The 1044491-nt window shown below is 40.9% G+C and overlaps 2 protein-coding genes and 1 long non-coding RNA gene across 6 annotated transcripts; all 3 read right to left on the reverse strand.

Annotated features, from left to right (window-relative positions):
* Positions 1–228295: 228295 nt before the first annotated feature.
* Positions 228296–925671, reverse strand: LOC136886300 (uncharacterized). 2 transcript variants are annotated; one of them, XM_068231038.1, is made up of 8 exons: positions 925400–925671; positions 895701–896241; positions 577029–577079; positions 468119–468249; positions 431762–431985; positions 424212–424462; positions 417964–418397; positions 228296–231421 (listed from the first exon to the last, which is right to left on the reverse strand). In XM_068231038.1, the coding sequence occupies exons 4-8, from the start codon at positions 468211–468213 to the stop codon at positions 231301–231303; spliced, it is 1125 nt and encodes a 374-aa protein (XP_068087139.1). In that variant the 5' UTR covers positions 468214–468249; positions 577029–577079; positions 895701–896241; positions 925400–925671; the 3' UTR covers positions 228296–231300. The 2 variants fall into 2 exon arrangements, with proteins under 2 accessions (XP_068087139.1, XP_067015136.2); XM_067159035.2 differs by lacking the exon at positions 577029–577079.
* A 54056-nt stretch (positions 925672–979727) lies between these two features.
* LOC136886305 (uncharacterized) lies at positions 979728–991588 on the reverse strand. The gene is made up of 2 exons (XR_010861764.2): positions 980677–991588; positions 979728–980631 (listed from the first exon to the last, which is right to left on the reverse strand). It is a non-coding gene; the product is annotated as an uncharacterized lncRNA (long non-coding RNA).
* Positions 991589–998053: 6465 nt separating this feature from the next.
* On the reverse strand, positions 998054–1043384 carry LOC136886312 (uncharacterized). Of its 3 annotated transcripts, none has more exons than XM_067159056.2 (4): positions 1042740–1043384; positions 1023192–1023328; positions 1005036–1005121; positions 998054–998187 (listed from the first exon to the last, which is right to left on the reverse strand). In XM_067159056.2, the coding sequence occupies exons 1-3, from the start codon at positions 1043145–1043147 to the stop codon at positions 1005043–1005045; spliced, it is 624 nt and encodes a 207-aa protein (XP_067015157.1). In that variant the 5' UTR covers positions 1043148–1043384; the 3' UTR covers positions 998054–998187; positions 1005036–1005042. The 3 variants fall into 3 exon arrangements, with proteins under 3 accessions (XP_067015157.1, XP_067015162.1, XP_067015150.1); XM_067159061.2 differs by having other exon boundaries at positions 998060–998190; positions 1023192–1023283; XM_067159049.2 differs by having other exon boundaries at positions 998060–998190.
* Between the last annotated feature and the right edge of the window lie 1107 nt (positions 1043385–1044491).

Consider the following 1044491-nt stretch of genomic DNA (forward strand, 5'->3'; position numbering starts at 1 on the left):
GGAGTAACCAAAGCGAGGAGTTCATCAAGCAATTCACTCTTCATGCGCAGAAAATTTCGAAAATCATTTGGCTGACATTTTCTCATATCATTGAGTAAATTTTCATCAGTGTACTTTTCTCTGTCTAGAAACCACTGTTTGACCCAAGGTAACTAGTGTTTGACCCATGTCCTTTTCCCTTCTGCTTCTGCACCCATTTTGACCTCCTATTTTTATCTTTCGGAAATTTAAATAATCTAGTCCGTTTAGATGAGTGGCTTTTACAATTTAAAGCCTATTCGTACGTCACTGTACGACTATTCTCCTTATCCTTTTCGAACTACCCTACAATCAGCAGATCGTGATGGCCTCGCGCCGCAACATGGATGAAGTGGTGGTATTCGCACTCTATGATTATTAATGCTTTCAGCTTTTGGCTGTCCGACTCGTTGGCTGAACGGTCAGCGTACTGGCCTTCGGTTCAGAGGGTCCCGGGTTCGATTCCCGGCCGGGTCGGAGATTTTAACCTTCATTGGTTAATTCCAGCGGCTCGGGGGCTGGGTGTTTGTGTTGTCCCCAACATTCCTGCAACTCACACACCACACATAACACTATCCTCCACCACAATAACACGCAGTTACCTACACATGGCAGATGCCGCCCACCCTCATCGGAGGGTCTGCCTTACAAGGGCTGCACCCGGCTAGAAATAGCCACACGAAATTATAATTATTATAGCTTTTGGCTAACGGTCTCTAATTTTGCACCAGTGGTTCTATAATGCGTTTTTTAAAAATATTTTTCGTCATTCAAGGGTCATGCCTCTTTGCATATGTGACCACTGAAAACATGGCAATTAGCCAATTAGCTTCGGCCAAGCAGTGTTTCCGCCTCTGCGTGTTATTCTACGGTAGCTCATTGAAATAAGCCTTATGCAGCCGCCATATAGAGTCTTTAAGTGAGCGTAACCAAAGGCAAGTGTATTCGTATTTGGAGGAGTTAGGTACCAAACATTGAAATAAAAACAAACGAACAACTAGTTTCATGTAGAATTTAACTGGGCATCTACTGACCATGTATAGGAAGATAATTCATAGAACCAAAATTTAATTTTTTGAGTAACAAGAATCAGCAGAAGTGCTAATGTATACTCTTTCCCTTCTATACGACTTGGTCTTACTGTGTTTCTAATTAATATCATCTGTCAAAGTACATAACCTTATTGACAGGAACATAGAAATCTGTACGGTACCTCTGTTATATTAATGAATAGATGAAGTATTGAAACTTAAAGTACTTAAAGATAGTTGTAGAAAATTACCTCCGACATTTCCAAGAAAGTAGCAACCGGCACTGCGTTTCTAAAATGTTACTTCAGGATGGAATGAAATGAATGGCGTATGGCTTTTAGTGCCGGAAGTGTTCGGCTCGCCAAGTGCAGGTCTTTTGATTTGACACCCGTAGGTGACCTACGCGTCGTGATGAAGATGAAATGATGATTAAGACGACACATACACCCAGCCCTCGTGCCAGGGAAATTAACCAATGATGGTTAAAATTTCCGACCCTACCGGGAATCGAACCCGCTAACCATTCAGCCATGGAGCCGGACGTTACTTCAGGATGTTGACAAACATTGAATACCTCCTGAGTTGAGTGCATTAAATTATGTTTGCTTACTTGTTATCCACTCATATGGTGAATTCGTTGGGTTCTGAGGCAAAACTACTCTTCACATGTACAACAAGAGTAATGTTCTTAGCTACTCTAACTAGTTCTGATAACACACGCAGCTAAATAGTAAAGTGCTGATGGTGGTTTGTTTTAAGAGGAAGTAAAACTGGGCTATTAACACTAGAGAAAGAAAATGAAAGGATACGGCATTTCGAAAAATGAAGGTATCGGCCAAAGAAATACCAAGGCCACGAAGTTCGTGAAAAAAGAAAGACTCCCTAAAATTCGACTGCTCTAATACCGTCGGTGTCGCAAAAGAACAAGAATTGACCAAGGGAGGTCCGACAGGATAGAAAAGTGAGGAGCCAGGCAAGTTATTGGAAACAATGCCAGGAATCGGCTAAGGACCCCGTAGTCGCAAACCACGCTCCCAAGGTAACAGTCCCTGGGCCCCTTTTAGTCAAACCTTACGACAGGCAGGGGATACCGTGGATGTACCCCACCGAACCCACAAAATGGTACAAAGCCGACATCTGTATGATGTTTTCAACATCATTCAAAAACTGGTGATCATAGTTTGTAGTGCAACAGTCTATAGTTGGCTTCTGCCAAGAAAAAAGTTCAAGATAATACTCATCATCATCATCATAAGAAGAAGAAGAAGAAGAAGAAGAAGAAGAAGAATACCGAGGATGTTGGCTGTGCTGTTAGGGTCACGTACCTATCAACTTTCATTCGGGAGATAGTGGGTTCAAACCCCACTGTTGGCAGCTCTGAAGATGGTTTTCCGTGGTTTCCCCATTGTTCCTACCAGTCAAATACTGGCGCTGTTCCTTAATTAAGTCCACGGTCGCTTCCTTCCCATTCCTAGTCCTTACCTACCCCATCGTCCGGCTCCATGACTAAATGGTTAGCGTGCTGGCCTTTGGTCAGATGGATCCCGGGTTCGATTCCCGACAGGGTCGGGAATTTTAACCATCATTGGTTAATTTTCCTGGCACGTGGTCTGGGTGTATGTGTCGTCTTCACCATCATTTCATCCTCATCACGACGCGCAGGTCGCCTACGAGAGTCAATTCAAAAGACCTGCACCTGGCGAGCCGAACATGTCCTCGGACTCTCCCGGCACTAAAAGCCATACACCATTTCATACCTACTCCATCGTCGCCATAAGACCTGTCTGTGTCGGTGCGCCGTAAAGCAAATTGCAAAGAGGAGGAAGAAGAAGAATAATACTTGGGCATTATGTGAATATTGGGCTAGACTTATCATTCGAATCACATGTCTCGCTTTGACAGGAGTGCTACACACTTGCGGTAGATAATTGCGAACCTGTTTGTATAGGCTTTCATAATTTTTATCCCCTGAGGGTGGAAGTGGTATACTAGCACTCATTCTATCCCCTGCCTGTCGTATGAGGCGACTAAGGGGCCCCACGATCTCTTAGCTTGGAATTGTAGGTTGGAAACTAGGGGGCCCTTAGCTGAGTCCTGATTTTTCCCCTTAGTCTACTTGTGCCATCTCCTTACCGTAAATTTTCGTAAGTGACCTCCCTTGCGCAGTTAACTCGAAAAAGAAAACACGACTAATATTATTATACAGTTGCTTCTGGTTGCTTCTTTAAAAATATCTTAGTTTTAAGCTTTCCTAGTACTTGGGAGGATTAGGAACATATTTGGGATGGAATTCTACTAGTGTTTCTATCTACACTTTTCTGTTCGAACTGCGTTTCATAAAATTATCATAAGAAAATACATAATGGAACGTGCAAATACAAAAATCGTTTATATAAACATATTACTCATTAGGAATAATTTCATTGTAATAACTTACTAACCTCGAACAAGACGAAATTATAAGTGCGTTGACATTTATCACGCCTTAAATTTTGTACCGTATCCACTGAGCTCACCATTGCTTATCATTATCACTGCAAAGCGAAACACTCTAATCCTGCAGGTTGACTTATTCTGACAATTTGGTGCAGCGCAGTACGCCATTTTCCTCAAACATGCAAATATATTTCACATTATCACATCGCCCACATCGTAACGATGCTTACGACTCAATACGAGCGCCACCGCAAAGGATTGTGGTAGCGTGACCAGACCTTCCTAGAATGTAACTGTGGTAGTGCCATCTGTTGAATTCAGAATGAACTACGGTATTGCTATCTCTTGTCAGTTTTTGGAAATGACAAACTGCGTTTTAAAGTCGAGAGGAAGCTTCGTTCGAATATTGAAGAAATCATATTCAAGTGATAACTACCCCCCCCCCCCCCCCAAAAAAGAAACCCGCAGAGATGCCTAATGTAGAGATATGTATCTTTAATTCAAAGCAAACAATCTGAAAATCGACCAAGTAGAAGTCGTTGACGAATTGTAGACAGAAAGCATACTTGTCGTATATGGGCGAATATCATTATGCGCATGTTAGTTCCGTAAAATAAAATACTCATAATAGTTGAAGTAAAGAAAACAATAGTGTTGGCATATATAAATGCAAATACCTTTCATATAAATCACATGTCATAACAGTCGGTCCAGTAGAGAGTTGTTGGCGATTGCAAAAATGTATTATTATTATTATTATTATTATTATTATTATTATTATTATTATTATTATTATTATTATTATTATTATTATTTTCTTCGTTATGCCCAACTAAGGAGCGCTACTGAACTTATTTAGCTGATGTCCTTGCATTTTTTCTCCCGAAACCTCTTCATATTCTCGCTGTGGCTTTTCTAGCGATCTTTTGACCAGGTTTTGTTGGTGGTAGAGCTTGGATGATGTTTAAAGCGGTGATTGTCGACTAATTTCCTGTACTTAGATCTGTCTAACACAATGCCATCTGTCATATTTGTTTCCTAAAGATCTTTTCCAACTTCAAGTAGCCAATTATTTTTTACTTTCATTGATAGGGCAAGGTTCAGAATTCGTTTTATCAATCCCTTTATTCTCATAAAATTGCAACCGTCTTTTTCTAAATGGGTCTGAGATTTTCTCTGAGTGTTGGTAAAGGTCGTGAGATTTCCTTGTCAACCAGATTCTCCCTAAGCAGGCTGGTCCAAAAATATTCCTGAAGATTTTTCTTTCTTGCTTTTCTACATCTTTTATTATTATTATTATTATTATTATTATTATTATTAAAAAGCCTCCGTGTACTCAGGCGACAGTGCGCCGGCCTCTTACCGCTGGATACCGTGGTTCAAATCCCGGTCACTCCATGTGAGATTTGTGCTGGACAAAGCGGAGATAGTATAGGTTTTTCTACGGGGACTCCGGTTTCCCTGTCATCTTTCATTCCAGTAACACACTCCACTATAATTTTATTTCATCTGTCAGTCATTAATCATTGCCCCAGAGGAGCGCGACAGGCCTCGGTAGCCGGCACAATTCCCATCCTCGCCGCAAATTGGGGGTTTCATTCATCCCATCCCTGACCCGGTCATTGACTGGAAACAGGTTGTAGGTTATTATTATTATTATTATTATTATTATTATTATTATTATTATTATTATTATTATTATTAATAAAAACGTATGTCATTCCTGAGTCTTTTTTCGTGATTTTCAGTCTGTAGCAATCATATGTATTTTCATTCGCATCGGTTGTCCGGACCATTGTACTGTGATATCGCACACCTTATCCTAGATCGACGCAACGCGTAATTCTCTTTTTATGCCTACGATACAAACATGATTCAATTATAGTAACGCCGGCAGACCATCTCAACATCTTTCTCCCCGTGACGACTAATCTTCAACGAAATTTCAACGAGCATTGAACTCTGAACTTCGATTTGCTTTTAACTTGGGTGATGATTCTCACATAACCCCTAGCTACGTAACCCCTGGCTGAAAACAGACAGGCGACGGAAGTTTCACAAGTTACGTTGAAATATCGAACTCTGAAGGAAAATCTACCCAAATACATTTCGTCAAAATTCCATTTATTACCTTCATTCCATAATTGTAACACTAGACCTGGCACTTTCCTCACTATTGCCATCAACCACTCTTCAATATATATCAGATCCTTTGATGTGGCTGGCTCACGACTTTGGAATTCACCTCCAGCTACTGTCAGGAACTCTTAAGTCAACATCAAAATTTAAAACTGCATGTAGAGACTACCTGTTGAATACCGCTGATTGTTTCGTGTGATAGGTTGTGTGATTGTGGTAGGTAGGCTAGTAACATTGCCAGCTATCACTGTTGTTTCTCATAATTAATGTTAGGTTATTATATTGTTATAGTGTAAATGTGTATTAGCTTTTAACTCCGTACATAGATCGCTGTTTACGGCCACACTTGTATTTCCGTTACTTTATTATGTATACTATTTATTTATTTATTTATTTATTTATTTATTTATTTATTTATTTATTTATTTATTTATTTATTTATTTATTGTACAATCTTCCTGCAACAGCTGCAGGTTGCCCAAAGACAAAGAGTATCTTAATAACAATATATGGATATCGTATGACGTTACGTGTAGGCAATCGAGTGAGGCATGTCAAACATTTGTTTGAGGTCCGCAAGCATGGTTCTTGAAGATCATGATGGACTTCTTGAGTATGGTAATCGCGATGTTATATTCAGTCCAAAGGTATTGCAGAAGTTGACAAAAAATGTAGGTATAGTTCCCCGAGCACCTAACATCAAGCCGATTACAGAGATGGATGAGAGCTTATACCTTCGCTTATAGAAGTCCACCGTTTCTTCATAAATTCTTTTTTCTGAATCGACCTCTTCCGGCTGGTTTTCGTTGGTCTCAAATCTAATTGTTGGATCAATGATGAAACCTGAAGAGGATGGCTTAAAAGCAATAATGTCAATGCGTCGGTTGCTTCCTCTGTTTGACAGACCATGTACTTCTTCATAGACATTATAACCTTGTCCTCTCAAAGCATTAGCATTGCTTATATTTTTCAGTTTGTATGTAACATTTCCACTATGACATTTATCTTTCTTTTTCACTTTTATGCTCCGGATTTATTTTATTTGTTGTTTAGCTTTGCTTTCAATCTTCATTATATGCTCTCCATATCAGTAATTTAACGTAGTAGTTATCTTTTATTTTATAACAGAATAGTACATCTCTCTTACATATGTGTTATCTTGTAATTTACGTGATTAAGTGCAAGTCAATCATCGTTCATAAATGATCTGCATTTAGGACGGTCGCCCACGTGGCAGATTCCTTATCAATTGTTTACGTCATACTTTCATTCATTTATAATGGTTTATTTAGATTTTTCTTAAATACAGTACAATCCGCCGGATTATCGAAAAATTCCGGATTATCGGGAGAAAAAAAACAATTTTACAGATAAGTACAGTACATTTATATTTCTGAAAAACATAATACTTACACAGGTTTTGGCTATGAAAAATAATCACTGATTGTTTTTTGTTTCTTTGATTTATACATTTTATCAAAAACGCACTCTTGTAACCGTTTAAGCGCCAGGACATCATCACATGCGATGCCACTTTCTTCTGCCCATTGAGTGCAGATATTGAGAGCATTCAATGCGTCGCTGTTGGTCACACTTCGCCAAGTCGAATCCTCCAAGTCATCATTAGATCGAATTTAGCTGAGGGTTTCTTCGTCGAACAGGGAATGAAAATTTTCCTCACTTGTCCCTTGAAGCCAATCGGTGATATCCTCGTTTGTCAGGGTAACATCCACTTCACATTTGTTAAAAAACTCTTGCAAAAATTGGGAAGTCAATTGTAAAGAAGAGTTATCACCTTCAGAATGGTCAACCACGTTTTCAGAATTGAAAGCGACGTACAGAATGAGTAGATAGTGATGGGAGGAGGGAGAGAAGACAATATGATACATGTTTCCCGAGAGCGCCGGGTTACCAAACGTCCCGGACTAACCAACCACCGGATTATCGAGATTGTACTATATTTTCAACGGACTTGGAAATTTATCGCACATTTCCCTTGATAATTTATTCCAATCCCTTGCTCCTTGTCCTATAAATGAATATTTGTCGCAATCTGACCTCTTGAATTCCAACTTTATATTCATATTATAAAATTTCCTACCTTTAAACGAGAGGGCAACGAGCCCTAACTTCCTTACTGCTTAATATAGAAAAAAATCGACGTTCTGCCTATTCCGTAGTCGGCAAACATTTTGTACTGTAGTGGCAAGTCAAACGACGGAGCGAGAGAAGTTCGATTTAAGGTACGGTAGTCTTTCAACCTGCGAACTTGGGTGACGTCTGTCGTCCTTCGTTAGTTCATACAGTCTGAATTAATTCTCGTGATTCACGCCGTGCATTCACCATCGACTTGGATTGTTCCTGTTTCTTATTCCGCTATTTTGTTGTTGAATCGCAGCCCGCATTGCGTTAATCGATGTATGTTGAAAGTCAAGTTTATTTTCAGCGGGTACAATGACATTATTGTCGTTGAGAATGGCCAAGATCCCCCCGTAACAGCGCCCATCATAAGGATGAATAGAATTGGTGATAGGGCCACGTTGTGGTGGACGCCATATACAATGATAATGATGGCAGGCGCATCTTCAGTGGCTTGCTTCTTTGTTGTTCATAAACAAATCTCTAACCGATTAACAGAGAACAGGACACTCTGTAGCTGGAGTGCTAGTCAAATCATATCGCATGGTGTGCTGCTATGTCTCACAAATTCAACTTGCTTTTATGGTTATTTTTATTATTTTGCGAATCAGATATCGAAACAGATCACTAAAAGTAGCAAGGTCTGACGGTCTGAAAGAATGTTCTAGCCCATCCCAGAAGACATAGCTTCCCACTGCTGTTACGTCCCGTTACACTGACGAGTGCGCCGCGTATCTATATATATATAAAATAACTTGTCCTGACTGACTAACTGACTGACAGATTCATCATCGCCGAGCCAAAACTACTGGACATATAGAAATGAAATTTTAGGGATACATTCATATTAACTTGTAGGTGCTCGTTAAGAGAGGATTTTTGGATATTCCGTCGCTAAAGGGGTGAAAAGGGGGGTGAAATTTTAAAATGAGTGTATCTACATCTCAAAACTTTGAAAGTTTACATATTTAAAATGGGTATTTAGAATCTTCCTTAAAAATAAAGAAATAGGTATTATTTTGTTTTCGGAAAATCCAATAGGAGGGGTGAAAAGGGGTGAAGAAAGGGTTGAATGCCTTTAATGAGGATACGTATATCTCAGAAAATGAAGATATTACAGACCTGAAAATTGGTATTTGGGATCTCCTTTGAAAATAAAGAAACACGTACCTCTTGTTTTTGGAAAATTCAATTAATGGGGGTTAAACAGGAGTGACAAATTGGGGTGAATTTTTGGAAAGACTATGTCTACAGTATATCTCAGAAACGTAAAAGTTACAGACGTAAAAATTGGTATTTGGAATCTCCTGTAAAAGTAAAGAAACATAGGTGATTTGTTTTGGAAACTCCATTTAAGGGGAACTGAAAAGGGGTGAAATTTTAAAATGAGCATTTCTACAGTATATCTCAAAAAACAACATGTTACCGAAGTGAAAAATAGTTTTTATCTCTGTTAAAAATAAAGAAACGTGTACTTTTTGTTTCCTGAAAAACCACTTGGGTGGAGAGGTAAAAGTGACTGAAAATGGGGTTGAATTCTTTTGCTAGGGGGCTTTACGTCACACCGACACAGATAGGTCTTATGGCGACGATTTGAATTCTTTTAATTAGGATACTGATATCTCAAAAGCTGAAGATGGTACAGACGTGAAATTTGGTATTTGGAATCCCCTTTAAAAATAAAGGAATACGTATTTTTTTGTTTTCGGAAATCTACCTAAAAGGGGGAGGGAAATTGAAAAATTAGTTGAATTATTTGTATGAGTACACTATTATCTCAAAAATGAAATTTTACTGACGTGAAAATTGGTACTTGGAATCTGGTTTAAAATTAAAGAAACACGTATTCTCGGAAAATCCAATGAAGGGGGGGGGGGGTGAAAGTATTGAAAAATTAATTGAATTAATTTTTTGAAGATAATTGCATCTAATAAAAATTAAAGATGTTACAGACGTGAAAATTGGTATTTGGATCTCCTTTAAAACCAAAGAAAAGGCATTTTGGGGAGAAGTCATCTTGGGGGCGGGGGTGAAAAGGAGTTGAATTCCTTTTATGAGGACATATATCTCAAAAATTGATAATTGGTATTTAGAAGATCTTTTATTATTAAAGAAACAAGTATTTTTTGCCGGAAAATTCACTTCTGAGGGGGGGGGGGAGTGTGAAAGGAAGTGAAAAATTTGAATTCCTTTTATGGGGATACTTATATCTCAGAACTGAAGGTAACAGACATAACATAACATAAGGAAACACGCATTTGGGGGGGGGGGGGTTAAATCAACGGCGGTGGGATGAAAAAGGAGTTGAGACCAATTGATTTTACTGTTCATAATGTACTTATTCTGATCATAAACCGATCATTTTTAATCTTTCCTGAGTTCGTTTTCAAGAACCATCTTTACCTTTGGAGAACATAAAATTAGATTACAGTAGATTCTCCTGGCATATAAATAAAAATTTAAACACATTTGAAATAAACGAAAGGAATGAAATTGACCGTGCAATTGTTCACCTCTATAATAAGGTTAATAATGCACGGAAGTATATCATTCATGTCGCTAGAAATCTCGTGCACTTGCCTACAAACGAGGATGGTACTGGTCACATTGTCAGCAATGACAATGTCTGCAGGTGTAATTTACCAGCGGTCTTGCATTTTGGTGTGGGTTCCAGACCAATAATAATAATAATAATAATAATAATAATAATAATAATAATAATAATAATAATAATAATAATAATAATAATAATAATAATAATAATAATAATAATAATAATAATAATAATAATGTTCTGGACCGTCGTCAAAATGTGCGGAAACGGGTCCTAGCCCGGTAATGACTACGATTGCAGTCCGGCCGCGGGTTCAGTACCACCGAGGCACCCAAGACGACACCACGCCGGATCTCCTAAAGGATTTGGTCCATATTAAAAGTGCTTATAGGAAATAATGGCAAAGGTTAGAGACCCAACTGACCGGGTGGAATACCTGGACCTAGCCCGGGAAGTACTAAATCGATTGCTGGAAACAAAGATTGAAAAATGGGATGAATTTTGCCGTAATCTCTCAGAAAGCGAGTCAGACCACGAATTTTGGCGGATTCTCTCCGAAAACGATTTAGATCGCGAATTTTGGCGGATTACATATAAAACGTTAAGCATTGAATTATAAATGTCATTATAATACCGTAACGAAGCACGGGTATCTTGCTAGTTTACTATATAAGTAGTCCACTGTTGGTTACTTGACTCCCAGCTACTTCAAGTACTTATATCCATCGTGAAAAATCCTTCAAACCGCGTACTAAGTGGATGCTCCCCACCACACAAAACTGATCCAGATCGGCGATTCTCAAGTTTGGTAGTCCCTTGTTAGTTGTGCCAAAAAGTAACACTCAATTCGTTTTCACAATTTGGGTAGATCCAATTTAATTTTCAATCATCTTTTCATAGCTATGGTAATCAGTTACTTGTTGGCGTATATTGTTATTTGGCGCTTGTACAGTTACACCGCTTGTGATTATCAAAGAACTTGTGGGAATTTTGTAGCGATGTAGTGCTTAAAATAGTATATGTAAGAATATATGGTCCAATTTGTTCCATGTAGAATCAGAATAAGCGAGTAAGGCGGAGTACGCTTTATTTGATGTCATTATGGAATGTGAGAGGAGTCAATAACACTAGAAGCCTCATGTTTGAAGTTATGCAATTATGCGTCACGAACTGACTGGATGTAAATAATTAACCATGGAAAATGAGCAGAAGCAAGGTCCGGCCTTTGTACCTTGACTTCTTGTGTGTACATGACCCACAGTGTGAAATGACGACAACTTCAGTTTGAATATTTTGTCCTTGAATGCTAACAATCCAGTGATGGTACGTATTATCTATCAAGTAATGACTCTTAGCTCAGTAACTTAATACAGAGGTGAATAGCACATGACGACAAACGCTCAAGGATATTAATAACCATAAAGGAAAGTATCGGCGCTGTCTATAACATAGTTTGTTTATAAGCCGTAATTTTCAGAGTTGCATAATATTTCAAATAATGACTTCCACCTTTCAGTCAACGAAAACTTAGTATAGCTCGTAACAAATTTCGACAGATGATGAAATTAAAACAATCGTAAAAAATAATTTCTTGGACAGAAATTCAAGAAGTGACAGAATGGCAGATATTGCACTGAACTAGTTCAGACTACTTCGTTCATAAGAAGAAATTTGGTCATTATATGGGTGCAGAAAGTAGTTCCACAGGGTTCTGTTTAGGGCCGGTATTACTTTATACATATATTAATGATAGTGGCAGTTTAAATTAATATGCTAGGTTCTAACTATTTGCTGTTGGCACCCACATATTCAGAATCTACAACTCTTTATCAGGCCTAGAAAGTTAAATGATCAGTTTAACCCTCTTACTGCACACTTCATTTCACCGTTTTCTACTTGCTTTATGTCACATCAACACAGACAGATTTTACAGCGGTGATAGGATAAGACAGGGCTAGGAATGGGAAAGAAGTGACTACGGCCTTATTTAAGGTACAGCCCCAGCATTTATCAGATGTATGTAGTATGAATGTATAATCGTTAGCCCGTTGCTCTACGGGGTCAAGTATAAAGTGACATGAATCCTCGGACGGGATGACTTTCCTGACTGTCAACCTCATCAGAGGACTTAATGAAATGAAATTAATGACGTGAAATATGATAGTAGGAATGGAGAGGGTACCGGCACATAGACTACTCCTGTCGAGTAACACCAAGCGATCTGCTCAAAGCCTAACGTCTCTATCCGACGGACGAATCACGAACAGTAGCGTCATATGCCCTCACTCCATATGAAGAGTGGGGATAGGTTTGGAATTGAATCCAGGTCTTCTGGCACACAATCTAGTGATTAGAAATTGCATACCACCACCTCTCATGCCCTGACGGACAACGTTCTAGTGGTGAAAACTTTCTGGACCAACGGGACTCGAACCGGCTAACCTCGGAATCAGACCATATAGACCTAACGCCTTAACGATCATGCCACCAGTGTGAAAAACGGAAAATCAAAGAAAACCATCTTCAAGTCTGGCCACCGAGAGGCTCGAACCCATTACCATACATGGCCCAACCCACGCAGCCAAATCGCTCGGTCTCGCTAATTTTGATGTGAGAGTACGGCACACTGGGGTTCACAATAACTCTTTTTTAAGTATACCTATGAACAGACGTTCAGTGCCTTTGAAGAGACTTGAAAACAGTCCGGCAGAATACAATCACCCTTAGAGAGAGGAGGGAGCTGGGATGAAAATATGGCACGGATAAAGACATTACAAAAAATTACAATTGATGTAGCGTGTGTGGAACACCGTGCGCAGTGTGAAGGTTAACGAGAATAACTGAACAATTTAAAAAATTAATTATATATTCTTTCAAAGCTGTACTTGAAACCCCTCTTAGTATACACATTTGTCGTTCTGAGACCAGTAGTCAACAAGATAACACTCGACCATACCTTTTTTTTTTGCTAGTTGCTTTACGTCGCGCCGACACGGATAAGTCTTATGGCGACGATGGGACAAGGAAGGGCTAGGAGTGGGAAGGAAGCGGCCGTGGCCTTAATTAAGGTACAACCCCAGCATTTGCCTGGTGTGAAAATGGGAAACCACGGAAAACCATTTTCGGGGCTGCCGACAGTGGGGTTCGAACCTACTATCTCCCGAATACTGGATACTGGCCGCACTTAAGCGACTGCAGCTATCGAGCTCGGTCCCATACCTTTTAGATATCGTTATAAACTAGCTGCTTTCCTAGAATAACCAAACTGAAGCAATCAGAGATAAGATTATTCCAAGTACAGTTGTTTGGTATCTGACAGAGTGGCTATCGTGCGCTAATAGGAAACCAAATTACATACATGGGCCATAATTTGGCATGTCGCAGCAAAGAATTATCTAAAAGACTATGTTACATATGAAGGCACTGGCAATGAAAATGCTCGTACACTCCCATGTCAAGACTAAACCCCGTCATGTCTATAAATAAAAAATCGGTACGTTGAAATACTTCCTGTTTCGTGAATTTAGACGGTCATGGCTCTAACATCAGAGATGTTAACAAAGCTTCAAAACGCACGTACTAATAAGTTTGGTTATAATTCGTTATGACGGTGTTCAACAAACTACGAGACCAAATACAAGAAACTCCCAAATTACGTACCTTCAAACTAAAAATGTTTAATTTATTTGGGTTATCAGTCCATAGATTTGTTTGATGCGGCTCTCCATGCCACAATATCCTGTCCAAACCTTTTGATTTGTACCGAATTAATTCTTCCTAAAACTACTCTAACTTTCAGAATTTCTACTGTTCTTATCCTCTACAGTTCCCCCCAGAAACCAATTTAACATGTCAGGTATGTCTCAAGATGTGTCCTGTTTCTCGTTATGGTCAAATATCGCTACATCATTTTCTTCTCCACAGTGCGATTCAGAGTAACTCCATTTGTGATTCGATTTACCCACCTCAGCTTTAGTATTCTTCTGTGACCCTACAATTTAGTCCTCTGTTCACCTCCTTTCTGCAGTAGTTACTGCCCATTTTTGATTTCCATATCCTCACACACTACAGTGTGCACGACAGTGTTCAGCGACATATTTATGACATGTACATCTATGTTTGAAGTGGAGTACGTTCCTTTCCTTAAGTACGGATTTCCTTGCTTGTGCTAGAGTTCAGTTCCTAATCAAACGTGAACTGCAACATCCGATCTTATTCATTTCTATTCCATTCCATTTATTTATTTATTTATTTATTTATTTATTTATTTATTTATTTTAATTTTGTATTCCTTCTCCGAGACTATGTCTACACCACTTCCGACGACTCATAAAATATCAATATCAGCAAATCTCAGTTGTAATTTCCTTTTTCAGCCTGTTCAGTATTAACACTGAAATGAACAGGAGAAACTGCAGCTCTGCTTCAGTCCTGTCTGGAAAGTTACTTCTTTTACATAGTCCTGGTTTCTTACCACTGGAGTTTGATTTTTATACCAGTTGCAGATTATCCTCCTTTCTCGACACATCCATAATCTCAAATAGCTTGGTCTTACTGAGGTTATAAGTTCAATTGTTCGATACTTCACGTAATAATTTGATTTTTGAAAATATATAAATTACTTCCACTTCCATCTGTGCAAGAAATGCTTAATGCAACACACAGGTGTCTCTCTGGAATGAATGAATGAATGAATGAATGAATGAATGAATGAATGAATGAATGAATACGTTAATTAACATTAATTGCTTATGTAACTGATCTTTCATTTTAGCTTCTTCTTCGTTTCTTAATCAGTTTTCCCTATTTTTTATTATTTCTTCTCACTGAGTGTGGGTTTAGTTTTCGTATTTCTGTTGTTGTTGTTGTTGTTATTGTTGTTGTTGTAATCACCCACCAAAATGTGTTTACAATTTTAACATCTATTGAGCGATTTTAAAGTCAAAGTTATTGTTTTAAGGTCATTAATACCCTTTGTATAATATGCGAGTTGTGTACTAGGACCTTAGAAGGTAATTGAAATTCACTGAAAAGGAAGATAAAAGGTGAGGAAGTACTTTTCTTTCGACTGGTGGTAGTCGAAATTTAGTTCATCGCTGGGATCTACTGTAGTTCTCCGAAGTAATTTGCATCGAAAAAGTTCAGTATCTACAACTTTGAACTATTTACATCCACAAAATTCTGCAACGCCCACGAAGTGGTGACATTAAACACAAAAGATGAACCTGATTCATATAATATATTTGCACTAATTTGCGGTCGATAAACCAAAAACGGAAATATTTCCGAGTTCATATAATTCATTAGTTTCTCAGTTGAAGATCTTCACATCATTCTTCACTAAGCACCACATCTTACATCAGTTTAATCATTGTAATGACAATCTTCCACATATGTCATTTACATGTATCGTAAGTGTATAACTCTATGACTATACTGTATTATTTCATCATAATCAAAAATAGTTTCGGCGACAGGCCTGTTCTAGAAATTTCTTCCCAGTGAACAGAACGCATATTTTACAAATTTGATCATAATTGGTTACAGTCCACCGACATAATCGGTTAATCATTTGCATGATAAATCAGAACAGATTCATTGACCGTAAGTCATTCGTATTGGTACACGCGGTCCATGTAAAATGATCCGCGACTATATACGGTAGCAAAATCTTTCGCAATGGATAATGTGCATCAATATTATTCATAAACAAGTGTCACTTTTCAACTCCGCGTAATTGCATAAATATAACCCGTATTTCGATATAGCAAATATATTGAAACCTATAATATTAAAACTGGTATACAGTTACGGGAATAATGAAATAGAGTTACGTGAGAAGGCGGATATATGTGGTAATCTCGCTTGCTCAATTTAGTAGTCCGATAGTAACACGTGTCATGGTCATTTGATTGCACAAGAGAGAAGCAATGGAATCTTCCACTCTAGTGAGAGAAATGTACGACAGAGCTACTCAAAAATTAAGTTGGTACGACTTCTGAACAGCGAATCAAAGCACAGCGCGCTCGAAGCTGAGTAGAAAAAAATATGGATGCCAACATGAAAGCACCGCTATATTGGTATAAATCTCCAGGGAGATAATGTAGAAGTAGTTTCAGGCTTTTACGTAGTCGGAAAAATGAAGACCATATATCCTAGTAAATTATTGTGAGTCAAATGTAGCTATTAAAGGCAGGATGTTACACAACTGACAAGGGGATTTCCAAAACTCTACACCACGGGGCAAACGCAGGAAGGAAGCCACGCGGTACAGGAGAAGCTCACTCTGTAATGTGATTCGGAACGGCTCGAATGTAGATGTGTGGTCGACGCCGTGGAACGGGAATTTGAGCATTTCTCAGTCTAATACATACTACATTGATAACGCATAACCGAATCCGATTGATTTATTATTATCAGAGAATTTGAAGAATAAGTTGCTGAAAATTTTCAGATATACAGTATCACATGTATAAACCTGTTCGTTGGGCAGTAAGGACCGAAATGGACGAAATCGCAGGACGCTTTGCAGTGCCACGGGTCGGATATCGCGGAGTTTGCAGGGACGGAGTATTTACTAAACTGTGACAAGACTGTAATGTGTAATTGTGTGTAAATTTATGTATATTTTTCTTTGTGTAATTTAGTGTAAAATGCCAGTGATATCGTGTGCGATGTCGTAAAAATCACGGGTCAAGGTACCAAACGTCAAGGAAGGTATTTATGTATACGGTAATACTACCGTCATCATGGAGTGAGTCAAATAATGAGGGCCGATCTGAGGCTCCAAATGCTGTATGGCTGACATGGAGCGACACCGGATTCGATAAGTACCTCCTGATTTATACTACTTCACATATGCATGTAACACCTATAGTTAAATTTGTAAATCATTTTCTTGCATGAAATGGTTCAGTTCAATGGTATTTTTAATTTTCAAGTAGCAAGGGGATTTCCAAAACTCTACACCACGAGGCAAACGCACGAAGGAAGCCACGCGGTACAGGAGAAGCTCACTCTTATGTAGTTAATTTCAGTACTGATGCCTTGGGGGAGTGAGTATGTGTATAAGAAGATACGTGTGCCGAGTTATAATCTTTGATAAAAATATGAACGTGTGATCTTCTAAAATGATACTCGTGTGTGTAAATATACACTGACTGACAGAGCAAATGCAACACCAAGAAGGAGTGGTTCGAAAGGGATGAAAGTTGGGGAAAAAACAGAGACGGCACGGACGAATAATTGATGTTTATTTCAAACCGATATGCAGGTTACACAATGCGCACGGCATCGACTCAGTAGGATGTAGGACCACCGCGAGCGGCGATGCACGCAGAAACACGTCGAGGAACAGAGTCAATAAGAGTGCGGATGGTGTCCTGAGGGATGGTTCTCCATTCTCTGTCAACCATTTGCCACAGTTGGTCGTCCATACGAGGCTGGGGCAGAGTTTGCAAACGGCGTCCAATGAGATCCCACACGTGTTTGATTGGTGAGAGATCCGGAGAGTACGCTGGCCACGGAAGCATCTGTACACCTCGTAGAGCCTGTTGGGAGATGCGAGCAGTGTGTGGGCGGACATTATCCTGCTGAAACAGAGCATTGGGCAGCCCCTGAAGGTACGGAAGTGCCACCGGCCGCAGCACATGCTGCACGTAGCGGTGGGCATTTAACGTGCCTTGAATACGCACTAGAGGTGACGTGGAATCATACGCAATAGCGCTCCAAACCATGATGCCGCGTTGTCTAGCGGTAGGGCGCTCCACAGTTACTGCCGGATTTGACCTTTCTCCACGCCGACGCCACACTCGTCTGCGGTGACTATCACTGACAGAACAGAAGCGTGACTCATCGGAGAACACGACGTTCCGCCATTCCCTCATCCAAGTCGCTCTAGCCCGGCACCATGCCAGGTGTGCACGTCTATGCTGTGGAGTCAATGGTAGTCTTCTGAGCGGACGCCGGGAGTGCAGGCCTCCTTCAACCAATCGACGGGAAATTGTTCTGGTCGATATTGGAACAGCCAGGGTGTCTTGCACATGCTGAAGAATGGCGGTTGACGTGGCGTGCGGGGCTGCCACCGCTTGGCGGCGGATGCGCCGATCCTCGCGTGCTGACGTCACTCGGGCTGCGCCTGGACCCCTCGCACGTGCCACATGTCCCTGCGCCAACCATCTTCGCCACAGGCGCTGCACCGTGGACACATCCCTATGGGTATCGGCTGCGATTTGACGAAGCGACCAACCTGCCCTTCTCAGCCCGATCAAAGTCGTCTGTCTGCTGGAAATGCCTCCGTTGACGGCGGCCTGGCATTCTTAGCTATACACGTGTCCTGTGGCACACGACAACACGTTCTACAATGACTGTCGGCTGAGAAATCACGGTACGAAGTGGGCCATTCGCCAACGCCGTGTCCCATTTATCGTTCGCTACGTGCGCAGCACAGCGGCGCATTTCACATCATGAGCATACCTCAGTGACGTCAGTCTACCCTGCAATTGGCATAAAGTTCTGACCACTCGTTCTTGGTGTTGCATTTGCTCTGTCAGTCAGTGTATTAATTATAATAGATGGCATTCAGTATGTGTTTGTAGTCATTGGGGTATGTTAGTGATAGGTGTGGCATGTTGCATGGATAATTTTAACCGTCGAGAGAGAGTTCATTGATATCATGAAGAAGATATGAACCAGTGACCAGTCATGCACATTTCAGTGGATATTTAGAGTTAATTTCATCAATAAGTAAAATGTATTAGACATGTAAATGAGAATATGCTGTGAGGGAATATATTTTCTGTTATATACCTCATTTTTGTGATTTACTTGAGCTTAGCTTGGAGTAGGACCTTTAACATTCAAACGCTAGTATCAGGTAACGAACCAGTGATATTATGGAACGAGATATTTGAATATATTGCCGGCAAATGAAATAAATTGTTTCTCGATAAGTTATGAGAAATCCTGGTGAGAATTTGAACCAGTAGACATGTGAAGTGTGTGATATATATTGTGTATTGGAAGCGTTGTTTGCTAATGAATAATTGATATTGTAGCCCAAGGGGAGCTAAGTATACGGAAGATGACTTTGAGAGGTACATATATGGAGTTAATTAGAACGGAGAGATTTTAGTTTTGTGTTGACAGAAATAATTGCCGTACGTGTGGAAAAAATGAATGAGTTGCGTTCCCAGATAAGATGTTCTTAATGCTCTGCGTGTTTGTTAAAGAGAAATATAAACCATGTTGGATAGGGTCTTAAATGAAAGAATAAATGTCTTTATTAGATAATTCCGATTGAATGACTAGGAACAACACATTGAGATTTAAAGGTTTAATAATATTATTAGCGATATTCCATTGTGAGATAGGGAATTATAGGCCACTGTAATGTTGCGATCCAGATGGTCGGAACTTCGATTCCCGACCAGGTCAATGAACATGATATTCCTGGTAATCATATTGATGATAGATTTTATTTGTGGCATATGTGACTTGCATTTACGGTGTATTTGATAACGCAAATTTTGATTTGTGGTTATAACCTGTGTTTGATTTTTGTGAATACATTTCAAGTGGTGGTTGTGTTTGAGGTAAAAAGGTTTTGCCCTATTGTCATAGATTCAGTGTAGACTAAGTTTTGGTGGGAATTTAATTTAGTTTAGGTCCCTTCGCTACAAGTTCATGTTTATATTTATGTACTAGCAAATGTACCCGTGATTCGCTACGGTATTCTACTGTATATTGTATGCGGATATCTAAGTAAATTTCTGTACATGCAGTGAATAAGATCTTTTTTAATTCCATGTCTCGGAGCGTTATCCGAGAAACAGCATATAGAGGTCCACATACGTTGCTTCTAATGTAATGAGCGAGTTGCAGAGTTGTGACAATAACGGCAGGTCAACTTACCTACTGCCATTCGCAATCCATTTGGGAGTTTTCGTTGCAATGAAAGGCCCCATTTCCTATTTCCAGACAGATAACAATCAAGGATTTTTGTTATAATGGCAGGCACCTTCCCTACAGCCAGTCAAAATTGAGTTGTGCTGTTATCAATGTATTGACAGGCCCCTTTTCCTAATACCAGACAGCTTACTGCCACTCACACGAGTTGGTGAGTTTCCATTATAATAGCAGGCCACTATACCTAACGTCAAACACATTTCAGATGGGTAAATTGGTTTATAATGGCGAGCACCCTAGCCTACTAAGAAACACAATCGGGTAAAGGAATTTTGAAAAAATGCATGTTCCCTAGCCTTCTGCCAGTCAAATCGAGAAGGAAAATAATCATTATAATGGTACACAGGAGTTGGAGAAAAACCCCATTCATACTGCCAGTTAAAATCGATGTGGGGGGGGGTTACTGATTATAATAGCAGACGCCTTCCTGCTGAGAGTCATTATCGATTTGTGAAGTATTAATTACAAAGGCACGCACACCCTTTCTGGATCGCTGCAAATCGACTTCAAGGAATAAATATAGATCGACATATGGAAGTATGTGAATCTTTACCTTCATTTGAAGATTAACTGCTTCAAAAGGTAATTCATATCGACAAAAAGATTGCAGGCCTACGATAAGACGCCATATATAACAGTCTAAATGGCTGGTCCTATGATATGTTCTCGTATCTCATCTATTTATGGGTAAGATTGAGTTAGAAAGGTTGAATACGGTGAAATTTTGGTAAGGTTTTCTCACAGTGAATTACTTTTCGGACACACATGTGACAGCTACAAACATAGAATTTGGTACACATATAGCTACTGCGTGGGTCAAGGTTCACATAGAAGTTGATCCTATCTTTCGGATAAGTGAATCAAACTGCCAATTATACGTGTAAAAAGTGCAAAAATACGGACAATCCAGAAATAGAGCCAACTTTAACGTATAAGGGGTAGAGATACGACAAAAAATCATAGGACCAAACTTGTAGATCACTCCAAATCGAATGAGAATATGCCATCCGTTTTGTGATACGACTTACCGTTTAGCCACCAAATACCTCAAAAGGAACGTCTGCACCGTATTTAAAATTGCCCCCATATTTCGATATTTTTGGGGGGTAAAAATAAACATTTTTAAACTTCTCGTAATTTTTCCGTCGGTTACAGGCTAAAAGCTATAATTTTGCTACATTTCAGTTTTCTAGCTCGTCTGGCAGATTATGCCGCCATCTTGATATGCGGGAGGGGATTAAAAATTAGGACTTTCGGGAATCTTTTAAGCCCATGAAACCTATAGGTTATCGTTTAGGATAAATATATCCGACTGCGTTCTCATGCTGAGCCCCAAATTTGAGACTCCCAGCGAAGCCCCTCAGGGTATTTTGAAAATGTTCAATTTTTCTAGGGATCCTGAAGTCCAAGTTTTAAGTTTCTAGGATGCCTGGAAGTGCCTCATTAATTTTATACTCTAACTTATATATACAGTACAGTATACTACGTATATAAATCGTTCAAACCGAATTCCATTTATTAATACAGGTTATATTTAACCCCCTTCCCTAGGGGTTCTAGAGGCGACTTGCCCCCACGGTATATTTTCCAGATAGTAGGTAATATTTGTACGCCTCCCACCCCAAAGCGAGCCGAACTTGTACTTTAAAAAAATCCTGAGTGACACTATTCATCTTAGCAACCCCGAAAAGAATGGATTCGACACTATTTTCGATTATTTTCATATATCACTAACACCTCGCCCCCACCCCAAAGGGGACTGAAATTGGACTTTAAAAAATTCCGGAACGTCACTATTCACCTCAGCTACCGCGAAATCTATAGATTCGCCACTATTTTGGATTATTTTTATATATCACTTCCCCTCGGACCCCCCACTCCAAAGGTGGCTGAAGTTGGACTTTAAAAATTTCCGGAGTGCTCCTATTAATATCAGTGACCCCGAAAAAAAGGGATTCGACGCTATTATCGATTATTTTTATATATCACTCCCCCCTCCGCCCCCTCACGAACGTGGCTGACTTGGACTTTTAAAAAATCCGGCGTATCACTATCATGTCAGCGAACCCGAAAACAATGTACTCGACACTATTTTCTATTCATTTTATATCTAACCCCCTGACCCCTCACCCCTAAGGGTGCTAGGGATGGCTTACCCCCACAGTGCTCGTCTGCAGATAGTAAGTTATGAGTGGTTTAGGAGGAGATGTGTCATTTACATACATACATACATACATACATACATACGTTCCTTTATATATATATATATATATATATATACTAGCAAGATACCCGTGCTTCGCTACGGTATTATACTGAAATTTATAATTGAATGCTTATTGTTTTAGATATATAATCCGCCGAAATTCGCAATCTGACTCGTTTTCTATTATTTTACAGCACGTTTCCTCCCATTTTTCATTATTCCTTTCCAGCAATCGATTTCGTACTTCCCGGGCTAGGCTCAGGTATTCCTCCTGGTCAGTTGGGTCCGTAAATCTTTGCCATCTTTTCCTTTAATCATTTTTAATATGGATAAAATCCTTCAGGAGATCCGGCGTGGTGTCATATTGGGTGATTTGGCGGCACTGAACCCGCGGCCGGACTGCATTCTTAGTCATTACCCGTCCAGGAGCCGTTGCCAGCGCGGTCCGCACAATTGACGACGGTCCGGAACATTACTATTATGTGTTGCTGGAATGGCTGATGACAGGGAAAACCGGAGTATCCTGAGAAAACCCTGTCCCGCCTCCGTTTTGTCCAGCACGAATGTCACATGGAGTGACCGGGATTTGAACCACGGAACCCAGCTTTGAGAGGCCGGCGCGGTGCCGCCTGAGCAACGGAGGATCCTTGTAAGTACATTAATAACAGTAAAATCAATTGGTCTCACCTCCTTCTACACCCCACCGCCGTTAAGTTTATTTACCGCCACCCCCCCCCCCCCCCCACAAAAAGAAATGAAAAGAAGGCTTGTTTCTTTATGTTTAAGGGAGATTCCAAACACCAATGTTCACGTCTATTACCTTCAGTTTTGAGATATAAGTATCCCCATAAAAGTAATTTACTTTTCTCACTTCATTTCACACTACTCCCCCCCCCCCCCCAAGTGAAATTCCCGAAATAAATACTTGTTTCTTTAATAGTAAAGGATCTTCTAAATACCAATTATCACAACTCTAACTTCTTCAGTTTTTGATTTATGTGTCCTCATGAAAGGAATTCAACTCCTTTACACTCCCGCCCTCCAAGATGGTTTCCCGCCCAAACCGCGTTTTTCTTTGTTTTTAAAGGAGATCCAAATACGAATTTTCACATCTGTAATAACTTTAGTTTTTATTAGATGTATGTATTCTCATACAATTAAGCCAATTAATTTTTCAATTCTTTCACACACCCCCCCCCCGCTTCATTGGATTTTAAGAGAATACGTGTATCTTTACTTTTAAAGCAGATTGAAAATATCAAATTTCATGTCTGTAAAATCTTCATTTTTGATATATCAGTAGCCTAATTAAAAGAATTCAACACCATTTACAGTCACTTTAACCCCCCCCCTCCACCCAGGTGATATTTCCGAAAACTAAAAATACACGTTTCTTTATGTTTAATAGAGATAAAAAATACCATTTTTAACTTCTGTAACATGTTAAGTTTTTTAGATATACTGTAAAAATTCTCATTTCAAAATTTCACCCCTTTTGAGTTCCCCTTAAGTGGAGTTTCCAAAAACAAATCACCTATGTTTCTTTACATTTACAGGAGATTCCAAACACCCACTTTTTACGTCTGTAACATTTTACGTTTCCAAGATATTCTGTAGATATAGTCTTTCAAAAATTCACCCCAATTTGTCACTCCTGTTTAACCGCCATTAATTGGATTTTCCGAAAACAAAATATACGTGTTTCTTTATTTTTAAAGGAGATTCTAAATACCAATTTTCACATCTATAACCTTTAAAAATTTTGAGATATAGATACACTCATTTTAAAATATTACCCCCTTTTCACCCCCTCCCTTAATTGGATTTTCCAGGAACAGAAAAATACGTGTTTCTTTATTTTTAAAGGAGATCCCAAACACCGATTTTCAGGTCTGTAATATCTTCAGTTTCTGAGATATAAGTAACCTCAATAAAGGCATTCAACCCATTTTCCACCCCTTTTCACTCCTCCTATTGCGATTTTCCGAAAACAAAAAAATACGTGTTTCTTTATTTTTAATGAAGATTCTAAATACCAGATTTTACATCTGCAAACTTTAAAAGTTTGGAGATAGAGATTCACTCATTTTAAAAATTCACCCCCTTTTCACCCTCCCATTAATTGGATTTTCCAAAAACAAAAAAATACGTGTTTCTTTATTTTTAAAAGAGATCAAAAGTACCAATTTTCAGGTCTGTAATATCTTCAGTTTCTGAGATATAAGTACCGGTATCCTGATTGAAGGCATTCAACCCATTTTTCCCCATTTTCACCCTTTTTCACCCCTCCTATTGGGGTTTTCAGAAAACAAAAAAATACGTGTATCCTTATTTTAAAAGAAGATTCTAAGTACCAATTTTTACATCTGTAAACTTTTAAAGTTTTGAGATATAGATACACTCTTTTTAAAATTTCACCCCCCTTTTCACCCCCTTAGCGACGGAATATCAAAAAATCCTCTCTTAGCGAGCACCTACATCTTAATATGAATATATTCCCAAAATTTCATTTCTTTATGTCCAGTAGTTTTGGCTCGGCGATGATGAATCAGTCAGTCAGTCAGGACAAGTTATTTTATATATATACTAGCAAGATACCCGTGCTTCGCTACGGTATTTTACTGAAATTTATAATTGAATGCTTATTGTTTTAGATATATAATCCGCCGAAATTCGCGATCTGACTCGTTTTCAGCGAGAATCCACCAAAATTCCCGATCTGACTCGTTTTCTATTAGAATACGGCATGTTTCCTCCCATTTTTCAATCTTTCTTCCCAGCAATCGATTTCGTACTACCCGGACTACGCTCAGGTATTCCTCCCGGTCAGCTGGGTCCGTAAATTTTTGCCATCTTTTCCTATAATCATTTTTAATATCGATAAAATCCTTCAGGAGATCCGGCGTTGTGTCATATTGGATGCCTTGGCGGCACTGAACCCGCGGCCGGACTGCATTCTTAGTCATTACCCGTCCAGGAGCCGTTTCCAGCGCGGTCCGCACATTTGACGACGGTGCGGAACATTATTATTATTATTATTATTATTATTATTATTATTACTATTATATGTTGCTGGGATGAATGATGACAGGGAAAACCGGAGTATCCGGAGAAAAACCTGTCCTGCCTCCATTTTGTCCAGCACGAATGTCACATGGAGTGACCGGGATTTGAACCACGGAACCCAGCTGTGAGAGGCCGGCGCGCTGCCGCCTGAGCAACGGAGGATCCTTATAAGTACATTAAGTACAGTAAACTCAATTGGTCTCACCTCCTTCTACACCCCACCGCCGTTAAGTTTATTTACCGCCACCCCCACCCAAAAAAATAATTAAAAGAAGGCGTGTTTCTTTATGTTTAAAGGAGATTCCAAACACCAATGTTCACGTCTATTACCTTCAGTTTTGAGATATAAGTATCCCTATAAAAATAATTTACTTTTTTCACTTCATTTCACACTACTCCCCCTCCCCCCTAAAGTGAATTTTCCCGCAAAAAATACTTGTTTCTTTAATAGTAAAGGATCTTCTAAATAACAATTATCACAACTCTAACTTCTTCAACTTTTGATTTATGTGTCCTCATGAAAGGATTTCAACTCCTTTACACTCCCGCCCCCCAAGATGGTTCCCCCCCCCCCCCCCAACGCGTTTTTCTTTGTTTTTAAAGGAGATCCAAATACGAATTTTCACATCTGTAACAACTTTAGTTTTTATTAGATGTATGTATTCTCATACAATTAAGTCAATTATTTTTTCAATTCTTTCACCCCCCCCCCTCCATAATGGATTTTCCAAGAATACGTGTTTCTTTACTTTTAAAGCAGATTGCAAATATCAAATTTCACGTCTGTAACATCTTCATTTTTGAGATATCAGTAGCCTAATTAAAAGAATTCAACACCATTTTTAGAAACCTTTACACCCCCCCTCCAGCCAAGTGGTATTTCCGAAAACTAAACATACACGTTTCTTTATGTTTAATAGAGATAAAATATCCATTTTTCACTTCTGTAACATGTTACGTTTTTTAGACATACTGTAAAAATTCTCATTTTAAAATTTCACCCCTTTTGAGTTCCCCTTAAAAGGAGTTTCCAAAAACAAATCACCTATGTTTCTTTACATTTACATGAGATTTCAAACATCCACTTTTTACGTCTGTAACATTTTACGTTTCCAAGATATTCTGGAGATATAGTCTTTCAAAAAATTCACCCCAATTTGTCACTTCTGTTTAAACGCCACTAATTGGATTTTCCAAAAACTCAATTTGTCACTTCTGTTTAAACGCCACTAATTGGATTTTCCAAAAACTAAAAAATATGTGTTTCTTTGTTTTTAAAGAAGACCCCATATACAAATTTTCAGTTCTGTAATATCTTCCATTTCTGAGATATATGTATCCTCATTAAAGGCATTCAGCCCATTTTTCACCCTTTTACACCCCTCCTATTGGGATTTACAGGGAACAAAAAAAATACGTGTTCCTTTATTTTTAGAGGAGATTCTAACTACCAATTTTTACATCTGTAAATTTAAGGTTTTAAGATGTAGACACACTAATTTTAAAAAATTCACGCCCCCTTTTCACCTACCAATAGTGGATTTTCCAAAAACGAAAAAATACGTGTTTCTTTACTTTTAAAGTAGACCCCAAATACCAATTTTCAGGTCTGTAATATCTTCAGGTTCTGAAATATAAGTAGCCTCATTAAAGGCATTCAACCAATTATTCACCCTTTTACACCCTTCCTATTGGGATTTTCCGAAAACAAAAGAATACGTGTTCCTTTATTTTTAAAGGAGATTCTAAATACCAATTTTTACATCTATAAACTTTAACAGTTTTGAGATATAGATACACTCATTTTAAAAAATCACCCCCTTTTCACCCCCCCCCCCCATTAATTGTAGTTTCCAAAAACAAAAAAATACGTCTTTCTTTATTTTTAAAGGAGATTCCGAATACCAATTTTCAGGTCTGTAATATCTTCAGGTTCTGAAATATAAGTAGCCTCATTAAAGGCATTCAACCAATTATTCACCCTTTTACACCCTTCCTATTGGGATTTTCCGAAAACAAAAGAATACGTGTTCCTTTATTTTTAAAGGAGATTCTAAATACCAATTTTTACATCTATAAACTTTAACAGTTTTGAGATATAGATACACTCATTTTAAAAAATCACCCCCTTTTCACCCCCCCCCCCATTAATTGTAGTTTCCAAAAACAAAAAAATACGTCTTTCTTTATTTTTAAAGGAGATTCCGAATACCAATTTTCAGGTCTATAATATCTTCAGGTTCTGAAATATAAGTAGACTCATTAAAGGCATTCGAACCATTCTTCAACCTTTTCCACCCTTCCTTCCTATTGGGATTTTCCGAAAACAAAATATACGTGTTTCTTTGTTTTTAAAGGAGATTCTAAATACCAATTTTCACATCTATAACCTTTAAAAGTTTTGAGATAGGCCTATAGATACACTCATTTTAAAATATTACCCCCTTTTCACCCCCCCCCCGTTATTTGGATTTTCCAGAAACAAAAAAATACGTGTTTCTTTATTTTTAAAGGAGATCCCAAACACCAATTTTCAGGTCTGTAATATCTTCCGTTTCTGAAATATAAGTAGCCTCATTAAAGGCATTCAACCCTTTCTTCAGCCCTTTTCACCCCTCCTATTGCGATTTTCCGAAAACAAAAAAAATACGTGTTTATTTTTAATGAAGATTCTAAATACCATTTTTTACATCTGCAAACTTTAAAATTTTGGTGATATAGATTCACTCATTTTAAAAATTCACCCCCTTTTCACCCTCGTATTAATTGGATTTTCCAAAAACAAAAAATACGTGTTTCTTTTTTTTGAAAGCGATCAAAAGTACCAATTTTGAGGTCTGTAATATCTTCAGTTTCTGAGATATATGTATTCTCTTTAAAGGCATTCAACACATTTTTCACCCCTTTTCACCCCTCCTATTGGGATTTTCCAAAAACAAAAAATACGTGTTCCTTTATTTTTAATGAAGATTCTAAATACTAATTTTTACATCTCTAAACTTTAAAATTTTTGAGATATAGATGCACTCATTTTAAAAATTCACCCCCCCCCCCCTTTCACCCTCGTATTAATTGGATTTTCCAAAAACAAAAAAATATGTGTTCCTTTATTTTTCACAGCGATCAAAAGTACCAATTTTGAGGTCTGTAATATCCACAGTTTGTGAGATATAAGTAGCGTATCCGGATTAAAGGTATTCAACCCCTTTTTCACCCCTCCTATTGGGATTGTCTGAAAACAAAAAAATACGTGTTTCCTTATTTTTAAAGAAGATTCTAAATACCAATTTTCACATCTGTAAACTTTTAAAGTTTTGAGATATAGACACACTCATTTTAAAATTTCACCCCCCCTTTTCACCCCGTTAGCGATGGAATATCCAAAGATCCTCTCTTAGCGAGCACCTACATCTTAATATGAATCTATGCCCAAAATTTCATTTCTTTATGTCCAGTAGTTTTGGCTCGGCGATGATGAATCAGTCAGTCAGTCAGGACAAGCTACTTTATATATATATAGATAGACTAGCATGTGCCCGCGGCTTTGACTGCGTTTAATAATTCAACCGTTAGATGTTTCTAAACTCTTTATTTAAAAGCAAATTAAAGCATTATGTTTATTAAGTCACATCGTTTTGACGTAAATTGCATGAAATACATTATTTTATTTTTATTATATTGTTACTTTCAATGCTTAAGATACCGGGTTGATGGATGGTACAGATAATACTAAAACCATGTAAAAGACCATGTTATATAATACAAAATATACTGTTTCCTTAGAGCTTCGGTATAAAATATAATAATGTCCTTCCATTTGGAGGTAAGATGTATATATTGTGTTTGCCTTTCGAACTCTTGAACAATCCACGTACAGTTGACAATGGCAAAAGCACCGTTTTCGAAGATGGAGTCCTACAACTTTAAGCACTTGTCCTATATCAAAATTTCATATCTCTGTGTGTCGTAGATCTGACTGGGCTTCGCATACATACACACTAACACTCCCGAATATTACGGGCTGATGGCTCCTCGTGTCGCGGGCATGCTCAGCTATTATGGTGGCTTCAATAATATTCGTCATCAGTTTCAGAGCCGTGTTCATTGCAGAGGGAAGGATTCATATTCCTGAGAAGAAGAATCAGTGCCACAATCGTCCACCCCAAGATGTTCGAGGGTACTTCTGGTGACTCCAACTTGTTCAAAATCTACGTCGTGTAGTTGACAGCCTGTATGACATGTCGTGTCGATAGACTTTTCAATTTATAGGAAACCGGATAATTCTTGTGAGTGTTGCATGTTGATGACGTTGACAGCTTCATGTCTTGATGCAAGAATTGCTCTCAGACACAGCCATGCGTCTCAGGTGAAAACCTGTGCCCAACTATGAGAAACATTTTAGATCTTTGTTTGCCGTGGATTTGGCTGGGCATCGCACACATGAACACAGACAGACATAATGGATTGAAGGAAAATGGCTTCCTATTCCAAAGACTTACAATGGCATCCTGACTGATTTATGTATTATTCCTTGTTTATTACTATCGTCTATCGTATGTCATATATGTTTCCTCTAAATGTATAAGTGTCCAACCCATGTCCCCTTTCTCTACGGGGTTTGGATATGAAGTGAAATGAATCTTCGTAGCGAATTTTTACGACCGGATGACTTTCATGACGTCAATCAGATGAATTAATGAAATGAATGACATTATATATGAAGGTAAGAATCAAGAGGATGAAACCCGGCGCCGGCACATATGCCCACTCCTCTCGAATAGCTCAAGACTTAACGTCCCGATCCGACGGACGAATCATCTACACCGTCATATGCCCTCACACCATATAAGACTAAAAACAGCTTCCTACGTCCTGGACGTAAAATGGCTCCTTGAATACTGTGTTCTCTACCTATCTCTATGTACGTTGCCTAGCGACAGCGACTCGATGCATTTAATCTTGGTGACAGCACGTTGGATTGTCATATCCCAATGCACGTTTTCCGATGGTTTTTCGTTCATAACTCACCAACGAAAGCGAAAATGAAAATTCCGGCTTCGAGGTGCATTCGGACCCCTTTCCCTCTACCTATGTTCAAAATTTCAGATCTCTACGTGCTGTAGATTTTGCTGGGCATCGCGCACAGACAGACAGACAGACAAACACTTCCTTTTATAATTATAGAGATATATAGATTAGTGAAACAGCTGATTATGTGAAGTAATATTTTATTGGTAAATCAGAATGGTAACTTAATTTTATTTGCATCAGGAGTAGTTATCGATCCGGGTTGCGTTCCGTGCTAGGTGTATATAGATGAGATGAGGAAGCCGATATAAAAGAATGATTTAATAATTTTCTTTAGATCTAATAATTTTTAACATTGTAATGATTTAATAATTTTTAATAATTATAATAATTTTCTCACAATTTATAATTTAATAATTTTGAAAATATAATGAGTGAATGTTTCAGTATCAAGTTCAATAATTTATATTCAGAAGGAACTTTCTATTTTTCAATGATTCATGGAAAGAAGGAAGGTTGTATAAGAGTTCATGTATAGAGGAATGTATTTCACGTTTTGGATTTCAAAAGTCACTCAAGTGAAGATGATAGATGTAATAAATGGTGAACTATATTATTTCTTTTGAAATATGGTAATAATCAACTACAGTGAAAACCGAGGTGTATTAATAAAAGGAACAAATTGATTAAATTAATGTCGGCATATGATAATGAGCTGTAATAAGAGTTCAATTAAGTGAGGTGTATTTGGATGAATTTGGAATTCAGTAAGGAGATTGTTGTTTTTCATGGTAATAATTTATTATGAAAGTAAATTGATTTGATACTTAGGCCGCCGAAATTTCAATGGATAGAGGTATTAGTGAGTGACTTGGAGTGAATAATTGAGTGAATTAAACACATTTTATATATGAATTAAATTATAATGTGGTTATGGTTGACCAGATTTTATGAGTGACATATTAGTACAGCGAAATGTTAGCCAAATTCTTTAATTTTGTGTAGGGATTTTCCTTTTTACTTTGAAAAAGTTGATCTTTTATTTTAATAAATTTGTGTTTTACGAAAGGTTCCCATTCAGATCTTTTTATTTATCGTCTCTCTTATCCTTCCTGCTCAATAATTTAAGGTTAGTTATATTATTCGAAGATATATCTGTTGGTATTACCCGTTTAGCGACCCTGGGATTCATTTTTGACGGTGCCATATTTCAAAGACTGGAAGGGTAGAGGGTTGAATATGTATGAAGTGAGAAAAGTAAATTTAATCCAAATTGCATAATTAATTACAGCTAGCCTCCATATTTCCTTCTGTAGTTTTATGTGAGTAACATACATCAGTGCCAAAATCAGTATGTGTGTACATATACAGCGTCACTTAATTTGATGTAGACAAATAAATTCTAATCCCTTGAAGGTATCCCTATTCTTAAAAAGTGGAAAGGGGCTCGGAAAAATGTGCTACATTTTTGCTTGATTTAATTAAAGCAGGGATATTGATACCTGTACAAATTAATACAGCTGCATGAAGGTTCAAATTGTTGCGAGTTCAAAGATGTATGTATAGTTTGAAACAGATGTAATGTTTTTACATACCATTTGATGCTCTGATTGCAAGCCACATCACACAGGTCAAGGCTCATTATGCACGTGTTGACACTGACATTTCTTGTTACCGGCAATACAGCGTCGAAATTGGCAGTCATAAACATGTCTGTACCTTGTGCTGACTTCACGCTACTGAACACTGAGGATACCTTTGAATGAAGTTGAAACTTAAGTATCTGAATTGGAGTAATTCGTGGAAGACACTGCACTAAACCTTACCATGAAGTAGGTTACCAATTTTTCTGTGACCACTTCTGTGCTTAGTTTAAAGAACGTGGAACTATTTATGGCCCAGTTTCAGTTTATTAAGAGTTATTGTGCACTGGTACTTAATGGCACAAACTCGTCCATTTACAAGTTGTATGTGGTCAATAATAGAATGTAATGCAAGTGTAATTCACAGCCGCCAAGCGGAAGAAGAATGGCAACCAAGCTGTAAGACAATCTGCTGTTGAATTGAAACGTTTTTCCATCAGATTCTACAATTCAAAAATATATTTTACGTTAAATTAATTAATCTTCAGTATTTTGTAAACGGAAATATTAAGCCACTTGTGGCATGTTAGTTAACTACACCCTGTGATTAGTGTATTAGTTTAATGCTATCTTTTCAATAACCACTTGACCTATATCCTTAAAGGCGTGGGTGACATGAGGCCGATCAATGGAATTGGATTCCTGTATCTTCAAACACGACCTGAGCATATATTAAGTTGTAGGCCTATTGACTATTTTAATTGAATTTTGATTTTATGTTTCATTGGAAGTCTACCTTTCTGGTACCCAACAGCTTACTTTCTATACTTATAGGGTTACAACACACCGTCCTACTGGGCGAGTTGGCCGTGCGGTTAGGGGCACGCAGCTGTGAGTTTGCATCCGAGAGTTAGTGGATTCGAACCCCACTGTCGGCAGCCCTGAAAATGGTTTTACGTTGTTTCCCATTTTCACACCAGGCAAATGCTGGGGCTGTACCTTAATTAAGGCCATGGCCACTTTCCTTCCCACTCTTAGGCCTTTTCTATTCCATCGTCGCCATAAGACCTGTCTGTGACGGTGCGATGTAAAGCAAATTTCCCAAAAAGAAAACACCGCCCCATAGTCAAAAAGCTATTTCTGGTGAAATTTTTCCCATTAATCACTGGTTAATATGTATAAGTGACAGATTATTGGGTCAGTTGTGGTATCCACAAAGAACCTAGATTTAATTTTCCACCGAATATGTTCAATGGGATTCATGTCGGAGGAATAGGGACGTCACTCCACTCAGGTATTACCAACATGACAAACGAAGGAGTTAATACTATTCGTACTATAGCCACGGGGTTTGTCGTCCATGAAGGTGAAGTTCTCATAAATGTTGGAGAATACTCTTTGTGTTCTTCGGAGTATTTAGTCTGCCATTAACAACCACAACAGGTGTACGATTATACGTAATGCCACCCAAAAAACATCAGTGAGCCACCACTTTGTGGCACACGTTAGGCACAGTGTCTGAGACATGCGTAATTAAAGGATTCCCTCCAAACATGTCAGCTATCACCTCTGTTCAGACATACGTGACATTCATTGGTAAACATCGTCCTACGCCTTTCTATGTATTATACTCCCATGTTCTTGTCTATCAGTAACTGGCTGTATAACAGAGCTGGTCGCCGAGAATGCAGATTGTTATCAAGCCACCTCATAGTTCGATGGGCACATTATGTCCAGCAACCACCAAGAACGCCGAATGGAGTCCTGGTACACATATTTTGTCAACGATAGCGGTCATTGTCCTGTGCGAGCTGTCATCAACACTATGTGCTGTTCTGAAATGATTTCATTTGCGAACCACATCACTTCGAGCCTTGTCCACGATCCTTGGCGTAAAGTAAATATGCGGACACGATCAAATGTCGACATTGTCCTACTTGCCATCAAGGACTTTTACTACTCCGTTCAGAACACGACTCAATTGCTTCTCTACAGGTCCAGCGTCAACTAAAGTGAAACCTATCATTTGAATTTCATTATCTACGCAGAGATATACATGGGGGCTACTGTACAAAGTACACGTTCTTCCTTTCCGGCTTGTACATGAACATACAAGACAGCAACACACTGACAATACTAAACAAGAATATAAAACTTTTATTGATCAGTGTATTAGTACTTGAATACGAGCACGTCTATTTTGTGTCATCATTATAAGTAAATCATGCTCCTGATTGCTCTCTTGCTATAAATTATTTACAGTCTGTAGCAACAAAGGTTATCTTGACAGATATTAATGATGACCAATTTAAGTATTTTTATCGGTCATCTTATTAGTTGTCGACAGGTGTGAGTGGTGCATAGAATGTCCCAAACAGCGTTCATGTCAAACTGACTACTTGAGGAATTTGGAGATCAATATAGTGTACCCGTATGTTACAATATCATCATCTCTCCGTCAGCAAATTATCCTGCTATTATTCCCATATTGTATAACTCGTAGGCTACCATACATTGAGTCTCTTTTTGCCAGTTTTAAGATAGACTCTAGATACTCTACCCGCTAATGTGTCGAATGTATTAGAATCAAATACCGTAAAACTGTCGAGCGAGGTTCGTTATAGCCGTATACGTCTCAAGATATGGAAGGAGGCTGAAATCGTTATAATAGTTTTTATTTCACTAAAGGTTCCAGATTGTCCGTAGTGTAGGGATAGCGTGTCTGCCTCTCAACTGGAGGCCCCAGTTTCGAATCCCAGTTGGTCCAGGGATTTCAGTTCAGGGTTGAGGTCTGGATCCCGGTTCACTCAACCTCCTTAGACTAGCCGAGCAGTTGTCTGATACGAGAGGCAGCTCACTCAGTCAAGAAATGTGACTGAGGATGTCATCACGTTGGTCGTTTAGCACCCCAGTACATACACCCAAACTGATAGGGCAGCAGTCACTTGGCAGGCACCGTTATACCCCGGCATTTGTAGGCTTCAATTTGATCTTGTAGCAACCGAGATAAGCTGATAAAATCGTGCCACAGAACAGCTGATCATAAGTACTGTACACAACAAGAGAGTGATAGTATACAGGGTGTCTCACACAAACTAAGACTGAACGTCCGCTGTTTGTACTCTGCGCCACGGCAGCTGCCTCAGCCGAACTTACGTCGCGCGCAGCCGCACTGCTTTAAGCGTCTATTCAATCTCATATGAAATCTTATATTATAAAAGATGATGGAAGTGTCTTCCTTCCTGGGTTATAGCCTACAGGCATTGTATCTGGTAACCACATTCTGACTGACGCGAGTGAGTTCGGCCATGGTAATATTTCTGAATTCATTCCTCATGTTTTCATTCAGTTTTCCCCACAAGTAAAAATCACACACTGTTAGATCTGGAGAACGAGGGGAAATAGACCAGTACTGATCACTCTGTCTGCAGGTTGTGAGTTTCACAAATAGGAAAAGTCCTCTCAGTTTTAATTACTGCGTTGATGGGGTGAAAGTTCCTTTTGGGGATCATTGTAAGTATCTAGGTGTTAATATAAGGAAAGATCTTCATTGGGGTAATCACATAAATGGGATTGTAAATAAAGGGTACCGATCTCTGCACATGGTTATGAGGGTGTTTAGGATTGTAGTAAGGATGTAAAGGAGAGTGCATATAAGTCTCTGGTAAGACCCCAACTAGAGTATGGTTCCAGTGTATGGGACCCTCACCAGGATTACCTGATTCAAGAACTGGAAAAAATCCAAAGAAAAGCAGCTCGATTTGTTCTGGGTGATTTCCGACAAAAGAGTAGCGTTACAAAAATGTTGCAATGTTTGGGTTGGGAAGAATTGAGAGAAAGAAGAAGAGCTGCTCGACTAAGTGGTATGTTCCGAGCTGTCAGCGGAGAGATGGCGTGGAATGACATTAGTAGACGAATAAGTTTGAATGGCGTTTATAAAAGTAGGAAAGATCACAATATGAAGATAAAGTTGGAATTCAAGATGACAAACTGGGGCAAATATTCATTTATAAGAAGGGGAGTTAGGGATTGGAATAACTTACCAAGGAAGATGTTCAATAAACTTCCAATTTCTTTGAAATCATTTCGGAAAAGGCTAGGAAAGCAACAGATAGGGAATCTGCCACCTGGGCGACTGCCCTAAATGCAGATCAGTATTGACTGATTGAAACACTTCCGTGATTATAAGAAGGGAATCTTCTGCTGTATGAGCAAGGGCTGAATCTTGTTGAAACCACCCACGCGATTTTTTTTCCTCCGTTTACTGATGGAAGAAAGGCGTTAAAATGTCATCCTGATACCTCTCTGCATTTACTGTCGCCTCTAAAATAATAGGCCCAATTATTCGTCTTGCACTAACAGCACACCAAGCACCAATCTTCCAATCGCAATGAGGGACTTCATAAACACCATCAGGATACATCAATGGCGAGAGTTATGACTGTTCACACGGCCATTAAGTTGACACCAGAACTTTTACATATGTCAGTATGGTGTTGCAATGATAACTGTCTCACCATGCTAATACCTGAGATTCATAGTGGCGACTTATGCTTGCCATCTCGAACACGTGCAGGTTGCTTGCAAGGTCAAAAACAACGCGCGTCTCCCGTACTGAAGCTTGCGTTTCGGAAAGTAAACACGCGGCTTGGACGGTCTTAGTTTATATGAGATACCCTGTATCTCTGGAGGGTTAATGAATGCTGCCGGTTCTGCGGTGTAGGGGTAGCGTGACTGCCTCTTACTCCGACGCCCCTCGTTCTATTCCCGACCAGGTTAGGAATTTTTACCCGAATCTGAGGACTGGTTCGAGGTCCAATCAGTCTAAATGATTACATTTGAGAGGCCATCTGACGGTGATATGACGGCCCCGGTCAAGGAAGCCAAGAATAACAGGCGAGAGGATTCACCGTGCTGACCACATGGCACCTCATCATCTGCAGGTCTTCGGGCTGAGCAGCGGTTGCTTGGTAGGCCATGGCTCTCCACAGTTGTTGCGCCGTGGGCTTTGGTCATTCTTTTTTCTTTTCTTTTTTTCTTTTTGCTACGGGCTTTACGTCGCACCGACACAGATAGGTCTTATGGCGACGATGGGATAGGAAAGGCCTAGGAGTTGGAAGGAAGCGGCCGTGGCCTTAATTAAGGTACAGCCCCAGCATTTGCCTGGTGTGAAAATGGGAAACCACGGAAAACCATTTTCAGGGCTGCCGATAGTGGGATTCGAACCTACTATCTCCCGGATGCAAGCTCACAGCCGCGCGCCTCTACGCGCACGGTTGGTCATTCTTAAATTATTACGAAATATTCTATTTTCAGGTATGATTAGTGCATTGGCTTCGCTGATGGCTTTGGCTGAGTTTCGAATGCTGGTCGATTGAGGCTTGGGAATTTTAGCCTGGAAACCATGTTGCGTACGGAAGAGTTTCCAGCCTTGAAACCCTGGTGAAGAACTAAATTCTCGTACGTTTGTTCAAGGTAGAGTAAGAGGTAGGGATCACGCAGAGGTCTCCCCACCACTCTTGGCTGCCAGTTATATCATCGAGAACCCTCAGCGCCTCGTCTTCTGTACGAGGTAATACACAGCTGTGAGCTATTCTGTTTTAGCCACAAGTTAGAGATCAGAGAACGTCCTCTATATTTTAACATCACTTCAGAAAAGGCATTCCACTTCACTGCTACATTAGAGTAATAACAGATCAAATACAGTGTGAATCAACCAGCGTTTCCGAAGTATTTCGATCTGTATAAAAGGTTGTAACAATGCTAAGACTGATCGCAGCGGCATGGACATTCCATATATTCATGTTCTCAGCAGCTGTGGTAACAATAACAAGTGGGATCTAATTGTTACAGACTCCAACATTAAAGCTTGATGACTGCAAGAAGTATGTCCGTTGTTACAAACAATATTAGGAAACTATAGGGCATACACTGTGAACAACACAAAAAGCAAATGTTAGGAAACTATAACTGTCCTCAACACAAACAGTACAGTAAATGTCCTCCCCCAAGTGCCAGGAAGTGACAAATTCCACGTTAACTTTATATAGGCTATAGCCCTATAAATTAATGAGCCTGTGTATTAACATTCTTAGCACTGGTTTCATATACACCATAATCAACTTTCATAAAAAAAATTTAACAGGTGTGTTATACACAAAGATTAATGCTGATATTTAAAAAAAAGTATTATCGAACAAACTTCTCTATAGCATCAGTGGAATTTCTGTTTTCTTTATCGGTATTGTATTAACTGAAACCCGGTCTCTTGAATGTCTTACTTTTGTTTAAAGCGTTCATTCGAATAAAAGAACGGCTTCTCACGAAGCAACTTGCGAACTCATAAATTTCGGGGTTTTCTTCTTCAGGATATCCATAAGGTTTGTGATGATTTTAGAACCCTCTTTACCGAGCTCGATAGCTGAAGTCGCTTAAGTGCGGCCAGTATCCAGTATTCGGGAGATAGTAGGTTCGAACCCCACTGTCGGCAGCCCTGAAAATGGTTTTCCGTGGTTTCCCATTTTCACACCAGGCAAATGCTGGGGCTGTACCTTAATTAAGGCCACGGCCGCTTCCTTCCCACTCCTAGCCCTTTCCCGTCCCATCGTCGCCATAAGACCTATCTGTGTCGGTGCGACGTAAAGCAACTAGAAAAAAAAAAAAGAACCCTCTTTCAGTTCTTTCCCGCGGTAAAATTTGAACCCTTTTTCCATCTGCACTACCGCGGTGTACCCTCTCTCTGTAGGCTGCATCAAACTGTCTCTAGACGTCTTTGAAAGCTAATTTCCACCTCTTGTAGGTTGACCTGTTTTCTCTCCATAATCGTTTTCTGTATCGAATTTCTTCTTCTTTACTCCAAAAGCCAGTGAAGTCTTCAAGCAGCTCATCACGATCCTTAGTTTCGCGACTGTCCACGAGCTGTTCCACTATCTCTTCAAGGGGTTTGACAAACCCTTGCTCATCCTCCGGTAAGGAATAGGATGTTGTAGGCTCAACGCTGGCCTTAAACTGGCACACGATATACGAGTTTGATCGACTTCATCAGTAGCATATAACATTTGGACGTAATGTTTCAGAATCTTCCGGAGAACAGTTGGAATTTCTTATCGCCTCGGAAGCATTGAGGCTAAGAAGCAATGATTTCACTATTTGCGTCACAGCTGTCGGAAGAGGATGGTCATAAAATCTTCCGAACCCTCGAAAATGAGAAAGATAGCTTTCAGTAATGTCTTGATTACTTCTTACTGCCACCATTTATTTAGGCCAATGGCTTTAAGGAATACATGAAAGTGTATTCTTCGTTCCTATTATTTGTGCAGCCTGCAATGGCACAACAAACCATACTGAAAAGTGTACACTATTACTGCTTTTTACCTTTCATCACATAAAATAAACACACACGGTTTCTTATACACCACTGATACAACGTATGTTACTATTGGCTATTATTAGCTCCTAGCTTCTGCGTGCACAGCGATCCTCATTTGAATTACCTCTACCTCATTCAGGACAGCTTCAATGCGAGGGTCTTGCGTGACGTCAGAGCTCTGCTTTGCTACTGCGCAACTCTCCCGTACCGGTTAAACCAATAAAACTAACCACACGAGGCTGATGTATTTCATTATTTTTTCATTATTTTCAAATACCACCGGACTGAGCCAGGATCGAACCTGCCAAGTTGGCTTTTACTTTTCTTTCATAAATATTCATTTGCATGGTTTCCTCTTTTTAACTTTTCACTACTAGTCTAAAAAATACTACGTTAGCATCCTGTAACACCCAGCATTCTCCTGAGCTTGGCTTGCTCCACTGTTTAACGGACATGCTGTACATAGCTCGCTCTTCTATTCGCAGTCCTGACTTTGACTCTTCCGATGTGGTCGAAGCTGGTTGGTTTATTGTGGTCATTTTCCGTTGTAGGTGAAACCATACAAATCATAGAAATGTCCAAATATACCAAAAAAGAAAAAATGAAACCGAATGGATTAGACCCATGCCTACAAAGCTAAAGTCAAGAAGTCACTTGAGCGCAGGAAGAAGGAACAGCAAGGGGAAATTACAACTAAATAACGACTGTTAGCCACCACAATAGAACTACTCTTTCTCCAAGGCTGTCTCAGTATCATACAGTAATCTCTCCAGACCTTGTCATACTCAGATATAATTGGGAATTGCCAGAGTTTTAATTTCCTCTCAAACTCAGATTCCTTTCCCGAATTCCTCTTTGATTTCCTTTCCGTCATGCTCTATATAAATATATAAATACTGAAAATATGAGGTTGGGGGAGTAAACTGCAGTCAATCCCCGTTCCTTTCTGGAAAGCTACTTCGTTTCGTAGCTTAGACTGATCTTTCTCAGCATTAGATCCTGATCACCTTCAGAATATCAAATAGCACGGTTCAGACAACGTTATGAAACGTATTTTCAAGATCTACAAGATCCTAAGATCAGGCGAAGAGTCAGTAATGCTTCGTGTGTTCCTACATTTCTTCTCCCAACTCGGCTTCAACTTATCTCTCCTCCGTCTTCTGTGTTTAAGACTGCAAACCCCATGGCGCTACAGCCCTGATGGACCTTGGCGAACCAAGCAACCGCTGCTCAGCACGAAGGCTAGCAGATGACGAGGTGACGCCTGATCAGCGCGACAAATGCTCCGTTATCGGTCGTTATTCTTTGCCCTCTAGACCGAGGCCGTTCTCACTGCCAGATAGCTCTGATTGTTCTCACGTAGGCTGAACCCTCAACATCCAGCCAATCCCGGTAAGAGATATGCCGGCTTCCATTAACAACATGTGTTAAAATTTGAGAAGCGTGAGATTCTTTTTGCGAGAGCCGGGCTGCTGGGTAAGGCGTTCTGAGCTCAAGTTGACCACCATTTCGTTGGTATTTGGAGCTACTCAAACACATCAGCCTCGTGTCTGTAGATTTCAATGGCACGTTAAAGACCTCCTCCGGAACAATATTCCGGCAATTCGGCGTCCCCAAAAACCCTAAAACTAGTTAGTGGGACGTAATACCAATATCAATCAGTCAATCAATCAGTCAATACTGATCTGCATTTAGGGCAGTGTCCAGGTGGCAGATTCCCTATCTGTTGTTTCCCTAGCCATTTCTTAAATGATTGCAAAGAAATTGGAAATTTATTGAACATCTCCCTTGGTAATCCCTAACTCTCCTTCCTATAAACGAATGTTTGTCCCAATTTGTCCTCTAGAATTCCAACTTTATCTTCATATTGTGACGCCACTCAAACTTATTCGCCTACTAATGTCATTCCACGCCATCTCTCCGCTGACAGCTTGGAACATACCACTTAGTCAAGCAGCTCGTCTTCTTTCTCCCAGTTCTTCCCAGTCCAAACTTTGCAACATTTTTATAACGCTACTGTTCTGTCCGAAATCACCCAGAACAAATCGAGCTGCTTTTCTTTGGATTTCTTCCAGTTCTTGAATCAAGTAATCCTGGTGAGGGTCCCATACATTGGAACCATACTCTAGTTGGGGTCTTACCAGAGACTTATATGCCCTCTCCTTTACATCCTTACTACAACCCCTAAACACTCTCATAACCATGTGCAGATATTTGTACCCTTTATTTACAATCGCATTTATGTGATCACCCCAATGAAGATCTTTCCTTATATTAACACCTAGATACTTACAACGATCCCCAAAAGGAACTTTCACCCCATCAACACAGTAATTAAAACTGAAAGGACTTTTCCTATTTGTGAAACAACCTGACTTTTAACCCCGTTTATCAACATACCATTGCTGCTATCCTTCTCACAACATTATCGAGGTCAATAACAATTATTCATTTTGCGACATGAACGACACTTACTGTACTTGAATACAGATGACTTTGTTGATCCATCTGAGGTATGAGTGTAATAAAAAGCGACATGCTGTAGGAGATAACGGTTGATTTATGACACACGCTCTCTTAGTTATGTTCTACCGCACTCATTCTGTTCATCGTCGGTCCTTTTATTTCTATTAAGATAGCGCAGGGTGTTAAACCGTGGCACTGCCCAGCGTGAACCCTCTTTAGGTGGGGTGGTAGAATACATCTACAGTATACTCGTAAGAGGCGACTGAAAGGGGACCGCAGGGGCTCTCGTCTAGGGAGTTTGGGTGGGTTAGCAACCACGGGACCCCAGCTGAATCTGGCATGACTTCTACTTACTGGTTTCTCACTTTCTTCTTTCCTACCTAGGTCAACTTCTGCTGCCTTCTAATCCCTACAGAATAAGATTTACGACGCCCAGGAAGGCTCATTTTCACGCCTTTCGTGTCCCATCGCTTTCTTTCACAGGTACCTTCATTCTTCGAGGGGTCAAGCCTCTTCTATTTCTCCTGTGATTTGTGTTTTTTTTTTTTTTGCTAGCGGCTTTACGTCGCACCGACACAGATAGGTCTTATGGCGACGATGGGATAGGAAAGGCCTAGGAGTTGGAAGGAAGCGGCCGTGGCCTTAATTAAGGTACAGCCCCAGCATTTGCCTGGTGTGAAAATGGGAAACCACGGAAAACCATCTTCAGGGCTGCCGATAGTGGGATTCGAACCTACTATCTCCCGGATGCAAGCTCACAGCCGCGCGCCTCTACGCGCACGGACAACTCGCCCGGTGTGATTTGTGTTAAGAGTGGGTGGCTGCCTAGTCGTACTTCCTCTCAAAACAGTAATCACCACCGCCACGTCTGCATTGTGGGCTTCCCACACGATAACCAGAGATAAATTCGCACTATGAAACTCTATTTCAACATGTTTAAGCTTAAAAACGTTTAAGCTCTTTAGGCTTTTTCAAACGTGAAATTACCGAGCTCGATAGCTGCAGTCGCTTAAGTGCGGCCAGTATCCAGTATTCGGGAGATAGATTCAAACCCCACTGTCGGCAGCCCTGAAAATTGTTTTCCTTGGTTTCCCATTTTCACACCAGGCTGTACCTTAATTAAGGTCACGGTAGCTTCCTTCCCAATCCTCGCCCTTTCCTGTCCCGTCGTCGCCATAAGTCCTATCTGTGTCGGTGCAACGTAAAGCAACTAGAAAAAAAACGTGAAATTACCAGTGATTCACCCCAGTGTAGCAGTGGGCTCATCAGTTGGAATGCTGCACCTTTCCAAGGCGCTGGCAGGCGCCGTGAGACACCACTGCAAACCTCTTATGTAGAAAAATCCAGTGACGGTGCACTAAGGGAAGCATGAACCTCCACTTGTATAAATACCTGCCTTTTGCCTTTATAACAAAAAAGCCTAAAGTTCTTACATGTTTTTAAGATTTGCAATCGATAAAATTAAATTACGGTTTCCTTCTAGAAACGGAAACTTTTTTTATTATTTAGCTTGTTTACTAGAAATCGTTTGTCTTTCGTTTTTGAATCGTTATCCTTTTAAGGAGAGTTGGAATATCCTATTGTTACAGATGTTAACATCGCCATAAAATCTCCTCTGCTGCAACTTTGTAATATTTAGACTTGTTTAATATAGTAGAAAAACGTAACCTTTCTGTTTTAATATTACATATTTCATTTTCATTAACTCCTTATATAAGTCAGGAGCTATGTATGTAGCCACCACTTATTGCATTGTATGCTCAAGTTAGTTTTTCTTCCGGACAGCAGGATATTGTGTTAGTGTAGTTCAGTGGATGCATTTTTCATCAGATAAGTGTGTGTTGGCTGCTTATTACCACAGTTGACCCGGTTCTGGATGGTAAAATATTTAGTCTCTGTTAATTTAGGTTCAACTTGAAAAATATGATCGAATTTATGTGGAATAATAGTCCACGTATGGAGCCACTAACCATCCACGCAGAAAAGAGCATGTGAGCGTTAAGGGGTTAAATCAATTTTTGAGAGGAACAGGTATTAGGTAATTAGTATTATATCAATTTGGGCAGTGAGAAATTATTTGCTACGGTTTTCATTCAGTTGTCCATTTTAGTTCTTTTAAAACATTGATGGAAACTTCCTTATTTTCCGTCCTATAGTTTCAAAGATATAGCTAGATACGAAATTATTTAAAATATCAAATGCCCAAAATTGTCATTAAATTAATGTATTCCTTATTTTTCCAATGGAATATACAAGGAAATAATTGCAATGCATTATCTACACATATTAAACTCAGGACTTAATTACAAACCAAACAACTCATTCTACTCAACCTTATTCTACGACAATGATATAAACGTAAATGAATGTACAGTTTAGTAGATACTATCTTGTTTTTGCTATTGGCTTTACGTCCCACCGACACAGGTAGCTCTTATGGCGACGATGGGACAGGAAAGGGCTAGGACTGGGAAGGAAGCGGCCGTGGCCTTAATTAAGGTACAGCCCCAGCATTTGCCTGGTGTGAGAATGGGAAACCACGGAAAACCATCTTCAGCGCTGCCGACAGTGGGATTCGAACCTACTATCTCCCGAATACTGGATACTGCCCGCAGTTAAGCGACTGCAGCTATTGAGCACGTTAGATACTAAATCCTTCTCTATCACTTCGTTTCAGAAATGTGGAAGACTTAATAGAATCACATGAAAATGAAGTAATTTTAACTCAGTAAACATCAACATTTTGTCCTGGAACGAATTTCTTAAGGAAAGATTCACCACTGTAATGAGAAAATGTAAATTTCTTTGTGGGACGAAATTCTACAAATGTCAATTTTTCTAAGGTCCCTTTCAAATATCTCGTTCAATTCTTTGGGTACGCGATGAAGTATTGTACATACGACTATTTTATAGGGGAAAACGCGAGGGAAGAAGGAACTCGTCACTTGGTGTGTTAATTGCTACTACTTATTCAAAATACGTTTGCACTTGGGTGAGGTGGCACGAGTGTTTCTCTTCATCACGCTGGGTAGAGGATAGCGGAGCGAGCACGTCATTAGTACAGTTACAAGAGTCTCGCATTGCCGACAAGACAAGATGAATTTAAGAGAATAATTTAGGAGTGCTACAAATTCACAACACAATGGGTTGAATTCAGAATAGAATACATGATGATCTTTCAGGGACTATCGACTTTTTAATCGAGACTGAAAAAGAAAAAAAAACAACAAATGAACCACTGTATCACGAAGAAGTAACCAAGTAACGAACTCACCTTTCATAAATTTAACGACCTGAAGTACCTGACGAAGCAGCTTGATAAACCATTCAACGTAAACAACTAGCAGTTCCTTCCATGGCCGAGTGCAGTCGTATTTTTAACGCGTAAAATCTCACAGTACGAGCGGTCGGGTTAAATGCGCTATGAGGATTGATCTGAGTATGAATTTACATATCCGTGTAATGTTACTAACCTAACATGATGGATTTTAAGATGCTTCACCCAATAATAATAATAATAATAATAATAATAATAATAATAATAATAATAATAATAATAATAATATGTTGTTTGAGTCATCAGTCCATAGACTGGTTTGATGCAGCTCTCCATGCCACTCTATCCTGCGCTAACCTTTTCATTTCTACGTAACTATTGCATCCTACATCTGCTCTAATCTGCTTGTCATATTCATACCTTGGTCTGCCCCTACCGTTCTTACCACCTACACTTCCTTCAAAAACCAACTGAACAAGTCCTGGGTGTCTTAAGATGTGTCCTATCATTCTATCTCTTCTTTTCGTCAAATTTAGCCAAATCGATCTCCTCTCACCAATTCGATTCAGTATCTCTTCATTCGTGATTCGATCTACCCATCTCACCTTCAGCATTCTTCTGTAACACCACATTTCAAAAGCTTCTATTCTCTTTCTTTCTGAGCTAGTTATGGTCCATGTTTCACTTCCATACAATGCCACGCTCCACACGAAAGTCTTCAAAAACATCTTTCTAATTCCGATATCAATGTTTGAAGTGAGCAAATTTCTTTTCTTAAGAAAGCTCTTCCTTGCTTGTGCTAGTCTGCATTTTATGTCCTCCTTACTTCTGCCATCGTTAGTTATTTTACTACCCAAGTAACAATATTCATCTACTTCCTTTAAGACTTCATTTCCTAATCTAATATTTCCTACATCACTTGCCTTCGTTCGACTGCACTCCATTACTTTTGTTTTGGACTTATTTATTTTCATGTTGTACTCCTTACCCAAGACTTCATCCATACCATTCAGCAACTTCTCGAGATCTTCTGCAGTCTCAGATAAAATAACAATATCATCGGCAAATCTCAAGGTTTTGATTTCCTCTCCTTGGACTGTGATTCCATTTCCAAATCTCTCTTTGATTTCCTTTACTGCCTGTTCTATGTAAACACTGAAAAGGAGAGGGGACAAACTGCAGCCTTGCCTCACTCCTTTCTGGATTGCTGCTTCTTTTTCAAAGCCCTCGATTCTTATCACTGCAGACTGATTTTTATACAGATTGTAGATAATTCTTCGTTCTCGGTATCTGATCCCTATCTTCTTCAGAATCATAAATAGCTTGGTCCAATCAACATTATCGAATGCCTTTTCTAGATCTACAAATGCCATGTACGTGGGCTTGTCCTTCTTGATTCGATCCTCTAAGATCAGACGTAAAGTCAGTATTGCTTCACGTGTGCCTATATTTCTTCTGAAGCCAAATTGATCTTCTCCCAACTCAGCTTCTACTTGTTTTTCCATTCTTCTGTAAATAATACGTGTTAAAATTTTGCAGGCATGAGATACTAAACTAATGGTGCGGTAGTTTTCACACCTGTCAGCACCGGCTTTCTTGGGAATAGGTATAACAACATTCTTCCGAAAATCGGATGGGACTTCTCCTGTCTCATACATCTTGCACACTAAATGAAATAACCTTGCCATGCTGGTTTCTCCTAAGACAGTCAGTAATTCAGAAGGAAAATCATCAATTCCAGGTGCCTTGTTCCTATTGAGGTCACTCACAGCTCTGTCAAACTCTGACCTCAAAATTGGGTCTCCCATTTCATCAGCATCAACAGCCTCTTCATGTTCCAGAACCAAATTATCTAAATCTTTACCTTCATACAACTGTTGGATATGCTCCTGCCATCTTTCTGCTTTGTCTTCTTTCCCTAGAAGTGGCTTTCCATCTGAGCTCTTAATATTCATACACCTAGATTTCCTTTCTCCAAAGGTTTCCTTGATTTTCCTGTATGCAGCATCTACCTTACCCAGGACCATACAGCCTTCGACATCCTTGCACTTCTCCTTCAGCCATTCTTCCTTAGCTACCTTGCACTTTCTATCCACTTGATTCTTTAATCGCCTGTATTCTTTTCTGCCCTGTTCATTTCTATCATTCTTGTAGCTTCGTCGTTCATCAATCAGGTCTAGAATCTCCTGAGTTATCCACTGATTCTTAGTCGATCTTTTCTTCCTTCCTAACATTTCTTCAGCAGCCCTACTGACTTCATTCTTCATGACTCTCCACTCTTCCTCTATAGTGTTTCCTTCAGCCTTTTCATTTAGTCCTTGTGCAACATGTTCCTTGAAACAATCCCTCACATTCTTTTCTTTCAACTTGTCTAGATCCCATCTTTTTGCATTCTTTCCTTTCTTCAATTTCTTCAACTTCAGATGGCATTTCATGACCAACAAGTTATGGTCAGAGTCCACGTCTGCTCCTGGGAAAGTTTTGCAATCCAACACCTGGTTTCTGAATCTCTGCCTAATCATAATGAAGTCTATTTGATACCTTCCGGTGTCTCCAGGTCTCGTCCATGTATACAGCCGTCGTTTGTGGTGTTTGAACCAAGTATTGGCAAGGACTAAATTATGATCAGTGCAGAATTCAACCAGCCGACTTCCTCTTTCGTACCTTTGTCCCAATCCAAATTCTCCTACTGTATTACCTTCTCTTCCTTGGCCTACCACTGCATTCCAGTCTCCCATCACAATTAGATTCTCGTCACCTTTTATATATTGTATTAAATCATCTATCTCCTCATATATTCTTTCGATTTCTTCATCATCCGCTGAACTAGTAGGCATATAGACCTGCACTATTGTGGTGGGCATTGGTTTGGTGTCTATCTTGACGACAATAATTCTTTCACTATGCTGGTCGTAGTAGCTTACCCGCTGCCCTATTTTCTTATTCATTATTAAACCAACTCCTGCATTTCCCCTGTTTGATTTTGTGTTGATAATTCGGTAGTCGCCTGACCAAAAATCTTGTTCTTCCTGCCAACGTACTTCACTTATACCAACTACATCTAACTTTAGCTTATCCATCTCCCTTTTCAGGTTCTCTAACCTACCACAACGATTCAAACTTCTAACATTCCACGCTCCGACTCGCAGAATGTCAGTATCCATCTTCCTGATGATCGCCCCCTCTCGTGTAGTCCCCACCCGGAGATCTGAATGGAGGACTAGTTTACCTCCGGAATATTTTACCCGGGAGGAAGCCATCATCAGTACATCATTCATACAGAGAGAGCTGCATGTCCTCGGGAGTTAGTAAGGATGTAGTTTCCCGTTGCTTTCAGCCGTGTAGCAGTATCAACACAGCTAAGCCATGTTGAGTATTATTACAAGGCCGTATCAGTCAATGATCTAGACTGCCGCCCTTGCAACTATCGAAAGGCTGCTACCACCCTTTCGATGAACCATTCGTTAGTCTGGTCTCTCAACAGATACCCATCCGATATGGTTGCACCTGCGGCTCGGCTATCTGCATCATTGGGACACGCAAGCCTCCCCGCCGCGGCAAGGTCACATGGTTCGCAGAGGAGGAATAATAATAATAATAATAATCCCCACAAACTACGTTTACGGTTTGCAGAGACGCTGAGGTACCGGAATTTGGTCCCTCAGAAGTTCTTCTTCTTCTTCTTCTTCTTCTTCTTCTTTTTGTACCATATCGTCACTGGATATCGGCTTTCATCAATCAGGACGATCTGGTTCTTGTTCTCAGCAACTCGGAAGAGTGGGGAGTACTGAACCCACATCATTCTCGTAGATTCCGTAGCCAAGACATTCTCCTTCTTTCCCTACTTCTCCTTCCTTCAATTTTACCTTGCAAAATAAGCTGAAGGAGTCTATATTTATAATTTCAAATTATATGGCCAAAATACTCTAGTTTTCTTCTTGATGGTGTGAATGACCTCTAACTCTGTGTTTAGGCGTGGGAGTACTTCAGTGTTACGTATTCTTTCAATCCACGATATTCGTACCAATACATCTACCAACATGAGTTTGGCATATTTGAGCATCTTCAAATACCTCCGAACTGAAGTGATCGAGCCTTCTGACTTGAGGGGATCAGAAAGCCAGCCCTCTACCGTCTTGTCACTCACCTCAACTTTAAACTCTTGGTCACTCAAAGCATAGTATATTTCTTGAAAAACTGCACCGTTCACGTGTGCTAGAAAATGTTCAGATGGGCTACATTGACATTGATTCAATAAAATGCAGACAAGGGTTAAGAGTCCTTTGTTTTCAGTCTGTCGAAACTAATGTAAGATTAAAGAATTAAAAAATGTCTAAGAAGAAAACATTTTACATTTGTAAAATACAGCATTTAATTAAAAACAGAATGACATGTTTCGTTCTGAAAGAGAATCATCAAATTCTATCAAATCGCACTTTTAATTATTATTTTTATATATTTTAGGAATTGATCAATATTATGAAAAAGTATAACAACATTTATGTTAAAATTCCGTGCACACATTAATAATTGTGGAAATATTTGAACTTGTCTTAATGAAACAGTCCTATTGTGCTACCTCTCTGCGCAATGGTCCAATTTGGACTACCTCGCGTGGATCTTGGCGTCTCGTTATCTGACTTGTTTACAGGTAACTTTCCATTACGCCATGCTCTGGTGACGTCATCGTCTTTCGCGGAAATTAATTTTTAATTTCTTTTAGTTGGCTTTTTAAATTATTTTGGAAATTATTTAGTGGATGTCCAATGAGTATTAGTGAAAAGCTACAAAGTGACGTCAATGATTCTGAATTTTTCTTATTTGTAGAAGACTTTCTAAAGTTTCTGTCCACTGCTGTTGATTTTTTGCCTAGGCCTAAACACCCAGCAAGGGCATTTTACGAGGCGCGTAAAAAGAAATCGTATGTTAATACGGAAAGAGAATATAAACAAAGTTCAAGTCCGCAAAGGTCGGCTAACACGGACAGAGAAAAAAAGACGAAGTAAGTATTTATATCAGTTAACTCAATTTCAGTTCCACAATCAACTTAAGAAAGCAGTTAGAACGGTCCTTCATGAAAACAATGAAAGAGATCTGATTAATTCTCAAGATGTATATGGCTATTTCCAAGAAATATTAGAACATGAAAAAATTTAGTGAGAGAAAATTATCCACCAAAAGTTTGTGAAGCTACACAAACGGTTCACAATGACACGTTTAATGATGTTATATCTAAAGATGAAATACAGCTTGCAACAAGTAGAATTGGGGTGGACACTTCGCCTGGACCTGATTACGTCATCGTTAGAGCTATTAAACGTGACATAGCTTCCGAGATAATTGCTACAATAGCCACTCGTATACTTCAAACAGGACAGGTACCACCGTCTTTTAGAAAGGCAAGAACCGTTCTTATACACAAGGGAGGTGCCCCTGATGACATTGCAAACTGGAGACCAATTACAATATTTTCTGTTGATAGGAGAGTAATTGAGCGATCTCTTGATAAACTCCTACGAGAATACGTTGCTTTTAATCCATAACAACGGGAATTTATATCTTCAGCCGGTACACATATAAATACTTCTACACTCGATTCCGTTTTAAATTCCGCGAAACTGAACAAAACTGATCTAACAGTGATTTTTCTAGACCTCAGAAAGGCGTTTGACAACATTGGGCACCGTCATTTTCATGAGACCTTGAGGACATTAGGAATACCTGAGAAATTAAAGGAACTAATAGTTAATCTCCAGACAGGAAACACTACAAAAATAGAAACTCTAACTGGAAAGAGAGCCACCTTAAGCCTAAAAACGGGTGTTATGCAGGGCTCACCACTTTCTCGCTGTCTCTACAGATCATAGTTTAAACGAACTAACTGAAGACTCTCTCACAAGCCTCTATGGATTTTCTTTAGTACCACATCTTCCACCTTTAACGATCATGGGTTTCGCTGATGATTTGGTTGTCATAGGAAATAGTCGAACAGCAGCACTTGAGCTCTCGAAAATAGTCACAAGGAGATTTCGTGAAATTGGGCTTTATATTAACCCAATGAAATCTACGGTAATCGGCATCGAACGCGGAAAGTTAATCGAAGATCCAGCTGAATTTAAGAGCTATGATATATCGAGTTTGCAACATGGAGAAACAATCCGCTATCTGGGAGTTAACTTTTCGAATTAAATAATTTTTCAACCTACACAGAAGCTTAAAAATTACAAAACAAAATGGAGAAATTGATTTCTTCTCCACTATTACACTATTACTATCAAGCCAGAGAAAATTCCGAAAAAGTTCCTTGCTGATACGGACATACTAATACGAAGTCCTCTTAAGGAAAAAGGACAAGGGGTTGGGACTCTTCTGCGCCACTTGGGAAGGTCATCTTCAGCACATTAACATCTGTAAGGTACTATTACGCTCAGGTGACGAATACATCCATGCTCCAAGAAACCTGAAAGAAGAAATATCTCTCTCACTACAATCCCTCAATGTCCCTCCATCTGACAATTTGCTACATCCACACCTAGAAATAACAGATGCCAGGAAAGTGAGAAGAGTACTGAGAGAAAGGGCATTCAGTGAGTGGAGTAACTTGCAGCAGAAAGGAAGAGGTGTATGTTTGTGTAATGAATATACTCCTGCCAACTCCTGGATTCGAGACCATCAAGGCTTATGTAGTGAATGGCGTGAAACAATTAAGATTACAACAAACATTTCAGCAGTTAGATCGGTACCAGGAAGATCTTAGAACGATTCCCCTTGTAGGCGCTGCCTCAAGGAGATTGAAAATCTTGCGCATGTTCTGGGATCTTGTCCTCATGGTGAACTTTTAAGGAATACGCGTCGTCATAACATCCGCTCGTTCACTGCGAAAACTCTGAAAGACCATGGTTTCCAGGTATATGAAAAGGTTCATGGATTAGCGGACAGCGGAAGCCACAGAAGGATCGACACCATTGCTTTCAAGAATAAGAAGAGAGGTTACTTCATCGACCCCACAATTCGCTTTGAAAGCCATTCTAAAAATAAATGTAAAAGTATACTTTGTCGCAAGGCAGCCACTGCATGAGAGGAAGTATTTCATAAAATAAAATAATCCTGGAGTTAAAATTGTTGTGCTTTATTATGTGACTTAATTTAGTAGAGTGAATATTGGGAATCATTTGGGTATGCGTGATCATTGAGGTTATTTTAGTTGGCATTTTTGGCGACGTATTTTCTGTTACCTCCTTTGTATTTAACTATTTTAGATGCGCAATATTTTAAGATCTGTGCTGATGTTCGTGAAGTGATGATCGATCCCATACATGTGTTTACATACGTCTGAATCTTTATTGCGTCTAGTTGTGTTTTCGTGTTCTTTGTACCTGGCGAGGAAAATATTTTCGTTTGGCCGACACGTATGTAGCATTACAATTTGGCTCTTGAGTTTATGTAATCCTGATTTGGAAAATTGGTCTTTTCATTTAGCTTGCACTTGCTAATTTGTTTTTAATGTATTGTTTGTTCTGAATGCTATATAAAAACTTTGCTTTTTGAATACGTTAGCTATATTGTTTTTGTTCACGAAACTGAGAAGTACATATTTATAGTTTCCGGGTGGGAGTTTATTGCGCCTTTTCGTTGCTTTCTTGATTTCTACTGTATTTGAAGGATACCCTACATAAGAATGCAACGTATTTTCATTGCACATATAACACACTTTGCTCTGGTTTTCGGTGGACAAAATACAATTTGATCACTTTTCAAGTCTATTTGCACTAGGGAAACTCACGGTTTGACAATGTGACTTCGCATAATGAAAGAGCACATGAAAAACTACACGAAACCGCATCAAACTCAATTTTGTCCATAGGTGGACTTGATACAGTTTGCAAAGATACTTCTGGAATTTAGTATAGAATATCAAAGCTGCTCTTCTAGTATCTGGTAAGGAACAAGCAGAAGAATCAGTGGAGCGGAAATAATATCGTTCCTCGATCGACCACCATTCTCAGAGTCCCAGAAATCCGGTCGAGAGTGCCCACACTTTCTAAGAGTGTTATAGGTCTGCTGTTGGATCGCATGACCAGATAAGAAATGGACACACTTCATTGAAGCAGTACACGGAACGGAACTGTTCTACAGCCTTATTCACAATGAAATAGTTGTCTTCGATGGTTTGATTATAGGCTCTAGTCACATAGCAGTCAACCCAGTCTACGTCTGAGGAGTCATGTGTTTATGTGGCAATGTTGTCTGTACAAGGGCCGCACTGATACTAATGAGTCAAGGCATGATTTTTTCGCTTTCATTTGTATACGATTTCGTCAGGTTCCTTAGCATATCGCAGAGGCTTTCAGTTCAGAAAATCGTATGCTCAATTCCCGGCGATGCTGAGGATTTTACCGAAAAAGAATACTCCCATACTCCAGTATTGGATCACCAGAAAATGAGGCAAAAGTATGTAAGTTTATATTACCTAAAATTGTTTATATACATACACACACACACATCATGATAATACTGTCATTTTTGTACTTATTAATCATTATAAATTATATTGTTATGCACATTTTAACACGTTCAGTACCTGCTTCTGAGCGGGACACTTGAATGCCTGGACCAGCCATTTTCATGCCCGGCCCTCTTGACGCGCATCACTTAATACAATTTACAATTACTCCTAAACTATAAATGTTTGAGAAATGATACTTTGTGCTTACATCTAGTGAATATTTAGGGTGTGATATCTGGTGTCTCAGGTTTCAAAATACGTCTCATTTTATACAGCCTATTTGTATTATAATGATTACTGTCACCGAAGTGAAGAAATGAAAGAATGTGAAGGAAGCGTATTCCGAACATTGTATTAGAAAATATCGGAGTATGAAAAACAGGGTCCTCGGACCAGTACATTTTAATATCAGGATTTTGGACAAATCGGTTTCCACGATTGCATGATCGAATTCATTGTGAAGGGCCGGGGGGCACCGCACTTATCATTTGACTCGCGTATAGATTGGTCTGCTCACACACATACTGATAAAATTCGTCATTCATGAAAATACTCACGTAACTCAAAATGTCCTGCTTATTTTCTATTTGAACGTTTATACCTGAATTCTCTGTAAATAGTGGAACGGGTGGACAATAACTAGGATGATATGTATCAGGCACTTCACTTTTCTCTATAGGCCTATCCGATTTGGGAATCGGAATTTCCTCGTCACTCTCACTTTCACTATCTGAGTCTATTTCAGGAATAAGTTCATCACCAGAATAACCATTGTGAACAATATCTAATAATTAATCTTCCGTAAGAAACTTTGTTTTATAAGCCATTATACTACACTCGGTAGGAACGACACGCACTCCATTGGAATCTCAAGTACCGTCTTGACGCGCGAGGAAGTGCTGAGATATTTCTGCTAAAACTGCTAAGATAAACATGAGCCCACTCAACGCGAGGGTTATCTCAAAAAGGTCAACCCACTTCCTGCTACAACCAGTAACGCTGACTATAAGGTGTAAGAATGCATAGATGACGAATATAATCAGCATTGCTTCGCGCGGAGGCCACCACACACAGAAAGCTACGCTAAGCAATGCCAAGCTGTGGTGTGCTATGGCACGAACAGAAAGCTAAGCTAAACTACGCTAGGCAGCAGTTTTATTGTCTCGCTGTTGTGAATAATCAATTACTTTCTCTGCACTACTGCTCGGTGGCATGATTTCTTTTTTTCGAAGGGGTTCGACTGACTGAGATTGTGTAGGTGTGGGGGCGGACGGAACAGATGATGAATCAGATATGTGATAAGGAGTGTAGGTCATCACATTCCGCACTCTCAGTCATCTGGATGGCTACTTCAATTATCTCTTGACGTCGATATGTTTCCTGCCTGTCATGTTTGAATGTGTGCTGTAAGGAAAATTAAGCTATAAATACACAATGGTAATACTAAATTCCCTTCATGGGAATTTAGTATTACCATTTGGAATTGCTAGGCGGGCATTAATTCCATTGTGGAGTTTTATCTCCCGTATGCAGTTATCAGACTGTGCCACATAAGAGGCTTCTGATAAGTTCACCTGCATACACCCCAGCATCAGTGGGTAGGGTCTGACACATCCCACTCTGACGAGTCTAGTGTTAGACCTAAGATGAAATGCTGGTTAATAGAGCAAACACCTGAAAAGCCATACATCCAATTTTTGATCTGATATAAACACACATCCAAATGTATATTAAGAAATGACACATGGGGATCAGTTTATGGAAAGTGAACATATTGAACTGTCCTGGACCTTGTGCTTCAAACGCAATTATTCATGTTGTTCATTTCATTAGTGAAATGTTGTCTTAGCTGCAAAACATAAGAAATCCAGACGTTCTTATTTTCTTATAGCCTAGAATTAATTACATGCGTTTTAAATTATAATATACTCAACATGTAAATTCACTTATAACTTCATCGATTTTTAACATTTAAAAAAAATGTTAGTCATGTCTGTCTGTCTGGTCATCAGCCCAGAGGCTGGTTGGATCCTCAAACAGCACCACCAAAGGCTATGCAGTTATTGGGAAACCACAAAAACCAATGGCAGTACTAAAATGAGGCGTACTAGGCAAGATGAGGTGTGAGGTAGTTTGCCATTGCTTTCCTCACTGGGCCAGACAGTGCTATTGTAGCACAGCTACAGATTTACTGACCATAATTCAAAGCATTAGTACGAAGAATGAATGGATGGACGAATATGAATTTAAAACGATCAGTGGATCCAACCCACAGTGCCTCACATGCACAGAAGCTGGCACAAAACAATCGTATTACCGACCAAGGGACTGCTATAGTACGATGCTGGATCGATTATGCATATAGTCGAAACGGGTCCAAAATCCAGGTCATCAGCCCCTCATAATCGTATTTATCGCTAGGGAAGTAGAACCATGCTATGTGTAATGTTGCGGTACTCATCAAAAGTAGCGGAGACTCGCGGTATTCCACACATTATGGCACCATTCACAGGTAGTGTAATGCGCACATGTAACACAGACCTATGGTGTTTCGCACATTGCGGCCCTATTTGCAGGCAACGCAAACCTATGGCGTTCCTCACAATAGTGGACTAACCACAGACACACGTACAATCCCGTGGAATTCCTCACATAGTGGGAACTGAGCATAGGTAAGGCAGAACCATGGTGTCGCTAATCCCATGGTGCCGCTCATATAGGGGTACGAATCACAGGTACTGTAAGACCCACCTCCTGATTCACAAACTCGCTACTAATCACAAACCTATTTCGGACCTAACATAGTAAAGCAGCAGACGATCCAACATCTACGTCAGTGTGTTTTATGTCCTTCAATGTGCACTATGGAAGACTTGATTGCTCTCCCCCAACCCTATTGACGTCGCCCAATGCTGGGCAAGAATTATCTACCTCTTGAACTGTTGCCTTATCTGTGAATGTATAATAGACCTGTTTATTTGCATAGTAGGAATGTAGATATGTTTTTTTAATACTGTGACTGTATAATAGACCTATATATTTGTATAGTAGGAATGTAAATGCCATGGTTTTTTTTAAATATCTGCAGGTAAGGTTGATACTTCTGACACGATTAAAGAAAGAAAAGACCTAACATAGTGGTACTACGTGCAAGTAAATGCAACCCATGGTGTTCCCTGCGTGATGGTAGTAATTACAAGTAGTTTCATGGTTCTAATTGGATCATCCCTTGGTCGCCCCTTTTAGTCGCCTCTTACGACAGGCAGGAGATACCATGGGTGAATTCTTCGTCTGCCTCCCCCACCCACAGGGGGTGTGTGTTTGGTCCGAGAGAGGTATTTTATTTCCCTCAAGTCCGCCGGCAAGCCGGTTGGGACCCCCCTATCCGCCACCTGGGACGCGCCACGTGGGAGTATTACCTCTCGGCCTGCTACGCCTGCGTAGCAGGTTCGTGGTCTTCATAGTTTGATACCATCTCCATAACCTCTAAGTGGACAGTTCTCCACAATGTTTCATCGCTTGTTCTTTTGCACCACCGTCGCAGAAAGCACTAATCTTGAATTTTCATTTTTGCATCATAAAATCACATCTCCTACGGTAGGTTCTAATTCAGTACGCGGGTATCAAAATCACAAACTGGACTCAGAAAGCTAGCGCTCTCTACCATCTGAGCAAGCCCGACAAGAAGTGGATGTGGAGAAGGGGTGTCCTCAGTAAAATATATGAAAGAAATACCCAGTACAACGAAATACAATAAAAGCGAAATAAAAGGAAAAAGAGAGAAAATAATCTGTACATTATGAATCTAATGATTTAACTGAAATTTGCACATTTTCCGTTCCACCAAATACAGTAGAGACAACACGCGACACTTACGGATTTAGCCTTGTTAAAGTGGGAGACAATTCGACTTTGGCGCTCCTAGTGACTTGACCTGAAGAGTAGCGCTAAATCCAAATATCATTGGAAATGAATATACGAAAATGGCTAAATTACGTCTAGAAAGAAAGTGATATTGAGATATTAACTTCGAAGTTGCTAAAGCAATTCTGGATAAATGAATGAAGAATTATTTAAAAGGTTATTATTTTAAAACTGAAATTAGACATATAAACAAGATGTGAAATGGACTGCTATGAAATGGCTTGATCTTTCATGTATGCATCACTTTTTTTGCTTTAGCATTGCTGCCTGAACTTTTACGGTTAGATTTGTCTTTTTTCTCATTTAAAATCATTGTATCATATTAAAACACTTGTCAACAAAAATATCGGCACATTCCTTACACACATGATTCAATGAATTTACATTTAAGAGCTGGACAATTTTCCTTTTAACTTGAAGCCTACTAACAGAAAGAAAATCTATAAATTTAGCCTCAAAAACATTCAAACTTTCCCTATAAGCAATACTTGCCATAATGCCATTACGTTAGGGTAAAGCAAATTTGCATCATCATATTGTTTCAACAAAATATGTACATTTCTTAAATCAGCCATATTTTCTTGAGTGCTTGACAACGCATTACGGCATTCCAAATGGGGTAACTTGGAACACAACCAGCCACACTCATATGCATATGTATTTTCCTGAATTAAATCAAACCCACAGATCACACCTACAACACATCGGTATTGAAGGTTAAACGCTGGACTGTACAATAAAATACGCGTATTTTATTTTAAGTCCGTTAAAATATGGGTCGAGCAGTTCAGAAGCTTATGAATTACTATAAACATTTCTTTGTCACTGGAAGTATATATATGCAAACACAATGATGCTTACATTTTCTTATCACGAAGTAAACTGAAGAAAGACCGTGCATTCTTCTCAACTTCATAGTTACTGCAGCCAAACACAGCACATACCTTTCCCCTCATGTTGAGAGGAGATATCAAGGAATGACACACGCTACTATTTAATTATGTCAACTCGCTTAAAACGCATAAATGACACCAAAAACTTCACACACAAATACACGAGCTCTTATGACAGAATCAGTAGTTCTCAGGTCTATCCGCTAGAGAGAGCTCCAATAACTGTCCCTCGATATCTTGCTGAGTGTCGTGTATTGTCTCTACCGTATTTGATTCCACCTAACGATGCGAGTGACCATGTAACTTACTGATCGAGATTGATTGCGGCCTAACCTCTTTAAATATGACAAACAGACCAGAGTAGATTTATATGATCGTATAGTTATGTAGAAATGAAAAGGGTAACACAGGTTAAGATGGTACGCAGAGCTGCACAAAAACAGTATCTGGGTACGTAATCCTATCAACAAAATTCTACCTTCTTCATTATTATTATTATTATTATTATTATTATTATTATTATTATACCGGGCGGTACACCTCCACGCCGCTAATTCAAAATGTGCGCCAGTTGAAACTCTTCTGCTGGAGGAAGTCTGAACTTTATCGACGGTATTAATTTTCAAGTTTCTCACAAGATGTCACTACGTGGAAAGTTTGGAGTTTTTGAACTGTGCCACTTTTGATGTATTTTTGTTTTACCGGTAGTAAGAAGTGTGAACTTTCTCTTCTAGAGGACACTACTGAAGATCAACAATAGTGCACCCTAGTGCGGAGTGAAAGAACTGGTTTTTTTTTTTTGGAGAAAATTTAATTTCAAAAGTTTGTTCTTTGCTAAATTTCTTTCAGTCATTATTTAAGTTGGCAATATTAACCCTTTCTTTCCCCTTGTTTTGTATCTAGCCAATCCCGAATTTCTTTAATTAATTTTCCACCAATGTGTTTCTTCTTCATCTTGTGTAGGGGTTTTCGTTATCCACCAATAAAATGATTTTGGGCGGGTGTTTTCCTTCCTGAAACGCCTCGAACTTTCCGCGAGAGTATATAAACTGCTGATTTTTGGGTCTCTGCGCCACTTCTGTTCCATCTTTCTGTGTGTAAAGTACATAGCAGGGGGCGGGAAGCCCCTCTTTCTTCGGCAGCGGTCAACAACAAGGTAATGGCCGATTAATAACTTCTTTCTTTGCTAGCTCAGCAGTATAACTCTCGGGGCGGGTCCGAAGTTTTTCCATAATGTAACCTTCTTTAAAATGTATCTATTCTATCTTTAAACTGCATATCGGGATAGAGAGTGCTTAAACCTCTCGAGCTCCCAATCATATTGTTTTGAGGTGAACTTATTTTTCTCAACCTATTCTTCGTTAACGTAAAGCAAATTGTTCTTTTCTAAAGTCACCTCTGTAGTATGGGATTAGCCCTTGCATTAGTGGCCTAGAGCCAGATTAGGTTTTAAAACAAATGCATTAGGAGTGCAGATCGCCTCCTCTCAAATTGTTATTTTAGAGGTCATGTAATTAACCTTCTTCTCATTTAATAGACCTCAGTAGGTTGGGTATTTTACCCCTGTGTGTATGTCCTTAGAGGACAGCTTGAAAGTGGAATTAGGTGTGGCCTTTGACAGGCCTGAATTTTGAGAGCAAGTTGCTCTTTTCTCGAAAATTTTGTTTTCTGCGCGCCTAAAGGAGGCCTTACTGTGTAATTTGGAGCAAGTGCTCCTAGGCATGAATGGGGTTTTCTGCCCCTCTGTTGAAACTTGTGTTTGGGGTAAAACTGAGCTAATTGCTCAAGATTTGTGAGGCTGGGGCTCGAAGCCCAAATCCTGTGAATATTGTAATTGTATTTTTTTGCCTTGCTACTCTGTACCTGCCATGATTGTTATTTCTTTATTTTGAAAAGAAAATATAACCTTGTTAATTTTACATGCACTATAATTTCGTAGCTTGAGACCCGTTCACACCCGCACCTTCTTTCACCTCTAACTACCACAAAAACACGGTAACAAGTGGTAGCAGAGCGTGGTTGAATGGGTCTCAATTTAGCCCCTTTTGACGGCTAAACATTGCTTTGATTCAAACTCTAACAATTTTCTCAGTTGCTGGAATTTTCTGATTTTTTCAAAATTGTTCTGTCATCATGCCCGGCCCTCGCGATGTTCTCCATCTTAACTATTTGCGCAAGGAGGAGTTGATCTATGAGTTAACTATCAGAAATTTGCAATCTGGAGGCACGGTTGCGATAGACACCAACAAGCTTAGAGAGTCCCTTGATTTGCCCATTTCCATCCCCAATTTGGGAGAGAAAGAAATTGACGACTCTCTTTCCACGATCACCGAGAATACTACTGGGCTAGCATCGGTAGTTAGTATTTTGACGAAAATGATCCTTCTCCTAATCAAATTAAGCGTGTGCAAGCCAGGCTATATCATTTTTCAAATAGAGTTAACGATCTGTTGTCTCTGAAGTTGAATGACGTTCAGAGGAAGGAAGCTAGTACGTTGCTTGAAAGTATTTCTGAATTATCTAGCAAGGTCACTCAATTGTTAACTGGGGAAGTTCCTCCCAAAATTGATCAACCCACCACGATGAATGTAGGTAGCGAGGAAGAGCCTCCTAAGGGAGAAGCCAATAGGATAACCGTTGCTGCTCAAACTATCTCTGCCCCATTGGACAACGAGTCTGAACGCCGTGCATCGTTGAGTAATATACGTTCTGAATTAAATTCCTTGCCATTGAAACCTTTACCTACTATGTCACCCGGGTTTAGCAGCTTGCCTCATCCATTGGCAATGTTGCTCAGAGGTATCTCTAAGTTTTCCGTTAATACCATCAGTGACGCAATTTCATTTTTAAGATTTTTAGTTGAATTTCAGGATCATGCCCTTGTGTTTTCTCTGTCCCCATGTCAGATTTTGCAAATCATCTATCCCTATGCAATTGGTATTCTCTCAGACAAAATAGTAAGAGCCATTGCCGAGCAATCATCTATTGAGGATTTCCACGCCCACTTGCTAGCTAACTTCATCCCGGCTAGGGCCAGGTCCTCCCTTATTCAGAAGTACTATTATCGTGTACAGCGTTTGGATGAAAACTTAGCAGACTTCATCCAAGATATTAAATTCTATACTAGGGTGTTTGCCCTTCATTTTCCTGAAGATCAGATTGTACAGGCTATTGTAGAAGGAATTTCACCATCCTATAGGTCATATTTGTGTTTCGCGGCGTGCCCGCAAGCCACCTCTGAACTTGAAGCATTGGCCGTCTCAGCGGAAGGAGTTAGATACGCCGACTCTTTGCGTGTCGCGAAAGAACCCCCTCCCTCCTTTAGTAATCTTCGGCCTCCTCCTCGCCGACCAGTCACACCCCGTAAATGTTATGCTTGCGGGTCGCCCGGCCATCTGCGCAATAAGTGTCCACTGATCAAGTCGAGTGGGACAAGGAATGGGGCTGGTTCATCGCAAGGCTGTTTTAAATGTGGGGCTTTCTCACATATCGCCAAAAATTGCCCAAATTCAAATAGCACCCCCTCCTGCTCAACTTCTGGTGCAAACTCCACCAATGCCAATAATAAAAAATGACTAGTGGCTTCGGCTGAGTCGACTAATCCCTCTTCCCGAGGCTCAGCCCCTGGTAAACAGGTCGAAAATTCAGGGAATGTTCTATCTTCAAATTCATCTTTCGAATGCCCCAAAGAATGTCTTAGGATTGCGGCGGATCCCCCCGCACCTGTTCCTTTTCTTAAGATTGAGTTAAATAACGAGCCTATAACTGCTCTATTAGATTCAGGCAGTGTTTGTTCAATTATTTCGGACCAATGGTATTCAAAATTGAAATCTGTTTGTAAAATACCTGACTATGTCTCATCTCCTGTTCAATATGTTTCGGCTAATTCATCTCCATTGGAAATCCTAGGTTCTGTAAATGTCAAAATTCGTATTTTTAAATTTACATGGAAAATCAAATTGTTTGTGGCCAAGCACTTGTCTTGCCCCATTATATTGGGAGCTGACTTCATTTCTTACACTGGTCTTGTGCTCGATCTCCAGAGTAGGTCGTGCACATTCAAATTTGCGCCCAATTGTAAAATTCCCTTGTTAAAGTGTAATTCTGTATCATGTTCATCTATTTCGCCTACCCAGGATGAGATGTTGTTAGACCTTAGACATCTACCTGAGGAGCAGGCTGATAGTATTCGTAAATTATGTCAGTCATTTCCAGAGGTGTTCTCTGATACTGTTGGTGTTACTGACCTTATTGAATACAAAATTGAGGTCACGGATTCGATTCCTGTCCGTTTTCCACCTTATAGGCTATCTCCACCTAAAATGAAGGCATTGAAAGAAATCATCGATCAAATGTTGAAGGGTGGTATTATTAGGCCCTCTAAGTCGGCGTATTCTTCGCCTATTTTTCTAGTCCCGAAACCCCAAGGAGGCTTCAGGCCTGCCATTGATTATAGGGCTCTCAATCGGAAGGTGGTGTTGCAATCTGTGCCCCTTCCTGACCTTCATTCTTGTTTTTCATGGTTTCGTAAGGCCAAGTTCTTTACTATCTTGGACTTGAATCAGGCCTATAATCAAATTCCCCTTGCCGAAGAGTCTAAACATCTTACAGCGTTTGCCACGGACTGGAACTTATACGAATACAACCGCGTGCTTTTTGGGCTCCCCACGGGAGCAGCTGTACTCACTAGGCTGCTAGATAGGGTCTTCTCCGACATCAAATTTGAGTACTTGTATCACTACTTGGATGATGTCGTCGTATTTTCGGAGACCTTTGAAGAACATCTAGATCATCTGCGAGAAGTTCTCAATCGCCTTCGTAAGGCTGGGTTAACTGTCAAGTTGTCCAAGGTGGCCTTTGCTAAGCCCTCTATGTCATTCCTAGGGCATATTGTGTCACCTGATGGTGTTGCCGTCGATCATTCCAGAACACAGGCCATCCGTGATTTTAAACCTCCCAAGGACGTTAAAGGTATCGCCAGGTTCATTGGTATGGTCAATTTCTTCAGGAAGTTTATTCCTAACTTCGCTAATAGAGCGCCGCCCTTAAACCTTCTTCGTAGGAAAGGCATCAAATTCGAGTGGGGACCTTCTCAACAAGCCGCTTTTGAAGATCTTAAATTAGCTCTCTGTAATGCCCCTGTACTTGCTATGCCTGATTTCTCGAAGAAATTCATCGTCCAAACCGACGCGTCGTCGTCAGCAGTAGCTGCAGTCCTTCTTCAAGAGACTGAACTAGGGAGGCGACCCATCGCCTATGCATCTAGGACTCTATCGGCTCAAGAAGCCAAGTATTCTATTTATGAGCTCGAAGGATTGGCAGTCTTATTTGCCTTAGAGAAGTTCCGTCTCTATCTGGAACATGTCAAATTCGACCTGGAGACAGATAATCAAGCCTTAAGCTGGGTCTTAGGTAGGCCGCGTCGTACTGGTCGTATAGCCCGTTGGGCCATCCGTATTTCTGCTTTCCAATTCGATGTCCGGCATATCAGAGGTACCGAAAATGTTGTTGCTGATGGACTCAGCCGTATGTTTTCCAACGACGTTGAGAACCATGAACCGGTCGATAGTTCATCTCCTCCCGAGTCCATGCTATCTGATGTTAATGCCATCTTAACAGATGCCCCCATGCTCTTTAGGGATATCGAGAAATACCAACGTGAAGATCCGAGGCTGGCTCCGATAATGGAAACCCTTTCTTCTGGGGAACATGTTGTCCCTTATGTTCTGAGGAATGGTGTTCTATGTTGCCCTTCGAGGCATGATAAGATGATGAAGGTTGTCGTTCCAGCTGTTCTTGTGCCTATGATCTTCAAATACTATCATGAGACCCCATTAGGGGGGCATCTTGGAATCTTTAAAACTCGTGAAAAGATTCGGTTAAGGTTCATCTGGAAGGGTATGGACGGTGAAATCCGTGAACTAGTAAAAGCTTGTAAATCTTGTTTGCTCAGTAAACCCACCATGTCCACCAAGGTAGGCCTTCTGTCTTCGCATCAAGCGTCGCGCCCCATGGAACGCCTGTATATTGATTATGTAGGACCCTTCCCCCAGTCAAAGGGAAATGCCAACAAGTTCATCTTTGTATGCGTAGATGGTTTTACAAGATTTTCCTGGTTATTTCCGACTAAGCTGGCTACCGCTCAGTCCACCATTACTTGCTTAAATTCTATTTTTGCCTCTTTTGGTCCGTGCCAATATATTGTGTCTGATAATGCTAAGGCGTTCACATCAAATATTTTTCGTAAATTCTGTTTTGACTTGTCCATCTCTCATGTAACTACTTCTGCTTATTACCCTCAACCATCTCTGGCTAAACGGGTTAACCGTAATCTCAGGTCCGCGCTTATTGCCTATCATCATGAAGATCATTCCAGGTGGGACACGTCCCTGCATTGGTTAGCTTTTGCTTTGAATTCGGCGGTTCATGAATCACATAAATTTACTCCAGCCTCTTTGATGTTCAAGTTTGTTCCCAACACGCCGCTCTCTAACCTCTGGTCCCTGAGTGACATTCTACCTGAGACAATAGATCCGGACAACATTAAAGATCTTTGGAAGAAGGCTAAAGCCAATCTTAAAGTGTCTCATGAAAAGGTTAGGGAAAGGTATGATCGTGGACGGAGACCCACCCATTTGAAGGTAGGTGACCAAGTAATGGTCAAGAATTTTGTTCCCGCGGGCAAGCTTGCCCCCAGATTCCATGGGCCGTGTGTCATTCTCGATTTCCTTACGCCGGTTACGTTGTTATTAAGTAATCCAGCCACCGAGAGGATATTTAGGGTTCACTTGTCGCAGGTGAAACCTGTATAATTTCTGTGCTAACTTGCCTCATATTATCTTGAAAGAAATCGGAAGGTTATATTTTTTTTCTCTCTTTCTCTGAGAAGTTTCACTTTTAAGGCTTTCTGCCCCTTCTATAATCTTTTGTTTTATATGTCAGCATTTTTGTAAACCTCCCCCGATCAGCTGAACTGCCATCCTGTCTTTGCCACGGCCATTACCACGCTCCCGTCCCCTGCTCCACTACACACAGTGGCTTGCTTATATAAAATGCCATGGATATCTGCACGCCGCTGGCCCCTCAACCTCTCCACAAAGCCTGTGCCCTCAAAAATATGATGGTCCAACAAATTCTGCCGCCTAGCTTTAATGTTTCAGTGCCCCCGCAGCCGCGCGGCGCTGTACCGCTACTGGAATAGAGGAAGGGTCCCCTCTCTTCCAGCGAGGTCGACCAGTGTACGGCGAGCCGGAGCCCTCCTCCCGGCCAAGGCTGATGTGCGGCGCACGACCTGCTACTTGCCCGCAGCCTGTATATGTTCACCGCGGGCGCGGCGTGCTTCAACACCACTGCTCCCCTCATAGTGCGGGCGAGCGGTATCTCAGGGTACTTGTGGGGTCCGAGCGGCCGCCTTTGGACGCAAACTGCGACGGCCGGTCTGGCCATCCAACTTAATCAACATCAACTACATGGACAGTTACTATCAGCAATTACTACACTTGGGAATTCAATAGCAATATTTGGTGGACCTTGCAAAATTTTTCTTCACTTTCAAGTATTAAAAGTTTATCTTCTGAATTCAACTTCTACAAACATAAAGACTTTACTTCACCAGTCACAACAAAATTTTGAAACTGAATCAAACCACATTAAGAAAATCTTATAAATACTTCTGCAATTAATCTCCATATCAACATCAAAACTTGGAGCTTGTTTCCAAACAAATTGCATGTGTCACCCCCTGGAGGAACTTTTGGGGGGGGGGAGGTCTGTACCGGGCGGTACACCTCCACGCCGCTAATTCAAAATGTGCGCCAGTTGAAACTCTTCTGCTGGAGGAAGTCTGAACTTTATCGACGGTATTAATTTTCAAGTTTCTCACAAGATGTCACTACGTGGAAAGTTTGGAGTTTTTGTACTGTGCCACTTTTGATGTATTTTTGTTTTACCGGTAGTAAGAAGTGTGAACTTTCTCTTCTAGAGGACACTACTGAAGATCAACAATAGTGCACCCTAGTGCGGAGTGAAAGAACTGTTTTTTTTGGAGAAAATTTAATTTCAAAAGTTTGTTCTTTGCTAAATTTCTTTCAGTCATTATTTAAGTTGGCAATATTAACCCTTTCTTTCCCCTTGTTTTGTATCTAGCCAATCCCGAATTTCTTTAATTAATTTTCCACCAATGATGTGTTTCTTCTTCATCTTGTGTAGGGGTTTTCGTTATCCACCAATAAAATGATTTTGGGCGGGTGTTTTCCTTCCTGAAACGCCTCGAACTTTCCGCGAGAGTATATAAACTGCTGATTTTTGGGTCTCTGCGCCACTTCTGTTCCATCTTTCTGTGTGTAAAGTACATAGCAGGGGGCGGGAAGCGCCTCTTTCTTCGGCAGCGGTCAACAACAAGGTAATGGCCGATTAATAACTTCTTTCTTTGCTAGCTCAGCAGTTTAACTCTCGGGGCGGGTCCGAAGTTTTTCCATAATGTAACCTTCTTTAAAATGTATCTATTCTATCTTTAAACTGCATATCGGGATAGAGAGTGCTTAACCCTCTCGAGCTCCCAATCATATTGTTTTGAGGTGAACTTATTTTTCTCAACCTATTCTTCGTTAACGTAAAGCAAATTGTTCTTTTCTAAAGTCACCTCTGTAGTATGGGATTAGCCCTTGCATTAGTGGCCTAGAGCCAGATTAGGTTTTAAAACAAATGCATTAGGAGTGCAGATCGCCTCCTCTCAAATTGTTATTTTAGAGGTCATGTAATTAACCTTCTTCTCATTTAATAGACCTCAGTAGGTTGGGTATTTTACCCCTGTGTGTATGTCCTTAGAGGACAGCTTGAAAGTGGAATTAGGTGTGGCCTTTGACAGGCCTGAATTTTGAGAGCAAGTTGCTCTTTTCTCGAAAATTTTGTTTTCTGCGCGCCTCAAGGAGGCCTTACTGTGTAATTTGGAGCAAGTGCTCCTAGGCATGAATGGGGTTTTCTGCCCCTCTGTTGAAACTTGTGTTTGGGGTAAAACTGGGCTAATTGCTCAAGAATTGTGAGGCTGGGGCTCGAAGCCCAAATCCTGTAAATATTGTAATTGTATTTTTTTTGCCTTGCTACTCTGTACCTGCCATGATTGTTATTTCTTTATTTTGAAAAGGAAATATAACCTTGTTAATTTTACATGCACTATAATTTCGTAGCTTGAGACCCGTTCACACCCGCACCTTCTTTCACCTCTAACTACCACAAAAACACGGTAACAATTATTATTATTATTATTATTATTATTATTATTATTATTATTATTATTATTATTATTATTATACTGCTACTACCGCTTTTCCCAAATATGTGGGATCGCCGGTGTGAACTGTGTCGCACATGTGAATTTGGTCCTGTTTTTAGGCCGGATGCCCTTCCTGACGCCAACCCTATATTGAGGGATGTAATCACTATTGCGTGTTCCTGTGGTGGTTGATAGTGTAGTGCGTTGTCTGAATATGAAGAATCAACAAAATTATATATTCACCTAAAAATGCCTGTACCAAGCTCGATAGCTGCAGTCGCTCAAGTGCGGCCAGTACCCAGTATTCGGGAGATAGTGGGTTCGAACGTCACTGTTGGCAGCCCTCGAGGTGGTTTTCCGTGGTTTCCCATGTTCACACCAGGCAATTTCTGGGACTCTACCTTAATTAAGGTCACGGCTGCTTCATTCCCACTCCTAGCCCTTTCCTATCCCACGTCGCCGTAAGACTTATCCGGGTCGGTGCGACATAAAGCAACTTGTAAAACAAATTACATATAGCCTACATACAATCCCTATGTCCGTCTGCCTTTCACAGCGATATAGAGAGAACGTTTCAACAGTTGAAGTTGGCAGCAGATGTAGGTTATCTGCCCTTCAAAAGAAAAATACAAAAAATCTGTCACGACCACGAAATTTTAAAGACAACATAGTTTCCTTCTGCGTACTAACTGCATCTTCTTCGCCATGTTGACGCACAAAGCTCCATCTATCGGCACGAGTTCGAACTACGCCAATCCGCGAGTTCTGTCACATTCTACAGCGATACTGAGAAAACTAGAATATTTAGAAGCCCAAGTTGGCACCAGATATAGGTTACGAGAACAACATAACGATAGCCATCATAGTGAAAAGAAATCTATAAGTGCCCTGCATGAATTATCTTTACCATTATGGCGTATGCAACGACATTATCTCCATCTAGGGCTCATGCCGCTGAGTTTGGGGAGCGACATCTAACAAGTATTGATTGCGGTTGTCCCGTTGTAGATATAACCATGGTAGATTTATGGTCATGCTTTGTTGATTCCCTATCTGTAATACCGCGAGATGATTGTTATTTTTGGCGCAAGTAGCGTCATTAACATCATCTACTGTAATTATGACTGTCGACAAAGTGCAAGTTTTAATCATGACACATTAATGTTCATTTAAAATATCCGATTACTTTTCAGCCGAAATTACATACCATTGCTATTCTACCTGAGTTTTATTATTACTACACTATTCATGTTCATAAGGAGATTCTGAACTTCATAGTCCGAAATGGCACATGGGACATGTCACTTGCGATTTACGTCAGCGTTTATACTGTCAGTATATTCACATACGCACGAGACATTGTAGCAGCGGCAACTCTCTTTGTTGCCAGGTCTTTTATCTGATAGTAATTATCTGCGAACATTGCACAGTGATATGAAGGCAATGTTCGGTAATATTCAGGATCCTTGGACGAGAAATCAAAATTGCCAAGAATTGTATTTAGTTAACTAGCCTCCGTGGTTCAAGCGGCAGCGCGCCGGCCTCTCACTGCTAGGTTACGTGGAGATTTGTGCTGGACAAAGCGGGCCAGGTTTTCCTCCGGGTACTCCAGTTTTCCTCTGCCATTATTCATTACAGCAACACACTCCAATATCATTTCATGCCACCTGTCAGTTATTAATCATTGTCCCAGGGGAGTACGACAGGCTCCGGCAGCCGGCACAATTGCTATCCTCGCCGCTATATGCGGCTTCATTCATTCCATCCCTGACCCGGTCGAATGACTGGAAACAGTCCAATAAGTTGGTTTATTACACAACTCTGCTCACATTTATTCTCGAAACGTATGGGTGCATTGCTGCATGCCGAAGTCACAGATTATTATTATTATTATTATTATTATTATTATTATTATTATTATTATTATTATTATTATTAACATCATATTTGGGACAGGCACACTACAGATACACATAGTCAGCTCCGGTATTCGGACAACATATCACCTAGAAGACCAACTACACAAGCTTACAATAGATCGTGAAGCAAGGAGTTCGTTTACGACGGTGGTTATTAACAAGGAAGACGCAACCGTTCTTTGTGTGTTGTCATAATTACACTGCATTTTATGGTCAACACTGTAATCTTTTAAAGCTTCACTTAAGTGTTTTTTTTTTTGCTCAAGGCTCAATATTACTTGATGATGGTTCAATATTTTCCGGGAAATACACTAAAAGTGTCTGAACGTGAAGTACAGGGTCAGCTTAGCAAGTATTTCTACTATATCACTGGTTTTACATGACAGTTACATACATTGCATTCATCCTTTTTTAACGCGAAGATTGTTGAATACTTTGTAGTGGTAAAATCCTCTTCCGCTTGTAGAGATATGAAGGGCGTCAGGTAACAGATTCAATGTATCAAAGGGGCAAAAAGGGAGAATAAGAAGTACGATATGTTCAATAAAATTATACAATTAATCCTACAGAGCAACGTGAAGTTAGGTAGCCCCGTGTGAATAAATTCACACAGAAAGTCCATGAAAAATCATATAAGCTATTACAATAATGTAAACATTTTTATGGAAGAATTTAAAATAATTTTGTAATCAGGGTTAAGAGTTGTAAGTAAGAAATTTTCTACAATGCTTTCCTACATAATAGTTATAAACTGTGTCCTCATTCAGCGTTCCTTATGCAAGCTTGTATGAACGAAATAAGCGCCTACATAGTAATCTGCATGAAAGAAGCTCAATGGCTTCTTTCATTCTTCCATAGTTTCTGAATCGTCACCCCCGCCTTGGTATTTCCCTACTTTCTTTTCCCTCCACGGCCGAATTCATTCTTCTCCTATGTAACCAATCTTTCTCCATTCGCTTCACGTTACACACACCACCGTAGCTAGTTCACTGGACAGCTTTACGTAATGAGTTCATTTCTACTTAAGACCCTATCTCTTCATTACGAGTACTTTCCCTCCACTTTTTCGACCTGCTTGTATCAGCAATAAATCTAGTGACAATGAAAACTGAGAGAGCAGGGCCTGGCAAGGTCATCGGCCAATTGCTGAGACTTGCGTTAAGGAAGCCCCTTGGAAGAAGTTGGAAGCTGATTAACAATGCAGGCGCCCGGAATGATCTGGCAGGGGAAACTACAATCATCTTCCGTGGATCTGTATTAAGAGCGCAGCTCTCGAGTCATCGTATGCAGTTACGACACTGTAGCGAATCTGACGAGTCATTTCAGCGAGAAGCTTGTACGTCAGACAGCAACTTTGAGTTCAGTGCGTCCTGTTAGTTGTGAACTGAACTGCTCTCTGAATGAGGCTACGCTGCGAGAGATTTGTCAGAAACAGGAGTTCGACGCGCCCAAGCGCTGTGTGTTCGATTACGGCCTTGATCAAAAACTGCGTTGAGTGGGAAACTCAAAGGTGAGTGAACTTTTAAAGAATTGTGTATATGAGTTTAATAAATGTATCCTGTAGTAATAACATGCTACCTCTCCGAATATCTTAGTCTTATCAATCATGATAACCCACCACAGTATCTCTACTTGCGGTTTATCAATGAGATGATGCGAGTCTATCTGGATTAAATAAATGCAATCATGGGATAATGAGATGAAGGACACAAGCTAGTACTTGATATTTTAAGCATGTGAACCAAACCAAACCCCATGGCTCAACAGCCCCGGGGCGCCAGGGCCTATCAAGCGCCCGCTGCTCAGCCCGAAGGCGTGCAGATTGCGAGGTGTCGTGTGGTCAGCACGACGGATCCTCTCGGCCGTTATTCTTGGTTTTCTAGACCGATTTTAAGCATATACTGTATATGAATAATCATCATCATCATCATCATCATCATCATCATCATCATTTTCTTCAGCGTTTGTCCCTCCTTCTGGCGGGGTTCGCTACATGGATTGGTTGTCTCCATTTAGTTCTGTCCTGGGCTATGTCAGGGTGTAGACTGCTCTTCAGATCTTCGTGAAGAGTATCGACCCATCGCTATTTTGGTCGTCCTTTTGGTCTCCTACCGGCAACTTCTAACATGTAATCAGTCTTCGCGATAGTCTCGGCGTCTGAACTTAGTACAGATCCAAACCATCGTAGACGACTGTTGCGCATTTTTTCTTGAATCGGTGCAACGCCAAATCTCTCCCTGATGGATTCACTGGAGATGCGATCCAATTTAGTGACACCAGCTGTCCATCTCAGCATCTCAGTCTTCATGACACCCAGTGGACGCTGTGTATCAGTCGTAGTCGGCCAACAATCGCAACGATACAGTGCAACAGGTTGGGTGACAGAACGATATATTTTTGATTTGAGATTATCTCTCATCCTTCGGTCGCAAATGACGCCGGTTGCTGATCTCCATTTCATCCAGGCTGCGGATATCGTTGCATTGACCTCTTCGACAAGACGGCCATCATCGGTGATCGTGGAGCCAAGAACCTTTAATCTTATCACTCGCGGCAGGTCCTCAACGTCTACCTGAATGGTTTTGATTGCTTGTGGAACTTCTTTTTATTTAGGCGCAGGCCGTATTTCACCAGCCAGTCGCTCCATTCTTGGGTTTGGCATTGCAGATCGACCCGGGTCTCACGAGGGAACACATACATGTGTTTCACTAGGATTCGGTTGAAATTTGGTAGGAATATTCGTGGGAGGCAGTAGAATGCTAAGGTGAAAACTGCATGTCCCCAGCGCAAGTTTAAACGTCAAAATAGAATAAATAAATAGTCGTAAAATTAGAAGTGCTGCGGGAGTATCTGGGTGTGGTGGAGAGGGAGGGAGGAGCGAAGCAGCGGACGTGAGCAGCGTATAGTCGGGCTGCTCGCTCGAGTCAAATGAATGACCACCCACCCCCACCCTCCCGACCACTCTTCTTTACTACACCGCACTTCGCACATACCTCGTATCTTCCCGATTAGAAACGTCAAAGCAGACCAAGAGGTGCACATTGATTAGTCGTCCGATGAGACAACGTTCTTACAATGACAGGTAAAATCTGACGTTCTTATAGTCATTTTTATGAATGGTGACTGTATATTTACTTTAACCATGTATGGTAATAATTGACTTTTTACACCTATATACAAAAAACGCCCACTACAGAAGTCATTCAATCCGTGGAATGTAGTAGCGTGCCTTCAGAATTGTTTTGCAGAGCATTACAAAAAAGACACCCCATTTTCTGAAGATGAAAGGAATTTGGGATTGGAATTATATCGTAAGTAGATCAATGTATTTATATATATTTACTTTTACGAGAAAAACTAGCGTTCACAGGAATTGCGTTCTTGTCTTCGTTTTACAGGTCTAATTGCCGACAGGGTTTGGATACCGATATGACAGTGGAACTGGATGGCAATTGGATATATCAGATGATGACTTTGATTTCGAGGAAGACAATATTGAAACACCGTTATTTGGCCTCGTCTCCAAAAATGTTGCTCCTAACCCTGCATCCACAACAACGGCTGAACGATGCCTAATCCCTTTAACTTATAAGAAGGAGGTCGTCGAATATTGGCGAAACAGAGGAGCTTTGCATCAGTGAAACACAGGTTTTGTAAATTAAGTTCCGGCAAGAGGTTTACAGGTGGGAGCAACAACTGGAAAACGGTGGTACAATGGGAGAAATCAAAAGTTCAAAGAAAGTAGACAACGAAACAAAATTGTTCACGATATAAATATTAAACAATGGGCCTTAAATTACGCTCGTCTAGTTAACTATGACACGTTTCGAGCGTTTCATTCCTGAATAATGAGTTTTAAAAAGAAATTCAAAATTGGATCAAGAAAAATGTGCAAATTCGTATCTAAAAAGTACCAGATTGAAAAAGAAGATACTAATTGTAACGCAACACTGTTTGTTGAAGAATTGTCGCAATTAATAGAAAGTCACGGCCCAGAGTGCGTTTTTAATACTGATCAGTCTGGTTTTCATGAAGAGTTCCATTCTGGCAGGACCCATAATGAACGAGGAGAAAATGTCGTATTAGCGGAAGCACAATCTATGAATTCACTAACTCATAGCTACATAATACAGCCAATAATTTCGGCAGATGGACAACCCCTGCCGAAGTTGCTAGTGGTGTTGAAAGAAAAAATGGAAAATTTGGTCCTAATATAGAAAAAAACTATTTACCGCACCAAATGTATACACTTTGCCTTCAAAGTCTGGAAAACTAACCAAAGAACTTGTACAGAAATGGTTACGGGATGTTTATTGTGAGCTAGTACCAGAGTACACTGTTTTAGTTCTCGATTCCTGGACCGGACAGAAAGAAGAAAATATTTTAAATGCTAAAATTGGGAGTAAGAAAATCATTAATGTTCAAACAATTCCGAAAGGAGCCACTGGACTTATCCAGCCGTTAGATGTTTTGGGCTTCCGCATTTGGAAGCAATGCATACGTATTTTGTACGATTTAATTTTGTTAAACTCGTTAGACATCAAGGTACATTTAAGGAACAACATTTAAAAAGTGCAATCTTTGACGCACAACCAGCTCTCCTCTCCGCGTTTTCGTAGCATGTGGCAGTGCAGTTGGTACAAATGTGGCTATGTTAACAAGAAACCTTCACAATTTGTTAATCCAGTCGATTATTGCTTCAATGAAGAGCCTTCCTATAATCAATGTAATACTTGTGAAAGCAACAGCGCTGTAAGATGTGCATGGTGCACACAGTATCTGTGCCTTGTACACTTTTTTGTAAACAATCACTATTGCACTAATTACAACGAGTAACAAGAACTCGGGCGTGAATTCTTCAAACCTTATTGGCATCGTTGTTCAAACATCGTCCTTTGTACACTTGTTTCATGTGCTGTTTTCATATTTTCGTTTTGCACATATAATCGGAAGTTACGGGGAACGCGCTAACTATACGCTGCCTGGCTGCTGGCGCAGCTCGACACAGCCCGATTGGCTCACGTCCGCTGCTTCGCTCCTCCCTACCTCTCCGCCACACCCAGATACTCCCGCGGCACTTCTAATTTTACGACTATTTATTTGTTCTATTTTGGCGTTTAAACTTGCGCTGGGGACATGCAGTTTTCACCTTAGCATTCTACTGCCTCCCACGAATATTCCTACCAAATTTCAACCGAATCCGAGTGAAACACATGTATGTGTTCCCTCGTCAGAGGCCAACATGATATCTTCTGTGTAGTCCACGGCAATGAACGGTGCACGTCTGCTGTTACAGTGTCCAACACTAGAATGAACAAGAGCGGTGACAGCGCTGAACCTTGGTGAACACCGATAGTGATGGGAAAGTTACTGGATGCTCCTGCGGCGGCCTGAACATAGCTCCGTGAGACTACATAAAGCAGCTTAACCCAGTTGACAAGGTATTCTGGTATGCAATGCTCTCGCAGTGCTAGCCATATGAGGTCATACGGTACGCGATCAAAGGCCTTCTCAAGGTCCAGGAAAGCAAGATGGATAGGCTTGTTTTCTCATTATGATTTCCACCCAAGAGCCGTGCAGCATGGATTGCATCGGTTGTGTCACAATTCTTAAAAAATCCAGATGTTTTCTGGAAAGCTCAACGATTTTACGCGTCCTAAGCTTACTTTTGACAACATACCATATAGGTTCTGGGAAAAGGATATTGACGTTCTTTTCCCCGTTAAATTTGAGATTATCTAATTCTATCATTGAAATAAAACGATTAATTAATTTGATAGAACAAAATATACTCTTTAAATTATTTCGATAAAAATAGTAAGATTGGCTGCGATAAAACAGATGAGAATATAAAAATATGGCATTACAAATGAAAGAAACTAGGCATTAAATTTGAAATCCTCTTTACCGGATATTTAAAAATTGTACAAGAAATTTATCCCTCACTGTTCTCTTGACTGTACCTTCAACACTTTGAGTGTAAAACGATGTAATCCTTTGAGTTGGATTCTGCTGTAGGTGTCTCAAGTCTAATTTGGTGATGTATGCTTTTTGTTTCACTGACGAGATATAACATGGCTTGAAATTATATTCACACTCCGAACAGAACATTTAATCTATATAGTGACTGGCGACTGAAAGTATCCATGTGACTGCTGCTTCTCCATCCAGATGACTGACTACTACTATCTCAGTAGTACTCCGTATGGCAAGGCTCAGTATTCCACTGACTTTATGGCAAGTGTCTCCGTTCATATGACTTCATGGTAAGCCTCTCCCTCTAACTGAACTGACCGACTGAGGCCTCTCCATCCATTTGACTGACTATAACAAGACAGTCATTAGATAGTCATTAGCTGATACACCTACGTACTCACCAGAAATAACTATGATGTTACGTCTACCCAACTCAAATGTGAAATTGCCTAGGGCAGCTATATGTGTTCCCAAAAAATGAGCTCATTCCTAAATGCGCACAACGACAGAGCGATGACTCGGCAGTTACGCTAGCAGTATTGCAAAATGTTGCAATGTCAAAAGTTATTTCACACAATACATCCACATCTGATATCCTACAGCAAGTCCTACTGTACATCTCGTTAATGTTAATCTACACACACGTACAGGTATATACGTAACAAATAAACTACAATCACGCAAGCGATAATCATTACAGAATTGAATTGAATTGAATAATAATAATAATAATAATAATAATAATAATAATAATAATAATAATAATAATACAGATGCATTAATAATAATAATAATAATAATAATAATAATACAGATATCATCTTGTAACGGGATTTGAACCGTTACACCTTATAACTGCATAATCTTCTGCTGTGCTATGTGAGGATCCAATCATCCTCCGGACTGGTGATACATGCACGCCGTTTCAGTCTCCACTCACTGCCATTTTACAACTGGTGAGGGTAGATGAATGACCTGGCACAACGACCAAAACCACCAGTGGCTGTTACTTTTGGCAACGTTGCATTAACACATACAGCCTTACGGCGACGATAGAATGAGGAATAGCGGTTAGCTTTCCAGTTTTAACTCTACCTCATCTCCCCGTGCTCTTGAGTATTCCCGTCATTTGTCTATACTGAAAACCACAGAAATCTGGCTATCGACGTTCGGGTTCAAACCAAACATCTCACGAACTGAACGCAAGCTGCATATACTCAAATTGATCGTTGTTAAATCATTAATTCGCAACATGTTACTCTTTGGCTGTGAACGCCAGACTTTCTGAAATGTTGGCTAAGAATTTAAAGGCGATGGAGATAGGGTTATGGTGAAGATAGATTAAAATATTTGGACATCCGGTAAATAAGAACAAGTAAGGCTGAAATGTAGTCCCCACAAGAATCTGCTGACAAGGAAATAAAGTAGGACTTCACTCTCTGTCATAACTTACTTACAAACATTTCTGAATGAAATTTTCTGGGAAGAAAATTAAATATAAACGAAAAAATTATATCACACGAGAGCAGGCATAAAATATGGAATTCCAGAACTACTAAGAAATGTGTGGAGAGATGAATGGTTTAGCAACAAGATAGTCTTTAAGGGCAGTGATAGCCGAGAGGCATGTAAAAGTTCAAGAGCTTGCTTCTGATATATCCTTTCGGAAATAACAATTATTATGATGTGGATTCTTGGCTCAGCGTGTAATCGCAAGAGTAGTATGTTCGGATCTGCTCTACAAGCTACACAATGCTGTCGCATGCCCTTCAACTCGACACCTTGGCCTACTCGCTCTGTCACGTGTTACTGGTGCAGCGAAAACATTCTGCAGGTGATGTACAGCGTGCGGCCAGTTGATTACGTGTACACTGGCAGTGACCTATCAACAAGACACCACTCCACGAAATTAAATTCCTTTCTACACGTAACCAAATAGACACCCAGAAATTTCTCATTCGCACAGAAGATGACCGATCCTAAATCTTTATATAAGAAATTAGTTTGAGATCTTACTTAACGAGTAGCAACGAGCGCGGCACGGTAAATTCTTTTTTCATAAGACACGAGCCCGATCTCAACAAATTTACTCGTAAATACGTTTACATTTCTTTAATGTTCACTCATTTAACTTCTGTATTAATAATTAAGTACAGCGTGATCTTAAAATAAACGCGATGTAACAGGTTGACAACAAATAATTTTCAATCACTGGATGAATAAAATGTTGTCTAACCACTTAGCTGAATGACCAGCGTTGAGATCTTCGGTTCAGAGGACCCCAAGTTCGTTTCCCGGCCGAGTCGAATATTTTAATTGCGTCTGATTAATTTTTCAGGCTCGGGAACGAGTTGGTTGTGTTTGGCCCCGAGCACTCTCCTTTTCATACTCAGACAACAAACCACACTACCAACCACCACAGAAAAACGTACGAATGATTACATCCCTCCATACAGGGTTGGCGTCGCGAAGGGCATCCGGCCGTAAAAGAGAGCCAAATCCACATGTGCTCCACAGTTTGCACCTGCGACTCCACAAGTTTGAGAAAAGCGGTAGAATAATCAGGGCTGTCACAACGACAAAGTTTAACGCAAAACTATCTCAAACCAAAACTTAAAATTAAGTACACGACAATAACTCTATACATTACAAAAGAGTTCGTGAAATATCATTCAACGCCACGATAAAGAAATCTACAATAATTCACTTCAAACAGGTAATACAAATCCTAAAAGTAAACATGAAAAAATGTACCAGAACAGAGCCGGGTGATATAGCTAATAATAATAATAATAATAATAATAATAATAATAATAATAATAATAATAATAATAATAATAATAATAATAATAATAAAAGTCTTCGGTTACCCAACACATCACACTACCAATAACCACAGAAACACGCAACAGTAAATAAATCTCATAACATTTGGTTGGCGTTAGGAAAGGCATCTGGCCGTAAAAGTCAGCCGATTCCACACAAAGTGCCGATCCTAGGCAACTGGGTATGAAGGCCATGAATAATAATGGTTTAGCTGAGGACAGCATTGTGTGTGGAGTATGAGTTGCAGGGATGTTAGGACAGCATATATACGTAGTCCCCAAGCCACGGAAATTAACCATTTAAGACGAAAATCTTTCGACCCGACCGGGAATCGAACACTGCCCTCACTACACTGACCATTCAGGCAAGTACCCGGACACTACAAATAATTGGTCACAAATGTAGATGTTCTGGGCACATAGTGCTGTGCCACTTCATCAAAATAATGAGCACACAGGTTGAACACCTGGAATTCACAGGCGAATAATTACAGTAATAACAATATTGGTTTCACGTCCCACCAACTACGTTACGGTTCTCGGAGAAATCGACATAACTGATTTTTGTCCCGTAAAATTTATTTTTACCGGGCGAGTTGGCCGTGTGGTTAGGGGCGCGCGGCTGTGAGCTTGCATACGGGAGATAGTGGATTCGAATCCCATTGTCGGCAGCCCTGAAGATGGTTTTCCGTGGTTTCCCATTTTCGCACCAGACAAATGCTGGGGCTGTACCTTAATTAAGGCCACGGCCGCTTCCTTCCAACTACTAGGCCTTTCCTATCCCATCGTCACCATAAGACCTATATGTGTTGGTGCGACGTAAAGCCACTAGCAAAAACAAAATTTATTTTTATTGCCGGTGAATCTGCCAACACAAGTCCGTCGTATTAGAGCATCTTCAAATAGACTAACATGAAATTAAGTCGTGATCGAACCCGTCCACTGAAGGTCGGATACCGGAGCTCTTCCATCTGAGCCATTCATGCTGACACGCAGACGAAGTAAAGTAGGAAGACAGAAGACCAGGTGGTCAGAGGAGTTGAACGAGATTTTCGGTAAACAGTAGCCAACAGAGGTAAAAAAAAAAAATCCACAGTTCTAGTCCTTCAGGCAAGTAACTCAATGTTGGAAACATCCTAGCGGTATAGCTACAAATTTTAGGTAAAGAAAATATAATAAAGTATGAGAATATCTTCTTTATTTATTCCTAAAAATTACAGTCCTTTTCTTAATCATCATTACCCGGTCGATTAGATTAACAGTATGCCTTTTTCTACCACTACGAGCGCTAATGTGAGTCAATGCAGAGTTTCACTATGTTCGGTGCAGACATTTGTCACAAAAAAAAAAAAAAAAAACTCCTGAGGGTATTGAACAAAGGAACATATTATAGAAAGAATTGTGTAAATTAATTAATTTGGCTAGGATTTGAATAAAAAAGAAAATGAGTAAAGAAACAAACGATTTTAGACTGTTTTTCCGAAACTGCACTTAGGCCGGAAGTGATTTTCGAAATTTGGCTTTTTTTTTTTTAAAGTTTGATAGAGCTATCCAAAACTCTCAATTTGAAACCTTTCCGGGGCCCTTGGCCCTTCAACTTTCGGCACAATTGAGGAAATTGCTTAATGATACGTTTGTATTGGGACAGACTGGTCAAGAAAGTTACAAGAGATACAAACAAGCTTCCCGGAATGGATACCGGGGAATGGCCAAACCAGTCAGTTTTCATGGGGGGAAAAGAGGCCTTGCCCTACAGTCCACGTCCGTAGCTCTAGGATCGTGAACGTTGAGCCTCTAGTTCCTCAAGTCATCTATGACGTCTTTGGCCCAGATCTTGTTTGGTGCCGCTCACCGTTCACTGAATAGATTCGTTTCACTGACGTCTAACCCAGTCCCCGCTGTTCTCACCTGCAACTACCTAGCGTGTTTACATCGCCTTTCACCGTAGCGGCCTGTTCCTATTATGCTGTGCTTGACGCAGACATAGCTGTGCCACACAACGTTTTGCATGTATTTAACTTCAGAGAAATTAGTGTCAGTCTTGTAGCTGCGGTTGTTTCGAATGAGGTAAAAGTTCGAGTGACACACCGATTTACATACAGTATACAGAGTGAAGCGTAATTCGCGCACTCGGGCGTCGCAGCGCGACTCCTCACATGCCAGCAATAAAAAAATGTCTCATACAAAATTGCATCTTGCGAGTATATCCGGCAGAAAAACGACGTTGAAGAGTAGCAATCTGGCAACACTGTAACCACATGTAGGGTAACTACCTCTGTCAGCAGAAGTTAGTCGTACTGTACAGTTGGTGCAATGGATAAAGTTTTGGGTTAGCACGCAGGAGGTCGAGTGGTCGATCCTGGGTTGAGGCGTATGTTTTTTATTTCGTAAATGTAGTCCAGGTGGTATGGTATCTGGCATCTTAATCGTCAACAGCGACTGCAGCGTTTCCTCTAGAAACCATTTGAACTTACATACTACGATCCTAGAAATGGACGAACAATCGTTTTCATTGGTCAGCTTTGAAAGGCGTCCTTTCCACGTCGTGGGCGTGAATTTATTCGCACCACTTCATCTACTAGATGTGAAACCTGTTTTCTTTGTACCCTCCTCCAATGGTCCCATAGATTAGTACCAACTATTATTCTTGCCTCGTTCAGGTCCATTACATTTCGTTAGGGCCAGACGTTACCAGTAGGCCTAGCAACGTGCTCTGCGAATAATGTCCAAACTCGGTTACAATTTGTATGTGTTATCACCATGGTCCCAAAAATTCTGCCTTTCAACATTGTGTCTGGTAACCGCATGCTGTTTAGTACGTATCTCAATGCATTATTATTATTATTATTATTATTATTATTATTATTATTATTATTATTATTATTATTATTATTATTATTATTATTATGTTGTAAATGTAGGATACACGTGACCTCAGAAACGGTGTCTTACTGTATTACAGTAGGTAATGTCAGATGGATATTAGCAAATAAAAATGCGCCTCAACCCAGGATCGAACCATCGACCTCCTGCATGCCAACCAAAAACTCCACCCACTGCACCAACTGTACAGCACGACGTGAACGTGCTGACAGCGGTAGTTACCCTACATATGGTTACAGTGTTGCCAGATTGCTACTCTTCAACGTCCGTTTTCTACCGGATATACTCGCAAGACGAAATTTTGTGAGAGAGATTTTTTTATTGCTGGCATGTGAGGAGTCGCGCTGCGACGCCCGAGTGCGCGAATTACGCTTCACCCTGTATATACGATCTGGTCCGCCTCTGTGGTATAGTGGTTAGCGTGATTAGCTGCCACCCCCGCAGGTCCGGGTTCGATTCCCGGCTCTGCCACGAAATTTTGAAAGTGGTACGAGGGCTGGAACGGGATCCACTCAGCCTCGGGAGGTCAACTGAGTAGAGGTGGGTTCGATTTTCACGTCAGCCATCCTGGAAGTGCTTTTCCGTGGTTTCCCACTTCTCCTCCAGGCAAGTGCCGGGATGGTACCGAACTTAAGGCCACGGCCGCTTCCTTTCCTCTTCCTTGCCTGCCCCATCCCATCTTCCCATCCCTCCACAAGGCCCCTGTTCAGCATAGCAGGTGAGACCGCCTGGGCGAGGTACTGGTCATCCTTCCCAGTTGTATCCCCGACCCAGAGTCTGAAGCTCCAGGACACTGCCCTTGACGCGGTAGAGGTGGGATCCCTCGCTGCGTCCGAGGGAAAAACCGAACCTAGAGGGTAAACAGATTAAAGAAGAAGAAGAATGTTATTTGTTTTACGTCCCACTGACTACTTTTAAAGGTCTTCGGAGACGCCGAGGTGCCGGAATTTAGTCCCGCAGGAGTTCTTTTACGTGCCAGTAAATCTACCGACACGGGGCTGCCTATTTGAGCACCTTCAAATACCACCGGACTGAGCCAGGATCGAACCTGCCAAGTTGGGGTTAGAAGGGCAGCGCCTTAACCGTCTGAGCCACTCAGCCCGGCAGAAGAAGAAGAAGAATACATATATATACGATCTGTATTATAGACACTCCTTTGAGCGTTCAGTCTATACGTCTTTACGAATTAACAAAGAGCCCCCCACAATCCACTATTTGTAATTGTAAATTTAGTTTTACAACTCTTCTTCTTCTGCTGCTACCGCTTTTTCCCCACACCTGTGGGATCGCGGGTGCGAACTGCGACGCACATGTGGATTTTACCATGTTTTACGGTCGGGTGCCCTTCCTGACGCCAACCCTATATGGAGGGATGTAATCACTATTGCGTGTTTCTGTGGTGGTTGGTAGGGTGGTGTGTTGTCTGAATATGATGAGGAGAGTGTCGGGACGGACACACACAAACCCAGTCCCCGAGCCTGAAGAATTAATCAGAAGCGATTAAAATCCCCGACCCGGCCGCGAATTGAACCCGGGACCCTCTGAACCATTCAGTCAGCGAGTCGGATTTGGTTCTACATCTCTTATCCTTCAATAATTAAAATCTGAGCTAACCGTTGTCGCTTTAGTCACCTTCTGCTTCTCCTGGCCTCCATAACCGCATCTATTTTATCCTAGATTATCTACCTTCTTCCATTCACCTCAACGACCGCACCACCGAAGCCAGTTCGTTCGCACAGCTTCATCCATCGAGTTAAACCCTAACTTCAGACTACTTCCTCATCACGAGCACCCTTCTGCGATTGTTCCCACCTGTTTGTGCTAGTAATCATTCTCACTAGTTTATTATTATTATTATTATTATTATTATTATTATTATTATTATTATTATACCGGGATGTACACATCAATGCCGCGCATTCAAAATAAGCGCCTCAATGAACTCCTCTGTCGATCAAAAGGTGAAATTGATACCAGATGAAGATGGAACTTTAATCAGAAGATGTCACTACTAAAATATTAAGGAATTGTGTTATTGTGTGGTTTCCGAAACTGATTGAATTTCTCCTTGCCTTGTTTTGCCGTTCATCAAGACATTCTTCCACAGATGACACTACCAAAAACTCTGATCATGCACTCTGGTGCAAGATGAAAGAACTTACAACTTAAAGAAGTTCAGTATTTCTATATTTTCATACTGAATCTATGTTCATTTATTTTTGGGTTGGCAATACTTCCTTTTCTTTCCGCCAGTTTTGAATCTAGCCAATCACGAATTTGTGTAATTAATTTTCAACCAATCCCGCATTTTTTTGCTCACTTTGAATTTGCCAATAAAAATTAAGAGGGTGTGTCCTGATTAGTCCTGAATTCTCTCGAACCTTCCCCGAGGGTATGTAAACTGCGGCTTTTTTTGGGTACCTTGTCAATTGATCGCCGTCTTTCTAAGTGTGTGTGTTAAGGCAGGAGGCGGGGCGCCTCTTTCTTCGGCCAGCAGAACATTTACAAGGTAATGGCCACATAAATTCTATCTCTCTTGCTGTATCCGCAAATTAATCCGAGGGGAAGGTCCGAATCTTTAAGTATGTAACAAACTTTTATGAAATGTAAATCTTCTTCTGGCTAATGTAAAATTTTCACTAAGTTTTAACTGTAAATCGGGGATACAGAGTGAGTTACTCTCTCGAGCTCCCCTTCATCTTGGTTTGAGGTGGCTACGTTTTCGCAACCTTTCGTTTCTGTAATGTATTAAAGTTATTTTCATTCAAGCCACCTCAGTAGTTTGGGAATAGCCCCAGTTTCATCGGCCGAGAGTCAGGTAGGTTTTAATATTTCATTATCTGGAACGCAGTGTGCGCCTCCGCTTCAGTTTGTGTTGCCTTGAGTAGGCTGGAAGAAACTGAGAGCCTGTAAGCTATTTTCAAAGTTTTGTAACAGTAAAGAGTGCCTCTGGAAAGCTAGATATTGTAATTTAGGCGGCAATTCTTTCACCCCTCTGCGTTCCACACATACCCCGAGCAATTATTATTATTATTATTATTATTATTATTATTATTATTATTATTATTATTATTATTATTATTACCTTTCCTAACCCAGCGTCACCAAAACCCTGTAGGTACTAGCGAGATGTTAAACCATTAATAATTGCCGGGCTGAGTGACTCAGACGGGTGAGGCGTTGGCCTTCCGACCCCAACTTGGCAGGTTCGATCCTGGCTCGGTCCGGTGGTATTTGAAGGTGCTCAAATACGTCAGCCTCGTGTCGGTAGTTTTCCTGGCACGCAAAAGAACTCCTGCGGGACTAAATTCCGGCACGTCGGCGTCTCCGAAAACCGTACAGTAGTTAGTGGGACGTAAATCAAATGACATTATTAAACCACTAATAGAAATTTTTTTCAGTGAATCCAAAACTGACAAATTCTAGCTAATCCTATAACATACCGGGCGAGTTGGCCGTGCGGTTAGAGGCGCGCGGCTGTGAGCTTGCATCTGGGAGATAGTGGGTTCGAATCCCACTGCCGCCAGCCCTGAAGATGGTTTTCCGTGTTTTCCCATTTTCACGCCAGGCAAATGCTGAGGCTGTACCTTAATTAAAGCCACGGCCGTTTCCTTCCAACTCCTAGGCCTTTCCATCGTCACCATAAACCTATCTGTGTATGTGCGACGTAAAGCCACTAGCAAAAAAAATCGTATAGTAATAATAATAATAACAATAATAATAGCTTCAGGTCCCACTAACTAATTTTACTGTTTACTGAGATGCTAAGGAGTCGGAATTTTGCTCGTCGGGAGTTATTTTATGTGCCAGTAAATCTTCCGACATGAGAAGCCAGGATTGAACCTGCTAACTTGGGCTCCGAAAGTCAGCACTTGTATCATCTGAGCCGGTAATCGTAGAAATGTAGGTGAATGCCATCATGGAACTTAACATGTATACATCGGCCGCTTCCTTCTCAGCACTATCACCAGCGCGGACAACAATGACACAGGTCATCAGAGAGAACTCACAATTGCATTGACTACGATGAAGACACGGAGCTTTGTAATCAAACTGTTCTACGATGGCAACACTGTGTTTTCCATATCGAGGATCAATACGGTAAACTGTCCATAATTGTGTAGGATTCACCTTATCGGCGATATCTCTTTTTGAAAGCGAATGTGGCTCCAGAGTATAGTCTGGCACAGCAACAAAATGGAGCCTTGAAGACATGGTTAGGGAAGCCTTCCATTGCTTCGACATTTTCTGACGTGTGCAGATACCAGGTCTCCGTTATGAAGTAGCGATATGGTCATTGCATGTGTTAGAAGTACGCGCAATTACTCTTTAGTATAACGTGCAATACACACTTTGTCAATAAACTTAAGTAGTTTATTAGGTCAGGAGAGTGATAATCAGCGTTTATGGCAGCTTGTAGCGAATATTATAATTTAAACTTTTTCTAAAACCATACAACTGCACACTTTTAATGATAAATTGCAATATTTATTCAATCTTCTTGCTTTAACTGGCCAATAAATCCCTACGATAACGTATTCCTTCCTTTCGGTAACGCTTGCTTCGGGGAATATTCCAGCCAATCACTTTTTGTACCTGTGAGCTCGCATTCAGGAGATAGTTGGTTCGAACCTCACCGACGGCAGCCCTGAAGATGGTGTTCCGTTGTTTCCCATTTTCACATCAGGAAAATACTGGGGCTGTACCTTAATCAAGGCCACGGCCGCTACCTTCCAAATCCTAGCTCTATCTCATCTTTCCGTAGTCGAAAAACTTCGATGTGTTAGTGCGACATTAAACAAATAGCAAAAACCTGTTTGTGTCAAGAAGTGTTCATATCCAGTATTGCATGCTATTAAAGTGGGGAAATAGGGAGTTGACCGTGCGGTTAGGGTCGCGTAGCTATGAGCTTGCATTCGGCAGATGGTGGGTTCGAATCCCACCGTCGGCAACCTTAAAGAATATTGTCCGTGGTTTCCCATCTTCACACCAGGTAAATGCTGAAGCTGTATTTTAATGAAAGCCACGACAGCTGTCTCCCCAATCCTATCCCTTTCCCATCCTTCCGTCACCAAAATCCTTCTATGTGTTAAAGCGACGTTTAACCATTAGGAACAAAAAATTAAATTGGAAAACATAGACACATGTGTTCAGGACCACCAACAGTGGGTTTCGAACACGTCAGCTCCCAGGTGCACAGGGCGTACCGCTTAGTGAAATCCCATTATTCACGTTTCATCAATATACTGTGTATCATCGTCTGCGCCAGCTTTTCGCAAATCCTTGTGGTGTCATAGGTGCGACCTGTGTCGAATATGTGGACTTACCCCAGTTTTACCACCACATACCAAACCTTACTCAAACCCTATGAGAAGTGATATGTATTGGACTATTGTGTGTTTCTGTGATGGTTTGAAAGAGTGTGCATTTAACACCTGGGCTCAAAGGCGGAGGAATTAAGTAAATGAGACGAAAATCCCGGGCCCGGTTGGGGATAGTTTTGTACAATTGGTTTTACGTTGCACCGACACAAATAGGTCCTAGGCCGATGATGAGATAGGAAGAGGCTAGGAGTGGAAAGGAAGCGACCGTGGCCTTAATTAAGGTACAGCCCCAGCATGTGCTTGAAATTATTTATTTGGCGTATGATGCTCAGTTGACAATCTACTCTATGTACACGTTCTTGACACACACACACACACACACACACACACACACACACACACACACACACACACACACACACACACACACACAAGATATACAATCGATTCTATATACAAGTTAAATACACATACAAAGACACATTAAAAAAGCTATTGTCTCTTATAGATGAATGTCCAGCTCTTTCAACCCTACACGTGTTCTCTGGGTGGTGCTAATAGAATAACAACAATAAGATGCCGTCGTACTACCTACTGGACCTAACGGGTATGAAGATCGAGAGATAAATAATTTGCCTGGTGTGAAAATGGGAAGCCACACAAGAGCATCTTCAAGGTTGCCAGCAGTGGGGTTCGAACGCACTATCTCCCGAATGCAAGCTCACAACTGCGCAACCCTAACCTCACAGCCAACTCGATCAGTAGGTTGGGGATGAAAACCAGGGCATTCAGACAAGGAGCTAGTTTATTATTATTATTATTATTATTATTATTATTATTATTATTATTATTATTATTAAACGAGTATTTACATATCTTTCTAGTAAACTGCGAAACTAACGATAAAATGTTTAGCTGTTACGAAGTATATAAGAAGTGGGTGGGAGATCACTGAAGTATTTCAACTTGGAAGCGTAGCGTAGGTAGTCTGGGTATTGCTCAAGAGATTGTGTATAAGAAATGAAACAAGATGGTGTGCCTTAAGGTAGTGAACTGGACGTGGCTGTAGGTGGTAGTAGCAGCAAGAGTAGTGTGACGAAAGAATCCAAGATATTTCAGGTGAAGGAAAATGACGAGCTGCGTTCGTTTGTTAGTATACAAGGGAGACCTACGTATTTACTTCTGTCATTAAAAACAGGCAACATACAGGCCTCAAGCTCAATGTACATCCCGAGACCTCTGCTCACAAGGGAATCAGACAGACTGCATTGAAACTTGGTTGGATACTAATTAAGACACAATAATCTTAATGGTAATGCCCTAAAATAGCATTTACGTAACTGAATTAAAGTGTGTTTTCAGTTTTAAATGGAACGAGGCGTATCGAATATATCTATTCCAATGAAACTTCAAAATAACCAAATTAAGATATCAGAACACCGCTACTCGCCTGCCGATGTGATTGGGCTAAAGAGGAACACGACAGTTTACTCATTTGTTCAAATAAGAGATTAAATTAATAGCATGCACGTTCATAAGATAGATGACAAAGGTTTAAAACTGCATAATAGTTTAGTTTCCACTATAAACTATACTTTCTACCTCGTAGAACTTGCCTAAATAACCTGTTTTCCTGGCTTTGTTTGCCAGCTCACGCTCAGCTTTCCTCAACATAATAATTGGTTACGAAATCTATCCACGCTAGTCTTTTTTTTTTTTTTTTTTTTTTTTGCTAGGGGCTTTACGTCGCACCGACACAGATAGTCTTATGGCGACGATGGGATAGGAAAGGCCTAGGAGTTGGAAGGAAGCGGCCGTGGCCTTAATTAAGGTACAGCCCCAGCATTTGCCTGGTGTGAAAATGGGAAACCACGTAAAACCATCTTCAGGTCTGCCGATAGTGGGATTCGAACCTACTATCTCCCGGATGCAAGCTCACAGCCGCGCGCCTCTACGCGCACGGCCAACTCGCCCGGTCCAGGCTAGTCTGAGCATTCTCCTATGTAACCACATTTCAAGGGCCTCTAATCTGTTCATGAAGAAGCTTTGAGAGTCCAGGTCTCTGCTCCATAAGGCAGTGTTGACCAGACGTAATATGTCAACAGCTTCTGCCTGAGTTTAATGTTTAGATTATCATCACAAAGGAACGTTTGGAAAGGTGATTTGGAAATTTCAATATAGCGTTTGATCTCTCTTTTCAGATTATTATTATTATTATTATTATTATTATTATTATTATTATTATTATTATTCTACCGGGAGGTACACCTCATCCCCGTGCATTTAAATGAAGCGCCTTCAAGAACGCTGCCTATCGTATTAAAATTGAAACAACTAGTGCAAGAAGTTGGGACGTTGATCAAAAGATGTCACTACTAAAGTGACAGAGTAAAGTGTTGTTTTAAAGTTTCCTAAAATGACTGGATTTCATTTGTGTGTGTGTGTGTGTGTGTGTGTGTGTGTCTCACAGGTTGCAACAACTGTTTCAAGAAGTTCGGACTTTTCTCCATAGATGCCTCTCTTAAAGAACTGATGTCATGCACTCTGGTGCAAAGTGGAATATTTAGAAATTTAAAGACATTTTGTATTTATAGGTTTTCTGAACTGAATTGACTTTCCTTATTTTTGATACTTCAAGGTTTGCAACACTTCTTACTCATCCCGCCAGCTTGGGAGTCTGGCCAATCATATTTTTTGTGTATTTAATTTTCAGCCAACTTTTTGCCTGTCCAATAAAATGAGAGGGTGTGTCCGGATTTAGTCCAGAGCCTTCTCGAACCTTCCTCTCGGGTATAAAAGCTGACGCCTTTTCGAGATAACTTGCCTTATTGATCGTCGTATTACTGAGTGTGTCTGTTAAGAGAGGAGGCGGTGATCCTCATTCTTCGGCGGGCAGAACACCAGCCCAGGTAATGGCCACCAGTTTTCTATCTCTGTAGTTACCTCCGCAAGCTGAACTCGAGGGAAAGGTTCGAATCTTTAACTATGTAACAGCGACTTTCCTAAAATGTAAACTTTCCTCCTTCTCATGTAAGTCCTAAGAACTTAAACTGTAAATCGGGGTAGAGAGTGCGTTACCCTCTCGAATTCCGCTTCAATTAATCTTGAGGTGACTACGATTTTGTAACTGCTTTTCTCTTGTAAATTGTAAATTAACTTGTCCATCTAGCCACCTCAGTAGTTTGGGGTCAGCCTCTGTATCATCGGGCTGCAAGCCCAAGTAGGGTTTTAATTTCTGATTTCGAGGAGCGCGAGTGTTCGCCTCCATACATTTTGATTTTTGGACCAGTAATTGAACCTGTTATTATCCACGAAGGCTCGGTAGAATGGGTACTCGATTGTTATTGTTTCTTAAATCCAACTGCTACAGTCTTTGTCAAATGTAGTTGTGCCTAGAGGGGCCAGAAATTGTGAAGTATTATGCAAAGGTAAAAGTCGCCTTGAGTAGGCCCTAAGTGTTCGGGAGCGCAGTCTCCTTTTCTGGTATTGTAATAGATACTTGTGTAATATTGAGAGGTGCCTTTGGAAGGCCGTAACTCGTAACCGTTGGAGCAAAGTGCTCTTGAAAAATGTGTTTTGGGAGATATCTCTCCTTGTCTAACTAAATGCAACATTAGCGATGTTGGGACCTTTGTAAATTATGAGCTTGAAGCTCAAAATTGTAAATTACCAATTCTTGGTTTTTCTGTTTTGTACCAAAATTGCTCTGAACCTGAAATCTTGTTCTTTCACCAAGTGAAGAGTTTTGTTAAAATTTAAGATCCGAAAAGAAATATAGCCTTTATTTTAAAGTTTTAAATTCATCTTTGACTATCGTAGATAGACCCATTCCAGCCCGCACCGTCTTTCACCTCTGCGTTCCACAGAAGACTCCGGAACAATTATTATTATTATTATTATTATTATTATTATTATTATTATTAGTATTATTATGCGTGAATGGTCCCTTTTGGAACACACGAAGCTTTATTTATTATTTCGTTTGCGGAGGATCCAGGATGCTTTCATCTATTGACTAAAGATCTTTTTCCTTTCTTCCGTCCACTTGGTACCTCCTCTTTTTGGTACTTCATTCTCTGGAGTAACTTCCCAATTGTCAATTTTCTTTCTATATATATTTCGATTCAAAATGTCTTCACTGAGAATTTGTGCGTTCTTCATGTCCGCTTTTGTTTGTTGTATCCAAGGAAAATTCTTCAGTTTGTCAACTCTTTCAAGAACTTGGTGGGTTAGTCTAGTTTCTGGAAGCCTCTTAACATGTCCATAAAATTTTAGCCTTTTTTTTTTCTGAGGTCTGCCGCAATATTAGATAATTTTTCTGTGGATTTCCGGGTTTGGAGGCGGTACCCTTCTCCCGTGTGTCTTGGTCCTAAAATTTTCCTCATGATTTTTCGCTCTTTTAGGATATTTTCCAGTTCGCCCTTTCTATGAAGCGTTAGAGTTTCCCCTGCATATAAAGCCTCCGGTTTGATTACAGTATTGTAATGTTTAATCTTAACGTGGAGAGACATACATTTTTTGTTGCAGATTTCTCTTGTTCTCCCATAAGCTCTTCTGAGTTTTTGGACACGGTTGTTTTGGGCTATTTTCTCTTGTCCGGTTGGTTCGAGGATTTCGCCCAGGTATTTGAAGTGAGGGACTCTGTTGATTTGTCCGTATTTTGTATTGAGACTATGGATGTCTAGTTTTATTATTATTATTATTATTATTATTATTATTATTATTATTATTAAATGCAACAACTCTTTAACGGGAACATTAACGACGTAGACTCAATAAAAACTTGTAAGACGAATATATGATGAGAAAATGGACTTCCTGTCTCGTGGGACCGAATATCCATACAGTGTTAGTAGTCACCTTGGCACAGCCGGCAAACAGAGCAATCCGCACGGAAAAAGACCACACCACTTGCTATTTAAGGTCCCCGCCTACCCGACAGCGACCTCGTGCATGCTCCCACAGCATCTCAGCAAGACTTCCTCGAACTTGGGTACTGATGCTTTGCTGATATTCTTCTGGTCAAAAAAAATATAGTACTTCTCAGCTAGTGCAGGTATTCGTAGAGACATTACCACAAGCATGAGAGGAGAACTGTATTTCGAGCCATGCGGTTAGGGTCGTGTAGCTAGCTTGCATTCGTTCTTTCACAGAACTCAGATATTCGGAAAAGGAGTCACGTTTGAGAGGAAATCGAAACTATAAGCTACTAGCTGTAGTGCCCGGCTTTGCTCGGGATTTTTTTAATGTTTACTTTTAGTATTTGTATTGTCCGGCTCGTTGGCTGAATTGTCAGCGTACTGCCCTTCGGTTCAGTGTCTCCAGGATTTTCCCGGCCGGGTCGGAGATTTTAATCACTTCTAATTCATTATTCTGGCTCGGGGACTCGAAGTTCGTGTATGTCATAAAACTCTCCTATTCATATTCAGACAGCACACCACACTACCATCCACCACAGAAATATGCAATAGTGGTCACTTCCCTCCGTATAGGGTTGGCGTGAGAAAGGGCATCCGGCCGTGAAACAGGGTAACATCCATATGTGCAACGCAGTTTGCACTCGCGACTCCACCAAGTGTGGGAAAAAGCGGTAGATAAAGACGATTTAGTATATGTATTACCTGTTTTTGTAGATTTCTTTATCCTGACGTTGATAGATAGTTTACTCATTTGTTAGATTTAGAAATAGCATATTGTTATGTGCATAATTTGAAGTTTTAATTTAAGATTATTTAGCTGCACGTTACATTGTTTCCTTGTGACAACCCAGATTGTCTGGGAAGTAGTTGATCCTTTCAAACAAACAATAAAAGTAAGTTATAATTGTATGCATTTACGCGTCGCTTTACTGATGTAATGTACACGATGCCAATTAGCACTGGAACTGTCACCAATCAGCCGAGGGACCCCGAAAACTATGGATTTTTTATTTTTTATTTTTTGCTATTGGCTTTACGTCGCACCGACACAGATAGGTCTTATGGCGACGATGGGACAGGGAAGAGCTAGGAGTGGGAAGGAAGCAGCCGTGGCCTTAAGCTACAACCCCAGCATTTGTCTGGTGTGAAAATGGGAAACCACGGAAAACCATCTTAGGGCTGCCGACAGTGGGATTCGAACTATGGAATTAACATTCCTCTCGGTCATTTTGGACATTTCCTTTCTTCAGCTCTTCTGACCCCCGTGACGATGAAGCTGAACTTGGACTTAAATGACATCTGGAATATCACTGTTCATTTTCTATTATTTTTATATGTCAACCCCATTCCACAACACCCAGAGGGGTGCTATGGCTGCCTTGCCCCTACAGTATTTTTTTCCAGATAGTAAGTCATGTGTGTACCAAGTTTCGTTGACAGCTATGCTGAAACATACACACATGCCTCCATAATCACGGCCATTTTGAACTTTTTTCACCCCTTCTCATCCCCCATGTTGATGGGAGCTGAACATGAACTTAAAAGGCATGCGGTGTGTCACTGTTCTTCTCAGCGACCCCGAAAACGATGGATTCGACATTATTTTCCATTATTTTTATATGCCACCGACAACTCCACCTCCACTCCTTGGCCTACATACTAGTCTGTTAATATGAAAGAAATACATTTTACCCTGCGAACACCTTGCCGCGGTGGGGAGGCTTGTGCGCCACAGGTGCAACATTATCGGGTGGGTATCTGTTAAGAGAACAGACTAACAAATGGTTCATCCCAAAGGGAGGGCGGGGGGAGGTAGCAGCCTTTCGGAAGTGATTGATCGATATGGCCTTGTAATAATACTTAACATGGCTTAGCTATGTTGATACTGCTACACGGCTGAAAGCAACGGGAAACTACAGCCGTAACTAGCTCCCTAGGACATGCAGCTCTCTGGATGAATGATGTACTGATGATGGTTTCCTCCCGACAAAATATTCCGGAGGTAAAATAGTCCCCCATTCAGATCTCCGGGTGGGGATTAAGTTACACGAGAGGGGGCCATCATCAGGAAGATGGATACTGACATTCTGCGAGTCGAAGCGAGGGTTGTTAGAAGTTTGAATCGTTCTGGTAGATCACAGAATCTACCATGCCCATGCATTAGAGAGCCAACAGTCCTAACTTCGACACTTGTTAAGGCATATATTATTATTTATTTTGTATTTATTATTAAATTATTGTTTACCCGGATGAGTTGGCCGTGCGGTTATAGACGCGCAGCTGTAAGCATCCGGGAGATGGTGGGTTCGAACCCCACTGTTAGCAGCCCTAAATATGGTTTTCCGTGATTTCCCATTTTCACACCATGCAAATGCTGGGGCTGTACCTTAATTAATGCCACGGCTGCTTCCTTCCCACTCCAAGGCTTTTCCTATCCCATCGTCACCGTAAAACCTATCTGTATCGGTGCGATGTAAAACAAATAGTAAAATACGAGAATTATTTGGTTAATTCGTCCACAGTGTTATTCGACATGATGTCTCAGGTCCCTTGTATGAAAGAATAATCTCCTCCTACCACTTTTCCCACACTTGTGAAGTCGCCGGTGTGAACTGTGTCACACATGTAGATTTGGCCCTGTTTTACGGCCGGATGTCTTTCTTGACGCCAACCCTATATGGAGGGATGTAATCACTATTGTGTGTTACTGTGGTGGTTGGTAGTGTAGTGTGTTGTGTGAATATGAAGAAGAGTGTGTTGGGACGGACATATACACCCAGTCCCCGAGGTAGAAGAATTAATCAAACGCGATTAAAATCCCTGACCAGGCCGGGAATCGAACCCGGGACTCTCTAAACCAAAGGCCTCAACGCTGACCATTCAGCCAAGGAGTTTTGTATGAAAGTATAATAATAGAAAATGTTTAAACCCCACTTCTTACCTACCAGAAGCACTAGGCATAATCGCATTTACTCAACAAGGGCTATCAACAAAACGATCAGGTCCAACGTGACAGAGCGCCGTGACGGTAGAACGCTAGTTTCACGGTCTCCGGTCAATTTCTCATCCATGGAAGAGAGGCAAAGCTAATTCGTCACCCTGTTAAAGCAATTACGTTTTTGTAATAGCCCCTGTTCAGCCTTCGTGGATAACTACGACAAAAGATATGTGAGGCGGGTCCACCCTTCATCTGCTTGATGGACGATTCGCGCTAACGCACTGTAATTGTTTCTTCCCAACAATAGCCGTCAAGTATATGACCGGTAATTGGTGTGACAAGGCCACTACCGCCACGAAGGCCATGCTTGCACTTCCTGGGAGATTACAAGATCTCGCTGAGTTTCCTTATGGAGGGGCATAAAACAGACAACATTTCTCACCAGCTACACGCAAGTTCCATCTGACTTTTATGATAGCGACGATGATGATGTTAGTCTAACCGTTCCAGTCCAAATTATTCTGGGTGATGGTAAGATAATTTTTAAAATTACATTATTAAGAATAACGAGACCTCTGCTAACGAAGCTTACATGATTCTTCAGATTACCGTTTACATTAGCTTCCCATCTGTTTATACCGAAGACATTTAGACTTATTGCAAATTTGACACAATTATCGACTTTTCATTTGAGCTGGTCACAACGTTACGGTGTTCTACGAGACAAATAAAATACCACTTACAACCCTCTAGCACCACAAAACTTGAGCTAAACAGGTCGTTCAGGATCTCTGTGGACGATGTTTGAAGAGTAACTAGCTTATGAAAAGTCATGTCTCCACCAACGATCATGCTCCATTGGAAAGCCAGCATTTCTAGTTATAGCCCGACAACATTCCATTACAGCAGCCTTTTGGCAGAGCTAGCATGTCTTATTTTTTCCGACTCCTCCTGGCAGTCTTTCCATAGGCCATTGTTAGTACGTGGATGTCCATTTCCTAAAGCCCTTTTAGGAGTCTAAATACACATAAGTCCATGGGTGACACATCGGGTGCCTTCGCTGAAATGTCAGTAAAGGTAGATATATGTTTCGTCTAATGTAACCACATTTTTCCACCTGTCCCCTCCCTCATATAGCTCTCTTGAGTTAGTGCGACGTTTCGAAATATGACGAACTTGTGAACTCGGTGCTTATGCTGCTTTTCTAATTGCAGGTTGATTAACTGTTGAAACAGACATCCCCAACTTACGCGCGATAGTCCTTCGTAGGACAGGGTTAGCACCTGACGTAAGGGCCTTCTTTTTTTTTTTACCACTTCTGGTGTACGACTGGTGGCTGGTCGTGGATTTGCCTGTTTCCCCCCTGGAATTACGCCCAGTCGGGCTTTACCTTTTTTTAAATCCAATACAGCACTGATCCCGTTCTTTGATATCAAAAAATCACGCTTCTTGTACATTCCCTGAATTACAGAATAGCTATGTTTAACATCGAAGAGGGCTGTTATGTAGTCCTCCCAGTAAGGGTCAATCCGCATCGGCATCGTTGAAGCTAATGTCACGAAACTACACACACGTTCTCAGTACTCACGTGAATCATCAATGCCCGTTTGGGCGTGCTCAAATTGATAACAGCGCCGCCAGCGGCCTTTTAACTCATCACAAGAGATCCCGAACGACCAAATCTATAACATACTGACAATCCCGATTTCAGCACAAAATGGCAGATGATCTCTCAACACTCATTACGTCAACGATTATTGAAACCAATTTCAAAGGTAATTTTCAGACTTCGCCTTTTCAAACTACGCATTAATCATTTATAGTTGCAAAGTTATGAATCCGAACTTTGATCGTACAGTGCAGAAACGAAACTAAAGTTTCCAGTTTTTACGTGGAATACGAACCACAAGGAGGTGAGTTTTCATTTCAAACCCCTTTTGTGCATTAGTCGGAACTCCAGCTTAAAACTTATACCACGTATCATCTAATACGTATCATTTAGGGAAGAATGGAAAGACAAGTTGAAGTTGAGTTGGGAGAAGATGTTTGGCTTCAGAAAAAAAGCGGGAATACGTGAAGCAATTTTGACTTTACATCTGATCTTAGAGGATCGAATTCAGATCTAGAAAAAGCGTTCGTTAATGTTGATTGGGGCAAAATATTTGCGAATCTGTAGGTGATTTGGATCAGATACAGCGAAAGAAGAATGATCTACAATATGTACAAAAACAGTCTGTAGTGATAAGAATCGAAGGGTATGAAAAAAGAAGCAGCAATCCAGAAAGGATTGAATCAAGGTTGCTGTTTGTCCCCTCTACTTTTCATTGTTTACATAGAGCAGGCGATATAGGAAGTCAAAGAGGAATTTGGAAAATGAACCACAATCCAAGGAGAGGGAATCAAAACTCTTGAGATTTGCCGATGATACTGTTATTGTATCTAAATCTACAGATCATGTGAAGAAATTTCTGAACGGTATGGGCACATTCTTGGAGAAAGAGTGCAAGATGAAAATAAATAAACCCAAAACAAAAGTAATGGAGTGTGGCTGTTACATCATAATGTAGAAAATTCACTTTACAATGTCAGTTACTATGCGGAACCTTATGGACGGGAAAGGCTGATTTGTTGTATAATATGGAGTATGGAGAAGACGATACTATCATGAGATACAAAGTCTATTTCATGAACCCGATATTGTTAGTCGTCAAGATCAAGAGGCTAAAGTGGGCTGGACATGTACTTCGTGCCAGTGACAATTCAGTGCAGAAGAAGATATCTGATACGTTGACATAAGGATCCCGTAAACTTGGAAGACCAAAGTTGTCTTGATTCTGAGAATTAAGAACTTAAGGACCACGGCACTGAATAGAAAAGACTGGCAGAAACTTCTGAGGAAAGCCAAGACTCACAAGAGCTGTCGAGCCAATGATGATGAAATAACAATCCAAATTTTAATAATGTTATTTGCTTTGCATCCTACCAACTACTCTTACGGTTTTTCGGAGACGCCGAGGTGCCAGAATTTAGTCCCTCAGGAATTATTTTACGTGCCAGTAAATCTACCGACACGAGGCTGACGTATTTGAGCACCTTCAAATACCATTTGACTGAGCTAAGATTGAACCTCCCAAGTTGGGGTCAGAAGCCCAGCGCCTCAACCGTCTGAGCCACTCATCGCGGCAATCCAAATTTTAACCACGTTTCGCAGACGAGAACGATGTTAATGTTCAATGATGATCTCAATGAATGCCCCCGGCGGTATTCCACTAGAGGACTCTCAGTTGTTTCGGACGTGTTTCAATATTCTTGTCCGTCATTTAAAACGGTGATTGCGGCATTCAAGACAACTTCAAGTTTGTCTTCGGGGCTGGGAGTGTTGGCCAGTTTCTGTACTGTCACCTTGAGGGTGCAACTACTCCTCGTAGTGAGTCTCTGCAATTTCAGAGGCTTAGCATATCGAATTTGCTGTCTCAGAAGTTGCTCGCTGCGGAAGGGAAATGATAAGGCGACCGTCGGAAAATGTTTACTCGTGCCAGCAGGCGGCGGGGGCGGGGAGAGGTAGCAGCTAATTGAGTTTCAGCTGGTCTGTTCGGATCTGCCACTCGGGTTTTTTAAATTTAATTTCGTGTGGCTATTTCTAGCCGAGTGCAGCCCTTGTAAGGGTGGGCGGCATCTGCCATGTGTAGGTAACCGTGTTATTATGGTGGAGGTTAGTGTTAAGTGTGGTGTGTGAGTTGCAGGAATGTTGGGGACAGCAAAAACACCCAGCCCCCGGGCCACTGGAATTAACCAATTAAGGTTAAAATCCCCGACCCGGCCGGGAATCGAACCCGGGACCCTCTGAACCGAAGGCCAGTACGCTGACCATTCAGCCAACGAGTCGGACGCCACTCGGGTGAAAGGTATGTTTTCGCGGAGTCGGGCGGGTCTTGCGAGCGCGGGTCTTGTGGCGCCTTTCCTGTTGGAAGGCAGGCACTTCTATCGCTGATCAAGCAATCTTAAATTCCCGGTAACAGGCGGTGTGTTGCTCACTGCAGTTAGCATACAAGAGTTCCTAGGTAGTATCACCCTTCCTAGGCAATTCGAAGAGCAGTAACAGCCCCCAGAGGTATAGTCAAATCTTTGAAATCAGAAATACTGGACTGGTCTTTCCGGACTGAGATACCGAGAAGATATCTCACATTTAAAGGTTATTTTTCTCCGAGGTGGCGCCACTGTATGTGAGGTGGAAAGTAGGAAGTATTTTGCGGGATCTTAAAGAAGTTAGTTGCACTTCAACGGCTATATCGAAGCCCTTATCAGTTAACTCTTCCATAATGGGTGTACCGGAGGTAGGTACGATTGCCCCGCGCATTTACATCGAGCGCCTTTTAAACTCAATTTCATTCATTTCATTTTGAGGCAATTCGACTGTTGAGCAGTGAATACTGTTAATTTTGTTAATGTAGGTTGTGCCTTTGATAGGTTGGAAAGTGTACATTTGTAAAGGAAAGCTGCTCTTCCTACTGGTGTACAGAAATTGAGAGATCCGTCTCCTTGTCTTGGGTGAAAGGAGCAGCACCACTCATGTAAAAACTGTGATTAGGGAGCTTCAAGCTCATGTTATTAACTGGTTATTACCTGATTATTCTGATGTTTCTAATATTGTTACCCCAGCTCACGAGCTAGATTTTCTACCTGATTTGTTATTTGCTTAGCAAAGTGTAAAGTTTAAAATTTACAAAGAATCAAAAGACATAAGGAAGAAATATACATTTTAAAGTTGCAAATTAATCTTCCGTCTTTTATATATCCACCTATTCATACCCGCCGTAGCCGTGTTGAAACACCGGATCGCGTGAGATCTCCGAAGTTAAGCAACATTGGGTGTGGTCAAGATTTGGATGGGTTACCACGCGCTGTTGGTGGGGGTAAGGGAATGGAGGAGCGGAAAGGAACTGGCCACCCTACCGCACGTAAACTCCGGCTCAGGCACACCTCTGCGGAGGTTCGGACCTGCCTTCGGGCAGAATACACCCTTACCTTACATTCATGCCCGCAACTTTTTCACCCCTGTAAACCAGTGTATCCCCGTAACAATGGGTACAAGACCTGGGTGACGTAAAGGCCGCATAACACAACCTTACGATACCTTCGGTCCAGTAGGGTGCGGGTGTTTAGTTGTGCATTGTATTGTTGTAGTAGGCTCTTAAAAGTTTCGAAGTCCCCGACCGTCTGGACTCGAAATTCGTCAAAGAGAACCTTCATACTATACACGATTTGGTTCTCTTTAAGCACAGATAATTTAGAAGAATTTGGAAATTTATCGATGATATCCCTTGGAAAAAATTTCCAATCCCTAACTCCTCTTCTTACCAATGAATGTTTACACCAATTCTTCCCCTTTAATTCCAACTTTATCTTCAAATTGTAATCTTTCGTACTTTGAAAAAACACCACTCACACGTATTCCTTTACTAATGTCACTCAGCGCCATCTCTCCAATGATAGCTCAAACAGTTTAGTTCAGCAGCTCGTCTCCTTTCTCCCAAGTCTTCCCATTCCAAACTTTGCAACATTTTCACAACGCTACTCTTTTGTTGGAAATCACCCACAACAAGTCGAGCTGATTTTCTTTGGATTTGTTCCTGTTCTCGAATCAAGTAATTCTGGAGGGTATCATAACTGTGATCTTTCGAGTGTCTTATATGCCCTCTTTTACATACTTACTCCAACCCCTAACTACCCTTATACTTCGTGAACTATGTGAAGAGAAGTGTAACCTTTATTTTCATTCTCGTTTATATGACTACCCGAACGAAGATATCTCCTGAAATTAACACCTAGGTAATTACAGTGATCCTCATGAGGAACTCTCACCCTATTAAAGCAGTAATTAAAACTGAGAGGACTTTTCCTATTTGTGAAACTCACAACCTGAATGTTAAACCCGTTTATCATCAAACAATTGTCTGCTGTTGCAGTCGCTCACTATCACAGTCTATAAAAGTCATCATCCGCAAAATCTCTTATCTCTGATTCCATTTCTTTACTTGTACTTATCATTTGCATACATGTATATAAGAAAACAAAGGTCCAATAAGACTGACCTGAGGAATTTCCCACTTAATGATTACAGGATCAGATAATGCTTCACCAACTCTAACCCTCTGTGTTTAAGTTTCTAGAAATATAGCCACCTGTTCAGTTACTCTTTTGTATAGTCCAATTGCACTCATTTTTGCCAGTAGTCTCCCATGATATACACTATGAAATGTCTTAGATAGGTCAATCGCGATACAGTCTATTTGAACTCTTGAATTCGAAATGCCTTACGAAGAAAGCGACAGTAGTCTTAATTAAGGTACAGCCCCAGCCTTTGCTTCGTGACTGCTACCAGCTACATCTTACCGTACTGGAATCCTACAAGTTGAGCTTCAGTGGAATAACTTTTCCTAAATCCGAACTGCCTTACGTTAAACCAGTTAGTAATTCCGCAAACATGTGTAATATAATCAGAAAGAATGCTTTCCCAAAGTTTACCTGCAACAAATGTCAAACTGACTGGCCTGTAATTTTCAGCTCTATGTCCATCACTCTTTCCTTTATACACAGTGGCCACTATAGCAACTCTCCATTCATTTGGCATAGCTTCTTCATGCAAACGGTTCGAGCCCCACTGTCGGCAGCCCTGAAGGTCGTTTTCCGTGGTTTCCCATTTTCACACCAGGCAAATGCCGTGGCTGTACCTTAATTAAGGCCAGGGCCGCTTCCTTCCACTTCCTAGGTCTTCCCTGTCCCATCGTCACCATAAGACATATCTGTGTCGGTGCGACGTAAAGCAAATAGCTTCATGCAAACAGCAATCAAATAAGTACTTCAGATACGGTATTCTCCCCAACCCATTACCTTTAGGTTAACCCCAGAAATCTTTACAATTCCAGCCCCTTTTCTAGTTTTTAAATTTCTGTTATCGTAGATAAATGTCAATATTTCGTCACCGTAGGGGTGGGGAAGGTAGGAGATTGGGACGTGCTGGGGATGGGATTGGTTTCAAGTTTGATTTGGGGGGCGGTGTCTGTAGGAGCGTAGGTGGTACCACATAGGTACTTGGTTAACTGGAGAGGTCTGGGTTTTGTAGATCTATGGTGGCGGATGGGCCATCTTTGCTGTCTTCCACTAGAACGCAGGGCCTCTCAAACGCCCAAAATCTCAAGCGTGCAAACAGCGGCGCAAAGTTCCTGTGCACAGTGCATCGGTCCCGCTCGGCTCGGCTCGGGCCAACGTTTCGTCTCTGGGCTACTTGGCTAAGCTCGGCTCAACTCGGCTCGGATTTGGAGCGCTATGGAGCAAGTGAGGAAGAGGGAGACAGGGGGAGCGAGCGAGACAGGCGTGGGGAAAGAGAGAGACAGCGCTATTGCTCCAAATCGAGGAGTGGGGGGTCTGCACTCTGGTCAACCAAGCGAAGTCGTCTTTTGCACCGTGCACAGTGCATGCACCAGGCGCATGCACCCTGAGAGGCCCTGCACTAGAGGACTGGTAGCGGTCACGAGGCAAAGGCTAGGGCTGTACCTTAAGACCACCGTCGCTTTCTTCGTAATCGTAGCCCTTTCTTTTACCATCATCATAATTGTAAGACCTGTCTGTGTGACGTAAAACAAATAGCAAAAACAGTAATCTTAAAATTAGGAATATGTAAATTATGTATTAAAAACAAACAGCAAAATACTAGGCAAGATATTCTCACATAGTACCATGAAAAATAGTACATGCCAAGATTTTCAAAGATCGTTATACTTTCTGATAGCATTTACTTGTTCAACTTTCTGGTATGTGGCGTTTAATCAATAGTACATATGAATGAAATTCTTATTTTCAAGTATATTCCTTTTGGGAGTATTATGACGTACGAGTGTGTCATCAAGTTGGGACTTTCATTTCAAATCTTGTCGGCCCGGCAGGTAGATAAATAGTTTAAAGAAAGAATGCAGAGTTGGATTTTTAGGCTTTACTCTTTCAATCTGTTTCATCACCTTCAAATAATTAAAGAAAAATTTCTGTTCCTGGAAATAAGACCAGACATTTCGTTAACTCCAATTTGTTCTCAGTCCCTTCTTACCACTTACTACTAGGTTCACGACTGCAGATCGTAGCCAGGTCATTTGTAAGTACAGAAGACTTCCTTCCTTGCCTGAGCTCAGTCAGAGCCTGCACCTCGAGTGCTGGCAAATATTTTTCAGTTCACGTACCTTGCTAATTACTGAGAACATGAAAAGCTGCACAATGCACACTGGAGTACGCCCACTCGTTAGTTTTTATCACCGAGTCAATTAGAAAGGAATGCTGCTGTCTCATTGTAGAAACGCCTACATTACACTCAAGCACTGTGCATGGGTAGTTGTAAGTCTTTCTGTGACCTGCCTTTACAGCCATAGGCTTCTACCACCACAGGACCTGAGGAACGACTATGACGACCCTTACATGAAAATAATGCAGCTAATTTAATAATCACCCTTCAGTTTAACTCCATGCCTGAGTGGTCAGTGTCTTGGTCTTCACCTCTTGGAGGCCCGGTTTCGAATCCTGGCAAGGTCAAGGTACTTTTATCCTAAACAGTTAATTCCCATGGCTCGGGGACTGATCAATTTGCTGTCCCCAACGCAGACATCACACAAAACACACTCCTCCCCCACAGTAATATGCTCCCCTCCCCCACCTCCCTATGCACAGCAGATGCCGCCGGCCCTCCTGAGAGAGTCTGTCTTACAAGGGCTGTACCTGCCTGACGAGAGCCACAGGAAATTATATCACCCTACAATATTGCTTGGTAGTAGAATCATGTTAGTGTCAGGGAAAGAGCTGTAAAAGCTTACATGGGAACACAAACAGCAGTAGCCTACTCAGAACATCGACCTTAGCACTCTGTAGCGTTTACAAACTGCCCTCACTTCATCATTCCACCAAGATGTTCGCTTTTTCCCATCTTTACACACAACTGTCCCTAGGCATTCCCTCGGTGTTTCTATTACAGCATCCTTGTATGCCACCCGTTCCCTTTATATATCCTGAATCTGCTTACTGTCCATTGTTTGGAACTTTTCGCTAATTACATCCATGTACTGTGTCTTATTTCCTCGTTCTGGAGATTTTCTACCCTCATTCGACTGCAAACACATTTCGCTTTCTTTATCCTTCATCCTCCCCATTAGGGAAGAAATTTTCAAAATCCGGAAACTGCCTAGATAAACTTATATTACATTTGAAATAGAAAGCCCTACATTAAACTTTAAAAAATGCCGGACGACATTACAGTTACATGCTAAGGAGGAACGCTGGAATTCTCCCTTTCTTCACATCCAGCAAGGTTCACACAGTTAAAATTCTGCCATACCTTTGATTTATTGCCGCCTGTTCATGCCAGCAATCAATCAATCAATCAATCAATACTGATCTGCATTTAGGGTCGCCTAGGTGGCAGATTCCCTATCTGTTGTTTTCCTGGCTGTTTCCTAAATGATTGCAAAGAAATTGGAAATTTATTGAACATCTCTCTTGGTAAGTTATTCCAATCCCTAACTCCCTTCCAAAAAACGAATATTTGTCCCAGTTTGTCTTTTTCAACTCCAACTTTTTCTTCACATTGTGACCTCCCGAATGAGATCTTCTCAGTCACTTCGAAAACGTAATAATACACTACAGCCAGACGGCTTGCTCAAAAAATGTACAGCTTTTATAGGGGCTGGCAGATAGTTCTAGATCAATTATGTAATATCATATTTGATTGGATGAAAAGATTTTGATATCAAAGTTTTTGATAGGCGGATTCATTCAGTGAGAGTGATGATAACTAAAAAATGCTAAATAAACAATTGAATGTTGATAAACTACCCAACTTCCAAAAACAAACATTCTTGATGGTAGTTAGAGTCACTCAACACAAGGACAATAGATGCTCGGGACATCTGATCCTAAAAGGTAAAACTTCTACAATATAAGGTTGTTCAGTCAGTTCTGAATAGATAACAGAGTCCGAGAAACGGCGGAAACTTAAAGAGACAGGGAGACCTAAAGGCGCGTCCAGACTTGCAACAGAACATCGTAACGCAACCGCGTCGCGCTCCTCTGGACGGTACTGCGTAATTCCGTCGCGCAACCTTAGCCCGCAACATGAACGATACGGGACGAGGTTCCCTGCGTTCCACTGCTTGTCTGTTTTCCCGCGTCACATCAAAGAGCTGCACGCGCGGAAGTTACAGCAAGCTTGTACGTACACAGCACCTCGGCGCGTAACACGTATTCGCCTCTGTCTGCTTGATCAGTAAACATGGAGTGGGCCGAGCAAAACACACTGCATTTTATTGAAAAAAAAAAAAAATGAAACTGCGAATGGATTTTAGTGCCGGGAGTGTCCGAGGACAAGTTCGGCTCGCCAGGTGCAGGTCATTTGATTTGACACCCATAGGCGACCTGCGCGTCGTGATGAGGTTGAAATGATGATGAAGACGACACAAACGCCCAGCCCCCGTGCCAGCCAAATTAACCAATGATGGTTAAAATTCCCGACGCTGCCGGGAATCGAACCCTGGACCCATGTGACCAAAGGCCAGCACGCTAACCATTTAGCCATGGAGCTGGACACTGCATTTTGTTGAAATGTACAGAGCTAAGGAAATTTTGTGGCTAGCTAGCCATCCCATGCATTTCAACAAAGTTTTAAGGAATGATGCATGGGAGGAGCTGGCGACGGAACTGAACACAACAGCCCAGGAATGCCGGAAGAAATTGACGTCCTTCCTTTCTTCACTCCGAAGGAAGAAAGGCAAAATAAAGAAGAGCATGGGAATATGGTCAGGTGTGTGTAAATAAAACTATGTAATATTACTTATAAAATATGGCGTCAGACTTTAAATGCGACGACACATTCTTAAGCTTTCCGCTTTAAACCGTGTGTACGGTACTATATTGCGATGTTTGAATATATGCTGCTGCAGCTATGTCCATCTTTCAAAGCTGCACTGTCTCAAGTGGCGGAACACAGGTAGGTTACGCGTTACGACCTGCGGCGCGGGGTAGAAAATTTACCTCGCAACCGCGGTGCGTAACATTGCCCCGTTTAACCTTGGCGCGCGACGTGGTTACGTTACAGAGTTAGGTGCGCATGTCTGTACCAGCCTTTACTCGTGTCTCAATAATAATAATAATAATAATAATAATAATAATAATAATAATAATAATAATAATAATAATAATTCAATTATTATTAGGGGGCTGCCTGGCCGAGGCGGTAAAGACGTGTTCGGCTCGCCCGGAAGGACGTGGCTTCGAATCCCCTTCAGGAAGCCGAAAAATTTAAGAAAGGAGATTTCCACTTCCGGAGGTGAATATAGCCCTGAGGTTCACTCAGCCTACACCAAAAATGAGTACCAGGTTAATTCCTGCGGGCAAAGGCGGCCGGGCGTAGAGCTAACCACTCTACCCCATCATGTGCCGAGGTTACAAATAGTGGAAGCCTTTACCTTCCACCCCTCCAAGGGCCTTCATGGCCTGTACGGAGATGACTTTGACTTTGCAATTATTATTAATGTATTATTATTATTATTATTATTATTATTATTTGGTAGTGAATTCTAGGCTCCTCTTTACAATATGGGACGAAGGTTTAGTGTGCCTGGTTATACGTCTGATTACTCCTCAAATAAGGGGGGCGGGGTATCTCAACATGTGCGTTTCCTAGCGATAAGAAGAAACGAGATAAATGCATTCATGCTATATATAGAGCTACTTTGAACCCAGTAAATATACATGGGTCTGTATTAGACATTATTCTAAAAATCATATAATTCGGGTAGACACTGCAAAAAGACTCAGACGGTTCCGTTTTAACTGTACCCAGTGGAAAAACAAAATTAACTGACGATGCTGAGCCAACAATACTTTCTGGACAGTCGTGTTACAATTAACTCCTGCCAAACGAAAATCACCAGCAGAAAATAGAGAATATGTACTGCAGAATGAAGAACTAACCTTCAAGACATGGTGTGAAGGAGACAAAATATCAAATTATGAAAATTTGTTAACAAATATGAATTTACTTGAATTTTCAAGCAAAGGTTTTGTATTTCAAACTTCAAACCAGAGACATTTCATTCCAGCTCTCAAAGTATCTATAACAATTTTCAAAGTATGCAAGTATTCTTAAATGGTGGCCAGATACCTTCTAAAATATAGCTGGATATATTTTTTTTTTTTTTGCTATTGGCTTTCGTCGCACCGACAGACACAGATCTTACGGCGACGATAGGATAGGATAGGGTAGGATAGGATAGGAAAGGACTAGGAGTGTGAAGGAAGCGGCCGTGGCCTTAACAGAGGTACAGTCCCAGCATTTGCCTGGTGTGAAAATGGGGAAATCACGGAAAACCATCTTCAGGGCCCGATAGTTGGATTCAAACCCACTATCTCCCGGATGCAAGCTCACGGCTGCGCGCCTCTAACCGCACGGCCAGCTCGCCCGGAAGCTGGATTTTTGGAGATAGTCTATGTACCACATGTTCAGCACTCGAGTGTTTACTAAGTCGCTTAATGGTTTCAGTACCGAGTGAGTTGGCCATGTGATTAGGGTCGCGTAGCGGTGAGCTTGCATTCAGGAAATGGTTGGTTCGATCCTCACCGTCGGCAGCGCTGAATATAGTTTCCTCATTTTCACACCAGGACGTAAACCTTCGATGTGTTATTGCGACGTTAAACCACTAGTAAAACAAAAGTCTTCCAGTAACTATTTTACATCACTGGATACAGGGAAGAAGTTAAACAGAATGTGCTTAACTCATGACGACTGTATTAATGAGTTTCTGGCCTAGATTGTGATAACACATTGCCACTCATTCAAGAACTCGAGTTTTCAAAATAACAACTTAAGCTCAGAGCGTCTACATGAAGAAAGAAACAAAGAAAGAAAGAAAGAAAGAAAGAAAGAAAGAATTCAGAGATGTTTCTTTGGACATTTTCAGTAATTTTTCATTTTTAATGCATACTTTCAACTGAACAATTCGGGTGTTTTAACATAACCTCACAGTCTTACTTAAGAAGATTCGATGTTCATATGAAGAGTGAAGTAGGTCTGAAGGACTCTCGAGTAAATTATCTAAAAGAATTTTTTTTCAAACCACATGAAAGAATTATCAATTCTATTTGATGAATTTAACATAAAGACAACAGTAACAATAGAGGGGGTCGTTTAGAGGGCCTTTTCACTTGACACTGCCACTAAACTTCAAGCATTCACGTAAATTTTCGGCAAATGAGAACATTATTGCCTTATATTCTGTATAAACTTCATGCAGAAGTAGTTAGGAAACTTCATTACACAAATGAGAGTTTGTTGTTTCATGTGGATATTCTTTTTAACATTTTGAAAATGAAATACGAAGAACCTAGTAATTTCTGTGACATGAGAGAGAGAGAGTGTGTTTGTGGGGGTTGTAGAGTTAATAAGTGTTGTGTCTAAGATCTGTCATATTTTGGGAACTATCTTTCGTAACAGTTATTCACAACTGATTAACACCACCATGTGCTCAATAAAGTGTAAAATAATTATATTTGACAGAGAAAAAGTCGCCTAGTGTCCATTATACTATTTTTCAAATTATTGTGCGGCTGCACGTTAACTGAGACCTTGATATTCGATTCATAGATGTACTTTTAAACAATGAAAATCATAGGCATATCTTTCTAAATATTTTGAAAATTAAATTTGAGATGTTGGCAATTTTTGTGAAGAAAGAAAGAAAGAAAGAAAGAAAGAAAGAAAGAAAAAGAGAGATATTAAGACAGAGGCTGAGGGGTTATAGCTGTTATGTCAAAGATCTGTCATATTTTGGAAAATATTATTGGAACAGTTATGCAGATATAATTAACAACTCGATGCGCTCAAAAGAGCCCAAAATATACGGCATTATTTTGTAAGACAACAATTCGCCTGGTGACGATCATCGTACAATCAGCGTGAGTAGCCTCCATTTGAAAATTTTGTAATATTCCTTGGGTGCATATATTTGTATTTGTGTGCAATTTATTTAGATAGTGTTTCTTCAGGTTTGTGTGTTTATAGGCTTATTATTCCATTCCTTTATCATATTATGATGAAAAGTATCGCATCTGTAGTATAGAAATTACACTCGACAGTTCAGACTTGGCACTAGCCATGAGACGTCACAATTGATGGTAGCAGACATCTGTATCAAGATGGCTGTGGGACAGCAGTTGTTCAATCACAGAAACTTAATTCCGAGGTTTATAGGGGATTATAGAGCACTTTCCAACCCCATCGAGCGTATATATCAGCCATCTGCAAAATAATGGGAAAGTCTGCAGAGAGTATCGTCGCTTCTTGCACAACGCTGATCACAGGTGGTGTTCCAAAAGAGAACAATAATACTGCGCATTTACGTTCTGTAAGATAATTTCAAGACGTCACTACTAATTTATTTATTTTCCGTGTCCGGATACTTCGCTAAATAATGTTTTTCCAATATTCGGCTACAAGGACAGCTTTATCACTACCGAGCTCGAGAGCTGCAGTCGCTTAAGTGCGGCCAGTATCCAGTAATCGGGAGATAGTGGGTTCGAGTCCCACTGTCGGCAGCCTTGAAGATGCTTTTCCGTGGTTTCCCATTTTCACACCAGGCAAATGCCGAAGCTGTACCATAATTAAGGCCACGGCCGCTTCCTTCCAACTCCTAGGCCTTTCCTATCCCATCGTCGCCATAAGACCTATCTGTATCAGTGCGACGTAAAGCAAAAAAGCTTCATCACTGGCCTGCAAAAATCATCTTTTGTGCACGGTGCTGATAAATGCTGACAAACCAAAAGGTGTTCTGGTGTTCTTCATCCTGTAGCAGTCCACAATCACAGGTCATACCTCCTTGTACAAAGCCCCACTTAACTAGGTTAGTCTTGCACTTTGAAACACCTGTCCGCCATCACAGTCGTTCACCAGAATCACCCTCATCTTCACACTGCTGGAGTTCTGACGAACAGGGGCTAACCGCTTAACCGATCTTTCAAAGACGTTGCTATTCTTCGCAACAGAGCGCATGCGCAGAGCGTTGGATGACAAGTCCATGTATTGTAAGGTGTGTATACGCAAGAAATACTGGTTTCATTTCCTGGCGTATAGACAACGTAAGAAACATCCCTCGTATATTCAATAGAAAAAAAGCAAGCAAGCAAAGTCACCTCCGTACAGGCCATGAAGGCCCTTCGAGGAGTGGAACGTAAAGGCTTCCACCATTGTTAACCTCGGCAGATGATGGGGTAGAGTGGTTAGCTCTACGCCCGGCCGCCTTTGCCCCCAGGAATTAACCTGGTACTCATTTTTGGTGTAGGCTGAGTGAGTCAATAGAAAGGTGCTTTTGAAAACTTCTGTAATATGAAAATGAAACATGAATAAGTAGCACAGACAGACAGAGAATAGAAAATTTTGAAAATTGGTACTGTAAAAGAATGTTGAATTTGAGGTAGAATAGGTCGGGTCACGAACGAACGGATACTGACTCAAGTAGGTGAGAGAAGAACGACTTGGTGAAATTTATAAGAAGAAGAGAGAGAATGATAGGATACATCAGGGCCTCTCAGGGTGCATGCACTGTACACGGTGCAAAAGACGACTTCGCTTGGTTGACCAGAGTGCAGACCCCCCCCCCCCCCCCACTCCTCGATTTGGAGCAATAGCACTTACTCTCTCTTTCCTCACGCCTGTCTCGCTCGCTCCCCCTGTCTCCCTCTTTCCCACATGCTCCGTAGCGCTCCAAATCCGAGCTGAGTTGAGCCGAGTTGAGCCGAGCTTAGCCGAGTAGCCCAGAGACGAAGGGTTGGTCCAAGCCAAGCCGAGCGGCACCGATGCACAGTGCACGGAGCTCTTGCGCCTCGATCTACACGCGTGAGATTTTGGGCGTTTGAGAGGTCCTGGGATACATCATGAGAAGCGCCCGGATTCTTATTAATTACATATTCAATTGCTTTACTTGTAGACAGCTGAAAATGAAAAATGTCGGTGCATTGCGGTTCTGATACGGTTATATCTCTTTCAATTTACATATTTTTACATATTCCCAGTAATATTATATAATTTTACATATTATGTGAAGAATGTAACATTTTTATACATATTAAGGTAATTATTCAAAAAATTAAAAGTCGTGACAGCTCGTTTAACTGGTCATCTCATACAGAATATATTTCAATTGCTAAAGTTGGCTTTAAAATTCCTTTAAAATAAGGATTTCTAACCCTTTGTCTGCGAAACACAGTACGTCGGGGTACGTCAACTGCAAAAAACAGCACTAATCCTGTCTCAGAATCTGGGATAGCTAGGTGACTTTCAGTGGTCAGAGTTTCCAACAAACTGAAACGAAATCCACGTTATTCAAGTTCTCTATATGTTTGTAAGATCATTGTGACTAATGAGAAGATCCCGCGGAAGATATTTCACCTAGCTAGTTCTATCTTTTGAAATATGCACTGTAACGGTTCAAATCCCGTTACAAGATGATATCTGTATTTTTATTATTGTATGATTTTATCTGTATTTTATTATTATTATTATCATTATTATTATTATTATTATTATTATTATTATTATTATTATTATTATTATGTCAGTATTATTATTATGTTATCTGTGATATTGTACTATTATTGTAATTATCCGTTTTATTCAATTTTGCAATTGCCTGTTGCTTGCAAGATTGCACTTAGATGTATACATATATACGTATGTGTAGTATAACACTCAATACCTGTACAGTGAGAATTGTTGTATATATCAGAGATTGGAAGTGACGTTGTTATATTGCGACACCACTGGCGATTCTGCCAAGTCATCGCCACTCCATGGCTACGTCATCGTATTTATTTAGATATGCGCTCACGGAGTTAGTCGCCGCGGGGCTATTTCACCACTGTATGTAATATCTGTCGCGTAGGTGGGAGTATGTCATTGTTATTTCTGGAGATTACGTAGTTGTGTCAACCAACGTCTATATAAGGTGGATGCACATTGTAGCGTCAGTCATTACTTATACGGATGCAGTACAGTGAAGTAGTCTACTAGATCAAGAGGCCTTAGGTGGTCAGCCAACCAGTGTGAACGAGAGATGGTGAAGACTCAGTGAGCCATTATTGGTCATTGAGAGAGTGAGACCAAATGGTTGGTCCGTCACTTAGTGGAAGACGCGGACGCAAGGCTTACCAAGGAGTCAGAGAGGGCAACCCTGGACCTACCAAGAGGTCATACCATATTGACTTACAAAGAAGTCAGATGATATGGAGAAGAAGCAGTCTCAAGGATGTATCACCACGTTAGGTGTGACACATCTACAGTAAACACCAGAGCAATGGATTACGTCGTAATTACACTCAAAGTGTTAAAGGTACAGTCAAGTGAATCAGTGAGGGAAATATTTCGTATAAATTGTTAAATGTCCGGTCAAGAAGAATTCAAATTCATGCCTAGTTTCTTTCAGTTGCAATGTCATAATTTCACATTCCCATCTGTTTTATCGCAACAAGACTCACTATTTTTTTGATATATTATTTAAAGAATATATATTGTTCTATCAAACGAATTCATAGTTTTATTTCATTTACAGTAAAATATTTTAACCTCAAAATTAATGGGGAAACCGAACGCCAATCTCCTTTTCCCAGAACTTATATGGTATGTTGTCGAAAGTAAGCTTATTACCCCACACCCTAGAGATAGTCAAGAATCTCATTCTATTATTGCTGTACTGAGTGACAGCTGGCGCCCTTCAAATAACGTATGTGTAAGTAAGCAGGTAACAAGTAAGTGTGAGTACAAGGTTCGACAAGTGTGTAATTTATTTAATGAATGTTAATTTTCAGATTTTCCATTTTAAATGCAGATATTCAGATTTTACAAGTTAAATACAGATTTATATATATATGTTTCAAAAGTTAGTCAGAGAATAAGGAACATGTTCTCAATGTGTCGACGCAACGTGGGACTCGAATAAATTCAGAATTTGTTCTGAATGACAGCATATCATAGGTTCATTTTGGGAGGAGTATGCACAATTAAAGCCAACGGAAGTATTACCGGTAAATGTTAGGAGTGTAACTTTGTGATATATATTTGTATTTTGGGGATATGTCAAGGGATTTGAAGAGGGAAATTAATTTGAGATCGCGTACTATCACTAGTGAACCAAAGATGGACAAGGAAGACAATAACAAGTCATGTGAGGACGAGGTCATTGTTTCTGCGGACATCCAAGGTGAAATTCAGAGTAGGGAACAGGTGAATACGATGGAAGCTTCTGAATTAATTCAGGAAAGTGCAGAAATTGAGAAGCACACTGAAACTCAAAAGGAAATCGCGGGGGGAATGAACCAAGATTTTTTTAATTTGCTGATGGCCAGATTTACCGAGTTCAGTAATGAAAATAAGAAGCTCAGTGAAAATAATCAAAAACGTATGGAGGAAAAGATTGATACTAGTAGTGAAAATAATAAGAAAGAGATAAGTAAGAAAATGGAAGAAATGATTGGTATTAGTAATGAAAATAATAAGAAACTAATGGAAGAATTAATTGGCAGTAATAAAGAAAATTTTAATGTGATTAATGATAAATTAGATAGGTTAAGTAAATCACTAGATTCTAAAATAGATACTAAGATAGTAGAGGTAACTGGTCAAATATACAAGTTAGAAAATAAGTTTAATAAAGTGTGTGTTGACCTTAGAGGAGAAAGGGAGTTGAGTCGGAGCGGTTTTCATACTCAAATTGAGAATATCAAAGAGTTAAGTAATAAAATTTCGAGTAATCGGGAAGAAATTTATGAGGTAGTCGAGAAAAGATTGGACAAAATTTACAATGTAATTGGGGAAGATACGAGGGAACAGATTAGTAGAATAGAACAAATTGAAAGCAAACTTGTGGAAGTCAGTGAACTACGGAACGAGCAGGAAACGCTATCACAGCAGGTGAGAGAGAGAGAGGAAGAATTGCAGGAAGACGTGAGAATAGTGGAAGAGAATGCTGAAAGAGCAGCGGAAGAAGAAGAAGAAGAAGAAGAAGAAGAAGAAGAAGTGAACTGCCAGGGAGTGGTACAGCAGAAAGGTAGAGGTAAGTCGGCGGGTGAGGTGATAGTAGTGAGTGGTTTGTTCAGTAGGGATCGTGATTTAACCAAGTTTTCTGGAAAACAGTTTAATACTACAGAATTTGTAAAAGTAGTTGAGACAAGATTTACAAGTAAGTTGAGGAATAATAATACTGAATGGGAATACGTACTGGAAATCTTGTCGAATGTTTTTGTCGGTGAAAGTAAAATACGGGATAATATGTCTAATTTAGGAGAATTGAAAGACAAGTTCATTGATACGTTTTGGGAGGAATGTGTGCAAGGGCGCGCGCGAGAGAGAGAGCGCATGATGTCTAGGGAAAGTAATATTGTAGAGAGAAGGGGGAAAATGTTAGCCGTGTATCAGAGGAGAGGGGGTGATCATGATCCGCAGAGGATTAATAGTTGTGTTGATGGTGATAGTGGTCGGAAGAGTAATCAGAGAGAATTGGAAGATGGGAGGCGTATGTATTTGAGTTATGAGAGAGAAGGTCAGAAGAGTAATCTGAGAGAATCGGGAGATGGGAGGCGTATGTATTTGAGTTATGAGAGAGAAGGTCAGAAGAGTAACCAGAGAGAATTGGAAGATGGGAGGCGTATGTATTTGCGTTATGAGAGAGAAGGTCAGAGGAGTAATCAGAGAGAATCGGAAGATGGGAGGCGTACGGATTTGAGTTATCAGAGGGATTATGATAAGCCGAATATGAAGGTTATCAAGGTGTCGTTATCGAGCCAGAGTATTTCAGATTCACAGGGAATCGGGTAGGTTAAGTGAACAGGCAGAAGGTAGAAGATGAACTGGTATTTAGTATAGGTAGTTATGTAGTGAAAGTAGATTTAAGTATAGTGTGATTGTGACCTAAGTAATGTTAAGTGAGATATTTAAGTACTGACATGGTCGTAGATAATGAAGTAATTAATGGTAGTAGTAAGTTAGACGTAAGAAGTGTTATGTAAGTACTTGTAATGCCGAGAATATGACGTAAGTAGTGAGGTAGTAACTCCAATGATGGAAATTGTGATATGAAGAAGGTAAGTGAAGGTACTATCAGATCTTATAACAGCCGTTGGGTGAGTCAAAGTGAGTAAATAAAATGATAGCGGTACCGATCATAAGTAAAGATAATTGTAAGTTTCAGACATGCCTTGTTGTACCAGAACTTGTGTATTCAGTTGTTTTAGGAGCTGACTTGGTTGCAAATCATGGAAGTAGAGTAGACTTTAATTTAGGTAGTGTGTGTTTGTTCTGGGAGGAAACTAGCAAAGAAGTACGTGTTAATTATGATGGTCTGAGGTAAGTGCGTTGGTGACGTGTGTTCTTTGAAATATATGAGAGGTAAGTGAAGTTGTTCCTAGTGAGAGGAAATGTTTTGTTGAGGTGTGTTACGTGCCTGTACGACCAGTATCCGAGGGATAGTCGGTATGAGGCAGTGACGTGAGGTAATTTGAGTGAATTACAGGAGGAGTAAATTTGTTCGATGTTAGGTAAGCATCGAGATGTATTTAGTGGTAAGTGAGGAAGAACACGTATATGAACATAAATTTGTAGTACATGACCATTCATCATTTGTGGGAGGTAAGTACCCCATTCAACTTAAAAATGCTAGTGAAGTCTAAGAACAAATAAACATTATGCTGGATTACGGAATAATTGAATCATCTTGTAGCCATAGTATTGATTCTTTAATTATTGTTGCCAAGGAGGATGTGATTTATTGAGATATGTAAGTTAATAAGGGCAAAATTGATTCGTTTGAGTGACAGAGTGCTACTCAGAGTTCCATTTCATCATCTGCAGAGGCGGGAAATATGTTGAAGTTATTATTTAGTATCAGGGGTATTTCACTATTGTGAACCGTATCGGGAAGTGTGCATATTCCTTAAAAGATCAGGAAGGGGATATTGTCGGTATTTGTAGTATTATATATGTAAAGAAGTACGTCACGTGAGATTTGTTGAGATAATAATAAGATGATTAATTTTTGTGAGAAACTGGCAAAATAAAATTAACATCTGCGATTTGCGTGTGAACCAAGTGTCGTATTGGTGTATTGGAAGAATAAGTGCTACATTGTCATGTACTATGTGACAAAAGCGGAGAACAGGACATTGGACAGTTAACTGCGATAACAATATGCGAGAAAAGTTCTCATATAAGTGATATTTCACAAAAAGTTTTGATATGTAAAAAAAAAAGAAGAATGTAGTGTAATCATTTAAAATTATTTGTATGTGTTAAATTGAGTGCTGTACTCTTGTGATTTGTATGAGAGAAAAAGAGAATGGGACACTGAACAGTTATCTACGATGGCAATGTGCGAGAAAAATTCTCATAGGTGATGTATTATAAAATGTATGGATGCTGAAAAAGAAAATTATTGTTGTATACTTATTTAAAGTGTTTATCTGTGTCAGTGTTATATATATAATTTTGTTCATAAATCAATCGATTCTTTGTTCTTCGATTTATTTATGAGGGAGGCGAATTGTAACGGTTCAAATCCCGTTACAAGATGATATCTGTATTTTTATTATTGTATGATTTTATCTGTATTTTATTATTATTATTATTATTATGTCAGTATTATTATTATGTTATCTGTGATATTGTACTATTATTGTAATTATCCGTTTTATTCAATTTTGCAATTGCCTGTTGCTTGCAAGATTGCACTTAGATGTATACATATATACGTATGTGTAGTATAACACTCAATACCTGTACAGTGAGAATTGTTGTATATATCAGAGATTGGAAGTGAAGTTGTTATATTGCGACACCACTGGCGATTCTGCCAAGTCATCGCCACTCCATGGCTACGTCATCGTATTTATTTAGATATGCGCTCACGGAGTTAGTCGCCGCGGGGCTATTTCACCACTGTATGTAATATCTGTCGCGTAGGTGGGAGTATGTCATTGTTATTTCTGGAGATTACGTAGTTGTGTCAACCAACGTCTATATAAGGTGGATGCACATTGTAGCGTCAGTCATTACTTATACGGATGCAGTACAGTGAAGTAGTCTACTAGATCAAGAGGCCTTAGGTGGTCAGCCAACCAGTGTGAACGAGAGATGGTGAAGACTCAGTGAGCCATTATTGGTCATTGAGAGAGTGAGACCAAATGGTTGGTCCGTCACTTAGTGGAAGACGCGGACGCAAGGCTTACCAAGGAGTCAGAGAGGGCAACCCTGGACCTACCAAGAGGTCATACCATATTGACTTACAAAGAAGTCAGATGATATGGAGAAGCAGCAGTCTCAAGGATGTATCACCACGTTAGGCGTGACACATCTACAGTAAACACCAGAGCAATGGATTACGTCGTAATTACACTCAAAGTGTTAAAGGTACAGTCAAGTGAATCAGTGAGGGAAATATTTCGTATAAATTGTTAAATGTCCGGTCAAGAAGAATTCAAATTCATGCCTAGTTTCTTTCAGTTGCAATGTCATAATTTCACATTCTCATCTGTTTTATCGCAACAAGACTCACTATTTTTTTGATATATTATTTAAAGAATATATATTGTTCTATCAAACGAATTCATAGTTTTATTTCATTTACAGTAAAATATCTTAACCTCAAAATTAATGGGGAAACCGAACGCCAATCTCCTTTTCCCAGAACTTATATGGTATGTTGTCAAAAGTAAGCTTATTACCCCACACCCTAGAGATAGTCAAGAATCTCATTCTATTATTGCTGTACTGAGTGACAGCTGGCGCCCTTCAAATAACGTATGTGTAAGTAAGCAGGTAACAAGTAAGTGTGAGTACAAGGTTCGACAAGTGTGTAATTTATTTAATGAATGTTAATTTTCAGATTTTCCATTTTAAATGCAGATATTCAGATTTTACAAGTTAAATACAGATTTATATATATATGTTTCAAAAGTTAGTCAGAGAATAAGGAATATGTTCTCAGCACCTGTGACTTCCTGCTATGTCAAACAGTCCTTATCAGCCTACAAGAGAATTTTATCGGTTCAGCGTCTAAACGTCACAATTAATTTGTTTTCCATGTCCAGATACACTGCTAGATAATGTTTTTCCGATATTCGGCTACAAGGACAGCTTTATCACTGGCCTGGAAAAATTCATCTTTTGTGCACGGTGCTGGTAAATGCTGACAAACCAGAAGGTGTTCTTCATCCTATAGCAGTCCACAATCACAGGTCATACCTCCTTGTATATAGCCCTACTTAACTAGCTTAGTCTTGCACTTAGAAACACCTGTCCGCAGTCTATTGAGGGTCTTCCAGATGGGATGCGGAATGCGAAAACCTGCAGAATGTTCTTCCTTTAAACTCAGGGATGGAATACATACTTGCTGTTGCCACAGTTCACGCCTTCGCTTTTCTGGTGTATCAACAAGTGGTATGGTCGTTCTTAAGAAACTCTTTCTTGACATGAGTCTAACGGGCTGCATTTGATGGCCATAAAGTGGATAACGTAGATCGACTGATTGCTTCTGACGTTCAACTTTCGCTGCTACTTCCCTTCTTATGTGAGGAGGGGCGATTCCTGCGATAGGATAGATATTTTCTGTTGCAGTTGGTCTCAAACATCCTGCATCATGATTTTTAAAAAGTTTCCGTGTTATTTGTGTTACTTAATGGGGGTTTAAAGACTTATTCTATATTAAATGTATTTAGTAACGTGTATTTTCATTTTCAGGGCATGAGGGCACAGGAAATTAGCTACACTGTGTAACAGATTTACAGTGAATAACATGTTTTAATATTTGAATTTTTCCAATTTTGCCTTTAATTTGATTATTTAATACTGTCAAAATTAGACAACTGTAGACCATATACATTATTTAACGCAACAATGACGACTTTATCACAAAACAGGGAGATATTATATTGTCTAATGTCATAACTAGAGCCCGGATTTCCATGCAAATGCATGTTCCTAAATAAGCCTGTTACACGTCTCAAACTTTGCAAAGATTTGTTTCATGAGTAATCAGTTCCAAACAACCGTACTTTTTCCGTGCATGTTTGCATGTTTTTGCCTTTCTGGGAGAAAATTCATGCATAATGCATATTTTGAAAATGTTGGATTTAATAGCGAATAATTGGACATTTATATTGGAGTATATGACTTTTCTTCTGACTTTGATGCAAATATTATGTTAACCTGCGTGATAGTGCTATTTTTGAACATGGGTTTGCAGAATGTTGGACCGTACGTCCAGGTTATTTGTCTATTATTGTGAGAGAAAGAAATTCCTGGCATATTACTTGTCAACAAAAGTTAGATGCATAAGAGGTCCTATAATCCAGTTAGACAAGCACTTCTCTTGTCTTTTTCTTGAGTAAACATTAATATAAGCGGGAAGACCTCACGTCGACCGCTCTAATTCTTAGAAATGAGGTGTCCCAGTTAAAACTCAACCCTACATTTTGCATTACTACATGCTAACTTTTTTCGTGTACTGTATGTTAGACGAAGAAATCAAAACTTGATTCACATTACGGCGACGCCGCGTTGCTGAGATAGCAGCTTACAAACCTTGGTCTTGTACTGAATCCTGTTTAGTTTTTTCTGGAATTTCCTACCCCGAACTCCGAAATCTCACTGTTCACACGTCTGAGGCCAAAATTATTGAAAAAGTAGGGAGTTCGAAACAAGTACGCTTACACGCTTCAAATTGTAATTTAATGTTGGACTGTGCTGAGAAGTGTTGGTGGCATGCCATCTGTTAAAAATCTACGAAGAGACCCTCGTGTCTAAATGGACTGAGCAAAGGAATTTCTAAGTTAATTTTTGAAAAGAAACAACTTCAGATGTACTTCATCCTAAATGTCTTCATTTAAGTATGAACCTGTCACTTCTTGTGACGTAGAAAGATCATTTCCTGTGGTCAAGAATGTTTTGTCAGATAAACGAATGAACTTAAATGAACAAAATGTGGAAAAATTATTTGTTATACAATGTTTCAAAAGGAAGTGAAAATATAACCATGTTGAAGTGAATTCTGATAGTGCATGTTTTCCAGTTTATTGTGCATGTTCCGTCATTTGAGAGTGCATGAATGCATGCATATTTTGAGATTCGATAGTGCATGGAAATCCGGGCTCTAGTCATAACCGTAAGTCATAATAAAAAGAATATACGAATATTTGTATGAATTTAGTGCATTAACACTATTATAATAAAATTTGTATTAATATTACATATTTTACGAATATTTCACTGATATTTACTACATTTTTATGTTCACATTTCTCACTTTGTTATTACATAACCCCGGGCCCTAATCATGAGACATTCAAGAACTTGTTCAGTTTCTTTAGGTCAGTGTAGGGGAACAGAACGGTAGTGGCACACCAACCAATGAATATGACAGAAGATAGAGTAGATATGAAACGGTTAACATGATAGGATGTCATGGAGAGCTGCGTCGAACCAGCTGTGGACTGATGACCCGAACAACAACAACAACAACAACAACAACAACAATACTCGGGACACCCAGTTTTCCTCAGACTCCGAACCACGAGGACGTGACATTTATTTTCAAAATTGTCAGATTCATTCTTCAGAATTCACCAACATCCGTCTTGGTGCTAGCTAGTGACGACATCAGTGAGCTAGTCGTCTTCCCATCGTACTAATAAGGCATTACCCAGGAGCTGAAGTAAAAAAAAAAAAACATTCCCAAGGAAAAATTATTACAATAAAATGATAAGTGATAACTACTGTACAAGTATTTACCCGTCGCGCTATGGATATGGTGTACACGATTCCAATTGTCATTGAGACAAACCGATCAGCATTGCTACCCTAAAAACAGTGGATTCATAACTAATTTAGATCATTTTAGACTATTTACTTGTAACCCCATCTCAGCCCCCGTCCCAATGGAGACTGAACGTGGACTTAAATTAATCTCAGACACATATAAACAATGCTTTCGACATTAATATTGGTTATTTTCCCATTACTTTTGGATGCCATTAGATTACATAATTTTCGTAATTAACGTTTATGTTTTTACGTCCCACTAACTAATTTTACAGTTTCCGGAGACGCTGAAGTACCGGAATTTTGTCCCGCAGCAGTTCTTTTTACATGCCGGTAAATCTACCGACACGAGGCTAACATGTTTCAGTACCTTCAAATACCACCGGACTGAGCCAGGATCGAAACTGCCACGTTGGAGTCAGAAGGCCAGCGCCTCAATCGTCTGAGCCACTCAGCCCGGCATTTGATTTCGAATGAAACTTTGCTGAAATGAAATCACATCCCAGAGGTTTGGATTGCGTGTACTAGAGGCCCCAAGGTTATTATCACATATCAACAGTCACGGAAAACCTTCTTCTTCTTCTTCTTCTTCTTCTTCTTCTTCTTCTTCTTCTTCTTCTTCCCACAATATAACGCCACACTAGCTCAGATAGGTTTTCGGCGTTGATGGGATACGAAAGAGCAGCAGTGGTCTCAGAGTACTGTCCCAACTTTTCCTGGTGTGAAAATAGAGGATTACAGGGAAACAATCTTCAGGTGTGCTGATGATGGAGTTCGAGCCAACCAAACCAACCATGTCCTGAATAATAATAATAATAATAATAATAATAATAATAATATTATATTATCATAATACCAAATATAAAGCCGTTTCCACAGCGGTCGTAAAAGATATGTTGGCCTGGTGGAAGTGGTATTTAACACACTGAATTTTTCGGCGGACCGCAGCGCATCGAGAGAGGGGGATAACGCGACAACATAGCAGCCACTTGGTTGGACGATTCTCAGTAGCCTCTGAAGGCCAAGACGCTTCCAATTTGACATATTATAGTTATAAAAAAATTTAAATTTCATGTGGCTATTTCTAGCCCTTGCAAGGCAGACCCTCCGATGAGGGTGGGCGGCATCTGCCATGTGTAGGTAACTGCGTGTTATTGTGGTGGAGGTTAGTGTTGTATAAAATGCAAACTCGTGTCCTCGTCCCGAGGTGCTGCAGCTCTTTTCAGGCACACCCCCAATGGAGGTGTGCTGCATGAGTTAAGTTTTGTAGCTCAACAATGTTTATATTTTTCTTGGTACTGAGCTATCAGGTTCCGATAGTTCAATATCGCGCTGAGCATTATCTAATTCCTGATCTGAGACGTGCGAAGCCTCAGAACCAAACCACTCGGTAGTTGGCTGTTGAACGAATGAGAGCGGACCTTCTTGGTCAGCTAGTTTTATACCATAGGTTGTCAGGTTAGAGTCACGTATCAGTCCAGTAGGAGCGATCTTACATGTTTGCTACAGTGGGGTGACGTGGGTGGTCACAACCTTGTCTTTTGGCAGGTGACATTACAACACTATTATAGTAAGCCATGAATTTCATACCACACAGTGTCTCAAAAGAGGGAGTGGGTTTGTTTGTCGAGAAACTCATGTTTCTCGGAGAGTGCAACCCTTGTTCTTTGAGAGGTGATCTCCAAGTGCAACGTGTTTTATTTCATGTTTCTTGAGAGTGCAACCCGTCTTCTTGGGGAAGTGCATTTCCTTGTGAGATGACCAAGTGGGTTTTAAATAGTGGCTTTTAAACTAACTTACAATATACTCTTAAAACCCCATGTCCTGGACTGTGGAGACCATGGGTTTGGCTTCCGGTTTCGGTATACATTAATCATGTAGCATTTCAACCACATACCATCCCTCCTGCCATTCGTAAATTTCTGGCAGTACCTGGAATCGAACCCGGGTCCCCGAGGACGGCAGCTAATAACACTAACCGTTACGCTAGGGAGGCGGACATATTATAGTTTTGCATGTCTAATTACTATTAGTTTTCAGAGGCACGGTAGTGACAAAATTTGCCTTGCAGAAATACTCTTTTTACCAAAGCGAAACTGGTGTGTTTAAGCAGCAGACTGAACTGAGATCGAATCCGCCACCTAGGCCACTAAAAGCCAGCGCTCTACCATCTCAGCCACATGGTCCTCCAACTACAAGCTTGTTTGCTTTCATTACTTGACATAAGAAATTAAATGCCAACTGACTGCACGGTATTGGAGTCCACTACCCTGACATAGGAGGTGAACTAATCAACTACGTTACATAGCGTGTCTGTAGGTGGGTTTCAAAGGCTAAGAACAGACGACTTACGAGTATTTGAGCTTGAACACTCCTAACTGCATGAAAATCAGTAGAAAATCTCAAATACGGTCACTGAAAACAACTGTAGGGTTCTTTTCCGTGTAAAATCACCTACTTGATCAAATAAGTAACTCAAGTAGTTGCGGCTAGTAATAAATAATATGCTACGACATTTGGTCGCAGCGTTGAAGATCGTACGTGCAGTGATGTAGCTATTGTCAAATAATTCCATGGTTTAGCGTGCTGGCCTTTGGTCAAAGGGGTCCGGGCTTCGATTCCCAGCAGGGTCGAGAATTTGAACCATCATCGGTTAATTCTGCTGGCTCGGGGGCTGGGTGTATGTGTAGTCTTCTTCATCATCATCATCATCATCATCATTACCGTCATTTCATCCTCAGCAGGACGCGCAGATCACCTAAGGGAGTCAAATCTAAAAACCTGCATCTGGGAAGACGAACATGTCCTCGGACACTCCCGGCACTAAAAGCCATACGCCATTTCATTTATCAAATAATGTGCTCACTGCCAGGCTGCAGTGAACAAGAATTCTAAAATACGCATCGAACATTTCATTGAAAAGCTCCGTCTTCATTTGGATATTGACTGAAGATGTACGGAAACACGTCTCGCACCGGAGCAAGTGACTGCGAGGTTTGGGTGTAGTCAGCTTGCATTCGGGAGATGGTGGGTTCGAACTCCTCTGTCGGTAGACCTGAAGATGTTTACCGCGGTCTCCATTTTCACATCAAATAAGTGCTATGGTCGTTTCCTTCTCACTCGTAGTCCTTTCCTATCCCATCGTCGCCATAAGACCTATCTGTGACGGCGTGACGTAAAGCAAAAAGACACATTGCGTCCATATCAACACTTGAATGTACACTAGGTAAGTAATCTCTTTTTATCTATTACACTTACATTTATATCGGATGCTCTCCGGTCATTACCAATTTTATATTCTTATATTAGGCTATTCTTTTAAAGACTGGTGTTTTAAATTTTTAATTTTTTTTCTGTCTCATAATATGTGCAGTGCATATACCTCACTCCCTTTCATCTCATTTCCACTTACTCATCATTTCTCTCCTTCAGTCCAGCGGTATTTGGAAGTGCTCAAATACAGCAGCCGGTAGATTTGCTGGCACGTTAAAGAACTGCGGGACTAAATTCCGGCACCTCGGCGTCTCCGTAAACCATAAAAGTAGTTGATGGGACATAAAGCAAATAACATTATTATCCCCTTCGCGGCTTGGTCTTAGCCCTGAGAGCCCTGGCTGCCCGCTTGGATTGGCCTGCGCTATAGTACTGTAGGTGCGTACAGTAACTGACTGTAGGAATGACCCCTGGTGTCTTCGGCAACAACCGCTACCTCCGGCAAACATCTGACTTGATGCACAGCTGATACTAGAATAATGAAGCAGGGCAATGACCCACTACACCCACCATATGGGCTCCAGTCTGTTCTCTTACTGGAACCAAGTCACCTCGCTGATGCTATAGATGCTGCTAGGATCACAAGATGGCAGGAGGCGGCTTTAAAGATAAAATAGAAACTGTCATGAATGAAAAAAAATTGAACTGATTTCACACCCTCCACATTAGATATTTGGTTAAGTTACAAACTTTGGGCGATTAGGATGTGTGGCTCAGATTGTAGAGCGCTGGCTTTCTAAGTCCAAAGTGGCGGGTTCGATTCCGGCTCTGTTCAGGGATGTTTGGATTTTCTTAAATACGCCAGCCCTGTGTTTGGCACATAAAATAACTCCTGACTGACAAAATTCCGGCACTTTGGCATCTTTGAAAAACTAAAGAAGCAACTGGTAGGACGGAAAACCATTATTATGATTTAGTTTTTTTAATGTATTGTAAGTCACAACGATTGAGAAAGACGGCGGTATAAGAAATAAGTGAACTGAGAACGAAGCGACCGCGGCTGTTATTTATTTATTTATTTATTTATTTATTTATTTATGTATTTATTTATTTATTTAACAATCCAACCCTAATCAGGCTTGCCATAATTACACAGATTATCATACATAATAGTTAAAGGTAAAAAAAGGCGTTCTTCTAGATTCACGTATCGTGAATGCCATTTAAATGATTGCGTATGATTGCTACAGAATGTTGTATTACACTGATGACGATTAATTCAGTATTGTAACTTTGTTATGAGTTTATACAGTCCTCTCCAGTGAAAGAAAAATGTTGGGACTGTACCACATGCACCAATAAAGAGACTAGTCACTAGGATGCTCTGTAGATGGTACTCTTCTAGAAAATATGGCATGGCTTGCTCATACCAATCACTACTTCTTATCGACCTAATTTGTTACGCAGGTGACTCTTCAAATCGAACTGTTGGATCGATAATTTGCCCCACAGATTTTGATCGCTTGACTGCAATAATGCCATTAATGGCAATAGCTCTTATTGTCTGCCAGGCAGTAAATTTCCTCGTAAACTTCCAGTACTGTAGCTCAAAGAGCGACCGCTATCATCTCGCGGATGGTGTTACGTCGCATGAAGCTCTTATCTGACACTTAACCAGTATTAAGGTTTCGTTCTCACTATAGCACCCATCTGCAGCGGCTTGTACCGAATGAGCGCCCAGTAATGGAAAATACTGGTACAGTCATAGCTGTCAGCTTCAATAGGTGTCACCATTCAGAGCTGGAGAGGCCTTCCTTTTTTAACCACCGAAGAATTTACACCGGTTACCTCGCGGAAGAGTTATACGCCTGCCTTTTACCGGGCGAGCACAAAAATTGGCATATTTTTTATCTTATCTTAGTTTGTAATTTTCAGAATGTTATTGGCTCTACTGTACATTCCACTAACTACTGTTGCGATTTCCGGAGACGCCGAGATGCCGGAATTTAGTCCCGAAGGAGTTCTTTTAGGTGCCAGTTAATCTACCGACACGAGACTGACGTATTTAAGCACCTTCAAATACCACAGCACTGAGCCAGGATCGAACCTGCCGAGTTGGGGTCAGAATACTAGCGACCCAACCGTCGGAGCCACTTCTCGGCATTATAACGTTCATGATCCGTGTTGATTTCTCCATTTTCAATAGAAAAGGACTTTTATTAGGAATCCACCTAATCAACACTATATAACACTGTACACAAAATCATGTCCTATCTCATGATGTAGTAACGTTTCCTTAGCTGCTGAAAAGCATGGGCTGTATTTAAAGAATCTTCAAATCAGTAAGACCCCCTCCCGCGTATGGCAACTAATCACACTAACCACTACACCACAGAGGCAGTCAAATAATAATAATAATAATAATAATAATAATAATAATAATAATAATAATAATAATAATAATAATAATAATAATAATAATAATAATAATATTAATAATCGCCGTCCCCACGGTATAAGGGTAGCGTACCTGCATCTTACCCGGAGGCCTCGGGTTCAATTCCCGGCTCTGCCACGAAATTTGAAAAATTGTACGAGGGATGGAAGGGGATCCAATCAGCTTCGGGAGGTCAACTGAGTAGAGGGGGTTCGATTCCCACCTCAGCCATCCTCGACGCGGTTTTCCGTGGTTTCCCACTTCTCCTCCAGGCAAATGCCTAACTTAAGTCCAAGGCCGCTTCCTTCCCTCTTCCTTGTCTATCCCTTCCGATCTTCCCATCCCTCTGTAAGGCCCCTGTTCAGCATTGCAGGTGAGGCCTCCTGGGCGAGGTACTGCCCTCCTTCCCAGTTGTATCCCTCGACTCCAAGTCTCACTCACTGCCCTTGAGGTGGTAGAGGTGCGATCCCTCGCTGAGTCCGAGGGAAAAACCAATCCTGGAGTGTAAACCGATTAAGAAAGAAAAATCTGTCTGTTAGGTCATCAGCCCAGAGGCTGGTTGGATCCTCAGATAGCAACCACCAAAGGCTATGCAGTTATAGGAAAACCACAAAAACCAATGGCAGAGCCCAAATGAGGCGTACTAGACAAGATGAGGAGTGAGGTAGTTTGCCATTGCTTTCCTCACTGGACCAGAAGGTGTCACTGCAGCACGACTGATCCTATGAGCAACACCTTTCATAACACACTGACACTATTTGTGCTCCAAATGTCATTACTCAGCACCACTCATACCCCAGCAGCTTCCATATTGTCACAGCCATGGATGAGACTGGGACTTCGGTGGAAGCTACACTTTGCTCTGGCCTGTGCCAAGAGATAGATACAAAAATACTGCATCCATCAAGAAATGGCAACAGGCACAAGAAAGAAATATGACAATAATAATAATAATAATAATAATAATAATAATAATAATAATAATAATAATAATAATAATAATAATAATAATAATAATAATAATTCTTTTTGTTTTGACATTTCGTGGCAGTGCCAGAAATCGAACCAGGGCCTCCGGGAGTGGCAGCTAATCACGCTAACCACTACACCACAGAGACGGATATTGCCATCATTGTCATTCTGAATATAGATCTGAGTGTAATTGTCCACTTTTTCGCTCAGACGGTGGAGCGCTGGCCTTCTGAACTCAAGTTGGCGGGTTCAGTCCCCGCTCAGTCCAATTGTATTTGACGTTTTCAAATACATCAGCCTCGAGTATGTAGAAGTACCGTCATGTAAAGAACTTCTGCGGTAAAAAATTCCAGCACCTTGGCACCTCCGAAAATTGTAAAAGTAGTTATTGTGACGTAAAATAAATAAGATTGGTTTCCAAAGTACGGCAGTGGGTTCGAACCCCTTCGAGGGAGTTTAAATTCAACAACTTCATTTCGTTTCCTATCGGGACGTTAATAGAAATTCCTACGATACAAATTAAAATGTTTTCGGCTAAAGAGTGACTGTGATTTCGGAGATATTTTCATGCCAAGATTGTACGACATGTGCCTTTCTTCTGCCATTCAAAAATCTGACTTCCTCTGCCATGTTCGAACCAGCGACCTCAGCCTACATAGGTCGACACACTACCACTAATCGAGAGAGGTAGCTAGGTACCCATGCATCGTTAACTTTTGATGGTGAAGAGAAATCGTTGCCAGTCATGAAATTTGGAGCATATTCTCTTATCTTGTTTGCATTTTATGGTAGTACTAGCTGTAGTACCCGGCGAGGCCCGGATTGTTTTTCAATACTGAATATATTTGTAGTACCAGTTAGTTATGTGTCAAGTGAATTCTTATAGAATTTCTTTTTGAGATGTTGATTGATATTTCACGATCTATTATATATTTTTAGAGTTATATATATATATATATATATATATATATATATATATATATACTAGCAAGATACCCGTGCTTCGCTACGGTATTATACTGAAATTTATAATTGAATGCTTATTGTTTTCGATATATAATCCGCCGAAATTCGCGATCTGACTCGTTTTCTGCGAGAATCCACCAAAATTCCCGATCTGACTGGTTTTCTATTATTTACGGCACGTTTCCTCAAATTTTTAAATCTTCCTTTCCAGCAATCGATTTCGTACTTCCCGGGCTAGGCTCAGGTATTCCTCCCGGTCAGTTGGGCCCGTAAATCTTTGCCATCTTTTTCTATAATATTTTTAATATGGATACAATCCTTCAGGAGATCCGGCGTGCTGTCATATTGGGTGCCTTGGCGGCACTGAATCCGCGGCCGGACTGCATTCTTAGTCATTTGTCCAGGAGCCGTTACCAGCGCGGTCCGCACATTTGACGACGGTCCGGAATATTATTATTATTATTATTATTATTATTATTATTATTATTATTATTATTATTATTATTATTATTTTTATTATTACTATTATGTGTTGCTGGAATGGCTGATGACAGGGAAAACCGGAGTATCCGGAGAAAAACCTGTCCCGCCTCCGTTTTGTCCAGCACGAATGTCACATGGAGTGACCGGGATTTGAACCACGGCACCCAGCTGTGAGAGGCCGGCACGCTGCCGCCTGAGCAACGGAGGATACTTATAAGTACATTAATAACAGTAAAATCAATTGGATACACCTCCTTCTACACCCCACCGGCGTTAAGTTTATTTACCCCCCCCCCCCCCCAAAAAAAAATATTAAAATAATGCTTGTTTCTTTATGTTTAAGGGAGATTCCAAACACCAATGTTCACGATATTACCTTCAGTTTTGAGATATAAGTATCCCCATAAAAATAATTTACTTTTTTCACTTCATTTTACAATACTCCCCCCCCCCCGAAGTGAATTTTCCCCTCAAAAAATACTTGTTTCTTTAATAGTAAAGGATCTTCTAAATACCAATTATCACGACTCTAACTTCTTCAGAGTTTTTGATTTATGTGTCCTCATGAAAGGAATTCAACTCCTTTACACTCCCGCCCTCCAAGATGGTTTCCCCACCAAATGCGTTTTTCTTTGTTTTTAAAGGAGATCCAAATACGAATTTTCACGTCTGTAACAACTTTATATTTATTAGATGTATGTATTCTCATACAATTAAGTCAATTAATTTTTCAATTCTTTCACCGCCCCCCCCCCCCCGCCCCGCCTTCAAGGGATTTTCCGAGAATACGTGTTTCTTTACTTTTAAAGCAGATTGCAAATATCAAATTTCACGTCTGTAACATCTTCATTTTTGAGATATCAGTAGCCTAATTAAAATAATTCAACACCATTTTCAGTCACTTTTACCCCCCCCCTTCCACCCGAGTGGTATTTCCGAAAACTAAAAATACACGTTTCTTTATGTTTAATAGAGATAAAAAATACCATTTTTCACTTCTGTAACATGTTAATTTTTTTAGATATACTGAAAAAATTCTCATTTTAAAATTTCACCCCTTTTGAGTTCCCCTTAAGCGGAGTTTCCAAAAACAAATCACCTATGTTTCTTTACATTTACAGGAGATTCCAAACACCCACTTTTTACGTCTGTAACATTTTACGTTTCCAAGGTATTCTGTAGATATAGTCTTTCAAAAAATTCACCCCAATTTGTCACTCCTGTTTAACCGCCATTAATTGGATTTTCCAAAAACTAAAAAATACGTGTTTCTTTATTTTTAAAGGAGATCCCAAACACCAATTTTCAGGTCTGTAATATCTTTCGTTTCTGAGACATATGTATCCTCATTAAAGGCATTCAACCCATTTTTCACCCTTTTACACCCCTCCTATTAGGATTTACAGGAAACAAAAAATACATGTTCCTTTATTTTTAGAGAAGATACGAACTACCAATTTTTACATCTGTAAATTTTAAAGTTTTAAGTTGTAGACACACTCATTTTAAAAAATTCACCCCCCTTTTCACCCTCCAATATTTGGATTTTCCAAAAAAGAAAAAAAGTGTTTCTTTACTTTTAAAGAAGATCCAAAATACCAATTTTCAGGTCTGTAATATCTTCAGGTTCTGAAATATAAGTAGCCTTATTAAAGGCATTCAACCCATTATTAACCCTTTTACACCCTTCCTATTGGGATTTTCCGAAAACAAAAGAATACGTGTTTCTTTATTTTTAAAGGAGATTCTAAATACCAATTTTTACATCTATAACCTTTAAAAGTTTTGAGATGTAGATACACTCATTTTAAAATATTACCCCCTTTTCACCCCCCTTAATTGGGTTTTCCAGAAACAAAAAATACATGTTTCTTTATTTTTAAAGGAGATCCCAAACACCAATTTTCAGGTCTGTAAAATCTTCAGTTTCTGAGATATAAGTAGCCTCATTAAAGACATTCAACCCCTTTTTCACCCCTTTTCACTCCTATTGCGATTTTCCGAAAACAAAAAAGTACGTGTTTCTTTATTTTTAATGGAGATTCTAAATACCAATTTTTACATCTGCAAACTTTAAAAGTTTGGTGATATAGAATCACTCATTTTAAAAATCCGCCCCCCCCCCATTTTCACCCTCCCATTAATTGGATTTTCCAAAAACAAAAAAATACGTGTTTCTTTATTTTTAAAAGAGATCAAATGTACCAATTTTCAGGTCTGTAATATCTTCAGTTTCTGAGATATAAGTACCGGTATCCTGATTAAAGGCATTCAACCCATTTTCCCCCATTTTCACCCCTCCTATTGGGATTTTCTGAAAACAAAAAATACGTATTTCCTTAATTTTAAAGAAGATTCTAAATACCAATTTTTACATCTGTAAACTTTTAAAGTTTTGAGATATGGGTACACTCATTTTAAAATTTCACCCCCCTTTTCCCCCCCTTAGCGATGGAATATCCAAAAATCCTCTCTTAGCGAGCACCTACATCTTAATATGTATATATCTCCAAAATTTCATTTCTTTATGTCCAGTAGTTTTGGCTCGGCGGTGATGAATCAGTCAGTCAGTCAGTAAGGACAAGTTATTATATATATATATATGTGTGTGTGTGTGTGTGTGTGTGTGTGTGTGTGTGTGTGTGTGTGTGATTGATTTGAAGCTTTAGATTATTTAATTTTCGAGTAAAACGTTATCCTTATGGAAGCTCGAATTGACTGGGAAGTTTTTGATCCTGTCAAAAGAATAATAAGTGATAACTATATGTATTTACCACTGCACTATAGATACGATGGACACGATTTCAACTGTCATGGAGATTGTCACCAACCAGCCTTGCGACCCAAAACCAGTGGACTTCAACACTAATCTCGGTTATTTTAGACTATTTACTTTTAATCCCATCTTAGACCCCGTCTCAGTGGAGGCTGAATTGAGGGTGATTTAAAGTGGGGAAGAAGTTAAGATATTATTAGACTCTGGTAAAGAACTATCAGGGACCATTCCTAAACTACTGATCACCTACTTACGACGCTGGAACATACAATCTGTCATCGCCTCCCATTCCCATTCCTCACCCCTAGAGGGGGTTGGGATGTTTCATCTCCATAGTATCCAGACGGTATATCATATGTGCACCAAGTTTCGTTGAGAGCTATTTTGGAGCATACCCACATGCATCCACAGTCTCGGTTATTTTTACATTAATTTTCACCCCTTCTCAACCTTCGTTCTGACTGCGGCTGAAGTACGACTTGACTTAACCTAATCCGGAGTGCCACAATTCAACTCAGCGACCTCGTAAACAATGGATTCAGCATTGAGATCAGTCGTTTTCGTTTATTTTTATATTTCGCGCGCTAGTGGCTTTACGTCGCACCGACACACATAGGTTTTATGGTAACGATGGGATAGGAAAGGCCTAGGAATTGGAAGTATGCGTCCGTGGACTTAATAAAGGTACAGCCCCAGCATTTGCCTGCTGTGAAAATGGGAAACTACGGAAAACCAGGGCTGACGACAGTGGGATTCGAACCCACTATCTCCCAGATGCATGCTCACAGCCCCGCGCCCCTAACCCTTCCCTAGGAGTGCTAGAGTTGTCCTTCAACAATATTTTTTCATATCGTATGTCATATGGGTAGGCTACCAACAGATTACTGTATGAGGCCTATTCTGGAAGAAATACACATACACGCGTAATTTGGGTCATTTTGGACATTTTCCTTTTCATCCTCATGCTGATGGGGGCTGAACATGGACTTCAGCGACATCCGGAGTGTCATTATTCTTCACCTCAGCGACGCCGAAATGTATGGACTGTACATTAATATTTGTCATTGTTTATTATGTTTATATTTCATCCCTCTTTCCATATTTTTATAGTTCACTCCGCCCCTACGGGTGATAGCGGTATCTCACCCAATAGAAATTTATTCCAGTTAATAAGTCATATGTGTACCAAGATTAGATGAGAGGTGTGCTAGAACGTAGACACAAGTCCATGAACTCGGTCACTTTGGACATTTTCTTTTCTTCACACGTTCTCACCTTCCTGCCGATTGGGACTGAACTTCATCTTAAAAGGTATCCAGAGTGTCACAGTTCATCTCAGCGATGGGGGCTCAACTTGGACTTAAACGATATCCGGAGTGTCAGTATTCATTTCACCAACCCCAAAAACTATAAATTTGACACTATTTCCGATTATTTTTATATCTCACCACCTCCAACCCCTACCCATAGGGGTGCTAAGGTTGTCATACCCCCACGCGGTTTATCTCCTGATAATGTCATGAGTGAACCAAGTTTGGTTAAAATCGCTCCAGTAGTCCTGTAACGGATCAAACACCAAAACAAACTAAATTCTGACAAGATAAATTGTCGTTAAGACCTTGCTCCTCAAGGCGATGGTAATTAACATGCCCACGAGTTACGATCAAGATAATTAACAACAATTACAAGCTGGGCGCTAGACTTCGAAATTAATTGTAATTTGAAACCGAATTTAGATATATAATATACTAAATTTAATGAGACTATCCCGGTCGTGAGGTATAAGGATACTAACCATTAAATACTATGTGGAAATACATAGTGAACCTACTAAAAAGTAAATTATTTAACTATGTACAAAGAAAAAGGTTTTATTCCATAAAATGATGAAATTACGTAAAAACAAGTTATTCCCAAAATTGAAAATTACTGACTGAGTTTACAATTAAACACAACGCGCGCGATAACAGGGCTATCTAATGCTCACCGGAGGTTGATCTTTTCGTCGTCTGCTTCCGTGGTTGATAGTTGCCGTCCCTCTTCCAACAGCATCATCCTCGGCATCTGCTTCATGGAATGAATTCCACCCTGAATCTATCACTCCCTATATTGCTAAGTACCAAAAACATAGTACCAGCCTTACAATATGAAATTCCACATCGGAATTAATTGGATAGAGAGGACTGAAAACATCCAGTCCTTCTATATTATATGAACTTGTCTTTCTAAATAATCTGAGTAAGTCTCACAGAGCCGATAAGAAATATTGAGTGTAAGCACATCATAATCGATGCACTCAGATAGCAGAGTGACTCTCTAAAAGCCCGTGGACTACCTAAGAATGGAGACTCGAGAAAGCTGGATGCAGAATAATTTTCACCACGCAGTGTAGATCTATGTAAATCTTCTTCACATTCCCACTTCCTCCCCTGATGTCACATGACGTGATATGGGGTGATTTAGCATCCCAACAACAAAATTATATATCTCACTCTTGTTGCGTGCGTTTCCAAGAACCGTCCAAAATTAACCTTTCTGGACTATTTTGAGACACCAAGTAGCCTGTTAGCGCAAGACCTATTGCCTTAACATTTCAACGGAATATTCTAATATATGACAATTAAAAATTATTTCTTGTTCTTACGTACCAATTACATAAATCATGATGATGGACGTTAATAGTGAATAAAATTACATATGATACATGATACATATATATATATACAGGGTGTTAGGTGTATACGTGCAGATATCAAGCTAGTCGGCTAAGAAAAATACATCTCATAATATATGCTATGTACTTTTTACCTTGTCCTATTAGTTTGCCCATAACTGAGCCAAACATTTCAGGACCTAATGTGTTTTGAACGGCCGTAGCAGGATACGCCGGTGATGTCATTCTGTCCACGCGTAGCGGAAGTACAGTAGCCGAGTATAGGGCTTGTTGAACCTGTTTCTTATCGCAGGCCAACACATGTTGTGCACTTCCCCTAAAGGCTTGGCAAGTAGAAGAGGATGACTCACGTGCCAGGTCACTTGCTGTACTCGAAAACCGGTGTAGGGTACTCTGTGTGAAAAGTACACAGAATCCTTACAGTGACGTCGAAGATCCGTACAAGCACATACGTGCGAATCAAGTGTTGTGTATTTGTGTACGATTTTTAAGACGTCAATGGCATTACTCAGTGATCCAAGCTGACAAAATGAAAGGAAATGGTTAATAAGTAAATGAAATATGGGCGCAACATTTCTGTGCTGTTATTGCGACAGTCTACGATGAATTTCTGACAATAGACAATGCGGGTTGTCTATGCTTATTCATAAACTTTTTAGGTCATTGAAAGGACGGTGGACACTGAAAGAAAAGGCTATAAGTATTCAGTGAAATTGTTATTAATGAGACAAATTTCAAAAACCGTAGTTGCATCCATCGTGAACATTCCTCGAAGGAAAAAGACCTACTGTGGAATTGCCGCCGGGCATTTCTAATAGAAGGCTTATTCTTCTTTTTCCTAATCTGTTTACCCGCCAGGGTTGGTTTTTCATGGGACACAGCAAGGAATCCCACCTTTACCGCCTCACGGGTAGTGTCCTGGAGCGTGAGACATTGGATCGGGGATACAACTGGGGAGAATGACCAGTACCTCACCCAGGCGGCCTCACCTGCTATGCTGAACAGGGGCCTTGCGGGGGTATGGGAAGATTGGAAAGGATAGACAAGGAAGAGGGAAGGAAGCGGCCGTGGCCTTAAGTTAGGTACCATCCCGGCATTTGCCTGGAGAAGGGGGAACTACGGGAAACAACTTTCAGGATGGCTGAGTTGGGAATCGGACCACCTCTACTCATTTGACCTCCCGAGGCTAAGTGGACCCCGTTCCAGCCCTCGTACCACTTTTCAAATTTCTTGTCAGAGCTGGAAATCGAACCCGAGCTTCGGGGGTGGCAGCTAATCACACTAACCACTGCACCACAGAGGCGGACGGAAGGCTTATTACTGAACAGTAAGTACCGATAGGTAAAATGATGACTGTAATGGACCCGTTTAATTAGAACTTCCGTAAAAGTAATATTACTACTACTACTACTGCTACTACTACTAATAATAATTTTTTTTGCTACGGGCTTTACGTCGCACCGGCACAGATAGGTCTTACGGCGAGGAGACTACTACTACTACTACTACTACTACTACTAATAATAATAATAATAATAATAATAATATCTTTACGTTCCACTAACTAATTTGCACGGTTGTCGGAGACGCTGAAATGCCAGAATTATTTTATCGCAGTATTTTTTAATGCAAATCTACAGACACGAGACTGACGTATTTGAGCACCTTCAAATACCACCGGACTGAGCCAAGACCAAGCCTCCCAAGTTGGGTTCAGAAGGCCAGCACTTTACGCAGTGCTGCACCAATCATCTTGCCGGGCTGAGTGGCTCAGACGGTTGAGGCACTGGCCTTCTGAGTCCAGTCTTGACAAGGTGCTCAAATACGTCAGCCTTGTGTCAGTAGATTTACTGGTACGTGAAGAACTCCTATGGTACTAAATTCCTGCAAATCCGCGTCTCCGAAAACCGTGAAAAGTAGTTAGTGGGACGTAAAGCCAATGACATTATTATCATCATCTTACCTGCACAGTTCATAGGGGTATCTTACCTGGAGTTCCTCATAGGTACGTTATTAGAACTTTCAGAGGACGCTCCGTTTCGACTACGCCGAAACATGTGGTTTTTACACGATGGTCCACCACCTGATATAAGCCGCTTACTGCGTGATCATTTGGATCAGTCCTTTGGTCTATGGCGAATAGGACGACATGAACCCATCAATTGGCCCGCCAGATCTCCAATGGATATTACGGAAGACTGGATTCGGAGAAGTGATTTTCTTTTGTTAGTTGCTTTACGTCGCACCAACACAGAGAGGTCTTATGGCGACAATCGGACAAGAAAGGCCTGGGAATGGTAAGAAAGTGGTCGTGGCCTTAATTAAGGTTCAACCCCCGCAATGCCTGGTGTGAACTTGGGAAACCACGGAAAACCATCTTCAGGGCTGCCGACATTGGGGTTCGAAGCCCCAATCTCCCGGATGCGAGCTCACAGCTGTGCGCTCCTAACCGTATGGCCAACTCGCCGGGTACGGAGAAGTGAAGCCTGCAGAGTAGTCCAGGGAGGTCACTTGAACAATTGCTACGTGTTTCACATTGGTATGTCAGATGTTACACCATTTCTGCAGCGTATTGAGTTGGGAGTTCAGTTCTCAATCGATGTAGTATTTTGAGTCTCGATAGTTCGATATTTTCATAAGTCCGAGCAGAAAAATTGAAGTACCGGTAACAACAATTATAAATCTAGAGTTTCAGTTCGCGATTGCCTTGTACGTGGCGCAAGCTGAACACAACACACGGAAGGCGTGCTTGTTAAAACGCTAGATATTGACCTTGAACACAGCATGGCAGTTCTTCATTCTACACTGTACTGGTTTGGGTACATTGCGTGTGTGTGTCTGTTGACGTGCATGTTTGATGTTTATACACAAAACCTGTTTGTCACACTTTGTCCTCTAGTGCTAACCACAATACGAAGATACACCTAACTCATCGCAAAGAGACCTGGTTCTGGTCTTACGCATACTATCCTGTAGTAAACTACTGCGAGCGATGTAGGCACGGGTGAAGTACATTTCATCTTGTTTCCTCCTACACCACGCATATTTTACTATTTTCTTCCCTGCCTTTCAGCTCCTAATGACTTGTTAATAATAATACCGATAATGTTATTTGCTTTACGTCCCACTAACTACTCTTACTGTTTCTGGAGGCGCTGAGGTGCTGTAATTTAGTCTCGCAGGAGTTCTTTTTACGCGCCAGTAAATCTACCGACACGAGGCTGACTTATTTGAGCATCTTCGAATACCATCGGACTGAGCCAAGATCGAGCCTGCCAAGTTGGGGTCAGAAGGCCAGCGCCTCAACCGTCTGAGCCACTCTGCCCGGCAGCAAAAAATATTATTATTATTATTATTATTATTATTACCGGGCGAGTTGGCCGTGCGGTTAGAGACGCATGGCTGAGAGCTTGCATCCCGGAGATAATGGGTTCGAATCCCACTCTCGGCAGCCCAGAAGATGGTTTTCCGTGGTTTCCCATTTTCACACCAGGCAAATGCTAGGGCTGTACCTTAATTAAGGCCACGGCCGCCTCCTTCCAACTCCTAGGCCTTTGCTATCCCATCGTCCTATAAGACCTATCTGTATCGGTGCGTCGCACCGACACAGATAGGTTTTATGGCGACAGATATAACTAAGGACTAGGATCGGGAAGGAAGCAACCGTGGTCTTACTTAAGGTACAGCCCTAGCATTTTCCTGGTGTGAACATGAAAAACCACGGAAAATCATCTTTAAAGCTGCCGACAGAGGGATTCGAAGCCAGTACATCCCGAATATTGGATACTGTTCGAACTTTAGCGACTGCTACTATCAAGCTCGGTGATGATGTAAGAGTGGATATCTGCCGCTGGTTAATTGATCAAGCACTCAATCCAGAATTTCTGTCAAGTGTATTAGTGACACATGAGACAATTTTTATAGAAGGAGTGTTTTATATTTAGTATACCAAGGCAACCTCTAGCACCGGCTCTCAATTAATATCTGAATGGATGCAGTAGGAAGTCTGTCTCTTTGACCAATCGTCTTTTTATTAGCGTTATTTTGCTTTACGTCCCACATACTATTTATACCGTTTTCTGAGACGCTGAGGTGACGAAATTTCATATCGCAGGAGTTCATTTACGTGCCAGTATTTCTGCGACACGAGACTGACGTATGTGTGCCCCATCAAATATCATCAGACTGAGCCAAGACTGAACCTGCCAAGTTGGAGGTCGGAAGATAAGGACCTCAACGGTCTCAGACACTCAGACCGGTACCAATCACCTTTCTTGCATAAATTTGATCGGTGTAGCTTTCCTTATGGTGACGATGGGACGGGAAAGGAAGCGATCGTGGCATTCATGACGTTACAGCCCCAGTATTTGCCTGGTGTGAACATGGAAAACCACGGTAAACCACCTTTAGGGCTGCCGACAGAGGGGTTGGAACCCACTATATCCCACTCATGAGCTGTGGAATATCCCCATTCAATAGGACAAGGCAGTTTCCAGCACCGGTTCTAATTAATATCAGGATGGGTGTAGTTGGAGGTCGGTTACATCGTTTTATTAATGTTATCTTGCTCCTGTACAGTAGATACTGTACGTTACTGGAGCTTTCAGAGGACGTGTCGCTTCGACTACGCCGAACCACGTGGATTTTACACGATGGTGCAGACATTTCCTCAACGGTAGACAGGACGATGTGGAACTATCAATTGGCCAGCCCTTATTCCAGTGGATTGTTATGCCTGGGGGGACATGAGAAACAAAGTATACCGAACTGAGGTAACCACTTCGGATGACCTCCGTGAACGTATGTTTAAGCACCAGAGGATATTCTGAACCACAGTGGTGTCTTGGCTCGAATGACAAGTTGCTTTACGTCGCACCGACACAGATAGGTATTATAGCGATGACGGGGCAGGTAAGGGTTAGGAGTGGGAAGGAAGCAACCATGGCCTTAATTAAGGTACAGCCCCAGCATTTGCCTCGTGTGAAAATGGGAAACCACGGAAAACCATCTTCAGGGCTACCGACAGTGGGGTACGAACCCACTATCTCCCGAATACTGGATACTGGTAGCACTTAAGCGACTGCAGCTATCGAGCTCGGTGTACCAGTAAATATACCGACACGAGGCTGACGTATTTGAGCACCTTCAAATACCACTGCACGGGGCCAGGTTCGAACATGCGAAGTTGGAGTCAAAAGGCTGGCACCTCAACCGTTTTAGCCACTCAACCAGGCAGGAAGCACGAAATGTACGTACGTTTAATTTACTTAGTTGTATAATATGTCCATTTTTCGTTTGAAACAAAACGTTCGATGTGCTTCGATTATTCAATTCTGATTCTACTCATATGGATATCCTATGCCATGCATTTGTTCGTTGGCGCAAGGAACTGTCTTCCTTCTTCTACCTTTACGCAATGCACAACGGGGATCGTACCGCATTTCACGTCCCGGCGTGCGTATCCCAACCAATAATTATATCACACGCTCGTACAGGTCGCGCACCGGCACAGGTTTTCAGGTCATTTCCATACTCACTAGACCACAGGGCTGACGACCACAGATATCCCTATCCCCTAAAGGACGTAACAGCAAATGAACCAGTATTAACGCTGAGAATTCAATACATCTCCAGGGTCCGAAACCGATAACTAGTGTTGTCTGAGACCCCTAAGACGGAAACTAAATACTAACAACAACAAACCAGTCTGGCGATAATGTAACGTAACATGTTGTAGACTGGTAGCCTTCAGCTGTTACCGTAGGTCAGTTGCTCGTAAACATAAAACCAGTTTGGCAAGTATATTACGTAACATCTCGTGACATTGAATAGGGAGCGCTCAGCTGTCACAGTAGTACATTTGCTCTTAAACATAAACAGAACAGAAACCAGTTTGGCAGGGATGGCGCGTGACTTGCCTGTTATCAAAGGAAAGCTATTCATTCACCAGAACAAGGCATACTACCTATTCTAAAAACATCGTACCCCTTTGCTCTCGAAAATAACTTCCGAGGATTACTAAAAGTTTGATATATAGTGGTTCGTCACATCATTCTCTATTGTTACAATAAATATCTGCACGTATACACCTAACACCCTGTATACACCCACACACACACACACACAATTAATTCGGGTGGGTAATCAAGTTATGTAAATGTCGTGGCGACCACGATATTACAGTCCTGCAAACTTTGGATTAGACACTAATATCAATCTTTTTAGTTATATTTATATTCACCCCCTCCCCTGGATGTTTTTAGGAGTTGTCGCACCCACAGCTTTTCTCAGAGATAGTAAGTAATATTTGTACCAAATTAAGTTGACAGCTATGCTGGAAAATACACACATAGGCCTACATCGATAATTTCGGTCATTTCATTTTTTTTCACCGTTTTTCTTCCCGTATGCCAAAGGGGGTTGAACATAAACATCAAAAAATTCCGGAGTATCACTATTCATCTCACCGGCCTCAAAAACTATGAATTCGACACTAGTTTCGATTATTTTTATATCTCACTCCCCCTCGCCCCCCACGGCTGACATAGACTTTAAAAGATCTGGAGTGTCACTATTTATCTCAGCGACCCAGGAAACTATGGATTCGACCCTATTTACGATTATTGCAACGATGGGATAGGAGAGGGCTAGGAGTTGGAAGGAAGCGGCCGTGGCCTTAACTAAGGTACAGCCCCAGCATTTGCCTGGTGTGAAGATGGGAAACCACGGAAAACTATCTCTAGGGCTGCCAACAGTGGGATTCGAACCCACTATCTCCCGGATGCAAGCTCACAGCTGCGGGCTCTTAACCGCACGGTCAACTCGCCCGGTGCTGATAGAGAATATGTGTCTTACTGGTATTCATTTTGAGACCAATCTTTCTGTACGGAGTTGTAGTGGTGGTGTTTATTCTTTTAAGAGGAAGTACAACTAGGCAACCATCCTCTATATAACAAAATCAGAGAGAAAATATGGAAGGGATCCGACATTTCGAAAAATGAAGGTATCGGCCAAAGAAATACAAGAGGCACGAAGGGCGTGAAAATGAAAGGCTCCCTAGCCCTCTTAAACCTAATAGCATCGGGGTCGGAAAAGAACAAGAGTTGACCAAAGGAGGCCGGATCGGATAGATGAAAGTGAGGAGCCAGGCAAAAATAAGTGGAAACAATGCCAGGACTCAGCTAAGGGCCCCGTGGTCGCAAACCCACGCTCCAAAGTACAGAGCCCCTGGGACCCCTTTTAGTCGCTTCTTACGACAGACAGGGGATACCGTGGGTGTTTTTCTACCACCCCCACCCACAGGGGAACTGTATGGAGTTGAAAAGGCATTCAAGATTAAAACTAGTTCTCCAGACTGAACTACAACTACATTATCATAAGCATACTGTAACTCGACTAATGCTACAGAAAGTGTTCGAATCCTTGCCCTCAGACGGCTCAAATTAAACTGTTTCCAATCCAGCCTGTACGAGAAGTTATTTGTATTCCTAGAGGAAGAACGTCCTTGACTAGCTGCTTAACAGCGGCTATATGTATATTATGAGAACAAATAGGGGCAATCACACCGTCTTGCTTAACACGGGTATTGATATGAAATGGCTCTCGAACTGAGTTGGTACCGGTAATAGCTGCCATCACATCGGTGTAGAATAGTTTCAGGTTGGAATTAAATTTCTGTGGAAAACCATATAATCCTAAAATCTTCCCCAAAGCATCACGGTTTACAGAGTCAAGTGCCTTAGTGAGATCGCCAAATTTCCTGAAGATGACGAGCTGTGAATATCATATCTGTGGTTCCTCTAGAAGGCCTGAAGCCTCACTGGCTCTCTGGTAGTATTTCTTCCTCTAAGGTAGTACATGATTGGCCAAAATTCGAGCAATAACCTTTCCCAAGAAAGACAGTAATGATACTCCCCGATAGCTATTACAGTCTGTTGGATCACCTTTCTTAAATATTGGAACTATAAGACTAGGCTATAGCCGGCCCCATGGTGTAGGGGTAGCGTGCTTGCCTCTCTCCCGGAAGCCCCGGGTTCGATTTTCGGCCAGGTCAGGGAATTTTCTCTCGACCTGAGGGCTGGTTCGAGGTTTATTCAGCCTACATAATTAGAATTGAGGAGCTATCTGACGGTGAGATGGCAGCCCCGGTCTCGAAATCCCAGAATAACGGCCGAGAGGATGCGCCGTACTGACCATATGACTCCTCGTAATCTGCAGGCCTTCGGGCTGAGCAGCGGTCGCTGAGCAAAGTGCCGTTGGCGGGGGGGAGTATATGTCTATATCTGAAATCATGAGAAATTTCTTCAGCGTTCAAAATTTTAACAATCAGTTCATGTACACTGAGTGGCCAAAAGTCACGGGAAGGGGTGCCCCATTAAACAATGCGCCGTGTATGACCCCTGAGCATTGCGGCTAGCTGCGGAGTAGCTGAGCAGTCTGTCACAGACACCAGTGTCGTGAAGATGACAACACATCGCAAGTTTGAACGTGGGATGATCATCGGCGCACGGCACAAGGGCCGTAGCATTGCGGAGATTACACGAGAGTTAAGGTTCCCGAGATCAACAGTGCCGAGGGTGGATCTTCAATGTCGCAAAGAGAATGTGACCACACGCGTAAACCGCCGCACGGGAAGACCACGGGTGTTTAACGAACGGACATCTCGTCGCCTCCGCAGAACCGTACTAAGCGCTCGACGGGCTGTTGTGAGTCGGGTCACCGCCCAGTTGAGTGTTCGGAGTAAAGAACCCATTTCTACCAGGACTGTAAGGAGGCAACTGCACCGCGCAGGCCTGACCAGCCGACGACCAACTCCTGTCCCTTTTCAGACATCTCGACGCAAAGCTCAACGACGTGCATGGGACCGCGAACATCGGCAGTGGACCATGGAACAGTGACGGCGTGTGGTATGGTCCGATGAATCCCGGTTCCAGATATGTCGAGCTGATGGGCGCGTGTGAGTGTGGCGTATGCCCCATGAAGCTATGGATTCTGCATGTGTACAAAGTTTTATCCAGACGAGAGGTGGCTCAGTTCTGGTCTGGGCGGCATTCTCATTGTCGCAATCAGGCTCATGGTCAGGCTGTAGAGAACACTGACAGGTGCACGTTATGTGGACATTATTTCAGAAAATCTGCATCCCTTTCTGGCCCTAGAGTACCCTGATGGAGATGCCATGTCCATGTTTCAACATGACAATGCGCCATGTCACCGCTCTGTGGTGGCACGCAGGTGACTGGAGGAACACGCCCCTCCAGATCCGTCGATCTTAATCCAATCGAGCATTTATCGGTCGCTGTCGATGCCGGTGTACGCTCCATGAACCCCGCATCAACTACACAAGACCAATAATTGTGGGTAGCGTGGCTCCAGAACGATTCCAACACCTTGTAGACTCGATGCCTCGCCGTAGTGCTGCCGTTTTGAGGGCTCGCGGAGGAGCAACTCGTTATTAACATCACATTGAGTGTCTTCCCATTACTCTTGGCTACTCAATGTACATACCTTGTGAGTTCCTCACCACCTTCTATGAGATTTTCCGACCATTAAGGCCTTGAGTCGCCTTGCTCGATTAACAGCACGCTTAACTTCCTCCAGTGTTGGTAGGGAGGCAAGTCCTTGTTTGATGGGTGTTTGTTCTACTGAGTCATACACCTGTCCATCAAAACCGATTCCTAATTCAGGAGCATCGCTGACGCGATAATATAGCCTATTGTTAAGCCGTTATAGTAACGACAATGGTAGTTTTAATAAGCTGGAGAACAACGTCGTCTTTAGCCCATATTGATAGGAACCTCATCCTTTTGGGTAGGAAGCCAGCAACTAAGCCCTATGAAGATGACCACCGAAATGAGAACAATTGTAAGGGACGAACACTCAAAGAATGAGGGAAAAGAGAATCACAAAAGAGGGATTAGGAGCCTAAGCGTGAGTACACTAATATCAACGAGCCGGAAGAAAAAAATGTGATTACCTTCAATGTCCTAATGTAAATTCCTAAAATTGATAAACAATAACATTAGAGCGACTACTCATCTCCGAAAGAGAGCACTATCGCTGTTGTTATACAAAAACTAACTCGTCAACGACAGGTAAACTATAGCTAGTATTAAATGTGAAGGAATATTCTGCCGAAAACGTGTTTATAATACTAATTCCAGTTGTCTATAGTAGTAAGTATACGTGTGTTTATCACGCATGATAAAGAATTATATACGCACCCTAATTAGTGTCATTTTTATTATCCTATTAAACTTAGAGTGGCCAATTGCAAAATCACAAAAAAAGGAGAACACCGAAATGAATTCATTACTATTATCTACCTCAACATAAAATATGTACTTATTCATCAGTATTTTCCAAATACAAATATGTCAGTTTATCAAAATTATAAACGGCATTAAAATATCGAGATTTCAAAGCTACCTTTGCAGGAAGCATCAGTAGCTACCAAAAATATTAATATAGCCTACATGTTGTTGTACAAATTAGGGTGCAAGGACATGTTTATTTGAAGCTTTTCCTTTAGTTTGGTAGATCGATGGCACAAACAGGAACGTAAACTCTTGCTTTAGTTCTACCAAATTTCAGACATGCCAAAATATATATTTGAAAATTCCCTTCACCGGGCGAGTTGGCCGTGCGTGTAGAGGCGCGCGGCTGTGAGCTTGCATACGGGAGATAGTAGGTTCGAATCCCACTATCGGCAGCCCTGAAGATGGTTTTCCGTGGTTTCCCATTTTCACACCAGGCAAATGCTGGGGCTGTACCTTACTTAAGGCCACGGCCGCTTCCTTCCAACTCCTAGGCCTTTCCTATCCCATCGTCGCCATAAGACCTATCTATGTCGGTGCGACGTAAAGCCCGTAGCAAAAAAAAATCCCTTCCGATGACATTTATGCACCTGACCGCAAGAATGACCAGTCTTCCGTCAGGCGGAACGTGGCGCCAAATGGAGGAATATAAACCTGGAAACCGGACCACCCGACCAAAACCGGAATGCCTATCAGCGTTCCAATTATCAATCAATCACTACTGATCCGCATTTAGGGCAGTCGTCCAGGTGGCTGATTCCCTATCTGTTGTTTTCCTAGACTTTTCTTAAATGATTGCAAAAAAAATGGAAATTTATTGAACATCTCTCTTGGTAAGTTATTCAAATTCCTAACTTTCCTTCCTATAAATGAATATTTGCCCCAATTTGTCCTCTTGAATTCTAACATTATCTTCATATTGTGATCTTTCCTAGTTTTAAGGATACCACTCAAACTTACTCGTCTACTAATGTCTTCCACGCCATCTCTCCACTGACAGCCCGGAACATACCACTTAGTCGAGCAGCTCGTCTCCTTTCTCCCAAGCCTTCCCAGCCCAAACTTTGCAAAATTTTTGTAACGCTACTCTTTTGACGGAAATCACCCAGAACAATTCGAGCTGCTTGTCTTTGGATTTTTTCCTGTTCTTGAATCGGTCTGCAAGTCTCTGAATTGACTAAACTCAAGTCAGATTTCCTCCTGACTGACCAATTCTCCGTATCCACCTCAAGTGACCCCTCTACCGCAACCAGTTTTGTCCATACAGTTCGTGCATCGAGTTCATTCCCAATGTAGCTTTTATCTCCTTATTCAGAATTTCCTACTGTCATTGTTCCCTTTTGTTTTTACAAGCAGTCACTCCCACTAATTCGATGTCCCTTGCTTCCAATTAATAAAAAATATATCTTGAGTCCGCGCAGCTTTCACTCCCTAACGACAAAGTAGGTCTGAAAATAGACCGATAAAAGAATAATATCATCTCAGGGCTGACTTCTTTCTTAGAGAATATCGTTTGTCGCAACTTTCCTGTGATGCTTTAATTTAAAACATATCGGTACGGTATATTTTATGATAGTTTTTGTCATTATAATATAAGTAAAAACTAATAGTAGCCAAACATGGAAACAACTGTCCTTCATCCATTTTTCCTGAACTATGATAAAATAGACATAATGTGGGCATTTGGGCTTATGCCGTGCCTAGAAAACAAGGTGAAACTCTTCGTTAAGAGTTGTTCTCTTTTTTTTCTGGACACGGCATAAGCCCACTACTACTAAAATGTCTTCATTGCTCCCCTAAAGGGGGAGGCGGGCCTCCTAGACGGTGGCGCCGTCTCTCAGGCCAGGAGATTTGTATTGGACAAGGTGAGAGTGTTGGCGGCCGTGGCCTATACTAAGGACTTCCCGGCATTCGCCTTAGTGCTGGAGAATGGAAAACCACGGAAAACCATTATCAGGACAGCCAACGGTGGGGATCAGTCCTTCTCCGTCTTCCGAATGCAGGGGCAGAGCCGCGGCTACTCCTCCACTGCTCGGTTGGCGGTCGAAGTGCAGAGCCGTCGGACCAGCCAAACGCCACTCTACAACCCCAAGCTCGGGCCGCGAAAGCATCAATATGAGAAATATTTGATATGTAATGGTACAAAGGCTACGTGTTATAATCTTTTAAGTTAATTTGCACAAAATATTTTACAAAAGATCTTTGGCAAATGTCTTTGATAGTGTAATACCAGCCTAAGAATCAACAACTGCTACTGCACTCATCATCCGTGTGTGCCGCCATCTCATGTTTGTTTTGAACTACAATGTCGGTGGGTGCACAGACTGGTCCGTGGCTCTAACAAGTCTGCTTTCCGATCGACCAACCCAGCAGAGGACCGGTGACCACGGACCTTTTTTTCTTTGCTAGTGGCATTATGTCGCACCGACACACATAGGTCTTACGGCGACGATGCGAGAGGAAAAGTCTAGGAGTTGGAAGGAAGCGGTCGTGGCCGTAATTAAGGTACAGCCCCAGCATTTGGCAAGTGTGAAAATGGGAAACCACTGAAAACCATCTTCATGGCTGATCACGGATCTAGCGTGACTCTACACCTCTGCATTCGAGAGACAGAGAGGGGCTGGTTCCCACCGTCGCATCGCCTGTCCTCAGAATGATTTTCTGTGGTTTTCCATTCTCCTGCATTAAGGCGAATACCGGGACAGTTTCTAGTATAGGCCCACAACCCCTTTACTTTCTCCGTACCTGAAATAACCTTCTCAATTTTTGCTTATCAAGTGGTTCGGTGTTTGCCCGTAAAAAAACCTAAAAACAAAGAAATAAACAAAGAACACAAACTTGATGCTTGCTTGTTGTTTTAAGGGGCCTAACATCGAAGGTCATCGGCCCACACAAACTTGAAAAGAACATGGAAGAAAAACACATCAGAGAGCTCCAGGACCCGTCGTTACTGTTGGGAGAAAATTCTTCATAATCCCTTCAGCAATATCATCATCTAGCCAAGATGAGCTGCAGCAGAGGAGAGGGAGCTCACCTAATTGACTATAGTCAGTCAGTGCAATGTTATTGTAATGTTACTGGCTTTAAGTCCCACTACTTTGTTTTACGGTTTTCGGAGACGCCGTAATTCAGTCCCGCAGGAGATCTTTTACGTGCCGGTAGATCTACCGACACGAGGCTGGCGTATTTGAGCACCTTCAAATACCACCGGACTGAGCCAGGATCGAACCTGCCAAGTTGGGGTCAGAAGGCCAGCGCCTCAAGTGTCTGAGTCACTCAGCCCGGCAATGTTATTGTTGTTTTGTTTTAGGGACTTAAAACATCGCAACACTGTTTCTAGAAGAAATCACGAATAATACACTGACTTAGCAAATGTCGTGGGATAGTCACCTAATAGCGTGTAGGACCTCCTCTAGCCCTGCGAACTGCAGTGAGACGCCGTGGAAGTGAGTCGACAAGTCCCTGGTAGTCCTCTGGACTCAGCTGACACCAAATCGTTTGCAGAGCGGCCGCCAATGCTGGTCTGTTCGTGGGTGCAGGATCCATGGCACGGAGCCTGCGTTCCAGGACATCCCAGATATGCTCGATAGGGTTTTATATCGGGGCTCCTGGGTGGCCATGGCAGTCGTTGGACCTCCGCTGCATGTTCATGGAACCATTCCCGGGAGACATGGGAGCGATGTGGCGGCGCGTTATCATCTTGAAACACCGCAGAACCGTCTGGGCGCTGGAAGGCCAAAAATGGGTGGAGATGGTCTCCGAGCAGCTCAACATACCGCGTACCATTCAAAGTCTCTTCCAGAACAACTATGGGGCCCATTCCATACCAGGACAATGCACCCCAGACCATAACAGAGACACCAGCGCCCTGGACCACACCTTCGAGGCAGGCAGGATCCATCGCTTCATGTGGTCTGCGCCATACACGGTGCCTCCCATCGGCATGGTGCAGTTGAAATCATGATTCGTCCGACCATATCACGTTACGCCATTGTTCCAGTGTCCATTCCTGGTGACTGGCGACAAATGCGCGTCGTTGGGTTAACAGTGGCACCCGTGTGCGGCGGCGGCTCCCATACCCCATAGAACCCATGTTCCTACGGATTGTCCACTGGGAGACGTGTCTAGCACGGCCTGTGTTGAATTGAGCCGTGATTTGTTGCACAATTGCCCGTCTGTCACTATTGACAATCCATCTCAGATATCACGGTCATCGAGGGTGGCTGGACGGCCGGTCGTTCGTCTGTTGCGGACGGTGACACCCGCATTGAACCATTCACGATACACCCAGGACACGGTTGATCATGTGAAGCCAAATTCCCGCACCACTTCTGAAATCGCACTTCCCATCCGTCGGGCACCGACCACCATACCCCGTTCGAACGGTGTCAGCTCACGACGACGTTCCATGTTACACCTGTCACATGCACAGCTACTGCTCACAAGGTCTCCTATACAACTGCCGCTGGCACAGGGGGCGTGTGGTGCGCAGACAACACACCTGCGCATCAGTGCTCCGCTATCCCATGACGTTTGCTCAGTCAGTTAATCTCCGTTATTGTTCCTCGCGGTAACAACTCATACAACATAAAAGACAGCCATTTACATATAGTACAGCTTTCATTATTACTGTATTAGGTTTTCGATACAGCTAATATAAATGGAGAAATTTGGCATTTCATGTTTTGGCCCTTTAATATTGCTACACCACTGTGTATTAATGAAATAACATATAGCGTACTCCACAATCCTATTTTCCCCAGAATTAAACATCCAATTTCAGACATTGTGTTGAGCCGCTTTCCCGTAATGTAACAAAAACAAACACAGAAACAAACAAATAGAAAAGAAAATGAGCTAAGCCTACTTCGGACTCCTCTACACCTAATCCGCGGTAAAAACTTTGCACCGACCGAGTGACCGCGTGGTTAGGATCCCCTTGTTGTCAGCTTGCATTCGGGGGATAGTGGGTTTGAACCCCACAGTCGGCAGCCCAGAAGATTGTTTTCGGTGGTTTCCCATTTTCACAACAGGCAAATGCCATGATTAAGGCCACGGCTACTTCCTTCCCACTCCTAGCCCTTTAAAGAAAACTTGGCACTTGTACATGCCCTCCTTTACATGGTAAAACATAGAAACATGGGTAGATTTTTTGGCTTAGAAGAAGAAGAAGAAGAAGAAGAAGGAGGAGGAGGGAGAGTACCGATTCTTTGATTGTTGTTCCCCTCTTAGTAGTCTCTTACGACATGCAGAGGATACAGATAATCCATCCTTTAACTCCACCCAAAGGAGAGATAGGGAGTTCGAATAAATTGACAGGAAAATGTGTGAATCCACAAAAGAATTGTAAGGTTCATGAACTGTGACAAAATGAAAGACATACTGTCTGCCTCTGTGGTGTAGTGGTTAGTGTGATTAGCTGCCACCCCCGGAGGCCCGGGTTCGATTCCCGGCTCTGCCACGAAATTTGTTATATGTTTTTTTTTAATGATATTTCGTGGCGTCGACGTCTGTAGACCTTTTACCACTACTTTCACCATATATGATAGGAACCAGTGGGAAAGGAACATTAAGGACGACACAAACACCCAGTCCCCAGGCTAGGGATATTAATCATTAAAAACCGCTGACCCTGCCGGGTGACAAGCGGACGCGTTGCCCCTACACCGTGCGGCCGGACATGCTTATATGTTACACCCGTTTACATATATTTTTATATGTAGTTAGTGTTCAGTCCGCGTCTGTGGTATAGTGTTAGTGTGGTTGGGTACCACCACAGGAAGCCCGGGTTCAATTCCCGACTCTGCCACGAAATTTAAAAAGTGGTGCGAGGGCTGGAACTGGGTCGACTCAGACTTTTTTTTTTGCTACTGGTTTTACGTCGCACAGACACAGATAGGTCTTATGGCGACGATGGATAGGATTGGACTAGGAGATGGAAGGATGCCGCAGTGGCCTTAATTAAGGTACAGCCTCATCATTTGTCTGGTATGAAAATGGGAAACCACAGAAAACCACCTTCAGAGCAGCCGACAGTGGGATTCGAACCCACTATCTCCCGGATGTAAGCGCACAGCTGAGCGCCCCTAACCGCACGGCCAACTCGCCCGTTCGACTCAGAGTCGGGAGGTCAACTGAGTAGAAGGGTTTTTTTTTTTTTTTTTTTGCTAGTTGCTTTACGTCGCACCGACACAGATAGGTCTTATGGCGACGATGGGAAGGGAAGGGCTGGGAGTGGGAAGGAAGCAGCCGTGGCCTTAATTGAGGTACAGCCCCAGCATTTTCCTGGTGTGAAAATGGGAAACCACGGAAAACCATCTTCAGGGCTGCCGATAGTGGGGTTCGAACCTACTATCTCCCGAATACTGGATACTGGCCGCACTTAAGCGACTGCAGCTATCGAAGAGGAGTTTCGATTCCCACCTCAGCCATCTTCAAAGTAATTGTTTCCCCACTTCTACAGGCAAATGCTGGGATGATACCTAACTTACGGCCATGGCTGATTCCTTCCCCCTTCCTTGTTTATCCCTTCTAATATTTCTATCCCCCACAAGGACCCTGTTCAGCAGGGAGGCAGCCTGGACGAGGTACTGTTCCTCCTCCCCAATTGTATCCCCGACCAAATGTTTCATGCTCCAGGACACAGCCCTTGAGGTGGCAGAGGTGGGATCCCTCGCTGAGTCCGGGGACAAAACCAACCTGAAGGGCAAACGGATTAAATAAAAATCAAAACAAATATAATGAAGTTAGTGTTCTGAATTTTTCAAATATTTTCAATGAAATGGTTTCAAGCTATTAGGCGCTAGCAAACTCCATTCAAAACGGAGTAAGTCTGACCCCTGCAGCCTACCAGCCGGACTGAGTGGCTCAACGGTAGAGCCCAACATGACGAGTTCGATTCTGACTCACTCCGGTGCTATTTGAAGGTGCTCAAATACGTCAGCCTCCTGTCGGTAGATTAACTGGCACGTAAAGGAACTCCTGCTGGAGAAAATTCCAGCATCTCGGCGTCTCCGAAAACCATATATATGTAGTTAGGGGTGTGTAAAACCAGTAACTGTATTATTAGCCATAATTCTATCTTCAATTCTTACCGCAGTCAGATGTCCGACTCGTTGGCTGAACGGTCAGCGTACTGGCCTTCGGTTCAGAGGGTCCCGGGTTCGATTCCCGGCCGGGTCGGGGATTTTAACCTTAATTAGTTAATTCCTACGGCACGGGGCTGGGTGTATGTGTTGTCTTCATCATCATTTCATCCTCATCACGACGCGCAGGTCGCCTACTGGCGTCAAATAGAAAGACCTGCAACTGGCGAGCCGGACCCGTCCTGGGATATCCCGGCACTAAAAGCCATACGACATTTCATTTTACCGCAGTCTGAATGTCAACATACATACCGACGCGTGATAGAGTGTTGAGGCGCTGGCCTTCTGACCCCAACATGGCAGGTTCATCCTAGCTCAGTTCGGTGGTATTTGAAGGTGCTCAAATACATCAGCCACGTGTCGGTAGATTTACTGGTACGTAAAAGAACTCAGCGAGACTAAATTTTGGCACCTCGGTGTCTCCGAAAACCGTAAAAGTAGTTAGTGGTACGTGAAGCCAATTACAACAACAACAACAACAACAACATAGCAGGGTGGCCTCCTCTCTGGCTTCTCACCAAGAGTGCCCGCGGTTCGAATCACAGGGAATGCGCGCAACGTTTTTGAAATCGATCGTCAATACCCTGTTTTTCTTATTCCACGTGTTAACAATACTGTAAAACTACATTATATTTTTGTTACAATTTGCTTTACGTCGCACCGACACAGATAGGTCCTACGGGGGACGAGGGGATACAAAAGGGCTTGGGGTAGCAAGGAAGCGGCCGTGACTCCAGCATTTGCCTGGTGTGAGAATTGGAAACCACGGAAAACTATCTTCAGGGCTGCCGACAGCGAACTCGAATCCACTGCGCGACCCTAACTGCACGACCAACTCGTTCCATTATAAAAACCACATGCTTGCTTTCACCTTCGATTGCCTGCAGTAACCAACAGTTGATCCCAGAATCTACTGTGAACACCACATTATCCCATTGTAGTCTGTCATACGCCTTCTCTGGATCTTTTTCTTTTATTTTGCTTTACGTCGCACCGACACAGATAGGTCTTATGGCGACGATGGGATAGGAAAGGCCTAGGAATGGGAAGGAAGCGGCCGTGGCCTTAATTAAGGTACAGCCCCAGTATTTGCCTGGTGTGAAAATGGGAAAGCACGGAAAACGATCTTCAGGGCTGCCGAGAGTGGAATTCGAACCCATTATCTCCCGGATGCAAGCTCACAGCTGCGCGCTCCTAACCGCATGGCCAACTCGCCCGGTTCTCTTGATCTAGGGTAGTCACAGTTTTACTTCAAGTTAAAAGAATAGTCATCAACTTCACCTTGTCTAGTCAACGAAATTTTATTCCTCATAACATATTTTTAAATTATTTGAAAAAATGAAAATCCCACCTTGAAGGCTGATAGCTCCTCTGAATATTCAGTAATATTATATAATAATATTTTAAAACACCTACTGTATACGATTTTTTTGTTGCAACTGAAGATTGACAGCATTCTTATACACAAAGTGTCACTGGGAAGTTGCTGTGCTGCTAGTTGACTGTGATTTTAAAACCATAAGTGGAACGCAGTTTTTATTGTGTGATTTTTGATTATTTTGGCCCAGTTCCGTAATCTATTTTAGATGCCTGGCATTTCCTCTTCCTTACTTTTTTTAATACGTTTATAAATACCGCATATATAACACTTCATTTGATGAATGATGATTTAGACCCATGTGAATGTTTACTCTTCAAAATTATTACGGTATTTCCAAAAAATCATATTACAGACCATAGGCCTACTATCATAACTTAAAATTTTGCTGAGAAATTTTATTTCCCTCAGCCAACTCCCCTCCAAATAAACATTTACTGTGCACCAATTTTTATAACCACAGTCAGTTTACAAGTTTCCAGTGGAGGTTTACTACCTATCTACGGTAAACGGCTTTGAATTCAAACATAGGTCAGCCTAAATCTTGCACAGGATTCACATATGAAAAATATTGGTCATAAAAGTTGACACATGCACTGTCGTATAAATAACAAAGTTACGTATTTAGTTGATAATAATTTTAAATTACCTGTATAGTTCCTTCTACGTCCATTAAGGTGCACTTCCAAATGACATGCTGCACTTATAGATCAATTTGACACTGTCAAACGGGTTCACTGTCACTCGCTGTATCGTAAAACGCGGTTTGCCATTCGCCCGGCGAACTGGCAGAACGTAGGCTACTCACTGCGCAGCCTGACTCTCGATTTCTCCTTCCCGCGCGTCATCTAACAGCAGCGTAAAGAACTAACAGCTTCTAGAAGTAGATTGCGACATCTGTGCGTCTTTATTGAAAGTTGCTGCTTGTAGAGCTTACCTCCAAGAGATTCAGCGGGAACAAAAAATGTGCATGGAATTAATAAAAACTCCCAGAAGTGAGATGAGAAATCCTTACCCTTTTAGTGAGGCTCAGAATGCATCCACAGTCAGGACCATATAGTAAGGGCTGGTCCACTGCGGCCTGGAATGTGGCGCCTCGCTGAAGCCAGAGTCGGACAACACTAGACAGCACTTAGACAAGCCGCCAATGCTTTCTGGTCGGGCTTGATTCGTGCTTTTCAACGTCGGTAGATGCAGAGTGGGTCTCGGCCCTCAAGTGGCCACGGCTGATCCGTGGTCCAACATCACTGCACTCTGACCGGCCAACCGAGCAGAGGAGGGGTGGAAATGGCTCTACCGTGGCTCTACAACTCTGCATTCTAGAGACGAGACAGGGCTGGACCTCACGGCTTGCCCCAACTAGCGGCTGTCCTGAGAAAGGTTTTCCGTGGTTTTCCATTCTCCTGTACTAAGGCGAATGCCGGGACAGTTCCTAGTATAGGCCATGGCTGCCAACCCCCTCAGCTTCTCCGAGCATCTCCTTCATCGTAACAAATCTCCTGGCCTGAGAGACGGCTTTATCGTGTAAGAAGCCCGCCTCCCCCTTCAGGGGAGGAATGAAAACATTTCAGTAGTAGTAGTCGAGCTATTGCCACATCGTACTACTATACTGATATCGAAGTATGATACCACAGCCTTCATCCTAACAGCTGTTTAAGAAAGCTATCCATTAACATACAATGTAAAGGGAACCCAAGCTTGTCCTTCCAGAAGTCGTAAGCTTTTGAAGATAAGGCCCTTGTCATTGCTGAACGGGAGATTATTTCGCTTATCCATTGAGTCCTTTTACGTCCATGTGCCAATTACTTCACTTGCTTAAGTGTCAACTATCAGGTGACCCAGTTTTTCAAACGGGAAGTTTCATCGCTTTTGGATTTAACGACGCATAGTTCTCCCGTGTCTTACCAATACACTTCCGAAGGCGTCTGCAATTATTCCGGTTCTTATCGGTAATTATTTTAAAATGTTTCCGTTATTCTTCTATCAAAACATTCCACCTTGTTTCACAAAGCTTGAACTGCTTCTTTTAAAGATGCATTTTCTTCGAGTAACTGGCCGTAATGAATACAGAAAACACAGCCTCATTGAGTGGAGATATCCGTAGAAGTTTCTAATATTTCTGCGCATGGTTTCTTTGGACTTATATTTTCTAGTCTTTCCAAGGCAGATAAGCGAGTATTTTTTACTTTGTCTTTCTTTCTTTCTTTCACCGAGCTCGATAGCTGCAGTCGCTTAAGTGCGGCCAGTATCCAGTATTCGGGAGATAGTAGGTTCGAACCCCACTGTCGGCAGCCCTGAAAATGGTTTTCCGTGGTTTCCCATTTTCACACCAGGCAAATGCTGGGGCTGTACCTTAATTACGGCCACGGCCGCTTCCTTCCTACTCCTAGCCCTTCCCTGTCCCATCGTCGCCATAAGACCTATCTGTGTCGGTGCGACGTAAAGCAACTGGCAAAAAAAAAAATCTTTCTTTCTTTCTTTCTTTCTTTCCTTCTTTTCTTAATTCGTTACCGTCCAGGGTTGGTTTCTCCTTCGGACTCAGCGAGGGATTCCACCTCTAACGCCTCAAAGGCAGTATCCTGGAACGTGAGACTTTGGGTCAGGGGATGAAACTGGGAAGGAGGACTAGTACCTCGCCCAGGCTGCCTTGCCTGCTGAATGGGGATGAGAAGATCGGAAGGGATAGGCAAGGAAGAGGGAAGGAAGCGGCCGTGGCCTTAAATTAGGTAGTATCCCGGCATTTACCTGGAGGGGAAATGGGAAACCACTGAAAATCATTTCGAGGATGGCTGAGGTGGGAATCGAAACACCCTCTACTCAGTTGACGTCCCGAGGCTGACGAACCTGTTCCAGTCCTCGTACAACCTTTCAAATTTCATGGCACAGCCGGGAATCGAACCCAGGCCTCTGGGAGTGGCAGCTAATCACACTAACCACTACACCACACAGGCGGACTACTTTAGGTCGCAAAGCTGAATTTGAGTTACTTGTATCGTGTTATGCCCCACGATCTGCTTGTTTCAGAGATGGGATAACACTTGACTACATTATTCTCCTTAGAGGTTATCCTGACAAACTATTTTTTTCAAGTGTCCGGGTCCAAATCTAAATGGTTAGCGTGCTGGCCTTTGGTCACAGGAGTCTCGGGTTCGATTCCAGGTGGGGTCGGGAATTTTAAGCATAATTGGTTCGTTTCTCCGGCACGGGGCCTTGGTGTATGTGTCGTTTTCATCATCATTTCATCCTCATCACGACGCGCAGGTCGCCTACGGGTGTCAAATCAAAAGACCTGCATCTGACGAGCTGAACTTGTACTCGGACACTCCCGGCACTGGAAGCCATACGCCATTTCCATTTCATTTTCAAGTCGTCTTCATAATGAGAGGTAGAAAATGTTCGCAGCATACATAGGCATTTCTACAATTAACAAAGTCCATGTTCGCCTCTGTGATGTAGTGGTTAGTGAGACTAGTTGCCACCCCCGGAGGCTCGGGCTCGATTCCCGGTACGAGGGCTGGAACGGGCTCCACTCAGCCTCGGGAGGTCAATTGAGTAGATGCCGGTTCTGTTCCCACCTCAGCTAACCTAGAAGTGATTTTCCGTGGTTGACCACTTCTCCAGAGAAATGTCGGGATGGTACCTAACTTAAGGCCACGGCCGCTTCCTTCCGTCTTCCTTGTCTATCCCTTCCTATCTTCCCATCCCCCTACAAGACCCCTGTTCAACATAGCAGGTGAGGCCGCTCCAGGACACTGCCCTTGAGGCGGTAGAGGTGGGATCCCTCTCTGAGTCCGAGGGAAAAAAATCAACCCTGGCGAGTAAACGGATTAAGAAGAAGAACAAAGAAGTCCATTCGTTTACATTCACTCAACCAAATTTTGCAAGCCATAGGATCGTTTGGGAGTCCGACTCTTTGGCTGAACGATCAGCGCTGAGATCTTCGTTTCAGAGGGTCCCAGGTTCGATTCCCGGTCGGATCGGGGATTCTTCTAGCTCGGGGATAGGGTGCTTTTCTTTGTCCCGACACTTTCCTCTTCATATTCAGACAACACATTACACTACCAACCACCATAGAAACACGCAAAAGTAATTACATCCCTCCATATGGGGTTGGCGTCAGGAAGGACATCCGGAAGTAAACCAGGGCCAGATCCACGTTTGCGACACAGTTCGCACCCACGACCCTAGAGATGTGGAAAATGTGGTAGAAGATGAAGGCAGGATCTTTTGGGAAACTGTGAGAACTTTTTTTACACATAACACAACTCATTCTACCCTTCAGAACAAATTAATGACAGCATAAATGCTACATGAAACTCGCTCACAGTTAATGCATTATAAATATCAACAAACAGCAGATTACAAAACTTCGGTACATAGAGGTACAGAACTGGTGCTGGACAGAACAGAGTATGTCGCAACTACAGTAGCTACCAGCTGCCGGGACCGTGACTTGTCTGGCTAACAACGCCACAAGGCGGCAACAACAGCATCAAAGAAAGGATCCAGCACTTACTGTATGGTCCTGATCCACAGTACCCTCTCCATGTCGTAAGAGGCGATAAATTGATGAATCCTCAGGGAAATCGTCCAAAAGTACCTGCCTCTAGGAACTGAAATAATAGAGATCTTGCATTAGGACATAGTTGTTGTTATTCTTGTTCCGCCAGTAAAATACTGACACGAGGCTAGCATATTTAAACACATTTAAATATCACGAACTGAGCCACCTTCGAACCCGTCAACTTGAGCTCAAAAGGCCAACATTTGTATTGTCTGAGCCGCTGAGTTCGGCCAACTCGCATTCTCTACCGAACCCAGCGATAATAGATTTGCGAAGTCCAGGGAGTCTTATTTTCACACCCTTTGTAGTCCTTGTCACCCTTGTTACTTATACGCTTATGTTTCGTTTTATCGGAACTCATTCGGTGTATAATTGTGTAGTTGCCTACTTTCCTTTAAACGTGTCGTTCCAGGGAGGGTGGCTCCTTTTTTTTCCTCACCAGGGGGGGGGGGACGGCACGGCCGGTCAGTAAGGTAGTTATAAGGGTGGCGCTTACATGTGGATAGGTTTTCCGCCCATGTGAGAGCCCACATAGCAGATTTAGTTTATTTTTATTTTGTAATTTTTTCATTGTAACGGGAACAAGATAGTTACAAGGGTGGCGCTTGCATGTGACCCGGTTATCCGCGCATGTGAGCGTATACATGGTTGATTTAGTTCATCTCTTTTTTTTCTTTTTTTTTTACTTTTTTCTTTGTAACGGGAACATGTATTTGGACCGAAAGCCTGTAATGTTCTTCATCAATAAATACTAAATAATTCCCTTTAAAACTGTAGTAATTTTTTTCAATTTGCTGTACGTCGCATCGACACAGTGTATCCAACAGGGACATGAACTAAGGACTAGTGATCAAGTGGACGCGCATTTCTTTGTCTGGTAGCGAGCTCGCGGGAACGCTAAAGGTTTGGCTAGAAATTATTTCCCCCAAGCTGAGCTAGGGAAACCCTGGATGAAAATAAGGAAGAAGTCATCCCCACCACATGATGTTGCGAGTGGAAGAGGTACACTTTTTAGCATCGTAATCTGGGAACCATCTTTAAAACAGCATGACCAGCTTCGTCCTCTGTAATAAAGGAATTAACGATTTTAATAATACTGCCTTGTGTAACGATTCAAAAGAGCTGTTCGTGATTTGTGAATTTATTTAGTGTGTGTTGTTGAAAGAAGGAATGGATGATTACGTAACGGCGGAAAGTTACAGAGGCTATGTGTTAAATGTCATCACACCCTCTTGACAGGGAGAATCCTGTGAGCGAACGGAAATTTGAAGACAGTTATTTATTTATTTATTTATTTATTTATTTATTTATTTATTTATTTATTTATTTATTTATTTATTTATTTATTTATTTATATACAGGAAATTCTGCAATCAGATTTCGTACGGGTAAGTCTTAACCATATTATAAGATCACTGATCACAACTGCGCCTCAAATACACAGAAAACAGGGTGTACAGGAAATTTGAGAGGGGGAAACTTCTCAGCTAATATAAGGCTTTGAAAGCTTCACCCCAGTCGATGTGTTTATCTCGTGAGGGACAGATGTGTGTCGGTATCGGGGTCTAGGTTCCTTTTGTGTGAGTACTGTTAATACAGAGAATAGGCGAAACGACTTAATTCGAGTGGTATATGAATTGAACTAAGAAGAGGGAAATAATTACAGTAAGTGCGCTGTAGAATTATTCGACAGTTTTTGAAAAATAAATTGAACCCATAGAATTATCATTATTGTTACTTCCGTCGCCCGAGACGAAGAATGGTACGGGTAATATTATAAACATAAATATGAGCAGTGAAACAGGGATTAATTCGGAGTCGTGCTATCAATAAGCTGTACAATACGACTAAAAATACCCTGTATTAATATATTTGATCCCGGGATATTGAATCAAAGATCGGGTCGATTAGTGCGCGGTGACGCAGACGAATGGAACGGATATTAACTGTGTGTGTATCTGTGCCATAGATATTGAAGATTTCTAGTACCTAAGACCATGGAGTTTTGCCGTTGCAGTCGCCGCAAGCGCCGGCCCCGTGGTGTAGGGGTAGCGTGCCTGCCTCTTACCTGGAGGCCCCGGGTTCGATTCCCGGCCAGGTCAGGGATTTTTACCTGGACCTGAGGGCTGGTTCGAGGTCCACTCAGCCTACGTGATTAGAATTGAGGAGCTATCTGACGGTGAGATGGCGGCCCCGGTCTAGAAAGCCAAGAATAACGGCCGAGAGGATTCGTCGTGCTGACCACACGACACCTCGTAATCTGCAGGCCTTCGGGCTGAGCAGCGGTCGCTTGGTAGGCCAAGGCCCTTCAAGGGCTGTAGTGCCATGGGGTTTGGTTTGGTTTGGTAGTCGCCGCAAGCAAATGGAATCAACAACTGGACATGAGTCAACACTAAACCCCACGATGGACGTTCCGTAGCTAACCGAGGTGTCACCGAGGGACAATAAGGCTGAATAATACCATTCTATTATGCCTGACGTGAGGGGTATGGAGAATTCACTTTAAAATTATGTAGCTATTAGCTGATAGGGATTCTTTGTTAAATTGTAAATGTGCAAAGACATTGCACAGAGTTTATTTAGTAACAAGTCTGGGTGACTTAATTTGTCGATATGGGATTCTCCTCCTCTTTGATGCCCACTTGATTTTAACCCAGATAACGACCCTGTAGATTTATCGCTGGAGACTAATGGGTAGGGGGCGGGTGCAACAGATAGGTCTTATAGCGACGATAGGACAGCGAAGGGCTAGCAGTGGGAAGGAAGAGGCCGTGGCCTTAAGTAAGGTACGGACCCAGTATTTGCCTGCTGTGAAAATGAGAAATCATTTTCAGGGGTGCCGACAGTGGGGTTCGAACCCGTATCTCCCGAATGCAAGCTCACAGCTGCGCGATCCTAACCGCACGGCCACTTTCTCGGTCTAAACTGTAGTGACAGCCAGCAAATATTTCATTTCGTATCTTATAGGAAGATGCTGCGAATGAGTAATTCATTTTCTTGTGGAAATAATTCGTCTTACCGAAATAACTTCTTTTTTTTTGCTAGGGGCTTTACGTCGCACCGACACAGATAGGCCTTATGGCGACGATGGGATAGGAAAGGCTTAGGAGTTGGAAAGAAGCGGCCGTGGCCTTAATTAAGGTACAGCCCCAGCATTTGCCTGGTGTGAAAATGGGAAACCACGGAAAACCATTTTCAGGGCTGCCGATAGTGGGATTCGAACCTACTATCTCCCGGATGCAAGCTCACAGCCACACGCCTCTACGCGCATGGCCAACTCGCCCGGTGAAATAACTTCTAACTATTAAGGAATTGGCCTGTGGTGTACCTCAAGATTTTTGAAAATAACAGGATGTCCTTCCAACCCACCGTCTTCCGAATTAAAGTCCTTATTTAAATCAACATATACCAATTAAAGATGTGCCCGCGCTATTTATGGAGGAAAACTGTATATTAGTAAGTATACTTAAATAGTTTTGTAACATTTTTCTTAACTGGATTAATTTTAACACTGTGAATTGTCAAAGAAACTACTGCATGTATCAATTGACGAGTGTCTGCTCAAGAAATGGTGCTTGTTTTCCATTCTAAGGAAGTTGTGGAAACACGCAAAAAAGTATAATAAAAGAACACGGAACGTATACATGATCGTGTATGTTACTACTTTTAAGGAATTGCATCTTTCTGACACGCAATTATTTGAATAAAACTTGAAACTATGACTTCTGTTGTGTTAAAGAAATTATTCTCAGGAGGCAGGCCTGATCATATGTTATCTTGTCAGTACGTTGTTGATAGGGTAGTGAAAGGGGAATGATAAAGAAATAAAATGAGTTTGATAAGTATTGATATAAAAGTAGTATTATCCCCGAGTAGCCAAAATTATGGGGGCTACATTTTCAACTATGTACAGCCAGCATTGTGCAACCCTGAGTGCTTCATATGTGCTGCTGGCTGGCTGTCCCCTGCGAGAATGGTATATTTTAAGCGCGAATATATGAGTATTCCTGTAGATTTGTACAATTTTAAGATAGGAATTAAATCAAAGTAGCGTTCCAGGAAGATAAAATTCCAATAAAATACATTTTCTTGTTATTTGTTTTATGACGCACCGACACACACAGGGCTTATAGCGACAATGGAATAGGAAACAGCTGGTACTGGGAAGGAAGCGACCGTGGCCTTAATTAAGTTACAATACCAGCATTTTCCTTGTTTCAAAATGGGTAACCACAAAAAATATCTTCAGGGCTTCCGACACTGGGGTTTGAGCCACTATCTCCCGAATACAAACTGAAAATTAAGTGACCCCAACGGCGTAGCCAACACACGCCATTTTAGCAAACATTTGTCCAGTACAGGCATTGCAATGAATCTGCAGGGTTCTATTAGTCTATGCTAGGAAAGAAGAAAGCAATAATTAGGGCAATTTCTTGAGAATGTTATAATTTATATACAAGTGTACCCATTTATTGGGAGAGTATAACTAGCCAAGAGGACCGAGTCAAACTCGTCTAGGGGCCCAATGGTACACTACCAACGTCCCCAAGTTGTAAGTCCCTGACGGTTACTCCCTTTAATCGTTTCCTTGGACAGATAGATGTCGCATAGAAACAGCTCCTTGCGGCCGACACTCTACCATTGATCCACAGAGGCAGGTAGCATCTATTAATGATACAGGCACACGCAAACCTTGGAGTTGATTAGTTAATTTGTTGCAAATTATTCACAAACAATGCGTCAGAGTTTTAATTTTTTACTGGATATAATCTGGCGGAATTGTCAAAAATACTCATATATTTAAGAACAACTCCGGATTTTGCAAGTCAGGCATAAAATAGTGGAGATATATATATTTCAGTTTTTCATTGTTCATTCAATGGGAAAAAATCTACTTTCGTGCTATTCCGGAAGTGAAAACGTGAAGGTAATATTCGACTGATAATAACATACAGACTACTTCCAATTCCTGTACATATTCAAACATTCTCTGAAAATTTCAGATGAATCCAATGTGAATACAACTACAAATACCAATTTTCACGTCTGTAACCTTTTCAGTATTTTTTGTATAAGTATCCCCATAAAAATAATTCAACTAATTTCACTTCTCTTCACCCACCCCACCCTCAGCAAATTTTCTGAAAACGAAAAAATTAGTGTTTTCTTATTTTTAAAGGAGATTCCAAATACCAATTTTCATGTTTGTAACATCCTCAGTTTATGGGACATAAGTATACACATAAAAATAATTCAACCCCTTTACCAGCCCTTTTACACCCCCTCACCGCCAACACTGAATTGTTCTTTCAGAAAAAACAAATACGCGTTACTTTTTTGAAAAAGAGACTAAAAATACCAATCTTCACGTTTGTAACATGTTAAATTTTAGAGATATACTCATTTTAAGAATTCACCCCCTTTGTTGCTCCTGTTCACCATCCCTTAAGTAGATTTCCGAAAACAGAATATACGTGTTTCTTTTAAAGGGGGTTCAAAATACCAATTTTCATGACTGTAACATCTTCAGTTTTTGAGATATAAGTATCCACATAAAAGGTATTCAACCCATTATTCACCTTTTTTTAACCCCCGTTAGGAGCATTTTCCGAAAACCAAAACAAAACGTGTTTCTTTATTTTTAAAGGAGATTCCAAATACCAATTTTCATGACTGTAACATCTTCAGTTTTAAAGATATAAGTATCCACGTAAAAAGCATTCAACCCCTTTTTTACCTTTTTTCACCCCCGTTAAGAGCATTTCCAGAAAACAAAAAAATACGCGTTTCTTTATTTTTAAATGAGATTCCAAATACCAATGTTTATGTCTTTAAACTGTTCAGTTTTCGACATATAGATACACTCATTTTAAAAATTCGCCCCCCTTTTCACCCCTTCAGTGGCAAAATATACAAAATCCTCCCTTAATGAGCACCTACATTGTAATATGAATGTATCCCCAAAATTTCATTTCTTTATGTCCAGTCGTTTTGGCTCGTCGATGATGAATCAGTCAGTCAATTAGGACATGTTATTTTATATATTGAACCCTTTAGGTCCATATAGTGGGATACCTACTTTCCTTACCTATCAGCAAATTTCATGAGATCTGTCTCTTGGGTCGTATCTGGTTCTTCGTCACTTGCTGAGGTAAAGGTAGGGTTCAGTAATTCTAATCTATCTACTGGAATGAAAGGTCTGTTTAAAAGATTCCTATTTATTCAGGAAAATTATGAAGCAATCGATATGTCAATGATAGCATAGAAGTCAACTGTGTCCACTGGACACCACAATCATTTTTAACATAATGGTCAGAACACTGGTGTGAGACTTTAACGTAACTGCCTGACGGGCATTCATACTAGAAACCATTGTCTCAATTATTAATCATTTAAGAAAGGAAAGTCTGGAAATCCTTAAATTCGGCTTCCATGTGAGACCACATGTACCATCATAGTGATTCGTTATGGTCCAGCCCTCGTAACACGAACTCTGGACTCTGGGCATATTTAAGGCCGTCCAATCGGTGTGTGCCACACAGTGGTTCTACGGCATGGACCCTTAATTGAATCGATGTGACCTGCGTCTATATCATGGACCGACATCTAATCTTCTAAGTTACTTTAAAGTCATTGTGGATGATGACCGCAAGGAAATGATGCTACAATGGCATATGGCCCTAATCTAAGTCACTGGGGTTGATGACCCCCTGACCATCCAAGTTTCTAGGCTGAAGGCTAAACACAATTAAGTTACATCGGTTGATGACCAAAGTTCCACTTTACTATCCCCAGCACATTCACTGCTCAATCAATCAAAGTTCAATAATTACAACAATAGCAATGCTCACAAACTTTGTGGCAGTAAAATCCATTTCCTTCGGATATGTCCCCTTGAACGTTACTTTATATTTAATATTCCCCCAGAAAAACAAACTAAAATTTCCAGAATGCATCTCCAAGTTATTCGCTTGATTAAAGTTATTTCAAAATGCGGTTTCACTGAATTTAATGATTAAATAAATTTAAATGATTTAACGAAATGTTAAAGATCAGTAAATTTTATCTCCGCGGACTCTGGTTTCTTCACAAATTCCTACGCAGCTGTGATGTAAATTAAATATTGCGATGTTTATCTGGCTGGAAAAGAATTGTTACATAATTCATGTCCAGTTATATACCTTGTCTCGTGATTTCACACTTTAAAATCTAATCTAGTCCTAACCATTATTAAAACTTGGATATCCTATAAATCTACGTACAAACCAAACAACTCGCCATATAATTACGATGTCATATCTCGTCATACCATTATGAATTTTGCACACCCCTCACAGACAAACCGATCATCACAACCACCGCTCTATATTTTGGACAACCCTGAATTTGGTTACTCTGTTCCTTATACTCAAAGTTCGTGATTTCAAATGTTCATTACGTCCCCAATTACAGTATTTCACAATGCTCAGATCATTACCGGCTATGAATTTCAACTAAATCCAGCATTTTAACGTTTCCTTGGCCGAGAATACAGTACAATCTCAATTCCACGCCTGTCCCGTTATCATAGCTGAGGCCTCTCATCCCCCAAGTTCGCTTGGCAGTTACATGAAACACCCGGTTCGTTCTACCTGACTGACTTCTCAAAATGCTCCCTTTAAACTCTGCCGACATAATTAAACAAATACGATATTCTAACCAACAAAATGCACAGATTAAGCTTCAAGATGCCCACACTAATTATACGCGTCGCCAAATAATACCGCCATGGATTTCTATGAATTTCTTTCCACTCCCCACATTATAAAATATTCCTCGGACTATCATGTCCCGGCTTCAATGACAGGACTCTAACCTGATTCGCACATCTCATCTCAACTCATATAAAACATTCCTCGGGCTTCCGTGTCCCGGCTTCAATGACAGGACTCTAACCTGATTCACAAATCACATATCAACAAAACTAACCTCTGTTTCCCAGCTCCACAATTATCATCGACAAAGAACTGGAATAAAATCCTTACTAGAAATCTCGACGTCTAATATGGCACAATGCATTACTCATGAATAACTTCGCATAAATGAGATCGTATTTAATAACTTGATTTTTTATGAACAAAATGACTGAAACATTCTACTAGATCTTTTTATTGTCAGTCAGACACAGTTTAAAATGAGCTTAGAAAAACGTTTCTCTCCGTGACCAAATTCATCACCCTAGGTTCTCACCCGACAGCGCGCTTCCACTCGATTGAAAATGAGTAACCATGGATTATTATTATTAACGTCAAATTGCAGACAGAAAAATTTTACGTCGAATGAACATCTTAATTTGACATCACAAAATATAGGCAGTACACTCACACGGATGACGATCTACATTGGACGTGATATCACTTCGGAACCCTATTCAATAACTTTTTACAACATTATACGGCACTCGCAAGACTTCAAAATTTTATCCAAGTGGAAAATAAAACAAATGACTCTTTTAGTCGTACTCTCACATTTACAAAACTTAGTAGGGGTGACCACTGCGTCGTATATACCCATTCAAATACACTTTTAGAGATCACGAGACAAGATATAAGAGGTAGTAAGATGGAAAGTCACCTACCTCATGTAGTCATAGGGCTCACCTGCGACCCTGGCATTTTATTTAGCCATTTTTACATTCATGGCTTCACAGATCATTATTTATTTTCTTCAGGTTTCCTGGAATAAAGCATAAAAAAAGAAAATACCCTTCACTTGTTTGCTGGGCGCACACGATGGACTATAATTATTTCGGCACACGAATTACTTAATCACATCAGAATTTATTCAGTACTTTGACCGTCCTATCTGGTACAATTATTTCACTCAAGAAAACTATCTCCTCATGGACTCAAGACCTAGCCACATTGGCTGAAATCTGCAGTTGAACTCAGTCTACTTTCGTTGTTTGATTTCGCAGAGCAGCTCAACAATTTTTCGTCCGCTTTGTATCACAAATGCCGGAGAAGGAGACTTCGTCATGGCGTCCCTTCATATTTATAGCAGTTACCCCCTCTCTTCGGATATCTCCCTTTGCCGCCAATAAAATTTCTATAAATTTTTTGACTTAACTAAACTGTAATTTCAAGAGTTTTGAAAGTGACTACATGCTTGCTACATTTCTGGCGGTAGTGTTCATGGACATTTAAAATTTTTACGGGTTCGATTTGTGAGATGATTGACCTCCTTTGATAGGCACTATATTTTTTTGACTTGGCTTGGGTCGCCATGTACACGCGCTTTGAAATAGTTCACAAAATCACTTGTGATTCTTCCGCCGTTGACACGTGTGGCTGACGTCACGTACCCCAGAGCGTGGGACCGAAAGTAATCACCCCCTCGTCACGTGTCAAATCCATGCTATCAAGAATCCAACTTTTAAATTATTGTCGATTTATACATAATGTTCTTAGGGCACAAAGGTCATGGGTACAATATGACTAGTGGACCCGTGCTCTGCTCCACAGCATTCCTTATAAATAGGTCAGATAACTCATCTTGATATGCCTGTCGTAGTCATATAGTTCTTCCTGCCCATTTCAATAATTGTATGAACATTTAATACCGATAAAGTTTATGGATTTTCCAAAAATAAAAAAATGTGTTTATTTTTAAAGAACATTCCAAATACCAATTTTAACGTCTGTAACATCTTCAGTTGTACGATCCCGCCCGTATGTGTGTCTTACCCTACAGTTTTCTTTCCCAAACACTAAGTCATAATATGTCTGCCCTACCGATTGGGAACGAACTTTGACTTAAACAGCATTCAGAGTGTCACAGTTCATCTCAGCTACCCCAAAAACTATGAATTCGTCACTAATATCATTTTCGGATTTTTAAGTTTCATCCCCTTCCTTCAGGGGTGCTAGGGGTTTCTTGCCCCTACAGTAATTTCTCCACATAAAAGCAGAAATAAGTTTTAAGGAACACATCATAATCTTCACATACTGTTGGGTAGGCAACCCGTTGATCGGACTTGTCTTGCGGTTTGCTTATCTTCCCCTATTTATTTTTCACCCCTTAGTGCCGAACTACCAATCAGATTTCGTTCAAACTACTTCATAATCCCCCGCAGATCTAATAAGAACAAACTGTGAAAGTTTCAGCGAAATCTGTCCAGTAGTTTTTGAGTCTATTAGCGTACGTGTCAGGGTTGGCGGATATTGCATAAGAGAGAAGGCAATGGAATCTCCCACTATAGAGAGAGAAATGAAGAGTTAGGCGACAGAGATACCCAAATTTAAGTTGGCAGAACTTTTGAACCAACGAATCACAGGATAGCGTGCGAGGAGCTAAGTAAAGCAGGAGCATGGACACCAACATGAAAGCGCTGCGATATTAGCCTGAATCTACAAGGAGATATTATAAAATACAATTAAGGCCTTTATATAGTTGGAAAAATTAAGATGAAATATCCTGGTAAACTTCTGTAATTTAATAATGTGGCTACTGAAAGCAGGATATTGTGAAACTGGTCAGGAGATTCCCAGACGCTATGCCACGAGGAAAGTGGACGGAAGGGCGCCAAGCGGTTAAGAAGACGCTCACTTCTCTTCTTACTTTGGAACGGTTCGGACGTGTATGTGTGATCGCCGTCGTAGAAACATGGACCTGAGCATTTGTCGACTCAATGAATACTAACTTGCTAACGCAGAACTGAATCCGCGAGATTTATTCCCATAAGGGAATCTATATATTCAAATTGCCATAAATTTGAGACATTAAATATCAAGTGCCGATAAACCTGTTCGCCGATCAGCAATAAACGTAATTATATTAAGTTACGGGACGCTCTGGAGTATAACTTATCATGAAATCGTGGATTGTTGCCGAGATATAATACTCATCAAACAGTTACGGGAATTGTTTGCGGGTGAAAAGATCGTAAATTTTGTGTATAATTGTAATATAATTAATTTGTATTTTCTTTGTGTATGCTCAGTGTTAAACGTGTGCGGACAACGTGTGTGATGCCGTACGTAGAACGTGTCAAGAACATGGACTTCAAGAATAGCATTTGTACATACGGTAATGCTACCGTTTTTGATGGAGTGAGCCCAATACTGGTGGGCCAATCTGACGGCTAAGATGGTGTGTGGCTTAAAATAGAACGGAACCGGACTAAGATAAGTACATTCTGATTTTATATAACCCATATATGCATGATCAGTTGTAGTTAAATTTGTAAATAATATTTCCTTGCATGTGATGGTTAATTTCATTTGATTTTCTATGTAGCAAGAGTTAGCTAGGGATAGATAGTTCTTTTGCAGTACTAACGCCTTGGGGGGAGTGAGTATTTTGTACATATGGTTAGCGTGTTGATTTCATTCTGATTTTACTATATATTTATAAGCGTGTGTTGAGTTATGATATTCTATAATAATATAAGCATGTGAACTTCTGAAATAATAATCGTGTGTGTAAATATAGTGATAAATATAGATGGCATTCAGTACATTTTGTAGTTATCGGGGCATATTAATTATAGTAAGTGGCATGTTGTATGAATATTCCTAATCTTCGAGAAAGTTCGTTGATGTCATGAGGCGGATATGAACCAATGACCAGTTACGGACATTAGAGTGAATATTTAGAGTTTGTTCATCAATAAGTAACTTTATTTAGACAGGTTAATTATAATGTGTTGTGAGGTAATTTATATTTTTTATATACTTCATCTTGTAATTTGTTTCGAGCTTAGTTTGGGATAAGGATTTTTAACATTCATAAGCTAGTAGTCGGCAGTGAACCAATGATATTATGGAACGAGATACTATTAAGAATATTGCAGGCAAGGAAATTAAGTGTTTCTCGATAAATGATAATACGAACCAGTGGATATGTGGATATGTGGATTGGGTGTTTAAAATGCTGTATGCAAAGGAACAATAACTGAGATTATAAGCCAGGGAGGCTGTTATGCGGAGTACGACTTGAGAGGAACATATGAATTGTCGAGAAAACGGAGATATTAGTTGTGTTGACAGATATACTGCTGCAGGCGCGAAGTAAATAAATGTGCTCGAGTTCCCAGACAAGATTTCTCCACTACTCTGCGTTTTGTGTTAAAGAAGTAAACCCCGTTGAATAGGGTCATCAAAGGATAGTTACAATGTCATTTATTACTTAATTCAGGTTGAACAGTTACGAAACAGCATATAGAGATTTAAAGATTCAAAATTATTTGCAAAGCTCCAATTAAAGGGATTCCCATGCCACTGTAATGTCATAATCATGATGGTCGTCACTTCGACACCCGACCAGGTCAATGAATCTGGTATTTCTTGATGGTTATTATTGATGGATGATTTAGTCTGTTGGCATATGTGACTTGTGTTTATTGTACATTTTGGCAACGCAAATTATGATTTATAGTTGTAATGTTTCGATTTGTGGATTACTTTCATGTGGTTGTCATTGTTTGAAGCAGAGGTTCTGTTTCATGCTGTAGACTCAGTGTAGATATAAGCTTTTGGGGGAATGTATGTTAGTTGTAGGGCCCTTCGCTACAAGTTTATGTTCATTCAATGCAAAGAGAAATAGCTTTATTATGTATGTGTGGAGCTAATATTCTCCTTGTAAAATCAGAATTCTAGTTCATAATATTCGCGTCAGTTGTGCTTATCGGTCCGGATTCGTTTCGTGTTGGGTGTTTGTAGATGAGAGTATGAAGCCACGAGATGAAAGAATGATTTAATATCGGTTAAATAATTCATGTACAGAAGGAAGATTTAATATTGGTTTAAATAATTCATGTACAGAAGAAATGTAGTATAATTTTTGGATTTAAATGTCATTCAAGTGAACTTGAAGACCGTTCAACTATATTTTGTTTTTGAAATATGTTAATAAGTAATAACAAAACCCGATAGGTGGTAATTAACAGAACGTTTTAATTAAATTGACGTCAGCATATTTATGGTAATGAAGTTGTTAAAATGTATTTGTTAAGAGATGCATTAATATTTCAACTACTTGATATGCATTTGTCTGGATTTTGAGTTTAGTAAAGAAGAGTATTGTTTTATGGTAATAATTTATGAATGGAATTAAATTAGTTTGAAACTTAGGCCGACTTGTAAAATTCAATAAATGAAAGCATTGGTGATTGATTGGAATAAATAATTAAATGGGTTAAACCAGTTTCATAATATGAATCAAATTAGTAAAGGTTTCAGTTGACCTAGTGCGTGAGTGACGATTTTGTATAGCAAAACGTTATTCATTTTTAATTTATTTTAGTGTTCTACTTTGCCAAAGTTTATTTCTTTTTCTTTAATAAATTTGTTTTGCTACAAAGGTGCTCATTCATATCTTTTTATTTAATTTTTCTCCTCTCATAGCCTTCCTGCTTAATAATTTAAGATTCGTTATTATACTCGAAGATATTTCTGGGGATCACCCGTTCAGCGACCCTGGGATTTATTTTGCCGGTGTAAAGGCTAGAAGGGTATAAGGTTGAATATATAGATTGTTCCTTAGAACAAGTTTTATAAAGTTTAATAAACTGCGAAGATCTAAGCCAAGTACAGCTGTCTCGACAATCTGCAGTTCAGCTTCTCCAGCGTACTGGGTTTCCTTGGCGGCGCCAAAGAGAGCTACCCCAGCGAAATTTAAGTCGCTGGTTGGCGCATGAACTTGAAGCTTCCTTGTCCTGGGAGCGGGAAGGGGCTGTGGACCACCCCCGACAACAATTTACGGCGACAGGCCAGTTAACTTAGGTAAGCCATGTTTGTTTTAATACTTCACACTCGAAGTGTTCAGCGCCACACACTAGAGGCTACAAGAAAAATATCAACAGGTTAACAGTATAGGCACTTGCACATCGTCTTGCTAATAAAACTAGAGCCAGTTTATGAAATCAATTGTAATATAGAGGAATATATTTTATTTTTGAATTTCTGCATGTATCAAGATTTTTCAAGCGATTCATTGTTGGCACGTGCAAAGCACGTTTTCCGATAGCCGTAGAAAAATATTTAGGTTACCCAGCATAAACACAGAGCTAAGCATTCGTGTCGAACAGAATTCAGAATGATTTAATTGATGCAGTGGCGAACTCGTTGTTGGAAGAAATAAAATCTGAATTGAAAGAAGCCAAGTTTGTTTCAGTTTTAGTGGACGAGACGACTGATGTTTCCAATACTGCACAACTCTTCGTTGTTCTACGTTATGTTTACAATAGGAAAACAAAGGACAAATTTGTCGGGTACAGTGACGTCAGTGAAAACAGAACAGCTTTAGGCATTTCAGAAATAGTAAGACAACATTTGACTGTAATAACAAGTTGATTGCGCAGTCTTATGATGAAGATGATTCAAGGGTCAGGCATATGAATGGAGTGCCAATTTTAATTAAAATAATATATCCACAAGCTTTATTCATTGCTGTGCACACTGCTTAAATCTAGTTCTGTACCATGCTGAGAACAAGTTGTCTGAATGCAAAATAGTTTTTTAGCTCTCTTAATGGTATTGCTGCTTTCCTTTCACGTTCACCTAAACGGACTAAGTTCATACTAGGTGGAATTTTACAAAGAGGTTAGTCAGCACAGTGTTCATCCACAGAAGCGATTTGTGTGAAGTTTTTAATTCAATGCTACGCAATTCCCTCGAAATTGAGAATTACATTTTAGCTCCAGTGGAAGGTTACCTCCTCACTCTGAATGAGTTCACATTTTGCTTTCTCCTTAGGACATTTGACAAAATATTTGCCTTCACTGATGTTCTCTACAATATTCTACAGACGAAAATTTTCGACATCATTTTCTGCCGGAAAAAAATGACGAAATTCGGAAGGCCATTTATTCGCTAAAGGGCCAATTTGAGTCCATCTATGCAGAAACAGCACAAGGAATAGGTGAGCCAACACAAAGGAACAGTCCTAATTACAAACAAATTTACTGTGAAATATTTGATAATGTTGACAGTCAGCTCGAAATGCGTTTTCAGGACTATGGGAAATTGAACTTCTTAGGACTAATCTGTGGAGAGGGGAAGGTATGAAATTTATCAGAAAAATTTCCCTCAAGCTGAAATTTCTAGTCTTCTAAACTCATACCCTATCCATTTCGATGAAATTAGGTTGAGAAACGAAATAACGGTGTTCTACAGTAGCGATGAGTTTAATGAAGGGTCTATTTGAATTAATGAGACTCTTTTCAGAAAAATCATTATTTTGTTATTTCCCACAACTTTCGACGTTAATTGCGACCATTTGTACCTTACCAGTGTCTACTGCGTCGGTGGAAAGGACCTTCTCATCTTAAAAAAGAATAAAAACCTACTCTAGGAACAGAACGGGAGAATAAAAGACTTTCAAGATTGGCACTGCTTTCCACTGAAGCAGCGTTACTAGAAGACGTTCGCCAGAAATATTCATATTTTTAAAGAACTGTTCGCTACTTTTCTATGCAGGAGAGAAGAATAGAGTTCACCTTTAAATGAGAATGTCATCGTTGTAGACATGATTCAGGAGAGACCACCTTGTCACTAAGCAACATGAAATTAATAATTCCGTCATTTACTGCTCTTTACTTTAGTGGCCAAAACGGTAGGCAGAATAGCAAAACATCATCTCAGAGGAATTCCTCAAGGTGCACCAAACTCTCTTACACATCACAAATCTCGACTGGATTTGAACCCGCTTCTCGACTGCAGAGTACCAGCTACTGGGCAAATACACAGCTTAGTTCACCTCCAAAAGTCATTCATGTGAGTTATAATTTCATATGTTCTATAATACCTAAAATATATTTATTTATTTATTTATTTATTTATTTATTTATTTATTTATTTATTTATTTATTTATTTATTTATTTATTTATTTATTTATTTATTTACTAGCTGTAGTACCCGGCGTTGCCCGGATAGTTTCTGAATATTTACCTTTAAGATTTGCATTACCAGTTAGTTCTGTGCGATGTGAATTTTTATAGAATTCCTTTTTGACTTGCAGATTGATATGTTATGATCTATTATGTAGTTTTAAAATTATTTATGTGTGTTTGATTTCAAGTTTTAGATTATTTAATTTTCGAGTAAAACTTCGTCCTTATGGAAGCTCGAGTCGACTGGGAAGTATTTGATCCTGTCAAAAATTAATAAGTGATAACTATATGTATTTAGCCGTCGCACTATAGATACGATGTACAGGATTTCAACTGTCAATGAGACTGCCCCCCTCCCGCCCTCCTCCACTAAGAGATATAAAATCTGGATTGTCACCATTAATCTCAGTGACCCAGAAAACTGTAGATTCGACACTGTTTTCGATTATTTTTATATCTCACTCCCCCTCACCCACACCTCAAAGGGGGCTGAACATGAATTATAAAAAATTCGGAGTGTCACTAATTATTTCAGCTACCACGAAAACTATGGATTCGATAATATTCTAGATTATTTTATACCACCCCCCTCGCCCCCTGCCCATAAGAGTGCTAGGGGTGTCTTACCCTCACGCGGTTTGTCTCCTGATACTAATTGATATGTGTACCAAGTTTGGTGAAATTGCTCCAGTCGTTTAGGAGGAGATGTGTCATTTACATACCCACACCCACACACCCACGCACACACATACATCAATTTTTACATATAGTAAGAAGAAGAAGATAATATTTTATATGTAGTTTTTCGATTAATTTTATATCTCACCCCCTTCGCTCCCCACTTGGACTTGCAAAAAATCCGGAGTAATACTATTCATCTCAGAGACCCTGAAATCTATGGATTCGAAACTGTTTTTAATTATTTCTATATCTCCCCCCCCCCTTTGCTCCCCACCTAAAAGGGGGCTGGACTTTAAAATATTCTAGAGTATTACTTTTCAACTCAGCGACCCCGAAAACTATGAATTCGACACTATTCTCGATTATTATTGTAACTCCCCCCCCCCCCGACCCTCTCCTTTAAGGGCGCTAGGGATGGCTTACCCCCCACAGTACTCGTCTCCCGATAGTAAGTAATACGTGTACCAAGTTTGGTTGAAATTGCTCCAGTGGTTTAGGAGGAGATGTGTCATTTACACACACACACTTCCATTTCTATATATAGTAAGATTTGAATACTCGTACGTCACCCCCTTTCCATCCCCGCTCAAAGGAGTCCTATGAGTGCCTTACACAACAGTATATTTTTTCCAGATATTAAGTCTTATTTGTACCAATTTAGGTTGGCAGCTATGCCCAAACGTACATACATAATCTCACTTCTCTAGAGTCCTGGAGCTGACGTTGCCATGGTTACGGCAGTTCATTTCTTTATCCGATTCCTAGAGCAGAGGTAGTGTGGTGCCAATATCTCCGTAACGGTTGGTGTTAGGGCCTTAAAACATGGTTTTCGGGCCCGTTGGGCTTACCGAGTTTTGTTCTTTGCGTCAAGAGGATTAAATTGAGCTTTGTCTCGTCCTTATACGACAAATTCGATATTTTGCCTATAACAGTATAAGAGAAAAACGGTTTTCCTATAAAACCCCCGTCTTTTCAAAGATTTTAAAATGATATGCATAATGAAACCTTCCCTAGGGTGAGTATACTCTAAATATGAAGTTTGGTTGAGATCTATCCAGCCGTTTCGACGTGATGGTGGAACAAACAGACAAACAGACACGAACAACTTTATTTATAAGATGTATTTATTTATTTATTTATTTATTTATTTATTTATTTATTTATTTATTTATTTATTTATTTATTTATTTATTTATTTATTTATTGTGTGATCTGGTTGCTTGTTATATTTCCACTTATTTATCAAGTGAGTTCATACAATGGTAATGTTGACTTTAGAGTATGTAGAGGGGCTGCGATTGCTTATATTTAAAAAAACATTCTTGCTGCTGGGGTAACGAATATGTTCACCGCACGCCACTGATCATGGTAGTGCACTTAGGAAGAATTAATAGTTGTGACTTTATTGATTTATATTCGTTTGAAATAGTACTTATATTCATTTTTAACGAACATGTATACAGGGTGTTTCCGTAAGAGCGTGCAAAAATATAACATGACATAGAGAATGCTCCATTCAACAATTTGAGGTAGGGTACCTTGGGTCTGAGAAGGCAGCTTAAGGAGATAATAGGAATGCTGTGTATTGTTTTATTTACAATAGTTACAGTTAACTGCAAATACCATCATTGTACTGTATCTTAAAAAATGTGCTGAAACTGACGGACATCAACCTCAATGCAACCATGGCATCGGCGAAAAAGATTCTGACGCACCCTGACAAATATCCCTGATGTGTTTCGAATGACATCACAAGCAGCTACAATTCTGGCAACTAATTCCATTTCCGTATACACTAGGGTCTCAAACACGAGTAACTTTGGATATCCCCATAGGAAATAATCAAGGAGATTCAGGTCAGGTGACCTCGAATGCCATGGAATATGACCTCTTCTTCAAATCCAGCGATCAGGAAATACAGCATTAAGATGGTTGCGGACAACCACGCCGAAGTGAGGCGGTGCACCGCCATGTGGTATCCACAACCTCGCACGAACAGCCAAGGGTACTTCCCCGACAACTCAGGTAGAACCGTTTGCGAGAATCTCTTGCACAGGTAGCCATTCAGACGGTCAGGTGGAAGATATGGCCCAATGGGATTGTCGCCTACAATGCCGGCCCAGATATTTACAGCAAAACGTACTTGATGGTGTGACTCTACTACAGCGTGAGGGTTTTCCACAGCCCACATATAGCTATTCCTGCTGGAGAAAATCTGGTCGCTCAATCCATTGTTGGAGCAACCACCGACACAATGCGACCCTTGATTCAAAGTCAGTCACAAGCATTGCATGGACGCGTTGCGGGTGATATGGGTGTAATGGTTTTTTTTTTACTTACGTCGCACCGACACAGATAGGTCTTATGGCGACGATGGGACAGGAAAGGACTAGGAGTGGGAAGGAAGCGGCCGTGGCCTTAATTAAGGTACAGCCCCAGCATTTGCCTGGTGCAAAAATGGGAAACCACGGAAAACCATTTTCAGGGCTGCCGACAGTGGGGTTCGAACCTACTATCTCCCGAATAGTGGATACTGGCCGCACTTAAGCGACTGCAGCTATCGAGCTCGGTGGGGTGTAATTGTTGTTCGTGGAGTACTCGCCACACGCTAGTATGTGCAACGCCCATTTCATATGTAGTGGGGTCCGCTGCAGCACGTTCCAGCACCTCCTCTTCAAAATCGGGTGTGCGAGTGATCCTCATGTTGCCAGGTCCCTCGTTTTCTTCTTTCCAATGAACCATTCTCCCGCAATTGTCGATCGAGAGAAATAAACACTCGTCGTGACGGATGATGCTTGTTAGGAAATCATTCCCTGTACAGCTTTACAGCAGCGAGAGCATAGCAACCTACTTCCCCATACACAAGGTGTATGTCAGTGAGTTCTGCGAAACTGTATCAGTACCGCTCCATCGTACTGTACTGTACTTCTCTGAGCACTGAGTAATGAATGGGTCCGTCGGTGATTCATAGCACGTTCTGTCATGGGACAATGTAAATACGATACAACAGAACCACCTTACGGAGAGGTAAAGTAAATGAAACGTGCATCATGACTTCCTAGTAATCACGCTCGTCCTCTTTGTTTCCTCGCAGGAAATAAAGAATGTACATGTAAATGAACAGCACTGTACATGTAAACTTGTACGCACGTTAGTTGTAAATAAGCTGGAAAACAGTAATGCGAGAGAAAACGGTAGACAAGTTAATTTCCATATCTCCTTAAGCTGGCTTTTCCGACCCCAGATTACCTACGTCAAATTGTTCAGTGGTGCATTCTCTATGTCCTGTTAAATTTGTGCACGCTCTTACGGAAACGCCCTGTATAAAGAACAATCAGCTGAATAATGATCAAAACAGTTAAGAAATAAATATTTGAAAATCAATTGACTTACACGGCGTGGATTTCTCGTATGAATCCGAGGAAACCTGAAGAGATGTATTTAATATTTTGCATGGTGTTTCGTCCTTGTTTGATGGTGTACTGACTTGTTGTGATAATATGTTTGATAAAAAACATGAAAATATTTAAGGATTAGGAAGCGGACTGTATTGCCATGAGGCTGGTTCTCTCACAGGATGCAAGAAGGGATAATCATAGGAAACGGTAAACTTGCGTAACTGTATTAAACATTGTCATGTGAACAATTAATACATGCTGTATGTGTAGTTAATACACTGGTGCAGGACTAAGCTGCAAAATGCAGGACTATGCTGCCACTCACTCAAGTAAACATAACAACTTCGTCCACCATGTCCAGAGCTACCCCCACTCACCCACTCACTCCCTCACACCCTCACACCCTCACACACACCGTAGCCGCTAGGGGACATCCGGAAGCCATCTGGTAGCGCCAGAGAGAAGCGCACCACACCAAAGGGAAGTGGTGCTACCTACAGGCTAATGACAGATATACATAAATATTTCACATCCTCCGCCCCGTTGAACTTGTTCAAAACACAACTATATGACAATATGCACAGAGAGTTAAGGAGGAGGAAAAGGCACCAGCTTCGTGATAACAAAAGCCTCAAGATAGTGGAATTGCACCTGACGTCGGCAACTCTTATTAAATTGTCCCTTCCTGGAAACACTTGCTCAATAATGCCCATCTTCCACTGCAATGGTGGCAGGTGATCTTGCTTCAGCAGAACAAGAGTGCCTGCTTGAAGATTCGGATGCGACCTGGACCATTTCTTCCTCTGTTGCAGAGTGTGAAGATAATCCTTGGACCATCGACGCCACCAGTGCTGCTGCATCTGCTGAAGGTTTTGCCAGCGTGACAGTCTGTTTGGATGAGACTCAGTCATATCGGGGTCAGGGATGGACATGAGTGGAACTCCAATGAGAAAGTGACCAGGTAAGAGAATGGAAGGATCACTAGGGTCAACGGACAATGCATACAATGGTTTAGAATTGAGGCACGCTTCAATTACCGTGAGTAGAGTAACCAATTCTGTTTGACCCACCACCCGACGGAAGTGGAACTTCATCACCTTCACTGCGGACTCCCATATTCCACCAAAGTGTGATGAACGTGCCGGAATGCAGTGTCATTTGAATTTTGATGCTGAAGCATGATTGCTTATTTCCTTGTTGAATTGCTCGTCCCTCAGCATTTGTTTCAGTACCTTGTTAGCCCCAACAATTTTGTAGAATTATCACTGTAGATATCTTGAATATGTCCACGACGGGAAACGAATCTTCTGAGGGCTGCGATGAATGCCTCAGATGTCAAACTTATGAGAGGTACGATATGTACAGCTCTCGTGCTGAAGCAGACTAATATCGCACCATAGCCTTTGTAAATCGATTTACTTCCCCTGGATCCTACACTGAAGAAAATGGAAATTGCAACACCCAGAAAGAGTAGTGCTACATTGCTGCAATTGAATATGCAGGACGAGTGTTCGGTTGTGATTCGATGATTACACTTTCAGTTCCCTCTGACCGCAATTTTGGACATCAATCAATATAGAATATGCCCACCACGAGCTGCAATACATTGATGAATTCGTCGAGGCATGGAGTCAATAAGGCCCTGGATCGCTTCCTGAGGAATTGTGGCCCATGCTTGCTGCACTGCACGGGTCAGTTGTTCCAGAGTTGTGGGTGGCTGAGGACGGTTGGGCAGTTGTCGACCCATCATGTCCTACACATGCTCAATAGAACTGAGGTCCGGGGATCTGGCGGGCCATTCTAAAGTTGTGATGTCGTGGAGAGATTCTCTGGAGATGCGTGCAGTATGAACCCGGGCATTGTCCTGCTGAATCATCCCATTAGCAATGTTCGCCATCGTAGGGACAACCATTGTCGAGCAGTCATAGTACCCTCAACAAGCACTAATTGTGATTTCACATTAAAGCCAATAGCTCCCCAGACCATAATGCTTGGTGTTGGCCCTGTGTGCCTCTCGATAATAATATCTGGGCGGCCGCTCTCCCCGGTACATCGGCGCACACGATTGTGGCGATCACTGCAGGCAAGACAGAAGCGCGATTCATCTCTAAAGACGACCCTATGCCATTCTTCGACCCACGTCGATCTTTTTCGACACCAGGCCAGCCTTACACGTCGCTGTTGTGGGGTCAATGGACCTGAACACCTTCTGCAGGGACACGGGCTCGTAAGCCAGATGCACGAAGGCGATTACCAACTTTTCGTTGTGTAACGTGGGGTGCCACAGCTGCTCGAATTTGCGCTGCTGTTGCATGAGGTTCCATCCGGGACATCCGAATGATGCGGTGATAATTTCTCACAGTTAGTTGTCTGTCGCGCTGGGCTTGTGCCAGGTCTACGAGTGTGGATACCTTCATTTTACCACTGCTGCCATACACGTTGTACCGTAGATGCCTGTCGGCCAACACGTGCAGCGACAGTCCTTAGCGATAATCCAGTCTCACACAGCCCAATTATCCGAGCCCTCTCAAACGGCGACAGTTGTTGATAGCGTGCTCTTCTCTGTCGTCGAGGCATGTTTGACGGGGAACACTTCACTGCACAGACTGCAAGTCAACTACGCTACACCAGAGTCCGTATACTGGAGTTGATTCCTCCACGACCAATCACGTGGGGAGACCTGTAGCAACAATCCAATGGGTCCGAAACTTTGATCGTTTACATACCTACATGGCATCGTTCCATATCTTGAAAATCAACACAAACGACCAATGCCTTCATGTAGTTGCAATTTCCATTTTCTTAAGTGTATTTTAACGTCAACTGGCCCTGCAAAGTCAACACCTGAGGACAGGAATGGACGAGATATCTGGATGCAAGCCTTTGGCAGTTGGCCCATGAGTTGAATTGCATTATTTGCCTTAAGCCTAATGCACTGCATACATTTGTGGATGACTGGCCGAATGGTTTGTCTTGCTCTAGGAATCCAGTAGCTACATCGTAAGGACGTGAGCAGCAGCTGAATCTCTATGGTGCTCATACTGAATGAGTAGACGAGTGCAATGGTGATTAGGAGGGAGGATACTTGATGCTTCCTATCGCAGGTTGGGTCTTCGTTGACAAGTCTTCCTCCAAATCGCAGAATTTGCATTTCATCCAGAAAAGGGCTTAGACATAAAATCTTGCTCTTGTGGGAGATTGGCTGGCCCTTACTTAAGGCTGCGACCTCAATCAATCAATCAATCAATCAATCAATCAATCAATCAATCAATCAATCAATCAATCAATCAATCAATCAATCAATCAATCAATCAATCAATCAATCAATCAATCAATCAATCACTACTGATCTGCATTTAGGGCAGTCGCCCAGGTGGCAGATTCCCTATCTGTTGTTTTCCTAGCCTTTTCTTAAATTATTGCAAAGAAATAGGAAATTTATTGAACATCACCCTTGGTAAGTTATTCCAATCCCTAACTCCCCTTCCTATAAACGAATATTTGCCTCAATTTGTCCTCTTGAATTCCAACTTTATCTTCATATTGTGATATTTCCGACTTTTAAAGACACCATCCAAACTTATTAGTCTACGAATGTCCTCCCACGCCATCTCTCCACTGACAGCTCGGAACATACCACTTAGTCGAGTAGCTCGTCCCCTTTCTCCCAAGTCTTCCCAGCCCAAACTCTTCAACATTTTTGTAACGCTACTCTTTTGTCGGAAATCGCCCAGAACAAATCGAGATGCTTTTCTTTGAATTTTTCCAGTTCCTGAATCAAGTAATCCTGGTAAGGGTCCCATACACTGGAACCATACTCTATTTGGGGTCTTACCAGAGACAAATATGTTCTGACATTTACATTCTCACTAAAACCCCTAAATACTCTCATAACCTTGTGCAGAGATCTGTACCCTTTATTTACAATTCCATTTATATGATTACCCCAATGAAGATCTTTCCTTATATTAATAGCTAGGTATTTACAATGATCCCCAAAGGGAACTTTCACCCCATCAACGCTGTAATTAAAACTGAGAGGACTTCTCCTATTTGTGAAACTCACAACCTGACCTTTATCCCCGTTTATCATGATACCATTGCCTACTGTCCATCTCTCAACATTATCGAGGTAATTTTTCAGTTGCTCACAATCTTGTAACTTATTTATTACTCTCTACAGAATAACATCATCTGCGAAAAGCCTTATCTCTGATTCCTTTACACATATCATTGATATATATATATATATATATATAAGAAAATAAAAGGTTCCAATAATACTGCCTTGAAGAATACCCCTCTTAATGTTTACAGGGGCAGATAAATGTTCACCTACTCTAATTCTCTGAGTTCTATTTTCTAGAAACAGGGCCACCCATTCAGTCACTCTTTTGTCTAGACCAATTGCACTCATTTTTGCCAGTAGTCTCCCATAACCTACCCTATCAAATGCCTTAGACAGGTCAATCGCGATACAGTCCAATTGACCTCCTGAATCCAGGATATCTGCTATATCTTGCTGGAATCCTACAAGTTGAGCTTCAGTGGAGTAACCTTTCCTAAACCCAAACTGCCTTCTATCAAGCCAGTTATTAATTTTGCAAACATGGTTAATATAATCAGAAAGAATGTTTTCCCAAAGCTTACATACAATGCATGTCAAACTGACTGGCCTGTAATTTTCAGCTTTGTGTCTATCACCCTTTCCATTATATACAGGAGCTACTACTACATATAGCAACTGTCCACTAATTTGGTAAAGTTCCTTCACGCAAACAATAATCAAATAAGTACTTCAGATATGATATATCCCAACCCATTGTCTTTAGTATATCCCCGAAACCTTATCAATTCCAGCTGCTTTTCTAGTTTTCAACTTTTGTATCTTACTGTAAATGTCATTGCTGTCATAGGTAAATTTTAATACTTCTTTAGTATTAGTCACCTCCTCTATCTGGACACTATCCTTGTAACCAACAATCTTTACATACTGCTGGCTGAATACTTCTGCCTTTTGAAGATCCTCGCATACACACTCCCCTTGTTCATTAATGATTCCTGGAATGTCCTTCTTGGAACCTGTTTCTTCCTTAAAGTACCTATACATACTCTTCCATCTATATATATAAAATAAGAGTTTTGTCTGTACATTGCTCAGAATTTGAAAATAATGGTATTTCTGTATCGTTCATGTCCATAGTAACAAGAAAATGCACTTTTTACTTTTCCGTAATGTCTGTCTGTCTGTCTGTCTGTCTGTCTGTCTGTCTGTCTGTCTGTCTGTCTGTCTGTCTGTCTGTCTGTCTGTATGTACACGCATCACGAGAAAACGGTTGGAGAGAATTTAATGAAAATCGGTATGTGAAGTCAGGGGATGAGCCTCTACAATCTAGGCTATAAATCATTTTACTCACGCTGAGTGAAATGGTAGTTTAGGGGAAGGCCTAAAATTGAATTCTCAACTATTTATGTTATTAGTGGTCTAATGAAAATCGGTATGTGAAGTCGGGGGATAAGCCTCTACAATCTAGGCTATAAATCATTTTACTCACGCTAATTGAAATGGTAGTTTAGGGGAAGGCCTAAAATTGAATTCTCAACTATTTGTTATTAGTGGTCGTATTTTAAAGAAAATTGGTATGCAAAGTTGGGGAATAAGTTGCTATAATCTAGGCTATCAATAATTGTATTCGCGCTGAGAAAAATGGTAGTTTAGGGGAAGGCCTAAAATATAATTCTCAAATATTGTTGTTATTAGTAGTCCTATCTTGATGAAAATCGGTATGCAAAGTCAGGAAATAAGTCGCTATAGTCTAGGCTGTAAATGATTTTATTCACGCTGAGTGAAATGGTAGTTTAGGGGAATGCCTAAAATGTAATTCTCAAATATTTATTATTAAGAGGTGTAATCGATGAATGCTACATAACTAGGGTTTTATAGTATTAAATTTCCTATTATTCATGTCTTATACATTGTTACCGCACTGGCTATGATCACAAAGATATTCATAATTTTGGATTTTTGTTACTAAGTCCATATCAGCGCCGAGTAACCAGAAATGGGTAAACAGTATTTAATGAAAATCGGTATGTTAAGTCGGAGAATAAGAAACTACAGTTTATGGTATAAAATATTTTACAAATCACAGAGTCGAAAGAAAACTAAATGTGAAGGCCTACAATATATAAAGCTCATAACATTGATCAACAATAACATTACATTGACCATTGTCGTGATGTGCTTTGTGTCATCTGTTGCCCTTCATCTCCGGTAGATAGGATTACTGCGGCGTACAGAGTATTTTTATTTGATTTCCGTCGCACCGACGTAGATAGGTTTTATGGCGACGATGGGATAGGAAAGGGCTAGGAGTGCCTTAGGCCTTAATTCAGGTACAGGCCCAGCATTTGACTGGTGTGAAAGTGGGAAACCACGGAATACCATCATCAGTGCTGCCGACAATGGGGTTCGAATCCACTATCTCTCGGATGCAAGCCCACAGCTGCGCACCGCTAACCACACGGTCAACTCGCCCAGTCGTACAGAGTGTAACGGCCTGCCTGAATAGTGATGGGAAGTAGCTGGGGAGTTAGATAACTTTCTTCTTTAGCATGCCATTCCCCTGGTTTATAAATTTTCTGATACTACTGGTACGTAACACACTGGATCATCATAGCATTCGGGCTATTCATTCCCTACTCTGAGGCACTGATTGGAATGAACAGTGTGCACATTTAGCGGAATAATGTCAGATGAGTGTACATGGCAATCTGCGGCCTGGTCATCCCAGCTCTGGAACTTTGGACTATTAGATTGGCACCGCAATCTAACCGCAGCACTGTTCGTTAAAAGTGATAAAACGTGCGGCTTTCCATTTGATCGAGTATTTTATATGATAGCATTGCTTTTAATCGCTACATTCATACTTACGTTTTTGTAATGACCTATGTTGATTTCAGGTTAAGAAAACCACAAAGTCAGTCTTTCTGAGAATCCCGTAGCGAAGCACGGGTATATCAGCTAGTTTTTCACTAAAATGAGTATGGCGACCAATTTTGCTTGCCATTATGTTATCCTTAGCCGACGTCTTTGCTAGATTCAATTTCCTAGTAAGTTCCCTCAATTTCTTCTAACTTCCACAGCCATTTCTAACTCTATTTCTTTCCAGTCTGCACCTCCTTCTTAGTCTCTTTACTTCTCTGTTATAATATAGTGGATATTTACCATTCCTTACCACCTCATGTGGGTAGCTGATCTGCTGAATCAGTCTAATACATGTCAGGTTTGCCTCTTCGAGCTCCGTTGAAGAGATTGGTTGGCTGTGTGTATGTTGAGGGTTGTGGCAGTTAAGGACGATGCGCTTGCAATAAGCAACTATTCGGACTAGTTTACTGCAAGAGGAATATCTTTAGGTTACATCCTCGGAGGCTCCTATAGTATTCAGCAGTGAGGTTTCTGGTCGTTCTTCAGGCAAGTCTTGAGGGAAGTCTCTGGGAGTTGAATTCAACCAGAATACATTCTGTTCTTCGAGCCACTTCGGGCCCTTCTGCTACAATGGCGTTGACTGAAGTGCAGCAGTATCTGCACCCATGGAGATAGACCTACTGGATTATTGTGCGTCGATGCATGTCTCCAGGATTTCATGTTGGTCTGCTGCTGAATCTGAAACACGCTGTTAGCTACAGGTCTTCTAGCGGGTGGGTGTGCCCATTATCCAGGCGAGCACAATCACAGAATCAGTGTATAAATGAACCCTTCTCAAGCAAGGCGATTAAATCTTATAGTCCAACAACAGGAACTGCGACTAATGCTGCTCCATAGAGTTCCAGTCTGGGCAGGGTGATCCGTTTCACTGGATCCACTCTTGATTTGGCGCATAATAGTTTGCTTGAGATTGTGCCGTGAATATCCATGGCACGAATATAGAGGCAAGCCCCATATGCTCTTTCACTAGCATCACAAAATCGATGTTGTATGTTAGAAATGAGGTGAGGAACCACAAGACGCTAAATTCTAATGTAGTTCAAGTGTTGTAGAAGGCTGACTAGACTGTGTCATTTATCCTGCAATTCGTCCGCGAATGGATTATCCTAACCCAAACCAGAGCTCCATATCTCTTTCAAGAACGCCTACTGTATATGTAATAACAACTGGGCTTATAAGTCCCAAAGGATCAAATGCAGAAGCAACTACGGACGTGACCTCACGCTTAGTAATAAGGTGCCTTGAAGGTTTCCAAGGTAGGCTGAGTAAGTTGACACTATCATGTGCATTGAGAGAAATCAAATCTTGAGTCTCCTTACAGGTGGGTGGAATTCTTTCCAGAAGCTCGCTACGGTTGGCTGAAAACTTTCGAAGCTCGAACTCTCCCTCCTCGAGCAAGGCGATTAAATATTATAGTTGTACAGCTTCTTCAACACTTGCAGTCGCGGTGATTAAGTCATCAACATAGAAGTCCCTCTTCAGGATTTGAGATGCTAATGGAAATTGTTTCATTTCATCATCGGCTAGTTGTTGTAGAACACGTGTTGTAAGAAATAGTGCACAAGTAGTATCGTACGTTACCGTTGTCAACTCATAGATCTTAATCTTCTGATCTGGGAGGGGTCTCGAGAGGATGCGCTGGAGTGGAGAGTCTAGTTGGTGCACGTAAACCTGTCTGTACATTTTGCAAATGTCAGCAGAAAATGCTACAGGCTGCATCCGGAAACGCAAAATAATGGAGCAAAGCTCCTGATCTATGTTGGGGCCCACCATTAATATGTCATTCAGTGACAGTCCGTTGCTAGATCGCGCAGAACCATCAAAAACTACTCTGGTTTTCGTAGTTCTACTTGTATCCTTGAAGACGGAGTGGTGCGGCAAGTAGAACACTGTAGAACACTTCCCTTTGGGAATTGTCATTGTCTGTAACTTCTGTCACGTGACCTAGTCGCTCATATTCCGACTTGAATTCATTGTAGGCACGCCCAACATCTGGTTGACTCTGCAGACGACGTTCCAATTGTAGCAAGCTGTGTTTTGTGTGTATGAGTCACACACCAGACTCACTTCCGAGCGACGAGGAAGGCGGACAATGTAGCGACCTGTAGAATCTCTCGTTGTGTTGTGAGTGAAATGTTCTTCACATCTCATCTCTTCAAGAGTTCGAGGTTTGTCTGGGAGGTCTTCTAGTTCCCAGAACCGTTGAAGCTGATTATCCAATGAGGTTTCTCCACGGATGAAGGAATGAGCGTTGCGGCTGTACAGTTGAGCTCGGTGTGCTCGATGCATTTATTGTTCCGGACAGAATCCATCCAAGCTCTGTTTCTTGCAACACTGGGTAGTTCCCTGGTTTGGTCATCTTCCCATGACGCAAAATTTCGAAAAAGATTTCATTACCTAGAAGTAAATCTATTCCTCCTGGCTGATGGAAGTTAGGATCCGCGAGTTGGATGTCATCTGGGAGATTCCAATTATAATAGCAAAGCTTCACAGATGGCATGCCTCCCGTAGGGCATTGTAGTACAGTACAAGTGACTGTTGCCTTGTAATTGGTCGCAGTAGATTGTAAGCGCAGAGATACTGAGTGTTTCGACTCGGACATTACCTCATTAATCCCTTGGATTGGAAAAGATATGCGAGACTTCTTCTTCAACCGGAGCTTCTGAAGCAAGGTTCCTGTGATGAAATTAGTTTGTGATGCAGAATCTAGAAGAGCTCTGCATTTGTGAAGTTGTCTCAACTGATTACTAACCATGACAATGGCTGTAGCAAGCAATACATGAGCAGAAGGCTTAGGTTTAAAGGAACAATAGGAACCGAATCCTTCGCGTGAGTCTTGTGACGAATTCGACTCCGTACTATTCTCGGCACTTACTGGCGTGGCAGACTGTGTATGGTGCTGATGGACAAGGATATGATGTGCCTTGCCACACGGACGGCACACATTACCAGAGGGACAATTAATATCATTGTGCCCACTAGGCAAGCAATTGAAACACAGTTGATGTTCCCTAACAATGTCTAATCTTTCTTGAACACTAATGTCCCTAAATCTTCCACATTTATTTATTTATTTATTTATTTATTTATTTATTTATTTATTTATTTATTTATTTATTTATTTATTTATTAATGCCTTTTTCGCAGTGGCGAATTCAGGGCTTGAGGCCCTCTCTTCCACTTAACCACACACTAATCAAAATTTGTTAAAACTATTTATTATACCTTGATAAACACATAATTAATTGAATGCAACCCTTTTTGTCAATTCGGTCGAATACCTTGGCCGTTGTGAAGACTTAGTTTTGGAACTTCAACAACTTCTATATGATTCCAATCCTTATATACGTGAACTGTTTTGAATTATATCATATTTGACACCTTCGACATCCGAAGTTCTTGTCAAACGGTTTGGATAGATGAATAATTTTGTCATAAGTCTTCACCCCACCACCCCAGCCAAAATCACTTGGGGGTGTATTTTGAAAATCTAAAACATATAGGAGCAACCATCATGTGAAATTTTAACCTCGTATGTCGAACGGTATCAGAGAAATGAATATTTATGTCGTCAGAACTCACCGCCAGTTAAAATCCCTTAAGGGGGTAGTTGTTTTAAGACAACCTCTTAGTTAAAATGTAAGGCATATGGGAGCAATAATCATGTGAAGTTTCAACCTGGCATGTCAAACGGTTTCAGAGACATTAATATTTTTGTACCAGACCCTAAACTCTGGTCAAAACCAGTGTTGCCAACTTATATTTTCAAGATCCGCTAAATACTACTAAAAATCCGCTAAAATTCCGCCAAGAAATCCGATCTAAAATAATGAGCGTTAAAAAGGAGCAATAATAATAATAATAATAATAATAATAATAATAATAATAATAATAATAATAATAATAATAATAATAACAACAACAAAAGTAAATGTCTGCACTCACCTGATCTGTGAGTTTCACTGGGATCAACCCCCTGCCTGCGAGCCGGCGAGCTAAAACTTGTAGGCGTTTTGGTGCCGGGTGCAAACTAGGTGAATCCCCTACCTCAAGGGCCACACACAAAACAGGCCAGTTCATTAAACGGTCTTCCTTCATAGCATAAATATAAATGCTACTCTCTCACAGTTTCATTATCTGTCGCCATTCGTCGACTAAGAGATAAGTACCCTTTCCCCACGCATTACAAATTTATGATACCATGATCTCATAACATCAAATCCAAATAGCATGTTTTCCTCATGTGACTGTTAGCACTTGACAAGAAATACGGAATACCTCGGAGACAGACTGGAGTACAAATTAAAAAAAAAACTAAAATGGATAAAACACTAAATTCCGCTATAATAAATCTAGAATTCCGCCAAAAAATCCGCTGTCCGCTAAATGGTATATTTCTCCGCCGACAGTCTTATAATTCCGCCAAATTTAGCGGAAAATCCGCTAAGTTGGCAACACTGGTCAAAACCCCTTATGAATATGTTGCTTCAAGACCACTTATTTAAAATACAAAATGTACAGGAGCAACAACCGTGTGAAATTTCAACGCCGTGTGTCAAACGGTTTTAGATAAATAAATATGTTTGTCACTGGATATCCCGCACCTCCCCTTCGACCAATACCCCTTAGGAGTGCATTGTTTGAAGACCACTTCCTATTTAAAATCTAAGATATTGAGGCGTAACCATCATGTGAATATTCAACCTCACATGACAAGAGATTTCAGCGATCGGTCCTCACACCCATCCTCAGCCAAAACCCCTTGGGGGTGTATTGTTTCAGACCACTATCTATTTAAAACCTATTATATAAGAGCAGCCATCATATGGAATTTCAACCTAAGTCAAACAGCTTCAGAAATACGAATAATTATGTTTTCTGGCCTTCCCTTCTCGGTCAAAACATTTTAGGGGTGTATTATTTGAAGACCACTTGGTATTTAATATTCGAGACATATAGAAGCAACAGTCATGTGAAATTTCAATCTCGTATGCTAAACGGTTTGATGGAAATGAATATTTATGTCGTCAGCCCCCTCCCCCAATTGAAACCCCTCAGCGATATTTTATTTTAAGACCACGTTTTATTCAATATTTAATAAATATAGGAGCAACCGTCACATGAAAATTCAACCTCGTAGTCAAACGGTTTCAGAGAAATGAATACGTTTGTTTTCGGATATTAACCCGCAGTGAATTTTGTTTCTAAACTTGTGTTATTTAACATTTAGTTCATAAAGGACCAATATCAGATATTTCAATTTTGTTGGGAAAATGGTTTCAGAGTAATGAATATTTTGATTTCCAGCGTTTTATCTCCGTTTCATCCCCTTAGAGGTGGAATTTTTGAAACCCTTCCTTACTGGGTGCCTACGCTGTAATAGCGATGTATCCCCCAAATTTAATTTGTTTATGTAGAGTGGTGTTTCCTGGGCGTTGATATACAATCAGTGAGAACACTGACTTATATATATAGATAGATAGATAAATAAGTATCATAATAAAAATACCGGGCTGATGACCTTCGATTTTAGGCCTCTTAAAACAACACGCATCATCATCATCATCAATAAAAATACCTCTAGCCAAACTAACCCCATGGCACTACAGCCCTTGGAGGGCATCGACTTACCAAGTGATCGCTGCGTGGCCCGAAGGTCTGCAGATTACGAGGTGTCGTGTGGTCAATAAAAATACCTCAACCCCTATTTAAGTTCTTTTCAAGCACCTCTCATCCCCCTTAAGTGGATTTTCCTAAAACAAAAAATACGCGTTTCTTTGCTTTTTAAAGGAGACTCGAAATAGGCCTACCAATATTCATGTCTGTAACATCTTCAGTTCTTGAGATATAAACATCCTCATAAAATGCAATCACCTGTTTTTCAGCCCTTTTCACCCCTCAACCTCTCCCCGCCCTTTGCGAAAAAAATATATATATTATGACATTTGTTCGGGGCGTCGACCCATGCGGATCATTTGCCCCTACTGGCACCATATTGTATGAACCTGCGTGTAATTGGAATGACGGTAGTGTGGATTGGTGTGTGTGAGGAAAGGAAGATTAAGGACGTCACAAACACCCAGTCCCAAGAACAGGGATATTAATCATTACAATTGAAAACCCCTGACCCGGCCGGGAATTGAACCCGGGGCCGACGGGGACAGGCGGACGCGTTGCCCTCTACACCGCGGGGCCGGACTGCGAAAACAATAAAAATTGCGTTTCTTCATTTTTAAAGGCGATTCCGAATAGGCCCTATCAGTTTTCACGTCTGTAACATCTTCAAATTTTGAGATATAAGTATCGTCATAAAAAGAATTCAAATCATTTTTCACTTCCTTTCACCCACCCCCTTAAGTGGATTTTCCGAAAACAAAAGGATTCGTGTTCCTTTATGTTTAGAGGGGTACCAATTACCAATTTTCACGCCTGTAACCTTCAGTTTTTGAGATATCAGTATCCTAATAAAAAGAATTCTACCCCTTTTCATTTCTTTATAATCCCTTAACTAACAAAAAAATTGTATTTATAAAGGAGATTCCAAAAACCAATTTTCACGTTTCTAACATCTTCAGAAAGGCGGAGAACAGAAACTGGCAAGCGCAATGCTAGAAAACAACAGGAGCTCTTGCAGAAACACCAAACTACACAGCCAGTGCCTAACAGAACAAAAGTGTGTCAAAAATGCGGAAAAATCTGCATTTTTAGGATTGGCCTCTACAGTCACTTGAGATCTCACAAAAACTACGTTTTTTAGGAAGACAATCATACTCGTCAACGAGGGTTAGCCCATCATCAACTTATTATATTTTTGAGATATAAGTATCGTTATAATAGATGATAATAATAATGTTATTTGCTTTACGTCCCACTAACTACTTTTACGGTTTTCGGAGACGCTGAGGTACCGGAATTTTGTCCCGCAGGAGTTCTTTTCGTGCCAGTAAATCTACTGACACGAGGCTGACGCATTTGACCACCTTCAAATACCACCGGACTGAGCCAGGATCGAACCTGCCAAGTTGGGGTCAGAAGGACAGCGCCTCAACCGTCTGAGCCACTCAACGCGGCTCCTCATAACAGGAAAAGAATTCAACTCCTTTATCATACCCTTAAGTTAATTTCCCCCACCCCCACGCTCAAAAAATACGTGTTTCTTTATGTTTAAAAGAGATTCCAAATATTAATTTTCACAACTGTAACATCTTCACTTTTTGAGATTTAAGTATCCTCATACAAATAATTCAATTCATTATTCAATTCTTTTACCTCCTCCCGCCCCTTAAGTGGATTTTCCGAAAACAAAAGAATATGTGTATCCTGATTTTTAAGGAGTTTACAAATACCAATTATGACGCTTGTAGCATCTTCAGTATTTGATATATAAGTATCCTCATAAAAATAATTCAACTCTTTCTTCGCTTCTCTTCACCCCTCCCCTTAAGTGGATTTTCCGAAAACAAAAAATACGTGTTTTATTCTTTTAAAGAACATTCCAAGTACAAAATTATCATCCCTTTAATACCTTCGGTTCTGGAGATATAAGTAAACTCATAAAAAATCTACCCCCTTTTTCAGTCTTTTTTACAACCCCCTTAAGTGGATTTTCCGAAAACAAGAAATGTGATTGCTGCCTGGGAAACTGAATACCTCGGATCGAGTAGGGGTATTTCAGTCGCCTTGAAAAAGAATACTGCAATGTATTCGAAACGTCGGCAAACTGTAGGTAATGCACAGAAACCAACAACAGGGTTCAACCCGGAAAATAAACTAAATAACAAAAAATACGTGTTTCCCTATTTTTAAAGAAGATTCCAAATACCAATGTTGACGTCTGTAACATCATCGATTTTTCAGATATCAGTATCCTAATAAAAATATATTTCCAACAACTTTTCCCCTCCCTTCTACCATCTTTACTTGTTTTTTTCCGAAAACAAAAATTACATGTGTATTTTGAATAGATTAAAATTTCAAATTTTCACGTCTGTAACGTGTTAGAGTTTAGAGATATACTGTAGATATGCTCATTTAAAAATTCACCCGTCTTTCACTTCCCCTTTAAGAGGCGGCCGGAGTCAGTTCTAGATTCACATTTTATTTCAAAATATCGCCACTAGTCTCGTTGATGTCGACAACTAACTCCACTGATAGTTACATCGCGGGTGCATAGATGGCAGTACGAAAGGCCAAGGCCGAACGAGCGATTCCCCTCTCACCCTCCAGCGTCACATAGTCTGTCACCAGGAAGTTGTGATACAGTACTTGCACGGAGCTGATGGTGTTGACATTTGTACGGAATGCGAAACATTCCAGGAAATTATTGAGCATGGGTTAGTGCTGAACAAAACAGTCAAAATAACGTACTGTTTCCGACAAATATAAATGAAATGGCGTATGGCTTTTAGTGCCGGGAGTGTCCGAAGACAAGTTCGGCTCGCCAGATGCAGGTCTTTTGATCTGACACCCGTAGGCGACCTGCGCGTCGTGATGAGGTTTAAATGATGATGGAGACGACACATACACCCAGCCCCCATGCCAGAGAAATTAACCAATTATGGTTAAAATTACCAACCCTGCCGGGAATCGAACCCGGGACCCCTGTGACCAAAGGCCAGCACGCCGGACACTGTTTCCGATGATGAAATGAAGTAGAGCATCAATCCCGTCCCCGCCTCACGTCTTTCCCTGTACCGGCCAGTCAGTGAAACATAATATAATTCTATCCAATGAAAATACAAACTGATATAACAGAAGTTAATTCATTTACGAATTTTTTAGTCACACAGTGATACTTTGGACATACGATAAATATTGTAACGCGACCAAGAACGGAATTTTCCAACAACCGTAAGTAAAAAAAAAGAGCCTTACAAATTTATAACAGTTTTTTTTTTCCTTTTGGATACAAACAGTTCTGAAATATATAAACAATGCATAAAACATCCCATTGCATATTGTGTTAAAATTTGAATTCGATCAAATAACGTGTTTTCGGAGACACAGAGATGCCGAAATGTTGTCCCGCAAGAGTTCTTTAACGTCTCGACCTTCCAATACCACCGCCCTGAACCAGGATCGAACCTGCCAAGGGGCAGAAGGCCTGCGTTCCCGAGCCGTTGTGAGAGTCTCTTTGTCTTTACAAAGACGGATTTCAAGTCATATGTTTTCGTATAAGTTTTAAATAATAAATGTTACAGCATCTAAATATCCATTAGTTCTGTATTTCATGACTTGAGTGGAGTGTAATTAGAGTAACTACTAAGCTCAAAAATACAGGCCTACCACTTCATTCTCGCTCTCGGTGACGTCAGGCGCTTTAGCCAATAGCAACGCTGCTCACCGGAATGACCTATCTGACCTGTGAGTTATTCCAGTTACGTTGGATAACCCAATTTCCAAGAAATACAAGGACTGTAAACGACGGTTTTGTATACCTACCCGTTATGAAAATCGGAAACGGTGCTGGTAAAGAACGCAACAGCTGAGGGGCACTGCAACTTCCCTCTGTAGGTGGGGGTAGTAGAATAACACCCACAGTATCCCCTGCCTGTCGTAAGAGGCGACTAAAGCGGGCCCCATAGGCTCTGAACTTGGGAGTCTGGGTTGGCGACCACGGAGCCCTTAGCTGAGTCCTAGCTTTATTTCCACTTACTTGTGCCGGGCTCCTCACTTTCATATATCCTTCTTCTTCAAGTGACATCTCTTTTTTTTTTTTTTTTTTGCTAGTTGCTTTACGTCGCACAAACACAGATAGGTCTTATGACGAAGATGGGGCAGGAAAGGGCTAGGAGTGGGAAGGAAGCGGCCGTGGCCTTAATTGAATCGATTATTTTAGAAAGCAGTCAAGTACCAAAAAATGGAAAAATGAGTTATACGCACATTTTGGTGCTGAAACCAGTGAAGAAACGTCGTCCTATAATAGTCAGGCATTACGTTGAATTTCGTATTTAGTTCAGAAACCAGTTAAGTGACACCGCTTGGTTGGTTTCTGCGATAAACTGCTGGTACCTTTCCGGTTGGCGCTGCTGTTCTGAATCCAGAATAACCAGCTGTTCATCTGTTTTTGTTGTCATTGTTGTGTTTCTGGAATCGCATGTTCCTAGTTTTGTGAACAACTGATTCAAAAAGTGTTTCTTTTGTTCAGTGCAGTGTCTTTTTATATTCATAGTAATATGTCTCGCCTCTGGTGTAGTGGTTAGTGTGATTAGCTGCCACCCCCAGAGGTCCGGGTTCGATTCCCAGCTCTGCCACGAAATTTGAAAAAAGTGGTACGAGAGCTGGAACGGGGTCCACTCAGCCTCGAGAGGTCAACTGAGTAGAGGTGGGTTCGATTCCCACCTTAGTCATCCTAGAAGTGGTTTTCCGTGGTTTCCCACTTCTCCTCCAGGCAAATGCCGGGATGGTACCTAACTTAAGGCCACGGCCGCTTCCTTCCCTCTTCCTTGCCTGACCCATCCAATCTTCCCATCCCTCCACAAGGCCCCTGTTGAGCATAGCAGGTGAGGCCGCCTGGGCGAGGTACTGGTCATTCTCCCCAGTTGTTTCCCCCGACCCAAAGTCTGAAACTCCAGGACACTGCCCTTGAGGCGGTAGAGGTGGGATCCTTCGCTGAGTCCGAGGGAAAAACCGACCCTGGAGGGTAAACAGATTAAGAAGAAGAAGTGATATGTCTGAAAATTCAGAAGCGGGTTCGAATCCCACTGTCGGCAGCCCTGAAGATGGTTTTCCGTGGTTTCCCATTTTCACACCAAGAAAATGCTGGGGCTGTAACTTAATTAAGGCCACGGACGCTTCCTTCCAACTCCTAGGCCTTTCCTATCCCGTCGTCGCCATAAGACCTATCTGTGTCGGTGCGACGTAAAGCCACTACTGTAGCAAAAATAAATCAGAAGACGAACCTGTATCTAAAAAGGAAACGAGGAGTGGTAGACAAACTCACACGCGTAATAATATTCGGAATGCAAGGGTAAAAGGAGAAGGTTATATTTCTTACTCAGACAAGGAAGTACCTGGTCTGAGCCCTACACTATTCTTTGTTATTGTTTGTTTTAGGTGCCCATCAATATCAAGAAGATACGTGAACTAAATGCCTTAAAACCTTACCTGATGGAATATGAATACTTTTATGACAGCATTTTACAATGGCCTACTACAGAGACAGAATGTGCTGTGGAGTTTGTTTATGTGGATTGATTACCTCCTGTCATGATGAGCAGGCATTGCTGATTTCATCCTTTTGTATCAGCAATACAGTCTAAACCTATTAAAATATGTTTTTTTAACAAACATGGGGTTTATGACAAAATCCCTTCAAAATTCAAGAACCATCCCATAAAAATATGTTTGCATCACTCGTTTATTTCAGAAACCAGTTATGTGGAAATTTGTTCCGGTTTTTTTACGGCAAAGTTAATAAGCACAACATATTTTTCCTTAGATAGAAATTATTAAGAGATATAATACTTTCAAGCTAAAATATTAAAACCCCTGCCGTCAGTCCCCGATTTCAAGTAGTTAGCGCCCTGGGCAAACAATATTTAGCCGCCCGCCCCTCTGCTCGTTCTAAAAAGTAATTAAATATTACAGTTTTCAAGATTATGAGTTTTTAAACAGCACATTATGCAAATACAGTTAATTCTCATAATTAAAGTTATCAAACCAAATAAAGATAACAGCCAAATAAGAATGAGGCTGTTTTTATTGTTATTTAAAAAGCCGTTGGTTCAGTTTGATAATTTGTATGTAAGTAAATAATTTTAGAAATAAGACATGTTTTCTTCATAAAATTTAAATATATAGATTAAATTCAGGTTTTAAAGTTAGAATAGTTTAAAGTGTTTTATATAGTCTAATAAAATAATTGGAATAATTTGTGGAATGTAAAAGTAATTTGAGTGTAATGAATTTAAGACGTAATTCACGCAGGCCATAATTACTCGATCCGCCATCCGCCGACCCTCAAAAACTGGCGCCCTGGGCAAATGCCCAGTCCGCCCATTTGTAAATCGGGGCCTGCTTACCGTAACATATTGTCTGATGCTAGACAGTTTCTTTCATTTTCCCAAAAATGACAGAGTTGGCGCTTGACTTGTTTCTGAAATAATCGATTCAATTAAGGTACAGCCCCAGCATTTGCTTGGTGTAAAAATGGGAAACTACGGAAAACCACCTTCAGGGCTGCCGACAGTGGGGTTCGAACCTGTTATCTCCCGAATACTGGATACTGGCCGCACTTTAGCGACTGCAGTTATCGAGCTCGGGTTTTAAGTATCTAGAACCGCCACTGCCCATATTGTAATAGGCTACAACTGAAAGACGAACAATATATATTTGCAGCAATTTATTCTTATTCTACTAAACCTTAAAATAGTTTTATAAATGTACACACACAGAGATAATACAGTACAGAAACATTAGTAGCAACTACTATTCAGTATGCGGATTCTCAACCATTACTACATCTCTTTCTGTAACGTTACGCCACTTAGCCATTCTTTTAGTGAGATATGTCGTAGCTTATTCGAACTGACGATTCACCTCCGACCTATTCACCTCCGACCTACAATTACCAATAAAAATAAGTTAATTGTCTTAGTTTGAATAGTAAACATCATTGCGTCACTAGTATAACAAAGACAATTCAATAAAGTCGGATAACACCTACCTCAGATAAGGCAGCTGTTCTAAGTTCATTCGCAATTTCATGGTGTTCTTCACCAACATATTTGTCATATTCTTCGGCGTGTTTTAAAGAATAATGTCCATGAATGTTATTTTTTTTTGCTAGTTTGTTTTACGTCGCACCGACACAGATATGTCTTATGGCGACGATGGGATAGGAAAGGCCTATGAGGTGGAAGGAAGCGGCCGCGGCCTTAAGGTACAGCCCCAGCATTTGCCTGGTGTGAAAATGGGATACCACGTAAAACCATCTTCAGGGCTGACGACAGTGGGTTTCGAACCCACTATCTCCGGGATGCAAGCTCACAGCCGCGCGCCTCTAACCGCACGGCCAGCTCGCCCAGTGTTAACATTTTTAATAAAGTTTAATGTCTTATTACAAATCAAGCATTTTGCCATTGTATTGCACTCGGTAAAAAGATACGGCATAATAAAACACGACAAAATATAACGTGCTCTTGAAAGTTCATACCACAACTAGCGAGTAACAAAGTATTGTCAGCGTGTCCACTGCCGCTTGTTTTGAAGCAAGGGTGAGGAAGCGACTGATAGCAGCTGAAGATCTCGCTCACCACATCTCTGCGTGGGTAAGAGCTAATCTGTCATCATCCCTCTTCAAGGACAAGGCGCTGCGGCATCTGACGGAAACTGGCTGAACTACCAGCACTAGAATTCGGCCGACACTCGGAAGTCAATAAGCAGAGCTTTATTAAAATCACGATTATATATATAAAGAAACCCTAATTTTGAAGTATGTTAAAGTAGCCCCTTAGAGAAAAATATAAACTTCGCTACGGTATAGTTTGCTTCCAATTTGAACACCATCTTGACTTAAAACAAGTTTAGGAAAACCACGGTTCAGAGCTCAATTTCATATGGAGATTCGTTATTTTAATTACCATTTTATAACTATATTTGCATTTCTTTTTGAAATGTTTTTGCACTAATGAAAAGTGTATTACAGACTACCGTGAGCTATAAAAACAAAATAATTTTACCTTGCTCCGTTTCCTTATAAAAACTCTTAGAAACTTTTGACCCATGTTACAACAACTACTGAGCTGGTAGCCGGTCGTTCCAGCTCCGGCCGCCTCTTAAGAGTTTTTTCCGAAAACAAATTATGCGTGTTTCTTTACTTTTACGGGAGATTCCAAATACCAATTTTCACGTGTGTAACATGTAACATATTTTAGATATACTGTAGATATACTTAATTTAAAAATTCACTCTCTTTTTCACTCCTGTTCACCACTTAAGTGGATTTTTCGAAAATAAAAAATACGTTCTTTATTTTTAAAGAAGATTCCAAATACCAAATTTTATGTCTGTAACATTTTCAGTTTTTGAGTTATAAGTATCCTCTTAATAGGTATTCAACCCCCTTTCTTACCATTTTCACACACACACACACCCCCCTTAGGAGGATTTTCGGAAAACAAAACAATGCGTGTTTCTTTATTTTAAAAGGAGATTCCAAATACCACTTTTGACGTCTGTAAACGGTTACGTTTTTGAGATATAGATAGACTCATTAAAACAATTCACTCTCCTTTTCACCCCCTTATCGACGGAATATCCAAAAATCCTCCTTCAGTGAGCACCTACACTATAACATAAATGAAACCCCAAAATTTCATTTCTTTATGTCGAGTAGTTTTGGCTGGGCGTTGATTGCAAGTCAGTCGGATACTGAGACATCTCACGTTCATTTTACAATAGTGGTGAGAAAAAGTACATGTGTGACCTCGCGATATATTAAAAATCTAACACTTAATTTTATTAAATGTATGCTGTATTATCATCATCATCATCATCATCATCATCATCTGTTTACCCTCCAGGTTCGGTTTTTCCCTCGGACTTAGCGAGGGATCCCACCTCTACCGCCTCAAAGGCAGTGTCCTGGAGCTTCAGACTCTTGGTCGGGGGATACAACTGGGGAGTATGACCAGTACCTCGCCATGGCGGCCTGACCTGCTATGCTGAACAGGGGCCTTGTGAAGGGATGGGAAGAGTGGAAGGGATAGGCAAGGAAGAGGGAAGGAAGCGGCCGTGGCCTTAAGTTAGGTACCATCCCGGCATTCGCCTGGAGGAGAAGTGGGAAACCACGGAAAACCACTTCCAGGATGGCTGAGGTGGGAATCGAACCCACCTCTACTCAGTTGACCTCCCGAGGCTGAGTGGACCCCGTTCCAGCCCTCGTACCACTTTTCAAATTTCGTGGCAGAGCCGGGAATCGAACCCGGGCCTCCGGGGGTGGCAGCTAATCACGCTAACCACTACACCACAGAGGCGGACATGCTGTATTATTATTATTATTATTATTATTATTATTATTATTATTATTATTATACACTTGATGTGCAGTTTGAAGTACTGTACCAGTTTCGTCGCGATCTCACGCGCGTGTACGCTACCAGAGTTGTTGTTCGTTCTGTAGTGGTATCTAGCGAGGGAATGTGAAACTACGTTGTGAAGGCGACACGCTGTCATTTCTGTACGATAGATGGCATGCGCTTCTGAAGTTGTCACGGTAGATATGAGTCGGGTAGTTCCAAAACTCAACACGTACACACACACACACACTCTTCTTATTCCCTAGATATTAAACCATAAATTTTGAATTCTATTCCAAAACTGAGTAGACCTAATGTCCATAACATGTTCTGTTCCATAACTTTACATGTCGTCCGGCTCCATGGCTAAATGATTAGCGTGCTGGCCTTTGGTCACAGGGGTACCGGGTTCGATTCCCGGCAGGGTCGGTAATTGTAACCATAATTGGTTACTTTCGTTGGCACGGGGGCTGGGGGTGTGTGTTGTCTTCATCATCATTTCATCCTCATCACGACGCGCAGGTCACCTACGGATGTCAAATCAAAAGACCTGCATTTGGGAGCCGAACTTATCCTCGGACACTCCCGGCACTAAAAGTCATACGCCATTTCATTACTTAACATTTCAAAAGCAACCTGGTAGCAGAAGGAAACTTAAAAGTTTGTAAGAAAGGTTTGCTGTTAATAATGCGTGGTTCAATGTATTGACAGTGAGTTCTTTCATTATACAGAAGCCACTGTGCACACTCACGTACGATACGGTAACTTTTATAACTAGTGAAATGGATGGCGAACAAGAGATTAAAGTCTGTTAAAACAGCATTACAGCTACCGACCCAGGACGTAGTAAGAAAAGATCAAGAGATGTCCGTACGTCAGTGTAGATGTAACAGGCCGACTGCAAATGAGATAACATAATGATTCGTAAGTAAAGTAAGTGATTGAAAAGTGACTTTCCAAATCACATAAAAGAAGCACTTGTAGTTATTCCAGTACCAGGACATTCTTTTATACCCCATACAGAGTATCTGGTGGCATTGAAAGATAAATCCGAAGAAGGGAAATCATTCTAAATCCAGGGTATTATGGAGACATTTTTTCAGAAATTTGAAACTGTAATCTGTCCCGATAATTGTTTTAATTGGAAGGAAACATTCAGTGAAATTTTAAAACAATCTGCTAACTGGCATTTCAAATTTGCTCCCACACAAAAAAATCATCATACAAAGAAATAAGATCACAGTAACTATTCATAAACCTGGGAGGGGGAGGCCAAAAAGTGCAATCAAGAACTTGAAACAATAGAGCTTGGTGTTTTACCTTATGTTACAAAAGTCAATGACGTTCTAAATCAACTCAAGAAGCATTGTGGAAGTGAATGGGAATCTAATACAGGTCTCAACTACAAGGAATTGGCAAATTCTAAGACACCTGAACCTTCCATCAAGAGCTGGATGATCAACAGGAGGAGGAAGTTGAACCAATGATGGATGGCGATGCTATTTGAAAGCGTTCGCCAAGAAGACAATACTCATTTACACTTAATATTCAAGTAATCATTGAAGATGAACATTTTCCCCATTTTTTCCATTGTGAAAAATAGCATTGTCGTCAAATACTAACTGTCTGAAACTTCACGTGAAAATAGGAACGTTTAGTTGTATTAAGCCCGAAACCTCCCTCAAAATCCACTTCAAAACACATTGTGTCCTTTGTTGTTTGTTCCAATACTGAACATGTCCCATTGCACTTTCCAAAACACCACATGTCCAGAATGCTTTAATTATCATTTTACTCTAGTGAAATCCTACATTATTGTCATTATTGTTATTTCAATCATAATAATTGCCTTTATCACGATACACATTCTCATCGGTATACTCCTGATATTAACATTGATAACAGTTTCTTTATTTTTCTTTCCTCAATTCACTTGAACATGGACATGTTAAGTTCTGGAAATAGCCGACTAATAGACAGCTAGCTGTTGTGTTCTCATAGTTGACGGGGTAGTTTTTTAAATTGCAGCGATAATGCCAACTAGCAGAGGTGAATGACAGCAGAGGAGACAGAGCACACCTCAACTAACAACAATAATCAGTCAGAGCAATGTTATTGTTGACTAGCAAATGTACCCGTGCTTCGCTACGGTATTCTACATTACACGGATTTCTCCGTAAATTACTGCAAATGCAGAGAGTAAGACTATATTAAATTGCACCTACAAACGGACTTCACCATCAGACAACCCGTTCAGTGTTCTACATGGCTGGTCCTATGACATTTTCCCGTATCTAATATATTTATGGGTTAGATTCAGTTATTCATTCAATGGAGTGAAATTTGGTACAGTTTTCACATATACTTCATTTTTTTGATTCTCATGTGACCCTGGAATCATAAAATTTTGCGAACATATGGCCACTGGCCATGTCAATGTGCCTGCCCAATGTCATGATTGCATCTTTCCTATAAGTGTGCCAAACAATAACATACGCGTGTAGAAAGTACAACATTAACTTGAACTCAAGAAATGCAGTACTGTTTGACGAATAAGGGATAGAGATACGACAAAATGACATAGGGCCAAAGTTGTAGATCTCTCCAAATTGAAACGCGACATTTTGTGATACGACTTACGGTTTAGCCACCAATTATTCCGACAGGAAGGTCTTCACCGTCGTTAAAACTGCATCCATATTTCGATATTTTCCGGGACCAAAAGTTATACATTTGCATAGCTTAGAATATTTCCTCAAAGAAAAGAGTGTCCAGCTTTCGGGATTAGCACTCGCATACATACGGAGTAATTAAGGAAGAAAATAATGCAGCTAACAAAGCTGACATTAATAGGAAATGGATTATAACTGAGGATGGCCGGATGACGACAAATGTGTAAATACCAAGTGAATGTATTGGAAAATCGAATGCCCCTCAATATATTATGCTGGTGTGAGTTAAGGATATAAGAAAGCGGTAATCGGAGAGAAATTTAGGCGTAGGGATTCTTAGGTAATCAGATAAGAAGATGACTAATGGTGTTATTACTTAAGCTATTTGAGGACGGTTATAACCTCCAACGATATTCCGCCGATATCCCGCAGAATGGCCGATTGACGCCTCTCTTGCCTTCTACCCAAGGAACAACCACGAACTTAGAGGCATGATGGGGAAAATGGCAATAAGTTACTTCCCTGCTGGCATGCAGTCAGAGACGTTGCCATGGTAACCTGTAGGTTCGTTGTCGGTCTGTCGGTTACTCAATGCAGAGCATGATACCCGCAGAAAATAGTAAATTTCTCCGTCATTTGAAGAGTAAGGTAAATTATGAACATAACGAAAGTTGTTTATATTGAAGATGCGTTTCACATACGGTCCACAGAGTTTACCGAAAATCAATAGTATAAGAGAAAATGGAGGAAAACCGTTCTGGTTTTCCTATAAACCCCCGTCTGTTCAAATATTTTAATATGATATGCATATCGAAATCTTCCTCGGGATGAGTATAATCTAAATAGGAAGTTTGGTTGAGATCTATCCAGGCGTTTCGCTGTGATGGTGGAACAAACATACAAACAGACAAGAAAAAACCACCGATTCGGTCTTGAGTTGACCTAAAACGGATAAATATCTGAAAAATTGGCAAAACAAACGAAATTACAGACAGCGGACCCCCTACAACTTTATTTGTATAGATATAGATAAGCATGGACACGTCTAGCAGTGCATACCTTTATTTCGAGAGTTACTACTTTGAAACTGTACGACATATCTACAAATGGACTTCACCATCAGACGCATCGTTCAGTGTTCTACATGGCTGATCCCATGACATTTTCACGTATCTCCTATATTTATGGTTTGATTGAGTTAGAGCCATTGAACGGGGTGAAATTTTGTACAGTTTTCACATACTACTTTATATTTTTGATACTCATGTGACAGATAGAATCATAAAATTTGGCTATCACATGGTCACTGGTCGTGTCAATGTGCGTGCCGAATGTCATGAATCTATCATTCCTATAAGTCTGCCAAATAATAACTTATAGTGTAAAAGTACAAAATTAACTTGAAATCGAGAAATACAGCTCTATTTAACGTACAAGGGATAGAAATACGACAAAAAGTCATAGGACCAAAGTTGTAGATCTCTCCAAAATGAAATGCGATTGTGCTTTCTGATTTGTGATACGACTTACCGATTAGCCACCAATTATCCTGAAACGAAGGTCTGCACCGTCATTTAAATTGCACCCATATTTCGATATTTTCCGGGGCCAAAAGTTATACATTTCCATAGCATAGAATATTTCCTAAAAAGGAAAGTGTGTCCAGCTTTCGGGAGTAGCTCTCGCATACATACGGAGTAATTAAGGAAGAAAATAATGCAGCTACCAAAGCCGACATTAATGGAAAATGGATTATAACTGAGGATAGCCGGATGACGACAAATATGCAAGGGATGGACAAATATAAGAATGAGGTCAGGAACTTTCAAAGTATCAAAGGGAAAATCGACGATAATACGGCAGACCTCCCGGCTACTAAATCAGCCTGGGGGAGGAAATTTACTGGTATTTACGAGACTATTAAGCATGTAGAAAAGGGAGCGGTTGGAATACTTCTACGAGTCAATAGAAGGAACCCAGGAAGATCTCAAGGTCGTGTAAACCACGCTTACTCAAGAGATAGAGAAGGTCAGAGCCGATTCCGAAGCTTGTAAACAGGAACTCAAGGGAGGAATTCAGGACCTCGCTCAGCAAATAAAAATGTTGAAACTTCAGGGCGAGAGCAATAATCTCGTTACTGCTACCCTGCTTGAGAAGCAAGGCCAGTTGGAGAAACAAATGTCTGGGGAAATCCCATCTTCTACTCCCAAACAAGACATTAAGCTGAATACTGTCAACCCTGCAAACAACACCAACCCTTTTCTGATCCCCGAAAACAGCGGAGCGAACCAAGCAAACACTACGGGTCAGACGCAGGTCGTAAATATTATTAGACTGCACGAAGACCAACCTCGAAAATTCAATAACGTGAAGGGAGTTACTCCTAAGAGTTTCATTAATGAACTCCAAGACTATTTCAGGGACGTGAAAATTCCGCCGGAGTGCCAGTTGCGTGTCACGGAGCGATACTTGGATAACTCTGTCCTTACGTGGTTCACTGCATTCCGATATGCATTCGACGACTTCGAGGGATTTAAGCGAGCCTTCCTAAAGAAATACTGGAACTCAGACGTTCAGAATAATTCAAAGACTGAACTCTATGCAAAAAGGTATGCCTCATCTACTCAGACACGGTTTTCTGAGTTTTTCGCCAGTCAATTACGGAAACTCAGAGAGCTGGATACACCTCCGTTGGAACCCGAAATCGTTAAAGTAATCGTGAGACAATTACCAGCTGAGATCCAGAGGATTATGATTGCCTCTAACGTTCAGTCGGCAATCCAAGCTGAGGCTATCCTCAGACAACTGGATATGACCTCAAGAGAACAACCTAGGCGTAACAGCGGTCCTGAACAACAAGTTTTCCAAGCTACTGTAACTGGGTCGGATGAGAGAACTCCAAACAACCAAGGGAGAAGTTGGAACAGAGCTCCGGAAGGAAGGTCACCGTGGGATCGTTCTCCCAGGTCGAGATTTAGAAACAGAGGAAGTTGGGATTATTCCAACCGAAATACTAGGCGAAGACCTTACGACAACGATCGAGGAAGATGGAGGAGAGAAACCGATACTCGCCGATCAGAGGGAAGGAAGAGAGACTGGCTACACGAAGAGAGGGAGAAGTACCTTCAGGAACTGCAAAAATCCGCGCAGGAAAAAAATAAATGGAGGCGCGCGATACACGAACAAGATACTAATCCGGACTTCGTTGGAGCCGAAAGCCTAGAGTATCAGGAGGCTAAACAAAGGGAGGGAAGAGGAGACTTTGACAATGAGGGGCACGACCAAGTTGCCATTAAAAAACAACAGATGAATTAGTTGAAGATAGACAGAATTCTAGCATTTCGAATAGACCTGAAGGCCAGGAATGGATAGTTGTTCAGATTGATTCATGGATGATGAAGTCAGAAGATCTACTAGAAGAAAATCCAAATTTGAATGAAAATTCTATTAAAACGTTACCAATAATTTTGGCCAGAATTTGCAATTTAAAAGTTAAATGTTTGATAGACACTGGGTCTACCATTAGTGTAATATCCACTTCATTTCTGAATGATCTTAGGGACAGGCATGATATTCCTATTATTCCGGTGTCACATGTCAAGATTAAAGGAATTATCCCAGACAAAACCGTAACATGCAGACAGCAGACATTCCTTGACGTGGAAATCGGAAACACTAAGTTCTCTCATGCATTTCTCGCCATGTCCAACATAAAGTTCAACATAATTCTTGGAGCTGAATCCTGTTCAGAATGGATGACTCATCTGAGATGGCCTTATTTAATCCATCCAATGTAAGTGACCCATGTATTTTCCATATTGATAACGCCTCAACATCGTGGGAATCCGAAGACCAGGAGGCCATAGAAGAAATTCCACCGACCACTGAGACTACATGAATACGTTCTACTAAGAAAACCGGCTATATCAGAATCTACCAGCAAGTTCTATGCTAAATTCGCGCCACTCTTCGTTGGACCATATAAAATTAAAGTCTTTGGGAACAATGCATATAGAATTCAGAGCTTAGACAAGACTTATGAAGGCACGCACAACGCCGCAAATTTAAGGAGTTATTATTTTCCTAAGCACGCAACAACTGGTCAAATTAATGTGATCACAGAAGAAGATTAATCATGGGGTAAAAATGAGGATCCAGCGCACCATCACGTATCAACGCAGGTGAACACGCCGGAAGAGAGGTGCAGTGAATGTCAGGATCCACCGTATTGGAACAACTTCGCTTGTTAGGTGCTGCTCTTGAAGTCGACAATAGGAGGACACGTGCCGAGATAGCTTTCCAAATACAACAGGAAACAGTGTGATTTCAGGACTGTGAAATGCAAATTTTCAGGGTACGTTCTGACATTACGTTCTGTGTGCTAATGATTTAATTTACCAACTAAATCATTTCCAACCAAGGGAGATGATATCCCCTTCAAATTTGGCCTACAATAAGTATTTATTGTGTCTGCAAGTACAAGGCTATTATTTCATTAGCATGGGCGATATTTTCCAATCCTGTGTTGTAGAGACGTTCTCGCCTGTACCGAACCGGTCCTACCAGCGAGGGAGCAGAGTATTGATTTTTTTATCGAGCTGTCAGCTGTCCCACGTGACCCACTGAGAGTAGTCAAGGTCGCCCCGATTCAAATTACGCATGTCTAAGTCTTCAAATGAAAGGTACTTTCGAGAATTGTAATGACCTATCAGGTGCAAGACGACGGCCAATTACGAACCACTGTGGTGACACGCCCTCATTGTGAAGTGCTTAAATACCCCAGTTTTCAGAGGAAACACTCTTATTCTCTTGCGCTCTTACTGACGAACTTCACTTACTGCTGCTTTCACCGTACTCTGATTTACGACGCTGATACTACGTCATTGAACTTGGAATATTTCTACTTGGCAGTGCAGATCAACTACCTTCATTAACACCTTAGTCAACGAGTCTGGCAGATTTTCGCAGGCTAAGTTACGTGTCATTCATCTTCAAAATTCAACGCGTGTGTGTGCAGAATATCTTCTAAAATTGCTTGTTAGTTTCAGCCTCTACTGTGTTAGAAGAAAGAAGAGGACCGCTACGTGTTTGTTCGAGTACGTCAAGATGTTTCTACACTTTGGAGAGAAGACCTACCACAATTCTGCATTGAACATCACGGCTACAATGGTGTGTTAAAATGTAGGCGACTTCTGACATGTGGAGATAGCGACGGGAGCAGATAACCCACTACATGTAATCCAGAGATTCCAGATCACCGGCAGAGATCCAGTTTCATCATTCATTTAAGTACCATTTTTCTAATGTTTATCTGTTAATCTTTGTAGAAATAATGCTTACTTATTCATTAGTGGTAGTATTTCTTCTAGTCTTGCAGTAGTCTTGAATATTTTCATCCGTTTTTCACATGGGAATTGGTTGTGTTATCTATTGTGTGTGAGTGATTATTTGTCTCTATTAGAATAGCTAGAACGCGCGTGTATCTTCTACGATTATTCTAACTGTCCCATTTAATAGTCTAGTGTGATTTAAAAATCATTGTCCTCATCGATAATTAATAATTTAATTTGGAAATTTTTTTGGAAGTCGTGTGGGACAGATTTACGGCATGTTTGCTACGCCGGATTTCTATATAAAAATTTCTTCCTGTAGGATTTAAGGCGTGTTAGTGTCCTCTGGCTTATTGTCGAACCCTAGTTTACGCGAATTTGATATCTAGCACATCTAATAATAATAATAATAATAATAATAATAATAATAATAATAATAATAATAATAATAATAATTATAATAATAATAATAATAATACATTTTCACCTCGGGTTAAATGAATGAATAAGGGTCATGAGTTTAAATATTGCTTGATCTTGTGTGTAAGATGTTAATGTTTGCTCAATTAGGATGAATATGAGCCTGGAATATAGCAGAATCCTGACGGATCATTTACTGTATTTTTATTGACTTGTGAATTCATTTATTGAATGTTATTTGAAGAATACGTGTGGGGTAAGACGTAATTTCTTCAAGTGTAAGCACGTGTTAATTGATGGACGTGGAGTTGAGTAATAATAATGTCGTGACTCATGAACCATGAAATCGAATGCTAATATTTGATCTGTACTATGTGCGTTTCTGTAGACGACAATCTTTCCAGATATCAACCGCCGGTGTTATCATGACCAACGTTGTAAATTTCATCATCTTTGACCAAGTGATCATCCATACTTCATCACTTTTCTGAGAGATGTGAATGGATTTTTGTTTACCCGATACCGTCATCGTGAGGATTCAGGGGCCTAGGATGAAAGTCAAAATATAATATTCAAAGTCTAGAATTCGTTGTAAATAATGTAAATAATTCTCGTGTGCCTTAGTTTGAATGCTGTGTGTGTGTGGTAGTAATTTCAGTGAATTGTGATATGTTCTTTTTAATGTGATTGTGACCCGGCCACGTGTTCGTCACGTTGGGTCCTGGTTATCAGCATCGTTGTTTAAGTTGATCTGACTTTTTTGAGAGTTGAACCTTTAGTAAATTTTATTTTGAAATTAAGTTGAGATAAGTTAAGAATATCAGAAAGTAATGAATAAGAAAGAATTATTTCAGTGGACGAGATTCACTATTGTTGTAAAACTTACAATGCTAATTTCTCAAAGCGCCAGATGTTAAAGATTGATTGTTCAATCGAATATTAAAGAAAGTTTCATAGAAATAATTATTATACAACCACAAATTGGTGAAATTAAGTCAAATAGAGACTTCTTTGAGTAATGTTTCCGATAAAAATTTTGTTTATTTATTTTTCAATTTAATGCGTTTTTCCTTATTTTTAAAGGAGATTCCAAACACCAATTTCCATGTCGGTAACCTTCAGTTCGGAGATATAATTTTCTCCAGAAAATGAATTCAATTTTTCTTCCTTTCACACTCACCACTCAAAAACAAACGGTGCCCATTTCTTTAATAGAGCTTCCAAATACCAACTGTCAGAACTGTAATATCTTTCATTTTTGAGATATATATATATCCTCGTAAAAGGAATTCATCTCCGTTTTCGTAACCTCCCTCCCCCCACCAAGTTGATTCCCCCTTTCAATGCGTGTTTCTTTATTTTTAAAGGAGATTCCAAATACCAGTTTTCACTTTTGTAACATCCTAAGATTTGTTGGTATATATATACACATTCTCATACAAATATTTCAACTAAGTTTTCAATTCTTTCACCACTTCCCACCCCGTTAAGGCTTCTTCCCGAAAACCAAATAATAAAGAGTGTCCTTATTTTTAAAGGAGATTCCAAATACCAATTTTCTCGTCTGCAACATGTTAAGTTTTTGAGATATACTGTAGAAACGCTAGTTTTAAAAATTCACCCCTTTTCCAGCTCCCCTTAAGTGGAATTTCTGCTAAAAAGTATGTACGTTTCTTTACTTTAACAGGAAATTCCAAATACCAGTTTTCAAATCTATATAATGTTACGCGTCTGAGATAATTTGCAGATATAGTCTTTTAAAAAATTCATCCCATTTGTCACTCCTGTCCACCCCCTATTCATCGGATTATCCAAAAACACAAAAATACATGTTTCTTCATTTGCAGAGGAGATTCCAAATTTCAATTTTCATGTCCTTAACATCTTCAGTTCTTGAGATATAAGTGTCCTCATAAAAAGGTGTTCAGCCACTTTTCCCCCGATTTTCACACCTCTTAATGGAACTTTCCGAAAACAGAAAAATACGTGTTTATTTTTAAAGGAGATTCCAAATAACAATATTTACGTCTGTAAACTTTTCAGTTTTTGAGATATAGATATCCTCATTTTATTAATTCGTCACCCTTTTCAACCCCTTAGTGACGGAAAATCCAAATATCCTCCCTTAGCGAGCACCTACATGTTAATATGAATGTATCCTCAAAATTTCATTTCTTTATGTCCATTAGTTTTGGCTCGGCGATGATGAATCATTCAGTCAGTCAGTCAGTCAGTCAGTCAGTCAGGACAAGTTATTTTATATATATATAGACTAGCAAGATAGCCGTGCTTCGCTACGGTATTATACTGAAATTTATAATTGAATGCTTATTGTTTTATATATAATCCGCAGAAATTCGCGATCTGACTCGTTTTCTAATAGATTATGGCAAGTTTCCTCCCATTTGTCAATCTTTCCAGCAATCGATTTCGTACTTCCCGGGCTAGGTCTACGTATTCCACACGGTCAGTTGGGTCCCTAAATCTTTGCCATCTTTTCCTATAAGCATTTTTAATATGGATTAAATCCTTCAGGCGATCCGGCGTGGTGTCGTTTTGGGTGCCTTGGCGGCACTGTACCCGCGGCCGGACTGCATTCTTAGTCATTACCCGTCCAGGACCCGTTTCCAGCGCGGTCCGCACATTTGACGACGGTCCAGATTATTATTATTATTATTATTATTATTATTATTATTATTATTATTATTATAGATGTTCTGGAGCCCACAGCAAGATGCAAGACCGCTACTTGGCGGTAAATTACATCTGCTGCCATTGTCATTGTTGAAAATGTGACCAGCACCATTGTCCCACGTAGGCAAGTGTGCGGGATTTCTGGCGATACGAATGACATACTTCCGTGCATTATTGTCCTTATTAAAGAGGTGAACAATTGAACGGTCAATCTCATTCCTATCGTTCATTTCAAATGATTAAATTTTTATTTATATGCCAGGAGAATCTACTGTAATCTAAGAACGTTCTCTGAAGGAAAAGATGGCTCTTGAAAAGGAACCCAGCAAAGATTATAAATGATCGGTTTATAATCAGAATAAGTACATCGAAAATCTACAGCCTGTTTCCAGTCATTCAACAAGGTCAGAAATGGAATGAATAAAGCCCCCATCTAGCGGCGACAATGGGAATTGTCCCGGCTGCAGAAGTATCCGCAGAAAACCTGTCCCGCCTCCGTTTTGTCCAGCACGAATGTCACATAGAGTGACCGGGATTTGAACCACGGAACTCAGCTGTGAGAGGCTGGCGCGCTGCCGCCTGAGCAACGGAGGCTCCTCATAATTACATTATGAACAGTAAAATCAATTGGTTTCACCTCCTTTTACACCCCACCGCCGTTAAGGTTATTACCCCCCACCCCGCACCCCACCCAAAAATTGAAAGAAGGCGTGACTCTTTATGTTTAAAGGAGATTCCAAACACCAATGTTCACGTCTATTACCTTCAGCTTTGAGATATAAGTATCCCCATAAAAATAATTCACTTTTCATTAACTTTCTTTCAAACTCCTCCCCCCTCCCAAGTGAATTTTCCGGCAAAATACTTGTTTCTTTAATAGTAAAGGATCTTCTAAATACCAATTATCACGATTCTAACTTCTTTAGTTTTTGATTTATTTGTCCTCATGAAAGGAATTCAACTCCTTCTCACTCCCGCCCTCCAAGATGATTGCCCCCCCCCCCCCCCAAGACGCGTTTTCGTTTTTTGTTTTTAAAGGTTATCCAAATACCAATTTTCACGTCTGTAACAACTTTATTTTTCATTAGACGTATTCTGATACAATTAAGTCAATTAATTTTTCAATCCTTTCACTCCACGTACCCCCCTTCATTGGATTTTCCGAGAATACGTGTTTCTTTACTTTTAAAGCAGATTCCAAATATCAAATTTCACGTCTGTAACATCTTCATTTTTGAGATATCAGTAGCCTAATTAAAAGAATTCAACACCATTTCCAGTCACTTTTACACCCCCCCCCCCCTTCCACCAAGTGGTATTACCGAAAACTATAAATACACGTTTCTTCATTTTCAACAGAGATAAAAAATACCATTCTTTACTTCTGTAACATGTTAAGTTTTTTAGATATACTGTAGAAAATCACATTTTTAAATTTTACCGCATGTTTATTTCCCCTTAAGTGGAGTTTCAAAAAACAAATCACCTATGTTTCTTTACATTTGCATGAGATTCCAAATACCACTTTTTACGTCTGAAACATTTTACGTTTCTCAGATATTCTGTAGATATAGTCTTTCAAGAAATTCACCCCAATTTGTCACTCCTGTTTAGCTGGATTTTCCAAAAACAAAAAAAATATGTGTTTCCTTATTTTTAAACGAAATCCCATGTACAAATTTTCACTTCTGTAATATCTTCAGTTTCTGAGATCTATGTATCCTCATTAAAGGCATTCAATCCATTATTCACCGTTTTACACCCCTCCTATTGGGATTTACAGATAACAAAAAATAAGTGTTCCTTTATTTTTAAAGGAGATTCTAAACATCAATTTTTACATATCCAAACTTTTAAAGTTTTGAGATATTATGACCTTTCAATGATGTATAATCATGTGTCAGAGAGTCATTGAAGGTCATAAGTCAAACAGATGCATATGGACGGCATGGAAGTAAGATAAATTATCGACGCGCGGCGAATTTATATGTTCGTAATATATGAGCCGACACAACTCGCAAATTTATGGTAGATCTTGTGGACGGAAATCAGAAGATCGAGCTCAGAACCCCGTGGTATACAGCGGACCGCATGAAAAACAGTTCGGTTACAAGCAGATATCAGCAAATAATTATATCAACAACTGAGAAGAAGAAAGGCCAGACATTATATCTAGTCTTAAAGACGTCAAGGAGGCCATAGATTAGCTTGGAATTGTATACAGCTGACCATCTAATAGGCGTATGGTGTGACGTACTTCATGTTTGGAAGAACAAACAATAGTAGCGTGTGTCCTTTGTGAATTTCTGCAGTAACGAGTTTCCTCAAATGTCAAAATTACATGTAATGAAGTTAAGTTAGTAGCTCTGTGGTTCATGGAAAAGCAACCTTATTATTATTATTATTGAAAATAATGAAGTTAGAATTTTGTTTTTATGTCAATTCTTGTGTAACGAAAGCGATCGAGAAGCAAATAGTAAGCGTGGCTCTTGTATACGTATAAAAACACGGAAGATTTGTAAAGTTGAGGGCTAAACAGCATTTAATAAGCTCAAATAGCATTAAACGACGTTAATTCATACAGGCCAGCATTGATCTATGAAAGTGGAGTTGTAAATCTGTATGAACTTTTGGTAACTGTTTCTGTACAAGTTTTAGGTTGAAGCCAAAAATGCTACTTTCAGTTGAACCAGGGAATCCATATGGAGAAAATGTCTGAGTAAACTGGTAAGATCCCTGGTGGATCCGGGCTCTGCCGAAATGGATGAGATGGTTTGGAACGAATAACCTGACTGCCACTACCCTTACCATGAAGTGAAGACCAGATGAGTAGACGTACTTTGTCCCTTTGCTTTACCTGTAGCTGCTTATAGTAGATGTAGATTTTTAATATTGCACAGGTGATGTAAAGTGAAATAACTTGAATAACCTAACGTGTTAATGGTGTTAGTTTAACGTTTATTTATACGACTGCACATGCTAGAATATCGTTCACCGTCGGTAAATATTTGGTTAGGCGCGATCTTTCTTGCGTAGCTTCCGAATTAATGGAACAACTGTGAAGTGAATATGTGATCTTGAATGTTACAGGTAAGTTTCAATGTACCAGTGTGTGAAATAATTGATGTGGCGATCCTTCGATGTAATAATTCCGCGGAGTGTTGTGATGTGTTTATTTAATCGGATTATGTGATGTTGGTACGTATAATAATTAGGCTCTTCAATGACATTTGCTTATTTATTTAGGGAATGAAGATTGTTTTATTATGCGGTGTATATTATGGTGGCGTAAGGCATGTAGGGTCATCCAAAGGTATAGTTGATGCGACATAATTAGTGAATGATCTATTGAATTGTGTATTGCGTTAGTGAGTTAATTCTTCGAGATGACCAATGGGTTAGGATAGTGTTATTGAAAGGTATGTTCGCCGCGCATATTGTGTCTGATAAATGAGCGATTTATTTAGCATTGATTGAATGCGTTCGAAGAGTTTGATTGAGCATATGAACTGAAATGAGTTAAGATTTGATCACATAAATAGTGGGATGTTTAGGCGGACACATACGTAGGATCTTCGACAAGCTACTTGAACGGTAGTTGGATTTTGAGATCTTTGTCACCTGTACTGTATGTTAATACTTGTAGCATTTGCTTGAGGTAGTGAGTTGGTGTTGTAGCATTATTTCAGCAGGACGGAGAGGCGCAGATGCAACGCAGACCTTCTGGTATTTGATCATTTTCTTGTACATGTCAGTAGTTAGTACTTTATTTCAGGTGCAGCTATGCGATGTCGTTGGTTGGCATGCAGTTACTCAATTATGGAGCGATAATGTTATTGTTATGTATTTGAAATGGTTTTCTGTGTTTATCTAAGAACCGTTGGGAAATTCAAGTTATTATTTAGCTAGCTAGGGGTTACAATGAGTCCAATAGGAATAGGTAGAGCGGGGAGAACAAAGTACGGCTAATAAGTGTGATAATGAATGAACAAACAAGATGAGGGAAAAGAGACTTAAACTGCTGATTTTCCATTATGTTTTACAATTATTTAAATGTGTTAAAGTGTTGTGAGTGATGATGATATTTGAATTTCATGATTGAAAATTTTCAAGAAGGACTTGATCTCTAGTACAGTGCGATAGAAAATGCACGAGGATATTTTTTTTATTACGTTGCTTATCCGGTTTTTTTATTATAGTCAGTTAATTTTATTTTATGAAAGTTATTGTCCTTCCAATTTCTTGTTGCGATTTTCATTTCATGCCTAATTTAAGTGAACTTAGTATATTGGAACATAATGATGTTGGATCTTTATCTGATTAATTATTGATAAGATGTGATCGCTTTCTCTCTGAAGGGTCATGCCCTGAGTGGAGGATCGTGTAAACCACTGAATTCTAGCTGAGCACATTATGAAGTTATTTGTTACCTTCGAACCAGGCGTCCACGAACGTTCACAATATAGATACACTCATTTTGAAAATCCACCCCCCACTATTTGGATTTTCCATAAGCAAATATATATATATATATATATATATATATATATATACATATTTCTTTATTTTTAAAGGAGATCCCAAATACCAATTTTCAGGTCTGTATTATCTTCATTTTCTGAGATATCAATATCCTTATTAAAGGCATTCAACCCCTTTTTCACCCCTTCTATTGGGATTATCCGAAAAAAAATATGTTACTTTATTTTTAAAGGAGATTCTAAATACCAGTTTTTACATCTGTAAACTTTTAAAGTTTTAGGACGTAGATACAGTCATTTTAAAAATTCACCCGCTTTTCACCCCCATTATTTGGATTTTCCAAAAACGAGAAATATCTGTTTCTTTATTTTAAAAATAGATCACAAATACCAATTTGCAGGTCTGTAATATCTTCAGTTTCTGAGGTATAAGTATCCTCATTAGAGGTATTCAACCCCTTTTGTCACCCCTTTTATTTGGATCTTCCGAAAGCAAAATAATACGCATTTCTTTATTTTTAAAGAAGCTAAATACCAAGTTTTACATCTGTAAACTTTCAAAGTTTTGAGATATAGATACACTCATTTTAAAAATTCACCCCCCCTTTTCACCCTCCCATTAATTGGATTCTCCAAAAACGATAAAATACGTGTTTCTTTCTTTTTAAAAGATCAAAAGTATCAACTTTGAGGTCTGTAATATCTTCATTTTCTGAGATATAAGTACCGGTATCATGATTAAAGGCATTCAACCGCTTATTCACTCTTTTTCACCCCTCCTATTGGGATTTTCTGAAAACAAAAAAATACTTGTTACCTTTTTTTTAAAGAAGATTCTAAATACCAATTTTTTTAAAATTTCACCCCCTTTTCACCCCGTTAACGACGGAAAATCCAAAAATCCTGTCTTAGCGAACACCTACATATTAATATGAATGTGTCCCCAAAAATTCATTTATTTATGTACAGTAGGTTTGGCTCGGCGTTTTGAATCAGTCAGTCAGTCAGTCAGGACAAGTTATTTTATATATATATATATATATATATATATATATATATATATATAGACTAGCAAGATACCCGTGCTTCGCTACGCTATTATACTGAAATTTATAATTGAATGCTTATTGTTTTATATATAATCCGCCGAAATTAGCGATCTGATTGTTGTTTTGAGAGAATCCGCCAAAATTCGCGATCTGACTCGTTTTTTAATAGATTGCGGCAAGTTTCCTCCCATTTTTCAATCTTTCTTTCCAGCAAGCGATTTTGTACTTCCCGGGCTAGGTCCAGGTATTCCACCCGGTCCTATAAGCATTTTTAATATGGATCAAATCCTTCAGGAGATCCGGCGTGGTGTCATCTTGGGTGCCTTGTCGGTACTGAACCCGCGGCCGGACTGCATTCTTAGTCATTACCCGCCCAGCACCCGTTTCCAGCGCGGTCCGCACATTTGACGCCGGTCCAGAACATTATTATTATTATTATTATTATTATTATTATTATTATTATTATTATTATTATTATTATTATAGATGTTCTGGACCCCATAGCAAGATGCAAGACCGCTACTTGGCGGTAAATTACATCTGCTGCCATTGTCATTGTTGACAATGTGACCAGCACCATCGTCGCGCGTAAGCAAGTGCCCGAGATTTCAGGCGAGATGAATGATATACTTCCGTGCATTATTGACCTTATTATAGAGGTGAACAATTGGACGGTCAATGTCGTTCCTATAATTTATTTTAAATGTGTTTACGTTTTTTATATGGCAGGAGAATCTACTGTAATCTAACTTTATGTTCTCCAGATGAAAAGATGGTTCTTGAAAACGAACCCAGGAAAGATTAAAAATGATCAGTTCATGATCAGAATAAGTACATTATGTACATTAAAATCAATTGGTCTCAACTCCTTTTTCACCCCACCGCCGTTAAGTTGATTTACCCCCGCCCCCAAAAGAATGAATGCGTGTTTCCTTATGTTAAAGGAGATTCCGAATACCAATGTTCACGTCCGTTACCTTCAGTTCTGAAATGTAAATATCCCCATAAAAAGAATTAACTTTTTTCACTTCCTTTCACCCCCCCCCCCCCCCCTACGTGAAATTCCCGTTAAAGGTACTTGATTCTTTAATAGTAAAGGGTCTTCTAAATACCAATTATCACGACTCTAACATCTTCAGTTTTTGAGATATGTGTCCTCATAAAAGGAATTCGACTCCTTTTCACCCCCGCTCCCAAGATGATTTCTCCCCAAAACGCTTCTTTCTTTCTTTTTAAAGCAGATCCAAATACCAATATTCACGTCTGAAACATCTTTAGTTTTTATTAGAGGTAAGTATACTCATACAATTAATTCAATTAATTTTTCAATTCTTTCACCCCCCCCCCCACTTCATTGGATTTTCCGAGAATCCTTTATTTAATTTTAAAGCAGATTCCAAATACCAATTTTTACGTCTGCAAAATCTTTCGTTTTGAGATAACAGTATCCTCATACAAATAATTCAAATAATTTTTCAATTTCTCTCCCTCCTTTAGGTAGATTTCCGAAAACAAAAAAATACGTGTTCCTATATTTTAAAGGAGATTCCAAATACCAAATTTCACGTCTGTAACGTCTTCAGCTTTTGAGTTATCAGTATCCTAATTAAAAATTTCAACCACATTTTCTGTCATTTTTACCCCTCGACCCAAGTGGTTCTTCAGAAAACAAAAAAAATACATGTTTCTTAATTTTTAGTAGAGATAAAAAATACTATTTTTCACTGCGGTAACATGTTAATTTTTTTGCGATATACTGCAGAAATGCTCATTTTAAAATTTCACCCCCTATTTAGTTCCCCTTAAGTGGATTTTCTAAAAACAAATCACCTATGTTTCTTTACTATTACAGAAGATTCCAAATACTTTTCCGTCTGTAACATTTTACGTTTCTTAGATATACTGTAGATATAATTTTTCTAAAAATTCACCCCAATTTGTCACTCATGTTTAACCCCCATTAATTGGATTTTCCAAAAACAAAAAATACGCGTTTCATTATTTTTAAAGGAGATCCCAAATACGAATTTTCAGGTCTGTAATGTCTTCAGTTTCTGAGATATAAGTATCCCTTTTTCACTCTTTCACCACTCCTATTGGAATTTTCCGAAAACAAAAAATACGCGTTTCCTTATTTTTAAAGAAGATTCTAAATACCAATTTTTACATCTGTAAACTTTTAAAATTTTGAGATATAAATACACTCATTTTAAAATTTCACCCTCCTTTTCACCTACTTAGCGACGGAATATCCAAAAATGCTCTCTTAGCGAGCACCTACATGTTAATATGAATGTATCCCCAAAATTTCATTTCTTTACGTCCAGTAGTTTTGGTTCGGAGATGATGAATCAGTCAGTCAGTCAGTAAGGACAAGTTAATTTATATATATAGATTTCCTCTGCTTGAACTATGATTGTTTTTCCAAACTTTTCTTTGATTTACTTTATCACCTTTTCTATATGCTTCTGCTTCCTGGCCAGTTTCACAGTCTCTGTGAATATGGCCCAGTCGTACAGCTAGATACCTTTTCTGCCCCCCTATATTGAGGATGTGTTCGCCACTGCGTGTTGCTGTGGTGATCAGTAATGTGGCACATTTTATATCTCGATTTTGGATGAGGGTGAATAATAAGCATAAACGTACCTGTCTTAAGAATTGTTGGTCGATATTGACTGTAGAGCAAATTACCGTGTACAATGCATCTGACGATACTGTGATGACGATGTGACATAGTTATGAAACAGAGATCGAGAGTGTGATCTTTGTTCCAACGTGCACGGAAAATGTGACCATCTTCGGCATCAGAGGTGAGCTCAATATCTGCCGTTTCCATTCAATCAATGACCTCCTCTCCATTTTCGTAATTCTCCTTGTATACCCAAAGTATGGTGGATATTACAATCTCCCGCAAGTATGCTTGGTTTTTGTGAGATAGGCAGCGGTGGAGATGGACAAGAAGATCCTCGTGGTTTATAATTTACTACTGTCAGGTCGTCTAATTTGATGGTAGTGGTAAATAAGCTGTCGTCTGAGCATGGTGGAAGGACTTGATGGTTATATCATTCCTGACGTAGTCGGGTACCACGTACTAGGGTAACTATTTACAGCTATTAATTAAAATCCTCGTATTTTTCCCTCTGGTCTGTAACTGGAGGTCATCTTCAGTGTGCAATTTTTGAAGCACGAGGCCATGAATTTGGTACCCATTCAAGACTTCAGAGAAGTACTCACATTTAGTCCAGCTTATACCTTCGATGCTAAGCTGTCGGATCTCAACTGATCGTCCGTTATTACGAACCTGTGGGTCCTAGTAAGGGTCTCTACGGATGCTTCTTCGTCCTGGTCTTTAAGCGAGAATCCCTTGTGACGGTTCAGTTTCACCTTATTGTTCGTTACTTAGCACCACCGGGGGTTACGTGTAGCTTAGGGTTGAACCTTTGGAAGTGAGGAAACATCAGATTTCAAAACTAATATACCGGGAACATCTATTACATTACCATTTTCCCCGTGAAATACACCAAAGCTCGCGATTTTCTTCTGGTAGGCAAAAAGTTCTATAAATATATAATATACCTATATGACATTCAATAAATTATGAGCAGAAATAGAACGTATTTCCCATCCGCCGTAAATCGAATGTTTGGATCAAAACTGAAATGACACTCGTAGATTTTGCTATCCACATCATCGCTTGGCTGGGTTGAATAAGACCACCTATCGCCTTTCATCCTGCTTGCATATAAGTATATATCTATGCTATTAGCTGTGAATGGAAGACCAAACCACTTGCTGGCTCATACGGTTGACCCATACGACAATCAATCAATCAAACAATCAATCACTACTGATCGGCATTTAGGCCAGTCGCCCAGGTGGCAGATTCCGTACCTGTAGTTTTTCTAGCCTTTTCTTAAATGATCGCAAATTGGAAATTTATTGAATATCTCCCTTGGTAAGTTATTCCAATCCCTAACTCCCCTACCTATAAACGAATATTTTCCCCAATCTGTCCTCTTGAATTCCAGCTTAATCTTCATATTGTGATCTTTCCTACTTTTAAAGACATCACTCAAACATATTCGTCTACTGATGTCATTCCACGCCATCTCTCCACTGACAGCTCGGAACTTGCCACTTAGTCGAGCATCTCGTCTCCTTTCTCCCAAGTCCTCCCAGCCCAAACTTTGCAATATTTTTGTAACGCAACTCTTTTGTCAGAAATCACCCAGCACAAACCGAGCTGCTTTTCTTTGGATTTTTTTCCAGTCCTTGAATCATGTAACCCTGGTGAGGGTCCCATACACTGGAACCGTACTCTAGTTGGGGTCTTTCCAGAGAGTAATATGCCTTCTACTGTACATCCTTACTACAACCCCTGAATACCTTCATAACCATGTGCAGAGATCTGAACCATTTCTTTTACTATTTACTATACGTCGCACCGACACAGATCGGTCTTATGGCGACGATGGGACACGAACGGCCTACGAATGGGAAGGAAGCGGCCGTGGCCTTAATTAAGGTACAGCTGGAATTTGCCTGGTGTAAAAATGGGAAACCACGGAAAACCATCTTCAGGGCGCCGACAGTGGGATTCTAACCCACTATCTCCCGGACGCGTACCCTTTATTAACAATCATATTTACGTGATCACCCCTATGAAGATATTTCCTTATATTAACCCTTTACTTAACCCTTTAACCTTTGCCCTCAGGCAACATATAACTTTTCACCTGTATAAATGGATTCAGATTGTGGACAAAGGTAGTTTTACGGCACACCTTCAACTGTACAGTCAATTAAAGACATATACCAGTGACGCCTTTGTTTTTTTTTTGTTTTTGTTTTTACATAAGACAAAACAGCCCTACAACCAAAGGTACTCCTTCCACCTCGTCAACATCCACGCGTACCAACCACCGTTTATTTTACATGGGCCCTCCCCATCACATTACCACAGGCTTCAGGAATACATCTTGCTCAACCTCAAAGACATTACCGACCTACGATCGTGTAAGTGCCCTGCAATACGTACGCATGGCCATCTGCAAACAGCCTTATCTCTGATTCCACTTTTTTTTTTACACACATCATTGATATATATAAGAAAACAAAAAGTCCAATAATACTGCCTTGAGGAATTCCCCTCTTAATTATTACAGGGTCAGATAAAGCTTCACCTACTCTAATTCACCGAGTTCTATTTTCTAGAAATATAGCCACCCATTCAGTCACTTTTTCCTAGTCCAATGGCACTCATTTTTTTGCCAGTAGTCTCCCATGATCTACCCTATCAAATGCCTCAATAGGTCAATCGCAATACAGTCCATTTGACCTCCTGAATCCAGGATCTTGTTGGAATCCTACAAGTTGAGCTTCAGTCAAACCAGTTATTAATTTCGCAAACATGTCTAATATAACCAGAAAGAATGCTTTCCCAAAGCTTACATGCAATGCATGTCAAACTGACTGCCCTCTAATTTTCAGTTTTAAGTCTATCACCCTTTCCTTTATACACAGGGGCTACTATAGCAACTCTCCATTCATTATAGCTCCTTCATGCAAACAATAATCAAATAAGTACTTCAGATATGGTACTATATCCCAACCCATTGCCTTTAGTATATCCCCAGAAATCTTACCAATTCCAGCCGCTTTTCTAGTTTTCAACTTTTATATCTTACTGTGTCATTGTTATCATAGGTAAATGTTAGTACTTCTTTAGTATTAGTCACCTCCTCTATCTGAACATCATCCTTGAAGTCAACAATCTTTACATACTGCTGACTGAATACTTCTGCCTTTTGAAGATCCCCGCATACACACTCCCCTTGTTCTTCTTGGAACCTGTTTCTGCCTTGAAGTGCCTATACCTACCCTTCCACTTTTCACTAACATTTGTATGACCACCAATTATGTTTGCCATCACCAGAGCGTTATATTTTTCGGTGAACTGCGTGACGTCAGAAGCATGTCATGTTTCTTGATGCAGTTTGTTATTTATTATTCGGCTTCAGAACAGAATATTTTAAAAATTTAAGTGCAATTTACATTTCTTTATACGAAACAATCTTTTCTAGGAGAAGAATATTTTAATAAAACCTAGACTTTGTAAAGTATTTCTTAGACTTTAACTAGTGTATATTACACCTTCTTATCCACATCCTCGCTACTTTCTACAGGTATCACCTCTGTTTTCAGCTTCTTTCGATTTTTATTCAGACATACCTCTGATAATATTGCGTAATTTAGCTGCGGAAGTGTTCCATTCACTTTGTGAACTTCACGTTGATTTTGAATTGCAGTATGCCTTTCTCATCCATATGTTTTCCTCTATTATTCTTGACTCTTGGCAGTCATTTATAAAGCAAAGCAAGGTAATCATCATGAAGACCCTTGGTAGAGTGGAAGGTAAATGATTCCACTATTCGTAACCTCGGTACTTGGTGAGGTCGAGTGGTTAGCTCTGTGCCCGGCCGCCTTTGCCCGCACGAATTAACCTGGTACTCACTTTTGGTGTAGGCTGACTGAACCTCAGGGCCATGTGCACCTTCGGAAGTGGAAATCTCGTTTTATACATTTTTGGACTTCTTGACGGCGAATCGAGCCCCTCGTCCTTCCGGATGAACCGAGCACGCCTTTCCGTCTCGGTCAAGCAACTCCTTTGGCAGTCATTTTGATGTGACAATTCCATGTTCCTTTTTCTTTCTTTCTTTCTTTCTTTCTTTCGTTCTTTCTTAATCCGTTCAGTCTCCAGGGTTGGTTTTTACCTCGGGCTCGACGAGGGATCACACCTCTACCGCCTCATAGTCCAGTCAAGATGTACATCCGTGCTTGCAAAAGGTCCGGTCGTTCTGAACTTTTCATATGTTGTTAGGGCCTAAACCAATATTAAAAAAACCAGATTTGCAATTTCTAAAGTGCTGTGCGAGCGGCGGTGTACCCAAAAAACCATAAAATTTTAGGACTTTTTCAGGTTTTTCTCAATATCTCAGCGAAGGAAGGGTTTGACCGGTATAGTCACTCTATATACTTTTAAAGTAGACCAAATTTGCTACAATTTTAGATCAGGGGAAGCTCTATACAGCCATTGGTTCCCAAGATACAGTTCTTCGAATATAGGCAATTTTTTTTCCAAAAAGTGAAATTTTTCGAAATGGTCACATATTTTGTGAAATATCTTCTAAACTACGCATCCCACGTCAAATATTATATGAAATGTTGTAGTAAATTTAATTAGCTTTCATTTGAGACCAGACTGTTACCTATATGTTCAGCGGTTCTCTCAAAAATGGCAGATAACCAAAAACAGTCATAAGTGGGTTTTGGGGGGGAAATGCAGATATACTGTTCTCGGGTCTTTTTATGATTTTATTTATCAAACAGTTAATTTTTTATTGTTAAAATTTGTTTGATGAAAAACGATATAAGATAATATACCTATCGGGAATTACTTCATCATCAAACATTGTTATACGGTATATACTCGTACCTACATACTAAAATGCTTGTACGAACATCATGGTACTTACTATAAGGGCAAATTACATTTACACAAAAAAGAAAACATATAAATCATGCAGGTATTGTGTTTTGCCCGCCCCGTGGTGTGGGGGTAGCGCGCCTGCCTCTCACCCGGGGGCCCCGGGTTCGATTCCCGGCCAGGTCAGGGATTTTTCTCTCGACCTGAGGGCTGGTTCGTGGTCCACGCAGCCTACGTGATTAGAATTGAGGAGCTATATGACGGTGAGATGGCGGTACCGGTCTCGAACGTCCAGAATAACCGCCGAGAAAATGCGTCGTGCTGACCACACGACCCCTCGTAATCTGAAGGCCTTCGGGATGAGCAGCGGTCGCTTGGCAGGCCAAGGCCCTTTCAAGGGCGTTAAGTGCCGTGTTTTTTTTAGGTATTGTGTTTTGCTTGCAAAATCATGCCTTTCTTTTTATCTTAGATGTCCCGGGCTTGGACTCGCATGAAGGTGGTGTCTCGATGGTTGTGATGGACGCTGGGAGAGGCGCTCAGTCGCTAGTTGGGTCATCTTCATCGTCCAAGGATTTCAGCTCCACATCTGGGGCATTAATGCACAATTTGCCACCGCATGACTGGCAGAGGACTGAGCAGTGGATCCTAGCCTTCTGCACGAGCAGCTCCCAGAGCACTCTTTCTTGCATTTACATGAAATTTTTCGCAGAAGGGCAGGGGGTGCGGGATCCATGGTAGTGGGAATGGGGGAGAGTCCCTAAGAAGACAGCTTCCACCCCCAATCAGTTGGATTAAAGTTGACACCCCGTCACTTCTGCACTTGGAGGTAGCACCTTGCTGCATGGTGGCCTGCGCCATCTGCCGTCGGTGGCAAACGGGCGAGCTTTATACTCGTTGAAGTGACAAACGTCTTATACCTCAGGAAATCCAAAGTATCCCTCGCGATGTCACCCCCATATAGAGCCACAAAGCACTTGACGCCTGCTTCTTTCATGGCTTGCGGGGTAGAGTCTGGCCGAAGGAAGACCCCCACTTGCAGCAAGTGGTTGACTCTTGCTCAGGAGTGTGGTGATTTTGGTCTTTCCTTGGCCAAACGGTGCTGAGGGGGTATCGTACCCGGTAAACGCGTGGGTGAATATCATCCCTGGTGATCGCTGGGAGTCCTGGTGGTTGTAGGAGGTCGTAGAGTAGTGACAGCAACCAGCTTCGCCCTTCGTGCTCTTCTGAAGGTAGATGTTTTTTCTCTTCAGCGCCTAAACCATTGAGAAAACGAGCAGGTCGACGTCTTCTCCAACTATGACGACTCAATCGGCTACTGCTCTTTTTGAAAGCGCCGTCATGACGATCTCTCGATCTGCATCTTCTTCGACAACAGCCACTTCTATTCCCTCCCTCTGGAAGGCGTCACAAAGAAGAGTTAGTAGGCGTCTCTTGCTGTTCTCATTGTCCAATACATTTTCTTGAGCAATTTGAATTACTGTGGATTCATCGAACGTCAATTTGTAGCTGGAATGAGCTGCGTAGCGCCGGAGTCGTTCCGCTGTTTTGGAGTTTTTTTTTTTTTTTGGTAGCATCTTCGGGGTAGTCGTTAGAAACGATGGAGACGTCCTTCCTAAAGTGGTTACGGACGTAGGTGGTATAACGCACCAAAAGTGCTCGAACTGTTCTCTTCCGCTGCCACACGACCTTGTGCAAGAGGCAGCCACCATCCAAAATGAAGTGAGTGCTGGCATCTATCGGCGTATGTCTGGAAAGAGGAGTGAAGGCAGAGTACCAAGTGGATTTTGTGCCCTTGCGCATCCCCAGTTCATTGAACAGACACATCGGGAACGGGGCCAACTCATACTTGAAGTCATACTTTATATCCTCAGGACCTATCGGTAAACCAATACTGATAGAAAGTAAACTGTCTGTTTTGGGAAACGGAGGGTGGAGAGCAAACCAGTTTTTGAGTTTCTCCACACCACTGTTATCTCGGACGATTCGAGAAGGTCTCATGTCTACATGCTGCTCTCCAGTAGGATATGAGATGCTGTAAAAACTTTCAAGTTCTTCACATATGTTTACCATAAACACCATTCCCCTTCCTTGGGTCAACCCACCGTAGGTCTTCATGGATCGCATCAGCTTCTGTTCAATTGTTAGGCCTGACCACAACCCAGGCCAAAACTTGTCGGACAGACGAATGATGAAAGATCCTTTTGTGAACATGTCGTATTCACTTTTATGCGCGCTCTTAGCGTACAAAAAACGTCCACCTGCGTGGACAAAAGGGAGCATCTTGTGGACAGTGTACGAATGAAGGTTCCAATAAAAAGAAAACCATAAAAAGACGTGAGAACAGTTTATTTGCATTTTCCCCCAAAACCCACTTATGACTTTTTGGTTATCTGCCGTTTTTGAGAGAACCGCTGGGCATGCAGGTACCAGTCTGGTCTCACATGAAAGCTAATTAAATTTACTACAACTTCATTTCATATAATATTGACGTGGGATGCGTATTTTAGAAGATATTTCACAGAATAAATGACCATTTCGAAAAAATTTCACGTTTTGGAAAAAACTGCCTATTTTTGAAGAACTGTATCTTGGGAACCAATGGCTGTATAGAGCTCGCCCTGGTCTCAAATTGTAGCAAATTTGGTATTTGAAAGCGTACAGAGTGACTAGACCGATCTGGCCCTTGCTTCACCGAGATATTGAGCGAAAACTGAAAAGAGTCTGAAAATGTCATGGTTTTTCGGGTACACCGCCGCTCGCACAGCACTTAGGAAGTTGCAAATCTCTTTAAATATTGGTTTAGGTCCTAACAACATATACAAAATTCAGAACGACCCGACCTTTTGCAAGCACGACCCCCTTTTCATGTTTAACTTGACTGGACTATCAACGGCAGTGTCCTGGAGCGTGAGGCTTGGGTCGGGGGGGGATTTAACTTGAGAGAAGGACCAGTACTTCTCCCAGGTGACCTTACCTGCTATGCTGAACAGGGGCCTTGTGAGGGGATGGGAAGATCTGAAGGGATAGACAAGGCCTTAAATTAGGTATCGACTCTACTCAGTTGACTTCCCGAGGCTGAGTGGACCCCGTTCCAGCCCTCGTACCACTTTTCAAATTTCGTGGCAGAACCGGGAATCGAAGCCGGGCCTCCGGGGGTGACAGCTAATCGCACCAACTACTGCAAAACAGAGGTGGACTTCCATATTTCTAATACGTATATTAAATACTCCCATTTGAAAAAAAATATAGAAAAACGTGGCCTACATGTCTTTCCTTCATTTATAGATGCAGGACTCCGGATAATGCTTTAGTAGTAGTGCGAGCAGGGCTACGTTGAACATGCAGCTTACCCCAACGACACATTCGACAAATCTTTGACCAGCTAGATGAGTCAGAGATGCTGCATCATCGAACTACGAGAGGCAAGGAGGATGGTGCTGCCTATTGCTAGCTACTTCTAATAGTTCTGACTGACTACACTGCGCGTCGGTGTTGGACCGCAATGGGAAAGTGTAGGTAGGCCAACACACAAGAATCGACAAGGCTGAAGTCGACTCTGGTGGACCACCAGCAGGGAGGATCATTTCATAGTGTGACAGGCTGTAAGCACTCGACGAGCAAATCGCAGCGTCCCTTACGACGTCTTCAATTACGACCTGCCCATCGCCGAGCAACGAACGGGTAACATGGATGCTTGCGGTTGGGTAAAGACTAATCTTCAGCGGCGAACCACGGTTCTGTCTGGGTACAGATGACCACTGAATTTGAGTCTGGAGACGTCTTGAGGAGCGCAGTGGTCCACGCTTCCACTGCTAAAACGAGGCGTCATGGTGTGAGGTGCCATTTTCTACGATTCCCGCTCCCCACTGGAACCCTGATGGCGCAACGATACCTCCAGGAAATTCTGCGACCTGGCGCAGCTCGACAACCCCATTTTCCAGCAGGATAAAGCCCGGTCTCCCACGACGTAGGTATTTCTGGCCTGTCTTCGTAAAGTCAACACGCGTCCTTGGCCAGCAAGTTCTTCACACCTTTCGCCCATCGAGAACGTTTGGGACCAGAGTGGACGGCAACTCGGCAGATTTGGAGGATCAGTTGCACCAGCTGTCGCAGGATCTTCCCCAGAAAAATATCCGACGTCTGTAAGCCTGTATGCCCGACCGTATCGTCGCCTTTCTCCGAGCTACGGATGGGCCAAGACCGTACTATGTGCACCCTGCAAGTGACCGTTACTATGCAATAAATGCTTGGTGTAGTACAATATTGCGATGTTTTCTTTATACTATCAGGTCCTGTGCCTCTGCACACTTACGCACCCCTGTGATGCCTCCTTCATGGTGCGCCATTTGTTTTTGTAACTCAGTGTACATTGCTTTTCATTTTATTTTCTTATTCTTACAGTGCAGACTCACATCAACAAGCAAATTATCCCCCACATTTCCCTTGTACTTGATATTTCGGTCCTTACTATCATAGTCGTACTTACTTTACAAAATTCTCCTGAGTGTTCCCTTAGTGGTTGTTTCTTAATTGGACCACCTTCTTACACAACCTCCTGTCTTCTCTTGGTAAAACTCTTTCTTATACCACCTTGTGGTTACCCAATCTCATCTACCAAGTAATCCTCACGTTGTTAAATCCTACACTATAACAACTGGATTACTCATAATAGGGTACTTGGGTTGCTGAAAGTTTGGAGCAAAAACGTTAGTTCTGAGGAAGAAATAAAACACAAAGAGTCAGTATTACAACAAATTACATATTTTTTCATTTTCGTTACATTTTAATACACAGTTATATTTCTATATAAAATAAATAAAAGTTTATGTGCGAAGCTTTAGGAAATAAATGGTGTCCGCCTGGCAATGTCAACAAGCAAGGAGGAAAAACGAACGGAAAACAGAACGCTAATAAGCGAAAATAAAGTGTACAGACTGCCAGTTACATAAATAATATTTAACTCATAACAGTGGCGGCATATTCCACAGGTTCAACATCAGGAAACATTTCTTAGTAAGCCAGAAGGAATAATGTTTATCCACGAGAACAGTTTTATCTTCTCAGTTGGAATGCACTGTAAGGTGAAGACTGGTATGGTACATACGTATATACACTTGGAGATTTGTATATTACACCCGCTAAGCACTGGCGTAATTCAACAAAGTGAAGTACAATTACTCTACACATTGAAGTCCACAGGGGATCGTGATGACGCTTTGCTCAGGCATTTTACACCACTAGAGCAAAAACCTCGAACATTTCTATACCAAGATCCGAACAGAAATGATATCAGGATTCGCAACATCAAATATATGTGGGAAAATTAAGGACACATGCTACTGAAGGATTTAGCCTCGCACGAAATTCAACCCATACCTGTGAATGGGTGAACTGAAAACACCCACACTATCGTAAGAGACGACTAAAAGGAAAACCTGAGGGCCTTTGAACTTGGGAGAGTGGGTTGGCGACCACGGGTCCCGTAGCAGTGTCTGGCATTACTTCCACTTACTCCAGCCAGTCTCCTCGCTTTTAACTTTCCTATCCGAACTCCCTTCTTCCGTTCCCGACGGTATTAGGTTAGCGAGGAATAGGGACTCTCCACCCACGTCGACATTTGTCATTTACAACAGTCAACACTTCACGCGATTTCCCGACACGACTCTTTGTAGATGGCGTAGTGTACCCATGAGACCAAACCTTTCTGTGATATATCCACATTTCAAAGGCCTACAATCGGTTCATTGACGAAGCAAAGGAAAACCAGTTACACATAGCCTAACATTGCACGACTCGCCAAAGTGTTGCTAATCGGAGTACACGGTTGCATAAAAGATATTCTAATTTCATAAATTCTCAATATAAAAAGTGAACATGCATCAACCCGCAGTCACACTGAATCCCGGTAAAAAATGCCTAGAGTCTTCGTGCCCATGTCAGTACTAACAGAGGCCATTTCCTTCTTGTTCTGTTCCTGTTTGTTTCCAATGAATTATGTACTACGGTATGTAGAGTTGCAGAACATGAGTTCTAACATGGATATAGTGAGTTTTCGGACCCATGTCCTTTCAACATGATTTCTTTTTCTATGTCTGGCCTACCTGGCACTCTGTATAGGAATGAAAGGAAATAATTCAATTGGGAGTACCTTCACGAACACCTCGTTTCGAACGGTTCCTTAAACAATGCCTACGACCACCTCTGCTCTCCGAACCCTAGTTTCCAACAACAGCGACGCCGAGCTGATAATCTGTAGCCCTAAGCGGTCGTCATAACCATAGTTATTTGTGTCCTGTTGATAAAGTTCGGTAATGATATACGAGCTCGACTGCACTTTAATCGGTTGACGTAAATTTCCTGATCTGCAATACAGAGAGAGATTACATCTTGTGCACCGTATCACAAAGTGGGAATAGCGCTTTCCTGAGGGGGAAGGAGATTGTATCAACCTTGTATAGAAACATGAGAAATACTGTTTGATTCTCAGCTGTCACGCGATTGATCACAACGACCGATCTGCCCTACATTACGTTCATATCCAGGCAGATAATTATTTTGTTAAATAATCTTTAATACAAGGGTAACAACCTGCGCACGATAAAGGACAGCCTTTGAACAGTAGAAATATTGTGACGCTAATACCAGGTTTAATATAACATTTTAGAGATGTCTATGATATCGTCGAACAGTATACAGCTCCCTAATAACAAAAGCAATAATAATAATAATAATAATAATAATAATAATAATAATAATAATAATAATAATAATAATAATAATTACGGTCTGAACTGAACTACCGCATGCAGCAATTTCAATTTGACACAATTTAGGTTGCCTATGAGTCAACACCAAAGTCTCGTATTACTCTTCCAAATGGTGGACCAACCACACCTCTACTGGGCTACGTAAGACCGAATTTCAATTAAATTTTTCGGGTAAAATACAAATGTAATACCAAATAATTTTTGAGATGCTGACATCCTATGAAAGGTGAGTAGCAGGAGGATTTTTTCTCAGCTCTTAAAAAATCCGACCAACTTTGGTCTATCGGATTTGAACAGGCAATTTAGAGGTCCTGAGGTCGACACTTTACCACTGATCTACAGAGGAAGTTAGTTTAAAACCCTTCTATGCCAAAAATAAGAGAAAATGGAATAAATAAAACATTGAGTCACGATATATATTTTCTCGTATTTATAAAATGAGTAGGGCGTAAGGTTCTGCTTTATTTCCACAGTTATTCCACGCGCGATATTTATGCTAAAAAGGTATACCGGTAAATGGTTTACCATTGTATTTTTATACGGTTATGTTAATATAAGCTATTATATAAATTTTATTCCCTGTTTTTGTTTCTATGTACATTATTTATGAAGGTACCATCTAATTGAACAGACTATCACTATCTCTGGAACGTGCGCGCAGTTACAGTGTGAAGGTAGCTTGCTCTAAATGTCTAAATGTCGGGCGGAGGGGAACCCTGCCTAACGGTAAATAGGAACTACTGGCCCGGAACATATGCCATGCTCAATATTTCACAAGATACCGACGATCTCCCAGCGCAACATCCCAAGCTTGGATAGGCAGTAGCCTACAGTACATACGATACCAGCTAATGAGGACCCAAACACTTCGAAAAAATAATTTATAACAGTACAGTAAATTCAGTGTTCATCCTGGTACAGATAAGACTAGTCACTAAACCAAGGCCGAGAAAAGCGTCATCACGGTCCTTCAACATCTAATGGCGCGACTCGATGACGTGAGGACGCATGTCTCCCCGACGTCGCCACCAGGGTGTGCCACTCCGCGACGTGTCCATTGGCCCGTCAGGTTCTCCATCCTCTACCAGCCCGCCGCCCCTGTGAAACACACAAAATGACAAGGCATCAGCATAATAAACTCTCAAACAACAAAAATAATACACAAACAGTATGTGTAGTGAATTTTCACCTCCACACTACCTTCTTCTCAAGCAATTAGGTCGTGTAGGGTACAGTCAGTTAGTATAGTAGAAATGTTTGTCACGGTGCATCACTTGTACCAAACTCGTAAAATATCACTTAACACTAGGTTTACCGCAGCGGTCAAAATGACCGTTCTCAGTTTTGTTTTCTCTATCACTCTCGTTATACGGTTAGAGCATACAAACCCATCGGTGGCTTTTACTGATATTAAGTGTAATTTTCGGCATATAGCTTCAAAATCCCGTAACTCCTTTCTAGTTAGCGCTATGAGGTCATATACCTACTTTTACCGGACGGTCATTTTGACCGGTATTGCAGTAGATACCCGATCAGACTTATGTGGCATTCATTTAAAACGGGATATCATTCTAACAAGCTGTTACCGTAGTATCGAATAGAAATTGTTGTGATGCAATGGGACAGCTGTTGGCTCTTTGCAAACAATGATACAAGTACACCGACAGGAAAGTATAGTCAGTATTTGTTCAGTAATGAAAGGTGTGCAATCGTACAGAGCAGTCAATTGTCGTGTTCACTCGTTACAAACATTCAAACTACGTTTCGCGTAGTCTGCAAATGGATGCCGAAATTCTGAAGCATAAGCATATAATTTCCCCATCACAATCATGCGATGAATCTGGGACTGATTTACACCTCGATAATTGCAAAGACGTGTATAACTTGACAAACAGAAATAGTTCAGATAGTGATTCTAGTTGCTTAGAGCCTGTAGAATTTCCATGTGAACATGTAATCACACAGCAGCCTTCCACCTCAAAGGTTAGGGAACTATCCCGCAAATGGCGACACACGCACACTAGCAAAGCAGCTGATGACAAAGGTAAGCCTATTTGAAGTTAGTCATTTTGTATTTACGTAATTCTGTGCACAGTGTAAGTAAGTTTGGTATTATATTTTGCAGGTGAAGGAAACACTAAGGAAGATAATGAATTTACTGGCACAGAGCACGATATCAACTACAGAAGGCCGAACATTCGCTGTGGTAAGTCAACATATGACGGTCGGCGAGGAAGAAGTCGCTTTGGATGGAACAGTGCAGATTCTTGTTGATAAACAAAGCCTGCCAGGCCATCGAGGACAGTAAAATGTACTGAGGGAAGTCCGAGGTCCCACAGGACATGCAAAACGCCACATCGAAGGAACTTGTGCCGCTACAGCTTGTCGTCTTTTTATTGACGAATCCGAGCTGCGCCACATCGAATGATATAATGAGGTTGGAGCCTGCGAAGTTCTGAACAATCCTGAAGAATTGGACGCTGTCATTGGTATTTTATATGCACGCGGAACTTATGGATTTGACACAAACGTTCTCAATCTGTGGTCACAGAAGTCGGGTCCTGAAATTTTCTCCCGAACTGTGGCACGAAACCGTTTCCTGCATATCATGAGGTTTCTTGTGTTTGATGGAAAATCTACCAGCAGGGACCATCTGAAAATTGATAGATTGGCACTTGTATCTGTTTTGCGGGACAAATTTATATCTAATTTTACTATTTGCTTCAGACCAAGTGAGAACATTACCGTGGATGAACAACTCTTTCCAACGAAAGCTAGATGCCCATTTATGCAGTATATGGCCAATAAACCTGAAAAGTTTGGTATGAAATTTTGGCTGGCTGTCGATGTGGAAGCCAAGTATGTTGTAAACGGTTTTCCCTATCTTGGAAAAGACGAAACGCGACCCACCGATCGAACCCTAAGTGAACACTAATTATTGCGTCTTGCTGAGTTTTTTTACCAATCAGTGAAGAAGTGTGCAATGGGAATAAGACAATTGAAAGGTATGCAAACTGTAGAAAACTGGTCTGTGGTTAAGTTCACTTCAAAGGTGACCAAGCAAAGTGTGTGTATACAGTGCGTCAAATAAGTTGAAAATCAGAAAGTGACATTCATGCAGATATGTATATAATGTAAGCTAAAGTGTGTAAAAATAACATTCTGCCTTACTAGTGTACTTATTTGTTTATTTATTTATTTATTTATTTATTTATTCATAACAGTGATGTTTTTATACTCAAATCGAACCTTTTTCTGCCACCAATATCCTCAAGAAACGAATACAAGCCACTATCGGTCAAAATGACCGCTTCGGTAAACACTCTATCTACTTTTACCAAGGTACTGTAATGTGAACCAGTGAGAGAGAAATTTCCTGTACAGATTTCAAATGTCCGGTCAATAGTATGTTAAAGTTGATGCCTAGAGCTTCGTTCTTTTATAACTTCAGAGTTTTATATTTTAATTTTGGTATCGCAGCAAATCTCACCATTTCAATTCAATTCAAAAAGAATATCATTTGTTTAGTATCAAGTGCAGTTGTTTTATTTCATTATAGAACAGGTAACCCCAAATTACAGTTGGGAAACAAATGTCAATATCCTTTTCCGGAAACTTATTCTTTTTTTTTTGCTAGGGGCTTTACGTCGCACCGACACAGATAGGTCTTATGGCGACGATGGGATGGGAAAGGCCTAGGAGTTGGAAGGAAGCGGCCGTGGCCTTAATTAAGGTACAGCCCCAGCATTTGCCTGGTGTGAAAATGGGAAACCACGGAAAACCATCTTCAGGGCTGCCGATAGTGGGATTCGAACCTACTATCTCCCGGATGCAAGCTCACAGCCGCGCGCCTCTACGCGCACGGCCAACTCGCCCGGTGAAACTTATTCTAGGTTATGCTGTCGAAGTAAGCTTATTACCCTACACCCTATAGTCAAGATTCTCATACTATTATTGTTATATTTATTTGTAGCTGACGCCCATCATCAATTAAGGTATTAGTATTTCTGGATACTGTATATGTAATTAATCAGGTAATTACAAGGTGATTGCCCAACAGCAGGGCATATTTTATGTGAAAACTCGAGGGTAGAGGAGAGTCGTATAATATGGAATACCATTTACTTTTGGCAGTATAACTTCTTACCGAAATCAGTTATGAAATATAAATAAATATGGTTTGAAAATTCAAATAATTACCCAAGATTCTCTATATTTTTAAATTGTAAATTGTTAATGTCTTCACGTCAAAATTATTTCTTTCAAAAAGTTGCACTTGGTGGGTAATACGGAATAGTAGGGTAAATAATATGTAAATTAAAATACAACTTCAATAAATTCATTCAGTTATATTTAAGGAACGTTCTACAGGTGGACGTACAGAAATTTGAAAAATCGAAAGAATAGAATTGGTAATTAACTTAAATGATAATCTGTATACACTAATTATTCAGAGTTTTCTTTTTACAGTCACTTGTTCATTCAGTGACAAAAGTCACATATGCAGAAACTGAGATCTATAAGTAATTAAATGTTATAATATACCAGGATTAATGCAATTAATTTTAATTAATTTTAAACGTCATTTTACTTTGAAACTAAAACAGTATTCCATATATCCCGACACACCATGTTTGAATTAAAGGATTCGTCATGCCATTAACTTTGCATAACAAGGAAGTTACACTGGTGTAGCAATATAAGCAACTCTTGTACAATATGTAACATTGGATTTTCCAGGACTAAACTCAGTGTTGGTAATTAATACAAGCTTTAAAAGAGTTACCTGCAAAAGCTTTTCAAATATGAAAAACAAATATTCTTGCTCCACGCACTAACCTCACTCACGAGCATGTCGAAACTGAATACAAAGCATCATGAGAACATTTATGGTGATTCGACTAGTTTCCACGTGAGAGCAGTACCTTACAGGCAAGATATTGTGGTATTCCTTATTGCCCGACTACTCCATATTACCCGATTCCCCTCTAAGTACAAAGTGAGACCACACAGTGTGACGATTAAGTATTTTATTTCATGCAACATTTAATTATTAGAGTAATTATCACAGTTAATTGCAACATCTCTACCATTTAAAAAAAATTATAAACAACCATCCTCGCTTAACAGTTATGTTTACAATAAATTAATACTCTTTTCCCAGTTCGTGGTCATTAATGATAGAGAGAGAAGAATATTCTGCTCGATCACTCATGCATATATCAGGAGCAGCACTGTGCGATGAAAGAAATTAACACACACAATTTAATGATCTGTTGCTTAGAGATCTGTTAATCCAAAAATACTTCAGTGGCCGTTTCCTTACCTAAACAAGACTTCCTCTTAAGAAAATCCGACAGATTATGTGAGGCAAGCTCGCAGCTAATCGAAAGACTGCGCCAGTGAGTGCATTTTAAGACCTCTAGACAGGCGATATAGACAGAACAACACTAACCATATGGCAGGAATAACATTTGGCGCAGCCATAACTACGATTCCAAGTGACTCTCTGCTTAGTTAGGATTACATCAAAGCCTACAGAGTTCCGCCACATGGGAACGGTTAACGTCACAGAATTCAAGTAAAGTCAACATTCTGTGGAAGAATGTATCACCACAACTTAGAACACATATTCTCAACCTTACTTATACAACGGAAGAGACCATAAATTTGTCGGCTTGAATCACAATCACTAACGCATATTTATCACAGCAATTTCCAACATTCTTCTTATGTGCGACATGAATAAACAAGTTATTTTAAAATTTACGAACCCCTCTGAATTCACGTCTTGCTTCTTAATATGTATATTTATGGTGTGAGAAAGAACCACCATACCAAGAAACAAGTGATGGCCGTTGCAAAGTGCATACTAAACAACTTACAATCATGACGTGCTATCAAATTGCCTGCTACTCAAAGAGAGCACGGCGTAGATAAAATAAGAAGAAGTAGCGATGAATTTGAAACAAAGCATGTTCGGAGCGATCGCCAGAATTTTCATACTTAGCGATTCTTTCATCTAACGCGAAACAAAATAGATCAGCAATTTAAATCAAAATGTGCAGTACACGCAATGTAAACAGTGGGATACTTACGAATAGGGTTCGGAAGTTTATGACCTAAAGAAGTACAAAATATGCAAGCAATTATGACCTAAAATCTAGCTAAATATGACCTAAAAAGGTAAGATAAAACTTAAGCATTTTATGGATAGGTTGCAAGTAATTAATTCGAGTATTTCTAACATTAAACGTGTTAAGAAGTGATTAGCACACACATTTAATCATGTGGAATGACAGAGCTACACTAGATAAAGTACAACTTTATACTTCATTCATTATCATAGCCCCGAGGCGCAGTTGCTCTTTCTGTTTTCGTAAAAACGAGAATAAAAAAGCAAGTATTAGCATTCGTTTTGGTACCTGTCGGCGTACATTCGAGCAGCATCTCTTTCCCTGAATCATCTCTTATAAATGTACAGGAATGCCTATCTTTATCTCGAAAACAAAGGAAAATACATCTACTACAGTATTTTGAAATCCTCTGTTTGAAAATAGACGCAAATAATATGTACCATGTTAAAAACTGCGTTTTTACATAAACAAAAATGCCCAAAACATAGCCAAATATGACCTTATATCACTAACATGAGCAAAATATGACCAAAGCAATAAAAACGGCAATAAAAATTGCTTTGAACTGGGTCAGGGACTCGTCATTCAGAGTTACTTTTCATATATCGGGTAAAATGACCTCAGAAAAGAAATACCTATGACTTTCCTTAACATCCGAACCTTGCTTATAAATGAAAGCCTTACGTTAAATTAATATTGAAAAATATGTTCTTCCGCATTTAAATAGATTTTACATAATAGTAGAAACTATGATAATAAACATCCTTACTGTATTAATGTATTAAAACTTTTACGAATGTGTATTAATAATAGGTAATTTTGATATTCTTATGGAAAGAAAGATGGGAAGAGAAGAACTTGTTTAATAACTGAAGTGATATTTACCACTTGATCATACATAAATTACAAAAAATACTTTAAGTACATTCAAGTAAAGATATTTTATATTCCGTAATGCTTCTCTTAATAAACCAATAATAATTACAATATTGTAATAAATAAGTTACGAGATTGTGAGCAATTGCAAAATGACCACGATAATGTTGTGAGATGGACAATAGGCAATGGTTTTCCGTGGTTTCCCATGTTCACACCAGGCAAATCCTGGTCCTGTATCTTAATTAAGGCCACGGCTACTTCCTTTCCACTTCTAGCCCTTTCCTATCTCATCGTCGCCATGAGACCCATCTGTGACGGTGCGACGTAAAGCAACTTACGTTGACAACGCGCAGTGGAAACCTTGGTAGATTATTTAGAAGGTCTGTAACCAGTGGAGACCTGTCCTTTGTACTTAGTCTTGTGTATTTGCTGTCTATACCATAATAAAACAATGTTTACCAATGACCTGTGTTCTGTCACTTTCCTACGAGAATCTCCTGTAGTCAGAATTTGTCTTCAGGCACTATGCATAAGTACATGCCCTACATTTCCAAATGCATATCTTAGACTTTCCGTGTTGTCTCCTGTAATAATAATAATGTTATTTGTTTTACGTCCCACTAACTACTTTTTAAGGTCTTCGGAGACGCCGAGGTGCCGGAATTTAGTCCCGCAGGAGTTCTTTTACGTGCCAGTAAATCTACCGACACGGGGCTGTCGTATTTGAGCACCTTCAAATACCACCGGACTGAGCCAGGATCGAACCTGCCAAGTTGGGGTTAGAAGGCCAGCGCCTTAACCGTCTGAGCCACTCAGCCCGGCGGTTGTCTCCTGTTCGCGAGAAAAAAAATAGTTGCCATGACTTATGACTCGACCCTCGTATAATAGAGTTGTGAATTTCAGAGAACTGTGGAAAACCAAAAGGTAGTGTATAAAATTGGAGTTATATAGATTATTATTAACTACGAAAGTTTCGTGTTGTAATAAGCGTATATAGTATTGCACAAGTACCTATTTTTTTCTGCATTTCAATTTTTAACTTATTTATTTGGTATTATGTAGGTTACTTGCCGAGAATATAATGAAATTTACAGGTTTTTTGAAATCATTTAAGAAAAGACTAGGCAAACAATTGATAAGTAATCTCCCCCCTGCGCGACATCTCTAAATGCAGATCACTGATGATTGTGTGTACAGATAATTTTCATATAACTCTATATACTTATTTAATGGAGTTGTCACTGTTGGGGAAAGGCTTTGTAACATCAAAACTTGATGTGAAGAAGTGGCTGCAGGAGGATCGAGAATCTGTAATCTAGATGGCGCATAGGAAAGCTGTTCATAGAATGAAGAGCAGATGGCAGCAGCAAGCAATGAATGTTGTTGCTGCTGCTGCTCTCTTATCAGTACACAATCAAATGAATTGATTCATTAAAATGAATCAAATATCCCATCACTAATTGTAAGTACCTAGGTGTTAATATACGGAAATATTTTTGGGGGTAATTACATAAATGGGCCGCCTGTTGCCATTACTTGATGGATGCAGTATTTTTGTATCCGTCTCTTGGCACAGGCCAGAGCAAAGTGTAGCTTCCACCGAAGTCCCAGTCTCATCCATGGCTGTGACAGTATGGAAGCTGCTGGGGTATGGGTGGTGCTGAGTAATGACATTTGGCGCACAACTAGTGTGTGAGTGTTATGAAAGGTGTTGCTCAAGGATCAGTCGTGCTGCAGTGACACCTTCTGGTCCAGTGAGGAGAGCAATGGCAAACTACCTCACTCCTCATCTTGCCTAGTACGCCTCATTTGGGCTCTGCCATTGGTTTTTGCAGTTTCCCTATAACTGCATAGCCTTTGGCGGTGCTATTTGGGGATTCAACCAGCCTCTGGGCTGATGACCTAACAGACAAACATAAATGGGATTGTAAATAAAGGGTACAGATCTCTGCACATGTTATGAGGGTATTTAGGGGTCGTAGTAAGGATGTAAAGGAGAAGGAATACAAGTCTCTGGTAAGACCCCAACTAGAGTATGGTTCCAGTGTATGGGACCCGCACCAGGATTACTTGTTTCAAGAACTGGAAAAAAAAAACCAAATAAAAGCAGCTCGATTTGTTCTGGATGATTTCCGACAAAAGAGTAGAGTTACAAAAATGTTGCAAAGTTTGGGCTGGGAAGACTTGGGAGAAAGGAGACGAGCTGCTCGACTAAGTGGTATGTTTCAAGCTGTCAGTGGAGAGATGGCGTGGAATGACATTAGTAGACGAATAAGTTTGAGTGGTCTCTTTAAAAGTAGGAATGATCACAATATGAAGATGAAGTTGGAATTCAAGAGGACAATTTGGGGCGAATATTCATTTGTATGAAGAAGAGTTAGTGATTAGAACAACTTACCAAGGGAGATGTTCAATAAATATCCAATTTCTTTGCAATCATTCAAGAAAAGGCTAGGAAAACAACACATAGGGAATCTGTCACCTGGGCGACTACCCTAAATGCAGGTCAGTATTGATTGATTGATTGATTGATTGATTGATTGATTGATTGATTGATTGGATAAACAAATAGATTTCATTAATCACAAACAAGTAAGATTTTACTCTTATTTAGAATTAGGTAATAGAAAATATAAGTAAGAGTACATCAGTAAATAAACCTCGTAAAATGAATAAACACGAAACTAACATTCCCTTTATTTAAACTTTCTTGAAAACACTGCATATGGGAGCACTTCCTCATGTACGTGTAAGCCTCGCTCTTGTGGAATAAATGCCCAGCACTGAGAAAGTATATCTCTTCAAGGTTAGAGGGTGTGTTTTTCTTGAATGAGTGCGCGTCTACTTTATCCTTCAATATATTGCTGATATGAATCAGGTGCATGAATTACTTCTACGCTGTACAGTTATGTACACACAGTAGTGTTACGAAAGTAATTCTATCATCAGTGATTTAACATATATTGAATGTTCTAATGTTTATTTCATCTGGGCTCCATTTTGTCTTGACGACACACCCATGTGGATTGACACGTTTTAAATAATTTTTAATCCCTGATTATGGAACTTGGTGTCTGAAAACATGTTTTGAATTTAACACTTGTGTGCTGATAAGACTGTTTGATTTTAATAATAGTAAAACATCCATCAGCGCTGTTTTATCATAATGGCTTTGATTTTTTATGCGGTTATAACTAGAGACCGGATTTTTATGCATTAATAGGTTAGAATGCAAACTTTTTGAAGCGAGTATCAAGTATAGTCTACCTTTACAACGATTATGCTATGGGGTTTGCATAAACATTACGGGTACGGCCCATCACAACCCCTATAACTTATGTTACTCTTGCTACATTGTGGAAGAGAGGGTGGCCGACACTTCCTACTAACCAAATTAGTTTGCAATCTAACCTGTTCCTGCATAGAAATCCGGGCTTTAGTTATAACTCAACTTATATATGTCGCAGGATAATTGTAACTTCATCCTTTTTGTAAAACGGCTAGCCTTTTTACAATCAGGCACCTATTTGTAGAAAAAGTGTCGATTACTTAATTAGAATGGAAATTCTTGGCCTTATTATAATAAGCATGATGCATTGCAGCCTAACTGAAAAACGCAGTCACATGTAAATGACACAGCAAAAAGGCTAGCCTCTTACCAATTTCTTTGAAAGCAGTGTTATCGTTACATTACGAAGTACGAATTCTACTTTTTAACTTGAATCTCCTTTACGGGTTCTGTAAGACAAAATGAAATGAAAAGTTAAGCAAAATAAAATAAAAATAAAAACTGAGTAGCAAATGACAGATTTCGATTGAAACTAATCAAGAATATACTGTAACTTACATTATTATTAATTAAGGTGACTTCAACCATGGAGAAATCATCACATATCTTACATGCCTAGGTTTCTAACACATTCTACAGTAACAGAGTTATGAAAAAGAAGATGAATATAACACAATCTACTTAAGAACAGAATTTAGGCATAATGTTTGAAAATGATAGTAATAATAATAGTGAATTCTGAAGTGATTTTCTGAAAGACTACTTATTAACACATGTTAAACTGAAATGATATTTTGAGTTGCACTGGATGTTAGTATTAAACAAGCACATCGATTTATTCGGTACTAATTTTTAGCAGGTTTCCTGCAACACTTTTGAAAGCCTTGTACACCGAATGGAGACTGCTTTGATATTGCCTGACTTAAATGAATAGGATACGTCCAATATAGTACCCGAATTCAGTGCAACTAACATTTTACAATTTGGATAGGCGTATTAGAATAATTATAAGATGGCTGGAAATCATGTTTGACTTTTTGTACGTTCGACAATTAGGCTGCAACGCATCAGGCTTATTATAAAAAGACTAACAATTTACAAAAAGGCTGAACTTGTTATACTGCGACATACATAAAATGACAAAAACAAAACAACTAGGTAACACAAATGACTTTTCATATAACTATAATCAAAACCTTCCATCCTTCCAGGTACGGTTGGCGTCAGGAAGGGCACTAGGACGTAAAACTGGGTCAAATCCACAAGACCGAGACCAACAGATTGGGGAAAAGCACGGAAGATTGATATCAGCAAAACATCAATCACGTTTTATTCATTCATCATTTATTAAGACTTCAGTATTGTGGCAAATCTGAATCTTAGTTAATTACCACCATCTAGGAGTAGACTATATCTCAATGTACAGGCCTATACGTGGGTCTGATCTTGATAATTAGTGCACGTCAACCCACACAATGTATAAGAATAATTCAAAAGACACTGTACTTGATGTATAGTCATTAAAACAGCCACTAGCGTATCGGTTGTTAAATGTAATAAGAGCTTTCTATCTGGCGAAGTCGTCCACAGAATAGATCGTGGCTTGGAGTATACAGACAGAGCCCCCTAAAAAGGGTCTCCGCATGGTGTCAGCCCAAGGCCAAAGCAAGCTGGCTTCTTTCTTTTATTTGTCGTGAGGGGCTTTGACAAACCAGCGTGAACCCGGATAAGAGTCCTCAGGTTTCACTTGGGACGTGTCGGGACATATACCGAGTGACACGTTGTGGTTTCAGTTCCCTCTAACAGGCAAGCAAACATGACAAATTTACAGCCTCAGCGAGAAAAATATTACGTATCCTTCCACTTCACCTCAATTGTTTCTTTATGTACAGTTCATTTGAAGAAGCCTGAAACTTTGATCCGTTCAGTTATTACGTGGCAAGAAAATGTAACCTTCACACACAGAAAGTTGATAGAGTCAGTAGATCGAGTTGTTGCAATATCAATGCCTATTTCAACTTTCCTGATCGCAAAGCACCAGCAGTATATTCTAGTAGAATGTTCAGTTTAAGGAAGATAAAGCTCCTCTTGATATTAAATATAGAACCGCTTATTTAATGCACATATCAATTTGAAGCTATTCAAGAGATCAAGTAACTAAACAAAATTTATCCCCGAGGCTCAAGTCGTGAATATAATTGAACATACACGTAATTGGATCAATTTACCAGGCTTATATAAAAAAAAAAACATTTACTTCAAAGATGATGCTTGTTGTTTAAAGGGTCTAACATCGAGGGCACCGGCCCTTACTTCAAAGAACCATCACGGAATTGATATCATTTCCCATCAACTACTTTCACGTTTCACCGAAATTTTGTCCCGCAGGAGTTATTTTTATGTGCCAGTAAATCTACCGACACGAAGCTGACATGTTTGAAGACTTTCTCATATTGAAGACTTTCTCATACCACCTGAATGAGCAGGAAACGAACCCGCGAACTTGAACTGAACTCGGAAAGCTAACGAACTACCATGTGAGCAACTCAGACTGACATAAATAGAAAGCCATGTCCCAATAGTTGGGATTCCACGAAAAAGTAGAGGTACTGTGACTATGATTACGATATCAACAGGTACCTAAAGCAACAAATAAGCCTTAAACCACCGAGAATATTTTGATGTAAGTACTTCCGCATTTCTAAACAATATATTTGCTTATGACACGGAAAAACTTATTTATGCATTAAGGTGACGGAGTCATGGGAGGCGAATGGAGAAGGAAGCAAGACAAATTACTAGTTCTATAGGACCGTTGATATAGTGGTCGTAGATATGAGACCTCCAGTCCCGTGCCGAATAAGACCCATATGAGCGTGGATTTTCATTTTAAAACTCCCATATGCGTTATTAGAGAATCGAACCTTGTCTTTTTTTTTTTCTAAGTCGCACCGACACAGATAGGTCTTATGGCGACGATGGGACAGGGAGGGGCTAGGAGTGGGAAGGAAGCGGCCGTGGCCTTCATTAAGGTACAGCCCCAGCATTTGCCTGGTGTGAAAATGGGAAACCACGGAAAACCATTTTTAGGGCTGCCGACAGTGGGGTTCGAACCTACTATCTCCCGAATACTGGATACTGGCCGCACTTAAGCGACTGCAGCTATCGAGCTCGGTGGAACCTTGTCTAGCTGAGTGGGAAGCCCCTACCATGTTCTCCGAAAGCAAGAGGCTAGGATTCCTAGAAGAATATCAGATTCGAATATGGAGCCAAGAAGAAGAGGGGTGTGTAGACAGGACCGAATTTTTAATTACTTAAAGGTAAAAAGTGAACAAGTAAAGCAGTCACAGTTGCGAATATAGGATTGTGGAGATGCTCAGTTCATTCCCAGAGGCTTGCAGACTATACACTGAAAGATGCAACAGACTGTATTATTATGTATGTATAAACTAGCTGTTATGTCCGTCGTTGAAGGTTTAGTTATTGTAGAACTGCAGCAGCAATGCCATTCAGGGATCTATTTGGGCCGATACTCACAGATAACACAGGTAGTAACGAAAAACATGCTAAAGGATTACCAGAAGTCACCATACATGTTAAAACGTGGTGATACGCTCCGATAATCAATTTTACAGAAGTCTGGAAGTCAATTTGGAACTGAGATTGCTGACATCACAGTCACCTCACAGAGCACTAAATTCAATTTAGAAAAATCTATAATGATGACTTACATGAGCTGGACCAACCTGAATGGTCAAAGGCTTAGACGCATTATACGAAGATGAACGTGTCAGGCATGTGTATGATCAACTTAATGTTCAAGATTCAAGTAAAATAATTAGAGCTTACGGACAGTAATAGGAAGACAAAAATAAACAGGAAAAACAAAACAAATAATCTGTTTTTGTCAGCAGTCTACACTATTACGATATGCACAGCAGAGTGTGAACCTGTCTTCAGCTCAATGAATGAATTTTTGACTTCTATAGAAGTGCTCTCTTAGCTGTTATTTTAGTGAAAACACGTAACAGGCTTAATATTAGAGGATCCTGATTCTCTACCATACAGGATGTGAAGACTTCGTTGTCATTTAGAAGACGTTCATCAGATGACCCCAACTCCCGGGTAAAACAAAAAGAGAAGAATCTTGCCCCTGTGAATCCGTGCGAAAAATGCTGAAACGTTAGGTGAGCACCGGTAGTTCATATGTAGGAGATGGGTGGCAGCAGAAGAGAAAGAACACGGGAAGGGTGAAATCAGAGTGGTATGTGCCCACCTCCAGCGCAATTTTCCCCAAGAAAGCTGAGGTACTTATAAATATCTCATTTGTCTTTGTATACAACTGTCGATTAGCATTTCTATTTCCGTTTAGTTCTTGCCGGATAATAAATAAAGATTTTACTGCAGCCAATGGCCATTAAAATATGTTTACATGACTAATTACATCAAACAGAATTTGGTTAGTCCCATCTGTCTTTTAGTACACGTCATCACATGATATAAGTCGCAAGTTTTCTCGCACAGTACACATATAGTACATTCCTTTTTCGGGGTGTGAAAAGTTTTGTTAGCACACACACGATGATGGAAACCGTGTGTTGCTAATCTAGTCACTATGTGCCTGAGTTCATAGTTTGCCTTCATCCAATCCGTACTGTGGTGTAAAATGTTTCCATATATCTCCCTTCTTGGTTTGCAGCTCTGTTTGTAATTGGTTGAATGCATCTGTAGACGGCAATATTAGCCGGATAATGCAAGTGCAGAAATAGTGCAGTACCAATACTGAGGTTAAAACGTAAGAGCAACTGAAGGGAATGTTGGTGCATGTAGACAATGCAATGATGCTGAGCACTTAACAGTACACCAGTAAATGAAGAATTAAAATATAAATTTCTGAAAAAATCTCTGTTCGCCGGTGGATTATAGCTTCGCTTGTGTACTTCAAACAGGGAAAAGAAATTGGGGGTTTTGGGGGGGGGGGGCTGTCCAGTGTAAATGGTATTATAAATTACCATGGCTTAGTTACAGCAAAAACTGAAGGAAATTTAGGTGAGTGTGGGCAATGCAATGATGCTGGGCAATTAACAGTACTCCAATAAATGACGAATTAAGGTATAAATTTCTGAAAAATTCTGTGCCCTTGTGCTATATTTTGGGTAGCAGATCGAGTTGAATCAGTAAAGTTAGGAAAACTTGTGACGGAGTCACTCTGTGTCTACAAGAAGGTAAAAGAGGAGTTTAGGATAAATGAGTACAGGGAATACCATAAAATAATTGTCACCGGGAGAGTTGGCCGTGCGGATACGGGCGCGCAGGTGTGAGCTCGCATCCGGGAGATAGTGGGTTCGAAACCCCACTGTCGGCAGTCCTGAAGATGGTTTTCCGTGGTTTCCCATTTTCACACCAGGCAAATGCTGAGGCTGTACCTTAACTAAGACCACGGCCGCCTCCTATCCCATCGTCGCCATAAGACCTATCTGCGTCGGTGCGACGTAGAGCAAATAGCAAGAAAATAAGTCATGTCAAGTTTTTCTTTCTTTCGTTCTTTTTTATATTGTATGCTCAGTCCTCAGCCCGACGGCTGGTTGGGTCCTCAACAGCTCCACCATTAGCTGTCATAGAGGGCTTAGGCATCACTGCAGAGACGTAATAAGGAAATGAGTAGTGAGGTAGATTCCCGTTGCTTTCCTCACTGAATCAGAAGTTGCCGTTTCATATCAGTCTTACAAGCCCACTGAAACGCATGCACCAAACGAACATATGAGCAACATTTTCACACCATTCATAGAAGGGACTGGCTGCATCAGGAATGCCATTACTAGCATAACTCATACCTCAGTCACTTTCGTACTGTCAAAGTCAGATCAATGAAAGGAACAAAATAAACCAAACAAAATAATAAAATTGTTTTTGCCCATACCAGAATAGATGGTGCACTGTAAATACATACATACATACATACATACATACATACATACATACATACATTATCATTATAGACTGTTATGCCTTTCAGCGTTCAGTCTGCAAGCCTCTATGAATTTACTAAACGTCGCCACAATCCTCGATTTGCAACTAGTGTTGTGGCCCCATTTAGTTCTCTACCTCTTATCTTTAAACCGTTAGAAACCGAGTCTAACCATCGTCGTCTTGGTTTACCTCTACTTCTCTTACCCTCCATAGCAGAGTCCATTATTCTCCTACGTAACCTATCCTCCTCAATTCACCTCACATGGCCCCACCACCGAAGCCGGTTTATGCGTACAGCTTCATCCATCGAGTTCATTCTTAAATTAGCCTTTATCTCCTCATTCCGAGTACCCTCCTGCCATTGTTCCCACCTGTTTGTACCAGCAATCACTTGCTCCTTTCATGTCTGTTACTTCTAACTTATGAATAAGATATCCTGAGTCCACCCAGCTTTCGCTCCCGTAAAGCAAAGTTGGTCTGAAAACAGCCCGATCTAAAGATAGTTTCGTCTGGGAGCTCACTTCCTTCTTACAGAATACTGTTGATCGCAACTGCGAGCTAACTGCATTAGCTTTACTACACCTTGATTCAATCTCACTTACTAAATTACCATCCTGGGAGAATAGACAACCTAAATACTTGAAATTATCGACCTGTTGTAGCTTTGTATCACCAATCTGACATTCAATTCTGTTGAATCTCTTACCTACTGACATCAATTTAGTCTTCGAGAGGCTAATTTTCATACCATACTCATTGCACCTATTTTCAAGTTCCAAGATATTAGAGTGCAGGCTTTCGGCACAATCTGCCTTTAAGACCAAGTCGTCAGCATAGGCCAGACTGCTTACTACACTTCCACCTAACTGAATCCCTCCCTGCCATTTTATACCTTTCAGCAGATGATCCATGTAAACTACGAACAGCAAAGGTGACAGATTACAGCCTTGTCTAACCCCTGTAACTACCCTGAACCAAGAACTCATTCTACCATCAATTCTCACTGAAGCCCAATTGTCAACATAAATGCCTTTGATTGCTTTTAATAGTCTACCCTTAATTCCATATTCCCCCGGTATGGCGAACATCTTTTCCCTCGGTACCCTGTCATATGCTTTCTCTAGATCTACGAAACATAGAAACATAAACACAACTGCCTATTCCTCTCGTAGCATTTTTCAATTACCTGGCGCATACTGAAAATCTGATCCTGACAGCCTCTCTGTGGTCTGAAACCACACTGGTTTTCATCCAACTTCCTGTCAACGACTGATCGCACCCTCCCTTCCAAGATGCCAGTGAATACTTTGCCTGGTACACTAATCAATGAGATACATCGATAGTTGTTGCAATCCTTCCTGTTCCCTTGCTTATAGATAGGTGCAATTACTAGGTCTCGCCAATTCATGGACGGAAAATGGGAAAGTAATGCTGTAGGTTTGGATTCCAGTTTCAAAAGTAAAATTGAAGGAAGTCGTGAAAAACTTACTCGTATTGCTAAGACATTATATTTTGCGACATTCAAATATTCCCCTAAGAAGACACAAAGGTGATAGGATAGTTGATATGGAGAGTGATACAGTTCTTAAAGTCAATAGGGAAACTGTCATTGCAGAAAGTATATTTTTACAACTGGCTTTGCGTCGCACCGACACAGAAAGGTCTTATGGCGACGATGGGATAGGAAAGTGCTAGGACTGGGATGAAAGTGCCCGTGGTCTTAATTAAGGTGACCCCCCAGCATTTGCCTGTTGTAAAAATGGGAAACCGCGTTTTTTTTTTAATAATTTGCTTTACGCCGCATCGACACAGATATGTCTTATGGCGACGATGGGATAGGAAAGGCCTAGGAGTGGGAAGCTATTTTTTGCTATTTGCTTTACGTCGCACCGACACAGATATGTCTTATGGGGACGATGGGATAGGAAAGGCCTAGGAATTGGAAGGAAGCGGCCGTGGCCTTAATTAAGGTACAGTCCCAGCATTTACCTGGTGTGAAAATGGGAAACCACGGAAAACGATCTTCAGGGCTGCCAACAGTGGGGCTTGAACCCACTATCTTCCGATTACTGTATACTGGCCCCACTATCGAGCTCGGTAGGAGTGGGAGGGAAGCGGCCGTGGCCTTAAGGTACAGCACCAGCATTTGCCTGGTGAAACCATGGAAAACGATCATCAGGGCTGCCGACAGTGGGGTTTGAACCCACTATGCAGAAAGACAATCAAAGCATTGCTGAAATTCAGAATGGATGCTGGTGACACAACTTACAAAATGATTTGAAACCTGCTTCCGGCAATGCTACTTTCATGAGTAAAGCTTATCAAAATGATCTAATTCAATGCTGTGGAACCTTAATAACAAACAAAATGGTTGAAGAGTCCAAGAAGTATAAAGAGAGACAGAAGGAATGTGGGAGTGAGTTCAATTTATAGCACGTACGACTTATGTAAATATGAATGATGATGTGCAGTTTTGCAATTTTATTCTCTTTACTTCGGGACGTAATTCAGATAGGGACAGTTGTTTAATTTCAGCTGGAAGGGTATTTCAAAACCAAGTAGACAGATAGTAAAATCCTGTAAGATATACTATGAAAAGCTCTTTAAGATCGACCAACAGTAGGATGTTAATATTTTTCTTATAAATTCTGTTATCAAATATTGGGGATAACTGCTTTATACTTGTTTTAAAAGGATCCATCTCCCAAGTTTGAGGCAACATTGCTAATTGTCTCCGATCCCAACAGCCAGTCATCAACAAGTTCACCTCCAGCCCATCCCCGACAAGTGGTCGCCAATGGGCGGCAATAGAACAATTGATCGGTTTAATGGAGCAAACAAAGCTATCAGCACTGATCCGACGTGACCACAATGACATAGGCCGACTGGACGTCTCCGGGTCAGTTAGGCCAGTATCACAAACGGTCGGCTGACCACGAATAATTCCGTATGATAACGGCCACGAAGTAATTGCTTACACGTGGGTAGGAATGTTCGGAAATCGAATTTACTTTATGGCTAGGCTAACTTATTTGTTCATCCGGGAGATAGCGGGTTCGAATCCCACTGTCGGCAGCCCTGAAGATGGTTTTCCGTGGTTTCCCATTTTCACACCAGGTATATGCTGGGACTGTACCTTAATTAAGGCCACGGCCGCTTCCATCCAACTCCTAGGCCTTTCCTATCCCATCGTCGCCATAAGACCTATCTGTGTCGGTGCGACGTAAAGCCCCTAGCAAAAAAAAAAAAATGTACAGTATGGCTGAGAAATACCCATGTCTTCTAGTATTTAGCACATGCATTTTCATTACACATTGACTTGCCTTTCAGCATATAATCTGCAAGTCCTGTGAATTAACTAAGAGCCTCCAAAACTTTGTTGGCAACAAGTTCCGGGGGCTGATTTAGTTAGAAACCTCTTGCCTTTAAATCTTTAATCTGAGTCTAGTCATCTATGTCTTGGTTTCCGTCTGCATCTCTTATCCTCCATGGCCAAGTCCATAATATCCCTAGAAAACATATGATTCATTATTCACTTCACATCACCCTACCACCCAAGCTAGTTTATACACACACGATCGTGGACTGAGTTCATTACTAATATTGTCTTTATAACCAAATTTCGAGCACTCCTTGCCATTGTTCTCACCTCATTTTACCAGCCATCGTTCTCGTTACGCTCATGTCTGTTACTTTTAACTTATTAATGAGAAATCTTGAGCCCACTAAGCTTTCGCTCCTGTACGGCAAAGTCGATCTGAAAGGAGACCTTTGTGTTTATAAAACTGGCTTTATATCGCACCGACACAGATCTTATGACGACGATGGGATAGGAAAGGCCTAGGAGGTACTGCTCCAGCATTTGACTGGTGTGAAAATGGGAAACCACAGAAAACCATTTTTTTGTTAGTTGTTTTATGTCTCACCGACACAGATAGGTCTTATGGCGACGATGGGACAGGAGAGAGCTAAGAGTGTGAAGGAAGCGGCCGTGGCCTTAATTAAGGTACAGCCCCAGCATTTGTCTGGTTTGAAAATGGGAAACCACGGATAACCATCTTCAGGGCTGCCGACAGTGGAGTTCGAACCCACTATCACCCGAATACTGAATACTGGCCGCACTTAAGCGACTGCAGCTATCGAGCTCGGTGAAAACCATTTCTAGGACTGCCGACAGTAGGCTTCGAACCCCCTATCTCCCGAGACCAACGTAAGGACAATTTCGTCCGAGAAATCACTTCTTTCTAACAGAATACCGCAGATCGGCACTGTGAGCTCACTACATTAGCTTTACTGCACCTTGATTCCATTTCACTTACTACACTACCATCTTGGGTGGGACTGCTAGGGTATACCTTCACAAAGTTCCCGATCACTGTCACCTGTCCTGGAGCTTTTCCGGACATATAAATACGATATGCGGCCAAAGAAACGAAATTAAAATTACTGACCACTGCTGTCCACGTTTTCCTATCAACGAAGTTTTCATTTTCTATACTAACACAAAAGAGAGACTGGGAGTATGCGGCTATGAAACGGGTAATCTCAGAAACTACTGGATCGATTTTGAAATTTCTTTCACTATTTGAAAGATAATTCCGGGTAACATAGGCTATGTATCATGCCAGAATATCACAGGGTTCCCGCAAGAGACATTATGTAAGAAAAAATGGCAGCAATAATAAATCTCGAAGTTTGTATACTTGCCTATCAGTGCTTTTTCACGCTAAAATTACTTTGTTGATGAAACTCAAATTCGGCAAGATTATAGTTGATACCTTTGGTTAACAGACAGGCTACTTACTATCACGCTATCTATGAAGCGAAAGAAAATTTGAAGGAAGCCAGAGGAAAACGTACGATTGGGACCCTTCAAATTGAAAACGCTGCCTAAACGGTTAGTCCGATGGAGTGCACAAATTGTACCTGAAATTAGATTTTCCAAAAGAAAATTTAAATAGATTTTCTTTTTACCTCTAATAGTTTTCGAGGAAGACAGGCTTTGCTGTGTTTTGGCGCATATTTTATCCAACCGACAAATACATCACTTTTTAGAGTCTAAACTACCTGATATCGTGATACAGAAACCACTAATCTGGTGCTCCCTTCTTTTAAAATGACGCTATTCTCGTAGATCTCCATTGCCGTAACTTTCCTGATCCCGATCTTTGGACCTCACGGTCTCAGATGCCTACATATGGACATGTTCAAAGAATCCGTTTTCAAGACAGATGTTCCACCTACAAATATTCCCGAATTACGAGAGAAGGTGTAATTTTTTTGTCCTTCCATCAGTCTACGCTCATCAACATGTTCAATAATTCCCAGAAACGTTACGAACAATGTGTGGCACCTGATGGTACTCATTTTGAACACATACTGTACCAACGCAATTAGGTGACATTTGAGTGTCGGTTGTTTTGCCGCGTACGGTGACACAGATTTAATCTTAATTGCTTCATGCTACTTGCTATTCGTGCGTATTCCACAATGGAAACAGACGGCTGTACGCTACTTATCTACGAGCAACGCAGCCGTTTGGTATACGCGGTTACAGATTGCTTCATGTACCTCCAGATCCTTGTCTTCTTAAGCGACCAAGTAGGGTACCTCCAGGTTCACTAGTTATTTACACGGACAGTTCGAGGGCAGAAGCGAAAGTGGGCTGTGCCTTCACTGGAGATAATAAGAGGTTTATTTTTCCTCTACCGATAAAAGCTGTAGAGAGTACACACCAGAGCTCTATGCTATCCCTGAAGCTCTGCGGTACGCGCTGTACAATGAACATGGGCACTTTCTCCAGTGAACCGACTCCTTGAGCTCGTTACAATCTACTGATGTATGTATAACACCAGAATCACGTTTCTGTTTCTGTGGCTCCCAAGGCACATGGGTGTAGCGGGAAATGAGTAAGGCGGAAAGGCTGCCAAGGAGGCAGCCGCATTGTCCTCGCTGCCTTACAAGGTTCCAACCAGTAATATCCGTACCAAGCTTGATAGCTGCAGTCGCATAAGTGCGGCCAGTATCCAGTATTCGGGAGATAGTAGGTTCGAACCCCACTGTCGACAGCCCTAAGATAGTTTTCCGTGGTTTTCCCATTTTCACACCAGGCAAATGCTGGGGCTGTACCTTAATTAAGGCCACGACCGCTTCATTCCCACTCCTAGCCCTTTCCTGTCCCATCGTCGCCGTAAAATCTACTGTATCTGTGTCGGTGCGACGTAAAGCAACTAGCAAAAAAAAGTCATATCCGTTTTCAGTTGAGACATTTGGTGATGTCCCATTGGAAACTCGAGTGGCAGGCCATTCCTCTTCCAAATAAGCTGAGAACGATAAAGGGAGCTACGAACGTATGGACGACTATCCTTCAGAGAAACAGTGGTATTATGTCGTCTTCGGATCAGCCATGGTACAGCAACGTACTCCTACTTCCTGAAGGGTGACCCCTCCCCCACCCGTGGTACTTGCGGGGGTCATCTTACTATAGTACACATCCTTACGAAGTGTACGGACCTGGACCGATCTACGCCGAATTCTAAAACTTCCGAGTACTATATCCTTCCTTCTACGAGATGACGAGAACTCAGTAGATATCGTTATCGTTTTGTAAATGAGAGTGGCCTCTTGTATCGTGTTTAAAAGTTAATTTTCTAATAGTTCTAATTTTTATTGTATTGTTAACTATGTTTTTATTCTATTGGCTCTGTTTTAGTTTGTCTTTTTGTATTTTAATGTGCTTCTTTACTTTTTATTTGAACGATATACCTAGGTACATGACTCCACTTCAAAAGCAATGCCTTATTCCATTTTAATATAGGTTCATGTCATTTTGTAAGAAAATAAGGCATTGCGAATCAGCTCTACTGATTATTTTAAACTAATAATAATATTTTCATCGTCACTGGTTTGAATTCTAGTCAGTGAATAAATTTTAATTAGTATTATATTTAGTTTCATCTCGTACCATTAGGGGCCGATTGACTTAGATGTTAGGCCCCTGTAAACAATAAACATCATCATCATCATCTCGCCGCGAAAAGATGCTATTTTCAGATGAATATGCGATGCACCAGAAATGTTATCTTCGGCAGTAAGTAATTCCTCACCATACACCTGAATTGAAGGAAGTCCTCTTTATGTAATGATATGGGACGAGATTACCTCATATCATTTGCTTGGATCATATTTTTATAGCCCTATGAGTTTTTTTAAACGTGGCCCTTGCCTACGGTGAAGCCTTAACTTCATTTAAAAATAGAATCATTGGCGTTCAGAACACTTAAGAAAATGGAAATTGCAACACCATGAAGGCATTGGTCGTTTGTGTTGATTTTCAAGATATGGAACGATGCCATGTAGGTATGTAAACTATCAAAGTTTCAGACCCACTGGATTGTTGTTACAGGTCTCTCCACATGATTGGTCGCGGAGGAATCAACTCCAGTATACGGACTCTGGTGTAGCGTAGTTGACTTGTAGTCTGTGCAGTGAAGTGTTCCCCGTCAAACACGCCTCGACGACAGAGAAGAGCACGCTACCAACAACTGTCACCGTTTGAGAGGGCTCGGATAATTGGGCTGTGTGAGGCTGGATTATCACTAAGGACTGTCGCTGCACGTGCTGGCCGACAGGCATCTACGGTACAACGTGTACGGCAACAGTGGTCAAATGAAGGTACCCGCACTCGTAGATCTGGTACAGGCCCAGCGCGACAGACAACTGTGAGAGAGGATCGCCGCAACATTTGGATGGCCCGGGTGGAACCCCATGCAACAGCAGCGCAAATTCGAGCAGCAGTGGCACCCCACGTTACACAACAAACAGTTCGTAATCGCCTGCGTGCAGCTGGCTTATGAGCCCGTGTCCCTGCAGAAGGTGTTCTATTGACCCCGCAACAGCGACGTGTAAGGTTGGCCTGGTGCCGAGAAAGATCGACGTGGGTCGACGAATGGCATAGGGTCGTTTTTAATGATGAATCGCGCTTCTGTCTTGCCCGCAGTGATCGCCGGAATCGTGTGCGCCGACGTACCGGGGAGAGGGGGCGCACATATCTTATTGTCGAGAGGCATACAGGGCCAACACCAAGCATTATGGTCTGGGGACCTATTGGCTTTAATGTGAAATCTCAATTAGTGCTTGTTGAGGGCACTATGACTGCTCGACAGTACGTTGATAGGGTACTCTAGCCAGTGGTTGTCCCTATGATGGCGAACATTGCTAATGGGATGTTTCAGCAGGACAATGCCCGGGTTCACACTGCACGCATCTCCAGAGAAGCTCTCCACGACATCACAACCTTAGACTGGCCCGCCAGATCCCCGGACTTCAGTCCTATTGAGCATGTGTGGGACATGACGGGTCGACAACTGGCCAACCGTCCTCAGCCACCCACAACTCTGGAACAACTGACCCGTGCAGTGCAGCAAGCATGGGCCACAATTCCTCAGGAAGCGATCCAGGGCCTTATTGACTCCATGCCTCGACGAATTCATCACTGTATTGCAGCTCGTGGTGGGCACATCCTCTATTGATTGTTGTCCAAACTTGCAGTCAGAGGGACCTGAAAGTGTAATCATCGAATCACTACCTAACACTCATCCTGCATGTTCAATTGCAGCAATGTAGCACCACTCCTTCTGGGTGTTGCAATTTCCATTTTCTTCAGTGTATTAATTTGAGGTAATTACCAAATAACAAACAAATTTACAATCAATTTCAGTAGTGGAAGGTTATCCAATAAAACGGACAATTTACACACTTGGACGTGCTCTTGAAAACACACGAGCGATGATATACTACAAGCCATCAAGCATGCTACATTTCACTAAGTACATGCAAAAATAGAAAGCAAGCCTTCATTCCGATCTTTTCGAGGATCTGATTATGGGATTTGCAAGCAATGGAAATTTTAATTAAATACAAACATGTCCCGTCATTATGCGGTGTACTACACGACATGACTGGCTGTGTAAAAGTTACAAAAGAAATAAGCCCGTTATTATCGTGATGCTCTTCTCCTCAAGCATGGAAAACAAACGCGTTCAGCAGGTGGCAGTTATACGTTGTACGAGATGTGGTAATTATCTACAGGGCTATTTGGTGCTACTGAATAAGGAGCAAAATTTGGCCAATCGCATAGTGTAGGGATGTTAAGAATACTCCTCTGATCTAGATGTCATCTGGTTCGAATTTCACCATCTAGTACGTTTAATCTCGAATTCAGAACTGTAACGGCTCATTATATATAGTGGGGACAACTGAGGAGCTGCATGATTTGAGAGAAAGTGGACCCGGTCCAGAAAGCCAAGCAATCCGGTTCTTCTATAGCTGCAAGTCATCTGTCTCTTAATCCGCCGTCTTGGCACAGGTTAAAAAGATTTTTTTCGAGGTATGGGTGCCACATGAGGTAACGTTTCCTTCCATAGCACTCTACAAGTGAAATCAGTATTAGAAATCCTCAAGAATTGAATGAAACTGCGGAGCTGGGTGGCTAAGATAGTGAAACCTAAGCTGGCGGTTGTGATCTCGGCTGCGTCCGGTGGTACGTGAAGGTCCTCAAATACAAGAACCTCGTGTGAACAGATTTACTAGTACGTAAGATGACCTCCCACGGGACAAAATTCTGGCACTCAGGTGTCTACCAAAACCTTAAAAGAAAATAGTGGGACGTCAAAGTAATCAAATGAAAACAAGATTCTTAAACCGCCTCCTTCAATTATATGCGCTTCGATTCGTCACATGCCACGAGAATCCTTATTTTCAAAGTCATCGTGTACGAACCCACAATGCCAAGCATAATAAGTTAACTCGTGTCAGCAAATTCATGGAAGATTCGATTTATCATGCTAATCAGGATTGCGTCGGCAGTATGCAACCCCGCTAGCTACACAGCATTGAAAATTGCATACACTACCCCTGTAACAGTAATGCTAAGCAAGTACAGAAAACATGGGTAGGTTACTTCGGTTTCACTGTAACACTGGGCCTTATATTGTCAATAGATTTAAAGTTTTGAAACAGATCATTTCCAGATAAACGGAACCGTGCTTACCGTAACCGCTCCTTAAGGTGGAGATCCCCACGGTTTTCAAATTGGGAGAGGTGAGTGGCAACCAGAGTACCTCTAGATGAGTTTGAAACTCTGTACATCTACTTGCACCATACTCATATTTTATTTTTTCTACCTTACCTACCTCCATGAGCTCTTCTTCTCTTACTAACGAAATGGTTCCAAATTTGCTACATTTCACTAAGTACAAGTAAAAAAGAAAGCAAGCCTTCATTATCCAGGATCTGAGTATGGAATTTGCAAGCATTGGGAACTTTAAATGAAATACAAACACGTCCCTACATCATGCGGAGTACTACACGACATGACTGGCTGTGTGAAACTTACGAAACAGGTAAGCCCGTTAAGTATCGTGAAGTAATAAAACACATCAAAACACACAAAGAAAAACTAAAACAGAGTCAATACAATAAAAACACAGTTAACAAAAATTATTTATGGTTAATATTATAGTTTTGGAGGGGCTGCCCGGCCGAGGCAGTAAAGGCGTACTCGGTTCGCCCGGAAGGACATGGGTTCGAATCCCCGTCAGGAAGTCGTAAAATTTAAGAAATGATATTTCCACTTCCGGAGGTGCATATGGCCCTGAGGTTCACTCAGCCTACACCAAAATTGAGTACCAGGTTAATTCCTGGGAGAAAAGGCGGCCGGGCGTAGAGCTAACCACTCTACCCCATCAAGTGCCGCGGTTACAAATAGTGGAAGCCTTTACCTTCCACCACTCCCAGGGCCTTCATGGCCTGTACGGAGATGACTTTGCTTTTTATTATATTTTTGGGATATATATGTGAAATTGGCTTCCGTATAGATATCACGTAATGTGCGTGGCCACGACTTTCATGGTTCGATTCCCAGTCAGGTCAGGAATTTTAACGCGCCTGGTTAAGTTCTCTGGCTCAGGGGCTGTGGTTTGTTTTAGCGGTAACACATTTTCCTATTTATACAAAACACACAGTACTACAAACTACCACAGAAACACGCAATGGTAAATACATTCCTCTACATTGAATTGGCGTCAGGAAAGGCAACCGGCCATAAAACTGGGTTTAACCCAGGTATGGTGTTAACAAGATACCATGAGGCTAGGGAGTATACGACAATAGAGTGACGCGAATTAAACGCTGGAGATGATTCTCTAATGTGTTAACAAATGAACTGCTTGGGTTTCTGGCATTTAAGCAAGCTAAATTTTAGTCGCATACAGTCTACACACTGTATCTCACTAAAGATGGATCTCAGCCAGTATCTCCTGGTTTGAGCTAGACCAAGCTTGTTACTTTCATTTTTCTGTCTCAGTCTACTGCTTTGACAATATGAAATAAATTGAGGTATTCTAGTAACGCCATTTCTAATGAAGTCAATCCCTGAGATGAATGGTGTGAAAAGTACCTGATAGAGTCGGTTGACGTATACGTTTCAGTGGGCATAACATTTAATAAAATTCACAGGAAGTGCTGGAAATGCTCTTTATCAGTCCGTAGAAAGCGTCGTGGTGTGAGATCATCTGATTTCTAGTATACAGTTCAACTTTGCTTAATTTTCTACATTTCACGGTACAGAGAATTCTTCAGTTCTGTACTGCGAGGGTTACTCCTGAACACTTCCGTATCGTTTCTATTAAGAACGTGTCAAATTTCAAGTAGCCTACCTAGGATGCTAGCTAACGCAAAATGAGTTCTGGATGGAGGAATTAAAACAACCAGAACCAGAGGAAAGTAGCAAGTCTCGATCACATCCTCCGATATGACAAAAATAGCCTGACACAGCTAATCACAGAAGAAAATATGGAATAGAAACATGGATGTGGGTGGAGAGTATTATCCTGTGATGAACATACGACAGTGGTTCGACATTCACGACAGAGCAACCCTGGTATGGTAAAAGCAAAACTAGGGACAACTCATCCATGACGGTTGGCATTTTCAAACTCTTTGTGAGCAGAAGGAAAATATTATTATTATTATTATTATTATTATTATTATTATTATTATTACTTTCATACTATCCGCCGCTTTATCTGAATGATCAACGTAGTGACCTTATGTTCTGAGGCTCCAAGATCGATTCCAGGCTTATATGATTAATTCTTCCGACTTGTAAATGGATATTTGTGTTCGTCTGAAAACACGCCTTTTCACTTTCACGCAACACACCACACTACAAATGAACACAAAAAACATGCAACAGTGAATGTACCCCTCCACATGTGGTTGGCGTCAGGAAGAGCATCCGGCTGTAAATCTGGGGGAAATTCACACGCAGTTTCGACCCAGAGAAGTAGGAAAAAGGCCTGGAAAAAATAATAATACGAATAATAATAATAATACCGGGAGAGTTGGCCGTGCGGTTAGGGGCGCACAGCTGTGAGCTTGCATTCGGCAGATAGTGGGTTCGAATCCCACCGTCCGCAGTCCTGAAGGTGGTTTTCCGTGCCATTTTCACACCAGGCAAGTGATGGGGATGTACCTTAATTAAGGCAACGGCCGCCATCTTCGTAATTCCAACCCTTTCCCATTCTTCCGTCGCCGAAAACCTTCGATGTGTGCGTGTGCGACGTTAAATACACAAATAAATAAATAACTAAATAAGTAAATAAATAAATAAATAAAAATTCCAATTTCGAACTTCGGACTTCAACTTTCTAGTGGGGCATAGCAGCCTCATTGAGTACCATACGAGCAAATTAAGCCGCTATCAGGCTATGCCTGATGACAGTCCAGGGATATTTTGGATGAATTCTAAACCCATCAGAAATAGCTCTCATTTACTTGTCGATACGGTAAGGTAATCTAACTTATTAGTGAAATAAATCAGAGTTATATAAATAAATAAGAGTACTCTTAACGCAGAATGTTTTGCTGAGGATCATTAGGCTTGTCGACACGATGGCCGTAGTGTTGTCAGCTGCTGAAGCTGTCCGCAGCCTCGCAGGCTGTTACAAGCACATCGCCTGACAGACAAATGGGCAGAGAACCCTTCGGCGCCATAACTCGTAGTCGTGAGTAAAACTGTCAGCTAGAAAGAGAGCTTCCGACTTGTTCCAGAGATATGGTCACGAGAACCTCTGGGTAAACATCTGCATCACACACTAAATCTCCCATGATAAGTATTGAATTACTCAGAATAGATCTCAAACATCAAATTTCCGAGGGATTTCCTTACGCAGTATGGGTCGTGCTTTCATTCAGGAGATAGTGGGGTTTGAACCTCAGTGGCTTTCCGTTTTCACATAATATAAATGCCGCAATCTTAACATTCGTAGCTAGGCCTTTCCCACCAAGCCGTCACCGAATAACTGCGTGTGTTGAAGTGACTTTCAAACTCTGTCAGCAGTAATAATAATAGTAATAATAATAACAACAATAATAATTTCATGATTTCTGGAGACAGTGAGGTGTCTGAATATTGTCCTACAGGAGTTATTTTAGGTATCCGTAAATTTGCCGCCACAAGGGTGGTGTACTTGAACACCTTCACTAGCAACGAAAACCCTGAAAGTTCTTCCTGAAATATTATCTACCAATAACATCCCTAAGAAAGCTAATCGTTAACTTTCGAGCTTGTTTGTTTCGTAGAAAAAAAACTCTGTTAAGAATACGCAACATCCCTGCCGAATACAGAAAATAAGTGATATCTTAAACATTTTAAACACCATTAGACAGCTTCAATAAGATTAGACTCACGAAAAGTAGAGGATTCTTTGTATTCTAGAAAATGAGACGCCAAAAGAAGTCATTTGTATAATTATCTCACGATTTTATTAATGTATTTATTTGTTCTTCTATTTTACTTTTTATTGAAGTCTCTCAGACTGAGCCCTCTTGACATTTGATTGTTGCCCCTAAGTCCAGTTTCGTGATACGGAGTCGGGGATTAGGAGAGAAGAAACTATACGGCATGTGTTTTACGGCCGGATGCTCTTTTTGACGCTAACCCCAGTTGACAAGATAATGCTGACGAAATAAATTATGGTGACTGAAATTTGGTAAGAAGGTTGAAGATTTCGGCAGTCTCCTATGAATGGAAACTCCCGGCATTGCATGGAAGTGAAAATGGGAAACTACAGAAAACCACTCTCAGGACAGTCGATGGTGGGGTTTTGAACCCACTCGTCTCCTGAATGCTGAGCTTGGTTCCATACCCATAACGCGTTACGCGCGTACCGAGCCCTCTTCATGAAAATTCGCCACCTCGATAAAAAAAAGTAACAACGAAAGAGTGCTACAGAATAGCAACATATTAATGCCACAAGTGCCCACAAATAAGAGTGTACCGAGCGAGTTGGCTGTGAGGTTAGGGGCGCACAGCTGTAAGCCTGCATTCAGGCCACGGCCGCTTCCTTCCCCCTCCTAGCCCTTTCCTACCCCATCATCGCCAAGTCGGTGCGATGTAAAGCAACTTAGGGAGCGGGGGAAGTGTGTATTATCAAACATTGAATCTTCATTCAAGGAAATATACAACGGTAAAGAAAAATATAGCAGAAAAAGAGAGGAAGTTATCTTGAGAAAAAGATGGCCAAGCGTCATCTCGGAAACTATGCGCTGGTGAAGAACCAACACTGAAGTCGAAAATAAGCACAAGAAGGTAGAATGGTTGGTTGGTAGACATGCTGAGGCAGCTAGTGACCTCTTTGTATACGAAACACTCGAAAGGAATCAGTAAGGGAACAGGAGGTTCGATAGTCCCAGTAGAAGCGAAAAATACAACACCAAAGGAAAATCTACTATCTCCCGATTACTGGTTACTGGTCGCACTTAAGCGACTGCAGCTATCGAGCTCGGTTTAGTTGAAATCAAAGCCCTAATAACGAATAGGTCAATTGCTACATCTCTTATTATTCTGTTCCTCTTTCCAGATCGTGGTGGTGTCCGGGTGCAAAGAACGTCACACATGTTGACTTGATCCTGATACCAATCTTCTGTGGAGGAATGTAGTCCCTAATTCGTATTTCTGTGATGGTTACTGATGTGTTATATGTAAATGAAGAGATGTGTATTGAGACAAAAACGCAGTGCCCAAGCCAGAAGAATTAACTGGATGCAACTAAAATCCCTAACCCAGTCAGGTATCGAACCCGGGACCATCTGAACCGAAGGTCGCGAAGCTGACCCTCCAAGGAGCCGACCTCCTTTGTTGAGGCTGTATGCTCCATATAAGGAGTTCAAAGAAACAAAGTCATCAATAAAGCTGTAAGTGGCGCATTTAAACACACTTTTGTAGAAAATACCGCACATGAGCAAGCATACAAACAGAAAGGAAACGAACAACGGGCAGGAAATTAAAGAACACGCAAAGCAAGCCAGCCAGCAATTTTACGTCGCTGTTACTCTTGTAGACTAATCCTAAAGTACGGGATACATAGTTTTACATGGAAATATTTACGCATTTTCAAAAAATGCACTGACAGCGATTGAACGACGACATTCTTGAGAATGTGATTCGGCTAATACGCCCGTAGGAGGAAAGAAAAATCATCGACAACAAACCAGTAAAGGAAATGCAGTACTAAGATACTCTGCCTGTACGCATTGTTTCTTCACTGCCCTTCGATATGCATTACTTTGGATAGTCGTAACCTGTAATTATATTTGAGTGTTTCAATAGCTTGTTCAAACGTAATCAAAGAGACGTACAACGCCTGTCTGCGTGCACTCTGAAACTCCACCCGCCATTATTAGTTCTGTAGCATGAACTAGCCCACCCATTGCGTCCCTACCTTATCAGACATCTCAAATATCGTGTGCTAATGCTTCATGCGGGGTTCTCAAGGAAGCAGTCCGCTGTAGGGCAGCCCTGTCCAACGCAGCGCCCGCGGGTGCCATGTCGCTCGCGATGCCCTTGAATTGTGCCCTTCTCAATTAATTTCCAAATTAAATTTTTATTAACATTTGAAAACAATCCTTTTGCATTTGAATAATGATTCTTACTTTTCGTCTTAAAAGCACCGAGCTTAAGCTCAGAAAATTTGCCATTGCCTCAAGATATAAAGAGCCTTGAGCTCATAAAACCTAACTGACTAGTGCTCGCAATCAGTGAAAGGATGATGCGTTAGAGCAGACTGTTCCACTTACATACAAGATTTCCCTCAGCTTGCAACGAGCATGGTGTCAAATTTCACATTAATTATGTGAGTAAATATAATTTCATATATGTCGTAGTACAGGCAGTGGTGGTGGGAGTGGGTGGGGGGGGATAAGCTCTGTGGCTTAGCTGCTGGCTTCCCATCCGGAAGGCTGAGGTTCGAATCCCGGCCGATCTTCGGTCAAGATTTTCATCTCAGGAAAGCGCATTCGGTCTTAAACCCCCATCCAAAATCAAAATGAGCCTGGGTGGCCCCAACTACTCCAGAAATAACTGGGATAAGGCAGCAGTAGTGTCGAAATAGTGCTGGCGCCCGCGTACCTTCAGTTATCATGAGAATGTGCCTGAGGGCAAACGAACGTTGGACAGCTATGCGGTGTAAGGCTTCAAAAGACAAATGTACCGAGCGAGCGATATGGGTCACGTAGCTGTTAGCTTGAATTCAGGAGGTGGTGTGGGTTCGAACACCACCGTCAACATCCCTGAAAATAGTTTTCTCTCGTTTCCCATGTTCATACCACGTAAATACTGGAGATGTACCTTAAATAAGGCCATGACTGCTAACTTCTAGCCCAGAATCACCGAAATTATATGTGAATTAGTCTGTTTTCAGAGAAAGAATACCTTCCCGAAAGACTCCATATTTTATTATAATAATAATAATAATAATAATAATAATAATAATAATAATAATAATAATAATAATTTCTACGTAGAAACTATATCAGTTTTACACTTGCAAAGAAAGATGTAGACTTGGACTTATATTGCATATTAGATAGTACAGCAGAGTTTAAAAATTCGGTATATTGCCCCACTCATTGCGTTCACTGCTTAAGGCTGCTCGTCCACTGGAAGCGACTGCGCGCGATTACGAGATGAGGCGACTAGAGGCGATTTTGATTCATGCGACTATACGTGACTGGAGTCAGCCACTTCAGGCGACTTCACGCGACTGCCAGTTGGCGTCTGTACTTCGTACAGGTCTGTGTGAGTTGCTGTAGTAGGCGTTGTCAAGCTATTAAGATCTATAAAGATTCTGTGAGATAGATGATAAGGCTTTACTTTACTTTTTGGAGATTTACTAACTGATTAGATGTCGGAGAAAAAATTGCAAAAGAAGACGTCGGTGTTGAGACTAGCCAGTAGTTTAGCCAGGATCGACCGATGTGAGGGTTTATAGTTACAAAATAATGACAGAACATAATGCAGGTGCTTGTGAGTGTGTGGTGTGCGCATGCATGAGTGTCTTTTTAAGGACACTGGTACAAGTGAATTATGTTGATATTCAGATTGCAGTACCTACCCTAAAAATCTTACATTAAAATACAGAACAAGAACAATATGATCAAGGTGAACAGTTTACAGCGAATGGTATGTACATATTGAAATATAAAATCAAACTATCGAGGCTTCTTAGAAAATAGATTTAAGAAATCTGTTGGTTTTACAAACATGTCTCATTGAATGTTCAAAAGAGCCAACATTTGAGTCGACTTTCACTTGTTTATTGTCAGTTTCCGTTTATTTTCTTTTGTAAAACTTCCATGAGGGGGGAAAGCGTTCTAACCCCCAGTAACCTCCCCTTGACTACGCCCCTGACACTACCTAAAAGGAAGCCAATGGGAGATGGCATCATCTGTTCGATGATTTGAGCAACGACCACCAGAAGTTCTCTAATATGGGATGCGGTCAGAAACGTCCAAAAACTACATTCTGAATGCAATAGACCAAGAATAGCCAAAATACCACACTTCAGGAAGACAATAACGCCTTTGAAACGTTTAAGTGAGAGCCGATAGTAAGTGATATGAATAATTATAAGCTTTAAATATTTAAAAAAGTTGAATTTTTAAAAGAATCAAAGATGGAATTAAGTATGTAATTTAAGATATCAGCGCAACATACAAAAATAAGGAAGGTGCACATCTATAAGTAAGATTCACGTATAATAATTTATAATTTCGTGTGGCTATTTCTAGCCGAGTGCAGCCCTTGTAAGGCAGACCCTCCGATGAGGGTGGGCGGCATCTGCCATTTGTAGGTAACTGCGTGTTATTGTGGTGGAGGATAGTGTTATGTGTGGTGTGTGAGTTGCAGGGATGTTAGGGACAGCACAAACACCCAGCCCCCGGGCCACTGGAATTAACCAATTAAGGTTAAAATCCCCGACCCGGCCGGGAATCGAACCCGGGACCCTCTGAACCGAAGGCCAGTACGCTGACCATTCAGCCAACGAGTCGGACTAGATTCACGTAAGAAGAGTTAAACAGAAATATAAAACCTTTCTAATGTCAACATTCTCTACATGTTGTGTTTTGTTCATACCCCACTGTCGGCAGCCCTGAGGTTGATTTTTAACGGTTTCCCATTTCCACACCAGGCAAATGCTGGCGCTGTACTTAAGACCACTTCCTTCCCACTCCCAGCCCTTTCCTATCCGTGCGGTGCCATGTAAAACAAGTTGCAAAATATTAAAAATGTCATGTTGTTTTCAACCATTTTCCTTTTATTTTATTAATGTTATAATTCTCAAGAAACATTGGTTATAACTCCACAATGCATATCACTTTAACATTGTATTCGTCACGACGAACCTGAAAAGTTACCAAACAATTGTCGTAAGCCCACATCTATAGCGCCGGATTCCACTTGAAGAGTGCCGTTGGGTGGGCTTGTTTCGGGTTTTTTGTTTGATGGTTCAGGATGATGGGGATCGTTATATTTATACGCAGATGGCATGTGCAGAAAAGTTTGACGTAATTCATCCCCTTCTTTAAAAACGTGCTGGAGCTTATTTCTCAGAGCCAGTTTGATTGTCAGGAACCTTCTTCATATATGGAAGGAGGCTTACCAAAAATCAGTAATCGCTGTCGTCCTTAACGGCACTTTCGACAAATAATTGCAATTTTGTTCTCTTTATTTCAAAGAATTTTTTGTCGTAGTCAACAGCTTATTTATCGTTCGTTTTCCTTCGCTTATACCGTTCGGTGTTAGTTGTCGGATGCCTCAATTTCGTTTGTTCAGCAGAAGAGCTACGCTGCTGTGGACCAATTATGGAATGTTACTGAAATTTTAAACATATTGGAAATTATTATTATCAACACCCACTGAGCGGAATAGCCACGCGTGTTAACGCGCTACGGCTATGGAGCCAAGCTCTGCATTCGGGAGGCACGTGGTTTCGAACGCACCGCCGGCTGTCCTGAGAATGGTTTTCAGTGGTTTCCCCTTTATCACTTTGGGGCAGATGCCGGGACAGTTCCTATTCATAGACCACAACCCATCCCTTCCATAGTTTCATTCACAATTATCATATCATTTTCGTTAGCTCCTCAACTGAGGTCGGCGTCAGGAAGGGATCTAGTCGTAAAGCACGCCATGTAAATTCATCTCACTTCATCCCTGATGGGGTGACATATATATCATTATCAAAACCCACTTCCTCTGTAACATTCACCCATAGTCTGCGTTGTATATCTCGAAAATGATGGCGTTTATCTTTCATAGGGGTGTTTTAACAACAACAACAACAATGTTGTGTATGATGACGGGAGACAACCAAGTGCTTGTAGGAACCGTAGTGTACTGGGGGATCTGTCGCTTGTCGGCTGTAGTCGCGTGTAGTTGGCCGCTCGAGGTCGCTTGTAGTGGACGCGGTTTCGTTTAACTCTACGCAGTGGGATCAGTCGCACTAATACACACGTGGTCGCCTAATCTCGTAATCGCTCGTAGTCGCTTCCAGTGGACGAGCAGCCTTTCAGTGTAAGACACGGAGAAACGCCCTAACTCTGAAACGTGAAATAAACCATTCCCTCAATCTATCTGACTGAGCAGGTGGCGGCGTGATTTGCATCACGTAGCCATCAGCTTGCATTCGGGAGATAGTGGGTTCGAACCCTACTGTCGGCTGCCCTGAAGATGGTTTTCTGTGGACTTACCATTTTAACACCAGGCAAATGCTGGGCCTGTATCTTAATTAAGGCCACAGCCGCTTCATTCCCACTCCTAGCCCTTTCCTGTCCCGTCGTCACCATAAGACCTATCTGTGTCGGTACGACGTAAAGCAACTTGTCACGTTTCTTCACCTAGTGATGTGCTGCACTCCGTGGAAAATTTATCTGAGTTAAATAACACTTGCAATAGGCCAAAATAATTTTCTTCATAAAAATGACCACACCTCCCATTGTACACAGACTACAGCTGTACTTCCCCTTAAATCAATGGAAATAGGACTATGTGTTGGGATTCCAGGCGTCCCAATTCTGGAGATACAATGCCCATTTAAGAAATTTGCGCCGTATATATATATATATATCTCGTGGGACCTACATTTATACAGCTTTTTAATAATTTTGACAGAACTGCTAATAGAGGATAAAAGTTATTTAGGAAATTCAGAAACCATAGATGAAGTTAGTAAATTTGAATTTGCCTCCAAGACTCCTACGACACGTTCATAGAATATGTAAAAGAGTGAACTTAGCTTGCCTGTGGGGAACATCTGTAAATTCCATTCGTTAGAAATCGCAGTGAGTACTTTCCACTTTTTGACAGTTAAGAGCGCTGTTTTTGAACTGATACAAATTGGAGATTGTTTAAGGAAGCAATTGCATTACCTTCTAACAAATGATAACAGGATTTGTATCAATGTGAAAATAGTGTTCTAGCCTACCTATTGAAACCTTAGAAACATTTGGAATTTTCATTTTGTATCTCGGCAACGAATGGGGCTGAGAAGCAGTCTACTAATTTTCGCTTATGAGTGCAGTTTGGACAAAAGTGATAAATCATTCAAAGCTGCAATTACATAAAATATCACTTTACTGACTGTAAGTGCACGGATTATTTTACTTTTTTGGTGGGGGGGGGGGGGGGGGGGGGCTAATTAGTCCATAGACTAGTTTGATGCAGCTGTATATGCTACGTATTCTGTGCTAACCTTTTGTACGCAGTTAATGCATCCTACATCTACCCTAACGCGTTTGTCGTATTCACCCACTAACGTTCATGCCTTCTACATTTCCCTTATAAACAAGTTGGACAAGTCCTGGGCGTCACAAGATATGTCCTATCAATCTGTCTCTTGTTCTGGCCAAATTTCTCCACACTTTATTCTCTCATTTATTCGATATCGTATCTGTTCATTTGTGATCCGGTCTTATCTTTACTATTCTTCTGTAACCCCCTAAACACCATGGCACTACAGCCCTTGAAGGGCCTTGGCCTACCAAGCGACCACTGCTCATCCCGAAGACTGCAGATTACGAGGTGTCGTGTGGTCAGCACGACGAATCCTCTCGGCCGTCACTCTTGGCTTTCTAGACGGGGATTCTTCTGTAACACCGTATTTTAAAGGCTCCTAGTCCGTTTTTTTTTTTCACTTTTTCGCTGGTGGTTTAACGTCGCACATCTAGGGTTTTCGGCAACGCTAGGATGGGAAAGGGAAGGCATGGGAAAGGGACAGGAAAGGTACCATAGAGACCATGGCCTTAATTAAGGTATAACCCTAGCATTTGCTTGGCGTGAAAATGGGAAACCATGGAAAAACATCTTCAGGGTTGCAGATGGTGAGATTCGAAATCACTATCTCCCGAATGCAAGCTCACAGCTACGCGATCCTAACCACACAGCCCACTCGCTCGGCTCGGTACTCCTACTCCTTTCCCTTCTACACCAGTCACTGTCCATATTTCCCTTCCATACAATGCAATACTCGACAATGAAGTCTTCAAAGCATATCTCTGACAATATCTTGAATAGGACCGTAATTCCATTTGGGAGATGGTGGGTTTGAACCCTGAAGATGGTTTTCCGCGGTTTATTTTCATATCAGAAAAATGTGTATCGTAGTCAAAGCTGTGGACGCTTCAATCCCATTCCCAGTACTTCCCTATCCCATCGTCGCTGAAAACCTACCTGAGCTAGGGCGACGTTAAGAGGAAAAATAACAACGTAAGATTTCATCTCAGATTGATAGGTCTACAAAATAGAGTTCGCATGCGTCATCAGTACAACAGGATGCGCAGTGCAGTTTAAAGGGTAAGTAGGCCTAATACATTGCAGAATGTTGCATTTCTGACAATTTATAAGCATCTCACTTTTTGGTTTGTAAAATATGGAATCCTCAACTATGTGTAAGAAGGGCCATACTCTGTGTCCCAGAATTTTACGTTCATGATGTTTTAATCAAGTCTCTAGAATTCAAAGATTCAAAGCATTCCATCAACGAAAAACTTTTTTTTCCTTTTGGTCTAAATGTATCTGTTTTCATAAAATTAACTATCTTAATTTTATTTACCAAAGCACAAGCGATCGTTTACTTGAGGACAACGACTTCCGGAGGAAGGATGCAAGGCATAACATAAAATAAAATGCAAAGCAGTTAATGGTTGTTGCTGTCACTATACAGAGGAAATGCACACGCGAGTTCCTGTCAAGAGAGGAGAGTTGGCCGGATGCAATATCAAACATATCGTGGCGCGTGAGGGCGCTTATCAAGCAGTGATGCCACAGGACTACAGATGAGGAAGAACTCTTTAACACACAGTCCACCGTCAGGCAAGCGTGAAAAAAGCCGCTTGCAGAATTAATAATATCATTAATAAGTAAACGGAAGAGATTCTAGTAAAATCGTAACAAGTCAGATTCGTGGGGTAAAACTCTGTGAAGGAGCTCTATCTCCCCCCCCCCCCCCAACACACACACCAGACAGCTTTGATTCAGGATGGCATTGTTTCATGTGCGAGACTCTCATTGATTCAGTAGCAAGGCCACTTTACACTATGCACGTCTCAGTACATGGGCTGTATTTCTACTCCAGCTTTATCACTGAACTAGCGGTATCCTTGCGCTTCGCTACGCATAATAAAATTGCAATGAGTTCTATGAAAAAAACATTCAATAATAAAAGCTTACTTCCAACCTAATCATATTAAAAAACAGGTCAACCAGGTTCATCACGTTCCTCAAATTAAAGGACCAAAATACATTCAGTAAGATATGTATATGAATTCAAAATGAAAAATCGACAGCCTGTTTCCAGTCATTCGACCGGGTCAGGAATGGAATGAATGAATGAAGCCCCCATCTAGCGGCGAGGATAGGAATTGTGCCGGCTGCCGAAGCCTGTCGCACTCCTCTGGGGTAGTGATTAATGAATGACTGATGAAATGAAATGGAGAGTACTGTTGGAATGAAATTTGACAGGGAAAACCGGAGTACTCTGAGAAAAACCTGTCCCGCCTCCGCTTTGTCCAGCACAAATCTCACATGGAGTGACCAGGATTTGAACCAAGGCGCCCAGCATTGAGAGGCCGACGCGCTGCCGCAAGAGCCACGGAGGCTCCATGCATATGAATTATTTATTCCTATATATTTATTAAACATTTCTATAACTCCAAGTGTCAGTATATGTGTTTGAGTCCTAAGCACATGCACCTGACACTTAAAATAACGAAGTACCCCACGGAATGAAAACATGCTTATACTAACGTATGTGTGCTGTTCTGCTTCTAAGCCCTGATTTGAAACAACGCTCCATCCCAGTTCAGCCTCATTGGAGAGTTTTGGGAATTTTCGAATTTTCTAGGGATCTTGGGGCTATCAGGTTTATTGGAACCAAGTTTCAAGTTTCTAGGGTGCCTTGAAGTGCTTAGTTAATTATTTTAATTTATTATGCCTAACTTTGTAGATCACAACACATCGGCTTACATATATATTATTATCTCCATAATATCTTTAAAATTCCTCTCAGCACTTTCTCGTGATTTGATGACAAAAAGGAAAAAGCAAAACCTTTAGGAAACTTTTTAAGACCTCAAAATCTATAGGATATCGCTGTAGATAGAAAGTTCCCCCATTTGCTTACGCTGTATTGTTTGATTTGACTTGGGTCGATTTCTTTGTCATCAACAGAGTCATTACTTATCCAATTGCAGACGATATAATAAATACGAATATAGCAATACAAACAACAACTAAATACGAAGAAGAGTCCCGATTTCGAACACATACACGGCTCGAAACCTTCGAGGAGAATTGGGAATGTTCGATTTTTGTAGGTATCTTTCGGATATCACGTTCACCAAGCGTTGTCTAGAGCGCCTGAAAGTGCCTCATTAATTAATGTATTTTCCATTTTTAGCTACATCACTATTGCACCGCCAACGACTTTTTCAGGTTTCCTATTGGCACATGATTCTTGATGATTTCCTTTTTAAAATTAATCCAAAATATGGGCTTTACAGATCGTTGCACTTTGTCCTCAATTTATTAGCATAGATTTATCATTTTTTTCTCAGTTATAGGAGGAACACTAATTCTGCCTCTAGCACTCGGGTTCGAAATTAAGAAACTCTTGTCAAATCACAGAAAAAGGAATCGCAGATATAATTAGAAAAAAGGGTGGAATGGATAACCTAGCACTATTCTTGAAAGACCACAACAATTGGTTAGTAGAAATAAAAACCTACAACAAACCAGTCAAGATAGAAAAAAATAGAAAACTAATTAAACATAAATTTGCAGAGAAACCTAAAAGAAAATATACAGGATAGGCAGAAGAATGCAAAATGAAACTCAGTGAACGAATTAAGATATACTGGGAAGAAACGAAGATTTAAAACACTATTCTCCTTTCCTTCACAATATATTTTCATTCGTTCAAACGTTGGACATAACGTATCAATAATAATACAGGGAAATATATAGTTTCACAGGAGTAGGCATGAACACAGACACACTTCTTAGTTCCCGTTCAAATAACAGAATTCCTTCACGTTTATCAGGTCACTGCACTTGGAAGAAGTCCCGCCGCGGTGTACGACACAAACTGGAGTGTGTTTATCGCAGCTCGTGGGTTATCAGCCGACACTAGCGTGAAAGGAAACCGGAAGCTGGAGGACGAGATAAGTTATTAGTCTTTTTGACAGGATGACCCCAAAGCCACTGTATATCACCCAATATTTAATCGCCTTAGGACAAGATTGAATCACTTCTGTTTGCAAGAAAATAATGGCAATATTTTAACAAGTTTAATTCGTAGACCACAAGATAAATGCAAGCACGTGCCTCATGGGTCAGCGCAGTAGGTCGGCTGTAGTTCCATAGAACTGTTCGAAACTCAGTTTATGATACTTGATGAGGACCACATCCCACATCGACGTTAGTAAACCACGTTGTTGCTATCCTTGAAAACAGAACACAGCGTCTACTATGTATGTGCATTACTAGCTGCCAATGGAAAATCGTGTCCACAGACGGCACGTTTAGCTTTCGGGAGTATCAACATCATCATCATTCCTCTGAACAGGGACGCGATCAACCTGTAGGAGATGTGTGGTCACCGCCAGAGTTCACAAAATGATCAAATCAGACGTAACTTTCCCGATGCGTAGCGAATGAAGAACGGGTCACTGCACTCATGTGTAGGGCTCGGATTTCTACGACCTAAAACTAGTGGAAATATGCATGCACTTATGTCTTTAAAATCCAAAATATGATGCAAAATAAATTAATACTGTTCAAAAATTGCTTAGAAAACCTTTTTTTTTTTTATTGAGACAACTGACCAGAAGCAAACTGAGCTCATTCCTAACAATCCTTTCGTCCTTTTTAATTTGACAACTTATTGCTCGCGAAACCCGTTACCTTCAAACTTCACTCAACCACAATGTATTTCGAAGCAACCGACATCCCAAATAACCAAAAGGATTATAGACACAACTGCCTATTTGGAGAACAGTTAAAACAATTCCAACATGACCAAAAACATGGGCTTATACTATACCATATGTGAGCAAGTATGGTATAATGATAACATGTAATAACATATGCACTTATATAACCAATATAAACCATGTCATTCAGTTCACAAAAGCTAGAAATGTTAGTGATTTAAGTTTGTAAAAAGAGACCAGAATAAAAATATGACATACCACATGTCATAAAATTCCGAACCCTACTCATGTGTAATTACCTAGAGCTGGGATTTCTATGCAATTAGCCCACATATTTTATTCCTTGCTACAATATTTAGATGCTGGGAAAAGTTATATGTTTTCAAACCACTATGTTACAGACATTATAACTGAATTTAATTTACATATTTTTTAATATATTTGAAGCTCTTCTACATATTGTTAGTGATATTACATAAAATTACATATTTGCTTGGTGGGAAAGTAGGAAATCACAGAAAACCATATTCAGGGCTGCCGACAGTGGGACTCGAAGCCACTACATCCCGGATGCAAGATCACGGCTGTGAGTCTCAAATCGCGTGGCCAACTCGTCCGGTTGTCTGTCTATACGTACGCACATCACGGCAAAATGGCTGAAGGGAAATGAATGAAAATCGGTATGTAAAGTCGGGGGTGAGACACCACAATCTAGGCTATAAATATTTATTTTTCACGATGAGTGAAATGGTAGTTTACGGGAAGGCGCTTGAAATTTAATTCCTAAATACCTATGTTGTCCGCCTGTGTGGTGTAGTGGTTAGTGTGATTAGCTGCCACCCGCGGATGCTCGGGTTCGAGTCCCGGCTCTGCCACGAAATTTGAAATGTGGTACGAGGGCTGGAACAGGGCCCATTCAGCCTCGGTAGGTCAACTGAGCAGAGGTGGGCTCGGTTCCCACCTCAGCCATCCCGAAAGTGGCTTTCCGTGGTTTCCCACTTCTCCTCCATGCAAATGCCGGGACGGTACCTCACTTAAGGCCACGGCCGCTTCCTTCCCTCTTCCTTGTCTATCCCTTCCAATCTCCCCATCCCCTGCCAAGGCCCTTGTTCAGCATAGCAGGTGAGGCCGCCTGGGCGAGGTGCTAGTCATACTCCCCAGCTGTATCCCCCGACCCAATGTCTCACGCTCCAGTACACTGCCCTTGAGTCGGTAGAGGTGGGACCCCTCGCTGAGTCCGAGGGAAAAACCAACCCTGGACGGTAAACAGATTAAGAAAGAAAGAACACCTATGTTATTGGACCTATCAAAAGGTACTACATACGAAACGTTATAGAGAATACAACTTCCGATCATGTATGTGTTATACAGTTTTACCGTACCGACTATGATAACAGAATTCATGAATTTAGACTTTTGTTGCTTAGTCCATATCAACGCCGAGCATTGCTAACATGGAAATATTCAGACGTGTTAATTGGCGATGGTTTTTGTCATGATTGTTTTAAGGTGTAAAACCGCATGGTTATAAAACATGAGAAAAACGTAAAGGAACGATGGCTTCAAGAATAAGACAAGAGGGAGTCATCAGAGATGGAAGGACTCCCTTTACATTAGATGCCCCAACATCAGAGAGTGGGAAGAAAACTGTTAAGGCCTACAATATCCAAAACTCACAGAACTGATCAACAATAACAACACAATGGCCATTGTTGTGATGTGATTTGTCTCTTCTGCTGCCACTCATCGCCTAAAAATTGGATTACTGATACATTCCGAGTAAAACAGCACGCCTGGATATTGACGGAAAGAAGGTAACTTTGATATGATATATGATTGTCCCGTCAGCGACGGGTACTACAGTTAGTCAACAGTATATAAGTAAAATCGTAACGACCGTGTGTCTGTACATTGACTACTTTGGCGAAATTTCCATACAGTTATCCTTTTCAGATGTAATAATGACCATCTGCATATCTTTTTCAGGCTTTGGTGTCTGTCTGTTTGTCTGCCTATAACTTGAAAACTCCTGGATACATTTCTACCAAACTTCATATTTAGAATCCACCTGTCCTTGGGTACGTTTTAGGGCCAATATTGTTTCTAAATCCCTAAAATGACTGGGGGTTTATACGAAACAGTGATATTTGCACTATCACTAAATATACACAACCAAACTTAATGGAAATCAATTTCTGAACATTTTTCTCATCTGCATCATTTCGATACGAGGATTAATAAGGGAGATATCATTAACGGACCTGCGGTATAAAATTTCGGCACCTCGACATCTCCGAAAACCATAACAGTACTTAGCGGAGCGTTTATTAATACTACTCATCATCATCATCATCATCTGTTTACCCTCCAGGGTTGCTTTTCCCTCGGACACAGCGAGGGATCTCACCTCTACCGCCTCAAGGGCAGTGTCCTGGAGCTTCAGACTCTTGGTCGGGGATACAACTGGGAAGAATGACCAGTACCTCGCCCAAGCGGCCTCACCTGCTATGCTGAACAGGGGCCTTGTAGAGGGATGGGAAGATTGGAAGGGATAGGCAAGGAAGAGAGAAGGAAGCGGCCGTGGCCTTATGTTAGGTACCATCCCGGCATTCGCCTGGAGGAGAAGTGGGAAACCACGGAAAACCACTTCCAGGATGGCTGAGGTGGGAATCGTACCCACCTCTACTCAGTTGACCTCCCGAGGCTGAGTGGACCCCGTTCCAGCCCTCACACCACTTTTCAAATTCCGTGGCAGAGCCGGGAATCAAACCCGGACCTCCGGGGGTGGCAGCTAATCACGCTAACCACTACACCACAGAGGCGGACTATTACTACTACTACGAAGTGAAAATATTACCTCGGAATCTTAAACTCAAATTACTTTTTCTCAGAAAGGGTGCGGTAACCAAGAATGCAAGGACGGAAGGGACATCAGATATACATTACTTACTCATCTCCTTTGATGTTGCATAATAATAATAATAATAATAATAATAATAATAATAATAATAATAATAATAATAATAATACAAAAAGCTGTAAATGAGCCTGCATTTACGACTGGGACCGGGATTTCCTGTTCTCAGGAGACTGTGCCAACTATGCGAAGAAGAAGAAGAAGAAGAAGAAGAAGAAGAAGAAGGCCCGGATAGAGTCCGATTTCTAAGGTGACCAGTGTTGTTCTAAATGCCCTTGGTCCGATTAGTGACAGTATCTGATCATTGTAGGTCCGATTCTCGTCCGTGCTAGAAAGGTGAGCTGCGTCAGAATAATTTCTCAGCCTCCAGGTATAATTTGTGTTGTTTTTTCTTAATACACACCTCTTTGTTCATGCACAACGCACCACACTGTCAGCCAGCAAAACAACAAGGAATAGTTGAAGAAAACATCCTTCTGTCCAGGGATGGAGTCAGGAAGAGCATCGAGGAGTAAAACTGGCTCATGTTCACATGTGTGAGGAAAGCGGTGGAGAAAAGAATCTCTCAACCTGCCCGCTGTTGTGCCTTGGTTTTTGTCCCTTACAATTCCGTGTACACACGTGTTCTGTCCAATATTGTAAACGTTAATTGCTCCTGATATGAAGGGTCGTTGTCATCATGGGCAAGAGACTTTGTTTTGTGACGTGACAAGGCAGATTATTAGACTGCCCTCATATGACGTTCTATTGAAAACAGTGTCAACAGGATAAGAAAGCTTACAGTTCACTCACATTATCATCGTCTGTTCACGGCGCTTATCTGAGCTGGTGCTGCTCACTTTTTGTTTTCGAATCACTGTACCTGGAAATACGTCACCTGGCTTTTATGCTCTAACTGTTCAGTTGACAGTAATTGCAACTCTTTTTATTGTTTCTAACGACAAGATAGGTTATCGTCAACGTTCGCGAATTCTAAGGTGCAACTATATATTTTCCAACCTAATCTGTTTCAAACACAATGAAACTAGGGGAAAGTTCTTTTTTTTTTTTTTTTTTTTACAAGCTGCTTTACGTTGCACCGACACAGATAGGTCTTATGGCGACGATGGGATAGGAAAGTCCTAGGAGTAGGAAGGAAACGGTCGTGGTACAGCCCCCAGCATTTGCCTGGTGTGAAAAGAGAGAACCCACGAAAAACCATTTTCGGGGCTGCCGACAGTGGGGTTTGAAACCACTATCTCCCGGATGCAAGCTCACAACTGCGCGCCTCGAAACGCACGGCCAACTCGCCCGGTGGAAAGTTTGTTAATTGCTACTTTATTTTGCTCTTAGTTTTGGTGTAACAAATACACATTTCTCTACTAACGTACAAGTAGCTATTTCTTGTGTCTACAAAGAAAATTAGAGGCTGCCTGGCCGAGGCGGTAAAGGCGTACTCAGTTCACCCGGAAAAACGTGGGTTCGATTCCCCGTCAGAAAGGTGCATATGGCTCTGCCTACACCAGATTAATTACTGAGGGCAAACGGCCGGGCGTAAGTGCCGAGGTTAAGGATAGTGGAAGCGTTTACCTTCCACAACTCCAAGGGCCTTAATGGCCTGTACGGAGGTGACTGCTTTGCTTTACAAAGAAAATTAGTAGGGTATTTTTAAACACGCACGAAACAGGTCAAAGTCAAAATCATAAACCTTCAGGTGATTCCTTAGCAATCTCTAATAATACAATGCTTTTCACAGTCAGTACTTTCTAAGATACCCTTCAGCACCTGTCACACTACCAGGGCGTGGAAAAAGTGACGGAGAGAGAACAAAGAAGGGTCAGTTGTTACTTGTTTTCAACTCGGTAGGCTCGGCAGACTCGTTCGATGAGGAAAGCAATGCGAATTCATGTCACTTCTCATTTCCTTAGTGTGTCTCGTCAGTGACAGCTGATGATGGAACATGACCAACCAACCAACCAACCAACCAACCAACCATCCAACCAACCAACCAGCGATTTTTTTACAAGTTGTTTTACGTCGCATTGACACAGATCGGTTGTATGGCAACGATGGGATAGGAAAGGGCTAGGAGTGAAAAGGAAGCGACCGCACCCTCAATTAAGGTACAGCCCTAGCATCTGTATGGTGTGAAAATGGGAAACCACGGAAAACCATCTTAAGGGCTGTCGACAGTGGGGTTCGAACCCACTATCTCCCGAATAATGGATACTGGCCGCACTTAAGTGACTTTAGCTACAGCTCGATCAACCAAACAAAAGTAGGGACAAAGAGGTTGTTATAGGTAAAAGTGACGTAGAAGAATGCGTCGGAACATTCCACGAAACTGATTACAGGGCCGATGACCTAGATGTTAGGCCCCTTTAAACAACAAGCATCATGATCATCATCAAACTCAATACGTGATCCACAGAATTGTATAAGTTATCACTAAATAAGATTCTAGAAAGTGAAATGTTATAGATAATGATGACGACGATAACGACGATGATGAATGTTGATGACGATCACCAACATGAAGAAAAAGAAGAAAGATTAGATTATATGAAATATTAAACGGCAGGTTACAGCAGGTCATTCCACTCACCAAACAGCATATGGTCATTGGCGGACTAAGGGAGACATCACAGTAGTCAGAACTAACTCCGCCCATCAGTGCCCACATGCAAGACCTTGCAGAGGTCACACGAAAGTCGAAGGTCACAGCAAACATCCGGGGACTAAGAATTCCTGTTCATGACCTCTGTCCTCCAGAACCCTGCCTAACAAAAGACCAAATGAAATACGAAAATCTACTGTAGATTGATGCCAATTAATATTGAGTTATGGAGAGATTCCGCTATCATTAATTCCATCTTCATGACCTCCTCTACTGAGGCTCTTTGGTTGAATGGTCAGCTTAGTAGCCTTTGGTTCAGAGGGCCCCGGGTTTGATTCCCAGCCCTTAGCTCAAGGACTGGGTGTTTGTGCTGTTCCTAGCATCCCCGCTACAAACACACCACTCACAGTCACACCAAAATAAGACCCTCACCGGAAGTTTTACCTTGCAAGTTACAAAGGCTGCCCCTGGCTAGCAGTAGCCACACGAAATTACTACACAGGGTGGTCGGAAACAACGTGGGCGTTATTTATAGCCTACTGATAAATAATTAGGAAACATAATTAGATATTTCACGCCGTTGCCATTTTATTAGCTGCTGAAGTTAGTCAATCAGATCGGCTTGGGGGCTGTATGTAGCTTAAGATAGGCTTTGAGAGCCATACCGGGAAATCAGCATCAAACACAAAACACACCGTGGGTTTCAGCCTGTGCCACCGTAGCGTGCTTGCTATGTCCCGATCCTGTCAGCTTGGAGGTCGGTGTTCAAATCCGTCCCCCGGCGAAAGTTTTTCCTTCGACTGGTGCTCTCAAGCAGGTGTTAAGCCACGTGCAGAACTAATAACAGTGCCTCACAAAGCCCACTTGAATCCGACCGCGAAGCTATCTGATTAGCTAAATTTAGCAGCTCATTAGATGACATCGGCGCTAGATATCGTCGAATTATTATTTTCAAATTACTGAACAAAATGACCAAACCTCTTATACTCATACAACCGGTTCACATTATTTTCGACCACCATGAATTATGAAGCTCCTTTCAATAATGGTGCTACCGGGCGAGTTGGCCGTGCGCGTAGAGGCGCGCGGCTGTGAGCTTGCATCCGGGAGATAGTAGGTTCGAATCCCACTATCGGCAGCCCTGAAGATGGTTTTCCGTGGTTTCCCATTTTCACACCAGGCAAATGCTGGGGCTGTACCTTAATTAAGGCCACGGCCGCTTCCTTCCAACTCCTAGGCGTTTCCTATCCCATCGTCGCCAAAAGACCTATCTGTGTCGGTGCGAAGTAAAGCCCCTAGCAAAAAAAAAAAAAAAACTTATCCAACAACAATCATGGTGCTTGAAGCTTTAAGAACGGTGGTAGGGTGAAACAGAAAGAACTGACAACAATCTTAGGATGAAAATTGAAAAACCAATATTTTGGACGGAAATTGTCAAAATTTAACAATATGCTTTCACAGAAAAGTTTAAGCCATCTAGGTGAGGCAGTAGAGGCATCCTTGGTTCTACTGGAAGGATGTGGTTTTGATTCCCAGTCAGGAAGTCGATATATTAAGAAGCGAGACTTTTCTTTGCTAGTTGCTTAATGCTGCACCGACACAGATAGGTCTTATGGCGACGATGGGATAGGAAAGGCCTAAAAGTTGGAAGGCAGCGGCCGTGGCCTCAATTAAGGTACAGCCCCAGCATTTGCCTGGTGTGAAAATGGGAAACCACGGAAAACCATCTTCAGGACTGCCGACAGTGGGATTCGAACCCACTATCTCCTGGATGCAAGCTCACAGACACGTGCCCGTGACCGCACGGCTAACTCTCCCGGTAGCGAGAAGTTTAGAAAGGAGGATGGTTCTCCCATTCCATAAGCGAGGATCAGGTTAAATTCGGGGGGGGGGGGGGGCAGAGGATTCGGGCATAGAGCTAACCACTCTATCTCACTTAGTGCCGCTGATAGGATAATTAAAGACTTTACTTCAACTCCTTCAAGGGCCTTCGATGGTTTTACAGAAGAACAGTGAATGTGAGATGAGTAGATACGTTCACTAAGACACTTCAGGAGTCTAACTGCAAGTTTGTTGAATTGCCGTCCTCAAAAGCCGTGGGTCAATTTCCTGTCCAATCAGATATTTTTTACAAGTTGCTTTACGTCGCACCGACACCTAAGTTCTATGGCGACGATGGAATAGGAAAGGGCTAGGAGTGCGAAGGAAGCGTCCGTGGCCTTAATTAAGGTACAACCCCAGCATTTGCCTCACAGAGTTGGTAAATAATACACTAGAGGTAGGAGCGGTCCACCGTCTGCGAGAGAATCATTGTAGCCAGCGCAGCATGTTGAAATCTCCGCTGTTTGGCAAAAAGCTCGCTCCGCTGTGCTCATCAATGTAAATCGGGCAAGGTACGTAGAATACAAGGTAGGGATCACGAGAGAGGTGCGCAGTAGCAAGCAGAGCAGTGACGTCACGCAGGACCCTCGCGTTGAATCTGCTCTGAATGAGGTAGAGATAGTTCGAATAAGAAACGCTGTACACGCAGAAGCTAGATGCTAATTATACACGATAGTAACATATCTGTGGTGTATAAGAAACCGTGTGTGTTTATTTTATGTGATAAAACGTAAAAAGCAGTAATAGGGTACACTTTTCAATATGCTTTGTCATGCCATTGCAGGCTGCACAAATCATAACAGGCACGCAAAGGAACGAAACATACACTTTCATTTATTCCCTAAAACCACTGACCTAAATGAATGGTGACAGAAGTAATCAAGACATTAGCGAAACCTATCTTTCTCAGCTTCGAGGGTTGGGAAGGCTTTATGACCATCCTCTTCCGACAGCTGTGACGCGAAAGGTGAGATCACTGCTTCTTAGCCTCAATGCTTCCGAGGCGATAAGGAATTCCATCTGTTCTTCGAAAGATTATGAAACATTACGCCCAAATATGTTACATGCTACTGATGAACTCGATCAAAACTCGGATATCGTGTGCCAGTCTAAGGCCAGCGTTGAGCACATCCTATTATTTACCGGAGGATGAGCAAGGGTTCGTTAAAGCCCTTGAAGAGCTAGTAAAACAGCTCGAGGACAGTCGCAAAACCAAGGATCGTGATGAGCTGCTTGAATCTTCACAGGCTATATTGTAGCTTTTAGGGTAAAGAAGAAGAACCTCGATATAGAAAACAATTACGGAGAGAAAACAGGTCAAACTACAAGGGGTGGAAATTAGATTTCAAAAAGAGGTCCATTTTTTGCAAGATGCTTTACGTCGCACCGACAAAGATAGGTCTTATGGCGACTATTGGACAGGAAAGGGCTAGGAATGGGAAGGAAGCGTCCGTGGCCTTAATTAAGGTACAGCCCCAGCATTTGCTTGGTGTGAAAATGGGAAACCACGGAAAACCTCCTTCAGGGCTGCCGACGGTGGGGTTCGAACCCACTATCTCCCGAATACTGAATACTGGCCGCACTTAAGCGACTGCAGTTATCAAGCTCGGTAGTTTCAATTTTACCACGGGAAAGAACTGAAAGAGGGTTCTAACATCATCACAAACCTTACGGATATCCTGAAGAAGGAATTCCCCGAAATTTATGAGTTTGCAAGTTGCTTCGTGAGAAGCCGTTCTTTTATTCGAATGGGCGCTTTTAAAAAAAGTAAGACATTCAAGAGACCGGCTTTCAGTTAATAAAATACCGATATAGAAAGAAGAAAAGCAAAGAAATTCCATTGATGCTAGGGATAAGTGTGTTTGATATTCTTTTTTTTAAATATCAGCATTACACTTTGTGTATAAAGTACCTGTTATTTTTTTATGGAAGGCATTTTATTATGTTTTATATGAAACCAGTGCTAAGAATGTTAATATGAAGGCTCATTAATTGATGTGGCCTATCTGATGTTAACGTGGAATTTGTCAGTGCCTGGCACTTGGAGAACATTTACTGTACTGCTTGTGTTGTGGACAGTTTCCTAACATTTGCTGTTTGTGTTGTTGACAGTGTATATAGTTTCCCAATGTTGCTTGTAACAACGGACATATTTCTTGCAGTCATCAAGCTTTAATGTTCGCGTCTGTAACTGTAACTAACAATTAGAGCCCCTTGTTATTGTTATCATAGGTGTTGAGAACATGAAGGTATGGAATGGTCATTCCGCTGCGATCACAGTCTTAGCATTGTTACAACCTTTTATACAGATCGAAATACTTCAGAAATGCAGCTGGATTCACACTGTATTTTTTGATCTCCTATTATTACTCTACTGTAATAGTGAAGTGCAATGCCTTTTGTGAGGTGGTGTTAAAATATCAATGAAGTTCTCTTATCTCTAACTTGTGGCTAAAACAGAATACCTTACAGCTGTGTGTTAGCCTACCTCATGCAGAACACAAGGCGCTGAGGGTTCACGTGACGTCATCGACGGCCGAGCGTGGTGGGGAGACCTGCGCGTGATCCCTACCTCTTACTCAAACTACCTTGTAAATCGGGGACATTTAAAACTGTGTGGATATTGATATGGTTTAAAATTCTTACATGTAAACATTCTCAGAGACTACAGTATTCTTGCGACGTTTCTCTCCAGTAGAAAGGCCCAAAAAGAAGAAATACCGAGCTCGATAGCTGCAGTCGCTTAAGTGGGGCCAGTATCCAGTAATCGGGAGATAGTGGGTTCGAACCCCACTGTCGGCAGCCCTGAAGTTGGTTTTCCGTGGTTTCCCATTTTCATAACAGGCAAATGCTCGTGCTGTATCTTAATTAAGGCCACGGCCGCTTCCTTCACATTTCTAGGCCTTTCCTATCCCATCATCGCAATAAGACTTATCTGTGTCGGTGCGACGTACAGCAAAATAGCAAAAAAAAGAAGAAGAAGAAATACAGGACAAATGCTTGATAAGAGAGGACGGTCTTCAATTGCAATTAAATAAACAAAATCAATTTACTCTTCATGTTAAGTTTTCTAATAACTTGTATTTCGCTATCTTTTGTGTAAATGTAATAAATGAAAAGTATTTCGGCATAATTCTGCTCAACGACCGAAAACATTCTTTCTCGTACGAAGCGAACAAGGGAGTTTTTAGGCCCAAAAGCGTTGGCGAGATTTTGGAGCAAGGTAGACAAAACATTGCCATCGCCGGATAAGGCGCTGGCTTTCTGAGCAATGTTGCAGATTCGATCCTAGCCCAGTCCGGTGATATTTGGCGCTCAAATATGTCAGCCTCGTGTCGAAAATTTACCGGTATGTAAAGGAACACCCGTGGGACAAAATTTCGGCACCTCGGCGTCTCCGAAAACCGTGAAAGTAATTAGTGGAACGTAAAGGCAATAACATTATTATTATTATTATTATTATTATTATTATTATTATTATTATTATTATTACTATCATCATCATCATCATCACTGTTTCCTAAACGTGATTACAAATGGAAATATTACACTCGTTTGTGGTTTCATTCTATTATGGAGTTTTTTTAATTTAGCTTTTACCGAGCTCGATAGCTGCAGTCGCTTAAGTGCGGTCAGTATCCAGTAATCGGGAGATCGTGGGTTCGAGCCCCACTGTCGGCAGCCCTGAAGATGGTTTTCCGTGGTTTCCCATTTTCACACCAGGCAAATGCCGGGGCTGTACCTTAATTAAGGCCACGGCCGCTTCCTTCTACTTCCTAGGCCTTTCCCATCCCATCGTCGCCATAAGACATATCTGTGTCGGTGCGACGTAAAACAAATAGCAAAAAAAAAATTAGCTTTTCTTGAAATGTTTGATTTGCTTTAAGAATTTAAAATGACTTTTTTTAACGGAAAGTGAGAATGCTAAATTATATGATTGAAGAGAACTGAAAAAATCTTTAAAATAATATTTTGTTTGTTTACAATTTTATTTGCTTTACGTGGCATCGACACACTATGGGACTTATGGAGACGATGTGATAGGAAAGGGCTAGGAGTGGGAAGGAGGCGGCCGTGGTCTTAACTAAGGTACAGCCCCAGCATTTGCCTAGTGTAAAGATTGGAAACCACTGAAAAGCATCGTCAGGGCTACCGACAGTAGAATTTGAACCCACTATCTCCCGAATGCATGTTCACAGCTACGCGACCCAGTACCCGCAATCATTCCCTTGGTATCGTGCACATCAGTGGAATTACAATAAAGGAAAAGAAATACATCAGGTTAATCTCTAAACACTGAGTAATCATGGCCATGAGGAGCCAATTATACCCGTCAATATAATCAGCGCTGTAAGAAATGTGTGGAGAAATCAACATTACTTTCTGATTATAATGAAGAGTAATAGTGTATCAACTTATTGATTACGAACCGAAATTGTCTTTGTTAACCTACTTCGAACATAAGGATCACGCATGTATGATCTGCCAACACTCTTTCACTGGATTTTCTGGATATTCGCTTTCAAAGACATGGCCATTCAGTGAAAGAAAAATGTTTTCATTTATATTAATTTCAGACTTCATGGTAGCGTCCAAAGGATCTCATTCACGGCGACAGGGAAAGAAACCACGAATTCAGGGCAAGTAGGCCAATCCACATGAAGGTAAGTGTCACACAAATGATTATTTTATTGGCACGAAAATTAATTTCCAATAACCATACCTATAAAATGATACGCGATTGCCTTTTATGATATTCCCTGTGCAGCCGTATGTTACCTAGGAGACTGGCATTTTCCTTAAGAGAACTATACGACTTCAATTTATCGAGAAATTGAGTGCCAAACAATCCAGGTCGTTCAACTTTGCACGCGACTGCAGCGCCAGTTCTACTTCTAGTGTATTATTTACTAACTCTATGATTTGCCTGGTGTGAAAATGGGAAACCACGGAAAACTATCAGATATTTAGGTCGGCAGGGAGGTTGAAGAAAAAACTGAAAATACTCAGCCTTTCCAGTCATTCGAACGGGTAAGGAACGGAATGAATGAAGCCCCCATCTAGCGGTGAGGATAGGAATTGTGCCGGCTGCCGTAGACCGTCGCAATTCTCTGGGGCAATGATTAAAGACTGACAAATGAAATGAAATGATATTGGAGAGTTTCTGGAATGAAAGATGACAGGGACAACTGGAGTACCTGGAGAACTGACTGTCCTGCACAAATGTCACATGGAGTGACCGGGATTTGAACCACGGAACTCAGCGGTAATTGGCCGGTACGCTGCCGCCTGAGCCATGGAGACTTAGGTAGGCTGATACGAGGATGAAAAGGTATAGTCGCTCAAATAAAGAATGTTCCTCGCATTATTGTATCAAGACAATTATTATCAAAATATAATTCATCTTCCACGTAGGTACAAACACTGAGGATACATATCGAATAAAGATATCGAAGGGCTCAATTTTTCCTGAGGAAAGTGTACCTGCGAGAAGTTATACAATGCCATGTGCGATTTTTTTTTTTTTCGAGCGACTGTACACCTCGGGGAATCCGAAGGCACGAGCTAACTGTAGCCAACCCTAGTGGAGCAGTGACTTGAAATCAAATGCCGTGTGGCCTCCGGGGAGGCCTGGTGCAGGTCTTTTGATTTGACTCCCGTAGGCAACCTGCGCGGCGTGATGAGGATGAAATGATGAGGATGGGACATACACCCAGTCCCCGTGCCAGCGGAATTAACCAATTATGGTTAAAATTCCCGACCCTGCCGGGAATCGAACCCGGCACCTCTGTCACCAAAGGCCAGCACTCTAACCACAGCCATGGAGCCGGACAGCAGTGAGTTTAAACGTTATTATGCTCTCATGGAAATGCGATTCCGTTTCAGACCAGTAGCATTTGGGCTGGTTAAATGCGATCATTTATTGCCATTGGCTTTCTAGAGAGGAGAGGGTACACTTCGAATAAGCCCTATCACCTAGCCCCGAGAGAAGATATATTTCAATGACCTGGCCAGTTATCAAACAAGGGACCGTTGTATTCGAAAACCAACACGCTCACCGTTCAGCTACGGAGTCTGACAAAGAGTAAAGGGAAAAATGTATAAAGCGAAGCTCATTTTTCACGGCAAGCCGCACTTCCGGACACCCCAAAAGAAACTCGAGCAGATCATCAAGCATGTTCGTCCCGACGTTGAACTCATTTGGCTGCCGCTCGTTGTGAGCTTAACCTCATAGAGTCGATATGGTCATATGTAAAACATAAAATAGCTTTAGTGAATGTGTTTAACCAGGCGGAGAGAGAATCCTTAAGGCCCATTACTCCGGAGCTATAAAAAAAAAATAAAGGGCACTGGACACACTGCTACACTCCTGCGAAAGGCTGATAATTTCACGATTGATAAAGTCTAAAGATATATATATATATATATATATTTTGAAATTGGGAGAAAGATGCGCTCACGGAAGACGTCCCTACTATTGATCCTGTTAAAGTACACTTAAACGACTGTTCATCTGATTCATCAGAGAGTGATGTCTGGCTCCATGGCTAAATGGTTAGCGTGCTGGCCTTCGGTCACAGCGGTCCCGGGTTCGATTCCCCGCAGGGTCGGGAACTTTAAGCAGCATTGGTTAATTTCGCTGGCACGGGGGCTGGGTGTATGTGCCGTCTTCACCATCATTTCATCCTCATCACGACGCGCAGATCGCCTACGGGAGTCAAATCAAAAGACCTGTACCTGGCGAGCCGAACATGTCCTCGGACACTCCCGGCACTAAAAGCCATACGCCATTTCATTTCATCAGAGAGTGATTATGCTAACGACTAAAGAAGGAGCGATGTAAATCTTTCCAACATTTGATTTCACGATTTATTTTTAAAGTTTGAACTCTGTAAATAGACAATGCAAACTTGTAGGCCTAAATACCGTGTGATAGGAGTCACCAGTCGGTAGAAAACGTGAAGTCATTGCTTCCCGCGTGCACAGTGAAATGGCTTCTCTCATATTAGTGTTTTCCTTATTTATGAATGGCCCAGTCAACTGCAAGAGTATCCCGAAGTCATGTGGAGACATCCCAGTAAAATTACGAAACAAATAGTTATCAATACTGACGTCTTGAAGAATATTTAATGTCGTACTCCGACGGCGCAGGAAGTCTGACACCCATCGCTTTCGATTACGTTTATTAGCAATAATGATCAGAGCAGCAGCAGCAACAGCAATAGTATATTTAAGCTGTTTAGAAGCTATTTTCGAATAGCGCATGCGCCTCGTTTCTGTCCGTGTGAACACGAAGAGACAAGGGGCATGGTTCTTGCGCCTCTTGCACCTTGCAATACAGCATGCGACCTTGCACGAAAAAAGGCACCGTTTAAAAGCGCCTTAATAGAAATAATGTGAATTATACGGCTATATAGTAAAACACATTCTTTCGGTTAGACAAATATTAGGATCAGATCGACAAACTCACCCTGCATTTAAGCCTCTCAGTGTAGGATATCTAGCGTTCTGTACAAGAGAGCCCTGGAATTGAGCACATCACTAAAAAGAATTACCACAGCAATCTTCTCAGAATTATAGGACTGGAACTTAAGAATGGCTGGACGAAGTATGTGTGTCATAATTCAGCTTTGGTTTTCATGCTGGCAAAATGTACAGGCTACCCGTATCTAAATTGTGCATTCGTATCTGGGAACGAGTACTCCATCTGGTATACGCCTACCTACCAATAAAAACGAAACCTCGAAAATTAATATTAGGATATTGAGTTCTGAATAAAACGCTCAGTACTGACAGCCAGTTCTAACTAAAAACTTCAACTGGTTATGTGCTATGGTTTACGCATCACTACATTGCAAGGGGTCCATGGCAAAGCGGATTTTGATATCCCCAGGTGACAGTTCTAGCATGGCCGCCCTCTTTGTTCGGCCTGTCACAACAGCACCATTTAAGTCGAACCAGCTCCACAATGAGCATTCAGAACTCACAGCAGGACTCCAGCAGCTAGCGGCTTCCGTCCAAAGGTGTTGGCCGGGCGCTCCGACTTGTGCATGTCAATCAATTAAAATAAAGACGGAAATGCTCTCCATTATGCTAAGGAATTTCCCCTCAGCCATTCAAACTCCTGTTCCCAGCTCGTGAAATGCAGTCAGCTTTAGAGACCGAGCTTTCAACAGAGCGCTCATGTCGGAAATCATAGGCTACAGAAAGTTACGACAGGATTTCAACATTGTGGACAGACGTTCGGCCTTTCGCAAAATGGAAAACATTTCGTGGCACTCGTACAGTCAGTATGTTGAAAACACTATAATACATGAAACGGTATGACATACCTGTACAAAATGCACACAACAACAAACAAAATTAACTAAGTCGACACTGGAAAGTATGGCTTTAACCGTCCGGCTCCATGGCTAAATGGTTAGCGTACTGGTCTTTGGTCACAGGGGTACCGGGTTCGATTCCCGGCAGGGTCAGGAATGTTAACCTTAATTGGTTGATTTCGCTGGCACGGGGGCTGGGTGTATGTGTCGTCTTCATCATCATTTCATCCTCATCACGACGCGCAGGTCGCCTAGGGGAGTCAAATCAAAAGACCTGTATCTGGCGAGCCGAACTTGTCCTCGGACAATCGCGGCACTAAAAGCCATACGCCATTTCATTTCATGGCCTTAACCCGTATGGGAAGTCTCTCTTGGAGGAGTGCATTTCCTTTTAGGCACACTGGTCTCCCTTGTAAATTATGTCACGGGATCGACAAAGGCAAGTATTTCTGTCAAATTAATTCCGATGTTTGTGTACTGTCCATCCCGCCTTAGTGCGCTGTCCTAGTCTCTTCATTCTGTACCTTTCTAATCAAGACACATGATTACTATTGGTGAGAATTTTTCAGTCTCAATGGACGACATCATTCATCCCTTTCAGTGAAGACCTCTCACCTCTTATTTTCTTCAGCTCATCGCACGTAATTTTGCCCGCAGACTCATTTTGGTTTTGGCCGACGATTTAAAGCCGAACGCCCTTCCAGACGCTACGGGATCTTTCAGGCAAACGTTCCAAACCAGGATCAATTGGGATTCGAACCTGAACCTTCTAGGTGGAAACCCAACAGCTGAGCCACAGCGCTAATCACGCCACACTTTCCCGACCCCCTAGATTTTTTCTTACCACTTATCATCTTGAACGAAAATTATTCTCAATCAAGCAAACAAGCTTGCAATTTTACGTGACTGTTGACAGCGCTATTATAAGCCATAGGACCTTCAGTTCTGCGTGGACCGATCGAAATTTGGGCTCGCATTCAGAAGGGAAGCGAAGGCTCCGTGGGTCAGGCGGCGGCGCGCCGGCCTCTCACCGCTGGATACCGTGGTTCAAATCCCGGTCACACCATGTGAGATTTGTGCTGGACAAAGCAGAGGCAGGGCAGGATTTTCTCCGGGTACTCCGGTTTTCCCTGTCATCTTTCATTCCAGCAACACACTACAATATCATTTCATTTTATTAACGGGAGTGCGATAGGCTTCGGCAGCCAGCATATTTCCTATCCTCACCGCTAGATGGGGGCTTCATTCATTCCATTCCTGACCTGACCCAGTCGAATGACTGGAAACAGGCAGTGTATTTTCATTCAGAAGGGAAACATGTCCACCTGTGGCTGGAAGCACAGAATGCATTAATGGTATCCACTGTCCATCGTAGGGGGGCTGATAATAATTATGTTATTAATTTAAACCGCCCCCTAACTACATTTAGTCTTTTGGAGACTCCGAGGTGCCGGATACACATCCCACATAAGATTATTTTACGCGCTAGTAAATCTACAACCACGAACCAGGCAGATTTGAGCGCCTTGAAATACGACGGGACAGGGCTAGGATCGTACTCGCCAACTTGGGCTCAGAAGGCCTCTCAGTCCGGCTAGGTCTGACTCACAGCAGCTCTCAATTGGGGAGCGTGGCTTGGTGATCATCTGTCCGGCACTGCTTCGACCTAATTATCCCAGACTTCTCAACTTCCTCTGGTCCACTCTTGTTCTCTTCCCACCCCGGCTCTACCCTTACTTTTGCAGATACCTTTATTATACACAAGCGTAAGCATCTCTTCACCCAGCGGGGATTGCTTTCCCAAAGCGATGACCTGTAGTTTTCTGGGACTCAGAAGTTTCCTTAAAGTCTATTTTAATTTTTACCACGGAATCCTAACAAGGTTTTGAAACAAAATGTCCAGATATTGAAGAGTTAAGGACACACATAATTCATCAATGAAAAAAGCTCCTCTGAAGTGGTTCCGGTGGTTGGTGGTAGGCGAGGGTGCCTACTACAAATACGCTATACATTAAAACATCATTAATCTGGATAATTTGGGGGTCGTTGCTCTCCGGATTCATTGCCAGGAGTAATTAAAATAGCCTACGAGTAAGGTATATTGAAACCATGCGGTTAGGAACAAAACATGTGCACTGACACTTAAAGTATCACAAATGTAAAACAAATTTACAGAAAAGAAATATATATACAATAATCGTATTATGACTTTTTAATTGAGAAAACACAATGAACCTGGTAACACAGGCGGAGGTGGTGATGGGGTGGTGATTATTGCTGTAAGAGGAAGTACAACTGGGCAACCATCCTCAACGAACACTAATCAGAGGGGAGAAAATGGAAATGAAGGCAACGGCCAAAGAAAGACAAGGGCCACGAAGGCCGCGAACATTTAAGACTCCCTAGGATTCGCAAAACTAAGACCGTCGGGTCGAAAAAGAACAAGAGTTGACCAAGGGAGTTCGGATAGATTAGATGTAAGTGACGAGCCAGGCACTCATGACTCAGCTAAGGGCCTGTTAACACAGTCCATTCCATTGGTAATACAGTGATCACCAAACACGAGTTTACGACAAATTTAAGTGAGACGCGCATAGCGAACTGACAGGAAGGACAGACTGTATTTCTAACTCAAGGGAAGAGTAAGGAGCTGGCTACCTGGTGGGAGACAACAGCTTACGGGCATAAGCTATCGATTCTCTGAAGTAGTACCACTTTAGTGGGCTGCGTATTCGAACCAATTTCAGAATTCTGATTTCGCTACCATCTAACGATTACTAAAATTCAACTGGGCGGTTCCTAAGGTTGAGTTAATTCTGTCGAGTGGCGGCAGAATGCGCTACCATAGGTTTTTAACGCGCCAACTATTATGGCACGGAATGCCAAGACTTTTGCCTGGCCTTCAAAAACCAACATCCTCGACAGAACTGACTCAGTCAACTTAAGATCATGTGTCAGAAACTCTCACCCACAGGGGCAGCTTACACGCCGATGGAGAGATACCACATCCAAACCGGTTGTCAACTGACTGCACTAGGCAAAGAGAAATTGTTTATCAAACAACTCCTGCAGACAAAATTCATGCACCTCAGCGTCTCCGAAAATCGCAAAAGCTGTTAATGTGATGTAAACTCAATACTTCTTATAAAATTTGCATGTTCCCCAGTAGCTGACAGAACAAAATACATCCTGTGCCGTAAGAGGCGACGGCCAGTGGCTCTCAACATGGAGCGTGTGTTTGCAACCACAGAGCCCTCGTATTTCAGACCAGAATTGCTTCCACTTAAATATGCCAGACTCAACATTTTCGTATTCCCAATTCAACCTCGCTTGGTCAACCCTTGTTCTCTCCCGACCCCAACAGTATTAGGTTGCGAAACCAAGGGACACCCTTTTTATTCACACCCCTCTTCTTGTTGATATCGTCATTGTTAGCAGGATCAGGCTTCTTCTTTTTTCTTTTTCGATTAGCGTTACAAGATGACGATGATGCTCATTCTTCTTTAAAGGAGCCTAACAACTAGGTCATTAGCCCAGAGTTACAAGAGGATGGTTGTCTCATTTTACTTTCTCTTAAAAATAATAATCACCAAGCAACTACGGAAATACCATCTTCAGGGTTGCTGGAATACAATTCACTCATTTTATAATAATAATAATAATAATAATAATAATAATAATAATAATAATAATAATAATAATAATAATAATAATAATAATAATAATAATAATAATAATAATAACCGGGCTGCGTGGTTCAGATGGCTGAGGCGCTGGCCTTCTGACCGCAACTTCACAGGTTCGATCCTGGCTCAGTCCTGTGATATTTGAAGGTGCTCAAATACGTCAGCCTCGTGTGGGTAGATTTACCAGCACGTAAAGAACTCCCGCGGGACTAAATTCCAGCACCTTGGCGTCTCCGAAAACCATAAAAGTAGTTAGTAGGACGTAAGAAAGAATAACATAAGTATAATAATAATAATAATAATAATAATAATAATAATAATAATAATAATAATAATAATAATAATAATAATAATCGTCCTGCACACTTGTCCATCGTTGGACGGTACGGTTATTTTTGACATTTTGGCTTTCGGTCTTAACGACCAAAGAGCCACCTAAAATTTTGTATGTTTCTGTTAATCAATTATGAATTTACTTGATGAATTGAACTTATACCTTTAAGACGAATACAAACTCAGCCCCCGAGCTGAAGAAATTAACCAGATTAAGTTAAAATCCCCGACCCGGCCGGGAACCCGGGACCCCAGTGACCAAAGGCCAGCACACTAACCATTTAGTCATGCAGTAGTGCTCTTCAATGCAACTGTGATTATGATCCTGAGTACAGCACATTAGTTTAATTAACATCCATACAACATAGATATATTAAGGGCTCATTAAACAGAGAGAAACATGCAAGAAATGTATTCTTTGATAAAGCATTAGACTATTATATTTGGCTAATAATAACAACGTTTAAAAATGCCTTAGGCAGATAGATTTTCTTAAATGTGTCAATAATAATAATTTATGACATTATTCCGATTTGTTGGCTGAATGGTCAGCGTACTGGACTTCGGTTCAGAGGATCCCGGGTTCGATTCCCGGCCGGATCGGGGATTTCAATCGCATCTGATTGATTCTTCTGGCTCGGGGACCGGGTGTATGTGTCCTTTCCAACACTCTTCTCGTCATATTCTGACAACATACCACACTACCAACCACCATAGAAACACGCAATACTGATTACATTCCTCCATTAAGGGGGTCATCCGGCCGTAAAACAGGGCCAAATCCAAGTGCGCAACTCAGTTCGCACCCGCGACCCCACAGGTGTGGGAAAAAGCGGTAGGAAAATAATAATAAGAAGAATAATTAATGACCTTAACAGATGCTAGAAACTTTTCAAAGCAACCTATCTTCCACATGTTAGTAATTATTGTAATAGGCTCGTTCTGTGGATCAGTGGAGTGCCGGCCTCCAGATCCCAAGATCACGAGTTCAAACGCGACAGAAGGAGGAGTCGGATTTTTGAAGGGCGGAAAAAAATGGCGTTCTCTGTCGTGTTATGTCGGTATGTAAAATATCTCAGGTGATACTTCTGGTGTTAGTCGACAGCCTAGATGGCGTCAAATCAAAATCTGCACACGGTGGCTCAGGCCATACGAGTAGTAGTAGTAGTAGTAGTAGTAGTAGTAGTAGTAGTAGTAGTAGTAGTAGTAGTAGTAGGCTTTACTCCCATTATGTACTGCTAGTATTTTTGGAGACTGATTTGGCAGATATGTAGTTTTGGGGGAAACTTTTACTTGCCGGTAAATCTACAAACACGATCCTAGCGTATCTGAACACCTTTGAATACCACTGGGCTGAGCTGGAATGAATCCTGCCACTTTTGGCTCAGAAATCCAGCGATCTACTGCCTGAACCACTCAGTTCGGCTCCATGTACTGGATTCTTTGAAGTTAAAAGGCGCACTGCCTCACAACAGACTGCTGTCTGTTAGGAAATTGCGATATTCGCTTACGGTAGCTACGAACCATATCGTGTACGTAAAGAATACCAGCTAATTCGATATGTCTGTACCTAGCCATCTTCCTTTGAGTGTTCCACAGCCCGTTATTAATGGCAGCCTAGTGAGCGTTGGTCTGGGGCTCTTAAGGGTATCAATGTTGTGAATCCGATAAGCTACCCCCTTTGTTCTCATTCTTTGACAAGGTATAATTAAAAACAACGACTGTTGACAAAGATATTTTTACAACTAACTAACCCACTTAAGGACTGCTGCTCTCCCTGTATGTATACGGACATTAGCATGGAGTGACAGAATTTGACCGCGGTAGACGTTAGCACTGCCTCTGGCTTCTCACCAAGACAACAGTGGTTCGAATTCGAGCCAGCCAATATGTAGATATTTTTTTGTAGAAATTAACAGCCATATCCCTGTGGCTGGCTCCATGTCTACTTAGAAGTCCTGTAAAACTGCAAGCTTCTTTTTAACGTAGAATAACTTTCTTCGTAGTACCTCCAGTACTTGGTCAACAGCGACACACGGGCAGTGTTGTCAACCTGACGTACAGCGCAAGTATTTTATTTACCCTGCCGTGGCCACAGTTACCATAAATCATTGTTAAGGGGTCCACAGACGTGCAATATTATTGCGCAAAATGGATTGTACAATATATTGTTAGCTGCCCACAGACGTACAATATTATTGCACAACAAGCGGGTTTGTGCAATAAATAGTGTGGAGATAATATTGTTCGTTGTCGGTCATAGACGTACAATATGCGTGGCAATATATACCGGTAGTCAGTCCATGCCGGTATTTTGTTTGGTGAACACACTTTTCTGTATCAGGAAGCCGCTTCACTTCCTTCCGGAAGTATGTACGCAGTGAACTGATTTTTTAAACATTTCTTGCTTGTCGGCGTTGGGATATTTTTCGCAATATTTCTCAATAAGCACCTTGTTCTATTCACCTTTTTTAACGCGATTACTGTAATCCTTGCTCTTAACGTCCCATAGAGCCGAAATGTCATGGTACATACACTCCGATAAACTCCAAAATAAACATTTTTCACCACCTGTTTGCCTGCCATCACGATACGTTCTCCCCCACTTGATACCAACTGGCGGGATGACGAGATATTGCACAATATTGTCAACACACGGCACAGTATTTTGCGATTTGCGCAATATATTTCAAACTTTTTTGATTTCTTACAATTTATTGCACAACCCTTCAATATTAAATACACACTATCAATTATATTGCACAAACCCCGATATTGCGTAATAATATTGCACGTCTATGGGCCCCTTTAAGTATAACTTCAGACTATGAAAAGTAAGCCTACTTACGTATTATGTTTCGTTTATCTACTGTACTCTCGTCAATGAAAATGAAAATGAAAATCCACAGCCTGTTTCCAGTCATTCAACCAGGTCAGGAATGGAATGAATTAAAGCCGCATCTAGCGGTGAAGATAGGAATTGTACCGGCTGCCGAAGCCTGTCGCACTCCTCTGGGGCAACAGTTAATGACTGACAGATGAAATGAAATGATATTGGAGAGTGTTGCTGGAATTAAAGGTAGGGAAAACCGGAGTTCCCGGAGAAAAAATCTATTCCGCCTCCACTTTGACCAGCACAAATCTCACACGGAGTGGCTGGGATGTGAACCAGCGGTGAGAGGGCTCGGCAATGTATTACCAAAAATTGTTTTAATCTTCCTAGTACAGTTAAGTGTTCAATAGCCTAAGTTCTGAGACATTTACAAGGGGTTTCTTTGTATTTTATTACTCAGTGTTTTTTTGCTAGGGGCTTTACGTCGCACCGACACAGATAGGTCTTATGGCGACGATGGGATAGGAAAAGCATAGGAGTTGGAATGAAGCGGCCGTGGCCTTAATTAAGGTACAGCCCCAGCATTTGCCTGGTGTGAAAAAGGGAAACCACGGAAAATCATTTTCAGGGCTGCCGATAGTGGGATTCGAACCTACTATCTCCCGGATGCAAGCTCACAGCCGCGCGCCTCTACGCGCACGGCCAACTCGCCCGGTACTCAGTGGTTTATCACGCGGTACTACTCTGGTAGTGGAATAAACAAATGTTGTTGTGAAAGTCAAGAGGTACAACTAACTACCTCATCGAATGACTGTCGGACAGACATGGATGTATAACATGGTATTGGCTCGTAGCCTTCTGCTGGCACATTAGAGAGTAATAAATGTGGGAGAATTGACAGCGGTACATTGGACTACGTGGGTCCAATAGAGCCTGTTCCCAGAAGACAAGCGGACGACATGAAAAACAATATCTCCAATTCGCACATCATTTTTTGTCAGCAAGCGGCACGGACATATGGCAATCGCACATCGGTGAAGCTGTTCGTCAATTGTCCGGATGAGCTTGGAGAGAAAGATACCGCTCCCATTTCCACGTATAATTTAACTGTTGACTCTGACAGAGTCGATAAATCTGAAGTCCTCAGCCTCAGGCGCCTACTCCAGACGCCTACTTGGCATCAATATGTCCAGGGACCCCTGCTATACAGTATACAGTCTATCCTTCTCCTTTCGCCCTATCTAGAACGATTTCATAGCCTTTCTGAACATCATGATAAAAACACCAGAGCGCTGAGCTCGACATTGCTCGCTATTCCTAAGCATAAATCCTCAACCTACAACAATTCCTTCACTGTTGTGGCCAACCGTGAATGGAACTTCCTTCCTCAGGAGGTCAGAGAGGGATATCAAACCACGGAAGATTTAAAAGTATGTGTTCAAAATATCTCTATGAAACGAGCTCGTAGTGCGACATTCTTCTTCTTCTTCTTCTTCTTCTTCGTTTTCTTTTTTCTCCTCCTCATGGTCCTCCTTCTTCTTTGTTTTCTTCTCCCCATGGTTCTTCTTCTTCTTCTTCTTCTTCTTCTTCTTCTTCTTCTTATTATTATTATTATTATTATTATTATTATTATTATTATTATTATTATTATTATTATTATTATTATTATTATTATTATTCAACAGTGTTAGAAAGTACTCAGCTGTGGTTTCCCGCATAGTTATCCTGATCGTTATCCCCATTTTGCAATGTTTTTCACCCACAGTAAACACACGAAAACTGTAACATTCGTCAATGTGAAATACTTCTGGAATTGTACAGATTAATTGTAAATATTAGTAGCTTTATCTATATTATTATTATTATTATTATTATTATTATTATTATTATTATTATTATTATTATTATTAAAATTTTAATTCGTTGTATTGTTGTATGTTAATTTCTTCGCAGGGAGCAAAATGTTAATTTATATTGTGTATTATAATAGTTATTTTTATGTACAGCAGGGCAGCATAGTACCATAGTAATTTGTTTGTCTCTTCTTTTCATTTATTCAGTATTTTATATATTTTTATGTTATTTATGTATTTCACTGGTTAAGTGTAAGACAGGGACACGTGTCCCTAACTTTGCCAGTTCAAATAAATCATATCTATCTATCTAGAGCGTTCATCGCTGAACATGACTTGAGGCTTACTGTACCTAGTCATCTTCGAGGATGATGATGATTGTTGTTTATAGGGGCCTAACATCGAGGTCATCGGCCCCTAATTGTACGAAATGAGACGAAATGGAATGACAAATTAAAAGTCTAAAATTCTTCACTGACCAGAATTCAAAGCGTGAGAACGAAGAATGAATGGATGGACATGAATTTAAAACAATCAGTGGATGCAACCCGCAATGCTTTACATTCACACAAACTGACCTAAAAGAATAGGATTACTGACTGAGGGACTGCTGCTATAGCATAACACTGAAACGATGATGCTTGCAGTCTGAAGGGGGTCCAAAATCCAAGTTATCGGCCTCTCATAACGGTACTGATCGCTAGGAAAGTAGAACCATGGTATTTGTCCTGTTGCGGTACTAATCAAAAGTAGCAGAGACTTGCGGTATTCCACACATTATTGTACTACTCATAGGTTATGAAATTCGACATATAATACAGACCTATGTTTTTCTCACTTTGCGGTGCCATTTACAGGCAACGCAAACCTATGGTGTTCATCACATAAGAGTACTAACCACAGGGACCTTCCACTATCCCGTGGTGTTCTTCATATAGTGGGTACTAATCACAGGCAAGGCAGAATCATGGTAGCTATCATCCCATGGTCCTGCTCATATGGTGGCACTAATCACAGGTACTGGAAAAGCCGACCGCACGGTGCTCCTGTGTGCTACTAATCACAAACCTATTTGGTACCTAATATTGTGGTACTACGCGCAAGTAAAAGCGATCCATGATGTTCTCCGCGTGGTGGTACTAATCACAAGTAGTTCCATGGTTCCAAGACAATCATCCCTTGGTTGCCCCTTTTAGTCGCCTCTTACAACAGGCAGGGGATACCGTGGGTGTATTCTTAGTCGGCGTCCCCAACCCACAGAGGGTTGTGTGTTTGGTCCCCGAGAGGTATTTCATTTCCCTCAAGTCCGCCGGCAAGCCTGTTATGACCCCCCCCCCCCCTACCCCCTCTAGGACGCGCCACGTGGGAGTATCACCTCTCCCCCTGCTACGCCAGCGTAGTAGGTTCGTGGCCTAGCCATCTTCCACAGCCCGGTTTTAATGACAGCCTACTGAGTGTTAGTCCGGAGATCTGTTAAGGGTATTAGTGTTGTACAGTATTTGATGATGTAAAGATTAGAAGAAAAAAGCTGCTGATTAGAAAAATGATTATCACAATTACAAGCAAAGACAAAGACTAAGTCACCTCCGTACAGGCCATGAAGGCCCTTGGAGGAGTGGAAGGTAAAGGCTTCCACCACTGTTAACCGTGGCACCTGATGGGGTAGAGTGGTTAGCTCTACGCCCTGCCGCCTTTGCCCCCAGGAATTAACCTAATACTCATTTTTGGTGTAGGCTGAGTGAACCTCAGGGCCATATGCACCTCCAGAAGTGGAAATATCGTTTCTTAAATTTTACGTGACTTCCTGACGGGGATTCGAACCCACGTACTTCAGGGCGAACCCAGCACGCCTTTACCGCCTCGGCCAGGCAGCCCCTATAAATTACAAGCAGAAAATAGAATTTCCATGAGGGAAAGAAAATGTCCACGAGTAAAGAGCAAACTGCAAGAGAAAAGAAGAATTTAAGGATTCAAGGAAAGACCTCATTAAATCATAAATACCTATTATAAAATATCCACGGGAGAAAAATAAGTTCAACGAGTTCAGAGTTAAATGCAGAAGGAAAGAAGAATTCAATAAGTAAAGAGGAGGATAAGACAAACAGAGAAAGTAGAATAAATACCAAGCGGAAATCGGTGGCAACCGGTGGCAATTTTAGCTGATGGAGACAACAGCAATAATAATAATAATAATAATAATAATAATAATAATAATAATAATAATAATAATAATAATAATAATAATAATAATAATAATAATAATAAATGTCCGCCTCTGTGGTGTAGTGGTTAGCCTGATTAGCTGCCACCCCCGGAGGTCCGCGATCGATTCCCGGCTCTGCCACGAAAATTTGAAAAGTGGTACGAGGGCTGGAACGGGGTCCACTCAGCCTCGGGAGGTCAACTGAGTAGAGGTGGGTTCGATTCCCACCTCAGCCATCCTCGAAGTGGTTTTCCGTGGTTTCCTACTTCTCCAGGCGAATGCCGGGATGGTACCTAACTTAAGGCCACGGCCGCTTCCTTCCCTCTTCTTAGTCTATCCCTTCCAATCTTCCCATCTCTCCACAAGGCCCCTGTTCAGCATAGCAGGTGAGGCCGCCTGGGCGAGGTACTTGTCATTCTCCCCAGTTGTATCCCCCGGCCAAGAGTCTGAAGCTCCAGAACACTGCCCCTGAGGCGGTAGAGGTGGGATCCCTCGCTGAGTCCGAGGGAAAAGCCGAACCTGGAGGGTAAATAGATGATGATAATAATAATAATAATAATAATAATAATAATAATAATAATAATAATAATAATAATAATAATAATAATAATAATGAAACTAAACTGAATTACAAATCACTGTATCGCATTATTGGCGATCGACTTAGTGACTATCTTGGTAACACATTCGAGCAAATCGTTCTGAATTGTCTTCGATGTTCCTGTAAATGATGACGATTTATTAAGATGCTCTTTTAAGTTCTTGTCCATCCAGCTCTGAACTAAAATGAATCAACACGTGAACAAAGACAAAATGAATTCCGATGGGAAAAGAGCAATATTCTGCGGGAAATTAAGTACCAGAATGAAAGGAAAATAAATCTGGAAGTAAAAAAGAAAATCTAGGAAGAGAAGTAAACTCGAATGCACCAAAAAAGCGAATACAACGTGCAATTAAGTTCAAAAAATATATGTTTTTATTCACTTGTTCATTATGTTTGACCACAGACTGCTGATAACGCGAACTTCCGTGCATTTGTATATTTACTCACGCAAACACAGGCAAACTCATTATCGTTCATAATATGTTCATTTAATTGCTCATGCTTTATCACTGTATCGTTCAGATGCACAAACTCAGTAACTCCGTCCTTTGACCAGGAAGAGTAACCTCGAAAAAGCACACACGTTAAACAGGAAAATGCACTTTTCTCGTCACAGCCACATAACCACTTGCTTTTTGTACACATAATTTTCTGTCAACTTTAACACTTTTGTTTGTACATAAGGTTTAATTATGGTATGGGTCAACCAAACTGCTTCACTTTCAGTTTATCATCGAATGATACCGTAGAAAAAAAGACTCCTGAGAAGAGCGCCAACTGAATTCATAATGTAAAACATATTAGAACAGAATACGTGTTGGGAAGGAAGTGACCGTTGCCTTAAAGTAAAACTCCAGCATTTGCCCGCTGGGATTCGAACCTACCATCTCCCGAATGCAAACTCATAGCAACGCGATCCTAACCGCACGGCAAACTCGTTCGGTTTATCTTTATCTATGGAAATATTTTCTGGGGATGATCCTAGGGACAGGTGACGTGTCACTCCCTAGATTCAAGAACTAAAACAAAAAAGTCATTTGTAGCTCAGATTTATACGATATTGTTAAACAGACTTAATAATGAAACAGCGGCGAGAACATTAGTAAAATCTTCCCTCCTTAACAATTCGCCTTGCGACGCCGAAAACCTTGAATGGGTTAGTGCGACATTAAACGACTAGCAAAACGAAACAAAACAAAAAAAAAAAAGATAATCGCAACAAGTAAATAAAATGCAGAAGGAAACATGAATCCTATGACGATAATAATAATAATAATAATAATAATAATAATAATAATAATAATAATAATAATAATAATAATAATAATAATAATAATAATAATTTTAGGTCCCACTACCTACATTTACGGTTTTGGAAGACGCCGAGGTGTCGGACATTCGTCCCGCAGGAGTTCTTTTACGTGCTGGTAATTCTACTGACACGGGGCTGACGTATCTAAGAACCTTCAAAAGCCACCGACTGAGTCAGGATCGAACGTGTCAACTTGGGCTCAGAAAGCCAGCACCGTAACAGTCTGAGCCATTCAGCTCGACTAGGATAGGATAAATAGAAAAATAAATTCGTAGCAGAAAATATAATTTCTATGAGAGAAGGATACTATAAAGGAGTAAAGGGTAAAATGCAGAATTAATAATAATAATAATAATAATAATAATAATAATAATAATAATAATAATAATAATAATAATAATAATATTTGTTTTACGTCCCCACTAACTACTTTTACGGTCTTCGGAGACGCCAAGGTAAAAAGTAAAATTTAAAAAAGGTGAATTCTACGAGTAAAAGAAACGTATTGAACCCAACTGGTTCATGTCATTGGCATATGAATAAGATGTTATGAGAACAAATATATGTGAAAGAATAGTTCGTATTTGAAGTAGGATGTATGTAAAAATCCGGCAGGCTAAATCATGTCTTCAGAGTTACACATGTAAAATTATTTGACGGATGTTGCATCACAGAGGGTACTGAAATGTTCCATTTGGAGGAGAGATAAACTTTAGAACGAGATGAGACAGAGCTAAAAATATCTACCGGCGGAGATTTCGAACCGACGAATCACAAGGCAGCACACAAATGAGTAACTTGTATGGTAGCAGTAGTACCAATATAATAACACTGCGAAGGAAGGTTGGAATCCATAAGAAATTATAAAATGTGAATAAGACTCTTATAATCACGTATAAATTAAATCAGAATATCCTGGCAGCTTGTGAAGTTAATTATGCGATAACCAGAGACAGGAAGTATGGTGCAATCAAGAAGGAAGGCCCTGATTGTGTACTAGGGGTACGCGGGCTTCTTGACGCCACACGCTAATCATGAGCTCACTCTGAATTCTGAAACTGAACGGGTCGGACGTGTTTCTTGATCGGCGCTTGGAAAACCTGGAGTCAACATTGAGCATTTCTATAGGCAGAAATAATAACTGTAACATTGGGGACACGACTTAATCCGCAGGGATTTTCCCATAAGGGAAATATTAATGGTTGATTTTCAGAAATTGATACGTATAGCTGTGTGAAGTACCCAGCCATTTGTTATGCAAGCAGTGTGGAATTTCATAAGTAATGGAGTCGCGAGTCAAATTAGAACTTGTAATTAACATTAACTAATAGATTCCGATGGAGAATATGCTACAGACTGTACTGTTACGTAAACGCAATCATTAAAGGAATTATTTCATTGTGTTTCTTTATGTTGTGTGATAATTGATATTGCACTCTTATGTTTTCTATGCTCAGTGTATTTCGTCTTGTGCGGAACGCGATCTACCAACTGTGCCGTGAATCAGGTGGTTTCGGGACAGTGTACATCAGAAGAACCATGGAAGATAGCTCGTAAGGGCCGTCGCCCCAACGTCATCCGAATATCATTTTGGTTAAAAGTCAGGGAATTTCAGATATGCTGTAATTGGATGTCTTGAGGGACATCGCTTCGATTCTCGATCGGGTCACTGGACTTGGTTCTTTACGGATGGTTGTCATAATGGATTTATTTGTTTACATGTGTGATTTATATTTCTTGTATGTGTATTTGACAACACAAATTCTGTTTTGTGGTTGTGGTTTATTGATTGTGGACTCAGTTCCATATGGTTGCGATGTCTTTGAGGCAGGGGTTCAATTCTCACTGCAGTAAAGCCAGTGCAGTTATAAGTTTTTGGGGGATTGTGTTTGTTTATATTCCGCAGGGCCTTTCACTACAGAAGGGGCTGCTTGGTCGAGGCGGCAAAGGCGTGCTCTGTTCGCCCGGGAGGACGTGGGTTCGAATCCCAGTCAGGAAGTCCTAAAATTTAAGAAACGAGATTTCCACTTCGGGAGGTGCATATGGCCCTGAGGTTCGATTCCCGGCCAGGTCAGGGATTTTTATCTGGATCTGAGGGATGGTTTGAGGTCCACTCGGCCTACGTGATTACAATTGAGGAGGCTATCTAACGGTGAGAAGGCGGCCCCGGTCTAGGAAACTAAGAATAACGGCCGAGAGGATCCGTCGTGTTGACCACACGACGCCTACACCAAAAATGAGTACCAGGTTAATTCCTCGGGGCAAAAGCGGCCGGGCGTGGAGCTAACCACTCTACCCCATCACGTGCTGCGGTTAACAATGGTGAAAGCCTCTACCTTCCACTCCTCCAAGGGCCTTCATGGCCTGTACGGAGGTGACTGTCTTTCACTACAGATTTATAATTAGTGTGATTTTGTTAACGTATGACGTATAATTTGCTTGTTGGTGGAATATAGTAATTAGACAGCTGGTTGTGTTTGTGTATGAGATTGATTTTTGGTTGGATTCACTCATGTCAGTAACTTAAATCAGATATACTCATTCAGTCCGTGTTCAGTTCACAGTAGTAAATTGTAGGGATGATTTATCAGAAATGATGATTTAATTTAATTGGATTGGACTGGATTTGATTTGATTTAATAAAGTTTAATTTAATTTGTACAGGGTACCATAGGTAAACTTTATTTTTGGAACAATGATGTTAATAATTTTAATAATGAAACCCAATAAGAGGGTTGTCGGTAAATTCTTTTGTTATAACCAAGGCGTAAAGATGGATCCTAAAATTATGTAAACGAACTTTAAACTATTCGATGTGTATTTTTCCTAGGATTTCAAGATTTTGAGAGTGTGTTGTAATATGTCAAAGAGTTCATGAGTGGAAATGAATTTTAAAACAAACCGTGTTAACAAATTTAATAAGTGATGTATTTGTGCTCGATTGAACAATAAGACTTGGAAGATATGACCGAATTATGTGATATTCGTATGGATTATTAGTGGGTTTTCATGTCATTTGACCTTATGAAATTTTATTCATGATTATTTTTCTTCATTTCTTTTTCTGTGCCGTACTGCCAAACTTTAAAATAAATTAGTTTGCAAAGAGTTTTCATTCGTAAGTTTTAAATACTTTTTTATTCTATCTTTTCTGCCTATTAATCTAAGTTTAGTTTTTATTTTATTTCGAAATATCATCCGTATTTGGACCCTGGGATTATTAGCTGGAGCCCAACTTATAGGCTGGAAGGGTAGAGTATCTAAGGGAAATATAAACACAAAGAGTAAAATAATAAATTAGCAGAATACATACATTATAGGAAAGATAATATCGAGTATAACTAACCTGCAGCCGATATCACGGTGTAGGGGTAGCGTTCCTGTCTTTTACCCGGAGGCCCCGGGTTCGATTCCCGGCCAGGTCAGGGATTTTTATCTGGATCTGAGGGCTGGTTTGAGGTCCACTCGGCCTACGTGATTACAATTGAGGAGCTATCTAACGGTGAGAAGGCGGCCCCGGTCTAGGAAACTAAGAATAACGGCCGAGAGGGTCCGTCGTGCTGACCACACGACGCCTCATAATCTGCAAGCTATCGGGATGAGCAGCGATCGCTTGGTAGGCCATGGACAAAAGTAAATTATTCCAGTATGATAGAAAAGTGAAATTCTGGAGAAAATCTATATATGAGGAATCCTTTCAAGAAATATGATAATTCAATAAATTAAATCCCAGAAGAAAAGCAAATTCCTCTAAGACGATAGAGTAAACTCTACGCGGAAGAAATTATTTCCAGCAAGAAGTAATTCAAGAAGCCGTGGATGACATAAAATGCAAGACGAAAATTAAATTCTACGAATCAACAATGCCAAAAGAGCAAGAAGTTCACAAAGGAAATCGTGGATGAGAACTCTGTTGGAATACATACGGGGCCGATGACCTTCGATGTTAGGCCCCTTAAAACAACAAGCATCATCATCAAGCAAGGAATACATACGCATGCATCCATATCTCGGGTCATTTTGACATTTCTTTTTCACCCCTGCTCACCTTCCGAGCCGATGGTGAATAAAGTTCGACTAAATGTCATCCGGGGTGTTACTATTCATCTCAATGGCCCCGAAAACTGCGGATTCCAAACTAACATCGGTCAGTTTCGATTATTTTTACATGTCAATCCCCCTCCACCCGTACGCCTAGGACTGCTATGGTGCCCTACCCCCTCAGCACTTTACTCCAGGTAGTATTAAGTCATATGTATACGAATTTAAATTGCAGGTTTGCCTATGGTCGCCTGTCATTTTTAATAGTTTAGCTTCGCCGATGTCTCTACGTAAAGACATTGCTCCTGAACTGTGAGCAATCCGTAAAGTACAGAAAGTATTGCGTGCTAGGGGCAAGCTTTCGCCTTCAATCACTGGAATAGTATTCAGTGATTTACTTTTAGGGTTACCCGAAGTTGACCAAACTCAGAGACCTATCAATGCCTGATGATTTAGCGGCAGGTAATTCCAAAGGTATTTTTTAAAGAAAAGGAAGAATGAAACAAATTGGTCCAGTAGAACGGCCGGACGAACAGGAAATGACTTATTTAGTAAAGAAAAATGATATAAATATAGATATCATGGTAAAACAAGTGTCCTCCGGTTTTGGTTGCTTACTAGTGCACGAAAAGCTTCGATAAAGCCATTTCAGTATACTGAAAGTCGGATTTAATTAAAACATCAAGTCATCTCTTTGAACAGTTAGAAGCAAGTAACATTTGATTGGATTCACTTTGATTTTGTTCTGGATATGTAATTTGTCTCTGCATTATTTATGAGCTAGATGAATTTCAGTTTGCTGAACGGGATGTATGTGAGCCAAAGCTGATTACATATATTATATATTTGAGGAGCTCTCAAATTGTGTGCCCCTGGGAGTTCTCCAGTCACCTCATATGACAGACAGAGGATACTGTGGAAGTATTCTATTTCGTTACCCCTAGATGGTTACCTTGTTGTACTTCACGCTGAAGCAATAAACATCACCAGTTATGTTATAAAGGGTTTTGCACCAGTGAATGTATCGACTGTGAAAATCGGATCAGTATACAATATTCTATGTCGTGAACCCCTTATAGTGTGTGTCAAATGGGAAACGTTTTAACCTCGACAGGCTTCTTAGAATTCCAACCGGCTGTCTTGTTCTCGCGTTATATCCTCCACTGAACGAGCTACGCTTCGCGAAAAATTTCAGTGCGTCAAACAAATATGACTTATGCCTGGCCAAAATATTTTAATTTCATAAAAAGTAAGCTTCGAGCTTCCCATTTGATAAGTACTAAGGAGGTTAAAATACATCCACATCATAGCCTTCCTGTAACAAGAGGCAGCTAAAAGGCGTTACCTCTCCATGGTCTTTTGAGAGCGTGGAGTAGGAGCTGCGGGGCTCCTAGCTGAATATGTGAAGCATCCACTAACCTGCACCAAGCTCATTAGTTTCATCTTTCTGTTAGATCTTCCTTAAACTACTAGTGTTTTCTTCCGACGGTATTAGGTTAGTAAGGACTAGGGATTATTTAATTTTCTCGCAGCCTTCCCTCAATACAAATCAGGAGAAATATGGAAGAAGTAGAAACTTTCGAATAATGAGGGTATCGGCAAGCGAAAGGGAAGGTGTGCGAATATGAAAATAAAAGACTCCCCAGGCTACGCGCATCTATACCACCGGGATTAGAAGAGAACAAGAGATGACCGAAGGTAGCCCGATAGAAAAAATGAAAGTGGGAAATTTGGCACACATGCAAGCAATGCCATAGTCATTGAGGAGCTGTCCGCCTCCGTAGGGTAACGGTTAGTGTCATTAGCTGCCGTTCTCGGGGGGCCCGGGTTCGATTCCCGGTATGCCAGAAATTTAAGATTGGCAGGAGGACTGGTACGTGGTTAAAATGGTACATGCAGCTCACCTCCACTGGGGGTGTGCCTGAAAAGAGCTGCACCACCTCGCGATGAGGACACAAGTTTACTTTACTATTGAGGAGCTCCCAAATTGTGAGCCCCTGGGAGTTCTCCAGTCACCTCATACGACAGACAGAGGATACCGTGGTAGTATTCTATTTCGTTACCCCCAGATAGTTACCCTATTGTACTTCACGCTGAAGCAATAAACATCTCTAGTTGTGTTATAAAGGATTTTGCACCAGTGAACGTATCGACTGTGAAAATCAGATCAGTATACAATATTCTAGCGGTGATTTCTACCCAATGCCAATTCTAAATAATTTCAATTTACACTCTAATTATAATAATTGAGGCATTTCTAAGAACAACATTGAAATTTGTCACCTTTTATCTGCCATGATATACATATATTTTGTATTTACTTTACGTCGCACCGGCACAAAGGAGTCTTATGGAGACGATGGGATAGGATAGAGCCGGGACTGGGAAGAAAGCGGCCGAGGCCTGAAGGTACAGCCCTAGCATTTGCCTAGTGTGAAAATGGTAAACTACGGAAAACAATCTTAAGGATACCAACAGCGTGGTTCGAATCTCTCGAATCCAAGCTCAAGGCTACGTGACCCAAAACGCGTAGCCAACTCGCTCGGTGCCATGAAAGATAAGCTTTGTACGTTACCGATTTCCCTGAACAGATGTCTACAATATTTTAATTTATATCATATCAGATTAGATTTCTGAGCGAATAAGTATATATCAGTACTGTGGTTAATGAAAATACTTTGAATAAGTCGTAAAACCATTCTTGTACTTTTGTGCACTACACATGTTCTTCGAGGACCTCCTGGGGAAAAGGAATAAATGGTCTACTTCAAGGAAGCATTCTGCCACCAATTTTCTCTTTAACATTTGCACATACAGAGACGGTAAATGTGTTCTCGGTTCTCCTGGAAGAAAGAGGGTAGGTCGCTCTATCAGGAAATCGGGAAATTTACAAATAAGTTTTCCCTTTCTATAGAGCACATGTTCCTGGGGTTCATGCGGCCTAACACTCAAATGAGCGCCTGATAAATTTTTCGGGGCACCGGTAGTCAGGAATACCGGTACCCACTAGCTCATTCAGTGCCGAGGTTACGTAAGTAGACGCCTTTAATTTCTACTTTACCGTCATATTTACATACATGAAAAGGCTATGGATTCAAATAGTACAAAATGTTTGTATGCCAGTAGAATACATGTCAATAAGTATTCAAAATTTCAATCGGAGAACAGTTCCTAAAGTTGACGACTTTCCAATATGTGAATCAGATCAAAATTAAACCTTCGTAGCCATAGGGAATTATAAATTAAAGATGGCATAAGAATTAAAAACAACGCCGTAACACCCAAAATACCTGCGCAGAAGTCTAACATTTAACAAATATACATTTATTTGTGTCAGTGGAGGTTCAATTTTGAGGTGTTTCACATGACAGTACGCACTCAGACTTTCAGACTTACTGTACAATTATGGGGCATTCATGCCAAATTCGACATCAATGAAAATTACACAATTTTAAATTTTGAGCTTATGGCTTAGAAAAATGAAATGATTGGAAATATCCATGTCTGGACAATATTAGCTTCCTCTGTTCAACAGTGTTCATCATATTATACTGAACAGAGTAGACTAGCCATATTTTTGTGACAGTCAAATTTTCACAGAAATATTATTACAATGTATTCAAAGAGGACCGTTATTTCTTTATAACTGTGTTTATTTATTTATTTATTTATTTATTTATTTATTTATTTATTTATTTATTTATTTATTTATCGTATGGCTATTAATCTCGCAAGTGTCCAAGAACATGTTCGGCTCACCTGGTGAAGGTCTTTCTATTCGACACCCATAGGTGACCTGCGCGTCTGAATGTGAGATGATGATGATGATGATGAGGAGGAGGAGGAGGAGGAGGAGGGTGATGAAGTAGGGAGAGGGTGATTGAGCGAGTTGGACGTGCGATTAGGGTCGCGTAGCTGTGAACTTGCATTCGGGAGAAGGTGGGCTCGAATATCACAGTCGGTAGGCCTAAAGATAGTTTTCCGTAGTTTCCCATTTTCATACTAGGCAAATATTGGAGGTGCACCTTAATTAATGCCACGGTGCCTTCTTTCCCAGTCCTAGCACTGTCCTATCTCATCGTCGCCATAAGACCCCTAGTGCCGGTGCGACGTAAAACAAATAGCAAAAATCTATCAGTATAATTCTACAGTGCATATGCAACGTCATTCTACGGTATCATCAGGTAACTGTTCCGAGTTATATTTCACCAATTAATTATAACAATACTGTTAACTTTACAATTAAATTAGTATTGCCATTAAATTTAAGATATGTAAGTTGATCATTAACCCAAGTAGTTCCCTCGTCAGTTCTGTTCAGATATCGGCACAATATCTTTGATTGTTTTACTACTGTCTACAGAATAAGGTCGGAGGTGGTCCGAGCGCAAAGCTCCCCTCAACCTTTTTATGGTCCTCTGCCGTTTTCTGTTGTGACACTTTGACATCTTAATTGTGCAGCGCTGCAGCTGCAAAGGTGAGGCTACGCGGAATGAGAAAGGAATGCACAACTCCCAGGTGGGAACCAAACAAATCACGAGGGGCCGACATCCCATAATGGTATTCAGTAGAGGTTCTTTTTTCCCAGTTTTCGGCGATTCTCGAAGTGGCATCGTGGGTTCCTAGACAAATGCTGTGGTGGCACCTAACTTAAGTTACGTTGGTGTCATTTCTTTCCTGTCTAGTTGTCTGGAGATTACATGTAACGACCTAATCACAGTTGCTCTTGCTTTCTTCCATGGGCTTAGAACTCCGTGGCCTAGTGTGCTTATTTAATAACATGTCTATGGCGCTGGTCCCACGGTCTAGGTATAGCGAGCCTGCGTCTTATAGCCCTGGGTTCGATTCCCAGCCACGTTGTGACTCTTGCCTGGCTCTGAGAACTGGATCAAGGTCCAATCACCCTATATGAGGAGCTATCTGACGCTGAGACAGCGGTTCCAGTCTAGAAAGCCAACAAAAACGGATGAGAGGATTCGGCACGCTGACCACACACCACTTCCTAATATGTAGGTCTTCGTGCTAAGCAGTAGACACTTGGTAGGCCAAAGCCCATCAGGGCTGTAGTACCACTGCGGGGTGGGGGCTTTAGTGGCATCGTGGGTTCCTAGGCAAATGCTGTGGTGGTACCTAACTGAAGTTTGCGGCTACCTCGTCCCATACCCTAGCTTATCCACTCCATATTAGGTAAATTCAGGATAATAATTTTCCTGCAACCCAACATACTTTACTCCTACATGAGTTAAAAATATCGTCATTCAGCAACGTCTTCAGTCAAAACTTTCATAGTAATTCTCCTTCGTTCACCATCCGTTTCTTCGTACTGGAAGTTTGACATCTCTGATCCTGTTTAAGCATTCGAACAATCATAACATTTCTTTTCTCCTTCATGATTTCCCTTGTTCTCATATTTCTGATTTTTATCCACGTGTAACAATTTATCCACCGTTTTAGTCAATAATTTGTTTGATTGTTTAGTGTTCAAGTTTCTTCTCCATATGACAAGACTATTTGGCACCAAGACGTTATACACTGACTGACAGAGCAAATGCAACACCAAGGAGGAGTGGTTCGAAAGGGATGGAAGTTGGGGAAAAAACAGAGACGGCACGGACGAATAATCGATGTTTATTTCAAACCGATATGCACGTTACACAATGCGCACGGCATCGACTCAGTAGGATGTAGGACCACCGCGAGCGGCGATGCACGCAGAAACACGTCGAGGTATAGAGTCAATAAGAGTGCGGATGGTGTCCTGAGGGATGGTTCTCCATTCTCTGTCAACCATTTGCCACAGTTGGTCGTCCGTACGAGGCTGGGGCAGAGTTTGCAAACGGCGTCCAATGAGATCCCACACGTGTTCGATTGGTGAGAGATCCGGAGAGTACGCTGGCCACGGAAGCATCTGTACACCTCGTAGAGCCTGTTGGGAGATGCGAGCAGTGTGTGGGCGGGCATTATCCTGCTGAAACAGAGCATTGGGCAGCCCCTGAAGGTACGGGAGTGCCACCGGCCGCAGCACATGCTGCACGTAGCGGTGGGCATTTAACGTGCCTTGAATACGCACTAGAGGTGACGTGGAATCATACGCAATAGCGCCCCAAACCATGATGCCGCGTTGTCTAGCGGTAGGGCGCTCCAAAGTTACTGCCGGATTTGACCTTTCTCCACGCCGACGCCACACTCGTCTGCGGTGACTATCACTGACAGAACAGAAGCGTGACTCATCGGAGAACACGACGTTCCGCCATTCCCTCATCCAAGTCGCTCTAGCCCGGCACCATGCCAGGCGTGCACGTCTATGCTGTGGAGTCAATGGTAGTCTTCTGAGCGGACGCCGGGAGTGCAGGCCTCCTTCAACCAATCGACGGGAAATTGTACTGGTCGATATTGGAACAGCCAGGGTGTCTTGCACATGCTGAAGAATGGCGGTTGACGTGGCGTGCGGGGCTGCCACCGCTTGGCGGCGGATGCGCCGATCCTCGCGTGCTGACGTCACTCGGGCTGCGCCTGAACCCCTCGCACGTGCCACATGTCCCTGCGCCAACCATCTTCGCCACAGGCGCTGCACCGTGGACACATCCCTATGGGTATCGGCTGCGATTTGACGAAGCGACCAACCTGCCCTTCTCAGCCCGAACACCATACCCCTCGTAAAGTCGTCTGTCTGCTGGAAATGCCTCCGTTGACGGCGGCCTGGCATTCTTAGCTATACACGTGTCCTGTGGCACACGACAACAAGTTCTACAATGACTGTCGGCTGAGAAATCACGGTACGAAGTGGGCCATTCGCCAACGCCGTGTCCCATTTATCGTTCGCTACGTGCGCAGCACAGCGGCGCATTTCACATCATGAGCATACCTCAGTGACGTCAGTCTACCCTGCAATTGGCATAAAGTTCTGACCACTCCTTCTTGGTGTTGCATTTGCTCTGTCAGTCAGTGTACAATATGATATGTATCTTGGTTATTGTCATTTTTTTTTAATTTTCTTTACGGTCTTATGGCGACAATGGGACAGGAAAGGGCTAGGAGTGGAGAGGAAGCGGCCGTGGCCTCCCAGCATTTGCCTGGTGTGAAAATAAAAATCCACTAAAAACCACCTTTAGGGCTGCCAACAGTGGGGTTTGAACCCACTATCTCCCGAATTCTGTTTTTTTTTCAAAGCACAGCGAGTTGGACACACAGTATGGATAGTGTAACTTTAAGCTTGCATTCGGTAGATGGTGGGTCCAAATCCCACCGTTGGCAGCTCTGAAGATGGTTATCCTTGTTTTCACGTAAGAAAATACTGGAGACTTCTCCAGTCCAACCTCTTTCCCAATTCATCGCCGTCCAAACCGTGAATGTTCTAACTCAACGTTAAACCACTAGAATAATAATGATTATAATGCCGCGATGAGTAGCTCAGACGGTAGAGTACTGGCTTTCTGAGCCCAAATAGGTGGGTTTGATGGTGACCACAGTTCAATTCCGGCTGATTCCAGTGGCATTTGAAGTTGTTCAAATATGGCAGCCTCGTGTCGGTAGATTTACTGGAGCGTAAAAGAAGGCGGGACAACATTTCGGCACCTCAGCGTCTCCCAAAACAGAGAAACCAGTTAGTGGCTCCTAAAACTAATAATAATAATAATAATAATAATAATAATAATAATAATAATGATCAACTATCCCTAAGTGGTCGACACGGAAGTAGCCACGAACGGGTAGGAATGTGGTTATCTTCAAACAACGCCATGAATTATTGGTGACAATCATAAGCTTTGTTGCTTACCGAATTTAAATATTCATAGCAAGGAAACGCTTCGTAAACCATGCTATGTCATTAGACTGTCTTCTCGAAAAAAAATATCCCACGCTGTGCTCTGAAAGCTAATGAAGGTTATAACATAATTATGTAAAAGAAAGTGCTGTGTAACGTCTGTGCAAATTACAGAGCGGTTACAAATAATCAATTTCCTTTCGTGAAATCGTGTTACATTCTATTAAAAACCATGTTTTTTTTTTTTTTAAGGACAGCTGAGAGAATCGAATGATCGTAGCTACTCGACATCCAGTGGGATACACACGCCTCATCACGGTTATCAACCTTGCCTGAGGTTGCTCAGCTTGTTGGAGTGGATGACCATGGACTCCGGGAGAGGGATACGGTCGAAATTTTCATCACTTCGGCTCCTTGGCTGAATGGTCACCATGACCTAACTTTGGTTTGGAAGGTTCCGAGTTCGATACCTTGCCGGGCTGGGAATTTTAGCCGCGTCTGTTTCATTTCTCTGGATCGAGGACTGGGTACTTGTGTCTGACTCAGCACACATTTCTTTGTACATATACACACCACACTACACCACACCATACTGGTAACTGCCAAAGTAACTCTACAAAATTAATTAAAACTCAGTCACTGATCTTCCATAGGTGTTCCTGTTTCCTCTGCCGTCTGGTAGAGTAAAACGGAACGTCGAAATTGACACGCAGGCATTCGGGGTAGTATTACGGTGATGATGAATAACTGAAAATGAAAATCCACAGCCTGTTTCCAGTCATTTCACCGGGTCAGGAATGGAATGGAATGGAATGAATGAATGAAGCTCTCTTCTAGCGGCGAGGATGGGAATTGTGCCGGCTGCCGAAGTCTGTCACACTCCTCTGGGGCAATGATTAATGAAATGATATTGGAGAGAGTTGCTGGAATGAAAGATGACAGGTTAAACCGGAGTACCCGGAGAAAAACCTGTCCCGCCTCCGCTTTGTCCAGCACAAATCTCACATGGAGTGGCCGGGATTTGAACCACGGAGGCTCATGATGAATAATTCTTCCTCTTCTATTATTATTATTACTATTATTATTATTATTATTATTATTATTATTATTATTATTATTATCATCATCATCATCAAAGAAAAATGTAGTCTTATAGTAGAATACGTTCATCCTAAGCACGGGCTCTCAAACTTTCTTGGTTCGCGGCATATTGTTTATACGGCATTCTGTAGTGCATCTGTCCTGCTTTAGAAGGATATCAAACGCTAGGGAGAAATCCTTATAGCCCACGAACCCTACCGGAAAGCAAAGGGAGTCCGGCTTGAATGTGCAATACCGTATAATTTGCCGGGCTGAGTAGCTCAGACGGTAGAGCGCAGGACTTCTGAGCCCAAACTGGCAAGGTCGATTCTGGCTCAGTCCGGTGTTAGGCCTATTTGAAGGTGGTCAAATACGTCAGACTCGTGCCGGTAGATTTACTAAAGCAGAAGAGATGTGCCATAGAATGCCATAAAGTGAAACAGTATTCCGCGAACCAAGAAAGTTTGAGAACTCCTGCTTAGAAAGCACGTATTCTGCGGGACAGAATTCCGGCACTTCGAAACCATAAAAATGTAGTTAGTGGGACGTAAAAACAAATAACTAGAACTAGTGTAATATAATATGAATATCTTGAGAAGTAATCGAGAACAATTATTGGCAGTTTGTTTCTACGAGTAGAGAAACTCTATAGTATTTTATTTGTTACATATTTAATAACCTCGATGTGCGCACCATTAATGCCGCGACGGACGTCGAAACTGTATTCCATCTCTCTCCATGCGTTTTATTGTATTGCAGATTTGCGATAGTTGCTCGAATGCTGCAATTAAATGTGAAAACTGCATTTAACGCGTGAATTTTGGTGGGGTGGGTGGGGATGGGGGTGCAATACAGATTCGGCGTCTGTCGCACCACTAATGATGCAATATCGAGATGTATTAAGTATGTGAAGAAACATTCTGAGTTTCTCTACTTATAGAACCAAACTGCCAATAAGTATCTCTATTACGTTTGCATATACTGTATTAATTTTTATTTTATTACACATTTACGCCGGACACACTGTATATACCCCATCTGTCGAGAAACATGTTGATCACTCGTGCCATATCTAGCCTACGTCTTACAGCTTCAGTTTTCAACAACATGCCTCTGCGAACAGTGATTTTCGGCACTGGTCAACATTTAAAACAAGAAATGGAAGAGATGTCTTTCTTTGGATTAGGAATTACGAATATTTTCTCGATTCTTCACCGCACTGAACGATTGTGGAAAGGTAAACATGGCCACATTCCAACTGGGTTACAAATATTTTGTAATTACTGATAAAACAATCCTAATTTTTCAGTTTCTATTACATCGTTGCAGCTTTCTAATATTTACCAGACATTGTAACAGGAATTGAATCACGGCTGAGAAATTATATAATGGATGCAGAAATTTTCTCACGGCACTGGAGTGTGTATCGTAGAGATAGGATAGGAATGGTGGGAGGGGGAGTATTCATTCTGGTGAAAGAAGAATTTGTAAGCTACGAAAAAGTTAAAGATGAGACACATGAAATTCTAGGTGTAAGGCTCATTTCTAAAGATAATAGGCAACTTGATATATTTGGAGTGTACAGACCGGGAAAGGGTAGCACTGACGCGGATTCGGAATTATTTGATAGGATAGTCCGCTATGTGGGGAACGACATAAAGAAATGTTATTGTAGTGGGAGATCTGAATTTGCCAGATATCAATTGGGAAGGAAATGCGAACGACAGGAAGCATGACCAACAAATGACAAATAAGTTAATATGGGAAGGACAGCTGATTCAGAAAGTGATGGAACCAACCAGAGGGAAAATTATCCTGGATGTCGTGCTGATAAAACCAGATGAGCTCTATAGGGAAACTGAGGTAATAGATGGTATTAGTGACCATGAAGCTGTTTTTATCGTAGTTAAAAATAAATGTGATAGAAAGGAAGGTCTTAAACGTAGGACTATTAGGCAGTACCATATGGCTGATAAAGCAGGCATGAGGCAGTTTCTAAAAAGTAACTATGTATGATCGGTGGAAAACGGTAAATAAAAATGTAAACAGACTCTGGGATGGGTTTGAAGAAATTGAGGAATGCGAAAAGAGGTTTGTACCTTTAAGGGTGGTAAGGAGAAATAAAGAAACTAAGAAGGAAGTGCAGACTGGAAAGAATGGCTGTGGAAGTAAGGAGAAATTGAAGGAACTTACTAGAAAATTGAATCTAGCAAAAAAGGCAGCTAAGGATAACATGATGGCAAGCATATCTGGCAGTCATACAAATTTTAGTGAAAAATGGAAGGGTATGTATAGGTATTTTAAGGCAGAAACAGGTTCCAATAAGGATATTCCAGGAATAATTAATGAACAAGGGGAGAGTGTATGTGAGGATCTTCAAAAGGCAGAAGTATTCATTCAGCAGTATGTAAAGATTGTTGGTTTCAAGGATAATGCCGAGACAGATGAGGAGACTAAGGCCAAAGAAATATTAAAATTTACATATGATAACAATGATATTTACAATAAGATACAAAAGTTGAAAACTAGAAAAGCTGCTGGAACTGATCAGATTTCTGGGGATATACTAAAGACAATGGGTTGGGACATAGTACCATATCTGAAGTACTTATTTGATTATTGTTTGGTCAGAGGAGCTATAACAGATGAATGGAGAGTTGCTATAGTAAGTCCTGTGTATAAAGGAAAGGGTGATAGACATAAAGCTGAAAATTACAGGCCAGTAAGTTTGACGTGCATTTTATGTAAGCTTTGGGAAGGCATTCTTTCTGATTATATGAGACATGTTTGTGAAATTAATAGCTGGTTCGATAGAAGGCAGTTCGGTTTTAGGAAAGGTTACTCCACTGAAGCTCAAATTGTAGGATTCCAGCAAGATATAGCAGATATCTTGGATTCTGGAGGTCAAATGGACTGTATCGCGATTGACCTATATAAAGCATTTGATAGGGTGGATCATGGGAGACTACTGGCAAAAATGAGTGCAACTGGACTAGACAAAAGAGTGACTGAATGGGTTGCTATATTTCTAGAAAATAGATCTCAGAGAATTAGAGTAGGTGAAGCTTTATCTGACCCTGTAATAATAAAGAGGGGAATTCCTCAAGGCACTATTATTGGAACCTTTATGTTTTCTTATATATATATAAATGATATGAGTAAAGGAGCGGAATCGGAGGTAAGGCTTTTTGAGGATGATGTTATTCTCTATAGAGTGATAAATAAGTTACAAGATTGTGAGCAACTGCAGCGTGACCTCGAAAATGCTGTGAGATGGACAGCAGGTAATGGTATGTTGATAAATGGGGTTAAAAGTCAGGTTGTGAGTTTCACAAATAGGAAAAGTCCTCTCAGATTTAATTACTGCGTTGATGGGGTGAAAGTTCCTTTTGGGGATCATTGAAAGTATCTAGGTGTTAATATAAGGAAAGATCTTCATTGGGGTAATAACATAAATGGGATTGTAAATAAAGGGTACAGATCTCTGCACATGGTTATGAGGATGTTTAGGGGTTGTAGTAAGGATGTAAAGGAGAGGGCATATAAGTCTTTAGTAAGACCCCAACTAGAGTATGGTTCCAGTGTATGGGACCCTCACCAGGATTACCTGATTCAAGAACTGGAAAAATCCAAAGAAAAGCAGCTCGATTTGTGCTGGATGATTTCCGACAAAAGAGAAGCGTTACAAAAATGTTGCAAAGTTTAGGTTGGGAAGAATTGAGAGAAAGAAGAAGAGCTGCTCGACTAAGTGGTATGTTTCGAGCTGTCAGCGGAGAGATGGCGTGGAATGACATTAGTAGACGAATAAGTTTGAGTGGCGTTTATAAAAGTAGGAAAGATCACAATATGAAGATAAAGTTGGAATTCAAGAGGACAAACTGGGGCAAATATTAATTTATAGGAAGGGGAGTTAGGGATTGGAATAACTTACCAAGGGAGACATTCAATAAATTTCCAATTTCTTTGAAATCATTTAGGAAAAGACTAGGAAAACAACAGATAGGGAATCTGCCACCTGGGCGACTGCCCTAATGCAGATCAGTATTGACTGATTGATTGATTGATTGATTGATTGATAATAAATGACATTACACACGCATTTTTTCAGCGTTCACATTACCCCAATAATTATTTTTCGCGGCATACCCTTCGATTACTAATACTATAAAGAGAGTTGGCGTCAGGAAGGGCACCCTACCGTAAAACTAAACCAAGTCCACTTGTGCAATACAACTCGCATCTACGACCTCTTTTTTTTTTTTTGCTTGTTGCTTTACGTCGCACCGACACAGATAGGTCTTATGGCGACGATGGGATAGGAAAGGCCTAGGAATGGGAAGGAAGCGGCCGTGGCCGTAATTAAGGTACAGCCCCAGCGTTTGCCTGGTGTGAAAATGGGAAACCACGCAAAATCATCTTCAGGGCTGCGGAGAGTGAAGTTCGAACCCACAATTGCCCGGATGCGAGCTCACAGCTGCGCGCTCCTAACCGCACGGCCAACGCGCCCGGTGCATTTACGACCTTATCAGGGTGTGGGAATACGCGAAAAGAAGAGGAGGAGAAGGAAGAGGAAGGAGAAACTCCTCTGAACTGTCCCAAGGATAATTAGATATCAATTTGTTAGTACATTCTTAGGGTACCTTCCGCTGAAAGAGACTATATGTTGGTTTTCTTAAAAATATGGACACATTGGTTTGACCGTCCATGTGTCGACGTTCCTTCACGAGGGCTCAACAATTTGAACAACAGGGACGACAAAGGAGATGGTGGAAAGGAATAACAAAAATCAGAGCAGAAATAACGGCCATGGTCCACAACAGCAAGAAGCCTTTGTAGGTCTGAAGAGTCAGCATGACAGCAGATCTTAAATTGGTCCCTACAGTCATCTATGAATCCACAATTACCAACAATGATGTACTCTGAAGACAATCGTTATACTCACTAGCGAAGGAATGCGTATGAATGAACTAATTATTATTATTATTATTATTATTATTATTATTATTATTATTAGGGGTCTACTAGTTTTGCAAGTGCGTTTCAATATCAACTGCTCCATCGGTATGTACAAAGGAACATTATTCGAAAGCAGCAGATGGAGGTCGACTTTATATCTGAGCACTAAGTAGCTATTGTGAAGCTTTGAAAGCTGTATTGTTCCAGATCTCCAACTTGACGCATTAAATCACTCCTTACACTGCTGACGGCAGTTTTCGAACCCGCGATTTCTCGGCTCCCGTCAGAGCACATTAATCTTGCCGACACCTCTTTATTGCGCTGTCACGCCGTGTTACGGCTCTCCCATTGTTTACGGAATTATTATCCGCTACTGAAGAGAGGATTTCGCTGTTTTAAAAGATGACTCTCGTAAGAAATGTCTTGAAGGTGTTACTTTGTGCTGCACGTCTCTACGAGTTAATAGAGCAATGCCCAACGGTACTGTATATATTTTATATTAAAGCTAGAACGTTAACACGCTTGGCATTCCGTTAAAAAGGCATATTACTATTTTCGACTGACGAGAATTCGCGGCAGCTTGTAGGTACGGCACGAGTGATAGATACTACACTTTTAACTACCAACATTAGTCGTTACAGATAATGTGAGCTCTGTGAATCAATGTATATTCCTTATTAAACTGTTATTTATGCAGTACTTATTATATTATTATAGTAAATGTGTAACTAAACCACAATTCTACTATCACTATGAAACTTCACGACACCATCTTAATTCGCAAGTCACCGTAGACGGAACCGATGTTTATTGTCAGGCCTTGAAACCTGAGATAGGCTCATGCGCGGGGGCCATGCTTATCTGTCGCACATCTTAATGCACATCCACGTGACTTCTCACCGGACGACTAGTATACATATGGTGCGTCAATAAGACCGTCCACCCAAATAGCCGAAAGAGTCAAATAAAAATTTTATTTTTTCAATTTACTTTTTTACTAGCAAATGTACCCGTGTACCATGTATACGGATTTCTGCGTAAATTACTATACGCGCAGTGATTTAGATATATTAAATTGCATGTCTCTTACCACTGCCGAGAAACAGAACAGGGAGGACGCCATACGTTGTTTCCGATGTACGGTGGGCATTGGGGAAGTTTTGATGATAATGGTAGGCCACATTTCCTACTGCCATTCACAATCGAGTTCGAGACTTCCTAGTATACTCATTTGCCACCTGTCACTTACAATAGAGATGGAGATTTTTCATTACAAATATAGGCCATTTTTCCTAATGACAAACAAAATCGAGCTGGAGAGATTTGATTATAATCGAGAAATGCAGTGCTATCTAACGAATAAAGAATCGAGATACGACCGAAAGTCACTGGCAAAAAGTTGAAGATCTCTAAAAATTGAGCGGCGATTGTGCTAGCAAGGCAGAGGCAAGAAATTAAAGCGGAAAACAGAAGTAGAATAGAAATTTGGCTAACATATGACCACTGGTCATGTAAATGTGCGTGTCGAATGTGATGATTCTATCTTTCCTATATCAAACGATCAAACGATAACATATACGTGTAAAAAGTACAAAATTAACTTGAAATCGAGAAATTCAGCTCTATTTGACGTATAAGGGATAGACATATGACAAATATTCATAGGACGAAAGTTGTAGATCTCTCCAAAATGAACGGCGATTGTGCTATCTGTTTTGCGATACGACTTACCGTTTAGCTCGAAATGAAGGTCTGCCTCGTCATTAAAATTGAATCCATATTTCGATATTTTCCTGGGCCATAAGTTATACATTTGAACAGCTTGGACATTTTCCTCAAATAAAAGAGTGTCCAGGTTTCGGGATTAGCACTCGCATACATACGGACTAATTAAGGAAGAAAGTAATACTGTTAAGGAAGTTGAAATTAATATAAATTAGGATTATAACTGAGGACAGCAGTATAGGATAAATATGTAAATACCAAGTGGATGTATTGGAAAATAAAATGTCCTTCAATAAATTGTGAGAAATTTAGGTGCAGGGATTCTTAGGTAAACAGCTAAGAAGATGACTTAGGTTTTATTAGTTAAGCCTAAAGAGGGAAAGTATAGGCAAGAAATAAAAGCGGAAAACAGAAGTAGAATAGAATACAGGAAATATTATATCAAATGCCAGAAAACACCTTACGGGGTGAAATAATGGACTACACTCCGCGGTATTTTTTAAATATTAACAACGCCCGTTAGCAGCGTTGTCAACCTCTGAGACGGTCAGGATCGTACAATAACCCTAAATATATCGTATTTTTTTCAAGAGAGGATCGTACAACTTACAATAATAATTAAAATATTCACTATAAGTCGTTTTACAGACGTAATAGCTCACTTATGCAGCAGCTTGCTTCTCAGGAAGCTGACTGGTACAATTCTTCGTTAATAATATGAGATGTCCGAAAAGTCGAATACCTCTGGTTCCGGCCGCATGTAAAACTCCACGTTCTGCGGATTACGTATAACACAATAGTTAGGTGTCCCACTGCCGCAACTCCAAATTTAAGGAGGATAGAGTGGAAAATAAATATACAGTACGTTATTGTGCTAATATGCAAGGTTCAGTATCCAGGATACGAATATTTTTTAAATTTAGATTACTCAAGCATAGGATACTTTGTAAAGAAGTAGTTCAACATAACATATAAAGTAATTTAATATCTGGAAATCATCATCATCATCATCTATGGAACATCTAGGCACATTCACAGCAGAAGGTTCTGAAGCACCGGTACTTGAGCTTGCTGGCTGATTATACCACTGTGCTTTAGTCATCGTTCTGTTTTCCGACGGCTTAAAATCTTTATACGTAGCTCTGACTGGAACACACTTACTGGCCAGCAAACATCCATTCACTGTAGACGTAATTCGCCTATTCCTGTTTTTGACTTCAATGAGATTAATTTTGCTGAATATTCTTTCACAATCAGCATTCGAGTGAGGGGGTGACAAAACAGAGATTAAAAATTCTGAAAGTGCGGGAAACTCACATTCACCAATCGTGGTTTTCTTTTACCTCCTGTGACAGCCCAAAATTAATTTACTTCAGAGCAGGCTTTAATTTAATATCATCGTTGATGTTGACATAGGGTAATTTCCTCCAGTCATCGTCAATCTGCTGAAGGCGAATGCTATGGCCTACAGGCGCGAGACCGTGAAGTAACTCAGATAGGAAAGAGCCCAAGGTTGGTAAATTTCCCTTGGGAGTCTCATTATTTGAAATGCATCTCCCTCTCTTTCCAACTTGTCATCTATGACAGAACATATCTATCACGAATAAAAGAAGGAACAAAAAATCTACGCATTGTAAAAAGAAAACAAGACAAAATTAACGATACGTCATAGGATCGTACAATAAGCGTACGATCCGTGGGTTGGATCGTACGGTAGTACACAGCATGAAATTATCGTACATGTACGATCCAGATCGTACGGTTTGCAACGCTGCCCCTTAGTGCTATTCGAGGACAACTGTAACCTCCAACGATATTCCGCCAATATCCCGCAGAATGGCCGATTGACGTCTCTCTTGCTTTCTACCCAAGGAACAACCACGAGTTTACAGGAACGATGACGAAAATGACAATACCTTACTTACCTGCTGGCAAGCAGTCAGAGACGTTGCCATGGTTACCTGTAGGTTCGTTGTCGGTCCGTCGATCACTCAATGCAGAGCATGAAACCCGTAGAAAATAGTAATTTTCTCCGTCATTTGAAGAGTAAGCGAAATTATGAACATACCAAAAGTTTTTATAATGAAGGGACGTTTCACGTATAGACCATGGATGTTACAGAAACTCAATAGTAAACGAGAACATGGAAGAAAACTGTTCCGGTTTTCCTATAAACCCCCCGTCTATTCAGAGGGTTCTATTCATATGCATATCGAAACCTTTCCCGGAACGAGTATACTCTAAATAGGAAGTTTGGTCGAGATCTGTCCAGCCGTTTTGCCACGATGGTGGAACAAACAGACACGAAAAATAAAAACCTCTGATACGGTCTTGAGTTGAACTAAAACGGGTAAATATCTGAAAAATTGGCAAAACAAGCGGAATTACGGACAGCGGACCCCCTACAACTTTATTTATATAGATTTAGCGTAAGTGGTACACAAGTTAATCAATTTTCTACGTAGTTTCCATTATGCAAGTCCTCCAGCTCTTAGAAAGTGCATGGATTCCTCTAGAAAAATTCCTTTGGTTGTCCGCGCAGCCTTCATCCTTCTTCATCCCAACGGGACGTCTTTCTTCCCAGTGCCTTCTTCAGTGGTCCTATACGTGGTAATCACTAGGTGCGAGATCTCATAAATATGGTGGATGAGGAAGACACTGATAATGCCCGTGTTGGATTGTTGCGGGTGTTGCACGAGAAGTGTGGGGCCTGCATTGCCATGTTGCTGCAGTGGCAAACAAGTCCGCCTCCGCAGCCTAACAGTTAGCACTATTAGCTGCCGTCCTACGTGGTCCAAGCTCGATTCCCGGCCTTGCCAGAAATTTGACAGGCTCTTGTGGGGGGTTGGGAAGATCGGAAGGGATAAGGAAGAGGGAAGGAAGCAGGCGTGGCCTTAAGTTAGGTACCATTCCGACATTTGTCTGGAAGGGATGTGGGAAACCACGTAAACCATTTTCGAGGATGGCTGACATGACCCTGTTCCAGCCCTCGCATCACTTTCAAATTTCGAGGCAGAACCGGGAATCGAACCCGGACATCCGGGTGTGGCAGCTAATCACACTAACCACTATTCCACAGAGGCGGACTTGAAACTTAAATGAAATAATAAATGGTGGCAAACAATGTCTCCAAAAGCTCACTGCCGACTTTCGGCTTTGAAAGAAGTAACACGGAGAAGTAGCCAAAGAAGACTGAATGAAAGAATGGAAAATTTAAAGATATCGAGAAAGAATACTGGCGCCGTGACGCACTAATGGAACAGAAGATTGATAGCATGGTGATAAATATTGGTTTTGAAATGAGTGATACAGAGGCGTGCCCATGTATTTCAGAAAACAGCTACCAGCGCGCTCACGCGTAAATGGCAAAGCCTCGTACAACAAGTAATAGGCCTACCTATCCACCACAACCTTCTGCTGCCGAGTAACATCCGACATACGCACCAGATCCAATATATAACAGTAGTTTGGAACGACTTCCTTCCAAAGGAAGTTCTGCCGGGCTGAGTGGCTCAGACGGTTGAGGCGCTGCCCTTCTGATTCCAACTTGGTAGGTTCGATCCTGGCTCAGCCTGGTGGTATTTGAAGGTGCACAAATACGTCAGCCTCGTGTCGGTATATTTATTGGCACGTACAAGAACTCCTGCGGGACAAAATCCCGGCACCTCGGCGTCACCGAAAACCGTCAAAAAGTAGTTAGTAGACCGCAAAAACAATAAGAATTATTAATTCTAACGACACTGTGTTGGCGGAAGGAAACTAGCCCCATATTAAATACAATGATGTAGATGTCAGTATCTCTGTTATAAATATTCAAGGAAAAGAGGAATATAGTGTTTAACAAGCCCCTTAGTACCGTTGAAAAATATGAATGAAAAATGTCGATATTCCTTCAGCCCAGTTAAGAATCGCAATTAGTCACTTGTAGCCTTCATAAGCGAGCCAGTAAGGATGACAGATTCCTTCACGTGTTCGTCTATTAGCCCCACCCTCCTAAAACCTTGTACCGGTCGTTTGGTAAAACAAACTCCTCTTAGCCACAACAACATCTCAACACTCTACATCCAAGTCACAACTCGTAACCTTCTACTTAACACCAGAAGTTTAGAACTAATATTCGTCGGTATAACCACATTCATTCATTCATTCATTCATTCATTCATTCATTCATTCATTAGATATGGAATTGGCCCTGGTTTAAAGTCGGATGTTTTTCCTGATGCCAAACTTTTGTGGAAGGATATATTCGCAATCGCATGTCTCAGTAGTGTTGTGTAGTGTACATGGCCCTCTATACCGAAAGTCTCAACCTCCCCCCCCCCCTCCAATGGTACTACAGCCCTTGAAGGGCCTTGGACTACCAAGCGAACACTGCTCAGCCCGAAGGCCTACAGATTACGAGCTGTCGTGTGGTCAGCACGACGAATCCTCTCTCTCGGCTGTTATTCTTGGCTTTCTAGACCGGGCCGCTATCTCACCGTCAGATAGCTCCTCAATTCTAATCATGTAGGCTGAGTGGACCTCAAACCAGCCGTCAGATCCGGGTAAAAATCCATGACCTGGCCGGGAATCGAACCCGAATCGAAGCAGGCACGCTCCAACTCACTCGGTTTATTATTATTATTATTATTATTATTATTATTATTATTATTATTATTATTATTATTATTATTATTATTATTATTATAACCTTGGAGGACGGCAGCATTCAAGCAGTCACAGGTTATGAAGTGCAGTCTAGTGCAGTAAACGAGTGCATGCTGTTGGTTGCCTCATTCCAGTTTGAATAACGAGTGTGTCGGAGATGGGTTTTTGTCTGGTTACTGCCCTAAAGGGCCTCATGAATAATACATGGTGATCAATCGTTGGGATGAAGAGAGAAAAACAGGTCTTAACAAAAACAAAACTAGCAAGAAGAAGCATCTTGTTGCTCGTTATCTATGACGTCACTGTTAGTACGATGAGAGGTAGAGGGGAGGCAGAGAGATCCGAGGCACGCTAACTTCCGTGGATAGAAACAGTACAAAGGAAAGTGGGGTTGCCAGGTGTACGGGATGTCCCGTATTTCAATTCAGTAAAGCTTGTGTGGTCAAAATCCAGTATCCTTGGACCAGCAAGAACCAGGCATTTTATAATTTTCCTTCCCTATTTCATTCACCTAAATCGTAAAGGATATCGTGTTGGAAGTAGAAACTCACTTCGAAGACCGGAAGATAAATAACTAAATAATACCTCACACAGCCTTCGTATTTCAATAATAATAATAATAATAATAATAATAATAATAATAATAATAATAATAATAATAATAATATAATTGGCTTTACGTCCCACTAACTACTTTTTCGGTTTTCGGAGACGCCGAGGTGCCAGAATTTTGTCCCGCGGGAGTTCTTTTACGCGCCAGTAAATCTACCGATACGAGGCTGACGTATTTGAGCACCTTATACCACCGGACTTTCGTATTACAAGTTTTTGTGGAGTTTCATTTTTCTATGTTTGTGGCTGTAACTAAATTACCAACAGCAGAGCACGCAACAATGCAAAGACCATATAAAAAAATGGGAACGAATTTGTATAGCAACTTTCAGATGCAATAAAACATACTCGATAAAGTTAAATCAAGACCTTAATCAGCACCCTTCGTCATCACCTCTCGCTCAGAATATTTCAAATTTTAATTATATTTTATTATAAATGTGTAAATTATCTCTAAGGCGAAGCTGCCTCGGTGAACCAGTGGTAGAATGTCCGACCACTGATCTCAAGTTTGTGGATTCGATCCCGGTTGAGGTAATCGATAACAGAAGGGCGGACAAAAATTGTAGTACTGCATAATCTTGTTGGTATGTAAATGACCTCTGCTGGCGCATTCACGTCAGTACCCCACGAACCATGGGAATCGTCTAGTAGAATTAGTTTTCCGTTACTAGTCAGCAATACGATTGGAATATCGAAATTGAAAGCCCGGTCACCTAGATAACATCACTTCAGAGGACCTCGGAAGCTGAGGTCATACGATTCTTTTCATCATCATCATCATCATCATCATCATCATCTTCTTCTTCTTCTTCTTCTTCTCCTTATTATTATTATTATTATTATTATTATTATTATTATTATTATTATTATTATTGAGTCTACTCGAAAAATGTACAGACTTCATGTCTGAAAGTTGGAAAGAAAAAAAAAACTGTAAACTGCAGCACTAATATTTCGATTGAACAGTCTAAATCTGAATACCAACCCTCAAATTGATCTTCCTCTCCCTCCTTGATGGGCATAACACCAGATAGACTTCTACATTCATGACGCCCTTTAATCGCTCGACAGTATACACCCACTCCTTTGTGGTGTATGGCGAAAAGCTATGCAGTTCTCTCCCTATCAATATCCGAAATAGCATTCCAACAGCCTCATTTAAGCGGTCTTGTCGAGGTTTTCTTTTACATTCGTAAACGGTTTGTGTGATTTTTAGAATGAATAAGAGTACATTTATGAGCCTCCGTGGCTCACGCGGCAGCGCGCCGGCCTCTCGCCGCTGGGTTCCGTGGTTCAAATCCTGGTCACTCCATGTGAGATTTGTGCTGGACAAAGCGGAGGCGGGACAGGTTTTCTTCGTGTACTCCGGCTTTCCCTATCATATTTCATTCCAGCAACACTCTCCACTATCATTTCATTTCATCTGTCATTCACTAACCATTGCCTCAGGGGAGTGCGACAGGCTTCGGCAGTCGGCACAACTCCTACCCTCGCCGCTAGATGAGGGCTTCATTCATTCCTTTCCTGACCCGGCAGAATGATTGGAAACAGGCTGTGGATTTTCATTTTCAAGAGTATATTTATGATGGCCTGCTATCATAAGAAACTACATCAGAGAATACTTTTCATCGTTAACAATTATTATCATAATACAAGTACTGCAGTTTAAATAGGTAATTATAGATATACAGGGTAGCATTCAATCCAGGATGCGCTGATGGCGGGTTGATGCACGCAGGGGCGTAGCAATTGGTGGGTGGAGTTGGTCATGGGGGTTAGGCACCCCCCCCCCCCCTGTGGAACGTTTACAAAAATAAAATAAACAAAAACTGACAAACTAAATAAACATTCAAAGACATAACTGCAGAATCACCAGATCTGTTGAATCTATTTTCTAAGAAGCCTCGGAAAATGGATTTTAGATTGTAAACTGAACATACCATTCGCTGTAAAACTGTTGACCTTGGTCGTTTCGTTCCTGTCCTGTATTTTAACGTACGCTTTTGTAGTGTATTGCAATCTGAACATCAACATAATTCACTAGTATCAGTGTACATACCACACACGCACAAGTAGCTTCATTGTGACCTATCGTTTTGTTATACCGCCCCCCCCCCCCTCATCGGCCGATTCTGGCTACGCTACTGGATGCATGTATCAATGCTAACGAGGGCGTATCGGACACTCATGTAATTAATTAATTATAATAAATAAATGCTTCAACCAAACAAAACCGAATATGGCACTTAACATTCAATATACCATTAGATACTTTTAAAAGTACAGTAGTAGCGAAAATGTATAAACGTACAAATAAAAAGATAGAGATAATTATATGTTTCACTTACAGGTGCAGAATTTTGCATATCATCCCTTCAGCATACATACCTGAAAATAAATAAATAAATAAATAAATAAATAAATAAATAAATAAATAAATAAATAAATAAATAAATAAATAAATAAATAAGTCACGCCACTGGATTAATTTGTATTCATTCCTATTCTTTCGTTATCATGTAACATCTTCTAAAATTTTGTTTTCAAGTAATTAATTTGTTGGCGTCATGTAATATTTCTTAACACTTAATTTTAGTGCTATGCTACTGTATGCAAGCAATACCATGGACATATCTCCCAATTATGAATGTAATGTTATCGAGGAAGATACAAGAGAAAAGACTGCTACGGTTTGGTCATATGAGAAGAGAAGATAAGATGACTATGTGGGAAGGAGACTAATCACCATATAAGTGATGGAAAGACGAGCAAGAGGGAGGCTGAAGATAAGACTGAAAGACTGCATGGTAGAGAGCATGGAGGGCGCAGTGCACAGGAAGAAATGAAAGAACAGTGACCCTAATTAAGAAAAGGAAAAAACTGATGAAAAAGACGAGGAAGAATACTTTGACTACGAGTTATAATAGGACAATTCTGTTCTTGTTATCAATTTATGAAGAGAACTGGGACATTATATAATACCTGACACTTGTATTTAGTGCAGATGAAATCTACTAACCTGTATAGTTCTGATGTCTCTAGTAATGTGCAAGTTTGAATATTGTTAAACTATAATTATGTAAGATATGTTCGCGTCTCTCACATGTAGCTGACGTAAGGAAATCATTTCTAGGATGGCAGAGACTGTGGATGGTATCGTTTATGTACCCTAAGGTGAATGTACATCCATGTAGACTGCCAAATGTGTCAAATTCGCGAGTATTTTATTGTACTCGAACCACATATTCCATTGTATGTCTAATAATGTTATTGATTTTACATTACACTGACTACTTTAAAAGTCTTTGAAGACGCCAAGGTGCCAGTATTTGCTCCTCGTGAGTTATTTTACGTGCCGGAAAATCTCTGACGCGAAGCTGGCGTATATAATAATAATAATAATAATAATAATAATAATAATAATAATAATAATAATAATAATAATAATAATAATAATAATAATAATAATAATAATAATAATCGTATGGCCTCAGCTACCGTGTGCAGACATTACAATTTGACGACATCTGGCTGTCTGCTCGTCAATTTCGACGTTCCGTTTTACTCTAGGCCCACTAGATGGCAGACCGAGTAAACCGAAACTCTCTTGGGCGTCTATGGCTGAGATTTAATGAATTTTGTCGGGTAAACACCAAATGTGTCACCAGAGATCTTTTACATGCCGACATCGTACGACATGGAGTGTCGAATGAACTTTTTTTCGTCCTTCAAAAATCCGACTACTGTGTAGAGATGAGAAGAATGCAAGAATGAGGAATGTGGCCTGCAAGCACGAACTTCCTGTTCTGCCCAGGCAGATCGGATCTTATTTGTTTGTATCTGCTACACGAAAACATTGACTCACTTTGCAGTTTCCTGGATTACAACTGACAAGAGCGACGAGCTGCCAGTAGAAGATAATATGAAGTCGCCTGGATAGTAACACAGTTGCTATGGTAACCATTGCGTCACTGGCTCTGCTGGTGAACACCCCTTCGCCCCGTGTCTCACCGGGTATGTGCATTCTTCTGATCTCCCAACAATACCTCTGCCGGGTTTGAACCCGCTATCTTGGGATCCGAAGGCCGACACTCTACCACTGATCCGCAGAGGCAGCTGCTGGCGTATATGAGTACCTTCAGATATCACCGGACTGAGCTGAGATCTAATCTACGCACTTGGGCTCAGAAGGTCAGCGCTTCACCAATCCGAACCACCAGCCCGGCTGGTATATCTACAGTACATTACGTCGCTGCGTACAGAAGAACTGCTATGTGTAAATTTCAGCTAAGAACTTTGACCAGAAAGGTTCTGTTATCTAAGATTCAGTCAATGAATTTTCGTTCTGTGATTCATGTGCCGCGGGTCAATATTTCTCCCCTCAACATTTTCACGTAACGGTACTTCGAGGCACAACGACGATAAATAATATTAGTATACACACATAACAGTGACCACTATGACAGACGGTATAAACAGGTTCCAAATAAAAGAAACGTAAGTAATAAATGTCAAAAGTTTATAACTCTTAAAAAGTCATTCATCAACAATAACATCATCAAATTTTTACTTCATTCTAGTATTTGAAACAGCTGGCTTATCTCAAACAACTAGGATTTACTGACTCCCCCCCCCCCCCCGTGGGTAGGGGTAAGGAATACATCCCCTGTATCTCTTGGCAGTCGAAGGAGGCAATCAAAAGGGACCATTTAACAGCGGTTCATACTAGTACAGATTGGGGAACACTGGGTCCCTAGGCTAGCATTGCTTCTATTTACTGTTTCCTCACTTCTATCTTCCCTATCTGACCTCCATAGGTCAGAATTTCATTTACACTCGCTTAGTGGCCTTTGCATTTCCTCCGCCGTTATCTTCATTCTTCTTCTTTCCTATGATCAGAGGTAAAAGGACATGGTTGACTAGTTATACTGCCCCTTAAAATAATAATCACCGAGAGAGTGGCTGCGTGGTTTGGGTCACGTACCTGTTGGCTTGTGTTCGGTAGATAGCGGGTTCGAATTCCACTGTCGGCGGTCCTGAAGATGGTTTTCCATGGTTTCCCATTTTCACACCAGACAAATCTTGTTGCGGCTACACCTTAAATAAGGTCACGGTCGCTTCCTTGCCGCTCCTACCCCTTTCCTATCCCATCGTCACCGTAAGATCTATCTGTGTCACTGCGACGTAAAAGCGGTATGTTAAGAGCTGCTAGTGAAGATATAGCACGGAATGATATCAGTAGACGAATAAGCTTAAGTGGAGCTTGGCCTTGGATGATGGTAAACGGGATGAGAAGTTGAGTTTCCCTCACGAATATCACTTTAGGTGTTAATGTATGGTAAGATTTTCATTGAAGTAGTCACATTAACGAGGTTGCAAATAACGGGATCCGCGGATATCCGCGAGGTTAGTGTCTTGAAGGATACACACTGTATGGAATTTCGGATAATATTGCTGATAATTTTCAAATAATGACGATTATTGATTTTCAGTCAGGTATACTCTTATTTTTGCTTGTGGTTAGACGATCTATCACAGTGGTATGGGAGAACAGTGATTTATAAAGAGCCTTGAGACCATAAAGCTGTAAATCTGACCTAAGCTTAACTGGCTCCTGCCCGTAATTACTGAAAGGTAGGAACAATGGTCAACACGTCGGTAGTTGTCGCAAGAGAAAATTCCTCGTAAACCTGTGTCTGTAGGGGTTCTGGTGCCAGGTATCAGGCCTATTGTATTATGTTACCAGATCCATCTGAGTACAATATGTTCTAGTTAAATAACCATTTGCGGATGCGGATATAATTTTGTATATCCGCGCAGGGCTCTACTTATGAGGCCATAACGGTATTTAGGAGTTGTATTAAGGATGTAAATGGGAGGTCGTAGAAGTCTCTGGCAAGATCCCAATTAGAGTATGGTTCCAGTGTATGAGGCCCACACTAGGATTGCTTGGTACAAGAGCTGGAAAAGGTCCAAAGGAAAACAGCATGATTTGTTCTGGTCGATTTCCGGCAAAATAGTAGCGTTGCGAAAATGTTGCAAACTTTGGGCTGGGAAGACTTGGAAGTAAGGAGACGAGCTGATCGAATAAGCGGTGCACCGAGCGAGTTGGCCATGCGGTTAGGGTCGCGCATCTGTCAGCTTGCATTCGGGAGATAGTGAGTTCGAACCCCCACGGAAAACCATCTTCAGGGCTGCCGACGCTGGGGTTCAAACTCACTCTTTCGAATGGAAGCTGACAGCTGCGTGATCCGAACCGCTTAGCCAACTCGCCCGGTGCCTGAAAGTGCCTAATTAAATTATATCTACTTTTCAATTTTTATACCTACCTTTGTAGATTTTTATTCAAGTTACTTTACGTTGCACCGACACAGACAGGTCTTGTGGCAACGATGGGATAGGAAAGAGCTACGGGTGGGAAGGAAGCGGCCGTGGATTTAATTAAGGTACAGCTTTTCCTAGTGTGAGAATGGGAAACCACGGAAAACCATCTTCATGGCTATCGACAGTGGGGTTCGAACCCACTCTCTCCCGAATGCAATCTCATAGCTGCGCGCTCCTAACCGCATGACCAACTCACTCTGTCCTTTGTAGATAGCTACACTTCGGCTTCCAAATATTAGTACAGATTTATAATAATGAATCATATGTTAATATAGTCGTCTACTATTTGGAAAGTAAACTACCTAATTTAGCACATCTTGAAGTGAAGGTTTTCGGGGGAATCAAGAAGCTTGTCGAGATAGGAACTGCGGGCTGCCGTAATGCAAATTGTGCTGTGTCGGTCCGGTCCACAGAGACCACGACTAGTTTGGTAAACGAGCCGTGGCATGCGGTCAACCCGCTCGAGCGAACTGTGACAAGGCGTGAATAGGGGGCTCCAAACCGAGTGCCAACACAGCGTACTGGGATACCCGCAGCAGGGAAAAAATTCACATGAACATGAATGTCCCTGACAAAGAAAAACGGTTAAATTCTTCTTCTCACCACCACCACTACCCGCTATCTGCATATTTATGTAATTTCAAGTGTGTCTATTTTTTGAGAATTTACTTCATGTTTGGCGTTACACATTTCAGACTGTTCGAAGACCAACATATGCTTAGAGAATTTGAAAACTACTGGAGGTACCGACAGTACTTTAATTAAACTTTATATTTAGAATGCACGAACTCAAATATATTTTTTAAGGTTCGAATCATCCGCGAATGTGCTGCGGGTTTGCAGGACACATGAAATGTCACACACAATGGCAGCATTCGCAGGTAGCATAAGGGCACCATCCACAAGCATCGCGGATCCATGGTGCTCCTCACCTAGGTGTACTAATCACGGGCGTTGGTATTCCCGTAGTGGGGTGGAACTAATCACAGGCCACGTATATTCAATGGGTCGCTCACATAGTGGTACTAGTGCAGGCTTACGGTGCATCACACATTATGGTAACGCCTACAGGCAACACAATCCCATTGTGTTCCTCACAAAATAATACTACTCTCCGGCAACGCAGACCAACGGTTTTCCTCAAACAGTGGTACTAATAACGGGCGCTGCTATTCCCGTGGTTTTTCTCACATAGTAGTATTAACCGCAGGCATCGTAGACCCATGGTGTTGTACATAAAGTGGAACTACTCATAGGTAAGGCAGACCATACAGAACACGGTGGAACGGACCAGTGTAATACACATGATGACTGATCTCTTTCACAAGCAACATTCAGACCCATAATGTTCCGCGCAGAATGGTACTGCTGCTATATAACGTAGACACTCCCAAGATGGCACTAGTCGCAAGTAGCGTCGACCCATGGTGTTCCACGCGTAATAGTACTAATCACAAGTAATCTCATGGCTCTAATGCCATCATCCCTTAGTTTTTTTTTTTTTTTTTGCTAGGGGCTTTACGTCGCACCGACACAGATAGGTCTTATGGCGACGATGGGATAGGAAAGACCTAGGAGTTGGAAGGAAGCGGCCGTGGCCTTAATTAAGGTACAGCCCCAGCATTTGCCTGGTGTGAAAATGGGAAACCACGGAAAACCATTTTCAGGGCTGCCGATAGTGGGATTCGAACCTACTATCTCCCGGATGCAAGCTCACAGCCGCGCGCCTCTACGCGCACGGCCAACTCGCCCGGTCATCCCTTAGTCGCCCCTTTATTCGCTTCTTACAACAGGCAGGGGACACCGTGGTTGTATTCTTCATCTGCGTCCCCCCACTTAGAGGGGGTATTATTATTATCCCTCTTCTTTACCCAGACCGACCACGACCTCAGAACAACTGTCCGCTGGAATTATTCCCCCTCCTTCTCTTTCAACTAGAGACCTGCTCCAAGCAAATTTTCCGCTTACAGAAAGTTCATCCTCTTCATACAGTGCATCTTGATGTCCATTCATTGTCTGCTCATTTTCAAGAACTTGGGAAACTTAGATTTGCGTATCTGGTGTTTGCCTTCTGACCGAAACCTGGTTTCGAAAACTTTCAACATGCCTGGCTACTGTCTACTCCGGAACAACAGAGCAGAGAAGAGGACGGGGTGTCCAGTTTGAGACCTTGGATAATTGCTTGTTAAGATAGCGGATACAATACACAATCAGAGTCTAGAGTTTACGTTTTTCGAAGTAATCGTTGTACATCTAAAATGTGCTCTCCGTACGGGGAACACAGCGCCAGCAACTGGAAATGTGGAGGACATAGAGAACAAACTGTTAACCTCTTCAATCCGACGCCCGAGTTAACTCGGAAGTCAAACTGTGTTCGCCAGTCAAATATCGAGCTCTCTCCCTGGCCCAAGTTTAGTCTGACACTACAATTCAGTTGTTCAGCACAAGGTGGTATCGTACGTCAGAACCTTGTGAAGATGTTAGTCTAGTCAATGCATCTGTATACCGTATTTTTTCCCATTTGTCTACGCCTTGTGTTTTGCTTCGATAGCTACCTTCGGCATTCCAACAGGGTTACATCCAAATTTAAGGAAAGCGCGATCAAGAGTATATCTTAAGATATTACAAGGAGTCTTGAAGATAGCGCAGATGGGTTTGCAGAGAATGAATACGTGGAAATTCACCACACATTGATTAAGTTCTGGTGAACGAGCCAAGAGACAACTATTGCTAATGGTCTCTATCGATGATTGTTCAGTAACTTGGAAAAATATATTTGTGAACATAAGAAACATATTAAAATATTTCAGCAACTGTCAAAACATTCAATAAATTCTGTCGTAAGACATGTATAAGGGTGAATAAAACTTGGGAGTGAAATGATTAAGAGAATTTCCACATTACGAGCACGCAATTGTCATGGGTTATTTTAAGACAGGCATTGCAAATAACACTGCCGAATCTCGTCAGCTTATAAACATGATTATATCATGCGATAGGATCATTTTATAAATTATCCCTACACATCGCACCCGCATGTTACACACGACAATCGATTGTGTAATGTTAAAGAACACTGATAAAGTACTACACCACTCATAGACATCTGTACCAGGAATTGTAGCTCATGCGTGACTTACACATGTCCTACTTCTTAAAGACCCAACAGATTAAACCAAGGACTATCACTATCTCTACAGTATGCTTACTGAAGACGCACTTGATGTTCCATGGTACTATATGCTGACAGCTAACGACAATGGTAGTAAAATAAACAAATTTAACGAATGTTTGACCGCACTCTATGTCCGACACGCCACGCTGAAAATAGTTCGCACGACACGAGCAGAAACACTACACAGCAATCACGACTCCCCTGCACCTGACAGAGAAAAATATTTTTGTCACATAACTTCTTCACAAATTTAACAAGCCATACTTAGATTACATCAACATCCAAAAGGAATGATAACATATAACAAAACTTATCTTGCTAGTGGCGTTACGTCGCACCGACACAGATAGGTCTTAAGGTGACGATGGGATAGGAAAGACCTAGGAGTACAAAGGAAGCGGCCGTGGCCTTAATTAAGATACAGCCCCAGCATCTGCCTGGTGTGAAAATGGGAAACCACGGAAAACCATCTCCAGGGCTGCCGGCAGTGGGATTCAAACCCACTATCTCCCGGATGCAAGCCCAATGCTTGCGCGACCATAACCGCGCGGACAACTTGCTCGCTAGTGACAACTACAATACGCGCAAAACGGCTGTGTTCGCTATGTATGTGACCTACGTTACTATGACCATGATACACCTACCTACAATGAACTTGGTTGACGAAAACTCAAAACCTCCCGTCAACTTCATGCCTTCGTTGAATGTTCCCTTCATGCACCTCCCATCTAACAGCAATTTCGGAACTTATTCAAAAACTGTTACACTGTAGTTATCGATACAAAGCTCACCGCTTAAGATACTTTATACTCAAAATCTCTCAACCTGGCGGATCTCTTTTCTTTGAATAATTGAACCAATATTCGATATGTCTCTAAGTTATATACTGTTATTTTTAGACTATTTGTAAATTAATGCTTCAGTCATGGAGCCAGAAAATAACATTCATATCAATTATTACGGAATGTATCTTATTGTTGAATAATTTAGATGGGTATTATCTTTTGGCTCCCTGGCTGAGTGATAAGGGTCTCGGAGTTCGGCCCTCGGGGTCCCGGTTTCGATTTCCAGCCGGGTCGTAGGATTCTAAAGTCATAAATGTTAATTCCCGTGGCTCGGGGACTGGGTATTTCTGCTGTTTCCAACATACCTGCAACACACATATTCACTATTCTGCATTACAATAACACACAGTTTCCCACCCACGACAGACGCCACCTACCCTCATAGGAAAGTCTGTCTTACAAGGGCTGAACCAGGTCAGCAATAGCCACAGGATTATTTATATTATGAACATTAATATTGAAATAAATAATTGTAATCTTCGTGTTAATTACACCTCAATTTATCAAACTATCTGTAGTACTCGTACAATCACTTAGACAAGCATGATTACACTTTCGTCAACCCTTCATACTTCCCCCACCCGTATGTTGAGGCACGTAAGTGAACATGCCTCTCCCTGTCAGCAGCTTGTCGTGACGTATTCGCTTCCTGGCTCTCGGTAGCGCTCTGTACTTTCATATATCATTTCTTCCATTATTGTCGATCTTCATTTGTTCTCTTTCTTATGAATAAGTGAGAGCCAAAAATTGGGTTAATATCCAAAGTGTACTGACAGATGCACAAAGCCTTTAAAATGTTGCCGGGACGATCTCCATAGCATTTCTCTTTACAGCCTATAGAGTGCATTACCGGTTACTGGACTTAAAATTCCATTCAACTGCCACTGATATTTCACTTATTTTTGGCTATAACGAAAGAGGTACAGAACAAAATATTCGCCGTGAACAATTTTCGTATACAACTAATCGTAAGAGAGACACATCGAGTTTTATGATACAGACCCCTTCTGAAAGACCCACTCCTGCTGAATGTTTTGTGAATAACTTATAGATAAGGTCATAAGCGACCTTATTCTAAACTGAACTACCAAATTTCATTAAAGTACTCCCACCCATCTTCCCGTGACCGACACAGACAAACATTAAACTGAACTCGACATAGATCATTACAATGACGTCAGTATTCTTGTCAGAATGTTCAATATTCATTTCGTATTATGAGTACATTTGGTATTTTGTAAGTCTTCAAAACACATTGAAATGTGGTGTAAGCCCTTATAAACATTTCGCGTAATATTGCTAATGCGAGAAATTACCACCTCTAAATATATATTTTTATTGCGATATATCCTCTGGTTTGGTTAGATCAAACTTGTTACTTTCACATCGATCTACCGTATAACAGAGTCATCCTTAACTTTCTTTTCTTTTTCTTTTTACACTTAACAGTATACTGGCGAGAGCAGAAGTGGAAGTTCGTCATTGATAGGAAGGAAGTAACTGAGGTATTAGCGACGCCAGTCCAGTGGTATGGCGTCGGCTAGTTCGTAAATATCAGCTGCCTTGACAGAATACTTGATGGCATTCGGCGAGAAAAGCAACGAGGAACTTCCTCACTCCTCATTCCAGTATTACACTCATTCAATAATACCTAGGCTATCTATGACGGCTGATGGTGGAGCTGTTTGGGATCGTACTCGACTAAATTCGCATGTTGTTCTCTATTAATTCGGTACTTTCAAGAAGAAATGTGCACTCAACGAATCACATTCATGTAATCGCTATTTACCGCTTTGAATCACCCACTTATCCATTATTATGACGATGCATGTATTGCTAATCGTATTACGTCATACAGACATAGACAGACAGCTCTTATGGCGACGATGAGATTGGAAAGGACGCGACTGTGGCCTGGTACAGCCCCAGCACTTGTCGGGTGAGAAAATGGGAAACCACAGAAAACCATCTTCAGGGCTGTCGACAGTGGGGATCGAACACGATACACATGTCCCTTAGCAAGGTTAACTACTCTGAGTAAGTGCAGTAATACACCTGCACTGTATTTAGTTCACTGTCTTGATTGGCAGGCTGAGAAAGAGAATTTCCCGCTTGAGTTCAATGTAGTGAGAATCTGAGAGTGGGAATAACTGTCCAGAAAAGGGATGAAATTTGTAACTTCACGGTATATGATTTTTCGATCAAAACCGTGTCTCGTTCCAATACTCTCCGCGTTCCCCACTTTGCAGACCATTGCTATACACTACGATGCCCTCTACGAAATAACGTACAACTAAGAGCACTATTTCCAGGTCATAAATGGATCAAACTGCTGTGATAACAATCGAGGGGTACGAAACTTGAAATTAGTGAGGCAAGGCTGTATTCCATCCCCGCATCTTCTCAATATTTATATGAAAAAGATGGTAAAGGAAATCGAAGAGGAATCTGGGAAAGGAATCACAGTTCATGTACTCTCGAGATTTGAGTCTGCAGATCTGAAAAAAATGATGAGTTACGAACACAATCTCGGAGAAAAAGTTGGTCTACCGGGACAATTCCTATACATAGGCACGGTCGATTTCTTCTACCTCCTTACTCAGTTTCATTCGCCATCATTCATTTCATCTTCATGTCCGGCTCCATGGCTAAGTGGTTAGCGTTGCTGGCCTTTGGTCACAGGGGTCCCGGGAATTTCAACCAGCATTGGTTAATTTCGCTGGCACGGGGGCTGGTTGTATGTGCCGTCCTCAACATCATTTCACCCTCATCACGACGCGCAGATCACCTACGGGCGTCAAATCAAAAGACCTGCACAGACCTCTCCGGAGGCCACACGGCATTTCATATACTTTATCATAAAATCCTCAACTGAGACTGGCGTCAGGAAGAGCATCCAGTCGTAAAAATATGCCATATAATTTCATTTCACTTCATCCCCAAGCCCATATCATGAAACGGGACTAAGGAGAAAACAGACAGACAGACAGACAGACAGACAGACAGACAGACAGACAGACAGACAGACAGACAGACAGACAGACAGACAGTCAAGTACTATAATGGAATACAGTCGAATACATCCAGTTTAGATTAGGAAATGAAGTCTTAAAGGAATATTGTTACTTAACTAGTGGAATAACTAACGATGGTCAGTAGTACTGAGGACATAAAATAAAGACCAACTTTCTGCGGAAAATAAATAAATTGCTTGCTGCATAGACAATCTGTATATATAAAATAAGAGTTTTGTCTGTACATTGCTCAGAATTTGAAAAGAATAGTATTTCTGTATCGGTCATGTCCACAGTAACCAGGAAATGCACTTTTTACTTTTTCGTAATGTCTGTCTGTCTGTCTGTCTGTACACGCATCACTAGAAAACGGCCAAAAAGATAATTTAATGAAAATCGGTATGCAAAGTCGGGGAATAAGTCGCTACAATCTAGGCTATAAATAATTTTATTCACGCTGATAGAAATGGTAGTTTAGGGGAAGGCCTAAAATTTAATTTTTAAATATTTACGTTATTAGTGGTCCTATTTCATTGAAAATTGTTACGCAAAGTCGGAGAAAGAGCCACTAGAATTTAAGCTATAAGTAATTTTATTTAAGTTGAGTTAAATGGTATTTTAGGGGAAGGCCTAAATGTAATTCTCAAATATTTATATTATTATTTGTCGTATCGATAAATACTACATAACCAAAGTTATAGAAAATTACATTTCCGACCATTTATGTCTTATACATTTTTACCGTACCGGCTATGATAACACAGATATTCATGAATTTGTATTTTTATTGCTAAGTCCATATCAACGCCGAGCCACGAGAAAATGGGTTAACAGAATTTAATGAAAATCGGTATATAGAGTCGGGAAATAAGAAACTACAGTCTAAGCTACAAACAATTTTATTCATTCTGGATGAAATTGTAGTTTAGGGGAAGGTGTATAAAATGTAATTTTTAAATACCAATGTTATTGGTCATATCGAATAGTACTATATAAAAAAGTTATAGAGAATACAATTTCCGATCATTTATCTTTTATTAAGTTTTACCGTACCGACTATGATAAGAGTGGTATTTCAGAGTCGGAAGAAAACGAAATGTGAAGGCCTATAATATCGAAAGTGCATAACACTGATCAACAATAACATTACATTGACCATTGTTTATTGTGATGTTCTTTGTCTCTTATGCTGCCTCTCAACTCCGATAGATGGGATTACTGCTGCGTACCGAGTATAACAGCCTGACTGAATATAGGCGGAAAATAGCCGGGGAGTTAGAAAACTTTCTTTTTTAGCATGCCATTCCTCTGGTTGGTACATTTTCTGATAAAGCTGGCACTTAACACACTGGTTCATCATAGTGTTTCAGCTATTCGATCCCTACTCTGATGCGCTGTTTATTACGAGCAGTGTGCATACTTACGGCAGAGCCTCACTTAGTGATGGTCGTGGTGGTGGTGGTAGTAGTAGTAGTAGTAGTATGGCCTGGTCTAGAATAATAATTTAGGCCTTTTCCAAATTATAGCACCACAATATTCACTAAATAACTCAAAATTTAACTGTAAAAAGAGCCGTTTCTTTAGGAAAAGCTTTCTCTTCACTTTTATTAAATTTTACATTCAATTTATCCCAAACTAGCAGTGAAGGGGGGGGGGGGGTTTCTCTTCTGGCTTGGAGGAAAAAATTTGCCTTCAAGTCAGATAGATTTTTCCGCCGCCAGTGTAGTGAATTGATATTTTCCGACTCATCGGGTATTCCTAGGAAATAGAATAGTAATTGGGCATAGTTTTTGCCCTGGGAGTCTCCACTTTTCGGCCCTCTCCCTGCCGAAGAAAGCCGAAGAGTGTTCACGGATCACGGCTGTCTGCGGTTTGGTCATTCCAGGTCTGTTAGATAGGCAGCGTAGTCCTGTTCGTTAAAAGTGAGAAAATGTGTGGTGTTTCATTTGAACGAGTATTTCGTAATATGAAAGCGGTGCTTTTAATCGCGCCATTCCTATTGACGTCATTGTATGTTCATTTCATTTCATTTCAGTCTTCATATGAGAAAAGATGTTTGGTGACCTCCCATCGCGCTTCTAGGGTAACGTTCAGAGCTATACATTTTTTTTTTTTTTCGCTAGTTGCTTTATGTCGCACCGACACAGATAGGTTTTACGGCGACGATGGGACAGGAACGGGCTAATAATAATAATAATCGTATGGCCTCAGCTACCGTGTGCAGACATTTCAATTTGACGCCATCTGGCTGTCTGCTCGTCAATTTCGACGTTCCGTTTTACTCTAGGCCCCCACTAGGTGGCAGACCGAGTAAACCGAAACTCTCCGGGGCGTCTATGGCTGAGATTTAATGAATTTTGTCGGGTAAACACCAAATGTGTCACCAGAGATCTTTTACATGCCGACATCGTACGGCATGGAGTGTCGAATGGACTTTTTTCCGCCCTTCAAAAATCCGACTACCTCTGCCGGGTTTGAACCCGCGATCTTGGGATCCGGAGGCCGACACTCTACCGCTGATCCACAGAGGCAGCTTAAGCGAATGCAGCTATCGAGTTCGGTGCCAATGTTCAGTCGGGATGTTATACTCGGTACGCAGTAGTAATCCCATCTATCGGAGTTGAGCGGGACCATAAGAAACGAAGAACATCACAACAAACAATGGTCAATGTAAAGTTATTGTTGATCAGTAACAAACAATGGTCAATGTAAAGTTATTGTTGATCAGTGTTATGTGCTTTCGATATTGTAGGCCCTCTGAAATACCACTCTTATCATAGTCGGTACAGTAAAACTGAATGAAACATAAATGATCGGAAACTGTATTGTCTATAACTTTTGTTATGTAGTACTTTTCGATTGCACCAGTAACATAGGTACCGGTATTTAAGAATTAAATTTTAGGCGCCTTCCCCTAAACTACCATTTCATCTCGGGCGAATAAAATTATTTACAGAATAGACTGTAGTTTCTTATTCCCCGACTCTATATAGCAGTTTTCATTAAATTCTGTTAACCCATTTTCTCGTGGCTAGGCGTTGATATGGACTTAGCAACAAAACTACAAATTAATTAATATCTGTGTTATCAGAGCCGGTAAGGTAAAAATGTATAAGACATAAGTTATTGGAAATTTAATTCTATGTAACTTTAATTATAGTGTATTTATCGATAGGACCGCTAATAATATAAATATTCTATAGTTAAATTTAAGGCCTTCCCCTAAACTACCATTTCACTCGGCGTGAATAAAATTATTTACAGCCTAGATTGTAGCGGCTCATCCCCCGACTTTACATACCGATTTTCATTAAATTCTCTTCAGCCGTTTTCTCGTGATGCGTGTATATACATACATACATACATACATACAGACAGACAGACAGACAGACAGACAGAAATTACGGAAAAGTAAGAAGTACATTTTCTTGTTACTACGGACATGACCGGTACAGAAATACCATTCTTTTGAAATTCTGAGCAATGTACAGACAAAACTCTTATTTTATATATATATAGATATTTGTAAAGACTTTCGTGTGGAGCGTTGCAATGTAAGGAAGTGAAACATGGACTGTAACTAACACAGAAAGGGAATGGATGCTTCTGGAATGAGATTTTACAGAAGAGGTTGAAAGTATAATAAGTAGATCATATCATAAATGAATTGGTACTACATCGAGTTGGTGAGTAGAGTACGATTTGGCGAAATTTGACCAGAAGAAATAAACGTAAACTCGTTTCCTCTCAAGGCGATGCAGCTCATTTCTGGCACACCCCACAAAGGAGGTGAGCTGCATGTACCATTTTAACTATATACCAGCCCTCCTGCTATTCTTAATTATCCGGCGGCACCGAGAATCGAACTCGAGCCTCCAAAAGACGACACATCTTAGACCATCGGTACTTGTTCGATTACGTTTTTTAAGGAAATATAAGTAGATGAACACTAGGGGTAGACCATGGCATGAAAATGACATACAGATTCGAGTAGATGTAGCACCGGACAGGGTGGCACATCAAACCAGTCTATGGACGGATGACCCCAACAACAAACAAATGGACGTCGCCATATGAACTCCTTTTCCGGGTTTGGTGCTGGTCCCACTTCCACGCGCCTCATGCGGCCATCGTCTTTGAGCACGGACACACCTGGTCAGTGCAGCACCTTACATAAGCAGGTCGGCTCCTTTCATCTCACCGCTCGGCTATCAGATGCCCCACTTCACCCCCTCCTCCGCGCCGCCAAACCGGCTAGTTCCTATTTGGGCATGCGTCTTACACACAGCTTCGAGTTTCACCCTTCGTTGAAGTATCACGGCACAAGCAAGCCATGGAGCAGGCAGACCTATCTCCTCTAGTAACAAGCTCTGTGTCCCCCCTTCAAAGAATGTTAACAAGTGGAAAGTTTCTGTACTAGGTCGTGGGCCAGCAAGGACCCGCCCATATACTGTCCGACCCACGTACTGCAGGAACAACACACTGTTATTACCTACTTAAGTCTTCATTTCAATGAAATACAAATAAATCGCTACCTCCAAAACGCAACGCCTTAACTAGAATAGTGATGAACTAAGACATATGACTAACGCCTGCTGTCTAGTTACCGTGATGAAATGCAGTGACGAAGCACTACCACTCGTGCTACTGGTCACAGTTGTCAGCCAGAGTTTCGCAGTCTTAACGAAACTGCCACTGGTTTGATGACTTTCAAATATTATTCACAATATACTTTTTATTCATAAGAAAGAGAATGACAGGTTTGGCGGGAGTGAATAAAATAGCCGCTCATTTGGTTTCTGTTGGCCGCTGGTGACAGAGTTGCCAGTATTAAGTGTTCATTTCAGCTGAATACAAATAAATCGCTACCTCCAAACCCCAACGCCTTAACTAGAATAGTGATGACCAGTCAGTACTTCTGGTATTATATGGTCACTTTTTAGTTACAATGTTACAATTAAAATGTATGTATCCAGTATTCGGGAGACAGTAGGTTCGAACCCCACTGTCGGCAGCCCTGAAAATGGTTTTCCGTGGTTTCCCATTTTCACACCAGGCAAATGCTGGGGCTGTACCTTTATTAAGGCCACGGCCGCTTCCTTCCCACTCCTAGGCCTTTCCTGTCCCATCGTCGCCATAAGACCTATCTGTGTCGGTGCGACGTAAAGCAAGTAGCAAAAAAAAATGTATGTATGTATGTATGTATGTATGTATGCTATATGATACTTTATTATTTTTCTCCAGATCTACAGTAACAAATACCCATTTGATCCGTTAAATGAGAAAAATAACAATGTCCAGCCTAGGCCAAAATTCACTCTTTCAAACTCCACATACTGTACAGAAAAAGAAAAGAAAAATAATACGCGCAATAAGCAGAAATAAACAAAACATAATCATAATAATAATAATAATAATAATAATAATAATAATAATAATAATAATAAGAAGAAGAAGAAGAAGAAGAAGAAGAAGAAGCAAACGTACTCCTTGAACATGCCGTGAAATCCCTCGGATACTCCGGAAACGTGACCCCCAAAGTGAGGGTCACCACGGCAGTCATCCTCGGCGCCTTCATGCCACGTCCAACGTCTCCCCTGTATATTTCTATTGTCTTTCCAGAATATGCAATTTAAATAAAATATAATTAAAAGACATAATAGAGTTGAAATAAAATAAGTGGTATTATGAATGTCAAAGACCTTCATGCCCCTCCTGACTAGACACGCAAACCTTTGCACATTCTATTTCTCCTACCTTTCTTCTACTTAGGTTACATCACCAGCTGGGTATGTGTACCTCGTCATAATGTCTTCGCCACACTTACATTCTGCCATTATGTATTCTGCTCACGTTGCAACTTTATCCTTGTACTATGTAGGCCCTATATATGTATGTATGTATGTATGTATGTACAGGTTGGTCGGAAACAACGTAAACCGGGTATATAAGCGTTAGAAGGTTGGTCATGCTGATAAATAATTTGAAAGAAATAATTCGATATCTCGCGCCTTTGTCATTTTATCAGCTGCTGAAGTTAGCCAATCAGATCACTTCGCGGGCGAATTCAAATAGGCTTTGCGGGGCGGGGTTGCTAAATCTGCACGTGACTTTAGGAAAGTCTTGAGAGAGATGCCCACAAATCAGCATCAGACACCCACACACACCGTTGCTTTCAGCTAGAGTCACCGTAGCGTATTTGATTTGGCGCGATCCTGTTAGCTTGTAAGTCTGTATTCAAACCCGCCCCCTGGAGAAGTTTTATTCTTCGATTGGTGCTCTCATGCTGACCTTAAGGGAACACTATAGTGAAATTTTTAACTTCTATATTTTTCAATGAATTGTTACCAATTTTTTTCTGAGGTGTAACTCCTCGGATATAGTAATGCAACCAACTTTCAATATTCTCCTTATACAACTTTTTGAGTAGGAATTTTTTTACTTTCCTTTTACCAACATCGTTAAAAAAATTCCCTTGCATCACAATATTTTTCCATTTGGTACCAAATTTTGCACAAATATGGTGTATAGTTATGCCAACAAATATCAGTATCACAGTTTGTTGTTTGAGAAATATATTGGCATGTAGAAGTTTTTTAATGTAATGTTTATTTTTTGAAATATGTGTACACACAAAATTTTGGTAGGTCAAAAAAAGAATTGAATCACCTTAAACATCAAAATGCTCACTAGCATTTATGCACCAACTATCTAACTACTACTGTCTAAAATTCCATCTAAATCAGACAAAAATTGCGTGATAAGGGATTATTTTTCTGAAAGAAATCATAAAGATTTTGCTAGCCATAAAATGCAACAAAAAAAAATCTATGCAACTTCACTCACTTTAGAACTGTCCTGCACAATAACTATGCCCTTCAGACTTCTTTCTTCTCTCCTCCAGTGATATTTTCATCACCTTATTCTTTTTCCTTAACTCTATGCTTTCACCTAAGCTCCTTTTCCCGCTTTGCTGTATGCGCCTTTGGCCTCGCTGGTGACTGCTGTCCACAGCGGAAGTTGGTACTGACTTCCCTCTGATGGACTGAACGACTTCAAGTGTTCTAACACACCCCATATTGAACTCGCTTACAGCACTCACAATACCAAGCTGAAGTTTATTCCTAGTAACACATACTTCTTTTGGACATTCCAAAGAACACTGTAAAGGCTCTCATTTGGATTTTGTGTCTTCCCTTTTGTGCACCTTTGTACAAGTGCATCTGATGCAAGTCTCTGATATGTTGGCATTATTTCTAAAACTACATCATACAGAATACCACATCTGCTACTCAATTCCAAGATTACATTTGAAATCCAAATGAGAGAGACATAAGAAAGGAAAAGCAGCAACTGGAGGAGCGCGCCCAGTAGAGAATGGGACAGTTAAATGCTAGCGCAGCGCCATTTAAAGGAGGCGCTGTGGGCTTTAAAAATGGCGGCATTTAGAAAATGAAAGCATTTTTCTAAAGAACACACATCAGGGTATTTTTTAGAGTTCGAAACCCAATTTTGATATTTTCCTTGAAATTCATGAAATTTCACTATAGTGTCCCCTTAAGCCACGTACAGATTTAGCAACACCGCCTCGCAAAGACCATTTGAATTCGCCCGCGATGTGATCTGATTGGCTTACTTCGTTGTTGTCGTTGTTGTTGTTGTTAGTCGTTTAGTCGCTTTCGACTCTCCGTGACCCCATAGACCAAAGTGCGCCATTTCTTCCTGCCATGAACTATTTTACGAAGTCTTTCTAAATTGAGAGCCGTGGCTTCCTTGATGCCATCAAACCACCTCATCCGTTGTCGCCCTCTTCTCTTGTTACCATCAGTCTTCCCCAGCATTAAGGTCTTTTCCAGGTATCGAATTATTTCTTTCAAATTACTTATAAGCATAATGAATCTTCTAACGCTTCACGTTGTTTCCTATCACCCAGTGTGTATATATGTATGTAATGCACGTCTACTCCTTAGCCCCATTCACCGGTAAGGGGTCGGGGATGAGGTGAGACGAAATTAACTAAACTAATTTGAGGAGCCAATGAAGACAAATGAACGATGGTGAATGAAAATGGGTAAGAGGGTGGAAGGAATCGCCCGTGGTCCATGAATAGGAACTGGAAGTGAAAATGGCAAACCGCAGGAAAACCGACGGTGGGGTTCAAACCTCCTTGTCTCCCGAATGCAGAGCATGGCTCCATAACCGTAGCGCGTTAACATGTGCATCCACTCCACTCGGTACTATTAAAATAAATACAGCAGTAAAATTGTAATTAACAAGTAATTAATGTCGGAGGATATGCAGTACTCTTATGAGGTGAAGTATATCTCATTATAGTTTTTACGTTTCAATAATTATAATATACTAGCAAGATACCCGTGCTTCGCTACGGTATTATACTGAAATTTATAATTGAATGCTTATTGTTTTAGATATATAATCTGCCGAAATTCGCGATCTGACTCGTTTTTTGCGAGAATCCACCAAAATTCCCGATCTGACTCGTTTTCTATTAGATTACGGCACGTTTCCTCCCATTTTTCAATCTTCCTTTCCAGCAATCGATTCCGTACTTCCCGGTCCGTAAATCTTTGCCATCTCTTCCTATAATCATTTTTAATATGGATAAAATCCTTCAGAAGATACGGCGTGGTGTCATATTGGGTGCCTTGGCGGCAATTAACCCGCGGCTGGACTGCATTCTTAGTCATTGCTCATCCAGGAGCCGTTTCTAGCGCGGATCGCACGTTTGACGACAGTCCGGAACATTATTATTATTATTATTATTATTATTATTATTATTATTATGTGTTGCTGGAATGAATGATGACAGGGAAAACCGGAGTATCCGGAGAAAAACCTGTCCCGCCTCCGTTTTGTCCAGCACGAATGTCACATGGAGTGACCGGGATTTGAACCACGGAACCCAGCTGTGAGAGGCCGGCGCGCTGCCGCCTGAGCAACGGAGGATCCTTATAAGTACATTAAGGACAGTAAAATCAATTGGTCTCACCTCCTTTTACACCCCACCGCCGTTAAGTTTATTTACCGCCAACCCCCCCCCCCCCCGAAAAAATTAAAAGAAGGCGTGTTTCTTTAAGTTTAAAGGAGATTCCAAACACCAATGTTCACGTCTATTACCTCCAGTTTTGAGATATATGTATCCCCATAAAAATATTTCACTTTTTTCACTTCATTTCACACTGCTTCCCCACCCCCCAATAAGTGAACTTTCCCGCAAAAAAAAACTCGTTTGTTTAATAGTAAAGGATCTTCTAAATACCAATTATCGCGACTCTAACTTCTTCAGTTTTTGATTTTTGTGTCCACATGAAAGGAATTCAACTCCTTTACACTCCCGCCCCCAAAAATGGTTTCCCCTACAAAACGCGTTTTTCTTTGTTTTCAAAGGAGATCCAAATACGAATTTTCACGTCTGTAACAACTTTAGTTTTTATTAGATGTATGTATTCTCATACAATTAAGTCAATTTATTTTTCAATTCCTTCACCCCCCCCCCCCCACTTCATTGGATTTTCCGAGAATACGTGTTTCTTTACTTTTAAAGCAGCTTGCAAATATCAAATTTCACGTCTATAACATCTTCATTTTTGAGATATCAGTAGCCTAATTAAAAGGATTCAACACCATTTTCAGTCACTTTTACCCCCCTCCACCCAAGTGGTATTTCCGAAAACTAAAAATACACGTTTCTTTATGTTTAATAGAGATAAAAAAATCATTTTTCACTTCTGTAACATGTTAAGTTTTTTTAGATTTACCGTAAAAGTTCTCATTTAAAAATTTCACCCCTTTTGAGTTCCCCTTAAGTGGAGTTTCCAAAAACAAATCACCTATGTTTCTTTACATTTACAGGAGATTCCAAACACCCACTTTTTACGTCTGTAACATTTTACGTTTCCAAGATATTCTGTAGATATAGTCTTTCAAAAAATTCACCCCAATTTGTCACTCCTATTTAACCGCCATTAATTGGATTTTCCAAAAACTAAAAAAATGCGTGTTTCTTTATTTTTAAAGGAGATCCCTTATATAAATTTTCAGTTCTGTAATATCTTCCGTTTCTGAGATATATGTATCCTCATTAAAGGCATTCAACCCATTTTTCACCCTTTTACACCCCTCCTATTGGGATTTACAGGAAACAAAAAATACGCGTTTCTTCATTTTTAGAGGAGATTCTAACTACCAATTGTTACATCTGTAAATTTTAAAGTTTTAAGATGTAGACACACTCATTTTATAAAATTCACCGCCCTTTTCACCCCACAATATTTGGATTTTCCAAAAACGAAAAAATACGTGTTGCTTTACTTTTAAAGTAGATCCCAAATACCAATTTTCAGGTCTGTAATATCTTCAGGCTCTGAAATATAAGTAGCCTCATTAATGGCATTCAACCCATTATTCACCCTTTTACAGCCCTCCTATTGGGATTTTCCGAAAACAAAAAAATACGTGTTTCTTTATTTTTAAAGGCGATTCTAAATACCATTTTTCACATCTGTAAACTTTTAAAATTTTCATATGTAGATACACTCATTTTAAAAATTCACACCCCTTTTCACCCCCGCCCCCATTATTTGGATTTTCCAAAAACGAAAAATACCTGTTTCTTTATTATTTTTAAGTAGATCCCAAATACCAATTTTCAGGTCTGTAATATCTTCAGGTTCTGAAATATAAGTATCCTCATTAAAGGCATTTAACATATTTTCACCCTTTTCCACCCTTCCTATTGGGATTTTCCTAAAACAAAAATATACGTGTTTCTTTATTTTTAAAGGAGATTCTAAATACTAATTTTTACATCTATAAACTTTAAAAGTTTTGTGATATATATAGATACACTCATTTTAGAAATTCACCCCTTTCTCACCCCCCATTAATTAGATTTTCCAAAAACAAAACATACGTGGTTCTTTAGTTTTAGAGGAGATACAAAACACCAATTTTCAGGTCTGTAATATCTTCAGTTTCTGAGATATAAGTATCCTCATTAAATGCATTAAACCCCTTTTTCACCCCTTTCCTCCTTTCCTATTAGGATTTTCCGAAAACAAAAAAATTGGTGTTTCTTTATTTTGAATGAAGATTCTAAATACCAATTTTTACATCTGTAAACTTTCAACGTTTTGAGATATAGATACACTCATTTTAAAAATTCACCCCCCTTTTCACCCTTCATTAACTGGATTTATCAAAAACAAAAAAATACGTGTTTCTTTATTTTTAAAAGAGATCAAAAGTACCAATTTTCAGGTCTGTAAAACCTTTAGTTTCTGAGATATATGTACCGGTATCCTGATTAAAGGCATTCAACCCTTTTCACCCTTTTTCGCCCCTCCTATTGGGATTTTCTTAAAACAAAAAAATATGTGTTTCCTTATTTTTAATGAAGAGTCTAAATACCAATTTTTACATTTGTAAACTTTAAAAGTTTTAAGATATAGATACACTCATTTTAAAATTTCACCCCCCTTTTCACCCCCTTAGCGGCGGAATATCCAAAAATCCTCTCTTAGCGAGCACCTACATCTTAATATGAATGTATCTTCAAAATTTCATTTCATTATGTCCAGTAGTTTTGGCTCGGCGATGATGAATCAGTCAGTCAGTCAGTCAGTCAGTCAGGACAAGCTATTTTATATATATAGATTAAATGCAAACATTTGTCCATTATATACTTTATATATTTCTTGAATAACGTATTATGTTATGAATTTATGTTATTTAATTCCACGAAGATTCAATATCATAAATATATTAAGGTTTTAGATATAATAATATTAGTTCTTATTTAAATATTGTAAATCAAGTATTCTGCATAGGTAGACTAGTTGTAGTACGCGGCTCTGTTCGGGTACTTTTAGTGAATGTTTACTTTTATGATTTGTATTGCCTGTTTGAAGTGAATTATTGTATATTTCTTTATTGTGACGTTGGTTGATAGGTTACGAACTCTTTTGTATATTTAGAAATATATTAATGCGTAGCCTATAATTTTAATTTGAGATTATTTAGTTTCGCGTTAAACTATTTCCTCGTGGCAACCCAGATTGTCTGGGAAGTAGTTGATCCTTTCAAACAAATTCCAACTGTCACTGGGATTGACACCAATCAGCCTAGGGACCTTGAAAACTATCGAATGAATATTCCTCTCGGTCATTTTCTTTTCCAACCCTTCCCACCCATATACCGACAGCGTTTAACTTGGACTTAAACGACATCTGGAGTGTCACTATTCATCTCAGTGACCACAAAAACTTATGTATTGTACATTAATATGGGTCGTTTTCTTCCCTCTGTTCACTCCCGCCGAAAGGGCGTGCTATGGGTGTCTTATCGCCACAGTATTTTTCCCAGACAGTACGTCTTATGTGTACCAAGTCTGGTTGACAGCTACGCTATGAATGTTCCAATATACGAAAAACATTCAGATGCTTAAAGTAGGGACAGTTCGAAATCTTTTCAGTTAAAAGTAACTACTACTGGCCGGTACTCGGTAGGCGGAAGTGGTTTCAATTGTAAATGGATATAACGTGTATGTTCAGGAAGTAGACGTTCGTTAATCTGTTTTGAATCTGAGTATCTATTATTCTGTGCCACCGTGATGTTGTTCTGGTCGTGAGTGCGATCTTAAATATGTCTTCAGTGTCATGAGTTCGAACACTTACTGGTTGACGTGCGGTTCAATGATATCGACACAGTTCTCATTATACTTCCGTAATTACAGTGTGTTAAGTGAGCAATGCTTTTGATATCCGAGGTCTCACTATTTATTTCGAACAGTTTTAAATTCATCATCCGTTCATATATCTGTCACATATCTCTGGACTTTTCTGCATTACTAGCACAAGGCCAAAGGAATGTAGTTTCCAGGTATGAACGTCTTATCGCCATCAGGCAATTGAGTATCACAGCCAGCACCTGGGCGGGAAACAGGACTGAGAACGTGACTGGAGAGTGCTTCTAACAAGAGATGGGATGAACCAAGGACAATAGGATGAGATTATCGGAAGAAGTTAAACGAGACACAAACTTCTGGTATTGTCTTATTGTTGGTATCAGAACAAAAATAAATTGTATTGCAGACTGTTACACTTTTAAATGTCCCAATATTTTATTCTGTAAAAAGTATTTTATTGTTTTATTAATGCTCATATATAATTATAGTAACTAATCGATAGATTTCTTCATAGTAGCCTAGGTGCACGCTCCGCTGATATGATTTGGCAATGCAGCTCAGGTGTTTTACTCGAAGAGATGATGGAATAAAGACAAGCATCTTAGGTACTAACCATTCAACACTGGACGCGTATATTATTCCCCCCAGAAGCAATTCCGCCTTGCAGAAAACAGAGAAGAAGGGGCGAGATTTTTAGCCAACGTCAGTTGGGCTGGTAAGGCGCATTTAAGAAGTAGAATAAGAAGAAGACATCAGTAATAATACCAATCAAGGATAAAACAAATGTTCAAATATATATATATATATATATATATATTACAAGTTGCTTTGCGTCGTACCAGTTTTGATCGCACCAACACAGGTCTTATGGCGACGATGGGATAGGAAAGGGCTAGGAGCGGGGAGGAAGTGGCCGTGGCTGTCACTGAGGTACAGCCCCAGCATTTGCTTGGTGTGAAAATGGGAAACCACGGAAAACGATCAGGGCTGCCGACAGTGGGGTTCGAACACACTATCTCCCGAATACTGAATAATGGCCGTACTTAAGCAACTCAAGCTATCGAGCTCGATTTCAATAAATATCTGCTGCATTATGATGTGTCTGGGTATAGTTGATGCAAGTTTAACATCTTAAAATTACTCGTGAAAGTTAGCCATTTCAAATATTTAGCTTCCTACTGAATAAAAGACACACAGAAATGTAGTAGCCCTTCTAAAAGACAACAAAGGACTGACTTTCTCTGCCACTTTTCCCTAACCTGGTGGGATCACGGGTGCTATTTGTATAGTAGATGAGGACATAGCCCGGTTTTACGGGCAAATTTCCTTCTCGATGGCAACTCTATTTGGAGGGATGTACTCGATACGGCGTATTTCTGTGGCGATTAGTAGAATAGCGTGAGTATACTAAAACAAGCGCCCAGTCCCGTGATAGACGAATTAATCAGACAGGTTAAAAACAATGCCCGGCCGGAAATCGAACTCAGGACTTCTGAATCGAAGACTATGCCGACTATTTAGCCAAGGAAGCAGACAACAATGAACCATAACTGACGAGGGAAAATTAATTCAAACTCTCAGCAGGAACTCGTTGATGTTAGGCCCGCGGAGGACTATCAACTTCTTCTTGTAATTATTCGGACAGTTTAAAATTCAGACAGTCCCAAAAACCTTTCCAATGGAATCTAAAAAGGAATTAAAACAAACAAAAAAGCAAGGCAGTACACACCTGATGGGCCTTGGCGTATCGCTACCGCTGCTCAACCCGAAGGTCTGCAGATTAGTATGAAAATGAAATGGCGTATTGCTTTTAGTGCCCGGAGGGTCCGGGGACAAGTTCGCCTTGCCAGGTGCAGGTCTTTTGAACTGACTTCCGTAGGTGACTTGCACGTCGTGATGAGGATGAAATGATGGTGAAGACGACACATACACCTAGCCCCCATGCCAGCGGAATTAACCTATTATGGTTAAAACTCTCGGTCCTGCCAGAAATCGAACCCGGGACCCTTGTGACCAAAGGCCAGCATGATAACCACTTAGCCATTGAGCCGGACTGCAGATTACCACGTGCCGCGTGGTAAGCACGATGAATCTTCTCGGCCTTTTTTGGGCTTTCTAGACCGGGGCCTTAGCTGTTCGCACGGAGGCTGAAATAGACCTTGAACCAGCCCTCAGAACCAAGTAAAAATCTCTTACCTGGAAGGCATCGAACCCGGAGCTTTCCAATGAGAGCATGCTCAATGCCTTTACACCGCGAGGCCGATCAAAAACCTACCACGAAGCCTCATTCTAATATTATAACGAGCAAAATACATTCTTGTTGGAGACGTTTTCGGCCACTCTTCGCGCGTTAACCTGGAGTTAATCCGTTATTGTATTCTGAGACACATTACTTTGATATGAACCAATCATCTAGTATTCAATTGAAGCCCATAACATGCCTGTTGTTGGTCATGCTGTAAAGACCGCCGAGTCAGCGACAAAAAAATTAGGAAATTCCAGTTCGTGCCCCATGAAGCGGCTGTCAGTATGAACATCAAATGCATCAGTGCAAATGGAGCGTTTAATAGAAACACCTTGGCTTCGACAGGGCCAACACGTTGTGAGTAATGAGCCGAAGCGTGCTAAATAGGCTGCAGATTAATTCACTATTGAGGTACATTGCCACGGACAGTGGCAAGGAACAAGTGGGACATCAGCAAATAATAAGAGTATCCTGAAAATTGCATGCATGCAGCAGGTCCAATCATGGCCAATATTCGACTTAACGACGTCTGCGGCAATTTTAAAACGATCTGATACTGAGGAATAGTGCGGAAAATAATAACAATCAAGTGGATTAGTTATGCGCATGCTTGTGTCGAATGTGCCAATATACATTACAAATGATTCCTCTCTTCATATAATCTTCTAACCGATTGTCAAATGACTAGAAAATCTGAGTTTTCAGAGGTGCCACCTTACATCTCATCATCCGCATGCGTTTGGGACACGGCTGTTACCCCAGCCATTTACATAGAATCCGTGTGTTGAACTCTCCCATGTGTGATTGTGATCCGTCGTGTGTTTCAGATTTGAACCACATAATATTGGCTTGAAAACAGCATCAAGTTGCCCAAAACCGCGTATATAAAAGGCTCCACGAACTTCGAATCACCCTTCCTACCAGTGTTAGAGTGCTATTTTCCCCTTTTAAGCGCGAAGTGTATTTAGTTCGAGTTCAATATCTTCGTGAAACAAATTTGACCATATGAACGTTTCTCGGACCATCAGAAAGTGTTGAATGTTTCTTTAATATGTTTCTAAGTGCTTTCTATTTCAGTCATGGCTGTTTTATTTGTTTCTCATATGCGTCTCTTCTGTACCCCACTCAATGTCTTATTCACGTATATGTGTATGGTGGCTGCATGGTTGCAAGACCGAAAGCCAAGAATAAAATGTTTTAAAAAGTGACTAGAAAACTGTTGTAAATTCGTGTCCTCGTCCTGAGGTGGTGCACCTCTTTTCAGGCACACATCCAATGGAGTTGAGGTTCATGTACTCTTTTGACCACATACTAGCCCTCCCACTAATCTTAAATTTCTGGCAGTACCGGGAAACAAGCAAGGCCTCCGAGGATACGAACTAATAGCGCTAACCGTTAAGATATGAAGGGGGAGAAAAAGTATAGTTTGGGCATATTTACGAATTAAATAGATCCCTAGATCCGATCCCCTGTTTTTTGGTTTTAACAATGAAATATAGACGTCGCACTAGTCCTTTGCAGGCCAATCTTTGCACATTGCAGAAACGAATCTTCAATCTTCTAGTACAAAAGGAATGTAGTGTCTGTTCGTACTCGTTTTTTCGCCTCAATTTTCAGACGGGTGACAGTATTCGCGATGAGGAGACGATATCCGTCATTTTTGAAAGTACTGTCTGTCATTCGGTTTGGATAAAATAAACGGAAGCACTACTGTCCCATTTTTCATGAAACTTCTCATACTGAAGTAGAGGACATCCAGAATTTCCCAGCACTTGGTTTTATTTCAATCCATTAAGTAGGAGTTAGTCAGTTTTGATCCTCGAGAATACCGCCTCACGGACATAGGCGAATCAATGAGTCCGCGACTTTCCTTGCGGGCTATTGTTACAACGCCCAGATCCACTGTTCGCTTCTTGTCAACAATAACTATTCTGCCATCTGCTCACTGCGTGGAATTCAGTGCCATCCGAAGTACCTTATTCTAGCACCGAACGTTGATTCGAGACCCCAGTTTTCGTGGTGTACCACTTCGAGGCGCCAGTACGGTACTAGTTTCTTGCCGATCGTGGTATAACATGCCCACTTTCGGTGATTTTCTATGGATTGATGGTTTCTCTTTGGTTTCTTTATGAAAATATTCAATTTCTATCAATATATTGACAAAAGCCATCACAGCATTATTAAAACGATAGTGAACGCAAGTCGATGCAGTTTCTAGAGTTCATCAGCTCTATAAAAGGCCACAAAATTAATTTCCGCGGTAATTACATCTGGTCCACCTCTGTGGTGTAGTGGTTAGTGTGATTAGCTGCCAGCCCCGGAGGCCCGGTTCGATTCCCGGGTTTGCCACGAAATTTGAAAAGGGGTACGAGGGCTGGAACAGGGTCCACTCAGCCTCGGGAGGTCAACTAAGTGGAAGGGGGTGGGGTTCCGATTCCCAACTCAGCCATCCTCGAAGTGGTTTTCCGTGGTATCCCACTTCTCCTCCAGGAAAATGCCGGGATGGTACGTAACTTAAGGCCACGGCCACTTCCTTGTTCGACAAGGCCCTTGTTCAGCACAGCAGGTGAGGCCGCCTGGGCGAAGTCCTGCTCCCCAGTTGTATCCCCCGACTCAAAGTCTCACGCTCCAGGACACTGCCCTTGAGGCGGTGGAGGTGGGATCCCTCTCTGAGTCCGAGGGAAAAAACAAACCTGGAGGGTAAACGGATTAAGAAAGAATTACTTCTACGGTTTTCAGAAACGGAAAGGACCCCAAAATTTTGTTCTGCAGAAGTTCCTTTACGTACCGGTAAATCTATCAGCGTGGGGCTGGCGTATTTGAACACTTTCAAATACCACCAGACTGAGCTAGGATTGAACCGACAGCCTTGGTTTCTACGATCTGAGATATTCAGACTGGATCTTCATAATAGCTTCAAAGGAATGCGTCTCAATCAAATGCCAAATATTTCTTCGTCTTTCAATATATTGCAGTCAGTGCTAACATCAATTTAATAGTATTAAGAACCACGCATGCCTTTGCTGGCGGGACCTAGTGTTTACAGTGCACTATGTCTTCTGGTATGGGCTAGAGCAATCTTGTTACTTTCATCGATCTGTCTCAGCTTTATCCTTGGCTTTGACAAAATGAAAGTGACTGAGGTATGAGTGATGCTAGTAATGCCATTCCTTCTGCAGCCAGTCCCTGCTATGAATGGTGTGAAAATATTGCTCATAGGGTCGGTTGGTGCATGCATGTCAGTGGGCTTGGCAGACTGATATGTAATAGCAACTTCTGGCTCGGTGAGGAAAGCAACGGGAAACTACCTCACTCCGCATTTCCCTAGTACGCCTCTTCAGTGATGCCTAGGCCATATATGACAGCTGATGGCAGAGCTGTTGAGGATCCAACCAGCCTTCAGGCTGAGGACTAAACATACATACAAGAACCACGCAAGCCAAGTGTTGGTGAAACAGCCCACAAGGAGAAGATGGCAGCATCTAGGAAGAGAAGACTAGGCCTGCCACACTGGCGGTCTGCGAACATCCAACAGAAATACCACCCAGCGAAGAAGAATATGCACCAGCCATTGTAATGCGATTGTTGATCAGATTTTTTGAGATTAAATGTAACCCATCACTGCCGTGGATACGAATGAACCGAAACGAGTTTGATATTAGAGATAAGCATTAGGTAGAACAGCACTATCCCAGCATTTTCCTGGAGATTGTGGAATGTCCCGAGAGAAAGCCACATTCACTATATTATAGCAGCATTACTAAGGATTGTTATCCCGGACTGAGTGGCTCAGACGGTTGAGGCGCTGCCCTTCTGATCCCAACTTGGCAGGTTCGATCCTGGCTCAGTACGGTGGTATTTGAAGGTGCTCAAATACGTCAGCTTCGTGTTGGTAGATTTACTGCCACACAAAAAAAAAAAAAAAACTGCGGTGTTAAATTCCGGCACCTCGGCGTCTCCGAAGACCGTAAAGTAGTTAGTTGGACGTAAAGTTAATAATAATACTATTATAACGATTATTCTGTGCACTTCAATGAATATCAGAAGCAGATATAGTAGTATTTGCTTATCTTACCAAAAAATATGAACAAAAATTTTCAAAATTATCTTTTCTGCCACTCCCATTATGTTAAGTATGTTATTATGATGTGTTTAGGGATGTGTGGATTTTACCTGACAATGGCTTGTGGAAAAAAACGTGTTTGAAGGTACCTGAGTGAAACTTCAGCCGGTCTTTGTGATCTAACTGTTGCCGTGGCCCAGTTTCTCTCAGATGAGTCTCTGTAGGATCAGCCGCTTCTACAGGAGCGTCTCCTAGCAGGCATGGTAGGTACACCGGCACTGCATACAGGGAAGGTAAGTCCATAACAACAAAGCTTCAACCTACAGTCTCTAGTAACTTCACGCAATCGTCTTAACAGAACATTATCACACCACTGCTTGAAACTGTCCTGCTATAGAGCTAATAGCCATGATACCAGTTGCCATACGAAACCTGGCTGCGCAACACGCACTTCACGAAGCCCTTGGAACTACTTAGGGCGACACTCCGGAGAAAAAATATATTTTTACCTATTGCATGGATTTTCACGAAACATTATGGGAACGTCACCTACATAAAAGTAGAGATATCACGAACATTTCCTTCATATACAATTAATAGTTTTTCCAAAATATTTTTTGGAAAATTGTAATTCCATTTTTTTCATGAAATTTAATTAGCTTGTTACTGTAAATTCGTAATTCGGTAGATAATACTTCTTTTAAAAGCACTACGTATCGATTTTTCTGTACATAATTTATACAAGGAGATATATATCGTACTAAAGTTTGTGCAAGTTTTTTGCGTTCTAAAATTTTGGACTTACAAATCCCTACTACTTGAAAATATTTTGCAATTCAAAATTCCATACGCAGGTTTCTTAATATAGCTGTGAAACATATAGGCCTAGGCTTAACATACAAATTTTGTTACATTTGGCAGAATATTATGGGAGAAAAATGGGATTTAAATGTAAAATTACAATTGGTAAACAAAGTATTATTTTAGTGATAAATTGTTTGAATTCAGCGAATAATTTTATGACAAGAAAAAACTCAATCCTTTCATAAAAATTTCACCAAAATGATCAAAATGTCGATTTTTATCTTCGGAGTGTCGCCTTAAAGGAATAGAGAGAATTCATGTAGGAAATTCGTCAATCTTATCTAAACTACTATTTTATCGAAGCCTTTCAGCTTTAAAATGAGAGGCCGCCCCTTGCAATCTGTGCAGCCATATCCCCAAAAATTGCATTACCAGAAAATGGCTTTCAAATGATATAGAGGGGTCTGGGAATGAACTAACAAAAAAGACTCACCCAGCAGATTTGGTATCATCCTTTCACAAAATGACTAAGGGAGGAGTAACTTGCAAATACCAAAAAACGACCCATATTAGCGTCGAATCCATAGTTTTCCGGGTCGCTCAGATAAACAGTAACACTCCGGATGCCGTTTAAGCCGAAGTTCAGCCCCATCGGCATGGAGTGTCGAAATGGATGAAAAATAAAATGTTTAGTATGACCGAGGTGAGTATGTAAGTCCATAACAGATCTCAATCAAACTTGGTATACATATCTGGAGAAGATACTGTAGGGGTAAGGTAACCCTGGGAGAGGGGTGATATAAAAACACCGGAAAACGAGCAATATTACTGTCGAATCAGATGAACAGTGGTACTCCGGATGCTTTTTTAAGTCGAAGTTCATCCCTTATTCGACAGGAAGTGGGGGTGAGAATGGACGAAAAGGAAAATGTCCAGAATGTCCGGAATTATGGATGTAAGTTTGTGTGTTGCGGAAGAGCTCTCAACAACTTGGTACACATATGATTTACTATCTGGAAAATGGAGCGAGTTGGCCGTGCGGTTAGGGTCGTCCATGTATGAGCTTGCATTCGGAATATAGTGGATTCGAACCCCATTGTCGGCAGCCCTAATGATAGTTTTCCATGGTTTCCTATTTTCACTCCAGGCAAATTTTGGGGCTGTAACTTAACCGCTACCTTCCCACCCCTAGCCCTTTCGTATTCCATCGTCGCCATAAGACCTAATTGTGTCGGTGTGACGTAGAACAAATTGTAAAATATATATCTGGAAAAAATACTGTGGGAGTATGACACCCCTAGCACTCACAGGTGTGGAAGTGGGGAAGGGGTGACGTGTAAAAATAGTAAAACATGACAACATTAGTGTCGAATCCGTAGTTTTCGGGCTCACTCAGATTAATAGCGACACTCCGGGTGCCGTTTAAGTCGAAATTCAGCCCCAATTGGAAAGAGGGCAGGGGTGAAAAGGAAAATGTCCAGAACGTCCGAAATTATGAATGTTTATGTACGTTGCGGAACAGCTCTTAACCAAACTTGGTACATATATGATTTTCTATTTGACAAATATACTGTAGGGGTAAGATACCCCTAGAAGAAAGGTGACATAAAAATAATGGAAAGCGACAATATTAGTGTGGAATCGAAAGTTTTTGAGGTTGCTCAAATGCAAAAAGACACTCCGGATGCCGTTTAAGTCCAATTTCATCACTCAGCAGCATGGAAGTAAGAAAGGGTAAAAGAGAAAATCTCCAAAATGACCGAGATTATGGATGTATGTATGGATATTCCAGCATAGCTCCTAACCAGGCTTGGTACACATATATGCTTATTATCTGAAAAAAAAAATACTGTGGGTGTATGTCACGCCTAGTATTCCTAGATGTGCGGGTGGGAAGGGGGTGACATGTAAAGTTAATCGAAACCGACCAAGATTATCGCAGAATCCATTGTTTTCAGGGTCACTGAGATGAATAGTGACACTCCGGATGCTGTACGAGTCTAAGTTTAGCCCCCCCATCGGCATGCGGGTTAATAACTGGTGCAGAAGAAAATGTTCTAACGGACCGAGATGAGTGTTGAATCCACGTTTCTGGTGTCCCTAAGCGAATTGCTGACAGTCCCAGTAACAGTTGGAATCGTGTACATCATATCTATGACGTAAATGCAGTCATCATTTTTTATATTACTTATTTGAAAGGATCAGCTCGTTCCCAGACAACCCGGGCTGCCACAAGGCCAACATTTAGTTAGCGTGAAACAATCTCAAAATAAAAGTTAAAATCAAACACATAACAACAACAACTCTTAAACTTCAAAACAGTTCGGAAAATAACAATAGCCGGCCTGAGTGGTTCAGATGGTTGAGGCTGACCCTAACTTGGCAGGTTCGATTCTGGCTCAGTCCGGTGGTATTTGAAGTTGCACAAATACGTCAGCCTCGTGTCGGTAGACTTACTGGCACGTAAACGAACTCCTGCGGGACAAAATTCCGGGCACCTCGGCGTCTCCAAAAACCGTAAAAAAGCAATTAGTGGGACATAAAGCAAATAACATTACTATTTTTATTAAAATATCAGTTAACGTCACATTTAAAAAATCTACAAAAATTTGTTTCACACCAGTAAAATACCCGGTCAGCGCCGGCTAATGCAGCTGGTATGAAGATACAGTTGGAATTCAAGAGGGCAAATTGGAGCAAATAATCGTTTATAGGAAGAGGAATTAGGGATTGGAATAATTTACCGAGAGAGATGTTTATCTGCCACCTAGGCGACAGCCCTAAATGCGGATCAGTGGTAAATAAATGACTGACGAAAGGGCATGCTTTATGAATCCGTAATGCAAAATGTTCACGACAGATCCCTTCGACATTGAACGCATCTAGTCTGCTTAAGGACCATCCTTTTCAGAGCATACTCCTCTCAACACACAATGCGCAATCCAAACCAGAAATTCAGTATGAGAACATCCGTACTTGTTGAAGAGAGGGTAACACCACTTGGCTAGCGAGCAGCGTACGAGTTCACAAAGAGAACGGCAGACTCCCTTTGTGCTACTTCAAAAGCTATTTACATCGCAATCTTGATAGTAGACTCTCTGTCCATTCCCTAGTATTGTCCCAGCCGCTTTTTTAAAATACTGTGGCATGCAGATCCCTCTAAGAGTTAAGACTAAAGGAACTGCCGACTGTCGGGCCTCTTTAAATATGGAGCTGTTTCTCCCTACCACACAGAATTCGTATTCTAACGGTTCGTTTTCAACAAGTGGTTTTGCTAAAGCCGCAGGTGCCACAATTATTGTAACCTGAAGAGCTAATAGTTTTGTTCGTGACTGAAAGTGATACGGCAGTCAACTGTAATTATTACTTCCCACAAAAGGACACATTTAAACACTTTATAACTGCAGGGATCAATGGAATATCTATGACGTTGATAGCGGCTTGATGTACCGAAAACTAAGGCTGTTGATGCTTCATTTATATACAACCCCATGAATTATATATATATATATATATATATATATATCCGCCTGTTGCCATTTCTTGATGGATGCAGTATTTTTGTATCCGTCTCTTGGCACAGGCTAGAGCAAAGTGTAGCTTCCACCGAAGTCCTAGTCTCATCCATGGCTGTGACAATATGGAAGCTGCTGGGGTATGGGTGGTGCTGAGTAATGACATTTGGGGCACAACTAGTGTCCGAGTGTTAGGAAAGGTGTTGCTCATAGGATCAGTCGTGCTGCAATGGCACCTTCTGGTCCAGTGAGGAAAGCAATGGCAAACTACCTCACTCCTCATCTTGCCTAGTACGCCTCATTTGGGCTCTGCCATTGGTTTTTGCAGTTTCTCTATAGCTGCATAGCCTTTGGTGGTGCTATTTGAGGATCCAACCAGCCTCTGGGCTGATGACCTAACAGACATATATATATATATATATATATATATATATATATATATATATATATATATATATATATATATTATATAAAATAGCTTGTCCTGACTGACTGACTGATTCATCATCGCCGAGCCAAAACTACTGGACATAATGAAATAAAATTTTGGGGATACATTCATATTAAGATGTAGGTGCTCGCTAAGAGAGGATTTTTGGATATTCCGTTGCTAAGGGAGTGAAAAGGGGGGGTGAAGTTTTAAAATGAGTGCACCTACATCTCAAAACTTTAAAAGTTTACAAATGTAAAAATTGGTATTTAGAATCTTCTTTGAAAATAAGGAAACACGTATTTTTTTGTTTTCAGAAAATCCCAATAGGAGGGGTGAAAAAGGGTGAAAATGGGGGAAAATGTGTTGAATGCTTTTAATCAGGATACCGGTACTTATATCTCAGAAACTGAAGATATTACAGACCTGAAAATTGGTACTTTTGATCTCTTTTAAAAATAAAGAAACACGTATTTTTTTGTTTTTGGAAAATCTAATTAATGGGAGGGTGAAAAGGGGGTGAATTTTTAAAATTAGTGAATCTATATCTCCAAACTTTTAAAGTTTGCAGATGTAAAAATTGGTATTTAGAATCTTCATTAAAAATAAAGAAACACGTATTTTTTGTTTTCGGAAAATCGCAATAGGAGGTGTGAAAAGGGGTGAAAAAGGGGTTGAATGCCTTTAATGAGGCTACTTACATCTCAGAAACTGAAGATATTATAGACCTGAAAATTGGTGTTTGGGATCTCCTTTAAAAATAAAGAAACACGTATTTTTTTGTTTCTGGAAAACCCAATTAAGGGGGGTAAAAAAGGGGTAATATTTTAAAATGAGTGTATCTATATCTCAAAACTTTTAAAGGTTATAGGTGTAAAAACAGGTATTTAGAATCTCCATTAAAGATAAAGAAACACGTATATTTTGTTTTCGGAAAATGCTAATAGGAAGGATGGAAAAGGTTGAAAAAGGGGTCGAATGCATTTCATGAGTCTACTTATATTTCAGAACCTGAAGATATTACAGACCTGAAAATTGGTGTTTGGGATCTCCTTTAAAAATAAATAAACACGTATTTTTTGTTTGTGGAAAATACAATTAATGGGGGGGGGGGTGAAAAGGGGGTGATTTTTTAAAATGAGTGTATCTATATCTCAAAACTTTTAAAGTTTTTAGATGTAAAAATTGGTATTTAGAATCTCCTCTAAAAATAAAGGAACACGTATTTTTTTGTTTCCAGTAAGTGCTAATAGGAGGGGTGTAAAAGGGTGAAAAATGGGTTGAATGCCTTTCATGAGGATACACATATCTCAGAAACGAAAGATATTACAGAACTGATAATTCGCATATGGGATCTCCTTTAAAAAATAAAGAAACACGTATTTTTTTTTAATTTTTGGAAAAGCCAATTAATGGCGGTTAAACAGGAGTGACAAATTGGGGTGAATTTTTTGAAAGACTATATCTACAGAATATCTTGGAATCGTAAAATGTTACAGACGTAAACAGTGGGTGTAAATCTCCTGTAAATGTAAAGAAATATAGGTTATTTGTTTTTGGAAACTCTACTTAAGGGGAACCCAAAAGGGGTGAAATTTTAAAATGAGAATTTTTACGGATATCTAAAAAACTTAACATGTTACAGAAGTGAAAAATGGTATTTTTTAATCTCTATTAAACATAAAGAAAAGTGTATTTTTAGTTTTCGGAAATACCACTTGGGTGGAGGGCGGGGGGGGGGGGGGGTAAAAGTGACTGAAAATGGTGATGAATTCTTTTAATTAGGCTACTGATATCTCAAAAATGAAGATGTTACAGACGTGAAATTTGATACTTGCAATCTGCTTTAAAAGTAAAGAAACACGTATTCTCGGAAAATCCAATGAAGGGGGGGGGGGGGGGGTGGAAGAATTGAAACATTAGTTGACTTAATTGTATGAGAATACATGCATCTAATACTAAAGTAGTTACAGACGTGAAAATTCGTATTTGGATCTCCTTTAAAAACAAAGAAAAAGGCGTTTTGGTGGGGAAACCATCTTGGAGGGCGGGAGTGTAAAGGAGTTGAATTCCTTTCATGAGGACACATAAATCAAAAACTGAAGAAGTTAGAGTCGTGATAATTGGTATTTAGAAGATCCTTTACTATTAAGGAAACAAGTATTTTTTGCGGGAAAATTCATTTAGGGGGAGGAGAGATTATTGTGAAATGAAGTGAAAAAAAGTAAATTATTTTTATGTGGATACTTATATCTCAAAACTGAAGGTAATAGACGTGAACATTGGTGTTTGGAATCTCCCTTAAACATAAAGAAACAAGCATCCTTTTAATTCTTTTTCGGGTTGGGGAGGGGGGTGGCTGTAAATAAACTTAACGGCGGTGGGGTGTAGAAGGAGGTGAGACCAATTGAGTTTACTGTTATTAATGTACTTATAAGGATCTTTCGTTGCTCAGGCGGTAGCGCGCCGGCCTCTCACAGCTGGGTTCCGTGGTTCAAATCCCGGTCACTCTATGTGGCATTCGTGCTGGACAAAACGGAGGCGGGACAGGTTTTTCTCCGGATACTCCGGTTTTCCCTGTCATCAGCCATTCCAGAAACACATAATAATAATAATAATAATAATAATAATAATATTCCGGACCGTCGTCAAATTGCGGACCGCGATGAAAAACGGCTCCTGGACGGGTAATGACTAAGAATGCAGTCCGGTCGCGGGTTCAGTGCCGCCAAGGCACCCAGTATGACAGCACGCCGGATCTCCTGAAGGATTATATCCGTATTAAAAATATTATAGGAAAAGATGGCAAAGATTTACGGACCCAACTGACCTGGAGGAATACCTGAGCCTAACCCGGGAAGTACGAAATCGATTGCTGGAAAGGAAGATTTAAAAATGGGAGGAAACGTGCCGTAAAATAATAGATCGGGAATTTTGGTGGATTCTCGCAGAGAATGAGTCAGATCGCGAATTTCGGCGGATTATATATCTAAAACAATAAGCATTCAATTATAAATTTCAGTATAATACCGTAGCGAAGCACGGGTATCTTGCTAGTATATATATATATATATATATGTGTGTGTGTGTGTGTGTGTGTGTGTGTGTGTGTGTGTGTGTGTGCAGGATTGTCACAAAAAACTGTATATTCTCGGAAGATAGGAAAACCAACAACATTAACTAACAAAATGAAAGAAAATCCATAATGATGATAATTAACAAAAAAGAGTTAGAAATTAAAAATATGGCAATATATACATTTATTAAAAACAGATAGAGGATGGATGAATTGTTAAATGTGGATAGAATGTCAGAAATGATTAGAATTGACCAAATGAAGCTAATAATGTTAAATGAATAAAGATTAAGGCTCAAGAACAGTTTTAACAGAGGAATCGTAGGATAAATTAGTACGAATAATTAATCAGTAATGATTGATTGATTGATTGATTGATTGATTGATTGATTGACAATATGAAGACGACAGTGTTGGACCAGGTGCTCAATCGTCCCTGGAATCGTCCATCCAGCTGCAAGAAGACCAGGAATTCGATCCCATCTGAGGACGACGAGTATCATCACCGTCATTTTGGTGATGGAAGGACCACTCCTTCCATATACTTCTGTATATATGAAAGGGTGTTATTATATGTGTTTAATTTTTAGATAAGTATATTATTACATGTGACATATTGTATTATCGTTAATGTGTTATCCATAAGCTCAGCGTTGTTTGTGTATTGTATTATTCCATGGTAGTATTCATAATCCCGGCGAAATATGCCTATGCGATTATTTATATCATTGTAAATAGTAATGAGGTTGGTTAGTAGGAGTTAAAATATGACTTTCAGATATTTTGGGATGTGCTTGTCATAATTACAACATTGTCTTAATCACATGATCATGTAATGACATAATCACAGGAGATCATGATACAGCGGACTTCAACTCATAAATATGAAGTCATGACGATTACATTACATGTGATCGTAATTGTGCGTTTTATTGTATATAATTAATTCAGCAATCAATTAATGAATGTTTTTGACAATGTATGTAAATAATGGAAATAACAATGAGGGAAATGCCTCTCAAATATTATAGGATTATTTGGTGCGGAATGCAAATTCTAAAGGACAAATGAATATTAATTTTACCTATTTAAATCCCTCATACTTCTGATTAAAGTTAAATCTTATGGCACGTTTTATATTAGTCTTTCTAAATGTTCTTTTCTCAGTTTAATAAAATTTGTATTTGTAAAACTGTCAAAATATAATTCTTCTAATTTAGTAGTGACGTTGTATTCGTCTTATGTTTGAAACCCCTACTTATAAATGCTTCATTTAATGCCCACTACTACGGACGCACTATCGGCCCGTTTTGCTCTAAAGTCTAGTCACGGTTACTGTGAAGTGATGCTTGATGATGCTTGTTGTTTTAAGGGGCCTAACATCGAAGGTCATCGGCCCAATACTGTGAAGTAGGTTGTTCTTCGAAGATCTCTTCATGCAATTTCCATTCAGTTAATGCACTTACGAATTATTATTATTATTATTATTTTGCTATTTGCTTTACGTCGCACCGACACAGATACGTCTTATGGAGACGAAGGGATGGAAAAGGCCTAGGAATGGGAAGGAAGCGGCCGTGGCCTTAATTGCCTGGTGTGAAAATGGGAAACCACGGAAAACCATCTTCAGGGCTGCCGACAGTGGGATTCGAACCCATTATCTCCCGATTACTGGATACTGGCCTCACTTAAGCGACTGCAGCTATTGAGCTCGGTTTTATTATCTGCAGTTAAAATGGAAACAAAAAGCAAACAGTGTGGTAAGTCCCCGCTCGAGCACCTGGGAGGTTGGCAACGTATCCTTAATCTTTAAGTGAGTGTAGCGCCGAAACTAATCACCCCAGACCTATGGTTCTTATAACAGTACTTGTACCCTCTAACGCTCCTTTAATTCACAAATCAAAGTAGGCTCATTAGGCTTATTTTTCACATACTGAAGTTATATACTTTAAAGTGGTTTATGGTAACTATGACCACGGGAGAGTAAATACAATTATGTGCTATACTGCTGTTGATAACACTGTCCGTGTGTTGCTTCTGACCAAATAGATCCCCCGAAAAAAATATATTCTACGTTAAAAATCATATACAGTCAAAACCTTTTATTAAAAGACATCGCTTTTAACGACGTATGGGATATAACGGCGAAACCTAACGGTCCCGTCTATGACCCACATACAGTAAACACTGTATTTAGAAAGTCGCTTAGTACGACATATCGTATAAAACGACGTATTTTGATCATCTTCTGGAGAAATGTATCGGCTATAACGTCCAGTGTTGATTTTTATTTGTTACGTATTTGGGGGTTGTTGACAACAATGTCAAATCAGTGTGTATGCTAAATAGTCAAGGCAAAGCATCTCTGTGAAGATGTCGCAAAAGAAACTGAAAGTGTTTAATATTGAAGAAATGCGGCCAGTATCCAGTATTCGGGAGATAGTAGGTTCGAACCCCACTGTCGGCAGCCCTGAAAATGGTTTTCCGTGGTTTCCCATTTTCACACCAGGCAAATGCTGGGGCTGTACCTTAATTAAGGCCACGGCCGCTTCCTTCCCACTCCTAGCCCTTCCCTGTCCCATCGTCGCCATAAGATCTATCTGTGTCGGTGCGACGTAAAGCAAAAAAAAAAAAAAAAAAAAATTTGAAGAAATGTCACACATTATATGGCGATTAGAAAATGGGGAAACGAACGTGAGCATCGAGAAGGAATTGGGTGTATCATACTAAACGAGTTCTGCAATTTGGAAGAACAAAGAGAAAATAGTATTTTCGAAGAAAATTCTTTAAAAATCAAGCGGGCCAGATCGTCTGAGTATCAATCAATCAATCAATCAATCAATCAATCAATCAATCAATCAATCAATCAATCAATCAATCAATCAATCAATCAATCAATCAATCAATCACTACTGATCTGCATTTAGCGCAGTCGCCCAGGTGGCAGATTCCCTATCTGTTCTTTTCCTAGCCTTTTCTTAAATGATTGCAAAGAAATTGGAAATTTATTGAACATCTCCCTTGGTAAGTTATTGCAAACCCTAACTCCCCTTCCTATAAAGGAATATTTGCCTCAATTTGTCCTCTTGAATTCCAACTTTATCTTCATACTGTGATCTTACCTACTTTTAAAGACACCACTCCAACTTATTCGTTCAAGGACATTGCAGAATCTTTACTTAGATGGTTTAAGTAGCAAACATCAAATAATGTGCCGACCAATGGACCTAGGGCTATTCTTCAAGCAAAAGCCAATGGCAGTCCCACTTCACAAATAGTGTACTGTACACAGTTTGAACTTAAATCTGCTATTTTCGTATATAATTTGTTTTACGTCGCACCGACACAGATAGATCTTATGGCGACGATGGGATAGGAAAGGGATACGAGTGGGAAGGAAGCGGTCGTGGTCTTAATTAAGGTACAGCTCCACCATTTCCTGGTGTGAAAATGGGAAACCACGGAAAATCGTCTTCAGAGCTGCCGAAAGTGGGGCTCGAACCCACTATCTCCCGGATGCAAGCTTACATCTGCGCGCCCCTAACCGCACGGTCAACTCGCCCGGTAATCTGTTAATTGACCATTTAAGTGTGCAGCCTATACCTACACATATTTTTGGCAACAACAAAAGCCAGTTTGTGCGACTTTCGGCTATAATGTTATAACCGACTTCGACTGTACATTCTGTACTATTCCGCGGCGTCCCAGTGAGGAAACTGCAGCTTCCCACGGCGTCACGGTGCACGCTTTGGGAAATACTGCTCCACTGAATCCAACGTTCAGGGTGAAATCTAGTTAGAGGAGAGATTCACATCGCCTTTTTCTTTTAGACTAACCAGCCGCTAGTCGGCTGCTGGGGGCGTGTTCCAGGACCTAGTGACAACACAATGGTAGCGTAACATTCCACTTGCGGCCAGGTAATGGACAAGAGCCACCGGAACGGCAGCCAGCTCCCGGAACGAAATGATGAAGTGTGTTCCTCCCGAACTAGTCGAGCCACTTGTGCGGTCTGTCCAGAAGACTTGCGCAGTGTCGAAAAAAGTAGCCAATGCATATGCATACGTAAACGTAACAGAGGTTAATTACAAAATACATCCCAGCGTATATAGCGCGCCATCCCATGCTAATGCAATTTTAATTAAACAACTCTGTATAATTTTAGCCTGTCGGTCTCTCTTTGATTTGTAAAAACAAGCACAACTATCATATCAGTATGTTGAGAAATGATTGATTATAATCGAACTGCAGCGGGGAAAATTACAGACGTCGGACAAGACAATGTTGCGCAAAGTACAAAAACCATGTCCTCGACCTAAGAAGCTAATTACAAACAACAGACAGAAGATTGGGTCACGATGTGGCGCCTTCCTGAGGCGGAAATGTCGAGGGCTGAGGAGAGAAACAGTGCAGGTAGGGCCTACATAGATTGCAATTGCCGTGCAGCAATAAAAAAGGATTTCTTTTTTAACAAATAACTTGTATAAATTATGGTGAACAGAACAGATCATGAATTCCAATTATAATGTCCAAAACTGTTAGATCTAATGTAAAATAAACAATCATATTCTTTATTATTTACCAGTGGCATACAAACATGTTTCGCATCACAATTCACGGGTCTATTGTTAACAAGAAACTAAAAGCAAAGATGTAAACAAGTTTAGAAAAACCAAAAATAGGTTAGGGTGTTATAGAGAAACAAATTTCATATCTGGAGTATTTTAAATGTGGTCATCTATAGTAAAATATACAAGTACAGAGAAACATGAAAAAATAGTAATGAAGAATGTTACTGGTTTTACGGTTTTTGGGGACACTGAACAATCTTGTCTCATAGGAGTTACTTTAAGTGCAAATAAATCTACCGACTGTCGTACTACAATACATTCAAATACCACCAGACTGAGCTGGAATCGAACCCGGCAATCTGGACTCAGAAACCCAGCAATCTTCCGTCTGAACTACTCGGCTCGGTGCATGAAGTTTATGTGTAGCTTCTGTCATACTAAAATAAATCAACCTTTGGATAAATACATCTGTTAAGTCTTATCTGTGCCGGGCTGAGTGGCTCAGACGGTTAAGGCGCTGGCCTTCTGACCCCAACGTAGTAGGTTCGATCCTGGCTCGATCCTGAAGGTGCTCAAATACGTCGGCCTCGTGCCAGTAGATTTACTGGCACGTAAAAGAACCCCCGCGGGACTAAAATCCGGCATCTCGGCGTCTCCGAAGACCGAAAATGTAGTTAGTGGGACGTAAAAGCAAATAACATTATCAGTCTTATCTGTAACAATAAGGTGAAATGTTTGTCTGTGTACGGCACGCAGAGACCTGAAATTTTTAACATAAATGAAAGAGGGTCCAAATGCATTTCGTAGCCAGATTTTTAATTTTCGCGTTCGTTGGTGAGTTACGAGCGAAAACCCGCGGAAAACGTGCTGTCAACAGAAATGCATAGATTCACTGTCGCTAGGCACCGTACCGATAGGTAATGCAAGTCAAGGAGCCATTTTATGTCCATAGCGCAGGAAGCCATTTTCGGTCCCCGACAAGAAGAGACATATTCAGTCCGTAATATCCGGAAGTGTTTGTCTATGTGAATGTGTGCGATGCGATACCCAGCCAAATCCACGGTACGCAGAGATCTGAAATTTTTGTCATAGGTGGGTGCAGCATTTCACCGATCTCGCATGGCTATGTCAAAGAGCAATTCTTGTTCCAAGAAATGAAGCTGTCAACGCCATCAACAAGTAATTTTTACAAGAATTACCCGGTGCGGTGTTCTACACATTTACAAGTCTATCGACAAGACATGTAATACAGATGAGGCTGTCAACTATACGACATAGCTTTTGAACAACTTGAAGTCACCTGGAGTACCCTCGAACATCTTGGAGCGAACGATAGTAGCACCGATTAACTTTCTCAGGAATATTAATCCTCCTTCCCACTGCAGCGGAACACGACTCTCAGTCAAGAAACTGATGTCTAACATTATTGAAGCCACCATGCCACGGACGAAGCAGTATTCATTCCTCGGATTCAAATAATTCCTTCGGATATACCGTTTCAATTTATATGTCTGCAGTTCCCAGTTTATTTGAGTTTCTTTATGTGCGTCAACAAGGCACAACAATAACTGCTACCGGGCGAGTTGGCCGTGAGCTTGCATCCGGGAGATAGTAGGTTCGAGCCCCACTATCGGCAGCCCTGAAGATGGTTTTCCGTGGTTTCCCATTTTCACACCAGGCAAATGCTGGGACTGTACCTTAATTAAGGCCACGGCCTCTTCCTTCCAACTCCTAGGCCTTTCCTATCCCATCGTCGCCATAAGACCTATCTGTGTCGGTGCGACGTAAAGCACCTAGCAAAAAAAAAAAAAAAAAAAAAAAAAAAAAAAAAAAAAAAAAAACCTGCTTGAAGTTGTAGGACTCGATCTTCGGAAAATGTGTTACTCCAATGGCCAACTGTGCGCGGGCTGTTCAAGAGTTGGAAAGACAAACACACTATACATCTTGACTCCAAACTGAAGGGCACTTAATACAGTTTATCCAGAAGCTCTATCAGGAAAAAAGTTTTGTTAAGTATAATGTGGTCTTTTATATTGCATTAATATTATTTGTACCATCCACTAACTGGTATTTTAAGCAATGAAGGTAACAATATTATTGAGAATAAAATAATGTAGTCCATACTTTTTATGTAAAAAAGATGTGTGTTAATAAATATAGAGTTTTATTTCGCTTTTAAATAAATTGTTCCAAAACGGCTAACGGCAAAATGAATAAACGCGGGCGAAGCCGAGGGTACATGATAGTCGATCTATAATTTGAAGAGTTTTTTATGAATACCATATTGTCTAAAAAATGTCTAGTTCTACTTACCTCCTGTAGTGCATAAAGAGATCGATCACAATATATTTGAATAATCAAATTTGTAATATTAATTATTTTATGCAGGGAATTCAAATATTTACGATTGTTTTGTCTGTTGCGCAAGCTATTCACACCTGTTCCTTTATGTTTGTATAATTTACGAATGCTGGTAGTTTCCGGTGATTTTATAAGTCATGAACTTAAGATATGAACACTCTCGATAAGAGTAATGTTCTTTGTGATCATAGGATTCCAGGTAATTAAAGCGCACTCGAAGTCTGGACCTTAAAAATGAGTTGAATATTATGTATTTTAACATCATTATATTTAAACTTATTGGTGACAGAATCCACCTGTTGCTATTTCTTGATGGAATCAGTATTTTTACGCAAGTTGCTTTGCGTCGCACCGACACAGATAGATCTTATGGCGACGATGGTATAGGAAGGGGCTAGGAGTGGGAAGGAAGCGGCCATGGCCTTAATTAAGGTACAACTCCAACATTTGCCTGGTGTGAAAATGGGAAACCACGGAAAACCATATTTAGGGCTGCCGACAGTGGGGTTCGAACCCACTATCTCCCGAACTGCACTTAAGTGACTGCAGCTATCGATGTCGGTAGTATTTTTACACCTGTCTGTTAGAGCCGAGGCCAGAAAATATGTAACTTCCACCCAAGTCTCAGTCTCATTTATGGCTGTGACTGTATCGAAACAGGTATGAGTAGTACTAAGTAATGACATTCAAGCACAGCCAGTATGTCTATGTTATGAAAGGTGATTTTCATAGGACCAGTCGTGCTGCAACAGCACTTTCTGGTTCAGTAGGAAAGCAATGGCAAATTATCTCGCTCTTCGTCATGCCTTATACGCCTCATTATGGCGTTGATACCAGTATTTGCGACTTCTCTTTAACCATATAATATTTGGTGATGCTGTGTGGGGATCGAACCAGCCTCCAGGCCAGAAGACTTAACAGACCGAGTAGCAGAAGATCCCCCCACCTCCATCCCAACGTTGAGAGGTGGGTTGTTTACTATGTCACTGATTTAGGTCTGATGAATTAGGACTACCGCGCTTCGTTTCGAGTATAATTTTAGTGCTTTAAATTATTTCAATGCTTCCTGAACGTTCTTAGGTTATATTTTCAGGAGCGGAAAAAGAATTCATTACTTCCTACTCTCGAGTACAGACTTGGTCCTGAGACGCCTTGGTCAAGGTATACATAAAAATAAAATAAAAATTACGCACTCAACCGAAACACCAATCAAAGTAACTAGGATGCAGGCCATCCCAAGAATGTGATCCGGATGTAAAAATCAAAACCAGAATCTGTATTGGTAGAAGTTTGTTTCGGAAAATAAAACATCTTGTGTGCAGCCTTTACCTCCGAGAGTGGAGAACTGCAAGGTTGACTTAGCTTCTGTTGTGTATAAAGAGACTGACCGCAACATATTTGAATAATCTTGTTGTAATATTAATTATTTTATGAGGGGAATTCAAATTTTACAGTTACTTTGTCTGTGGCGCAAGCTATTCACACCATGTTCCGTTATATTTGAAAAATGTATGAATGCTGGGTAGCGAGGCATTCCAAACAGAGCTATCCCATTCAATATGTAAGATTTATGACACAGGAAAAATGTAATCCAGTTTTAAAAGGAATGCTGTTATTCCAATTTATGAAAAGAAACAGGTGGTGATAAGTGTTAAAGTTCACACTGAATAAATAAATAAATAATTAAATAAATACAATTATTATTAATATCATTATTATTATTATTATTATTATTATTATTATTATTATTATTATTATTATTATTATGTGTCCTTGCTGGCGAGACCTGGTGTTTAAAGTGCACTAACTTATGTCTTCTGGTATGGGCTAGATCAAGTTTGTGACTTCCGACGACCTGTCTGTCTCAGTCTCATCTTTGGCTTTGACAATATGAAAATGACAGATATGACCGAAAATTGAGAAACCGTACAGAAATTCAAAATAAACCGTATTTTTTATCGTAAAACTACACATTAGTGATATTCACCCAAATACACTAATTCAATAAAATGCGTACAATTAAACAAGTAGCAATAATATCAAATGTATGTATGTTCAGTCCGTCAGCGATGCCGCTGGTAGGATCCTCAACAGCTCTGCCATCAGCTGTTATAGATGGCCTAGGCATCATTGAAGAGGCGTACTAGGGAAATGAGGAGTGAGGTAGTTTCCCGTTGCTTTCCTCACCGAGCCAGAGTTGCTATTACATATCAGTTTGCCAAGCCCACTGAAATGCATACACCACCCGACCCTATGAGCAACATTTTCACACCATTCATAGCAGGGACTGGCTGCATAAGGATTGGCATTACTAGCATCGCTCATACCTCACCCACTTTCATATTGTCAACGCTAAGGATAAGACAGAGACATATCTATGAAAGTAACAAAATTGCTCTAGCCTTTACCAGAAGACATAGTGCACTGTAAACACTAGGTCCTGCCAGCAAAGGCAAATTGGAATACTGAACTGAAACGTATTACTAGAAGTGAGAAGATGTAATGTATACACTTTGCCCTTTCTTCACACGTTGGATCAGTACGTAGCAACTTCCTATATTTTCTATACCCTCCGACAACTGCCTGTACTTTTCTTTCTTTCTGGGTGTTTTAACATATAATTTTAATTTTTTGGGTGTCGAAGGATCTGCTTTATTTTTGGAATCAGAAGTTAACCGCACCTTTACTTATTGGACATTCAAAATAAACGCCAAAGAAAATAATTTCCACTTAATTAAGCTAATCAACAAGAAATTGAAGCACTGCACTGTCACGCTAAGTAATTTGGAAGTACATCACAACATTATTCCTAAGTTTGACAAAATCACGTTATCCATAAGATTTACAACTAGACGCTGCACAGTTACGTGTTTGATGTTACACCATCTTCACACTGGTTAAGAAACGATGGACGGAGTTCGATGTGGGCTCATCTAAAAACAAATATACGACTATGAGATCCACAGTTGTTAAAGTTTAAAGTAGGGTTATCCCAGCCGCAGAGCGAGACAGAAGAATCCGACGTATCAGACTATTCCGGCACTTCATTGGTTGATCTGAAACAAGCTCAAACGCGAATCACAACATTCAAAGCTTGGGAGATATAGAGGCCACGTCATACATGTCCAGGAAATGAGGTATGTTCAAACAGGAGAAAAAATAATTTTGCATACAAATCTGAAAATTTCTAATAATAAAATATGTTCATTTAAAAATTTCGCAGAACCGTACACTGTACATAGAAGGCTGAAACCCATAACTGTACGGTTCAAACCGTACGGTTGGCAACGCTGGATGTTAGTGATGGACTTCATTATGCGGCCAGTCCCTGCGAGGAATGGTGCGGAAACGTCGCTTACAGGCGGCTTATAGGGTCGGTAGGCACTTGTACTTCACTGGGCTTGGCAGACTGATATTAATATCCACTTCTGGCTCGGTGAGGAAAGTAACGGGAAATTACTTCACTCCTCATTTCCCTTGCACGCCTCTTCAGTGACACCTCGGCCATCTATAACAGCAGGTGGTGGAGCTGTTGCTATTCAAACCAGCCTCAGTATTATTATTATTATTATTATTATTATTATTATTATTATTATTATTATTATTATTTGCTTCAGTTTCTATGTACTGATACTATCATCATAACATAATTTACAATGTTGATTCACAGAAAAGTTTACCTTGATTGAAAACGCATTCCAAAACTCTACCACATCAACATTCCAACACCAAATATTTCACTATTCTGCATCGATCTGAAAATAATCACGGAATTCCCTAGAATCAACTTCCCGTACAACTCTCGACACGCTGTTCCAAGTACGCAGTAGCGATACCGTACAGCTCTGACAAGGGCTAATAAGGAAGTCAATGAATTAAGACTATCCTTCGTGATTCATCGAGGCGATGGTAGTTAAAACATAGCAAAAATGATCACTTGCGCAACTCTCCACTGAGCCTTTCAGGGCAAGTTCTCAGCTCACGGCATTCCACACAATCAAGACAATGTAATACACACACCTTTATATTCGAGATGGAGTTCTCCACGCTTAACAGCCATTCTGGTAAGATACCAGGATACAGCAGTTAGTATCTCTTAAGGGGTAAATTGTATACCAGTTTTCTCATTTACAGTACCACATAAAATGACAAATTCTACTTATGAAATACTCAATACCATAATTCCCCAACAACTTATCTCTAAATAAACAAATGAATAAATAAATAAAATAAATAAATAAAATAAATTTTACAATTTGCTATACGTCACACAGAGAGTAATCTGTCCCACCAAGCATTACCATGAGGTAACATTATGCATGATGGAAACACTTTCAAGGAAAACTACCCCAGGTGGTACCCAGCAATGGAAATCCACCGTCGCACCAGGCGGCGCAAACAAGCCTTCGGATTCTGGGGAGCTTGTACCAACATGCAAGATGGAGTCGGAGCCATCTGGTAGCCAGACTGATGACGTACTAACGACAAACACGACTAACCTAAAACAAAATCTAAGGACAAAGAAACATCACTATTTTGGAACTATCAACATACAGACTCTACTTAGGACGGGGAAATTAAAACGGACTTTGGATGAAATGGAAAATCAGAATATTCTAATACTAGCAGTGCAAGAGACGCGTTTTACTGATATTAATACGTTTGATTCAGAAAATTATAGAATCTTTAAGGGTAAACCTGGACGAAAAATTGGAAGAAATCTGCAGCAACTTGGCACAGCATTTTGTGTAAACAAAAGGGTTATTGACTCCGTAACGGACTTCTCTTCTCCTTCTGATAGACTCTCCACTCTAACACTGAAATGTGCAAACAAGAGATACACACTATTCAATGCACACGCCCCCATAAATGAAGACAACAGAAACAATCCTGATAAGGTGAAAATATTCTGGGATCAATTGGAGAATGAATTGCTAAAGACGCCAAGCAATCATGTCAAAATTCTGATGGGTGACTTCAACGCGCAGGTTGGGAAAGAACGTCAGTTCCGAAAAATAGTGGGTGGTTATCCAGCTCACACCAGAACAAATACGAATGGGAAGAGACTTATTGACTTATGTGAGACATTCGATCTTAAATTAATGTCCACGTACTTCAAAAGACTGCCAAGGAAAAAGAAAACGTGGTGCGCTCCACGGAAAGACCTAGGTGAATATCAACTGGACCATGTTGCAATTTCAAGGAGAAACACTAAAGAAATTATGAATGTGGTAGTACGGAAAGGAGCCAATCTTGACTCTGATCACTTCTTGACCCGCATAAAATTCAAGCCGTTACCGCTAAACAAGAAGAGACTCTCTCCGAATGCGTCAATAAAAGTAAACCATGAAAAACTTCAAGAAAACAGAAACGACTTTCAAAGACGTATGCGGGAGAGGAAAATGGAGACTTGTGAGGATATTCGAGAGAATATGGCTAATATAGCTAAGGATGTTGCACCATTGCGACGAACTCGCAGACACCGATGGTGGACTACAGACTGTGATGTAGCAATTGATAGGAGAGCTGCAGCCTATAAAGCATGGTACGCAGATAAAACAGAAGATAAATTTGAGACATACAAGGAGGTACGCAAACAGACAGCAAAGATCCTGCGGCAAGCCAAAAGGAATCAAATATCTGAAGAAATTCGAAGTATTGACACAGAATTTAAGAAGAACAATACTAGAATCTTTTATAGGACCTTTAAAGAGCACATACATGGATATCAACCATCTACCATGGGATTTCGAAGGGAAGATGGAAAATTGGCAGTGAATAAGAATGAAAATTGTGAGATATTAGCTAAATATTTTGAGAAATTGTTGAACTGTGAAAAACCTAAAAATAAATGGCCAAAAGAGGATCCAAAGCAACGGAATGAAAACTCAATACCCCCTGATGAAAAAGAACTCCGTGAAATAATTACAGACTTAAAGAACAACAAAGCTGCAGGGGAAGACTCTGTCACAGCAGAGATGCTGAAAAGTGGTGGAGAAATCGCAATAACAATTTTAAGGCGAGAAATGGAAAAAATATGGGAAATGGAGGTAATCCCTGAAGATTGGAAAAATGCTATCATTCATCCTCTACACAAAAAAGGAGATAGAGCAGATCCTAACAACTACCGCGGCATTTCCATCACATCTGTAACTTATAAGACACTCTCTAAAGCACTACAGAGGAGACTTGTGGAACAAGTGGATCATCAACTAGGCGAGTATCAAGCGGGATTTAGGAAGGGAAGATCGTGCGTTGATCAAATCTGGAGTCTGAAACGTGTACTAGAGAATCATCTCTCAAAGGATCTGGTAGTCGTTTTTGTAGACTTTAAAAAGGCGTATGATTCAGTCGACAGGGAAGTGCTATTCAATATACTAGTGGAATTTGGAATTGACGCCAAAACAACAGCAATTATTAAGCAGACTTTAACTGGGACACATTCGAAAGTTAAGTTCATGGGAGAGAACTCCAAACAGTTCGAAATTAAAACAGGAGTCAGGCAGGGTGATGGATTGTCACCAATTCTTTTCAACTGTGTGTTGGAGAAGATTATCCGGGAGTGGGAAAAAGAACTGGACAGAAAAGGATTACTTAACCAAGTATACATTGGAGGGTCAAAAAGTGGTGTCATGATTAATTGCCTTGCCTTTGCTGATGACGTTGCGCTGCTATCTAGGAATACTGACACAGCAATAGAACAGCTGAATGTACTAAAACTACAAGCAGAAAAAGCAGGACTACAGATTTCTTTCGAAAAAACTAAATATATAACAAACATCAAAACAGCCCCTCGGTACCTGAAGACAGAACACGGTAAAATAGAAAGAGTTGATAGCTTTAAGTATTTGGGTGAAATAGTGCAATTGAAAACAAATGAAAGAGAAGCAAACAACACCAGACGGGAGAAAATGGCTGCGGCTTTTCGTAGGACATATCCTATATACAAGAAGAAAACCATCTCCAGACGAGCTAAACTAAGGCACTACAATACAGTGATTAAAACGGAATGTCTGTATGCTAGTGAGTGCCTCCAAATGACAGGAAAAGCGGGACTGAGAGAAGCTGAGAAATTTGAAAGAAAGATCCTTCGCAAAATAATGGGTCCAAAGATTGTGGATGGACAGTATAGGCTGCGAGGAAGGGAAGAACTTTACCGAGACAATGAAAGGCTAACTGAGTGCATGAGAAAACGGAGACTTAAATTCTATGGGCATTTATTTAGAATGGATGAGAAGAGACTAACGAAAAGGATTTTCACAATACTAGACAGCAGACCTAAAGTGTCGGACAAATGGTTCAGGGAGGTGAGAAAGGATCTCAGACAGGTAGGACTAAATTCGGAAGACATCTCAAACCGAACAAAGTTTAGGTCAGTGATCGACAGATTTCAGGGATTCCATGACGAACCAAAACTTAACCGTGGGTGGACGGACGAAAGAAGACAGGCTGCCAGAGAGAGGATGCTGAAGTTCTGGGCTGTGAGGAAGGCTTCCAGAAACATGTAATTGTTATCTAACGTGGTCTCTAATGGCCGTAAACGAATATATATACGTCACACAGACACAGACTGGTCCTACGGTGAAAATGGTATAGGGAAAGACTAGGAGTGGGAAATAAGCGGTCGTGGCCTTAATTCGGGTACAGTCCCAGCATTTGTCTGGTGTGAAAATGGGAAACCACGGAAAACCATATTCAGGGCTGCCGACAGTGGGGTTCGAACACACTATTTCCCGAATGCAAGCTCACAGCTGTGCGCCCCTAAATGCATGGCCACCTCGCTCAGATAAATAAATAAATAAATAAATAAATAAATAAATAAATAAATAAATAAATAAATAAATAATAAATAAATAAATAAATACCCGTGCGAACCCTGTTATCAAAAGCATTTTGCTGCCTTAGCTTATTGAGTTCCTAATATATGAAATATTCTCACTTCACTGCTGTGTCAACTCTCTTGTCTATGTGGCTACTGCACTTCTTGATACTAGCAGTGATTTGACAGACACAATCATTTCCCTCCAAAGTAGGCACAATGAGCTTATGTCTTTTGTTACCGTACACTGTTGACATCACAGCTCACTCAGTGATCTTACGGTTAATGCGAGAAAGATGGGGGAAGTAGCCCATTTCAGTTAAGCTTTGAATTATGAATATATACAGTAAATATATAAAGAAAAAACCGGTATAACACATTGCATTTTATCTCGCAGAGAAGCTCTTCTAACTCCACATCTGACAAAAAATCGGTGGAAATACTTCCAACGACTTACAAATAAACTGCATTACTTCTGTATAAGTGGCGATATTTTGCGGTGTTTTTCTAATATGTAATTAGAAGTTCATAACTCCTAAAATTCTAGAGTACCGGGTGAGTTGGCGGTGCGGTTAGGAGCACGCTGCTGTGAGCTTGCATCCGGGAGATAGTGGGTTCGAACCCCACTGTCGGCAGCCCTGAAGATGGTTTTCCACGGTTTGTCATTTTCACACTAAGCAAATGCTGGGGATGTACCTTAATTAAGGCCACGGCCGCTTCCTTCCCACTCCTAGCCCTTTCCTATCCCATCGTCGCCATAAGACCTATATGTGTCGGTGCGACGTAAAGTAACTAGAAAAAAAAATCTAGAGCAAACTCAATGAAATCCGGCGAGATGTATGTGATTAGATGCAAGTGTTTAGAGTAGGAATTCACGGTGCTTTTAGGTTCTTCATGGCATTTCATAGCACTCGAATGTACTTAACTTTTGACTACGGTACACCTATATTATACAGGGTTATTCACCTAAGATGTTGCACAGAAATAACGTCTAAACCATTAAAGATACCAGTATTCTGTTTTCATGCTCGTAAATCATAACCAGGGACTTGTAAAATAATGTGCAACGTATTCTCATGGGGTAATTAACCACCATGATATTGATATTAACTTCATATTTTTAAACGGAACGGCACAAATTTATACAGCTGGCCTAAACGTTCAACTATCCACCTTTCCCCTGTGGACAAGTCCTATCTACTGGCACAAATCTTCCACCTTAGCTTATTGGTGTGTGAGACTGATTATCTCTTCTTTACACTTAAAACAATCCTCCACTGCCACAAAATTAAGCCTACAAATGGATTCCTTCACTGTGATGTTATCTATCCTTCGTTTTGTAACGTATGCATTACTAATTACGACATAGCATTAAAATTCGATACAGTGACTTGAGGAGCTGTCAATACACCGCGGTATTGTCAATGAGAGGAGAAAGCAGCTCAATGTATTGCCGTTGAGTTCATCACTATTCCGCGCCACGATACTTGGAAATGAAACCAAAGTAGTAATTTAGCGGCCTCGCATTCAGCATGTGCGCTCTCGTGGAACCGATCGAACATGCGGCTTCGTGCAGCACTTAAGAGGAGCCAATGGTATCAGGACGAAGATGTGAATGTCGTTCAGTCAGAATAATTTTACAAATTATTCTGTGTGTCCCAAAATATAAGACAAAATGCACCACAGCAGTTATATAAAGGAAAATAAGTGACCATTTTCGTATCTCACAGTAATACAATAACAATAATAATAACAATAGTAATAATAATAATAACAATAATAATAATAATGTAATTTTATTTTACGTCCCACTAACTACTTTTCACGATTTTCGGAGACGCCGAGATGCCGGAATTAAGTCACTCAGGAGTTCTTTTACGTGCCTGTATCTACCGACCGAAACTAATGTATCCGAACACCTTCAAATGCCACCGGACTGAACCGGGATCGAACCCGCCAACTTGAGCTCAAAAGGCCAGCGCCACTCAGCCCGGCAATTTATCAACACTAATGAGTTCTTGAATATCTGTCTGTCTGTTAGTTCATCAGCCCAGAGGCTGGTTGGATCCTTAAATAGCACCACCAAAGGTTATGTGGTTATAAGGAAACCCCAAAAACCAATGGCAGCACCAAAATGAGGCGTACTAGGCAAGATGAGGAGTGAGGTAGTTTGCCATTGCTAACCTCACTGGGTCAGAAAGTACTATTGCAGCACGACTGACCCTATGAGCAGCACCTTTCATAACACTCAGGTGCAACAGTCATGCTCCGAATGTCATTACTCAGCACTACCCATACCCCAGCAACTTCCATATTGTCACAGCCATGGATGTTGACTGGGACTCCGGTGGAAGCTACACTTTACTCTGGCCTGTGCCAAGAGATGGATGCAAAAGTACTGTACCTAACTGAAAATACTCTCCGTCTGTAGCGACACGTCTCTGTCGACGACATACAAGGATTTCAATACTGCTCATGACAAAACTTAGTTCCCATGTGACAATGAAGTCCAGAAAGAAATTGTCTACATCTACCTATTGTTAGAAATTTTGCCTTTCTGGAAGTGATTTAGAATGCACAAGCAGGTTGTATTCTGTGGGCGATAAATCAGGGTTATATGGAGGTTGCGTGAAAACACACCTACGGTTACTCAACATCTTTTCCATAATTATTATCACGCCAGATTTTGTGCTGTTATGTAAGATCACAGGACTTTTTCTATTCACCAGAGACACAACCTTGGTGAATTTTCAATTTATGCAGAATACAAGACAGAGGAAATACTTTCACCAGGATAAAAATAACTTTTAGTCGACAATGTTCACCACTGTCCACCACACTAACAAAAACCTTGAGTGGTTGAACTCTGGTTTCGGGAAGTGTTTGGGTTTTCTACCACTGCCTAACCCAGCTGTGATATTCGAACAGAATCCATTTTACATCACACGTGGTAGCCAAGTGACAGTCACTAGTTTATCACCACAGTAGCAGAATTTCAATTCCCTAGCGATGCATGCTTAATTTTTGAAATGAAAGGTCATGTATCTGTAGCTCAGATTTAACGTTAACCTGATGGCTTAAACAGAGTCGTGGCTGAAGACATACGATTATTATTATTATTATTATTATTATTATTATTATTATTATTATTATTATTATTATTATTATAATAATATTACACCAACAGCCAAGTAAGACAACACGCTTGGCTTTTCTTTTTGTCATACTAACGGTTGCAAAGTTCATGTCTGTTACCTCTAGCTCACGATTTAGATATTGTCTACAACTTTCACTTCCACAGAACAAAATTGGTCTCAGAACAGAATGACGTAGGGATAGTTTCAACTTACAAAATACTCTTGACCATTTCATGTACTTCCGATTTTTATTCTTCCAGGATGTTAGTAGGCTAAATCAAGAGAAAACGTTAAGAGCTATGCAATTTAATACAATCTTGCTCACAACGCATACACTACCTAACCTAGAATTCTGTATACAATGTAAAATTCCGTAGCGAAGCACAGGTACATCAGCTAGTTAACCAATATAATAATGCTCTTCAGGACCTGCTCACCTGATGAGTTAAACTGAGCATTGCAGGAGGCCTTAGCCCTTAGGGGATTCACACGGCTAACTTATTTATATTTATTTATTTGATTTATTTATTCGCAGCAGTCTACAGGACACCCAATTTCGTACGATGTCAGCAAAATTAATGAGAACTGAACGGTAAGCTGTTCAATACACAGTTCCGGTTTCTCTGTCATCCTGTAGGGTAAAAATGGAATGTCGAAATTAATACAATGAAGGCTTAAATAGCGTCGTGGCTGAAGACCTCTCACCGCTGGATACCGTGGTTCAAATCCCGGTCACTCCATGTGAGATTTGTGCTGGACAAAGCAGAGGCGGGACAGGTTTTTCACCGGGTACTCCGGTTTTCCCTGTCATCTTTCATTCCAGCAACACTCTCCATTATCATTTCATAGCATTTATCACTCATTATTAAATCACTTTGGGAGTGGCGACCCCATTGTAATAACAGCCTATATGTTTCATTCATTACATCCCTGACCCGGTCAATGACTGGAAAACAGGTTGTAGGTTTTCATTTTCATACTCGTGTTCATAAAAACTAGAACACCGTGAAAGACTAGAGATAGGAAGTTTCTATTCACAGGGCATGTGCATTAGTAAGTTCTGAAGAAATGATTAGCATTTGGTGCGGCTCCGTGGCTAAATAGTTAGCGTGCTGGCCTTTGGTCACAGGGGTTCCGGGTTCGATTCCCGTCAGGGTCGGGAATTTTAACCATCATTGGTTAATTTCCCTGGCACGGGGGCTGGGTGTATGTGTTGTCTTCATCATCATTTCATCCTCATCACGACGCGCAGGTTGCCTACGGGAGTCAAATCAAAAGACCCGCACCTGGCGAGCCGAACCCCTCCTGGGATCTCCCGGTATTAAAAGCCATACGCCATTTCATTAGCATTTGAACCATGTCAGTCCTCAGGTTCAAGGTCCACATCGATATCTCAGCGCACCACCACCGACTGGATCTCGTTGACGCTATAAAGCGAAGGTAATGGATCCGTGTGACTTGAGTAGACGTGCAGGATGCCCCGCAGACGTATGCGAGAACCGTACCGTCAAATGTGTGAATTTCAAAGAGGGTGCATTACTGGCATTAAAGAACGTGATGCATCCATCCGGGACGAGGGCACGGTAGCTAAAGAGAAACGGTAAGTGCACGCGCAACTGGCCAAGACAATACAAGCGCCAAGCGCTTATCTTCCTTATCACAAATACATTTATGTTGTAATATAATATTTTCACATAGAAAACCACTAAGATATTGCATGAAACTATTCTGTTTATTATTTTGTTTGTGTGCTTTCGTAAATATTGCTGATCTACTGTAAAATCCAGTACCGTATAAAATAATTTTTTAAATTATCCAGTATACTGGAAATTTTAGTATTTACAGTTCCCAATTAACGAAAGAATTTAAAATAAGTACCCTATAGAGGCACAGATTAAATAAATCAAATCTTAACAATCAAGAAATAATATTAACCGACTAGCAAGTGTACAAGTGCTTCGCTACGGTACTATACTTTGTATATGGATATGAAAGTAACTTACTGTATATGCAGTCAAAGGATTTACTTTGAAATTGCATGTCTCTTAGCGTTTTCCGAGAAAAAGCAACGGGAGGTCCCCATACGCTGTTTCCAATGAAAAGTGTGAATTGCGGAGTTGTGATGACAACGGCAGGCTCACTTGCCTACTGAAATTCATAATGGAGTTGGGAAGTGTACATTATAATGGCAGGCCCCATTGCCTAATGCGGGGTCACAATCGATTTGGAAAGTTTTCGTCAAAATCGCAGGCCCCCTTTCTTACTTCCAGACAGATTACAGTTGAGGAGTTTTTATTATAATGGCGGGCAACTTCCCTACTGCCAGTCAAAATTGAGTTGTGCTGTTATCATTATAATGACAGGCCCCTTTTCCTAATCCCAGCCAGCTTACTGCCAGTCACACAGAGTTGGTGAGTTTCCATTAAAATAGCAGGCCACTATGCCTAATGCCAATCACATTTCTACATAGGTACATTTGTTCATAATGGCGGGCACCCTTGCCCACAGCTAAACACAATCGGGTAGGGGATTTTTGAACAGAACTGCACGCTCCCTTGTCTTCTGCAAGTGAAATCGAAACGGAATTATTCTTTACAATGGTGGGACCTCCTTACTAATGCCACTTACACAGGATTTGGGAACTGCATGCCTACTGCCAGTCAAAGTCGATGTGGGGAGTACTGATTACAATAGCAGACACACCCTTTCTTGATTGCTACAAATCGACATCAATATGTGTATCGACATACAAAAGTATATGAATGTTTAAAATATTGCATACTTTCATTTACAGATTAACTGCTGCTAAACGGTAAGTCATATCGACAAACGGATTGTAGCATAAGATGCCGTACTTAGCGGTCTAAATGGCTGGTCATTTGACATTTTCTCGTATCACATCTATTCATAGGTCAGATTGGGTTAGAAACGGTGAATAGGGAGAAATTTGGGTAAGATTGTCTCACAATGCATTACTTTTCGGATAATTATGTGACAGCTACAAACATAGCATTTGGCTCACATATGGCTACTGTGTGGACCATTGATCGAGTAGAATTTGATGATTCTATCTTTCCTATAAGTGATTCACAGTATGCATTATGCGTGTAAAAAGTGCAAAGTTTCCTTACAATTGAGAAATAGAGACAAATCTAACATATAAGGAATAGAGATACGACAAAAAGTCATAGGTCCGAAGTTGTAGATCACTCCAATATGAACAGAGATTGTGCCATCCGTTTTGTGATATGACTTACCGTTTAGCCAAGAAGTATCTCGAAACGAAGGTCTGCACCGTCATTAGAATTGCCTTGATATTTCGATATTCTTCGAAGATAAACAGTGAAACATTTAAATATCTTTGAAGTTTTCGCCGGTTACAGGCTAAAACGTATCATTTTGTCAAATTTCAATTTTCTAACTCGTCTGGCAGATTGTACCGCAATCTTGATTTGGGGGGAGGGGTGTAAAAATGAGAACTTTCAGGAAACTAAACGTAAAAAAATATGCAGATGGTCATTATTAACCTTTAAACGGATAAATGTACGAAAATTTCGCCAAAATAGTCAATGTACAGACACACGGTCGTTACGATTTTATTTGTATTGATAGATAAGGAAATTGCTCCACGTACAACACCTTTCAGGCTATGTCCGTTGGACTTAGCCTGAAAAACCTTCATTTATTATAGTTTATTTATTAATCCTCCTATCGAAATGATGCACATGAGAAAAAAGTTTCAGAATTTGATTTCCATTAATTTTGGATGTGCATATTTTGCGGGAGTGCAAAATCATGATATCGGTTTCGGATAAACCCCCAGTAAATTTAGGTATTCAGAAATAATATTGACCCTAAAATCTACCCAAGGACAGTTGGATTCTGAATATCATTTTTGGTAGAAATAGATTCAGTAGTTTTCAAGTTATAAGAACTCAGACAGACAAACCGACAGGCACCAAAGCTAAGAAATATGCAAATGGACATCATTAAACCTGAAACGGATAACTGTAGGGAAATTTTGCCAAAACAGTTAATGTACAGATACACGGTCGTTACGATTTTATTTATATAGGTAAAGTCTAAATAAAATACACAAGATTAAATACTGCATGTTGTTACATTCCCTGAAAATAGTAAGTACTCTACCAACGTTATTGCTTATTTTAAACTATCAAACATTATTATTATTATTATTATTATTATTATTATTATTATTATTATTATATTTAATATCCCCAGTTTATAATCACAAAATACTGTATTTAAAAACAAAATATTAAGAGTTCAATTTGTTAAAGATAATAATAATACATAAGATAATTATTTATTTAGGCCTACCTTTTAGGGCTGAATTTTGCTCATGTTCTTCGATTTTTTTCCGTGCAGCGTCAGCGTGCGCATCCGCAGTCCGGCTTTCATTCACTGACCTCTTGAGTGATCTCTTTTTATTCAGTTCTTTCATTCTAATAAATGAACTAGTTCTCACAAAACACGTAGCAGTGAAGTCGTCGACTTCACTATACATAGGTCTGATGATATCTATCAGTCCCTTCATCACTCTTGGGCGTTTACTTTGACCATTTCCGTGGAACCTTTCAAAATCTTTTTTCTAGTTCACAATCAATGTCGAACCAATGGGGAGATGGCTTCATTAGGCCTCCTCTAGACAAAGCCGAGATCCAGTCAGAGTTCCTAATATTAACGCATTTTCCAGTTTTTCCTCAGTAGACGAAGCTAGTGGCGGTTCTTTTTTTTTTTTTTCGTTACTCGGTATGCAATACACCACGCCAACATTCTTAATAAGTCCTTATTTTCATTATGTAATCAGTCTTACAGATTGTGCTGCTCAGTAAATTTGATCTATTAATGAGTCAACTATACAATTAAATTCTTCATACCGATGCTCTGAATCAAAAATTTCCAAGTTTGTTTCGACCGATTCTATGGTGTCATTAGTAACAGCACAGTCTACTCGGTCGAGGACATCTGCAGTTAATGTTTCACACTGTTCCCTGTTGCAGTTTCCAGTTTTAATTATGTCATATGTACTTTTGCTCGCAAATATTTATTTATTCTTTATTCTCTGGGTAACTGATGTGGGCGGGGGGTGGTCATAAAACCGACCTAAGCCCCCGATGAAAGGAAATGAAAATGAAAATGAAAACATCTTGATTATACTTCGATGCTAGTAGATACTGATACCCTTCAGATTTTAGGTTTCGAAATAATCCCTACAAACTAGGATTGGAAACCATACAGCCTACTTGAAAAAGTAGCGAGTCAGACGTCCCAGTAATGATTGCTGTTGAAAACACTTCGAACATTTTATCAGAATAATATCCTGTTCCTCTGAACTTGTTCTGCAAGTACAGGGTGGGGCAGAGTGGGCTCCCTGATTTGATGGGTTAACTGTATAAAAACCGTACAAGATTATTACAAAAGCTTTTTATTTCTGAAATCTACATACAATGCCATTTTTTTCATTTGGTTCTAAAAATTATATCGTCCAGGTGACGACCTTGACGAGCGACGCACATTTTCAGCCGTTCAATAAAGTTTTCAAAAACTCTGCGGAGCGTATCTGGCGTTATTCCAGCGATGACATCAGCAATTGCTTCCTTAAGGGCTTCCACGGTCCTTGGTCGAACTTTATAAACCTCAGATTTGAGGTATCCCCAAAGAAAATAATCGCATGGGCTTAAATCGGTGGATCGAAGGGGCCATGAAACATCCCCTCGTAATGAAATCACGCGGCCGGGACAGAAGTTGGCGAGAGCGACGGGCGGTATGAGCCGTGGCACCATCCTGTTGAAACCATTTCCTCACCATACTCTTCCATTTTGGGGAAGAAAAAGTTCTCCAACATCTCACAATAGCGCACAACGTTCACAGTAACGGTTGCATCTTCCGATTCAAAAAAGTAGGGGCCAATAATGCCTGTGGAGGACACAGCACACCACACAGTCACTTTTGGTGAATGAAGAGGTCTTTGGTGAAGACTGCGTGGGTTTTCAGCTGCCCAGTAACGAAAATTTTGCTACCAAACCGCCTACGAAATGCCCTCTGCGTCGCCACCACACTATCGTTATTTTTAAAAAACGTTTCGACGACAAAACCACGATGCTCGCCAGTCCACGGCATGGTGACTACTAAAATGGCGTCTTTCCCCCCACCAAGTGCTACTACTCCCACTCCGCTTACTCACGTGCACGCTCTTCAGTGATTTATTGAAACTAGGGAGTCCACTCTGCCCCACCCTGTACTTTTGAACTTGTTTGTGGGATGAAGAGCGATTCTGTTATAAAGAACATCAAATCCATCATTAACAGTTTCAACAAACTGTACTACAAGTTCATTCCCCGGAAAATTATACGATATAGCCTTAGCCGTAATGACAGAGAAAAATTCAGCAGCTTTTCTTACGTTTTGTCGTTCACTACCAATTACTAGCAAATGTTGTTCGGTTATTCTGTGAGTGAATTTTAAGTTCCCAATTTTCTGGTCTACAAAGATGTCTTTTGTAACAGTTTTTACAGATGCAATCGTGAATCCTTCGTCCAACAGAGTGATGTGATGAACGTCACAAAACTCCCAAATCACACAGTAATCAGTACATGGATTTTTTTATGGAAGACTTTTCTGGACTTATTCCCAGGTCGATGCTTAACTTTCGGTTGGAGCCACCAACATCACTCACAAAAAGCCCTTACACGAAATACCGTTTTCTCAACAAGATTTACAGTTTCATACAATAAATCAGTAGTGACGGTCTCGTCGAACTGATAGTAAACATTCTGTTTCCATTTACCACTTAAAACTTATTATAATAAACTGCACTTTTACACATGGCTCTCTAAATACATCTTCGACACTATGTAGCATGTAGCTTCCATCTCGTCAAAGCACTACATGTCTTTAAATTATTATTCATAATATTTGCTTGACCCTTTAGTAGATTCAAAGTGATATCCAAAAACCCAGGTGGAGATGAAAATTGTGACAACCGCCGTGTTATTATTGCACTAGGGAAAGGGTATTTTGAAGTTTCCCTAACATATGGCAAAGTTTTTTTGGAGCTACACCGAATTGTTACCTGCTTGGCTACATCTTCAGGTGAACAGTTCGTACATTTTCCCTTTATTAAACATTGTTCTTGACATTTAGAAAAAATGTCCTGATAATTCTTAAAAAATTCTTCCAATTTCTTTGTTTCAGTTTGGGCTCTTTTTAGTTCGCCACTAAGTCATTTGATTCTTTCTTTTAATTCTTCATTTTCGACAAACACACCAGCTAGTTCACACTTCAAGGGCAAGTTTTCTTTATTTTGGCGTAACTGTTCGTTAATTTTTCCTTCCTGAGAAAGGTCATAAGCTCACTTGATTTCTGTACAGATTTGTTTATTAGCGATTGTAGAACTTTTTTTACAGTCCCGTCTTTTGGCGAGTGTATTTCTCTCTGAATTGTCTAGTGATGCAGAAAACGTGGGCATGTTTTGGGAAGGAACTGATCCTTTTTTCAACAAGCGCTTAGAGGGAAGGCCTAACAGTTCAGATTGCAAATCTCTTTCAAACCAAAGGACAGAAAATGTTCGGGACATATACGTGCTATTTTAGAGTTAAAAGCGTCTTTTCTTTTATAAAAACTGTACCCATTGTTTGAGCGATGTTGGGTATTTTTGGTATCTATAAAAGGACAACTTAAGATCCTTTGCGTTGTTGCGATGGTTTGTACAGGCTGCAACCGCACAGCGTGGCATTTTAACACCACAAAAACGACATATACGCTGGAATTCTCTTCATTCACGAACGATATGCACAAGTTCATGACTTTCAAAACATTCGCAAGTCTCGAAAGTAATTAAATTAAAGAAACAATGTGCAGACCGCAAACCAACAGCAATTCACCAACGTCACTGCTTAGAATGAAGACACCGACACCAAAGAATATACAGACTGATATTAACGCGCCAAACAATGCGTAGTGTAATGTGAGGGACGGTCCAGTGACGTCACGACCACGGCAGTCTACTGCGCATCCGTCTCATGACACCTATCGTCTCTCTTCTAGCTACCGTGGGACGAAGTGCGTCGGCAGTGCAACGGGTGTGTACAGAATGGTTCACAGAAGGCCGCAGAACACGACGAGATGGGTCTGATCGTACCACCGAGACCAACCCCCGAGAAGATCGACACCTCATCCGAATGGCATTGCAGGACAGTTCTGCGTCGTCCTCGGCTCTGGCGCAACAAGGAATAGTTTAACACACCGTACACTATCAGGAATGACACGCCATCGCCGTTTATTACCGTCTGGGTTACCGGCGCGTTGTCCACTTCTCCGCCTACCTTTGACTAATGTGAATAAACATGCCAGACTGCTATGGCGTATGGAACGACGTCACTGGGGACAGCATTGGCAGCAGACAGTGTTTTCGGATGAATCCAGATTCTGTTTGTTTGAAAATGATGGCCGCATTTTGGTGTGCCGCAGTCAGGGTGAGAGGCATCACATTGACTGCATTCGCACACGACATACAGCGCCAACTCAAGGCTTTATGGTGTGGGGTGCTATTGGGTACAACCACAAATCACAGTTGGTGCGTGTCCAGGGCACCGTGACCAATTTGACCTACGTGAATGACATCGTGCGACCCGTAGCCATACTCTTTCTGCACAACACCCCAGACGTCATATTGGGCACGACAATGCGAGACCACATGTTGCTCCACGAACACGTGCCTTCTTGTTGTCACAGGATGGCAGACTCTTGCTCTGGCCCGCCCGATCACCGGACTTTTCGCCAATCGAAAATGTGTAGGATATGGTGAAATGACGCGTTCGGCGCTGTGATCCAGTGCCAACCACCAAAGATGAACTGTGGAACCAGGTAAATGCAGCATGGATGGCTATATCCCAGGACGCTACTCGCGCCTTATACGCGTCGATGCCATCGCGCATGGAACAAGTTATCAGTTCCCATTGAGGACCCAGGAACTACTAGGCAACAGGACACATGCTGAGGCTAGGTGACTGAAATGCTAATCGTTTCTGCAAAACATACTAATGAACATGTCCTGTAAAAATGAATTTCCTATCTCTAGTCTTTCAAGGTGATCTGCTTTTTATGAACATGAGTAAACAATTTGCTTTACATTGCACCGATACAGATAGGTCTTATGGCGATGATGGTATAGGAAAAGCCTAGGAGTGGAAAGGAAGCGGCCGTGGGCTTAATTAAGGTACAGCCCTAACATTTGCCTGATAATAAAAGGGGAAACCACGGAAAACCAACTTCAGGGCTGCCGACAGTGGGGCTCAAACTCATTATCACCCGGATGCAAGCTCATAACTGCGCGGCCTAACCTCATGGCCAACTCGGCCGGTATTATTATTATTATTATTATTATTATTATTATTATTATTATTATTATTTTGTACCGGGAGGTACACCCCAACGCCGCGCATTTAAATCTAGTGCCTTAAAGAACTCCTCTACTAGAGAAACCGTGAAATTGAAACTGGACCAACTTATAAATTTACTCAGAAGATGTCACCACAGAAATCTGATGTAATTTTGTTATTGTGAAGTTTCCTGAACTGACTGTATTTCTACTTGTTTTGTTTGCCATTCATCAAGAAGTTTGGACTTTATTCCATAGACGTCACTACAAAAAAACTATGATTATGCACCCTGGTGCGAAGTGAAAGAACTTTTGATTTAAAGAAGTTTTGTATTCATAAGGTTTATTTTTACTAATTGATGTTCATTTATTTTTGGGTTGGCAATATTTATTTTTTTCCGCCAGTTTTGAATCTAGTCAATCCCTAATAACTGTAATTAATTTTCTACCAATCACAGTCTTCTTCTTCTTCTTCTTCTTCTTCTTCGATTTTGAGTGTACTTTCAAAACTGACCAATAAACATAAGGGGATCTGGCTAGTTTAATCTTGAATGGTCTCGAACTTTCCCCGGGGGTTTATAAACTGCGGATTTTCTCGTATCTTGGCCAACTGATCGTCATCTGACCTAGTGTGTGTGTCAAAGCAGGAGGCGGGCGGCGCCTCTTTCATCACGCAGCAGTCCACCGACAAGGTAATGGCCACATAACATCTATATTTCTTGCTTGCTCCGCAGTTTGACCTGAGGGAAAGGTCCGAATCATTAACTATGTAACCTAGTTTTTCTAAAAATGTAACTTTCAGCCGGCTTAGGTAAAAACTTCATTAAATCTTTAACTGTAAATCGGGGATAGAGAGTGATGTACCCTCTCGAGCTCCCCTTCATCTTGATTTGAGGCGACTACGTTTTTAACTGGTTTTCTTCCTTTCCGTAATACATTGATTTATCATTATACGAGTCACCTCCGTAGTTTGGGAATAGCCCCTGTTTCACCGGCCTAGTGCCCTGTAGGTTTTAAGTGCTCATATCTAGGAGTGCAAGCATTCGCCTCCATTCATTTTGTGTTCGGGCCATTTATTCAACCGCTTTTCCTTTTACATGAAGGCCAGTAGGTTGTGTATTTAAATACCCCTGTATAATCATTTTCCTATTGTAAGTGGTGCCTTCAAAGGCCAGAATTTGTAAGTTGACGTTGCCTTGAATAGGCTTGGAGAACTGAGAGCCCGTTAGCTCTTTTTTCAAAGTAAGGTTACTGTATGCCTCTTGAACACTAGATGTTGTATTTTGGGAGCAAGTGCTCCATGAATTTAGGGGATTTCTGCCCTTTGAACAAATTTATGCTCGTCTGTAAAAAAATTGAGCTGGGAGCTCAAAAAATTGTAAACTAGGGGCTTGTAGCCCGAGAGTGTTAAATGTTCTGAAATCTTGGATTTTTCTAAGTCTTGTTTCTAAATCGCTATTTTGTACTTGAAGTGTCATTGTTATCTCACCAAGTGAAAAGTTGTTAAGTTGGTTGTTTTTCGAAAATATAACCTTCAGTTTAAATTTTAAATTCTTTTCTTGACATTGTAGTTAGACCCATTCATCCCGGCACCTTCTTTCACCTCTGCGGTCCACAATACCCCGGAACAATTATTATTATTATTATTATTATTATTAATGAAGTCAGATAGAAAGTTTCCCTTGTTATGTAGGTTCCCTGATACTCTTGGTTAAGGTAAAGAACATGGTTTTACTTCGGCACTACTCCTTAATTTTTCAACATGATCACAAAGTTAAGCATTTGTGTTAGCGTTTGAGCATTTCTATTCCCTGGCGAAAGAAAATGACGTCCTCTCGTAGAGTCATTGATTGAAGTGCACCTCCAAGATCAAACTGACTCTCTGGCAGCGAGTTCCCAGGTGAAGCTATCCTTACATCATTCGTCTTTTTAATAATAATAATAATAATAATAATAATAATAATAATAATAATAATAATAATAATAATAATAATAATAATAATGTTATTGGCTTTACGTCCCCATTCGTCTTTTCAGGCCGGTTTTGGTGTAAGTGTGTGACAACCTGGACAGATTCTGGAATACTGGACTCCACCATGGAAGTCAAGTGAAGCAGAGAGAATTCTAAATATCAATGGTTATAATATTCAGTGAGTTTAAGATGACAGGTATGAAACTAGATGAGGCCACAGTGTCCGTTACAAATATAAGATTTCGGAGGTACACAGTTCACTCAGAGTGGATTACAGACTGAAGTATGAAAGGCATAACAGTTTATTATGAAAAAAAAAATGTTCTTATCATCATCATCATTATGGAAAACTATAACTGGGTTTCCGAATTTAACTTCTCTAGAAAAATGTATAGTATTACGTATTATTACGAAAGTACGTGTAACTGCTTACTGTACTGTAGTCTCTTCTTGTTAAGCTGTAATACAAGACTTGTGAGCAAATATATACTAACGCTAAATGGAGAAACATAGCCTATATATCAAATTGAGAAGTGATGTTCACAAATATAATACCAGGTCAGTTCAGCAAGTCCATATACTCGTTATAGGCTGTAAAAGACAGGCTCAAGTAATTTCAGCGTATTTTTTTCCGTCCAGATGCCCTTCCTGACGCCAACCCGATGGGATGGAACTATTCTCTATTGCATGTTTTTTAGTGGTTAGTAGTGTGTTGCGCTGCGCTAAATATAGAAGAAGAGAAGTGTGTAAAAACAATCAAAAACCCAGTCCCCGAGCCAGAGGGTTTTTCTTTTTTACAATTTGCTTTTTGTCGCGCCGACACAGTTAGGTCTTATGGGGACGATGGGATAGGAATGGGCTAGGAGTGGGAAGGAAGCAGCCTTGGCCTTCCTTATGAAACCACGAGAAACAATCTTCAAGGCTACCGACAGTGGGACCCTAACACACTATTTCCCGAATGCAAGGTGAAAGCTACGTGACCCAAACCGCACAGTCACTCGCTAAGTCCAGAGGAATTAATCATACGGAATCGAATCCGGGGTCCTCTGAACTGAAGACCAGTAACAATGATCAGTCAGCCAAAGAGCCGGACTAATAACAACATGGATATGATCCCATTTCTCAGCACGTTCGACATGACCCGACCGTGCAAGTATGTGTTTACTTAAACAGTGAACAACAAGAAGTGTGTGCTATACTTGTTGAACGAGCAGCCCAGTCCAGTCTTATGGTAGGGCCTGCGGACATCATCCATCTCACGGGAAGCTGTTTACACAAGGGATCATAATGTATGGAGCGACTCCACTCTGTAATTTCAGACGGCAGGTAAACCAACAGCACTCTTCATGCCTGCCACTGGTCCACCCCACCTTATATTAAATGCTTCTTTATTAGAGCCTTCCAGAATTTATGTGCTAAAAATGCCACATTTTTTTTGCTATTCTTGGGACAGCCAAAGAACGATTCTGACTGTAGCGGTGTTGCAGAGCGTAAGTGCTAGGAAGAGGCAAACAAACTGGAGATTTTATTATTATTATTATTATTATTATTATTATTATTATTATTATTATTATTATTATTATTATTATTATTATTTTAAAATTTGCTTTATGTCGTACCGACACAGATGGGTCGTAAGGCGACGATGGGACAGGAAAGGTATAGGAGTGGGAAGGAAGCAACCGTGACCTTAAAGTACAGCCCCCAACATTTGCCTGGTGTGAAAATAGCAAATCACGGAAATCCATCTTCAGCACTGCCGACAGTGGGGTTCGAATCCACCATCTCCCGAACGCAAACTGATAATTACATGACCCACGCCACACGGCCACAAGCTCAGTACTGAAGAATTTATCCGGACGACATCACAAAAGCAACAACAGCCTAATGCCAACATGCAGAACTAGGCAAAACTTGGTTAAGCACGTCTGAATTAAAAATGTAAATTATTAAGCTAATTAGAAATATTAAAAAAAGATATTACCAAGTACCGTGTATCTATTTAACGACAGAATGAAGAGAAAAGCGAACAATTGAATACACATATGTGTTGTTCGATGCCATGATTATCAACAAGCGAAAGTAATTTATTTTAACAAAGTAGTAGTAGTAGTAGTAGTAGTAGTAGTAGTAGTTGGCGGGTTGGATTCCCGGAACATTGACGTCTCTGGAAACCTTAAAATTAGTTAGAGGGACGTGAAATAATAATAATAATAATAATAATAATAATAATAATAATAATAATAATAATAATAATAATAATAATAATAATAATAATATACCGTTTAGGTCGCATAAGAATACAGTGAACACTTCTTAAACTTTCTATACTTCCAATACTCCCTCATCTTGGTAACACATGTGGTTCTTTGCTCTTCAGTCCACTTTGTTATTCTTCACATTCTTTCCGGAAAAATCTTTATGATCTGTAAGATAATATAAGTCCAGTGAAGCCCAGGCAGCTGATGTCGATCTTTTAGGGATCCAACCATGATTCAATATATAACATTAACAAAACGGGTATATAATATTTCCGTTCATTCTGTTGGTGAACTTCCAGCCTGTGAAACTCCGTGGGATCGACAAGTGTACATGATCTTCAGATGTCTGTACTATCCGAGCGATGTCTGTACTATCCGAGCGGATGTTCCAAGAAGCAATCACGAAGGTTGTGGAATCTGAAGGAAGGTACCCGAGTGTGAATAACGTAATATCTCCACAACGCTAACAAGATTATTTATTACGACACGAAGAGTAATTAACGGGCCTCACAGTAGCTACAATAGGAGGAAATGCTTATCACCACCACAACTTTACGAGCGAGTCAGTCAGTTTGTTATAGCGTGCAGTAAGTAATAATTTGTAAGAGATGAGCCAGCAGGAACAGTAGCATTTAGATGGAAGAGATTATCGATATAAACTTCCAGATTCTAGTGACAAGGAGATGGTGGGAGAGCATGACGATATCAACAGAGAATGTTACCTTTAATTGTTCGCAAATTTATTCAAAATAAGGGAAGCTCTCGTGAATTGTATTTCCTACAGAAACAGAAGAAAGCCGGGATGAACAGCTCAAACGGTGGAGCACTATCTTCCGGAGCCTTGGTTAGCAGGTTCTATCGCGACTAAAGTCTGGTGGTATTTGATGGAGCTGAAATACGTAATAATCTCCTATATAAATAAAATCGTAACGACCGTGTGTCTGTACATTGACTATTTTGGCGAAATTTCCGTACAGTTATCCGTTTCAGGAGTAATAATGACCATATGCATAAATTTTAGCTTTGGTGTCTGTTTGTTTGTTTATCTGTTTATCGGTTTGTCCGCCCTTCTATAACTTGAAAACTACTGGATATATTTCCACCAGACTTCATATTTAGAATCAACCTGTCATTGGGTAGGTTTTAGGGCAAATATTGTTTCTAAATCCCTGAACTGACTGGGGGTTTATACGAAACCGAAACCGTGCACTCCCTCAAAATATGCACAACCAAAGTTAGTGGAAATCTATCTGCCTTAATGGAAATTAATTTCTAAACCTTTTTTCTCATGTGCATCATTTCTATACCACGATTAATAAGGGGGGTATCATTAACGGGCCGTTTTTCGGTACAAGTCCCACCTGACTCAACGCAAAAGCGGGTGCGTGTAAAGCGTATTACTTACAACTTGAAAACTACTGAAGATATTTGAACCAAACATTATATTTAGCATCTACCTGTCCAAGGGTAAGTTTAAAGGTCAATACCATTTTAAATTCCCGAAATGGACGGGGTTTTTATAGCTAACCGAAATGGTGAATTTACTCTCCCACAACATATAAAGTACAAGACCAACCTGATAGGAAATCGACCAAACTTGATGGAAATCGAATTCTAAATATTGTCTCATGTGCATTTTTTCAACAGGAGGGTTAATAAGGGAGATATCATGAAAGGTTGCTTTCTTAGGCTAAGTCCAGCGGACATAGCCTAAAAGGTGGAGCAGATTCCTTATATATCTAAATAAATCAAATCGTAACGACCGTGTGTCAGTGCGTTGATTTTAACGAAATTTTCGTACAGCTTTCCGTTTAAGGGGTAATAATGACCATCTGCATATATTTTAACTATGGTTTCCTGAAAGTCCTAAAATTTACCCCCTCGTCCAAAATCAAGATTGCCTCCCAATCTGCCATACGAGCTGGAAAATTTAAAGTAAGCAAAATTATACGTTTTAGCCGGTAACCTACGGAAAATTTCCGAGATCATTACATTTTTCACTTTTTACGTCGAAGAATATTGAAATATGGAGGCAATTTAATGACGGTGCACACCTTCGTTTCGAGGTATTTTGCGGCTAAACGGTAAGTCCTATCAAAAAACGGATGGCACAATCTCCGTTCAATTTGAAGTGATCTACATCTTTGGTCCTGTGACATTTTGTCGTCTCTCTCTCTCTCTCTCTTTCTCTCTCTCTCTCTCTCTCTCTCTCTCTCTCTCTCTCTCTCTCTCTCATATACGGTAGATATGGCTGTATATTTCCATTGTTCGTAAATTTTGTACTTTGTACACGTGTGTTACTTACTTTGACACACTTATAGGAAAGATAGAGTCATCGAATTTGGCACGCACATTGACACGACCAATGGCTATATGCGAACCAAATTTCATGAATCTAGCTTCCCCATAAATATGTGAAAAATAATGTAAAATGTTTAAAATATTAAAATTTTACCCCTTTAAAATATCGTAACTCAATCGAACCCATAAATATGGGAGATACGAGAAAATGTTTTAAGACGAGACATGAAGAGCGATGAAGAGGGTGCAAACTGCTTGTTGCTATAATCTACAGTTTAGGAGCAGTAAACCTCGAAATGAAGGTTTGCACTTACAAACGTGCCCATGCTTATCCGTCATCTATATAAATATAATCGTAACGACCGTGTGTCTGTACATTGACAATTTTGGCAGAATTTCCGTAGTTTTCAGTTTAAGGTGTAATAATGACCATATGAATAGTATTTTTAAAATTTGGACTTTTTACATACATAATTCATACTTTCAATCACTTACAGGAAAGTTAGAACCATCAAACTCTACACGAACATTGGCCCACCCAGTACCCATATGTGAGCCAAATGCTATGTCACATAATTATCCTAAAAGTAATGCAATGTAAGATAATCTTACACAAATTTCACCCTATTCAAAGTTTCTAACTCAATCTGACCCATGAATAGACGAGATGGGTGTTATGATACAATTCTTTGTCGATATGACGTACCGTTTAGCAGAAGTTCTGCAATATTGTAAACACGCATATACTTTCCTACCGGCATGTCGATCTCTATATATTCATTGATGTCGATTTGTAGCGATCGAGAAAGCGTGTGTCTGTTATCGTAATCAGAGCTCCCCACACCGACTTTGACTGGCAGTAGGAATGGGGTCTTTCTCCAACTCCTGTGTAACTGGCATTAGTAAGGAGGGCCTACCACTGTAATGAATAATTCACTTCTCGATTTCACGTGCAGAAGGCAAGGGAGCATGCAATTTTGCTCATTACTCCCATACCCGAGTGTGTTTGGCTGTAGGCCAGGGTGCCCGCCATTATAAACAAATGTACCCATCTAAAATGTGAGTAGCATTAGACATAGTGGCCTGCTATTTTAATGGAAACTTACCAACCCTGTGTGACTGGCAGTAAGCTGGCTGGCAGAAGGAGAAATGGCCTGTCTTTATAATGATAAATGCACGACTCAATTTTGACAGGTAGTAGGGAAGTTGCCTGCCATTATAATAAAAGCTCCTCAACTGTAATCTGTCTGGAAGTAGGAAAGGGGGCCTGCAACTGTAACGAAAACTCTCCAAATCGATTGTGACTGCGCAGTAGGCAATGGAGCCTGCAATTATAATGTAATCCTCCCAACTCGATTGTGAATGGCAGTAGACAAGTGAGCCTGCCGTTATCAATACAACTCCGCAACCCACATTTTACATTGGAAACAACGTATGGGGACCTCCCCATGCTATTTCTCGGATTAACGCTAAGGGTCATGCTATTTTATAACAATCTTATTTACTGCACGTACAGTATTTACTTCGATATCCGTATCAAATGTAGAATACCGTAGCGAAGCACGGGTACATTTGATAATAATAATAATAATAATAATAATAATAATAATAATAACAATAATATACTGGATTTCTGTCTCACTAACTACTTTTTCGGTTTTCTGAGACGCCGAGGTTCCGGAAGTTTGTCCCGCAAGAGTTCTTTTACGTGCCAGTAAATCTACCGACACGAGGCTAACGTATTTGAACACCTTTAAATACCACCGGACTGAGCCAGGATCGAACCTGCCAAGTTGGGGTTAGAAGGCCAGCGCCTCAACCGTCTAAGCCACTCAGCCCGACTATGAAATACGCCAGCCTCGTGTAGGCAGATTTCCTAATGCGTAAAAGAATTACTGCGTGACAAAATACCGACATCTCTGCGCTTTCGAAAACCATAAAAGCAGTTAGCCAGATGTCAAATCAAATGAATAATAATAATAATAATAATAATAATAATAATAATAATAATAATAATAATAATAATCAGAAGAACTGAGAAACGCTAACACATCTCAGCGAAAAGAAATATTAGACTATTTAGCTCATGGATCAGTGACCAATTCGATAAGAGCATGTCAGAAATTTCGACCAATCACAGCTGACTGCACCCACAATTTGATCCTTTCTGTTCTATCCCCTTCATTTTATCGCACCAACAAGTACTTCTTTTAATTAAAATTATTTAGAACAACGCACTGAAACACATGTACAGCTACTTTAGGCTTAACATAAGCTGTCTTCAGACATTTGATCACAAGGTGCAAAATCAACAGGACGTAACTTTGTTATTCTGCTGAAATTGACAGCCAACACCTTGGCAAGCTCAGGCCGTAAGGATTTAAGAGAAAAATAAGACAGTATATTTCTGAGCTGAAGGTCCATGGCATAACGAAATCAAATATCTATATATTTGATTTGTTTTATATTATTCACTTTTATGATACTTTTTACAAGTTGCTTTACGTCGCACCGACACAGATAGGCCTTATGCCGACGATGGGCTAAGAAGGGTCTAGGAGTGGGAGAGAAGCGGCCGTGGCCTTAAGTAAGGTACAGCCCAAGCACTGGCGTGGTATGAAAATGGGAAACCACGGAAAACCATCTTCAGGGCTGCCAACAGTGGGGTTCGAACCAACTCCCTTCCGAATACTGGATACTGGCCGCACTTAAGCGACTAATACAACTCGATATAAATTCGATATAAAATCGATATAAATTCTGTTGCTCTCGTTATTTTAAAATGAACATGTTCTTCTTTGATCTCTTAACGTTTAGTCCATGACTAAACATAATAACCCCGCAGACACCGGCTTCATATGGATACGGCTCATTCTTTCGAATTCCAATTCGATCATTTAACTCTCGTACAATCCTGCTGAGAAGAAACTGAAGGATGAGTTTCTTTGTTTGGTCAATCCGTCTCCTAGGTGTTCTTCCTCGCGGTCTTTTACTCTAACTCAACCTGCCTGGATGGAACTGCGACGGTGTAGTGTTTTTCAACTGCTGGGCCGCGAGATATTCTCCTCGAATTTTTCATCTTACTTCCTCAAACATTTTTCACGAATACATACTTTATACTGGAAATATTTTTACAAGAACAATTCTCGTGATTGTACCGGAAAGCGCACGCCTAGGTATAATCTAAATTCTAAAATTTAAGTAGGATCAATGTAGTAAATATCAGTGGCCAAGTCACATATTTTTGAAGACCAGGAATTTTCAGAGGCTGACATCTTTCAGTGTTTGGGAAAGGGAATACCTTTTTTTTTAATTTTTTTTTTTTTTGTATAGCCAATCATAAACGTTGCCTGGAAGCCGATTACGACTCATCTGTTCCCTAAACTGAACGAAATCTGTATTGCGGATATCAGTGTCTAGTTAGCTGCGAAGTATGAACACATTTTTTCCTCGCATACATTGGGAATTAAGACAGACTCTTTTCGGTTTTCATAGTTAATACTGTCTCTCCGCAAATTCGCATTTCAGTGTTTATGTGCTTGTTGCAAAACATGAGTTTCGTGATCTTTTAAAAGTAACTGGCATGCAGATTTAAACATTAATATAAATAAAAGAGGGAGCCTCGGTGGCTCAGACGGCAGCGCGTCGGCTTCTCACCGCTGGATGCCGTGGTTCAAATCCCGGTCACTCCATGTGAGATTTGTGCTGGACAAAGCGGAGGCGGGACAGTTTTTTCTCCGGGTACTCCGGTTTTCCCTGTCATATTTCATTCCAGCAACACTCTCCATTCTCATTTCATAGCATCTATCACTTTGGGAGTGGAGTCCCATCGTACTAATAGCCTATATATGATTCATTCATTCCATCCCTGACCTGGTCAATGACTGGAAAACATTTTCATTTTCATTTTTCATAAATAAAAGACGAGGAACTTGAGTTAATTTTGCTATTAAGAAATGTTGTACTAAAGCTGTCTGTGACGCAAATAGTGATGCATCCATTTCAAGTCCACAAAGCGATCTTCTGGACAAGTGGGAAAATTACCAGCACACAGAAGAAGCAGCACACTATCAGCATCAGGCTGCATTCACTCATAATTACACGAATAACTTTTTTAATGCTATTTGTTCAGGGCGTCGACCTATAGAGATCTTTTGCCCCTACTTGCTCCATATGATATGAACCTGCGTGTAATTGGAATTGCGGAGTGTTGAATGTGAGGAAAGGAACGTTAAGGACGACACAAACAAAAAGTCCCCAGGCCAGGGATATTAATAATTAACCGGCCGGGAATCGAACCCGGGGCCGCCGGATGACAGACGGACGCGTTTCCCCTACACCGCTGGGCCGGACACACGAACAACTACTTTAAATTTTATTTCATACAACGCCCTGACAGTGATCAATTGCCACGACCTAGATGTATCATTTGTGCTACTGTTCTGAGACATGAAACTATGAAGCCATCACAACTTTCTTGACATTTCAACACAAAACATTCAGATTCAGTCAACAAACTCATTGAATTATTCATGAGTATACGAGATGAAAAAGTAGAAAAGGATCATTTTCAAGTCTTTTTACAATTTTCTTTACGTCGCCACGACCAAGATAGGTCTTATGGCGTAGATGGGATAGGAAACGGCTAGGGGTGCGAAGGAAGCGACCGTGACCAACATTTTCCTGGTGTTAAAATGGAAAATCACCGAAAACCATCTTCAGGGATGCCGACAGTGGGAATCGAACCCACTATCTCCCGAATGCAAGTTGATAGGTACGTGACCCAAACTGCGCAATCACTTGTTCGGTTTTCAAAGTTTCATCCTAATTAATACCATTAAAGGTAGACAAATGCAAACAAACAAAAAAGTATTCCATAGGCGAAAAACTCATTCAAGCTTCTTTGTTGTTATGAAGTATTAGGCCAGCCTGAGACAAGTAAAATAAGACACATTCCACTGTCGAGAGATACAACAAAATCGTCGCTGTAAGACCTATCTGTGTCGAAGCGACGTACAGCAAACTTAAAAAAAAAAAAAAAAAAACTTGAAAAAACTGATACGCCAAAAGATACAAAAAGGAAAATCACATTTAAAATATTTTTAAGGCAAATCTACAGACATAAGAAGAACGGCATTCTACTTTTTTTTTTACAAGTTGCTTTACGACGCACCGACACAGATACGTCTTATGGTGCCGATGGGAGAGGAAAGGGCTAGGAGCGGGAAGGAAGCAGCCGTGGCCTTAATTCAGGTACAGCCCCAGCATTTGCCTGGTGTAAAAATGGGAAACCAAGGAAAACCATCTTCAGAGCTGCGAAAGGAAATGTGAAGCAATATATGCGGAAACGTACGTCTGGGATCCTGATAATTCTAATCGAGTTACAGCCTGAGCTGAGTTTACCACTCTGTTGGAGTGTCCACCACCTTGGTCTCAGAAACGCAGCGTTCTTTCGTTCAGCTTAACTGAAAATACTGCACGTTATTTCATGAGCTCCTTAACGTTAAAATTACTCAAGAGAAAACAGATTCTGTAAGTAACTAATGTTTCAGAATGTATTTGAAGCGAACCATTTTTGCTGAATAATCGTGCAAACCAATTACATTTGTAAAGTCACTAACAGGAACAAAGTCAAGGTAGTAAATATGTAGTATAGCGGGAATATTACCTAACATTCCGCATGAGGAAGCTAGGCGAATAGTGTAACATATACATTACATAATATAACAAGACTATAACAGTACACGACACCTGTCACACCCTGCGTTAAATGACTCCCTAGGACCCATCTCGTCCTCAGGTGTGCCTCGCCCCGTAAATGAACAATTACCCAGTCCCCGTGGTACATGCTCTACGTGATGGAAATGTTACTCACCATAAATGAACAGGCCCTATCGCAAGTACAGTGATTAAAATACACACTGGTAAGCCTATAACAAGGGGGGAAAGTATGCAGCAATATTAGAGATTTGATGAGAATTTCCGCCATCTGACTGACGTGCATGTTAAAGAACTTCATCTGAGCTGAACTCTATGGCTAAATGGTTACCATGCTGGCCTTTGGTAATAGGGTTCCCGGGTTCGATTCCCGACAGGGTCGGGAATTTTAACCATAATTGGTTAATTTCTCTGGCACGGAGGCTTCATCCTGTTCGAGAAAATTAAATTTCGTGCTGTCAATAGTACCCGTTTTAAGTGGCCCTCTGTGTACCCATACAGAGAAAAGGGGCGCTTTGGAAGAGTACAGTTGAAGGTATATGAGAATTAGTGGTGGATAAAAGCGTTGAAGAATTCTGATATTAGATATTTTAAAACATGTGGAATGTGGACAAAGATTTGACGGATAGTCTGAAGTCTCTGTTACGAACAGATTGTATACGAGTGAATAGAAGAGAGACAGGAGAATAACTATTTGACACCGACGACAAGTTAGTTACAGAACAAGAATAACAACAAAGCAAATATAAAAGATTCGGAGATTACGGATTACAAACAGTAATAACATTTACTATTTGAAGCTCTGACATGAAGTTGGATGCATTATATCCAAAAATAATTCCCCCCCCCCTCATTTCTGTCCAAGGTACGTAGAATACCGTAACTACCTTGATTTCTGTCAAGAAACATAAGACGACGACGACAACAATAATAATAATACAAATAATAATAATAATAATAATAATAATAATAATAATAATAATAATAATAATAATAATAATAATAATAATAATAATATGCCTTTGCTAGCAGGACCTAGTGTTTACAGTGCACTATGTCTTCTGGTAGAGCAATTTTGTTACTTTCACTGATCTGTCTCTGTCTTATCCTTGGCTTTGACAATATGAAAGTGACTGAGGTATGAGCGATGCTAGTAATGCCAATCCTTATGCAGCCAGTCCCTGCTATGAATGGTGTGAAAACGTTGCTCATAGGGTCGGTTGGTGCATGCATTTCAGTGGGCTTGGCAGACTGATATGTAATAGCAACTTCTGGCTCGGTGAGGAAAGCAACGGGAAACTACCTCACTCCTCATTTCCCTAGTACGCCTCTTCAGTGATGCCTAGGCCATCTATGACAGCTGATGGTGGAGCTGTTGAGGATCCAACCAGCCTTAGGGCTGAAGACTGAACATACATACATACAATAATAATAATAATAATAATAATAATAATAATAATAATAAAGTCTCATGGTGAAGCAGGGTGCCTACCAGGAGGACCCACCTTCGATTGTTAAGTCATCTAAGGCTTGCAATACTTGACTGACAGATGGACTAGAGTTCGCGTTCGGCCTTGTAAGGCAAACTGAGGAGACATCTGATATAAACAGCAGGGGACTGTCAAAAAAAAGCCAGACTGTATAGTTGTGGAACTCGTCATGCTGACCGTGTGAAACACCAAATTTTGTAGAATATTTAGTACAGCAGCAACAATCCTCATAAGCCAAACTGAACGTGGCACGTGGTTCGGGATGTATTATTATTACTAGCAAATGTGCCCGTGCTTCGCTACGGTATTCTATATTGTATGCGGATTTCTACGTAAATTACTGTACACGTGGTGATTGAAATTTTAATAAATTACATGTCTCTTAACGTTATCGGAGAAACGCCATGGGCAGGTCTCCATACGTTCTTTCCCGGGTGTAAGGTGCGAGTTGTGGAGTTGTGTTGATAACGACAGGTTCACCTGATGACTGCCATTCACAATCGATTTGGACAGTTTTTATTACAATGGCAGGCCCAATTTTCTATTTCCAGACACATTCCACTTGAGGAAATGAAATGGTGTATGGCTGTAAGTGCCGGGAGTGTCTGAGGACATGTTCGGCTCGCCAGGTTCAGGTCTTTTGATTTGAATCCCGTAGGCGACCTGCGCGTCGTGATGAGGATGAAATGATGATGAGGACTACACCCACATCCAGCCCTTGTGTCAGCGAAATTAACCAATGATGGTTAAAATTCCCGACCCTGCCGGGAATAGAACCCGGGACCCCTATGACCAAAGGCCAGTACGCTAACCATTTAGCCATGAATCCCGCCTCCATTTGAGGAGATTGTATATAATGGCAGGCACCTTCCCAACCGCCGGTCAAAATTGAGTTATGGTGTTATTCATTATGACGACAGGACCCATTTACTAATGCCAGTCAGCTTACTGTCAGTCACACTCGAGTTGGTGAATATCTATTATAATAGCAGGCCACTTCGCCCAACGCCAGTCGCATTTTAAATGGGTAAATTTGTTTATAAAGGCAGGCAACCTTGCCTACTGCCAAACACAATAGGGTAGGGGAGATTTGAAAAAATTGCTTGGTCCATTCCCTTCTGCTAGTCAAACCGAGAAGGGAACTATTCATTAAAATGGTAAGCCCCCCTTACTAACGCCAATTACACAGGAGATGGAGAAGGAACCCATTCCTACTGCCAGTCAAAGTAGATGTGGGGAGAATCGATGAAAGGAAATGGCGTATGGCTTTTATTGCCGGGAGTGTCCGAGGACATGTTCGACTCGCCAGGTGCAGGTCTTTCTATTTGACTCCCGTAGGTGACCTGCGAGTAATGATGAGGATGCAATGATGATGAAGACGACACTTACACCTAGCCCCCGTGCCAGAGAAATTAAGCAATGATGGTTAAAATTCCCGTCCTTGCCGGAAATCGAACCCGGGATCCCTGTGACCAAAGGCCAGCTCGCTAACCATTTAGCCATGGAGCCGAACGGGAGAATTTATTACAATAGGAGATGCCCTTCTGCTGATAGTCATCAATCGTAAAGTATTGTGAAAGACCCACCCTTTCTAGCTCGCTACAAATCGACTTCAATATATACAGATCCATATACGAAGGTATACGCGCGTTTATAATATAGCAGACATTCAATTACAGATGAACTGCTGCTTAACGGTGCGTCATATCAAGAAACAAAAAACATTTTCTCATATCTCCCACATTTATGGGTTAGATTGAGTTCGAAAATTTGAATAGGGTGAAATTTGGATACATTTTTTTAACACTTTACTTTATTTTTTGCATATGTACAAGCTAGAATCACGAAATTTGGTTCACATATAGCCATTGGTCGAGTCAATGCGCATACCAAATTTGATGACTATCTTTCCTATAAGTATGTCAAGCAATGAAGTATACGTGTAAAAATCACAAAATTTACGAACAATCCACAAATAAAGCCAATCCTCACGTATAAAGGAGAGAGATACGACAAAACGTAATAGGACCAAAGTTGTAGATCACTCCAAATTGAACAAAGATTGTGCCATCCGTTTTATGATACAACTTACCGTTTAGCCAACAATTACCTCAAAAGGAATGTCTGCACAGTCATTAAATTTGTCTCCATATTACGATATTTTTCGGGGGTAAAAAGTGAAAAATTTTAAAATCTTGCAAGGTTTTCATCGGTTACAGGCTAAAAGCTATTATTTCGCCAAATTTTAATTTTCAAGCTCGTCTGGAAGATTGAGCCGCCATCTTGATTTGGGGGGTGGGGGATAAAAATTAGGAAATTCCTGAAAGTTTTTAAGCCCACAATACCTGTAAGTTGTCGCTTTGGATAAATTACACGACTGTGTTCTTATGCTGAGCCCAAAATTTGAAGCCCCTCAGCTTGCCTACTTCAGGGAATTTTGAGAATTTTCGATTTTTCTAGGAATCCTGACGTCAACAGCTTCTCCAGCACCACGTTTCAAATTTCTGAGATTTCTGGAATTGTCTCATTAATGTACGTCTATTTTCATTTTTATACCATTATATATAGATCGCTATGCCTTTGCTGGCAGGATGTAGTGTTTACAGTGCACTATGTCTTCTGGTATGGGCTAGAATAAATTTGTTACTTTCATTGACCTGTCTCAGTCTCATCCTTGGCTTTGAGAATATGAAAGTGACCGAGGTATGAGCGATTCTAGTAACACCGTTCCTTATGCAGCCACTCCCTGTTATGAATGGTGTGAAAATATCGCTCATAGGGTCGGTTGGTGCATGCATTTCAGTGGGCTTGGCAGACTGATATGTAATAGCAACTTCTGACTCGGTGAGGAAAGCAACGGGAAACTACCTCACTCCTCATTTCCGTAGTATGCCTCTTCAGTGTCACCTAGGCTATCTATAACAGCTGTTTGCGGAGCTGTAGAGGATCAAACCAGCCTTTGGGCTGAATACTCAACATACATATAGATCGCTCAAGACAGACTTCATTTTTCTGTATGTACAGATGATTATTATTAAGGAAAAGAAGGGCCGGGCTGACTGGCTCAGACGCCAGAGTGCAGTTTCCTGAGCATAAGTCAGTGGGTTCAATCCCGGTTCAGTCCAGTGGTATTTGAGAGGGGTCAAAACGTCAGACTCGAGTCAGATTTACCAGCACGTAAAAGAGCTCCTAAGAAACAAGATTCCAGCACCTATACGTATTCAAAAACTACAAAAGTAGCTACTCGGATGTAAACAATGAAATATATTATTATTTTGCTTTACGTCGCACCGACACAGATAGCGAAAATTGAATAAGAAAGGGTTAGGAGTGAGAAAAAAAGCGACCGTGGCCTTAATTAAGGTACAGCACCAGTGAGAAAATGGTGAGCCTGGCGAGAAAATAGGAAACCACGGAAAACTACCTTCAGTGCTGCCGATAGTGAGGCACAAACCCATTATCTCCCAAATGGAAGCTGATAGGTACGTGACCAAACCACGTGGTCTCTGCTCGGTTTATTATTATTATTATTATTATTATTATTATTATTATTATTATTGAAAACTGGCGTCCGACAAGGTGACGGCCTAACTCCGCTCCATTTCAACCTCGTCCTAGACAAAGTCATCCGCGAGTGGGAGAAGGCATTGAAGGACATGGGATACTGGCGCCCCATACGACTAGGACGACCCAAAGACGGTACTGAGATATCCTGCCTCGCTTTCGCAGATGACTTGGCCATACAGACAGATGATGTAATCACAGCCGTCAAACAAATTGAAACCCTTAGCGAATGTGCTGAAAAAGTTGGCCTACAAATTTCCTTTGAAAAGACCAAGTTCTTCTCTCAAAACTTGACATCCAAAATTTGAGCACGACATATGGGCAAATAAACCGAGTACCACACTTCAAGTACTTGGGAGAAATACTTGAACCAACGGGAGGCGAGAAGGGTGCCCAGAAAATTCGCCTACAAAAACTTCGGAAAGCCTACGATACCTCCACTCCGCTAATTTAAAATGTGCGCCAGTTGAAACTCCTCTGCTGGAGGAAGTCTGAACTTTATCTACGCTATTAATTCTCTACTTTCTCAGAAGATGTCACCACGTGGAAAATTTTGAGTTTTTGAACTGTGTCATTTTTGATGTGGTTTTGTTTCGCTTGAAGTAAGAAGTGTGAACTTTCTCTTCTAGAGGACACTACTGAAGATCAACAATAGTGCAACCTAGTGCGGAGTCAAAGAACTATTTTGTTGGAGAAATTTTTATTTCAAATGTTTCTTCTTTGCTAAATTTTTTTCAGTCTTTGGTTAAGTTGGCAATATTAACCCCTTCTTTCCCCTTGTTTTAAATCTAGCCTATCCCGAATTTCTTGAATTAATTTTCCACCAATTATGTGTTTCTTCTTAGTACTGTGTAGGGGGTTTATTGATCTACCAATAAAATCATCGCGGGAGGGTGTTTTCATTCCCCTAACGCCTAGAACTTTCTGCGAGAGTATTTAAACTGCTGATTTTAGGGTCTCCGGGCCACTTCTGTTCCATCTTTCAGTGTATAAAGTACATAGCAGGAGGCGGGAAGCGCCTCTTTCCTCGGCAGCGGTCACCAATAAGGTAATGGCCGATTAATAAATTCCTTCTTTGCTAGCTCAGCAGTTTAACTCTCGGGGCGGGTGCGAAGCGTTCCTCCATGTAACCTTTTCCTAAAATGTAACGATCTTTTCTTCTATTCTCTTTTAAGCTGCATATTGGGATAGAGAGTGCTAACCCTCTCGAGCTCCCACTCACATTGTCTTGAGGTGAACTTATTTTCTCAACCTATTCTTCGTTAATGTAAAACAAATTGCTCTTTTCTAAAGTCACCTCGGTAGTATGGGATTAGCCCTTGCATTAGTGGCCTAGAGCCAGATTAGGTTTTTAAAAACAAGTGTATTAGGAGTGCAAGATCGCCTCCTCTCAAATTGTTATTTTAGAGGTCATGTAATTGCCCATTTTTATTTAATAGACCTCAGTAGGTTGGGTATTTTACCCCTGTGTCTATGTCCAGTGAGGACAACTTGAAGGTGGAGTTTGGTGTGGCCTGGGAGAGGCTTAAATTTTGAGAGCGACTGGCTCTTTTGAAAATTGAGTGTTGTATGCCTCGTGGAGGCTTTTCTGTGTAATTTGGAGCAAGGGCTCCTAGGTATGAATGGGGTTTTCTGCCCCTCTGTTAAAACTCGTGTTTGGGGTAAAACTGAGCTGATTGCCCAAGCAGTGTAAAATCAGGGCGCGAAGCCCAATTCCTGTAAATATTGTAACTACCCTTTTTGATTTGCTACTTTGTACCTGCCATGCTTGTTATTTCTTTGTTTTTGAAAAGAAAATATAACCTTGTTAAATTTTAAATTAATTTTGCTTTCGTAGCTGGAGACCTATTCACACCCGCACCTTCTTTCACCTCTACCTACCACGGAAAACTCCGTAACAATTATTATTATTGAAAACTGGCGTCCGACAAGGTGACGGCCTAACTCCGCTCCATTTCAACCTCGTCCTAGACAATGTCATCCGCGAGTGGGAGAAGGCATTGAAGGACATGGGATACTGGCGCCCCATACGACTAGGACGACCCAAAGACGGTACTGAGATATCCTGCCTCGCTTTCGCAGATGACTTGGCCATACAGACAGATGATGTAATCACAGCCGTCAAACAAATTGAAACCCTTAGCGAATGTGCTGAAAAAGTTGGCCTACAAATTTCCTTTGAAAAGACCAAGTTCTTCTCTCAAAACTTGACATCCAAAATTTGAGCACGACATATGGGCAAATAAACCGAGTACCACACTTCAAGTACTTGGGAGAAATACTTGAACCAACGGGAGGCGAGAAGGGTGCCCAGAAAATTCGCCTACAAAAACTTCGGAAAGCCTACGATAGGGTTCACAACTATACAATAAAAAGTGCTTGTCCCGCCATGCAAAGATCAGACACTGTAATACAGTAATCAAGCCCGAAGTCTTTTATACCAGCGAGACCCTTACACTAAACGGGAAAGGTGACCTAGAAAACATTTTAAAAGAAGAAACAAGAATCCTGAGGAAAATTCTTGGACCCCGAAAAACAGAAGATTGTTATAGACTGAGATCACGTAAAGTGACAGAAGAGCTTTCCAACATTGCAGCAGACTTCCGCAAAATACGTCTGAAATTTTATGGGCACGTTCGCAGGCCGCCGGCAAGTAGACTGACACACAAGATTCTCACCTACAATATATAGAACATCTAAAAAATATTCCATGGGTACTGGCAGTGAAGAAGGATCTGGAAAAATCCCGATGAACTCAACTGACACCGCGGACAGAAACCTCTATAGGAAAAAAATTAACGGATGGAAAGTGCAACCAGAGAACGAAGTGAAAAAGAAGACTGGAACAAGGTGGACAGAAGAACGAAAAATGATCCACGGAGAAAGGATGAGAGCTGTTTGGCAATTCAGTAAACAGAATCGTTAGAGCTTTGCGTGATCCATTGGGTCCACACGCACATAATAATAATAATTACTGAAAATTATGAGGAGGCAGAGGAGGACGTTACATACTTCGTAGTTTGTCAAGAGCTTCCACGAGGAAAGTTTAATTTAAATTTAGTTGGTTTGTTTTTTGCTATTTATTTTACGACGCACCGACGCAGACAGGTCTTATGGCGACGATGGGACAGGAAAGGCCTAAGAATGGGAAGGAAGCGGCCGTGGCCTTAATTAAGGTACAGCCCCAGCATTTGCCTGGTGTGAAAATGGGAAACCACGGAAAGCCATGTTCAGGGATGCCGACAGGGGGGGGGGGGAGGTGTCGTCGAACTCATTGTTTCCCGGATGTAAGCTCAAAGCTGCGTGCCCCTAAGCGCACGGCAACTCGCCCGGTATTTTGGATGCTTTATGATGAGGTCTTACACATGTATACTGTAATTTTAAGCATCTCCTTGGATATTTTGATTGTTTTTCCTACTATCGCTGAAGAAGAGGAATGACCATTTTCTCAAAACGTATTCGATGATGAAATGAATTAAATTAGTAATCACCATATACGAATTGTATAAATCAGTTGTGTAACCAACGCGTTCGATGCATTCTAGTCATTACCTGGCTTGTCAAAGAAACCAGAAATGAATAGGAAGTACTGTCCACAATTCCAGTGCCTGCCGGGAGCCGCGTTTCTTAAAAGGCAATATTCATTATGTTCATTCACTGGTGAGCGTAAAGATTATGTTCATAATGCACCAGTGTTACAGATTATGGATACCTAGGTATATGAAGCGACCAATTCTAGAGCCACAAGCTCTGCCACAGTGCTGGCACATCAAATCTACCAAAGCTCCTGGTAGTAGTGGTCAGGTCTTCTTCGTTTCTTTCGTGTTTTTCTACGATCTCGTTCACGGAACTCATCCCTTCGTCATTATTGTTCAAAATGTTTCTGGCACCCGTGGATAAAACACTGCCACATCGGTCAAGCAGACGCTGCATTCTCCCAGTCGCCGATGTCATTTTGGCACTTCTTAATGTATTAGGGCTGCCGACAATGGGGTTCGAACCCACTATCTCCCGGATGCGAGCTCAAAGCTGCGCCCCTAACCGCACGGCAAATATGTTAGTTTGTAATAACTTATTAATTTACTTATTTTTAATTATTTGACTTATTTTAAATTGTAATTAAAATATAGTTATGTGTAATAAACGGCCTCGAGCCCTAACTTCACCACTGAACAACACACTAATAAATAATTTATCACGTTGGATGTGTGCCATTTCCATTACAAAAATAGCAGTCCATGATGGCTAATTTGTTTCTGCGTGGATTTGGACATCATTGCCAATATCAATGCTAATACCACAACAGAATCTAGAGTAGTAATGCGATATAATGAAACGTAATACAAAATGAAGTTTTATAGTTACTGAACCATTTTTCATTCGCCCACTTGCGTAAGTGAAAAGCCATCAATATGTCATCAGTAATAGTATTTCCTGATAAGGCTTTAGATCTGAATTTATGAACTGAGGAAACAATAATACATGAAGTGCACAAATCCAATATCCTGTTAAGATAAGTTCAACCATAATAGTTTTGCTATTTATGTGACAGAGCAAAAGTAGTAATTCTGTCAGCAGTTGGAGCAGTTAGTACATTGCTCTTAATTTACGGGCTTGCCATAAAATCCTTAGCTTGAAACTATTAAAATGAACATGGTTCGGTGGGAGGTGTTCATGGTCGTGAGTACCAAATTTCACTTGACAACTTTTAAAGTTACAAGTGATGAAATTAATTTTTCGGCCGTATTGAAAGTGTCATAAAATGTATATAGGAAAATATTTAATATTTATTTCCACCTATTCAATACAATACAGATGTTGGCATTTAAGTTAAAACATTTTTTAAATGTGAGACATGTTTCGCTATTTATCCTATAATTTTTCATCAGTAGTAATCTTAATTGTATTATTGTTATTCCTTACTTGAATCACCTATCTCAATAACAGAATTTGATTAAAATGATATTTTAGATTAATACTGTAAAAAAATGTATGTGGTTAAGTGTAAGATAGGGCCAAGAGCCCCAACTTCGCCACGTAATAAAGACACGAATAAAATAAATAAATAAATAAATAAATAAATAAATAAATAAATACATTTCTATGTTCACATTCCTACGGGTAATTCAATTGAATTTCGTGTGGCCATTCCTAAGCTGGTGCAACCCTTGTAAGGCAGACCCTCCAGCGAGGAAACTGTGTGTAATTGTAGTGGAGGATAGTGTTGTGTGTGGTACATGAGTTGCAGGGATGTTGGGGACAGTACAAACACCCAGGCTGCGAGCCAAGGAACCATTTAAGATTAAAAGCCCAGATCCAGCCGGAAATCGAACCCGGGACCCTCTGAACTAAAGACCACTACACCGACTATTCAGACAAGGGGCCGTACCATGTAAATTCATGTCCTCGTACGAAGGTAGTGCAACTCTTTACAGGCAAACCCCTAATGGCGGTGACCATGCGAGATGACCACACAGATGGGTGACGTAAGTGTGATTTTGCATTCGGGAGATAAGATAACCCCACTGTCGGGAGCCGTGAAACTAGTTTCCTATATTTTCCCATTTTCACACCAGAAAAATTCTGGGGTTGTACATTAATTAGGGCCACAGTCGATTTCTTCCCACTCACAGCCTTTTCCTATTCCATCGTCGCCATACGGCCGACCTGTGTCGGTGCGACGTAAAACCAATAGCCAGTGGAGATGCACCGCATCTACCTTTTTAACGACATACAATTCCTGCCAATATCTGGCAGTACCCGGGCCTAATAGCGTTAAAATGGAGGTGAACGGGTGACAACTCTTGAAGACGCCTCATACAAATTACAAATTTCTGTAAGAAAGGAATGGCGTAAGGCTTTTAGTGACGGGAGTGTCCGAGGACATCTCCGGCTCACCGGGTGCAGGCCTTTTGATTTGACTCCCGTAGGCGAACTGCGCGTGATAAGGATGAAATGATGATTAAGACAATATCGTGCATCGCCGGTGCGGGTAGAGTTACTAAACTAGGCGGTAGGGGCCAACAACTGGATACACAGTAGCAAAAATCTGCTTCACGTCGCACCGACCTAGACAGGTCTTATGGCGATGATGGGATAGGCCTAGGAGTAGAAAGGAAGCGGCCGTGGCCTTAATTAAGATACAGCCCCAACATTTACCTGGTGTAAAAATGGGAAGCCACGGAAAACCAGAGCTGCCGATACTGGCGTTCGAACCCGGTATCTCCCGGATGCAAGCTCACAGCCGCGCGCCCCTAAGCGCACGGCCAACTCGCCCGGTGATACGCAGTAACAAGCCTTGCCCCTTGAAGTCATGCGGTACCCAAATTCGCTATGCCAAGCCGAGCGCTGTTAGTCTAGTGACAGTGTTGACCTTTACGACAGTGTAGGAGTTTATTCTTTTCGGTGCAGAGCTTTCACCGGTTGCTGTAATCACGTTAAACAGCAGAAGGACATAAACTAAATTTCATCGCTTTCCAAAGAACTGTGATGTTAAATTAAAGTTGGATTAATGCCCGTAATCGGGCTGACTCATGTACTGTTGAGAACGCTCGTGTGTGCTTTGTTCTTATAAGAGATGTAAACGTACTCCTAGCTAACAAAGGAAAATTGTAAAAAAAAATTAAAAAAATAAAATAAGCAAGTGGTTAAATAAAAACATGCAAATCATAACATAAACGCACAGTTACAGTAGGCTGTGTACAGTGCCAGTCCGGCGGTGGGAACCAGCTGACTTCAGCAGCCAAAATGATCCTGCGCGTGACCCATACCGCTTAGTCTAATAATAATAATAATCGTATGGCCTCAGCTACCGTGTGCAGACATTTCGATTTGACGCCATCTGGCTGTCTGCTCGTCAATTTCGACGTTCCGTTTTACTCTATGTCCGCTAGATGACAGACAGAGTAAACCGGATCTCTCTTGGGCGTCTTTGGCTGAGATTTAATTAATTTTGTCGGGTAAATACCAAATGTATCACCAGAGATCTTTTAAATGCCGACATCGTACGACATGGAGTGTCGAATGGACTTTTTTCCGCCCTTCAAAAATCCGACTACCTCTGCCGGGTTTGAACCCGCTATCTTGGGATCCGGAGGCCGACACTCTACGACCGGGGGGTGCGGGTGTTTCATCACCCTTGCGAATATTTCGCGTTGGTGTCCGGAATTCTTAATTCGTTTCAGTACCATACATAGACTACGATGAAGACTATGCCCCATAAACGAGATGCACAGCAGAATCACTTTTGAAGACGAAAAGGTTGTTCCACATTTTGACTTTCACTTATTAATCGGCAGCAGAATTTTTCCTACCTGTAGTTGTGGTGCACAAACTGCTGTTGCTGCTGATGTCTTTGGTTGTCGGCCGTCTGTTGCTGGACTAGACGCATGAGAAGCGGCTGGTATTGTGGATGTTGCTGCTGCTGTTGCTGCTGCTGCTGTGGTTGAGTTGGTTTCCCTAACTCCTGCAGCGGGATCATATCGCTGCTGTGTGGCTGTTGGTTGTGGCCAGAGGCTCCCGGGGTAAGACGACGACATCCAGCCCGAGACGCTCTCAGAGCGCGTTTCCGTCTCTTAACGTTCCGTCGCACGCAGCACTGTACGGACAAGAGGAGGGCGCACACCATGGCCAACATACAGCCTATATACACGAGCACCAGGAGGTCACTACCACGTTGTTGAGAGCGTAGAACACTGCCAGCAATCGTCAATGACACCCCTGTCAATATGCCGGCGATGAAGATCACCTGGAAACACAAGAACGTATGGTTATTTGTAGCATCATAAGGATGTCCATGATATATAGAACCAGAGGTTACTAAGGGTAAGAAACACCCTCCCCCATGGACTTAAAGAAAATTGCGATTTTTTCATTTTTCAAATTTTTCAAATTTTTACAAATATAAATAGAAACTGACAATAAACTAAATAAAAGTTAAGTAAACTAAAATAAATTAAATAAATATAAATAAAATAAACAGTAACATAACTGTAAAATAGACAGATCTGTTGAATCTATTTTCAAGCAGGTCTCGAAAGTTGGATTTTAGATTATACACTGTACATACCATTCGCTCTCAAACTGTTGACCTTGATCATATTATTTAATGTAATATTTTGTCTTATTCAATCTGAATATCAACATAATTGCCTTTTATACGTAGGTCGCGTCATGCGTCATGGCAACTTTTTCTTTCTCGCGAACGGGAGACAACACGGAAAATCTAAGATATTCATTTGAGAACGTACGGTATGTACTTGTGTATGATGCCACTAGATGGTATATGTAAACAACAGTGTGGGTCTAAGCAGGCTCCCAAGTTCAGTGTGTGAGTGAGAGCGTCACAAAATGGAAGTCAACAAGCAGGAGCAACGATCGTATATTAAAATAGCAGTTCTCCGCGGCAGAAATGCACACCAATGCCATGCAGAGCTGCGGGAAGCATCAGGTGTGTATGCCATGCCCTACACAACAGTGGCGAGGTGGGTGGACACGTTCAAACGGGGTAGAGTATTAACTGCCGATTTGCCTCGCCCAGGCCGTCCAGTGTCCATGGACCTTGGGTGATTATTTCGAAGGTCTGTAACCAGTGGAGACCTGTCCTTTGTACGTAGTCTTCTGTATTTGCTGTCTATACCATAATATAAAAATGTTTACCAATGGCCTGTGTTCTGTCACTTTCCTGCGAGAATCTCCTGAAAACAGAATTTGTCTTCAGGCACTGTGCATAAGTACATGCCCTATATTTCCAAATGCATATCTTAGATTTTCCGCGTTGTTACCTGGTCGCGAGAAAAAAAAGTAGTTTCCATGACTTATGACTCGACCCTCGTAATGGCCTTGTAAGGACAGTCATGCATGCACACACCATACACGCCCAAGCATCTTCATTATGTTCTATCATAAGTTTGTAACTATAACTCCCTCCCACAATCGGCTAACCCTGGTTACGCTACTGTATAGAACGCAGTGCAGAACATGGAACACAACTCGGGGGCTTAGTAGAACCGGTACTCAGTACAAATAGTTTTAAAAAAGTGTAAAATAAATAACATTCAAGATTTAAATATTTAAAGCAGTAGATGGGGACAGAGGAAGGAGTGTCCCACTGTGCTTTCTTTGATCCGTACAAGTCTGATTTTTGGTGAATTGAAAGACACATTAGAGAGAAATAAATTTAATTTTCGTATGCCTAAAATTTCGGTGGTCACAAGGATCCGGAACAAAGTATGTGGTACATAGGGTTAACACAATGTAAAATTATTGCTATCTGAAATAATTGTGGCTATTTGAAACAAGATAATCTAAAGTGCTGTAAGTTTCATTTTTGATCCGTATTGACTCCAATTGTCCGCCTCTGTGGTGTAGTGGTTAGCGTGATTAGCTGCCATCCCCGGAGGCCCGGACTCGATTCCCGACTCTGCCACGAAAGTGGTACGAGGGCTGGAACGGGGTTCACTCAGCCTCGGGAGGTCAACTGAGTAGAGGTGGGTTCGATTCCCACCTCAGCCATCCTGGAAGTGGTTTTCCGTGGTTTTCCACTTCTTCTCCAGGCGAATGCCGGGATGGTACCTAACATAAGGCCACGGCCGCTTCCTTCCCTCTTCCTTGCCTATCCCTTCCAATCTTCCCATCCCTCCACAAGGCCCCTGTTCAGCATAGCAGGTGAGGCCGCCTGGGCGAGGTACTGGTCATACTCCCCAGTTGTATCCCCCGACCAAGAGTCTGAAGCTCCAGGACACTGCCCTTGAGGCGGTAGAGGTGGGATCCCTCGCTAAGTCCGAGGGAAAAACCGAACCTGGAGGGTAAACAGATGATGATGATGATGACTGACACCAATTACATATGATTTGGTTTTAAATGGTTCATCTATTCAATACAAACAGAATAGAATTCAACTATACCTTAGTGTCAGTTATATCCTCATTTCTTTTGCCTTGTGGACTAGTTTCGACCTTTTTGGTCATCATTATCAGTCACAATCAATGGTACATAAAAACATTTAAAACAAAACTTGCTACATATGTACGCTACATACGTGACTTACGTTACTAAAATCTCGTCACACCGGCCTAGGGTGCCCAAAATTTTATTAGCGCCGTAATCTTGTTGTCATAAACCTCCTTTATCAAACATTTTCTTCATCCCCATTTTAGTTCTTCATCTTAGTTTCACCCCCGCTGATCAAATCACGCTTTCGGAACACGGTCAAAAAAGGTATGTATTCTTATCGATATCAACTCATCGCACCGCAAGATTGGTTACTTCTAGAAGACGACAGTGGAATACACGACTTGCATCCGACAGAGGTACCTCTCCTGCAAGCTTCAGACAACATTGCCACTACCATGTCTTAGATAATGACAAAAGTAGTATCAGCCCCGTAGTGCAGGGCAGCGAATCTACCACGGATTAGATTTCCAACCAGTCCAATAATTTTAATTCTGGACTGAGGATTGGAACGAGGTTCACTCAACCACTTGAGATCAACCCAGAATGCGCGTAATAGGAACGCAAAGGGGCTGAGGATATCGTCACGTTGACCACGAGCCAGAACAGCGTCTGTAGGCAGTCTGGATATGCAGCTGTTGTCTTGGAAGGACGAAGCCCTTAGGTGCTGTTGCATCATTTTTGCATATTTAATTATGTTATTAAGTATAGCGCCCTTTTTAAAACTAATTTATAGATCCAAATTATTACCAAAAGGATGACAGAAGTAGTTACATTTTATTATCATAACAATGATAATTATAGTTATATATTCAACTAAGTACTTTTGCTATTTTCAGTGACGCCGAGATACCGCAATTTGGTACAGCAGGCGTTCTCTTAACGAGTCAGGAAATCAATCGATACGAGTTTGGCGTACTTGAACACCTTCAAATACCACCGCAATGAGCCGGGATCGAATCCAACAACTTCAGCTCTAAAGACTAACACTCTACCGTCTAAGCTACTTCGCCCGGCACTATACTTCTTAACTATTCATATTGTAGTTAGGGCCGATGACCTTGATGATAGGCCCCTTTAAACAACAATCATTACATCATCATATTGTAGACATATTATCTGCAGCAATATAACCATGGGCGTAATTTGAGCGTTTTTATTCGGGAGGGGAGGGGGCAGGTATTACAGGAGGGTCCAGAGGTCCTCCGTTTTGAGAAATTTTCGAACTAAAATTATTGGTACTATTCTCCATCTCCTCTTTAATACCTTCTTTCTTTTTCTTTCTTAATCAGTTTACCCTCCAGGGTTGATTTTTCCCTCGGACTCAACGAGGGATCCCACCTTTACCGCCTCAAGGGCAGTGTCCTGGAGCGTGAGACTTTCGACCGGGTGGGGGGATACAACTGAGAACGAGGAGCAGTACCTCGCCCGGATGGCCTCACTTACTATGCTGAACAGGGGTCTTGTGGAAGAATGGGAAGATCGGATGGGATAGACAAGAAAGAAGAGAGGAAGCGGCCGTGGCCTTAAGTTAAGTAACATCCTGGCATCTGCCTGGAAGAGAAGTGGGAAACTATGGAAAACCACTTCCAGAATGCCTGAGGTGCGATTCGAACCCTCCTCTACTCAGATGACCTATCGAGTCTGAGTGGACCCCGTTCGAGCCGTCGTACCACTTTTCAAATTTCGTGGCAGAGCCGTGAATCGAACGCGGGGCTCCGGGGGTGCCAGCTAATCACACTAACCACTAAACGACAGAGGTGGACTTCCCTTTAATATTCCATGTTAATCACTTCAATAACGAAACCTCTGTAAACAACATCCACGCAGAATTAAAACGTAGACCTAATTAAAGCGAATTTAATAATAATAATAATAATAATAATAATAATAATAATAATAATAATAATAATAATAATAGCCCGACTCGTTGTCTAAATGGTCAGCGTATTGGCCTTCGGTTCAGAGGGTCCCGGGTTCGATTCCAGGCCGGGTTGGGGATTTTAATCGCTTCTGATTAATTCTTCTGGCTCGAGGACTGGGTATTTGTGTCCGTCCCAACACTCTCCTCTTCATATTCATACAATACACTGCATTACCAACCACCATAGAAACACGCAATAATGATTACATCCATCCATATAGGGTTGGCGTCAGGAAGGGCATCCGGCCGTAAAACAGGGCAAATCCACATGATCTACGCAGTTCGCACTCGCGACCCCACATGTGTGGGAAAAGCGGTAGCAACATAATAATAATAATAATAATAATAATAATAATAATAATAATAATAATAATAATAATAATAATAATAATAATAACTTTATTGGTTTCACGTCCTGCTAACTACTTTTTTCCGGTTTTCGCAGAGGCAGATGTGCCGGAATATTCGCAGGAATTCTTTTACATGCCGGTAAATCTACCGACACGGGTCCGACGTAATTGATCACTTTCAAATACCACCGGACTGAGTCCTTATGTGGATACCCTTAAAAATTTCTCTAAGCCCAATATGATGGTGTCATAACGGTTGCCTAAAACCCATAACGACAAAGTTATGCGGGGTTTAAAGTGTGAGTATTTCTTGTTTTTTCTTCTTTATTTCAATTTCTGAATGTAAATACCGGCCCATATCACTGAATAGAGAATCTAACGCCCGGTATCATTGCGGTAGGTTCAGGACAAATATTTATTTATTTATTTATTTATTTATTTATTTATTTATTTTAGTGGCTTTACGTTGCACCGACACAGATAGGTCTTACGGCGACGATGGGATAGGAAAGGCCTAGGAGTTGAAAGGGAGCGGCCAAACACCAAGGAATTGGGGAAAAGGCTAGGAAGAAGACGTAGTGGAAATGAGGCAATGCCAAAGGCACATAAGCCATTCCTTTGATACTGCAGAAATTTTTTTCCTGAATCTTCTTAGTGAGTAAAGGGAAGCAGATCATTTTCTGGAAACGTTGACAGTGAAAGATACTCGTCTATGATGATAACGAGGTCTTTGATTGATTTACTTTACATGTAACTGAGCAAAATAGCTGAGGAAAAGTGTTAATGACATTCAATACACGCCACTGCTTGTAACATTGGGAAAAGATGGTGATGATTACGATTATTATCTTATGGGGAAATAAAATTAAGCAACCAGAAAAGACAATAAAGGAGTTCCGAACCTTCGAAGAATGTGGGTATTAGCAAAATGGAGAGCCATGAAGGGCTGAAAATAAGAGACTCCCTAAGCCTCACAGGGTTGGAACAGATCAAGAGTTGACCTTGGTAAGTCAGATAGGCCTGTTAAAGGGAAGAGGATGGTACACGTAAGAGGAAATAATGCCAGATTCAGCTACTGGGACCATGAATGCCAATTCACGCCTCCCAGTTAAGAACCCCTGGGGTAGTACCTTTTCGTCGTCTTTTACGACTGGTAGGAGACACCGTGGATCTATTTCACCCCCGTTGTCGACAGGGGTCTCCAATGGGAGACGCAGACGTCACAAAACTAAATCGTTTAACATGTTTCGTTTTTCTGTTCTTTTTTCTCCCAGCATCATTAATTCAAGGCAGAACGAGACATATTTTAAGACTGTATTGGAATGAGGTAACTCACCTGAAGACAGTAGTAACAGAAGTTCTCGAAGGCCACGCAGTGTCCCCCGCAACCGTCCACCGCTCCTCCGCCGTCGCTCCCAGATGCGCCCCCTGGAGAACTGGTCGGCGTGATAGGACGTCCACGGTCCGAGGCCGCCCGCGACGAGGAGGCGTACTGCTGAGGGTGAGCGTGAGTGTGGGGCTTGACTGGCCCAGGAACTACTGCGTTCGGGAGATGACTCCCGGGTCCCATAGGTGGAGCATCCAACACTGTAACGTCAAACAATAAAACGACGATTAGTTCAAATGCTGTAACACTGTTAAGTTTGGATCGGTGTCTAAGAAGCCTGTGCAAGCAAGGTTGGTCATACTTCATTTTCCTGTTTGGATGTAGTTTAACTCAGACTAGATTTTCGGGGATGATAAGACACGCAACGAATACGACTGGGAAGGAAGCAGCCGTAGCATTAATGGTACAGTCCCAGCATTTGTCTGGTGTGAAAATGTAAAACCAAGGAAAACCATATTTAAGGCTCGTGACGATCGGGTTCGAACCCATCATTACCTAAATGCAAGTTACAGCACCGTAGCCCGTAGCAAGCAAACAATTTGCTTCATGTGGTACCGGCCCAGATAGGTCTTATGGCGACGATGGGGTAGAATAGGAGTGGGAAGGAAGCAGCCATGACCTTGAAAAAAAGTGCCATCCGATCATTTCACTAGAGTTGGAAAACCATTTCGAAGGTGGCCGACGGCGGATTCGAACCCAACTGTCATCCGAGTACAGAGCTGGCAGCCATGACTAGCAGTGCTGCAGCGCACTGAGCTAACCTGTTCAGTGTTAAAATACTTTAATGAAGAATGATAACAATAATACGTTTTTATTTATCGACGTACATCCGTCGCGTTTAAGCATTCTCAAATGCCGCCAGCCAGGGTAAGGATCAAATTCGCAACTTTCAAGCACAAACAGACAGCCGTCATCCAACAGCACTACCCAGTGTGGCAATTATGTTAAAAAAACTCTCTCCTTTAACATACGTACATTTGGTCAGAACTTCGAAAGTAAGAATTTGAGTTGGGAAGAAGAGACTTCAAGCCGGTCTGAGGCAGGTTCGATCCTGGCTCAGTCCGGTGGTTTTGAAGGTGCTCAAATACGTTAGCCCCGTATCGGTAGATTTACTGACACGCACGTAAAAGAACTCCCGAGGGGCAAAATTCCGGCATCTCGGGGTCTCCGAAAACCGTAGAAAGTAGTTAGTGGGACGCAAAAACAATAACATTATAATTAGAAGACTTCAACCCTTCCAAGTACATCTTCATGAGAAATATTTAAAGCTAGCAATAACGTTTATGTAAGCCTGAAATATTCCTTGACCATGGACCCCTATAAAGATCTCTCTCGCAGTCGCGACCCCAAGTTTAAAATTCTGAATTATACTTCGTTAAATATTGTTCACCACTGGTTTATTTAAGTTACAACTACTGTATAAACAAATATATACGTATGAAGACCATATTTTCCTTTTCAATGGTGTGTATCCTTACGCAATATTATTATTTTCTTTTTTTGCTAGTTGCTTTACGTCGCGCCGACACAGATAGGTCTTATGGCGACGATGGGACAGGGAAGGGCTGGGAGTGGGGAAGGAAGCAGCCGTGGCCTTAATTAAGGTACAGGGCCGATGACCTTTGATGTTAGGCCCCTTAAAACAACAAGCAATTAAGGTACAGCCCAAGCATTTGCTTGGTGTGAAAATGGGAAACCACGGAAAACCATTTTCAGGGCTGCCGACAGTGGGGTTCGAACCTACTATCTCCCGAATACTGGATACTGGGCCGCACTTAAGCAACTGCAGCTATCGAGCTCGGTCGCAATATTATTAACCATAACAATAGTATTACATTTCTTCTTCTTCCTGACCTATTCCTAATTACATGGGGTCGCCACTTTCTATGGTTTAGCTTAATTTTAAGACCGAATGCCTTCCTGATGCCAAACCTATGTGCAGGGATGTATTCACTTTTGCAATTTTCTGTGGTGGTTTGTAGTGTGATGTGGCGTATGTAGATTAAGATGTGTATTACAACGAACACAAACACCCAGTGTCTGCGCTAGAGGAATCAACCAGATAATATTAAAAACCCTGACATAACCGGAATTCGAATCCAGAGCCCTCTGAACCGAAGGCCACAACGCTGACCACTCAGCGAAGGAGCCGGACTACATTCAGTGGGCCTATACAACGCACAAATCAATATTAATGATAACTGACAATGTGCTGTATTGCTTGTTACTTTTAATGTCTGAAGAACAGGGAGAGCTTCAGTTCATTTCATTTTAAAGCCATGGCAACTGGGCATAATAGAAGGAAGTGTTCTACTGCTTCGTTGATTACAGTGTGAGAATCGCGGATGTAAAGAATAAATAAAACAAATATTAAGCGGGTCATTATTTAAAAATGAAACATTCGTGTTCAGTATAATCGGTAGTAAGTGCGGGAATGGAGCAAGTGATACAATACATAACTATTAAATTAATTAAAAGCCATTACCAAACCAAAGTTAAAATTTCAAATAGCGTGTCCAGAACAGATAATTCACTTTTCACTCCTCCTACTAAAAGGTCAAGTCTCTAATCAGATACATGTCACCTGATTCACTCCAATTTTAGCAAATTTTATTAAGGCAGGCTATTTCCGGACCCCCCCCCCCTCACTCTTCATTTCATAAGATACATTACAGCGTTCATTGGTTAATTTTTGCTTCTCGTGTTCCATATCAAGCCAGTCGCATAGAGAAGCTTTAAGGGCTGTGTGGAGTGTTAGTAAGGAAAATGCGACATCTTACTGAAGAAAAACCATCGTTACGATCCAAAAAAAAAAAACGGGCCGAACTTTTTGCAGGCAAGTTTAACACCGCGCGGTATAAAAGGAAGTAGCGTATTCGTTGAGCTGGCGTCATATATGAACACACTATTCTTGAGATGAACATACCTACATTTTGACACAATTCTCAACATTCGTTAGTGCGTTCCATGAGGAAGGTTTGTATGTATAGACTATTTCTCTACAATAATAATGGCCTGGACAGTAAAGATAAATTTCTAGCGAACAGTGAAGTAAATAGGGCCGACAGACGGTTCGACTTTTCAGATACAACAGCTGAATGACCCAAGACGGTAGGCAAATTTGCCGTACTTCGGCATGTGCATAAGGCAGGCTATTATTATTATTATTATTATTATTATTATTATTATTATTATTATTATTCGAAAATGAACCATACTTAAATGAGTGAATTTCTTTGAGAACAGTAGATAAACACATTACTGAGTCGAAGACACACTTAATGTTGTGATAGTCTAACATAGGATTCTACAACATTATGAGTAAATTACGAGTAGTCGTTCAGGAATAAATGGAGGATTTTGTACTTCACAATACAAATTATTTTTTGTATGGAGTAAACTTACAGTTTCAGCCAAAGATTCAGAATTATCTCCTCCTAATACATTAAGAAGTGCCAAATTGACATCGGCGATTGGGAGAATGCAGCATCTGCTTGACCGATGTGGCAGTGTTTTATCCAAGGGTGCCAGAAACATTTTGAACAATAATGACGAAGGGATGAGTTCCGTGAACGAGATCGTAGAAAAACACGAAAGAAACGAAGAAGACCTGATCACTACTACCAGGAGCTCTGTTAGATTTGATGTGCCAGCATTGTGGCAGAGCTTGTGGCTCTAGAATTGGTCGCTTCATATACCTAGGTATTCATAATCTTTAACACTGATGCATTATGAACATAATCTTTACGCTCACCAGTGAATGAACAACATGAATATTGCCTTTTAAGAAACGCGGCTCCCGGCAGGCACTGGAATTGTGGACAGTACTTCCTATTCATTTCTGGTTTCTTTGAAAAGCCAGGTAATGACTAGAATGCATCGAACGCGTTGGTTACACAACTGATTTATACAATTAGTATATGGTGATTACTAATTTAATTTTTTTCATCATCGAATATGTTTTGAGAAAATGGTAATTTCTCTTCAGCGATAGTAGAAAAAAAAATATCCAAGGAGATGCTTAAAATTACAGTATACATGTGTAAGACCTCATCATAAAGCATCCAAAATACCGGGCGAGTTGCCGTGCGCTTAGGGGCACGCAGCTTTGAGCTTGCATCCGGGAAACAGTGGGTTCAAACCCATCCTCCCCCCCCCTCCCCCTGTCGGCAGCCCTGAAGATGGTTTTCCGTGGTTTCCCATTTTCGCACCAGGAAAATGCTGGAGCTGTACCTAAAGTAAGGCCACGGGCACTTCCTTCCCACTCCCAGGTCTTTCCTACCCCATCGTCACCTATGTTCAACCCTCCGCAGTCACAGCATGGGAATGGTCGCATAACACATTTACGGTACAGTTATCTCGTACATCTTCCATGGCTTGTTCTAACTTCACTGAGCGAAACCCAAGTTATTCGTGGGTGATCAAAGCCTGAACGGAGATCTTCTTATCAATCAAGTCAAGAGGAGCAGCATCGAGCCATGCTGACTGCCACTTACTCATTCCACTGTAGCCTCTGGAGAATAAGTTGCTGAATGTTTTCATCTCACGTGACCTTGACTTTAAGCGTTGGAATTTCAATGTTGAATACCAGTGGATTGGGATGGAAAGATTCCGGGAAGCTTTACTTAACTCCCGAAGCAGATTATTTTGTCTTCTTATCCTTGGAGGTTCAACATTACTTAAAACTGGAAGTCATAAATTCTGTGTGAGATCAGTTCGGTATCAATATGGTGGACTAGACTGCATGGAACAATTGTTTGTAGCTTCCCTCCATATCACTGTGAAATGAATTCTATTGAAATGGTTCGGACTCGCGTAAATGACAGCACTGACGATATAACGTTAAATTAAAGGTGAAAGAAGAGGAATATTGAATACTGAATAACCAATGTATTTGTATCAGTCACCCAGGGGTAACGATCGGATTACTGTACACACTTCGAAGGAGTAGCAGGAGATATATGGAAAGCAGATTAATTATTACAGGATGACAACGAACCTGTAATCATAGCAGTTCTGATGAACTCATTAACCACCTCATCTGTAGTTTCATTCTCTTCCTTGCATAACATGATAGGAAACCTTTCCAAGAATAAAACGAATGGAAGAAAACTGTGCATCTTAAATTCTGTCTAACCTAGCAACTTGAGCATGCATTAACACATCAACCTTGAGTGGAAACTTGTTGTTGATGATGATGATGTAGTCACAGGCACTATAAAATACTTTCTCACTGATGAAAAGAAAAGGGACTTATCTGTATCCTGGAGATCATTCACTATGTTGGAAGTCTGAATGCCAACAACTAACTCATCACCACGTAAATTGTTGCCTCCACCATGTGCAATATTAATATCACACTCACATACCGTGCAAAAGGCAAATTTTTCCTCCCTTTCTTCATTTTAGCATGCACGTAAAATCAACAGAATATGATTCTTTACATGTCTGGAAGTACTTTTCTTGCTGGATTTATTCACGATAATCCACAATAGGAATATAGCGAATGAAAATGTCCAAGAACAAACTGAAACATCGAAAGGAACCTGGACCACTGAACGTCACATAAAATCACACACACGTGGAACGAATGTAATTATTATTATTCTTTATAACTTAATGGACTTCGCTAACAGCGATATACCAAGTCACTGGAACGAATGCAATTAGTCTAACGAATACAGGAAACTGCGAAGCACGAAGTTATAACACACAAAAAATCATAACCTTAAAAGGCCAAAACATTCTAGATTTTAGTATGCAAGGAAAATCACCAGAATATGATTCTTTAAATGTCTGGAAGTACTGTTCGTAAACAAAGAACGACACTCGCGTGGTCAAAGAATATAGGTTAAATCACAACAAGCCAACGGAGCGGAACAAAGAATTTGCGTAGCAGAGCCTGTCGACACCTAAGATTCACATGGAATAACTGTTATCCCGGCTTTAAATTCAGTTCTAATAACGACACAAACAACACACGGTAAAAATACCAATCACATCAAAGAATGAGTTATCGACTATCGTGGACTTGCCTTCGACCAAGACCGAGCGTACTTCGACCCACGCAAATAATCGATTGTACGGAAGTGGAGCGTTTATCGAATGCTATTTCAAATTTTTGTCCGCGAAGTCGTAAAATGACACCGTCCATCCGTAAAACCGTAAAATGCTGCAATTTCCGTAAATTTTAGGGATAAACCGTAAAAGTTGGCAGGTATGCACGCACGCACACACACACACACACTAGTTCATAAAATACTATGTCCGGATGGTTAATCCACTCAACGGCTTCTTGTGTTAGGTTGTGAAGATCTCTCACTGAGCCTTTAAACGCTCTGAGGGGACATTGTATGATCCATGGTTTGCTGTTCTTCACCGCAATCGCAAGGAGGAGAGGACTTCCATCCCCACATTTTCAGTATTGCTTCGCATCTTCCCTGGCCAGTCCTTATCCTATTCACTGCACATCACTGTCGTCGAGGTGAATGAAAGCCTGCGGGTGCTCCCAAGGAGTTTTAATTAAGTAATGATGTGTCAGGGAGTTTTGGCTCTGCCACTGATTGTTCCATGCATCTAGTATTTTGAAGTGATTGTCTTGCAGATTGATTGCCATTCGCCACGATGGTTGTCTGGACTTTAATCGCTGCGGTAATAATACTGGACAATCTGAATATATTGGTAACAGTGGGTTGTTTTCAATTTTCTTCCATGTGTTCAGCAATGACTGAGATCTTCTTAGGGGTGGGGGTGGAATGTTACTTAGAACCGATAGCCAGTACGCGTTAGTAAATCGAATACATCCTGTGATGAGGCGCATTGCTTGATTGAGCTGCGTGTCAATTATTTTAGTGTGAGCACTGATTAACCACGCAGAACAGCAGTATTCTGCAACTGAGTACGAAAGAGCCAGAGTATTCGAAGTATTCATCCAATGCCTTCAGGTCTGGTGTTAATGTTGCTTCAGCTTCGGGTAAGGTTTGGTCCTGGGCTATCAAGGTAATATCATCAGCGTAACATTTCTTGGATTTTGTATTTGGAAGATCGTATGTGTACAAATCAAAAAGGAGTGGAGCCAGCACAGATCCCTGTGGGAGCTCGTCATTTATTTTGGAGGTCCAATGTTGCTCACGTCCGCAGAATTTACCTCCTAATTACTCTCCACGTGCCCCTCCCCCGGGTGGTGCTAAGCGAGCAACAATAACCACGATGAGACCGAACTGTCTTAAACGACCTCTCGGTCAAAGATTACGGAGAAAAAAATTACCCGAATAAGTCCTTATCAGGGGCCTCAAGTTCGTAAGATTGGACCATCAATACATTTTTACCAGCTCAACGTAGAGGGTCTAAGCAGAGCAAAATGTGAATATTTATCCAAAAGCTTGAAGAATGTAATAATAATAATAATAATAATAATAATAATAATAATAATAATAATAATAATATCAAAGCTCATACTTGTCTGTGTGAAAGGAAGCGAACTAGCTGTAAACACCTACCTTCTGCATGGTGGTCGAGCACTGCATAGTGCGCCGCTCGTGGGTGTGGATGGTGGTTGTGGTGCTGCAGCCAGTGTGGAGGTGGTCCAGGTCCTGGAACGGACAGCCCGCTTCCACCTATCCCGCAATATGTTCGGCTGCTGGATGAGCTGTTGGTGGACTGCGACTCGCGGCAGTCTAGCTGACTCGGTCGGAGAGGTGCAGGCTCCGAGATCCAGGGGTTCCTGAAACACATACACAACAACCATTGTCATATATATGTGATTAATAAATTCTACAATCCTCTCTACATACAAATTATATTCAGAATAGAATAAACAAATGCACAATAAAGCCAGCTTAAGACCCGCCAAGTATCAATAACTTAAACTAATACCTTCTGCCTGAAAGTCGTCGTGCTAAGGCTTGAGGTAAACATACATTTTACTGTCACAAAAGAACCCCTGTAACTTACTGACAGTAGCGGTTCCTGGCTATTCGCGTACTCGCAAGTGCACGCCCGATCTGATTAACAGGCACGGCATTTATTTTAAACAAATGAACATTCAAGAAAAGACAAGTTTCCGATCATATAAACCATGTTTTCAATTTGCTCTTCCCACTGCTATTGTCGCCTCACTCGAGCATGTTGTTTTCTGGTAGAACTGCAATACAGGATTCATGCGAGGGTTTCTGTGATTTTGCGGAACCAAGCTAGCGGGGAACAGGGAATAAGGTAGTCTCGTAAAAGGCATTTGTAGACAAGACTACGAATTGCGATGGATTCTGCTCATGCGCTTTTGCGAATTGCAATGGGCGGTGTAGGAAACCTCCACGCAGTCCGAAGAACGTTCGCCACCACTGGCTAACGCCAGAATGCAACACTTACAAGGGGACATTCCCTACTCGTCACCAGTGATTTCGCTCAAATTTATAGAACATGCAGGGCTTGGCTAGAAAGGAAAGTACCCGAAGTGGGAACTTCAGATGGCCAAGCGTATAGAAAATAAAAAATAAAAATAAAAATGTTGACGCGGCTCTCGCAACGTATAAGCCACTTACGTCAACACGCCCGCCGAGCAGTAGTTGGCGTAGTGGTAAGAGCTGGGACTAGTAATTCGATGTTCGTGGGTTCGAAACCCCGTGTGGAGACTTTTTTTCTATGGAGACGTTGAAACAGCGATGTGGTTGTAAAAATGCGGCGTTTATGACTTGTGCTAGATGCAGAAATAATTATTGTTTCCCCTCTTTCTACGATAATTATCATCCCGACACATATAAAGCATCGAATGTCAATGAATAAAGTTTTGAATTTTCATGTACAAAGTCTTTTCGTACGCGCTTTAATTAAAATCCATATTTGAAAAATCTGACAATGAAATCCCAATTTATTACCTTTTCTATGCCTTTTGAGTATAAATAAGTAAATAAAATAAATTATTCACCTCTTTGCTTAATTGGAAAATGAATAATATAAAAGTTGAGAGGAAAAAGAAAGAAGTCTCCACACGAGGAGTCGAACCCACGACCACCGAATTACTAGTCCCAGCTCTTACCGCTACGCCAACAACTGCTCGGCGTGCGTGTTAACTTAAGTGGCGTATACGGTGCGAGAGCCGCGTCAACATTTTTATTTTTATTTTTTATACACTTGGCCATCTTGAGTTCCCACTTCGGGTACTTTCCTTTCTAACCAAGCCCTGCATGTGCTATAAATTTGAGCGAAATCGGTGGTGACGAGTAGGGAATGCCCCCTTGTTAGTGGAGATCATAATTACTCACTCGCCCCCAGTCAGGTGAAATTCCTCCACTTGCTAGACCAGGCCAATTGAGTGGAAGGTGTGTTACGGTGCGGAGCCCTTGCAGCCTCGCTACTCGCCTGCGTGCTCGTCTCCTTTGTATTCGGTAATAGATGAATTTGCCAGCAAAAACGACCGTAGGATGGACTTCATTTATCGCCATGTGGTCTGAACAGTTAGATGGAGAGAGGGGGAGTGTCAACGGCTGATGGAAGGGTAAGAGAGAACGTGGGTATGAAAGTATTGCACACCCAAATGAATACCCAACGAACCGCCACTGCTTGCTATCCTTTCATGCACGTGGAATTCACCCTCTGTTGGGTGTCTTAACGTGCTGAAGGCAGATTGATTTTCGTAACCTTGGATTGCATCTCACGACACTTTATTACGTTTGCAGCCTTCAATGAGTAATGTTCCCTCCGTTTGCTCTCCACACTGGAGACAATTTTGCCTTTTTGATGTTCAAGTGCAATCCATACCAATCAAGGCGGTCTTTCTTCAACTGGACTAATCGTCTTGACTCGGATGCCACCACCACATCGTCAGCATATATCAAGGATCAGGGATGCAGGGTCTGTAAATCCCTTGTAGTTGTGTCCGTGCAGAGAATACAGAACCTTGGTGAACATTCACATGGACAAGGAATGGACGAGAGCTAACCGAACCACTGACATTGCGTTACGGAGTCTGAATCCACCTGAATATGCCTCTGGTAAGTTATTCTACCTTAATGCAAACCATACGAGATCATGAAGTGCTCTATCAAAGAAACCTCAACATAAATATTGTACAATACTAGAGTTATTGCTGGCTATTCTGTGCAGTCAGTTGTTTCTGGTGACAAAATGGAAGGATGCTAGTGAAGACGTGCGCCTAGATTACAAGTGAATGTAATCGCTGCCAGTTTCATCAAAGAGAAACAGTCACGAACTGACAAGCAATCATTTATTATTTCACAGCTCCATCCCTGTTAAATATAGATGTATCCAGGAGTTGTGGACACGAGGAATATCACTGATGGCGAATGAATGTTTAACTTCTACCCGAGTTCCTATATTGCCGGAAGAACATACCTATGGAAACAAAAGCAAACATACAGACAATGAAAGCCCTTGGAGGGGTGGAAGTTTAAGTCTTACACTATCCTTAAACTCGGCACATGGTAGTGGGTTAGCTCTACGCCCGGCGGCCTTTGACCCCAAGAATTAACCTGGTACTCATTTTCGATGTAGGATGTATGAACATCAGGAAGTGGAAATCTCTTTTCTTACATTTTTACGACTTAATACCAATACAGTTGGTCCGTTATTGGGCATTACAAATTTTCCAGCCAACTCATTCCTGGTTGCCAGCGTTTCGCCCCAGTGTGCAATGTTGGGCTCTTCAGTTGGTACACAGCACACCCACCAAGACGCATGGCTAGTGCATACCGTGGAGGCCACTGCGTCTTGGTTGGTGTCCTGTGTACCAACTAATGAGCCCAACACAGCACACTGGGGCCGAAATGCTGGCAACCAGAAATGAGTTAGCTGGAAAATTTATAATGTGCAATAACGGACCAACTATATTGGTGTTATAAATTTACTCATTTGGAACAGGTTCCCAATGGGAATTAACATCTTTATCATTTTTATCGATTTCCGGACGAAGAATCGAACCCGCGTCCTTCCGCGTGAAGCGAGCACGTCTTTACCGCCTCGGCCATGCAGCCCCTACCCATGGAGATATGGTCACCATAAACGCGAAGAAAATTCGTGATCTCCAGAAGATCATTCGGCCTATATTCCTGACAGTCATAAAACCGTTCATAAAAGACTGTTCCCACGGCGTGTATCCGACAATTGTTTGAAACTATTACACTATCGAAAATGTCTCAAATAGTTTAGTAATATTGTTTGAAATAGAGTCAGAAATGTTAACGGAACTACAAAAAAAGCAAAGCAAAGTCATCTCCGTACAGGCCATGAAGGCCTTTGGAGTGGTGGAAGGTAAAGGCTTCCACTATTCGTAACCTCGGCACTTGATGGGGTAGAGTGGTTATCTCTACGTCCGGCCGCCTTTGCCCCCAGGAATTAACCTGGTACTCATTTTTGGTGTAGGCTGAGTGAACCTCAGGGCCATGTGCACCTCCGGAAGTGGAAATCTCGTTTCTTAAATTTTACGACTTCCTGACGGGGATTCAAACCCACGTTCTTTCGAGTGAACCGAGCACGCCTTTACCGCCTCGGCCAGGCAGCCCCTTAACGGAACTACAGCTCCCTGAAATAACTGGTAGTGTCTGTCTGTTAGGTCATCAGCCTAGAGGCTGGTTGGATCCTCAAATAGCACCACCAAAAGTTATGCGGTTATAAGGAAACCGCAAAAACCAATGGCAGCACCAAAATGAGGCGTACTAGGCAAGATGAGGAGTGAGGTAGCTTGCCATTGCTTTCCTCACTGGGTCAGAAAGTGCTATTGTAGCACGACTGACCCTATGAGCAACACCTTTCATAACACTCAGATGCACTAGACGTGCTCTGAATGTCATTACTCAGCACCACCCATACCCCAGCAGCTTCCATATTGTCACAGCCATGGATGAGACTGGGACTTCGGTGGAAGCTACACTTTACTCTGGCCTGTGCTAAGAGATGGATACAAAAGTACTGTATCCATCAAGAAATGGCAGCAGGCAAAAACTGGTAGTATACATATATAAATTATTCATCATTCATTCATTTTGAAATTCCTGTATCTCCTCACAATTGAGATTTGAATTAAATAACTTCAGGGCAACGTGCAATAGACTGGTTTATCTCAGAGAGTAGCTCAACAAACTTAACTAGCAGAAAAAACTAACTGTAGTTCCCGGCCCTGCTCGAGTACATTTTGATGATGATGATGAAGCGTATTGTTTAAAGGGCCCGAACATCTAGGTCATCGGACCCTAATGGTACGAAATGAGACAAAATGCAATGACAATTTAAAAGTCCAAAATTCATCCACTGACTAGAATTTAAAACGTGATGATGAAGAATGAAAGGATAAATATGAATTAAAAAATAATAAGCGGAGCCAACTCACAATACTGAAAGTTTGAAATATTTCCAAAATTGATCCACAGGCTAGAATTCAACAAGATGACGATAAACAATGATTATGAACTTAAAACTATCAGTGGATCTGATCCGCAATACCTCAACTTCCCAGAAACGATATTGAAAGATTAGTATTACAAAGCTTTTGCTTACAAAGCAAAATTCAGAACAGATGATTCTTGTTGTTCAAAGGGGTCTAAAATCAAGATCATCGGTTCCTCATAATGGTACTTATCGCTACAAAAGTAGAACCATGGTGTTTCTCAAGTTGCAGTACTAATCACGAGTAGCGTACACTCACGGTGTTCCAAACGTTAGGGTACTACTCGCAAGTATTGTACGTCGTACAGGTAGCAAAGACCTGTGGTGTTTCTCACATAATGATGCCAGTCACAGGCAACGCAAACCCATGGTGTTCCTCGCCTAGGTGTACTAATCACGGGAGGCGGTATTCCCGTGGTGTTCCTGATATAGTGGTACTAATCACAGGCAACGCCCAGACCCGTGGAGTTTTTCACAATGGTACTAATCACAGGTACTGGAAACCCACAGTGAACCACTCCCTGCTGCTACTAATCACAAACTTACTCTGTACCTAACATAGTGATACTGCTAGCAAGTAAAGGCGACTCATGGTGTTCCCCATGTGATGGTACTAATCATAAGCAGTTTCATGGTTCTAATACAATCATCGCCCCTTTGAGTCGCCTCTTACGACAGGCAGGGGATACCGTGGGTGTATTCTTCGTCTGCGTCCTCCACCCACAGGGGTCGAGTAGAATTTTGAATGTTTGATTTTACGATTTGCTTTACCTGTATGAAGTGACTTCTTGCAGATATCTTTATTGTGACGTTGACTGATATTTTACGAACTCCCTTGTAGAGTTAGAGTTATTGTTGTATGTTTGTTATAGCTTGAAATTATTTAGTTTCGTGTTAAACTTTTTCCTTGCGACAGCTCGTATTGTCTGGGAAGTAGTTGATCCTTTCAAATAAATAATAAAAATAAAGAATAACTGTACGTATTTACCCGTCGTGCTATAGATATGATTTACACGATTCCAACTACCACTGGGACTGCCGCCAATCAGTCTAGCAACCATGAAATCTGTGGATTCAACACTAATATCGGTCATTTTGGAATTTTCTTTTTCACCCCTTCTCAACCCTCGTGCCGATGGACGTTGAACCTGGACTTAATCGGCATCCAGATTTTCACAGCTCATCTCAGTGACCCTAAAATATATAGATAGCAATATTAATATTGATTTTGTTATTTTTCATTGCCTCCCCTCCGGATAAGAAAGAGAGGTGTAATTTTTTTAGATAGTAAATCATATGTGAGCCAAGTTTGCTTGAGAGGTATACTGGAACATAGAGATGTTCATCCATAATCTCAGTCATTTTGGATGTCCTTGTTCACTCATTCTCAACCCCCATTCCGACTGGGTCTGAACTTTGAATTAAACGGCATCCAGTGTGTCACAGTTCACCTCAGAGACCGTGAAAACTACGGATTCGAAACTGATATCGATAGTTTTAGAATATTTTTACATTTCCCCCCTACCTCTAGTGCTAATGTGTCTTATCGATACAGTAAATTTTTACAGGTAGTAAGTCATACGGGACCGAGCTCGATAGCTGCAGTCGCTTAGGTGCGGCCAGTATCCGGTATTCGGGAGATAGTGGGTTCGAACCCCACTGTCGGCAGCCCTGAAGATGGTTTTCCGTGGTTTCCCATTTTCACACCAGGCAAATGCTGGGGCTGTACCTTATTCAGGCCACGGCCGCTTCCTTCCCACTCCTAGCCCTTCCCTGCCCCATCGTCGCCATAAGACCTATCTGTGTCGATGCGACATAAAGCAACTAGCAAAAAAAGTCATACGGGCACCAAGTTTGGCTGAGAGCTATATTGAAACTTACACATGTAGGCCTACTACCATACAGTTGGTCATTTTGGACATCCTTTCTCATTTCTTCTCACCCCCCATGTCCGGCTCCATGGCTAAATGGTTAGCGTGCTGGCCTTTGGTCACAGGGGTCCCGGGTTCAATTCCCGGCAGGATCTGGAATTTTATCCATCATTGGTTAATTTTCATGGCACGGGGGCTGGGTGTATGTGTTGTCTTCATCATCATTTCATCCTCATCACGACGCGCAGGTCGCCTACGGGAGTCAAATCAAAAGACCTGCACCTGGCGAGCCGAACCCGTCCTGGGATCTCCCGGCACTAAAAGCCATACGCCATTTCATTTCATTTCACCCCCCATGCCGATGTGGACTGAACTTGGACTTAAGCGGCATCTGGATGTATGCTATAATAATTTCGTGTGGCTATTTCTAGCAGAGTGCAGCCCTTCTAAGGCAGACCCTCCGATGAGGGTGGGCGGCATCTGCCATGTGTAGGTAACTGCGTGTTATTGTGGTGGAGGATAGCGTTATGTATGGTGTGTGAGTTGCAGGGATGTTGGGGACAGCACAAACACCCAGCCCCCGGGCCATTGGAATTAACCAATTAAGGTTAAAATCCCCGACCCGGCCGGGAATCAAACCCGGGACCCTCTGAACCGAAGGCCAGGACGTTGACCATTCAGCCAACGAGTCGGACTGGATGTATGCTGAAACATACCTACATATATGCATACATAATTTCCTCCATTTTAGATATTATTTTCATCTCTTCTCAGCCACTATGCCGATGGGGATTGAACGTGGACTTCAACAGCATTCAGAGTCTCTATTCACCTCAGTAACCAAGAAAACTATGGATTCGACACTAATATTTATCGTTTACGATTAATGATACATGTCACCCCTTCCTCAAAACCACCCATCAGTCTTTTTTTTTTCAGGTAGTAAATCATATGTGTACTAAGTTCTGTTATGAGGTATACCGGAACATACACACGTACATCATGAACTTCGGTCATTTTGGACAGTATTTTCAACCCTTCTCAACCTCCAATACAACTGGAGCTAAAGTATGACAAACTACATATGAAGTGTCACACTCAGTCTCAGCGACCTCGAAAACTATAGATCTGACACTCATATCAGTCGTTTTCAATTGTTTTTAATATTTAACCCCTTCCCATACGGGTGCTAGAGCTGTCTTCCCCCTACAGTAAATTTTCCACTAAGTCATATGTGTACCAAGTTTGGTTGAGAGCTGTGCTGGAACACTTACACATGCATCCGTAATCTCGTTCATTTTGGATATTTTCTTTATCACTGCTTCTCATCCCCATGTCAATAGTGGCCGAACTTTGACTTCAACGTCATCCAGAGTGTTACTGCTCATATAAGCGACCCCAAAAATTATGCATTCGACAATAATATTGGTCGATTTTTATTATTTTTACATTTCATCTACTTCCCTGGGGGTGCTAGTTGTGTCTTGCCCCGACAGTAATTTTTCCAGATAGTAAGTCATACCTGTACCAATTTTGGTTGATAGTTATGCTGAAACATACACACATTTATTCGTAATCTCGGTAATTTTGGACATTTTCTTTTGCACCCCTTCTCACCGCCATGCCGACGGGGCTAAACTTCGATTTAAACGACATCCGGGGCGTCACTATTCATCTCAGCGACCCCGGAAACTTTGAACTGTACATTAATATTTGTAGTTTTCTATTATTTCTATACTTCAACCAACCCCCTTTTTCTGTTATTTTATATTTCACCCCCCTTCCACCACGCCCTTAGGGGTGATGGTGGTTACTCTAATACTATCTTTTAAAAAAGTAAGTCATATGTGTACCAAGTTTGGTTGAGAGTTAAGGGAGAACATGCACACACAGGCCTACATCTGTAACACTAGCCAACATGATTTTGCGGTAAAATAGAAAATATGTAATTCTTATGGAAATCGCTGCCCGGATTCCGAAAATGATGCTATTTTTTTTCTATCACGTCTAGTTTTGACGCAATTCAGTGTTTTAGTATCTGCATGAATTCGTAAGATATAATGTTGAGAGATGTTCTCGCGCAACATTTTTTAGAATACAGTTATGTGATTTGATTTGTTACTGTTTGCATTTTATTATAGGTTTACTGCTGTCTAAATTCTCATTTTGTAGTTGGGAATTTCCTGGAAAATTCATAACAAACTCACCCAGATACGCAATAGACCGCGAGGTATGTAGGATTGAAGATAAGACAGTTGAGAGTTTGTCTTTCATCTTAGACCACTTGAATAATCAGACGTGTTAAAAGCCCCAGCCCTTATGCAATGTTTATGATGGACTGATAAAGCAGTTTCCTTTCAAAGATAACAGTCCGAAAGTATTATGCTCAAGAAGATGAACTTGTATTTTGTACGGATGTTTCAAATCTTCTACGTCGATTGGGAGAGAAAGAGTATGATCCTAGTAACTGGCGTGTTTTTATTGACTCTTCCAAAATAAGTTTAAAGGCTGTTTTGCTTCATAATACAAATGTTCTGGCATCCGTCCACTTGCACACTCCACAAAAATGTCTGAAACATACGAGACCTTAAAGCTGGTATTGAAAAAAATTAAATATCATGAGCATGGGTGGCAAATTTGCGGTGATTTGAAGATCATTGGATTGTTGCTGGGACAACAAAAAGGCTATACAAAATTTTCCTGTTTTCTATGCGAATGGGATAGCAGGGCACGGGATAAACATTTGGGATACAGTGAATTGGACAGAAAGGAAACAACTAAAACCAGAATCCAAAAATGTCTTGAATGCAAGTCTTATTGACCGTGAAAAAATTCTGCTTCCACCCTTGCACATCAAATTTGGATTGATGAAACTGTATGTCGAGGCATTAGATAAAAGTAGCCTATGCTTCCAATATTTATCCACTAAATTTTCCTCATTATTAGATGCAAAAATCAAAGAAGGCGTATTTGATGGACCACAGATTTGTAAACAGATGAAGGATAAAATTTTCACAGACACGATGACCAAAATTGAGAAAGAGGCATGGAACGCATTCAAAGATGTAGCGACTAAATTCCTTGGCAACATTAAGGACCCTCAGTACAAAGAAATTGTAAGGAAAATGTTGGTAAAGTTTAAGGAACTCTGTTGTAATATGAGCCTTAAGCTTCATTTCTTAGCTTCGCATCTGGATTATTTCCCTCTAAATTTAGGAGCTGTCAGTGAAGAACAAGGTGAAAGGTTTCACCAGGATCTCAAAGATGCAGAACGAAGCTATCAGTGACGTTAGGATGTGAATATGATGGCCGATTACTGTTGGTCGATTGCACGAGACGACCCTTCTAGAGATCATTCAAGAACTTCAAAAACCCGGAAATTCCACGGAGAACGGGAAAAGACGGAAGTGTGAATCTAACCTGCACATAAAAGTAAGTAACAAAACTATGTATGTTTAACCATGTAATTTTTATTCAAGGTACGGTTATATTAATTTAAGAGCAACTGTACAGTCGAAACTAAATAGGCGCTTTATGCTTCAGTTTCACGAATTTCAATATACATTAAAAATATAATACATACTATCTACTTGCTTACAAAGCAACATTTATATGTATTCAATGCATGAAAAATATGATTACGTTTTGCAAGCTGAAATTTACATTAATACATCAAATTTAATCAATACTAAGTATCAACAACTTTACGTAAGAACAAAATAATATTTTGTAAAATTGCCACCAAACCAGACGTGATTCGCAAAAACTAATTTTTTCTCGAATTCTGCGTTAAGAAATTCATAAAACCCACCTAGTTTCGTTTTTACCGCACAAAAAAAGTTTTATTTTGCAGGCTAGTGTAATCTTTGTAATTTTGGACATTCTTGCTTTCCTCCCTTCTAACCCCCATTTCTCTTGGGGCTGAACTTTGACTTAAAGGGCACCCAGAATGTTACAGTTCATTTCAGAAATCCCGTCCGGCTCAATGGCTAAATGGTTAGCGTGCTAGTCTTTGGTCACAGGGGTCGCGGGTTCGATTCCCGGCAGGATCGGGAGTTTTAACCATCATTGGTTAATTTCGCTGGCACGGAGGCTGGGTGTATGTGTCGGGTTCATCATCATTTCATCCTCATCCTGACGTGCAGGTCACCTACGGGTGTCAAATCAAAAGACCTGCACCTGGCAAGGAGAACATGTCCTCGGACACTCCCGGCACTAAAAGCCATACGCCATTTCATTTCAGCAATCCCGGAAACTATGAATTCGACACTAATGTCGGTTGTTTTTTATTATCTTCAGCCAATTCTCCAAGCATTTTTTCCAGATACTAAGTCATATTTTTACCAAGTTTAGTTGATAGCTATGCTGAAACAAACACACTAACATCCATAAATTCTGTAACTTTGGACATTTCCTTTCTTAACCCCTCTCACCGTCTGACTTAAAACGACATTGGAGTGTCACTATTCATGTTAGCGACATGGGGTGTACACTCCATCCTCTGATTACTTCTCACATGTTTGGGAACACCCTGTATAATCTTCTGGAACACACAGATATTTTGCGAGCGATCCAGTACTGCAACGAAGTGAAATGGCGTACGGCGTTTAGTGCCGGGAGGGCCCAAGGACAAACCAAGTGTAGGTCTTTTGAATTGACGCCCGTACGCAACCTGCGCGTCATGATGAGAATGAAATTATGAAGACGACACATTCACCCAGCCCCCGTGCCAGCGGAATTAACCATTTATGGTTAATATTCCCGACCCTGCCGGGAATCAAACCCTATGACCAAAGGCCAGCACGCTAACCATGGAGGGTAATGAAATTATAAACGTATTCTTCGCCAAAAACACTATTATGTCAGTAGACGTACATGGACATGACGTAACCGTACGTAAGATAAGAAGTTGGAGGCTGGTTCCATATGATCAACAGTGGGAGGCTTTGGACAGTCTTGAGAGGTGCCAAGAGCTAATAATACTCAGCAACTCCAATCAGCGCTAACTGTTCATCAGTTGGCTCCATCTCAACAATTCGCCACAACGAACAACAGCTACATGATTACAAATCTGCTTTCAAAGTATACGTCACACCAATAAACTTTATTTTCGTAATCTTCTTATTGTTTTCCTCCTCATTAAAGAAGCAGTGCGATCATTGACCCACTTCTGAATAGTTTACGTTGGGGAGGCTGCAACCGCCTCAGAAATGAAATAAAATGAAATAATAATAATAATAATAATAATAATAATAATAATAATAATAATAATAATAATAATAATAATGGTTTCGTAGGTGCACTGTGTGTCACACGTGTGGATCTCAATAGTTTTACAAACAGGTGCACTTTCTGATGTGAAGGGTTGCGAGCTTCACATATGTTCTGTGTGTGAAAGAGATGTGTATTTAGATCAGGGCCTCTCAAACGCCCAAAATCTCACGCGTGCAGAGCGAGGCGCAAGAGCTCCGTGCACTGTGCATCGGTGTCACTCGGCATAGCTCGGATCAACGCTTCGTCTCTGGGCTACTCGGCTAAGCTCGGCTCTACTCGGCTCAACTCAGCCCGGATTTGGAGCGCTACGGCGCAAGTGGGGCAGAGGGAGACAGGCGGAGCGAGCAAGGCAGGCGTGAGGAAAGAGAGAGTAAGCGCTATTGCTCCAAATCGAGGAGTGGGGGGTCTGCACTCTGGTCAACCAAGCCAAGTCGTCTTTTGCACCGTGCACAGTGAATGCACCACGCGCATGCACCCTGAGAAGCCCTGATTTAGATGAACATAAACACCCAGTTTCCGCGCCAGAGGAATTAACTAGACGCAGATAAAATCCCTGACCGAACCGAGAACTGAACCCAGGGTCCCCTCAACCTAACGCTTAAATGTTGACCATTCGGCCAAGGAACCAGAAAGAAAATGACAATAATAATAATAATAATAATAATAATAATAATAATAATAATAATAATAATAATAATAATAATAATAATAATAATAATAATAATAATACGGTAAGCTGAGTAGCTCAGACGGTAGAGTTCACGTCTTTTGAGCTCAAGCTGGCTAGTTCGATCCCGGCTCAGATCGGTGATATTTGGAGGCGCTCCGAGACACCAGCTTTCCGTCTGTAGATTTACCAGTACATATAAAAGGACAAGAGAACATTCTGGCATTTGGCATCTCAGAATTTTTTTAAAAAATTCTTAATGGTACCTACATCCAATAACGTTATTATTATTAAAATGAAAAGTGACGTCGTTGTAGTTCTGATTCAATGTAAAACTGGTGGTCACGGGGCTATGGTAGTTTCAGCAGAATTCACGTAAAACTACAAGCATGTTTGTTTAATTATGATTTCATTCATTGAATGTGACCATTTTGTTTATTGTAGTCTGTCGAGCTCGATAGCTGCAGTCGCTTAAGTGCGGCCAGTATCCAGTATTCGGGAGATAGTGGGTTCGAGCCCCACTGTCGGCAGCCCTGAAGATGGTTTTCCGAGTTTTCCCATTTTCGCACCAGGCAAATGCTGGGGCTGTACCTTAAATAAGGCAACGGCCGCTTCCTTCCCACTTCTAGACATTTCGTGTCCCATTGTCGCCATAAGACCTAACTGTGTCGGTGCGACGTAAAGCAACGTGCAAATATATATATTAGTCTGTATTAAAGCAACGTCGATTCCTCACAAACCAACGGATGCTTTTCAGAAGTAAGATGTGTCGTTTCAAAACTCCTCAAAACAGGGAATCGAAATAACATTCGTCGGGGTAAAACAAACGAGTCTTTGCCTTCAGAAGGACAGGTCTCAGACACGACCCTATTGCTGCAAAATTATTAACAAGTATACTAAACTAAAATACATTTTCGTATTAATAACTGCGATGGTAAAGCAGACAACGCCGCCCCACCGGAGCCGGCAGGGCTCACATGGGCGGGAGTATCTTATAAACCAAACGAGTTCGCTAACAATAGAATTGGAGAGGTATTAAAGATTAATTTAAAATGATGTGCTATTGTTTGATAAGGACACACAATGGAAGATGATGGGCTAGTCTCCACAACTTTTAACACACGCTTTGCTCTAACAAAATGCTCTCCGTAAAATTGCGATCTCACAGATATTTTTCTACTTGTTCTTGAATAGACTTCAAGGGTTCAATCTCTCTTACGTATAATTTAAAGACACTTTATGAGCATACAGCATGCAGGACTCATTGTATGCACCATTTATCTTTGTGCAAAACTTGAACAATGTGTCTGGTTGCCTGAGAACTTCATCCTCTTGTTGCTTTATTTAGAGAATAAGGGCTTTGTAGTTAGCAGTCTGATACAGGCAATGCGTATATAGCACGGTTGTAGTTTTACGTGACTGTAGATAGCGTAATCATAACAACGGGATATCCAGTTCTACGTTGGGACGTAAATTTAGTTTTTAAAATTATCAATCACATTTAGAAGAGGGTGTACGGACCATGGTCGCCTATGCGGTAGCCCAGTGGCAATGCCGCTCAGCTAATATACACTAATATGCTAATATGCACTATGTCTTCTGGTATGGACTAGAATAAATTTGTTACTTTCATTGATCTGTCTCAGTCTCATCCTTGGATTTAACAACATGAAACTGACCGAGGTATGAGTGGTGCTAGTAATGCCATACTTTATGCAGCCAGTCCCTGGTATGTATGGTGTGAAAATGTTGCTCACAGGGTCAGCTGGTGCGTTCATTTTAGTGGGCTTGGCAGACTGATATGTAATAGCAACTGCCGGCTCAGTGAGTAAAGCAACGGGAAACTACCTCACTCCTCATTTCCCTAGTGCGCCTCTCCAGTGACACCTAGGCCACCTATGGCAGCTGATGGTGGAGCTGTTGAGGATCAAACAAGCCTCCGGGGTAACCACTTACCATACATACATACATACCCTTTAGTGTTCCGTCTCCAAGTGGAGCGGGATAGCCGAGTGGCTAGTTATGTACAAACAAGCCATGAAGGCCCTTGGAAGAGCGGAAGGTAAACCTGACTGGAACAAACTGGTTAGCTCATGCCACCGTGAGCGTGGTTTGGTTTTTGAAGTGAAATGCCAAGTCCCTACAGTTCAGAATCCTCGTATTACTGGAGGTCATGTGGCTACGGTCACGATATCGCCAGTCATATAAAACTACAAGCTTACTTGTGTTTTGCTTTGTTCCATTTTCAAACCACTGTAAAACTATCAACCGCATTTACAACCCCATATTTGCAACTACGACTGTGGCCTCCTCCTTACCTGTACCACTTACTTTGAAATCATTAATAATAAAGAAAACCTGACTATCGTCTCACCAGGTAGCATACTCCCTTCCACTTTTCTCACATGATCCCACCAATAACGGCTCCGAGGGTAGCAGGTTAGCACGCTACTCTTTGGTAGAAGTGTCTGGGTTTGACTCCCGATTGGGTCGGGGATTTTAACCTTCAGTGATAAATTTCTCTGGCTTCAACATTAAATGTAATCGAAGGTAGGACCTCACCATCACAGACGAGCAGATTACCCATGGGAATCAATTCGAAGGATCTACACCAGGCCTCTCCAGCGGTCATTCGCCATTACATTATTTAACCAATAAAGCTGGGTCATCCACTACTCCGACTCGTTGGCTGAATGGTCAGCGTACTGGCCTTCGGTTCAGAGGGTCCCGGGTTCGATTCCCGACCGGGTCGGGCATTTTAATCGCTTCTGATTAATTCTTCTGGCTCGGGGACTGGGTGTTTGTGTCCGTCCCAACACTCTCCTCTTCATGTTGACACAACACACTACACTACCAAACACCACAGAAACACGCAATAGTGATTACACCCCTCCATATAGGGTTGGCGTCAGGAAGGGCATCCGGGCGTAAAACAGAGTCAAATCCACATGTGCGACGCAGTTCGCACCACCCGCGATCCCACAGGTGTGGAAGAAGAAGAAGAAGAAGTAGTATTAGTAGTAGTAGTAGTAGTGGTAGTAGTAGAAGTAGAAGAAGAAGAAGAAGGTCGGGTTATCCACTAAGTTCATTCCTAACTTACACAGGCTTCATCTCATTTTGGTTCCAACCTGTTCCCACAAGCAAACATTCTAGCTATTCATGTAGCAGTACCGATTGGTCCACAGTACAAGGTTGGCGACCAATGAGGGAATAAATGAAAATTACCAAAACAGACTGACTGTACAATAAGTAGAGGCATGATTTTTTCGCGTTAATTTATGTTCGATTTCGCGAAAAGGAAGCAATTTTTCACGTTATTACGCGAAACAGGACTGACCCCATCGCTTTAATTTCGTCTTAATCCTTTCCTAAAGTTATTCATAAAAGGTTTAATTCCTGAGGTTTATGAATTATTTATGTGAAAGGTAGTGTTGGGAATGCACTTCGAAAACGATAAAACACGGGTACAATTCCACAATAATCGAACACATTTATTTTAATACACATATATACATCGAAGCCATCTTGCGAACAACAAAAATGATACCAAACTAAAACTTGAAGTGTCTTTCTTTGCTTATTTCAAAGCTCTCGTAAACAAATCTCAGGAGTAACAAGAATCAAAGAGGTTACACTAACTGATCTCACACAACATCCTCCCACCTAAGTCAAATGAATGTTAACATGAATTGACTTACACCCTTTATGCACAAATTGCCACTTTCATAAAATAGTCCTGAAACAATTACAAAATGATAAAATTCAATAATATAAACACAAATAAATATGTTAATTGACACATATCACAAATTTAACCTTTCTGGCTTGTGAATCAATCGTCCTAGACGAGTTATTTTCACTGTCTGCTTTGAAACTTGAGGACCATCTTCAGCAGGGGTAGAAGAGTCACATGCTCCGGCCTCGTGATTATCCTTTATATTTTCCTCACTTGGAACAAAGTCTTTCCTTAGGTGGTTTCGGATTTCCTGGGTATCCTCAGGTGGTTGAAACTCGAGTTCTAGTGGGTATATTCTTTGAACTGGCCTTATAAGCTCGCCTGAAGCAGTGATGACACGAACTACTCTAACATTGCCATCCTTTCCCTTAACAAGCTCGACAACTCGTCCCAATGGCCAATCCATTCTTCTAGTGTCATCATTGCCAACCAAAACAATTTCCCCCAGTTTGAGATCATGCGGCTTATCCTTGCTGGCGAATAACTTCAACTGACCTAAATACTCAGTACGAAATCTTTCTCTAAGATTCTTTTTCAACTGAAGGCGATACTGCAGTCTTTTCCGAAGATCAGTTGCTTCGAACAGGTCATACTCGGGTACTCCTACTTCTATGTCGTGTAGAAACATGTTTGGAGTTAGAGCAGCCAGATCTGATGGGTTGTCAGACAAATAGGTTAATGGCCGAGAATTTATGACGGTTTCGCAGTCACAGAGGATTGTCTGCATCTCTTCATAGTTGACAGATGATCGACCAAGCACTCGACGGAGAAGAGTTTTGAGCATTCCTACTAGTCGTTCCCACCAACCTCCCCACCATGGCGAAGCTGGAGGATTAAAACGCCAATCTATCTTCCGCGCTGAACTGTATTGTGAGATTGCATTCCAGTCCAGTTTGTGACAGGAGTTCTTAAACCCAACAAAATTTGTTCCCTGGTCACTGTAGACAATGACAGGTCTTCCTTGTTTGCTGCAGAAACGTCTGAAAGCTTGTAGAAAGCTATCTGTTGATAACGAAGATACCAGTTCCAATCGAACTGCACGGTAAACTCCACAAGTGAATAAGCAAACCCATGCCTTCTTCGAGGTTCCATCATCGGCTTTGATGTAGAGAGGACCAGCAAAATCAACTCCAGTAACTTCAAAAATTCTTGCGTCACGCACTCTACTCTCAGGTAAAGGTGAAGGATGAGCTGCCAACTTCTTTGAACTATGACGTTTACAAATCATGCAGGAGTTAATAACAGCTCTAATTGTTTGTCTACCTCCTAGAATCCAATACTGTTGCCTCAGAATTGACAAAAGCATCTGCGTACCAGCATGACAGTTGCTAAGATGGGCGTCCATAATCAGTCGCTGAACGACTGGGTGATCAGCCTTTGGGAGCACAATGGGATGACAAAAGTCCCTGACATCATCCCGGTTTGATATCTTGGTCATCAAACGAATCAATCCCTGTTCGTCAACAAATGGAAGTAAGCTCTTTAGTTTGGAATTGAAAACATCTATGAACACTTCCTCCTGCACCCACCGTAAAATCTTCCTTTCTGCCGTGACAAATTCCTCACTTGTCAGGTCACAATGTATGCGTTGAGCTTTGCTGATGCGACAGTTGGTCAGAAAGCGGAACATCCAGCCTACCATCCTTACAATTTTCTTGTACTGAGAAAAGTGTCGGTAATACCAATCTTTACTGATGTCTTCTGAATTACTTGATATCAATGAAACGACATTCTTCCTTCTCTCCGCATTTATCTCTTCCTCATTATAAGAAAAGTCAGTTTGTGGCCAGCAGTCTGGATTTTCTCTCAACCAACCAGGGCCTTCCCACCAACGGCATTGTATCAACTTCTTCACAGAACATCCGCGTGATGGAAGATCTGATAGGTTTCCAGGAACATGTCGCCATTCGCAACCAACTGACAGTTCTCGTATCTCTTTAATCCGGTTCATGACAAAAGCATCCCATGCTTCACTTCGCTGAATCCAAGCAAGAACAGTTGAAGCATCTGTCCAAAAAATTGCCTTAATATCGGGAATACAATAATCCTTTACAATCGATGCATATAATCTCGTTGCTATTGAAGCTGCTAAAAGTTCTAACCTGGGAATAGTAAATCCCTTGCCTGATTTTCCAGTTGGTGCAACTCTTGACTTGGCAGCCACCAAGTGAACACTCACTTCACCCCCTTGCTCAACACGCAGGAATACAGCTGCTGCATATGATGTCTGACAGGCATCTGAAAAAATGTGAAGTGTCCAGGAGTCGTCTGGGCTGTTGCAGTTAGACAACCAACGAGGAATCTTGACTTGAGCTAAAAGAGGAACTTCTTCAAGCCAACTCAAGAATTTAATTTTGATCTCTTCATTGACTTCTTCATCCCATGTCAAACCTTCTCTCCAAGTCTGTTGAAGCAACAATTTTGGTATTAATGCTACACTATATGTGACACCCACCGGATCAAAAATTCTATGGGCAGCACTCAAAACAACTTTCTTTGTTATTTTCTCGAAGCTAATCGAAAGAAGGTTATCTATGTTGATTGCTAGGGAATCGTCGGACTTGTTCCATAGGAGTCCTAACACATTGATAGGTCCGGAAACATCATTACTTCCGGTCAACTCCCACCCTCGAAGACAAAATTGCCGTTCCCTCATGACACCTGAAGCTACATCAATAAACTGTTTAGCTTGTTCTTCATCGTCCAAACTGGCAAGGCAATTATCAACATAGAAGCTATGGGTAAGAAGTTCCACAAATGACTTGGGCCATGGTGACTTCCCTTCCTCACACAGTACTAATGTATTTTCAAGGTGAAGTTTGATGCATGATTCTAATAGAAAAGGACTTGGAGAGACTCCAAATACAACACGACGATGTCTGTATGTCTTGAGACTTCCATTTCTGTCTAACCACAAGAATCTCAAAAAATTTCTGTCTCTCTCACGAATGCTGATCTGGAGAAAAGCTCTTCTTATGTCTCCAACAACTCCCACCTTCTTCAGTCGGAAACGAGCCAACACGGAAGGTATTTTCTCAATTAAATTAGGGCCTTTCTCAAGACACTGATTGAGGCTGGGCTCTTTATCTTCTTTAGACGAGGCATCGAACACTGGGCGCACTGGTGTTGTTGATCCAGGTTTCACAACGTGACGATGAGGCAAATGGTAGCAATGAACATCCATTTCCTGAGGAGGCACTTCTTCTATCACCCCTACCCTCAGCCAATCATCTAGTACTTCCTGATAAGCATCATAGTAACCTTCAGTCTTCAATCTCTTAACAGTAGACATCAATCTCTTCAGTGATAATTGGTAATTATCAGGCAGTGGAGGATGGTTCTCAACCCATGGGAGGTGAACTTCAAACCGCTCTTCTTCATTGACTGATACTGTATCAAGGAAATGTTGCTGTGTAGTAGACTCAATCTCAGATCTGCTGCGTTTCTCAGATGGATCGCTAATCCCTAAAGTATCTAGAGTCCACAAATCTGTGATGGTGGCTTCTCTTGTTAGCATAGCAGTCACCACCATAGCCATACTTTCCTCATTCCTATGTTCTGAAGGTACTTTGCCCATTAAAATCCATCCCAAACGAGTTTCCATGGCCACTAGTCCAGTACTTAGTATCTTGTGGCCTCCTGTAAACAATTTGCCTGCAACATCAGCTCCAATTAATATTTCTATTGGTCCATAAGATTCGATGTCACTCAAAACAATGTTCTGACTTCTTAGTTCTTCAATCCAAGGACCTTGCTGTACTGAAGGTATGGCATCACAAATTCTTGTTTGGTCTAATGCTTCAAAGTGACAGTTGTAGCTACCATCCGGACTAGAGAGATAAATAGTGTACACACAATGATGGTATACTCCAGTGGTTGTACCTCCAAATAGCGAGTGTTGGATATTTTCCTGTCTGCCAGTTTGATATCCCATTTCCGTGGCTGTACTCTTCAAAATGTAGGAACGTTGTGATGCTGAATCAATTAATGCTCTTACAGTCCGCTCAACTCCTTGGCCCCGAACCTTGACAACTAGTGTTTCCATCAGCACCCCACAATGGTTCGACAAACTAGCTAAAGCTTCATCTTTCTGGACTTGCGCACTAGACGTCATCTTGTCTCCTGTTGAGTTCGGTCTCTCTACGGCTGAGTCTACCTGGGTTTGTGGCAACTTATCACACATAACCACAAAGTGTCCTCGACTACAAGTGATGCACCTAGGCCTATTTCTACATTTCTTCGCTGGATGTCCGACCTTGAGACAAGAAAAACAGCATCTTTTAGTCTCAAGTGCCAGACGACGTTCTTGCAAAGTCATCTTCTGGGCCTTAATACAGTCTTGAGACTTGTGATTAGACGAACAAAAGACACACCCTGCTGTTTCTCTACCAGATGCAGTAAGGAGACCTGCTGCTGTGGGAATGTTCTCATTCGGATTAGTGGTGTAATTCAAGCTCTTTTCCTTCTTCTTTGGACCTCCCTTGACAGCTACCGAAGACAAAACACCAAACCCTGACATAGCCAAAGTAATCTTCTGTTCCTGTTCTACTTCACATCTAAGAAATTGCATCAAACTGTCTAAACGATTCTTGGAATTCACACTCTGGTCACCGACACTAGCCCCCCTGGTTCAACAGCTGAATTTGAAGAAGACTGGCCAATGAGCGTGATTGAAGAAGTTCTCTCCCAAGTTCTTAGAATGTCCTCAGGCAAACATGACTCTACTAGTGGTAAAAGCATGGAATTACACTTGTCCGTTGTGACACCTGAGGTTCCTAGGGCTCCTATATGGCTCTGAAGCTTATCATAGAGGGATGATAAACACACCTTATTAGGGCTCACAGCATTCTGTAAGATTAAACTTAACAACTCCCTAATGTACACTTGTACCAGCAAATCATCCTTCCCATAGCGTGCTTTGAGACTTGATATTGCTTTACAGTAATTTTCTCCGGTAGCAGGAAAGCTCTCAACTAAATCTCTTGCTCTGGATCCAGAAGTGGTGGCCTGTATGAGGTATTGGAATTTATCACTAGAGTCTAAAAGAGGGTCCTCATCAATTTTCTTAAATTGTGACCAGAAAGGAAGCCAATCTTTTAGTTCACCTCCGAACTTTTTCAATTCCAACAAAGGCAGTTTGTATGAACGCTTAACTTGGAGTGACGAGTTAGAATTAACTGATACTGCAGTAGCTTCTGAGTTCCGGTCTTCATTTAATAATTTCGTAACAACAGTCTTAACCTTATAAAATTTGAACTTATACTCGTCAGCCATACTGATTTCTTTGTCTAACTCGTCATCCCTAACCTCCACGTTCTCAATCATATTAGTGAAGATAAGAGTATCCATACCTGTTAATTCATGAAATTTTGTTTCTAATAGATCCATATGTGCACTAATACTTTCCGTATCTTTCTCCGGCATCTGTAGTAACGGGTCGAGCTCATTGTAGATCTTGGTTATTGATCGCCGTAATACCGCTCTTGATTTCTTTGTCACAGCTATATTCACTTCCATGCTTGAAATACTACGTATGAAACTGTTTATATGATTATATAACTGTCTAATGTCCTGTCGCGGTCGCCAAATGTTGGGAATGCACTTCGAAAACGATAAAACACGGGTACAATTCCACAATAATCGAACACATTTATTTTAATACACATATATACATGGAAGCCATCTTGCGAACAACAAAAATGATACCAAACTAAAACTTGAAATGTCTTTCTTTGCTTATTTCAAAGCTCTCGTAAACAAATCTCAGGAGTAACAAGAATCAAAGAGGTTACACTAACTGATCTCACACAACAGGTAGATAAATACATAAAGAGAAGCAATATTGATAATTCATTATTCTTTACGTAATCTTGATTAGAACTATAGTATAGCCCTCATCAAGATTACATTACAAATTACCTTTTCACCCTACATGACCATACCATTAAGGGATTTTATAGAATACTAGCAAGATACCCGTGCTTCGCTACGGTTTTAAATTTTTTTTTCTAAAAAATTTTGAATTCTGGCGAGTCTGCTGTCGACTGAGCCTGTAAAATACACCCTCAGATTGTACGTCAAACTGTTTTGGGGAATGATTATTAATTTTCTTATCTAACGCGCATGGGAACCCTCTACATAAAATTGGAATGTTTTTAAACCCTATCTTATTTAACATCTAGGACGTAAAAACGGCCAACCTGTGAAATTTAGATGTAGTACGTCAAACAATAATGGAAGAAAGAATGCTTTTTAGGCAGTGAGTGTTTAAAAAGTATTTCTTAACATCTAGGACATAAAACACCGCCCTTCATGAAAAATTAACATCGAGCCTGAAATGGTTTCGGAAGAATGGATATTGTGTTTTCTGAGAGTCAACCACCATTTAAACCCCTTAGAGGAGAAATATTTTGAAGTATATGATATTTTACATCTAGAACATAAAAGAAGAACCTTCTCGTAAAATTACAAATTTTACATCTAGAACATAAAAGAAGAACCTTCTCGTAAAATTACAAATTTTTTACTTCAAACAGTTCTGGAGGGATGAATAATTTCATTTGCCGAGATAACCCCATTTAACACGTTAGGGGTGGGATCTTTAAAACTATTTCCTAATTCACACCTAGGATATACATACCGCAATTTGGAATTTTGTCTTCGTACGTTAAATGGTTTCCGAGGAAGGATTGAATATGTCTATTTTCGGATCTTAACCTCCATTTAACTCTCTGAGAGTTTAAATGTGTTTCAAACGTTCTATTACTTAACACCTAGGATTCGATTTGAAAGTTTAACTTCGCATCAAACGGTTTCATAGAAGTTAATATTTTCGGATCATTCCTCATCCCCCATTCGAAACTGTTTAGGGGTGTATTGTTTGAAGACCACTTCTTATTTAAAATATAAGACAAACAATGTAGTGTGTATAGCAAGCAGCGCCGATCTCCGATAAAAATCGAGATGAAACCTCCTTTATTAATTAGGCCTGTTATATATATTAAGCTTGTGGAAATTGATTAATAATTTGAGAGGTTCAAGACTTTAAATATTATACATTCAATGTCCGCAAGAATTCGTAGGTACCATTAATTGTATACAATCTCAAAAAGAATGTTTCTCCAGTTGTGCATCAAATTCAAGATTATTTCAGTTAAAGCCCTCACTTTTACAAATAAAGAAAAGGAGTCAGAAATTCGGTCGAGTACCTTGGCTGTTGTAGAGAGTTTTAGAACTTCAACAACTCCTACATAATCCCAATCCTTACACGTGAAATATTTTGAATTATATCATATTTCATACCTGCAACATCCAAATCTTTTAAAATTTCAAGTTCGTACTTCAAACGGTTTGGAGGGATGAACAATTTTGTTACAAGTCATCACCCCCCAGCCAAAACATCTTAGAGGTGTATTATTTTCAGACTATTTTTTGTTTAAAATCCAAGATATATAGGAACAGCTGTCATGTGAAATTTCAAACTCGTAGGCTATACGAAATTGTTTGACAGACCTCACCCCCTAGTCAAACCCCCCTCCCCTCCTTCTTATTCAAAATACGTGGCATATAGGAAGGCCATCATGTGAAATTTCAAGCCCATCATGTCCCAAACGGTTGGAGAGAAATGGATATGTATGCTGTCAGGCTCCACTCCCAGTCAAAAACCCTTATGGGTGTATTATTTTTAAGACTAGGTTTTATTGAAAATATAAGACATACAGGAGGAACCAAAATGTTAAATTTCAACCTCGTATGTCAAACGGTTTCACCTTTAAATACTAAATTTGCTTCTAAACTTGTCTTATTTAAAATCTAGTACATAAAGAAGCAATCATTGAGTGCAATTTCAACTTTGCCTGGTCAATGGATTCGGAGGAATGAATATTATGGTTTTCAGGATTTTACCCCTGTTTCATCCCCTTAGGGGTGGAAATTTTGAAAATCTTCCTTAGTGGGTGCCTCTTGCCTTTATATATATATACACCAATTTTCACGTCTGTAAAATCTTCAGTTTTCGAGATATATCTGAAAATGTATTCATTTGAAAAATTCACACGTTTCCGAAAAAAAAAATCGTGTTTATTTTTAAAGAAGATTCTAAATACCAATGTTCATGCCTACAATATCTTCAGTTTTTGATATATAAGCACCCTCATAAAAAGAACTGAACTCTGTTTTTACATCTTTTCATCCCCCTTAAGAGGATTTTCAGAAAACGGAAAAATAAGCGTTTCTTTAATTATATGGAGATTCCAAATACCAATTTTTACGTCTGTAAACTGTCAAGTTTTTGAGATATAGATATACTCATTTAAACAATTCAACCCCCCCCCCTTTTCACCCCTAGCGATGGAATATGTAAAAGTCCTCCCTTAGTGAGCACCTACACTGTAACATTGAACCCTTGAACTTACCATTCCATCGTTGGTCGGCCACGGCTGCTACAGTAGAACAATTTAGAACTCTTAAATCCTGGGTCGTTGCGGGAATAAATTCGGTCACGATCTTAACCAAACGATGGGGTTCAGAAGAGAGCCTAACTACTTGAAATGAGGAGCAAAAATGTGCTTACTAACTTTTATTAAATTGAAAGAGCACGATAACATCATTAATTTAAGATGCATTCTTGCACACAAAAAAAAATATAAATTACTGATTTTTGAATGTTCCAAACACAGTCACATTACATACCGTCACTTTGTTTCTACAATGTCGAAGAGTTGCTTCGGAGAAGCTAATATGTTAGTGGACAGCGAAACTGAAAAACTGAAAAAGGGAAGACCTGAAAACCGGGCACCTATTATTCCAAACGAGAACTGAGAGTTAATCCACACGATCCGTGGAAAATCTGACTTTCAACAATTAGAACGCCTGATTTTCTCTCAATTAAGGTTATCCACCAGTCGAATACCCATAACGGATACGGAACACCCGCCGAATGGACCCTTAATCGAACCAAACTGACTATCAGTTGCTTTGGATAGGTTGCGAAAAATTATGGGAAAGCATGGTGTTCACTACAAGTTAACAGCATCATTCACAATTGAAATAAAATCCCACCATGTATTTGTCATTCATGACACCCTTAAGTGATAAGGTAATCCCGATGCTTAATGTGCATCACCCCAAACAGCTGTTCGGAAGGAACCAACAACAACATGATCCGAGAGGATCTTACGTTATGTCGTTCTAAAGGAACAAAGCTGCGAAATGCAGGAAACAATTACTAATTATGCATTTAGAAGAAATGCCAAACACTGAAGTTAATTAAAAAGTGGAAAGTCACTTGAAAAGTATTATTATCGAACCGATTTTCAGGTTAGAAATGGGTTTGTTATGTTTAATAAAATTACCAGTCCACGCTAAAATTTACTACACTTTAAGGAATTCTTTCCCTTGAAAAACAATGCTACCAGTACAGATCTCTCTATTTACTGTCTGTCCCAACACACTACTCGTAAAGTGATTACATACTTACTTTAACTATGAATAAAATGAAAGTACGACAAGATTGAAAATAAAATAAAATACTGGCTGACGAATCGAAACCGCATTCGCAACTCAAGTCTCACTCTAATACACTGAGTGTCAATATGCACACTATCAAACGAGAACGGACGTCAAAACGAGAAAACAATAAAGTCCGTAAACATAAATTAATATCTCGAAGTCATTAAAGCTTAACACGCACGAAGAATTACAGTAAAATATATAATCCATATCGAGCCGATATCCAACACTTGGACAACCCTCACTTGTCAACAGCTGTCCCGTTATCTCAATGGAGAGCTACGCATTGACCCTCTTCATTAAATCATATCGTACTGTAACTGCTACCTTCCTCCAGGCCACTTCAACAAAAAAAACAAAAGAGAAACATCTAAACTGAGACTTGAGTGTGTACAGCTACCATCCCAGACCTATCGTCGGGCTCACTTGAAATCTGTACATCCTAACCCTAATCATTATGTACATGATGCCTTCCAAATTCTATCGTCGGGCGTGAACTAGGACGTCTCATCATCAGTGACTCCAAGAATAACATGTGACGTCCTAAATCTATCGTCGGGCGTCAAAGTGGGTCGTACTACGCCTCCCTTAACATATCAGGCGAACTAGCAATTTCAAACAACTCCGACATTTAACACAAAATCTGGTCAGACAAATACACACGACGGAACCACGTCTCTTACTATCAAATGAATACAAGTCGAAAAACACAGTAAGTCTCTACCATTACAATACATGAACTCAAAAATAAATATACGTGACGAACGATTCTCCACCTCGAACACACTCTCAGCCTGTGCACTGAAGTGTTAGGGAAGCAAATGAAAATTCCCTACACACATTTACCATTTAGTAGATGCCTTCAAAATAATAATCATCACTACCGCATTCGAAGTTCTCAAATCGCCTATCATCAATTCCAACTATATTATCAATGACCTCTCCAGTGAACAAATTCGATACAACCCAACCATGGGTCCAAAGTGCTCTTTGATCCTTGAGGTCGCTCATCATCTTATTATCCATACGGGCTTTCCGTAACCAAAAATCACTGGATGTGTACTACCCAGACTTTAACATTTTACTAGAGTCGTTTTCACTTGGAATCTTTCTATAAATTTACGATGCTTCACACCATAGTCGTCTCAAATTCGGATTGATTGCGGAAAACAGTACAGCCTGCCTCAACACAGCCTGTTTCCTAAATACTTCCTCTTTAAAAATATAGCTTGTCTCAACTCCTTCTCCTCGCTTTATTCCAGCGGTATCACTTCTCTCTCATCTCCACGTACATATAAATTCGTCGCTCTCAAATTCCTTTTCCTTCAAGACCCTTTTTCATACTTCGATCCCCTGGTGGAAACGACAACCATTATTAAACACATCTCTTACTTTACTATTATTACGACTTTCGAACCTCGAGAGTCCAAGAGCACCCAGCGACTTTTCGTATCATTGATATACACGATGTCTCAAAATTTCCTTCCCATTAATGACTGTGACTCTAACAAATTTCACCGAAATCATCTAAATATGCCTGCGATCCTTGTAAAAATATACTGGTTAAATGCATTTTAACATAGAAAAATTTCCTTATCCCGCGATAGACATTATTATTATTATTATTATTATTATTATTATTATTATTATTATTATTATTATTATTATTATCGACCAACATTTCTGAATTCAACTGACATCTGAGATTAAGATATTCGCCACGACAAATTTACACTTATAACGTTCCAAAAATCCACGCTTTCCATGATATCTCATCGAACATTCAACACAAAATTTTAAGCGTCGCATTTTACCGTTCTTGACATGAACTTTACACACTGAAATTTTCACACGCTGACCAAAAATTACAACACCTTTCGCCTGATAATTACGAATATCAACCCGACAATCATCTTGAAAAGTTGGTTGGGACAGACAATAACTAACTAACTACAACATAATATAAAATAGACAGACCTGCACAATGGTGACATTCCCAGCATTCTGGTTACATCGTCAGCAGCTAACCTCGGGCTTAGCCGCTCATTTTCACAGATAACATTTTCATTTCCAAAATCTCACTCATACAAACACTACCCTTCACACACACGAGATTAAAATTACCATATAAATCAGGCACTTTCTCTGTAACTTGCACCACGAACTTCCCTCGTCCTGCAGTCGACTACAACTGTCCGATGCGTTCCCAGAGTGGTTTCTCTCTCCGTTACCTCAATAAAACAGGTGTTCGGCCGATAAGGGAGCAGAACTACTCTGAATAGCTTCCCCCCAAGACTCTGCTTCACTTTCAAGTGTACATGAGATGATATAAATAAAACCTGCTGCGTATATTTCAACCAGCCTACACTTTTCCTAGTTCGTCGGCAAACGTTCAGAGCTTTCCCAATCACTTTTCTTCTTAACCAAGTATATGGACCTTAGCCACGGACATGTATTTAATTATTTGTCGGTCAATCTGGCGCGAATTTCCAATGGCGACGGGCGCAAGCTCCCGCGGCTTCAAGTTCCAGATCGACACTCAAAAATCTACGGTGGGGGGTTTCTTTTATAATCTCAGGAGGGACGCTATCCCCTCTATGAGGCTGGGTTGTGTAATCTGCCAATTTTGCGTCTAATAGACCGATTTTGATAAGACTTGTCCCAGAACTCCGGACAGCCTTGCACTTATGTTAGATGTTAATTTTATAATTTTTCTACACTTACAACAGGGGAAATAAATTATTTCTGCCCGTGCGTTTCGCGCGTTTTCTTCCTCCCCTGACCTTGGCACGTGTAGCTGGTTCGCTGATCTCACGCTAACATGTACTTAGGCTTAACTGCATTTAAGTTTTTCCCTGGTGTCTCTGTCTTCACGGGGGGTGTACGAATAATTTTGCTTATTTATTTCTTTCTTTACTATATTGCCAAAATCCCTCGTTGTATAGAATTCCATGAATTTAAAGAATTGTCGGGCACTCGAGTCCCACCGAGGTGTCCCGGCAATTCACGAGCTCGCCGTGAGTGAGAACCTTCCCACGCAACATCGGGGCTCGTAGGAGCGCAACATGGCTGCCTTCAAACATAAAAGTACTTTCTTAATACCAAATAAATATTGGAGAAAAAAAATATTTTTCTCACCGTAGAATTATGGGTTCAACATAAACGTATGCCCAAAATTTTATTCCTTTCTGTCCAGTAGTTTTGGATCAGTCAGTCAGTCAGTCAGTCAGTCAGTCAGTCAGTCAGTCAGTCAGTCAGTCAGTCAGTCAGTCAGTCAGTCAGTCAGTCAGTCAGTCAGGACATGATTGTTATTTTATATATAGACTAGCTGATGTACCCGTGCTTCGCTACGGGATTCTCGGAAAGACTGACTTTGTGGTTTTCCTAACTGAAATCAACATAGGTCATTACAAAAATGTAAGTATGAATGTAGCGATTAAAAGCAATGCTATCATATAAAATACCGTACTCGATCAAATGGAAAGCCGCACGTTTTATCACTTTTAACGAACAGTGCTGCGGTTAGATTGCGGTGCCAATCTAATAATCCAAAGTTCCAGAGCTGGGATGACCAGGCCGCAGATTGCCATTAACACTCATCTGTCATTATTCCGCTAAATATGCACACTGTTCATTCCAATCAGTACCTCAGAGTAGGGATTGAATAGCCCGAATGCTAAGATGATCCAGTGTGTTACGTACCAGTAGTATCAGAAAATTTATAAACCAGGGGAATGGCATGCTAAAGAAGAAAGTTATCTAACTCACTAGCTACTTCCCATCAATATTCAGGCAGGCTGTTACACTCTGTCCGACTGGGCGAGTTGACCGTGTGGTTAGCGGTGCGCAGCTGTGAGCTTGCATCCGAGAGACAGTGGATTCGAACCCCATTGTCGGCAGCGCTGAAGATGGTATTCCGTGGTTTCCCACTTTCACACCAGTCAAATGTTGGGCCTGTACCTTAATTAAGGCCTAAGTCACTCCTAGCCCTTTCCTATCCCATCGTCGCCATAAAACCTATCTATGTCGGTGCGACGGAAATCAAATAAAAATACTCTTTACGCAGCAGTAATCCTATCTACCGGAGATGAGGGGCAACAGAAGACACGAAGCACATCACGACAAACAATGGTCAATGTAATGTTATTGTTGATCAGTGTTATGAGCTTTCTATATTGTAGGCCTACACATTTAGTTTTCTTTCGACTCTGTGATTTGTAAAATATTTTATACCATAAACTGTAGTTTCTTATTCTCCGACTTTACATACCGATTTTCATTAAATACTGTTTACCCATTTTCTCGTTACTCGGCGCTGATATGGACTTAGTAACAAAAATTCAAATTCATGAATATCTTGGTGATCATAGCCAGTACGGTAACAATGTATAAGACATGAATAATAGGAAATTTAATACTATATAACCTTAGTTATCTAGCATTCATCGACTACACTCCTAATAAGAAATATTTGAGAATTACATTTTAGGCCTTTTCCTAAACTACCGTTTCACTCAGCGTGAATAAAATAATTTACAGCCTAGACTATAGCGACTTATTTCCTGACTTTGCGTACCGATTTTCATCAAGATAGGACTACTAATAACAACAATATTTGAGAATTAAATTTTAGGCCTTCCCCTAAACTACCATTTTTCTCAGCGTGAATACAATTATTGACAGTCTAGATTGTAGCAATTTATTCCCCAACTTTGCATACCCATTTTCTTTAAAATACGACCAATAATGACATAAATAGTTGAGAATTTAATTTTAGGCCTCCCCCTAAACTACCATTTCACTCAGCGTGAGTAAAATTATTTATAGCCTAGACTGTAGCGGCTCATCCCCCGACTTCACATACCGATTTTTATTAGACCACTAACAACATAAATAGTTGAGAATTCAATTTTAGGCCTTCCCCTAAACTACCATTTCACTCAGCGTGAGTAAAATGATTTATAGCGTAGATTGTAGAGGCTCATCCCCCGACTTCACATACCGATTTTCATTAAATTCTCTTCAACCGTTTTCTCGTGATGCGTGTACATACAGACAGACAGACAGACAGACAGACAGAAATTACGGAAAAGTAAAAAGTGCATTTTCTTGTTACTATGGACATGACCGATACAGAAATACCATTATTTTCAAATTCTGAGCAATGTACAGACAAAACTCTTATTTTATATATATAGATATATAGAGTAATACGAAGAGATACTTCTGTCCAAATGAGAAATCCTTATTCTGGCTTCTGTTTCTCTTCACACACGTAATATAAGATCGTTATTTTTCATGAATTGCCATAAGACCTATGTGTGTCGGTGCGACGTAAAGCAAATAGCAAATTTTTCATGAATTTCGCTGCATTTTCGCACTTATCGCAAAATAAGTCAATTTCGCTTTAAACTGGCCCTTTCGCTTTAATTCGCTGTAATTCGCGAAAACAAAATCACTCATTTGTTAGCCAGAATCACATGATTCGTAAAGACATTTCCAAATCACTCCAAAATATATTTTGCCGCGTTTGTCGTTAATTCGGAAAAATCATGTCTCTCTAACAATAAGTAATACAAAGAGGGCTCCTACTTCCAGATCCGCAATAGTGTCAAGATTTGTTGCTGAATCTGACAAGACAGTGTTTGCACGGGTCAAGCATGACGATAATATTTTGAACTGCGATTACAGTAAATTAACAACTGTGACAGGCTGTTAAACAAATTACACACAGTGTATAGATAAGTTGGTGAAGGATTAAATATGAAATTAGTAGTGATGATTTAGCAATGACACTCGTATCTCCGGAATTAATTGAGCGAGACCTTCTGAAGTGCAGTTTATTAACCCGTCAGCAGACACGTATCAGATGTGTCATGAACCGAGGAAGATGTGCAGCCTTCGAAGGGCAATGTCCTGTCGGTGGGTGCCATAGCAACTACCAGCGGTAACAGTAAGTGGAGATCAATACCATCTTCCTGCTCCATCCGATTTACCTGTTGTCGGCACTCAAACTCTATATTATAACAATCTGTCCAAGAAAAGAAACAAGTCGGGATAACAGATACTGGGCAACCTCTCTACTTTAAGGTATCCAATTGGACAGTGTTGGAAATTTAACCCCCCATGTTCCAAATGCTTTTCTTTAAATGCCAGGCCATGTACTGAGGCACTGCACACACATTTAAGAAATGTTACATCACTCTTAGAAAAAGGAACGTTTGACATGCACTAAACCGCTTTACGCAGAAAACCACATTTTACATACTTATGTAAGTAGTAGATCATTCAACTGCATATCCAGTATCAGACCTTCAAAAGTTTGAAAAACTAACTACATTTCTGTTATTCATATTTTCATGTCAAAACGAAAAAACACATATTTAAAAAATACTTTATACAAAACACGCAAAATTTATTTTAGGTTTAAAAAATGTATAGTTCATTCAGTGAAAATATAGGAAGAAAAGCACAGTATAAATAAAATTCCGAGAGCTATATACAGTTCCGTCGGCCATCGATCACTACTCGGAATAATCGAAGGATAATTATTTTTCCTGCCAGGACTCATAGGTCTTATTAAATTCTGCAATTTATGGTAGCAAAGGATCAAAATTCAAGATTAGAATCCGTAGTGTCAAAATTAGAAATAAATGTCCAATGCTGGGCTTAATAATACAGAGAGGTGTTTAATTTATCACTTTGCAGGAAACGTCCTAAAATATTACACCAAATTTATTCATTGTGAATTCTGTACAAAGTTTATCCTCAAGTGGCGCAATTCTTACTGATATGGAAGACAAAGATGAACTAATATCTAGGAAAGGAATTTTTCGCTTGGATGTAGAATAGAGCCCTGGCAATCAAGCATCATTGTTTGTATTTATGAAAGAACTTACAGTCTCTGAGCCCAAGTAGAAGGGAATGATTCTCAGGAGCGTGTGGACGCTTGCGTGGATACTGATTTATGTTTGTTCCAAAACACTGCCCAGTTGTATGTGATTCTGAAATATTCTTTTTCCGCACGACGCTGGCTTAACTAAATAGAACGCATGACAAATAGGCATCCAAACCAGCAACCAGGCGTCGTTTTATGAATGATGAACGAAGAAATAAAAGAATATATACATCCGACTGCCAGTTCCTGAATTTATAGTCGTGCGGGTGTTTGTGATTTTGCTGGAATTTATAGCATCGCATTTTACGAGCAAAAATCTACATTTAATTTCCTGTATTAAGTTTAGAGGCAGGTGAATGTTCTGACAGGAGCATTCTGCATTAAGATACTTTTATCTCTGTTATTTCAGAGATTTACAATAATAATAATAATAATAATAATAATAATAATAATAATAATAATAATAATAATAATAATAAAATACGTTCAAACTTGTAATGGTGTTAATGTTGTGATATTTCGCCATTATCGTTTATCATTTATGTAAATATATTAACTAAGCTAAATCAAAAGCGATGATATTCAGCTCAATGCCCTGCAAACTATGAGGTGACGCGTGATCAACGCGACGGATCATCTCGGCCGACATTAATGGTTTTCTAGACCAGAACCGCTATCTCACTGTCAGATAGCTCCTCAGTTGTTCTCACGTATGCTGACAGAACCTCGTACCAGCATTTAACATCCAAGGAAAAATCCCTGTCCTGACCGGGAATCGAACGCGAGTCCCAGGTAAAAGACAGGCACGCAATTTCTAAACCCTGGAGCCAGAGGATCATTTACTGAAAGTATGAAAATGGTAGGTGGTAGTATATCCCGCCAATTTGGCCGGCAGGGTCACAGAGATGCCAAAGGCACTTCCAAACTTCTGCCCGCAGTGCTCATATGGAGTGAAAGCATATGACGCTGTTGATGGTGATTTGTTCGTAAAGTCTTGAGCAGACCCCTTGGAGCTATTCGACAGGAGTAGGCTATCCGCCGGCAGCGGGTTTCGCCCTCTTCTTTCTTAATATCGTATATAACGTAATTCATTTCATCTCATCTCATGAGGTTAACGTCAGGAAGGGCATCCGATTGTAAAACCTCACTACAACCCCGCAGAGAAATGCTGCCCAACCTTCCTTGGACAATTCTTGATCTCTTCCGATCCCGGCAATATTAGGTTTGTGAGATCTGCGAAGTTTTCATTTTCATGCCGCTCGAAACCCTTCCCTTTCTTTTGGCGATACCCTCATTATTCGAAATATCAGGCATCTTCCCTTCTTCAGTTTTGATTGAGGGGATGGTTGCCGATCTGTACTCCCCCTTAGGAGGGAGTTGCACCCTTCGCTAGCTTACATTTACTAAAATGATAATGTTTACAGCCCAGCAACTACAAATGTTACTTAAACAAAAGTGTGTACACTTGATAAACATTCACTGCCATTCATATTTTAGATACCCTAATAATAACTGGTAAAAAGTTGTCCAAATTTTCAATTTTCATATAACATTTGTCAGCTAAATGCGGTTTGCACTACTTATAAATAAAGCAAAGTCATCTCCATACAGGTCATGAAGGCCCTGGGAGTGGCATAAGGTAAAGGCTTCCACTATCCGTAACCTCGGCACTTGGTGGGGTAGAGTGGTTAGCTCTACCCCGGCCGCCTTTGCCCCCAGGAATTTTTGGTATAGGCTGAGTAAACCTCGGGGCCATATGCACCTACGAAAGTGGAAATCTCGTTTCTTAAATTTGTTGCACTATAAATAATTAACTGAAAATGTGATTCTTTTGCTGAAATGTTTGAAATACTTACATCAACAACATACCCCGGAACGTCTAAGTTTTCCTAATCGTAATTCCATGTAATTTTTCTTGTGTTTTCGCTACTGCCAATTTTTAAAAATGAAAAGTCACGTCCATGTGGTTCAGATTCCAAATAAAATTGAAGGTCCTGTGGCTATGATGATATTTCAACAGTCACGCAACATTACAAGCCTGCTTGCTTGTGTTGGTGGATACCATCAATGCCGGCCGGCTCTTTATGATGATGCAGTTTTCGAAGTGGGTCTACATGATTACTTTCTGGAACCTTCACGTTCTTGGAGTCTCGTATCGTGATCATATCACTAATGAAGAAATATTATCAGTTTCACTTAGAACTCGCAGCGTCTGCCAGCAAAAGTGACTGATGTCGCCTGGAACAAGCTGGCCACTGGCCACATCCTAACACGCCAGAAAACGTCATCTAAAGATTGTACTACAGTAGACACCTCCTGATGAGAAAGGGATTGAGGCGGGCTCCGAAGTACTTGGCGTCAAATAATCAAAGAAGATCCAGAACGATCAATACTTCCGGGGATAAAGCTGAAAATATTATGGATGATCGACTCTGATACTGACCAATGTGCTTTACACAGGTACGGTAACCAGACGTACCCTTACTAGTACATGCATGCACTCATTTTTTGTGTCTACTGTACTACACTCTCCTTTTTAGTAGGTAACTCTGTTGTACTCCTCGAACAGTTTTAATTAACTATAAAATTAACACTAAGGAAATGTACGACGGACCGATGGTGGGAACGTTAGCCAATCACAAAAATGCTATCAAATCAGAGTATTTATCAGCAGAGAGCAATTCTTATACAGCTCATCTCATTCGTTTAAATATCTAGAAGTCTGTAGAATTAATGCAGGAGAAAGGAGTCATACGTTCTATTTGAACAAATTTCGATTTGAAAAAAAAAATCCTGTGAGGGAAGGAGGGTTTTAACGAATTCAGTGAAGATTTGTCTAATGAGTGAGTGAGTTAAAACAATTTTCCTGAATTTTTGAAGATATGCTTGTTATGCTATACCTGCTCACAATTCAAATGTGAAAAGCACTTTGAGTTCGATGAAAGCACAGTGGACACCCAGAAAGAAACAGGCTCTCAGTGGACTTAGTGAAAAGTTGTCGGTTCAATTCAGTAGTCCTAAACTGTATCCAGTTTTATGAGTATTGTCTGAAGGTCAAGGAACCACTTCGTAACAAGTTCTTCACACTACAATGAATACAATACAACATAGCTAAAGGAATGATTAATAATAGAAAATATATAGCCTTGTTAATATGAAGAAGGCAGGTCTTACTTAACATTTCTTTTTCTTCTGTTCTTAATCACTGCATAGGAAATTGTTTTAACTCACTCACTCTTCATTAGACAAATCTTCACTGAATTCGTTAGCAAAAAACCTTCCCTCTCAACATTTGTTTCAAACCGAAATTTGTTCTGCTGCTACCACCATCCCCATCATCAGTGTGAAACCTGGTCAGCTTCCTACCAGTCACTGATAATAATGAACTCTTATTTAACTTTACCGATCTCATACCACTATACACATTGAAAACGATGATGAATCTTCACTAGCATTTCGTGCCAAATGTCTTAGTATAAGAGGCAAATCTATGAATAAACTTACCTGAGTTGCTGCTGATGACTTATTATCTGTGGTTGGTGTGACGCATGGGCAGCGGTAGTGGCATTTTGGTAAGGATAGCGGGAATATCTGGACATTGCGCAGTCTCATTGCGCCGATCTCACAATGCCGATCTGAAACAACAAGGAAACCTCAAATGATGTTGAGTTCTATAAAGTATTTTGGTAAAAATTCACACACACATACACACAAAGGAGTCAACGACAATGACAGACTAATAAAGAACTAGGTTTTACTGTTGTACCCGTCGTTGAATGGTCGAATTTTTGTACATTTGTAGCAGTAATGCTATCTAGCGGAAAGCAGAAGAGACGGAGCGCAGTCAGGATTTTGGTAGGTGCCCAGAAATTTGAAAAAATAAAAAATGTTGCATTCAGACTTTCTCCTATATAGTGTTTATTATCTCGGGAGAATACCACGCACAGTATAGTCACATCGTCAAACAAGTCAGTTTATTGCTGATTTGTGTCAGGGGTTAAGGATATAACACGCCATAACCACCGTGTTCCGTGCTGTACACGGGGTTGTAGTAAGGATGTGAGGGGGAATGTGTATAATTCTCTAGTAAAAACCCAATTATTTACCTTCATTATATCTAAAAGACTTAAACTACTCTCTAAAGTATCAAAAACTTTCGTGCTCCAAATGGTCCCAGTGTATGGGTCCTACACTAGGATTACTTCATACGAGAATTGGAAAAGGTCCAAACGAAAGCTGCACGATTTGTTCTGGGTGATTTCCGACAAAAGAGTAGCATTACGAAAATGTTGCAAAGTTTGAGCTGGAAAGACTTACGAGTAATGTGACGAGCCGCTCGACTAAGCGATATGTTCCTAGCTCTCAGTGGAGAGAAGGCATTGAATGACATTAGCAGATCAATAAGTCTGAGTGGAGGAAAGATCATGATATAAAGTTGACCGTGCGGTTAGGGGCGCGCGGCTGTGAGCATGCATCCGAGAGATAGTGGGTTCGAATCCCACTGTCGGCAGCCCTGAAGATGGTTTTCCGTGGTTTCCCATTTTCATACCAGGCAAATACTGGGACTGTACCTTAAAGTTGGAATTCAAGTGGACAAACGGGGAAAAATATTCATTTATAGCTAGAGAGGCGTTAGAATAATTTGTGAAGGGAAATGTTCGACAAATTTCCAAGTTTTTTGAAATCATTTAAGAAAAGACCAGATAAACAACTGATATGGTATCTGCCATCTGGATAACAGTGCTAAATGCAGATCAACACTGATTGATAGATAGATTGATTGATTGATTGATTGATTGATTGATTGATTGATTGATTGATTGTGCGTCAAATAGTGTTGGATAATCAATATTTTTGCGATGGCTGTTGTATATTGTAGCGTGTCTGCCTCTCGCCCGAAGGCCCCGGGTTCGATTGTCGGCCAGGTCAGGGATTTTTCTCTCGACCTGAGGGCTGATTCGAGGTCCACTCAGCCTACGTGATTAGAATTGAGGAGCTATCTGACGGTGAGATAGCGGTCCCGGTCTCGAAAGCCCAGAAAAACGATCGAGAGGATGCGCCGTGCTGACCACACGGCCCCTCGTAATCTGCAGGCCTTCGGGCTGAGTACCAGTCGCTGGGCATTCCAAAGCCCTTTCAAGGGCATAAGTGCCGTGGGGTTTGTTGTATATTGTACAGTGATTATACAGTAATTATTAGGGACAGGATTTTGGTAGGTAATCCAAAAACTTGAAAAAAGAGTCATCGAAACCTTTTCCTCTAGAGTGTGGATCATCTCGGGGGAATACCACCACACACAGTATAGTCACATCGTCAAACAAAACTGTGTCCCCATTCGGTATGAAAAATGTCAGGATCGGTTTTCCATAGAGATGCCAGTAATGGCTCGCGTTAAAAATATTTCATTTCACACTGTGTCAAACTTCTAATGGTTGCTTTCTTCAAAATAATGTGGAAAGAGGAACTCCGCGGTACTACACGCTCAACTTCTACCAGCATAAAAACATACCACCAGAAATCTTCTTTCAATGCATATGAAACAGTTACTTAGATAACTGCCAGATAGTTTCACTGCATCACGTGCGCAAGTCAATATATCTGTCGACTGATTCTTGATTAATATCGACTCTTTCAGGTATGGCGTTGACTGAGCATAATGTTCTCATCTTAACATTTAAAAAAAGTAAAGACACTGACTCAACACAGCGTGAAATAAAATATTATACGTCACACGGGTGAAAGTATTTCACGAATTCGTTCCGAAATTCCGGTCGTGCCTTTTCTCAACTCAGACGTACAGTGATACAACATTTGCATATTACTATTTCACACGGAATACGACACTATCTCAAATATGTTTACAGTAAGCCAATAACTAAGACAATTGTTTCTGCAATTTTCTTTACATCGCACCGACACAGATAGGTCTTATGGCGACGATGCGATAGGAAAGGGCTAGGAGTTGTTGGAAGGAAGTGGCCGTGGCCTTCATTAAGGTACAGCCTCATGCTGACCACACGGCCCCTCGTAATCTGCCTGGTGTGAAAGTGGGAAATCACAGAAAACAATCTTCAGGGCTGCCTACAGTGGGGTTCGAACCCACTATCTCTCGAATGCAAGCTCACAACTGCGTGCCCCTAACTGCACGGCCAACTCGCGCGGTGTGTCCGAGACGTATAGTGACGTATAGGTGAGTTTCGATACTTGTCCGATAGGTATTTGTTCTGTCGGCTAGTTTAACAACGGCACTTATAAGGTCATGTAGGACAGGACGTACAGGACTGAAATAAACATGCCAGGAGTACCCATTTCTGTTTCTTACTACAGGCTCGCTACCCCTAGATTACGGGACGTCAGATAGGAACAAACCATAAAATTAATAACGTCTATTGTTTAGATTACTGACAAAGAATTGAAATAGAAGACTTGAAAGAGTAGGCTACGATATATGCGAGAAATAAGAGCACTTGGAGATGTAATAATATTAATCACTGTCCAGCTCCTTGGATGAATCGCCAGCGTCATGGCCTTCGTTTCATGGTGGTCTTGGTTTCAATTCCCGGCCGGGTCGGAGATTTTAACCGCGTCTAATTAATTCCTCTGGTGCATAGACTAGGTCCCAATAAACACCTCTTCATTTACACACAACCAACAATCAGAGAAACATGCAATAGTGAATACATTCTTTCGCATAGGGTTGGTTTCAGGAAGGACATCCAGCTGTAAAATGGAATACATTTTTAGAGACGCCGTGATGTCGGAATTTTGGTCCGCCGAAGTGAATGACACAGAGTAGTCACATTTGCCTTGACATTCAGATATTTAACAGAATGACATAAAAAGTCCATACACGTTGTCAAGTTCTGTGTTAGGTCCAGCAGATACTCTGACTGCTAGGCACAGTATCGTGTGTCTGGTAAAGAAGTTATATGCAATTGAGGAAGTTAGTCTCCAAAGGGCAAATATATATTAATGCCATTATTTTTCTTTTGACATAGTTCATCTTCTTACTACGTGGGTTAGATCCATACACTTTAGTTACCTTGTTTCTTCCTATGAAAGAACATTCCCTCTAACCCCAAACAATCAATGGAGGCTAGTACTTTAGTTTCCTTGTTTCTTCCCATGAAAGAACATTTCCTCTAATCCCAAACAACAAATGGAGGTTAGTACTGACACCATGCGTAAGAACGAAGATAGCTCACCCCCATCGTGTAGAGACACCCCGAGTGCTAAAGAGATTAAAATACAAGTAGGCTAGAAAACTGTGGCTGTAAAAAGGACTATGTGGTTTTTTTAAACAAAACTCAACTGAGTTTAAATTTACGTGGAGAAAACGCATGTTTCTTTCGGTAGCAACCTTGAAGCTTTCTGGCGATCAACCGCTGAAATAATGAATGAAGTATTATTCTTCAGATGAGGGAGGACAATACTGTTTTGTAAATCTTGGTTACGGACCAAATAGAGAACAGAAACAGTCCTGATTTTTAAAATGTCCTTACACCATGCCTTTGCTGGCAGGACCTAGTGTTTACAGTGCACTATGTCTTCTGGTATGGGCTAAAGCAATTTAGTTACTTTCATTGATCTGTCTCAGTCTTACCCTTGACTTAGACAATACGAAAGTGACTGAGGTATGAGCGATGCTAGTAATGCCATTCCTTGTGCAGCCAGTCCCTGCTATGAATGGTGTGAAAATGTTGCTCATAGGGTCGGTTGGTGCATGCACTTCAGTGGGCTTGGCAGACTGATATGTAATAGCAACTTCTGGCTCGGTGAGGAAAGCAACGGGAAACTACCTCACTTCTCATTTCCCTAGTACGCCTCTTCAGTGATGCCTAGGCCATCTATGACAGCTGATGGCAGAGCTGTTGAGGATCCAACCAGCCTTAGGGTTGAAGACAACATACATACATACATACATACATACATACATACATACATACATACATACATACATACATACATACATACATACATACATACATACATACATACATACATACATTCCAGTAAGTAGAGGATATTGGTGATCTTTTGAAATGTGTAGCCTACCGCCCATTCAGTGTGTTTTCTCACAAAACTGAGGAAGCTCAGGTAGAAAATGTCAGGAATAAAGAAAATTTCTTTGACGAACACGGTAATGTATAGATTTGGTAATATGGGTACAGGTGATCGATAACATTTATGCTAGAATTTTTACTAAGCTGATAGGAATAATCAGTATTATTTTAGGTGCTAAAAGTTGGACATTTATACTGTACAACAATAATTTTCCTCCTTTCTTATGTGCAAATAAGTTTCAGCGCAGCAGTGGTCTAACAAGCCGTCTGACTGTAGTCTCCATCGGTCTTTCCTGGAAGGAACTAATAAGTCAGCTAGGAGCTCCCAGTCAGATGGCATAGAGAAGGCCTCTTCCCTCTGTTGCTATCTTCGTCTTGTTTCTCATTGATCTTCTGGATGGCGTAGCCAGAATTCCGGCCGCTGCTCGAAAAGTCTGGAATTTCATCACCGGGAATATAAAGCAGGGCTCACCGCGAACAAAGAGTTGGTATGGTGGGTGTACCACCGGAGTCAATGTCAGAGTATCATAATGTTGGAGTGCTGTTGGAATACGAAGTGGAGTACTGTGTGTGTACTGCCGTGCAGTACCGAGTACTGTGTGTTCACCGACATGGAATCAGTGTGTGGAACAACTGGTTAGAGTAGAGTTGGGGCAATGTTAACTGCCGTTGTTATGAGGAGTACTGTAGTTTTGGTTCTATCTATCGAAGTTTTCATTCCCCACCCTGAAGGGGTGGGGCGGGCCACCTAGAGGGTGTCGCCCTCTCTCTGGCCAGGAGAGTTGACGGGGTTGAGGAGGGGTATTAGAAGAAGGAGATGGGAGTAGGTGATGTAATTAAAGAGTGGAGGTGGAGAAGTGGGGGTAAGTATACTGTGTTTGATTGAGATTGGATACAATACATGAATAGACAGGCCAGCGATGCTATGTAGCGAAGGTTTAGACAAGGTGGGAGGGAAATAGGTGAAGTGCAAAGCTATGATAGAAGGAGGAGAAGTTAACAAGAGAAGTGAGGACAAGTCGAATGATGTCAAAGGAAGGTGGTGGTGGTGAAAAATAACCGGGTGGAGGTGGGGGTGGATAAGAGCGAAGATATGGACTAGGTGGTTGGGGAGGTGGGGCAGGCCGGGGACGGCTACGAGATGTGGTAGGACGAGGCGAAGTTTGGGGAGGTGAACGAGATGGTTCGATCCGATGGTGGCGGCCGTTGAGGTGTATCCCGGTGGCGATGAGTCGTGCGGCGTCGTCAGAAGTTGGAAGGAGAAGTCTGACTAAATATGTTGGACCGTCGGCGTTGTACATGCGGAAAGCTCTTCGCACGGGTAGTCCTGCCTGGCGGAGTTCCTGGGCGATGACTGCAGATGGTATGCTAGGCTCTACACCGCAAACCACGCAGCTATAGGTGTTAGCATAGGCAGAAGGCGGTGGTATCGGTGGAAGATGTACCATGTTTCCAGGAGCATCTGTAGTAGAATTTCCCTCGGCAGGTGACTGAAGAGATGCGCTCTGCGGATGTGTTAGATCAGGGTTGGGAGGGAAGGGAAGAGTAGACGTCATAAGAGGGAAGGAATGAGACGTGACAGTAGTAGTAATAGGCAGGTGGGCTGAAGTGGTAATGGTGGTGGTAGTAGTGGTGGTAGTGGCAGGGGTGGTGTAAATGGAAGACGAAGGTTGTGGTGATGAGGTGGAGGAAGAGAGCGTGGTTACGGCGATCAGAGCGGCTGTTGTAGGCTGAGAGGGTTCGTCGTCCTGTAGCTGGAGCTGGACTTGAATATCCTCTGGAGTGGGTTCCGCTGGATAAAGATGACCACGAATACGGGCTCCAGTCTTGTAGATGGTGGAGAGGTCTGCTGGAGAGTGAAAATACACAAGTATATCTGGTGCTGGTTGAGACCCTTCGTAGAGCCTGGAGACAGAATAGGCGCCGGTGGGATGAAGTTCAGTAAGGAGGTCATCTTCAGAAAGTACAACGGGAACGTCGTGAAGAACACAGGTGAACAGCATGATGGGAAGGTCGACCTCCAACTTGGTGCCAGCCTATGTGCTTTATTGTCTCGGCGGGGTGCTAAAATAACGATGAGCAGTCACCCGGCCGAAAAAAAAGATACGTTCCTCCGGAGTCTGGAGAGTCCTGAGATTTATTCGTTTTGAAGGGAAACCAGAGCTCTGAGTTTTTGGTTATCACTGCTGAGTTGCTGCTGTTTTGTGACTGCTGTTTATTTACAGGTGTTGAGTAGTTAACCGCATGGAAAAGTCATGCTGACTGAATTAACTGAGATTACTGTAGTGACTGTGTGAGTTACTGGAGTGATTTGCCGACAGACTGGGTGTTCTAATCTGTCTTCGTGCAGCTGTTGTTTGGAGCAAATGAGTGTGCGAAGCAAAGTGAAAGTGAGGTCCGTCAATCAGGATTATAGCCCGTCACAGGTAACACCACGAGCCGGACTACGTGCTGTGTGAGCATCAGAGACTTTTAAATAGGCAGCAATTAGGGAACTGTTGTCGTTTATTCTCAAATATAATTGTGTGCGCACTGTGATATCTAGAATCATATGAGATCGATAAAACAGACAGTGTTACATTCGTAAGTGTTTTGTAAGATCGTCATAAAAATTATAATTTATCAATAACTTCTTAATAACAGGCTCTCTAATTAAGTTGGCCAGGCATCTTAAAATACACCATTACCAGAAACCCTGAGTTTCTTACAGTACCAGAAAAAGAACATGTAAAATATCTTGTTATTTTTCTTTTTTAATTAAGTGACTTAGACATTGTAATGACACCCACAATTTATATCACAGACCAACATCAGTTAAAGTTCTACACCATGTGGGCAGAACGGAATTGGCCGCTCTACAAATTACGAGCACAGCATCGAGACATGCATTAAAGAAAACAATGCATTAACCTCACGACCTACTCGACGGATGTTTAAAATGAGGTGAAATTTAATGCGCTGACCTTGAATTTTATGCTGGTTGGCTGGCTATTGTATTGTGCACTGTAAATAAAATTATGTACCTCTTCGCTGAAGGCACGTACAAAAGCATTATGGCAGCACCAAGACACACAGTGAAGAACATTAAATAGGCTACATTTGCTTTAGAATAACATGCTATACTTTATCAAATTATTACTCAATCCCGAGTAGTCAGTTTCCTTAGAGATGCACTTAGTTTTGGAGCATTTCTATATCAATTATCTTGACCTGATGCTTCTCATGAATTCTACCAGTCTTGGTGGTACTGATGCTTGTTATTTTAAGGAGAACCACTTCATCTTTAATCAGAACAAAATGGAAGAGTATGAACTAATGAGTGCATCGGCAAAAGAAGAGGAAGACGGCGAAGGGTTGAAAAAAGAAACTCTATGTCTCGCACACCATAATCATCAGCATTGATTGAGAACATGAGTAGACCTAGGAGGGTCAAATAGGAAATATTAAAGTGAAAGAACTGGCACAAGTAAGTGGGAGCTATGTCAGACTCAGCTAGTGGACCTCAGGTCATCAATCCACGCTCCCCACTAGAAAGGATTCCTTAGATCTCACAAATCTAATATCTTCGGGGTCACAAGAGAATGAGAGTTGACCAAAGGAGGTCGGATAAAACCGAAGCAGCTGTCATATGAAAGAGGAATCTATGTAACAAACTCAAACTCACCCATATAGAGTACCTGGTGGATACCCCTTAATCGACTTTACGTCGCACCGACACAGATATGTTTTATGGCAACGATGGGATAGGAAAGGGCTAGGAGTGGGAAGGAAACGGCCGTGGCCTAAAGGTACAGCCCCAGCATCTGCCTTGTGTGAAAATGGGAAACCAGGGAAAATCATCTTCAGGGCTGCCGACAGTGGGGTTCGAACCCACTATCTCCCGAATGTGAGTTCACAGGTGCGCGACCCTAACTGCACGGCCACTTGCTCGGTATTATTATTATTATTATTATTATTATTATTATTATTATTATTATTTTGTTCCGACGAATAAAACGTGGAACTCTAATTAAAAAACAGCTACTTTCACAACATTTCAGAAATAAATGTTACATGTTTACATAGCAGAGCCATTGATCGTGGGTGATGGCTGGTCAGTCCCAGCTGCAGCTCTCTTTCTTTTTCACTTTCAACCAACGTATGGTAATGACAAACAGGACCGCCAATCATTACATCCACAGGCTCTATTAACTAACCTGCCGGATTGGTGATATTTAGGGCAACAGAGTATGTCAAATACAAACAAGAGATACCTCTCATAATATTACTGTTAGAAATATCGGGGCGCATGCTAAAGTTCGGTTGTTTTAAAAATAATAGAGACGCAAGGTGTTGCTAGGAGACAGCGAAGAGGACTTATATTATTACATATCACACAGAGTAAACGCAGACTGCAGAATCAGAAAATAAACCCTAAGGAAACCCAGTTCACTCTCAGGAATAAGACTTTGGCTGCGGTTACAGAACACCTCGCTACAACTAGCATTTTAATATGCCGGTAGCTAGCAGACGCTTTCGTGCTTGTTCTCGAAAGTAGACTGGATGCCACTGAGAGAATTTTTTACAAGCAATCGAATTCTCTGTAGTGAAGGGTTATTTTATATGAAAATAGTTTTCTGAAACCGATATATTTACATAGACGAAGGTGTTCAGTGCAACCATTTCATGAAAATCGATGTGAACTTTGAATTCCTTCATCTGCAGAGAATGCATAAAGACGGGGAACAAATACTTCTCGAGTATTATCGAATGAGGCCAGTTTTATATATATATTTGCTATTTGTTTCACGTCGCACCGACACAGATAGGTCTTATGGCGACGATGGGATAGGAAAGGCCTAGGAATGGGAAGGAAGTGGCCGTGGCCTTAATTAAGGTACACCGAGCTCGATAGCTGCAGTCGCTTAAGTGCGGCCAGTATCCAGTATTCGGGAGATAGTAGGTTCGAACCCCACTGTCGGCAGCCCCGAAGATGGTTTTCCGTGGTTTCCCATTTTCACACCAGGCAAATGCTGGGGCTGTACCTTAATTAAGTCCACGGCCGCTTCCTTCCAAGTCCTAGCCCTTTCCTGTCCCATCGTCGCCATAAGACATATCTGTGTCGGTGCGACGTAAAGCCAATAGCAAAAAAAAATAATTAAGGTACAGCCCCAGCATTTGCCTGGTGTGAAAATGGGAAACCACGGAAAACCATCTTCAGGGCTGCCGACAGTGGGGTTCGTACCCACTATCTCCCGGATGCAAGCTCACAGCTGCGCTGCCCTAACCACTCGGCCAACACGCCCGGTCAGTTACATTTTACTATACTTTAGATAATGTAAGGGACCTTATTAGAAGGCGCAGAAAAATATTCCATTTCAGCAGAAGAGAAACTTGCAGTAACACTGAGGTAAGAGAATTGATGCAATTAACATATTTTAGAATGTAATAATATTTTATTTTCTATATTTTCTTTCATATTTATATATAATTCTTTTAAAATGTTAAAATCTGAGTGGAAAAGAATTAAATCAAATTGTCTTCGTTTATTAATTTTTCGCACTCCATGTTACGATTCTGCTGATATGCTTCAACTGGCTCTAGGGAACCGACAGTGGACCGTTTCCATAGGGTCGCGCGTGATAAAGTGAAAATTTCATACGCTTCAACACTGAGCAATGTTTATAAATGGTAGTGCTAGCTGGCGCTAGCTCACGCATGTAACCACTAGTTCTTCCGTAACCGCAGCCTTAAAATAAGGATTCACCACTACAAGTAGGCCTATCTGGCGTGTTATCTCTACTAGCATTGGGACTGCGTTCAAAGAATACGGCTCCGCATTGAACGGGCGAGAAGCTTCTACTCAGCAACCAACGCCTATGTTTTTCCACCATAGAACGGAAGGATTGATACATTCAGGCTTTATTCAAGAGGACTTGAGGCGTTTGAAATTTGGGTGTACTGCATATATCATGGGCGGACAGAATGCGGAATTTCGAGGTGTGGGATCGTCAGGGAATAATTACAGTAAGCATGTTGACCGTCCAACCAATAGTGGAAGCTAGACTACGATTGATTATGATTGCAGTCTAAAGGGACCTAACAACTAGGTCATCGGCCCAAAGCTGGAATATTTCAGCCATATAATACGGAGTGAGAAGTACAGAATCCTGTAACTTGTCGGACAACGACGGACAGAAAGACGCAGGAGACCTGGTAGAGTACGAGCATAGTAGCTGAAGAATCTCATGGATTTCTACGGCTGGAACTCTGTATTCCTGTACTGCGCCACTGCATGCAAAATCAAGATCGCAATGTTGATGACTGATCGTAGCTAGAAGATTGCACTTGAAGCAGAATTAGAAAAAGAAGAGACATAATACCATTCTGAATGGAAGAGCAAGACAATTTCAAAAGAAACAGAATGCAATAAATTTAACGGAAATATAAAAGTAATAATGATGTTATTGGCTTTATGTACCACTAACTACTTTACCGGTTTTCGAAGACGCCGAGGTGCCGGAATTTAGTCCCACAGGAGTTCTCTTACGTGCCAGTGAATTTACGGACACGAGGCTGACGTATCTGAGCACCTTCAAATACCACCGGACTGAGCCAGGATTGAATCTGCCACGTTGGGGTCAGAAGACCAGCGCCTCAACCGTTCTGAGTCACTCAGTCCGGCAATTTAAAAGTATACCCCTATGCAAATCCCCATGACTGCATTATGTCCAGTTCGCGATTCGCAAACTATGTGGACTAGTAAGGAATAATCAGCGTCAAACATCGGAAATTTCAACCCGTGCTATGACCTATCGTAGAAAAGAATATTTCTTGGCTTGCTCTTTAATGTACTTTGACCGTACAAAACAGAAAACATATGTTGAGCGCCAGGAAGACAAACATCCAATTGTTGAACATAATTTGAATATGGCCGATGATTCGGGATTTCAATTCCTATCTGAAAACGTTCTTGAAAACTGGATAATGAGAGAGTAAGAACAGCGGAAATATCTAATCTACAGTTTATGGCAAAATAAAAGCACGATATTCACTGCATCAAATTTATCGCTAGGGTATCTGTGGCTTAAAAACCACGTTTTAAAATACAAAGTGTGTCTCAAAAGGGGCGGTGAATGGATGGATTTCGCAATAGCTACGTGTGGTAACTGTGTGCATGCACATGTGAGTAGACGGATATCTCCAGAAACGCCACTTAGGGTTGAACACACGGAGCTGAATCAGGTTAGTCTAGTGCCGCCAATCGAACGTAGTGCGTGTCAAGACTCGTAGCGCACCGGAGCAACGCATAAGCATAACATTTTGTTACAGATTGGGAAAACGACGATGGAAACGCATGCGATGTTGGTGCAAGTGTATGGAACAGAAGCCGTATGGAAAAAAAGTGTTTACGCCAGGTTCTAACACTTTCTGGGTGGACAGGAAACTAGATGATACGCCACGGATCTGGTGCCTGCAGAATAGTTTTTTTGTTTCTTTCCGCGAAACAAGGGAAAGCTGAAAGGCACACAATGTGCTGGCATACAGTACATCCAAAGACAAGTGATATCAGTGCCTATCTTTTGTTTTCTAGAAGCTGCTTTACGTTGCCCCGACACAGATGGGCCTTGTGGCGACGATGGGGCAGGAAAGTGCTAGGGTTGGGAAGGAAGCGGCCGTGGCCTATTAATGTTATTGTTTCTACGTCCCACTAACTACTTTTTGACGGTATTCGGAGACGCCGAGGTGCCGAAATTTGGTCCACAGGAGCTCTTGTACGTCCCCGTAAATATACCGACACTAGGCAAACGTATTTGAGCACCTTCAAATACCATCGGACTGAGCCAGGATCGAACCACCAAGTTGGGGTCAGAAGGCCAGCGCCTAAACAGCCTGAGCCACTCAGCCCGCCTACTACACTAAGCTACAAACATTAGTCGTGATAGGCAGTGCTAAGCTCTCTGAAACAGATGCGTGTTCATTATTAAACTGTTCATTATGCAGTTAAAATCCACAGCCTGTTTCCAGTCATTCGAACGGGTCAGGAATGGAATGAAGCCCCATCTCGCGGCGAGGATAGGAACTGTGCCGGCTGCCGAAGCCTGTCGCACTCCTCTGGGGCAATGATTAATGAATGACAGGTGAAATGAAATGATAATGGAGAGAATGGAGGGAAAACCGGAGTACCCGAAGAAAAACCTGTCCCGCCTCCGCGTTGTCCAGCACAAATCTCACATGGAGTGACCGGGATTTGAACCACGGAACCAGCGGTGAGAGGCCGGTGGGCTGCCGCCTGAGCCACGGAGGCTATCATTATGCAGTAATTACCGTAAATGTGAAACTAAAGTACAATGGCCCAACCACTTTGAAATATCACTACAGCACCGAAATTCGAAAGAGTCATCGCGGACGGAAGAGACATTTATTGACAGGGCTTGAGGTTGAGATAGGCGCATGCGCAGCAGCTATGCTTACTATCTCATCCCTCAACCGGCGTTTACGTCAGACGACCACAGTACATGTTGCTAAAAGTGTACTGTGGCTAGTGGAAAGTACTTTGAAGGCAACTTTGTAAGTTCTGGTTTCTTTGTGTTATGGTTTCTTTCAGCGAGCGCGTTTTCAAGACGCAACTTGTACTTGTAGTGAATGAATTGAGTTTTATTAAAGTAGCCTTACTCCGCCTCTATTTCTTCATGTATACAGTATTTTTGCATACGTAATACAGTCATTAAGTTTTGAGACTTGACGCCTGGAGGATAGGCACCCACACGACTAGTATGTTGCACACGATGCCGCATTATACGGCGTACACCTACACAGAACCACATCCACTCTCAAAATAGTCACCGTTGGCCGTCATGCACATTTGCCAACGTTGGTATAGATGGTAGAAGCACCGCTGAAGGGAAACACCATGTTTCGTCTCCAGTTATTATCCGGTAGAGAAACATCGGATCATCGTCGTCACTACTCATGAGGACACCACAAATCGTCACGCGATTATCACGTTGGTATTGCTACAGGATTCGTGGCACTCTGTGCTGGGTAACAAGACATGTTGAGGTCATCCGTCAGAATTTTGTGGCAAGTAAAGTACCATGGCTGACCCCTATTGCTGCTGCGAGATCGTCTAACGATTGGGAGTGGTTAGCGCGCACCAACGTTGGAACTTCTTGGATCTTGCGTTCCGTTGGAACTTTTTGTGGCCCACTAGTATGCACACCATCTTCCAAACTGTCCCGTCCTTGCACAAAACGTCGGTGGCACCTAAACACAACACTGAGACTCAATGCGTCCTCACCGTAAACCTGCCGCATTTCAAACGTTTCGGCAGGGTTTTGCCTAATTTCTGGCAGAACTTGGATGTTTGCTCGTTGCTCAAACTGACATGTCAAGGTCCGACTGGCGCATTCAAATCACCGTCACAACAACGACCGTATGTCTGCTTCCAGTGCATGCACTCAACGGTCTCTTGTAGCGACGAGAGACTAACTGACATGGTGCTATACCACGGCACCACCTATGTGCTATAGTTCACCACAGAGCCATCATGCGGTCAGTCTCAGAACTTAATGACTGTACTACGTATATCTCTTATCAAATAGTGTTGGCTACTGAATGCATGATTCGAAGCAGTGTATCGATTCATTCAAGTGTTCGAGTGAATCGATTCACAGGAACGGCGAGCTCACGGCACACGATTCAGCTTACTCCCAGCGGACAGTGCTGAGTGGCACACTCACTGGACGTTGACGGGGAGCTGAGCTTCCGCTGCAGCGAGACAGTGAATCATGGCACATCGAAAGAATCGTGAACGAGCGCGGCTCAGTGAGACACATGATATACACGGCTCCTTATTGGCTCACTGGACACGCGGAGAGCCGAGCTTCCGCTGCAGCGAGACAGTGAATCATGGCACATCGAAAGAAACGTGAACGAGCGCGGCTCAGTGTGACACATGATACACACGGCTCCTTATCGGCTCACTGCAGCGAGACATACAGTGAGCCATGCTATAATGGCCTCTCGAGCTCAGCTCATTTGAAAATAGTACCCATTTGCATTCACTGTCCTCTTCTTACAGTGAGGTTTGAATAATAGATGGATTTATTTGCAGTGTTAAAAAGGTAGTCACAATATAATTCTGAAGTAGCTAGTAAGTAGGTAGGCTATTAGGTTATACTATTTATTAGTTTAATGAAGCTTAGTATTATAACTTAGTTGACATTTGACAATTAAACTCGACTCTAGCCTGCCCTATGACTATGAGTCATGCTCATGAGCACTCAGAAGTACCTGCTTTTTATTGGGAAGGACGGCTCAGTATTCTCTTAGTTCATATGTCACATCGTTGCACAAGACTTCAATCATATGTGGACAGACGCAATAACAGTATGTTGAATCAGAAAACCAGCGGGCTACTGTACATCTCGGGTAACCTATACAAAATATGACGATTTAAAAAATCCCCAGCTGATAGAAAAATACTTTTAAAAAAATGACTGAGCGAGTTGTCGTGCGGTTAATATCGCGTGGCTATGCGCTTGCATTCGGGGAATGGTGGGTTCGAATCCCACCGTCGGCAGCCGTTAAGATGCTTTTTCCATAGTTTCCCCATTTTCACACCAGGAAATACTGGGACTGTACCTTAATTCAGGCCATGGCTGCTACCTTCCTAATCCTAACCTTTCCCACCCTGCGTCGCCGGAAACCTTCGATGTATTAGAGTAACTAGCATTTTTCTAAGAAAGGAGTTCATAGTATGAACTGCTGCTGTCTTACCAGCACATACTACACAGATGCAGTACGAGCGGTGACCAATGAGCCGTGAATCGGATCACTGTATCGATTCAGTAACGTGAACGGAATCAAATGAATCGATTCAGTAAAATGAATCGAATGTCCCATCACTATTGTCAAAGGCCAAAGCAAACTGTAGCTTCCACTTAAATCTCAGTCTCATTTTATGGCTGCGAAAGTAGAGAAGCTGCTGAGTAAGACATTCGCAGCACGACCAGTATAGCTGGATGAAATCGTTGTATTCTGAACGTCTTCACATACGTGAAGGCTACAATGTTGTGATCATAGTACGAGAATAATGAGGTGGTTTCACATAGCCTTCCTTATTTTCATGCCGTTGACTATGAGGTAGTACTACTTCCGCCATCAGGGGCGATTTCTCACCCACTGGACAAGAAACTACCCAGACTTTGGCGAACCATGGCTGTTCGCTTATGCCGGTAAGCATTCGGCTTCACTTGTATAACCCCACACCCTATCACGGGAAATAGACACCATAGTATCGTGCATTTCAGTGACATTTCCTCCAGAGCAGGTTCACTGTCCATCCTGAAAAAGCTTCTCTGCTCGAAGCCGTTGGCTCTTCCAGGGTATCAGGTTATTTTCCGCCGCCAAACACTCGGTGCTGAGACATTTAATTTTATTTTTGAATGTTTTATTTATTCGAAAGTTCATTTTCCTGGCGCCCAATGCTTATTTTATGTTATGTTATGTGCAGTCACAAAATGCAAATACGAGGAGTTTCCGTGAGAGCGTGAAAAATTTTAACAGGACATAGAGAATGCTCCACTGAACAATTAGAGGTAGGGTACCTGGGGTCTGACAAGCCAGCTTAAGGAGATAATAGGAACGCTGTGTACTTTTTTATTTACAATAGTTACAGTTAACTGCAAATGCTATTACTGACACAATGAATGTACCATTTGCACTGTATCTTACAAAATGTGATGAAACTAACGGCCATCAACCTCAATGCAAGCAACACCCTGTATAATATGACCTCTGAGATACTATAGACCTAATATCTAATTACATTTCATGTTAAATCCATGCTAACCGGCAGACAGATTAAGAAGACAGATACATCTCTTATTATTCTCTATATTCAAAGCACTCGACGACATGGAAATTGCAAGACGTTGATGGTGGAAGAAAGGGCTGGTTCAATCCAATTTGCGCTGTTGCCAGGGCGGCGCGTGTCACACAGAGCTGGCTGTAACCTCGTTAACACACTCCTATTTAATTAGATTCCAACTTCTCCATAGAGAGCGGGACTGTCGAAACTTCAGCATTCTGCAGCACTTGTTGCTCTGAGTAATGCGATCAAGAACATTACCCCCAAAGTTCGGACATCGCGAATTACAGGGCTCTCTACAGCTGGAATGTCAAATGTCCGCGCCATTCACCGTGCTTCACGACAAATCTCTCTATAACTGAGCAACTGCCCACAAAATCAGCTCCCATACATTCCTTATAGGCTAGTACAATGGAACGCTCTCGCTAAACGCCATAATGACCTATCTAGCTGCTACATTCGACCAGTCAGCATTTATAATAATAATAATAATAATAATAATAATAATAATAATAATAATAATAATAATAATCGTGCTACTGAGTGACTTGGCCGTGCAGTTAGAGTCTTGTAGCTGTGAGCTCGCAATCGGGATGGAGTGGGTTTGAAACCGACCGTCGGCAGCCCTGAAGATAGTTTTCCCTGGTTTCCCATTTTCATACTAGGAAATTGCTGAGGCTGTACCTTAAATTAGGCCACGGCCGCTTCTTTCCCACGCCTAGCTCTTCCCTATCCCATCGTCGTCATAAGACCTACCTGTGTCGGTGCGACGTAAAGCAAAATTGCACAAAATAACCGTGCTATAAATTATCCAAGCGATATCAGGTATTAGAAGTAACTATGTTTTTAGCACTTACATACACTAAAGGATTTACACCGTAAGGTTTTCTGTAAATTAAATCTTGATACTATGAGGAATTAATCTGTAGTGCATAAAATTTGTATGTTATTTTCTATAATACCTTTTACGTAGCATTTATCAACAGGACCAGTATTAACGGAGATATTTGAGAATTTAGTTTTATGCCTTCTCCTAAACATTCGGGGCACAAGTGCGCCTGGATGTTCTGAACGGTGTCCCACTCCCAATAAGTCTTGTTACAACAGAACTTTGTGGCTCAGTGAGGAAAACAATGGGGAAAACAATGGAAAATACTTCATTTTTCGTTTCGCTTTACGTTGCACCGACAAAGGTAGGTCTTATGGCGACGAAAGTACTATAGAAAAAGATTGAAAAAAAGCGACTGTAACCTTAATTAAGGTACAGCCCCAGCATTTGCCTGGTGTGAGAATGGGAAACCGAAGTAAACTATCTTCAGGGCGGTCGACAGTGGGATCCGAACCCACTATCTCCAGAACGCAAGCTCACAGTAGCGCTCCCCTACATGCACGGCCAACTCGTTCGATAAAATTACTTCACTCATCATGCATTCCACTCCTCATATGGCACCGCCATCGAAATTTATGGCTTCCGTAAAATCGCATAACCTTTCATGGTGTTATCTGAGTATCTAACCAGCCTTTGGGTTAAAGGCTTAACAAAAAGAAGATATACTTATCTACGGAGAGAGTGGACGTTTTAGAATGTAGCGTGCAGGATCTAGTGAAACATTGGGAGCTAGAGAGCCAACCTGGCCACGGCCTGCAAGCCCGATAAAAGTCTTCCATATCCACTGAGACGCTAATCGTGAAAGCCTAAGTTGTTAAATTATACAAGATTCCAACTATAAACATTGTGAAGGGATGCTTGAAATCTGTTAATTCTAATTTGGATTGCTGAACCAGAGTGCGAACAAGGACCCTGCGGATAGCAATAAAAATCTCTGGCCAAGGCTGGACGTAGAAGTCGTTAGGCCGTCACGCGAGGCTGTCATCAGGTAGGTCTGGCAGCTGCTCTCCCTACCATTACGGCGACTATTCATTAAGATTTGATCTCTGCCAGACCTCGTTCAGACGTGGTCATGTTAACATGCTTTCTTTATGATTCAGTCGCTAGGACGCTAATCAGCGCGTTCAAAGTCCTTCTGTCGCCAGACATTAGAAAATAATATGGGACTAATATGACGCATTACTGCCAGCGCAAGCAGAGAGAGTGATCCAGGATTCGTTCCCAGTACTAGCATAGAATATGAAAATTGTTGTTTTTGTATAGTTTGGGCCAGTGATCCTTACAAAAATCCACAGATCTAGCCCTTCAAGCAAGCAACTCATAGCTGAAATCATCTTAGGGATATAAGTTACGAGTTTTAGGCAAACAAAATATAATGAAGTATGAGAATGTATTCTTTATTTGTTCCTAAAAATTACAATCATTTTCTTAATCATCGTTATCCGGTCGATCAGATTATAAGTTTATCTTCTTCTACCACTACTAGTGCGAGTCAATACATTGTTCTACTTAAGCCCCTTTACGAACGTTAATGTGAGGCAATGCAGTTTCACTTAAGCCCTTGATTCGGCGTGGACATTAAAAAAAAAAAAAAAACGGCTGAGGGCATTGGACCAAGGAACACATTACAAGAAGAATTATGTAAATAAGTTAATTCGGCTAGGACTTGTATCAAAAAGAAAAAGACCGAGCTCGATAGCTGCAGTCGCTTAACTGCGGCCAGTATCCAGTATTCGGGAGATAGTAGGTTCGAACCCCACTGTCGACAGCCCTGAAGATGGTTTTCCGTGGTTTCCCATTTTCACACCAGGCAAATGCTGGGGCTGTATCTTAATTAAGGCCACGGCCGCTTCCCTCCCACTTCCAGCCCCTTCCTATCCCTTAATCGCCATAACACCTATCTGTGTCGTTGCGACGTAATGCAACTTGTAAAAAAAAAAAAAAAAAAAAAAAAGGCTGTTTTTCCGGAACTGAATTTAGGCCGGAAATATGTTTTTGTTAATTTCCATAGAGCTATCAAATACTCACAATTTGAAACCTCTCTGGGGCCCTTTAGCCCTTCAACTTTCGGTACAATTGAGATTTTTTAAATTTTACATTTTTCGTACTATGGGGACCCCCTACTTTGCTAAGAAATGTTTTCAATATTAAGACATGAACTTTTTAAAAGTAAAATAATCTCTAGGCAGCACGTACGACGACAGTGTTCAATATCTCATTTGAAAGAGGATGGACGTTCGTATCCCGGCCCAAGAGTTTGTCCTCAGTGACACAATAGTGCTGCTATCTTGAGGTACCAAAACCTCCGTAGCACGCGCCTGTCAATTAACTGTGGACTCTCGTGTGGTAGTACATTGTGTCATACGTCGTTTGATTCATCTCAGTGGATTCTACACGTATAAATAAAATAGAGAACTTTTGAGTAAATTGAGTTGCGAAGAAGTTGGAAAAATGTCTGTCATTCCTAAAATGTCACAAAATATGGACGATAATGATAACTATCGAAAGAATAGAGAGGCTTATCATAATTATAAAAAGTTCAGAATCATAAACAAAAGGCTTATCGGAAGCGGCTCATATTTAAGGCGGCCAATCGTGGTGAGCAAGTACCGCGCTGCTGTAGCGCCAGCCGAAGGCATCTACTGGTCCAGTGGTGTAAAAACCCGGCTGAGTAGCTCAGACGGTAGAGCGCTGGCCTTCTGAGTCCAACTCGGCAGGTTCGATCCTGGCTCAGTCCGGTAGTATTCGAAAGTGCTCAAATACGTTAGCCTCATGTCGGCCAGATTTACTGGCACGTTAAAGAATTCCAACGGGACAAAATTCCGGTACCTCTACGTCTCCGATAACCGAAAAAGTAGTACTGGGACGAAAAATCAATAACATTAGAGGTAAAAATGATTTGGAAGTCATGGTCTTGCTAAGAATGAAAGAAAATATCAAGAATAAAATTTCTAAATCGGTACTAACCAGATACTTCATTCCGACAATACCTACCACTCGGTATGTATTTTCCGTCAAAGTTTAGGTCTGCGATACCGATTAGCCCCATTTGACTTTTTCATTTAATGTCGCGTTAACGCAGAGGGGTGGGAAAGAGCTAGGATCAGGAACGAAACACCTGTGGCCTCAATAGAATGGTTTTACATAAAAGAGAACCAACTGACATTAACATGATTTGTAAATAGAATACCAAAGGCACACATTTATAAAATTGGAGGTACATACTTTCCCTACTGAATCATCTTAGATTGTCTTACATAAGAGGCTTTCAGTGGCGTCTCAACGGCTTCTTATAAAGATGTGACAATCCAACTGCTGTACTGAGGTAAAATGCTGTTAATTTCACGAAAAGCCTGAACAGCTTGAAAACTTGATTAAAAAAGTCAGATATAATTTGTTTTATGTTGTATGTATTAATGATACGGAACTTCAGTATTTCACACCTATAACTTATTATACTGGTAAGACTTATCTTGTGTTGGTACGACGCAAGGCAGATTGTAAACAAAAATAAATGAAAATTATTACTGATCAGACAAAACAACAACGAAACAGTTCACAGCATTAATGAATTCTGTTCCGCTGAGAGAATGAACACCGTTAAGTAAATATTAATCCGCCAATGAACTTTAGGTTAATTTGCTTTAGCGTGGTCATCAAGTTCCGTCGGTAATTCACTTCCACCTGACGGAGTATAAATACCGCATGGTTCTCTCTCGCATAAGGTTTCGTTCCGGTCGTGAACCTGTCAACTTGCAATCGGGGGATGGTGAGTTCAAATCCCATCATGGGCCGTATTTCCCCATTTTCAATCGAGACAAATGGTGGGGCTGTACCTCAAATCAAGGCCACGACAGCTACCTTCCCAATCCTAGTCCTTTCCCATCCTTGCGTCGCCGAGAACCTTTGTTAATGAGACGTTAAACCACTAGTCGCTCGGTTCAGTTTGGCGTATCACCATCCGTTTGAGGTATAGCCTTGTGTGAAAATAGGGAACTTCGAAAAACCATCTTCAGAGTCGCTGATGGTGCGGTTCGAACCTGCCGTCTTCTTATTCTTTTCCTACAGCTTTTTCCCACACCTGTGGGGTCGCGGGTGCAAACTGCGTCGCACCTGTGGATGTGACCCTGTTTTACTGCCGGATGCCCTTCCTGACGCCAACCCTATATGGAGGGATGTAATCACTATTGCGTGTTTCTACGGTGGATTTTAGTGTGGTATGTTGTCTGAATATGAAGAGGAGAGTGTTGAGACGGACACAAACACCCAGTCCCCGAGCCAGAAGAATTAATCAGAAGCGATTAAAATCCCCAACCCGACCAGGAATCGAACCCGGGACCCTCTGAACCGAATGCCAGTACGCTGACCATTCAGCCAACGAGTCGGACGATTAGAACCTGCCGTCTCCTAAGTGCAAACTCACACGTTAACAGCAGGGATGGAGATAATTGTTTAATGAAGTCCAGATATGCGACACAGTTCGCAGCCGCGACCCCGCCAGAATGCGGGAAAATTAGAAGAACAGTAAGAAGAACGTGTTCATTAAGTAGTCGTTATCATTCTTGGATTGAGATATTGTTTGTTTTGGTTATATCTGGTGTTTTTCACAAGTCACTGTTCGGCAGCAATGATCGATCTTAGGTATATTTGTCTTTTTTGAGACCAATGACTATGGAGAGCGATACTCGCTCCTCCAATTAAACTCTTTTGACAGCGATGGAGACGCCAAGCACTAGTGTGACATATGTAGGGTGGAGGACGTCAAGTCGTATGGCTATAATGTTTTCATCCCCCTGTTCTTCCGTTTGCGTCATCGCTCCATAGGGGATGTGCTATTGTTAACACAGCGATGCTGAGGGTTGTCGCACAATGTTTATTGCCAATGCCAGACTCTTTCTCTCAATAGTTCCTGTCCGGAGACCATTACGAGACGACCCGCGTGCCCATTACAGCAAGCCAAGGGGAAAGAAATGACGCTGAAAATGTTCCCAGATCTTAAGCAAAGGCTGGAAGGCAGTTATATGGTAATTTCGTTGTCGTTGCATATACTCACAAGATGAAACAGTAAAGGCGTGCTTGATTTCACTGTGATAACATGGGTTCGATCCCACAGTTTAGAAGATTAGAACGTGAGAATCACGACCTCTGAATATTTAGCTTGCAGCAGAAATAAGGCAAGTTAACTCCTAGAATTGATTTTGATTTTAATGTTATGATGCGCAACATGCATGTCTTATATATATATATATATTTCACACTGTGACAATGATTTGTAATGAATTGTAAAGTTCAAACCAGCGTACGGTAATAACCAGGTGGCTGTCTGGTCTGTAACTGACCTAAAGCCAAATAATTTTTTTAAAAAAAACTCCTGGAAGCAGGGACGGCCGGACATACAACGATCACTTTCTTACTGCTACGTTTCCTACATCCTAGTGGTGTTGCAGTTGAAATGTACGTTCACCGAGCTTTGTTTTATAGCCAGATGCCCTTTCTGACGCTAACCCTATGTGGAGTCCAAAATGTTGACCAGTTATTCATGTAGCGGGATGTCTCTATGATGGTGACTGAATGGGTTGCTATATTTCTAGAAAATAGATCTCAGATAATTAGAGTAGGTGAAGCTTTATCTGACCCTGTAATAATTAAGAGGGGAATTCCTCAAGGCAGTATTATCGGACCTTTATGTTTTTTATATATATAAATTATGTGAGTAAAGGAGTGGAATCAGAGGTAAGGCTTTTTGCGGATGATGTTATTCTATATAGAGTAATAGATAAGTTACAAGATTGTCAGCAACTGCAAGGTGACCTCGAAAATATTGTGAGATGGACAGCAGGCAGTGGTATGTTGATAAACGGGGTTAAAAGTCAGGTTGTGAGTTTCACACATAGGAAAAGTCCTCTCAGTTTTAATTACTGCGTTGATGGGGTGAAAGTTCCTTTTGGGGATCATTGTAAGTATCTAGGTGTTAATATAAGGAAAGATCTTCATTGGGGTAATCACATAAATATGATTGTAAATAAAGGGTACAGATCTCTGCACATGGTTATGAGGGTGTTTACGGGTTGTAGTAAGGATGTAAAGGAGAGAGCATATAAGTCTCTGGTAAGACCCCAACTAGAGTATGGTTCCAGTGTATGGGACCCTCATCAGGATTACCTGATTCAAGAACTGGAAAAAATCCAAAGAAAAGCAGCTCGATTTGTTCTGGGTGATTTCCGACAAAAGAGTAGCGTTACAAAAATGTTGCAAAGTTGGCTGGGTAGAATTGAGAGAAAGAAGGAGGTCTGCTCGACTAAGTGGTATGTTCCGAGCTGTCAGCGGAGAGATGGCGTAGAATGACATTAGTAGACGAATAAGTTTGAGTGGCGTTTATAAAAGTAGGAGTAAAGTAAAGTAAAAGTTGGAATTCAAGAGGACAAACTGGGGCAAGTATTCATTTATAGGAAGGGGAGTTAGGGATTGGAATAACTTACCAAGGGAGATGTTCAATAAATTTCCAATTTCTTTGAAATCATTTAGGAAAAGGCTAGGAAAACAACAGATAGGGAATCTGTCACCTGGGCGACTGCCCTAAATGCAGATCAGTATTGATTGATTGACTGATTGATTGATGGTTAACAGTATTGATTGTAGTGTACAGACGTGCACATTAATGGTGTCCCGACATAAACAATCAACACTGCCCCACTCCAGTACTGAAAAGAAGGGGAGAGAGTGAAGGATTAGTGTTGAAGGCCAATCCAGTACAAAACATGGGGGAAGGGAGTGAAGGGGTAGTGTCGAAGGCACAATGACTCACCTTCTCGCTTAACGCATTGCTGCATGGACTGCATGCAGACAGCCCGCTACAAGACTTCGTTGTGATCGAAATGGGCACAGTGGCGGATGTATTGAAGTACAGCATTAGGTTACGTACTCGTCCGGCCCCGCGGTGTACGGGGCAACGCGTCCGGCTGCCCCGGGTTCGATTCCCGGCCGGAGCAGGGGGTTTTATTGTAAATTATTATATCCCTGGCCTGGCCCTGCGTGTTTATGTCGTCTCTAACGTTTCTCACATTAAACACTCAACACTTCCGCAATTCCAATTACATGCAGGTTCATATATTGTGCAAGAAGGGGCAAAAGAACCCTATAGGTCGACGCCCCGAACAAATAACATTTTAACATTTAAAAAATTAAAAAGTAACCTACTCTGATAATTACAGTATTAAGAGGTAAAGGAGGTTTTTAACCGAAAAGTATTTTATACTAGTTAGGAATATTTTGTAGCTGCGTTATATCTGGTCTACCAATCATTCTTCACCTCGTTCTTGCCATATTTCTATCCATCTCCAAACTGTCTTAAGACTGCATGGTATTGCTTGTGCTATTGCTTGGGGGACCATGTGAGCCTCCCGCATGCCAATAATACGGACTCGATTCACCTGTGATAGGATAGGAGCCATCTTATTACAATGTTACAGTATAACGCCGGAATACACACACTGTGTATTCACCACTACCTGTTCACTCCCATCCCCTCCTTTTCAGTACTGGAGTGGCCTTCAACACTATCCCTTTACTCTCTCCCCTCCTTTTCAGTACTGGAGTGGGGCAGTGTTGATTGTTTATATCGGGGCACCATTAATGTGCGTGCGTGTACAAATGAAGAGGCGCATATTTAGACTAGCATAAACACCTAGTAACACGAGTTAGAGGATTAACCAGGCGTGGCTAAAATCCCTAGCCCGGTCGGGAATCCAACGCAGGTCCCTCTGAATTAAAGTTCACTACGCTGATGAATATGTCAAGGAGCCGTACATACTGTAGTGTGGATCACTCTATTCTACTAACAACAGAAATGGCTATAATGGAAAGTCTGGATCAGCATGAAACCATTAGAGTGCATTGTTCTTGATTTGAAGTGAACAATATATTCTGCATTTCGGATCTTTTCGGAAAATGTAGTAGTAGTAGTAGTAGTAGTAGTAGTAGCCAAATCCTATTCAACGGCCGCTCATAACGGTACTTATCGCTAGGAAAGTAAGTACCATAATACACTGACTGACAGAGCAAATTTTACACCAAGAAGGAGTGGTCAGAACTTTATGCCAATTGCAGGGTAGACTGACGTCACTGAGGTATGCTCATGATGTGAAATGCGCCGCTGTGCTGCGCACGTAGCGAACGATAAATGGGACACGGCGTTGGCGAATGGCGCACTTCGTACCGTGATTTCTCAGCCGACAGTCATTGTAGAACGTGCTGTCGTGTGCCACAGGACACGTGTATAGCTAAGAATGCCAGGCCGCCGTCAACGGAGGCATTTCCAGCAGACAGACGACTTTACGAGGGGTATGGTGATCGGGCTGAGAAGGGCAGGTTGGTCGCTTCGTCAAATCGCAGCCGATACCCATAGGGATGTGTCCACGGTGCAGCTGCAGCGCCTGTGGCGAAGATGGTTGGCGCAGGGACATGTGGCACGTGCGAGGGGTCCAGGCGCAGCCCGAGTGACGTCAGCACGCGAGGATCGGCGCATCCGCCGCCAAGCGGTGGCAGCCCCGCACGCCACGTCAACCGCCATTCTTCAGCATGTGCAAGACACCCTGGCTGTTCCAATATCGACCAGAACAATTTCCCGTCGATTGGTTGAAGGAGGCCTGCACTCCCGGCGTCCGCTCAGAAGACTACCATTGACTCCAAAGCATAGACGTGCACGCCTGACATGGTGCCGGGCTAGAGCGACTTGGCTGAGGGAATGGCGGAACGTCGTGTTCTCCGATGAGTCACGCTCCTGTTCTGTCAGTGATAGTCACCGCAGACGAGTGTGGCGTCGGCGTGGAGAAAGGTCAAATCCGGCAGTAACTGTGGAGCGCCCTGCCGCTAGACAACGCGGCATCATGGTTTGGGGCGCTATTGCGTATGATTCCATGTCACCTCTAGTGCGTATTCAAGGAACGTTAAATGCCCACCGCTACGTGCAGCATGTACTGCGGTCGGTGGCACTCCCGTACCTTCAGGGGCTGCCCAATGCTCTGTTTCAGCAGGATAATGCCCGCCCACACACTGCTCGCATCTCCCAACAGGCTCTACGAGGTGTACAGATGCTTCCGTGGCCAGCCTACTCTCCGGATCTCTCACCAATCGAACACGTGTGGGATCTCATTGGACGCCGTTTGCAAACTCTGCCCCAGCCTCGTACGGACGACCAACAGTGGCAAATGGTTGACAGAGAATGGAGAACCATCCCTCAGGACACCATCCGCGCTCTTATTGACTCTGTACCTCGACGTGTTTCTGCGAGCATCGCCGCTCGCGGTGGTCCTACATCCTACTGAGTCAATGCCGTGCGCATTGTGTAACCTGCATATCGGTTTGAAATAAACATCAATTATTCGTCCGTGCCGTCTCTGTTTTTTCCCCAACTTTCATCCCTTTCGAACCATTCCTTCTTGGTGTTGCATTTGCTCTGTCAGTCAGTGTATATCCCATGTAGCGGTACTAATCATGTGTAACGTAGACTTACGGTGTTCCACACAGTGTGGTACTACTCACAGGTAACGCAGACCTATAGTGTTTCTCACATTATGGCGCCACTCATGGGCAAAGCAAACCCATGGCATTCCTCACACAGGTGTACTAATCACAGGGACTCGTACTATCCCGTGGTGTTTCTCACATAGTGGGTACTAATCACAGGCAACGTAGACCCACGGTGTCGCTCATATAGTGGTACTAATCATGGGTCCTGTAAAACCCATACTGATTTCCCCCTGTTATTACTAATCACAAACCTGTTGTGTATCTAAGATAGTAGTACTGCTCGCAAGTACAGGCGATCCATGGAGTTCCTCGCGTGATGGTACTAATTACAAATAGTCTCACGGTTCTAATTCAATCATCACTTGGTCAGGTTGAGTTGTGTTTGTTGAGTTATTATTTGCAATTTTTCCTACACTCGCTAATGAGCTGAGGCGGAGGGTGGGGGTCGTTGTCTTCAGTGCCGTATGTGGACGTGTGACTTGTCGATGTACAGTGAGAAGGATGCAGAATTGCGAATTGTAGGCAATTCTACATCTCGTAAGTGTGAGCTAGTGCTCAAAGTGTGGAGGTGCACAAATAAAACTTACGATTCAAACACCAAGATCCACAGAAGATGTATTTGTAACGGCGTAAAGAGAAGAGCATGTGACGAAATCTGCGAACTCCCTTCGAAGATGGTATAAAGGATATACTGGTCGCTCCTAAATTGATTGCAGGGGTTAGTTTGCTGAGTAATGATGTACGCAAAATTAAACGAAATATTGCGGCCGAGAAACAAAGAAACTTGCGACCTCTACCTACAAATGCGGAGAAAGTTCACGACGTTCCGATCGTTATAGACAGATGCTTCCGTGGCATGGGAGAATACGATTCTTGCGAACAACAGAGAGAACAATGTTTACTACAGCGTCAAATTTAAAGTATATTTGTGTGTGGGATATATTTTTATGGACGGATCACTCAAATATTCTGTAAAATTCCTGTATGAGCTCTTCACAATTCACGTGGAAGAGAATGGAAATTATTTTAGTACAGTACTTTCAGACAGCCTAAGTTACATTAAGCGGAAAATCACCTAGTTAGGCTATATGTACACTACCAAGAACAGAATACGATTCGTTTAGGGGTGGGGAGATTAACAGGACCTGCCCCAGGCCACTTTACCTCTGCGGAATATCCCACAGAACTTCTAAGTGCAACTCGCACACACCTCTCTCAAAGAATGCATCCTTGATCTTGTTGGTGCGAACTTCTGTGACAACTGTGGCGAACCATTTTTCATTCGCTGGTCATGGTGGAAATTCAAGGTTTATCTAGATAATTTAATGAATGTTAAAGAAGTCCACTTTGTGAAGTGAATCAAATGCATTCCACAGAGAGTTGATTGCTCTCTTACACGTCTTGCACATTCATTTCCTATCGTTCTCCGATGCTCATCTCATGGTCAGTCATACTCATAAGTACGTAATATACTGCTGTGACCATTGGTCAGTATTGACAGTTTCAACTGGTCCTATCTGGACACTGCAATTGCAAGCACACACTCAAGTAGGTTTCCTCTAAGTCGCAAGCTCATGAATTCTTAATTTAATTCATTTTACACAACCAAATCACAATAATAATAATAATGAGTTTTGCTCTTATAATAACGTTATTTTAACGTTTCACAAAACACAATTTCGTTCGATCTCGCGTATCCTAACTGGTACTGTATTTTTAAACATAAGTCAACATCAGTGAAAATTATTTATAATGTTGAAACGTGTTTAAACATACTGTATTTTTAAATAACAATTTTAATAAAACAGTAAGAAGAATAAGAAGAAGACTTCTGTACCGTCCTACTAACTACATTTACGGTTTGCGGAGATGCCGAGGTGCCGGAATTTTGTCCCGCAGGAGTTCCTTAACGTGCCTGTAAATTTACCGACATGAACCTGACGTATATGAACACTTTCAAATACCTCCGGACTGAGCCGGGATCGAGGCCGTCAACTTGAACAAGCAACTGCATTCATGTAGGCTATTTCTATAATAATAATAATAATAATAATAATAATAATAATAATAATAATAATAATGTTATTGATTTTACGTCCCACTAACTACTTTTACGGTTTCCGGAGATATCGAGATGCCGGAGTTCATTTACGTGAAGGTAAATCTACCGACACGAGTGCACCCTTCACAACCACCGGACGGAGCCAGGATCGAACCTGCAAAGTTGGGGTCAGAAAGCCAGCGCTTCAACAGTCTGAGCCACCCAGGCCGGCAGGCTACATCTGTTTCCTCATCGTCGGATTTTGAAAAGAACAAGATTTCTGATCTCAGATAACTAAACAAGAAAAGTGATAAGCCAGATGTAACTGGAGAAATGCCAGAAGATCATGTGACATGGAGTTGCACCATAGCCATCGTGGAGCAGGTCCTAGACCAGCGCATTGCCATAACGTTGAGTCATGGCGGCTCCTTTGAGTCCCGCATCTGTTCAGAGAGAGAGAATTGGAAATCACCCTCGGAGGGGAACGGCACTCTATGACAGGCATTATCTGCTTTTCGGGCAATTGATCAGCGGGCCAGTCTCTCCCTCGTTCGGTTGCTCTTACCAGGGGTGGGGTGCCAAAGGAGACGTAAGGTCTGTGGATATTTCACGCCAAGTGCCATGTTATATACCTGTGAAATTCTTTTTAGAAGCGATGGACAGACATTGAGCAAAATTGCTCTTGGACTATGAGGTGTGATCGCTGCGTGGTTTATATTCAACAGGTGCCAAAGTAAAGCAAATTTTTCTTCAGGACCAAGGGAATAGGAAGGTAGAGTTTTTTACTATCCGTCCGAGTAGGAAAAAAATGCTTTTATTATATCAGCAAGGAAACCCCAATAATAATAATAATAATAATAATAATAATAATAATAATAATAATAATAATATAACAATAGGGCGTGATAAACCAGTGGAATTGCCACCAGCGTATCATGAAGGTACCTGGACAATGCATGTCATTCTTTAAACGAAAAGTCACGTACCTGTGGTTCGGATTCCACGTAAAACTGGCGCTCCTTCGCCTAAGATCAATATGCCAATTTTCACGCAAATCTACTAGGGTTACAAGCGAATGAAGACGTAAGAATAGCTAGAACGGCCAGAGTGATGTAATTCTCCCCACTTCTAATGAGATTTGCTTTGGGCAAGGCATGTGATGTGGTAGGAATAACATCTCCGATATATGCATATAAAACCTTAGAACGTGGTTTTAGCGCTTCTCTCAACCTTCAAGTTTTGTCTCTCACGTAGAGAAGCTTAAAATGAGTTATGTCAGGTCGTTCTACAGCAACACCCGCGAATTTATATTCTGATTTCAATTTAATCATCCCTTGTCTAGCATGACTAAAAACAAAATGTGGCATGAATATTAAGGCGACTGACGAAGAAGTCGCATACGAACATTCATGTATTGTAGATTGGATCAGCCGTAGGTCTACTCCCGTGCGGTGGTAACAAACAAGCACACAGATGGATAGACGAAAATACGGTACATAAACACTGGATCCCAATCTGTAATGTTTCTTCCGGTGTGGAATGCGTTAATTTGTTTACACAGCCAAACGTTTCACCCACGCTCATTGGCTATGACAGAACTGCATCTTTTAGTCTTCAGCCGGCAGAAGGCTAGTTGGGTCCTCAAATAACACTACGAAAGGTTACGTAGTTCCAGGGAAATCACAAAAAAGATGGCGGTGACATAATTGAGGCGCGCAAAGCATGATAAGGAGTAACGTACAGCTTGCCATAACTTTCCTCAATGGGCCGGAAAATGCTATTGCAGCACGACCAGTCGTATGAATGCACCTCTCATAGCATGTTGCTGTATAGTGAAAATTCTACATCATAACACGGATGTAACGTCTAAAAGTGAAATCAGATAACCAGGCTGGATTCACGTTCTTGAACTTTGACGTAGCGCTCGAAGCACATGTGTGTATTTTTTCTGTGTTCTAATGTTAACAACACACACACTTCGTCCATTATCGTCCGGATTCTTTTCACGCCTTATTACCAAATGACAGTGAACTGAACAGTGGCCGAACGTTCCGACGCCAAGGCAGAGTGTGTTGTTGACTTAAGAAAACACAACGAAATACAGACAGGTACTCCACGCACTACACGAATCACTTCACGTCATAGCTTCAAGGTCGCGAATCCAACCCGGTCATCCCTGGTGTAAATAAATGAACACAATCTGTACCAGAAGAAACATTATCTAACAACGACATTGGCAGCGCAAGTCTGTCAATTAAGATGTATCCCAATCGATATTTTTTAAAAAAGTGACTGAAATCAATTATAGACAAAGTAACCAACCAACGCTTCAATTTCATTTCTAAGAATTATATAAATTGAAGTACTTTTTTCTTTTTCTTTTTTTGCTAGGGGTTTTACGTCGCACCGACACAGAGAGGTCTTATGGCGACGATGGGATAGGAAAGGCCTAGGAGTTGGAAGGAAGCGGCCGTGGCCTTAATTAAGGTACAGCCCCAGCATTTTCCTGGTGTGAAAATGGGAAACCACGGAAAACCATCTTCAGGGCTGCCGGTAGTGGGATTCGAACCTACTATCTCCCGGATGCAAGTTCACAGCCGCGTGCCTCTACGCAATTGAAGTACTGAGAGGTCTTGTTACTACAAATTGTCTACATGGTGTGTATTCACTGAGCTGTCGTCGTATGTACGGGAGATAATACAAATCTAAACTTCCTATGAGTTGGTTGTGATGTAACACTCGCGTGTAAGTAGGCTATTGGTGTGAGATAAGCCCCCGAGCAGAGATCAATGGCAGTGTGGGAGGGTGCGGCCCCCGTGTTCCTCCCAGCCTAATCACAGTCGACGGACGGAGTGTCGCGCCAGCCAGCGCATTTAATGGCGCTTACTCACTGGGAAACTTTCCAGCAGGATGACATGAACCGCGAGGGAATTGTCTTGATTGGCAGGGGAATTAAGATTTCTATTTTAAACAGAAGCTAGGGAAAAAAGGTATGGGCCGGAGCATTTCAATTCGGGCACTCAGCAATCCGTCATTTTGATTACTGTGACCAGGAATGAATCAACACGTTTTTTGCACCTCCGATATAATGAGAAATATGAGGTCCCCTATTACATGTCCTATTGTTCAGTAATTAAAAATAATAATAATAATAAATATAGAGTGGTTACTGTTAGCTTAGTCCAGCCTTTGTAATGCAGACCCTCCGATGATCGTGGGCGGCGTTTGCCGTGTACAGTAAAATATGTGTTAATTTGGTGGAGGTTGGTGGAGTGTGTGGTGCGTTAGTTGCAGAAATGTTGAAGATACAATACATACCCCGTCCCCGAGCAAAGGGAATCAACCGTTCCAACTTAAAATTCCATGCCTCAGCCGGGAATCGAACCTGGGGCTCTCTGAACCGAAAGCCTCTGCGTTGACCATTCAGCCAAGGAGCTCGAAATAATAAATAATAATAACCAAAACCATGGCGCAGCAGCCCCGAAAGGCCATGGCCTGCTAAGCGACCACTGCTCAGCCCTAAGGCCTGCAAATTACGAGGTGTAATATGGTCAGAACGACGAATCTCCTCAGCCGTTATTCTTGGCTTTCTAGACCGGGACCGCTATCTCACCGTCAGATAGCTCCTCAAATGCAATCACGTAGAATGAGTGGACCTCGAACCAGTCTTTAGATCGAGATAAAATCCCTGACCTGGCCGGAAATCGAACCCGGGGCCTCCGGGTAATAATAATAATAATAATAATAATAATAATAATAATAATAATAATAATAATAATAATAATAATAAACTCACCGATTTTAAAGTCCCATATTGACGACTGAGGACGAAAAGGTTACAATTCAAATCCATAATTTTTTCTGGTGAAGAGTTTAAAGACTTCATCAGTTTACACAATTGACGTCCGAAACGGGGGAGGAGCTTACCGTCAGCTGTTTCCAATATGGCGGCGAGATAGTGACGGGATGTAAACACGACAGTGATCGGGTGTGCGTCTGTAGGATTTATTAAGTGTTCAAAATGTCTTTGGTGTCGTATGCGCAACTGTTGAGAGTTGTCGGAGATTTCATGCGTCCATTAGTGGAAGGGGAAGAAATATTCAAGCGTAATTACTTGATATGTGTAGGTAAAAAGTTTGAAACAGAAGATGAAACTGGTTGTGTTTACAATCATCCCACATCGATTCAAAACAGCACAAAGTTAATGTTGTCTTGAACAAGGGGGTGAAAATGTGAAGTGCAACTGTATATGTAAAGCGGGTTTGTCAGAGAAATGTTACCGCTGACACGCTAATTCACCTTAACAGTTAAGCTACTGTAATTTTCCACTATTAGAGGTTATGGAGTAATTTCTTAGCCAGGTGACGGGGGAGTTACCTGTTTTGTAAACTGTAATCTTGGGGAGGAAAGAAAATAATAATTCTACTAAGTAAATGTAAAGCAAATAAATCTAGGCTTTATACAGGCTTGTGTTGGAACAGCCCACATAAACTTAAATGTTCTTCCATTTTTACCATCAGCACAAAAGTTAGAACTTAGAACCGACAATAATAAGTATAAAAAATTATAAGTACCTACAGAATATGCAGAGCAAAGTTGGAAAATTATAATTTAAGAGTACTATAACCTCTACAGTCACAGCTGTTTGGGGTTGAAGAATACTTGCTTTGTCCAATTCTACCAAATAATTAGGTTATGGCTTCTAATTTATGATGACCGGGCGAGTTGGCCGTGCGGTTAGGAGCGTGCAGCTGTGAGCTCGCATCCGGGAGATAGTGGGTTCGAACCCCACTGTCGGCAGCCCTGAAGATGGTTTTCCGTGGTATCCCATTTTCTCACCAGGCAAATGCTGGGGCTGTACCTTAATTAAGGCCACGGCCGCTTCCTTCCCATTCCTAGACCTTTCCCGTCACATCGTCGCCATAAGACCTCTCTGTGTCGGTGTAACGTAAAACAAATAGCAAAAAAAGCTAATTTATGACGGCAAAATACTACATATTTTCTTTCATTGATAGAAGTATTATATAGGCAATTTAAATTCAGTGCTTAATTACTATCAGTTAAATATATTACTCACATGTAGATAGTTAATTTACTGTCTGCTGTTACACATATGAAGAAGTTTACAAAGAGCGGATAACATTCTATGTGCGGCACAGAAGTATTAGCCTACAAGTTTATCAGTATTTTTGATGTAGCTAAATCTTTGTGAATACAAATTAGAGATAATAACTATCAATGAGTACAATAAACAGTACCGGTACCTACGCTGTGGAAAGAAGTCGTCTTCACGAGAATGCAGACTGTGCACTGTCATGTATCGCGCAACGCGTTTTCCAATTGACAGCGCGGAAACCCATCTTTCTCTCTGAACTTTTTTTACAGGAAAGTAGTGACCAGATTTCGCATCCGTTTTGTACGATTTGCAACCTTATACAGAGCAGTACCTCCTCAAATTTGACAATTTTCTTTCTGTTTCCATCACGACGTCAATGCTTCGCCATGTAAATATACCTCACCAGTCACTATGTTGCAGTTTCAACATTCTACCGCGTGGCTGCGCCATCCAACTTTTCTGACGTCAATTGGCCCTCAAAAATACACTTTTTATACTATTTTTTATGAAAATTGGTGTGTACATAATTCTTATATCATTTACTAGTTCTGGAAAAGAGTTACAACCCAAAATGATCCTTTGGAATTAAGCAAAGCTATTAATATCAGAACACTAAAAAACCATTAGAAGTGCTTCCTGTAATGAATACGTTAGATTTTTGTTGTAACACTTCCGGAGGTTGTAGAGGTCGAAATAAATTATGAATTAATGTTACCAAAAATGTTTAAGTTGTAACCCTTTTGTTCTCAGCCATCAAAATATTCTAATTCCATTGGTGGCTGTGAGCAGATTTTCAAAACAAAAGTAACACAACAAATCACCTTTTCCCACCTACACGCTTCATACGAAAATTAACGTTATAAAGCTATTTTTCTATATTTTGATGTGGTAAAAGGATGTATTATGGCTGGAACTCAAGAATTACCTGTAGGACATACGAGAACGCTCATTAACTGTGGTGGCATTCCATCTGTTGTCCTGTTCATTTATGCATAATACAGTGTTTTGCAGTGCTTGAAATATTAATTCAGAAGTGCCAGTATACCTTCCAGAGTTTGATTTATGTCATATCAGCCTTTGCACATAACAATTTCCAACAATGCAATTTTTACTAAGTGACTGTCGACGTAGAATACACCAAATCATCATATAACGAAGGGCATCCGACCATAAAACAGGGCCAAATCCACATGTGCGACACGGTTCGCACCCGCGACCCCACAAGTGTGGGAAAAGCGGTAGAAAAAGAAGAAGTCTTTGTTTAATTTACATTTGAAAACGATCATCTTCAAAATTAATGGAGGTTCTCAACGTGCTTTTAAAGTTCTTTCCTCCTCATAATACTTAATATCATCACGTTGTATCACTCCTGTCTTGTTTTTCTTTTCGGCTAATGTTTAGCAGTATAATTATTAATTGTACTGTATATTGTGAACATTGTAATTGGGTGAACGCTTGTTATGTTCATCAATAAATAAATAAATAAATAAATAAATAAATAAATAAATAAATAAATAAATAAATGTTAGGGTTACTTATGTATTTCAATCCGCCTATATTGAGCACTAAACATGTGTATAATTTCTGTGCTAAAAAAAAAAGAGAATGGAGACCCAAAGAGTGGGGTCCGTCGTTACCTGGACTATGAAAAATGAAAATCCACAGCCTATTTCTAGTCATACAACCGGGTCAGGAATGGAATGAATGAAGCCGCCATCTAGCGGTGAGGATAGAAATTGTGCCGGCTGCCAAAGCCTGTCGTGCTCCTGTGGGCCAATGATTAATGACTGACAGATCGGATGAAATGAAAAAGATACTGGAGAGTGTTGCTGGAATGAAAGATGACAGGGAAAACTGGAGTGCCAGGAAGAAAACCTGTCCCGCCTCCGCTGTGTCCAGCACAGATCTCACATGGAGCGACCGGGATATGCGTTACCTGGACTATACAGAACAGAAATACCTTAAAGCAACTGGTAGTAGTGTTAAATCCTAGTGTACCTACGAATTGTTTTTAGACGTTAAAGCATATAATTTATATAAAAAGTCATTATGTTACTCAATGACTCATATTAATATCAACCCCCAGCGGGTGGGGGACGCACATGTAGAATATACCCGCAGTATCCCCTGCCTGTCGTAAGAGGCGACTGAAAGGGGCGACCAAGGGATGATTGAATTAGAACCATGAAACTACTTTTGATTCGTACCACCATGCGGGGAACACCATGAGTTGCCTGTACTTGCGAGTAGTACCACTAAAGTAGGTACGAAGTAGGTTTGTGATTAGTAGCAGTAAGGAGCCTGGCCTGGTGGTTTCCAGTACCCGTACGTTGTGCCCATGTGAGCAACACCGCGGGTCTGGGCGTAGCCTGTGAGTTGTACCGCTATATGAGCGGCACCGTGGGTCAGCGTTGCCTGTGATCAGTACCCACTATGTTGAGGAACACCGCGGGATAGTGCGAGTCCCTGTGGTTAGTACAATCGGTGAGGAGCCTTATCGGTTTGCGTTGGCTATGAGTGGCACCGTGGGTCAGCGTTGCCTGTGATCGGTACCCACTATGTTGAGGAACACCGCGGGATAGTGCGAGTCCCTGTGGTTAGTACACTCGGTGAGGAGCCTTATCGGTTTGCGTTGGCTATGAGCGGCGCCATTGTATTAGACACACCATAGGTCTGCGTTACTTGTACGATGTACAATACTTGTGAGTAGTACCATCTTGTGTGGAACACCGCGAGTCTTCGCTACTTTTGATTAGTACCCCAACATGACAAATACCATGGTTCTACTTTACTCGCGACATGTAACATTCTGTGGAGCCTTAGACGTGGATTTTGCACCCTTTTAGTCATCAAGCATCATCGTGCTTTATGAGTGGTCCCTTGGTCAGTAATTCTAATATTTATGATCTTTTTTTTTTAGTCTGATCCACTGTTTTTTGTTTGTTTTTTGGTTTTTTGTTGGGTTCATGTCCATCCATTCATTTTTCATGACATTGTTTTATTTTATTTTGGTCAGTGGATGAATTTCAACTTTTTGTTCTTTCATTTCGTACCATTAGGGGCCGATGACCCCGATGTTAGGGCCCTTTAAACAACAAGCATCATCATCATCATCATCATCATCATCATCATCATATTAAAATCACACATGCGAATTTATAATGTAGCCTATACATCTCATTACATCCGCGTATGCTTATCTTAATCATTTAACGCAGCTCATTTATTTTATTGCTGAAGCCCGTCTGGTGGCCATGATTGTTAAGGCGTTGAAGTCTGACACCGTGGTTAGCCGGTTCGAGTGTCGTTGTTCGAAAACAAGTTTTCACCATCAGTATGTTGGCCGACAGGGCAGGAGAGGTGGTGGTATACAATTTTTAATCACTAGACTGCGTGGCAAAAGCCTGGATTAAATTCCAAACCTCTCCACCGTGTTCATAGGAGTGATGGCGTATGACAATGTTGATGGTGATTCGTCCGTCGGACGGAAACGTTAAGTCTTGATCGGACCCCTTAGTGCTACTCGACAGGAGTAGGCTATGTGCCGGCCCCGGGATTCACCTTCCCCCTTCCTACTATCATATATAACGCCATTTATTTCATCACATTAACTCCTCTGACGAGGTTGACGTCAGGAAGGGCATCCGGTCATAAAAACCCGCCACAACAGATTCATCTCACTCATACCCGACCCCGTAGAGAAACGGGACAAGTGTTGGGCATAAATACATTTATTTTATTACTAGCAGAAGTACCCGTTCTTCGTACGAGTTATCAGAAACTGGTTTTAGTTACTCATACTATCGGTGTGACTGACTTCATTAGATATTTATATCACTGGTGTATTTACTTAAGTACGTAGAAATGATTTGTCATGTTTGGAATTATAGTGCATCTTCTTCTTCTTTTCTTCATGGGGCCTCTAAATATTAGTTCCTAATTAGCGTCGACCTCTTTTGCTACAATGTTTTTCTTTCATTCCCTCCTAGATATACCTGCTCCCTTCACAAAGCTGCAGCTTTAGTGTAAGTATACTTCCGCCAGATAGTACCACAAATATAAATATGATTGAATGTATTTGTTTGATCCGACATTTCGTAACTATTACAAATAATCAAGGAAATATGCGATGCATAAAAGAAACTACTATAATTATCGAGAATTATAATTCTCAGGGCTTGTCACTCATGTCGCACATCATATAATGAATCTCTGAGTATAAATGTTGCGAAATTTTTCAAGTCATGGGGGCACCATCTTGACAATTGTGTACAGTATATAGGTTGTTTTCATGGTTACAATGATCGTAAAAGTGGACCAAAATATCAGCACTAATAACATCAGTGATCCTACTACTCTATGATTTTATAGAAAATAGTTTAAACTATAGGTAACAGACTCCGCAAAATGCTGAAACCTAAGCTAGTGTGTAAAAACGGAGGCCCGACGGCAACCGCTGGTAGCTGTACTACGGAGATCTCTGGGGCTATTACTTTTATACTTCATTCCCTTTCCATCCCCACCCAAAGGAGTGCTGTGAGTGTTTTACACAACAGTTTATTTTCTCCAGATAGTAAGTCATATGTGTATCAATTTTGGTTGGCAGCTATGCCCAAACGTACATGCATAATCTAGCTGCTGTAGAATCCTGGAGCTGACGTTGCCATGGTTACGGCCGTTCGTTTCTTTATCCCATTCCTAGAGCAGGGGTACTGTGGTTCCAATATCTCCATAACGGTTGGTTCTCCCCCCGTCGCCCCGCTCGAATTGTTTTGAAAATAAAATACAGCCCATGTTACTCACTGGCATTGTAGCTTTCTATAGGTGAAGTAATTTTTAAGATCGGTTCAGTAGCTTTTGAGTCTATCCGTTACAAACAAATATACAAAATTTTCCTCTTAATATATTAGTATAGAAGTATAGATTACATCCCTACACATACGGTTGCCGTCAGAAAGGGCATCCAGCCGTAAAACAGGGTCAAATTCACATGTGCGACACAGTTCGCACCCGCAAACCCACAGGTGTGGGTAAAGCGATAGAATAAGGAGAATAAGATACTCATTTTAAAAATTCACCCGCATTTTTATTCTTTTCACCCCTTAAGTGGATTTTCCAAAAAGAGTGTGGTCATTTTAAAGGAGATTCCAAGTATCAATGTTATAAGTCTGTAACATCTTCATTTTTGAGATATATGTATCCTCATATAAATAATTCAACTCCTTCCTCACTTCTTTTCACTCCCCCCCCCTTAAGTGGATTTTCTGAAAACGAATATTTATGTTACTTTATTTTTAAAGGGGATTCCAAATATCAATTTTCATGTCTGTAACATGTTAGGTTTTTGTGATTTATTGTAGATAATTTCGCTGTTGTAGAATCCTGGAGCTGACGTTGCCATGGTTACGGCAGTTCATTACTTTATCCGATTCCTAGAGCAGGGGTAGTGTGGTGCCCATATCTCCGTAACGGTTGGTTTTAGGGCCTTAAAACATGGTTTTCGGGCTCGAAGGGTTTACCGAGTTTTGTTCTTCGCGTCAAGGGGCTTAAAATGAGCTTTGTCTCGTCCTTGTACGACAAATTCGATTTCACCTATATTTGCCTATTATTTTAATATTTTTATATCTCCCGCAGTCGCCCCGCTCGAATTGTTTTGTAAATAAAATACAGCCCATGTTACTCACTGGCATTGTTGCTTTCTATAGGTGAAGTAATTTTTAAAATCGGTTCAGTAGTTTTTGAGTCTATTCGTTAGGAAGAAACATACACATTTTTCCTCTTTATGATATTAGTATAGATGTCTTAATTATCCTGGTTTTTCACGTATGCACATTCAAACACTTACAGACTACTCAAGTAATACAGTGGAACCTGAATATCTCGAATCACCTCGAGAGCTAAATTTTACTTCCAGTTGTCAAAATTTCGAGATATAGGGAATATCGCTTTTGAGGATATATAGCACATGATCGAATCTACGGGCTTATACTGAATACATTATTTTTAACAGTACTTAAAAAATAAACAAACTCTAGTTTACAGCATCACTTTAATTATAATCAGTATTATAGTAACAATTTAAAAGACAGGATACAGTACATACAGTAGTGAAACATTAAATATACCTCCGTTAACACCTTTGGAAAAAGTCCGTTCGTCACTTCTGTTTCTTACTGTTGACCTTCCCTCCCTTCACGCTGAAACTTCTCGTCAATAGGCTACCACGCAGCCGACATTCGTAAATGGAGCTTATCATCCGCGTTGCTTTCGTACGTGACCGGTAATGAATTCACACCCGGGGAACAGCGAGGTTTCGCCGATTTACCGATCACTAGAACTTTTAGTTTTTCGTTTCACGTCATATTAGCTCCCAGCATCACTGTAACCCTCTCTTTACTTGTTACCTGTTCCTCACAAACCATAAATGCCGTATTGCACAGTTAATGTTGCAGGAAATTCGAGTTACAGAGTATTTCTGCTTCAAGGGAGGAAATGTTTTCCTTTGGGAAATCGAGAAATTTTTGTAAAAAAAAATTCGAGTAACTAGAGAAATAAATACACGTGAAGAATAGGACAAACCGCCGGGAAATAAGTTACTTCAAGAAACTGAAGATTCGAGATATCGAAGTTCGACAGTATTTCATTTCCATACATTCTTTTGTTTCTTGTTTTAATGCAACCTCTTAATTTTTATTCTTCTTCTTTCACTATCATGAAACTTGCTGTATTTTTGTTGTTGTTGTTGTTGTTGTTGTTGTTATTGTCGTCGTCGTTCGGTAATGCATGTTTTCATTTAACGTTATAGTTATTCTACTATAATCAGGAACTACTACCAAGATCTTTTGTGCAATGTATTTGTCAATTATAATACTACCAATAATAATAATAATTTACAATGCTAGGCTTATAGACTGTATTACTTAGAACAGATTTAACGGACTGTGTTTAATACCTGTGTTACTGTATATATTTAAATCAGTTACTGTACATGGTCTGAAATACTTGTCAGCTCATTTAACATAAATTTCTAATGTATTCGATGGTTCATGGTGTGGGTTACTGTAGACAAGTCCTAGTTCGTGAACCATGGGCAACGGCTGAGTGGCCTAGTAAGTGGTCCTGAGAGTCGGGATACCAGCTGGTACGGAATGGGAGTGGGCATCTCGGACATATTGTGAGTCATGGCCGTCCTTGTGCTTAGGTGGCTAGGACTATACAACCCACTGGCGGTCCCTAACCCGTTAGAGGAGAGATCCTCACTTGGACTATGTGTAAGTACGGTAGCATCCTACTTCACGAATTTACCGAGCTCAGAACATTTGAAGCAAGCTTCGGACCTATGGGAGTAACGGAGTCCCACTCCCATTTGACAGGCGAGGGACTCCTTGGAAACAATTTAGCGAACGAAATGGAATTCGATGGGGAGCTATCAATATCAATGGGGCTTATGGGAGAAAGAAAGTAGAACTTTAGAATCTTAGACTCGATAATACATACCACTGTCTGATCAGTAGTGAACTAAGTATCTCTAGGCATAGGACGTAGAAAGTGAAATCTGTCCGCAAACGAATAAGGGTAGAAAATCTCCAGGACGAGGCAATTAGACAGAAATACATGAATATGATTAGTGAGAAGTTCTGAACAGTTAACAGTATGCAGGTTCAGCAAAGAGGATGCATATGAATGTGCTAGGAGTAAGTGATATTCGGGTAAGGGGAGATAATGAGGAAGAGATAGGGGATTATAAAGTGTTCTTGACGGGTTTTGAAAAGGACTGCTCATCAGGAATACCATTTATTGCACGCAACATAGTTTTTGTTAGGCATGTAAATGAGCGAATCATGTGGGTAGATTTGGCACTTGGAGGAATTAGGACGAGAACTGCTTCAGTGTATTCACCATGTGAGGGTGCAGATGAGAATGAAGTTGACACGTTTTATGAAGCATTGAGTGACATCGTAGTCACGATAAACAGCAAGGATAGGGTAGTGCTAATGTGCTATTTCAATGCGAAAGTTGGAAACAGAGCTAAAGGATACGAAAGGATGATCAGTAAATGTGGGGAAGATATGGAAGCTGATACGAATGGGAAGCGTTTGCTGGACTTCTGTGCTAGTATGGGTTTAGCAGTTACGAATACATTCTTCAAGCATAAGGCTATTCACCGCTACACATGGGAGGCTAAGGGTACCAGATCCATAATAGACTATATATTAACCGTCTTCGAATTCAGGAAATCTGTTAGGAATGTGCGGGTTTTTCGGGAACTTTTCGATAATATATCAACTGGTCTTTTGAATGCTTTTTCTTTCCAATTTTTGAAATGCCCTCTTCTTAGAACCTTAGACTCGATAATACAGACCACTATCTGATCTGTAGTGAACTAAGTATCTCTAGGCATAGGATAGAGAAAGTGAAATCTGTCCGCGAACGAATAAGGGTAGAAAATCTCCAGGACGAGGAAATTAGTCATAAATACATGGATATGATTAGTGAGAAGTTCGGAACAGTAAATAGTATGAAGGTTCAGGATATAGAAAGAGAATTGGTGGCATACAGGGATGTTGTAGTGGAAACAGCAAGGGAATGGCTAGGAACAACTGTGTGTAAAGGTGGGGGAAAGCGAACATCATGGTGGAACGATGAAGTGAGATCAACTTGTAAACGTAAAAAAGAAGACTTAACATAAATGGCTATAAGAAAGGGCTGATGCAGACAGGGAATTTTACATAGATGAAAGAAACAGAGCGAACAAATAGTTGTTAAATCCAAAAGGAAATCGTGGGAAGATTTTGGTAATAACCTGGAAAGGCTAGGTCAACCATCGGGGAAACCTTTCCGGGCGGTATTAAAGAATTTAAGGAAGGGAGGGAGGGAAAAAGGAAATTAACAGGGTTTGGGGTAATTCAGGTGAACTCATAATAGATCCCAGGGAATCACTGGAAGGGTGGAGGGAATATTTTCAAAATCTTCTCAACGTAAAAGGAAATATTCATGGCGGTGTCGCAAACAACCGAGTTCATGGGGAGGAGGGAAATGATGGTGAAATTATGCTTGAGGAATTGGAAAGTATGGTCAATAAACTCTATTTTCATAAAGCAGTAGGAATAGATGAAATTAAACCTGAAATTGTGAAGTATAGTGGAGAAGTATAAGTCGGCTGAATCGAATCAATAGCGAAACTCCCAACAAATTCGCACTTATCTGAAATCGTAAGACGAATGTTATAATGTTAGCTGCTCACTGAAGCCCTTGATAGCTTGGGTGAGAGGTTTAGCCGCTGGTTCGCATCTTCTCACTCGCTCTAAAGGCGGGCATATTATACATTTCCATATTTCAAAAAGGGTATTGCGCGAAAAACTGAAAACGACGATAACTCCGAAAATATAAATGAAAATTGCATTCTGAAAATTACATTGTAATCTATATTAGTTATTTGAGAGGAATAAACAGTTCATTTTAATAAGGATTAACTGATTAATTTTAAAAAGTTGATTTTAAATTTGACGGTTCTTGACCCATAAACTGGAAGGAAGAGTTATAGTGGGTTATGGGTTCAATATAGACATATGCTGTCCTGAACTTTATGGAACTAATTATGCTGAACAATTCTTATCCTTATAGTATAGATGTATCGTTAACGGTTTAGCCTGCATAAGCTAAAACGACGCAGGGACGAATAAACAGTTCATTTTAATAAGGATTAACTGATTAATTTTAAAAAGTTGATTTTAAATTTGACGGTTCTTGACCCATAAACTGGAAGGAAGAGTTATAGTGGGTTATGGGTTCAATATAGACATATGCTGTCCTGAACTTTATGGAACTAATTATGCTGAACAATTCTTATCCTTATAGTATAGATGTATCGTTAACGGTTTAGCCTGCATAAGCTAAAACGACGCAGGGACGACCTGTTTTTCAGTTGCTTCACTTAAATTGTTATTGTAACATTAAAAAAAATGCTTGCTGTGATTTAAAGATAGATATATGCTGTCTCGGACGTTTTTGTAGAACATTTTATGCTGAACAATTCTTATCCTAGTAGTACAGATGTATCTTTGACGGTTTGGCCAGCGTAAGCTAAAAAAGCGCGGGAACGGTCGATTTTTCTTCGACTTGTTTCACTGAAATCGGTACTGCTCGGCTTCCTTTGGTCATAGACGAATCTTTATACACATAAAACTTTTTCGAGAAATGCCTTATAATAGAATGGTGGCAACCGCATCAAAATCCATTCAGTGGTTCTTGAGATTAGCCGTCACAGACAGACAGACAGACAGACAGACAGACAGACAGACAGACAGACAGACAGACAGACAGACAGACAGACAGACAGGATCGAGGAATTTATTTTATACTATGTAGAAATAATGTAATATCTTTTTTGTGTCCGGCACTTAAGTTGAATGGTCAGTGTACTGGCCTTTAGTTCATAGGGCCGCGGGTTCGATTTCCGGCCGGATGCGGATTTTAATAGAGTCTAGTTAATTCCTCTAGCTTTGGGCTGGGATTTTGTGCTCTTCTTAATACACATCTTCAAAGGCATATATCACATCATACGACGAACTGCCAAAGAACGCATAATAATAATAATAATAATAATAATAATAATAATAATAATAATAATAATAATAATAATAATAATAATATTAAATATCTCAAGAAAGGAATCCGGCCGTAAATGTACGCTAATTCGTTCAATATGCCGAACCCAGGTAACTGGGAAAAGGCCAGGAAGAGAGTATTTTATTTTTCTGTACAATGATATAAGCATACATACATTCATACATACATACATCATCATTATAGACAGTTATCCCTTTCAGCGTTCGGTCTGCAAGAATCTGTGAATTCATTAAATGTCGCCACAATCCTCTGTTTGCAACTAGTGCTGTGGCCTCATTTAGTACTATACCTCGTATCTTTAAATCGTTAGAAACCGAGTCTAACCATCGTCGTCTTGGTCTACCTCTACTTCTCTTACCCTCCATCACATAGTTCATTATTCTCCTAGGTAGCCTATCCTCCTCCATTCGCTTCACATGACCCCACCACCGAAGCCGGTTAATGCGTAGAGCTTCATCCATGGAGTTCATTCCTAACTTAGCCTTTATATCCTCATTCCGAGTTCCCTCCTGCCATTGTTCCCACCTGTTTGTAACAGCAACCATTCTCGCTACTTTCATGTCTTGTTACTTCTAACTTATGAATAAGATATCCTGAGTCCACCCAGCTTTCGCACCCGTAAAGCAAAGTCGGTCTGAAAACAGACAGATGTAAAAATAGTTTGGTCTGGGAGCTGACTTCCTTCTTACAGAATGCTGTTGATCGCAACTGCGAGCTCACTCCATTAGCCTGATTCTATCTCACGTACTGTATTACCATCCTGGGAGAACACGCAACCAAACTACTTGAAACTATCTACCTGTTCAGCTATGTATCACCAATCTGACATTCAATTCTGTTAAATTTCTTACCTACTCACATCAATTTAGTCTTTGAAAGGCTCATTTTCATGCCATACTCATTGCACCTATTTTCAAGTTCCAAGATATTAGACTGCAGGCTTTTGGCATAATCTGCCATTAAGACCAAGTCGTCAGAATTGGCCACACTGCTTACTACATTTCCACCTAACTGAATTCCTCCTTGCCACTTTATACCTTTCAGCAGATGATCCATGTAAGCAACGAACAGCAAAGGTGAAAGATTACAGCCTTGTGTAACCCCCGCAAGTACTCTGAAACAAGAACTCATTCTAACATCAATTCTCACTGCAGCCCAATTGTCAGCCTTTGACTGATTTTTTATAATCTACCATTAATCCCACAGCCCCTAGTATGGTGAACATCTTTTCCCTCGGGACCCTGTCATATGCTTTCTCTAGATCTACGAAACATACAGGGTGAAAAAAATGCCGCACGTGGAGGTCGGCATGCGGTTCCTCGTCGAAATTCACGACAAAAGTTTATCTTGCTAAACCTAGTCCCACCAATAGGTTTAATGGAATAGCAACGTTGTAACGGCGTGCAGCGTGGCTAAGCACGAATCACATGAACTCGGCGCTCTGTCGGAGCTGTCTCATTACCTCAGTAAGACGAGGTAATGCCATAAATGCCGGTTGTGCGGCCGCGCCGATATTCGAGTCGCGTTCGCGCCAATTTTTTTTTAAGTTATCAAACTGTATCCAATGTACACCTCCACTATGCAATACACTATGTTCTGTCTTGCTTTACAGTTACTTTTATTAAAACATTCAAACATAACATGAACTTCTACAGACGTAAACGACCACGTTGTTTCGTCTATGGCACAAATAAAGCTAATATGTAGAACATAACAGTTGATACAGTAACATCGTCTCTATCTAATGAGGTACAAGAAAACGCAATTACAGTACAGTATGTAGGTTACACTGGATTGCCCGTTATGGTACACACAATAATTCCATAGTGTACGTGTGACGTCCAGTCTTATCTTCAGAGAGCCGGTACGTACACTTACGAGCAACGTTCACTTCACAGCAGATGTTCAAAGCGACCACCTTGCATTTGCAAACATTTTGCCACTCGCTGGAGCATACTTGCCGGAACCTACGCAACAAACCTACATCCATCATTGCCGATGCAGCATGCACGCGAACTATTACGTCGTGTATATCGATGGGTGGAGTACTATAAACATGTTCCTTCTAGTGTCCCCACAAATAAAAATCTAGTGGATTAAGGTCCTGGGAACGTAGAGGCCAGAACATTGGACATCCACGACCAATCCATTTCTCTGGAAACGCTTCATTTAATCAGTTACGCACAGTCATTCCAAAGTGTGGCGGAGCACCATCATGCTGAAACCATAGCTGTCGCCGAACACCAAATGGAACATTTTCTAAAGCGTCAGGCAAAGTATTGCTCAGAAACGTACGATAGCGGGGCGCATTCAACTTGTCCGGCAATAGGTAAGGGCCCAAAAGCACTCCGCCCACAATTCCAGCACACAGGTTTATGCCAAAGCGTGCCTGAAAGCCACGTTCACGGGTGACATGTGGGTTGTGGTCAGACCAATAATGGGTGTTGTGATGGTTGAAAATACCTTCCTGAGTGTAGCTACATTCGTCACTCCATATAACATTCTTTATAAAATATACGTTATATTTAACTTGTTGCAAAAATCATTCACGGAACTGTACTCGTTGAATGCGGTCTTCTGGCCACTGGTGTTAAGGTATAATGATATGGATGCAGTTTTTCGTCGTGCAACACGTCAACAACCAGTGTTTGAGATACCTGGAACAGCCTTGCAATATCACGGGTACTTCGCCGAGGTAATAGGTGAACGGCTTCAAGAATGTCGTCCTCTGTTTCTGAAGTATGTCGAGTCCTTGGACCAACTCTGTCCACTACTTGTGGACAAAGATTACCGGTTTCCCGCAGGCGTTGCTGAAGACGATGAAAAACATTCTTATCGGGATGGCGCCTTTTAGTGTTAGGTGCTGTATACTCACAAGCAGCACCCAACACTAAAAGCATATCGACGTATTCGCCGTTTGTGTACTCCATCAGGAAGCCGCCCTACATGCACTTGACAGGACCAGTTATGGTTGTGCACTGCGTGGTTAGTCGACCCATGCATTCAGTTGAATGGATCACATAGTCATGTAATCGACTATTGTCATGTGACAACAGGATGCCATGCTTACAAACGCAGTTACACGACGGGAACTAGGGACCTGACAAAACAACCTGACGTAGATTCGAGCCGTAGCTCCATGGTGCATGTGGGTTTGATAACCCAGCCGTCTACTAAGTGAGGTGCGACGGCAGTCTTGTAAAGCGGGATGATGCACGTTTCTCTATTACATTCCGACGCGCTGCAGGATGTGACAGTGTTGCCAGCTTCTCGTTTTCGACTTGTTTCCCAACAGCACCAGATCCGATTTGGCTATAGAAACTTTCGTCTTGCAATGGGATGAGGAATCGCATGCCGACCTCCAAGTGCGGCATTTTTTCTGTCTATTCCTCTCGTAGCATTTTTCATTACCTGGCGCATACTGAAAATCTGATCCTGACAGCCCCTCTGTGGTCTGAAACCACACTGGTTTTCATCCAACATCCTCTCAACATCTGATCGCAACCTCCCTTACAAGATTCCAGTGAACACTAATCAATGAGGTACCTCGATAGTTGTTGCAATCCTTCCTGTTCACTTGTTTATAGATAGGTACAATCCCATCCGAAGGTACCTTACCAACACTCCATGTTAATATTATTCTATGCAGCCATTTCATTCCTGTCTTCCCGTTGTACTTCACAATTTCAGGTCTAATTTCATCTATTCCTGCTGATTTATGGCAATGGAGTATATTTAACATCCTTACCACTACCTCAAGCGGAATTTCACCAACATCATTTCCCTCCTCTCCATGAGCTCCGTTGTTCGCGACACCACCAGGAAGATTTCCTTTTATGTTGAGAAGATTTTCAGAATATTCCCTCCACCTGCCCAGTGATTCCCTGGGATCTATTATTTATGAGTTCACCTGAATTACGCAAAACACTGTTCATTTTTTTTTTCCCTCCCTTCCGCTTGACCTAGCCTTTCCAGGTTATTACCAAAATTTTCCCACGACTTCTATTTGGATTCAACAACTATTTGTTTCGTCTGTTTCTTTCATCTATGTACTATTCCCTGTCTGTATTAGCCCTTGCTTGGAGCCATTTCTGATAAAGCTTCCTTTTTAAGTTTACAAGCTGCTCTCACCTCATCATTCCACCAAGATTTTCGCTTTTTCCTATCTTTACGCCTATTTGTTCATAGGCATTCTCTTGCTGTTGTTACTTCAGCATCCCTGTATGCCACCCATTCTTTTTTTAATATTCTGAACCTGCTTACTGTCCAGTGTTCGGAACTTCCTACTAATCAAATCCATGTACTTCTTTCTAATTTCAACATCCTGGATATTTTCTACCCTTATTCGTTTGCAGACAGATTTCACTTTCTCTATCCTAGGCCTACAAATACTTAGTTCACTACACATCAGACAGTGGTCTGTTTCATCGAAAAATCCCCGTAAATCCCGTACATTCCTAACATACTTCCTGATTTCGAAGTCGGTTAAAATATATTATATTATGGATCTCCCATGTGTAGCGGTGAATAACGTTATGCTTGAGGAATGTATAATCATATAATAATACTACTCAATCCTCTTTGGTTTTTTCGCAGCTGACATTACTTTAGTCCTGGACATGCTAATATGCATACATACCACTTAATCGAGCAGCTCGTCTCCTTTCTCCGAAGTCTTCCCACCTCAAACTATGCAACATTTTTGTTAACGCTACTCTTTTGTCGGAAATCACCCAGAACAAATCAAGCTGCTTTTGTATGGATTTTTTCCAGTTCTTGAATCAAGTAACCCTGTTGAGCGCCCCATACACTGGAACCGTACTCTAGTTGGGGTCTTACCAGAGAGTTATTATGTCCTCTTCTTTACATCCTTACTGCAACCCCTAAATACCCACATAACCACATGCAGAGATCTGTACCTTTTATTTATCAATGTATGAATGAAACTGCCTTTCTAAAAATCCATCGGCTAAGCTCCTTGATTATTGTCTCATAAAACTCCAAACAACTTAAGAATACTCAGGACGCAACAAACAAATGACGTGCAGTACAGCAGCCTTGGGAACTGCCATTTAATAGCCCTGATTACACAGGTTTTGTTGCGTTATCAAGGCTTTAACAGGTTCACTGGGCCGTGGCTGCATAAACACAGAGCTTTATTTTATAGAGTAACGATAGCCGAGCGGTACAATGAAGACTCATCACTCATATCATGTGCACATGAAGCGTAACACGACCTGCCAGCTCCACTCTTGTACTAACGCTGTCCTTTTCACGGCTTTTGTATCCATGACACAGTTGATATTTAGATAACTTTCTCTTCATCCTCTGTTGATGAACGTAACCATTTCTCCTTATCATTTGGTTGGCTAGCTGAGGCGGTAAGTTTGTATGCGTGTTCAATTCACTCGGAAGGACATGGGTTCAATTCCCCGCCAGGCAGTCGAAACATTTAAGAACATGACTTTGTATCTGGGGAGGAATATGGCCCTGGTGACCATTTTGACTGCACTAGAAATTAGTAAGGAGTTAAAGGCAGCCGCGCAAAGGGATAATCACTCTATCCCACTTAGTAGCGAGGTTACAGAATGGAAACACTTTTCTTAGACTCCTCCATGGGCTTTCCTTACTTGCCTTATATTTCTTGCCATAAGTTTTAGAATTGAACATACATATTTCACCTCTAGAGAATGAGATGGATTACTTTAGTCGTCTTCGAGTTTTGGTCCTTTTTTTACTGGTTTTACATCGCACCGAATCAAACAAATTTCGAGATGACCAGGGCTAGGACCAGGGAGGAACGATCGTGGCCTTATTTAAGGTAAAGCCTCAGAATTTTTCTGGTGTGAAAATGGGAAAGCATTGAAAACCATCTTCAGGGATGCCGACACTGGAGTTCAAAACCACCATCTCCCCAATGCAAAATCACAGTTATGTGACGCTAAACGTGCAGTGAATTCACAGGATCCCTTTCATTTTTAATGCGCTTCTTAAATCGCTGGACAAGCGCTGGTGCCACAATAAGAATACCTTCCTCAGTAGATCAGCGGTAGTGTGTCCGACTAATCATCCCAAGTTCGTTGGTTCGACATTAGAAATAAAGGCCGAGGCACTGCACGGCATAATTGTCAGCATGATAAACATATCTGTTGAGCACTATCACGTCTTTCTGTGGATGTTTGAAGTGTGATGTATACACTGCCTGACAAAAAAATTGAAGCACCCAGAAGAAATAGTCGGATATCAATATAACTTCGAACATATACACACCATTGGCGGGTATGTAAATGCTTAGAGTTGCAATTCTCTGTAAGACGTAGAATGGCCACCAGAGTGCGGTAGTGTTCTTCGTGCATAGTGTTGTCACCAGACCTGGTAGGATATTAAGATGCGTAAACAGCGTCGACCGCAAACTATTTAACAAATAGAAGTTCTATGTGTAAATTTCAGGAGAGAAGTCAAGTAGTAAAACAGTGAGTGCTGGTGTACCCCAAGGATCCATCATTGGACCATGCCTGTACCTGCTCTTCTGCACAGACATCCCAACTACGCAAAAAACACCCGAAGGTAATGTTGCTCGCAGACGATACAGCACTAATGGCAGAATCTTTTCAAGCGGACATTGTAATAAGAGACCTACAGGACACCATTACGCACCTCGAAATATGGTGTCGCATATGGAGGATCAAAATCAACCCAACTAAATCAACTGCAGTCTACTATACCATAACATATGAAAGAAAGTCTACAACCACCCTCCGATTTTATGGGGATGAAATTCAGTCAACTAAGGCAAAATATCTAGGGGTAATATTAGACTGCACCTTTTAATACAAATACCATTTTAATTACATCCTGCCGGGCGAGATGGACGTGCAGTTTGGGGCGCGCAGCTGTGAGCTTGCATACAGGAGACAGAGGGTTCGAACCCCACTGTCGGCAGCCCTGAAGATGGTTTTCCGTGGTTTCCCATTTTCACACCAGGCAAATGCTGGGGCTATACCTTAATTAAGGCCAAGGCCGCTTCCTGCCCATTCCTAGGCCGTTCCTATCCCATCGTTGCCATAAAACCTATCTGTGTCGGTGCGACGTAAAACAAATAACAAAATAATTACATCCTGGAAAAATTCCAAAAAGCATTTAGATCAATGGAATGCCTCATCAACAAAAGAACAAAACTAAACATCAAAAATAAGATAGACACATAGAAAACACTCCTTCGGACTGTGCCGCTATATGCATCTACAGTATAGGGTACACCTAAGGAGTGTTATATTAAAAAAATTGCAGAAATTCCAAATCAAAGTATTAAGACTCATAGTCATAGTCCCCCCTATCATCTAGGGAATACCCACATACATAAGCAATTAAAATAACTACTATTAAAGAAGAAATAGAAAACGCTGCTAAACACTTCTACCGCTCAGACCAAGAGCATGCAAATCCACTTATACAACAACTTAATGATATGGATGAGGGCGTTTATTATCGTTACAAGCACCCAAAGACCTTAATCAATGATTAAAGTCACCTAAAGAAAAAAACCACCACACACTGAAACAGTACGTAATCACAACCTTAAAATTACCCTGTACATACCAGACAACAGAAACTACAAAACAGTTCAAATATTCATACTATAATAAGTAATATATAATAAGTAATATATGTAAATGTACCTACAGTAATAACCTACCCCTATTCGCTCCAACTTTAAATACTGCCAAAACCCACACATAACCTCTTAATTACTAGCACATGTAAACAACTTGAATGTACCAAACTAAACCAAATGTCCACGCTCTAAGAGCCACAAGTCAAATTGAGATTAGATACCAAATAGGTCGGGAATCTGAAACATAAATCACAGCTGGCGCTCTCCGAGAGGAAGAAGTCGCTCCGCGAAGCTCAGGCTCTGATGTTGTCGCAACTTATTTAAAGACTAGCACGATACCCGTGCTTCGCTACGGTATTATACTGAAATTTATATTTGAATGCTTAACGTTTTATATATAATCCGCCGAAATTCGCGATCTGACTCCTTTTCTGAGAGATTACGGGAATGTTCCTGCCATTTTTTAATCTTTCTTTCCAGCATCGATTTCGTACTTCCCAGGCTAGGTCCAGGTATTCCACCCGGTCAGTTGGGTCGCTAAATCATTGCAATCTTTTCCTGTAAGCATTTTTAATATGGATCAATTCCTTGAGAAGATCCGGCGTGGCGTCGTCTTGGGTGCCTTTGCGGTACTGAACCCGAGGCAAGGCTGCATTCGTAGTCATTACCCGGCCAGAACCCGTTTCAATGGCGATCCGCACATTTTGACGACGGTCCTGAACATTATTATTATTATTATTATTATTATTATTATTATTATTATTATTATTAATGTTCTGGACCCCACAGCAAGACGCAAGACCGTTACTTGGCGGTAAATTATATCTGCTGCAATTGTCATTGCTGATAATCTGACCAGCACCATTGTCGCGCGTAGGCAAATGCGCGGGATTTCTGGAGATACGAATTACATACTTCCGTGCATTATTGACCTTATTATAGAGGTGAACAATTGCACGGTCAATTTAATTCCTATCGTTTGTTTCAAATGTGTTTAAATTTTTATTTACATGCTAGGGGAATCTGCTGTAATCTAACTTTTAAGTTCTCCAAAGGAAAAGATGGATCTTGAAACCAAACCCAGGAAAGATTAAAAAAGATCGGTTAATGATCAGAATAAGAACATTATGAACAGTAAAATCAATTGGTCTCAACTACTTTTTCACCCCACCGTCGTTAAGTTGACTTACCCCACCCCAACCACCTAAAGAATAAAGAAGACTTGTTTCTTTATGTTGAAAGGAGATTCCAAATACCAATGTTCACGCCTGTTACCTTCAGTTTTTAGATATGAGTATCCCCATAAAAATAATTCACTTTTCTCACTTCCTTTCACAATACGCCCCCTCCCCCCGCAAGTGAATTTTCTGGCAAAAAGTACTTGTTTAATAGTAAAGGATCTTCTATAGATACCAATTATCACGACTCTAACATCTTAAGTTTTTGAGATATGTGTCCTCATGAAAGAAATTCAACTCCTTTTCACCCTCGCCTCCCAAGATGATTAATTTTTCAATTCTTTCACCTACGCCCCCCTTCGTTGGATTTTCCGAGAATACGTGTTTCTTTACTATTAAAGCAGATTCCAAATACCAATGCTCACATCTGCAAAATCTTTCGTTTTTGAGATCATAGTACCTTCATACAAATATTTCAACTAATTTTTCAATTTCCCTCCTCCCCCTCTTTAAATGGATTTGTGAAAACAAAAACTACGTATTTCTTTATTTTTAAAGGGGATTTCAAATACCAAATTTCACGTCAGTAACATCTTCAGTTTTTTAGATATCAGTATCCTAATTAAAAGAATTCAACCCCTTTTTCATTCACTTTTACCCCCACCCAAATGTTTTTTCCGAAAACTAAAAATACATGTTTCTTTATCTGTAATGCAGATAAAAAATACCATTTTTCACTTCTGTAACATGTTACGTTTTTGAGATATACTGTAGGAATGCTCATTTTAAAATTTTTAGCCCTTTTTAATTCCCTTCAGTGGAGTTTCCAAAAACAAATCACCTATGTTTCTTTACTTTTACTGTAGATTCCAAATACCAATTTTTACGTCTGTAACATTTTACCTTTCTGAGTAACTTACACTGTAGTTATAATCTTTCCAAAAATTCACCCCTATTTGTCACTATCGTTCACCCCCCATTAATAGTAATTTCCAAAAACACAAAAATACGTGTTTCTTTGTTTTTAAATGAGATCCCAAATACCAATTTTCAGGTGTGTAATATCTTCAGTTATTTTCAGGTGTGTAATATCTTCAGTTTGAGATATAAGTATCCTCATTAAAGGAATTCAACCGCTTCTTCACCCTTTTTCACCCCTCCTATTTGGATTTTCCGAAAACAAATAATACTTGTTTCCTCATTGTTAAAGGAGATTCTAAATACCAATTTTTACATCGATAAACTTTTAAAGTTTTGAGATATAGATACATGCATTTCAAACAACCACACCCCTTTTCACCTCCCATTAATTTGATTTCCCAAAAACAAAAAAAATAGCGTTCCTTTGTTTTTATAGGAGAACCCAAATACAAATTTTCAGGTCTGTAATGTCTTCAGTTTCTGAGTTATAAGTATCCTCATTAAAGGCATTCAACCCGTTTTTCACCCCATTTCACCCCTCCTATTGGAATTTTCCGAACAAAAACTTGTTTCTTTATTTTCAGAGGAGATTCTAAATACCAATTTTTTGATCTGTAAACTTTTAAAGTTTTGAGATATAGATACACTCATTTCAAAAATTCACCCCCTTTTCACCCCTTAGCGATAGAATATCCAAAAACCCTCCCTTAGCGAGCACCTACATTTTAATATAAATGTATCCTCAAAATTTCATTTCTTTATGTCCAGTAGTTTTGGCTCGGCGATGATGAATCAGTCAGTCAGTCAGTCAGTCAGTCAGTCAGTCAGTCAGTCAGTCAGTCAGTCAGTCAGTCAGTCAGTCAGTCAGTCAGTCAGTCAGGACAAGTTATTTTATATATATAGATAAGTATCTGCAGATGTTAAATTTGGAAAAAGAGCATTTGGTAATTAGCAGCGTATGTGACTCTCCACCTCGGCTGTACCCGAGTGCCAGTGCTTTTTGAAGACCAGGTTTGAGGAAGTGAGAACTTTTGTTTAACTTGAACGTGTTTGTGTGAGAGTGGTGGTGGTGGGGGAGGGCTGTTTCGGTCTTTTTTAATGTATGGTATTGTTAAGGGTTAGGGTTGGTCTGATTTGCACACTCCCTAATGCAACATATGCTAGGTAAACTCTGCATGGTTAACCATACAGGACAAGCTACACCGTATACTTTAAATGCTGTGCCAGTCAACACGGAATGTAGTTTAGTTTCCCTGGACATTCACATACAAAAGTACAAAACACATTAACATTAAAAAACACACATACAGCTAAAACATAAATTTAACGACAGAAATAAAAATGCATACGCAGTTAAGCAACATCGGGAGTGGTCACTGACTGGATGGGTGATCAAACGTTCGCACTCTTGCCGTTTACCCATAATTAACGAACTACTTATAAAACTACAAAATCTACACGAGGAAACACACTCAACATAACACGCTTATTACAGACCGACAGAGGAGCGTGGAATAGCGCATCGGTATCGGTACGTTACAACATCTATCTCCGTGGATGAAATAAACAGATCCCTGGGCAAAGCTCAGATGTTGAGTGATCACTGAAGGACACGGAGATGCCGCGTACTCGTGTGAGACAGGGTTGTCAGCGCCTGACAGCGTTTGAAACGAGCCTCATTGCGGGTCTGAACTTCGCTGGCTGGTCGCATCGTGCAATATTGTAAATTTACGGAGCATTCGGATGTGATAGTGGTCCGATGTTTGTTGGCATGCATACTCATCGTCAAGGTTCCGGTCGACCTCAATTGACCACCAAAAGGGAGGATCGCCGTATTGTGCACAAAGCACATCTTAACCACTTAACGTCTGCGTCTGCCATCCGAGAACATAATGGACTCCCTGGAAGATTCGGTGTCATCCCGCAACATTGGTCGGAGACTGGCAGCAGCGCGCTAGAGAATTACCGTCCCATGCGTAGGCTGCCGTTTACCACGACACAAACGACTGCGTTCGGAGTGATGCTAAGACCGGCAACCATGGACTGCTGATGAGTGGCGCACTGTGTTCAGCGATTTTTTAAATTGAGCAGTACTTTTTTATTGAGTCCCAGTATCGGTTTCGTTTTAGCGATCCTCACCTGGGCTGTTTGGAAAATAGGTATAAGAATAATAGATATAGGTTGTTGGTAATAATAATAATAATAATAATAATAATAATAATAATAATAATAATAATAATAATAATAATAATAACTGTACCGGGCGGTACACCTCCACGCCGCTAATTCAAAAGGTGCGCCAGTTGAAACTCCTCTGCTGGAGGAAACCTGAACTTTATTGACGGTATTAATTTTCTACTTTCTCAGAAGATGTCACTACCTGTAAATTTTGGAGTTTTAGAACTGTGTCATTTTTGATGTGTTTTTGTTTTGCTTGAAGTAAGAAGTGTGAACTTTCTCTTCTAGAGGACACTACTGAAGAACTACAATAGTGCACCCTAGTGCGAAGAAAAATAACTGTTCTTTGGAGAAAATTTTATTTCAAAAGTTTGTTCTTTGTTAAATTTCTTTCAGTTATTGGTTAAGTTGGCAATATTACCCCTTTCTTTCCCCTTGTTTTAAATCTAGCCAATCCCGAATTTCTGAAATTAATTTTCCACCAATAATGTGTTTCTTCTTCATCTTGTGTAGGGGTTTCTCTTTATTCTCCAATAAAGTGATTGTGGGCGGGTGTTCTCATTCCCCTAACGCCTAGAACCTTCCGCGAGAGTATATAAACTGCTGATTTTAGGGTCTCTGCGCCACTTCTGTTCCATCTTTCAGTGTGTAAAGTACATAGCAGGGGGCGGGAAGCGCCTCTTTCTTCTCCAGCTGTTCAACACCAGGTAATGGCCTCTTAATAAATTCTTTTCTTGCTAGGTTGGCAGTTTAACTCTCGGAGCGGGTTCGAAGCGTTTCCACCATGTAACCTTTTCTTAAAATGTAACCAATCTTTTCATCTATTCTCTTTTAAAGCTGTATATTGGGATAGAGAGTGCTAACCCTCTCGAGCTCCCACTCACATTGTTTTGAGGTGAACTTATTTTCTCAACCTATTCTTCGTTAACGTAAAACAAATTGCTCTTTTCTAAAGTCACCTCTATAGTATGGGATTAGCCCTTGCATTAGTGGCCTAGAGCCAGATTAGGTTTTAAAAACAAGTGTATTAGGAGTGCAGATCGCCTCCTCTCTAATTGTTATTTTAGAGGTCATTTAATTACCCCTTTTCATTAATAGACCTCTCAGTAGGTTGGGTATTTTACCCCTGTGTCTATGTCCAGTGAGGACAACTCGAAGGTGGAGTTTGGTGTGGCCTTTGAGAGGCTTAAAGTTGAGAGCGTGTGGCTCTTTTGAAAATTGAGTGTTGTATGCCTCGTGGAGGCTTTTCAGTGTAATTTGGAGCAAGGACTCCTAGGCATGAATGGGGTTTTCTGCCCCTCTGTTGAAACTTGTGTTTGGGGTAAAACTGAGCTGATTGCCCAAGCATCATGAAGTCAGGGCGCGAAGCCCAAATCCTGTAAATATTGTAACTACCCTTTGGACTTGCTACTTTGTACCTGCCATGCTTGTTATTTCTTTGTTTTTGAAAAGAAAATATAACCTTGTTAAATTTTACATTAACTTTGATTCCGTAGTTTGAGACCCGTTCACGCCCGCACCTTCTTTCACCTCTACCTACCACAAAAACACGGTAACAATAACAATAATAATAATAGATGTTAAGTGAAATGTGGTATTCGTATGGGTTGATAAATATCAATTCGGCATGATTGAACTCGCTGTGTGTTGCGCCGTGGATGTGTGTTCGTTTTTAAATGAGCTTTGTTTCAGTGGCAGGTGGCAGACCTGGGTGGTCACCCATCCGGGTACTGGCCACGCCCAATGTTGCTTAACTTCAGGAGCAGCGGTATAAGTATCAGTGGGCCCTGCCGCTGTTTTTACACGAGAACATTATTAGTTCTCGTGTGCCGGCTGTTATTGGCACTATAAATTTTGACAAAACGTACAGCATGTAATTTGGAGCTTTGTGATCCGACTTACCGTTTAGCCAACAAATAGTTAAAAAAGAATGTCTGCACAGTCATTGAAATTGCCTCAATACTTCGATATTTTCGGAGATAAAAAGTGAAAAAATTGAACATCTTTGAATTTTTCCGTCGGTTACAGGCTAAAAGCTATAATTTCGCCAAATTTCAATTTTCTAGCTCGTCTGGCAGATTGCGCCGCCATCTCGATTTGGGGGGAAGGGGGATAAAAATGAGGAAATTCAGGAATTTTTTTAGACCACGAAACCTATGCGTTGTGGCTTTGGATAAATTATACGACTGCGTCTTATGCTAAGCCCAAAAGTTGAAGGCTCCCAGCGTGCCCCCTTCGGGGAATTTTGAGAATCTTCGATTTTTCTAGGGATGCTGGGGTCATCAGCTTCTCCGGTACCAAATTTCAAATTTCTGAGATTTCTGGAAGTGTCTCATAAATTCACGTCTATTTTTGTTTTTATACCTTAACATACAAATCGCTCCACACCGACTTGCTTTTATATGTATAGATGATTACCCCAAACGGCCACACATGCTTCGCAGCGTCGTGGTATGCTCGCTATTAGATGGTCCAAGAGCTCTTGTGGCAATAGATCCCATTCCTCTGAAAGGGTAATGCGTAGGTCTTGGGCGACCTTGAGGGAGGCTGGCGGGATGCAATTCACCTCCCCAATGCATCCCAGGCATGTTATATAGGATTCAGATCCGCAGACTTCGCTAGTAATCCATGCGATGAATGTCTTCCCCAGCCAGAAATTCATCCAGCAGAGCAGTGCGGTGCGGTCGGACATTATCGTCCATTAAGAGGAAGTCTGGACCAACCGCACCTCTGAAGAGTCGAACATGTGGTCTCAGTATCTCATCCCTGTATCTCCGAGCGTTAACAGTGCTCCTTGGACCACCCATGAAAATGTGCAGGTCCGTACTGCCATTCAACATGATGCCGCTCCACATCATAACGCCTCCATCACCATATTGGTCCCATTCCACGATGTTCCTGTGGTTGTATCGGCTACCCGGTTCTCTCCAGATTAATGTGCGACGGGAATCGTTCGGAAAACTGAAACGGGATTCATCTGTGAAGAGCACATGCCTCCATTCATTCATGGCCCAGTGTCGATGTTGACGGCTCCACAATAAACAGGCCTGTCTCTGTGCTGTAGTGAACGGGGCGCACACGGCTGGACGTCGGGCAAACAGCCCTGCTGTTCAGAACCTTCGGTACATAGTTTACCGGGAAACGGCAACCCCTCAGACGGCTGCAAGCTCCGCCGACAATTGTTTTGCAGGTGCACTCCAATTTCATTGGGCGGTTAAGGCCAGATATCGATCGTGCTGTGGGGTGGTTACCCTTGGTCGACCTGGTACTGGCTTACGACTAACATCTCCTGTGTCTCGAAATCGTCTCCAGTGCCTGGAAACGATACTTTGTGGCTCATTCAAGGACACGGCGACTTCGGTCTGTGTCTGGCCTGCTTCCAGGCAGCCGAGTATTCTACCCTGCAAAACGTGGTCCATATGGCGTCGTTGTGCCATTATGCTGTCACGTTCACCACGACGCTACACTCCGCACACTATAACAGGGCAAACACGACTGAGGGAATATGAGGCGCAGGCACTGGCTGTGTTTACCTTGCGGTTACGCCGCTAGTCAAAGCAGGGAACACTCCTTTCCTATACAGATAGTATGTGCATATGTCGTGGATTTGCGGTCTATTTCCTGTTGCCCTGCTTACTCGAAACCTATGCTTAACTTTTGGACACTAAGGTATATGTTGTCTTAGACTATATAACAATGTTTAACGTCTAGGACAAAAATAAAAATCTTAGAAACTACAATTTAGAGATCGGGTGTAAATAGTGAGTAGGCGTAATTGTAATATTTAAGGTAGTAATAGATAATGACCATCATACCATGATTCATTCATTACATTCCTGACCCGATCAATGACTGGAAAACAGGTTGTAGGTTTTCATTCAATAGATAGGCTAATGAATTATAACAAAATAATGCATGTATCAAAATACTGTAATTTGGATTTCAGTATCTGTTTACTCTCTCCCCAGTTCCTGGAGAGGGTATGTTGGGTATTCAGCCCGAAGGCTGGTTTGATCCCCTACAGCTCCACCAACAGCTGTCATAGTTAGCCTAGGTGTCAGTTAAAGGCGGGTACTCACTAGGAGGCTGCAAAATGCAACGCAACGGTTGCTGCAACCATATTTTTCTAACGAGTACGCCTTGAGCTTCTTTGCTGCAACCGTTCGGAGTGAGGCGCGCTATGATCAATCTGGTTGTCGGTATTCCGGCGAACACAAAGCGGCGCGCAGAGTGTTCGTTGACGTGTTCCAGGCACATTTCGTAGTCAGGACGCGCAGAGGTCATGGAGTGGACTGAGGAATCCTGTTTAAATCTAATAGAATTATATCACAATTTTACATTATTATGGGACTCTTCAGTGAAGTGCCAAATGATTTCAATATCTAATGACGTCTCATACAAAAAAAAAGTTTAATGAAATGAAATAAAATTAAATGAACCTTACCGCTATGTGATCTTTTAATTCGCTGATGATTGCTTGACACACTTGTGGTACAAATTTACTTATGACTATCGGGCGAGTTTGCCGTACTTGCATCAGGGAGATAGTGGGTTCGAAACCCACTGTCGGCAGCCCTGAAGAGGGTTTTCCGTGGTTTCACATTTTCACACCAAGCAAATACTGGGGCTGTACCTTAATTAAGTCCACGGCCGCTTCCTTCCCAGTCCTAGGCCTATCCTGTCCCATCGTCGCCATAAGACCTATCTGTGTCGGTGCGACGTAAAGAAAATAGCAAAAAAAATACTTCTGACTTGCTTGGATATTCTGAAGAGATACTGCAAACTGGTGATGCTGTCACCGGTGGCTAAAAATCTCAAAGTAAGTGCGAATTTATCATGGATAGATATAGCTTTTCTAAATTTTGTGTCCCTTGTTTTTATTTTCGGTTCCACCAAATTTAATAAATACTAGAAATCGGTCGGTGATATACGAGTGAAATTCTTAAAACATCCACTTATTTCTTGCGATTTGAAATCCAGAAGCAACTTGGAATTAACTTTACCTTTGTAAAAGCCACCTTGCCACCAACGACGGGGATGTTCATAGTCCTCGATTAGGTAATGCAGCAGAATATACACAGCACTTATGACGAGTATACTGGACGACATTGTTGCATGTGTCACAACGAACGCTGCGGAACTACTGGTGTTCGCATTGAGGTTTGACGAACGCACACATTATACAAGGTTGCAGCAACCGTTGCGTTGCATGTTGCAGCCTCCTATTGAGTATCCGCCTGAAGAGGCATACTAGGGAAAGAGGAGTGAGGTAGTTTCCCGTTGCTTTCCTCACTGAGCCAGAGGTTGCTTTTACATATCACTCTGCCAAGCCCACTGAAATGCATGAACCAACCGACCCTATGAGTGATATTTTGACACCATTCATACCAGGGACTGGCTGCATAAGGAATGGCATTACTAGCATCGCTCATACCTCAGTCATTTTCACATTGTCAAAGGTCAATCAAAGTAACAGATTTATTCTAGCCCATACCAGAAGACAGTGCACTGTAAACACTACATCCTTCCAGCAAAGGCATAGTAGAGCATAACTTTAATAATTTACACGATGTGATTCGATCTACCTTTAAGAGAAACATAAGTGAATTGTGGGATAAGCGTGTACGGTGAGGGCACGTCCCGTGGGGTAAACCGAGTATCCAACTCGGCAAGCTGGAGCGTAACTCATGTGGACTTAATTGTCTATAACTCACCGGATATCCACCTGTCAATACCATCTCGTACGTGACATGCTTCAATGATTAGTTCCTGAATACGTAATTTGCGATAGGGATGGGTCGTGCGAAGCCTGCACAACAAAACTATTGGCCAGAACAATCAAATAAATACCGGCCTATTTGTGACAGCTTTACACCATCATCAGAGGCGAAGTGGCCGGGCTAGATGATAACCACACATCTTCAAATCGACTCTTAATGTGGTAATCTTCAAGAACGAATGATACAGAGTAGTTCTAGGTAGGTGGGTGGGTGGGTAAAAGGTTCTTATTGGAACTAGTGGCCAAATAAATTTTTCATGAAACGGGAAATGTTATTCACTGAAAAATCCAAAATTCTAGCCCCTCAGGCAAGCAGCTCAATGTAGAAAACATCCTAGGAGTATGAGCTACGAATTTTGGGTAAATATAATAAAGTATGATAAGATATCCTTTATTTATTCCTTAAAGTTACACTCCTTTCCTTAACCATCGTTATCCGGTGGATTAGATTAGCAGTCTGCATTTTTCTACCATTGCGAGCGCTAATGATCTTACTTAAACACCACTACGAGCGTTAATGTGAGTAAATACAGGGTTTCACTTAAGCCCTTTTAATTAAATTCGGCGTGGACATTTTTCAAAAAATCAAAAAGAAACGCCTGAGGGTATTGGACCAAGGAACACATTACGTTACACAAATAATTATGTAAATAAGTTAATCTGGCTTGGATTTGAATCAAAACGAGTAAAGGAACGAGCGATTTCAAGCTGCTTTTCCGGAACTGCATTCAGACTGGAAGTGATTTTCGAAATTTACTTTTTTTTAAAGTGTGATAGATCTACTCAAGACTCACAATTTGAAACATTTCTGGACCCTTTAGCCCTTCAACTTTCGGCACAGTTGATGAAAGAGCTTAATTTTACGTTTTTCGTAGTATGGGGACCCGTAATTTATCTGCTATGAAATGTTTCAGCATTAAAACTACTGTCCAGTTCCGAAATCTGCGACCATCTCCTTGACTGAAATCGAAGAGTGGGGATGTGCTTTATAGGGAAAGGGGACACACTACTTTTTACTGCTAACTAGCTTACCCAGACTTCTGTGTTGTTGATGTTTTTTTTTTTTTTGCTAGCTTCTTTACGTCGCACCGACACAGATAGGTCTTATGGCGAAGATGCTATAGGAGAGGCCTAGGAGTTGGAAGGAAGCGGCCGTAGTCTTAATTCAGGTACAGCCCGAGCATTTGCCTGGGGTGAAAATGGGAAAACACGGAAAACCATCTTCAGCACTGCCGACAGTGGGATTCGAACCCACTATCTCCCGGATGCAAGCTCACAGCCGCGTGCCCCTGACCGCCCCGTGACTTCTCTGTTCTCTGTTCTCTGTTCTCTGTTGAACTACCAGAGACGTTGCATTCATCACTATCACTTTCGGATTTAAGATTAACTATAGCCTAATGTGCTGTCCACCACGTCCGAAACAACGTAATCTTTTCTCTAGTAGTCATCTATAGTTTCTGTACATGAGGATATAGTCCACACCTTTCTCGATAAGTTACCTGACCAGGTGAGCAGTGTGTTTCTTTCTATCAAGTTGCACAGCGCTAAATTAAGGTTTATATTATTATATATTTGCCTGCTGCCATTTCTTGAAGGATACAGTACTTTTGTATACATCTGTTGGCACAGGCTAGAGTAAAGTGTAACTTCCACCGAAGTCCCAGTCTCATCCATGGCTGTGACAATATGGAAGCTGCTGGGGTATGGGTGGTGCTGAGTAATGACATTCAGAGCACGACTAGTGCATGAGTGTTATGAAAGGTGTTGCTCATAGGGTCAGTAGTGCTGCAATAGCACTTTCTGACCTAGTGAGGAAAGCAATGGCAAACTACCTCACTCCTCGTCTTGCCTAGTACGCCTCATTTTCGTGCTGCCATTGGTTTTTGCGGTTTCCTTATAACCGCATAACCTTTGGTGGTGCTATTTGAGGATCCAACCAGCCTCTGGGCTGATGATCTAACAGAGACATTATTATATATAATATTTTACAATTTCTCTTTGTTCTCTTCCCTAGTATACTGAACCGTTACTGCACCAATTCTCCTGTAATTAGCTACTCTTTACGTTGATTGCTTCGACGGTGTTAATACATGTTTTAGTTTCTTATCCTCTTCACACTTCTCAATTAAAGGTAGGGCTACAATAAATCTCCGGCCCAGGAAATTATTGTTGAATTAGCTCTTTGCTTCTCAGTTTTGAAAACTCGAATTATCTTTTGTGACGAACTCTGAATACCTAACTATGAACCATTAACACAATACGAAAGACAGCCGAATGCATGCTGAAAATAGAGTACCTAGCGGCTCATAGAAATCCTGTAGCCCATTAGAACCTTTCCTCTCCCTCTACCCCTAGGGGAATGTTTAGCTGGGCCCACGGTCAGGACGGTTGAGTTGGGCGCATGGTCTGCTCGGAGTGAGGGTTGAATTGCCCCCAAAAGTCACAACTTTTGGAAATCAGTTAAATTATACAGTTAAAATAAGTTTTGAATGCCATGTAGAGTCCGTACTTAAAACTAGGTTAGGTTAGGTGATTAAGTAATGATTTATTCATAAATTACATTTTAAAACCTTATTTCACGTTTATTTAATAGACCTTTTAATTAAGATGTTTTCATGGTAATCAATAAATGGGGATGTAACAATTTCAATAACTGCCTTTAATTGATATTAAGATGTAAATTGATGGGTGTTAATATTAGGAAGACCGGACGAGTTGGCCGTGCGGTTAGAGGCGTGCGGCTGTGAGCTTGCATCCGAGAGATAGTGGGTTCGAATCCCACTGTTGGTTGTACCTAAATTAAGGCCATGCCGCTTCCTTCCAACTCCTAGGCGTTTCCTATCCCATCGTCGCCATAAGACCTATCTGTGTCGGTGCGACGTACAGCCATTAGCAACAAAAATATTAGGAAGGACATGCAAATAAAAAAAAAGAGCGAACCGGGCAGCAACTAGACCTTGACCCTTCGAGGATCGACGGTAATCCGCAGGGAAATGTTCCTACCATGGGCCCAACAAGAACGTGTTCTGCCCCTAGCTGAAATTCAGATCTCTTTCGTAAGCCGGGGATCTCGGAACTGGACAATACAAACAATGTCTCAAGCAACAGAATTCTCTTCACTTTTAAACATAATAGCCATTTCTTTGCACACATTCAGTCATTCCGAAAGCCTGAGAACACTTTTCGAGGTAGAACTCCATTCCAGCAGTCCGCAGACACCAGCGCACTACGAGTACTCTCAGTATCTCCTCCGTCGAATCGTATCCGTTGCCTTGAATCTGTTCCTTCACAGAACTGAGGGTGCCATGTCGAGAATGTAAGCACGGTGCAGAAGAAATTTTCACCCCATTTTCTGGATTTTCTCCTTGGTGAACTGAGCAGATGGAAGTCTTGAAGGGTTATCAATTTTCCAGGGCGTAAAGCACGGCAAAACTTGTGGAGTGTTTACACATAACAACGAGCATTTATGGTTTTCTCAAGTTCAAGGAGTTCGATCACAATGTCCTCCCTCTGCATCCCAAAGCCTTCTTAGCAAATTAGATTGTACTTGCCTTCTTTTTGGTCGGCGAGATCCAAGGGCGTCACTTCATGCTCTGCCGTTTTGTTTCTGATTCAACATGATGAAACCAGCCTTACTCATCTATCAAAATCTATATTTAAAAAGTTGTAGGGGGTCCGCTGTTTGTGATTTCTTTTGTTTTGCCAATTTTTCAGATATTTATCCGTTTTAGGTCAACTCAAGACTGAATCGGTTAGTTTTACTTCTCGTGTCTGTTTGTCTGTTCCACCATCACGTCGAAACGGCTGGATAGATCTCAACCAAACTTCATATTTAGAGTATACTCATCCCGGGGAAGGTTTCGATATACATATCATTTTAAAATCTTTGAACAGACGGGGGGTTTATAGGAAAACCAGAACGGTTTTCCTCCATTTTCTCTTATACTATTGATTTTCTGTAAACCCCGTGGACCGTACACGAAACGTATCTTCATTATAAACAACTTTCGTTATGTTCATAATTTACCTTACTCTTCACGTGACGGAGAAATTTACTATTTTCTGCGGGTATCATTCTCTACATTGAGTGACCGACAGACCGACAACGAACCTACAGGTTACCATGGCCACGTCTCTGACTGCTTGCCAGCAGGGAAGTAACGTATTGCCATTTTCCTCATCATGCTTTTAAATGCGTGGTCGTTCCTTGGGTAGAAGGCAAGAGAGGCGTCAATCGGCCTATCTGCGGGATATTGGCGGAATATCGTTGGAGGTTATAACCGCCCTCGAATAGATTAAGTAATAACACTATTAATCATCTTCTTATCTGTTTACCTAAGAACCACTGTGCCTAAATTTCTCCTCTGTTCCTGCTTTATTATATCCATAACTCACACTAGCATAATTTATTGAGGGGCATTTGATTTTCCAATACATTCACTTGGCATTTATATATTTGTCGTTATCCGACTGTCCTCAGTTATAATCGATTTTCTATTAATTTCAACTTTCTTACCTGTATTATTTTCTTCCTTAATTACTCCGTATGTACGCGAGTGCTAGAATCTACTGGATATATTTCCACCAAACTTCATATTTAGAATCCACCTGTCATTGGGTAGGTTTTAGGGCAAACATTGTTTCTAAATCCCTGAACTGACTGGGGGTTTATACGAAACAGAAACCGTGATTTTGCACTCCCACAAAATATACACAACCAAACTTAATAGAAATCTACCTGCAATAATGGAAAGTAATTTCTAAACCTTTTTTCTCATGTGCATCATTTCGATACGAGGATTAATAAGGGAGATATCATTAACGGACCGATTTTCGATACAAGTCCCATCGGACTTAACTCAAGAGCGGGTGCGTGTTAAGCGTATTCCTTACAACTTGAAAACTACTGAAGATGTTCGAACCAAACTTTATATTTAGCATCCACCTGTCCAAAGGTAGGTTTTAAAGGTCAATAACATTTCATGTTCCGGAAAGGACTGGCGGTTTATAGGGAACAGAAATGGTGATTTTAGTCTTCCACAATATATACAGAACAAGACCAACCTGACTGGAAATCGACCAAACGTGATGGAATTCCATATCTAAAACTTTTTTCGTGTGCATTTTTTCGTCAGGAGGATTAATAAGGGAGATATCATGAAAGGTCAGTTTTGCAGGTTAAGTCCGGCAGACATAGCCCAAAAGTTGTTTTACATGGAGCAGATTCCTTATCAATCTATATAAATAAAATCGTAACGACTGTGTGCCTCTACATTGACTATTTTTGCGAAATTTTAGCACAGCTGCCCGTTTAAGGGATAATAATGACCATCTCCATATTTTTTTGGTTTAGTTTCCTGAAAGTCCTAATTTTTACCCCCCTCGCCCAAAATCCTGATTGCGGCATAATCTGCCAGACAAAATAGAAAATTGAAATTTGACAAAATTATACGTTTTAGCCTGTAACGGACGGGCAACTTCCAAGATCTTTAAATTTTTCACTTTTTATCACCGAATAATATCGAAATATGGAGGAAATTTTAATGATGGTGCAGATCTTCGGGAAGTCCTATCACATAACGGATTGCACAATCTTCCTTCAATTTGGAATGATCTACAACTTAGGTCTTATGACTATTTGTCGTATCTGTATTCCTTCTACGTTTGATTTTTCTCTATTAATCGATGTTAAGTAAATCTGGAATTTTCACATGCATAATTCATACTTCCAATCACTTATAGGAAATATAGAATCATCAAACTCTTCACGAAAATTGGCCCACACAGTAGCCATGTGAGCCAAATGCTATGTATGTAGCTGTCACACAATTATCCGAAAAGTAATGTAATGTGAGATAATCTTACACAAAAACTCTACCCTGTTCAACGTTCCTAACTCAATCTGACCCAAGAATAGATGACATATCATAGGACCAGCCATTTAGGCCACTAAATCCGGCGTCTTATGGTACAATCCTTTGTCGATATGACGTACATTTAGCAGCAGTTAATTTGTAAATGAAGGTATGCAATTTTGTAAACACGCATATACTTTCGTATGTCGATCTATATATATATATATATATATATATATATATATATATATTCACTGATGTCGATTTGTAGCGATCGAGAAAGGGTGTGTCTGCTACTGTAATCAGTACTCCCCACACCGACTTTGACTGGCAGTCGGAATGGGGTCCTTCCTCAACTCCTGTGTGACTGGCATTAGTAAGGAAGGCCTACCATTGTAATGAATAGTTCACTTCTCGATTTGACTTGCAGAAGGCAAGGGAGCATGCAGTTTTGTTTAAATCTCCCCTGCCGGATTGTTTTTGGCAGTAGGCAAGGGTGCCCGCAATTACAAACAAATGTCCTCATCTAAAATGTGACTGGCATTAGGCATAGTGGCCCGCTTTGATGGAAACTCACCAACTTGGTGTGACTGGCAGTAAGCTGGCTGGCAGTAGGAAAAGGGGCCTGCCATTATAATAGAAACTCCTCAACTGTTATCTGTCTGGAAGTAGGAATGGGGAGCTGCCATTGTAACAAAAACTCCCCAAATCGATTGTAACCGCGCAGTAGGCAATGGGTCTGCAATTATAATGTAAACTTCCCAACTCGATTGTGAATGGCAGTATGTACTGTAAGTGAGCCTGGCGTTATATCACAAATCCGTAACAAACACTTTACATTGGAAACAGCGTATGGGGACCTCGCCATGCTCTTTCTCGGATAACGCTAAGAGACATGCAATTTTAAAACAATCTTCTTTACTGCATGTACAGTATTTACTTCGATATTCGAATACAATGTAGAATACCGTAGCGAAGCACGGGTACATTTGCTAATTCTTAATAAAAAATCGTCTGCTCCAATTTAGTATCTCTGAAGGTTATCAGCGATTATTTTTCTCTGAACATCGCATTTTTACATCACTAAACGTGGGAATCAACAGTTACAAACATTTGCACAAGGGAAAATAATGTAACAGGAGACAATTAAAATGCATAATATAAAGTCAATTCTTTCTATACTGCGTTCAGTGGAGTCAGTTCAAGGCTGAACAGTTTCAAGCGAATACAGTGATAGTATCTTATGTAGCAGCCATACGCGTTTCCTCTCCAACCTCAGTTCCTAATTAATGGCAGACGTAACTAATGTTTTAAGGAGAAAAGAACCAGTCAACCAACCCTAGCAGGTCAAGGATAGGTCAATTCCAAGTTGGACAAACGGACGGCTCTTCGTGCCCACGTGTATTTCATATAATTGAAATGAGTACGATTAGAGTATGTTAATATTTAATCAAAATAAATGGGTTTTACAAAAAATATTGTTTCAATAACTGCAAATTTTATGAATGGTTAATACAAATAACCATTAGATGTACTGTATCATACAGCCATTACCATAATTGTTCGTAATAACACATAACCCATGTAGGGGTACAATTTCACTTTGAGCCACCGGACAGTGAATTTTGACATCTTCGGCATATATTCTCTCTTCTGCTCTGACGTCCGCACACACGTTTGTCGCACTTACTGCATATAATTGCATACCTGCCAACTTTTAGAAACCAAAAAATAGGAAGATTTTTTAATTCTTGGATTTCATCACATATATTCCACCAAGGTCTACGTGAAAAAAGGTCAGGATAAAAGGCATACTTGTCTACAGTTACGATGCGAATTGACCATTAAATTTAAATTCTTAAACTAAGAAAACATAAAAATGGTTACAAGAAAATGTACCTAATCACTCTCATTTATGACATTAACATACGAATAATATTTGTCACACCGACACGCGCAACAAAATGCATAATACCGTATATTCTCGCGTAATTAACGCACTTTTTGACGAAAAATACAGGCGAAAACTTCGGATGCGATTCAAGGAAATCGGATATTTACAAATTATTTACAATTCATTTACATTTAAAAGATACTGGTACATCAAATATAATTCAAACACAATTGGTTCAACCCATTTGCAGTTATCGTCATTTGGCGTAAAATTCCGGCGTGAGATTTTTTCTGAAAAGTCAAATAGGGTACATCAGATAAGTTAGACACGTGGGTTTGAAGTACCGACACTGGAAAACATTCTTCCCATTACGAGCTGACAATACGACCTGAATGACATACCGGCAAAAAAAAACCTGTCCAACACGAGAAGGGCCGGGCATCGATGGAGGGACCCTGCTACATTACCCCAAACCGTTCGTATCCAATCTTGTACGAATGACGTGTCCATCCACCTTTTTTCTTGAATACGAACGTGGATCACTCGCGGAAATTTTGCTTTAGGCATTGTCTTTCGTTTTAGAACAATGTAAGCTGCAAGCATTCTGCCATCAGCTGTTACAGCAAGCATTGCAGTACATCGTTGTTTTTTTGCTTCCGGTAGCGCGTGCGATAACACTGTACGTTCCTTTCTTATCAATTGTTCGACTTAATGGTATATGGAAACTGATTGGCGTCTGACCTGCGGTTCCTATAAGGGAGATAAAATATTCCTTCACTTTACGCCTCCCAATCACAAAGCGCTGAAAATGGTTGAAAACATTCGTCACTTTTTGGCATAATGTTGTTCTTCGTCGAAGAGAAAGTCCATTTCTCTTCATAAAATTAATTCAGCCTCGGCTAACCTTCAAATACGAGACAATGATTCCACGTGCCGCGGCCATTTCTCATTCTTTAAAATGCAGCATTTTGTGAGAAACGGCTTATCCAACATTGCGTAACAAAATCATATAGTTAAGCAGATAATCCTCTACTTGCGGAAACTTGCCGCTTTTTGGTCCGCGCAATGCTTTGCGAGACTTGTTGGCCGCTTGAAGTGCACTTCTGTTACCGCGGTAGCGCATGTTTCATTTGCACACTGAAAAATTGCTGCCCGCTGCTCTATTCACTATGTTTCGGCGTAACTGATCACCGCAAGTTCGTATGATGCAGTATTAATCGAGTACTGTGGACTGACAAACAATTTTGAGATCACATTATGTCCCGTACGCGAAACACTCGTAAAACTAGTGCAGTGGGATTTCCTGCCGGCTAATACAGCACGTTGCCTGTATTTGGAATGCCCGTTTTCGCAATAGGAAGCCTGCAACCTGAGTAGTTGGCATCTTTATTTCGAAACGCATCCGGAGCTGAGTGATGGATCTTCAAAGTTGTGGGTGCGTCGAATTCCACTTTGGACCCAAAAATATTGGGATGTGTAAATTATTCAAGGGCGTCGATTACGGTTCGCGGGAAAATACGGTAGTTTCCTTCAATAGCCGGTAAAATGTACAGAAATTTATAGGCATCTCTGAGCACTTGGAGATAACGTTTGTCATATTTTTTGGCCATAACGAGAAAAGAAAATACCAGAAACGGTCATAGAAATGCAAGGAAAAACACGTGGCCTACAACTCCGACGAAACTACGCACAGAAACGATGTTAACAGCGCGCGAACAACACAATAACAAACTCATTCTTTCGTCCCGATTAACTGAGTCGTTAGCGCGCGCTAGCCTCTTGCTTGCAGGACGATTGCCGCCCCGAATCCCCAGCTGTATAAAGCGCACACGCTGCTGTGGTGAGCGGGAAACACGATACACGAAGGCGACGGACGAAACACTCACGAAATAAAGCATCAAATACGCTTGAAAATTAGGTTTCGTAAATTACACAAGCACATAAGAATTTATCCTTTATTCTAGGGGAAGAGTATTGGCCGTACTAGAGATTATATTAGTCAAAAATCGGAAGAAGTAAAAATAAATCGGAAAATCGGAAGACGAGTTAAAAACCGGAAAGTTTCCGGGTAAATCGGAAGGGTTGGCAGGAATGTAATTGTCGACCTCGATATCTTATTTATTTTTTCCTCCTTTGTACATCCTTCATAGCAGATATAGCCCTTCTTCGTACTTGTTCCATGAGCGGAATTGTCTTTAGGATAAGCAAGTGATGATCTGATTTTCCTTCTTGGGATATTTTCCATATAAATTATTGTATTTATATTCAATCGACAAAACGCTTTCTGCCCTTTCCTGTATTTTTGTGGTTCTATTAGTTTTAGTCCAACTTCTTGCAAATATATGCAATGTCTATTTGGTTTTGTCTCTTCTCAGTCGGGATCATTCATCAAGTACAAATAATAATCATTGTTCCCAGCTATATCTACAAGAGTGAAAATCAGAAACGAATACTTACCGGTCACTTGATCGACGGTATCCATCCTATTTTCTTATAGTAGAACAACAAGTGACTTGTTTTTCTTACTATCATTTTTACCAGCTGCGTCCTCATGTCGTGTAGATAATGAGATTAGTATCGTCTTGGGCTTTTAACGTGTCACATAGGAAACCAATGTTATACGTGGTTTTCCTCATTCAGGATCTGATGACGATGATAATTATTTTATGTTTGTTGTTTAAAGGTGCCTAACAGCTAGGTCATCGGCCCCCAATGGTACGAGATGTAACGGAAAGATATGATAATTAAAATTTTAAAATGTATCCACCGACTAGAATTTAAAATAAATGATGATGAAAAATGATTTAGATTAAAATAATCAGTGGATCCAATTCGCAATGCCTTGTTTTCTAATGAAAATATAGAAAATATTGATAACAATGGAATAAGGCATTGTCTTGAAGTACAGATGTATATATCATTTAAGTTAGAAGTTAAAATAATACATCAAAATACGCAAACACGAACGAAAATAAGAGTAAATGAGATAAAGGCATAGTTAACAAAAATACACTAATAAAATATACATTATTACACATGATAAAAAAGGCCACTACCTCTCATAAAACGGATGACGAGATCTGCTGACTGCTCGTCATCTCATATGATGAGGGAGATGGCACTTGGGAGTTTTAGCCTACGACGAAGATCGGCCAAGTCCACGGACTCCGTAAGGATGTGTACTACGGTTAGATGACCGCCACAGGTACACACCGAGGTGGTTCACCCTTCAGTAGGTAGGAGTGCATTACTATGCCATGACCGATCCGAAGACGACATAATACCACAGCTTCTTTCGGAGAAGCCCGAAGCGAGGTCGTCCATACCTTCGTAGTTCCTTTTTATCGCTCTCAGGTTATTTGGGAGAGGGGTGACCTGCCACTCCATCTCCCAATGGGACATAACCAGATGTTTTTTCATTCAGGCTCTGTGAATGCAAATTTATTCGAGTACACCTTAGGATGTTTATCACACTTCAATTCCTCAGAAATATTTTTCCTCGCACTCTGAATAGTACCAGAAAGGCCAAAGTCATTGTAAAATTCTTCGGCAAGTTCCACCTAAGTACGTGTCGTTAATACCTTTCAAGGGTGTTCTGCTAAAACTGAAAGCTGAGGATCGAATGGCCGTGGCGACGAAAATAACTACTTCATCGTACATCTATACTAACTTAATATGCTTTTATCATGTCCATATCTTCACCTCCCCCGATATCTGTTACCTCCTACACTCAAGTAAGTTAAGAAAATCACGGAAGTACTCTCCAATAAATTAGGCATTAACTTTCAGAAATGACACAGTCATTCTGAAAACATTTCTTGGAATATCCTGACAAAGACATTACTTTAACAATCAGAAGTATTATATTACAGCACTCTTAAATCTAGTGACCATAATCCATGGTACCGAGGTTTACGACGAATTCGAAATATACGGACGTGAATTCCTATTTAGGAAACCTCACATATTCCAACCGGGATTTGAACCAAAGCCACCTTAATGCCAAGATAAGGATACGAGTACTGAGCAGTGGTTGCTGAGGGTACAGTCCCCTCTAACTGGCAGTCAAATAACACCATAAGCGTATTTTTTACACTAGGTCATATTTCAATCGAAACAAGAAGGTACTAGAATTAACTATGCCAGTATTCAAAGGCCATGTCGCCATAGTACAGACGAGCAATAAACAAAGGCACACACCCCACCAGCTGTGGCCGGAAATGTACCGTGAATATCAGCTTACACCATCTTTGTTCCACACCGAGCGTGAACACTTAGAATGTAGATGTAATCTGTTCATGTTCACTAGCGCAATGTAAGCGTGCATGGCTGACGGAAAGCAAGTCATATTTTAAAACAACTGTAACAATAATTTAAAACTTACTAAATCCGTATGTCAAACTTAAGATGCAAAGTGCTCAAATAATGTGCTTTTAAAATGTTGGCTGAGTGAACCCCACAATAATGTACTCTCCAGAAGTACAAGTCTGTTTCTTTTTCGACTTCCTGACGGCAAAACGAACCCACGTCCTTCCGGGCAACTCAAGCACTCCCTTTACTGCCTTGGCTAGGCAGACCCCACCCGTCATAGTTAGGGCCGTTTAAGGTAGGCTACGACTAACCCAGCCCCCACCGCGCCGGGAGCTCTTCTCCCTAGGATGCCTCCATTCTCCAATATTTACACAAAAAAGCCGGTTAAAATGTAACATATCATTCATTGTCTAAAATGAAGCTATTCGGCTCCTTGGCTGAATGGTCAGCGCAGTGGCCATCGGCTCACAGGACCACGGGTCCGATTCCCGGCGGGACGGGGATTTTAACCGCGTATTGTTCATTCCTCTAGCTCGGGGACTGGGATGTTGTGATCGTAGTTCGCCCATTCCATAACTGGCATGATTTGGCGCATGTATTCTAGAAGTGGCCTTCCTTACCAATTTCACCCTTCTCCATTACTATTGGTGTTATTATTATGTTATGGCTAGAGCCCTGCGCGGATATAAAAATATTATCCGCATCCCCTCCGCATCCGCACTTCCTCCGCACCCGCATCCGCGAATGGTTATCCGCATCCGCGAATTGCTATCCACGGATATTGTAAATATTTAATTACAGTATATTACACCCAGGGTATTGAATCTGATAGATTTGTTAACATAATACAATATCCCTGACACCTGGCACAAGAACCCCTACAGTCACAGGTTTATGAGGGATTTTCTCTTGCGACAACTACCGACGTATTGACCTTTGTTCCTTCCTTCCATTATTGTGGGCAGGAGCCAGGGAGGCTCAGATCCGATTTACGGCTTTATGGTCTCAAGGCTCTTTATATACCACCATTCTCCCATACCACTGCGAAGGGTTGCCTAAACACAAGCAAAAATAAGAGTATACCTGAGTGAAAGTCAATAAACGTCATTATTTTAAAATTATCAGCAAAATTATCCGCACTGCCATACAGTTTGTATCCGCCAAGACACTAACTTTGCAGAATCCGCGGCTATCCGCATCCGTGCAAGGATCTAGTTATGGCACAAGAAGTGGCCTACCAGTCGGTCTCTGCTAATCTGAATTTTGACGCCAAGACATCACGATTCTTCTGCTCTAGGGAACATTACATCATTCGTTGTCCATCGTTTTCATGTCTCACAGCCATACAGGGCAACACTCCAAATCAGATTGAGTAGGTCAGGAGGTAGAGCGCTGGCCTTCTGAGCCCAATTCGGCAGGTTCGATACTGGCTCAGACTGGTGACATTTGAAGTACTCAAATACGTTAGCCTCATGTCGGTAGACTCACTAGTAGGTACGAACTCCTGCGGGACAAAATTCCGATATCTTGGAATCTCAGAAAACAATAAGCATGTATTATCGGCACACTTTATCTTGGTGCTCATATAGCTGAATTGGTCGACCTCGGCAATTTTCGAGATTCGTACAGGCAACCTTTGAAACACAAACTATGAATCGCTTAAGCATCGTTGTGCGACATCTGGCGTACACTTTAGTACTAGTACTGTTGTTGTTTACACAGCAAACCCAAACTATAGAATTCATGCTAGGAACAAGATTCGCATCGAGAAATGTTATATAATGTTATATACTGTGTATGTGACATAGTTGTTGGCTTAAGATAATAACGGTTTAGAAACTTCATATCGATCGATCATATTCTCGATTCAATTCAGATTTCATTTTCATTCAGTTGGCAGCACTATCGGAACCAGGACAACTCCCTCCTTACTCCACACCCCCGTACACAAATGCACCAAGATAAAGTGTGCCGGTAATAGTTACTCAGACGTAAAGCCAATATCATTAGTATTATTACTCCAAACATACGCTTTCATCAGTTTCTTCCTGAATTCGAAATTGAAGTTACTAGGTGGAAGCAACTTTTTATTCGAGTTGAAAGTATTTATGGCTTGCATTAGGCCTACGCGGTTAATTATCTCGTCTACTTCGTCTGTCTCTTGTTAATGCTACTCCTCAAGTATGTAAATTCAGTCACTTCTTCCAAAACATGATTCTCCAGTTTGACTCGCAAACAGAAACACACAATAATCAATGCATCCTACCCGCATAGCGTTGGCATCGGAAAGGGCAAGCTGTCGTAAAACAGGGCCAAATCCACATGAAGTACCGACTCCAATACGGAAATAGGTCAAGCAGGAGAATAATGAGAAGAATAAAAATAATAATAAGAATAAGCCACCGAGTTCGCCGTTACCTTAAAATAGCCCTACATGCATACAATGACCGCGATTTACCGAGCGAGTTGGCCTTGCATTTAGGGACGCGCAGGTGTGAGCTTGCAATCGGGAGCTACTGGGTTCGAACCCGACTGTCGGCAGACCTGAAGACAGATTTCCGTGGTTTCATATTTTCACATCAGGCACCTTAATTAAGGCTGCAGCCACTTCCAACTCCTAGCCTTTTACTATCCCATCGTCGCCATAAGACCTATCTGTGTCGGTGCGACGTCAGAGCCATTTGTAAAAAAGGACCGCGATCAAGGTCTGAACTACGATTGTTGATGCAACCACAGAGGTAACTAGGCATGTGGTTGATGTATTCTGTCGTACACAGGTGCGTTCACTGTTAGTAACGGTTAGCGATACTACTTGCCCGGAATCGATTTCTGGTACTGCTCTACATGTATTATTGATAGGGAGGATGGTATGTACAGTGGCTAAAAAGGTACATGCAGTCCACTCCACTGGGGCGTGGCTACAAAGAGCTCGTCCTCCTCAGGGCGAGTACACGAATTTGTCCGGCCCCTTGGCTGAATGGTCAGCGTACTGCCCTTCGGTTCAGAGGGCCGTGGGTTCGATTCTCGGCCGGTCGGGGATTTTAACCTTCATTGGTTAGCCTATTTCCTCTGCTCAGGAACTATTTTTTTAAAAATCGTCTTCGGCATCAGATTTCATCCTAGATAGCGCTGCATCCTCTTGGACGCGCAGGTTGCACATGGGCGTCAACTCGAAAGACCTGCATCAGGCCTATCAGGAAGCCACACGCCATTAATATCAAATACTATACCGTGACTGTAGTTCCCCGAGTCGTCGTGAAGAGAGCAACAAATACGGAACTTTTAATTAAAATGTGTCCACTTCCCGCAATAACCACAAAAGCAACGATTCACGCTATAACTCTCAACAGCAGTCATAGCAGAATAATTCCACTCTCGACCATGCAAAACGAGTGATATTAAAAGTGAGTTTAATAAGATTATCAGGGTATTTTTCTCCTCGGCCGTTGAAGGGGAGTGGACGTCCAACGAAATGGTATATCATAAAACTTGCTGCAGTCATTTTAGCGTTAAAGGCACAACATAGTCTGCAGTAACAGTTATCTCTTAGACACATGTAACATGGCAGTCAGCTACAAACAACGTAACAGAAAAAACAAAATATATGTACTAAGTACTACCTAGTACATTCTCTGCTAGTGCATTATACTTACTACTAACAAGAGATTACTCGTAACAGCACTTCAGATTGCAGAGTCCGGCATTCGTGGCTAACTGGTTAGCACGATGGCTTTTGGTCCAGAGGGTCCCGAGTTAGATTCCTGGCCAGGTCAGGCATTTTAACCAACATTGGTTAATTCCTCTGGTTCGGACACTGGGTCCTTGTACCGTCCATATACATCATTTTCGTCCTCACAGATCTGCAGGTCACCCATGGGAGTGAACTCGATAGACCGCGTCGGATCTCTCCAGAGGCCCATACGCTAATAAATTAATCGCATTGCAGAGATGGACTGTATTTTACTCATCTATACCATCATTACTTATGGGTATGAGTACCAGGCAAACTTTCCAATCCACTGCACTGTGTCAATATTAAGAAGATCCATCGAGTTGGTTGCGTGGTTCGAGCCGTGTAGCTGTCACCCTGCATTCGGGATGTGGTGGGTTCAAACCCCACTGTCAACAGGCCACAACATGTTTCTCCGTGGATTTTCATTTTCAATTAAATTAGAGTTTCATTCTCGGGAAATTTTTGTTTTACAGGCCAGAAACTTTTTTTAAACTTCTGATTGTACTTTTGTCTGAAAACTCCTATTCATTATGTGTTAGCCACGTTACATGTTAGAACGACATGCCATGGCCATTTGCAAATAATTACCAATTGGGTTACACAGGTTGTGGCATTCTCGAACTTTTTCTACTACAATAAGGGGTGGAAACCTTGATCCCTCCCCACGAATTGATGACGCAAACAGGAACTGAGGTACACACGAGGTGATGGGCGGAGACGAAACGCTCTAGCAGCAGCCTGGAAATAGGCCTTCCGTTGTGGCTCTGAAATAGTTCCTAATTCTTTCAGGCTGTCATCACGTATGTAAAGCCCCATTCAGTAGAGCTCGCCATTCGTGAATCCTGCACATTCGTACGTACGCTGGTACCGTCCTACAATCAACACCCATATTAATACTGCTCGGGGCCAATGAGCCTAAATTAGGTAGAACCTTTGAGACAATCATGTTCATAATTATCCAACGCTGGAAAAGGCAGTTCACGGCGCTGATAAGGCCTTTAAATATAACCCCGGTAAAAATGGTATAGCTCCATGCAGACAACTTTCACCACAAGGAATAAACTCAGTAGTTATTATCATTGAAACTAAAGGCATTATGGCTCTCCAGAAATAGAGTCTTCTTCCAAAATATATAGACTTCACTAAAATAATAGACGCAATTAATTTTATTCAACAAAAGTCATACCACTGTGAGCTTGCATTCGGGAGATGGTTGGTTCGGTTCAAACCCCACTGTCGACAGCCCTGGAGATGGTTCTCCATGGTTTTCCCATTTTCACACCAGGCAAATGCTGGGGCTGTACCTTAATTAAGGCTATGACTGCTTCCTTCCCGTTGCCGTAAGACCTATCTGTGTCGGTGCGACGTAAAGCAAATTGTTAAAAAATGTAAAATATTTAACGAATGTCTTCAGATTATTTAAATCAGACGTGCGCCCAAATTATTTTAGAAATTTATGGAATGTTGCCGACTAGAAGAAGATAATAAACCGAACTCGACAGCTGCAGTCGCTTAAGTGCGGCCAGTATCCAGTATTCGGAAGATAGTAGGTTCGAACCCCACTGTCGGCAGCCCTGAAAATGGTTTTCCGTGGTTTCCTATTTTCACACCAGGCAAATGCTGGGGCTGTACGTTAATTAAGGCCACGGCCGCTTCCTTTCCACTCCTAGCCCTTTCCTGTCCTGTTGTCGCCATAAGACCTATCTGTGTCGGTGCGACGTAAAGCAACTAGCAAAAAAAGATGATAATAATAATAATAATAATAATAATAATAATAATAATAATAACATTAGTTAGGCCTCTCCCTAAGTTTTCAGTAGCGCCGTGCCTCCGACTGTTGTGCTATCTACTAAAAACTCTTCGAACTATACCATATCCAAGAAGTTCTATACATTAAATGACCTGTTGGTGACCATAGCTCGTCCTCGTCCAAGATGCGCTAAAATAAAGATGAAGTGTCATGTACTGTAACTAAACTTATCGATAGTGTTTAAGTTTGCAGGTTTGGTAACTTGATAACTCTTCAGTTCTTTATTTATTATTTTGGAGTTGTCACCACTGTTCTAAGGTTTATCATCCAATCAGAATTTACTTTATTGCTTTAGATTCCACCTATGGGAAAACACATTACGTCATTGTTATAGAACTGTCAGATAGAAATTTGGACCTATTATTATCAATCTTCATCGAGACCGAAGCTGAGGTCTCCCTCGGGAGATGCACGGGCTGGAGTGACGTAAAGAGGTGGCATAAGGTAAAGGTAGAAACTTGAATCTAACCATATGAAGTTGAACTTCGTGCTATAAAGGAAGATTCCAGCATTCCCATTTTAGCATGTGCCGGTTAGGTTGACCTGCGTTTAGATGGACTTTAATTTAATGTAGGTTTTTCTTTTGATTTAAACTAAATATCGATGGCCTAGATTGAATACCTCGTATCTCAAAAAGTTCTTCCTAGCTATTATTTGCCTTAAGACTGGTCACGCCTCCCAGCCACACATGAATATGCAGTCCATCAGAACAATGTTCATTAGGTTTATTTTCCTATGCTGATGCGTAAAGGAAAATGAACCTTATAAAATTATACTGTAGGAGTCAGTAAATACGTCACGCAGACATACTATCCTATAGTACGGTACGATACGGTTCATTTTCCTTCACACGTCGGCATAGGAATAAAGAACACAACGAACATTGTTCTGATGGACTGCGTATTCATGTGTGGCTGGGAGGCTTAACCAGTCTTAAGGGAAGTAATGGACAGGAAGAACTTTGTGAGATACGAGGTTTTCATTCTAGGCCATCGATATGTGGGTTTTCTAGGTAGTCTACGGACTTAATCACCCCTAATGGAGATTTTCTAAAATGTAAGGACGCGCGATTATGTACCTCTTCCTCCGCCTTCACTTTGTTTTCTGGTGACTAAGTTTCAAATTCTATTTTTTTCTACCCGCCTTTTGGTCTTTAAAATTTATCCCTTAGTCCCCTAAGAGTATGGCCTATCCACTGCGTTATCGGGTCTTATGTCGTGTTAGGCGTTTCCTTTTGAATTGTTCTAGGAGTGCGTGGGGTTTTCAGCCTCCACTTTCATTTTTAAAATTTTTATTCTCGGCCTTTTCCTTTAACTTCGTTTATTTCCTGGTCGTGTAGAATGTGCTTTGGCTGTTTAAGCTTTTACAGCAGATAGTACATCCTGCTTCCAGATTGGTGGTGCCTGACGCTAAACATTAATGTGATTTTAGGCCCATAAAAGGTGCTTGTAAAGTTTAAATTGTAAATTGTGGTTTAGGGTTCAGGACCCTTCCGGGGTGAACTTGTTCTGGAAGCTTCGGCTCCCTTCTCAACTGTGTAAATTTCCGTTTTCCCTCTGCAATTGGACTTTGATTGTACAGACTAGCCTATCTCCGAAACTTTGTAAATCATTAGACCTGCTGGTCTGAGTTTCACTGACTGACTTGTACCAAAGGGGAGTCCTCCCCTGACTGTAAATTAACCAAGCTTATAAGCTTCCCTGTATTTATTGTCGAGATTTCCCTCTTGTCAAATCTTTGTTATTGTTGGTTGGAAAAAAATAAAATTAAATAAAATTTTCAGGAGACGTTGCTGCAGGAACTTAAATTTTGGTTCATGCATTGTCCAGCCAATCATACCACCATGCTTCTTTCCTGCTCTGCGGAAATCTCCGTAACGATAATAATAATAATAATAATAATAATAATAATAATAATAATAATAATAATAATAATAATAATAATAACTGTATGCCTCAACCAGCACGTTTAGGTATTTTAATTTGACGCCATCAAGGCTGCCTGTAGGTCAATTTTCATGTTCCGATTTACTAACTGCATCTCCGCTCGGCTGTCTATGGTTGAGTATCAGTTGAGTTTGGCTGGTAAACACGAAATACGTCACTAGAGAGGTAATTTACATGGCGACTTTATTCCGCTCTTCAAAAATTCAAATACCTCTGCCGGGATCCGGAGGCGGAAATTCTACCGCTGATCCAGACAAGGAATTGTGATAATCAATAACAAAATAATCGCGATATGGTGCAGCTAGCACCAAGTGTCAAAGGATAAAGATTCGATTAACATGAGAAGAAAGCTCTTTAGAACCTTTGTCTTTCCGAGAGAACCACGAAGCGGTGTAACTACTATAGAAGAACAGAGAAGTAATAGTTCGGATAAGAAGGAGAACAAAAATACGAATGTAAATAAAGTGATTTAGTGGCCAGGGCAGAAAATCAGGGGAATTCAACAAGTGGGAGAGTGAGGATGAAGCGACCCATGGGAGTGGCCGGCAGAGGCGCTGCTCTACTCTTGCATAATGCATGTAGACTCGTTACGGAAGGGGCGTTAAATGACCTGTTGGTGACCATACCTCGTCCTCGTCCAAGTTGCGCTAAAATACGGACGAAGAGAAAATTACCTGCTTTGACTGCTTCCCTACTTTGCATCGAGGTAGGCAAGTAGTTGCTCAGCGTCCATCAAGCCAGGGCACTATACACACCCACTTTGTACAAAATCTCTGTCTGTAAGGACGAAGCTAAACGTCACGTTCCTCAAACTAGCAAGCACGATTTACTATACGCGCACATGTTTTCTCGCAGTTTTACTACAAAATTTTCAGTCTTGTCATGCTTGCTATGCTAGAGCTTTTGTGTTCTGGCAATGATTTCAGTAGTTCCTTTCTTGTTAGCTGAAAAAAGTACCAACATTCTCCGGAAAATACTAAGTGAAAATGAATGAACAATGTTATCATGTGATAATTTATTTTCCATTACTGACTAATAAAAGTCGTTTCACAATCAATAAGTGGAACAAGCTGCAAGCTTCCTGAATTTAAAGAAGTCTATAGCACACTGAATTATGAGACTGTCATGTTGGCACAACTTTACAATTTTCGTAAACGTAGGATCCAATATAATAAGTAGCAGACTTTTGATGATGATTATGATGATGATGCTTGTTGTTTAAAGGGGCCTAACATGGATGTCATCGCCCCTAATGGCACGAAATGAGACGAAATATACGGACAATTAAAAATCCATAATCCTCCACTGACCAGAATTCAAAACGTGAGGACGAAGAATGAATGAATGGATGAATATGAAGTTAAAACAATCAGTGGATCCGACCCGCAATGCCCCACATTCCCACAAACTAGCGTTAAACAATAGTATTACTGACCAAGGGACTGCTTCTAAAGCACAATACTGAATCGATGATACTTGTAGTCGAAACGGGTCCAAAATCCAGGTCATCGGTCCCTCATAATGGTACTTATGGGTAGGAAAGTAGAACCATGGTATTTGTCGTTTTGCGGTACTAATCAAAAGCAGCGTAGACTCGCGGTATTCCACACATTATGGTACGACTCACGGGTAATGTAATGCGCACATATAATACAGACCTATGGTGTTTCGCACATTGTATCGCTATTTACAGGCAACGCAAACCTACACAGGCAACGCAAACCTATGGTGATCTTCACATAAGTGGACTAACCACAGGGATTCGCACTATCCCGTGGTGTTCCTCACATTGAGGGTACTAATCATAGGCAAGGCAGAACCATGGTGTCGCTCATATAGTGGTACGAATCACAGGTACTGTAAAATGCATCCTGAGCACACACTGTCGCTACTAATCACAAACCTATATGTGTACCTAATACAGTGACATTGTTGTTGTTTGAGTCATCAACTCCATACACTGGTTTGACGCAGCCCTCCATGCCACCCTATCCTGTGCTAACCTTTTCATTTCTACGTAACTACTGCATCCTATATCTGCTCTAATCTGCTTGTCATATTCATACCTTGGCCTACCCTTAACGTTATTACCACCTACACTTCCTTCAAAAACCAAGTGAACAAGTCCTGGGTGTCTTAAGATGTGTCCTATCATTCTATCTCTTCTTCTCGTCAAATATAGCCAAATCGATCTCCTCTCGCCAATTCAGTACCTCTTCATTTGTGATTCGATCTATCCATCTCATCTTCAGCGTTCTTCTGTAACACCACATTTCAAAAGCTTCTATTCTCTTTCTTTCTGAGCTAGTTATCGTCCATGTTTCACTTCCATACAATGCCACGCTCCACACGAAAGTCTTCAAAACCAACTTTCTAATTCCTATATCAATGTTTGAAATGAGCACATGTCTTTTCTTAAGAAAGTTCTTCCTTGCATGTGCTAATCTGCATTTTATGTCCTCCTTACTTCCGCCATCGTTAGTTATTTTACTACCCAAGTAACAATATTCATCGACTTCCTTTAAGACTTCATTTCTTAATTTAATATTTCCTGCACCACCTGCCTTAGTTCGACTGCACTCCATTACTTTTGTTCTGGACTGATTCATTTTCATCTTGTACTCCTTACTCAAGACTTCGTCCATACCATTCAGCAGCTTCTCGAGATCTTCTGCAGTCTCAGATAAAATAACAATATCATCGGCAAATCTCAAGGTTTTGATTTCCTCTCCTTGGATTAAGATTCCTTTTCCAAATTCCTCTTTGATTTTCTTTACTGCCTGTTCTATGTAAACTATGAAAAGGAGGGGGAACAAACTGCAGCCTTGCCTCACTCCTTTCTGGATTGCTGCTTCTTTTTCAAAGCCCTCAATTCTTATCACTGCAGACTGATTTTTATACAGATTGTAGATAATTCTTCGTTCTCGGTATCTGATCCCAATCACCTTCAAAATCTTAAATAGCTTGGTCGAATCAACATTATCGAATGCCTTTTGTAGATCTACGAATGCCATGTACAGTACGTGGGCTTGTCCTTCTTGATTCGATCCTCTAAGATCCGACGTAAAGTCAGGATTGCTTCACGTGTTCCTACATTTCTTCTGAAGCCAAATTGATCTTCTCCCAACTCAGCTTCAACTTGTTTTTCCATTCTTCTGTAAATAATACGTGTTAAAACTTTGCAGGCATGAGATACTAAACTAATGGTGCGATACTTCTCACACCTGTTAGCACCGGGTTTCTTGGGAATAGGTATAACAACATTCTGCCGAAAATCGGATGGGACTTTTCCTGTCTAGTCGCTAGTCGCTCTTAAGCCGAAGCCTACTTTTCTCGGTGCACCGGGCGAGTTGGCCGTGCGGTTAGAGGCGCGCGGCTGTGAGCTTGCATCCGGGAAACAGTGGGTTCGAATCCCACTGTCGGCAGCCCTGAAGATGGTTTTCCGTGGTTTCCGATTTTCACACCAGGCACATTCTGGGGCTGTACCTTAACTGTGGCCACGGCCGCTTCCTTCCAACTCATAGGCCTTTCCTATCCCATCGTCGCCATAATACCTATCTGTATCGGTGCGACGTAAAACCACTAGCAAAAAATATCTCGGTGCGTAGCTCTACCTCTCCTCGACACTTGCTATCAACAACAGCGCCCTCAACAGTTCCTACGTAAAGTGACGACATTGTTGCCTCCACTTTCTTTCGAGTCCTCGTATTTCCAACGTGACACGAATGGTGGAAACACTGTCAGACTCAGTAAGAGTCGCACAGATGGCACATTCACAACTTATGAGCTCTGGCGGGAATAGTTTACAGAAACATGTTTTAAAAAAGCGAGACATAACCAAGATCCTAATATTAATCGAGACCGGGCTGAGTGGCTCAGACGGTTGAGGCGCTGGCCTTCTGACCTAAACTTGGCAAGTTCGATCTTGGCTCAGTCCGGTGGTATTTGAAGGTGCTCAAATACGGCAACCTCGTGTCGGTAGATTTACTGGCACGTGAAAGAACTCCTGCGGGTCTAAATTCCGGCACCTCGGCGTCTCCGAAAACCGTGAAAGTAGTTAGTGGGACGGAACGCAAATATTATTATTATTATTATTATTATTATTATTATTATTATTATTATTATTATTATTATTATTATTATTATTATTATGTCCGGCTCCATGGCTAAATGGTTAGTGTGTTGGCCTTTGGTCACAGGGGTCCCAGGTTCGATTCTCGGCAGGGTCGGGAATTTTAACCATCATTGCTTAATTTCGCTGGCACTGGAGATGGGTGTATGTGTTGTCCTCATCATTTCATTCTCATCACGAGGCGCAGGTCACACACGGGAGACAAATCAAAAGACCTGCACCTGGGGAGCCGAACATGTCTTCGGACACTCCCGGCACTAAAAGCCATTTCATTTCATTATTATTATTATTACTATTATTATTATTATTATTATTATTATTAATAATCGAGATTTTACTCTTTCCATTCTCATTCTTCGAGTAGTCAAGAGGCAAATGATTTAGATGTCAAATCTATATAATTCGGCCATGTCACCATCAGATTTCATTCATGAACCCATTCATCAATGTCTTTTACTTTGATCCACACAAGGAGTTAAGAAGTGCCATATTATGGACAAGACTCTTTCCGTACCGCAAGCTGCTTCCAAAAGTACCCTTCATCCTTTCTTGTTGTACTCCACCACGTTATGCATCACAGATAAAATACGAGCTGAGGAGATCACGAAAGGAGCAAGAAACGTGACGTGGTGAAACAGCAGGAGATAAATGCTTCATTTACGGCTCGGTTCACGCATTAATTCAGATTGATGTCGACAGGCAGCGCTTTGGTTACTCTCTGGCAAGTAGAATAGGAAACAGAAAAGCCTCAAACGGTTCCACAAAGTGAGGCTTACATCTGCACTTCGCAATTTCCCAGTACCTCTCCAATGAATAGTGATGTACGATAACGTCCTCATCTTCAACATATTATCATCTTGCTAAGTTAGTTCGATACTGCTTGCCAACAATCCCAATAATTTTACGCAAAGCACTAAATAAATATGTCCATTGACGAAGGTATGTTGTGAAAGTGCCTATGTTTTAATTAGGTTACGCTAAATGTAAGATTATATTTTAAGCTATATTTAGCAAATTCCGTTATTAATTTCTTCGTTATTGCTAATAACGGTTATGTTGCACTTCTCGTATGCCATTTGTAATTGTCAAATCTTATCCTCTCTTACTTTTTTAACGCACTTCCTTTTTATTCTTTTGTCACCGTGTTTTTTTTTGTTTCGATATTATTTCTTGTAACATTTGACTTTCAAATAATTATTGTTTGTTGTCTTTTGATGCTGTCAGGTAATACATGTTTTAATCTTACTTCGTTCCCATACTATTGGGATACCTCCCAATTGCAATGCATATGTTAATAATAATAATAATAATAATAATAATAATAATAATAATAATAATAATAATAATAATAATAATAATAATACCGCGAGGTACACCCCAACGCCGCGCATTTAAATCTAGCGCCTGAAAGAACTCCCCTAATGGTCAAACAGTGAAATTTAAACTAGGTCAACTTATTAATTTACTCAGAAGATGTCACCACTAAAATATGATGTAATTTTGTTATTGTGAAGTTTCCTGAACTGAATGTATTTCTACTTGTTTTGTTTGTCATTCATCAAGAAGTTTGGATATTCTCCCTTAGATGTCATTGCTAAAAACGATGATCATGCACCCTGGTGTGAAGTGAAAGAACTTTGGATTTAAAGAAGTTTTGTATTCATAAGGTTTTTTTTACTAATTGATTTTCATTTATTTCTGGTTTTTCTTTCCGCCAGTTTTTAATCCAGCCAATCCATAATTTTTGTAATTAATTTTCTACCAACCACAGTCTTCTTCGATTCTGAGTGTAACTTTTTAGTTAACCAATAAAATTGTGAGGGTGTGGCTAGTTTCATCTTGAATGGTCTCGAACTTTCCCCGAGGGTTTATAAACTGCAGATTTTCACGTTTCTTGGCCAATTGATCGTCAGCTTACTTAGTGTGTGCGTCAAAGCAGGAGGCGGGAGGCCTCTTTCATCAGGCAGCAGTACATCGACAAGGTAATGGCCACATAACATCTTTATTTCTTGCTAGCTTCGCAGTTTAACCTGAGGGAAAGGTCCGAATCATTAACTATGTAACCTAGTTTTCCTAAAAATGTAACTTTCAGCCGGCAAATGTAAAAACTTAATAAAATTGTAACTGTAAATCGGAGATAGAGAGTGATGTACCCTCTCGAGCTCCCCTTCATCTTGGTTTGAGGTGCCACGTTTTTGTAACCTTTCGTTTCTGCAATGTATTAAAGTTATTTCCATTCGTGCTACCTCAGTAGGTTGGGAATAGCCCCTGTTTCGTCGGCCAAGCGCCCTATAGGTTTATAATTACTTTTTTTTGGGAGCGCAGTCTTTGACTCCATTTAAATTGTACTCGGGCCGTTTATTTAACCTGTTCTTTTTCACTAAGGCCCTGTAGGTTGGGTACTAGCTACCTCTGTGTAATGTGATTTCTACTGTAAAGTGTGCCTTGTAAGGCCAGAGATTTTTATATTTTCATGCAATGTTGCCTTGAGTAGGCTTGGAAAACTGAGAGCCTGTTAGCTCTTTTTTTCAATTTTGTGATTATAACGAGTGCCTCTGGAAGGCTAGATATTGTATTATGGGAGCAAGTGCTCCATGAATTAGTGGGATTTCTGCCCTTGAGTAAGTTAGTGATTTTTGTAAACTTGAGCGTGTAACTCAGGAAATGTAAAGCTAGGGGATTAAAGCCCAAGCTGTTAAGATTATGAATCTTGGACTTTTTACCAATCTTATTTAACGTTTGCTACTTGTAAAAATTGTCAATTTTGATGTCTGAAAATATAACCTTCACTTTAAGTTTTAAATTCTATTCTTGACATTGTAGTTTGACCCATTCATCCCGGCACCTTCTTTCACCTCTGCGGTCCACAAATACCCCGGATCAATAATAATAATAATAATAATAATAATAATAATAATAATAATAATAATAATAATAATAATAATAATAATAATAATAATAATAATCTGGGCAGTAAGAAGCGATTAGCGTTACCGTTTATCAACTGCTTCCAATGCACGATGAATTTACCGAAGTTCAGTTACACTGAGGGCGGTCGTTATTTGGCTAGGCAGACCGCGTTTTACTGGACAGAATAGGACCAGAAAGGAACTGACCATGTTACAGTAACTCAGCTCCGGCTAAGGGTGCCTACAGTAAGTACAAATGGCTAGGTCACCAACGGCCACATTTCGATAAAGACACTTTCTTAGTTGGATTAATTATATTACTCTGGCTCCATGGCTGAGTGGTCAGCGTCTTGGCGTTCGACACTCGAGATTCCATTCCCGGCCGGGTCAAAGGTGGGTCCAAATGAAACAGGAAATGATCAAGAGCCTTATTGACTAGATGACTCGAAGCATTCACAATTGTACTGCAGCTCGAGATCGTCAGATCCTATACAGACTTCTACCCAAACATGAATACAGGAAACAGAAAAGAGCGAGATGGTTTCTATCCAAGACGTCAGGAAATGGTCAAAAACTGCATTGTTTAATTTCATCACTAATGTGGAGAGGAAAGCTTTATAAATTATGTACTGTATTCATATTATCTTCCTCCCAATTCCATTTACGTAAATTTATGTTAACTGCAGATGAGTAAATACTTTCCTAAATTTGCTTTTCTCTTGCCTGTTAAATATATATTTTGCACAAATAATGGAACATTACATACCAGAATATCTTGATAAAATACGGTAATGCAATTTTTTAGGAAGCTACATACTGTCATTTTCTATTTGTATAGGAATGAAAATCCACAGCCTGTTTCCAGTCATTCGACCGGGTCAGGAATGGAATTAATGAAGCCCCATCTAGCGGCGAGGATAGGAATTATGCCGGCTGTCGAAGCCTGTCGTACTCTTCTGGGGCAATGATTAATGATTGACAGATGAAATGTTATTGAAGAGTGTTGCTGGAATGAAAGATGACAGGGAAAACCGGAGTACCTGGAGAAAAACCTGTCCCGCCTCCGCTTTGTCCAGCACAAATCTCACATGGAGTGACCCGGATTTGAACCACGGTAACCAGCGGTGAGAGGCCGGTGCGCTGCCACCTGAGCCACGGGGGGGGGGGGGGGGCTCTTTGTATAGGAATACGAAAACTAATTCATTTCGTTGAAAATAATTCATTACATCGTAAATATTTGCAAAACTGTCCTATCATGTTAGGGCACAAAACGTTTCAAATGAAATTATCTCCTTTAACCACAGTTCTAAATCAGTAAAAATAGTAGAGTGAATTTATGTACATATGATAGCATAAACTGTTAAATTTTATACTGTTTTATGAATTACATTCTGAAATTATGAACCGTACCTAAATTTGATTATACAGTCTTTAATTATTGACGTACCATGTTGACATTCCTTGCTCTAAAAGGTGCGTTTGTCTCCGAAAACCGTTTAAGTAGTTAGTAGGACATAAACCCAATAATATTATTATTAAAAAGTGCGTTGTTAACTGTAGATCTATGATATTTACCACAAATATTTTTAATAGATTTTTAATTTGTCTACAATATTTTGTCAGTAATCAAATTGAAAGCATTTGATAAAATTAAAAGTAATTGAAGCTTGAGTTTCTAAAGTCCAGGTCTCCTTAATGACGTTTCAATTCACACAGAACCCTGAAAGATGGGCATTATGTAGCCAGATGTGTTTCGTACACCCCTTGTTAACATGCTTTGAGGAAGAGGCATAATTTGGATGCCACAAAAAGCCTGAGTAGAAACCGCCGCGTCACTGCACGCTCGACACTGTATGCCCTCGTACAAAGGCTGTCACCAGGTGAGAAGAAATACCAGGAAATATTCTACATCACAACAGTCGTTGAATTGAGTGATAATATTTTAAGGACTTGACGAGGAGCGTTTCTTAAGAACCAAGTCACGTCTCTCACAGGCAGTCTAATCATTTGTTTGGCTGCAATAAAAAAGAAGCAACATTTGCAGTACTTAGTCCTTAAATGGTCGGCAAGTTTTTCTGTGAGAGAGTTATTATGACCAACGTGCCCACCGTAGCAACAATAGCTTCTTTTTTCTTTTTTGTGAACACAGTGCTTACTTGCACAAACTTAAAGTAGTAATGATACGACAGTATTTCGCTGTTTGATGGTTATTACAACACCTGGCTACAAACACTGGGCAATATTTTACTTAAATAAGACATCAATCAAAGAATAAACATCGAAAGTAATGATAAAGTATGCAAGGTGAGAATCAGGAAAGGAGTAAGACAGGGGTGTTCCTTATCACCATTTCTATTTAATCTGTACATTGAAGAGGCCATGAAAATTTTTAAATCCAAAACACCTGGCATTAAAATAAATGGAACAACTGTACACTGTATTAGATTTGCCGACGATATTGCACTTCTGGCTGACAATGAGAAGAACATGCAGATCATGCTCAACAAATTAACATCTATCTTAAAAGATTTCCAACTTAACATTAATGTAAATAAAACTAATGTTATGGTTGTAAGCAAATCTAAAATGAAGCCAGAGGCACAGCTCAGAATTGGAAATATTTTAATAAAACAGGTGCACAAGTTCTGCTACTTAGGATCAGTTATTGCCGATGACAACAGATGCACTGTGGAAATAAAAAGAAGGATTTCCCTGTGTAAGAAAGCCTTTGAGGAGAAGAAGCAGCTCTTAACTAATAAATCCTTAAATACTGAACAAAAGAAATTATTTATCAAAACGTTCATTTGGAGTGTGCTGCTATACGGCTGTGAAGGATGGACTCTCTTGAAGGAGGACGTGAAACGACTAGAGGCAGTGGAAATATGGCTATGGAGGAAGATGACAAGAACTAGCTGGATTGAGAAGAAAGCTAATGAAGCAGTGCTTAGAGAAATAAACACCCAGAGACATTTAATAACAACGATAAAAAGGAGAAAAGCGTCAGTTTTCGGTCACATTCTCCGGCATAATAACTTCATAAAGAACTTGTTCGAAGGCTAGGTGATGGGAAAGAAAGGCAGAGGGAAACCACGGAAGAAGATCATTGAAGAGGTAGTTGATATGATGGGATGCCAAGGTTATGGAGCGATGAAAAGGATCGCAGAGAGAAGAGATCAATGATTGCAGCGACAAGGCGAAGCCTTTAGATGATGATGATGATGATGATGATGAAGACAGTTGCATCACAGTCCGCCTGAAGAGTCAGCATACTGGCCTTTGGTTTAAAGCGCCTTTGTTTCGATTCCCGGTCCGGCCAAGGAATTTAGTAGTGTTTGGATAATTTATCTAGGTCGGGGGCTTTTTTGTGTCTCCATGCACGTCATACATACAACACATCACTCAACAAACCACCACAGAACGCACAAAAGTGAATAGATAGAGTACCTCCAAATAGGGTTGGCGCCGACCCGAAATAATTAGGAAAAGGCCCTAGGAAGTTGCATCATACATACATACATACATACATACATACATACATACATACATACATACATACATACATACATACATACATACATACATACATACATACATACATATAAAGCAGAATGTCTGTCCGTTTGTATTAGGGACACCAATCTGAACCGAATTTTGTATACTTACCTTTTAGGACTCTGCGAATAATCCCATCTACAAGAAATATTAACATCCCTCTATATTTAGGCCCTTTGGCACATTAACGTAGGCTAATAGGCCTATAGACGAAATATCGAAATGTGTCATACAAGGACGAGATAAAGCTCATGTTATGCCCTACGACGCGAAGAACAAAACTCGGTAAGTTTTAAGGTCCTAAAAGCAACCGTTATGGAGATATTGAGACCACATGACCCCCGCTCTAGGAATCGGGTGAAGAAATAACCGGCCGTAACCATGACAACGTCAACTCAAGGATTCTACAGTAGAATACAGACTTGTAGACACGTGCGTGAATCTAAGCTAAGCCAAAGAGAGATTCTGCTGCACATATGACCTACGGTCTGGAAAAAAAAGCACTGTAGGGGTAAGCCACCCCTAGCGGTGGAGGTGGGGAGGAGGTGGCTTATCAAAATTATAGAAAATAGTCTCGAATCCACAGTTTTTGGGGTCGCTGAGATGAACAGTGACACTCCGCATGTCGTTTAAGACCAACTTCGTCCCCATCGGCATCAGCATGGGGGTGAGAAGGGGTGAAAGATGTCCAAAATGGCCGAAATTATGTATGTATGTATGTATGTATGTATGTATGTATGTATGTATGTATGTATGTATGTATGTACGTTCCAGCACAGCTGTCAAACAAATCTGACACACATATGACTTATTATCTGGGAAAAATGGAAGTAATACACCCATAGCACCCTCTGGATGTTGGTGGAAAGGCGATTAAGCATAAAATAATAATAGAAAACGACCAATTTTGATGTAGAATCCGTCTTTTGGGGGTCGCTGAGATGAATAGTAACACTGCAGATGTAGTTTAGGTCCAAAATTCCCACGCATCAGGTGCGACTGGAAACACGAGAAAGGCGCCTAGCTTTCTTTGATGTTAGTATTCCTAATTTTGACCTGGAAGTAGATCAGATTTGCATGTGATTGAATGGATTAACAACAATTATAACACGTACATTATAAAGTACTAAGTTTCAAATTTATCTCGAACCTAAATTATATTGAATTCCGTTGAATTACGAGTGTCGTCAGTTTACATCCCTCATATGTCCAGACATCAACGGCGATTTATAGAACAGCCGTACACTCTCACTGTGCGCTTGTGAATTGGGATCTTTCGTTGTTATGATCACGTTTGCTGTGGTTTTATCACGGTATCACAGGACAGTCCCGAACTTTGTTCTTTGTCCAGAGTGAAAGCTTAACTACCACCTCGATTTATTTTATGCAGTACAAGTCTGTGTTGCTTCCATATTAACCATTAAATGTGTGGCACCAAATAAATACTCAAGCAAAGGATTTCAAGCAGTCTCGGCAGATTAATTATTTTAACGTGCCGGTTAGAAAGAAAGACTCATATTCAAGTTCGAAAACAGCAGCGTGCAAAGGTCAGAAATTTAAGGAGGAATGGTACAAGTTACTGAAGTGGCTTAAATTCCACTCGTCTGAGGGTGTTGCAAGATGTGATGTGTGAGATTTGTTTACTTCCATTTCAGACAGTAATTTGAAGGTTATGAGAGGTTTTATCGGTCCATTAAAACTGGAGATATTAAAAGAACATGATCAATCGTTTCAGCACCAAAAGTATGTTGCTCCATGCATGGTAGCAACTTTGCCACAATCAACTCCTAGGCAGTGTGTGCGACGAAAACGAATGACCGGGCGAGTTGGCCGTGTGGTTAGGGGCGCGCAGCTGTGAGCTTGCATGGGGAAATAGTGGGTTGGAACCCCACTGTCGGCAGCCCTGAAGATGGTTTCCATGGTTTCCCATTTCCACAACAGGCAAATGCTGGGGATGTACCTTAAGTAAGGCCACGGCCGCTTCCTTCCCATTCCTAGACCTTTCATATCCCACCGTCGCCATAAGACCTATCTGTGTCAGTGCGACGTACAGCAAATTTAAAAAAAAAAAACGAATGGAAAGACGTTAGAACATTTGAAGAATGTGTTTACCTTGCCATACTATACACTGTAGTTACGGGGGGAAAATCTCTTATTTCATGGGTTTATTAGCATTGGCAGGCAAACTAGGGGCTGAAATGAAAAGCGAGTACGTAATGATAGTGCTGCCAACATTACTGGTATAGAAAATGGGTTTGTACAAAAGTTTCGCCAAAATCTGAGGCACATCGTTAGTATTTACTGCATTGCTGACAGGTTACAATAGCGTGTGTTGAATGTTGTTAAATATGCACGATGTGTGGATGACAAATTCTGCACTGAAAACATTACATAATCTTCAAAGAGAATGTGTTAGTTTACGGATGCATCCCAAAGTCTGCAACGTCGTAGCTTCTGAAAATACAATTACCTTCACACTGTGAGATGGGTTGCCAGTAACGACGGTGCAGAAACAGCTCTAGTTAAGAACTGGAATTATATCATAATTCATTGTGAAAATATTAGCAAATTCTGAGAAGACAAATGCTTCTACACTTACTAAAGGACTTCTCGATAACCGGAAAGATTTCAGTTTTGCTCACAAGGAACATTTCCTTCCGGATTATATTCTTCTCTTAAGGGGAGAGACCCTACTGTGTTTATAAACCAAAATGGTCCAAAAAGAAAAAAAGTTGTTCGCTCTAAAAGTTACCCTATTCCTTGTGGCACATGGTGGTATACATTTTTTTCGTGTACGGTCATTTTAAAACGTCCTGCTGAGGTATTTACAAATTTATCTGAAAAGCAACGCCCATTTTCTCGATGAATAACCCTCGGAATTTCACCGTATTTCATATTTCCGCTTTTGAATTTCCGATGATTCCTGGAGTACATATCTGTGTTATCATCGGCGGAGAGCTTCCGTGTTTATGTACATAGAGGAACATTATAAATAGTCTAATTAACCCGTTCCCCTTTATGAACAACAAATCATACAGAGCAGAAAATGTCCACTAAACGACTCTTGTATTTTTGTTCACGTTTGCTGAGGAATATTTCACTCTTTCAAGTTCAGCTTGGGTTCAGTGTGTTAGATTTACCAATTATATATATATATATACTTGTAATTTGCTTTACGCCGCACCGACACAGATAGGTCTTACGGCGACGATGGGATAGAAAAAGACTAGAAGTGGGAAAGAATCTTACCAATAATTATTAACTTGAATTAATGCCGTAACACTCGTATATGATGTGGCTTACCATAATGGAATAAACAAACAAATTTTAGTGTAAACTATTCCAATCAGTCAACATTAAAAGATCGATCATTACTGCTAGGGGTACTTAATTTTATATATGAGGGCTTTATAAATAGAGTAGTCTATTAAAAACTGTTGCTGAGGGGAAGGAAAGGGTCAAGGAAAGAGAAACATATGGTGTTGGGAAGTTCTGATGTAGTCACTGTAATTTTATACAAAATTAGCCTTTTCTCAATACTTTGTTTAATACATCGAGTTGAGCCTCTATGGACTGCGTGGTAACAACCAACTTCATTTCAGTGTCCAGGTCTTGTTCTTGTTCCGCCTTTGATTTCCTGCCAGTATCTTCTGAGCCCAGCGACGAGTGCCTGTTTATGCTCTTCAGACAAAGGTCCTTTCCGTATTCTGGAAGTTGATGCCATTTGGAAACCTTGATAGTTGTTCACCAATCTTCTGAATGCGTTCCTGTCATGAATTTCTTGGTCTGAAATACCAATCTGCCTCAGATCTTTTTCGCATTCCTGGAACCATCTCGGCCTTGTTGCCTTAGATTGAATAAAATTCCATATTCTTTTTGTTAGCCGATCATCAGTCATCCTCAAGAGATGACCGTAAAATAATAGCCGTCTCTTCTTAATTGACGCTGTGAGAGGTTCTGTCTTGCTGTACAAATCCCAATTTGGTCTCATTCGCTACTGTCCATCGACCCACCTATTTCCTAGGATTTTTCTTAGTATCCTGCGCTCTCTTTTTCCCAGCCGGTCAGCTTGACCTTTACAACTTAAGGTCAAAGTTTCAGACGCATATAACCCCTCAGGTTTTACAACTGTGTTATAGTGTCGGAACTTGGCCCCTATACTCATAGACTTTTTATTATAGATATTCTTTGTCATTTGGTATGCCTGGTCTAACTTCCTCATCCTGAAATTGATTGCTTCCTCTTCTAATCCATTCTGCTGGATGACTTCACCAAGATATCTGAAATTCAATACTTTATTTTTTTAGTATTAACATGTTTTAAGTGCAACAGTTTTGCCTGATTTTTCCAAACTTGGTATGCCTATAGTGCCATGTGAGGTGGATAAAATTTGGTATCCATTTTGAAAATGATATCTGAGAGAGAGAGATCCTCAAATATGAAAATTTGAACATTCTGAAAATAATGGAAAAGGGTGGGTACTCTAAAACATCAATAAAATAATTTTTGAAATAACAATACCAATAATTGTTCACATAAATATGTTTTATAAAATGTGTTGTAAATCTGAAAATTCTAACAAAATTTTTCCCATAACAATCTTAATTTTGGCAACATTAATGAACTCACAAAATATTGTAAATATCGGATGAAAATTCGAAGACACAAAACTCAGTAGGCTCTCCTCTTAAACAATCTGTCACTCTTATTTCTAAAAGATGATTTATCGTTGAGAATTGTGCAGTTCAATGTAAAGCGTACAGTACAAGCTTTGACAGCATTTGTGCAGTAGAATATACTGGTGCTCATCATCAGCAACTGATTTTGAACCATACATCTCTTCAAGGTCAGTTTCAGAGAGTACAACTAAAGGGTCTGAAAAGTAGTACCAGTTCTTCTATTAAAACTGACGAAGAACATTAATGCAAGATGTAGTAAAATACCTAAAGGAAAGGTTTCTCAGGAGTGAGCATAGCATTGAAATGTGCACTAGGATATTTCATACTTTCACTTAGCTGAGACTAAATATCGGGGCAACATTTTAAGACCACACTTTTGGGTTGTACCATAGACCCTAAGAAAGTAAAGAAAATCATTCTAACAATTAATGTTATTTGCTTTACGTCGCACTAACTACTCTTTTACGGTTTTCGGAGACGCCGAGGTGCCGGAATTTTGTCCCACATGAGTTCTTTTACGTGCCAGTAAATCTACCGACACGAGGCTGACGTATTTGAGCACCTTCAAATACCACCGGACTGAGCCAGGATCGAACCTGCCAAGTCGGGGTCAGAAGGCCAGCGCCTCAACCGTCTGAGCCACTCAGCCCGGCAGAAAATCATTCTTCATGAATGGTATGAATTTAAAGTGCTTAGCGAGGGGATTAAGTTAAGCGACCTTTTGAGCAAATTCGTGTCTAACAAAGACAATTTTTCGGTTTTAAGGAAGTTGCTTCGTAACTTATTGTGCCAGTGTTGCCTGCGTCAGCTGTTTTTTGAGATAGAGGGCTTAGTTTAATAAACCTAATAAAGAATAAGTTCTGGTCACCAGTGGGGTCAAACGGCCTTAATAACTTAATATTTATTAGCTTGTATGGTCTATTATTAGAGACATTTTATCCAACCAGGACAGTGGACAACTGGTATTTCAGTGATCAACTATCGCGTGGACATAAAACACACACAACACACACTGCTGCTTGGTAAAACTTAACTTATATTGCCTTCAATGACTGCGATCCTTCGAAGGATAGCCTATACACTGGGGTAAGCTGGAACTTCTTGAATCAGTAACTAATGCCAAAAGTATCAAATTGCATCTGTATTATTGTGGCGCCTGGTTTTCACAACTGGCGTATAGGTCGCAATAAACATTTTGGAGCTTCACGCACGCCTACATTAATTTTGAAATCTTTAACGGTTTTCCCGTGAACTCCAAGAAGCAGAACAAGGCACTACCGACCCGCGATGATACTAAGCCCGTACTCCCATCCTCAGATGGTCGAATACTACGTCACAAGAACACAATCTCTCTACATGTAAGTGAAAAGACTTCCGTCTATCTATCCGGTCTGCCTTCTGAAACATCACGTCATGAAATTTTGCACGAACATTCTCAGAGGGATCTGTCACATGATTAACAATGTTTTATTTCAAAATATAGACCTAAAAATATATTATTCTCGAAACAGACCAGGTAAAATGGTTACGTTAGCAGAGTAGTCGTATCACTTTATTTATGCGAAGGCGATAACCGACATTGTGACAGTCTGTGGTTCGCCAAGCGCGGTGTAAATACGTTGGCCTGAACAAAGATTTCCTAAGGCAGAAATATTGCTTGGTAAATAATATTTAAGTGATTGTAAATAAAGGGTACAGATCTCTGCACATGGTTATGAGATTATTTAGGGGTTGTAGTAAGGATGTAAAGGAGAGAGCATATTTGTCTCTGGTGAGACCCCAACTAGAGTTTGGTTCCAGTGTATGGGACCCTTACCAGGATTACTTGATTCAAGAACTGGAAAAAATCCAAAGAAAAGCAGCTCGATTTGTTCTGGGCGATTTCCGACAAAAGAGTAGCGTTATAAAAATGTTGCAAAGTTTGGACTGGGAAGACTTGGGAGAAAGGAGACGAGCTGCTCGACTAAGTGGTATGTTCCGAGCTGTCAGTGGAGAGATGGCGTGGGAGGACATCAGTAGACGAATAAGTTTGGATGGTGTCTTTAAAAGTAGGAAAGATCACAATATGAAGATAAAGTTGGAATTCGAGAGGACAAATTGGGGCAAATATTCGTTTATAGGAAGGGGAGTTAGGGATTAGAATAACTTACCAAGGGAGATGTTCAATAAATTTCCAATTTCTTTGCGATCATCTAAGAAAAGGCTAGGAAAACAACAGATAGGGAATCTGCCACCTTGGCGACTGCCCTAAATGCAGATCAGTAGTGATTGATTGACCTTTCCTAATTTACCTCACATTTCGAACAGGGTAACTTCAAGAACGATAAAAGCCCCAAAGCTACTCAGAAATCTAGGGAAAATATTTAAAATGAATAACTCCCATTATATTTATAGCTTATATTTTTAAAACGCAATATGAATTTGAAATCCGAACCAATTAAACGTGGGTAAATTTGAACAATAATGATACCAAGCATTTACCTTTAGTTTTTAAAGCGTAGAAACGTTACGTAAAAATGTTACAGATTTTTATCATTTTAGTCTGTATACCTTCAGAGCAAACAAACGACTGCCGGACCAGCGGACAAAGCTATCTTTACATCGGCTTGTTTTCAGACCACCTCTGCTGTACGGGAGCGAATTGTGAGTGGACTCAGGACATCTTATTCACAAGTTAGAAGGAACAGGCATGATAATAGCGAGAATGATTGGTAACACAAACAGATGGGAAGAACGGCAGGATGGTACTCGACAGGAGGAGGTAAAAGGCAAAGTTGGGAAGCTGTATGTATCAACCGTCTTTGGCGGTGAGGTCATGTGAGGCGAACAGAAGAGGATAGGTTGCCTATCAGCTCGGCCTTGGACGGTAAGAGAAGTAGAGGGAGACCAAGGTGGCGATGGTCAGACCCAGTTTTTAATTGTAATAGGACTGGAACTAAACGACGGGCACATTCTGATATGTTCTGTTCCAAGATATTGACCTAAACATATATTTCAGAAGTTATTTTAAAATGTTTTGTAACAGTTTAGAATGAGCTGCTGCCTCTTCATTTCTCGTTCAATAACGCCGAAACTTCTCGAACAACTGGATAAACCTCAGTTATTCACTTCAGATACAAGCCTATTCTAATTCATCAATAAAAAAGTATAAATGACGGTCATTGATATGTAGGTATTTACTGAAATTGCGCATGTTTTATCCACTAAAAACCAAAGTAACTGGCAAATGGTTGGTCCTATAATCGAAATTCAGTTTACTACGAAATAGGTCATATGAATTTTCTTTTTAACTAACGGTTCGTTAGGAAATTCGGCTCGTATGTGTTAAAACGCGCGTTCCAGAGCAACCGCCGGCCGGGCATTGTCCGGCTGAGTATTTGGCCGTTTCTTGGTACGTCCAGCTAATTCAGACTGGATTCCAGAGTGTGCGAACGTTGATGCTTAAAAATCACACCTCAATAAAGGGTACAAACGGAAGTACGTTTGCTAGTATATAATAAATACAAACAAAAACATTCTTACCTAAGTACCATCAAATGTAATCCACTATAGAATAAGTGTAAACGAATTACTAATTAAAAATCAGCCGAAGTGACTTGAATCGGGTAGGACGCCTAATTCCCATCTGATCAACCTTCGTCATGACGTAGTTGCCTGATCTTTTCTACCTCTCTCATCTGAACAGCGTTCGCTGATCGGATAGCATTTATGTTTAGCTATTTTAAAGCATCTTAAATGAAAGTTCTTCTTAACTAATCGGTGACATGTGATCAACGGTTTGACATCATTTTCATCAGCTCTATGAACTGCCTGCTTCCAGGTATTCGGTGTGCATTCATACTAACCATAACATCACGAATGACTTTTTAATATGCATTTCTTTTTACAAGTCGCTTTACGTCGCATCGACACAGATAGGTCTGATGGCGACGATGGGAGCGGAAAGGGCTAGGAGTGGAAAGGAAATGGCCGTAGCCTGAATTAAGGTACAGCCCCAGCATTTGCCTGGTGTGAAAATGGAAAACCATTGGAAACCATCTTCAGGGCTACCAACAGTGGGGGGTCGAACGTACTATTTCCCGAATACTGGATATTGGGCGCACTTAAGCGACTGCAGCTATCGAGCTCGGTGACTGATTCGTATCAAGAAAGTTGTGCTGTGTCTCTTATGCTGCTAGATGTCATTTATGCTGAAGGGATCATGAAGGCACGTTTTCTGTAACTGTATAAAAACTAGTCAACGATAAGCTAGTTCTTTCATTTATAAATGTAGTAGTTTCTGTCAGAAATTTCAATGTATGATATTGTATGTGCCAGGCTGGATATTATTTCCTATTCATATGATGTTTAAATGCAATGTAATCTCACTTAAATTTCTAACATACGAACCAGGTCTAACCCCGACGTATACATTTCCCTGAAATCATATTCTAGATTTTACAGGTCTAGGGATACTTTCCTATTTTAACAGTGTGTTTGTAGCACTATTAACTGTCACTGCCGGCCATGTTTGTTTGCATCGTGAAGGAAGCCGCGTGTTTATCAGGACTACTTCCCAAAAAATTCCCATTGGTGCATTTACCCGTAACCTGATACTTTCCTACTAACGTACAGTTTCCTACGAAATAATGAAATTAGAAGCATGAAAATCTTACTAGACGTTATAGTCACAGGCGTAAGCGGTTATTGGATTTGTAGCTTAATAATTTAAAGGTAGCAATGTGTTAAATGTTTACCATTAAACATTTTGAAACAGTGAAACATGTATTTAAAATACTGTTTATCAAGGTAGTGCTTCCATAAAACCAGTAATAATGCATGCATTATGTACCTATTTCTCAGTCAAATTCCAATGGCGTCGGTTAAGAACATCCTGAGGAAAATGAACTAGGGTATTCTACTTCGCTACAGTCTCTCCTAAGAAAACACAGTTCGTGCTCAATGGTGAATAAAATTTGTATCTGGGTATCGTGTTCACTGAGTGAGGTGTAGTCAGATCTGGGACACACTGTACCATTGTAAGCGGTAGCCACATCCTGCAGCGCCGCTATTCACGCCACAGGCAGGTCGTGTCAGAACGGCGCCGGGGCGTCCACAGGCGTCACTGTGATCTCACTGTGTTCCTAGTGATCGATAAGGGCTACAACCTGTGACACCTTCACTTCCACGAACACCAAAATCTATACGATAACAACACGAACTGCTGCACGTTCCACATTTCACAGACCAATCCAAATCCCGCTGCTTCCCTTGTTTAACTTGCTCCTCATGCAGCATGGCTCAGGAATTTCTTTCTCGCGCATTCCCAGACTCCACAACTCACACTATGATAATTTTTCGCACCATGCAGGAAAGGTCATGGTGCAAAGGATGTGGAGGTGAGTCCTTTTTTAAGGGGAGAGCTACAACTGTCGTTAGCTGAATATGTTTTTTATAGCTCAGCGACTACAAATGCTCCCACCTACCTTCCCTTGGCGATACAACCCTGACAGATCTCGGTCCATCAAGCTGCTGCTTCTTAGCCTGAATGCCTGAAGATTATAGGCGACGCGTGACCATCAAGACGAGTTCTCTCGGTCATTACTCTTTGTTTTCTAGACCGGGATCGCTATTTCATCGTCAAATAGCTCCATAGTTATTCTCGTGTAGGCTCAGGGGACCTCGAATCAGCCCCCAGATCCAAGTAAAAATCCCAAACCTGGCCGAGAATCGAACCCGAGGACTCTCGTTAAGAGACTTCTTCAGGGCTGCCAAGAGTGAGGTTCGAACCCATTATCTCCCGAATGCAAGATGAGATCTATGTGACAGTGGTATTCGAAAGTGTGCAATTTTATTTCAAAAACATTTGCACTGCTTTTCCATTTCTTCAAATTCTCCATACTCGAGATCATTTAAATCTTAGATTGGAACTACTCCGCCTTTCAGTTGTGGTCGAACGTAATTAGATTTAAGAATTGAAGAAAGTAACCCGCCTGTATAAGAAACTCTGCTACGCTTTTAAACTATAAATGATATGCCAAGTATCATTAAATTATTGTAAACACTTAATACACATTGCTTGATTTTTTTTAAAATGCTCGTGTCCATTGTGTTTGACGGTATTTGGACTATATTACAACCTGATTCTTGCAACTTACTTTCAAAATTCCTTAAAAATGGAGAGGTACGGAAAATGAGCAACAACCATATGACAGAGTAGGACGAATCAAGCGACATATTACTTTTACAAACATATCTGTTAAAGTCTAGAACCTCCGTGGCTCAGGCGGCAGCGCGCCCGCCTTTCACCGCTGGGTTCCGTGGTGCAAAACCCGGTCACTCCATGTGAGATTTATGCTGGACAAAGCGGAGGCGGGACAGATTTTTCTCCGGGTACTCAAGTTTTCCCTCTCATATTTCATTCCAGCAACACTCTCCAATATCATTTCATTTCATCTGTCATTCATCAATCATTGCCGCAGAGATGCGCGACAGGCTTCGGCAGCCAGTACAGTTTCTATCCTCGCCGCTAGACGGGGCTTCATTCATTCCATTCCTGACCTGGTCGAATGACTGGAAACAGGTCTCTGCACATGGTTATGAGGGTGTTCAGGGGTTGTAGTAAGGATGTAAAGCATTTTATTGGTTTCTTTTGTTAATAGTAGGGGCAAATTAGTAGAATTAGTCTAGGGTGGTGACTCACATGGAGACTGGTATACCGCTCGTGTGAGGGACCACCAACTTAGTTGACAGGATTGCAGGGTTGACCCTTACATGTGGACTGGTCATCCGCCCATGTAGGGGATAGCTCAGTAGACTAGTTGGTGTGCTTATAGAACTGTTTTAATTGTTTAGTTTATTTTATTTTATGGTTCTTTCTGTTTCTGGTATTATAGTACGGTGAACATGTATCGGGGCGAACAGCCTGTAATGTTCAATGTTCAATAAATAAAGTAAGGATGTAAAGGAGACGGCATATAAGTTTCTGGTAAGACCCCAATTAGAGTATGGTTCCAGTGTTTGGGACCCTCAAGAGAATTACTTGATTCAAGAACTGGAAAAAATCCGAAGAAAAGCAGCTCGATTTGTTCTGGGTGATTTCCGACAAAAGAGTAGCGTTACAAGAACGTAGAAAAATTTGGGCTGGGAAGAATTGGGAGAAAGAAGACGAGCTGCTCGACTAAGTGGTATGTTTTGAGCTGTCGGTGGAGAGATGGCGTGGAATGACATTAGTAGACGAATAAGTTTGAGTGGCGTCTTTAAAAGTAGGAAAGACCACAATATGAAGATAAAGTTGTAATTCAAGGGGACAAATTGGGGAAAATATTAACTTATAGGAAGAGAAGTTAGGGATTGGAATACCTTACCAAGGGAGATGTTCAATAAATTTCCAATTTCTTTGAAATCATTTAAGGAAAGGCTAGGAAAACAACAGATAGGGAATCTGTCACCTGGGCGACTGCCCTAAATACAGATTAGTATTGATTGATTGATTGATTGATTGATTGATTGACCTTGATATTGAACTTGCTGGTGATAACGATACATAAAATGTTGCTTGAGACCATTTCTATTTGTAAACACTTTCATTGCTTTTCATTGATTCTCAGACAATGACTTCGTGGCTGTTTTTTAACGTTTAAATAAGATAATTTTCCTGCGAGCAATGTTGATTACTGTTTCTTGTTTTGCGAAATTCTTGCGCAATCCTAAAGTGCCTCTTATTTTAACGTGGGATCTTGACTACACTATGTGATTGAGACTGTGTCAGAATAAAATAAAAAATAGAAATAAGAAGTGTCAGTTATTAACATTCTATGACAAAATACTGTGTAGTCGACATACTTTGTCCTTGTGGCAGCCTCCGCATGGGGGAAGTTGTAATCATAATAATAATACTAATAATAATAATAATAATAATAATAATAATAATAATAATAATAACAGCTTCAATTGCCGTGCACATGCATGCTGACGATGCCATTTAGACTGCCTGCGTGTGAATGTCGACGTTCTATTTTACTCCACAAGACGGCGGAGAGTCTGGAACTCGACTGGACTGGGAAAATACCAAATGTATCACCGCAGATGTTTTACATACTAACATCGTACGACATGGTGTCAAAGAGACTTCTTTCCTCCCATCAAAAATTGTACTTCGGTTAAGTATGAACCCACGATATTGCGACCAGGGGACCGACATTCCATTAGTTAACTAAGGAGATTCGCTGGAGCAAATTCCTGCTCGTCATTCAAGGAAAGATGCTCGGGAAGAGAAGTCGAGAACCATTCATATTCATACTTCGGCAGCTTTCACATCTTTAAATGAGACAGTAACCTCAGTGGTTTGAGCCAACAGACGGAAGCTCTCAATAAATTCTCCGCCATGTGAAATGTTCGATGACCTCGATGTTAGTCCCCTTTAAACAACAAGCACCGAAACGTTCGAAGGCCTATTTGGTACAAAGACTGCTGCAGTAGTAAGCACGTTTCTCTGTTGTTACCTAGAGGTCATTGTACCTCATCTCCTCCTCGTGCATTTCTTTTTCTTGCACTGGGCGGTGCTGAGCGTGTTTATAGAAGAATTCGAAAATTATAGGCCGCCAATCTAACAATGTCTGCAGTTGAAGATTTTTTGCTCGTGGCAAGCGATTGCACTCACCGTGCAGTGCGGTTTTGTCCACTCGGGAGGTTTCTTTGGCACATAACAATCCTAATACGGCCGCACCGCACGACAGCGAGGAGAGGATGATACTTATTAACCCACCGGGTTAACTGAGTGGTAATTATATAGATGAGGACGGCTAAGTGTGCCTGTCAGTGTATTCATTTTGCTTTTGTTTGCATTGCTGTCTCAATTACGGTAAACAAGCTCGCTTCATTTCACGCCGTTTTAACGTCATCTTATACTGTACAACGCACTGGGTTTTAAAGACCCCATGCTTTATGATGTGGTTCACGTGACAGGCAGATCTTTAGTATGGTCTTTATGGACCCAGTCACAGGCATGAGGAGTGGCATTTTGAAAATAATATGTCAGGAAGTCAAGGAAGGAACAGCCATACGAAACTGAAGCAAGATGGTCATTTCAGGTACTTCCTAATGTACATTTTCCCAGAATGTTAGCATACCGGTAGTAAGTATTGTATTTTGATTGTACACTCGAAATCTTTTATTGCGACGTCGCTCTTAACGACGTATTGAATATGTATGTATGTTCAGTCGTCAGCCCTAAGGCTGGTTGGATCCTCAACAGTTCCGCCATCAGCTGTCGTAGATTGCCTAGGCATCACTGAAGAGGCATATTAGGGAAATGAGTTAGATAGTTTCCCGTTGCTTTCCTCACCGAACTAGAAGTTGCTATTACATATCAGTCTGCCAAGCCCACTGAAATACATGCATCAACCGACCCTATCAGCAACATTTTCACACCATTCACAGCAGGGACTAGCTGCACATGGAATGGCATTACTAGCATCGCTCATACCTCAGACACTTTCATATTGTAAAAGCCAAGGATAAGACTGAGAGAGACCAATGAAAGTAACAAAATTGCTCTAGCCTATATCAGAAGACATAGTGCACTGTAAACACTAGGTCCTGCCAGCAAAGGCACGCACTAGATATAACGGCGAAATATAACGATCCTATCTATATCCTATATAAACACTGTACCGGTACTCCGAAAAAATCGCATAGTACGACGTCGCTTATTACGAGATATCGTATACAACCACGTATTTTGATCAACTGGATCTTGGGATCTTGGGATCGCAAAGCTCAGTCACTAGAGTCCCAAGGTATATGAAGGATGACACTTGTACAATTGTGTTGACGCTATAGCGTCCAATGTTAATTTTTGTTTGTTACGTATTTGGAGGTTGCTGACAACAATGTAACACTTATTATTGTAGATATAAAATAGGTCTGTCAAATAGCCAAGGCAAGCACCTCTGTGAAGATGTCACAAAAGAACAGGAAAGTGTTTAATATTGAAGAAAAGTCACATATTATATGGCGATTAGAAAATGGGGAAACAAATGTCAGCTTCGGGAAGGAATTAGGTGTATCATACTAAACGATTTCTACAATTTGGAAGAACAAAGAGAAAAACATAGTACCTTTTCAAAGAAAATTCTTTAAAAATCGGGCTGGCCATATCATCTAAGCAGAAAAATATTGAAGAATCTTTACTTAGAAGGTTTAAGGAGGAAAGAACAAATAATATGCTGATCAATAGACCTACTCTTCAAGCGAAAGCCAATGAAGTTCTTCGCAGTCCTGCTCCACCACTGTAAATACAGTACTTATTTCAGTTATCGGTGCGTTTTCTTAAGTTTTAACTTAATTCTATTAATTAACCATGGCACTTCGTTATAAAGTATTCTTTTCTTACTCTTCAATATATTGCTTACTTGTACAATACGCACTTCGTAGAGAAGCTAGTGTAGTAGAAAACAAACACCGTTCAGGGTAATTGTTGTCATTTAAACTCGTTTTGAAATATAGAATTGCGTCCCATTTTTGGTAGTAGATAAACCTACGTATATTAATTAGAAAATAAAACTCACGATAATCTGCTCCTTCCTTTGGATCGTGCTTGTACTCGGGGTCTAAGAAATGAGAAATGTTCATCTGAATCCTTTTCATGTCAGGTTATTTATTTATTTATTTATTTATTTAACGTATGACATAACACATTAAATAAAATGCTAAAAGTACAAGGTAATAAAAACAAGCTGTTAGAATCTGAATTCTGGTTGCTCAATCCGCTGAAGCAGCCAACAGAAAGACATTTATATATCCATGATACAAACGTAGAGGGTATTGTCATTATGTGCTGGATTGTCTGTCGAGCTGCATCACATTCACATGCCGGTGATTGCACTTTGCCCGACTTGTGTAGGAGGTAGCCTCATCATCGTCACTATGTTTAGATATACTCAAGTTCTTCGAGAAAGCTCAAATCCAGAGGCCTTTCTCTTCGTGTTCCGGAAATGGTGAAGAGCAGAAATTGTTTGCTCTTTCCATTTTTGAATCTACTTTGTTGTAATGTGGAAGTTCTCTTGTTCTAACTGTTGGGCTGTTGTCATACGGAGCCTTCGTTTCTGTTTCCATTGACAGCAGGGATATCGCTGTGTAGTGGAAGACTGGGGTTATTGTTTATCTTTCTGACCTCACGAACCGAAGAGGAAGATTTGCAGGGGCTATGTGGCTGAGCGCAGTGAGCCAGTGTGTGGGTGTGGATGTAATGTTTCCTGAGATTAATAGTACTGTTCAACTGAACATCTACATTTCTTACATATGGACTGATTACGCGAACAGGTGCACCATATTCAGCTTCCTAGTATACCAGGCTTAGAGAAGACCATCTAAAGGTGTCAGCAGAAGCTCCTTATGTAGTGTCACGTCGTTTTTAAATGATGTTCCTGCTTTTTAGTTTGCTAGCTAGATGTTTCAGATGATGTTTATAAGACATAATTCTGTCCAGAGTTATTCCCAGGTACTTCGGAGTCTGAGTATTACGAAGAAGGTTGTCATTAAAGTGTACTTTTATGTTCTTGTTTGAAAGTCGGTTGTTCAAAATTAAAGGACGTTGTCTCTGTTTAGGATACGTTAGGTTTCAGTTGCCACTTTCAGAAACAACCACCTAGACGGGAGAGGTCTTCCGATAGGTACTCTTCAGTCTGTTCCATCCACTTGTGTCTGATTGTTAAAGCGAGGTTATCAGGTAATGAACATGCAATTCTCTAAGTAACCAACAGTGTTGCCTTGATATCTGCACCCATTATATTAGTAATAAAGATTTAGCAATTCACTTACATATTCACTATGTTTCACACAACGCATGGAAGGTAACAGCAGCGTACGAACCTGAAAAGACAGAGAGATATCCACGTTAAGAACAGAAATTGCTAAGAAAAATACAAACTATTCTAGTGGGAAGGCTCAGTTCACATATGAAGTATACACTCACTATTAAACCTACGTAACCTGGGAACCCTTCGACAAACGTCCAGCACGCTAACTGCAGAAATGAATGAATGGAGTTCGCTGAGAAGGCAGCGTAGTATGAAGAATATAAGTACCGGACATCATACCCATATTGGATCCAGCATTTTGAAGTTTGTACTTTTGACTTCTGATATAGCTTCGGTGAAGTGGCATTTAAAAATGCGACGAAAATGTTACCTATAGCGGTGCCTTTTAAATTACAGTTTTCCATCAATGCCTGTTATCCTAGAAAAACACCATGTACATACAAGCGGTAGTGTCCACGCTTAACATTGCGTCTTTGCAGAAATGCATTATACATGTCGACCATATTTCACAGCTCTGCGATTAGGGCCTAGCATATTGCCCTTAAAATCCGAGAGTTGCAGTTACGCAGGTTTGTTTGCCAGTTATATTCCTCGCATTCTGCCTCGCATAATATGTATAGTTACAAATTCCTGTGGGTGGGCTTTTTGACTGAATTGAGAAACAACAAAAAGACGTGATGACATATGGATAACTGTTATAGATTATGAATTACTTTATCCTTCGAAGTAGGAGGATTCAAGAATTGCAATAAGGACTTGTGATGATATGAAAGCAGAAGAAAAAAAAAGACTACGTGGTCACAGAAGGAAAAGCAAATGACTAAGGCGAAAAATCGATCAGACTTTTTAGCCCTTTCGGACCTGAAAGAAAACTGGCAGTATGAATTTTTGTTTGTACGTCAAAAACTGACTAAAATGCTCTTAAATACATATATTTTTAGTGAAAGCAGCATGATTGGAACGCTGGTGAATGAAATTTTAATTTCCTTTTGGTTTACACTGAATTACCGATTGACGCCGTAAGTATATTTTAATATACAGTTATTCAGCTCAGGTGCCCACCTCATACAGTGTAAATCAGCAGCCCCTGCCAATATCGTATGCTGCAGCCCAACTAACGTGCACATGGTTACAGGGGTGCTATTCCCCTGCAGGCGTACTGTGTGGTACTAATGTTCAGTGAGCACATTTTGCACAAGATTCTGAACCCTAGCGAAATGTTATCTCATCCGTTCGCAAAACATTACGCCCTGAAATCATGCAGCGTCCTTTTACCATGTAACTATGTTAATGTGTCGTGCCTCGTGACCGAGTGTAACGAAGTGGGGAATCAATGCATAAAACTATTTAACAGCAGTGGCGTGCGGTGAACACATTCGTTATCCCAGCTGCAAAAATGGTTTTGTTTTAAATATAAGAAATCTTGGCCCCACTACACTTTCTAAAGTCAACGTTACCATTTTATAAGGTTGCCTTTTTCGTTGAAAGGTCTACGTGACAAGGTTCTTTTAAGAATATTTTCAACCGCACACTCGCAAATATTTAAGCATTAATATTCAAGGCAATGATTACACCATCATAACTTAATATATAGCAGATTTTAAACAATATACTTATAATTTCACCCGGTGATGCTTCGTGATAGTAGTCACGGTTTCCACAAAAATACACTGGGACTAACTATTTGTTTTTAACATAAAAATTCTAACCTAAACTGAATCAGAATATTTTAACTACTATTTTACCGTCGCCGAAGTTTTATAGTTTTACTCGCTTACTGAGTGTACGTGCCTCAACTACAAACGTGGGAAAATATTCGTCACGACGTATAACACACGTTATATTCGTGAAGAATGGCACAGAACTCACAAAAACTTCACCTATGATCCAAGAGAACACTATAAAAATCCACTATATACCACCATCACAGACAACCAAATACAAAATTCTCTTACTTCGCGCTTAGCTCTCTGTTCACGCTGGGCAACCTAGATACTTTACAGGTGCCATCAATGGATTGCTCGAAGAAGCTTTATACATGCCGAAATCCAAAAAATAAAACACATTCTTCTATATTACAATTAACTTCATGAACTGGCTCTATTTTTATTAGCAAGACGATGTCCGAGTGGCTATACAGTTATCACGTTAATATATTTCTTGTAGTCTCTAGTGTGTGGCGCTGAACACTACGAGCGTCAAGTATTAAAATAAACACACCTTACCTACGCTAGCTGGCCTTTTGCCGTAAATTGCTGTTGGGGGAGGGCCCACAGCCTCGCCCCGCTCCGTTCCCAAGGAGGTTTCAAGTGCATGCGTCCACCAAGCGACTTAAATTTCGCTGGGGGGTTAGCTCTCTATCGCGCCAGCAAGGAAACCCAGCTCGCTGGAGAAGCTGAACTGCGGTAGTGCGAGAGGATTGTCAAGACAGCTGTACTCGGCCTGGCTTAGATGTTCGCAGTTTTTAAACTTTATAAAAAGCGTTCTAAGGAATAATAAGAAAATTCAAATACAAAGTAATTTACCCCAGCTGCAGTGCAATTCAGTTCAGTGCAGTTCAGTGCACGCCACTGGGTAACAGTGCAGTAATTAATGTCTTACACCGAACCGGATGGCGTATGTACTCTGCTCTCGTCGTACTACCAGAATGTTTCCAGCAGTGTAGCGTAGCGGATATCGACGGAATTTGCCAGCGGCGGTTCGATTCCTGCATCTTTCAAATATTTTTGCATCGATATGATGTTTTTTAAATACGTAAACACAGGCCCACGTTCACCACATTCAAACAGTAGAATGATGCTGTTATTCATCTTGTGCCCTGCGCATACTCCGCTTGTTATGGCCTGAATGAACTGTAATCTTTGCTGTCATTCGGCATGTTTTCCACAGAGGAATACGTCGACATGCTCCACATTTATGGGGAAGCAAGATAAAACGCGTGCGAGGCACTACGCCTGTACCAGTAACGGTATCCCGACAGGCGACACCCGGCTACTACGATATTCCACCGTGTTGAAAGACGCCTAAGGATAACAGGCGTGATTTCCAACCAGTAACCAGTCCGCGTTAGGTCCGTTACAACGGGTGAAACAGAAGAGGCTGTTCTGGTGGCAGCTCGTAATAATCCACACATCAGTACAAGGGCGACTTCACGACAGTTTAACACCAGCCAGCCGTCCGTCTACTTTCCCACCTTTACGTGACAAAGAGAAACTTTGACAGGCCTACTGGTGTCAGTCACCACAGAATGACCCTAAACACTTAGAGAAGATTATGTCCGGTTAAAATAATAAAACTCATATATGCATACACAGACTTCAAGTTTATTTTGTATAAATATTTGTAAAATATTGCGTGTTATTTCATAAAATGTTTAATTCCGAGTGATACGAAAAATCGGTAGTTTCAAATTTTCTTCCTACCACTATATAGCCTACAGCAGAGGTGCTCACACTGGGCATTACGTCCCGCGGGCGCCCAGCGCTGTAAGCGGGCGGGCCGGCAGGCGAAGAGCGTATGCTACTGTATTCAGCTTACGTCACAGACCGTGAAGGTGGGGCGAAGTTTTCCCAGTCACTCCGGGTCACTGCGGCGATACCCGAGTTTGAAATGGAAACAGACAACAAGGAAAGAAGGAGGGAGAAGAAATCCACGTATTTTCAATTTACGTTCTAGGAAATTTATTTATATTCATTGCAGTTTATATATATTTTGACCGGATACAATACTCGTAAAGATTTAGGCATACAACCTCAAATATTTTTGTAATGTACTTAATGAACTACAATTTTCACTCTATCACATTTTAAGAGGTGATTTAGAAACATTTCTAATATAATACAGGGTTAAGATGGATACGCTCTGCCTTGTGGTTGTTTGGGTTTAAATTATCTGATAAACTCACCAACAATCGAATCATGCTTACCGGGAATGAAAAGAGTTAGATTATTTATTTGAAGGCATAATCTCCTTTATATATAAAAATTCAGTCTGCGTATGTTTGTGATCGCAAAACTCTAAAAGTAGTCAGTCGATTGACTTGGAATTTTGACACAACTTTGCATTCAAAAACTCGCGTGTTTAGGACGTGGATTTAACGAAATCTGATAGGCAGATTTTTATAATGGGTAATTTTATGGAATTAATTACAACGCCATACCAAGATTGGTTCGACCTTGAACATACAGTATGCCACTTTCCTATTCATACACAACCCATTTCGTTACAAAGCGTTCCGTGTGCCTGTATAGTTATGGAAATTATTGATTTATAGTTGTGTCTCGTGAATGTAATAACAAGACGTAACCACTCATTGCACAATTTTTTGTGAGTGCAAATGATTTGTGTTTACACAGATAAAAACTGCATACACTCCAAAACTTCAAGTCACTTTGTTATCCATACACTAGTCATCAGACAGCATTGAACGCGGCATAGGCCTACGTGAGTATGTGTGGTGCGAGGAGAGGTGTTGCTGGTTGTGTTCGTCTTAGACCTGTGAGAGTGCTGGTAGAAATGGGCAAGGGTAAAGAGCTTGGATATGAGCTGACACATACAATTGTCAGTTTAGCACTTAGAGCAGAGCCTCTCAATCGCCCAAAATCTCACGCGTGCAGATCGAGGCGCAAGAGCTCCGTGCACTGTGCATCGGTGCCGCTCAGTATGGCTCGGATCAACGCTTCGTCTCTGGGCTAATCGGCTATACTCGGCTCAACTCAGCCCGGATTTGGAGCGCTACGGCGCAAGTGGGGCAGAGGGAAACAGGCGGAGCGAGCGAGACAGGCGTGAGGAAAGAGAGAGCAAGCACTATTGCTCCATATCGAGGAGTGGGGGATCTGCACTCTGATCAACCAAGCCAAGTCGTCTCTTGCATCGTGCACCCTGAGAGGGCCTGACTTAGAGGGTACTCCCTGCGAAAAATGGGACTCTTGGTGAAGAAAAATCATGCCACTGTTCAATATGTCGTGAATAAGTTTAAGTACAAAGGGTCAGTGAAGAATGTGCCAATAAAACCAAAACAAAAGGAACTAAGCCCAAAAGCACAACTTATTGTGAGGCTCCAAAGCTGCGGACATAACTGGAAGCTGTTACTGGGAAGAAAATGTGTACTCAGACGGTCCGGCGAGTTTTACATCAATACGGTTACCATGGCCGTGTACCGAGGAGGAGGCCCTATGTTAATAAGAAGAACCGTGCTGCTAGACTGCTCTTTGCGAAAGAACACTAATACAAGGGCCAGGTGTTCTGGGATAATGTCATCTGGTCCGATGAAACTAAAATCGACCTGTTTGGATCCGATGGTGCTTGCAGGGTGTGGAGAAAGACCAGTACGGACAACGATGTGGCCAATACAATTCGCAAAGTAAAAAACGGAGGTGGATCGGTTATGATGTAGGGGTGCATGTCGGCACAAGGTGTAGGGAATATTCAGTTTATTGAAGGCACGATGGACAAAGTAGTGTACAATAATATTTTGAAGAACAAAGTTAAACAAAGTGCTGACAAATTGGGAATGCTACCGACCTACATGTTTCAGCAGGATAACGACACAAACATACCGCTGCTCTGAACAAGGAGTGGTTAATTTGGAACATTCCAGAACAATTAGAAACACTTCACCAGTCTGCTGAATTAAGCCCTATTGAACATTTATGGCCGTTTTTGAAGTCTAGGGTTCACAGCAGAAAGGTTTCATCCTAAGATGAGTTAAAACGAGAAGTGACCCATGAACGGTACAGTGTCAGCCATGAAACGTGTGCGAGGCTATTACATTCCATGCAGCTTAGGTGTCAAGCTGTCATTAAAGACAAGGGTTATAGTTCTATAGAGCCATAGTTCATTTCATTCATATGTTTAGTTGAAGAATTGGCATCTGTATGAATAACAAAGTGACGTGGTAAAAGGTCATGTTTTGTTATATTCTCGAATAATTTGTACTATATGTTGTTATAAAAATTGTTTTTGTATGACATTGTAAATAAATCTACCAGAAATAAACTTCTTAGAAGACAATTACTATAACGTCCATTTGAATGTCCAAATTGTACTGCTCTTTTCACAATATGAAACTCTATGAATAACAAAGTGACATACTGTATTGTCGCTAGACGACAACGACTTACTCTATCATTATAGTCCGGAAAGAATTGCTGTATATAGGGGGATATGAGGTTTGTTTTATGAGGTAACTTTCTTGCTAGGAGGTCCACGACCGTGGCTGTATATAGAATGTCTCCAAAAAACACCGATATGGGATGGCGGACTGATCGGTTTTCAAGAAGGAGCCCCTGTCCGGATATGCACGGTTTGGGCGCTGGAGAGCGTAGAACGGTTGTGACAATTTGTTACGATTTGGTGTCTTAATACGGATGGTATGCAACCATTTAGCCGTCTGTGTACTGCAGACGGACGACTTTAGCCTAATAACATTCCTGCGCATACGCTACACTCCTCCACATTGTCCTTGGTGCGCATCTTACTGCGTTACTTGAGTACTGTAGCTGCCAGTGCAGTAACGTTGTTAACAGCAGTCTAACATATAACAGTACACAGCTACGGAAATGACCGACATGGTGGTTGCATACGGAAAAGGGGATTGTAATGGAAGAGCTGCTGCAAGATTGCATGCGAGACGTTTTCCAAACAGACATACCTCACATTATTCCACGTTCATGGCCATCAAGAGACGACTACGAGAAGCCCGACAGTTCCATTTAGGTAGTATGAAGAGTATGTAACGTCAACGAAGGACCTTATTGCTCGAGTCCACGGAGCGATTGAAATTCTTAAAAGACAACCGCACGTATTGGGTCATGGCCGTGAGACTCAGAACCGCAGATGTACGCTCCGCAATGACGTAGGACGTACACAGTTCTAACTCCGTTTGTAATGAGCACGATGTGATACTCCTCTTGAGTTTATTGATGACATATAGAACGCACACCCATCTCATACGTCGAACCGCTACAGTGTCCAAACCGTGCGTTTCTGGATATGGGTACCTGCTTGAAAACGGATCAGTTTGCCTTCTCGCAAAACATACTGAACGTTATCGATGTTTTCTGAGACACCCTGTATAAGAGGATGGGAACACGCCGCCATGCTTTGTGAAGGACCATTCTTGCTAGGAGGTTCATATATTTAGGCAACTCATTGCCTGTTATTATAAATGTGTCCTGTGCTCGTAAAACTCTAAAAGTAGTCGATCGTCTTCTGTGATGTCAGTCATAGTACGAGTTTTATGAGTTGAATCGAGAAAAGCAGCACATGCTCCCCCGTAACAACTAGTATAATTTTGGGAGAAATACAAAGATTACATGGCCAAAGATATTCTGTAAAAAATGCATCAAGGACCACAAAATCATGGCTTGGTTTTCACAGAAGAAATACACAATGAAGCGCTAATCTTCACTGAGAATCTCTGCCTTACAATGTGCGGCAAGTTGTTGGCACAATTGGGAATGACAGCATCAAATCGGTGCATAATGTAAAATTGTACAAAGAAACAATTATACAACAGAAATTACTTAACAGCTGTTCGTCCAAGAAAATACACCGAAACTACTTCCAGAACAAAATATAGCATTAGATACCATCATACAAGCTGTGGCCAACCAATACGGTGGTTTGTACTTTTTGGACGCTCGAAGTAGAACTGGAAAAACGTTCTTAATTTCCTTGATCCCGCCTAAAATCCGTTCAAACGGCCATATTGCGTTAGCTCTTGCTGCAACGTTGAAGGAAGGAGATCAGAGCATTCAGTTTTTAAACTGTTACTAAACTTGCAATTCACAGAAAACCCAACATGTAACATTTCTAAAACATGGGGAATGGGAAAGGGTCTTCAGGTGTGCAAAATCATTGTATGAGATGAGTATATAATGGCTCACAAGAAGTCAGTAGAAGCATTAGATCATACATTAACGGACTTGGGAAATAATAAGGTTCCATTTGGGGGAGCATTGGTTTTATACCTAGCTCAACACCAACATGCCTACTTGAAATATTTAATTTTTTGGAGCACAGTAAAAAAATGCATTTAACAACAAATATGAGAGTTCAACTTTGAACCAGTCCAACAGTTAACATATTTTCAAAGAATTACTGGAGGTCGGTAACGGTAATGTACCCACAAATCCAGAAACAGGAAAAATCACTTTCCCGTCTAATTTCTGCAATATTATGAATTCAAAAGAAGAATTAGTAGACTCAGTTTTCCAAAGCATCGGAAAAAATATCGAAATCACGCATGGTTGGGCGGAAGAGACATTCTAGCGGCTAGACATGTACATGATATGAACATTATCATACAAATCCACTGACTCCGTGACGAAGCAAATTTCCAACGATTCTCTCGATGTTCCCAGATTACCGTCACACATTCTGAATTTGAAAATTGGAGTGCCAATTATATTACTCCGAAACATCAATCAGCCAAAGTTATGCAATGGCACACGATCAGTGGTTAAAAAAATAGATGAGCAGTCTAACTGAAGCAACAATTCTGATTGGACCTCATAAATGTGAAGACGTACTACTTCCACGAATAGGGCCTACCACTCATTACGATCGACATGACGTTCGAGTTCAAACGACTTCAATTTCCAATACACCTTATATTCGCTACGACTATCAATAAAGCACAAGTGTGCGGCTTGAATTTAGAAAGCGATTGCTTCTCTAATGGGAAATTATACGTTGCATGCTGCAGAGTCGTTAAACCGACAGATATTTTTGTTTATGCAAAAACGGACAAAAAAAATGTAGTCAATCAACTGCCTTTAAAACAAAATGATTTTCTGTGAAAAACATCGTTTTCCTTTCCTTTAACTTCCACAGCATAGGCACAGCACAGCACAGGCACAGCAACGCAAGGCAGATTATTGAACTGAAAAGCGTGTTTTCTCGGTGAATCTATGTTCGCTACAAAACATCTACATCCGGGTTTAGCTAGTATATAGTAAAGCAAAGTCACCTCCGTACAGGCCATGAAGGCCCTTGAAGAAGTGGAAGGTAAAGGCTTTCACCATTGTTAACCTCGGCACGTGATGGGGAAGGCTGGTTAGCTCTACGCCCGGCCGCCTTGGCCCCCAGGAATTAACCTGGTACTCATTTTGGGTAGGCTGAGTGACCCTCAGGGCCGTATGCACCTCCGGGAGTGGAAATCTCGTTTCTTAAATTTCACGACTTCCTGACGGGGATTCGAACCAACATCCTTCCGGGCGAACCGAGCACGCCTTTACCGCCTCGGTCAGGCAGCCCCTTTAGCTAGTATATAGTGGTAAGTAATGTATACGAGCAGAATCATTAAATTAACATGCCGCATATAGGTGAATTAACGTGAACTATATATATTTGGTAAATGCATTTAAATTGCTGTTGTACTTTACAATAATCTTGGATAGTAAATATCTATATCCTCACTTATGATTAAACTCCCTCGATATTTAGAGGTTAGCTATTATCATCGGATGCCTGTCCGACTCCTTGGCTGAACGTACTGGCCTTCGGTTCAGAGGGTCCCGGGTTCGATTCCCGGCCGGGTCGGGGACTTTAACCTTAATTGGTTAATTCCAATGGCACGGGGGCTGGGTGTATGTGTTGTCTTCATCATCATTTCATCCTCATCACGACGCGCAGGTCGCCTACAGGAGTCAATTAGAAAGACCTGCACCTGGCGAGCCGAACCCGTCCTGGGATATCCCGGCACTAAAAGCCATACGACATTTCATCGGATGCCTGATAAGTCTTAAATACTATTTTCAGAAATTCAGTGAACACGGAAAATCACACGACACTACAAAGCAGTGGAAAATTAAGCAGTAAACTTGTTGAATTACGTAATTACATTATTTTCTGCTTAATGAATACATGCATGTTCGCCTCTGTAGTGTAGTGGTTAGCGTGATTAGCTGCCACCCCCGGAGGTCCGGGTTCGATTCCCGGGTCTGCCACGACAATTTGAAAAGTGGTACGAGGGCTGGAACGGGGCCCACTCAACCTCGGGAGGTCAACTGAGTAGAGGTGGGTTCGATTCCCACCTCAGCCATCCTCAAAGTGGTTTTCCGTGGTTTCCCACTTCTCCTCTCGGCGAATGCCGGGATGGTACCTAACTTAAGGCCACGGCCTATCCCTTCCAATCTTCCCATCCCTCCACAAGGCCCCTGTTCAGCATAGCAGGTGAGGCCGCCTGGGCGAGGTACTGGTCATTCTCCCCAATTGTATCCCCCAACCAAGAGTCTGAAGCTCTAGGACACTGCCCTTGAGGCGGTAGAGGTGGGATCCCTCGCTGAGTCCGAGGGAAAATCCGAACCTGGAGGGTAAACAGATAATGATGATGAATACATGCATTTTTTTTTTTTTTTTTTTTTTTTTTTTTTGCTATTTGCTTTACGTCGCACCGACACAGATATGTCTTATGGCGACGATGGGATGGGAAGGGCCTAGGAAATGAAAGGAAGCGGCCGTGGCCTTAATTAAGGTACAGCCCCGGCAATTGCCTGGTGTGAAAATGGGAAACCACGGAAAACCATCTTCAGGGCTGTCGACAGTGGGGCTCGAACGCACTATCTCCCGAATACTGGATACTGGCCGCACTTAGGCGACTGCAGCTATCGAGCTCGGTACATGAATTATCATTATAGACCGTTATGTCTTTCAGCGTTCAGTCTGCAACCTCTGTGAATATACTAAACATCGCCACAATACTCTATTTGCAACTAGTGTTGAGGCCTCATTTAGTTCTATACTTCGTATCTTTAAATCGTTAGAAATTGAGTCTAACTATCGTCGTCTTGATCTCCCTCTACTTCTCTTACCCTCCATAACACAGTCCTGTTATTCTCCTAGGTAACCTATCCTCCTCCATTCGCCTCACATGACCCCACCAACAAAGCCGGTTTATGCGTACAGCTTTATCCATCGAGTTCATTCTTAGCTTTTATCTGCTCATTCCGAATACTTTAAACAACTTGGACTATTAACAACTTTTGGCTCGAAGGTACCCGGACTCCGGTTCCTTATCTCAAACTGATCCATTTGCCGTCCTCCATCATCCCTGAAAGTTTGTAACATCATCACGGATCTATCCTGTGTTTCATCCTGTAATTCCTAGGACCACTGGAAATACCCAATCACAGGTAGAAAAACAAAGAAATCTCAGTAGAACCCCCTTGTCGGAAAATCTGAACACTAATCGTTGCAAACAGATAATAGCTGAAGATACATTAAACATATACCATAAATGTTGAATATCATTACGGGTCAAATATATTGAGACAGCGGCTTGGTTAACTCACCAGAATGTTATGTACTAGAAACTATTAAACGTTATGGAACGACCCATCGTACCTGTTCTTGCCTGCGCAAGTGGTAAGTAATGTATACGAGCAGAATCATTAAATTAACATGCCGCATACAGGTGAATTAACGTGAATTAACACTGCATATTAAAGTTGTTTTAAATACAAGAGATCCTGCTCTGCATGACAAGCTCCCGGCTCCGGGCCATTTACAGCTGCAACATCTAACTTGTAAACATCGATGTACAAGCGACGCACTTTGCCGTACTTAAGTAAAACTATTATTAAACCTTTTCTGACTAAACTGTTGTTTGTTTCTTCTATATCCAGGTAGAAGGTACTTCAGATATTGCGGTCAATAATGCAATTTACTTTATAAGATTAGATAATATATTTTATTCATTCTGGCAAAGTTAGGGACGTACACCCTTCTTTCTTACACTTAACCGGTCTTAATGTCGAACACTCTTAAAAAGAACTATTACTTTTAAATGATGCAAAAAGAAAATTAACAATAATAACAGTAGGCCTAATAGGTTTTTTGCTATTTTGCTTTACGTCGCACCGACAAAGATAGGTCTTATGGCGACGATGGGACAGGATAGGCTTAGGAATGTGAAGAAAGCGGCCGTGGCCTTATTTAAGGTACAGCCCCAGCATTTGCCTGGTGTGAAAATGGGAAACCACGGAAAACCCTCTTCAGGGCTGCCGACAGTGGGGTTCAAACCCACTATATCCCGGATGCGAGCTCACAGTGCGCGCTCCTAACCACACGGACAACTCGCCCGGTCCTAACAGTACTAATAAAATAATCAAACCTATTGCTATTGAGGTGGAATCATATCGTATACAAAAAACAAATCATATTACTCTACATATTTAAAAAAGCACTGAACGTACATAAAAACTATATGAATGTTACATACTAGATCCACTAATTAAAATAACATTTCAAAAAGATATAAATTTCAAGATTAAATATCGCCTTCAATTTACAAGTGAAGAGAAGAGGGAAATAATGAAGAGGAAATCTATATATATATATATATATATATATATATATATAATAAGAGTTTTGTCTGTACATTGCTCAGAATTTGAAAAAAAAATGTATTTCTGTATCGGTCATGCCCATAGTAACAAGGAAATGCACATTTACATGTCTGTCTGTCTGTCTGTCTGTCTGTCTGTCTGTCTGTCTGTCTGTCTGTCTGTACACGCATAACGAGAATACGGCTGAAGACAATTTAATGAAAATCGGTATGTGAAGTCGGGGGATGAGCCGCTACAATCTAGGCTATAAATCATTTTACTCATGCTGAGTGAAATGGTAGTTTAGGGGAAGACCTAAAATTAAATTCTCAAATATTTATATTATTAATGGTCTTATCGATAAATACTACATAATTAAAGTTGTATCAAATTAAATTTCCTATCGTTTACGTCATACATTGTTACCGTACCGGCTTTGATAACAGATATTCATGAATTTGTATTTTTGTTGCCAAGTTCATATGAACGCCAAGCTACGGGAAAATAGGTTAACCGAATTTAATGAAAGTCGGTATATAGACTTGGGGAATAAAAATCTACAGTCTAACTTGTAAACAATTGTATTCGCCCTGTATGTAATTGTAGTTTAGGGGAAGGCGCCTAAAATGTAATTTTTAAATACCTATGTTATTGGTCCTATGGAAAAGTACTACATAACAAAAGTTATAGAGAATACAATTTCCGACCATTTATGTTTTATTCAATTTTACCGTACCGACTATGAAAAGAGTGGTATTTCAGAGTCAGAAGAAAACTAAATGTCAAGGCCTACAACATTGAAAGAGCATGACATTGATCAACAATAACATTACATTGTGTATTGTTTGTGGTGATGTTCTTTGTCTCTTATGCTGCAGCTCAACTCCGGTAGATGGGATTACTGCTGCGTACCGAGTATAACAACCTGATTGAATATTGGCGGAAAATAGTTCGGGAGTTAGAAAACTTTCTTCTTTAGCATGCCATTCCTCTGGTTCATACATTTTCTGATACCGTACTACTGGTACGTAACTCACTGGTTCATCATAGTATTCCAGTTATTCGATCCCTACTGTGACGCGCTATGAATGAGCAGTGTGCACCCTTAAGGCAGAGGCTCAAGTAGTAGTAGTAGTAGTAGTAGTAGTAGTAGTAGTAGTAGTATGACCTGGTTTAGAATTACAATTTAGGCATATTCCAAATTATAGCACCACAGTTCACTAAGTAACTCAAAATTCAACACTGAAAAGGGCCGTTTCTTAAAAGAGCTTCTTCCTCTTCACTTTTATTAAATTCTACATTCATTTTATTCAAAATTAGCAGTGAAGAGGGGGTTTCTCCTCTGGCTTAGAGGAAAAAATTTCCTGCAAGTAAGATAGATTTTTCCGCCGCCAGTGTAGTGAATGCGATTTTCCGACTCATCGGGTACTCCTAGGAAACAGATTAGTAAAGGGGCATAGTTTTGCCCTGGGACTCTCCACTATTTGATCCCCCCCACCACTCCGAAAAAAGACTAAGAGTGTTCACGGATCACGGCTGTCTGCGGCCTGGTCATTCCAGCTCTGGAACTTTGGACTGTTAGATCACCAGCGTAGTACTGTTCGTTAAAAGTGACAAAATGTGTGGTTTTTCGTTTGATTGAGTATTTCATGTGAAATCATTGCTTTTACTCGAACCATTCCTACTGACGTCATTGTAATGACCTATGTTCATTTCAGTTGGGAAAACCACTATGACAGTCTTTCTGACAATGTAAAAAGGCAGGTGGAGAGTGAGTGTCTGCCATTATAATGCAATTCCCCAACCTGATTGTGACTGATGGTAGGCAAGCGGGCCTACCATTACAGTGAAAATTCTCTAACGCAGTCTTCATGTGAGAAAAGACGTTTGGTGTTTTCTCCGCCGCGTTTCCAGGGTAACGTTAAGAGCTGTGCAATTTAATACAATCTTGCTCACAACGTGTACACTACCTAACCTAGAATTCTGTATACAATGTAGAATTCCGTAGCGAAGCACGGGTAAATCAGCTAGTATACAGACAAGGTAGTCTGCCTGATGGAGGTGTGATTAGTGTAGTAGCCTAGTGGTAGCTTTTTACCTGGACGTCAGAGAAGCTACGCCAATTTAATTCCGAGTTGGAATATTTATCCGAAAAATCAGGTGGAGTTTGGGATGGCTTCCGGTCACAAACACCTGGTCAAAACATAAATAAGTCATGGTAGTTCTAGCGACCCAAAAATAACTGGGATATTCCGAATAATTTCTTTGAAATCTGATGGTGGCTGTGGTGGTTTCAATTATTGTTCCAAAGGGAAGTGAAACTGGAAAACCATCCCTTATTCATTCTAATCAGAAGGAAAAGAGGAAGATATCAACATTTCGCATAATGAAGGTATCAGAAAAAGAAGGGAAAAACACGTGCCTGAAAATGAAAGATTCCTTAGACCTCATAAACCTACCATCGGGGTCAGAAGAAAACAAGAGTTGACCACAGTAGGTCGGGCAAGAAATTACAAGTGTGGAGCCTAACCCAAGTACGTGGAAACAATACCAGACTGAACTACGGACCAGTGGACGCCAACCCACGCTTAATGTTGAGAGCCCCAGGGGCTCCCTCTTTCAGTTGCCACTTAAGACAACAGGGCAAGGATATTGTGTAAACGCGATCCTACTAGTGTGAGCAGTCATATTGATCTGACCATGTTAAGGATACCTGCGCGTCAATTTCGGCGTTCCGGTGTCATTCTGCCAGAGGAATCAGAATACGTCAGACGATCTATGGATTAACTTCTACTAATTTTGTCTACTTAAAATTGAATGTGTCGCCAGAGATCTTTTACATTCCCACAACGTACGATATTGAGTAACGAATGGACTTTTTTATGTTCTTCAAATAACAAACTACTACTGCTGGGCTTGAATCCATTATCTTGGATCCGGAACCCGACACACTGATATCACTATTATACTGCGTATACTTATTTACAAGTTTCTTAACGTCGCACCGATACAGGTAGGTCTTATAGCGACGATGTGATAGTAAAGGGCTAGGAGTGGGAAGTAAACGGCCTTAATTAATCTACAGCCGCAGCATCTTCCTTGTGTGAAAATGGTAAACAACGGAAAATAATCTTCAGGTTTGCTGACAGTGAGGTTCGAACCTACTATCTTCCGAATTCAAGCTCGCAGCTACACACTCCTACCCGCACGGCACCTCACTCGGTATTCATAAAAATATATTTATTGATATAATTAATAGTGATCTAATAACGTCACGGTGGTGGCTGGAATAGAATATACACTTTCCTCTCTCTGCTAGGATGTATTGTACTGCTATTAACAGACCCAGTAAAATTATCAACCTCCTCATGTCAGGTGGATCGTATTATATGAAGAGTTGCGTCTGAAGGAGGTAAGGTAAGGGTTATTCTGCCCGAAGGCAGGTCCGAACCTCCGCAGAGGTGTTCCTGAGCCGGAGTTTACGTGTGGTAGGGTGGCCAGTTCCTTTCCGCTCCTCCATTCCCTTACCCCCACCAACAGCGCGTGGCAACCCATCCAACTCCTGACCACGCCGAATGTTGCTTAACTTCGGAGATCTCCCGGGATCCGGTGTTTCAACACGGCTACGGCCGTTGGCCATCTAAAGGAAATCGAAAAAATATAGAAAAGAGATTTCCATTTCTGGAAACAACTTCTGGTGTGTACTTAGCATACGGAACAGTTGAGTAACAGGTTAATTCCTGGGGGCAAAGGCGCCGGGAGTAGCTGCTATCCCGCTTAGTGGCGGGATTATGAATACCGGTAGTGAAAGCCTTTACAATTCTCGAAGAGTCTACATGACGGAGATGGCTTTGCTTTCGGTTGTAAAGCCGTAGCCCTAGACTGTTGTACTGTACCACAAACCACTTGTGCCAGGCGGGTTGCGTTATAACGTCGCAAACAGGACGTGCTACAGTAATGAATCGTCAAACTTTCTATGTCAAGCGGGTTGCGTTACACTATCACAGACGGAGAACAGCCACTTGTGCGAAGCAAACTACTCGTGTTATGAATTACCGTAGTTTACAGTAATAACGTTATTGGTTTTTACGTCCCACTAAATACTTTTACGGATTTCGAAGACGTCAAGTTGCCGGTATTTAGTCCCGCAGGGGTTCATTTACGTGCCAGTAAGTATAAAAATACAAGTCTGACGTATTTGAGCACTTTCAAATACCAACGAATTGAGCCAGGATCGAACCTGCCAAGTTGGGGTCAGAAGGCCAGCATCTCAATCGTCTGAGCCACTCAGCCCGGCGTTGATGTAGTTCATGCAATACTGAACCTTAGATGACTGAATCTGTCTCGTCAGAGTTCTAAGCTGAAATATTATCACATAGTTTTTTCTAGGCACAACGACGCTATATTCATTGCCGGGCTGAGTGGCTTGGACGGTTGAGGCGCTGGCCTTCTGAACCCAACATGGCAAGTTCGATCCTGGCTCAGTCCGGTGGTATTTGAAGGTGCTTAAATACGTCAGCTTCGTGTTGGTATATTTACTGGCACGTAAAAGAAATTCTGCGGGACTGAATTCCGGCACCTCGGCGTCTCCGAAAGCCGTAAAAGTGGTTAGTGGAACGTAAAGCCAATAACATTATTATTATTATTATTATTATTATTATTATTATTATTATTATTATTATTGTATTCATTGAATGAAGAAGCCAAAATGTGACTGTTTTGGGACTCGAACCCGGGTACCCTGCTCTCCGGAAGTGTGCGTTAACGTACGAGGACCAAAGTGTTAAATCGAATGTCTTAGGAGACATCTGCTACCAATGGATGGGTTACTATAAAACTACTTGATGATACCAAGGATGTTCGCTGTCCGCAAAAATCAGAAATTAACTTCTTTCAAATGAAACTGTTAAATAGGTTTAGGAGAAGCGTGTTTTTAAGTTCGCTAACAGTTCAACGTCGGACTAACAAATGGAAGAGTTTTATGCAAGGTTTCATTCATCGAGCAAACATTCTGACAAGATGCAGACTGTATGTATGTTGGGTATTCAGCCCGAAGGCTGGTTAGATCCTCAACAGGTTCACCATTAGCTGTCAGAGATGGCCTAGGTGTCACCGAAGAGGCGTACTAGGGAAATGAGAAGTGAGGTAGTTTCCCGTTGCTTTCCTCACCGAGCCAGAAGTTGCTATTGCACATCAGTCTGCCAAGCCCACTGAAATGCCTGCACCAACCGACCCCATGAACGACATTTTCACACCATTCATAGCAGGGACTGGCTGCATAAGGAATGGCATTACTAGCGTCACTCATACCTCAGCCACTTTCATATTGTCAAAGCCAAGGAAGAGACTGAGACAGGTTAATGAAAGTAACAATTTTATTCTAGCCCATACCAGAAGACATAGCGCACTCTAAACACTACATTTTGCCAGCAAAGGCATCAATAAATTATTACACAGTGTAAACTGGCAGACAGAAAGTTCGTTAAAAATGCTACATGCGTTCTATAGACCAAGTGAAGGGGAATACAAAGGCACCAATTCTTTCGTGTCATCAAGGGAGGCTGGAAATGTTGGGATCTTCAGCAGTCTCAAACTGGTACACCTAATTAAAAGCGCTGTTTTTCTATGTGATACTGAACTTGGACACAGTATTTCTTGCTAACTGTACTTATACATCTTAAGTATTATCAAACACTCTTAAGTATTATCAACCCGTTATATTCTTCTCTCTGTGTGTCTAGTGTGAAAATGGGAAACCACGGAATATGATCTTCAGGGCTGCCGAAGATGGAGTTCGAACCCAATATCTCTAGAATGAGAACTCACAGCTACGTTACCAGAGCTCCGCAGCCAACTTGTTCGATATTTTCTTTTATTTAACGTGATCGTGATTCTAAGACAGGAGAGCTGAAAATCTGACCACACTGGGGACCCAAACTCGAACTCTAAGCAGGGTATCTCCATGGCAGCGACTGAATTACTGTTATGACGACCTTTGATGATACCCAGGGTACCCAGCGGCGTACGGGTTGTACCTAATCCTGTAAAGCGAATTCTAAACATATGTAAAGATATTCTTTTCTTCTTCTACTTTTCATTCTAGTAATTTACGAAACGTCTATGATAACTTTCAATTGAATGAACACGGTGTCAGTCTGTGGCGAGGCAGTGGTCGATGCTGCCGCCAGACTGGTGGGAACCAATGTCGCTTGGCTTTATGTGTCCGAAACACGGGATGTTTGGGTAAAACCCGCCGTGAATGACTTGAGCCAGCACGCGAGGTGCTTCGTATTTCTCACACGAGCCTCACAACCAGATCACCGTGAAATTGCGTGAAGCTCTTACTGTGCCAAAAATCTGCATTCTTCTGAAAGTTGCGTGCCGTTAGTTCGAGGATATTTCCGCGCATCGTTTGAAAAACAATCAGAATAGTTGCTGCTATCTGCTATTTAAATGAGATAGAATGATGGCTCTCAACTTCTTGTACTTTATGCGTGTGAAATTATGAGAGTGACCGTTGGTTTAAATGATCCAAAGGTGGTTCCTTGCAGAGACAATGATTATAAGCGACGATGAAAAATATACAGTGTCCCATTTACCTTGACCACTCATAGTACTGGAGCTCCAAATGAAAGTGTTTCATACAAAAGTTTTAAATCTGGAATGGGAAGACAATATCCCTGGGGAGTCAGCCTTGTAGAATTAGATACCGAATCCAGTTCGTTTTTCCCTTCACTTAGTTCATCCAACGCATTGGGCACCTTCCTCGAGTTTATTGATCTGCCACTTTACCCTGTATAATAACATTTTCCAGGCTTTCATCTTGTCAACGAATAATATGATCGAAGAACTGAGAAATTATAGAACAGCTTATGGAGGATATATCTTGTGTTCGTACATGTTTTTCCCACTTCTCCTCCAGGCAAATGCCGGGATGGTACCTAACTTAAGGCCACGGCCGCTTCCTTCCCACTTCCTTGTCTATCCCTTCCAATCTTCCCATCCCCATCTTCGCATTACAGGTGCTGGTCATCCTCCCCAGTTGTATCCCCCGACCCAGAGTCTGAAGCTCCAGGACAATGCCCTTGAGGCAGTAGAGGTGGGATCCCTAGTTGAGTCCGACGGAAAACCGACCCTGGAGGGTAAAGAGATTACGATACGATACCGGTAATCCTCATTTTCACTCACGAGAATTGGGATTAGGTTCAGTTAACGCACCTTCGTTGTAAAATACTGAAAATTATTAATTACCGGTACATCATTCTTGCACCACCGTTTAAAATTATTTTTGTCCCTCAATCATAATTCTTGGTCAAGATTTTCCAAATGTTTCCGGGACTGATTTACTTTTCTTTTTAGTAAGGTACGTTGGTTGATAAGGGAAAATGCTAGGATAGGCATCATTAGTTTTAACGTCCGACTCGTTGGCTGAACGGTCAGCGTACTGGCCTTCGGTTCAGAGGGTCTCGGGTTCGATTCCCGGCAGGGTCGGGGATTTTAACCTTAATTGGTTAATTCCAATGGCACGGGGGCTGGGTGTATGTGTTGTTGTCTTCATTATCATTTCATCCTCGTCATGATGCGCAGGTCGCCTACGGAAGTCAAATAGAAAGACCTGCACCTGGCGAGCCGAACCCGTCCTGGGATATCCCGGCACTAAAAGCCATACGACATTTCATTTTTTACCACCCAAGATATTCTCAACCATTTATACATCCACGTTTCGAAAGCACCAATTTTTCTGCGTCGTAAAGGTAAACTGGAAATGTTGAAGAGTCTTCGTCAATCTAAATATGGAACACTTGCTTCAAAGTGCTATTTTGATAGATGATTGTGAGGGGTTGGTAAGATATACGGAAAAAAACACTACAAGAAATGTATTATTATTATTATTATTATTATTATTATTATTATTATTATTATTATTATTATTTAATGTGAATGGAAGTTCTAATATGGCGGTAGTTATTACTGTTAACTGTTAACCGTGGTTTAGTGTAAGAGTAGGAATGGTAGCCTTATCTACGATGAAGATAAGATTGATAAATATGTAGGGCCTAACTAACAAACTAAATAAATACATACATAAATAATTACATAAATTTCTTCATTATAGACTGTTATGCCTGTCACCGTTCAGTCCGAAAACCACCTATCGAGTTCGTTTCTAACTTGGCCTTTATCTCATCCCGTGTACGCCGTATGTCACTGCTCCACTTATGTGTACAATCAAATAAATAAGTGCAGTCTGAATTGAAGCAGAGATCGATAGCAGTTACGTGAGTCACTGCACTTAGGAGGTAAGTAGAGTACACCGAGTCTGGTATAAGTTACAGCCTCTTGGAAACAACTGGCGAGCTACTCTACCGAAATGATAACTATCCAGGTCATTATAACGCTGGGATCCATATTACAGCTCACGTGATATCTATCTCCACCGCGAGTTAGTAACCGAAGGCTTTCGAATACTATATTGCAATGGGAATTGGAAGTATCATATTTTCCACCTGCTATACTGCCACCTATATTCTCAACCACCTTCTATACATCTACGTTTCGAAAGAAAATCCGTCTAATTTGGGAAAGAAAACCCTGCCCTGGTCGGGAATTGAATCCGCGGCCTCCAGGTAAGAGGTAGGCTCGGTTCCTCTAGACTGCGGTGTCGGCTAACCGCGACGGATTTGCATGCTAAAATTAATGAATACCGAGCTCGATAGCTGCAGTCGCTTAAGTGTGACCAGTATCCAGTATTCGGAGATAGTGGGTTGGAACCCCACTGTCGGCAGCCCTGATGATTGTTTTGCGTGGTTTCCCCATTTTCACACCAGGCAAATGCTGGGGATGTTTCTTAATTAAGGCCACGGCCGCTTCCTTCCCACTCCTAATCCTTTCATGTCCTATCGTCGCAATAAGACCTGTCTGTGTCGGTGCGACGTAAAGCAACTTGTAAAAAAAAAAGAATAAACTTGGTGAACCCCCTGTAGTCTGCGAGCGAGTAACAGTCTACCCTGTTTACTGGACAATAACTCTGGTGTACGACCCCCATAATCTTGCAATGGCTTCATGTTAAATTAGGTTTGACAAACGGTGGAGTTAAATCGGAGTTTAACACTTTTACTGCCTCTTTTGATACGAATGCTTGCCTTACTGCAGTTATTTAGGGGAAGTTAAATTGGATTCTTTACAGTCTAAGAACCAGTCCATGCCATGTCTTCACTCGCGCATCCATTAACTTGGTATATCAACCCTGTTAAACTATTTTATTTACGATTCATTTGTGGTGCCCAAGCACATCGCTATATAGGCCTACACATTACGAGTTTTAAAAAAAACTTTGAACGATAAATACATACAGTAAAATGTGCTCAAAGCGGAACTTAAATGAAGGGGAAATTTATGGAGTACGGAATATTTTCTCGGTCCCGGCGAAGCTTATGGTGTTATAATTTTCTTACTTTTGTATAATGCGGAAAATATTATGAACAGATGTAGTCCTATGGTGTGATCAATGCCATTGATGCACGTGTATGGTGGAACGAATTAAGTGCTTGAAAACGCGTCGGCAATCTCCTACTTGTGTCAAGCCAGAAACATTCCCTGTGAGGCAGAGAACTTCATTCGAAGTGATGAACGACTTAACGACACACAGCATTTTCCAATCGGCTACAGTCCTGCTAGCAGTGAGAAAGGCTGAAAAAGAGAAGAAGGCAGAAAAATAACGAGACGACCAAGAAGATGAAGATTAAAATATGTTTCGAACCCCCGAACAGACTCCCAGTGTTTTTCTGACGTAAAACAGTTTGCTTAAATATAACTCTTCCACTGTTTTTGAACTAATGTACTCAGCTCAGGACTGTATTCAGAAAGAAACGTTAGAAAGAAGACGAAAAGCGTTTCCTAGATGTATGTAAGAATGCTTAGTGTTGTGAAGTACTCTATAGAATTTTATGACGGAAATCTTATATCTTATGTTCTGACATGGTGTTAGGACAGTGCTACAATGATATACAGTTTATCATAATATATGTAATAATACAGCGCAGAAATTATAATAATTAACAAATTAGTGTACCACGTAGGCTACATCAACCTGGATAGCCGATCATCATGCGTAGGCAGATACAGGTAACTCTAAATAATATTTAAAAATACTGTATACTGTATTATGTTTTGTGTGGCGGTGATGAGTATTTTAAGGGTAAAAACGATGATTTATGTAATACGGAAACTTGTCTAATTCAGAAAACAATTTTGGTCCCTTGCTATTCCGCTTTGAGCAAGTTTTACTGAATTACAAATGAAATAGAGTGTGTTACATAACAATATTAATAATAAAACGAAGCAAGTCCATGGTGTTCTTCAAATGAAGGGGCAAATGTATTCAATAAAATACGCATGTAAGTTTCTGCTTTTATAGATTTATTTACTTTTTTTACTGAAACTGTCAATACATGTGTTTTGTTTCCAAGCAAATCTACCTCATGTCTTTGGAAAATAATTCTACCGTGTGAAAAAATTCTTACCCTTGGGAACTTACGGTACTTACGCTGTTTTACTACTGAGGCCCAATTGCGACGCACGCCGCCGCAGCCCCCCTCCCCCCCCCCCCCCCCGTTACAAGCTAAGCTCCCTCGGGATGTTTTGGGAATCTCCGATCTTTCTAGGATGAAATACTTTACCCCATTAATTCAGATGTACTTTCATTTTTATAAATACATTCAGAAATCACTGCATTTCGATTTCCAGTCATACATATAAAGAAAACCTTGAAAGTGGAAGAAATGGAAAGCAGGGTTCTCCGGAACCGCCCTGCTGATTTTACAGACCGCCCGGCTAACATAACCTAGATACGTGCTAGTTACATAATATTAATACATATTTGCGGGTGCTCCAAATTAAAATGTAAATACTGTAAAATTGTTTGTGTAAATGACAAATATCCATTATTGTAAGCATAATTGCATCAATTAAATCGGAGTTCAAATGTTTTGCTTGATTATCACGTAATGTGTGCGAGCGATGTCTGAATTAGCGTGGAAACGAATGCGAGCTCGATTCCGCATGACGTCACAAACCCGTATAGCACTCCACAGCAACCGAGTGGTAAGCCCCGGTATTACATGATTATGAATAAGAAGTAGAACACTACAAGTTCAAAATATTCTTATGTCTTGTTCGTGAAAATAACACTAAAACAGTTCAGTTTTGCAGATTAATGTTTACCTGCCTGATTGTTAATGCTCTGAGGGAAATACAATGAAATGTTGTATGTATGTTCAGTCTTCAGCCCTAAGACTGGTTGGATCCCCAACACCTTTGCCATCAGCTGTAATAGATGGCCTAGGCATCACTGAAGAGGCGTGCTAGGGAAATGAGGAGTGAGGTAGTTCCCCGTTGCTTTCCTCACCGAGCCAGAAGTTGCTATTACATATCAGTCTGCCAAACCCACTGAAATGCATGCACCAACCGACCCTATGAGAAACATTTTCACACCACTCATAGCAGGGACTGGCTGCAGAAGGAATGGCATTACTAGCATCGCTCATACCTCAGTCACTTTCATATTGTCAAAGCCAAGGATAAGACAGAGACAGATCAATGAAAGTAACAAAATTGCTCTAGCCCATACCAGAAGACATAGTGCACTGTAAACACTAGGTCCTGCCAGCAAAAAGGCCGAATGAAATTTTATCATATTCACTTTCTACGCAGTACTCATCTCCCGGTTACTCATTCCTACCATCCGGCTGACGAAACTTTCTGGGGAGAACACTGGAAAGTATAAGCATACGAGGCCTGAGGATCACCTATATCAGGTTTGTTGACGACAGTAATACTCGCTGACGAAACGTTCACTCTTCAAAGGATAATACTAAAAGTAGGAGACGAAATAAGAGAATACGGCATGAAACTAAACAAGAGAAAACGATCATCAGAATAAATGAAGATGAAAATATGAGGGTGACGACATCAGAAGTCAAAATTGATCAGATTCGTAGCTCTGAGCTTATATTCAGAAGATAGACGGTGCGGACTCCACAGCTGGCAGCTCAAGAGATGGTTTCTCATGGTTTCCTATTTTTACACCAGGAAAATGCTGGGCTACGGGTGCTTCCTTCCCAGCCCTAGCTCTTTCCTATCCCAGCGTCGCCATAAGATCAGTCTGGGTTGGTGCTCTATAAAACAGTAAAACAAAACAATACAGATATTTGGAAAACTACTAAACGAAAACTGGACGAGAAAAGAACAAGAATATCAGTTGCATAACAAAATGTTTGCAAAAAAGGAATAAAAACTTATGAAGCAGGATGGACTCAGGATTAAGAAACAGACAGGCGAAATGCTTGGTATGGGATATTGCTGTGTACGGTTGTGGATCTCGGACTTTGAAGAAGGGAGAGAGAATTTGCTTTGAGGTCTTCGACATGTGGGCTCAGTGGTGGATGGAGAGAATAATGATAATGGCTACAGTGAACAACGACGAAGTATTGAAAAGGGCCAAAGGACAGAAAGCTCTCCTAAATACAGTTTTAAAGATGTTCTGAGAGAAAAGTCGTATAAACAAGAACTTTAGAAAGTACAATAGAACGAGAAAGAAAGAGAGGGCGGAGGAGGATAATCATGATGGATGAAGTAAAGAATAGATGTTTGACGACCAAAGAGTGAAACGTGTGTCATGTTACATCTCCTCAATGGTTGAAACAAGTCACAATTAATTTTTATAGTTGATATGTGTATTTTATCTTAAAAGGGAGAATTGTACATGTGATACATTAATATCATACAAGAGAACCCATGCTCCTCTGCAGTATCCGTCATGAATAGGTCATAACGTGTCTTGATATAAAATTGCTGCATGTGCCGCCTTGGTAATTGTCTGAGGTTTACTTTTAGAGGTTGTGTTACCTGTTAGTTATGTGTGAAGTGAATTTATGCAGATGTCTTCATTGTGACAATGAATGATATTTTACGAACTTTAGTTTTGTTTTACAATCTGTTTTATGTCACACTGACACAGATAGTTCTATGGCAACGAAGGGATAGGAAACGGCTAGCAATGGAAAGGAAGCAACCGTAGCCTTAATTAAGGTACAGCAACCAGCATTTGCCTGGTGTGAAAATAGGACCATGGAAAACCACCTTCAGAGCTTCCGACCGTGGTGCTCGAACCCACTCTTTCCCGAATGTAAGCTGACAACTACGCGACCCAAATCACGCAGCCACTCGTTCGGTTTTTGCGAAATACGAGGGTCGAGTCATAAGTCATGGCAACTATTTTGTTTCTCGCGAACAGGAGACAACACGGAAAATCCAAGATATGCATTTGGAAATATAGAGCACATACTTTGCACAGTGCCTGAAGACAAATTCTGACTTCAGCAGATTTTCGTAAGAAAGTGACAGAACACAGGCCATAGGTAAACTGTGTTTTATTATGGTATAGACAGCAAATACACAAGACGATGTACAAAGGACAGGTCTCCACTGGTTACAGACCTTCGAAATAATCATCCAAGGTTTCCACTGTGCGTTGCCAGCGGTAGGGTAGGCGCTGAATACCATTCGCTGCATGTGTATCGCTAACGTGAGACACCTCTCTCCGAAACATTGTCACGATGTCCTCTTTGTTAGCAAACCGTTGTCCACGTAACGGCTTCTTGACCTTGGGCATTAGATCACAGTCACAAACCTAATGCTTCCCGCAGCTCTGCATGGCATTGGCGTGCATTTCTGCCGCGGAGAACTGCTTATTTTAATATACGATCGTTTCTCCTGCTTGTTGACTTCCATTTTGTGACGCTCTCACTCACACAGTGAAATTGGGGGCATGCTTAGACCTACACTGTTGTTTACATACGCCATCTAGTGGTATCATACGCAAGTTGTCCGGCTCCATGGCTAAATGGTTAGCGTGCTGGCCTTTGGTCACAGGGGTCCCGGGTTCGATTCCCGGCAGGGTCGGGAATTTTAACCTTAATTGGTTAATTTCGCTGGCATGGGGGCTGGGTGTATGTGTCGTCTTCATCATCATTTCATCCTCATCCCGACGCGCAGGTCACCTACGGGTGTCAAATCAAAAGACCTGCATCTGGCGAGCCGAACATGTCCTCGGACACTCCCGGCACTAAAAGCCATACGCCATTTCATACGCAAGTACATACAGTACGTTTCCAAATGCATATCTTAGATTTTCCGTGATGCCTCTTGTTCGCGAGAAAAAAAATAGTTGCCATGACTTATGACTCGACCTCAGTATTTTGTAACTTTAGAGTTATTGTTGTGCGCTTAATTTTCAGTTTTAGATTATTTTGTTTTGCGTGGAACTTTGTCCTTTTGGCAGCCAAAATTGTCTGGGAAGTAAGCGATCCTTTCAAATAATAAAAGTAAGCGATATCTGTACACGTCGCGATGCAGATATGATGCACACGTTTCCAGCTGCAATTGAGAGTGTCACGACTTACCGCTCAGTTATGTTAAATACAGCGAACAGACGGCGCATGAGTATGCGCCCTTTAGAATTCCCGTCGTACAAATGGCCAGTAGTGGATCAGCAGGTGACCTTGAAGATCTGGCGAGCGCCTTGGCCAATCACACTGCTACACATTTCTTTAATAATTCAAAAATTTACGGGAAGAAATGTGTGCATTTTTAAATACACTCTGCAACTCTACATGCCAAGCTTTCGTCAAAATGCTTTACGATGTCAATCGGTTCAGCCGTTCCCTGAAACTCGCGATAAGAAGAATCAGCCTAGTGTTTTGGCTATACATATATGAGCTCAACCGCTAAAAAAACGAAAAAATAGCCGACAAAGAAAGAAATATATACGTTCTCAAAATGCAAGCATATTAGTAAACTCTGGACGGCCGGTGGCCGAAGAGAAATGGCGGGAAGTGCTTGCAAGGATGGAGGGAGAGTGACTTCTTATCACTCAGCGTTAACTGGTAAGCAGTCAACTTGTAGACATTCAAGAGTCGTGATTCGAGAGTCAACTTAATACATTATGTACGTGTTGACTTGTTAGTCACTTACTATTCTGCTCTGACATGAAGCTCCATCTAGGGCTTCTAATCAACCCGACTTGGACCAACCATACGCCTGTCATCAAGAGCGGACCTGTGGAGTGTTTAGGGATGGGTACCGACTGCGCGAAATGGTCCAGTAATGCCCTACTGCGTGCGAGCGACTAAACTGGAAACGGGGTACGATAAGTACTTCAGATGCTTGCGAGTCTCTCGTGCAACATAAGTGTGGCAGCATTAGTACATTAAAAGTAGCAAGTAATGTTAGTTTTTTTAGAGTAGTTGCGGTTATAGTAGCACAGTTAACGACTGTCGGTTGTTATAAGTGTATGTACGTATAATGCCATACTGTATATAAATTTAGCAGAGATGGGGAAACACAGCGGGGAGTATCATGGATGTGCACTGTTAAAACATGTAAGTGACATTTTTATTTAAATGATGTCCGGCTCCATAGGTAAATGGTTAGCGTGCTGGCCTTTGGTCACAGGGGTCCCGGGTTCGATTCCCGGCAGGGTCGGGAATTTTAACCATCATTGGTTAATTTCGCTGGCACGGGGACTGGGAGTATGTGTTGTCTTCATCATCATTTCATCCTCATCACGACGCGCAGGTCACCTACGGGAGTCAAATCGAAAGACCTGCATCTGGCGAGCCGAACATGTCCTCGGACACTCCCGGCACTAAAAGCCATACGCCATTTCATTTTTCATTTAAATGATATTATATACAGTTCAAAAAAATTAGGGGAACACGTCTTGTAACGTCTGGTATGTGAACGTTAAGTTGATAGATGGGGTTCCAATGGTCGTAAAGCATACCTTGAGACCTCAGCTACTCAGGGTATGTCAAATCGAAGTTATACTCCATCTGTAGGCGTAGCCATGCATTAAACTGTCAGGTGAACCCTCAAAACAAAGTGAATAGCGGTGCGTCCGTGTGTCGTTGTGAGGTACACAGACTACTGCAGTCATTGGAGCACACTGTACGTAAACGAGTACATCCCATGGAGACATCTTAGCGAGCTTCAAGTCGCAAGGGCCGTCACTTTGATCCAAGAAGGATGAACTTTTCGACGTGTTGGTGTGGATCTCAATGTCTCTTCGTCAGTTATTCAACGCTTGTGGAATCGCTATAATGAGACAGGCCAGTTCACAAGGAAGGTTGGACAAGGTCGTGGACGCATGACAACCCCACGAGATAACATATCTGACCATCTGTGCGTTGCAGCGTCGTTTTGCAACTGCCAGAGAAATGCAACAAGACCACAGGAGCGCCACTGGAGTCACGGTGTCTGACCAGAGAGTAAGGAACAGGTTAAGAGAAGTGTCCTTACGACCCAGACGTCCTGTTCGAGTGCCCCGTTTAACGCAGCAACATCGCGCAGCTCGCCTTCTGTTTGCCCGTAACCACGTCAACTGGCAACTTCGCCAATGGAGACCTGTGTTGATCACAGACGAATCCAGATTTCCCCTGACGCAGCGTGATGGACGTCAACGTGTATGGAGACGCCATGGTGAGCAGTACATACCAAATGTTGTCCAGGAAGGCGATCGATTCGGACAAGGTTCTGTGATGTTGTGGGGTGGCAGCAGTATTTATGGCCGTACCGATCTTGTCGTCGTCCGTGGTAATCTTACCACTGCGGGGCACATCGATCAGATACTGCTACAGCATATGTTGGTTGCTGCATTCGGTGTTGGCCGTGAATTCGAACTCATGCACGACAATGCCAGGGCTCATGTAGCGCGCATCATCAGTTCTGTCTTGGGAGAACTGGACATTTAAGAGATGGAATAGCCAGCAATGAGTCCCGACCATAATCCCATCGAGCATTTGTGGGATAGGCTTGACAGAAGTGTGCGTGGGCGTCTTCTTCCACCACAGACTATCCAAGACCTCGAACAGGCTTTCATTGAAGAATGGGACTTGACACCGCAACGTGACCTCCGTCCACTTATACGGAGTATGCCACGTAGGTGTCAAGCTGTGATAAATGCTGTGGAGGACATACACCATACTGAAGCACTCCAACTATGATAAAAATGCACCCTGGAGGACTGTTATCACTTTGTTTTCGCCGCTATTTGAACATTCCCGTTCGTTTTCTGAAAATGAACGCGAATCCATCGATGTTCTTTTGTATACTTTAACGGTAAAGAATAAAGGTTTAGCTGGTAATATACCTGGGTGTGAGGTATTGTTTTGTGGAGCATGGCATACGTTCAAAAAGATGTTCCCCTAATTTTTTGAACTGTGTATTTAGTAGCGAAGTGTCATAATACGAAACCATTGATAGTTTAGATAGGCAAGTCATCTCCAATGGTCTAAAGTGCAAAGCTGACACAGAATATTGAAGTTGATTCCGAAAGAAGTTGCTGCCAAAGGGTCGACATTTCAAATAAAGACATGACTTGCATTAGGAAATGTTTTTATCGCGCTAGGAGGTCTATTTTACCACCATTACCGTAAAAAGTTAACCGAAGTTCACAGAGCTGTGCAGAAAATGCAAACTGTAACTGTGAAAAATGAAAACTTGCTTCTGATTAAGGATAGTAAATTAAACATTGTTTGATTTGAGACGGAAAGTAATTTACCTGCCTGCTGTCATTTCTTGATGGATACAGTTTATTTTTCATCCATCCGTTGGCACAGGTTACAGCAAAATGTAACTTCCCCTGAAGTCCCAGTCTTGTCCATGGCTGTCACAATATGGAAGCTGCTGAGGTATGGGCGGTACTGAGTGACGGCATTCAGAGCACAAGCAGTGTGCGTTGCTCATAGAGGTAGTCGTGCTACAACAGCACCGTATGGCCTGGGAGGAAAGCAATGGCATACTACGTTACTCCTCATCTTGCCTAGTACGCCTCATTTTGGTGTTGCAATTTCTTGTGGGGTTTTTCTTATAACAGCATAGTCTTTGGTGGCGCTATATGATGATCCAACCAGCCTCTGGGTTGATGACCTAACAGACAGACATGTGAGAGTAATGTATGTTTCGTAGATGGTACTTTCGATTTCTCCTATAATTTTGTTTTAAAAAATACGGTGTGCGTCAAATTATACAGTACTGGATTCGCGTAGCTCATGCGTATGTCCGTTCGTCGAAATATCGTTGCTTCAGCATTTTATGTTACTAGTAGTGCGAAGAACGTTGTGCTGTGAGGTTAGGGATGAAAATGGGTCTCACGACGAAAGGAATAAGTTTTCGTAGTGGAGTATTATTTTCGCACGTTCGGAAATAGCTGCCAAGGCGGGCCGAGTTTGAAGTTAGTAGCGGAACAATATCGCGAGCAATTTAATGAGGCTGCACCAAGCAACACAGTTATTCTGTCTATTGTTACGAAATTTCGTCCTACGTTTAGTGTATTTTGTCAACGGAAAGGAAGGCCTGGTAGGCCAGTAACTGTGTCCACAAATGAGAATCATGGACGTGTTCTCAATCATGTGTTGGAATAACCGAAACGAAGTCTTCGACGATCGTCCTTGAAATTGAACACCAGCAATATGTCGCTTCGCCGATTGTTTAAGTTTAAAGTCAGATTGATTTCCGTACCGAATACAGGCTGGACAACGATTGACGGAGCAAGATATGCATGCTACGATTGTGTATTGTGCAAAAAATTGTTGACTGTGGTGTAAGAGGATCCAGATTTATTACTCAATGTGCGGTTCTCCGATGAAAGTCACATTCACTGGAACGGACATTCACTGGAACGGTTTGATCAATCGCCAAAAAACTTGCACTTTTTTTTGGTTTCAAGAGGCCAGACGTTATCGTCCATAAACCGCTACATATTGAGCGTTCGACGATATGTGTGCAGTGTCACCAAACGGTGTGCAAGGTCCTTATTTCATTGAGGATGATGATGGAGTACCACTTACTGTTACCCAAGAGCGTTAGAGGAACGTGGTGGTCAGGCCATTTACTCGGGATCTAAGAAGATTTTGTCGTGCCAGGAACTTCGGATGGATAGACAGTGGGCAACCTGAAATACCGCTGGACAGTCTCTGGCCATGGTACAAGAAACATTTCCAAACGAATCATTTCTCACGGGACCGAGTTCAACAACCATTCACATTCCCCTGATCTTACACCACCGGACGCCTACCTGTGGGGAATGTTCAGCTGTATAGATCCACCCAGGACTGAACCTGCATTACGTGAGAAGATCGTCTCATTTCGCAGGAATCTACAGCAACCTATGTTCCAGGCTCTGTTCTATAATTTGTGAGATCGTTATGAACACTACCTACAGCGCGATGGCACATATTTTGATCTTCTACATTACCGTTCCGTTCATTAATAAATAAAAGCCCCTAGGCGGTGTATTGCTCCAGTGCTGTATATATTGGCGCATATTGTATTTACAGTTCATGTATCCAATAGGAGTCACTATATTCCATTAATTTTTTCATATTGCCAAACAAAACGGCCTGTGATGGTATTAATATTATTAAGTTTGAACAGTCAAGTAGTTGTGGCTGATTTTGATATAGCTACACATACAGCCGTTAGTCAGATGTAGCCATCGTCATCTACGAGTACAATAGGTTGTAAATTTCATTTAACACATGCTTGGTGGAGAAAAATTCAATCTTTAGGGCTATCTTCCGAATATAAACAAGACAATACTGATATTGATCAATGGTTTAGCTCTGCTCTCTTCAGAGGAAGTAGGAGATGCCTTTGAGGAAGATTTAATTAGCATAAAATCCAACAATCCGAATATTACTAGTTTTGCAGATTATTTTACAACGACTTTCATAGGTTCTGAACCTGCGTTTGCTCCAGAAATTTGGGCTTCTGAAAATATCACATCAGATGCTTGTGAGCCACTCCACAAGGGTTTTGGACAGTGCATCTCCACATACACTCATTTCATAAAAATCAAAACACCCTGAAGGACTAGAGATAGGAAGTTTATATTGACTGGACATATGTATTAGTATGTTCTGAAGAAATGATTAGCATTTGAAACATGTCGGCCCTCAGGTTCAAGGTCCACGTTGATATCTCGGCGCACCACCACCGGGAAATTGCTGCTCATGTGGAACGAAGTGTATCGGCAGTGCAACGGGTGTGCAGTCCGACTCGTTGGATGAATAGGCAGCGTACTGGCCTTCGGTTCAGAGAGTCCTGGGTTCGATTCCCGGCTGGGTCGGGGATTTTAACCTTAATTGGTTAATTCCAATGGCTCGGGGGCTGGGTGTGTGTGGCGTATTCAACATTAGAAATCATCCTAGGTAGGGCCCTCATCTTCACAGACATGCAGGTCGCCTAATAGGCCGTCTACTAGAAAAAGACCTACACCAGGCCTCTCCGGAGGCCATACGCCATTTATTTATTTAACGGGTATGTACAGAATAGTTCACAGAAGGCCACAGAACACGACGAGATGTGTCTGGTCGCACCACCCAGACCACCCCCCGAGAAGATCGACCCCCCAACTCCCATGGCACTACAGCCCTTGAAGGGCCTTGGCCTACCAAGCGACCGCTGCTCATCCCGAAGGCCTGCAGTTTGCGAGGTTTCGTGTGGTCAGAACGACGAATCCTCTCGGCCGTTATTCTTGGTTTTCGAGACCGGGCCCGCTATCTCACCGCCAGATAGCTTCTCAATGCTAACCACGTAGGCTGAGTGGACCTCGAACCAGCCCTCGGGTGCAGGTAAAAATCCCTGACTTGGCCGGGAATCGAACCCGGGGCATCCGGGTAAGAGGCAGGGACGCTACCCCTACACCACAGGGCCAGTGCCGAGAAGATCGACACCTCATCCGAATGGCATTGCAGGACAGATCTGAGTCTTTCTCGGTGGAACAGTGGAACACATCGTACACTATCAGGAGCGACAGTCCGTCTCCGTTTATAACGGTCTGGGTTACCGGCGCGCCGTCCACTTCTCCGCCTTCCTTTGACTAATGTGCATAAAAATGCTAGACTGCAATGGTGTATGGAACGATTCACTGGGGGTACCAATGGCAGCAGATAGTGTTTTCGGACGAATCCAGGTTCTGTTTGTTTGAAAATGATGGCCACATTTTGGTTCACCGCAGACAGGGGGAGGGGCATTGCATTCGCACAAGAGAAAGCGCCAACTCAAGGCCATGTGGTGTGGGGTGCTATTGGGTACAACCATAAATCACAGTTGGTGCGTGTCCAGAGCACTGTGACCAGTTTGACCTACGTGAATGACATCCTGCGACCCGTAGCCATACCCTTTCTGCACGATATCCCAGACGCCATATTTCAGCAGGAGAATGAGCGACCACATGTTGCTGCACGAACGCGTGCCTTCTTGTTGTCACAGGATGTCAGGCTATTGCCCTGGCCCGCCCGATCACCGGATTTGTCGCGAATCAGAAATGTGTGGGATATGGTGAAACGACGGGTGCGGCGCTGTGACCCAATGCCAACATCCAAAGATGAACTGTGGAACCAGGTGAATGCAGCATGGATGGCTATACTCCAGGACGTCATTCGCGCCTTATACGCGTCGATGCAATCACGCAAGGAACAAGTTATCAGTGCCCATGGAGGACCCAGTGCCTCCTAGGCAACAGGACACATGCTGAACCTAGGTGACTGAAATGCTAATCATTTCTGCGGAACATACAAATAAACATGTGCTGTGATTATAAACTTCCTATCTCTAGTCTTTCAAGGTGTTTTGTTTTATTAACATTAGTGTGTATTCATGATAATACGTATACCTTTCTTGACGCTATCGTTCAAAAACAGACAAGCATATACATTAAATAAATGATGCAGGTACTTACAAATCTAAATATGCCTGCGAAAAGCGTTGGAAGTACACAGAGAGATTCATTTTAAAATACAAATAAGAATTATCTCACGATTGCACTTCATAAAGCGTGTTTGTCAGTACTACAAGCAAGCAAAGAATATGTCCTATTTTGATACGGGTGTGAATGTTTTAACTTCTTGAAAAATGTCCAATACTAATTTGGCATACATGGCACTGCATTCTAACCATACCTTTGAATGGCAAGTAGGCTACTATTGATAAAGAGTCCTAAGTCTCAAAAATAGGCAGGAGAATGCAATAATATTATCGCTGCGCGCAGTCGGGCGCTTTTAAACACGTAAACATTATATTTCGTGCGCTGTCGGCATCCTTCGGTGTTTAGAAGTAGAAAAGCTGAGTGCTCTTCTCTTACCCTGATAAGAAATAACTTGCGAAGATGAATATATGTTTAAAAGGTTCAAGTTTAACTCAGTGCACTTTGATTTTGTACTGAATATACTGACGATCTTGATCTAGCCTCATTTTTACCACTGGCACCGGGAGAATAACGGGGATGATCTACTCATCTGTCACCATCGTGAACAATAGAATGCGCTCCAATGGGAGTGCTGTCACTTTTCCCTTCATCGGAGATCGCATGCTCATGAATGCTAGATTCCTCTTGTGAAAATAAATATTGCTCAAAGAGGGCCCCTCTCGTTGCACATCACTTAAAAACTCCAGTCTCTCAAACAACAGCCACTTTGTCTACAACGATAGTGTAGCAGATCCAGTAGAGAGTTTCCACTTCCGTAGTATCTCGTTATCTCGATTGTCTTTCTAACGCTTCATAAAATTATTAACGGAAAAAAAACAGTAAAACTTTAGCCTAAAATGTACTGTATATTATGCCTTGATAATTTATAATTTTAAACTTGCCTAATACATGTCAGTCAATTGACGTATTTACCGCGGTGAGAGCTATTCATGAAATTTTTTCTTTTCCTATTAATTTCATTTTAATGCATTCCAAACGACTTATTGTTTTTCATGTTATCATATTAAAGGTAAAACAAAACTAATATATTGGTTTCAAAACCCGTATTATTTAGCAACTAAGGAATAAAATTTTGTAATGTTAGTAATAATTTAAATAAAACTTACATCATTCCCAACAGAATGTTAAATGTTCCTCCACATATTCTTTCTATTCACATTCCGAATGTCCGCGTGTTCGTGATCAAAATACGATTTTATTACATGTTCACAACTTCACGACAAAAACTGAGGTCATGCGCTTCCTGGATGTAAAGCTGCGTTTACACTAAGCGCAATTTCCTCGCGAAATAATTTCGCGAAATAATTTCGCGAGGGAATTGCGCCTAGTTTAGACGCTCCCTCACCCCTGAGTAATTGCGGAGTGAGGGCTCTCGCTGCGAGCCGGTCAGTCGGTTTTGTCCGCGCATCAAAGGGTTTCGCTCATCGAATTTCTCTCAGTGTAAACGTGGTCCCCGTAGTTGCGCGAGGGTGAATCGAGAACAGTGCTTGCAGCTCATCGAGCTCTACAAAAACAGATTTTATGTGGAATCCTAAAAACAAACAATATTTCAATCGCAATAAAAGAGAAAATGCGTGGAAGGAAATTAGTTCTCAACTTAGTTCTCAACTAAACTTTCCCATCACTACAGTGAAAGCAAAGATGAAAGCGCTACGGGATCATATCGAAGTGAAAGATCGAAAGAAAATAAGAGCAGACTCACAGGATCAGGTAAGCTATTACTATTGGTTTATAATGCAAAATTGTGTCATTTCATTACTTTTTGAACCTACCGGTACCTATTTTGAAGCATTCTTGGGTCATTGTGAAGAACTTCCACTAGTGGGCAGACAACACCAATTCAGAAGGCACAAGCCCTGAACATTTGGATTCGTCATATTTAGATGGGCGATCGCTTGTGACTAATTTTACTTGGTTTGTGATTTATTTTTTCTTTCATTATTTTATCTTTATTTTACATTTTCACCCATTTTTTGTATTGATCCACAACAATTAACAAATATATCAAACGCTATTTTTAAATGGGTGTGGTTGAATACGAAATTTATTTCTAAATTGAATTAATATTGTGTGATTTTTAAATATTAGCATTCCTATTTGTTCATTTGACTTTTTAATACATATATAATACCGAGTCGATTTACTGTTTTCAATGCGATTAATTATTATCCTTACCTTATCATAATCCTGAAGTGTTTCAATAAACGCATCACAAACTTCTGGGACGATTTTTGATATAGTGCACTTCGATATTTTAAATAAATACTGCAAACTTGTGTACGAATCACAAGTTGCTAAGAAACGCAGTGTGACAGCCAACCTTTCTCTCACTGTTACTGCTTCTCTGAATGTTGTGTTTTGTTTTTCAACATTTTGACTGATCAGTGAAACGAGTTGTTCACAATCTTGGGTACTCATGCGGACGAAGTTCTTAATTGTATCATCAATGGGTTCCTGTACCATTTCTCCCATAAGGCTGTTTCCATATTGGCTTCCTCCAAGGAATAATTGTTTGCTCCACCATCGTCGAGGGCGCCAATTTTTCTTCTTCCCTTTCTTGGTCAAAAATGACATTGATATGATGGAAAACGCGGCTGCAGCGGCTGGAGGGACAAAACAAGTCTCCATGTTGGCTGCAAAACAAGAACAGAAGTGTTCAGGCTTGTAGAAGGCGGCTCGTCCCACTCGCGCTATTTTTCGCTCTGAATTGCGCTCTGTTTTGGGTAGTGCGAAATTTCACTCGAAGCGAGTAAGTTTCACCCGAGCGACTTTCGCGAGGGAGTTTTGCTAGTGTAAACGCAGCTTAACGGTCGACTGCTGAAGCTGGTCCTGGAAGGGTCTAGACGCGTCGGTGGAGTGCCCACCGTCATGACGTCACGACCGTTAACTGCCGAGCAACGAAAGTCCTCCGTTTCAAATGACAGAAACAGTAAGAAACTGCTAACCGTTCCTGCTAACCGCGCCGGCTGGCAGTTTCAGCAAAATAATACCCCTTTCATACAGAATACTTCTACGCAGTCAAAAAATGCTTCGCAATCGGTATTTCAAAACTGCTGGCAAGAAAAGGAAAGTGCTTTGATGGATAAGGATTTTATTGTGAAGAACATCGTATTTATCTTATTCTCAGCATAGGAAACGCCCAGAAGTTTTCCAACAAACGATTATACTTTAAGACAGGATATAAATAAGGAGTATCTCTGGCATAGCTAAAGGCAATAAGTTGCATGCGCATAAACTATATGATGGTTATCTTTTAATTGAACGACTTGGCTGATGACGAGTTAAGTGAACCTTTCGAGTCTCAAGACTACGCGAGTCCCCACAGGAGTCGCGCGCAATAATTGTTTCTCCTAACTAGAGTCATTAGCCGTAATTGACGGGTACTGAGTAAACAAAGAAGGAAGCTCGCCACTCAGTGTGACCACACGTACAGGACCTCACATCCTGACCGTGAAGTGTGACGCATAGGAGGCAAGGCGTTAGTTACAGTACCTCAAATGCTTCATGCTGTAGTGTGTGACAGCTTCCAAGTTATGAGCACTATCAATAATAATAATAATAATAATAATAATAATAATAATAATAATAATTGTGACGGAGTATTGTGGATGTGCAGAGGTGAAAGAAGGTGCTGGGGTGAACGGGTCTCAACTTACGAAATTAAAGTTAAGATAAAAATTAAAAAGGTTATATTTTCTTTGCAAAATCAAGAAATAACAAGAATGGCAGGTACAGAGTAGCAAAGCAACCAATTCGAGAGTGTACAATTACAGTGTTACAGGATTTGGGCTCCGAGAGCCAGACACACAATTCTTGAGCTATAAGCCCAACATTACGATATACAAGATTCAACAAAGGGGCAGAAGACCCCAATCATGCCCAGGAGCTCTTGCTCCCAATTACACAGTAAAGCCTCCTCGAGGCACACAGAAATCAAAATTTTTTGGAAGAGCAACCCGCTCTCAAAGTTCCAGCCTATCAAAGGCCACACCAAATTCCACCTTCAAGCTGTCTTCCAAGGACATATACACAGGGGTAAAAATACCCAACCTACTGAGGCCTATTCAGTGAAGAAACAGAAATATTACATGGCCTCCACAATACCAACTTGAGAGGAGGCGAAACTGCACTCCAAATACGCCTTATTAAAACCTACTTGGCGCTAGGCCTCTAATGCAAGGGCTAATCCCATACTAAAGAGGTGACTTATAGAAGGAGACAATTTACATTACGTTAAGGAAGAAACGGTTGTGAAAATAAGTTCACCTCAACGCAATATGTGTGGGAGCTCGAGAGGGTTAAGCACTCTCTATCCCAATATGTAGTTTAAAAAGATAGAATTGATACCAAGTGTCTTTACATTTTAGGGGAAAGTTACATGGTAAAAAGGCTTCGGACCTGCCCCGAGAGTTAAACTGCTGAGCTAGCAAGAAAAGAAGTTATTAAAAGGCCATTACCTGGTGGTTGAACTGCTGCCCGAAGAAAGAGGCGCTTCCCGCCCCCTGCTACGTACTTTACACACTGATAGATGTTACTGAAGTGGCGCGGAGACCCGAAAATCAGCAGTTTATATACCCTCGTGGAAAGTTCGAGGCGTTTCAGGAATGAGAACACCCGCCCACAAGCCTTTTATTGGATAATGGCAAAAACTACTACACTAGACGAAGAAGAAACACCTTATTGGTGGACAATTAATTACAGAAATTCCTTATTGGTCGAATTCAAAACTGGCGGAAAGAAAGGGTTAATATTGCCAACTTAAACAATAACTGAAAGAAATTTAACAAAGAACAAACTTATGAATCCAAAACTTCTCCAAAAACACAGTTCTTTCACTTCGCACTAGGGTGCATAATTGTAGTCCTTCAGTAGTGCCATCAGGAAGAGAATGTCCACACTTCTTACTACAGGCAAAACAAAAATACATCGAAAACGACCCAGTTCAGAAACTTCAAAATTTACAAGTAGGGACATCTTCTGAGGAACTTGAGAATTAACACTGTAGTCAAAGTTCAGACTTCCTCCAGTAGAGGAGTTTCAACTGGCGCAAAGTTTGAATTAGCGGCGTGGAGGTGTACCACCCGGTACAATAATAATAATTACATTATTATTATTATTATTATTATTATTATTATTATTATTATTATTATTATTATTATTATTATTATAATAAGCCTCCGTGGCTCAGGGAAGCTGTGGAACTGCAGACTACACATCTTTATATATAAAAAATCATCCTGCGTATGTTTGTGATCGCATTTAATTCCGATGTTCAAAAGTGCGATTGATCTCATGACATCAGACAGCCACAGAATTGTTATTCGCGCTAGTTAAACACCAGACAGTGAGCACGTCAGGCGATATAACGCGCCAACAATTGATGAGGTAGCAATTGTCATGGTTGGAGAAGAATTTCATCCTCGCGATATCGTTTTGCAGCGCAGAAATGAGAAGCTAAAATGAATTGCTGACACTCATGGACGCTATGATTCACTGCAATATCCAATAACGTTTCAGGACGGTCAAGATGGTTGTGTTTTCAACATCAAAATGATAAACACAGTCACAGGTGAACACACAGGCAAAAATGTTAGTTTGTATGAATTATTATTCCTATCAGATTATGACACGTAAAAACGAAGTTAACCATATTCTGAAATGCCGTCAGCTCTTCCATCAGTATATCGTCGATATGAATGCGAACATAGAGTCGGAACGACTACTATTCGTTAGGTTCCATCAACATAAACTGGGATTAGAATAATATATACATTTGAGAGACGCGATAAGTAATGATGGTGATATAATCAACATAGGAAAGATCACCATATTCCCTGCCACATGCACTGATTGTCCACAACATATGCACGAATATGCGCAGGACACTATTGCGTACAGTATGTGCGGAAGTATCGTCGTCCTGATATTTTCACTACATTTACATGTAATGTAATGGGATGAAATAAAAGAGTTACTACTTCCAGGACAAACTCCTACTGATCGCCACGACATAACAGCACGCGTTTTGAAACAAAAGCTAAAGAGAATAATTGATTTCAAAACTTCACTACCTGTTTTTGGACAAACACAATGTTGAATGTATTCTGTGGAGTGGCAAAAAAAGTTGTCTGCCACATGCTCACATTCTAATATGGCTTTTTAATTGTTTATAAAATGATATTTGTTCGTGGCGTAGACCTCTATAGATATTTTACCACTACATTCACCATGTGACATGAACCTGCGTGTAATTGGAATGGAGGAAGTGTAGAATGTTGAATGCAAGGAAAGGAACGTTAAGGACGACACAAACACCCAGTCCCCAGGTCAGGGACATAACTCATTTACAATTAAAAACCACTGGCCCGGCCGGGAATCGAATCCGGGGCCGCCGGGTGACAACCGGACACGTTGCTCTCTACACCGCGGGGTCGGACTTCTGATATGGCTTACTGTGAAGATAATGCCTAATGAAATCGACAAAGTAATATCTGCCGAAATTGCAGAATCCACAACTAATAAGAACTTGTTTGAACTTGTGACCAAGAGCATGATAAACGGACCATGTGCAGCAATCAATACAAATTCACCGTGTATGATCGATGGAAATGGCCCTAAACGGTATCCTCGAGAGATGTTAAAAGACACAATTACTGGCAATGATGGTTATCCACTATGTTGACGAAGAAGTACAGAAGACAATGGAAAAGCAATTACTTTGAAAGCGAGAGGAAATGACACTGAAGTCTCTAATCGTTGGATTGTTCCATATTCACCACTTTTATCGAAAACTTTCAAAGCACATAGCAACGTTGAGTATTGCAATTCTGTGAAATCCATAAAATAAATTTGTGAATTTAGAGTTTCAACAGGAAGTACTAAGATGAAATCTCTCAATAACCGATCGGAAGGTATATCAGCAGCAATGAAGCTGGATGGCGTATTTTACTATTTCCAATCCACGAGAGGGATCCAACTGTCGTTCATGTTGCTGTCCATCTTCCAAAGTGAAAAACATGTATTTCACGAAACAAAACATACACGACAGATCAACAAATCCACCGAAAAAACATTATCCTTTTTTCTATTATGTCAAACAGATGATCTTGCAGGAACTGTTATGCATGCAGACATTCCGACGTATAACACTTGGAACGCAACACGAAATAATTTTGAGATACGGAAGAGAGGCAAAGCAGTAGTTGGAAAACCTGGAATATTTTCATCAAATGATTTAGGAAGAATACAAAACACTGTACATCCGAACAACGTTGAATGTTTTTATTTACGGTTGCTTCTGATTACCGTTCGTGGTCCAACATAATTTATACATTTACGAAAAGTGGACGGAATAGTACATAATACGTATCGAAGTGCGTGCGAGACATTGTATTTGCTGGATAACGACGATCTTTGGGACAAGTCAATTGAAGATTCATCCACCACTTCGAATCCACTTCAAATATGTACGCTGCTCGCAATTATTTTATCTACATGTTCCCCGTCACAACCAGTACAATTGTGAGAGAAATACAAAGACTACATGACCGAAGATATTCTGCAGAGAAAGCGTCAAGAATTATTTCACAGGAAAAATATACAATGAAGCGGTAATTTACATAGAGGATCTTTGCCTTGCAATGTGCGGCAAGTTGTTGGGGGAACTGGGAATGACGGCACCAAATCGGTCTTCCAGCAATGCAACATTCGGCAGGAAACTGCTCAGAGAGTAATCACAGAAATGACTTAGAAGTGTTCGTCCAAGAACATACACCGAAACTCCTTCTAGAACAAAACATAGCATTTGATACCATCATACAAGCTGTGGCCAACCAATTCGGTGGTTGTACCTTTTGGACGCTCCAGTTGGAACTGGATGAACGTATCCTGGCTAAAATCCGCTCAAACAGCCATATTGCCTTAGCCCTTGCTTTTTCAGGCATTTCTGCAATGTTGGTGGTCGGGAGGAGAACTCAGGACATAAACTGTCACTACACATGAAATTCACAGAAAACCCAGCATGTAACAGTTTAAAAACATCTGGAATGGGAATGGTTGTTCAGGAGTACAAAATCGTTGTATGGGATGAGTGTACAATGGCTCACAATAAGTCTCTGGAAGGATTATACCATATATTGAAAGACTTGTGAAATAATCAGGTTCCATTTGGTGGAGCATTGGTGTTACCATCCGGTGACTTCAGACAAACGCTTCCAGTTATACCTCGCTCAACACCAGCTGATGAATTGCATGTCTGCTTGAAATTTTCAACTTTCTGGAGCACAGTCAAAAAAGGCATTTTACAACAAATATAAGAGTTCAGCTTCAAAGTGATCCAACAGCTAACATATTTTCAAGACAATTAATTACTCGAGGTCGGTAACGGTACTTTGCCTACAAATCCAGAAACGGGAAAAATCACCTTCCCATCTAATTTCTCCAAAATCGTGAATTCAAAAAGAAGAATTATTAGACACGGTTTTCTAAACCATCGGAAAAAGCTATCGAAATCTCGAATGGTTGAGCGGAAGAGCGGCTAAAAATGTCCACGTACACGATATGAGCAACATCATTCTAAATAGAATCGTAGGTGAAACAGTGACATACATTAACTCCGTGATGAACCAAAGTGATGGAGTGAATTTTCCAACGGAATTTCTTAATTCTCTCGATATTCCCGGATTACCGTCGCATATCCTGAATTTGAAAATTGGAGTACCAATTATATTACTCCGAGACATCAATCAGCCAAAGTTATGCAATGGCACAAGATTAGTAGTGAAGAAGTTAAGGAATACCCTAACTGAAGCAACAATTCTGATTAGACCTCAAAAAGGTGAAGGCGTAGTATTTCACGAATATCAATCATTCCGACCGACATGGCGTTCGAGTTTAAACGACTTCAATTTCCAATACGACTTGGGTTCGCTATGACTATTAATAAAGCGCAAGGGCAACCTTTGTAAGTGTGCGGTCTGAATTGAGAAAGCGATTACTTTCCTCATGGGCAATTATAACGTCGCAATCTCCGGAGTCTGTAAACCGTCTGGTCTTTATGTTTCTTCAATGGCAATGGTAATGGCAGAATTTTCCTAAACATGTGATAGCGCCTGCGGGTAGCTTGAAGGGAAGGTTTTAGCCGTTTTCTTTTAATGTCATTTTGTAAACTGGTGGTTTAAACGTAGGAGTTTCGGCGAAGTCTGAGAACTCTGTTTGTATTCCCCTACCGGGAAATAAGTAATGTAAGGGAAAGAAGAGTGGTGACAATCTGCCGTCCCCCATTCAACCTTGCAATTGGGTGACTAAAATTTTCAAACTATAATTTTTGTAAATCTCGTCTTGGCTTTAAACGTTCCTCTTTTAGTCACCCTCTTGTAGTATGGGATTAACCTCTGAATCTTTGGGCCGTAAGCCAACTTAGGTTTTTATTGATTTTTATAAGGAGTGTTGGAGTTTCGCCTCTTTGCCTTTTGTTATGGCCGGTTATGTGCAACCTTTTCTCTTTTACTCTTAAAGCCATGTAGTATGGGTAATTATGCCCCTGTTTATCGTGTATTATCCATACGGCAACTGTTCTTCGTTTCAGCTCAAAACGCTTAAAAGGCTTGTCATTCACTAAACAACCATCCCAAATTGGTAACCTAAGTCCAGTGGTAGCCCGCGTCTTGGACGCAGCATACGCCGCTGGAACTGGTTGAGGAAATATTTCTAAAATTCATGAAAAACTCACTTAATTCTGACACACGTGTGAATTTAGAGAGAGCTCGAGCGATATAGCTACTTAATGCTTTGTCACGTACTACTGGAATGATAAAAAGGTATGAATTCCAGGGACAGTAGACACTGATATTACAGCTAGAGGAATGTGTCATATTAAAAACTGAAATGAATTCCAAAACTGCTCATAAACCTCGGCATTTTACAGCCAAGAGGAAATATAACGGCTCTAACGCCAGACTGCCGAAGATGTTAAATTAACGTTAGAAAAGGTTTTGTTGCAGGAAAACATGTTTCTAATTATTTTAGTTAATTTCGTATATTGTACGGCTCCTTGATTGAATGGTTCAGAGGATTCCACGCTGGCCTGCGAATTCTAACTGTATGTGGTTAATTCCTCTGTCAAGCGGCTGGGTGATTTTTTCTTAGTACACACTCACATATCTCACCACACTACTAAACCCCACAGAAATGTGCAACAGTGACTATATCCTTCCATAAAGGGTTGGCGTCGGAAAAGGCATCCGGTCATAAAAATTGGCAAAAAATGCGCATATAACGAAGATCCCCCCATTCACCCCCCAATAGGTAGAAAACCGGGTGGGTTGGCCGTGCGGTTAGGGGCGCCCAGCTGTGAGCTTGCATCCGGGAGATAGGGGGTTCGAGTCCCAATGTCGGCGACATTGAAGATGGTTTTCTGTGGTTTCCCATTTTCACACCAGGCAAATGTTGGGGCTGTACCTTCATTAAGGCCACGGCCGATTCCTTCTCTCTAATAGACCTTTCCTCTCCCATCGTCGCCATAAGTCCTATCCGTGTCGGTGCGACGTACAGCAATTTGTAATATAGGCAGAAAATAAAATTTAATCCCTCTTTCCCTAGTTTCTTGAGATGAAGCTTTCTTCTAACACTCCCTCATGATAGTGCCTTGCAGCGACTGGATTCAATTCATTGGTGTTTATCTTGGAGAATCAAGCCCACGGTGAAGATTACATTTTTTTTAACCCATATGCAGCCGCTGTTCCATTTTAGGAAACAACGTTATCTCTCTCTTTCGTTCTTTCTTTCTTAATCTGTGTACCCTCCAGTGTTGATTTTTTCCTCAGACTCAGCGAGGGATCCCACCTCTACCGTCTCAAGGGCAGTATCCTTGAGCGTGAGACTTAAAGTCGGTGAAATACAACTGGGGAGGAAGACCAGTACTTCGCATAAGCTACCTCACCTGCTATGCTGAACAGGGGCCTTGTGGGCGAATGGGAAGATTAGAAGGGATAGAAAAGGAAGAGAGAAGGAAGCAATCCTGACCTTTAGTTACCATCCCGGCATTTGCCTGGAGGAGATGTAGGAAACCACGGAAAACCACTTCGAGGATGACTGAGGATGGAATCAAACCCCCCCCCCCCCTCTACTCAGCTGACCTCCCGAGTCTGAGTGTATCCCGTTCCAGCCCTCGTACCACTTTTCAAATTTCGTAGCAGAGCCGGGATTCGAATCCGGGCCTACGGGGGTGGCGGCTAATCACAATAACCACTACTCCACAGTGGTGGACAACACCGTTATCATCTCATTATATTCTCTTACATTGTAGAAAATTTCCCTTGGTTGTTATTAAATCGTCAAATGACTTTAATTTAACGTGTTCATTTTAATGTTCATGTAGCATCTTTTCCAAATGCTATTTTTCTCTATACAGTACTTCATTCTGTCAAGGGTACGAACATATAGAGTATATTACGCTACCGGGAGATGCAACTAATGTATTATTCTTGTCCGTTATTTTAAATAACTACTCTTGAAAATAGATATTGTATCACAGCGCTATACCAATATGATCGTCTTCAATGGTTTACTACTCAGAGGTTCGCCTTCGATTGAGATGTTGACTTTTCTGATCAGTGCAGTATTCTCCGGTCGCTTTTCATGGTGCAAGTTCAAAATCTTCTGTGATCACTGTATGGACTCTGACGATGACTACTTCATGAAATAAAATTCCTATCTCTTATACATCATATTCCTACAGAGATTGTAAAAGTTGTGTCGTATTCCATGACATCAACAATAATGCGCTTTCCTGACGTCTTAAGTAGAATGGTTTACTCGTGAGTATTCCTAGTAATGAAGTCACATTTTCTCCTTTTTATAACTTGTTAGCAGCAGTACCCGTGCTTCGCTACGGAATTTTACATTGTACACGCTGTTACTAGGATTATAATAAATTGCATAGCTCTTAGCTTTACCTCAGAAACATCAATAAATTAAATTTCATTTTCTCTCTCTCTCTCTTTCTTTCTTTCTTTCTTTCTTTCTCTATGGGGATACTGCTATTTGGGCTATTCCCGGACCTTTCCGTGACCACAGGGAAAACTATATCTGGCCTGATAGCCTCTTACAAACTGGAAAAGTTGGCTAATGAGATTTTAGAATTTATAAACAGCAATGCAGTTTCTCTCAGCTAAACATAACAGCGTAAAACCTACGATACCGTCATCCGTTTGGAACCACATTCCACACGAGTAGTATTGCGGCCGACTCTCGACTTGCTCCTTTGGGCTAAATGCCAAAGAAATATTTCTCTGGATGACCTTCGTTGTCAACACTTCTCTGTGTGCTATTGACCGCACGCCGATAACTCCGGGCGGACTCGAACCCCGACTGACAGATGGTCCGGCCAAGACGTTAATGAAATCTTTTGAGCCGGTTACTCACCTAAAGGACCAGGTCCAGTTCAGTTTTTTGCTCTTCTTAACACAACATATCCGCCACCTAACCAGTAATTACGCACCAGCCGCAGCCTCTAGCCGGATTTACACACTTAACTTTTAAAAAACTAATCCTTGCTCATTTTCTTCAAGGCTGTAACTACAAGGAATAAAAACGACGTCTACACACCAAGCTTAAGCAGGCTTCATTTAAAAATAAATTTTGAAAGTATACGAGTTACCTGCAGCACGCGTCTTTCATTTGCTGAGATAGCGGCGACGATGACGGCTCCAGACTGCAGAACAAGATAGATGGGTCACTCATCCAGGTGGGCGAGCTTGGGGCCAGTTCAGTCCCAAGCAGGTACTTGAGGCATCTGCCTGTACGTTCGCATGTATGTTAAGTCATAAACCCGGAGGCTGGTTGGATCCTCAAATGACACCAACAAAGATTGTGCGGCCATAGGGAAACCACAAACGCATATGGCGGCGCCATAAAGCAAGATGAAGATTAGGTAATTTTCCGTTGCTTTCCTCATTGGGCAGAAGTTGCTATTGCAGCACGACCAGCACAGTGAGTAGCACTTGTAATAACGTCGTAGCCTACCAACTAATCGTGCTCCAGATGGCAATATTCAGCACCACCCATACCTCAGTAGCTTCCACACCGTCACATTCGTAAATGGTCTGAAACCTCGGTGGAAGCTACAGTACATTTTGCTCTAGTATGTGACAGAAAACAGATGCAAAAGTCCTAAGGACTCTACTGGTTCAACGATCCGTGATTTATTTCTTTTAAAAAATCCGACATGTCGCTGTCATTTATAAAACATCACCTCTACATCGGGACAAATGAACAACTGGTGACGTGTTTGGCATATTATATCTCGGGTCCGAAATACTTTGAATTTCAAACGACTGACCGGCATAGTTTGTTAGGCGCTCACTTTCTGGGCTCAAGGATGCGAGATCGAAACCCGATGCAATCTGTTAGCCTTTCAGAATAGTTAAATTCAAGAATTCCGCGATACATTTACCAACGGAGTACGAGCAAATTGTATACATAAAAATGTGCAGACACCACAGTCTCATGTGTTATCACACAGATTTCTTGTGCAAACTTCTCACATTCTGGCGTATCCTCAAATCTAAAATAACTGGAAGAACGTGATTCAGGCACAATACAGTGTTTAAACAAAGTTTTGCATATTTTGGTATAGTGCTCTTTCTATTTCGCTACAATTATGTGCATATATTATACATTACGAAGGGTTTATACAAAGAAAAACAACATGCAGTCCACTACGCAAAAGAAACAGAAACGGGATAAAAGTTCAAAGTTGATGCGGGATTTTGAACACAAAATTATCGTTCACTGTTTGGCAGATGAATACCGTGTTTAGCCACCTCGGGCCCTGGGGCATGCGTGAACACATTGAAGCATACCCAGCACCAAAGTCTCCAACATGATTTATGGCAAATTATGTCGCTCTGCTTCAGTCAGTTGCCGAACGTTAGCAGGAGGATTAGAATACTGGGCAACTGAAAATGAAAACCTACAACCTGTTTTCCAGTCATTGACCGGGTCAGGGATGTAATGAATGAAGCAGATATAGGCTGTTAGTACGATGGGGTCGCCACTCCCAAAGTGATTTATTAATGAATGATAGATGCTATGAAATGAGAATGGAGAGTGTTGCTGGAATGAAAGATGACAGGAAAAACCGGAGTACCCGGAGAAAAACCTGTCCCGCCTCCGCTTTGTCAAGCACAAACCACGGTATCCAGCGGTGAGAGGCCGACGCGCTGCCGTCTGAGCCACGGAGGCTTTTACTGGGCAACTGTTCTCTTCAATTCGTGCCATGCTTATTCAACACAGCTCACGTCGGCAGAATACGGCGGCCACCCCATTCGCTGTAACATAATCGTACAAGTGTTGAATTCTTAAGGAACTGATTGACTACTCTGGCTCTATGGACACGTGAATTATCATCCACTAGTGTAAAATGGGAAACCAATATATAGAAGCTGTCGATGAGTACATATATCTTGGACACAAGATAAAACTTGGAAAAGACAACCAACGTGCAGAAATTCCTCGCAGAATAGGTATGAGTTGGATAGCATTCCGAAAACTAAGATTCAATATTGTAACAAGGATGTTACAATTAACCTAAAGACCAAGGTTTATAATACGAACGTGCTGCCAGTTACTACTTACGGTCTGGAAAATGAAATGAAATGAAATGAAATGAAATGAAATGAAATGAAATGGCGTATGACTTTTAGTGCCGGGAGTGTCCGAGGACAAGTTCGGCTCGCCAGATGCAGGTCTTTTGATTTGACACCCGTAGGCGACCTGCGCGTTGTGATGAGGATGAAATGATGATGAAGATGACACATACACCCAGCCCCCGTGCCAGCGAAATTAACCAATTAAGGTTAAAATTCCCGACCCTGCCGGGAATCGAACTCGGAACCCCTGTGGCCAAAGGCCAGCACGCTAACCATTTAGCCATGGAGCCGGACTACGGTCTGGAAACTATGACTCTGACGAAGGAAAGTGCTCGCAAGCTTCAGCGAACACAAAGAGCCATGGAGCGACAGATGCTAGAGATCAGCTTTAGGGATAAGATCCATTCAGAGGACATCAGGAGAAGAACGAATGTAACAGACGTCCTATAGAGAGAGAGAGAGTAGCAAGACTAAAATGGCAATGGGTAGGACATGTAGCTCGACAAGACCACAACAGGTGGACCTCTGGGATTGTTCACTGGAGACCATGGGAACACAAGAAAGGCATTGGAAGACCCCAGAAGAGATGGCTCGATGACAAAGCTGTTGGCTGGAACACGCTGGTTCCAACTGGCTCAAGACCAAAGACGATGGAAGCATATGGAAGAAGTAGTGGATTGAAATAGGCTAGAAAGAAAGAAAGAAAGAAAGAAAGAAAGAAAGAAAGAAAGAAAGAAAGAAAGAAAGAAAAATAAATAAAGAAGACTTGTAAAGCCCTCACCCAGAGTGGCAGAATATCCGGTAACTACAGTAAAGTTGGAGGATGTCTCTGGCACCAGACCTGTCATGTTACTTTGGATAGGAATTAGAAACATTACGTTGACCAAACATGATCTCACCCCTAAACATGACGGACTCCTTGCTGCTGATGGCGCTTCAGGATGAGGGGCCCGTTCAACCTCTCATCAGATCGTTTCCATATTCTAATACTCCTGTTGTATAGCTGCAAGCTAATGGTGGACTCATTAGAAAAGAGCCATGAGCTATGACTTGTTGGCCATCTCATACGAATTGCCCTAAGGCTACCTATTCAACGGATGAAGGAAGTATTTCCCACTGTGATCATTTCACCACTCATATACAGACGATCTGTTTGATCTTCACCCACTTACCTGGGGGTTTCCAGAGAAGACAAATTAGGTTACATGATTGTACTCTAGTCAAGTAACTACAGAAAGTATACACTCATGTGAAAAGCATTCCGACGCAATTGCGAATTAAGCATAATCGCGAAGACCCTTTATATACAAGACGCGAACCCCGCCTATAACTTCTCCAAAGTGACCAAGGAGAAGCTATTTTGAAAGAAACGCCATACAGTACCATTAACTCCCGATATATTCTTTTTCCACAGAAGACATGATGTTTATACACTCCAATTACCTTTCACTCATTATTATTTTCACCAACTCAAATGGAACACTTTCTGTCCTTGTCCTTCACAACACCAGGCAACTGTTAGAGTTGCACAGCTTGACGCCCGTTGAGACCAGCCCAGTGCAGCCCGGCTGCGCCGGCAGGCTTTACTGGAATGAGGGCAACTTTTCTTCTGCTACTTCTTTAATTTCGCACCAACACATCGAAGGTTTTCGGTGACGGAAGGATGGAAAAGGGCTAGGTCTGGAAAGGTTGCGGCCGTAGTCTTAATTAAAGTACAGCCCCAGCATTTGTCTGGTGTGAAAACGGGAAACCACGGAAAACCATATTCAGGACTGCCGACGGTAGAATTTGAGCCCATTAACCCACAAGCTCACAGCTGTGTGACCCAACCGTACGGCCAACTCGCTCGTACCAAGCGTGCGTCATAATCAAGCGAGAGCGCGAACAGACTAGCCAAGGCACAGCGGTAGTTACGTTCGATTGTGACTACGAAGCTTTCCACGTACCATTTTTAACGAAATGTTGGAGTAAAGTATTAAAAACACACTAACTGCATGAAGAATCTGTCTTTTTCGAACATTTGTGTGTGGTTTATACCACGCTCAATATTAACCACAATGGTTTTATTTCCATATACGTAGGCAAGTCAATAGGTATCTGCAATTATGCTCTAATTGTCTTTAGGTTGGCTTTATGGCACTGTGTGCTCACCAGCCGCTAGGTGGCACCTTTGTCTACGTCTATGATAGGTCTCAGCGTTATAAGATCAGTACTAGTGATGGGCTGCGAATGGACTCGCGAGGAATCGAGTCTGGGACCGTAAAACAAGAGGTGCTCAATTCCGGAATCGAGGCCGAGGACGCTGTCAGCGTTATCTGCGAGCCATGTATGGAAACTACACTGTGCATAATATTGTAGGTAGGCCAAGGACAAGTATTGTTTCCTCTCCCAATAATGTACAGTGATATAATGTACAAAATAATGTTGCGATGCTGTAATGAACATCACTTTAAAGAAGTGTGTACAGAGTCACCCTTTGAAACAGTCGTTAATCCCGAAGCATACATACGGTACCTTACCAAACAAACAGGTACGATATTATACGGCAGGACAAAATACCGGAGGTGGAAACAATATAATTATGTTACTCTATTGGATACGTCACCAAATGCCCAGAGCATTCCTTCAAACAAATGAACACTGTGGATGTTGTACTACTGAGCAACAACATATACAGCCGAAAATGTACAATATGCCATATTTACATGAATGTATACGCGTACACAACAAAACCTTATAGCAGGACCTCTCAAACGCCCAAAATCTCACGCGTGCAAATCGAGGCGCAAGAGCTCCGTGCACTGTGCATCGCTCTCGCTCGGCACGGCTCGTACCAACGCTTCGTCTCTGGGCTACTCGGCTAAGCTCGCTTCAACTCGGATCAATTCGGCTCCTATTTGGAGCGCTACGCAGCAAGTGAGGAAGAGGGAGACAGGGGGAGCGAGCGAGACAGGCGTGGGGAAAGAGACAGACAGCGCTATTTCTCCAAATCGAGCAGTGGGGGTCTGCACTCTGGTCAACCAAGCGAAGTCGTCTTTTGCACCTTGCACAGTGCATGCACACTGAGAGGCTCTGCCTTATAGTAACGTAAACTAAGGAACGTGAGGACACAGGTGTGCACTACGTGCCCTTCCAATTTGTATTTAGAAATACAATCATATTCACCACATCCCCATTTAAACGATTTCGCTTGTGTCACTAGTGTTCCAACCTTGGAAGCAAGTCGCTCCCAAGGAATGGATGTTGCTTGTGAACATAAATATTTCTTCTTATGTTTAGCTAGTTTGCAAATGTTGCCGCATCGTGTCTTCAATAACCCAGTGGATTTACCGAGCGGGTTTCGTAAGGTTCTTTCAGGTATCTTTGTACCTCGACCGTAGCACCTGGCCTGACGTTGTGACGTAGGTTTTCGTCTACGAAACGGTCATCAACTGATCCCCAAAAGGAGGTGTCGAGTCCAGTTGTGTTTGATGGTGTAATGGCCTATACTGAAGTGGATGCGGTCGTACGCCATAATCTACACGCTTCGTTAATCAGTATAGTCATTGCCTGATCGCGTTGAGCACCACACACAAAAGGCAAAATCTCAAATCTCGGATCGAGAATTGTAGGCAGTGCAATAGGTAGGACACTTTCAACATTGATGAACTTCCTTTTTATGGCTGACAAGAAGTACGTTAACTCCTGTTTCGCTACGGCATCTTGCTTCTCCTGTATTTGTGTGAGTCTTCCCACCGTTTGTGCCTTTGCTGGCAGGACCTAGTGTTTACAGTGCACTATGTCTTCTGGTATAGGCTAGAGCAATTTTGTTACTTTCATTGATCTGTCTCTGTCTTATCCTTGGCTTTGACAATATGAAAGTGACTGAGGTATGAGCGATGCTAGTAATGCCATTCCTTATGCAGCCAGTCCCTGCTATGAATGGTGTGAAAATGTTGCTCATAGGATCAGTTGGCGCATGCATTTCAGTGGGCTTGGCAGACTGATATGTAATAGCAACTCTGACTCGGTGAGGAAAGCAACGGGAAACTACCTCACTCCTCATTTCCCTAGTACGCTTCTTCGGTGATGTCTAGGCCATCTATGACAGCCGATGACAGAGCTGTTGAGGATCCCACCAGCGGAATCGCTGACGAACTGAACATACATTCCCACCGTTTCCTGTATTTGGCTGCTAAAACCAATCTTTGAGATGGAGACTTGGCGTTCCGATGAGATATCAGTCGTCATATAATGAAATGGCGTATGGCTTTTAGTGCGGGAGTGTCCGAGGACAAGCTCGGCTCGCCAGATGCAGGTCTTTTGATTTCACACCCGTAGGCGACCTGCGCGTCTTGATGAGGATGAAATGATGAAGACAACACATACACCCAGCCCCCGTGCCAGACAAATTAACCAATTGTGATTAAAATTCCAGGCAGGGACCCTTGTGACCAAAGGCCAGCACGCTAACCATTTAGCTATGGAGCCGGACGTCACAGAATGAAAGAGCCCAACGCAATATTGAAGAAGAATGAACGTAATCATGTGACAAACATACGAAACGAATGGCTTTCGAAACAAATACTTTACGGTCTTAGATTCGCGTGTTTCAGGTTTTAGTCATTAGTTATTTAGCTGTTGTGATAGTACTTAACCCTTTACTGCATACTGTTGCCATTAAGCAACAAATAACTTTTCACCTCAACAAATGGATAAATATTATAGACAGGGACCTTCAACTGTACAGTCAATTAAACACATATCCCAGTGATGCCCTGTTTTTTTTTTTTTTTTTTTTTTTTTTTTTTTACATGACATAAGACAAAACAGCCCTACAGCCAAAGGTACTCCTTCCACCCCGTCAACATCCACGCGAACCAACCACCGTTTATTTTACGTGGGCCCTCCCCATCATATTACCACAGGCTTCAGGAGTACCTCTGGCTCAACCTCAAAGACATTACCGACCTACGGTCGTGCAAGTATACTTGCGCCTTGCAATACGTACCCATGGCCAGTAGGCAGTAATGTTCTGTCTTTGAATGTTAAAAGCTTAGCGTTGTGATAGTACTTATTTATTCCGACTGCTCGGCAACAGGTCCTATATCGCAGTTACGGATTGTGACGTCACCGCGGAGAGTCGAGTACTTCGCACGGGTTACTCGAAGATGCTCGGAACCGCCAGGCTCGATTCTCGCGAGTCCAAGCGTCACTCGAGCACATCACTAATCAAATCAGTAGAAGCTTGCGCTGTTGCGGCGTAAAGATGGCCACGTCACTCCCTATTAGCACCATAGAAGAACAGTGTTCCGTAATCTTTTTGTTTTGTTTTTGTTTTTGTGGTGTGAGGGTGTACCAGCGGCGGAAAGTCATAGAAGACTTTCAGCACAATACGGGGACAATGTTTTGCCACAGCGAAGTGTTAAAAATGAAATGGCATATAGCTTATAGTGCCGGGATGTGTCCGGGGACTTCGGCTCGCCACGTGCAGGTCTTTTGATTTGACTGAGCGTCGTGATGAGGATGAAATGATGACGACGGTGGCACATACACTCAATCCCCGTGCCAGGAGAATTAACCAATTATAGTTACAATTACCGACCCTCCCGGGAATCGAACCCGTGACCCGTGTACCAAAAGACAGCACGCTAACCATTTAGCCATGGAGCCGGACACGAAGTGTTTACCAGTGGATTGAAGAGTTGAAAAGGGGTCGCACAAGCGTGAAGGATGAGGAAAGATCCGGGCGTCCATCTGCAGCCGTGACTGATGCCAATATTGAACAAATGCGTGATATAATCCTGAATAACAGACGAGTGACTGTTGATGACGTGGCAAACCATATGAACATTAGCCATGGCTTTGCATATGAAATCAGGCGTAACAGGCTTAACTTTCACAAAGTCTGTACGAGGTAAGTTCCAAAACAACTCAATGCAGACAGAAGCGCAATCGTGTGAGAATCTGGCAGCACCTACTGGAGCGTCATTCTAACGGAGTTGAAACGTTTCTGAAACTGATCATCACTGGAGATGAAACATGGGTTCACCATTTCGAACCACAGAGCAAACGTCAGAGCAGTCCCGATCTCGCCCCGTCGGATTGCCATCTGTTTGGTCCACTTAAAAGTGCTCTAAGAGGTCGTCGATTCAGCTCCGATCAACAGGTGAAGAAGCAGTGCATACGTGGCTTGTTGCGCAACCAAAAACCTTTTCTTGCACAGGGTATCAGAAAGCTTGTGAAACGGTGGGCCATGTGAATTGAAAAGCAGGGCGACTGTGTTGAAAAATTATATCAATAAAATGTGTGTACTTTTTTGTAGTAAAAATTGATTGCGGATACTTATTGACTTGTCCTTGTATTTACACATTAAAAGAAAACTTATATTTAATTTTTTTAATTGTGAAATGCTATTTGTTCGGGACGTCGACCTATAGAGATCTTTTGCCCCTACTTCCACCATATGATATGAACCTGCGTGTAATTGGAATGGAGGAAGTGTAGAGAGTTAAATATGAGGAAAGGAACGTTAAGAATGACACAAACACCCAGTCCCCAGGCCAGGGACGCGTTGCCCCCTACTTCGCGGGGCAGGACAAACTGATACTTACCATTTTTGTGTTAGAATATACAATCACACAGACAAAAAAATGAACGAACACATAGTATCGCAACGTCCTCGCATACACTTTTTCTTGGCCACTGGCTTAATTTCGCACTGAGACATCGAAGGTTTTCGCGACGTAAGGATAGGAAAGTGCTAGGATTGCAAAAGAAGCGGCTGTGAACTTCATTAAGGAGCAGCACCAGCATTTGCCTAATGTGATAATGGGAAACCACGGAAAACAATCTTCAGGGCTGTCGACAGAGGGATTCGAACCTACCATCTCAGGAACGCAAGCTCACAGCAACGCGGCGGAAATCACATGGTTATGTGTTCGGTATATTCTGAATACCACTACCGAACAGCCACGGTAACATCTCAAATAATTTGCTGTTGTTTAGTATCAAGTATAGCAGATGACAAAATTGTATTTGTATGTGACTTAATATCGACATCATAGGAAAAGGACTTCCAATCTTGTTGTGGTATCCGAACCACAGGGTGTGACATTTCAACTGAAAAATCCCTCGAGCATTGGCCGGGATTCGAAACACGACCACTTTAGTGAGAAGCCAGTGACACTGCTACTTGGCTAACTCGCCCTCCCAAACAAAAACATTCTCTGCAAAAAATGAAATGGCGTATGGCTTTTAGTGCCGGGATGTGTCCGAGGACTTCGGCTCGCCAGGTGCAGGTCTTTTGATTTGACTTCCGTAGGCGACCTGCGCGTTGTGATGAGGATGGAATGATGATGAAGACGACATATACACCCAGTCCCCGTGCCAGGGAAATTAACCAATTATGGAAATTCCCGACCCTGCCGGGAATCAAACCCGGAACTCCTATGACCAAAGGCCAGCACGCTAACCATTTAGCCATGGACCCGGACAACATTATCTGCTTTATATGATAACTCAGAACACATCTGAGGCATTATTTAACATTCTCCTTGAAGCCCGAATGATGCAGTTTTTATGTTTTCCTCCCTTAGAAGTTATTACAATTTATGACTACGCAGTTGAGTTGGTGATAACTGAAGTGTTTCATCTCCAGCAGCCTGCTGGTGTCCTTCAAACGACAATACCATTGGACTGCAGAAGCGGGGTCCCCGAAGCTATTATTCTAAAACTGGCTCTGGTTTTAGGATTTTATCACCATGCCCAGCACATGGCTGGAGTCACGTTACGTCAGGACAGCTACTTTAGCTACCAAGAATAATCTACTTCCCAGCCAGCTCCAAAGCTACATTTCAACAAAATTATACAATACACATGGCGTTTGGGAAATAAGTACGAGCTATGAAATGACGGCTGTTGGTATCTGATGCTGGGTGTTGCACCACCATTTTTTTTTTTTTTTTGCTAGTTGTTTTACGTCGCACCGACACAGATAGGTCTTACAGCGACGATGGGACAGGGAAGGGCTAGGAGTGGGAAGGAAGCAGCCGTGGCCTTAATTAAGGTACAGCCCCAGCATTTGCCTGGTGTGAAAATGGGAAACCACGGAAAAACATTTTCAGGGCTGCCAACAGTGGGATTCGAACCTACTATCTCCCGAATACTGGATACTGGCCGCACTTAAGCGACTGTAGCTATCGAGCTCGGTGCCACCATTTTCAATGTCACCTTTTTATATCAAGAGCTTACAGAGACAGTAAGAAACTCTTATCGTTAAGTAATGAACTACATTCCTGTTAAAACTGAAATATAGTCGGCAATCAAAATACAGGAAATAAGAGGCTAATTATACACTATTAACTTACTACAGTTATTCTTATTTCACTTGAATTAAAAATTTGCCTTCCTCTTTTTCACTGATGCAAAATGTTGGTAATATTGTACGTGATCTACGGATGGTCTGGTATGACGTACCCTAGGGGAATCGAAAAGAAATGACCGTTGCTAGAGAGAAAGCATGACAATCATTTCCGCAGAGTGGTGCAATCTAACGGGGACATTTGGAATTTTTTCTCAATAGGGGGTTGCTGGTCTCATGCAACACCAACGGGCCGATACTAGCGAGCGTGCTATCAGCTGAAACTACATTGTGCGTTTGGGAATTGCCGAAGGAAAGCAAACTCTCTGAGTTTGATTCGAAGGCGGCAGCGTTTATCGGTCCATTACGAAGCATTAGCACATCGAACGACCAAAGATGGTTGATTTTGACCTATCTTACAATAGGCATATATGTTAGGTTTATTCAACTAGAAAATTAGAAGAAAAGACGACAAAAGTGTAAAATTATTGGGAGTTGTGCAACACTGCAACAATACTACGCACCGCCCCCTTATTATGAATATTTTAATATAGAAGAATGTTTTGAACCGAAAGAAACAGATATCTATTAACAGATAAAATCGAAAGGCACTAGGTAGGTGAAAAATTTAAAATTGACATTATTTAATTAGGCACTTCTGGGAACCTAGAAACGTCATATTACCAAAGTACCTGATATCCAGAAATTCCCTAGAGAATTCGGTAACTCCCAGACGGGAGCCAGCTGGGGAGCGAATCAGAATAACGTAGAGATTTTCCATTTGTTTAATCTCAATGTGTCTTGTACAATTCGGTGTGTTTGTATACTTCTGTTAATAAGAACATAATTATTTTTCTGTAACAAAACACAAGAAAGTACGTTATCGATGCGTGGAGTATTTTGTTAAATTTAAGTTACTGGAGTTTTACAGCAAACTTGACATTTACCGGAGTTGAAAATGCACAACTGTGCCTGCACTGCACATTTAAACGTCATACGCTCTCCCTGGAAAGTAACAAACTTGCTCTAGCCCACATCAGAGGATGCAGTACAAAACACATGAACACTAGACTACACCTCATCAGAGGCGGATGTGGACCGATGACAGAGAATCCTAAGTTATTATTTTATATTATTTTGTTTTATATTCGTAGATATTTTGGTACCTTCAAAGCGTCACTCTCACAGACTCTTGACACTGCAATAGTTATAATAATAATAATAATAATAATAATAATAATAATAATAATAATAATAATAATAATAATAATAATAATAATAATAATAATAATAATAATAATCTTCTTCTTCTTTTCCTGCCGCTTTTTCCCACACCTGTGGGGTCGCGGGTGCGGACTGCATCGCACATGTGGATTTGGCCCTGTTTTTACGGCCGGATGCCCTTCCTGACGCCAACCCTCTATGGAGGGATGTAAGCACTATTGCGTGTTTCTGTGGTGATTGGTAGTGTAGTGTGTTGTCTGAATATGATGAGGAGTGTGTTGGGACGGACATATACACCCAGTCCCCGAGCCAGACGAATTAATCAGAAGCGATTAAAATCCCCGACCCGGCCGGGAATCGAACCCGGGACCCTCTGAACCGAAGGCCAGTACGCTGACCATTCAGCCAACGAGTCGGACAATAATAATAATAATAATAATAATAATATTAATATTAATAATAATAATAATAATAATGTCGCACCGATAAAGGCAGATCTTTGAGCGACGACGGGATAGAAAAGGCCTACGAGTGGGAAGGAAACGACCGTGGCCTTAAGGCCTGGTGTGAAAACAGGAAACCCATCTTCAGGGCTGCCGACAGTGGGGTTTGAACCCACTATCTCCCGGATGCAAGTTCTCAGCTGTGCGTCCCTAACCGCATAGCCAACTCGCCCGGTATTATTATTATTATTATTATTATTATTATTATTATTATTATTATTATTATTATTATTATTTAAATGTTCTCGTTGCTGAACAAAGGTCGCACGTAGTGTCCACAAGGACAGTATGCATTAGCCTGTACAAACACTTGCCCATCTGACTAATGTTATTGACTTTTCACTTGTGGACTCCCAGCTGCTACTTGCTCGACAAACATACCACAGTATCGTTCTCAATCCCATATCCATCACCAAGAAACCTGAAAGTCCACTTAGCACATCCGTACGGTTCTGCGCCATTCAACCCAACGTCCAAAGTCCAGCCCCATAATAAGGAGAGTAAGCTCGCGGTTTTTACACTTGTTAGCATGAATCACGTGACCTGCCGTTTGGAAACGAGTCGTGTCAGAAGGATTCGACATTTCAGTTCGTGACTTCTGCATGCTCTGAACGAGATTCACCTGTTGCCATCTTACGAAACAACAATTATTATAGCATCCTCCATGTGAAGCCTTGTTACCACAGTTCAGTGATCCCATTATGGATCACAGTGACTCTCACGAGGGGTTTATCAAACTCTAAAAACACTGATATGGATCATTTTACTGTATGTAGTAAGAAAACGTTGGCGTACAGCTAAGCACTCCACCCCTCCGAGTGCCGAGGTTACGGATAGTGGAAGCCTTTACCTTCCACCCTTCCAAGGGCCTTCATGGCTGTACGGAGATGACTTTGCTTTGCCTTGCGTTGTAGGAAAGTTTTCTTCAATCACTACGACTGTACCGAGATAAATTCCGGCTGAGGAGAGTTGACATTTGCGGGAGTTCCATATGCGAAAACTCCGTGTCATTAGCTGCCAGCACGTAGAAGAATTTATGTCAGACAAAATTTGGATACCTGGCATCTCTTAAATACACAGAGTGTAGCAATAAGTTGCGGCCAACTTTTCAGGACACATTCCTCAGACGTAGATCAGCGCATCCGGGATTGAGTGCGACGGTGGGTTGTTGCGTATATCATTTCTAACGGAGGGAGCTTTGAGCATTTCATGTACGAAAGAGTTCCATGTAGTACGCTGGTACACCCAGTAGCGTAGCCAGGATCGGCCGATGGGGGATGGGGTTATTGTTTGATGATGGAACACAATGAAGGTGCTTGTGCGTGTGTAGTGCACGCACGCAAGACTTGTCATTATAAGGACACTGGTACAAGTAAATCATGTTGATATTTAGACTGCAGTACACTACAAAGTCTTACATTAAAATACAGAACAAGAACAATACGATCAAGGTCAACAGTTCTACAGCGATGGTATGTTCAGTTCACAATCTAAAATCCCACTTTCTCAGGCTTCTTAGGATAATACAGGTAGGCGTCGTTATACGCGATAGTTATGTTCTGCGGAATTGCCGCGCATACCGAATTCGCGAACATCGAGAGTCTTTTTATATGTGAGATATAGGGTTAGGTTTCCGTTTACTCACATATTAAGTTTAAAATACCACAGATTCTTAGTATTTTTAAAAGAAATAACCATTATCATGTTTCTGAAACGCATTTTAATGTAAAATTTATACACTTAAAAATTTAACACCGAAACACACAATAATAAACACTCTACATACAACCTCTTGCCTTTAGCTTGAATAACAGCTTCAGAGAGAGAGACATGTGTTGTTGGTTGCGACGCTCAATCCAATGGCTTAGGGTTTATTCCGTTATTTCCATCGCTTCCGAGTGAGATTTGTCACTCTAATCATACTTACATTAGTGGAAGATTGACCAGCTTTTCGAATTGATTTCGCATTTACATGAATAGTTCTTTCACTGGATTCACTAAGTCCCAAAGCACGCTGAATACCAACAATACGCTCACCATTCTCATAGCGATCCAAAACTTCTAACTTCGTTTCTAACGAATACAACTTTCTTACACGTTCCTTTCCTTTTATCCGGCATTTTAAATACGAAATCTGTAAAGTGCAACTTCACAGCTCTACTGACCGGAACTGACGATTCACGTCTCGACAATCACGACAGAAGATGCGCGTAGAGATGCACTTGCCCCGTTTAACTTTGGCGCGCAATGTAGTGTAGTACATTACAGAGTTCGGAACGCATGCCTGTACCGCCTTAAGGCATTACAGTTTCCACGTACTGTTAACAAATGGCAGCATTAGACTTAAAACCAAAATCGCGTATATGTGAAATCGCGGATAACGAATCCGCGTATAACGGGGTTTACCTGTATATTCAAATATTCAACAGATCTGTTGGTTCCACAATGATCTCTCGGAGTGTGTACTTTTCTTTTAATAATCTGTTTTACGTCGCACCGACACCGATAAGTCTCATGGCGACGATAGGATATGAAAGGCCTAGGAGTGGGAAGGAAGCGGCCGTGGCCTTAATTAAGGTACAGCCCGACCATTTGCCTGGTGTGAAGGTGGGAAACCATGGAAAACCATCTTCAGGGCTACCGATAAAGGCAGATCTTTGAGCGACGACGGGATAGAAAAGGCCTACGAGTGGGAAGGAAGCGACCGTGGCCTTAAGACCTGGTGTGAAAACAGGAAACCCATCTTCAGGACTAACGACAGTGGGGTTCGAATTCACTATCTCCCGGATGCAAGCTCACAGCTGCGCGCCCCTAACCGCACGGCCAAATCGCCCGGTCTGAATATTTAGTTTATTGTTAGTTTCTGTTTATTTTCTTTTTCTTATTTCCATGGTGGCGGTGTAACGTTCCAGACGTTACAGTGTAATTATGTTAATTTTATTATATGTAATTAATTAAGGAATTTAACGTCATGATATTTATCTTAGTATGTAATGGTATTATAATTCATGTTTAATCATTTGCTCACTATCATTTCATTACTTTGTAACTACGACTTGTAAACGAGGGCTGAATATCCTAATATTCACTTAGATTCTTGCGACAGTCGGTTAAAATTAACTTGCAGTAGATTTCCTCTATCTTGCCACATCACCGAGGAGGAAGGAAGGACAAATTTAGACATCAAGTTCTGAGAAAAGCGAGCACGTGTTCAAGCGTGGTAACGTAAGCTACCGTATTTCGACCAGAATTATTCAAACTGATCAACGCCTATATTTTCAAAGGAGCGTCATGTTGCCATGGATACTGAGTGAAAGGACGAATAGAAGAACAGTTGATATCTTGGTTATGGCCCGTCAACTCTAATATCTGGAGTGGGGAGAGACGTGTCATCTGATTGGACCATGTGTAGCGACCTGTAATTAGCGCGAGAGAAGGTTATAAAAGGGCGTGTTGGAGCTCGTGGCTTCATCTTATGATCTTATGATCTTATCTTCTTATGATCTTATGATCTTCTTCTGATCTTCTACGTATTCATTCGCTACTTGATCTTCTACGTGATAATCTACTTGATTCTTCGTCTCGATACTTAGAAATTCTGAATGAGGGGTGTATAGCCACTCTCATCAGGAATTACGTACAGCACGGCTACAAGACCGGTTTGAACCAGTCTAAGTCAATAGATAGTTTTAATCCAGATAGAAATGAAACTTCAGAGAGCATTTTCAGTAAAGTTGGAAGGATTCTTAATTGAGTATCCTCTCCATATAACCCAAGGTGGTTCTTCTAACTATGACTTAGGGCTTATCTCCAATATATGGGATAAAGCATAATAGGGAGTGTTAGTTTTGAAGTCATTTTCCAATTAGTGGGAGGTGCAATTGGCAAGGCAGGAATGGTACTGAGCTGCAGATGAAGAGATCTCAAAGACGACCGATGATGTTCCCGCTACAAGGATGGAAGCTTTCCAAGGATCAGCAGAACAAGACTACATGGTGAGCAAGCGAGTTAAAGATATTGCAAGTTTTCGCGAAGTAGAGTCATTCAATTTTTTGTTAAATTCATTTTCTATTTTTAATTCAGTTCTCGTTAAACCGTCGTCATTTATATTAAATATAATAAATAGTATTTTTCTAGTTCATTTCAATCGATCTGCCTTAATTAGCCTTTTGATATTTAATTCTCCTACTTAATGATTAGTGCACTATCACCCCACCCCTGTGATAAGAGTCCGTCCAAGCTTGATTATAAATTTTTATCTTTAAGTCCTCAACTTAAAGATTGGCGCCCTTTGCTTGCTTGGTTGCATTTCTCGTTTGATGATTGTTCTCCGAGAGGGGAAGTCACATAAATGCCGCTCCAACGTGTGGCGAGAAAATCATTAAGTACGGAGCAGTTAATGACAGTAACGATATCAGAATTCGTATTATGGGCAAAATTTGGATATCCACGTTTCATTAAGAGTGTTTGATTGTGGGAAGGGTCATGGCTGATCAGACGAAAGAGGAGAGGATGTTGCGCAGTGGACGGGCGATAAAAGGCAATAACGTATTGAGTTCAGAGGAAGAGTTGTGTAGTCTTGTAGAGGAAATTGAAGATAGAAGTGTAAGTAGTATGGAGAGTGAAGGCAAGCAGAAAGAAGTCAGTATGGAGTCAGATGATAGTAGGATGGGGGGCGAAGCGGAAGTAAACACTAACAATGAAAGTAATAATAATGATCAGTTAATGGGAATGATGCAGTTAATGTTAAGTAAGATAGAGGACAGTAAAGCTGAAATAAAAAGTGAATTGGAACAAATTAAAACAGATGTAGAACAAACTAAATCTGAGCTTAAAAGTGAATTAGAACAAACTAACACTAAAATTGAGAATATTAAATATGAACTTAAAGAACAGTTAGAGCAAACTAAAGCTGAATTAAGTAGGGAGATGAGGGAAAATAAGGAGGAAGCGAATCGGAGAATGGACGAACACGGTAGGCAGTTACGCGATCTGGTGGTAAAAAATGAACATTTTAATAAGCGATTAGAGGACCAGGAAAGTGAATATGTACGGCAAGGGAAAAAGGTAGAAGAAAAGTTTGCGGAACAGAGAAGTGAATTCCTGGAATTAATGGGGAAGGAAAACAACTCTACTAGGGAGGAAGTAATGAGGCAGGTCACTAGTATTGATAAGAGAGTTGAGACTCAAAGAGGGGAAATACGGGTATTTAAAGACCACGTCCAACAAGAGATTGACACGGTAAAGCTTAGAATAGAAGATGAGACCCGGGCAAGTGAAGAAAGGTTTGCGATAGCTGAAGAGAATAAGATTGAAATTAGGACATTGAAAGAGAAGCAGGTTAATTTGGAGAGAGAAATTGATAGGAGAGACAGAGATGTAGAATGCCGGATAGAGAAAGCAGAAAATCAGTTAAAACAGGTGGCAAAGGATAAACAGGTTTTCACGGGAAGGCAATGTCTAGGAAATAGCTACATTAGGGAAATTGAACTACCTAAATTTAATGGGAAACAAACGAACCCGCTAGATTTCCTTAAGATGATAGAAAAACGATTTGAAAAGCGTCTAGAGGAAGGGTCTATGGACTGGGAAGACGTTATGGAAAATATTGACCATGCTTTTGTAGGAGAAACTCGGTCTTGGTTCATGGTATATAGGCAAACGATGACGAACCTGAAAGAATTCAGAAATAAGTTTAGAGAGAAATTCTGGAATGAAGCGATACAAGCTCGGGAGAGAGAAAGGGTGGTATTTGGGAGGTACAAACAGCATGAGGGAGTTACTATGACCGAGTACTTCCTGGCACATGTCATGATTTGTCAGAACTTAGATGGTATAACCGAGGGGTCTGATGTAGTAAGACTACTTTTGAGACATTTTCCGGACAGGGTGAGAGAAGCGGCCTGCATGCAAAAAGTTGGTACTATTCAGGAGATGGAGAACCTACTAGGCAGTTTTGATGCTTTAGGTAACCTTAGGAGTAGAACGGAGAATATTCAGAACTTTAGTCATCACAACGGAATGAGACATAACGGTAGAACACAGAATCACGAAGCTCGCAATCAGTTCAGACCTCAGCAGAACAGCAGGAGCGGAGCAACGGAATATAGGACAGGAAATTCCCAACGGAGGCCAGAGCAATGTACTAATGAGTCCAACGTCAATACACAAAGGGAACCTTTAAACTAACTAGAGGCTGTAATGTTAGGTCAGAATTCCAGCCTAGTACGAAGGTAGCGAAGTGTCTTGCCATGAAAGTGTTACCATATGACCTAGATGTTAGAGACGATTTGTTGTATGAACCCGAGCAGAATAATGGAGATTCAAGTAATAAAGTAGTCAATCCCGTTGTTAAATTGAAAGTTTGGGGGGCGTGGGTTAAAGTTTTGATTGATTCTGGTAGCCAAATATCATGTATTAGTTCTCAGTGGTATGAGTCATTAGTGAAACAGGGTATTCAGTTGGAGGAAATGCCTGTTAAGTCTACTTTCATCATTACGGCTGTTGGAAAGAAGTCTAAGCAAATTTGTAAACAAGTAGCTGTCCCGATCTGTATTAATAATTTTATTAGCGTTCAGATATGTTTGGTAATTCCGCATTTGATATTTGATCTTATCTTGGGATCTGACTGGTTAAAGTTAAAATTGGCTCAGTTAAATTACAATGATCTAGTGCTAAATTTGAGGTGGAATAATGAGGATATCAAGGTCAAGTTTGAGGAGGAAATTCAGAGGAAAACGGAAGTTAGTACAGTGTGGAGAATGAGAGAGGTTTCTAAAGTTAATGAAGAGGCTAGTGAGGGCCTGAAGTTATGCCAGTTGTGGATTCATGAGGATAAAATATGTGTCTTGAAAGAAGCCGTAAGTAGAAATGAGTTAAATGAAATCCAGAAGGACAAGTTATTTGAAGTGTTATGTGAACACGTGGAGATTTTCTCCGAGAAACCTGGTGTTACCCATCTGTATGAACATTCTTTTTCTGTGCTGGATAAGACTCCATTCAGCGGACCGCGGTATCCGATACCACACAAATATGCAAAAGCCGTAGAGGATCAAATTCAAGCTATGTTAGCAGACGATGTGATTGAATTATCAAACAGTCAATATGTTAATCCCTTAATTGTCGTGCCTAAGTCTGATGGATCAATACGTCTGTGTATTGAATACGAGAGCGTAGTGAGAGTGTTAGGTTTGCCTGAGGAACCACCTCGTAATGCTGAATTTTACGTCCGACTGGCACGGGAGAACCTGATTAAATCTGGAGATAAACGTAGAAGGCAACAGAAACGTAAGGTACTTGATAACTTTGAGGTAGGTGATATGGTTTTGGTGAGAGTTCCCATGTTTTCAAATAGTGAGGATAAGGTAACAAAGAAATGTTTTCTTTTATATCAAGGCCCTTATAAAGTACATAGAAAACTAGGACCCTGTGCTTACAAGTTAGCGGATGGCGAGAGCGTAATGAATGGTTCATATAACATTAGTAGTTTACGGAGATACCTGTCGTGTGAGGTGGCTGAACCGGATTGTGAGATATAGGTCAGTAACTCGGGGAAGTTGCTACTTGTTATGTCAGACTACGAGCGAAATGAATTTACGTCTCAGTTGTTGTGGTATTTCCTAGTTGTGTTTGTAAACAAGGAAGGTGTTTGTGTGGCGGTAGATTTACGCTCGTTCATTGACAATAGATCATCTGTTTTCCGTATGTGAGGCCATGAAATTTTATATATATTTGTTTTCTGAGATGTTACAGAAGGCTAATTAAAGCTGACGACGGCAAATAATTAATTTTCCCGTATGTGCATTTCTAACTTGCAATAATTTTACCGTGAGCTTAAATTACGTGTGTATTTGTGTGAAGTGTATTGCATCCTGCTTCAAGATAAGGTTGAAACATTCGAAAGAGTGATAAAAGTGTAAATTGTTCGTATCATTTGTTTTCCATGGTTTTAATGTAAAAGATTGGAAGAGAACGTGTTACTGCTATCTAGCAAAGAATGTTGGAGAGATGGGAAGTAAAAAGGACAAATAGACACTCGGCAGAGTTTGTAATCTGAATTGTATATATATTATGTGATATTCTCTAGGGTAATCTTGTTTTTTACAAAAATGGAAAGTTGCTTGTGTTGGGCATAATTTTGTATCTAAACCTCAAGATGAACTGAAATAACAGACAGTCGCAATGGTAAGCAGTCTAAAAGAGATATGGAAAAAGAGAGATATAATTAATTGTATGAAAATACTGTCGCTCGTAATGGGCAGGTAATAGAGGTATTTCAAGTCAATGTGGGAGTAAGTGTGTGAGTTCTCAACTCATGTGATATTTGTTAAGAACTCATGGAGGCGTATGTAACGTTCCAGACGTTACAGTGTAATTATGTTAATTTTATTATATGTAATTAATTAAGGAATTTAACGTCATGATATTTATCTTAGTATGTAATGGTATTATAATTCATGTTTAATCATTTGCTCACTATCATTTCATTACTTTGTAACTACGACTTGTAAACGAGGGCTGAATATCCTAATATTCACTTAGATTCTTGCGACAGTCGGTTAAAATTAACTTGCAGTAGATTTCCTCTATCTTGCCACATCACCGAGGAGGAAGGAAGGACAAATTTAGACATCAAGTTCTGAGAAAAGCGAGCACGTGTTCAAGCGTGGTAACGTAAGCTACCGTATTTCGACCAGAATTATTCAAACTGATCAACGCCTATATTTTCAAAGGAGCGTCATGTTGCCATGGATACTGAGTGAAAGGACGAATAGAAGAACAGTTGATATCTTGGTTATGGCCCGTCAACTCTAATATCTGGAGTGGGGAGAGACGTGTCATCTGATTGGACCATGTGTAGCGACCTGTAATTAGCGCGAGAGAAGGTTATAAAAGGGCGTGTTGGAGCTCGTGGCTTCATCTTATGATCTTATGATCTTATCTTCTTATGATCTTATGATCTTCTTCTGATCTTCTACGTATTCATTCGCTACTTGATCTTCTACGTGATAATCTACTTGATTCTTCGTCTCGATACTTAGAAATTCTGAATGAGGGGTGTATAGCCACTCTCATCAGGAATTACGTACAGCACGGCTACAAGACCGGTTTGAACCAGTCTAAGTCAATAGATAGTTTTAATCCAGATAGAAATGAAACTTCAGAGAACATTTTCAGTAAAGTTGGAAGGATTCTTAATTGAGTATCCTCTCCATATAACCCAAGGTGGTTCTTCTAACTATGACTTAGGGCTTATCTCCAATATATGGGATAAAGCATAATAGGGAGTGTTAGTTTTGAAGTCATTTTCCAATTAGTGGGAGGTGCAATTGGCAAGGCAGGAATGGTACTTAGCTGCAGATGAAGAGATCTCAAAGACGACCGATGATGTTCCCGCTACAAGGATGGAAGCTTTCCAAGGATCAGCAGAACAAGACTACATGGTGAGCAAGCGAGTTAAAGATATTGCAAGTTTTCGCGAAGTAGAGTCATTCAATTTTTTGTTAAATTCATTTTCTATTTTTAATTCAGTTCTCGTTAAACCGTCGTCATTTATATTAAATATAATAAATAGTATTTTTCTAGTTCATTTCAATCGATCTGCCTTAATTAGCCTTTTGATATTTAATTCTCCTACTTAATGATTAGTGCACTATCACCCCACCCCTGTGATAAGAGTCCGTCCAAGCTTGATTATAAATTTTTATCTTTAAGTCCTCAACTTAAAGATTGGCGCCCTTTGCTTGCTTGGTTGCATTTCTCGTTTGATGATTGTTCTCCGAGAGGGGAAGTCACAGGGGTTCTAACTCCCTATACACGCCCCCCCCCCAAAAAAATTCCTTTCCCTACACCCCTGGTGTTTCCCATTATTAATGTACTTCGTAGAGTTGTAGAAAATAACTTCTAACATGGAAATAGGGCGTTTCCGGACCCGTGTCCATATAACATTTTCTTTTGGGTTCGAGCCACACCATCGGTAGCCCTGAAGATGGTTTTTGCATGATTTCCCATTTTCCACAGCGGACGAATGGTGAAGTAGCCTCGCCACTTCCCTCTTTCCAAAATCAACGTTACCAAAACTCTTGGCAAAATGAATAAAAAGAATCGCAGCTTGTCAAATTGCGCTTTAATAAACGATCGTGTAATATACGATAGCCTATATTATAGTTTTAATTAATTCGTCTCCTTGGATGAGTCCTCGTGCTCCGAGGTCGATTCCCTGATCTTCTTCGCAGTTTGTGGATCCAGCACTTGGATTTGGCCCAGTTCTACAGCCGAATGCCCTTGCATATGCAAAACCGCATATGGATGGGTGTATTCGCTATTTTGTAGTGGCTGGCAATGTGGATTGTTGTGCGTATACGAAGAGATGTGAATTACTACGAACATGAAGACACAGTCCTGGAGCCAGAGAAATTAACAATACGCTGCACAATCTCAATGAAATCTCAGAGAAACCCAACATACTCTTCGATCTATTTATCACTTTCCTCAGAAACAATAATGCAGCCAACCTAAACTCAATCCTAAATTTAATCAAAGGTACTTTTCCGAGACAATTACACTTTCTCCCGTACCCTTCAGCCCCACCTTAAACCCTCTTCCTAAGCCATATATAATTTCATATGTGTCATTTCAATACAAGAACTTACTGATTTCCATGATTATAATTTTTACAACACCCCATTTATACTTCATTCTTTGTTAAAAACCTCTTAGTATGTATATTCCTTGTATTATTAACTATTACCATAATAACATCTCATTTCATCTACCACATTCACTTGTTATTCTTTAAAATAACATTTTCTTAGGATTTCGCCAAAAGTGATCTTTGCTTCAATACGGCTGATGATGACCCCTAGATGGGTCGAAACTAGTACCGTGTAATTTATAATTTTGTGAATATATTTTAGTATTGAAAAGGTGGAAACGTTTACGTTATTATTATTATTATTATTACTTATATATTAATAATTATTAGTTATAATTTACGAGAAAGGAATACTTTTCTGTGTTTTGGCGTATAACTTTGAGGGTTGGAGTGTGATGTTCTTACTTTTAATGAATAAAGCCACAGAATGACGGAAGCTGCACCACTTATTTCGAGAACACTTACATTCATGTGATAATCCACGGCGCACATTCAACGCTCTCGCCTTTTCGCTACTTTTTCGGAATAACCAGTACATACTATATACAACTGACTCCACTTCAATTTTTCATTTGAAATGCCTTGGCATGGAACATTAATAGATTAAACCATATCAGAAACACACTCAGCTATCACGGCATGAAGGTTCACCGCAAGATACTTCTTGTTCTACCGCATTTTTCACACCTGTGGCGTCGCGGGTGCGAATGTGTCGCACATGTGGATTTGGCCCGTTTTACGGCCGGATACTCTTTCTAACTCCAACCCTATAGGGAGGAATGTAATCTGTGGTGTAGTATGTTGTCTGAATATGAAGAGGAAAGTGTTGGGACAAACACAAACACCCAGTCCCCAGTTCAGAAGAATTAATCAGAGGCGATCGAACCCGGGACCCTCTGAACCGAAGGCCACAACGCTGACCATTCAGCCAATGAGTCGGACATTCACCGCAAAATACTGCGATTATATAATGTAACATCGTTTCACCTCTCTCTCAGCCAGTCTTCCTGACGCTTAACATTCTCAAAGTTATGACAAATTATTTTAGCGACATGTCTTGGAAACACAGGGAACAGTTTTACACAATACGCAGGCCAATATATTATCCCATATATATCCAATAGTAAAGTCGTGTCCTCGTCCCGAGGCGGTGCAGCTCATTTTTAGGCACACCCCCAATTGCGGTGTGCTGCAAATACTATTTTAACCACATACCAACACTCCTGCCATTCTTAAATCTCAGGAAGTACCGGGAATCGAACCGGGGCCTCCGAGGACGGCAGCTAATCGTGCTGACCGTCACGCTACGGAGACGGACACATATTGTAATAATAAAATATTAATATCAATAATTAATAATTTTTCCTTTGAATTTGCACTTACGCAGATACGTATTAAAAACCGCTCTTTTGCGTTAATATTAATGCCATGTTGGTTTCCTGTCCATTGGCAGATCCTTAAGACTTTCGGAATACCATAGCGATAACCTTTCTGAGGGTATAAAAAGGCAGGTGGAGAATGAGTGTGTGCCGTTATAATGGAAACTGTGGAACACGATTGTGACTGGCAGTGGGCAAGGACCCCTTCCATTACGATGAAAACTCGCTAATCCTGCCTTCACATGAGGAACGACGTATGGCAACCTCCCCGTCGTGTACATGGGGTAACATTAAAGCTATGGAATTGAATAAAATCTTACTCACAATGCGTACACTACTTCACCTAGAAATCTGTATACAATGTAGAATTCCGTAGCGAAGAACAGGTACATCAGCTAGTTATGCATACATTTTGATGAGAAGTTAAACATTAATTGTTTTTAACAATTTACAATGAATCGCGAATGTTAATTATTACCGGTATAAGCTGACGATGTAGCCTATTGTTCACACATAATCAACTATTCTTTCAACTTTACATGCTTCGTATTCCATACTGATGAAGCGCAGCCTGAGCCACTTTCTCTTGGGTCTTACTCGAACCACTTTCCCCAGTACAAATTTCGTTAATAAGGATTCAGTGTCATTATGTTCTTGTTGAAGTTCACTTAAAGTACTATAGAGATTAGGGCAGATAAATTTCGGAAAATTACTTTCAGAAAAACTCTTGATTAATGAAATCATCGTGAGGTAAAATGATCATAAGAAAAAGTAAATCTTAGGAATCAGGATTTAGGAAAATTTATCGGGGATGGTTTGTATTATGCACGTAATAATCCAAGGGGAGCGATCGGTTGCACTTAAATCTGTACGAAGCACTGCTTTAATCTTACACATTGGAGCTCTGTTGGTTGCACTCGACCAAGGACCAAGGGGGATGTTTTCATTCCCCTCCCCGAAGGGGAGGGGCGGGCCACTTAGAAGGTTACGCCTTCTCTCTGGCCAGGATATTTGGCGGGGTTTGGGGATTTGATGGGAGTTTGAGGTTAAAAGGAAGAAGCTTTGATTTTGGAGGTGTGAAGGGGTTTGGCCTCTTGGCTAAGGGTGCAGTATCTGCTCATGTGCTTTTTATTGAGATTGCCTGGGTTACATACATGAGTTAAATACATGGGTTACATACATCATATGAGTTACATACATCAGGTTGCTTACAATGATTTTACGAATACAATGTGTTTAGTCGGTTTACTAGTAAATATAGTGGTGAAAGATTGCTAGTTAGATGTGGGTTGGGTAGGGGTTGTAGTGGTAGAGTTGGGATGTAAGGAGATGGAGGGTTGATGTGATGTTGGTGATGGACGTGACTAGGAGGCGGAGAAGATCTAGAATTGGGAGTGGTGGTAGTAGGAAGTTGGTTTGGGGGATGGGTAGGTGTATGGTTTGCTGTGGCGGAGTGGGTGGGGGCGGCCGGGGGCGGCGGTGCGGGATATTAGGAGGGGAGCGTGTAGATTGGGGTGGGGAGCGGGAGTGTTCTACTCTGTGATGCTGGCTATTAATTTGGACGCCGGTGGTTATTAGCTGTTGTACTTCTTCTGTGGGGAGTTGGATTCGTACCATGTAAATGCGGTACGCTCGGAGTACTGAGATGCCTGCAGATTGGAGTTCTTCCTGGATGTCACTTGTTGTTAAGGTTGGTTCGATTCCCCTGATGACACAGCTCGGCACTGGAGCTGGTGGCTGCTGATGTGCTGGAGTTGCGGCGGTTACTTGTTCTTGTGGGGCTAGCTGCGCTGTGCTGGTTGCGTTTCCTTGCTTAGTAGGGGTTTGTTGATAGCTGGGCGGTGAGGGGCTTGGGGAGGTGGTGGTTATTGACATTATTGGGGAAGGATGAGTTGTCGTGGTAGTGAAAGTGGGAGAATGGTGGGGGGTGTAGGCCGAGGTAGTGATGGTGGTGGTAGTAGTAGTAGTAGTGGTTGATGTGGATGATAGGGACGTGGGAGGCGGTGGGGGCTCGTGGGCTGTTTTGGGTTGGTATTCGTTGACGGTAGGAAGAGCGTAGGGATTATCGATCATTTGTTGGAGAATATAGTCTGGTGTTGTTACCACTGAGTACCGTCTATTGCCGATCTCTGCTCCATGGGCTTCCAGGGTCAGCTTGCCTTCTCTATTAGGTAGGTATATCAGTAGCTGTGTTGAAGGCTGGGAGGTTGCTTGATCCATGAGACGGCGGACATCGTGGACTCGGTAGCCGGACTTGCGAAGTTTTGTCTTGATGGTATGTTCTGCGATGGTGGTGTCCACACCTCACCTGATATGAGACAGAAGTACATGGTGATTGGGGAGGCGACAGCCAGCTAGGCGTCTGCCTATTTGTGCTTTATTGGGCCGACTGAGTTTGCAATTAGAAGTGATGGCACCCCAGCCGAAAAAAATACAGGTGTGTTTGATCCCCAGTTAGGTGAGGGATGTGCACTCGACGTTATTAGAACTGAGAAGTTCTCTCTGCAAGTGGTTTAGCGTTGCACCTACTCAGACACGTTCTTTTTTCTTTGAACAGTGGGACAGGGAACACCTACGACTGAGAAGAAAGTATTGTACGCGCACTTTTTAGTGATAGATGGACACCCTAGTGCTGAATCGGTCGACCTCGGTTATCTTCGAGATTCCTATTGGCAACCTTTGAAACACAAACTAAGAATCGCTTATGATCGCTGTGCGACATCTGGCGTACACTTTACGTACTCGTACTATTGTTGTTTACACAGCAAAGCCAAACTATAGAATTCATGCTAGGAACAAGTTTCGCATCGAGAAATGTTAGACTATAAATATTATATATTGTGTGTGTGACACAGTTGTTGGCGTAAGATAATAAAGGTTTAGAAAATTCATATCCACTAATCATATTATCGATTCAATTCAGATTTCATTTCCATTCAGTTGGCAGTATTACCGGAACCGGCAGTGCTCCCTTCTTACTCCTCAACCCAGTACAAAAATCTATCACTAAAAAGTGCGCGTACAATAGCCACCTGTCCTTAATTACGATACATCTCAAGTACTTGAGTGATGTGAAAATGAGAAACCACAGAAAACCATCTTCAGGACGACCGACAGTGGGGTCCGAACCCACTATCTCCTGAATGCAAGGTAACATCTGCAAGGCCTGGACCGCGTGAGGTGCGTTGCTTTTCACGTTCCTGCTTTTCATTGTCGTCACATAGCTCTTGACAATACTCTCATTCTTCTAGAAGTGGAAAATATAACATTTTTCAGCTCATTTAATGTAGAACTGATGATCAAGTAGTTTTTCCCCTAAGACAGTACTTAGCATCACCTCTGATAGCAACATTCCAATTTAGCTGCCGTTTACAATATCACAGCAAAATTATGATCTTGTTCCTCAACGTCCCATCCAGAAAGCTAATATAAACAGGATATGAAGTCACTGACAGAGTATTTTTATTGCTGTGTCAACAATATCAACCGTTTTGAAAGCCGCATTGTGCCCCTGTTCAAATATTATTGCTTCTAATACTGAAAATGATGCCAACACATACCAAGTTCTAATAGTTCATTATTTCATTTTAAAAATCCCAAATACTTTCTTCTAATAGACACAAGTAGGCAACATGCCAATAAATACCAAATGCAGTGTGCACATCGCATAAGAATCACATTCGAAGCAAATGCATAATGTACCCTCACTTCAGTATATCCGCATTCTAAGCGAAGCATGTTATGACATGTTCTATGGTAAACTCGTTGAATGAGCACGTAAAAGGCGAGGTAGTTGTAAGCTTGCATTCGGGAGATGAAGGGCTTGAATTCTATCATCGGCAAGCCTGGAGATTGCTTACCGTGGTTTCCCATTTTCAAACCAATTAACTAATACCTCAATAAAGACCACGGCTGATTCCTTCGCAGTCCTAGCCCTTTTATGTCCCGTCGTCACTGTAAGACCTATCTGTGTCGGTGCGACGAAAAGCAATTTTTTGCTGGTGGCTTTACGTCGCACCGACACAGATAGATCTTATGGCGGCGATGGGATAGGAAAGTCCTGGAAGCTGGAAGGAAGCGGCCGTGGCCCAAATTGAGGTACAGCCGCAGCATTTGCCTGGTGTGAAAATGGAAAACCACGGAAAACCATCTTCAGGGCTGCCGACGGTGGGGTTCGAACACACTGTCTTCCGGATGCAAGCTTACAGCTGCGCGCCCCTGCCGTTATTTTATAGTAGTATAATTGGATGGTTCGGCCGCCTCCTCCTCCTCCCGCCGCCTCCTCCGCCGCCGCCTCCGCCTCCGCCGCCCGCGGGAAATTTGAATTTTGGCGGGAAATTTGAATTTTGGCGCGAGATTTGAATTTGTAAACAAAGCCACGTGCTTTTTGACAGCTGTCATCGACAACAACGCAACGCTAACCTCACTGCTGCCATCTTGACGGGCCTAAACCTCACTAGTGCCAACTTAACCTAACTAGCATGAGGTAAACAAAGCCACGTGTTTTTTGACAGCCACGTGCTTTTTGACAGACAACAACGCATCGCTAACCTCAGTACTGCCATCTTGACGGGCCTAAACCTCAGTAGTGCCAACTTAACCTAACTAGTGCGAGATAAACAAATCCACGTGCTTTTTGACAGATTTGTAAACAAAGCCACGTGCTTTTTGACAGCTGTCATCGACAACAACGCATCGCTAACCTCAGTACTGCCATCTTGACGGGCCTAAACCTCAGTAGTACCAACTTAACCTAACTAGCGTGTGGTAAACAAAGCCACGTGCTTTTGACAGCCACGTGCTTTTTTGACAGCTGTCATCCGCCATCTTTAAACTACAGAGCACCGTGCTGCCCTCTTTCATCACCTATCATCGGCAGTGCTGCCATCTTGACAGACCTAAACCTTAGTGCTACCAACTTAACCTCACTAGCTCGAGATAAACAAATCCACGTGCTTTTTGACAGCCACGTGCTTTTTTGATAGCTGTCATCCGCCATCTTTGAGCACAGTGCTGCCCTCTTTAGCTACTTACCTTTGAAATGTGGTGGCGGATAATTTGAAAAATGCTTTTCGACAAGCAGCCATCTTTAATCCAGAGAGAACAGTGCTACCCTCTATGTGGTGGCGGCAAATTGAAAAATTCCACGTGCTCTTGTTTGGAAACAAACTCACGTGCTTTTTCGACAGCTACCATCTGCCATCTTTAATCTATAGAGCACAGTGCTGCCCTCTTTAGCTACTTACCTTTGAAATGTGGTGGCGACAAATTCCACGTGCTCTTGTTTAGTAAACAAACTCACGTGCTTTTTTGTCAGCTGTCATCCGCCATCTTTAATCTATAGAGCACAGTGCTGCCCTCTTTATCGTAGTAGATGTAAATTCGTCACAGCTGTCATCCGCAGTGCTGCCATCTTAACGGGCTTAAACCTTAGTGCTACCAACTTAACCTTACTAGCGCGAGATAAACAAATCCACGTGCTTTTTGACAGCTGTCATCCACCATCTTTAATCTATAGAGCACAGTGGTGCCCTCTTTAGCTACTTACCTTTGAAATGTGGTGGCGGATAATTTGAAAAATGCTTTTTGATAGCAGCCATCTTTGAGCACCGTGCTACCCTCTTTTGTGGTGGCAGGCAATTCCACGTGACAGCAGCCATCTTTAATCATGAGAGCACCGTGCTGCCCTCTATGTGGTGGCGGCAAATTCTACATGCTCTTGTTTGGAAACAAACTCACGTGCTTTTTTCTGACAGCTGTCATCCGCCATCTTGCATCACAAACCTCAGTGCTGCGCTCTTTAGCTAGATACCTTTGAAATGTGGTGGCGGCAATTTGAAAAAAATCTATGTGCTCTTGTTTAGTAAACAAAGCCACGTGCTTTTTATGACAGCTATCATCCACCATCTTTAATCAATAGAGCACGGTGCTGCTATCATGCAGGCAATTTCATCACCTGTCATCCGCCATATTTTAATGAACAGAGCACCGTGCTGCTCTCTGTAGTAGCGGGCAATTTGAAAAGTTCTGTTAGTTGTCATCCGCCATCTTTAATCAAGAGAGCACCGTGCTGCCATCTATGTGGTGGCGGCAAATTCTACGTGCTACGCGCAGCTGTCATCCACCATCTTACATCGCAAACCTCAGTGCTACACTCTATGTGGTGGCGGATAATTTAAAAAGAAAAATTCTACATCAGTCCTCTCTCGACGCTAATTGCACAAGATGGTGACTATACATGACTCCTTAAAGGTGCTTATGCAAGATGATCGCTATACATAGACGCCCTTGGGATGCTTGCGCAAGATGGCGGTTATACAAGGCTCCTTATGAGGGATGCTTGCGCGAGATGGTGGTTGCTCTTATGAGGCGGCTTAAGGATCCATGACTAGAGACGCCCTAAGGATGCTTGCGCAAGATGGCGGATGCAAGATGGCGGCTATACATAGCTCCTTATGAGACAGCCAGTACTCGATACAACATGTGATCAGAACATTGATTGATGTGTTCAGAACACTGTACTCGATACAACATGTGATTAAAACATTGTGTGGTGTGTTCAGAACACTACATAAGTAGAATCGAACGCTGTATTAGGGGATACCTTTGTTTAGATTGAAACATAACAAGACTAGAATTGAACACTGCACATTGATTGATTGATGTGTTCAGAACACAAAATAAGTAGAATCGAACACTGTACTCGATGTCGTTAACTTCAACATGTGATTAAAACATTGTCTGGTGTGTTCAGAACACTACATAAGTAGAATCGAACGCTGTACAACATGTTAGGGGATACCTTTGTTTAGATTGAAACATAACAAGACTAGAATTGAACACTGCACTCGATGTCGTTACATGCGATCAGAACAATGATTGATGTGTTCAGATCACGAAACAAGTAGAACCGAACACTGTACAACATGTTAGGGGATACCTTTGTTCTAAGAAGATCAGCTTGAAACATAACAAGACTAGAATTGAACACTGCGCTCGATACAACATGTAATCATAACATTGATTGATGCGTTCAGATCACGAAACAAGTAGAACCGAACACTGTACAACATGTTAAGGGATACCTTTGTTTAGATTGAAACTAACAAGACTAACACTTCAAATGATTTGCTTAGTACGAAAATAAAAAAATATATACCGCGTAGCTAACTCGTTCATCACACTGCTAAGACGCTTAGTAATTGTGAATACACTCATACGAAAATCAAGAAAGCACACTGCGTAGCCAACTCGCTCGGCTCACTCGCTTAGTATTTGCAACACACACGGATAAGAATGTTCCGAGATACTTACATGTTTTTTAAGGGAGGGTGAAAGATCATAAATTATATGTACACATGTTGTCTCCTCCAAGTTGTAAGATGAAATAGACACAGTACTGCGAGTTTCCGCTCTAGCTGGCGAACGGAAGTAGCATGATATCTCAGCAAAAAATAATACGCGTGAGCTTGCAAGTCAGACACAATGATGGATACCGCGATTCAAATCCTGGTAACTTATGCCGTCGGGAAGGGTATCCGGCGAGCATCTAGCTGTAAATCCTCGATTCTCGACAGATTCTTAATCCGAGTTCTTTGACGTCAGGAAGGGCAACTAGTTGAAAACAATTATCGAACACGCATCGTGAAGGCAAGAGTGTGCAGCGATATGCTTGTTTAGACTTGCAGATTACGAAAAGAAACATAACAAGACTTGAGTCTTAAAACAAATTCTTGCGATTTAAAATCTTAGTCAGGAAGGGCATCCAGCAGTAAAACAATAGTTCGTGATACTACGATTTAAAATCTAGCAGTAAAACCCCCGATTCTCGACAGATTCTTAATCCGAGTTCTTTGACGTCAGGAAGGGCAACTAGTTGAAAACAATTATCGAACACGCATCGCGAAGGCAAGAGTGTGCAGCGATATGCTTGTTTAGACTTGCAGATTACGAAAAGAAACATAACAAGACTTGAGTCTTAAAACAAATTCTTGCGATTTAAAATCTTAGTCAGGAAGGGCATCCAGCAGTAAAACAATAGTTCGTGATTTAAAATCTAGCAGTAAAACCCCCGATTCTCGACAGATTCTTAATCCGAGTTCTTTGACGTCAGGAAGGGCAACCGGTTGAAAACAATTATCGAACACGCATCGCGAAGGCAAGAGTGTGCAGCGATATGCTTGTTTAGACTTGCAGATTACGAAAAGAAACATAACAAGACTTGAGTCTTAAAACAAATTCTTGCGATTTAAAATCTTAGTCAGGAAGGGCATCCGGTACACGACTTGAGTCTTAAAACAAATTCTTGCGATTTAAAATCTTAGTCAGGAAGGGCATCCAGCAGTAAAACAATAGTTCGTGATACTGCGATTTAAAATCTAGCTGTATATCCCCCGATTCTCGACAGATTCTTAATCCGAGTTCTTTGACGTCAGGAAGGGCAACTAGTTGAAAACAATTATCGAACACGCATCGCGAAGGCAAGAGTGTGCAGCGATATGCTTGTTTAGACTTGCAGATTACGAAAAGAAACATAACAAGACTTGAGTCTTAAAACAAATTCTTGCGATTTAAAATCTTAGTCAGGAAGGGCATCCAGCAGTAAAACAATAGTTCGTGATACTGCGATTTAAAATCTAGCAGTAAAACCCCCGATTCTCGACAGATTCTTAATCCGAGTTCTTTGACGTCAGGAAGGGCAACCGGTCGAAAACAATAGGGTATAATGTAAGAGGTTAGATACTACCAGTTTTGCGTCAGGAAGGGCAACTAGTCTTAAAACAAAACAGATTCTTAATCCGAGTTCTTTGACGTCAGGAAGGGCAACCGGTCGAAAACTATAGTGTATGATGTAAGAGGTTAGATACTGCCAGTTTTGCGTCAGGAAGGGCAACTCAACAAATTCTTGCGATTTAAAATCCTAGTCAGGAAGGGCAGCCGGTCGTAAAACTATGGTGTGAGGCGGGGTGTGCAAAAAAGCCAGCATTAAGTAAGGGCTGTTGATAGGAGGCGTTAAACCATGTGCATGCTCCTTCACCAGGAGAAGCCTACATGCCGGTACCGTGCAGGTTCTTTCGATAGGAGTAGGCACTGTGTGTTTTAACCTCTCCGTACAATCATGATATTTTACGTTAGGAACTTACATAGGCTAAATGCTACACATTCCGTGTAAGAGGTTAGATACTGCCAGTTTTGCGTCAGGAAGGGCAACTCAACAAATTCTTGCGATTTAAAATCCTAGTCAGGAAGGGCAGCCGGTCGTAAAACTATGGTGTGAGGCGGGGTGTGCAAAAAAGCCAGCATTAAGTAAGGGCTGTTGATAGGAGGCGTTAAACCATGTGCATGCTCCTTCACCAGGAGAAGCCTACATGCCGGTACCGTGCAGGTTCTTTCGATAGGAGTAGGCACTGTGTGTGTTTTAACCTCTCCGTACAATCATGATATTTTACGTTAGGAACTTACATAGGCTAAATGCTACACATTCCGTGTAAGAGGTTAGATACTGCCAGTTTTGCGGCAGGAAGGGCAACTCAACAAATTCTTGCGATTTAAAATCCTAGTCAGGAAGGGCAGCCGGTCGTAAAACTATGGTGTGAGGCGGGGTGCGCAAAAAAGCCAGCATTAAGTAAGGGCTGTTGATAGGAGGCGTTAAACCATGTGCATGCTCCTTCACCAGGAGAAGCCTACATGCCGGTACCGTGCAGGTTCTTTCGATAGGAGTAGGCACTGTGTGTGTTTTAACCTCTCCGTACAATCATGATATTTTACGTTAGGAACTTACATAGGCTAAATGCTACACATTCCGTGTAAGAGGTTAGATACTGCCAGTTTTGCGTCAGGAAGGGCAACTCAACAAATTCTTGCGATTTAAAATCCTAGTCAGGAAGGGCAGCCGGTCGTAAAACTATGGTGTGAGGCGGGGTGTGCAAAAAAGCCAGCATTAAGTAAGGGCTGTTGATAGGAGGCGTTAAACCATGTGCATGCTCCTTCACCAGGAGAAGCATACATGCCGGTACCGTGCAGGTTCTTTCGATAGGAGTAGGCACTGTGTGTGTTTTAACCTCTCCGTACAATCATGATATTTTACGTTAGGAACTTACATAGGCTAAATGCTACACATTCCGTGGCAGAGCCGGGAATCGAACTCGGACCTCCGAGGGTAGCAGCTAACTACTACACTACAGAGGAGGACTATTTCAGAATATTTTACAACCTTAATTAGTACTGTGTTTTAAGAGCTTGAATGGTACTCAGCTAAGAAGACGTTCGCGAGTTACAAGCCGCTTATCAGTGTCCTCGTTCAAGGCCGAGCCGGAAGATACGTGTACAATTTCAGCTAACACACGCATTCCGCTGCTCTCTCTGCGCTGATACGACTTCATGGACAGTAGAACAAACCCATAGCCTACAGTATGCATGCCTCTCACCCGGTAGTCTCGGGTTCGATCCTCTTGGGAATAAAAATGTGTTTAAATCGCAAGAATTTGTTGAGTTGTCCTTTGCACACTCTTGCCTTCGCGATGCGTGTTCGATAATTGTTTTCAACCGGTTGCCCTTCCTGACGTCAAAGAACTCGGATTAAGAATCTGTCGAGAATCGGGGGTTTTACAGCTAGATGCACTTCTTAGATTTTAAATCACGAACTATTGTTTTACTGCTGGATGCCCTTCCTGACTAAGATTTTAAATCGCAAGATTTTTTGTATTAAGACTCAAGTCTTGTTATGTTTCTTTTCGTAATCTGCAAGTCTAAACAAGCATATCGCTGCACACTCTTGCCTTCGCGATGCGTGTTCGATAATTGTTTTCAACCGGTTGCCCTTCCTGACGTCAAAGAACTCGGATTAAGAATCTGTCGAGAATCGGGGGTTTTACTGCTAGATTTTAAATCGCAGTATCACGAACTATTGTTTTACTGCTGGATGCCCTTCCTGACTAAGATTTTAAATCGCAAGAATTTGTTTTAAGACTCAAGTCTTGTACCGGATGCCCTTCCTGACTAAGATTTTAAATCGCAAGAATTTGTTTTAAGACTCAAGTCTTGTTATGTTTCTTTTCGTAATCTGCAAGTCTAAACAAGCATATCACTGCACACTCTTGCCTTCGCGATGCGTGTTCGATAATTGTTTTCAACCGGTTGCCCTTCCTGACGTCAAAGAACTCGGATTAAGAATCTGTCGAGAATCGGGGGTTTTACTGCTAGATTTTAAATCGTAGTATCACGAACTATTGTTTTACTGCTGGATGCCCTTCCTGACTAAGATTTTAAATCGCAAGAATTTGTTTTAAGACTCAAGTCTTGTTATGTTTCTTTTCGTAATCTGCAAGTCTAAACAAGCATATCGCTGCATACTCTTGCCTTCGCGATGCGTGTTCGATAATTGTTTTCAACTAGTTGCCCTTCCTGACGTCAAAGAACTCGGATTAAGAATCTGTCGAGAATCGGGGGTTTTACTGCTAGATTTTAAATCACGAACTATTGTTTTACTGCTGGATGCCCTTCCTGACTAAGATTTTAAATCGCAAGAATTTGTTTTAAGACTCAAGTCTTGTTATGTTTCTTTTCGTAATCTGCAAGTCTAAACAAGCATATCGCTGCACACTCTTGCCTTCGCGATGCGTGTTCGATAATTGTTTTCAACCGGTTGCCCTTCCTGCGTCAAAGAACTCGGATTACGAATCTGTCGAGAATCGGGGGTTTTACTGCTAGATTTTAAATCACGAACTATTGTTTTACTGCTGGATGCCCTTCCTGACTAAGATTTTAAATCGCAAGAATTTGTTTTAAGACTCAAGTCTTGTTATGTTTCTTTTCGTAATCTGCAAGTCTAAACAAGCATATCGCTGCACACTCTTGCCTTCACGATGCGTGTTCGATAATTGTTTTCAACTAGTTGCCCTTCCTGACGTCAAAGAACTCGGATTAAGAATCTGTCGAGAATCGAGGATTTACAGCTAGATGCTCGCCGGATACCCTTCCCGACGGCATAAGTTACCAGGATTTGAATCGCGGTATCCATCATTGTGTCTGACTTGCAAGCTCACGCGTATTATTTTTTGCTGAGATATCATGCTACTTCCGTTCGCCAGCTAGAGCGGAAACTCGCAGTACTGCGTCTATTTCATCTTACAACTTGGAGGAGACAACATGTGTACATATAATTTATGATCTTTCACCCTCCCTTAAAAAACATGTAAGTATCTCGGAACATTCTTATCCGTGTGTGTTGCAAATACTAAGCGAGTGAGCCGAGCGAGTTGGCTACGCAGTGTGCTTTCTTGATTTTCGTATGAGTGTATTCACAATTACTAAGCGTCTTAGCAGTGTGATGAACGAGTTAGCTACGCGGTATATATTTTTTTATTTTCGTACTAAGCAAATCATTTGAAGTGTTAGTCTTGTTAGTTTCAATCTAAACAAAGGTATCCCTTAACATGTTGTACAGTGTTCGGTTCTACTTGTTTCGTGATCTGAACGCATCAATCAATGTTATGATTACATGTTGTATCGAGTGCAGTGTTCAATTCTAGTCTTGTTATGTTTCAAGCTGATCTTCTTAGAACAAAGGTATCCCCTAACATGTTGTACAGTGTTCGGTTCTACTTGTTTCGTGATCTGAACACATCAATCATTGTTCTGATCGCATGTAACGACATCGAGTGCAGTGTTCAATTCTAGTCTTGTTATGTTTCAATCTAAACAAAGGTATCCCCTAACATGTTGTACAGCGTTCGATTCTACTTATGTAGTGTTCTGAACACACCAGACAATGTTTTAATCACATGTTGAAGTTAACGACATCGAGTACAGTGTTCGATTCTACTTATTTTGTGTTCTGAACACATCAATCAATCAATGTGCAGTGTTCAATTCTAGTCTTGTTATGTTTCAATCTAAACAAAGGTATCCCCTAATACAGCGTTCGATTCTACTTATGTAGTGTTCTGAACACACCACACAATGTTTTAATCACATGTTGTATCGAGTACAGTGTTCTGAACACATCAATCAATGTTCTGATCACATGTTGTATCGAGTACTGGCTGTCTCATAAGGAGCTATGTATAGCCGCCATCTTGCATCCGCCATCTTGCGCAAGCATCCTTAGGGCGTCTCTAGTCATGGATCCTTAAGCCGCCTCATAAGAGCAACCACCATCTCGCGCAAGCATCCCTCATAAGGAGCCTTGTATAACCGCCATCTTGCGCAAGCATCCCAAGGGCGTCTATGTATAGCGATCATCTTGCATAAGCACCTTTAAGGAGTCATGTATAGTCACCATCTTGTGCAATTAGCGTCGAGAGAGGACTGATGTAGAATTTTTCTTTTTAAATTATCCGCCACCACATAGAGTGTAGCACTGAGGTTTGCGATGTAAGATGGTGGATGACAGCTGCGCGTAGCACGTAGAATTTGCCGCCACCACATAGATGGCAGCACGGTGCTCTCTTGATTAAAGATGGCGGATGACAACTAACAGAACTTTTCAAATTGCCCGCTACTACAGAGAGCAGCACGGTGCTCTGTTCATTAAAATATGGCGGATGACAGGTGATGAAATTGCCTGCATGATAGCAGCACCGTGCTCTATTGATTAAAGATGGTGGATGATAGCTGTCATAAAAAGCACGTGGCTTTGTTTACTAAACAAGAGCACATAGATTTTTTTCAAATTGCCGCCACCACATTTCAAAGGTATCTAGCTAAAGAGCGCAGCACTGAGGTTTGTGATGCAAGATGGCGGATGACAGCTGTCAGAAAAAAGCACGTGAGTTTGTTTCCAAACAAGAGCATGTAGAATTTGCCGCCACCACATAGAGGGCAGCACGGTGCTCTCATGATTAAAGATGGCTGCTGTCACGTGGAATTGCCTGCCACCACAAAAGAGGGTAGCACGGTGCTCAAAGATGGCTGCTATCAAAAAGCATTTTTCAAATTATCCGCCACCACATTTCAAAGGTAAGTAGCTAAAGAGGGCACCACTGTGCTCTATAGATTAAAGATGGTGGATGACAGCTGTCAAAAAGCACGTGGATTTGTTTATCTCGCGCTAGTAAGGTTAAGTTGGTAGCACTAAGGTTTAAGCCCGTTAAGATGGCAGCACTGCGGATGACAGCTGTGACGAATTTACATCTACTACGATAAAGAGGGCAGCACTGTGCTCTATAGATTAAAGATGGCGGATGACAGCTGACAAAAAAGCACGTGAGTTTGTTTACTAAACAAGAGCACGTGGAATTTGTCGCCACCACATTTCAAAGGTAAGTAGCTAAAGAGGGCAGCACTGTGCTCTATAGATTAAAGATGGCAGATGGTAGCTGTCGAAAAAGCACGTGAGTTTGTTTCCAAACAAGAGCACGTGGAATTTTTCAATTTGCCGCCACCACATAAAGGGTAGCACTGTTCTCTCTGGATTAAAGATGGCTGCTTGTCGAAAAGCATTTTTCAAATTATCCGCCACCACATTTCAAAGGTAAGTAGCTAAAGAGGGCAGCACTGTGCTCAAAGATGGCGGATGACAGCTATCAAAAAAGCACGTGGCTGTCAAAAAGCACGTGGATTTGTTTATCTCGAGCTAGTGAGGTTAAGTTGGTAGCACTAAGGTTTAGGTCTGTCAAGATGGTAGCACTGCCGATGATAGGTGATGAAAGAGGGCAGCACGGTGCTCTGTAGTTTAAAGATGGCGGATGACAGCTGTCAAAAAAGCACGTGGCTGTCAAAAGCACGTGGCTTTGTTTACCACACGCTAGTTAGGTTAAGTTGGTACTACTGAGGTTTAGGCCCGTCAAGATGGCAGTACTGAGGTTAGCGATGCGTTGTTGTCGATGACAGCTGTCAAAAAGCACGTGGCTTTGTTTACAAATCTGTCAAAAAGCACGTGGATTTGTTTATCTCGCACTAGTTAGGTTAAGTTGGCACTACTGAGGTTTAGGCCCGTCAAGATGGCAGTACTGAGGTTAGCGATGCGTTGTTGTCTGTCAAAAAGCACGTGGCTGTCAAAAAACACGTGGCTTTGTTTACCTCATGCTAGTTAGGTTAAGTTGGCACTAGTGAGGTTTAGGCCCGTCAAGATGGCAGCAGTGAGGTTAGCGTTGCGTTGTTGTCGATGACAGCTGTCAAAAAGCACGTGGCTTTGTTTACAAATTCAAATCTCGCGCCAAAATTCAAATTTCCCGCCAAAATTCAAATTTCCCGCGGGCGGCGGAGGCGGAGGCGGCGGAGGAGGCGGCGGGAGGAGGAGGAGGCGGCCGAACCATCCAATTATACTACTTTTTATAGAGTCTGAGAGCGTGTAAAATCATATTTTCAGTTCTCCGTGAATCCTCCCCGTGCAGCAATGCAGGTCGCAACAGACATTAAGAACATAAGCCCGCGGAATAAAGTTCTATGAGCATTCGACATGAAACCACAGTTGTTTAAAGGTTGTCACCGATGTCAAGGAACCCAGTCAAACGACGTACCATCAGCTGTACGTTGTTCAGGTCTGGCGATCGCGCTGGCTTGAAGAAGCTGACGAACATCTTGGGGAGCATGTCGGGTCGCGCGAGATTTAATACGGCAATCTTTATCATATTGCTGCATGAATGACAGCACGGCGGGTTGGACAATATTCTGGATTATCCGTGCACTGTTCAATTCCCTGTGAAAAGCTACAGACGTACGGACAGTGTAGGATATGGCTTGTCACGCCATGATTCAAGGCGTTGGTTCTGTGTCGCACTTCTATGCACACTTCGGAATGTGGCATCTACCTGAGAGGCGCAGCATTTGCAAACAATGGTAACTAGTACAGAGGCAGCATCTACTTTTCCTCTCGTCATTAGTTCCTTCCACCTTAACCACACTGATGGCGGATTACAATACCGTAAGTGGCTATCTGTCTAGTTTCAAGCGAACGGTTGCAGATGATTCATGCCGACATCAGCTGTGCGTCACTACCTCTATTTTATGCTGTGGTACCTATGCGGTTCAGGAATGGACATTCGTACGATGTGACGGACTTGGTGTTCATATGAATGTCACTTCTGCTCGGAACCACGTGTACTGACATTCCCCTGAAATACTACGCCAACATCCAAGCTCAGCTGAAACTTCTCGTCCAGTGTTATAATTGTCCAGTATGACCATACAAGCTCGGGGAAAATTTTCGGTCTGTAGCACTTGCACAACTGCTGCAACTAGCACTGCGACTTCTTCTGCTGTAGACGAATATGCGTGAGTGGAGCTTTTGGAGAGATAGTAATTTGAAAATACAGTTGGAATTCAAAAGGACAAGTTGGGACAAATACTAATTTATTGGAAGACGAATTAGGGACTGAATTAATTTATCAGGGGAAACGTTCGATAAATTTCCAAGTTTTTTGAAATCATGTACGAAAAGACTAGATAACTGTCATGGAATCTGCTACCTGATCCAGGGCCAAAAGAGGAAGTGCGAAATTTCTCCCTTAGTGTTAGTTGTATCGGAATAAAACTTGTACAAAATATAATTTCCATATATTATGGTTCATGTGTTTTTACCACACAAGGACGAACAATACAGATATTCACGAATTGTAATTGAGGCGCTGAGATAAAAAACGGAACTAGTCATCATTTCGGTCGTATAGAGTTATTATTGTGGTTCTTATCTTTATATGATTCCGCATCTGTTGATGCTAAAATGGGACTTGTTCAGTAACTCTTTCCTTGTCTAAATGCAATGCTGAAATATTGTGTCGTGCGAAAGTGAAGCTTGGCACAGTGAAATCTGGCGTCCAAATTAAATGTGAACATAGTTGTCTAACTAAATAACCTGGGGTTTTTAGTGAGAAAATTCTTTTATATTATCCCTTCCATTTTACAAGCCAAGATACTGATAGGTTATTGACTTGTCTTTCCATGACAGAATCGGTTTTGATATGTATGTTTTTGTTATATGACTCGTGTTTATACACTCATTTGGAATGCGTATTAATATGTTTAAATGATTAAAAAACATTTTGCTATAAAACTGTATGAATTTCTGAGTTTAACTTTATTTTTGGTAAAATGAGTGTAGTTTACATCAAAAACGGGATTTGTCAGCCATTTACTGTATCAATTTAATTGTACGTGTCTTTATTGTATGATTGCAATATTTTGGTAAATGACTTTAATCTTCCTAATTATAAAGTGTAGGAATATCATTATAGAGAATCACATACAAACATTGATATATCTCAAAACTACTATTCAGTGACACGTCCCGTTTTTGATCTCAGCACCTCAGTTGTTCTCGAATGGCGAACACGGCTTACATGGGCATATTGTTCGATCGTCATGGTAACGAGTTAACTAGGGATGGTTGTTATACATATCGTTTTAAGCTGCAAAACCTCGTGTTCATGAGTAGCTATTGATCAGGAAGTTGACGCTCGAAATGAGAATAGGTACGATATCTCACAAAGACCTAGGCCTGAGATGCCCTAATATCACTTCGCCAGAAGAAGGTGAAAGTTCACCAAAAAAAGAGTGATAGTTTAATATGACAGGACAAAGCAGAAGACAACGTAGACTGATTGACTATTGTTGAGACGTCCTCTGTTTCTTTTGCTGCCACTTATTCCAGCCAGATGGCGTTGTTATTGCAATTGTACAAAAAAATAACCTGTCAACTATGGGAACAAACGCTAGAGCCTATAATAATAACAATAATAATAATAATAATAATAATAATAATAATAATAATAATAATAATCGAGAGGGGGCAGTAATTGAAGAGAGAGAAATACAGCTCGGATACATCCGAGAAACAACTTGCCAAGTAGTCCGACAGCTCTGCACTCCGAGCGACCAACCGAGCAAAGCAGGAAGACGGGAAGGGTCTGTCCTGAGAATGGTTTCTCGTAGCTTTCCATTCTCCTCCACTAAGGCGAACACCGTGACAGTTCCTAGTATAGGCCATGGGCGCCAACCCTCAGACCACCACAGATCTCCTTTTACACTATTCCGTCTGCCTCATGTCGGTAGATTTACTGGCACGTAAAAGAACTCCTGTAGAAATATACAGTTCGGCACCTCGGCGTCTTCGAAAACAGTAGAAGTATTTAGTGGGACGTAAAGCCAATAACATTCTTATTATGTTCCTTCTCCACTAAAAATCTGGTCTGAGAGACGGCTTAGCCGTCTAAGAAGCCCTCCTCTCCTTTCAGGAAGGAATGAAAGCATTGTAGTAGTAGTAGTAGTAGTAGTAGTAGTAGTAGTAGTAGTAGTAGTGGCATCTCGGTAGAAGAGTGAGAAAGGAGAAGTTGAAAAAGGACTTTCCGTGGGAATGCAAATAGGGATAGAAAGACAGGTAGAATGTGTAAATGTGGCCCCTAATTGGCCGTAGCGATGGATAAATAATAATAATAATAATAATAATAATAATAATAATAATAATAATAATAATAATAATAATAATAATAATAATGTACGTGCTTTTCTTAACATTTACTTTACGTCGCACCAACACAGATAGATCTTATGGCGAGGATGGGATAGGGAAGGCCTAGGAGTGGGAAGAAAACCGCCGTGGCCGCACAGCCCCAGCATTTGCCTGGGGTGAAAATGGGGGCTGCCGTCAATGGGGTTCGAACTCACTATCTGCCGGATGCAGGCTCACAACTGTGCGCCCTTAACCGCACGGCCAACTCGCCCAACTGTACGTGCTTGCAGTAACTCGTGATGTTTGAAGATCTAGTCGAGTTATAGTCTTGTGTAAAAACTATGTGATACCTGTGACATCCGTCATATATCAGAAACTGAGGTCATCATGACGTTAATACCCGACCAGAGATTCTCAACTCGAGTTGAGAACTGAGACTCGTGGAGATTGAAGTTCGAGCCCATAGTAACGGAACTGTGAGGAAATGTCAAACTAAACCAACTGTGATTGGAAGTTATCTGAGTTAGGTTCTCTGTACTCCAGCAGGCAGCGAGTCAGCCTTGTCTGTCTTCCACGTCACCGCTCAGTGTTCCAGGAAATTGGGCGGCTGTTGGAGCGGAATGCGTTCTTCAGTAGGCTGCGCAACATATCACTGTCTTGCAGGCACTGAACATTAAGCTCTTAAATGACAAAGTTGGATCCACAAATCAGTTCTATTCACCATTCTGAAATGCTACTATTAGACTAACAAGTAGTTAGGCTCTAATGCATAGTAATTATATGTCCATCCAAGTATTTTATTGGTCAGTAGACCAGGCAAAGTGTACGTTCATAGGAAATTTAGAAAAAAGGGTTGATCAATGGTAGCGAGTAAATTAGATGCAAGCCAATGCGGTATCAGACCACAGGAAAGAAGTCAGGATGGTTAAGTGCAAGAAAGGGCCAGCAGCCGTAACTTCGTCACAGGTAATAAGGGCTTTATCTATCTATCCATCTATCAGATTTTAAGTACCGGTATGCGTCAATTAATTCCAAAATACTACGAAAGAAACAGACAAGTATGCTTAAATGCTCCGTAGATCTAAAGAAGTACCAAGGAAAGGTACGGTGGCTATGCTGAGGTAGTATGGGATCAGGGGTAGGTTATTGCATGCAATCAAAGACATTTATGTAGGCAATCGGGTCGCAGTGAAAATTGCTGGTGGAATGAGTTATTAGTTCAAAGCAATTACAGCCTTTGTTGTTCATAGTATACATCGATCATTTGCTGAAAGGTAGGAACTGGCGGGGGGGGGGGGGGGGGGTACACCGGGCAGAAATTCAGTAAGCAGTTTGGCTTATGCCCGCGGCTTGGTCTTGAAGGCAGACTGTGCTGAACGCCCGCAATCTAATATTTTGGAGCTTGAAACGAAGCGAGTAGAGTATTACAAGTAAAATTTCCAGTACTGAAGTTGGGAAGACACCTGGGTAGAGATGATGGCTATTATGCTTGTTGTTTAAAGGACCGTAACATAGAGGTCATAGGCCCCTGATGGTACGAGATGAAACGAAATATAATAATTATTAAAATTTACCCACCGACTGGGATTTAAAAAATGATACAAACCTAGGTATAGTGGAGTCCGGCCCCGCGATGTAGGGGGCAACGCATCCGCCTGTCACCCGGCGGCCCCGGGTTCGATTCCCGGCCGGGACAGGGGTTTATAATTGTAAATGATTAATATCCTTGGCCTGAGGACTGGGTGTTTGTGTCGTCCTTAACGTTCCTTTCCTTACATTAAACACTCTACACTTCCGCAATTCCAATTACACGCAGGTTCATATCATATGGTGCAACTAGTGGCAAAAGATCTATAGAGGTCGACGGCACGAACAAATAGGCCTATCATTATTGTCTATAAGGTATACTGAATGTCCGGTAGAAAATAGGAAACTGGAACAGGTGGATCATTTCAAGTGCTTGGGATCTGTATTTTCCAGGGATAGTGCATGAAATCAAATCAAGGTGAAGCGGAGTTAATGCAGTGAGTTCGCAGTTTCATCAACGGATTTCCATAAGAAAGGAAAATGATTTCTCTGCGAAATTATCTTAAAACACTGATGTGTTTTGGACAGACTTTGCTGTACGGGAGTGAAAGCTGGCTGGACCTAGGATTCGTATTCATAATTTGAAAGTAACAGGCATATAGGAAGTGAAAATGACTGCTGGTACAAACAGTTGGGAACAATGGCTGGAGGGTAGGCGACTCGAAATTAGGAGATAATGTGTAAGTTAAGAACACAATGGTTTGAACTGTACGTAAAAGACCGGCGTCGATGGTGAGGATTATGTGAGGTGAATATTAGAAATAGGTTACCCAGGAGACTTAGTCTTTAATGATTTAAAGATTAAAAATAATTTCGTGTGGCTATTTCTTGCCGGTAAGGCAGACCCTCCGATGAGGAGGATAGTGTTATGTGTGGTGTGTGAGTTGCAGGGATGTTATGGATTGCACAAACACCCAGTCCCCGAGCACAAACAACCATTTAATGTTAAAATCTCCAACCCGGCCGGGAATCGAACAGGGAATCCTCTGGACCAAAGGCCAGCACGCTAACTATTTAGGCATGGAGCCGGGCGGTTTAAAGATAAGAAGTATGGAACTAAAGGAGACCACAGAGCTAGTTGCTAACAGAGGATTGTGGAGACGCATACTTAATTCACACAAACTTGCAAATTGAAAATTAAGATGTTGTATGAATGTACGTTTCTTAAATGCAGTACCTTGCCCTGCCATGACGACTGTTGCCCGTCCAGATAGCCTGCAGACACTAGAGTGTCGCGTAATCAGCGCGACGACATCATCAGCCTTATTGCTTGGTTTCCGCGACCAGATTCACTGCTTTTCATATCAAACAGCTTCTCAGCTGGCATCAGGAGGCCGAGTGAACCTCGTTCCAGCCCTCAAACCACAATTGAAATCCTTGAACTGACCATGATTCGACCCTTTGGCCTCCAAGTAAGAGGTGGACAAGCTTCTACACCTTGGGGTACTTGTTGTTATTATTATTATATTATTATTATTATTATTATTATTATTATTATTATTATTATTATTATTATATTTAATAGTTGTGGTAGTTACTCATTACGATAAGTTTTAGATGTAGTTTTTACCACAAATTAATCCAATTCAGGAACTTAAGTTTCCACTTTATTCAAAGTCATCCTCAACCTACAAGTACAACAGAATAAATGCTTTTGTTCGTTACATAAATACAGGCTCCATATATCTAATAATACAAACCAAGGTACACTAAAACATAAAATTAAAAAATGAAACACCTTCTGCAGAGTGAAGGTTTGTCGTCAACACAAGGTTCTGACAAAGGAAAATAGGACAACGGATGACTCCTACTTCAGCGTAGTTCACAGTGCTTTTCTATCGAACATCTACAAGCGCATGCATCGTGTAACAGCACCGTGATCCGAGGTGGAACTTGGAATATATTCACTGTTCAAGTGTGGCCTCTATGACTTTTTAACAGCTATAGGCCTACATCACATAGGGTTCGTGCCCGGAGGAACATCCGGCCATAAAACTGGAGCAAATCCGAACTAAATGCCTGTCCCAAGAAACTGGAAAAGAGGACAGGAAGAAGAAACTGTAAAAAAAATCTTCAAGGCGCCCAACCACACTTGTACGGTTGCAATAGATGATATGATTATGCTTGTTGCTTTAAAGGCAAACATTGAAGGCATGAGCCTTACAGTCAGTCATTACGTAAATAAATAGTTATAATAAAATCATTTCGTGTGACTATTTCAGCTGGATGAAGCCCTCATTAGGCACACATCTGATGTGGACGGTGGTGTCCGTCGATGTATGGGAAGCTGCATGTTATTGTGGTAGAGGGTAGTGCTAGATGTGGCGTGCACGTTGCCCCAATGTCTGAGACAGCATAAACATCCAGTCCCCGAGCCAAGAGAAGAAACCATTAACGATTAAAACCTTATGACTCAGCCGGGAATCTAAATAGGGGCCACGAAGCCCGCAAGCCAAAATACTGACCACTCAGCTACAGAGCTGGACAGTAAATACGTAAATAAATAAATAAATAAATAAATAAATAAATAAATAAATAAATAAATAAATAAATAAATAAAAGCTTGTAGTTTTACGTGACTGCTGATGTCTGATGACGTGGATTTCCAGCCACGGGAGAATACTCTTTTATTTCAAGAATCTCACAAACACTGGTTGGGATTCGAACCGTAGCCGTACCGATAATACTACTCGGCTACCTCATCCATCTTAACTTAAATACCAAGAACTTAAACATTAGCATTATGGAAAGCCTATATGACTATTGAAATGATGAGAAAATATTCTGAGGGGAGAAAGGGTTAATATGAGGTAAGACCAGACTGAGCTGTGAGTCTAGCGGTCGTTAGTTGTAAGCTGTTGGGAGGAAACTCAGACAGTCCACTTTGACATGTGATACGTCATTAGTGGAGCTGATGAGGGCGTTAGCTCTGATGAGGCTGATTTGAACCACCCTCCTTGTCTCCGTTTTCTAAATACGGAACATTTATTGGCATCCTTTCTTTTTTTAACTGGAGACACAGAGCAAGTTCTGGCGCCGAGCCGTAAATACCCAAGTAGCCGCCCCCGCGCCAGAAGCGTCGTGTGAGTACAGTCGGGTGCACGTGACACTCGACCAGCTTGATCTCACACTATGGTGAGTCACAGAGCAACGCTTCTAAAGTTCCGAGTCTTACGTTGTTCTGGTAGCGTAGCGTTCCGTACATTTAACTTACACCTGTTTCAAAACACACAAGCGTGCAGAATTTCTTGATAATATATTAAGCTTAAAATTCAGTTAAAGGGATTCATATAGAGTAAATGGAAAAAGCACTCAAGCTTGTAGTTCAACACGACTGTTTATTTTAGGATCATAGCCATGGCATAAAATGAATTTCATTTTAAAGCCCGTACTGTCGTTAGGATATTCTTGTGAGGTTCTCAATCAAAGATCCCACCTTTACAATACTAATATTATGTTTTAATTAAGTCAACATTAAGAAGTGTCGGAACATGTTTCGTCCATCTTTCTAGACATCTTCAGCCGAAAGTATACAAGCTAAAAGTGGAAAAAGGCAAGGATATAATACACATTAAGATACGATTTAGAATGCCGAATATGTCAGGATAAAATACACGATATGTTTTATCAATTTCTAGCTCTATAGGCTATGCTAGTATCATAGGTTTTAACATTTTATGAACATTTCTTTAGACATATCTTGTCAGCATATAATATCAAAACCCTTCTTGTCTCCGTCAACCTTTGTCAACATGTATTGTCTGTAGATTATAATTAACAAATATTCCAAAGTGTACTTCACTATTTCGAACGCATGTTCAATTATAGAGCAGGCGTGATAGCCCAGCGTTATCAGTAGACTATAAGTTCACATAACAATAATTAATAAGGCTGAACAACTTAATTTGAAAAATACGCATTTACTTCTGTCTGTCTGTCTGTCTGTCTGTCTGTCTGTCTGTCTGTCTGTCTGTCTGTCTGTCTGTCTGTTAGGCCATCAGCCCAGAGGCTGGTTGGATCCTCAATTATCACCACCAAACTCTATGCAGTTATAGGAAAAGCACGAGAACCAATGGCAGAGCCCAAATGAGGCGTAGTAGACGTGCACTTATAAGTAAAAAAATGTATACAATTTATATTTTTAGAATAAGTTTTGTAAGTTCCAAATTCTGAAGCTTCAGTTGGACAAGGCTTGCGAAAAAATTACGATGTAGGCTACTGGCAAGGCATCCTCTCGTTTTGTCTGCACAGGCAAAGGCATCCATTCTTTCTATTAATTATGCCTTCAGGAGTACACTGCTAGGCTAGGTCATTAACACAACACGCACCAACTTTTTTTCCGGGTCAAATGTTTTTGTACAATAACAGATCAAATTTGAAAATGTTACAATGATGGCAATAAAGTTTCATACGGTCTGAGATTCTGCCTGGTGGACTGTATTAGAGATAAATAATCTGCTGGAACATAAACTTCCCTTTTTATCCCGCTACTTATCAATCGTTGCATAGATGTAATCGAATTGCATCTTCGTACGTCCCATTTCAAGTTCACTTAAAAGCGTTATTTAATTCGAGAAGTGCTTTAGACAATTTGACATTTCTGCTTCTACTTCCATCTACTTCCATAGCTCCAAATGGTCAGTTTGTTGGAGTTTTGCTCTCCTCTGTATTTATATTTGCAACCTATTGTGATTACAATGATCAAACAAAAATGGGAACTGGTTCTTCGAGACATACGGATTATTGTAGCCACCGCGACGATATACTAAACTAGATAGTGATTATTAATGATGAGGCACATATACGTAATACAAGAATATAAGTCTGACTCTCTAAATCCTGACATGAACTTTTGTATACTGTATATCGCTTATCACTTTCCGTACATTCTATAAACTTTAGTAAAAAGAAATACGGGTAGGGACAGGCGAAGGACTGATCACGTAACATAATCAATCAAAATGGCCAACATCTGATTAAACTATTTACAATTAAGTAGCCTACCATCACTGCAACGAACTCGCCAAGTAAAACAACATCTACCAAGCTGTAAGTCAATATGTTACTGTTTGAAATATTGGCATTTTCTTGAAAAAATTAACCGGAGATTTCGCATTCGAGTGAGATTATTCAAGCTAACTTTAACTCAATTCATTCACTGTAAATGTCGGGCTCCTTGTCTGAGTGCCAGCATCTTGACTATTGTCGTCGGAGCCACGGGCTCGAATCACGGCCGCGTCGATGGATTGTAATCGTAAAACGGTCAATTTCTTTGACTCAGGGACTGGGTGATGGTGCTTTACCTCAACATTCCTGCAACACATACATTACTATCCTAGACCACATTTTAACACGCAGTTTCCTATACAATGTAGACGCCGACCGCCTTCGTCTTAGGATCTACAGCTATCTTACAAGGGCTGCACCAGACAAGCAATACGCACACGAAATTGTATTATATGAAAAAATCCTCAGCCTGTTTCCAGTCCGAATTGTGGTGGTGTAACTCGTCTCAGATTAGATGAATGTACCTTGCCAACCGTAAACCAGAGCACTTGCCAATATTATATCTCTGATAGGGTCAGGAATTGAATCTGTATCTGTGAGGAAAGCAGTTAATTGTGTTGTTAGTCGTACCACTCTGGAGGTGAACAAAGTTTCAGTTTATACTATTCCACAAGGACTGAACTCCTTCAAAGGTCATCAAATGCGGCTTCTGTGTGAGACACATTTAACGCTATGACTTCTAATGGCAGCGCGTACAACAGTTAGCGAGTATAAACACCGGGATATAAATGAACTGCGATGTGGAACAGCGGGAAAGAGGAAGGAAGGCAACGCAGCCTCCAGCTGTCCTTGGACCACACGGGGTCACTGACAAGCTAAAGACTGGTCCAGCAAGCGCTCTGTTCGATTCACCTTCCTTCATATCGCAACTTCCTTCGTCTATCGGCTGTATTCTCAGAGCGAGTTGCCAAACTCGCCTCAGCAGTGGCGAAGGGGATAATTAAACACAACATAATCAAGGAGCATCCAAGAACACACAGAGATAAGGATTCGTTTATCAATAAGTAAAGTAATCCTAAGGGAAACGAAGGATACATTTGCACAAGACCACCTCATCAACGCGGCCTCCTCTCTAACAACGGAACTGTTTGGATTAAACTAGGCATGTTTCAACGAAACTTGTATGAATTAACATATCCTAAATTTAATGATTTTCTTAAAATGTTGAAAAAATTTCTTCGTAGACAAAATAGGCGTCCCCATACTACGAAAAACGTAAAATTAAGTAATTTCCTCAACTGTGCCGAAAGTTGGAAGGGCTAAAAGGCCCGGAAAGGTTTCAAATTGTGTCTTGAATAGCTCTATCAAACCAAAAAGTATACAGAAAATCACTTCCGGCCCAAATGAAGTTTCTGAAAAACAGCCTAAAATCGTTCGTTTCTTTACGCGTTTCCTTTTTTATACAAATCCTAGCCAAATTAACCTACTGACAAAAGTATTTCTGTAATGTGTTCCTTGGTTCGATATCCTTAGGCATTTCTTTCATATTTGTAAAAATGTCCATATCGAATGTAGTTATAAGGGCTTAAGTGAAGCTCTGCATTAACTGACATTTGCGCTCGTAGTGGTAAAAAATGGCAAGCAGCTAATCTAATCGGCCTAATACCGTGGTTGTATTCACACGGGTTGTGTGTTTGGTCCGCGAGAGGTATTTTATTTCCCTCAAATCCGCCGGCAAGTCGGTTAGGACCCCTCTATCCGCCACCTGGGACGCGCCACGTGCGAGTATCACATCTCCCACTGCTACGTCAGCGTAGTAGGTTCGTGGTTAAAATATCTGTAGATGGTCATTATTAAACCTGAGACGGTTAGCTATAAGATCATTTCACCAAAATAATCAATGTACAGACGCACGGACATTACTATTTTATTTATAGATATAATACCGTGACATAATGTGAATTCAGTGCTGGCTAGAATCGAACCCAGGGCCCTCTAAAATAAGAACCAGTCCGCTGACCATTCAGCCAAGGAGGAGGACACAATAATAATAAGAAGAACAGACCCATTGACTATCTTAGACAGTAGGGCGCTAAATTTATGAGCGCAGGTTCGGGGGTTCGATCCCTGTCTAGTCCGGTGGTATTTGAAGTAGCTCAAATAATCCAGCCCCACTTCGACCGATAAAAGATCTCTGCTCCTCCCTGTCTTCGAAAACCGTATACGTAGATAGTGGGATGTACGAGGGTTGATCAACAAAGACTGAGACTGATTTTTTTCACAGATGTTTACAACTCCATTTCAATGTTTACATGATCTTTTTCAAAGTAGTCCCCTCCTACTTCAATGCACTTTTTATTGCGTCTCTGCCAGTCCTTGAACACATGCTGCAGACCATTCTTTGCCAGGTCCTTGAGAATCGTCACACTTTTCTTGAGCACTGCGTCAGAGTTCTCAAATCGAATGCCCTTAAGCTTTGCCTTTAGTGATGGATATAATAAAAAATCACAGAGTGCAAGATCAGGGCTATAAGGTGGATGCGGTACACAGGTAATGTTGAATCGAGCCAGAAACTGCATGACTTGTCATGATGAAGTCGCCAACCAGTCCGAGAAAGCTCTGGTCGTTTCTTTGCAATGTGCTTCCTCAGTGTAGCTAATACTGACGTGTAGTATGCTGTTGTAACAGTAGTGTGAAGGGGAACTGCATGCTGGTCATCTCCATTGTCTGGTATGCGAAATGCACGTAGCGTCTACACAATAGAGCATTACTACTAACTTACCGATACGAAAGTGCTGCCTCCTACGGACATTGTGTACAAAAAACCGCTCTTTTCAAATATTTATGTTACAGATAGGAAACTATCACTGAAGCTACAGGAAAAAATCAGTCTCAGTCTTTGCTGATCAGCCTACATACAACCAATCAAATAATAATAATAAAAACCTAAACCCCATGGCACTACAACTCTTGAAGGGCCTTGGCCTACCAAGCGACCGCTGCTCAGCCCGAAGGCTTGCAGATGACGAGGTGGCGTGTGATCAGTACGACGAAGCCTCTCGGCAGTTATTCTTGGATTTCTAGACCGGGGCCGCTATCTCGCCGTCAGATAGCTCCTCAATTCTAATCACGTAGGCTGAGTAGAACTCGAACTAGCCCTCAGGTCCAGGTAAAAATCCCTGACCTGGCCGGGAATCGAACCAGGGGCCTCCGGGTAAGAGGCAGACGCGCTACTCCTACACCATGGGGCCGGCAATAAATAATAATAATAATAATAATAATAATAATAATAATAATAATAATAATAATAATAATAATAATAATAATTGTACTGGAGGTACATTCAAACTGAGGGCCTTTTAGAAGGTAATCTGTAATACGAACAGTATACCGTCTTGCAGAAGAAGTTTCGAACTTTGTCTTCAGATATCTCCACTGTCGACTTATGTGCCCCCTCTGGTGGGAAGATAGACAATCTTCAAATAAATTTTTAGTTTCTAAGTTTGAAAAACTGTAATATTTGTAGATTCCTTACTGTGAGGTTACTAGCACTGCTATCCTTTCCTTCTAAATTTTTCACCAATCAGGAATTTTGGATATTTATTAAATTATCCAATCAAAATTTAGGGCGTGTACAGGGCTTCGGCCCAGAGAGTTCTGGAACCTTCTTCTCCGCTATAAAAGCTGGGGCATTTTGGGCCATGTGGTCTTTTCCATCGCTCCAGTCAAGAGGTTTAGAGTGTGCCGGAGGCAGAGGGCAAGCCTCGTCCATCGTCGGAAGGCCCACCAGCTCAAGGCAATGGCAGACATCTTTTTTTTTTTTTTTGCTAGGGGCTTTAGGTCGCACCGACACAGATAGGTCTTATGGCGACGATGGGATAGGAAAGGCCTAGAAGTTGGAAGGAAGCGGCCGTGGCCTTAATTAAGGTACAGCCCCAGCATTTTCCTGGTGTGAAAATGGGAAACCACGGAAAACCATCTTCAGGGCTGCCGATAGTGGGATTCGAACCTACTATCTCCCGGATGCAAGCTCACAGCCGCGCGCCTCTACGCGCACGGCCAACTCGCCCGGTCAGACATCTTTTAATCATGCGATAGCCTCATAAAGCTAACTTGAGAGGAAGGTTTCAAAACTCTTTCGTAATGTAAATTTCAATCTTTCAATGTAAATTTTCAAACAAGTCTAAGGAGTTTATTCTAACTTAGGGAATAAAGAGTGTGAACTCTCTTATTTCCCATTGAACTTGGTATTGAGGTGACTGTGATTTTGTAAAATTTATCTCTTTTTTTGGGACTTAATATTTTTCTCCATCTAGTCACCTCTGCAGTATAGGCTTAGCCTCTGTAACTTCGGGCCATACACCCATATATGGTTTTTAAGAGCTTTCGAGTGTATTATCAAAGGAGTGCAAGTGTTCGCCTCCTAGCATTTTGATTTACCTTTTCTTTTTCACTAAGGCCATATAGAATGGGCACTTATTGCCTCTGTTAAACTATTCGTATTTGAATGTTACTTAGACTGTCGAGCGAGTAAGACAGTTAAAACTGTTTGTATTTGATCTAATGTAAAATTTAGATTGTGCCTTGAAGAGGCTTGGTTGTAATAAGTTTGGAGAGTAGTCTCCTAGAGAGTTAACTGTGTGGAGCAAAGACACTCTTTTGAATTTGTAACTTGGGAGCTTCAAGCTCGTTCTGTAAAATCATTGTTGCCTGATTGTTCTAGGTTTTTCTAATATTGTTACTAGAGCTCACGAGCTAACCTTATCTATCCAATTGTTATTTGATGTTGTTCATCAAAGTATCAATTTAGAGGAAAAAAAGAAAGGAAAGAAACAAAATTTCAAATTTTAGAGTTTTAAATTATGCTTTCATATTTCCTCTGTCCACCCATTCATGCCCGCATCTTCTTACACCTCTGACCTACACGGTATATCCGTAACAATAATAATAATAATAATAATAATAATAATAATAATAATAATAATAATAATAATAATAATAATAATAATAATCTAATTCATAACCTCGTTTCACCGATTGCGTCCTGGTTGTAATGCGGCTGTTGCTCAGACCCTCCAGGAATCGTATCGTATCGTAATCTGTTCACCCTCCAGGGTCGGTTTTTCCCTCGGACTCTGCGAAGGATCCCACCTCTACCGCATCAAGGGCAGTGTCCTGGAGCTTCAGGCTCTGGGTCGGGGGATACAACTGCGGAGGACGACCAGTACCTCGCCCAGGCGGCCTCACCTGCTATGGTGAACAGGGGCCTGCGTGGGGAATGGGATTATTGGAAAGGATAGACAAGGAAGAGGAAAGGAAGCGGCCGTGGCCGTAAGTTAAGTACCATCCCGGCATTTGCCTGGAGGAGAAGTGGGAAACCGCGGAAAACCACTTCCAGGTTGGCTGAGGTGGGAATCGAACCCACCTCTACTCAGTTGACCTCCCGAGGCTGAGTGGACCCCGTTCCAGCCCTCGTACCACTTTTCAAATGTTGTGGCAGAGCCGGGAATCGAAACCGGGCCTCCGGGGGTGGCAGCTAATCACACTAACTACTACACCACAGAGGCGGACTCCCTCCAGGAATAACGGAATAAATAATAACGTTATTGGTTTTATGTCCCACTAATATTGCTTTTACGGTTTTAGGAATAACAGACCGTTGTTACATTCTGTTGTTAGAAAATTTTAATCCTTCAACATCAATGGAGTCAAGTTGTATAACCTGCATAGATCAATGCTTCAAAATGCTCGACTTTCTGTGAACTATTACTACTACTACTACTACTACTACTACTACTACTATGTTAATGCCCGTTCTCTGGTGCCGGTGGATGAGTGGTTAGAGTGCTAGATGCTTGGGCTCAAAATCATGCGTTCCATCACAATCGAGAACCGGTGGATTTTGAAGACAACTTGACTGGGTGAGGCAGCAGAACGCTGACTTCTCAGCCCAGGCTAGCGGTTTCGATCATGGCTCAGTCCAGTGGTATTTTAAGGTGGCCGAATAAGCCAGCGTCGTAACGGTAGATTTTCGCACATATTAAAGAATTCCTGACAGAAAATCCAGCCCCTCTGATTCTTCGCAACCCCCGAACATGTTCGTTCGCAACATGTTGGTTTATAGCAACGGAAGTGGAATTCCACCAGTCGCTTCCTAAGTCTGAGATTCAATTTTGTAGGGTGTCATTGAGTATGACACGAGATGTCCTTAACATGCCAACAACAACGATATTGAGTAAAAATATTTTTTTATCACCTTTCAAAAATCTACTACCTCCGGCGACATCGAACCCGCGAACTTGGGGCCATAATTCGGGCACTCAACTTATCCACGGAGGAAGAGTGGTGCTAAGGAGAATACATACCAAAGAATTCTGAGATCAATTACTATTTTACCCCCACACAAATATCTTCGTGTACGTCAGTGGCGTAGCAGCTGGAAGGCATCAGGACCGCTGCTTGATTCAGTGCATTCACGGAAATGGAAACGTAAGCCTCAGATAACGATGTCTAAATGAATATGAAAAAACTCTACTTTAAAATGAGTTGCTTAATATCAGTCAAGTAAACTCGTGTCCTCATCCCGAGGTGGTGCAGCTCTTTTCAGGCACAGGTGAGCTGCATGTACCACTTTAACTGTCCTCCGAGGGGCGACTAATAGGCTAACCGTTAAGCTACGGAGGTGGACAGTTGCTTAATAACGAGGCGGATTCACAGTCTCCAGTAGTGTTGGCTACTGAATGCATGATTCGAAGCAGTGTATCGATTCATTCAAGTGTCCTAGTGAATCGATTCACAGGAACGGCGAGCTCACGGCACACGATTCAGCTTACTCCCAGCGGACAGTGCTGAGTGGCGCACTCACTGGACACGCGGAGAGCCGAGCTTCCGCTGCAGCGAGACAGTGAATCATGGCACATCGAAAGAATCGTGGCCTGGTGTGAAAATGGTAATCAAGGAAAACAATCTTCAGGGCTGCCGACAGTGGGGTTAGGACGCACTATATCCCGAATGCAAGCTCACAGCTGCGCGCCGCTAACCCCACGGCCAACTAACTCGGTTTTTCCACTAGTGTCACCCTTGGCAGGCATGGCATGATCGTGTCGTCTCAAAACGCACGAGTTTCAAAACTCACGAGTCTCAGAACTCACGAATTCCTGTAAGAGAAATAGTAAGAACAAGTTTCTCTACCTGGACCAGTATCATAACTCACGAATTCCTGGAAGAGGATTAGAAAGAGCAAGTTTCTCTACCTGGACCAGTATCATAACTCACGAATTCCTGGAAGAGGATTAGAAAGAGCAAGTTTCTCTACCTGGACCAGTATCAAAACTCACGAGCAGGGCCAGTTCTTCTTTAAATGGATATATGTCCACCCTATTAGTGATGGGATAATCGGATACTTTTAATAATCAAATCACTTCAATTCGTTTATTTAAATAATCGAATGAATAATCAAATCAAATAATAGAATAAGTTTCAAATATCATTCAGTTATATCGCGCAGAATAATCGGATGCGTCATGGATTTTTTTTTTTTTCGGTTTACATGTGTCTGGTAGATAACCGATTGAAGTAAGCGAATACATGAACGCTTACGAATAATAGAAATACGCTTTTTTTCAAAAATGAATCTCCAAATGTTGAAACTAAATGAGTGAGTTAACTGTCTTGATTTCTAATGTCTCTAAATAAAATTCCTTATTCAAGAAAATGCCGCCTTCTGGCCACATTATGGAACTAAACCCCAGTACTACCAACCGACAGTTTCTTTTAACTAGCAGCGGGCAATATATCTACTTTAATATGGTTGGCATGCTGGCCTTTGGTTCAAAGGGTCCCGGGTTCGGTTTCTGGTCGGGTGGGAGATTTTAACTTTCATTAGTTAATTCCTATGGCTCGGCGATTGGGTGCTCGTACCGTCTTGAGCATTAGACTTCATCTTAGGTAGGGCCCCATCCTCACAGACGTGCAGGTCGCCTATACGGCGCCACCTCTAAAGACCTGCATCAGACCTCTCCGGAGGCCACACGGCATTATTATAAATGTATGTGAAAGGGAAAAATGCATTATATTAACTTTAAGACAACAGCAAAATATTTTTAAAATAATGATAATAATACATCTCGGCCTCTCTCATTCGCTAACCATTATTTTTCCCCTGTGGGTTGGGGTGGCAGAATAACATTTACAGTATCCCCTGCCTGCCGTAAAAAGCGACTAAAAGTGGCCCCAGGGGCACTAAAATTATTTAAGAAAAGACTAGATAAACAACTGATAGGCAATCTGCTACCAGGGTGACTGCCCTTAGTCGGTGGAAAAACATGGGTTAAAGGGAAGCGTGAGTCACCGCGCACCTCATCCCTCCCGCAGTCATCGCAAGCAGCTGCTGTCCGGATTCGTGAATTTTGAGACTCATTAGAATGTTTACTTTTGCTACCAGTATGTAGTCGTGAGTTTTGATACTATTTGTTACTGATTATAGCCCGTGAATTTTGAGACTCGTGAGTTTTGAGACGTAACCGGCATGATATGGGGGTTATTTCCGACTTCTATTTATTGGATAGAGCGCTAGTACAGTGGACACATTACAACTCTGCTCTGCCGCTGAGTAGCTGTGGCCTTTCTAAGAATTCGAACACCCGAGAGACTGCTATTGCTGCTATTCCAATTCGCATGACATTTCTCTGCACTTGGGGCTTAGGAGTACGATACGACATTTCCGCATTTAACGAAGTCTCTCGTGTTTGGAATAGCCATAGGACTCTTCAGTCTGCAATACGGGAATCTAACTGTCGGTTCGGTCTTCAGTGCCATGACGTTTTCTCGTATTTCAAATTCGCGTCAGTAATTTTTTTTTTGCTAGTTATTTTACGTCGCACCGATACAGATAGGTCTTACGGCGACGATGGGACAGGAAAGGGCTAGGAGTGGGAAGGAAACGGCCGTGGCCTTAATTAAGGTACAGCCCCAGCATTTGCCTGGTGTGAAAATGAGAAACCACGGAAAACCATTTTCAGGGCTGCCGACAGTGGGGTTCGAACCTACTATCTCCCGAATACTGGATATTGGCCGCACTTAAGCGACTGCAGCTATCGAGCTCGGTGTAAATAAAAAATAAATAAATTATAACTGGGGACGTCGGTCTTAATTTGTGTACTGTGTGAGTAAACAATTCAGTTTGTTTTCTGAGCGTAAATACTGTAGATTCTTTTACAAAGTATGTATTGTAATAATGATTTTTTATGCATTAATAGGTTAGAATGCAAACTTACTGAAGCGAGTAACAAGTACAGTCTACTTTCACAACGATTATGCTATGGGGTTTACATAAACATCAGGGGTACGGCCCATCAGAACCCCTACAATTTATGTTACTCTTGCTACATTATTGAAGAGCGAGTGGCCGACACTCCCTGCTAACCAAATTAGTTTGCAATCTAACCTGTTACTGCATACAAATTCGGGCTTTATGTAATAAATAATGTCCAGCGTGCAGGTCTATAAATTTTCAAAGGCTACCAATGTGTGTGAGTAGGCTTACATCCGATGTGATAAAAACTGTAGTAGAAAGTTCTCTTCCTGAGGAGCAATTTGGCTTCAGAAAAGGTCGATCAACTATTCATGCAATTCAGTGTTTACAAAATGATATTCACGAGACTCTCTGGTTTAAAAGATGGAAGTTGATTACGGTGTTTGTGGACTACACTAAGGCTTTCGACTCAATTAACCGAGTAAAACTGATGGATAAATTAACAAATTTACTGGGTGAGAACAACCCTTTAGTTCGTATAATTAATACCATTTTGGCAGAAAACAGACTTCAAATTAACGACTCTGTATCCATATCTACAGGAATTGATCAGACAATTGGGGTATTATAAGGGGATCCCTTGAGTCCTATATTATTCAACATTGTGACCCATGATGAGATGCTAGTAATTAAGTCGAATGAGTACAAACCAACATCTATGCTGATGAGATGGTCCTCGCATCAGCTTCTAGAGATGCACTTCTGGAAGCCTTCGACAAGTTACTAGTTTGGGCTCGAATCAACGAAATGAATATAAAGAAAAAGAAAACAGTAATGATGACATTCAAAAGTGGTGGGAGACGCGGTGAATCCGAGACCATTACGTACGAGGGTGAAGAGCTGGAAACAGTAAACAAATTTAAATATTTAGGCGTAACGTTTCAAACTCACGGGACAACTTTTACTATCCATGTTTAGGAGAGGTTGTCTGCAGAGATTCTTGCTATTCATGATATTCAGCACCTGCACAAATTATCTCTGAGAACTTCACTAGCGTTATTTCAGATGAAAGTAAAACCAATAATCTGAAAAATATCGAGAAGCGTAAGGCTACTTCTTTGAAAAGGGAGCTTTGTGTTTCTAATTGAACACCATCCGGACTGGTCTATGAATAATGTCGAGAACCAATGTTCTTGGAAGACCTGAGAATCAGCCTGTCACTACCATCTACGACGCCTTACCACGAACTACTGCAAGAGCATTATCGGAAGAAAGCAGAAATTTGGAGTGACTTTTACTCTACTGGCGCTATGATCAGCAGAGAATGGTCAGTTTCCAACTACGAGTTACGTCATCTTGTTACTAGATTTGCGGTACATGGTTTTCACCATAACGTTTGCCGCCCAACCACGTTTCATACACCTACCGTGAACTGCATATGCTTTCTCTGCGATAATACTTGTGATCGATACCATCTCGATAAGTGCCCGAAGAGGAAGTCCTTGAAAGAATTATGCGACTAGTTATTTATTCCTTATTTACTGTATCATATGGCCATTGGCTGCAATAAATTCTATTATAAAACAGCGATGTCAGGGATTAAGAGAGTATTCTAGTGGTGCGTTAAAATGAAAGAAGCTAAAGGCAAAAGATAGTTTTTTAAAGAAATTTCCCATGATTAGACGCACATTTTCAATTAAAATGTTCCGATAGGGAAAGAAGTAGCAGTGTGAACTTGATGCGGTTGAAGAGAAAGTTAATATGAAGTCCCTTGAATGTAATTCATCAAGCGTTACGTCAGTGTGTAGTGACCGAGGTGAAACACTTAAGGAAAGAGAAGACAGTTCACCAACTACAATCGAAGTTGCTGGAATTTTCGAGGGCGTATTAGACAGCATTTTGAAAAATTCCATTGATCGAGGACACTTTAGTCTGGACTTTAGTGATGATAGTCTGGAAGAAAAAATAAGCTTTCTGAAACTCTGTCCCTGTAGATCCAGAGATCCATTCGTTCGCGATAACAAAAACAGGAATTTTTCTTCGTTTATTATAATTATAAAACACGACATGACCGAGCTCGATAGCTGCAGTCGCTTAAGTGCGGCCAGTATCCAGTATTCGGGAGATAGTAGGTTCGAACCCCACTGTCGGCAGCCCTGAAAATGGTTTTCCGTGGTTTCCCATTTTCACGCCAGGCAAATGCTGGGGCTGTACCTTAATTAAGGCCACGGCCGCTTCCTTCCCACTCCTAGCCCTTTCCTGTCCCATCGTCGCCATAAGACCTATCTGTGTCAGTGCGACGTAAAGCAACTAGCAAAGAAAAAAACACGACATGGGAGAAATATTCCAGGCGAATTGATGTGTTATTCAGAAAAAAAAATGGATTGTGCCTACTATGAACCATGCTGACTTTTTGCAAACAGAGATCATGACGGTAATTTCAGCTCAGCGTGGTTCAAAGGAATAAGAGATTGGGATTAACCAAGAAGATAAAAGACAATGAATTGGCTCAATACCATTTGTAAGCGTGTGTTATTTACCTGATGTGGAAAAATGATACCACCGTTGGAGATTTCCTGGGTTCTGAATTGAAGAACGAAGTAAGTTCTTGAAAGGAATTATTGAAAAGGATGGAATTTTTTTGCCATATTGAACTTTTAAGTAGATACGATCCAATTTTATCCCGCTTAATATGCAAAGAAGGAAAAGAGGAAAACCACTTAAGCCCAAAAACACAAAATTAATTAAAAGGTATGTTATCACAACGGATTGTAAAAGAAACAATGTCAAGTATCAATGAATTCTGCTTGTATTCTCTTATACTGGGCATTACTCAACACGTGTCGAAACATGGTTGATACGTCTGATATAAAGTGTATTCCACGCAGTTCATAGTAGAAGAAAGTTTTCTAGGCTTTCCGACAATTTCGGACGGAAGTGGACAGGGATTAATGCTACGATCAAGCGAACTTTATGAGCGGTGCTTATTCAGTGGTCCAAGAAAGAATCAAACGGCTGGAGAAAACTGATTATTTTGTTCACTGTGCATATCACCATTTAAACTTCGTCTTAAAAGACACTGCTAAGATTCCTCGAGTTTCATCATTTTACAGCTGTCTCAACGGAATCTATGTCTTTTTCAGCTCGAGGATTAAGAGGCGGGAACTTCTTGAAGATAACAGAAAAGCGCTAACACTAAAGAGATAAGTGTGATACGCTATACGTCTAAGAAATCGAATGAACAAAATGGGGCCCTTTACTTAGAGAAACAGTTGGAAACATATGAGTTTGCCCTTCATACAGTTATTCAATGCAAAATACTGAGAACCACTAACATTGTATCTAGAGCTCTACTGTCACCCTACGAAAATCTTCACTATGCTGTACAGTTTCTGGATGGAGCATTAAAGAACTCTTTTAATAAAGTGAATGGAGAGGCTAGAACTAAGGCAGACTCGTCAGGAACAGTGTGTCGATTTTCGAGGAAGCGCAATATGAACGTAAAGAAATTATTTGATGAATTGCGTCAAGATGAACGACTTGATGATTCAGAGAAATATATTAATATTACTGCTGTTTTCCCTTTCTTTATTACGAAAATTTGGATATTTTTCTTAGCCAGCTGAGAATGAGATTTACAGATTTATCAGCAATTCTCCATAAATTTATGTGTTTAAAATCTGCTGCTCTTTCAGAAAATGTCATGAAGTATTTTCAGAACGTCTTTCGGAAAAATATCCAGACGAACTGTCTACCAACTTACCTCATCAGCTGTTGACGATTCAGAACGTTCTCAAGAAATAAATTTGCCTTCTGCGAAGTGCCTCAGTGAAAGGGCAAATTTTACAAAAAAAAAAATAAATAAATAAATAAATAAGCAATATGATTATTTCGAGGGATTCGGATGTTTCAGTGGCGTTGAAATTATTGCTAACCCTTCCGAAGACAGTGGCTACGGCAGAAATGCCTTCGTCAAAATTAAAACGCATTAAGAACCAAGTACGTATTGTAGCTCAATGATGCAGGAACGGTTGTCTGCTTTGAGTACGATTAGCAATGTAGAGGATAAAATACGAACATTAAATGTATATGCCGTGGTGGAGGAGTTTGCCTGCAGAAACGCAACAAGGGAGAGGCGTTTCAACACCTAACATCAAAGCCGTAACTAGTTTTTTAATGCTAAGCAAGTATAACATGGAATTACAGTATTATTATATTATTATTATTATTATTATTATTATTATTATTATTATTATTATTATTATTATTATTATTTACTTTCATGTGAAGTGCATAGTCTACCTTGTGTTATTAACCATTTCGTGAATTCATGTGTTTCTGGCCAGTGGTTATTCTATCTAACTTTACGCGGCGGGAGGCCGCAGGGAAGTGCGCTGCGCCACTGGTGTAAGTTTTTATATCATGGCTTGTAGCATGATTAATGTGCCGATTGCTCACCAACTACAGCTTACGAAATGGCGCTTTTTCCGGAGAAAATTATCGGCCACTCTTCACAAATGATTCAATGAAACAAGAAAATATTTATTTCTCATATATGTCTATTTACATAAACTGGACCATGGTCTAGGAACTCCTTCTGTACAATCATATAATTAGCGTCAATAATATTTAATTGCTTTCGCAGGAAGTCCAAATCCATTTCTGGCGAGACTTATCTTTTAGAGTGTCTTCTGGTATGGGTAAGAACAAATTTGTCACTTTCATCGACATGTTTCAGTCTTATTTTTGGCTTTGACAGGTGAAAGTGACTGAAGTATGAGCGATGCTAGTAATACTACTCCCTATGCAGCAAATTACTGTGAAGAATGATGTGATAGTGTTGATCATAAGGTCGGTTGGTCTCTGGATTTAAGCAGGGTAGACAGCACCTCATGGTTCGGTGAGGACAGCACCACCTCAGCGACACCTAAGCTATTTACGACTGCTCACGGTGAAGCTGTTGAGGATCTAATCACTAGGGCCCGGATGTTTATGCAGTAATAGGTTGGAATGCAATCTTACTAAAGCGAGTAACAAGTAGAGTCTACCTGCACGACGGTAATGTTGTGAGGTTTGCATAAACATTAGGGGTTCGGCCAATTAGAACTCCCTAATGTTTATGCAATCCTCACAACATTACCGTCGTGCAGGTAGACTATTTGTTACTCGCTGCAGTAAGTTTGCATTCTAACCTATTCCTGCATAAACATCCGAGCCCTACTAATCACTATTCGGGCTGAACTACAGTAATTTAAGACAACTTACGACGGACTTATTGGTTCAACGTCACACTAACACATCGAACATTTTCGGCGACGCGATGATGGGAGAGAGCTAGAACTGGGAAGGTAGCAGTCCTGTCCTTAATTAAGGTACAGCCCCAGCCAGCATTTGCCTGGTGTGAAAAGTTGAAACCACGGGAAACCATCTTCGAGGCTCTCGATTGATGGATTCGAACCCACAATCTCGCGAATACAAGCTCACAACTATGCGATGTGAATCACGTAACTAACCTGCTCAATAAGACGTCCATAATAAGAAGATAATCCATCGCCAGCCATTATAACGCCAAACGAACAAAACTTGCAATGTTGTAGTCAGGTTTTAATTTAGTTGAGTGTACGCACGGTAGTGATACGGATTAAACTTTGCCATCCACCTCACTGGAAGAGGTGTTCCAGATTATTTAACCTTAGTGTAACGAAATAATGTGCTCATGTTCGGGGTTAAAACTCCGGAACTAAAAGCCCGATCCCAATGTTTGAGGTTAAAACTCCTCAACTTGGGCTCAGCGCTCTGCCGTCTCAGCCACTCACGTGAAAACTCTTACAATGACGTATTCTCGCCATATTGCGAACATACTATCCCATCATAGACAAAAGCCTATCTGGGTGAGTGCTGCTAGGAATATAAAATGGAGAGAAAAGATCGCTCCAGACACGCAGATATCTTTGCGGAGTTGAGTGTTCTGACTTGCTGTTTGTTCAAGAATTGCACTTTTCTAGGAGCTGTTCCAAACAAGCTGTTATGGGTGCTTTTAGTGGCGTAATTGTCATCAAGTACGAGAATGTTGGTCTTATCTACGCCATCTCGAATGGCTCAGTGCCTTCTTGACTTCACTTTCTCCACATTCTAAGCCATGTCGACCCTTGGAAACTTTACGCATTACTGCGCCTACGACAGTTGAAACATGATGCTCGTCCGAGTTAATCGAGCAAGAACTGATGCTGTCTTCGCGAGACAATGGCCTTGGTTAAGTCATGCACAGATCATTAAAAAATGTGTTATTATTCCATGGGCGCAATATGTAAATTGGAACGTGCAGCAGTTCTAAAATGTGTACATGCATACATAGAAGTAACTCTTGTCTAAATCACCTGCAAGATGTTCTCGACGAAATAAAAAACATCAAATACTTGCCGGCGGACCCGCCTGCCCAGTGACCGTGCAATTAACAGCTTTTCTGAATTATCCATAAAGTTGTCAATAAAAAGTTAGAGCATGTACAGTAGTTCGACAATGACCAGACAATAACCATGGGATGTATCTTATATATTAACCACAACATGCAAATTATATGGGCTTCTGTTATACCTGCCCTCCAAACAACATTAGTCCACGAAACGTATTTCAAAGTAATCTCTTTCGTGAGATTTTCGTTTTTTTTTTTTGGTTTTTTTGCTAGTTGCTTTACATCGCACCGACACACATAGGTCTTATGGCGACGATGGGACAGGAAATACCTAGCAGTGGGAAGGAAACGGCCGTGGCCTTAATTAAGGTACAGCCCCAGCATTTGCCTGGTGTGAAAATGGGAAACCACGGAAAACCATTTTCAGGGCTGCCGATAGTGGGGTTCGAACCTACTATCTCCCGAATACTGGATACTGGCCGCACTTAAACGACTGCAGCTATCGAGCTCGGCGTTTTAGGTATTTAGACAATGTTATACTTGTGATGTTTCGAAACATTACCCTAGGTGTCATATTCAGAGTATGAAATGTCGTATGGCTTTTAGTGCCAGGATATCCCAGGACGGGTTCGGCTCGCCAGATGCAGGTCTTTCTATTTGACTCCCGTAGGCGATCTGCGCGTCTTGATGAGGATGAAATGATGATGAAGACAACACATACACCCAGCCCCCGTGCCGATGGAATTAACCAATTAAGGTTAAAATCCCCGACCCGGCCGGGAATCGAACCCGGGATCCTCTGAACCGAAGGTCAGTACGCTGACCGTTCAGCTAACGAGTCGGACATCTTTTGATGTAAATGATCTGTTCTTCCTGAACGAATGATGCATGGTCCTACGATTATACTCTTGTACATGGGAGAAAAATCTAGATGAGGGGACAATGGCTGTGATACTGTCCTTAAATCCAGGGACCTCGACTGCTTCGAAATAAGATAGCTTTATCTTTTCTAATAAAGAGATTATAAACGATTCTAAAATCGGATACATGTCCAATGTTATTTTAGACAACAGTGTTGCACGACAAAAATAAATCTCCAAACAAGCCATGAAGGCCTTAGATTTAAGAGGAAACGGCTTCCACTACCCGTAATATCGGGACTTAGAATGGAAGTATCACATCCTTCATGTAGAAACCCTACCTCGAAACGTAAATGACGTAACTGATGTGCTAGCAGAAGACCATATGCAAAAATTAGGTGGCTGTTTCACTCAAGGCCCCAAAATAAACCTCTGAATTACGCATATAAGCAAGAGGATAATGATACTAATCCCTACAAGATGGGCTGTCCAGCCCTTACTATGGGCAAGCAAGCAGTGAAGCAGCGAGCAGAAAACCGTGAGTCAAGGTTCACACAGCTCGCCGGTGCGGCAGAAAATAGATGTCCAGATGAATTGCATTACCGTCAGGCTACATAGGATTCCAGGTTCGATTTCGGGGTCTTAGAGTGGAGACAGACAGATAATTTTATGCATGTAGTGTTCTCGTAGCACATCGATTATGTCATCAAAATTACAAGATAGATTTCGGCGGCATGAAGGTGTGCCATTTTCCTTGTTAATAGTAGATGCATTTGTTTCCAGGAACTAACCTGGTACTCATTTGGATTAAGTTCAGTAAATCCCAGGGCTTCCTGCCGCTCTAGAAATGAGTGTCTAGTTTCACAATTTCATAACTTACGGCGAGGGAGAGAATCCATGTTCTCACAGTTGAAAAAAGTATACTTAAATTATCTCGCGTAGGCAGCCCTTAATTTATTAAAGAGTAAGCTAAGTGGCGTTGTCATTGACTTCCCACCGTGGCGGTCGCAGCGTAATGTCGACCAATGCACACGGGATGTTGGAAATGAAAAGTCACTTCCCTGAAGTTCAGATGTCCCGTGGCTATCATTAGTATATTAAAACAGTCACACAAAACTGTAAGCCTGTTATCATTACCGGTAATACGTAATAATTATTAGCGACTGTGCCAAACTCACGTTTTCCAATGTTTATTTTTTGACAAGTTTTTTGAATATTACCGAAACTCACCACACCAATAGTAATTTACCGACAGCACTTACTGTTACATCAAGTTTACATTTTTATCAACATTACTCGTCAATGAAGACAGATTATTAATATACATTTACAACTGTACTTCCAGTAGGGTTACCAGAAATTCGGAAAATCCCTGGCATGCCCTACGTTTTAACCTGGTGTTCGGCGTCCGGCAGAAATTTCTGAAATGTGGGATATCCTACATTTTGAAGAATGTAAATATTAATTAGTTTCAAATTAATTAGCAAGTCGAGAAAGATTAGAAAAATATTTGTTGCAGTTCACCATAACTATACCGATTATCTTCAAAGCCTAAAGTCTTTCTTTGCTATTGTAGTAACAGTGAACGGAAGATGTAAGAGTGCAGTGATCATCCAAAGCGTGCTGGAGTGAACAGCAATGATAGACAAACAAAACTACACTTTTTCACTTGCATCTTGTTTGTCATAGAGTTCGAAAGTAATAATTTTATAATTAGTCGTTCAGTTGTAACAAGTGTGCTAAGATGCGGAAGAAAAAATATTTTACACGAGATTCAGCGAAGAGGTGCAGTATAAAGGGTTTAAAGCCGGGAGAAATGAATACGAAACACTGTCTTATTTGACCTCCAACAACACATGTTTCCATAGCACATAAAGTTAATCGTACAGTTCTGGTGTTAACCAAGCCACGTGAGCTCCCGTACTGCTACGATACCGTTATTTTGTCCGGCTCCATGGCTAAATGGTTAGCGTCCTGGCCTTTGGTCACAGGAGTCCCGGGTTGGATTCCCGGCAGGTTCGGGAATTTTAACCATTATTGGTTAATTTCGCTGGCACTGGGGCTGGGTGTATGTGTTGTCATCGCCATCATTTCATCCTCATATCGACGCACAGGTCGCCCACGGGAGTCAAATCAAAGACTTGCACCTGGCGAGCCGAACATGTCTTCGGACACTCCTGGCACTAAAAGCCCTACGCCATTTCATTTCACAGTTATTTTAATATTTACTACGAGATTGATTTTCTAAGCAAGTCACCCAGTGTAACACATTATATCCGATACGGATTTTTTCTAACCAATTCTTAACACATTTTAACACTCGATTAAAATTTATCTTTTAAGGGCACAAGATTCTGATGTGCTTCTAGCCTCCCAGGAACAGAGGAAACATTCAGAAAATTTCTGCCGGGACTTCCGACATTAAACGATTTTTTTTTCAATCTACACTGTCTTCAGATCGTGTTAGCGCAGCACAGGCAACACTTTCATACCATGCGGTTCAACATCATGCATCACGAATTCATGGACTGAACACCTAGATTAAATGCAAAAGTGTATTGTGATCCGGACATTACAAAGAAAGTTACTTATGCAAAAACAAAGACAGAAACAATGATTAATAAAGATATCGCACCACATGCTGTTGATGTGATAATACAATGCCTAAAAGACATTTCTTGTTTTGGGGTTTGTACTGACAGTAGTAATCATCGCGCTCAGTAAATATTTCCTATACTGATTCCATACACAGGCAACTGAAATCGAGACTACTTCAAATGAAACTGCTGAGAGAGTATCATCGTATATTAGAGATACTCTGTCAAGTTTCGGTAGTAAAAAACAAAAAAGTAACATTTGCAGCTGACTATACCAACACAAATTTTGGTGGTATAAGGTGAGCTGAGGACAAGAATGTGTTCAATCAATTAGAATCATATGTAACATAGGCCTATACAGTAGATGGTATGGGTTGCACAGTGCAAATCTATTCTAATACTATAAAGAGAAAAAGATTTGTATGTTTGTATATTTGTTTGTAACAGATAAACTCAAAACCTACTGAACCGAGTATAAAAATTCTTTCACTGTGGAAAGCTACATTACCATGTGTTGTATTTTATTTTCGGAACGATTAGAGATCCCTGCGAAAATTGAAATAATGTAACACAAGGTATCAAATATTTGGCTATAAAAGTCATTATAAGCCAATATAGACGAAATATCGAATTTGTCGTACAAGGAAGAGACAAAGCTCATTTTTACGGCTCACAACGCGAAGAAAAAAACTCGGTAAGGCCCTACGGGCCCAAAAAATCATGTTTTAAGGGCTTAAAACCAACCGTTATGTAGAAATTTCCATCACACGACCCCGCTCTAGGAATTGGAAGAAGAAATGACCAGCCGTAACCATGGCAAAGTCAGTTCGACGATTCTATAGCAGAATACAGGCCTACGGTTCAAAGTAGGCACGTGCGTAAATGTAGTCTAGACCAAAGAGATATTCTGCTACACATATGACTGTCTGGAGAAGAGCACTGTGGGGGGTAAGCCACCCTTCTGGGTGGAGGTGAGGAGGGGGTGGCATATAAAAATAATTGTATTGTCGAATCCATAGGTTTTGGGGTCGCTGAGATTAACAGTGACATTCCGCATGTCGTTTAAGTCCAAAAAGGAAAAGAGTTACATTCCGAATGTCTTTTAAGACCAAAAATCAAAAACCAAACCAAACCAAACCCCATGGCACTACAGCCCTTGAAGGGCCTTGGCCTACCAAGCGACCGCTGCTCAGCCCAAAGGCCTGCAGATTACGAGGTGTCGTGTGGTCAGCACGACGAACCCTCTCGGCCGTTATTCTTGGCTTTCTAGACCGGGGCCGCCATCTCACCGTCAGATAGCTCCTCAATTCTAATCACGTAGGCTGAGTGGACCTCGAACCAGCCCTCAGGTCCAGGTAAAAATCCCTGACTTGGCCGGGAATCGAACCCGGGGCCTCCGGGTAAGAGGCAGGCACGCTACCCCTACACCACGGGGCCGGCCCAAAAATCAAAAGAAGTCCAAAATGGCCCACATTATGGATTTATGTGTGTGCACTCCTCTGAGCAGGGTTGGAAATAGGGTGAAGTATCAATGAACGTCACAATAACGAAATCTACATTCTCTTCACACATAATTAACAGGTAATAAAATACCTAAAAGTAAACAAACAATAAAGTGCCCGGGGAGCGCCAGTTAATATAGCTAGTACTTCATGTCATCCAACATAGATCAGACAGTTTAAGTATCGTTTTAGAGTGTTTTGTGTTCAAGCTTTATAATCACTTTTATATCTATACAGTAAGAATAGAGGAAATTAAAGATTATTGTAATTTCGTAGAAATTAACTTCAAGCAACTTCTTAGGGATAGCGAAACAGTATGGTTATCTATGTTTCCAACCTTTGAATGAGATATTAACATCTTCCTTCTCATCAGTATCCAATTCCGCTAATTTGAAAACGGTCTGCATATTTATATCATTTGCATTCATTAAGGTCTGTGTTTCATGATGGTATAAAAAACTTGAAAGTGAACAAACATCCATTGTTAAAATGACTGGTGTATTAGATAAGGTGTATTCCCTCCTTAAGAATAGATTAGAGACTCCTTTCATTGTTCTAAAGACAAAACAAATACTGATAAAAGGTAGGGTGAAGGGATTTGATAATAAATTCGATGATTTTTATTAAAGAGGCTGTTTCATTGTATAATAAATGTTTGAATTACTTAGAGAAAGGGTGTGGGTGAATTGGATAAATCAGAGGTGTAGGCTATTCAATTTTATCTGAGAAGGTACTGAAATCTATTATATAAAGTGTTATCATGAGTTGTCTGTCTGACTCATTGGCTGAATGGTCAGCGTTGCAGCCTTCGGTTCAGAGGGTCCCGGGTTAGATTCCCGGCCGGGTAGGGCATTTTAACTGCGTCTGATTAATTCTTCTGACCCTTTCTGACACTTTCCTCTTGATACTCAAACAACACACTATACTACCAATCACCACAGAAGCACGCAATAGTGATTACATCCCTCCATACAGGGTTGGCGTCAGGAAGGGCTTCCAGCCGTAAAACAGAGCCAAATCCACATGCGCTACAAAGTTCGCACTCGTGACCCCACAGATGTGGGAAAAGCGGTAGAAAAAGAAAAAGTCGTAATGAGGTGTAATGCTGAACTGTTGAAACAGGTGGAGTATTATTTTGTTATTCGTGCACACAACTCTAATGTTGACGGAGCGAGTGCTTGAACGGTTTGGGTCACGTAGCTGTCAGCTTGCTTTCGGGAGATAGTGGGTTCGAATCTCATTGTCGACAGCCCTGAAGATGGTTTCCCGTGGTTCCCTATTTTCACACCAAGCAAATGCTTGAGCTGTACCTTATTTAAGGCGACTGGCACTTTTTCCTCACTCCTAGCCATTTCCTATATCATCGTCGCCGTAAGACCTATATGCGTTGGTGCAACGTAAAGCAAATAGTAAAAACGCTGATGTTGAAAGGTTTTTTTACTAATATTAGCATAGTGGATAGACGAAAGAAACAGTATATTGAGTGACTCAGTCAAAAGTATTATTCTAGTGAAATAGGCTATAAACTTTAAAAATGTTTCATAGAATTTCATGATTATAGTCTGTAACGTTTTAACAATTATAAAACTGGACAGATTTATTATGTGAAATAAAACGAGATGAGACAATATCGCGAATATGTCAACTTCATAAATTTTATATGCATAAGTGTTTAGTCCAGTATTCATCATTAACAGAAATGTCGATTCAGCACTAGTGGAAAAAGTTAAGTCTATTCAATTCTTTAAAGATGAGAATTATTCAGTGATCGCAAAAGGGTACAGTGAACTTCAAGACTAAACCAATCAAATTGCGAGATGGAAAAATAAATATTTTGAAAGTTCTGATTAGTTTGCTTGACAGTCATCCTGAGTTTAGTAGCAGAACTCTCCAATCAGTGTGGTAACCATGTGCTAATGCTGACTGTGAACCTTTCTCTTCTTGTTACTCAGGAGTTTTGAGCGACTTGCCTTGCAACGGGAAAGTGACAGTTTTCTCATTTGACAGTTAGGAAAAAATGTACTTTTCTTTTATATTATGCCTTCTTCAGTGATAAAAATGTGTGTGTATGTCTTTAAATAAAACTAAATATTGTTCTTCATTTTTATTTTTTGCTAGGGGCTTTACGTCGCACTGACACAGATAGGTCTTATGGCGACGATGGGATAGGAAAGGACTAGGAGTTGGAAGGAAGCGGCCGTGGCCTTAATTAAGGTACAGCCCCAGCATTTGCCTGGTGTGAAAATGGGAAACCACGGAAAACCATCTTCAGGGTGCCGATAGTGGGATTCGACCCTACTATCTCCCGGATGCAAGCTCACAGCCGCGCGCCTCTACGCGCACGGCCAACTCGCCCGGTCTTCAATAATTTATTCACATGAAAAAGTACCTTTAAAATCCCAAAATATGATAACATGATTAAAAATAACGCGAAATTCCTCAAAAATAACCTCCATTTCCACCAAAAAATAAATCGGGAAATGCAGGACCCTACTGATGGGGAATGTGGCACCTGGGCAACAGACTTAAAATGCAGATCAGCGGTGATTGATTGATTGATTGATTGATTGATTGATTGATTGATTTACATCTACCGTAATTTACTAGAATTCTAGAAAGAATATAACTAGTTAAATAATGCGACTTTTCGGGAGGCAAAAAGACGTAGGCCAGACTAGGAAGGTAGCGGTGTTGTTGGATCCATTCAATTACTGCACCGGCAACTGTCTTGCGTTAAAATGGTAAACCGCAGAAAACCATCTTCAGAGCAGACAAATGTGGGATTTATACCCAACATTTCTCCAATAATAATAATAATAATAATAATAATAATAATAATAATAATAATAATAATAATAATAATAATAATAATAATAATAGGCCTATGGCGTCAGCTACTGTATACAGGCATGTTCGTTTGAAGAAATTCAGATAGCCTGCGTGTCAGTTTCAACGTATCGTTTTACTTTACCAGATGTCTGACTCGTTGGCTGAATGGTCAGCGTACTGGCTTTCGGTTCAGAGGGTCCGTGTTCGATTCCCGGCCGGGTCGTGGATTTTAACCTTCATTGGTTAATTCCAATGGCCCGGGCGCTGGGTGTTTGTGCTGTCCCCAACATCCCTGCAACTCACGCACACCACACATAACACTATCCTCCACCACAATAACACGCAGTTACCTACATATGGCAGATGCCGCCCACCCTCATCGGAGGGTCTGCCTTACAAGGGCTGCACTCTGCTAGAAATAGCCACACAAAATTATATTACTCTACTAGATGGTAGAGAAACGAATCTCTATTCGGTGATCCGGTAGTGGTGGTGAGGAAGTACAACAGAGAAACCATCCTCTGTTAACAATAATCAGAGGAAAAATGGAAGTGCTTTAACTGAAGGCAACAGAGAGGATGAACAAGAAAGACTCCCTAAACCTAGTAAACCTACTGTAATACCGTCAGTGTCGGAAGAGAACAACAGTTCACCGGTTAAAAAACGAAAGTTGAGCAGCCTAGTGCAAATATGTGGAGGCAACTTCAGTCTCAGCTAGAGATCCTGTGGACATCAACCCACGCTCCCAGATTGAAAGCCCCTAGGATCACCTTTTAGTCGCCAAATACGACAGGCATAGAATGCCGTGGATGTGTGTCACCAGAGATCTTCTACATGCAGACATCGAACAACATGGAGTGCCGAATGGTATTTTTCCGCCCTTAAAAAATCTGACTGCCTGTGTTGGGTTTGAACCCGCAAACATAGGATCCAGAGACCATTACTCTATCAATGATCCACAGACGAAGCTATCTCTCTAATGGAAGCTCGCAACTACACAACCAGAACAGCGTAGCCAGTTCGCGTGGTAGAACTTTCATACCGTGCCTGTTATGATCACCATCTGTAAATCAACTGCCTTGGAGAGCGCCAACACTTCTAATATACTATACACTATGAAGAAAATTCCAAAACAGAAGTTGTTTTTTTCTTGCTAGGGGCTTTACGTCGCACCGACACAGAAAGGTCTTATGGCGACGATGGGATAGGATAGGCCTAGGAGTTGGAAGGAAGAGGCCGTGCCCTTAATTAAGGTACAGCCCCAGCATTTTCCTGGTGTGAAAATGGGAAACCACAGAAAACCATATCTTCAGGGCTGCCGACAGTGGTATTCGAACCTACTATCTCCCGGATGCAAGCTCACAGCCGCGCGCCACTACGCGCACGCCCAACTCGCCCAGTAAAGTGAAGTTTTAGAGGATTTTTTGAAAAAGGAGTTCTTGACGACACATACCAGTCACGCAGCAACTTCTTTCATAGCCTGCTTCAGACTCACCTGAAACAAAAAAAAAAGTTTGTTACTATCCAGCAGTAAGAGTGTAACAATTCAAGCACGTTCATTCCACAGGAAGTAACAAGACCAGAATGGCATAATCAGCTCTGGAATACAACAAAAACGATGAAACTCGTTCAAGGTCACTGAGGGAGAAAAAGTGAAACTTACCATTTTTGAAAACGGATGAGGAGCTGCAGCGAGCAGCTGGTTTGGTACTCAGATCCAGCGTCTAAATTTTCAGGATCAAATACTGTACTAGCATTTTTGGTCGTAATTTAAGAGTGCCCAAATTGCAAGACTCCCTTCCTAAAAGATTTACTAGCCTGAGGAAATAGTACTACGGCCACTCTTGAAACTTTTAGCAGGTATACACAATACATATATGCCTTCGTTAAAGACGGTTATGCCTTTCAGAGTTCAGTCTGCATTCATTAACACGTCTACACAATCCTCTGTTTGCCACTGTGGACTCGTTTAGATCTAGACCTCTTAACTCATTAAAAACTCAGACTACCGATTGTCACCTTGATGTCCTTGTATACGTATAGCCGAGTCCACTATTCACAGGTCACCTATCCTCCCCATTTGACTCACATGATCCCACAACCGACAGCGGTTCATGAGTACCATCATCCACTGAATTCATTCCTAACAGCCTTTACCTCGCCATTTCGAATACACTTGTTTCACCGTTTCCACCAGTGTACACCACTAATTATAATCCCAAACGCCGTGTCTGTTACTTCCAACTTATGAATAAGATGTATCGAGTCCACACCGCCTTATCATATAGCAAAATCAATTTAACAATTAGCCTATGTCAAAAAAAAAAAAATGAAGTCTCGCCCTAGAGCTCACCTCCTTACGGTATTGCTTACTGTTGATTCTAACAGCGAGCTAGCTTTCCTTCAAAATTAGCTAGTAACTTTAAACAAAGCAAGAAATGATTCTTATTGTACTAGGAGTACACATTCTCCGGCCAGTTAAACTGCGCGCCTTCTATACAAGCCATCTATGTAATCTAACTTGAACTAATGTAGTACTAAATAGTTTGGTTTTCAACTGTTAGATATCTCTACCATAGGTTTAATTGCTCCATCCAGCGGGGTAAACTGTAATTGTTCTATAAAGAAACTAATTTTGAGGTTTGTTATCCTGATTTTTAGGATTTTTTTTTTTGCTAGTGGCTTTAGTCACACCGACACAGATAGGTCTTATGGCGACGATGGGAGGGGAGAGACCTAGAAATTGGAAGGAAGCGGGCGTGGCCTTAATTAAGGTACAGCCCCAGCATTTGCCTAGTGTGAAAATAGGAAACCACGGAAAACCATCTTCAGGGCTGCCGACAGTGGGACTCGAACCCACTATCTCCCGGATGCAAGCTCACAGCCGCGCGCCTCTAACCGCACGGCCAACTCTCTCGGTGTTATTAGGATTATTTTGTATCAAAGTGTCTATACTTCTGCTGCTTTCTTCTTCAATTGTAATCAACCAACCAGACGAAAAACCGAATATTTTCTCGAGCCAATTAAAATTGGAGGTGTGTACTGGAACCCAGCCTATCAGTGAAGAATTCTGGAATCATCTCCTAACAAAAAAAACTATAAAAGTCGGGTGCTTTAGGGCCGTATTGTCATCTTCATCGTTCCAGTTTAGTGAGTGCGGAGTGTACTTCGGGGACAGGGGCCGCGGTAGTCTTTCGGACGGCCCAGCAAAGCAAGATCATCATCATTATCTAAAGGCTTTGCCTTGTCGCTGCAACCATTGATCTCTTCTCTCTGCGATCCTTTTCATCTCTCCATAACCTTGGCATCCCATCATCTCAACTACCTCTTCAATGATCTTCTTCCGTGGTTTCCCTCTGCCTTTCTTTCCCATCACCTTGCCTTCGAACAAGTTCTTTATGAAGATAATGGCAGAATATTTCTAACGTGTGATAGCTCCGGCAGATAGCTTGAGGGGAAGATTTCAAACCTCTTTCATTTTATGTAAATGTAGAATATTCGGCCGGTCCGAGGGCTCTGTTCTATTCCCTACTGGGAAATATGTAATGTAAGGGAACAAAGAGTGATTACCCCTCTGTTGATTTCCATTCAACTTGGTGTGGGGTGACTAAAGTTTATAATCCTCTAAAATTCTTAACTCTCTCTTGGTATTTAATGTTTATCATTTGGCCAACCTGTGTAGCCTCAGTATCTTTGGGCGATAAGCCCACTTATGGTTTTAAAATATTTCTAGATAGAGTGCAAGTGTTTCGTCTCTTAGCCTTTTGTCCGTGGCCAATCATGTTAAACCTTTTCTTTAGTATAGGCACTCATTGCCCCTATTTATTTGGTAATTGTTTCTGGAACAGTGCGTAACAAACTGTTGAGTGATAAATAAGTCCGTCTCAGGGCAACGAGGTGTAAATACTTTAAGAACAACCGATAGGTCGTAAGTGCGGTATTAAAAACTGATGCCTCTGTGAGGCTACTAAAAAATTGGAACAGTATCAAAGTGATGTAGGCCCTACAATGTGTTGCGTTGATACACAGAAACAGTGAAGTGCAATTATCTAAATATATGCTTCGTAACTATTCATCATCGGGTTCACTTTTTTTTTAATGCTAGTTGCTTTACGTCGCACCGACACAGATAGGTCTTATGGCGACGAGGGGATTGTGAAGGGCTAGGAGTGGGAAGGAAGCGACCGTGGCCTTAATTAAGGTACTTGGTGTGAAAATGGGAAACCACGGAAAGCCATCTTCAGGGCTGCGGACAGTGGGGTTAGAACCCACTATCTCCCGGGTGCAAGCTCACAGCTGCGCGCCCCTAACCGCATGGCCAACTAGCCCGGTATCGGGTTCACTACAAATGGTAGTGCAGTCCTCCCTGTTGTCTTTCACCGCCTTTTTATTTTATTATTATTCTGAGACTGTTGAATGCTCATAGGTAGTCTTCCAGCAGTTCTAAATATTTATTGAGTGTTGGCATTTTACATTTAGTATGTGAAGTTGTACAGATTATGGTTAGGTCAGAATATAGATAGTTTATTTTCAATTAGTGGAGAAGTAATTGAAGAACATAGGTAAGTTCCTACCTGTTTATTCGTTTTCAGGAGGGTTAGGTATGGAACAATTAGCAGAGTACAAGTTTTGCAGATCTATGAACACGACCCGAGTGGAATCTTGTATGCTCTACCATTATTATTATTGCTATTGTTATTAATATTCTAAATTAAGTGACCCAATGGTGACCTCTGGCGCCCATTTTACCGCATTTTCGGCAAATTATTATTCTTATTATTATCATTTATTTATTTACGTATTCATTAATTTTAAATATTATTTAACTGGAAGTCACCAAGTGATAATTTACATTCAATTATGGTGCGAAAATTTGATCATTGTACATTTTTAATGTTACAATTAACGCCGAAGCGTGAGGCATTTAATTATTTAATTTGTATTGTTTAATCACATTTTAATCATATTACAAATAGCGCCCAACAGTAGGACAGACCTATCTTACAGCAGTCATACTTACATCTGTACAAAAATGTATTTCTGCGTTAAAAAACACTAAACCACACTTTTTAATACCGCCAAAAATGTCATTTCGAGCTTATAACATGATACAACATTAAATTATGGTAAACAGTATTTTGCTCTTCCCTCAAGGAATCTGGAAATCTTACAGCTAGTTTAAAAAAAGTATGTAACTCAGTTTTAGCATATATTTTCAAGTGTGGCGAAAACAAATTAATGTTTTTCATGAATTGAACGATCGATAGTAACAGAAAGCTCATCTCACCCAGTAACCCAGTGCGTCAGAGACACACAGTGCACAGTCGTCATGGCAACAGCAGGCTTGTATTGATGACACACAGCAGAGGACTGGCACGCGGTATTCAGCACAGTTCAAAGCGAATTCAATGAATGTGATCATCGCGTCCTCTCGTGGGACGATAAAGCGAAATAGATCTCCAGGACCAATCTAGAGTGTTTGTACCTTACTAAGAACACGATTGGATTGACGCACAGTGAGAAGCGCCATGAACGTATCCTCTCTTAGAGGAAGAATTACGTGAAACAAATTGGTACTCTCATGCGATATTATTTATTTATTTATTTATTTATTTATTTATTTATTTATTTATTTATTTAAGTATTACCGGTTATTCGCACGTTTATCTGACGTGACAATTTCTCACTCCGGAGGTCTGCTAGCACAGAGTTGGCGTTACGAAAACCAGCTAGTTTATCACAGACAGTTTCTAGCAAACTATGATACATTCGATATTCCGATATCCCTAGGTAATTCAAGGCCTCAGATAAATGCCACTAAATTAATGTCAACCTCCGGTACCGGGCCCTGTTACCAGTTACACCGGGCCGCGAGATATTTTCTTGAATTTTTTCATTTAGCTTTTCTAAACATTTATCACGAATAAATATTTTATAGTGGACATATTCTTAGGAGAATATTTTCGTAATTGTATTGCAAAGCGCAGTCCCAGGTCGTCTCTAAACTCTAAATTCTAAAATCAAACATCTGTACAGCAAATGACAGTGACTGTGCGACTTATTGTTTCATGATCGGGAATTTTCAGGCATAGAAGCTTTCGGGAATGGGAATACCGCTGTCTTGATCTATTATAAAAATTGCGTAGACGCCCAATAAAACAATTGGGGGAGTGGGGCTGAATCCTCTGCTCTCATAAGCAAACGAAATAGCATCTTTGTTGCAAACGTATTTATGAGTAAATTTGTTTGTGCCGGGTCCTCATCTCATAGAACGTCCGGCTCCATGGCTAAATAGTTAGCGTGCTGGCCTTTGGTCACAGGGGTTTCGGGCTCGATTCCCGGCAGGATCGGGAATTTTAACCATCATTGATTAATTTCGCTGGCACGAGGGCTGGGTGTATGTGTCGTCTACATCATCATTTTATCCTCATCACGACGCGCAGGTCGCCTAGAGGAGTCAAATCAAAAGACCTGCACCTGGCGAGCCGAACATGTCCTCGGACACTCCCGGCACTAAAAGCCATACGCCATTTTTTTTATCTCATAGAAAAAGAATTTACCGGGCCGCAGTCTCTCAAAGGTTGAGAATCGCTGCACTAAATGCTAAACTGAGCGCTTGCTTCGAGCGCTCTATTACGCGCAGTCGGTACAGTTCCGAACATCGAGCGAGTGAATACGTGCACCGATTTAAACGATTTAGGCTTAATTTTGTTCATAAATAGACATGCTAACAAATATACGTGATATACTTGTATTTCACATTGCTCCTTTTTAACTCAGCCAAGTAGTTCGCTTGATGTTATAAAGATCACCAGTTCAGCTCTAGAGAATATAGACTGAACCTACACCACATGGAAGATACGTGGTTTACAACACTCAATCTAACATTCTAACTACGGTCCTCTGTGCCGTATATTAGGTAAGAAAGAGAGGAAGAAAGACGACTATAACTACCGTCTCCCCTCATAGCCCCCACATGGTGAAAAATCGCTAACTAGTCAGCAATTACACATTCCACATGCGTATTAAAATACCTCACTTTGTTACATCAAACACGTAGAATCCTTCAATTTCAGCTAACACAATAGAGCAAGAAGCAGAGTTGCCAACTGCTTTATCTCAAAATATGGTCTGTCTGCCACAGCAGAGAGAAAGTCAGGGCAAGACTCAGGGAAGGGAACCTGCTCTTCTGTCGGATATACGTTCACCTGCATTCAGTTTGTGATAAACGTATTCTCATAATAATAATAATAATAATAATAATAATAATAATAATAATAATAATAATAATAATAATAATAATAATTTGCATGAGCTAACCACTAGCATCTCGTAGATTGACAATGAACGGCAGGTAAGTGGTAGTAATTGCTTACCTTTGTAGTGCTATCCCTGCCATTCATGAAGGTTTTTGAAGATATTCTTTGGTTTAACAAGTGAATGCATTCTTTCTCCGATTGTTTTCTATATCTTTACGGCGTGTATCATCTCCAATATGGTTGTTATTCTGTTCGCTCAAATACGATGATTCTGCCATGAATGCGTATCGTTCTGAAAATAAGTCGCATACCCCTAGTGCTGGTTCAAGGTTCCGTTAACAGATGTGATAGAAATGTATACCCTTCTATCTTCGTGCCATTCTCTCCTAAAACAGCATGACCTAACTGTTGGCTTCAATCGCCCCTACCTTATTCACTATCCTTCCAACTTCGTTCGGTTTTGCCATGAACCTTTGTTCGGGGATCTTCCGAGGTGAAGAAAAATGGATTCGGAGTGGTCCGTGGAAGAAGTTCAACAGTGATAAGTTATTATCAAGAAAAGTCAGTTTTGTGGGACCGAAAGGATCCACACCATTGTAATCGGTTGAAAAAGAATTACGCATGGAAGGAAATCGCAAAAAAGACATTGAGAGCCATATCGAACTGTAAAAATAATAAAGGTGTATTGTTGGGAGATCAGAAGAATGCACATGCCCGGTGAGCACGGGGCGAAGGAGTTTTCACCAGCTGAGACAGTGACGCAATGGTTACCATAGCAACTCCGCTACTATCCAGGGGACTTTATGTTGTCTTCTACTGGCAGCTCTTTGCTCTTGTCAGTTGTAATCCAGCAAACTGCAAAGTGTGAGTCAATGTTTTCGTGTAGCAGATAAGAGCAGATAAGAGCCGAGCTGTCTGAGCAGGACAGGTTCCTCATTCTTGCATTCTTCTCATCTCTACACAGTACGTGATCGCGGCTCTTAAAGAAGAGCTGGCAACAGGCAATTGTATCTGGAGAACCAACACTCAACAGATGATAAACTACCGATATGTGGAAAACTAACGGATACGCATAGATGATAGAGATACGTGATGCAGATCGGGCAGTCTTGTCAATAGACGGTTGTATCATGATCACGAATCAATTCTTGATACAGATACGCTGATCTGAAACAATTAATGACGCACACAAAAAGGATCCATAAGAAGCTCGAAGACATCCTCTCTAACCTCACAACCAACCTACCAAAAATCATCTACCTCCAGCATGGTAAAGGAAGAACATTTCAGAATATTGTCCGAAACTACCCAGCGCACCGGAGAACTAATTGCAACGGAGGGAGGCTGGTGGAGCTCTGTAAGGCGTTCAGCCTGGTTTTGAAATGGACCGCTTTCAAACATCTGTCCAGGAAACAGAAAATATGGCTGTCCCCGAACCCCAGTTTTGGTGAGGTTCAAATTGATCACGTTGCCATCGCATGGAAAGCGCAATTTTGATTCGGAGCATTAGCTTTCAAAGATCGAAGTTAAACTCCTTCCAAGCAACGCAAGGAAGGTACAAACGAAAAGGATTAATAGACCTGATATGGAAAAACTACGAACCAGCCGAGAATTCAGTCAGAAGCTGGAATCGTCAGATCGAAAGAATTGGGAACTACTGAAAGAGAAACGGCTAGCGACACAGGCACGCTGCTTACAATGACAAGGAAAATAATTGTCAGATTCTGGCGAAGTATTCTGAGTCTCTCAACTCCGAGGCTCCAAAATCAAAATTCTCCTGCGAAGAAAACGCACCCACCAGTACTCATCCAATTCCGCCCACCAAAGAAGAAATCTGACAGGTCATCCAGTCACTAAGAACAACAAAGCATCTGGTGAGGACTCTATAATCTTCGAACTCTGGAAGTATGCAGGTGGCAAGGCGATTGATAAACTAACTGAAATAATCAGTGAGATTTGGGAAGCAGAGAAATTCACAAATTGATGTCCTTCAGTCCTGATACACCCTCTCAGTTATAAAATAGACCTGAATAACTACGCGAGTACCACTCTCAGTTGCGTACGAACTCCTCTCGAATGCCTTCCAAATAACAGCAGAGAAACAACTGGATTTGCAACTGGGAAACTACCAAAGAAAGTTTTAGGAAAGAATGCCCGTGTGTTGAATAGATCATGAACATTAAATTCATTATTTCGTATCTGAAACTTTGGAATAAGGCATCCATGGTGACCTGCGTCTAAGTTATGAATGACTACGACTAGATTGAGGCCGCCTCTGTGGTGTAGTGGTTAGCGTGATTAGCTGCCACCCCCGGAGGTCCGGGTTCGATTCCCGGCTCTGCCACGAAATTTGAAAAGTGGTACGAGGGCTGGAACGGGGTCCACTCAGCCTCGTGAGGTCAACTGAGTAGAGGTGGGTTCGATTCCCACCTCAGCCATCCTGGAAGTGGTTTTCCGTGGTTTCCCACTTCTCCTCCAGGCGAATGCCGGGATGGTACCTAACTTAAGGCCACGGCCGCTTCCTTCCCTCCTCCTTGTCTATCCCTTCCAATCTTCCCATCCCTCCACAAGGCCCCTGTTCAGCTTAGCAGGTGAGGCCGCCTGGGCGAGGTACTGGTCATTCTCCCCAGTTGTATCCCCGACCAAGAGTCTGAAGCTCCAGGACACTGCCCTTGAGGCTGTAGAGGTGGGATCCCTCGCTGTGTCCGAGGGAAAAGCCGAACCTGGAGGGTAAACAGATGATGATGATGATGATGGCGACTAGATTGACAGAACGACCTTAATAAAAATTCTGGAAAACTGAGCTTGGATGATAAAATAAGGACGATAATTCACCAGACCCTGATGAAACGACATCCAAAATGATTAGAGGAGAAGTTTTGGACATCTGTGAAATAAGGACTGGAGTTAGCCAGAGAGATAATTTCTCTCCTGTTCTGTTCAACTGCGTGCTTCAGAAAAATATTCGCGAGCGGCACAAAGATCTTAGTAGAGAAGGTATTCAAACGGGGTTAGACTGGGCTGTACGAGTAAGAAGAAATAATAATAATAATAATAATAATAATAATAATAATAATAATGGCGTGTGGCCTCCGAAGAGGCCTGGTGCAGGTCTTTCGAGCTGACACCGTGTAGGTGACCAGAGCGTCTATAAGAATGGGGCCCTACCTATGATGAATTCTAATTTTGAAGACGTACACACACCCAGCCCCCGAGCCGTCGGAATTAACCAATGAAGGTTAAAATCCCCGGCCCGGCCGGGAATCGAACCCGGGACCCTCTGGACCAAATACCAACACGCTAACCATTTAGCCATGGAGCCGGGCTACGAGGAAGATCATGACAATCGACTATTTAGTATTATTTGCTGATGCTACTGCGATTCCTTCCTATTCCTCTGGCACAGCCCACCTCGAAACACAGGTAGCAAAGGCCGCTCCCCAGATTTCCTTTGTGAAAACGGAGTTCATACTGAACATCAAGCTGGCTAGCACAGAGATAACGGTGGTGCACGGGAGAATGAAACACACAAAGAAGTTCAAACACTGGTACCTAGGCGAGAGGATGCAGCTTAGCATATCTTAAAAACAAGTTTCTGTATCCAAGATCAACGAAATGGAAATGGCATAGTAACTAACCAATGATATCTACAATGAACAATCAATACCCTTCAACGCCAAGCTCAGACAGTCATTCGACCCGAGCCCTGTCCGCAACAGAATGCCTCCCAATGAATAAGAAAGATTTGGTAGAAAAACAAGAAGCCAAGGGAAAGAAGATCCTGCGGGAAGTCTCAGGTCCGGTCAAGAAAACGGTGAGCACAGAAAAAGGCGCAGCTGTGAGCTATATTCACACGTGGAAAAGGTAACGAACACCATTCGTAAAAGTAGGATCACTTTTTATGATCACCTGACACAAATAAGTTCAGCCACACTGTCTAATTAGATCTTTGCGTACTTTCTGGATAAGAAGACCTAAGAAGCCTCGTTTGCCGAGGTGGAAAAGCATAAACTCAATTATTATTATTATTATTATTATTATTATTATTATTATTATTATTATTATTATTATTATTATTAAGGGTCGTTTGAACCTCCTACGGGTTACGATTACACAACTTCCTTGACTGTTGATATTCTTTCTTTTTACGCCGCTCAGTACCAACTGATAAGCCCAACTTAGCACACGGGGCAAAACGCTGATAACTAGGAATGAGTTAGCTGGAAAATTGATAATGTCCAATAACGGACTGTTTATATTGGTATTATACTCCATTCTCTGGCTCGCTGTTGCTCGATCCTCATCCGACAACACCCTTTTTGTTCTCTTGAGTTTCTCTACGAACAGATCCGTCACCTCAGCAATTTTTCCTTCTGAACACTGCTCTGTTTGTAATATCTCCCTCCTCAACGCTACATTTTTAAAGCCCTGATGAACTTCTTTCAGCCATGGTGCTAGGCCACTAGGGTCATTCTTCTTTCCCGAAAGATGAGGATCTTACCTGCTAGGCGTTCCGGTCCCATTCTTCTCAGGCGTCCATAGAAAGTCAGTCGCCTTTTTTCTTATCGAGGTTGAAATGTTTTCGCATTTTTCATACAGCTCTTGATTTGATCTCAGACGGAAGGTAAACTCATATCCTGTTGTTTTCTTGGATTCCAGAATTTCCCTCAGAAATTTACGCTCTTTATTTTTTTTTCTTCTATAATCTCCTTTCTAGCAATTGTGTCTGTTGCATAGAGGCAATCAGGTTTCAGCACGGTATTATTATAGGACGACGACACTGAGTCAAACGCATAAATACAGATACTCCCATAAATATTCGGTCACTCTGATTTTTGACACATTTTTATTGGGTAGCTATTATTACACTATCATGATAACGTATAATACAAAGAAACATATAGGAAAATATAATAAAACGTTCTACAAACATCGTGATGTAAGTTAAACTCTTCTGACAGTCAGTAGTACGCCATCTATCGTACATTAAATAAAAGCAATAATTCTAGTACCGCCTCAAAAGTATTCGGCCACTATACAAAAAGCAAAATAAACTCGTATAACTGACAACCCTATTACACATTCAGTACTTCGCAGGTCCACCATGATGTTTTGTGACCTCTTCCAGTCGATTCGGCATACTGGCGGAAACTTTATTGATATAATCAGGGCTTAATGCCGCCCATTCTTGTAGCAATCTCCTCTTCAGTTCTGTGAGGGAACTTGGCGGCCACAATTGCAGAGCTGCCTTCATTCGAATCCACGCATTTTTGATGGAGTTCAGGTCGGGAGATTGTGGTGGAGTCTCCAAAACCTACGGGCAGTTGTACAGCAGTCGCTCCCTGACAAGTTACGGCTTGTGCTTGGGGCTGTTATCTTGGTAGAACTTGAAAGTACGCTGTATACCAAGTTGTTCCGCAGATTGTCGCAAATTGTTTTTGAGGATAGTCAAACAGCCCTCTTTTGTCAAAGTATGTTTCAGTGAAAGTGAGTGCACAAACCCCGTTCGATGCAACACATCCCCACACCATTGCACTTCCTCCACCATATTTTACCGTTGCTTGTAAATTGTTTGTTTTGACTTCCTCGTGATGTTTCCGCCACACCAATTGCTTTCCATCGGACCCGAAGACGTTGAACTTTGACTCATCAACAAATAACACATCCTCCCACCAAACACTGGGTTTGCTTACGTAGGTTTTTGCTAACTCTAGTCGCTTCTTTTTATTTACCGCACTGATGTATGGTTTCCTCCTAGTTCTTCTCTCAAAGAACTCATTCCTTCGCAGTGTTCTTCGCGCGGTTTCAGTACCCACATTGTCCGGCTCCATGGCTAAATGGTTAGCGTGCTGGCCTTTGGTCACAGGGGTCCCGGGTTCGATTCCCGGTAGGGTCGGGAATTTTAACCTTAATTGGTTAATTTCGCTGGCACGGGGGCTGGGTGTATGTGTCGTCTGCATCATCATTTCATCCTCATCACGACGCGCAGGTCACCTACGGGTGTCAAATCTAAAGACCTGCACCTGGCGAGCCGAACTTGTCCTCGGACACTCCCAGCACTAAAAGCCATACGCCATTTCATTTCAGTACCCACATTCTTTCCACACTCCTCTAAAACAGCAGCTGCCAGTTTCGGGGCAATAATTTTCGGGCTTCGTTTCACATTCCGATGCATAAGCCGCTCCTCTCGTTCTGTCCGCCTTCTTGGTCTGTCTGCCTGGGAAATTGAATTAATTCTGTCTTCATTTTCGAATCGTCTTAGTGTATCTCCAACTGCTGTTCTGCTTATTTTAAGCATCTGAGATAACTTTCTATACAATTTACCTCGAGCACGATGGAATATTACGAGCTGGCGTTCTTCAAACGTGGTAGTGTGTTGTCTTTTGCATCATATTTGATACCTGTCCGCAACACTGCAGCAAATGACTCGTCTTGCGACACCGCACTACTGAACTGCCCGGCCTTTCCGGGTGACCGAATATATTTGAGGCGTGTAATTTCACCCATGTCCGCTATGTCCTTTTTCTTTACAGCATACTGTACATCAATGCTCCGTGATTCCTATTCTGCATAAGCAACCGTATGTAGTTTCATTAGTTGGACACATTTGGTTTCACATTCTGCCCATGGTTACGTTACTGTCATCACTTTGCCGCGGATTTTATCAGTGGCCGAATATTTATGGGAGTAACTGTATACCCATGCGTACAAGCAATTACGTCAGTGACGGAGCATTAACATACTATCCTTTGCAACCCCATGCCCATGTTTACTGAGACGTTTTTGTTCCACTGTTTCGTCTTCTGCCATCACTTCTGATACACCCTAATTATAATATATTTGATAATAACTGCAATTTAAAATTAAATGATTTGGTCACGAATTCAAAGCGACAGTAAAAGAACCAGGCACTTTACCCACTGCGTCATGCCTCTTCAAATAGTTGATTCCCAAGTTTGATAAGATGAACCATAAAACAAACTGCAGTTCTATACGAGAATTGAAAAATCTTCACTAGAAAAGAAGGTATACCGACAGTGTTTTTCTATAGAATCTACGGAAATAAAATTTCCTAATACTGTACAAATGAACTACTGGGCCCCGGGAAAAGTTTATTTAGTTACGCATGAAATGGACCAACCGCTTGTTTCATATCCTGTCGCACTTGGCCTTGAGCTGAGTCAGCGCAGTACACGCGGGCCTGCCGAGTAAACATAATAACCAGCTTCGCCCTCTTTTACGAATTAGAAAGAGTAATAAAGGAGCAGGGCCAGTAGTCCTATTTCACTTTGGCTCCATGCTTCCAGCAAACGCGAGTTGGTCAGGAAGGGCCGTCTTAGACTTGGAACACAGAAGTTCGGAACGCCGAACAGAGCCATAGAAATGATCGGAACTTTTATTTTTTTTTTTTTTCAGCAGAGGTGGACACAGTTAAAGAGAGTGAATGAGAGACAATAATGAGAATAACTTCCTATACGAGAACGGTCTATTACCATACACTAAATAACGTCGCTTTACAACGAGGGTCTCGTGTAACAAAAGCCTGATTTTACTTGACTACGAAAAAAACTGTCCTTTGGGGCCTCATAGAATCCATCTGCCTGCACAAATCTTATTGAAAATGGAAAACAAATTGAGCCAATCAAAAACTTGAAATTAAATTTGACAATATTCATACTGATTAATACAAAAAATAACGGATTTTTATTTCAAAATTTTATTTACGTCGCATCGATACAGGTAGGTCTTATGGCGCCGATGGGATAGGAAAGGCGTAGGAGTGGGAAGGAATCTGCCGTGGCCTTAAGGTACAGTCCAGTATTTACCTGGTGTGAAAATAGGAAAACACTGTAAACCGTCTTCAGGGCTCCCGACAATGAGGTTCGAACCCAATACCTCCCGTATGCAACCTCACAGCTGCGCGCCCCTAACCGCACAGCCAACTCGCCCGGTAAATGATTTTGTTGTTACTGTGTAGAGATGAGAAGAATGCAAGAATGAGGAATGTGGCCTGCAAGCACGAACTTCCTGTTCTGCCCAGACAGATCGGCTCTTATCTGCTTTTATCTGCTACACGAAAACATTGACTCACACTTTGCGGTTTGCTGGATCACAACTGACAAGAGCGAAGTAGAGCCAGTAGAAGACAATATAAAGTCGCCTGGGTAGTAGCGGAGTTGCTATGGTAACCATTGCGTCACTGGCTGTGCTGGTGAAAATCCCTTCACCCCGTGCCTCACCGAGGATGTGCATTCTTTTGATCTCCCAACAATAATAAGATTTCATTTCGTAGCCCACCTGGTGGCCATGATCGTTAAGGCATCAAGTCTATAAATAGTCTGACACCGTGGTTAACCGGTTCGAGTCCTGTTGTTTTTATGACTGGTGGTGGTGGTGGCAGAAAGCTCTTCCTAATATTTTCTTTCTTTCTTAATCCGTGTGCCCCCAGAGTTGGTTTTTCCCCTCGGACTCAGCGAGAAGTCTCACCTACACCGCCTCAAGGGCAGTGTCCTGGAGCGTGAGAGGAAAAGTAGATTCTGCATACAGGAAAATCAAGTAATCCTTTAGAGAAAGGAAAGCTACATGCATGAATATACAGAGCTCAGATGGAAAACCACGTACAGAGAAAGAAGGCGAGGCAGAAAGATGGCAGGAACATATCCAACAGTTGTATCAATGTACAGACATAGATGATATGGTTCTCGAACAAGATGCTGTTGATGCTGATGAAATGGGAGACCCAATTTTGAGGTTAGAATTTGGCAGAGCTTTGAGAGACCTAAATAGGAACAAGGCACCTGGAATTGATGACATTCACCGTGAATTACTTACTTTACTTAATTAGAAGAAACCAGCATGGCGAGGTTATTCCATTTAGTGTGTAAGTTGTATGAGACAGGAGAAGTGCCATCCTATTTTTGGCAGAGTATTGTTATACCTATTTCCAAAAAAGCTGGTGCTGATAAGTGAGAAAACTACCGCAGCATTAGTTAGTATTTCACGCCTGCAAAATTTGAACACGTATTATTTACAGAAGAGAGCCTCCGTGGCTCAGGCTGCAGCGCGTCTGCCTCTCACCGCTGGGTTCCGTGGTTCAAATCCTGGTCACTACATGTGATATTTGTGCTGGGTGAAGCGGAGGCGGGACAGAATTTTCTCGGGATACTCCGGTTTTCCCTGTCATCTTTCATTCCAGCAACCCTCTCCAATATCATTTCATTTCATCTGTCAGTCATTAATCATTGCCCCAGGAGAGTGCGACAGGCTTCGGCAGCCGGCACAATTTCTATCCTCGCCGCAAGATGGGGCTTCATTCATTCCATCCCTGACCAGGTCACTGACTGGAAAACAGGTTGTATGTTTTCAGTTTCATTATTTACAGAGGAAAGAAAAGACAAGTTGAAACTGAGTTGGGAGAAAATCAGTTTAGCTTCAAAAGAAATGTAGGAACACGTGAAGCCATCCTGACTTAACGCCTGATCTTAGAGGATCGAATTAGAAAGGACAAGCGCACATGCATGGCGTTCATAGATCTTGAAAAGGCTTGATTGGACCAAGCTATCTGAGATTCTGAAAGGGTTCGGAAGGGCGAGAACGAAGAATTACTTACAATCTGTACAACAATGTCCGCAGTGATAACAATCGAGGGCTTTGAAAAAGAAGCAGCAATCCGATGATGATGCTTGTTGTTTAAAGGGGCCTAACATCTAGGTCATCGACCCCTAATAGTACGAAGTGAGACGAAATGTTATGACAATTTAAAAACCCATAATCCTCCACTGACCAGAATTCGAAAGTGTGAGGACGAAGAATGTATGGATGGATATGAAATTAAAGCAATCAGTGGATTCAACTCGCAACTCGTGTTTCTCACATAGTGGATACTAAGCGTAGGCAAGGCAGAACCATGGTGTCTCTCATCCCATGGTGTTGCTCATATAGGGGTACGAATCACAGGTACTGTAAAATGCACCTTGAGCCACACACTGTCGCTACTAATCCAAAATCGATTGTGTAGCTAACATAGTGGTACTACGCGCGAGTAAAAGAAACCCATGGTGTTTCCTGCGTGGTGGTACTAGGCCCCTAATTACAAGTAGTATCATGATTTTAATTGGATCATTCCTTGGTCGCCCCTTTTAGTCGCCCCTTACAACAGGCAGGGGATATTGTAGGTGTATTCTTCATCTGCGTCCCCTATGCGCAGGGGGTAAGCAGCAATCCAGAAAGGAGTGATCAAGGTTGCAGTTTGTCCCCCCTGCTTTTCAATGCTTATATAGAACAGGCAATAAAGGAAATCGAAGAGGAATTTGGGAAGGGAGTCACAGTCCAAGGAGAGGAAATCAAAACCCTGAGATTTTCTGATATTGTTATTTTATCTGAGACTGTAGGAGATCTGGAGAAATTGTTAAATGGCATTTGAATGGCATGGACAGAGCCTTGGATGAGGAGTACAAGATGAAGATACGTCCAAAACACAAGTAATGGAGTGCAGTCGAACGAAGTCAGGTGATGCAGGAAATATTATATCAGGAAATGAAGCCTTAAAGGTAGATGAATATTGCTACTTGGGTAGGGAAAATAAATAACGATGGCAGAAGTAAGGAGGACATATTATGCAGAATAGCACAAGCAAAGGAGGCCTTTATTTAAGAAAAGAAATTTGCTCACTTCGAACATTGAAGACTTCCGTCTGCAGCGTGGCATTGTATGGAAATGAAACATGGACGATAACTAGCTCAGAAAGAAAGAGAATAGAAGATTTTGAAATGTACTGTTACGGAAGAATGCTGAAGGTGAGATAGATAGATCGAATCACGAACGAAGAGGTACTGAATCAAATTGGTGAGAGGAGGTCGATTTGGCTAAATTTGACCAGATGAAGATATATAATGATAGGACACATCTTAAGACACTCAGGACTTGTGCAGTTGGTTCTTGAGGGAAGTGTAGGTGGTAAGAACGCTAGGGGTAGACCAAGGTATGAATATGACAAGCAGGTTAGAGCAGATGCAGGATGCAGCAGTTACGTAGAAATGAAAATGTTGGCACAGGATAGGGAGTCATGGAGAGCTGCATCAAACCAGTCTATGGACTGATGACTCCAACAACAACAACATAATTAATATTTTGCTTTGTTAATAATATTCCGATTTTATGTAGACATTGAGATAATTATTTTCCAATAAACGGTGGGTGGACGTTTTGAGTAAAATTTACTGAATTTGGCATAACAAAGCCCGTAAAAATTAAGCTGTTACTTTTCAGATAATTTTTCCATTGCAGGGCTATGTTTTCAAGGTGGAGGTATAGGTACCCCATTAAACTTTAGTCATACTTTCTGAAGATCCAATAAAGCCCCGGAATAAGGACTGAACAAACATAAATAAGGCTTGAGCCTGCTAGCTTGCTGACCTCTAGAAGGCCGTGAAGCGCAACGCTTGACGGCTGTTTTCACACTCACGGTACACAGGAAGAAGCTCGTTGCGTGAGAAGACATGTCCTACGGAAACTTGTGACTATTTAATTGCGTCAAACAATGCGTGAACTTGATGTTGTCTGGTAGTAATTAGATTTGGAGTGTCGTAAAACTGCCAGTCGTTAGCACGCACACACTGTATAGCATGTTAGCCAAAATTCCCCAGGCATAGGTCAAAGTCCATAACTCAATATTACAACAGCTTGGAATGTTGGCAAACGCTCTTATTCTTCTTTGGTCTGATCGATTTTACGAGAGTTAATATTAGAAAGAATGCTCCTTCTGGATGACAGGAATATCCCATCGGAAAATAAAATGAGACAGTTCCCAAACAATCGTTTCTTTGCTGCAAAAAAGGAATATTTACGATCTTTGTTTTTAAAGCGTTGTATCCTTCTCCATTTGTTCTACACCGGACGGTGAGGGGTAGGGCTGGGGGAACTGGGGTTTCGACAAGAAACACTGCGGCTGGCTTCTCATTAACACGGCCTTGCTTCATATCCTAGCCATATTCATGGTTTTGGCATGAAAATGCATATCCTTTTGGTTCGGATTCCACGTAAAAACGGACATTTCGTGAGTATAATTAGTTCGAGTTGATAACATAACATGGCTCCAACGGTAGAGCACTGGATTTTCGAACACAGCTTGGCGGGTACGATCCCAGCTCAGTCCGATGATATTTGAAGAACTCTTGTGACCTTCGATTCAGTCAGTCCCGAATCGCGGCCGGCTATTTATTTTCTCTGGCTAGAGCGACTTCGAAATTGTGTCCGTCGTAGTGCATACATACAGACAGACAGACAGACAGACAGACAGACAGACAGACAGACAGACAGACAGACAGACAGACAGACAGACAGACAGACAGACAGACAGAAACAACACACCACACTACCAACCACCACAGAAGCACGTAATAGTGCAATATATCCCTTCACATAGGGTTGGTCGGACTCAGAGGTCCAGACGGAAGAGCGCTGGCGTTATGGTCTTACGTTGGCAGGTTCCAGAGGGGTCTCTTCCCGCATCGTGCTCACTTGTTTCTCTCCCTGTCCGCCTTCTGCGTAACGTCATGTGACATGAGACAGCGGTCGCCCGTCCTGCTGACACGCATTACCACTACAGTCTAAAATGGTCATAACTTCTGAACCATTCGTGCAAATAATGTCCTGACAAGGTTATTGTAATCGTTATAAAATACTGGAGGAGGTCAAACAATTTATTTTGATGAGGAACTCGAGGATAATATCGAAATATTTATTTAATTTTAAGGAGTTATATTTTTTTGCCGCGAACTGTACCATAAAATCGCTTCTAGAGGGCAGCCGGTTGGAAATAGGTATGTGCCATCGCGGACTTTTTTTTGTAGAGGATTCTATGCTCTACATTTCGTACGTTTACACTTGGGGTCTATCGTTGATGGTTCACGCAGCGTAAGCCACGAAAGCAAGTGACCGACCGACCGACATTTTTGTCTCTTTCTACATATTTACTGTATATCGGATCACGGATACATAATAATTTTATAGTGGTTCACTACAGGAGCCTCCGGGACTCAGACGGCAGCGCGTCGGCCTCTCACCGCTGGATACCGTGGTTCAAATCCCGGTGACTCCATGTGAGATTTGTGCTGGACAAAGCGGAGGCGGGACAGGTTTTCTTCCGGGTACTGCGGTTTTCCCTGTTGTCTTTCATTCCAGCAACACTCTCGATTATCATTTCATAGCATTTATCACTCATGAATAAATCAAATTGGGAGTGGCGACCCCACTGTAATAACAGCCCATATATGTTTCATTCATTACATCCCTGACCCGGTCAATGACTGGAAAACAGGTTGTAGGTTTTCATTTTTCGGTGGTTCACTACGTAAACAGTGTTCGTGTTGTCAGTATCTGAAGTAGAACCACTGTACTGATTAAAATGCAGTCAACATATTATGGAAACGTGTGTGGCGCTATAAATTGTCGGCACGTAAAAGAACTCACGTGAGACAAAATTACGGCACCTCGAGTCTCAGAAAACCGTAAATGTTAGTGAGACGTAACACAAATAACATTATTATTATTTCGCATATTATAAAGACAATAACGACAACAACCATCATAGCCAGTTAGTTTGCTACTGTGATGGCATAACAATACTTCCTCGTCAGCAATGCTTGGTTATTGAAACACTTCGTAATAAACTCTTGAATATCTCCATTATTACAGCTCGTACGGTAAAAAGGTGTCAGATATGAATGACTGAATGAAAATCACATTTTCTATAATTATTGTTATGTGCTAATAGCCGGGCTGAGTAGCAACTAAAATGGTAGATCGCTGGCCTTCTTAGCCCAACATGGCAGGTTCGATCCTGTCTCAGTCCGGTGGTGAAGGTGCTCAAAAGCATAGTTAGTGGAACGTAAAATCCAGTAACATTATTATGTGCAAATAACTTATATTTCTGAATATATTTCGAAGCTCGTGAAATAATACAGTATCCGTGATCCAATATAAATACGAAGAAAGAGACAAAAATGTCGTGCGGGAAGAGATCTGTTACTGGATCTCGGTTATTTCGAAAGGGGGCCTCACACATCCCAGTCATGAGTGGTTAAAAATATAGCCCAGTTCGAAATTTCATTTGGTGTGATCCACGGTAAGACTGTATCTAGATGCAAAAACGTGAAAACTCTTATTTCTATTATTAAGTCAAAATTTCCAGTATTCCATGACAAAATGATTTGTCTCTACGTAAGGACCAGGACATTTATTAGGATATGGCATTTTAATGCAAAGAGTAAGGAGCTAGCACTGAGAAAATATGCCAATAAGAAGGCTAAGCTTTCGGCTGGTTCATCAAGTAATTAAGTCTCCTGACACGTACGTTTTAATAATTTAATATAATTCCATAAAGATGTCGATATGATGCATATTTTCCTATGCTATTTAATCTAAATATTTACTTCATCAGGAAATAAATTAATTATTTTGAGTTGCATGGCAATATTTTATTTCTTACCGTATTATATGTCACGTATTTGATAGTTGATGTTATACCTTCTCAGCATGTGACGAAATTTAACGCATTTTCACGTTTTTAAATCTATTGGAAGTGCCGTTACTTATCGAATCGGACTAAACCAGACTATTATTTGATGCAAGATTGAGAAGATGTTTCACAGGCACGAGAACTCACAGGCTTGCTGTACTGCGACTGTGTACCTTACTCGCTATCGTTCATACCGCGTGACGTCAGAGCGCTCCAGCTAATGGAAGCTTCAACAGCCGGAGTAGCCTACCTTATATTCTAGTTACCTTGGTCAGGTTCCATCCCGGCTTGGTCTGTTAGAAGGTGTCTGTAGATTTACTGTAATGTAAAATAATTTCTTAGGATCAAGATTCCGGTACCTTGGCCTCTCTGAAATGCGTAAAAGTAGTTAGTTGGACGTAAAACCTGTAATAATAATAATAATAATAATAATAATAATAATAATAATAATAATAATAATAATAATAATAATAATAATAATAATAATAATAATAATAATAATGTAAGGGTATATTCTACCCGAATGCAGGTCCGAACCTCCGTAGAGGTGTGCCTGAGCCGGAGTTTACGTACGGTAGGGTGGCCAGTTCCTTTCCGCTCCTCCATTCCCTTACCCCCACCAACAGCACGTGGCAACCCATCCAAATCTTGCTTGCTTGCTTGTTGTTTTAAGGGGCCTAACATCGAAGGTCATCGGCCCACATCCAAATCTTGGACACGCCCAATGTTGCTTAACTTCGGAGATCTCATGGGATCCGGTGTTTCAACACGGCTACGGCCGTTGGCACAAAAATAATAATAATAAAAAAAATAATATAGAGCGGAAGAGAAAACAACACAGTATGAAGAACTGAATTAAAATTGGCACGTGGTCCTTAGCAGGCCTCATCGGAAATAATAATAATAATAATAATAATAATAATAATAATAATAATAATAATAATAATAATAAAAATACCGGGCGAGTTGGCCGTGCGCGTAGAGGCGCGCGGCTGTGAGCTTGCATCCGGGAGATAGTAGGTTCGAATCCCACTATCGGCAGCCCTGAAAATGGTTTTCCGTGGTTTCCCATTTTCACACCAGGCAAATGCTGGGGCTGTACCTTAATTAAGGCCACGGCCGCTTCCTTCCACCTCCTAGGCCTTTCCTGTCCCATCGTCGCCATAAGACCTATCTGTGTCGGTGCGACGTAAAGCCCGTAGCAAAAAAAAATAATAATAATAATAATAATAATAATACCGGGCGAGTTGGCCGTGCGGTTAGGAGCGCGCAGCTGTGAGATCACATCCGGGAGATAGTGGGTTCGAATCCCACTGTCGGCAGCCCTGAAGATGGTTTTCCGTGGTTTCCCATTTTCACACCAGGCAAATGCTGGGGCTGTACCTTAATTAAGGCCACAGCCGCTTCCTTCCCACTCCTAGCCCTTTCCTATCCCGTCGTCACCATAAGACATATCTGTGTCGGTGTGACGTAAAACCAATAGCAAAAAAATAATACTAACAGACCCTACAATAAATTGGCGTCCGGAAGGACAGTCTGTCGTAAAACTATATCAAGTCTGTATGTGTGGTAGAACGGCCGCACCCTAGACCCTACCCGAATGTAGCGAGACGTGGAGCAAAAGAAATAAACTACCATTCAGGGAGAATCGGATTTCCTAAGTACAAAAACGTGGAAGAACATCGGACGCAAAGGCTATTTCGAACGCTGATACTTTCGAGTTTTCAAGTTTGTAACACCACATTTCAGCGGCTACTTCTTCCACGCCTTTTCCTCTTACTGTTTGAACATTGATATACAGGATGGTCGGAAACTACGTGAACCGGTGTATGAGCCTGAGTGGGTTGGTCATTCCGATACATAATTTTTTTTTAAATAATTGGAAAACTCGAGCCGTTTTATGCAACCCGCCACGTTTACTACAATTCTGAAAATCATCGGTTCCTCTTCCTATACTGGAGTAATATAACGATATGTGTGGTTACGAGCTAGAAGACAGCAGGGAACGTGATCGCCATTATTAATTTACTATGAGCACCCCCCGAATGAACCCGTTAAATGAGCACAAATATGAAGAACGTAGAACAGGAGGCGCATCCATAGAATAGGAATAGGTAATGCATAGGCTTTGAACTGCCTGTTGCATGCCAAGCCTCGCAATAGCTCACTAGGCAGAGGTTCGAGGGTACGGAGTTTTGAATCGCACGCACGTATTTTTACTTTTTTTAAAAATATTTTACCACCGATTGGCTGGAATGTGGCAAGGTTGCATACATAATAGTTTCCATAGACTGATTTGTTTATGTGTCCCTAAAAATGGCCGTTGGTATCGTGGCATAGGATATGGAGCTAGGGTGGACGAGGTTGAGGAGGTAATAGTCTGTGGCTCGGACACAGGCAACCAAGATTCCAGTTAGCTAAGTCGTACGTGTTCAAAGCTTCGTAGGATACGAGTAGGGCAATGAGGGCCCCACTGGGACGATAATAACATGCGACGACAGTTAGGAATGTAGCTCCGCGAACTCCCCTCTTTCGAGGCAGGTCACAACACAAAAATTAATTCCCTCGTGACGTATTCCAGCGGCGATTATGTGGATATGTTATTCATATATGGAAAAGCTAGACAAAATGCATACCAGGCACAACACCTGTATCAAGAACCGCTATCTGGGTAGATAACAACCGACAGGCATGACATTTCGGAGTATGAAAAGGCTACGTGCAGCTGCGTCCCTGGGGAAGGACGAGATCATCCCATGACGTCTGCTCACAATGAAGAGGTTGTTTTGGACGTTATATCGCATAACCCTCACACTACCACACGGGCCAATGCACAGAAGACTAACATCAGCCGGGCGCCTATAATGCGGATATTGCATACCCATCGGTTTCACCCGTACCCTCAGCACTTACACCAGGAGATCCATGGTCATGATTCATTCGAAGCCATGGGGGGGGGGGTGCTCTGTCAGTAGATCCTACAGGATGTGGACACTGATCCTGTCATTTTAGCGACTATGTTATTTACGTAAGAATCGCGATTCCAAAACAATGGAAGCGTTAATCGAGACAATATGCCCTACTGGAGGGTGGATAATCTCCATCGTACGTTACGTACGTCAGGTACAGTGGGGCTTGAACGTATGGTGTGGCATCGTGGGTGGGTGATCATTCCATTTCTCTGAGGGTCACTGACGGGAGCACGCTATCTGCGGTTTCTCCACGATTAACTCCCACTGTTGTTGGAACATGAGCCATTTCTTGACCGCTGGAGGACGTGGTCGCACGCGCACGCGGCGGTGGTCCTCCGGAACCATCTCTACGTGACGTATCCTGATAAATGGATATGAAGGGGAGGATCTGTCACATGGCCTGCCAGATAGCTCGATATTACGCCCCTGGATGTTCTTCCTCTGGAGCCATATAAAACAACTGGTGTATGCACACGAACCGGACAATCCTGGTCACCTTAGACAACTCATCATCGAGGCGTGCCGATCCGTTATGCCGGATATATTGCAACTTGCCAGACGGTCCTTACAACATCGCGCGCATCTTTGTATCGACAACGGAGGTTTTCAGTTCGAGCAGATGTTGCATTAAATGACGTAGGTACCTGAAATCCTGTCACATGTTTCCTAGCCTCGTCCAACCCAGCTCCATATCCTATGCCACGATACCAACGGCACTTTCAGGGCCACATAAACAAATCAGTCTGTGGAAACTATTAAGTACACAACCTTCCTGCATCGCAGACAACTGGCAATAAAGACATATCATTACTTACGTGGGTTTCGAACCTCCGTACCCTCGATCCTTGTCCACTATCACACTCCATTCGCGCCCCTAACAAGTGAGCCATTGAGAAGCATGGGATGCAGTGGGCAGTTCCCTACCTATGCCATACCTGGTTCTAGTGTGTATGTGTGTGCGTGTGTGCGTGTGTGTTCGCCTTCTGTTCTTCGTATCCGTGCTCGTTTTACGGGTTCACTAAGGGTACACATAATGAATTAATAGCGGTGCTCACAATTCCTGCTGTGTTCTAGCCTGTAACCACACATCTCGCAATATTACCCCAGATTAGGGAGAGAGGACTGATGTTTTTCAGAAAACTGTAGTAAGCGCAACGGGTTGCATAAAACTAGGTCACAAGGGGTGGGCAGGCTACCCGATAAGTGCAGTAGAAGTAAATCAAATTGCAAGTTAATTTAAACTATGTGACTAGCTAACGACGAGAAAGAAGAGCTCGCGTCAAAGGTAACGGCTATCACAATGACAAACTTTGTAAGAGCATGTAATGTCGCAGTTTGATAGGTCAAGGGTGTGTGGATTTACTGAGCACTATTGGCATCTGCAAATGTAGGCACTGGAAGCATCTAAAATGGTTGAAATGATAAATTTCATAGCTTTGTTTACTTTTATCGACAATCTTAAGACTGTATATAGCATTTCATCTAAGCATATGGCATATTAATACATTCGTCACACGCAAGGCCATAGAAGATAATAGCATATGTAGAAAGGCACAAGAGTTTGTGAAGGAAGTGAATAGATTTATAACAAAGGGGAGCATTGAGAAAGAACACGTTTGGAACAGTAAAAGAATGTCAAATCATATTGAAATGTCTTAAGATTCAACACTATATCACAGTGGAGAGAAAACTACAGCTTGTGTGTAGCAGTCTGTACGTAGCTCTGTACATAGCTATAAAAATGATGGGGCCTTATGAATGACTGATAGATTAGCCAACGAGCTGTATATATGTTTTCGAAAGACACAAGGCACTTCTTGGCTAAAATGTTTAACAGAAACTTGACGAAACATGTACACGAAATACTCATGTGGAGGCAAATAACAGTGGAAAATTTACTAAAGTATCGTTATCTAACTTCAGTCCTTGGTGTGTTGCTGTGTGATTCCTGTTCAGGCCGTACAGATCGTACCCTTATTTAGATGCAAGCTTTCAGAATAAAAGATGCTATACTTAAGACATTGCCACCAAAACAACAAAATATTGCCAACCTCTTGATGTATACTTCGGCAATATAAGCCAATATAAGCTTTATACGAGAAGGGTCGCTGATTTTGTAAGACAACAATGCGAAAACCACAAGTAAAGTTACATGATCGGCATTCCTATTAGAACTCACTCTTTTAGTATTTTACATTCAGCATCACTTTCACATTTAATCAGAGCAATATTAAAAGCGAAACTAATTGCATTTTCATGTCAGTGTCATAATCTCTCTTTCGCCAAGCATACTGTAACATAGGTTGGTACTTTTTGTTCAGAAAATTGTTTGTACAATACAGAGATAATCTATATTCTGTAAGAAAGTTTTCGTGCGGTTCAGTGTGTTCGGGGTCAAGGGTGCCCCTTGTTAGTATACTAGAATCCTGGCAGAATACATAACTTAAATACTTGAGTTGATTCGCCTGTTCCAGTTTTGTACTCCAAAGGTGACTTAGGTTTCTTCCCGACTGATATAACTTCAACTTTAAAATGATAATTTTCACATCATACTCGTTGCACAACTTTTCAAGCAGTTTTCAGCGCCGCCTGCCATTCAGCCAAGGAACCGGACTTTTCTTTATTATTATTGTTGTATGTCAGGCGCTCCCTTCTCACTCCGCCAGCCAGCTGCACGCGCGCCTGTGTATCATTCTGCTAGCTTCGACGCGCAGCCCTCAGTGCGCGTGCCTGACCATCGAGTGTACTATAAATAGGAGCTCCCTGCCTGCTCACTTGCCCACTTGCCCCGGTGTCCAGCTCCAGAATACACCCTACGTCGAGCACGGAGGCTACTCCTCTTGAAAATGTGCTTCGACCAGGTGGACTGAATCTCTGGCAGTACGAGGTTTCACCTCTGGTCACCGCTCCCTTACCTGTTTCCGCTGCCTATGTTCCGTAATTCTTTTACAAGCCATTGTCATTCCCTAATTTACGCAAGCTCCCTTAGTTTCGCTAGGTGGAATTTCTTCAATCAATTGAACTTGCTTTTTAGGAATTCAGGCATTTCAACAAACAAGGACTCTCAAAGACATTCATGTTAGTGTGCCAGATAGTTCTCGACTATCAACGTGTCAATTCACAAAGACTATCTTTTCAAGATAGGAGTGTATATAAAGACTGTAAACCTGTACATATTGTATAAAGACAAACTTTTCTCAAGATTCAATATTCCTTTTTGCTTCAAAATAAATTTCAGTTATTTGTGTAAATATCATAAAGTGAAGCAATAAAAGTTGTGTTTTGTAAACTTCAACCTTGGTTACAACACAACTCTATGGCGACGAGGTAAAAAAGCTACAACCTACAATTCTTCGACCCCAGTTGCCAACTCTATGGCGACGAGGTAAAACAGCAACAAACTACACGTCATCAGCCCCAATCGCCAACTCTATAGCAACGAGGTAAACACGACACTACAATTCAACAGGCCCAGTTGTCAACTCTACGGCGACGTGCTAAACAACAACGACACTCCAACCAGTTCTGACACACAGCTTACCTTACTCATTCTTGCACGCATCTCGCAATGGCTACTGCGGAACAACTCGCTACGGTCTTCCAAGCCTTACAGCAGCAACAACAACAGTTTATGCAACAACAACAGGCAGCATTAATTCAGGCTATTCAAGCTATTTCTGTCTCTACACAGCCATCAGCTATTCCTCCGTTCTCTGCTTTTGATCCGGCTAAGGAAGAATGGTCAGTTTATTTAGCCCGCTTACAACAGCATTTCATCTGCCATTCTGTCACAGATGATCAACGCCGCCGCGCACTATTTCTTAGTTCGGTTGGCAATGCTACGTGTGAATTACTACGTAAATTAAGTCCGGAAGAACACTTATCTGAAGTACCCTTCACGCAGCTCTTGGCCCGTCTCACGGAACACTATGCCAAAGCTCCTCACATAGTGGCTGCTCGCTATAAATTTTTTCAAAGCAGAAAGCAACCCCATCAGACACATACTGAATGGATAACTGAATTGCGTGGTCTAGCTAAACCCTGCCAGTTCATCTGCTCCAAGGACGGTTGTGGTTCATCCTACACTGATTCTCTCATTCGGGACATGATAATTTTACATACTCCTGAAGACAAAATACGTTTTGACGCTGTCAAGCAGAGTAACCCTTCTTTAGAAGACGTCCAGCGTATTGCTACGGTTTATGAGCTTACTACCAAGACTGCCGCAGCCATAGCTTCTCCACACGAAGTTGCACAAGTCTCGCCTCAGGCCCGCAAGTCCTCTGCTACAGTGAACCGTACGGATAAGGCGCTCTCCACCAAGCATTCTCGCCAGGTTCCCTCTCGTAATGCTACACGGAAGCCCAATTCTAAAAGCACCTCGAAACTCCTGCCTTCCTGCCGAGGTTGTTTCAAGCATCATGAACGTCGTGACTGTCGTTTTTTCAAAGCTACTTGTGAACGATGTAATAAACTTGGACACATTAAGACTGTCTGTCAAAGTTCGCTTCGCCCTGCTAAGACTCCTGCAGCACGCCGGAAGCATATACAGCCCCGCCAAGACATGGAAGTTGATCAGATCAATCTTATTCTTCCCACAAAGGATTCTCACAAAATCATCATTCCTCTCTCATTCTCTGATCGATCTGTCGATTTTCAATTAGATACTGGATCACCTGTCTCTATTATTAACCTGACTACCTACCACGACTTAGGTTCACCTTCATGCTCTCCAGCTGACATCCAGCTCGTGACATTTAACAAGAAGAAAATTGACATCAAAGGTCAAATCAAGCTTCAGGCTAGTTATAAAGGAATTCAGAAGGCCATTCCTCTTCTCGTAGTTAACAACTACACTGCATCAAACATTATGGGCATGGATCTATTTAACTTATTTGGTTTCCAGATACATGACAACGTTAACGTCGTATCTACATTGCATCCTACTTCTGACGTTACCGCTCTCCTAGCGCAGTTTCCTGAAGTCTTCGACTCTCAGCTCGGAACAGCCAAAGACTATACAGCTCACATACAGCTGAAATCCGGAGCTAAGCCTCGCTTCCTCAAAGCTCGTCCAGTACCCCTAGCACTTCAAGACCAGGTCACGAAAGAATTAGAAAGATGGATACAAACTGGAATTGTTGTACCAGTTACTTCTAGTCAATGGGCTACTCCACTCGTGGTAATCAAGAAACCTGATGGTAATGTTCGACTTTGTGGCGATTTTCGATCTACAGTCAACGCACAACTCGACACAGATGTCTTTCCTATTCCACGTCCAGAAGACTTATTCCGTCGTCTCTCTGGTGGACAATTCTTCTCTCGAGTTGATCTTAAAGAAGCATATCTCCAGCTACTTTTAGACGAAGAATCTAAGAAATTTCTCACACTCAACACTCCTCTCGGACTGCTACAGCTCCAGCGGCTCCCATTCGGTGTTTCATCCTCAGCGGCTATTTTTCAGCGCTATTTGGCTCAACTCACCGCCTCCATTCCCGGTTGTGCTAACTACCTGGATGATATTATTGTTACTGGAAAAGATCATCAGGAACATCTAACCAATCTACGCCTCCTTCTCCAGAAATTGAAAGACAATGGCTTACGAGCGAATCTCGCTAAATGTACCTTCTTTCAGCCTCAAGTTCACTACCTAGGACATATACTTGATAAGAATGGAATTCGTCCTAGTACACAGAATGTCTCAGCGATAGTAAACATGCCAGCACCTCAGAACCTCAAGCAGCTTCAGTCCTTCATAGGCAAAGCGAACTATTATAATAAGTTCATTCCACGCTTCGCTACAGTGGCAGCTCCCTTAAACGCTCTACGTAAAAAAGGTGTTAAGTTTCAGTGGACTCCGCAATGCCAACAGGCATGGAAAGCAATCAACAACGCCTTAATTCAAGCTATACAACTCACTCATTTTCAGCCCGACAAGATCATCACGCTAGCTACTGACGCTTCAGACTACGGTGTCGGTGCCGTTCTCTCCCAGAAGGATCGTCATGGACAAGAACGCCCCATCGCCTTCGCTTCGAAAACACTTAATGACCATCAACGTCGATACTCACAGATAGAGAAAGAAGCTTTAGCCATCATCTTTGGTATTCGCCGTTTCAATGAATATCTCTATGGCAACCATTTCCTGATCATTACCGATCATAAGCCTCTCGTACACTTATTCCATCCTGGTAATAAGATCCCAGAGAATTCCCTCAGAAAGCTTCAAAGATGGTCCATGTTCCTTTCTGATTATTCCTATCAGATTGTATATCGAGCCACATCCCAGCATTGTAATGCTGATGCCCTCTCCCGCTTACCCGTTGGTCCTGATACTGCCTTCGATTCTCAAGAATCTGAATGTCTTCAGTTGGACATAGAACTTGAAGATACTGTATCCAGTTTTCCTATTGATGCTACCTGCATAGCTAAAGCTACGGATAAGGACAGTACACTTGCTACAGTACGTACTTACATCCGCAACGGTTGGCCTCTTCAGAGCACACTTCCTGCCCACCTGACACCTTATCATCGTATGCAGCATCGTCTCACGACTCGTGCCGGAGTTGTATTACTAGAAGCAGGCACCATCTTCCGAGTGGTTATCCCACTTAGCCTACAGAAACAAGTTCTCGGATTATTACACCAAAGCCATTGGGGTATCTCCAGAACAAAGCAACTCGCCCGTCAACACTGCTACTGGCCCGGTATTGATGCCGCCATCGAAAAGCTAATACGTCATTGTGAGCAATGTCAAACGAATCAGAACGCCCCGTCTTCTGATCTTGCTTCATGGCCTCCTGCTACTACTCCATGGGAACGAGTTCACATCGATTTCGCAGGTCCTTTCCTCAATTCCATGTGGTTAATAGTCATCGATTCACTGTCAAACTTTCCATATGTTGTGGATATGCATTCGACTACTACAACCGAAGCTACCATTCGTGCTCTCCAGAAAATCTTTACTACAGAAGGTTTACCGCAAGTACTCATTTCGGACAACGGACCTCAATTTACAGCTACTGCTTTTCAGAACTTTTGTACACATAATGGCATTCGTCATATCCTAGCACCACCTTTTCACCCTCAATCTAATGGTGAAGCTGAACGCTTCGTACAAACATTTAAAAGAAGTATGAAGAAAGCTGTCTCTTCAGGCTTAACTAAAGACCAAGCCTTGCTCCAACTCTTAAACAACTATCGAACTCTACCCGGCGCTGATAATATCACTCCTGCACAGAAGCTCCATGGACGACCTCACAGAACTTTACTTTCTCTGTTACAGCCTCTTCCGGCCCAGCATAAGACCTCACCAACGAAGTTCTCCCTCAACGACAAGGTCTACACCAGGACATTCAAATCCAACCCACTATGGATACCTGGAGTCATCTGCAGATCTTTGGGTCATCGTCTATACGAGATACAGACTACGGAGAAACGTATCTGCCGCCATCAAGATCAGATACGTCTGCGCTACCGCCCCTGTCCAGCTATTGATGCTATTGCTAAACCAGATAAATCTATTGCTGAACGAGCCTTGGATCATTTAATAACAATGGGTTCCTTTCAGGACGAGACAGCGCCACTCCGCCCAGTTCCAGCTCCGGACAATACAACAGAGACTTCAGCAGCTCCGCCCCAGCATCGCAGTCGCCGCCAGCGCCGCCGCCGTTTCACGCCGTACCGGCGTATTTAGGAGGGGAGGGTGTTGTATGTCAGGCGCTCCCTTCTCACTCCGCCAGCCAGCTGCACGCGCGCCTGTGTATCATTCTGCTAGCTTCGACGCGCAGCCCTCAGTGCGCGTGCCTGACCATCGAGTGTACTATAAATAGGAGCTCCCTGCCTGCTCACTTGCCCACTTGCCCCGGTGTCCAGCTCCAGAATACACCCTACGTCGAGCACGGAGGCTACTCCTCTTGAAAATGTGCTTCGACCAGGTGGACTGAATCTCTGGCAGTACGAGGTTTCACCTCTGGTCACCGCTCCCTTACCTGTTTCCGCTGCCTATGTTCCGTAATTCTTTTACAAGCCATTGTCATTCCCTAATTTACGCAAGCTCCCTTAGTTTCGCTAGGTGGAATTTCTTCAATCAATTGAACTTGCTTTTTAGGAATTCAGGCATTTCAACAAACAAGGACTCTCAAAGACATTCATGTTAGTGTGCCAGATAGTTCTCGACTATCAACGTGTCAATTCACAAAGACTATCTTTTCAAGATAGGAGTGTATATAAAGACTGTAAACCTGTACATATTGTATAAAGACAAACTTTTCTCAAGATTCAATATTCCTTTTTGCTTCAAAATAAATTTCAGTTATTTGTGTAAATATCATAAAGTGAAGCAATAAAAGTTGTGTTTTGTAAACTTCAACCTTGGTTACAACAATTATTATTATTATTATTATTATTATTATTATTATTATCATTATTAAAATTCAGTATAACAGGTAGGCTACTAGGTAGCATTCCCAAACAATAAATAACATGAGTTCATTATGGATCAGCCGTACTTTATTAGAAATGAGATATTATTACAAGAATTGAATATTCCAACTTCTTGTTGTTGTTGTTGTGATATTCGATGAATATATACTCTGATTGCGAGTTTCACCAGTGGTTAGTATTACAGCCCTACAAGGCTTTACCCTGCACCGGCAATTAGGCAGGTATAACCTTACAATAGCAATCAACACTGGCCACTCAATTTCACCGCAGAGATTGAAGCGCTACAAGTGGATGGGGCAGGCAGCCTGCTGGCACTCGCCCAACAAAGTGCTAATAGTGTGGATAAGACGAAGAGGTATTCCATGTAATAACGGGAACATAAACTCTTCTCACGTCCATGTTTCTAATCTATTACAGCGGTCACTCACGAAGTCTTCCTCTCTTCAAAGCACAAACTCTTGTAGAACTCACTCGCAATATCTCTGGATAGACGTCTGTCTTTACAGTCGAAATATTTTCTTTGATAACAAGGTTCCGTCAAGATAATGTCACTGTCATGCACTAAGGTACGTGTCTCTACGTCTGAGAGAGAGATGTCATTAACCGGCTCTACCGGACATCTTCGTTTCCAAGTTTGAAGCTGAACTTAAAAACGAGGACTACCGGCAATTCGTAAATGGAAAATGCCATACAAAATTATTATTATTATTATTATTATTATTATTATTATTATTATTTAGTTTGTCTGGGCCGCCTGAGGACCACGATGCTTTTACTTAAGCTGTGTTGTTGATGTGTGCCGCTTCTGGTGTTCTTGATATTAGGTTTGACCGCTACTTCCTTCTTCGTACCTTGAACTTTTCTTTCGGCCCAGTAACCCTTCATTTTCTTGCTGAAATCTCCTTTGTGTTCCTCGGACCATTTCCTGGTCTCATTACGGTTTGCATGATGTTAGGAAGGGTCTGGTTTTGATAGCTGAACGGAAGTTACTTCTGTTAATTATTAGGGCACGATTAATATTAAGTTCTCCGAGATCCTTCTCCACATGCTGGATCCATAGGGATCCAGTGGCTTTACCCTTGCTGGCTACTTCGAAGATCTTATAGGACTGCCTGTTCAGAGGGTCTCGGGTTCAATTTCTGGCCGAATCGGGGATTTTAACCTTCACTGGTTAATTTCAGTGGCTCGGGGGCTGGGTGTTTGTGCTGTCCCCAACATCCCTGCAACTCACACACCACACATAACACTATCCTCCACCACAATAACACGCAGTTACCTGCACATGGCAGATGCCACCCATCCTCACCGGAGGGTCTGCCTTACAAGGGCTGCACTCGGCTAGAAATAGCCACACGAAATTATTTATAGGACTGACTGTGGGAATCCATTCTATAAAGGTGTCCGTAGAAAGCCCGTCTTCTTCTGATGACATCGGTGAGGATTTCTTGGTGTTGGTAGAGTTCGCGGATTGGTTTGTACCATCGCCTTCCATCTGATAGGATCTATGGTCGTACTATCTTTCTCAGGTACTTCCTTTCTTCTACTTCGAGGGCTCTTCCGTGGGATTATTATTATTATTATTATTATTATTATTATTATTATTATTATCATCATCATCATCATCATCATCATCATCATCATCATCATCATCATCATCATCATCATCATCATCATCATCATTATTATCATCGCTGGGATTGTCATGACCTAAAAATTCAGGAAATTTAAAAAACTCGGAAATATTGTCTAAAATGTCTTTAGAGGAGCAACAGGAAACTGGCCACATTCCCCCTCCTTTTGGAAACCGGTGACTTCAAACTTCGTTAACGACCAAATATTTCTAAGGAAAGAAAATCCAAAATATTCAAACACCAACAAATTCGGGTGGTATTATCGGCATAAAAACATGTGAATAATGCATGGCGACCAGCTAAAACTATTGTAATAGGACGAAATGTGTTATTTTATATAACTTTTTCGTTAAATATGACTTAATGATAAAGTACAGTCTAATATCCACATAAACATTCGCGTTTAAAATACTGCTACCTTGTTCAGAAACGCCGAAGATGTGTTCAAACTAACTTCAGTTTGTAAAAAGAGACCAGCGTAAAAATACAACATTTTATAGAAATCCAATCCCTAAGCAATGCTATTATTATTAATTGAACCGTCTCCGGTTGTCCGCGAGCGGTGTACTAGCACTCTCCAATTTATATCAATAGGTGTAGGTACATGTGTTGCTCTAGTACTCGGTACCATTCCACTCCTCTTTCCAGGCCTGTTTTATTGCAGTGATCCACATTTTTCTTGGTCGGCCTCTAGGCCTGTTGCTTTCCAGTTTTCTTGCTGCTCTGATTTAGCTGCATCCACTACTCTTCCAACCATGCATGCCACTCTTACGCTTAGCGTTCCAGTTCTTGTCGGGTCTCTTTGGTGAAAACATCAGCATCTGCGTATAGCAGTGAACATGGATGTATATTTTGTATCCTAGATATTAACAGTGGCTGAGTCCATACAAAGAAGGTTGAACCCTGGTAAGGGCCTTTCCATGACGTTGATGGACGGATGCGATGTAACTCGTCGGTGGATTCTTGGGTGGAATTTTCGCCTGAAAATTCATGTGGTGTCAGAAGAGCACTCGGCCAAATCCCAAAGTGAACCAGAGTGCCTCCTACGACTACAGAAATAACTAGGATACGTTGGCAAAATATTTTTAGTAACATTTGTTCTAAGGACAGAAGGTCCCTGTACAAATTATTCATGTCTAGGAAATATTTGCACTGACACGGAATGCACATAACATTGACACTAAGCAGGCGAGTCACATTCATTTGATCACTTCCTGCAGTTGGCGTCAACAACATGTAACTCATGAGAGATGTCATGTTCGTAAACGGACGTGGTAAATATAATCGCGATAGGCTGTCTACTAACATATTCAGTATAGTAATCAGTAAAAGCAACGATGATTTATCCGAGTTACAAAAATGTACGATTAAAGGATTTTGGGCCAGAGGATGCAGTAATTTTGAAGCAGTGGAATTTGTTAATTGTTCGCGTGCTGCTGAGGTGAAAGTGTATCACTGTGAACAAGCGACGTCGGAACTGCGTAGCACCACGTGCCATTGGTGTGACAGATAAACGTCTACTATGATGCGATGGTGCATGAGGGACAATCGGCAAGCTACAGTGCAGCAGCTGACAGTTAAAATGAACCGGATGTGGTCGTGGGGGTGATTAATGTTTTAGGAGGAATTACAACTAGGCAACTATCCACTGTATAACACTAATGAGACAGAAAAAAGAATGGAAGGGATCCGACTCTTCTAAAAACGAAAGTGTCAGTCAAAGAAAGACAAAGGCCACGAAGGGCGTGAAAAGGAAAGAATCGGTAGGCCTCGAATGCTCTAATACTGTCGGGGTCGGAGAATAACAAGAGTTGACCGAGGGATGTCAGATAGGATAGATGGAGTGAGGATCCTGGTACAAGTAAGTGGAAGCAATGCCAGAACTCAGCTGACGGCCCCGTGGTCGCCAACGCACGCTAAGTTAAGAGCCCCTGGGGCCCCTTTTAGTCGTCTCTTACGACAGACAGGGGATACCATGGGTGTTATTTTACCGCCCCCACCCACAGAGGGGATGAAGTGAAGGAGTTGTGCTACGAGACGTGGTCTAAAGCGAGAGTTAATTGAACTCGGCTGAGAATGGGACCACCCTTCCATGTTGACCAATTTGATTATGAAGCAGATAACCTATGCTCGTAGGTTGTATCAATTTTCAGCTTAATGGTAACGTGCCTGTCATTTTATTCGCTGCAACAACATCAATTTGTCAGGCATCGAACTCTCATTGGATTGCCTTCCCTTTCTAGTTCATTGTAATGAAAACAACTTCAAACAATGAACAAACTATGTGTGACGTCACGTCATTGATAATGGGCAGTCAATAGCCGCTACGCTGGTGGCCTTGCGGCGGTAGCAGCCCGTGGAGAATGTGAAAAAATAGCCCTCGTACTTGCTGTGTCACTGGGTGGGGCCAGCCTCGTTATCCACTACCGGAGTACTTCCGCTTACACTTCCACTCTACACGAGAATTATCGTTCCAATTCGTACTAACTGATTAATTGATCGACTGCTTGAGCCTGGCTTCAGAAGTGCAATCACTTGTAGTCCTCCCTTTCCCAAAACAGAGAGTTCAAATCCGGCTGATGTTGGTTTCTGGAACACATACAAGAAAATACTGTTGCAGCCAACACGCGTGCTATCAAACCTGCTAACCTGCAGATATTGGTGTTCTACGTGGTCACGTAATGATATCAGCCGTACTGCCTTGCTTTCGTGACCGGGTTCGCTGTCTCAGATCAGCCTGCCCCTCAGTTGGTCGCACAATGTTGACTGAACATCGTTGCATTCCTAACTCCAGAATTAAAATCCCTACACTAGGCGGAAATCAAACCCAGAAACTCCAGGCCAACCATATACCAAGAGACTGCCTTCGAAAGGACGTTACCAGAGTGGATTATTATTATTATGATTATTATTATTATTATTATTATTGAAATTCCGTGGCTCGGAGAAGAATAGGAAACACCTGGGTTGAATGGCTGTACAGGGGATGACTCAGAGCAAACGTTTACTTTAACAAAATTGGAAATTTTATATTCACTTCTTAAAATTCCAAGAGAGTAATTTAATGACATAGCAAGAAACAGTTGAAATATTACTTGAAATATTCACATCAACAACGAGCTGGTCAGCTCCGACAATGCACTGGACTTAGAAGTCCTTAATCAGGTACAAGATTAATTGGGAGAAACTCCCAGTCGTTAACATACATAAATGAAAGAGCGTAGTTACTCCTGACAGGTACAATGTTATGAAAGAGCATAGTTTCTCCGAACAGGTATAATATTAGAGGAGTCTCATCTCCAAGATACAGTAGAGTCTAACCTCAATCAAACAATCAGTTGCTATTTAAAATCTCAATTACACTCGGTAACCCCTAGGGCGATCCCACTTCATTGTATTCATACACAGTTTGCCACATGGTATCACAATCAGGTTAAGTACTGTTCTTCAAGGGACCTAAACGTAGACACGGTTACCCGAAGAACCATAAAGAATATATCGGGACATAATTACCCATACTACAAGGCCTTAAGAATAAAAAGAATAGATTACGCAAAACAGACCATTAACAAAAAGCAAGGAGGCGAAGTACCAGCACCCCTTAACAAACATTCGGGAAGAGACAATAAATTAAGTGGGCTTAAGGCCCAATGACGAAGAGGCTAATCCCATAATGAAAAAGGTGAATAAAGGCAGAGGCAAGATTTCCAAAATTTAAAGTTTGAAAATTTTGGACACCCAGCGCAAAAGTAGAAGGGGAGAGTACCGAGGGTCACCACTCGTGCACCCTTACATTAAATGTTTTCCCAGTAGGCAATATAAATAGAGAACCAAGACTGCGCAGAAGGTCCTACATTTCATCCCAAAAAGAAAAAAATAGATAGTAGATATCAAGAAAACTACTGAAATCTTCCCCTCGAAATACACGCTGGCACAATCACATTTTTAGGTAAATTTTGCCATTACTTTCTAGCGCTGGAATTTCAACCCGGCCGCGCCCTGCCTCCTCTAACCTCCGTCAAGTCGCACTCTCAATAGCCGGAGCAAATCAGACAAGACGGCGCAAAAGTGCTCTCCTTAAATAACTCCGTAGAGGAAGGTTCAAGATTCAATTAAAATCCAGAGTACTGATAGGCTAAATGTCCATACTCTCCACCGGGTTTGATTGGCTAGAGAACTTAGTTACAGGTGTGTGATGGGCAGATTACATTAGAGAAGGAAGCAGGTGAAATTCGGCACATCAAAAATAAAAAATAAAAACGAAAAATGGTTTACCAACTACAACAAATGAAATATCTTCAGAAAATTAATTTGTGGTCAGTCCATTAGAGATCGCTATAAAATAGATGGCAGAGCCATCCAACCATCGGAGGAGAAAGTTTTAGAAATTCGTAAAAGTTCTTGGTCACTCCCATAGATGGCCATAGAGATGGCGCGCAGTTTAAATGGCAGGGGAAGATGCACCCCTACTACAATGATTATTATTATTATTATTATTATTATTATTATTATTATTATTATTATTATTCTACTTGTTTAACGTCGCACTAACACATCGAAGGTTTTCGGCGACAGAAGGATAGCAAAGAGCTAGGATTGGGAAGGTACCCGCTGTGGCCTTAATTTCGGTACAGCCCCAGTATTTGCCTAGTGTGAAAACGGGAAACCACAGGAAACCACCTTCAGGTTTGCGACGGCGTCTAGATACTAACGCTTACACGATACTACCAGCGAATTGGTTGAATTTGTGTGATCATAACCTGAGTAATCTTGCACGGATAGAGAATCTCCTGCTGAATTCTGGATTACAAAGAGTTCCAATAGAACAGAAGACTGACAGCATCGTTGTTGATTCTTCTTCCATGTGGGACGATATGTTCAACATACGTAATTAGTGAAATCTTACAACTTGAAAACGAGCAAGCATACTTGTCCCTTAATAGCAGCACAAGAGCAGTTTCAATAAGCCGATACTCGGCTTTAAATACTTCGGCATATTGCATAATTATGAGCATAGAATTGGCCATTCTCAATAGAAAATCTGAGTGACTTTTCCAGGCTTTTTCCAGATAAAACAAAAAGCTAGGTTACAGGACTGTTGTCCAGTCAAGTAACCATAAATAATTCCTACCCGTTCCCTTCTTTACAAAAGGGTCGATTGTGCTTCTCACAAGGGTATAATCATGGCGTACTAACAACACATTAAATAAAGAATGAACCAAATAACATCCCTACTAGGAGCCTATTTTGAGAAGACGCCACACAAGTTCAAAACAAACATGCAGTTCCATGAAATCGCAATATAGACCTTTTCTTTAGAAGATAGGATATCTGCACATTCTAAACTACTTTTCACTTGTTATTTCTAACAATAAAAGACTAGACTATTAAGAAGTGAAGTTATCCGTATCAGACATTTCTGTCTTTGTCCTTTGGAACATACCAGACAACTGAGCTTCGCTACATTTTAAGTTATTATAATATAATAATATATTATATAGGCTATAATGTTACGTATTCGTTATTTATATTAAGTGCTACAAGCCTAGATATATAGGTCAATAAACATTAGAATGTAAATTAAATAAGAACATTTCCAGTACTCTGGTCAGAACGTTAAAAACAAAAAGTATTTGTGTCGGTCATGTCCAGAATAGAAAGGAAATAGTTTAAATTTCCGTCATCTCTGTCTGTCCATCACGAAGGTATGGGCATAACAAAATTTGATGTACATCCACCACTTAGTCTCAGTCCGACTCCATGGCTAAATGGTTAGCGTGCTAGCCTTCGGTTACAGGAGTCCCGGGTTCATTTCCCGGCAGAGTCAGGAATTTTAACCATCATTGGTTAATTCTGGTAGCACGGGGGCTGGGTGTATGTGTCTTCTTCATCACGACGCGGAGGTCGCATACGAGCGTCAAATCAACAGACCTCCACCTGGCGAGCCCCACATGCCCTCGAACACCCCCGGCACTAAAAGCCATACGCCATTTCATTTCATTTTTACTACTTAGACTAGATGAAATTATACGGCATGCTTTTATGGTCTGATGCTCTTACTGTCATCAACCTTGAGGAGCAGCTAGCGAATGGTGAATGTAACTGGGTAAGGTGGTGAAGGAATATGCTGTAGCCTACTAATGGGATTTGCCTGGAAGTGAAAATGGGAAACCATTGAAAACCATTCTCAAGACAACCGATGGTGGGGTTCAAACCCACTCGTTTGCCGAATGAAGAGATAGGCTCCATGGCTGTAGAATGTTAACACGCGCGGCCACTCTTCGGTGCTGAACAAAAAGTAATGATAATCGGAATTTTTTTTTTTTTTGCTAGTTGCTTTACGTCGCACCGACACAGATAGGTCTTATGGCGACGATGAGACAGGGAAGGGCTGGGAGTGGGAAGGAAGCGGCCGTGGCCTTAATTAAGGTACAGCCCCAGCATTTGCCTGGTGTAAAAATGGGAAACCACGGAAAACCATCTTCAGAATCGATACTTAAAACCAGTGCAGAATACATTCGAATCTAGGCTGTAAATAATAATTTTATTCACGCTGTCTGAAACAGTGGCACAGAGAAAGGTCTAAGATTTAACTCACAAGTGTCTTCGTTAGTACTGGTCCTATCCAAAGTTGTAGAGAACAGAATTTCCTATATTGTGCGCAGTACAAATTCATCTTACAAGGGAGAGTAACAGAAATATTTATGCCTGTATATGTCACATTTATTTCCTGCATCATACCTTTGTTAATGTTTATATCACTAAATTCCTTGTAACAAAAAGATGAGAAATAAATACATTTCGATCTTCCATACCTCACATATTTTTATCGTGGCAGAAAAGGTTAGCGATCCCGATACTTGAATATACTCTGTCCCAAATCGGGCTGTGAGCTAATGTCTGCATGATGTGTCATCTAGGGGAGTGGAACAAACTCGTAATATTGACGAGGAGATGGGGAGTTAGGTAACTTTCCTTTTATCTTATCATTCGTCTAGATCACACATATTCGGATAACTGCTGGTCACTGACACCCAGGTCCATCGTAGTATTCGAACTATTCGGTCCGTATTATGGAGGCACTGATGGGAACGGGGGGTTTATGCAATGAACGTAACACAACAGCAGTCTTCACTGCTGTCTGGGGTCACGTCATTCAAGCACTGGAATGCATTGGTATATCGTAAGCATATACAGTAGTTGGTCCTGCCGTTCACGAAAAGTGAGAATCTGTGTCACTTTACGTTCCATCAAGCCCCTATGATAGCACTGCTTCCAACCAGAACATAGTCCGGCTTCTTGGCTGAACGGTCAGTGCAGTGCTCTTCAGTTGAGAGGGCCCCTGGTTCTATTCTCGGCCAGATCGGAGATTTTAACCTTAAATTCCCGTGCTTTACAAGGACTGCACCCGGTTAGAAACAGCCACACGAAATTAGTATTACCGTAACATTCGACCATACTTTCACTCCAGCCACGAATCAGACTGCTTTTCTCTATTTACCAGAACCACCTACACGAGTGACCTGTCAAAGCAGGTAGGATAGCTACTGCAACTCGAGTTACGTTGAATGAATGATCGACCTTTGAATAGCCAATCTTCGAAAGTTGCCAGATTCAAATGCACACCAAAAGAAACCACAGGAGATTTAATAGGAATGATATAACCCTACTATACAACGGTTTAAGGCTCAGCTGGAGAATGAAAAAAGTTGTACCACTGATGAATACGTCGGGGCTGTGACAGGTCAAAAAACCAAATGCATACAATGTGGCGAACGAGCTTTCCGAGCTCTCACGTTCGCGGGCCGGTTCGTCCGGTATGCAGACTTGAGAACCTGCTCGCGTTCCCCTCCCCCGCCTGACTTGGTTAATAAGGTGACTCAGAGCAGACTAGCAAGACTTCTGATACAGCAGGAGACCTCCAGGCTTACCACAACTTCCAACAGCAAATAATGTGAATTTTGAAGCGTGATTCTCTCGAGTATCTTGTGTGAAATAAAACAAAACACACTGGGAAGCTTGGCGTTCCATGAAGACTGCAACGAGAAATGTTACAACTAGAATGAGTGAAATAGTATTCTGGGCCGTGAAACGGTAAACCAAACCAATCTGGAATTTCGTTCAACAAAAACTGACAAAAGAAATCATCAAAATATAATGCGTAGAAAGTGTTTTATAACAATGAAATGACACATTATATTATTATCCCACTTTACTCACTCCGTTTAGACGAATTTTCTCTTATCCCAAGTATTACCAGCTGAGATTCAAACCGCGGCCACCATGGCGACTAAGTCCCTCGGATATCACGTCCCCTAAGTTCAAAGTCTACTTTGACTATTTTATTGATTCTGACGATGATCACTTCGTGAAATATTACCCCCATATTCTACGGATCATCTTTCTATTCACACAAATCAAAGGTAAAATGCTCCGTTCTTATTTTGCACATGTGTGGCTATCAATCAAAGATAATCTGCTTCCCCGACCTCGAAGTCCGATCGGTTCTCCTTGGGAAGTTACTTTCCATTTCGGAAAATTCACGTCATGATGGGAATTTGAACCGTAGCCACCCGAGTGAGAAACTACTGATATAACCAGTGAGCTATGATGCTCACCATCGAAACATTAATCTTTAAAGTTACAATTTCTTTAAACATTGGATGACTTCAAAAATACTCTTAACATATTCCATATGGATTACAACATGATTATTCCATATAGCATTAACAGTACGGTTGAATTATTTAGTGTTCAGTCCTGCTTCAACGGATATTTGAGATAAATAACATCCGCAAAATTTCTCTGAGCCGGGCTCAGTGCTTCAGACGGTTGGGCAGGTTCGATCCTGGCTCAGTCCGATGGTATTTGAAGGTGCTCAAATACGTCAGACTCGTGTCGATAGATTTACTGGCACGCAAAAGAACTTCTGCGGGACTAAATTCCGGCACCTCGGCGTCTCCGAAAACCGTACAGCAGTAAATCTATCGCCACGAGGCTGACGTATTTTAGCACCTTCAAATACCACCGGACCGAGCCAAGATCGAACCCGCCAAGTTGGGGTCAGAAGGCCAGCGGCTTAACCGTCTGAGCCACTCAGCCCGGCTAAAATTAATTTTGGTCCTTATTTTTTTACATACAGTAGGCCTATGTGATATTAGGGTAAGGGGAGATAATGAGGAAGAGATAGGAGATTATAAGGTGTACTTGACGGGTGTTAGAAAGGGAAGGGCTGAGTCTGGGGTAGGGCTCTTTATCAGGAATACCATTGCACGCAACATAGTTTCTGTTAGGCACGTAAATGAGCGAATGATGTGGGTAGATTTGTCAGTGGGAGGAATTAGGACAAGAATTGTGTCCGTGTATTCATCATGTGAGGGTGCAGATGAGGATGAAGTTGACAAGTTTTATGAAGCATTGAGTGACATCGTGGTCAGGGTCATCAGCAAGGATAGAATAGTGCTAATGGGCGATTTCAATGCGAGAGTTGGGAATAGAACTGAAGGATACGAAAAGGTGATTGGTAAATGTGGGGAAGATATGGAAGCTAATGGGAATGGGAAGCGTTTGCTGGACTTCTGTGCTAGTATGGGTTTAGCTGTTACGAATACATTCTTCAAGCATAAGGCTAAGTATCTCGAGGCCTAGGGTAGAGAAAGTGAAATCTGTCTGCAAACGAATAAGGGTAGAAAATCTCCAGGACGAGGAAATTAGACAGAAGTACATGGATATGATTAGTGAGAAGTTTCGAACAGTAGACAGTAAGCAGGTTCAGGATATAGAAAGTGAATGGGTGGCATACAGGAATGCTGTAGTAGAAACAGCAAGGGAATGCCTAGGAACAACTGTGTGTAAAGATGGGAAAAGGCGAACATCTTGGTGGAATGATGAAGTGAGAGCAGCCTGTAAACGTAAAAAGAAGGCTTATCAGAAATGGCTCCAAACAAGGGCCGAGGCAGACAGGGATTTGTACGTGGATGAAAGAAACCGAGAGAAACAAATAGTTGTTGAATCCAAAAAGAAGTCATGGGAAGATTTTGGTAATAACCTCAAAGGCTAGGTCAAGCAGCAGGGAAACCTTTCTGGACAGTAATAAAGAATCTTAGGAAGGGAGGGAAAAAGGAAATGAACAGTGTTTTAAGTAATTCAGGTGAACTCATAATAGATCCCAGGGAATCACTGGAGAGGTGGAGGGAATATTTCGAACATCTTCTCAGTGTAAAAGGAAATCATAATGGTGGTGTTGCGAACGGCCAAGCTCATGGGGAAGAGGAAAATGTTGTTGGTGAAATTATGCTTGAGGAAGTGGAAAGGATAGTAAATAAACTCCAATGTCATAAGGCAGCAGGAATAGATGAAATTAGACCTGAAATTGTGAAGTATAGTGGGAAGGCAGGAATGAAATGGCTTCATAGAGTAGTAAAATTAGCGTGGAGTGTTGGTAAGGTACCTTCAGATTGGACAAAAGCAGTAATTGCACCTATCTATAAGCAAGGGAACAGGAAGGATTGCAACAACTATCGAGGTATCTCATTGATTAGTATACCAGGCAAAGTATTCACTGGCATCTTGGAGGGGAGGGTGCGATCAGTCGTTGAGAGGAAGTTGGATGAAAACCAGTGTGGTTTCAGACCACAGAGAGGCTGTCAGGATCAGATTTTCAGTATACGCCAGATAATTGAAAAATGCTACGAGAGGAGTAGGCTGTTGTGTTTATGTTTCGTAGATCTAGAGAAAGCATATGACAGGGTACCGAGGGAAAAGATGTTCGCCATACTGGGGGACTATGGAATTAAAGGTAGATTATTAAAATCAATCAAAGGCATTTATGTTGACAATTGGGCTTCAGTGAGAATTGATGGTAGAATGAGTTCTTGGTTCAGGGTACTTACTGGAGTTAGACAAGGCTGTAATCTTTCACCTTTGCTGTTCGTAGTTTACATGGATCATCTGCTGAAAGGTATAAAATGGCAGGGAGGGATTCAGTTAGGTGGAAATGTAGTAAGCAGTTTGGCCTGTGCTGACGACTTGGTCTTAATGGCAGACTGTGCCGAAAGCCTGCAGTCTAATATCTTGGAACTTGAAAATAGGTGCAATGAGTATGCTATGAAAATTAGCCTCTCGAAGACTAAATTGATGTCAGTAGGTAAGAAATTCAACAGAATTGAATGTCAGATTGGTGATACAAAGCTAGAACAGGTCGATAATTTCAAGTATTTAGGTTGTGTGTTCTCCCAGGATGGTAATATAGTAAGTGAGATTGAATCAAGGTGCAGTAAAGCTAATGCAGTGAGCTCGCAGTTGCGATCAGCAGTATTCTGTAAGAAGGAAGTCAGCTCCCAGACGAAACTACCTTTACATAGGTCTGTTTTCAGACCAACTTTGCTTTATGGGAGCGAAAGCTGGGTGGACTCAGGATATCTTATTCATAAGTTAGAAGTAACAGACATGAAAGTAGCAAGAAGGATTGCTGGTACAAACAGGTGGGAACAATGGCAGGAGGGTACTCGAAATGAGGAGATAAAGTCTAATTTAGGAATGAACTCGATGGATGAAGCTGTACGGATAAACCGGCTTCGGTGGTGGGGTCATGTGAGGCGAATGGAGGAGGATAGGTTACTAGGAGAATAATGGACTCTGTTATTGAGGGTAAGAGAAGCAGAGGGAGACCAAGACGACGATGGTTAGACTCTGTTTCTAACGACTTAAAGATAAGAGGTATAGAACTAAATGAGGCCACAGCACTAGTTGCAAATCGAGGATTGTGGCGACGTTTAGTAAATTCTCAGAGGCTTGCAGACTGAACGCTGAAAGGCATAACAGTCTATAATGATAATGTAATGTAATGTAATGTAGGCCTATGTGCAGTAGGGCCTACCTTTGGGAAATATATCTACTACCGTTATGGGCTTCTGTTGCCTAAAAAGCCAAACCAAAACCAAACTCCCACGGCACTGGAATAAAAAACAAATAACATTATTTTAATACTGTCCGCCTTCGTAGCGTAACGGTTAGCATTATTAGCTGTCGTCCTTGAGGGCCCGGGTTCGATTCCCGGTACTTCCAGAAATTTAAGAATGGCAGGACGGCTGGTATGTGGTTGAAATGGTACATGCAGCTCAACTCCATCCGGGGGGGGGGGGGGTGCCTGAAAGAGCTGTACCATCTTCGCATGAGAACACGAGTTTACTTATCTTTATTCAATTATTCTATTTCTTCGATAATTATTTGCACTAGAAGTGGTTTATTGCGTTTGCAATCTATAATGACGTAACTGCTTCCAAAACAAAGTGAAAGAATACAACTGAAAACACTGCTAAATGTTTTTGCGTAAACGGACTAGTATGAAACACAACACTCTTAGAAATGAAAGATTTAATTTTTTATTATGATATATGGATGAAAACGAGATTTACAGACGGTAACATCACACTTCTGGCAGATGAAATGCTGCGCTTTAGTTTTTCCCTTGTGCAGCAATAGGCTAGGTATAACGATTTCATGTACTAGGAACAGGCAAACTGTCCCCTATAGCTGTCCTTTTGCCCGTGTAGGCAACAGAAGGGCTGGCCCCGTGGTGTAGGGGTAGCGTGCCTGCCTATCACCAGGAGGCCCCTGGTTCGATTCCCGGCCAGGTCAGGGATTTTTCTCTCGACCCGAGGGCTGGTTCGAGGTCCACTCAGCCTACGTGATTAGAATTGAGGAGCTATCTGACGGTGATATAGCGGCCCTGGTCCCGAAAGCCCAGAATAATGAATGAGAGGATGCGTCGTGCTGACCACACGGCCCCTCGTAATCTGCAGGCCTTCGGGCTGAGCAGCGGTCGTTGGGCAGGCCAAAGCCCTTTCAAGGGCGTATGTGCCGTGGGGTTTGGTTTTGGTTTGGCTTTTTAGGCAACAGAAGCCCATAACAGTGGTAGATATGTTTCCCAAAGGTACTGCACATAGGCCTACTGTATGTAAAAAAAATAAGGACCAAAATTAATTTTAGCAGGACTGAGTCGCTCAGACGGTTAAGCCGCTGGCCATCTGACCCTAACTTGGCAGGTTCGATCTTGGCTCGGTCCGGTGGTATTTGAAGGTGCTGAAATACGTCAGCCTCGTGGCGATAGATTTACTGGCACGTTAATGAACTCCTGCAGGGCTAAATTCCGGCACCTCGGAGTCTCCAAAAACCGTAGAAATAATAATAATAATTTCGTGTGGCTAATTCTAGCCGGGTGCAACCCTTGTAAGACAGACCCTCCGATGAGGGTGGTCGGCATCTGCCATGTGTAGGTAACTGCGTGTTATTGTGGTGGAGTTGCAGGGATGTTGGGGGACAGCAAAAACACCCAGTTCCCGAGCCAAGGGAATTAACCATTTAAGGTTAAAATATCCGACCCGACCGGGAATCGAACTCGGGGCCCTCTAAAACGTAGAGCACTAAACCAAGGAGCCGGACTATATAAGGGTGCGCAAATGAAACAGAACTTTTGTTAGTTTATTGTTTACCGACCTCGATAGCTGCAGTCGCTTAAGTGCAGCCAGTATCCGGTATTCGAGAGATAGTGGGTTCGAAACCCACTGTCGGCAGCCGTGAAAATGGTTTTCCGTGGTTTCCCATTTTCACACCAGGCAAATGCTGCGGCTGTACCTTAATTAAGGCCACGGCCGCTTCCTTCCCATTCCTAGCCCTTTCCCATCCCATCGCCGCCATAAGACCTATCTGTGTCGGTGGGACGTAAAGCAACTTGCTTGAGTTCATTGTTGGAATACGTGAACTTACAGGAAGTAAAGAGTGATGATCGGGTTATATCTCTGCCTAAGTACAGAGTGTAACAACAAGGTAGGCTAAATTTCCGCGACAGATTCCTCAGACGTAGAAGAAGAAAATATGTTACATGATGCTGGTGATTATTGTTTTAAGAGGAAGTACAACTAGGCAAACATCCTCTATATAAAACTAATCAGAAAAAATGGAAGGGGTCCAACACTTCGAAAAATGAAAGTATCGGCCAAAGGAAGACAAGGGCCACGAAGGGCGTGAAAATGAAAGACTCCCTCGGCCTCCATACGTAACACCGTCGGGGTCAGAAAAGAACAAAAGTTGACCAGTTGAGGTCGGATAAGATAGATGAAAGTGAGGAGCAGCCACAAGTGGAAGCAATGCCAGGACTCAGCTAAGGGCCTCGTGGTCGCCAACCCACGCTCCAAAGTACAGAGCCCCTGAGGCCCCTTTTAGTCGCCTCTTGTGACAGGCAGGGGATACCGTGGATGTTATTCTACAACCCCACCCACAGGGGTTCTTGTAGGTTCAAGCAAGTGTCCCAGAGGTCCATTTGATGACAGATACCCCGTCTGAACAACGTCCGTAGTTGGAGGCGGGACCATTCTTCAACGGCGTCTCGAGCCAGCTTCAATAATAATAATAATAATAATAATAATAATAATAATAATAATAATAATAATAATAATAATAATAATAATAATAATAATATTGGTTTTACATCCGACTAACTACTTTTACAGTTTTCGGAGACGCCGAGATGACGGAACTTGGTCCCGCAGGAGTTCTTTAACGTGCAGGTAAATCTACTGACACGGGGATGACGTATCAAAGCACCGGCCAATTCCACGTGACTGAGCCAGGATCGAACTTGCCATCTAGGCTCAGAAAGCCAGCGCCAAGCGTTAAGCGTATGAATCACTCAGTCCGACTCGAACCTGCTTCCCTCCATTTACTGGTTTTTTTTGTTGTTGTTTTTTTTTTTTCCTCTCTCATCAGACCACTGTGTCTGACCTGGGTTTGACACGTCCTTACTCGCCCATGATTAAATCCCAATATCTACCATCTGAACACTATACAGTGTGATCGACACACATCCTTCATACGGCGTCTACGTTGACACCATCTTCCACCATAAACTGAATAACCGACGCTGGGCAATTCTGGACGAATTCATGGTAAAAACGTACGTAGCCACTTTGTTTCCGCACGTACCATCAGCACAATAACACTTTCCGACGACATCAGATCTCTTCTCGACATACCTAGCCATCCACTGACGCATGCGCGAAGTTTCAGTTTCATTTCGGTAACCCTTATACGAAATGGCCCAATTAAGCCCTTCGCCGCAATATCCCCTGAATAGTTGAAGACAGGGATATGCGCTTTTCATCTGAGTGAAAAAAAAGGGACACACGAAATAACGTTCAAGATGTGTCCGTACTTCTAAGTACGAAGGAATTGACACTAGTTGCTCTTTCTTTTAAAATGGAACTATGCCTATTTCTGTCGCATGCATAATTGTTCGTAGGCAGTCTTTACTATACCATCGTCGGCATAAGATCTATCTGTGTCAGTACGATATAAAGCAATTTTTAAAGCCACATTCAGGTATATAATTGCTATTACAGTCAGATACGTAGCACTGGAGAAATTTAGTACTGAAGAACGCAGGTTTACAAAGTGGCGCCGACATTCTGAACGTTGAAAACAGGCCGAGGGTTATGTTTCAGAGGTGGTTTGTACGTTCACTCTCCCAGGCGACATCAACACGAGGTATGAGTCAAAACAGGAACAGCGCAACTGGATTAAAAATGATTGTGCCCCCGGCCGTACAACACGACAGTGTCATGAAGGTATTCGTGAGGCGTGCAGGACTTCAGTGCTGCCGTACCAAAGATGGAGGGCCAGATCTTTCAATAACGTCGATGACAGACTGGTTCCTCATGCTTCCCAAACTTAAGCCCATACCATTTTAATCTGATACCAAAAAGGAAGGAACCGCTCCGTTTCATTCCCATTCGAACTGTGTCTGTGGGCGATATACCGCTTCACTCCCAGCAACCAGAGAACAAGCGCTGCTACAGGGATACTTCGGTTTCCATACAGGTGGCAACGTGTACTATACATAGCTGCAACATTGAGGGCCTGCAGACCTTTGACAGGCACCTTAGGTCATCCCTGAAATGTTGCGATGTTTGACCAAAAATCGAATTCTCAATTTTAACCTTAAAAAATCCACCAATTCTTCCTCTTTCATATCCCGTCATCAGTTTTCCCCCATCATCATTTTTAAAACTCTAAATGCCGGATTTAAAGCGGTACGGCGCACACAGAACAAGATCGCGCCCCTTCCTCTCATCCTGTCAGACATCCTTAGCTTCCAAGTTCTTTCGGACTACCATTTCAATAATGCCGCTGAAATGTATTTACTTTTGTAGTAAGCCAACGTCGTACGCAAGAAGAGAGAGATATTTTTTTGCTAGTGGCTTTACGTCGCACCGACACAGATAGGTCTTATGGCGACAATGGGATAGGAAAGGCCTAGGAGTTGGAACGATCCGGTCGTGGCCTTAATTAAGGTACATCCCCAGCATTTGCCTTGTGTGAAAATGGGAAACTACGGAAAACCATCTTCAGGGCTGCCGACAGTGGGGTTGGAACCCACTATCTCCCGCATGCAAGCTCACAGCCGCGCGCCCCTTAAATGCACAGCCAACTCGCCCGGTAGAAAGAAATCTTGGGGAGTAATTTACAGTGGAGGGCAGTTTTAAAGCAAGTATATTTCTTAATAATTTCAATTTCGATTTTCTACCTTAAATCTTTTTTCAGCTCTTTCCATGCATAAAATGATCCTTGCGATAGAGTTATAACTCGACTCACCTGAAATTTTCAGAGAACGTTTCAATATGTACAGGAATTAAAAGTAGTTCTGCATTTTTTATCAGATGAATATTTTCATATTTTTGCTCCTGAAATAGCACGGAACTGGTTTTTGCCTATTGAATTAATAATAAAAATGGATGAAATGATATCTCTAACCGTCTATACTTGATTGTAAAACCCGGCGTTGTTCTTGAATATATGAGTATTTTTCGACAAGTCTGCCAAATTATAGCCCACCATAAAGGAAAACTGTGCCGCATGGAACATTTTCAATTCATCGTAATATACAAATTTTAAAAATTATCAATAATTTTGCAACTAATTAACTTATCAACTCCAAATGTTGTGTGGAACTAGCTCTTATTAACAGGTGCTTGTGTTTTAAATTTGGTCTTGATAAGTGGTAAAGTGAAGAAATTTAATATTTCAGTCATAACTCTCCTTCATCCCGTTTCTTGATACAGGGTCGGGGATAAGGTGAGATGAATATATATGGTACGTTTTTACGGTTAGATGTCCTTTCTGATGCCAACATCTGTTGAGGAACTTATGATTAAAAATTAGGTAAGAAATTGATACTGTGGCCTATGAATAGTAACTTCCGACCTTTGCCTGGAAGAAAGAATGGGGAACCGGATAAATACATTCTCAGGACAGCCGGCGCGGGGTTCGAACCCACGCTTCTCCTGAATGCAGAGCTTAGCTCCATGGCCGTAGAGCGTTAACACACGCTGCCATCAAATTATAAACAATATTCAATGATAAATAATGCTTATATTTATAGTTTTATATGGTTGGGGTTAACGCTATTCGAGAAAGAAGTAGGTTACTGTGGGATGTCGCTCTGTAAACACATCAGTAGCACATGTGATGCTCCGGCACGCGCCGAGCTGTGTACGAAAGCATTTATCTATTCCAGACGAGAGGCGACTGGGCGAACAGCATTAAAGGAATTCCACACGTTCTGATCCTATATCGAAGTGGACCGGTTTTTGTGCTACGCCGGAGTCTATTAGGTTGGCGAACACTACCACAGGGCCAATAAGTTAAGGAATTAAATATTCATTAAATGGAGTGTCATTAACAGAGACAGTAATTACGAAATTCCATGGGCAGTTCAACATAGTTTATTTCTGCATTCCACTTTCCTTACCTCAGTGCACATCAAGCTGTCTATTAGTGCGATATGACCGGGCGAGATGGCCGTGCGGTTAGGGGCGCGCAGCTGTGAGCTTGCATCCGGGAGATAGTGGGTTCGAACCCCACTGTCGGCAGCCCTGAAATATAGTTTTCCGTGGTTTCCCCATTTTCACAACAGGCAAATGGGGCTGTACCTTAATTAAGGCCACGGCCGCTTCTTTCACTTTTCTAGCCCTTTCCTATCCCGTCGTCGGTGCGACGTAAAACCAATAGCAAGAAGTGCGATATGGCTAAACCCTACATAAAACAACGAAAGACTAAGGGCTGTATTAAACGAACGAACAAACAAACAAACAAACAAACAAACAAACAAACAAACAAACCCTATGGCACTACAGCCCTTGAAGGGCCTTGGCCTACCAAGCGACCGCTGCTCAGTCCGAAGGCCTGCAGATTGCGAGGTATCGTGTAGTTAGCACGACGAATCCTCTTGGCTTTCCAGACCGGGGCCGCTCTCTCACCGTCAGATAGCTCCTCAATTCTAATCACGTAGGCTGAGTGGACCTCGAACCAACTCTCAGGTTCAGGTAAAAATCTCTGTCCTGGCCGGGAATCGAACTCGGGGCCTCCGAGTAAGAGGCAGACACGCTACCCCTACATCACGGGTATTAAACGAATGCACTGTTTTCTTGAAGAAAGAATTTCCCGTGTGAAGCTTACCTGCTTAAATTTCTATATTGTATATTAAGAAAATGAAATGACACGGTCTGTCTTGCGAAACATCACGTCTAAACCGTTGAGTGGAATTTCATGACATTTTGTACAAACATTCTCAGAAGAACACTCATATGATTATTAAAAAAGTGCTGACAAAAATATATTTGCGAAATTATTTGCAAAAAATCGCACAATACTGTAATATGAAATGAGATAGTGTATGTTTCTTCCACGCTCGATCACGCCCAACTACTAGGCCAATTAGCTGAAATTTGATATATACTGACAGTCATTTTAAATATAAGCCTATTCTTGTTTTTCAATAATTCACCTTTTAAAGATGGCGGCCATTCATGTATTGAGTGCGAAAATGAGTTCTTTCGCCGCAACCACGATGATGCTACATACCCCCTATAGGGGTACAGCCGAGGCAGTATGACGAGATCACCACAAGCAATGTTATGACAAACTGACACACAGGTCCACCATAGTATTCGAAGTATTCGATCCGTGCTATGGAGGCGCTTATGGGAATGGGGAGTTTACACAATGAACGGAATACAGCAGAGCAATCCTCACCGCTATCTGTGGTCAAGTCATTCCAACACTGGAAGTTGGTATTGGAAGATCGAAAGCGTCTATACGAGGGCGAATCAAAAAGTAAGTTACACCTTCGAGTTATGGCCATTTATAAAACAACCTACACATAGACAACACGGCTATGACAACATACAATGTAAGTTCACTTTTCCACACAGTCCCCAAGAGACTGTAAGCATTCCTCGGAACGGTCAACCAACTGTTCAATTCCGGATGCGTAGAATCACCTCCAGCGGTATGTAACCACCTGGAGACAACTGCTTTTACCTTCTCATCGTTTCGGAAAATTAAGCATCGGTGTTATTTTGTTGCACGATAACGCAACACCTCACACGTCCCGCCAAACGTCCGAACTGCTGCAGTGATTCAAGTGGGAGGTATGGCAACATCCTCCATACAGTAAAGACTTTTAGCCCCATGCGATTATCATGTGTTCGGTAAGCTGAAAAACGATCTCGGTGGACGACGATTCCGAAACGATAAGGAGGTAAAAGCAGCCGTCTCCAGGTGGTTACATAGCGCGGGAGGTGGTTTCTACGCATCTGGAATCAAAAAGTGGGTTGACCGTTCTAAGAAATGTTTACTGTCTCTTGGGAATTATGCGGAAAAGTGAACATACACTGTATCATAGCCGTGTTGCCTATGTGCAGGTGGTTTCATAAATGGCCATAGCCTGGAAGTGTAACTTACTTCTTGATTCGCCCTCATAGCACTAGTGTCCACTGTTCGTGAAGAATGAGAGTCTGTAGATCGAGCATTTCATAAGATAGCACTGCTTTCAAATGCAACATTCGGCAATACTTTCACTCCACCCACGAATCAAACTGCTTTTCTCCACCTATCTGAACCACCTACATGGTCAGCTGTTCATTCTGTTTATAACTCTTATATGTCAAAAATAGATCGTATATAAGATTTCGTATATATAATTTCAGAGATTTAGGGGGGATACATTAATTTTTATCAAATGTGAGATAGGAAATCTATATCGTACGTGGTAGGTCATACCCTTCAGTGGTCCACCAGCGAGCCATTCCATGGTGGTATAGATCTGTTGAATCTTTCTAGCATAATCCTATACTGTTGAGCGGTTGAAGTTATTCATTCTTCTAGTACTTGTTATATCACGAGATTACTAATTCAGGGCCATGCTACTATGTTATGTACAAACTGACTGTAATGAACGTATCTTCCTTATATGTGTTGTGTGGCTTGGGCAATCAAATCATGCGCATGCGCAAATGTTAATGTCCGTTAATAATACGTCTATTATAATGGCACTTCACTTGCAGAGGAAACCATCCTTCAACGCCCCATTGCTCAGTGACAGAATTTATAACCCAGCGGGGGCGGGATTATTACATTACCAGATCATCATACTTTGCAGTCTCCGGTATGGCCGGCCAACGACAATTAAGATGATAATCAGAAAGGTGACGTAGAAAAATATAGGAATAGTTTCTTTAGTATACCAAGCGAGCTGATTACGCGGTGCGGTCTTCTTGCTGTAGGTATGAACTGAGGAGAAAGTGCGTCCGAACCCCGCCGAAGGCAGCCCTAAATACGATTTTCCGGAGCTTCTGGTACGCAGTTAAAATCCCCGGCCTGGCTGGGAATGAATCCCGGGACCCTATTAACCGAAGATAATTATACGACCATTCAGACAAGGATTCTGTCACGGATTACCAGAAACTGGGGAGAGGGTGTCTTCATTTTCCTGGTCCATTCCCAAGCTCCTGGCGTTGACACTTTGTGGGATAATTTAGCCCAGTTTTACGACCGGATACCCTTCCTGACGCCAAACCTATGTAGGCGGATGTATTACATTTTGCGCGTTTATGTGGTGGTTTGCGTTGTATGTCAATTAAAACGGATATTAAGAAGAACACAAAGGCAGATAAATTGGCCAAGAAAGGCTCAGAAACATATTTTGTAGGCCCAGAACCTGTATGCGGGATTTCCTATGGACAAGCCTGACACTACATAGGAAAATGGGTACAAAAGAAACAAACGGAGAATTGAAAAAAATTCTCCAGGATGCAGGCTTGCAAAGGAACTGATAAAAGGACCAAACAAGAAACATACTAAAGAACTGTTGAAACTCAGCAGAGAAAATATAAGATGGGCAGTAGAACTGTTGACAGGACACTGCCATCTGAAAAAACACCTACACAGAATTGGAGTAATAAAGAGACAATATATGTAGGAAATGCAATGAAGCAGAGGAATCAGCTGAACACACACTTTTCGAATGTGAGGCGCTGGGTAGAATCAGACTCTCCACTCTAGGACTACCAGGTGAAGAGAGAGAGAAAAAAATCCAAAAAGACCCAACAAGAACAACCTGCAGCTTTGTGAAGGGAGCAGGTATATCTAGGTGGGAATGAAGGAAAAACATGGTAGCAAAAGATCTTAGAGGTCGACGCTAATTAGGAACTAATATTTAGAGGCTCCATGAAGGAAAGAAGAAGAGGAAGAAGAAGACGAACACAAACACCCAGCCCCCAATCGTGAGGAATTAACGAGATAAACTTAAAATCCCCGACCTGGCCGAGAATCGAATTCGCAGCCTTCCGAACTAAAGGTCAGTACGCTCACCATTCGGCCAAGGAGCCGGTCCAGAGGGTATTTATTTATTGTAGTCATTTATTTATTTATTTATTTATTTACTAGCAAGATACCCGTGCTTCGCTACGGTATTATACTGAAATTTATAATTGAATGCTTATTGTTTTAGATATATAATCCGCCGAAATTCGCGATCTGACTCGTTTTCTGCGAGAATCCACCAAAATTCCCGATCTGACTGGTTTCCTATTATTTTACGGCACGTTTCCTCCCATTTTTAAATATTCCTTTCCAGCAATCGATTTCGTACTTCCCGAGCTAGGCTCAGGTATTCCTCCCGGTCAGTTGGGTCCGTAAATCTTTGCCATCTTTTCCTATAATATTTTTAATATGGATAAAATCCTTCAGGAGATCCGGCGTGCTGTCATATTGGGTGCCTTGGCGGCACTGAACCCGCGGCCGGACTGCATTCTTAGTCATTACCCGTCCAGGAGCCGTTTCCAGCGCGGTCCGCACATTTGACGACGGTCCGGAATATTATTATTATTATTATTATTATTATTATTATTATTATTATTACTATTATGTGTTGCTGGAATGGCTGATGACGGGGAAAACCGGAGTATCCGGAGAAAAACCTGTCCCGCCTCCGTTTTGTCCAGCAAGAATGCCACATGGATTTGAACCACGGAACCCAGCTGTGAGAGGCCGGCGCGCTGCCGCGTGAGCAACGGAGGATCCTTTTATGTACATTAATAACAGTAAAATCAATTGGTCTCACCTCCTTTTACACCCCACCTCCGTTAAGTTTATTTACCGCCACCCCCCCCCCCCAAAAAAAAATAAAAGAATGCTTGTTTCTTTATGTTTAACGGAGATTCCAAACACCAATGTTCACGTCTATTACCTTCAGTTTTAAGATATAAGTATCCCCATAAAATAATTTACTTTTTTTCACTTCATTTCACAATAATCCCCCCCCCCCATAAGTGAATTTTCCCGCAAAAAATACTTGTTTCTTTAATAGTAAAGGATCTTCTAAATACCAATTATCACGACTCTAACTTCTTCAGATTTTGATTTATGTGTCCTCATGAAAGGAATTCAACTCCTTTACACTCCTGTCCTCCAAGATGGTTTCTCCACCAAAACGCGTTTTTCTTTGTTTTTAAAGGAGATCCAAATACGAATTTTCACGTCTGTAACAACTTTAGTTTTTATTAGATGTATGTATTCTCATACAATTAAGTCAATTAATTTTTCAATTCTTTCACCCCCCCCCCCCCCTTCATTGGATTTTCCGAGAATACGTGTTTCTTTACTTTTAAAGCAGATTGCAAATATCAAATTTCACGTCTGTAACATCTTCATTTTTGAGATATCAGTAGCCTAATTAAAATAATTCATCACCATTTTCAGTTACGTTTACCCCCCCCCCCCAAGTGGTATTTCCGAAAACTAAAAGTACACTTTTCTTTATGTTTAACAGAGATTTAAAAAATACCATTTTTCACTTCTGTAACATGTTAAGTTTTTTTTAGATATACTGTAAAAATAATCATTTTGAAATTTCACCCCTTTTGAGTTCCCCTTAAGTGGAGTTTCCAAAAACAAATCACCTATATTTCTTTACATTTACAGGAGATTTACACCCACTTTTTACGTCTGCAACATTTTACGTTTCCAAGATATTCTGTAGATATAGTCTTTCAAAAAATTCACCCCAATTTGTCACTCCTGTTTAACCGCCATTAATTGGCTTTTCCAAAAACTAAAAAATACGTGTTTCATTATTTTTAAAGGAGATCCCATGTGCGAATTATCAGTTCTGTAATATCTTTCGTTTCTGAGATATGTGTATCCTCATTAAAGGCATTCAACCCATTTTTCACCCTTTTACACCCCTCCTATTAGGATTTACAGGAAACAAAAAAATACATGTTCCTTTATTTTTAGAGGAGATTCTAACTACCAATTTTTACATCTGTAAATTTTAAAGTTTTAAGATGTAGACACACTCATTTTAAAAATTTCACCCCCCTTTTCACCCCCCAATATTTGTATTTTAGAAAAACGAAAAAATACGTGTTTCTTTACTTTTAAATTAGATCCAAAATACCAATTTTCAGGTCTGTAATATATTCAGGTTCTGAAATATAAGTAGCCTCATGAAAGGCATTCAACCCATTATTCACCCTTTTACACCCTTCCTATTGGGATTTTCCGAAAACAAAAGAATACGTGTTTCTTTATTTTTAAAGAAGATTCTAAATACCAATTTTTACATCTATAAACTTAAAAAGTTTTGAGATATAGATACACTCATTTTAAAAAATCACCCCCTTTTCACCCCCCCCCCCATTAATTGTATTTTCCAAAAACAAAAAATACGTGTTTCTTTATTTTTAAAGGAGATCCCAAACACCAATTTTCAGGTCTGTAATATCTTCAGGTTCTGAAATATAAGTAGACTCATGAAATGCATTCGATCCCTTTCTCAACCTTTTCCACCCTTCCTATTAGGATTTTTCGAAAACAAAATATACGTGTTTCTTTATTTTTAATGGAGATTCTAAATACCAATTTTTACATCTATAACCTTTAAAAGTTTTGAGATATAGATACACTCATTTTAAAATATTACCCCCTTTTCAGCCCCCTTAATTGGGTTTTCCAGAAACAAAAAAATACGTGTTTCTTTATTTTTAAAGGAGATCCCAAACACCAATTTTCAGGTCTATAATGTCTTCAGTTTCTGAGATATAAGTACCGGTATCCTGATTAAAGGCATTCAACCCCTTTTCCCCGTTTTTCACCCCTCCTATTGGGATTTTCTGAAAACAAAAAATACGTGTTTCCTTATTTTTAAAGAATATTCTAAATACCAATTTTTACATCTGTACACTTTTAAAGTTTTGAGGTATAGATACACACATTTTAAAATTTCACCCCCCTTTTCACCCCCTTAGCGACGTAATATCCAAAAATCCTCTCTTAGCGAGCACCTGCATCTTAATTTGAACGTATCCTCAAAATTTCATTTCTTTATGTCCAGTAGTTTTGGCTCGGCGATGATGAATCAGTCAGTCAGTCAGTCAGTCAGTCAGGACAAGCTATTTTATATATATATATATATATAGATTTATTTATTTATTTATTTATTTATTTATTTATTACGCCATCTTCATAGAGGAGGGTCTGCTTTACAAGGGCTGCATCCGGCTATTACAGCAACATGAAATTAAATCTGACTCGTATAAGAACATCAGAAGCTTCAAGCAATCAGCAGCTGTCTATCGCCATAATTTTATAGTTTTCATTTTATAACACGTATGTGCACTTGTTTTTATATAAATTCATCAGAATAGCACACTGAAACATCTTCAATAATACATCTAACCACACACCGCACAACCAACAGGACGAAATTATATTTATTATAATGAAGCCAACGGCCGACATACTGAGAGACGGACGCCCAAAGTGTTCACATGCAAAAGTAAAACCGTATATTTTTGCGCTCAAAGTAATGTTCTCTGTATAGGTAATGAATACTTATGTATATGATTTGCGTTATCCATTCATTCACTTTTATTAAAATATATTAATTTTTTAGTTATTCGCTACATACTCAAGCTTAACTGGAGCTCCAGATTCTCTCTACATAAATTCTGGATCTGCGGTTATATTGCTACAGGAAATGTTATACCTGTGATGCTCAACTTATAGGATTCCAACAGATATTTCAGATTCAGGAGGTCAAATGGACTACATCGCGATTGACTGATCTACCTGCCCGTGTGGGTGCGACGTAAAACCCATAGAAAAAAGAAGCGGTCCCATATCATCTTACTAATACAATAAGATTGTAGTGTCTGTAGTATTTGCCTGGAGTGAAAATGGGAAACTACAGAAAGCAGTTCTCAGGACAGTCGACGGCATAGTTGAACCCACTCGTCTCCCGCATGCAGAGCTTGACTCCACAGCCGTAGTGCGTTAACACCCGCGGCCACTCAACTCGGATCATTAGTCCTATAAATGGCCACAAAATTAATCTCCGCGCAAGCGGTCCAGTAAGATATAAAAATCGGGCGGGCTTACATGTTTTTCTGATTTTATATAAAGTCACTCTTTCTCGAGGGCAGAAGACACTGCCAAGGATATGGATGTAGACCATGAAATTGTAAAGTTCAAGGAGCACTTCTCCATCAATCATGTCAAGTACGTGTGTGCCCGCTTCTCGTCCTGGTTTGCATTTGTTATATACTTCTCGTCTGACTTTCCCGTGACTGATTCTATGATTAACGTTCCAGATCGTTTGCTGTCGAATGTGACAGGGTGACTGGGGGCTAATGCACTACTGTATAACAGAAGGTCTGTCCGGATTCCCAACGAGGAATAATATTCTATTTCTTCGTAAGCCGTCGTCTCCAAACGGAGGTAGACGATCCACACGGCCAACTCCGATCTTGACGTTGCAGTCATGCCATGTGGATTTATTGGAATATCTCTCAGGATCTTTAATGCAGTGGTTTCTCGTTGCCTTCTGCATCCGAATGCCGTTGACAAAATTGGTTCCTCCGCCTTTGGGAACAATTTCTTGTCCCCAGGACAATAGAGTGCCCTTACCCATACCCGCTCATCCACTCTCAAAGAGACGGTTGGCACTTGGTATAGGGGATCTCCTTATACCGGGAGATCGGTCCCTTCATTCGTTAGCCGGCTGCATATAAAACATTATTTTTATATGCAGTCGTTGCCCCCTCTCTACCGCGGGGAGATGAATGTCAGGATTTCACCGTCATTGAAACAAGGACCAAATGGCATTTCCTTGTTTCTCTGGTTCTTTAATAGAAGGTAACCTTGTTAGACAAGCCTTTAATATGGCGACCATTTTAGCGTGTAATATTGCAGACTTAATGCTTCTTGAAATTCTACGGCAAGATAGCACAGTTTATCCCTTATACACTATAAATGAATCAATCTATCATAGCGTAGATTTTGAAGTCGAGTTTTGGAATGGAAATAATATATAAATAACGGAATTGGTGATATTGGGCGCCATCTACAAAATACTTACAGAAATAAATAACTCGAGTGAGCATAAAAGAATCTCCCAAAGCGACGGTCATTGGCTGACAAGGATCCAAGTTTGCTTCCCTATCTTACCTGCCGCTAATTAAAAATGAGTCTGGGTAGCGTGCCAGGTTTTCACTCCACCAATAAGAAGATTTACCATGAGTGAATTTACTACGCAAACGAAACCAATCAACAACAACACTCATCATCTGCTTGCCTTCATCATAACTCAACTCGTAACTCCAAAATTGACAAACAACATACTGTATGTGCGATATACCCACAAATTAGCTACAATCAGTTCTTGTATGCATTTATACACACTTATATTACATACCTCAGGGGGTAATTATTGTTCATCAATTTTATGAGATTTCTATATTGTAGCCCTTCATATTTAGTTTCATTTAGGCTCTGAGACATTAGGGCGTCTTATAAAAGTATTTATAGCGTAGACTTTAGTTCCTTATACTCCAACTTTACATACCGATTTAAAATAAATTCTGTTATCTATTTTCTCGTGATTCGGCGCTGATATGGACTTAGTAACAAAAATATAAATTCATGAATATCTCTGTGATCATAGCCAGTACGGTAACAATGTGTAAGACATAAATGATCGGAAATGTAATAGTAGATAACTTTCGTTATGTAGTATTTATCGATAACCTAAATAATTGAGAATTAAATTGAAGGCCTTCCCCTAAACCACCATTTCACTCAGCGTGAATAACATTATTTATGGTCTGGATTGTAGCGACTTATCCCACGACTTTGCATACCGATTTCCATTAAATTCTCTTCAGCCGTTTTCTCATGATGCGTGTACAGACAGACAGACAGACGACAGGCAGACAGACAGACAGACAGACAGACAGACAGACAGACACATTACGGAAAATTAAAAAGTGCATTTCCTTGTTACTGTGGACACGACTGATATAGAAATACCATCCTTTGTAAATTCTGAGCAATGTACAGACAAAACCCTTATTTTATATATTATATAGATTTTATACATAACTGAGAAGAGAGAAATTCCTCTGTAGTTATTAATATTTGATTTGTCCCCGTTCTTGTGAAGTGGATGAACTAATGTACATTTATAATCCTCGGAAATTTCCTCAGGATGCCATATGTCCTGTAAAATTTCTTGAATATTTTGGGCCAGTTTATCACCAACAATTTTCAACACTTCAGCAATTATTCCATCTCCTGGTGATTTGTGTCTTTTAGTTCTCTGATTATTTGTTTGACTTCTTCTAATGTTGGGGGCTCTGTCTGACTTTGGTATGGATTTTTCAAAGGTGAGTTGTTTTTCTGACATCCACAGTGTAAAAGGTCGCTGAAATAATTTCCTAGGAGTTTACAATTTCCCTTATTTGTTTGAGTCCTGCCCGGGCGTTTGAAACAAAGACTAGGATGCTTGGTAATTTCATGATTCATCTCTGAATGTTCTGTAGAAGTTCCGTGCGTTTTTTTAAACTTGTTCGATTTCTGCCAGCCTAATTTAATCATATTTTCGTTTTTCGGATCTTATTACTTTTGAGGCTTGTTTCTGGATTTTGATAAATCCTTGTCGATTTTGATCAGTTTTATGGAAATTCCAGTTTTGCCAGGTGCTAATGCTAAGTTTCATGGCCCTGTCATATGTGTCACTCCATCATCTTGGTGTTGGCGTTTCCTGGGGGTATAGTTGATATTTTGGGAAGCTTTCAAGTGTGTGTTTGAGTTATAACCAGTTGGGCGGAGAACCGTTGGGAATATTCGTAAATAAAGTGTCTGAGTTTTGTTTAAGAAATTCCGAGTCGATTCGTGGGTTTCAGTTTTGGATTTGTACCTGTTAGATTGAATCTTTACTCTGATAAGCGATAAGTGGTGGTGCTTTTTTTACTTTAACATTCATAATTTCTTTCCGAGTTTTTTGGAAATGGCAATATGGTCTGTTGAAATTATCTTAAATGTATGTTCGGGGATCTCCATGTTTATTTCTTGTACGGAAATGCCAGGAAATGGGATGATAATAATTTCACATCTAAATTCTCGCAAAAACCCATTAATCTTTTTCCATTTTATTGGTCCTCTTGTGAGCAGGGTAGAGTCTTGCAGTGGACTTTAATTTCTTTCCTTGCCAATTTGGACACTGAAGTCCCCCAGCAGAATTTGATGTGGTGTTTTGGAATTTTGACTGTAGTTTTTTATAGTAGTTCCCAGAAGTCGTATTTTTATTGGTATCTTTGTAATTGTACGTGCTTGTTGCCTCATTAGTGTATACGCTTTTTTTTTTCCTGATTTGATGGATAGTAGTGAAATTTCTTTAGAAGGAGAATTAAAGTTTAATACTGAGTTGGTGATACTCCTAACAGAAAATCCCGTGCCGAATTGTAATGGCTTATTAGGGAGGAACATTGCTGGTTTGCTTTTGTAGATTCTATAGCTTCCTCACTCAAAATTATTTTCATTAGTGTACCTTGTTTCTTGGAGTGCTGAACTTTGGAACGTGAGTTTGTCCAATGTGTCTGTTAGGTGCTTTAGCTTGCCAATCTGGGGAAATGTGTTGATGTTTAATGTGCCAATGAAGTATTTGCATTTTGGGCGAAGAGATGACACAGTTCACCTAGTAAATCTACTAGTGCCTGGAGTAGTTGCTTTGTCAGCTGTCGTCGCCATATTCCTAGTAAGTTGAAGAGAATATTTTTGGTCCGCAAGAGGTATTTTATTTCCCTCAGACCCTCCGGACAAGATCGGATAGGCACCCCCCCCCTATCTTCCATCTGGGACGCGCCCGACAGGGGAACACGTATTATATTATTATTATTATTATTATTATTATTATTTTAGACTTCCGTTATGCCTTTACCAAGGGCCTCTACAGTATAATCCTGAATCTGCAAATAGCTCAGTGGCCTCATTTTGATTTTATTTTATAACTCTTAACCCCCCCCCCATGGCACTACATCCCTTGAAGGGCCTTGGCCTACCAAGCGACCGCTGGTCATCTCGAAGGCCTGCAGATTACCAGGTGTTGTGTGGTCAGCACGACGAATCCTTTGCTTTCTAGACCGGGGCCACTATCTCAGCGTCAGATAGCTCCTGAATTCTAATCACGTAGGTTGAGTGGACCTCGAACCAGCCCTCAGGTCCAGGATCTGGCCGGGAATCGAACCCGGGGCCTCCGGGTAAGAGGCAGGCACGCTACCCCTACACCACGGGGCCGGCTGTTCTATAACTCTTACCTTTAGAAAATTAAAATCAGAATCTAATAATTGTCGTCTTAGTCTTCCTCCGCTTCTCTAACCCTCCATGGCCAAGTCCATTCTCCTAAGTAACCTATCCTCCTCCATTCGCCTCACCTGTATTCACCACCGAAGCCGGTTTACATGGCTTCAATTATATTGAGTTTATTTTTACTTTAGCCTTCATCTCCTCATTCCGAGTACTCTCCTGGCATCGTTTGTATCAGCATCATTCTCGCTACTTGTATGTCTATTACTTCCAAATTATGAATAAGATGCCTTGAGTCCACCCAGCGGATCAATGTTAACATAATTTTGTTTTTATATTTATAACGATGATGTATGTACTACTACTACTACTACTACTACTACTACTACTGCTGCTGCTACGGAAACGTTTCCATTCGTCCCCTGAAGGGGAATGCGGGACTCTTAGACAGTGACGCTGTCTCTCAGGCCGGGAGATGTGTTGCGGTAAAGGAGGTGCTCGGAGAAGGTGAGGGGGGTGGCGGCCGAGGCCTATACTGTAAATTGTCCCGGTATTCGCCTAGTGCAGGAGAATGAAAACCACGAAAAACCATTCTGAGGACAGCCGACGGTGGGGACCAGCCGTGAGATCCAGCCCTTTCCCGTCTCCCGAATGCGGAGGCGTAGAACCACGGTAGAGCCGTGGCCACCCCTCGTCTGCTCGGTTAGCCGGTCAGAGTGCAGAACTGTTGGACCACGGACCAGCCGTGGCCACTTGTGGGCGAGACCCACTCTGCATCTATCGATGTAATATATGTATGTATCAGTGGCGGCGCGTGGATAAAGCGTCTGGGGGTGCACTGTTGTCGAAAATAGCGTGTTGAGATTTATTGTTATCTACTTGATGTTTACATAGATGTAAAATAGAGACATTGCTTGATTAGAAGCGCGACTTTTCTTTGAAGGTACAAGGCTACAGCTCGAAGAAGTTACCAAAACAATGAAGATGAATGACAGAGAATATGATGTGCAATTACTTAAAGTTGATCCAATTTCCTCTGATTTTGCTTGCGTACAATTAACTTCTTCAAGAACGTGTTAGTCAGACTACTGTTGTTTATGTATTGACGTATTTTGCTGCTTACTATTCATAAAACATGCATTACTAATGTAAAGATCCAGGGGCTCTAAACTTGGGAGCGTGGGTTGGCGACCACGGGGCCCTTAGCTGAGTTCTGACATTGCTTCCACTTACTTGCACCAGGCTCCTCACTTTCTTCTATCCTATCCGATCTCCTTTGATCAAGTCGTGTTCTTTTCCGACCCCGACGGTATTAGAGCACTCGAGGCTCAGGGAGTGTTTCATTTTCACGCCCTTCAAGGCCTTTGTCTCTCTTTGGCCCACACCTTCATTTCCGAAGTGTAGGATCCCTTCCATTTTTTTCTCTATAATTAGTGTTATATAGTGGATTGTTGCCTAGTTGTACTTCCTCTTAAAACAATAATCACCATCACCATTTACTAACGAAACGTTTCATTAATTATATAAACTTAGGCTACGTACGCCTATTGATGTTATAAAAAACGTGGTTAACCAAAATATTCTGGTTCATTGCAGTTGATTATATCAGAATTGCTAGATGTAACTCGTGTCTATCGCTGGTCCAGTCGCCAGCGATTCCTAGGCTATGTTTTCCCTGCTCCTCACAGCCCCTCGCCTAGTGCACCCTCCTTACGTCTCACGGCCCTGCTCCCGCATTCCTCAAATTGAACCTCTTCGCTGGTTCCAAAGAGCAACAGAGTGTTGATGTCAAAAATACCGCTACGCGCGTGGATATACTGAACTTATTAAAAGAATAGGTTGTAATAAACCATTTTTCACAGACTTATCTATTTCTAGGGGGTTCACTGAACCACTGAACATATAGAACGCACCGCCACTGGTATGTATGTATGTATGTATGTATGTATGTATGTATGTATGTATGTATGTATGTATGTATGTATGTATTTGCATCATCACAGTGCTCCACTGATAGGTGGAAGAGGAGTCCTGCTGACATTTGTATCCTCACGGGACAGAAATCAGAAACAACCCTTGGCGTGATCTGCTGAAGATCAAAGAATACCTGTAAATGAAGCATCATGAGGTAATAATCGTAGCGCCTTAGGCACGCACAGCTGTCCATTCTCAATCACAGCACAAACAGAACAAATTTTACTCCGCGGGTTACAAACTTAGATCATGCAAATCTCGAGTGTTTGGCAGGTGTCAGGTTGGCAGAGTTGCATGTGCATGTCTCGAGAAGCTAGCAGGAAACAAGCCTATTGCACACGGAAACTTAACATCCACAGACGTTTGTTTTATTACGATATTCTAAAATGAGCCTCTATTTCAGCTCCCATGCGTGGTAAATGTACACAATGCAAATGCACGCTAATATTCTCAAGGGCTCACACTTTTATAGCATTCTGTGCACGAAACAAGAAGTCCTGGGAATGATGGCAGCACCAGGAAATAAAATGATACCACCATCCTCCTTCGCTATCGTCCATCAATTTTCTTCTCTCTTAAGGTAATTTATCGGAAAAAGATTTTTTTGTTAGTTTTTTATTGCATTTGGAACGTTTTCGGCGATACGAGTAAGGGAAAGTGTTACAATTGGGAATGTGGCGGCCGCAGTCTTTAAGGTACACCCGTATCATTTGTCTGGTGTGATAATGGGAAACCCTCTTTAAGGGATGCCGACGGTGGGATGCGAACGCACAATCTTCCAAATGCAAGTTTACTGCTACGTTACCCGAACACCACGGCTAACTCACTCCGTGAAAATTTCAGGAGGCAATGGCCTGCCCTATTACAGCCATTAAAACGATTTTGTATAAGGAATGGGTAGCAGCGGATCAATCGATAACGTGACAATTTTATTTACATCCTTCACTGTCTTTTCTGTTTGTCCGAGGCTCTTAACTTGAGGTCATGGAGTGGCAACCACTGGGCACCTCGATGAATCTGCTGTACTTCAACTTTATTGCTCTAGGAGTCCTCGTTTTTATTTTTCTTATTCGACTTCAAATCCGTTCTATGCTATAAATCAGGAGAAAGTGGATGAAGAGAATTAATGAAAATCGGTATGTAAAGCCGGGGAATGACGCACTGCGATCCAGGGTATAAATAATTTTATTCACGCTGAGTGAAATGGTAGTTTAGGGGAAGGTAAAAAATGTAATTCTCAAAAAATCTATGTTACTAGTGGACCTATCGATAAATACTGTATAACTAATGTTATGTAGAGTTAAATTTCCGATCATTTATTTCTTATACAGTTTTATCGTATCGGCTATGATAATATATTCATGAATTACGATTTTTGTTGCTAAGTCCATATCAATGCCGAACTACGAGAAAATGGGCGAACAGAGTTTAATGAAAATCGGTATGTACAATCAGAGAATAAGACACTACAGTCTAGGATATAAATAATGTATTCAAGCTGGATGAAATGATAGTTTAGGGGAAGGCGCCTGAAATTTAATTTTTAAATAGTTATGTTATTGGTCCTATCAAAAAGTACTACATATCAAAAGGGTGAATAGAATTTAATGAAAAGCGGTATGTAAAATAAGGGAATAAGACACTACAGTCTAGGCCAGGGATGGCGAACCTTTTCCAACTAGTGTGCCATTTTAAGTCTGGTTTATTACTATCATCTGTTGACTGTGCCACTTGTTATTTTATATTAGGGGATGTCTACAACCTAGAACCCCCCCCCCCCGGACTTCCTTTATAAATTCCCGATTATGTTTCATAATATGTCATTTATTTATTCATTTACAGATTCATTTATTTATTTATTATATATATATCTGGTAAATACATTTGACTGCATGTTCCGTGGGGCTGTGCCTCAATTATGGCCACGGCGGTTCCCTTCCCACTTGTACGCCAATCCCATTTTCGCCACAAGACCTATCTATGTCGGTGCGACGTAAAACAAATTGTAAAAAAATAGTTATTAGATACAAAATTCAAAAGTACTAATATTGCGAATGGACTTAACTTCCTCCATTAGTTTCATTATCATTCCATGTTGTAGTTTGTATGCTCAACAATTAAACTAATTTCTCCCTCATCACATTTCCATAACGAAATCTAAAATTAAAAAACAGGTATCCTTTTTTGTAAGGTCACATTCTGCTTTCATCAAAACATACTGCATACATGTGGGAGTTATCCAAATTAGCTTTCAACTGCTCCGAAACTTCTTCACTCAGTTTTAATATTCTATCCTTGATAGCAGTTCAGCTGGCTGGCATTCCTTTAATGTGTCGGACATCAATAAGAAACTTTGTTTCAACAACTCACCATCAGAAATCGTTTTCCCATGCATGCTGTACTATGCAGTGAGACAGATGGAAACAGCCGCACTGATATTATTCCTTGGCCGAAAAGATGATACAAAAGAATTAGTTTGTTTTGTGCAATGTTCGATATTTTGTTAAAACGAACTCTTCTTTCTTCATTTGAAATGGAACAAATATTCGAATGATCAGTCTCGAAGTCGCGCTTTACATTAAATGTGAAGGATACAATTGTTTTCGAACACAGGCAACACATCTTTTTATCAATCCGAATTTCCTTGGCCAGAGTTCTTGAAAAATACGGTCACCACCTTTGTTAAGTTTCTGCTATTTTCGGCACCGGAAACATGTTTGCGATGCCCGTATACAAAACCACCAGAAAACGACACTATCTCGCTTGACTTTCGGACCTATCAGTGTAGCAGTGTTGCCATATTGCACGTCCGAATGGAACTAGTATTTAGATTTTCGATATTTTTTTTCTTACACGTGAAACTTTATATGTATTGTCTGCAGTGCAAGACGTATATATCAAATATTATTATGTTCATGTGGTGTGCTACCGAAATCGTGTTCGCGTGTCACCTGGTGACACGCGTGGCATAGGTTCGCCATCCCTGGTCTAGGCTATAGCCTAAATAATGTATTCACGCTGGATGAAATGGTAGTTTAGGGGAAGGCGCCTGAAATTTCCTTTTTAAATACTTATGTTATTGGTCCTATCGAAAAGTACTACATAACAAAAGTTATAAAGAATACAATTTCCGATCATGTATGTCTTATACAGTTTTACTGCACCGAATATGATAATAGAATTCATGAATGTAGATTGTGTTAATTAGTCTATATCAACGCCGAGCATTCGTAACATGGATATATTGTTCAATAGTGTTAACGGAAGGAAGCAGAGGCTGCAGGACTCAATATAAATGTTGTTAAGACCAAGAAAATGAGAGTAAAGGCTAAAATTGATTAAAGATTGTTTGTGGCAGAAGATGAGATTGAAGAGGTTAAAACATTTAACCTACTTGGGAAATGTAGTGACAAGAGAAGGAGGGGCGGAAGAGAATGTGAGAGCCAGAATAAGGAAAGCAAATGGAGCCTTCATGCAGCTGTATACAGTATGGAAGAATAACGATATTTCCAGGAAAATGAAAATAAAAATTTTCAATACAAATGTTAAATCAGTCCTTCTATATGCTTGTGAACCTTGGAAGGTTACACGAACTATCACCATCTCTTGCAGACATTTATAAACCGTTGCTTACGACGCATCATAAACATCAGATGGCCTGAAATTATATCCAATGATGAGCTATGGAGAACAACAAACCAAGTTCCAGTCGCAGTGGAAATCAAGAGGAGGAAATGAAAATGGATAGGTCATACTTTGAGAAAGCCAGCGAGATCTATAGAACGTACAGCACTGGAATGGAATCCGCAAGGGGCACGGAAGAGAGGTCGTCATAGGAAAACCTGGAAGAGGACTGTAAAGGAGGAGGCTCTTGAAGCAGGGAAGACTTGGAAGGAAGTTAAAGCATTGGCAAGTCGACGACCACAATGGAAACGTTTCACGGATGCCCTATGTTCCAGTGGGAACGAGAGGAATTAAGTCAACTAAGCCAAGTTCACTGGCGATGGTTTTTTGTCATGATTGTCTTACGGTGTGAAACCGTGTGTGGTCATCGGTCCATATCGGCATGATCGCTTGAAGAATAAGACAAGAGGGAGTCATGAAAGAAGGACTACCTTTACATTAGATGCTCTAATATCATAGCAAAGCAAAACAAAGTCTTCTCCGTACAGGCCATGAAGGCCCTTGAAGGAAGGTAAAGGCTTCCACTATCCTTAACCTCGGCATTTGATGGGGTAGAATGGTTAGCTCTACGCCCGGCCACCTTTGCCCCCATGAATTAACCTGGTACTCATTTTTTGTGTAGGCTGAGTGAACCTCAGGGCCATATGCACCTCCGGAAGAGGAAATCTCGTTTCTTAAATGTTACGACTTCCTGACGGGGATTCGAACCCACGTCCTTCCGGGCGAACCGTGCAGGCCTTTACCGCCTCGGCCAGGCAGCCCTTTCTAATATCATAGAGTCGGAATAAAACTAAATGTGAAGACTTACAACATCGAAAGCTCATAAAACTGATCAACAATAACAATGCATTGATCATTGTTGTGATGTCATTTGTCCCTTCTGCTGCCACTCAATTCCGATACACGGGATTACTGCTGCGTCCCAAGTAAAACAGCATGGCGAAAAGTAGCACATGTTATATGATTGTCCAGTCGATGACGGTTACTACACCTAGTTCATAAACAAATTGTGCTCACATGAATAATCCTGGCCTATCGAAAAAGCAGACAATCTTGTCATTAATGGTTGCGAATAGTGGATGACTTTGCTTTTCAATGCTCCAAGGGCCTTCATGGTGTGTACGGAGATGGATTTGCTTGTATTTTGCCCACACTAAGTACATTATTTTACAAACGCGTTTTTCAAATTTTATTTATGTACTGATATATTTTCGCTAGAAATTAAGTATAGTATATAGGCCTAGCAAAATTCCTTTGGGCCTTAATGAGCGATATTTAAGAGCAGACGACAGTACATCACTCAGTCTCTCCGAACGAAATACAGATATATGGATTAGCTATATACCCGGAGAAGAAATAATTGACTACTCTTTTCACAATACTGTATTTATCAAAAGTGGAAAATGCGCAATGGCAATATTATTAAAAAGTCACGTTCTAGACGTTGGGATTCCATGAAAGACTACATGCCCATAATCACAGTATCAACCGTCATCTAGCTTGCCTTTTTTGTTATTTGTCGTTTGAAAGGCGTAGTATTAGTAGAACTCGTAAATCGGTGAAGATTCAATGTATTAAAAAGCCATTATTCTGGAGACAGAGAGAGAGAGATCATGGAATATTTTGGGCATGACTGAATTGTAATGTTTTCTTTCTTCTATGACTACAGAATTACACCTGGCGACCTTAAGGGGGTAAAGTAAACTGCTGCGGTTAGGGGCGCGCAGCTGTAAGTTTGCATCCGGGAGAACCCCACTGTAGGCAGCCCTGAAGACGGTTTTCCGTGGTTTCCTTATTTTCACACCAGGCAAATGCTGGGGCTGTGCCTTAATTAAGGCCACAGCCACTTCCTTTCCACTCCTAGGCCTTTCCTATCTTATCGTCTGTGTCAGTGCAACGTAAAGCAAATTGTATTAAAAACAAATAAAGGATTATTCCAAAATAATTATATTGTAATCTCCGAAGAATGTTGTGAATTCTAACACTGTTGTACTGACCAATTACCGGTGTAGAGAGCATTTCTGAAATGTAATACATTTCTTATATCTAACTGACCATTAAAATCCATAATACTGTAACGCTAACATAAACATCAGTTGATGAGTCACGTCTACTCAATAAATGCAATTGTCTTATTTTCATACAACGAAATCTGTCTTAATAAGGAAAGTCGTACACACTATTTAGGCCGAGAAATATGTATTTTAAAATGTAAAACAGTAGTTTGTAACTGCAGATTCGTTCTCTTAATTCTGTATTATATAAATGGCACATGATGCATTATTTAGTACCCCTTGACTGTGAGTACTGTCGAGGAACATCGTGTGTATGTAACTCACATAGCAGTACTGTAAGGTGTGGTTATTTAGCTGTAGAAAATCTTGGCAAGATAGTTCATGCGCGTTTCTAATGCCTATGTGTCGCAAATATATTAGCACAATATTAATGAAGAATTATGCGACGCGTTCCCAGACACAAGACGAACGATTTCACTTCAGCTATTCCAGTATATAGTCATAGAACGGCACATCGAATTTAGAGGATTTCTTGTCTTTCTTTTTTAAATATATAGTTTACAATGGATGTCGCACTTCAATTAGTATAAATAGCCAAATATGCTAAGAGGCGAATCTGGCTGGACAAGTATTCTCAAACATGCGATAATTTTAACCCTGCTGCGATAATACTCGTAGGTTGTGAGGCTACTTTATTCAAACAATTCCTGTGAGTTTATTCTTATGACTACAATTACTCAGATCAACAAAATAAAGAGGACACGTTTAGTCTAATCCGGTGGTAATAAGACCGTAGAAAATAAGGAATTAATGTTGGGCGTCAGGAAGATAAATATCTAATTAAATTCAAAAATAGAATACCACACAATTGAAGTTAATGATTCGGGAATCCAATTCCGATGGTAGACCTTATCTCACCCACACCTGAAAACGAGCTTTTGAGGATAGGTAAAGTGGGTACGAAGCAAGTAAAGAAAAACAACGGAAGTATCAAATCTATAGTTCATACAAAAATAAATAAAAATACATCATTCTCTGGAAGAAATTTAGTATGTTCCATACTAGAACTTGTGGCTTGATAAAAACGTTTATAAAATATTGGTAATGACTGGGTTTATCATACAGGGTATTCAGGAAAATGTCAGCCTTCAAAAAATCGGATGACGGTAAGCGCTTAAGGGAATTATTTATACGACACGTCATACGGTTCTGCGCCCATTTTCCTCCACACGGAGCATTATACTTCCGTACGAATCACTCCTTACCTGGAATGCATCCGTTTCTTGACGTTGTCGATCTAAGGAATTGAATGTACGGTAGTTCAGACACGCTGAACCCACTACCCGCATGACCGGTGCTTTGCTAGCATCACAAACACAGATGACTAAACCATACAGCGGTTTCAGTAAATAGGACAATTAGTAGCAATGCCTTTAGCAACCACGGAGGTGTGGTTGCCCAACACAAGAAAGTAAAATGTCCCACAAGGTCCGTACTATCGTCCGAAACTTTTTGAGCATATTTTTTTCAGAACTCCGTGTATAATTCCCTAGTTATTTAGTATAGTTCAATACAAGTCTCCTTTTGAATTCTTGAAATTGCAATAGGAGTTTCAACTGAACTACAGCTTGACTTTATAGATGATGAATAAGTTGAATATACTTTTTTTTTTGCTATTTGTTTTACGTCGTACCGACACAGATATGTCTTTGACGACGATGGGACAGGAAAGTCCTAGGAAGTAGGAATTGGAAGGAAGCGGCCGTGACCTTAATTAACGTACAGCCTCGGCATTTGCCTGGTGTGAAAATGGGAAACCACGGAAAACCATCTTCAGGGCTGCCTACAGTGGGGTTCGAACTCACTATCTCCCGGATGCAAGCTCACATCCGCGCGCCCCTAACCCCACGGCTAACTCGCCATGTACTATGAATTTCAGTATCGATAGTTAACGTTACTCACTTTTCTCGTTGTGGTATATAATGGACGGTGGTATGTTATGTATGGCGTATTTCAGTTGTGATGAGTAGGGTATACAGATCAAAATACAGTTAAGTCACAAGACACTCTGAACCGAAGGCCTGGACGCTGACCATTCAGCCAAGGAGATTATTATTATTATTATTATTATTATTATTATTATTATTATTATTATTATTATTATTATTATTCAAAGTTTCGTAAACTCTTACAGGTTTTCGGTGACGACAGCATACAAAAGGGTGATGACTGGGTCGGTAGCAGCATTCACCTGGTATGTATATGAAAACAGCGGAAATCATCTTTAGGTCTGTCGACAATAAAGTCAGAAGCCACCAACTCAAGAACGCAAGCCTACAGCTATCCAATCCGTAACGTAAAGTCAATTCACTGGCCGAAAAAAATTAACTGTTTAATATACACTCATGAGTATTTGAATTAGAGATACCTGGCTAGTAGCGTGCAGCGCTCTCTTTCGCCTTTACGGCGGCGATGCGGCGTGACATGGAACTCCATAAGACAAGGGAAGCGTTGATCGATGGACAACCTCCCATAATCCACGCAGATTGGTCGGAGCAGGGTCCAGACCACGCACATTCTCTCGACAGTATCCCAGACGTGCTCAATAGGATTGAGACTGGGTCTCCTCGAGGGCCAAGCAGCCATCTTTACATCCCTGGAGTGCTCGTGGAGCCGGTCAGCCACAATTCGGGAGCGACTGGCTGGAGCAATGTATTGCTGCAAGTGCAGGTCGCCTTCGGGATGCATTTCATCTCACGTGAACAGTACGCCGTTTGAGGATATCACGACCACCGGCCTGAAATATGCCCTGCTAGCAGGAGGGATCTATAGCCCCGTGTGGGCGGTCTTTATCCATGCTTCGAGCGTCCAATGGTGGTATTCCTTTGCCCATGCCAATGGTTGTGCCTTGTAACGGGTGTTGAGCAGAGGTACCCGCATGGTCCGTTTGCTTCTGTACCCCAATTCGAGAAGATGGTTCTAGATAGTATTGCAGCTCACACGTCGTTGTCCAGTACTGAACTGACGAGTGATCTGCTCCACTGTGGCCCGTCAATCCGGTTTTACGATCCGAGCTAGACGAAGGCGAACCGTATCATCAACGGGTCGTACACCACGGTAGTTAATTCTGATGGCGGTAGTTTTGCCCGAATCTACGTACTCACGGCTCGGTACGATACGGTGGCCCGTGGAAAGGCCAGTACGTACACGACTTCAGAGATGGAGTAGCCCATTCATCTGGCGCCGACGATCTGCCAGCTATGAAATGCGCTCAGGTCTCGTTTCTTATCCATCCTGTCTGACGTCCTCGCTGTTAACGCCCTCCTATTACAGTCACTGTGCTAAGTTTAGCCGCATTTTCCCACTACGGCAGCGATCTCTAATTCAACTGCTCACGAGTATACGACTTCTTCACTTTAAAAGACGACAGGGAATACAATAAATTACTTATTTTCGTGCTAAATTGTTAAGTTGGCATTCTTCATTTGAGTTGCAGTTTAGATTACAACCTCTAAGTGCTATGAACGACTTTCGTCCGCCTACGAGCCTGGAGGTGGATAATTTGAGTGTATATCCTGAGACCGATTTCATTTTCAACTCTTTCGCTTTATACAGATTTAGAAAAGAATTACTACGTAAAGATACCCAAGACGTTATCAGTTTTTTCTGAGTCGTTATACTCTACTATTAATAAGAAACTGGAAAATTATCCCTGTTTAACGCAATAATAAGCATCACACTAAGAATTATTATTATTATTATTATTATTATTATTATTATTATTATTATTATTATTATTATTATTATTATTATTATTATTACAAAGATCGTTGCCCTATTGAAGGATCAAAAATCCAAATTGACATTCAATTAATAATATGAATTTATGAAAGAAACCTAAACTATATACATAGTAGAATAATAAACAATAATAAAGTCAATAAATAGGCTAATTCTACCTAAGGACATAAAATTTATTTACATCACAATTGGGAAACTATATAAGCACTATAAATAAATACTATATCAATCCTTTTCCGTCATTATAATGAATTGAGTTAATCAAGTAGTTCAATTACCAGAAATTATAATTAAAATAAAATAAAAATTCAATGACAAATCCCAACAAAAACAACGTTCGACAATATGTGTGCTCATTTTCCAATATAGTTATTTAATATCACATACCAATTATGATTCACTGCTCTGCAAACATGCTCTGGTCTTACCTGCAACAAGAAAATGAAATTGTCATCAGTACAACTAGTAAGAGTGCTGGAAACATTCATTTTATAGTGAGTCCTAAAAGAGAAGTATTTACGCTGCCGTTTGACATTAAGAACGTAATTATCAGTGTCGATGTTGATATTAATTATTGTTTTGAGGAGTAAAACACACTCATCTCCTCAATCGTCTGGCTCTATGACTAAACGGTTAGCGTGCTGGCCTTTGGTCACAGGGGTCCCGGGTTCGATTAGGTCGGGAATTTTAACCATCATCGGTTGGATGTACTTATGTATTGCCTTCTTCATAGTTTCATTCTCATCACGACACGCAGGTCGCCTACGGGCGCAAATCAAAAGACCTGCACCTGGCAAGCCGAACATGTCCTGGCACTAAAAGCCGTACGCCATTTCATCGTTCTTTAAATGATTTCAAAGAATTTGGAAATGAATCGAGCATTTCCCTTGGTACATTGTTCGACTGCTGAACACCTCGTCCTAAGAATGAATACTTGCCCCAATTTGTCCTCTTGATTTCCAACTTAGCAAGGAACAACTGTGTAAACCTAAAACTGCCACCTGGGCGACAGTCCGAAATGCATATTGATTGATTGATTGATTGATTGATTGATTGATTGATTGATTGATTGATTGATTGATTGATTGATTGATTGATTGATTGATTGAATTACCTGGTGCGTACTTTTAGTGATCATGGCAGTGATTCTTATTTTACGGTAAAGTAGAGTGAGATTATTTTTGTCACTTCCTTAACGTCATTAACGTCTTGAAGTTATCGGTTGCGGTGGGAAAGGATAGGATCGGAACCAAAAGGATAAGAGTAAAGGCCTAAATTAAATTACAGCTCCGGTATGTGCTTGCTTTCTTTTGCTGGTGGTTCAACGTCGCACCAACACATCGAAGGCCATCACGTGTCAAAGTGGGAAACTATGGAAATTACCTTCAGCGCTGCCGACGGTGGGATTCGAATCTACCATCTCTTGAATGCAAGCTCACAGCTACTGTATGTGACCCGAAAATCTGCAGGCTTACAAACGATGGAACTCAGACCCTGCATTTCCCGAATAAGGCTTACAATTGCACGACCTGTACACCATAACCAGCTTTTGGAATACACAGCGCGATAAGCACCTTTGTCTATCACATCTACACGAGACGTTGATCACCGCCCATTAAGATGTATACATAACGGTTATTCAATATTAATTATTATTTCATTAGTTCAACATAGAAACTTTTATATTATATTGTCAGTTAATATTGTGCAAGTGCTGGGAGTACATTTCAATCCTGGAACTCGGCTTACGTGCTTTAGATAAATACTGACGTATTGAATATAGCTGGTGTGACCGCTTCTTCGAAAGATTTCGGAAGAGTTTGGGAAAACAAATGAAGATGGAGAGAAGTAGTGAAGTACACCCAAGAGAAGCTCAAGCTGGTTAAAGCCGTCGGCGGTTACAGAGTAGATTTCAGCCAACAGGCGGCCACAGTTCGTCCGTGGTCCAACAGCTCTGCACTCCGACCGACCAGAGGACGGGTAAGTTTCGGCCAACAGGTGACCACGGTACACATCTGCATTCGGGAGACGGAGGGGGACTGGTCCCCACCATCGGCTGCCCATCTCACCTCCGTATTTCAAATCACCGCAACACATCTCCTGGCCTAAGAAAGGGGTCACATTATCAGGCCCACCGTAACCCATCAAGGTGTTGGTGGTGGTAGTAGTAGTAGTAGTAGTAGTAGTAGTAGCAGTAGCAGTAATCTCGTCTCTTATCCGGCTTCATTACCCACCTTAAAACGATACGCATGTAAGTTCATAAAAACTGATGAACTAGTTTTCTTATACAAACCTGTTATATCCTAAGTACATACAAACCTGTTATATTCTAAGTACATACTTCGCCAAAAGGGTATTTTCTTTAATTTTCCCCTCTTTCTCCCTTGACTGAAGAATCGATCCCGACTATAAATGTTGTGCCCCCTCATTTTTGTTTCATATTACTTGGCTCCCACGGCAAGCGAATGACGTGTTTGTGGAACCGGTTCCTCTCATTCGAACGGACCAAAATTATTGGTCTCGACAGTACCCATTCTCCCGGTTCCAGGCGTCATTCGCACACATGCCTATCCAGGGGCAACCCCTTTGGTACCGGGCGAGTTGGCCGTGCGGTTAGAGTCGCGGAGCTGAGAGCTTGCACCCGGGAGATAGTGGGTTCGAATCCCACTGTTGGCAGCCCTGAAGATGGTTTATCAATGGTTTCTCAGTTCCACACCAGGCAAATGCTGGGGCTGTACCTTAATTAAGGCCACGGCCGTTTCCTTCCCACGCCTTGGCCTTTCCTACCCCATCGTCGCCGTAAGACCTATCTGTGTCGGTACGACGTAGAGCAAATAGCAAAAAAGAAAAAAATCCTTTTAGTCGCCTCTTGCGGCAGGCAGAAAATATTTATGTATTCTATCCTCTAACCATACGAGGGAGGGGATCTAAGGATTTCACCTTTCGGTCCTAACCTTCATGATGAGGACTGATTTACGATTGCGAATTGTGAGGGACGATTAGCTTAGCCACGAGAAACCCATATAATGCTGCCTAAAATAATGTATCCAACCATTTCACCCACTCGGCGCTCATCCCCGGTATATTCTCTCCCCACAGTAAGTCCCAGCACAATGAATTTTAAAATGGTGCTCACTTAAAATTCTATCACGGTTGCCTTCTTTGTCCCACAAGGCATAACGAGAATCTCATTTCCGCGCTGGCTTTACGACTTGGGGCCACTTACATTAAATTATTAAACTTGTAATCATTTTAATGCAATATTCTTTCTTCTATGGAGGAAGCGGCCCAGAAAACTCATTACCGTGTTCTACTGGGGCGTGGAGACAACTATTCACGTCGACAAGCTCTGTGAACTCAACAACATCCGTCCTTTTTTAACGTAATATGACGTAATGTTTGATTGGTCCAGACCATTTGAATAATTATGGTACCTGCTTAAAATCCCTCCAATTGTTATAAGTTTTAAAAGACGATGAGCTATCGGAATTTTATCCTACAGGAGAGCTTGATAGTGTCGAAGGCTAAATTTGAAACGGTTCATCAATGAACAGACTGAGTAAGAAGATTATTATTATTATTATTATTATTATTATTATTATTATTATTATTATTATTATTATTATTATTATTATTATTATTATTCAAACCTGGGGTTGTCACATTATAATACCTTCAAATAGTTATTGCTGTCATAGATCTCCTCACTAGAGAATTAATTTGGAAAAGTAACACTATCCTCACTGACTACAACCATAATATTATAGAATCCGAATCAACATCTTGGGCCCGCGGTAGGAAGAGAAATGTATAGGCCCATATCACTTTTCCCAGTGTTTAGAAATGATGATAATATACTCGCCGATTTTGAAGTCCTAAGTCCTGGTGGTTATGAAAGTAATTTCAAAACAAAAAATTCACTCTTTCCCACCTTCGCTTCCCCACAGCAAAATTAGACTTTCCTAGGTTTTGGTGTGGTAAAATCATGAATTAGGTCATTAATGTCTAGTATTTCGTACTTAAAAATCACCCAGAGGTCGAATGAGAAGATTAATTCATTGCTGAGGTTTTATTTGTGTTTTATCGGCTGTGTTGTACTAAACGGTTTCACGTAAACATGATCAACAATGCGCTAACCGGAAACTCGTTAACTGTTGACCTAGGGATGCACCAAAACAAGTTAATGTTAATTCCATATCATCGAGATTTGAAAACGATAATCCATAAGATTACATTATACAACTTTATCAAAGTTCTTTCCTCATAGCATTTTCATAAAATACTTTGCTTCAAGTTACACTATAAAAGGCAGAGATGGTTGTATTTAGGAGGAAGTAACTTCTTGATCGCTTTTGAATAGCGTATTAGCAATTATACTTTGGGGTCAGACGTTGGTGTATACAGTATTAACTTAAATCTGGAAACTGTTTCAGTCTTTAAACATTCCTTTTGTTATTTGAGCGCCGGGCTGAGTGGCTCAGACGGTTAAGGCGCTGGCCTTCTGACACCAACTTGGCAGGTTCGATCCTGGCTCAGTCCGGTGGTATTTTAAGGTGTTCAAATACGTCATCGTCGTGTCGGTAGATTTACTGGCACGTAAAAGAACTCCTGTGGGACTAAATTCCGGCACCTCGGCGTCTCCGAAATCCGTAAAAGAGTAGTTAATGGGATGTAAAACAAATAACATTATTTTCCAGCAGTTAACTCCACCCACACACGCCTTGTCTCGAGCTTTTAACATGCGCTACCAGACGGCTGCTTGTTCTTACTTATCGCGTACTGCCTCGACAATGTCTCAATCTCTGTCATGTACGAACCTTACAGAATAATATTACTTTCTGTCATATTTCTTCGTAGCTATCGAGAAACGTCGGCAAAATAGGATGTCTGTTCTGAGTTATCGCTTGTATTTGGAGGTTTTAATATTCAGAGAACTCACTCGGTAAAATAAATATTGGCTGCCAGTGAGAGTAATCACGTCTTATCTATATGCCTGTCAGTGTGTCGAGAATGGTCGAGTTGCGCATGGATTTGATGTGCCCGGGCAACGGGAGAGGCGAGCTAAGAAAAAGCACAGGTAGCAGAATACGGAATCACCCAAGAAAACATGAGTATCCTTAAACCAGCCCGATTCAAAGGCATTCCCACAGTAATAAGTGCATATTTGTAAGGGTCGCGCAGCTGTGAGCTTTCAATCTGGAGATAGTGGGTTCGAACCCCACTGTCTGCACCCCTGAAGATTGCTTTTCACACTACGCAAATGCTGGCGCTGTACCTTAATTAAGGCCACGGCCGCTTCCTCTTCACTCCTAGACCTTTCATATCGTCGCCATAACATCTATCTCTGTCGGTGCGTCATTAAGCACTATTGTGACGGCCGCAGGGTTTTGAGGGTTTCGTAGACTTACTTATTACATTGTTTTCGCTGTTTCAATTTCTCATAGTAACGCCTATTATGGTTAGTCCACACCAAAGTTAATAAACAATGTTAACAAAACAAAGTTAAAAAACAATGTTAACGAAAAAATACTCAACACAGTTAATAAACTTTTGTTAAACTTCTTCAGCAATATGTCCTCACCGAAAAAGCTGTTTCTGAGGTTACGATGCATAGGGTCAGGATGAAGTAAATATTTACAGCATCAGCTTTTATTATTTTAGTGAGCACAAAGAGACACAAACGCAGACCAAAGTGTGCCAGAGAAAAATATTGGAAAGGCGTTTAGAATGAAATTTAAAGAGAACACTTAATTCATGATGCAGCAGGCTTTCAACATTTTCTTACGAATGCCCCCACATAACTTTCTCTTCTTTTAGACAGTAATATTGGACCTGGAATAGCATGAAATGATACAGATTATCGGAAACCAGCCTCCATTAATGACAGGCTAGGTATAATTATAAGATTTCTGGCAACGGATGACTCCTACATTTCACTTATATATTTGTCTAGAGTATCAAAACAAACAATTTCAGTTATTATGCCAGAGGAGTGTGAAGCTTTATACAACAATCTCAAGGAATTGGTAAAGGTACGAAATAAAGAAAGCAACGGTTTGCCGGGCAACGTGCGGGCGAGCGTTATCATGGAGAATGTTTACGCCCTTGCCTAACATTCCTCTACTCCGATTCTGAATTGCCCATCTGAGCTTTTTCAGGGTCTCACAGTACCTGTCAGAGTTAACTGTGGTCCCAGCGGGCATAAAGTCGACCAACAATACCCCTTTTCGATCCCAAAACACAGTTGTCATGACTTTACCGGCAGACTGTGTTTGCTTGAATTTCCGCGACTTTGGCGAAGGGAGATGCCGCCATTGGCGTGACTGTTGCTTGGTCTCACGTATAAATTGGAACGCCCAGGTTTCGTCACCCGTGACAACTTAGTCCAAAAAGTTGTCCTGTTCGGCTGCAAAGCGTTGAACAAATGCGCGGGAAGAGTCACCTCGTTGCCGCATGTGGTCTTCAGTCAGCATGCGTGGCACCCATATTGCGCACACCTTCCGGTATTTCAACTTTTCCGTTAAAATTCAGTCAGCGGCGCTTCGGGAAACCTCAGGAACCAAAGTGCAGAGATCATCCAGGGTGATCCGCCGATCTTCAGGCATGATTTGCTCAACCTTCACGACTGTCTTGACGGAAATTGACGGTCTACCCCTCCTTTGTTCAGTCCGACCGGTTGCAAACTCTCTGCACCACTTACGAACATTTTTGACATCCACGCACGACTCACCATACACCTCCGTCAATTGGCGAGGGATTTCAATCGGTTCAATAACTTTTGCGTTCAAAAACCGAATAACTGCGCGCACTTCGCACTTGGCGGTAACACCCAACGGCAGCTCCATTCTCAACGGCTGCCAAGCCAAGACTGAGTGCCTCAGCGCGGCGTGGGAATGTTTATCTGCGAGCGCGGGAAAACACTCTTCACAATATTGTGACCAACAGCCACACGAACAGAGTGCTGAATTTATAAAAAGATATGAGACCTTATTTTTGGGATTACTCGTAGATATGTGCAATTACTGCTTTTGTCCAATCTGATCTCACTACTCTATGAAGCCATTTAATCCCCGCCTCCCCACTATACTTCACACATTCCGGCTCTAATTTCATCAATTCCTATTGCTTTACGACAATGGAGTTTATTTACCAACCTTTCCACTTCCTCAAGCGTAATTTCACCAACTTCATTTTCATCCTCCCCATGAGCTCGGTTGTTCGCGACACCACCAGGAAGATTTCTTTTTACGGTGAGGAGATTTTCAAAATATTCCCTCCACCTGTCCAGAGATTCCCTCGGATCTATTATGAGTTCACCTGATTCCGGAGGTAAAGTAGTCGCCCATTCGGGTCTCCGGGTGGGGAGTACACGAGAGGTGGCAATCATCAGGAAGATGGATACTGACATTCTGCGAGTCGGAGCGTAGAACTCTAGAAGGTTGAATCATTGTGGTAGGTTATAGAATATGAAAAGGGCGATGGATAGACTAAAGTTAGATTTTGTCGGTATAAGTACGTTGGTATGAAGAGCAGGGTTTTTGGTCAGGCGACTACAGAATTATCAACACAAAATCAAACAGAGCATATGAAGGACTTGGTTTAATATGAATAAAATAATAGGCCAGCATGGTGAAAGGATTATTGTTGTCAAGATAGACACCAAACCCATGCCCACCACAATAGTGCAGGTCTATATGCCTACCAGTTCAGCAGATGATGAAGAAATCGAAAGAATGAAAGAAGATTTAATACAATATGTAAATGGTGAGCAGAATCTAATTGTGATGGGAGACTAATGTAGTGGTAGGCCAAGGAAGTGAAGAAATCCAGTAAGATAATTCGGATTGGAACAAAGAAATGAAAGAGGAAGTTGGCTGGTTGAATTCTCCACCGATCATAATTTAGTCTTTCCTAATGCTTCGCCCAAACGCCACAAACGACAGCTGTATGCGTGGATGAGACCTGGAAACACCGGAAAGTATCAACAGAATTATGATTAGGAAGAGATTCAGAAACCAGATGTTGGATTGCAAGACTTTCTCAGGAGCAGACGTGGACTCTGACCAAAATTTGTTGGTCATGAAATGTCATCTGAAGTTGAAAAACTTCAGGAAAGAAGGAAAACAAGGAGATGGGATCTACACAAGTTGATAGAAAAGAGTACGAGATATTTTTTCAAGGAACATGTTGCATAAGGACTAAATGAAAAGGATGAAGGAAACACAATAGAGGAAGAGTGAAGTCATGAAGAATGAGGTCAGTAAGGCTGCTGAAGAAATGTTAGGAAAGATCAACTGTCTATGGATAACTCAGGAGATACTAGACCTGACTGATAAACTATGAAAGCACAAGAATGCAAAAAATGAATAGGGCAGAAAATAACACCGGCGATTAAAGAATGAAGTGCATAGTAGGAGCAAGACAGCTAAGGAAGAATGGCAGAAAGAGAAGTGCAGAGATGCTGAAGGCTGTATGGACCTAGGAAAAGTAGATGCTGCCTAGAGGAAAATCAAGGAAACCTTTGGAGAAAGGAAAACTATGTGTATGAATATTCAGAGCTTAGATGGAAAAATCTGCAGGGAAAGAAGACAAGGCAGAAAGATGGCAAGAATATATTCAACAATTGTATCAAGGTAAAGACGTATGTAACATGATTCTGGAACAAGAAGAGACTGCTGATACTGATGAGACGAGAAACCGAATTTTGAGGTCAGAACTCGATAGAGCTTTCAGAGGCCTAAATAGGAAGAAGGCACTTTGAATTGATGATACTCCCTTATGAATTACTGACTGCCTTAGGTGAAATCAGCATGGCGAGATTATTCCATTTTGTGTGAGATGTATAATACAGGAGAAGTGCCATCCAATTTTTGGCAGAGTGATGTTACACATATTTCCGAAAGCCGGTACTGACAAGTGTGAAAACTACCACGCTATTAGTTTAGTATCTCATGCCTGCAAAATTTTAACACATTATTTGCAGAAGAATAGAAACACAGGTTGAAACTGAGATGGCAGATCAATTTGGCTCCTAATGAAATGTAGGAACACGTGAAGCAATCCTGACTTTACGTCTGATCTTATGGGACCGAATTAAGAAGGATAAGCCCTTATGCATGGTGTTTGTACATCTAGAATATGTACTCGGGACAATGTTGATTGAACCATGGTATTTGAGAGTCTGAAAGTGTTCAGGATCTGACACCGAGAACGAAGAATTATCTACAGTCTGTACAAAAATAGGTCTGCGGTGATAAGAATCGATGGGCTTTGAAAACGAAGCAGCAATCCAGAAAGTAGTGAGGCAAGGCTGCAGCTTGTTTATTAGAACAGCATATGCCATAATTTTTCCTGTTTTATATAAAAACCAAAACGAATACAAATATATATATATATATAATTTTACATAAAATAGATTACCAGTTTTCAACATTTGTATATTAATGGTGTTCTACTTTCCCTTACCTCTTTAATTCACAATATTTGTAATTCAATGCATGTGTATTACTTGTATTATTGTTATTTTGTCATGGAATTAATAAAAATCTATATCTCTCTTAAAAGATGTTTTCCCGTCTCCAGAAGTCGTTCAGCCTCAACAAGATTAAAGTAGCGATTTATATTTCATCAAGTGACAATTTTAGGCTATATGAGAGATACAGAAACCTATGCAACAGCTGCAGAATGAATCACCTATTAAAGCCATTGACCTCCTTTCAATAAAATAAATGGCATTTATGAGACGGCTGGCACGCCATGCAAGTGCTGTTTAAAACAACTTCTCTCAAGCTCAGTTCGTGTTAAATGATACTCGTTAACTACTAATTAAATGGCAGCTTTACTGACCTTCAAGGACTACCTGTTAACAAACTACAGTGAAAATAGCGGTTCAATGGTATTATCGGTGTGTCATTGTCCCGACATTGACGTGGTGGACTAGGTGACAGCTTGCATAATACCTTGGTTGGTTGGTTGGTTGGTCGGTTGGTTGGTCGGTCCGTCGGTTGCGAACTGACCAGTTAGCTGTTGTGGTCTGAGCTCGAACCCCACAGTCGGCTGCCCAAAGAATGGTTTGATGTGGTTACTCATTCTACTTCCAGGCGAATTCCTGAACAATTCCAATTCACAGGCTACAGCCGATTCCTTCCTTTCTTCCGTCAAAACATGCCATATAAATTCATCTCACACCATCTCCGACTTTGTGTCAAGAAACGGCATAAGCCTTACCGTTAGTGGGAGGCTTGATACGGCAATAATAATAATAATAATAATCTTATATATATATCGTTTGTTGCGCTTGCGAAAACCGCTATGTGATAATATTTCTGGAGAAATACTGACCCGCAGAACATACAGTATATTATGACGAGCGATAAAGAATTCCTTGACAATATTGGCACAATACCTTAGATGACAACCTTACCGGCCAAAGTTCTAAGTTAAAATATTTCACATAGTGGTATTTGCAGGCGCAACGATTATATAATTACTGGGGGTTGATTTATGAGCTAGCTTTCTACCTGGATGGCCGAGATTCGATTGCCGGTTGATGTCGGGATGGAATTTTCATCTGAAAAATCACGTGGTGTCAGCAAGAGCACGCGGTCTTAAAACCCCGGCCAAAACCCAAAACGAGCCAGATGGCTCCAGTGAATCCGCAACTTACCGGGATAAGCTGCAGAAAGTTGGTTATGCATGTAACAGTTAGTTTTTCCGTCCAGTGAAAAATATCTCAAGGAAAGAGCGCAGGAACACTTGGTGACCGAAAATTCCTCCAGATATTTTGTAAAAATAATTCCTTTTCATTGCCTAACTTACCGTTTCATATTCATAAGGCGACAGTACCCAGTCATTCCAGCATTTGTTATTTACCCCCCCCCCCCCAAAAAAAAACCGCAGAGGCAATAATTTCTTCAGATAGCCAGTATTTACCAAAGAACGGTACTACTACTACTACTACTACTACTACTACTATGCTTTTCTCATTTTGGTATGAATATAGTCCGACAGCTTGGATAAATGGTCAGTGAAGAGGCCTCCATATCAGAAGGTCCTGATTTCAATTCCCAGCATTTAATTCCTCTGGGCTGAGGACTAGGTGTTTGTGTTAACCTTAATGCGCATTTTCTCATTTACATACAACACTTCACACTGTGAACTGCCACATAATCACACAACAGTTTAAAATATCCTGCCTCATAGGGCAGGCGTCAGGAAGTGCATCCGGCCATAAAACTTAGCCAGCTGCACATAAGAGGCATAGGCTGAACCTCATACCCAATCAGGGCATGGTAAAAAAATGAAATGGCGTATGGCTTTTAGTACCGGGAGTGTTCGAGGACAAGTTCGGCTCGCCAGATGCAGGTCTTCTGATTTGACGTCCGTAGGCGACCTGCGCGTCGTGATGAGGATGAAATGATGATGAAGACGATACATACATCCATCCCCCGTGCCGGTACAATTAAGGTTAAAATTCCCGAACCTGCCGGAAATCGAACCCGGGACCCCTGTGACTAAAAGTCAGCACGCTAACTATTTAGCCATGGAGCCAGACAGGGCATGGTAAGAGCGGTACAAAAGAAAGAAAGAAAGAAAGAAAGAAAGAAAGAAAGAAAGAAAGAAAGAAAGAAAGAATCTTTTCCGTACACTGGCCCGATTCTTTGAAATGCGATAACACTGAAGATCTCTACCAATGGACAACATCTCATTTGCCATTAAGTCACCTTTAGAACAAATATTGCTGGATATTACACATACACTAAGTACACGGGGATGTTGACCATGATATCCCAAGAAGCAGTCACTGGTGAAGTTCTCTTTTCTGAACATCACCACCCATTTTCCTCTACTATTCGACGTTACGTATTTTCTTGCCGTCAACGTCACCTTAAAACACGTGTAAATACATGGTCATGGTGACGTGCATGGCAAATATTCGACGGCATAAATAATGCAGATCTCGACATCTACGTTCTTTCATGTGGCTTGGGACCTTGAAGACCTCACCCCTTTAAAATGACAAGCATGATTCAACCTGACTATATTTGAGTTGAATAATGATGCCTATCTTTTCAAAAGAGCGAATCCGTTCGGGAGATCGTTAACGATCAAATATGATAAGACTACATCACAGTGGAAACTTCTACGAATATGCTACCTGGCTTCGCTTATGGAACGCCACCCTTAGAAATAAATTTTCCCCACTCAAACGACTGCCCATGTTGTTGCTTCAAAATATTACTCTCAAACGAACTCACTAGATAATTGCCGGTACAGTTCCCAGTCCACCACACCAAGCAAACTGGTGATGTTTAAGTGCATTCTTAGAGAAGCATTTTTTCTTTGGTGTTACGATATACACGAAATTTTCAAAAACGCTTCATTATTAAAAGAAGCAAGAATCTCGTTGGAGTTGTCATAAATTTAACGATTTCGCGAAATTTAAACGGAACCAGATGATTACCAAATTATCAGACCTAACAATAATTAGGTTATTGGGTTTTACGTCCCAGTAACTACTTTCGATGTTTTCGGAGATGCCGAGGTGCGACAATTTCGTCCCAAAGGAGTTCTTTTACGTGCTGGTAAGTCTACCGACACGAAGTTGCTGTATTTAAGTACCCTCGACTACCATCAGGTTGACCAGTGATCAAACCCGCCAACTTGAGCTTACAAGGCCAGCGCTATACCGTCTGAGCTACGTATTAAGCCAATGTATTAAACTGAAAACATTGGTCCCTAAAATCCGTATACTAGTTTTAATTACAACCTCTTGGAATCGGATGCAAGAGGCGCTCCTAGTCATCTATAATGTTTAACCATCGCCGAGTAACAGAATTTCTGTAGACATTCAGCCAATTATCATGCAATTTATGCTTTTCTGTTCGGTTTCACGCTGAATGGTTTCTCATTATTCTGGACAGGCTAGGGTATTTACCGGCCATCCTCGTGGTGTGACGGCAGTTGTCTTGGAAGGCCAAAGCCCTTAACTGGCTGTTACGCCATGCCTGCTTGCTTGGTTGGTTTATTTTTCAATACTTCCTCTATTTAATAAGCGTAAAATGGTGTACATGTAACATTAATTAACATTAGCAACCCGTGCTCTTGCTAGTTTGCCTCTACCAAGCGGTTCCGGGTTCGATTCCTGGCCAGGCCAGAGACTTAACTGTATCTGAGGGTCAGTTCGAGGTCAACTCGGCTTACGTGAGAATAACTGAGGAGCTATCTGACGGCCGGGAGGAATCTCACCCTCTGCAGGCCTTCAGCCTGAGCAGCGGTCATTTGGCAGGCCAAGGCCCATCAGGGCTGTAGTACCATTGTTTTCTTTATCTTGTTTTGCTTCAAAGCAAATATTATGTAAAATATTTCAATCTAATTTTGTGTGTTGTACAGAGTGGTCTACCAGCCCTTAAAACTTAGACTTATGCAACCCGTAGTTTACAGATAACCTAAAATTATAAACATATAAATTAAGACTAGTACAACGATATGTTTGGGTTTAAGCTCGGCAATCGTTAGTGCCAGTGGAAATTTAATGAAAGAAACAGTAATGTATGTATGAAATAGCTGCGAATAACACTTACATAGACTGCAAACTTACAACCGAGTGCCAGGACTCACACTAGCTAAGAGGCAGAAGCGCGCACCGACAAGATTAGGCATCCCGGCTTTGCAGAGATAGGTTCAAATCCCAGGATGATTTATTTATAACGTCTATTATTGTGAATATGGTACGAGCACATTCCCCTTCTTTCCAAAGAATGATTTTGATTCGGTCCTGAAAAGGTCCGTTTGTATCGGATGTTATGTAGCGCTGTTGTTGTAAAACCATGATTCATCCCAAAAGAGGAATTTTGATTCATAAAAAGGCTACAACATAGGCTGTTTTGCGTTATATCCATTAACAAAACAGATTGTGGAACTTCTAATGCAATTGCCAATGATACGGGTGAAATTTATCGTTAGATAATACTCGCATAAAATTGCAATTTTCTTTACGTCGCACCGACACAGATAGGTTTTATTGCGACGATGGGATAGGAAAGAGATAGGAGTGGGAAAGAAACGACCATGGCTTTAACTAAGATACAGCCCCACGATTTGCCTGGTGTGAAAATTGGAAACAGTCTTCAGGGATGGCGAAGGGGGGGGGGGGGGGGGTTCGAACCCTCTATCTCCTGAATGCAGAGTGACAGGTACGTGCCCCAATCCGCGCACGTTCATGCTCGATACTCGCATAAAAGAGCAGCGGTCACTTAGCAGTTAGCACTTAGTTTGTACTTGTGTACCAATACGAGGGTTAATACAGTCGGCGTCTAAGACCTCCTCTTCATTTCGACGAGACATTATGAGAGGTTTCTATCAAAGTGCCCCAGATGCTCCAGAACGTATTAGCTGTTGCTTTTCTTCTCTCAAAAAATCGCTTCTTATACAGGAATTGAGACTCTGGTGACTTTTGTCATGTTTCCCCATAGATTAATAGAGTATCAAAGCACTCGACACTGAAATGATTAATAACAAGAATAATATACGCTTCCTCTAGACGAGTGAAAGAACAAGCTCTAATATCGCGACCTTTTCCTTTCCACACATCTGGAGTTTAGGCAGCATACGTGCTTAATAAAGCACTGTGCTATCGTTACAAAGGGGAAGCTAGGGTAAAATGAAGCTTTTAATACAGTAAAAATGACCTACTTTACGATTCGAATATTGGAGCCAATTCCCAAAGATGACTGGTACTTTATCGATTCATTCTCAACAACGGCATAGTCACTGCTCGCAGGAAACGCCCTTCTAATGCGTGCCCATTACTCCACGACATTTAATTTCCATCTCACATCTCTGATTCACGTTTTTCATCGTTCATTTAGCATTCTATCTTAACAGATTACTTTGCAGGACCTATTAACTAGTTCGTATTAGTGGTACATATAAACATACGCAACAAACAGCATACTGTATTTGTGGAATTGTCCTTTCCTTTTCGCACGTAGATTGCATATAATAGACCTCAATATTGGCTAATATATAGAAATCAAGCACAGCATTAACGACCTTAAAGATTACCAGAGTTAGATAGGATGCATTTATTTATCAATTTCAAGGGCGTGGTGGAGCACTCTGTATACCAACTATAATAATAATAATAATAATAATAATAATAATAATAATAATAATAATAATAATAATAATAATAATAATAATAATAATAATAATAATAATCGTATGGTCTCAGCTACTGTGTGCAGACATTTCGATTTGACGCCATCTGGCTGCCTGCTTGTCAATTTCGACGTTCCGTTTTACTCTAGACCAACTAGATGGCAGACCGAGTAAACCGAAACTGACGACTTATGTACCGCAACACTTCAAAAGAACTGGATCTTAACTGTTTACAAAGCAAACTTGTCGTTCTAAGTGATTGTCGATAACGTGATCATCGCCACATAACCCCCCCCCCCCCTCCAATTTGACATGAATTCCGAACTAGGAATGATTTTTCATACCACAAATCCCACATACATTTTTCGGGGATTGAAATCGCAGCTGCCTAGACAAGAGAAAGGGTAATAGGGAGGTACATTCAGGGAAACGGGATGGCCTAGGGAGCGGTGATAAGGGAACAGGGAACTGGAAATCAAGTAGGGATGACATAAAATTGTTAGTGTTGAACTGTAGAAGTATTGTAAGGAAAGGAATAGAATTAAGTAATTTAATAGATATATATTTACCAGTTATTGTAATAGGAGTTGAATCATGGCTGAGAAATGATATAATGGATGCAGAAATTTTCTCACGGCACTGAAGTGTGTATCGTAGAGATAGGATAGGAAGGGTGGGAGGGGGAGTGTTCATTCTGGTGAAAGAAGAATTTGTAAGTTACGAAAAAGTTAAAGATGAGACACATGAAATTCTAGGTGTAAGGCTCATTTCTCAAGATAATAGGCAACTTGATATATTTGGAGTGTACAGATCGGGAAAGGGTAGCACTGACGCGGATTCGGAATTATTTGATAGGATAGTCAGCTATGTGGGACAGGACATGGAAAGAAATGTGATTGTAGCGGGAGATCTGAATTTGCCAGAGGTCAACTGGGAAGGAAATGCGAACGACAGGAAGCATGACCAACAAATGGCAAATAAGTTAATATGGGAAGGACAGCTGATTCAGAAAGTGATGGAACCAACCAGAGGGAAAAATATCCTGGATGTGGTGCTGATAAAACCAGACGAGCTCTATAGGAAAACTGAAGTAATAGATTGTATTAGTGATCATGAAGCTGTTTTTGTGGTAGTTAAAAATAAATGTGATAGAAAGGAAGGTCTTAAAAGTAGGACTGTTAGGCAGTACCATATGGCTGATAAAGCAGGCATAAGGCAGTTTCTAAAAAGTAGCTATGATCGGTGGAAAACGGTAAATAAAAATGTAAACAGACTCTGGGATGGGTTTAAAGAAATTGTTGAGGAATGCGAAAACAGGTTTGTACCATTAAGGGTGGTAAGGAATGGTAAAGACCCACCTTATTATAATAGAGAAATAAAGAGACTAAGGAGGTGCAGACTGGAAAGAAATAGAGTTAGAAATGGCTGTGGAAGTAAGGAGAAATTGAAGGAACTTACTAGAAAATTGAATCTAGCAAAGAAGGCAGCTAAGGATAACATGATGGCAAGCATAATTGGCAGTCATACGAATTTTAGTGAAAAATGGAAGGGTATGTACAGGTATTTTAAGACAGAAACAGGTTCCAAGAAGGACATTCCAGGAATAATTAATGAACAAGGGGAGTGTGTATGTGATGATCTTCAAAAGGCAGAAGTATTGAGTTAGCAGTATGTAAAGATTGTTGGTTACAAGGATGATGTCGAGATAGAGGAGGAGACTAAGGCCAAAGAAGTAATAAAATTTACGTATGATAACAATGACATTTACAATAAGATACAAAAGTTGAAAACTAGAAAAGCGGCTGGAATTGATCAGATTTCTGGGGATATACTAAAGACAATGGGTTGGGATATAGTACCATATCTGAAGTACTTATTTGATTATTGTTTGGTCGGAGGAGCTATACCAGATGAATGCAGAGTTGCTATAGCAGCCCCTGTGTATAAAGGAAAGGGTGATAGACATAAAGCTGAAAATTACAGGCCAGTAAGTTTGACATGCATTGTATGTAAGCTTTGGGAAGGCATTCTTTCTGATTATATCAGACATGTTTGTGAAATTAATAACTGGTTCGATAGAAGGCAATTCGGTTTTAGGAAGGGTTATTCCACTGAAGCTCGACTTGTAGGATTCCAGCAAGATATAGCAGATATCTTGGATTCTGGAGGTCAAATGGACTGTATCGCGATTGACCTGTCTAATGCATTTGATAGGGTGGATCATGGGAGACTACTGGCAAAAATGAGTGCAATTGGACTAGACAAAAGAGTGACTGAATGGCTTGCTATATTTCTAGAAAATAGATCTCAGAGAATTAGAGTAGGCAAAGCTTTATCTGACCCTGTAATAATTAAGAGGGGAATTCCTCAAGGCATTATTATTGGACCTTTATGTTTTCTTATATATATAAATGATATGAGTAAAGGAGTGGAATCGGAGGTAAGGCTTTTTGCGGATGATGTTATTCTCTATAGAGCGATAAATAAGTTACAAGATTGTGAGCAACTGCAACGTGACCTCGAAAATGTTGTGAGATGGACAGCAGGCAATGGTATGTTGATAAACGGGGTTAAAAGTCAGGTAGTGAGTTTCACAAATAGGAAAAGTCTTCTCAGTTTTAATTACTGCGTTGATGGGGTGAAAGTTCCTTTTGGGGATCATTGTAAGTATCTAGGTGTTAATATAAGGAAAGATCTTCATTGGGGTAATCACATAAATGAGATTGTAAATAAAGGGTACAGATCTCTGCACATGGTTATGAGGGTGTTTAGGGGTTGTAGTAAGGATGTAAAGGAGAGGGCATATAAGTCTCTGGTAAGACCCCAACTAGAGTATGGTTCCAGTGTATGGGACCCTCATCAGGATTACCTGATTCAAGAACTGGAAAAAATCCAAAGAAAAGCAGCTCGATTTGTTCTGGGTGATTTCCGACAAAAGAGTAGCGTTACAAAAATGTTGCAATGTTTGGGTTGGGAAGAATTGAGAGAAAGAAGAAGAGCTGCTCGACTAAGTGGTATGTTCCGAGCTGTCAGCGGAGAGATGGCGTGGAATGACATTAGTAGACGAATAAGTTTGAATGGCGTTTATAAAAGTAGGAAAGATCACAATATGAAGATAAAGTTGGAATTCAAGAGGACAAACTGGGGCAAATATTCATTTATAGGAAGGGGAGTTAGGGATTGGAATAACTTACCAAGGGAGATGTTCAATAAATTTCCAATTTCTTTGAAATCATTTAGGAAAAGGCTAGGAAAGCAACAGATAGGGAATCTGCCACCTGGGCGACTGCCCTAAATGCAGATCAGTATTGATTGATTGATTGATTGATAGTATAATCCTCTGAATCTTGTGCAAAGGGTCCAGATCGGTGACTCGTAAGTATGCTAGCACCCTTGTAAGAGACTTAAGTACAGGGAAGACTTCCTTTGAAATTAATTCTTCAGCTAATCAGAGGTGAATCTATGTTCACGTTCATCCTTTTACCGTCTTCGCATTAGAACCACGCGGAGTTATGTTGAAGAGAAGAGGGGAGAAGGAAACAGGCGGGCGCGTGATATATATGCCAGTATCTCAGATATGATGAACGAGACGTGTACGAATGGTGCACCATGAAGTTGACACTATTTTTTATAGAATCTCGTACTCAGCTCCTTACCTCTCCTAGTTGCTGTCCTGGACTCCCTGAACACATCCTGAAGCCGACTGGAGTAAGGCAAATGTACCTCAGACCAAATACTAGTGATTCAGAAGACATCTACCTTCAGAAACGTGTTTGCTCTTCTAACATACTTCCCTATGCACGTTCGCCCCCGCCCAAGACGCAACCGGCATACTCATCGTGTGCGCCTAACCTATCGTCTCCCTACTCTTGGTCTACCCGATATTGACCTACTCACTCCATTCGCATCCTTCAAACACAAAATTAAAAATTCCTTTGAAGTCCTCTTCAGTCTTCCATTTTCTTCAGTCCTTCCAACCCATGAACTTTTTCTTGCTAACTCTGTACCGACCCCTGCCAGTTATCGTTGGCATTCTTGTTACATTGTTATTAATTTACTGTTGATTCTTAATACTGTTGTTTATCTTCCTTTCATAGTCTGTTTACCCTCCAGGGTTGGTTCTCCCCTCGGACTCAGCGAGGGATCCACATCTACCGCCTCAAGGGCAGTGTCCTGGAGCATGAGACATTGGGTAGGGGAATACAACTGTCGAGAACGACCAGTGCCTCGCACAGGCGACCTCACCTGCTATGCTGAACAGGAGCCTTGTGGGGGATGGGAAGATTGGAAGAGATGGACAAGGAAGAGGGAAGGAGGCGGCCGTGGCCTTAAGTTAGGTACCATCCCGGCATTTGCCTGGAGAACTGGGAAACTACGGAAAACCACTTCCACGATGGCTGAGGTGGGAATCAACCCACCTCAACTCATTTGACCTCCCAAGCCTGAGTGGATCGCGTTCCAACCCTCGTACCACTTTTCAAATTACGTGGCAGAGCCGGGAATCGAGCTCGGACCTCCAGGGGTGGCAACTAATCACATTAACCACTACATTTGTTGTTTATACCGATTGTTATCTTATCATACTTAAATTTGTTATATTATCAGAGTAAAATGACCCTCCATAGGGTGTATCTAAAGATAAATAAATAAATAAATAAATAAATAAATAAATAAATAAATAAATACAAGAAAGAAGATAAGTTTACGTAATATTCACTTGGTATATTGAAGAACACAGATAATTTTGGTTGGTAAGACTTCAATGATATATTTTAGATGTAAATACCGTTGTGTAATTAACTCATTATTGTTTAGTTTTGCGAAATGATATATACTTCGTCAGTGAAAAAACAAATACAATGAGGATTCTAAAGAACAACCTACAATGGACATTCTGCAGGAAGGAGAGTACCCGTCATGAAAGCGGTACATGCGAGGCTCTATCTAGCCCGCAAGAAGTACAAGACTTTAGGGAATATAATAATCGAACCACAGGAAGTAATCATAAACTCATTTCATGGGACTGCATACTTTAACTAAAAGCACGGGAATAATGGACTGGTTTTAACTCAAAACAGGGTAGTGCAATAAATTTATAGACTGCAGCGCATCAGGAACAACGCTGACGGGCCCTTGTGATGATAAAATAATAGTTCATTCGTCCGCCTCCATGGCTAAATGGTTAGCGTGCTGGCCTTTCGTCACAGGTGTTCCGGGTTCGATTCGGCAGGATCGGGAATTTTAACCATGATTTGTTAATTCCGCTGGCATAGGGGCTGGGTGTATGTGTCATCTTCACCATAATTTCATCCTCATCACGGGGCGTCAATTCAAAAGGCCTGCACCTGGCAAGCGGAACTTGTCTTCTCACACTCCCGACACTAGAAGCCATACGCCATTGCAATAGTTCATTCTATTTCATGAACTTTTCGGAAGTTTTATTAACTTTTATTTTTACGTTCGTCCCCGAGTGTTGCCACCAGCCTTTGAGTTCCTTTCCTCTCTACGCAGATAACTTAGATGTTTAAACAATCATCATCATCATCATCATCATCATCAACATAATATCAATAATTTCTATGTTATTAATTATTTCAAGGTCCGCCTTGCCAATACAATTCAAAATCTAGTGTATTTACTAATACATCAAATACGTAAATATATTTTATAGGCCTATGTAAGTACATGCTTCGAGAATTAATATTCTCTTCTTCAGGTTACAGTTAAAATCATATGCATGTAAAAGATCTTAATACGTTCCTCAGAGTCAACTTTCGTGGTAGCTACAGTAAATATGAAATGGGAAAATACATAAAATGATTCCATTCACTGAGAAACAAATGTAGAGTGCAACATGGCTCCTAAACAAAAGGAGAAAAGAAAAGAAAAGGATATTTTGAACGCATGTAGAGTATAACACTTCATAAAAGTGGTTTTCTGGTTTCCTTACATTAGCAGGTCCAAAAATGGAAAACAGTTAAGATAGCCAACTGTCTATCTCAATGTGTGAACACTGAGGATGTCTTGTTGCTTGTCGATACAGGTTCACCCCCAACGTACCGCAGAACTGGAAGTGGAGAGTGTGTATGTGTGTGTGTGAATGAGCCAGGGTCTGCAATTAGTATTCTGTATTCTCCTCACACTTGGGCTGGATGATGGATGGCATGGCAATATTGTGGCCAGCGTTAATGGGACCCAGCATCACTCAGCTGGCGGCCAATACAACCACAGCAGGGCCACAGAACAACTTCTTGATCGTAGCAGTTAACATCAGCAGAGCTACTCTGCATGATTGGACCGAGGATTAATGAAGCAGCTTTGCACCTAAGTAATAATGTGAGAGAATGTCAACCAGCGAAGCCAATCTAACAACGTGAAATATCTCTGCGGTTCCGAAGAAATTCCTACACGTTCCGCTATTCTAGTGAGAAATGCGAAGTGACACAAAAAGGTAGATTTCTTACACCTGCAAGTCTCTGTGAGTTGTGAGTGAACTATGGATCTCCACAATCCTCTACTTGTAACCAATGCTGTGGCTTCGTCTAGTCCTACATCCTGTAACTTTAAATTATTAAAACTGAGTCTAACCATCGTCCCCTAGTATCCCTCTGATTCTCTTATCCTCCATGGCAAGTCCGTTATTCTTCTAGGTAACCTATCATACTCCATTCGCGTTATACGACCCGCAGCACCGAAGACATGCCATTCATGTTATATGTATTTAAACTGATGTCCAATACTTCATTTCTATCTTGGATAATGCCAAATAGCATTTAGCTGCGACCCCCCCCCCCCACCTTTTTTTACTGTCCGGCTCCATTGCTAAATGGTTAGCGTGCAGGGTCGGGAATTTTAACCATAAATGGTTAAGTTCGCTGGCATGGGGACGGGTGTATGTGCCGTCTTCATCATCATTTCATCCTCATCACGAGGCGCAGGTCGCCTACGGAAGTCAAATCAAAAGACCTGCATCTGGCGAACCGAACTTGTCCTCGGACACTCCCGGCACTAAAAGCCTTACGCCATTTCATTTAACTTTGTTACTTTGTTACAACACGTGAAAATTGCTAAACAGTTTTTTTTTTACCAAGTTCAGTATTAAAGGTGGGGGAACAGTGCTGTACTCTGTCATGGAGGCCTAGAGAAGTAGAGGGAGTCCAAAACGACTATGGTTAGACTCTTTTCTAATGATTTAAAGACCGGGCGAATTGGCCGTGCGTTTAGGAGCGCGCAGCTATGAGCTCGCATTCGGGAGATAGTGCGTTCGAACCCCACTGTCGGCAGCCCTGAAGATGGTTTTCCGTGGTTTCCCATTTTCACACCAGGCTCGTAATGGTACTCGTAATGAAAAATGTAAGAAGCATAAAAAGCAAGTAACATGGCACGAACAAGTAACTGTCCAAATCGAAAGCCATGAGAACGTCCAAGTTCATGGCCAAGTTGTTGGCATACCGCTTCACATTCTCCGATGCACACTTTATCATTAAACCTGCTTTATGAGATTGCATTCGGAGATAATGGGTTCGAATCCCGCCGTCGGCAGATCTGAGATTGTTTTACGTGGTTTGCCACTTCCACACCAGGAAAATGCTGGGGCTGTACCTTAATTAAGGCCACGGCCGCTTCCTTCCCATTCCTAGGCCTTTCCCGTCCCATCGTCGCCGTAAGACCTATCTGTGTCGGTGCAACATAAAGCAAAATAGCAAAAATGATTTAAAGATAAGAGGTATGGGACTGAACGAGGCCACCACAGTGTTAGTTACAAACAGAGGATTGTGGAGGAGTTTAGTAAATTTACAGAGGCTGAACGCTAAAAAGGTATAACAATCTACAATGAAGATGTATGTAAGAGAGACAATAACATTTCAAACTCACATAGACTAGGTAATTTAATTCGGTAACATCCACCACGCGGTGCGTATTCTACGTCAAAACTTGCGGCTGTGACCCCGACGCAGTCCCGTTGGAAATTTTTCAAACAAGTTTCATGTAAACGGCACGTGTTTCATAGGGAAACTGATAACTTAGCAAAATTGTTGAGAGATATGCTTTATAAAAAATAATGCAGACTAATATGGAACAGATGGAACACATACAACAAAAGATGTATATCAAAAAATGCAAAATTACAACACTACAATACAGTCATCCAACCAGAGGCACTTTATGCATCTGAAACACTGATCATTGGCGGCAGGTCACACATGAAAAGCATTGAGAAACAAGAGAGGAAAATTCTCAGAAAAATCCTAGGACCAAAGTTCGAAAATGGAATTTGGATGAAAAAGAAACCACACGAAATTTTTCAATTCACAGAAAAATCACAGATACCATCAGAAAGAGACGACTAAAATTCTACGGACACCTACACAGAATGGATAACAACAGGCTGACAAAGAAAATTCTAAATCTAGCTCTAACCCTGAAAATACGCAACAATTGGTTAGCAGAAATTCATGAAGATCTACAAGAAATGGGTACTGAGGACGAAACCATTCAAGATAGAATGAAATTTAGAAGCTTAGTAAACAAACATAAATTTGCAAAGAAACCAACAAGAAAAAATACAGGCTGGACAGAAACACGCAGAAAGGAACACAGTGGAAAAATGAAGAGATACTGGGAAGAAAAGAAGAAGAAACATTGTGCAAAATAAGTTCAAACGCGCTCCACAGTTGGTCACAACGAATGAAAAATAATGCAGACTAATATATTAAACGAAAATATTAGTTTTTCGAAACGAGTGTAATAATAGTTTGTTTCTTTTTCTCCTGTACAGATAGAATGCAGTACACATGGACAGTTTATCAGATACAAGAGATGAGTTTCACTTGACTGACTCCGAGCAGATCCTGAGAGTCTGGACAGTGTCTGACACCAAAGCGGCCTTGGACATGGATGTGGTGGGCTGTCATTAACAGTTTATGGAGTTCTCCAAATAAAGAACATCACTGTCTCAATGGGCGTCACCCTGGTGCCAAAAATATTACAGATGAAATGAAAAGTAGTCATTAAATAACCTGGTATGATTTATAAAAATTAACAATGTGACAAGACCGTTTCATAAAGACGACCACGCTTTAGGAAAAAAAAAAGAACATTACTAGCGCCTTGGATAAGCATAGCTGAAAGCATACAGATAAAGAACAAGTTCAGCACCACAAGTTGATGGCATCTGAATGGAATGATAGCAGGATAAGAGAGGGATTGGTTGATTAATTGACAGATTTTTAGGTAACCAGTCTCATTTGTCATAGATTCACAACTATTTATTTATTTTTCACCTAGTCGATACAATGATTGCCTAAGGCAATTTAATGGTTTAAAGTGGTACATGTTTCGTATATTATCAACATCTTCAGCCACTGTTTAGATGAAAAATACATAAATTGACAAAGTAATGCTTTAAAGAAAGTGTCCTTAAAATTAACATAAGATTGACAACATAAATAAATACTTAGTTGTGAATCTATTGAAGTGCGATACGGACCATGAAGCTAATTTTATGTAATCATTTGTCATATACAATCCTGTTCTCGTAGATGCGGTGAAATGCAACACAATTAATTAAACCAGTGGGCGAGTGGCGTCGTCATGGTTTCTCATCAAGACGACTGTGGCTCGAATGCCGGGCAAATCAACGTCCTGTGATTAGAAATCCGCGTAAAACAGGAGGTCCACTGGCTACGATTACGATATCAAAAGTCACATAAAACTAGAAGCTTGTTTGTTATTGCACCACCTTTGCCAGGCTGAGTAGCTCAGATGGCAGAGCACAGGCCTCCTTCGACCCTGGTTCAGCCCACTGATATTTGAAGATGCTCAAGTACGCCAGCCTCGTGTCGGTATATTCACCGGCCCGTAAATGAACTTCTGAGAGACATAACTTCGGCACTTCGGTGTCTCCGGAAACCGCACAAGTAGTTAGTGGGGCCTACAACCACTAACATTACGAGGGCTGTAATTAAGGTAGTAGCAACGTAGTCCAGGCACTCGCAGGATCGGGCATGCGCAGACAGGATATGCGAGCGGTCAGGCGGCGCTGTTGTCGATGTGTAATATGCATTTGACGGACATCCATTTGGGAAGGTTGTTGCTGTGTGGCGTTGAAGTGAAGAGTGTCGATCGCACCGCTCTAAAGCATGTTTTCAAAACGTGATCAGCGTTCATGGATTAAAATCGAGGTTGTTCGTGGAAAAAATGCATCAGAATGTTATCGAGGATTACGTGAAGCCTGTGGGAAGAATTCAGGGACGGTTGCACGATGTGTCAAGGCGTTTCGTGCGTGTCGGAATGAGACTGCGCATTTGCACCGCACAGGTCGACCGTCCATTCCTCAAGATCAGACCGACATCGTGAGTGGTCTCTTTTCCGTAGACCATTGATGGGCTGTCCGGGAATTATGCGTATGTGGCACATACTAACGAAATGTCTTACAATGCTCGTTGTCATGAAGCGAACAATGTCAAGCTCTTATTGCAACAATGGCATTGGGAGGTCTCGGATCATCCTCCGCACTCACCAGACATGAATCCTTGTGACTTCGAGCTGTTTCCGAAGTTGAAGGAACCCCTCCGAGGCCGCCGATTTCCTGACGTGGCATCTGTACTCCGCACAGTACGGCGCTCCGTCGCTGTCATCAACAGAGAACGGTTTGCCAACGGTCCCCTACGGCTTCCCTATATTTGGCAACAGATAACAGACTTTGCGAGTGACTATAGTGAAGTAATGTAATGCAACTGCACTTGTTAATTCACTAAATCTTGGATTCTATCAATATCGCCCTACTTTATTTAGAGCCCTCGTATCATCATCATCATCATCATCATCATCATCATCACGGCTTTTATAGAGATAGATAAGTGATATCGCTGGAACGCTTTCAACCGCTTGTCCCTTCCCTAATGTAACAGAACAAAGCAGGTTTTTCCTACTTGTTTAACGTCGCCCTGACACATAGGGGGTTTTCGGCGTCGTAAAAATAGGAAAGGGCTAGGATAAGAAGGTAGCGACCGTGGCCTCAATTAAGGTACAGCCCCAGCATTTTCCTGGTGTGAAAGTGGCAAACCACGTAAAACAATCTCAGATCTGCCGACGGCGGGATTCGAACCCATTATCTCCGAATGCAAGCTTATAAAGCAGGTTTAATGATAAAGTGTGCATCAGATAACTTAAAAGTAAGTTGAATGTGAAGCGGTATGCCAACAACTTGGCCATGTACATGGACGTTCTCATGGCTTTCGATTTGGACAGTTACTTGTTCGTGCCATGTTACTTGCTTTTTATGCTTCTTACATTTTTCATTACGAGTACCATAATGTAGTACGAGGTTTACAAATTGTGACGCTGATAATTCCACATAGGAGTCCACTCAGTAACTGTGTCAGGAAGTTTACAAAATGAGTCAGCATTTATTAATTAGGTCACAAAATACTTAACGATCTCATTAAATAATCTTATATAAAGAAGACTCGTTAGAATTTAGCGTAATGAGAGGACCTTCAAAGAAATCCGTCATGCATGAGGTGACAGCAAGTGACAAAACAATTGCGTCACGCTCCAACTGTCACGAACTACAAGAAATTGATAATTGGTAGCTCAGCTAAACTAGAGTTTGTGAGATCCTTATATATCACAATCGCACGATTGAAATTAAGAATTAACGTTAGAGGAAGTTTATAACAGACGTAAGTTTTAAAACATGTACTGTAATACAGAATTTCATTTTCAACCGCTGACGACACTGAAGCAGTCGATACCCATCGTCCTTCACTTTCCACATTAGCAAGTTCGATTCTGATTGTAATCGGTGGTATTTCGGGGTGTAAATATGCGATAACACCTTAAGGTAGGTTCTAGCACGTTAAATAACTCCTGCAGGACAAACTTTCCACTGTTCGGCGTGCCTTAAAATCTACAACAGTTGAAGGGATGGGGTGTTATTTAATTTTTTACAGCCCTGGCATTCACCTGTTGTGAAAATGGGAAACCACAGAAAACCATCTTCAGCATTGTCGCCAGTGATGGTTCGAACCCCCAATCACTCGAATGCAAGTTTACAGGTGCATGAGCCGTACCGTGTAGCCAACTCCCTCGGAAAGCGTAAATGAACAGCATTAATTCAGAACAAGTGTCAACTGGAAATCGGTGGGAACCGAACCCACTACCGTCGGATTTCGCATCAGATCCTCTTCCATTGAGCTGCGGTGTCTTAACCACTTCTCTTCTGTTGGCTAGAACCTCAGATACAGGTCTGGCAGCCCAACCAGCACTGCTAGTGCGCAAGTAAACCCCTGAAAGCCATTCTATTTAAATTTGCTCAACATTAATTTATTATTATTATTATTATTATTATTATTATTATTATTATTATTATTATTATTATTATTATCTGGTAATGTTCTATTTGTGGTGAAGTCAACCTTGGAAACTCGCACAGCGAAATATCTCAACTGAAACCAAAATCACTTATTTGAAATGAGGCAAACGCAAGTTTGTAATTTCAGTCAACTGTTAACCACAGGACCACAAGTTTTACGTGAAATTCAAATCACAGGAACGTGAATTTTTATCTACCAAAATCGCACACGCAATGGCAGGAATTCGATTACGGCTGCCATAGTGAAAAGCTAGCAGCAATGGCATTCGATCATCGCAACTTCCTGTTTGGAATATAGAAAAGAAACATGACCATGATACGTGAGGGGCAAATATCCGAGGTCAATGATCTCGCAAAGAAAACAAGTAGGCTAAATCATCAAACCAAACCAAACCCCATGGCACTACAGCCCTTGAAGGGCCTTGGCCTATCAAGCGACCGCTGCTCAGCCCGAAGACCTGCAGATTACGAGGTGTCGTGTGATCAGCACGACGAATCCTCTCGGCTGTTATTCCTGGCTTTCTAGACCAGGGCCGCTCTCTCACCGTCGGATATCTCCTCAATTCTAATCACGTACGCTGAGTGGACCTCGAACCAGCCCTCAGGTCCAGGTAAAAGTCCCTGACCTGGCCGGGAATCGAACCCGGGACCTCCGGGTAACAGGCAGGGACGCTACCCCTACACCACGGGGCCGGCAGGCTAAATCATCAACATTAGCAATATTCTGTTTGTTTTGTGTTATTAAATATTATCTGTTTCACTCTTGGCTGTTTTGTGTCATTGTATTCACCGCGTGCTTGAACCTTTTGTAAATGAACTAATTTTAAGGTTTCCGAGATTTAGGACATTTTCTCTCGCGGGAGTCCTTTTACGTGCAAGAGCTCAATATATGCGTTGTAATTTCACAATTTTATACTTCGACAATAACAAAAAAGTGACAAACAATTTTTACCACGCTGTTTGCCGTACAAAACATTAGCTTACATATTTGTATTGCCATAGCCCTGGCCCAGGTGGTAACAGTTCCCTTGTGCATTATGTGCCGAGTAAGTTCTCTGCGGACCGGGCGAGTTGGCCATGCGGTTAGGGGCGCGCGGCTGTGAGCTTGCATCCGGGAGATAGTGGGTTCGAAGCCCACTGTCGGCAGCCCTGAAGATGGTTTTCCGTGGTTTCCCATTTTCACACCAGTCAAATGCTGGGGCTGTACCTTACTTAAGGCAACGGCCGCTTCCAACTCCTACGCCTTTCCTATCCCATCGTCGGTGCGACGTAAAGCCACTAACAAAAAAAATCTCTGCGGGACATAGGTCGTGTGGGAATAATCTTGCATTTCAGATTGCACAACAGACAACCATGAAGATGGCTTTTCATTTTCAAGCCAGGAAATTACCGGGACTATACCTCAATTAACGTCCCCGCAATACTTGAGTCCGAACTTTTTCTATCTTATCGTCGCCTAACGCCTGTAAGTGACGTTAAACAGAAAGCAAAAAAGGGGAAAATTAATTAAATTGTGCTACAGTACTAACTTGTCCTCATCATTGATTTCTCCAAGGTCATTCACGTACAAATCTGAAAAATCTGTATTCTCTTGGAGTGGGAAGACAATTATAAATCGTGAGTTTATCTTTTATTCATCCGTCGCTGGTTCCATGCAGACTGAAGCTGTATGACTAACATGTATAAGCCATAAAGAATTCTGATACTGCACCTTACGAATAACGAACATGTAACGACGGACAAAAATGACGAGGTACTTAGTGCGACAATGTGCTATGCGCCAACAAGAAAACTTTGATATGACAAACGCTGATGTGTTTTGATCAATCACTTTGTGAGCTTTACAATTATTGATTCATTGACAGATCGGTAATGAGCTGATGGTGTGACATCAAGTTTTCGTGCTTTGTGAACGAAGGTCGAGGAAATATACATAATCTCGAAGAATGAGGGAATTAGATTCAGATTTATTTGACCAGCTCTTCTTCTGTAGGAGTAGGACCGTGCTTCGATTCCTGGCTCGTCCAATGATTTTAATTTCAAGCTCAGCGCTGGAACGGAGTTCTTCAGCTTCATGAGATCAAGAGAGCGGTGTCTAAAATGAGATGGAGTGGATATATCAAGAAAACCAAGCCAAAAAAAAAAAAGTAAGTTAACGTGACAGTTGATGCGATAATAGCCAAGAGACCAACGGTTTTATTTGATCTCCGAATCATAGACGTACAAAATTCTTTTCAAAAATCTTACGTGCATTGTCCGAAATTCGATCACGACAGCTTCGGTGATAAGATTGATGATGGCACTCGGCTATCACGCCCCCTCCAAAATTAAACAATGCGGACGAGGATGTCAACATGGCATATGCCGCACAACATACGCAGTCCATCAAGCCAGACAACAGTGGCCTTTGCAAGTCAAAACACTTGGCTCAGTGTGCCACAAGTTCAGTTCTTGATTTCTTTTTAATTTTATCGGGCAAGGTTAGGTTCGTTAGCCTCCATGCAACCAGATTATCAAACAGAGAGATGAGAAACTGGAGAATTTCATCGTCACTAGAAAGAGTGGTCAAAGGGTTTCATTTTTAACCAGATATTTTACATCGTACCGACACAGATAGGTCTTTTGACGACGATGGGACAGGAAAGGCTATGAGTGGGAAGGAAGCGGCCGTGGACCTAATTAAGCTACAGTCCCAGCATTTGCCTTGTGTGAAAATGAAAACCTAGGAAATCCATTTTCAGGGCTGCCGACAATGGGGTTCAAGCCCACTATCTCCCGAATACTAGATACTGGCCCCACTTAAGCGACTGCAGCTATCAAACTCGGTCAAGGGGTTTCAGGAACCAGCGAGTCGATGGAACTGAAATTTGGCCTAAGGGTTCTTCTTAAGTCATTCGTAAGAGGTAAAGGATTTTTTAAAAATTCAAACCTTAAGAAGCAAAAATAACTTGAAAAAAACACGAAAAATTGTGGGCTATATGGCTGAAGAACACAAACCGCTCCGTGGATATCGCCTACATTCCGCTTTCAAGTTCCTTCCAAATAGAACTGTTTGTAAGGAATGCAGTACATGATATGTGGGGCATTTTTTATCCAACGCCACATTTCAAATGGGTCCACTTTTTCAAATGTGTAGCATCAATAGTCTACGTTTCTGAACCATAAATAAATACCACGAGTACTAGGCCATTAGGCTATATGATGATGATGATAATAATAATAATAATAATAATAATAATAATAATAATAATAATAATAATAATAATAATAATAATAATAACGCAAACCCAATTCTGTCTTCCTTCAGTTTGGTTCGCAGATACCGTCTACTTTAAATTTCTTACCTCTGTCATGACTAGACAGGTGATTTTGGAGAGCACTACAAATGATAAAAATACACAGACAAATAGGCAATACCAAATGGTATAGCCGCTGGCTTCTCTTAAAAACAGTTCGAATCCTATCAATGCGTGTGAAATTTTTGAAATGAAAAATCACGTCCCTGTAGTTCAGATTCCGCGCAAAACTGTAAGTCCTGTGACCATGGTCACAATATCAATAACCATCTAAAACTAAAAGCCATTAATTCATTCAACTAATTGTAGATTACGATAAGTAAGGAACCTAGATGAAGCAACAACTGAAACTAGCAACTAATAAAAATACAAGCTTGCTTTAGTTTGTCGACCAAGATATTCGAGACTGACTGCACCGTCAAATTCGTGAGAGAACCAGGAACTGAACCCGGGTCAACCGGGCGGGAAGTTATTCTATCAACCCCTGAACTACAGCGAAGGTTACGAATATATTAACAGCATATCGCTATCGTCTATCTTCATGTTATCAAGGTAGTTGAGCCACTGTTGCGCTCAGGAGTTACAACTGACAACGCCATGCACATGCTAGCAAATAGTGGTTGTGTCTCCAGGCGGTGCATACAGATGTTTTATTGATGAGCAACTCCATTGTGATAATGTTAACGTAGCCATTATGCTAACTCTAAACCCATCGACACGTCGAATTTTGCTGTACGTGTGAAGAACTTAATTAAATAGTACGCCACTCCGTTCATGATTACACGCGAATAACGAGCTATTATACATGCTCCATGCCCTCCAGGCGTGACGACGGTGGTGCATTCAAATTGCAACATTGCAACTTGTTCAGCTCCACTGGAGCCAAGACAGTCCGCTCTCACCTGGTGGTGAAATGAATGACGTACACTGCTTTTCTAGATTCTCGTGTCTAAAGAATAACTTTTCAAAACAGAACCTTGGCCTCGCTTTACTAATAGTAACTTACTGCAATGATGCGATATTTCATATACAGTCGAACCTCGATATCTCGAACCTCCATTACTCGAATTTTCAATATCTCGAAGTAACTTAAATTTCCCGGGCGTTTGTCCTATTCTTCACGTGTATTTATTTATCTACGACTCGAAAATCGGTTACACGAATTTATCGATTTCTCGAAGAAAACATTTCCTCTGTAACTCGAATTTTGTGCACATTAACTATGCAATACGGCATTTGTGGTTTGTGAGTAACAGTTAACAAGTAAAGGAAGGGTTACAATGATGCTGGGAGCTAATATGACGGGAACCGAAAAACTAAAACTTCTAGTGATCGGAAAATCGGTGTGAAGTCTCGCGGGCGTGAATTAATTACCGATTACGGACGAAAGCGACCCCCGAATTCGCGGATGATAAGCTCCGTTTACGAATATCGGCTGCGGGGTATTGACGAGAAGTTTCAACGTAAAGGGAGGAAAGGTTAACACTAATAAACAGAAGAGACTAACGGATGTTTTCCAAAGGTGTTACCGGAGGTATGTTTCCTGTTTCACCGCATCACTACTGTATACACTGTATCCTGTCTTCTAAAAAAAATACTAAATAAGTGTTATAATTAAAGTGATGCCGTAAAATAGAGTTTGTATTGTTCGAGTGCCCCGTTTAACGCAGCAACATCGCACAGTTCACCTTCTCTTTGCCCGTACCCACGTCAACTGGCAACTTCGACAATCGAGACCTGTGTTGTTTACAGACGAGTCCAGATTTCCCCTGATACAGCGTGATGGACGTCAACGTGTATGGAGACGCTGTGGTGAGCAGTACATGCCAATTGTTGTCCGGGAAGGCGACCGATTCGGACAAGGTTCTGTGATGATGTGGGGGTGGTATCAGTATTGATGGCCGTACGGATCTTGTCGTCGTCCGTGGTAATCTTACCGCTGCGGGGTACATCGAGCAGACCATGTGTTGGTTGCTGCATACGGTGTTGGCCCTGAAAGCACGACAATGCCAGGACTCATATAGCGCGCATCACCAGAGCTCTCTTGCGAGAACTAGACATTCAAGAGATGGAATGGTTAGCAGTGAGTCCCGACCATAATCCCATCGAGCATGTGTGGGATAGGCTTGACAGAAGTGTTCGTGGGCGTCCTGTTCCACCACAGACTCTCCAAGACCTCGAACAGGCTTTCATTGAAAAAAATGGGACCTGATACCGCAACGTGACGTCCGTCGACTTATACGGAGCATGCCACGTAGGTGCCAAGCTGTGATGAATGCTCGTGGAGGACATACACCATGCTGAAGCTCTCCAACTGTGATAAAAATCCACCCTGGAAGACTCATCACTTTGTTTTCGCCCTATTTGGACATTTCCGTTTGTATTCTGAAAATGAACGCGAATCCTTCGATGTTCTTTTGTATACTTCAACCGTAAACAATAACGGTCTCGTTGGTAATATACTGCGGTGTGAGGTATTGTTTTGTGGAGCATGGCATACGTTCAAAATCATGTTCCCCTAATTGTTTGAACTGTGTAATAATAATAATAATAATAATAATAATAATAATAATAATAATAATAATAATAACAATTTAATTATTAGTCTATTATTATTATTATTATATTATTTACAAGTTCCTTTATGTCGCAACGACACATATAGGTCTTACGGCGACGATGAGGGATAGGGAAGTTCTAGGAGTAGGAAGAAGCGCCCATGGCCTTAATTTACAGACCCACCATTTGCCTGGTGTGAAAATGGGAAACCTAGGAAAACCATCCTCAGAGCTACCGGCACTGGGGTTCGAACCCACTATCTCCCGAATGCACGCTCACAGCTGCACGCCCCTAACCGCACGACCAACTCGTATGCATACAGGGTTATTCACCTAACATGTTACACGCAAATAACTTCTAAACCATTAAAGATATCAACATTCTGTTTTCATATTCGTAAATGGTACGCAGGGTCGTGTAAAATAACGTGCTACTTAATCTCATGAGGGTGATTAACAACGGAGATATTGATACTAACTCCATATTTTTAAATGGAATGGCACAAATTTATACAGCTGATTTAAAAGTTCATCTTCGTACAAGTTCAAATATGTAAGTATTTTCAAAATCAGATAATTACTTTTTGAGATATAAATAAGAACAGCATGCGCGTTTTTGCATGCCGCATCAGACGGCGTGAAGTCAGGCGAGGACATATTGAGGTGAACAACCCTGTATATATATAACTGATACGGGGATACCGTGGTGGACAGAGGTTAAAGAAGGTGTGGGCATGAATGGATTCATCTAAGACAGTCAAAAGATTAATTAAAACTTTAAAATTAGTGTTATATATCTTTTCACGGTTATCTCTTGGTTTTTCAAGACAAACTTTATAATTCAGGTACAAAAGTTCATAAGATAGGGTAACAATCTTAGAATATCGAATAACAACAACCTTGAGGATGAAGCTCCCTAATTATACATTCCCACTGAACGCTGCGGCTCCTTACAAAAGTAAGAAGCAAGGAACATCAACACTAAAAAGCAGAACAATCTAGTGTGAAAAATTGGAAAACACAGAAAACCATTCTCAGGGGCGCCGACTGTGGGAGTTTTAATCCATCATTTCCCGAATATAAGCTCATAGCTATGCAAACTGAACAGTGTAGCCAACTCGTTCGATATATACTGAATGCGGAAAAGTTTTGTTTCGAAAAATTAAAGGAGTATTATTGGATACAAATACAAGTATTGTGAACATAGGAACCATAGGTCTGCGGTGATTAGCTCCGGTGCTATACGCGCTTAAAGGTGTAAGATCGACTGCCAACCTCCCAGGCGCTCGAGCGGAAACTCGCCACACTGTTGGCTTTTTGTTTACATGTTAGCTGCAGACAATGAAATGAAATGGCGTATGGCTTTTAGTATCGGGAGTGTCCGAGGACAAGTCCGGCTCGCCAGATGCACGTCTTTTGGTTTGACGCTCGTAGGCGACCTGGAAGTCGTGATGAAATTATTATGAAGACGACACGTACACCTAGCCCCCGTGCCACAGGAATTAACCAATTATGTTTAAAATTTCCGACCCTGCCTGGAATCGAACCCGGGATCCCTGTGACCAAAGGCCAGCACGCTAAAAATTTAGCCACGGAGCCGGACGCTGCAAACAATGAAAATGGGCAAACGTACCTCAGAGCAGTTGTTCGAAGTGTCTCCCTCCAACATCACATCGACGCAACAATGATTCGCATGTTCTTTGGAAAATTCCCGGCGCTTCTCGGGCACGATGTGCAGCTTCAACGATCCGCGCTTCCAGGACTTCCTCGCTCTCAGCTGGGGTTTTCATACTCAGTAAAAACAGTGTGGCTCGTTTGCACTCCAGCGTCTGGGAGGTAGACACCCGAAACTAATCACTGCAACCCTAAGGTTCCTATGTTCACAATACTTGTATGTGTACCCAATAACACTCCTTTAATATACGAAACAAAGTTTCCCTTCACTCTGTATACACACATGCATTATTATTATTATTATTATTATTATTATTATTATTATTATTATTATTATTATTATTATTATTATTAATCCTCTATGCACCGTTCACTTCCATAACATACAGATACGTTTTTTGATTCTTATATTAAAAATTAACAAAGGATCATAAACGTTCGTGTTCACTCCACTGTTCTACCTTTCATTCCTTTGGAAGAATCTGTGGTAAAAATCATTCTTACCGAGTGCATTGCTTTATGGAAGACAAAGCAGAGAGCTGGGAAAGTAGGCAATTTATTCTGAAGCAGTAGTCCGGCTCCATGGCTAAATGGTCAGCGTACTGGCCTTTGGTCACAGAGGTCCCGGGTTCGATTCCCAGCAGGGTCAGGAATTTTAACCATAATTGGTTAATTTCGCTGGCACTGGGGCAGGGTGCATGTTGACGTCTTCATTATTTCATCTTCATCACGACGCGCAGGCCGCCTAAGGGAGTCAAATCAAAAGACCTGCATCTGGCGAGCCGAACTTGTCCTCGGACGCTCCCGACACTGAAAGCCGTACGCCATTTCATTTTATTTCTGAAGCAGTAGATATTTAGGTATGGCAGAATTCGACGAGAAATACAGGGACTGCAAGGAAAACTAATTTACAGCTCTTAATCAAGAGGGGGAGGCCAAATCTACAGTATACCTAGTACGATGAAATGTTGTATGGTTTTTAGTGCCGGGATATCAGGTTCGGCTCGCCAGATGCAGGTCTTTCTATTTGACATCCGTAGGCGACCTGCGCGTCGTGATGAGGATGAAATGATTACATACACCCAGCCCCCGTGCCATTGGAATTAACCAATTAAGGTTAAAATCCCCGTCCTGGCCGGGAATCGAACCCAGGAACCTCTGGACCGAAGGCCAGTACGCTGACCGTTCAGCCAACGAGTCGGACATCAACTTGGATTCGATTATTTTATGAAAGTGACTGAAGATGATATAGTACAATAACACCAATACTTATTCAAGCAGTCCCTTTGATGAATAGTGTAAAGGTATGGTTTACTTGGTGTATGTTTAAGTAGGCTTGGTAAACTGATATGTGACAAAACTTTCTGGCTCTGTGAAGAAAGCAATGGGACACTACTTCGTTCCCATTTCTCCTAGAGTGCCTCTTCAGTGACACCTGGACTTCTACGATGTATGAAAGTAGAACTGTTAGGAAAAACCAGTCGACTGCGCGGTTCGAGTCACATAGCTGGAAGCTTTCATTCTGGGGATGGTGGGTTCAGAACCCCATCGTCAGTAGCCCTGGAGGAGGTTTTCCGTGATTTCCCATTTTCGCACGAGAAACATGTACTTAAATACATTCCATCGTCACCGTAAGACCCGTCTGAATCGGTGCGACTTAAAACAAAACAAAGGAGGGTGGTTTTCAACATAGAGTTAGTAAACAATACTTAACATTTTACTTACTCTTGAACCCGACGCGACGCATGGTTGAATACCATTACATACATACATACATACATACATACATACATACATACATACATACATTCCGAGCGAGTTGGCCGTGCGGTTAGAGGCGCGCAGCTGTAAGCTTGCATTCGGGAGATAGTGGGTTCAAACCCCACTGTCGATATCCCTGAAGATGGTTTTCCATTTTCACACCAGGCAAGTGCTGGGGATAATAATAATAATTTCGTGCGACTATTTCTAGCCGAGTGCAGCCCTTGTAAGGCAGACCCTCCGATGAGGGTGGGCGGCATCTGCCATGTGTAGGTAACTGCGTGTTATTGTGGTGGAGGATAATATTGTGTGGTGTGTGAGTTGCAGGGATGTTGGGGACAGCACAAACACCCAGCCCCCGGGCCATTGGAATTAACCAATGAAGGTTAAAATCCCCGACCCGGCCGGGAATCGAACCCGGGACCCTCTGAACCCAAGGCCAGTACGCTGACCATTCAGCCAACGGGTCGGACAGTGCTGGGGATGTGCCTTAGTTAATGACACGGCCGCTTCCTTCCCACTCCTAGTCCTTTCCTATCCCATCGTCGCCATAAGATCTATCTGTGTCGGTGCGATGTAAAACACCTTATTAAAAAAAGCACACATACATACAGTAGGCCTACATAAAGTACAGTACAATGAATGAAAGGAAAAAGAAAGAGAGAGACAGGAAAAAATGAAAACAAACAATGGAGATGGAGGAGATCTGGTTCCTTGAATGAACAGTTAGAGTAGCGACCATCGGTTCAGTGGGTCCTGGTTTGATCCTAGTTGGGGCCAGAATTTTATATGCACGTGATTAATTCCTCTAGGGGAGGACTGGGAATTTTTACTTCTTTATAATTAACACAACACGTTCTTCCACTGCATTTACTCGCGGTACCTGACAAGGTAGGCGCCTTCACCCTCTAAGGTGCATGAGCCTAAAAAAAGCTTAACAAGCCTGGAAGAGCTGCAATTAATAATAATAATAATAATAATAATAATAATAATAATAATAATAATAATACCGAGCTCGATAGCTGCAGTCGCTTAAGTGCGGCCAGTATCCACTATTCGGGAGATAGTAGGTTTGAACCCCACTGTCGGCAGCCCTGAAGATTGTTTTCCGTGGTTTCCCATTTTCACACCAAGAAAATGCTGGGGCTGTACCTTAATTAAGGCCACATATCTGTGTTGGTGCGACGTAAAGCCAATAACAAGAAAATAATAATAATAATAATAATAATAATAATAATAATAATAATAAAAATATCGTATGAGAAAATTCACTACAATAAAAGACTGATATTATGTAATGCGAAAATTCAGCATTACAAGGCAGTTGATTTGACGGAAGCATTTTATGCCTCAGAAACTACAGTATATTTTGAGGAGGCAATTCTAAAATTGATGAAATTGGAAAGCAAGTACGAAAAATGTTTAGGAAAATATATGGTCCCACTCATGTAAATGGCATATAGATTAAAAGAAAAAACTACAGCTCTGTTGTAGACAGCAACGGATAAGTTTACTGATGCCGTAAGTAGGAGATGCTCGAAATTCTATGGTCTCATCTGTAGGAGGGACAATAATAGATACACTTTAAAAATTACTGCAATAAATTCAAAGGTCAAGAAGTTGGAAAAAGTTAAGCAGGATTTACAAAAAGTAAACTCTACAGATGATATCATAAAAAGTCGTAAAGCTTTTGCAAATCACACATTCGTGGACAACGGCTAGAAAGACCGCTGGTAAACAGTGGACAAGAACGCAAAAACAAAAGCGAATTCATGAAGAGATTTTGGGAGGAGAAGAAGAAGGAGAAGAAGGGGGAAGTCATCAAACCATGTAACGAGTTCAAGACGTTCTTTAATTGGGCATAACGAAGATATAATAATAATAATAATAATAATAATAATAATAATAATAATAATAATAATAATAATAATAATAATAATAATAATAATAATTTCCGTGCCTGGTCAACTTGCGTGGGGGTTTGGCTCTGAATTTAGTAAGAGCTAAGCATAACGCTGCGTGAGACACTGAGGTGGGGGCCCTCAACCCCGACACGGCGCGTCCCAATGACTGATAGGGGAAGTTCCTGTAAATATGCAGGGCAGGTGTGAATGAGGCATAGACAAATTAGCAACCGCGGATCAACTGAGGAAAAGGGAAAATGTTCAAACGGCCTCGAAGGCAGAAGAGGACATATTCCAATGGCAGAGAGGACGGAAGAGCCAACTTAAATCCACTTCGCGTCTGACTTGCAGCAAGCGATAAAGTGGTCAGCGTCTGATCGCCAGAGGTGTGGCTGGAAATTCATGTTCTGCAACTCACCACTCCAGTCCTAGGAACTGGACCTAGGTCCAAACTTGTGATAATCAAGTACCCTGAGGCGTGTTACAAATCAAACCTTTATCCCAACTGGTAACCAATCCACTGCTGTCAAGAACAGTACAACCAGACTGTCCGATTCTGGGGAAGCTGGACTGACACGCAAACGGAGAGAGTCTGAGACCTCTGGCCAACTTCGCCCAAGCAGCAAAACCTTTTTCGGAACACTAAACATAAATACTCGCATACGAGTAGGAAAATTGTTTGAACTAGAGCAAACCTTAAACAAACAAGAAATACAGATACTGGCACTGCGAGAAACAAGACTGACTGACGAAAACACAATGGATTTCGGAAACTACAGACTCTTCAAAAGTAAAACTGACAAACGAATTCTGAAAAACACGCCACATTTCGGAGTCTCTTTTGCAATCAACGAAAACATACTCAACTCAAGAACAAATGTGAAGGCTGTAAGCGACAGACTAATGACAATCACCGCAAAGTGTGCAAATAAAACACACACGAATTAATGCACATATGCCAATCAATGAGGACAATAAAACAGACCGCGAAAAGGTAGACAAATCCTGGGAATCTCTAGAAGAAATAATATCCAAAATTCCTCTAAACAGCGTCAAAATCTTACTAGGCGACTTCAATGCACAGTTAGGCAAAGAAAGGAAACACCGAAAAAGAATAGGAAAATTCCCAGCACAAACGGAACAACCAAAACGGACAAAGATTAGTCGAACTCTGTAGGATATTCAACCTTAAAATCATGTCAACACACTTCAAAAAGAAACCATCAAAACAAATGACATGGAGATCACCGAACACACTTTTCAGCGAATTCCAAATTGACCATGTAGCAATCTCTTATTCAATCCACAGAGAAATTATGAATGCTTAAATCAGAAGGGTGCAAACATAGACTCAGTCAAGAATCAAACTACAGTTGAAACCTCAGAAATTCACAAGGAAGAAACTATTAATCCCGAAATTTGATCCTAATAGGATCCAACCATCTCTCACAGAAGAATTATAGAGAAAGGAGGCAAACAATTGGCAACAACTGTAAAGCAAACTGATAACAGCATAAACACTCATTCCTCTACAAAAAACGAAGAGACACACTTGGTGGAATGAGGAGTGTGAACAAGCAATCCAATCTCGACAGAAGGCATACAACAACTGGGACTGCAAAAAGACGGAGAATAACTACAAAACATTCCTGGCAGTGAGGAAAGAGACAGCTCAATTGATCAGACAGACCAAAAGAAATTTGAAAAGGATCAAATACTTGAAATCCAGAAAGACGTTGAGAGAAACAACACACGAAATTTCTACAAGAACATCAAAACTAAGCTTGCAGGATATCAACAACAAAGTCTCTGCTTCAAGAAAGAAAATGGACAATTGGCACCAAACAACCAAGAAAACTGTGAGGAACTCGCCAGATATTTCAAAGAATTACTGAACTGCCCAGAACCAACACAAAGATTTTCTCCACAACAACCTGAAAATACTAATCCAAATTCATTGCCACGAGATAAAGAAGAAATCACTAAGACAGATCAAAAGACTTAAAAACACCAAAGCATCGGGTGAGGATGGGATCATAGCAGAGAAGTACCCAAATCAGCAGACCCAAACACCATAAAAGAAATCACAAAAGTAATGGAAGACATTCGGAAAACAGAACAAATCACAGAAGACTGGGAAAATGCATTAATTCACCCACTACACAAGAAGGGAAACAGAATAGATGCAAACAACTAGAGAGGAATCTCTCTAGTATTGGTTGCATACAAAATTCTATCCCAATGTCTTCTTGATAAAGTACAACAGCAATTATAACCACAAATCGGAGAATATCAGGCAGGATTCAGACCAGGCCGGTCGTGTCCTGGGCAAATCTTGAACCTAAGGCTAATCGTAAGACATCAGAGAATTTGTAGCAAAAATTTAGACTGCACATTTGTTGATTTCTAAAAAGCCTATGATTCAGTGGATCGCAAATCACTCTTTCAAAAAACTGAAAGAACAAGGTTTAGACATGAAAACACTTTCAAACATAAAACAGACACTGACAGACACGAAGTCCAAGGTTAAATTAATTGGGGAAACCTCAGATCTCTTTGAAATCAAATCGGGAGTATAATAATTTATAATTTCGTGTGGCTATTCCTAGCCGAGTGCAGCCCTTGTAAGGCAGACCCTCCGATGAGGGTGGGCGGCATCTGCCATATGTAGGTAGCTGCGTGCTATTGTGGTGGAGGATAGTGTTATGTGTGGTGTGTGAGTTGCAGGGATGTTGGGGACAGCATAAACACCAAGCCGCCGGGCCATTGGAATTAACCAATGAAGGTTAAAATCCCCGACCTGGCCGCGAATCGAACCCGGGACCCTCTGAACCGAAGGCCAGTACGCTGACCATTCAGCCAACGAGTCGGACAAAACGGGAGTAAGACAAGGAGATGGATTCTCGCCCTTACACTTCAACTTCGTCCTGGAGAAAGTGATACAGAAAGGTGCAAACAGAAATTGGTCCTCAAAATTCACCAATCAGTCACTTTAGGCAGGGGGAAACTAGCGATAGATTGCTTAGCATTTGTAGATGACCTAGCAATACTAACCCGAGACATTTTAACAGCCCAAATTCAGATTGAACTCCTGAATGAAATTGCGGAAAAAGTCGGCCTTCAGATATCTTTCCAAAGACAACACATCACCTGCAACAAACGTGCAGCAAAATTCATGGAAACAAAATTAAACGAGTTTCACAATTTAGGTACCTTGCTGAATCAATTCCAGAAATTGGACTCGAAACGAAAGCCAATTAAATTAGATGCCAAAAGATGGAAACTACACATCGACTAACCCAAAATATCTATTTTAAAAAATGTATCTCGAAGAATACAAAACTGAGACACGACAATACAGTCATTAAACCAGAATGTCTTCATGGATCAGAGGCGCTAATTTTGAACAGAAAAGTAGACATTAAAAACAATGAGAAAAAGGCGCGCAAAATCATATGAAAAATTCTTGGCCGGAAACTCACCAACGGACAATACCAACTTAGAGGCAGACAGGAAGTCAAACAATAGCACAAATATCCATAGTGATATTAGAAAACGCAGGCTGAGATTCTATGGTCATAATTAAAGAATGCATCCAGAAAGACTTGCCAAACAAACAGCCGAATTCTATGAAAATAGGAGTAAGGCTAAAACAGACACAATGAAATAGATTGGCGAAATTAAAACCTATTTGAAACAGGCAGGAATTACACCAGCAGATGTCCAAAACAGGGTGATCTTCAAATCCAAAATTCATAAATTTCAAGTTGACCAAGAGGAAAGACCAAAGAAGAAGACCGCAAAGGAAGCCCACAGTAAAAGAATGAAAGAAATATGGGCACAGAGGAAGGCAAATGCACGCCTGTAAGTACTTTGCGTAGTCTTAATGGGTTTACTCGCATATGCATACTAATACTTTTTACATTATTACTTCCCGTATATCATTTTGAGAGAAGCTATATATAGTACAATAAAAGTTGTACAAAAAGACTTCACAGTAGCTTCTCTAAAGTGATCGTTATTCCAGGCGAAAGAGCTGAAAATACGAGAACGCTCTCCCTCTTCTCCATACGGGAGCGTTAGCCTCTTCCACCTGGGCGGTCGACATACAAGAAAATTTCCTTCACCTCTTTTGATGTTGAACTGGCTGTATACAGAGACATCTCCAAGGTAAAGACATCTAGTTTGAGTCCACCTTCTCTCTCTCTCTCTCTCTCTCTCTCTCTCTCTCAGTACTTGCCTTCGTAACTAGTAGACAAAAAGTAACCACAAACTTTGGCTGGCTACGCTTGGCTATATAGGCAATTTCTCTGCCGTGTCTGCGTGGAGTACAGCTTATCGTCACAGGCGTATGTGACAGACTGCGGCTACGCAGGAGTGGAAATGTGACTAACAGAGCCGACAGTCCAATAGCGTTCACAGGGCTTGATACCGAGATGAAAAGATTCACCGCTGCAGGCACAAGAATAAGCGGTAAAATTTTCTTGAACGGGTAGCGAGTAAATATTAAATTGTGTGTGAAACTGGTGAAGACATTTACTGAGACACTATCTCTGATACGCCAATCGGTCAATCGTATTGAAAAGACCTACGTGTAGGAAGATCCTGATCATCAACAGGAGATGAAATTGCTAGTTGCCAAGAGATTAGACGAGACCACAGACAGTCATAACAGGGCAACCGCGCCAGGCATTTAGCTTGGTTTCCAGACTAAATGGCAGCCATCATCGAAAAAATCACTCGCATCACCACGACAACGATTTCGTGCTATCCGATCAAAGAGGAAAGTTCTATCCAAAATGTTCTTCGCTATCCAGGGAGAGGTACTTTTCGAAATCATCCCTGAAGGTCGAGGTGTCACTAATGTGATGTATGCCACCATTTTTGATGTCTTTATGACGCAATGTATAACGAAAAAAGCCCTCATTTGTGTCGAAGATTGAACTCAGTTCTCCATCACGATAACGCTTCAGCACACCAGTCCCTCCAGGTGACATAGCATGCCTGTTTTTCCTCATCCTCGATACTGACCAAATCATGCTCCAACGGATTACAACTTTTTCTTCTTCACAGTCAAAACCTTGCTCAAGGGGCGAATATTCGCGTCGGCCGAATAAGTGAAGACGAACACGATGCGCGCCGGGGACGCAGGGCTGGAACGGTGTTCACACAAGCTCGTGAGAGCAACTGAAGACCTTATGAAAAGAGACGGCGCGGACTAGGCCAAGAAAGACAACGACTAACGCCATGACACTCCAGTATCTACAGGCCATCTGGGCAGAAGCCTCAGCCAAGCCTCTACCTGAGCTTTATGAGTCAAAGGGTTTAGTTCGATAATTTAACGTTGTTCATTTGAGCGAACTGTAACATTTTAGAATAAACCTAAAGAATCAGCAACGTGCTACGGGTCTTGTAGCAGTGAGTTTGCAATTGGGGTGTGGTGGGTTCGAACCTTACCACTCGAAGATCTGAAGAAGGTTTACCAAGATCCCATATTCGCATCAGGTAAGTGCTGAATTTTAACTTAATTAATGTGAGTCCGTTTCCTTACCTTTCATAGCGTGTTCAAAATTATATTTATAGTGCGACGAACAGCAAGAAAGAAAGAAAGAAAGAAAGAAAGAAAGAAAGAAAGAAAGAAAGAAAGAAAGAAAGAATCAAAATCTGGGTCTCAAACCCTCTCCCACGTCTTATGGCCTGCCAAGCGACCGCTGGTTATCCCGAAAGCCTGAGATTACGAGGCGACACATAGCTCAACGAATCCTTCCGGCCGTTATCCTTAGCTTTCTAGACCGGAGCCGCTATCTCGCTATCAGATAGTTCATTGACTGTTCTCCGTAGGCTGAGAGGACCTCAAACCAGCTCTCATATTCAGGCAAAGAAACCCTCACCTGGCTCTGACCGGAAACCGAATCTGGGGCCTCCAGCTAAGAGGCAGGCTCACTATCCTCTGGCCGCTGGGCCGGCTGGGTCTCACATTAAGGTATATACTGTATATATGTATAATATTTAAACTCGATGTGTTATTAAGGTTTCCATCTATGTATTGTCAGAAGTCATTTGTAGGCAAGTTGCAGTGATAGTCCGATATTTTAGCGATCTTAATAGATGCAGCTGCTTTATAACTTTCGTTTGAAAAATGAAATATTGCTGTGTTTTTCATACCTATATAGTTGCCCGTAATTATGGTCGGGCGTCTGCTTTGTTTATGTTCTAGATGTTGAGTCCTCTGTCTGAAGACTGGTTGTATCTTCAACAGCTCCATCATCAGCTGCCATAAAGAGCCTAGGACCCTATGTGGAACTGGAAAAGCGATCTGTGGAATCGAGGAAAGAGGTATTTTCCCAGTACTTTCCTCTCTGGGCCAGGAAGTGCTGCAACATATCCGTCTATCAAGCCCACTGAAATACATTCGTGTACACACACACACACACACACACCGGACAAAAAAATTACTCACCCTAGTGCGCACGCACAGATGGTTCGTTAAGCCTGTACAGATGGCGCAGCGAAAGAATCCCGTGCACAACCGCATGTGCACTGCTTCTACGTGAGCATAAGGCAGTAGTGATCGGTGAGACATTGATGTTTCAAGCGGACAGTGTACTTCAACGTAGGTAGATGTAAGGATGTAACAGAGTGGGAAAAAGGGCAATCGTGTTTGGCCGTGCCCATGGCCATACGGTGCCTGAAGTTGTTGGATTTGTTGGTGTTGGTGGTGAACTACACGTGGCCACCGAAACACGACATCAGAATTGTGGTCGGAAAAAGATCCTGACTGAGAGGGACCGGAGACGCGTCTCACGGCTTGTGAATCAAAATCGCTTACAAACCCGACAGGAATTGTTGCAGTCAGTGAATGAAGGTCCATCCCAACATCGCGACGGGAACTCCTGCAATGGATATTATTCGAGTCTGTCACCTCCCAAGAGGCCACTGCTCACACAGGCACTTAAAGCTGCGCATCCTCAATGGGCTAGAAATCATCGAACGTGGACAGTGGCTGACTGGCCGAACGTAGTGTGGTCTGACGATTCACGTTTTTGCCTGTATTTCAATGACGCGCGTCGTCGAGTGCACAGAAGGTCAAATGAAGCATTTCATCCTGGATGTGTGCAAGGGCAGGTTCAAGCAGCAGGTGGGTCTGTGATGTTTTGGGGGTGTTTTAAGTAGCATGGATTGAGCCCACTCACTGAGGTGACCGCCAACATGTATTTGATGAACATTACAGGCTTCTGCCCAAATACATGTTCCTATACAAACTAAATAATAAAACAAAATAAAAATCTACTATATAGGCATAGACCGAACTACATGCAAGCGCCACCCCTATACTATATGGACACTCACATAGGCGGATAACCGTGCCCCATGCAAGCGCCACCCCTATAACTCTAAATGTCTTAACTTAATCTTGTGACAACTCACACAGGCGGTAACCGCTTCATATGTGAGACGCCACACCTATAACTACTGACCGGGCGTGCTGTCCCACCCTGGTGAGGTAAAAAAGGAACCACCCTCCCTGGATCAACACGTCCTACCCTCTATACAGTTGGAAAAGTTAGATATGGTGACCACTAACATGTTTATTTAAACATTCTGGATGATCAGGTGTTGCCTTTCGGTCAACATCTGCATGATGAATATGAAACTTATACCTCGATTTATCAAGATGACAACAGCGAAGTTCATCGGGTTGGACACATATGTGACTGGTTTTATGAACACTCCCCAACCCTATTACATCTCGATCGGCCTGAAAAATCGCCTGACTTGAACCCCATTGAAAATCTGTGGGACATGTTGGAATAGCGGGTAAAACGCCGACAACTGCCTCCCCGCAATTTGGTGAAATTGCGCGATCAAATCATCAGCGAGTGGCTTAACCTGTATGCGACGTACTGCACAAGCTTGTGAAATAACTTCCTAACTGAATCCAGGCGGTTATCAAGTCCAGAGGCGGCGTTCCACAATATTAAATGATGCTTGTAATGATTTCTCCAGAGGTGGCTAATTTCTTGTCCGGCGAGCTTACATACATACATACAGTAATCGACGCTATGAGCAACAATAACACATCATTTATCACAGGGTCCGGCTCCATGGCTAAGTGGTTAGCGTGCTGGCCTTTAGCTACAGGGGTCCCGGGTTCGATTCCCGGCAGGGTCGGGAACTTTAACCTTCATTGGTTAATTTCGCTGGCACGGGGGCTGGGTGTATGTGTCGTCTTCATCATCATTTCATCCTCATCACGACGTGCAGGTCACCTACGGGAGTCAAATCAAAAGACCTGCACCTGGCGAGCCGAAAATATCCTCGGACACTCCCGGCACTAAAAGCCATGCGCCACTTCATTTCATTTATCACAGGGACTGGCTGCGTATGGAATGGTGTTACTAGCGTAGCTCATATACGTCAGTCACTTTCATACTGTCACTGAGACGAGAACATAGAAGAAATAAGCTCAATCTAGCCCATACCACAAGATATAGTGCATTTTAAACTCTGTCTCACCAAATATGGATATATACAGAACTGCAATATACTGCATATTAAAACAATATTTCTGAAATCTAAACAACACAATCTTTGAAATATTCCCGTAGAATATGTTAGTAGCATGTATAAACAACCCACTTAAACAAATAAAAAGACTAGTAGTTTTACACGGCTGTAAGTCGAAAGACCCACAGTTTTACGTGGAATCCGAACCATTAGGATGTAACTTTCCGTTCTGGAAATTTCACGCACATCAACCGGAATCCAAACCTCAGCCGTATAAGTGTAAAGTTGAACAACTGTCAACCACTCGCCAACGAACAAATCACACGGTGAAAATGATAGATTCTTCAAAAGGGTAAATTCCAGAGTAAGGTAAAACCTCTTAAGAATAAGTTAATATGAAGTGGTTTGTCACCTTCTTGACCCACGACGACTTGGCTACAAATATGGACGTAATTGTCTTTTTCGACTTGGACAGTTGTTATTCATGCGAACCTGATTGTGTTGCTCACTTGTTGTCAGCCTGTTTGTTAAGTCTTCAAAAAAACACAACCTGCGGTCAAAGGAAAACCGCAAAAGCCAATGGCACTGCCACAATGAGGCGTACAAGCTAGATGAAGAGTGAAGTAGTTTGCCATTGCTTTCCTCATACTGATTTGTTTTGTTAATGCATTATCAAAGTTTACGTTTCTTCAATATAGGCCTATTTAGATTGCGTGCCAAAAGCTTAGATTGAATTCCAAACCACTCCGCAGTATTTTTATGGAGTGACGGCATGTGACGCTGTTGATAGCGCTTCGTCCGTCGGATGGAGACGTAAAGCCTTCAGCAGACCCCTTTGTATTAAACGACAGGAGTAGGCTATGTGCCGGCACCGGGTTTCACCCTCTCCCTTCCTAGCATCATATCAATTCATTCACTTCATTAACTCCTCTGATGAGGTTGACGTCAGGAGGGGTATCCGGTCGTAAAAATTCGCTACGAAGATTCATCTCATTTCATACCCCGACTCCGTAGGGAAACAGGGCAAGGGTTGCACATACATATGGTTCTTAAATATATTTACGATTTTTGGAATATATACTGGGTCGTTCTTTTATTAGAAAGTATCAATTTGATTTTGTGAGAGACAACCTTAGTTTATAACTCAGCTTTGTTCTTGTTACCGATGCAAAAGTAACTAGATTTTGCATCTCCCAATTCCTGTTAAATCACACTAGAAAACCCATACAGTTTTCTTTAAATGGGATGATCGTGAATCAGAAATAAAGTTTGCCCCACGCCTTACCAAGCGATCCGACATACTGTAGATACAGTCCTTCCTAATACGGGAATATGGTGAGTAGGATGTGCCGAGCCCATTATGTAACGGCAGTAAAGGAGAAATCTTATTCACAAGCGTAACATGGGTGGAATATAAAGGAGATTGTGGTCTCTCTAGCAGATGCAGAGAATTTTGCTCGACATCCTAAAATGGTTTCTAGTCCATTTCTCAAGAGAAAGGCGCGACAACAAAGAGATGAAAATTTTATTGATTTCCTGTACATTAAAGACTGTCACAAAGCAGAACAACAGTACACCTCCGTAAGTCAGACCACTTAAACAACGCAGTTCATATTACAAAAGGAACTTCAGCGAAGCTTAAATGAGATATAATAGAGTATTATTGACCAGAATACGCGAGCTCAAATCCAGATATCTCTGAGAACTTAAAACATCAGGACATTGCTTTAACAATGAGTAAAGGGTAAATACCGATGAAGTTAATAAATTAATTATTTATAATACTCTAATTGGAGCCTCCGTGGCTCAGACGGCAGCGCGTCGGCCTCTCATCACTGGATAGCGTGGTTCATATCTCGGTCGTTCCATGTGAGATTTGTGCTGGACAAAGCGGAGGCGGGACAGGTTTTTCTCCGGGTACTCCGGTTTTCCCTGTCTTTCATTCCAGCAACACTCTCCATTCTCATTTCATAACATCTATCAGCCACTTTGAGAGTGGCGACCCCATCGTACTAATAGCCTATATCTGCTTCATTCATTCCATCCCTGACCCGGTCAACGACTGGAAAACAGGTTGTAGGTTTTCATTTTCATTTTCAATACTCTAATTTGTAAGAAGGAAGCCATACTTTCCAGTATCAACTCAGTTAAATGAAACTTAAGAGCTTTCCAGTCTGTCGAACACACAGGTTAAATATAGATATTACACTAAAACTTACCTGTAAGAAAAACACATTATTGAACAAGGAATAAAAATACACACTATTAAACAAAAATATATTTTTATTATTAAAGTATTGTGGTGAAGTTAGGGCTCCTGGCCCTTTCTTACACTTAACCACTTCATGTATATGAGTACTAATTTACAATATACCGGGCGAGTTGGCCGTGCGGTTAGGGTCGCGCAGCTGTGAGCTTGCATCCGGGAGATAATGGGTTCGAACCCCACTGTCGGCAGCCCTGCAGATGGTTTTGCATGGTTTCCCATTTTCACACCAGGCAAATGCCGGGGCCACGGCCGCTTCCTTCCCATTCCTAGGCCTTAAGACCTATGTGTCGATGCGACGTAATGCAAATAGTAAAAAAAAATACAATACAATTTTTAAAGTATAAAAACTAAAATTACCTAGTTTAAACATATCAAATCTTTACAACCTAAAGTATAAACTACAGTAACTAAAGTATAACTAACTAAAGTAAGTAAAGTATAACTAAAGTATAAACTGCAACACGTTACAATAAACAACCATGTTCACTCTCATTCTTGCATCGCATTCACACTCAACAAAGACTGGAAGTGCTTATAAGATAACGCTGGCAGAGGATTTTAAACTTTGTCTTCAAAGGAAACATCGGCAATGGTTAAATCGCCGATCGCGATGAAACTTGGAAAACACCTTGAGGTACACGTAAAAATGATGTCGGCATCAATTTTGGGAGCCAACATTCATTAGGGCGTTAACTACGGGGCCTAAAAGTTACGACATTTCAAATTCCGCACGATCAGCGATGAATACCTGCTGGCCAATGCTAAGCCTGCACACTGCGTGCTTGGAGACACGCCTCTGCACCTCCTCCCCTCCACGCTCCAATTGGTTCGCCACCGCACGTTTCCCTTCACCCCTCGCCAGCCCGTTTTCTTAGCTGTCGAAGAGAACCGGTGCTACACTTTGGGTACTCAATCAGCCTACCTCATATTTACGTCTTCTGAAATGTTTATGAAAACGTTTGCACCTGGCGAGTTGGCCGTGCGGTTAGAGGCGCACGACTGTGAGATTGCATCCGGGAGATTTCGGCAGCCCTCAAGATGGTTTTGCGTGGTTTCCCATTTTCACACCAGGCAAATGCTGGGGTTGTACCTTAATTAAGGCCACGGTCGCTCCCTTCCGACTCCTAGGCCATTCCTATCCCATCGTCGCCATAAAAACTATCTGTGTCGGTGCGACGTAAAGCAATTAGGAAAAAAAGTATGGCGCCTGTTGTTAATTGTGTTTTGTTTCGGTTTTCTTTTCACTATTTTTTAATGTTTCGAATACACCAAAGATTGTTTTTGTTTACTATCAGTTAATGGCGGGGAGTTTGCCCGATGTAATGTATACGGAGTCATTTATTGTGTTGCCTTGTAATTGTTTGTTGTTTGTTGTTGTTGTTTGTTGTTCTACCAGTTCGTACAATAGCCATTTAACTTTTGCGTATCCATTATACCCAGAAGACTGTAGTGTGATACTTTAATATCGGTACTTGTTGAATACATAGACCTTCGTCAGCTATAACGTGTAAGTACCGGTACAGTAAGACTACAGGCCTGCCTGTGATTACTGTATATCTACTGCATATATAAATGCACATTTTTTTTAATTTTTCAAGGCTTTTCTTATTACGTCAAAATTTACTACATTCCATGTCATACTCATATCAAAGTTGCCTATGCATTAAATTTATTTATATTCGACAACCATTGCTGCAATTGAAATGTGTTGTGCCTGCCACTGCAAAACATAAATAAATCATTCAGTACAAGCACAAATATAAACATTCTACCTATAGGCCTATTCCTTATACCAGAGTACGCAATACGGAAAATACCAGTAGTTTCAAACTCGGAGTTTATAATTGTTGTTGTTGTCGTCCGCGATGTCGTTTCGTTATGACACAACTAATAGCGTACACAAAATGGGTGGGTGTGGGGGAGGGAAGGGGACATAAAAAGAAGATCTGGACCTATAACCAGGTTTTGATATCCCGAGGTATCGAATCTCATTACATTCAATGAGATCCTCTACCCGGGCACGTAATTTCTTTACATAAAAAGGTATTTAACGTTGTTTAAAGGTGGGAGATTTATTTAGTGGTGGGCGATTTAATTTAATTCATTCCATATGTATGTCAAATCTAAAGGACACTACCGACAGCTTTAAGGCGTTTTAGAAGTAAATAATAATTTAAGCGTAGGTAGGACGCAGTACCCCATCCCACGTTTGACCACGCCCGGTGGTACTTAACTCGGAGTTGTACCCACGAATGTGACAACTCACCGGAATTCGCAGGAATGAAAATATGACATTTGAATAAAATACGGCTATATTAGTGTAGGTTATTTATTATCATTATGCGTGAAACGGAACGTTATTTAAAGGATTTCAATAATGATAGTACGAAAAGAAGCAAAGTACAGAGCCGGTCCCGTTGAACAGCTAAGCAGCCGTCAAGCGCCGGGAGAAGGTAAACGTGCGGTTGCGAACCAATTGGAGCTAGATACAAACCACAAGTGACCAATTTATATCAAACGCTTATACAACTGCAAGTTCCCCTTCTCACCCCCGTTTCGTCGTTGTTCAGCAGCTATGACATCCGTATATGTCAAGCAATAGCCAAATTTTTAAGTGAAGCCAATTTAACACTGTGATACGTTTGTTCTGTAGTCTGTAGTTAAACTGTTCTCATCCAACCAAAGTTCCCGTACCGTGGCTTTCCATCACCAATTAGTCACAATGACATGAACGGTCCCATGTTGTAAAGACATGTTGTAAAGACTTGTTGTTGACTTTCCTGTTTTCTAAATGTACAGAGCTGGCAGCATGGTCTTACGGACCAAATGCCAAAATGTAAATAAATAAAAAAATAAAAAAAAAACCAATTGGAGCGGGAGGGGAGGAGGTGCAGAGGCGTGTCTCCAAGCACGCAGTGTGCTGGCTTAGCATTGGCCAGCAGGTATTCATCGCTGATCGCGCGGAATTTGAAATGTCGCAACTTTTAGGTCCCGTAGTTAACGCCCTAATGAATGTTGGCACCCAAAATTGATGCCGACATCGTTTTTACGTGTACCTCAATGTGTTTTCCAAGTTTCATCGCGATCGGCGACTTGACCATTGTCGATGTTCCCTTGTTAGATTTAACTTCCCTGATGTCATTGGGGAGTTCATTCCACCAGCACGTGGCGGGGATCGAGAACGATCTGTTGTAGGTTGCGGTTCAATGTACAGGAATTTCAAGCGTACAGGCTGACCGGGTACTGAACAGGTGTAGTGAACTAAGGTAGCGAAATCTGGTAGATAGGTAAGGAGGAGTGTTTTCAGAAAGCACTTGATAACCCTAAGTAGTTGCATGGAGTCTACGTCCGTCATTCAGTCGTAACCAAGGTAACTGTCTGTACTATGGGGATACGTGGGCATATGCACGTATGTCGAATGCATACATAATGCATGCATTTTGGGCACGTTGCAGTCTCATTCCTTGCTCATTATTGACATCAATAAAAACTGCATCACGGTATTCAAGAATTGGAAACAAAAGTGACTGAATGAGTTTTATTTTCAGGGACCAAGGAAATATATTTTTAAACCACTTCAGCGGATGCAGTCTTTGATATATCTTTTCTATATATTTTTGTAGTGTTCTATGTTGTTGTATAATATTTATATTTAACCTGTATATTCGACAGACTGAAGAGGTTTTAAGTTACAATACTCTAATTGAATGGACGAAAACCATAACGGTATAAGTATCATTTTGTACATTCAGAGAAAAAGTCATTTAAACATGTTAACTCTCATATAAAGCATGCTATTTGTAGTTATAACACCCATCACTAGAGCGCAGAATATTACCGCTATCACTTGTATCTCTTTGCTGGTGAAAGGATACATCCCCCTGGAGTTACATCCTGCACTTAACTCTTTTTTTAATGCCACTTATACCGTTATGGTTTTCATCCATTCAATTTATTATCATTTTTTCGCTTACTGGATTGAATCTCATGTACATCAATTCTAGAGTCAAACTGAATAAGAGGATAGCTGGTTTCTCTCAATATACCAGGCACTGGACAGTGTATTCAGCATACTCATCCCAATATCCGAAATAATATACTACGAGGGAAAGGTTTATAGAATTTGCAATAAATTATAAATAAACATTACATAGGGCCTACTGAAAACATTTTTGTCCAACAGTAAAATGGAAGAATTACGATAACCAGACTGGAAGTTCTCTTGAAAATGATGTTTGATATGCTGAACACATGCAATTATTTAATTCGAACAACTCACAGATGGGTGAATTTACGCCCTTAAAGGACAGCAAAAGGAATTATTTACTTAGCTTAAATTTTAATAGAATTATTTTCACACACTGGATGTAAGCAAAGAAGTGGACGCTCTTCCTTATGAGGACCTAACGGATTCTTATGAACGTATCACAATGTATTTTGCAATTCTGCATAAAGTAGACGTGACTCAGAACGAATGCACTCGCAACAGTTCTTTATATACCATGACAAGCACCTATTATTTTACATAAAATGGCGACAAAACGTCTATTATAAAGATTCTCCAGTCTCCATCAAAGGGTCTATCAGAACGACCCTTGATTTTGTGGACAGAAATAGCCCATTTTCTCAGGAAAAATGTGTGTCTTACAACATGTTTTATTGATATTTTTCTAGCAACGCCTGCCTGAGGCGAAGGGTCAATCATAGTTAATATTTCAGGAGCAGGACCACTATCCTACTAAACTTAATACACACAAACATACAATATAACGTTACCTTCATTATAAACTGTTATAGTGTTCAATCTGAAAGCCCCTACGAATAGACTCAGTTTCTTCGCAATAGTCTGTTTGCAAATAGCGCTGCAGCTTCGTTTACTTCCACGTCTCGTATCATTAAATCATTAAGAACCAAGTCCAACTACTGTTGTCTTGGTCTTCCTCATCTTATCTTACCCTGCATGGGCAGAGGCCAATATTGTATTCTTTTACGTAATCTATCATCCACCCTTCGCCTCACATGAATCCCGCACCGAAGGCGGTTGATACAATAGAGCTTCATCCACAGAGTTTAATTCCCAACATAGCCTTCATTCCGAGTCCCTTTCTACCACTGTTCCCATTGTTCCCACTCTCAAGTTTGTTACTTTTAAGATATCATGAGGCCATCCAGCCTCTACTCTCGTAGACCCACGTAAGGATAGTTTTGTCCGAGAGCTGACTTTTTCTTGGAGAATACCGTTTATCACAACTGTGAGCTCACTGTATTAGCTTTGCTGCACATTAATTCAAACTTAGTAACATGCACTACAATCCTGGGAGAATACACATCCTAAATACATGAAATGATTTTATCATCTTTGCAAACCATAAAGTTACTGTCCTACACATACAAGACACAAGTTAATGAGAGGAATGAAGTATTGTGAAGTGAGATGACTGCTATATTTGGATTCAAAGGTAAAATAATGTGACAAACGAACGGATTTTCGTGGGATATGTTCAGGATCTATAGCTCCAGACCACGAACAATACAACAGAAACAAGATACAGTTTTGATGTAATTCAAATTGGGAAAAATCGACGTAAGATTTTTCATTAAACAACTTCAAAATTTAGCACAAAAATTATTATATATATGGGAATGGTGAATATATTATTATAAAGTGAATTAATGAATGCACAAGACGTGAGCACGGTAGCTGTCCTAATGCGCATGACGCGATCACAAGGTGGCCGCCAAATCAAGGTATGTTTTTGGCAGTCGAAAGTCACTTTCCGCGCGGTGTAGGTTGACGTGTAGGAGTCGCTAAGAGGCGAGTTCGATGTCATTTGATTTGTGTCGACGAGATCTCTCAGAAAACACCAGGAACATTACAATGTGTTCGTGAATTTTAAGAATACTCATACTTGCCAACTTTACAAAACAACAAATCAGGAGATTCTGATATGAAAATCAGGAAAAAATAGGAGAAAGCAGGAGATTCAATTGGTCAAAACTGCTTATTCTACATGTCTTGCGCAATACAGGAGTACTATGGTATATATTATAACACGTATTGTCTCAAAACCCGACTGTTGCTATATGAAGCTAAAGGCTAAAAACTGCACATCTCTATTCCCTCACAGGTATGTGAATGAGATGATCGGTCTCTGATAACCTTTCCGAAAATTGTATGAACTCATTCTCCGCACGTATGAATAAGTCATGCACTTAGATGCCATTACTTAACAAATGCATAGATTAATATACTTCATCACGCGCCCGCGCGATTATGCGAAGCGCAATGCATATTTTATCAAGTAGCTAATAAATTAAAAATTTGCTAGAACTGTCTCCAAATGGCCCCTATCTAAAAAAAATCGCTTTGAAATTCTGACCCTAAATTACTAAAGGAAGACTTAAAATCTAGCGACTAGTTCCTAGAATCGACTAAACTTATGTTAACGAACACGAACAATAGCATGCGAGAACAAGGGAATGACAATCGATATACGCATCGCGATATACAGGTTTCAATAAACATCGCACATTCGCGCACATTTCTCGTAGCCTATTAATAAATGTTGATATTTCATTTGAAAGCGGCCAATGAGAGAAAGACTTCCCGCTACTGGCGTATAAAGTTGGCCGGATTTGAAAACAAATGTTTGAAGTTCATCAAAAATAAGCTAAAATCGGGAGAAATAATCGAATGATCGGGAGGCGGAAAAACTGTCGAAAATCGGGGGTTTCCCGCCTAAATCGGGAAAGTTGGTAGGTATGAATACTGAAGGTCTGTGACTGAAATTTGACGAATTTGCGCATACTACACATACATGCCCAAATAAAAGACTAAAAAGCAGACAAAAGCCTATATAAAACGTGTGTGTAAAGAAACTAGCAATAAGGGATCAAATAAAACCAAAAGTACATATGCGGAACGAATGAGACAGATACGAGAGCGTCGCGAACCTGAGCCTACAGCGCTGGACTCTTGCAAAACAAAATGACACACCAAACGATGCGGTAAATCATACCTCTCTTACTTCTCACATAATTCACCACTGCCGAGTAGAATTGTGTTAATGTCTAAAAATTGCGTAAATGAAATAAATAAAACTATGTAAAAATTTCAAAAGAGACGTTTCATGTGCATGACTCTAGAAGCTATATCTAGTACAACCCACCACGTTTTCTTTCGATGAGGACACCGCCCGCAGTTGCCCTTGGACCACATCCCTTCATCATACGTGTAAGGGTGTCTTTTGATTTTGCTTGTCTGTTTTGTTTGTTCGTTTCTAAAGGCAGGAGGTATCACATTGTTTGTAATCATTCCACCCTGACTGTTATCACAGATTATATCCCAAGAAGGTATTAACATATTATCTCCAACACAAATACGAATCTGGTAATACAGTTTGCGTGCATCTGGGACATTGTTATGCATACCATAGGCTATGATCCGTTCGTGACCTGGCATTCACCCGCAAGTGAAACAACAGTTGCATCAAACAGTGTCAGGCCGATATTACAATGTATGAATGATATTCAACAAGTGACCCCATTCCTCCGCTGCAAGGTGACTATGTAAGCCAACTTTCGATTCCTTGCAACAAATTTCAGGCATAAAAGCATTGATCTGGATATCGCCGTTTCTTCACTGAAGATCTCCGGACATCGTGGACCAGGGTTGTCCGATTTCCCAGAACAAAATAAGCGTCACTACAGTACAATTAGCTTAATTGGGAAGAAGTTACATGGTGTAATCACCAAATTAAAGTCGTAGATGCATAGGGACTTTCAATCAATGTCCTAAACACATTCAGTTGAACCGACAAACAAGGTTCATTTTATTGCAAGTATTAGGTCATCTCATAACCGATTTCACGCAGTTTGAAGTAATTAAACTAAAAAATGTTTGTATGGTGAGCTTTTCCAAATGTGCTCATTGAAAATATGTAGGGATATAGTATATTTAAACATTCGAAACAATTACCTATTTACATTATTATAAAAATGTCATGTTAAATGAAACTACCATGGTTACGAGCAGACAAATCATGATATCGGGCTTCGCAAATTCGCAACAATGCATGTTATTATGCCACGTAATAATGTTTTTCTCACTGGATGATTAAATGACGTAGGATAAATAAAGGCAAACTTTCGCAACCATTTATCTAATAGAATTCGACGTAAAATAGCAATGTTATTTACTCTTGAAAATAGGGAAAAATTCGCGTCCTTTGGAAGATTTAAAACGGATGCGGGACATTTTCCTGAAGTATAGGGATGTCCCTTTAAATAGGGACGTTTGGCAACCCTGTCGTGGGCTAAAAGCGTAGAGCGCTGTAAGAATGATCAATAATAACGAAATGATAATTGGAATTGTTTTGCAAGTGGCTTTTGCAGTACAGTCGTTCAGACATGAACAAGCACATAGTACTGTATAAGTTCTTCGCAGGTATATTTTTCTCAGAAGAAATTAACCTAGTTTTTTTTTTTTTTTTTTTGTAGGTTGCATCTGCATGAGAGGTGAATTATATTATATTATTTTATTTTATTTTATTTTATTTTATTTTATTTTATTTTATTTTATTTTATTTTATTTTATTTTATTATATATGAATTAAAATTGATAGCTTATTAAATTCGGGGAACATACGCTCATCTCTGAGCGACTTTACCTACACCATTCACTAGCTAAACTTAGTAAAATCCAAATTTTTATAGCTCAGCAGTTTGAAATTCTGCTGAAATTTCGTAGGCTTAGATTTGTAAAAAGCCTATAAATGAACTATAAATATTTTATCGAGTTTGCATATTAATTTTTCGCAGCTAAATCGGATTTAGCTGACCCTCCGCTACGTCATATTCTCTAATATCAAATGTTACGTCAATCACACCAAAAATTAGCCATGATAATTCCACAAACAAACAGGCATAAATGTAATTAAAGGTGCAATTAGTTATTTTACACCTCTTCCGCGATTTAAAAACGCATAATAATAGTAATAATAATAATAATAATAATAATAATAATAATAATGGTTTAACGTCATACTAACGATGTTTTTGGAGACACATTGAAGTGTATGAAATTTTGTCCCGCAGGAGTTCTTTTACGCGTCAGTAAATCTATCGACAGGAGGCTGGCGTGTCTCAGCACCTTCAACTACTACCGGACTGAGCCTGGTTCGAACCCGTCATATTGGACTCTGATAGTCAGCGTTCTACCGACTGAACCGTTCATTCCGGCAAGTTAACATTCAGGTAAATGAGATTTACGCTGCCGTTAGCTTACGCAGATAAACGTCATGGTAAATGGTATAGAAGAAAATTAAAACTAAATACGTGGCCCATACAGCATATTAAGGGTCTTGGACGATGAAGGCGTCTCCGTCTAGCCAGATGGTGTAAGCGTTGAAAGTGTCACTTGAGCAGCAGAATTACTTGGCTTTCTTGACTAGGTTTACGGGCCCTCATTAGTCCACTTCTCGGTTGACTTCGCAAGACTGATTGAACCCCGTTCTAGACTCCAGTTCACAATTAAAATTCTTGAACAAGCCAGGAATCAACCCCGGAACCTCCGCGTAAGGAGCAGACACATAACCCTAGACCACAGAGATGGAAGTTGATAGTAGATCTGGTCTTTATTTCTGTTTTCTGAGTAAAGTGCAAGGAACAAGTATGAGAAATAAATGAAAATAGGGAAGGAGATGCGATCGACGCTTCCGCCAGGTACTGTATTACAGTACATCCGTCTATTCCCGCCCACGCCGCTAGGTCAGGTAGCAGAGCATGGCCGAGCTGGCCGTCCGCCCGCACCGCGCTAACTAGACTGGTCATTTGTCTTAATTGACGCTGTCGACTTGCATTAGTTGAGTTACGTTTGTATTATTAACTTGTGGGGCTGTGAATGACTCGCATTAACTTGGACTTCCTGTAACCTTGAGTCTCCCATTGCCCAATCTAGTCATCAAAATGATACCTACTGTTCCCTGCATTGGTACGGCGACTTCTCAATGGGATAACGCCAGTGATAACAATTACAGATGCATTTACATATTCAGACCTTGTCTCGATAGCTGAATAACCAGTAGTTCCACCATCAGCACCATAGATTTCCTAGACGTCACTGAAGAAACGTACTGACTAAATACGGAATTGGGTAGTTTCGTCGTTGCTTTCCTCATGGAGCTAGAAGGTGCTATTACATAATGGCCTGTGAAGCCCATCGAAATGTATAGGCCTACGCTGACTCTACAAGCCATATATACAGTATAACACCATTCATTACAGGGACTGGCGCTACACCATCTCCCATAGATCTACCCCGGTCACTTAAGAGAAGTATGACCCGTAAAATCACGTTCTGCTCGAACCCGACCTGTGCTATAAAAATACTGGATTGTCCTGAACACTTCACAAATACACCTCTGTATCCCGAATCGCGGAGTGACCTACAATTTGAAACTGCATTACCCTTGATTTCTGACTTCGTAAAAACAAAATAATTCATGAAAAAAATGAAATGGCGTATGGCTTTTAGTGCCGGGAGTGTCCGAGGACAAGTTCGGCTCGTCAGATGCAGGCCTTCCGATTTGATTCCCGTAGGCGACCTGCGCGTCGTGATGAGGATGAAATGATGATGAAGACGACATATACACCCAGCCCCCGTATCAGCGAAATTAACCAATTATGGTTAAAATTTCCAACCCTCCCGGGAATCGAACCCGGGAACCCTGTGGGCAAAGGCCAGAACGCTAACCATTTAGCCATAGAGCCGACAACATAATTCATCAATATCAAGTTGTGACTTCCCCTCTCGGAGAACAATCATCAAACGAGAAATGCAACCAAGCAAGCAAAGGGCGCCAATCTTTATGTTGAGGACTTAAAGATAAAAATTTATAATCAAGCTTGGACGGACTCTTATCACAGGGGTGGGGTGATAGTGCACTAATCATTAAGTAGGAGAATTAAATATCAAAAGGCTAATTAAGGCAGATTGATTGAAGTGAACTTGAAAAATACTATTTATTATATTTAATATAAATGACGACGGTTTAACGAGAACTGAATTTAAAATGGAAAATGAATTTAACAAAAAATTGAATGACTCTACTTCGCGAAAACTTGCAATATCTTTAACTCGCTTGCTCACCATGTAGTCTTGTTCTGCTGGTCCTGGGAAAGCTTCCATCCTTGTAGCGGGAACATCATCGGTCGTCTTTGAGATCTCTTCATCTGCAGCTAAGTACCATTCCTGCCTTGCCAATTGCACCTCCCACTAATTGGAAGATGACTTCAAAACTAACACTCCCTATTATGCTTTATCCCATATATTGGAGATAAGCCCTAAGTCATAGTTAGAAGAACCACCTTGGGTTATATGGAGAGGATACTCAATTAAGAATCCTTCCAACTTTACTGAAAATGTTCTCTGAAGTTTCATTTCTATCTAGATTAAAACTATCTATTGACTTAGACTGGTTCAAACCGGTCTTGTAGCCGTGCTGTACGTAATTCCTGATGAGAGTGGCTATACACCCCTCATTCAGAATTTTTAAGTACCGAGACGAAGAATCAAGTAGAAGATCAAGTAGAAGGTCTCGTAGAATATGTAGAATAACTCGTAGAAGTCCAGTAGAAGATCAATAATAATGCAGAGAGAGTCCAGCCAAGAGCTCCAGCACGCCCTTTTATAACCTTCTCTCGCGCTAATTACAGGTCGCTACACGTGGTCCAATCAGATGACACGTCTCTCCCCACTCCAGATATTAGAGTTGACGGGCCATAACCAAGATATCAACTGTTCTTCTATACGTCCTTTCACTCAGTATCCATGGCAACATGACGCTCCTTTGAAAATATAGGCGTTGATCAGTTCGAATAATTCTGGTCGAAATACGGTAGCTTACGTTACCACGCTTGAACACGTGCTCGCTTTTCTCAGAACTTGATGTCTAAATTTGTCCTTCCTTCCTCCTCGGTGATGTGGCAAGATAGAGGAAATCTACTGCAAGTTAATTTTAACCGACTGTCGCAAGAATCTAAGTGAATATGAGGATATTCAGCCCTCGTTTACAAGTCGTAGTTACAAAGTAATGAAATGATAGTGAGCAAATGATTAAACATGAATTATAATACCATTACATACTAAGATAAATATCATGACGTTAAATTCCTTAATTAATTACACATAATAAAATTAATATAATTACACTGTAACGTCTGGAACGTTACATACGCCCCCATGAGTTCTTAACAAATATTACATGAGTTGAGAACTCACACACTTACTCCCACATTGACTTGAAATACCTCTATTACCTGCCCATAACGAGCGACATTATTTTCATACAATTAATTATATCTCACTCTTTCCATATCTCTCTTAGACTGCTTACCATTGCGACTGTCTGTTATTTCAGTTCATCTTGAGGTTTAGATACAAAATTATGCCCAACATGAGCAACTTTTCACTTTTGTAAAAAACAAGATTATCCTAGAGAATATAACATAATATATATACAATTCAGATTACAAACTCTGCCGAGTGTCTATTTGTCCTTTTTACTTTCCATCTTTCCGACATTCTTTGCTAGATAGCAGTAACACGTTCTCTTCCAATCTCTTACATTAAAACCATGGAAAACAAATGATACAAACAATTTACACTTTTATCACTCTTTCGAATGTTTCAACCTTATCTTGAAGCATTATGTAATACACTTCACACAAATACACACGTGATTTAAGCTCACGGTAAAATTATTGCAAGTTAGAAATGCACATACGGGAAAATTAATTATTTGCCGTCGTCAGCTTTAATTAGCCTTCGGTAACATCTCAGAAACAAATAATATATAAAATTTCATGGCCTCACATACGGAAAACAGATGATCTATCGTCAATGAACGAGCGTAAATCTACCGCCACACAAAACATCTCCCTTGTTTACAAACACAACTAGTAAATACCACCACAATTGAGACGTAAACACATACCGCTCGTAGTCTGACATAACAAGTAGCAACTTCCCCGAGTTACTGACCTATATCTCACAATCCGGTTCAGCCACCTCACACGACAGGTATCTCCGTAAACTACTAATGTTATATGAACCATTCATTACGCTCTCGCCATCCGCTAACTTGTAAGCACAGGGTCCTAGTTTTCTATGTACTTTATAAGGGCCTTGATATAAAAGAAAAAATTTCTTCGTTACCTTATCCTCACTATTTGACAACATGGGAACTCTCACCAAAACCATATCACCTACCTCAAAGTTATCAAGTACCTTACGTTTCTTCCTCTCCCTGCCATCAATACACAAACGTATTGATCCATCAGACTTAGGCACGACAATTAAGGGATTAACATATTGACTGTTTGATAATTCAATCACATCGTCTGCTAACATAGCTTGAATTTGATCCTCTACGGCTTTTGCATATTTGTGTGGTATCGGATACCGCGGTCCGCTGAATGGAGTCTTATCCAGCACAGAGAAAGAATGTTCATACAGATGGGTAACACCAGGTTTCTCGGAGAAAATCTCCACGTGTTCACATAACACTTCAAATAACTTGTCCTTCTAGATTTCATTTAACTCATTTCTACTTACGGCTTCTTTCAAGCCACATATTTTATCCTCATTAATCCACAACTGACACAACTTCAGGCCCTCACTAGCCTCTTCATTAACTTTAGAAACCTCTCTCATTCTCCACACTGTACTAACTTCCGTTTTCCTCTGAATTTCCTCCTCAAACTTGACCTTGATATCCTCATTATTCCACCTCAAATTTAGCACTAAATCATTGTAATTTAACTGAGCCAATTTTAACGTTAACCAGTCAGATCCCAAGATAAGATCAAATATCAAATGCGGAATTACCAAACATATCTGAACGCTAATAAAATTATTAATACAGATCGGGACAACTACTTGTTTACAAATTTGCTTAGACTTCTTTCCAACAGCCGTAATTATGAAAGTAGACTTAACAGGCATTTCCTCCAACTGAATACCCTGTTTCACTAATGACTCATACCACTGAGAACTAATACATGATATTTGGCTACCAGAATCAATCAAAACTTTAACCCACGCCCCCCAGACTTTCAATTTAACAACGGGATTGACTACTTTATTACTTGAATCTCCATTATTCTGCTCGGGTTCATCCAACAAATCGTTTCTAACATCTAGGTCATATGGTAACACTTTCATGGCAAGACACTTCGCTACCTTCGTACTAGGCTGGAATTCTGACCTAACATTACAGCCTCTAGTTAGTTTAAAGGTTCCCTTTGTGTATTGACGTTGGACTCATTAGTACATTGCTCTGGCCTCCGTTGGGGATTTCCTGTCCTATATTCCGGTACTCCGCTCCTGCTGTTCTGCTGAGGTCTGAACTGATTGCGAGTTTCGTGATTCTGTGTACTACAGTTATGTCTCATTCCGTTGTGATGACTAAAGTTTTGAATATTCTCCGTTCTACTCCTAAGGTTACCTAAAGCATCAAAACTGCCTAGTAGGTTCTCCATCTCCTGAATAGTACCAACTTTTTGCATGCAGGCCGCTTCTCTCACCCTGTCCGGAAAATGTCTCAAAAGTAGTCTTACTACATCAGACCCCTCGGTTATACCATCTAAGTTCTGACAAATCATGACATGTGCCAGGAAGTACTCAGTCATAGTAACTCCTTCATGCTGTTTGTACCTCCCAAATACCACCCTTTCTCTCTCCCGAGCTTGTATCGCTTCATTCCAGAATTTCTCTCGAAACTTATTTCTGAATTCTTTCAGGTTCGTCATCGTTTGCCTATATACCATGAACCAAGACCGAGTTTCTCCTACAAAAGCATGGTCAATATTTTCCATAACGTCTTCCCAGTCCATAGACCCTTCCTCTAGACGCTTTTCAAATCGTTTTTCTATCATCTTAAGGAAATCTAGCGGGTTCGTTTGTTTCCCATTAAATTTAGGTAGTTCAATTTCCCTAATGTAGCTATTTCCTAGACATTGCCTTCCCGTGAAAACCTGTTTATCCTTTGCCACCTGTTTTAACTTATTTTCTGCTTTCTCCATCCGGCATTCTACATCTCTGTCTCTCCTATCAATTTCTCTCTCCAAATTAACCTGCTTCTCTTTCAATGTCCTAATTTCAATCTTATTCTCTTCAGCTATCGCAAACCTTTCTTCACTTGCCCGAGTCTCATCTTCTATTCTAAGCTTTACCGTGTCAATCTCTTGTTGGACGTGGTCTTTAAATACCCGTATTTCCCCTCTTTGAGTCTCAACTCTCTTATCAATACTAGTGACCTGCCTCATTACTTCCTCCCTAGTAGAGTTGTTTTCCTTCCCCATTAATTCCAAGAATTCACTTCTCTGTTCCGCAAACTTTTCTTCTACCTCTTTCCCTTGTCGTACATATTCGCTTTTCTGGTCCTCTAATCGCTTATTAAAATGTTCATTTTTTACCACCAGATCGCGTAACTGCCTACTGTGTTCGTCCATTCTCCGATTCGCTTCCTCCTTATTTTCCCTCATCTCCCTACTTAATTCAGCTTTAGTTTGCTCTAACTGTTCTTTAAGTTCATATTTAATATTCTCAATTTTAGTGTTAGTTTGTTCTAATTCACTTTTAAGCTCATTTTTACTGTCCTCTATCTTACTTAACATTAACTGCATCATTCCCATTAACTGATCATTATTATTACTTTCCTTGTTAGTGTTTACTTCCGCTTCGCCCCCCGTCCTACTATCATCTGACTCCATACTGACTTCTTTCTGCTTGCCTTCACTCTCCATACTACTTACACTTCTATCTTCAATTTCCTCTCCTAGACTACACAACTCTTCCTCTGAACTCAATACGTTATTGCCTTTTATCGCCCGTCCACTGCGCAACATCCTCTCCTCTTTCGTCTGATCAGCCATGACCCTTCCCACAATCAAACACTCTTAATGAAACGTGGATATCCAAATTTTGCCCATAATACTAATTCTGATATCGTTACTGTCATTAACTGCTCCGTACTTAATGATTTTCTCGCCACACGTTGGAGCGGCATTTATGTGACTTCCCCTCTCGGAGAACAATCATCAAACGAGAAATGCAACCAAGCAAGCAAAGGGCGCCAATCTTTATGTTGAGGACTTAAAGATAAAAATTTATAATCAAGCTTGGACGGACTCTTATCACAGGGGTGGGGTGATAGTGCACTAATCATTAAGTAGGAGAATTAAATATCAAAAGGCTAATTAAGGCAGATTGATTAAAGTGAACTTGAAAAATACTATTTATTATATTTAATATAAATGACGACGGTTTAACGAGAACTGAATTTAAAATGGAAAATGAATTTAACAAAAAATTGAATGACTCTACTTCGCGAAAACTTGCAATATCTTTAACTCGCTTGCTCACCATGTAGTCTTGTTCTGCTGGTCCTGGGAAAGCTTCCATCCTTGTAGCGGGAACATCATCGGTCGTCTTTGAGATCTCTTCATCTGCAGCTAAGTACCATTCCTGCCTTGCCAATTGCACCTCCCACTAATTGGAAGATGACTTCAAAACTAACACTCCCTATTATGCTTTATCCCATATATTGGAGATAAGCCCTAAGTCATAGTTAGAAGAACCACCTTGGGTTATATGGAGAGGATACTCAATTAAGAATCCTTCCAACTTTACTGAAAATGTTCTCTGAAGTTTCATTTCTATCTAGATTAAAACTATCTATTGACTTAGACTGGTTCAAACCGGTCTTGTAGCCGTGCTGTACGTAATTCCTGATGAGAGTGGCTATACACCCCTCATTCAGAATTTTTAAGTACCGAGACGAAGAATCAAGTAGAAGATCAAGTAGAAGGTCTCGTAGAATATGTAGAATAACTCGTAGAAGTCCAGTAGAAGATCAATAATAATGCAGAGAGAGTCCAGCCAAGAGCTCCAGCACGCCCTTTTATAACCTTCTCTCGCGCTAATTACAGGTCGCTACACGTGGTCCAATCAGATGACACGTCTCTCCCCACTCCAGATATTAGAGTTGACGGGCCATAACCAAGATATCAACTGTTCTTCTATACGTCCTTTCACTCAGTATCCATGGCAACATGACGCTCCTTTGAAAATATAGGCGTTGATCAGTTCGAATAATTCTGGTCGAAATACGGTAGCTTACGTTACCACGCTTGAACACGTGCTCGCTTTTCTCAGAACTTGATGTCTAAATTTGTCCTTCCTTCCTCCTCGGTGATGTGGCAAGATAGAGGAAATCTACTGCAAGTTAATTTTAACCGACTGTCGCAAGAATCTAAGTGAATATGAGGATATTCAGCCCTCGTTTACAAGTCGTAGTTACAAAGTAATGAAATGATAGTGAGCAAATGATTAAACATGAATTATAATACCATTACATACTAAGATAAATATCATGACGTTAAATTCCTTAATTAATTACACATAATAAAATTAATATAATTACACTGTAACGTCTGGAACGTTACAAAGTTTGAAATATTTAATTGTGTTTTATGAGCTGAAAATAAGATCTTGAAACTCAAAGAGCTGAAGGCACTACAAAACAACCGAGAAAACTGGAATGACTGACAATCGCTGCGTTTCAATATGCCAAAATAAATGTCAGCGGTAGCATATTTACACCATCAGATAGCCTACTGCAGTCCTACCAACGTCGTGATTTTATGTACGCTTAATGACATTTTCAGACATGTTTTACAAAAGCCTATTTACGCTTACAGAACTCAACACTTACCGAAATCACCTAAATAAATACATACATACATACATACATACATACATACATACATACATACACACATACATACCATTATAGACCGTTATGCCTTTCAGCGTTCAGTCAGCAAGCCTCTGTGAATTTACTAAACGTCGCCACACTCCTCTATTTTCAACTAGTGCTGCGGCCTCATTTAGTTCTATAACTCTTATCTTTAAATCATTAGAAACTGAGTCTAGCCATCGTCGTCTTAGTCTCCCTCTGTTTCTCTTACCCTCCATAACAGAGTCCATTATTCTCCTAGGTAACCTATCCTCCTCCATTCGCCTCACATGACCCCAACACTGAAGCCGGTTTATGCGTACAGCATCATCCATCGACTTCATTCTTAATTTAGCCTCTATATCCCCATTGCGAGTACCCTCCTGCCATTGTTCCACCTGTTTGTACCAGCAATCATTCTCACTACTTTCATGTCTGTTACTTCAAACTTATGAATAAGATATCCTGATTCCACCCAACTGTCACTCCCGTACAGCAAAGCTGGTCTGAAAACAGAGCGATGTAAAGACAGTTTCGTCCGGGAGCTAACTTCCTTCTTACAGAACACTGTTGATCGCAACTGCAAGCTGACTGCATTAGCTTTGCTACACCTTGATTCAATCTCACTATATTACCATCCTGGAAGAACACACAACATAAATACTTAAAATTATCTACCTGTCCCACTTTGTCTCACCAATGTGACATTCAATTCTGTTGAATCTCTTACCTACTGAGAACAATTCTGTCTTCCATACCACACTCATTGCACCTATTTTCAAGTTGCAAGATATTAGACTGCAGGTTTTCGGAACAAGCTGCCATTAAGACTAAGTCGTCAGCATAGGCCAGACTGCTTACTACATTTCCACCTGCCTGAATCCCTCCCTGCCACTTCATACCTTTCAGCAGATGATCTGTATACTACGAACAGCAAGGATGAAAGACATTTAGTGGATGTTTCACAAATTTCACCCCCATATCCCACAGGAACTACAGAGCGCTTCACTGATCTTCAGTCAGCAGTATGTAAAGATTGTTGGTTACAAGGATAATGTCAAGATAGAGGAAGAAACTAAGGCCAAAGAAGTAATAAAATTTACGTATGATAACAATGACATTTACAATAAGATACAAAAGTTGAAAACTAGAAAAGCGGCTGGAATTGATCAGATTTCTGGGGATATACTAAAGACAATGGGTTGGGATATAGTACCATATCTGAAGTACTTATTTGATTATTGTTTGGCCGAAGGAGCTATACCAGATGAATGGAGAGTTGCTATAGTAGCCCCTGTGTATAAAGGAAAGGGTGATAGACATAAAGCTGAAAATTACAGGCCAGTAAGTTTGACATGCATTGTATGTAAGCTTTGGGAAGGCATTCTTTCTGATTATATTAGACATGTTTGTGAAATTAATAACTGGTTCGATAGAAGGCAATTCGGTTTTAGGAAAGGTTATTCCACTGAAGCTCAACTTGTAGGATTCCAGCAAGATATAGCAGATATCTTGGATTCTGGAGGTCAAATGGACTGTATCGCGATTGACCTGTCTAAAGCATTTGATAGGGTGGATCATGGGAGACTACTGGCAAAAATGAGTGCAATTGGACTAGACAAAAGAGTAACTGAATGGGTTGCTATATTTCTAGAAAATAGATCTCAGAGAGTTAGAGTAGGCAAAGCTTTATCTGACCCTGTAATAGTTGAGAGGGGAGTTCCTCAGGGCAGTGTTATCGGACCTTTATGTTTTCTTATATATATAAATGATATGAGTAAAGGAGTGGAATCGGAGGTGAGGCTTTTTGCGGATGATGTTATTCTCTATAGAGTGATAAATAAGTTACAAGATTGTGAGCAACTGCAACGTGACCTCGAAAATATTGTGAGATGGACAGCAGGCAATGGTATGTTGATAAACGGGGCTAAAAGTCAGGTTGTGAGTTTCACAAATAGGAAAAGTCCTCTCAGTTTTAATTACTGCGTTGATGGGGTGAAAGTTCCTTTTGGGGATCATTGTAAGTATCTAGGTGTTAATATAAGGAAAGATCTTCACTGGGGTAATCACATAAATGGGATTGTAAATAAAGGGTACCGATCTCTGCACATGGTTATGAGGGTGTTTAGGGGTTGTAGTAAGGATGTAAAGGAGAGTGCATATAAGTCTCTGGTAAGACCCCAACTAGAGTATGGTTCCAGTGTATGGGACCCTCACCAGGATTACCTGATTCAAGAACTGGAAAAAATCCAAAGAAAAGCAGCTCGATTTGTTCTGGGTGATTTCCGACAAAAGAGTAGCGTTACAAAAATGTTGCAATGTTTGGGTTGGGAAGACTTGAGTGAAAGAAGAAGAGCTGCTCGACTAAGTGGTATGTTCCGAGCTGTCAGCGGAGAGATGGCGTGGAATGACATTAGTAGACGAATAGGTTTGAATGGCATCTATAAAAGTAGGAAAGATCACAATATGAAGATAAAGTTGGAATTCAAGAGGACAAACTGGGGCAAATATTCATTTATAGGAAGGGGGTTCGGGATTGGAATAACTTACCAAGGGAGATGTTCAATAAATTTCCAATTTCTTTGAAGTCATTTAGGAAAAGGCTAGGAAAGCAACAGATAGGGAATCTGCCACCTGGGCGACTGCCCTAAATGCAGATCAGTATTGATTGATTATTTGGTATACTGTTGATCTGATGGGTGTAACAGGTACTGCTGCTGCTGTTACTTCAGACGGTTCTAGTCAGACGCCGCTGACCAAGATGTATCCACTGTGACTTCTAACGACTTCAATAATATATTCTCAAGAATACACGTGACGCCATGGAAGGAGGGATATCGAATACATCCAGAACTTTAGAGAATGAACATCCAACAGGTCGGACAAACACTATCACGCCCTCTTTGAACTCAAATAACTCACATTGCTTGGCCATTAAGAGCTGGGTGATGTTCAACCTGAATGACTCAATCATTTTCTCGTAACTGAAAGAGATCTGGTAAGCCATCCTGGAATGATAGCATCAATTATGATACTTCTATCACGAGTTCCGGTGTGGCTGTAAACTCAGACCACGAATACTTTCTCCCAAACGCGTGATCAAATTAATTACTGTACAAGAACACACCGGTACAAACACTTCTTCTTGCTGGTTGTTGAACGTCGCGCTCAGATTTTGCGCACCAAAGAATAGGAAAGAAAGGGCTGGGAAGTAAGCGGATGTAGCCTTAACTCAGGAACAGCCCAGGCATATGCCTGGTGTGAAAATGGGAAAAGACGAGAAACCATCCTCAGAGCTGTCGATGGTGAGATTCGAACCCACCATCACATGAATGCAAGCTTACATCTACGCGGCCCATATCAAGTAGAGAACTCGCTAGGTGAACAAGTTCTTAAGAAGAATACAGATGCAGTAAGTAAACGAGTCTGTTGACCACAACATGCGTATCATCGACCATATTGTCACCGAATGCATTGGAAGGACATTCGTTGGATTCATCCAGGACTTTGTGGTGGCTTCTGCTGAGGCCATACGATGACTAGAGAGAGAATTTAGATCTAACTCTATGAACCCTTTTGCTTGCATGATTGTTTTCAATGTTATAATGTGTATATCTTGTAATTATGTATAATACTGTGTGCTTACTATTCATGTATATTTAATCTTTGTATTGTTTTGTGTACATTACCATACAATAATAATAATAATAATAATAATAATAATAATAATAATAATAATAATAACATGCGTATCTCTTAGAACGAAGGTAGAACAAAAATAGACCCTATGAGATTCTTTTCAATATCTTAAACAAATATTCGAACATTCACCAGTTTGAAATTTTCTGATTTAGGCCTAAATCGAAGCTAAGCCATGTCAATAACAATATTGGTCGGAGGAAAGTGTACAAATAAACTCTAAAATCGTACATCCTTGCGAGAAAATGTTATTTCTGTAATTTCCGTCAATCCCCACCAAAAAAGAAGATGAATACCTATTCATCCCCTTCACCCGAATATATTAAATACGTGTAGCGCAAAATTCCATGTCCCTATATGTCGATCAGTGATAACGTCCAGGTTAAGCCAACTACGCCAGTAAATGAAGAACGTTACTCTACAGTATATTTGAATAGGCTCCACGGCCATATACGTATAAATACGATATGTATTTATTTATTTATTTACTTACTTATTTACCTATTGTGAACATAACAGGCCATGCGTCCCAATTGCAACGTTTACGACAACTGCTACTTATATGTAAAACTACTAAAATATTTCTAAAATTATTTTCCAGTTACAATCAAATCAAATTAAAAATAACACGAAGCATAACATAAATATTACCTCACAATACTAATTAATACTATTTAAGAAAAGACTACCTAACCAACTGCCACTTCGGCGATTGCCCTAAATGAAGTCAGTCGTGATTGATTGATTGATTGATTGATTGATTGATTGATTGGTTGATTGATTGACTGCCGACTAAAATTTAATATAATACTTAAAACAAGTATTTCACTTGGGATATAAGAAATCGATTAATATTATTTACAAGGTTCACACTAATTATTCTTCATTTCTTCATATTTATTAAATTATACTGAGAAGCACAGTGTTATATGAAGAAATGAATGCAGCTTCTGCCATATACCGGTACTAATAATATCAAACCGAGCAAGTGGCTGTGAAATTAGCTCACGTAGCTAGCTGCTTGTATTCGGGAGTCCTGAAAATGGTTTTCTGTGATTTCCCATTTTCACATCAGGCAAATCTGGAACTGTGCCTTAATTACGGCCACGGCTGCTACCTTACAAATATTATCCCTTTCCCACCCCTGCGTCGCCTTCGGTGTGTTAGTGCGACGTCAGACACGTCTCAACACACTCAAGTATACAGGGGTGTGACGCACAATGACCTCAGACCTCAGAGAAGAAAAATTATTTATCCTGTTATTCTTATTTATCCAAACATTTTCTGATGTACGTACGTAAGACAACTTGAGCCTCAATTATGACAATGACAATTATAGTACTGAGAACAAAAGAGAAGTCAAGTGTCCTCTTACGATATTTACTTCTGAATTAGCCAACTTAATAACCACCTGTTAAGAGCAGCTTGACAGTGTTAACTCCTCACAGCAGCATGCAACAAACCTGAGTACACGAAATTAAACAAAGTGAGCGTTGTTCTGTAAGAAGCTATTCACTTCTACCTCATTTAAGTCAGGCAGCTCAAGCACACTAGACACAAGGAAAACACGGAATATGAGTTGCTCTCTATACTTGTATCAAGTATCATATATGAGGCTGATAACCTGGATATATTTCATGAAAAAAACAATCACTACCAGCAATACAATACGTGCTGAGATGCAACAGGTGGGCCGAAGAAGACGAGTATGTTCTGTATTAAGTTCAACGAATCCTCATTTCTTCACAGAGATGTTAAAGCTCTTTTATGCCAAGTGCCCCACGGAGTGACGTGAATATGATACGGCGCGTAACCTGGCAAGTGGCGAGTTTTTAGCATGTAATTTCTGATGAAACCAATTTAGCAAATATACCATCGCCCACCGGACTTATGAATTCAGACTAAACCATCGCCCACTGGACTGGTTAAGACGTGACGGTGATTCGCGACATGCCACGTCAGTCACACAAATGCAGCCAGCTTCACTTTATACCGTGTGATACCCCTTTTTTAATTATTTTTTTATATCGGAAGCGACTGTGGCCTTAATTAATGTACAGCCCAGACATTTGCCTGGTAAGAAAATGGGAAACCACGAACAACCGTTTTCAGAGCTGCCGACGGTGAAATTCGAACCCGTCATTTCCCAAATGCAAGCTGAGACGTACGTGGCTGAAACCGCGTAACCAACTCGCTCGGTAACGTGTGTTATATCCGCGTTACTCGTTAGCCGTAAATTTCTCACTAGTTATGTACCCATGCTTCGCTACGGAATTCTACATTGTATACTTAATCATAGGTAGAATACCATACACGTTTTAAGACTTTATTACATTACATTGCTCTTAGCGTTACCCAAGAAACACCAAGGGGACGTCGCTAATGTCGCTGCTCATGTAAAGTACGGGTTGGGGAGTTTTCATTACGACACGCCCCATTTCCCACTCCCAGTCACAGTCGAGTTGAGTAATTTTCATTATAATGACAGATCCCCGTTTCTTACTGCCAGTCACAATCGAGTTGGACAGTTTTCATCATAATAGCAGGTCCCTTGCCTACTGCCAGTCACAATTTAATTGCATAATTGCCATTATAAAGGTGCCCCCCCCCCTTGCCTACTGTCGTTCGGATTATGTTCTCCAAGGTGGTTGTTGAAGTCACAATTGGGTTACATTTTGTTTTCCGCGGGATCAATCATTGATTTTCATTGTATCTCCTAACAGTCTTTTTGACTGACTTCAGGATTTTGCTTTGTGTACATCTTAACAGCCTTTCTATTAACATCAGGTTTTACCGCGCTCGATAGCTGCAGTCGCTTAAGTGCGGCCAGTATCCAGTATTCGGGAGATAGTAGGTTCGAACCCCACTATCGGCAGCCCTGAAGATGGTTTTCCGTGGTTTCCAATTTTCACACCAGGCAAATGCCGAGGCTGTACCTTAGTTAAGGCCACGGCCGCTTCCTTCCAATTCCTAGGCCTTCCTATCCAATCGTCACCATCATATCTGTGTCGGTGCGACGTAAAGCAAAAAAAAAAAACACATCAGGTTTTCATACACATACATACATACATTACATACATTATCATTATACTGTTATTCCTTTCAGCGTTCAGTCTGCAAGCCTCTGTGAATTTAATAAACGTCGCCACAATCCTCGATTTGCAACTAGTGTTGTGGCCTCATTTAGTTCTATACCTCTTATCTTTAAATCGTTAGAAACCGAGTCTAACCATCGACGTCTTGGTCTACCTCTTCTTCTCTTACCCTCCATAGCAGAGTCCATTATTCTCCTAGGTAACCTATCCTCCTCCATTCGCCTCACATGACCCCACCACCGAAGCCGGTTTATGCGTACAGCTTCATCCATCGAGTTCATTCCTAAATTAGCCTTTATCTCCTCATTCCGAGTACCCTCCTGCCATTGTTCCCACCTGTTTGTACCAGCAATCATTCTTGCTACTTTCATGTCTGTTACTTCTAACTTATGAATAAGATATCCTGAGTCCACCCAGCTTTCGCTCCCGTAAAGCAAAGTTGGTCTGAAAACAGAGCGATGTAAAGATAGTTTCGTCTGGGAGCTGACTTCCTTCTTACAGAATACAGTCGATCGCAGCTGCGAGCTCACTGCATTAGCTTTACGACACCTTAATTCAATCTCACTTACTATATTACCATCCTGGGAGAACACACAACCTAAATACTTGAAATTATCGACCTGTTCTAGCTTTGTATCACCAATCTGACATTCAATTCTGTTGAATTTCTTACCTACTGACATCAATTTAGTCTTCGAGAGGCTAATATTCATACCATACTCATTGCACCTATTTTTAAGTTCAACGATATTAGACTGTAGGCTTTCGGCACAATTTGCCATTAAGACCAAGTCGTCAGCATAGGCCAGACTGCTTACTACATTTCCACCTAATTGAATCCCTCCCTGCCATTTTATACCTTTCAGCAGATGATCCATGTAAACTACGAACAGCAAAGGTGAAAGATTACAGCCTTGTCTAACCCCTGTAAGTACCCTGAACGAAGAACTCACTCTGCCATCAATTCTCACTGAAGCCCAATTGTCATCATAAATGCCTTTGATTGCTTTTAATAATCTGCCTTTAATTCCATAGTCCCCCAGTATGGCGAACATCTTTTCCCTCGGTACCCTGTCATATGCTTTCTCTAGATCTACGAAACATAAATACAACTGCCTATTCCTCTCGTAGCATTTTTCAATTACCTGGCGCATACTGAAAATCTGATCCTGACAGCCTCTCTGTGGTCTGAAACCACACTGGTTTTCATCCAACTTCCTTTCAACGACTGATCGCACCCTCCCTTCCAAGATGCCAGTGAATACTTTGCCTGGTATACTAATCAGTGAGATACCTCGATAGTTGTTGCAATCCTTCCTGTTCCCTTGCTTATAGATAGGTGCAATTACTGCTTTTGCCCAATCTGAAGGTACCTTACCAACACTCCACGCTAATTTTACTACTCTATGAAGCCATTTCATCCCTGCCTTCCCACTATACTTCACCATTTCAGGTCTAATTTCATCTATTCCTGCTGCCTTATGACAATGGAGTTTATTTACCATCCTTTCCACTTCCTCAAGCATAATTTCACCAACATCATTTTCCTCCTCCCCATGAGCTTCGCTGTTCACAACACTACCAGGATGATTTCCTTTTACATTGAGAATATGTTCAAAATATTCCCTCCACCTCTCCAGTGATTCCCTGGGATCTATTATGAGTTCACCTGAATTACTCAAAACACTGTTCATTTCCTTTTTCCCTCCCTTCCTAAGATTCTTTATTACTGTCCAGAAAGGTTTCCCTGCTGTTTGATCTAGCCTTTCCAGGTTGTTACCAAAATCTTCCCATGACTTCTTTTTGGATTCAACAATTATTTGTTTCGCTCTGTTTCTTTCATCTACATACAAATCCCTATCTGCCTCGGCCCTTGTTTGGAGCCATTTCTTATGAGCCTTCTTTTTACGTTTACAAGCTGCTCTCACTTCATCATTCCACCAAGATGTTCGCCTTTTCCCATCTTTACACACAGTTGTATGCCACCCATTCACTTTCTATATCCTGAACCTGCTTAGTGTCTACTGTTAGAAACTTCTCACTAATCATATCCATGTACTTCCGTCTAATTTCCTCGTCCTGGAGATTTTCTACCCTTATTCGTTTGCAGACAGATTTCACTTTCTCTACCTTAGGCCTAGGGATACTTAGTTCACTACAGATCAGATAGTGGTCTGTATCATCGAAAAATCCGCGGAAAACTCGTACATTCCTAACAGATTTCCTGAATTCGAAGTCTGTCAAGATATAGTCTATTATGGATCTGGTACCCCTAGCCTCCCATGTGTAGCGGTGAATAGCCTGATGCTTGAAGAATGTATTCGTAACAGCTAAACCCATACTAGCACAGAAGTCCAGCAAACGCTTCCCATTCCCATTAGCTTCCATATCTTCCCCACATCTACCAATCACCCTTTCGTATCCTTCAGTTTTATTCCCAACTCTCGCATTGAAATCGCCCATTAGCACTATTCTATCCTTGCTGTTTACCCTGACTACGATGTCACTCAATGCTTCATAAAACTTGTCAACTTCATCCTCATCTGCACCCTCACATGGTGAATACACGGACACAATTCTAGTCCTAATTCCTCCAACTGACAAATCTACCCACATCATTCGCTCATTTACGTGCCTAACCGAAACTATGTTCCGTGCAATGCTATTCCTGATAAAGAACCCTACCCCAGACTCTGCCCTTCCCTTTCTAACACCCGTCAAGTACACTTTATAATCTCCTATCTCTTCCTCGTTATCTCCCCTTACCCGAATATCACTTACTCCTAGCACATCTAGATGCATCCTCTTTGCTGACTCAGCCAGTTCTACTTTCTTTCTTCCATAAGCCCCATTAATATTGATAGCTCCCCATCGAATTCCATTTCGTTCGCCAAGTTGTTTCCAAGGAGTCCCTCGCCTGTCAAATGGGAGTGGGACTCCGTTACTCCCATAGGTCCGAGGCTTGCTTAAAATGTTCTGAGCTCGGTCGATTCATGAAAAAGGATGCTGCCCTACTTGCACATAGTCCAAGTGAGGATATCTCCTCTAACGGGTTATGGACCACCGGTGGGTTGTATAGTCCTAGCCGCCTGAGCACAAGGAGGGCCAGGACTCAGAATATGTCCGAGATGCCCACTCCCATTCCATAGCAACTGGTATCCCGACTCTCAGGACCACTTACTAGGCCACTCAGCCGTTGCCCATGGTTCACGAACTAGGACGTGACTACATTTTTTACCGACCCCCTGTGCTTTCATCTTAATTCTATCGGTGAATCTAGGGGGGAGCTTTTCTCCTATTTGCTCTTCATAGGATGACTGCGGCAGGAGGTACACCTTTCACATGACAATTTCTACCGAGTTAAAAAAATGTATACCGGTATCTCATAAACTACACGCTGCAAAAAAGTAATACTTTTAACGATTATTGAACACAGTTCACTCATTATTATGCACAGAACACATTTTATAATACAATTAAGAAAATGGAAATTGCAACACCATGAAGGCATTGGTCGTTTGTGTTGATTTTCAAGATATGGAACGATGCCATGTAGGTATTTAAACGATCAAAGTTTCAGACCCATTGGATTGTTGCTACAGGTCTCCCCACGTGATTGGTCGCGGAGGAATCAACTCCAGTATACGGACTCTGGTGTAGCGTAGTTGATTTGCAGTCTGTGCAGTGAAGTGTTCCCCGTCAAACATGCTTCGACGACAGAGAACTGTCGCCGTTTGAGAGGACTCGGATGATCGGGCTGTGTGAGGCTGGATTATCGCTAAGGACTGTCGCTGTACGTCTTGGCCGACAGGCATCTACGGTACAACGTGTATGGCAGCAGTGGTCAAATGAAGGTACCCACACTCGTAGACCTGGCACAGGCCCAGCGCGACAGACAACTGTGAGAGAGGATCACCGCATTATTCGGATGGCCCGGATGGAACCTCATGCAACAGCAGCGCAAATTCGAGCAGCTGTGGCACCCCACGTTACACAGCAAACAGTTCGTAATCGCCTGCGTGCAGTTGGCTTGCGAGCCCGTGTCCCTGCAGAGGGTGTTCCAGTGACCCCACAACAGCGACGTGTAAGGCTGGCCTGGTGTCGAGAAAGATCGACGCGGGTCGACGAATGGCATAGGGTCGTCTTTAGTGATAAATCGCACTTCTGTCTTACCCGCAGTGATCGCCGGAATCGTGTGCGCCGACGTACCGGGGAGAGGGGCCGCCCAGATCTTATTGTCGAGAGGCACAGAGGGCCAACACCAAGCATTATGGTCTGGGGAGCTTTTGGCTTTAATGTGAAATCACAATTAGTGCTTGTTGAGGGCACTATGACTGCTCGACAGTACGTTGACAGGGTACTCAATCCAGTGGTTGTCCCTTTGATGGCGAACATTGCTAATGGGATGTTTCAGCAGGACAATGCCCGGGTTCACACTGCACGCATCTCCAGAGAAGCTCTCCACGACATCACAACCTTAGAATGGACCGCGAGATTCCCGGACCTCAGTCCTATTGAGCATGTGTGGGACATGATGGGTCGACAACTGGCCAACCGTCCTCAGCCACCCACAACTCTGGAACAGCTGACCCGTGCAGTGCAGCAAGCATGGGCCACAGTTCCTCAGGAAGCGATCAAGGGCCTTATTGACTCCATGCCTCGACGAATTCATCGATGTATTGCAGCTCGTGGTGGGCACATCCTGCATTGATTGTTGTCCAAACTTGCGGTTAGAGTGTCGTGTACCGACCTCCCACGGACTCGAACCGGCGGACTGCCAGGTGGAAGGCAGCCGGGATTCGCAGCCGAGTCTAGAGCTCAAGGTGTCAGAGGAGATTAATTAGTGTTAGAATAATGATAGTCATCGACATGAGACACCTTGTAGTACTTGAGTAACTGTATAATAAGTATAATAATTATAGTTAGATTTAATAATTGGAAAGCAGAAGGAAGCTTTCAGTTAAGTATTGGAGAGCGGTTTGTGAATCGCGCTAGCTTACGAAAGCTGTTGACTACAACAAGATATTTACTGTGTGTCAACAAACAGAGCTAATATGCCAGCGAGCCAGGCGGCCCGCTGGACGCCCGACAAAGAGACAAAGCTCAGTACACGGCCAGTCAAGGCCATTACAGATGCGCTTTAGGAAAACAAGGAAAGATGAGGATAAAGTAAGACAGAAGACAGTAGTGCCTAGGTAGCAGCACTTACTGTGACAACTATTGAGAATAGCCACTTGAGGGCGCTAGTGACTGGATGATCAGTTTAGCAATGCCTGTAAGACCTAACCCCTTAGTAGGAGGTAGGGATAGAACTTTGAGTTCAGGAGCGGAGATATAACCCCTGGCCAAGATGGCGCGGGGCCTTCTTCCAGCCAGTAGTTCGTACTTGTCAGAACGAGATTCTGTTTGGGCATAGCCCAAGTGCCGTAGGGCAAGATTCAGATAGACGCGTAGTAGAACAGTAGGCGCATGGAACAAGCTCGCTCTCTCTACAGATCATTACATTCAGACTTGTAAATATACTGTACATAGTAGTTTTAGTGTCCTCAGTAATAAAGGACAGGTAAATAATTTCATCTTTTATTTCGGGAGTTGCGGGACGAGTCATACCTACAAATTACCTCCCTACAATCCGCTCGGCAGGACAGGTAATACTTCAACATCCAACGGCCTGGTGACCAACCTACGAGATCGTCTCTCAGGACAGGTAGGTCACGACAAGAGGGACCTGAAAGTGTAATCATCGAAGCACAACCGAACACTCGTCCTGCATATTCAATTGCAGCAATGTAACGCCACTCCTTCTGGGTGTTGCAATTTCCATTTTCTTCAGTGTATGCTTGCAGTAATGCATTACCGGTATTATACCACCAAACCTTCAGCTGTTCTTCGTACGGCTGAACACGGTTTACACGATAAGTACCCCACAAATTAAAATATTTACATGAATGTTCTTTTGAGAAGTTGGTAAAATTCACGGCTACAACATACACCAAAATAATTGATACACGTATTCGGGAATTTTTTTCATATTCTTACTCTTTCCTTTAATTTGTTGGGTAAAAAGTATCCTCTTAAATGGAAAGTATGCTTGATATACAAAATGTTTTGGAGTATTTTGTTCAGATTAGCACAATACACAATCATGCAAAATTTCATTGAGATATCTTGAATAGTATTTGAGTTATCATGTAAACGCTGTGTGAAAATAAAGTTTTTAGGAAACGAGCTTCGAAGTTACCTGAGGATAGAATTTAGATCAAAAAGCTCCTGCTGCATAAACTAAGCCCTCCTTCTGGCTGTGTTTTGCTGCTTCTTCTGCATTTCATTTCCTCTTTTGTGGCTTCATGTGCACGTTTATTTCCTGACCGTTCCCGTTTGTCATCCTCGTCATGAAGCATCTTAACACAAAATTTCCCAACTTTAGCCCTAGCTTCTCCATGACTTGAAATCTAGCACTCATCCCATCACTGAAGGTCATTACGGCATCATTAACTGCTATCTCAATAGTATATCTCCCAGCAAATTCAGTTTTTGGACATATTTTCAAAATTTTGTAGTTGAACGATTCATTGTTATTTTGAGTGCAGCTCTGTCTGAACAAGAGTTTTGAATACTGGCTTAATTTCCTTCACTATAGCAGGGTCAATAGATTTTCTTATGAGTGTTCTGCTGTACAGATCCCTCAGCCACAGCTTTCTGATATGGACACCATGATTCATCCCCCATTGGGCAAAAATAATGCATTGGTTCTTTATCAGTGGATCGCTTATGGCACCAAATTGCCCACATTGCTTATCTCATGTCATCTACAGATGAACGATTGGCTGTTATGGCATTCCCATAGTACACTGGGAGGGTATTTAGCACAGAATCAGCCAATCTGTTTTTAGCACCTAGAAGTTTCCTATCACTAAGCTTTTTCCCCCTCATGGTCTCCAACTTGCCCAACCGGGTACACATCCTTTTTTGGACATGACCAACACATTCGCTTTTCACAACATGAGTCACTGGTCCATACGGTTTGTCTTCTACAACAGCTTTGTATGTCGTATCTTCATCACCGATGTAGTTTAGGTATCGCAAATTGTGCTTATCGACACTGCGCCTGAATATCACTCTCATACCTTCCACCTCCATGTTACCTGCACTACCCTCATGGTTTATTTCACAAACTTCGTTATGGCATTCCAACCACTCAGAATGCTCTATAGTACTGATCACACCCTTGCACATTTTTGACAATACCTGTCTGTCTATTACTTGACCAGTCTTAGCACCAATTACGGTACATACCCCACGTTGTGAACTATGTCCTCTGGTCAACCAAGGTCCATCACAACTCATAGATATGTCCTTTCTTCTTGTGAGGCTCCTCGCTTACGTAGGGACCAATTAAATACTTCAAATGTTTCAATGAGAATGTTTTTGTTTACCATACAGTAGGTAGATTTTTTAACAGGTTGTGGCATATTCATGAGCCCACAACAGAAGTCAAACCTGCCAAACTTTGTCCCAAATACCTCATAGCATAAATAGCTTGTTTTTTGTGTGTGGAGTAAACATGATTGTTTCTCCCTAATTTACTACAATTGTCAAAAGAAGCGATTTCTTTGCAGTTGTTACACATTACTTTAACATTACAACCTAATCCTACTATTCTGTCTACTTCAATATTTACATTAGCTCCACACACACACAAGGCAAGCATTCTTCAAGTTTCTTAAACATTATATTAAAATTAAAACCATATTTAAATCACTGGCACAATCACTGCTAAAACTGGTGCTGCTGGAAAGCTTTCTTGCTGAAGCACTACTGCAAACTTGGTTAGGAGTACCATGTGCTTGTGCTTTGTTCCCAATGTTTTTGTACTGGTTTCCATAGAATTCTGCCTTTTTAGGCCTATATATAACCTTACGTTTTGCCATTTATATTCTCCTAATAACGACAACACTTATGATCAATTATACACGCGCAAATATCACTACCTTCACACCAGAATAATTTCAATCCTCTAACTCACGGTAACCATATTTCTCAAGTAAACAAAGATAAACAATAGAAAATCGAAAGTCCAGTTCCTCAGAGAGTAAAAGAAATTCAATGTACTCTATGGATACAGAGAACAAGCGAACATGGCAACAATGGACTTCTTGACTCTTGCCAGCGACTCTACGAACTGTTGTGACATTGCAGTTCATTTTTATAACACTGGCCCATTATGACGACGAAATAATGTTAACAACCAGCTGTCAAATACGGCAACAATTAAGTCCTAAGCATCGGCAAAGAGTGAATTAAGAGCTGTTATCCCCTTCAATCATTCAAGTAAACACAAGCTCGGATATGTCACACGTGAACGACGTAACACGTCATGTGCTCGGAAATGTCACGATAGTACGTTGGAAAATGTCGCGCTCAGAACAGTCATGAAGACGCGAACAATAGGCGTTTAATCTCCCACTGGTCATTGTTATATCCCTCGTGCAAGTAGACGCAGCAGAGATCATGTTTCTTTTTCAGATATACCTTTTACGTCCGACTTCACTCACTGACGGACGATAATGTAGTATGCGTTTGCCTGGCTGTCAAGAACAACTGCACATTAATTTAATCTTTGGACACTCATCTATATATATACAGGGTGTTAGGTGTATACGTGCAGATATTAAGCTAGTCGGCAAAGAAAAAGACATTCACAATATATGCTATGTACTTTTTATCTTGTCCTATTAGTTTGCCCATAACTGAGCCAAATATTTCAGGACCTAATGTGTTTTGAACGGCCGTAGCAGGATATACCGGTTACGTCATTCTGTCCACGCGTAGTGGAAGTACAGTAGCAGAGTCTAGGGCTTGTTGAGCCTGTTTCTTATCGCAGGCCAACACATGTTGTTGTGCACTTCCCCTAAAGGCTTGGCAAGTAGGCGAGGATGACTCACGTGCCAGGCCACTTGCTGTACTCGAAAACCGGTCTAGGGTACTCTGTGTGAAATGTACACAGGGTCCTTACAGTGACCTCGAAGATACGCACCAGCACATACGTGCGAATAAAGTATTGTGTAGTTGTGTGTGATTTATAAGACGTCAATGGCATTACTCAGTGATCCAACCTGACAAAATGAAAGGAAATAGTTAATAAGTAAATGAAAAATGAGCGTATTGCGACAGTCTACGATGAATTTCTGACAATAGACAATGCGAGTTGTCTATGCTTATTCATAAACTTTTCAGGTCAATGAAAGGACGGTGGACACTGAAAGAAAAGGCTGTAAGTATTCAGTCATATTGTTATTAATGAGACAGATTTCAAAAACCGTAGTTGCAACCATGCGTGAACATTGCTCGAAGGAACAATAGCTACTGTGGATTTCTTTTGCTAGATGCTTTACGTCGCACCGACACAAATAGGTCTTATGGCGACGATGGAACAGGAAAGGGCTAGGAGTGGGAAGGAAGCGGCCGTGGCCTTAATTAAGGTACAGCCCCAGCATTTGCCTGGTGTGAAAATGGGAAAACACGGAAAATCATCTTCAGGGCCGCCGACAGTGGGGTTCGAACCTGCTATCTCCCGAATACTGGATACTGGCCGCAGTTAAGCAACTGCAGCTATCGAGCTCGGTCTACTATGGAATTGCCGCCGGGCATTTCTAATAGAAGGCTTATTCTTCTTTTTCTTAATCTGTTTACCTTCCAGGGTTGGTTTTCCCTCGGACTCAGCGAGGGATCCCACCTCTACCGCCTGAAGGGCAGTGTCCTGGAGCGTGAGACATTGGGTCGGGGGATACAACTGGGGTGAATGACCAGTACCACGCCCAGGCGGCCTCACCTTCTATGCTGAACAGGGGTCTTGTGTAGGCCTTGCGGGGGAATGGGGAGATTGGAAGGGATAGACAAGGAAGAGGGAAGGAAGCGGCCGTGGCCTTAAGTTAGGTACCATCCCGGCATTTGCCTGGAGAAGTGCGAAACCACGGGAAACCACTTTCAGGATGGCTGAGGTGGGAATCGAACCAACTCTACCCATTTGACCTCCCGAGGCTTAGTGGACCCCGTTCCAGCCCTCGTACCACTTTTCAAATTTCGTGGCGGAGCTGGGAATGGAACACGGGCCTACGGGGGTTGGCAGCTAATCACACTAACCACTATACCACAGAGGTGGACAGAAGGCTAATTACCGGACAGTAAGTGCCGATAGGTAATGTAACGGACCCGTTTAATTAAAACGTCCGTAATAATAATGTTCCTACTACTACTACTACTACTACTACTACTACTACTACTACTACTACTACTATCTTTACGTTCCACTAACTAATTTTCACGGTTTTCGAAGACGCTGAAGTGCCAGAATTTTGTAAAGCAGTACTTTTTTAAATGCAAGTAAATCCACAGACACGAGACTGGCGTATTTCAGCACCTTCAAATACCACCGAACTGAGCCGCCTTCGAACCTGCCAAGGTGGGATCAGAAGACCAGCGCTCTATCGTCCGAGCTACGCAGACCGGCAATGGGGCTTAGAGTAAGTTGATCGTGCGGTTAGGGGCGCGCAGCTGTGAGCTTGTATTCTGGTGATAGTGGGTTCGAACTCCACTGTCGGTACCCGGGAAGATGGTTTTCCGTAGTTTCCCATTTTCACATCAGGGAAATGCTGGAACTGTACCTTTATTAGACTTCGAACGCTTCCTTCCCACTTGTATCCCTTTTCTCTCCCACTGTCGCCGTAAGACCTATTTGTGTCGGTGCGACGTAAAATATTTGTAAGTACATGCTTCGGTAATTTCTGAGACATGTCTGCAATTATATTATTAATAATAATTCGCACCTGTTAAAAGTTCACAATTTTCTTTAGTGTTTTCTGACAGATTACGAGCTACGAAGTTTGAGTGGGGCGATTAACTTTTATTTTCATAATAGTCAGTAATAATAGACTAACACAGTTTGTATAATAATATTGTTAGTTGCGTTTCGACGGATGCAAGCTAATCGCACGGCCAACTCGCCCAATAATAATAATAATAATAATAATAGTAATAATAATAATAATAATAATAATAATAATAATAATAATAATAATAAATCTTCACGTGCCAATGGAGACGCGCGGTGTCGGAATTTTGCCCACTGGTATTCTTTAACGTGCCCGTAAATCTACCGATCAGAAGCGGTCGTATTTGAGCACCTTCAAATACCAGCGGACTGAGCCAGGATCGAGCCTGCTAAGTTCATGAAACCAGTGCTTGAACCGTCTGAGCCACTCAGCCTGGCAACGTTTATTTTGATACGTTGAATAGGCACTGCAAAATCAGCAGTAAGCTAGAAGGTTCTCATTTACATTTAAACATGTTCTCTTCGGTTGGAAGCACGAAAGGAAGGTACGTTTAATTAATTTATGTTTATAACATGTCCCTTACTTTATGAAGTAAAACGTTCGATGTGTTTTGACATTTCAATTCCGATACTACTCACTTTGAAATTCTATCCCATGCATTCTTTCGTTGACGTAATAAACTTTATTTACGTACACGTCAACACGGGTTGTTTCTGCATACGGCGAGTTGGACTCCCAAAAGACCATGATATTGAAATCGCACTGTGGGAGAATATTCCACGTAAGCAGTTCGACAAAAGCACTAGACCTGTCACATGCCGGTTGTCTGCTGTTCTTAGCGACGGAGATGTCGCTGGACGGGTTCCCCACCCCTACATGAAACCGGTCTGTCTGACCTTGACCTGAATAACAGCTGTCAGAGATGCGAACTATCGTCCGTACTAGTACGCGAGTTACTTCGTAGAAGTAGCATCAGTAGTAGTATTTGAATAATGCCAGTGTATGAATACCACGAATACCATTATATGCTGCTAGTGTATCGTGTGGCAGAACAGAACACGGGTCGCCCTTCATGAATCTATCGGGAAAGGCTTCCAGCAATTTATATTATATTTCTTATTCCCTACGAGTTAAAACAGAGGACACTTTGCGTTTTAAGGGCCGATGACATTAAGGCAGCAATCATCATCATCATCATCGTCGTCGTCGTCACGTATAAATATTCAATAAAATAATCGTTTTATATTCATCATTACTGAAATAGGAACTATAAGTTAACATTTAACTTAAGAAGATTGCCTAGAGTGTTTTGTTAATTTACAAAAGAAAGTTTAACATTTCTTTTAATGCAATCTGTATGTTTTTGTTTTTTAAACTGTTGTACTGTAATGTTTAACATAGGTACATTATGTTGTTCACAGGCGTTTTCGTGTACGTTCGTAAATCCGTACTTTTCTATTCGAGATAGTCTTGTTACCGTCCACCTGGAATTACGGAGCCCGTACTGTATATTAGTTCATTATTTTTCTACAACAGAGTGTTACGAATGCGACTGTAGTTCCCGCGACCACGCCACTCTTATGTCTGTGTCACTAATGTGCACTTTGTTCAGCTGTGTGCTGCTTGACTATGTGGCTCTCGTTACCTTCTTCTTCCTCTTCTTCTACTGCAGCCTTATGTCTTAACAGGTATACTGTATTCTACCGACATCATCTCAACACGCTGTAGCGTAATCTGCTGCGATTTACCGAGCTCGATAGCTGCAGTCGCTTAAGTCCGGCTCCATGGCTAAATGGTTAGCGTGCTGGCCTTTGGTCACAGGGGTACCGTGTTCGATTCCCGGGAGGGTCGGAAATTTAACCTTAATTGGTTAAATTTCCTGGCACGGGAACTGGGTGTATGTGCCATCTTCATCATCATTTCATCCTCATCACGACGCGCAGGTCGCCTACGGGAGTCAAATCAAAAGACCTGCATCTGGCGAGCCGAACTTATCCTCGGACACTCCCGGCACTAAAAGCCATACGACATTTCATTTCAGTGTGGCCAGTATCCATTATTCGGGAGATAGTGGGTTCGAACCCCACTCTCGGCAGCCCAAAAGATGTTTTTCCGTGGTTTCCCATTCTCACATCAGGCAAATGCTGGTGCTGTACCTTAATTAAGGCCACGGCCGCTTCCTTCCCTGTCCTAGCCCGTTCCAGTCCCATCGTCGCCATAAGGCCTATCTGTGTAGGTGCGACGTAAAGCCAATAGCTGCTGCGATTTGTTATTAGCACCATCATAGTAAAATGTAATATAGTTGTGGCGGAATCTTCTTAGATAAGTTCGACATCTGTAGATTGTGTATAATTTGATAACTCATCTGTACTCATGAAAGCGACCGTCGGCCTGGCGTTCAGGTTAATAGCTACATGTCTCTAACGTGTAACCTTGTTTATGTTTCTTATATTTATTGATGTGTATGTTTGATGTTTATACACAATACGAGATTACAGCTGACTCATCCCCACGAGCTTGACCTGGTTCTCGTTTTACGCATAGTAATCTGTAGGTAACTACTGCGAACGATGCTAACTCACGTGACATACATTTCATCTTGTTTCCTCTTAAACCACGCATATTTTACTATTTTCTTCCACGTATTTCAGCTTTTAATGACCTAATAATAATAATAATAATAATAATAATAATAATAATAATAATAATAATAATAATAATAATAACGTTAAGTGCTTTACGTCCCACTAACTACTTCTACGGTTTTCTGAGACGCTGAGGTGCCCGAATTTAGTCCCGCACGAGTTCTTTTTATGTACCAGAAAATCTGCCGACACGAGGCTGACCTACAGTATTTGAGCACCTTCAAATACCACAGGACTGGGCCAGGTCCGAACCTGTAAAGTTGGAATCAAAAGGCCTGCACCTCAACCGTCTGAGCAACTCAGCCCGGAAGGAGGCACGAAATGTAGGTACGTTTAATTTATTTAGTTGTATAACATGTCCAATATTCCTTTGAAACTAAACGTTCGATGTGTTTCGATAATTCAATTCCGATCCTACTCATTTGGGCATCCCATAACTGCTTTCGTTGGCGTAAGGACCTGCCATCTTTCTTGTACCTTTACGCAATGCACAACGGGGATCTACTGTATTTCACGTCCCGGCGCGCCTATACCAACCAATAATTATATCACACGCTCGTACAGGTCCCTCACCGATTCAGGTTTTCAGGTCATTTCCATACTCACTAGACCACGGGGCTGATGACCACACGTATCCCAATCCCTTAAAGGACATAACAGCAAATGAACCAGTATTAACACTGAGAATTCGGTACATCCAGGGTCCGAAACCGATGACCAGGGTTGTCTGAAGCCCCTAAGACGGAAACTGAATACTGACAACTACGAAACCAGTCTGGCGAGAATGTAACTTAACAAGGCATACGCTACTGTAGTAGCCACCTTCAGCTGTTATCGTAGCTCGGTTGCTCTTAAACATAAAACCAGTTTGACAAGGATGTTACGTAACATCTCGTGGTAGCGTTCAGCTGTTGTACGTAAACATAAACAGAAACCAGTTTGGCACGCATGGCGCGTGACTCGCCTGTTCTCAAAGGGAAGCTATTCATTCACAAGAACAAGGCATACTACCTATTCTAAAAACATCGTATCCCTTTGCTCTCGAAAATAACTTCCGAGAATTACTAAAAGTTTGATATATAGTGGTTCGTCACATCGTTCTCTATTGCTAGAAGAAATATCTGCAGGTATACACCTAACACCCAGTATATATATATATATATATATATATATATATATATAGAGAGAGAGAGAGAGAGAGATTTATTAAAGAAATAAATCATCCGTCCTCCAATGAGGGTGACCATTTGGATCCGGAATACAGTTTCAATTTCAATGGTTTAAAAATATCAAAAGATGAACATTTAATCGTTAATGCTGTTATCTTCTTTTTCCAGGGTTAGTTGGGGAGGAATGTAACTCACGTTCTCAGGTATAGGTGGAAATGAATGATTTGCAGCGAGTCCCTCAGTATCTGTATTACTATTTTTTCTAACTCGCAGAATGGAACTTTCAAATTTTGTAGGAAGTTCGATGTCTGACTAAGGAGGGTGCCTCTTGCTCCGAAAAGCAGGCCTGTGACAATCCACCGATCAATAGGTATTTTATACTTAGATGAAAGGTAAGGCAAGCACGGAACATAAATAGCTTGCTTTTCTAGGTCCACATCCCGAGCTTGATTAAGGTCTCTTTCAAAGCGAATGGTGGGATCTAAGACCATCGCTTTCATGTCCTCTCTGTTGATGGCTACGATGTCCGCCCTCCGATTAGAGTCATCAGTAGAGATGCAGTGAACCTCCTCGTGCACCTCCCATCCACGCTGTCTCAAGCCTCGAGCAATCGACGTTCTTACACGATGGTGGCGATGGTTGCGCATTAGCTCAGTACTCCGGCAGAATCCCAACACATGTCCAAGGGTTTCTGTCTCGTTGCAGCCATTTTGGCGGCAACGGGTTGTGTTGAATGACCTACCGGGAACCGACCTGACTGCGGTGAGGTTGCATGTCATCTTCACTGCGTTTATGTATTCAGAAGAGGACAGAGGTGATTTACGAGTCATCCAGGAGTTTGCTTTCGGGCAGTCTGAATATAACACTACTCCTTTTCCTTTATGTGGTAGCTGGCACCACGACTGAAAGGATCGATTTCTCATAATTTCACGTAGTTTTCTTCCGTCAGTCTTTGAAGGAAGACTTTCGTTTTTTATGTCAAGTCTGTGGAGTGCCATATCTTGTTCTTCAGGTAACTTCCTTACGTATGGTAGATGTACGTCCTGAACATGGAGTAAGCGATTACATATATTGTAATGCTGTATATTGGCTTCCCATTCTGCGCAAATTAATCCCATCCCTCTGACCTTCCTTGCACTATACAGCATCGAATTTGGAGTATCATCTGGCAGCATCATTATTTCTTTTACGGAACTTCTTATAATTTTGTCCAGATCTTTAAGAAAAGTGTTTGATAGTTGTGTCAGAGGGGCACATTGTAGAGGATAGATCAAACCCGGCCAAACAAACTCGTTAATAATCTTGATCTTTTGCTCTGGTTTTAGAAGCTTTGTTTTTACCAGATTATTTAAGTCAGAAGTTATTGTGCTTATTAATTTATGTTTGTCAAGAGAAATTTCACTGTTGAAGTCAATTCCTAAATACTTGATTCGTTCATTGTGTGTTTTTATCGATGGGATTGTTGATCCCTCAAGTGTAGTGACGTTTCCTTCAGTTAATTTTCCTTTCTTCAGGATTATAGACTTGCTTTTATGAGGATGGATATGTAAACCAATTTCTGCAAAGCTGCTTTCAGCTAAATTTAACACGGTAGTAGCATCATTTTCAGTTTTGCTGAGTATGACTAGGTCATCTGCGAAAGCAAATGAGGATAACGGCGGTAGATCATCAGATAAAGTATAGCCATAACGTTGGCATATGTCATGGTCGGTGAGATTTTGTAATACAGTATTGATTGCTAAATTGAACAGCAGTGGTGAGATAGGGGACCCTTGAGCTACGCCACACTTAATTTCGATGGGTTTTGATTTCTTATTATCAGCTTCTACTTGAATTGTGTTCTTTGTAAGAAATGCTTCAATTAATCTACATAAGTTAGGAGGAATTTCAGATTGTCGAAGAGATCGTTTGATATGTTCATGTCCGATAGAGTCAAATGCTTTTGTGACATCTAAAAAAATGATGCAACAATCCTTTTTGTTGCGTTTCGCATCTTGGAGGCAACCATTCACGAGGGAAGCGTTGACATGAGTTCCAGGTAATGGCACGAAGCCACGCTGGTGAGGACTTAGTGTGACATATGAACGCAGTCTCATATCTAGTACTCGTTCAGTTATTCTCCTAATCACCGAATATATGGTTATAGGTCTCATTCTTTAATATCATTTATGTCTCCACCCTTATGTATTAAAATTGTTCTGGCCATTTTGAGTTTTGTAGGTACGTAGGAAAAATGAAGCATCGTGTTGATGAGTAACGTCAGAAATTTTGTAGCCTTGAGGTGCCTTAATACACGAACTGTAATATGATCTGGGCCTGGTGAGGTGTCAACTTTAATGTTGTATAATGCTTTATGGACATCATCTACTGAAATATTAATATCAGCAGGTAAGTCATTGCTTTTTTCCATAATAAAAAGAGGAGAATTGTTATTTTCGGTACCAAAAGTCTTTTCAAAATGATCCGAAATCGTAGTTATTGGGATTTTACAAGAATGGGCCTTATTAGTTTTGTTCAAAATTTTGCGAGCAATTTTCCGCCTCTGATTATAGAAATGATATTGGGCTACCTCGTAGGCATAACGCTCTCTGTTTTTCTCTCGTTGCCTTTTAGACCTCCGCTGTGGGTTACTAGAGGTTTTATGGTCATATTTACGATTATTTTGTAATTTTCTACTTTTGTAAAATCTAACAGCAGGATGTTGAGGGCCAGGTAATTCATTTACCTGATCAGCAAAGAACTGCATAACCTCAGAAGTAAAAGATTCCAGCTGATTAGCATCACCGTTTTGCATAATGTTTGAAATCCTATCCTCCCAATTTTTCATAGGATTAATATTTTCATTTTCATGATCAGCTTCTGTCAACAGTAAGCTTTCCTCAACATTCATGTTACCGGTATTAGCATATTGTGTTGAGAGTTTATTTCTCCTTTTCTCAGGGTGAGCTTTTCCTATGTGAATATTTACTCCTAACGTAGACTTACAACATTTATTACAGATAGGACATGGAATTTCGTCACCAGACTGTGAATCAACGTTGGGCATTTTAATTCATTATATTTATTTGAACGTGGCAAGAAATGAATATTATTATGTTTTTCATAGAGTTATTAAGGTAGATATCGGAGCTGTAAGTATTCTTAGCGCTGGATCAATGATAATTTTGAGAATATAAGATAGATTGGACGTGCTAATATTGAAAAAAAAAACATTGTAAATATAATGTATACGAGGTACGTAGAATATACAAACGGGTAGATATACCCACTCCATATGATGATGTCAGATGTAACTAATGCGAATTCCGCCAGATGGCAGTGCGTTATAACTTCCAAGATTTGGTAACGTTTAAGTTAGTCTGCATCGAGAAGAACAATGTGTAATCAATGCCAAGCAATAAAATAAAGATGGCTGTTGACCTTGGCACTAATTTAACTTCACAATTAAATGAAGAATCTCTTAACAGGAAGATCGCACAAGACAGACAACACTACTACTTACGTAGAACATATTCTTGCACCCTAATTTTGATTAAATGGCATTACGGAAGTCATAATTTTCGTGATCAGCATTATTAAACACCACGTATGATATCAAGTAAGATCGTTGTTCATGGCCTTCTATATGTATATAATCAGAGTTTTGTCTGTACATTGCTCAGAATTTAAAATAGGATGGTATTTCTGTATTGGACGTGTCCATTGTAGCAAGGAAATGCACTTTTTAATTTTCCGTAATGTCTGTCTGTCTGTCTGTCTGTCTGTCTGTCTGTCTGTACACGCATCACGAGAAAACGGCTGAAGATAATTATAATAAAAATCGGTATGTATTGTCCGGGAATAAGTCGCTACAATGTAGGCCATAAATAATCTTATTCAAGCTGAGAGAAATGGTAGTTTAGGGGAAGGCCTAAAATTTAATTCTCAACTATTTCTGTTATTGGCGGTCCTATCGACAAATACTACATTACTTAAGTTATACAGAATTAAATTTCCGATCACGTATGCCTCATACATTTTACCGTACCGGCTATTATAATAGAGATATTCATGAATTTGGATTTTTGTTGCTACCTCCATATCAGCGCCAAGTCACGAGAAAAAGGGTAAACAGACTTTAATGAAAATCGTTACGTAAAGTCGGGGAATAAGGAACTACAGTCTACAGTATAATTTCGTAAGACGCCCTAATATCACGGAGTCGAAAGCTCATAACATTGAACAACAATAACATTACCTTGACCATTGTTTGTTGTGTCTTCTGTTGCCAGTCATGTCCGATAGATGGGATTGCTGCTGTATACCCACGGGTGGCCCAGATTGACTGCGCAGTAGATGTTAGTTTTCTCTCGTCCTGCGCGTGACGTCATCAAAGGAGCACTGTGACTGTGTAGCATACAACCGCGCGTGAATCTTATTTCGTTGTTTATCGCTGTCTGCCTTATAAAGAAAGGATTTCCAAGTAATATCTATTCTTAGTTTCTTTCCGTATATTGCTATTGATTTATATAGTGGCCTACTGTATTTTCGTGCAGTTTCTTTTCCTCAGTTGCGTGAAGAGTGTAATAGTAGCTGGAATTAAACTTCTGTGTTCATAGTATAATTGTAGTGTATATATTTGCGTGTGAAATTTCTGTGTGTTCATAGTATCATTGTAGTGTATATATTTGCGTGTGAAATAGTAGTGTACGGTATATATTTGCGTGTCAGTTTGCGAAATCTTGAGTGTGAATAAAATTTCTTAAATTTGTTAGGCTAAAGCACATGATACCTGTTCGAAATGCCTGGATGTGCAGTGACTGGCTGTCTGTCATACAGCAGAAAGACGAAAGGAACAGATATCGTTTATCATTCATTTCCCAAAGCTTCAGACCTGCAAAAAGTTTGGATACAAAAATGTAAAAGGAAGGATTTCTTCAATGTAGCTACTTCTACTGTGTGCTCGCGGCATTTTACTGACGCCAGTTATGTTCGCGATTTAAGAGCAGAATTACTGCATTTACCTCCCAGGAAGATTTTGAAAAAAGATGCAGTACCTACAGAGAACCTTCCCGGTAGCATTTACAGTAGTAGCCCAGTAAGTGCACAATTATTCCTGAGAAATTCGTCAGTTCCACAGTCTTCGGAGCAAAAAATGGAGAACAGATTGGAGAGGCAGTTAGCCAGAGAAACTAAGAAGAGAGCTATAGAGACTCTTGAGACTGTATCTCCGAAGAAAAGAAAAATCGATCAGTCCACGGTTACGGAAGATACAACCTCAGAGGAAGAAGAGTTCCTTTTAAAGAAAGTGAAGGCACTGGAAGAGCAAAATAGGAAATTAGTTCTGATGTGCACTAAATTGCAAATAAAAAATTAATACCTGAATGAAGAACTGAAGAAAGCAAAACAAGAGCTAAGAGAAAAGTCGAATCAAAAATATAGGAAGGTTGAGAGTGAAATTAATCGCGTTTTGGGGAAACTGCTTTCCAGGACTCAGATTAAAATTTTATTGAGTAATAAGAAGCAGGCTAAGTGGACCAGGGAAGATATATGCAAGGCAGTAGCATTGCGTGCTGTTTCTCGCAAATGTTACATTTATTTACGTAATAAAGGATTTCCTTTGCCCGGGATATCTACTCTGAAAAGATGGGTAAATCGCTCATTCCACTGTCGAAAAGGAATGCTTAACGATGTTCTCCTACTAATGAAAGCCCAAGCAGAAAGATTTTCTACGTTGGAGCGCGTGTGTGTGATCTGCTTTGATGAAATGAACGTCGACAATAGAGTCTGCTATGACGAGAGGAAGATCGCATTGTTGGTCCACACAGCAATGTACAGGTAGTAATGGTTCGCGGACTGTTTTCTGCGTGGAAACAACCCATATTTTTTGACTATGACCTGCAAATGACTGCAGCTTTGCTTCACAAGGTTATATGCTCCGTAGAAGATGCAGGGTATAGTGTTGTTGCCATGGTGTCCGACCTAGGAGCAAAAAATCGAGGTTTGTGGAAAGAACTGAATGTTACTCATACTAACACATGTTTTCCGAATCCCCGAAGTCCACAGAAAAGAGTATGGGTCTTTGCTGATGTTCCACACCTGTACAAGCTAATGAGAAATCATTTCATAGATGACGGGCTGACTCTTCCAGGAAACGTCCTTGTTACAAAACAAACTATTGAAAAGTTGCTTGCGTTAGACCACGGTGAGATGAAGATCTGTCCGAAACTCTCATTGCAACACATAAATGTAAAAGGAAGGGAGCGCCAGCGAGTGTACTTCGCCATCCAGCTTTTTTCTAATCATACGGCGCAAGCTATTCGCTTCCTTATGCCTGGTGAGGAACATATTGCTTCCTTCTTCCAGCTTCTAAATGACTCATTTGATATCCTCAATGCAAGAACACCTAATGATAAGAAAAAGCTCGCAACTGGGTACGGTAATGATCATCAGGTCCAAGAAGGAATTCTAAGGCAGCTGTACACATGCTGTGAACGAATGAGAGTTGGTAAATCGAGTCAATTGCTCCCATTTCAGAAAGGTTTTATGACGACCATCCGTTCATTATTTGGCCTTTTTAGTGACCTCCAATATCTCAACATAAAGTACATTTTGACTGCTCGATTAAACCAAGACTGTCTGGAAAATTTATTTTCTAAGATAAGAGGACTCTGACATTTCTATGAACATCCGCTACCAACCGAGGTGAAATTTAGATTGAGACTTACTTCTGGGCGCGAACTCAGAAAATATTCCGTTATCCAATAAAGCTGCAGTGATTTCAGAAACTGATAATGTGATACTGACATCTAAACTTGTAGATTTACTGCCGGGTATGTCTGAAGCATTACGCATGATTGAAGGTGAGACAGAAATTCGGGACATTGCGATAGAAAATCGTGCCGTTAATGATTCACCGCAATCTACAGCGACACCTGATTGTTCAGCAGAGGGATTTCGGTACCTCGCCGGCTACATCGCCTATCGTGGAAGGAAATATGATAGGTCAATGGGAAGTCCCACTGGGGAAATGCTTTCCATATCTTCTGGTACAGCCCCTGTGGGATGGATAGAAGTGTTATCTCGGGGAGGTTTACTCGTTCCATCGGAAGAATGGCTAAACCAAGTAAAGGAATTCGAGTTAATTTTCACGGACACTCACGGACGTGCTGAACTGTCACGCGTACCTAATATTATAAGCAAAGTGTGTCGAATAATTACCAGTAAATTCCCCGCTGTACCACCAGAAATAGTAAAAATGTATGTTAGGACGAGAACATTTATACGCATACGACAAATGAACATTCGGGCAAGGACTGAAAAATCCATAGCAGCTCATCGGCGAAAGGCACGGCAGTGGATTTTATCTTCAAAAGCAACCACTTCATGACATCTGATCTCACAGGTAGGACTGTGTTCTAATTAAGTGATTTTCCTGTTCTTTTTATTCTTTAATTTTAAAAAGTAGGAATATCTATGCAAGGTTTCGAATATGAACTTACTTCTGCTGCTGTTATAATATGTGTTAAGCTTTAAACTCGATACCTGCGGAAGTGAGTCATATATCGTGTGTTAACATGCGGTAGTTCCAATTCGAAGTTCTGCTGTCAACATTTAATATTACAAACATTTCGTATCTCTAAATATTTATGTTGACAGATTTGAGAGCACGTAGCCTTCCTCAAACTAAATAGAGGAACTTGGATTTGTTAATAAATTTCGAGCATTGGTCAGTGTGCCGTCACGTTACATTTACGTCTTATTCGTAACAGAAATAATGAAACTTACTATGCTGTACTTTCTTTCAATCTTATAACAGCAGTAAACTTTACGTCTGGTCTGCATTTAGTTCTGAGAAACTGTAATGTTTGCTGGTATTACGAGATTCCTACTGAACTGCGCGCTATGGGCTTGGCTGCTTTGCTCCTTCTGTGACGTCATTTCGTCAACCAATAGCAGCTCGTCTCGCGTTGGGCCCAACCTTTAGTAGTGTTTAAGAACCTTGCTGTATACCGAGTAGCCTATTTTTTTAAATTCGCTTTACGTCGCACCGACACAGATAGGTATTATGGCGACGATGGGATAGGAAAGGGCTAGGAGTGATAAGGAAGCGGCCATGGCGTTAATTAGGGAACAGCCACAGCATTTGCCTGGTTTGAAAATGGGAGGCCACGGAAAACCATCTTCAGGGCTGTCGACAGTGGTTTTCGAACCCACTACCTCCCGGATGCAAACGCACAGCTGCGCGCCCCTAACCGCATGGCCAACTCGCCCAGTCGTACCGAGTATAACAGCTTGCCTGAACAATGGCGGGAAGTATTTGGCGAGTTAGATAACTTTCTTCTTAAGCATGCCATTCCTCTGGTCTAATTTTTCTGATACTACTGGTACGTAACAAACTAGTTCATCATAGCATTCGAGCTATTTAGTCCCTACCCTGAGGCACTGATTGGAATGAGCAGTGAGTATATTTAACGGAACAATGGCAGAGGAGTGTTCACGGCTGTCTGCGGCCTGGTCATTCCAGCACTGGAACTTTGGACTGTTAGATCGGCAGCGTACCGTAGTACTCTTCGTTAAAATTGAGAAAAATGTGCGGTTTTTCATTTGAGCGAGTATTTTATAACATTGCTTTTAATACCTACATTCCTACTGTAGATTCTGTAGTGACGTTTGTAGGAAACTAACTGCCACACGAAAACCCTTTCATCAATTTAAGTAGTACCACACAGCATTACGAAGCATAAATTATAGGTACACTGCTGCTCATGAATACCTCAATTTTACATGACAGTCGCGATAATGTCTCATTTGCACAGGATGAATTTATTATGCAGTAACAGAAGTTTCAGTATCTTCCCCGGTGTATTAGTGATAGAGTGCCGGCCTGCGGATTCAAAGATCCCGGGTTCAAACCCGGAAGAGGTAGTCGGGTTTTTGAAGGACGGATAGAAGTCCATTCGGTACTCTATGTTGTAAGATGTCGGGAAGTAAAAAAACCATCTCTGGTAACACACTTGGTGTTTATCAGACAACATTAATTAAAACAGCCACAAATCGCCAAAAAAGAGGACCCTTTTTTCTGCTATCTCCTAGAGTAAAACGGAACGTCAAAATTAACACGCAGGCAGCCTAAATTTCATATCAAAAATGCCTGCCACTGTAGCCGAGGCCACAGAATTATTATTATTAATATATAAATAATATTATAAATAATAATAATAAAAATAATAATATTTAGGACCGAAACTGCAGACGCCTACCACAGACACTGTTATACAGGACAAATCTTCGCAGGAGACAGAAGCTCAATTCTTCTCCCGTCCATCATGCACCTGCTACAGCCGACCTTGTTGGTACACGTTTCCCCCTCACTTCCGTCATTAATCAACTGCAGTATTGTACACAATACCTGTCACACGACACCGCCGTCATCTTTTGATCGCTAACAACAAAAGAGCATACATACAACAACAACAACTCATGTGAACGTAGCCAGTATCACCTAGTTGGGGTTCCGTCTGGACCAGGATTTCCAGCTCAACGCTGAAGAAACTCGTTTAACAAGTCTCAAGCAAGTTATAGAAATCACATTCTCTACTTACCAAGTTAACAGGCGATTTTCTTTTATTAACTAAACTAACTGAATTTCATAAACTGATGTTGTGTTACAGTTTTTTTCTTTTGCTCTTATCCAACGGCGGTAAAAAGAAAGTTCAGAAGCATTATGAAGAAGGTTTTATGAACAGGATAATAATAATAATAATAATAATTATTATTATTATTATTATTATTATTATTATTATTATTATTATTATTATTATTATTATTATTATTATTATTATTATTATTATTGTTATTATTATTATTACGGGGATACCCGTGGAACAGCAGAGGTGAAAGAAGGTGCGGGCTGGAATGGGTCTGACTACAAGTTTATATTTTAGAAAATAGCAAAACTTAACAATTTTCACATAAAATTTCAAACATTAACACATAACAAAAAGTCAAATCAGGTACAAGACAAGGAAAGCCAAGATTTAGAGATAATTTAACAATCCGGGCTTCAATATCCAATTTTTACAAATTCTGAGCTCTCAGCTCAACCTTACCAAGGTACATTCTTGTCCAAATGGCAGAAAACCCCTTCATTCAAGGAGCCTTTGCTCCAAAAAACATATCGGCCCACCTAGAGGCACTTTTACCACATATAAAAGAGCTGACTCGCTCTCAATTTTCTGAGCCTATCAAAGGCCACAACAGACTTTACCATTAACTGCCCTCAAGGCACACTTACAAAGAAACTAGGGTATCTTGTAGCCAACCTACTGGGCCTTAGTAGAAAAATAATAGGTTAAGTTAATGGCCCAAAATACCAAATGAATGGAGGCGAGTACTTGCACTCCTAAATACACATTTTAAAACATAAAAAGCACTAGGCCGATGAAACAGGGGCTATTCCCAAGCTATGGAGGTGACTCGTATACAGAATAAATTTAACACATTAAGGAAGAGTAGAAAAACGGTTACGAAAACGTAGTCACCTCAAATCCTAAATGTAAGGGAGCTCGAGAGGGTAAAGCACTCTCTATCCAAGATTTACAGTTAAAGATATATGAAGTATTTACAGAATCCTACATGTTTAAGAGATAGGTTACATGGTAAAGGTTTCGAACCTTCCCCGCGGGTTAAACTGCTGAGCCAGCAAGAAGTAAAGATGTTAAGCGGCCATTACCTTATTGAAGAGCTGCTGCCGGATGAAAGAGGCGCTTCCCGCCTCCTGGTACACTTCCATACACTAGGCTAGATGTTGTTCGAGTGGCCGAGAGGCAAGAAAATCAGCAGTTTTTATACCCCCGGGGAAGTTTCGAGACCTTTCATGAATACTGAAGACACACTCACAGGATTGTATTGGTTAATGTTCACAGTTACACACAAAATCGAAGAAGAAACACAGGATTGGCTGAAAATTAACTACAGAAATTATTGATTGGTTACCTTCAAAACTGGGGGAAAGAAAAGATTAATATTGCCAACCCACAAATGAAAGAACGAAATTTAATAAAGAACGAACTTATGAATACAAAATTTCTTCAAAGAAAGTTCTTCCACTTCGCACCAGGGTGCATGGTCATAGTTTTTTAGTAGAGACATCTGTAAGGGAATGTCCACACTTCTTGATCAATGGAAAGCAAAACAAGTTGAAATTCACACAGTACTGACAACTTTGTGATCACAAAATTTACGGTAGTGACATCTTCTGAGAAAACTAATGAATGGATCCAGTTTTTAAAGTTCAGGATTTCTCCTGTAGAGGATTGGCGCAAGAATTAAAACTGCGGCATAAGGGTGTACCGCCCGGTACAGTAATAATAATAATAATAATAATAATAATAATAATAATAATAATAATAATAATAATAATAATGTTATTGGTTTATACGTCCCACTAACTACATCTTTTATGGGTTTTTGGAGACGCCGATGTGCCGGAATTTAATCCCGCAGGAGTTCTTTTACATGCCAGTAAATCTACCGACACGAGACTGACGTATTTGAGTACCTTCAAATAGAACCGGACTGAGCCAAAATCGAACCTGCAAAGTTGGGGTCAGAAGGTCAGCACGTCAACCATCTGAGCCACTCGCCCCGGCTTTGTGAACAGAATGAAAGAGAAGTTTTCTTGAATTTCCCGAAATTAAATAGAAATTAAATAGAATTTAGACAATTTCACTTTATTTTCTTTTTTGTCCAAAAAACTAGAAATGATTAATCAACGTTATGTGCTAAAACACGTGTGGCTCTCAAATTCGTCAACAAGTACTTTATGTAATAACAATAATGGCATAACGTCTCACTGTCCTGCTCCATGGCTAAATGGTTAGCGTGCTGGCCTTTGGTCACAGGGGCCCCGGGTTCGATTCCCGACCGGGTCGGATATGTTAACCTTAAATTGTCAATTCCGTTGGCTCGGGGACTGGGTATTTGTGCTGTCCCCAACATCCCTGCAACTCACACACCACACATAACACTATCCTCCACCACAATAACACGCAGTTACCTACATACGGCAGATGCCGCCCACCCTCATCGGAGGGTCTGCCTTAATAGAGCTGCACCCGGCTAGAAATAGCCACACGAAATTATTAACGTTCTACTAACAAATTTTACGTTTTTCAGATGCCGAGAAGCCGGAATTTTTCCCCGTAGGAGTTCTTATACGTGCCGGTAAATATACCAGCACGAGGCTGACGTAGGTGAGCATCTTCAAAAACCACCGAACTGAATGGGGAGCGAACCCACCAACTCAAGCTCAGAAGGCCAAAGCTATACCGCCTGAGTTACTCGGCACGGCTTTGTATATGTATGTATATATGTATGGACGGTCACCTCGGAGGCTGGTCGGAAACTCAACAACTTCATCATTAACCGTCTTAAACAGCACTTCCATCAATGCATATGCGCCAGAACGTGCTACTACGTATCTGCCTGCTAAACCCACTGAGACCAATTCAGACACCATACGAACCTGTAAGAGACCTTCGCCGAGCTGAGTAATTCGGTCAATACAGAACTGAGTTACGGAGTTCAACAAGTGGGCTCGATCCTGTGTAAATCTGGTGATTAAAACATATATATATATTTATCTTCCAATGGTTCATGGACCTTACTGGACCAGCTCCTTTCCGAATGATCAGCGGTGACCTTCGGTTAAGAGTTTCGGCCCCTGGCCGGGCTAGGGATTTTAACCCTGTCTGGTTAATTCCTCTAGCTCGGGGACTGGTTTTGTGCTCGTCTTAATACACATCTTTATTTATATACTAGCTGTAGTACCCGGCGTTGCCCGGATAGTTTCTGAATATTTACCTTTTAAGATTTGCATTACCAGTTAGTTATGTGTGAAGTGAATTTTTATAGAATTCCTTTTTGACTTGCAGATTGATATGTTACGATCTATTATGTAGTTTTAGAATTATTTAGATGGGTTTGATTTCAAGTTTTAGATTATTTAATTTTCGAGTAAAACTTCGTCCTTATGGAAGCTCGAATCGACTGGGAAGTATTTGATCCTGTCAAAAATTAATAAGTGATAACTATATGTATTCAGCCGACGCACTATAGATACGATGTACAGGATTTGAACTGTCAATGAGACTGTCCCCCTCTCGTCCCCCACCCCTAAGAGATAAAAAATCTGGATTGTCACCATTCACATCAGTAACCCCGAAAATTGTAGATTCGACACTGTTTTCGATTATTTTTATATCTCACTCACCCCTCCCCCTCACCCTCGACCCAAAGGGGGCTGAACATAAAGTTCATATTCGGAGTGTCACTATTCATTTCAGCGACGACGGAAACTATGGATTCGATACTATTCTAGATTATTTTTATACTACCCCCCTCGCCCCTGCCCATAAGGGTGGTAGGGGTGTCTTACCCCTACGCGGTTTGTCTCCTGATACTAATTGATAAGAGTACCAAGTTTGGTGAAATTGCTCCAGTGGGTTAGGAGTTGTGTCATTTACACACACACACACACACACACACACACACATCCATTTATATATACACAATAGTGAGATTTTTATACTTCACCCCCTTCCCATTCCCGCCCAAAGGAGTCCTATGAGTGCCTTACACAACAGTATATTTTTTCCAGATATTAAGTCTTATTTGTACCAATTTTGGTTGGCAGCTATGCCCAAACGTACATGCATAATTTCGCTGATGTAGAATCCTGGAGCTGACGTTGCCATGGTTACGGCAGTTCAATTTTTTTTATCCGATTCCTAGAGCAGGGGTAGTGTGGTGCCAATATGGTTTTCGGGCTCGTAGGGCTTACCGAGTTTTGTTCTTTGCCTCAAGAGGATTAAATTGAGCGTTGTCTCGTTCTAATACGACAAATTCTGTATTTTGCCTATATTAGCCTATTATTTTTATATCTCTCCCCTGTGCCCCCCCACCTCGAATTGTTTTGAAAATAAAATACAGCCCGTTACTCACTGGCAATGTAGCTTTCTATAGGTGAAGAAATTTTTAAAATCGTTTCAGTAGTTTTTTCAGTCTATCCGTTACGAACAAACATACAAAATTTTCCTCTTTATAATATTAGTATAGAAAACGCATCACACAATATAGAAACACGCTATAGTGAGTATATTTCTCCACAACGGACTGCCGTCAAGGAGGGCATTCAGCCATAAAACTGTGCTTGATCCACATGAAATGCCGATCTCAAGCAACTGGGAAAAGACCAAGAATTACTAGTCTGTGCACAGGTGATACGACTTTGCTTTGCTTTCGTTTTATCAAGTACAATAACCGGGTGAGTTGGCCGTGCGGTTAGGGGCGCGCAGCTGTGAGCTTGTATCCGGGAGATGGTGGGCTCGGTCCCCACTGTCAGCAGCCATGAAGATGGTTTACCGTGGTTGCCCCATTTTCAAATCAAGGAAATGCTGGGACTGTACCTTAAAATGCCACGAACACTTCCTTCCCATTCCTAGCCCTTTCCTATCCCATCGTCGCCATAAAACCTATCTGTGTCGGTGCGTCGTAAAACAAGTTTTAAAAAATCAAGTACAATAACTCCATTCTTCTGTGCGCTCGCATATGGCATTTGAGTATAGTACGGTAAGTAAATAATATCTTCAGTTACAGCTGAATATTACTTTTACTGATTAAATCCCAATTTCGTCACTCTACTGATGCCAATGGTCGATCGAAACAGAACGACGGAGGGACAAACGATACTGCACACGAAAAACAGTACGATAATAATTATGCTCAGCGTGTTTAACACGTGTTCGCGAAGGGCAAGCCGGGAATCCAAGATGGCGATCTCAGCGTGTGGTTTTAATGTATGCAGACATCAGCAATCTCTTCTCCCGCAGACGTGTGTTGACTGCTGTAACAATAGGCTGGGCCATCACTCAATGAAGAGGGCACTCTTAACGGGCGGGTCCAAGAATGAGCAGGACGTGGGATCATGGATTTGCATTTAAACAAGTGTTTCAGATGTCACTGACATCTTCCATTGTCTTAGGATTTAGCCAAGGGAAAGAACTCAAACCCGAAAGAATCCATTCATCTTTGCTCTTTATCACCACTTTTTCCAGACTAAGAGGGGTCGCAGTGCCAGGCGCTGGTCTTCTGACCCCAACTTTGCAGGTTCGAACGTGGCCCAGTCTGGTGGTGCTCAAATACATCAGCCTCGTGTCGGAAGATTTTACCGACCTGTAAAAGAACCCCTGCGGGGCTAAATTCAGGCACCTCGGCGACTCTGAAAAAAGTAAAGGAAAGTATTTAGTGAGAGGTAAAGCAAAATAACAGTATTATTATTATTATTATTATTATTTTTATTATTATTATTATTATACCCTCGGATACCCCGCATGACGACAACCTAACGTGGAGGGATGTCATCACTAATGCATCGTTCTGTAGTGGTGGTTGGTAGTGTGGTATGCTAACGAAGAGGTGTGTATTAAAACGAACAAAAATACCCATCACCCGAGCCAGAGTACATAACCAGTCATGGATAAAATCCCCGATCTGGCTGGGAGTCGAGCCCTGAACCCTGTGAACAGAAGACCTCGTTGCTAACAATTCAGCTAAGGAGCCGTACCCAAGACCTGTATGAATGAGGAATATATACTGTATATGTTCTAGAGCACAGCGCAATTATTCCTAAAATACGCTGCACGTGTGCAGTTGAGTTGTTCAGTGCTGTGTCTTTCTCTTCACGATGTCATTTACGAGCTCATAACTCTTTGATTACCCAGTGAACATGTCAGATAGGTGGATTCTAATTCATCGTAACTTACTATACAAAGAGTGTTAAATTATTGGTGTATTAGAGCGAGGCCTTACAAAGGGAAGGAAGAAACAAATCTGTGGTGCAACAGATCCTTAGGACCTTGGGCTGCCAGAACGAATGCTGGCCAGCCAGAGGATCTGCAGTTATTAGTCACGTGGTCAGTGTTACGACATCCTCAGCTGCATCGTTCGGCTTTCGTGACCATGTATACCATCTTTCGTATCAATACCTGCATTGTCGGTCTCGCAAGGTTGTGTGAATCCTGTAGGAACAGGGTTGGCACCCTGGCCGGAAATCTAACCCAGGGCTTACGGGTAAGAAGCAGGCTAGCTCATTACAGAGGAGATCAGTATAAGCGTAGACCATCGAAGACAGGAACCAACACGCTATCTCGCGATTTTCAACACATTAAAAAATTCTGTTTGACGTCGCACCGACATAGACAGGTCTTATGGCGACTATGCGATAGGACAGGACAAGGACTGGAAAGGAAGAGATCTTGGCCACGAGGTACAGTCTCAACATTTGCCTGGTGTGAAAATGGGATACCGCGGAAAACCATCTTCAGAGCTGACAACAGTAGGGTTCCAACCCACCATCTCCCGAGTAAAAATCATAGCTACATGATCCAACCCGAACAGCCAACTCTCTCGATAACAATCAAATGGGGCACGAGTAAAATAAAAACGTTACAGGTCATGATTGCGAGTGGTTATCTTTAGCGTTTTGAAATGGGTAATCTGGCATTTTGTAGGAATTGCACATTTGTAATGTAACGTTTTGAAGAAAACTATAGTTTGAGTTAATTCTCATCAAGTGGCCATGAATTTTAATAGTATTAATATAAAATTAAAATCCCACTTGAATAGAGCTAATACTAAAATAAATAAGAGCATAAATCATGATAAAATTGTATGTCGCTCAAAAATAAGCACATGGTATTAAATGTTCCTCGCATTGAATTATTGTCAAAATATAATTAACCCCTCGCCTATATACAATCCCTGTGGACACCCATAACCAATGGTACCTTCTATAGTTTTCTTTCTGAGAAAAGTGTACACGCACGCACATTAATGGTGTCCCGACATAAACAATCAACACTGCCCCGCTCCAGTACTGAAAAGGAGGGGAAGGGAGCGAACATGTAGTGCTGAATACACAGTCTGTGTATTCCGGCGTTATACTGTAACATTGTAATAAGATGGCTCCTATCCTATCACAGGTGAATCGAGGCCGTATTGTTGGCATGTGGGAGGCTCACATGGTTCCAAAGCAATAGCACAAGCAATACCATAAAGTCTAAAGACAGTTTGGAGATGGATAGAAATATGGCAAAAACGAGGTGAAGAAGGATTGGTAGACCCGATATAACGCAGTTACAAAATATTCCTAACTAGTATAAAATATTTTCAGTTAAAAACCTCCTTTACCTCCTAATACTGTAATTATCAGAGGTTACTTTTTATTTTTTATGTTAAAATGCTATTTGTTCGGGGCGTCGACCTATAGAGTTCTTTTGCCCCTACTTGCACAATATATGAACTTGCATGTAATTGGAATTGCGGAAGTATTGAGTGTTTAATGTGAGAAAAGTTAAGGACGACACAAACACGCAGTCCCCAGGCCAGGGATATAATCATTTACAATTACAACCCCTGACCCGGCCGGGAATCGAACCCGGGGCAGCCGGACGCGTTGCTCCGTACACCGCAGGGCCGGGAGAGTAGGTAACCTAATGCTGTACTTCAATACATCCGCCACTGTGCCCATTTCGATCACAACAAAGTCTTCTAGCGGGCTGTCTTCATGCAGTTCATGCAGCAATGCGTTAAGCGAGAAGGTGAGTCATTGTGCCTTCGACACTACCCATTCACTCCCTTCCCCCATGTTTTGTACTGGATTGGCCTTCAACACTACCCCTTAGCTCTCTCCCCTTCTTTTCAGTACTGGAGTGGGGCAGTGTTGATTGTTTATGTCGGGACACCATTAATGTGCACGTCTGTACATGCGAGGTAGTTACATAATACAACTACCATGCGCTCATTACTTCTTTGAGTGGCTGTATATTTATTTTAATAGATATGGGACAAGGCATGGCATAAAAATGAATTTATATAGATGCAAGATCAGACTAATAAAAAGAAAACATACAAAATTAACGCCAGTACTGTCCATAAATCAGCAACACTGTAACATGTTCAATACACAGTCTACAAGGAGGTACATAGATTGGCTCAGTCTGGGTCAAGCCACCAGACTGACGTGAGAGCCATACCACGGGGCTCAAGTAATGGGTCCATAAAAGACCCCACAATTAGAACCGAGGCATTATCTTCTCAACCACATGATGAATACAAGGAGAAATATGACATGATCATCATCATCATCATCATCATCATCATCATCATCATCATCATCATAATCTGGAGCATTTTCCAACCACAGGCTGGGTCTGCTTTGAAGATAAGACTCTCCACCGTTTTCTGTCCATCTACCACCTATCTTCTCTCACTCTAGTCCAGTTCCCTCCTCTTGCCTCGATGCTGTTATTTACACCTTTCAGCCATGTGTCTCGGTTTTCCTCTAGGTCTCCTTCTCTTCAACTCCATTTCGAACATCTTTCTTGGTATCCTTTCTTCTCCCATTCTCTTAACGTGTCCATACCATTGCAGCCTTGATTTTTCTCTATTTTCCTGTAGGGGTACCTCATTTACCACCTCCCAAACTCTCATTTCTTACTCTATCCATTCTTGTTAAACCTACTCGACACCTTGAAACTTCATTTCCACTGCTTGTATTCTACTTTTATCCCTCACTTGCATCACCTACGTTTCTGATCCATATGTCATAATTGGCACAAAATAAGTCTTTTAGATAACACCTTTACATCTCTGTGGTACATCCCTGTTCCATATCGATCTCCCACACTCTTAAAGAATCCATTTGCACACCTTCCTCTTTCATTGATTTTCATCCTGTTTCCTCCATTCTCTTCAATCACACTTCCCAGAACAGCACCGCTTTCCTTCTTCTCTCTCCAATGGTCTGTGCTACCTTCTGTGTTGTATCATCCATCACCACTATAAATAGTAGAGATGAGAGGGCACTTCCTTGCCTTACACCAGTTGTTAACTTAAATCATCCAGTTCTTTCGGTTCCGACTTTAACACAGCTTTTGCTTCCATCGTACATATTTTTCATCCTTGTCACTATCTGTTCATTTACTGCTCTCTCTTAAATATATGAACCTACATATACTCTTGCATATATGAACCTACAATTCCGTATTACGCTGAGAAATATCATCTGGACTCCATAAAGGTATCAGGATCAATATTTCACAACGTATGCAAGAAATTTAATTTATATAGCCAATTTATGAAGAGCACTGGGTTAGCGGCCCTGAAAGGCTCGCTAACAAAACAGTAGTCAGAAATTACACTTATACTCCTTGTAATCTCTCTTTGTCCTATAAGGAGTTCCTCATGGGTTTCAAAATATTGATTGATACCATTTTTACTGAGTAATAGGAATACTATCGTATACTAATCCTTTATAGACTATATCTTACACTACCTTCGTAGCTGTCATCAACACTTTTCATGTAAGCTTTGTCTTTGTGGCAGCCTCCAAATGGAGAAAGCAGAAATAAATCCATCTCAAGTGTGAATGAAATTTATCCGCTATCAATTACGATCGATGTGTGTGCAGTGTATGTTACAATGACAAATTGTTATTAGATTAAATACTGTGTGTGTTAGAATCGATTTAAATATTGTGGTAGACTGATATCAGAGGGCATGTTACTTGTATACTACATTTCTAAGAGGATAAGAATTGTGCAAGCTGTTGCTTATATATAACAGATATTTTGGGGCGGAGGAAGTACTGAGCGCTTCGGTTATTTTATAACTCAGATGGAAAATTTGGTATACATGCGCTGAACGCTTGAGTTGTACTAGCTAGCTCTGCAAACCTAGGGCTTGGCGAAAGAACATGTAATAAGGAACTGACTTATGCATTGCAGCGGTGAATAAAGCTCACATAGTATGTTTTTCTCTGTGAAACAGTGCAGATAAACGTGGTGCGGTAATTGTGTCTAAAATGTATTCATTTGTAAATTGATATTGCTTTTAAAGCACCTTTGCATATAACATAATTCCACAGCGTGGAGATTATTTTATTGCTACTAATTCTCACTGATGAACTGCATACTGTAATGGCATACATTATATGTCATTAATCATCTAATAAAACGTTTTGGAACAACAGTCTGTATGATGCGGTTACACACTGATTTATAAATATAAAACTGAATTAAAATGAAACAACCGACGGATTATGTACGAACACTTAGTATTTACCTGATTACTTACACATACAATTGTTGATGGGCGCCAGCTACAAATCAATGTAACGATCATACACTAGTGTCCAAAAGTTAAGCATAATCGCAAAACGAGGCCATACCGCCTGATAGGAACGCCAGACAGATTTCTGAACAAACGGAAGCTGAATCACACACCATATGTAAGACAACTTGTCCAAAAGAACAGTGCCAGAAAGGTTCTGATAGCTTTGACAACAACTAACAAAACTTGGCAATGTCTTCCACAACAAAATATGCTGTTAATAGGGCGTATGGTTACCCCTAACTGCCACGCATGCTTCGCAGCGACGTGGCATGGTCTCTATCAGATGATCCAAGAGCTCTTGTGGCAGTCGATCCCATTCCTCCGAAAGGGCAATGCGAAGGTCTTGGAGGGTCCTTGATGGAGGCTGACGGGATGTAATTCGCCTCCCCAATACATCCCAGGCATGTTCTATAGTATTCAGATCCGCAGACCTCGCTGGCCAGTCCATGCAATGAATGTCTTCCCCAGCCAGAGCAGGGCGGTGCGGTCGGGAATTATCGTCCATTAAGAGGAAGTCTGGACCAACCGCACCTCTGAAGAGTCGAACATGTGAACTCAGTACCTCATCCCTGTATCTCCGAGCGTTAACAGTGTTCCTCGGACCACCCATGAAGATGTGCAGGTCCATACGGCCATTCAACATGATGCCGCACCATACCATGATAACGCCACCACCACCATACTGGTCCCGTTCCACGATGTTCCCGTGGTTGTATCGGATACCCGATTCTTTCCAGGTTAATGTGCGACGGAAATCGTTCTGCAAACTGAAGCGAGATTCATCTGTGAAGAGCACATGCCTCCATTCATTCATGGTCCAGTTTCGATGTTGACGGCTCCAGAGTAAACGGGCCCTTCTCTGTGCTGGAGTGAGCGGGATGCACACCGCTGGACGTCGGGCAAACAGCCCCGCTGTTCTGAGCCTCCAGTACACAGTTTGCCGGGAAACGGCAACCTCTGAGGCGGCTGCAATTGTCTTGCACTCCGATTTCGTCGGGCGGTTAAGGCCAGATATCAGTCCTACTGTAGGTTGGTTACCCTTGATCGACCTGGTACTGGCTTACGACTACCATCATCTGTGTCTCGTAATCGTCTCCAAAGCTTGGAAATGACACTTTGTGGCACATTCAAGGATACGGCGACTTCGGTCTGTGTCTGGCCTGCTTCCAGGCGGCCGAGTATTCTACCCTGCAAAACGGGGTCCAAATGGCGTCGTTGAGCCATTATGTTGTCACGTTCACCACGAGGCTACACTCCGCACACTATAACAAGGCAAAAAAGACTGAGGGAATATAGGGCGCAGGCACTGGTTGTGTTTACCTTGCGGTTACGCCGCTAGTCAATGCAGGGAACACTCCTTTCCCATACAGAGCGAACACATACGATTGGTAGGTACATATGTCGTGCGATTTGCGGTCTATTTCCTGTTGCCCTGCTTATTCGTAACTTATGCTTAACTTTTGGACACTAGTATAGAATGAGAGTCTTGAATATCTCTAGGGTGTGAGGTAATAAGCTTATTTTGACAGCATAACACATAGGTTCTGGGAAAAGGAGATTGGCGTTCGGTTTCCCCATTAAAATTTGAGGTTATCTGATTTACTATTGAAATAAAACAATACACTGTATTTGATTCTAAGCAAAATATATTCTTTAAATGCTGATATTAACGAGTGAAATTTACTGCGATAAATCAAAAGATAATATAAAACTCTGACATTATAACTGAAGGAAACTAGGCATAAAATTTGGAATTCTCTTGACCGGACATTTAAAAGTTGTACAAGAAATTTATCCCTCACTGGTTCACGTAACCGTACCTTCAACACACTGAGTGTTATTACGTCGTATTCCTTTGAGTTGGTATCAGCTGTAGATATCTCAAATCTAATTCGGTGATGTATCCCTTTAGTTTCACAAACGAGATATAGGATGGCTTGAAATTATATTCGCACTTCACAATCAACTTTACAAGTAATTCACTGGTAACTGTTAGTCTGCATTACGACGACTCAATATTCGGCTGTCACCGAACTGACACAAGAACTCGACCGAACAGATACACGAAACACACTCCGAACATATAATCCATTTGGTCACTGATGATTACGTATCCATGCGACTGCTTCTTCTTCTTCTTCTTCTTCATCTCCCTGACTCACTGACCAACTGTGGCCTCTCCTTCCAACTGATTAGCTGCTATAGGATAGAGCCCTATGTATAGACCAAGTTGTCACATGGTATAACACCCCACGTCAGAGATAAAAACAGATATGATGTCACTCCCACCAGCTACAAATGTTACATACTGAAATAGCCTCAAGCAAACTAGGAACTTCCTAAATATGATCTCATCGCTAAATGCATACAATGACAGAGCGATGACTCGACAGTTACTGTAACAGTATTACACCATACTGTATGCTGAATGTTTTAAAAGGCAGTTACACAAATAATATAATCCATACTTGATATTAGGCAGCAACTCTCACTCTACATAATTTTGATGCTAATATACATACACACACATATATACACATAAATTAACTACAATGAAGCAGGCGATAATTAACTAATACACAGCGAAATCAGATCACAGAATTGAATCAAACAGTAATAATAATAATAATAATAATAATAATAATAATAATAATAATAATAATGAGAAATATATGTAACGGGATTTGAACCATTACAATGCTATTCGACGAGCTTAAGGGTACGTTTATGCTGCAGCCTGGCTGCTGGCACATCGCTAAGCCTCGCTGCTCGATGTTAGGCGATGATGAAACAAACCAATGAATCTCAATCAGTGCATTTACCCTAGAGCCCGGCTCATAGCTGCGCTGCTGGCTGCTATCCTTGCCACATCCATGGTCTCAAACACGTTTGATTTTCGATCCTGGCCCATCGCTGGCAATCCTGTAACTTGGACTGTGATTGGTTCTTTCAAGGTCACCCGCTCTCCCACTCTTCCTCTCTTCGCACTCTATACACACGTTCAGTGATCACTTGCTCACTTGCTATCTGAACCTGTCTTCGAACGCAATGCGATTTGTAGCCAGCGGCATGCGGATCATCACACGAGTTTCATATGAGATAAAAGGAGTGACGAGATGACGAGCGGCCAGTAGACCTTTTCCTACGTTTTATGAGAGTGGCTTGTTTTATCGTGTTTAAAAGTAAAGTAACTATTTGTGTTTTAATTGGTTTATTGTTAACTACTATTTTACCCTACCGGGCGAGTTGGCCGTGCGATTAGGGGCGCGCAGCTGTGAGCTTGCATCCTGGAGACAGTGGGTTCGAACCTCACTGTCGGCGGCCCTGAAGATGGTTTTCCGTGGTTTCCCATTTTCACACCAGGAAAATGCTGGGGTTGTACCTTAATTAAGACCACGACTGCTTCCTTCCTATTCAGAGGCCTCTTCTATCCCATCGTCGCCATAAGACCAATCTGTGTCGGCGCGACGTAAAACAAATAGCAAAAAAAAAAAAAAACTATGTGTTTACCTTTGTGTATTTTTAATTGGAATTAAATATATTATTTTACTTCAATATCGGTGCATTGCGAATTAGATCCACTGCTTATTTTAAATTCATAATAATTTTCCTCATCATTATCATTTTTCTAATCTACCGAGTTTGATACCTGCAGTCGCTTAAGTGCGGCCAGTATCCAGTAATCGGGAGATAGTGGGTTCGAGCCCCACTGTCGGCAGCCCTGAAGATGGTTTTTCGTGGTTTCCCATTTTCACACCAAGGCAAATGCCGGGGCTGTACCTTAATTAAGGCCACGGCCGCTTCATTCCAATTCCTAGGCCTTTCCTCTCCCATCGTCGCCGTAAGACATATCTGTGTCGGTGCGACGTAAAGCAAATAGCATTTTCCTAATCCTAGTCAGTGGGTTAATTATAACTTTTAATCCATTTCGTCTCATCTCGTACCATCAGGGGCCGATGACCTACATATTAGCCCACTTTAAACAACAAGCATCATCATCATCATCAAACTATCGAATGACGTAGCAAAAGAATGCGGAACGATTACATCAACATTGTTCTTTTAATCTTGCCATTTTGGGGACCTCTATTTTTACAAGCAGGTGATTTATATGAAGTACCTCGTTTTTCATGGAAAGTTCGACAGTTATTTTTTCAAACTGTAAACACATTTTGTTAAGGAGACCTAACTAAAGTCAAAATGACATACTCCATAACCCCCTATTTTACATTATTTAAAAGTACACTATTAAATTACGAAATGAAGCATTTGTAGCTTCATTCTTCAATCAACTCCTGCAGTAGAAATGCACTGAAAAATCCAGGCGAAGCATTTTACACTTTTTATTTCACATTCAGTACACCAAATTATTGTAAGATACACTTGCCAACAGAACTGCGACTCACTCGTTAAAAAAATCTCTGAATTTATTCCGCACTTCAGAAGCTTCAGCTGGAGCTGTGTTGTTTCTCCTCGACAGGGTAGCTCTTGGAAGTACGTCTTCGTAGTCTAAGAGGTGGGTTTTTTTTTTATTTACGTCGCACCGACACAGATATGGCTTACGGCGACGGTGGGATAGGAAAGGCCTAGGAATTGGAAGGAAGCGACCGTGGCCTTAATTAAGGTATAGCCCCGGCATTTGCCTGGTGTTAAAATGGGAAACCACCAAGAACCATCTTCAGGGCTGCCGACAGTGGGGCTCGAACCCACTATCTCCCGATTACTGGATACTGGCCGCACTTAAGCGACTGCAGCTATCGAGCTCGGTAGTCTAAGTGTTCATGCCCTCTATATCTATAATCAAATTATGCAAAATACAAACCGCCTTAATTATCATTTCCTCTGTTTTGAATTTTCGACTACTGCTGAGAGCTGCCAGCAGCGTGCGCGCGGGGCTGCTGCAGGGTAAAAGCTCCATGGCGAGCAGCCAGGCTATAGCCAGCAGCAAAGTGCTAGGGCGAGCATCCATGAGCCAGCAGCGAAGCTGCAGCATAAACGTACCCTAAAGCCCGGTTCACACTAGATGTGCCGAGCCGTTCTGAGCAAGACTGATCAAAAATCGCTTATATGTAATTCAATGGGATCGTTCTCACTTCATGTTCCGAGCCGTGCAAGGAAAGATCAACTGATCATCTCATCGGTCTCCATCCGATCTGAGACCGGAACGGCTCGGCTGGGATCGTCAATGATCGTCTAGTGGGAACGCGTGATGGGCCAAGGGCGAAGAATCAACAGGATGCCGCTCTTCACTTGTGCGATAACTATGGAATTGAGTGCGCGCTTGAGTATCAAGAACTGTATGATTTATCGCACAAAAAACACAGCGACATGAACCACACGTTGAAGCTGTGGTCCGAAATCTCCAAGAAAGTTGGGCAAAGTGAGTAAACAAAAGAGACAATTGTTTTTACTTTATTTTGAAATTGCTGAAGGACATACGAATTACGTACAACAAGACGTACGAACATACTGTATAAGGGAATATATGTACAGTTCTGTAAAAATGGTATAAACTCAATAAACATATAAAATTGAAATATTTATAAGAGACTGTAAAAGATTTCGGAGCCAAACACACGTTATCAAATGATTATTATTTTTTTTTCATTTTGACATTTGACATTGGCTGAAGTTTTTCAATTTGTAATGAATTTAAAATGTTTGTAGATAAACTAAGAAATAAATTTCAAATTATTTAGTTAATTGATGCAGTTCGAGGAACTTAACTAATTGTAAGTGAAATGAGAGAATATATTCTGTCATTTTGCCATGCGGAGTAATTCAAGTATGTCTTGAATTTCTCTCTGGTGTTAATTAAACTCGGCCTGTTGGACATTTGCACAGAGACATGGTAAATTAGTCAAAGTACTTGCAATTTCTTCATTTGATGGTGCACTTTCCATGAGATGTAGTCGATCATAGCGCAAATAATTATGGAGGATGCAAGCGGTCAGAATTATATTTTCAACATAATCGGGCTTAGAATTAATTTTTCATAGGTAAATGCGAAACCTCTGAGTTATAACACCAAACGCGTTTTCCACCACTCTTCTCGCACGTCAGTGTTGGTAGTTGAAAATTTTTCCGTCAGTATTATCTTGCGCTTGATTCTCGCGGTAGGGACTCATTAAATAGGTTTTTGCGGAAATGCAGAATCTGCTAAAATCAGTGAGGTGCTGAAATATCTGATACGGGCAGTACAGAGTCTTCTGGAATGTTAAAGGTCCCGTCATTAAAAGCATTTCCTAATGGAGAAGACAAAAAATGTCACCGTCACTGTTTTTGCCGTATGATCCTATGTCCACTGCTATGAAATTGTAATCAGCATCAACATAAGCAAGCAGAACCACAGAAAACGTCTTTATGTAGTTAAAATGATTGAACCACTATTAGAAGGGGCCATTATTTCGACATGCTTTCCATCAAGGTAGCCGATGCAGTTCGGAAAATCCCAGACATTCCGAAATGTGTTTGCGATCCGCTCCCAGTCACTTCTGCGGGGAGTAGGAATGTAGACTGATAGTAAATTATTTATTGTCGCTTGGAACACCTGATGAACAATCGCATGCACGTTTGAGTGCCCAAGACGGTAACTAAACGCAATGGTTCGGAAAGAATCTCCAGTTGCAAGAAATCTGAAACAAAAATAGACCAGAAATTGTAATTTAACCCGAAATTATAATTGCGTACCTATAAAAAATTAAATTACTCTTTCTTATAACATACATCCATGGCATGATATATAAAAATAACCTAATCTGTCAACAATCTTCCACAGAAGCCTATACTAGTAGTTCCGCATCAAAACTGTACAGCGAATTTCGGGTGCCCAATTTCGACCTGTACCGCGTCACAGACAGACAGACAGACAGACAGACAGACATACAGATAAATTTCTCTAAAATTCCAGATTTATGCATTGAAATGGCCCCAAATATGAGAAAAGGGCAGACTAGTCAAATTTTGTCAGTCTCACTGATGTTCGTCCAATATGACGACCTTTTCTTGTTACTTACATCACAAAATATAATTTTTTGTCAATATCGTCAACAGTCTGGAACGCGATTGTCTTTTATTTGCAGAGCCGCACAAATGTAAAGGACGCTGGGAATCCCTCAGGGCTCAATACCGGAAACATACACGCAGCGCAAAAGCCACAGCTGGACAGGAAGCTAACTCACCATCCAAATGGAAATACGGGGAACTGGTGGAGTTTCTACGTCCTTATTTAAGGGACAAAAAAAGACTAACATCCATCATAAGGGACGATGGTGAACATGAATTTCACCCAGCTGAAGAGGACGAGAGTACTAATCAGTTATCACAGGTGAATGAGGAGCTTGATCACTCTTCAAAAGCAACATCTATAGCTAGTAGCAGCCCATCTACTTCACAATGTAAAACTCCAGTAACGTTCACTCAAAGTAATAAAAAACAACGAACACAGCAGACTGCAACTAGTGTGCTGATGAAACATGTTCTGGAAACAGAAAAAAGAAAAGAAAGGGAAAACGCTGAGATAGACCACCTTTTTTCATCTATGAAGGGTATCTTCCGGAAACTTTCCAAATTCGATCAATTGGTAGCTAAGCAGCAAATATTCAAAATTATAACAGATATTGAAGCACAAAGATGTCAACCACAACCTTTCTCTCAGTATAGCCAACAGCAACTTCAGCGTCCTCCTTATTACCATCCCTCTTCAAGAACTCCTTCGGAGTACACATTTCCTACACCATCACCCATTTCACCTCAGGGAAAGCTCACTTCACCATCGATGTCATAATCTCCCAATCCACAATTCATACCAGCGGGCTACCCACAAAATCAAAACCAAAATTTTGCCCGTTCGGATTATCTGTTGGGCAACCGCCCGCCTAAGGGGAACTTATCCGTTTTATAGCAGCATTTCAAGAGAATCAGAGAAAATAGGCTACATTTTTCAATAGACACTTTACTTCTTTTACCGTACTGTATTTTTCTGTAATTTGTTCATTAATATTCTTAATATTTGCAATGGCGCTTACCTGAATTTATCCCCAACCATCCCTGTACAAGAAACAAAAATTTGGTTAACTTACCTGAAACATACAGCAAGTTTTTCAGCCGGCGTGATGCATTCTCGGAACGAAGTATTCATCTGTTGAATATCTGCTTCAATGAACCCCAACAATCGCATAAAATCATAATGCGACTTACGGAAGTACTGGTAGAATTTTTATTCATCGTTAACTAACTCTGGAAATAAGGTGAAAAATTCTCCTTCTCCTTTTCGCTTTGTCAACATTTGATGCACCCAGAACCTCTGACTGGGCCTATTCTCCTCTTCTTCGTCCAAAATCAAGGCAATTTTAATTAATGATTCGATTGAAAAGGGCGTTTTAATTTTTGGCACTGCTGTTTACTAGCGGACCTACTGGGATAGACTGAACAGAACAGAGAGACCGAGCGTGGATCGGCTCGACCGCGGAACGTATAGTGTGAATCGACCTGGATCGATCCACGCCCGGATCATGACTTGCTCAGAACGGCTCGGCACATCTAGTGTGAACCGGGCTTAAGTCGAGTCGAGCTTATCAACAATTTCACAGAAAGCTCTTCGAATCACGGAGGTGAAGCGTGATGTCAACTATTACGAATCGGGACAGGTGAATATCTACAAGACGATCCGAGTGTCATTAAGTGACGAGAAATGTGGGAGGACAAATGCGGGCCTATTAAAATATCTAAGTAATAGACACCAAGGTAGGTAGACTAACTGAGAGCGGTATACTTGAGTACCTTCAAGTACCGCTGGACTAAACCGGGATCGAAACCGACAACTTGGGCTAAGAAACCCCAGAGTATACTCCAGTTGATGTCGTACAACCGTTAAATAACATTTATTTCATCTCCCTGGTTGGACATTTTAACATTGGCATTACAAAGTGCAGTGACTTGCTAATCAAAGTCGTGAAGTTTTTCAGATTTTGAAGTACCTACCATTTCAGATCATAAATTGGATGATACTCAACAAAATCTAGCAATCCATTTAAGATTTAAGAATGCATTATCTCCTATACTATGTCTTATAATTCCGTAAGGTTTACAAGTCACATTTAGAGGTTTTGCAACATCATTACATACATACATACATACATACATACATACATTACTGAAATCTTTCCTTGATTTCTTCTTGGACTATACAATGATTTGTTTCACTGTGTTCCTCTAATCTACGTACAGTTCCTTATCTGCATCAGTTCTTGTTTGAAGTCATTCCTGACACGCATTCTTTTTAATTTTACAAGATGTTCACATTTTTCTATCTTCTCACACGCAGTTGTTCCTAGACATTCCCTTTCTGTGTATAGTGCAGCATCCCAGGATGCCGCCCACTCTTTTTCTATATCCTGAACCTGTCGACTGTATTCTTTGGACATTTCCACTTATAGTCATGCACTTTTCTCTAATTTCCTCGTCCTGGAGATTTTCTACCCTTTTCCGTCTTTAGAAAGACTTAACTTCCTTTATCATAGGCCTAGTGATAGTTTCTACAGATCAGATTGTGGTGAATATCATCAAAACATTTCCTAAATAATCATATACAGTACTCCTAAAAAACTTTCTGAATCCACAGTCAGTTATGATAGAGTTTATGATACCGGGTGAGTCAGCCGCTCCTAACGTTCCTGCTTTTAGGCATCCCAACGGACGTCAGTGGGGTGATGGTCGATTTCATTTGCCATTTACCAAGCTACAGTTGCCTTTAAAGCACTCACTGCGTCATCACTGCATGATATTTGCAAATACATGTGTGCGACACAATAAATCAAACTGTCATACGGTTATGTAAAATGTACGTACCAGTTATCTTTCGATTGGTTATGAAATCATTGCTAAAAGCTATGGCATACCGATAGAAAACTTGTGTGAGTTTGTGAAGCGGGACGTAGTTTTACAACAAGTAAGCTTTCTGATAAAATGGAAGCAACAGGCACCGTGGTGTAGTGGACTATCCACAGACGTGTTGACGCATGTTGCGTTGGTAGGTGGGTTCGAATCCCACGAGCGATAAATATTTTTATTCACATTTTGAACTTTGAGGATCAAATAAGAGGCCATTCGTGCCACATTCGACCAATAGCATGCATGCTGAATGTGTAGTAGCCTGACGCTTGGTGTAGCCTGGCAGTCCTGGTCACTTCTTCGCTATGTATTCAGCAGATGAGTATGTTGACATGCTTCTCATTAACGGTGAAGCAAGACAGAGCGCACAGGAAGCACAGCGCCTGTACCAGGAAATACTTCCACACAGACAACAACCAAACGCAAATACGTTTAGGAGGGTGGAGCGACGTTTGCGTATAACTTCCTCACTTTCCCGAACAGGTCCTGTTCGAAAGGCACCAGTTACATCTTGTGAAACTGCTGAGGTAGTTTTGGACACGCCGGGCTGAGTGGCTCAGACGGTTGAAGCACAGGCCTTCTGACCCTAACTTGGCAGGTTCCATCCTGGCTCACTCCGGTGGTATTTGAAGGTGCTCAAATACGTCAACCTCGTGTCGGTAGATTTACTGGCATTTAAAAGAACTCCTGAGGGACAAAGTTCCGGCACCTCGGCGTCTCCGAAAACCGTAAAAGAGTAGTTAGTGGGACGTAAAGCAAGTAACATTATTATTATTATTATTATTATTATTATTATTATTAATATTATTATTATTATTATTATTATTAGTTTTGGACACTTTCCGGGAGAATCCTCACACGAGTACCCGGGCAGTAGCACAACAAGCCAACATCAGCCAGGCGTCTGCTGTAAGGATATTGTATTCGGTTTTTTCCGTCCGTATCACCTGCAACTACATCAAGAACACCACGGACGAGATTTCGAAACTCGTGTTGATTTCTGTGCGTGGATACCGACGCAAATGGCAAATAATCCAGCGTTTGTATCTCACATTTTATTTTCGGACGAGGTGCGATTTTATAATATGGACTCTGTGAATCGTCATAATATGCTCTACTGGAGTGTCGAAAATCCCCACTGGGTAAGGCAGGCAGCATTTCAGGCACGACGGGGAGTAAATGTCTGGTGTGGTATACTCGGTGATCACCTAATTGGCCCATAATTTTGAGGACATTTGACAGGAGTCCGGTACCTAGTTTCTTCAAGACCAACTGCCATTACTAGAGGATGTGCCCCTGGGTGAGCGTGTAACCATGTGGTATCAACACGACGGAGCTCCCCCTCACATGCCAGCAGATAGCCTAGAGCGGGGCCAAAATAAATAAATAAATAAATAAATAAATAAATAAATAAATAAATAAATAAATAAATTCTATTTGCTTCTATATCTTCCCCACCAAAGACTTTAATATTACTTATCTAGACTCACAGAGCGCGCTGATGCTAAGCGGTATATTGAACACTTTCGCGCATCGCCATGTTGCGGGCGCTTCAGCTTCGAATGCATGGCTAGCACGTGATATTTCCCGACCCTTGCATGTTTTCGATTTGAATCATGCCTGTAAGTGGATCTGGTTTGGTATTATATTTGACGGAGTGATAATATATTGTCAAATATTTTCAAGGAGTGTGGGAGCTGATACATTACGTTAGTTAAATTGATCGGCAATATTAGGCCTAAAGTTAGGCATTACCTGTGGAATGGAAAGATATTCACGAGGGTGAATTCGTATGCAGCCTTCATTTATACAGACTGCTATCAGAAGGGATCTAGTATTTCTTTTCACATGTGAGTAGGAATTGAATTGTTAAAAAGTAACTTTCATTTACCATAATCGAGAACTAAACAGGTTATAGGGTGGTTGATTCAGAGAACGCATGGGCATGAAATTTAGAATATTTAGGCTTCTTTTTCTTGTTTGCCTTTTTCCAATCCACCGGGGATAATTGTTTAGAACTTAGAAAGCTGTTCTGAAAAAGACTACAAATTTTTAAACAAACTGTGTAGCGGTATTACAAATTTGATACACCTGAAAATGGGAAACCACACCAGGCAAATGCTGGGGCTGTACTTTTAATTAAGGTCACGGGCTCTTCCTTCCCATTCCTAGGCCTTTCCTATCCTGTCGTCGCCATAAGACCTATCTGTGCCGGTGCGATGTACAGCAAATTGTAAAAAAATAAATCTGAAGCCTAAACCACGCAGAGAAACTCAAACTAACCCTAGACATTAATTTAATTTTAAGAAATTCACAATAGAAGACTAGCATCAGTGTAACGAATGTCAGGCAGCATTTACCTAAATCCAAATCACACAAACATGATAATTAAACTTCTACTCATCCAATTACGTTACTTCATATCCAAACCAAACCAAACCCCATGGCACAATAGGCCGAAAGGCGATGGCCTACCAAGCGACCGCTGCTCAGCTTGAAGGCCTGCAGATTACGAGGTGTCATGTGGTCAGCACGACGAGTCCTCTCGGCCGCATGTCACCGTCAGATAGCTCAGCAATTGTAATCACGTATGCTGAGTGGACCTCGAACCAGCACACAGATCCAGGTACAAATCTCTGACCTGGCCGGGGATTGAACCCGGAGCCTCCGGGTAAGAAGTACCCCTGCACCGCAGAGCCGGCATTTCATATTCAGAAAATGAAAAAAAATATGTATCTGATTGTTTTAGAAAGATTTCTGCAGTCGTGTACTTTTTAAACAGTCTGTTCAGATAATCGAGTAAAATTTGCTGTAATGACTTATCTGAGAGGAATCATAAGCTATGTACCTTCCATAGAAAGATTTTATTTCACAGGTTTTCTTTTTGTTGATATTGAAGATTATTTTTATCGGTACAGGAGAGTGTAAATATTTAATTTGTGTTCTCCAGTCTGCTGAGAGACAGGCAATTTTTATCTCACGATGTGTAATCATACTTAAGTCGTAGACCGCTTTTTGAACATGTCTTCATATTTTCAATAAAACTAAATAATTGTTGATCCTAGGTTTCTCAAGAACAGATTACCCCGTGATTCTCGTCCTTCTGGCCTGTTGCCATACGTACAATGTTCAAACACATCAGTTACAAACATGACCCTTATATTAAAGTGAGCGACATGATCATTTTCGAGGTACCGGTAGTGTATTTTTTGTAGTAGTGTATTTTTCAGTCTACTTATTTAGTCTGCTAAATGTTTTTTTTAGGTGCGCCACCTATAGGCTATCCAAAGCATTTGTGTAGATTTTTCAGTTTTTGTACAGAAGTATATTTTAATATTACCACAGTCTTGATATTATGTATATTTATTGAGTGTGTACACGGTAGTCGGTGTAGGCTGTCATTAATTTTATAAGGCGAATGTTTTCATGTGTACGAAATGTAAGTTAAAGCATGAGTTCCGTACGACCTCCGCGTCAAGCTGAGGAGCGCCCGCAACATGGCGGTACGCGCATGGACATGTCTTCCCCAGTCACACGCTTCTGCGCAGCCAGCGGTGTGGGGCCTTGTTCCCCACATTTACCCATCATCTTCTCATATCCTTTAGTTCTATTTCCAATTCACCAGGTGAGTTGGCCGCGCGGTTAGGGGCTTGCATCCGGGAGACAGTGGGTTCAAACCCTACTGCCGGAAGCAATAAAGATGGTTTTCCGTGGTTTCTAATTTTCACACCAGGCAAATGCCAGGGCTGTACCTTGATTAAGGCCACGGCCGCTTCCTTCCCACTCCTAGCCCTTTCCTATCCTATCGTCACCATAAGACCTATCTGTGTCAGTGCGATGTATACCAAATTGTAAAATAAAAATTTAAAAAATCCAATTCTCTTATTGAAATCGCCCGTTAGGATGATCCTAACCTTGCTCATGGCCTTCACTAAGTTCGGGAGAACTAGGATAGCTCTGTAAAGAAACACCACCGCAGCACGGGATATAGATACTTATATTTGAATCCCCAGCGCCATCACAGAAATTCTCACAGAGTGCTCTATTAAGGGGGCTCGTAGAACTATACTTATGTTTCACCAACACAGGAGATGTTATACTTCTAAGACCGTTTGGTCAAATTTGTTAAGACACATTTATGGCATTTGATGCTATATTAAAATGAGAGAATGTGAAGTCCTTACCTGCAACCAAGCATGGAGAAGCTGTCCCGATGGCTCGCTGGTATCCTTGTAAATCCTCTGGTTCTCACCAACATGTATACCACTATTTCTTGCTTCGGCCTCACAATTACTCTAGCACCAAAACTCGTCCTTGGATGAAAGCAACCATCCAAAGAGTAGTATTGTCTCACCCAAGAATTTAAATTGGACTCTTAAAATATAAAAGGGCACAACAGAAAAGGAAAAAAAAAAAGGAACAGCATTCAACGGATCACGAAACGTAAAACTATACTTGAACTATTTAAAAAAAAGGAAATTCCTAATCCCAGTGGAGCAATTGTTTGCTCTTTCTGTGGTTCCTAACAACAAGCGAACCTGTTCTCGTTTCGTTCTTCTAAGAACAGACGTGCACTTTTTCGTAGAAATGTAAAGAAAAAGCTCAGAAAATCATTACTGGCTTCTTATCCACCGTCTTTTCTTCGCTTCACTCTTCTTTAACAGTTGAAGTCTTCCTTAGCAATTCTGCTCTGTCACGCTCAGCGCATGTCATCTTTGTCAGCGTCTGGAAAAAAGAGGAGAGATAATATTTAACCTGATTAAACAGAACTATTCTCATTCTGTCAAATGAAAATAAATACACCTATGTTCATTAGGAAGCATTCATATCTTGCGAAAGCGTCATAGTAATGACCACTTCGCATCAATCGACTAAATATTAATGGCTCTTTGTCCGTTGCGGATCACAATACCGAAGGAAAAAATTTATATTAAACATGTACAAAAGAAGAACAGTCCAAGAATCTGTCCGAACTAATAATTAAACATGTAAACAATACAATTGTATTCATTCAGTCATAATTTGAACTGACAAGTGAAAAAGGCAGACTTTCACAGGGAAGCCAGCAAAAGGCCGATTGACCGCATTAATACTTACAGTTTCGAAATAAATCATGACAATTCTGCGACTCAGCTACAAAGAGTTCCCTACGGCGATTAATTCAAACTATTCATACATTCTGACCATGAAGACATCAAATATGCTGATGACACAGCAATGCTGGCAGAATCGGAAGAGGAGTTGCAGAGGATGCTGGAGGATGCTGTGAGGGTCGGTAAGTATTTTGGAATGCCTATAAATATAGGCAAGACAAAAGTGATGAACACAGGATGTGAAGAAGGGCCTGTGGATATATCGGTAAAAGAAAAAAATAATAGAACAAGCAGCGTCATTCAGATAATTTCGTGTGGCTATTTCTAGCCGAGTGCAGCCCTTGTAAAGCAGACCCTCCAATAAGGGTGGGCGGCATCTGCCATGTGTAGGTAACTGCGTGTTATTGTGGTGGAGAGTAGTTTATGTGTGGTGTGCGAGTTGCAAGGATGTTGGGGACAGCACAAACACCCAGCCCCCGGGCCATTGGAATTAACCAATGAAGGTTAAAATCCCCGACCCGGCCGGGAATCGAACCCAGGACCCACTGAACTGAAGGCAAGTACGCTGACCATTCAGCCAACGAGTCGTCATTCAGATGATGTGGAAGGACAGCTGCGGAGAAATGAGGAGCAGGATGGTTACGGGAAAAATAGTTATTGGAAAAATAATAATAGTAATGTTACTGGCTTTATGTCCCACTAACTCCTTTTACGGTTTTCAGAGACGCCGAGGTGCTGGAATTTAGTCCCGCAAGGGTTTTTTTTTTCGTGCCAGTAAATCTACAGACACGAGTCTGACGTACTTGAGCACCTGCAAATACCACCGGACTGAGCTAGGATCGAACCTACCAAGTTGGGGTCATAAGGTCAGCGCCTCAACCGTCTGAGCCACTCAGTCCGGCGCTTTTGGAAAAGTGAAAAGACTTCTGAACACCAGTCAACTTAAGAAAGAGTTCTGCCGAATGGTTTGTTTGAAGTGTATTGATGTATGGAATCGAAACATGGATATTTATGAAAAAAATATGTACAGTATATTGAGGCTTTTGAAATGTGAATTACGAGAAGGAGGGAAGTGAAATGGACAGACAGAGTGAAAAATGAAGAAATACTGAGGAGGATAGGACAGGAAAAGAACCTAATAACATCATGAAGAGGAAACGATCGTGACTTGGACACCTCCTGAGGTAGAATTGTTTCGAAAGAAGAGTGACGAAGGAAAAATTCATGGGAAGGGAGGAAGACCACAATACGGAATGCTGACGATACATCATGGGAGGAACATATCAACAGATGAAGGAAGCAACATAGGACAGAGACTTTGAAGATGTCCAGCTGATGTTTGTTCTAGGACAGATCTAAACAAAAAAAAACAAAAAAAAAAAAACCAATCTGTCCGTCGCTTGCATAGTACGAAAACCAACAGGAAAAAATGTAAAACCACTTTCGTCGGGACTTACATCAGTAAGTAGGATATCACTTCTGAAAAAATGTTCTGCTTCAGCATAATATTTTTCGACTTGAGGTATATGACAGTTTTCCTTTGGATTTAATAAATAGGACACTTTGTTTGGGCCTTGTGGTTTTCCGGACTTTCAGCCTTTTGGACATTCTTATTCTTGAATATCTTCTCACAGATATTATGACCTCCAACTCTCTTGGTCTTCTCTTTCAATTAACTACAATTAATATATCTCTTAGCCAGTTCTTCTGGCCTCTGTCGAGACAAACATGTCTTAAGACTAGAAGTTCTAAGAAGCTGTAAATGTTCGTGCAGATAGTCCCTAACTCGAAAAGGTACAGGGAAACTAATACCTGCTGACCGAAACTTTCCACGGGGGTCCCGAAAAGACAGGGAGGGGAAGGGGGTCCGAAAACATGAAACTGGGGAAGAAATATTTTCCATAGTAGCAATGAGTTGGCACTTTGCACCCATTGGGTCCCTCTTAAGAAAATCTGCATACGTGTTGTTTAATAATGTTATTAATGTTTATTGGCTTTACGTCCCACTACCTACATTTTTACGGTTTTCGGAGACGTCCAAGTGCTGGAATTTAGTCCCGCAGGATTTCTTTTACGTGTCAGTAAATCTACGGACACGAGACTGAGGTAACTGAGCACCTTCAAGGACCACAGGACTAAGCCAGGTTCGAACCTGCCAAGTTGGGGTCAGAAGGCCAGCGCCTCAACCGTTCGAGCCACTCAGCCCGGCCACGTGTTGTTTACGAAGAATACCGGACAATTAATGTAATTATTACGTTTGTTCACGGATATCTTATGGAGAGGCTGGGTTCGTAACTTAGTTGGCTAGGTGCGTTCGCCTTTCTGTCGCAGTCTTATGTGCCATCTGAGATTGCATTAAAATGCAAGAGAATCGTGGCAGAAAATTTAGTGGCGTGTCCAAGTATAATTTCTAGCACTAAATTCTTGCACTTAAGCATCTTTAGAATCCATAGTATTTGGCGTCTTACCAAGGTGTTCGCGGTTTAAATCCCGCTCAATTGATGTGAAATTTTGGAAATGGGAAGTCACGTTCCTACGGTTCCAATTGCTCGTAAAATCTGGAAGTCCCGTGGTTATGACCATGATATCAACAATCACGTTTAACTAAATGCTTCCTTGCTTGCTTTCTCGCTTGTTTGCTTGCTTGCTTGCTTGCTTGCTTGCTTGCTTGCTTGAGGTCCACACTCAGCCTGCGTGATTAGAATTGAGGAGCTGTCTGACGGTGAGATAGCGACCCCGGTCTAGAAAGCCAAGAATAACGGCCGAGAGGATTCGTCGTGCTGACCACACGACACCTCGTAATCTGCAGGCCTTCGGGCTGAGCAGCGGTCGCTTGGTAGGCCAAGGCCCTTCAAGGGCTGTAGTGCCATGGGGTTTGGTTTGTTTTTTTTTTTTTTGTTTTTTTTTTTTTTTTTTTGGTTTGCTTGCTTGCTTGCTCGCGTTTTGCTTTTCACAATCTCCTAATCTAGTAGATTCGATCTTAATGATGCAGTCGGTTAGTCAGTGATCTTCAGTTCCCAAGATTGCAAATTCTATCTCGGCTGAGCTCGGTGGTATTTAAGGGGGAAGAACATCTTTCGCTAGCTTAAATGTAGTAAAATATGTTCACACTTGAAATACTACCTAAAATAAAATTTTGAACGCTTACTATAAATTGATTAACGTTTATGAAATTATGTTCAAACTTTTAAACGGACTAGAAATTACATGTAATATTTTATCAAGTTTCAATAAATGAGCTTTTCCACTATGAATATCACCAATAGTCACGCATTTCCTTTTCTGAAACGATTTAAATACAAACCAAAGACATACTTCAGGATCTCTCCACTACTCTGAGGAGTCTAGTGTCAGACCTAAGACGAAACGCTGGTTAATAGAGCAAACTCCTGAAAAGCCATACATCTAATTTTTGATCTCATTTTTGATATGATCTATTGGTGGAAAAATATCTAACTGCCTCCATGGGAATTTAGAATTTCCATTCGGAATTGCTAGGCGGGCATTAATTCCATTGTGGAGTTTTATCTCCCGTATGCAGTTATCAGAGTGTGCCTCTTAAATAGGCTCCTGATAAGTTCACCTGCATACACCCCAGCGTCAGTGGGTGGGGTCTGACACATCCCACTCTGAGGAGTCTAGTGTCAGACGAAACGCTGGTTAATAGAGCAAACGCCTGAAAAGCCATACATCTAATTTTTGATCTGATTTTTGATATGCTCTACTGGTGGAAAAATATCTAATTCCCTCTATGGGAATCTAGAATTTCCAAAAAAAAAATGTTTTTAACAGTTACCTTTCATATTACGGTAACTTTTTGGCACTGCTAATAATTTTGTTTAAATGTGAAATAACTGTGTCAAAGAAAAGACCCTAAACAAGTTGTTTATATACATAGGTTATTTCTTAGTGGTGGAAACTATTTTCTGGATTCATAACCTACGCACAAGGTTATAGGTTTCACAGGCTTTTGATGAATCACCAGCGTTGTGTACAACGTTTTCCCAGCGATACGGGGGCCTATGGATACTGTCGGTACTGTTTAATCTCTGGATGGTAAGAAGATAGCGATCGATTACCTGAAGAACTTCCACAACTGTAAGGAAGCGAATTGCACGCAGTGGCTCCGGATTAGGTCGAAGTCGTAGGGATACTCTTATGCATAACACGCCCATCATTCTGCATGACAATCCCAGGGTGCAAGCAACAGGAGCGATGTCTGATTCGTTCAAACGCTGGAGCTGGGAAGTGCTCTTCCACCCTACTCTACGGATTTTGTCCCTGTGACTTCAATCTAAACCCTAAGAAGAAGGAATCCTACGTGGGATTTGCTTCAGAACAGCTGAAGGCATTCTGCAGGCAATCGATCGCTCTTTTCGCACCATTCGGAGATTAACAGTGCCCAAGTCTTCTGCATCGCTGGAACGCTGGTGGATTCATCGAAAGTCTTGTATGTATGCAACGATTCTAGAAAATAAATAGTTGCCACTCATAAAAAGTCAACCTAGGTAAATAAAATCCACTACTATGTATATAAAATATCATACAAATAGTCCCTACTGATTTTGAATTATGATAAAAAGCTGGAGAAAAAGCAAACTGAAGTTGGGGAAAATGAGCAACAAACGTGCGACAAATCGGCCGTAGCAGGTGGCGTACATGGACATTTATAACTGTTAAGTTCTTCATTCTGTCGACACTAATTTAAAATGAAATTTAGAAAATACCTGCAAAAGAAAACATAAGCCTAACAGATTATACCTTTTTCAGGTATTTTCTACATTTTATTTATTCATAAATTAGTTACGGCAAACTGAAGAACCTAACAGATATAAATTAACAAAGTCGAAACTGAAAATAAGTTTCTTTCTTTCTTTCTTTCTTTCTTTCTTTCTTTCTTAATCCGTTTATCCTCCAGGATTGGTTTTTCCATCGGACTCAGGAAGGTATCTCACCTCTACGCCTCAAGGGCAGTGTCCTGGAGCGTGAGACTGAGTCGGGGGATACAACTGGAAGGAGGACCAGTACCTCGTTCAAGCGGCCCCACCTGCTGGGCTGAACAGGGGTTTTGTTGGGAGATGGGACGATTGGAAGGGACAGGCAATGAAGAGGGAAGGAAGCGGCCTTGGCCGTAAGTTAGGTGCGATTCAGTCATTTACCTGGAGAAGTGGGAAACTATTTCGAGGATGGCTGAGATGGGAATCGAACCCCCCTCCCCTCCTCTACTCAGCTGATCTCCCGAAGCTGAGTGGACTCCGTTCCAGCCCTTGTACCATTTTTGAAATTTCGTGGCACAGCCGGCAATCAATCGAACCGTACCACCGAGGGTGGCAGATAATCACACTACTACACCACGCATGGCTTCCACTACAATGAAAAATAAATGAACATTTATAAACACCCTTTGAAGTAGTGGAATATTCACCATATTAAAAAGGAAAGTAGCTTCTTTAAAGAAAAAATTAAGTTGAAAAATTCAATTTGTTGATTCATAAAAGTGTCTTTCCACACCACAGTCGCTGGACTCCAGACGATTAAACAACTCCTGCAAGGCAAAAATGGGAAACCCGAGCATTAGCAGATTATCAGGACCGATAGTAGCTGATAGGACGCAAAAAGATAGCATTTTTTAACTCTCAGAATGAACGTTTAAACGTACAAAAAAGACTGAAGAAAAAACCACGTCACCGAGTGTTACTTCGTAACATTAACTAGATTAACACGCTTCTCCTAGGTGGAACGATCCACGGCCATGAGACAAAGCAAAGCAGAGCAGACGGACTTCTCGAGCTGCATCTGGGTATGTTCCGATTGATTTCTTCAGCAAGCAATTTCACGGTATGCAGAGCTCGAGATTTCCCACGAGATAGAGGTGAATGTTTCTAGAGGAACAAATAGTTGATATCAGTCTCCAGACAGTGGAATTTGGAAACACGTCTTTTAAGATATGACAGTTTATTTCAGTTCAGCTGTGAAATTCTGACAAAGATAAATAAGTATAATACCTTTTTCGCACACGCTGACTACTACAACAATAGAATAGGATATCAGAAAGTATTTACGGATGCGCAGCTTACAAATCGAGTAATATAATAGTTCACAGTCCAACGTCACTGTTTAAAAAAGAGAGAGTTCCTTCAATGGTGCAGGAAGCGTAGCAGTAAGCTTGCATTCCGGAGATGGTGGTTACGTTCGCAGCTCTGTGAATGACTGTCTGTGCTTTCCTATTTTTATAGCAGACAGATGTCAGCACTGTACCTTAACTGAATGAATAAATCACATACTACATAACATACAGTCTTTACCATTTATTAAATTATGTCCAATTTTTAAAAGGCCTAAAAATCAAGTGCTACCGGCCGCTGGCGCGCGCGGTTTCCGGCACTTCTTGCAGTTGCTGAGAGCTGAGCTCCGAGATATTAGGGTGTTTAATGAAGCTACTGCGTACTGTATGTCGTATTGTATAGTGTTTTATTGTGATTGTGTATAGTGCTGCAATGTGTGTGAAATATTCGTTACGTGAACGTGTATATCTGCAGAATACTTACATTAAGTGCAGAAAATCGTGCGTTAGGACAAGACAAAAGTTTCGAGCGAAATTTTCAGGGAGACCCATTCCTATCAATCGGACAATAAACCAACTGGCCAAGAGATTCAAACGTACAAGTTCAGTAAACAATAAAACTAGACGTAAAGATCGTTATCTCTTTACTGAAGCGTGTTTGGTACGAGGATCTCATAAGTAAAAATCTGTGGTCCCCTCGTATCCCAAATTTAACGGCATGTGATTTTCATTTGTGGGGAATGTTAAAAAATGTAGATTATGGAAACAACCCTCACACACTAGATCAACTTAAATACAATATACGAGCTGCAATTGCATCCATCAGTGCTGAAGAACTTGGTAGAGTAACCGAAAACTTCATTAGGAGATGCCCATTATGCTTGGCGGCGCATAGGGAACATTTTCAGCATAAACTGTAAATCTGTAAATATGGTGAGTAAAATGCATGATAAATGCATGATAATGCATAATAATGATTTAGAACATAAACTATAAATATGGTGTGTAAAATGCATGACAAATACATGATAATGCATAATAATGATTTAGAACATAAACTATAAACATGGTGAATAAAATGCATGATAATGATTTTGAGCACCGTATTCTGCCGTACATACGCACGCGCGTTAGCCGGCAACTGAACCGTTACTAGCGGCAAAGGTCGAGCGAGAAAGTCCTTGCCAAGCATAAATAAAGACCTTGTATTTTATCAAATTTAAATATTATTTTTCGGATAAATGGGGTTTGCATTATAAGTACTACAATACATTGAACATTCTCGTGATTGTTGTACAATACTGTATATTTGCTCCTCTACAATGATTTAGTCTATCGTAACTTAGTAACTAAAGAAGTACGCGAATGTTTTATTTAGCATGGGTGCTTTGAAGTTTCTACGTAACAGCGTCTCAGTGTATTATGGAGCGTTCTGACGAGAAGTACACTGAAAGCGAGCAGTTAAGGGTCAGCTTGGCAACAACGTGCAACTAGAGGCTCAGACACGTGTAATTACTAACACATAATCAGTTACACTGACCGACAAAATTAATGGATCACTTGAATTTTCAAAGGAAAAAACCATGTTTAACTGCGAAATATTTTTCATTGTTTATTTTGGTTATTTTCATTTAAAAATGATCTAAGAAATGTTATCTGTCTCTTATTGCTACCCTTAGTTATTTACATACTAAGATCGCAGAATAACTCCCACGGGACAAAATTCCGGCACCTCCATGTCCATGAAAATCGTGAAAGTAAATAGTGAACATGAAACTAATAAAATAATCATTTCCATTTTAGTTAATATATTTTTACTTACTTCATAGAATTCTGCTAGTGTTCCCTTTCAGTTACATTTTGTCCCTATAGTTTGTATCTTCCATCTTCTTTGGACCATCTTAAACAACCTCCAGTCATTACATGAATGAACATTTTGCCTAATAGCACCTTATCCCTTTGCCACCTACTTGTTTCTTCATCGCGACCAACCAACAATCCTCATTTCGATGTTTCGATTGGAGGTAATATGCTATTCTCAGAATTTCACCTCCTGCGTTTTCTATGATCTGTGCTAAGAAATGATACCACCAGTTTTAGTTCTAACCAATTCTTAACCATCCGTTTCACGATATCTGCCCGAGTACCTTACGGCCGCTCTTATTATAGCCACCACATCGCCGGCAAGAGGGAAACACAGGAAATCCTCAAGAATCCCGCGAGAAGCCCTTGAAACTGCAGGTCAGCAGCAAAATAGGTCGCTATCTAACCGACATCGTTTTCTTTTATACTCACCACGTCTATTTGATCTCCAGCCGACATGAAAGCGAGCGGAAGCTCTTTAAAACAAGGACATACCCACCCTCCAACCATGCAGATCTACCGTCTAGGTGATGTAGATTGATCTTTTCAAACCATGCGTTATTGTAAAATATATTTTCTCCTTCACAATAGCATTAGTGTATGCTAGTGTCTAAAGCATTATGCCCGTGTTTTAGTTCTTCTCGGTACTTTTAACTTTTACGTAACTGTGTCTCAGTCTATTATGGAGTGTTTTGACAAGAAATATGCTGAAGTGCAACTGGAAGTCCAGGCACACGATATGGCATGTTAGTGTGTTAAGAGTTCCGCTATAACTCAAAGGCTTCCGGCTGGGGACCCAATGGACAAGACTAAAGTCACTACGACCATAATTGCGCCAAGCTCCTACTTTTCATCTTTCCTATCCGATCGTCCTTCTTTAGCTCTAATTATTCTTCTCTGCCCCCAACGAAGTTAGACTTGCGAGGCTAAGGGAGTATATCTACCTTCGTTTATTTAGCTCCTACCTTCGAGCACCTGACATATTTCTTCCTTTTTAAAATGCGTTACAAAATATAGTTTCTTCATGTAAGGATGTTTGATGTATCACACTCAACAATCTCGGATAATTAACTGGTGTGATGTCCCTCTAGGGCAGTGGTCCCCAACTTGGGGGGGCGCGCCCCCCTAGGAGGGCGTGAAGTGATTTTAACTCGAATATTACAATTTTGTGTAATAAACATTTTTCGAATCTCTCCAAGTGATTGTCGCGCCAAGTCAATCGTTCAAAAGCACTGGTAATTGCCAACTGTCGGCACAAACCTCTGCGGAGCCGCGAGGTTGGAGGTGAAATAAGGAATTTGCTGTGTTGTGAGGAGCAAAATGAAGCATGAGAGCAGGTGCGGGAACAAGAGCACTCAACGCACGTTTAATTGCACACTTTGTGGACCTACTTGCGTGAAAGTAAACTATGACCATACGCGACATGTTTCAACTCATCGACGATGTAGTAGTTGCTTTCATTTTCCAGTATTATTGTTCCATATTGTACAAAGTTTTTCTCATAAACAAAATATGTTACATGAAGGAGGTAATCGTATAAATGTCGGTATTATATCAAATTGATCTAGTAGCGAGAACAACAGGAGATAAGGCAATAATAGTAGGCTAAATTATAATCAACTTATTTAATATAACATGTTAGGCTTTCACGGTAGCGTGAAATTCTATGAATAGTGCCCGAACCTTTTCTTGAGCCCTAGTTCCCATTCAGCACTATGGAGCTCAGGGCTCAAGAAAAGTTTCGCGTACTATAGGCCTACTGGTCTTTTGGGCTACAACTAATTAATGTTTAACCACAGCAATTAATGAAACAGTAACATTTTCTCACCAAAGATCTTAACTGGCAATAAGTTACTACAGTCAGGAGTCAACATTAACTCTGAAGAACAAAGAAAATCAGAGTTTCAGAAGCAACAAATGTAGTGGAAGTTCCTCCTTCCCTCGCACACTGCGGCATATAGACTCGTTTAGTGTTATAGCTCGTCCTTGAATGCTCTGTTCCCACCCCTACAGTCAAATTGGCGATAGTTGTATAGTACAACTGTCCTGTCAGAGATGGCGCAGTAATGGCCATAACAACACATCGCCGAGAGACCATCAGTGGCCAGGCCCTTCGACTGTTGATTCTGTGCCTCGTATACTTTCGCAGTGGACGTGTCTGTCAAGTTGTTTATTGTGAGTGTTGTGTATGCTTCGCTGTAACAGTGCGACTGTGTGAATTGCGTCATTTAATATTGTGACTTAAAAAAAAAATGAAAACGATGTCCAAGAAAAGACTGTACAATGATGACTACATTAAATATGGTTTCACAGTCGTAGAACGGAACGGAATACAACAGCCCCAATGCGTAATCTGCCACTGTGTTCTGAGTAACGATGTGATGAGGCCCGTGTGTTGGAGAGGCATTTAAACACGAATCATTCAGGCTTAAAAGACAAACCCACACAATTTTTTGCAACTAAACTAAACTCACTAAAAAGTATGAAATTAGATTCATCGGGTACTTTTAACCAAGAAAATGAGAAAGCAGTGGAAGCATCATATGAACTAGCTCTTCTGATTGCCAAAGACAAAACAAGCACACACAATTGGGGAAACATTAGTAAAGCCGTGTATGTTATTAGCTGTAGGCCTAAATATAGTTTTGGGTGAAGGGAGTCGGCAGAAATTGTCTAAAATTTCACTTTCCGATAACACAGTGTAGTGCAAACTTCAAGAACTGTCAGAAGACATTAAAATGCAAATTTTGGAGAAGGTGAACGCATCTCCAGTGTTTTCAATTCACTGTGATGAAACGACCGATGTGGCCCATTGTTGTCAACTGATTGTATATTGTCGATTTGTCGACAGTGGAATTTTAAGAGAATAAATGTTATTCTCCCAATGTTTGAAAAAAAACTTCGAAAGCTTGTGATGTGTTTTCTGCCATCGATAGTTTTTTCCAAGAACATGGACTTTCCTGGGAAAATGTAGTGGGATGTACGGATGGTGCACCTGCTATGATCGGGTCACGTTCTGGGTTTCTCAAATTGGCCAAAGATAAAAATACAAACATCATGGGAACCCACTGTATAATTCACAGGCAGGCTTTGGCGGCCAAAACCTTGCCCCAAGATTGTAATTACACTCAAAGTCGCTATAAGAATTGTGAACTCTGTGAAGACAAGTTCTTTACAGACAAGATTGTTTGAAGACCTTTGTGTTGACCTTCAAGCCGATCACAAAACTCTCCTTTTCCACACAGAGGATCGCTGGCTATCAAAAGGGAACATGCTGGCTCGGCTATTCGAATTAAAGTCTGAAGTTGAAATTTTTCTTCTTGGTGAAGGTAAGAACGATCTGTATGAAGTGTTTACTGATGCCAATTTTATCGTCTCATTGGCATATCTTTGCGACTTTTTTGAAGCTTTGAACAGTTTGAACTTAAAGCTCCAAGGCAAAAACTCCAATATAATGCATGCTTATGATGCCATCAGAGCTTTCCTGGAAAAAATACAGTTATGGAAACGCCGGCTTCAGTTGAACAACTTCTCATCCTTTCACCACCTTAATGAAATTTTTCCGGAAAATGAACGTGATCGTAATAAAGGTGCAAATTCAGTCACATTTGGATTCCCTGGCACAAGAATTCAATTCCTACTTTCCTGACATCTCGTCAGATGAATGGTCCTGGATGTTAACAAGAAATCCGTTTGCCATTGACAATTGAAACACTGCCAGAACAACTTCAAGAAGAAGCCATAGATTTGAAGTGTGATTCAAAGCTAAAAGATGATTACAAAATATTAGGACTGGGCGACTTTTGGTAAACTGTCTTGCAGCGTATCCTGAAATAGCTAAAGTAGCATTGCATGTCATTGTCCCATTTTCAACGACATATTTATGCGAGTCAGGATTTTTAACGCTGAATATCATAAAAACAAAGCAGCGCTGTCGGCTTGATCTTGCAAGTGATCTCCGCTGTGCTATGTCAAATATCAAACCAAACATACCGAATCTTACCAAGAAGAAACAGTGTCAACCCTCTCACTGACATTTGTTGACTAATTGAAGGATTTATTGTAAAAGTCTGTTCTTTGTATTGTGCTGAAATTAAGTTAGTATGTCATAGATATAAAGCGCGTACTTCATATTATTTTTTTATAAATCATTGAATAACTGAATAATTCATTATGTAGTGTCGTTAGGTTAGGTCTATATCCTCCACGTCAGTATATCGGAGAGGTTATAGAAGCGACGGAGGTGAGAGGGGTCGGGGGGCGCAATGACCACCCGTATCTGAAAAGGGGGGCGTCAGCTGGCAAAGGTTGGGAACCACTGCTTTAGGGGCTGCCTGGCCGAGGCGGTAAAGGCGTACTCGGTTCGCCCGGAAGGACGTGGGTTCGAATCCCCGTCAGGAAGTCGTAAAATTTAAGAAACGAGATTTCCACTTCCGGAGGTGCACATGGCCCTGAGGTTCACTCAGCCTACACCAAAAATTAGTACCAGGTTAATTCCTGGAGGCAAAGGCGGTCAGGCGTAAAGTTAACCACTCTACCCCATCACGTGCCGAGGTTAACAATGGTGGAAGCCTTTACCTTCCACTCCTCCAAGGGCCTTCATGGCCTGTACGGAGGTGGCTTTGCTTTGCTTTGATGTCCCTCTGATGACCTGATGCATGCGGTGCTTGTATTGTATCGTTTGCAGAATGGAAAAGCTAAAGGAGCCAAGTGCCAAAGAGTTACTTCCGAGACATTCAACAAAAAGTGTTCACTTAATAAAATAAATATGTTTTTCTTGAAAAACAAGCTGTAGTACCGGCTCTGCTTGGGTACTATTTCGAACATGTAATAATAGGATGTGTATTAGCTGTTTGAAATGAATTTTTGTAGATTTCTTTATTGTGACGTTGACTGATAATTTACAAACTCTTTGGTAGATGTATAATTATTGTTATGTATGTCTTTTAAGTTTGATGTTATATAGTTTCGCGTTAAACTTTGTCCTTGTGGCAGCCCAGATTGTCTGGGAAGTAGCCGATACTATATATATGCTGTTGTTGTTTGAGCCATCAGTCCACAGACTGGTTTGATGCAGCTCTCCATGCCACCCTGTCCCGTGCTAAACTTTTTATTTCTACAAAGCTGACACATCTTACATCTGCTCTAATCCGCTTGTCATATTCATACCTTGGTCTGCTCCTACCCGTCTTACCACCTAGTTATCGTCCATGTTTCACTTCCATACAATGCCTTCAATGTCTTCAAAAACTTTTTTAATTCCTATATCAACGTTCGAAGCGAGCTATATATATTCCTTTATTCAGAAAACTGACCGTCAACGGGTTTGCCGTAAGACACAGCATTGTAAGATTGTTATGTTTTCGAAGAATATAAATGATCCCTTAAAATAAGCATGGACCCACGCACAGCCGAAACTAAGTAATTATTGTACGCATTTACGCGTCACGCTACAGATGTGTACACGATTACAACCGTCGTTAGGACTGTCACAAACGAGCTTGACGACCCCAAAAAGTGTGGATTCAACACTAATATCGGTCATTTTGGACATTTCCCTTTTCACCCCTTCTCAACTTCCATGGTGATGGTGGCAAAAACTTGGACTTAAACGGTATCCAGAAAGTCGAAATTCATCTGAGCGACCCCGTGAACTATGGATTATCACATGTCACCTCCTCCCTTACAAATGCTAAGCGTGCCTTAACCCCACATTATTCTTTTTACAGATAGTAAATAATATGTGTACCAAGTTTATTTCAGTGCTATGCTGGAACATCCACACATACATCCATAATCTCGGTCATTCTGGACATTTTCCTTTTCACCCGTTCTTACCCTCCATGCAGATGGGGGCAGAAGTTTGACTTTCCTGTGAGTCGCTGTTCATCTGAGAGATACCGAAAACTATGGATTCGATACTATCGGTCGTTTTCGATTACTTTTACATGTCATCCCGTCCCCACACATTGCTGGTAAGTTGTATGTTTACCAAGTTTGGTTGAGAGCTATGGTGGAACATCCAAAAGTAGATCCATCATCTCTGTCATTTTGGCTATTTCCTTTTCATCCCTTCTCACCCCCATGCCAATGGGGTTGAACTTTTGCTTAAACGGCAATCCAGAGTGTCACTATTGATCTCAACTACACCGAAAACTATGAATTCTACTCGAAAATTGGTCGTTTTCGAGTATTTTTAAATGGCACCCCCTCCTGATCCCACCCCTAGGGGTGTCTTACGCCCACTGTAATTCTTTTTAGGTAGTAAGTCACACTGGGCCGGCCCCACGGTGAAGGGGTAGCGTGCCAGCCTGCCACTTAACCGGAGGCCCCAGGTTCGATTCCCGGCCAGGTCAGGGATTTTTACCTGGATATGAGAGCTGGTTCGAGGTTCACTCAGCCTACGCGATTACAGATGAGGAGCTATCTGACGGTGAGATGGCGGCTCCGGTCTAGAAAGGCAAGAATAACGGCCGAGAGGATTCGTCGTGCTGACCACACGACACCTCAATCTGCAGGCCTTCGGACTGAGCAGCGGTCGCTTGGTAGGCCAAGGTCCTTCGGAGCTGTTGCGCCATGGTTTGGGTTTTTTTTTTATTTTTTTTTTTTTTAGTAAGTCACATTATGTGTACCAAGTTTGGTTGAAAGCTATGCCGGAACATACACATGCAATCGCGGACATTTTGGACATTTTCTTGTTCACCACTCTTCGCCTCATCCGGAGCGTCACTATTCACCACAGGGATCCAGACAACGATGGATGGATTCATCAATATTGAGCGTTTTCTGTTATTTTTATTTTTCACCTCCTTTCCAACCCCGCCCTTAGGGATGATGGGGTTGTATTACTCCACATTAATTTTTCTTTCTAAATATTAAGTTTGGTTGACAGCTATGCTGGCACATACACGCATCCATAATCTCGGTCATTCTGGACATGTTTTCACCCCCTGTTAACCCTCCTTCCGACTAGGGCTCAACTTTGACTTAAATGGCATCCAGAGTGTCAACAGTTCATCTCAGGGACCCCGAAAACTATGGATGAACGTCCAAATAATTTGGGCAGCTGATTAAATTAACCAATAATAAATACCCCGTTAAACAGAAATAAAAATAAAGAAATCGTGAATTATATCTTGGAACTTGAAGAGAAGAGTGATGAGAATGATAGGAAATTTGGAATTTGTAAAACTTAAGTGATGTAGATTGTGAAAAAGCCTAACAGGAGTCATTTTCAGATAAGCAATAAGAAAATGAAACAGCTGAATCATTTCAAGTATTTAGGATGTGTACTCTCTCACATGGTAACATACTAAGAATCAAGGTGTTACAAATAATAATAATAATAATAATAATAATAATAATAATAATAATAATAATAATAATAATAATAATAATAATAATAATAATAATACTGGTTATGTGAACGAAACTGGTCCACGAAATGTCAGGATATTATTTGTCCCAAATGGAAGATAACAATTGCTTTTACTCAAATAAAGTCTACAATCTCAGGTATATTCAAAAATAATACGACATATTTTATTTGTACTTTACTACCTTACAACCATTTTTTCTGCTTCGTCGCAGCGCTTCTGTAAGTGTTTTGTTTATCTAACACTGTCGTGTGTGATTTCTTTGCTCACTGAAGATGTTTGAATTAATTAGGTGTTGTTTTCTTCATGTTGCTCATTCGTTTTGTGCACTAACTCATTCATTATTATTGGTCCAGGGACCATGCTATTTTTCTGTTTTACCGGGCGAGTTGGCCGTGCGGTTAGGACTGCGCAGCTGTGAGCTCGCATCCGGAAGATAGTGGGTTCGAACCCCACTGTCGGCAGCCCTGAAGATGGTTTTTCATGGTTTCCCCATTTTCACACCAGGCAAATGCTGGGGCTGTACCTTAGTTAAGGCAACGGCCGCTTCTTTCCCATTCCTAGGCCTTTCCTGTCCCATCGTCGCCATAAGACTTCTCTGTGTCGGTGCGACGTAAAGCAACTGGAAAAAAAATTGCTGTTTGAACTGCCCGCGCTAGTCGTCTGGACAAATATAATGAAAATTCACAGACATAGCACTCCAATTCGTTGATGCCAGCCCTGGACCTCAAGAAAGAAACAAAAGACGGCGCGAGCAGCGGAATGCAACATAATGGAGTCCTGTCTACAGCCCTTAAGTACGTATACATACTTCTCTAGTAACGACGGTGTTTGTTAAATTACCTCAGATTTTAGACTTTATTTGAGTAAAAGCAATTATTATCTTCCATTTGGGACAAATATTAAAGTGACATTTCGTGGATCAGATTCGTTCACATAACCAATAATAATAATAATAATAATAATAATAATAATAATAATAATAATAATAATAATAATAATAAATATCGAATGCCTCAGATAACGTCTGCAGGCATTTTGATTTGACGTCATCTAGGCTGTCTGTGCGTCGATTTCGACGTTCCGTTTTACTTCACCAGATGTCAGATAAAGAATCTCTGGTGGGCGACCTATGGCGTTTAAATAATTAATGTTGCTAGGTTAACACCAAGTGTATCACCAGAGACATCGTACGGTATGCAGTGTCGGTTAGACTTCTTTCAACCCTTAAAAAATCCGACTAGGCGACTACTCCTGGCGGGATTGAACCCGTGACCTTGGGATCCGGAGACCGATTAACACAGACCCAGTAAAGTTAACGCAGTGAGCTCTCAGGTCTGATCAATGGTAGACTATTGTCTAATGAAGTCAGCTCTCGGACGAAACTATCTTTACACACAGTAGGTTTATTTACATTCTGATTTATGCTTGGGACTGAAATCTGGGTGGAGACTCCCTGGCTGAATGGACAGCGTTGAGGCTGTCCGATTAGTTCATCTGGTTCGGGGACTGGGTATTTGCGTTTGTCCCAACATACTCATCTTCCTATTCAGACAACACACAACACTACCAATCACCACAGAAACACGCAACAGTGGACTGGGGTCAGAAAGGGCATCCGGCCGTATAATAATAATAATTTCGTGTGGCTATTTCTAGCCGGGTGCAGCCCTTGTAAGGCAGACCCTCCGATGAGGGTGGACGGCATCCGCCATGAGTAGGTAACTGCGTGTTATTGTGGTGGAGGATAGTGTTATGTGTGGTGTGTGAGTTGTAGGGATGTTGGGGACAGGACAAACACCGAACCCCCGAGCCACTGGAATTAACCAATGAAAGTTAAAATCCTCGACCCGGTCGGGAATCGAACCCGGGACCCTCTGAACCGAAGGCCAGTACGCTGACCATTTAGCCAACGAGTCGGACTATCCGGTCGTAAAGCATGGCCAACTCCACATGTGCGACACACAAGTGTGGGAAAAAGCGGTAGAAGAAGAAAATTAAAGTCTAGGTGGACTCGAGACATTTTCCTCAAACTGGAAGTAACGGGAATGCAGGTAAAAACAAGTGGGAACAATGGCAGGGCACTCACGATGAGGAGATAAAACCCAGTGAAGAATAAAATCGAAGGGTGAAGCAGTGCCTATGAACTGACTTCGGTAAAATGAAATAGCGTATGGCTTTTAGTGCCGGGAGTGTCCGAGGACAAGTTCGGCTCGCCAGGTGCAGGTCTTTTGATTTGACTCCCGAAGGCGACCTGCGCGTCGTGATGAGGATGGAATGATGATGAAGACGACACATACACCCAGCCCCCGTGTCAGCGAAATTAACCAATGATGATTAAAATTCCCGACCCTGCCGGGAATCGAACCCGGGACCCCCGTGACCAAAGGCTAGGATGCTAACCACTTAGCCATGGAGCCGGACAACTGACTTCGATACCGAGGTAGTGTGCGATAGATGGGCAGGTATCCTAGGAGGATAATGGACTCGGCCGTAAATAAGTAGGAGACGGCGGCAACGGTGATTAGACTCCGTTTTAAATGGCTCAATGAGAACTCTGGAACTAAACGGGGCGACAGAACTACGTAGGCGCAAATAAAAGTGTCGGAGATACTAAATTCACAGAGGCCTGTAGACTGAATACTGAAAGGCATAACAGTCGATAAAGAAGATATTAAATGCACGTTATTAAAGGCGATTCCTCAAGTGACCGACAGAAAACCAAAATGAAGTATACAATTAGGGTTTCAGAGATACAAAACAGCCTATGTGCCTGGAAAAGTGAGTCATAAACTAATATAAACTACAATCTTTAGTCAACTATATGCATTTGCCTTTATCATTTTTAATTTATCTGAAATATTTTGCCACTGTCTAAGCCGAACACCCGTACAAATTACTTCAGAACTTTATTATGCTTCGACGTTTCGAAATTCCAAGTTGTTATATCGAAACTTCTGCGGAAAGAAATGGCTGTTAAAAGAGCCTTGACAAGAAAAGGAATGGATGTTGAAATCGTCCCTTTCATTTATATCGGTTCGTACAGATCATCGAATGAATAAAATTGTATTGCTATGGCTATTGCCGCCTCTGTGGTGTAGTGGTTAGCGTGATTAGCTGCCACCCCCCGGAGGTCCGGGTTCGATTCCCGGCTCTGCCACGAAATTTGAAAAGTGGTACGAGGGCTGGAGCGGGGTCCACTCAGCCTCGGGAGGTCAACTGAGTAGAGGTGGGTTCGATTCCCACCTCAGCCATCCTCGAAGTGGTTTTCCGTGGTTTCCCACTTCTCCTCCAGGCAAATGACGGGATGGTACCTAACTTAAGGCCACGGCCGCTTCCTTCCCTCTTCCTTGTCTATCCCTTCCAATCTTCCCCATCCCCCGCAAGGCCCCTGTTCAGCACAGCAGGTGAGGCCGCCTGGGCGAGGTACTGGTCATTCTCCCCAGTTGTATCCCCCAACCAAGAGTCTGAAGCTCCAGGACACTGCCCTTGAGGCGGTAGAGGTGGGATCCCTCGCTGAGTCCGAGGGAAAAGCCGAACCTGGAGGGTAAACAGATGATGATGATGATGATGATGATGATGATGCTATGGCTATTACTTTTAGTCAGCATTACATCTGGATTTGGCCAAGTTTTTCGGTCGGATATCCTTCCTCACGCCAGTGCGTGTCTCTATGGTGGCTGGTAGTATGAAGTACTGCATTTATATGAAGAGGTGTGTAATAAGACGAACGCACACACACACACACACACACACACACACACACACACACACACACTCACGACGCTAGAGCTAGAGGAATTAACCAGACACTGTTAAAACCCCCGGCCCAACTGGGAATCTAAACCACAACCATTAGAACCGAAAGCCGTTAGGCTACCATTCAACCAAGGAGACTGACTGTGTCGCCACGGTTATGGATGTATTTATTCAGTTGGTGTCAGAACAGCCATGCCATGTTATTGACATGATGTACATTATCCACTTCTGTGCGGCGCCGGCTTTCTCAGCTCAAGTTGGAGGGATCGATCCCGCTCAGACCGGTGGTACTAGACGATACGCAACCTCGTGTCGTTATATTTACCGGCACGTAAAAGAACTCCTGCCAGATGAAATTCCGACACCTCAGCGTCTTCGAAAACCGTAAAAGTAGTTAGTGAAACGTGGGTTGAAGGGAAGCGTGAGTCACCGCGCACCTCATCCCTCCAGCGATCATCGCAGGCACCTGCTGTCCGGAGTCGTGAGTTTTGAGACTCAGAATGTTTTCTTCAGCTACCAGTTTGTAGTCGTGAGTTTTGATACTACAACCTTGATTTCCAGTCAATGACCGGGTCAGGGATGGGATGAACGAAGCCCCCAACTTGCGCAGAGAATATGAATTGTGCCGGCTGCCGGGGCCTGTCGCACTCCTCTGGGGCAATGATTAATGAATGACAGGTGTAATGCAATGATATTGAAGAGTGTTGCTGGAATGAAAGATGACAGGGAAAACCGGAATACCCGGAGAAAACCTGTCCCACCTCCGCTTTATCCAGCATAAATCTCACATGGAGTGACCGAGATTTGAACCAAGGTATCCAGCGGTGAGAGGCCGGCGCGCTGCCGTCTGAGCCACGGAGGCTCAGTTTTGATACTTTGCTACTAATTTTATCCCGTGAGTTTTGAGACGTAACTTATCTCTGTTGGGCGATCTATGGTTGAGTTTTAATTAATTTTGTCGGGTAAATACCAAATGTGTCCACCTCCGTGGTGTGGTGGTCAGTGTGATTAGCTAACCGGACCAGAAGAATTAATCAGAGGCGATTAAAATCCCCGACCCAGCTGGGAATCGAACCCAGGACCCTCTGAACCGAAGGCCTCAACGCTGACCATTCAGCCAGTGAGTCGGACCTTTGGTACTCAATCTAATGATAGTAAATTGTACATTAGCACTTCTCCTACCCTGTCAGTCAACATTCTGATGGTGATTTGTTTTCTTCCCACCAACGATCATGGCCACTAAGAGGGCTATAATAATAATAATAATAATAATAACAATAATAATAATAATAACAATAATAATAACAATAATAATAATGGTCGAATTGTGGTGTTTAGATGGAAGTAATTTTGCAACCATTTACCCTTTCCTAACTATCGAAATAAATGTAAAAAGAAATTTGATTGGAATTCTTTAACAAGAGAGTCCCTTTCATGTGTTAATTGTATAATGAGAATCTAATCCTCCAGGTAAGGAAGGGAGTTAGGATGATGAAGCAGGGAAGACATGGTTATAAAAGCAAGCTCGTTGCCCGTCACAGCGCTAACGAGGCAAGGAGAGGGGGAGGGGCAAATGTAGCATGGTTACGTCATCCACCGCTTGGTTTCAGGAGCTCAGCGGAACCTGATTTCTTGAATCCCCACTCTCATCCTAACTGGACCTCGCCGTATAGCGAGTAGACTGTAAACCTATCGCTTCGATATAAAGTACTGTAGGCCTATATGCCTGTACGCTCAAGAAGGCTCCCTTTATTCGGAACAGTGTTTTGTTCAAATGGCCAGGATCATTCTAAATAGTAGCTCACTGTGTGGATCAGTGGTAGGGAATGTCGGCCCCAGAGTCTCAAAATCGTGGGTTCAAACCTGGCAGAGGTAGCAAGATTTTTGATGGGCGTCCATTCGACACAATAGTGATTACAACCCTCATGGACGTCTTACCGTTACAATGAAGGTGCTATTACGAAATGTTATTGTTTAATCTGAAATTACTTCTTTATTATGGAGAGGGAAAATTACACTTAAAATGGGCAACCAAGTAAATGAAACCAATACACCTATTACATTTATTGTAATTGCTCGAGAACACGCTTTCCTCATTCAGGGGTTACCATAAGACAAATCTATATGAGGCTGAAGCACTGGCTGTCTACTGTAGACCCTTCCATTTTTTTCTTTACGTCGCACCAACACAGATTGGTCGTACGAAGACGATGAGATAGGAAAGGGCTAGACGTAGGAGTGAAGCGACCGTGTCCTTATATAAAGTACAGCCCCAGCATTTGCTTGATGTGAAAATGGGAAACCACGGAAAACCATCTTCAGGGCTGCCAACAGTAGGGTTCGAACCCACTATCTCCCGAATGCAAGCTCACAGCTGCGCGCCACTACCTGCACAGCCAACTCGCTCGGTACTGTGGCGTCTGTATGTGGCATTATCGAAATGATGCCCTATCTCTTAAATCCCACATCTGACATGGTGCAGTATATTATCACAAGCTACGTGTCGTCGATTCAGAGGATCAGGATTCGTCTGAATTTTGGGAACCAATTCAAACACTAAGGCAATCTAATACACCGCACGAGAAATAATTAGCACTGTTCGAAGGCTAGATAATAAATATGTCATCATATTAGAAGGCACGGTATAAGAGAAATGTGGACGTAAATGGAAAATATCCTAGGTGTGGTTCGACACTGACGATATAGCAACCCTGGTACGGTAAACGCAAAATACGGATAACAACTCCACGATGGTCGTCAAGGAGAAAACACCAAGAGAAGAAAAAGAAGTACCGCATACTTGGCGTAAACCAGCTATGATCAAAAGCTATATAAGTCATTTCACACGGCCAAAGGATATGTGCCTCATTAACTATGGAGATGGTGCGATAGTTTTAACATGCGGAAATTCAAAAGTCGAAACTAAGATTGTATCCGAAAAGCATTCTTTCGATAGATAAGTTATCACAAATAAGAAGAAGAATGTAAAAAATGGCGTTCTGTTCATGTTTTTAACCCTTTCCTTTGTTACAATTATTATTTTACAAATTCATAAAATAGTAGCTCAGACGGCAAAGAGCGGGTTCGATTTCAGCTTAGTCCGGTGGTATTTGAAGGTGCTCAAACACGTCAGCCTCGTGTCGGTAGATTTATTGGCACGTAAAAGAACTCCTGTGGAACAATAGTCCATTCCTTCGGCGTCTCCGAAAACCCTAACAATAGTTAGTGGGTCGTAAAACCAATAACATTGTTATTGTTGTTACAATTAAACAGTGTTTTCCATAATAGCATAACCCAATTTAATATCTTACTAAATTATCTGCACTTCTTTTCTTAAAAGGTATTCATTAACAGCGTGTAAATTTAGTGAACATAATAACTTTTTTAATAAGTTTCACAAATCAAATTACCCTCACAGGACTGTTTCTGGACCGAACAACAACAAACACTCTGGTGATAATCGAGATGAAAACAAGAGAAATAGATTCCTATTGACGACAGGTGGGAACAATCGCCATTCATAATGAAGGTGTAAAGTCGAAATTAGGAATGAATATGTTATGTGAATGAATCAACAGAGGTAGTCCGACTTGTTGGCTGAATGGTCAGCGTACTGGCCTTCGGTTCAGAGGGTCCCGGGTTCGATTCCCGGCCGGGTCGGGGATTTTAATCTCCTCTGATTAATTCTTCCTGCCCGGGGTACGATGTAGTTGGGAAGAAACACGCAATAGTGATTACAACCCTCCATATAGGGTTGGCGTCAGGAAGGGCATCCGGCCGTAAAACATGGCCAACACAGTTCGCACCCGCGACCTCAGAGGTGTGGGAAAAGCTGTAGAAAAAGAAGAAGAACTAGTACGTTCCGTTTCTGTGCATTTCCCATGGTTAGAAGTAAAGCGTTTCCGGACCCATGCCCATGCAACATATTATCTTCTACGTGTGAGTATGTGCCCTGAAAGTTTGACCGTACCTTATTATTACACCCTGTACTCTATATACAGAATACGTGCAAATGTTAGGGAGAGAAACTTCCCAGCCTTTTGTTTATTTGAGTAGGGTTAATTAGCATGTTTGTTTTTATACACAGGGTGTTCTCAAACATCTGGGAAGTAACCACGGGGGACGGGGTATGGGAGACGGTATACTCCCACCTCCCATCCCGATTACTTCCCACAGGTTTGGGAACATCCTGTATGTGTTGTGAAACGTGATGGCGTGGATAGTATTATATAGGTAGTTGATTTCAAGTCAATGTGGGAAAGTTAGTTCAGGCAGCAGCGGTGATTGGGAATTAGAAGTTGGGGAGAGAGGGGGGAAAATATACAGAGAACAAAAAGTACCTGAGTTTGTGGGATATAGTTGAAGGGGATGTGAGGGGGTGGCGGTAGTGGTATATACATCAAAACTGAAAGAAAAAAAAAGCTACACAAAATGTTAAGTTCTTTTTTATGCTGCCTGAGCTAATTTCGACAGAGAGGTAAAGGTTGACAGAATTACAAATCATTTAGTATTTGACTACACACCAAGAAACTAACAGCGGGGCTGAGTGGCTCAGACAGTCGAGGCGCTAGCCTTCTGACCCCAACTTGGCAGATTCGATCCTGGCCCAGTCCGGTGGTATTTGAAGGTGCTCAAATACGTCAGGCTCGTGTCGGTATATTTATTGGCACGTAAAAGAATTCCTGAGGGACAAAATTCCGGCACCTCGGTGTCTCCGAAAACCGAAAAAGTAATTGATGGGACGTAAAGCTATTATTATTATTATTATTATTATTATTATGCGTGAATGGTCCCTTTCGGAACACACGAAGCTTTATTTATGATTTCGTTTGCGGAGGATCCAGGATGCTTTCATCTGTTGACTAAAGATCCTTTTCCTTTCTCCCGTCCACTTGGTACCTGCTCTTTTTGGTACTTCATTCTCTGGAGTAACTTCCCAATTGTCAATTTTCTTTCTATATATATTTCGATTCAAAATGTCTTCACAGAGAATTTGTGCGTTCTTCATGTCTGCTTTTGTTTGTTGTATCCAAGGAAAATTCTTCAGTTTGTCAACTCTTTCAAGAACTTGGTGGGTTAGTCTAGTTTCTGGAAGCCTCTTAACATGTCCATAAAATTTTAGCCTTTTTTTTTCCTGAGGTCTGCCGCAATATTAGATAATTTTTCTGTGGATTTCCGGGTTTGGAGGCGGTACCCTTCTCCCGTGTGTCTTGGTCCTAAAATTTTCCTCATGATTTTTCGCTCTTCTTTTAGGATATTTTCCAGTTCGCCCTTTCTATGAAGCGTTAGAGTTTCCCCTGCATATAAAGCCTCCGGTTTGATTACAGTATTGTAATGTTTAATCTTAACGTGGAGAGACATACATTTTTTGTTGTAGATTTCTCTTGTTCTCCCATAAGCTCTTCTGAGTTTTTGGACACGGTTGTTTTGGGCTATTTTCTCTTGTCCGCTTGGTTCGAGGACTTAGCCCAGGTATTTGAAGTGAGGGACTCTGTTGATTGTCCGTATTTTGTATTGAGACTATGGATGTCTAGTTTTGCACAGAAAAATTCAGTTTTCTGGAAGGAGATATGAAGTCCGACCTTTCTGGCACATTCTTGGAGAATTTCAACTTGCTTTATTGCTGTGACTTCATCGCTGGACAAAAGGGCTAGGTCATCCGCGAAGGCTAAGCATGGAATTTCAAGCTTGTTTTTTTGTGTCCCGATGTTTACTGGGTTCCAGTTATTATTATTATTATTATTATTATTATTATTATTATTATTATTATTATTATTATTATTATTATTAAGAAACAAGCAGACACTAAAGAGACTGGCAGACTGACGAATGCGCGCGACAAGCGGCTGAATCATTCCTCAGTGTGCATGACCTTGGCAAAAATATATATATACCCCCGCTACCCTTCCTCACAGCACATGCATAGTCTCCACAACTTGCTGTAGCGCTGTACAATTCGGTCAACCGCGACGAACATTTTGTGCGTATTCCCGCTAGTAATTGTGTTAATAATTAAAGGAAAAAAGGAAATATTTAGCTGATAAGACACCAGGGCTTATACAAATAGCTTATTTTAACAATTTCTAGATTCACCCGACTAAAATGGAATAAAAATGTAATGTTTTCCCCACAAAGTGAGTGTGTGTGTGTGTGTGTGTGGGGGGGGGGGGCAGCCACTGCTAATCGCCGCTACTGATTTCAGGTATATAACCTACGCGCAGTTTCCAACCTTATCCTTTTACTCGTCTTCGTCTTCAGGGGGTTAGGTAAGGCCCGAATCAGATGTAACAGAATATAGCTAGAGCCCTACGCGGATATACCAAATATTATCCACATCGCAAATGGTTATCCGCGGATATTGTAAATATTAACTACAGTATAAAACACCCAAGATATTGAAACGGATAGATGTTAACATAATACAACAGGCCTGACACCTGGCAACAGACACCCTACAGTCACAGATTTATGAGGGATTTTCTCTTAGAACTACGGACGTATTGGCCTTTGTTCCTTCCTTCTATTAATTGCCAGTTGGGCATAGGTCAGATTTACGGCTTTACGGTCTCAAGGTTCTATATATAGATATATAGATATATATGTGTGTGTGTGTGTGTGTGTGTGTGTGTGTCACAATTCTCCCATACCACTGTCATGGATCACCTAACGACAAGCAAAAATAAGAGTATACCTGAGTGAAAATGAATATACTTCATTATCCACACCCGCGAATTGTTATCTGCGGATAATGTAAATATTAACAGAAAAATCATCCCCACTGCCATACAGTTGGCATCCACCAAGACAGTAACTTCGCGCGGATATCCGCATCCGTGCAGGGCTCTAAATATAGTATCTTATACACGCCCTGGGAGAAGAGCGAAATTATCATCCTTTATTAAAATCAAATTCAAGGGACCTATTATGAACTCTGGCGCCAAAACTAACGAACATATATCATTATTATTATTTATTATTATTAATAATAATAATAAAAATAATAATAAAAATAATAATATATTATATTATTCATATATTATTCACAAATCTATATATTAAAAGATTTATGAAAACTAAAGTCAATCAGTCCGGCCATTCTATCCGGCCGATTTCATTCATTTCTTTTTTAACTGAAAGGTATTCATGCACAGATTTGTCATCAGGTACTATAAATCACTTAACTTCCGTCTTCCTCAAATTATTTGATTTTTCAATTTTTTGTCTCTTTGAAGCAACCATATCGTTGGTTCTAATTGAGGTACGGAGTTCATTTTGGCCTAAGAACACTCAGTGGATCAAGCTCTTTCATTTCCCCTCTTAACTATTCAAATTGGTTGATTCTGAGGGAAGTTATGAGTGCACCCTGTACCCTTAATTTATAATCATATTTATGTGATTACCCCAATGAAGATCTTTCCTTATATTACATAGGTATTACAATGATCCCCAAAAGGAACTTCCACCCCATCAATGCAATAATTACAACTGAGGACTTTTCCCATTTGTGAAACACACAACCTGACTTTTTAACTCCGTTTATCATCATACCATTGCCTACTGTCCATCTCATAACATTATCGAGGTCATTTTGCAGTTGCTCACAATCTTCTAACTTATTTATTACTCTGTACAGAATGGCATCGCCTGCAAAAAGCCTTATCTCTGATTCCACTTCTTTACAGGTACGGTATCATTGATATATACTGTATAAGAAAACAAAGCTCAAATAATACTGCCTTGGGGAACTTCCCTCTTAATTATTACAGGGACAGATAAAGCTTCGCCTACTCTAATTCTCTGAGTTCTATTTTCTAGAAACATAGCAACCTATTCAGTCACTATTTTTTTCAAGTTCAATTGCACTCATTTTTGCCAGGAGTCCCCATGATCTACCCTATCAAATGCCTTAGATAGGTAAATCGCGATACAGTCCAACTGACCTCCTGAATATCTGCTATATCTTGCTGGAATCCTACAAGTTGAGCTTCACTGGAATAACCTTTCCTAAAACCAAACTGCCTTCTATCAAACCAGTTATTAATTTTGCAAACATGTCAAATAGAATCAGAAAGAATGCTTTCCCAAAGCATAGTCTACATGTCAAACTGACTGGCCTGTAATTTTCAGCTTTATGTCTATCACTCTTTCCTTTATACACAGGGGCTACTATAGCAACTCTCCATTCATTTGGTATAGCTCCTTCATGCAAACAATAATCAAATACTGTAGGTACTTCAGATATGGTACTATATCCCAACCCATTGTCTTTAGTATATACTCCGAAACCTTGTCAATTCCAGCTGCTTTTGGTCCAGAATGATTACAGCAGTTATTTGGTCGTGGTTCACTTTGATAAAATGGAGCAACCTATTCTGAAAAGTTTAAAGTTTTCTCCTGTTCATGTCGTTTCTCCACGGCATAAATCCAGAATGTATAATGTATCATGTATAATGTTGTATTACTCGCTCTTCCCCTTCGTTGATTTCAGGAAACTTTGTCGTCTATTCTTTAAAACTTCGTTCTTCATTACCGCTTACAAAGCTTTGTCCAGCATACTCCGCCGCCAGTACTATATTACATGCAAATAAATATGGATGTAATACATACAAAACTCTGAAAATAACACCCTTCAGACACGGCCTCTGAACTCTACCAGGACCTTCTGTTTTTATAAAAATAACCTTTCGGAAGTGCAATTTCTCGCTGCTGCCCCCTTATTTATCTTCCGTCCGAAGTTATAAAACTCTCAAAGTTACTTAAGGATTTAAACAGGCCCATTTCTAGTAGTTTAACTCCATTTTGTACTATTTCCATCGAACTGTAGGTCTCTTGTGAATTTATCTTCGTACTCCGGTTTTCATTTATGGTTAGATCTCATCCCCCCCACCAACCCAAAAAAATTCCTAGACTATGCAGAAAGTCCTTCTGTGGTTCACAAAAGTGAGAGCATATAACATAAATTACAAGTAATATTTACTGCATTTAGTCGTAAGTCTTAGGATGCTAGGTAAATATTCCCCATACAAAAGCACTGATGGCCGGACGGTAACAAATGCTTAGAGAAACTGAACAGTAACAAATCCTGGCAAGTTTGGGAGTGCCACTTGTTGCCTTTCGACCAGCCCCTCCCTCGCTATCCCGCCAGAACAAACAGCACTCTACAGTAGAAAGCCTCCCCCTCTTCACCCTCACCCCTCAAGACACATGATCCAAACTAGAATACAGGTACCCTCCTCCAACCCTGCAGGCAAGGAAGTACACTCACGTTCGCTTCAAGTAAGTACGATCACTTACAACGAACATCTGTATGAGAAAAACGGAAATTAAAATCTTATTTTACAAACGGGACGTTCGCCAGCTGACTACTTGACCAATCTCGTCTCTTTCAGATGTTTTTTCTTCAAGTTAGTGAACCATCTGGTTGACTGCGCGCTCACTCATGTCTGTGGAGCCTTATCTACCGAGACCCGTTACGAATAACAATGACTTCCACATGCACCTAGAATACAGCGCTCACCACCAGTACGTAACAGAAAGTGAATTAAACTTCTTAAAGCAACAGATATGTATATAAGCTTGTCAGAACTGTAGTTACTCAAGACCATTGTTCTGAGATTTCCTTCCTCATATGTTCTTTAAAGCGTATAAGGTGTGATTGAAATACTGTTCTCCCTTTAGCATATTTCCGTTAAAATTATATAGTGAACAGAAAACAATATAAAACTTACCAGACACCTCAGAAAACGTCATACTGCTTCACCTTGTTATCACACAACGAACACACCACTGAACTATGTTTAGTCAAGAAGATACCAGCATCTCTCTGGATCCAATCAGAAAGGATATCGTTGTCTAAATCCGGATATAATGTGACAGATTTACAACACAATATCACACGCACACGATCACACACACAAACTCAAAACACGTACCGAAGTGAAACACGAATAAACGATAAAGCGACCGGCGACAGAGCTGCACTCGGCAACTCGCCTCGCTGTTCAACTGCTTCGCTTGTCAGGGTCGGCTCGGCCTCCAAACTCATTTCTCCTTCACCCCTCCACTCCCGACACTCACAATCCAAAACACACATTCCTAGCCCGTCAGCGCACTTATACCAACCTACACAAAGCTAACTACACTAACAGCACTCCCCAGTTCATCAGCGCGGCATATTCAATACGCTGCACAATAACGTTGCATGAACTGCTTTGTCTGAAAGAACATCAGTATTGAGTTCTTAAAGTCCAATCATTGTTGTGCTTAAAATGTTCAATGAATACAAATTGTTGAAGTTTCATTACGTAGTATGGTTTTCGTTCTTTACAAACATGCACTATTGCAATCAAAGGTAAATTGCTTTACATCGTGAGAATAACTATATTTGACATATCTGATCAAATTCATACCTACTGTAATTTACCAAATACTCGCTGAGCATTCAATAACAACAACAAATTTATTATATTAAATAAGGGAACAGATGGTAATAATAATATTTCTTTCTTTCTTTCTTTCTTTCTTTCTTTCTTTCTTTCTTTCTTATCTGTTTACCCTCCAGGGTTGGTTTTTCCCTCAGACTCAGTGAGAATCCCACCCCTACCGTCTCAAGGGCAGTGTCCTGGAGCGTGAGACTTTGGGTCAGGGGATATAACTGGGGAGAAGGACGAGTACCTCACCCAGGCGGCATCACCTGCTATGCTGAACAGCAGCCTTGGGTGTGGGGGATGGGAAGATTGGAAGGGATAGACAAGGAAGAGAGAAGGAAGCGGCCGTGGCCTTAAGTTAGGTATCATCCCGGCATTTACCTGGAGAAGTGGGAAACCACGGAAAACCACTTCGAGGATGGCTGAGAAGGGAATCGAGCCCGCCTCTACTCAGTTGATGTCCCGATGCTGAGTGGATCCCGTTCCAGCCCTCGTACCACTTTCAAATTTCGGGGCAGAGCCGGAAATCGAACCCAGGCCCCCGGGGAATGGCAGCTAATCACGCTAACCACTACACCGCAGAGGCGGAAATAATAATAATAATAATAATAATAATAATAATAATAATAATCATCATCATCATCATAACAAGCGACTTGGCTGCGCGGTTCGTGTCACTTAGCTATGTGCTTGCATTCGGGAGGTTATGGACATGAAACCCACTACCGGCAGCCATGAGGATGGTTTTCCATTTTCACATCAAGTGCATGCTGGGTTTGCACCTTATTTAAGGCCACGGCCGCTACCTTCCTAAGCCTAGCTCTGTCCCATCTTTGTGTCGCCGAAGACATCCGCTATGTTATAAAGACTGGCATGCTTTTAAGTCTGCAAGCCCCTTTCATAAATATGCACCTGCAGAACTAAATCCTATGGCGCACAGACCCGAAAGGCCTTGGCCTACCAAGCGTCCGCTGCTCAGCACAAAGGACTGTATATTACGAGGTGTCGTGTGGTCGGCACGACGAATTACGAGGTGTCGTGTGGTCGGCACGACGAATCTGTCGGCCGTTATTCTTGGCTTTCTAGACCGGGACCGCTATCTCACCGTCAGATAACACTTCCATTGTGATCACGTAGGCTGAGTGGACATCGAACCAGCCCTCAAATCCAGGTAAAAATTAATGATCTAGCCAGAAATCGAACCCGGGGACTCCATGTAAGAGCCCGGCACGCTACCCCTACACCATGGGGCCGGCAATATTCACTTCCACAATGCTCTGTTTGAAAAAAAAAAACTCTACAGCTTCATTTAGTTCTTCACATCATACTGTACCTGTATATCATTAAAAACTGAGCCTAACCATCGTTGCCTTGGTATCCTTCTGCTTATCTTACTTGCAATGGCCGAGTCCATTATTCTACGAGGTAATCTATCCTTCTCCATTCAACTCACATGATCTATCACAGAAGCCGATAATGCGCGCAGTTTAATTCATCAAGTTTATTCCCAACTTAGCCTTTATGTTATTATTATTATTATTATTATTATTATTATTATTATTATTGTTGTTATTATTATTATTATTATTATTATTATTATTATTATTATTATTATTGTTGTTGTTGTTGTTTTAATTTTACACACATTTGATTGGGAAAAATCGAAAAGCATGAAAGATACATCACAACACGCTTGATACATTTACACTCAGTTTTTGACATCACGTTCTTCTTTTTGTCTCTCTCTTTTGTTTCTTTCCCCGGCCCTGTAAAAGTGAAAGAATAGTAACATATACACACATCTGGATTCCACTCCCACAACTCGGCCATCCTGCTATTCATCTCGTGCCGGTTCATGACTTCGTCATTTCAGCACATCTAGTTGTGGTCCCTCGTGAAAGCCTTCTTTTTCGATGTCGTGTTATTCCTCTTCTTTTTAATGATCCTATATGTCCCTAAGTACTTCGAATTGAGCTTGAGCCCTGGTCCAGAAATGAGCTTGAGCCCTGGTCCAATCTGAGTCCTCTTTATTGCAAGCAGTTCTCCAATGAAGTAATCTATCTGTTGGTGCATTCTTTCTTGAATTATACAGCTTCTTGTTTTTCTGTTGAATTTTCAAGATGTTTCCTTTTGTCTTAGCTCGTAGTTCTTCCCGTAACGTTTTCAAGTATGACTTCAGTTCTTTCTCTCGTATTCGAAGCTCATCTTTGGACCTTATTTTCACTTCAGTGAACAATTCGAATGTCCCCCTGATAAGTAGAGTTCAGGATCTGCTGAACTCTGTCAACATGCTTATACCACTGGCTGGGTTTATCGAGTGTTAGCTTCTCCAAGACTGGGATTATGATTGAATTGATCCCTTCGACCTGGACAATATTTTGAGGTACTTGTATGCTTATCGATCTTGAAATGCTTAATATTCTCTTACTCACCAGTATGCCTCAAATTCTGCTGATGTAAACGCACTCCCTCTCTCGCTTATTATTACTGCTGGATTGTCCGACTCGTTGGCTGAATAGTTAGCGTACTGGCTTTCGGTTCAGAGGGCCCCGAGTTCGATTCCCGGCCGGGTCGGGGATTTTAACCTTCACTGATTAATTCCAATGGCTCGGGGTCTGGGTGTGTGTGTGCTCTCCCCAACATCCCTGCAACTCACACATAACACTGTCCTTCACCACAATAACACGCAGTTACCTGCACATGGCAGATGCCACCCACCCTCATCGGAGGGTCTGCCTTACAAAGGCTGCACCCGGCTAGAAATAGCCACACGAAATTATAATTATATACTGTTGGAATAACGAATATTTTCTGTTGATTCTTCAGCTTGTCAAGAACTTCTCTGTTTGTAGTCGATTTTGTAGGGTACATCCATGAAAACTTCGTGAAGGATTCAATGACAACTAGAATATACGTCTTGTAGTCTTTAAATGTTGATTCCAAGGATCTCAAATTATCAACATGATAAATGTGCAGAAGAATTTCCTCTTTATGTAACGGGATGCAGGTACCCTTCTTTCCTCTCTTGCTTCCTATTTACTAGTATGCAAGGGATGCAATTCTCGATGCACCTCTCTGTCTTGCTTCTCAAGTTCTTCTGTTTTATTAACAGCGAAGTGCCTTTTCCCATGGGCGTTCTTGATTACATCCAGATCCATCGAAGCTGGAATGACTAGCCATTCCCGTCCTTCGTTATCTATCTTGTAAAGCAGGTCATTTTTCAGCATGTGATTATCGTTGTTTTAATACGTTTTTAACGAACTGGGAACGTTAACTGATAGTTCTCGATTTTCTGAGCGCTTCCATCAGTGATTACTGGTGCAACAATGCAAAATGGGTATTGACTCAATGCATCTACCTGACGCATTATTGAACCACAATGATACCCGATCTCATAATCGAAATTTTCCAGAAATAGAACCCATCTTGCCACTTAAGTTGTCAAGTCTTTCTTTTGCATTGTTTTTTAAAAGCTTCACAGTCTGCAAGAATTTTGAACTTATGGCCCATCAGGTATACTTCAAATTTTTTAATTGCCTTTATGACGGCCAAGTACTTTCAGTTCATAACTCGAATGTTTCCTTTCAGTGTTTAATGTCTTCCAACTGGCGTAGTATACAAGATGAAGGAGATTGTCATACGAGGATCTCTGCAGTAGTATCGCACGGTAACATTCCTGACCGGCGTCTGTATGTCTCTGCTCCTTGTCTGAAAATGTTCAGGACTGGTCTTCCTTGGAAATTATTTGCTTCAACTGAACAAATCTTGCTCTTTCTTCTTCTCCTAATTGAAAAACAGCTTCTTCTTTCGGAAGATCACTCACAGGTTGAGCCAACAAGATTATACATTTTCTAAAATAGCCTGTCAAAACGAAGAATCTTTGTACTTACTTAATATTCGTAGGCAAGAGAACCTTCATGACTGCTTTTGTGTTATCTTCTGAAATATATGCTTTTTCGTCTTCAGAGATGTGGTCTAGATATTCAACCCCTTTTTCATAAAGTGCCATTCAGATTTATTTCCAAACCATATTCTCTGGCAACTCGTAACACAAGCTCAAGTCTTTCAATCCCTTCTTCCTCACTTGAAGACAAGATTATGTCATCCATGTAAGGAATGGCTATGTTATCTGACATCAAGGATGGAGAAATACAGTTTATGAAGCGCTAAAACTCTGCAGGTGCGTTACATAGACAAAACGGAACTTAAAGAACTAAAAATGCCCGTTGTGTGTAACAAATGACGTCTTTTTTTTGTTTTCTTCTTTTTTGCTAGTTGCTTTTCGTCGCACCGACACAGATAGGTCTTATGGCGACGATGGGACAGGGAAGGGCTAGAAGTGGGAAGGAAGCGGCCGTGGCCTTACGTGTCTTTTCGGCTCTCTTCTTTCACTCCTACGTGGAAGAACCCATTCGTTAGATCTATTGTATTAAATATTCTGGCCGCTTGTAGTCTACCTCAGAAAGGTATTCTATCAAAGGTAGTGGGCATCGGTCTTTGATCGTAACACTGTTTATTTTCCTGCAGTCAACGCAGATTCTTGGATCACCTTTCTGACCACAACCACAGGGCTTGCAAATTATTATTTTCTTTTTATAAGTTGCTTACGTCGCACCGACACAGATAGATTTTATAGCGACGATGGAAACAGGAAAGGGCTAGGGGTAGGAAGGCAGCGGCCGTAAGGTGCAGAGCTCTGCAGTTCCCTCTCTTATCAAATCCTCCATCTGTTCATAAACAATCTTTCTTTCCTGGAATGGTAGACGTCATGTTTCATCTTTAACAATGATCTTTAACTCCGTATCTGCTAACTTTGTTTTCTCAGGGCTATAAATCCTAACTATTTCTGCAAAATTCTTCTTTATTTCTTTTGTTGTGTGATGGAAAATATCTAATTCGTTATTGGGATGGAGAACTATGTTCGTGAGTGGTACACTACATTCTGTTTTAACGATCTTCATCTTATTGTAACCGATATGCATGTCAACTTGGGCCGAAAATCCTTCTCCTAGAATAGCCTCCATTGTCATTGCGGCTTTGGGCATTACATACATTGTTAATTCATATTTCTCATTTTCCAACAGAATCGTTGTCTTAAAGCAACCTATAGACTTACATCTACTCTCCCCAATCCCAAAGAATGACAAGTCTACTTTCTCCAACTCAAGCAATTCAATTGTGCTCCAGACGTCCTCCCTTAATAGGTTAGCTCGAGTCCCAGCATCAGCTGCTGTTCCATTTACCTCAATATTCTTGAAAATCTAAAAGAGTCGTCAATTTTATCAGATCTCATTTCTGATGTCATCGTAATTTCAGTCTCATATCGTGGACTGTTTCTTTGTTCTTCGAATTCCTTGGCAATATGTCCAAAATTGTTGCATTTGAAGCAATTTAATCCTCGCTGTTTGTAGTTACATTCAGAGGATTTGTGTGCTTTACTCCCACAGGTGTAGCAGCGTTTGCCAGTTATCCGTCTCTGCGTTGAAGCGTCCGCTTTCCTTTGAGGTCTCGTAAAACCTCTCGGCCCAACACTCCTGGTGCCTTTATTTCTTAATGTACTGTATCTTCAGTTTCTATTTGAAATCCCGGATTCTTGTACAACCATAGAGAATAATTTTCTCAGTGCTGGTATCGTCCTGGATGTCATCAATGACTATTGAATTAATGCTTCTTCTTCTTCTTATTCTTCTTCTGATACACTTCCTCTATTGGCTATCTCATTCATAATGCGCAAATATTCTTGAGAGGTTTTCCTCTTTTCTTCATTCTCCTTTCCGCCAACATTTAACGAACCTGCTTGCTGGAGATATCTTCAGATAATTCTTCCTTTAAAACTGTTGAAAGCTGTCAGCAGGTATTTATTTTACTTTCGCTCTGAATAAATTAGCAAGAGCCAATAATGATTTCTTTGTAAATACCAGCTTTTGCACTTCATTCCAACCGAAAAGACAGGCTCAATCCTCAAAGTCTACAATCCACCTTTCAACATGATATGCATCACTCCCGTCAAATTGGCGAATGGAATCTTCTACGTCCCGGAAGCTCATTGTGAATTTTGGTTACATTAAAGAAGCTTGGTTGCAGTACTTTACAGATGCACAGATATCGTCTCTAACTGCAACTCATGATTTCAGGCTATGTGTTTTCCCCACCACTCCTTCTATTTACCACATTCTTCTTCATATTCATCGTCCTCTTCTCATATTCTGGGTGATTTAACATGTCTATATCTTATAAGTAAAATAAAATCCTTCCTTTCTACCGGTATAATCTACAAGAAGTTACAGATTGAAATTAAATCATCTAGGCCTAATGATAAATTCTTGTCTGCACTCTGAATCTTATTTAAATGTTCATCAGAACCCTCACTATAAGAAAAACCTTTACATTCACGCATAACCTACTCCCATTGTTCCTATCACCGTCATTCTCAAAAATAAACATATGTAGATCTCTCTTAATTTTAACTGATGTTCTTTAATCTTTTCAATTTGGCCCAGTGCCTCCATCATGAACAAGCGTACGATTTCAGAAGTTTCAGTGCAGAAATTCGACCTTCAATTATAAATTGTCTTCGTATCTTCTCAAACGGTGATAGACATACTCATCATTAGAATTGCCCGACTCGTTGGCTGAATGGTCAGTGGACTGGCCTTCGGTTCAGAGGGTCCCGGGTTCAATTCCCGGCCGGGTCAGGGATTTTAACCTTCATTAGTTAATTCCAATGGCTCGGGGGCTTGGTTTTTGTGCTGTGTCCAACATCCCTGCAACTCACACAGCACACATAACACTATCCTCCACCACAATAACACGCAGTTAGCTACACATGGCAGATGCCGTCCACCCTCATCGGAGGGTCTGCCCTACAAAGGCTGCACTCGGCTAGAAAAAGCCATACGAAATTATTATTATTATTATTATTATTATTATTATTATTATTATTATCATTATCATTGGAACTCATGAAGATCCCGTTGTCACTGAAAGTTATTCACAAAAATAATTAATGTGCGTCTTATTGGTTGTTTCTCAAGATAGTTTAATTGTAACTGATGTTTTTTGTGCGTGTGTGAATTCGTCTTACCTACGTCTTGGATTCTTGAAGATTACCGACATTCACTCATCAATATGTCTTTGTTGCTCTTCGTCTTCTTCTCGTCTTCTACCTTGCGTGCTTTGTTTATCCCGGACAGGCCCCAAAAATACTTGTGGTTTTAATTTTAAAAAGGTTTAATTCTTTAAAAAGCCAGAAAGATACATAACAACACACATGAAACATTCATACTTAGTTTCCGACATCACGTTCTTCTTTTTATCTATTTTTTGTTTGTTTCCCTGGTCCTGTAAAAGTTAAAAAATAGCAACAAACACACATCTTGATTCCACTCCCGCATTATTATTATTATTATTATTATTATTATTATTATTATTATTATTATTATTTATTATAATGTTAATGCATTTAATTAGAGAGAGAAAATCCACAAAGGACAGCTGCCCTAGAAGAAGAGATACCGTACGGTAACAGCATCAAACTGATAGTGATGTACTTACTGCCGTTCCAAATTTCACACTATGCATCTTAGGATAAAATGAGGGAGACATACTTTTCAATACTGAAATTCCCCTGATGTACAGCTATCCCCGACGAGGAATACTTTATTTTTCTCTTCATGTACCGTACAAATGGTGATTTACTATTGACAATAAATTACGTAAAACATCTAAACAAGCATACAAACAAATTTAAATTTTAAAAACGAATCAGGAATACCAATACGAAGGAATAACTGAAACTTTTGTGGTAGAACTAATCGTGCTGTTATCCTTTGAATATTTTCCAATTCTCAAATCAAGTAATCCTGGCGAGGGTCCCATACACTTGAATCGTTCTCTAATCAAGGTCTTACCAGGACTTACACGCCCTCTCTTTTTACATCTTTACTGAAACCCCTCAATACCGTCACAACCATATGAACAGACATCTGATCTTTTTTGCAACCTCATTAATGTTCATTACGCAGTCTTTCCCTATAAACAACAATGAACTACACGATAAGCTAAAATCTTACTCGGTGTATAGTATTGTATTTCATTAAGCAGATGAATTTTCTATTAACAGAAAATAACGGGGGAAATGGTGGAAAATTTTGCACTAGATCGTGGAAACAAACACGACCTCTACTGATGAATCTGTTACAGCCGGGCTGAGTGGCTCAGATGATTGAGGCACTGGCCTTCGGACCCCACCTTGACAGGTTCGATCCTGGCTCAGTCCGGTGGCATCTGAAGGTGCTCAAATACGCCAGTCTCTTGTCGGTAGATTTACTGCCACGTAAAAGAAATCCTGCGGGATAAAATTTCGGCACCTCGGCGTCTCAAAAAACCGAAGAAGTAGTGAGTGGGACGTAAAGCCAATATTATTATTACTATTATTATTATTATTATTATTATTATTATTATTATTATTATTATTATTATTATTATTATTAATCCATTAATGTAAGCCAAATCCTACGCCAGGAATGGAAAACTGCAGCTCAGCGTTCGTAAATTTGGTGCTGATGGTGGATAACCGTAATGCGCTTTTTCTTTCAAAGATTTTCCTCGCTCACTCCAAGGAAGTGCTGCTAGTATATATTTTGAAGTCCAAGGCCACTTTATTTAAAAATAATGGGTTCAAATTATTATCAATTAAAAATTATCAGATTGTTTATACTCCGCATGACCATCTCTTTAAGTCGTATGGCCTTAACTACCATATGTAGACATTTTGATTTGACGTCATTTAGGCTACATACATATCAAATATAACATTCAGTTTTACTCATCCCAGATGGCAGTGAATCCAGAACTCTATTGAGTGATGTATTGATGAACCAGATGGCTAAGAAACCAGAACGATATAATATTGCTATTTGTTTAACGTCGCACTAACAAACTAAATTTATTCTTCACATTCAGTTAGATATCTGATAGAAATACTTCTTTTTTCTTACTTTGTAAAATTGTTGGTATTTTTTATTTTCTGTCAAAATGTGTTGTTTCACTAAAAATTTCTGAGAACCAGACACTTTCAGGCAGGCATTACAAGAAATTACTTTACCATCTGTTGAAAGTCCTTCGTTCGGAAAATCAATCGTAATTTTACAGATGAGGACTTACGATATGGTGGCGTTTTAACTATCAATTACACCGAAATAATACATATATAAATCACACTGAAGATGCACTCAAAGATCATACACGGCTGTTGATGGTTCGTGAAGTACCGGATAGAACAGATTGCCCTAACTGGAGCTAACACTCCGCCAATTCCCCGGACCAGACATGCTGTTGTCAGGTGTAAGGAATTCTATTCTCACGGGAGTTGACCGACAAGGCCAAAGCCGAGGCCCAGAAATAAACAAAAGAATGTGCATACCATACAACTTGTTAACAATATCCCATTGAATTCAAGAATCCAGCTTTGAAATACAGATGCTAGTAAAATAAATAGTAAACGATTTCAAAATTATTCTTTACAGATAAAGAATAATTTTTGAAACCATAAAATGTCAAAAACATATCAGATGTAAGGCTTTTCAGGCGTTTGCTCTATTAACCAGAGTTTCGTCTTAGGTCTGACATTAGAGTCATCAGAGTAGGATGTGTCACACCCTACCCCACTGACGCTGGGTGTATGCAGGTGAACTTCTCAGAAGCCCTTATAAGAGGCACAGTCTGATAACTGCATACTGGAGATAAATCTTCACAATGGAATTGTTGCCCGCCTAGCAATTCCGAATGGAAAATTCTAAATTCCCTTGGAGGGAATTAGATATTTTTCACCAATAGAGCATGTCAAAAATGTCAAAAACATATCAGATGTAAGGCTTTTCAGGCGGTTGCTCTATTAACCAGCGTTTCGTCCAAAACATAAAATATGGAAAAAAAATTAAAATAAAATAAAACGAGTTTTAATGTTGAAAACATTTCTTAGCAAACAAAGCAAAACGTAACAATAAGCACTTTCCTCAATTGTGCCGAAAGTTGAAGAGTTAAAGGGATCCGAAAGGTTTCAAATTGTGAGTCTTAGATAGCTCTATCAAACTAAAAAAAAACAAATTACGGAGCTCGATAGCTGCAGTTGCTTAAGTGCGACCAGTATCCAGTAATCGGGAGATAGTGGGTTCGAGCCACACTGTCGGCAGCCCTGAAGATGGTTTTCCGTGGTTTCCCATTTTCACTCCAGGCAAATGCCGGGACTGTACCTTAATTAAGGCCACGACCGCTTCTTTCCACTTCCTAGGCCTTTCCTATCCCATCGTCGCCATAAGACTTATCTGTGTCGGTGCGACGTAAAGCAAATAGCAAAAAAAAAAAAGAAGCAAAAAACAAATTTCGAAAATCACTTCCGATCTAAATGCACTTCTGGGAAAACAGTCTAAAATCGCTTGTTTCTCTACTCGTTTTCTTCTTGACTCAAATCCTAGCTGAATTAACTTATTTACATAATTCTGTCTGTAATATGTTCCTTGGTTCAATACCCTCAGGCGTTTTATGATTTTTTTGAAAAATGCCCACACCACATGTAGTTATAAGGGCTTAAGTGAAACTCTGCATTGGCTGACATTAGTGCTCGTAGAGGTGCTTGAGTGAAACAATGCGTTCACTCGCATTAGCGCTCGTAGTGTTAGAAAAATGCAAACTGCTAATCTAATCGACCGGATACAGATGATTAAGAAACGATTGTAATTTTTAGGAATAAATAAAGAATATATTCTGATACTTTATAATTTTTTATTTACCTAACATTCGTATCTCATATCCCTAGGATGTTTTCAACACTGAGTTGCTGCCTGATGGACTAGAACTGTGATTTTTTCTCAAATATGTAAAAATATGTACTATACCCCAAACTATGGACAAATATAGAAAATAAAACATACCTTCAACCGCTTCGAATATCCTGATTCGTAAACATATATCGACATTTTAACTTTAACTAATGTAAAATCAAACGTGTATTTACAAAGAAATCCTAACCCTGCTCATGAACATTAATTTACACAAATTACTGGTATGATTAAAATCGTCCCCTCTCTCGCAAACTAGCGAAAGTAAGTAGTCCACAGTTCTGCAGTTAAGGTGTAGACTTTAATATTCATGTAATGCCATTCCTTTGGCAACGTCTCGCATCTGCAGTTCGTTCTGTATTGCTAACACATAAGACCAACCATAAAAATATACACATGCATTTTAAATTAGCTATCACATTTCTTTCAGCTCTCCTGATATACTGGCATATTGCACTTCAGTTAGTTTGCCGGAGGGGAGAGGATGTGGTTCAGCCTCACTTTGGAAAATTTAATCTTAAAAAATTAAGTATGACTTCTTTCAAACAGACTTGACGAGTAATCTGTTCTTGCTGAAGTCCAAGTATCTTATTCTGTAAAAATAAGTCTTCGTATTTCACCACTCTTGTGAAAACTAAACTTGTATCCATCAATGATGTATATCTGTTTATCCTTTTCACTCAGCATAGATTTCATGTCCGTTCTGACCGGACATATAACACACAATGAATGACGTACGTATATACCTTCGTATGAATACTGAATCGTCGCCGGTCAAGACGTCATTTCGGCGAATGAACAAGTAGTACCGTGTGAAATACACGCACTGGCAGACGATGTCAGAGGAAAACTACGTACAGCATCTCTAGTAAACAGCAGAAAATTTACGTATTTATAAAAAGGTAGACAGGTCCCTCGTAGGCAATTTACGTCACCCCCTCATGAGATCTAACTGAGTCTGGCATTACTCCCCTTTCTTGTGTCACATCCTTTCCGGCCTATCTTTCCATTTTAATTCTTGTTCTTTCCTGACCCGAAAGTACAGTATATGGTTCGTGTTACCTCGGAGGTAACGTGTTCCCCATTGTTTAGCCAATACCAGTGACCTCATTCTTCGAGGTTGTCGGCATATTCGATGTTCACTCGATAAAAGACGCACGTTAACGTCCCACTTTCTGTACCATTAAGATGAGTAAACCTGACGCCTAAATGGAGTAAAATAGAAATGTCTACACAGAGAAGCCGAGAGAATAGAGCAGTAAATCGTGCATCAAAATATAATGTTTCCTCAACTACTTGTTATGAAATTGGAAGAATCAGTTCTTGGCTCCTGTCAAGCACACAGAGCAGGTCAGCTGCGTGATTCCACTAGGACAAAATTTACATCGGCTTTTCTTCGTTACAAACTGTGGCCAGTGTCCACATGCATCATACCTGACACGGAGCAAACTTTTTTCTACGGGGTTTTGGAATTGGACTGTCATTTGGTCGCCCACGCGATTTAGAACCTTCTCTTTCTTAGTCAGTGCTTGAAACAATGACTTCTGATTATTTTGTTTCACGAATTGGAGACAGACTGTTTCCACAGTTTTCTTTTCCGACTGGCTCCATCATTGTCTTTTATCTTCTGGACCTACACCCACATAGTATATGAAGAAATAAAGTTGATTGCCTCCCTGTCGAACCGCCGAATCACTATCTTCGAAGTTAAACATTGTCCCGTCAACAAACTTCTTAAAAATACCCGCAATTTCTGTCTCTTTCAGTTCTCTTCCAAAATGCTTTATTTTGCTCATTATTGTTTTCAGGTTAGGATATGGTAATACAGTTTTCTCGTGGAGTCCCACTGGTGCTTTAGATTAACAACATCAGACCTATTTATAATAAAATAATATTTCTAAATTCACGTTTATCTGGTACACATGATATTTTTAAAGCGTTTTACATCAAACAAAATAAATACACTCTTAATGCAACACACACTCACTTATAAAATGCTGAATGTAAACACCAAAATATAATCCTCCATGATCATGCAGTACGCCACTGTCAACTTTTCTAAGATAAATTATATATGACTTTCCTGCCATCTGTTGATTGATTATGGAAGCTTACATCTGTAGTTAATTCACAGCAACATTTTGGGACCAACAGGGGAGGAGGTGCCGTTGGGACTCAGGGAAAAGTAATAAGCTTAGTGAATGTATGTACTGACCATCATGTTAACCTAAAGCAACATGGGGACTGAAAGGGATAAGAAAGCCTCCGTGGTGCAGGTGGCAGCGCGCCGGCTTCTCATCACTGGGTTCCGTGCTTCAAATCCCGGTCACTCCATGTGAGAGACAAAGTGGAGGCAGGACAGGTTTTTCTCCGGGTAGTCCGGTTTTCCCTGATCTTTCATTCCAGCAACACTCCCCACTATCATTTAATTTCATCTGTCATTCATTAATATTTACCCCAGAGGAGTGCGACAGGCTTCGGCAGCCGGTACAATTCCTATTCTCGCCGCTAGATTGGGGCTTCATTCATTCCATTCCTGCCCGGTCTGATGATTGGAAACAGGCTGTGGATTTCCATTTCATTAACCCTCACAGGAACCTCCGTGGCTCAGGCAGCAGCACACCGGCCCCTTACCTCTGGGTTCCGTAGTTCAAATCCCGGTCACTCCATGTGAGATTTGTGCTGTACAAAGCGGAGGCTGGACAGGTTTTTCTCCGTATATTCAGGTTTTCCCTGTCATCATTCATTCCAGCAATACTCTCCAATATCATTTCATTTAATCTGTCAATCGTTAATCATTGCCTCAGAGGAGTGCGACAGGCTTCGGCAGCCGGCATAATTCCTATCCTCGCCGCTAAATGGAGGCGTTATTCATTCCATTCCTATCCTGGTTGGGTGACTGGAAACAGAATGTGAATTTTTATTTCATTAATCCTCATATTTTTATGCTCAGAAGTACGTTTTCCCTATAATCTATTCAACTTCACAGTCGATCTAACACGTATACCAGTGATGCCTTGTTGCCACTGTATTTATATAACATGAAACGGTTTTAAGACGGGCTCAATGGATTACACTGTCGAGGCGCTGGCCTTCTGATGCCAACTTGGCAGGTTCGATCCTGACTCAGTCCGGTGCTCAAATACATCAGCCCCGTGTTGGTAGATTTAGTAGCACGTGAAAAGAACTCCCGCGGGACTAAATTCCGGCGCCTCGGCGTCTCTGAAAACCGTAAAAAAAGTTAGTGGGACGTAAAATCAATAACATTATTATTACATTGTTTTAGTATGTCTGTGCATTTTAAACAATGTTGGGGAAAATAATAATCTTTTTTTTCCTAGTTGTTTTTTACGTCGCACCGACACAGACAGGTCTTACGGCGACGATGGGACAGGAAAGGGCTAGGAGTGGGAAGGAAGCAGCCGTGGCCTTAATTAAGGTACAGCCCCAGCATTTGCCTGGTGTGAAAATGGGAAACCACGGAAAACCATTTTCAGGGCTGCCGACAGTGGGGTTCGAACCTACTATCTCCCGAATACTGGATACTGGCCGCACTTAAGTGACTGCAGCTATCGAGCTCGGTAATAATTATCTATTAGAATAATAGTTATGGAAATGATTTTAAGGTGAAAAGTATGTTCAGAAAAGGAGAAAGAAAGGTTCTGAAAATACATACAAAAAGGTGCAAAAAAAGGTGTTGATGAAATCACTTTATCAAGGTTTCAGCCAGTCACATAAACTTTCATTATCCCGTTTACTGCGTTCTAATAATTAATAAACTTGTTATAGTGAATTACACACAACATTTTAATGTTTTTGACAGTAAGTCGCTGGCGCTTTGAGTGGTAGATCGTTGAAGGATTCATAACGAGAGAACATCAGAGGTAGCATAATATTCCACTCAGACTGGATATGAATACGTGAATGATGATGTTGATAATATTATTATTAATAATATAATAATAATAATAATAATAATAATAATAATAATAATTATGAAATGGCGTATGGCTTTTAGTGCCAGGAGTGTCCGAAGACATGTTCGGCTCGCCAGGTTCAGGTCATTTGATTTGACGCTCATAGACGACCTGCGCGTCGTGATGAGGATGAAATGATGATGAAGACGGCAAATACACCCAGCCCCCGTGCCAGCGAAATTAACCAATGACGATTAAAGTTCCCAACCCTGCCGGGAATCGAACCCGGGATCCCTGTGACCAAAGACCAGCAGGCTAACCATTTAGCTATGGAGCCGGACAATAATAATAATAATAATAATAATAATAATAATAATAATAATAATAATAATAATAATAATAATAATAATAATAATAATAATAATAATACAGAAAGCTTTTACGAGAATCTTGCCATGGTAAGAGCCTCTCTGAACTCATGCAATGACCGCTGCTTTTCAGATCCTGAAGCGAAGGCGTGTGCTTAGGTTTCGACTTCGAAGGATAATGTTCTTTATATGTTTGCTGTACTGGATGTTTATTTGATACTCGTCATCGACTGCAATATTTACTTCACAAACGGCACCTAGAAGACAGATACCATCAGTTTTGATAAACTTCATCTAGAATTATTCTGACAGTGCATACAACTTCTCCTCCTTAACCATCGGCATGATGAAATGAAATGGCGTATGGCTTTTAGTGCCGGGAGATCCCAGGACGGGTTCGGCTCACCAGGTGCAGGTCTTTTGATTTGACTCCCGTAGGCGACCTGCGCGTTGTGATGAGGATGAAATGGCGATGAAGACAACACATACACCCAGCCCCCGTGCCAGGGAAATTAATCAATGATGGTTAAAATTTCCGACCCTGCCAGGAATCGAAACCCCTATGACCAAAGGCCAGTACGCTAACCATTTAGCCATGGAGCCGGACATCGGCATGATTTTCTTTTGTGAAAAATACGTTCTTGTCCGGACTGGTAAAAACATTAATACGGTCAACAACAGAGTACACAGTCGATAGGTAGAACCGTGAAATTCATGCCAGTACTAACTAAACTTACTTTAAACTGTTGCAGCATCATTGTTTACATTTTAATCTGATATCACAGCTCCAGGTTTGCCATTGTTGCTGGAATATGAATTACTGGTGGTTTTTATAAATTGAATTTTAGTAATGTTATTTGTTTTTCGTCCCACTAACTACTCCCTTACGGTTTTCGGAGACGCCGAGGTGCCGAAATTTAGTCTCCAACGAGTTCTTTTACATGCCAGTCAATCTACCGACACGAGGCTGACGTATTTGAGCACCTTCAAATACCACCGGACTGAGCCAGGATCGAACCTGCCAAGTTGGGGTCAGAAGGCCAGCGCCTTAACCATCTGATCCACTCAGCCCGGCAAATTAAATTTTAGTATGTATTTATTGACTATTGTTAACTTCTTATTAAACAAAATTTTAAAAGTCAGTTCAATAAGAGAAACACATACATACATACATACATACATACATCATCATTATAGACCGTTATGCCTTTCAGCGTTCAGTCTGCAAGCCTCTGTGAATTTACTAAATGTCGCCACAATCCTCTGTTTGCAAGTAGTGCTGTGGCCTCATTTAGTTTTATACCTCTTATCTTTAAAATCGTTCGAAACTGAGTCTAACCATCGTCGTATTGGTCTCCCTCTACTTCTCTTACCCTCCATAACCGAGTCCATTATTCTCCTAGGTAACCTATCCTCCTCCATTCGCCTCACATGACCCCACCACCGAAGCCGGTTTATGGGTACAGCGTCATCTATCGAGCTCATTCCTAAGTTAGCCTTTATCTCCTCATTCCGAGTACCCTCGTGCCATTGTTCCCATCTGTTTGTACCAGCAATCATTCTCGCTACTTTCATGTCTGTTACTTCTAACGTATAAGATATCCTGAATCCACCCAGCTTTCGCTCCCGTAATACAAAGTTGGTCTGAACACAGACCGATGTAAAGATAATTTGGTCCGGGAGCTAACTTCCTTTTTACAGAATACTGTTGATCGCAACTGCGAGCTCACTGCATTAGCTTTACTGCACCTTGATTCAATCTCACTTACTATATCACCATCCTGGGAGAACACACATCCTAAAAAATACTTGAAATTATCTTCCTGTTCAATCTTTGTATCACGCATCTGACATTCAATTCTGTTGAATTTCTTACCTACTGACATCAATTTAGTCTTCGAAAGACTAATTTTCATAACCATACTCTTCTTCTTCTTTACCTGTTTACCCTCCAGGGTTGGTTTTTCCCTCGGACTCAGCAAGGGATCCTACCTCTACCGCCTCAAGGACAGTGTCCTGGAGCTTCAGACTCTGGGTTGGGGATACAACTGGGAAGGATGACCAGTACTTCGGCCAGGCGGCCTCACCTGCTATGCTGAAGGAAAGGGGGAAAGGAAGCGGCCGTGGTCTTAAGTTAGGTGCCATCCCGGCATTTGCCTGGAGGAGAAGTGGGGAAACCACGGAAAACCACTTCCAGGATGGCTGAGGTGGGAATCGAACCCACCTCTACTCAGTTGACCTCATGAGGCTGAGTGGATCCCGTTCCAGCCCTCGTACCACTTTTCAAATTTCGTGGCAGAGCCGGGAATCGAACTGGGCCTCCGGGGGTGGCAGCTAATCACATTAACCACTACACCACAGAGGCGGACCATACCATACTCATTGTATCTATTTTCAAGTTGCAAGATATTACACTGGAGGCTTTCGGCACAATCTGCCATTAAGACCAAGTCGTCAGCATAGGCCAGACTGCTTACTACATTTTTAAAATCTATTTTTTAAAACACAGCTAAAAGTGGGGGAGAAATTTCCTGAAACATGACATAGAAGGAAAAAGGGGACAAAATGTAGTAACCACACAAAAAGGTCCAAAAAAAAGTGCAACAAATTGTGTTCATTTCGCTTCATGTCCCCAGATAGATATATTGACCTATCTGCATGAAAATAGCTATATTTTTGGAAAGTTGCTGCAGGTTAAAATCATTTCACTAGTAATTGTAAAAACATTGTAAATAATTTTGTAATATTAATCGAACAGTGACGTCCGAATTAATCCGTTTCGTAGCTGGTACTTGGGATAAATGAAAATTCCTCTAAACATGAGCAAGTTGAGTCGGATGATAGAAAATATTCTAAATAACATTTTTCATTGACGTGTTTGTGTCCTTTCTAAAATGTATTTTAGGCATAATGCTTTCTTGAAATCGATTTACTTCTTCCCTCAATAGAATAGAAAAATATCGTTGCCGACATCGAGGGTTTCAATTCAAAATTATCAACAAATTTTGCAACGGAAAATAGCGACGTATGGACTTCATTTTTCGTCAATGGGTGTGTATCAATTTCTTCTTCTAGGATTTTCCCTCAATTTCATTGTAGCTAATACGGCACTTCGTGAGGTTTTGGTCCAGTTTTATGTCTGGATGCCTTTCCCGATGCCAACTCTATGTGGAAGGATTGCATGTTTCTGTGGTCGTTGTGTGTAGATGAAGACGTGAGCTGAGACGACCACAAATACCCACCGAGCTCGATAGCTGCAGTCACTTAAGTGCGGCCAGTATCCACCATTCGGGAGATAGTGCGTTCGAACCCCACTGTCGGCATCCCTGAAGATTCTTTTCCGTGGTTTCCCATTTTCACACCAGGCAAATGCTGGTGCTGTACCTTATTAAAGCCACGCCCGCTTCCCTCCCACTCCCACTCCTTTCTTGTCCCACCGTCGCCATAAGACCTATCTGTGTCGTTGGGACGTAAAGCTACTTATGAAAAACATCCGATCCCAGAGCCAAACGAATTAACTCTGCGCAGTTAAATCACTGCTCTGGTCGGGAATCTAACCCAGGGCCCTCTGAACCTAAGGCCACTACGCTGACCATTCATGTATAATGTTATTTGCTTTACCTCCCACTCACTGCTTTTTTACGGTTTTTGGAGACGCCGAGGTGCCAGAATTTCCCCCTGTGGGAGTTCTTTAACGTGCCAGTAAATCTACCGACACGAGGCTGATTCATTTAACCACCTTCAAATACCATCGGACTGAGCCAGGATTGAACCTGCCAAGCTAGGATCAGAAGGCCAGCGCCTCAACCGTCTGAGCCTCTCAGCCCGGCCATTTATGTATTGTTGTTCTGTTTCTTATTTAGAATTTGAAGCATACAGTTCAAATTTAGCACGAGCTGCCATTGTCAATAGTTATACGGGGAGGAAGTGATAATGTTGGCAGCAGTAGGCAAGCTCTTGAGGTCCCCGCTGTGCGTTATGCGTGTGGGAGCCAGTCGAACGTCACAGCTGGTGGTGTGCAAGAGAAGAGCTGTCAGACGGGAGAAAACACGTCCACCACCTTATCAGTCTGCGCTGAGTTAAGAGGAAGGCGAAGAAACAGACTTACCATGTACGCGCAACAATCTCAACTTCAGCTGCCTTCAAATGACGTTCTACTTTTCTTCGGGAAAATTACATTTTGAGAAGATCGTGAGGTTGTAAAGCAATATAATAATCAGAGGCGGCCGTACCTTATGTGCTGAAGTGCTGCAGCACATTGTTTATTTGAAAAACGAATGACTTTAATAATATTATCTACAATCAAACACAGTGCATTGAAAAAGACGTCAGCCAAAGAATAGGAAATCATTCAACTCCCCTCACAACCAGGTAACTAGTCTTGCGCTCCACGCCGGGTGCTTTGCAAATCACAGCTCAGCCAGAATTGATAACCTTTTTGCCAGAAAGCAGGAACTCTGCCTTTTGCGCATGCGTGCCCAACTTTCCCGATGTGCTGTGGAAACAACAGCCAAGACATCATTTCACAGCGATTCGTTCGACCACAGAGAGGCAACACTGGTCACACTTGCATTTCGACCGAAATGAGAACGTCGCAGGTGGCACCTTCTTGACTCAGCGGTAGTATTTAAGAGGGGATCGCTCAAAGCAAACGGGAAAACAAAAAAACTGTACAGGAAACTATCAGCTGTTCCCGCCAGGTCCTTTAATATTCTCAACTTGCCTATTCCACAGCCACATTTGTAAATCGATTAACTATAAAATTGTACTTTTTACAATGTCAAAATAAGGACATGATATTGCATTTTTCTTTAATTACAAAATATCTTATTTATAAATCACTATAACAAGATAACATGTATTTTTGCATTACGGCGTTGCTGATTTTATTTCAATGATTTTTGGTAACATTGAGAAGTTCTGTTTTTGTGCGCTCAGACCAAGAGTTTCTGAGTTCGTTAACGTTTTGTTATTGTGTTTAATTAGTTTTGTATGAGGAATATGTATATGTGCTCGGGTTATATGCGTATTTATTCAGTATGGAAGACTCAGTGGAGAGCTTCTTGAAAACCGCATGTGTTTCTAAATATCTTTACTTTTTTGGAGGGGTGATGGGTTACAGCACACAACTGATTTTCTGCACGAGCCGCCACTGATAATAATTGTAATGAACGTCGTAAACAGCGTAATATCCGGAAATGTCCCTTGATATCAAACATTTTATCAATTTTATGTTAATCGTTACGGTCATTTATGGACAACGTTTACACAATCCACCAGATCTTCTGTCTTAAACTTAGTCCCTTTTCTTTGTACTCCTTCTAAATGTTCGTAAGTCTTTCACTTCTCCTTTTTTTCGCTCTTCATCCGAGATGTTGCGTGACTTGACGAGTGTCTCCGATGCATCCTTCATTCCAGTAATTTTCTTCCTAAAGTTTGTTCTTTCCTGTACGTCTCCCTCCTGGATCCCAACTTTTTTCAAATCCTTGTAAAACTCCTTAAGTCATAGGCCTAAATGTTGTGCCTTCTGTTTTTCTGGTAGACTAAGGATCCTGTGTGCCAGTCTCTTTCGAGTCACCCTCTTAATGTGTCCATAAAACGATAGTCTTCTTTTCCTCAACATTTTCATAAAGTTCTCGATTCGGTTGGAACATGAGCTGTGAATCTAGTGACCTCTTTGGACCGAAGATTTCCCTATGAAATCTCCTTTCCCTTTTTCAGTGACAGGGTCCGTTACTCTCGTCATGGTTTCCGCCGCATATGGACACTACTCTGATCACCGAACAATAAAGTTTTAATTTTGCTTGGATGGGTATGGACTTGGATTTATAAGTTCCATGACATTGTCTGAAAGCCATTTCCATACTTCCCATCCTGTTTACAGCTTCTTTCTCATTTGAATTCGGGGCGAGAATTTCTCCCAGGTACTGGAATTTCTGAACACGGTGCGTTTCCACAAATTTGGTTTCGATTCTGTGTATGAGGTATGATTTTCCTTTGCCGAGTTGAGTGGCTCAGACGGTTGAAGGGCTGGCCTTCTAAACCCATCTTGGCAGGTTCGATCCTGGCTTAGTCCGCCTCATGTCGGTAGATTTACTGGCACGTAAAATAAATCCTGCGAGACAAAATTGCGGCACCTTGGCGTCTCCGAAAACCGTCATAAGTAGTTAGTGGGACGGAAAAATAACATTATTGTTCTGTTTTCTTTCAGCCCATATATGCAGTTTTCCAATATTCTTAATCCGGTTTTGGCGGCCTCATTTTGTGATTCCTCTTTTTGTTTTGCGGCTAAGTGTAGATTGTCATTTAGGAGTACTACATCATTATTCCCTTGTGCATTTTTACGTAGAATAGGCCTACGTTTATTCGGAGGACCTAAGTCGAAAGCGACGCACGAACGCGCTATCAACAGCCGCATAACGCATATGTGTACTCTGCCCTGGTCATACCTACCATAAACCATTCTTAAATATAACTTCAGGGTGTGAAAAATGAGCGTATTATCTATTTGTGTATTTTAAAACACTGTTAGGGCAAATAATAATTTATTAAAATAAAATATTTTTCTTTCTTTCTTAATCCGTTTACCCTCCAGGGTTGTTTTTTTCCCTCGGACACTGCGAGGGATGCCACCTCTACCGCCTCAAGGGCAGTGTGCTGGAGCGTGAGACATTGGGTCGGGAATACAACTGGGGAGGAGTACCAATACCCCACCCAGGTAGCCTCACCTGCTATGCTGAACAGGGGCCTTGCGAAGGGACGGTAAGATGGGAAGAGATAGACAAGGAAGAGGGAAGGAAGCGGCCGTGGCCTTAAGTTAGGTACTATCCCGGCTTTTGCCTGGATAAGAAGTGAGAAACCACGAAAAATCACTTCGAGGGTGGCTGAGGGGAGAATCGAGACACTCCTATATTCAGTTGACCTTCAGAGGCTGAGTGGACCCCGTTCCAGCACTTGTACCACTTTTCAAACTTAGTGGCAGAGCCGGGAATCGAACCCGGGCCTCCGGGGGTGGCAGCTAATCACACTAATCACTACACCAGAGAAACGGACGAAATAAAATAGTAATAGTAGTAATTATAAATAGATTGTAAGTAGTTATGCAATATTAATACATCAAAATGTCCGGGATTATCCCCTTGGTAGTTGATACTTCGGATAAATGGAAGTTCCTCTAAAAAGGAATGAGAAAAGTCAGAAGAAAAAAAAATAGTTTTTCATTTGCATGTTTGCAGTGGCAGCTCGTGCTATAATTTATACGTGGTTGCAGTTTATTTTAAATACATACATACGCACATCTTCATTATAGACTCATGCCATTCTACATTCAGTCTGCAAGACTTTGTGAATTTACTATACGCCTCCACATTCCTCTATTTGTAATTAGCTCTGTGGCATTAAAGAAATGTAGCCTATAAGGGTAAATTTTAAATTCTGAAGATAGAGTAAATTTTTCTTTACAATTAAACCGCCAAAAAAATACACCAGTGTAATTTCTGCAACTTGCTTTCCCTCCTATCAACTAAAAGTAATGGCTGCTCTTTAGATTACGAGAGTTGCGAGGTATTCTTGATCTGCATGTTTTTGAAGTTTTCAACTGTGTAGGGCAGCAACCTTGTACAATTGAACACTAAAGGTCCAATTGGTATAATTTCATATAAATTCTAACTTACAAATGCCACATTGAACATCCTATGGTGCCTAGAAGTGCCTCATTAATTGGTATATTATAAATTTTATACCATCGAGCAAATGGGCCGTGCGGTTAGCGGTAGGCAGCTGTCTCAGCTTGCATCCGGGAGATAGTGGGTTCGGATCCCACTCTTGGCAGCACTGAAGATGGTTTTCCGTGGTTTCCCATTTGCACAAGGCAAATGCTGGGGCTGTACCTTAATTAAGGCTACGGTCACTTTCTTCCCACTCCTACAATAGAACTTTTCTATTCCATCGTCGCCATAAGACCTATCTGTGTCGGTGCGACGTAAAGCAAATTGTAAAAAAAATGAAAAGGTAAACATAAGTTTTCTTGCCTTTGATTGACACTTTGCCTTAGCTTTCCGTGTCATCACAGCGGTAGGGTAGGGACAAGATGCATAGGATTATAACATTTGAAATCAGATGATGATGATGATGATGATGATGATGATTTTTAATTTTTTTGTGTCGGCGGTCTTTGGACCACGTTTGGCAATCTTTACAGTAGTTTTTGACTTCTCTGCTAGTATATTTTCATCCTTTCTTCTACTCCCTTCTTTTGTTCTTCTGTACAGGACCTTTTATCATTAGCGTTTCCCTCGTCTCCTGGAAACCGCGGAACATATTTTTTTTTTTTGCTAGTGGTTTTACGTCGCACCAACACAGATAGGTCTTATGGCGACGATGGGATAGGTAAGGCCTAGGAGTTGGAAGGAAGCGGCCGTGGCCTTAATTAAGGTACAGCTCCAGCATTTGCCTGGTGTGAAAATGGAAAACCACGGAAAACCATCTTCAGGGCAGCCGACAGTGGGATTCGAACCCACTGTCTCCCGGATCCAAGCTCACAGCCGCGAGCCTCTAACCGCACGTCAGGGGGCGGAACTTATTGACGAGTTGTCTAAATTGATTTCTGTCCATGATATAATCTTCCAGAACCCCCATCTTCGTCGAATCCAACCTCATTTTGTATTATTATTATTATTATTATTATTATTATTATTATTATTATTTTAAGTGAACTAACATCTAGGTCATCGGCCCGTTCTGAAGTCATATATCGCGCACTTAACTTGGGTAGATTCTAGCGACTGTTGTAAATCTATTTCGTAATATTTCATAAAATAGTCCATATGTCAGGATGATTATGAAATTTTACTAGCTAAATGGCATCAACATCTTAAAATTTATGAGCATTAGTTTACGAAAATTGAAGTTCTGAACTTCGGACAACCCTGTTCGTAGTTGCTTAAAAAATGAATGGTCGCATGATAGGCTATTCTATGTTTCTCGAATTTAATATTTTATCAGACTTAAATTTAATTATTATCATTATATAATCACCTCCCATGTATATACAAAAACCTGTGTATACCACCAACAAACATTGTCTCTGTTCAGTTTTTTCTGAGAAAAGTGTTCGTACGAGGAATTTATGCAATACTTCACGTTCATTCCTTTTCTGAGTGACTACGTTTAACGTCGTAATAGCTCAGTTGTTGAGTGCTCATCCGGGAGGCTGATTTGCACCTCGACAGCTCAACCAACATCCGTTAGGTGGCCCAGGCATCACTGAAGAGGCATAATAGAGGAGTGAAGTAGCTTCCCGTTGCTTTCCTCTCTGAGCCGGAAGTTGCTATTACATCTCAGTCTGCCAAGCCTACTAAAATTCCCGCATCAACCGACCCTATAAGCAACATTTTCGCACCATTCGTAACAGGGACTGGCTCCACAAGGAATGGCATTTCTAACCACCACTCATACCTCGGTCACTTTCATGTTGTCAAAGCCAAGGATGTGAATGAGACAGGTCAATGAAAGTAACAAATTAACAAATTTGTTCTAGCCTACACCAGAAGACAATAGTGCACTGTAAACACTAGGTCTTGCCAGTAAAGGTATACTGAAAGAAGTAACGAACGTTAATCTTGAAAATGAAAATTTAACCTTGGGAATTTTAGTATGGCTTGGACAGGAATGCCTTTAATATAAAGTTTTAGTAAATGATACACTTTCAGTTTGCCTAAACATTAAGATTGAAAGGAAACTTCGTCTAGCATGATAATTATGCAACATTAAAAACAGCTAGCATAAAAGACGAATGAACCCATTAAGCTTCTTTAATATCATGAGTATTAGTAAATATTAAACTTGAATGGCAGCTTCATTTAGCATGGGAGGTGCTCCTACATTTTTTTTTTTGCTACTTGCTTTACGTCGCACCGACACAGATAGGTCTTATGGCGACGATGGGACAGGGAAGGGCTAGGAGTGGGAAGGAAGCGGCCGTGGCCTTAATTAAGGTACAGCCCCAGCATTTGCCTGGTGTGAAAATGGGAAACCACGGAAAACCATTTTCAGGGCTGCCGATAGTGGGGTTCGAACCTACTATCTCCCGAATACTGGCTCCTACATTTGACTTGAACAGAAACTTCGTTTATATTACTGACGGTAAGCGTGTCTTTCATCATGCGTACACATCTCAATGAGTTTTAAGAATAAAGTTCAACGATAAATGCACATTACCAATAGAATGGACTGTGATAGTAACAAACAAGTGGATCCGGTTCACTAGGTTCTTAAAATGATATGGCCAAAATACAAGGTTTTTATTTTAAAGTTGTGTAACGTAGGCGCGATGCTAGTCGTGTAGCGACCTCATCACGTGCAGTCACAGTAGTGGAGTTACTTACAATCTAGACCGGCAGTTGAGAGAAGTGATGAAATGTTAACAACTTCTTCCTGGCCTTTTTTTTTCAATTTCCTAGTCAAAGTGTGCATTTTATTTTATTTTATTTTATTTTATTTTATTTTATTTTATTATTTTATTTTATTTTATTTTATTTTATTTTATTTTATTTTATTTTATTTTAATTCATCCCAGTTTTACGGCCAGATGCCCTTCACGGCGTCAACCCAATGCGAAGGGATGTACTGACTATTGCGTGTTTCTGTGGCGGTTAGCAGTGTGATGTGTGGATGTATATTGATACAAACACAAACATCCAGTCCTCGATTCATAGGAATTAACAATACGTAGCTAAAATTCCCGACCCGGTCGGGAATCGACCTCAGGACCCTCTGAACCGGAGGCCACTATGCTGACCATTCAGTCAAGAAGTCGAATGTAAAATGTTAATATTATGAAACTGATAATTAGTGACTTCGATAAGAGTTTAGTATCGATTCCATCGCTCTAGTGTTAATACATTAATTTTGACAGTGCAGTTTCTGTATGAATGTTCTTTAGTACCGTATTGCTTACAAAAACATAATGTTTATATTAGAGCAATCTGTTTTCATTGTGGTTATGCGAAGTTTACTCTGTTAAGGAGTACCTGTTTCAATGTATTCGCAGATTTCCTGGCGTCAGTTATTTAAACAGGAATACGGTATGTGATATACAGTAGTGATGAATTTCATCACCACCATGTTGGTTATTAACAAAAATAGAAGTAGGAGACGAACTGTATTAACTGAGAAAAAACTTGATGAAATGGGAGCTCTCTTGGAAATAAGTCGCTGTAAATCTCTGTCATACCCCTCGCCATACAGGCTAGAGTCGACCAAAATATTGTGTGCTCGAGTTTGGAGGTTGTTTGTGAAAATACAGAAAATACAATAACACTATCATTTTTCTCGTTTTATTTCACGTTAGTTCATGTAGGTTTCGAACTTTTAATTTATATTTTACTATTCTTAATTGTAGGTGGAACGCAAAATGTGCCTGTTTTTAAACGTGTTTCAACTATGCGTCTACTTTAAGGCATTTTTTCTCAAAAACCCATAATCTAATCGAATCCGAATTTTAACACAATATAACCTACATTTAGATGTTTTATAGAAGGTTTATACATTTCAGAATTTGATTTTTACAAGAAAAATAGTTGTTACCAATTTTGTAAAGTGATGTTTTCTCGGCTTGGGATGGTTAGAAAATTGCGTTGTTTGTCACGTTGTGATCTTTATATATCCAATGGTTATGATGTATGACTGTAAAATACCCTGCCATGCCGCGCCTCACTCGAAGTTGAAAATAGTGAGTACAAGTTTCGAACTTTTTCCCCAGCAACATGGTGATGCTACTACACTGCCTTCGTGCTTAGCGGGTTGCTTTGCAGCAGGCGTTATTCTTGATGGTGTGTTGCGGCACACTACGCCTACCATGGCCGTGAAGCAAAGAAACAGGAAAAGACAAACTTAAATTATTCTGAGATTATTTATCGTCCGCCTCTGCGGTGTAGTGGTTAATGTGATTTGCTGCCACCCACAGAGGCCCGGGTTCGATTCCCGGCTCTGCCACGAAATTTGAAAAGTGGTACGAGGGCTGGAACCGGGTCCACTCAGCCTCGGGAGGTCAAATGAGTGGAGGTGGGTTCGATTCCCACCTCAGCCACCCTCAAAGTGTTTTCCCTGGTTTCCAACTTCTCTTCCAGGCAAATGCCGGGATGGTGCCTAACTTAAAGCCACGGCCGCTTCCTTCCCTCTTCCTTGTCTATCCATTCCAAACTTCCCATCCCCCCCTCAAGGCCCCTGTTCAGCATAGCAGGTGAGGCCGCCTGGGCGAGGTACTGGTCATCCTCCCCAGTTGTAGCACCAGACCCAGAGTCTGAAGCTCCAGGACACTGCCCTTGAGACGGTTGAGGTGGGATACCTCGCTGAGTTCGAGGGAGAAACCAACCCTAGAGGGTAAACAGATTAAGAAGAAGAAGAAGAAGGAGAAGAAGAAGAAGAAAAGTTGTGTACAGTAGCTCAATACTTCTAGTACTGAATGAACATAATTTACTTTTCACGGAAATAATACGCTAAAAGTTCGATTTTTCTTAGACTCAAACTATTTTTTTTGGGGGGGGGGGGGAAATGCTTTTAACTTAGAGTTTCACTCAATAAATAATATTTGTCACGTTCCCAAACGCAAGGAAAATTCGTACTACCATAACGTTGACCCTCCTATTAAACTTAAATACAGATTTGTTGCGTTCTTAATCATTACAAAGGAATGTTTCACTATGTCTGTTACAATAAGCAACGTAATCTTGGAACATTAGATGTCAGCACAGGAACCACATTGTTGATTCCTAAGGAACAGAAAGATTTCTGAGAAGGAAACAAAATCATACCCATCAGAGTACAGCCTTCAATATCTGTCATCGAATACAAATCCTGCTATACTGAGTGAGCGTTCGCTCGGTGGACTTGCGGCTGAATTATATGGAATTTTCTTTTCAATGCGTGCTAGGGTCCGAATTGCCATTTTGTGAGCCTGAGATTCATGCAATATAGGTAGCGGGATGAACCGGCCCGTCGGTTTGTGTAAGCTCATGATCCTAGCCTTTGTGTTCTGTGATCCTAGCTCCACACGGAGCGGAAATGAAGAAATGACTTCTGTATTGCCGGGTGCCTAGCAAGCGAGGAAAGGTAAAGCGAAGCTCAAGCCTTCCTCATATCTTCTTTGGAGTCCCCGCTCTATACATGAGAATTGTAGTAATTTGTAACTCATTTTTTTCTAATGTGTCTCCTGCTCAAATACCGACTTTATTGCAAACCACTCGAGTGGATTTACGTGATACTTCCATAAATGGACAAAAATAAATGCGAAGCTAGAACTGATTACTATACGCCTTACTTGAAATAAAAACAACAAAATAGGATTGTATAGTTATTATTCATGTTCATAATTTTCGTTCATTGACACTACAAAAACACAATAAAACATGATTATTCTTCAACAATCAGTGAGCCAATTATTCATATTTCTAACTTAAAATGTATGGCTTTCAGAAACAAGTCATTGTCCAACGACGGAATCGTAGAATTCAGGATTCGTGTAATTCAGTTTCAACTTTGTGATCAACATTGAGAACATACCCCATTTGCCTTTAACTTTTGGCATAGTTATGCTTATTCTCAGATCACATCGGATTTACTCTCCATTGTGATTTATAAATGGGTGATTTTAATGGAAACAGGAACAGGAAATATTTCATATTCCATCTTCACCATAGATAATAGAGGAAATTGTAAGGACGTATCAAATGTTTTTTCAATCAAAACTGCCTTAGTTAAATTAAGTGTAGCCCAATTCTTTTCGTGATTTCAATAAATATTCATAAGGGGAAATTTCAGGGGAAAGGGGGAATTTCATGTATTTTAAGCCCACCTCTGTGCCCGTTCGAAGTAGTACATAAAACAGACAATCTCTTATTGGTTAAAACGACAATTTGTTGGATAATCAACGTATATTTTCAGCCAGGGTGGAAGTCATACGAGATTATTCAAGAAATTAAGACGGCTCTTACACAAGTGGATGACAACAAATATCTGATCCTGGGGGGGGATTTCAACTGCCGAATCGGTGGATATCAGAACGAAAAAGCGCGGACTGGCATTCAATATCTGGAGTAAGAAGGACTCACTTTGAACAATAAAAGAAATGAACAGACTTACATAGGACCGAATGGAAGCAGTTGCATAGACCTTTTATTCAGTAACATTGAAAGCCAAAAGAGAAAAACAACCAAAGCTTTGCACGAGTAATCATAAGGAAACACATCCTAGTGCAAATGACATTCGCAATAACAAATGAAATTGAAAGAGAAGCACCTCGGAAAACATCGTCGAGAAAGCTAGATATGGACAAACTTAATGACAACGGGGTCAAAATACCTACTATATTACAACTAATTAAGGACAGCAATATAGATAAAGTACTGGAAGTACGTGACTAAAAAGCAAGAGTCGCCTATAAGGAAGGCGAGACCTTGGTTCAATCGACTATGCTACCCCAAGAGGAAAGAAGCTACCGAAGCTCTACATAAAACAAGAATTCACCAATTGTTGAAAAATTAAAGGAATATGCTGAGAAAGGAAGAATATATAAAACTACAATTAAAGAGGCAAAGAGACATTACAATCAGAAAGAAGAAGAAAACTGATAGCACTAACAAAGAAAGAACCATTTAAAATTTTGAAAGCGAAGCAACCTAAGTTTCCAAGACATCTACCAATACATTCATGGGATACATATTTTACAGGTATCCTACAATCCAGAGATACTAGACAGCAAAATCATAGAGAAAATAATTCCGTAGAAGTGGATCTATTCACAATAACTGAAATAGAAGAGATAATACTTAAAATGCAAGACGGAAAAGCAGCTGGTCACGATTTGATTTTCTATGAGCATATCAAAGGAAGCTGGACGACACTGAAAGAACCGATATTAGAGCTATTGAATACATGTCTAAATGAATGAATTATACCCCATAGATAGAGACATTCCATATTAGAAATTCTGTATAAAGGATAGGGAGAAGTTAATGACCCAAACTCTTATCGTGGAATTGCATTAGAACGCAGACTATTTACAATCTTCACAGGGCTAATATAAAAAAGGTTAGAAAAACTAGTTGAACACTGCATCCCAGAGGAACAGTTCGGTTTCAGGACCGGAAGATCGACTCTTCATGCGATTAAATGTCTTCTTGAAGAAATAGAAGAAACACTTAGAATACCAAAAAGGAAGCTATATGCTGTTTTCATAGACTTTTCAAAAGCGTTTGACTCGATCAGCAGGAGTCTTATATTGGAAAGTTATAAAACATCATAGGAGATCACTACATCTTGCGGATAATCAGAAGTATCTTATCAGAGGTTTATGCCAGTGTGGACGATAATTTATCAATATCAAAACCCATATTGCAGACTGTAGGAGTACTTCAGGGAGACCCTATCAGCCCTTTATTATTTAATATAGGAACACATGATGTAGTACAAGCCACCGCCTCAGAACAAGTCAAGATCTTAATCTACGCAAACAACATGGTTTTGTTCTCGCCGAATCTAGGACAATTACAGGAATCCCTGGACAACTAAGTGGTCTGAAGAGAATCAATTGGCTGTCAACATAGATAAGACTGTAGATATGCTATTCAGAAGGGGAGGCAGAACCTCAGGCAAACCTCTTAACATGTGATGACGTCAAAATTAACATAGTCAATAAGTGTAAATATTTAGGAATAACCATGCAGGCCGGAGGGATAGTGTTCACGGAACACATTAGAGAGAATATTGGCAATCAACAGAGTCAAGCACTTAAACTAGATCTCTATTGACACCGCAAGGACTTTAATTAGGGTCAAAATAACATCTGTGGTAACCTACGGAATACAACTCATTTGGGACTATCTTAGTAAATATGACTTAAAAGAGCTGGAGAAGGTAAAAGCGATCTACCTAAAAAGATTTCTAAGTGTATCAAAATTCATCCCATCTCGTTTAGTATATGAAATGACAAGAGAAAGCTTCTTTATTGAAGATCATCGGAATCAGATGCATCTGTCTTACACTACGAGCTATGGAGACCTCTTGGACGAACTGAAGAGGAAGAAAGAAGAAATATGGGAAGAATTCTACTCTACTGATGCAATGACAACGACAGAGTGGACATACAGCGGTTACGAATTGAGACAATCAGTGACCCGCTTTGCTATTTACGGATTTCATCATAAGTGCTGCCAACGTAAGACGTACCATGTACCAGATCGCAGTGTGTGTGCTTGTGGTGTGGCAAGCGATGTGATAGATATCATGCCTCTCATTGTCAAGAAAGAAATATGACGTTGACTGAATTAAGTAAGACATAATTCATGTGTATATACCCTGTAATTACATTTTGGCCATTCGCCGCATTAAACATTATTATAAATATTCATAAGGCTAAATACACACTCTACACCTCACTGCTACCAGGAGGACACATCAACTCAGCCAAGATTAAAAGGTTGACTACAGAAACACACTTTTCTGTACACTTCTTCCAACAGTTTACCCACTCATCAGCTGCACTTGTGTTTTCCCAATTCCAAGTGCTGGCATAGATACTTACAGCTTCTTCTAGTTGAGAAAGCTTATTAGATAGTTTTTTGTCACTGAAATCACCTTTCACTTCACAGAGGCTTCTTCTTCAGAGCAATCCATTCAAAGACTTTGAATGCTTTGTTCACCTCTTCACACACACAACACAGTCAATCAAAAATGCATCAATTACGTAAAAATCTTAACCTTTTCCTACTGAAAATGTCTCAGACGAGTTGATTATTACTCCATCTAATGATGGATATGTGTTTATATTGAATTGTTTTTTATTTCTGTCATGTCACTTTTGTTTTTTCATCTGTTCCTTCATTATGTTTTAAAAACATATTTAGCTTCTATTACGTAAATAACTTTAACCCCCTTTTTTCAAAGAAGTTGGCTCAAACGAGTCGAAACATGTTTGACTATTATTACTCCATCTAACGATGGAGATGTGTATGTTTTGAATAGGAGGACATATTAAATTTTCCTTTGCAAAGTAGAAAACCGTCAATACGGAATGATTCTAATATCTTGTAAAGAAATATTTCTTCAGTATTTCCACAATATACTGTATATTACCTGGGATTCAGCAGTTTCACATCCAAGGTTACTAATTTCAGTTATCCTTACATCAATTCCTAAGTTAGGTACAAAATACCTCACAAGGATATCAACAATTTTCAGATATTTACGATTGAAGTAATTTATCAGTATATAGATGATCCTATCTGCTTTGACTTCCTTCACAATCAATCAATCAATCAATCAATCAATCAATCAATCAATCAATCAATCAATCAATCAATCAATGGTCTGCATTTAGGGTTGTCACCAAGGTGGCAGATTCCCTATCAATTGTTTACCTAGATTTTTCTTAAACTTTTTCAAAGAACTTGGAAATTTATCGAATATTTCCCTTGATAAATTATTCCAACCCATTACTCACTGTCCTATAAATTAATATTTGCCCCAGTTTGTCCCCTTGAATTCCAACTTAACTTCATGTTATGTTCTTTCCTACTTTTAAAAGCTCCGCTCAAGCTTATTCGTATACTAAGGTCATCCCACATCATCCCTCTACTGACAGCAAGGAACATACCATTTAGTTGAGCACCTTGCATTCTTACTCCAAAATCTTCCAAACCCAAAGTTTGCAACATTTTCGTAACACAACTCCTTTATTGGAAATCACTCAGAACAAATCGTACTGCTTTCCTTTGGATCTTTACCACTTCTCATATCAGTAGGCCTGGTGTGGGTCCCATACACTGGAACCCTACTATAACTGGGGTCTTTCCCAAGACTTAAACGCCCTCTCCTTTTTATCCTTACTCATCATCATCATCACCATCATCATCATTTCCCCTTGTCCAGCTCCTGCGAGGACGGGTGTTTGATGGTATACCATCACTCACTTTTAGGCTATTGTTATGATGGGGTCGCCACTCCCAAAGGCATTTTAGAGCTACTGCCAGCAATAATTCAGGCCGCCCCTTACATGGGGAACGAACGCCCTTGCGGCTGCCCCTAACAAGGGAAACAAACGCTGCTGATGAATACTCATACTGTTCCCTGAGTACTGGGCTGCCTCTTGCACAATCTCCGCCGTTCCAAAGTCCATCTTCTCCGCTGTAGACACCGTTGAGGACTTCACTCGTAAGCGTGAGCTGGGACCCTTACTAGATGATACACACCGGATCAGTGTGCTCTGGGATTCACATAGACACGGGCGCTACTCCATGGGCAGGACTGCCTCTGAAGAGGATCCGTTACCTTACTCCTTTACATCCATACTACAACCCCTAATAATATCCTCACAACTATGTAAAGAGATCTGTAACTCTCTTAACAACTTCATTAGTATGATTACCGCAATGAAGATCATTCCTTGTATTAACACCTAGGTACTTACGGTGATCCCCATGAGGTAATATCACCCTATCAACATAGTAATTAAAACTGAGAGGACTCTTCCTCTTGGTGAAACTTACAACTTGACTTTTTATCCCGTTTACCATCATACCATTGTCTGCTGTCCATCTCACTACATTTTCTAGATCCCCCCTGCAGTTGCTCACAGTTCCCCAGATCATTTGCTACTCTATACAGTATAACATCATCTGCAAATAGACTTATCCATGATTCCAGTTATTTACTCATATCATTTATAACTGTATATATAAGAAAACATAAAGGTTCAATAATACTGCCCTGTAGGACCCTCTGTCTTATTCAATATAGGATCAGATAACACTTAATCTATATAAATAAAACCGTAACGACCGTGTGTCTGTACATTGAATGTTTTGCCGAAATTTCCGTACAGTTATCCGTTTCAGGTGTAATAATGACTATCTGCATATTTTTTAGCTTTGGTGTCTGTTTGTCTATAATATGAAAACTACTCGATATATTTCTACCAAATTTCATATTTAGAATCCAACTGTCCTTGGACAGGTTTTAGAGCCAATATTGCTTCCAAATCCCTGAAATGACTGGGGGTTTATACGAAACCGAAACCGTGATTTTGCACTCCTACAAAATATACACAACCAAACTTAATGGAAATCTACCTTTCTTAAAGGAGATCAATATCTAAACCTTTTTTTCTCATATGCATCATTTCGATACGAGAATTAATAAGGGAGATATCATGAACGGTCGGTTTTGCAGGCTAAGTCTAGCGGACATAGCCCCAAAGTTGTACATGGAGCAGATTCCTTATTCATCTATATAAATAAAACCGTAACGACCGTGTCTGTGCATTGGCTATTTTGGCGAAATTTTCGTACAGCTATCCCTTTAAGGGGTAATAATGACAATCTGCACATTTTTTAGCTATAGTTTTCTGAATGTCCTAAATGTTACCGCCCACCACTCGCCCAAAATCAAGATTGCGGCACAATATGCCAAACGAGCCAGAAAATTGAAATTAGGCAAAAATTATACGTTTCAGCCTGTAACCGACGGAAAACTTCCAGGATCTTCACATTTTTTACATTTTATCCACGACGAATATCGAAATATGGAAGCAATTTTAATGACGGTGTAGACATTCGTTTCGAGGTATTTCGCGGCTAAACGGTAAGTCCTATCAGAAAACGGATGGCGCAATCTCCGTTCAATTTGGAGTGATCTACAACTTTGATCCTATGACATTTCGTCTCTTCTCTTTCCCTTATACGTTAATTTTGTTTGTATTTCTCGATTGTCCGTACATTTTATGCTTTTTACGGTTTGACACACTTATAGAAAAGATAGTGTCATCGAATTTGACACACACATTGACATGACCAATAGCTTTATGCGAACCAAATTTCATGATTCTAGCTTCCATCTAAGTATGTGAAAAATAACGTAAAATGTTAAAAATGTAGGTACCCATATTTCACCCCATTCAAACACCGTAATTCAATAGAACCCATAAATATTGGAGATACGAGAAAATTTTTTAAGACCAGACATGCAGGGCGATAAAAGGAGCGTCAGATGTTGATATGACGTACCGTTTAGGAGCAGTAAATCTCGAAATGAAGGTCTGCAATTACAAACGTGCCCAAGCTTAAATGTCATATATATAAATAAAATGGTAACGACCGTGTGTCTGTACATTAATTATTTTGGCGAAATTTCCATACAGTTATCCGTTCAGGTGTCATAATGACCACCTGCATATTTTCTATCTTTGGTGTCTGTCGATTTGTCTGTTGGTCTATAACTTGAAAACTACTGGATATATTTCTACAACACTTCATATTTAGAATTCACCTGACCTTGGTTAGGTTTTATAGCCAATATTGTTTCTGAATCCCTGAAATGACTGGGGTTTTATACGAAACCGAAACCGTGATTTTGCACTCCAACAAAATATACACAATCAAACTTAATAGAAATCTACCTCCCTTAAAGGAAATCAATTTGAAAACCTTATTCTCATATGCCCCATTTCGACACAAGGATTAATGGACCGTTTTTCGGTACAAGTCCCACCGGACTTGACTCACGATCGCGTGCGTGTAAAGCGTATTTCTTATAACTTGAAAACTACCAGAGATATGTCAACCAAACTTCATATTTTGCATCCACTTGTCCAAAGGTAGGATTTTAGGTCCACACCATTTCATATTCCCGGAATGGACTGGGGTTTTATAGTGAACCGAAATAGTGATTTTACTCTCCCACAATATATACAAGACCAAACTGACTGGAAATCGACCAACCTTGATGGAAGTCAATTTCTAAAACTTTTTCTCGTGTGAATTTTTTCGATAGGAGGATTAATAAGGGAGATATCATGAACGGTCGGTTTTGCAGGCTAAGTTCAGCGAAGATAACCCACAAGTCCTTATTTATATAAATAAAATCGTAACGACCGTGTGTCTGTACATTGACTACTTAGGCGAAATTTTCATACAGTTATCCGTTTCAGGTGTAAAAATGACCATCTGCATATTTGTTAGCTTTAGTTTCCTGAAAGTCCTCATTTCTAACCGTCCCCCAAAGCAAGATTGAGGTACAATCTGCCAGAAGAGCTAGAAAATTGAAATTTGCTCCCAAGATCTTTAAATATTTCATTTGTTACCCCCTAAAAATATCTGAATATTGAGGCAATTTTAATGTCGGTGCAAACCTTCGTTTCGAGGTATTCCGCGGCTAAACGGTAAGTCGTATCACAAAAAGGGATGGCACAATCTCAATTCAATTTAGAGTGATCTACAACTTTTGTCCTGTGACGTTTCGTCTTATCTCTATTCCTTATATGTTAGATTTATCTCTATTTCTCGATTATATCTACATTTTGCTCTTTGTGCACGTATAATTCGTAGTTCGAATTACTTATACGAAAGACAGAATAATCTAATTCAACACGAAAATTGGCCCACCCAGTATCCATACGTGAGCCAAATTCAATGTTTAGCTGTCATATTAGTACACAAAAGTAATGCACTGTGAGAAAACCTTACCGAAATTTCACCCTATTCAATGTTTCTAACTCAATAAATAACTCACAAATAGACGAGACAGGAGAAAATATCTTAACACCAGACATTTAGACCGCTAAATGAGGCGTCTTATGCTACAATCCGTTTGTCGATATGATGTATCGTTCAGCAGCAATTGATCTGTACATGAAGGTTTGCACTGAAGTAAACATTCATATACTTCGTATGTCGATTTATATATATTCACTGAAGTCGATTTTTAACGATGTAGAAAGGGTGTGTTTGCTATTAAAATTAATATTTTACATCAATAGTGACTCTCAGCAGGAGGGCATCTGCTATTGTAACCATTAATCTCCACATCGACTTTGACTGGCAGTAGGAATGGGATCCTTCTCCAACTCCTTTGTAACTAGCATTATTAAGGAGGGACTACCAATGTAATTAATAATTCCCTTCTCGATTTGTCTGGCTGAAGTCAAGGGAGCATGCATTCTTTTCTTTTTTTCAAAATTCCCCTAACTGATTGTATTTCGGAGTAGGCAAGTGTGCCCGAAATTATAAACAAATTTACCCATCTAAAATGTGACTGGGATTAGGCATAGTGGCCTTGCTATTATAATGGAAACTCACCAACTCGGTGTGACTGTCATTAAGAAAAAGGGCCTGTCATTATAATGATAACAGCACAACTCAGTTTTGACTGGCAGTAGGGAAGGTGTCTGCTATTATAATAAAAGCTCCTCAACTGTAATCTGTCTGGAAGTAGGAAAGGGCACCTGCCATTGTAACGAAAACTCCCCAAATCTATTGTGAGCACGTAGTAGGTAATGGGGCCTCCCATTATAATGAAAGCTTCCCTACTCGATTGTGAATGGCAGTAGGCAAGTGAGCCTGCCGTTATCCGCAACTCACAATTTACACTGGAAACAATGTATGGCAACCTCCCCCTGCTGTTTCTGGGTAATGCTAAGAGACATGCAATTTTAAAAATTCTTATTCACTTCATGTACAGTAATTTACTTCGATATTCCTACACAATGTAGAATACTGTAGCGAAGCACAGGTACATTTGCTAGTCTACTCTAATTCTCTGAGTTCTATTTTCTAGACATTTACTCACCCATTCAACCACTCTTTTGTCTATTCCAATAGTCATTTTCATCAGTCATCTCCCATAATCTACCCTATCAAAAGCCTTGGATAGGTAAATAGTGATACAGTCCATTTGACCTCCTGAATCTGAAATATCTGCTATATCTTGCTGGAATTCTACAACTTGAGCCTCACTGGAATAATCTTTCCTAAACCTGAACTGCCTTCTATCAAACCAGTTTGTAATTTTTCACACACACACTCTCTCTCTCTCTCTCTCTCTCTCTCTCTCTCTCCATTATAGACTGTTAGGCCTTCCAGCGTTCAATCAGCAAGCTTCTGTGAATTTACTGATCATCATCACAATCCTCTATTTGTAACTAGTCCTGTGGCATGATAATACTATATCTCTAATATTTAAATTGTTAGGAACTGAGTTTAACCATCGCCGTCTTGGTCTCCCTCTACTTCTCTTACCCTCCACAACAGAGTCCATTATTCTTCTAGGTAACCTATCCTCCTCCATTTGCCTCGCATGACCCCACCACCGAAGCGGGTTTATGCATACAGCTTCATCCACTGAGTTCATTCCTAACTTAGCCTTTATCTCCTCTTTCCGAGTACCCTCCTGCCATTATTCCCACCTGTTGTACCAGCAATCATTCTCGCTACATTCATGTCCGTTACTTCTAACTTATGAATAAGATATCCTGAGTCCACCCAGCTTTCGCTCCCATAAAGCAAAATTGGTCTGAAAACAGCCCGATCTAAAGATAGTTTCGTCTTGGAGCTGACTTACAGAACACTGTTGATCGCAACTGCGAGCTCATTGCATTAGCTTTACTACACCTTGATTCAATCTCACTTACTATATTAACATCCTGGGAGAACACAAAACCTAAATACTTTAAATTATCTACCTGTTCCAGCTTTGTATCACCAATCTGATATTCAATTCTGTTGAATTTCTTACCTACTGACATCAATTTAGTCTTTGAAAGTCTAATTTTCATACACTATTCATTGCGCCTAATTTCAAGTTCCAAGTTATTAGACTGCATGCTTTTGGCACAATCTGCCATTAAGACCAAGTCGTCAGCATAGGCCAGACTGCTTACTACATTTCCACCTGCCTGAATCCCTCTTTGCCACTTTATACCTTTCAGCCGATGATCCATATAAACTACGAACAGCAAAGGTGAAAGATTACAGCCTTGTCTAACCCCGTAAGTACCCTGAACCAAGACCTCATTCTACAATCAATTCTCACTGCAACCCAATTGTCAACATAAATGCCTTTGATTGATTTTAACAATCTACCCTTAATTCCATAATCCCCCAGTATGGCAAACCTACAAAACAAACACAACAGCCTATTCCTCTCGTAACATTTTTCAATTACCTGGCGCATACTGAAAATCTGATCCTGACATCCCGTCTGTGGTCTCAAATCACACTGGTTTTCATGCAACTTCCTCTCAACCACTGATCGCACTCTCCCTTCCAAGATGCCAGTGAACACTTTGCCTGGTATAGCATCGTAGACTCCATGATGCCCAGTTGATGCTCTGTCTCAGTCTTCAGAATAACATTACTTATTGGTACATGTTTTGTTCTCATAGGGGCATCTTCAGACACAGTTCAAAACTGAAAACAGAACAAGGGTATATATTACCGTAATGTACTTTAGAAGACACTGTCTTGTTAACTTGTCATGTCTGTGTGCCGATTAAAACATTAAACATTCTCACCTTAATGTTATTGCATCTTGAATTAAAATGTCAATAGGTCAAAAACACCATTATAACCATGCTTCCCCCATATCACACACTTTAGACATGAAAAACTATACTGGTGTTAATTTTATAACACATAAAATACATGTGGGTGTAAGTTAAAATCTTGATGTTTTTACAATTTTCTGGAGTAGATCTTGAAAGAGATAAGTTCAACTTTCTTTAGCTGAAGGCTGTAGTTCCATTGTATTATGCTGTTCAAGAGGGAGAACTTCTCTTAAAAGTATTTACACAATGAAAGGCCAGGCTTGGTTCAAAAGATGTTAAAATTAGAAGGAGATATCTCCCTGATCTTACGTTATCATGGTCAGCCTGTATGCTGCCTTGTGCCAAACTGCATTAACCAATAAGTTAATGTTATTCTGAAGGGAATAAATGCACTTTGTATTGTAAATATACTATGGGTAATAGTTTGGTCCACCTTGTCAAGTTCCTAATTTTGTACAATTATTTCAACTCGCACGTTTCGGGAGCCATGCAGAAATCACTGATGAAGGGAGCGGGAGTCCTGTAGACATCACTGACGAAGGGAGTGGTGGCTCCCGAAACATGTACAAGTTGAAATAATTGTACAAAATTAGGAACTTGATAATATATTGATAGGATGGACCAAACTATTACTCGTAGTATATTTATATGAACTTAGTCAATACGGATCAACTATGGACCGAAAATGGTCAAATTTGTTGAATTGTGTTGTAAAGGTGGTATAAAGTACCATTACACACGTTATTGGGTAGATCACAATAGGAAATGGTAGCAATGACAATGAACTCTGTCTCACTACAACAAATGTTCATCTCATACAGTATGTTGAAATTAGACTTGACATTTTTGGGCTGATAACCTAGATGTTAAGCTCCTTTAAACAACAATCACCATTATTTTTATTGACACTTTCAAGATTATTTTTAAATTATTACACTCTTTGCTTGTTAGCAGTTTCTATGTTTATTGAAACTTGCTAGGACTGGGGAGGTTGCAACCAAGATCTTAATCGGGGTACAGCCCGACGGTATGGACTGAGTGTGTTGTTTGCAAACTACTTGCAGCCGAAATCTCCTGCGCTAAAATGAAATGTGAAACCATTGTTGTAAGCATGTTGTCTTCACATGCCTTGGAAAGATTTACAGGAGAGTTAAATTCTGCCAAGTATCACTGCTAATAGATGCTTCCAACCACAAAGCTGTCCAGTGATTGTGCATTATTTTGATCCTAAGGAAAGTAACGCTAAATTAATTGAAATAACAAATCTTCCAAATGAACGTTCAGAGACCCAGGTTGCCTACACAGATAAAGTACCGACTGAGTAAAATCTGAATTGTTTTGCAGTAGAAAACACGGGCACTTAATTTGGTGGGATGGATTGGAAAGGTCAAAAAATGTTTTTATAAGGATGCAAAACAAAATTGCAAAAAATATTGTTGCGTGCTGATGGGGTAGAAAAATGAGCACGATAACTGGTAGTATTTAATTTCTATCTCCTAACAGCTACTTACACACTAACACAGGCACACATCTTACTATCTGCGCACTTTTTAGCGATAGATTTGTGTACGGGTTTGAGGAGCAAAGAGGGATCACTTCCGGTTCCGTTAGTACTACCAACTGAATGGAAAACAAATCTGAATTGAATCGATAATATGATCGATCAATATGAATATTCTAAACCTTTGTTATCTTAAGCCAACAACTGTGTCACACACACCATTATATAACATTATACAACATTTCTCGATGCGAATCTTATTCCTAGAGTGAATTCTATAGTTTAGCTTTGCTGTGTAAATAAAACCAGTACTAGTATGTAAAGTGTACGCCAGATGGCACACAGCGATGCATAAGCGATTCATAGTTAGTATTTCAAAAGTTGCCAGTACGAATCTCGAAGATTGCCGAGGTCGACTAATTCAGCACTAGGGTGTAAATCTATCGCTAAAAGGTGCGCAGATAGTACATGGCACAGTATACACAATTACACAGTTCGCACTCTCAATTTTCAGTCACACTCCTTCCTTGGCTACCACATACAGTCTCGCTCAGTTTCAACTGCTGCTATCACAGTACTCAGTACCGCGCACAACATTCTCGCATTTCAGTATAATGAACACTGTCCGCTCTCACACTATAGCCTTCGTTCACTGACCCATGCCAATACCCACCGTTTTCTCCCACGCCGCTTCAGAACCCAACGTTTCCTTGCTACACAGCGGCTGGCCCAAGAAACTCCTCCATGGACAGAACACTCCACAGGCTGTCTCCTTAAGCTCAGCCTGTCACCGTCCACAGCAACATTTACTTACATTCAGACTGACTGCATTCACTCACAGACACAGCTCAACTCCACTTAACTCTCACCCTGGACAGAACTGAACTCCTCCAGTCTCATACGGTCTGTCTTATATGAGGCTGTCAGTGCAATAGCGGCCTAACCCACATTTTGGAAAAAAATTGACATATTCACACTTACCGTCCCTAACATAAATACCCTACCCTCACGTCCTACAATGGCCATAAACGTATTTGGACAACATGCACAATGTGGCAGCACAGGATGTTGTTAATGCATCGTGCAGTTCCATAATAAACAGAGCACAATATTGGCCTATTGCTCCGTTTATGGAAAGAGAGAGAAGGGTGGGGGGGTGGGAGAATCATGGATGCATCGGAGGGAGACCGTAATACTGCTGACGTAAATGAACCTCAGCGAAGAAGAAAATGGGTCTGGAATGAAAAATTGTGGCCACAAAACATTCAAAACGAAAAGTGATCGAAAGGTTAAAGGAAATATAGTTCCAAAGAAATGTCCCACTTTTGGAGCATGCCTGTCTAAGATGAATGTTTTCGACACTTCACCTGAACACCATCAACAGCTACATGACTCTTTATACGTATTAAGTAGTTTTGACCTGCAGTCGGCGTATATTTTTGCTACGGTGAAGGTTGTCTCTAAGCATGCACATATGCCTCTGTTACAATTTAGTCGCAAACAGGGACAACACGAATATATCACTTTCATAATGAAGAGGGATTTGAAGTTAGGTGTGTAAAGCGTTCTTTAAGAATATTTTGCAAATATCAGATGGCAGGATTACAACTGTTTTTTCTCAAAAAGTTATGAAACTTTTGCCCCACCCATGGATAAAGCAAAATATGGGAATTTCATGGAAAGTTTTCCAGCATATCAGAGCCATTATGCGCAAATTAATAAAAGTGTGGATTGGAAATTTTTGTCACCGGACCTAAGTAAGTTATATAATTTATTTCGAACTGAGCATAGTGATCTGATCTCGTACCACATTATTGGTCATAATTTTAATACATGATTTAATCTGACATTTCAACCCTCTGTCCTGTCAAAAATGTGATTTCTATAAAATCAGACTTGATGCAGCCAACATTGTGGAAGAGAAGGCTAAATGGGAACATGAAAGAGAGTTACAACAACAAAAGGCTGAGAGCGCATGGACAAGAATGCATCAGAATTCAGAAGAAGGGGCACATCCAGACAGCGATACCACTGTTACTGCGTTTGATTTGATGAAGGCTTCACTAACACTGGTACTTACAGGATAGGTACCTGTTACTACAACAAGCAATTGTGGACGTACTTCCTTGGAATACACAATTTATGCACCAACAAAGCTGCCATATATGTATTGATTGAATGTGAAGCATCCTGCGGACTGCAAGAGATTGGATCATGCATTCTACATTACATTAAAGATGATGTCAAAACAAAGAAACTGATGATGTACTCGGATCGATGTGGTGACCAAAATCATAACATAAAAATGGCCTTATTGTGTCAGTTCATGATTCTTCATCCAGACTTCATACTGGAAGAAATCCACCATACATTCTTGGTCAGTGCGCATTCATACCTACCGTGACCATAAAATCAGTATCATCGCAAAAAAAACAAGACATTTCACCCTAAAATATACACACCTGCTGCCTGCATGAATGTTGTTACCACTGCAAAAAAAAAAAAAAAAAAGAACCCATTCACTGCCATTCCTATGACAAAAAATGACTTCATGTCCAAGTTACATTCAGAGAAAAATATAAGCAACAGAAAAGTGTCTACACAAAATTCCAGAGTTCTATGGTTGAATATACAGTGGCTTCTCTAAAAATCTTTGTGTCCCCCATATAATGTATAAGTATTCCAATGAGGCAGATGTTCCATTTGGTGAAATACATTTTGGAAAATGTTGGGCGAAAGTTATAGAGACTCCGGACTTACTGTATCCCAAAGGACACACTATAAGTGAGTTGAAAAATAAAGATTTTATGACCTTACTGCAATTTGTACCCCCCTCTTCCCCATGGTTACTGTCATAACTTGAAGACATCTGCACTGCAGTGTGCAGACAACATTCTTTAAATCATGATGCTGATGACGAAGATTAATGCCATCTGTGTATGTTCTCAAATGTTTGAATAAAGTTTATATTCCAATAACCTATTCCAAATTTCATGTACTACGGCCAAGTGCACTGAAACAATAGTGACCTAACCCACACCAAAATGGCCAATAATCCACTATTAATACCAGTATTAACTAAATGTATGCCCGACCAATGTACACCATACCACATTATTTATAAAACAATCATGTTTATGTACCCAAAGCACTACCTTACATGCCAAATTTTCAAATGTCCATTTCTTCCAGTTGTTATTTCCACAAGCCAAGTACTGAAGGTTAGGCCACTATTGCGCTGATAGCCTCATATACTGGGGCCCCGTCAAATCTGGATGCTTCGAGAAAGGAGACGCCTGCAGAGTCCTTTCAAAAGCGAATACTCTCGGTGCACCGTCCAAATCTTTCTCATAATGCCGAAGGCCTCCACTAAGGTAGCAGGGCGATGGAGACAGCGAATGACACACACTCTGGACAATGTGCGCCCAGCTCTTCCCAGATTCGTTCCCTGTGCGGTGATAGTGAGACCCCAATGCAGTAACGTCACTCGCCGTCCAGTCCAGGCTCTGCTGCTCCTTCCCATGACTTATGACAAAATGGCTGACACGGAGACTTTCTGAGTCATAATATATTAAGAGCTGGATGTGCAGCACACGTAGTACGATAGTTGCAGAGTGTTTCCCGACGGGATGTTTAAATTATTCTCTACAAAATCTATTGCTTTGATATCTATGTTTATGACTGATTCTCTGTAATCATTCTTGATTATTATTCATTGAGGCACACTATTGCTAGATGTACGTTTTCATTTCTCACTCTTCAGATAGTTATTGCTATGTTTGGTGGTTTGAAATCCTAAACATCAACAGAGACGTGCCCCTGTATTCTCAGCTATTTATTATCAGATGATACTTTTTTATTATGGCAGGAATTCCTGGATGACCTAACGAGATGTATACGATAGCTCTCATGACTTCCATTTATCTTATAGCCCTTTCCTTGGTTGAAGTTTCCAGTTTGCCTGAAAATTTTCTGAAACTAGTCAACAGGAGGGCAAATAGATTTATTACTTCAACTGTCATGAAAATTCTCCAAGGAGTAGGAGGAAAAATTCTTTTCATCTACTGAATCTTTATTCAACAATTGTGTTGTTGAATACATAACAAATTAGTTTTGCACACTGATGTACTCGAGAAAAATTTGTGGATCTGTCTAAGAAAAGTGCCTGAATGGAGAAATCCTGAGGGTTTAGTTGACCTCTTTTTGAACTGTGATATGTTTAAATGAGAATGTGTTATTTGATGAATATTTCCATGCGAGAAATATCATACAACAGAACACTCAGGACTATAAGAAACACTGGGTAGCAATATTCTCACACTATTTCCAAGAGTTTGTGTTGAGTGTATTCCTGGGACAATTGTATCTGTTCGGTCTTATGAAAATGTACTGTCTGAGGAAAATGATTATCTCAAGGTAGATACTTTAAAAGGCTATACTAGTTGTTAAGAGCATCCATGGCTCAGGCAGCAGCGCGCCGTCCTCTCACCGCTGCATACCGTGGTTCAAATCCCGGTCACTCCATGTGAGATTTGTGCTGGACAAAGCGGAGGCGGGACAGGTTTTTCTCCGGGTACTCCGGTTTTCCCTGCCATCTTTCATTCCAGCAACACTCTCCACTATCATTTCATTTCATCTGTCAGTCATTAATCATTGCTCCAGAGGAGTGCAACAGGCCTCGGCAGCCGGCAAAATTCCTATCCTTGCCGCAAGTTGGGGGCTCATTCATTCCATCCCTGACCCGGTCATTGACCGGAAAACAGGTTGTAGCTTTTCATTTTTTTCACTAGTTGTTAAAACACAGCTCGGTCAGATGTGTTCAGAATGTTAAGATTATCATATGAGAAACCATGAGCTCCTGAAGCAAATCCACAGTAAAATATGAAACTGAGTACAAAATGCAAAAGTATATTTTTCTGCGAAATTACAATTTTATGAGACATTCTTGAATATACAAAAAAAGTGTGTACATTGTCTGTATTATAGCCTACTTACAGTCAACTTTAAATCTGAAGGCTGGCACAGGTTCCAACTTTTCTTTAAGTAGTTTGGATTTCTGTGTAGCACAGGTATGTGGCTTACCTGCTGTTACCTGCTCTTTGCTGTTATCTGGAGTTCTGAACACAAGCAGCAGGTACTGCATCTGGCGACTGAGCTATTTCAACATGATAGTAAATATTGGTTGCATCTACGACACATTGTGAATACAAAGATGGTTCGAGATAAAGTCACCACTGAATGAGCAGAAATCTACAGTAATAATTTGTGCTAAACTTCACACAGGTGTGTACAATTCAGAAATATTTTATTGCCTTGAATACAGATGTCTTTTTTTACCTTTCTTTTTTCTTTTTACAATTTGCTTTACATCACACCGACACAGATAGGTCTTATGGCGACGATGGTATAGGAAAGGCACAGGAGTGGGAAGGAAGGGGTTGACACAGATAGGTCTTATGGTGACGACGAGATACGGAAGGCATAGGAGTGGGAAGCGGCCGTGGCCATTAATTAAGGTACAACCCCAGCATTTACCTGGTGTGAAAATGGGAAACCATGGAAACTATTTTCAGGGATGCCGACAGTAGGGTTCGAATGCACTATCACATGGATGCGAGCTCACACCCGCGCGCTCCTAACCGCATGGCCAACTTGCCCGGTAATACAGATCTTTAAACGCATGTACTCTAGATATATTTTGTTAGAAAGCATGTCCATATCAATTGATATGTTTGTTAAAGTTTACAATTTTATAAATTCTTTTAATAATTTTTCTGAATTTAAACTGTAAAAATCTGAAAATCCAGTACTTGATAAACAATCCAATTCTCCATTTGAAAATATAACTTTCATCATAAAATGCCAACATTAATAATGCTAGAAAATGCATGTTTGATGTTTAAAATAATGAATTCTCAGTTTGAAAAGGCCAAAACCTACCATCTATAGTAAAACTTTGTAATGCGCCTTTTTGGTAGTCCGACTCATTGGCTCATTTACAAATAACTTTCTTTGGCAATAAAGAAAAGGTGTCGGAAATTCAGTCGAGTACCTTGGCTGTTGTGGAGACTTAATTTTACTACTTAACAACTTCTATATAATCCCAATCCTTATACGTGAAATATTTTTAATTATATCATACAGTATTTGATATGTACAACATCCAAAGACATTGGAAAATTTCAAATTCATACCTCAAACGGTTTGGAGGGATGAATAATTTTGTCATAAGTCATCATCCCACAGCCGAAACCCCTTAGAGGTATATTATTTTAAGACCACTTTTTGTTTAAAATCCAAGATATATAGGAGCAACTGTCGTGAAATTTCAAACTAGTACGTCATATGGTTCCAGAGAAATGAATATTTATGTTGTCAAGATCTCAACCCCTAGTTGAAATGAAATGTCGTATGGCTTTTATTGCCGGGATATCCCAGGACGGGTTCGGCTCGCCAGATGCAGGTCTTTCTATTTGACACCCTTAGGTGGCCTGCGCGTCGTGATGAGGATGAAATGATGATGAAGACAACACATACACCCAGCCCCCGTGCAGTAGGAATTAACCAATTAAGGTTAAAATCCCCGACCTGGCCGGGAATCGAACCCAGGACCCTCTGAACCGAAGGCCAGTACGCTGACCGTTCACCCCTAGTTAATGCCCCCTCTTAGGGGTGTATGTTTGAACCCCACTGTCGGTAGCCCTGAAGATTGTTTTCCGTGATTTCCCATTTTCACACCAGGCAAATGCTGGGGCTGTACCTTAATTAAGGCCATGGCCACTTCCTTCCCACTCCCATCCCTTTCCTCTCCCATCATCGCCATAAGACCTATCTCTATCGATGCAACGTAAAGTAACTTCTTGCGGTCTCAGGGGCGTATTGTTTATGACTACTTTTTATTCAAAATCTAAGGCATATAAACAACCATTATGTGAAATTTCAAGCCCATGTGTCAAATGGTTGGAGAGAAATGAATATGTATGTTGTTAGCCCCTCCCCCCAGTCAAAAACCCTTCGGGCTTACTATTTTAAAACTATGTTTTATTGAAAGTCTAAGACATACAGGGGGAACCATCATGTTAAATTTCAAACTTGTATGTCAAACGATTTCGGAGAAAATGGAATATATTTGTTTTCAGGTATTAATCCCCATTTTACCCTTAAGGGCTGAATTTATTTCTAAACTGGTCTTATTTTAAGATCTAGTACATAAAAAAGCAATCAATGAGTGCAATTTCAACTTTGGTCATTGGTTTCGGAGGATCGTATTATAGCTTTGTGTTTTACCCTTTGGGGTGGAAGTCTTTGAAACCCCTCCTTAGTGAGCACCTATTGCCTTTGATATATGTAGATATGTACCAATTTTCACGTCTGTAATGTATTCTGTTTTAGAAATATATATATCCTCATAAAGAGAATTCACCTCCTTCACTCCCCCTAAGCGGATTTTCATAGGAAAAAAATACGTGTTTCTTTACTTTTAAAGGAGATTCTAAATAACAATTTTCATATCTGTAACACCTCCAGTTTTTGAGATATAAGTATTCCCATAGAAGTAATTCAGCTCCTTTTTATCCACCTACCCCCTTAAATGGATTAAAAAAAAAAAAAAAAATAAGTGCTTACTTTTAAAGAAGATTGCAAATACCAATTTTCACGTTTGTAATGTCTTCAGTTTTTGAGATATACTGTAAATTTACTTGTACTTCACTTCTTTTTACTTCCCGTAAGTGGATTTTCCAAAAACAAGAAATACGCGTTTCTTTATTTTTAAAGGAGATTCCGAATACCGATTTTAATGCTTGTAATATCTTCAGTTTTTAATGTATAAGCATCCTCATAGAAAGAACTGAACCCCAGCTTTTTTATCTCCCCCCCCCCACAAGAGGATTTTCAGAAAACAGAAAATACGCGTTTCTTTATTTTACACGGAAATTCCAACTACCAATTTTTACGTCTCTAAACTGTACAGTTTTTGAGATACAGATATAATCATTTAAATAAATCACCCCCTTTGCAATGGAATATCCAAAAATCATCTCTTCGTGAGCACCTACACTGTAACATAAATGTATCCCCAAAATTTAATTTCTTTCTGTCCAGCAGTTATTGCTCAGTGATGATGAATCAGTCAGGACATGTTATTTTATATATATATATATAGATTACAAGAGAAGCAGACCCGGCCAACAGCTGGAAACTGCAGATGATGATGATGATGATTATATTACAAGATGCTGACGAGAGAGTAAAATATTACTACTGAATTAATGAGAGAGTATGACCATTTTTATACAACCTGTTTAGCATTTTATTAGTGAAAATTTCTTCACATTTCCTGAAACCTTTTCCGAACAGAAAAATAAATACAATTAACATCATGCAACTTAATATTGCAGGAGTGTGCGCGTTTTGTTTAGTAATGTATGAAAAATATGGCTTTGAATCTGTATCCTCCGAATGGAAGTATGTGCTACATCATTTGTGTGCTTCTGGGAGAGTAATCATAGTTTAATGAACAATGAAAAGAAATTGTTTTACGTTGTGCCGACACAGATAGGTCTTATGGCGATGGTGGGATAGGAACGGCCTGGGAGTGGGAGTGAAGTGGCCGTGGCCTTAATTAAGGTACAGCCCCAGCATTTCCTGGTGTGAAAATGGGAAACAACGGAAATCCATCTTCAGGGCTGCCGACAGTGGGGCTCGAACCCACTATCTCCCGGATGCAACTTCACAGCTGCGCGCCCCTACTGAACAATTTAATGGATTTATTCATCAGCTGCAATATAACATTAAGGTGTAGGCTCCTGAATGTAAATCTTCTAATAAAAAAATAATTATTAATAACTGTAAGGTTTCTGCTACCTTGACACCATCCAGGCTGTTTGCACGTCAGTTTCAAAGTTCTGTTTTACTATACCAGAAGGCAGAGAAACAGATCTCTGTTGGTTGGTTTATTTATAGCCGAGTTATAATTTTGTCGATAAACACCAAATGTGTCAACAGAAGTCTTTTACATGCTGACATATGACATGATGAGCCAAATGGACTTTCTTTCACCCTTCAAAAATCTGACTACTTCTGCTGGGTTTGAACCTGTGATCTTGGGATCCGGAGATCCAATATTCTACCACAGGGAGATGTTAAGTCTTCTGAAGTGATGACACTCTCCACCAGGTTGCAGCACCATAGCTGATGCTCCTAGTCCTAGCAGTGTCACTGAGAACTGTATGATGACAGTTTACAATGTTGCAAGAATTTTCACACCCTCTCTATTATATTTCTTATTCATATATAGTGCAGATAAGAAAATAATTATAATATAATTCTTCTACAAGTACACACATTTCAGTCTTTATCCTCTGCACCAATACTGATGCTGTCAAAATAAACATTATCAGGATGGATATGTATTTGTCTGGCCAGTTAATGTGCTATGGTAATGGAGTAAACCATACAGTCAGTGTCTCCACGCCAAGTGTTGGGCGGCGGTAAATAGCCTGACCCACTATAAGGACCAACGACTAAGGGCGGAGGAGTCCTTATAGAAGGGAAATGGGCCCTCAGCGGAGGAAATGCCACTGAAACCCCATATCAGCAGTAGCGTCAGTACTCCAGGGGAGCGGCTACAAAAGGCGTCTGTTCTCCATGTTAGGAGCAGCCTACAAGTTTCGACTGGCAGTAGCTCTAAAATGCTTTTGGGAGTGGCAAACCAATTGTAATAAAAGCCTATATGATAAGTGTACTGAAGCCTCGGAACATGCAAGGGCGTTCCCCACAAGCGACGTGCAATTCTTGTGATGCTGGGAGAAATGTGTGAAATGGGCGACCAGCATCCAAATACATCAAGATAGCGAACATCAATGTAGTGACACTAACAGGGAAAGTGGAAGAAATTGTAGATTTTATGGTTGACAAAGATGTAGCATTGCGGGGAATCAGTGAGAACAAATGCAAAGGAAAAGGTTAGAGGAAACTAAAGAAATGATACACCTTATACTATAGTGGAGGAAGAGAAGCCAAAAATGGTGTAGATCTCATAATTAGAAAAGACCTAAAGGAATACCTAGAATTGGTGGAAAACATAAATGACAGGTTGATTAAGATCTGATTGAGACTTGAAACTGGTGTTGCAGATAAAATTCAAGGGTATTCTCTACAAACAGGAAATACAGATACAGATCTAGAGGAATACCTTGAATATCTGGAAGGCCATATACAGGACAAACAAGTTGTGGTCAGCGGAGACATGAATGCCCAAGGAGGTCAGGAAAGAAAAGGAGATGAGATTATAGGTCCATTTGGATATGGGAAAAGAAACAAGGGTGGAGATATTTTGGTAGACTTTTGTAGAAGAAATGAGCTGATCATTGGTAACACATGGTTTTGAAAGAAAAGCAGTAGAAGATAAGATATAGTTGGGATAACAAAATCAAAACATTCTGGTCGAGAAAGGTAACAGGAAAATGTTGGTAGACATAACAGCCCTCCCAAGTGAATCTTTCGAAGGAGATCACAAGTTGTGATAGCTAAGTTAAGATAGGAAAGGTAAAAGATGACAGATTAGGCAGAGAAAGCTAAGGGTGTGGAAATTGCAGGAGAAGGAATTAAATGAAGAGTTCCAGACACACATTAAAACAAGTATACTTGAGGAAGAAATCGGAAGGGTTGAAGAAGAATGGGCATACTTTAAAAAGACCTGTGAAAGAATATCAGGCAGGAAGAAAGATCAAGAAACGTCCTGGTGGAATGACAGGGTAAAAGATATAGTTAAAAGGAAGAAACAAGCTTGGAAAAGATGGCTGAGAAACAGAGCAACAGAATACAAAACAGAATACAGGCACTGCAAGGAGGTTCAAGAAGAGAAAAAGAAATGCTGGCAAAAATTCACTGAATCTTCACTCTTCAAAGTGATATGGAGAGAAAATGCTGTTCCAAAAGAGTGGATGAAAGGGGTCATGATACCAATTTTCTAGAAAGGAGAGAGGAAGTAATGTGAAATTTACAGAGCAGTAACACTGATACCTCACACAGCCGAGATCCTTGAAAGAATCTTGGATAGACGAATAAGAGACAGAGTAGAGGGAAAATTGGCAGAACACCAGTATGGATTCAGAAGAGGCAGGTCCACATTTGACCGAATATTTACATTGTGTCAAATGATGAAAAGATATTGGGAGTATGGAAAAGACTGTAGTAACGTTTCTAGATACAGAAAAGGCATACGACAGTGTCCCAAGGAATTTCGTATGCAAAACATTGACAGAGGCAGAGATTGGGAATGAAACAATGCAGATGGTAATAGCATTGTATCAAAATTGTGAAAGCTGTGTTAGAACCAAAGTGGGTCAAAATGAATGGTTCAGAGTTGAGACAGGCTTAAGATAGGGAAGTGTATTGTCTCCCTTGCTCTTCATTATCATGGATACAATTCTACATAATATCAAGAAGATGATGGACAAGCAAGTGATGACATTGTAGTTTGGAGAGATAATGAAGAGGAAGTACAGACACAAGTTGATTTATGGAATGAGGAGATAAGAAATTTTGGAATGAAGATTAGTACTGTGAATAGTAAGACTTTGATCATGACAAGAGGTAGTCCGACGCGGCTGAATGGTCAGCGTACTGGCCTTCGGTTCAGAGGGCCCCGGGTTTGATTCCTGGGCGGGTCGGGGATTTTAACCTTAATTGGTTAATTCCAATGGCCCGGGGGCTGGGTGTTTGTGCTGTCCCCAACATCCCTGCAACTCACACACCACACAAAACACTATCCTCCACCACAATAACACGCAGTTACGTACAATGGCAGATGCCGCCCACCCTCATCGGAGGGTCTGCCTTACAAGGGCTGCACTCGGCTAGATATAGCCACACAAAACTATTACTACTTTCATTATGACAAGAGGTAACAGAAAATCCAGGGGAATGATAAAAATAGGAAATGAACCTCTTGAAGTAGTGAAAATTTTTAAATATTTGGGTAGCGTGATATCACAAGATGGAAATTTGGATGGAGAAACTGATTTAAGAATACAGCATTCTGCAAGTTTCTACCAGGGTGTGAGAGACGTTGTATGGAACAAAGATGTGCCAATGAAGTGCAAGAAGGTTTAATACTCGTCCTATTATAAACCTATACCGACCTATGCTTTAGCAGCCTGGACGTAAAGGAGAACCAAAGTAAGATACAAGCAGCTGAAATTAGGTTCTTGAGGAGCATACAGGGAAATTCAGGATGAGATAGAATACGAAATGAGGAAATAAGGAGAAGCGTGGCAGTGTGTAAACGTCAAGAAGAGATTGATATAGTAAAGCAAAAAATGGTTTGGACACAAGATGAGAATGCCAGGAGAGAGAATACCAAAGAGAACATTCTTGCATACAGAGACTGCAAAGAGGCCTAGGGGACGTCCTAGAATGAGATGGAGGAGCTCTGTTGTGGCTGTATTGCAAATATAGGAGTTGACAGCAATAAAGTACTAGAAGAGGAATGGTGGAAAGATCTAGTACGGTGGAGGGCTTTGGTACACTACCCTACCCAGAGAGAATCTGGAAAAGGGAATGGATGAAGAAGGAAGAAGAAGAAGGATGGATATGTATGGGAAAATAATATATTACAAAATGCAAAATATATTAGACAAGATTTATTTAAATAAATGTATAGTGTATATAACTCAAGCAGCTGTGATTTCATTAATGCTAACAATATACATATAAAAACAACAACATACAAGGCCGTAAGTAATATGCATACTAACCAGTAAAAACACAGATCAAACAGAGATTACATGTTGAATGATATCCAAGCCACTAAGAATGGACGGTGCAAAACACTGTGGCGGTTAACTATCAGTATCATCCTTTTCTGTGTTTGTGTGTCAGTCGCAAGTTAACCAGTACCACAAAACAAAGGAAAATATTTAACAGATAAACACTTCATAAATAAAGGTACATATAAACTCTTAATAAAATAAACAATGGAGCACATTAGGCTATTTTTTCAAATATTAAAATTGCTACAATTTCCAAACACTTTAAAATGCTTTTCGTTTATAATTTCTTGATAGGAAGACTAGGATATTCTGTTTGTAATAATTCCTTCTAAATTTTCTTAACACTATTGAAACAAAAAATATAAAATATAAATCTGCAAAAAAAAGTTAGAATGCACACAGTGCAAATAAAACACAACAGGAGAATTACAAACAAAATGTCCAAGAGTACAACCCAAAATTTTTTTTTTTTGGTCACTGTAACAAAATACATAGAGCAAGAATAAGTGAAAGAGAGCTGGAGATTTGGGTGCGGTGATACAGTTGATGATAAAGCAGCAATCTAAGCTCTTATATATTTATCCCTGTGGAACTGAAGTCTGTAGATATACTCAGCATGAATATACATCATCACGCTTAGAAGGAAAGAGATACAACTGAAATAAACAGCCCTTGAAGGGCCTTGGCCTACCAAGCGACCGCTGCTCAGCCCCAAGGCCTGCAGATTAAGAGGTGCCGTGTGGTGAGCACGACAAATCATCTCAGCCGTTATTCTTGGTTTTTGAGACCGGGCCCGCTATCTCACTGTCAGATAGCTCCTCAATTCTAATCACGTAGGCTGAGTGGACCTCGAACCAGCCCTCAGGTCCACGTAAAAATCCCTGACCTGGCTGGGAATCGAACCCAGGGCCTCCAGGTAATTGGCAGGCACGCTACCACGGGGCCGGCTTGAGTGGAGGATGATCACTGATATTTTGAATATGAGAACTTTGTGCTAGGCCAGTGCCTATTGATCTCCATATTTCTGCCACAGATCTAAATGACAGTTTTGTGAAAAAGATGTTAACAAGTGACCTTTATCTTGAATCTCACAGAGTATTTATTGTCTTATATCTAGCAACATAACTAAAATTCAGTGATGTGAACTGACACTCGTAATATATGCCTTCAAAATGAGAACGACAATGGTTAATTTTTCCCTTCATTACTTATATACAAGCTGAACATTCTACCCAGTACAAATGACATATGCATATTACAGTAAAACCTCGTTAAGATGTTTCTTCAGGGGAAAAGGAAAAAGAATGTGTTAAGCGAGAAAATGTATGAATACACAAATAAAAACTATCCAACAGGGATATGGAAACACCAGATATGATTTTTTCTGATATAAGGGGATTTTACGTTGTATATCTGCAGGTATAGTGGAAACTCTATGAGAAGAGAGTATTAAAGGTGTGAAAAACATGAGAGAACAAATATGAAAACTTATTCCTCTGGGGCTTATGAATAAAATAACAATAGTGCACTGAAATTGTAAAAAACACCAAACAACAAATATGAAAACATTCGAACAGGGCTCATAAAAATATCAAAGTACTAATGCAGATCACACTCTTTCTAAAACAAACGTTAGAAGAAGCCTTTTATTTCAGACCAGTGGGTTAATAAATAATATTTTTCTGGTCACACACTTAAGACAATGAATTGGAGGTTATACACGGCCATGTGAGACTGCAACAGAATGACTTTGGCCACCATTTTAAATTGAACAAAAATTCGACCAAGACTGATTTGAGTTATCAAGTTGAACTGGAAGGTGCGAGTTTCAACATTCGCGCCAACTCTGCGTGTTTACAGTCAATTAGCTGACAGACTAATTTTATCTTCATTAGTAAAGAATTTCACGACTTTTTCTGTATCTATAATTAGGCTATCACAAGACAAATATGCATCATGCTGGTCAACACCACCCAAGTATGTTCCAGATGTAGGCTATCACGCGAAAAATATTTGCTACCCTTCACTGTACAACTAAACATGAAATACATTTTTAACTTCTGAATGGAGAGCGAAATACAAGCACAAACAGGCTCACTGTGTTATTCTGCAGTTTCACTGTCAAGCAGCAAGCAAAACAAAGCATTTCTGAGGCTAATGGCTTGCTCCCCGAAGGTGCAATTTATCCTGTGAAGTTCAAGAATTCACGACCTTTTCCCGTTATCACGCAACTGCGGCGAAGGCTCTTTACTGAAGTTGAAATCACAGTCCTTCCACAAGGGATGACAAATAACATTTTCAGGGCTAGGAACAATACGATCATACTAAACGGTAATAGCGAAAATTCGTGACGTGATAAGCGAGGTATTTTTTATATAGATTTAATACAATGAGAATCGGAACTTCGAATTTACGATGTGCTAAGTGGGAAAACATGTTAATGAGGAACGCACTAACGAGGTTTCAATGTAATTACACACTAAGAAGCCTTTCAACATAATCTTTAAGCATCTGTGAAACTATCCCTTTTAATTCCTTTCCTTCTTGCAATTTATTGTGTAAATATATATGACTGAAATGCCAATAATAATCATTAAAACAATTTACAAGGCAATCTGAAAATACAGCAACACTTTTAATGTAAGACTTCACAACACAAAATGACCACAGTCGTAGCATAACGATCAGCGCTATCAGTTGCTGTCCTCGGTGGCCTGAGTTTGATTACCAATACTGCCAGAGATTTAAGAATGGTAAGACGGCTGGTACATGGCTAACATAGTACATGCAGCTCATCTCCACTGGGCGTGTGCCTGAAAATAGCTAGCTGTACCAGCTTGGGACAAGGACACAAGTTTACTTACAACCCAACATAATAGAAGTTCTATAACCTTTATGACTTTTCTTCCGTTTGTGTATTACCAGTTATAATTTCTAATACACTTCATTCTCTGAAAGTAATAACTGCATATTTTAAGTAACAGAGATTATGATTTTATACCGGCTCCTCTGTTTCATCTTGCCTATTTGAACTTCCCCGAGCATCTCAAGCTTTCTTTTGACCAGATGATAAAAGGTTCGTGAATCTTAGGGACTAATTTTCACACTCTTCAAGACCCTTCTGTCTTTTGCTGATACGTTAATTTCTTTTATGATTAAAGATTTTAGAAGGGATGATCATCTTGTAATACCACTTAAAATGAGAGAGAGAGAGAGAGAGAGAGAATTTCTTCAGTAGCACATTAAAAAAAAAAAAAAAATTATTTGCTTTACATCACACCGACACAGATAAAGGAAGCGGCCATGGTGTTAATTAAGGTACAGCCCCAGCATTTGCCTGGTGTGAAAATGGGAAACCACAGAAAACCATCTTCAGGGCTGCCGACAGTGGGGTTCGAACCCACTATCTCCCGAATACTGGCCGCAATTAAGCGACTGCAGCTATCGAGCTAGGTAGTAGCACATTTTATTGCCCTAAAAACCAGTCAACAGTATTTAATAAAACAAAACTGAAATAATGTTTCATAACCTATTATTGTAGTATGGGATTACTGAAGGGACTGTTAAGGCAGAGATGAATCTTTTGAGAATATGAGTTTCAAAAATATTGAGGACAATTTATACTCTCATTTCCTTTAACAATGATAATTTCAATAAAAATAGTCTTAATACATCAGTAGGAAAATCAGGAATAACACTTCAGATTTGATAATTTTCTTTAGGTAGCGCACACATTGTTGGGGGAAAGCTTTAATTGAAAATGAAAATCCACAACCTGATTCCAGTCATTCGAACAGGTCAGGATTGTAATGAATGAAGCCCCAACTTAGCGGTGAGGATAGGAATTGTGCTGGCTGCCTGTTTCACTCCTCTGGGGCAACGATTAATAACTGACAGATGGAATGAAATGATATTGGAGAGTATTGCTGGAATGAAAGATGTCAGGGAAAACTGGAGTACCCGGAGAATAACCTGTCAACCGTACCATATCATTTAATGGTACGTTTGCCTTTTCTGAAGTCTTCACGTTCCTAGCGAACTCTTGTATGTATGAAATATTACTCTTTCCCATCATGTGTTACCACTATGTAATCTTTCCTTATTCCGGTAGATAGCATCTCATACGTTAGCATAGGTCAAAGCATTTCTTTTCTGCCCCGTCTTGTTGGGTTATCTTTCTGGTGGGTTGTGTGGGGACTTTTTGACTTGAGAAGATGGAAGGATTGGATTTCCAAGTCGCCTTCGTGGCATATAAAAGATATTTTAACAGATTGAAGATGTCTGTACACATCTCGGCCTTTCGAGAATGTGAATTGCTTATATAATTGAGGTATTTAGTTTTCTTTAATTTTCTCTTGGTTTTATTATTGCTTCGTTTTGTGCTCACCATGGTTGGGTTAGAAAGGCTTCCCTCATTACGTGTTTTTCTAATTTATTCGTGTGTTGACTTTGATTTTCCTTTACTGATCCACTATGTTTATTATGAGAATAGAAGGTAACACAAATTCATGTGTGTGGGTACGTGATTGTTTTCTGTGTGCCGGCAGAGACCTTTACTCATGTCGCTTCATTAACATTCCGCTTGAGCTCATGTTGTATTATTTTATCGCGTGTTTTGTATAATTCATTTTCACTTTGTAGACCTGGTATGAATTCAAGCTAACTACGCGATTTGCCTGCTTCTGTGTGTTTTGGTGTTGGAGACACTCCGTCTCTTTTGATGGACCGCTTTCTGGTTCCTATTGTCTGAGCTCTAGAGCGGTTGTTTATTTTGTTATGTGCTGTGCATTGACGTTCTTATACGTCCCTTTATTTCTGCGACCTAACCCCTTGGTCTCTGTGTGAGCGTGGATGGTTCTGACGCTTGATTCGCGATACCTTTTGTGCCTAATTTATTTATTGCTCGTTTCACATTGCCGTCATTGGCTTTCTTTACCTATTTTCTAGTTTAATATGTTTTATTCTCTGCGGGTTGCCTTTCCATATTTTTTTTGTTGTTTGGCATGAAACCATGGTAACTTCCCCTTTTCTCTTTGCATTTATTTTATGAGCTAGGTGCACCCTCCCTCTTCTCCCGTTTTAAGCTCTTTTACTTAAGGATATTATATTCTCGGGGGACGTGATTTTATTGTTGAGAGTTTTATGTCTTATCTGGGGAATTGTAAGGGAGAATGTTATGATTAGGTGCTGTTACTCCCTAAACTTATGACTGTTTAGACCCGATGTGCTACAAAGGAATGTTTTGTACCCACCTGAATTCATATTCTTCAATTAATTAATATAGATGTCAAGTCCTTATTCCAAACTTTTCGTCATGTCTTTTATGAAGGTAAGCGTGTGTGAAGGTGCTGTAATCAATGAGTCTGGTGTATTTTGATTACGGGCCACATATTATTAATGTTAGCTATCTGATTTTTGGCCCCCTTGTTTTACCTATGCAACCTTTTTTTTTTTTTTTTAAATTTCCTCCCCATAATAAATTTAAGTTCTTGCCCTTATTACTGTTCTATTTTCACTTCTTTGCGTCTCTTATATGTTTGTTGTCTGTAAGAGGCCCAGGTCCAGTTCCAGGCAGTTTTTTTGCTAGTTTTGACCAAATCCACCGCACTGGGTCTTTGTCGTGTTCGTAGTGTCAGTTCACCTGTCCTGCCTCCATTTTGTCCAGCACAAATCTCACATGGCGTGACCGGGATTTGAACCACGGAACCCAGTGAGAGGCTGGTGCGATACCACCTGAGCAATGGAGGCTCTATGGGAAAGCTTTAATTAATATGCAATAATGTTCAGTAAAACTAGGCAGCACCCCTAATCAGATATAGGAAATAGCATGTTTTTATGTTCAAGTATCTGGTGCGACTACTTACATCTTAATGGTGCCTTCATAACTGAAATCATTATTTAGGCCTACAAAAGTATGAAATCAGCATGTAACAGATGAGGAAGAAGACGAGGCACATTCCACTGGGATAAACTCACATAATCTATGACCAGTATATAAAAAAAAATGCTGTTAACAGAAGTTATAACTGGTGTGATATGAAATCACATAGGTAAACTAATCACTCAAAATTCTGAATTGTCACTCAATTATAAAATGTATTACTAATCATTCTGAATAATAAGAAATTCAATTCTATTTTATCCACCTACAAACTTCAGGAACTGTTTCTGATAAATAACATATGGGCAATGTTTTTCTAGAGCAATGAAAATGAACTATGGATTCAAGAACTATGAAGTCTGTTAAGTACACTCTGATATATTAGATTATGGTATGTACTGGTATTTTATAGAATGCTTTAAGTACTGAGGCGATCAACTCTATCAATATTGGGGGGGGGGGAGGGGGGACAACTTAATAACATGATTATACACAGTATGAAAGAAAGAAACTCTTATTATTATACAAAATTATGAAAAAAATCTTTCTGTTAAGTAGCACATCAAGTATTGTAATTCTTAACATATGGCAAAGAACGGGCAGATACCAAAGGGAGACAAGAATCTATGACATACCTTACATGATATAAGCCAGTGAATGTCAAGGAACATTTCAATTATTCCCTGCAATAGTATGTAAATTCTAACATAATCTTGTTGGTTCTTATCTTTCGACTATGTTACGTCTGATGAGCAGCATCTCGGTGCTAATTCAATACATTAAGTACCATATTATTACTTCCAGGCTAATTATAAGAAATTTTCTTCAGTAATTTTATGCTGTAAGAGAACCTCTGATTAAATACTGGAATTACATTTTATACCAGAAAACAGGTTTAATAACCATCCTCACAACTGTCGCAATAATGTATTTTATCACAGATATTGGCATTATATTACGTTGCACACTATAAATCAAAATAGATTTTTAAGAAATGACATAATATAGAGAAATGCAATCAATGATTCTGCCAGTAAAATCTGAACATGACAGACAATGAGAATAGTTTTCTAGTTGCTCTTTTGCAATATGCATGGAACTGAATTTGGTATAGGGAAATTACATTCCAGTGTCTAGTAAAAACATGGGCAAGAGTAAGACAGTCTTTAATAGTTTTCTGCTACCAGCAGGGTCAGAAAGCATTTGTGTCTCTGCTGCCAATACCTCTGTGCCACTTTACAGACAAACATTGAAAAGGATTCAGATATTCCTCTGAAACCTTCTCATATCATAATTCTAACACAAGTTCTAGATCTCACAGCCAAAATAAATATTTAATAAAAAAGTACAAAAATAAGTCAGTGCTAATTCAGTACAGTAAGTAATCATTACTTTTAAAATCATAATTTAACTACTAAGAAATCAATTAGTAAGAGAAAACACAAATATAAAATTGACCCAGTCAATTAATTAGTGTTTTGTTACATTAATGCTTGTATTCAACAAATAAAATTCTTCATTCTTCAAATTAAATATTCATAGCATAGTGATGTACAGAAGTGATACAAATGAGAAAAAGTTACACACTGATATGCGTTACAAAGTCCTCCTTAAGTGGAATATATTCTATGTGACTACTCACACTTACAACGTACCTATTTATTGATGATCATTATTGAACACAGTTCTAGAACAAAATATAATTTTTTTTTCATGTTAGACTATGACTTGTGGTCATAAGTTCTGCCAAAAACACTGACAATATACTGAAGTTTCATTTATTATAAAGTGCATCCAATTCAATAATTGTAAGGTAAAATAACAATGATCAGATGAAAAGTAGTGCACTAGAAGGTGAACATACAACTCACTGATATCAAAGTGCGTGCATATATGCTAAACAGTCTACATGGCAAGAATTATACATACACTGGATATCTCATGTAAGCGTCATCAGGCACCTCTACTTGTGTTTCAGAAGATATTTTCAATTTCGTTTTTGTGCAGTGTTGGTAGAGTCAGCTCAAACAAAGACTGTTCATACGTAATGCAACATCCAGTGTCAACAGAAAATGCAGTTTTGGTTCTTGCTGCAAACAAAATATTGTTTAAAGTGTAATTTTATGTGCCCAACCGACAGAGCAGCCTCAAATTTGTCTATTGCAATATTCTGTTCAAGGATATTTAATGACAGCAACAGCATAACAAGAATAATAATCTATATTTCCAGTAGCAGTTGTGTGAGGCTGCTGTATGATAGCATGGAGAGAGCACTACACGGCAGCGTGACCATGAAAGCTTTAATGTCATCGTGTATATATATGTTCTTGAAAGAAATATCATATCAGTCTTAATTTGAGGCTGCTCTATTGATTCGGCACAAAAAAATTACACTTTAAACCAACATTTAGATTGCAGTGAGAACATAAGCAATGTTGACAATAAAGGTACAGGATAAGCAGTTTTTGTTTGGGTCAAACCTACTTACAAATCACAAAACAAAATTGAAAATATCTTCCAAAACATTGGAGAAAAGGCATCTGGCAATTCTTAGGTGAGACACCTGCTATACTTCCATAGATACATTGCAACCGGTGCATGCAATTAGTGAAGTATACAACATAACATTGCTTGCATATGATGTATTGTTACAATATGAAAAGTCACAGATGATAAAACAATGCCTACTTTCTGCTTGTGTTGCACTACTCAAAACAATACTCCTAACACTAAATTGGTGAGTTTTGATTCATTTTGTGAAGTAAATTTCTGACAAAAAGATATTCAAGATGGCTGATACTTGGTGTTCCAAATATTCACCTCCAGCTATTAAAAGCAGGAATTTCTCAAGAAAACATAAGGTGAACTTCAACAAATGGTAGACAATGCATGAAATATTGCAAGGAACAGTGGCAAAAAGTATTCTAACCAGGTAAGTTTTTGCTGAAGAAAGGCCTTCATTAAAAGTAAGTAAAAGAATGGGGTCATTTTGTGATTTGTATACATTATTTTGTTCCTGACAGATGGCTTAAAATCAATTTCATACAAATGACTAATTATGGTGTAAATCTAGTCTTGGATCTAAGTAATGTTGTAACATTGTAATGTTGCACACTGTTCTACAGTACACACCAATTTCATGCACATTCATTTTAAAAGAACAATTATTAAAGATATGTTATTGCCTTCTTATTATGTGAACTTTTTCTTTTAGGAATGAGTTTGCTCTGACATGTTCCAGACTTGAATGCAGATTGCTGGATGTTGCTATGAAGATGAAAGTGTAGTACAACATATAACATCCAACATATTTGCAGTAATATATTTATATAAGCTTTAGTAGGAAGCTTGATTCACACCCAACTTTATTCTGTTGCAAGGATGATAAACCACTTCACTTCACAATAGGAATTTCGGAAAAAAATATCAAATCAAGTCAGTGAAATGTTACATTGGTTTTTACATGTACGTAAATGAAACCCACAACAGTTTTTTTTAAAATTTCTTCTCCTGAGAAAACTGTCAAAGTGCGACATCCAATATTCTTTCATGGAGGTCCCTAATTGTCATTTCTCTTCAATTCTTAAATTTTATTGGGGAGATGCGTGTGTAGTGTCCTTTTCGTTAGTAATGAAGGAAGTCTGATGTATGCCTTGTTCTATTCCCTGTATTATTTATGGTTTTATATATATATATATATATACAGAGTGAATAATTTGAAAGTTCAGAGCGGAGTGCCGAGGATTAGGCGCGCTGGGAAGCAGAGACAGCGAGCGCAGTGCCCACCATGACAAGCAGGCAGTCGGCTCAAAGAAGCGGCATGATTATGCTTATAGGAACTAAACGAAACTGAACTCACAGGCTACATAGATGCTCTGGACAAATAAGTAAATGAACAAATAAATAAATAAATCAACTAGGAAATTAAACTGAACTCGCCGGTAATAAAAAAATATATAAACAAATAAATAAACTACGAAATTAAACTGAACTCACCAGTATTTACAGACGATGCTGAAAGTGATTTCCTTCAGCTGCAATGCAAGCTTCACATCTTGTAATGAGATTTCGAAACACACTTTGTAGTTCATGGACACCCATAGAACGCATAATGTTCCTAATTTCAGTTTTTAATTCTTCTGCAGTTTGAGGATTATTCCTGTAAACTTTTCCTTTAAGATTTCCCCATAGATAAAAATCACATGTGCTTAAATCAGGTGAACAAGGGGGCCATAAGCCTTTACTGAAGATCTGATCATCATCGAACATTTCCCGTAACCGTCGCATAGAGCTACGCACAGTATGGGCCGTTGCACTATCCTGCTGGAAATACCCATACCTTTTCCCTTCTTCAGTCAGTTCAGCAAAAAATGCTTCCAGAATGTTGTGAATATAACGGTCAGAAGTAATTGTATCCTGAAAAAATATCGGACTGATAGTTCGTCAGGCACTGATAGCGCACCACACACCCACCTTCACATCGTGCAGAGGTCTCGGCTGTAAAATGTGCGGGTTGTCTGTATGCCAGATTCTATTATTCTGTGAATTGACATATCCACTCAAATGAAACCAGGCTTCGTCGCTCATAAAAAGAAAGTTCGGATCCACAGTACCGTCGTTGACACTATTCATTAGCCAATTGCAAAATCGTATTCTTGAATTGAAATCTGTAGGCAGTATGTTATGGACAGAATGAGTCCGATAAGATCATAAATATAACAATTTTGTTGCATTATGTGCTGAAGAAGGTGAAATACCACTTTCCTGAGCTACTCTCCGAAGCAAATTATGTGGACTGACCTGGAGTCTTGCCTGTATATCTTCCAACCTCTCCCGTGTGAGAGCTGTCCTTCGCTTCTTTTTCTTATTGCTTACGGAACCAGTACTAAGCCACTTGTAAACGAGCTGATGCACGTAGCATTTTGATGATAGTCGCACCAGGAAATTATCTACGGAATTTTTGAAGGCACCTTTTAACTGGTTTCTTCTTCTTGTGCAAATAACACTCGACCAAAAATATTTTTTGCTCTATAGTGTATTTAACCATCGTGATTATAACCTCACAACACACCTTAAAAGTCCACCTGAACAAAGGGACAGAGTGCTAAACAGCTGCACGCTGGCAGTGAACACTTCTCATCTCGCCAGTGTTGACAGAAGCCATATGGCGCTCGGGACTTCCCACGGCATGCGATGAGAAGCCTGAACACTTAAATTATTCTCCCTGTATATACAGTAAAACCTCGTTAATTCGAAGTCGTTGGGACTCAAAAATCGGACTTCGAATTACGTGATTTCGAATTAACCGCCAATTCGCAATTCAGAAGTATCAACCCTTGCCGCGTTACAAAATATTCTAAGGCCCGTTACAGCATGCATTTAACCTTGATTCACAGTTTATACCTTTCAAATGCCATAAAAAAAGAACTATTTCCAAAATGTATCCAAGAAGGTGCATTCACAGTATTCAAATAATACACTCGGATATCTCACTGGTAAACATAACCTCACGCAACGAAAGAAAGAAAAAAAAAAAAAAAAAGCACAATTCAAAGACGAGGAGAAATCTATGCTCGCTCCCATGTGCAAGTGCTTTATTAATTGGATTACTATACTGTATGCATTTTAGATGCCTTGTATTTACACAGAAAGTACCCGATGACCTTAAAATCGAACTTTCCTATGATTCTATCCTTGTACGATTTCCCGCCATGGCACTTCTCTCGTACTTCAGAAATGTAAACACTTGCCGCGTCACGAAGTATTCTAAGATCCATTAATACATGCAATCACCTCGATTCACAGTTTAAACTTTTCAAATGCTATGGAAAAAACTATTTCCAAAATGTATCCAACAAGGTGCATTTACAATGTTCAAATAATGCACTTGGATAAATCACTGACAAACATAACCTCACGCAATGAAAGAAAAAAAATCGCACAATTCAAAGACGAGGATAAATTATGCCGGTTCCCCTGTGCAAATGCATTATTTTTTGGATTTCATTACTGTTTGCATTTTTATTATAGATGCTTTGTACTGGCATGGAAAGTGCCGGACGCTCTTAAAACATCGTGTCTTATCGAAGTTTCCTATGACGAGGGAATAAAGTATCTCGCTTCCATGTGCATGGCAACGCACTACTATGACCCCCATCCCTCACACAGTACGATTCCCAGGCTGGCAATTTCTCCTTTAAAACAATAAGACTGTTTGGGCTCGCATTAAAATAAAGCAATGCAGTTTCACCGGCATGTCAATGTTGTACGGTGCCTACGAATTTATTATATTTGCCACGTTTTTCGTCAACTGTCGGCATCGCCAGTGTTTGCGGATTCTGTTTTCCCGCACACTGCATGTTGCGTGATATTACGGTGTTCCTTAAAAGGTTGAACAAACAAGAATTCCGATTTCATTCAACTTAGCAATCATGAAGCGCACTGTTGACCCACCAAAGTGAGTGTAAGTGCGGAAAGCTACCCCTCCACGTTCCGGAACGCGCGTTCTATTATGACGCGGAGCGGATAAATTTCGAGTTGAAATTACTCTGTAACATACTATTGTTTTAAAATGTAAAGGCAGTTTCGAATTAAAAGTCTGAATTTCGGTAATGGGGCCGACATTGTACTTCGAATTACGAATTATCCGTATTTCGAATTAAACAATTGAAATAACATGCAAAACTGTATCTCATGTTTCCGGGAACGAGAGCTTCTTCGAATTAGGCGGGATTTTGAATTAACCGATTTCGAATTATCGAGGTTCTACTGTATATAATAGTATACTACACTAAGAATCTCCACATCTCTAAACACAGAATAGGGTCAAACAAAATAATCATCCTGAAAAATTAGGAATACTCATTACGTCCCTTAAATTAACATACTTCACCGGAATGACTACTTTTCATCTGAACTTTTAAATCTCAATAAAGGAGAGAGAGAGAGAGAGAGAGAGAGAGAGAGAGAGAGAGACATCATTCATTAACAGTGTCCTGAACTGCCACACACAGAGGAAAATGCTTTTTAGCGTTCTAGTGAAGTTTTCAATAACAAATGCATCCCACACACACACACACACATAACATTCTAGTGAAGATACCCATCTTAGCCCCAATATGCTCCTAACACCATTTCAATGTGCAACAAGCGTTAAGTTTTGAATCCAACACCCAGTTTACTAAAATTCATCTCCAACTAATAACAGATATATTTTGGTACAGTAGTTGAAAAATCTGAAAAACATAACTACGCAAAACAGCCTTTCCTTGATTTTATAAATGTTACAGAAATCAGTGTATGAAATTTTTCAAAATAGTTTTACAAATGTCTACTCTCCTTCCTCAATCCATTTCCAAATACAAGGATTGATTCAAAATAGTCTGAACTAACAATCTAGACCATTCTTAAAAGTGACTACTTATCAAACTAGGTGCATTCTGCATTTCCTAGTAATGTTCTGAAACACACACGACAGAGTTGATCTAGATTATTCTCCTTACACAGTCTTCTAATAGGTAACAACTATAATTTATCATATCTGATTCTCTTCATCTTCTACTAGTGATACAATGAAATTTCACTACTGCAAATCTGTACCACTGATAACTATGCAGCTCAGCAAAGTAATGTGAAATGAGAGTTCAGATTAACCAATGTCAATGATAATTTTTGCTGTAAGTATCCCCATAGCATGTTTTAATAGTTTGGTTGATGTTCTTATAACCCAGAATAAAATATGTGATAGCCTTTTGGTTATCTGCCACGTAAAACGAGACTCTTCTGCTATTGGTTTTACGTCACAATGGCTCAGATGGTGATGATGGGATTGGGACAGGGCAAGGCTAGTTGTTTTACTTCGCACCGACACAGATATGTCTTACGGCGACGATGGGACAGGAAAGGGCTAGGACCGGGATGGAAGTGACCATATCCTTATTAAGGTACAGCCCCAGCATTTACCTGATGTAAAAATAGGGAACCATGGAGAAACACCCTTAAGACTATCGATAGTGGAGGACAAATCCATTATTTCCCAAATGTAGCTCACAGTTACACACTCCAACCTGTTCAGCCAACTTGTTCACCGAGAACTATAAGGAAGTAAACATTTTGCAAAAACCTTCGTCACAAGCAGGGAATGGATTTCTGTGTAAATACATATCTATTTAGGAAACTAAAATTAATTTTGAGGGCGAATCAAAAAGTAAGTTACACTAGCTCACCGTGAGAGCACGCTGTGTCGTGACCGTGGCCAATGCGGAATAAGCTTCAGTAACGGCTGAGACGTCCGATAGGAAGGTTGGTGTGGTATCTCGATGTGTTGTGTGTGCAGTGTAGGCTAAGCTCAATGGCGCGTCAACTGGGTGTTCACTCCAAACTGGAGGTGCATGCAACGATCAGATTTCTATGGGTTAAAGAGCTCAAATCAATGGACATTAATCGTGAAATCACTGCTGTATATGATGAGCATGCAATTTCTCACCTAGGTATTGTACAGTGGTGTAAGCAATTTGATGCCGGACGCACGGATCTCACGGACATACAGTATATCGCAAAGGCAGTACCATTGCAAATGTTGACTCTGTGGATGGGATCATTAGAAAGAATCGGTGCATAAAACTATAGGAAATTGCCAGGCTGCTGAACATTTCGTATGGCAGTGTGTACTCCACTGTTCACCAGCACCTTGGATTTCGTAAACTGTGTCAAAGATGTGTCCCACGTAAGCTCACCGATGCTCACAAGGGATCATCACTGATATTTTGCGGAGAGCAACGAGTTTCTGCGGCGAATCATCACAGGAGTGAAACGTGGGTCTACCACTTCACCCCCGAAACAAAGAGAACATCGATGGAATGGGTGCACACCACATCATCATCACGAAAGAAGGTCAAGTACCAACCTTCAGCAGGAAAGGTAATGGCAACCTCTTTGACACTGAGGATGTGTGTACATGGAATTTATGCCAAAAGGCACGACAATCAACTCAGCCTCGTATTGTCAAACGCTCAACCAGTTGCATCAGGCAATTAAATAAAAGCGTTGGGGAAAACTGAGCACCGGTGCGATTTTGTTGCACGATAATGCAACAACGCACACGGCCCGCCAAACGTCCAAACTGCTGCGATTCAAGTGGGAGGTATGGCACCATCCTTCATAAAATAAAGACTTAGCGCCATAAAATTATCGTGTGTTCTGTAAGCTGAAAAAGGATCTTGGTGGAAGACGATTCCGAAACTATGAGGAAGTGAAAGCAGCCGTCTCCAGGTGGTTACATAGCGCGGGAGGTGATTTCTAAGCATCCAGAATCGAAAAGTTGGTTGACTGTTCCGAGAAATGTTTACAGTCTCTTGGGGATTATGTGGAAAAGTTAACTTACATTGTATGGTGTCATAGCTGTGTTGCTTATGGTTTCATACATGGCCTTGGATCGCTCTCGTATATCTTGCATAATCTTTACAAATCATGACACGTGGAGTTGAAAAATGCTGCGTTTGTTTTCCATATTTTGGAGTTTACCACGTATGTTCCATATTCTTAGTAATTTAAATCAATATAGTATTTATTTGACTAAAAATATTAAATGCTATTAAATTAACAGTCTTCTCAATAATGGAGAAACAAATTAATAGTTTACATTTAAACATCTGACATTTTAAATTGTGTGTAGCTCAGCAACTGACAGTATGTCTGTGGTTTCCTGATTATCCTGTAATTCGGGCGTTCCCCTTCATTGCTTCATGGGACTCTATTAAGAATATTCTGCATGTCATTTACTGTGAAGACCCATCCTTAACTAAAGCTGCAAAAACGGAAGTCTGCGACACAAGTGTGAGGAATGATTCAAGTTAAAGTCAGTATAATTTTTCATGCTTCATAAAAACACCCAAAAAGATACAAAACGTGCATCTGTCATTTTCTGAAAATTTTGAAAATGTGAACAATACTGTGGAACAACTGAACTGTGGTAGAGGTAAAGGTGCAGGTATAGCAAAAATGAAGGTGTACACAGTACTTTCGAACAACCATGGATATGTGGAAATCGGAAAGGCTGCTGCAGCAGACTGGGTGACTTGGAAGTCACTCAACAGACTGCATTCAGGTGGCATGGGATGCAGGTCAAACCTGCAGAAGTGGGGCTTCAGTGCAAATGTGGAGAAGAGCAGCACAGAACACTTATTGGAATGCAGTGCATGACCAGCCCATTGTACACTGGAAGACCTGCTCAGGGCAACACCAAATGCTCTTGAAGTGGCCAATTTTTGGTCTTCTACAGTCTAAACCTGTGACCACACAATATAGTTTATGAATTATTAAAATTTTTTCAGAGTTTTTAAAATGTGTATGCAATATGTGCTATTCTCTCTTTAATGTAATGTTTCTTGCCTCTGACATGATAAATAAAATACTACTTCTGTTGAATGCAATTTCAGTCAATATACTGTAAATCTGTCCTCAGAGAAAACAGAAGATTCACTTTCCAGGACTAAAAATGTTTTGCACCCCCAATGTTTTGATAACAGAGAATAAAATATTGTGTGTTCTTCGAAGTTCATATTAAAATGAAAAGTGCAACATCATATTTCACTTAGGCCTACTTTGTTTAGCTCATTTAACTTTAATATTGAATGGAAACAAAAGTTCTTTTTGTGATTTTAAGTCCATATATAATTTCATATTTCAGTAAAAAAATCATCATAACTAAATATACGGTAACTAAATAACTAAACATATTTGGTTAATTAATAGTACATATAAATCCATTCCCTGGTCATGAGTAACTTAAATTTGTTACAAAATAATGTCAGATCTTACATGCCAGAAAAATGAAATGATAGTAGTTAAACAGAACCTGAAAGAGGACTCCATTCAATTCAGTACTGATCCATATAAATATATTTGCATATTACATTTATGTAAGTTACAAAATGAGTGTGTGTAATAACCATGAGGCATGTAAGGGAATCTTCCTAATTACAAGACCTATCAAAAAAGTTTTGCACAACACACGAAAGACTTTTACCAAATCTTGAGAATTTATGAGAGGAGAAACCATAGTTGTGCAACCATTAGAAGCTAGAATAACTAACCTCTGAGATTCTCATAATATCAGCAAATCTTCCACAGTGATATGAACAAAATTATTTTCTATGAGCTTTTGAAGAGAAACACTAAGACTAACTCTGCCGTATTTTAAATTAACATCAAAAAGTTCTTCACAAATATTTCAGATCTATGTGCTAAATGAATTCTATCCTAAACATCAACAACATTCAGGAAAGCATCATTCTGCTGTATATACAAGTGGCACTTTTAATATTAATAACTAATAGTATTAATCGAGCATTTTTCCTTCATATGCAGAATCTAGCCATCCTACATCCCCAGTCTGCAGTAACACAACAGAATTAAATGCACACGTATTTCATATTCAGTATCATAGAATTAATTTGTAAGCAAATTACAAAATGTCTAAACAATGCGTGACTTTTCATTACTAGTTTTGTACAAGATTTTTTACAGGTCTAAAATACAGTATATAATGCACTAATACATTACATAAAAGGGGATAGAATGGTAGTTTGTTTAAATGATCGAAAAGTTACTGGTTTCTGATTTCATTAATGGATAATTCCAATAACTTCAGTGATCATCTAACAGTTAAGTGTAAACATTAATACATATGCTGGAAAGTAGAAGTTATGAGAGAAATACATTTCTAATATGATGCAATACAGTATGTGCCATTCTGGCATTTTCAAATTTATGTGCTGAATGTAGAACACACTACCTATTGACATGAAAGGCATTTACAATCTAAAAATAAAGCACATATAATAAGTTATTCAATACAGAAGTAATTTCATGAAATATACTTTTCCAAAAATAATTTTATGGCTGTGCCAATAAGAATGTATCATGTTTTAACACCCTCTGCTGTAACATGTAGATCACCAAGGCAAGTAAAAAAAATTATAAAACCATAAACAACAAACATTTCATGATCACCAGATACTATCTACATTGAGGGTTATCCTTCCCAACAGTGTCCCTCTTTCCTTGAGAAAGAAGAGCTGTACCAGCACAGTCCATAACAATTCCTAAACAACTTATGCAAGAAAAATCTAGAGCAAAAACTTCACATACCACTTTTTAAGTACCTAATATACAAGCTCACTAATGAATCCAAACCTAGTAAATGCCACCAACGTACATGTATAAAGAAAAGCGATTCAATTACTGCAAGTTGAATTGAGGGATAAGTTGGATTCAAATGGTGTTATATTGTAATATACGCTGGCAAATGAGGAGCGCAGAGATGGTGTTACTTCTTCCCCCGTCGCTAGAGGGGCGAGCTGGTGCCGCCCCGGAAAACAACAGGAGTTGGTAGAGATTTTTCTCATTTTCTGTACAACTGGGTCAGGTTCATTACTGCTGGAATGTACAAAACAAATTTCAATACACACAAGAAGAAAATCTATGAATAAGAAAGAGGGATGTCCACTGGTATATTTCAATCCTATATTTAGGGTGTTTCTCCATTAGAATCTCTGAAAGCTCTTGCATAATGCAAGCAAAGGAGGAAAGTTTAATCAAAACACATGACCAGTTTTTAATTTTATCCTTAATAAAAGTGGGAAAATTCATAATAGAGAATGTTAAGAAAATAAAGTGTGGTTTACTTATCTATCAACTGCTGCCGATTTTAAGAAACACCATAGTACCATTTCAGAAAAGGGATTTGTCAGTATGTCGGTTAATCTACTAGCCAGGCTGAATGACTTGGATGGTAGATTATTGGCTCTCTGAGCCCAAGTTGGTGGGTTTGATCCTGACTCAGTGTGGTGGAATTTGAAGGTGCTCAAATATGCCACCCTACTATCAGTAGATTCAATGGCACAATAAAAAAAAACTCCTGGGGGACAAGATTTCTGGCACCTTGCCAAGTAACATTTTTAAAATTATTATTATTAAATCTACTGATATAGGGCCTTATTAAGGCCTTTCAAATGGCAAACCAATACACCAGGATTTTATCTTGCAATCTTGACAATAGAAGACAGGTGACCAACAACTACACAAAGCACTTGGTTTAAAATGGAAGAGTACACGTTTATGCAATTTAGGTGAATTTCTTCATTTCTCTCCTTGAAAGTGAATAAACTGATATGTAAGAATTTTACCAGCAGTGATGTCAAATTTGACAACCTTTGACTGGCTGGAAAGCTAAGAGACTCAGTAATTGTGTCTAACAATGGAGGGTCAAGATATATGCTATTACACCTATTACATTAATACACTGATCAGCCAGAACCTACCAGTGCCAGAATGCTGTTATACTGCGTCAAAATAGACCTCGGTAGAAATGAACGCCCTAGTCGCTTGTTGACATGTATTGACAAAATTGAAAAATAGTACCTGCGCTAGTCTCGAGAAATCCTGAGAAATCTCGAGACCTCGTCTACTTTAAATACCTGTTGGTCATATTAAAACATTTGTTCGCAAGCACCTCAATGTTCAGTAAGCTGATGGGCATATTTGTGGGGAAAAGGCCAGTGGGCTCCAATACAAGGCCATACAAATGGGGTAGCAGCATTCCATCCATTACAATCCCTAGCATTATCAAATACGAGTGTATGGTTGCTGAAATGGATCCTGCTATAGCAAAGATGTGCTTGCTTCCATTCACTGTGAGAGTTCAACTAGATTACAACTCTTTATCAAGTCATGATTGGTTGGCATTAATTACCTGATTTTTGACAGAGGTTTTTCCTCAATGTAAGACTGTATTTCTCTCACGAACTCCTGAGGTCTTTGTTAAAATACCAGCAGTAGATAATCACCTGCTAACTTTGTGGGCAAGTTCCAACAAATAATATTATTTTGTTAAAACTTTCTACGTATGAATTTGGAAACGTTGAAGAGCAGGCAACTGAAAGGTCAACTATCTTCTTAAATTTCATTTTCCTGAATCTTAATGTAGTCATATATTTTAGTGTTTTCTTGTCTCTCTGCTATAAAATGGTCATGCACTTCATAATCTACAGGTTGTTTGAGTCTGATGAGCACCATCGTTCGAGAAGTTTGAGAATGTTTTCGAAGTTTTGTAACAGCCCACTATGGTTTTCTTTTCTGTGCCAAGACTAAGTTTCAGGCAAGGTGTCATATTGCTACCCAAGGACGACACAGACAGGGAAGATAAAAATTTCCATCTTTTAACCTTGGTTGTTTTGTCCGTATCTTGTATGCATCAGCCAGGTATCCTTCTCGAAACTTCGTTTTTGTTTTTCTGGAGGCGATGGTTGGCAAGATGAACTGTACTTTCCTGGACATCCACCAATGGTGACATTGCTTTATCACTCACCATCACGGCACTATCACTTTCTTCATCGATTACAAGTGAACTCACCTCTGCTATTACAGCTTCTTATACTTCTTCTTACAACTGTTTCTTTTAGTTGTTTACAAACAACATGCTCCTCACCTATAGGTACATCTTCCAAAATACCAAAGTAATCAACTAACAGTTTCACTATTACTGACAGTCTCAGTGTGGATGCTGACTGTACTGTACAAACTTACTCTGTAAACACACATTCATAGATAATGTGATCTACTTTAACGGACAACACAAACCTGTCTTGTGAGTTATGACCAGTGTGCTGCTTGCAGGTAGATCGGGGAAACCTACACCACCCCATCTATTCCTCTCTCTCTCCCTCCCTCTTACCTACGCTGTTACACCACAGCAACTAAATCTTTGGAAGGAGTTTGAGTTTCCCATCATTGTAAAATAAGTTTTGTTCTATTCTCTGAAACTACAGCCATGATCCTTCCTTGTGTATTGGTGTACTAACATTAAAGTGGATCCTACTTGGCTGAGGACCTTGTAGGCTAGCAACCTGCGTTTAGTGGAAATGTTCCAAATGAAATATGTATTAACCCAAGCATTTCTCTAATGGATGGAGAAATTTACTTCAGACCGAACAGCAGTGAACACATAAGGTAATAAATTGATTAATGATGACGTGCAATTAGAATGGAAGTATAAAAAACTGCCCGAACGACTAGTGGATTCCTAACATAATTCATTAACTATTAACTGCTATAAATTTTAACGTACCCTGCAGTGTCAGAATTTAGTCCCATGGGAACAATGTAACATGTCAGAAACCAAAGACATGGAGTTATATTTATACTTCCTCAAATGCCATCTACCTCACCTAGGACCTAAATATTTATCATGGGAACAGATAAACAATAGTTAACCAACTGAGCCACTGAGATTGGCAACGAGTATTGAAGTGATGCACCTATCACGTTCATTATTGTTGAAGTCACCTTCATTTCCCCTCAAGAAGATCTTTATTGTTGACGTTATATCTTCAGACATCATGGTCAACAGTTCCTGTGATGGAGAAATCTATCTGATAATCGGCATACTGTTTGGAACTGAAAGAAGGTGGTGGTGGTAGTGGTGGCAAATGTTGTCATAAGAAGCAAAACACTGATGATAATAATAATAATAATAATGATAATTAACTCTTTAATATTCATCATTAATAAAGATACAGCACACAAATTGTGCATGGTATAAACAAAGTTTGTCATATGTACTGTCACCTCTCACTATTACAGAAGTTTACAATGGATAATCCTCGGTTCCTGCATGTAATTACATGATATCGACTGTAATGCTCACTGCACAGCTTGCAAACACAGATTTCGTCAGGGTCATGGAAGTTCTCAGTGTTGCTCAGTTTATTGTGATACCCATGGACCGCCATCGAGTTAACGAAATGTAGCATATCTTGATTAGTCTTTGTCCATGTTCTATTCATCATCGCCTCCGTTGAGTAAAAATTGAGCCAGATTTCTTCCCTCTTCTTCACTCTGTCCTGCAGTAATTTTTCCCAAGCGTCTGTGGGTGGAAACCCTCGCTTCATTCGGAGGTCCTCGATGATGGAGGTCTTCTTTGCAAGCTCATATGCAAGCCTTGATTTTGTGTATTTTGATATTCCCAGTGTAGCATTCAGGAAGCACGACTTGACTGCTTCAATCATCTTCAGCTCAGCCAGACCCAGTTTATCCCATATAATGTCCAGTCCATATGTGGCAATTGGCACAATTTTCGCATCGAATAGTTTCATAGCAGTTTCTAGTGAAAGCTTGGAATTTGTCTTAGTATCATATACAGTGGAACCTCGATTATCCGTTCCCGGAAAATACGTTTTCCCGGAATATGCGTTCAAATTACGTGGTCCCGCGAGCATCGTAATTAAATCACGTTGTAAAAGTCCCGCATTATCCGTTCCTCGAAGAAACGATTTCCCGGATCAACCGTCCAGAAATTCCAGTCCCATCAACGCTAAATCCTCGATCAATCGTTTTTCAATACACTGTATCTCACAAAAGGACGGCTATGGCATATTTATGGATCTTGGCGTTAACGCCCCGTCACTGCGATAGTTAAAGCAAGTACTGTACCGGTACTGGAAAAGCGATCGGCGGTTACCTTGCATAAGGGACCATCTTAGCATCGCATTCGGGTGGTATTGTTTAGAGAATCTCGGAAAATCATAAAGCAGAGCGTGGCGACAACAATTGCAATTGCAAGGAGACACGGAGCATTTCGACAGCTCTGCTTGAAGACGGAACGAGTTTCGTCAAATGTTCGCACTTATAAAACGTCCATATTATGTCCAGGGTTAGATGTTTATATTTTTACTTTTTCGATCGTACTGCCGAAGAGGTTTTTGGCACTTTGCTCAGGGCACTGCAGAGTAACTGGGCTTTCAGGCAGGAATCGAAACTGCTTCTTAACATAAATTCAGTATTTTTGATATTATCGTACATGATTATGTTAGCGAGACCAAAACAGATGTTGCACCTTACATTTAAAAAAAAAGAAAGCCATGGGAGGTCTTGGAATTGCTTATTACTGTTTAGGTCCTAACGTAAGACTGGGAATTTTACGTTTTCGTGTTAAAACACCAAAAAACCGCAGTCGTTTTATTTGCGCACGTTACATTTTAAATGGTTGGTATAATTTCAAACTCGTACTGACATGTGCAGCGAGCGCGCTTTCCAGATGACCTCAAGGTCACGAATAACCGTAGTTTCTGAAGTTTTGATATTTCTTTTATCTTTCCAATTTGATTGGATTTGTGACGCGCAGAATTGAATGCATTCGAGAACTTTTAAGAATTGATACTTACATTCGAAACCATGTTTTCGAGTTCAACATAACCTTTAAAAGTCGACGTAGGCCTAATTTGCGCGGTACGAGATTTCCAGAAACTGACTACGAACAGTATACCGGAGACCAAATTACAATGAAAGATTAAGAAATGAACGGATTTCGCATTCATTTTGGGTGCTTTCGTATCTAATGTGCTTTATTTTATTAGATGAGAGAATTAAAAACTACTTGTGGTCGATTGTCGTTTGGCTTCGCGTTATTAGATTTTTCGAAGAGTTTGGCTAGCCTAATCAAAGTCGCTGAACTGAAAGAAGTTTTCATGGGAAACTGACGAAGATTCCCCTGTAAAACTGAATATAAAGTATCGAGATTTTGAACTCGCGTACCGGTAATTAATGCGGTTTCGTGGTCTAACATGCCCGCCTCTCATCCAGAGGCCCGAGTTCGATTGCGACCAGGTCAGACAATTTTACCTGGATATAAGTCTGATTCCAGGTCCACTCAGCCTACGTGATTACCTTTAATTGTGGAGCTATCTAATGGTGAGATGGCGACCCCGATCTACAGAGCCAGGAATATCGGCCGAGAAGATTCGTCGCACTGACCATGCGCACCTCGTAATCTGGAGTCCTTCGGGCTGAGCAGCGGTCGCTTGGCATGCAAAGTTCCACTGGGGCTGTAGTTTGGTTTGGTTTAGGAGTTTTGTAAGATTATAATGATACATATTTCATTTTTGTGATGTTTAGCCAAATTGTTGATGGTTTTCATTCATTCCCGGATTTTCCGTTTTCCCGTATTGTACGTTTTATTTTCATGGTCCCTCGAAAAACGGAGAATCGAGGTTTCACTGTAATTATGGTTTTGGTGGCTGCCGTTGCTCTAGACTTTATGTGAATTCTATAGGTTGTTACAGTTGTTTGCATGGTCAGTCCTAGATACTTAAATGTTTTAACACTGATTATCAACTCCACATTTGGAATGACTGAAGCCAATGTTAGAAAGTAAACACAGCCCATACATTAGGTACCACTCTGCCACTTAACTGGATTTGAACAAGGAAAATACAGAAAATCACTTGCCAAGAATAGGATTTTGACTTTTTTTCTTATCAATTATGTAACCTGGGTCACACAGAAACCTATCTGAATCCCTCTTTACACCAGCTGAACATCTGTGATAGGCTATACATTTTTGTGGTCCAACCTAGAGGGAAGATGTATGCTAACCTATAACATCCAACGAAGATCTGGACAAAGACATAGAACAACATGTTGGATGGCATTTTACTCATCTTTGATGTTTGGGGAGGGATTACTGACCAGTGTAATGTTTGTCAAAAACACTTGTTCTATTCATTCTGTTCTCATTCATGCAACAAAAAGGCTCTGTACCACTGCACCAAGATCATGCCCACTACATTCTTGCCAAGACAATCAATATGCTCAGATAGATAACTGACAACTCCCCGCATTGTCACAAATGCTCAGTAGTTTCCTCCATTTAAACTGGGCCTGATACATGATGTGTATGTATCTCTACTTCAACCTTGTTACCTACAGGCATACTTTTCAATAAATTAAAGCTAGACGTGAAGGGATTATATCATCTTCCCTCCACATTTTGAAGGTCAACAACCATAAGTGGAAGGCACTTGCTTACCACACCAGGGCAAAGGGACACAGCCTATGATTATGATGATTTCAAAGGTTAAATAGTATATGTGTTTATATCAGAGAGATCTTAAATATGGACCGTGGCTACATCATATGGGGTTAAGGGGGGAAAAAAAAAGTCCAGTTTCAAGTAACATTTTCTCAGGAAATGATAAACCCACTGTAAGGAAGCAGAGCGACTCTAAAGAAGATACTGCAAGGTAACCAAGAGTGCCAAGATAAGTTTAAATCAGACAAAGGATGTACTATTTCTGGTGGCGAGACCTATTTACAAAGAAATGCACTTAAAAATCATGTACAAATGATATCCTCTTACAATACAGCTTACAACTATGAACATTAAAACCACTACAACTATGATTTAAAAAAATATTTTCATGTAATCTAGCTCTATTAAAACATACCTATATTCTAAGCCTCCTCAACATGACTGCGAGGTCGCAACACAATACGGGGATCTGGTTCTAGCATGCGTTCACTCTCTTCATTGCTGCAATAAAACATATCCATGCAATGACATGTTACTGGTTAGTTAAGCTCACTCTGCACTTCATTCTATGCACTACACAAACAAGGAATTCTAGCAAATAACAGGATGAAATCAATAACATACCTTTCATCTCTAAGAGAAGACAGAAATGGTTAGCAAAGCACAAACACAATGGGGCTTTAAACAACAGAATCTCACTAATTTGAAGAGTAGATATGAAGATACTGTTATGGATAAGAATTATCAGCCTGGTGAATGCATTATTTTAAAAAAAAGCAAGCAAACCTGTAATTCTATGCAATTGTTGACATGATCATAGCCATAGAACCTCCAATTTTATGTATATTTTGAGGTAAAATTTAAAAAATCATACTGGCATTGACTGGGATATGAACAGTGGCTACCCTGATCAGAAGTCAGTGACAATGTCACTCTGCTATCATATCCCCTTTTGGACTGTTGGATGAAAGGAACAGAGTGAACATTTTAATAAACCTTCCGTTCAAAAACATTGGTGTCAACATGCAAATTGACTTAACATATAAATGTGATACTGGTTGAAATTTGTCAAAAAATCATCTTGAACTACAGACCAGTTAATTGCTTTTCTCTCTGTACACTATTAATGACGAACCACAGTCATGATCTTTGCCCATGATGTCCATGAAAGGACGATTCATGGTACTCACTTGCACAAAAAACCAGTGCAAGCAACATAAAACTATGTTGGATAACCAAACACCAGCTATAAAAATTTCTGAGATGACTATCACATTTTTCTGCTGAAAGATCAATCATCACATGACTGAATCAACTGGAGACAGTGGACCCTGTCTCTAGGCAAGACAATGCTTATGAACAACTGAGACCATTATCATCTTTTTAGAAACCTACTCCAGCGAGGGCACTCTGATAACTAATGCGTCTTCTTGGCATTTTCCTGAATGGAAGATCAAACTTTACACCCATGTGATCATTTTCAACTTTTTGATGTAGAATACGTCTATATAGTTTTGGAATTGTGCTTCAGCTGGTCAGCGTTAACACCACCAACCCAGTGCTACAGCGTTGATGGGCTTTGGCCTATCTAGTGACTGCTGCTCAGCCCGAAGGCCTGTACATACAAGGTGACATATAGCCAGCGCGACAAATCCTTTCAGCCATTATTCTTGGCGTTTTTAGACTAGGACCACGTCACCATCAGATAACTCCTCAATTGCTCTCCTGCAGACTGAGTGGACCTTGAACCAGCCTTCAGATCCAGGTAAAAATCCCTGATCTGATCAGGAATAGAACCTGGGGCCTACAGTGGAGACATGAAAGTTTTAAAAGAGACACAACTTCTAGACAAATGCAATGACAAAGTTCAATATCTCATTTTTAACGAGGAAGGACCAATGCATCTAGGAACAAGAGTCTGACCTCAGAATGACATCACTGGGTGATGCAATAGTGCTGTCATCTTGAGATACTAAAACTGTTGTGCCACGTGTCTGTAATGATCAGTGTAGGTCTAACTCCAGCATGGTAGCACGCTGTGTGAAGTGTTGATTCGTCTCGAGTCCTACATATACGCGGCAGAAAGGAATCACAACAATGAACATTTGGGAAAACTGTGGTGCGAAAAAGTGCAAAATGTTGCAACACCTGGACAATTAATGGCCTCAAAATTTTAGAAAATGTATTTGAGGGAAGAGAGCATCTTTTTCCTTGTCAATTCCATTTCCTTCCTCACTTATCTAAAGATGGTTTGCGTACTGATTAAAGCAGTGTCCATGTGCACTAGGCAAAGAAATTTACCAACAACATTGATCATTCGCAGTATCTCCATATGCACATATGGAAACTAGAATTAGCAAGATTTTACTGTCCAACTGATAACGTCCTTCCTTACCTTCATTATCTTACAGTGCAAAGGTCAACTATTCATATAAAATATTGGTCTAAGTCAATTGAGTGGCTCAGTGCCAGAGGTGATTAAGCGCACCGTGGCTCACTTTGACATTTTCAGTGTAATAATTAGAAAGGATCATATTCTATCTATGCCACTTACGACTAACAACCTTACTGTTTAAGTAACGTGCTGCCACCAATGAGCAAGTCTGGCACTATAATGACGACTGTGATGTGTGAGCCATACATGCCTAAGATCTGAGATGGTGGTGATATTACATGAGAGTTCACTGCTATCTGACTTATCTACCCTAAGCGACAATGACAGGACATACCAGACAGAAGAAAATAACTATCAATGAATCAGGTATGCCCAATATCTTTACACTACAAAACTGGTTGACTGTCATTGCATCAGCAAAAAAAAAAAAAAAAAAAAAAAAAAAAAAAAAAAAAAAAAAAAAAAAAAAAAAAAGAATCCCCATTTCCACTTCACTGACATGGGCAGCAACATGTTCTATTCCGCAAATAACTCCAGAATGAGATTACTGACAGGAAAACATCTATTGCAGGACAAAAAGTGCAAAAGTTTCAGATTCAACACATCGTTCTCCATAAAGACAGTCCACTTAAGTTCACAGCTTTCTACAACTTCCAGAACTTGCTCCAGTGAGTGTTGATCTGAGTAAGAGAACACAGTTGGTCACCCAAGTGGATTTAGGGGCACAACCCCACACTTGTAACCTCAAGGCCACAGGATAACTGAAAAAAAAAAAAAGACTGACGTATTGGAGCTGTTGAAGTATATCCATCCCATTCATCATCAGTTTCACAGAAATCTGGCAACAGTAGAGGCAGCAGACGATCAAGATGAAGAGAGCATACTATAGTTTAATTCCGGTGATTATGTATGCGCACTTATCCAAAGAGCAAAACAATCTCCCCATTGCCTTTACATCCTAAAACATAGTTGCTGTTATAAATTTAAATCCCTTGTTGACTTTATCCTTCATTTACTCAAAATATGGCAAATGGTGCTTAGTCACCTCTGGCACTGAGCCCTCCAATTATTTAAAAAAAAAAAAAAACACACACACACAAAAAAACAAACTCTACACTATATCACTATGTTCAAGCCAGGTTAATATTAAAGAAACACTAGTGAAAGGCAAAACACAGCTGAATAGCAGCTAAGTATTAAACTATCACTAAGTGAAATATATAAACACATTTTATAATAACAGGTTAATATACAGTAGGTTAAATAAAAATTGTACAGTAAATTAGGAACTATTTAATGAAAGTATCATAACATTTTGCCAATCATATCTTAAAATGCAGTGGTGGGGAGATCCATTTCCTTTCAGGGGATCACAATGTCAGTACACCTGTCCATACACATTAACTCAGGAGGTTGGTTTGAAAATATTTCTCCAAGTGAAGTTAATTTCTTGAAATTTCACGGGAGGTGTTGTACAATGAAAAGTACTTATAATAAACAAAATAACATTACCATCACTTTGAGAGAAAAATACATCTTCAGATATTAAATCGAAAGCTGAAGGTACTTACACTTTTGTAATGTTCTACTGGCTAATATATCTGATGCCATATTTTAGAACAATGATATATCAATTTCAGATCTTACAAACCATGCAGCAAAGCATTCATCCCACAAATATAGGCGATGTTAAATTTTTAAAATCGTGCTAGATGATAAATTGAAGAAAACATGTTGAAGGTAATGGATAAAGGAATAAATATCAGGGCAAGCATAATGATAAAATAGCAAGAGAAAATGGAGAAAAAGAGAAAAGGACAAAAACACAAACGAACAAGAATAAACTTTGTAACCTTTAATGCTGACAACCAGGAATGATAATTATGACACAAACTTCAAAATTGTTTCTTGGAGTGAATGAACTACCTATTTCATATTCTTTCGATCTCCTACTGGATGGAGAGTTATGTGTCATTTACTTCAATACCACTAGGTAGCCATGTTGCGGCAAGCTCTTACATGAATATTGTATTAATCATTTAACCAGCAACTGCGCTGGTGAATGTGCTGGTGAGAATGCTCTTGTATTATCATAGTAATATAGTAGTTAAAACCTATTGAAATTTATTTTGTGTGTGATCCATTTATTGCTATTTATATGTTGGTGTTTAGTGTTTATTGGTAGAAATTAGAGCAGCAATATTTACTTCAATTTTATATCAAATAGTTCAGTTGTATTCAGTAGATCGCGTGTTCTACGTGTACTTTGTTACGAATTTAGGTTTAGGAAATAATTTAGGTAATTTTATTTTACATTTTATGGCCTTCATTGGACCACTTTAGTCAATTATACAGTGGATTTTTCGATTTTCTCTCAGCCCAGGACTACTTCATTCTCTCGGATCTTGATCGCAGTAGAGGATTTAAAAAACAAGACCCACAGAATCAAGACACTCAAAAACATACAGACTCCAGACTACAGACCAAGATCAACAGACAAACCATGGGAAGAGCGATTTCAGACGAGGAGAGAAAATTTAGGTAATAATATTAACCGTTTCAAATTTAAATATCAGTAGGTTCGTTGGTATAATACTTACAAGAACAGCTTATTATATGGAGTTTAACTTCTGCAGCTTTTACATTTGTGCAGACAACAGACACGATATTTCGTATAGATATCCGTTCAAACTATCATGAAAGTAATAATTTATTCCATTAAATAACACGATACGCCTGTAAACTTTGATTTTAAAAAGAAGTTAAAACAGCTACATTTCTCGATTTTAGATAAATATGGCACTTTTTACAATTATATTTTATAATTTGACACATTTGCAGTAAATCTCGAAAAGAAGGTCTGCACTTATAAACGTGCCCTTAAGTCTTCTTAACTATATACACCTACATACAGTAAATGGAAGTCTGTTTGGAGTGATCTATATAAATAAAGTTGCATGGGGTCCACTGTCTGTAATTTATTTTATTTTATCATTTTTCAGATATTTATCTGTTTTAGGCCAACTCAAGACCGTATCAGTGGTTTTTAGCTTTTGTGTATGTTTATCTGCCCGTTTGGCTGTTCCACCATCATGGCAAAATGGCTGGATAGATCTCGACCAAACTTCATATTTAGAGTATACTCATCCAGGGGCAGGTTTAGATATGCGTATCGTTTAAAAATCACTGAAAAGACTTGGTGTTCGCACGAAAACCAGAACAAGATTTTCAATTTTCTCTTATACTATCGATTTTCTGTAAAATCCGAAGACCATGTGTGAAAATTCTCTTAATTTTAAACTTTAGTTATGTACATAATTTTGTTTACTCTTCAAATGATGGAGAAAATTACTACAGTATTTTCTGCAGGTTTCATGCTCTGCATTGACTGACAACGGACCTACCGGTTACCATGACATCTCTGGCTGCTTGACAGTATGGAAGTAACGTAATTCCATTTTCGTCACTACAGTAAACTCTTGGTTGTTCATAGGGTAGAAAGCGAGATAGACATCAGACTACCATTCTGCGAAATATTTGCGGAATATCATTGGAGGTTACAATCATCTTCGAATAGCTCTAAGTGTGTTTTTTAATACTTCAATAGTATGCGGAGTGCAGCACATTATTTCACACTGTCAGGCGTTTTCTGGGATTTGGTATAATTTTTACTGTATTTCTCCTCTACTTCCATTTTCTCCTTTAATTTTTTGCCTCTTTAGGCTAAAGTAATAACATCTTATCTAAGAATCCCTGGGCCTAAATTTCTCCCGTTACTGCTTTCTTAAATCCGTAACTCACATCATCACAATTTACTGGGGGACATTTCATTTCTGCAATACATCTACTTTGTTTTTAGCTTTAGATAGAGCTACATTTCTCGAATATAATAAAGAAACCCAAACTCAATTCTGACTAGCACTAGGAAAAATGGCCTGTCTTTATAATGAAAACTCCACATCTCCATAGTGGATGGCAGCAGGCAAGTGAGCCTGCCCTTATAGTAGAAACTCCCGAACTCTATTATAAATTACAGTAGTAAATGTTGCCTGCCATTTTCATCAAACTTCCCAACACACACCTTACATCGCAAACAACGTATGGGGTCCTCCCAGTGGTGTTTCTAGGATAACGTTAAGAGAAATGCAATTTAATACAATTTTACTCACTGAGTGTACAGAAATTTACGTAGAAATCCATACACTATGTGGAATACCACAGCGAAGCACGGGTACATTTGCCAGTATATACAGAGCGAAGCGAAATTCGCGCACTCGGGCGTCGCAGCGCGACTCCTCACATGCCAGCAATAATAAAATCTCTCTCACAAAAGTTCGTCCTGCGAGTATATCCGGCAGAAAAAGAATGTTGAAGAGTGGCAATCTGGCAACACTGTAACCACATGTAGGGTAACTACCTCTGTCAGCACGTATTTGTCATGCTGTACAGTTGGTGCAGTGGATAGAGTTTTGGTTTAGCATGCAGGAGGTCGAGGGTTTGATCCTGGGTTCAGGCATATGTTTTTTTTATATCGTAAAAGTAGTCCAGGTGGCATCTTAATCATCAACAGCGATTGCAGCGGGTCCTTTAGATACCATTTGCACTTACATACTACGATCGTAGAGATGGATGAACATTCGTTTTCATTGGTCAGCTTTGACAGACGCCCTTTCCAGGTCGTGGGCGTGAATTTATTCGCACCACTTCATCTACTAGATGCGTTACGTGCTCAGCGTTACTAAATTTTGTAAATGTAGGATACATGTGATCTAAGGAACGGTGTTTTACTGTATTACAGTATGTAATGTCCGATGGAAATTAGCAAATAAAGCACCTCAACCCAAGATCGAACCCTTGAACTCCTGCATGCTAACCCAAAACATCATCCCACTGCACCAACTGTACAGCACGGCTAATATGTGCTGACAGACGTAGTTACCCTACATGTGGTTACAGTGTTGCCAGACTGCCACCCTTCAACGTTCTTTTTCTGCCGTATATACTCGCAAGACGAACTTTTGTGAGAGACATTTTTTTTATTGCTGGCATGTGAGGAGTTGCGCTGCGATGCCCGAGTGCGCGAATTTCGCTTCACCTGTATATAAAGGTATAAAAAGGAAAATAGATGTGAATTAATGAGGCACTTCTAGGAATCCTAGAAACAAAACTTTGTACAAGAGAAGCTGACGAATTCAGGATCCCTAGAAAACTTGAAAATTCTCAAAATTCCCTGATGGGGCCATGCTGAGGAGTTTCAAATTTGGTGCTCAGCATAAGAATGTAGTCGGATATATTTATCCCAATCTATAGGTTTCATGGGCTTTAAAAGTGTTCTGAAAGTCCTAAATTTTTATGCCCCTCACCCCCAAATCAAGATGGCAGCACAATCTGCCAGAGGAGCTAGAAAATTGAAATTTGGCAAAATTATAGTTTAAGCCTGTAACCAATGGAAAAATCCTAGATGTTCACATTTTTCACTTTTTACCCCCTGAAAAATATTGAAATATGGATGCAATTTTAATGATGGTGCAGACCTTTGTTTCGAGGTACAGGTAAACCCTGTTATATGCGGATTCGTTATCCGCGATTTCGCATATACGCAATTTTGGTTTTAAGTCTAGTGCTGCCATCTGTTAACAGTATGGGGAAGCTGTAATTCCTTAAGGTGGGTACAGACATGTGTGCCAAACTCCCAAACTCTAACGTACACTACGTCGCGCGCCAAAGTTAAACAGGGCAACCACATCTCTACGTGCATCTTGTCGTATTTGTCGAGACGTGAATCGTCAGTTCCGGTCAGTAGAGCTGTGAAGTTGCACTTGACAGGTTTCGTATTTAAAATGCCGGGTAAAAGGAAAGAAAGTGTGTCCCTCGAAGGAAAGAAGCGTGTACCAAAGTCTCATTTGTTAAAAACAAAGAAGTTTTGGATCGCTGTGAGAAAGATGAGCTTATTGTTGACATTTAGCATGCTTTGAGACTTGAGTCCACTGTGAGAACTATTTGTGACATTTGGACCGATGACCTTCGATGTTAGGCCGCTTTAAACAACAAGCATCATCATTATCATTCGCGACAATGTGAAATTAATTCGAAAAACTGCTGAATCATCTACTAACTTAAGTGTGACTGGAGTGACCAAATCTCGCTCGGAAGCGATGGAAAGAATGGATTGGATTGAGCATCACAACCAACAACAAATGCCCCTCTCTGGAGCTGCTGCAGAAATATATATGTATTTGCACCGAAGTTAAGTGATGGGAGTCTACCGTCGTATGAGATATATGAGGAGCTACTCAATATTGGTGCTCTATTTCATGTGATAAAATTGCATACAAAATCCGGTATTTTCTGGTCTCCTTACTTATCTCCCTAATTGTGTGACTTGAGTTTTGAATGACTCTCTTAATGTCTCACCTTGTCTCTAATTTTAATTCTTTGATTTTGTCTGCCATTACCTAACCTTCCCTTTTCCTTTGTGGGAGGACATTTTATTATCGTGACATCAAGCACTCCAGGTAAACATAAACTTTTTTTTCTGTGTTCATTGCTCTTTTATTTTACTCCTTGTGGCGCTATGTCTGCCCTGCTCCAAAATAGACTTTACACCAGGAATGTTGCCTTGGAAACGGAGAATAATAGCAACTGATTTTGTGGTAAACTACAAAGAAAGGCAAGCAGAAGAAGCTTTAATGAGATTAGTACTGTTCAATGATGTCAATCACGAGAGTGATTTCGAGAAGGAGAATTCCAGGCGATAGGAATTCCCTCTTATAATCTCAAAACTCCAGTAAATAAAGGAATCGAAATCCGTAAGTTCTAGCCTATCACCAACCTTGTATCCCTTATCCTATGTTTACTATGAGTGGTCATGGGCCCTGTGGCGCAATCTTTTAATTATATGTGTGTATATATTAGCTTCTTTTCCTCAGTTTCATTAATTGGTGCCTTATAAATACGTGTGAGTTCATCTTATAATTTCTATCAAGTAGACTAATTTATTGGTGTTAAGCGTAGGTCCTAAGAGCCTGGATCCGGATGCTTTTGGTCCGTTCTGAACCACTATCATGACTGTTTTATCACACAATACAGGTAGCTGGGTACAAAGTACCATAGAAGATATATTTTTCTTTTCCTGGAAGAGACTGGTAGCAGGTTTAGAACAGATGATTCTGAGAAAGAGCTTTTGTACAGACCTCACTAAGCAGGATGTCACTCCAGTAGATATATTTAGCTCAGAAGCAATTGGCAAACAAGGAAATTCCATGTTTTCTCCTGCCCAGTTCATCCTTGATGAGCCCAGTCACAGCCCTCTTCCCCTTTCACCCCTAATAAATGTCAACACATTGGACATACTGGTAGTAATGTGGTGAACTCCATCATGCCTAGAGTGGTGTAAAATTACAAAATTATGTGAAAGAGTTTGATGTAAAGGTAGCAACAGTAAAGCAATTGAATGTGCAACAGCACTGTGCTACGGTTAAGCATAACAGCTGCATGAATTGAAATTCGTCTTAGCAGAGCAGGCGGGCTATTTGTTTGATACAGTAAAACGTTAATCCACCAAACTTTTCAATTTCTCAAAAGATCTGTGTGATATATTGGTATCTGACAATATTTTGCTTAATAAAGCACTTGCAAATATTCTTAACTACATAACGCAACATTGCAAGTAAGTTATTAGCCTTCCTGTTATGAAGATGTGCTTCAGAAAATGAGAATTAATGCAAGCAACAATAGCATGCAAGTATCCGTTGATGAGACTACGAATGTTTGTGGGAGGTACGCTGCGAATACTGTAATTGGGCACACTTCTTGTGGATCGTCTGGGTGATGTATTTTTACTTCATTCACGGGTTCTAGATGCTGCTACCCACTCCATAATTTACTTTTCAACAATGTCATGAAGCATTTGTGGGATTGTGAATGTAAGCGAGAATGAATCTCATTCTTAGTAACCGATGGTGCACCATACATGGTGAAAGCAGCAAAGGCATTAAGGTACTCAAACCAAAAAGGATCCATTTAATGTGTCTTGCTCATGGATTGCTCAGGAAATGCAGCAGAATTTTCCTGATGTTGACCGGTTAATATCAAATGTTAAGAAAATATTTGTGAAGGCTCCATTAAAGGTGGCAAAATAAAATGATCACATGTCTTCCCTTTCTCCTCAGGCAATGCTCACCCGATGGCAGACGTGGCTTAATGCACTGGAGTACTACTATGAAAATTAAAAACTGTGCAAGAAATTACTTCTGTTTTACAGTACAGAAACATCAATAAAATTGTACAGGAACTGTTTTCCAATGATTTGTTGGGAAAAATACTTCAAATTAGAGAGATCTGTCTGAAACAATCTCTTGTCCAGAAACTGCTGGTTTAGAGCTATGGGAATCTTTAAGGATACGGTATGCAAACTAGAAGAAGCAAGGGATAGTGTGTTAATTACGCTGAAGAACAAACTCAGTAAGGTACTTGGTGCAAATGAGCGACTTAAAATACAAAAAATTATTTCCACCTTCTCAATACATATCATATGTATTGAGAAGGTGGAAATAATTTTTTGTATTTACTTTAAGTGTAATCTCTACTCAATACGGAACCAATTATGAAGTTTATAACCTTAAATGCAAATGAGTGATTCGCAACAATGTGCAGAATTAGTGCCATTTTAGAGGGAAGTGGATCTGGCTTAGACAAAGACAGTTAAGCAGCAGTGAACTTTCAAATACATGCCTGTGATGTCATGTGTCGGAGAAAGGAGCTGCTTCTAGAGCAAGTAACTAGAGAGTGATCTTTGAAGGAGATTTCTTTTCGACAACCTGAGAATGCACATGATCATGATGCGCCATGCTGGCAGAGAAGATTAAGAGGCATGTATGATGATCTGAATAATCTTCCCGTTAGGCAGTGTATTCTAACTTATGCCGACCAATAGCAAAAAGCCTGTTAAAACTTTGGTTTTTGGTTCAGTTATAGGAAAACCGAGCAAGAAATGTACTTTACGGCTATCACATTGAATGAATGTAGAACGATTTAACATACTGTAGCCAGTCTGTATGATTAAATATGTCTGCTGTATTATCACTAACCACTATTTGGTACTTATGACTTAATGTTAGTAATATTCTTAATACTTGCATGTCATATTTATCTTTTTTCTAGGCTATATTTAGCTAGTTTTTGGGGTATGTTTTGTACTTCTTTAGGTCATAAACTTCCGAACCCTAGTAATTACAGTACTTAATGAACAGAAGACTTTTCCTCTTAAGAGAACTAAGATTTAGCAGATATTTTAATTTATGTGTCGACAGAGTGAAAGTACCTAACGGGGATCAATGTAAGTTCTCGGGTGTTAATATTTAAGTAAGGAAGTAAACAGGAGGGCATATAAATATCTGGTAAGACACCAGTTAGAGTATGGTTCCAGTGTATGGGACCCACATCAGGATTACTTGATACGAGAACCGGAAAATATCCGAAGGAAAGCAGCATAATTGTTCAGGGTGATTTCTGACGAAAGAGTACCTGAAGCTACAATATCTACTATATTAATGATCTATAATAAGAAATACTAGGTAAACAACTGATAGGAAATCTGGCACTTGGGTGACTATCGTAAGTGCAAATCAATGGTGCAAATCAATGATGATTCACTTAACCAACAACCCCCAAAAAGGTGCCATATATGAAATTTTATCCCACTAAATCACAATTTGAAGAACCAACTGTAACATAACAAAAGAGATCACTATGTAAACACTCAGTGTGGAAGTTGTCCTACTAATAGAGTTGAAATTTCAAAAATGATGGTATTTTCATGCCAAATGCGCACAAAATATCTATTTAGTCACAGTTTTATGTTATGAGTGATACAGAGGACATACTAGATAGTATAGAGCTCTGATAACTAGGATAGACAAACAAGCAAGAGATTGGAATGAAACATCATATGAGAAGCAAATATTTTGCCAGGTATCATCAGGGAATGTCACCGGTACAAGTTAAGCCCAGCAAATGACTGAAAAACAGTTAGCACTATACTGAGTGATAAGGAGTAACAGTTTAAACAGTAAGGAACAAGGGTTTGATTGTAGCTTGGAAACAATGTAAAAAGTTTTATTTTCACTTTAAGACATTTATATCTACCTTCACTCTCAAAATTACTATGGAAACAAAACAGACCCCATGCAATGCTTCAGTACCTTCAGAAGATAAAAAATTATCAATCTCTGTATTCAATGAGAAGTTTCCACAATAGATGTCTACTGTATTAATACAGTGAACAACAGGAGTATAGAATATTTCTCTAATACCCCTTGCTCATTTTCTGAATTCAAATTTGACTTGTACAATAAAATAGAAGAGTGAACAAAGGTGGTGACGAACCACACACCAATTTATTCCCATAAATGAACATGTTTCTTTTTTTCCTCTTATACAATACAGCATTTTGTCGGCATTCCTGTTACAGACACTAATTAGGGAAAAGGGCCACATCACTACAAAGCAATTCCTTAACTAAGCAAATTTCTTCAACTTATCCCAGGGTAGCCATCCTAAGTTTTAGCCACGAGTTTAACCATTACATTGCTACACCCAAGATATCTTGCTGGCAACTTCAGCTAAATTTCTCAAAAGGAAAGAGATACCTTTTGAGCCTCCTTTGGTTTTTAATCTTATGCGGCAGCAAGCTACATCTTTTAAGAACATAATGGACCACAAGTCAAAACGCAGACTGCATTTTAATGCTATCTGCGGTTAAATATCTGAAATAATGTACTCGTCTCGGTGAAGCAAAAAGTACCTGCGTCACTTTTCATGTATTCCATATATTTTTAGATATTACATTAAAAATGATTCAGCACTGAGGGTTCTGATAGTCACTCAACACATTAGCAGTGAAAAGGTATTAGCTTTTGAGTCCTGCAAAATAGTATTAACAGGGGAAAATGGAGGGTTAGTGACTTACTATGCCCAATTTGAATTAATAAGATTTTTTCAGACATTTTCCAACCTGGGTTCCACTAGGATCATTTTTCTGGGTGGAAGCAATCAGCTTATGCCAGTGCACTAACTGCAACCCTACATAACTAACAGTGAAAATAATTTGCTTCCCTGTGACTCAAACTGAATCTGTCTCGATAGATTAAAAGTTCTTAGTTAATTTTAATCATAAATTACACTTATACTGACAAAATTATGTTTGCACATTTTCTACATGATTTCATATCTACCTTTCAAAAATCGATCAAAGAACTAGATAGAATAAAGCTACTTCTTTATTTTAATTTCATACATAACTGTGTGTTCATCAAAACTACCATTCCGAGAAGGATACTTGTTTTAGTGGATAAAAGAAGGAAACAAAATCTACAGGAAGAAACATTCAAATGAAAATTGATATCCTAAGTACCATGTTACTGTTAAATTTTAGCTTTGAGCCCTGCAAAATAGTATTAACAGGGGAAAATGGAGGGTTAGTGACTTACTATGCTCAGGTGCCAGGAAAGTGGAACATCACAAGATAGAAGGATATCAGCAGAAAGACGAATCACTTCCTCCAAACCTGCCATCAGAAGAGATGGACTGCATTCTGCACTATTTTTAATTACCATTCTAAGCTGAAAATTGTAGGGAGACAATAGTTAGAAGTGTCTTACAGCAGAAAAAGACTATAAGCTGCTAAAGACCAAGGAGGGAGGAAAGAAGAAAAGTAAAACTGACAAAAAGCCTACAGACAATTTAGTAGCTATCCTATTTCAAAGCCTTTTTGTCTTATAACGTTTAAAAAAAATAATTTCTCAACTCTTTAGCAAATGGACAAAAGACTATAAAACATTAATAGTACACAATGCCTGAAGTGAAGATGAAATCAGCTTTGTTGACAATTAATTATTGAACTCCAGAGGAAGTTAAGTACTGTCAGTATAGTAGGAAGAATACAAGTCTTAGCTTTTACAGCTATTAACTTACTGTTTCAGACAATATCAGATTTACCATTATGTTCCAGTTTGATAATGATCAAGAGCTAAATAAAATCACTGATTATTTTTGCCACGTAATTTGTACATAAAGCCTATCAAGCAATGTAGATATCTTTCTAGTTTCCTTCCTCCCCGCATCGGTTTCTTCCTTTGTGCTATAACTTAGGGTAGAGAGAGAATCACACAGGGATATTACTAAAAGCCTACAGGAAATCAGCATTAAAGTACATAAATGTATGCCTCCAGCACTGAGCAAATAGCAAAAAACTAACATTATCATTGGTTTCCTAATCTATAACAAATTTAAAAAAGAGAGCAAAAAAAAGGTCTATTAATAAAACCATTTTAAAAGAAATACAGTACCAGGAATTTATTTTACAAATATTACAGACAGGAGTTTTCAGATGAAACCTCCCAAACCACTGTACTTTGAATGCAATTATATTAGAGTTAGCATGGAGAATAAATTTATTAAGAAGATATATAACATACATTACAAAGAAATTCATTGGCTTTTTCATTGTGAAAACTTCCAAATAAAGATGGCCAAGTTTCCGTATGAAAGACCGCTGGATTTCAATTTCTTCCCCTGGATTTCAATTTCTTCAATGAATGAATGAAAAATGCAATGAATATAAATTAGGTTAGTAATCCATTTTTTGTAACTGAAGAGGAAATAGCAAAAGACAGGATCTGCATTCTTTAGTAAGTTTTACTTTAACACAAAATTTAAGTTAAGGAGGATTTGAGCAAGTGTGCCTTGCAATGATATGCCTTCAGTTCCTACGCTCTTTACGTTAATGCCATTCAAGAAGATTTTCAGTTCAACTGTGGTACAGTAACACAAATTTATTCTTGAACAGTTTATTTCATCAGTAATCAATATTGATCTATCTAGGTTTCCTAATCAGCTTTATCAAATCAGTGCCAATACTGGAAATAACCTGACAAGGTCTGAATCAGATGACTGTACATTTATTTTTGTTAATGTAACAAACCTTCTGGTCATACCTTATAAAATAACGATTTAATGTGCAACGTAATTGTGACAGATGGGAAAATATGTTGCAATGCTTTGATGACATATTAAAATTGATCTCAAGTACAGTAAAAAATTGAGGGACATAAACTGAAGCATGGTCAAAGAGAAGTTAGTGGTTAAATTTGACTCACCTGTTTCTAACTTCCTTATTTGAAGCTGAGTAAATAGTATTTGAATCATATTAGAATATTGCACACCCCTTTTACTGAAAGACATTAAGCTGTACACACATTCGAATGTGGAGGACAAAGAACAACATTCACAGAACTTACGATCTTAAAACATTATAGATGTTGTTATAGAGAAGATTAAAGCACTATAGTGGCTATTACCCATTTCCCTCAAAACTGCTTTCAGATAATCTACTTAGTTTAACATCACCCAAGGTATCGACCAGCTTGTGATGTTTGGATTATGGGATGAAACTAACACAGAATTAAACCTTTGTAATGAAAATAGCATTTAATCAAATGATTTGTTACAATGATAGCTCTCTTCAGTTTCGACTTAATAGTTCTTTAGGCTGTCAAAACTAATTTTGAATAATATAAAGTTTTGATCGACTGAAGAACCCTAATAGATTGACAAACCTCAGAGTTACAAATTAACCAGATTATATGTGCAATAATTGTGCTCTCAATATGAAGAATTCGCCACATCCAGAAAGTAAGTTCAACTCTCGTATACTACTGCTGTACTACAGCGTAAACACACGCTGAGTTTCATGATCTATTAGCAACTCATGGACATAAAATTATGTTGCCACATAGTAGTGCGTGTATCATATTTGATATAAAGTAGTTTGCCATCTGTAAAATGCACCCTTTATTTATTTTTTGAATGAAAGGAACGTGAAACTGCTGTTCTAGTCAAAAGCCTGCAAAAACAAATATATAGTATGCAATGCTGAAGAGACCTTCGTGAAGAAAAAAAAAAGAAGGAATAGCCAGAATACTTGTTGGGTTTCATGGTCCGACTGTATACTTGAGACCTAAAATTATCACCAGACTTGGAGCAAAAGGAATTTTGTGAGGTGTCAACACTTAAAAAAAAATTCCTTACTAGCCAGTTCTTACATGAAGATTAATACAATTTTCATTTATGTAGCATTCTGCAAAACTGAGGTACAGAAATTAGAAAGTGTTTACACAATGGCAGAAATAACACTACAATATTAATTAACAAATGTATTGTCCAATAGACATAAAATGTTATGGAAAAATCCTACTTTGTTATTAATACTTAATTGAGGGGTTTCCTGGAAATTGTGTACTACATTAGTTAGTGATGCCACCAGATAGCCTAAAGGTGTACATGATAGGAGAATAAATGCATTACTGGCAGAGAAAATGAACAATGATATACAAGCAGTTCCCGGGCGAGTTGGCTGTACGGTTAGGGGCACGCAGCTGTGAGATTGTGGGTTTGAACCCCACTGTCGGCAGTCCTGAAGATGGTTTTCCGTGGTTTCCCATTTTCACACCAGTCAAAGGGCTACGGCTGCTTCCTTCCCACTCCTAGCCCTTTCCTATCCCATCGTCGCCATAAGACCTCTCTGTGTCAGTTGACGTAAAGCAAATTCTCTAGAAGCAGTTCTGGAAAATAAGCATTTGTCCTAAGCCTTTCCTGTAATAACAACAGTAGCTGCTTAAAAAAAAAAAAAAAGAAAAGTATGCTGCACGGTGCAGTAAGCTAATGAAGTGTTGTACATGGGTATTGATTACACAAAAAATATTTTGATGCCTTATATAAAGTTAAATGCTGTGCTCTATTCAAGGCTGCTAAGTTATTACATTTTTGTTGTTATTCATTACCTGGTTGAGAGCTATGTAAGCTATGTAACCATGTTTTGCATGAGGCTAGTGGAGAAAAAAAAAGGGTGCCAATGACATAATGTCAATGTTTTTTTTATCTACTATAACTATCTAGAACTATCTAGAACACATTGTTACAATTAGTGACAATGCATCTGGTCAGAACAGAAACCAAGTAATAGCATACTTCCTGTACTTCATACTTAATTATTCAAAAATGTTTAGAAGTGTAACATACCAGTACTAGTTTCCCACGAGGGAGCACAGTTACCTCCCAAATTCCCTCATACAGAAAAGTTCAGTGCAGCAGAAACATCCAAAATACGTTCATTGGCGTTAAAAAGATATTGAGTAGTTAGTGGGACATAAAACCCAGTAACATCAGAATAATCCAGCAGTAAAACTCTGCAATACACGTACAGGGTCCACTGAGGACAGGCATAATTCAAAACGACTTCTATGGTCACCGGGATTTGAAATGATGTCAGCATACAGGTGTTTACCAAATCACCAGCCAAAATAGCAGACCTGCAAAATCTCACACACAGCAGTAAATTTTTTTATGATGAAGTGTTCCTGGGAAGTACAGGAAACTCTGCAGCATCTGACTACACTCAATGACAGCAGTGGTTATGAAAAAATATTAGAATCTACCAGTGCTTCAAAGTGCCTGCTCTCTCATGAATAATATCCCATACCTCATGCTCACCGGTGAGCAAAAGTATACTATAAAAATGTAATATGACATAAACAGCTTGAATACAGATTGATTATTATTGCATGCATACCAGATATATTCACTTTTGTATTATGCCAACATTCATGTATGCTTATATGCTTGTAATACAGAATTTTCAAGCAAAAGTAACATTTGCCCTATCTTTTAGTTCATGAACAGTAATGTAACCACTTTCTTTTGTTGATGTGTATTTACAAATGTACTCGTATAACAGAATTTTTAATACATCCTATTGCATGGAGATAGTACTTTCTTTTCACGCTTGTATCAAAAAACTTGATTTTACACTAATGTTTTTTTTCCGAGAAACCCCTCCAATGGAATTTACTTTAGAAATATGTCCCATATCAAAGTGAAACAACATAATCACAATCGAAAATTAAAAATAAATAAAAATTCCTAATACTGGTTACAGTGAAACTAGACAAACACCTCTCTTTATCAGCAACTTAAATAAGCTAGATTATCATTATTTAACCATTTATGGAACAATTTAAAAAACATACACACAAACAACTAACATACTTGTTTCACCTTTCAAGCTTGACTGACAAATAGCATATATGTGCAACTTACAAACCTTCAACTGAGACTTACCATTCTTTATTATCACTGCCCATAAGTTTACGGGTCTCCTCCTCTTCAGACACAGCAGGGGGTTGATATGATATTTCTGATACAGGTCCATACTGCGCCGTGACCAGGAGATCAGTGGACGGATTCAGAGTTAGAATCTGTAATGTTGGTAGTCAACCATTCTCATACATTTAAAGAAAACTAAAATCAAATTTAACCACATCTATTTCCTCACAATATATTCATGTAAACAAACCTAGGACATGTATCATAACACTGTAAAATAGGAAAATGTAAGCTGTCAAAAGGGATCGCCATTCTGTACCACCACCTACCTAACAAGATGGAATATACAGATTTCTGACCACCCTCGAAAAATAATTTAAAGCTGGCATTGAATCTGAAAACTTTCTACTGTCATGAGGCTGATATATCTGAGCATCTTCAAATACCACCGGACTGAGCCAAGATTGAACCTGCCAAGTTGGGGTCAGATGATCAGCACCTCCAACAGTCTGAGCCACTCAGCCCAGCTCTTAAGATATAACAACGCACTGTGATAACACAAATCCTTAATAATCATGATGAATGAGCTACTGTACTAATTATTCTGAGCTGATAAGGAGAATAGTGTAGACTTCAGATGTCGCTCATGTAAAACCTTGTAGCCTACAAAATTGCCAAATAGAAATTTTAATGTGAAGAGTTTAAGAATGGAAAAAGAAACTTGTGTCCAATCAATCACACAAAAAGGATAATGTTCTAACAGTAAATTAATACCATATTAAATATTATTCAAGTACATGTTTTGCCTTGAAGGCTTCTTCACGGCATAGGCCTAGTTATTACGGTCAACAACGTATACATCATGACTTGATATAGAAGTATTAATTAAAGCAAAGTCACCTCCGTACAGGCCATGAAGTCCCTTGGAGGAGTGGAAGGTAAAGGCTTCCACCATTGTTAACCTCGGCACGTGATGAGGTAGAGTGGTTAGTTCTACGCCCGGCCACCTTTGCCCCCAGGAATTAACCTGGTACTCATTTTTGATGTAGGCTGAGTAAACCTCAGGGCCATATGCACCTCCAGAAGTGGAAATCTCGTTTCTTAAGTTTTACGACTTCCTGGCGGGGATTCGAACCCACGTCTTTCCGGGTGAACCGAGCATGCCTTTACCGCCTCGGCCAGGCAGTCCCTGGCCAGTATTTATTACTTTTTATTATATTAAATGTGTAGAAACTTATGGTTATGGTGTGGTTTACTGCAATCATGTCCTAGTTCGTAAACCATGGGCAATGGCTAAGTGGTCTAATAAGTGGTCCTAAGAGTCGGGATAACAGTTCCTATGGAATAACATTGGGCATCTCTCGACATATTCTGAGCCATGGCCCTTTTGTGCTCAGGTGGTTAGGACTATACAACCAATCGGAGTTCTCTAACCTGTTAGAGGAGTATGAGTAGCGTCCTGCTTCACAGAATTTACCAATTAAGCCTTGGACCTATGGGAGTAATGGAGCCCCACTTCCATTTGACAGGCGAGGGACTCCTTTGAAACAACTTGGCAAAATGGAATTTGATGGGAAGCTATCAATATTAATAGGGCTCATGAAAGAAAGAAAGAAAGAAAGAAAGAAAGAAAGAAAGAAAGAAAGAAAGAAAGAAAGAAAAACTGCCCGAGTCAGCACAGAAGACAAGTCTTGGATGTGTTAAGGGTTAATAATATTCAGGTAAGGGGAGATAACGAAGGTATTGGAGATAATAAAGTGTTCTTTACAGGTGTTAAAAAAAAAGGGATGGGCAGTATGGTAGAAGACTGTTAATCAGGAATACTACTGCATGCAACATAGTTTCTGTTATGTAGGCCTATATAAATAACTGAATGATTTGGGTAGATTTAGCAGTTGGAGGAATCAGGACAATAACTGTCTCGGTGTATTCCTTATATGAGGGTGCAGATGAGCATTAAGTCGACAAGTTTTATCAAGCACTGGGCAACATCGTAGTCAGGCGATTTCAATGCGAGAGTTGGAAATGGAACTGCAGGATATGCAAAACCAAACTCGAAAACCCATAGCGCAACAGACCAAAAGGGCCATGGCCTGCCAAGCGACCACTGTTCAGCCCAAAGGCCTGCAGATTATGAGGTGTTATGTGGTCAGCACGACAGATTCCCTTGACTGTTATTCTTTGCTTTCTAGACTGGGGCCGCCATCTCACCATCAAAAAGCTCCTCAATTATAATCATGTAGGCTGAGTGGCCCTCAAACCAGCCCTTAGATGAAGGTATCCCTGACCTGGCCAGGAATCGAACCCGGGGCCTCCGGGTAAGAGGCAGGCACGCTACCCCTACACTGCAGGGCCGGCTTGAGGGATATGCAAAGGTGGTAGGTAAATGTAGGGAAGATATGGAAGAGTTTACTTCTGTGCCAGTATGGGATTAGCAATTATCAATACATTCTTTAAACATAAGGCTATTTATTCACTGCTATACATGGGAGGGTAGGGGCAACAGATCTGTAACAGACTATATCCTAACCAACTTTGAATACAGGAAATCTGTCAGGAATGCGTGGGTAATCCAGGGATATTTCAATGACACAGACCAGTCTGGTTTGTAGATAACTATCTCTGGGCCTAAGATAAACATCTGTCTGCAGACAAGTACAGGCAGAGAATCTGCAGGACGAGAAAATTAGGCAGAAGTACTTGGATATGAAGCGTGAAAAGTTTCGAACAATAGACGGTAAGCAAGATAAGGATAAAGAAAGAGTGGGTGGTGTACAGGGATACTGTAGTAAAAACATCAAGGGAATGCCCAGGAACAACGGTGTGTAAAGATGGAAAAAAGTAAATATCTTGGAGGAATGATGAAGTCAGGGCAGATTGTAGACTTAAGAAGGCAGATCAGAAACGTCTCCAAAGAAGAACTGATGCAAACAGGGAATTGTATGTAGGTGAAAGAAATAGAGCAAAATAAATCATTGTTGAATTCAAGTAGTAGTCTTGGTAGGATTTTGGTAATAACCTGGAAATGTTTGATAAATCATCAGTCAAACCTTTCTGGAAAGTAAGGAAGAAAGAAAGAAATGGAAAAAGGGAATGAATAATGGTTTGGGAGTTACTGGATGGGTGGAAGGATTTTGAAAAGTTTTTCAACATAAAAGTAAATCTTTCTGTTGATGTTGTACAACAATGAGCAACCATAATTATTAGAAATATTACATACTGTAGACATTAAAAAAAAATTTAATTAATAAAACACAATGCAAAAACGAGGGAGAGCATGAGTGGGCACTGTAAATCACATACGAATGTGTGTAACAGTTCTTGAATTAAATGGTACAACTTCCATCCTATTTTATTCGTTCAAAGTAAGGACATCATACTCCAACCCTCAAAAGTATGCACCAAAACACAGAAACATTCTTTTCTAGGAAATTATTAGAGATGTAAAGAAAATTCATATAAACTTTTTTCTGGCAAATTGAATTTTAAGTTACCTTCTCTGCTCCAATGTTTAATAGGACTGTCTGGACAGCTTAATCACTTTTAAGGGTCCCATGTGTAAGTTTTCCTCCGACTTGCTTCAAGTTTTCTTTCGCTACATGGCCTGCTTAAGAAATAGCATCTGGAATATTATGAAGGATATGCTTATAATCTCTTTTCTAGGAAATAGAATTTCATGTAGGCTCACTGACTCCATTATTTAATAGGACTAACCATTCAGGCAGGGTGTGCACTTTTAAGGATCCCAGGTGTACATTTTCCTCTGAATTGCTTCAAATTTCCCTGAAGGACTCCTTTAAGATACACTGTAATACTAAGTCGGCCTAATCCATATGTTAACCAAATGTTCCAGTTGTATGCTTGCCACATTTGAGCATGGTGTGTCAAGTAGTTTTTACGTGAACAAAACCAAGACAGAGACCAAGGATAAAGCATGCGCCAAAACACAGCAATTTTTTTTCCCACGCACTATTAAGAAATACAAATTTGAACTCCTCAGTCAAGTAGTTTTAAGGTGAACATACAAACTTTGAGATTTATTATTACTGCCAGTTTTTACTTACGATAAACCATGGTTCTTGTGGGAACCCTCTGATATTCTGGGATTGATACATAGACTATGTTACCCAGAATTATATTATCTTTCAAACGCTGACAGAAATTTCAAAATCAGTCCAATAGTCTCCGAGATAACCTGTTGCATATAAACAAAGTCTCTCTTTACAAATTAGTACAGAAGTATAGATTGCCAACAACGAATGTACCCAGATACAACCCACACTGTAGCCGAGGAGCTTTTCCTAGACAGAGAACTGCAAGTTTATCAGAAAATCAGAATTTATTTTATGATTCTTTCACTTTATATAACACATAGATGACATGGTTTTCATTGGCAGAATTACTGATCAGTCAAGACAAACTACTGTGGCAGCTAACGTACTAATAATTGAGATATTGCGATTGGGTGCAATAAATGTTAAATTTATACTTATTTTGCCAGGCTGAGTGGCTCAGACGGTTGAGGCGCTGGCCTTCTGATTCCATCTTGGCAGGTTCGAAATCCTGGCTCAGTCCGGTGGCCTTTGAAGGTGCTTAAATACGTCAGCCTCATGTCGGTACATTTACTGGCACATTAAAGAACTCCCACAGGACAAAATTAAAGCACTCTGGTGTCTCCGAAAACCGTAACAGTAGTAGTAGTAGTAGTAGTAGTAGTAGTTGGTTATTATTTTACCAGTTTAACATTGTTTGAAGAATTGCTAAAAGACAATATCCCAGCAGTAGGCCCCAGTAAGAACTCTTTAGATAAAATAAAGCATTAAGATAAAATGAAGCCTTCTATGACCAGAGATGTTTTATCAACTGTAGCATTTAAAGGAGTACATTCCTAGGACTAGTAATCTGAAAGCACCATGATAAAATTGATGAAGAGGTTCACCCCAGGAAGAAGCCAGAGTTAAAATTATACTGTAAGAATAAAACTGGAGATGATACTCTTGAACAGCAAGCAAGCAAGCAAGCAAGCAAGCATGTATACGTGTAGAAGGCATTCAAGGCATTGGCCATTTGTGCTATGAAGTAATGTCCAGTTTGGCACCTTAGCTGAATGGTCAGCATAGTGGTCTTTGGTTTATAGGGCCTGGGTTTGATTCTCAGTCAGGCTGGGGATTTTGTGTTTGATTAATGCATCTTCACATTTAGAATAGAGTCTATAATCTGAAAATGCAACATGTAAGTGCTGCAATAAAAGGTCAAGGAAATTTTCTGAATTAAGCACGAATCGAAATGAAACAATATCCCTACGGGGCGAGTTGGCCGTGCGGTTAGAGGCGCGCAGCTGTGAACTTGTATCCAGGAGATAGTGGGTTCGAGCCCCATTGTCAGCAGCCCCGAAGATGGTTTTCTGAGGTATCCCATTTTCATGCCAGGCAAATGCTGGGGCTGTACCTTAATTAAGGCCACGTCTGCTTCCTTCCCACTCCTAGGCCTCTCCTATCCCATCGTCGCCGTAAGTCCTATCTGTGTCAGCACAAAGTAAAACAACTTATAAAAATAAATAAAAAATATATATAGACATATATCCCACACTGTACTTGCCCAAATCTTGAATTCAAGACAACTGTTACTTTTCCTCAATCCGAAATGCCTTCTATAAAACCAGTTAGTAATTTCACAAACATGTCTAATATAATCAGTGTAGAGAAAACTACCCAAAGCATACATGTAACACCAGAGGTGGCCATTCCTTATGTGCTGAAGTGCTGTAGCACACTGTCTATTTGAAAATAAATTACTATAATAATATTATCTACAATCAAACACAGTGCATTGAAAAAGCCGTAGGCCTAGCTGAAGAACAGGAAATCATCCAACTTCCCTCATGACCACGAAACGAGACGTGCGCTCCACTTTGGGTCCGGTACTTGCTGTGCAGACCAGGGTTCAGCGAGAATTTCTAAGTTTATTGCCATAAGCGGAACTCTGTCTTTTGCGCACGCGTGTTCAACTTATCTGATGTACTGTGGGAACAATAGCCAAGACATCACTTAACAGCAATTCTTCCTTCAACCACAGCCATCAGCTGTTCCTGCCAGGTCTCTTAATACTCCCACCTTGGCTACTCATAGCCACATTTGTAAATCAAACTATAAAAGTTTTACTTTTTATGTTGTCAAAATAAGGAAATGACATTACGATTTTCTTTAATTACAAAATGTCTAGTTTATAAATTCCACTATAGTAACATAACACGTAATTTTGCATTATGGTGTTGCTGGTTTTATTTCAATGCTTTTGGTAACATTGAGAAGTTCGTTTTTTTTTTTGTTATTTGCTTTACGTCGCACCGACACAGATAGGTCTTATGGCGACGATGGGACAGGGAAGGGCTAGGAGTGGGAAGGAAGCGGCCGTGGCCTTAATTAAGGTACAGCCCCAGCATTTGCCTGGTGTGAAAATGGGAAACCACGGAAAACCATCTTCAGGGCTGCCGACAGTGGGGTTCGAACCCACGATCTCCCGAATACTGGATACTGGCCGCAATTAAGCGACTGCAGCTATCGAGCTCGGTATTGAGAAGTTCTGTTTATGCACGCTCACACCAAGTGTTTCCAAGTTTGTGAATGTTTTGTCATTGCAGGTGTTATTATGTGCTTAATGAGGAATGTACCATATATATGTGTGTGTGTGTGTTGGGGTTGTTTGCATGTTTGTTCAGTATGGAAAACTCAGCGGAGAACCTTTTGGAAACCGCATTTTCAACCAGAACTTTGGAAGAAAAACTAAGGTAAAGAAGTTAGGTAGACCTACCCCAGACTTAGATACTGCTCAGAAAGTCACTTCTAACAAATCTCCATACACTAGAAAATCTAACAGAAAAGTGTATGAAGCTGATTGGATGTGCAGGTGCGAGATTAGAAATGCCCTTTTCTGTTTTCAGTGTTTGTATTTTGGCAACGGAAAGCAGTGAGTGTTTGAGATCTTGGGCATTTAAACACTTTAATTAAGGAGCATAATGACAGTGAGAAACACATTAATAATTCTTTAAACTTAAGTGCTTTACAATCATTGTAATCAAGACTGTTTGTGATTATTAATAATAATAAAGTACCATACTTTGGGAACAGTTAACATTGCAACATTATTAAGCCATGCTTATCATAAAGAAAACGAAAAGCACAATCAACAAGTGGAAAATAATGTGTTATCAAGAATAATTATAGAATGCATTTCAAAGAGATCTCAAAAACCACCCAGAACGGGCTGTTGGACTCCATGCTAGACACCTGCAGAGAAGTGATAGCAGAAGAAATAGGCCTATAGCAAGCAGATTTTGTTAGTGTAATGGCCAATAGGGACGTTAAGCCTTGAGCAGACCCTTTGGTGCTATTCGATAGGAGTAGGCTATGTGCGGGCACCGGGTTTCACCCTTTCCCTACTATCATATATCACGCCATTCATTTCATCTCATTAACTCTTCTGATGAGGTTGACGTCAAGAAGGGCATCCGGTCATAAAAACCCGCCACAATAGATTCATCTCACCTCATACCTGACCCCGTAGGGAAACGGGACAAGGGTTGGATAAACAATGGCCGATGAAACTACTGATGTTTTTGAGCAGACGCAGTTAGTTTTGGTATTTTGGTATGAGAAAGATGGTATTCCATATGAACGATTTTGGGGTTTCTTTAAACCAGGTCAGGATGCGGATGCTCTTCCATCATGTTTTTTAATATAAAATAAGAGTTTTGTCTGTACATTGCTCAGAATTTGAAAAGAATGGTATTTCTGTATCGGTCATGTCTACAGTAACAAGAAAATGCATTTTTTACTTTTCCGTAATTTCTGTCTGTCTGTCTGTCTGTATGTATGTACATGCATCACGAGAAAACGGCTGAAGAGAATTTTATGAAAATCGGAATGTAAAGTCGGGTGATGAACCGCTACAATATAGGCTATAAATTATTTTAATCACGCTGAGTGAAATGGTAGTTTAGGGGAAGGCCTGAAATTTAATTCTCAAATATTTATGTTATATTAGTGGTTGTGTCTTAATGAAAATTGCTAGACTAAGATGGAAAATAAGTCGCTACAATATAGGCTATACATGCTGAGAAAAATGGTACTTTAGGGGAAGGCCTAAAATGTAATTGTCAAATATTTATTTTATTAGTGGTCGTATCTTCACGACCTGCACCTCATTTTTAGTCTCTTTACTTCTCTGTTATAATATAGCAGGTCTTTACCATTCCCTACCACCTTTGAAACTACATAGGTACCTTTTTTTGCGTTCCTCAATAATTGCTTTAAACCCACCCCACAGACTATTTACATTTTAATTGACAATTTTCCACCAAACATTATTACTTAAAAAAAAACCTCACACCAGTCTTATCAACCATATGGTACGGTACTTCCTACTTTTACAACCTTCCTTTCTATTGTTTTTTTTTAGCTACAAAGAAAACATCTTTGAGGTCGTTTATACCATCTATTACTTTCTCTATAGAGCTCATCTGGTTTTATCAGTACCATGTCGACAATATTCTTCCCTCTAGTTGCTTACATCACTTTCTGATTCAGCTGTCCATCCCCGATTAACGTACTTGCCATTTGTTGGTCAAGCTTCCTGTCGTTCATGCTACCTTTCGAATTGACATTTCGTAAAATGAAATCACCCACTACAATCACATTCCTTTCTGTGACTTTTATCACATAACATAACTTATCAAATAATTTCACATCAGCGTCAGAGCCACCCTTTCCTGGTCTGTATACCCCCAAAACATCAAGTTGTCTATTACGAGGCTTACACACCGAATTTCATGTTTCTTATCCGAAACTTTTTCATAGCTTACAAATTCTTAAAATGAATACTCTCTCCTACTATTCCTATCCTGTCTCTATGATGAACATTCCAGTTCCGCGAGAAAATTTCCGCATCCATAACATTTCTCAACCATGATTCAACTCCTTTTACATAATCTGGTAGGGCCTATATATCTGTAGATATACATAAATTTTAAAATAAACTGCAAACAGCTTTGTCCAGCCCGTCCGGTCATTCTACTGGACCGATTTCTCTCAGTTATATATTATTCTCTCTCAAATTCCCCGCTGGTGAATCATAAGACTTTGATAGGTCTCTACGGTCAGTTAACTTTGAGTAATCCTAAAATCAAATTGCTTTAAATGACCACTCCAATAATAGCAGGCAAAGGCTTACCCTACCCAACAATACAATCTGTACTTAGCAGGTTGCACACAGTTAAGGAGCAATATCTTAATGTAAATATATCGGCGAAACTAAAAGATTAAAAATGACAGCGACTATAGGCAAACCTGCAATTTCAACCAAACCTGGTACACACATAACTTAATACTATCTGGAGAGAAATACTGTGGGAGTAAGACACACCTAGCACCCTAGAGGTGGGGTTGGTAGGGAGAGACATGAAAAAAAATAATAATTAAAAACTTATATTAGTGTTGAATCCATTGTTCTCAGGGTCCCTGAAATAAATAGAGACACTCCCAATGACATTCAAGTCCAAGTTCATCCACCGTCGCCATGGGGGTGGGGGATGATTAAAAAGAAAATGTCCACAATGACGGAGACTTGTGTGTGTATGTTCCAGTATAGCTCTCAAACCAAACTTGACACACACGACTTCCTGTGGAGTTAAGACACCCTTAGCACCCCTATGGTTGGAGGTTAGGAGGGAGTGACATGGAAATAATCGATCAATATTAGCGTTGAATCCACACATTTCAGGTCACTAAGGTGAATAGTGACACTCCTGATGACATTTAATTCCAAGTACAGCCACTGTCAGCATGGGGGGTGAGAAGAGGTGAAAAAATGTCCAGAATGATCCAAGATTATGTACGTATGTACATGTGTATGTTCCAGCATAACTCTCAACCAAACCTGGTACAGAAAAATACTTTGGGGGTAAGACACTCTTAACACCTCTACGGTTGGGGTTTTGGACGGAGTGACATTTAATCATAAAAAATCACCAATATTAGTGTCGAATCCATACTTTTCTTGGTCGTTGGGATGAATAATTCGTAATTTGATACACTGGATTCTGTTTAAGTCCAAGTTCAACCTCCATCAGAACAGGAGAGGGGGCCAGTCTCAATGATAGTTGAAATCATGTACATAATATCAGATATAAGATTCTATAGCGTGATGTGTTATCACTTATTTTTATTATTTGAAGGGATCAACAAATTCCCAGATGATATGGGCTGCAACAAGGACAAAGCTCCATGCAAAACAAAACAGTGTAAAACTGAAACCTTTAATAAACTTACAACAATAACTGAAAATAGAAAATAGTTTGTAAAATATCAGTCAACATCACTAAAAAGAAATATACAAAAATTCACTTGATACATAATTAAGAGGTAACACAAATCATGAAAGTAATTAATTACCTGGACAATGCATGGATCAATTTCATATCAAGGCACGTTATCTGACCTATTTATAACAAATGCTGCAGAGCAGCGTGGGTCTGCTAGTATATCTATTAAATTACTTTATTCTATTCTTTTCTTTACAATACAATACAAATACTTTTATGTCATCCTTACCTGATTTCCATATCCCCTCACAGCTCCCTAATCCACCCAGTTTTGCTGAATGTATTTTAAGCCTTCTAAACAAACCTCCTAACTTATATCACTGCGTTCAAGTGAAGGCCATCTAAGCACAGATCCCTACCTCCTACCCACCCATTAGGATCTCTACTTCCTTTAACTTCTTCTGTGCTGCATTACTCAGATCCCAAACTTCCCAAACTATGTTGGTATCTACAGTCCCTGGCCATATTATTAAATGCACCTAATATTTTTATAATTCATTTGTTTCTAGAGTCTGGTTTAGTTAACTGGTTCACCTAACATTGTTTAATGGGTTGAATATAGTAAAACAGCTATTACTGAGTGAAATGAGCTCATTTGTTGTGCAGTATCATTCTTGTGAGAGCTGATTATTGATGAACAAGTACCAGTTGCAGTCTTAAGAACAGCAAGAGCCAACGTATTTGAAGTGTGAGTGCATTATTAACCCTCCGTTACACGCGCCGCGGAGTGAGAGTCCGCACTTTATTATTCTTTGGTATCATAGGCCGAAAATGCAAGGCAGAACAGGCTGCCTTCTTGTAGCTTCCTTCTGCAACAATACAAAGGCCGTGACGGCGTGAGAATGTCTGAGTAATCACCGAGCTGTTGATTACAGAAGTTTATATTGTCAACTGCAGACTTGCGGAGTCCAAGTCCGCAGGCGTGTATTGGTGAGTTGTTAATCTTACTCACTCTTTTGGTAAGTCATCCATTCTTCCGTTGCTATTTATTATAACATTATATACTTTTATTACCTACAGGTGTAGTAGTAGGCTCATTTTGATATATTTTCTACTTGTGATTATTTACAGTGGGATAAACACGATATTACAAAATAAGCTATGAATAATTATTTTGCGTCCTCTTTCCGGGGAGTTGCCGGGCTGAGTGGCTCAGACGGTTAAGGCGCTGGCCTTCTAACCCCAACTTGGCAGGTTCGATCCTGACTCAGTCCGGTGGTATTTGAAGGTGCTCAAATACGACAGCCCCGTGTCGGTAGATTTACGGGCACGTTAAAGAACTCCTGCGGGACTAAATTCCGGCACCTCGGCGTCTCCGAAGACCTTAAAAAGTAGTTAGTGGGACGTAAAGCAAATAACATTATTATTATTATTACTTTCCGGGGAGTTGGTGCGATTTATTCCGAGAGTTATGGATCAAATTGAGCAATGGTTGGACGACGAAGTTGGTGCAAGTGATGATAGTGATCGGGACATCTTAAACTTTAGTGATCATAATTCTGAGAGCAAACAGTCCACGCGCGAAGAGGACATGACTGAAAGTGAGCAGCATGAAATGTACATTGGAATGGACGGGACCGAGTGGAATCATCGCCCTGCAATATAAGGGTCAGGCAACCTGAACATAATATTATAAAACACTTGCCTGGAGTAGTAGGAGTTGCCATGAATACTGAGACGCCAGTTGAAGCTCTGGAATTATTCTTTAGCGACGAAATGCTACAAGAAATCGTAAGATGCATAAATCGCTATATATATCCTTGTGTCCTACAAGTCAAAAAAAGACAAAGTTGTATTGGTTCAATCTACTTTCCATGAGTACCATTCTACTGATGACGAGTCAGATGGATCAAAACCCTCAATGATTACCTTCTATAATGACACGAAGTCGGGCATTGATAAGGTGGATGAAATGAAATGCACTTACTCCATGGCAAGAACATCACGAAGTCGTGACTTCTTCCGTGCGATATACATCAATTGATAGAAGGTAACTATTACAGTTTTATTCCAAGAAGTAAATTAATAACAAATTATTGTTAATTTATACTTAGTTTTGCTAAGTCCTGTGATTTGCAATTGATAACTTCTAATTTATCCGAAAGGACTGAAATGTTCTTGTAAATGTAGATTATATATACATTTATCAATACAAATAAAATCAAAATAAAGTAATTACGATGTAAGACAGATTGAAAAAAGAGAGAAATAAGGAATTCTTGGAAAAATGATTGAAACGAAAGGAATGGAAGCTTACAAACAAACGCGGACTGTCAGTCCGCGCGCGTGTAGTGGTGTTAGAACAGAGCGCGCGTTTAACGGAGGGTTAACATCTAGTATTGTTGGTTTCCTGGTTTATTTACAATCTGTTGCCTCTAATGATAAAGTTTTCTGATTACTGAGAGATTTTAGATACAATACGATATGTAAAACAATGGGAAGTAAGTGATTTGACGCCTAGAAAGCTTGAGGAAGTAAAAGCACTGATTGGCACTAACATGTATTCAAATTGGGATATTTCTTGTAGATTGGGTATATCTGAATCATCCGTAAGGCGTGTAAAGACAAAAATTGATTTTGGTGAGGAATTAGTCCCTCAAAGGAAGAACAGGTGTGGCAGAGGACCAAAGTCCAAGCGCACCTTAAAGAAGATACGGTATGCCATGAGAACTGGTTTGATTCTGCAAAAGAAATTAAAATCAAAATGGAATACAGTGGCACCACTGTGTCTGAAAGAACTGTAAGGTGCAAACTTTCACAGATGAACTCAAAGACTTGCAGGCCTACCCGAAAGCTGAAATTGACTGCTGCTATGGTGTCAAAACGTCTTGCATGGGCAAAGGAGCACAACCATCGAGATTTGGACTTCTGGAAATCTGTGTCCAACTGTACAGTATTTGCCTACATACAGTAGTGAAAAATGTATACAAGACAGAGCTCCTTGTCGCACAGCGTGATCAATATAAAACTTTCTGCGGCAAGAAAACGTCCCTTTGTTACCCTGGCCAGGATATTCGCTGGACTTGAGCCTGACGGAAAATGTTTGGGAGCTGGTGAAAAGGGAAGCAACAAAGGAAACAGTCACCACAAAAATTTGCCTCATTGAAAAGATTATTCATGTCTGGTATCATCATCCACAGATGCAGGACACTGTACAAGCTTGCATTAACAGTATGCCAAGCCAAATCGCAGCACTGATTACGACTAACGGCGGCTTGACAAAGTATTGAGATGTTTGACTTAGTTCCGCTTACTGAACATCAAAAAAAGAGGTCTAATAATTAATATTAAAACTGTGTGGTTTATCAGTAATTAATAAAATGTAATGTATGAAGAAATTACATCCCTTCATTTAGACAGATCAAAATAATCTTAGTAGCTTTTTATACCTCCTAAACTCATAACATGTTAAAACTTGAAGGTGTGTCTAAAAATATGGCCAGGGACAGTATACCTGCTTACCTCAGATTGTTGATAAAGTGAAAAACTACCACCTTCTCCTTACCTTCCTCGTTCTCTTCTACTTTCCTCAACATCTGCCAACACTCTACCCTAGTTTCCTTTTCCCCACACACTTCCCCTCATGCCCAACAATGGAGTCCTCCATAACCAGAGCCTTAACCTCATGCCAACCTCATTTGATCACCTCCCCTCCTAGTTTCACTATCTTTTCTGATGGCTGCAGAATCTACTTTCTAATCCACCTTCTCCCTCCCATGACCCGGTTCCACCTCTCTTCCTATCCTGTACTCTTCATTTTCCTTAGACTAGGCACTTTATCAAATACCAAAAGAAATTAACATTCATTTTGCTCCTGTCAGATACAAATTTCATTATTGTGTTGACATATCTTTACAACAAAGAAGTACTGTATTCTGTCATTAACTAAGGTCTAATTAAAACCATGTTAACGAGATGTTCCCCCAGCCCATTTGTCCTTAACTAAAAGCATCTGTTTTGTTTATTGACAACATTTAAGACTATACTTTCAAAGCTACAGCATATGTTACCGGTTTTCACAATTAAGAAGAAATATTTCAGACAAAAGAAAGACACTGCATGTTGTTTTCAAGTTTTTAAGTGTGTTTAAATTTTAAGATGTCTTTGACAATATTTCAGTAGATGCGGATGATACACCGTGGGTCAAAACATGTACTACTTATAAAATATGACTATATGTCGCCTACCCTCATCGGAGGGTCTGCCTTGCAAGGGCTGCACTCTGCTAGAAATAGCCACATGAAAAAAAAAATATCCATTTATAATTAAGTGGATAGTCTAGATGTACTAAAAAAGGTAGACCAATTATAATTTCTTTTAAAGGAAGATTTTACTGTTAAAAAAGTTAAGTCAATATGAAAACGATTATGAAATTTGTCACTTGTAATTCTTAAACAAAACTTGCAAATGAAAGACAGCAGTCAACTGTATTAAAATGATGCAATGTCACCTGCTCAAATGTTCCACTACACGCTCACTGTTGATCCAAGATTCCTAGTGGGGAAAACATCTGATCGCACATGCGCATCAGGAGGTTCAGGTCTAAATTGCAGAATTATTAACAATATAACAGACATTGCAAAATAATACTAGTTTTAATAATTCAAAACATTCATTGAAGAATGTAAATTTTTTGGCGGTTTTCCTTTAAAGTCTGTCTTCATGTTACTGGAATCTTAGGGGCCCGTGGAAATAATTTGGGCATCTGTGATGTATGGGCGTCCACTTACTTTACCCCTGATTATAATGTTATATTCCTGGTTGAATTCTACACTAATTTAACTTAACATACCCTACCACAAATTATGTTTTACGAGATAAGTGAGCCTAAATGGGAACATCAGATGACAATTTCTGCGACAGGAAATGTTAGTACGGAGTAAAAAAACAAATAAAACAGAGCAAATAGACAGTGCGGTTCGGATCGCGCAGCTGTAGGCTTATATTCGGGAGAGGGTCAATTTGAACCCCACTGTTGGCAGGCCTGAAGATGGTGTTCTGCAGTCTCCCATTTTTACACTAGACAAATGGGGCTGAACCTAATTTTGGCCATGGTTGCTTCCTCCAGAATTCTAGCCCCCCTATTCCTTCGTCGTCATGAGACCTGTCTGAGTTGGTGCGATGTAAAACCAATAGCATTAGCAAATAATTATGCAGTCTCAGCTACTGTGAGCAGGCATTTTAATTTGATGCCATTTACACTGCTTCCATGTCAATTTCAATATTCTGCTTTACTAGAGGCCAGAGAAACTGGACCTCCATTGGGTGATCTGTGGTTATGCTTCCCTGCCGACATGATACGACGTGGAGTGCGGAATGGAAGCTTCCCTGTCTGTCAAAACTCAGACTACCGCTGCCAAATTTGAACAAGCAATCTTGGGATCCAGACATTGACATCAGACCAATGATCCAAAGAGGAAGCCAAAATAGGGTGGTGGTGGTGATGGTAAAAATAAATAAATAATAGGCCTAATAATAATAATAATAATAATAATAATAATAATAATAATAATACAATTTTCTGTATTTTATCATGAAATAAACAACAGGGTGCAAAAGTACAACATGAAAAGATGTAAATAACAACAAAAGATCAACCCTGCATAAGTTTGCAATAATTCGTTATAACAAGAGTGAACAAGTTTTCAAGTTTTACTTTTTCAGCCTCTTGTTAATTTACAAATATTATACAAATATTTATCTTGTTACAGGGTCTTTATTTATGCTTGGCAGGGACTTTATCGCTCAAACTTGGCCGTCGATAACAGGCCGCTGGCGTGCGTGATTTCCCGCACTTCTGCAGTTGCTGAGAGCTGAGCTCTGAGATAGTAGGGTGTTCAATGAAGCTACTGCGTACTGTATGTCGTACTGTATAGTGTTTTATTGCGATTGTGTATAGTGTTGTAATGTATATTAAATATTCGTTACGTGAACGTGTTTATCTGCACAATACTTACATTAAGTGCAGAAAATCGTGTGCTAGGACAAGACAAAAGTTTCGAGCGAAATATCCAAGAAGATCTATTCCTATCAATCGGACAATAAAACAAGTGGCCAAGAGATTCAAACCTACAGGTTCAGTAAACAATAAAAATAGACGTAAAGATCGTTATCTCCTTACTGAAGCGTGTTTGGTACGAGGATTATAAGTAAAAATCTGTGGCCCCCTCGTAGCTCAGATTTAACGGCATGTGATTTTTATTTGTGGGGAATGTTAAAAAATGTAGTTTATGGGAACAACCCTCACACACTAGATGAACTTAAAGACAATATAAGAGTTGCAATTGCATCCATCAGTGCTGAAGAACTTTGCAGAGTAACCGAAAACTTCATTAGGAGATGCCGATTATTTTGGCAGCGCATGGGGAACATTTTCAGTATAAACTGTAAAAATGGTGAATATCGTATGGCTTTACAAGTACACAAAAAAATATATCAAATGGAAATGTCCAAATTTGACAACCAGTCCAGAGCACTCGGAGTCACTTGATGTAGAAGCCTCAGATCACAGTGGGCACTCCTTAACGATGTGTTCCATTGTCTGCTCCTCCGCTCCACAGTCGCAGTCGAACGGAAACCCCATTTCTTCAACTTGTAGCCACACCTCCCTTGACCCGTCCTAATTCGGTTCAGCTTCGACCAGGTTTGACACGGCAGTTGGAATCCTTCAACCTTCTTTGTTGGATCTTGAACCAAGTGAGCGTTGTTGGGTGGATGTTCATGCCAACGCTGTCGCCACTCAGAGGTCATGTCGAAAGAACTGATACTGTTAAAATCAGTCCAGGGTGGTTTGCGTGATTTCAGACGAGTTGTTGGTGGGTGTTGTAGGGCATCGTACAAGGGAGAGTTCTTATGAGAAGAGATTTTCTTGAGCAAGTTTACCCTAGCTGCTTTCCTCCTTAGATCTGGCAGGGCAATATTAACTAAGACAGGTAACCACTGAATGGGAGTAGATCTGACAGTACCAGTGATCACTCTCATGGTTTCATTAAGCTGGACATCAATCTTTGTTGTGTGAATGCTGTTTTGCCATACAGGAGCACAGTATTCACCAGCAGAATACACAAGAGCGAGTGCAGCAGTACGTAGGGTATTGGCGTCCGCACCCCAGCTACTTCCGGCAATCTTGCGGAGTAGATTCACTCTGGAGCCAAGTTTCTTAGGTAACGTGATGCACTGTTGTTTAAATGTCAAGGACCGATCCAGAGTGATGCCTAGATATTTGGGATTGTAGTTATGCGGTACTTCGGTTCCGTCGAAAGTCACATGTAGCTTCCTATGGGCTTCCTTATTATTTAGATGGAATGCATGATAATGATTTTGAGCACCGTATTCTGCCATACATACGCACGTGCCGTAGCCAGCAACTGAACCGTCACTGGCAGTCAAGGTCGAGCGAGAAAGTCCCTGCCAAGCATAAATAAAGACCCTGTATAACTAGAGCACTGTCCCAACAATTTATTTTGAAACTTGAGATGTGGAATCTTACCTCACATGACATGAGATGGGGGGGGGGGAGTGTTCAATGTCCCTGCTGGGAACTCGCTACCCAGCCTTAAATAGATACTTTATAGTAAAATATAAAACTACAGCATGCACGGCAGTAGGCAGATGAAGAAACGCTGCTACTGCCTGAATCATTCCCATAATTTGAAACAGATAAGTAGGGCCATGATGCTATGTCATAATAAAAAAACTTTTATAAACGCAGGGTATATTACTACAGGCCTGTACACTATTTTGTGGCCTAATCTGGTGGCTTATGCCTGAAGACGCCATTTGCCGTGCAAATAGGGTCAATCCAGATCAATGATCTAATCAATCCAAACCCACAGTCTGTCACTCACCGGACTTAACCTTCTGAAGATGAAGGGGAAAAATATGTTTAAGGGTGGTACACTGTGACACAAATAATCAAATTTCTATGTCAAGTAGCCTATTTTTCAAGGAGCAGAGTTGGCTTTATTGAGCCAAGTTATTTATGGTTATGGCCTACCTTATATTCTGTCAACATATTTAAGCAGTTTAAAGATATCAAATACTTTCACCACATTCGTATTGATTTATAAAACACAAATTCTGTATTTAAATAAGGAGTCCTTTGCTAAAGAAAAACTACCTATGAGAAGTTTATAGTTTCCATACACAATACATTGAACAATTTTTATACTGGAATTAGAGAACGGTCACTTGCAAGCCATCCCAAACTTTCTATTGGCAGCTGAAGCCACACAATATTAGCAGTCGATAAATAACAAGAAATAATTCTCCAACATGAGCGTTTCTGACATTCATGTTGACAAGTGGTAACAATTAAATGGATACACATGAACCTGAACAAAGTTGTTTTAGTGACTGAATTGTAATCAATTAATAAACACACACCTAAACGGAGTCCAACCGCCTTTATGCCTCGCTTTGCTTGGTAGCCTAGGCCTATATCTTATATGCCATTAACAGACCGTTTGTGGTAAATGAATATAGAACTAAACATATGAAAGGAGGCCAACAATTTGGCCACTCACATTAATTCACAGTCACAGATTTGAATACTGCTTACCTAGAATTTGTCACATCACAACACTGAATTGGCACCCACTGTCTCATAGTTTTACCCAGTCAAATTATCACTACCTCATGTCTCAAATTACAAGATATGAAAATCTGAATTAAATCAAGCTTTACAGAGCTAATGAGGATTCATATAGGCCTACTGCAGTATCTTAGAAATAAGGTTCACACATCATCCCTGGCAAGAAAGCTGTTGTTGAATAAATGCAGACTGAGTAGATGATATGTTGTTTTACATACAATCATAGTCTATTTAAAACATTATTACCATATATCTAGGAGTCATTTAAGGCCATGCGAGCAATTATTTTCTGGTGGATTTCATATGGAACTCATCAGAGATCCATGGTAAAAAAATGATTCAAACAGTTTTATTTCTAGCCTATACAGGAATATGCTGTGATTTAACAAAGGCCTATTTACCACATCAATTTGTTGCTAATGATGTCAACAGTGCAAATGTTTACAGTATAATTAATCAAACTGGTCAGGATACATCAGTCAACACCCGAAAAGTAACCCACTTCCAAGACCTTGAATACTGGCTTTGAATAACTAAACAGATTAATATTACTACAATAAGTTATACAAAGCTTACTGAATATATATCTTACCTGTCCGTTCCCAACTTGATTGTCAAGCTGTCTAGCGAGTCTCTGCTCTTTTGAGGGAAAACATGGGCAACCTTTCCTCCTCCTTGCCATGCGAATATATAAAACAAGCAAACAGACGCCTATGACAGTTAAAACTCCACCTGAAATAGCAATAGCCAATTCCCCAGCAGTTCCTGTTTCGTCCTCTTCATTTTTACTCGGAGATGAATAATCCACAGCTCCTTCCACAAGCATTATAAGTCCAGCGGCTAAACAAAAAAGTCCAAGCACGAGAAGAAACCACTGAAGACATTTTGTTCGATTAACACCATTATTAACAGTTTGAGATAAGTAACTAACAGGTGTCCAATCACTCTGCTGTTCGTATGTGACAGTAGTTGGTTGATAAACAGGTCCACTGGCAGGCATGATGACACTATTATAGTAGCGGACCTGAACTGCGTATATACCGAGTTTTAGGTTAAGTCACTGTTAGAATTGACGTTCGGAGTTCTAGGATTCTATTTCACGAAAACAATGTTTCACTATCAAAGAGAATATCTTGTGTGACTAGAGTGGTAGTAAAATGTAACTGAAATATTCTATTTCTCAAGTTCTACTATACATTGAGTTGATCTGTTCGTCAAGGACTGCTGCATGGTCACCATTTTAGCTTCTTCCGTGTTGTCAAGGCCATGTCGGAATGACTCATCGGCTACATTAAAGATTACCATACGAACACGAAGCTTATAAATATAATTTAATAAAAATACTATAATTATATTTTTAAAGTTTCTAAACTTTTTCCATATTTATAATAACTAAAGATATATAGTGCTGCAACGCTTCACAATAGATGAGAGCTCTTTGAATTCTATCGATACCAGCGATCGATGCACAGGCGATCACACGGCTATACTTCACTACCACTATCTCTATGGCAACGCAAGCACAAGTTAAATATCTTCCCGCGCAATCATGAGCATCATAATTAGACAGGGCCCCTGGGGCGGACGGTGTTATGCAAGGTGCAGTGCACATGGAGGGCTATTTAAAAATACGCCAAGCTATGACATAATAAAAACATTCTTTAATTATAACATGAAATACGAACGATTAAATGTAGAAAAAACTGGCGAGGTTTATAACACTAATTGTAACTAATAAGAAATGCAGAAACATGCAGTGCAAATAATTGTATTCTAAAACATGTTGTGATTCCTGGGAGGGAAATATATCTGACCTTTTATTTCACCCCGCCTTCCCAAAGCTCCGCCCCTATGCTCCACTATAAAATTTGGACGCATGCGTAACACTCCAAAGAATTCCATTAGCTACGGTTGCCCGTAGTAACGACGCCGAAAACATCAAATAAGTGCTCGTTACGCGCCGTATCCCAGTCAAGCATTGGTCCGTCTGTATTCAGTTCGGGAACGGAATCAAAATGTCATGAGATCAGATGTTGTGAAATAATTTCGTATTTAGTGAAAGAAATGTGAATGTCAGTAGCAATATTACTTTTTAACTGCTCCGAGAATGGCTCCGGATTAAAAATTAGTTACAAATAATGACAATAAAGAAGGATTCATTAGTAAATCAAGGTTTGAGGATGCTATTTAAAATTACAAACCGTGTGGTCGTCGTGTGTTGAAGTGTGTGCGCGTGTGTATTTTGAGAGGAAAATATTTAAATGCATTTTTCGTATTCACCATGAAATGTGATAACCTTTCGTACAAGAGAGATATTTTTCAAATTTATTATTTCAGCAATAAT

This window comes from Anabrus simplex, chromosome 1 (genome assembly GCF_040414725.1).
Source record: "Anabrus simplex isolate iqAnaSimp1 chromosome 1, ASM4041472v1, whole genome shotgun sequence".
Classification (NCBI taxonomy): domain Eukaryota; kingdom Metazoa; phylum Arthropoda; class Insecta; order Orthoptera; family Tettigoniidae; genus Anabrus; species Anabrus simplex.

Coding starts and splice junctions, on each gene's coding strand:
- LOC136886300 (XM_067159035.2), bottom strand. CDS start 468,213: ATGTCCAGATATTCCCGCTATCCTTACCAAAATGCCACTACCGCTGCC. Junction 418,398..424,211: donor TCTGTTACTACTGTCTTCAG/GTGAGTTACCTC, acceptor TTGTGTTTCCAG/GTGATCTTCATCGCCGGCAT. Junction 231,422..417,963: donor TTTGTGCACCACAACTACAG/GTAGGAAAAATT, acceptor TGTGTTTCACAG/GGGCGGCGGGCTGGTAGAGG.
- LOC136886312 (XM_067159056.2), bottom strand. CDS start 1,043,147: ATGCCTGCCAGTGGACCTGTTTATCAACCAACTACTGTCACATACGAA. Junction 1,023,329..1,042,739: donor ATCAAGTTGGGAACGGACAG/GTAAGATATATA, acceptor CCAACATTACAG/ATTCTAACTCTGAATCCGTC. Junction 1,005,122..1,023,191: donor GGCAGTGATAATAAAGAATG/GTAAGTCTCAGT, acceptor GTTTTATTGCAG/CAATGAAGAGAGTGAACGCA.